At 40.1% G+C, this 1,153,433-nt stretch overlaps 2 protein-coding genes and 3 pseudogenes across 2 annotated transcripts in view; 2 read left to right on the forward strand and 3 right to left on the reverse strand.

Moving 5' to 3' along the window:
- Positions 1-99,420: 99,420 nt before the first annotated feature.
- Positions 99,421-962,736, reverse strand: Trpm3 (transient receptor potential cation channel subfamily M member 3). The gene is given in 27 exon segments (XM_052188302.1): positions 99,421-100,873; positions 105,693-105,825; positions 109,768-109,967; positions 110,080-110,147; positions 110,150-110,238; positions 164,944-165,118; positions 172,095-172,346; positions 176,205-176,333; positions 181,783-181,923; positions 186,904-187,071; positions 189,545-189,773; positions 190,419-190,708; positions 191,568-191,597; positions 194,012-194,152; positions 194,303-194,338; positions 202,143-202,193; positions 205,381-205,515; positions 206,828-206,928; positions 235,387-235,459; positions 293,942-294,065; positions 324,089-324,263; positions 360,699-360,870; positions 372,912-373,036; positions 376,323-376,536; positions 389,486-389,690; positions 390,935-391,014; positions 962,554-962,736. Coding segments are annotated over 27 exon segments (5,172 nt in total).
- LOC127684504 (ubiquitin-conjugating enzyme E2 D3-like) lies at positions 839,755-840,124 on the reverse strand (annotated as a pseudogene).
- Positions 862,615-862,714, forward strand: LOC127676591 (uncharacterized; annotated as a pseudogene).
- A 75,720-nt stretch (positions 962,737-1,038,456) lies between the features above and the next one.
- Positions 1,038,457-1,153,433, forward strand: part of Gda (guanine deaminase) — a 680,631-nt gene continuing 565,654 nt past the window's right edge. Inside the window, exon 1 of the mRNA XM_052188366.1 lies at positions 1,038,457-1,038,460. The gene's annotated coding sequence lies outside the window, so the exon portion shown is untranslated. The remainder of the gene's footprint in view (positions 1,038,461-1,153,433) is intronic.
- On the reverse strand, positions 1,100,245-1,100,862 carry LOC127689098 (high mobility group protein B1-like; annotated as a pseudogene).

Consider the following 1,153,433-nt stretch of genomic DNA (forward strand, 5'->3'; position numbering starts at 1 on the left):
ACCTGTAGTCCCAGCACTTGGGAGGCAGAGGCAGGTGGATTTCTAAGTTTGAGGCCAGTCTGGTCTACAGAGTGAGTTCCAGGACAGCCAGGGCTACATAGAGAAACCTGTCTCAAAAAAAAAAACAAAAAAGGAAAAAAAACAAAAAAAAACCAAAAAAAAAAACAAAAAAACAAAAAAAAGGAAAGAAAGAAAGAAAGAAGGAAGGAAAGAAAGAAAGAAAAAAGAAAAAGACAGCCCCCATTGCTAAGACGCCATCGTAAGTACAGACAGAAGCACCTGCCCCTTCCAAAGCTGAAGCCAACATAAAGCCCTTAAAAGCCAGGAAGGTAGTGCTGAAAAGCATCAACAGACACAAAAAGATCTGCAAGCGATGTGCCTCCAGTCAGCCAGAAGGCAGCCTCTTTGCCCTTGCAAGAATACCCCCAGGTGAAACAAATGTGTCCACTATGACAGCATCAAGTTCCCCCTGGCCACTGAGACCATCTTGAAGCAGACAGATGACTTTATTGAAGTGGTCTAATCAGGCATTATGGAGACAAAGTGTATGCTGAACTGGCTCCTGATTATGATGTTTTCAATGATATTAACAAAATTATGGATCATCTGAACTTCAGCTGAACTTCAGCTGGCTAATTCTAGCCATAAACTTTTATTTTGACTACTAAAACGCAATAGGGGATTGCTAGGCTGGTGGCTAAGTGGTTAAGAGCACTGGTTGCTCTTTCAGAAGATCCAGGAGTGGTAGCTCACAATTTGTAACTTGAGTTCCACATGATCTAACACCCCTTTCTGGCTTCTACAAGCATTCCACGAATGTGGCACATAGACATATATACAGGCAATGCCTGCCCCCCAAAGCTCTACAACACCCCCCCAAATCCTATACATATAAAATAATGACATAATTAAAAAGATAGAGAAAATTATATTTGAACAAACTACTTATAGGACAGCAAAAGACAGAAAGCAATTTATTTCATAATCAAGAAAAAAATCATTAATTGTAGTTAGAAGTGACATATTATTTTGCCACTTTATTATGGGATATGAGTCTTAGATCCAGTACCACAAATAGACAAACATTACAGATAAGTGCAACTGTCCAGAGGGAGAGATGATAGAGGCCACTTCAGAGGCACGCTGTCAACAATAAGGATAAAGGATAAAAAGCACATGATCAATCTAATTGACATTAGTTAGAACTTAAAATATGTTTATGATAGAAGCCGAATTAGGAGGAGAAGAAAAATATACTGATATACAGCTCCCAAGGATTTATAAGAAACATGACATTTAATGATAAAATTCTCAGAAGCTTTTCCATCAGACAGAAGGAAGCTAGATCAACTCCATAAGTGCATTTGGTTAAGTTTATAAAAGTTCGCCGGGAGGTGATGGTGCATGCCTTTAATCCCAGCACTTGGAAGGCAGAAGCAGGCAGATTTCTGAGTTCAAGGTCAGCCTGGTCTATAGAATTGAGTTCCAGGACAGCCAGGGCTACACAGACAAACCCTGTCTCAAAAAAAAAAAAAAAAAAAAAAAAAAAAAAAAAAAAAAAAAAAAAAGGTCTAGTGTCGTGGTTACTTTTCTGTTGCTGTGATAAAACACCATGACCAGAAGCAACTTATGGAAAAAAGAGTTTATGTTGGCTTATGGTTCCAGAGGAATAAGAGGGTATCTCAGTGGAGAGACACAGAAACTAGCAACAGTCACAATAGCAGGAACAGGATGCTGGGAGTTCACAGCTTTAAATACAAGCACAGAGAAGGAAGTGGGGTAAGGCTCTGAAATCTCAAAACATTCCCCAGAGACGTATTTCCTTCAGTAAAGCTTCACCACTGTCTTAGTCAGGGTTTTACTGCTATGAACAGACACCATGACCAAGGCAATTCTTATAAGGACAACATTTAATTGGGGATGGCTCACAGGTTCAGAAGTTTAGTCCATTATCATCAAGGCATGCATGGCAGCATCAAGGAAGGCATGGTGCAGGAGAAGCTGAAGGTTCTATATCTTCATCTGAAGGCTTCTTGGAGAAGACTGGCTCCCACATGGTTAGGAAGAGGTTCTCATTACCCAGCCCCACAGTGATACACTTCCTCCAAGGCCATACCTGTTCCAACAAGGCTATACCTCCTAATAGTGCCACTCATTTTGCCAAGCATATTCAAACTACCATAACCACCTAAAAGTCTCCAAAGACAATCAACAACTGGAACTGAGTGTTCAAATACATGAGTCAAGGGTAACATTCTCATTTAAGCCATTATACCTGGCCAATGCAATTAGACAAGAACAAGAAACAAAGAGATAGGACTGAGAGAAAAGAGGCAACTTTGATCATAATTACAAATGATAGTATGTAATAAATAGAAAAAAGTCAAGCATATAAACAATTTGAATTGGTAAGATGGCTCAGGGGTACTTCCAAGTCCTGCCAAACTTGACTAATTTCAATCTGTAGGACATGTTCAGTGGAAAGAAAGAACCAACTCTCTCAAGTTGTTCTCTGACCATTTCTGTGCACCATGTCAAACATCCTACCTACATATAAACACAATAAATAAATAAATAACTGCCTTAAAACAATTAGAACTAATGATAGCTCAAAATCTTAGTAGATATACTTTCAGCAGATTTATAGAAATAAAATCTTCGTTGCCAACCATTAGCAATTTATTAAAGCCAGGTGTGCTGGTACTGAGCAAAAGCACGGAATTGCTAAGAGTTCAAGACCAGTCTGGGCCACATCTTATATACCAGGCTATCCAGAGATTATATAGTAAGACCCCGTCTCAAAAAAATGTATTGTATTTAAGTTTAGAATAGGTACTGTAAGAATCTGGCAAGCCAAGCCAGGCAGAGGTTGTACATGCCTTTAATCCCAGCACTTGGGAGGCACAGGCAGGTAGATTTCTGAGTTTGAGGCCAGCCTGGTCTACAGAGTGAGTTCCGGGACAGCCAGGGCTACACAGAAAAACTCTATCTCAAACAAACAAACAAACAACAACAAAAAAGAATCTGTCAAGTCTTAGTTTACCGGGGACTCCCTGAGTGAATAACGTGAAGTCAGGAATCGATGCAAAAAGCAAGAGGAATTTATTGTTCCAATGTGTTGGGGTTGTCCTACACACAAAGGAGAGGTAGCAACCCCCCAAGTGGCTTGGTCCAGTGAGCTTTTATATAGTTCTCAAAGCATCAGCCATTAGACATAATGTGATTGGCAGAACAGTGTGACTTTTAAACTGATTGGTCTTTAGGGAATGAGGTGGGGAGGACTTCCTTTGTCTGCAGGTGTTGGAATGTGTCTATGAGCTCTGGGCCTCCCCTATCCACAGGTGCCCATGCTCTGTCCTTCCCCCATGTGGTCTGAGGAATGTAATTAGCTCCTCCCTTCTGGAGGGGAGGGGTGCCTATGTTCTTTATGACCTTTCTCTTCCAGGAGGGGAGGGGTCTGGTGGAATTTTCCAAAGTTTCCTGAGCTGACCTCTTCAGTACAAACTTTTCTGGAGTTTTTTTTTTTTTTTTTTTTTTTTTTTTTTTTTTTTTTTAATTCAAGAGAAATATAAAGGAAGAATGCAATAAAAAAGACATAAGCTAATGTCACAGATGGAATGAATTAATACTTTAAAGATATAAAGTAATTGATATTGTATTGTTAAATTTATTTAATCTCAGTTGGGGGTTTCTATGCGACCTTTGATCATTCAGTTTCCAGATAAAAGACACACAATTTTTGCATTTATAATAAATCTTTAATGCACTAGAGCTAGGCAGATATCTACCCTCTAAGCTATTAGAATTTACTTCTCCATCAATAACCCAAGTTTTAGAGCTTGCCATATTCCATCTGGACAGCTCTTAACTCCAATTGGCCAATCCTCATGGCCATGTTCTCATAATTCCTATCCCATGCCAGGTTGTCCTCTATCTTCTCTCCCTCCTTTCTCGTGGTGCTCATCCAATCCCAAGCCTGGGGATTCAAATTTTGCTCTTTTCAATTCTGCCCAGTTATAGGCTGTAGGCTTCATTATTCACCAACCACGAATAACTTGGGATGGAGGCAAGGTTACATAATTCTCTTATTCCTGGGGGCAACCAGGCACAGGGTGGGGGGGGGCAATATTTAGCATTAAAATACATTGTAGAAGAGCAAACCTCAATAATATTGATCTATAATTTAAGCTTTACCAACTAAAATCTGCGAGATAGCTTTGAGAAACAGCAGTTTAGCTAGTTAGAGACTCTGGTACCCAGATTTCCATTCATTGGGTGGCTGTGGTTTAGGGTAAGTTATAAGAAAATTAGGAGTAGTGGTTGGAACATGGAAGCAAAGCAGGGATTAGGGTTAGTGTTAGTGTTAGGGTTAAGGTTAACCCTATTTTTGGCCTGTGGAGTATAGTATAGTACTAGAATCTGCTGCAACAAATTCAGTAATAATTGTGCCAATTGCGTGGTTCCTCTGTGATGAAGGGTGTTGGCTTGCTCTCAGAATTATACATAATATCAACAAAGTTAGGGCAATGACAATCTGACATAAGTTTACCTTTCCTACTTCATTATTTCTATAATTTCTCATTTGTCTTCTTTCTTTGATAGTCTTGCTGATTTCATATCTGAGACTAGGGAAGCCCTTTAATTTCTATCAGTCAGAATAGTGATGTGTTTTGGGTCATTGCCCAGTGAACATCATCCAAAACAGGCATTACATAACAATTGACTTGGTCCCCAAGTTAATTTGGAAGCTGAAAAGGCTATGAATAAGCTAAGGGAGTTGGGGGTCAGGAGTGAAGTGAAAAAGGACAGGATGGGGAAGTCTTGTGTGACAGCTACCGAGACTTTATCAGCTGTTTAGTCAAAGATGGTGTAATGCTATTAGATTATAAAGCAGGACAATATTAATACTGTCTTCTATTAATAGAAGACAATAAAGTCCAAAGAAATGCAGAGTGTGGAGAGCTTTTGTGGTAGCCTTCTAGGAATTTGGCAGGAATTTGACATTGGTCTAGGATGGGAAAGCAGGCTCTAGATGAGTACAGCTGAGGAGTGTGTTCTTTGTATCTTGACGGATCTTGTTAAGATCCTGAATACAGTAATCAGGGACTTTTGTTTATGCTTTGTTTGTTCCTTAAGTTCTTTGTTTATGCCTTAGGACTGTCCATATTTGTATATACCTAGAATGATATAAAAGCAGAGTAGAAAAAAATAAATAAACTTGCTTCAGCTTCAGAACTGGCTGGAGTCATGTTACAATGCTGTCTAATTGCCTTTTCTTTCTTTAATCCTCTCTCCCTCCCTTGAGACCAAGTTGACTGACTAGCTGGCTTGATCAGCAGAGATATGATGTATAAAGAAAGGGGTATTATAATCAATAGGGAAATTGATGGAGTACTAAGTAAATGGGGCAGAGGTAACTGGATATTTATACTAGAAAAAATAATTGATATACCTATGTCTTATTGTATACATGAAAATGTGTTTTCGAAAACCCAAGTTCTAAGTAAGAAAAAACACTATCTAAAATGAATTATAGGAGACTATCACTGAGAATAGAGAAGGATTTATATACAAAACACCAAAATTGCAACTATAAATGAAAATCTGGCATATTTCACTAGATTATGAGAAAGAATAAAACTCTGGAATAAAGAAAAACACCAAACCAGGAGTTAAGACACGAATGACACTTTTTGATATATATAATCCACAAAGGCTTGCCATCTGGAAGATGGAAAGAACATCTGCAAAGAACTGATAAATAATCTACTCACAAATGAGAAGGGAAAGAAAATGAAAAAAAAATCAAAAAGGCAATTCACAGAGAGCAAAAATAGGTATAGATGCTATTCTAACAAATAATCATAGAAATGAAATCAAAAGCATTCATCTATACTTATTAGATTAATGAGAACTAAAATTTAGTGAGGATGTGGAGTGTATAAAAGAGGAAAATACACATTGTTTGTATGATGGCTAGTTTATGTCAACTTGACACAAGGTAAAGTCATCAGAGAGAAGGAGACCTGAATTGAGAACACATCTCCAAAAGATCTGGCTATAGGCAAGCCTGTAGGGCATTTTCTTAATTATTAATTGATGAAGGAGGGCTCCAATCACTGTGGGTGGTGCCACCCCTGGGCTGGTGGTCCTGGACTGCAGAAAGCAGGCTGGGCAAGCTATTAGGAGCAAGCCAGTAAGCAGTACCCCTCCATGGCTTCTTCATCAGCTCCTGACACCAGGTTCCTACCTTGCTTAAGTTCGTGCCCTGACTTCCTTCAATGATGAACAGTGATATGGAAGTGTAAGCCAAAAAAACCCTTTCCTGATCAAGATGCTTTTGGATATGGTGTTTTTATCACAGTAACAGTAACCTGAACAGACAGTTGGTAAGCATACACTGGGAGAGCCATTATATGGGCATCTTGGTACCATTTGCGAGAGCTGAAGGTACCTGTGTCTTTTTTACAGGTTGTTGTGCCCTAGAGTAACTCGTATACAGCTGTCATTAGAGCTTTGGAATGGCAAAAATGAGAACTAAATGTTTATCAAAAAGAGGCGGGATAAATAAGTTCAGGGCTATTCATTTAAAAGAAAAACATACAATTAAATGAATGAATTGTTATCTACGAGTAGAATGAAGATAAACTAGAATAATGGAATATTTAAAATTTAAAAGACAAGTTTCAGGATATGCATTATTATCTTTGAATCAAATTAGAAAATTAACTACAAATAATGATAGTTAATGTTTATGGACACACATACATATTAAAATATTAAAAATTAACCTAAAGATAAACACAGATTTCACAGTTATGTTTACTTCTTAGGAACCCAGAGAAGGGCCCACAAAAGGTTCAAGTATTGATTTAGCATTCAGAATAAAGATCCAAGCCTAGACTGGTGTATCCTTCAGATCTCATCAGGGAAGCTTTTCTGTGCAGTGACTAGTGGCTACTCCAGAAACTCACATCTGGTCAGTATGCAGAGAGTAAGTATCAGTGGAGTTCTCAGCCACAAAGGGGAATCTCTATCACCGGTCCCCCCCTCACCCCCCCCCCGTGTGTGTGTGTGTGTAATTATGGACCATTGCAGAAGAGGGGCTAGAAAGATTGTAAGAGCCAGGGGTTGGGGGAAAAATCAGTGATTTCCGGACATGGCAAGACCACTGCACTCATGAATTTTTGGCAGCTGTGGCTGCCTGTATAACATCAATCCAATTAACATTCTAACATGGGGTGGGGTTGGGGAGGTGAGGGATGGGGGAGGTTGGGGAGTTGGGGTTGGGTTCACTTGCCCTCACTCCTAGCTGAGGAGCTAGTGACTTCTGGGGAGCCAGTTCTCTTTAAAGCTATGGCTCCTGACGGGTTGGCCATTCCCCAGTGCATGGTCCCACCCCCAGGAATGTAGACAGTACAAACTGGACTTGAAGTGTTATTTAGAGGATAAAAAGTGATGAAGTTGCAGTGGTAAGGAGGTGGAGGAGGTGGGAGCAGATGGTGGAGGAGTTAGGGGAGGAGTGGGAGTGGACATTCTTAAAGAATAAATGTTTTATAAAACATACCATCGTATACGGCAAATCACTCACATTTGTAAGTTGCATTTTCTTTTCTTTTACTGTTTTGTTATGTAGTTTAGACTCGTTCAAAAGTCCCTGTAGGTAGGATTATAGGCACAAGCATCCACAACTGTAATTGACAGTTGTGATAAAAAAAGAGAACCTGGGAATGATGACATGTGCCTAAAAATCCCATTGCTGGAGAGGCTGGAGATTTTAAGTCTAGGCCAGCTGATCTACAAATGGAATCCTGTCTCATGGGGAAAAAAGGGGAGAAGGAGGGAGGAGTGAGTTGGAGGAGGGAGGTGTGCCAGCTTACACCCTCTCTTACTTGTTGCAACCCTCGTCCCCAGTGCGAGGGTATTTGGATGGGGAATTTGGGGGAGTGATTGGATCCCAAGGATGGAGCCCTCAAGAACTGTATTAATGCCATTAACTCAGAACAGTGTGGAACTAAGAATCTTTTTTTTTTTTCCTTTACCATCTATACTAAAAGGTAAGGTTTTCACCAGCCTTCTTCTCATCCTTTTTCCCCTTTTAAAAATTTAATTATTGCGGCTACAGCATGTTATCCATGGTACCCATCTGGAGTAAGAATAACCTTTGTCCTAGCATTATGCGGGTTCCAGGGATGGAAGCTCAGGTTTTCAGGTTTGCAGAGAAGGTGGTTTACCCTCTGGGTTCTCTGTCTGGTTCATCACTTCTTATATTTTGTTTGCTTCTCTGGTTTTCTTGTTCTGGGATTATTGTCCATCCTGTAGGTCTCTGTCTCTGTTGCAACACTCCCCTTCCTGCTATCTCTATCCTTCCTTTGTGTTTCTGCTCACTAGTCTGCTCTGTGGCTTGCCACATGCATGTGTATGAGGATCTGGGAGAGCTTCCCATCCTCTGAACTACATAGGATACTGAGTATTGTAAGGATGGAGGTAGAAGAACATAGGTTGCCAAGCAGCCTTAACATTACAGGATCTGAAATCCCAGATGATGGTAGCTATTTAAATCCCATGTATCTTTAGTGAAATATTATTTTAGGCGTGCTTTGTTTTGTTGTTTGAGACACGGTCTTTCCAGGTTGGGCTTAAATTTACTGTGCAGACTAGGGCAGCCTCCTACTTGCAATCATCCTGTTCCTACTTCCAGAGGACAAATGGGCAGCAGCATCACACCTGGCGGATTTCAGTCACTCTGAAGCTTCTGGCCTATCTATAGCTTTCCCACCAAGATCTCTAGCCTATTGGCTCAAAGATTCATGGGACTTGGGACATAACGGCCGAAGAGTTTTCAGGAGTCTGTGATAATCCTTAGAATAATCCTCAGTGTTTTTCAGTTAACTCAACAACTCCCAATACCTGGAGACCAGTATGTTTGCAATTCAGGAGGATTAGAACTTTCCTTATAGCAGCTCCCTGCTTATCACAAAGTCTGTGCTGCATTTTGGATTTAGTAGAAACTAAGAGAATCTAATGAGCTGTGTGCTCGTGTTAGGCTACTTTCAATTAATTATAAATTGGATTAGCTACACCGAAGGAGGCCACCCATTTAGCCCAAGTTAAGTGAACAGAGGTTTAAGATGCCAGTGTTCTTGTTCTTCATACAACTGTGCTGTGTGTAAATGGGGACTTTACACTTAAAAAGAAGTATCACGGGTAAGTTATTTTACCTCTCTCTTCCCATCCCCATTTCACCATTTCAGCGTTTTAGGTGTCTCCATTGCCTGAGATGGGGCAAGCTTTATCATGGGTGGAGAGATGGTACGTGGACATTTATTGACTTTCACCCTGTAGAGCTGAGTCGTTCAGGGTCACAGGTCTCCTTTTTACAACTTATTCTACGGACAGCAGCACCTTGTGGCCATGATGGCTCTGCTGATGAAGGCAGTCTGCTGGTGACCTTGAACAACTCCACACTCTTTCTGGATGCCTGATTTCTTGCTTTAACTCTGGATAGAAAACCCATACTTCTGGTTATATCCTGCTTTCATTTTCTTTTTAAAATTTGCAGTGATGAATCACCAGTGAGTCAGAAGCAAGGGATTCCACCTTTTGTAGAAGCATAGAATCTCCAGGTTAGAAAGCTGGGGGTGGTGGCACATGCCTGATTCCAGAACTCAGAAGGCTGAGACAGGAGGTTTGAGAATTTGAAGGTAGTCTGACCTACATCTGAGTTGGAGGTCAACCTCGGCTATATGATGAGAAGTTATCTCAAAAGATCAGAAGAGGAGAAACAAGCCAAATAAACAAAAAGATGTCTGAAAAAGTCAGCTGGCTTACTCTTTCTTCGAAGAAAATTCCTGAAGGAATTACAAGAGATTCTAGAGCCCCATCTTCACCTACAGGAATGAAAAACACCAAAATAAAAACAAGAATCTGTGTTTTAAAAGTCCCTTTGTGGGCTGGGCAGTGGTGGCACACGACTGTAATCCCAGCACTCTGGGAGGCAGAGGCAGGCGGATTTCTGAGTTCGAGGCCAGCCTGGTCTACAGAGTGAGTTCCAGGACAGCCAGGGCTATACAGAGAAACCCTGTCTCGAAAAAAACCAAAATCAAAAAAAAAAAAAAAAAAAAAAAAAAAAAAAAAAAAAACCCAAAACAAAAGTCCCTTTGTGGACTGGAGAGATGGCTCGGTGGTTAAGAACCCTGACTGTTCTTCCAAAGGTCTTGAGTTCAAATCCCAGCAACAACATGATGGTTCACAATCATCCGCAATGAGATCTGACTCCCTTTTCTGGGGTGTCTGAAAACAGCTACTGTGTAGTCACATATAATAAATAAATAAACAAACAAACAAACAAATAAATAAATAAATCTCGGGGGAAAAAAGTCTCTCTGTGTGTCCCAGTAGGTTTAAAAACTATGGTTTATATGAAAACATTGCAAGTTCAAGAGAAAATATTCATGGCATCTGATGAGGTGGTCAGAAATACAGTGTAAATTCATAGGTGATAGACTCAGAAATCTAGCTCCCTTCAAAGAAATGAGTGAATGGGAACTGGTGAGTGTTGCTATTACAAACCCCTGTACTTCTTGGCTTGCTCAATGAGTCTAGACGGGAAACCAGAAAGAACTCCATGGAAAGTGAAGCTCTACTACTGTCCTGAGCTAGGCATTTCCCCACGCCTGGGCCTCAGTTTACTCATCTGGTTACAAGATAAACTTTCTTTCTTTTTAATACAGGGTCTTGATATGTAACTCTCTAGCTGGCCTGGAACTCTCTGTGTAGCCTGGGCTGGCCTCAAATGCAAGGAGATCCTCCAGCCTCTACTGGAATTAAAGGTGTGTGCTACCAAGCCCAGCACGAAGTAAATTTTATCTCTTGAGTTACTTATATGTAATTTTGATGCAAACATGGTATACTCAGAAAGGCCGGGTTTTTTTTTTTGTTTGTTTGTTTGTTTGTTTGTTTGTTTTCATTTGGGCTTTTTGTTGGTTTTTGTTTTTTCTTCCTTCCTTTCTTTTTTAAATCATGTTTTGTAGAACCTAGCATTTTCCTGCTGAGTCTGTTTTCAGTCTTAGGCCACCCCCAGCAGCGAGGATGCTGGGCCTATTCTCCAAGTGAGTGTAGTTGCCCAGGAAACTCAAATTATTCCAAGATGATTCTGTTCTATCTCAGCCTGGAAAAGAGATACAGGGGTGAAAACTAGCCTCCAAAAAGACAAGGTCCAGGGGAGAGGTAGTAGAAGTCTCGAATGAAAAATGATTTGGAAGAAAAGGTAGTTCGGTTTGGTCTGGAGAGAGTTAAGTGTCCCACCAGACATGCCTCTTCTGGGCCAGGGTAATTCAATCTGCTGCTTGCCATTTCCAAAGGTGACCATAGAAGGCTCCAGCAACTGGCAGGGATGAAATGTTTTGCTGTTATTGTGCTCACCTTGCTCCTGGGTCATGGCAGGAAGAGTGTGTTTGGTTAACATTACCGGCACCAGCATTGGTTGTCAAGACCACGCCTCGCTGGCCAGTGGGAAGAAGAGAGAGAGCCTGCAACTGCAGCTCCGTGGCCTGAGAAGATGAAGTGCTCAGGTCCCTGACTGGGACCCAGCAGACAGCAGTCTAGGTAGGAGAGCCTATAGCCAAGAGACAAGCAATGGACTTTCTTTTATTTTACTTCTTAGTTTTGCTGGAGTCAAGGTCAAAGAAGGATGTATGGATCCAGCACCTCTCAATGAGAAGTTGCATGGACAGACTTTAGGAACTCAGAAAAACTGGTTTCAACAGGCAGCTCTCCCTAAGAACTGGGCGTGGTGGCACACACCTTTCATCTCAACTCTCTAGGCACAGAAGCAGGCGGATCTCTCCGTTTAAAGCCAGACTGGTCTACAAAGTGAGTTCTAGGACAGCCAAGGTTATTACACAGAGAAATCCTGTCTTAGAAAACAAACAAACAAAACCAGATTTGGGGTGCTGGAGAGATTGTTCATCAATTAAGGATCCTTACTGCTTTTGCAGAGGAATTGAGTTTGGTTCTCATCACCCACATCACATGGTTTAAACCACCAGGAACTCTAGCCCCAGGGTGATCTGACATCCTCTTTTGGACACACACACACACACACACACACACACACAAATAATAATCTTTTTTGTTTGTTTGTTTGTTTTTGTCCCCCCCCCTCCCCAGACAGGGTTTCTCTGTATATCCCTGGCTGTCCTGGAACTCACTCTGTAGACCATGCTGGCCTCAAACTCAGAAATCTGCCTGCCTCTGCCTCCCAAGTGCTGGGATTAAAGGCGTGTACCACACCCCCCCATCCCATCCCCACCCCTCCCCCAACTCCAGCTCATAAATAATAATCTTAAAAAACAAAACAAAACCAAGACCCATTATATTCATTCTACTGAGGACAGTATAGCAAGGAAAAGAGCCTGTAACCAAGAAGACAGAGAAATGAGCGATCCTCCAGGGATGGCCTTAGTCTGGAATTTGAGCAGGATTCGACAGAAGGAAAAAGGAGTGGAGAAGCATTCCAGGCAGAAGAGATGAAATTAGCCAAGACAAGAAATGTGCAGAAAATAAGGACAGTAAGTAGGCAGTGTGTCCGAGAGACAGAAAGCAGGGGGAGCTATCCCAAGACCGGAGGGATGTTCCTTTGGCCAGGGACAATTCTTGATCTTGCTGAAGAGTATGTAGGTGAAGCAGGTACACCCGGGTATGTAGGTCTGGGTAAGATCCATGCATCAACACCCCTCACCTTTCCCCATTTTCTCTTGCTCAGTTGGCTAAGGTAAGGACCCATCTAACAGCTTTTCTAAGTCACATGTTTGTTTGAAGGCGAAATGTCTTCACAAGGTCATGTGTTTTGAATACCTGGTTACTGCCAGGTAGCACTGTTTTGAGAGGTTCTGGAACAAAAGGAGTTTGAGGTTCTTGTGAGTACTTAAGAATAATATTTAGGTTGGGCGGTGTTGACATGTGCAAAAAATCTCAGCACATGGGAGGCAGAAGCTAGTGAATCTCTGAGCTCAAGACCAGCCTGGTCTATAGAGTGAGTTCTTGGATAGGATTGCCAGGGCTGCACAGAGAAACCCTGTCTCAACAAGCATACATACATACAAACAAACGAGGAGGAAGAGGAGGAGAAGAAGGAAAAGAAGGAAAAGGAGGAGGAAGAGGAAGAGGAGGAGGAGGAAGAGGAGGAGGAAGAGGAGGAGGAGCAGATTTCTAGCCAGGTAGTCCTGGCGTACTCCTTAATCCCAGCATATGGGAGGCAGAAGCAGTTGGGTGTCTGAGTGTGAGGTCAGTCTGGTCTGCAGTATGAGTTCCAGGACAGCCAGGACTGCACAAAGAAACCCTGTCTTGAACAAACAAACAAAAACAAAAGAGCAATATTTTAAAAGCTTTTTTAGGAATTGTATATTATTTAGAGACTGGCTGTCAAGCCTGTAGGACATGTGTATGTATATAAAATTGTTCGGCATTGCTCACAGGCTGGGAAATGCACAAAACAGAACACACAGCTCAGGAGTTGGCCATAAAGCAAACATCCCTATAGCCCTGGAAATCGTCATGTCCCCTCCTGGCATTTCTAACCTGTCTAACCCACCCATATAAGAACAGCTCTCCTCCAAACTAAAGCACTTACAAGTTTTTCAAGACCAAAGAGATAGTCCATTGGATAATCCTACTTCCTGCCATGCCTAACAGTAGTTCAGTTTCCTATTGTGTAAAGAGAGAACCGACTGTCCTTTGACCTCCACTCATGTGTAGTGAGTGTGGGGGTGTAGTTTACTCCCCGCCCCCAGTAAATAAATGTGAAAAAATAAGGGACTGAAAGAAAAACAAATCTTGTATTTTCCCTTATCCAATTTTAGACATACCCTTCCCCCTTCCTACACTAGTGTAGCACTAGATACCATATTGTGTGTGCTTCAACATATACAACAGTTATCTTTTTTTTTTAACCTATGTGCATGTGTAAGTAAATGTCAAACTCAGGTACCCCCAGAGGCCAGAAAAGGATCATAGATTCCCTGGAACTAGGATTGCCATTATGAGCCACCCAACATGGGGTTTGGGAACTGGACTCAGCTATAGGAGAGAGTGCACATTCTAAGCCATGTCTCCAGCCCCTCAATGTAGTACACAGTAGTAAAATTGTAAGTTAAGCTGTGGCCATTCATTAATTAATCACCTCCATGTCTTTCTGTAGCTTGTTTTCCACCTTAAGAGAAGCCTCTGTTTTGATATAAACAGGAACCAGTACTTTGGGACCATTAAAAAAGACAGGCAGAAAGGAGTAAATTGTTGATAAATTGTTGAATCTGGTAACTTAAAATTGACTTATGTGGGATCTAGGTATCTTTAACTGGCTTAAAATATTGTTTAGTGAGCCTTCTTTCGAAGCTACCACATTTAAACCTGTGGTTAGACCTGCTGGCTCTGTTACCCTCTGATACTGAGGAAGGAAGTTCTGTGGAGAAAAGATTTGTTTACATGAGTGAATATCAGACAGCAAGGAGCAAGCACAGGGCCACAGGGGAGGTTGACTGGCCAGTAGAACGAGGTGTGACGAAGTCTTTGGAAAGACCAGAGCATTGGCAAGTAGGGAGTAGCCACTGGTTTCTACCATTCCTGAAGGCAGGCAGGGCCCACCCTCCCCAAGTTCATGGTGAGGTTTTTGAGGGCCAGTGTTTGTGCTACACTTGACATTTCCACAAATTGCTCTGTAGTTGTTTTTATTAGTTTTATTCCAGCTGTTGCTCAGGGGATTTTCGGGTAGCCAGATCCTTAGGCCAGCTTGGAATCTCTCATTAATGGACTCAAATCAGGAAAAGGAGACATCAAGCCTGCTTTGGTCTCTTTCCTGTTTCGAGCCGGCTAAATCCCAGGCAGGCACCATAAGAAAAGCAGTAATGAGGTTCACACCTCCAGTTTCCAGTGAGGAACTAGCCTGGCCAAGTGTTAAGTGTAGAGGTAAGGTGTGAGCTCAGAGGAACCTGGGTCTGAGGAGGAAGCCAATCCTGAGACTGTCATTCCTCCTGGGGGTCCTATGTGGGAGGAGGCTCCTCAGCAGTTCCCCCAGAGCCCCGGGAGTTAATAGCCTCTCAATGACCCAAATGATTTCACAGGTATCCATGACCCCCTGTGTTTTCACTTCACGCCAACCCTTAACTTGAGGGGAGCTTGACCTGAAGTCTCAGTGAATTTTTTTTTCTATGAAGCTATTAGTTTTATCCCACTTTACAGAAAGAATGTGAAAGCAATCCAAGGAGGACAAGGACAAGGTAGCCATCAGTGGGGTATGACCGATGTGTACTGCTGTTGCTGTAAAGCAAGTTAAAAAACATTTTTGTTATTCTTAAAAGGACATAGTAAAGGCAGTGTTAGGAGAACCAAACATTCGTTGTTTGTCATTGAATATACCCCAGCAGCAGAGCTTTTAAATCAACCGTTGTGTGAAATTAGTTCCCATCTTTTTCATACAAGATATCGTCAGTCCTCCCCCCCCCACACTAGCTATTTAAAATCGGGGGTCTAGGTCTTATCCTGCACCCTCCAGACTATGGGTGTTTCATCAGTCTAAAAAGGAGTTAAGGTAAATAAAATCAGGGTTCTAGTGTCTTATTTGTTCAACAGAGGAGCTGAATTATAACTGAAAACCAGAAAACAGTCTGTTCACAAAGTTCGGAAAGACTGTCTTAAAACGTAGCCCCAGCGTATGGTGTGGCTGAGGGGGCATCGATGGCGTAGTAGACGGGAAGCCATTACATTAGAGTTATTTGTTTTTATTTTATGTTTGCTTAGGGAAGATAGTGGGAAAGGAGACAGAAAGATTGTAAGGTCCTAAGGCTGGGAAGATAGGGGTGAACTGTTTCTGTATATAACGGGATTGCTGCGTTCATGAATCCACAGTAACTCTGATTGCCTGCCCAAGGCCAAGTCAGTCAACATTCCAGCACGGGAGGGGCAGGGGATCAGGAGCCTCCACCTCTACCTGAAGAGCTGGGGGAGGGTGTTGGGTGTGATATAGATTTCATCTGTGGTTGAACACCTAGACGTTCTCTGCACTTGGTTAGTTCTGAGTTTCTGTGTCTAACCCCTGTCCACTGCACAGGAAGCTTCTCCAATGGAGTCTGAGAGCTGTACCAATCTACAGACCTAGCAATAATGTCACAAATATGAGGAGTGTAGCCGATCAGCTTCTAATTAGATTTAAAAACCATTCCATAGGTGGAAAAGCATGTTGAGTACTTTATTCATCACCTTAAGGATTTTTATTTATTTATTTTATGTGTATGAGTACACCATTGCTCTCTTCAGACATGTTGAGTACTTTAAATCTGACCAAGAACTGATATTTGGCAAGCTCACAAGCCCAGAGTTTAAACTGATGCTATTCCTTTGCTAATGAAAATGACATCATATTATCCTCTGAATTTTTATATTTGGTTTTAATTTTAAAAATGCTTTGGAATTTTTCTTAGTTAGCATGCATAGCAATAAATTTATTAAGACTTTATTTATTTATTTATTTATTTATTTATTTATTTATTTATTTATTTATTATCAGTACACTGTAGCTGTCTTCAGACACTCCAGAAGAGGGCATAAGATCTAACTACAGATGGTTGTGAGCCACCATGTGGTTGCTGAGATTTGAACTCAGGACCCCTGGAAGAGCTGCCAGTGCTCTTAACCACTGAGCCATCTCTCCAGTCCCTTATTAAGATTTTTTGAAAAGTCATTTTAAAATAGATTTGTCTTTATTTTTATTTAGGGTGTGTGTGTGTCCCTCTAAATGTATGCCATGTGTGTGGGTGCCTACAGAAGATGTTCGATTTTCCAGAATTGGAATTGAAATTATAGGTTACTGTGAGCAACCCAGTATAGAGGCTGGGAACTGAAATGGTGTTCTCTAAAAGAGCAGGATGCTGTCTTTAACATTAAGCCATCTCTCCAGCTCTTACTAAAATACAAATGTGTGTGTGTGTGTGCATGCACACACACATATGTAAGACACACATATACACATATATCATACATACACATTTCATACACACATGTCATATACAAATAAATGTCATACACACACACCACAAACACACACATACACACACACACACACACACACACACACACACACATATCTGAGTGGTGGTAGCACACACCTTTGATCCTAATACTTAGGAGCCAGAGGCAAACAAATCTCTGTGAGTCTGAGGCCAGCCTGCTCTACAGAGCAAGTTCTAGGACAGCGAGAGCTACACAGAGAAACCTTGTCTCTAAAAACCAAAAACCAATCAACTGAACAAACAACCCCCCAAACAAACAAACAAAACCCAAACACATACACACACATACACGCTTTATAAACACGCACACACATAACTTGTATTTTGCTTGTACTCACTGCATATACTACACACATGCTACACACACAAACACACACACATAACTTGTATTTTGCTCTCTACACACACACACACACACACACACTACACAGATATACACACATATCCCCACACACGCATACACACTCATACACACACACACATAACTTGTATTTTGCTCTCTCTACACACACACACACACACACACACTACACAGATACACACACATACTCCCCCACACTCATACACACACACACACACACACACACACACACACACACGCGCGCACGCGCATACACACAGACACATTGTACTTTGCCCATACTCACTACCCAGTCTTCCCACCTTCCCTTTTTGATCATCTAGGAGCTGGAGAGATGACTCAGTGGTTAAGAGCACTGGCTGTTCCCCCAGAGGACCCAGGTTTGATTCCCAGCACCTACATGGTGGTTCACACCATTTATAACCCCAGTCCCACAGGTTCAGATTCCCTCTTTTGGCTCATGGGTATCAGGCACATTCACAGAGCACAGACAGACATGTAGACAAAATACCCACTACATAAAATAAGAAATAAAAGTAAAATTTTAAAAAAGCCGCATCAATTTCATGTAAGCCAATTGCAAAGGAAAATAACACAACATGGAATGATTGAGGAAATGAGAGTGCTGGGCATTTGCTGGCATTGTGAAATAATAATTATTGCTATTTTTAATTTAAACATTATAACATAGACCATGTATTACCCCAGAACATCTCTGGACCCATCAGGACTCTGATATGAACTGGGAAAGCACAGGCTCAGAGCCAGGATGGAAACTCATGAATGACTAGACTCCCAAGAGCATTAAAGCCCTTCAACAAATGGTGACTCAGAAGCGGCGCCATTTCCCTCTTCTTGATATCACTGGATATGGTGATGATCTGCCTGAAGTCTCAGAGGTCCTCAGTAGCTAGAGACCTGCCAGATTCTGCCAGATTCTGGAATCTGTCCTATGCCAAAAGAAACACTGCCTAGATTGCAATGGTGTCCTGAAGTCTCCACATCTGTGCCCAGATATTGCCCTCTGTGTCATCTGTTTTAGTATCCTACCAGCCTCACTGACACCATTCATTAATTACCTTTGTGAACAGCATGAGGCACAAAGGCACCAGGACCCTGTGGAACAGTCTTCCATATACCCTGGTACAGATAGTGCCAGCTACTGCCAACTATTTGATCACCCATGGTAAACTCAAAGCCTTCCTATGTGGTCAAGCCCTGACCTCTGACCTCTGTATACCCACAGTGGTTGGTGTGTGAGCCTCCGTGGGCACTGTGTCAGTGATCAGTCCTCTGGAGCTGGCAGACTCCTGTGTCCAGATGGCTTGGCAGGCTGGTTGGAGCTCCTTTTTTTTTTTTTTTTTTTTTTTTTTTTTTTTTAAGATTTATTTATTATACGTAAGTACACTGTAGCTGTCTTCAGACACTCCAGAAGAAAGTGTCAGATCTCATTATGGATAGTTGTGAGCCACCATGTGGTTGCTGGGATTTGAACTCAGGACCTCCAGAAGAACAGTCGGTGCTCTTAACGGCTGAGCCATCTCCTTAACCCTTTAAGATGTGCATTTCTCAGCTCTGTATGGTTTAACCATTAGGTGGTCAAGAGCTGACTGAATGGGCTCAGACAAAAGTACCAGGCATTTGTGGGTGTAAACTCTGTGGTTGGTGACCTGTTAGGAAGGTGGCTTCTTCTACCTTGTCATACAGTCATGGTGCCCGGAAGTAATGGAGGTTGTGAGTGAAGCCCCCATGCACCAGCTCCACCTGGCTGCTGGGTGAATTCCGGTTGAATCCAGCACTGGGGACTCTGCATGATTCCTCCAGAAGACCATCAAAGTTGTGCAACCTCCCTTGTGCTTTCAGGCTCAGCAATCAGGAGTTCAGTAAAGCCTTCTTTCAGAGGCTTAAGTGGATCCAGCCTCTGGGCTATTGCAAGCAGCAATTAAGCCTTGACTCTTACCTAGGAGCCGAGGGCTGAACCAAGTGCCTTGGCCCGGGTGAATGGCCACATGCCCTTCCCTTCAAATCGGGCCACCCAGGCTGTTCTTATAGCTTGATTCCTGCTGTTCCCATTTCCAAAGTCTCCATTCTCATATTCCCAAGTTCAAGACCCGATCTGAGAACTAGCTTTGTTGGGCTCTTTGTGTTTGTTGTACCTTGGCCTCCCACAGCCGAGATCCCAGACCAAGTTTGTATCCCTATTTGTGCTTATACCCTGTCTAAAGATGATGACTGTGTATGGGGGGGGGGGAGAGTATTGTGGTTGCTTTTAAGAGGAACTATCTCTTAGAGCTATAGTTCATAGATGAGGCTTTTATAGAAGAAATGATAACCCAGAGATTCAGGAGGAATCTGATAATTGCTGGAGATGCTGACATGCAAACACAGTTGGTTCAGTGTATTGTCCCTGTGTCTCTGGGGTAGAGAGTTCTATTTGAAAAGCTGGAAATGAAAGATCACAATGGGATCTTACTCTGATAGGGTTTTTATTTCCAAGATTTTGGTAGGGAAGGGGAAAGGTGTGAAGGATTTCTTCTCAAATTGAACATGCATAGTTTTTAAACGAATATTAAGCCATGACCAGAGAAATCTCATTGAACTAGACCTCATTAATCTTGTGGTCTTTGCTTGTCATAATTTTGTGAAGTTGTGATCAACTATTATGTTGGCCATAATAACCATCAGTAATGGTTCCATAATAGGCTTGGAGAGAAAGTAAGGGACTGAACTTTTTACTTATCATAAAAGAAAGAATGGGAACTGAAATTTATACGCATGGGGGATGTGGAATGGCAGAATATTGTCTCTCTGGTCCTTTATAAATGTGCGTGGGAAGTAGCTATGGTCTTTGTAGTAAAGCTCATTTTAGAGAATCTATGTCATAGTCTCAAAAATAGTTCATGCCGTGGGGCACATTTCTTATTACTTTTATGTAACATAATTATAATGTAATATTAGGTATTCATGCTATATAGCAAAAAACCCTAAAGTTCAGAGGATAAAAATCCTATGAATGCCAGCCTTCCTTCTGCTTTCTGGTCTACCCAGATGTAAGCAAGCACTTTTACTCATCTCTCTCTATGCCCTCTTCATCATTTTGGAATACAACCTTTCAATCTGGAAGCAAAACTAAACTGTTCCTTTCTTAAGTTGCTTTCTGTCAAATATTTTGTCACAGCAACAGAAAAAAATAAAATTGGGTACACCAAACTGATCAACAAGAGTAGAGTCATCACTGTGCTAAGCCTGACCATGTGGCTCATGGGCCTTGCAGCTAGTTAGTTTGTGGATGGAATGTGAGTGAATTTGGAGTTGCAGGTGAATGAAGACCCAGAGTACTGTAAGGAAAACATAATGGAATATTTTGGTGGGCATCTGGAATACGAAAATGCCCGTGGAGATGCAGACAGGGGATTTCAGGACAGAGCAAGGACTACCAGAATCCAGACTACATTTTGGCCAAGAATCTGTCTGCAGGGCTTGAGAGGTGGCTCAGCAGTTAAGAGCACTGGCTCTTCTTCCAGAGGTCCTGAGTTCATTTCCCAGCAACCACATGGTGGCTCACAACCATCTGTAATAGGATCCAATGCCCTCCTCTGGTGTGTCTGAGGAGAACCACAATGTACTCACAATGAATACATAAATCTTAAAAGAAAAAAGAGAAAAAGAAAAGAAAAGATAGAAAGAAAGAAAGAAAGAAAGAAAGAAAGGAAGGAAGAAAGAAAGAAAGAAAAAAAATCTGTCTGCATCCTTCCATATCCTAGAACCTGAGTGAGGCTGATTTAAAAAAAAATGGACTAAGCCATTTGGTAATGCAATGTCATGACTGCTGCTCACATACAGATCCAGATTTACTGAGAGAGCAGTAAATGAAGAAAGACCAAATAAATATCTGCTAGGTAAAGGGTGAGTTTAACGCTAAGAACAAAGGAAGTGCAGAGAAAGTGTCTGTGATGGTTAAAGAGATAAGTGGCATTAAACAGAAGAACACTTTGGGACTCTAAGAAGCAGGCCTTGAGGGTAAGAGCGCACCCAAGGAGAGCTGCTAAGTGTGATGCCAATTCATTTGAAAGGAGTGTTCCTGAAAAGATAGAGCTTTGACAAAGCATGCTGGAATGCGGCTGCTTAGGTGAATGATTCCTCCAGTTAATTCTTAAAGGATACAGAGGCCCTACAGCTGTGACCCAAGGGGCCCAAGCTACAGCTCAAGCAGAGGGCAGAACTTTGATTCACCCATGTGCTGTTGATTCTGCAAAAACTCAGGATTCAAGAATGAGGGGCTTATGGAGGCTTGCACTAAAGTTCATTCCTCCCTGATTACTGATTCACACTAGTTTGAGTAACCAGTCTCATATACTCACCCACACTACAAGGAACAAAAATTACTTCCTCCAAAAATAATCAGTGGGCCAGGCAGTGGTGGCACACATCTTCAATCCCAGCACTTGGGAGGCAGAGGCAGGTGGATTTCTGAGTTCAAGGCCAGCCTGGTTTACAGAGTTGAGTTCCAAGATAGCCGGCTATACAGAGAAACCCTGTCTCGAACAAAACAAAACAAAACAAAACAAAACAAAACAATAACCCCCCAAAACCAAACAACAACAACAAAACCAAACAACAATGACAAAAAAAAAAAAAAAAAAACAAAAACAAAAAACAAAAAAAAAACCAACCCCCCCCCCCCCAAATCAGTGAGCATCAAGAACCTGGGTGTGGCTTAGTGGGGCCTCCTAGTCAAGTGTCTCACAAAGCTTTAATTGAGGTGTAGTCTGAAGAGTAGTAGTCTGGAGGCTCAAACTGGGAGACAGTATACTTCAGATTTCGCCCACATGACCAGTGTCAGGCCTCAGATGTGCTGCTGAATTCATTCATGTGAGCCTCTTCATGGTGAGCTCATGGCTCATGGCTTCTTCCAGAGCAGAAGGCCCGACTGAGAGCATCGCCCAGAAGTCTGAGTACTGTCACAACTTTGGAAGTGAGTATTCCTCTTTTCTGCCATACTCCATTGTTGAGAAAGAAGTCATTAAATCTGCCTTGGTGAACAACTCATCTCCCTTTCCTCAGGACTTTCCTGTGATTATTGGTTATCCTCAGACTAGTACATCCTCAAAGACGGGTCCATAAGGATGTCAGAGTGGGGTTGCTGGCGGTCACTTACCCTAATCACAGCTCAGTCTTCAGTTCTCTTCATTTGTTTGTTTCTTCATTTGAGAAAGGGTTTCTTCATGTAGCTCTGAATGTCCTGGAACTAGGTATGTAGACCAGTCTGGCCTAGAACTCACAAAGATCTGCCTGCTTCTGCCTTACTGGAATTATAGGCTGCAATACCATGTCCAGCTTTATTTATTTATTTCTTCATTCTTATAAAACAAAACCTGGGGGTAGACAGATGACTTGGCAGTTAGAGCACTGGCTGCTCTTCCAGAGGACCGGGGTTCAGTTCCCAGCATTCACATGGGGGTTAATAACTGTCTGTAACTCCAAGATCTGACACCCTTACACAGACTTACATGCAGACAAAACACCAGTGCACATAAAATACGAATAAATAAAATTATTTAAAAAAAAAACCAAGACCTTAGATGACTTGTGGCTTGTTTATTAGAAATGATACTTCAGTTTTATTTTTAATGCATATACACACATGTGTATTAAAGAAATATAGGGGAAGAGATACTAATGGAATTTACTATATACATATATTTTCCAAGTTTGTCTTGGCCGTAAAAAAACAAAAACAAAACCAACCAACCAAACAAACAAAAACAAAAAAACAAAAAACTCCTCACAAAGGAAAGCTTAGGACCACTGCTGAATTCCAACAAATGTTAAGGGAAGATCTCCTACCGACCCTTAATTTGTTCCACGAAATAGAAAGAGAAAGAAGATTGCCAAATTCTTTCTAAAAAGCTGGTACTGTCTTGGTACCAGAACCAAGTAAAGAACTACAGAAACTACAGACCAATTTCTCTGATGAACATAGATGCAGAAATTCTCAGCTAAATGCTTGCAACTCTAATTCCAGAAGACATTAAGGACATCGTACATCACAATCAAGTGAGCTTCATCCCAGAGATGGAAGATTGGTTCAACATATGTAGATCAACACAGTACACCATATAAGTAAGCTAAAGGACAATGAACTCTAAAAGAAAAACGTAGGAAAAGTATTTAATTCATGAAAGAATTCTTGGCCAGATTTATAAGTTGTTTCTCTTTTGAAAGAAAGAAGTTTACTGTTGTTGGCTCTAAATGCAGTATTACTACACTTTATTATACACTTCTTGGACTCCATAGAAAGGTAAAGAAAATATCAAAGGGTGATTGATGCCTGAAGACCTTTGCCTACTTCTGTTTTATCTTTAATGCTCAGCGTTTGACATTACACTGCTTGCGTCACAACACACCATTGAATCCTGCTTCTTCCTGTTGCTATTATGAGCATTTCCCATCTTGGTACAATTTGTCTATTGTTGTGTTTTATTTATTCACAAATTCAAGAAGCAATTATTCATGAAAGCACCAGTTTCCTTTTTTTGTTGTTGTTGTTTTTTTGTTTTTTCTTTCTTTTTTTTTTTTAGGATTCTTTTTTTTAAAGATTTATTTATTTATTATATGTAAGTACACTGTAGCTGTCCTTAGACACACCAGAAGAGAGCATCAGATTTCTCTACGAATGGTTGTAAACCACCATGTGACCATGTGGTTGCTGGGATTTGAACTCAGGACCTTCGATGAGCAGTCAGTGCTCTTAACCACTCTCTAGACCCTGAAAGCACCAGTTTCTATACGTGTTTCTTCTGTTAAAATTAGGCAAAACAGCTTCATAACCAGAGAAACCCATAATGTAATGACAGAAGCCATGTCCTGAATTCCAGTGGTTGAAATGTGAATCCTAAAGGCTAGGGTAGGACATAGAGGCTGTAGTTTAGGTGAGGAATTAATAGTTCTCTCTCTCTCTCTCTCTCTCTCTCTCTCTCTCTCTCTCTCTCTCTCTCTCTCTTTCTCTCTCTCCAATGAATAAATCAGAAGCAGACAAGTGTAAAAGAGAGACCAGCTCAGAGGCAGTTTTAGTGGTGCAGGTGAGAGGTCACTGATCTGGGCAAGGAGGTAACTGAGGGGGCTGAAGAGGAAGGAGGCCTAAGAGTCATGTTGGAATCTGATTTTTTAACTTGGTGATGGTTTGGATATGGGGTGCAGGAGAGAAGGGAAACTCAAAAGTGAGTTTTGAATAGTGTCTTGAGTGGGAATCGTGGTACCATTTATTAAAGTATGAAAAGTGGAAGGGGCTTGGGTTTGGGCCATGTATTATAAATGGCTGTAGTTGGCACACCTGTGTGATTTTTTTTTTTTCTGCACTGCTGAAGTGGGACTGAGGATGCTGGCTTTAGGTGTCACTCCCAGGTCACATCTGAAGGTTGTATGTGACTAGAGAGAACAGCCAATGGTGCTGTAGGCATTTCTAGGGCATGGCTACCCTCAGGTTGGTCTAGGGATGTAAGGTCAGAGACAGAGAGATAAAGAAGTGGGGTAGTTGGTCAGAGATAAGACGGTGAGTCCACAGTAATCTGGAAGAGAAAGTAATCTGGAGGAGCTGGAAGGTATGTTCTGATTCATTGGGTGCCCACAGCTCAAGCTACACAGCAAGAGCTTAGTGCGCATTTGTGATTCAGTTAGGTAGTTGTTGGGGCCTGGGCAAGTCTAAGAAGCTAAGGGCTGCCACCTCTCCCTAGCACTGTGTCTTCGTTTACATTTTATTACTATAAAGAGACACCATGACCACTGCAACTTTTATAAAGGCAAACATTTCATTGGGGCTGGATGACAGTTTTAGAAGTTCAGTCGACTATCACCGTAGTGGGAAGAATGGCCGCATACAGGCAGACTTGGTGTTGGAAGAGCGAAGAGTTCTATCCTAAGGCAACCAGGAGGAGACTGAAATTCCACACTGGGAGGAGCTTAAGCATAGGAGACCTCAAAGCCCAACCCAACAGTGGCACACTTCCATCAAGGCCACATCTCCTAACGGTCCCATTCTCTATAGGCTAGGCATTCAAACACACGAGTCTATGGGAGCCAACCCTATTTCAACCACCACATATTGTGTCTCCATTTGAGCAGTCTTTTTTCTCCCCTTTCTCCTGTGCCTATGTGCTCATGTTGTACTCTTCAAAACAATTTGTTTATTTATATGCCTCTCTCTCTCTCTCTCTCTCTCTCTCTGTGTGTGTGTGTGTGTATGTGTATGTGTGTGCGCGAGCGTGCATTTGAACATGGATGACAGGGATATTCAATCCCCTGAAGCTGAAATGGCTCACAGGTGGCTGTGAACTGCCTGATGTGGGTGCTGGGAACCAAGCACAGCCACACTTTTGACCCTGAGCCATCTGAGCTGTCTCTCCAGTTTGTGTTCTCTAACCCTTGATGCCCCTGTGTTAGCCCATCAAGGATTACAGGTCATCCTTGTGTCATCTTTTTCAGTGTCTCTACCCTATTTTCTCCACTTTCTTCTTCCTGGGACTCGGAACTTACAAGCCTCTCTGCTTCCAGTCGCTGATGGAAAATACACAGGGTCGTTATGGGGAGACAATGTTGGAGTCTCATTAGGCTGTCGGGAAGCAGGATGGATTGTGGGTTGATCTAGATTTTTTTTTTTTTTTTTTGGATTTGGTTTTTTCGAGACAGCGTTTCTCTGTATAGCCCTGGCTGTCCTGGAACTCACTCTGTAGACCAGGCTGGCCTCAAACTCAGAAATCCGCCTGCCTCTGCCTCCCAGAATGCTGGGATTACAGGTGTGCACCACCACCGCCCGCCGATCTAGATATTTCATTCATTAGGTTTATTCACTTATTCACCCATCTATTTAACAAAACCTTGCTGAGCACCTACTATGTGCCTCTGCTCGGGTTCTTGGGGTTATCAGATATCAAGATGAATGGATGAGAAGTTTTGCTCATTAAGCTGCTACAAATAGCGCCAGAATCTCTGCACATGAACTTTTTGGCTCTCTGCCCTTCATACACAGTTATATTGAGATAAAAGGAAGGGAAAACCTTTATTCTTGTGCCTGCTGTGTTGTTTTAAAATTTTATAAAAATGTACAATGCTCTGAAGAGGCTCAGGCAGAAATAAATCTTTCTATGGTGTCTAAAAATGGACAGCTTCATCTCTGTAGAAGCTGCTGGGCGTCAGCAGTCATGCCCCACAAAGGCGACAGCTACAGTCTCCCCATTATCATTTTTAAGGCCACTGCACATTATTTTGTTGGTTTGGTTATGCTTGCCACCAAACCTTCAGTCTGTATATTCATCTCATGACTTCCCATGAGAGATGGGGAATTTTGGTCAACTGTGTGAGCCATTTATTTTACTTCCCTACAGTGTCCTTGTCACTCCAGGCAATGTGTGAAGTCAAGTTGAGGCAATAGGCTTGCAGGTGGTAATGGTATTAGTCTTTTCCTCTTCAGCTTCCAGCAGGTTGGAAGGGCCAGTTTCATGGGTGTTAACGAACAGTGGTACATGGGCAGCATAGTGGATGCTCAACCAATTCTTCTTTGATTAATGGATTCTTAAAAACCCCATTAAAGCAGAGATTGTATTTCAGCACCTGCTGTAGGCCTCCTACCTAGTAGGTATCCAATGAAGATGTATATTGGATGAATGCATGAACAAATATTTCTGGAGAGGGCTGAGCTTTGCAAATCCTTCTAGGGTCGACTCCTTTGATTTCTCTACAGTTAAACAATAATCTCTCCCTTCCCCACTTACACTCAACACAGCACAGTGTATGTGTGTGGTTTTCTTACTTACCACACAGGTCTCTAGCATAGCTCATTTAGGTGTCCCATAATCCACTTCAGTGCCAACACTGAATCTACTTGGAGACAGTGATAGACCCTCACAAAACGGATTCCTGTGCTTCACATATCTCTTGCAATGGTACGTTGCTTTCCTATACCTTTAGGCCAACTTACTTTAAATTAGGGTTCTTACTGTCCTCCTTTGGGCTTGATTAATTGCTAGGGTGGCTTGCAGGACTAAGGAAAACACTCGCATGTACTAGCTTTAAATGTATATACATACATATAAAGCTACAACCCTTCCTCCCAAAAGATCTGTAGGAAGAGGCATGAAGCTTCCATGTCTTCTCAGGATGCTGTCACTCAGGATGTCCAGAAGTTCGGCCATCCACTTGAATCCTACAGTTGAGGAGCAAGTTTTTAGAACCTGATTCCATACTCTTGTCCTCTCCCTAGAGGTTGGTTGGTGGCTAGTGCTGAAAGCTGAGCACATACAACATGAGCAATGTGTTGTTGGACCCCGTGAGAAGCACAACAATTGACCGTCAGACACCCTTCCCCTTCCTGGGTATTTGACACCTTTGGCCAAACTCTCGGGTGCAGACTCCAGAGAAATGGCTCCAGATTAGGACTGGTCAAGTGATAGACTTCTGATAAATGTTCTGGTTTATAGAACACTCTCTTCACGTCATCAAACATTTGCCAAATTGCTTCAGGAAGAGGAGGGACATGCAAGCATTAGCTTGGTTCTTTTACCGTGCCTATGCCAGGGAAGACACGATAAGTATTTATTGAATGTATTAACATCCATTGCAGTGTTTGCAAAAAAACAAAAACAAAAACAAAAACAAAACAAAACAAAACAAAAAAACGGTGTACTGGAACTGTGGCTAGGGAGAGCTGTGTTTAGAAGCCAGTGGTATTGGCCACACCTGCAAGCCATGAAGATGGGACCTGAGGCTCTTCAGTTGTGCTTAATATGTATTTACCTTAGATGTGTGTCTTCTTTATATCCAGTTCTTACGCATAAAAGCTTTTCTTTACCTCTCAAGACACTTTGATGGCATGGTCCAATGGAGCAGTTTATGAAGTCTGCCTTGTATAATGTTTCCATTACTCTCTAAACTTGTCTTTACTTGGGAGTATGGGCATGAGGACAATCACAATGAAAGAACATTCTAAATGAACAGCTGTGCTTTGTCCCAGATGTCGTTGGGCATTCTTGAAGAAGAAAAGAAAATGAGTATAGGTCTCTGGAATATACATGAGGCTCTGAGTAACAGCTGTTACTGTTGTTACTATCAATAGTTAAAAGTACTCAGTAATACGGGGTCCGGTGGCTTTGATCCCAGCACTGGAGAGGCAGAAGCAAGTGATCTCTGTGAGTTCGAAGACAGCTTGATCTCCACAGTAGGCTCTTGGACAGTCAGGGCTACTGTTTTGGACAGATAGGCACTGCATTATAAACAGAAAGTATTCACTGATAAATTTTAATCCCAATATAGGAATTGTGACTATAACTAGAAAGAAAAGGGCATGCAATTTGACTAGTTCTGCCCCTCATAGAATGCAGAAGGATTCAAAGGTGATTCTACAGGTTTTGTTCTTTGGTTGAAAAAATATCTAAGGAATGAGTTTCTGGTAATATCACAATGGGATACACACTGAAGTATCTCTAGGAGGTGATTTGAGAGATAGTGTGTCAAAAACAGAGAGAGAGAGAGAGAGAGAGAGAGAGAGAGAACATGTTTGTATGTTGTCAGGATTCATTATTTAAATTCAAGATAGGTGATTTGTTTGATATTGATGACAGGAGTATTAAATTCACCAGATGGCTTCTTTCTTTTTTCAGATAGATTTTTCCAGTTTTTAAATTTTTTTTTTAAATTTTTTTGAGACAGGGTTTCTCTGTATAGCCCTGGATGTCCTGGAGCTCACTCTGTAGACCAGCCTGGCCTTGAACTCAGAAATCCGCCTGCCTCTGCCTCTCAGAGTGCTGGGATTACAGGCGTGCTTGTTTTTTGTTTTTAAACAGGGTTTCTCTGTGTAGCCCTGGCTATCCTCTGTAGATCAGGATGGCCTCTAACTCCCAGAGATCCACTTGCTTTCTGCCTCCTCAGTACTGAGATTAAAGATGTGCACCACCACTACCCAGCTATTATTATTGTTGTTATTGTTATTGTGATGGTGTTTTAAAAAAATCTAATCAAGGGTCTTACATATTCCAGGCAGGGTTTTATCACTGAGCTATATACACCCTAGACTCCAGATCATTTCTTAATTAAGTATTCTAGTGAAGGAAAAGAATCATCAGTCAACTGAGCAATGTCAAGTCTAGGTATATTAATAACTAGAACATCAGCAAGGAGGATCATGGGAAGCTGGAGATAGAGAGCCCTACATGCTCCCTTTACCAGTTTATTTCCCAATTTGAGGATTGCTAATGTGGCAACACAAAGTTGACTTAAACTCTCTTTGCTCTCTCTTCACTCACCACTGAGCAAATGGGCCAAAGGTGAATACCCAGCAGGCCATGGAAGAAAGGAGGACAGGGGTTATTCATGTCTCGGAAGCCACTGTTTGAACCATAAGAAGTGAGTGGTGGTTATTATTCAGAAGTGACTTATGCTTCTCTCTCTTATGCTTTAAGGTTCTAGATCAGCATTTCTCATCCTGTGGGTCATGACCCCTTTTGGGGTGTAGGGGTTGAATCACCCTTTCACAGGGTCTGCATATCAGATATTCTGTACATCAGACATTATGATTCAAAACAGTAGCACAATTACAGTTATCAAGTAGGAACGAAAATAATTTTATGGTTGGGATCACCACAACATGAGGAACTGTATTAAAGGGCCGAAGCATTAGGGCAGTTGAGGACCACTGTTCTAGATGTATTTTGTTACATTGTTCTTGATAATGCAGGCAACTAAGGTGTGTCACTGCCTTCAAGAATCTACATGGATAATCCCATGTTTAGAGAAAGCCAAAGCAGAAAGCTTGCAAGTTCAAGGTTGGCTAGGGCAACTTCGTAAGAGTTCTGCCTCAACATAAAGGAAAAAATGAGAAGAGTTGGGGACAGTTCTCTTGAGGAAAATTTACCTAGCACATGCAATTGAGGCCTCAGATTCAATCCCTCATGTAGAAAACAAAAAACAAAAAAACAAAACGAGAGAGAGAGAGAGAGAGAGAGAGAGAGAGAGAGAGAGAGAGAGAGAGAGAATGCTCATATGGAACTTTGCAAATATTTTCTGAGGAGGCAGTTGCAGGGATACTGATAGTCCAGGTGACCAGGACTAGCCCTCACTGCAAAGGAATTCCTCCGTGCTTTGTTCAACCCTGGTGTTAGAAATGAATCCAGTGGTGTGGCCCAGGGTGTTAGGAGGGCCAGGGTGGCTCCCTTTCTCGATGTATTCACAATACATCATTACCTGCCTTGGAGGAGAATTCTGTTGAACTGCTCTTCAACCTGTAGGTTTTCCAGACTGTCTCACAGCCTCTTGGAGAGCAGCTCTGGAGGATTTGACTGGAAACACATTCCCTGTGCCTTCTGTGCTAGATACTGACTTTTTGGTATTTCCTGCTGGAACGCTCCTTGGGTGGAGTTCCCTTTGGAAGCACCAGGGTTTTCCTGTTTGTGCAGTTGATTTTTGAAACCTTAAATAAACTTTGTTGTTATGTGTCCAGAACAGTAACAACTCAATAATTCTTTATTAAGCACCTACTAGTAGCCTGCCATTGTTCTAGGGGCTGGATAGTGTAGTGACCTCCATAGCCTCTGCTCTCAAAGGGCCCTCAGTCTGGTCCTGGACTGAGATTAGTAAACAGGCATTTGACTTCCACGTGGTTAGTGCCATGCAGGACAAAGTACAGAGTAGGCGATCGGAGGAAGGGTGAATGCAACCTCAGAACTATCAGGGCTTAAGGACTGGTGCAGTGTGGGAGACACTTGTGAGAACATGACACAACTCGACAGCATGCCAAATATAAGAATGTGATTTTTGTAGCAACTTTTCTCATTGACTGGCAAGTAGGATATTCTGGTTAATTTTCAAGACCCCCCCTTCCCCATAAGTCATTTGGCAAGGGTTTAAGCATCTATATGCCTTCCATTATCATTGTGAGTGCAAAGTAATACTCTGTAAAGTAAACCCAAAGGCAGCAGAGCCACACCCCGCAGCCCGTTTGAAGGAAGGCCTCTGTCTGGTGAGAGGCAAGCAGAAATGAAACCAGGTAGGAAAAGCAAGGTGCTTCCTGGATCCCAACAACTTAGGACCTTCATTATTTCATTTGAAATGCATTTGGACATGTCAAGTAAACAATAGGTTTTTACAGATGACAAAACCACACCCCAGTACCAACTTTATATGAATGGTTTGTGTTTTATTTCATCTTTTTCTGGACTCTCAAGACTAACTTCTTGCCAGAATAAAAACTAAAAAAATAGGACTTTTTTGAAAAGGCTTTATATGCTTATCTAGCTGGGGTTTCTTATTTTCCTTTCTTCCTTCCTTCCTTTCTTCCTTTCTTCCTTCTTTTTCTTTCTTTCTTTCTTTCTTTCTTTCTTTCTTTCTTTCTTTCTTTCTTTCTTTCTCTCTCTCTCTCTTTCTTTCTCTCTCTTTCTTTCTTTCCTTCTTTTTACACCATTTATTATTTATTTATTTATATGATTTATAAGATTTATTTATTTTATATATGTGAGTACACTGTTGCTGTCTTCAGTCACACCTGAAGAGATCATCGGATCCCATTACAGATGTTTGTGAGCCACCATGTGGTTGCTGGGATTTGAACTCAGGACCTTCAGAAGAGCAATCAGTGCTCTTAACCATTGAACCATCTCTCCAGCCCTAGCTGGGCTTTCTTATAATTATTCTTGGATATAATGTGTGTGTGTGTGTGTGGGTGTGGGTGTGTGGTGTCTGTCTGTATGCACACACACGTGTATGCAGGTACACATGTATGTGTTTGCTTGTGGGTGTGGAGACCAGAGGTTAATATCACCTTAGGCATACTTCAGTGGCCAGCTACCTTGTTTACTAAGACATGGAATTCATCAGTGAGGCCAGACTGGCCAGTCAGCCATTGAGCCCTAAGGATCTTACCTGCTTTGTCTCCCCAGTGCTGTGATCACTAGTGTGCCCCACCATATCTGACTTCTTATATGGGTGCTGGGGATTGAATTCATGTCTTCAGGTTTTCATGGCATGCATTTTATGGACTGGGCTATTCCCCTAGCCCCATGGGTTTATTTTCGATTTCTGATCAGGTAACAGAAATGCAATGTTGCTCATTTTCAAAGATCACTTTACTGCCAGGTATGGTGGTGTCCACCTGTGATTCTGAACTTCGGAGGCTAAGATAAAGAGAATTACTACAAGTTTGAGGCCAGCAAGGGTAACAGAATGTGAAACCCTGTCTCCCAAAAATCACTTTATTAAGTTGTAATTTATATAATACGCTATACATATCAGAAGCATATGAATTTCAACAATTGTGTAGTGCAACTGCCTCTGGAATAGAGGCTTAAATGCTATCCTCTCACCACGGTTCTCTTACGCCTCCTTCGCAGCTGCCTTAGCCCTGGCTGCAAACACCCACTGACCTGCTTTCTGCCTCTAGAGATTAATTTTCCCTGATCTAGAAGTTCTACAGTATGGACTTACCTCATGTGTAGCTTATTGTGTCTGGCTTTTTTTTTTCTTCTTTCTCCCTCAAAATAATAATGTATTTGAGATCATTCTCGTTCTAGTTTGCTTTTCTGTTACTATGACAAAATGCTCAACCAAAAGTAACTTAAGGGAAGAGAAGATTTCGTTCTGCTGTACTTCCAGCTCATAGTCCAGTGTTGAGGAGAGTCAGTCCAGGGAATTGAAGCGAAACCATAGAGGAGTGTTGCTTGCTGTTTCACTCACTGGCCAGGCTAAGCTAGATTTCTTTTACAGCCTGATCCTCCTGCCTAGGACTAGTGCTGTCCACAGTGGGCTTAACCCTCCCACATCAATCACCAGTTAAGACAAACTCTCACAGACAATTCCTCAGTTCAGATTTCATCTTCCCAGGTAACTCTAGATTGTATCAAGCTGACAACAAAATCTAACTAGGACTATCTTTTTATCTGTATTTTTTAAAATAATTTTTATTCTTTATTTAAACCAGTAATTTTTTTCTCAAGTAGCAAATAATTGCTCAGAAAGATAAGCGGTTGAAGGAGATCCCTCTGCCTCAAGAATTCTACCATGCTGCCCAGAAAAGGGAGGCCTGGTTAAATCAGGCTAGTACAGATGTAATTTAAAGAAAGAAGAGCACGTGTATTCACATCTGAGTCCTGGGAGCCTGGGGAGACAGGGAGACGAAGCTGTTCTGACTGATAGGATGCATTACAGAGGATGACAGCACTATTTGATCAGTTCTGTTATGAGCTCAGCAAAATGTGACAGTTCTGAGAAATAAAAATATATATCGCTCTATTTATATGTGTGTTTGTCTCGGGAGACTTGGCAGGGAGTGGTGGGAAGGGTTTCCTGAAGACAGAGTGGGCAGAGCGAACCGGGCAAAGTGAAGTCTGTCCTAGGCCCGTTGATGCCTAGTGATAAACACCCACGACAGGAACTAATATTGATTGAATGCTTAAGTACCATGTCAGGGCCCTGGCTCAGCTCCTTACACGCACAGTTTAATTCCACATGAATTCCCGTGCTGTGTAGCAATCGGCTCTTTTGCAGAACCTTGCATCCTTTTGCAATCTTCCTGCATGCCGCGGTTACCTGCTCTTGAGCTCCCTGCAGCCTGCATAGGTCTCTGATGGAACACAGCAATGGAAGCATTCTGCATCTTAGCTGGGGCAGAAAAAAAAATGTTCAGGACTTTACCTGCTACAAATGGCTACAGGGAAGCAAATACTCTCTTGGCTCTCTCCCGTGTGACTCAAGCTATCTTCTGCAACCCTCTCTAGGAGGCTTTGTTTGAGTCTCAACCTTGAATGACCCCTTTCCCTTTCTAGTCCCTCTCTCCAGCTCTTTACCCAGCTTCCCTCTGGGATATGTCCTGCCCTTATGACTTGTCTTCCCGTGTCCTCTCCTTCCAGTTTGCTTTTGGATAAGACCCTGTTAGCAGACTCCTTTTTACAGCTGAGGAGAACACACACACACACACACACACACACACACACACACCTATCTAACTCATCCATCATCTGAGCTTCCCTCTCTTAGACTGACTTTCCGTGACCTTTCCCCCACAGCCAAGGTCAAGTGGTCTGTCTTATTTTCTCAGTCACTCATGTGATACATATCACACAACATGTGATACATTGTATCATTCGTACTGTACTGAGTTGGAAATGATTCATGATGTCCCAGTTAACAGTAATCCTCCCCAAACCAGATGGCTGGCTCCAGGATATGAAGGGCCGCGTCTGCTCTGTCCTTAGCTGTACCTCCAGCACCCTGCCATGGCTTCATAAACATAGTAATTGCTCAGTCAATATTTACCGGAACAAGAAACTGAAGGTTCCTTCTGTTCGCTCACAGGTGCTCACTCACCTGCTGGGTAGTTTTGAGCCACTGTAAGAACTGTGCCAGGAGTGCATAAAAAAAGGCCCCATGAGTGACACAAGCCTGTCACCCACTGCCAGTCTTCAGGGTCTATAGAGAAGAATCATATTCAGGTCAAGATGACAGAATTGCTTCAGGGAACCAAAGTTTAATGCCAACCGTAGAATTGAATCTAGAAGCAGGAGAAAATTGGGAGAAATGTGAACCTCTGAATAACATTCTAAATTCACTCACACGCTGAGCAAGTCTTCAATCTCACTACTTTCCTACAGAAGTGCACTTTAGCCTTGTGTCCTCATTGGGAGTTGTTAAGTATCGATACTGCTTTCCTGCCATGGAAATTTGCCACCTCTGTAACATTTTCAAACTGTGTCAGAGGAGTCTGTGGAGAAGGGTACTGCCAATGTGTTTGAGATTATTGAAATGTACGCCGAGGACGGAGAGGCTTCCCAGGCACACGCTCCCCACAGCTGGATATTTTGGCTCTGATCAACGTGAATGAATCTTCCCACCTGACAGTTGCATACATAAGTCAAGAAGTGTGTGTTAATAGTCACTGGCTTTCTGCTGCTGTTCAGTGCTGTCTCTGGCAATCCTTCATCTGCCAGGATGCAGGGCCTGAAGCGTCTTGGCGCGTGGAAGCATTGGTGATTAGCAGCAAAGTAAATATTGGCCTGCTGTATGGGCAAGGTGGGTCTCTGTAAGTCGTGACATCCTCAAGGGAAGTTTGTGTCTGGTTCCAACACTTTTTATTTTACTTTTGTTTATCGATGGGCTGATAAGAAATCGATGGCTTCACATCTTCTGAGACAAAGCAAACGACCTTTGTAAATATGAAACTTGGAAGGATTAGAAGGTTAGTGTAGTGGCCTGGCTAGTTTTATGTCACATGACACAAGCTAGACACAAGCCTCATTTGGGACGAAGGACTCTCGAGTGACAAAATGCCTCTGTAAGGTTTGCCTGTAGGCAAGTCTGTAGGACATGTTTCTAATTGGTGATCGATGTGGTGCCATCCGTGGGCAGGTGGTCCTGGGATGTATCACAAAGCAGGCTGATTCGAGGCAGCGGAGGCATACATCTTTAATCCCCGTACTCGGGAGACAGAAGCAGGCTGATCTCTGAGTTTGAGGCCAGCCAGGTTAACAGAAGGAGCTCCAGGACAGCCAGGGCTACACAGAAAAACTCTTTCTTGGAGAGAGGGGGAAGGAGAGGAGGAGAGGGGAGGGGGAGGGGGAGCAAGTAAAGTAAGCAAGCATCCTGAGCAGGACATGGGGAGCAAGCAGTCCATGCAGCATTTCTCTATGGCCTCTCCTACCTCTAGGTTTTTGCATTGAGTTCCTTCCTTGTCTTGTTATCATTACAAACTACAAGCTATAAGATGACATAAACCTTTTCCTCCAAGTCTACTTTTGGTCATGGTATTTATCACAATAATAGAAACCTAACTAAGGCACTTAGTAAGTGGCGAGTGTATAATCTTGATGTTGAAAGGGGTTTATGTTTTCCCACAAATCCTTATTATTGGGTCAGGTGACTGAGCTTATCCTTTCTTTTTTTATTTTATTTTATTTTAAAAAAGATTTATTTATTTTATACATATGAGTACACCACCATTGCTCTCTTCAGACACATCAGAAGAGGGCACCAGGCCCCATTACAGATGGTTGTGAGCCACCATGTGGTTGCTGGGAACTGAACTCAGGACCTTTGGAAGAACAGTTGGTGTTCTTAACGGCTGAGCCATCTCTCCAACCCGAGTTTACCCTTTCTGATTTTGTTTTCTCCATATTCTTGTTCATCAACATTTGCTTGGAGATGTCAATCAAACCAGTGCCACTGCATGAGTAGCTCTTAGAGCCTAAATAAGAATGTGTTACAGTCATCCACTTGTGATGGGAATGTCTTCTGGCCTTTTATCCCTTTTATGAAAGGCATCTTCTCTAACTCCTATTCTCTTGGGTGAGTTTTTTTTTTCCTACATAAATTTGAGTGCTCACATCTATTTAACAAAACATGACTGGGTTCTCTAGGGAGTCCCTGCTCATTCCCTGTATCCACTTTGAAGCCAGAGTCAACAGTTCACATCAACCCATTTACCTACATGTTCTTCTTGTCACCTCCCAAAGCATCTCAGGCATGAAGGCTTTGTCAAAATTGTCACAAGGGAGAAAAGGTGAAGGCTCATGCTGAACACTATGAAGCCAAACTTAAGTCCCCACTAGAAGAGTCCATTCATTCCAAGAGCCTTGTCTTCTGTTGCCTGCCGTCACCATTTCCTCTGGGTATCCACTAGCTACGAGATGCAGCCTCCTCCTCTCTGGATTCCTCGCCACAGTTTACAATTTCAGTCCCCTCAACCCATCTTCATTAGCTTACATCATTGAAGTTTTAGTTCCTGTTCACTAAAGTATCTCTTGAAATCAATCCCTCTTAGAAGGTGAGGGCAGGCTGGGTGGTGGTGGTGGTGGTGGTGGTGGTGGTGGTGGTGGTGGTACACACCTTTAATCCTCTGAACTCAGGAGGCAGAAGCAGGCAGATCTCTGAGTTAAGGACAGCTTGATCTAGAGGGTGAGTTCCAGGACAGCCAGGGCATTGTAAAAAACATGTCTCAGCCGGGCAGTGGTGGCACACGCCTATAATCCCAGCACTCTGGGAGGCAGAGGCAGGCGGATTTCTGAGTTCAAGGCCAGCCTGGTCTACAGAGTGAGTTCCAGGATAGCCAGGACTGTACAGAGAAACCCTGTCTGGGGTGGGGGGGGGGGGTGGGGAAACAAATCCAAAAAACCAAACCAAACCAAACCAACCAACCAACCAACCAACCAACAACAACAACAACAGCAGCAAAAAACCAAAAAACTTGTCTCAACAACAAAACAACAACATAAAGAAGGCAAGAGAATGCCACATTTATCCTTACTAGAGACTAGAGCAAAACTTAAGGGCAGAGTTTGTCCTTTTTAAAAATCAACCTTTCTCCGTGTTTTATAGCTCTGGGTGGTCTGGTACTTGCTATACAGCCCAGGCTTGTCCCAAACTCAAAGCAACTGACTTCTTCTGAGTATCGGGATAGCATATGTACATCTCTAGCTTGCATTTTCTTGTTTAAAGTTCTTCCACATCATTTTGGCTTCTACCAAGCTCAGCAACTATTTTCTCCTGGCGTCAATGCTCTGCTCAGCTCTGGCGGTCCTCTTTCTCTCAAGCCCACGGCGTATGTATAGTCTTATGTCTACTCGGGCCATCTCTCAGAGCTGTGCTACTAGGTCATTTATGAGGGTGAGAGGTGGGATACCATCTTTAAAGGCCAAGGTCAATGCAGCTACTTTTGTAGGTTCATTCAAGTTCTCCCCTTTCTACCAGACTTAGCACTGATTTCATTTGTTCAGGTTACTTTACTGGGTTCTCCAGCTTAGAAATAGAAACAATCCATTCTCTTCCTCCTCCTTTTCTTCCTCCTCCTCCTCTTTCTCTTCCTCCTCCTCTTCCTTCTCCTTCTCCATAGGCCTTGCAAGTGTTGGGATTACAGGTGTGGGCCACCATGCCCAGAGAGGCTTGTGAGTCTTTATTGGTCTTCTGTTCTAGTGAGCAATGATCTACAGATGGACACACAGTCATGACTGCAGACCCAGAGGCCATCTTCCTCCTAGTTCTCCGTGTGGCAGTAGTGTGATATGGTAGTCTGTCCGGGCCCTAGAGGTGCTTTGTCACATAATTTCTCCAGTGTTGGCATGAGCTCTGGTTCTGAAAAGAGCAAAGGGTGTTTACACTCTGCAAGTACAATCTCAAGAATGCTTTGTCTCAGGGCTGCTCTAGCTAAGCCCCAGCTCCCTGGCATTCCAAGTACCTCCTTTGTTTCTGGAATAGGCTGCCTCTGCCTTAGAAATCAGTCTTGGAAGACCTATGAGAAACTAGGCTGAGCATAACAAGAAGGCGGACTTTGAGAAGGCATTTGATTCTTGCCCCAGGTACTGCTGCCTGGATCCGACACCCTTGCTCCAGGAGGAGGGGACACTTGTCCAGGACAAGGACAAGGCTCAGCTGCTCAGCACAAACGTGGAGGAGGCAGGTGAGGCTGCCCTAAGTCAATACACTGAAAATATGTGGGGGAGAAAACAGTTCAGAGGACACAGAAGTTACATTCTTAACTACACCTAAGAAAGAGCTCTCATGACCTGCACTTACAGCCATAATGAACATGGTTACTATTTACTTAATTAGGCACATTCTGTTTCCTTGAACCCCATCAGAGGCAAATTCAGCAAACAGGTGGCCCTTTCCCAGTTAAATAAGTGAGCATTCTCAGGCAACAGCACAAAGTCTGAGGAACTTGCCTGATGACCCAGGGACAGTAAATCAGGATGCAAAACCACCCTGCACAGAAAGTCCTTTGTTCTTCGCCCTGCCCTTCAACCCCGCTGCTCCCTTTTTCCTGCAACCGGGCTTGACTGGGTTTCCTTGAAAGGAGGCAGCGAGAGGCCCAGCCCACAACCCCTGCGGGGGCCCGGGGGGGATGCATTTTGTTTCACCCGTTCCTTTTGCAGAGGCATGAATTCAACTGGGAAGATTCCTGGTGGGCAACCCTGTCCGTCTGCCTGCTGAGTTTTACTTCAAACACCTACCTGAGTTCAGGACCTTACCACAGCTCAGTCTGCTGCCCTCTCTTTCTAGCACCCCCCCTCCCCTCCAGCTACGGTCACACAGCTAGCGCTCCTCTTTCTGTTCCCCTCGGTCCTCTGGTTTGGAGGACAGGTTTCCATTTTGCTAGGGAAAAAAAAATATCTTGTTTCAGGTATTATTTTATTAAAAGGCCCATGCACAAAATGAGCATCGGATAAATAGGCGTTGAATTGTTCGCTAAATTCTAGACAAAAGATGAAAAGGCTTTGGATCTAGTAGGTGGAAAAGTTGGGGGCGGGTGCAGAGTGGAGCCCCGGCAATGATCTTCACTGTTCCCTTTGCTCTTCTGTCCTCTTTCCCTGCCCCCGCCGCCTCTTAGCGCAGGCGCGGCCTTCGAAGCATATTTAGTATTGCCGCTGTCATCTGAGCACAGAAACATCCAAACAGATTGAAAAGCTCCAATCGATGCCAAGGCACAAGTGTGCACACAGGGGCTTGTTTCCTTGGAAGTGCTTCAGTTGTAATTAAACCCCAAAGACAAATATGCTAACAACTCCCTTGACCTTCAGGTGAAAAACAGCAGATCTGAGTTGCAAGGACCAGAAAGGCATCTCTGGAGTGGCCGGGGGCACACACGTGTGCCCACTTTCGCGGTCACTGTCCGCAGATAGCTTCTGGGGCCCACACATTCAAACGCTGGGCTGGGCTGGGCTGGGGGGTGGCGGCGGTGCCTGCTGCCGCCGGGCTGCTGCGGCTGAGCTCATTCTGTTGATCTCGTTTTACACAGTGCAGCCCGGCACAGGCTGGGAACAGAATGTTCTCTTCTGTGAACCAAACTTGAACCCTTCCAGCCCAGTTTGAGGAACCACACAGACACAGAGGGAAAAGACAGGGCAGATAACCCCCAAACCGTTGAAATCATGGTGTTCTTTGGGATTTGGGCTTAGGCCATTAGCTTTTCACTCACTGCCTAACGTGAAAAAAATTTTTTTCAAACCTTGCTTTCCCGGAAGAGTGAAACGCCTGTAATGTCCTTCCTCTTAGACAGGACTTGGCACCAACTTTGGAAATTATAAAGGCTGTCACTGTCTCTCTTTAATTTATTTTTCTCCTCTTAGGCATTCAAAGAACAACAGTGAAAGTTAGTTTCCTATAAAGGAAAGATGAGGTCCCTGATGCTTGGGACGTCTCCCTGGGTTATTATAAATTGTGTTCTCTGACTTGTTGCTATGGGTGGGAGATGTATGTAATGGAGAAGGCTTTAGGCCAGTGGCTTCTATACAAAGGAACGCTGAGAAGAGCCCTGAGTATGGAAGGTGGCTCTCTGCTCCTCTACCAAACTATAGTCACCTTGTTTCAGGGTTAAGTGTGCAGTTTGAGGTCACAAATGGCCTGCGGGCTGTAGGCTGATCTCGGGGTGAAACTTCAATAGATTAGATGGTGCATTTCAGTGTAGTAGTTTTCCAACTCACTAATAGTAACAATAATAATAATAATAATAATAATAATAATAATAATAATAATACATTTGAAGAGAGGAGATTCTCCTGTTACCTAAGTTGCTTAAACGTCCAGATTCCCCTTTCATCTGACCAAGAAGCCGGGATGATAGATGCACAGTGACACTCTAGGCTCCTGTTGCTGACAATAATGACGATAGCGACAGCAATTCTTAGCATTGCTGCTGTTTATTGAGACAGGGTCTTACTATGTAGCCCAGGCTAGCCTTTTGATCTGACGTCCCAGGCATGCATCACTATACCTGGCCGTGATAATGATGATTTTTAATAGAAGTGGGTCCCTTCCCTTGCACTTACATCTACAGAAAAGGGGCAAATCACATAGTTTTGTGTGAGGTTGGGGTTTGAACTTTCCTCTTCTGAGAGCTTGTGTTATACTGAGCGGATCATGTTCTAGGCTCATCGGTGAAAGGGTCATAGGTTTGTCGTATATACTGCCTGTCTATTGACTCTTGCTGCTGTACCAATGACACACATTCTTCTCTTGAATTCATAGTTGTGCCACCTCCTGGTTTGGGACTTCTATAGTCTGGCTTTTGTTCATGGTTAGCAAAGACACTCAATTTTAAGTTTTTTTGTTTTTGTTTTGTTTTTGGATTTGGCTTTTTCGAGACAGGGTTTCTCTGTATAGCCCTGGCTGTCCTGGAACTCACTCTGTAGACCAGGCTGGCCTCTATTGAACTCAGAAATCCACCTGCCTCTGCCTCCCAGAGTGCTAGGATTACAGGCGTGTGCCACCACTGCCCGGCCAATTTTAAGTTTTTTATCTATCTATCTATCTATCTATCTATCTATCTATCTATCTATCTACTTATCATCTGTCTATTTTGTGTTATCCTTGGCTGTCCTGGAACAAGATATATAGACCAGTCTAGTCTTGAACTCACAGAAACCAACTTCCTGTGCTTCCTGAGTACTAGGAATAAAGGTGTGTGCTATCACGACTGGCTCATTCATTCATTCATTCATTCATTCATTCATTTATTTATACAAGATTTCACCACATATGTAGCCCAAGCTTGCCTGTAATTTGAGATCCTCCTGCTTCAGGCTTGAAAAGCTGAGATAACAGGTGCTTGGTATCACATGTCACCACCAGGGAGATGTCTACCTTTGAATACCTTTGCTTCTGAGATGGTTTCAGTTCCAAGAAATTTTCTGATAATATAGATATATTTTTTTAAAAGTCATGTGTCACAGTGCTATCAGAATATAGGCTAAATAGTTTATTTATTTTACAATCTTCTATTGACCGCTGGCTATATCTAAATTAGTGATGAGGGTTTAAGAATGAGATGATCTTATTATACAGTGGGAGAAGTAGAAACACAAGATATGGGGTACACACACATAAGCATCTGTATACAGCCGAGGATGTTGACGTACCCTCAGAAGAAGTAATACACTGTGCTCATAGAAGATGTCAGGGACCAGGTGAAAATTCCCATTTGAGGAAGTTGAGGCAAGAGCTGGGGGTGAAGGGAAAAAATTATGAGAACAGGTGGTATTTGTGGTGAAAAGTCACAGGGAGCAGTGGGTCATCCAGGAAGTAGTAAGCAGGATCATCCAGGAAGTAGTACGTAGTTCCTGTCCTGAGTGGTAGAGGCTGGTGTGTGTAGGAAGAAGTTAAAAAAAAAGATTTCATGTAGATCAGGAGTTTCCTCTTCTCTGTCTTGTGCCTTCACTAACTTTTCCTGCTAAGTTTGTACAAAACCCCAGACTCCCTAATAGCATTCTGAGCGGTCAGGATGGATCGTTGAGACTGACTCATTGTCAGTCCTGGCTTGAGTCTGCTTTCTCATGTGTTGTTGTTTTTCGCCTTCTGCCAAGCTCCCATGAGCCCTAGGCTGGTGTTGAACTCCATATGCAGCTGAAGATGCTCCTGAACTCTCTTGAACTCTGACCGTTTTGCTTCCAACTCCCAGCTGCTGAGACTGCAGGCACGCACCACCTCCTCTGGTTTATTGGCCCTTCCCTTGAGTCCAGGGCTTCATGCGCAAATATTCAAGCACAAATAATTCCCCCCTCCCCTCTCTCCTTCCTTCCATCCTTCCCTCCCTCCCCTTCCCTCTCCCCCTTTCTCTCTCTCTTCCACCCTTCATCGCTTCCTTCCTCTTATCCTCCCTCCCATTCTCCTTCTGTCCTTCTCTCCCTCCCTCTCTCCATTCTCCTCTCCTCTCCTCCTCTCCTCTCCCCTCCTCTCCTCCTCTCCCTTCCCCTCTTTTCTTTTCTTTTCTTTTCTTTTCTTTTCTCTTTTCTTTCTTGAAACAGGATCTCAGCATGTAGCCATAGTTGGCCTGGAACTTGATGCATAGACCAGGCTGGCTTTGTGTGCACTTAGGGAGATCCACCCACTTCTGCTTCCCAATGCTTAGATTAAAGGCTCTTGCTGTCAAGCCTGATAGCATGTTGTCTGATGATTTTGAAGAAATTCTGAGTCAATGATACAAGTCAGCATGCATATTTGGGAGGTAGACCATGGTTTTAAGAAAGGTGAAAGAAAATCTGGAAACAGGATGTAAAAGAAGACAATGTTAATCATGCAGACCAGGAAGAGCAAAACACATTGGACCAATCAGGTGATATGGTAGTTGGCCAATGGCAGAGCCAAAATAGATAAATAGATAGATAGATAGATAGATAGATAGATAGATAGATAGATAGATAGATACATTGCCTGTGGGCCTGTAGTCTGACTGAAGCCACTGAATCACTTTCTCCTGGTCTGGCTGCCACTGGCTGACTTCTGGGTTTTGCTCACAGATGGCAACAGGGGGAGTTTTTATTTGTTCTTCTTTGGGCACATAATCACACTCTGTATGTAGCTCAGGCTGGCCTCCAGCTGATCTTCTTGCTTCAGACTCCAGAATGCTGAGATTACCAGAATTTGCCATCAACCTGGCCAAGAAGGAGATTTCTGACAAGAATATCTTTACTTCAAAGATGGTTTCAGTTCCAAGAGATTCTTTATGATATTATTTTTTTTAAAAGTCACTGTCAACACACTATCAGAATATTGGGACCAATACAAGGAACACAGGATGAGGACTTTGACCTTTCTTTTTATGAAGAACAGATGAGGTACTGAGATTCACACAGACTGAACTGGAGAAGTCCAAGGACCTTCACAGAGAGAACTTCACTCATGATTTCAAGAGACTTACCTAGACTTAGGCATTACAGCAACTTGGGATTTCAGCAGCATAGAGAAACCAAGAATATGCACACATATAAGAGGGAATAGAAATGTTTGACTTTGAGAGGTACTGGTATTTAATGAACACTTAAGGAAGAAAAGCTAAAAAACATAGTCCATTTCCCCCTTTAAAGTTTTATTGTATTTTATAGTAAGTGTACAGGTGTTTTGCCTGCACATATGTATGTGTACCACATGGGAACTGACCCCTGACCCTCTAGAAGAACAGATGACAGAGCTCTTAGCTGCTTCTCCTTCTTCATTAATGTAGCCCAGGCTATCCTTGAACTCTCAATATAGCCAAACATGATCTTGAGCTATTGACTACTGATCCTCTTACCTTTTCCTGAGATTACAGGCTTTTACATCCATACTTGGCAATAAACCAATTCCATCAGTGTGGACTTTCATATTGGTCCTTCACCATGTCTGATTTTTTTTTTTTTAAATAGACCAATGCCTCACTTGGATGGGACATGATGGTGTCTGTTTTCTTTTCTTTTTTTAAGATATATTTATTTATTATATGTAAGTACACTGTAGCTGTCTTCAGACACTCCAGAAAAGGGTGTCAGATCTCTTTATGGATGGTTGTAAGCCACCATGTGGTTGCTGGGATTTGAACTCAAGACCTTCAGAAGAGCAGTCAGTTTTCTTAACCACTGAGCCATCTCTCCAGCCCCAGTGTCAGTCTTCAATACATGCATGAAGGCTATACATGGCTGGCCTCTTGTGTTAGTTGACCATGAGCCCCAGTAGAAGACATTTTATATACATATCCAGGACACACAAACACCAGTCCTTGTGTAATGAACACAAAAGGCTTTGTGAAACAGGAACCACCGGATTCTTCTGCAACAACGGTATTTTCTGTTATATTTTATTTCACTAAAAAAAGAAAATGCTAATTGGGTCCAACTAAGTTGTTCTCACACCACTGATGTTTTTCAAAGCTGCAGCTCTAAAGAGACTGGGTTCAGGGGCTGGGTTTTCTGGCAGTCCACTCCCCCGAAGAGACCAGAAGCCTGCAGTGTGAACTTGACTTGAAGAGCATGTAGGAGAGTTTACCCCATTGCCTAGGTCTCTTTTACATAGATGCACTTTTAGCTTTCAAAAGAAGGCCATGTGACCCCTACCAGCAGGGTTGATATGATGTGACTAGATTCAAATGAGAATCTAGTTGCACCACTGTATATGATAAGACTCAAGCAATTCTAGATGTTGGAACAGATGGGATTTTTCAATTGGAGTTACTAAATCTAGAAAGCCTATGCAAACAGCTCCCAATCTGAAAAACTCCTAAATCTGCAACACATCTGGCCCTTAGCCTTCCAGGTAAGGCCAGTCAACCTGTAGTGGGTATTTATGGAGTCTGGCACATCATATACATTATCAACGCAATCTTTATAATCAAGCTCTAGGGGAGAGTTTAATCATTACCTTCTTTTTACAGATGAGAAATACCAAAGCGAGGAGCAACAACTCACCCATTATTGCTCGACCAGGGACTGCTGAAATTAAGCCCAGTCAGCCAGTCAGCTGGTTTACAGAATGAAGACACTTGATTGACATTCCAGGAAAGATGTTTCCAAGGTTGCACCGTGAGGTTTATTGACCTTGGTCCACTTGAGACCCCAGCCCATTTCCATCACTGTGTCTCTCAGTAAGCCTTGGTCTCGTCCCTTGGAACTCTTCCCAGCTCTTGTCACTGGATTTTCCTCTTTTGGTTTATATGTGTCATGGATGCAAACAATCATCTGACATGCTTTTAGGAAGTGGGATGGAGAGCTGGAGAGATGGCTCAGTGGTTAAGAGCACTGACTGTTCTTCCAGAGGTCGTGAGTTCAATTTCCAGCAACCACATGGTGGCTCACAACCATCTGTAATGGAATCAGCTGCAGTGTACTTATATACATAAATAAATCTTCAGAGAGACAGAGAGAGAGACAGAGAGTGAGACAGAGTGACAGTGATAGAGAGAGACAGAGACAGACAGACAGACAGACAGACAGACAGACACACGCAGGGTCTCCTGAAGTTTTATCTTTCTGTAGCAGCATTGGCAATACCATTCTCTACTGTGCACTTGCTGCTGATATAACAGTCTTGCTGTGGTTTAAATCCTTTCTTCTGATTCCCAGGCCTTCAGGATTCAGGTCTAGCTCAGCAGATCACAGTTGCCTCACCTCTCTCTTATCTCTCCCACTGTTCCTCTACAGGAAGCTCTGCCGGGCTAGTTTCTCTTTGTGTCTTGATAAGGTAGCGCCTATCTGACTTAATGTAGTACCTGTCTGTGTTAGCTCCCTGCCCAGAATACATTCCTTCTCCCTCTCCATCCCTGTCTAATTTTAAAGTCAACGGTCAGGCCTGATCTTCCTTTCAGTTTCCCATTTCTTTTTTTTTTCTTTTTTTTCTTTTTTTTGTAGCTACATTGTCCATAGAGAAATAGTACCAAATGATGTGGAATATCTAAATGCTTCGTGTTTTAGGCCCTCAAATACCTCCATCTAACCTTTCATTCATTGATTTGAAAAGATTTTTCAAATTATCTGTTAAATTTCAGGCAGAAAAGTCAATGACAAGAGACTAAGAATCATTTTTATAACTCCAGAATCCACAGAGGGCTGTGGCGGTTGGAACTTTGGACTTCTATAATCTTGGGTATCTGGGCAGGTATATCATCAGGGGTGAGCTTGGAGACTTAAAAGAGGCCCTGGGAGGCCTCTGAAAATAAAGCCTGGTTCACACTGGAGATTCCCAAGATTTTGGTGATACCAGATTAATCCCTTTGAAATTAAAACCCCAGACTTGGAACATGGATTTAGTGTTTGCTATCCTGGTTTTTGGTTTTGCTTTGATCTAGTGTTTCTTCACTATGCCCCCCATTCTTCCCATTTCGAATGGTTAAGTATATTCTGCACCATTATGTGTGGCATGTATATAACTTGCATTCTGATTTTGCAAGGGTTGCAATTAAGAGGCCTTGCATCTCAGAAGGGATTTGGGACGTTTTGAACAGTATCAAGACGATAAAAGGCTGTGGGTACTTTTGAAGTTAGACTAAATGCATTTTGCATTATGATATGGTCAGGGGAGTATGGGGGCCAGGGAATGCAATGTGGTGGTTTGAATGCTAAATATTCTCCATAGTCTCAGGGATTTGAATGCTTGGTGCCCAACTGATGGTACCAACTTAGGAGTTATGGTCCTTTTGGAGGAGGCATGTTACTGTGGGACAGGATTTGAGAGTTAAAAAAAACCCTTATGTCATGGGGCTGGAGACATGGTTCTGTGGTGAAGAGTACTCACTGCTCCTCTAGTGGGTCCATAGTTGATTCCCAGCACTTACCTGGTGACTCTCAATTATCTCTAATTCCAGTCCTGGGGTGGGGTTCCAATGCCATCTTCTTGCCTCCTTGGGCACTGAAAGCTTGTGGTGCACAGGCAGGCATGCAGGCATGCAGGCATCTCAAACAGCCTTACATCATTTCTGCTTCACACTTGCTATTGAGAGTGTGACCCCCCACCCCACTTCCTGCTTGCTGCAATGTCTCCCTGCCATGATGGATTCTTATGCCTCTGAAACCATAAATCAAAATTAGGTCTTTCCTTCTATAAGTTGCCTAGGTCATAGTGTTTTGCATAGTAATAGAAAAGTAACTAATATGAGAACCACACAGTTAATGAGCAGAGAGTGATTTTTGACACCTAATTTCCAGTGGCCATCTAGGAAAGTACCAACGATCAACTCCAAGGCCTTGGACAGCATTCGTGAGAGAAATGGCCCAGGTGCTGGCCAGTAAGAAAGCTGTTGTTCCCTGGCCACAGCTTCTAGTTGAAACCTGAGGGTGTATTTGCAGCCAGCTCAAGGAGAAACAACCCTGAGTTCTTGCTGGAACTACCTGGAGCTGCTAAGCTGGCAGCTGTAATGGAGCCTCAGGGGGCTGCCCCACCACCACCTTCGGAAGGCTTGTCTGAAGTGCGGGCTGCACCAAGGAAATTTGAGACGGCGATAGATTCCGTGTAACACCTTTGAGGATTCACATCCGGCTGATACTGTACCTTGTAGACCATCAATTGTCTTTGCTTTAGGTCGATTTTTCTAGACTTTAGCTCATGACTCAGAGCTCTAACTCTCAGCAGCCTCCTTCATGATCTATATTGTGCTCATGCTTAACTGCAAATGAATAATAGCTCGAAGCACACTCTTCTGGCATCGGTCCTGAAACAGGCCCCCTAATCTAATTGGCCTAGATGGATTCCTTGTCTAACCCTCGTTGTGTTGAAAGTCAAGATTAAACTGAGCTGATGCCTTCCTATGGTTCTGGGTATGGAGGAGTGGGTGATTTCTGTCTATTCCTGCTTGGAAACCTGTCCACAATCCTTCTCCTGTTGATGACTCCCTGAAGTGTTCTTAGCAGAACTCAGTGCTTCCCAGTTGGCTCGATCAGTTTATTGGTACATGAAGTTTGCTTAACATCTCTCCTGAAAGGAGATGTGACCCTTATGCTGAGGCATGGTTTATAGTAATGTGCTTAGGAGTCTATAGTGGACTTATAAACCGTAGAGCTGAGTAGTGGCTAGGTGACAACAGGAAAGGAAAAGTGTCACCTTCATTTTAATAATGCCTCTGTGTGAGTGGTGGCCTCAAGTGTGCGCTTTGTCCTCTGATAAATTCTTATGAATGCATCAGTCCATCAATCAATGACATATATTTAATAAGCATCAACTAGAGACCCAAACCTTTTATTAATATTGCATAGCTCTAAGCCTGTAGTAGCTTAAAAAATTACCTCCAGTGACTAATAAGGCATTGCAGCTTTGAAGTCACTTTGAGATAAAAGTCAAATCAATGGAAAAAACTCTTGGCTTCTAATATGGGACTCATCTTTACCTCTGATTCAAAAACTGACCAAATATTTCTCAGCTAAGGTAGGAATGTTTTCTTTCCCTCTGGCATCTAGTGTTAGATTATTGGAATATTGTTAGTCCTAAGAGTCAGAGGCTGGGGAATGTTTCAATTATTTATTTATTTATTTATTTATTTATTTATTTATTTATTTTTATCAAAACAAGGTACACCTTGAACGAAATCATCGCCTCATTTTAAAAGTCCCCAGGCTGTTCACGACTTCCTGTGCCTGTGTTTAGTTCCTGGCTCAGGTCACAGATGGACAATTCTTGGGCTAGCCCTAGCCCTTCTCCGGCATGGATTCTTTCAGCTAGTTTTCTCCTGGGGAATCTTTGGAGAGTTCCGTGTCTGCACTGACCCTCTTTAAGATAATTATGTAGTAAAACCTTAGGAAATTGACTTTAGCAAGCTGCTTAAGGTGGTTCTCAACCTGTGAGTCATGACCCCTTGGGGGAATTCGAATGACCCTTTCTCAGGAGTCACCTAAGGCCATCCTGCATATCAAATATTTACATTATGATTCATAGCAGTAGCAAAATTATAGTTATAAAGTTGCAACACAAGTAATTTTATAGTGAGGGTCACCACAACATGAGGAACTTGTACTAAAGGGCCGTGGCACTAGGAAGGTCGAGACACACTGTGCTAAGCAGAGCTATAAGCAGTTCTTAGAGCCCCTCATCTGCATGAGAGACTAGGTAATAGGCCTTTTTCCAGGAGAGGGGGTTGTAATTCCAGCCTGTTTGGAATAAGAACATCTATTCTTCTGCCTCTTATCAGTAAAGATCAGCTCCTTTCAGATGCAGGACATCACAATCTCTTCTGCATATATTCCAGGAATCATTAGATGTCAAAGATCTGGCTTTCTTTTCTTTTCTTTTCTTTTCTTTTCTTTTCTTTTCTCTTCTCTTCTCTTCTCTTCTCTTCTCTTCTCTTCTCTTCTCTTCTCTTCTCTTCTCTTCTCTTCTCTTCTCTTCTCTTCTTTTACTCTAGAGCTGGGAAATGTTGAGCATGCCTTCCTTCTCCCAGTAGCTTGAGTAGCTGCTGGGTTTAGCCCAAGCTCCCAGGCAGGGCACATCATCTGCCTTGATGCTGCATGGGAACTACCGGGGACTTTAAACACCCTTGGCACCTGGGTCTCACCCCTAGGGATTCTAAATTGTGTGGTGTTAAATGTTAAAACTGTTCCTGAAATGTATAATGTGCTGTTGTTGTATGTAAATCATGTTTAGTACAAAAAAGTAAGTAAATTTAAAAAATTCAGACTTTGAAGAACAGATCACTACTAAATAGATTTGACTTTCTATGTGCCACCAAATAAATTTCTTGTTCTTGTTCTTCATATATATATATGTGTGTATATATACATATATGTATACACACACACACACATATATGTATATACATATATATATCTCCTAAACCCCCAGAATATGACTTCCTAGTAAAGCAGGTTGGGAGAATCTTTTGCTTATTTTGTTTGGATTTGGGGAAAGTCAAAGTCTACATCTTGCTTGGACCATGGGATTGTTGTAATTGAAATAAGATTCCTTGGCCCTGACTGGTGATCTAAGGAAGAGTTTTTAAACAAGGATTTGCAGTCACACTTACCTGTCAGGAACAGCAGGATCATCGCATCCAGGAGGAAACGGGCAGGCGATGTGCCTGGCACGTGAGGGGAGAGACTCCAATAGAGCAGGAGTCCTGTCTCAGTGCATAAACTGACCCAGGTCTCACTGTTTGTTGCCAATTGAATAGTTCCTAATGTTGCTAAAATTCATCTTTCCTTTTTTGGGGGGGGGGAGTTGAGGGGTTGGGTTGGAGGAATAGATATACATTAGGATTTATATGTAGAATCTCTCAATTTAAAGAATATGGAGTTGGATTTGGGAGCCATCCAACTATAACTTTGGTACTTGGGAGGTTGAGTCAGAAGGATTAGGAGTTCAAGGCTAGCCTGGCCTACATGAGAACCTCTGACCCCCACCACCAAATATAGAAATGGAAGCAAATGTGAACCCTAGACCCATGAGCCATATTTGGTGAGTTCCAAAGCATATGGAGTGACATTCCTTCAGTACATTTCCCTGTTTCTCCCTGTTTGATGCATGGCTTGTCCTTTTTTAGCTGCTTTCTTCTTAAAAACTAGAAGTCATGTTAGCCTATTTTGATGGAGTAAATTCTGGTGGGAGGACAGTCTAGGAAAACATGTAAGCTAGGAGGAGTTTTGTGTACTATGTTTTGTGTTTTGAGTCTGGAAAAACCTTTATTCATCTGGTGGTTCTGTGTTGTGTCCTGGAGCCTGTCTGGAGGGAGGCAGTATCTGGGACATTCTGATTTTAACAAAAATTCTTGTATACAGCATCCCTGATAAGGTACAGCAAAGATACCAAGGCACACGGGAGGCAGGAGGGTCCCTGACAGGAGTCTGATGCTAATAGCCAGGCTGCTTAGAAGTTGCCAGGGTTTGCAGAGCCAGCGGAGATATTTGCTATATGAACTCCCCATTCTTGTGACTTTAGACTATCCCCAAAAGGAAGAACAAATATCAGAGGAAGTGGAGAAAAACCATTGTTTGGTCACCGGTCTCCTTAATGAAGTCCAGGAATGATAAGGGGAACTGTTAAAACACACAGGAGGCTAAATTGATTTATGCTGAACACTGCTGCACCAGACATTTGTTTTCCCACACTTTCTTGGAAAGAATTCTTAGGTCCTCCCCCTCATCATTGCACAAGACATCTCATAACGGCCTTTCAGATGTGGGGGACAGACTCCCGAGAACAAAACACCAAAGCAAGTCAAAAGGTTGCAAGAGCGATTTCTTCAGATTTATGAAACCACAGCATCTTGGTATCTGGTGGAAGTAAATAGAAACAGAGAAGGGAACTATGGTGAAGTCAACGCAGCATGAGTAGCCCACCTGGGGGGGGAACACATCTGGGTCCTATCAAGCTCATCCCCAGAGTGAAGCAAAAGGAATGAGCAACGAACACTCTGCCCTGCTTTCCCTTGGCTTTCCTGCTTTGGAGTTAATCTAAATGTTAGACTAGGACAGGGATGCTGGTGTCTTTAGTTCTGTCCTCAATGCCCAAGCAAGAAACTGAGTTGGAAGGCTGTGTTCAGATCCCCAGGGATGGAGCTCAAATCACAACGAGCACACCGTAAGGACATTCTCACTCATATCTAAACCCTACTTTTTTTTTTTTTTTTCTCTGCAGAATCCCAGTTTGGACTCTTGACTCTTTCAATAGTGACTGAGACGACCAAAGTGAGGCTTCCTGAGCTAGACCGAGTGGTGAATATATGAATTAGTCAGGTAGAAGTGGGGGGACTACAGTCCATGTTTGAAGAAAGTTTTTTTTTTCTTTTTTTCCCCCACTACCTCGGGACCCTTTCACCATGAAGTGTCGGGGGTACTGCCTGGTGCTAGCCCACACTCTACTCCTCTGAAGTGAGGTGTACCTCTCATTTTACCCACGATTCTCTCTCAGTGCGCATTAGGCAAGGGTGCTCTACGGGACATCCATGCACACGAGTGTGCACAGGGGACTTACCTGACTTCTCCAGGTTGCTGAATAGAACTGGTGATTAACCACATCATGGCAGTAGTTGGTTCTGTGAGCCTGTCTTTGAAGACAGCTATAGTGTACTTACATATAATAAATAAATACATCTTTAAAAGAGAGAAGAAAGTGGGAAGGACTTGTCATGGATGGATCGTCACTCTGACTGGGATTATTCTCTTGTGAAGTGCTCCCACTCCTATGAAAGGCTTGATTTTTTTTTTTCTTTCAAGTGCTGAGAACCCATTAACACCAAGAAGAATCTAGGCAGGGCTGCTGTTGGGCTCTCTTCTCACCTCTAGGCCGGGCAGTCCCCAGGAAACAATGTATATATCCCGGCAGCAAGCAGATAGCGTCTTTGTGCAAGGAAAAAGCCTCCTCACCCTCTAGGCAAGCTCTAGTATATTGCCGGGTAGAATTCCCCCTCCCAGCCACGCCCTTTTTAGGAAGGGCAATTGAGTGTGTGCTGTAAAGTTCACTACCTGCAGCGCTCGCTGTATTCTGTTATCATAATCTTAAGGAAGAACCATGGAACAAGTTGAAGCCTTAAAGGCTTACTCCCCGTTTTCCTGGCAAAATTCATCTAGCCTACTAGGGCTACTTACCACTGTCCCCCTTTCTGAGCCTTTTCACTTCAGGTGGCCAAATATAGCAGTGTAGGTTCTTTCCTCTAGTTAAGTACCCAGCAGGGAGTGATCTGGATTTTGCTGGCCTTTTCCTGTGCTCACCTGCGCTGCATTCCAACTAAAGGAGTTGAACCTTTCCTCTCCTCTCTAACTGGGTTGATGAGTGCTTTTTCCGGAAGGTGGCAATCCTTTAAAATACAGGCAGTGTTGGAATGTCAGCGTCTGAGTCCTTTAAAAGGTATGAATTTGTGCGTGTGTGTGTGTGTGTGTGTGTGTGTGTGTGTGTGTGAGAGAGAGAGAGAGAGAGAGAGAGAGAGAGAGAGAGAGGGTTAGAGTTGGGGCATGGGGAGACACATGAGCACAAAACATGACCATTGCAGCAGCCAGAAACAGGACCTCTGGAAAGGAAGGATTTGAACCAGATTCAACCAACTCTTCTCAAAGAGGATCTAGGGACTGTGTTAGCCTTTATATTACTAAGACAGACTGTTTTGCTGTTTTTGAGATAGTCTTGCTTTTGGGGGTCAGAGGGCAGTTAGGTAGAGAGAGGCAAAAGTCACGCTGCTGTATTGCTCTGTAAAAATTTGCCTCTTTTACCTCAGCCTTGGGGGGTCTTTGGGGTCCTTAGAGATGCCTGGCTCTAACAGAACATTTGCCAGGATTATCCTGCCACCATGGCATCAGGGGTGGCTTGGTCAAATCTGGTGACACTTTGCAGCCTGATCTGTTTGTCTCTCTGTCACTATGTTGCTATGTCTAGCTCTTCCCTTCTTTCTTTTCCTACAGGAGCCACAGTGACCCCAGACACCCCTGTATGTCATATATTTTTACCTCTGAGTTACACCCTCATCTGTTTCCCTTCTTTTTAATTAGTTATTTGTTTTATGTGTGGGGGTGACTTGCCTGCATGTGTGTGTCTTGTGTATCACATGCATGCAGTGCCCGTGGAGGCCAGAAGAGGGCATTATAAGCAGTCCTGAGAATTGAACCTGGGTCCTCGGGGAGAGCAGCCAGTGGTCAGAGCCACAGCGCCACCTTTTCGGTCCCTTCGCTCTCTGCGATGCACATGCGCAGATCAGTCTGCCGCACTGGCTTTCATCCTGTACCCCGTTCTTGCTTCACTTACACCACACTGGTTAGTTTTCTTGTTGAGTTCCCAATAAAGACAATCTCTTCTTCTCTCTCCTCATCATTCGGTGGAAGGTCACCTCACTTCCTGCCTGGTCATTCGCCTGCCTGGTCACCTCACTTTTTTGCTCTGTTCATTCTCTCTGTCTCGCAGATGCCGTTCCCAGTCCCCCTTCCTTCTACCTTTTCACTCATTACTTGATGGAACTATTATCCTGGTCGGCTTTTGTAACCAGCCTTATTTGAAACACCAGTCATAAAAGAAACCTTCCGAAAACACAGCACAAGTTCTCAGGCACTCTCAGCAGAGATAGGCACCGGGTCATCTCCATTTGGACCTCTGGGTAAACGATCCATTTCTTATTATAATCTGATACCTGGGAGTCGGAACTGCTGGATGCATCGATGGCTCATCTGATCTCTAGATTACTGTTGGATTCCATCAGTTCCAGAACTCTGGTTGGAAATCACAGGCAGGGAAGAAGTCAGGGTATTATCCAGCCAGGTGGCCTCAGAGTGATATACCAGGTCCTTTTGTATAGTTATAGTCTAAATTCCTGGAAAAAAAACAACTAAAAGATTTTGGCTCATAATTTAAGAGGGTTTGTATTGGTCACTTGGCACCATGGTTCCCATGCTGAACATCATGCAATGGAGAGGAGTAAGCTGTTCATCTCATGGAAGATAGGGAGGAGAGAGAGAGAGACAGATAGACAGACAGACAGACTGACAGATAGAGAATGGGGAAGGATAGAGACCAGGTATAAGCTTCACAGGTGCTGACAGTGACCTATTTAATATGTGAGCCTATGACGCCATTTCATAGTTCAGCTCTAACCATTGGATATCCTTCTGGAGAATATGAACTCTGTGCTTTTACTACAGCAACTGTCTTCTCTGTGTCTACCAATGCCAGTCTTCCCTCCTGCTGTTGCCTCTGTAGGTTTTCTTCTCTTGACTGTCATTATGGAAATAGTCTTGTCCTATTTATCTCTCCACCCTCGGTGAAGATGGCATCTTCTCCTTGCTGGTCTTGTCTGGGGTCCCAATTACTGCTTTTGATAAAGACTTGTGGGCTTTCCTTTCCTTGGTGTCTTAGTTAGGGTTTCCATTGCTGTAAAGAGACACCATGACCAAGGCAATTCTTATGAAGGACAACATTTAACTGGGGCTGGCTTACTGGTTCTGAGGTTCAGTCCATTATCATCATGTCAGGAAGCATGGCAGCATCCAGGCAGGCAGGGTGCTGGAGGGGCTGAGAGTTCTACATCTTGTTCCAAAGGCAAAAAAGTCTGGCTTTTAGGCAGCTAGGAGGATGCTCTGAAAGCCCAGTTCCACAGTTATACCCTTCTTCCAACAAGTCCACACTAATACTAATAAGGTCATACCTCTTCATGGTGCCACTCCATGGGCCAAGCATATTTAGGCCACTACACTTGGTACTTGGGATATCAACGCTCTCCTTGTTTTTTGTGCATTCCAATTTTCTAGAGCTTTGCCTGGTGGGGCTGCAGATGGAATCCTAGCTGATTTAATATACATCTCTTTTCTACTTAAGGGCAGGCGCCTGAGGAGGAGAGTGGGGCGTGCTCCTTCACTGCCTGCCTGCTCTGCCAGGCTGTCCCTTTCCATAGAGAGACGAACACATCTTTATTTTATAAGCAGGTACCAAAGTGATGCTGGCTTTCCTAACTATTAATGTCACTGGGTCACACTGAGGCTGCATCAAAGATGCCAGGGCGCCAAGTGCTGACCTCTCCAGGATGGAGAGGATGAGGATGCTGGAGGAGGACGCCACCTGGGATTTGAATAAACGCCACATCAGCAGCTCACTCTACTCAAACTCTGTGTCCCCTGCAGGTCAACAGAGGCTCTGCTCATGCTCACTTGGACTGAAGCTCAGGGGACAGAGTCTGCATCAGAGGCAACAAGAGTTCCCAGAAGACCTTGTATCTGGGTTTATGTGACCAGTTTTGCATTTGTTTGGCAAGAGCTGACTAGTCACATGGTCCCACCCACACAGAAGGAAGCACCACCTCACTGACCCAGAATGGGACACTCTGTGCTTTGGAAACATTTGGGGATGGTACCGATGGTTCAGTGATTACTACTGTGTGTGTGTGTGTGTGTGTATGCACTCATGTGTGCATATGTGTTGTCATGAATGCGGATTTGTGTATATTGTTATATATGTGTGTATGTGTGTATGTGTGTATTGTGATGTGTATGTATGAATGTGTGTATTGTGATGTGCTTGTGTATTGTGGCCTGTGTTTTGTATATGTGTGTAAGGTGTGATGTGTATATTGTGATGTGCATGCTTCTGTGTATGCATGTGTGTGTATGTATTGTGATGTGTATAGGTATTGTGATATGTGTGTGTGTGTGTGTGTGTGTGCGCGCGTGTGTGTGTTCGTATTTCAGAGGGTTCAGCCTGGCCTTGTTCTTGAGTGAGGCTCTGATACTAGTCTGATAACGTCTGTCCCAATCCTTCACATTATTGAAGTCCACTCCCATCTGCTATCTGGTGACTCTGCCCTCCTTGTAGATAGCCCTTGATGACAACTAATGGTGGCTCAAACCCAGTCATTTTTTAAACAAGGGCGTCTGGGTTAGGGATTTTGTTGCTGTGATAAACCGCCATTCTCACAAGTGGAAGGAGTTTACCTCAGCTTACAACCCCTGCAGCACACTTGATCACTGAGGGAAATCAAGGAGAGAACTCAAGGCAGGCGCTTGGAGACATGAACTGAAGTAGAAGCCATGGAGGAACGCTGCTCGGCCGGCTTTGTTATACACACAGGATGACCCGCTCACGGCTGGGGCCACCACGCATGGCATGGGACCTCTCACCTCATTCATTAAGCTGGACCCCAGACTTGCCAATAGGCCAATCGTAGGAAGGCATTTTCTCAATTAAGAGTCTCTCTTCCCTGTGTCAATTGACAAAACCCACAGGAGAATGGGAACGATTCTGTGGTAAAGTTTATTTAGCATGAACTTGACCCTTCCTTTGGTCCTAGAGTCTATCTGAAGGGCACGGTTCCATTGCATTCTGGGTAGTTACAGTTTTGCAGCTGTTATTATTTCTAGTTTCTCTGCCTCACCCACGGAGCAGTTACTCTCCCTGGCAACCATTATTCTGTGCTCTCTCTCTTTCTGAATCTATCCATTTTCAGTAGAATCATACAGTGTGTGGGGTTTTGTCTCCCGCGTGAGTTGTCTTTCTGCCCGCACAGGCAGCCTTTGGCGTCACACTTAAGGGGGCCAGTGCAGTGCTCCCCAGAGCCCCTTTCTCCACCTGCTGTTGCTTCTCACTTCCTTCTTCCAGCCCAGGAGCTCAGCACCCCACTGTCTGAGCAGCAGCCGACTTCCTGCTTTTCCCTTCAGCTTCCTCAGGGGTCCCTTTCCCGACTGGTGACATTTGCCTGTGAGAGCAGAGGAGGGAAATACTGCAGGGCCCTGGGCTAATGTCACCGGCCTTGAATCCAAGTTCTTCTGTAGCTTAGCCACCTAAGCCACCCCCTAAACAAAACCACAGTTAACAAGGAGGGTAGTGTGTGTCTGCTCCCTTCCTTGGCCTGTCTTCATTGTAATAGAAATTCTTTCTCTTTTCTTTTCCTTCTCTCTCTCTCTCTCTCTCTCTCTCTCTCTCTCTCTCTCTCTCTCTCTCTCATTAGATTTATTTGTTAGCTGGGTGTGGTGGCTCACATCTTTAATCCTAGCACTCAGCACTGGCGAGGCAGAGGCAGGTAGATCTCTATGAGTTTGAGGCCAGCTTAGCTTACAGTGTGAGTTCCAGGACAGCCAGGGCTACACAGAGAAACCTGTCTTGAAAAAAAAAATAACACACACACACACACACACATTAGCTTATGTATATGAGTGTTTTGCTTGTGGTGTGTGTACCACATGCATGCCTGGTCTGTCCTCTGGGTCAGGAGTTAGAAGTGTTTGTGAACTGTTGCGTGGGTCCAGGTCCTCTGTAAGAATGTCAGGTGCTCTTAACTGTGGAAACTCCTCTTAGAAGGCCCTTTCAAATCCTTTAGCACCGCTGTTTATAGCTGTGGCTCTGAGGGACAATCTCCACCTGGCAGGAAGGATCCTGTTTGACGTTTTTCTGACTTAAGCATTATCCCTTAGCAATCACTGAAGCCCTGCACAGTGGCTTTCAGGGATTCCTTTCTGTGAGTGGGGTAAATTACTGGCATTCAAGGCCCTCTACAAACGAATTCCAGTTGAGCTGTCTCGTGTTCTCTCTCTTTCCACCCCCAGCACAGAATCTTTCCCTTAGGCTGAACTGCTGTGTGGTGGCCTGCTTCTCCTCAGCCACTCCCGCCTGCAAGGCATGCTGGGTTCTGCCTGTGTTTTCCCCACACTTTCTCCCAGCCTTCGATATTCCTGCACTCTCCTCACAGCACTCTGGTCTAGTATTCGTTCTTGGGCACGCATGCTCTGGCCTCCTGTAGCTGGTGACCTGCTCCTGTCTTGTTCTGTGCCAGGAGCTTGGAGCTAGCCCTAATAAGCTCACTTGCTATTCCCCAGGCTTCAGGTACTTAACAACAAAAACCAGGAGGGCCAGGCACAGGGAGCTCAGCCAGGGCTGAGCAATGCACCCTTTTCCTGATTGGTGAGTAGGGTGTTAGGAATATGCAAAAGACATCAAAGGCTCAACCACCTCCTGGGATGCACTGTGGCCTCTTGCTGAGATTGGGTACCTGGATGAGATGGTTATGAATTGTCCACTAGGGGTTATTTCATGATGCCCTAAGTACATTTTGTTGATTCCATGCTTGTGTAGAGGAATGAGTAAAGAGAATGGGTCAGGAGGAAGGGCAAGGCATGCTGGGAAAGGAAAATGAGTTAGAAATATGGACAAAAGGATGAGTCAACGTGGGAGGGAAGAGGAAGGGGGATAGATTTAGGAACCCCAAACCTTGGCTGAAAAGAAGGGTCTCAGTTGTCCTTTTTTAAAGGAGTGAACCCTGTTGAAGAGCTCCACTGATTCGGTGTCTTCACCCGTCCTTGTGAGTGTGCCTGGACAGGTCAGAATCATCTTCCATGGTCATCTCACTGAGATGGGAAGTACTGTGTTGGCCTTGCTTTGGCTTTAACTTGCTGATTGGGCCTTGGAATTATTCCAAGCCCTGGAGGGATGCCCAGAAGGATAGAGCCACTGCCACATCTGCAGGGTAGGCTGACCTTTCTCACAGTGACCCAGAGCCACCCTTGTACCAGAAATTCTCCTGGGCCGTGTGGAAAGAGGGCATGTTCCCTGTTAAGGACTCTACTGGCAGGCTTCTGTTTGGGGATCTTCTGACTTTGATACTCTAGAAATGAAGACAGAGGCTACAGGCTCAGGCAGCGAGGTCCTCTGCTTCTCCGTGGCCTGTGATCTGGCTGCACTGACCTGGTGTTTTCATGCTGTCTCTATTCATTCCTGCTGAGGAACACCTCATCTGGACTTTGTCAGAAGGAGGCCGAGCTCCAACACTTCCCTCTAGTTTACCCACAGCTATTGTACCGATTTTGCTAAAGGCCCTGTCCTATCTATTTAAAAGCTATCAAAGGAGTAGGAACTGGGGAGTGCTGGGCTCAGTAGTAGACAGATTGCATAGCATTTGTGAGTCTCTGGGTTCTCTCCCCAGCATTGTAAAACCAAAGAAAACAAGCCACCTGCAGCTCCTATTGTCTATGGAATAGTTAGTGCAAGCCCAGCCTCTGTGGAAGGTACAAAACCAAAATTCTCCCTCACTTCTCTGAGGACAGGCTTAGGCGCTGGGAAGAAGGGAAGGGCAATGTGTGTGTGTGTGGGGGGCACCTTTTTTATTTTCTTTTCTGTTTACTGTACAATGTAGATTTTGGCTCTTGGGTGAACCTACCTCTGAATGTCTTATATAGATGGTCTTTCTCTTTCCATCAGGTTCAGTTGTATATGTCTATCCTCTGACCAAATTGCCACATCCTTATCAGCTGAGCTGTGCAGGCTGGCCAAACATCATCACAGCTGGGCTTGGTGACAGCTGACCTTCCCTCATCTGTATCCACCCACACCTTCCAAAAAAAAAAAAAGTTATAGGCAAATCTGCCCCAATAGCAACTGACCTCTGGGAGGACCAGGGGAGGGGGACTCCATCTACACAGGCAGCATTCATGCTAGGTGCAGACCTTCCAGTGTGGCCCTTCACACCCACCTGTGCTCCTCCCAGTAAGTCTAATAAATTCACTGGATTCCCCAGGGTGAACTTTTGGGGGAATCACACCTCTCTTCATTGCTGGGACCTTTGGAAGAAGGTTTGAGGCTGCTTATCTCTCCCCCAGGAAGCAATTTTAGTAACAGGTCCTCTAGTAATATCTACTGGAGTGATACAAAACAGTTTGGTCCGTGAAGTACAGTACAATGACACGTGAGCAGACTGAAGTGACATAGCCTAATTGGGGGACTCGACCAAAGTCCCCCTCCCCCCATTTCTCTTCTAGACATAGCTGTTATTTGCCTCCATGGTAGGGACATTCTTTTTTCTTCCTTTTTTTTTCTTTCTTCCTTCTTACATGCATGCCCCACCCCCTTTTCTCTCCCCCTTGCCTTTTTCTTTTTTGGGTGGTAGGGCTACTGTGTGTCCTAGGATAACCTTGAACATAACTCCCTTTCCTTCAGTCTTTCCAGTGCTGGATTTACAGGACTGTGCCACCCTGCCTGGCTGTTGCTTTTATTTTATGGTGAATAAATGACTCAGCAAGAGTGAGCAGACTTTTGAAGCTGCTGGCAGAGATGGTAATTTGAGGATGTGTGTGTGTGTGTGCGAGAGAGAGAGAGAGAGAGAGAGAGAGAGAGAGAGAGAGAGAGAGAGAGAGAGAGAGAGAGAGAGATTGAGAGAGATTTTTAAAAGCTGAACTTTGGAGTTTCAAAGGCATGTCTCCTAGGGGGAGATAGCACATACCACTAGAGAGAGAGAAAAAAACAGAAGAAGAAATAAACATGGACAAGCTGTTTTGGAGGGAACTTGCCATACATTCTTTTCCCCAGTGTGTCTCTAGGCCATGCATGGGTGAAGAATTATGGAGGGCCAGGTGGGTTTGTGAAACTGAGCTTGGGGGGACCAGACATGGGTGTGAATGAGAAGCAGTGAGACTCTCTCTGTGAGAAAATGTGAGAGGAATTGGGAAACCATGGCAGAAGACCATTCCAGACAGAGGAATCTGTGAGATGAGTCTTGATCCCTTCCCATGACACCAGGGCCCCTAAAGAGCTGAGTCTCCTAGGTTATATTTGTGCCAGTGAGCAGAAGAGCGGCTGTGTTAGATACTTTCTCACTGCTGTGATGAAACACCTGACAGAAAGCAACTTGAAGGGGGCAGGGCTTATTCTGGCTCACAGTTTGAGGGGATACAGTCTATCGTGGCAGGGAAGGCATGGCAGTGTGAGCAAGAGGTTGCTTACTCACATCTGAGTGGATCTAGGAACACAGAGAGATGGATCCTGCTATTCACCTTTCTCCTTTCCAGCCTTTAATTTGATTGGGCCCTGAGTACCTGGGGTGGTGCCTTCCACTCAGGGTGGGTCTTCCCTCCTCAGTTAATCCTTTCCAGAAATGCTCAAGGTTGTGCCTCTCTAATTATTTAGGTGTTTATTAATCCTATCAGGCTAGCAATTAAATTTAGCTATCACATGAACTCAAAGGAAATTGGGTATGACTATAGAAAAGCAATGAAAAGAATCCCATAGGATATGGCTATATAGCCTTAGCTGGCCTTGAACTTGTGATCCTCAGTCTCCCCATCGCTGGGAGATGCCACAGCTGACTAGTGAAAGGTTCATTTGGGGCATCATTCAGGTGGAATTTGTATGTATTTCATATAGATGTCATCTAAGCTATATTTATAAGCTAGAGCTCTTTGCAATGCTCTGGGAGGTATGCTGAGGGTTTTTCTTAGGAAGTACACAGTCCATTGCAAGAATGCTCTGTGTAGGACAGGATACAGGCTGAAGGCCTTGTTATTGCCCTTCATGAAGAAGACTCAGCACTGACAGTCCTGAGACTCAAGCCCGCTGGTGGGAGAGCACTGGAAGACCTTACAGCTGTGAGATTGGGATGCACAGTTGGTGGAACACTTAATCAGTGTTGGTGTGCTGGTTTAAAGCAACAGAAGAAAACAAGCAAACCTCAATTCCTAAACCAGAGTGACCAAACTAAGCGAACAACCTTTAAGACATCTCTCCAATTGGTGAGCAATAGTCCTGGCTCTTAAGCACTTTCTTTTCCAAAGTTTAAAGAGAGGCTTCTGCTCAAGCTCCTTTCTCAGGTGGAAAGCAATTATTAGGAAAGCTCATTAATGAGGAAAGATTAACTACCCCGGAAGAGACCAAAGGTCTCCACATGCAGGGCAGCCGCCTAGACAGCCTTACAGCTTTCTTCGTGTGTGTGTGTGTGTGTGTGTGTGTGTGTGTGTGTGTGTGTGTGTGTAAATAGAGTCTCTATATGTATTCCAGGCTGGCTTCAAACTCATTGCCCTCCTGCATCAGCCCACTGATTGCTGGGATTACAGGTGTGTGCCCCTACACACACACACACACACACACACACACACACACACACCTAGCTCCTTTGCTGTTTCAAAGGCAGTTCTTGAGGGATTACCTGATAGACTTTATCCACATAGTAAGATCACCTTACCATGGCTCTACCATGGTCCTGTCAGGAAGACTCATACTCTGTGGATGACCTTGTGCTGTGAGAGTTGCCTTGTGTACATCATGGTGTGCGTTTCTCTCTGTTTAATCTTGTCAATTCATCTTGAGAACTTTCAGGGGACAAGGGGGAGGCTTCTTTCACCCAAACATTGGGAAGGATATGGGGTGATGTGGTGGATTGTTTATTAGCTTCAATTATATGTATTAAAATAAGCCCTTTCTGAGCAGGTTCACAGAACACAATTCACTCCATACTATATTTTCTGGGGGCTAATCTTTCTTTTTTTCTTTCTTTCTTTCTTTCTTTCTTTCTTTCTTTCTTTCTTTCTTTCTTTCTTTCTTTCTTTCCTTCTTTCTTCTTCTTTTCTTCTTCTTCCTCCTCCTCCTCCTCCTTCCTCCTCCTCCTCCTCCTCCTTCTTCTTCTTCTTTTTTTTTAATTTTTTTTATTCGATATAATTTATTTACATTTCAAATGATTTCCCCTTTTCTAGCCCCCCCCACTCCCCGAAAGTCCCATAAGCCCCCTTCTCTTCCCCTGTCCTCCCTCCCACCCCTTCCCAGTTCCCCATTCTGGTTTTGCCAAATACTGTTTCACTGAGTCTTTCCAGAACCAGGGACCACTCCTCCTTTCTTCTTCTTCTTCTTCTTCTTTAAACAAAGGCTCAGTATGTAGCCCGGGATAGACCTCAGATTCCCAAGTTAGAGGGAAAAGCCACCATGCCTTAGTTTATGACAATTAATCTTCTACTAAATCTTAGGTTGGAAGTATAACTCCCCCTTATGATAAAAATCAAATTCAGAGCCTTGATTATGCTGGGTAATCATTTTTCCTACTTACCTTTGCCTCAATTCAAGGGATTTTAAAGAAGTTAAAGTTTCTTAGTCTTAATGTTATTGACCTTCAGGTTATTTCTGAGATGTTGGGTATGCATTGTAAGATGTTTAGCAGGAGCCTTGGCTTCAACACGTCCAATGGCTACAGCATCTTCTCGAGGCTGAGAACATTACAGCTGTTTAGATATTGATTTTTCTGATATTGTGGTGGGAGAGGGTACAGAACCAGTAGGGGAGAACTACCAGGATTACTTATTTGATGTTTGCAGGACAGGGTCATGCAAGTAGAAAATGGGGTCTATGGTCAAACAAGCCTGGGGGATGTTCTTAAAGCAGGCTAAAGACAGATTTAAATGCTGTGATGTGTTTATAAAAAGATATAGAGAGAAGGGGATATGCTTGGTGGAGGTGTAGTCAGGTATGGGGGAAGGAGGTGCCTCCGAGAGCCCGTGCTGAGGCATCCCTTCCCCCTGAGGCACCAGCCACACAATAGTATGGAATAGAGTTTATTCAGGGCATGGGGAGGGGAGTTAAGAGGGTAGTAGAGGCAGAGAAAGGAGAGAGAGAGAGAGAGAGAGAGAGAGAGAGAGAGAGAGAGAAGGGAGGGGAGGAGGCTGGCCATGAGCCTGTGGAGAGAGGGGGGGGAGGGAATGGGGAGAGAGGTGGGCAGGGGGGAAGAGGACAGAAGGACAGAGAGGGAGCAAGAAGGAAAGAGCAGGAGAGCGAGGGGGCTAGCATCCCCTTTTATAGTGAGTCAGGCATACTGGCTGTTGCAGGTAACTGTGGGCAGAGCTTAGACAAAATGCTGGCCTTTCTGAGTGCGTGTATTGAAATCCTAATCCTACGGTGCTGGCTTTCAGGAGATGATGGTGTCAGTAGGGACCAGTCCTTGCAGTTAGAATTAGGTCCCTTATGATGAGAAAGGGACCTAGAGCGAGGCCAGTCAGGTCAAAGCAGAGGCCTTGAAAGCAGTAGGTCTGAGTCTTATCCTTGGCCAGAAGCTAGAAGGAAATGTCCTTGGTTCTCTTGCAAGGAATGCCGGAGAGAGGCTCTGGTTCCTCTTCCAGTTTCTTCCTAATGAAATTATACGTGAGGATATGAATGAAGCGGAGAAGCTGCTTGGGCACCTGTGGATGGACCGACTAGACTGAACAGCTCATCTCCCCATGCCTCACCCCCAGTTTTTGCCGTAAGGCCCATGGAAAGCCCAGTGGGGAAAGCCCAGTGGGACACTGCTTTTGTTGTCTTGTTTTTGGTTTTGGACTCACCTGTGCTCTGTAGGAACTCTGCCTTCTTTCTTTCTTTCTCATAACTCCCACCTACAATCCTATAATACAGCTTCTTACTTCTGTGGTCTGTGAGTTTATTCTGTAAATTTGTGACCCAAAGGACCTGGGTCCACTGACTCAATGAGAGTGTTATGTGATCACAAACTTCTGGCACCTTAAATTCTGAGTTAAAACCCACATAAGGCAAGGAAGACCGTCACACTCAAAGACACTGCCCTCCCCATCCCCCATTTCCTATATCGCTCATATGAGACACCAAGGAGTTCATTTTTTCCTTCCTTCCTTCCTTCCTTCCTTCCTTCCTTCCTTCCTTCCTTCCTTCCTTCCTTCCTTCCTTCCTTCCTTCCTTCCTTCCTTCCTCTCTTTTTCTTTCCTTCCTTCCCTTCCCTTTTCTCCCTCTGTCTCTCTCTTTCTCTCTCTCTCTCTCTCTCTCTCTCTCTCTCTCTCTCTCTCTGTGAGAACACAGCAAAAGATGGCTATCTGTTAGCAGCACACTGGCCCTCCCATCCCCTGATTCTGCCAGCTCCCTAAACTTGGACTTCCCGGCTCTGAGTTGGGAGAAAGGCATTTTTGTTGCTTGTGAGCGTGGGAAGTCTATGGCACGAAAACTGCTGTCAAAGGATAAGATTACAACTTGAGGATCTGAAGTTTTGATTTGGAAATTGGGCAACACTTCATTCCCTAAAAGTGAACGAGTATTGCAACAGCCAGAGCAGAAGAGGTTGGTTTTTCAGAGAGAAAAGGACTGACAGTAACACAAACAGAACCTGAAGTGGATGGGTCGTTCCAAAGCTACTTTCCTTCTAAGGCAGGGACACCAGGCTATTTCAGGTCACTTCTTTCATGTGAGGTTGAAACCTGGGGAATTTTATCATCATGCAGACAGAGACTGTCCTGTTTGGGACATTTAAACTCCACCTCTCTCTTTTTTTTAATTTTTAATTTTTTTTTATTTGAGTGCATTGTTGCTGTATCGGATTCCATTACAGATGGTTGTGAGCCACCATGTAATTGCGGGGGGTGGGGTGGTGGGATGGGTGGGGGTGGGGGTGGGGTGGGGTGGGGGATTGAACTCAGGACCTCTGGCAGAGCAGTCAGTGCTCTTAACTGCTAAGCCATCTTTCCAGCCCTCTGGACTCCACCTCTTTAATCCTGATTTTCAGAAGTTCAGATAGGCATCTCAGTTTTAGCTTGGTTTCATGGGACTTTAACAAGAGTGACTCCTTTTTGATTTTTTTAGCTTGGTCTTTTGGGGCTTAGTCCAGATGTCCTCCTCCTCCTCAGTCTCTACAACTACCACCTTCTCTATATCTCTCATTTCTGTTTGATACAGTTAATGTGCACCTTAACTTTCAGTGTTTGGCCCTGAGTTTTAAGCCTAAGTGTTCTCTCACTAAGCTATACTCTTAACTCCTAAAGTTTGTTTGTTGGTCTCTTCTTTATCCTTCCTTCCATTGTGAGGTGTGTGTATAATGTGTGTGCATGTATGTGTAGCATGTGTGTATGATATGTGTGGGGTGTGTGTGTATAGTGTGAGTGTATGTAGTATGTGTGTGTAGTGTGATATGTATATGTGTATATACACTACAGATACCATATATGTGTGTAGTGTGTGTGTATGTGGAATGTGAATATATAGCATGTGTGTTATGTATGTGTATGATATATGTGTAGGGTGTGTGTAAGAAGTGTGTATGTGTGTGACATGTGTGTATGGTGTGTATGTAGTATGAGTCTATATAGTACGTGTGTGTGGTGTGGCATGTATATGTGTGATATCTGTATAGTGTGTGTGTAGTGGTATGTGGTATGTGTATGTGTGTTGTGTTATGTGTGGTGTGTGGTATGTGTATAGTGTGTGTGTGTGTGTTAGGCATTTGCTGAAACTGGAGAAGGACTTTGGAGTTCTTATTCCATTGTTCTCAGCCTTATTTTCCCAAGACAGAAACTCACTGAACTAAACTGATAGACTACAAATTCCAGAGATCCTCCTGTTTCTGCCCTGACCCCCCCACCAGTGCTGGGATTACAGGTGCATGCGGTCATTCAGCTTCTTGAGGGTGTTGGGGACTCAAACTCAAATCCATAGTCATTCCATAGGCTGATGCACACCTTAAATCTCCAAGACAAAATATGGGATTGGTACTTTGTAAATACATGCTGTCATTGCTGTTAGCTACGTCTGTGGACTGCAAGACATCAGCGCTGATAATAATGGATGTGCCACTAGCAGTCTACAGAGCTAGTGCCTGCAGATAGATTTGTCTTTCCTTATTACAGTTCTTCGGAGCAGATAAATGTTCCTTCTCATAGAGGAGAGAGATGAGGCTCAGTGTGCAGTTATTTTCTAATGGCCACTTAGGCAGCAAAATGGGCAGAGTGGGCTGTAGCTGATTTGGTCAGCCATTTGCAGGGAGGTTCTCTGCTACAGTGGGGTAGGGTGTGGCTCTGAGAACTGGAAATCAGCCAGAAGTCAAGTGGATCCTCACTCTGAGTTGCACTCACTCTTCTATATTTAGAATTTCTTGGAGAGGCACTCTCAGCTGGGCCCCCAGCTTCCTGGGCAAGTAGCAGGTGCCATGGATGGATATGGGAGAAATTATTACTGCTCCTACATAAACCTTGTTTGTCTTTTCTTAAAGTGAGAGTTACACACCAGTGTTGCTTATTTCTCCTTACCCCACCTCCACCCCATTGTCAGTATGTTCAACTCCAAATTCTCCATCCTGCTTGATCGGTCTATTTTCCCTCTGTTCTATCAAATGCACAAATATCACCATTTTTTAATTGCTCACTCTCCCTCGTTCTGCCTCGGTCTCATTAAACATTTCATGTCAGAAATTATAATGATCTTGCCTTAGCCTCGGAATACTACAGTTACAGGTAAGTATAGTTTTTGTTTGTTTTTGTTGTTGTTGTTTGTTGTTTTGAGGGTTTCTCTGTGTAGCCCTGGCTGTCCTGGAACTCACTCTGTAGACCAGGCTGGTTTTGATCTCATGATCTACCTGCCTCTGCCTACTGAGTGCTGGGATTAAAGGCATGGGCCACGACTTCTGGAGATAAGTGAGATTTTAACATGGGCTACCATGGAGGAACATTAGGCATACACAGTTGTTAGAGAAAAGAAGAAACTATCCTCATGTGCCTGATTTATTGTTTGTGCTTTATTTTTTCATTTGTACGTGATACGTACTAATGTGTATGTATGTTCGCATGTGTGTATATGCCATGTATACAAGAGCCCAGGGTCTATGCCAGATATCTTCCCTGGTTTGTCTTTTGAGGCAGTCCATCTTTCAACTTGAACCCAGAGCTGGCTGATTCGGTGAGTGTAGCTCGCCAGCTTGTTCTGGCTGTGCCTGGCTGTGTCTTCCACACACTGGGATCACAGGTGGGCTGACACAACCTTGAACATGATGGATGTGGATCAGAACTCTGTCCTCAGGCTTTAGTGACAAGCGCTTCAGTCCCGTCACTTCCCAGCTCCATGAATGTACTTTGACAGCTCTGTGTGCTACCTCAAACTCTTGGCGAAATGAGAGGATGTACAAATGCGTAATATTAAGAAACAGAACTTCTTCAGATAGTATGTTTTTCTTTGTTTTTGTTTTGTGTGTGTGTGTGTGTGTTTGAAACAGGGTTTCTCTATATAGTTCTGGTTCTTCTGGAAATTGCTTTATATACTAGACTGGCCTAGAACTGAGAAGTTTTCCTGCTTCTGCCTCCCCAGTGCTAGGATTGCACCACGGGGATCAGATAGTAATTCCCCCCCCCCCCCCCCCCTGGTTTCTCTGTATAGCCCTGGCTGTCCTAGAATTCACTCTGTAGACCAGCTTGGCCTTGAACTCAGAAATCTGCCTGCCTCTGCCTCCCTAGTGCTGGGATTAAAGGTGTGTGCCACCACTGCCCAGCCAGATAGTAATTCTTAAACCAAGCCAAGCCAAGTTAAGCCAAACCAAACCAAACCAGAAACAAAACAAAACAAAAATCCCAAACAAACAAACAAAAAAAACCACTGCCACAATTCCATCTGGCCGTATTTCCTTATCTTATTGGAAAATTCATGTATGGATGAGCTAGAAATAGATCTGTTTAGGTGGAACATAGGAGCCATTCATGTAGATAATTTATTACTTTTTAACTAAATAAAACCAATATTTACACAGTGTTTTGGGTTTCCAAAGTCCTTGTCTAAGCATTCTTTTCTTCAGTTCAGGCACTTGCCCTCTTGGCATTCTGACACAGACATTACTAATTGCTATTTGCATTGGACTGTAGGTGAGTAAACCCAGACTCCAATATTGTAGGTGGTTTATTTTATTTTATTTTGGATTTGGTTTTTTCAAGACAGGGTTTCTCCGTATAGCCCTGACTGTTCTGGAACTCACTCTGTTGACCAGGCTGGCCTTGAACTCAGAAATCCACCTGCCTCTGCCTCCCAGAGTGCTGGGATTACAGGCCTGTGCCACCACTGCTTGGTTTATTTTATTTCCTAGAGTGTAAATGGAAGAGTTTAGAAATAGATCTGAATGTCACCAGAGGGAGGTTCACATGGGTAAGGGGCTTCCTTACTGTGACTACTGCTCTTTCCTCACATCTACTGCCCAGCATACACATCAGGGTCCAGGAGTCGGCAGGATCGCCTATTCTTTTTCCTCTCCTCTCCTCTCCTCTCCTCTCCTCTCCTCTCCTCTCCTCTCCTCTCCTCTCTTCTCCTTTCCTCTCCTCTCCTGTCCTCTCCTCTCCTGTCCTCTCCTCTCCTCTCTTCTCCTCTCCTGTCCTCTTCTCTCCTGTCCTCTCCTCTCTTGTCCTCTCCTGTCCTGTCTTGTCCTCCCCTTCCCTCCCCTCCCCTCTCCTCTTCTGTCCTGTCTTGTCCTCCCCTCCCCTCCCCTCTCCTCTCCTCTCCTCCCCTCTCCTCTCCTCCCCTCCTCCCCTTCCCTCCTCTCTTCCCCCGTCCTCTATGCCCCCTCTCTATTTCTATTCTCCTTCTACATCATCTCTATCTCCATCAATTCTATCTCTATCATCCCCACTTCCACATCTACATCTTATCTGTGTTGATGGAGTGGGAACTGAACCCAGGACCTTGCACATGCCTGGCAAGTGCCATCATACCCCATGCCACCAGCCTCTCCTTTCCAATGGAATCCAACCAGAGTCAGAGCCCTACCATGTCTAGACACACACCCTTCCATGACAAGATACAAGACAGTTGAAGACTACTTGTTCTCTTTAGGATTTTGCCAAGTTAGAAAATTTTCCAGTTGTCTGACTGAATGCTGGATCAAAAACCAAAGATCCTTGAACTAGATGGATCTTGTCTGTAGCATCTGTCTGGCAGTTTTAAAAGCAGATAGGTCAAATAGGGATAATCTTCATTCTCAAGATTCATTTGACTTTGGATGATACTAATTTTAAACCATCTATTACAAATGGGTGCTAAAAATAGAGTATACGAAACACCTAGTGCAAGCATTACAGCTCGACACAAATCTGATTCCTTTATAGCACTCCTCGCTTGATGTTTGGAGTCCTGCCCCCACCTAATACTGTTGGTAGCTTCGAGTGTTGCTTTAGGTTCAAGGTTTTAAAATCATTTAAAATCCATAGAGATGGAGCAATAGGTCCATATGGCTTCTGGGGGAAGAGAATTACTGCTTTGTTTTTTAGCTCTAGAGAATGGATGGAGTAGCACCCAGCTCAATGTCTTTATGCTCACTATAATCTCAGAGTTTTGGGTTAAAAAATTATTCCTTTCTCTGAAGATTTGCCTTTTTTCTGCCTTGCAGTGCAAATTAAGAGCAATTAAAATCAACGTCCTGCTCTCTGAATGGTACTGTTTATCATAGTCTACTTTCTTTGATATCCAGTCATAGATAAAACACACTGGTCTACTGTCATTGTCAATACATGAGTTGGTGGGACCACCCAGTTCATGGCTTTTCCTCTAAGGGCTGTTATTTAAAGCTGGGGGTCCTATTTTTTTATCTTTTCTTTCATAAAGAATAACAAATTCTGTGTGAGTGTGCATGTGTGCGAGCGTGCGTGCATGCGTGTGTGCATGCGTGAGTGTGTGTGTGTGTGTGATGTGAGAGTGTGCATGTGTTGATGGTACGCTTGTGCAGAGCCCAGGAGAGGGTGTTGGCTCTCCCTCCATCTTATGCTCCTGAGACACTGTCTCATTGAAACAGAAGTCCACCTTTCTGCTAGGTTGGCTCACAGTGAACTTCTAGGATTTGCCTGTCAGACAACATTGGTGTCCCAAGTTCATGCAGCCATGGCCAGCTTAACTCATATGTTGGGGGTTTACACTCCAGTCCTTGAGTTGGTCCTGGCAGTGCTCTCCTCCACTGAGTCATCTCCCAGCTTCTTGAGTTTCTTATTTTCTTATGAATCAGCTACAGACTGGTCAAAGGAGAAAGGAGAAAGGACTATTTTGCTGTTGATTCGACAGTCATGTCTTGAATTGCTCTGGCTTTCAAGAGTAAGGGATCCTGAGTCTTGCATGCTGCAGTCACAAATGGGACTAAATTATGCTAAGCAAAAATAAATTCTCGTACTGAGAATTTCCCAGGAGTTTTGATATTTTTGACTCTTACTCACTAAATATGGAAAAGATGGAGACACTGAGAAGCAGGGGAGCTGTTCTGCCTTTTTTAGACCTTTGAATAAGCCGTTTCATCCTATTCAGTGCTGTGTTAGCAATATACTAAAAATCTCTCCCTGTCGAAAAGTCCCAGTTTTCTGAGTGGTGAGTTTCTGGAAATGTTCGTTTAACTTCCATTTTTATATAAGTAAACGAAGCTCTTGAATTATAATTAATATTTTCTAGTGATCCTAGTGTTATTCATATATTGGAGTAATACAAATTGATATTTCATTGATTTCTTTTAAAGTTCTCATTATGTAGCTAGATTGGCCTAGAACTTTTGATCCTCCTGCCTCAGCATCCTAAGCGTTGAGAATACAGGCATGTGTTACCCACACCTGGCAGAAATCCCATTGGTAAACCTCTCATCAGTCCTCATTTAATTAATGTAGGTTCCTGGTGTTCAAAGTCAGTCTGACTGTTGGTACCAAATACTTACATACAAAGGTTAGGGAGAGAATTTTGTCCTTATGTATGACCAGGAAGGCTGCATCTTAATAAGCATTGGTAGATGTGATCAGGAACTTCAGCTGGTGGCATGTACTCTAAAGATATGATGGAAGAAGGCAAGAAGAGATGATGTGAGTGCGTTGGCTCAGCAGCACTGGAGAGGAATGCCTTCTTCAGTGGCAGATACTGCTCACTTCTAGGCGTCTGGTAGCCATGTATTGAACCAAACCAGTTACACGGTAGCCTTTCAGCTGCTTGACAGCTTCTCTCGGCAGTACATAATGTGTTTCTCTGTCCCGTGTGGCACACACACAACTGATAGGACCAGATGTTTGATCAGCTCTGTCTGCTCCTTGAGTTCGTTCTCTGTCCCTTTTCTCTCTTCTGAGAACTCAGCCTTGGCTGTGAGCATAGAGACCCTTGTTCTCTATTTCTAATTATTTCACTATCTATAGGTAAGTTTTTGAAAAATTATGACCTATTATTCCATTTAAACACCTAAGTAAGTAGTCTCTTCTTCCATCTCTGCCCCATATTAGACAGTGGATAAATAGCTTCTTTGTCATATCTATAAAGTAATATAGTGTAATTTATTCTTTTCTTAAAACAGGATATTACTATATATCTCTGTCAGGACTGGAACTTCCTCTGCAGATCAAGTTAGTTTTAAGCGCACAGGCGTCTGTCCGCGTATACCTCCTGACTTCTGGGATAAAAGGTATATGCCATTACACCTGGCCCAATATTAAATTTTTAAAAAAGATTTATTTATTAAAGATTTATTTTTATTTATGAGTACACTGTAGCTGTTTCTAGACATACCCGAAGAGGGCATCGGATCCCAGTACAGATGGTTGTGAGCCACCATGTGGTTGCTGGGAATTGAACTGAGGTCCTCTGGAAGAACAGACAGTGCTCTTTACTGCTGAGCCACATCTGCAACCTCCTATATTACATTTTTAAATGTGCATTTTTTCAGTTGTATATATATGCTACTGAGACCTTAATAATCATTAGGACCATACAGGCAAAACCAAGGCACTATCAGGTGGTTCTATCTGTTTGGCAGAAGTGTCAATTGAGCAATAACTTTGAAATATAGTTTGTCAAAATGTAGAAAGGATAAGATATGCAATTGCACCATTCTGTCATTTTTTAAAAAAGATTTATTTATTATTATATCTAAGTATACTGTAGCTGACTTCATACGTTCCAGAAGAGGGCGTCAGATCTTATTATGGATGGTTGTGAGCCACCATGCAGTTGCTGGGATTTGAACTCAGGACCTCTGGAAGAGCAGTTAGTGCTCTTAACCACTGAGCCATCTCTCCAGCCCCTCTGTCATTTTTTTTTTCCTAGAGAAAAATCTCTTCTTTCCCTTCAGGACAGGGTCTCCCTATGTGGTCCAGGCTGCCCTTTCTCATACCATCTTCTTGCTTAAGCCTTCTGAATGATGAAATTACAGCTCTGTGCCACATCATATAGCTGGAAGGAATTTTGTTACTGAAGGTGTACAGTAGCATACTCATTGAAATTAGGGGAAAAAAACCTTAAATTTTCATCAAAGAAGAATAGATAAGTTAAATTTTGGTACATTTAAGTGACAGAATATGATACAATTTAAATGCTGGAGCATTTTCACATGGATTTTTAAAAGCTTGAATTAAAATAAGAAACAGGGCATAGACCAACTGTGACATATCACTTCTGGAACATTACATAATGTGGGTTGTGTTTGGATGCATACTTGGTAATGACAGTATGGAAACATGGACAGGATGGAGACTCAGCATGGGTCTAAGGACTCACACGGAGGGAACAGAATGGCATTTTGTAATTGAAGTGTTGTTTTTTACTTTACAAAAAAGCCAACAACCCTGAACTCACGTTGACAACCATGGCTCCTGGAATGCACATAACTAGGGAGGAGAAGGGATGAAGAAAGACAAACGCACTGACACAGAAGAGCTGGGAATGGGCCGTCTGGGATCTTGGATGGAGAAGCTGTAGCACCTTGGAAACTCAGCACGTTTATTGTATACACGGAGGAAAGGTCATTGCATATAGCTGAACAAGGAGGTGGGTTGTTGCATATAGATTAAAGTGGCAGGATTATTATATATTGGACAAAGAGGCAAGTTTAGCTAATCTTTTAGGGGTAGGGGAGCAATAAACATGGGGGTGGGGGGGAACTATGGTGGGCTTTGCTACCCACTGTAGCTGGGCCAAGGGTCACTGATATGGCTGTGCCCATGTTAAACTGCATACATTTACTCACTCCCTTCATGTACCATTTTCCTTTCTTAAAGAATGTCTATCCAAGGGGCTAGAGAGATGGCTCAGTGGTTAAGAGCACTGACTGCTCTTCCGGAGGTCCTGAGTTTGATTCCCGGCAACTCCATGGTACTCACAACCGTCTGTAATGGGTTCTGGTGCCCTCTTCTGGTGTGTCTGAGGCCAGTGACAGTGTACTCACATATATAAAATAAATAAATGTTAAAAAGAATTTCTACCCAAGTATTTACATAATTTCCACCCTTCCTACTCCCCATCCTAACTCCTCTGTGTCCCTCCAATTCCCCTTCAACTTCATGATCTCTTCTTTAATTATTATCATTACACAAACACACATATAAATACAATGCATTGAGTCCATTTAATATTGCTCGTAGGAATATGTGTTTTGTGTTAATCGTTTAGGACTGATAACCTATCAGGTAGCTTGTCCTAGAGAGGACTGATATCCCCCCATCCTCCCAGCACCGTTTTTCCATGTTCCAGGTCTCCATGTCCCAGGCTGGCCTTGAACTCATAGAAATCTGCCTGCCTCAACCTTCCAAGTGCTTGGATTAAAGTTGTGTGCCACCATATCTGGCTTGATATTCCCACTTTTAAAAGCCATTAATTGCCTGTAGCTTTTCATCTAGGTGTGTGGACTTGTCAGGTTTCCCATCCACATTGGGATATCAGTTGGTCTTGTCATTGTGTAGGTCTTGTTTGAGCAAACATACTGCTGAGATTTCATGGGTGCAATTCCCTATTATATATAAAAGATGCTGTCTTGAAGCACATGTCCTGGTCCTTTGGCTCTAACAATCTTTATGTTCCCTCTTCCAGAATGTTCCCCGAGCCTTAAGTGTAGGGATTGAAGTATAGATGTATCAAAATGGTATGGGCACCCCATAGCCAACTGCTCTCTGCATTTTGACCAATTGTGTGCAACAAGTTCTACTCTAGAGTCTATGACGTCATCAGTCACAGGTAGTAGGCTGGCTTTACACTACCAGGTATGAACTCCCTTTATTGAGTGTGTCTTAATGCCAATTAGATGACTGTTGGTCACTCCCATGATCTAAGTGCCATTAGTGTGTCCTTGAGGTCATGTCATTCTGGTTTTTGTTGGGGTTTGTAGGCTTTATAGCTGCATGGGCTTGATTATTTATTTATTATTGCTTGTTTGTTTGTGTATTTATTTACTTCTTTATTCATTCGTTTTGGTTCCTTGGCACCTTGCATAACACTTTTGTATATGATGAAGTAAGACCTCAGGGATTAAGCTTCCAGGTGAGTTCTGGCTCAATTCCTCCATGTCTGAAGGGTGTGGTGCTTTCAGAAATAGGGTATTACCTTCAGTTCCTGGGAGCCATTAAGGGTAATGTCATTAGCCTACATTTGGGAATCTTTTGGACTCCTCTTACTGACGACTTAGAAGCAGGTTTCCCATGGCTGGTGCTGTGACTTTTATTAGACAGTCTATGGATCTTGGAGGGAGCATTATCATCCTGTGTGGTGAAATTGTCCTGCATTATGAGAAATGAGATTTGGAGATTATAGGATATAAACTGACACCACAGACATGTTTTGTTAAAAGTTTTAGTAACTTTTAGACAGGTGTGTGTGTGTATAGTCTTTAAATGGGGAAGCATTTAAATATAGGGAGTTTTCACATTTAAAAATAAATCTAGATTTCTGGAAATCAGAACCTTCCTTCACCCAGCCTTTAACCAGTAGCTGTAGGTGCTGCCCTCTTCAGGTGAGCTGAGTGCTTCTCCTAATCCCTGTCTGATAACCTGACAGTCTCCCTTGCTTATTGGTGCCAGCAGCCTGAGCCCCACATGGTTGATACCCTGCTGAGGGAGGGAGGTAATAAATAGCCCTTGTGCTTCTTGCCCCGAACAGCTTTTTTTCTCCCCAAACATTTCAGTCATGTTTCTCCAACTAGGCTCAAATTGAATTTCAGAGTGCTTGAGAGTCAGGGCTGCTATGTCCCTGATGTCCTTTCTCAAGGTAGTTTTGAAATGGGGGCTGGGTTATATGAATTAGTTAAAATTACCTCGAAAAGTTCCTCAAGTCCTTGGTGTGTTGGTAGCAGAAATTGGTGTTGGAGCTTATTATTGGTCCTATGTAGTTATAAAAGATGGCTGAGAAGGAGAAGTAGAGTGTTCCAGATAGCCAAACTAATTTTCACAATGCTCAATGCAGACCACACTATTATTTATAACACCCATAGCAACAATTCCCCAAGAACTAACTCTAATTAAGAATCTCTGCTCATTATCTAGTTTGGAAATAGATCAGGATGAATCCCAGATCTCATCCATGCCTACAATATGAAGTATGCCTGGGAGGGTGAGAGCCCCAGGCAGTCTCCATCAAGAATTGGAGAAAGAGATGCCCAACAACCCATCAAAATGGGACATGCAACCAGGGGACTCTTGTCTACAGGACAACATTTTGGGGGACCTCCCATTTGATGTAGTGGGCCAGCAGTGAGTCAAATGAGTCAGTGAGGGCTGGAAGGCTCAAAGACAACAGATGCTGCTGGAGGATGAGGATATGGTACAAGCAAGTCACATGCTTCCGTAGCTGCAGTTCTCCACAAGGTAGCCTCATGCATGGTGCAAACCAAGGAATTCTGGGAAGGATAGCCTAAGGATATTCTTCACCACTTTTTTGTACAATTTTACAGTTTTCACTTCCTAATCTTCCTGATACTCCATTGGTGGACATGATTTCTTTGTATCCAAACACTGTCCCTAAAGATAGCTCCACAGCCCTTTCTTAAGTATATTTGGGAGCAGCACTGAAAAATCTTTCTGAGACTGGAGATATAACTCAGTTGGTAGAGTTCTTATCTAGCATGTAGACGTCCTGTGTTCGACTACTGAGTTCCATACATATCTGGATTTGGTGACACATGCCTGTAATCTGTCTCAGAGGTGGATATAGGAGGACTGATAGTTCAAGGCCATGGTTGTCTATATAATGATTTTAGGGCCAGCCAGAAATACATTAAGCTTTTTTTTTTTAAAGCCTGCCTGTATGTAACAGCCTCTTTCTTATGTCATACTAATGCCCAGGTCACATGACTAGTGAGTGCCCACCAGGATTTGAGATCTTGTTGCTGTATCAGTAGTTTTCAATGTATTATCATGGAATACTCTGTGTGTGGGGAAGGCTAGTTGAAATTTCTCCAGAGAGTCTGTGAAGTTAGAACCATTCTCAGAACAAAGCCTTTCACTCTCAGTCTCTTACGCTGGGTCTTCTCCAGGGGCCTTATAACTTGTGATGGAAACAGGCTGTAGAACTAGACACGAGGATCCAGTTGTCTTCGGTTACACCAAATACTGCAGTAGTTTGCAAATACTGAGCACAGGGCTATTCTTCTCACTAATTTTTGTTTGCTTTTGAGCACTTTGGGAGTTCTTCATAATTTTAAAGAGGAAAAAAAATACCATGAGACCAAATGCTGGAAAACTACTGCTTTGTGGTACAGCTAATGGCTCTTTAGCCATTCTCATCTGTGTGTGTCTTTGTCACTGACTGATGGGCTGGCTAGATTTTATGTCAGCTCAACACAACTATAATCATTTGAGAGGACACAACCTTAATTAAGAAAATGCCTCCATAAGATTGGGCCATGGGCCAGCTTGTAGAGCATTTTCTTAATTAGTAATTGATGAGAGAGGGCCCAGCCCATTGTGGGTGGGGCTATCCCTGGGCTGGTGTTTCTGGGTTCTATAAGAAAGCAGTCTGAGCTAGCCACAAGGAGCAAGGCAGTGAACAGCATCCCTCCATGGCCTCATTAGCTCCTGCCTCTAGGTTCATGCCCTGTTTGAGTGCTCTGTCTTGATTTTCTCCAATGATGGACTACATTGTGGAGTGTAAGCCAAATAAACCCTGTTCTCCTCCAACTTGCTCTTTGGTAGTGTAAGAGTCGCCCAGGCGGTACTGGTTTTGAAGGCATGAATCAGTCACGGAGAGCAGCTGAAGCTTGGCACTGGGAGAGGCCAGGAGAGGTCATTGGTAAAAGTGCAGCTTCAGAAGCAGTTGAAGATCCAGGATTGGAGGGATCATGCAGAGAAGCAGAGACTTGACAGCATGGTGAAAGTGCAGCCCAATTGCCACTGAGAAGACCCTAGTGTTTTGGAGAAGCCAGTACAATGGGATGACCTCCAGGAATAGCAGCAGCAATGGAGTGGACCCAGCCTGAGGATGGAAGACACCTGTGTGTGCTGCAGAGGGTGGAGCCCAGAAATAAGTCCCAGCTACTAGAAGCTGAGTTATTTACACTGTTGGAATTTTGTTTTGCTTTGTACTTACTTTATTTATTTATTTATTTTTTATTTTACAGGAACCCACAGCTGAGAGACTAACTTGAGAGAGAGGGAGAGAGGGGGAAAGAAAGAGAGAAAGAGAGAGAGAGAGAGAGACAGAGGGAGAGGGAGAGGGAGAGGGAGAGGGAGAGGGAGAGGGAGAGAGAGAGAGAGAGAGAGAGAGAGAGAGAGAGAGAGAGAGAGAGAGATTTCAGAGTTTTACATAGAATTTCAATTTTAAAAGAGACTGGGTATTTTTAAAGAGACAAATTTTAAAATGTTTGAATTTATAAGACTGCGGGACTTTTTAAGTTTGTAAAATATTTTATATTGTGATTTCTCTACTACTGTGCAATCTTGGGGATGAATAAGAAAGGGAAGGTTATGGCTTAGCTGTGATGTGTTCGTGTATCAAGTTGACAAGGGATAAGTTATCCTGGCTAGATGTATGTTAGCTTGACACAAAACTATAGTCATCTGAGGGACGGAAACCTCACTGAGAAAATTTCTCCATAAAATCGGGCTTTGGGCCACCTGATAAAGCATCTTCCTTCCTTCCTTCCTTCCTTCCTTCCTTCCTTCCTTCCTTCCTTCCTTCCTTCCTTCCTTCCTTCCTTTCCTCCCTCCCTCCCTCCCTCCCTCCCTCCCTCCTTCCTTCCTTCCTTCCTTCCTGTCTGTCCTTCCTTCCTTCCTTCCTTCCTTCCTTCCTTCCTTCCTGTATGTCTTTCCTTCCTTCTCTCTCTTCCTTTTTTTTTAAAAAAATTATTATTTTATGTATATATGAGTACACTGTTGCTATCTTCAGACACACCAGAAGGCATCAAATTCCATTGCAGATGGTTGTGAGCCACCATGTAGTTGGGGAGCATCTATCCCATTGTGGGTGGTGCCACCCCTGGACTGGTGGACCTGGGAACTATAAGAAAGCAGGCTGAGCAAAGCCATGTAGAACAAGCCAGGGAGCTGTATTCCTCCATAGCCTCTGCATTAACTCCTGCCTGTTTGAGTTCTTGTTCTGGCTTCTTTCAGTGACGGACTGCAATGTGGAAGTGTAAGCCAAATAAACCGTTTCCTCTCCAACTTGCTTTTTGGTCATGGTGTTTCATTACAGTAATAGAAACCCTAATTAAGACAGCTGATGAAAAGGTGCTCAGTGAAGTGGGGTGTGGGACAGTGGGGGTAGGAGTGGGGGAAGATCTTCCAGGGGAGAATATAGCACCAAGAGCCTCTGGTGGGAGGGAGGTCCATAGGAGGAAAACCTGGGAGACCCTAGGAGCGAGGCTTTAGATTTTCTTTGGCCTGGTACTTATTAAGACATAGAGGCAAAGGCAAAGACAAGATTTAAAAGAAGGCAGAAAAGCCACTTAGAGTCTTGGCCTGGGCAAATCACTCAGTCTTGCTGGACTTGACTTTCTTTGACTGGGAAGCAGGAAGACCAGAGTTTTCAAAGCAACACTGCAGTAAATAACAGCTATAATACTCATAGCAGCACTTAGAGATAAAATTCTAGGTAAGACAGCAGTCTGTAAGTACTTAGTTTAAGTTAGGCAAATTTAGCATTGTCTCCCATCCTAATGCGACTCTGCATGATCGAGAGCTTATTTGCTTGTTGAGAGAAGCTCTCACAATGCTCTCAGACTGATTTTAACTTACTGGACTCAAGTGATCCTTTTGCATTAGCCTCTTGTTGGTTGGCATTACACATATATGAAAGAGTGAGGGGCTCCATCATTGAGCCTTTATTCTCCCTGTAGTGGTGGGGGTGGGGCAGGGTGTGTGTGAACTTAGGGCATAGTACATTCTAAGTGGGTGCTCTATCATTAGATTATATCCCCAGCTATACCTAAGGTGGTGTGTGTGTGTGTGTGTGTGTGTGTGTATGAAAGACAGAGAGAGAGAGAGAGAGAGAGAGAGAGTTTACGTAGCCTTGGCTGTCCTGGAATTTGTTCTGTAGACTAGGTTGGCCTTGAACTCGTGGAGATCTGTTTGCCTCATCTTTCTGAGTGCTGGGATTAATAACATGCATTACAACACCTGGATCTTCCTGAGTTTTGATATGCTTCCTTGAGTCAGAGTATTGTAACCACAGAATTGCTTGACCTAGGGAGAAAAAGTCATGGCTGACAGGAGAGATGAGAAGTCCTTGAAAGTAGATGATCAGGATTTTATCTAGCTCGAAATCTTTAGAAGTCCAAATCATTTGGTTCCGAGCTGGTACACATCAGCTCTCACTGAATTGAGGAGATGCAGTTTCAGAAGGAAGGTCAAGAGTTGTCAGGCTTTCTGACATGAGGCTACATCTCAATGCTGCCGCCTGTCACTGTGTCCCAAGCAAGAGATAACCATTCCATTAAAAGGGAACACTAATGACTACCTCATAAGGTTGTTGCGCTACTTAATGAGATAACACATGTTGAATTGGATGGCTCAGACCCAGATGTTAGGAAACACTGGCTGTCTTTCCTCCAGTTGAGAAGTAGACAAATGAAGGACACCTCAGCAGACCCGATGAGAGGGAAAGGAGAGAGGTTCTAGTACTAACAAGCTGAATAGGAGAGAAAGTGGGTTGTGATTCTGTAGCCTGTAGCTTAAGAGGCCATTTTGGTGGCCTGTTTTCTTCCTGTCTGCCACATGGAATATATCTGCTCCCCTGGGTCTGACTTCCTGGGAGACATGATGGATGAGCTGCAGTCAGGAAAGCTTCGTCCCCCATTTATCATCCCTTGGCTTGCTTGGAAGAGCCCTCGCTTTCCAACAGGTGAGTTGGATTAGATGGATTGTGTGTTGTCAAAACAGTAAGTAATGGGATGTTGTGGTCATTCTTTTGTGATGTAGAAGCAGGAAACATTTACGCATTTCAAGTTAGATTAACAGCAAGCCCAGGAAATGGACATTTATGGTTCCTAATCCCCACCTCGCCCCTATCTGTCATACTTGTTTTTAAATTACCACCCTAAAGTACAATATTCACGTTTTAAATCTATGTTCTTCTTACAAAGGTATTTGAAGGAAAGAAACACTAAAATTAAGTATTTGCCTATATAAATATGGTGGGCAGAGACTAGTGATGCTGCTATTTGAGTCTGCCTTAGATGCTGTTCAAATGCTATGATAACACACTGTGGCCAAGGCAACTTAGACAAGAAAGAGCTTATTGTTGGTTTACAGTTTCAGAGGGATGGGAGACTTCACTTTCCCAGCAGGGAAGTGTAGAGGCAGGCAGGCAGACAGGCAGGCAGGCATGGCAGCGGGGGCATCTGCAAGCATCCATCTTGAAAGGCAATCAGGAAGAAGAGAGCAAACTGGAAAAGGCAAGAGCCTTTAAACCCCGGAGGCCAGCTCCGCTGAGAAGGCCACACTTTCCAACCCTGCCAAAAGAGCACCATCTACTAGGGACCAAGGATTTAAATGCCTGAGACTATAGGGGACATTTCATTCAAACCACCACAGGTTCCTTGCTTAGTTCTATGAAATAAGCTCCATTTGAAGAGCCCCTCTTTGGCAAAGAGTTCAAAAACTCACACCCAGGCTTTGTAAGTACTGGAGAGGCAAACCGACGGGAAGGCACGGGCTTTGGAGAATCTGGGGAGTTGGGTTTGAATTTGGGTTCCATTTTTGTTCTTTTTTTCTCTTTTCTTTTTGCTAGACTTGTGACACTGGACATTTGGTTGTTGTGTGTGCATGCATACATGTATGTGTGTGTGTGTGTGTGTATGTGTGTGTGTGTGTATGTGTGTGTGTGTGTATGTGTGTATGGTGTAGGTGCCCATATATGTATGTGTATTGTAAGTGTATGTGTATGTATGTGTGTGGTGTAGGTGCACATATGTGTATGTGTATGCCTGGTGTTGATCTCAGGTGCCTTCCTTAATAACTTTCCACCTTATATAATGAGGCCGGGTCTCTCACAGAACCTAAAATTCACTGTTTTGGTTAGTTTGGCCAGCCAGCTTGTGCTGGGGATTCCCTGTCTCTGCTTCAGGTGAACTGGGCTCCAGGCAGGCCACCACTACACCTAGCTTTTATGTCAGTTCTGGGGATTTGAACTCTGATCTTTAGATCTTTACACTTGTGGGGCAAATGCTTTACTTACTGCGTTATCACAATACTTTTGAGACTTCAACGTTCCATTAATCTGGAGTAGATAGAAGCTGCCTGGTTGGACTTCTTGGACTATTAGGCATGATGTATGTAAAGTGTCTTCCAATTACAGGTGCCTAATGAATGCTGGCTTCCTTGAGGGCAGTGGTGTCATGTAGTACATTATGCATGGCTCACTTAGATGTGCTTAATCCTCTTGAATTGCTTCTAAGTAATGCTATACATTATATATACCATAGTATATATGCTTTGGAGAAAGTTAACTTATTACACATATAGATATATGATTCACAAATAACTTTATGAAGAAAAGTCTCAGCTATAAAAAAAAACAAAACCCCTGAACAAATGTATATATCATGTAACACAAAATCTTTATAGGTACCAGAGGAGGGAAAATGTATAGGAGAGTCCAACAGAGATTAATTTGAACTTGTATTTTTCTCTATAGAGAGGACTGGCAGTAATTTTGAGTCCTGGAAGGTGAAACTACTTGGAAAGGAGACATGTTGGAAGGGCACATTGCCTTTAAGTTGTGAACCTGGCTTCTCTCAGAAGAGTATATGAGCTGCTGTATAAGGCAGGTCAACTCTACTTCACATTTCAGTAGTAATTTCCAGTTTTTACTTTGGATTTTGGCATTTGTATTGGGAGCAGTTTTTTTTTCTTCTCTTTTAAGAGTCGAATAAAAGCTCTGTTTAGGGAAAGTTAAGAATGCATATTCATAAAAGGACGCAGCATTTGAAAAGAGAAGTCATGGAGAAGAGAGATTCTGGCAATTCCTATAGCTGGCAGAGGGCGGCAGTTTGAGGATGTGGAAATACCCCCTACAAACCTAGCCATGGGAGAAACAAGCAGTTGAAATGCAGGAGGAATTCAAATGGCCCCAAACAATAGACAATATGGTAATTAGCAATCAGAAAAATAAACTGTAAAACACAATGAAACATCATTATGCATTTTCTCCAAAGGCGAACACTAAATAGACTGATAATAACTCACAACATAGAGCAGGGCAGTGTTCCAGACCCAGTGGGAGGGAGGACGATGGTTGGTAAACTATTTATGCAATCCACTAAAGTTGATGCTATAGTCACAGACTACTCAGAGACTCACACCAGAAGTGTAGATTCAACAGAATAGTCATTACTATTTTTAATTGCCCTGATTTGTAAACAGTCCAAACGCCCAAGTGAATTCCATATCGCTCTGGCCTTTATGAAATGAAGCGTCATTGATGTTATTCATATTGGAAGTATTAGCAGAAAAGCTGGAGATTATTCTAATTACCTAAAAAAAAAGTGTGTGTGTGTGTGTTAACTTCTGGTTTTAAAAGATGAGCATTTAAGCAGCAAAAGAAAGAAGGCCATGATCATAAACACTGCCATCTGCTGGAGTTGTGTTATGCAGTCAGATAGCTGATTATGGTGTCAAGACTTACCTTGGCTAATAGTCTAAAATCAGCAGTAGGTGGAATATTCACATGATAGAAACTAACAAAGTCAACAAATTTCAGGGCTTCCTACACCCAAGACAGAGGCATTATGTATACCTTAGCATATCACTGAAAGACATAGTGCTGTCTACTTCTCCTTAGTGGACAGAGGAAGATAATTATTAGGAACTTCTGTATTTTGGGTCTTTTTAGATGCTGGAAATCGTTGAGCATATTAGCAGAAACTTTAGGCATATAGACTTTCTGGTATGAGTTATATATATTGCAGTTTTCTGGTTCTTCACAGAACTAAAGCACATGCAGTAAGACAAGAAAAAAAAAAAACAGGAAAGGGAGACCCTTCAGACCCACTGTATGTGCCTGTTTGCTCCGCCATCACATGGGCATTTGTGGAGAAAGAATGGAATCAGTTCTGCAAGGGGATTTTTCAGGCAGAACATGCTGGCTTGCTTGTGAGGTGGCATTCCTGGAGTGAGATGTGTGTTGAGAAGAGTTTGTATAAATCGTGGAAGCTAGGGGAAGGGCGTGCATACACAGCTCTAGCCCTGAGGGAGGGACTTGGTCCTTGGTTGGATACAGGAATCTGGACAAAAGTGAGAGGATCCCAAGATAGAGCAGACTCTCCAGGCTGTGCAGGAGTTTTCAAGGGTGATAAGTGTGACAACAGGAAGCAATGACAATGACAAGCAGATCTGACCTACCTCTTGTCACATCGATGTGAGGGTAAGGCCGACCATCTGGATTGAGTAGCTCTGAAGTGAGGTGCTTTCTGTGTTTCTGTGTACTCAGCAATTTCATAGTCAGAAATAGAGGGGCTGGAGAGATGGCTCAGAGGTTGAGAGCACTGGGTGCTCTTCCAGACAACCTGGGTTTGATTCCTAATACCCACATGGCCATTCATAACATACTTTTTTTGCATCCCATAGGCACCATGTGTAAATGTGGTACGTGGCTGTGCTGCATGCAAGCAAAATACCCATACGCATATAAATAAAGAAAAGAAATCGAGGGAGCAGGAGGATTCAAAGAATTCCCTGGAAAAGCCGAGATATGGCAATTCTGCACGTGGACTGGCAGCTTGTTATCTGAAAAACAGCACGTGAATCCTGTTCACTGAGACCACCCATTGTGAGAGAGCAATGTGTCAACCCCATGGAGCTGTCACAGGCAGGGCTGCTTGCTTTTCTATGGGTGGCGTTCCTATGAGCAGACAGTCTTTTCAGATGGTGGAGCAGGAGACAGATTTCCAGACAACCGGGGGTGACTACCAGGCTCCCACTTGCAGGCACAGCTTACCCTTGCAGCCAGCCACTGTTGCCCAGGAGAGCTGGAAGGTGCAGACTGTTCCCACTGTCTGCATCACCAATAGCTTGACTTGCTTAATTCAGGATTGGACTGTGTCGACTTTGGTGTGTTTGTGAGCAGCTGCAGAGAGGCGTGAGCGTGTGCCTGCTGCTTGTGGCACCCGCCGCAGACAGCTGTCAGGTGGGGCTCCTCTGCAGACAAAGGTTCCAGGTGACTCTGCTTTCCATTTGACAGCCTGCATGGGGTCCTGTTGGGTCTTAATCTGGGCTTCCCAGATCCTTCTCCTGGTGACAGTGGGTGAGCTTTAGTTATTCTGTGATCCTCTTTAAATAGCCCAAATGGTACAAATCTTACCTCTCTCGTATCCCCATAATGTTCCTACCTTCCTGCATATCTCAATAAATGATTATAAATCAAGAAATTTAGGATTCATGAGCCTTGTCCAACCTGTAAGTGCTTGTGGCCAGCAGAGAAATTGAGAGAATGGGTTAGGAAAGAGATCAGATTGGTTTTTTTTTTTTTTTTTTTTTTTTTTTAATTTTTTGAAGTGTCTGTATCACATGCTAGAGCTGCGCTGCTTTTCGTCCACGGCAGACTGAGCTAATGGCCCAGTAAAATTGATTGAATAAAACTGAACCACCAGGAGCTTCCACCATTAGCATGGAATCCCAGAGAACAGAGACAACTCTGGTTGAAAGCCTACAACAGGTCACCGAGAGGCAGACCTTCTAGTCTCTAGAAGCCAGTTAGACAGGATATATAAGTTGTCTTCTTTTGCTTGGGCTAGATATGAACCCTGAGGAAAGAAGTTATTGAAAATATCCATGATGTTAGTCATAGTAGCTCAGGTCTGTAATCTCAGCACTTAGAGAAAGTGAAACAGAACAATCATAGTAAGTTTGGGGCCAGCCGGAGTTGCAGAGTAATACCCTCAGCTCAAAAACAATAAAAAAGAAAACAAGTAAAACAAAACAGTATTGTGTTTGCACACACACTCACACACATGCATATATGTGTTCACATGTGCTTGTGCCGGTGTGTATTAACATACTTCACCCCTCCATCCACTCATTCTCTGTGCCTAGCTCACATACTTCTTGAAGAACAAAATGGGTCCCTTGGCAGAACTGACACAAGGACCCCAGAGATTCGTTTTCTTTGTGAACTAGGGGAAACACTTTATATAATAGGGCATGGTTGTATGGACAGCCAGGGTTATAGAGACACCTGTCACCAGAAACCAAAATGAATGAACGAATGAATGAATGAATAAATAAGGTAAGACAGAGGTTTTAAAGTAAACTTGAGTTTGAGGGTGTGAGGTATGAGACTAGATAACAATTAGCAAGAACAGTGTAATTTAGATCATTATGGGAAGGCTCTAAGCCTCCAAAGGATATAAGGAAGAACCCTCTGGGTCCCTAGGCTGCTTCTCCTATAAGGTGGAATGGCTGTGGGTTGTGTGGCTTGCTGCTCTTGATAGCCATTCTCTCAGTCAGCATATCTTGCTGTCAGTTGCTCATGAGCACCCGGAGACATGGGGGGGCTGTGTTAATCAGGGTTTCTATTCCTGCACAAACATCATGACCAAGAAGCAAGTTGGGGAGGAAAGGGTTTATTGAGCTTCCACACACTTCCACACAGCTGTTCATCACCAAAGAAAGTCAGAACTGGAACTCAAGCAGATCAAGAAGCAGGAGCTGATGCAGAGGCCATGGAGGGATGTTTCTTTCTGGCTTGCTTCCCCTGGTTTGCTCAGCCTACTTTCTTATAGAACCCAAGACTACCAGCCCAGGTATCCCTGGGCACCACCCACAGTGGGCCCTCCCCCCTTGATCACCAACCAAGAAAATGCCCCACAGCTGGACCTCATGGAGGCACATCCCCGCCTGAAGCTCCTTTCTCTGTGATAACTCCAGCTTGTGTGATAACACACAAAACCAGTCAGTACAGGGGCCTTCTAAGGAGATCCTCCTATAGCTTCTTCCTATGACCAAGTGAGCTTTCGTGTCATGTCAAACACCCCATAGGAACAACTGTAGCATTTTTTTTTTTTTTTTACATTGTCTGGTGCTATTAGATTAGAGGCTCATAGAGGATTTAATCAGACATATCACACAGGGAGAACTACCTTGATAACTAAAGCCTGCTTGGCCATGGTCCCCAAATACCTTTCAGCTCAGATAAAATTTCAAGTTGAAGGTCTCGTGGATCTTTGTCTTCAGTCTCAAGTCATCTTGTCACTATTTGGGTCAAGGTCTTTCATCATTTGTTTGTTCAATTCATTCCCCCATCTGACTTAGTTTCACTCATAGCTTATTCGCTTAGTTATTCATCTGTGGGGAAAAGTGGATGGGCTCACACCGATGAAACACAACTGCACTCTGTTTCTAGGGTCGCATTGGAGACGTAAGACCTTGGTGTCATTCTCAGCTTTCCCCTTTTGACTGGTTAGCATCTCCTCTCACTCCGTGTTGTTCACCCAGAGGATCCATCCATATTCAGTACACACGGCAGCCCTTTGGGCTCAATAGGGAGTCTTTCCCACTCTGACTTTCTCTACTATTTGCCCTTTGAGTCATCTTGAGCTCTAGCCTGGATCAGATTTTCTGCATTTGTTTCTCTTTACTTACCGAGCATCTGGGTGTGCTCCAGCCCCGTGAGTCCTATGTTGCTTTCCAGAGTCTACTGCCTCTGTATGCTCTTACGACTTTAAAAAACAAAACCCAGGTTATTCCTTTTTTGTTGAATCTTCCCCCTACCTAGATAGCCCATCCGATTTTTCACAAATAAGGTATTTGATAATTGAATTTGAATCTCACCCTTCCTGAGAAATCCACCCAATTTCCTCCAGGTTGGCTCTGTATCCATTTGCAAATTTGATTGTACATTAAAAGCATACTTGACACTCAAAAGGACTTTGTTTATATAATTTATTTATGGTGTTTAGCAAAGTTTGGTTTATATGGTGACATGTGCTAATGCTGCTCAGTGGGGAATTTGCCAAGTGCCTGAGCTGAACCCATATCTTTTGGAAGAGCAGCTAGTGTTCTTACCCAATACTATACATTCTCAACAACACTCAGGAAGCTGAGGCAGGAGCGTCATGAGTTTGAGGCCAGCCTGGGCTAGAACATAGCACAAAGACAAAGAAAAAACCATACGTTAGTAAGCAAGATTCCCAACTGCATTCTACAGCTTCAGTTTTAATAATGCGGGGTGGCCATGTGTTCATGCCCAGCTGCTGCTTTGAGAAATCATCATGATGTTCTCTTATGGTTCTTCTGACCATACATTCACATGTGTCTTAGGAAGCCAAAACCAAGATGGCAGCGGGTCTGATTCTTGCTAGGGATTCTTGGGAAGGAATCTAGACCTTGTCTTTTCCAGCTGCCAGAGGCCTCCTTGCACTCCTTGGCTTCAGGCTCTCCCCCAATTTACTTCAGTTGTACCTGGCGTGCCGATTCTGACCCTTTTCCTTTAAATCAGATCCACCTGAGTAATCCAGGCTCGCTTCCCCACCGCACAATATTTACCCTGGCAAAACAAGCAACTAGCCAAAAGTTCTGGGAATCAGGACATGGGTATTCTTGGGGACATTCTCCAGGGTACCAACAGAAGCGTTTATTTTGAGGCTACTGGTATGTTTTTAGAGCCTAAGTGTGAGATTATAGCTTCATCTCAGGAAGAATCTAGAATCTTTTTGGTTCCTACATCTGTTCCTGGCTTCGTGATTATATTTCTCTCTCTTGTTCTTGGCAGACTGATTCCCTCTGCAACCCAGGCAACATGCAGGAACATGACTACTGACAGCCCAAGGGTATGAGCTGTACTTTTATTATCTAGCTTGCCTCTTTGTACCATCTCTAGTCCAAATTCCCAAGAGAAGAACTAATCAACACGTCTATTATGACTCCTGCTAGCATCATCATTATTGTTGTCTTTTGATCTCATAATGTAATCCAAAATAGCCCTGAACAATTTCCCTGCCTCTTCTTCGCAGGTGCTGGGATCACAGGTGTGTACCACCATGGCTAAGTGACTGGCACTCCTAGATCATCAATACCCTCAATCTGAGAATGCAGCCAAAAGTAGAGCTTCAGCCAGAGCATAGAGTTCCATGGCACAAATGCTACCGGGAAGCAGGCATTCTGGGTATAGTTTATTGGACATGCACTGAAGTATAGTCTCTATAGAGAAAGACTTAGTGAACCAGGAAGTTGAGAAGGCGCTGTTTCAGATAGAGGGTAGTGGCACTTGGTATTTGTCAGACAGTAGGCATGTACTGAATTGAGTTGTGAAGCTTCCTTTTACTTTTGCCTGGAAGGGAGTCACTCAACAAGTCCCACTACACCTTCTTCCATCTACGCTGTCCCATGCCACATGCGCTGTCTAGAATTCTTTAGCTACTTGTGTCCTGTCACAGGATAAAGTCCAGACTCTAGCCTGGCACTGGTATACAGAGTGATGAATCTCCTTTCTTTTACCTGGGTCAGAGAATAATAACTCCACCATCATCAAAGTATTGAAAGGATTGCATAAATTGAAGGGAACATTGTACTCACCAGCGCCTCTCAGTGGCAAGTCCTCAGCACAGAGCAGTGTGGCTGCTACTGCTCCCCAGGCTTTTGTGACACTGTTTCTCAGGCAGAGACATGTTTTACCTGGGACTCTAGTCTTGGGAATACCTGATTCTATCCTGTCATCTTTAGTCCTACTTATTCCTTTTGTCAGGCTGGGTTTTTTTTTTTCTTTTTTCTTCTAAAGACGTTTGAGTCCTGTTCTACGCAGAGTCTCAGAGTTGGTTATATAGTCCAATTTCCTACCCAAATGTGGGAAAGCATCCACGTGCTGTCTTCCTGGGGGCCATTAGCTTCTACTTGAGCACTGTGAATGCTGATGAGCCATACTTAGGATGCTTCTTCCCATTTTTTCAACAGCTCTAATTAAATAATGAAAACATGCAATTATCTTTTTAGTCATGACTGTCTTGCCTTTTTAATAAAAATTTCAGTTCTTTCACAGGAACAAAGTAACTGCTCGAAAGGCATTGATTATATTTATGCCTTAAATTATAATTTCATGACATTAGTAGTTAAACCACTTCTCCCATTGCCTTCTGACTATACCATTCGCTGGAGGAGATGGCTTGCATCAGAAGGCTTGTGATTATGGGATGGCGTCTAGAGCGGGCTTTAACACAAAGTCAATAAAGAAAACCGTGACAACTGAGGTTAGTGTCTCTTGGTATGTCACCCAACTTTGCTCAGGTTACTCTCTCTGTCTGTGTCTGTCTCTGTCTCTGTCTCTCTCTCTGAGGCAGTCTCTTGATGTAATCCTGGCTGTGCCAGAACTGGCTATATAGACCAGGCTGGTCTTGAACTCTCGGAGACTCACCTGCCTCTGCTTCCAGAGTACTGGGATTAAGGTGTGAGCCACCATACCCAGCTTTAGGTCACTTTTGTTTCCTCTTACACATTTGACTTTTCAAAAGGAAAAACTATATTGTAAAACTTTTACCATTTTTTGAGGTCTCTTCCCAGTCTTCTCATGACTTAAATGTAAATATATCCATATCTGTATGTCTGGTTTGAATTTACAGAAATTGGGATCAAATCATACAGTCTTGTCTTTAATTTTGTTTGTGGGTGGGAAACTTGAGAATGAACACAGTCTTGTACATACTAGTCAAGGAATCTGCCACTGAGACTACCATTCTATCACATATCCAACACGCACTGTTATTGTTCTTGCTACCATCACTATGGTGGTTTTATTTTTATTTATTTTAAGATTAGGCATCTCTATATTTCTGGCTGCCATATTCTCACACGTATTATACACACAAACAATAAAAAATAAGCTAAGGGAGCTTTAAAAAAGTAAAGGACCTACAGAATAAGGCCAACATAAGCAATTTAGTAAGACTCTGTCTTAAAGCTAGAAATAAATTCCAGTATAGTGGCTCACACCAGCGATTCCAGCACTTAGGGGGCTAAGGCAGAACAATTGCCACAAGTATGAGGCCAGTTTGGGCAAATGTCAGCCCTTGTCTTAACAAACGATCCCAGACATGGTGGCACATGTCTTTCTCCAGCACTCAGAAGGCAGAAGTAGGTAGACCTCTGTGAGTTCAAGGCTAGCTGGGTCTACATAGTAAAGTAAATCTAATAATTTTTTCATGATTTACTTTAAATGGGATAATGAAGTTATACTTGTTACATGTTTTTTTGCACAAAGAAGAAAATTTCTTACCTTTCCCGCCCCCCCCCCCCAAGCAAATTGATCCCCTGAGCCCTTCTATTTAGATAGGCTGGACTCGCCACTGTCTTTTTATATCCTTTAGTATCAAGGATAGGGACTTTCCAGGAAATTTCAACAAGTGAAGGAAATAAGAGGTAAGGGTCAGTGGGGGAGAGGTGAGAGTAAGGAGCATTGGAGAATATGGATTTCCACTGAAGTGATGTGATGGATGCAGCATGGTCCAGCTGTGTGGAAATACGGTAAGTCTCATATAGCTAGGTTCTCATATTTCTTGATGTTGCCAGAAATATAGGATAAGATGTGATATCTGTCCATTTGAAAATGTTTCATTTTTACCACGTTGGCCTATACTATCTATTCATTGCCTGTAAACACACCCCATGGTTAAAGAGTTTGTAATTTCGACTTTTCCAAAATGAGTAACTCATGGAGCCTCGGGCAACAATTCCCTAGGAGCCACTGGGGACTTTAACATGAGAATAATGGAGAACAGATAGACACAGAAAATGCACAAGGAAGTCTGAGTCATGTTTTGAACTATTTGTATTTTTTTTTTATTGCAAAACATTTGTTACAGAAATTCCAGAAAGTTCATTGCCTATAGTATCTGCCAGCTTCTGCTTTAAATTATATGTCTAAACAGACAAGGTCAAAGTGCATTGTGAATCCAGTAAGAGACCTTTATAAAAGAATGGTTCATATATATATATATATATATATATATATATATATATATATATATCCATAGCGTCAGTAGGTATGCAAACCTCTGTCTATCCATACATGAAAGAAGGAAAAGATGTATATATAGTTAGTAAACCCAATTTCAAAATCATTGTATTTATAGGAATTCATTTAAAAATGGTATCTGAATAGCTTCCCCCATTATAAACTATGGTTAGAGCATTTACAGTGCGAATCTAAGTCCTAGATTACGAAATGGCTATGGGATTGCTCACTGACTACATGGACTGTCTTACATAGCTGTATCAGCAAAAAGAATTCAGGTTAGATGCTCCAGTGACAGGAAGCGGGTAAGTCTTCACATGCTATGACATTCTTCCTCTGAGTCTCCCTCACACTGGTCCTGTGTCCAGGTCCAGAAAAGCATGTCAATCAACATACTTGGAAGTGATCCTAGAGTCCTAATAGAACAAACTGCTTCTCCCCACTTGAAATCCTCGAGTGTATTTGATGAGTTTGCTAATTGTGTGAAAATCATGAATCAGACCCTGCTTGGCTCCAAATCAGAGGCCTCTAAATATGGCCATTGGGAATACTGCAGACAGACACATGTTTGTGACTAGTGCAGGAGTTGGAAACCCAAATCTGAGTCTTTCTGTGAGATGTGTAATGCTCTCATGCCTAACAAATCCTGCTCTTGTTGTCTTTCTAGATCTGGGTCTTGGATTGAGTTTGCAATACCTTTATGGTGAGGCAGGCAACTGGTTCTGACCATGCGTGGGAAGCCGGTGAAACTGTAGAGAGCCTTTCAGGAGTCAGCGGGCAGTTCAGAATTGGATGTGACATGTGCCACACCAGCCACATTAAGAACTTGGGTGCAGGAGAAGTCAGAAGGGCAACCATACCTGGGTCAAATTCAGAACATCTGGCTTCTTCTATGTAGTTGATACTTGGGTTTACTGTGTTAGGGTCCATAAGGATATGAGACAATAGGTGAGTCTGTTAGTCTCACACTCACACAGGGGAGAAAGAGAAAGCTTTGAACTAGTAAAAACAGGAAGAAGGGAGACCCCCCCCCAAAAAAAAATCCCGTGCCCCCAGGCCTAAGGCTGATCTCATCCTATGCCTCACATTCTTTAGCAATCTGCTTCCCCTGGGGACACTGATGTCCCTCAGAGTTGGTCCAGTTTCCAACACCGTGATGTAAGGATCCTATGCTGGCAGGAGAAGATGGCCAGTTTCCCCAGGAAAGTTAGGAAAGGAATCATCACCTCTTAATGAATCTAGATGACCTGGTCACCTATATCCCCTCTCAGATGACACAGAGAAATCAGTAGGTCTTGATTTTACTAGGGATGACCTGTGCAAGGAGGTCCCAAAGGCAAAGGCACCATCAACACTTGGTGAAATCAATTTGAAAAAAAAGAAAAAGTTGTTCTTTTTTAGCCAGAACCAGCCCCCTCTTTTATGGACTCTAACCTGAGAGACAGGATGCTGGACTTGTAGATACAGGGCAAAGCTGGTGTTGATAAAAGTTTTCCCTGCTCAGTTTGGGAGCATTTTGACTGTGCAAATTGGATCCATTCCTTTCCAGATGTTGAAGGGCTTCTAACAACCGAACGGCGACTTCTTGAAAGAACAAGCTCTTCAGAGTCACCTGGTGTTTCATCAAACAATCACCCCACTCCCACCTCTGGGCTTGGCACACCGACAGGGTGTGAAAGCCACAGGACAAGAAGGGAGGTCTCATGCATTGCCACGGGGACACTCACAGTGATCAGGGCATTTCTGCTCTGTCATTGTGCACTTTGACTTTCATCTCTGGTTTAGCAATTTGCACCCAGGAAGCCCTAAAGAATCCAAGATGTGTCTTTCATATATCACAGATGCCCCCACACCTAGACCTTGGGACTCCAGAGTGGTGCTGCCTTGTCATCTCTGGGTCCCCTAGCTATTGCAACTTGTAGTTTACTTTATTTCAAATTATTTGCTCAGACTTTAAAAAAATTGAAAAGCGAAAAGAAACCCTTGATGACCTGTTTCCAGTTTTTGAGAACTGAAAGTAGTCCCCAGTTTAAGAAGCCCAATAATTTGAGTGACTTGTTAAATGTTTTAAGGATCGCAGCAGACAAGAGTAAACCGTTAAGTGCCTTAAAAAGGTAAAGCAACACACATATAGTGTGCATTGTGCTGACACAGAATTAAGACTGGGTTTGGAGAGGGATTACTTCAGTTGAGCCACATTGTTATGGTAAAGATTAGCATAGTTGAATGCAATCTCTAGGCCAAATATAAAGCCATCGAAACAATCACTTTATCTAGAACAGACAGTGCTCCTGAATGAATGGATTTATAAAACACTGTATGCCGCTTCCATATGGGGTCAGCAGGTGTAAACAGACAGCTAATTCAACTGGAGTTTAAACTATTTAAGTTCATTTGCTGTATAGTCTGTTGTAGAACATACCAGCTTGTCTGATGCAAAAACCACACCTTGCCCTTCCCAGCTCGTGAGACTTGGTGGTGGAGGCACATCAGCTTATATAAGTATTTTACGGGGGTCTAAGAAATGTGAAGAGCATAATAGAGGTCAGGGACAAAAATGCCCATTGCTAGAGGCTGCTAAAAACATGGAAATGGGAGCATAATTAATCCTTGCCACATGTGCTTCTTTATTGAATGTTACAGATTTATAAATGATTATAAAGCTGTCCTGTAACGTTCATTAATACAACCACATGCTACAACTATGCTGGGTTAGACACAGGTTACAGATAGGTTTACATGTGTTTTTTATAATACAGCATTGCCCAATATGTTACACGGCATAGCCTATAGATATAGCATGATGGATAACTGGATAATGTTTATTATCTTTAAAGAAATTAAACAGCCCAAACATCCAGGAAGATTAGACTGTACAGTTGCAGAAAAAAGAAAAGAAAAATACGTACTATCCAGTGATCTACCATAATGTTATCTATAGAAACCAGATTTTAAAATACAATTGTAACATTCAGAAGAAACACATTTTGTGTTTTCACGAGTACACCCCCCCTCATTTCATTATTCTGTTATATGTATAATATATATATATATTTTTTTTAAAGGGGGAACTTTCAAAGTGCTAAGTAGTAACTGGCTCTGGAAGCTTCAACCTTAAAGAAACATCCAGTTTTCTAAAGTGCCCCGCTCTTACTGTCCTTCTTTTGGCTTGCACACACACAAACTGCCCATGTCAATTATCCTCTTGCTTTCTAGTACTCCATTCAAATCTACCAGTTTCTAACGGTAAATATAAAATATGGCGGTTCATCAGGAAACCTTCATGGCCATTTTTATAAAACATTCTTCGTTTCTTTCCCAAAAGGAACAAGCAAGCAATTTAGAGCAAATCATTACACATCGTAGTATATAACAATCGGCGTCCATGAAGCAGCCGATTAAACAATCTATCTCTTCTTGAGCCCTCTATGACTTTATTTATGTATGGTCTTCAGTGACTGGCTACTCACTGTTTAATTCACAGAGGCAGGTAATTAAGGTCCCCTCCATCAGGGACATGGTGGAACAAATGAGCTAAACACAGGCTGTCTACACAAGGCCACAGAATCAGTGCCACACTGGTACACAGAGAACCCAGAAATGGAAGGAGGTGGGGTTGAAAACAACATACACACATGTGCACAGGCGAGACATGGCTTGTGAAACCTACACAGTTTGTGTCTGAAGTTGTTTACGTTTGGCTTATAGACTTCACACACTTCACCAAAGATGTTAGCACTTAATTTTCATGCAGAACAAAAGCTCAGGACTGTAAAGTGTTTCCTTTCCCAAGTTATCTTCTTTCTCTCAGGCGACCACGACAAACAGAAGCACATAGGCTCATTCTCTCTCACCCTTTCTTCCGAGGAGGCCCCAAAACCAGGCTCTAGAGTGCTTGGTATCCTGCTCTATTGTCACAGCTGGTTTCCTCTTGGACTCCTCTATAGATTCCCTGGGAGAGTCTTTGCCTTTGAGAATGCTTGCTACCCAAAATCATGAAGATGTTAGTGCATAAGGACATCCAGCTAGCCATATCTAAAGAGGGGAAGTGCTAAAACCTTGGTTCAAACTCTGGTGCTGAGACTCGGCCCTCCTGAGAATCACAGGGAAATGGTCTGGAAGTGTATAGTGCCTATTGCAGCATGATTGATGATGAATGAATGTAGTCTCTTTAATAATCACCAGTCACTGTGGAACGGTGTGTGTGTGTGTGTGTGTATGTGTGTGTGTGTGTGAGATGAACCCCTTAATGCTATAGTGCGGCTTCACATGGATGTGAGTTTGGGGTGCAGAAGGGTTTAGAGTTTCTATCCGCTTCTCACGGGGACTCATGGCTCAAGGAAGCTTAGAGACAAATGATTTATTTTCAGGTTCAGAGCACGTCTGCTGGTAGGGAGATCACCAATAAGGACGTGAGTGTCTCTAGCATAGTTATCAATGAAGAGCGCAGGTGTTGCCTAAATTCCAAGGATGAAAAGGGATTCTTTAGGGCTACATGCTTGCCACCCTTCTGCTGAAAAGATTGTTTTTTCTTTAAAGGCTACAGGTTTTATGGTGGACTAACTTGATTTCACTAAGCGGCATGCACCTTGGTGTTTAGAACTACAGTGAAAAAGCACCAAGGATAACTTGGGACCAGGAACACTAAATTCTCTCTCTCTCTCTCAAACAGGGTCTCATGTAGTCCAGGTTGGCCTTGAACTTGATATGTACCAGAGGCTAACTCTGAGTTCCTCATCTTTCTGCCTCTTCTTCCCAAGTGCCCGGATTCACACACAGTGTAAGTTACCACTAACTATTCCTGACTCGAAATCATTTTTCTTAAAGACTTTGTGTTCAGTGATCTAAATAGGAATCCAAAGTTTTGTGGTCAAGATTTCTTTAACCTACTCCAAGTCCAGGTTCTGTTCTAGCAATGTATGCCCCTCCATCGTAGTCGGTGTAGTACAAACTGGCTTAGAATCACTCATCTATTCAGCTTGATTTGGTGATAATAGCCTTGTGTCAGAGCAACCAGAGTGAAAGGGATCTCATGACAATGGCTGCTTTCAAATAGGAGGAGATGGGGTAGGTGGAGACCATTTTGACAGTTCTTGTTCAGTGTAAAGACAGGTGAAGACCAGAGATATTATTGTTTTTTTTAAAAAAAATTATAATTTCAACAGTGCACAATAACCTTTTTCCAGAGAAACTACTTGGACACTAAAAAATAGTCTTGGTTATACCATCAGATGACAGGAATTCAAAGCCTTTAAAGAAATCTCTATGTGTCTGTATCTATGCTGTATATAAACAGGAGTCTGGGTGTGGATGTATATGTAAGCAGCATAAACTATGGAACTCTGTATATGGTATATTTACTTTCTATTTTGGCCCTACTGTATCTTTTTTATAGCTTTGTAAGTAAGAAACATATTCATGGCCTGCCTGCAACTGATAGGTTTGGGTTGAGATCAAGCCCCTATTCAAATCTAAAGTTATTTATGGTTTTTAAACTTCCTTAAAAAGTACTTTGGAACATTTCCATAAAAAAGATACCAGCCCTTGAAAAACTCTGATTAAATTTATGCTGAGCCCAGATTAGATGGCTAAACTCTAGGTATGAAAATATCCACATATAACCATGTGTTCAAATACAAAATGGCCACGTGATGAGCGGTGTGGAAATTTGGCAGTTACATCTTGGAGGTGTCTGGAGGACAGAGTGGAGACATGCAGATGATGAAGGCCCACACAGCAGCGTCACACACTATGAACGGTGAGCTATAACAACATCCCACTTAATGGCAACTTAATGTTAGATCTTCCCACCTTTTTCTTAAAGTTCAATATTACATATTTGATGAGTGAATTCTTTGATGACAGGTGAGATACAAAATAACATAAAAATATAAAATTATCTGAGTACATTCATCCTGAGCTTACTTGACTATTCTTGATTGCCCATTATAAATCATATGACTTTTGCTTTCAACATTAATTCTTCTGTCATTTTGATTGCAAGACAAAAAAAAGGCATTTTTTTTTCTGTTCCCTTATTTTCTTCTAAAGAGATAAACAGTTGTGGCACCAGAAGTGAATAGATAAGAGACAGGTGAACTGTATATATGACTGTTACCTTGGTTTTCTTTATAATGACCAATTACAGAAGTGTTGGCATGAGAAGGATGTGGGACGTTAGGTAGAACTGCTTGCTGCCGGCTTATACTGAATAAAAAGGATGCTCTTCATCAGTCACCAGTGATGGAACCAATGTGAAAAGAAAACAGAATGGAAGTTTAGAATATCTCATCTTGAACGCTGCCTACTCTAATTTCACTTTGCAATTTAGCCCTCGACTCTTGATTACAGGGCTGAAATCCCATGATGCCTGTCGGCATGGAGAGTGTTGAAGCCCATTGGCTCCCCAGAGCTCATGGATTTCTGTGGTGCCTGGTGACACCCATTCATCTCTAGGCCCTGTCTGTTGTCTTTACCCCTCCCTACCCAACAGATAGGAACATGCCTTAACCCCTGTGTTTTGCACTGGGCCAGATGGAATGCTTGCTTGACCTGTGGCCCAGAGGTTACCATTGAGTTAATGTCTCCCATTGTTTTGCTCAGCTAAGAATAAAGCAGGTCTAACTCAAGGAAGGGGGGACGTGGTGGGCATTGGGGAGAATTTTAGTGCTGGATTCTTGAGCCTCCTGCAACACATGGTAAGATGGTTTAGTTGTGCTTGCTTTCAAAGCTATGAAAAGCCGATGTTCTAGACAGTCTCTTCATGGATAGGTTATCCCCTCGGCTCTGCGGCTTGGAGGACTGACTTCTCTGGAAGGGATTTCGGAGACTTGCCGTATTCCTCTGTCTATCAAGCTTGTCACTGATGGAGAAGCTCTTTCTGGTATGTGCATATGGTACGCTTGGCTCCTCTGCCGAGTAGCTGTTGGCGCGCTCTATCTTGGGAACTGTGATGTTGTTGGATAGGGTTCTGTCTGCATTCTCAGCCTCCTGAGAGGATATCGGATTGGCAGCTCTCCGGCCTCTGGCCTCATTTTCTTCACTGTCAGAGCTAGGATGGCTCAGCTCTGCCTCTCGCTCAGGGTGGCAACAAGATAAGTCTTCCACTTTGTCTCCGAGACCTCCGGGGAAGGTGGCTCTGTCAGCTATTGCTTGGGGGGCATTGACACATCTTGTGTCGATACAGTCTGTAATACTTGTGTATTCTGCTGTTTTCACAGGCACCCCAAAGTTGGCGTAGTAGCTCCTTGAAGGAGAAAACATAAAGCTATGGGATTTTACAATGGGGGCCTCTTCCATAAGAAAGGGCGTGGTGGCTAGGTAGCGGCTACTCTTGGAACGCTCGATGGTATGGTATGTTGGAGGGTCTGTGTCCCAGGGGTTTTGGCATTCTGGGAGGTGGGTATAGTCTGAAGAAAAAGATCTAGTGTCCATGGAGGTGAGGTCTTCAAAATCAATGCTTCTGCTTGGAGGTCGGTCTGTAGGTGCGAGGGTTGCATAGGCACTACTTGAAGGGGCTGTGGAAGGTGCTAGAGCTGAAAAACTTGGCTCGCCCAGACCAAGGATGTTCATGGAATTATCCAGAGGGTCTATATCACAGTGGAGCTCATCCATGGCAGAGACATAGATGTCTATGCATGATGATGGTCTTCTGGAGTCAGGAACAATGGCCAAGGTGTTTGCAGGGGCTGCAGGAGCTTTGGGTTCTTTTGCTACTGAGTGGGAGCTGGTAGCTCGGTGTAAGCTCAGGGACCTTTCTTTGAAAATGCTTTCCAACTTTTCTATACCACCTTTGTCTTTCACATTGACTGAATAGAAAGAATGGCTTCGCATACGGGGCATTAAGGTTGGAGAAGTTGGGGACATGGTCTCCTCACCTGCAGGGTCTATACTCTCTTGAAGTTTGAAGGTGTTCCCTTCCTGGCTGTTGAAGCTGCTCTGGCGGACGATGTAGGCTGCATCCGTGCAGTCTGAGGAGGTCCGTGAGCGGATTTTGTTAGACTCCGCCCGCTCCAGACCAGTCAGGCGCTCCAGGGCCGTGGCCATGCGCCCGATGAGGTCCTCCAGCTGTGCTAACCGGATGTCCACAGTCTGGAGTGAAGCCTTCATGGAATGTTCTCTCTCATTAACTTCCTCCAGCCTCATGGACATGTTCTCTACCCTGTGTGAGAAGCAAAGAGTGAGAGTCACTTGGGTCAGTCCCTCTGCTGGGGGAGTTGGAGGATCAGGCTAGAAGATGCCAAAACTGTGCTCTACTCCAAGAGAGAATCAGGAGGGTTATAGGTAAAGGGAGAGGCTGGAGGGGAGAGAGTGGTGTTCTGACTGCTACCGAGGATCACGGGATCTGGATACTTTTGTGTTGAAGACACTTTGGGAATGATCTAATCCACTGGTTTTCTGTAGTTTTAGTAATTCTTAAAAGTAGTCAATCGCAGAAACCGCCAGACTGATTTCCAGAGTGGTTGTACCAATTTGCAACCCCACCAGAAAACTGGGCACCTCACTTCCAGAAGATCTTGCTATACCACTCCTGGGCATATACCCAGAGGATTCCCCACCATGTAATAAGGATACATGCTCTACTATGTTCATAGCAGCCCTATTTATAATTGCCAGATGCTGGAAAGAACCCAGGTATCCCTCAACAGAAGAGTGGATGCAAAAAATGTGGTATATCTACACAATGGAGTACTATTCAGCCATTAGAAACAATGAATTCATGAAATTCTTAGGCAAATGGATGGAGCTAGAGAACATCATACTAAGTGAGGTAACCCAGACTCAAAAGGTGAATCATGGTATGCACTCACTAATAAGTGGATATTAACCTAGAAAACTGGAATACCCAAAACATAATCTACACATCAAATGAGGTACAAGAAGAAAGGAAGAGTGGCCCTTGTTCTGGAAAGACTCAGTGAAGCAATATTCAGCAAAACCAGAACGGGGAAGTGGGAAGGGGTGGGTGGGAGGACAGGGGGAGAGAAGGGGGCTTGCGGAACTTTCAGGGAGTGGGGGGGCTAGAAAAGGGGAAATCATTTGAAATGTAAATAAAAAATATATCGAATAAAAAAATTTTAAACAAACAAACAAACAAACAAAAAACACCCTTACTCCATAGTGATCTAATAGGAGATATGGGATTAGTTTGATCTTCTTATATCTGTTGAGATCTGTTTTGAGACCAATTATATGGTTAGTTTTGGAGAAGGTACGATAAGGTGCTAAGAAGAATGTATATTCTTTTGATTTAAAATGAAATGTTCTGTAGATATCTATTAAATCCATTTATTCAAAAAAAAAAAGTAGTCAATCGCCCAGTGGCACTCCTACCTCAGCCTCCTGAACTTCTGAGATGGCAGGCAAACTCTACTGTGCCTGCCATAATTCAGAGGCTTTTTGCTTTCAGTTTAGCATCCCCCAGGTCCTGCTTCCTAGAAGTATTTAAGCACTCGAAGAGTAAGAAGAAGCAGAATAGCTAATCTCCTGCTGTTGTTTGTGGAGCCCAGTGGATCTAGGGGCTGATACCTGAAGGGAATAATGGTGCTGTTTTGGCATGACTGAGGCCTAACAAGGGAGGTCAGCTGGACACAGACCAGAAATCTAATAAGAAAGAAAGGAAGCTGGGACGCAGGAGAAGAAGCTCTTTAGGCACACTAGGAAAGGTCTGATGGGAGCCCTAAGAACAGACTTAAAAAATAGAACCAGAGCTGGAAGCCAGCTGCAAAGGGGCTAAAAAAAATATGCAGGGTCTGTCTATGTAACTCTGTCTGTCCTGGAACTTGCTTTATAGACCAGGCTGACCTTGAACTCACAAAGATTTGCCTGCTTCTACCTCCTGAATTCTGGCATTAAAGGCATGCAACAGCATACCCAACTCAAGAACTATTTTTAAGCAATTTTCATGACTTCTCTGTACCCCTAGGTGGTTGCTGTGTTAAGTTTTATAGAGAACAGTACCGGCTAGTGTTAATCCATTTCCATCCATTACTCTGGGTGTGATTAACCATCTAACCACTCAACAGTTTAACTAATGAGGGCCTGGTAACATCCAAAGAGGACCTGGTGTCAAATTTACTTTACTTTTGTTCTGTAACTAGAGACCTGATGTTAAACTTAATTTTTTTTTCCTTGAAGAGTTTAGGACCAATGACATGGTTCGATAGGCAGGGGCACTTGCCACCAAATCTGATGATCTGAGTTTGATCCTTGGGATGTACACGGTAGAAGGGAGAACTCATTCCTTCGAGTTGTCTCCCGACCTCCACATATGAATGGGCACACAGAGCCCACCAAGAATTTTAAGTCATGATTGAGGTCACTACATGCTGATTATGGTTGAATAGCTTAAGCAACAGAATGCAGACACGGGTGATAAGAATTTATAAATGAATAGGAATCCCTAAGCAGATAGACTCATGCAGTGACTAAGTTAAAAAGAGAAAGAAGGCCATTGTGGAAATCACGATGTTGTATGGAAAGAAACTGTCTTCAGCTTTCTGTCTCTCGAATCTCCAGATGGAGAGAGGTTCATTTCAGATTAACTCAGAAGATGCTGACAACAGGGTACAGGGGAGATGAGAGGAGTCACATGCCCGTGAGAAGAGTAAGCTCTTAGTGCTTTGGGCTTTCAGTTTCTGCAATCTACATGAAGGTGGGCTTATGTAATATTCTCTGTTATATGGACTATGTTCAACTGACAGGGAAGCAGCCACACACATCTCTGCTAATGTCTCTCCACACAGACACACTCACACGGAGATCTCTGTTCCTAGCTGTCTCTGTTAAGAGGCTATAAATAAGACAGGTGATATCACCTGTCATTCCACTCAGAAAGGATATCCTGGAGGATACTGAGGCAGCTAGTATGGATGCTTTGGTCTCTTTCTGGGTTCCCAATGCATCCTGAGGCATTTCTGTTGTGCTGCATACTGTTGCAAGATATTAGTTTTTGGTTTTCTTACAAATGCAAAGAACCCCAAAATAACCACAGCAAAACGTCAAAATGAACAGAAGCCATAGAAGAAGAACAAGGCCTAGGTTTGCAGCCCTGGGCCTGCTCAGGAGGCCATGCTGGGTCTTTAGGCCCAGTCTTCCTATTGCCCATTCAGCAAGAGGTCAAGCTTCTGCTCTGTTCCGCATTCCTGGTACCTTCTGGCCTCACTCATACTCTGAGGAGCCATCCTGGCAGGTCAGGGGAGAGAGTCATCTTGCAGGGTTGGCTGACATGGAGTGAGAGACCCTGGTTCCTTCCTGGGTTTTCCAGAAGGAGTTGTTGACTTGGTCACAGTATATTCACATGTGCTGACATATGGCCCTCACCACCCCAGTTCCTCAGAAAGCCAAAACTTTCCTGGCATCTTAATATACCTCTCCCTTCTTGCCTTTCTTGCCTCCTAGGCCTGTGGTTTTTCTGAATTCAAAAAGTATTTCAAAGGCCCGAAGACATATGCCGAGGAAATATGTCTCAGCTATGGTAATATTCCCACATGGCACAATTTTCTGGAAGCACATGGCTGTGTGTCCATTCATAAACATCTTTCCAAGGCCTCAGGAGGAGAGAGAGCTTCAGAATTTCAACTTCTTCCCCGTTTGCCAGAGAACTACTTTACAGCATATCATAAATCTCTCTATTTTGTAGTGGCAGCTGTGTATAAAATCTGTGCTCAGCCTTAAACCTTATTAATATTGGCTTGGTACCTATGGATATAACCACGCATTGGCATATGTGATTATACCTATGTACATAAGCTGCATTCTCTAAAAAAGAGCAAGAGACAAAAAAAAACCTACTTTTGCTAATAAAGAATCTTTGATGTGGGCACACAAAGTGTCATTTCATGAAAATTAGAAGTGTTTCTCAAATCTTTGAAGCTCCATCACACTGACTGCAGTCATCAATTATGTCTTCTACACTAGTTCTTTCTGTCTTTATAGAGTAAACAGTTAAAACATAGTTACTCCAGTTCTTTGTGATACCCTTTGAGTGTTCTTTTGAATGCTAATGCTGGGTTATGAATGCACCAGCTTGGAATGATGGTTTTCTTAGTCTACAGTAATGTCAGAGACATAAACCATAGGAGCATTTGCTTAGATCTAGAGCTAATAGATATCTGTCTTGTGTGCTCCCAGGCACATGTGTGCATGTGTGTGTGTGTGTGTGTGTGTGTGTGTGTGTGTGTTACGTCTTATTTTTTTGAGGCAGGGTCTCTCAGTGAACCTGGAGCCTGCATTTTTTTTTTTTAGGTTAAGCAAGCTGCAGTGGTCTTACTGTCTCTACCCCTGACAGCACCATGGTTACTGGTGTACATGAGGCTATGCTTGTCTTATGATGTGGGTGTTACCGCCAGAGCCCAGCTACTAATGTTTGTGTCAGAGATTTTTCTTATAGGTCTCTTGGCTCTCAAACACATTTGATAAGTGACAAAATAATATGAATAGAACATTTTGTATTAACTTCTTTGTTCTTAATCATGTTCTATAGAAAAAAAAAACCAAAAATAATTCTTGGAAAAATACTAACTATTATTCTCACTGATTGACAGAACTTAGGTTTTTGTTTATCTGGAAGTCATGGGACACTCACATAAGCCAAATAGGGGGCTATTCTCCTCTGGATAAGAATGCTTAATGGTCATAGTATGAAACATGAACTTGTTGAAGAGCTAAGTTGGGTGTGGGTTCCCCTTGCTTTATGTCTAGCACAAATGTTTCCAGTTTCTGGTCCAAGCCAGATCTGTTCTAGACTTACTAATTCTCCCACCCAGCTCAAAGCTTTCTCTATTTCCTGGAAAGGCCCAGGATCTCTAAGTCTGGAACTTTGATCAACTGACTGAACAGGAAATGTCATGTTCTTTCAGAAGGTTCATGTTTTCTTGGGCAGTAAAGATAAGCATACGAGGTCTATGTTATGGAGATGCAAGAGCAAGTCAGCTGGTAACATGGCCCGTGGCATGAAGCATCTGTGTGAAGGAACACACCTTTCCGATGTAACCCGTATCCTCTCATCGTTGGATGAGTTGAAGCGATCATCCTTCTCTCTGAAATATTCCTCTATGCACTGCTCTTCAAAATCATGCACTTTCTTGAGTTCATCATCAGTTATGAAGAGTTCTGTGGGAGTGGAGGAGGGGGAGAAGAGAGCTGTGAGACAGAGCAGGGACCGCAACAGCATCTGGTCTGAGGCCTAATGACAGTTTTAAACAAATCCAGGCTGGAGAAAGTCTCCCAGATTCTATTGTGAGTTCCAGACGGAGTCCAAATCTAATTAGGCCACTCGAATCACCAGCTCCTTCCTGAGCCGCAGAGTAGTGCGGTCTCTGGAGCCCACCTGGGTATACCTGGCTACCACAGGAGCTGGGCTTAATTAAGGAAGCAGCAGGAGAACATAAGAGAACATAAAGGAAGGAAGGGAAAGGAAGCAACTGGAAGCAGGGGTGATTTTTTAAAGGCTCCAAATTTCCTGTGCTGTGTAGTATGACATGTGAAGTTATTGATTGATACTCTTTGTTTAATCTCATCCTCTCCCTGTTTTTTTCTTTCTATTTAGAGTTGAGAGAGCCACATAAACATATTTCTAGTAATTCTTGAAATTATTAGTAACCCCAAGACCCAGTTTTGACCAAGAAACAAAAGGAGGGTACTGCAGGGTGGGGTGGAATGTAGGAAAGAGATTTTTGCTTCACTGGTTGGAGAGAGAGAGAGAGACAGAGACAGAGACATACAGACACACACACACAGAGAGAAAGAGAGAGAGAGAGAGAGAGAGAGAGAGAGAGAGAGAGAGAGAGAGAGAGAGGGGGTATTCTTTTTATACATTTCATCTTCCTTTCTTTTTCCTAACTTCCACTTAAACATTTGATGGCCAGTGACTCAGTGACTCTCCTGTGACCTTGAAAACTAAATGACACAAAAGGAAAAGCTGAGCCAAAAAAAACCCCAAACAAACAAAAACAACAAACAAACAAACAAACAAACAACTGAGAAGGAGTCTGGGGCTGTGGCTAAAGGCTGTGGAGCTATGGCTGGAGTCCTGGACCATTGGCTCACTTTTTGTTTTGTAAGAAAAAGAAAGCTCCATTATCTATGCTATTGTTATTCTGTTTTTTTTCTTTTTTTGCTAATCAAAGGTAAACGTGCCCATCTGTGTGACGGGCACAGAAGTTTGGTGGAACTGTTAATCTTTGAATGGTTTATAGAGCAGGGTTCAAGAAAGAGTTGTTTTGGAAATTTCCCAAATCAGGAAGTCTTTCTCATCCTGGACCCTTGATATCCCACAGGACAGGCTCAAATGTTAGGAGAGCTCTTTGGGGCTTTGCTTTAGATGGCCCTTGCTTGTCTAGAAACATCAATTAGAACTTGCTAGAGGCTATAAAACATGACTGTAAAATCCACAGAGAAAATAGAAAACACCAGACCAAAACAGTCAGACTGCAGTTCTCAAACTCGACAGGCTCTGAGAGGGAGAGACAGCTATGCCAGGCAGGGATGCCTGAGATGTGGTCATGAAATTACAGAGTCTTGAACTTTAGGGTTGAGAAGGAGAGAGGCCAAGTCTAGACTTCCTCCCTGATGCCAGGGATTCATATTGCCCTCTGCTCGCAGTGTTTCTAAGATCTAAAGGAGTAGTCCCAATACTCACGAGTGCCTCATTCGACATCTTTGATATTTGTGTGTGAGTATGTGCATGCATGCATGCATGCGTGTATGCATGATATGCATGAGCACGAGGGAGAGAGAGAGAGAGAGAGAGAGAGAGAGAGAGAGAGAGAGTGGAGAGGGGGGAGGGAGAGAGAAAGAGGGAGGGAGGGAGAGGGAGGGAGGGAGAGAGAGAGAGAGAGAGAGAGAGAGAGAGAGAGAGAGAATATTTTATACACTGTTGCTATCTATGTGCTTGGCATTTATGTGGACGCTCTGCATCTAGAATCAGGGCCTCATGCTTGTATAAAAATCACTACAGGCTGAGCCAAACCCCAGCTCTATGCTGTTTTTTTTTTTTTAAAGAATAAAATATTCTTTAAAAACAAAATTCTTCCCATGTCAGATTTTACCATCTATCTCTAAGTTGACTCTTTCTGAGACTCAGCAAGAACCTGGAAATGCTCTGGGATCTTTTAATGACAGCTATGGGCTGAAGGGCAGAGCTTCATTCTTCCCTGATGGGTGGGTACCTGCACGGTTTTCCTCTCTGCTCTTCACTCTTCGCATCCTGTCAACTTTTCGAGATCTTCCCTGTGTGAAGGAAGTCTCTGGGGAGTGTGTTGCCTGCTCTACCCTGCCACATGTGCAGAGACCCGGTGATACATCTCATAACTACGCAGGCTGGAAATAAGCAAACAGTGTCTCTGATTGAGTGTGGGACCACATGCCTTTCATTCTAGCACCTGGGAGGTAGATGCAGTAAATGGCTAGGAGGATGCCAGCCTGGTCTGTATAGTTAGTTCCAGGCTAGCCAGGACTATGAAGTAGAAATAGGTCTCTGGATGATCCCTGTTGTGGTTTGAACACATAATTGCCCCTCCCCCCAGGCTTATGTGTTTGAGTAGCTGGTCCTCAGAGAGAGAGGGTAGCGCTGCATAACAATAAGTGAGGTCTGTCTGGGTCGCTGTGGATGAGTCTTTAAAGTTCATAGCCTGGCTAGGTTGCTGATTTAGGGTTTTGTTTTTTTTTTAATGCTTTTGGATTCCCCAAGGTAGGAGGAACTTCCTGCCCCTCATATTCCTGCTGCTATGGAGACCCTCATTTCCAAGGCCTTCCTTGCCATAACTGACTCTCTCTAAACTATGAAAAATATCTTTCCTTCTTTAAGTTTCTTTTGTTAGGTATTTGGTCACAATGAAAATAAAAAATTAATCCCACAGCCCTCCATCCTGCACTCTATTTCCAGTCATCTTGTGCTCTCTATCTAAGCTAAGTTTTCTACCACAGATGCTCATATGTTATTGAAATTGACTTGGAGCCCTGAGTCGACCCCCAGCGCAATATTCTTGTAAGGTAGCAATCGAGACAGTATTCTTTGGCCAGGACTCGACCAGGCTGACATGATTTCAGGACAAAATATCAGGACACCCAGCTTTCTGTTTGCGTAAACTTGTGTTTCAGAAGGGAATGATAAGAGAATTTCTAGGTCTTTGCAACTGTCTGATTTGAATGTCTAGGACATTGCTTAATCAAGGAGATCACTAGGAGCTTCAGCTTTGAAGGGACAGTTGACTAAGTAACTCTGCTTTTAAGTCATGGGTGTATTGGTGTCCCATGGACTGGAGGTAGATTCCTGGACCACCATCCTAGGGGCTCTTGTTTGTGGATTAAATGTAGGTGCAGACTTGACACATTTCAAAAAAGTACATTAGATGGTCTATAAGTTATTGCACTTCCAGCAGCTCCAGAGAGTTTATGCCCAGGGGCCATTTAGGAGCCTGCAGGAGCCATTGGTATTTAATGTGAAGAGACAGATATGTTAAATCGCCTGCAACGAGTCACGTGTTCTTACACAGTGAGGTACTGTTCCAGCTGAGTGCCAGCCAAACTTCCTTTCAGAAACACTGAGCTAGATGGTGGGTGGTGGGTGGTGGGTGGTGGAGAGGCCACTGTTCTGTGCTTTGAAAGCAAGGCTCATTCTCCTCAAAAAATCATATAGGCGCAGTATTGAAGGCTTAGAAAACATTTAAGATCTGGAACAGTGATAGTCCCAGAATTGAGCATGGAAGACTAAAACTCAGGACACACTGTTTAAAGAATTAGATATAATTTAGCACTTGGTGCATATTAACACGGCTGATTTATAATGGGATCCTTGGAAGAAGCATGTGTAAAGGTGGAGCGCCAGCACTGTGGGAGAGGAGAATGCTTTTTTTCTTAATAGATGTGGCTAAGAAATCTAGCTTCAGCTCATCTTATACTGTTTTCCTTCTATTCTCTATCTCATTAAGCAGGTCCCCGTCCTATCCCCTTAAATATGCAAGAGGCAGGAGATCCAAGGAGGGCGTGGGTCCTGCCTGACTGCCTATGGGAATTGCTGGGAACTTCCGGGTGCAGGCACGGCTAGCAGCTCACTCAGGCCGTAGTCCCTTTCATCCGGGTCACTCTCATGCTTCCTCCACCGGCAGCACACATGCTGGAATATCATGGTCATGTGACTGAAGATGATGAGCGGTGGGGGCAGAACCGGCCTCTCGTGGAAAGTCATGATGAGCTGGTACCTCTGAAATTTCCATACTTGGTTGGATATCGACTTGACCTCAAAAAATGTATTGCTGAAACAGACCGGAGAGTCACATGACAAACAAGTAGTACTTTCCGAAGTATCAGCTCCCTCCTCCTGCTGCCCATCCATCCACCCATATGTCTGAAGGAGTGGCCACTCACTTGAAGACAGCAATAAGGAGGTTGACCAGAAGGATGTTCGCCACCAAGAGGTAGCAGGCCATGATGGCATGATGGCCGGGACAATCCATGCTCCTGTCTTGCATGGGGGCAGCTGGATTGTCTTGCCATCCTCTCGGGTCTCGTTCTGTCCACAGGGAGCTAGAGGAAGTGACACAGGTAAGAAATGAGAAACCATGGCTAAGTGATTTAAATTCAAAAGGAAAAAAAAGAGAGAGCAAGAGACATTTAAATGAGGGGTTTAGATGGAATTAAAATACAGCCACCTCAAACAGCAAAATGTTTAAAAAAAAAAAGCCAAAATAGGAAAATGAGATCTTCATGAATATTCAAAGGGCCACCACTCCTGAGGAGAGGCAGTTCCACCTGTGTCCCCAGTCAGTCATTAGACTCAGAGGTGTCTAAAGCCACCTGCCTGGTCCCTCAGTCCCTCAACCCCTGGGAGTGGTGAGAGGGCATTTGGTGTTCCTAAAATGTTTGCTGAGGGCTTTTGGAGGAGCCAGTTATTTTCCTGGCAAGTTACTTTCAAAATGTGCTGGAGAGGCCTCAGCCGACAGCTTGGGGCCAAGCATGGCAGGCTATTGATTGGAAATTAACACCAGGGCAACTGTTAATTGCTGTGAGAAACAATTCACAGCCTTGGCCAACGATTTGCTGTCTCAGTACAGCAGGAACAGTGCAGGGCAGCACCTAGAGAAGCACCCGGAGAGCTTGTCACTCCGTGTCCCTGATGGATGAGGAGGATAATAGGGAATGGTGTAACAGGCATAGACCCCAGAGACCACAGCTACTAGTCTATAAAAAAACTAGCCAACCACATTTTCATTCCAAATATGTGCATTTCAGGAACACGACGTAAATCCTAACTCCAGTGACTAAATGGCAAAGGCAGGCGTGTTTGGGGAGATGTGGAGGTGGGAGTGAGAAGGAAGGCGCTGTGTGGGATTGGGTGAGCAGAAGTAATATGCTAATAAGGCCAGCTTGGAGTTTGCAGGTTAGTGGAAGGGGGTGGGTAGAGTCCTGGTTCCTGGTTAATGTTTTAGAGCCCTGCACAGAGCCTATCTTTGTTACCGTTCTATTGCTATGAAGAGACACAGTGATGAAGGCAACATAAAAAACAAAATCATTTAATCAGGGGCTTGCTTACAGTTTCATAGGGATAGTTCAGGACCATCGTGGGGGGGAGCATAGCAACAGGCAGTCAGGCAGGCTTGGTGCTAGAGCAGTAGCTGAGAGCTTATATCTGATTCACAGGTGGCAGGCAGGGAAGGGAGTGAGACTGGGCCTGGTGTGGACTTTTGAAACCTCAGAGCCCACCCTCCAATGACACACCTCCTCCAACAAGGCCACATCTACTACTCTAAGAAGGCCACACCTCCTAATCCTTTCCAAACAGTTCCACTAACTGGGAACCCAACATTCAAATATATGAGGCTATGAGGACCCGTCTCATTCTACTCATTACAGAGCTAGATGTTGCTTGTAGGTAGGTACTAGGGGTAGATGAGGTAGCCCTTCCTTTCCATGTGCTTTACACTGGCCTTTGGACGGGGTGACTTGATGTCTGTCTTTTAGCAGTGGTTAAGAGCACCTCAAGAGAGCTCAGCACTTCCGATGGGGTGCTGCTGAGGATCTAGCAGGAGGGTTTGCATGGGGGCCCAGGATCTGCAAGGTTTGCGCAGGACAGCAAGAGGACCTGCTTTTCTCCTTCTGCCTGGCAATGTACTCTGCAGAAGTTCTCACCCAGCAGCCTGGAATACTATTAACATCCAGCTGGCACCAGACACTTGAACCAGAAGCCCCAGGACACTTTAGGCATGGCATTTCATCGTAACCTTCCTTGTCAGTTGCCCCAGTGGTTGAATAACTGAGCTTTTAATTAGGTTGCAAAAACCACATGATTTTTTTTTTTTAAATGTAAAACATACCTTTGCAGCCAGCAAGGGTTTTATTAGCAGTGGGCCAGCAAGTCCCTGATTTTATGACCAGGATTAGATGACCAAGGCACTCTCTTTGTCTCTATATGGCAGATAATTGGAAGTGGGAATGGGGTTTATCTTGCTCCTGACATAACTGGGTATTACTGACCACCCAAGACAGCCTTGTAAGATAGTCTTGGAAGGAAATGCCCTGACAAGTGATGTCCAGACTCTACAGGTGGCTCTCCAGGGCTGCCCCTTCTTCTCCCTATGGGCACAATCTGGACCAAGTTTCTTGTAGTTCTTAGAAGCCCAGTCTCCCTTTTGCTTCCTGTTTCTGAGCCTCATTGTTTCTGCTGCTTCTATTAGACCGGTGGTCAATCTAGTCTCATTCTCAAGCTGGACCTAGGGTGTATGTCTTCTCTTCCATGCATGCCTAGCAGCCTACTTTCTAACCCTCGGCCCCAGCTGGGATTGGGCTGGTCATACCCTCGTGCTCTTGACACTCCTCCTGTTTGTCTTAGGACTCTCACATTCCTGCCACTGCCCAGTACTTGTCTGTACTATACACGAGATTCCCCAGTGGAGCATCGTCCTTCAAGATTACCCTCCTCTTGGCTCAGCATGCTTGCATGCATCTGAAAACAGTAGGCATTTGTTGACTGAGTAAGCAGAAGATGCTTTCTTGAGCATCTGTGCTATTGCTGTTAGCTTGGTCAGTCAGGTGGTATAGGTGCCAGGTCAGTCTGAGATCAGTGGTTCTCAATCATCTTAATGCTGTGACCCTTTAATACAGTTCCTCATGCTGTGGAGACCCCCCCCAACCACAAAATTATTTTATTTCTACTTCATAACTGTGATTTTGCTACTGTTATGAATTGTAATATAAATCTCTGGTAGGCAGGATGTCTGATGTACGACCCCTCCCCCCCACCAAGGGGTCGTGACCCAGAGATTGAGAATAGCTGCTCTAAATTCTACAGCAAGTGCAGCATAAATGAGTTAGATGTTCCTTGTGACAGTGATAATGATAATAAAAGTGAATCATTAAGAGGCAGCCTTTATTTGGCAACATCAGTGAAGAAGCTGTGAGCATTATGGGCAGCAGTTAGTGCAAAGGATTGCTCCAGGAGGGCTTCTAATGACACTCTTGTTCTGGGTATTTGTCGGAACTAGAAAGTGTGATAACTCAGACACACAGATGTCTACCACTAATGGAGATGAACAGGGTGTCTTCCAGATCTGACAAGCAACAGTTGTTAGGAAGGGGGGGGGGTTGTTATTGCAATGGTTCCATGATACCAGAAAGTTGCTAGGGATGTCACCAGTGATGTACACCATGACACCACTGTTGTGGGAAATATTAAAAAAGATCTTCCAACTCTCCTGCCTTGCCATGCCTCAGTACCATGTCCTGGCGGGGTCTAGCTCAGTGCTGTTCTCTCTGCCGCCGAGCTATTCTGTTCCAGCTAGCTCCCACAGCATCTCAGCTGTGTTCCCTCTCCACCATTGGTGGACCCACACTCCAGTAACCAAGTAAATCAAACTCTTAAAGCTTCATTAACCAACCAGATTTATATAAATAATATCACAATTTATAAGATGCCAATACAGTAATTTCAGAGCCAATTGATAATGATAAAAGCTTTATCCCAATATTTCTAACCTTATAAAAACTTAGCTATTTGTGACTAGTAAATGCCACACAGGCCCATTTCCAAAGCCATCTCAATTCCCTTCCCTTTTCCTTCTCCAACCTTGGTGTCTATCCCTGCCGCCCCGCCCCAGCTCCTAGCTCCACCTCCCTTTTCCTGTCCAATCACAGGCCTTCCACTGCCCCAATATGATTGGACATGGAAAATCCTGCAACATGCCACATGACATGGATGTGGGGGCTGGCAAGTAGTGTGCTGTCATCTCTGTCTTTGTCAATGACAGTCAATAGAGTTCCTGTAGAAGATGTTTGCAGAGTCTAGCTCCTTCATATCCATTGTCCTTTCCTCGAATAAGAGCATTCTGTTTACCCCTGTGAACTCACTCTGCTTCCCTCATCCCCTAGTTACAACAAAATGTATGACTGTCAAGTAGAAAGGGCCTGGATGAGAGACATCATGGAGAACCAAAATTTATGACCAACAGTAACATGCAGAAAACCAGCCCTCTCCAGTTACATGAACCATACAAGCCTGTTTTTCCAAAGTCAGCTATAGTTGTGCCATTATCACTTGCAATAAAGACTCTTGACTATAGGTAGGTATGGTAGTGCATACCTGTAATCCCAATACCAGATAGTCTGACATAGGAGGAGGCTTGTGTGTTAAACTTTGGTGGGGGGTAGAGGTTGAGGGGGAACCAGGTGATATAATTACCCTCAAATCCCACATCTACAGTCAGGAAAACAAGATGTTCATATTTAGAACCTTGGAATACATAGGAAGTTTGAAGTGGTACCCAAGTATATAGCATCTGATCCCAAGCTCAGGTCAAGTCTCCCCCCACCCCCCAAGGCAGGTTTCTCTGTGAAACAAGCCCTGTCTGTCCTAGAATCACTTTATAGACCAGGCTGCCCTCAAACTCACAGAGATCCATTTGCCCTCTGCCTCCCTCTTCTGCAGGGATTAAAGACACCCACCAGCACGCCTGGCCCTTTGAGTTGGTGTCTTACTTTTTAGGAGCTGAAGCAGAGATTTAGTTACTTTCCTTCTTCCCTAAAGTAGGCAACAGTTTAAAGGGTCTACTCTGATAATGCTGAATTTTTGTCCAGCTGTGGCCTCAGAAACGGGCAGTAAGGACTATTTACAAAAATCAGGGGTGGTGGTGGTATACAAGTCTGAAGAACTGGCCAGATATGTGTACATAGCCAGCAAACCCTTGGAGCAAAGAAATTGAGTTCTAGAAGTGGCAGCACAGGGCAGATGTGGGCACAGAAGGGAAATTTGGCTATAACTGTTGCATCTGCATAGTTACAGCCAAATTAACGGGATCCCTGTGCTTTGTGTATGTGGGTCACACTGACACATCACATGGAAGGAACTGCAAATGCCAGTTCTGCTAATGATGCATTCATAGGTAGAAATGGACAATTGGGCTTTGGAACACACTGATGGGCTAGTCACAATCTGGCTAGAATTTGTGGGCGGTGGAAAAAAGCTATGGCTACACATTGTGAAAGAATGTTTCAGCGGTTGGAACTGCCCCCCCCCAACCCTACAACCTTTCCAGTAAGTAAGAGTACTTGCCTAGCATGAATAGGATCTTGGGTTCAATTCCCAGAACTGAAATAGAAAGGACCTAATCAGAAATAAAGAGGCAACAGCATCCTTCCTAGAATGTAAGCCCTGAGAGCAGAATTTTTGTCTCTCGTGTTCACCAAACTGAAGAACACGGTCTCCTGAGCACCATCTGGCACATGCAGGTGCTAAACAGAGAGATGGCGTTACTTTCTGTATGGTGGTACCAGACACCAGGATGCAATGCCACACATCTCTCTTAAGTCCTACATTGATGCTTACTACCAGGTAACAGTCTGGGTGTTTTCCTATCTGCTTCTACTTCTCACCAAGTGCTACCATAACCTGCTAGTATAGAAAGCTGTCATGATAGCTAAATATCAACGGAGAAAACATAGGACTTTCCTCCCAAAGTCTTTGTTCAGAACAATAGAAGATCTTACTCTGTATGCTGTTGTATAACCCTCCATAGCAAACCAGCCCTCCCACCATCCAGTACTTACTCAGACAATGCAAATTAATCTTTATATTCTTTCCCCTTCAGCTAAGACATTTCTTTGGAATCCTTCTTTAGATGAAACTCTTGACAGTATGGCCAATGCACTGTAATTATTACAAGTCATGGGGCCATTCTTAGCTCTTTATCAAATGGGAATGACAAGGGTTGGGTCTCTCTTAAGGGTCTCCCTCAAGTCCACAAGGTTTAGTGGACAATTGACCTATATCTCAGCTGAAGGAATCCAGATTCAGACCTTTCATATTCTAGACATTTATGATTGCGACACTGACTTCATCCCATAAATCATAAGACTTGAGGACATGAATTTGTCCTGCCAATTAAAAAGGGCATATTTAGGGGTCTGGAGAGATGGATCAGTGGTTAAGAGCACTGACTGCTCTTCCAGAGGTCCTGAGTTCAATTCCTAGCAACCACATGGCTCATAACCATCTGTGCTGGGATTCGATGCCCCCTCCTGGTGTGTCTGAAGATAGCTACAGTGTACTCATATACATAAAATAAATAAAAAAATCCTTTTAAAAAAGGGTATCTTTAAAAGGAGATGATTCTTCAGAAAATATTAACCTCACTTCTTTCTCTATCTGAAAGCATCAGAAGTGCATACAGTAGACTTGAAATAAGCATCTATGGAAGGGATGCTGTGTGCCAGCCTCCACCGGGCACTTTACATGGGTCTTCCTTCCAGCTTTGTAAGAAACACACCTGTCATGTGAGCACTCAGGTGATGGAGCAGGAGGATTGAGAGTTCATGGACACTTTTGGCTATGTAATGGAACTCTAAATCTTAAAAACTAAAAGAAAACCAAACAAACATTCTTGCTTTATTGTTGATCGGTGGGATGCCTTTCTCAGGGTTGCATGGCAACCAAGAGGTAAAGCCCCTGCCATTCTCTTTTCTCAAAACACGCTGAGTTCCTGCTGCATGCCACAGCAATAGGTACCAGAGATGAAATTATGAATGTAGGAGAAATGAGTACCTTTGATCTCTGACCTGTGTACACTTCACTCTTTCTCATGTGGCCTTGCCAATGTGCCCATCCTAGTGACCGGTGGCTGCATGCTTAAATGCCAGGTCTTGAGCTTGAGGTGTGATCTTGATAAAATTTTGACATGATAGAGGGTTAGAACTCTTCAAACCTTTGTTAGTGTTTCAGAAGAATTTGGGAAGAACAGTGAAGCCACCCATACAAGCCAGGTAGATCAGGGTCCCTTTGTTTAGTGCCCCCAAAGAGGGAGCAATACAAAGAGGAGAGGAACATCTCAATTAGAGACAAATGAGGAAATTGTTAGACATATGAATTCTTTTTTTGTTTTTACTGATACAAGTAACTGGCCTGAACTGCTCAAAGTAACAGGCAAATGGGACTCTTTAAAAATCAGTACACAAAGAAAGTAAGGTCATATAATAGGCCAATAGGTCATAGGAACTGATATCCTTGAGTTAAGACACTTGTCTTTTATTTTTTGTTTCCTTCTGTAATACCCAGGGAAAGGAAATGCTTATTTATTTAATATGCATACCACATTGTTCCCTCAAAATCAGAAACATTTGCAATTAAAGACTGACTTGTGTTGGAAATGATTTTCATTATTCTTAAAGATGAGACAGAGAAGGACAAAAAATAAAAAAGTTATTTTTTGGGGCTCATCCCTTCCTCTCAATGTCTGAAAAACAAACCAAAAAGTCTACAAATTTTTTTGCAACCTGCAGGCAATGGCATTACAGAGTTTAGTTAAATATCTGACTTTTAAAATTCTATTCCATGTTTTGAAGAAATGGTTTTCAACTAAAAATGTGTCTGGAGGGCTAGCAATATGACTTAGTGGGTAAAGGAACCCTTGGCCAAGCCTGATGATCTGAGTTTCATCCCTGGAATCAATATGGTAGAAGAAGGGAAGTAACTTTTGTAAGTTGTCCTCTGATGGCTATTTTTACTATGCTAATTCTGCCAATCCATGAGCATGAGAGATATCTCCATTTTCTGACATCTTCTTCAATTTCTTTCTTGAGAGACTTGAAGTTATTGTCACATAGATTTTTCACTTGTTTGGTTAGAGTTACCCCAAGATATTTTATATTATTTGTGGCTATTGTGAAGGGAGTTGTTTCCCTGATTTCTTTCTCATCCTGTTTATCAGTTGTATAAAGGAAGACTATTGCTTTATTTGGGTTAATTTTATATCTGGCCACTTTGCTGAAGTTGTTTATCAGCTGAAGAAGTTCTCTGGTAGAATTTTTGGGATTACTTATGTATACTATCATATCATCTGCAAATAGTGCTACCTTTATTTCTTCTTTGCCAATTTTTATCCCCTCCATCTCCTTTTGTTGTCTCATTGTTCTAGCTAGCCCTTTGGGTATTATAGTGAATAGATATAGGGACAGCGGGCATCCTTGTCTTGTCCCTGATTTTAGTGGAATTGATTCAAGTATCTCTCCATTTAATTGGATATAGGCTGTTGTATTTTTGTCAGATGCTTTTTTTTGTATCTAAGGAGATGATCATGTGAGTTTTTCTTTTTTGGTTTTTTGAGATTGGGTTTCTTTGTGTAGCCTGGAACTCTGTACACCAGGCTGGCCTTGAACTCAGAAATCCACCTGCCTCTGTCTCCCAAGTGCTGGGAATAAAGGCATTCGCCACCACTGCCATGCTAGATTATGTGATTTTTTTCTTTGAGTTTCTTTATATAGTGTATTACATTAATGCATCTTCATATATTGAACCAACCTTGCATCCCTGGGATGAAGCCTACTTGATTGTGGTGAATGATGGTTTTGATGTGTTCTTAGATTCTGTTTGCAAGAATGTTATTGAGTGTTTTTTTTTCATTGAAATTTACAAGTGAGATTAGTCTGAAATTCTGAAGCACCTAAAGAAATGTTCAGTCTTTAGTGATCAGAGAAATGCAAATCAGTGACCTGAGATTCTACCTTACACCAATCAGAATGGTTAAGATCAAAACCTCAGGTGACAACACATGTTGGTGAGGATGTGGAGAAAGAGGAACACTCCTTCATTGCTGGTGGGATTACAAACTGGTACAAACTCTCTGGAACTCAGTCTGTGGGTTCCTCAGAAAATTGGAAATAGAACTACCTAAAGACCCAGCAATACCACTCTCGGGAAAATACCCAAAAGATGCACCACCATGCCACAGGGGCACATGTTCCACTGCCCTTATTTGTGATAGCCACAAGCTGGAAACAACCCAGATGTCCCATGACAGAAGAATGGGTACAGAAAATGTGGTTCATTTACACAATGGAATACTACTCAGCTATGAAAAACCAGGACATCCTGAGTTTTGCAGGCAAATTGATGGAACTAGAAAATATCATCATCCTGAGTGAGGTAACTCACATCTAAAAGGACACGCACAATATGTACTCACTAATAAGTGGATATTACCCCCCCCAAAAGTACAGAGTACCCAAGATACAGTCCAGAGAACTCAAAAAGGTCAACCAGCTGAAGGGCCCAAGTGAGGATGCCTCAGTCCCACTCGTGAGAGAGAAGAAAGCAACCATAAGGGGTAAGGGAGGGAGGAATTGGGAGGGAAAGGGGAAGGGAGTCGGGGGAGGGAGAGGGGAACATGATCTGGTATTGGGTGGAAGAAGAGGACCTAAGCCCTGAGGGGCAACAGAAAGAATGGAAACATGCAACCTAGGGAGGTAGAAGGTTGAGGGTGGGGGACCCTCCAGAATGTACCAGAGACCTGGGAGGTGAGACACTCTCAGGAATCTAAGGGAGGGGCCTTAGATAAAATGCCCTACAGTGGGGGAGAGGGAACTTGCAGAGTTCACCCCTGGCAGAAAGACAGAGCATCAAGTGAGAGACGGGGTTGCCATCCCACAGTCAAAACTCTGACCCATAATTGTTTTGTCTGAAAGAACTGCAGGGATGGAAATGGAGAAGAACCTGAGGAAAAGAAGGTCCAAAGTGGGATCCAGCTCAAGGGGAGGCCCCAAGGCCTGACACTATTACTGAGGCTATGGAGTACTCACAAAAAGGGGCCTATCTTGACTGCCCTCCAAAGGCCCCAACAAGCAGCTGAAAGAGTGAGATGCAGATATTTACACCCAACCAATGAACAGAAGCAGCTGACCCCTGTGGTTGACTTAGAGAAAAGATGGAAGAAGCTGAGGAGGAGGGCGATCCTGTAGGCAGACCAGCAGCCTCAGTTAACCTGGATCCCTGAGATCTCTCAGACACTGGATCACCAACCAGGCAGCATACACCAGCTGATATAAGGCCCCCTACACATATACAGCAGAGGACTGCCAGGTCTGGGTTCAGTCAGAGAATATGCACCTAACTCTCAAGAGACTGGAGGCCCCAGGGAGTTTAGCATTCTGGTGGGGTGAGGGGGGTGGGGGTGGGGACATCCTCACGGAGACAGGGGGCAAGGAGGACATATGGGATGTGGGACAGTCAGAGTGTGGACCTCGAGGGAAATAAAATCTGGAGTGTAAAATAATACTAATACTAATACTACTACTAATAGTAATAAATCCACTGTGAAAAGATGACAGGACAAAGAGGATTACTTTGCCAGTTTGCTCCAAAGACCTAGAATACCATGGACACCACCTGGCACTCAGTTTGAGGACTAACTCTCAGAGAAATGTCTTTCATTCTTTCTCATAATTTAATACCCTTCAGGCCAAAACAACTAGAGATGCCCCTCTTTGTATGCCTAACTCTTTTCTAGAATTTTCCTTATCTAAAGGTCTCCAATTGTGGTAGATCTAGATGGAAGCTGTCTCTGTGGAAGCATGCAGAATTTTCTATTGCTTGCCAGGGGTGACAATATCCCATGTAGTCAAGAACAGGAATTACAAAGGTAATTGTAAACCAGGTCAGACTGGATTCTCTACAAAGGCACCACCAACTAGTTCCTGTCCTATTCCTTCTTTTCCTAGTCCCTAACTCAGCTGCTAGAGATGTACTGATTTCTCATGACGTGGCTCAAAGGCATCTATTAGAAATTGGCAAGACAGCTGGGCAGTGGTGGCACACGCCTTTAATCCCAGCACTTAGGAGACAGAGGCAGGCAGATTTCTGAGTTTGAGGCCAGCCTGGTCTACAGAGTGAGTTTCAGGACAGCCAGGGCTACACAGAGAAACCCTGTCTCGGGGGGCGGGGGGGGGGGGGAGGAAATTGGCAAGATGCCTCAGGTCCTGCATCTAAGAGAAAAGAAAGTTAGACTGTTGATTTTCCTCAGGTGGGGAGGCAGTCTGTGATGATTTTAGGGCATGGGAACAGAGCATTGGATGGTATTGAGTCAGGTGGTAAGAAAATGACCTTTTCCAGGCTTGTGCAGTCATTTCTGACCTCAGCAGGAAGGCACTGTTGATTTGAGGATAATGTTTGCTTAATTCCTCCCTCACAAACCCTATTTTCCAGTAAAGTTGAGACAGGCTTAAGCACCTGCCAAGAATTTTTTTTTTTTAACAGTGTGGTGTTTGCCTTTTGTTTCTTTTGTGATTGTCTTCTATTTACACCAAATCATAGTCATTTTCAACTTATGCCAGGACATATTTTTTTTAAAGTAAATTGAGTTTTAAAACTTGATTCAGTTGAAAGATTACAAGGAACAGAATAGAGGTTGCAAAACAGAATATAGCTGATTAAATGTTGAGAAACACTAAATTAGATGATTCCCAAACCTCATCTGTTCCTAACATTGTATTGCTCCAGGATTCCAGGAAAAGCCATGAGGTTCAAAAGTCTGCCCAACCTGGGTACAAATGACACAATCTTTAGCTCTTTAGGGCCATCCTGGTGAATAGTTACCGACTATTAGCATAGCTTTAGCTTTGAGCTGTTGAGAAATCTATTATAATCTAATGACTTAGGAAGCAGGATGTTCCAAGGATGTCCCTAGGTATGTTATGGGTATGTTGAGAGATGTTCTGGGGGAAGAAGGAAGAGAATTCAATTCTTTTTATATCTCAGGGCTATGTTCTTGCTAGTGTGTGTGCATACATATACACATACATCTACATGTATACATATATATATATATGTTGTCATTTATTTGTGGGTTTATATATAAATTATCATTTATTTGTTGGTTTTGGAAAAAACCTCAACAATCCAACCTTAGTAGTTCATTGTTTTGTTTTAGGAATTCCTATCAGGACAGTTGCATCCAAGTCTCCCTAGAGAAGGCTGAGGATACCCAGGAAGCTGCTGTTCACACCTGTTAGTTAGGGTGGAGATATACCAGGTGGATTGCCTCAACAGCTCTAACTTTCCCCTTTCCCTGTATCCAAGCTCCTTTGCTGAGTGGCCCTGGAATTCCCATTGCATGTGTGGAATCTATTTCCTTAGTCTTTGATTTTGAGTTTGGCCATATTGGTTACTTTAATGAATGGGATGTTTGTAAATATTTGTCAACCAATGTAGAATTCCGAGAAAGCCCTCGTGCATCTCTTTTCACTCTACTACCTGAACCATAGCCACGACAGACACGCTTAGACTGGCCATTCAGAGGCGAAGACACAGGCACATGGAATCCTATATGCTTCTAAGCTGGTGCTCTCCTGGATCAGCGGATAGTTGATTGCCAGGCAGCCAAGGCAAGAAAAGCCATTTAGTCAGTCACAGGCTTGTGAACCTATTTAAGTGCTGTGGATTAAAGCACAGGGTTTGGGATCATTTGCCCTCCTGAGTAATTGAGTCTATTGATACTTTCCCCTACTCATTTTGGGAAGAGATGACCCTTTAAGAAGACGAAGTCCTTTCTCTACTTTTTCTGCTCTGATGAAAAGAAAGTGAATTCTCTCTTCTTTTTTCCCCTAGCCCCAGAACACCCCTAATATACCAAGAACCTTGGTATATACCTTGGATACCTAGGTTTGGGAATCCTGCTTTCTAAATCATTGGATTAGAATAGTGAATCCATTTCCAAAAAGCTCAAAGCTAAAATTCTGCAAATGGCAAGTGACTATAAGCCAGGATGGTCCTAAAGAGTTAAAGACTGTGTCACTGGTACCCAAGTGGGGCAGGCTTAAGAAACTTCCATCCCTAATTCAGGTCACAACTGATTGGAACATCCTATCGCTGCCCAGTGACCAGGAGCTAATCAGACTTGTCCTGCAGAAGCTAATCTTCAGTGCAGAGATTTTTAGCTAGACAATGGCGGATACTTAATTGAAAAGACAGGTAGAACCAGGCCATATTGGTCCCATAAGAGTGAAGCAAGATATCTGAAAGGAGGAGAGGAGGAGGGAAGGGATGAAAGAGAGCTGGGGGGGGGGTGAGACGAATGACAGGGACAGAGGCTACAGAATAGAGAGCCAAGCAGATGGCAGAGGCTGTGTGCTCTAGTGCTGACTCTCCCAAAGCACTTCCGATTTCATTATCAACCCATGCTCCTGTTTCCAAACGTCTCTGTGGTATCTACTATTGGGCTCATTGTCAACCTTTCTTTAATTTGGTTTGAGTGGTTTTGTTTTCTCAGAACCATTGTTTTTCTTTGCGTCATTAGTGTCTTAGAGAGAAACAGCTTCTGACTAGTAGTTCATCAGAGCAGGCTGAAAGATGTAAATAAATATTGCCTAACTAACAGTTCTACTGTGGGCTCACCTCAGCCTGTCTGTCTGTCTGTCTGTCTGTCTTTCTCTCTATCTCTCTCTGTCTCTCTCTGTCTGTCTGTCTGTCTCTGTTTCTCCTTGTCTCTCTCTGACTCTGTCTGTCTGTCTGTCTCTCTCTCACACATGCACACATACACACACTTCTCTTTTGATAAGTGCCTAAACATATCAAATCAGATGAGCATTTTCTTCTTCAAATCAAAAGAACAACAAAGCTGGGCGGTGGTGGCACACGCCTTTAATCCCAGCACTTGGGAGGCAGAGGCAGGCAGATTTCTGAGTTGGAGGCCAGCCTGGTTTACAGAGTGAGTTTCAGGACAGCTAGTGCTATACAGAGAAACCCTGTCTCGAAAGAAAAAAAAAGATAGAGAGCAAGTGTATCAGTCTTAATTGTAAACTTGATTGAGAAATGTCAATAAAATTATTAAAGGCCACATTTGGGGACATCTCTTAAAAGTGTACTTAGACCATGACAGTTCTGACTTCCTGAATTTGAGTCCCTGATGGTTCTTGATTTGATGACACTAGGGGCATGTGTGAAAGGTAGGAGGTAGGGACTCCATCCTGGGAAAGGTCACTTTGGGGCTATATCCTGCTCTAGGGCCCTTGCAGTAGCCCTCCTGTGGTTCCAAGCCTTCATGAGGTGAAGCAGCATCTTTATTATGTGTTTCTGCAGCCATGATGGTCTGGTCAAAAGAGTGGGGCCAATGACCATGGCAGTGACCCCTCTGAATCTGCATGCCAAAATAACCCCATCTTTCATTAAGATGTTTCTGTCAGGCATTTTGGTCACAATGACACAAAAGAGTTATGAGTACAAGTAAATACCCATGATTTGCTTCTCTGGATTTGTGTGTTGCTGGTTTTGTGTGTAACTTTCAAATTTCTGACCATCCTACCTTCATTTCTCAAATACCATGGTTACAAGTGTGTGTAGAAATGCACATTTATATTCCACTGTAATTGTTTTTTTTATTTGAGACAAGGACTTCCTATGTAGCCAAGGCTGGATTTGAACTCCTCAAGTTATTACTTGACTCCAGAGCTCTACATGCAGGAGATGGTAGTTCTCCTCTTCTAGATGCAAGAGTGCAAATCCCATTCTTATTGCTTTGGCCATGGAGAGCTTCCCTTGAGAGGCTACACGACCTTAGCTTGCATGCCACACATAGGGGAACCTGTGTGTTGATGTCTTTAAATTGGGATGGTATGCTTTCTCAGACAACCATACATCCAGTGAGTCTGTGCTCATCAAGATATCTGAAGGAGGATGAGCCAGAACCCTCTTCAGGAGGGCTGTCCTATAATAAAGAAACTAGTAATAGAACATCAGGGCTGCTTGTGCCTGGAGGGTTCTGTGCAGTGAGCCAGATGGCACATCTTTGCCTGGATGCACCTTAGGGGACAGAAGGCTGTAACAGCACCACAGAAATGATCCATGGCTCCCATTGACTCTCATCAGACTGTGCTCGAGGGCCATCACACTCATGGAAGCAATCAATATGGTCCCTAACATTCAGTTCATGTACATAAGCGAATGTGAGTTCCTGCTGACATTACTTACACATTCCATGGCAAGCGATAATGCAGGAAAGCCCCTCATCCTCGTGGCTCCTATGCCTCGTCCCCATCCCCTGACACACTCCCCTCTCTATATCCCTTGCTCCTTTTCTGTCCTCCAGATGCCAAGCTCAACCCCCTTGTCTCATTTCTAGTTCTTCTTACAACCAGAGTTTCCCACTCTCTGACTGATGATACTTGAGCAGCAGAGAATGCAGATTGTATTCAATCCACGTTCTGCTTTGAACTAAACAGCTGTTGGCAGGCTCAGATGCCAGTGCCCAGCACTTGCTGTGCTTGTTGGTAGTAGAAATCCAAATGTAGGCTGCACATCAATACCACTATTGTTATAATAAAATAGGTGACAGGAAACCTTTATACACAGGACTAACATTGATGCATGTGATTAAAATAAGCATTTTAATCTTCACTGGTTTATCTGTTAAAATAATAAACCCTGGAGGAGGACACAACATCTGCCCCAACACCAGGAGTAACTGGGACCAAAGGGACCCAGGCACGCAGGAACTCCGCCCAACCAGTGGCATGGGTCCCTTCCAATCTGAGCCCTTGCCCTGAGCAGACTTGGGTGCAAACTCTGCACCCAGTCCCACAACACCCAGAGGAAGCTCCACTCCAAGGTGCTCTACACATCCAGGATCCCAGGATCCCAGGATTCCTGGAGCTTGGTCACACCAGGATCTCAGGGTCCCAGAGGAAGCTTGACTTCTAGGAACTTGGACACACCCAGGATCTCAGGATCACAGGATCCTAGAATCACAGGATCACAGAGAAATCTTGACTCTGAGGAGTTCTGATACAACCAGGCTCACAGGAAGGACAGGCTCCAGTCAGATATAGAGAAGGCAGGTAGCAGTAGAGATAACCAGATGTCAGGAGGCAAGGGCAAGAACATAAGCAACAGAAACCAAGGTCACTTGGCATCATCAGAACCCAATTCTCCCTCCACAGCAAGCCCTGGATATACCATCACACTTGAAAAGCAAGATTTGAATCTAAAAATCACTTTTCATGATGATGATAGAGGACCTTAAGAAGGTCATAAATAACTGCCTTAAAGAAATAAGGAGAACACAGGTAAACAGGTAGAAGCCCTTAAGCAAAAAATTCCTTAAAGAATTACAGGAAAACACAATGAAGCAGGTGAAGGAAATGAACAAAACCATCCAGGAGCTAAATATGGAAATACAAACAATAAAGAAATCCCAAAGGGAGACAACCCTGGAGTTAGAAACCCTAGGAAAGAGATCAGGAGTCATAGAATCAAGCATCACCCACAGAATACGAGAGATAGAAAAGAGAATCTCCGGTGCTGAAGATATCATAGAAAACATTGACACAACAGTCAAAAAAACCCACAAAAAAAACAAAAAGCTCCTAACACAAAACAATCAGGAAATCCAGGTCACGATGAGAAGACCAAACTTAAGGATAATAGGTATAGAAGAGAGTGAAGATTCCCAACTTAAAGGGCCAATAAATATCTTCAACAAAATTATAGAAGAAAATTTCCCTAACCTAAAGAAAGAGATGCCCATGAACACACAAGAAGCCTACAGAACTACAGATAGACTGGGCCAGGAAAGAAATTTCTCCCTTCACATAATAATCAAAATACCCAATGCACCAAACAAAGAGAATATTAAAAAGCAGTAAGGGAAAAAGATCAAGTAACAAATAAAGGCAGACCTATCAGAATTACACCAGACTTCTCACCAGAGACTATGAAAGCTAGAAGATCCTGGGCAGATGTCATACAAACCCTAAGAGAACACAAATGCCTGCCCAGTCTACTATACCCAACAAAACTGTCAATTACCATAGATGGAGAAAACAACATATTCCATGACAAATTCAAATTTACATACTATCTTTCCATAAATCCATTCCTACAAAGGATAATAAATGGAAAATACCAACCCTAGGGAGGGAAACTACACCCTAGGAAATGCAGGAAAGTAATCTTTCAATAAACCCAAAAGAAGATAGCCACACAAACATAATTCCACCTCTAACAACAAAAATAACAAAACCACTTTTCCTTAATACCTTTTAATATGAAAATTTTGGCTATCACCCAGTGTTCTTTCTAATTTGGTAATTAGAGAAATATGTCCAATATTGTACTATATAAACTTTCTGCTTGTTTGTACATGACAGTGTCTTCCTGTGTACCACATAATGGTCTTGAAATCATGCTTCTCCTATCTCAGCCTCTCTATTAGTAGGATTGCGTATTTGATGTTTTTATATTATACTATGGTTTTCAGAACAGCTTACATATTTCAAAATTATTTGCACAGTCAAAAGAAATGTAGACAATTCAGGAGGTGGCTTGTAAGAGAACTACAAAAGAGTGAGACTGAATGTTTTGCTTGATATTTATAATTATTGTATCAACTTTGAAGAAGAACTTATATGTTATTCTTCTTCTGAAATGAATGCTTTTCAAAATCATCACAGCCAATGAACCAGAATCTTACCCTCACCTAATGTCTGTGCCACCCTCCAAGCAGAGTCATTGTTCATTGATACAGTTGGTGAATGAGTTCTTGGACAGACCATCTTAATATACGTGCCATTTCTTAAATGAATGTAACCTGTTCCCTCTGGGCTGAGAATGATGACAATCACTCAAGTCAAAAAGCTTTGATCATAGCAGGAAATCTGTATCCAAATAATTGTGCCTACAATTCATTCCTTGATGCAGCAGAACTGTCAACTCTTAGCTACTATGGAGGTAAAATCCTTTCGACATTGAAATACAACCTTATTAAAATGAACTCCAATGTCTAAAACTTGTTCTTATTTTGGGTTTGTTCCACAGTAAGAGCCAAGATTTTAAGCTTTACTAAAAACAAAACAAACAAGCAAAAATACTTTAACTTTTTATGTTCATTTAATAGCATGCCCACATTTTTATAGAAAAATATATGTTGTGTTGAATAAATAATAAAATAAATAAATAAATTAATTAAAGATTAAAAAAACACCAAGCCCCAACTATCCATTAAGTGGAGCTGTGAGAGAAAGGGGAATGGAGAAAGGGTGTTTTGCTGTCGTTCATCTTGGCTTATTTATTCCCAACAATCACCGCATCTTAATTCTCTGTCTTGATAGCTGTCTGCCACTGGTCTATCCCATTAAATCATTTCTTGAAGTTACTACACACAAGGTGCTATCTTGGGCAGGTTCAGGTAGAGTCCTCAGTCTGCCACTGACAGCTGTGAAACTTCAGGTTCACTCGTAGGTCAGAGCTTCAGTAATTCCATCTTTAAGCCCAAGGTAATGATACTAGCAATGGCATTATTGATAGTGATATTGATAGATGACTTGCTTCCTTGGCCATCAATCTAACCAGTATTTATAGACGTCCTGTATGAAGTAGGCTGGACATACACCAGTGAATAAAATGCTGTTGTTCTAACATCTGCACAGGGGAGGCAGTGGTTGTGCTGAGGGGTAGAGGTCACAGGGAGTGTATGAAAGAGAAGCAAGAGTATAAAATGAATGAGCAAACAGTGCCCAAGGGAGGCAACTGGTACAGGAGCAGGAAGACTCCAGAATGGGTACAGGTGGCCAAGAGACCACACTGGGAGAGCATGATGGGAACAGACTGATCTCGGATGGGGTTGTTGGCTGGGAAGCCCAGAGGAAAGGCTGCTCCACACAGCAGGCACTGCTTAGCAAAGGCTCTGAGGTGGAAGCCTGCCTGCTGTGTGCTGTGAGCTCAGGAAGGTCCCTGTGCCCAGAACCATGCTGGGAGAGCAGCTGGAGAAAAGGGAAGGGTGAGGGCAGAGAGCATCACGTGGGGCCTCTGGAGAGACCTCAGAGAAACAGGTTCTAAGGTGCCGGGCTCAGTGACAAAACATTCTGTATTGTAATCCTAGGTTTAATTCAAGTAACCAACTAATTTTCCTTATCCACTCGTGCTTCTGCCGGATAGCTTTGCAGCTGTAGGTAAGCCATCTTTTCAGGTTTTTTATTTTTCTGGTAGTTTACCCCCTCCCTTTCGTGAAATAAGGAGCACCTCTTCACTCAGCGGGGAGCACTGGTGGCATTCCTGTTTCGCAAGTATCCGCTCCTACAGAAGGGAGCTAATGACAGGAGGCAGCTGGGCATGGTTGCAAATGCCAGCGACTCTAGGGCTTTGTAGAAGGGTTTCACATTCAAGGGCAGTCTTGGCTAGACACTGTGTTTGAAGGCAACCTGGGTCACATACCCAGACACTGTCTCAAAACAAAACCTTAAATATCAAACAGAAGACAGAAGCAGGGCACACGTAGCTGTCTCTCAGCCCTACCCACATAGCTCTTCCCACCTTCAGGCCAAGCAGCAGTCCACTAAGGGAATCTTGATCTCTAATCTGATTTGAGCAGAAGTAACTTTTACAGAGAGATGAAAACCTCACGCACACAGCATGAGGAAGAATAAGGTGCTTGTTGATGGTAGTGGGGTATAAACCTAGCTTCTCTCTCTGAAGCTGGAATCCTCTGTGCTTCCGCTCAGCACACATTTTTCCATGCACCTGCTGTGCCTAAGAACAATAAGCCGAGGTATAGGCGAACCCTTTCCCTCCTTAAGTGCCTTAACCTTTGCAGGAGCAGGCAGACCAACATGGATGTGGGGCGAGCAGGAGGCCTGAAAGCTCTACATGGTTTGATTTACTGGATGACACACAAGAGACTTAAGATTCCTATTTGCCTTGCTCAAGATAGGAGTGCTTCGGTTTAACATATAATAAGTGAAAGGGATGGTTTACAGGAGTTATATATTAATATATTCAGCTCAGTTGATTATCGTCAGTGAGAACCCTGGAAAATGAGGTGGCTTCACGTTGCCATTGTAAAGACACCCCAGCTTATAAAGTGGTGGCCTGTGGGAGCCGATCGGCACTTGTTCTTTAAAACACAGTTTTCACAAGTTAATGCCTCTGCAGCTCTCCTCTGAACAACAGGGATGAACAGTGTTTCCTTTGGCCAAGTAGGTCTGAAAAGCACTCTGGGAAAGATCCTAAAACTGAGCCACACACAGTATAAAAGCTGGCTGGTTTTTAGGTTCTGCATAGAAAGGAAAACAAGCTGGCCTCTTTTTGTGCTGCTACCCCTTGCCTCTTCCCAGGACAAAGGCTGTTTGCTGCATTCTCAAAGAATCAGACTTGGGGAGTGCAGACTTGCACAACTGTTTAGTAGAAGGAGGGCGGCGGCGGCGGCGAATGCTCAGGTTCTGTGCTGTATTCCCAGTGATCATAAAAAAAAAGAAAAAGAAAATGCATGTAATGCAAACACAGGCAGCAGAGACTGGAGAGACACGCACAGAGAAAGAAGAGCTAAAACAAGTCAGGTTCACCGACAGGGTGTGGAGGAACCTTGTGCATGCATGACTGCAGGTAGAACTCTAAGTAAGTTGGGTCCCCACCCACTTCCCCACCTGCAGAAGAAAGCTGTCCACAGGCTCTTGAGCTTCGGAGAGCTAGCCCTGCCCCTCACCACCTGCAGCACTTTGGGGAATGGATCCTGTACCTCACTTGGACAGCACAGCAGAGATGATCCTGATGATGGGGGCTCAGGCCAGTCAGCCCTAAGGCTGAGAGCGTGGGGAGCTGGCATAGGATCAGGTATTATGCCTCCTCTCACCTATGGCAGTCGGGAGACCTGGCTCTGGGGTCATGAGAGCAGAGAGCTAGCCCTACACCCTCACTGTCTGCAGCACTCTGGAGAGCAGGCCCTGCATCTCACCTGGACAACATAGTGGAGTTGGGAGCCAGACCCAAGGATATGAGAGCAGGAGAGCTGATCCAGTCCCTTAAAGGCTGCAGCACTTGGGGGAGTAGGCCTCTTGCCTTGACCCGGCAGCACAGTGGAGCTGGCTCTGGAGGTGTGGGTGTGGATGAACCATCCCCAAGGGCATAAGAGCAGAAGACCTAGCACTGCTGCCAGTCCATGGAGACACTGGCGGCCTAGCTGGAGCAGTGCTGGAGAGCATACCCTAGTGGTCTGGATAGGAGCCAGGAGGCTGACCAGCTCAGCTGCCTCCCAGGCTTAGACTCAGGGCTCTGACTTGGCCCACTCCAAAATCTGTATCATCTGTGAACTGTCGGGATGTATAAAAGGGCCAGTCCCACAAATCCAAAGCTGCAGGATTTCCATGATACAGGGTGTATTAGTTTGGGTTCTCTAGAGTCACAGAATGTATGGGCAGTCTCTATATAGTTAGGGAATTTGTCGATGACTTACAGTCTATAGTCCAACTCCCCAAAAATGGGCAGCAGCAGCTGTGGATGGAAGTCCAAGGATCTAGCAGTTGCTCTGTCCCATGAGGCAAGCAGGCAAGGAAGAGTGAGTAAATCTTCCTTCTTCCAATGTCCTTATATAGGTCTCCAGCAGAGGGTGTAGCCCAGATTAAAGGCTGTAGGTCTCCAGCAGAGGGTGTGGCCCAGATTAAAGGCGTGTACTTCTGTGCCTTTAATCCCAGATGATCTTGAACTCGGAGATCTCCTTGTCTTAATATTCTGGAATTCATAGCCACTATGCTTCAAGATCTCCATGCCAAAATCCAGGTCAGAAACTTATATCTCTGAGCCTCCAGATTAGGATCATAGGTGAGCCTTTCAATTCTAGATTGCAGTTCATCCCAGATATAGTCAAGTTGACAACCAGGAATAGCCACTACACAGGGCAAGAACAGGAGAGCCTGGAGACCCAGTGAGGATCCAATATTGATGGTGTCACAGAAGCCAGAGACCTCAAACCAGACCAACGACTCATTGCAATACAATATAATTGTTCATTGCTCTGAACCTTAGCAAGTGACAGTGTGTGGTCAGAGGGATATACTGTGGGGCCCGCTACAGCTTCCACAGTGAGAGCTTTTCTATGCTTTGTTTATTGCTTGTGTGTGTGTGTGTGTGTGTGTGTGTGTTTTATTTTGAGGAGAGGTTGAAAGAGTGAAGGACTGATATGAAGGGACCTGGAGATGAGTGGGATTGGGGTGTATGATGTGCAATTCACAAAGAATCAATAAAAAGTTAAAAAAAATGATCGACGGGATCTGCTAACTTGCACATGTACAAGGCCAATGGACAAGCTGTTTTGTATCACTTTTCAAGAAATAGGGTTGATACGGGTCTGACAAAACATGTCTCAAACTCACTCACAGAAAGCCCCTGTGAAGGCCTAACAAGCATTTGTGTTTACAGTGGAAGGGCTCAGCGGGCTCTGGGTCAGGGGCTATCTCATCTGTCCCTCATTCAATCACCACAGCAACTGACACAGTTCTAGAAAGGTAGCAAGGTCAGATCATGACCTTGGGACTAAGTCTATCAAGGAACACTCAGAAGTTCTTCTGCTCATTCACTTAATTAAAAACAAAAGTTTGACTTTACCAATACTAATTAAGCACTTGTTCTGTTCCAGGAATTGTTTTATAAATTTCAACTAAAAAAAAAAAAAGCAGTATTATCATACCCATTTTAGAGATGAATAAACCGAGGCAAAATTTAGCTAAGTAACTTGTTTAACGATACACAGTTAAAAACCCTGAATTCAGACTTAAGTTTCTATCATCTCTAGAATATAACAAAGCAAAACAAAACCAAACCCCAAACCAACCAACAAGGTAAACACCACTACCACAAGGCCCCAGTCTGTTTCCCAGGCTGGCCATGAACTTGAAATCCTCTTATCTCAGCTACTTTATTGCTGGGATTCTAGCCAAGTGCCACCACACCACCAGGTTCTATCATTTTAATATTTTAACCACCACACCATGCTGCTTCTAATAGTGAGGATTTTTTTTTAAGATGGGAGTTTTGCTATGTAGCCATGGCTAACCTGAAGCCCACTATGTGGACCAGGCTGGCCTCAAATTTACAAAGACCTACCTGCCCCTGTCTCCCAAGTGTTGGCATTAAAGGTATATATGCTACAGTGCCTGGCCATCGCAGGACCTTGAGGGTCATTTTAAGGGAGGGTGGAGTGATGCGTTGCTGTCTGCATCCTGACTTTTCTAGTGCTCTGTCCTTGTGACACACCACGGAGATGCTCTACAAGTGCAGACTTAGGAATGCTTACTGTGTTGGATAAGGCTATTTAGTACTCAGACTTGAAGGCTCTGGGTCGGACCTCTTTAGGTGCTTGTCCCAGGATCTGCCTCTGCTCCAAGGGAACATTGAGCTGTTTATTTCACTGGGTGCTTCATGCAGATGCAAGAGCGGGCATTCTGCCCGGGCAGAGCAGTTTGTGGACACCTTGACAGACAGCTTCACCCAGCAAGATGTGCTTGCAGTAGGGACTCGGTTGAGAGGAGGTTAAGGACCAGCTACCGCAAGGCTTATGCAAGCAGTGAACAAATAACAGCTCTTGTTTTGCTGTCTGTCACGGAGAATGGCCTATGATTTCATGTTAGCAGGTGACTGAAGGGACTGGCTCCATCCATGGTTGTCATGGATATGTGTTGCTCCAACTGCCTCGGATTATAATAGAACCAGTGATACAGCGAGTAGGAATGTCCAACAGCGAAGTCTGTGCATCAGCATCTCAGAAAGTAAGATGCTCACAATCATGTCTATGACTTCAGAATCCAGGGCATGGACCCACTGTAGAGAATGCTCCTGTTGATGGCAGGTATGGAAGGTCAAACGCACAGAGCAGTCTCTGTAAGATCTTTGTTGCTGTGTTCTTTTATTTTATATGTATATATACATACATACATACATATACATTTTATATGTGGCATACACACACACACACACACACACACACACACACACACACACACACAACCTTGTTTAGGTCTGTCTTCTCGTGCCTCCATGAAATGACTCAGCATATTGACCTATGGGCGAGGGACATGGAAGTTAATCTGTTCTATTTTGAGATTTAAAGAGCCACACACTGAAGAATCTTTCCGTTCTTGTGTGCATTTGGTGGTCTGAACTACTTTTGCCTCAAAACTGGAGCTGCTTTAGATTCTAGGACTCTGTATTTGTATAGAACTTGCTACGAAGCCTGTAGGGAGGCTAATTTCAGATATTGTATGCATGTCAAAATAATGGTGCTGTACTTAAAAAAAAGTTTGTATAATCCAGACTTTTGGCTGGCTTAGATTTACCTGATGGAATTAGTAAATTGGTTTTAGGTCGCATTATTAAATGATGTAAGATGTGCATTCTCTGCAGAGCAACGTTCAGCTACCTTTTCCTTTTGTGGAGAGCATATCTTGGTATAAATCAAGTCAATTGGATACCAGGACATTATGACATGACGCCTACAGAAAGCAGAACCAACCATATAATATCCACTGGCTGACTAGAAAACCATTCAAGAATAGGGAAAAGACAGAAATTTTCAAATACTCATTTCCAAGTATCTCCAGATTAGGAGCATGGACATAGCTTTTATAGTCTATCACTCAACTGTTCTCAGTCCCTTCGTATTTCATTTTCTTTCGTCTCCCTCATGCACTTCCTTATTCCCTTTTGCTCACATCATGAGATAAACCCTCCCTTCCACCAAAATGTTATCAGTCTCTTTGAACTGCCGAGTAAATCTGCTTCCGTTCTGTGAGCCCCACCAGACTGAAGTGTGGTGGTGAGGAAAACCTCTCCTACCCAGACTGTCCATCCACTCTTAGTCTGAATGCTGCCACACCCCAAACACAAAGGGGATATGGAATGATGGAGGCCCTGGGAACAGGAGGCATGCCTCCAACCTGCAGCACTGCCGTTCACAAGCTGTCCTGTGGCAGGACACATGAGCTCCCTGGGACTGTTTCTTCAACTGTCTCTGGTTCATAATCAGAGCTATGTGTAAAGCTTTAAGTACAGTGTCTAGAATACAGCAAATAGTAAGTATCGGCCCTTTCTATGAGAGGCTCTAGAGCTAATAACTTTCCTAATGCTGCAGCCCTTTGATACAGTTCCTTAAGTTGTGGTGCATAGTGAGAATTTTCATTTCTTTAAAAACACAGAAATAATTGGATGTGTTTTCATTTTAATCCCAGGTGTAGGATATGGGGCTGCTTCAGATTGTCCACAGATGACCATGATTTGCCTCCTGCTCTAGCAGGGGTGTGGTTTTGCCAGCTGCAGATAGTTTCTGTGAATGTGTGATATTTGGAATGCTGGGGACTTTTCAGAGGATATATAAATGCTAGAGCCTGAAAGACGGGGCCTTTTGGGTAGCTGGCGATTGGAATGTGCTTTAGTGCCATTTGTCAAAAGTGTCATGTGCTAAGATCCTGACCGCAAAGATCAAACTTGCCCTCAAGGAACTCAGTGTCCCTAATCATCAGGAAGTAGTCTAATGGTATCATTACCCCCTTTCCCCTCTATCCTTTTTTCTCCTCTACCTAGCTTTAGGGGGTTGAAAGGGAAGAGGAAGAGCTGGAAAGGGTGGAAGAAAACAGAAACCCACAAAAGTAGCCAAAAGTCCTATTACAATGGTGAACGTCAACCATAAAATTATTCAGTTGCTGCTTCATAATTGTAATTTGGCTACCATTATGAATTGTAATGTAAATATCTAATACACAGGATATCGCTGATATGTGACTTCTGTGAGGGTCACATATCAGGCATTGAGAACTGCAGCTCTGGAGTTTAGCGACTCAGCCCAGACATTGAGCCAGCTCTGTCCTTCAAATAACTGTGTATCTTAGTTAAATTACTAATTAGGTAAGTATGAACCATTGAATTTTTCTGACACAGGTCACAATTGAATAACAAAACTGGACATTTCCTCAGTTCCTTGAGTTCAACAAATAAGTAATATTCTCTGTGCTTCTGCTTCTTAACTCATTAAAAATAGGTTCAATAAATCCTATCTCATAGTCTCCTCATGGGGAATGAATGAATTAGCATTCATAAATGTGGGGGCAGTGCTTGCTTGGTATGTAGAGTTCTATTATGGCTGGTGGGATAGCTCAATGGGTAGAGATGCTTGCTGCCACACCTTATGTTCTGAGCTCCAGTCTTGGCTTCCACAGAGAATCAACCCATAAAAGGTTTTCTTTGAATTCCACATATGCACCATGACATGGGGATGTACTCACACACATGCACACATACCCTTTTAATCATATGTAGTGTGTGTTTATAGTTGGGAGTTGGTCCTAAGGCCTCCTAGATGTTAGGCAGGTACTCTGTCACTGAGTTATTTATTTTCAGCTCTCGAAATTGGTATTTTATTGCCAGTATGCTGTTGTTATTTTTGTTACATTTAGATACAATTACTGCACAATTCACACTTTCATCACAAATCACCTCTTCAAGAGCAACAGATACTTTTAGCTGCCAAGCCATTTCTCCTGTATTTCTGCTTTTTTGAGCTAGGATGTCATGTAGCCTCAAACTCACTGTGTAGCTAATGGTAACTTTGAACTCCTGATGTCTTGTGTCTATCTCCTGAGTGCTGGGATTATAGGTTTGTGCCACCATGCCTAGCTTCATACTAGTGACATTAATTTTTTTAGGCACAGGCTAAGCAAGTACTCTACCCTTGAGATGCACACTTAGTCCTTCACCAATGATGTTATCTTTAGTAACATTACATCATTTAACAAAATATAACTTCCATATAAGAATTCTTACATGCTAAGGTAAACAAGAGCCCACCTAAAATAGCACCATTTTGGACACTGAGCAAATGTGTTTAGTTGTTCTTAACCTTGTTGGACCTAACATCTCTTTTTCATAATAACTAGTTTCTAGGACCTCCTTTATGCTTCTAAAATGAGGTTTGTACCTGGTATATTTTACCTGTATACATAACCATGGAAAAATCATACTGTCTTTTCACATAACTGAACACAAGGAGTGATGTATTTCAACATCTGAGCTTATAAATGCTCACACGTAGATATTTAGAATCTGCTATGAGGCAGCTGTGTTTCCATTATAGAGAAGGTTTCCAGGAACGGGGCTGAACACAAATGTAGATGGATGTAAGGCCCAAATACAGTGAATGCTTTGTCATGAGAAAGCAGATTTTCCAGGCTGGGAAACCACCCTCGAGAAAATTCCACAGCAAACAAAATGGCATCTCCTTAGATTTTCATGGTGGTTTCATGATTGGAAAAAAAATACACAACTTGTTAAGAACATGCAAAATTTTGCATGGGTATATTTAAATGTAAGAAGGGGTTAGGTGCAGATAATTATAACCAGGTTTTTCATTCACATGTACATTTTCTGGGATTCTAAAAATCTGTAGACGGAGAACAAGCCTTGACTGTTAGATCTTATCCTCTAAGGACTGGTAAGAAGAAACACACCATTATTTTTTGTTTTTGGTTTTCTGAGACAGGGCACACCATGATTTCTAAGACAAAATCTCCCACATGTAGACATGATGCTGCTTAAGTCAAGGTCACCAAGGGCAAAGTCCCAGTCCAGTCATTGCATTTTACAGGGTGGTACTAGGCTAGGTTCATAGGCTCGTTAGGACAAAGTTGAACTACAAATTAAATATGCTGTCTACTAATCTATAGGATTGTTGGTTCATCAAATATACTGGCAACCTTTGGATCAATGCTATAGTGGACATCAAAATCATGTAATTTATATCACATACATATGCACTTGCACAGATGCAAATATGCATGCATGAGTGTCTGAACACTCTCTCTCTCTCTTTCTCTCTCTCTCTCTCTCTCTCTCTCTCACACACACACACACACACACACACACACACACACAAGTACTCAAGTCACCATCACTATCACCCTTATCAATATCTATATCAACTTGGTTGATTACCCAGAACCATTTCTAGGTTTTTGTTCATTTGTTTGTTTTTGGTTTATTTTATTTATTGAATATAATTGCCAGTGGTAAAACCTTTCCCAATTCCTCCTCTCCCCAAGTACCTCCAACCCAACCCCTCCTCCCACCCCCTGCCTCCACGTATATGCCCCTTCACCCAACCCACTCCCACCTCCCCCCTTTTGTTTCTTTTTAATATTAATTTATATCTCAAATGCTGCACCCTCTTGGTCTACTCCCCTTCGACTTTGAGAGGGTGGCGTCCCCTGGGAATCCATCCATCTTGGAGCATCAAATCTCTGCAGGATTGGGAATATCTTTTCCCATTGTGGCCAGACAAGGCAGCCCTCTGCTACATATACTCCAGGGGCCTTGGACCAGCCCATGTATGCTCTTTGGTTGGTAGGTTGGTCTTGGAGAGCTCCCAGGGGTCCAGGTTATTTGCCACTGTTGGGTCTTTCTATCCCCAGCAGGATACCCAGTGGAGCAATAAGGACACCAACCCACCCACAAAGCTTTCGTCCCAAAATTTGTCCTGTCTAAAAGAAATGCAGGGACAAAGCTGGAGCAGAGACTAAAAGACTGGCCAACCAATAATGGGCCCAACTTGAGACCCATCCCATGGGCACGCACCCATCCATGACACTATTAATGATACTCTGTTATGCTTATAGACCAGAGTCTAGCATGGCTGTCCTCTGAGTGGCTCCACCCAGCTGATGACTGAGAAAGATGCAGATACCCACAGCCAAACATTGGATGGAGATCGGGGACCACTATGGAAGAGTTGGGGCAAGGATTGAAGCATTCCTAAGTTTTATATTGAACAAAGGAGTGAGTTCAGATGCTTATGTGGCTTGAAAGGCCCAAGGAATGTAGTCTTGTCTGCCTCTTTCGTTTTATTTGATGTCATTTCCTCCGCACCAGTGTTTTACCTCCCACTTTTTTTTAAAAAATTAAGTTCCCAGCAGGCCTGACTGTCTTTCCTGTCTCAGGACCTTTGCACAAATAATTTTACCTCCCCAGGTTCTTTTCCTGACAGACTTCTGTGCAGCCTGTATAGCTTGGTTTAGAAGCCACTGTTTCAGAGAGCTTTTCCCTGTGATCCTAACATATTTCTTTTTTAGAGATTTTAACATGTTCCATTTTTTCTTAATCACAGACTTACCAGAGCTTAAGCATATGTCTTCTTCTTTTCATCTTATATATAAGGATGTTGTTTTGCTGGAGTAAATATCTATGTACCATATGTGTGCCTAATGTCCACAGAGTGTATAGTGGGGTGTCAGATTCCCTGGAACAGGAGTTAAAGACAGTTGTGAACTACCATGTGGATGCTGGGAATTGAACCTAGGTCTTATGGAAGAGCAGCTGATGCTTCTAACCACTGAGCAATCTCTCCAGCCCAGGCTTATGTTCTTATCTTTGTGTTTCTAGGTTTAGTTTCTGATACCTCCACTAGGCTGTGAGTCAGAGGAGGAGAAGGAGGAAGATGAGGAAGAAGAGGAAGAGGAGGAGGAGGAGGAGGAGGCAGTAGTGGCAAAGGTTTCATCAGCTTCATGTATCACTAGCACTGAGCACAGAACTACTGGACCCATGAATAGATGAGTAATTGGGTCAGCTTCCTGGAACGATGCTCAGACTAGCTGGAAAGCAGACACATGGCAGAAACTATTAAGCCGTTTTTGGTGTGTGATGAGCATCATCTTAAGGTATTGGTTCTAACTTGTCTTCGAGAGAGAAACATGCTCTTTGAAGCTTGTTTTGGCTTACTTGTTTTCCACTAAGGACACATGGAGTAGAAGCACCCCACAGTTTGGATGAGTCAAGGCTCTCACATCTGTCTGGAGCTGGCTTCCCTGCTGGAAGAAACAGCAACTTTGCAAAGTTTGGCTTCATAGGACTAAACCCTACAAGTACCCCTTTCACCCTTTCAAGGTCATTGCCTGTGTATCATGCCCTGCATAGCATGCTCTTGTGTCTTTTGTTTTGTTCTTTTCTCAGACTTTTACCCTTGGGTAGTACTTTTATTAACTTGGCATATCTGTGCACTACCAACACGGTTACTTCCTATTGTTTTTCTTTAAATGCAACACACTTTGACATCAATATGGATTGGTTTAATCCATATTGCTTTATGAGCTCGTCAGATTCACTCAGCAAGAGATGCTCTCATCTTGTCAGCATTGCTGTGAGGGAGATGCAAAGCAGACCCAAACACAACTGAAACATGACAGATACACTGAAGGTCACATCTGGTTCTGGTCTGACTATCTCCTTCACACCAGAGCAAACTGTTTATAGCCTGGTTCTCCACCCATCCTGTGCCTGTCATATATACTAACAGCTATGCCTTCTAAAGGCAAACCTTTTTGTAAAGTCTGTTCCCTAAGTGTGTTGCATGTGGTGTAGTGCAGCCTGCATCCCAGGGCACACTCTTTAGTTGTCTCTCCCCAACATTACCTGTTTGCCCCACTCCCAGCTGTTTCCTTTGTCAATACTGCATTCTTGTTGGCATTGCCAGGGTATTCACTGTTTTGATGGTGGATGCAATTTTGCATCCTCATAAAGACAACTGAAATTAACTAGGGAGATACAATATGGTTCTTCCCCATCTCCCCATGTTAGAGTGTCTTAGTCATCCATGAAGAAGGTTCCTGAGTGTATTTAAAGTGTCACTAGTCTAGAGCCATAACCACCTTCCCATTGGCAAAAGGATGTCCCTTCATTGGACATGATTGGAACCAACCTTCATGACTGGGAGGTCACTGGCTTCTGGGAGATTGTCTACCCTCTTAATAGTGGCATTATGACACTATGTACTTTCAGAATGGCCAGAAAACTGTTGTGATTTTTACATCTCCAGTGTTGAGCAGGGTACTTAGTAAATGATGACTAAGTAGATGAATGCATGATAGGCCCCAGGACTGTAGAGAGGTTCAGGGCAAAGAGAAGCTATCTGGAATCAGAAGCAGTCGTTTGCTATCATGTAGAAAGTAAGAACACAGACTCGGGCATTAGGCCTGGGTTCTAGTCCAGCCTCTGCTGTGTGCCTTGGCCAGTTCTTTATTTCTCTTTATATCCAACAGTTCCTAGGACTGGGGAGTGTCATAGGCCTGTCCTAGTGCCAGCTACTGCATTAGGGATTCCACAAATGCTAATTGACTTTCCCTTTCCTCAGTCAGAAGAAGCCCCTGACCCTGTCTTTGTCACATTCTTAATGGACAGCAGGGGAGTTTAGATAGTCAGTACAATCTAATTAAATATAACTGCTGTCCACTTGTCAAAAAGGGAGCGAGATTTTCTTTTTTGATACTTGCTAGGGTTTATAATCTTAAATCTACTGAAAAGAATCCAGTCTTTTAGTGCTTGCCCTGATTGGTAGAGGAGTCCCCTGCCCTGTATATTCAATTACTTCCTGCATAATAGAACAGCATGCATCCTACAGTGTTCCTTCCGTAGGTGAACATTATGTTCCTCAGGTGGCACGAGTGACTTTGAAGTGCTCGTCAGCAACTGGCCTTCCTGTGCAGTACTGTAAGCATTCAGTTCATGGTGGCATTTTACTTCTGATGCCCTCTTTCAGAATATTAAAAAGGGCACGCGGCAGCCTTGTCTCTTTGCTTCAGGAACTGTGCTTTTGGGAAGCTGAGTCCCCATGGGCTGCTCAGGTAAGTCACTGGTCTGTGTTTAAGAACTGTTTCAAGTTCAGTCGGCTGGCATTGACTAGTAACTCTAGCTACTGAGCCCAGTCAAGGTGGTGTGGTCCTCTTTCATGTCTCATCCATCCCAAGCGAGGCACTGTGTTGACAGAGCTGGGATTCCTGGATTCCAGTAGGATTCCTGAGGCTGTTCTATCACTTTTTTTTTTTTAAAACCAGAGAATCAGAGTGCTTTCCCACCACGCATGCAAACTGACTGAGGTCTCTCACAAAGTCAGGAAGAGAAACATTAAAGGCGACTTCATCTAGCTTGAACAAATGCTGTGGCTTCTGACTGATAGGCTAGGGATCCCAGGATCTTCTCATTCTTATACAGCAATGATGTCTGGATTTATTTTTTATCAAAATGGCTGCCAGGAACCAGGAGATGAGATTCTGTAACTTGACAAGAGCAGGTCATCTTTTGGCTATCCAGACACCAGATGGCTGTGTGATCTCCTAACTTAGCCAAGCAGAGAGACATGGTCCAAAATGTTGCAAGAAGGGTAACAATGGAGACACAGAACTCTTCAGGTCAAGCTTTAGTTTCTTAGGCTTTGGGGTCCTTTTATAATTTCCTTTTAGAACTTTTCAGATCATGAGGCAAATGCACTGTGGTCTTTCCGTTTATGGAGTAATGACTGGGGGTTGAACTTTGGATACTAGTAGGCTAGATTTTTCCCAACCTCAGTCCTGGTTAGCATGGAGGATGGGGGGATTCTGTCTGAGATTCTAGAGGATGCTCGACATTCCTGGCCTCCACTTCTAGATCTAGTACCACTTTCCAACTTATGACAATCCAAATACCCCTAGAGTATAAACTGGCGCAGGCACTATGGAAATCATATAATGTGATATGAAATCATGAAACTGAGACATAAAATTCCCATTTGATCAGATATACAACTCCCGTGCATACACCTAAGAGTTGCCACATCCTACGTCTGTGAAACTCGCTTGTCCATGCCCATAAGCGCTCTATTCACAAAGGTGAGGAAATGGCATAAGCCTGGATTTTAATGAATGGATGGATGGATAATGAAAATGTGCTGCACACACAATGGAATTTTATTCTGCTGTGAAGAAGAATGAAATTATGAAATTGTTAGGTAAGTGGGTAGAACTAGAAAAAAGTTACACCAAGTGAAGTAACCCAGGCTCAGAAAGCTAGATGCCGCATGGTTTCTCTTGGATGTGGGTCCCAACTTTAGATCCTTATTTTGTGCTTAATTTGGAGTACCTGTAGAAGTAAGGGTACCAGAAAAAGGTCACTGGGGTAGGTGATACCTTAATGAGGGGAGATATATAGTATCGGTGATATGAAAATAGAGAGGGGACATTCGGGAGTGGTGGTGGAAAGTTTAAGCAGGGATGGGTGTCAGGGTATGGGAGAGATTGGGTATAAGGGAAGGGGAGCTAACTGCAACTAAGGATATGTGAAAAATCCATGTGGAAATTTACTACCTTTAATGCCAATTAAAAACATAAGAAAAAGAGAGAGAGTTAGAAGGGAGATATTCTGCGTGTCTAAAAAAATGCTATTCCTAGAAACCACAGGGTCACTAAACAAAATTCGTAGTGGCATATGTGAGATACTTCCTGTGAGTTGTTGGTCAAGGAGATGTCAAAGGCCCTTAAAACAACATAAGGTTTGGTCACTTAGTTGATAAGAAACCACACACTTCAGTTGCAAGATATAGAGAAACCAAGCTGGAACCGAGTTGGAGGATTCCTCCTTGCTGGATAGCATTAATAGTGCTAAAGGCTTCTGGTAAAGAAAAGGCACCAGTGGACTTATCCAGCTGTTATAAATAGCAACCAGTTAGGTGAAATTAGACAACATGCCACTGGTGCTGTAGTGGCACAACTGTTATGGGGCTAACCAACTCCTTTATTACTGAATTTTACGTCCATTCCACGGGAGAGAATTCATACCTGGTACTAAAATCCCCACCAAAAATCCATTGCTGAGGATGTATTAGGGCCCAGAGGTGAACTTAATAACAGTTTTTTTGTTTGTTTTTGTTTTTGTTCTTGCTAAATCATTGTGCCATACTATCTTTAAAATATTTATGTTTATACACATTGACAAATGCTACTCCAGAGATGCCTAGCTGCTAAAGATGCTGAAAATAAATGACATTTGAGTGCTCAGCCCTAAATCTTTAAGGCTCATGGAATAGCATGAGAGAGGGAAACCAAAAGAAAAATGGAAAATAAGGAGAGGCCCTATGTGTGAAATGCAGTCATGTAGCCAGTGCAGTCAGGACCTCCTGGCAGCTGTGGATATCTGTAATAGACCTATACAAGAGTGGGCCTAGTAAAAGTATGATCCTGGATGTGGGTGGAGCTTATAGGGCCATACTCCAAATGGTCTACCAGGCTCTACTAGATAGTTCCAAACTCATAGCCTCACAGACAATCCTGCTTAGACTTAGTGGGTCACAACAACAACAACAACAACAACAACAACAACAAAGTCATTAATTTGAAGGGGACTTTTCAGGGGGAATGGAGAGAAACTATTAGAGGTGGAAGAGAGATGGGATTATAATCAGAATGAACACTAAATGTATGAATCATCAAAGAATGAAATCGAAAGTTTTAAAAAAAATAAAATAGCCTTCCAGTTTGAACCTGCACCCAGAGCAGACCTGGGGTGTTCGCTCTGCACCTATTCCTACAACACCCAGAGGCAACCAGATTCCCAGGTGTCTGAAATGTCCAGGATCACAGGAGAGGCACAACACCTGCCCCTACACCTGGAGTAACTGGGGCCCCTAGGATCCAGGGATGCAGGAACCCCTGCTCAGCCAGTGGCATGGGTTCCTTCTAGTATGAACCTGTGCCCTGATCAGACTCTAGGAACTGGCTCTGCACTCGCTCCCACAACACTCAGAGCAAGCTCAACTTCCAGGTGCTCTAACTCACCCAGGATCACAGGTGAGGAGGCCATGACATCTGGCCCAACACCTAGAGTAACTGGGTTCGCCAGGATCCAGGGATGCAGGAACTCCTGCCTGGCCAGTGGCATGGGTTCCTTCCAGTTTGAAAGTGCCCCCGGAGCAGACTTGGGTTGATGGCTCTGCACCCACTCTTACAATACCCAGAGGGAGCCCAGCTCCCTGGTACTCTGAAACACCCAGGATCACAGGAGAGGCCAGAACATCTGCCCCAACACCAAGTAACTGGGTCTCCCAGGATCCAGGGATACAGGAATCTCTGCCCAGTCAGTGGCATGGGTTCCTTCCTGTCTGAACTTGTGCCCTGAACAGACCTTGGTTACTGGCTCTGCATCCCCTCTTAGAACACCCAGACGGATCCCAACTCCCAGGTGCTCTGAAATGCTCAGGATCATAGGATCACAGAGGAAGCTCAACATCCAGGAGACTGGACACACCCAGGATCACTGGAGCTCTGATACACTCAAGATCACAGTTGAGGCCACATTTTCCCCAACACCCAGCATAAATGGGACACCCACAGGAACCAGGGAAACACAAATCCCCAGAGGCATGGATCCCTTACAGTTTGCAGCTGTGCCCAGAGTAAACCCAGGGCTCTTGCTCCCTGTCCTGCAACACCCAGAGAAAGCTTGACTCCCAGGAGTGGGTGCAGAGCCATCAACCCAGGTCTGTTCCGGGTGCAGTTTCAAACTGGAAGGAACCCATGTCACTGGCCAGGCAGGAGCTCCTGCTTCTCTGGATCCTGGTGAACCCAGTTACTCCGGGTGTTGGGCCAGATGTCATGGCCTCCTCACCTGTGATCCTGGGCGAGTTAGAGCACCTCGAAGTTGAGCTTCCTCTAGGATCTCCTAGGATCTCAGGATTCCAGGATTGCAGAATTATAGGATTACAGAGACAGATGGACTCAGAGGAGTTCTGACACAACCAGTCAGAGACAGCAAGGGCAGGTAGCACTAGAGATAACCAGATGGTGAGAGGCAAGTGCAACAACATAAGCAACACAAACCAAGGCTACTTGGAATCATCAGAACCCACTATAGCAAGTCCTGGATACCCCAATACACCAGATAAACAAGATTCAGATGTAAAATTACATGTCATGATGATGGTAGAGGACTTTAAAGACATAAATAACTCCCTTAAAGAAATACAGGAGAATACAGGTAAACAGGTAGAAGCCTTTAAAGAGGAAACACAAAAATCCCTTAAAGAATTATAGGAAAACACAACCAAACAGGTGAGGGAATTGAACAAAACCATCCAGGATCTAAAAAGGGGAATAGAAATAATAAAGAAATCACAAAGGGAGACAACCCTGGAGCTAGAAAACCTAGGAAAAAGATCAGGAGTCATAGATGCAAGTATCACCAACAGAATACAAGAAATTCTGTATCAGGTGCAGAAGATACCATAGAAAACATTGACACAACAGTCAAAGAAAGGGCAAAAAGGAAAAAACTCCTAACCCCAAACATCCAGGAAATCCAGGACACAATGAGAAGGCCAAACCTAAGGATAATAGGTATAGAAAAGATCAAAGATTGCTAACTTAAAGGGCCAGTAAATTCAACAAAATTATAGAAGAAAACTTCCCTATCCTAAAGAAAGAGATGCCTGTGAACATACAAGAAGCCTACAGAACTCCAAACAGACTGGACCAGAATAGAAATTCCTCCCATCACATAATAATCAAAATACCAAATGCACTGAACAAAGAAAGAATATTAAAATCAGTAAGGGGGAAAGGTCAAGTAACATATAAAGGCAGACCTATCAGAATTCCACCAGATTTCTCACCAGAGACAATGAAAGCTAGAAGATCCTAGGCAGATCTCATACAGACCCTAAGAGAACACAAATGCCAGCCCAGTCTACTGTACCCAATAAAACTCTCAATCACTTTAGATGGAGAAACCAAGATATTCCATGATAAAACTGAATTTACATAATATCCTTTCACAAATACAGCCTTACAAAGGATAATAGATGGAAAACACCAACACAAGGAGGGAAACTATACCCTAGAAAAAGCAAGAGAGTAATCTTCTTTCAACAAACCCAAAAGAAGATAGTTATACAAATATAATTCCACCTCTAACAACAAAAACAACAGAAAGCAACAATAACCTTTCCTTAATATCTCTTAACATCAATGGATTCAACTCCCCTATAAAAAGACAGACTAACAGACTGGATACATAAACAGGACCCAGCATTTTGTTGCATACAGGAAACACACCTCAGTGACAAAGACACTACTTAGAGTAAAAGGCTGGAAAACAATTTTCTAACCAAATGGTACCAAGAAACAAGCTGGAGTAGCCATTCTAATATCGAAGAAAATCAACTTTCAACCAAAAGTTATCAAAAAAGATAAGGAAGGACACTTCATACTCATCAATGGAAAAATTTACCAAGATGAACTCTCAGTTCTGAACATCTATGTTCCTAATGCAAGAGTACCCACATTCATAAAAGAAACTTTACTAACGCTCAAAGCATACATTGCACCTCACTCAATAACAGTGGGAAATTTCAACACCCCACTCTCATCAATGGACAGATCATGGAAACACAAACTAAACAGAGGCACAGTGGAACTATCATGAATTATGAACCAAATGGATTTAACAGACAACTATAGAACATTTCATCTTAAAACAAAAGAATATATCTTCTTTTCAGCACCTCATAGTACCTTCTCCAAAACTGACCATATAACTGATCATAAAACAGGCTGCAAGGGATACAAGAAGATTGAAATAATCCCATGCATCCTATCAGATTGCCCTGGACTAAGGCTGGTCTTCAATAACAACATAAACAACAGAAATCCCACATCAACAACACTCTACTCAATGATATCTTGGTCAAGAAGAAATAAAGAAAGAACTTAAATACTTTTTTGAATTTAATGAAAATGAAGGCACAACTTAATTTTCCAAATGAAGTTACCGAAAGTAAACTTATGGGACACAATGAAAGGTAAGAGGCAAACTCATAGCTGTGAGTGTCTCTAAAAAGAAACTGGAGAGAGCATACACTAGTAGCTTAACATCTCACTGGAAAGCTCTAGTACAAAAAGAAGCAAATTCAACCAAGAGGAATAGACAATAGTAAATAATCAAACTCAGGGCTGAAATCAACCAAGTGGAAACAAAAAGAATTATACAAAGAATTAAAAAACCAAGAGCTGGTTCTTTGAGAAAAATCAACAAGATAAGATTAAACCCTTAGCCAGGCTAACCAGAGGGCACAGAGACAGTATCCAAATTAACAAAATCAGAAATGAAAAGGGAAACATAGCAACAGAAACTGAGGAAATTAAAAAAAAAATCAACAGATCCTACTACAAAAGCCTATATACTCAACAGAACTGGAAAATCTGGATGAAGTGCACAATCTTCTAGACAGATACCAACTACCAAAGTTAAATCAGGATCAGATAAACCATCTAAACATTCCCATAATCCCTAAAGAAATAGAAGCAGTCATTAAAAGTCTACCAACCAAAAGAAGCCCAGAACCAGATGGTTTTAGTGCAGAATTCTATCAGACCTTCAAAGAAAACCTAATACTCTTCAAACTAATCTATAAAATAGAAACAGAAGGAACACTACCCAATTCGTTCTATGAAACTACAATTATGCTTATACTGAAACCACACAAAGACCCAACAAAGAAAGATAACTTCAGAACAATTTACCTTATGAATATTGATGCAAAAATGAAATAAAATTTTTGTAAACTGAATCCAAGCAAATGAAAGATCTCTATGGCAAGAACTTCAAGTATCTGAAGAAAGTAATCGAAGAAGATCTCAGAAGATGGAAAGATCTCCCATGCTCATAGATTGGCAGGATTAATATAGTAAAAATGGCCATCTTGCTGAAAGCAATCTACAGATTCAATGCAATCCCCATCAAAATTCCAATTCATTTTTTTCACAGAGTTAGAAAGAGCAATTTGCAAATTCATTTGGAATAACCATAAATCCAGGATAGCTAAAACTATTCTCAACAATAAAAGAACTGCTGGGGGGGGGGAATCGTCATCCCTGATCTCAAGCTGTATTACAGAATAGTGATAAAAAACTGTATGGTATTGATACAGAGACAGGCAATGAAATAGAATTGAAGATCCAGAAATGAACCCACACATCTATGGCCACTTGATCTTTGACAAAGGAGCTAAAACCATCCAGTGGATAAAAAAGACGGTGTTTTCAATAAATGGTGCTGGTTCAATGGTGGTCAGCATGCAGAAGAATGCAAATCGATCCATTCTTATCTCCTTGTACAAAGCTCAAGTCCAAATAGATCAAGGACCTCTACATAAAGCCAGATACACTGAAACTAATAGAAGAGAAAGTGGGGAAGAGCCTCAAACACATGGTCACAGGGGACAATATCCTGAACAGAACACCAATGGCTTATGCTCCAAGATCAACAATAGACAAATGGGACCTCATAAAATTGCAAAGCTTCTGTAAGGCAAAGGACACTGTCAATAGGACAAAACAGTTGGGAAAAGATCTTTACCAATCCTACATCTGATAGAGGGCTAACATCCAACATATACAAAGAACTTAAGAAGTTGGACTCCAGAGAATCAAATAACCCTATTTATAAATGGGGTACAGAGCTAAACATCAAATTCTTAACTAAGGAATATCGAATGGCCAACAACTACCTAAAGAAATGTTCAACATCCTTAGTCATCAGGGAAATGCAAACCAAAACAACCCTGAGATTTCACCTCACACCAGTCAGAATGGCTAAGATCAAAACCCCAGGTGACAGCAGTTGCTGGAGAAAGAGGAATATTCCTCCACTGTTGGTGGGATTGCAAACTGGTACAACCACTCTGGAAATCAGTCTGACGGTTCCTCTGAAAATTGGACATAGTTCTACCCGAGGACCCAGTAATACCACTCCTTCATATATACCCAAAAGATGCTCTAACATATAATAAGGAAACATGCTCCACTATGTTAACAATAGCCTTATTTATAATAGCCAGAAGCTGGAAAGAACCCAGATATCCTTCAACAGAGGAATGGACACAGAAACTGTGGTCCATTTACACAATGGAGTACTACTCAGCTATTAAAAACAATGACTTCATGAAATTCTTAGGTAAGTGGATGGAACTAGAAAATATCATTCTGAGTGAGGTAACCCAGTCATAAAAGAACACACATGGTATGCATTCATTGGTAAGAGGATATTAGCCCAAAATCTCGGAATACCCAAGATACAATTCACAGACTACATGAAGCTCAAGAAGAAGGAAGACTAAAGTGTGGATGCTTCAGTCCTTCTTAGAAGGGGGAACAAAGTACTCACAGGGGGAAATATGGAAACAAAGTGTGTAGCAGAGACTGAAGGAAAGGCCATCCAGAGACTGCCCCACCTGGGAATCCATTCCATAAAGTCACCAAACCCAGACACTATTGCAGATGCCAAGAAGTGTTTGCTGACATGAGCCTGATATTGCTGTCTCCTGAGAGGCTCTGCCAGAGCCTAACTAATACAGAGGCCAACCATTGGACTGATCATGAGGTCCCCAATGGAGGAGTTAGAGAAAGGTCTGAAGGAGCTGAAGGGGCTTGCAACCCCATAGGAAGAACAACAATATCAGCTAACCAGACCCCCCCCCCCCCAGAGCTCCCAGGGACTAAACCACCAAAGAAAGAATACACAGGAAGGGACCATGGCTTTAGCTACACATGTAGCAGAGGATGGCCTTGTCAGCATCAATGGAAGGAGAGGCCCTTGGTCCTGTGAAGGCTCAATGTCCCAGTGTAAGGAAACGTCTGGGCAGGGAGGTGAGAGTGGGTGGGTGGGTGAGCACCCTCATAGAAGTAGGGGGAGGGGGCTGGTATAGGGGGTTTCTGAAGGGGAAACTGGGAAAGGGAATACTATTTGAAAAACAAATAAAAAATATCCAATAAAAGAAAAAAAATAAAACAAAAAATTGTCAAAGATCAAATATCCCCTTTCTGGTAAGGGTGAGTGGTAACATTGTCTTTGGTTGAGGATCAGTGTAATGGAGTTGAACTTTGGGGGGTCGTTTTTGTCATTGCCATCATCAACATCATCATCATCATCTTCATCATCTTCATCATTTATTTGGCAGTGTTGGAGACCAAACTCAATCTTGAACATACTGGAGAGTATCCTATCATCCCCGATCCTGGAAGATGTTCCTGTGGTCATAAGAAAGCCTCTTTGGGTGCATTTCAGCTTCTTGTGGTTGTCCTAAGACCTTTCTGACCTCCAAGCTCCTTGTGTGATACATGTCTGATGTATTTGTAGGTTGACAAAGGATACACTAAGAATGAGAAAGCACAAGACGAGGAGGGAGGCAGTGGGGAGGAGGAGAGGGATGGAGGGGAGCAGAGAAGGAGGAAGGCACATGCACACACTGGTTCTTCTTCCTCCCGTCTCTTTGTGTCCTTCTGTAGGGTCAGAGGAGAGGAAGTAGGACATGGGGAGAACACAGATTGAATTGGCAATGCTGGTCCGTGGGAGAACTGGGGGCTTTGGAGCTTGAAGTAATCCCGATACTTAAAACAGGCCTTAGCAAGATAGCACAGGCAGCATTAGGGTGGTGGTTGGAGAAAGCGGGATGTCTGCCAAGGTGCTTGGCAGAGCCACCATGTAGGCGCAGTCCTTTTACCACACCATGCCTGGGCCCTGCTCCCTGCCCTGCAGTCACACAGTTGCCTCATGCTGCCCTCTGGCTGCTCAAAGCCTACTTGACCCAGGCGGAGCCATCTGCTGCAGCATTTCCTGTCCCCGCTTCCAGCTCCCCCTTTCTGGATGCTGATTTTAGCTATTTGGAGAGTTAAGACCAAAGAGGCAAAAGCATTACACCAAGGGGAGATGAGCCTGCATGTTTAACCTGCTCGGGTGTGTGTGTGTGTGTGTGTGTGTGTGTGTGTGTGTGTGTGTGTGGATCCTGACTCTTCTTTGAAGGGAAGCTTGCTGTTCCTTGGTTAGGGGAGATTTGGAACACTTTCCTGCCTTCTCTGGTTTCTCTGAAGCGAGCATGGGAGTGGAGTCTTTTCTAGCTGTGGTCTCTCTGTGCCCCCACCTCCACACTTGGGTTTCGTAAGTTAGAGATCTCACTTAGAAAGGGGCTCTGCACAAGATGAACTGCGGAAAACCCCCAATTTTCTTTGCTTGGCATGTAACGTGTTTGCTAACAATCTGTCTTTCTAACCACTCCCCCATTCATTCTTCCAAGAACTAGAAGAAGAGATGGATACAGCTGCTGGTCCCAGATCCTTCCCTAAAACCTCAGATAGTGCAGCCAGAGGCCACATAGAAGGCCGTACGAAAACAACATGTCAAACCAGGGCAGGCTCAGGGGGCCTGTGAGGGCCTTGTATGTGGATCTAACCTGGAGATTAGTTTCTGGCTGGCAGAGGAAGGAGACCTCCTGTCTTTGTTCTTTCCAGGCCCATCTGCGAACACCCGACACACTTAGTCATCTGTCTCTGACTTCGGACATGACAGTCCTCTCCTTAGAATGGTTTATCTGTCTGAAAACCTCCTAATTTCCTTCACAATTCAGCTTAACTCTTATCACCAGGAAAATGCCTCCGACCGCCCATTGCTTTCTCTTGCTTCTCTAGTTTGCTGTGGCTTCCTGAGCTACTGCTAAATTAAACTGTACTCCTCTTTCTTGTGAGTGAATTCCTTATAAGTCACCTCTATAGAAATAAACCCATCAATTTGTAATGTTCTGTTGATGTGCCAATCCTCACATTAACTATTCTTCAAAGGCAATGAAGTAAACTCTTTTCTTTTTTCTTTTTAACCCTAGCTTCTGGCAAAGAGCCTGAGACACAGAAGTGTTCAGTAGCAGTGAATGGACCCATTCAAACCAGGGCAGCAGGATGTTCTCTGTGTTCTCTCCTGTAGTAGATGGTAAAATTTACTGTCCACATAGAAAGACCCACAGAACAACTATGTCCAGTTTCACTACAGCCCAGATCAAGAAATAGTTATCCACCAGAACTGAGGATACCACTAAGACAAAGACTCAAAATCCCATATTTGAACTGAAACTGCTGGGGTTTTCTAAACAGAACTCACCTTGAACGATGGCCCAGATAGTCTAGAGACCAGATATTTGGCTAAAAGCCAAGCGAGTTTCAGTTAAACATCACTTGACAGATGTGGCCTAAAATCTAGCTGCAGGAAGCTATTTTCTCAGAGGACAACTGTCTTCCAAAATCCCTGGCACTTGCCTTTTTCCTTCAGTCCACATGGCCTTCAGGACAAACAATTAATGTAGGTGCTTTGCTGAAATTTTCTGCTAATGGTTAACCTGTGTGCGGATGAGCCTGTTTGTTGGTTGCTGTTAGTACAGATTGGTTAAAATAATCAAAATGGGTGTCCTTGGTTCTGTTTTCGGTGGGGGTCAACCATCTGCCTTACTGTGTTTGGTCTGAACACTGTGCCTTTGGAAAGGGCCGTGGTTACAGGATGTACAGCAATTACCTCTGGTGTGGCACAGCTCAGAGCAGGGGACTCTGGGGCCCATTCTGGTCTCCTGCTTGGCTTACACAGCCCTGTCTTCCTTTCTCTGTGCTCTCACAAGGAAAGACCCCCTCCCTCCTTTTTTTTTCATTTCTTTATAGATGTGCGAACAACTAATCTCTGTGTATATATTAAAATGATGGCTTTGTCAGTGATATATTTCTTGAACCTGGCTGTAATTTTCTAAAAACAAAAACAAAAACAAAAACAAAAAAACAAACAAACAAAAAACTCAGCTAAGTTTTATAATATTATCAACTCTTGGATTCCTTTTCAGGGTACGTTTCTCCCCTTAACTCTTCACTTCATGCATGCATGTGTTAGGAATCCATGATCACCCCCCTGGTTTGCAGGTCTTTTATAACTACTCAGCTTTAAATTCCTGGCACTTTGACTTTGCTCACTCCATGTGTCTGTTCCCCCAAATCTCCTTGTTTATGTTAACAACATCGCTTTTCTCTTAGTCTTGCATCAGGGTGTTTAATCATGTGCTGGAGATTTTCTGAGTTGTTACTTCGTGCCTGACACTGCTTGTGCTGCTGAAGCTACAACAGTGAGCAAGTAGATGTGGTTTTCTTCCCATGGAGTTGCTATACTAAAGGAAACTCTTGTCCTGCAGCTTAGCTGTCTGATAGGCCATCCACTAGTGATGTACAGCTACTTGAGTTCAAATCCTAATTAATTAAAATAAGATAAAATAGAAGTTTTAGTTCTTCATTCACACTGGCTACATTTCAAGTACTCAGAAGCCACTCAGGACCAGCAGCTATGGTACCAGGTAGCACAGCTCCATCACAAATGATTCTACTACACAGGAGTGTTCTAGAAGAACTCCCTAGTCCCACCGTTATTCCAATAATCCTTAAAACCCTTGTAGCTATACAGAGAAATGATTTGAAAGAAAGAGCTACAGATCATAATTCTTCACTTGCAATTTCCATTAGAAGTATAGATTAGGCATGTTATTTAGGAACCTATATACTTATTTTTATTAGGAACACCCAGTTTTTAATTACGAGATGGCTAAATTAATGTGGTGCAATAAGACCTTGAGATGTAGTGGGCTCATGGTTTCTGAAGGCTCTGTGTTAACCATGGAAGGAAAATACTGGGAAAAAAATCCCAAAACATTGCACCAAACACATTATTCCCTAAACCAGATAGGATAACCCCTTCCTTAGCACTTACACAGTATTGGGTATTTGCAGTTTTGAGATGACTTAAAATATATAGGAGAATATTCATAAGGGATATACACATTTTATATAAGGAACCTGGCTGGGCAGTAGTGGCGCTCACTTTTAATCCCAGCAAAGGCAGGCAGATCTCTGTGAGTCTGAGGCTGGTCTGGTCTAAAAAGCTAGTTCCAGGACAGCCAAGGCTACACACACACACACACACACACACACACACACACCCTATCACAAATATTGGACCTGAGCATCTGTGGAGTTTGGAAGCCACAGGATGAGGTGGAATCCCGAATTCAATCCACTGCGGATAGAAGGGATGACAAGCCCATCACTTTCCCATCCTGTCTTTTGAGCAGATGTTGGCGTTGTTCTCACCATTTCTTGGAGAGGAAAACTATCATCCAGAACCCAGAGACAGCCCATGTACTTGTCTGGTGTTTTCTTACAAAGTCCCAGGGATCTGAGGATGTTTGGAGAAGGAGACACAGAAAGAAAGATCTAGGAAGTATATTGAAGTGTCCTGGCTGAGGCAGGGCTACAGAGGAGAGAGAAATGGAAGCCTGCCCACACACATGTGAGCGTGGGCCAGAGTGAATACCAGTCCATCTATGCCTTATGTGACCAGGCTGTGTGATCCTGGGAGTTCTGTTACAAGCAGCAAGGATTCTGGGAGACAGAGTTTCTAGGGACTGTGGAAAGGAAAAACATTCTTCCTTCCCAGAACTGGAAGAGCCACACTGATGTTCAGTAGGAAACATTGATGAATGAGCACTGTATTCCGCCCCACCCATCCTAATCCATACCCTACAGTTTCAGTGATGGATTCCCAGTTTTAAGGGGATATATTCAAATTAGAAATAAGTAGAATTATACAGTAAACATTGACTTCCTGGTAGTATCTGATTTTTGTTGCCTGGAAACGAGATCCACCCAATAAGTAGTGTGGTTTTCTCATACACACATGCACCCAGGTAACAACTAGCGTTTTCTTCTCTGTTGGCCCATTTCATTAGAATAAAATATTCCTAGCAAGTAAGCACATCTAATGCTTTTGGAAAAAAACTTGAATAGCAATGAAACTGATTCCATCCTGGACTTCCACTGACCATGGTAAGAAAGAAACCAATATATTTGCATGGCTGGTTGACTTACTCAGGACTGTAATCAGTCTGTGTGGTTGATCTGGCCTGCCTTCTGTTCTTGTAAATAAAGTTTTATTGACACATGGTCGTATCTAGCTGTTTACTAATTGTCTAGGACCACTCTGGGGACACAGTGGCAACACTGGAAACTATGAGAGAGATCGCATTGCCTTGAAACAATCAGATGTTGATCTAGTCATTTCTGAAAAAAATTTGCTCACATTCTAGAAAAAGTTTGCTCACATCTACCAAGACTGGTTTACAAATTCCTTAACACAGGACCACGTCTGAATAGTTTTCTGTTTCCTCTCAGTCCTTGTGAGTACCCAGCAAGAATTTAAGAAAGTGGAATGAAAGATCCCAAGGTGGGATAGACTGGCCCTTTAAGCTTCAATAATGGCATCTTGAAGAGACTCTTGGGAGCATCATGCCTTGCCTTACAGCTACTGAGCTCAGCTATTAAAGAAGGCACAATCGTGTTCTACCACCAATGATGCTATAGCTTTTCTTTTCTTTTTGGGCCAGGGTCTACTCTTTTCCTCAGCCTCCTCAACTGCCGGGCTTTCAAGTCTGTGCCACTATGCATAGCTCTGTATTGCTGGAACTTGTGTGTGATTTGGCCTTCCAAAATCATGTCCTGGAAGCTCCGTATGCTGTGTGGTGTTATGATAGAGAGACATTTAAGAGCTGGGGGTCCCAGTGAAGGTAATTAGGTTATGGAGACATCCTGAAAAGAGACTCATCGTAGTCATGCAGAGTAGGTAGGCTCTTTCAAGAGTGGAGTGTTATAAAACAGGGTGAGCCTTGCTCTTCGATAGACTGTCTCTTCTTTCTTGTGTTGCCATGCGATTTCTTCCTCACACGCTCCCACCATTATGACAACATTCATCATGAAGCCCTTACCAGAGCCCAGAAGATGCCAGTGTCAAGCTGCTATCTCATGAAACTGCAGAACTGAGCAAGCAAACCCTCCCTCCCTCTTTCTTCCCCTTATTGTTTCTTTTATCTCTCTTTTAGAAGGACATTACCACATTTGTGAGTCTCCTGGTTGAACCTTCAAGTGCTGGGATACAGGTGTGGATCGCCATACCTAGTTAAATCGTTTATTGTAAAGAGCCTGGTCTGGCATTTTGTTATACTGATACAAAGCTAAGAACTAGGTAATGGGAGAGATGATTGTCACATGGTAAACGTGGGTGGCTGGATCTGCCATCTGCTGTATGCATCACACAGGATGCTCACGGTTTCCTTCCCTGCTGGAAAGGAGTCTTTGGTGTGAATTATGTGGGGTTTTAGCTGAGGAGACTTAGAGCCTGAGGGTATAACTCAGGCTGGTTTCTTGCAGAAGCATCCCCGAGGAAAGCATTCAAATGGATGTAATTTATTTACTAAAGAGAATATGCACAGGGGCATCAGAGCAAAGAAGAATAAAGTTGCTTTTTTAAAGAGGCAACTTCAGGTGTAGTCTGAGCTCACACCCAATTCTATAGGCTGGACCTCTCCTGCAGGAAGGTATTCTGCAGCTTAAAGGCAGGAGAGTGGGGCTTCAAACAAGACTCAAAATAACTAAGCTTTTATATTCCCCGAATCCAACTGCTAGAAGCAAGGTGCAAGATTGGCTGAAACACCCTAACTCTGAGGTCACCTTAGGTTCTCTGGGTGCTGAGGAGACTTCATGGATCCCAGGGGAGTTATCTGAATGAGGTAGGCAAGCCCAGCATTGAAGACCCCAGAGCAGAGGGCAGGGTGAAAAAGCTGGACAAGGGAATGAGAGGGAGCCTGGGCAGTGAACTAAAGGTATCTACTGGTATTTCCAGCTGGAGGTTTATTGATGTGGTATGAAGTTCTATATCATGTGTGTGTGTGCGTGTGTGTGTGCTGCACTGAGACAAGTTCTCACTTGATAGTCTAGGCTAGCCCAGACTCTAAGTCCTCCTGCCTCTGTCTCCTGACTGCTGTGCTTATCACAGGCTGCACTACTCGACCTGGCTTATCCCTGCCATTTCTGTGATGTGGGCACTCTTCTTTTTACAGAAAAACATCTTCCTTTTCCTCACCTTATTGTCTTTCTTTCAAAAGTAAAATGCTTTATCTGGGAATATAAAAATGTGGCCTTTCTGTTGTCAGAGAATTCTGCTCCATTTCACAAAATGGAAACAAACTCTATGTCCTTCAGCTGAGGGATGGACAATGACAATGGGGCACATTTATACAGTGGAATTTCATTCAGCTGTGTAGAAAGGAAACCATGAGATTTGAAGGTAAATAGTTAGAATGGGAAATGCCGAGTGAGGGACGCTAGACCCAGAAAGACAAACGCTGCATGTTCTCTCTTACTCGTGGTTTCTAGCTCTGAATCTTTAGATATGAATATAAAACCTCAGTAACTGCACAATCCAGGAGAGTTAAAGGGACTGTGGAAGGTCCTGGGAGAGGAGGAGCTTTACAAGTGGGGAAGAAATGTGACGTGTTCTCTGTAGGTCACTCCTTTTTTTTTTTTGGTCCTAAGTCTAATACTTCATATTTCAAAATATTCTTGCCCAAATGTTCTCAGATCTGAGGTCCGAAACCATGGTATGAGTCTCCAGATCACAATATGCCTGGCGATTTACTTGAGAAATTCAGACTCTCTTGACATATTCTTTTTCATCTCTCCAGCATGAAGAGTTCAAATCCTGTGTCCTTGAAGCACAGTTTTTCTTCACTCCCAGCTAGGGGCTTAACCCACTTACGTTTTCTTTACGGATGGTAGCTAGAGCTGAACTTGATGTCTGAGTCAAAAAGTCACATGTTGGGTTTTTAGATACAGACAATTCTTGTATCCCATGTTCTTTATGTTTATAGATGACGGGACCCTTAACATCGTCTGGGGTTGCCCTATTCTCTATGTAGGTATCTCTAGTATTAAACATGCAATGCTTGTCTTTCCTAGCCTGCTGCCTATCTCAGCTAGGCAGAGTAAGGAGAATTAGTGTTCTTTTATAATGGCTAACTTCATCTCAAAGCATTCCCAGTAACCTTCCCTCACTTGTTTCTGTTCTATTGACACACACAGCCTCTTCTGCAGGCTGCTACTGCTGGTTTGGTTTTCATCATTTTTGCTGATCTTGGAGTCTTCTCTTACCCTACCAGGCTCCTCTTTTTAAAGATAATTTCTTGTACTTGTTAAAGAGGTCATGATAAAATATAACCTGTAAGGAAATGTACTGACTTGTCTCTTTTAAAAGGGAAAGATACTTCTTATATTGCTTTTCCTTACTGATAAATTAGGTGACAAAACAGTCCCTATAGCCAGATGGGAACTCAATGTTTCTTCAGTTACCAGTTTGGGGGATTTAGTACGGAGAATTATGAGAAAGTTATGAGTATTTAAGATGTATTAAGCCCACAGAAGTTCTTTTTCTGTAGGGATACCTAGAATTCATGCAAACAGTCCCATTAGAGTGGATAGATGATATATGGGCTTTGGAGTCAGGCCAACCAAGATGGACCGAACATGTTCTGTTAAAGGAACTAGAGTAATCAGCCTTTGAAGATGGGTCACTAAAAATGGCTGGAGAATTTTCCATCTCAGGGGAGGTTGGAACCATAGCACAGAAATGAACAAGTTTGACAGAAAGTAAGCAATGACTTTGCAAAGAACTCTTCTAAACATCAACCTGGTTGACCCTTTACTCTTGGCACTGTTACGATTCTTGTGTTCTTCATATCCTGCTTCTGCCTTTCCTCTCTCTACTTGGGCTTATCCACCATGACTTTGACATTAAGAGACATTCTTGATCCTAAAAATCGGCATTTCCATTTCAGCTCGTTTGAATTAGATCAATTAATCTCTATTTGTGTGTATGTGTGTGTGTGTGTGTGTGTGTGTGTGTGTGTTTGCCTGCTTGTCTGTATATATACCACTTGCATACAGGGACCTGTGGAGGCTAAAAGACAATATCAGATCCCAGGAAACTGGAGCTAGGGCTTTGTGCACTGTCTGATATGGGTGCTGTGGACTGAATTTGAGCTCTCTGCAAGAAGAGCCAATGCTGATTATGGAGTCACCTTCTCAGTCCTCCTTTTAAAATTTATTCCACTTTACAGTCCAGATTGTCCTATTGAGCTGCAAGTCTGGACACTGTAGGATCTACAAACTCAATCCAACCCCAGTGAGACACCAGCTCTGGGTATATTCCTGCCCCCCAAGTATTTCAGTAAGTGGTTTTTATACATTAGACTGAGTCAGGAATCTCAGGGTGAGTTTCAATGCCCCCATTTTTGGATCCCCACCCACTTCTTTTATCCCCTCTTCCCCATCTGGCTTTGGCCTAGGTTTTTCTGGTTTTACCTTCCTCTGATCTCATGCTGTCCTTCTTCCCCAATACCAGCTCCATTAAGAATGCTCTTTCATCTCTCCTGTCCTCTCTTCCTCCCTCTCCATGTTCTCCCTCTTCTTCTCCCTCCCCCTCTCCTTCCACACCCATCTGTCCTGCTTCCTGACTCCTACCTCTCACTTTACAGTGAGCCATCCTCGATCATTTTCTGTGCCTAGAGCCTGCCACTCTAGGTCTCAGTTTGGAATGCTATTCTTTCTTCACACCCCCTGCTCCCATCTGCCTAGCACACATCTGCTTGTGTTTCAGGGCTCTGCTCAGCCTGCTTCTTCTCTGCTGGGGCCTCATCTATTACACCATGCTCCAACTCCACACGGTACTGGTGGATTTCCTATCTGAGCTTCACCTCAATACATAGGTTGTCAATGGCGGTCCACCCCTGTTGAACTGTAAGCTTCTCCAGGGCAATGTGTCTTTTGTGTTTGTCTAAAGACTCTGGTTTGCAGCTCTTAAGCAGAAAAAAAATACCCATTGAATGAAGAGTGGATTCTAAATAGAGTTCTTCTACCTTTGAGCAAATGCAGTGGATATCATGACAGCAGAATGCATGTGATTTCACAGCAGAGGCCGAAGGCAGATCTCTCTGTTCTCTGTAAATCTCACGAGCCCAGGTTTGTATTAGTAAACAAGTCATGTGGCTCTTCTTTATAGTGTGGGCTGACTGTTTCAGGGACAGCCCAGTGTTGGCTAGCTTCCTTAGCAGTTTGTGAAAATAAAACCTAATGAAACCGTCTCCCTTTCCCCCAGTGTTGGCACTGGCCCCAGCTTTCTTTTCCCAGAGTACTTTTCCTGGTTGGGCAACATGCCGCATGCTATAGCTGGTAGGCATCAGTGTGCTCTGAAGTCATCAGAGGTCAGTCTGGAGTTCCAAACAGAAGCCCAGCCCTGAGTCCTGAGAACTGGAGTGAGATGATGGAGACACACCCTATCATCTTGGTGTTCTTTGCTTCCCCAAGGCAAGCATATTTCAGGCGCTTGAGCTGTCCTACTTCCATACCCAAATCAGGGAATAATTAATTGGAGACAGAAAAGTAATTCAGGACAGCACTTGAGCTTTCCCCACACATGCTTGTTTGAGTCAAAGCCATGGAGACATCCTGGATACCAAAGAGCAAGGGATTATATTAATAGCAAAATGTTGCATTCAATCAGTCAATTAAAAACAAAATAACACCCCCCCATCTCCTCCTTCAGATTACCTGTTAATTTCAGATGAAAAAGCCCCAGGCAGTAAGAAAAAAATTGACCCATGTACTAAGAAGATTGGATAGTTAATTCAGAGTAGAAATGGCGAGATAATATTAAGTTGTCATGGTAAAAAGTAAGTCCTGGACAGTTTCCTTCCACAGTACTATCTAAACTTGTAAAAATACCCAGAGAAGCAGAAAGGAGGACTAAATTTAGACCTGTATTTAATGCATTCAAGAGCATGATTCATTTCTCTTCTGCCTCAGTACAGCCTGGGAAATCTGAATATATAGCAGGATGGATGCCCTGTAAGTAAGACGAAGTCTCACCCAGCAAGAGGCTAGAGAATGTCCGAGATACCCTGTCTCTTCTGCTAATAACTTCCAAGCAACCTACCCTCCAAACCAGATTTCTGAGCTGATGAAAAGCCATTCATTTAAAATTTTGTTCCAGTCTTGATGCCAACATTGCTGAGAATTTATTGATTCTGTTGTTCTTTTCCTCTCTTAGTGGGTTTTCTACTCAAGCAGCTCTGGGGTTCTGGCTAGCCCTCAGAGACGTGCAGTATAGGTCACCCTAATGAGACTTCCCAGAAGAATGTTGTAATTGGTATTGGTGTATTTAATATAATGCAATGAAATAATTAATTTTATGGCACTAGGTATTGAACCCAGAGCTTCCTGTGGGTAAAGCAAGACTAGCATTGCGCTACAGCCACAGGCTAATATTGGTATAAACACCCCAGACTTCAAGTCACCGTGGTAGCCCTTAGCTGGGGCTCAGCAAAATAGTATGTATGTAGCATAAGTATTCAATGTCAGTGACAGGTTATCTGAAAAAAAAATCAAGCCAAGTATCATATGTAGCATGGCTATTCAAAGGCAATTTCAAAGGTTATATGAAAACAAAACAAAACAAAAACAAATCCCAAATGTCAACCAACCAAACTAGCCAGCCAACAGCAGAAAATTCAGTTCCTAGGAATCAGATTATCATGAGGCTCAGCCTCCAGGGTAAAAATGGTTCTGGTCCCGTCTCTGTTTTCATCCGTCTCTACTTCCAACCACACTCTTGTAGCCCTCTGCTTCCAAATCTGAAGCAAAACTCTACCCTCTCAGATAATTTAGACGAAGACTGTTCTATATGTCACGTTAGTCCAAAATGAAGTAGAAGAAAGATGTACTTGTTATTTTGTGATTTTTAAAAAATATGATTCCATCTTTTTCTTTTTAGTTTTTAAGCACATTTGGAAAGTAACCTTACAAGTCTCATCCTACCGTCTTTGGCTTTATAGGTAATTTCTGACTAAATAACAGGAAAATAGATGAAATATAGACCAAAATAGCTACAGTTAGGTAACGCTGCCTCCCAGAAGTGAGGGCACTATAGCTGTCCTCCATTCTGAGGTCTGCCATTGGTGTGAGTAACCCATTCTGAGGGTCCCATTGCATATTCACATTGACCACTCCCGGTGAAGAAAATGATAATTCCCCCCAACATGAAATGGGTCCAGCCACTTAGAAGTCAAAACAACCAGAGTTAGATAATGGAGCACGTGCATCAAGTTAGGAATGAGTCATCTGAGGTGTGTGTGAATGAGCAGAGCTGGAAAGGGCTACGCGGGGCACATCCATAGCATGGGCTTGGCAGACCCTGGGCAGCGAGGGCCTCAGGTCCGGGTGGATATGAGATCCAGTCAGCCTGAAGACATGCGCCACACACCAACCTGGACACGGCACAGAGAAAAGGCCACATACTGTAGGGCAGCGTCAATGATTTGTACCTTTCTCAAATAGTTTGGTACTGGTTCTTCTGGGAAATTCTCAAGAGTCATAGGGAACAGGCATCCAGTCCTCATGGGGGCCCATGAGTACAGAGAGTGGGTCATTAATAGGACAGTCATGTCCAGTGACCTTGGCTGAATATTATTTGAGATTTGGGGACAACCATCTAAATCCATTTGAGAAAGGACGAATACTCTTTAGCACTCTACACAGAAAACTGGCTGATTTAGCTTAGAACAGAGTCTGCCATTGAAGCCAACTTCAGAACATCACAGAGGAAGAGGGCAGGGCCTCAGCAGGGTCATATTCATCTAAGGCAAGAGCAGGTATATTTTGGGATTTGGGGTCGAGATTTATCCTCACACACATAGAGTACCACAGATCTAATTCGCAGGGTGGGGGAATTTGTCTATATTCACTCTTCAGTCACACAAAACACCTCTAGACTGTCTTGGGGGGTAGGATGGGGGAGAGTTCAAGTTCTAAACTATAATCAGCCCTTCTTTTAAAACAGCGAATACTAAATCCTTGTGTTCAGCAGATGGTGGTGTTTGTTGCACTAGGCTGGGCTCATAGTACAACATCAATAAATGGCCACTTGTAGAGGGACAGACAGAATCCCATTTGTAAAATACATCCATACCACCCCTTTCTTTCTCTCTTCCTTTCTCCCCCCATTTCTCCCTCACTATGCTGTCCAAATGTCCATGGGGTCTCTGTCTCATTCTATGGGAGAAAGGGACAACTTTGAAAAGGCAAAATAATGTAATAAAGTGGAAAAGCGATTTCCAGGAGTGGGATTGAATAGCATGCTTAATCTCTGAGGAAAATCATCATAGCGAGCTTTTGAACTGTTATTTTGCCTGTAGGGACTATTTGAAAGGATGCTCTCTATAGAAAATTCCCATACCAGGGGAACTACCTTCCGAAGGCTGCACATTGTCACTAAAGATATCAAAACCAGAGGATGGAGCTAAAATTCTTCCTCCATAACTTGGCTAAGTCTTGTGGAACAAATATTTGTTCGAATTAGGTGTTCCAAAAGTCTTGCTTGCCCCAGATAACATGTTTTCAGAGAGAAAGTGTATTTGTTCAAAATTAATCATGGAGGGGAAAATGACATGTTGCTGTGTTCTATTGCCAGGACATATAATGCTCTTCATAGGCCTGAGGACTCCAAAGCTCAGGTGTCCTTTGTCCTTGTGTTCCTAGGCCCCATCCTGTCTGGGAGGAGGAGGAAGATTGGGGTGCTGACTAGATTCTGCTCCCACTCTGAATAAGCTATGTAGTTATGTGACCCTAATCTGTGTTCACAGTCCAGGGCTCAGATGGCTGGCCTGTCAGCAAAAAATGTCTGAAAAATGTTAATTTAACAGTGTTGGAGGGTTGTTATTTCTAGATCTAAACTCCTCAGGGAAAAGGGGAAAGAGTTGCTCCTGGGATTCAATTCCACAGTTAAATGTGCTTCTTTTCAGATGCTTTCTTCCCGAGTCATTTCCCGATGCCTGGTGTGCCCTGACATTTGGTCCAAATAAAATCCTGGAACAGACTCCTAGACTACAACTATCCTCCAAGTTCACACAAAAGGAGTTGTTTGTTGCAGAGACTCTGCATCTAATAGGCTGAAGGTACTGGGGGCTGTTGGCTCTTGGTCCACATTAAGTCACTTTATAATATAGATACCCCCTCCAATCCCCGGAATTTGCAGCAAATAACTCAGTCTATGACCTACGGGCATTTTCCATATTTCTTAGTAATGAATTCAGGCTTCATCTGTGTCTCAATAGCACATAACGTAAGACAATGAGAAAGGCTGTTGGGGAATAGTTTCTAGTATGAGGAAAATACCATACAGATGCTTGCCCTTAATCTTGAATTCTAATGACGAAATTGAGAATTGTTTATTTGTTCTAAAGTCAAACCCAAGGGATTTATTTTTTAAAGCCTAGCAAGATGAGGGTTAGGGTAGGAGTGGGTAGCTGTGGTACAATATATTCCCAGTAATGAAATATGAAAAACATGGTCTTAAAATTTTGAGTTATATGCAAGATTATATAATTTTAAATGGTTCATTTTGTATCAAATTTGGTATATTAGATATCCATTCTTGTCATTGGACATACCTGAAGATACACTCAAGGGCTATTTTGCTAAAATAGTATATTCACCTGCAGTGATTGTCTCCGCCAAGATAGCAAACTAGGAATCGGTCCTCTATCTTGAGCCATTTATTGAGGACAAACAAATGGACTTGGAAAAGACGTGACTCAATTGAAGTTAAAATACCTGACTTTGGTGTATGAGAATCATAAACTTGCTTACGGTCTATCTGGTCAGCAAACACTTCCCCATAAATCATCCAATAAGGCATGTAGAAGATATTCTTGGCCAGTTTCCATGATGGCTCCTCATTGGGAAAGAGAATGGCTTGCCTGGCGACCCCAAAGCTCATCAGCACCACCAGCATAATGATGACAAAGTACATCATGTCTATCATCTGTAAGGGTGGAAAAGGAGAAACAGAAGAAAAGACGTGTGATTGAGCACAATGCCTAAGTCAGGAGTTGTATCTATTTAGGAGGAAAGATGGACTATTGAAGCTGATGTCTACAAACTGAATACTGATGCCAGTTGCTATTTTTTTAAACAAGTGCACACACAATGGAGCATCTTCATTTTTATGGATATTTATGGAACATATCTAGGCACAGGAGTGCTAGTCCTCAGGATCTGGGTTCTCCACATGGCGCCAGCACCCATATTTTAAAACTGTTCTGAGAGAAGGCAAATCTCTTGTCTTGGTTTCTTTCTTCTTAGGAAAAAAATTAGAATCAGGGTAGTTGGACTATTTTAAGAACTAGTGTAGGTATATTCCTACTCTTAGTTCTGAAAGGCTAAGGCAGCACTGGAAAACTCAAGAAAATTGGGCTTACAAATAGACTTAGGAGAGGGCAAATGGGAACCTATCCCATTGCCTGATTCCCTGCCATAGACCAGGCTCTCACAGAATCATCCATTTCCTCCTATATTTCTCTGGTAGGGTATCTTATTATAAAGGGTATTTTCACAGGTCTTAAAAACATGAGGCTTCATGAGCTAAACCAGTGCCTGTTGTTGATGAGATGGATTCCTTCTGTGATGTGCTTCTAAACTGCTCCTGACTGAATCCTTTCATAATGTTCTCCCCTCACCCTGCCCCCACTTTCCTTATCCTCAGCTGTGCTTGTTTCAATGCTGTGGTATTAGAGATCTGTTTTTCTCACATGCTAAATCCCTATCTTATCCTTACTGAAACATGATAAGTTTGCAGTAAGTGGTGATTCCAACCAGCAAACCCACTGTTTCCTTAAGAGACAGTTCTTACGCATCTGCCTACAAAGGTGGGTGGATTGTCTAAGCTCAGCTAGTGGTGGGACCTCATTCCATGGCGCCATGGTGAGGTAGGCATGTGACACAAGACAGAGCCACCAGAATTGTCAGACCAGTCTGTATTTGTTTTGTTTTGTTTTTTTTTTCCTTTGGAGACAGGATGTCTGCAGGAGTCTAAGGTATCTTAGAACTCACTAGGTAGGTGGGGCTTGCTGGAAACTTTGTGATCTTCCTGTTTCAGCCTCCAGTGTTTCTACCATTTCTTTAAAATGAAAGTAGACAGAGAAATTCCCTTTCATTCCTTGTAGTGTTCATTCTTTGTAATAATTCAGCATGTCAGAGGCTGAGTTCTCCCACCAGTGAATGAGGCAGATATATAAGAGGAGAGCTACCCCTGCCCAGCAGTGATTGAATTATTTTGGGTAATCTTTATGGCTAGCTACACCTTGTCCTATTACAAGTCAGTATAGAATGTTTAAACTACAGAGATTGGTTTTCACTCCTTGCATCAAAAGGTCTGATACTAAAGACTTCCTCCTCTTGGATGTTATAGGATAAGAGTGTCTACCCACAGATAATGATAAATGCTAATTATCAGTGTTTAGGAAGGTTCCAAATTGTCTTATTGGTTATTGTTACTCTTGTTCTGGGGACTGAACCAAGGACGTAGTGTATACTAACCATCCACTCTATTATGGACCTATTCTCATCTCTAGCTTAAAAGAGAATATTCCATGGAACATGTTCCAGTAACCTAAACATTATGGTATTCTTGGGTACCTTAGGACACAGGGGCCTCAATATATTTTAGATCAATTAATCAACTTTCAATACAACTTCCAAAATTGTATGACCTTGAAGTGAGACAGAAATTTCTCCAAGATTCTTACTTTTCATGTCTGTCCTCACTGGTGAATGCTAATTAGTTATTTTTTGCCTCCAGTGAGTGGTTGCAGGTCCCTAAGGGGGTGAGATGGCCAAGTTGAAACAGGTTTGTAGGAAACCCAAGTCTGTGTTTCGTCTTTTTTTCTTCTTATTATTTTTACAAAATGTGTTGATCACTTATTTACAGCAAGTTGTATCAGTGAAGAAGCACAGAGGAATCTTCATGTGATGCTTGCCTCTACTGATTAAAAAGCTGGGTAGCGTATGACTAGATATGCACACAAGACTGAGGACCTAATCTGACCCAAGAAAACTCAGCCAGGAAATAGAGAAATTGCACCAATTTAATTTTTCAACATTTTTTTTTTTTAAAAAAGATTGATCCTAATGCCTATCAACAGGGCCAACACAATAAAAGGAAAAACATTCTTTCAAAACACTGAGCTTTCTCTATTTCAAAATCTTCACCATCACAAAGGTATCAGGATCTGAACACCATTAGTTGAAGAGAAGCAGATTTCTCTTGTTTTCGAAGTTAAACTATCCTGTGAGTTCAATATTAAGATTTGGTCCCAGTCTTAGGGATAGCTTTCAGAATGCTCAACAGAGAGGAACATCCACCGTGGTGATGAAGCTCATGCTCTTAGGTGTCAGACAACCTGGATCTTGACTGCTAGCAAAAATAGCTATGTGAAAAAAAAAATCCACTAAAAAAAAAGTTTTTCCTGACCATTAAAAAAGAGAGAAAGTTAGCTTAGCGGCTTGGGGCAAGTTGCTTAATCATGTTTTTAAATGCTGTAAGTAGGATAATAATAACAATCATGAGATTACCTTTGACTAAGTGTGATAGCTATGCTGTATGTTCTTGTAAATGCTAGCATGTTATTGGAAGGTCAGGATGTAGTCAGGAGTTTGAACCTTGTCTCCGTCTCTTTCACAGTCTGTTTATTTAATTGATATATGAGGGTTTTAAGATATATTCCATGGGGTATAACAATGATGCCTGAGATGTGTCCCACATGGTCCCTGGCACAGTAACACATAGCTCCTGCTGTGGTTTCTATTATTATATAAGTGAGTTAGTACAAGGTTTTCAGAATTCCCTTGAGAAATGAAATATGAAGGAATAAAGACAGGATTTCAAGTGATCCTGGACCTGCAGATCAACAGGACTGCCAGAGGAGAAATGGGCCTTCTGTGCTGTCAGGCATTTGATACTCTGGTTCCTTCCACGGGGCAAACACAGAAAACCATTTCAGAATGAGCACCTGACCATTCTGTGCCTGGTTTCCAGACATCAAGGCACATTACGCTACCTGGGTGCGGATTACTAAAGAGGGCCCTGTTAAGTTGAGGCCTTTATCTATAGCACATCTAGTAAGACTTCAGCTTGCAGTCTGTCTGGCTCACTGATAAACTCTAAAGGTGTCTTTTATCTCCCTTTTGGGTCGATGACTCAATTTTTGAACTAATTATCTTAAAAGCATGCTGTAAGAACCCAAAGCCCCCAAATTTCCCAATTTCCTCCTTATTCCTGACTAATAAATGAAGTCATTCATAAGTTACAAAGTAGAGATGGACCCATCACAGCCCTCCCGCTCATTCCTCACTAAGGCTTCACTCTTCTCAAAACTGGGGTAATGACGCCATTATTAAAATGATAGACACGGAAATTAAGATAATCTCACTGCATTAATGTAACTTTAGGTACTCCAGAGAGTTAAATGCCACCAAGACTTTCAAAAATGATTGACTTGGCTGGGATCTTTGAATAGTTTATCTGTTAAAATAAGGTAACCATAAAATTTAATAATCTCCTAATATAGGGGTTCTTTATAGAGGGCAGTTTTGTGCTGCAGGGGACATTACATAGGGTAATGTTTTAATGTTTGGAGACATCTTTGTTGTTCTAACTCTCTCTCTCTCTCTCTCTGTGTATGTTAGAGAGAGAGAGAGAGAGAGAGAGAGAGAGAGAGAGAGAGAGAGAGCACGAGCACGCTACTAAGAATCCTGTAATATATAGGATGGGGATTCTGCTGCAAAGGCCCACATAGTCCCAACTGGGTGTAGTGTGCAAGCTTGTGGTCCTAGCACTGAGGAGGCAAAGGCAGGGGACTAGTGAGAGTGGGTTACATAGTGAGATCCTCTTTCAAAAAACGAGAAAGAATGTCAAGGTGGAGGAAAATTGGCCTGATTTCCCAGCTCTTACAGTTTCATAACTTTCTCTTATTTTTCTTGGAAAAATCTGTGAGAATCTCATAAAGGCCTGGCCTCTCCAGGAAATCCATAGAAACATTTTTAAATGTAAGTTGAGAACAGGGATTCATAGATCTCTTTCTTCCCTTCAGCCAGTTCCACAGAGTCTGCCTTTAGACATAAGAGTTTTCACCCAGATCTCAAATCCATTATTAAATGAAGACATAAGTTTAGAATAAACAAATTATCTTCATACCCCCTTCTCAAACAATAATAAATTGAGCTGGATTCAGTTTGGGTAACTTAGGCTCCAGAATCTTTTCTTCTCTAGGATATGTCTGGTGTCATTTACCCTAATCAGTGTTGGTGTGTTCATTCCAAGTTCGTGTCCACAGCGGCTGGTTATATAGGACAATAGTGTTTATAAACTTCCCTTTCTCCATTGTCCTTTAAAAAAACAATATAAACACAACAAAGACAGACATAATTTACCAACCAGCCAACTAAGAGCCAGCTATTGTTTAGTATGTGCCAGTCCTAATTACCACAGCTCTACAAAGTACATTTATTGTTCAGTGTTGCCTTAGAAGGCAGTGAACTGAATATCAAAGAGCATAGGGAATTTATTTTGAATTTAAAATTTTCCTCTCATTGTGTATATTTGTTGGTGCTTTTTTATATAAAAAAATAGGAAAATTTTTTAGTTACTTAAGATGCATTTCAGCAGCATTCACACACAGATGTTTAATAAATAATGAATTAACAATGATGTCTATAGTAAATCTTAAGTGACAGCAAACAGGAGTATCTATAATGCTATTCGTTAGTTTCAGCAGCATGCGGGATTGAAGTAGAGATGATACCAAAGAGACCCTGTTGACAGGGTGGGTGTGCTCTGCTTTCCATATGTCAGGGCTGTCCTTAGAGAAGCGGGCATCAGGCTCTGGTGATATCCCTGGAGTTTCTGGGGAAGGAGCTCATACACTCCGCAGCCTCCCCTGCCCTGCCGCCAGCTTCACTCTGTTCGCCAGCTCAGTCTTAAGGAAGCTGAGTATAGTCTAGAATGTTGAAGCCCTCAGCCATTTGTATGGAAGTACATTAGCCTGCCCCCTTGAGATTCTTTCTCCTTCCTTCCTTCCTTCCTTCCTTCCTTCCTTCCTTCCTTCCTTCCTTCCTTCCTTCCTTCCTTCCTTCCTTCCTCCCTCCCTCCCTCCCTTCCTTCCCCTCTTTCTCTCTTCTTTCCATCTGTTTGTTTGTTTATTATGTATGTAGTATTTTTTCTACATGTAAGTATGCACACCAGAAGAAGGCATTAGATCTTATAGTACTACAGTTAGAGATGATCGTGAGCCATCATGTGGGTGCTGGGAACTGAACCCAGGTTTTCTGGAAGAGCAGCAGTGCTCTTAACCCCTGAGCCATCACTCCAGCCCCTTTTCTTTTCTTTTTCTTTTCTTTTCTTTTTGCTTTGCTTTGCTTTCCTTTCCTTTCCTTGAATTAATGGAGCAAGTGCCTTGCTTCCAGGAACCAGGGTTACTGGATAGTTTCCTTTAGTATTTACAAATCCCCTGGATTCAGATCCCACCTCCCCACCTCAGCTCAACTCAATCTTCCCTTTGTTGGCCAAAACCCCCTTCTAAAAATAACCTTTATGATTTATTTATTTATTATATGTAAGTACACTGTAGCTGTCTTCAGACACCCCAAAAGAGGGCATCAGATCTCATTATGGATGGTTGTGAGCCACCATGTGGTTGCTGGGATTTGAACTCAGGTCCTTTGGAAGAACAGTCAGTGCTCTTAACCACTGAGCTATCTCTCTAGCCCCTAAAAAGATCTTTATTTGATCTTATTTTACCTTCAAGGCATTTGAGACAAGCTTTGCTAAGTAGTCCTGGGTGGCCTGGAATCTGGCATCCTTAGCTTCCCAAGTATTGGGAGTCTAAGTGACACAGCCACACCCATCTTTGAAAGTCACCTCAAGAACTCATCTTTTATCTTCAAAATATGTTAACACCTTTATTGGAGACTGTACTGATTGGTTTTATATATCAACTTGATACAAGCTGGAGTTATCACAGAGAAAGGAGCCTTCCTTGAGAAATGCCTCCGTGAGATCCAGCTGTAAGGCATTTTCTCAATTAGTGATCAAGGGTGGGAGGACCCATTTTGGGTGGTGCCATCTCTGGGCTGGTAGTCTTGGGTTCTATAAGAAAGCAAGCTGAGCAAGCCAGGGAAGAAAGCCAGTAAGGAACATCCATCCATGGCTTTCTGCATCAGCTCTTGTTTCCTGACCTGTTTCAGCTCCAGTCCCAATTTCCTTTGGTGATGAATAGCAATGTGGAAGTGTAAGCTGAATAAACCTTTTCCTCTCCAACTTGCTTCTTGGTCATGATGTTTGTGCAGGACTAGAAACCCTGACTAAGACAGAGACCAAGTCCTCCTCCAAGCTTGGCCTCTGTGAGCATTCGGAGTGAAGCCATTGTGACCTGTGGTTCTTCTGCACTTCGTAGGTGTCCCTGAGCACCTTTCACCCTGTATGTAAAGTGCTTTCCTTCCTCTCCTGTCCCAATCTCACAAAACGGCATTTTTGCCCAACTTTTCTTTCTTTTGGAGATAGGCTTTCTTGGTGCAGCCCTGGCTGTCCTAGAACTAGCTCTGGAGATAAGGGGCCTGGATCTCAGAGGTCCATGTGCCTTTGCCTCCTGAGTGCTGTGACCGAAGGCCTATGGCACCATGCTCAGCATTGCCGACTCTTAAGCCCGTGCCTGACATAAAGCAGGTGATCTTTCCATATGCCTCAGTTAGTAAATAGGTGGCTGATGAATAAATTCTTTAGTTTTTAATATAGCAATTATAGTCAAATTCGCAAAACACTCAAAAGGAATTTAAAAAACGAAAACAGCTCTGGGGCCATCTCATGCAGACCTCAGTAGCAAATCCAAATGCATCACATTTCTCTGTTTGTGATGATGGATCTGCCTCCGAGAATGGGTAACACGGAACCAATTGACCTTGCTTACCATTTTCCCAATCATCATTACATATGGGCCCAGATACTTGTTCACGCCGAAGATGTCTAGCAAGCGGATATACCAATAAATGATGTTCACACAGTAGATGACCCTCCCGTCACTCCTGAAGGGCTGGTCTTGAAGACGAAGGATCATTCCCACCGAGAAGAGAAGGATGGCGATGAGGTCTGTGACGTTCCAGTACTCCTGAAGCCACACTTTGACTTTCTGCAGCAGCTTGCCAGGCTCCGACATTAGGATCTACGAGGCAGCAGAGAGGCCTTAGCTCCGACTTATCCTATCATTTCAGCTCAGCTAGAAAGTGCTTTCTTTGTTAGCTGACACAAGAGGCTATCCAGCTTCTTGAATACCTGTATGCTATGAATTCACAGTTGAGCTAAGCTTTAGACCCTCCAGATGTGCACAGTCTAGAAGCAGATGCAAACAACAGGTTTGATCCTTGAGATTGTCTGGCAATTCTGAGGCACTGCAGGCTTTTGCTACAACAATATGTATTTCCAACACATTGCAAAGCTACAAAATCTTCATCTCAGTAAATAGCTCTTTAGAACTGAGTGATATGGGGCACTCCTACAGGACACCCCCCATTCCTCTCTTGCATCACCAAGTCTTGCCACCTGCAAGTACAACCCCATGAATGGCTTCTTTCCACCCCCATGGTTGCCACTGAATTCTGAGTCCTATTAGATCAGGCACATGGTGGCACCTGTTTCCTAATGGCCTCCCTGTCATCACTATGGCCACCAGCCTACCACCTACCTATTTTCTGAGCAACACGCAGTGTGCTCTTTAAAGACCTAAACCAGGATGTGGTTGGTGATTAGAGTTGTATGTGTAAGCAAGAATCATCAAGCAGCATCCCAACGTGGGTTCCTTTCATTACAGGTAAATTATACTCCATTTCTTAAGCTATCTAGCTAGATAGATAGAGAAAGAGAGAGTTGGTGTGAACCAGGAGTACATGGTTGAGTTCCTCTTTTGTTCCATCACTGCTAAGTCATCCCTTAACACTGGCCTTGGAATCCTGGGACCCTGTAGTTCAATGATTCTCACCCTTCCTAGTGCTCTGACCCTTTAATACAGTTCTTCATGTTGTGGTGACCCTCTCAACCATAAAATAATTTTTGTTGCTACTTCATATCTGCATTCTTGCTATTGTTATGAATCATCACACAAAGTTCTGCATTTTTTGATGGACTTAGGTGACCTCTGTGAAAAGGTTGTTCTAACCCCAAAGGGGACAAAACCCACAGGTTGGGAACCACTGCAGTGGAGCATCATGGGAGAGTGGAAAGGGAAGTGAGTTTCCGATGACCCAAGAGGTTCCAGACCTAGTTCACTTTACTAGTTGTGGCATAGCAAACAATTGCTCAATCTTGTTTCCCAGACCTGGAAACGGGGATGGATGTGATCATGGTTGCCACTGACCTCACAGACTTGTGGGAGAACTGGGTGAGATAATGTCTACTAAGGCTTGCTGTAAACAGTTCCATAGTATTAAGGGACTCCTGTGGCCGACTGTGGTGACTACATGCAGAAGTATGTGCTAAAGAGAATGGGAAGGCAGCACATGAAACCACAGCCTTCCTCGTGTTTGCTTGGGAGGCACGGAAGCATGCAAACTTTTCCATCCTTCCAGGATCTTGCGTCTGAGTTCTCAAGGGCTTGTGTACCAACCATGAGGAGGCAGGAAGGCCAGTGCTTGTGGGAGTTGTCATCCATTCCATAGTTGAGCCTTTCCTTACAAAGTTCAAGGTAAGGGCATTGGGGGGAGGGGGGGAAAGGCGACCTCACCAGTTGCAGAGAAAAAGGTCAGGCACAACAAATGGCCACAACCTCACTTCCCAGAGCTTCCTCAGAGACAGGCACTCTTCAGCTGACCCAGTCCTGACCCAGCATCGGAAGCCCCACCCTGCCTGCCTGCCGGCCTGTGACACACAGCTCCATAAGAAATGGTTAGCCAGGCCTGGAGGTTGCTGGCAGCCTGCCCACTTGGCAGCTACTATAGAACAGTCCAAGGAGTACAGGCTGCTCCCTGTCTTCTTCCAGCCTAGTCCTGGACAGCGTCCAGTCTCCACACTCCAGTCTTTCCCTCCTCTGCTTGTGATGGGGAAGGAATCTGTGGTTGGGTATTAAGTCTCCCGAACGCCAGCTGGCACCACACAGCGGCAGGGCCCCTAGCGGGGAGCAGGCTCAGTTCTCAGAGCTACACAAAGTCCCAGGCAAATTGATTACTGTTTTTCAGCTTACAAGTCCATGGTACTGCTCAGGAAACGGAAGGCCCTGTGAATGGCAGAATCTAGTGCACAGAATTGGCTGCAGCAACACAAGACATCTCCCTGCCTTAGGCCTCTAGTCATTGAATCCACTCTCTAATCAAATGAGACTTATATACTATTTTCAAACTTCCGGGATGGGGGAATGCTAATTAGAATGAAAATAGCACCCAAGCAGTTCCAGAGAAAGGTGCTGGATGCAAAGTGTGTGTGTGAAATTTAATAGATACCGTATCTTCCTTCTTTGGAAAACATTCCAGAGGTGAAATTCAATAGGGTGAGAATCTGTGAAGCTGTCTGGGTGATGAAGGTGGGCTTGTGGGTTTTAAAAACTGGCCCTGCCCCCTTGGGTACCCACCCACTGTAAAGAAGCAACCAGGATTATTCTGGAGCTCCCAGAAACACAGACTTGACAGGATGCTTTTCCACTGAAAAGGCCCCGCCCACTCACTGCAGTTTCAGGGAACACGCAGAGGAGTCACTTCACCTTGCAAGCCTGCCTTCCCTGCAGGTTTTCTCTGGTGAAGTTGGAGTTTGTGGAGAGCACTGAGCAGGATTGCTGCTCCCTCTTGTGGACTGTTTCTTGACCACAGTTTTTTTTTTTTTTTTTTTTTTTAGAAGCTCTTGGAATCTAAAGAGCTGCTAGGGTTAGCTTTTCTTTTTCTTTTTTCTTGTTTCTTTTCTTTTCTTCCCTTGTTTTAAACTTAAGTGTTTGGAGCAGTTTTAAGTTTGCAGAAAGCCCTTGGCATGGTAAATGTGGATCCCTACAAGGGTGCTTAATTGGTGGATTGATGTTGACGTATTATCACTCAGAGACTGCAGTTCACATCAGGGTTCACTGTTGGTAGGGAATATTCTATGAGTCTGAACCTATGTGGAATGATTTGAATCCATGACCAGAGAGGCATCCAAAGTATTTTTGTGCTCTTAGAAGCTCTGGGCTTCACCTACCATCATTCCAAAGCCCTACCACCAGCAACCACCTATCTTACTGGTTCCATAGTGCTACCCCAGAAGTTTCCCCAGAATTTCATGTCTGGAATCATACAGACTGTATGCTGTTCAGATTTTTTTCTCGTTGTAATACACACCTATGTTTTCCCATAGCCTCATAGCTCATTTTTTTTAATTTAATTTAATTTTTTTTTTTTTTAGCACTGAATAAGATGTACTATCCATGTGGTTTGTTTTGACTTCAAACACATGATATAGGGGTGTCCATTTCTTAGGCTATCTGGAGGCAGGTGGGGAGAGAGGCTGCTACATCCTCAACCTGAAATACCACAACTGTGTGTCCCAGCTCTGTGGCGTTCCCTAGGGGTGGGAGGCTGGCGTACGCCCAACACGGGCATGATAGACATCAAGAATAAACTGAATAAAAGGATGCAGGCAGAGAAGTTGTTTCTCTCTGCTCACCATGTGGGTTCTGGGCATTGAACTCAGGGAACTGCACTTGGCGGCAAGTTGCCGAGACACATTTGGAGAGGTGACACTGGATTGGTGGACAATGTCCAAGGAGACCCCAAGGGAATGGGAGTTAAGAATAGCAAAACTTCACAGGGATGACACAGGGATGACAAGACAGAGGTGTAAATGATACGGAAGCCCACTGGACGATGTCTTGGGAAAAAGGCATGTGAGCAGGAAATCGACTTAATGCCCCTAGGAAACCTTTCTAGGTTTGACAAAGAGGAAAGCAGCAGCCCTCGGCAGCAGCCCAGAACACAGACTGGGGCCTAATTTGGACCCCAAGCGTCCCTTTTGTCTCTCCCTCCTCAGATATGATGAGCCAATCTCCCGTTTCCATTTACGAAATCGTTACCTCTCTCATCTTCTCTATTCCCAGAGTGAAAATGTAGGAGATGACAATCCATTCCTGAGTGGAAGGCCAGCGCTCCATCTTCACTAACACGATGTAATTGAAGAGCATCAGGTATCCAATGTAGGCCAGCTGCAAGGAGACACAATACAGCAGTCTAAGTGCAGAGGCCTGGGATGGGGCCGGGCGAGACCACTGCGCTGTGGCAGCACAGAGCCAGGGCAATAGGCAGGGGACTGTGACAAATGAGATCTAGAGTTTAAGTATCAAAGAATGTTTATTGTCTGTGTACATTCCTGTGGGGGTGCGAGGACAGTTTGCAGAAGCTGCTTCTCTCCATCCACCATGTGAGTTCTGAGGATTGAACACAGGCCACTGGGCTGATGGCAAGAATCTTTCCCTGCTCAGCCATCTCTGCCCACATAAGTTTAAAAAAGGTTATCATAGTTAAAACAATTTAATTTGCGAAGTTAGTTTTGACCCTTATCTGTGGGCATATATGTTGCCTCTGGGGCCCAACCTTGTAGCTTTGTCACCGTGTATGAATTTGTGAGCCAACCAGCTGTTGGTTTGTGTGTGTGTGTGTGTGTGTGTATGTTCATGTGTATGTATTCATGTGTGTGTACCTGTATGTATGTGCATATGTGTGTATTTGTGTGTATGTGTGTTTATCTGTGTGTATGTTCATGTATGTGTATGTGCATGTGTGTGTGCATGTGTGTGTGTGTGTTTGTGTTCTGGTGTTCTGACTTAGAAAAGAACCCGGCCTATCAGGGATCTTCTTGCTTATGTATAGACTTGGCTTTCCATGCTAGGGTGACACTTATTTTAAAATGCTATTTATTTTTAAATTATTATTGAAAAATTATTATTATTATTATTATTTTGGTTTTTTGAGACAGGGTTTCTTTGTGTAGCCCTGGCAGTCCTGGAACTCACTCTGTAGACCAGGCTGGCCTCGAACACAGAAATCCACCTGCCTCTGCCTCCCACGTGCTGGGATTACAGGCATGCGCCACCACGCCCAGCTGAAAAATTATTTTTAAAACATTAAAAATATATACTTATTTTTCCCTGGTAGTTGCCAGGTAGATTAATGCCCACCAGAAAGGAAGACACATATAGTACTTATAAGTTGGCAAAACTATAGCGTCAGCAGCCTAGATTTACTCTCAAGGCTCCACTTCTGGTCTCTCCTGAGTTTATAATATCTTCCTGGTGTTTTTGACCTGCAGCTGTCAGCTTCTTAGGGAGGATTTTACCTGTTCTCCACTGTGCTGTCATCCTGCCCTACCCTGTCTGGTTGGAATATATCTGAGCTTGCTTTCTGCTTCTTTGAAATAAAACAAGAGAAAATAAAGCAGTTTATGGGAAGGCCTGGGGTGTGTGGCTTGTTGTGTACCAGAGTGGATCAAATCCTCCTGAGGCTCCAGCATCTGGAGTTTGAGTCCTTATGTGACCAGCTGAAATGCTAGATGTGGACAACACTCCTCAGGGCCAAGGCTTGGAGTCTGTGCCTGAAGGATTCAGTGATGTCAACGTGGGAAGGAAAGAATTGGTGGCGCTCTTGCATGAGACAATTTACCCCAAGGGGAATGGCAGATGACTGGAACCTTCTGTAGGCCATGCTCCCAGATGAGCCCGGCCCTGATGGCCTCAGGAGCTGTGAGTGGGAACCCAGAGCGAGCTGATTACAGTCTGTATTCCTTAGTGCGTCATGTGGCCAAGTACAGGACTGACTGTGGGCAGGAGGACTGAGGATTTGAGGAGCTGAAGACATTGGGTGACCTTGGGGCTGTAAAGGCAAGTTATGTGGCAGAAGCCACAGCCTGCCTGGCTAGAAGATGTGGGACCAGAGAGATGTTGTCTTATCTACCAATGGGCTCTTTCTTTTATTTTATAATTTGAATAGACTTTTAATGTGATTCAAAGGTACCCCTTATACCCCCCATTATATTGTTGACACATGTCCAGGTAAAACTGTGGCACAGAATTCCCTTCCAGAATTTATTTTCTTTCTTTCTTTCTTTCTTTCTTTCTTTCTTTCTTTCTTTCTTTCTTTCTTTCTTTCTTTCTTTCTTTCTTTCTTTCTTTCTTTCTTTCTTTCTTTCTTTCTCTCTTTTTCCTTTTTTTTTTCCTTTCAGTGTCATAAGTTGTGCACAGTAGGCAAGCACTCTACCTCAGCCCTTCCTTCATCTGAAGTAAACAATGTCACATCTGGAACAATCAGACCTTGACGGAGCATTGTAGCTGCTGAGGGTTAGCTGAGTGCCTTCTCCACCAGGGTGATTTAATTTTTATATCTCCACAACCACAGTTACATTAACGTCAGAATCACTAGTGAGTCATGAGGCTTTCTCATCAAAGAGGCGTTCTTTACACATTGGTTCCAAGTGTGACTGGGTCCACGTGGGTTCAAGCTACAATCGAGAACACACGGATGTCCACTCTGCACCTGAATGCATAGTTACAAGACATGAAGTAGGGAAGTCACTGGGTGAATCTGTCTAATAGCCTCTGCTCCCTTTGGCTTGGAATTGCTTCTATCCTTCTGGCCGCTTCTTTCTTTTTATTGAATAAAGAAAATTCTGTTGCTTCGAGGTAGAGTGAATCTAGTTATGTGCCCTGTTTTTTGTTGTTCTTGTTGTTGTTGTTTTAGCATTTTGTGAGGTTTAGTGCAAAATATTCCAAGGCATTGTCTCCTCTTGTCACTTGTCACATGTTCACCTAGTGACATATGAACTCATTTTTTCAGAACTTGTGCATTTTAGAATGTAAGTCTGTGGAAAGGGGGCGATTTTTGTACTCAGGACCAAGGTATTTGGAGGGAGGAAGGTGGGCAGAGTAACTTGGGTTTAAATTTCAGCTCATGCATGACATCTCGTGTGATGTCACCTAACCTGCTAGGGCTTCTGGGAGAGGCTGAGGCAAGAAGCAGGAGTTTGAGCAAAACCTGAGTGAGACCCTGGCTTAAAACCAAACCAAACCAAACCAAACCAAACCAAACCAAACCAAACCAAACCAAACCAAACCAAACCAAACCAAACCAAACCAAACCAAACCAAACCAAACCAAACCAAACAAACCGCCAAACCAAAAGTGTCATGTGTGATTCCAGTGATCTTGCCATGGAAGTGGCCAGGGTGTGTGTGTGTGTGAGGCAAAAGCAACAGGGCTGAAAATTGTCTGAGTCGAGTTGGTGGGGACCATGAGGATCAAGGAGCTAAAACAGTGGGACTGTTGAACACCAATGGAGAAGCCAAGGCAGATGGCTTGGAAGGCTAAGTGGGGGCAGTCTTCATTCAAGAGATGCTTAATTCTTTACACAATTCCTCCCGTCAGTTTCGCCTATGCTTTGGACCAGGAATCTGCTAGCATTTGCAAAAGGCCTCAGGGTGGTTGTGTAGGTCAAGAGGGTTTGCTTGTTTGTTTGTGTGTGTGTGTGCTCATAATTAGCTTTTTTTGTTGTTGTTGTAGCACACGTGTGGCCAGATATAATAAACACTGAAAATTGAAATTCATATTTCACAGACTATTCTATTATTTTTAGAGCTATTTCAGTTTTTTTAAAAGGTTAAAAACAAAACAAACAAGCAAAACTAGGCTGGGGTGGTAGCTCAGTGGTATAACACTTGTCTAGCATGCTTCAGGCACTGGATTTGAGGCATGGATTATAGAATAAATGAAATAAAAAAAGGAGGAAAAAAAATATGAGCTACAGTTTGTAGACTGTAAGAGCAGAGTTTCTTTCTGGCTATAGTTTTTGAATCCATTTTTGGTTGTGTCAACTGAATCAGAAGAATAGAAGGAAAAGGGTAGATGTGGGCAGGAAAAGGAGGTACAGATGTTAAACTGATGAAGTCATTTTCAGCCTCAGGGAGATCATTTGGGAAGCATCTGGAACCTTGCTTAAACTTAGTAGCTGCTCAATAAGTGATGCTTCTGGTGTTGAGTGGACAGATGTCTCTGGCATTGATTACCTCTCTGAAATGTGACTAGTTTAGGAATAACACTAGTTACTCCCACATTGTAATTACTGGTCCAGTGACTATTAAGTGTGTTATAATAAATTAATCTTCATAGAGTAGGTGGTATTATTATCCCTATCTTATAGAAGGGATAGAGAGAATGGGAAAGTAACTTGTTTGGTGTCACCTGGCACAGAGAGACGCAGGTGGACATATATGCCGTCACAGCTCTGCTGTGCTGTAAAAAATGTAAACTGGGTTTTTGAACGTATGTTATTCTGTGGTGGAGATTATTTCACAAAGTCCATGCATTTGAAGTTTTATTTTACTAAAAATGAATATGCATGTATCATGTGGGGCTTTTGTATTCTCTCATACTGTTAAGATCATCCTTTAAAGCAGTGGCTTTTAGCCAGTGATAGTTTTTAATCTCACAAATGCCTGGAAACATTTTGGCTGTCCTCCTTAAAGGACAGAGTGTGCTGGTGGGCGCAGACCAGGGATGCTGCTGCATGACAAAGATTTATCCTAGCTAAACCATCACCATTGCTGAGGACGTAAAGTCTTTCAAGGCGGTGTTAAATATTGGCATACTGGATTGCATAGGAAGCAGCTTACACGGTCATTTGAGATTTCTTGTGCTCAGACCTAGATTATCCTGTTGTTAATTCTAATGACTGCTCTGCAGCTGGCCGTGAGAGAGCCTAAAAATACAGACACATTGTCCTTTATCTATGTCACTCGAGTGGGCTGGACAGAATTACAGATGGTCAGGCCAGCGGTTCTTAACCTGTGGGTCACGACCCCATCGGGAATATCAGATTTTTACATCACAATTCACACCAGTAGCAAAACTGCAGTTAATGAAGTAGCAACAACATTAATTTATGGTGGGGGGTGCACCACAATGTGAGGAACCATATTAAAGGGTCATAGCATTAGGAAGGTTGAGAACTACTGGAAAATGTCATTGGAAAGGAGAAAGAAAATCCAACTCTGTCTCTTTCTACATCAGATGCCACTTCAGGGACAGCCCTAGGCTTTGCAGGCAGGAAGTGTGGGTAGGGCGTGGCTCCTGGAGGATGCTTGCCTGTACTGGAGGTTTTCTTGCTTTGAGCTGCATGCTGTTTAATTGCATCTGAGTGAGAAAGTGTGACGGATGGGAAGTTGTGACTTACAGACACTGTCTGTCCCTAGAAGTGCTGCATTTACACTGTGCTTCAGCCTGACCCATCAAATGTTCCCCTGAAGCCCAGGATGGGCACCTGTAATAGCCACACTGCTGTCCTAGATCTCGACAGAGGAGAGCGTTCTGAAAACAGACATCTGTTTTCATGTCGAACTAAACCCATACACGTTTCACATCTGTTTCTATGACGCCTCACCTCTGTCAGTCCCTTTACTATCTGTGGCAAGGAGAAAGGCAGCCCATGGAAGCTGCCCACCAAAGTCCACAAATTTTGGGAAGTGACTGGAAAACCATGGTCCCAGAACTTGCACTCCTGCACATGTGACACTTAAATGCTGCTCAGTGAAAACCACCCAGGTGCCCGAGCCAGGGACACCCGTTCCTGTGGTTAGCCATTTGGAAAGGGAGATGGAAAAGTGCTTACAGTGTAGAACCAGAACTTCACGATGGGTGCGTTGTAGAACTCATAGATTTTTCGGCCCACAGGGATTAGACGGTGCCTGCTTTGGACTTCTTCTTCATCTTTCTTTCTGGATGACTCCCCATTGTTTCGCCCCAACATTGCCTGTAGTGGGAGAGAACAGAGAACAGCTGGGCTCTTTAGGCCATTTTGTAGATGGGGAGCAGATCCTCATGGTACCTGAGAGCTCACAGAACCAAAGAATGTAAGCCCAACACTCCAGACATATAAAGGCATGTGTGAGTTTGCACTATAGTAGTATAAACTGTGTATTTCTTCTGCTGAAAATGGAAGGCTTTGGGGGGTATGTTTTGAGCTTTCTTTTCTTTTATAACCTAGACCTTCTGAGCAAGGTAGGCAGTAGAATACACATTAAGTTTTGAAAGGGATACTGAGTGGTGTTTGGGAAGGCCTTCTGTCTCAATTCTATTACTTTCTTCCATACAGATTCCAATTCTGTCTATATCTGTGCTAGTGACTCTCCAGTCAAAGATAAATTGGATAAAAGTCAATCATATATCTAAAAAGGAGGTGCATTCAAGTTGTAAGTCATCTGAAGTGCCTGGAGTCCAGTTAGGGTAGGAATATCTTTACCCATATCAAAGCATTGGCATTGGTTCCTCCATTTAAAACCCCGTAAGATCAGAATTACTACTGTTATCAATTTTATAGTAACACCTGGGCACAGTGCCTTTCTCTGCAATCCAGTGGGCTAAGAGAAGGATTTGAGGTAGACCTGGTCTGCAATGGCCCACATCTCTAAGCTGCTGGAGATCTTCATAAACATGGAAGTCTCTGTTGTTCATCACAACATTAGCTGTATGAGTGACGAGGATCAAATGCTGTAAAACCAGCAGAATCTGAGAACAGGAAGACACACCCTGTCTGGGTAGCAAGCCACAGGATGTCACAGAGATGGCTGGAGAGCCTAAGAGTGAAGGCTTCTCAGCCTTGGAAGACTCAGATACGAGAGTGAGTTCCAAGACGAGTTTGTGGACTCCTGGGGAGGTTGTTTTAACTCCTCTGAGAACTGCTTTCTTTAGTCATAAATTGAGCTATGGTCCTTTCTTATGCAGTCACATCTGACACCTAATACAGTGCTCAGGAGCTACTTGGCAGCCATTAAAGTTAACTAGGACCTTCCTGGATACTCTTGTCTGAGGAGTCCCTCTCATCAGAAAGGCGTGCATGTCATGAGAGTCTATAACAGGACAAAGCACAGGCTTTAATCCTTCAAAATTGTTGTAAGACAAGGTTAGTTGTACAATGTGGGGAAATTGGATTTTTCTTTGTTTTTTCCTTTTTGTGCACGTGTGGTGAACATGCGATGCATGTTCATGTATGTACACATGGGCATGCAGAGGCCAGAGGAGAGTATTAGGTATGTATTCTGCTGTATCACTTTCCCCTTTATTCTTCTGATACATGATCTCTCACTGAATCTGGAGTTGGTCTCGTGGCCAGTGAGTCTCCAGTCTCTGCCTACCCTTCCTGACACTGGATTACAGGCACATGTGGCCATAACTGGCTTTTTGTGTGGATCTGGGGTTTGAACTCTGGTCCTCAAGCTTTTCTAGCATGTTCTCTTACCCACTGAGCCACACTCCTGCTCCCCAACTTGAGACTCATATGTGAGAACAGGATAAAACATTATAACCGTTCAGAATTGACAAAGATTTGGGATCAGACACAGTATTTGGCACATGAGGTTCAAATTCAGAGATTTAATTATAGCAATGATTGCAATTTGCAGTGACATCAAGGACAGCCACTTCCATGGCTTAGTTTTCAGCCATCTGACACAACACATACGAATATTAGTTCCAAGTATTTCAATGGTTTCTTTACAGCCAGTCCATTCAACTGTATGGCACTCAATGATGATTTATGTCTATCCAGTAGCATTTCTGGGAAAGAACCTCTCATTCCATTTGTATGTCCTGGTGAGAAAGATTCCTTGAGCTAATGGATAGGGAGGTTCCACATGGCTATCACATTCATCAGTGAAATGAATCAATATTCTGACGGGTTAAGCACAGGAGAGTCCTATCAACATTGGCCACTGGCCTTGAGAGACCCTGACGGTATGAGATGTTTGTCCTAGAATTTATATAACAGTTATTCTTTTCCTGTCCTGCTTATTTCTATGCCCAGTATCACAGCACTACTTGGCGACATGATGGAATGAAAGTAAAGATGATTTAAGGGTTTTTTCTCTTTTTTCTTTTAGGCATCCTGGAGAGCAGCATCTTGGGAAAACTCTAGGGGCCGTGGATTTCCTAGCAAAGCCCTGGACCTCTGCATGCGCTGAGCCCGTCATAGGCTTATGTCGAGGCTGGTACACTTATTTGGCTGTGGAGGGGAAACAAAAACATTGCACCTTGGTTTTTCCTGCATCAGCCACACATGCTCAGAGGAGGGTACACTTGTAGAGCGTTGTCTTTCACGGCCTTGCCATTTCGTCAACTCCACCCTTAGCCTAGTTCACTGATTCTGTCAGACCTTTCCTTTGACATTGCTTAAAGTAGAATTTAACAGGGCCATATATGTATAAAAGAAACATTAAAAATCAGTCTAAAATAGGAAACAAAAAGACAGGTGTCAATGCGGAGAAAGATCCTTTGATGTAAATTAAGCTGCGAAAGGTTACAAACGTGGAACAAGTACTGACTGGATATTCTTAGGTGTCATTTTGGAAGCAACCAAGGATGTCCAAGACTCAGAAAGGATGTATTTGTTTTGCTAGAAACTCAAATATCAGTCCTAGGAAGGGAACAGGCTTGTCAACAAGCATCTTCCTCCAATCTTTTCTAGCGTGACATGTTCACCAGAGAAGCAAAACCAGACTTTGCCATCAGGGTGAAAAGAAGCTCTCTTGCAAGGACAGTGTTGTCCCCCACTGAAAGCCTGCAGCCCACAAGTCCCCCACCTTCTTCTTCTCTGTGACTTTCTACTTATCATCACCCCTCCCTCTCAGGTTCTCAGTGAGCAGTGCTGGGTACTGTGTTACTCATTGGCAAGCCCATTGTGCTCTGGGACCAGGGAGACATCTTTTACAGTGGCCTCCTGAAGGAGCAAAGCCCCTAAAGCTCTTAGGAGACAAGGGAAGCTCCCTTCTCTGTACCCAGCCTCAGAAAACGCCTTTCAGCTTCTGGACTCTCCTCCCAGGATTTGTGCCAGAGATGGAGCCACACCTCACTTGATCTGGGACACCTACCTGGCATCCCTTGGAGGCTCTCTACTCTGTGGCAAACCAAATCCACTAAGCAGGGCCATCTGATAATAGAAAATGATTCTCTCCTTGACAATTAGCAGAGGTTGCTAAATATATAACAATAGCTAATGGAGCATGTATGCCTTGATTCTAATGTCACCGTTACAACTAACCAGCTGGGTAAATGTGGGCACTTTAATATCTGAGTCCTTGCTTTCTAATCGTGAGGTGGAACAATGTTTACCTAACAGGCACGATGTGCTTCATTGAGGAATGGGGGCAGATAGAGTTTCAGTACCATAAACAAACATTTATTAATGTTTAGTTATCAGTCTAAGTTTACAAACTTGTGCTAAAGTGGTTAATCTCTCTCTCTCTCCATCTATCATCTATATTTATTATCCTCTATCATCTATCTCTCTATCTTTATGTATGTATGTATGTATGTATGTATGTATGTATGTATGTATCTATCTATCTATCTATCTATCTATCTATCGTCTATATATCTGTGTATCCATCCATCTATCCATCCATCCATCCATCCATCCATCCATCCATCCATCCATCCATCCACTTTACATCATGATTGTGGCCCAGGTGGTTTACTCTTTAAACCATATAACCACCCGTGAGGCAGACAAACCTATACTCCTACTCTTGAAGAGAGGAAATTGTGATCAATGTCACATAGCAAGTAGGTGGAGGGGCAGGATTCTGACTCTTTACCTATTTGCTGAAACAGCCAGCAAGAATTCAGTATCTACACTACCCATGATGAAAATGTCACATCTCATCTGAGGAATTCAGAGATCAGGGAAGGCAGTCTCTGCTTCTATTGCAGGGCAGGCCAGGGCAGGGTTTTTTTTTTTTTTTTCTTCACAGATGCCTACATAGATTTTTACAGAGATCTGGGAGCTGAAACAAAAAATTGGCTTTTCATCCAGTAAGTGAAGGATCATATCTCTTATCAAATCCCTAGGAAGGAGTTTCTGGAAAGAAATGATGTGCATATGGAAGAGGAACATGTCCTGTGGTTGTTCCAGGGAGGAGACTCATGCAAAGTCTTCTTGTCACCTGAACCAAACCAATTTTCATTTTCTCGTCTTACAGTTCGTTCTGGGTCATTACTCCCGAAGCCAGTGGCGGTGAGGGAGGTTGAGGTGCCTCAGAACCATCCTTACAGAGTTGCTGTTTGATACAGCTCTCCCAAGCTATGAAGCCCTGTGTGTCCCTTTAACAGAGGAGGCTATTTTTAGCCTTTGGGCACGAGCCAGTGGCAGTCATGTCACTGGGGTGGGGGCTGTGGGAAGTGGTTCCATGCATAGCTGTCTTGTTCTCTCTGCAGAACAAAGAATCCATGTTCTATAATTGTACTGGGGGAAGCTAATAAAAGCTTTCCATAGAAACGTCAAAATTCAATTAGTGCTGGTTTTGTGACTTCCACCCTGAAAACAGACACAGGCTTAGCTTCTGACCAGCAGAGTGCTCCCAGCTCAGCAACGCTGGCTGCTCACAGCTCCTGGCTTCCCATTCATTTTTGTGTGTTAAGACTGCTAGTCATATCATCATGTTTATAAATGGATGCTTGCCCGGAAAATTGAGGGTGAATGGCTTTGAATCTCATTGCTTTGTTTTTTGTCACCATTGGCAGAAAGAGTTTACATATAGTTGGATGCTAGAGAAGTGCTGTTTGTGCACAAAGAGGGGGCTTATGATATTGTAGTATCAACACTTACAAGGTTAGACCTGGCAGGGGGCTGGAGAATCCTTATCTGCTCTCAAGCATGATTGGACCCCAGCAATATCAATAGTTGACTGGATTTGGGGGATTCTTCTCAGGGAGAAAAACTGCCCAAGTGATTTCTTACTGTTAGTTCCATGTCCTCTTCATCTTTTTCCTTTGTGGGCTTCTCTGGCTCCTCCGGCTCCTTCTCTTGGAGATGAATTTCTTGGGCCTGAGTCATATAGGGCATGTCATCTTTATTCTTGAACTCCAAGCTGAGAATTGAAGGAGGAAGTAGAATTCCCAGAATTACCTAAAGTAATAATAATGATAATAATAATAATCACATTTAAAGGATTAAGATTAGGGTGCTTGCTTAGAATCAGAAGGCCTGGGATGTGGACTAGGTGTGTGTGTGTATGTGCACACACATGCACATGCACAGGGGAGTATCTACTGTATAGGGATGTGGATATTTGGGAATTTAAACACATTGCTTTGGCCCATCTATGCATTACTTATTTCACTCAAATAAATCCTAACTTATTAATTTACTTTCCTGGGGAAAACTGAGGAAAGGGAGCTTATCCAAGGTGGAAAACCATAAGATTTCCATTTAGTTATAAACAGCACTTGACTTTGTAAAAATCACTTCATACACATGTACTGGCATCTATTTATGAATGTATCAAGTAGAGTTGATATGTTAGCTGATAAATAGGTTAAATGCTTTCTAAATTGACCTTGAAGACACATGCAGAGACTCATTTTATCTACTGTACAACATTGTGCTGGCATTAGCTAATATGTGGCAGAATCCCCCATGCCCCAGAGATCTCTGTATTCATCGAGAATAGTTGGTCTACTTGCACATAAACCCCAGGAAGACCAGCGTTGCATTGCTTTCATGTGTAAACACTGTAAACACTGAATGTGAATCTCAGTCCGAGATGCCTCTATCCTCTATCCAAGGATGCTCATCGGATAGACTTTCTGTGGCGGAACACTCTCCTCCATTATCAAAGAACAGTGTCAGCTTCATCTTCTCTCAATTCTAAAATGGCCTCAGTGTACAAGGCTCCTTAGTATGAGTCTCCTTGAAGATACTGCATTAAGCAGGGAGGGACTTAGATCCCAAAGGGTCAGTGAGTATCATGTACCTACAGGGACAGCCAGGCCCTGAAGTCCATGGGGACAAAAAAGGGGCCAGAAATGACTGAATTATAGGTGTTTTGGGAAGCCCAAATTACTCTGAATTATAGGTGTTTTGGGAAGCTCAAATGGCATGTTGGCAATCATCATAGGGCAAAATGCCCTATCCTCAGAGCTGAGAATTCGCTTGTCTCTCCACCTGAGGCCAGACTTAGCCACTAGTAGCAGCATGACTCTGGGATGCAGTGCATGACCCACTTCATAGAAACCTTTTTATAACCTTGGGCCAAGAGCCTACAAGAAAGGTAGAATATGGCAGACAGTGTTGGTCCAGTAAAAGTGCAGTCAAAGAGGGTAGGATGCAGAGTTGTGGGATAAGTATGTCTAGAGAGCTTATGCATATCATGAACAGCATGGTCATGGTATCATACTACATACTAACAATTTGTTAAGGGAGTATATTTTAGCCAGTCTTACCACATGCACAAAAAAGAATAACTGCAAGATGACGAATATGCCGTACATAATACTCTGTGTATGTTCAAGCATCATGTTGTTATCTTAAATATACATATAATTAAAAGCTGTCATCATAAAAATGAAAGGAAACCAACACTCTTCCACTTTCTCTTGATCATTTATATCTATTTCCCCTTTAATCCTTTCACTTTAATATTTTCCTTGAAAATCATTTAAAAAAGAATTATAATGAGCAAAGATTGGGTTAAGTACGTAGTTCAAAAGTACAGAACTTGCCTGGTATGTGTGTGGGTCCCTGAGATCCTCTGAGAAACTACAAAGAAATGTGGCAAAATCTACAACCCAACTTTTTGTTCTTAAGAACAGGTCCCTTAACTTTCTCTTCAATACCCAAGGCAACTACTACAAACAACTGATTACATGCATTCCTCTTGTTTCTCTTTAATTCATTTATATAGCTAAAGATATGTATACAGCTTTTCATCCTGGGCTTAGGTGGTATAAACTGGTCTGTGATGTGCATTTCTTCATTTGAGAACAGAGACTAGGGATATAGCTCACTGACATGTGTGAGGTTCTGGGTTTGGTTTCCAAACATTTGTTTTAATGGGAATAATGTCTTGATAAACAAATCTATCTCAACTTTATTTAAAATATCTCAAGCAAATACTATAGAGCCTATGCCTCTATTATAGGACATAGCTCAAAGCTAGCCTGGGTTGGACCAGAAGGGCATTCACTCTTATAGGACACTGAAGGATGGCTTTGTGAGAACATGGCTATGTCAGAGCGAATGGTGGCCCCCATGGGATCTGTGTATTCTCTGCATTTTGGAATCTGAGAGAAGAGCTTGTTTAGATAGGCCTTGAGATCAGCCCTCAAGACTCCCAATCCAAGGCATGTGCAGAGATAGGCAGAATAATCAGTCAATGACTAGAGCGTATATAGCTTGCCTTCTTAACATATGACAGACCTCAAATTCAAATTCTTGACTCTAAGTGAAAATCACATCTCTAGGGAGATTCTAGTGAATAGCAGTGGTTTAGTACCAGCTTCCAACCTAAGATACCCCCTAGACCCACCACAAAGTTCCTTGGAGAACTACAACCAACCCTTGGATTCTATGGTAACAGATCCTTTTTGGGTATGCTGACCTTGAGGCCTGAGTTCTTTCTCATCCGGAGCCGTCCCATCCACATGTCCGTAAGTAACATCTGGCTGCACGTGTGTGCAATGAAGTCACGGTGCTTGGCAGCCACAGCCAGCTGCAGGCATGTGGCGTTGCTCCAGTTCTTCAACTCGTACGTCAGCAGTTTCATGGCCAGCTGCTCATCCTGTTTGTAGGACTGGTCCAGGAGCTCCACGGCCAGCTGGCCAAAGTCCCTGAAAGACAATGTGCAGGAGACACTTTTAGACCAACGTGGAGACTGCCATGAACAAAGATGGGGCCCACTGTTCAATTATAGAAGGTAGCTTGCTGTGTGGAGTAGCTGTTTCACAGAAGGTCTAGTCTGCTCATAAATCCATGCAGCCAACGTCCTTTAAGCATTCTCTCTGCAACAGAGAGCATGTCTAGAACTGAAGATGTCAGTTAAAGCTGGACTCCTGAACTCAAGGTCCCCAATTCAGTGCATATTAAGGAAGAAGCAAGACAATCAACCCAAGAATAGGTGGAGTGTGCCTTCTTAAATAAGACAAACCTCAAGTTCAAACCTGGTTCTTGCCAACCACGAATGATCTTGGCCAAGTTACCTACATTTTCTGAGATGATTTCCTAAGTTGGATGAAATGTGTGGTGATGTGACCTGTTGCAATGGGGCACAGGAGAGGATGAACCAAGTCTGTGTAATATCTCCAGGGCTCTATGCAGCATTGTGCACAATGAGGGTAAATTACTCATGCCTACCCTCTGTGTGTCCTAGTGAGGTGACTCTGTTATAGTATAAAGTTTTATGAAGGCTAGAATATCTCGAATTTGGAGTCGACTTTTCCCGCTCCCCCACCCTCCTCATGTGGTGGCTGTCCAACCTGGAGTTGTGGTTCAACTCCTGGGAAATGTCATCAACCATGTCATTCTCAGAAGCCTCGTGAGCCATGGCTTTGCAGAGCTTGCAGGCCACCAGGGCTTTGGCCATGGCCTCCTCTCCATGCTGCCAGAAGAACAGGGCCATCTTCTGTCTCTTCATGAGGACAGCCCACACCATCAGCTCATGGAAGGGGAATGGAAAGTGGTTGATCTCAGGGTCATCCAGGTCTATGTCCACTTCTTCCTCACGCTTCTTAGTTGTCTTTCTTCCTCTCCTCAAGGGAATATCATCCTGGAATTGTAGAGAGACAAAGCCAGGCTGAGTCTGAAGTGAATCAGACCAATTCATTACACACGCTATGCATACCTTCCATGGGCTCAGCTCTAGGACCACACTGAAATGAACCAGACCAGTTCTCATCCTAAAGAGACTCACAAACTCCTTTAGGAGCTAATTAAGACTTAGTAAATGAGTACTCAGCTTCTGACATGCCAGTTTACACTATACTTAGAGAACAAAACAAAACAAAAACAAGAGACATTTTCTAAGCAACAGGAGGATGGTGGGTTTGAGGCCAGGATGAGCTACATAATGGAGAGTCTTGTCTTTGAAATTCCAAAAATATTTTCAAAGGCCATTTTATTTCTTTCTCTCTTTTGTTTGTTTACTTTGGTCCATTTCGTCTTCCACAGGTGTGGCTGTCTCTACCCCATGATGGACAACATTGCCGTGTTTATTACTTAGTTTCAAGGATAATCTATACTTGTGTTTTCACAGAACAACAATAAACAATGAACCATAGATGGGAACACAGACACTCAAGCTCCTGAATCTGTGGCATCCTTTTGGTCTGTTGCCATTGTACATATCTATAATTGATTTTGCCTGTGGAGCTTATACACTTGGTTTTCAAGTCCGTCTCTACAAAAGGATCTACTTCTCTTTGGTTTTCTTACCCCCCACCAATGCTCACGTAAATTCAGTGTGGAATTTAAAAATCTACTGTGAGCTGCCACCATGGCACTTGGAAAAAAAATCTTTATTTCCTCATTTTAGATTCATGCACTAAGCCTTATTATTAAAATGAACTCATATCTTTTAAATATGTGAGAAAGAATAATCGACACTAATAATTTGAGCAAACACTAACCTCCATTCCCAGCAGTTTCAAGGCTTTGGGCTGTTTAAAAAAATGTTGTGAACAAAGTTAGATCTTGTTTTCATTGAGGTAAGAAACGAATGCTACTATAATGCAAATAAATAATATAAGAACTCTACTGTACCATACAGCATTGATTTTTATGTCACTGAGTAAATACAACAAGAGGAACATGTTTTTAGAAATTCTACGAGAGTCAAAGATAGTGTGATTTTGGTGAAGCACAGAGGATTAGAGAACTAAAAGAGATATACTTGAAGGCTGATAATGACTTTTGTGGACCAAACTGTCTCTCCCTTTTCTATTACCATCCTGCTTGATGGGCACCTCCAGGACATGCAGCACTTGATATTATGGTCTGAATGTTTTCCTCCCCATCCCCATCATGTGATAAAATTTGAACTGACAAAGGATTGGTATTGGGGCAGATATTTTGGGGATAGTGTTAGCTCCTTATGAAAGACACCTCCTCTAAGAAATTTGTGTCTTTATCAGGAAGGCTAGTGGGAGCTTGTTTGCCTTTTCCCGTGTGAAGACACAGCCAGAAAGGGCCGTCTGTAAAGGAAAACACAGGCCCTTTCCATATCCTCAGTCTGTTGGAACCTGTGGCTGGACTTAGAGCCATGAGAGACACACTGATGCTGTTTATATACCCTTAGCCCATGGTGTTTTGTTACAGCAGTGTGAGCAGAGCAGACAGATGAAAAATGAAACAATCAACAGATCAAACCAGATATTTCTCAAATCTCTGGAAAACCTCTATTATCTGGAGACTGGGGTGGGGTGGGGTGGGGAGTAATTAAAAAGGTTTGTTTAGATGCTTGCTCTAGCTGCCTTCTGGGGCAGTAGAGCAAGGGTGAGTGCACAGGTGGCGACTTCCCTGGCCATGCTGGGAATATGAAGAATGGCACAACTGAAGGCCACTGGGAATTATAGAGCTTGCTTTGTGTTGATGAAGGGGAGAACAAAATTGAAGGCCGTGGGCCAGGATCTGTGTTTCTAAGTGCAACAGAACAGTGGGTGTCATTTGTGTCATTTTGGATGCTACCGAGGACATAAGAATGGTTAGAATTATCAGAACGACAGATGGTTCCTGCCGATGTCAGTCGATCATATAAGGTGGACTAGCCTGGAGCTGGTCTCCCCCTTTTCTCTTCTGGTTTCTGAAATGAGGACGTCTACTTTTTTTTTTTTTTTTTTTTTGTCTTCATTACAACTTTTTTTAAACCTCTCTCTTGGTTTTCTAATAGACCACGAAATACTTTCATTAATGAGAACTTTTGTTAAAAATTTAAAAAAAAATCAGAAAACATAAACTACTCAAAATAAAGGGAAAATCATAGTACCCCAATATTAAGAAAATCATGTATATTATTTAAAAGAGAGAAAGATTGAGATATTTTACCCACTACCAGCAGAGACAGCAGCTCTAGGGATGTCATCTCAGGGTCCTCCCGCTTGGGTCAAAGAATAAAGCCCAAGCTATGTTTATAGAAACAACAACATGCCTTTGAGAGTCTTCCCTGTTTATGAAAGCACCTGTGGCCCAAAGCTGTGGGGGCCTCAACTCTATAGGAACAATGGCATGGAGATGCTTGGCTGCTGCCCTTGGATCCCACTGCTAGACACAAAAGGAACCAACCAAACAACATAATAACAAACCCCAGGGCTGGTGAAATGGCTAAGTGGTAAAAGCACTGACTGCTCTTCCAGAGGTCCTAAGTTCAAATCCCAGCAACTGTATGGTGGCTCACAACCCTGTCATGAGATCTGATGCCCTCTTTTGGTATGTCTGAAGACAGATACATTGTACTCACATATAATAAATAAATAAATCTTAAAAAACAAAACAAAACAAAAACAAACAAACCCCAAACAGCTTCACTTAAGATTGTCCTCAAGATGTAAACAGTGTAACCATTGGCTAAACTGACCCATGAGGTTGTGTTCTAAACATGCCCAATGCCATCTTATGAGATATAAGATGAAGCTGTCCCTGCCTCGACCACTTTTGCCATAGTCCGACCCAATGGTGCTCCAGGAAAAGCACAGATTTTTTTTTTTTTTTTTGCTGGAATTGAATCGCAGGCATAAAAAAGCAAAACAAACCCCATTCCCCTCAAACTCCAACCCCCCAAATGGAAGATCATTTTTATTTGAAGGAAAGACTAGCAGAGAGACGGCGGTTACTTAGACAGCAACACTAGATAGACATTTTTAGGATGATAAAAGTGTGACTGTCATCTCAAGGAAAACAGGATAGAATTTGGCCAGTATTTTAAATCGAATAACAAATTTTGATAGTTTGGATGGAAAAGGAGGAGAGGCGTACTTTCTGTTTTTCAACTCGTTTTCCCCTGGAATCAAGGGGTTATGCCTCAAATCTCTCCTTCCTAGTCTTCCCCAATCAGTCTAAGGACAAGCCAGAAGCTCACCCTTTTGGGGCCAAAGAGATTGTGGTAGAGGGTCCGAAAGCGCTTGCGCGTGTAGTTGCAGCGGTAAGCCCCGCCCATCAGGTACTCGATCACCAGGCCAATGTCTATCAGGCTGATTCTGTAGTCCGGGGGCAGGTTTCCCTGTTAGGGAGGAAGGGAACAACAGACAAACCCAAAAAGACAGTGTGGTTTACTAGGGGTTCATTGGCAAGTGTTCTGTAACTATTTTAGAGTAAAAATATATTGAAAAAAGAAACATGAATGTATTATTATGCTGGTTAATTAATTCACCTTAAAATAGATCCAACCGAAACCTGGATACTCTCGCTTGGAAAGAAGACATAAGTTAAATAAGAAGATGCGGTAATCGCCGGCAATAACAGAAAATCAAATTATTTATTCAAGTCTTCAGCTGGGGAGAAAAAAACACCAGTGTAGCAGAGAGAAACACAGGCTAGGCAAGGCAAGGGCTATATCGTTCCCAGCTGCTAGATGCAGGCTCCCCTGATGCTCCTGAGCCCTCTCTGTCCCTGACCCAGAAGGCAGCCCTTTTGTTTTCTCCCCACTCACAAAAGGAAGACTCCTCTCAGAAAATGAATCTCACTACCAGGGCGGGGAACACTTAGAGGTCAGGTCAACTGCAACACAAGACCTCCGTTGGCCCGTCTCATTGCTTCCCGATTGAGGAGTGCTTCCCGACTCCTCAAAAATAGGAAGCAGGGACGGGATTTCATAATGTGAGAATGGAGTTGTTTGCATGTTCCTTGTGCTTAAAGTGTATGTGTGTGTGTGTGTGTGAACAGAAATTTTAACATTGGAACAAAAATTTTTCACAAAATTTGTATGATTTTGTCATCTTTTGTTTCAAAGCAGCTTGGTATTGTTGGGAGAAGAGTACAGTGCTAGGATGGAGCCTTGGGCTTTGTGCATACTAGATAAGCACTGTAACTAATTAATCATTAATTAATAATGCTTTTTTCCCAGACAGGGTTTCTCTGTGAAGGTTTGGCTATCCTGGAACTAGTTCTGTAGACCAGGCTGGCCTTGAACACACAAGATCCACCTGCCTCTGCCTTGAGACTGCTGGGGTTAAAGGCATGGGCCACAACCACTCAGCTAGAGAAGCAGTTTAACACATCCCTAGTCAGAGAGTAGCATGTCTTAAAGACCCAAAAGTGTGGTGAATCTTTTAGTTTTTGTCTATCTATCTATCTATCTATCTATCTATCTATCTATCTATCTATCATCTGTCTGTCTGTCTGTCTGTCGATCTGAGTGCTGGCTCTAGGGGCGGAACATAGAGACTTGTTCACATGGATATTTCAAAAGAGGACTCTTTGAGCCCAAAGAAACTCCTTTCTCTCTTAAGTCAAGGAACAAAGAATGCACAGTGAATTCCAGAAGGCATGGCAGCTCTTATTGTGTGGCTGAATTCAGGATGCAGGACAGCATCCTCTGCCAGTGATGGCCTGTGTCACACACACTGTGGGGAATTTGGCGACTATGCAGAGGTACGGACTGTACCCTACCTACGTCAGTGTGTCGGGCCTCTATGTGCCTCATTACCTCCTCTGGGTGACTTTTGATGAAAGCCTGAATTTGTGGAACCTCTTCTCCTACTTAAGGCTCAGGTGACAATGGCAGTCTACCTAGGGACCTCTAGAGTGTGATATGGGGAATCTCTGATGGTGATTAAATTAAACAAATTAAATAAATTAAATCTAATTGGTTAAAGGAGATTTCAAAGGATCCTGTCATTAAACCTATAGTTTTAGATTTTTCCTGACTATTTTTAATCTTTATATTTTCTGTGCCGTGGGATGTGGTTGGTTCCTGGAATTTCTGTTGTTGACATATATATCCATAAAACAATGGAATTATTGATGTGGTTGGGATCCAGCCTGTGTTTGGGCTTTTTGTGTTATGTTCTTAGTAACAGAATTATGTAGGTACCCTCTTTATCACCTCTGGTTGGGATAGCCCCAGCTTATTGGAAAATGTGACCTGAACTGCATGGGCCATTGTATCTGGAATTCAGTGGCAGTTCTTGATGTGGAGGTGTGGAGGGACAACTATGTAAACACTGGTTTGAGCATAACATTTCGCTGCTGGTCCTTACATCTATCTCCCTGCTGTCCATCTGTCCACTGGGTTCTGCAGCTCCAGTTGCTAGGGCCTCAAGCTCACATTGGGATCTAAAGTGAGCCGGATCTTGTTGTTGGTTCACCGTATCTCATTCTGAAATTCATTTCATTAGCTTAATTGTCCTTCGAAAAAAAGGTCCTTGCCTTCCTTTGTCCTTTCTGTAATCTGCAGTGCTTATGCATGTTACTGTGAGAAACTCAGGTGTGAGCATCAATTTAAACTCTGTGAATGGCACACTGGTATTGTCTTAAAGCCAACGCTGAGTGGTATTACTTATGAATTTGATGAGTCTTTAAAATATAAGGACTGTGAGAAAAGTGGTAACAGTAAAATTTAAAGAAATAGAAATGTAAGAGCGGACAAGTCATTTTAAACAGAAACTTTACTTCATGAAGGGCAGTTGTTGATACATACTACCAAGGAAGGTGGTAGACTTTCCCATGTCAGATGCATTACCTGACATTAAGTTTGAAACAGAAGAACATTATTTTATTTTGTTATATTTTATTTTTCTCTGGGTTCTATGGGGCAAAGGAAATGGCTTGCGTTCTGTTTGACAGCAAGGCAATAATGCCCACCTAACAGAAGCCAGTGCGGATTCCTCGCCTCCTCAGCATTGACTCCCTGTCCTAGTGAGGTGCTACAGGGAGATCAGAGGGTACAGGGAGTTCTCTCCAGAAGGACTGGAGAGAAGCTGATCTCGTTTGTAACATCACGAAGAAGGAACATTTCCATAAACAGGTTTGAGGTCTGCCTGCAAGGCTTACAGTATCTGTTTCAGTGTGCCTCTGTGTTTCTTGTTAGAAGAATGGAACCCTTTTAGGAAAGGAGAAATAGAGTCTACAAATGAAACTGGATGGAAGTTAGGCCTCCTGAGGTTACTGTGTCCTGGGTAGACTAAACGGAATGGCAGCCTTGGTGCATGATGAGGCTTATGGCCTTGACTTGCTGCCCTCTGGACACATCAATGGTGAAGCACCTGGCTTGCTTAGCACAGGACACAATTATTGGACAGAAGGGAAGCTTGCAGGGATTCCTATCAAGAAAGGCCCAGAGACCTGGGTCTCCAGGGCAATCAGCAGTGGCCTAGGCTCTGTTAGCTTGACCCCATGTGACCCTGGCTCGTTTTCTGTACCTTACTTTATGCTCTAAAGCCAGCTGACTTGGACCATCTCCTCAGGTCCTGACAATCAAAGTCCAACTGCTTACAAGCCTCCATCTACTACTTTTATTTTCTAGTGCCATTGGGCAGAGTCCCCTGTGTGGAGTGTTCAGGGTTGTGGTCCTGGGGGATGGGGTGGTGGTGTGGGGTGCTGGGTGTGGTCAAGGATCTGGCAGGGCTTGGATATGTGTTTTTCCTACACCTGATGGGAAGGAGCCAGAGAGAGTGGGGGGAGGGGGAATGCATGTTCACTGCGTAGGGACAACCGCTTTCTGGAGGAGTCTTCCTTCACTTTAGACCTTTCCAAATTGGAATTCAAAAAATGACACCAGAGTCATTCTTATTCTGTTTGCTGTTCCTAGGCTTCTCCCCACCCTGCTGGTCATGACTTTGGTAAGGGGCAAAGCCCCAAGAATGATTTCCCATCTCATGCCTGAACAGTACAGGGTAGGTCCCGAGGCTCAAATGGTTTAATAGAGAGGGTTGGGAGGCAGGTTGACAATGTAAAACATTGTCTTCATGCTATGAACCAGTTCTCAAAGGTAAGGTTTAAGTCACGCCATGCTTGAAGATGAGTTAGAGAGCAGTCCAAGTGCACAGGTTGCATCTGCTCTTCAGTGTCTTTAGGTGTCAGCTAATGGTGTGGCTGTCAGACTTCAACTGCTTAGGGCTGCCAATTCTTTTCCTTTGAAACTTATGGCAAGCCTTGAAAACAAGGGTTGTTTGCTCTGGGTTGTGGAAAGTCTTAAATGATTGCTGTTTTTCAGGTTCACCAAAGGAGAGTGGAGGACAGGCTTGCTGGGAGGAAAAATCACTCACTAGGTAGGGGTCAATCTGGAGAGTACTCAGGGGAAGAAAGGGAGTTACCCATGGTTTGGTAGACTAGCAAAGTAAAAAAAAGCAGGCAATTGATTATTTTAAGAATAAGAATGTTCCTGTAAATTTATATGAATTTAGCATATGGGCTTATGAAAAGATTTTCTTTACCCAAACTTTCAAAAACCCTTCCTTTCTTCCTCTTTCCTTTCTCCCTCCTTCCTTTCTTCCTCCTTCCTTCCTTCCTTCCTTCCTTCCTTCCTTCCTTCCTTCCTTCCTTCTTTCTTCCTTTTCTTCCCCCTCTCTATCCCTTCCTCTTGTATTCAGCAAAACTAGATCTTAGTTCCTATATAAAGGAAGTTTAAATCATCTTTATTACACCACAGCTTCTGTATCACCCTCCTCTCGAGATGAAGATTAGCACAGATAATCAGAAGTATTAGTACGTTTAATTGATAAAAGAGAAACTACTATTTAAAACACCTGGAGCCACAGATTGAGCAGACAACTACTAAAAAAGCAGATTATATTTTACAGAAGTGCAGACAGACTTGAGCCACTAGTTTAATAGGAAAGCAAGAATATAGTCAATGGATTTATGCATGAAACTGCTTCATAGAATTGGTTTGGTTTACATCAGTTCAAACTTCTGGTGAGTGCAGAGTATCAATTCTTTAACACATTGCTTCTAGATTGTTCTCTAGATATAAAGTAATTTGGGAACTTGAGACTAGCTTAGAAGCATCTCTTATCATTCATTCTGTTGGTTCCAAAGAGCAGCTGGCCTTAGGGATGACTTTTTGGTTGCTTGATGGTGGTTTGATAATTATGAAATGTATCCTTGGGTTTGTAGGCATCATTTGCATTTAATTTAAAGACATATCTCTAAATACTATATTTAAGATCCAGAACTATGTTTCTAACTCATGATCATGTCTGTGTCCATATATTATTTATATTAGATTATGACTACAGGTTGAAACTTTCACAGAATTATACATACATATACATACACATATATATAAATATAAAGAGACACTTATTATTGATCATTATATTCTTTGATTTTGAAAATTAAATGTCCTAAAATATTTTAGCATTTTTAACCTAGATTTCGAATCCCCTGAGTGATTACTTGGCCTAAGTTAGAAACCCTCATAGTCACATGGGACTATAGGAAACTTTGTGTCCAGATGTTAATTTCTCTCCCTCTCACTTCTTTGAGAAACACAAAACAAAGAGCCTCATTTCCAGCTCATTTCCCTCTCAGCCGTAAGTGGTCCACACGGTTGGTTCCTTTGAGGATGGGGAGACTATCCCCACCTTCCCTTCAGCAGTCAGACGCTTGCTTTAGCAGAGTCTTCACTTCGTATTTCTACTTTTTTCCAGAAACAGACTTTGTCTTTGCCTTCATTTTACTAGCAGCCTCCTCTTGAGTAAAAGGTGAGGCTGTTTCTAGACCAGCTCAGGGCTGTTCTGGGTGAGTGTTAAAGTCCTTTCTTCCAGTTCCTAAATCAGTGAGTAGTGAATGCTCACCCAATGTGCTTCTTGCTCTATTGTTCCTGCTGCCCTTAAAGGTCTACTCTTTCCAACAGTCCTTCCTCCAATGTTCTCACCACCCTTTTCTTCCTTACTAATCTACATTGTTTTCAAGGTATATTCACAGCTAAGCAGCTTTCAAAGGGGAAGAAAGTACCCCAAGGATACACTGCATATCTTCAAATGCGAGAGGCAGCTCAAGGAGCTTCGTCTACTCAAGGACAGCAGCCTTGCGAAGTGGGATCCTATAGAGAAACTAATATGAGAGATCTTGGTCATTTATACCCAATGAACTATTACTCCAAAATCCCCTTGAAAATCAGGCAGGACCTTACTGCTGAGAGAGGGGACAGAGAAGGTGGATGAGGAACTTGTTTCAAGGCTTGGGCTGGCTGGTGGCTGGAACTCTGGGTCCAAAGCACAGACATATGATCAGAAAGCCCCTACATTCTAGCTGGACACAGACTAGTATGAGCTAAGGAAATGGGTATCATAGTTATCATTTTAGAAATGCTCAAAATAACTTATTGAACGGGAGTGTCGAAAGCTTATCAAAGAATATGTTGAGTATGTGGAACTCTAACCATCTGAGATTAGGTTCCGGAAAAACTTAAGGCAAGACCAATTAAGCAAAAGTGAGAATGTGTGAGGGAAATGGAATATTCTGAAGGCACAGATGCTGCTGTGGCTTGGAATGGGCCAGACTCGGGGGATCTGGGATCTCAGGAAAAAGCCGGGAGAGAGCTGGGTAAGCAAGCTGCAAGGGTCCTGCTTCCCTTGATTTCAAGAGCTACAGACTTAGCCCACAAATGGAGACACTCCTTCATTGGGGTTGTGTGGTGATGGAAGAAAGGTTTGTGGTAGCAAGGGAAAAAATGGGGAATGTTGATTTTGTTTTTGTTCTTGTATCCTTTATTCATTCTTAACAAAGGTCCAGCAGGTCAAAATAGTCCAGTTATAAGCAGCCCCCAGAGCCTCTGACATTTTGAAGAAAATATCAAAAGTTGCCAACAGTTCACCAAGGGTCATTTCTAGTCGAGACTTCCTATGGCCTTGTCGAGTACTTCTGATTCTTGGTTGAGAGCTAGTCCAGGACTTTCCCTGAGACCCTGATATATGGAGGAGGAACTTATTTCCTTGTCTAAAAACAGAAACATGCTTGTGAAGACCAGTAACAACCTGGATCCGGGACCCTGGGAGAACTGATGTTTCTAATTCTGGGGAAACCCTCTCCTTTCCCTCCTTGAAGAGCTGCATCGATCAGCCAAGGCTGCACTTGAAATACCCTGTGTGTTACTTTTGGGTAACATTGCGTGATCTGGTTCTAGCTGACTTTGTCCAATTGTGTGACAGTTTTCTACTGTCTCTGACTCATTCCCCCCCCTGCACACTGTATATAAGATGCTGTACTCAATACGCTTTCTTGGAGTGTGTTATAGCTTGTGCAAGTCCTCTGGATTCTACCTTTTCTGACCCTATAGTCCTCCCTCTCAGGAACCACTGCTGGTCCAGGGCATTTCTTTAAGTGTGTCCTTGGGTTCTGGTGTATTACTGCAGCAATCTATGAAGTGGTGAAGGTCTACAATTTCTGTTTTGTTCTTTGGAGTTGAAGGTTCTGAAGCGAAGCTACCCTTAAAAGAGACTGTGTGGCATGCAGGAGCAAGCGCGCGCTAAGGTCAAATGTAACCTTGCCATGCTTAATTTTAAATTGGAATATTATGTAAGAATAATAAAGAAATTATAATTCTACTTCAGGAAATTTTCGTGAAGAGGAAATGAATTCGAGTGCATAGAAAGCCTATGTCACGCTGTGTAGCTCATCACTAGTAAGCCTCAGTCAGTGCTGCTTTTCTTCACTAAAGGCTCGGTGGTGTTATGTTACCAATCACTGAACAGTCATTACTTCCTTACCCTTCATCCTCCTTCATAAACTGAACAACTCACTTATACATGCCGACTTTATAAAAATTCAAATGAACAGATTGGCATAAAATATACTTTGGAAAAATACAGTGTTAGGAGAATGGGTTGTATAGAGGAGTCACCTTTTCTCGAATATCCTAACTGTACTTTATATGAAGGCACATAGGATGTTGTCAGGAGCCAGCAGGAATGTACTTATTGTGGTAAGGTATTAATGGGAACTGATTCTCCAACAGTAAGGGGACATTTGGAAGGATACAGGGAATGGCATAAATCCACATTGGCATGGGGGGAAAGCCTAGGATCTGCCACAGAAAAGCATTTCCATCCAATGAGAGCGTCTAAAACCATGGCGACTGGAGGAAGGACCACAGCGGCACTGTCAGCAGAGGTGTCCGAGCTACGAAGCAGATGCACATACACCGCTCTGCGATGGAGGGGGCTGGCAGGGACGTGGAGACAGGGCAGCTCATGCAAAACAGATACAGTCTATCACAGGAAGCACTCAGGACAGGGCCTCCGACCTGCGGTCTAGAGGATTCTTACCTTTTTGACATCCCTGACCAAGTGGTACAATGTATTTGAGGGCCCATGTCTCTGAAAACGATAAAGAACAATCAAACAGTTTTGCTAGTCAGGGGTTCCAGGTGGTGAGGTGAGAGGAAACTGGAAGGAAGGGTTCTGAGCAGAGGCAGCTCTGTGTGCTGGGCCTTGTTCTATGTGCTCAGTTGCAGACGTCACTTTGAAACCAGGACTGGCTGGATTTTGGATCACAACTTCTCCAAGAAAATGTGTCCAAAGGTCTAGGTTCAAACTTTGTAAGGCTGATTGTCATTTAAATAGATGTCTGGGCCAACTAGTATGGAAAGGACTAATTTTACTGCAGGAGAAAGCAGAAGGGTTTTGACACACTGTCCTAGAAACTTCTCAATTTTCTTTAGTGTCGTTCCAAATTGCCATTGAAAACTTGTCTCAAAAACAAGCATTGGCCGGTTTTCTCTGCAAAAGGCCAAAAATGAAACAGAGCGGACGCTTGTGGCCAGCATAGTCCTTATCCAATCTGTTTGGTGGTTATTATTTGTATGAAAGCAACTATAGACTATATATAAACAAGTGATCTTGGCTACGTTTCAATAAAACTTTATTCATGGTCACAGAAAATTAAATTCCATATAATATTTTTAGGAGAGGGTTTTACTATCCCAACGGGCCTCAGAAATCATGACTCTCCCACCTCAGCCTCTGAATTCTGGGATTACATGCGGCTGCTACTATATCCGGCCAGATTTCATAAATTTTAATATGTCATAGAATATTGTATTCCTTTGGTTGTTTCAGACATTAAATATAGAAGAGAGTCCTCCATAGCTCCCAAGCTGGACAGAAATGGTAGATTGGCTTTGTATTTTGGTGACAGTTCCCTGACATCTAACTTGAGGAAAACTCATAAGCTAGTTGTGGAAAAAGAGGTCAGGGAAAGGTATGCATATAAAAAGTAAATGCCTATGAATACATGACATGATTTGTTCTTCCCTAGTCTTTCATGTGTAGTGATGATAAGAGTTCAGCATACCCAGTGACATTTGAATTTCAGATGAGCAGTGATGCCCCATGCAATATTGGAAATAAATAATCAGCCCTGCATAGTCACGATGTCTGTGTCTGTGGAGTCCACCAGCTGGATTAAAAATATTTGGTGTATGTGTGGGATTGTGCCTGTATTGAATATGTACAGGTATTTTTCTTATCATCATTTCTCAGAAGACACAGCTTACTAACTATTTATGTGGTGTTTATCTTATATATGGCATTGTATGTCAGCGCCAAGTCCCTGGTTTAGCTGCTGCATTATTTAGCTTTTGGGAAGAGGGTCCTTTAAAAATATAGGACAATATGTGCTGGTTCTGTGAACATCAGTGTCATTTAGATGATGCATTTGAACATCTGAAGTTTTCCCCCCTACGGTAAGGCATCCTACAAAGAGATGAAGGATAACCTATGCTAACAAACGTTGCTTATCTGAAAGCCAAGTGTGGCTGGTATGCTGCAGCTATGGGCTAAATCCGGCAACTTGATTGGAGGATCCAAAACAGCTCTGGGGTTGAGGTTCCTGGCCAGAAACTTGGGTGTGCATATAACCAACACAGAGCTTACGGTGACTTGATTATCAGCTCTCTAAAATGTGGATAATAGCATCACTTCATCTGCTAGGTCTATTTGAATGCAATAATTCCTCTTAAAGTTGTTAAAATAGGGCTTAGCATTCAATACATGTTAGATACCGTGATTATTATTGTTGGCATTTGCTGTCTCATAATTCTTCTCAACACTGCACTATGGGTGACCACCACCTGTTGATGGGAGCACGGCCGGTGACCACCACCTGTTGATGAGAGTGATGAGACCTTGGCTTGAGGTCCAGGGGTAGGCTTCTTTCTTTCTTTCTTTTCCAGGCTTTGGAATGACCTGTTCCAACCCCATAACTCTCTTACTGATTCTGAAGTCACGATGCCCTTTATTCCTCACTGTAAGTCTTGGTGTGTTGAGGCAAGACAAACCTTCAGTGACAGCAGAAATCTGGATCTGCCAGCCAACTTACTTTCTGCAGTGGCGTTGAGATGAAGCTAGCTGCTATTATGTACTGCTTTCCTGTTGTTGGGGCCAGCCCAAAGGTCTATCCCATTGCACTCAGGGTGCCGGGACAGACATTGTGACCAGTGAATCAAAAGGTAGCATCTGAAAAGAGGCTTACACCGGACACTAGGTTCTTTCTGTAATTGTTTTCATTGAGAGATTTGAGATCTTTAATCACCTCCTTCTTAGTCTTATCTGTGCTTTACACTTTTGTGACTCTACAAAATTCATGTTAAGCTTCTGATAACTATAGCAGTGGGGGAGATGAGGCTGTTAGGTGACTGGGTTACAAGGGTAACTTCTTTGTAAGTGGAACTGAGGGCTAGGCAGAAGAGGGTTCACACTTCTGTACTTCCAATCTTTCTGCCTTAAGAGGACAGTGTTTGTCCCTCTCAGTGGACACATTCTGGAAAGACAAAAAGGCTCCTACTACATAGTGAACCTACTGGCACCTTATGTTGGACTTACAGCCTCCAGAACTGTGAAAAAGGAATATATGTTATTTTTTAAATTACCCAGCTTCAGGTATTCTGTTGTAGCTGCACAAATAGGCTAAGACCGCCTCAGTTTTCTCATCTGTGAAATGGTAAAAAAACAACATCAGTTCTTTAAATGTGCTTGGCTTTTCTAGGGAATGCCACTGCTAAGAACAGCCACTATCACAAAATGTTTTTGGATGACTCCAGGGTATTTTCTACTCTCTATCACGGCGTGGGGGTGCAGGGGGTATGTGTGAACTTAGTAGCTGTGAGGATGACACAATGATACAGGCTACTTAATAAGCATCATTTGATGGTTGGCGCTAAATTGACCCTCCTTGCAATCTTTGTCACCAACACTCCCTTGGGCTTACAGAGTGCAGTGTGTTCTGATTGACAGAGACCTGCTAGTGGCTTTGAGTTGGATCTGAGAACAATGCCCTCTGGTGATCATGACACCCTTTGCCTGAGGTTCTGACAACTGAGCAGTTAGAACAAGTGAGTTCTTGGTGTCTGGAGTCTATCCAGGAGTAAGGAGCACACGTGAAGAACGATGCATGCATCACAGGAGAGACAGGAGAGAATCACAGGCACAGGGTGGGGCAGGCAGGAATAGGGAAACAAACAAACAAGAGAAAGAGAAATCGAAAGGCATCTTAGCTTGGCCCTACCGTATTGTACAGTTCCTCTAGTCTGGAGATGGTGAGGAAACGGTGCATGCTTACTCCGTTTTCTATGAGTAATTTCACAAAATCCACTCTGTCCAGGACCAGGGCATCCAGCATGGCTTGCTCCAGGGACCCTACCTGGAATTCAAGACATTCACTTAGCCTGCCCACATCAGAGAAGCTCAGTTCCTCCAGGCTCACCCAGAAGGCTTGAACCAGATTGGCGACATCTGCAAGTCTCTAGATACACCATAGAGACCCAACACTCAGATGCCAAGTGCCACTCCTGGACCTGGGGGCACAAGTTTTGGGAAACACAAGTCAAGGACTCCAGATCTAGAAGCTACTTTTTCTCCCAAATCTCTTTCTTGTTTGAAGCCTCTTCTTTCTGATGGATTCTCTGGCTAGTTTTCTGCAGTGCTGGTACAGGTGACGCTAGATACTTTCTTGCTTTCATTTCTTTCTTTCTTAGGCTCTGAATGAGAGCCTCTGCTGACTTGAGGATAGGAACCCAGGAAAACATAGCTGAGGGCCAAATAGGCCTGGGCAGGGGTGTAGTAATGGACACTCCCGAGGCAAACTGGTGTCACATAACTTAAGAACAACATATTTTCTGGGTGGAGCACTGGACTGGCTGTGATTTGTATTCTTCTCATGTTCTCTCATTTTTTTCAGTGTCTAGATTCCTTGACAAATATGCTCCCCAATTAGATATCCTTGAACTTATAAGGACATGTGCTCAGTGGTGGCTACAGCTCCTGGGGCTGGTAGGTTCAGAGAGTCTTACATCCAAGCTGCCGCTGGGCTGCCACCCGTGGATGCGTGCACACATCACCCAAATGGCCCATTTCCCAAGTTCTGATTTTTGGCAGCCAAGTGATGGGCAAAAAAAAATGCCCTGGGCAGTTATATATAGCCTTGGTTCACTTGTGCTGGGATAGGTCGGACCTCTCAACCACCTGGAACAGATGGTACCTGTACACGGAGGCCTGGCCCATTAGCAAACCAGCAGGAACTGCCACCATTTGGTGACAGCAGTTTCCTTTGTGCTCCCCTAAAAGACAACCAGAAACATGCGAATCCTCTCTGTCTGTGTCTCTCTCTGTCTCTGTCTGCCTCTCTGTCTGTCTCTGTCTCTGTCTGTCTGTCTCTCTCATTTTTTTTAAAAATTATATCGGTATCTTTAAAGATAGAATGAAAGGATAGGCTATGTGTCCAAAAATTTCTAAGAGCCAGGGAACCTTTGGTGGTGCGCTTAGTAATATATTCCACTAGGTGGCAGCATGTTCCCAAACACGAGACTGGTGCCCAGCAACATGCTGTTCTATGCAAAGGTAGATTTCCCCCATCCCGCCCCAACCCCGCCCAAATATTTGAGCCTCTTTCAAAGGTTCCTTAAACACCCTTGCCAAGCACGTGGGCTTTTCAAGGGTAGCGACGAATACTCTACCGGCCACTGCTGCCCGTAAATAAAGATCTGGCTGCGAGCGATGTCAACTCTGTTCCAGGCTAAAGCTAAGCTCAGTTGGTCTGGTGCGGATGCATTGGCGCCTGTACAAAGTGAGACCAAAAAAACAAACAAAAAAACAAAAACAAAAACAAAACCCAAAAAACAAACCAACCAAACAAAAAAAAACAAAAACAAAACAAAAAACAAAACCCAAAAAAACCAAAAAACAAAACAAGAAAAACACAGTAGTTAGTTATGCCACTACAAAGACCCTTTCAGCCTCTCCTTCATAGAGTCCTCTTCTCCATGACCAAACTAAGGAGCTGTGTGACTCCATTTCACTATTGACATTTATTGGGGGAGGGGGGAAGGATCCTTCTTTGCCAGTGTTTTCCTTTGGTCTGTACATTTATCTATCATCTATCTATCTATCTATCTATCTATCTATCTATCTATCTATCTGTCTATCTAACTAATCTATTATCTATCTATCCATCATCTATTATCTATCTATCTATCTATCTATCTATCTATCTATCTATCTATCTACTATCTTTCTATTTTAAAGACAGGATCTCAGTATGAAGCCCAAGCTGGCCTTAAACTCATAGAGGCTGAACTTCCTTGGTATTGGGATAGCAGGTGAGTGTCACTATGCCCGACATCGATTACATTTCAATATCCAATAACCACCTATGACTGGAAGCACATATGACATGTCTGTCGGTACAGAATGTTCTGCTGTGACAGGCATGCTGTCCACACATGTGGATCCTCAGCAGCTGCTTGTGTAGCTGAGAACAGGTGCAGCCTAGAAGGGAGTGAGGACATCTGCATCCTCTGTCGCCCGTCTTGTGGCTGGCTGAGGCAGGACCTCTGTCAGCCACTGTTCTGCTAGCTCAGAAATGAGAACAGTAAACGTTACCCTACTGTATTCAACAGGGATGCCCTGAGACCGAAATGGAATCACACATGTGAGCTCACATGCTAACATGTCCGCCCCTCCCCCATACCACATTGACACCCTTGTATGGAGGAAGAGACCTCGTGCTCACGGTCCATTTTTACCCTACTGAATATCCTAATAGCAGGGGAGAGAATAAAAGAGAAAACGCTCTCTTTTGGCTCAGAGAATTTGAAAAGTGAACATATGTTTGGCAAACTGTTAGGAATTTCCACATGTTGTACAAAGGAATGTCCCAAGTGTTCCTAGACATTGGCTCTTGCTATCTGCACTGGGCAGAGGAACATGCTCAAGCCCAGGTTGGCTAGAGTGACTAGGGAAAGGTCACACATCTCCTAACAGAATTCTCAGAAGCATTTGTTATGGTGCAGTGACCTTCTAGCCAGAGCCTGCCATTGTGAATTCTGACCATCCCTGTGGGCTCATCAGGGAAGGTTAGAATCAATATGAGGGTCCACTTCCTGCTGACCACACTATGAATTTGTGTGACCCCACATGGTGGCACTTGTCACCATTATCTGGAGATCTTTACACTATGGCTGTGACAGTCCCACACCAATTCCATCACATGGCTAGGAGGAGTTTCTGAAGTCCCCAGATGCTTCTAATGTGCATCAGGAACAGGACTCTACTGACCCAGATGCCTCTTTTCATGCATGGATACCCCAGGCCTTTTTCTTCTGGACTCTGCAATATCAGTACTAAGAATGAGGCACACAGGATTGGGGGGACACAAAGCACTTGCTAAGTAAGCACGGGGACCTTAGCTCAGTCCCCAAAAGGGACATAAAAGCTGGGCATGGGCATTTTGTGCCTTTAACCCAGTGTCACCCAGGGGTGACAGAGATAGGAGGACTGCCCTCGGGTTTGCTGGGCAGTCAGTCTACCTGAATTGATGTGCTCGAGTCTCAGGGAGACACTGTCTCAGAATAAGAGAGAGGGGAATAGAGGACAACACTTGGTGTTACACACGAACACATGCACACATATGTACACACACACACACACATACACACGGGCATATATACATATGTATGCACAGCTATATACACATACACGGGCATATACACATATGTATACATAGCTCTATACACACACAAGGGCATATACACACATGTATGCACAGCTATATACACATAGACATGTATATATATATATATATACACACACACACACACACACATATGCATATATATGCACACACAGGGAGACAGAGACACAGAGGACAGACAGACACATACAGAGAAAGAGAGAGAGAGAGAGAGAGAGAGAGAGAGAGAGAGAGAGAGAGAGAGAGAGAGAGAGAGAGAAAGAGAGAGAGAGAAAAAGAGAGACTATTTTAGGCAAACAGCTGGACGGGGTGGCTCAGTCCATAATCCCAGCACTTGAGAGGTCAAGACAGGAATAGTGCTCAAGTTCTGGACCAACCTGGGCTACAGGGTGAGATCCTGTCTCAAAAATCAATAAATGAAACAACCACTAACCATCCAACCAACCAACCAACCAACCAACCAACCAACCAACCAACCATGCACTCAACTAAAGTGATTTGTGCAAACAGTGTCCACCAGCCTATTGCGTCAGCACGTCTCAAGTTTAGGTTGCGGGTGTCTAACCTGGCATACCCCTGCAGACCCTGCGGCTCACCTCCACATTCTGACTCAGGAGTTCTGGTGGAGCCTGAGGTTTGGCATTTCTTTTTTTCTTTTTTATGATATAGGAGGTTGGACCCAGGGCTAGGCAAATGCTCCTCACTGAGGTACATCTCCAGCCCTGGGCCTCTCAGGAGATGCTGCTGCCCCCCACCAAGGGACATTCCTTGAGGGACAAGTTTCTTGAGAACTTGGGTTGTGCTCCCTCCACAGGTCCACAAGTCGATGGTTTCAGTCTAAGTCATATTCTTGGAGTGATCAATTACTGTTTGAAATAATGTCTATTAATCTGATTCATGCAGAGAATTTTCCATTAAGAAAATCATTTATCGGTGCTGGGGAGATGGCGCAGTGGTTAAGAGCACTGGCTGCTCTTCCAGAGGACCCAGGTTCAATTCCCAGCACCCAAATGACAACCTCACACACCCGTCTGTTTGTAACTCCTCTTCCAGGGGACCCAACACTCTCACACAGACATACACGCAGCCAAATCACCAATGTACATAAAATAAAAGTAAAGTAATAAAAAAGAAAGTCATCTATCATCTCAGATAACAACAGGGATTTCAAGCTCATGCCAAGACAACCGAGACAGGTGAAAGCGGATGACCTAACCTGGAGGAGGGAAAGTCAAGGTTCCCAGAAGGTGGCATTTTAAACCCTTCCCTATTTTCCCCCTTTTAAAATCTATTTTTGTATTTTAGTTGACAAGGTAAGTGTATGTTTTGGGGCTATTGTGTGACATTTAGGCACATGCACACTGTATATATGAATAAGATTAGAATCACTCAGACGTAGAACATCTGTGTGTGTGTATTGAGAACATGCAATTCCCTCTAGTATCTGTTTTAGAAAAATAGAGTTGGTTGTAAACACTAGTTTTCCTATAGTGCTACAGCACAGTAGACATCACTCCTCTTACCTGTTCCCCTGCATACACTAAACACCCCTGTCCACCCTCTATGCCTTCCTTCACCCACACCACCTATCTCTCTGCTTCCATGATAGCAATGTTTAGTTTCCATACCTAAGAGGAACTTGTAGTATTTGCCATTCAGAGCTAGATTTTATGTTTTAACTTAGTGTAGTGTCCTCCAGCTTCATCTCTGTGGCTGCACATGGCATGCTTCCCCAATTTTTGTTTTCTGCTGAATAGTATTGCACTTTGTATAAATATACCACATCTTCTTTAACTGTTCATCTGGTGATGGACATCTGAGTTGAGTCCATATTGTGAGTATTGTGGATGGTGCTGCAATAAACACACAGATCCAAATGTCTCTCTGCTCTGCCGATTTCATTTTCTTTTGACATGGGATAGATAGCCACACCACACAGTAGGGCCACATTACACAGTAGGTCTGTTTTCCCCAAAAACGTTTTTGTAAGGTTTATTTAGTGTTATGTGATGAGTGTTTGGCCTGAATGTTTGTGTATATACCACGTGCATGCCTGGAGCCTGTGGAGGTCAAAAGGGGGTGTCAGATCCCTTAGAACGGAAGCTATAGAGGGTTGTGAGCCACAAGGGCTCTGAACTGCTGAACAGTCTTTCAATATCATCCTCACTTTCCTTCCTTCCTTCCCTCTTTCCCTCTTTCTTTTTCTTTCTTTCTTTCTTTCTTTCTTTCTTTCTTTCTTTCTTTCTTTCTTTCTTTCTTTCTTTCTCTTTCCTTCTTTCTTTCTTTCTTTCTTTCTTTCTTTCTTTCTTTCTTTCTTTCTTTCTTTCTAATAATGATTATATTAATTTAATTTTTTGCAAGAGAGAGAGAGAGAGAGAGAGAGAGAGAGAGAGAGAGAGAGAGAGAGAGAGAGGCTGGTTGGCTGGTTGTTGCTTACATGCTGTGATGGTTTCGCCATTCCATCATCATGTATATGCCCCAGGTTTGTACACTACCCCGGTCAATAGCATCACAAGCCCGAGCAAGAGCCCACGGAGAAGGGACTGACTGAGGTTGAGGGGAGCTACGGGCCTAGATGTAATTAGGAAGGTGTCAAATAAAAGCATGAAGCCAATGAATTTTGGCTTTTCAAAAATTGAAAATACATCACTCACGGACCGTCCTGGATGACAGCTTGGATCGGTACAAGTGATGAGCCACCGAGCTCGCTCAGGACCGTGACAGTTCGGCACTGAAATTCCTTCATTCAGGAAGACACCTCAGTCCTTAGGTAAGACTGGATGGGGGCTCACACTGCCCTTAATTGGCTGTATGCAGGAATTTCCTGCAGAAGTTTAATACACTGCTGCCTCAGATACATTCCTGGAGATGCTGGTCCATCTGGTTCTGGGCACTGCATGTTCTAAAAGCTCTCCGTGTGATGTGCATGGAAAGCAATATAGTGTAGATAATACACATGCCTCACTTTTCCCTCATGTATTTTCACATTCAAACATACTGATTTCATGCCTTATCACATGATAGACACTATGCCAGGATGGATACCAAGTCAAGAAAGACCAAATCCTTTGTCTTCAGAGCTGACCATCTGCAAAGGAGAAATCTCTAGTGTATTAGACTAGCCATTCAGTTTACCTGCCCAACATGTATGTATTGGATACATATATGTATTCAGTTTACCTGCCCAACATGTATGTATTGGATACATTTGTTTCCAGGCACTGTTTGGGTATCATCCTGAATGACGACCCTCAAACCTGCCATCACCTTCTTAATGGAGGTTCCAGTGTCCTAATCATGGTGGGTCAGCACTCAGAAAACAAGCACACCAGTACACAATGAACTTCTGGAGTGAGTATTTGTGCTATTGAGGAGCAGTGCCCCTCCCAGTGTATGTGTGGCTTGTATCCGTACAAACAAATCATGGTATCAGCACTGCTCTGGCTTCCTAATACTGCTTGTTGCCATGACAATATTGTACCAACTAGCTGGTGCAATCCATTGGCAGACTATCTTCAATGAGGGCTGGAGACAGTGTCTGGGAGTGGCCTTGAAGGTACAAGTATTTGAGTTCTTTGGGCTCTCTGATTGACTGCACATGAAAACAGAGGGTTGGGAAAGGTCTTGAGGAATTGATCCAAGCCTGCATTCCATGGGGGGTCCTAACTTGAGCTCAGAGCACACACCCATGTGCTGATGGGTGTGGGGCCTTAGTACCTTTGAGCAAATCCTTTGCAAGCATGGATATGGGGTCATAGTGGTAGCAACAAGGAGAGTGGTCGAGGTATGAGAGTGAGTAGGGAGGAGGCATATAAAATTGTCCAGTAGGAGGAAGGGCCAACTACACCACCCTAACATTGGCACCAATACATGTATGTATTAATTATCATCATAGTGCTTTGATTATTATCTTTCTGCAGGAGGCTGGTCAAGTTGGAAGTACACAAATTATGATTACACGGAGCTTTAGGGGGTGAATTACCAGACATTTCAGTAGAGTCACACTACATTCAGGAATTGGGCTCCCTTCATCTACTGCTGTATTTAAGAGTTCAGAGCTGTGCGTGATATGTAAAAGGCACATCATGTCTTAGTCTCTTTGCATTAAAAGACAATGCCGTAAAAGTGGCAGCTTACAAAGAATATAAATTAGTTTTTGAAAGTTTGGAGGCCTGAAAAATCCAAGCTCCAAGTGCCACTGGGTTTGATGTTTGGTGAGGGCCTACGGCACTTGCTCTGTGTTCCAGTACTGGAACAGTCAAAGGGCAGACACAGTCACACAGCTCAAGATGCTGTGATTTCAACCTCACACGTGCTTCTTTTCCAGTGAAGTGAGAAACCACTTGGTCTTAAAGATTTATTTATTTCATGTATGTGAGTACACTTTTGCTGTCTTCAGACACACCGGAAGCCACCATGTGGTTGCTGGCAATTGAACCCAGGACCTCTGGCAGAGCAGTCAGTGCTCTTAACTGCTGAGCCATCTCTCCAGCCTATCACTTGGTTGTAAAAGAAGGGGGGAAAACTTATGTGGTAAAGCTGTAGAATGCACAGGAAGAACAAGCATTCTCTGTGACAATGTTAAGTAAAGTTTGTGTTACTGCAAGTGTTACAGCCAGAAAGTGTGCCGAGTCTTTGCTCCTTCAATTCTTCACCTTACATAGGCATAGTATCATCTCACACCACAACAGGGATGAATGCAGTGCAGGAAGATACATTTCCATACATCTACATACTTATAGTCTTTGTGCACATGTGACGATGTTGACAATGATGGTGGTGGTGGTGGTGGTGGTGGTGGTGGTGGTGGTGGTGTGTGTGTGTGTGTGTGCATGTCTTTTGGTATCTGTGAGTGCCTACAAGTATAGGACAGAGGTTAACCTTGAGTGTTAGTCTCCACCCTCCACCTTGTTTGAGACAGGGTCTCTTGTTCTCTGCCAAATACCCCAAGCCTGCTGGCATATGCTATTCCAGGCTTCTGGGATTGCAGCTGTGCATGCTATCACATCTGGCTTTACAACTGCTGAAAAGACTTGAGGTTAAATCTTCATGTCTGCACAAGCAGGTTCTTTCCCCACCTGGTTATCTTCCTAGCCCCAGTCCAATCATTTTGAGACCACATCCATATAAATTGTATTACAGAATATTGTATAATTATTCAGCTTTATTAATTGTTGTGCATGTTAAACTTTAAATTGGCCATATCTGACTGTCTGTATATATGTATGTATGTATGTATGTATGCATGTATGTATGTATCTAAAGAAACACACTATATATGGGTTTAGTTCCATCTACGGTTTCAGGCATCTGTTGGGGGTATTAGAATGTGTCCTCAAAGATGAAGGGTAGCTACTGTATTCAAAGTTCATCTTTTTTTTTTCTCCAAAACATTCTATAAAGAATATGACTCTTTTGTTAATGCATTTTGCTCTTTTGTTATTTTCCTTAGACTATCTCTGTGTGCAGTCTATGCTAATCCATTTTTATTATTTATCATTTAATGAGTTGGGATATAATGGGCCCAGGGTAGCATTCCAAGCTAGTTATTATTCACAACTGGAAGGCTTTCTCCTAAGCCAGGATAAAATCGAGCTATCTCTGGCAAGCTTGGCTTAGCCACAAAATCCTGCACGCAGCTCCCCTTCTCTATGTCTATGCTCACAGTTGGGGTCAGGAGGAACTCGCTGCTGCTGTACCACACTTGTTCTGCAGACAAAAGAGATAATTCTGCATCCTGGGGTGCTCCTCACATCTAGGAGTAAGATTTTGGGGGCGTATTCTAGAGGAGCACTGCTGTTGGATTTTCTTTCATATTCTTCCCTGTTCTGCAACATGGCTCCTGCATACACAGGTATTTCTGAGTATATTTCTTTGTTTCACCAACATGTAATTTTTCCTCCTGCCCATTGACCAGTTAATGTTGGTAGCTTTCTAGGAGAGGAAATGGGAGAATGATGAGTTTATATGGCCACTTGTGTGTTGGTAATCAGAAGGTTATACAGATAAGAGAGTTTCTTAACCAGGGGTCTTCACAGAGGAGCATAGCTCTAACTGCAGCATGAAGATAGATTGGCAGAAAAATGCTTAGCCAGAAGAAGAAAGCTCCTTTAAGAGATCACTGTGTCTAATGAAATTAAGAAATCTAAGATGGGGAAAAGTAATCAAAACCAAGGATAGATATAAAAAAGCCACATGGAAACCTACTATTTTATAAGCCTGTAATAATAATAATAATAATAATAATAATAATAATAATAATAAATGAACCAAGGTATTCTTTATGGATGAAAAATGTTCCTCCTAAAAGCCATGGGTTACTAAATGAAAGCCCCAGTGCTAGGGAGGCTCCATAGGTGCCTGAAACAACACAGACTGTTGTCACTGCTCCTGATTGTCCCCAGAGTCCCATGGTAGGGCCATTGTGCTGAAGACAGATAGTATACGCTTTGATCACATGTCACAGAGAAATAAAGCTGGGAGTGAGCTAGAAGTTTCTTCCTAACTGACTTACTGACCCTCACAGTTCCAGGAGGTGCTCTTTAGGTTTCTGGGAGAGTCACATACAGTCTAATTCAGCTGTGAGTCCTGTGAGCTGCAATAATGACAGGTCAGGCAAGGTATGTTTTCTACAGTAACAGTGGCATGACTGTTATAGAGATAACCAACTGCTTTATGATTGTATGTAAGACTTGATCCACAAGAGGGAATTCATGCAAGATCTGGAAAGTTCATCAAGACCCTGTGGCTGGGGAGGTACCATAGGTCCTAGGTAGAAACCTAATATTACTGCTTTGCTAAATGTCTGTGTTATCAAACCGCCTTCCAAACACATTTATTCCCATAGACCAGTGCTGTTCTCAGTCCTCCTCAAACAAGCATCTTACTACAATAGGTGGCAGTTAATGTAGAAATGAATAACTGGCTGAAGTACCAAGAATACAATATGGTGGAATGTTTGGCCCTAAATGGTCCATCTATAGCACCCTTTCTAAGGCTCAGGGAACACTGAAGAAGAGGGCGCTGGAGATGTAAGAGCCAGAGAATGTAAAAAGTGAAGCAAAAGGATATCTTTGGGTGATGAACTCACTACAGCTGTGGTCATGTGATAAGCAAAAGCTCGAGGCTGCCGGCCTATCAGGAAGGGCTCATGAAGTCCCCCTCCCCCAATGCTATTTATTGACAGTTAATGGCTTTTGGAAGAAGGTGTGTCATTTTCTTCAGTGGTATAGCCACTGATATCTTGCTATTACTCCAAAAAATAACCTCCCCAGCACATTTCGGTGAGATACTCTAATTAAACACAAGTGGGCTACATATAAAAAGGAGACATGGAAGTAGGAGGAGTCTTGTTGAGAGGCTGGGAGGGACATTGGAGAGAGGATTGGGGAAAGGAAAAGGACGAAACTCATGATATGAATGGATGAAACTGTCAATCAAACAAAAACTTCTCACACAGGATTGAGAGGTGAAAATAACCAAAAATTTAGTATATACATGTATGAACATTTCAAAAAAAGTGTCTGAAGGCCTAGTGATGCTAAGCGAATAAGAGGCCCTCTTCAAGAGTGTATTATCATATCTAAATTTTTTGTATGTATCATCGTACATAAAAACTTCAGCTGTCTCATTTGACATAGGTAGTCCTAATATAATCCTGCTTCATGGGCTGGGGTGGGGATGGGAAGGATGTCCTGATGGTGGACATCACCATCATAATCATATCACAACACTGAGTGGAGGATGAAGCACCCATTTTCAGATAATGTTGAGGAACAGAGTTTTCTTGTTGATGACTTTAGACCCTGCTTTGCCTTATGTAAAGAATTTTATCTGGATTAAATAGACATTCTAGACATGTGTGGTGGTACATGCCTTTAATATCAGTCTTTGTGAGACAGTCAGGTGGATCTCTGTGAGTTCAAGACCATCCTACTTTCTATATAGAGAGATCGAGGACACTCTGGGTCTCAACACTATGTATATCTATTTCCTGTTTATGTGTGTTGGTGCAATCAGATTGATGCAGTTCTCTTTGCATTAAAGAAGCATCTCTTTGCAGAAGATAGAGACCATTACAGAAATCCACAACTGGTTCAAATGCAGATAACCACTGACGATGTGGTACCCAACCCCAGTTGGTACACCGACAACACAACTCCTATACCTAAGGCTCAGGGGACATCATGAAAGAGGAGGTAGGAAGAATGTAAGAACTAGAGAAGCAGCAATCCTGCTGTGAACTGTATCTTCTAGACATGACAGGGAAGCCATATCTAAGAAATGTCAACAGCATAGATACCTGGAAAAATGACAATGCCAACTGACATCTCAATGTGGAACATGAGGAAATCACATAGGGTCCAAACCCTAGATAAAGAGCTACAAGCAGTTAATGACTGCTTTGAAACGGAGATTTAAAGTCTTCTCCAGGGGTGAGTCCTCTAACTGGTTATCCAGTAATCAAGTAATCAGTCATAAAACCATATGCATACAACCAACACTAAATAGACTGAACAAATTGTATTTATATATTAAATTTCCCTTCTCTTCTTTCCATCTCATATTCATATATATATATATATGTGTGTGTGTGTGTGTGTGTGTGTGTAGTGGAAGAGCAGTGGAAGAGCAAATGATGTAAACTGTATTTTAACTAAAACATAGTTCTTATAGTTTCATCTAGCATTCTTTTAATTTTGACTATAAATGCTGCAACTAAATGCAACAGGGTCTCAATTAACAAAACTCCATCTGTCTTTTATTAAAAGACAACAGATTCCCTAACTACATGTACATCAGTACTGTGGGAGGAAACTAGCTGCAAGACCCTATCACATGACTTATGTTGCTAGGATACACCTCCACTCTTCTCCCCAAATGGAGACTTCTGCTCAGGATCCTCCCTTATGAATGTGACTGCTATATGGAGAAATTGAATTCAAACTTCAAACTTGTAAACACACACACACACACACACACACACACACACACACACAGGTAGATGGAGTTTGTATATAATTTATCATCCTCTCTTTTATTTGCCCTGGCTTGTAACTATTTTCTCTTGGTTAAAATAGCTTTAAATGAATCTCAGGAGAAGGCTAAAAGGCATCAGGAAAGACCGATTTAGTTCTAGCTGAAGAAATCCCATTTTCATATGTGAGAGACAAAATAAAACTATCTAAAGGAAGATAGGGTAACTTCCTTGGGTTATAGTAAATAAGAAAGATAATCCCTAACATTTATTTTATCTTTAGCTTGAAGCCACAGCAGTTGCTGAAAATTCATGTATTGAAGTCTTACAAGTCTACAAGTAAGTCTGTTACTCTACAGATGAGCAAATCCAGGCATGGAATCTTGTGCTTGATGAAGTAGCCAGGATATGTCAAAGGTGACATTCAAACCCAGGAAGACTGTTTTTGCAGTCTCTCTTTCCCCCCTGCCCATCCCCCCAGGTCAGCTTTTTTTTTTTTTTTTTTTTTTTTTTTTTTTTTTTTTTGAGATAGGATTTCACTGTGTAGCAAAAACTGGCCTCGAACCTGTGAGCCTTCTACGTCTATCTCTTGAGTATAGAGTTACAGCCAGTGTCAGCACATTAGATTCCTACAGAAACTTTTACTTCATTTTCCTGCCTGTGCACTTGGGACATGGAACAGAGGAACCATCAGGGATGAGACCTGGATTTCTAGCCGGTGTCAATTACTCAAGGAATTTTACTGAGCTCCAATTCTCTACCAGCCTTTATCGTAGGCACTGGGGAACTAGCATGAGCCAGTCTCTACCCTCAGTAAAGAACCCACAACGTATTTACATATATATTTCTCCATTTTCCTTTGGGTTTTATTAGAGAGTTTCCTGTTAGAATAGAGTCCTTTGAAGGACCACTTAATATGCTCTGGCACTTTCTGAAATGACTTCAAATAAAGTTAGCATTCACTTTCTTTGGAATAGCAAATTCTGGTTCTAAATGGCTTCCACCCATCCATCCAAACTAACCCCGTTCATTTAACCATTTCACCTTAATTACCATCTCTCATGCCAACCATAATAAATACAGCTCTTGATTTAAATCATCATGCTGTAAATATAAGTACATACAAACTAGCAATTTTGGTAATATGATTCTTTGTAAACTATTTATCCTTTTCCCTAGATAGGAATTTGCATATAGATATAAATGAGATATAAGTCAAACTATGTAGTTTATAAGTACATCTTAAGAGACTATTGATTAGATAAAGTGAGTTATACCTGAGTGGGTAAAATTAACCTTCTTTGGATTTTGTTATACACAGTTTGTTATTTGGGCCAGCTACCTGTATTAATAAAGTTTTTAAACTATACATTTTCCTCAAATTGAAAATGCTCTGAAAAAGAAGTTACATTTCACTTTCTAACTCTTCAGGCTACCTATATAGAACAGACTTGGATTTGTATGCAGCCTTCTACATGCGTTCTGAACTGCAGTACTGCGTTGCAAACACCTCCACTGTACACTTTTTTTCTGAGCCCAGAATTCTTTTCCATTTGAACTTTTAAAATATGTCGTTTATGCTTTATAAACTATATTTATACAGTATTTTGAAACTGTTTTAAATATCTTTGAAGACTTTGCAGCATTGAAAACCCTGCCTTATATATAGCAGTATCCCAGGACTTAGACCATTATCTTTGATATGAGGGCTGGCACTCTGGGACAGCTAAGTGAGATCCTAGCCAGATGGGTACTTCTTGCTTTAGTTTTGGCCTCTGACATAGCAGACAAGTAGCAATTACGTCTATGGGCTGGAACTTCTTCGGCTCAAAGAGAATAAGTACTGAGCTGATTCATTATCCATGGTGCTGGGGTCTTAGCTCTGCAACACTTAATTCTTTATAAGACAAAACAAATAATATCTGTCTTAGGACATCGTTTTGTTGATTAAACAGATTAATAAAATATAAAATGACTATTTGTTAAAGCACTATGTCATACAGGATGTAAAGAGAAGGAGTCACCTTCTCTTTTCTATTTTTTCTATTTTCTGCCCCCAAGAAACACATGTCACCACCAAAGATAGGTGTGACTTTAGAATGAAAGGATGGCAAGATGGCCATTTTAACTATATTAATCCTGCCAATCCATGAGCATGGGAGATTTTTTCCATTTTCTCAGGTCTTCTTCTATTTCCTTCTTCAGAGATCTGAAGTTCTTGTCATATAGGTCTTTCACTTGTTTTGTTAGCGTCACCCCAAGATACTTTATGCTGTTTGTGGCTATTGTGAAGGGTGTCATTTCCCTAATTTCTTTCTCAGTGTGCTTATCCTTTGAGTGTAGAAGGGCTACTGATTTGCTTGAGTTGATTTTGTAACCATCCACTTTGCTGAAGTTGTTTATCAGCTGTAGGAGTTCTCTAGTAGAGTTTTTAGGGTCACTTAAGTATACTATCATATCATCTGCAAATAGTGATAGTTTGACTTCTTCCTTTCCAATTTGTATCCCTTTGACCTCCTAATGTTGTGTAATTGCTCTAGCTAGGACTTCAAGAACTATATTGAAAAGATATGGAGAGAGGGGGCAGCCTTGTCTAGTCCCTGATTTTAGTGGGATTGCTTCAAGTTTCTCTCCATTTAGTTTGATGTTGGCTACCGGTTTGCTGTATATTGCTTTTACTATGTTTAGATATGGGCCTTGAATTCCTGTCCTTTCCAAGACTTTTAGCATGAAAGGATGCTGAATTTTGTCAAATGCTTTTTCAGCATCTAATGAAATGATCGTGTGGTTTTTTTTTTTTTTTCGTTAAGTTTGTTTATATAGTGGATAGCATTCATGGATTTCCGTATATTGAACCATCCCTTCATCCCTGGGATGAAGCCTACTTGATCCTGGTGGATGATCGTTTTGATGTGTTCTTGGATTCGGTGGGCAAGAATTTTATTGAGTATTTTTGCATTGATATTCATAAGGGAAATTGACTTGAAGTTCTCTTTCTTAGTTGAATCTTTGTGTGGTTTTAGTATCAGCATAATTGTGGCTTCATAGAAGGAATTGGGTAGTGTTCCTTCTGTTTCTATTTTGTGGAATAGTTTGAAGAGTATTGGTGTTAAGTCTTCTTTGAAGGTCTGATAGAATTCTGCACTAAAACCATCTGGTCCTGTGCTTTTTTTTTGGTTGGAAGGCTTTCTATGACCCCTTCTATTTCTTTAGGGGTTATGGGTCTATTTAGATGATCTATTGGCGGTTCCTCAGAAATCTGGGCATGACACTTCTGGAGGACCCTGCTATAACACTCCTGGGCATATACCCAGAGGATTCCCCAGCATGCAATAAGGGCACATGCTCCACTATGTTCATAGCAGCCCTATTTGTAGTAGCCAGAAGCTGGAAAGAACCCAGGTGTCCTTCAGTGGAGGAATGGATGCAAAAAATGTGGTATATATACACAATGGAGTACTATTCAGCCATTAGAAACAATGAATTCATGAAATTCTTAGACAAATGGATGGAGCTGGAGAACATCATACTAAATGAGGTAACCCAGTCTCAGAAGAGCAATCATGGTATGCACTCACTGATAAGTGGATATTAGCCTAGAAACTTTGAATACCCAAGATATAATCCACATATTAAATGATGTCCAAGAAGAACGGAGGGGTGGTCCCTGGTTCTGGAAAAACTCAGTGCAGCAGTATAGGGGAACACCAGAAGAGGGAAGTGGGAAGGGGTAGGTGGGGGAACAGGGGGAGGGAAGAGGGCTTATGTGACTTTCGGGGAGTGGGGAGCCAGAAAAGGGGAAATCATTTGAAATGTAAATAAAAAATATATCGAATAAAAAAAAAAAAAGAAGAAAGGATGGGAAAGGTGTCCCAAGTAAATGAACTTAGGAGAAAAAAATAGTCATCACTATCCTAACAACTGATAAAACAGGCTTTAAACCATAACCAGAAAGAAAAGAACAATTAATGGGAAAATCCATTAAAAGAACATTACTAGTCAGACATATATACACTGAACATAGATTATGCTAAGATAGTTAAGATTAAAGCAGTAATTAAAAATCCCCCTACTTATAAAAAGGAAGGCTCAAATGGATTCACCACTGAGATTTGCTAGGCTGTGCTGAATGTTTTAGCTTTAGTCATAAGGTCAAAGAGAAGATAAAGCGGCAAAATCAGGAAGTGAAGAAATCAAAGTGTCTATTTGCAAATAATAAGATTCTGAACATAAGAGACCCTAAAGTCTGTGGGAGGATTCACTGATAAACAGTTTTAGCAAAGTGGCAGGATATAAAATTAATATACAAAATCCACTAGATTTCCTGTATGTCAATGACAAACATACAGAGACAGAAACCATTTCCAGTAGCTTTAAAATGAATACTTTGTAATAAACTAAAGATGTCAAAGACCAACAAACTAAGGCTGTGAAATACTTCCTCTACACCAGAACCTTTAAGAACAGGAGAAAGAAACTAAGGAAGACAATAGGAGATGGGAAGACTTACTTGCTCATGGATCAGGTTAAGTTGTGGGAAATGCCTATCCTATCAAAAGTGGTCTACAGTTTCAATGCCATCCCTGTCAAAATTCCAGTGACTTTCTTCATAGAAAGAGAAGTTGTAAAATTCACATGGAAGCACAAAAGACCCTGGGTAGATAAAATCAATTCTGACCAAGAAGAAGAGTTATTATCTCTTCTTGGGATTACCATCACACACAATTTCAATTTATACTACAAAGCGACAGTACAAAAACATCATGATACTGGCACCAAAACAGACATGTAGATCAGTGAAACACAACAGAGGAAACATACAGGTAGAGTCACCTGATTTTGAAAAAAAAATACCCTAGAGAAAAGACAGCATTTTCAATAATATTGCTGGAAACACTGGGTATCTAAATGTAGGCGAAACTATATTCTTATTTCTCACCTTGTACAGAAATCAACCTTAGTTGGATCCAAAGACCTGAATATGAGACCCAAAACTTTGAAATGCCTACAGAAAACTGTAGAAAATACACTTGAAAATACAGGCATAGGAAAGCACTTTATGAAGAATAATATTATAACTGAGCAGGAAATAAGACCAGTAATTGACAAATGAGATTTCATGAAATTAAAAGATTTCTATACAGAAAAAGTCACCATGCAGAATGGGGGAAAAATCTCTTCCAGCTATATTTCTGATAGAAGGGCGGTATGTGGTTCTCAACCTTTCTAATGCTGCCACCCTTTAAAATAGTCATGTGGTGGCTTAACTGGAGATTGATTCAAATGCTTTGGATCAATTGGGAATCTGTATGTCTAAACATTGAAGGTCCTTGTCCCCAACTAATTTTGGATCAATCAATAAAGATTCCAGTGGACAATGGCTGGGGAAAGGGAGGTGGGGCAGGAACCTCAGGGTTGTGCAGGCTGGGACTGCAGGAGGGAGAAGGAGACAGAGAATTGCCACGGAGTGGGGGTAGGGTTAGGGAGGGGAGGCTGATGGATGTGGGAGCTGCAGTAGATAAAGCCAACCAGCCATGTGAGATTTTGGGTAAGTGGCCACTGGTGTGTGTGTGTGTGTGTGTTTGTGTGTGTGTGTGTGTTTGTGTGTCTTCCAACTGAAATCCAGATAGCCACTGGGTGGATGTGTGTGCTACCTACTGGGAGCCAAAGTGGTATAGCCAAAACTTAACTACTAACTACAGTGATCCTGAGGTACAAGAAGAAAGGAGGAGTGGCCCCTGGTTCTGGAAAGACTCAGTGAAACAGTATTCGGCAAAACCAGAACGGGGAAGGGGGAAGGGGTGGGTGGGAGGACAGGGGAAGAGAAGGGGGCTTACGGGACTTTCGGGGAGTGGGGGGGCTAGAAAAGGGAAATCATTTGAAATGTAAATAAATTATATCGAATAAAAAATATTTTTGTTGCCACTTATAAGTGTAATTTTGCTATTATGAATAGTAATGTAAATATCTGTGTTTTCTGATGGTCTTAAGTGACCTCTGCAAAAGGGCCATTTGATCCCCCAAAGGGGTTATAACCCACAGGTTGAGAATATCTGATGTAAAATATATCAAGAACTGAAGAAACTGAATATCAAAGGAACAAACTATTTTTAAAAATGGACCACAGAACAGAGCAGAGAATTCTCAAAGGAAGAAATACAAATGACTAACAATATATAGAAAGTACTCAATATCATTATCCACAAGGGATGTCTAAATTTCAGCTGTTATGAGATTCTCTCACCCCCTACTCAGAAGTGATCAAAGGACAACAGATGCTGGCAAGGAAGTGGGGAAAGGAATCTCTAGGTACTATGGGTGGGACTGCACCCTGGTTCCCACCACGGAAAACAACGTGGTCTCGTTGCTCTCTTTGACTCAGAGCAGCAATAGTTTCCTCCACAGGAGTTGTGTTAAATGAGTCTAGTCCATTTCCATGTATGGTTGGGAGAGGAACTCAAGAGGTTCTCCTCCCAGCTGAAGAACAATTGACAAGTCTTTACTCTTGTGGTGTTGTTTTTCTTCAGGGTTGTGGCTGCTGCTAAGTTGTTCATGCTCTAGTGAGTACCCGTGGGTAAGCAGATAGAACTGATTGGATCCAATGGATTATTTAAGGAGATCAAGACATGAGGTGAGCATGGGGAAATGGTGGGGAGATGGGAGGTTAAGGGGCAGTTTGGATTGGATATGATAAAGCTATACCATATCAATATATAAAATTGTCAAATAATAGATGAAATATTCTAAAAAAGTATTATGCAAAGGTTTTAGTGTACTCTTGATAATAGCTATAACCAAATTAATAATCATAGTTTAGTAAATATGCCAGTTGATAATACTGAGCATAGAGATACTCCTCGATAGAGAATTTATCAGTTGGACCATTATTACAGCATCCTCTGTGGTCAATGTGAATGGCTGGCTGCCATGGACTCTCCACAAAATCATACTCCATGATAAAAGAGAAAGTCTGAGTATTAAGTTCAGATAGTCCTTAAATTCCTAGGACTTATGAATGTCAGAATTGCCAGTTTGTGTTAGGAGTGATTCTATGACAGAGCATGGGGTGTCAATCAAATCTACATTTTGGCTTTCTCTTCAGCTTCCTTCCTAAGTGAGCTGAAGTCTGTCGAAGTTATGATAAACAGAGGATGTAAGGCTGTTACAATGCAGGAATTTGAATGCAGATGGAGATGCTGTGTTTAGTTTGTAGAATGAGATTGTTTTCAGGAATGTAATTTTAAGAAGATTGGTTGTTCATTTGTCTGGTTCGTTCAGGTTGTGGAGACTGGGAATTCTCCATATGAGCCTATTTATAGAAACCTAATATGGTTTCTCTGGCAGCAACTTCAAGGTTGCCTGGTACAAGAGGACATGTTGGCACTTGGTTGCAAGCAGCTGATAGAACTGTTGCACCTGTCCTGATGACCTGTCTTCACTGATCAGAGCTGGCTGATAGCTCTTCAGGAACTGCAGGTTCCTTCTCATTATAGTGTATTTCTTGCAGAGAACTGGGCTTCTCCATCACCTGCCCCGCCACCTTCTCCTCATTACCAGGGCCAGGGACGACAAGCAATGGTGACTAAGCTTTGGTTTGATTTTCCTCTTAGTGATTGGGTTCTGTTGTTTCTCAGTGGAAAGTCTACTCACTTCGAAGAAGTGTTTCCACTTTTGATTTTGCTGCTGAGCATTAGTCTTTTGGGGGTCAAAACTATAGGACAACCACCCAAAGTCAGGTATTTAAATGTGTACTCAGTCTCTTTGGTGGCATATAAGTGGAGAGTTTCTACAATGAGAATTACTCTTATGTCCTTAGGTTCCAACAATATATGCAAGAAGAAAAGGTTGAATGGACTTATATGGCTTATGATTTATGATATTGAAAAGCTCTGTGTGTTTCTTTTTCTAAAATTCACTTAAACGAACGTGTTCTCTTTGTTGTGTTCTTTCTGCCATACAAGAAGCCAGTCCTTCACCAGCCTCCCCCTTGCTAACAGAGAGCCATGGGAACGTGTCCCTGTTGTATGCACAATAGGCAAAGTATGGAAACATATGATTGATGTGAGATTAAGAATAGAATACAAATTCTTACTCTTGAGTTGATTATTTATGATATGTCAAGAATGGCTTTGTTTTTACAGCTGTATGAATAAATTTGCACTATTACCAGCAAGGCATTATAGAAACTTATGCCCCAGTGTTCTGGGATATTTTCTGGAACTGTGGTGGCGATTCAAATCCCTTTTGTTGTCTTTTCTTTTACTCATTCTATTTCCTTCTTTGGGTGCAATGGCTTTTTTTTTGTTTGTTTGTTTTTTAAACTAAAGTTACACATTACAAAGTTGAGGCATTGATTCCTTTAAGGAAGTCTCATTGTCTCAGGAGACCAAGGTGTCAGCATCCAACATCCATTTGCTTATTTAGTTTTCTGTCCGTGGTCTCATTTCAGAACTGGATCTCAGTCTGATTTTAGCATCTGGTCCTCTATACTGGGAAATCTGCTTTGGCTTCTTCAGATAGTGAGTCTTTTCTTTTCAGTTGGAAGGGTTTTGGGGAATGGGGAAAGACATGGCATTATGGCTGCATCTTAAAAAAGACTTAACAAATTCGTTCATATTTTTGTTCCTCCCAAATCTTCCCTCCTGAACTTCTGGATGTCCCAAATTCTAAGACTCTGAACACAATAACGTGTAAATCACCTTGATTCTAGCTTTGAATTCAATCTTCTTTTCTGGTCTGCTATTTTTAATAATTTTTTCATCTGCTCTCACCTTCTAGGTATAGCAAGTTTACTTCAGTCCTAGACTTGTTCCATTGGTTGAAGCAACATAGTCACATGGTCCTAACAGCTCTATAAAAGAAACTTGGGTATTTAGCTTTTAGCATTAAGGAGGGCATTAAATATAGAAAACATAAACTTCACCTTCTCAGCCAATGTTTTTTACCAAGACTTCACACTCTTGTTTTAGATGCATTTATTAGAAAGTCATGGCAGATCCTTGCTTTTGGGGCCACATTTGTCAGTCTCTATGCTTGTCTGTGTTTTGTCATGTACCAAGAAAGCTATAGTTGTCATGGATTATCTAAAAGTATATAAAAGTGGAGGCACTGTTTAATATCTGGTCCTGGATGTAGAGATCCCAGGATGCAGAACAAGTGTGAGTAACCCAGGGAATCTGGATTTGTGTCCAGATTCTACCAATTCCAAGTGGTGTGGCTGTGGCCAAAAGCTCAGTTTCTCTAGGTCCCAGTGTTCCTAATGATCCTTGCTCTGTAGTTTTTTTTTTTATATATATATAAAGATTAAGTTATTTAATACTCAGAAATGTTGCCAACTACGTATTAGTTATAATTGTTATTTGCTAGTTTTATTATTGTTATTGACATGGGCATAGGGAAACAAGGACTAAGCTTGAGGGCTACGGCATTATCTGAGTATTCGTTGCATTTAACTGCATTGTGCCAGAGAATTAGCTGTGCACTTCCGGAGAGTTACCTGTTCACTCCAAGGAAGTCTGAGTCTAAGACTTCTGCTAGAGGTTTCATTTATATCCCATTATAGATGTGATGTGCAGGTGGTTTCATGAATACATTCCTCCAATTCAGCCTCTTGACTGAAAGATCCATGTTTTGTCAGATCCCCCTCCTTTCCTGGTTCCTAAAATGCCCTGCCAAATTCACAGAGCACTCCATTATGTGTGTAGATTTGGCATAAATGCTTCTCATCCCACAAAATCCCAATTCCTGAGTTTGATGCGCTCAGTAGTTGAGTTGTCTTCTCTCTCCATTTGAAGGAATGCTTTTGCTTCAGTAAGTCTGTTTCAGTTCAAGACCTCTTTGTCTCCCCTTGAGTACTTTTTCCTTTTCCCTTTCTGTCTTTCTGTCTCTTTCTTTCTTTCTTTCTTTCTTTCTTTCTTTCTTTCTTTCTTTCTTTCTTTCTTTCTTTCTTTCTTTCTTTCTTTCTTTCTTTCTTTCTTTCTTTCTTTCTTTCTTTCTTTTTCCTTCCTTCCTTCCTTCCTTCCTTCCTTCCTCTCCCTCTCTCTCTCCCTCTCTCTCTCTCTCTCTCTCTCTCTCTCTCTCTCTCTCTCTCTCTCTCTCTCTCTCTCTCTCTCTCTCTTTCACCAGAAACTTCTGGGACGAGCAAGTCAAGTGGCACTGTTATTTTTACTTGTATTACAAACCACATATTTTAAAATGGTGTCACACACGATTATGTAATTGAGCCTAGGCAGCGACTGATTGCACAACTGATGTTGATTCATTGTTCTCAAGTCAAGCTAGGAAGCCACAGCAATCAATGAGTTCTTCACTCTTGGAGAGCTGTTTAGAAGTAGTAGATGTGTAGATCTGAGCATTTGAGCATTGTTCCTGGGACAAATCAGAGGCTTGTATGTTGTGGTGATTTGAATGAGAATGGCCTCCATATTTGAATGCGTGATCTGCTGTTAATGGAACTGTTTGGGTAGGATTAGGAGGCATGTCCTTGTTGGAGGAACTGTATCATTAGGGGTGGCCTTTGAGGCTTAAAAAGTAGGGGTGGCCTTTGAGGCTTAAAAATCCCTTGCCATTCCCAATGATCTGTCTCTGCCCAGTGCTCTGGATTAAACATAGCTGTTGGCTCCATCTCCAGCACTATGCCTACTGACATGCTCCCTACCATGATGGTCCTCTGGGACCTCTGAGCCTCTGATTACTATTCTCTGGAACTATGAGCCCCTAATTAAATCCTTTCTTCTGTAAATTGCCTTGGTTATGGTGTCTTTTCAACAGCAATGGTAAAGTAGCTAAGATAGACATGTGATAAAGTGAATGGATGTTTATTTTCAGAGGAAAAAGTGACAGAGTATGCTATATCAGTATTTAGAAATGACCATATGGTACTAAAGAAAGAGTAAGAGACTCTAGTTTATTCTGACCCTGGTTCTATTTGTGTTTGGTCCTCCAAACACAAGCTGAAGCACAATGAGCAGATGATCCTGGAGTAAGGAGTAAAGTAGAAACTAGGAAGGACCAGTCTGTTTGAAGGGAGAGGTTTATTTCATTTTCAGAGAGATGTATGGATAGGAAGTGGGCAATTTGAGCAGGAGTGTTGGTAACTCGAGAGATGCAGTCATGTTGGGAAGTGAATATGCAGGGGCCGCGAAGGGCCCTGTGTATATGTATATATATTACCTGGGAATGTCAACCACAGAGTCATTGGGCATTTGCATTATGAACCACTAAACCTCTTCTATCTGTGGCTGTTTCTAGCAATCTTTACAGTTTATTAAACACCTTGTAACATCAGCCTCATTTTCAAATTGGAAGGGCCAAGTTCTATCTTTTGACTTCTTTGATTGAAAAAAAAGAAATAGCACGTGGAATTAAGAACTAGAAGGCAGGAGTGTGCAAGAGAGTGGAAGGAAGGTTTTCAGGCATTTGCAGCCATCTGGAGGAGTATGTCTGTGTATCATTCAGATACACATTGACCTGGGAGGAGAGAGCCCTCACCATGACCTTCACAGGTAAGGGTACCCTTGCTGTTAATATGACTTTAACTGATTATTGACTAATATAGGAAAATAGTTTCATTTCTATTAATAAGTAGTACTTATCAAATTCCTGCTATTTGTCCGCAATTTTGTTCAATGCTGAGATAAAAGGGAAGAGACAGAAATGGAGAGATACAGAGACAGAGAGACAGAGAGACAGAGAGAAGGTATACATTGCATGCAAGTACAAGACTTGCAGCCAGGGTACTGACATTTTTATTGGTCATTCTTGGTTTATTCCAGCTGTACTAGCATCATTGTTAATTTCTGACACTTTCAAGGCCAAGAAAATGCCAGTTTGGAGATAAATTATCCCAAAGAGCTGTGAAAATTAGATGACAAAATTTCTGTGGATTATAAAGTTTTATCCAAATGAAGGGGATTGACGGATTTGAGTTCTTTTCTTGCATTATCTGGTGGAGATGGACATTAGTGTCTGAAATTGTTGTCTACCTTAGACCAGGTTATTCCTCTTAGGTATGTTTTATTTTTCATGAAAGTAGGCTTTCCCTATATGAATTTTTATTTTAAGGCAGAGTAATGTGTGCTTCACCACTTTCTAGATTCCGTTCCTTTATATTTTATTCGGGACCCTTGTGTGCATACTCAATGCTTTCTATACTTAATGATAAATTGATACTTTGAAATTTATGGAGTCTTTCACATTTAACATGTTGTAATTCCAATGGGTTTTGGATGTGGAGAGTATCTCAATACCCTGGGGATTTTAGAAGACTTTTCCCCCCACAAATGGAAACAGTGAGGAAATGAAGGAGGCAGTGAGTTGGCCTCAGAGAGCATCCAGAGTAGCCTTTAAATCAAACCACACAAGAATGGTGCCACAAGGTCAACAAATACACATTGCCTTCCTCCTATGTGGTGGAAACTGTGTGCATGTGCAGACAGATGGGACAGACAGATGTGTACACAGATGTGCAGACATGGCACATGCAGACAGATGGGACCTCTCATTTTGTTTGTCATCATTATTACACCACCATCATCACCACCATCACTACCACTTTCACTACCTCCACCACCACCACCACCACCACCACCACCACCACCACCACCACTACCACCACCACCACCACCACCACTACTACCACCACCACTACCACCACCACCACCACCACCACCACCATCACCACCACCACCACCTCTACCACCACCATCATCACCATCACCATCACCATTACCACCACCACCACCACCACCTCTACCACCACCATCATCACCATCACCATCACCATCACCACCACCACCACCACCACCACTACCACCATCATCACCATTACTACCACCACCACTACCACCACCACCACCATCACCATCATCACCATCACCACCACCACCACCATCACCACCACCTCAACCACCACCATCATCACCACCACCACCACCACCACCACCACCACCAACATCACCATTACTACCACCACCACTACCACCACCACCACCATCACCATCATCACCATCACCACCACCACCACCACCACCACCACCACCATCATCACCATTACCACCACCACCACTATCATCACCATCACCACCACCACCACCACCACCACCACCACCACCACTACCACCACCATCATCTTCAGCCAGACCATCATGTAGTAAAGAGTTCTTTCCAGATACTGGATTAAGAACTTTCCTCTTATTATCAATTAAGATGCTCACCATGACAGAAAGAGGGTTGCCAGTATTATCTCAGCATCATAGAGGAGAAGACTGGAGCTCAGTGAGGTCAAACAAGTTTTTAGTCAAGGAAAAGTGCTTTGAAGATGTCCATTAGCCTTGCTGCTATAAGGTGTCATGCCCATTGGCTCTGTGACTTCACAGTTGTGTCATATGGAGAGGGTGGTAGTGGGTGAAACTAGAGGTGAGAGGAGTATGTGAAGAACATTTGGGTGCTTGGACCTTTATAATATATATAATCAATATAACTAATAGGCTTAGGTCTTAGGGTGAACAAATGGTAAATAAATACTTTTCTACACAATATTAGAAGGGATCAAGGACAGATTATTAAAACTGAAGAATGTAATACTCATGATAATAAATACATACAATAATCTGCTGTGAGCTTTGTGAATGTTTGCGTGAATGCTTGACCTCTTGACATTTGACTTGGTTCCTGGTTTTGTCTGCTGAATGAAACATGCTCTGTAGCACACCACACATTGGCACTGAATAAAAGCATAAAATCATAGTGCATTTATTTTTGGATATTTGCATTTGAGGAACTTTGACACTCTTTGGCCCTTAGTACTTCTTTCAAGACAACTGTGGATACATACAGTTTTACAAAGTCATTTTGGACTTTCTTTCCCCTTTCTGTCTGTAGAACTTCCATTTCATGGGTTACTTAGGTTCTAAGATGGCTCAGTAGGTAAAGGCACTTGTTGCTAAGCCTAGTGACCTGACCTCAAACTCTGGGACTGACATGGTAGATGGAGAGAAGTGACATCTGAAATTGTCTTGTGTCTCATGTGTTCCCCCCTCTCTCTAAATAAATGTAATGGCTCTGGCCAGGGACAGGCTGCACCACCTCCTATTTAACGGCTCCAGCATTTCCATGACTCCCTTGTCACAGTGAAAAAGTCAAATTATTAAAATTAAACAAGTCCCCATTTTTTTTTCTTGAAACCTCTCTGATGTAATTACCAGGAAAGATGGATCTTGGAAGATTCACTTGGAAACGCTTTAGAGGGAAGTCATCTGTCTAAGGTGTGGGGACATTGGCCTTTACTCTTTACTTCACTGCTTACCGATGCATGGGTTAACTTTGTATCAGAGGACTGAATCCACTCCTACCAATTCAAATAATAGAAAACTAAATAAAAGAGCTCACAAACAAGGGAAACAAAGATTTATTTCCCCCATGGCCACCTGGTTCCCCATCTGCCTCCCCCCCCCCCCCCCGGGGATTTCTGAAGCAGTGGTTTGTTTCCTGGCTCTGTTCCAATAATAACTACTGGTTTTCTCAACAATGTCTTAGAATAAAAATTGGACTTTACAAATAACCCCTGAGTATTACATAATTGAAAATTAAATATAATTGTAAGAATTAAGTGTTAAGTCTGTTACTTGCCTTGGCTAAACACATAGGAGGAATATAATAAACTTAAGAATTTAAAATGGATGTAATTATGCATATATGCTTGATCATCAAAGAAGTCAGCCAAAAATATGCCTAATTCTCTTTCCAAATCAAGTAGGTCAGTATCAGGGAGCACTTAGAAGTCTTTTCAAGATAGAGTTGACACACTATAATCTTTTAATGGCACAAATTCCCGTTAGCATAACTGCTGCATAAATAATGTTCATTATAGTGATTAGAAACATTACTTTCTTAGAGCAATCAAAATTTCCTTTCATCTCCTCTATTGCAGTACGTTTTAAGCTGCAAGTTTATGACCCATGAAATCAATTTAGGAGGGTACAATCAGCATCTGGGAAAACAGATTAAAAGAGAAAATATTCAATTTCATTGCATATTGTCCATGTAAATATTATCCCAGGTACCTTAACTTCAACTTTTCAAAGTGCAATATGTATCATTACTTGATTAAAACATAAACTGTATTTTACTTTGTAAAATACCATGCCATCCCCATTGGAAAATATGTATTCTACAGTATGATAAATGAATTCTAGGGCTGATAGGAGGATGACACATAATTTCTAGTCTCATAAACTTCTAAAAACAAGTGTTTTCACTGAATGGTCATAGTTATGTTTTTGACTGATATTCTGATCCTTTCTATATTTGCTATGAATTTTGTTCATGGGCATTTGTTATTATCAGTAGAATAAGGTTGATTATATCCTTGGTTATATCCATGAGCTCTGAGGTTTGGGCTGAACCTTTTGCTAGCTAGCTTCTCTTGGGCACATGCTGACTGGCTCCATGTCTCTACTTCCTTATTTATAAGTGAGGCTCATGATGAACTGGTAGTGTAACTATTGTACAAAATCAATGCACAATAAATAATTGTAGAATTATAGAATTATTGAGAATAAATGCACTAAAGCTCTTTACAGTGTTTGGCACATAGTGGGACTTCAACAAATGTTACTTATTGATATTACTTTCCTCATTACCTTTATATGAGAATAGAAAATATTAGACTTTCTTGTATCATTTTTTTTAGCTTTGCCTCTGGTAAAGGAAACATAAAGCCCAGAGTATGTTTTGTGTTTGAGGCCCCTAGTTCTCCTTCCCAGTGTTTATATTTGTAGTTGAAAGGAAATATTTTACAGAAATGTAATGTATAGAACCATAAAAACGACATCACACAACCAGACAAAAGTCTGTTTATATACCTAACTTCCATCAAGTTTTACAGTTTCTAAAATGAGGTAAGAAACTAAGAATTCAGCCATTGACTGTATAAAAGAAATATGGAATAGAAGGCAGGGGAAAAAGAATGAGAATCGTGAGCTTGTTTATGGATCATTTATGATAAGGAAAATGTTCCTTGTGTAATCATGTTAGTAATGGCCTCGATTGTGAGTGACCACCTATTGACCTTGATACACCACACATTATGAGGGATTGAGAAGCTCCTGGAGGAGTGATCAGGAGTCTAGTGAATGCATATGGACACTTGGGGAGTAGACAGGGAAGAATGTCAACCATCCTTGCCTAAGAGTCTCATGTGGTGAGAAGTCAGATAGGTTGGAGCTTAGTTGAGATTTATCAATTAATGTTGCATTGTTCAGCAGGTTACTTCACCTTTTGTAATTTTTCTTACTCACGGGCAAAGGAAGATTAAATTAATTCTGGCCTCATATAGTTCTGTCATGATTAATGTTTACCCTAGTCATAAAGAGCTTGGCACAGTTGCTGTTGTATAATAATTCTTCAAGAAAATAGCAAGAGTGAAAGAAGAGTAATAGACTGGAAACAAAGAGTGGCGTAACTGTTCCTTTAGCTATGCATTATGGAATACCAGATCTGTCACTGGATCACCGAGCCATCCGTTCATTTCTTTATCCAACAAAAATGGAATGCTGTGTGAAATGGGATTAAGTACAGTGCAAAGAAGGTGAATGAATAAGACAGCTTTGCTGCTCTCATTGAGTTTATACTCTATGGAGGTCATGGCTGGGCAGTGACAAGCCAGGTGAGATCAGTACTGCTGAATTATGTGGCTAAGCCAGAACCCAGATGTTTACAGCTGAGGACCATACTCAGAACCATTTGCAGTTTGTCTTATACTTCTAGTCTGAATTTCAGAGCTGAACAGGTCTAACTTTCATCTATTTTAATACTTTAAAAGTTTTGTCAGGTATGGATTGCATATCAAGGCATACTGATGAGGAGATTTTAGTCTATAGGACCTGGAAGAAACGGGTCTTTACTTGGCTCTGGCTCCCAGGATGAGGGCAGGTAGTGTGATGTCTTTGAAGGACCAGGGCTAGAGAGCAGGACTAATAACTACCTTAGAAATTAAACTTCAATAACCCAAGTATTACTGTGTTTACTATGGTAAAGAAGTAGCTTTGAGTTCAGTCTAATGCTCAGAACAAAAAGTATAAGCTAAGTTTTGTTTCTGATTTCCTCTCAATGATATCTGACTTTTAATTTTAATATATATGTATACACACACATACACACACACACACACACACACACAGAGAGAGAGAGAGAGAGAGAGAGAGAGAGAGAGAGAGAGCTACATTTACACCAATATACCCATGGGTAGCCTTGGAAAGTAATAATAGTTATTAAATAACTTCAGATAACAATGTTTTATATACTACATTAACATTTTACCTATATTTTTATGATTTAATGGGTATGAGTTATATTGTATTCAAAACTTACAAAATTGAGTTACATGCAACATGTCTGCATTAGAAGGCTTCAGGAGCAGTAACAGTGTCATACACAGGTCACTGGCTGTCAGTAATTAGACATGGCACAACAACATTTGGGGTTATATCCATTAATAAGAGATATGAGGTGTCTATATTAATCCATTAAAATCACTTTTTGTGTTGTGTGGCATGAGAGATTCTTACCTTTGAGTAATGCTGTCAGGATAGCTAAATCTATGTCCTGGTGGCCTTCAGATCCCATTCGAAACACTGTGATCTGCAATTTGAGAAAAGGAAACAATTAACAACACATTTTCCTCCAGAGAGAAATCAAAGGAATGAAACCACATACAAACAGTGACTATTTCACTCTCTGAAGTAGGTTCTTAACCACAGGACAAGCACATATGAGGATCAGAGGAATGGACCCTGCAATTGATTAAGAGAGAGATGTGTCAATAGTCTCCAAGTGGGAACCATCTTAGATAACTGCATGGATTATGGGTTATCAAGAGAGACATTCAGGATTCACAAGATTTGGAAATTCTAACACAGACCATGAGTGAGAAACTGTGCTTAAAGATAGATGACTGCTATGTTCTGTAGAAAATGGCCCAGTGCATGTGCACACTATAGTCTTTTCTACATTCACTCCTTGGCAATAAACATCTGTGCTGGTTGGTTTTTGTCAGCTTGACACAGCCTAGGCATATCTGGAAAGAAGGACTCTTCACTGAGAACAGCTCTCCATAAAAATGCCCTGTAGGTAAGTCTCTAGGGCATTTTCCTGATGATTGATGCAGAAGGACCCAACCCACTGTGGGCAGAACCACTCCTAGGCAGGAGGTACTAGAGTTTATAATAAAGTGGGCCTCTGAAACTGAAGAGATGGTTCTGTGGTTAAAAGCACTGGCTCCTTTCCAGAGGATCCAGTTTCAATTCCCAGCACCCAAATGGCAGCTTAGAACTCTCTGTAACTCCAGTTCTTGGGATCTGACAACCTCTTCTGGTCTTTGCAGGCTCCAAGCATGTATGTGGTGCACAGAAATTCATGTATGCAAAGCACCCATATACACAAACTAAAATAATAATAAACAAAAAGAGACAAGCCTGAACAAGCCTGGAGGAGCAAGCCAGCATTCCTCTGTGGTTTTTGCTTCAGTTCCTGTCTCCACCATTCTGCCTGAGTTCATGCCTTTATTATACTCAGTGAGGGAATGTGATCTGGGGCTTGAAGCCTGAAGAAACCCTTTCCTCACCAAGATGCTTTGACCATGGTATTTTATAATAGCAATAAAAACCTTAATTAAGACATCATTCAGAGCTTTGACATTGGCATGCATATCAGCGTTCATCCCTCTCAATGACTTTGAATATCCTTTAGAATAATCTAGCAGTATAACCAGATGATAAGAAATGGACTGTAGGGTATTAAAGTAACAGCTTTTCCATGGTAATATAGAAGAGAAACAGTCTCTGGGGAAGGATAACAGGAAGGAGAGAGAGGAAACATCAGTGAGGAACTAATTCTTCCTGGAGACTTAACCGCTGACAAGAGAAAGACAAAGAGACAGCTGAGAGACTCATTGTAGAGAAGATGTTTGTGCTAGCCATTGATACTGCTACTATGAACTGGCGATTGGGAATAATCTCTACTTTTATGGCACTAAAGAATTCCCTCATAACCTTAAAATTTGCTGACATTAAAAGAAAGCCCCAAGAAACGTTACTTATATGCACTCACTATGGTCACCAAAGACCCAGGTTTATGTTTCTGGGAGAAAACTTTTATGGGCGCACAGGAAGCAGTGGCATTCATATTGATGTGTTTCCATTGTGTGCTCTGAGAAGTGACTCTCCTCAGATGCCTCGCCTTTTCACTTTGTAGAATGCTAGCTTCAGAGAGAAGGTTTCCAGGTGTGAAAGCCACAGACAAGCAGCATCAGCATGTGATATGGGCAGCAGTTTAGAGGCAAATTGGAAAGGGAACAGAGGGCAAACAGACCCGGGCCCCAGGAAAGTGTAAGACTCATTAGTGAGTAAATCGGGAAAGAGGAACTCATCCATACTTCAACTGATTGTTGGGCACGACAGTGATTCATGGTTAAATATCATTGGTTTCTATCAGGGATGAGGTGAAAGATGGTCCTGGAGCAAACATTTGCTTGAAAAACTTAGTGAAGGGTTTTTATCACAGAGCAAGACAATCTATTTTAAGGAAACTTCCCACTATCTTCATAAAGAATCTCATAACTTTGCTGAAGTTATAAACATTGCTGAAGAACAGGAAAGGTTGCTAAATGATGCATATCCTTAGTTAACCGATCAGAAAATACAACACAAAAATGTGCCAGTGTTCACTATGTGAATTTGCACTTAGATGTAATTTCAGTAAAAGCTCCCAACGTGTTTTTGTGGCTTTGATAGATTGATTCTAGGATTCAAATCTTAATAACCACACAAAATGGTCATAGGATGATTTACCAAACCACAGAAATTAAAAATAGTCAATGTTGGCATTGGGAACAGTGAGTAAATTGTGGAATGGAATATGGCCTGGAGACATTCCTATACACATGTGAGCATTTGAAGACGGCTGGAAGAAGCACTGAAAGCCAATGGGAAGGAAGGCACCTATTTTCGTCTGTCCCTCTCCCCTTTCCCCTCTTTGGGTTTCTTATTCCCTTTCCTTTCCTTTCCTTCCCTTCCCTTCCCTTCCTTTCCCTTTCTTCCCTTCCCTTCCCTTCCCTTTCCTTCTTCCCTTCCCTTCCCTTCCCTTCTTCCCTTCCCTTCCCTTCCCTTCCCTTCTTCCCTTCCCTTCCCTTCCCTTCTTCCCTTCCCTTCCCTTCCTTCCCCTCCTCTTCCCTCCCCTCCTCCCTTCCCGCCACTCCCCTCCCCTCTCTCCTCTCTTTTCCTTAATAAAGGGGTCTTGCTATATAGCTGTCTTATAGTTACATCCTATGGCCCCAGCTTCCATGATAGCTAGGACTGAGGGCATGAAGCACTGCTCTGAGCAGTGGTGCTTGGACACTGCATTTCCAGGTTTAAAACATTTTAAATTTCTTTTCTATCTCACATGCCACACATATCAAATTCCAAATGGATTTAACATGTGAAAGTGTGTAAGAACTGATATAAAATACAGGAGAACATCATAATAGGTCAAGATTTCTTTTTTTCTGATAAAATGGACTTCTTAGATTTATTCCCAAATATGATGTAAAGCACAGATCTCTCTCTCTCTCTCTCTCTCTCTCTCTCTCTCTCTCTCTCTCTGTCTCTCATACATGTTTTGTGTTACACATACTTTAAAATAGTTTTTTAAAAAATACATGTCACACTTTTAAATTTTATTTTTGAGATTGTATTAATTATAATTTCTCTCTTCCCTTTCTTCCCTCCAACACTTCCTCTCCCAGATGCCATTACCTGTTCTCCTTCAAATTCCTGACCTCTTTTCTCACTGTTATTGCATATATGTAAATGTATATTAATATATATTCTTAAATACTGTCTTCTAGTAATATCAAATGCCACACTCATAAAGTCTCACCAACATGACTAAAAGTAGCACAAAAATTATCTAAAAGTAGTTATTTTAAGGTTTCTGACCTTAGTTGTTATATGCTTTGATTAGACAATCCTGCCTAGTTTTTGTGCTTGGAGTCTACAAAAATATGTCCCCTTTATGGAACATGACACTTTAGTTAGGATTATTTTTCTCTGAATGTGTTTTGTAATAATCTTCCTTCACGCAACTCATTTGTGGCTAGATCAATTGTCTTCCCTAAATTCTTATGTTGAAATCCATGTCCAGCGTGATGGGTTATAGAATATGGGGCAGTTTTGAGGGTGTTAGGTATTGATTAATGGTTGCTATAAATTAGTATCATTATAAGAAAGCTCACAGAGAATTGTCTCATTCCTTCTACCAGGTGAAGACACAGCCAGAAAGTACCACACAGGAGCCTGGAAGTGACCTCTATAACTCTGTCACTTTGAATTTGGGCTTCTTGGCATCTGAAACTGTGGGAAGTAAATTTCCACTATGTATAAAACCCCTAGGTTATAGCAGCCAAGGTGAACTATGACAGCCCTTTTCCCAATTAGAAAAAGTCCTGTTTGGGGGGAGAGCCTTTTCTATGTGTCAGAAATAGTGATATCTATTTGCAAATACATTATCTTCAACCCCTCATTCTATATAACCAATAAATGTGTGTATACATAGAGACAGATATAAAAAATACACAATCTACAAATCATTTCCATGAATATTTAGATTAGCTGGAGAAATAAATAAGGCTCAGTTAGTTATATGTGCCTAGAATGCTTAAATACTTACTCAAAATTTACCACTTAACAAATCAGAAGATAACCTTACACAAAACAAAGGATAAAAACACACTTCCGTGTTGGCGGGGTATAGCCGAGCATGGATTTGACATTAGGAATGTGTGACTCTCATCAAGCCCCATGGGGACAGGGGACACCTGCCATATGAATGTTGGTTTTGTCACTTTAGCATTCAGATCCTTTGTGTGACTGGGTGTATTGTGCATATTCTGGGATAGAGGAAAAGTCCCAAAGAGTGCTTAACAATAATGGAGATATTTCATTGCTACAAAGAGAAAGTTAGGTTACTCAACCCAACCGTTGTCTGGATTGTCACATACTGTTATGCTCTACCGTTTTACACACCTGTCTCCCCTGTCTACAAGGAGGGATAATAATAGTGCTTGCCTGTTTTTGCTAATATGTGGCACAAGCTACGAAGGATTTTTAGCAAATGATTCTAAAGTTTTGCCACTGGGATGGAGAGAGTAGACAGAATCATAGATTGTTAAATTACCAGTTGTCTCAGACATCTTCCGCTTGACTAATCAAAGACAAAGGTCAAGCAAAAACTGAATGGAGAACTCTGAGTGAAATCCAGGAGCACCCACTCACCTGTCCCATCTAAACTGTAAGAAGAAACGGAAGGAGGGAGCAGCACAGCATCACTCCCTGCCTCTTCCAGCATCCGTTTATATCTGTAGCTCAGAGCCTGGGCTGACTGGGGCAGAGGCTGTGAACTGGAGGGCCTTCTGGTTTGGTTTGAGTGTGAGATGTTCTTCGCCAGGATCATGAGTTGAAATCTTGGTTTTCTGGCATTATTTTGTGCAGTTCTGGGAACATTCATTGATGGGGCCTTGTTGGAGGCAGTAGATCAGTGGTGAATGGCTCTATGTACTGCCTTGTCCCATGGTACCTCTCTCTGCTTCCTGGATGTCCTGAGGTGATCAGTCTCTCCCACCACAGCAAGGCCACGGCATTCTCCCTTATCTCTAGTTCACAGCGGTGGAGTCGGCTGACTATGGACTAAAACAACTGGTTAAAGTAAATCTCTGCTTTAGTTTTATGTATGTATGTATGTATGTATGTATGTATGTATGTATGTATGTATGTATGTATATATATATATATATCAGGTATTTATCACAGTAACAAAAGACTAACATACCTCCATAGGCATTTGAAATAAAAAATAAGGTAGTCAAACAAAACCTATCTATGTGTTGTGTGAGTTATGGTCACAGGTGGATCTCTGACAGGGGCTTCCAGGAGGAAGTTTATGCCAAGTTAGATTTCCAAAGAGTGTTCCTTCTGGATCTTCTCCCTAGCAGTTACTGATGACCACTTAGACTCCAGGGGAAGATGAGAAGTGGTTGTAGCATGTTCTGAACTCAAGAAGGGATTCCAGAGTGGAAGAAAATGTGCATCTTGCTGGAGAAGGGACCTTAGGGCAGAAGTGATAATCTGGCCAATTGTTTAAGTGAACTCTTTCCTCCAGGGTTGGAACGGCCTAAAAGATATTATTGCACTTCAAGCATTTAATTGATAGCAAGCAGAGGGAACTTGGGTAGCATTTGCACTCATTGTTTAAAAAAAAATGAACAGACTTAGTATCAAGTGGGATGGTTTGTACATGTGCTCACCTTTCCAATGGCTAAACCTCACCACATAATTAGGGAATCACATTTCAGATGGAAATCCTCCTGATGCAGTACACTGACTGGTACATTGAGATGGTATTGGCATGAAAGGACTTTGTGGGGAATTTTTTGAAAGGTGAAGTGTGTCCATGTCCCATCCTGGCACACTGGTGTTAAAAACACAAGGATCTGGGGTGGACCCTAGAGCAACGGTGCCTCCAGCAGAGGCCAAAGGAACCAAGGAGTGCTAAGGACTCCAAAGATATGCTGTAGTTATAATTTTCATCGGCTGACCTGAGGTAGCATATTGTTATCAGTATTCTAAAACTTTTAAAACTTGAAGTGAAAATTAATTTCATACAGCACCCTCTACTGCTTTCAGTGTTAATAGTTTTACACTCTATTCTATTCTTTGCTTTCCCTCTTGGCTGTTTATTCTGAAGAACAACTGCAGAGGTGACCATCATGATTTGTCCTTGGCCTACTGTTTCATGATATGCATGCACTTTGGTGAAGTTAGCCAGCCTCCCAAGGCATATTTTGATCTCCATCATTTTACATATTGTTCCAGTGAGCATTCTCCGGTGCGCACTGCATGCATCTCGAGGCTAACGCTTGTAGAGTGGAAGCTCTCGGGCTAGCCTCTCGGAGCAAAAGCTCCCTCACTGTTGTTCTGAGTTTCTGTCCAGTGCCCTAGCTCTTTCCTTTGCCTGTCTTGATTCTGATCATATCTAAAAAAACCATTTAACTTTACAGCATGTACTCTGTTCCTGTAATGATTCTAAAACTCTCATTCTTGCTTTTAACATTTCATACATGATTGGAAACATGTTCTCTCTCATGTTATTCTCTTCTCTCTGCCTACATGATAAGCAGTAAAAGAAAAATTAAAAGATGCATATGTATTTTGGTTCATTTTCTTTCTTTTTGTTATTTAAAGGGTAGAAAAGGACTCAATATGCCTAACATTTTCTCTGATATCATAAATGTAGATGTAATAAACATTTTAATTAAATAGAATGTTAGCCTGATTATTTTGTAGATAATTTAACATAAAAGTATAGATAATTTAGCAAAGGCTGATTTTTTTTTTTTTTTTTTTTTTTTTTTTTTACTTACTGTAGCATTGACATTTTCAACATGAACACTAACATTAACTCCAGCACTTGTGTGACTTGGCTGGTTATATTTCAAAGCATTCTGGGATACAGGCAGACTAATCCAGTCTGCCAGATGCTCAGAAAAGCAGGCTGAGCAAGGACCTAGACTCCTTCCTGGGAATGAGTCTCTTGTTTATACAAAGAAAAGTATGTGTATAGGAGTAATGGTAGGTAGAAAGTAGAGTCCCACAAAGCCTCACAGAATACTAGGATCACAAAAAAAAAAAAAAAAAAAAAAAAAGGCGAGGTTTACTCCTGGGTATATGGAAACGCTTCTTGTGGCTTGTGTGGAGTGGAATAAAGGAATTCTTTCCACAAAAGGATAAATGTGGAAAACATTTTATTGGTTTTCCTCCAAATTCAGCCTTTTTCCTGGACAACGTGCCTGAGCTTAGATAAAATTATGATTTTATATGGAAGGGAAGTGGTATCTTAAAATTTACACCCTTCCCTTAATTCTCCCCTTCCAACCTAGCTACCAACCAGCATTACTGCCTGTCTTCATTTTCACATTGTGTCCCCTTACAAGTCAGAAATTTGGTTTCTGTCCTTGTCACACCCAAGCCCTGCATGACATTCATTTACCAGGCTGTTTTACTGAGCATCTCCACCTGGTGCTGAGTACTGAAGATACAGGAGCGAATCAGAAAAGACCCGTGCCTTCCCAGAGCTGCCATCCTCATTAGGGTCAATGAGAGAGTCCACGCAGTAGGTGATGTCATGTCGTGAACCGTTCCGTCCAACACCGCTTCTGCCTTCTTTATAACTCCCCTTTCTCTGTTCCAGTCTTTGTTCAGTCTGCAGCATCTTCAATTTGGTGGTATTTTCTTTTCTACTGGCCTTCCAGGTTCTAAGCCTTTCTCTCATCTCCCATTTCTTTCCCATAAGGCTAGTCTATAATGTTCTATATTAATTTTTAGTGGCTTCAATATCTATATAAAAACAGAAATTCAAGCAGCATGTTAAGGGACTGCAAGGTATTGTGTTCCCGGCTTGTTCTTTAGTCTCATCTCTTGTTGACTGCACACTCTTTGTCAGCCCTTGTTGCCATCTCTATCATCAACAGCCACAACCACAGCCCGCACACCAGATGTCCCACTTGGGTGGGGCAACCTGCTCCTTTTTCAAAACTCTATTGGTTTTGTTTCTCAGCTTTTGTCCATTCTGTTTCTTCTTAGTGGACTCCTATTGCCTTTTCTTGGTCAACTAACTATAGGTGGTCTTCCACTCCACACAAAACACTTTAGAAAGCTTTTCTACATACCCAGGAGTAACCCTCACCTTTGCTTTGTGCTCCTAGTATTCCGTGAGGCTTTGTGGGACTCTACTTTCTGCCTGCCATTTTTCCTACACACACACTTTGTATAAACAAGAGACTCGTTTCCAGGAAGAAGTCCCAGTTCTTGCTCAGTAAACAATTGTTGAGTGGATAAACTATCACCAAATGGTTGGATTTAAAAGACTGATTTAAAGAAAATGGAAAAGTTAAAGAGAAGCAGGCTATGCCTCCCAAGTGTTAAGAATCAATTTTAGCCCAAGAGTCTATGGGATGCTGTGCTGTTGTTGAGCGACTGAATGGGTATTGTGTGAAGGAGGATGGGTGTAAGACTTATAATCATTGTTTACTGAGATTTGGTATAAGAATATCTGAGAATTACAGAAGCACAGAATACCCCAAAATATGTTACAGCAAGAGTCCTGAATCTTTGGTTTTATGTATATTAAACTACACTCAATGCAGGAAAGTAAAAAATGTACCCATGGAAATATAACAGAAACATAAAATGACTTAGGGGGAACCTAATTAGTTTTTTTTTTTCTGAAAAATGAATGAATCTTTTTCACTGTGAAAATAACAAAAAAGAGGGTGCACTGCTGAATTAATCTTGGGCTTGCCATTTTTAAAATTCAGTAGGTCTCAGGTCAAATGGGAAGAAGGTATGGAAGAATATACTGGGGAAATTAAACCAACCCCCTTTCAAAGTACTGTTTATCAGCTTAATTAGTGACATATCTCTATCATAGCGGACATTGAGTCTGTGAAAACAGACAGAGGTATTGAGCAGAGCTTTAGAAATCAAAATAACCATGACATTACACTGAAAGGCAGGCATAAGCTGCAAAGACACTTCGGTTCAATCGATCCGAAATAGAAAGGAACACGCCACAGCCGTTCCCTGCTGCTAGCTATTGTGCAGATGACATCTGCAGTTGACAAATGGTTTGTACCATGTCTGAGAAGTGTAAAGAAATGCTATAACAGCAAGTAGATGATCAGCAAAGGAATTCTTGCAATTTCAGAAAAGTCCATCTATAATAAGGTTAGCCAATAGATTCAAAGACACCAACATGGCACATTAGAGTTTCTACAGAAGAAACATTTTTACCTGGAAGTGGTTTCTCATGCCAGAATCCCAATACTCAGGAGGCTGAGGTAGGAGAGTTGCCATGAGTCCCAGGCTAACCTGAACTACAGAATAAAACACTGTCTCAAAAGATAAACCACAAACACCTTAACCTGTTGCCCTGCCCCCACAGGACAAATACGCATTTCTGAAATGTTCCGTTTTCACATTCTTAATACAATCAGCAGAGGCTTCACGTGAAGGAAAGAGTTAGACATGGGAATTCAATCATCGAATGTAGCATCTTTCATTTTGTTTTTAATTTTTTTCTTTACAGTGCTGGGGATCAAACCAAGGACCTTGCACATAGCAGACAAGTGCCCCATGACTGAGCTATGGCCAGCTCCAGTGCCACTGAAAGCCCACCAGGATATCATAACATTTCCCCTGTGAGACACTAGTTCCTGAAAAATACTTGAGACAATTGATTAATATAAAATTTAAAAGTATATGCTCTTTAAGATACGGATGATAAAAGGCCTTTGAGAGGGAAAACAGAAATCCTGATTGGCACTCATAGGAGGCTTTCATGCCTACTGTGCCTTTATTCTGTGGCTTTAGTTTTCTTGCTGGTGTATGCACAGATGACTTGGTACAGAGCAAATAAAGATGCCCTTTCAGGAACAGAACCCCAGGAACCTGAAAATTCTTCCTGTTTCTTTCCTAGCCTTCAAAAAAGGTGAACTTTTTGATAAGGTTGTTAAAGTCGTCACTTGGTCCAAGTTACTAACTCTAGTAAGGGACATATATTAATATGCAAGAGGCAAGGAAAGCAGAGGAAATATAATTTCAGTTGAGAAAACAAAACAGCATTGGAGATAGAAATGCAAATGTAAACTTAGAATAGTAATATCAGATCCAATTATTTGTACCAAGTTTCATTTGTACCATAGGCATTCCCTAGTATCCACAAAGACTAATCCTAGTACCTCCTGTGGTCATCACACAGAGGATGCACAAGTCCCCTCAATTCAACAGAATTGTGATATCTAGACTATACAACCTTCCATATAGATTATGTCAACTCTAAATAAATATCTACTGCAATGTAAATGCTTGCGAGTAGCACTTTGGCGGTATTGGTCAGTACACTCTAATGAGAAATTGAGTCTGCCCATGTACAGATGCAGTTCTTTTCAAATAGTTTAGGTCCTTGGCTGGTTGAACCTGTGGAGGTGGGAGTCCCCTCAATTCAACAGAATTGTGATATCTAGACTATACAACCTTCCATATAGATTATGTCAACTCTAAATAAATATCTACTGCAATGTAAATGCTTGCGAGTAGCACTTTGGCGGTATTGGTCAGTACACTCTAATGAGAAATTGAGTCTGCCCATGTACAGATGCAGTTCTTTTCAAATAGTTTAGGTCCTTGGCTGGTTGAACCTGTGGAGGTGGGACCTGTGGATTCTGAAGGGATACTGTGATAATTACCCTTGGAATATTTTTGAAAAAGTCTCATATTTTGTGCTGAACTAGTAGAATGAAAAATGCTGCGGAGACAGGAATTGGGTAACATTAATATAATTCCAGCATGTCCTATAAAACTTTTATGAATACATTTGCATATTATATAAATGATTACTTGACTTTGAAAAAGGATATGTCGCTATACAGTGAGTGAGCTTGTTAGTTTACTTTTATCTCTTTGACCTTTGGTGCATAATTTGACTTAGTTTTTCTTTCTTTCCTTTTTTTTTTTTAAAGTGGAAGATTGTCTTGTAGGATGAGTCATGTCTACATTATTGTTCAGTTCTGTTACCTCAAGGGATCTTACAGATGAACAAGTTGGCAGTTAATGAAGTGAGCTAGAGAAAGATTTGTATACCAATGTTAGATTCTCTTTTTACCTTTCAAATTCCACCATAATTTCAAAAAACTACAGGTTTTCCTAGCCCAAAAATGTACTTCAGAGTCCAGAAGTTCCCTCCTATCTCAAACAGGTTGTGGTTTTCTTCTTATAAAGATACTATACTTGCAAGCCTGTGTGCTTCTTTTCTCGCTTTGACCCTCTTCCCTTCCCCTCTCTCTTCCTTCTTCCCCTCTCCTCCCTTTTTGTCCTTTCTTTCTGTCTCCTTTTCCTCCCTGCTTTCTTTCCCCACTTCACAGAACAGAGACAGAAGCATGTTTGAAATATTCTTTTTCATGCTACATTTTCAATTAACATTTTTACGGATTGTTGAGAACTCTTCAAGTATGTAATTTTAGTATTTGCAAGACATTTTATCCGATACAGTTTAGTTCATGTAATTGATGCCCCCATAGTTAAACAATTGCATTGTTTCTAAATGCTTGCTGTGACTAAAGATAAGATAAAAGTTTGGAGTATGGATTTTGTTCTTCATTTAACATATAGTCCTAAGGATAAATTCCCAAGATGTGGGAGCTTCTCTCACAACCTGTGTCATAGCTAGAGATGAGTCTTAGCGTCAAAGTGAGTTGAAGAATGTATCATCTTTGAACCTGATTTGCTGTGAAAAGATGCTGCTAAACCCATCAAACAAAGCTCAGGGGAGAGATGCGGGTTCCAAAATGATCTTGGAGAACAGATCCCTGCCTTTGTTAAGTGAGCTGGACCAGAGCTTGTCCCTAGGTCTTCACTATGACCAGCCACCAGGAGGAGCTTCAGTTCTTGTTTCTAACCCAATTGACGTGCCTGATTTTTCTTTCAGTTCTCCGAAGGCTGCATAGAGTTGCTAAGGACATCTGGCTTAAATAACAGGGCATGTGGAAGGGAAATCACTCAGGGGACATACTGCATGGGGACTGATTTTACAATACGTAAGTCATATCACAGTAAGAACAATTTAAAATGTGGGTCAGTAATTCAAGGCTTCCTAAACTCACGATTGACATTTCATTCATCACTGAGAGATAGCGCTGCCACCCTAAGATGATGTGTAGGACATCAGGATGAAAGTTCTCAGCTGTTTCTGTGCTGAGGGCAAAGTGTACGTGGGATGCAGCTCTATATGTAGCTGTCACTTTCTAGAGGGTGGTGACTAGAAGGTGGCCTGTCATCTACTGTCTCCCTCTTTCAGTTCTTTTCCTGATGACGGATGTTGATTTATATAAATGTGCGATGTACCTCCCTGGATGCTAATGGGACAGACAGATGTCATAGCACTTGCAGTCACATTTCCAGAAGCTTCTTTGTAACTCTTGTGGCAGAGAACAAAACATACAGAATAAAAATAATTGTTATTTATATCTTGTCAGCCATCCAGATGGATGAAAGTTTAATTTGACCCAAGGTAATATTTTCCATTTCAGGAAAGCATATTGCTGCGTTCACATGCAGTTTTTCCATATATGTTTAAAAATAAATATAAATATCTTCCAAAAACAATCTGGGTGTAGAACCCAGATTCAATTCTGGGCCTACACCACATATGTGCTTCTTATTGAATTGTAACACTTTTCTGCTTTTTAAAAATAGCCATTTTTCTACCCTTTTTATCACCACGGCATAAAACTACATATTTCCCCCTCATTTTTCTGTCATATTTACTATGACACCACACATTTCTGTAGCAAAAGCACTTCTTTGAGACACTGTCACTAGGTGAGACATATCACAACAGCACCATGACAGAGAAGGTTCTCACTTCCCTCTTCGAGTTAGTCCAGACCCCTGGTAATAGCACTATTGACAGTTTCCAAGTTGGGTATACCAGATGTCCTTAGTCTGTCTTTCTGGGAATCTGCCCACCTATTACAGGGCCAAGCCCGCTTTTCAGACTTAGGCAGTACAACCCTAAAATTGAGCAAATGAGGGAACTTTGAAACTAAGGATAATAAAGATGTAAATTAATATAAATTTCTTTATATATTTCATTTATTCTTCCACATCCAAGGTAACACCAGAGACAAATTGCCTTGAAGGTAGAACATAGCAGGATCTCTGAGGGCAGTAGCTCTCAGATTTCTGTTAGGCAGACTTTCACTACTATATTTTCTAGAGCACTGGGGAGGAGAACTGCTTAAAACACATCCTCCCTCAGAGCCTGAAAGATTGTAGTCAGGGGAGATGCTTTGGAAGAAAACCCTTATTTCAGCCTGGGCCTCTGTCTTCAGGTTCACAGGTTTTCTCTGTATGGCTTACAGGATGACATGAGTTTAGTCTGGCAAATGTCTAGTGCTATAGGGATCCTGGCCTAATGTTCCTACATCTCAGAATCAAATACGTTTGACTGATGGCCACTGGAGCTCTCTTTTGCCCTAGAATCTATATATCTTTGTGTGTTCTCAGAATGGCAAAAGTAAGCATCTGGACATCTTAGGCCAACCTCCTACCTGATCTCTAATTCCCCAGCAAAATTGGAAGAAGAGATATTGATTTTTATGGGTGGTACCAACTGAAAATCAGACTTGCTATCTTATTTAGTTAGTTCAATGGTTTAGGGGAAAATTTCAGTATACGCATCTTCTTCTCTTATGGTGCTAGGTGATGGTTCCACAGTCTTTTTCTTTATTACAAAAATCACATTGTTGAAGGTAGTCCATGGGCATATGGCAATGTTTCTTTCACTCAGAAAAACCTGCCAATCTTCTCATTTGTGCTCAGGATCAAGGACTCCCCACAGTGAACACTGGCACATACGTAGTCTGGCCTGGGGCCTAGTCTCTGCTCCTTCTCATTACGTGGGCACTTTCTTTTTTTTTATTTATTTCATTCAATATATTTTTATTTACATTTCAAATGACTTCCCCTTTTCTGGTCCCCCACTCCCCGAAAGTCACATAAGCCCCCTTCCCTCCCCCTATTCTTCCACCCTCCCCTTCCCACCTCCCTGTTCTGGTTTTGCCTTATATTGCTGCACTGAGTATTTCCAGAACCAGGGGCCACTCCTCCATTCTTCTTGTACCTCATTTGATGCATGGATTATGTTTTGGGTATTCCAGTTTTCCAGGCTAATATCCACTTATTAGTGAGTGCATACCATGATTGATCTTTTGAGACTGGGTTACCTCACTTAGTATGATGTTCTTCAGCTCCATCCATTTGCCTAAGAATTTCATGAATTCATTGTTTCTAATGGCTGAATAGTACTCCATTGTGTATATATACCACATTTTTTGCATCCATTCTTCTGTTGAGGGATACCTGGGTTCTTTCCAGCTTCTGGCTATTATAAATAGGGCTGCTATGAACATAGTGGAACATATATCCTTATTACATGCTGGAGAATCCTCTGGGTATATGCCGAGGAGTGGTATAGCAGGATCTTTCAGAAGTGACGTGACTTGGGCACTTTCTACGCTCTGTCTTAGAGATGACAGAGCATGAGCATAGTATGGACTTTGAACTAGGTGGACTGAGGAGGGGATGATGCTAGTTAATAGAAGCATATCCTTAGCGTGGTCCAGAGGAACCTATGGTTTGATGTGGGGTCAGTTTCTATCATCATGCACGGGTGTAGGTCATGGCAATACCCTTCCCTCTGTTTTCTTTGTAGGTTCCCAATGTCTCTCTCTTCTTTTTGCTGGTCTGCCCCGCCCAAACACTCTGCCTGGATTTCAGCTCTTTGCTTCCTGAGCAGCATCACTTCTTGCATGCCTATCTTGGTGACTGGCTCTGTGCCTCCTCAGAACAATGTGAAAATTTCCCTATCTCAGCACAGAGACTCTGATAGGGTTACATCAGCACACCAATGCTTGTTCATTGCACATAGACAGGCTCACAAACATTCCTTTATGTGACCATCATGACTTCAGCCAGTCTCACAGGTACCTACCACTAGTTACTGCCACTGACTCTATTTTACATTTCACAGCCGATGACCTTGAAGCCACATGGAAGGTCATACAACTGGTGGAAAGGAGGAGGTACACAGAAAACTGTTCTTTTATTCCCTGTCTATTCAAAATGGCAATGTCTGTATTGCTTATGATTAACCTCCAAGGCTACAAGCTAAGTGATTTCAGACTTAGTGGGGCTTGAGATCTTCTAAAGGGATCATGGTATATCTTTACCATTGTGACTCGGGACTCTGGGAGGAACTCTACTTGGGCTCTGGATGAGAAAGATTGCAAACACACAGCCACACTGTGACCAGATTTGAAACATAAGAACCTGGTCAGCCGTGCCTGAACAAGTCAGGCTTTCTCACCTGTGGGATGGACATACTATCTGAAAAGCACAGGTCATAAGAAGTCGTATTCCTATTATGAGACATAGCAAGAAGCAAGCCTTCCCGGCCTTGTGGATAAGTAGAAGCCCCACTGGTGACGGCTTTGTGAGGCCAGTGCCTGGACTTTGTGGAGTGTGTATTTGCCCTAAGATAATCCTGAGTTTTGTTTGCTTGAGTTAATATGTTTGAGAGCATTTGTAAATGGAACTCTAAGATTATATCATAGCATGATATTATTGTCTTAAACAAAGGCAAACAACAGAGAGCAAATAAACGAGAAAAATCACAAAGGCCAGTTACTGGAATCTAATCCAGCCAGACCCTCCCCTGCCTTGAACTGGTCCTGTGTGCCTGGCTTCCGTCCCATGGGCAGAGGCCTTCCCTTGTTTGTTTATACAATGCTAAGTCTGAAGACACTGCCATTTTTTCTCTTCCTTTTTGCAATTTTTTTTTATTTCAACTTGGCCTCCTCCACAGCCTTTTTCTTGGGCTACTGGAGAAGAATGAAATGCAGGCAGGGGCTGGGGGGTTCTTTTTTCACATGACTGAATGGAAATACAAAAGGAAACAAAATGTAGCCCCAGTTGGCTTCCCCCTTAAAGCAGCTTGGCAAATTAAAAAGGAAGCTGGTGGGAGAATGAAGCCTTCACACGAAACTGCATTTTCTGACCCGACAAAGGAAGAGCGTGGCATTCGTTCAGTGGTGAAAGGGACTATTAGTCTAGAGCCACATTATGCTGACCTACAGTGAACCTTGTTTTGAAAAGTTTCCTATTCTTTCCATCTCAGATGGAATTGATTCAAAGAAAGAGCAATTCAGTCTATGAGCTTCATTGTTTCTCTGGAAGCCAGAGTGATTAGTCCCCTCCCTTCCCAGTGCCTATGTGAACACACAGCCCTGAGTTCTCCTGCTCCCAGGATTGCTTTTGTTTTCTGTATCACAAGTAAAAAAATTACGTGGACTTCCCTGCGTGAGGAAGTCTCAAGAATACTTAGTAGCGTACTGCCTATCATCAGTGGCCAGTGTAAGTATTATTGGTAGTGAATATGGACGATGGTTTTGATACCTCCTTTACATTGAGTCCGGATGGGAACAGTGCCCATTGTCACCAGCTCCAAGCTACAGCCCTCTCCCCAGGTAATTACAGTAGCCCTGGTAAGCGGTAAGCAGTATCCTTCTTCCTACCATTCTGTGCAGAGGCCTGAAGCCAGCAGTCAACTCTGTTCTTCTCATTGGCTGTCCTTGCCTTCAGGCAAATTCACCACTATTTGGAAACTTGCATTTCCTCCCTCATCTGGAAAGTGGGAGTCTTTCGTATTATAATATTTTTTTCTATTAAAAGTCAACAGAGATAACTGAACGTTAAGTTCTTGGCTCAGGGGCACAACGTGTAAGCATCATTAATGAATTATAGGATAAGGGGAGGTAAGTTTTGATCCAATGAAAGGTCTATAGTGAGATCTATAAGAAAACTATATAGACCCCTGTGTACGGGCAGCATCTTACTGTGGTGTAAATTAGTAGTAGAACATTTGCTTAGCATGAGTGATGGTTTGGTTTTGATCCTTAGTACAGAAAGAATTGAACCAAACTGAACAGAAGTGACCCAAACCAAACCGAACCAAATCAAGCACAAACCCACAACTTCAATTTCCACTGGCTCAAAAACTTTCAGATATTACAGAAAAACAAAGGCAAAAAAAAAAAAAAACCAAAAACCAAAAAACAAAAAACAAAAAACCTTAAAGGGCAGCAGGAAAATGACATGGTTCATTCTGTTCCGTCCCTAGTTGAAGCCCCACTGAATGATGAATAGCTGTATAAATAGCCATGCACACTGAAGGGTTTTTAAATACACAGGTATACAAAAACAACAACAAAAATACACAGGTATACATTGGGCAAAATGATGGATTTCACAATGATAGTTTCCTTCACGTTTATCATGCTCTTTAAGCATATTCAACACCACACATTCCTTCTCCTTCTCCTCTCCCCTATCCTCCTCCTAGTAGCCCAGGTACCTTGTCGGCTTAACATGGCCTCTTCTTCCATTGAGAAACTTAAAAATATATGGAGAGGAATAAAGCTTCAAATACTGTAAAACATTACTTAACAGTAGGTTTACAGTAGAAAACTAGAACATTAGGCATCTTCATCACTGCTGTGTGTGGACAAACCTGGATTATATGACATTATATTTTTAGTGGGGATTGAACCTAGGGTCTCACACATGCTGAGACACAGTCTACCATGCAGCTGTATCCTTAGACATTTTCTGATTCCTTTTTTTTTCTTTCATGACAGGGCCCCTCTGTGTAGCCCCATCTGTCCTGGAACTCACTCTATAGATCAGGCTAGTCTCAAACTCTCAGAGATCCACTAGCCTCTGCCTCCCAACTGCTGTGATTAGAGGCATGTGCTACCCTGCCTGGCCATTTTCTGATTTTCAATCATTGAAGTAGGATTACCCAGGCCTTGAACTCACTCTGTATTCCAGGCAGGCACTGGGCAAATTTATGATCCTCCTGCCTTAGCCTTGAGAGTAGCTGGGACTACATGCCTGCAGCACTAGGCCTGTTTTGACTTGGCCTTTTGATGCAATCAAAGGATTTAGTAAACTCAAGAGAGGTAGGAGGCTTTGGACAGTGCAACACAGCACATTATTTTACAGCTAACTTTTAATGGAACTGAGTATTCTCAAATAATGATAACCCAGGAGCACAGCAGTTCATCATCAATCCACGTGTGATATGTCACATGCTATACTTTTATCCCAGTGGTGTATACACATGATAGTCCTTTACATCAATGTCAGTGAAAATGCTGGCAACATGTACTTGGATACCATGGTGGCAGTCATGTTTCTAAGGGGTGAGGAATTTCTCCTGCTGTAATCTTGTGGCCCCAGTGTCACATGCAGCTAGGCACCACTGATGACATTGTTATGTGGGATATAACTGCATAATCAAAATCAGGAATCATTGACAAAAACCATGGGGGAATTCTTGCTGGAGAAAGATTTGCCTCAGAGGTCTTTCTGGAGAAGGTTGAGATTTGCTTGAACATCTTACGCTGAATTAGAAGTTCACTGGGAGAATTTTCTTTGTGGGGGAGGAGCTGGAAGGAGAAAATGTGAGTGAAAATAAGAGAAAAATGAATTCTGAAGTCTTATGTCACCTGGCTGGGGTTATGGGTGGAGGAAAGGCCATTTGTGACATAAGGCTGGAGAGGAAGGTTTCGGACAAGCAGTAGATAATTTTTGATGTCACAGCATTTGGGCACAATATACACTATGCCTAGTGACACACACACACACACACACACACACACACACATACACACACAGGCACACAGGCACACAGACACACCTCTATTAATCCACACATCAATTTTTAGGCTTGTAATCCACACATCAATTTTTAGGCTTGGAAAGTAAATAAGTTGCCCAAGATAATTTATGTGATGAAAGACAGAGTCAAGATCTCGTTTCAAATGCATCTAGTTCACACTAAGGTCATTTGCTAAAGCCAAACAGAGTCAGAGGAAATGGAAGCTTAGAGTGGGGACTGCAGGCAGGACCTGGCTTTAGGATACCATAACAAATGGCTGTCATAGAGCAATGTGTACTTCTGTAAGAAGAAGAACCTCTGGTCAGTTCTCTGAAGATAAAACCACAGAGTGGCTTGGTGTGCATCCACTGGTCCATCCTGGCCTATGTGTACATGTAGACACGGCATTTCTGAGAGTCCCTGGGCCATGTTAACCATGCTGCAGATGCTAAATATTGCTCCAGAGGATGCTATGCTGTGAATTTACTGTGGTTCTCTTGCCCACAGAGAACCTGCAAAGACTTTCACACCATGTTCGCCACTGCTGTCAAACGCCAGAACTTTCTTTACATTGCTGCACTACATTGACTGGCTTACATGATGTTACTCATTTTATTTCTACATATTAAAGAATAAAGTAATCATTCACAAGTTAACTCTTACATATGGAAATGCAACAGGTATTTGGGCTATCTATCTATCTATCTATCTATCTATCTATCTATCTATCTATCTGTCTATCCAAACTCCAATGTTGTGTTTTGAAGAGTAAATTAGTTGCCCAAGAACACTTATCTCAAACAATTTTTAGTCCTACAGAGACTCCATTATCTTTTTTTTTTAGAATGGGGGTGATGGGTACAGGAGCAGTCTAAATGACCACAGAGTGCTCACATGTAGAGTTCATCACACACACCACACACACACACACACACACACACACACACACACACACACATGGCTGAGGATGATCAAACACAGGGGTTTCTGTATAACAAAAATAATGTTCTAACCCTGAGCTAAATCATAGCTCTAAATGTTTCTGACTTTATTTTTAATATTTTGTGGTACCAGAATTGAACCTAGGGCCTCACATATTACAGACATTTATCCTGCTGCCAAGGCATGCCCTTGCACTATATGTCTATTGTTAATAGTGTCTCATCTTTGTTGTTTAACGATTTTCCAGGTCTCAATCATGTGGCTCTTTATTCCAGGCTGAAACTATCAGAGGTGGTGGGTTAAACTGAGCAGGAGGGTCATGGTTCTTGTGTAGTGTGATACCCAGGATTGTATGTGGTCTGGTGTGTGGGATGTCTGATAAAGCCAAAATTTAAATTAGTTTTTTCTTTTATTTTGTTAGCTCATGGATCTCACATATATTCTAAGTAGCTAATGATATCATATCTTTTATATAAATTGGATATTGCCATACTTTTTAAAAAATATTTGTTATATTTTTATGTAGGTGTATTTGTGTGACTGTGTATGTATACATATTTGTGTGCAGTTCTCACACAAGCCAGAAGAGGGCAGTAAATTACCTGGAGTTGGAGTTACAGGCAGTTTGTGACCCATCTGACTTTGGTTATTAGAAACCAGATTGAGTGTGCTCCAAGAGCAGCAAGTGCTTTTAACTGTCGAGCCCTCTCTCCAGTCCCTTTGACTTTATTTGAGGTCTTTCCTGCTAATATTTGTGAATAAGTGAAGGCTGGAACATATCTAGACTCTAAAGGCACACAACTGCTAAGTGAAGTCTTATCTGTCTGTTTAAAGCGCAACAGCGAAGTTCTCAGTGACAGCACAACGCATGGTCATGCTCCAGCTCTCCCGGAAGCAGTGTGCCCCTGTAACTCTCACTCCCTTCAACTGCACTGAGTGTTACTGCTCCCATGTCTCCAGCAGAACTAACAGTGACTTATTGAAAGCCATTCAAGTGGGATTTGCTGTAGTGCAAGCACACGGTTGGAGATCTCCCAACCATGCCCAATGACTCACTATGGTTTTACAGATTCTAGGCAGATACAGAAGATCTGCTTGATGCCTCATTGAGGCCAAGACTGTTCCATATTTGTTATAGGTAGCCAGTGCTTCATAGCAAAGAACCTTTTAAGAGAAGGAGTTAGACAGGAGCAGAGCCTGGCTGCTGACTGGGGAGGACTGTGGCTCTCCCACCATGTTGAACAGTTAGACGTTCTGCTACTGAGGCTCTCTTCCCCTTTCATAGTCTTTACCTTTCTACTCAAAAGGTCTTTGAAAGAAAAACTCACTATCTGCAGGGAGAAAGTAGCATGCCTGCCGGCTCTTCCTTCTTTCATATAGAATTTTCCTTTCTTATTCCTGGAAAGCCATCAGACAACCAGGCAGGGTAAAGGGAACCTTAGTTGGAGAGAAAGACTCAGGGCAACTATGCATCTCTGAACCGCCTCTCCATGGTTTTGACAATAGTGGCTCCTGATTGGCCAAATTATCCAAAGTACTTCATCACTAACCTTGGGCTCCTTAACGTTGAGTTTCTTTAGTAGAGGGTTCCTTGTATGCCCACATAAAGCTCTAGGGTGGACTAAAGCAATTTACTGAAGAAAGAAAGTTGACTTACAAAAGGCAGGCATGGAAAATGGCATGCAAAGATGTGTATTTGTAGTTGTTAAGCACAAGTCTAAGAGCTGTACAAAGTAGAGCTCTAATTATTTTCTGTCCATCACTTGGTATTTGTTTCTGGATTCCAGTGAGAGATGTGTTTTCCTATCGGATCTTTCCCTTGTCTGGCTATTTGCAATAGAATGCCTGTCAACTTCAAAGTTGTAAACAGATAATCGCACAGAGACATTTTTTGGCGGGGGGGGGGGGGGGGGGGGATGAGATCCCTGTCCCATACAAACTTACATTTCTTCTGATTAGGTTTGAGCCTACTCTTTCCCTTCTCCTCCTCATTTCTTTTTGTAAAGCTATTAACTAGGAGTCTTAGAGTTCCATCAATCCAGTACAGGCTTGGTCCCACATTCTTCCCACCATGTGATGCTAAAGGCGGTGTATACACATTTTGAACTGTTCAGATCAGAGCTAGTACATATACACTAACATGTTAGGTGCATATTATGAAGGATCTGTAGATACCATACATATGTGTGTATAGACACAGCTCCTTTTGACTGTCTCACCAATTATCTTATGTTTTGGATTCTGAATATACATGGTCAGAGGAGTTAGAAAATTCTTTGATAACTATGTTTTAAGGATACTGTCATGATTTGTTTCTACACAGAGGAACTGGAGTTTAGTAGACTTAATCAAAGCTTATAATTTCAAAAACCCCATCAGAAGAACAGCTTCAGCCTCTGAAAGAACAACAGTAGTTTTTAGATAATGAGAAAAATGTGCCCTTTTTGGACCATGATTTTGAAAATAAAATATTCTATATTAACAGATCAATGGACCTAAATGCATCAGTGGGGAATCTCTCAAGATTATGCACTCCACAATAGGCTTCTGAAATCCTGAATAGAAAGAAAATGAGTGCGTTTATATCCGGAGCAGCGAACTTGTCAGTTCCCTGGGGAGGAACCAGGTGATAGTTTTTATTCACTCTATAAAAATGAAAGGCCCAATTTTTGTCAGGTAGTAGAGTCTAAGGACAGCATTATTGCCTCCTTACAATTATGAGTTCCTCTGAAAATGAGCTAAGGCCAGATTCCAGCAGCCGTAGCCTCAGGGGCTTGCTGGAATCAAGGCAATCTCCAAGGAAAATGGGCTACAAGAATTTTTTCCTTTCTAAAAGATGTGAATGATAATTTCTTTAATTAATGATTACAATATTATTTACTTTACTAGAGTCCATGTCACTTGGTATGGTGATGACATCTGGTGTCACAGCACTTGGAAGGTTGAGAGGCAGGGGCATCCTAACTTCAGTCAAGGCTAACCTGGGCTACATACCGAGAACTGTCTCAAAAAAATAAAGGACAAACAAACAAACAAAAACAGACAAACACTAAGGGCTATGTAGTGAGAACTGTCTCAAAACAAAGGAATAAACAAACAAACAAAAGCAGCCACCCAGGCCTATGTAGTGGGTCAAGAAAAAAAAATCCGGCTACACCAAAGTATCACATTCCGAAAGTCCACTTAGAGTACGCCTTTCATGCTACCAGGGACCACAAGGGAAGACAACTTTCCATTCCCTGGAGCCTCCAGGGATGGAAAATTCAGGGCCTTTTTCAGGTTGCTTGAGTTTCAGAGCCTGTCTTTCTGTCAGACTGGCTCAATCTCACGAGAATTCCCAGATGTGACAGGCAGTCAACAGCTTTGCTGGGCATGACAAGTTTCATTTCAGGCAGTTCAGCTTGTAATTTCAAGGGGACCAGCTGCTGTTCCGGGCCCAATCAACTGCAGGTTTCAATTGCTTTTCAAGTACTGCTTCATTGAACATACTCAGCAGTCACAGTGTGGCCTGGGCCAGTGCGGCAATGACAGAAAGACTTCACACACCCTTAAATAAAAAGCATGCTTTACTAGTCTTACAAAACAGTCATCACAATATATGTAAAAAACAATTCCACCCCTCCCCCCAATAAAAGTCTAAAAGTAATTTGGTGGTGGCATCATAACTATACCTATGTATAGGAGTGACATGGCATTGTGGTACATACACTTTGTGTAAAGATCAGATCAGGGTAAACTTGTCTCAACCCCCCCAAATATTATATATCAAAACACAAGCTATGTGTCTACTATTACTATTACTGATTACACATTGTGCTATGGTATATTATGCTATAAACACTGCAGATAAGATTATTTAGTATATCAGTCTTGTTACTGGCAAGTCCATCATCGTAGTGTTTGCTTTACAGATAGAATAATTTCCATCAGAAGATCTAAGGGAAGAGAATTAAAAGCTATGAAATCATGGAAAGGACCCAACTGCACCCTTAGGGATACTGGGCTAATTGACATCTGTGGTAAAAAGCTCTAGCAAAGGCTGCTGCTAGTGAAATACTGGATCTACTCGCTCACTCCACAGTTTCTTTTCTGTGGTGGAGGCCAAGCAGGATGTATTTTAGCTTTAAAAATATATTACACCACACACACACACACACACACACACACACACACACACACACATGCACACCAGAAGAGAACATTGGATCCCATTACAGATGTTTGTGAGCCACCATATGGTTGCTGGGAATTGAACTCAGGACCTTTGGAAGAGCAGTCAGTGCTCTTAACCACTGAGCTATCTCTCCAGCCCCTGCACTTTAACATTTGATGGTGTCACATGCATTATACATGGGGATAATGTTTAGTACAAATGAGAGCCTATTCTACTAGGTTGAGAGACCCTAGTGAGCAAACAGGAGTGTGTTTTGTCCTGCTGCATGCAAGAAGGGTTTATGAGTTTGTTCTTCTTTATATTGCTGAGATGATGAAACGATAATTAGGTAATTTCCCCTAGGGGTGGGGAAACTTGGTCTGCTTCCACACATTTTGGGATGTAGAGGGAGAGACCGAGGTCAGTCTTAGCAGGGAGAACAGCTTGCTGATTAGTTGTCTGAGCTTCCTGGAGGTTCATCCCAATAAGTTAATTTTATGTTGTAAATCTGGGAGATTGTTTGGGCAGGCGGAGGGTCAGTTGTTTTGGTAACGGCCACTGTAAATCCTTCATCCCCATATTCTCTGTCTCTCTGTCTCTCTCTGTCTCTCTCTGTCTCTCTCTGTCTCTCTCTGTCTCTTTCTGTCTCTCTCTGTCTCTGTCCCTCTCCCTCTCCCTCTTCCTGCCTCCATTTCCTGGCACGAATCAGATACCTTACTATGCAGAGTAAATACCAGTAATGTGGGCAACAGACCACATAAAATTAGACCTGGGGCTGGGGAATATATCTGCTCCTCTCCCTAAAATTTGTCTATATATTTCTTTGTACTTTGGTTTTACCTAAGTCCAGGAGTTAGATTCTGCATTCTCAAATTCATTAAAATTTGTTTAAAATTGAAGCATGGGCGAGTCACAAATTAGTCAGGAAGATACAGGTTTTCTGTGTGTCCATAGTCCAGTTACAAATCCAACTAGTTCTGTTCAGACAGAGTGCATGTGAACACTTCCAAAGGAGAAGACAGACAAAGGTGTAGGGCATTTTCTAAAGGAGAGTGAGAGGAGATTCACTTTGATGTGTCTACTCTACTTATAATGGTCTGTGCAGCATAACTCCTTATACAGTGATCCCAGACCCCTTCAGAAATAATCATTGCTTTGTCAATCAGCAGTGGTAAGGACACAATCTTGTTGGTCATATCACACTAGGAAGGGGGCCTTACAAGGAGACATCGCCATAGCTGCTTTGAAAGCACATTGATGGGAAACACAAATTCCAAGGGAGGTAGGGCTGCCAGTTCATTAGGGAAAAACTGCATTCATCACTGCCAGGACAGGCTGTGTCTTCATATTTCTTTTTGTCATGCAACAACTTCTTATCCTGTGCCCCTTCACTGGGGCTGTGTTCTGGGAACAAAGCTTCTTTGGTAGGCTTTCAGTAAGGTCAAAACCCACGATGCCTGAGAGTCATTGCCACTTACCAGCTCAGGAAATTGCCCAACTAAGTGTGTGGACATTAAATAAATTAAAATTCACTGTATTATATGAAATTCATGAGTGGGAAGGGCAAGTAGGAAGGGTCATCTCTTTATTAGAAGGTTTAACAATGACCTCTATTCAAATGCTGCAGATACAGGCAATCTTCAGTAGGCTCCTAACCAGGACTCCCACACAGTAGTGGGGAAGGGCTCTGGTAGGCAGATGTGTGCTAGGCATACTAATCGATCCTAAGTGTTTGGATAGTCTCAATAGGTTCATGGCATTGACGCCAGGATGACTCCAACATTTGTTCATACCTGCCAAGCAGATGCCCTAAAGATAAGGGTTTTGAGAGTGTGGTGAAGGTGAAGGTAGGTGTTTGACCTGGAGACTCCTTACAAGCCTGCATACATTTGTTGAAATCTACAGCCACTAGGGCTAAGTGCTACTGGTACTTTATCCTAGTTTTAAAATCAGTTTAATGTTTCCAGTGTGGGATGCTACTCTGAACTGGATGATCCAGCTTTATTTCTGTGGATTGTGTGTGCGTCTGTGTGTCTGTGTCTGTGTACACGTGTGCGTGCACATGCATATGGAGCCAGAGTTTGAAGTTGGACCCCTTACTCAATGGCTTTCCAGCTTAGGATTTTGAGACACTCTCACTGAACCTGAAGCTGACTGATTCATCTAGGCTGGCTAGTCAGTGATCCCATGGGAATCTCCTACCTCTGCCTTCCCAGTGCTGATATGACTATGACAAACACATACCATGGCACATGGCAGGGCACCTGAATTTTTATGCAGATGTTGGGGATCAAAACTCAGTTCTGCGTACTTGTGTAGCAAAGACTTTATCTACTGAGCCATCTTCCAAGCTCCCAGAAGAACCGACTTTAAGAAAGTTTATCAATAGTGTGGAAAGATACAGATATTTAGTTGCTAAATGAAAGCTCTCATTGTATAAATATTTACTACGTGAGTACAACTAAATTTATAAACAAAGAGAATAAGCTAAGAAATCACATGTGTACAAAGAAAACAACCATTGTGGAAGGAAACTCCAGTCTGTGGTACTATGGATGATACAATCTCTCCTTTTTTTTACAATGGTAGTTTATAATTTTTTAAAATCAACATATTCTCTTGAGTATCTATTATACAATGAAAGAAATAAAACAAAACCAAAGTTTTATTCCAGTGCAAGTTTCACATTCACTAAGAAATGTGAAATTATTTCAAATATGAAGGGAAACTCTCACTATGGATGTGAGAATGTGGCATTGCTAACAGCACTAGGTGTTTTCTGGTGGGGTTAGCTCCTTCCTGTTTCTCCTTCCTCTCTGCTTTGACTTTCTTAGATTTTCCAGAGTCCCTGCCTTCTTCCAGTACTGGATAATCCAGGTAGTTAAGATCACGGCATATTCTTCTAATGCATGCCATCTCTTGATCTCTTTCACCTCCAAATAGCTTCATTTTTCTGCCTTTACTGAAATTCTTCAGAAACATTTTATTTTCTTGCTGTCTTTATTTCTTACCCCCAACCTCAAGATGTGTGAGGGTGGGTGAACAGGATTTTCTTCCCAAACCAAGGAAATATTATTTATTCAGGTCACCAATGAGCTCCATTTTGCTAAATCTGCTGGCAAATTTTACCATTTGCATGTGGAATAATGCACCAGAGAAGAGCGCCCCTCCTCCAGCCCTTCTCCTCTGGGCTCTGGCACAAGCCATTCTTTGTGTTCGGTCTCACTGGCCTTTTCTCAGGTCTCATTGGAGCCTCCCTTCTCTGCAGGATAGCAAAACGTCATGGTGCCCCAGGTCTCAGCCTTGGCTTCTATCTCTATCTGCATTCCTTCCTTAGTAGCTCATTTTATTCCATGGTGTAAATACAACATGCCAATCACAGGTCTCACGCTCTAAATCCAACTGACTTCTGGTAACACCATTCAGATGTCCAATAGGATGCTTAAAATAACCCTTTCCAAAACAAAGCCCCTTTCTTTCTTTCTTTCTTTCTTTCTTTCTTTCTTTCTTTCTTTCTTTCTTTCTTTCTTTCTTTCTTTCTTTCTTTCTTTCTTTCTTTCTTTTTCTCTCTCTCTCTCTTTCTCTCTCTCTCTCTCTCTCTCTCTCTCTCTCTCTCTCTCTCTTTCTTTCTTCCTTCCTACCTTTCCTTCTTTCTTATCCCCTTTTTAAAAAAAAAATACTTCTTTCACCTTAATAGACAGCAATGCAATTCTTCTCATTATCAGGCCAGAAATCTGAAAGTAACCACTGACTCTTCTTTGCCTCCTGTTTCTCATCTGTTAGTTCCAGGTTCAAGCATGACCTCCTACCCCTACTCAACCCATCTCTTACTCTAGGTCACATCACCATCCATCTTGGTGAGATTACATGGGACATCCTCTAATGATCTCTGGGCTTCTGGATTCGCCAGATGCCAAGATGCTCTTTTGAAGACCTAAGCAAGATGATGTTACTGCAGGACTCAAAAATCCACTGATCGGATTCCCGTCTGATTCAAAGCCCAGACTGTGCCATTCTTGATTATGGACCTCCCCCAAGCTGCTTCTCTGACAGCATCTATCCCTGCAGCCCTCACTAATCTTCCTCCAGCTACTGTGGCCTTCTTGCTCTATCTCTAACGCTGTAGAGAGCACCGGTGCCTTTGCTCCCATGCTCCCATCTTCAGGGAATATTTTGTCTGTAGGTATTTAACAATGAGCAGTGACAGTGACATTGCTTTCCAACAGCCCATTTCAATGGTAGCTCCTGAAGGTGGGCTTCTATATCTCCCTCTGTATATACGCAATTCCATGCTGGGTGGGGGCAATTAGGGATAACAGAAAACAACATCCACGTCAAGAATTTTGTCCACCTTGTCCTGTATCATTTCTATCTACTAATCCTGGCTTTAAGGCCTTTTTAACCATATGTATCACTGCATATTTATGTTTCTTATATCCCTACTGTTTCTTTCTCATTAGAATGTTGGCAGAATGAAAATAGATACATACCCTGGTGATAGAGTAACACTTGGCAGTGGGAGATATGCTATGTACATGTCTGGAGAAACAATTACAAAAAAGGTTTGGTGAAGAAACCATCACAGGTGACACTCAGGGGCTTTACCTTGCTTTGTGTGACTTGGAAGGAGCTCAGCTCAAAGCAGAACGTGAATGGCTGTTCAAAGCTGAAGCCTGCTGCATTATTGCCTTCAGTAATTCCTGAGTACATTCTAGACTCCTGCTTAGCGTTTTTAAAAAATTTGCCATGAATCATGACCTGTCTTTCAAAAGAGATGTCTTTCCTACTTGGATGTTTTTAACAGTGAGCTTTGGTTGCATATGTCTATGTTTATTTATATACGGTGTGTGCTGTGCTTGGCATCTGTTTTGTTTCCTGCCCCTCTGCATGCCTAGCCCAAGGGGTATCTGGGACTTTGAAGGCATGTTATAAAGTACTTGGAAAATCCTTCTTTCTGAGCCCTCTGGCTTATCCTATTAGGTCTCAGAAAGCCATCAAGTATCCTTAAACTGGCAGAGTAACAGAAACAACCAAGGAGACAAGGTAACTGAGGAGAATGGAGAGCTTCTGGGAGCTGGTGATAGGGAAAGACAAGATCATAGCTCTTGGGTGGCAGATGGTAGAGGTCTGGCTAGAAATGTGCCATGGAGAAACCTTTCCTATTAGCCAGGATTGAGGATTTGGCAGTTGAAGCTGAAAGGTCCTGTTGATCTTGAGAGTTATGCTGCAGGCCTGGGGCTTTCTCCTCATCACACTGTCCTCATTTTTATCTCTAGTGAAGCTTGCACATTAGTCCTTGTGAGGCAAGAGGCTGGGATGCTGGTTGGTGGTTATTTGGGCATGCTAATTTTTTTCCTGGACCTCAAGTAGCTCAAAGCATCTTCTATGATTCAGGGTCCTGGCACGGCCTACTGAAAATTCAGGTATTGCAAGATTTCCATATTCATGCTGTACTTCTTGGTAGAATTTTTGTCCCTATGTTGACCAGATAAAACTAACATAGGTCTTATTTGGGACCAGGAAGACTCAAACTTTACTTTTTGGCTCTCAAGTCAGCCTGGCCCTGTGGTGAGGACAAAACAGTAAACCTTTGCTTGCTCTGCATGGATGCCCAAATTTCTTTTATCTGTGTCCAGGCTGGTGGAAGCAGCAGAGATTATTGACTATATATCTGGAGAGTCTATTTGCTCTCTTTGGTCTTCATTCAACATTAGGGCTACGTATTTGAATAGAGAGTAACAAAACTAGAGGGACAGGTGGGAGCTACAACATGCTTCTCACTAGCTGAGCAAGCTTGAGCACAGTTCACGCCTTAAGCATGCCTATGAAGTTAGGAAGAGCATCGTCTATCAGGAATTGGCTCTTCCTTTCTCTTCTCTCATGTTCCATGTCCTAGTCAGTGTATCCCTGTCTTGGTTTCTACTTGTTACTTGCTTGTCCATGGAGGTATGCCGAGTCCATGGTGTGATGATGAAATTCAGTCATTCTTACTTCTTATTGCTAATGCTATGGCCTAGTGTGTGGAGAAAGATGCAATCACGACATTGAAAATCAAGTCAGTTGGAAGCAATTCTACTTAATTATTCTATTTCTCTTCTCTGGCCCCATCCAGGCCTGCTTCTGATGCATGGTAATGCTTTATTTTGGGTATCATTGAAAAAGAAAGGGTTTCATATGGGTGAAAATTTGATTACTTTTCTCCTTACAGCAAGGACAAAAGGAAATAGGTAGAGGGTCATTTCTAAGCTCCTCGGGTGATTTTATGTGTAGCCAAAGTTGGGAACCACCACTGTATGCTTTCATAGGTTTCTATGAATCATGTTTAATGTATCCGGTTTTATGTCGGGGTGTTTGACCATTTTGGACTTGAGTTTTATATGGGGTGGTAAGTATGGATCTATTTGCAATTTTAACATGCAGAAATATAATTGACCAGCAGCATTTGTTAAAGTTGCTGTCTTTTTTCCAGTGTGTATTTCTGCTTTTCCTTTTTTTAGATTAAAAAAAAAAAATCAGGTTTCCATAGGTGTGTGGATTTATGTCTGGGTATTCAATTCCATTAATCAATGTGTGTTTGTTTATGCCAGTACAATGCTCTTTTTATTACAATAGTTCTGTAGGACAACTTGAAATTGGGAATTGTGAGACCTCCAGTAGTTCTTTTATTGTTCAGGAATTGTTTTAACTATCTTGAGTTCTTTGCTTTTCTATATACAGTTGAAAACTTTTTCCCTTCAAAGTCTGTGAATAATTGTGGTGGGATTTTGATGGGGGTTGCATTGAATCTGTAGATTGCTTTTGTAAGAGAAAGTGGGACTAGCCTTGAGTTCCTTGGCACAGGAGAAGACATCCTGAACAAAGCACCTATAGTGCAGGCACTACGATAAACAATGAGTGGGACCTCATGAAACTGAAAGGCTTCCAGTTCCACTTATTTTCCTGCAAATTTTGTATTGAAATTTTTTAAATAGTTGAGTAATACCCCATTGTGTAAATGCTCCACAGTTTCTTTATCTTTTCTTCTGTTGAAGGACAGACATATGGGTTATTTATAAGGCAAAGGACACTGCCATTTGGACAAAGTGGCAACCTACATAATGGGAAAAGATTTTTAGCAACTCGACATCTGATAGAGGATTAATACAAAAATGCATAAAGAACTCAAGAAACTAGAGTTTAAAAAGATCAAACAATCCAATTTGGGGTACAGATCTAAACAGAATCCTCAATAGAGGAAACTCAAAAGGATAAGAAACATTTAATGTTCAATATCCTCAGCCATCAGGAAATACAAATCAAAACTACCTCTATCTTACACCTGTCAGAATGGCTAAGATTAATAGCACAAGTGACAGCTTATGCTGGGAGGATATGGGATAAAAGAAACACATGGGATAAAGTTAGGAATTGATTCACCTCAAGATCCAGCTATACTACTCTTGAATATTTACTCAAAGGACACTTTACCCTACCACAAGCATACTTGTTTAATCATGTTCATTACTGCTCTATTTACAATAGCTAGAAACTAGAAATAACCTAGATGTCCTTCAACAGGAGAATGAATAAAGAAAATGTGACACATTTACACAATGGACTATAACCCAACTGTTAAGAAATGACATTGTGAAATTTGCTGGCAAGTGGATGGAACTAGAAAAATCATCCCAAGCGAGGTAACCTAGACTCAGAAAGGTAAATATAGTATGTAATCAGCTGTATGTGGATACTAGCTATTAAGAAATGATAACCAACCTACAATCCATAGACCAAGAGAGGTTAGGTATATGGAAAGGTTCGAGGAGAGGACACATGGAACTCCTGGGGAGGGAAAAATAGAATATATTTTATGAGTGGATGGTTGAAGGGAAGAAACAGGAGGATCAGGTGGGAGGAAAGAGAGGGGATGGGATTGAGGAAGGGAATTTGGGGAGAAACAGGTAGAATTGAGGGGCATTTGAAGGATGGTATTGTGTATACAGAGAGTGTGGTGGAAACTTCCTAAAATATATAACGGTGATGAGGTAGGTCTCCCAGTAATGGGAGAGACAGAGTCTCATCTGGTTATCTCTTGTTATCAAATGAGGATTTCAGGACAGGGACTGGGTTGCATTCAGTTAAGTTGTTAGTCAGGGGGGGTCCCATGGAAATCCCTAACCAACCCAAGCTGTTGCTAAGGTAACAGTTTACTCTGCACAAACTGACAGTGGGAGCCACATTGTTGAGGACCACAACCACACATCTCATTAAACATGGAGAAATCAAGCTGGTGCATACATGGAACCTTCACCCCTGTGTTTTAGTTTCTTCAGTGTAGGAAGGTGCTCTGCAGGCTACCAGAAGAGAAACACAAACACCAACCCAGCCGCAAAACCTTTGGCCTACAATTTGTCCTGCCTGCAAGACATGGTAGGGCAATGGTGGCACAGAACCTGCGAGAGTAGCCAACCAATGACTGATTTGACTAAAGGCATACTCCACGAGACAGAAGGTATGGCTGACACTACTTCGGTGATAAAGAACCAGAGACTTGATATCCCAAAGACCGAGGCTAAGACCAAACATTAAAAAAGGAGATATTAATAAAATGACTCCTAATGATATTGTGCTATACTCATAGATCAGTGCCTTACTCAGTCATCATTAGCGAAGCTTTCTCTTGCACTAGAAAGATGCAGAGAGCCACAGTGGAGGTGGAGGTGGGGGAAGAGATGGGGGAGGGGAAGGGGAAAAGGGAGGGGGAGGGGGGAAGGGGGAGAGGTGGAGGGATGGAGAGAGAGAGAGAGAGAGAGAGAGAGAGAGAGAGAGAGAGATCTTGAAAACACAACTCTAAATGGGAGTTTTCCCTTAAATCCCTCCCCTCAAAGCACAGGGAACCCACAGACTAGGAGGTGGAAAGAGTATCTGAGTCAGGGGATGGACAACACCAGGAGAGCAAGGCCCTCTGAATCAATGAGCAAGCTCCTATGAATCACAGAGACTGAAGCAGCAAGCACAGGCCCTACACAGGTCTGCACCGGGTCCTCTGTGTATATGTTCTATCTTTCAGCTTTGTATTGTTCATGGGATTCCTGAGTATGGGAATGTTTTTGCCTTATCTTGGGGCTCTTTTTCTTCTGTTGGGTTATCTTGTCCAGCCTCGATGTGATGGTTTTGTTTTATCTTATTATTTCTTATTTTGTCAGGTTTGGTTGTTATCTCTTAAAAGCCTATTCTTTTCTAATGAGAGATAAAAAGTGAGTGGAATTTTGAAGGGAGGGAAGGAGGAGAACAGGGGAGAACTAGACAGAGCAGAGGGAGGAGAAACTATAATCAGGATATATTGTATAAGAAAATAATTTCTTTTCAATAAAAGGAAGGAAAATGCAGCTAATTATGGCAATGTGGCTGCTACAGGCTAGGGCTGTGGTCCGCAGGGGGTGGGTGATGAAAGTGCCTGGCAGGGCAAGCCTATCATGACGGAAACCCACGTGAGCCATCAGCCCCAGAGCGAGGCATAGACATCAGTCCTTACAACTGACAGCCAAGTGGTGGGACTTGGCTAGTAAACTAAGAAAATTCTGAGCAAGGTTAAAAGAGTGAAAGAACTCCTTCCCAGAAGGGAAGCATAGCACTTAAGTTCCCTTTAAAGAAGATGGCAAAGTGAAGCAGATAATCCAAGGATACATGAGGAGAGACAACAGGAATAGCATCAGCCTCCGGGCGGTGTATGCTTGCATTCCCCACTGGGGTGCTTTAGTCGGGATTCACGCTTGATAAAGGCGGAAAATGAATTAGGAGAGTGTTACATGAGCTCAGCATCAAGACAACTGGATCTGGCTGTGACCCAGAAATCTGAAGAATGCCTCCCTGTATTGAGCTTCACCATGTACAAGAAGCAGCAGCAGTGGAGATAAGAGGTCATGCGGCTGTGTTCAGGTCACAGCAGCATTTTATGTGCATTAATTAACATGATAGAGAAAATGATAGGTATCTTGTTTTCAGACTCTAGGTTGAGCAATAACCTGTAGATGTAACCGGTCCCTTCAGTTGCTTCTCTATCTCCCCAACCCCTCTACTCCCTCAGATCCTGCTGGATCAAAATCATCTTCACAACTGTACAAGTACAAAGTGCAATCACAGTTGGAGAAAACAGCAGTAGGGGAAGACAAACAAAACAAAGCAAAACAAAACAAAACACCCTGACAAATACCTATTTTGGAGCAGGTGTTTCCTAACTTGAATCATATTACCTTAGTTAATGGCAGTATTACTGGGAAAGTGATAAAGAACTGAAATTAATTGGATTATTTTTGAGAAGCTGGGATTGAATTTAGGACTTTGTATGTGCTAGACAAAGAGCCAGCTATTGGGCTATGTGAAATAGCTTTTATTTGCCTAATGGAATTGTCATCTTGAAGGCTTACTGCTGAATAAGCTCAACCTTTCTAGTTCTGAATTCTAGTTGGCTGGTTCAATTCAGCTGTTCTGGCTCAAACTCCTTTCCAAGCTGACTAATTCAAACTGCCCTCTCTCATGTTCTGACTGAAGTGTTCTGGTTGGCTTCAAACTAACTCTAGCAATCTGTGCTAATCTTCTGGCTCCTTCTCATTCCCTGACTCATTCTATCTGTGTCTAGCTTGTTCTCACTGCAAATTGTCTGTAAAACTGTCCCAGTAAATCTGCCTCTGAACTTCCATGAAGTAACTCCATTTCCTGCTTCTGAACTCACTGACTCAAATGAATTACCTGACTAGAATTTAGAATCTGCATGCCTCTGCCTCCTCATGCTGGGTTTAGGACCACCATGCCTGGACCTAAGCTTTGCTTTTCTTTTCTTTTCTTTTCTTTTCTTTTTTCTTTTTGGTTTGCAGGAACCACAGCATTTAATGAGTAAGAAAAACTTAGGAAGAAAGAGAGAGACAGAGAGAGAGAGAGAGAGAGAGAGAGAGAGAGAGAGAGAGAGAGAGAGAGAGAGAGAGAGGCTAATTCCAGAGAAAATACTAAACACAAAATAATGTGCAAATGACCTCTTTCCCTACTCTCTACTGCAGCCCTTATTACATATTAATTTGAGGATTTAAGGGTCTCAGTAGGTAACCCAGGATAGCCTAAAAATTTCAGTCCTTCTTGGGTCCATCTCCAAAATGCTGGGATTACAGATATTACAGATATACACATCCTTTCCTGATATAACATTTACTTATTAGTGTGCATGCAATCCTAGTGGGTAAACCGTCTTTAACAGAAGCCAAGCTGTCCATTTACAGTCCCTGTATCTTGGGATAAGTCTGAGGACCAAGTTCATTGTCACAGACTTTTCTGTTTTGCTTCCTAGATTTTTAGTTTAGTTTTATGCAGCAGGGTAATTTTAGAGAAAGTATTTTGAAATTATACAGTGATCTCTATTAAAGGGATAGCAGCTGCTACAAACTGGACTGAGTGAGTTTTTTCTTTTATATTTTTCTTTTTTTGGAGAGGAAAGTGTTTATTTCATCTTATATCTTGCAGTACATTATGAATGGTAGTCAGGACAGGAAACATGAATTTGGAGTTCAAACATGAACTTGGAGGCAGGCACTGAAGAAGAGATCATGAAGGAATAGAATTATTCTCTTGTGCAGACTGATTTCTTGTTCCAGCTGTTCAGGGATGGCACTTGTGATAGTTAATCATCAGTCACAAAAATACTCAATGATCTTTTGCCTACTAGACAAACTGATGGAGACATTTTCTCAACTGAAGTTTGCTTTTTCAGTTTGACTCCTGTTTGATTATATTTGATAAAAAACAAAGAAAAAAACAAAAGAACGAAAGAAAGAAGGGTGAAACAAAAGAAGGAAAGAATGAAAGAAGGAAAAAAGAAATAAATAAGGAAGGAAGGAAGGAAGGAAGGAAGGAAGGAAGGAAGGAAGGAAGGAAGAAAGAAAGAAAGAAAGAAAGAAAGATTTTCTTAAAGAACCAGCTCCTGGTTTTGTTGATTGTTTGTATAGTTCTTTTTGTTTCAATTTGCTTGGTTTCAGTCCTGTGTTTGATTATTCCCTGGCCTCTACTCCTCTTGGGTGTATTAGATTCTTTTTGTTCTAGAGCTTTCAGGTGTGCTGTTAAGCTGCTAGTGTATGCTCTCTCCTGTTTCCTTTTGGAGGCGCTCAGAACTGAGTTTTCCTCTTAGCAGTGTTCTTATTGTGTCTCATAAGTTTGGGTATGTTGTGCCTTAATTTTTATTTAATTAAAAAGCCTTTAATTTCTGTCTTTATTTCTTCCTTGACCAAGTTATCATTGAGCAGGGCATTTTTCAGCTTCCATGTGTATGTGGGTTTTCTGTTGTTTTTGTTGTTATTGAAGACCAGCCTTAGTCCATGATGAACTGATAGGATGCATGGGATTATTTCAAACTTCTTGTAACGGTTGAGGCCTGTTTTGTGACCAATTATATGGTCAATTTTGGAAAAGGTATCATGAGGTGCTGAGACAAAGGTATATTCTTTTGTTTTAGGATGAAATGTTCTACAGATATCTGTTAAATCCATTTGGTTCATCACTTCTGGTAGTTCCACTGTGTCTCTGTTTAGTTTCTGTTTCCATGATCTGTCCATTGATGTGAGTGGGATGTTGAAGTCTCCCACCATTATTGACTATTATTGTGTGTGGTGACATAAGCTTTTCTTTACCTGAAACTTGCTCTATACCAGGCTGGCCTTGAACTCAGAGAGCTGCTTGCCTCTGTCTTCTGGAATTAAAGGTGTGTTTGTATTCCAGCTGTATCACACAGACCTACAATGTCTTTGGATGTGATCCCTTGCCAGAGCAGCTGTGTTGCTGGATTAAAATTCCTGTACAGATCTACATCCCAGTTCTCCAAAATTAAGCCAGAGAAAAAGTGACCAGAGTATCATTCTTTTTTTTCCTCCCTTTTATTAATCTGCTTAGAAATTAGCGTTTGGAAATAATTTGAATAAAAGAATTGCCATCAGAAGGAGATGTTTGGGAAGGATTAATTGATGTGGCATCTTGTCACATTGTAGCTTTCTCCACCTGACTTTCATTTCTTTGTCACTCTACCTGGAAAAATAATCAGTAAGTTCGTTTGGATCAGAATGTGTCCTTTGTTGAAAGCTTACAAATGTTGCAGAGGTTAAGAAGCCACTACTCCTTCATATGTAATCTTATTATTCTATAAAAAGCTCAGTAAACATTGGCTCGAGGTTCACAGGAGCAGTAGTGAGGAAGTAGAGGCTATAGAGGTGGGAGATGGGGATCTGTGGAGAAAGATGAGATGTTCTTTTCTGGTATTAAAAGGAACTCAAGAGGGGTTCGTGGGAGTAATCCTACAGAAGATGTAGTGGATACTACAACTTTGCTTATTTCTTTTTTTAAAGGAAAAACTTTCTGAGGTCAGTTATTACCTAAGGAATGCTCTCTGCCTTCCTAATCCATTTCTTGATTTTTGTTATCAATCTCCACAAGTAAGAACTTTGCTAAAATATTTAGCTTGTTTTATGAGAAAAATAGATTGTGATCTGTAAGTAGATCTTTTCATAGCCAGTGGACAAGCTGATGACTTCGTGCATGAAAATACATGGTTGTCTGTTTCACACACAAGCAAGATTATTTCTGCAAACATTGTCAGTGAGAGATGTGAAGTTCACACACTTGACAATTGCCCAGAGAACATTAAATATTTATCCAGCTGCAGTACTTTTAAAGACAATGCGGTGCTTAATGAACATTTTGAAAAGGATTTTAATTAATTAATTAGTTAGTTATATAATACTTTGAATGGGGAAAGTTCCATCTTCCATAGTCTTGGGGATCTGGACACTTGGTCCCAATTGTTTCTACTGTTTGGGAGGTTTAGGAAGTGCAGTCCTGCTTTAGGAAGTACGCCATCAGGAGTGTGCTTTGGGATTAAAAGCCTTACACTCTTTCTAGTTCATTTTATCTGTTCTGTGCTTGTCATTGCAGACACGAGCTTTCTGATTCCTCTTCCTGCCATCATCCCTGCCATATGTTGTCATGTCCTTATTTATTGTGACAGACTTTTGTCTGTTTGGAACTGTAAGTCAGAAGACACTCTTCCTTCTATCACTTACATAGGTCATGGGGTTTATCATAGCAATAGAAAAGTTACTAATACAAGTACTAATACTGAAATTGTCCCTGGAAGGCTGACTGGGTCTAGATCCATTGAAAGTCTTGGGTTTCAGGGTAAGGAGGAGAAACCTACAACTCATACTTATTCACCTACAACTTACATTTCTCTACCATATACCAGTTCTACAGCTGAACTTTAATATTCATCTTGATTCCCCTTTGCAACATGTTAAACTCAAGTCTAATTCCACAACTCTTCATTTTATTATAGTTATTTTGTAAATGTATGCAATTAAAAACTTAACAAAAGTATTATCTTACATTTCACCTAAAGTGTTCTGTGCAATCACTGGTACAAATTTGTCACTCTGGGAAGTGCTGTTGGAGACAAATGGGTGTTTCTAGATGGTTTATGAGTTTAGGTTATGAATTTTTCTTTGGAATCACTTAGCAGTTATCCTTTGGCTGGTACTGACATCAACCTGAGATGGTCCACTTGGAACAAGTCTGAGATAGCCCACTGGAGTGTGTGCCACAAGCTCCCCTCTAAGGGGCAATGGAGGAACGCAGAGTGGAGATGAGGCACTAAGTCTTATGTCGCAGTAGGTCAGTCAGCTTTTAGTGGGAAAAGTAATGCCACATGCTTCTTTATGTGTAAAGGCATTTATATTTATTACATTATTTTAATTCCCACAGTAAATAGAGTACTTGTGCTTACCCATATTTTCTACTGACTTCTTTTTTATGATTGTGGATATAGGAGGCCCTAGGCATTAAGATTCGGCATTTTTATCAGCTGTGAGCTAGAACCTTGTGACCCTGATATAAGGAGATGGAATCAAAGTGACACTTGCCATTCATTCTGTTGTTTTTCCAATCTATTTCCTTGTTCTGGTTAGACGAGAAACAGATACAACCCTGGCTATATGGTTATACACTTCAAATGAAACAGTCATGCACCATAATTTTGCACATATAAAGCATTATTATGAAATACATTTCACATGAGAAAAAGTGTTCCTATTGTTAGCTGTTTTGACAAGGAATGCTATAAGTTACATCACCTTCAAGTTCTGTTTTTCTTTCAATGAGTATAGTGAGAGCATAAGATAATTAGGCACTGTTGCTTACATAATTCTCATAGGAATTTTAGCTTGGAATATAGGACAGGAGGCATTCAGGAATGCCAAATAGTCCAGGAGTCTTTCCTTTCCAGGAATCTCAAACTTGAAAACATTTAAAGTCCCTTTTTAAAAATGATTTTACCTTGTTCATGCTTGCTAGTTAGAATCTATAACTTGCAGAAAGATGGTTTTGGTTCAAGGTTGTCACTAACAAAGAAATGACACTGGATATAAAATATGGTGTCATTGAGTATTTATTTTCTTTTGTAATATGGTGCTATTGATAGTGACCCCAGCAAAGTCTATTAAATAAGATAATATGAAATGTTCTTTGCAAAATATAAAGCGATATATAATAATACTCCATCAGTTACAATAAAATATTTTTGAGAATATTGTATTCTCTGTATATGTCAGTTCATTTAATCCCAGTCTCTTGATTTTGATATTATCACCTCACTTCTCTGAAGGATGAAGTAAGGCCCTGAGGACCCATTCCCAAATCACTTGGCCAGAATTGAAAGCATTTCATGGAAGACCAGAGATTTAAGGCAGGTGAACAACTCACAGGCCTGCATCATTTTTATTCCTAGAATAGTGATATATCAATTGCCCAAGAGCTTCAGACCTTCAAAAAATGTTTCAGTAATCCCCATGGATTGGAAGATGGTTTTCTATATTTTTAAGATTAAAAAATTCAATTATGTATATGCATGTGAGTCTGTGTGTGGATTTGTGGGTGTGAGATGGAGCTATAGGTAGTTTTGAGACATCCTGTGTAGGTACTGGGAATCAAACTCTGGTCTTCTGCAAAAGCATTATGCATTCTCCACCACCAACCATCTCTCCAGCTCTGGAAGATGTTTTCTAAGCAGCTGTGTACTTCTGGCCCACAGGCAGCGAGGGCTTATAACTTTGCACTTGTATCTTGCCATCTATCTGGAATACAAGTTTAACTGAAGCAAGACTGTCACTCTTGCCAATCTCTAGGTTTTCAAATGAAACAAGCCAGTGGCTAGAGATAGGCTCTTGCTTAACAGCCTGTGTGCTCAGCCTTCCCAGTTTCCTTTAAAGGGACCATGCAGGTATTTGCAGGTGCAACTAAACTAACCCATGCCCTGTTCTCTTAAACACAGTGCTAGTTTCTGCACATTCTCTCTCTCTCTCTCTCTCTCTCTCTCTCTCTCTCTCTCTCTCTCTCTCTCTCTCTCTCTCTTGCTTTTCTTATACACCACAGGATGGCGGACTATTTCCAGACTCTCACACCCTCCTTGTCCAGGTTTTGTAAGTAAAAAAATATCTGAACTAGTTTTCTCTTGCAGTGCTGTGCTGAGTTTGTGCCTTCTGTGGGAAGAAAGAAAGATGGGCTGTTCCTGGGCGTGCTTTCCCTGGGACACCAGGTGAAGTAGGATAGGAAAGTCACAAGGTCTGGTTCCTAATACCAAACCCAAATCAGGTAACATCCATAGAGTTTATCTTCCAATATGAATATTTTTCTCATATGAGGGACCCAGGAAGAGCAACCACCAGCGTTTGACTACATAAACTGCTTGTCATGTGTGGAGGACCCAGCACACAGGGCAAACAGCTAGCTAGGCCTCTGGCCCTCAGCCAGGTGAAGAAGGATCCTATGGAGACCTGCAGTAACTTGCTGTGCATCTCTCTTCGTTTCTTTTCTGGGCAGGCTGGGTAGCTGCTCTGATATTGGAAGCCCAATTTAGCCAGAGGCTTTCAAAACATCCCCTATCTCATTGAAAGTATTATAAAGATGAAGTTCAGATCAAGTTTTATGTAGTTCAGGGATAGTTCATGTACTGGCTGGTTTTGTGTGTCAACTTGACACAGGTTGGAGTTATCACAGAGAAAGGAGCTTCAGTTGGGGAAGTGCCTCCATGAGATCCAGCTGTGGGGCATTTTCTCAATTAGTGATCAAGGGGGGAGGGCCCCTTGTGGGTGGTACCATATCTGGGCTGGTACTCTTGGTTCTATAAGAGAGCAGGCTGAGCAAGCCAGGGGAAGCAAGCCAGCAAGGAACATCCCTCCATGACTTCTGCATCAGCTCCTGCTTCTTGACATGCTTCAGTTCCAGTCCTGACTTCCTTTTGTGATGAACAGCAATGCAGAACTGTAAGCTGAATAAATCCTTTCCCAACTTGCTTCTTGGTCATGATGTTTGTGCAGGAATAGAAACGCTAAGACAGTTCATTATCTAAGAAAATTCCCATTTCTTCTCCACCACTGTTCTATGTCCTACTGGTCTGAAGCTTGACCCATGACCCATCATTGCCTCAATGATAGATAAAAGGCTTCTTCTCATGGCCATAAGAGGCATATGGAGCATGTGTTGCCATGGGAGGCAAGCACAACTTGTGGAAGGCCATCGACTTGGGCTGAGTGTTTTTGAACAGAGTTTCAAAGATCAGATCAATATGAACTTAATCACAGCAAGTGAATTTTATCTGGTTTCTTATCACCGATGGACTCTGTAAGATGTCATCTGCTGATTGTCAAGCTGGAATCAGTTGCATGACTAATTGGCTAAGGTATAATAGATTAAGTTTTCTGTTAGCCTGCCCACTCTGTTAGCAGTGTTCTAACACTGTGTTCTGTGATTTTCCCTATTTGTGAAGCCTCATTTGTTTTTCCTAAGCTGATCATTGCTAAGCTTAGTCTAAGGAACATTCTCTTCTATCATTATTTGATAGAAGAACTGGTGTAGAATTTGAATGACAGCTTGCCTCAGCATCCAGTAAGCAGGCACAGGCACCACCGTGTCCTCTGTGCTTCTATGTTTTTGCTACACCCAAGGACAGTGTGGGTCAGTACTCTCAAATCTTATGGATTTGTGTGCTGAGTTTTCTGAGTATGTTTGAGCAAAACTTTGCTCTAGATGTCTTTGGAAGACACAAAAAACTGTTTTGCACCCTGTGAGCTAGACACCAGGTGTCTGGATCAAATACAAAGCTAATGAGTGAGTATCCAGGACTTGTGCAATTCTCTTGCCCGTTTCCCAGATGTTGGGATTGAAGACATGCACCAGCAGTGCTTGGAAGTTTTGGATTTATACTGTGGTGAATCAAAGAACAGAGAGTTAAGAGATGTTTGCTTCATTTTTAAGTTGAAATGTGGAAACTCAGTTATTCTGATTTTGTTCTTTGTTGGAGGAGGGACAGGTGACAGAGCCAGGATCAATATGATTCTAACTAGTAGAGATTTTTGGGTGTCATGGGATGGTTGGGTAAGCTACTAGAAAAATTTCTGAAAGTAAGATGGTTGTCAAATGGCTTCATTAAGAAAATGTGTAGTGTGTAGACTAATTTGACAACATGAGCAAATAAATGTATTCACTTAGTAGATATTTGGCTGTCTTTTTTTTTCTTTTTTTTTTTAATGGGCAATGGTTTCTCCATGGGCCAGGATATGACAGTCTGGGAAGACACAGTTGTCATTCTCATGAAGGGCACATGGGGAAGAAGGCACGTATACCACTGTACAAGAAAATATAGACCACTAGCGCTAAGCACTATGCTGTATGGACGTGCAGAGGTTGCACTGAGTGCCTTGAATCGGTCACTGGTATGCTGACTTACCAGACTCACACTTCGGTGTTTGCTTATGAATAAATTAAATGGTATACATCTACAAAATACTCTATACATTAGGCCCAAATTGCTTGCTTCTCAGAGTTTCACAGAAATTAAAGTTACTAGAAGTTAAAAAATAATAAACAAACAAACAAAAATAAATACTAGTCATAACTCCTTGTGGGGGAGAGTAAGGCATTTTGTGATAAAAATTAAGAACGTCTAAGTTGTGTTTTACTTTTTGTTGAGGAAAAGAAAAATATTTTATTTGGAAGCGCTTCAAAGTGATGTAAAAAGTGAATAAAACCAAATAATGATAAGAGGAATTTTGTATGTGACCAGGTTGGTTCAAATTAGAAGGAAATTATACATACATTTTTTTTCTAAGAATTGAATGTTCATATCAAAAGTATATGAAAAATTACAATCTGGCTCTGTGTTGAAAAAGGTTTATTTATTTATTTATTTATTTATGTATTTTTATGTTTCCGAGAATACTGTCACTGTCTTCCAACAGAAGAGGGCATCAGATTCCATTACAGATAGCCACCATGTTGTTACTGGGAATTGAACTCAGGATTTCTCGAAGAGCAATCAGTGTTCTTAACCACTGAGCCATCCCTGAAAAGCAAGTTCTATTCATTTATTTATTTTAAAGAATCTGTTGTCTGCCAACAGGAGCAAAAGCAGCGCTGGGTTGCTTGAGCACTGTCCGCTCTGTTGCAGAGTAGAGGCTTATGTGGCTGTGGGAATCTCAATACTTGACTTTACAGATTACAAAATCTATAAAGTTCAGAAGTGTGTAGAGGTGCTATTGGATGTGTTGTTGAAATTATATGAAGTAGGTAAAAATCTGATCTCTGTGCTGCAATGCCATTGGCTATTTTAAAACATAGGTAGTAATGATGATAGTGTACTTTGTCAGTGAGACATTGCTAACCATGGCTATTCTAAGGCTCTGTCTTTCAGCTTTTGGTTCTTCTCTAAAGAAAATTTAACTTGCTTCTTTTCTCATCATCCAGAGGTTACATACATTCCTTACAACTAGTCCATTAAGATGAGGAAGGAGGGAGGATGGAACAGGGTGACATGATGACAGGTCATTGGTATCAAAGTATAACTCTGACATTTTATCTGGGTCTAGGGAAAATCCAAGGAGAAAAGGAGACATCTGGGCATATGCTTTGATGAGTCATGTACTGACTCATAGAATAGCTGTAATGACAATTAATAACTGAATGCTTCTTTGGAGCCATTCACTTTGCTAACATTGTTTAAACGGCTGACTCTTAACTTTCCCAACGATCTTGAGTAGAAGTACTACTGATGGTCCCCAGGAATGTTCACCTGATGCAGAGGCTCCAATCCACCCTGTTAATGATAGTAATAGCCTTGCATGTGTCTAGTTTAGAAAGCAATAGACATTTGTGGATTTGGGCTTGTTTCCCATATATATCATACCTATCTTTAGCAGGAGCTGGGACTGCTTTAGAGTTCATGTTTGCTTGACTTTAATGAATCTGTGAAAGGAAGGGTAGAGGGTTGTCCTTATTTTCCTGAACACAGAGATTTGGGCTTGAATGCCAGCATCATCTTCTGCCATCAGAGAGATAGTTACTTTCCCTGCACTGGATGATGATGAAATTTAGGTGTTTAGAGATTCATTTGTAAGGAATGAATCTCTCTCAGACAACAGACTTCTCTAGCATCTAGAGGAGATTCATCATCTCTGGAGGCCAGGACTCTCTTAGAAAGCACAGCTAGACAATAACATCTGGATATCTTTTAGCTTTGCATTTGGCTGGGGACATTGGTATTGAAGATTCCTCAGAGATCTTTAATTTTCTAATAGACTGATATTTGTCTTATTAAGTTAAAAAAATCAAAACATTGTCTGAATCAAAATGAAAAAATAATAAATTGTAGAACATGGTGAAATTATAGTGACTCTGTTTTAAAGCTGAGATCCTGTGAATAAGTGCTAGATATGCCACTATAGTGATGAAATTGTGTTGGAGTCCAGGTTTGTCTGCTTCTAGAGTTTGCTTCTTGCAGTCACCAGATTAGATGGTTTCCCACAGGTCAAAAGACTGGAACAGATGGCCTTGAACAAATCTAGGTCAGAAACCAAATCTGCAGTTCCCTAAGGAGATATGCTCTTGTTAGCACAGATTTTAATGAAATATGTGGATTCTAACATTATGCCAACATTGTATGTCCACCTGACTTTTTTCATTAGGTAATTCAGTAAACTAATATCTACTGTGTGATATTTATTAAGCACAATTATGCCTCAGTGAATGTAAGGAAAGCAGAATAATGAATAAAATGTAGGTTTGGTTCTTAAAAGCTGACATAAAGGAGTTAAGAGTTAAGTGTATTTTGTGTGTGTGTGTGTGTGTGTGTGTGTGAGAGAGAGAGAGAGAGAGAGAGAGAGAGGGAGAGGGAGGGAGGAGGCAGGCAGGCAGGCAGACAGACAGACACAGAGAGAAACAGAAAGACAAGAGAGAGACATAGAGATACAGAAAAACAGGGAGAGAGAGAGAAACAGAAAGGAGAGCAAGAGAGATAAGGGCGAGGGAGAAGAGGAGGAGGAGAGGGAGGATCTGGTGTTGAATATGAGAAATGAGAATGCTCCATCTATGAAAACATATGGGGAATTAGGAAATAAGAACTAGTTAAGAAGGTCAGTTTTGCTGCCAGGAAGCATAAATAATGAATGAATGGATTTTTAGATTGAACTGTAGAAGGAAAGCATCACCATAGTTTATATTCCAACAAGTCATATGCTGTTCTCTGTGTATCAATAGGAGGATCTGGCATGATTATTGTTAGAAGTCAGTACAATTCCATCTGTCAGTGAAGTCCTATTAGTGTCTTGTTCTGTGGCTAAGATGTTCGGCATGGTTTTAGATTTCACAGGGCTGTTGAAGAGCCAAGCCATATAGAACATGCCTATTGTGCAAACCCTTAAGTACTCTCTATTGTCTATGGAAATTTGCCAACCCATGCAGTGAATGGTAGAAATAGAGAGTGACAGACTAGGCTTCCATAGAGCAGTAGTAGTCAAAGCTAGAAAGATGAGGGTCTGAGGGAGGGTCCAGAATGACAGAGATGAAAAGACTAGGGATTTGTACATTCAGACCTGTCTTAATGTAGCAGAAGTCATAATAACAAAAGGAAAAGAATCACAAACTGACCTTTGCTAAACATTAGCTTATGGGGTAGGGAAGAATGAGGAAAATAGAAAGCAAAGGTGAATTTAAGTAGTACAAAGAAAAAACAAGTACAAAGAAATAAGAAGACTAACATTCTCAACTAACCCGGACCCCTGGGAGCACCCAGAGACTAAGCCACCAACCAAAGAGCATACACGGGCTGGTCCCAGGCCCCTGGCATATATGTAGCAGAGGACTGCCTTCTATGGCCTCTCTGGGAGAGGATGCATCTAATCCTGTAGAGACTGGACGTCCCAAGGAGGGAAGATATCATGAGGGTAGGGTGCAGAAAGGGGAAACACCCTCTCAGAGTCAGAGGGAAGAGGAGATGGTGAAGAATTCTGAGATGGGGAACTGGGGGGGGGCATTTGGTATGTAAATAAATAAAATAATTAATTAATTAAAAAAGAAGTACAAGGAAAATGGAAAGTTGTAAGTCTAAATTAGACTGATAGGAAAGTTTTAGAAGGAGGAGAAAATTGAATGCCAAGAAGCTCCAAAGAAGTGTCTGAAAAGGAGACAGACTAGTGCTAATGTCCTTACTTCCATTTTCTCCACTAGCAAATTGCTTTTCATTTAAGTTTTTTGAGAATTTCATACATGAACCCCAAGTCTACATCACTCTTGATCCTGCTTCCTTTGTCTTGTTAGCACATTCTGTATATCCTTGCCTTATGGTGGCCTATCCAAGTGAGCCTATGATGCAAATGAAATGTCACAGTTTCAGCTGCTATTAGTAGACTAGCAACCCATCAGTTGAGTTTGACTGTGTATCCATTATGTTCGGAGTTAAAAGTAACAGAATGTACCATTGCCCATTCTGATGCTGCTCTTTCTCATGTTTACCAGTGGATGTCTCTATGATCGCCAAGCTCTGGATATTTGTGAGCGGCACTTTCATATCCTGAACCTTAATCACCAATGTGGTCTCAACAAGTATGGTGCTTGGAAACTTATAGAAGGCTACACCCTTATGAATGGGACTAGGATCCTCAGAAACATGACCCGAAGAAGCTTGCTTGCTCCTTCCAGCCTCTGGAGGCTCATCAAAAAGCCATCATTTATGAGAAATTCCATACCAGATGCCCAGTCTCATGGTACCTTGTTCCAAACCTTACCACCATCCATAACATTGGGCAATAAACTTCGTTTATAAGCTACTTACTCAGTTGCAGTCCAAATTGACTAAGATTGGACAGTGGTTCAATCTTTTTAACTGATCCAGTTAAAAAGGTCCAGTGCTTTTTAATTGATAAAGTTTAGGAAAACATGGGTTCATTTTTATTTCCGGCCATCCTAATTTGCTAAACTGGATAAATGCCCCTAATTGCCATTACTGTGTTTATTGATTTTAGAATCATTGTTACAAATGAGAACCTGCTATAAGGAAGTAGCAAAACCATGCTCCCAACTCACAGCAACTAGGAGGTCATCACAGATTCTCTCAAATACTCAGAAAATTACAATGTTAAATTAACTTTTATCACAAACTATAATTAAAAGAGATTTCCATTCCCTGTTTAAGGTTTAAGTCATCAGGTCTTCAGTAAAGTCTCAACATACAACTGAAAGTCAAAATAAACCCAGAGAGTAACTGCATTATTCTCAGAACTTTAGAAGAGGAGTAAGAAATGATAGTGATGTAATTACTACAATTCTTGGAGCTTTTGCACAAAATCATGTGATGAGATAGGAGAACTGCATATTGCTCTAGATTTTGAGATAGGAATACAATTCAGATCTCCTCCTCCACCCCACAATAACTCCTAATCAAGTAGTACTAGGAAGCCAACTTGGACAAAGCAATAAATGAGTTTGATGTCAGTCTTTTATTTCATTTTTATCTTCCGACAAAGCTGTGGAAACATTTTGCCTTTATGGGGAATGTCTAGTATATGAATCCTTTGAGAGAAATGTAATGAACAAAATAGATTTATATAAAATGACTCAATTGGTCATTATTAATATTAACTTCATACACAGAAGGGGATAATCTCAGTCAACCATTGGACTGAGCACAGGGTCCCCAATGGAGGAGCTAGAGAAAGGACCCAAGGACCTGAAGGGGTTTGTAGCCCTATAGGAGGAACAACAATATGAACCAACCAGTACCCGCAGAGTTCCCAGGGACTGAACCACCAACCAAAGTGTACACATGGAGGGACCCGTGGCTCCGGCCACATGGGTAGCAGAGGATGGCCTTGTCAGACATCAATGAGAGGAGAGACCCTTGGTCCTATGAAGGCTTGATGCCCCAGTATAGAGGAATGCCAGGTCAGGGAAGTGAGAGTGGGTGGGTTAGTGAGCAGGGGGAGGGGGGATGGGATAGGGGATTTTCGGAGGGAAACCAAGGAAAGGAGATAGCATTTGAAATGTAAATAAAGAAAATATCTAATAAAAATGATAAAAAAATTAAAAAAAATAAAATTAAAATCAACTTCATGTGCTAAACCTCCTATCCCTGAGGTTTGGTAGCTCATTTAAAAGACTTGCTATTTAATCTAGGTTATCAAAGAGACTAGTAGAGAGAATTGTGGGAGGGACCCAACATGAGCTATGATGTAGAACAGCTTCTACCATGAGCAGATTAAGCACAAGCTACAAGGCAATTATAATCTGTTTTCTGTACTTTCATGCTGAAGTTGTACTAAACACTTAAGAAATGTCACAACTGGATGCTCTTGCATACGATTTGAACATGTGGAAATGGTGGCAGGAAGAATGGTTTGTTTTGATCAAGTAGCTGGGAACTTGGGAAGCCCGAATTACTCGGTGGAAGAGAAGGGTGCTAAAGGAAAGTGATCCTGTGGGAACTATGTAGCACTATGCAGTATGGCCAGCTGCATCCAGAATAAAAAGCTAGATTAGTTTGGAGACAGTGGAGCTACCCAAGCAAGGGGGTGATAAAATCTGAACTGGGCTCCTAATTGTGAAGCTAGTAGCTTGGGTCTCCCTCCCAAGATTGTGTGGGGTGCGGGGTGGGAGGAGAACAATCCTCATAGTTCTGATAATGGAAAGTGAGAATGGGAGATGCTGGGATCATAGCTAAGGAGCCAAACACTAGAGACAATATCAAAAGAATACCAAGGCAGCTTGGCAGTGAATGCAGGTGGCAATGTAGGGAGAGGAAAAGGGAGGAGCTGAGGCCCACAGGACTGAGGAAATGATGTGAGGACTGGAGGGCAGAGTGTTGCGGAGGTGTGCGAGGCAGGAAATTGTGGAGGTATAGGAGTGGGAAGCATTGGAGGGAGTTGAGGAGACTGTTGTTTCTAGACATTTAAATTTAGAGTAACAATGGGAAACCAAGCAAGGCATCCAAAGCAAGTTTCAATTATGCTTGTTGAGATGAGGAGAGAGAGGTTAAGGCCAGAATTAGTTTTGTGACCAACATCCAAACGGGACATTGTTGAATCCAGCAAGAGGTGTGTATTGTTACCAAGAAAAGGGGGGTAGTGTGTTGAAATGCTCAAATGTGAGAGTGTCTTGTTGAAGGAATTAAAATGTAAAAGGTTTATTTAGGGCAGAGAGCTCAGAGGACAAGCAAAGAGTCCAAGCTTACCATATTAGCTCTATCTAAGTGCTATTAAAAACGACAGCCATATATCCTGAGAATGCGCCTAGCAGTAAGGTATAGAAAGACTGGAAATGAAGGAAAGGGTGTGGAAGCTTTTGCTTCCAGGAAAGTATGAATTGAGAGAAGCTGATGTAATTGTATTAATACCAGATGAGCTAAAATGTGAGGCAGAGACATTGTCAGGAACAAATAAGGCTGATGAATCATGGCAGACAACGATTCACTAGGAAATAGAGCCAACTATAAAATCTTATGAGCTTAGGAACACAATCTCAAAACACATAAAGGAGAAATTTGATGGAGTTTCAAGGAGAACTTGATGCAATCTCCCATGGTAGAAGATCTTTAAATTCTCTTAAAAATGACATAAAGGAAAAACACCAAAACTGCATTCGGTCTGACTCCAAGAAGGGAAGGAAGAGAGGAAATAGAAGTTTGAGAATGAGAAGAAAATAATCCCTTTGAAGGGTGTATGTGGGTGCCTTACTTCTAAGAAGTAAGAAGAGAAGAAAATGTGCTGGACAGATGGCTCAGTGATTAAGAGCACTGACTTCTCTTCAAGAGATACTGAGTTCAATTCCCAGCAACCACATGGTGGATTACATCCATCTGTAATGGGATCTGATGCCCTCTTCTGGTGTATCTGAAAACAGCTACAGTGTACTCAAACACATAAAAAATAAGAAAATCATTTTTAAAAAGTGAAAAGATGGGACCCACAGATAGAGTAACAAAGAGGTTATTGAAAACAAAACAAAACAAAACAAAACAAAACAAAACAAAACAAAACAAAACAAAACAAACACTCTTCCCTAGGGCAATATCACAGAGGATGCATGAGAGGGTATATGTAGCCATTGCTGGGAGAAGCATTTGCTAGAGAGAACTCCTCCCTCTGAGACCAGATATAAAGGAAGAAATATAGATCAGAATATTTTACTATCCTACTGGGATGGAGGGGAAACAAGTGGATAAGTATATCAGCCTTGATTTCTCTCAAAGGCGGGTCTGTGTTGAATATGAGGAAATAGAGCTATCAATGCACTTGCTGTTCTCATTTAGTATTGTACATGCACGTAGATTTGGCAATATGATTTTAAAATTTATGTGTGAGCAGAGGGCAGAATAGCCAGCAATCCAGGAGAAGGCTGGTTTCTAGAGATAATATTATGTTCTTAGAAGAGGACAGGTTTTGGATAAGCAGAGGAGAAATAAATTTCAAGGACTATCTTAAGCTAATGGAATAAACAGTAGTACCTCTGTGTCAAGCAGAGGTGTGTCACCTACCAGAAACATCACTGGATCCATCTAAACCTGTTTTTCACCAGGACATCCTACCCTAAGGCCCACATTTCACCAAGTAAATATGTATTTTTAATGATGCTCTTCATTATGTAAGCTAATTGGCTGTGGTCAAGAGAAAGATGCTGCATTATCCATAAAACCAGGTCCTTTAGTTGAATTGGTTAGATTTGTATTAGAACACTATATCTCATGGAGACTTTAAAGGTAATCAATCAAAGGATGACTGAAGTATAAAACAGAGAGGAATGTCACTGCAGTGTGTGTATACCCACTTGGTGAGTGGGGACTGCTTTACTTCAAAACCCTTCTAACTGGTTCTTCATGGCTGTATACAGGTGCTTTACTTCTGAGGCAATGGCCCAATTTATTCTTCCAACTTTGCAAATAGAGAAATTACTACCTTCTCTTCCTGTCATTTATAAAGCACACTGTCCCTCAGAAGTGGAAATCATTCAAATTACACATGACTTTATGAATCCTAAACATTTCTGCCCATTTGTAGAGAGATAAGGACTTACTGCTTAGCTTGGAGCTATGAGCATGTCACATTTCTTAACTTGCCTAAAAATGCACTCAACCTTTTCCTTGGAGTTCATGATTAAATGACAGTTATATAGCAGAATCCTGAAGGATGGTCTCACTAAACACCTAGATAAATTCATCCAGTGACAATTATACAGCAGAATCCTGGAAGATGGTCTCACTAAGCACCTAGATAAATTCATCCAGTCCTATTTAGTTTTGTAACTCTCAATGGCTCCTAGATTTTTTTTTCTAAAACTACCTTCTTAGGAAATTTCAATGCTACTGGAAAGTCCTGTCATTGTAAGATTCATAATTAGCTTTGGTCTCAGCATCTCAACACCGTCAGTACTCATGAGAAAATCCCCCCATTGCTTGTAGAAATGTGGCAGTACCATGGCCGAGGACCCTAACTGCTTGTTTGACCTCTTTATACCAGATGGCAGGGTATGTACTTGCACATATTGATGTTCAGGAATTAGAGGTGTCTCCAGTTTCTCTGTTGTCATTCTGGAAACTTCTGGAAACCCTGATGAACAAGGGTGTGTAAGTGTATTCTGAAGAGTGTCTTGCTTACTGAACTAGTTATTCCATAAATATTTGGTTATCTTCATCACCAGATCAGTTGGCTTTTGAGAAAAGTTTGTTTTCTGAGCAGCTGATGGGAACCTTTCCAGAGTGGGCAATTCCCTCTGCCTGTTTAGGAAAGACAAAATTGCTGAATAAAAATATTTCCCATGGTGACTGACCATCACCAGTTTATGTCTCATTTCCTTGCTACTCAAGTGAGTGTGAGCTTTCTTAAGGGCAAGTTAAAGTTCCCATTTGTTCTCACTGGGAGAGTTGCAAAGATCACCTGAGTTAATAGATAGGAAGACTTAGCTTTTTGTTTGGCACATATTAAAGGGTCCTCAGTGTTGAAACATATTATTTTCTCTTTTACCTACCAGACAATCTCAGAGTATTCCACATCTATAAGATACTTTATTCTGGTATAAGAAACATTTAAATCAGCAGCAAGCTTCCAGTCTGCTTCCCCATCAAAGCCAGATCAGTGGGCCAATACCCTCCCACACCCTACAGTCAATGTGCTTCTCAGGAGGTCTGTAGTAATCAGGGACACAGATGAGAATCTCACCCAAATACCCATCCCAACTGATGTGAGACCTACCCACCCTCCCCAGGATCACCTTTCTTCCAGTCTGCTTCCCCATCCAGGACAGATCAGTGGTATGGTACCCTCCTACACTCTACAGTCTGTCTGCCACCCAGGAGGACCACAGTAACCAGGGACATAGGCTGTCTGCCTCCCAGGAGGTGTTCAGTAACCAGGAACACAGGAGGCCTGTTTTAACCAGAGACAGTACTGCCTGCCTCCCAGGAGACTGGCTTTAACCCATGTCACAGAATTCTACCTGCCTTCAAGGATGCCAGCTCCAGTCAGAGAAACCCAGCTAACATCAGAGATAACCAGATGGTAAAAGGCAAGTGCAAGATCAGAAGCAACAGAACCCAATGCAATTTGGCATCCCCAGAACCCAGTTCTCCTACCACAGCAGCTCTAGATACCCTAACGTTCCTAAAAGGCAGGATAATAACTAAAAATCCCATCTCATGAAGATGATAGATACCTTTAAGGAGGATATAAAACCTGCATCAAAGAAATACAGGAAAACACATGTAAACTGGTAGAAGTCCTTAAGGAGAAAAAAAAATCCTTTAAAGAAGTACAGGAAAATACAATCAAGAAGGTGAAGGAACTGAACAGAATGGTACAAAAACTAAAAACAAAAATAGAAACAATAAAGAAAACACAAATGGAGGCAACCTTAGAGATGGACAACTTAAGAACGAAATCAGGAGCTACAAGCATCACCAACAGAATACAAGAGATAGAAGAGAGAATCTCAGGCATAGAAGATACCATAGAAGATATTGAAACATGGGACAAGGAAAAGACAAAATATAAAAAGTGCCTAACTCAAAATATCTAGGAAATTCAAGACAAAATCAAAAGATCAATTGTAAGAATAATAGTAGAAGAAGACAAAAAATACAATCTCAAGGGGCCAGAAAACATCTACAAAATCTTAGAAGAAAACTTCTTTAAAGTGATGGTGATAAATGGACAAGAAATCTATAGAACACCAAATAGATTGGACCAGAAAAGAAAATCCTCTTGTCACATAATAATCAAAACACTAAATGGACAGAACATAGAAGGAATATTAAAAGCTGCAAGGGAAAAAGAGCAAGTAACATATAAAGGTAGATCTATTAGAATTACACCAGACATCTCAACAGAGACTCTAAAAGCCAGAAGATTCTGGACAGGTGTCATCCAGACCCTATAAACACAAATTCCGCCCAGGATACTATACCCAGCAAAACTATCAATCACCATAGATGGAGAAACCAAGATATTCCATGATAAAACCAAATTTTAAACAATATCATTCTACTAATCCAGCCCTACAGAGGAAATCTCCAAAACAAGGACACAGAAGAAAACACAAGTAATTAAACATTTCACAACAAACCCAAAAGAAGAGAATCACACATTCATAAGACCACCTCCAGAAAAAAAAATCAGGAACTAACAATCAATTGTCTTTAATATTTCTCAACATCAATGGATTCAAATCCCCAAAAAAAAGACACAGGCTAACAGACTGGATACTTAAACAGGATCCAGCATTTTGCTGCATACAAGAAACACACTTCAATGACAAAAACAGAAACTACCTCAGATTAAAAGGATGGGAAAAAAAGTTTCCCAGGCAAATGTTCCCAAGTAAGAAGCTGGAGTTGCCATTGTGATATCTGACAAAATAGACTTTTAACCAAAAGTTACCAAACAAGATATTTCATAAAGAAAAAAAATCCACCAAGGGGAAGTCTCAATTCTGAACATTTATGCCCCAAATGTGAGGGCACCCACATTCATAAAAGAAATTTTACTAAAGCTCAAAACACACATTGAACCTCATACATTGTTAGTGAGAGACTTCAGCACCCCACTTTCACGAATGGACAGGTCATTGAAACAGAAGCTAAACAGAGACACCGTGACACTAACAGAAGTTATGAACCAAATGGATTTAATAGATAGCTACAGAACATTCTACCCCAAAACAAGAGAATATAGCTTCTTCTCAGCACCTCATGGAACCTTCTCCAAAACTGATCATATGATCAGACACAAAACATGATTCAACAGAGACAAGAAGATTGAAATAATCCCATGTATTCTATCAGATTACCGCAAACTAAGGCTGGACTTCAATAACAATAGAAACAACAGAAAGGCCAAATACTTACGGAAACTTAACAACTGTCTGCTCAATGATAACTTGTCAGAGGAGAAATAAAGAAATCACATAGAATTCATTGCAAATAAATGCACAGTGTAGTCAAACTTATGGGACACAATGAAAGCAGTGTTAAAAGGAAATTTCATAGCACTAAGTGCCTTCTTAAAGAAATTGGAGAGATCCCATACAAGTAGCTTAACAGTACTCCTGAAAGCTCTAGAACAGAATGAAGCAAACACATCCAAGAGGAGTAGATGGCAGGAAATAGTCACTCAGGGCTGAAATTAGGAGCCTGATTTAGCTGTCTCATGAGAGGGTCTGCCACTGCCTGACAAATACTGAAGTGGATGCTCACAGCCTAACAATGGACAGAGCACAGGGTCCCCAATGGAGGATCTAGAGAAAGGAATCAAGGAACTGAAGGGGTTTGCCGCCCCATAGGAGGGACAACATTATGAACCAACCAGTACCCCCAGAGCTCTCAGGGATTAAACCAGCAGCCAAAGAGTATACATGGAGAGACCCATGGCTCCAGCTGCATATGTAACTAGATGGCCTTGTCAGACATCAATGAGAAGAGAGGCCCTTGGTCCTCTAAAGGCTTGATGCCCCAGTGTAGGGGAATGCCAGGACAGGGAAACAGGAGTGAGAGGGCTGGTGATCAGGGGTAGAGGGGATGGGATAGGGGACTTTTGGAGGAGAAACCAGGAAAGAGGATAACATTTGAAATGTAAATAAAGAAAATATTTTATTAAAAAAAAGAAACAGAAAGATAAAAAGAAGCAACAAAACCAAGCAATGATTCTTTGAGAAAGTCAATATGATTAATACACCCTTAGCTAAACTAACTAAAGGGCACAGAGGTAGTATCCAAATTAACAACATGAGAAATGATAAGGAAGACATAACAGCAGAAACTGAGGAAATTAAAACATTCATTAGAACCTACTACAAAGTCTGTACTCAACAAAATTAGAAAATGTAGATAAAATGGATTATTTTCTAGACACACATACCACGTACCAAAGTTAAATCAAGATCAGGTAAACTACCTAAACAGTCTCATAACCCCTTAGGAAATAGAAATAGTCATTGAAAACCTCCCAACAACAACAACAAAAAAAACTCAGGGCCAGATGGTTTTAGGGCAGAATTCTACCAGACCTTTGAAGAGGAGCTAATACCAATACTACTCAAACTATTCCACAAAATAAAAACACTACCTAATTCATTCTATGAAGCCACAGTTACTCTGATACCTAAACCACACAAAGACCCAACAAAGAAAGGAACTTTAGGCCAATTTTACTTTTGAATATCAATGCAAAAATACTCAATAAAATTCTTGAAAACTGAATCCAAGAACACATCAAAACCATCATTTACCACAATTAAGTAGACTTCATCCTAGGAATTCAGGGATGGTTCCATATATGAAAATCCATCAACATAATGTACTATATAAACAAACTCAAGTAAAAAAGTTATATGATAATCTCATTAGATGCTGAAAAAACCTTCCACAAAATACAACATCTCTTCATGGTAAAAGCCTTGGAGAGATCAGGAATTCATGGCACATACCTAAACATAATAAAAGCAATATATTGTAAACCAACAACCAACCTCAAATTAAATGAAGAGAAACTAGAAGAAATCCCACTAAATCAGTAACAAGACAAGGTTTCCCACATTCTCCCTATCTATTCAATAGTACTCGAAGTTCTAGCTAGAGCAATTAGACAATGAAAGGAGATCAAGCAGATGCAAATTGGAAAGAAAAAAGTCAAAGTATCACTATTTGCAGATGGTATGATAGTATACAAAAGTGACCCCAAAATTCCACCAGAGAACTCCTACATCTGATAAACAACTTTAGCAAAGTGGCAGGATACAAAATTAACTCAAACAAATCAGTAACCTTTCTTTTATACAAATGATAAACAGGCTGAGAAAGAAAATAGGGAAGCAATACTCTTCACAACAGTCACAAATTAGATAAAATATCTTGGTGTAACTCTTACCAAGCAAGTGAAAGATCTGTATGACAAGAACTTCAAATCCCAGAAGAAAGAAATTGAAGAAGACCTCAGAAGGTGGAAAGATAACCCATGCTTATAGATTGGTATGATTAACATAACCATCTTACCAAAATCAATCTACATATTCAATCCAATCCCCATCAAAATTCCAAACACAATTCTTCATAGACATGAAAAGAGCAATTCTCAACTTCATATGGAAAAACAAAACAAAAATCCCAGGATGGTGAAAACAATTTTCAACAATAACAGATCTTCTGGGAGAATCATCATCCCTGACTTCAAGTGTACTACAAAGCAACAGTGATAAAAACCGAATGGTATTAGTACAGAGGCAGACATGTTAGTCAATGGAATAGAATAGAAGATCCAGAAATAAAACCACACACCTACTGACACTTGATCTTTGACAAAGAGAAAAGCATATAGTGGTAAAAAGTCAGCATTTTCAATAAATGGTGCTGGAATAATTAGTGGTCTGTATGTAAAAGAATGAAAATGGATCCATATTTATCACCTTGCACAAAGCTCAAGTCCAAGTGGATCAAGGACCTCAACACAAAACCATATACACTTAATCTAACCAAAGAGAACATGGGAAAACCATATACACTTAATCTAACCAAAGAGAACACGGGAAAGAACCTGGAACTCACTGGCACAGGGGGGGAAATTCCCTGAATGGAACACCAATGGCCCAGATTTTAAGATCAACAATTGATAAATGTGACCTCACAAAATTGAAAAGCTTTTGTAAGGCAAAGGACATAGTCAATAGGACAAATCAGCAGCCTACAGATTGGAAGAAAATCTCTACTAACCACACATCTGATAGAGGGCACATCTAATATATATATCCAAGATACATAAAGAACTCAAGAAGCTAACCTCAAAAAAACCCTAAATAACCCAATTTAAAAATGGGGTACAAAGCTAAACAGAGAATTAACAGCAGAGGAATCACAGATGGCTGAGAAGCACCTAAAGAAATGTTGAAAGCCTTAGTTATCAGAGACATGTAGATCAAAATGGCCCTGAGATTCCACATCACACCAATCAGAGTGGCTAAGATAAAAAACTCAGGTTACAGCACATGCTGTCAAGGGTGTAGAGAAAGAGGAACATTCTTTCATTGCTGGTAGGATTGCAAGCTGATACAACTATTCTGGAATTCAGTCTGGCAGTTCCTCAGAAAATTGGAAATAATTCTACCTAAAGACCCAGCTATACCACTTTTGAGCACATAAATCCAGAAGATGTACCACACCACAGTGACACGTGCTCCACTATGTTCATAGAAGTCTTATTTGTGATATCTACAAGCTGGAAACAACCCAGATGTCCCATAACAGAAGAATAGATTTGGTTCATTTACACAATGGAATATTACTCAGCTATTAAGAACAAGGACATCATGAGTTTTGCAGGCAAATGGACAGAACTAGAAAATATCATCCCGAGAGAGGTAACCAAGAGCCAAAAGGACATACATGGCGTGTACTCACTGATAAGTGGATATTAGCCAAAAAGTACAGAAAACTTAGGGTACAACCCACAGACTGTAATAAGTGTAACAAACAGACAGGCCCAAGTGAGGGTGCTTCAATCCCACCTAGAAGAGGGGAGGAAAAAAATCATGGGAGGCAGAGGGAGAGAGGGATCTGGCTAGGAAAGGGGAGGTGAGGGGAATAGGGGAACAGGACCAGGTATGATATACTACACATACTTTGTTAAAGCCAAAATTTAAAAAAAAATACACAGGTACTGGAGCCAGCAGCACTTCAGAAAGACCAAGGCGGGGGGGGGGGGGGGACGCTAGGAGGAGAGAAAAGGGCAGAGGATTGAAGCAAACATTTGGGAGCGTGAAGAGGGCCCCATTCTCATGGGGGGGGGTTGACATACCAGTTCTTTCTTCTTCATACATTCCATGAGGATGATGAACAGGTGCTGAGCTTGGGTGCGAGTGTATGTGAAGGTCTTCTGTATTGTCACCAACAGCTGGTCCCTCAAAGATTCATTGATAAGTCTGCAATGAAAACCAAGATCAATGAGGCCAACCCAACTTCTGTTCAGTATGTGTGTGTGTTTGTAGTTTAGCTTAATTTATACATAATTGTTCATAGTTCATAGAGTACAGTGTGATGTTTCAATATATGGAGAGCTATGCAATAATAAAACCAAGGTATTGACCACATCTATCTACACAGTTTGTGCATTTATCACTTCTTTGTAGTGATGACACGCAAGCCCCTCCCTTCTAGCTATTTCAAAATGCCCAGCACAGTGTTCTTTTACCATAGCCACCCTGTGCTGCAGTTGGAATATTATAAGCCATAATAGAGCACTGAGAATTTGTTATTAATCAGAGTTACTTCTTCCAATGTTTTTCACACAGTGACTGTATTGAGTGTGACCATTTACAAAGCAGTACATTTAAATATAAATCCATGTCTCAGAACCTCTCAGGGCAAAAAAAGAAGCAGACTTAGTTATTGCTTTATACTTTTCCTTTTCATGGTTAGTGCCTGCTACCTCTGATTCTGTTATGGAAGTGCCTTTAATTTCTTATCTGTGTCTCAGTAGGGATTTGTAGTGTCATTTCCATATAAGCTGTGACAATATACCTAATCATGGAAAGAAAGGTTACATCTCAGCAATGCATTCTTCAGTATCAATATCGTATGTGGATTATGCTGTGTATTCAAATGCTAAATACTGGCTCCCAAGATCTGGTTGCCACCAATGACCAGATTCTCATGTGTGCCAAGTGATCCTAGGTAAACCTTACTCTCCAATTTAAAGTTAATTGGGCAATAAAAGGCCAGAACCCATGACTGGGTAGTAGAGAGAGAAAGGCAGGACTTTAGGATCAAGTGCCTGGTCTCAGGAGAGACCAGAGGAGAAGGGAGAAAGGAGACAGGGAGAGGTGGAGGCCACCACAAGAAGAGATGGACCAGGAACACGTGGCAGAAGTGCATCCCGAGGACAAGGTGATTGAGCAGGAATAACCTGGGTGAAGCTCAAACAGCAAGTAACAAGGGATATGTGGCTGGGACCTAAGTTAGAATAACTCACAACCTGCCCCATCTAATCATATAGCGTGTACATAAAACACCCAGGATTTTGTGTCTTTTATACGGGCTAGCTAGAATATATAATTCATTGTACGTTTGGACATGGGAATGAGGGCATGGCTCAGGTGGTAAAATGTTTACTGTATAAACATGAAAATTGAAGCTTTATCCTCAGCACCTCTGTAAAAGCCAGATGTGGCACACACCCTGTAATCCTAGCATTGGAAGGTAGACATGGGAGAGACTCTGGGCACCCTAGCTATCCAGTCCCTTTCTTAGGCCAGTAAGTCCCACGTCCCAGTATGAGACTGTGTCTAAAACCTGAAGGTGGGCGGCTAGTGAGAAGTGAGGCTCCAGGCTGACCTCTGACTTCCATACACAGGTGCATGTATATACAGACATGAATGCGTGCATATATCCCTGACAGAAACAGGCACCCCCTCCTCCCAAGTAGAAATAGTTAGGTTAATATCTTTAGAGTTTCAGAGGAATCTTCTAAGGTGGTAACCTATCTGGCTGAAGACTTGGGTTATCACGGTTTTGAAGGTTTTACTTTTCTCTAGTAAGCCATAGTCTGATTCATAGAAAGCAACATTTCCAATGCATGATACTTTCTATGTTATTAAATCATAGTTTTTATAATTCAGGAAGAATAAAGACAGGGAGCACCAGCATATCCAATCAGTGCACAATTAGGTCTCAGCTTCTAATTTTCAACTCCTTTCACTAGCCTGTTGAGAAAAGTTTCATCTGTCATGCATCAAATGGCAAGGGGTGAAAACAATTTGCTATGAAATGATAACTGTTCAAAATAAGGACAAGGCCTGCTCTCTAGGAGAGTAATGAAATAATATCTTTTGGCTATCATTTGTACATTTTATAGTTTGAACATTGCCTTCATTACCGAAACATCAGCAACTCCAAAGTAAAATAGAAAGAATATTATTTCATCTGATGCTGGCAGGAACCCAGTAGGCAAGAGAGTTATTTAATTTTACAGGTATGGATTTTAGCCAGGTTGAATAAAAACTTAGATCAGTTGTGAGAATTTTGGTTTCTTTAAAATACATAAATAATATACAAATAGGTTTTCATTTTAATCCCAAGATATGGGACTGATCTGGATTGTTCTGTATAGGGTTGGTCAGGCTAGGCTGACTTCATGACAGGCTTCAAATTGGCAGTTCAGAAGACTAGGCTTAAACCTTTGTTTCTATGAACTGGGCATTCCCAGGGAAGTCTAGGCAAGCCAATTACTGGAAAAAAAAACCCAGGCCTCAGAAACTGCCCTGCCATTAGAAGCTGCCCAGCCACCTGGATTAAGGCAAGGGGAGTGGGTCAGCAATAGTTTCCAGACTTCTCAGCAACAATTTCCAGCCACCCACACCCTAGCAATGGTTTTGGAATGTCCCTAGAGATAGAGCCAGCAGATTAAGAAAAGGTCACCTACCCCTCCCCAGATATACCCTAATGTGCTTTGAATTGGACCTTTAAGCTCACTGGGATGCCTCCATCTTGGTAGATGGTAGACCCAAGCATGCTGGACCTGTGCAGAATAAAATGCTCTATGCTTTTGCATACTATTTGAGTCCAGGTATCATTCTTTGACAAATAATGGACACTTACACTGTGTCCATTATTTGTCGAATGCTAAACACTGGTCCAAGATATGGTTGCCTACAATGAACAGAACCTCACATACACCAAATGATGTTATGAAAATCTTGTTCCCCCATGTAATCCATAATTGGTTAATATGGATGCCTACAACCTGGGCTGGGCAGAAGAAAGTGGAAGGAAGACAAGTTCTCCAGAGCTTTGGGGGTCTCAGGCAGGGACCATGAGTAGAGGAGAGAAGGAAGGGGTTGCCATGGGGTAGAGTGCATGGTCATGAGGGTTGGCCTGATGGGACCTGAGCATCCCAAACAAAACATGGCAAGTGATATTTTGGGAATTTTGACAGATAAATACACAAAATAGTATAGAGGATCGATATCTTCCCTGCTCTTGTGATTAAAGCTTGTTATAAATCTAAAGGTCACAACTGGAGAATCTGGAGGAAATGGACAATTTCCTAGACAGATACCAAATACCAAAATTAAATCAGGACCAAATAGATCATCTAGACAGTCCGATAACCCCTAAAGAAATAGAAGGGGTCATAGAAAGCCTTCCAACCAAAAAAAGCACAGGACCAGATGGCTTCAGTGCAGAATTCTATCAGACCTTCAAAGAAGACCTAACACCAATACTCTTCAAACTATTCCACAAAATAGAAACAGAAGGAACACTACCCAATTCCTTCTATGAAGCCACAATTAATGCTGATACCAAAACCACACAAAGATCCAACAAAGAAAGAGAACTTCAGACCAATTTCCTTATGAACATCGATGCAAAAATACTCAATAAAATTCTTGCCAACCTAATCCAAGAACACATAAAATGATCATCCACCATGATCAAGTAGGCTTTATTTCAGGGATGCAGGGTTGGTTCAATATACGGAAATCCATCAATGCAATCCACTACATAAACAAACTCAAAGAAAAAAACCACATGGTCATTTCATTGGATGCTGAAAAAGTATTTGACAAAATTCAGCATCCTTTCATGCTTAAAGTCTTGAAAAAGAACAGGAATTCGAGGCCCATACCTAAACATAGTAAAAGCAGTATACAGCAAACCTGTTGCCAGCATCAAACTAAATGGAGAGAAACTTGAAGCAATCCCACTAAAATCAGGGACTAGACAAGGCTGCCCCCTTTCTCCTTATCTTTTCAATATTGTACTGGAGGTACTAGCTCGGGCAATTAGACAACATAAGGAGGTCAAAGGGATACAAATTGGAAAGGAAGAAGTCCAACTATCATTATTTGCAGATGATATGATAGTCTACCTAAGTGACCCAAAAAAACTCCACTAGAGAACTCCTACAGCTGATAAACAACTTCAGCAAAGTTTCTGGTTATAAAATGAACTCAAGCAAATCAGTAGCCTTTCTATACTCAAAGGATAAGCAGGCTGAGAAAGAAATTAGGGAAATAACACCCTTCACAATAGCCACAAACAGTATAAAGTACCTTGGGGTGACTCTTACCAAACATGTGAAAGATCTGTATGACAAGAAAAGACTCTGAAGAAGGAAATTGAAGAATACCTCAAAAAATGGAAAAACTTCCCATGCTCATGGATCGACAGAATTAATATAGTTAAAATGGCCATTTTGCCAAAAGCAATATATAGATTCAATGCAATACCAATCAAAATCCCAACTCAATTCTTCATAGAGTTAGAAAGATCAATTCTCAAATTCATCTGGAATAACAAAAAACCCAAGATAGCTAAAACTATTCTCAACAACAAAAGAAATTCTGGGGGAATCAGTATCCCTGACCTCAAGCAATATTACCGAGCAATAGTTTTAAAAACTGCATGGTATTGGTACAGTGACAGGCAGGCAGATCAATAGAACAGGATTGAAGATCCAGAAATGAACCCACACACCTATGGCCACTTGATCCTCGACAAAAGGGCTGAAAACAACTAATGGAAAAAAGATAGCCTTTTCAACAAATGGTGCTGGTTCAACTGGAGGTCAGCAGAAGAATGTGAATTGATCCATCCTTATCTCCTTGTACTAAGCTCAACTCCAAATGGATCAAGGACCTCCACATAAAGCCAGACACTCTGAAGCTAATAGAAAAGAATCTGGGGAAGACCCTTGAGGACATCGGTACAGGGGGAAAGTTCCTGAACAGAACACCAATAGCTTATGCTCTACGATCAAGAATTGACAAATGGGACCTCATAAAATTACAAAGTTTCTGTAAAGCAAAGGACACCATCAAAAGGAGAAATCGGCAACCAACAAATTGGGAAAAGATCTTCACCAACCCTATATCAGATAGAGGGCTAATATCCAATATATACAAAGAACTCAAGAAGTTAGACTCCAGAAAACCAAATAACCCTATTAAAAATGGGGTACAGAGTTAAAGAATTCTCACCTGAAGAACTTTGGATGGTGGAGAAACATCTTAAAAAATGCTCAACTTCACTAGTCATCAGGGAAATGCAAATCAAAACAACCCTGAGATTTCACCTGACACCAGTCAGAATGGCTAAGATTAAAAACTCGGGAGACAGGAGGTGTTGGCAAGGATGTGGAGAAAGAGGAACACTCCTCCACTGCTGGTGGGGTTGCAAATTGGTACAACCACTCTGGAAATCAGTCTGGAGGTTCCTCAGAAAACTGGGCATGTCACTTCTGAAAGACTGTTATACCACTCCTGGCATATACCTAGAGGATTCCCCAGCATGTAATAAGGATATATGCTCCACTATGTTCATAGCAGCCCTATTTATAATAGCCAGAAGCTGAAAAGAACCCAGGTATCCCTCAACAGAAAAATGAATGCAAAAAATGTGGTATATATACACAATGGAGCACTATTCAGCCATTAGAAACAATGAATTCATAAAATTCTTAAGCAAATGGATGGAGCTGGAGAACATCATACTAAGTGAGGTAACCCAGTCTCAAAAGATCAATCATGGTATGCACTCACTAATAAGTGGATATTAGCCTGGAAAACTGGAATACCCAAAACACAATTCACACATCAAATGAGTTACAAGAAGAATGGAGGAGTGGCCCCTTGTTCTGGAAAGACTCAGTGTCGCAGTATAAGGCAAAACCAGAACAGGGAAGTGGGAAGGGGAGGGTGGGAGAACAGGGGGAGGAAATGGGGCTTATGTGACTTTCGGGGAGTGGGGGACCAGAAAAGGGGGAATCATTTGAAATGTAAATAAAAAATATATCTAATAAAATAAAAAAAATCTAAAGGTCTCTGTGTCTTTTATTTGGGAACTAAATGATTTGAAGTGGGTTAGAAATCCCTAATAGATATTTAAAGGCAATAAAGGGGTATAGAAACCCCCAAAATAATATCAACCACAGCATTGTCCCCTAGCAGGTGAGTGTGATTTGCTTCATGCTCTAATAAAGGCAAACAAACAAAAAATGGTTGAAATGTGAAAACAAAATGCTTCGTTCTGCTCTCTCATTTCTGAAAGAGATGCAGGGTTGGCTGTGCAACTGGAAAAAATTGTGCATGGAAATCCAAGTGTTGGGGAGATAAGAAGTGCTGGAAAAGGAAGAAATGAAAGACTCAGACTTTAATGGCTGAGGAAGTGAGTGGGAGTTTCCCTCAGGAGGAAAGCAGGAAAGAAACTGCTGAAAAGCAGAGCACTGCCCTGCCCGGTGCCTTGGACTTTCAGTTTCCAGTTCTAGTGTGGGGTGAAGAGCTGGGAGGAGAAGGTAGCAGAGTCAAGGTAAAAGATGGAACAGTCCATTTAAAAGAAAGCATTAATCTTGAACCAGCTGTTGCCAGAGGTAGAGGAGGGGCAGCCTGGGAGTATGAAATTACCACCAATTTTTCCAGTAAATGTACAGCACATACCTGCTGATGGTGCAGAGCAAGGTTATGATAAGATAAGGGTGGCATCCTGTAGAAAGATAGATCTCAGGGATTTTAAAAATCAGTTAATCTATGATTTCATCTGGGACACCTTCACCTTTTGTAAAAAAAAAAAAAAAAATTCTAAATAACTGGGATACTCAATATAGGATTATTCCCCCAAGACTAGAAGGAATTAATGACAGCTGTATTAGAGGCCAGTTCACAATTGCAGTGATTAGCATGGTAGAAAGAAGGATTCACGGATATTGAATAGTGAAATAGAGTGAGGGAATGAATATTGCTAACAATCAGTTATTGGGTAAAGGGGAACAACTATACAAGAGCAGATTCAATTTGATGAAGCTACTGTAGAACAGTGTTTAGCAGTTTTAAGAGCTTGCGGCAGAGTTGTGGAGCCTGGAAAAGGGTCCAGCTAGTTTACAAAGACTATGTAAGACTCTGGAGAAGCCTTCGCTGAAAATTTTTTTAACAATGATTTTAGCCTTAGGTGTGATCAAAGTCACATAAGACCCTGATGAATGACAGATGTGGATAAAAACCCTGGTATATGAAAATGTGAATACTTAATATAAAAAAAGTTATTAGTCCATTAAAGGCATGAGGGGTGCCCATGAATGACTAAGGAATAAAACCTATATTCGTTCTAACATGTACCATACTAATATCATAGGCCAAGCTTTAGCTAAAGATCTCCAATATCAAAATGTCTGGTGTTTCAATAGCAGGAAATATGGTCATTTGTAAAGAAACTGCACCCAAACCAAAAGCCTCAGATCTCAGAATGCCTAGTGTGTTACCTTTGAGAAATATAGTAATTTCCACTGGAAAAGTGACCATGCCTCTTCTGGGAACAATGGTTTTCTAAATCTCAAACAGAAAGAATGCCTAGGCTTCCCTGGGGGGGTGCAGGCAATGTGGCAAGGACTGTCACTGGACTAATGATATATGTCCAAGAGGATGGCAGCCTCGGGGGCTGGACTGGAGGCCCTGCAGCAAAAAATAAAAGCCCTTTGCCTCTCGTCAGCCAGGAAATAATAACCAGGCAGAAATACCTCAACCAAGTATTACAGATCTCATGTACACTACTGTAGGCAGTTCTGCTATAGACTTGGCCACAGACAAAGACTCTAGTCACCTCCCAACACCCCAAATACAAGGTTTCAAAACATCTACTGCAATTGATGTTCCTTTGCCCTCTGGACATTATGGTTGATCTTTGGAAGGGGTAGATTGACTTCCTAAGGATTCATTGTGCATCCTTGAATTATAGATGATGATTTCAAAGGAGAACTTAAAATTATGGCCTATGTAAAAGGAGAGATGCAAATTAACACAGGTGAAGTGATTGCTCAGCTGCTACTATTAAGGGCAAAGCCTCTCCAGTAGAAAGAACAGGAGGTTCTGGAAGCACTGGAAAATGTGTGTTCTAGAAACCAGTGGTTAATGATCAGAGACAAAAATTAAAATTATAAGTAAATGGTATTGAAATAGAAGGCTTGGTGGATACAGGAGCTGATGTATCATTTTCCAAAGACCTTGGAATTCAGAATGGACACTTCAAAAGGTTTCAACACAGTTTTTAGGAATTGGAATATTATAAAATAAAGTATGAGACAGATTAAGTATGTGGTACTGGAAGGTCAAATAGGAAAGTAAAGGCTTTAGGTATCTGACACACACATAAATTTATAACAGTGAGGTACTCAGATTAATATTCCTTCAATCCTAGAGATAATCCATGTTGAAATTAAGGGTGAAATGGTAGATGCTTTTAGGAAAGGTACTGATAAATGTTATAAGGAATAACCATGAGTTGTGCCAATTGTCCAAATACAGCACATCACAGAGATTAACTTTCCAAATTTGTAAGAGGGGCTATTGCTAAAATACCAATGTCCCTATCCTTTAAATGGTTGACCGACAAGCCTGTGTGTACATATCAGTGGTCACAACTAAGGAAAAATTACAAGCACTTGAGCATCTGGTGTAATAGTAGCTAGAGGCTTGACACATAGCAGAGTCTACTAGTCCATGGGATTTCCCTGTGTTTGTTATAAAAAAGAAATCAGGAAAACAGAGAATGTTAACATTCAGCCTATTGGGCTACAGCCTGAAGTTTCTTTACCTTTATTTTTTTAAACCATCCTTTTTTTTTTTTTTTTTTTTACCATCCCCTTGCATGAGCAGGATAGGGAAAGGTTTGTTTTCACAGTACTTACTTACAATAATGGTTGATCTATAAAAAAATATCAGTGGAAAGTTATTCCAGAGTGACTGATAAATAGTCCAACTTTATATCAATATTTTGTGCAAAAACTGCTAGAAAGAATTTGTAGGCAATTTTCTCAGTCCATTATTTATCATTACATGGATGGTATTTTGTTGGCTGATTCTGATGCGGATACATAAGAAAAAATGTTTAAGGAAACACAAAGAATTCTGTCATGCTAAGGGGATACATATTACTCCTGAAAACCTACAGAGATTCAGGAAAATCTAATAATACCTGAAGAAGTATTATGGCACAGCTCATAATCATTATCAGAGGAGCTCCGTTACAAACTCTTAATGATTTTCAAAGACTAATGGAAGATATTAATTGGCTATGGCCTACCATTGGGTTAACTCAAGCATTAAGTGATTAAAGCAGTCTAAGATGGTTAACAGCTAAAGCAGAGACAGTTAAATCTGGTGGAATTGAGACGCAAGATGCATATGTGTATTGAATAGTTCCTAAACTTGATTGATTATATTTTGGTTATTTAGCTTTCAATTCAGTCTCCAAGTGGGATCACTATGTAAAAAGAAAATAGTATTGTGGAATGAATATTATTTAGCACACAAATAAAAAATTAAAGACTTACTTAGAAATAGTATAATATAATTATACTATTTAATTATAAAAGATAGAGTACAACTGTGTCAGTTGTCAGGAACAGACCTGGCAGAAATCATAGCATCTTATACTAATATTGAGATTATGTCATTATGGGTAGTCAGTGAATTCAGACTTAAAACAAAGAGCTTGTAGCAACTATTTGGGAGAAATTAACAGCAAATATCCTAAAAGCAATTGCTTTTCATTTATAAAAAGAATTTATTGGATTCTCCTAAATATTGTAAAGGGAATATCAATTACTGAAGCATCTACATTCTATATTGATGCAAATGTGTTTGGAATGGCAGGTAATAAGTCAGATAAAATAAGCAAAGTAATTCAAAGTCCATTTACTTTATTTCAAAAATCAGAATTGTATATAATTCTTCAGGTATTGTTAGATTTTCCTGAATTTCTTAATATAATTACTGACTTTCAATATGCAGGAAGTTGTTACGCATATAGAAACTGCTGAATTTATTTCTGATAGCTTAGAATTAACATTGTTACTTATGCAATTGCAAAGGGCAATCAGAAATAGAAACTATCCATTATATATCACATTCAGTCTCAGATAGGCTTGCCAGGTCCATTAGCATAAGGAAATGAAGAAAGTGACCAATTAGTGATAGGAAATGTGTTAGAAACTTCAATATTTCATGGTAAATACCATGTTAACAATAAATGTTTAAAGAAAAAAATTCTATCATTTGGAAATAAGCCAAAGAAATTATAAGAAAATGTTCTTCTTGTTCTTCTATAACCAAACTCTATTATCCACTGGAAGTAATCTTAGGGGCACCAATATAAATGAAATTTGGCAGATAGATGTGTTTCATTTTGCATTTTGAAAACTATTTACCATATCATTTCCATAGCCAACTTCTTTCGGTTCTGAAAATGCTGATTCTGTAATTACACATTTACTGGGAATAATGGCTATTATTGGGATACCTGTGCAAATTAAGACTGACTATGCCCCCATTTATATGTCCAGTATGATGAAGCAATTCTTTGCATATCATAGTATTAAAGCATCTTATAGATATACCATACAATCCTATTGGACAAGCCATAATAGACAGATAGAATTGTACTTTGACATAAGTGCTTATAAAACAAAAAGGAAGAATAAAGACCCCTAGGGATTGACTAAACAGTGCTTTGTTAACTTTAAATTTTCTGAATGTTAATAAGAAAGGAACAGCAGCCTAGAGACACCGGATTGCAGAAAAAACAGTAGAATTAAATCAGCCTATATACTATAAAGATGTGTTAACATCAGAATGGAAGCCCATGAAAATGTTGCATTGGGGTCATGGACTTGCTTATATTTATTTGTATAGAAAAGGAAATGCTGTGACCACCATCAAAACTTATAAAGATTAGAATTGAGCAGGAACATTCTCCAGAAAACCTTGATCACTGATGGGGGGGGGGGACAAACAAAAAACCAAAAAACAAACAACAAAACCCCTAAAAACTGCTTATTTCATTGAAAAAATGTCTCTGTTTTTAATTTCCTGCTACACTCAGCACAATTAATGGCTTAAAAATGTCAGAAAAAATGTGAGAATTTTGGTTTCTTTAAAAAACACAGAAATAATATAAGAATAAGTTTTCATTTTGATTCCCAGTGTGGGATACGGAGCTGCTTCAGATTGTCCTCAGCAGCTGACTAGGATTTGACTAATGCTTTAGCAGAGGCGTGGTTATGCCAGCGCTGATAGTTTCTGCTATTATGCAATGTTTGGAATTCTGGGAACTTTTTAGAGGGTATCTAAAGGTTAGGTCCCTGACAAGTGGGTTGGTCATTGTTGGTCATTTAGTGGGGTTGTTTGCTATTTGATAGTAGTGGTGGCCAAAGAAGAAACAACAGGAGATGTTAGATTCAGGGATCTCTCTCTCTTCTACCTACTGCTAAGGGATTGAAAGGACAGTTAAAGGCAGAGAAGGGTGAAAGAAAGAAGAATCTATGAAGTAGCAAAGGAATATTGACGTAGATCCATCAGGCAAATCAGTGATACCAGGAGCAGAACACTGCCTACTGCTCTTCCATGCCACCCTGCTGCCTCTCAGTCACTCTTCCCTCAGGAAGATATGTGTCAAAGGATATGCACATTTAGAGGTTCATCTGGGGAAGTGAAGAGATGTCCCAACTGTTTCCTCAGTATTAACAGATTTTAGATGACGCCATGATCTTAGTTTCAAATCCGCTTGAAATTATCCACCCACCCATCCATGCATCCATGCATCCATCCACGCATGCATGCATGTATCTCTCTATTCACCTACCCACCTACTCATCCATCTACCCACCCACCCATCCATCATTTATTCATTCATTTAGAAAATTCATGTGGATATCTGGATGCTGATTGGCACTGTGGTTTATGTCAGGAATATATGGATAGATGCAATAATTCACTCCCAGCCTCCAGTGGAGTAGAAAGACATCAACTAGGCATTCAGCCATAATTGTCAGTGGTAGAAAAGTAAAGGAGATGGTGACTGGTGACTTGGGGACAACTTCTGAGGATGTGGTGCTTTGCCTGACACTTGCAGAGGAATGAGCACTAGAGATGGTTGAAGGTTATATGGGCGGGAAGGGATAGACAAAATGGCATGGATAAATCTGCTTTGGAGAAGGGGAAAACAGTATGCAACTGAAGCATGTCAACCCTGTAGTTCAAATACAAAATGACTACTAACAATATCTCCTATAAAGGTGTGGCCTCTGTTTGGTTCTATTGGGAGGTGGTGGGATCCCAAAGAAGGAGTTTGAATGACAGTGTTCCTTAAAGGCATAGATGTTTAGACACTTGGTGCCCAGTTGCTGGTGCCTGTTTGGGTAGGTTTAGGAGTTGGACTTGCTAGAGGAAGTATGTCCCTGTGGCTGGATTTTGATGTATCAAAGCCACATGCCATATGTGCTCTCTGCTTCCTACTTGTGGTTTAAGATGTGAGCTTTCGGTTTCTGCTCCAGCTGTCATGACTACTGTCTGCTGCTTCTTCCCTCCACGATAGACTCAATTCTCTGGAATTGTGAGCCTCAAATAACCCTTTCCTTTTATAATAAGTTGCCTCAGACCTGGTGTTTTATCACAGCAACAGAAAAGTAACTAACACCGATGTGCTTAACAGAAGGTTTTGAGATGTTGGTAGTGTACCCTCAAAGGGATCCAGACTGCTTTTCATGTCCTCGTCAGGAGGTAAATGGCTTTGTTCTATTCCATGTTTTCTGCTAAGATCTGTCACCACATTATGGGGCAATTATTTATGCAATCAAAAAAGTATAAATACTTCCCAAACCCTTTCTGCTTTTATAAGGAAAATATTTTGGTTGTTACAGTGGCAAAAGCTAATGTGGGGAGTAAATTAAAAGTTAGGAAAAGATGGAGCCACAGAAAGGGTTAGCCAGGACGAAACCACGGGGCACTTTGGAGGCTATGTTAGAGTTGATTTAATTTTTTAATACATGATCTTACTGGACCCAGGCTAGCTTCAAATTCACAATCCTTCTGCTTTTTCCTTCAAAGTGCTAGAATCACAGCCAAGTGCCACCATGTCTTGTGAGATCTGTGGCTTTGTCTTCATGGCAGGGAGAAGTGTTTCAGCAGGAGGGAGGCCATTTATATGTGTGGTGCTAATTAATTCTCCTAAGACTCAAGGCATGAACAGTCATAGTGGGTCATATGTCTACTTGACAGGCAACCCAAGTAGGTAAGTCTAGAGGGTTCTGCAAAATCACGAGTGTATAATACAGCACATGATTAACTACAGAAGGATTCATTTGATTAGCTCCTTGATAGGTTCAATCACTCATCTGCAGGTGTTTAATTTTGATAACAACTCAAAATTTGTTCTCTACTGTCAGCCATCTGTAGTGAAACCTAAATTCCCTGAGGTCATTAACTGTTTGAGAGAGCTGTCTGTCACTTCCATCCAGTCTGCCAGTTTGTGAAAATTAAAGAATACTGTATAATTGATTTGAGTCATGACTTGCACTAGTTAGGTGAGCTTAAAGACTCAAAGAGTTCTACAGCTTTGAGTTCTATTTCGTATCTGACGGAGTTCTATTTCATATCTTACTAATTTGGCTAAATTAGTAAGAAGACCCATACAATGGGAGTAATAGGTTGGAGCTACAAGGTGAGGATGTTGATCACTGATGGGACAAAATGATGGAGGATATGGCTATCACACACGGAATGGATATTACTCGGGGAATGAAGGTGACTCGGTCCACCTGAAACATTGTGTTACAGTCTCTAAACTGCAACTCTGCTTCAACTCTCTTTTAAAATCATCTTTCTAATTATACCAAAAGGAAAATATTATTTTTCATGTATTTCTGCTGTTAAAAGCTCCCCATTGTCGCCAATCTCTCCTCTTAGTAGACAAATAAGCAGATATGAAGCTTGGTTTAATGACACTGTTTTAGAACGATGCCCTGTAACAGTTCCTGGTCTAAGGTGCTGGAGTGATCGGTAGTAGTCACAGAGCCAATGACCAGTGCACGAGCTGAGTCTGTTTATTTCACTTTGGTCCCATGGTGTCACTTTTCCTGTGTATTACTTTGTCACCTAGTTTGTTAATCATGTACATCACAGGGAGAAATGTAAGCTCAATTAGTTATTAGCAAATGCTTTTACTTGTATGTGTATGTGTGTGTGTGTGTGTGTGTGTGTGTATGTATGTGTTTGTGTGTGTGTGTGTTTGTGTGTGTGTGTGTGTGTGTGAGAGAGAGAGAGAGAGAGAGAGAGAGAGAGAGAGAGAGAGAGAGAGAGAGAGAGAGAGAGAGAGAGAGAGAGAGAGAGAGAGAGACTGTTGAGTGTTTGGCCTGGCTTAAGGAAGATGACTCTAAGTGTGATTGGGTTGTAAGTGAAGGCACTGACCAAGCGTTTCGCAGTTTGCAGCTTTGATGCCCTTAGACCCTCCCCTGTGTATTTCTCTGCCAAGCTTTTGCCTCCCGTTTGCTGCTGAGTTTCATTTTGTTTCCCTGTCTTATTTTGTGGAAATACATCTTAGTGATTTTGAGATGCCTGCTCTCTTGAAGTTCTTATTATTTCTTTTTAGCTCTTCCCATTTTCTTCCTACTATCAGCACAAGAGCAGAGAGATTGAAAGCTTTATTACCACGATTTTTGAACATCAACGGATGTAGAGACAACCGCCTTGTTAGATTTCTTTTTTTTTCATGGCACTAGAGTAGTGATTGAAAACTTCTTGACATCAAAACATGGTTGTAATATTGTGTGAAGCTTTAGAACCAGGTCTACAATGGAGTGATCTTATTTATGGAAACCACTAATTTGTGTCTCCATATGCATCAGTGTTATTTTGGGTACACCTCAAATTAGAGGGTTTTTGTGACTGAGGAAAATCTCTGCACTCTGGCATTTGTGGTTCCATTTAAATGCTGCATGTATGGTCTATAGCTGTTTAGATGAGTCACCGAGTAATTTAAAACAGGTCAGTGTTTACCCAGGGCTCAACATGCCCCACACTTTACAATTAGTGTTCTCTTCCAATGCTGTGAATGCAGCCCACATGTAGAAATACTTCTCCCAGAATAAATGTAATTATCTGCAATATCAGATTTTTGTTCCTAGATTTGAAAAGTTAAAAAAAAAAGCATTTAGAATTCAGTGAGACTCCAAGAGCTAATCTGAGGTTAATTAACAGCTTTCGAGGAGAGCAGTCCTCCCGAGACCCCTGTGGATGCTGTTAGATGCTGCAGATAGTGTGAGAAATTTTACTTATATAAATAAAACTGTGAATGCCCACACTTGGTGCTTAAAAGACACCGTTTCCAGTGGAATTTGTACCTTACTAAAGAAAACAGAATTTTTTATCATTTATTTGAAGCCAAAGAAGATGCCTAAATGTTATATAAAGGGCACAGAAAGCTGTCCTTAAATGAGGTTATATAGAATTACAGTCTCTACGATTGTCCCTCTTCTCTTTATTTTTTTTTTATTTATTTTTTTTTTTTTGTCCTCCTGCTTTTGGTATAAGTGATCAGTTCCTTTCAGATGCCATAACTCTGTTGCCTCAAGTATCAGCATAGTCTGTCCGCAGAGGCTGGACAGCCTTGAATAGGTTCTCACCGGCCAGCTCTGGGACTTTAAACATCACTTAGCCCTTTATTTATCCCTTTCATATATGAAACATGGAAGTGATAACGTATTTCTCATAGACATCTGAATTAGATGAGTTCATCCTCATAAAGGGCCTGGTGTGTAGCAATGTCGTTACAATGTTTTTGTTTTATTTTTAGGAAAGGGTCATTGGAGGTTTCTTTTCCATTAAATAGAATGGCCTGTGATGGCAGATGGTCTTCAATTATAATTTCTGTAGAGAAATAATTTTTCCCATTTGAGAGAGATTAAAGAGCTGCAGTGTTTTCTTACTTTTGGGAAGTTGAGATATTTAGATTTATCTAAGTTTTATTAAAATGGAGGTTTGCAAGCACCCCATGTAGACATTTGTACATCCATTCATCCATTCACTCACTCACTCATTCTTTTCCTCACTTATTCGTTCACTCATTCATTAACTCATTCATTTACTCACTCATTCATTCACTCATTCATCCACTCACTCATTTATTCACTTATTCATTCATTCGCTCATTCATTCACTCACTCATTCATTTACTCACCCATTCATTCATTCACTCATTCATTCACTCATTCATTCACTCACTCATTCATTCACTCATTCATTCACTCACTCATTCATTCAACAAAGCATACTGATGAGGCCTGTTCCTGCCATACACAGTTGTTTCCCTCTATGTCTTTATTTCACATTGGAGTTTGCTTCGAGTTGTAAGGCAACAATAGCACCTGCAGGCTTTAGTAACCTTTGTTAAAAACACCAGCACAGACAGGTCTGACTTTCTGAAATACTGTCCCAGCTCACCTCACCCTCCATGGACTTTGCCTTGGGTCTGTCCCATCTTACTCAGCTGGAATAAAACAATTGCTAGTTGAGTTCTTTACTATTCTCCTCTAGACCATCTTCCGTGGGATTGGTGGGACGGCTCTTCTGAGGATCATGTTCTAGAACACTCTTAAAGTTCTACAATCGCTCCCCAGCACCCCAGATGGCATCTTAATTTGCACATGTCATTTAAGATTATCTGTAATCTCTCTCCTAGTCTAGGCTGTCTTCTGCTACCGACATATATTTCCCATAAATACAGAATCTCTCAAGCCAAATCTCTCAATCTTGTATGCCTCTGTGCCCTCGAAGTTGCTCTGTCTACTGCAAGGAATGGTCTCTGATTCTGAATGTATTGCTCAAAGCCCATATAAACCTGAATTGAAACCACCACTTGCATGAAAATCTCTGATTACTACTTATTAGATGCTCTGGAAGCTCTTGACGTTAAATACTGTACTTGATGCAGTAACTTTGTGGAAATGTTGGTTTCCTTTATTAGATTATCAGTTCTTGAAAGCAATGGTTGCTTCTTCACATACTTCTGCTTCGCGCTAAGCACATGGTTTGAGGAGCTTTAGAGGAGTGTTTGTGGACTTGGAAAATGATCAAATAGCTACTTGCTTTGTGTGCAGGTTTTTGTCCTTCGTGCTGGCCTAAACTTTAGGCCTCTTTGGGAAAAGGAAAGAAATGGTGTGAAGTTTAACCCCTTCTCCAAATCTGAATTGCTTCATTTTTAAGTCCAATCAGATTCATTTCTAAGACTTAGCCTCAGTTTCTGTCTTTCTTTTTAAGTCATGGGGTACTTAGAAATGAATCCATCACTCAAATCAGAAAGCCTACATTTGGATCTATTTCTCTTTTCTTTTCTTTTCTTTTCTCTTCTCTTCTCTTCTCTTCTTTTCTTTTTTTAATTCTACATTTGACTTTTTTTTCCACAGTTTTTTTAAAATTGGGAACAGATTTTTATTCTCATATTGCTTAGGGCAGTTATCATAAAAATGCCCACAAGATTCATTCAGCATCTCAGGGATATCAAGGTGATTTCCTTCTCACAGAGCTTGATGCCTTTGGCAAATAGAAGTATTTTTATCACATAAATGTCAAAACTCACAAATATGTATACATATACTATTTAGATAATAGATATTAATCTGTAGAAGATGCAATTGAAACACTTTGTTATGTTGTCTCTCATTGGAATCCCTTTCTTTCCTTTCGTATTGAGGACTCTGAGACAGATTGTTCAGCTCAAGTCTTTATCACATCATTTGTTTACAGATCTAGTATGTCTTTAAGGCTGATATTTGTAGCTCAAAAGATCATGTGCAAAAATACCTAGAAGTACCTCTGACACATAGATGTTGAGTAAGTGGGGTTTTTTAAGTACCTCAGAATCTTTCACACATTCAGGGTGGCTCAGTGAAATGTAGGTCAAAGGTGAAATAAGGCAACTAGGACACAAACCACCTATATAGTCTAATATTTCTATAAATGTCAGATGAAACAAGTCTTTGAATGAGAAAGCAAAGCACCAGTGAAACCTACTTAGCCAGGCTATCAATGGGGAAATCCCAGGATCATATTCATTGGGATGCCATGAGAAGAATCCCAGGACTAATCTTATGTCATTTCAAAATCATACAGGTGGGTATCAAAACTCATGCGATTGCACCTCTCCTGGTTTTCTTTTTTGATACTTTGGAAGTCTCCATTTTCCAGGACGAGCCTTACATGGAAGATTCTGCTGGAGAGATTTGAAAGTGGGATAAAGAACCATAATGACTTTGTTCATTTTATGCATGATAACAACGGACTTCCTTAAAAGAGTACATAGCTTGTGAGAGTCATTCAGGCGAGGAAGATAAGCAAGTGAGCCGAGAAGAGTCTGCTAATGAACTATGCTAACCTCTATGTACAAGTTCACTTCAGTGTATTGATGAAAAGCTTGTGACTTGTTTAAATGGCTGGATGCAAGTGTTATCTTCTGCTATATACATGAGTATGCTCTTTAGTTTACATACAAGAAGATTCAGTACTGTGTGTGACTCTAGGAACACACTGTGTATTTCCAGTGAAATTTCTCATTTTTTTATCAGATGATCAATGTTCCTTTTAATTAATTGAAAGACAAATAAATATTCAAGAATTAGAATCCCTAAGAGCAACCCTGTTGCTGTTTTCCAGAAAACAGTGCTTAGATAGAAAGTTGATACAGATTGAATAACATACATATAGGTTGGCTAGATTGTTTTCTTACTGAAAAGCAAATATAGCTACAAAGTGGCATCAATCAATTAGAGAAATAACAATTCTGATCTTGGTTTAATGTCTAGCCTAGAAGAAACTGTTCATCTGGGCTATTCCAAGGGTTCTATCTACTTAGTAAGGTAGATCTTAGAGAAAGTGCCTGTTATGGGACATGACATATATACACTCGTGGAACAGTGTACTCTCTAAGGAGTTTCATGACTACTCCCCAGGAAAGGACCATTTACCATTTACTCTCCCTCCGAATTTTAAAAGCTGGAGCCATGGATGGTAGATGGCACAGACGTATGTATCAAAGGAAACACAAATGAGCGGCATGGTGGACTGAGAGTGACAAGCGATGACTTATTGTAAGTTAGTCTCTGTACTGTGTTCTACAGGTGGCCATTCCTAAGGCAGGGTAAGACGGAGCTAGACTCAAGCTCCATGGCTGTGTGGATGGTATGTGCCATCGTGTTCTCTTCCCCCCTGCCAACTTAGCGGTGAGAGAAGGCTTTCCCACTTTGTCTTTGTGCTGATCCCATAGCTTTGCACTTTCCCTCACATGTCACCCTCTAAAATGCTAACTTTTTATTATTTATCTAGCATCTATCTCTCTATCTCTATTTCTATCTGTCTATCTGTCTGTCTGTCTATCTATCTATCTATCTATCTATCTATCTATCTATCCATCCATCCATCTACCTATTTATCATCTATCTAATGTCTAACTTTGCTAGACTTCAAACCTCACAGGGTACAGAATTTTGTCCTTTTGGCTCCTTTGTTTTTTTGCTAGTGCCTGGGATAGGGCTTAGACTACACTAGTGATTCAAAACATATTTTTCAAACAATATTGAATGAAATATCAAGTAACACTGGAAATCTATCAGAATTCAAGTACTTCCAGTTTGGTAAAAACCCACTGCAGGAATGAAGGACTGTGATAGCCAGTGTGGTTGTTATTAGCTATGAGGGACCTTTTAAGTTTAATTACAATCTAATTCAATTTCTTAGCTATAACCAAAGTGCTCAGGGCCCGTCTGATGGATGGCATAGAAGGAGACTCTGTCATCTCAGGAAGTTCAGCTGGACAGCATTGCTCTTGAGGTTAATAGCATTGGCAAATGCTCCACCTCGGGCTGCGACTAGTAGGACATCTAAGTGCGAGACTCTGAACAGTTCTCTGCATATGTCATTTTCCCTCCTCCCTTTCCTGTGGCAATGAGTGTGCCCATGAGTGAAAAGGATTCCAAGGAATACAGCAACTGCCACATGGGCAGGCAGATTTTCTGCCAAAACTGTAAGTCAAGCAATATCCTGAGTTCATTCCAAGTAAAACCAATCAGCGAACAGTACCCATAACCAGTCTAGGGGGACAGTCAGAATTTTATTATTTTTGACTCTGCATCAAAGTAAGAATCAGAGCTGGCTTAAGAAGTATATAGAATCCCTGGGGTGGCAAGGCTGTGGATTCCCCCTTGGTGGATATACTTCAAATGGTCACTCAAGACTTATTTAAAGGAGAAGTTAACTAGTATGATGTGAGAGAATAAGAAAGCTGGATGCATTTTACTTTCTTGTCTGAAATAACTCAGCTCTGGGATGAGAAAAATAAGCCTCCAGCAGTTACTGGGCCATCTTCCTAGGAAACAATATGGTACAGGCACTAAGAACATAATTTCAGTCCCAGTTTCCTGGGAAGACCATGGTACTACTAGGAGAAATTAGCAAATGACATGACCTTTTCATCCTACATTTCCTCACTTCTACAATGGAATCAATATCATAACCATGTCATATTCCAAAATAAAAAAAATAGTTAAAGTTCTTAGAAATAGATGCTTTGCAATGATATATAAGAAATGTACTCATATTTATATATAAAACTAACTCTAGCATGTCAAGCATGTTGTTGGCGATGGAACAAGTGCTGGGAAGAGTAATGCTATATTATGTTTCTACATAACTTTTTCAGAGTATTTCTTCTCACCCTATATTCTTTCAGATAGTGAAAAAATGTGACTTCTCTATTTTTGTTACATATTATATGATGGACTAATTCCTTGCTTAAAAACTTTCAAACAACTTATTTTATGTGTCTGAGTGTTTTGCCTGCACATATGTGTGTGTACCACATGTTCCTGTGGCCAAAGAGATCAGAAGAGGGCATTGAGTCTCTTGGAACTGGAGTTGAGGATGCTTGTGTATCACCATGTAGATGCTGAGAACTGAAATTGGTCATCTGCAAGATCAGCAAGTGCTCTTAAGTGCTGAGCTATCTCTCCAGGCCCTAATTGCTACTTTTAAAAAAATGCTATTTCTTATGTATTATCAATAGTAAGTTGTGTAGTCAACCTGTATCTCATTGCATTCCCAACTGGTTTCCAGTAGTAAGTTGTTTCTGGTCCTTTGTCTCCCATGTCTTACATATGCATCAAAATTCTTATGCAGCCAGGTAATTGAAACACTGATATGTGGCATATTGACCAAAAAGCAACTGTTTTCTGTATAATAAAGTATCTCTGAGGTGATGTGGATTCATATTTTTCTCTTTGTTTAGATAATTCATTGTACTTCTTGTTGCCTGTCTGACAGTCTTACAAATGTAAGAGCATTTACAAGACTTTCACTTTATTCAAGTTTTAGAATAGATGTTCACAGCACATTGCCCGTGAGATCCTTTGCCTAGTTTCATTGTCAATCTATCACACTCTATCCTTTTATCTGTGCTCAGATATAGCCTCAAAGTCATTCGCGGTGCATTTTAGGGAGCTATCACTGGCTGATGTGAGTTGATGTTCAAGAGGAAAATGGCTTGCAATACTTGCCCAGAAATAATAAAACTGAAATGCATCATCAAAGGATGAAAACTAAAGTGATTACAGGCTTACAGAAATCCAAATCTTAGGCCCATTCCCAAGACACTGAATCATGCCTACTATGGGCTTATAGCAATAGATTCCTTAATGCTTATTCAAGACCTATAGGAGCTTCCTCTTGTGATAAAGAGGTGTTTTATATAAACCATCCCAAGAACATATAATAAGCAAGAATACTCACTCAATGATGCAGGAAAGGCTTTACTGAAACCAAATGGAGGGAGTTTTTGTTTGTTGTTTCTTTTAGCAAGATTAGTACAGGTATCATTGGATCCTACTTCAATGTATTATCCTTCATTCTGTCAAAGAGAGCTTTATAGAAGATTGTCAATGTTGCATACAGTGTATAAAAATGCTGTGGCTCATGATCAATCTGAGATGTGGATTCTGGGAAAAATCTGTATATGAGAACATTCCAGACATTTATTCTTGATGTTGCCATCGGTAGCAAGTTAGTCCCGCAGAGTAACAGCTGCAGGGTTTGCTTGTTAAGCTGCTTCAGAATTGATTTCAGGAATTAAATTGAGGTCATTTTGTTTATGTATTTATTTGTTCAGTTCTTTATTTTATGTGTATGGAGACTGAGGAAACTACTTTGGAAAACATCAGATGCAGCAGAGAAATCTAAATTTTATATAATCTAAATCAGCTTCTTAAAGTGGGTAGCATAGGTTATTCTCATTTGGATTAAGTGGGGTTCTGGTTTTAAACAGCTTGTTGAGTTCTATGCTCTATCCATCTAAGTCATTGTGTAGACGTGTGTAGTTAATAGACGACTTTGAAGTCTTCCCCAGCATCGATGGGCTTTCTGGCAACTGCAAACAGCAGTTCTCTAAAAAGAGTCCTTCCCAATAATTGTTTGGCCAGATACTTCCTGATGATGTTGGGTTTTCATGTTCAATGACGCATTTCTCCAGTGAGCTAACAGTTAAGCAATTTTAAAGCATATTTAATGTGAGGATTGGACTGGTTAACTTAAATCAATAAAACCTTTTCCCTTTATGGTATTTTCTTCTCCATGCTTGAGATCAGTCTTTTAAAATCAAAGCTTCATCCTTCCAATGTTGACACAGTACGGGGAGATTTAACAACAACCTGTCAGACGAAAGTTTTAATATATTTTGTGCTTTCTTAAATAAACAGAGTGTTTCTATCCACATAGAATGTGGGCACTATGACAAGGTTAACTATGTATGTGCACCTTTATATTTCTCAGGGAAAATTGACAGTGTCTCTCTCTATGGTACCTTCTGCCACTTCTAAACTCACTAACATTACATTGATAACTATTTGCTGTATTTGTTTACATGAGATTGCATACACATCTGTGGAGGAAAATGATGCTTTGTAATATCCACAGTAACTAAAACAAGTATTAGAAAATACCCAGTGATTAAAGTGGTATCAGTTCTCTAAGTTTTTAATTAAATCATTTGGATATATATTGTAGAGATATAGATATTTATATAGAATTATATGTGAATAAATATGTTAATTATTTTACTAGATTTTATTGCATTTAATACAGTTTAAACAGATTTTGAGGGAAAGGGGAAAAGGGGAGTAGATCAATTATATTATAATTTATGGGTAACTGACATACTGCCAAGCTACTGCTGGATAAACCCCACTCAGGGTTTTAGCCTGGGCTGTTTAAGCACTGTGTCCTTATCAGAGCCCACGTGATCCTGTACTCATATATTTAAATATTCATTACAGAGTCTTTGGGTGCCAGGGCTATGCCTTGTTCATCTTCCAGCAGTTCTGTGCACATAGTAGGCACTCCATAAATGTTGATGTTTACAGAAGTCACAGTAAAATCACCTTCTGTTCTTTGTCTTTCTTGATTCTATGATTTTCTTTCAGGAAAAGTGAAAAAGTACCAGCTTGACTTTTTTTTTTTTTTTAAGAAAATATATCCTAGAAAAGAGATGAGGCAGATGAAATTAACAAAAACTAAAACGGACACTTGAAATCAATGTGGTTGGCATCGTTTCTTTCTTTCTTACTTGACATTCCAATTATGTCTAGATCATGCTGGGGTACAGGCCATGGAGATCAATTACTTTCTGTAGAAAGTGATTCAGAAAAATGATAGGGTTTTTGACCCCCTTCAGTGTGAGCCTGAATCTCTGCAGCAGGAGGAGTAAACGTTTGTGACCATTGCACACAATGGCTTCCCCAGGGAGTAGCTACGGTTCCAGGGTTCCTAATATGCCTGACTTTCAGATTATTTTCTCTTGTCTTTGGATATGTGATGTGTATTTGGAGAGAAACAGACTTTCTTCAATTCTCTGTGAGAAATTTTGTCATAAAATTAGGAACCATGCAATGAAGGTTTCCCTTTTCATAGCTAGTGGGTGTTCTCATGCCTTTATCCTAGCTGATCAAAAACAAACAAACAAACAAACAAACAAAATCTATTTTCAGGGCTGGAGAGAAGGCTCAGCGATTAAGAGCATTGATTGCTCTTCCAGAGGTCCTGAGTTCAATTCCCAGTGACCATAAGGTGGTTTACAACTATCTGTAATGGGATCTAATGCCCTTTTCTGGTGTGTCTGAAGATAGCTACAGTGTATATAAATAAATAAATAAATAAATAAATAAATAAATAAATAAATAAATAAATAAATAAATCTATTTTCAATTGAAATAAAAAAGAATGACTAACAGTAAGAAACACAAGATCAATATCAATCAATCAATCAACTGGTCAATTAATCAACAAACAGTCAAACCCACAGAAATTCTTAATTTCTCTTTAAGCAGAAAAGTCTCAGAAGATCACACACACATACACAGCTCATACTCTTTCACATCTTTCCCATACCACTCACCCCATTCCTTTCCTCCTACCCTCTACCATACAGAACCCTCACTTTCATCACATACATCCTCGCCCCTACTAGAGCCCCATACACTCCTCCACACACCCCACACACCCCACATACTATCTATACCCCTTCATACCTGTCACACTTCTACCACCACACCTAACTCTCTCACACATACACATGCCCCTTGACCACATAGCATGCACCACAATTTTTCTTCTACTCCCAAGAGTAAGACAATGCACTCATGTTGTTTATAGTCTGTTCCTAATTAAAATGCCACTAGAACATTAAATATGGATGATATATGCCTTAATGACTGTTTCCCAAGAGTCATGAATCCTCACATGTGCCCTCACAAATTATTTAAAAATCTTTTAAGATATGTTTTTCTTTTTGGCTACTAGGATGGTTCTGCTTCTTTCCCAGAGTCTCTAAAATGTGGTAAATAGAGGTGATAATCTTTGGACAAAACCACTAATATATATATATATATATATATATATATATATATATATATATAATATACACACACACACACACATGTATATGTAGGCATCAGTAATAAAACTGTGCTGGATCAGGGACACTGACTCCAAACACACATTTACTTAGAAGGCATTCTGTGCTCATGCTGATCATTGGCAGGTACTTATTCATGACGTGACACAAGATGACATGACATGACATGACATGACTTGTTCATGAAACGAAAGATGAATGGATGAGATCCTATTTCTCTGCAGTCTGAGATTTGAGGTTGATAGTTATCAGACAAAGGCATATCTGATTTCAGCATCAGGATGCTGCACCCTGAAAGGTGTTCCAAACACCAGGCAATGCTGTTCATCTGCTTAATCAAACACGAGAAGGCAAGATCCTCATATATAAAATCGTAGGTAATTAAATCCAACAGTTTTTGGTGCTTTTAATATTTATATTTATGTGTCTTTTTCATTTGTGATTAAGAAGCCAACTTTGAAAATATTTCTAGAGTAATGGAACTAGTTATGGAAGGGACTTAATGATTCATTTTGAACTATGACAGGTAAACAGAACATACATTATGATGATAAGGGGGAATATTGACTTGGACTGTTTCTGTCAGGTACCACATGTCACAGAACAGATAGGGAGGGGAAAAAAGACAAAATATAGTACTTAATTTGATTCTCAGCACCACATGCATAAAAAGCATTTAACTGCAATTGTCTCCTAGTTTATTCAAATCCATTTTCGCTGTGATAGACACAGCCTGTCTGTTTCTATCTCCAGCAATCTCATTCATGGAAGATAATCAGTTTTGCCAATTATAATTCACTTCCAAAGTGATTCTCTTTTCCAATTCATATTCTCCTTCCAAATCATATTCTTGGAAAGGAGCTCAATGACAAACTAGAAAGGTCACAAAGATGACAATGTAAGGAGAGAAAGGTCATTTCTCAAAGTTTATGAACTGCAGCTATGTAGTTGAATGGTCATGCTCTCACAATACTTGTGACTGTTTTATTTAGCAACCCAGAAATGAAATTAACTTTGAACATGGATTTAAATCCCCAAAGTGAAACAGATCAGGAAAATATTAATTTAATCATAAATTAAACATTGTAATTAGGATGTGTATGCCCCCTATAACTAATTTTTTATTGCTTTTTTTCCATTTTATTATTTTATTTTATTTATTTTTTTATTTACATTGCAAATGATTTCCCCTTTTCTGGGTCCCCACTCCCCGCAAGTCCCATAAGCCCTCTTCCGTCCCCCTATTCTTCCATCCACCCCTTCCCACTTATAACTAATTTTATCTGGACAATGATACACTTACTTATACAGGTTAGTTTATATAAATATGTATGTACGTACACATGTATGTAGTAGAATGGCTAACTCTGTTGGATTCTGAAAAGCAAAGAAGAAAAAAGAAGAAACCCTTCCTGGTGAATGAAGATCAATGCTTTTTTGTTGTTGTTTTGCTTTTTTGTTTTTGTTTTTTTTTTGTTTGTTTTCAAGACAGAGTTTCTCTGTGTAGCCCTGGCTGTCCTGGAACTCACTCTGTAGAGCAGGCTGGCCTCGAACTCAGAAATCTGCCTGCCTCTGACTCCCAGAATGCTGGGATTACAGGCATGTGCCACCACCGCCCGGCAGATGAATGTTTTTTATTTTTATTCTTTGCATGCAAAGAAAGATTAATGCCTTTTATTTATGTTCTTTGCATGTAAAGAAAGTACATTGCTACAAAATAATGTTTCTTAGAAATGACTTTCAATTCTATCTATGCACATGTGTTGTTAGATAATTTGTTATTAAGTTAAATAAGCACAATTAATCCTGGAAGTTTTTTAGATGACACACAGAAACATTATGACCATTTTCTCACAAATTTATCAGTGCTCTCCTAAGAGAATAGGTTGTCATCATAACACTGTGCATAGCATCTCTCTCTCTCTCTCTCTCTCTCTCTCTCTCTCTGTCTTTCTTTCTCTTCTCTCTCTCTCTCTCTCTCTCTCTCTCTCTCTCTCTCTCTCTCTCTCTCTGTGTGTGTGTGTGTGTGTGTGTGTGTGTGTGTGAGAGAGAGAGAGAGAGAGAGAGAGAGAGAGACATATACAGTAGTCTTCCTTGCAGGTTTCTATTTATTATAAGCATTGAAGTATCACAGGATACTTCTAAAGTTTTCACTGCCCCCTAAAATAAATAATGTTTAATTCTTAATGTTTACCACTGTACTAATTATGTGAGTGATTTCATACCCTTTGATAAGTGACCATAGTTCATGTTGATGTAGATCCTGTTTAGATTGTGATTTTTAAAATATAAAATAGACTATAAAATAGAAGTAAAAATTACAAATGAAGTTGGAAGTACACAGCCATTTTGATTCTTAATTTAGGGATGGGTGTAGAACAGTCTAGGTGAGAATGGGAAAGCATCCACAGAAGAAAGGAATCATGAGTTGGGCACAAGTTATATTTAATGAATTGGCTTCTGTATGCTAGCAATATGCATGATAATTAAAAATTAAATATAATTATTGAGAAAAGCAGAGGAACTTTCTGCACTTAAGCTAAAGGCCTCATTGAGGCACTCCATGGGGACAAAACCTTCCTCAACGGATTTTCTAGCAACCCAGGTGGAATGCTGGTCGAGCACGTGGCCTGTGTGGATTGAAGCAAAGTGTTTAACTTCTACTTTATTAGATTAAATCATGCAGGGCCCCTCTCAACTCTAAAATGCATAACCATTCTCACATATTCAAGCAGAAATAATCAGACACATTCTTATGAGAAGATTTAATATATTTAAGGCTCACAGCCTCAAATAACAATACAAAAAGGCACTAGACTTAAGTTATCACAGGGCATAGTCCAAGATAGCTAGAAACACTGCAGAAAGTCTTCCCTTTTCTTTAGTCTTGAGGGAAAGAAAGGGAAAAGTGCATTTCAAATGCAAACCTGCATGTGTTTTGAGGATATCTAACAAAAAGAACAATCTGCAAGCACCGTGGAGAAACAAATGATCAAAAGCTACAAACTATCTAATTCTGTTTATTTCTAGACAAGAGGAGCATGTCGTTGTATTTAAAGAATTGAGGACTATGGCAGATTTTTTAATAACAAAAACAGTTAAGGTTATCCAACGCTGCTTTATTCGTCAACATAAAGATCACTAGGCAAATGTCCTTTGTTTACAGCCTCAGCAATCAAATGGATCAGTACTTGCTCTCGAAGAAGACAATGATAGCAATTCAATTAAGTTTGCCGATGAGTAGATGAGTAAGCTCTAACTTCAATTAGGATGTTTTTAGAACTATCAGATCTCTAGGCACAAAATCACTGTCATGGCATCCAGTGCTAGGGTAGAAGACCCCAGTCTTCCATTGCTTTCCGCCTTACACACACTGATTCCAGTATAGACTTGGTAAACATACTGTTTTATTGGGTAAATGGAGAGCCAAGGATTAAGATGGGGTAAGCACAGATGTAGCTCTAACATGTGGAATCTCTTTACTGTCGTCTGGGGAGGAGAGCGGCAGAGGAGGGAATGCCCTCCACTGAGTTAGCTCTTCTGTAACTGCATTACTGTCCATTGTATGCTTGACTTACTCCTTAGATTTGCTACAGCTCTTGAGGGTGGCAACTCCGTGTTGTTCTCTCTTCTATCTCAATGTTCTGCACACTTCCTCACACCCGTTGGATCACTCTGTATTTATAAAAGGCCCCGTCTCCCGTGGAACTTCTTTGTCACCCTAGCCACATGTTAGGAAAACTGGGTAAAGAAAGTTTTTTGGTGGCATTGTTTAGAACTTAAATGACTCTCTCTCTCTCTCTCTCTCTCTCTCTCTCTCTCTCTCTCTCTCTCTCTGTGTGTGTGTGTGTGTGTGTGTGTAAGGATGACCACTAGGGATTTGCTAACTGATGAGAGGGCTTGTCCCTGGAGAAGAATGAATCTGCCTCTCTCAGCAGTTATTGATTGATTGATTGTCTTTAGCTCTTCACGTGAAATGCTCAAAACTAAATGACAGCAAAGCCCAAAGCTACATCAACCAAAAGCAAAAGCTAAGTGACTCCCACTGGTTGTACTCCTTCATAACTTGTTTTAAATTACTTGCATAATCTGACATACTGCTCAAACATCACTATTGCACTGGTGCCCAGACCTCCTCCCAGGGAGGTGGGAGCATTGGACATTAGAGAGAAGAGCTGGTGGTCCAAGGAAAATACATAGGGGTTGAGTGGATGGGGGTGTTTTACAAAGAACGAGAGCTGTTACCAGTTATAGAGGGTTTGCCTTCTACGCGGTTGAGTAAATAGCAGTGCCTGATAACATAGTCTGCCCTGTGTTTACAACAGCTTGGTCATGATGGTGCTTACACTCATGGAGGTGCCCAGCTCATCTCACAGGCCGATGATCTGCACTGTTATGCAGATGCTGTCTGCTTCATTAATCATAAGCCAGTTCCTGCCTCTCCTTCCTTGAGAGAGAAAGTGAGAAGGAGGCGTGAAGATAAAGGAATAAATCCCTTGACTTCTCTTCTTTCCCTCATCTTCGTTATCAGCGTGGTCTAGTGTAGCATTCCTGGATTTCCTGTGCTCTAGTGGGGTTAAAATTTGTGTTTCTTAAAAATCCCAGTTATGTTATGTGAATATGTTTTTGTTTAAATCCCAGGTGTGGAACATGGGGCTGCTTCAGATTGTCCATAGCAGCTAACTATGATTTATCTCATGCTCTGGCAGGGGCATGATTCTGTCAGCTGAAGATAATTTATGTTTGGAATCCTGGGGACTTGTCAGAGGGCATAAAAATGGCGGAACTCTGAGTGACTGTGGTAGCAGCAGCTGCTGCTTTTGCTGTTTGCTGGATTGTTGATTGGAAATACCATGAAGATTGGATTTGCCCTTAATCAGCAGGAAGTAGTCTAAAGAGCCTAATACCCCATTTCCCCTTTAGCCGTCTTTCTCTTGTTGAGGGTTTGGAAGGGATAAGAGTAGAGAAGGGTGGTAGATATATGAACCCAATAAAATACCCAAAAGTGCAGTTACTGTATAGGGTGTTTAGATGTTGCTCTCTGTTCTTCCTTTCCACCACCCCACACTGTCTTGGCTAATTGCAGAGAACATCCTCTGATGTCCTCTTTTCCAAGCTTTAAACACAAGCTTTGTACCCAGGTGTCTCCCGTGGGACCTGACGATTTGCTTACCCGCCTTCTTCTGAATATTTGTGCCCAAATGCCAGGATGTCGGATGCCCGTCCACTCCCATCGCAGACCACGACTGGTACAGGAGGGGTATCTCGAAGGTATTCCAATACAATTGAGATCACATTGGGTCCTCCTTCCACGATGAGAGCCACCACTGGAACCCCTTGACCGATTCCTGCATTAAAAAAAGGAAAAGAAAAGGAAAAAAAGAGAAAGGAACACAAAGCCAGCAAACCAAATAAACAAAAAGAGAAAAAAAAAAAGCACAAACTAAAATTACTGAGCACGGGGGAGGTGGTGAGATATGAAGGGATAAAATACTGAGTGACATTTGTAGAGAACACATTAGTAGAATCCCCATCCCCAGAAAGTCCACGGGACCTTGCCAGATCCCCACAACTCACAACAGGAAGAGTTTACCCCACTTTCCACCTGAGAACCTAGGATATGTGAAGAAGGGACCTGGATAACAGAGAAAGACTGGGCCAGCAGCCAAAATGTTGGAAGCCATAGTCTGAATGTTAGAAGTGCCTTACCTATCTAGTAAGTCAGTTTTCTGTGTTTAAAAAAATATGGAAGTTAAGATTTTTTTAACTACCTGGTTACCACAGAAGGGTCTAAATAGCTGTCTTTATTAAAAAACAAAACAAAACAAAACAAAACAAACAAAACAAACCACTAAAACCAGTAGGGGCTTATAGGATACACTGCTGCCTGCATTATGTATGGGTCTATGTGTTCTGACTATAGGTGATCCACTGAGCATCAGATCTCAGGGACACCACTTGGGTCACATGATTTTCTGCATAAGTGCATCCTGCTCTGTGGAGTGAGGTGGTGCTGGGTGCACGCTTATGCTTATATTCATTAGCACATTTCTTGCATTCAGCTGAATCAAGGAGATTCAGAAATATTTCCTAAGACATTTAAGCTACTTCTTTCAAGCCACAAAGCCTTCATGTAACAATTTCTGTAATGTCAGCATCATATGTGTGATTTATCCTAACACATTAAAGAGAAACATTGAAAACCAATGTCCATGAGAGCAGCAACGAGCCCCAGATATTTCACACAGATACCTTAAGCATCAGTGTCACTGGTTAACTGAACAACTTTTGTTCAAGTTGGTATTGTGCCGAGTTAAACTAAACTACGTAAAAATGAGTTGGTTGTCTGGGGTGTGTACAAGGGTTCTTTCAAAAGACACAATTGAAATTCTGTGCCCTCTCCATAAATATGAATTCATACAAAACAAAAACAAGAACAAAACTTTGGTCATCTCAGTTCTCTGTCCTTCGGTGTCATTTTGTCTGGTATCAGAAAGCTGCTTCCCAGTGACAAATAACAGTCTGGGATTTGGTTGTTGCTTGGCTGGTAAGAGATTTTATTTGACTTATGTGACTTGTTTTCCTTCTAAAATATGAGTGTACCAGTCTCACAGGGTCTTATCAACTCTCAGTCACAGAAGATAGATTTTTTTCCTCATAGTTTGATTTTACGGTTAAAGAAAGGGTTCGAAAATCCTGGCTGCACATGAATAGATATCGTTTTAAATCCCCACTTATAATATGTAGAGGGAAGAATAACTGTTGGTCAAGGTAGGGGCGGAGAGTCCTTAGTGTTCTCTAATGAGAACTGGGACAGAGATCAAGTCTGGAGCCCTACTAGTTTTCTGCAGATGGGGAGGACTTGAGAATTATTCTTTTAAATCTAAGGAGAGGACAGTGAAGCATCCTGCATCTCTGCTTTCCAGGAGTGCCTTCCAAGCCAGGATTCTTAGGAAGTCTGGGTGTCTGTGAAGGAATGACTGTCCCATTGCTGCCTGCTGTGGCTATTTAGCAAGCTCTTGAAAGGCATTTAGGGGATAAAAGACTAACCTAAGTGAGCCCTTTGCACTGCATGCTTCTTTTAGAGGAAAATTTGCTGCCATAAAAACACTTATTATATGGGGATTTGTACATTAATGTGTATTGAGAAACATGGCTTCTTATTCAGAGGACAGATCAAGATTCCAGCTTATCTGGGGATGCAACTTAGTAGTACGGTACCAGCCTAGCATTCACATGGCCCTGGGTTCAACTCCAAACATGGGAGGGAAAATATTTTGTGGAAATTTCTAAATTCTCCTTCTTGAGCAAAGCATTGGTCAGTTTAACTTTAAATTTACAGACTAAGTGAACTTTCCTTTTAGATCCATTCAGAATTGTCATAGAGGGAGCAGTACTAGACTGGGCCTCTAGAATGATCCCATGTTTTAGGTCTAGTGGAAAGAGGAGAATCATCTTTCCAAAGGGATATCCAGGTACAAAGGATCAATTTTTATAGACTAATTTGAGTTGAATGAATTTCAAATATTTCCTGAAAATACATTTGTCAATATATTAATGTTATAATCTCTAGAAATTCTAAAATATGTTCAGCATGGTAAGATTTCCCATATTTCCCATAAAATTGGTAATTGATATGGTTACAAATTAAAAATCCAGTTAAATTCAGTGCTAAAAAAATTGGAAAGAGCAAACACTGACTGTATTAATACTGCCAAATTCTCTTTCCTTTGGTGTTAAAACATGAAATTTGTCTTGTGGTTTAAAAAAATTACTTAATACTCAAAAACATCTTAAGTTTCTTATGAGTGGCAGAGACCCTGTTATGCTTAGAAATACTATACTTAACACAAATAAAATTTGTCAAATCTGGCAACATTAAGCTTTTTTCTTTTTGGACACACACATGCACATTGGTTTTGAATTCAGGAGGAGAAGAGTGTATTAAATACTTAGTAATAAGCAAAGCTACAAGTGTTAATCTTAGTTTATCTGTAGAGAAAGTCTCATAAAACACTTTTGGATTACATTGAAAGTGAGGAATACTTTTTCTAAAAAAGGAAGAGCATGTCTAGTCAGAGAAAAGATGTTTCTATGCAACATTTTTCATGGTCCATGGTTCTGTGAAGTTTATCAGTGAATGTGAATATAATGAGCATTATTTAAACATATTGAAACATTCCTGCATTCATTTATTATTTTATGCTCCTCGCTGATACATGCTCTTGCATGGGTTTTCAAGCTAGATTCTACATCTGAGGAAGCTATATTCCATCTTATTGGTCATTTTATTTATACTGACTGGATAAATCTTCCTAGGTAAAGCACTGTAGGACACATCCTTTCTCTCAACCCATCTTTTTTTTCTTTTTAATCATTTAATCTTTCTCCCTATACTTTGTTTTCTAAGCCATACTTTGGGTACAATCTGTTTAGGAAAATCTGTAGAAAAATGAACAAATTACAATCTGTAGGATGTTGCCCACACAGGATGAAATAGCCACTTACAAGTCAAGCGTGATGCATTTTTTATTAGTGACACAAAACATTTTGAGAATTTCTTGAATCTGTAGCTGGTCTAGATTTGCTCAACTCACTGCTGTCTTCTTTATGCCTATCAAAAATTAATTTAAATTCCTTTAATGGTCTTTACAGGGCTGTGTCTTGCTCAGTTGAAACTGTTGGCTGCTTGCATCCCAATCACTCTCCCAAGAGCTACTCAGATTTACACTGGAGAAAAGCCTGTTATTTAGGGAAAAGTTTATGTAGATTCCTGAGGGATCTCTGCATTATTCTTTTGGTTTGGGAGGAAAGTACGTTACTTAGTTAGTTAATGGTAATAATTTAAAATGTTCTTCTGTATCTGAAGACTTGTAGTTCTTAGGAGAATGCTATTAGAATACAAGTGGCTTAAGCAAGAAGAAGTGACACATTTGCCACATCATACTTCAACCTGAGCATTTCTGGAATAGGATTATGATAGCTAACAAAAATATGAACTTAGGAAATAGATTTAGCACATGAGTACAGTGGGGTCCAGTTGACCTTGGCTATCTAATTATATTCAGAATCCTACTTCTTTCCCTATAACATTTTTGACTTTAGCTGCATCCTTTTCTGGCTGGTATGCAATTCAGAAAGGTTCATTACCCCCATGTAGGAAGCATCTAAATTGGGGTAAATCAAGACTGAGTTGGGCATTGTGTAGGCGAGGGTTGGCAAAAACAGAAGACTTTAAATTCCAACTCATTAAAAGATTATTTTATAATTTTGTGTATATGGATAAGTTTTGCCTGCTTGGATGTCTGTGTACCACATGTGTGCCTGATGCTAGCAGGTGCCTGAAAGGGGCATTGTATTTCCCTGGAATTGGAGTTAAAGATATATGCGTTCTGGGTACAGAACCTGGGTCTCCAGGAAGAGGTGATCTTAGCTTGTTTGCCATCCTTCCAGTTTTCGTGCTTTTTGCTTTTTTTCTTTCTTTTGTTTTTAACACTTCTCTTCTGCCTTTCCCCCCTCTATCCTTTTCCCCACCCCTATAACATGAATCCATAACGTATAAACAGTTTGGGTACTTGTGAAAGCATTTGGTGTGTTATACAAAAATGATTTGTTCACATTAACACTCTAGTTCAGTGCTAAGACTGTAGGATGGGATATAAAGAACTTATGAGTCTTTGGAGACATCTATTTGCTCTTGAAAGGTAGTTTATATTTACATGTGGGTGGAGCACAAAAGATTGATTTTGACCTAAGTCCCAGCTTCTGCTATTATAATCTGTGTCATTTACAAAGGAGGTCCCTGCTTTTTGTAAGAGATGACCTCCTAAATATAGTGCCTAGTTCAAGACCAAGTCTGTCACTGATCATGAACCACTCAAAGCCTGTGACAATTACATGAACACAGATAATTTTTTCCTGTGTCAGTTCTGTATGTGGTTCTTATTGTTTGCATGGAGCAAGAATGTATGTGCTATGAAATATTGCATATTGCCAGTATTTATCATTGTGTTTATGTCACACACACACATAACATATATATGTTATGTTATATATATATATGTTATATATATATGTTGTGTATGTGTGTGTGTGTATGTGTGTAACTATAACTCCAATTAAAAAGCTCCACCCACCCAGTAACTCAAATAGCCTGGGGCTTTATTAGCAGTTCTATTCTGCTAATAAAAACATAGTCACTATCTCCTGTCTTTAGATTATATGAGTGGCCAGGAAAACCAAGTAACCCCCTAAATGACTGTACTTTTCAATCAGAATCTCCTACACATCTGAGAGTCATTAGCAGTCACTCTAGTGCTGGAACTTATATACCATCAAAGCTTTTTTCAGAATAGATTCTCAGTGCCTGTACCAAGGTATGATATTTCTTCTATGATCTCTAAAGTCTGAAATGGATGCAACAAAATTTAGCAAAACTGTAGTCATAGCCAGTGAGATGGCTCAGTGGGTACCTTTGATTTCAGGAACTCACATGGTGGAATAAGAGAACAGAATCCTAAAAGTTGTCCACACACACACACACACACACACACACACACACACACACACACACACACTTAAAAAGCTATTGATCAGTGTGTGTCTAACTGAAAAAAAAACTATTCTCTTTATCTCTAGACTTAAAGTATTTCTTAAAAGTTTTTCTGCCATAGAAAAAGAAATATTCAGGTACAATGAAGAAAATGTTATGTACAAATATGGTACTACAGTAAAAAATTTTATTCAAAATAAAACACTAGGAATCTCTGGGGTACTTTAAACTGAGGCCAGAAAATATTGAGGAATATTATAAGAAAAAAATGCATCTTATTTTAAGGAGTGTCTCTTGGGTCTTCTATGTTACTAGAGGTATTAGATATTGTCTTCATTTTTGGAAGTACATGGAGTACATTTAAGATACTGTGTCTATACTACAATGCATCTGACCTTACTTGGGAATGTGTAATGAGGCCATGAATGTTTACTGAATTGTAATGAAACTCCCAGGTAATGAATGAAAATCACAAACAGATCAATCCTATGTTCTATTATTACAACACAATTTTCTTCAAATAACTCTACACTAAAATTGATGCTTAGGAAAACATTTGGAAATATAATGCCACATAAACTAGTAAGCAGTTAAAATAAAACCACATGTAACAAGATGTTTCACTACTAAATATGTATGGGTTTTTAGGTGGAAGAAATTCCTTGTGATATGGCTAGGGTCGGTCTTTGAGGGTGGACTTATCCAGAGTCCATGTCTCCAACTCACTTTATGACTGAGTAGGAGCCAAAATGGCATAGACTTAGTTAATGTCTGTTTCTGCCATTACCGGACTATAGGAATCCCTGGGTTGGATTTTGACTTAAAGAAGTCCTATCACAGACTTCCCTATCACAGTCCTCCCCTCAGCTGATAGCCTTAGTGGTTCCATAGAAAGCAGGGCCTATGTCTACACCCATCATAATATGCTGCTGCCTGCACCCTCCTTGTTTAAAGTCACCATCAATCCACCAGAATACATATCTCATATATTTTGTCTTAATATATGACATCTCAGATCTAGCCAGAGATAAGGGCTTATAAAGATACAAAGATAGAGGGCTTACATTGCTGGGCTGTCTTCCCCAGAGAGTGGTAAAAACTGAAAACCAACAAAGCCTAGCATTTCTTATCCTTCAGATAAAGTATATTCTACAGATTTGGCAAATTCAGTTTTCTATTTGTTTTCCTACTGTTACGCTAACCTATTTGGGATGTGATTTATACTCCAAATATTTGCATAGGAATCCTAACCTAGCCCTTACTGGGCACCTTTCATTTAAAAGTCTTAACCCTATTTTTTATATCTGGTAACCAGAGGCTAAAGGATAGAATGGTGGAGAGACTTGAGAAGGTTGAATGGGGAATCTGGTCAGCCAGATTAAGTTCTGTGGAAGGCCCTCTTGCAAAGGTTCACCACCTTATAAGGGAAGCACTCTATATAAAGTACTGCAGCGGAGGCCTTGCCTGCCTTCCTTTGAGATCAGTTGGACACTAGACTTGCATGAGGTCAGATCTACTATTCTGGAATTGGTGTGCTGAGGCAAATGACTGGCAGGTGGGGTGTGAGAACATGCTGATGGGGAGGGGCGGGGATGAAGCCTTGATTAACAGTGGCTGTGAAGGAGACAGAGGCATCATGGAGGAAAGGGATCACGCGGCCGGAAGGGATGAAACAGAGGAGGTGAAAGTAGGTATAGCATTAAGTAGGATGCAGGGAGATCAGGGAATAGTTTGTCAGTCCTTCCTATAAGCTTATTTCTTTCTCATAATTCTTTCTTTTTCTTCTGTTCATTTCTACAAAATACTCTACAGCAGTCTTCATTCATTTTTAACTACCCTTTACTTTGAAGAGACTCAGGGGCATTTCTAAGTATAGAAACCTAACAGGGAGTTTATAATTGCACTTGAAAGTTACGTTTATATGGAAAATTTGGGGGTAGAATTTTGGGACTTTTATTTTGGACTTGTAAGAAAAATATTGAGGTCAATGTTGAGTGTTTAGCTCTTGTCTCCGCTAGTATCAAGTGGGGCTTTATGTTGGAGCCTAAGTGATAACCAGGTAGGAACAGTTGTTATGGTCATGGTTTGCTGGTGGACCTCTCTTACTGCAAAGGAGTCTCCTATGTGCACATCAAGAAGAGTTACCCTATCAGCATTGGTGAGAGGGGGATTTGACCCAGTCTCTCTGTAGTAGTCTAAGAGCACCAGGTATGGTAGTCTAACCCTAAGGGTAGGATGCCCCTCCCCTCAGCTGATAGCCTTAGTGGTTCCATAGAAAGCAGGGCCTATGTCTACACCCATCATAATATGCTGCTGCCTGCATAAAGCATCTCTAGGCTTGGGTCTTGCTTTGGGTTCAATGGCTTTCCTGGAAGGACATTATTTTACATGTGTTCCATTTTTACTTCATACTATGGAAGTCTCAATTGACTCATTCTGGGAGGACATTTTCTCCTACCCAGTCTAAAGCTGGGTAGAATGTCTCATCTCCTTGTTCGAAGTTCCATGGTAAGACAATCTTACCCTCTACTCATCCTGGGTTTCCCATATGGTCACATTTTCTTTCATTGACTCCCAGTGTGTTTCTAGTCTATCCTTTCCCTAACCACCGTTACTAGACACCTTGGGAGCCTGTCTAGAGTTCATATAACACATTAGTTCTATCTAGGAGTAGTTCTGTCCTAGCAGGTGAAAAAAGTAACTTCATAGACATAGATGTAATAAAAATGTATTTTGCTATTTTGCACAGTATGCAGCACACAGAGTAGGTCCCGGTTCCTGAGATCATTAGGCTGAGAAAGAAATTATTGTTTATAAAGCACACAGAACAGAGCTTGGAACTCAATAAGAGCTTTCTGGATAAAGAAACACAAATGTAAAGATACTTGTTTATATTTATTAAACTTATAAAAGGTTTTTTCTTTAAATATATAAATGCTTCATAGATAGAAGAAAATGAATGCAATTCTATATTTAAGCCAAACAGATGTTTTGACAGTTGAACACTCTGAAAGCTTTTCTCAAGTTTGCCTAGTCTCCTGTGCAGACCAATGATAAACTGAGAAAGCCATATATATCTATATCCAGAACCCTAAAACCTTCTGGTTTGAGGCAGATAACTTTTAAATTAAGTTAAAAATTTAAACTAGTTCTCAAATACTTCTTAGTGTGTTACTTAGCTTATTAAGTCTTTTGAGTGCTGTGGGTTAAAAAAAATGGATGTAAATACTGAATAACAAAACCAATAAACCAAATCCAAGTATTTGATATGCTTTCAAACTCAGCTTTTGACTTAATGGGAAAAGTTATTCCCTTATGGCCTGACAGCTTTGATTGAAATATTCTGCTGTTAATGTCACTATACTCCCAGGCCATACAAGTGGCATTGCTGTGAATAATTTCAATAGAAAGGGACATCTAGTCTCATGGGATGGATGTAAAGTGGGTATTAGTTTCACAAAAAGAAAAAGCCAGCATTATTTTCTTTGGGGTCATTGTTTGAAGACTGAATGTTTTAATGTAATTGATCTAAGTCGACAAGAAAACTCATCCAAACAAAGCTATAATCTTCGTCTCAGTACTGCTCAAAACCCACATCAAAAGGATGACCTTGCCTTCTCAAATGTAGGGTAATCAGAGAAGTTTGAACTCATTTTACTTTAAAATATTTCACCAACACTCTTTTACAAATGTGCCCAGATCCAAATATACAGCCCATGTCAGCATCTGAGCTTTGTGGTAGATTGAATAAAAAGCAGAGTAGTTAAAGAATTTATGATTGTCAAGGTAGCTATGGAAGTCCTTCCCAGGGAAGGCCCTGTCCTTTGATGCAGGGAAAATCTGAGAGAGAGAGAGAGAGAGAGAGAGAGAGAGAGAGAGAGAGAGAGAGAGAGAGAGAGAGAGAGAGAGAGAGAGAAAACATGGTAGATGTGAGGGAGCTATTACTGCCAATTTGAATAACTGGCCTTGTTCAAATTATCTTTTTATTTTCTTATTATTTTCTTTTGCTTTGCATCTGTTAATGGAGAATACAATTATTTTCATTATTTTCAAGAGTTATTCCTTCAAGGAATGCTTCTTAACATCCTATCCCTTTCTATGAAAAATTTATCTTTCTGTTTCCAGGATTAAAGATAAGTCTTTAGTCTCTTCCTCTTCACCATTAGGCAAAATCAAACATTTTGCTGTGCTATTTTATAACTTTTTTAAAAAATCTCCCTTCATGACTATGCCCTATAGATTTGTCAATCAGCCACAGCAGTCTAAAAAGGAGGGCTCTCCTGGTCCCTTCTGCGTCTCTTTTGGAATTTTGTTTTCTTGGCTATGTGTTGTGGCATCTTTTTTTCCTACCTGGCAGGTTTAACTTAGTAATTTGAACATGCCACACAACGCTCTCCATGTAGTGGTTGACCCTGAAAATTTGGCATACAGAAGAGCAGGAAGGCAGAGTGCTCAATTACCGCCCTAGTTCTCCCCTGATGATTACAATGACACAGTACTTCCTCTTCTAGAAAAGTTTACAAATTGCATAGCAGGAGTAATTTGTCTTCAGTTATCTGAGATATGATTTTCATTGCCCCCAAGTCAGAGATGCAAATACCCATGTCTGGGCTCCCTAGCTTTCCTATGGATTGTTGAAGGCCCTTTTGGTAACTTCCAGTTCTTTGCATGTGAGTCTTTGTGTACCAGCTAGCCATTATTCATAACTATGGTGTTTCCTTGAAAATCGAGTGTGTTTTCACCGCGTATAGAAACAGGACTGAAATCCTGCTGTGTATAGGCACGGCACCTCTTCTCCAAGGCTCAGCTCACGTCTGTACCTTCATCTTTCTCAGCGTTCTCTTTGACCCTATGTTTGTGTACAGCATCCTCAGGGTCCTCCATGTAGGATTATTTGTAAACTTCTCTTTTAGTCACCCTAGTTAGATGACTTCCTAGGGAGAAAAGGACTATCTCTCCCCACAACTGTCTTCAGGAGGAGGCATCTAAACTAAGCTGTTCCATAGACTTTTCTCTATCCATGATGAATTTGAAAGGAATACCTGAGTTTGGTTAGCCACACCTGATAGCCTTTCTTCCCCCTTGGATGCATGGAATAGGGGTGGGGTGGGTGGGGCAGGAGTCTCCTCGGTCCTCCAGAGGCTCTGCCCAGGAGATGGGTATGAGGTGATGGGATGCAGTATGGTGTGGGGTTCTGTTTAACTCTGGGGTTCACTCCAGCCTATTTAGCCAATCGCCCTAAAGTCACATTCTTCTAATTTCCCCTCTAAGCAATAAAAGTGGTATTTTTGGTACTATACTCTAACTACTTTTATTTCTTGCATTGTCTGGAACTTGGATAAAGAAGAAGGCACTGTTTATTTTGTAGCCCCTGCCCCCATGACTCCAATTCAATTGTCAAAATCTGGTTTTTAAGTCCTACCCAATCCCCTCAGGCAGGATTAATTTTCTGTGCTTTTGTGGTCCCAGTGTTCATTTAAAAAATGTCTTTGGGCAGTTACTGCCTTGGTTTAATTAACCCCCCCCCCCAAATTGTAAGCTCCTTTGACAGTGATTTCCCACACATCTTAACAGTCTGACTCCAAACTCCTTCACACTCAGACAGTAGTTCAAATAAATGCTTGAAACATAAAACAAAATATAAAATCCACAACACCTTGGGACAGATGAAGTCACTGGAAGACACTGAGAGTCGCAAAGAGACTGTCACACCTCAATGCTACTCAGCTATCCTGCTAAAATTACAGATGGCCACCTTTTAGGTGTCTCTATGGCATCTTTACTGCTGGGCTGAAGCAGCGGTCAGAGACCTGCTGAGAAAGCTGGGTGGGTGCTCCTACTCTACCTGTCATCTGGATTACACCGGGAAAGCTCAGCTGTTTAGAGACTAATTAGTCAGTTTCATTTTAACTGTCTGTTCTTTTTAAGTTGAGGCTGTGCTGTTTCTCAGGATTGGGCCAAGCTACAGGGGCTGAGCATGGACCACTGGGGAGAAAGAAGTAAACACAGGTTTGTTTATGTTCTTCCCCTTGCTAGAAGGATGCCCAGGAAGCCATTATTTGATTGAAATAGAAGCTATGTGACTAAAATTGAGCCCAAAATTTCTTCCTACTAAGCTTACTGATACACTTTAGCAAGGCATCAGAAGAACTAAAATGGTGGACCGCCATGGTTAGACACAAGAGATTGGTTATCTTGGATCAAGCACATTAGATCATCCCTAATTGTGACTCTAATTTCAGATCCAAAGCACAAAATTAGAAAATTGGTTTTGCCTAATTATCTGTTCCTCTATGTTATACCCGGTCTGCTCAGTCTTTGGGGAAAGCCATAAGACTGTTGTATGAAACTGCCTTTGCTTTGGTTCCGTGCTTCCACATTCAGGGATTCCATCCCCATATTGGCCCAGAGCATCCTGTTTGTTTGTTGGCTTGGAGTAAGTTCTTACTGGATAGTTGAGAATGACCTGATTCCTGATTCCCTTCCCTCAGGCCCATGAGTGCTGGAATTGCAGAAGTGTACCATCACACAGCTCTATGTCTGCTTCTTAGCTTGGTGAAGGCTAGCTTCTGGAAGCCCTTGGATGAGAGATGTTACCTTTTTCCTCCAGGTATGAATGCCAGGCAGCTCCCTAGGTAAAGGTGAGTGTTGGAGATCCTGTTGTCTGCTGGGAGTGTGGGAACTGATCCCATGCCACCTTATTATCTCCAACAGTATTATCATCAGCACTAATGACATTTTACTCCCCATCAGTGGTGCTGTGGTACCTGACTCTAAATATGGTTCTCGCTAAGAGTAGACATACAGTATATTGTGTTGGACTTCTAGCTCCAACACTATAAACTACGATGTTGCCATTTCAGATCCAGAGGCTGCTTTTTGACAGGGCCAAGACAACCTGAGTCCCTAGTTCCACTTTGGGAATGAAGATCTATTTTTAAGTGAAAAATACTGTTTTTCTTTGTATGGTATGCTTTTCTTGATACTGTGATGGCTCTTTACAAGCAAGTGAAGATGGGAATGTGCTTTTACAGAAGGTAAATGCAAATGAGTCCACACAAGGCTGCGCTTGAGCTTTGGGGTTGGAATGAAGTGCTGTCCTACACTAAGGGGATCATTTGATTTACCATTCAACCAGGGCACACTTTCATGTGTGTGCATATGTCCTCACTGATAATCCCTGCAATATGCTAGTTATAAACTGGAACAGCAGAATCCTGGACAAGACTTAATGCACAGTACCTTTACTGCACTTATGGGTCTCAAGGTCATTTCTGATATTTCTTAAAGTAGACACCAATTTGGGGTGTTTAAAAGAGGCCCTCGGTTTGCTCACTGTTGATCACACTGTTTCATGGGTTCAGTTTTCCATTCCTTCTAAACCCCAGCTGTTCATTAACAGAGCTATTCCTCTGTCTGCATGAGGAGAGATGAAGCCCCAGAGAAGGATTCAATGATTAAGCAAAGGAACAGAGCAATAATACAGAGGCACCTGTGCTAATCTGTCAGGGGGAAGATATCAGTTGAAAACTTTTCTCATGGTCTAGCATATCCTTGATGGTGCTAGAGATGGATCCCGCTACTTCTCTTCTGGAGATGAATGCCACATCACCCTCTAATTTAAACTCATCTGATATGATGATAATAAGTTGGGAGACAATTATAGCCCTGAGGTATGCAGTAGGTTCTCTGAGACCTCAATCATGAGAGTATTTAATCTTATTATCCTATTCTGTAATCTATGTGAAAACGGCCTTTTGCAGCTTCTGGAGCCAAAAATCTATGTGGCTGCAATAATAACTCCTGACCTTATTATCTAAAAGAAGGCCATTTTGAGATTATTAAATAAAAATATGACCCTTTCAGGGATGCCCTAAAATTGCAATCCTAATAGAGAGAAGTAGTTTGCTCGTTAAAAATGATCAGAAGCAACGGTGTGTATGGACATTTCTTGCCAGTGTCTGCAAGGACAAAGGCTGTTCTTTTAGATCCGTCAGAATCGCTTGTGGGGGATCACTGCTTGAAAACACACACCGGCCCCTCTTTGGGAGCCTCAGATCAGTGAGAATGTGTGTTTCCGCAGTTTCCAGGCGCAGTTGCAGCTGCTGGTCCAGGGAGCATGCTCTGAGAGCTAGTGGCTTAGCTTAGACTGCAGGGGGAGGTAAAGGAACAAAACAGCTGACATCTAAACTGTGCTCCAATCAAGCAAATAAAGGAGAAGTTCACTGGGTGGGACCCAAATGCCCATGCAACATTACCAGGAGTCTACTTAAAGTGTGAGCCATCAGCAAACCTTTTCCTTAAAGGGCCAGAGAAGCATTTATTTTCAGCTCTGCAGTCTGGATGGACTCTGCTGAAAGATTGTGATTGTGGCACGGAAGCATCGAGAGATATTTTATTCAGAACAACATGTATGTTGCAGTAAATCTTTATTTATGAAAATAGATATGATGGTTTTGGCTCCTGGGCTGCAGTGTGTGCATCTTTGGGCCTAGATAGTGTTTTAAAGAAATTTGTAGAAGAAAAATTCTGTTAGTTCATTTGTCCCTAGTATGCAATGGTAAGTGACTAAGTGGGAAGCATGCATGTGTATAAGCCTAGTCCTGACGCACACTCAGCTGTAGCAGTGAACACGGCTTTCGCTGGCAGATGAACTCCCTCGCAGTTCAACCCCTGGACCTGGCTACTTGGGACTGTATAGGAAACTCCCATTGCTAGTGAAAGTTTCTCATTTATCCCCACGTTTTCTACTTGGTGGTTTGCTTGGGAGACGAGAATGTACTTGCTAATGTATTTTTCCTATGTAGGAGAATGTATGGAGTTCTGAATTAGATTTCATTTTCCATTTGTCTTTCCTTCTCCTCATGAAACAAAGAGGTGTGTTTCTTCCGCTTTACAGTGGGTTTGTGCTGTTGGCTAGAGCTGATAAAAGCAAAATCACTTGAAGATAAGCTTTCTAGGTGGCCTTTGTGAAAAACCAAACTCACAAATGCCCTGAAGTGCTTAAGAGAGAGGGATGTGCCTTTGATGGAGACATTTGTGATCAGGCGATATGTTGAGAAAGTGTGTAACGCTGGGACCAGGAGAAGAGATTCCCGAACCCATAGCTGATTCCCAGGACTTCTACTTGGCTTGTGAGCCCTGTGAGCCTACTGGGCATCCTGCTGATGGAAGGGCAGTCTTTACTTGGCTTCAGACAGTCTACTACTTCTCACTTCACCATCTCTTGTGTCGATTCCTTTTATTTATTTGATATGTGTTATTAGGGCTGTCCTAAGATCAGTTTTTTATTCTCTTCTTGGTTTTCTTTTTCAACTACCACAGTCTCCTTGTTCCCCACCCATCTATTTAACATTTTAGGGTCCCACATGCCTTACCTGGCGTGGTAGAACCTGGGTTTCCTATTTTGGAAGGAAGGAACAGATGTAGACAACTGCTGTATCATGGGTGACCTTGAGTAAGGGGAGTTGAAAGCCCTTTGTCAATTTTCTAAGTTGTTTGTAATCAGGAGAGAAAGTCAGGGTGCGCCTGTGGGTGCTATAGCTGTGATCTACATGTGAATGTATTAAAGGCTCAGTCTCCAGGATGGCACTAACTGGGACATTGCAAAATAATAAGAAGTCGGGGCTGCTAGGAGCTCTTTAGTTCTTTGCAAGCTTGCTCTCAAAAGGGATTGTGGGAGCCTCATCTTCTCCTCCCCCCTCTTCCATGAGATGATGAGTTTTGCTTTGCCATTGATATACTGCCTCTCTCTGGGGCCCAGCACAATGCAGCTACTCACTCAGAGACTGCGTACTCAAAATTAAATGGAAGGAAAATATCCTAAGATGATTTTCTTAGGTTCATTGTGTTTCTGAATGGGTTCTTGCCCTATATCTTGGGCTTTCTTCAGACCTGTGATCCTCCTCTCAGCCTCCAAAGACCTGAAGTACAGGTGGGCACCACCGGGCCCAGCTCAAACGCTTCTTACAGTGACAGAAAACTAGCTAGCACAGGATCAGGGGAAGGTGTGGGACTAATATTTACAGCAAGTTTGAACTTAAAAAAATGATATGAAGGGGAGGCTGGAATCTATTTGAATTAAGGATAGTGTTATTAGGTGACATTTCCTATGTATCTAAGTTTATGAACAATTTCTACTGAAACATTTCTTAGTGTTTGATTAATAGGAACATATAAATCAACAGGGCAAAGCAAATGCTGTTGTGTCTCAACAGGCCAGGGACTGAGGCTAAAAAACAAGGTGCAAGGAAAGGCTGCCTGGTCTTTTCAGGCAGGCAGGCTGTGCTCAGTTGTGGCTTGCCTCACAGCCTCCCCCAGGAATTCCTAACAAATCCTAATGTGCAGCACAGACGGTGCACACTTCCTGCGTTCTCCCTCTGGGTAGAAGAAATGCTGCTAATGAGGCAGGGCTCAGCTCAGATTTGTTTGATGACCAGGAAAGCTGACTCTTCAATCTTCACCCTCCCTCATTTGGCAAAGGCACACACCTATTCTTTTTTTTTTTCCACTCCGCTTCTTTCCAGCAGGAATTGCCCACACATCCCCATGTGGACCCAGAGATGCCAAGGCTTGTTAGGGATGAACATTCCCCTGCCTGCGCTTTAGGACTTGAGTGTTTGCCTTCTGGGCTGAGGCGTGTAGACCTTTGCTGAGTTAGGAAATCTGGCCTCCAGTGTGGAACAGGGACAGCCTGTTTGTTGAGGGAAAGTATGTTGTTTCATTTCAGCCATGGGTGCCAGAAGAGAGGAAAATCTGCTGCTTGTCTATTTGGTCATTATTAAGGCATGAAATCTCTTGCTTTTCTCATTTTGTTTCAGGGGCTAATGAGTTGAGAGTTTAAGAGGTTAGAACATTTTTTTATTGTTAAAACAATCATAGTAGCATTAGTGTCATTTCTAGTCATTCTTCAGAACTATATGAATTACATTTTGCATTTACATCCATTTGTTTCAAGAGCTTGAAATGTTCCAAACAACATTTTGCAGGGATTAAACAAATTATGTGCAATTCTTGAAGGCACTTTGGAGGGCCCTGTGATGAATTCTTCAGAATTCATCTTAAGCCATCTTAAGCAAATGAGAATCTTAATAGACAATTCTTTGAGACCCCTAGTGAATGAAATACCATCTCTTCTAACTGCGAGTTGATGATTATGGCAGAAAAGCACCCACTCAGCACAAACTTTTTCCATCTATTTTCTGTTTGCCTGAATTTCTAAGGTTTGCTATGCATTGCTACCAAATGGACTGATCCTAATCTATACTGAAAAGAAGACACGGGTGACTATTATTTTCAGTAAGTGGGGAGAAGTCAATAGATAATTCCTTTTCTGAATAAGTCAGGATAGACTTGGCTAATGCAAAAATAGTTCTTTTAGTTCTTCTAAATGCATTGTTTTAGTTGGAAATTGTTTGAAATAATCACAACAACAACAATAACAAAAAACAATGGAATAGGAGCACACTCAGATTTCCTAGACTGAATGTTCTTCTGCACCACTCATGGTACTCACAGTTATCTTTGCCTTACTTTTTTTCCCATTCAGTTTTCTTTTAGTCTCTCTGTTATGTTGTTACCACATTTGCTTTTCCTTTCTAGAGTATATCATCAAAGCCCTCCTATTAAACTTCGATGTCAAGCTAGAAGCCAAAGCTGAAAATAAGTCTAGGAAAATGAAGCATTGCCATTGGCAACAGTGATCTATAGGATACCCATTTGCATGGGCCAGGGATTGCATTAAGTTCTTAGGCTGGTAGAAATGGTTAAGACACAGATAGGCTCTGCTTTCTATAGGCTCATAGTTTATAGGTGATCAACAACTGAGCAGAGAAAAGAACACAATCACTAATGAATAGGAAGTGCTACCACAGAGTTTTAGACAGTAAAGTGGGGATGTGGAAGATGGCCTCCGAGGTTCATCACGGGAGGGAAATACGTGGATGGAGGTGGATTATTAGACTGAGAGATTAAAAGACTGTTGCCATTAGTAATAAGAGAGACAGAATTTAAGCAGGTATCAAAAAGAGACAAAACATACACAATGGGTTATATTAAATCAAGGAAATTTTAAGTATCTTGGAATAAGTAGACCAGAATGTCCCTGTGGCATTACGGGAAAAAGAAGTTTGAGAAGAAATGGGAATACTCTAGAGGGTCTTTCATTTAGCAATGAAACAAGAAGGGAAGCAAGTCCCACCAGGAAGATCCTGTTACCCTGAAAATAATCTACTTTAACTGACCATGAGTAGGAGGTTTTACTGATCGTGAGAACAAAAGTCTAAATTATTTGCAACCTAAATCTTTCTAATCTGCAAAGAATTTCCACAGTTCTTAACTTCATGGAGCAGAGTAGTTAGGAGCTCCCATTTGAATGCTGGGCAGATGACCTGGTCAGACTTGCTAAAAAGAACTGTCCCATGCCTGAACAAGTAATTCCAAAGTGAAAAAGTTCTTTTTCTCAAAAAGTGAGGGATCCTAGTTTGATTGGGGGAAGGGTTGGATGAACAAGACAGGCAAAGACCAAGAAACCATTTCCCTTAAAATTTCTTCTATTCCCCAATGTTGTTTTGACTTCATAGTCTTGATTTTCAGTGACCTTTAATTAACAAGGATGGCTAATGTTTCACACATACAAATAACTTGTGCCAAGTCATTTCACCAAATAGAGAGCAAAGAGCTTTTTTTTTAAAAAAATGATTTTTTACAAATCATTCTTTAGATCAGTGGTTCTCAATCTTCCTAATACTGTGACCCTTTAATTCAGTTCCTCATGTTGTGGTGACCCCCCCCCCCCCCAACTATAAAATTATTTTCATTGCTACTTCATAACTATTATTTTACTTCTGCTATTAATCATAATGTTAATTTTGGAGACAAAATTAGCCAAAGTAGTCATGACACACAGGTTGAGAACTGCTGCTTTAGATGGAAGGCCATCTAAAAAGCAGAGGAAAATTTGAGTAATTTGAAGAGTTATTCAATCCAGTTGAGAGCATTTGAAAAACGACATAGTCATCACATACCCCAGGAACTGCCCATGGCTTTGGTGTTTATGATTGCACTCAGTGTTGGTCTTTGGTTGAGACAGAAGAAAGTGTGTATGATTGGGCTAAACAGTCCAGAGCATCCACAGAAGGTTGTAGGATGTTCTTGATATATGTGCAACCTGCTCGAGGGAAGCTCAGTTTCCTTTACCAGTTAGAATCTGAACATGGGGTTGATAATGTGGGGAAGTCTGATTCACGCTTTCTCACTTCTTGAATTCCCTTGGTAAGGTTCTTTGGTTTCAAATTGTCACCCTTGTCTTAGGAAAGTTATGGGCTCAATGATGGTAATTTTCATGTTATGGTTATCCAAATGCTTTTGATGATGGTATAATGATCAAAAAAGATGCCAGTGATGACAATTGAACGTCCCTTTGCCTTCCCAGCCTCCTTCATATATTCTCAGGCATAGGATGACAAAGGGAAGTCCACGAGTCACATGAAGAAGGACTGTAGCCATGGTACACGGTCAGGAGCTCCTCCACCTGCCTCCACCTGCCCTCTTAGCCACCCTCTTCATTTCCTGCTCATCTTGATTCTCCAGCATTCTCTCCCCCTTATGTCCTTGTTTGATGACTCTTTCAAAGGAATGCTTAACCAAGTCCTGAACAGAGTCCTCAACTAGGTGCTGAATGAAACAGTGCCCCCAAGCTTTCAAAGGGAGTCAAATTTTAGGAAGTCTTTCCTTAATCGAGCTAATGCTTTGCTTGTAGGTGGAAGGAGTACTAAAAGTTTGGGAATTCCATCTGACTAGGTATGTACTCAGGTGCCTAAGCAGGTGGATATAAGATTAAAGGTATAACCTATCTATCATTTTATACCTGTAAAAAGCCATGTAATTTCTACCTTGAATGGATTTGTCAAGAACTAAAAGAGACGATTTTTATGATGATGTCTGACATAAATAGTATCTTGAACTTGAATAAATGCTTCCTTCCTTCTAGGCATATCTTAGGATGCTGCTATGCTGTCATGAGTGGCATCTTTAGGGTGACAGGTAAAAAGGAATCACTAAGGTCTGATAGAGATGGGTGTCTTAGAAGAGATAAGCAGCAGTCAGAAGAGTGACATGGTTAGGAATTTTAAAAGGAAATTATAGCATCTATGGTTAATTTTCTTGATGGGGTTTAAGAGGAAATTCAAGACTTATGTCAATTATACTTACCAATTGGGTCTAATTGGCAACTACCCCAAAATGAATAAAACAAGCGGGAGTCAAGAGAGAAAAACGGCAGGCATCCTGTCAAAAAACAAAAGCTTTGAAATTTCTACAACCCAATGGTTGGATACACATTTTATTAAAGCAGATGGACCACCCAATTTGTATAAGTCTCTGTGTGTGACTGAACCCATACCACACAGACCGACCGAGCTGTGCAAAGTATCACACAGACATCTCGAAACCAAACACAACATCCCTTCTACTGGAGGGAGTGTATTTTATTCTGTTTTAATCTAGGACAGATGTGGGAGATGAAGGAATTAAGATACATTATATTAAGTGCTTGTTCCAGTGTTTAGCATTGGTAAGACCCAGAAGCGTTGCTTGCTGGTCTGTTAGATAGATAATTATGATTCCTTCAGTTCAGTGTCTTCAAAGGCAGACCAAGAATCAACTTCATGCCTATCTTTTTATAACCATTTCTGTGATTTTTTTGTTTATTTGTTTGAGACACATACCTTTCATTGTCAAATGATTAGCATATGAATTAAAATATTAGCTGGTCACATGATAATCTATTTGATTTGTTACTAAAGAGGAACAATGATATTTTCTGAGGATTTTCCTTTTTCTCTTTTCTTACTCCCTCACTGGGTAGCCAGAGGGGTATCTGTCTCTTCAAACACCCTTTCTGTGTCTTTAATAGTCATTAAAGTTATTTCAGTGTGTTAGGTATCCCCTCTAGCTGGTATTGCTGCCCCCCACATTAATAGGTAAGAACCTGTCTGGGGATCTGCTCTCTGGCTAACTAAGCCAGCTTTTGTCTAGATGAAGCAAACAGCATCTGCCATTAAATCTGGGCCAAAGGGAGCAAGTCTGCATTTTCTTTCCTGATAATCTTATATCATCAGAACACCATTTAGTGGAACTGCAGACCCTCATGGTAAAACTTCTGACCCTAGCGTTTTAGAACTGAGCTAGACTTCTGGAGAAGCCCCAGTGGCAGTGTTAGTGGCAGTTGTGGGGACCACAGGCTGGGCAAGGGCATCTGGCTGGTGACAAGCATTAGGCCTGTTTTCATGGGTCACCACTGAGCTCTTCCTCAGGTCTATGAGCTGATAAAGCTGCATTGTTAGAACATTGAGCGCACTGAGAAAACCATGGAGGTATATCCCTCAAAGCACGGGACATGCAGTATCCCTCAAAGTACAGGACATGGGGTCACTTCGTTTGGATTCTCTATTGTTCATAAAATAACAATCCAAGTAATGACAGTGTATTTCCCAGAGTGTCCATAATTAGTTCACTTCTGAGGACAAGCTTACAAGAACATACTCTGTGGGCTATTCCACAGTTGTGTGTGGCAATCAGACCACTTGCTAAATACTATAATCAATGCTTCTAATAGATAGTAACCATTCAAGACCCCAATATTTCTTGTATTTGGGGAAGGAATTGAGCAGTAAACAAATAAATATCAAAGTTAAATAACTCTGGCTTTGTTACTTCTCTCCTGCAGAGTGAACCACGTGCTTGTATTTCAGTTTATTCTTCCCTAGGTATATAAAATCTTCATGAAGAAAAATCTCAAAGGATGCCAAATAAAGGAGGGGGAAAAATCACAGTGGTACAGTTAAAAAGTAGGCAAAGGGGTACATTGGTTGTGCCCCTGATTGTCTTGCTATTTCCTTAAGTGTCCCCAGGACACAGTTGGACACAGACGAGGAGGGAGGAGGTACAGGATAAAGGACTAAAGATTTTGTTCCAAACCAAGATTGATTCCACTGTGCTGGTGCACATTGTTGAGGTATCTAGGGAGGCATTTTATTCTTGTTTTCTATTTGTTTGGTTGTTTGTTTTGTCTCTGAATTCTTAGGGCATTGTACCAAACATCCTCACACTAAGATACTGGCATTCAGAAAAAGACAGGCTGTGTGTAGTTTGGGTTCAGGTAGGAGCATTGCCAATTCAATTCCTTGTGAATTTAGGTAGAACATTTGGCCTTTTCTGAGTGGCATCTCTATATAGAGAATGAGAGCAGTTAGCTGGATGAGATCTACAGATCATCTGGATGTCTGGGCACACATATAATCCACACTGTATTATTTATGTTCTGTTTCTATATTCTAGTTTAGTTCCTCCTTAAGACTCCCTGTTAATAAAAGAAGCAATGAAACATACATGCCTCTCCTAATGAGTTTGATGATTATGTTTTAAAAACTTGAGTCCACACCTTCCCATTCCTGTTCACAGTGGAAAATTTCCCTGTGCTATTTGAAGATAAAAATGACTAGAATTGAAGCACTTGTCGACTCTATGCACTGTGCTAACTTTCTGCCTATTGAAAGCTTTCACCTGTGTGGCATGTAACTGGATTGCCCCCATTATGCTTGTCAAATTTTACTTGACAGGCATCCCCATGAATATTCTACCCCCAAATGTTTTGTCTGAATTGCCACTGTACTTCATATTACAAAAGGCACAGAACACTTGCTCTTCTATAGTGTAGTCTCTTTACACACAGGCAGTTTGCTGCTGGTACAGTAGTGGGCTCAGACAGACTTCCTGGGTTTGCCACTTCATTGCAGTCTGATCTTGACCATTCCTTGGCCTCTTTGTGTTTCAGTTTGCTTACTAAGGAGTAGATGAAGAATAGCTGTTGTGGGAATTAAGTCAGCCATTCCTTGTAAATGATTTAGAATAGCACTCGATAAACACGAGCTTTGTTGACTTCTTCAAAGACTAAGTTCTTTGAGCAAAAAGCTATGCCTTATGTACTATGCAACCTCTACAGTGCTTTCTATAGTATAGGCACTCAGGCAAATGCTTGTAAAAAAGGAACTCCAAAGAAGCAATGCTATGGGAAAAGGAACGATGCAATCACTGTTTATTTTAAATGACAGGTTTTGCTACATTTTAAAAAGCTGAAGAGATTATATATATATATATATATATATATATATATATATATATATGCATACCCACATAGGAAACATATTAAAATTATAGTAAAATAAAGAGTATACTGAAACTACAGTGAGCACATGGATAATATTCAACACAAAACCACTGTTAAGGTACAACTTAATAGAGAAAAGGGTACCTAGACTGTGATGAAAGAGAAATGGCTAGTTGTCGATCAAATATTCTAATCTTGGAAGAGACATAGATGTGGGGGTGTTCCTAGTCTTCCCACTTCAACAGGGCATCTATTTACAGTTTAGTACTGGGACCATGTTTAGGCTGTATTGTAATCTGCCATCTCTGAAGAGGGACCATGACTTGTGTTCTGATTTTAGCCATTATTAATCAAAGCATGAAATCTGTTATATTAGCCTCATCATTTTTATATAACCTCCACACGTGACTTGAAAACACTGCTCATGTTTCTCTAACCAGCATCTTTTCCCCTAAGTTTCCTGATGGGACTCTCATGATTCTTCATTCTGAATACTGAGCCAAGAATGCACGGACCAAGGAAGAGCTGTTTTGAATGCAGTGAGACAGGCTTGTAGTCACTGCTGAGGAAGGACGGGAGTTAGCTCAGAGCTGGAGTAGGGAAGCAAGGAAATGAGGGCTAAATGATCCAATGGTTGGAAGAACAATTTAAAATTCAATTTATAGCACACAACATGAGAAAGTAGACAGTGGTGTGCTGTAGTTAGGATTTTTGCCAAATGAGTAGGTTGTAGCTGCTTATTCCAGGGAGGAGATGGGGAACTATGTGAGATGGTTTTACTGGGTGTGTCTTACAATTCTAACTTGTATATATTAATTATACATAGTAAGTATTTTCAAGCATGGTATGTATGTGTGCAGGGAGAAAGGTTTCAAACTTGTGTTACAGGGATGGGGGAATACTTCCAAAGGCTTATTCACATCCTCTAAGAGAAAAAATATCTTTGCTTACTGTAAAAATCCACTCTGGGTTGCTTAGTTTTATGTCTACTTGACATAAGCTAGAGGCATCTGAAAGGAGAAAAACTCAATTGAGAAATGTCTCTAGAAGATCCAGCTTAAGACATTTATTTTCTTAATTAGTGATTGATGGAAGAGGGCCCAACCCATGGTGAGTGGTGCCATCCTTGGGCTGGTAGTCCTGGGTTCTATAAGAAAGCAGGCAGAGCAAGCCATGAGGAGCAAGTCAGTAAGCAGCGCCCCTCCATGGCTACTGCATCAGCTTCTGCCTCTGGGTCCCTGCCTTGTTTGGTCCCTGTCCTGACTTCCTTCAAATGATATGTAAATATAAGACAAACCCTTTCCTCTCCAAGTTGCTTTGCTCACGGTTTTCCATCATAGTACCAAAAACTCTAAATTAGACAAAACACTGAGAAATCTTAAAAGCATAAAGTGTAGGTGTCACTTCCAGCCTTTCTCTCCCACCTGGCTCATGGTCAGTAATATTTATGCACTAGAATACTTAGGGGTATTGTACAAGCATATGAGTATAAAATGTCAAGCAATTCATTACATTATAAAACAGACTTTTGACTTAAAAGATACCTTTAGCTAGCTTTCTATATGACCCCAAATGGAACCATTTCATTATCTACAATGATTTTAGTACTTCGCTCCATGTCTCTCTATAATTTCCAAATTATCAAATAATTGTTAGGTTATTTCTGTTTTGTTACTATGAGCATTTGTAGTAAATATATACAGAGAGTAAATTCCAGATAGTGAAAATATAGATTCAGAGGGTTGATACAGGAATTCTGAAGTATTTGCTAAATAAGGTTTCCACATTATTTAACATTACACATATAACAAAGATGTTACCAGTTCATATTTATGTGACATTTATTGACATTAGATTATTCTGATCTTTGAGTTTTTCCAATTTGATTGAAATTCATTCATTGTTGAATGATGTTGAATCTTTATTTTCTTCTCCATAATCGTTCCATGGATATGTTTTGCTCGGTTTTCAATAGGGTTTTGCATATTTTTCTTCTGATTTATAAATACTTTACACATTATGGAAATTAGCTATCATAGTTGTGAATATATTATTCATTTGACTGTCTTTTGAAATTATTTATTATTTTTCTAATGGGATTTATGAACATTTGTTTTCTGCAAGAACCTGTGTTGTGTGAATGAGAAAGTCACAATAGTCATGATTTTGGTATTGGAAAAACATTCCTAATCTGAAAATCAGGTAGTCCTAAATTGCCAAACGCTATAACGCAAGCTCTCAAGCATTTTTGATACTAAATACTCAAGTTATTTTATAAAATGATAACGAGAAAGGATACATAGCCAGGAGTGGAACAAAAACTTGTTGTGACCAATGAAGTACAAGAGAAAAAGGGAAGGTTCATTTTCAAAGTGCTTGTTGTAGCTTCATTAAATGTGTAAGGTGATAACACACCTTGAATTTGTTCACCCACTAAGCTAGAGCAGAAACTGCATCTACACATAGATCTAACACTTAGCTTGGGTTGAATAATGAAGTTAAAAATCAAAGGAGAATCTAGGGTTGAATTGATGATGACAAGTATATTGATCTCTCAAGAAGGAATGCAGCAACCTAGCTCTGAAGATTAATTATAGTCATAGATTTTTTATAACTGCCATTATCAGACATAGTCATTCATAAGTTTATTTGTCTCATACCCCAATGGCTTCATCCTATATAATCACTAGTTACCTCTTCAGGTTTATTCAAGTGAAGGAAAGCCAGCTTGGATAACGGGCATGAGGTTTTAGGCCACGTTCTTCAGTATCCTCAAAGATTCCCTCCACTGAGTCAGAGAATGGGCTTCTCTTCTTCTCTAAGATAATATACTTCTAACAAGAGAGCCAAAGCCTTTCTGTTTCTCTACTGGCCGCTGCCAGGACCATAGCCATGTGCAGGTCACATGAGGATTGCTTTCTGGGATTCATCCTTGGGTTGTTTCCATCCGGAGTATGATGCTATGGGAGGAAGCATGGCTTCTGCCATCCTATTTTTATTATCTTGTGATTTAAAATGTTACCTAATAATGTGTAACAACACACTTAATGCATTGCACAGTGTAGATGATTATTCTGAAACTAAGAGGATATTCCTTTGGATTAGTTAGCTTAAAGCAGTCAATGAAATCAGGGTTGAGGTACAGTATAATTGTCCTAGGACAGCTTAGTCTCAATATGATTTGTTTCACATGATACTTAAAAGGTCAACGGTGAAACAGGAAAGAGCAAGCCTGATTTCTGTTACAGGTGTTATTTAGGGTAACTTCGCCCAGTAAGCATCTTGGGCAAGCCAGACATATGTTATTTCTGGAAGCCTGACAGGCTTTATCCACGGGCCAATCAGCTAATCTTCAGTAGTTACTTGGAATGTTAGATTTAAAAGATGTAGTAAAACTTCCATCCGTCTTCTAATAGTTTCCCTGCACTTAGCTTGCTGCCTATTTCCTGGATTAAGACTGAATTCTATAATTAGTGGCTGACACAAGACAAATATAAAATCCAAACCAAATGTTATAACTTTCTTGTTGAGCCTGTAAGGTTTGGGGTTGATCAGGCTACGGGGAGGCTTGTTTACAATCTTGAGTTATTCTTTGTTTCTGATTTACTCTGGACAATAATACAATGGGGACTGCATAAGCAGAACAAACCAAAGAAGGGTTTTGAGTCCTGACACCATGATGCTCTCATTACATCTGGCCTTGTATTGGGAATACATGAAAGCAGGAAGTCATCTCTGATGCCATGTATGCATCTTTGCTTTGGGTCACTTAGGTAGCTTAAGCAGTCAATGAAATCAGGGTCACAGCAGAAGGACCTGGGTCCTAAGCCAATAGTTGTAAGATATAACAAGACACATCAGAAGAAAATGACCTGTGAGGCATGGGGCGCAGGCCATCTTTATTTCAATTATCATGAAAATTGGTCAAACACAGAAAAACATCCCCCCCTTTTTTTTGCCAGGAAAATAGCTAAAAATTAGCAACATTCTGGCTACTTTTAGGTTGGCACAAATTAGGGTCACGTGGGAAGAGGGAGCCTCAGCTGGGAATTGTCTCAACAGTATAGGCTTGCAGGGCTATCTATGGGCATTTTCTTAATTGCTAGTTGATTCCAGAGGGCACCACTCATGCCATCCCTAGCCAGGGACACCTGGGCCGAATAAGAAAAGTCGAAGAGCAAACCAGAAGGAGCAAGACAATAAGCAGCATTCTTCTGTGGTTTCTGCCTTGAGTTCCTACTTTGGTTTTTCTTAATGGTGGACTTTAAACTGTGAGATTAAATAAACCTTTACCCCATGAGCTGGCTTTGGTCAGTATTTATCACAGTAACAGAAATCAAAGAACATGTAAGGAATTGGGAAGCATTCCTCCTCCATGTCCCACATGTCTTTTTGCTCTGTCCCCTTCCTGAGCACCTTCTTACTTTCTTTTGGCTTCCTTTTAATTTAGGCTTTACTAACATTTATAGATCACATGTATATATTATAAGCAAGGATCCAAATAGGAGAGAGAACACACAGTATCTTTTGGAGCATTCAATACAATACTTTTCAGAGTCAGCTATTCTCTGCAAATGTCACTTTTATTTGCAGATTAAGGTTTCACTGTGTATATGAACCAAATACAAATTGTCCATTCATGTATTGATGGACATCTAGGCTGCTTCTGATCTTGCTTTCAGGAATAAGGCAGCAATCAACCTGAGTGTACAAGTATCTCTGTGGTTGGGTATGGATGGATTCCCTGAGGCATATGCCCAGGAATAGAATCAACCAAATGAATTCACTATTGAATTTTATAAAACTTTTAAGGACAATATAGTACCAACACTTCTCAATAGTTCCACAGAAGGGATGGGAAAGAACACTACCAAATTTCTTTTATGAAGCTACTCTTATTTTGATATCAAAGCTAGATGAAGACAATGAAAGAAAACTACAGATAAATCTTCCTATTGAACACAGATGCAGAAATTCCCAACAAAGATCAAAAGCACTTTTAAGGAGATCATATATTGTGATCAAGGGTACTTTCTCCCATAGATACAAGAATGGTGCAACATATTCAAATCAATAAATATAATGGACCATACAAATAAACTTAGGGACAGAATCCACACAATCATCTTGTCAGATACAGAAAGGCACTTGGCAGGGTTTACCAAGCCTTCTTTATAAAAGTTCTAAAGATACTATGTATTGATTTAACATAACTTAAAAAGTAAAGGCTATAGCCAACAAACATATAGCCAACATTATACCGAATAGGAAAAAGGTGGTGAGAAACTTTCTTCCCATTGGTAATGAAATAAGGATATCTACTCTAATCTTTCTTATTCAATATAGTACTTCAAGTCTTAGCTTGAGAAATAAGACAAGAGAAAGACAAAGTAACAATGCTAGGGAAGGAAGAAGTCAAATGATTCCTATTTGTAGACAGCAAAGCTTGTACTCTACCAAACAAAGTAAAGTTGCGAGATACAAAATCAATGAAAAAATATTCAGTAGCTTTCATATACAACAACAACGAACCCAGAGTCTATCTCACTCAGAATAATATTATAATATAAAAAGTACTAACAAGGCAGTGAAAGACCTCTACATTGAAGACTTCAAGACATTGAAAAAGGAAACCAAAGAGATATAGATGATGGGAAGACCTTCCACATTTCTGAAATGGCTAGATTAGCCCAATGAAAATAATGCTATATTACAAAACGTGATTTACAGATTCCATGCAGTTCCCATCAAAATTCTAATGTCATTCTTCACAGAATTAAAAAAAAAATTCCAGACCTTGGTAGTTTTCACATTTCTTACAGTAATGTAACTGGACAGGTTACTAAATGTCCTTCATATTCACTTGGTGACTATTGCTCATCCCTGACAGACATCACTATCAGTGAGATTGATAAGAGTACTGATGAAGCCAAAGGTTCTTTGATGTCAACCTTTCAGGGAGAATTGGCTCCATGGTTTAATAATAGAAAATATGAATATATATTTAGTCTACTAGAGTCAAGGGATATGAAATATATATGCTACTAGGCTAGATATGCAATGTAAATTTTTAGAAAAATTGCCTCACAGTGCTTGCTTCATGAATTACTCATTTGCTCAAGATTTATATTTCTTCCCTGCCTCTAACTTCTAGAATAATTCTCAGTAATTTATAGGCACAAAAAATTAGCATTATGCTGGTATTCACATCTGACATCTATTCCCGTAGAACCCTGATGTATTAGAATGTTTCCTGGGCAATGTCATCCAAAGAGTAAACTTGGCAGAGTCTCAGAGGTAAAGTAATTGCCTTTCTGGGCTTTGTTTGATTCCTGTGTTAGTTGACAACTGTATACTGTGGGATTTCTCTGGACACCAAAAACTGTGACAAGAAAGCTCCCAGCCTGCAGCACTGGAATCACTGAGCCTGAAACATCCAAAGCAGTGGACCAGGAACGAGAGCTGCTGAATTGGTAATTCTGATTTGATTTACTTCATGGGCTGGTTTTGCCTGTTAGGCAGGCCAGTGTGTCTCTTCAAATAAAAAGCAACTTTTCTACAGCTATGATGGCCCAAGGGTCAACTCAGGTTCATTCCTTGACTCCAAATGCATGAAGGTTTCTAATATAGAGATGCCATTGGGTATCTTCGAGGTTAGAACAAGCTTCATGCACAGCACTGATGAAGTTACTTATTACAGAAAATTTCCCATGAAGAGTATTGTCAGGATGTTTCAGAGATGGCATCTTTCTTGTGCTATGGATTTAAGGGTACCAAAGTCTTTAAAGAGTGTTAAATATTTTTAATCTCACCACTATTCCTTAGTGATGTTTCTTCTATATATATTAAAGTAGCAAGCACATCCTAAGGGATGCCATTGGTTAGAAGCCACGAGTTGTCACAGCATCACAGGATGCTAGTATTCTTGCCTTCTCCCATGTCATTAATTAAGAGATTGGGATAACTCCAGATTCCTTCTCTCATTTTAAGTGTCTATTAAGGGAGGCTGTACTACTATAGCTGATAATGATACAAAATGCATCTTTCAGAGTGATCACCAAGTATGATAGTAATGGAATCAGAATGTAAATGATACACTCATGAGTGGTTACTTCTAATGATAGGAACCTGACTGTCATAAATTCCTTTAAATTGGTGTGTGCCTCCTAGACACATGCCAACTTCAAATCCAACTTAATTTTAGCTAACTGGCTTTTACAAAGCTTTGACTTCCTTGTGGACCAGTGTGTTCATAAAAGACTCCTCTCAGTGGGAAGGGAAAATGCTTTCCACAAGCAGCTGGAATGTATCACAGATGCCAGGCTGACCTACTGAGACATACCTCTCTTACCACTGTCTTCTTCATGGTTTGTGCAAGTAAGTACAAAGTCATTAATGAATGGGGGTGTCTAACAAATGACTCCCATGAAGAAGTATGGAGAGGGTCTTGATCCTGGAAAGGATTGATCTAGCATTAGAGGGGAATATAAGGACAGAGAAAAAGGAGGGAGGTGATTGGAGAATGGATGGAGAGAAGAAGGTTTATGGGACATAAGGGGAGGGGGGAACTGGGAAAGGGGAAATCATTTGGAATGTAAACAAAGAATATAGAAAATAAAAATATTAAAAAAATGAATGGGGGTGTCACAACAAGAACTTTATATAAAAAAAATCTCCCCCAGAGGCTTCTAAATGCCAATATCATTTTTAGGAGTTCTACAATCATTTCTGCTCCCTGTTTACTTAAAAATAAATGTCAAACTCATTTGAATCTGCTCCTTTAGAGAAAAGTGCTCTGGGTAGCCACATAAGGCAAGGGCACGGTTAAATGTCAGATGTTATTCTGGGGCCAGCAACATCAAATTATCTTTGTAGCAAACTTCAAAAGTGGCGAGAGTGTTGACTGCAGAAACCTCAGTGCACTCCGTGACACCACCATTAGCTAAACCTCAAAGCACATGAATCTGCAGCGGGCTGCTGTGGAAGGATTTCCTAGATTGGATTTAGCCTGATGGAGCGGTCTCATTGAAGCAGAGAGGAAAAGCCAGGGAATTCTAGTTTCGTAAAGATGTCCTAGACAGATGTGCATAATATAATAATGCGTCCAAGCCAAATAAAATTTCCATTTGTTGAAATGTAACATCTAAAGTGGGGAGCCACCACCACTGCAGTCAAATGGATCCCAAGGACAATTGCTCTCTTATTAATCTAAGGATGTAGGGTATTCTGGGTCATTTTGCATCAGCCCAAGTTCTTGCCCTGACATAGGAAGAATACATATTAAATCTAACTGGCATTCATGATCACTCTTACACAGGAACGTAGCTTCAGCCTCCAGTGGCTGCTTTCTGGTCTTTTCTGTACTGTTGACTCAGGCCCTAGTGACAACTAGGTTTTAAGTTATTCAGGGAAAATTAAAAGTTTCTGGTCAATACTGCAGAGACCAAGAAATTCTATCAATTGCCACTTAATAATTAGTGTTAATAGATACTCGATGATACATGCCAGGATATGATTTTTAGCCTCTTTTCTCCCTCTGGACCTTCTCTATAACTTAAGGGAGTTGCAGATACTTAATTAGCAGAGCCAGGCTGAAAAGTGGTAAAGATATTTTAATGACTGCCCTGGCTCTGACAGTCTGCAGGGCACAGGATCAGTTTTAGAATTAGAACTAAGGCAGCGAGGCTACACAAGCGTGGTCCATGGTTTCTACTGAGGGGGCCAGAAGTGAGCCAAAGGTCTGCTCTCCCTCACATCACAATTCTACTGTGTGAATGGTGTGTACTATCATCCTGGGTTCACAGATCTACAAACAGTACAAAAACAAACAAACAAAAACAACAGCAAAACAAAAAACCTCAGCAAATTTCCTAAAGTTCTAGGACTATGATAATCTGCCAGCCCACATTTAGCTGGCACTATACTTTCTTAGCACTTGCAAGAGGCAAAGACTTCCTCTCTTCCCTAAAGTAACGTTCCTTCCTTCAAACACCTTAAAAGAAAGTTATAGCTTCTGGGAATGTTCTAACTCTTGTTACTGAGAAGTGCAATGCCTATATTGTTTTAAATAGTTTTTTGTACAGTAAGGGTAGAATTTGGCATTGGGAAAGATGATTGTCCAACTCTTATAATTTTAACAACAAAACAATATATTTAAAATGCTATTTATGGATTCTTTGAATATTTTTGTGCATATATCCATGTATCTTGACTAAAACCATGGCTGTAGTTGTAGTCAAATAGATTCAGGTAATAGACAAGGAAATAGTGTGTCTTTGTAGAGTGCATTGCTGTCAGCTAACACAGGTGTTCCTTGTAGTAATCGAAGGAGAGTAGTAAAGATTTTCATGTCTTCCAACATTAGTTATTTTTCTATGGTAGGATTCTCAAATACCTCTTCCACTCTTTAAAGACATAAGGTAAGAAGTGTTATCTAAGAGTTGTCCCATGGCACAACAGCCAACCAGAATGAATTCTCCTCCAACCTGTATTGGTGGCCTCAAATCTACTGTTATTTTATCTTTTTTTTCATGAAAAAAGTGTGAATTTTTAAGAATTTGTAGGTCACTATTTACTACTATTTACTACTATTGTGTTACCACTTAGTTCTAGCCCATGAGTGGCCGATATAAGATGTAAATACTTTGGTGCTAAGGTATTTCTGAGTGGAATTGTGTGCTGTCTGGTTGTCATGCAGAGGGGTCCAAGAGGTAGGATGAGTGCAGAGGAAACGGATGGCCTTGAGCTGGTAAATGCAGATAATATGTAGTATGTATTATTGACGAAGCAATGTCATGCCATCAAACCACACTCTGATTTGTACATGTTGGGTACTTTTTCCTGAAGTATATCATGAAGACACGTAGATACTCCTATGTAGACACAGCCCTTCCGTATTTTATCTCCTGCATCTGACCAGGCTTTACCATCTTTCCATCTTTCTATTCAAACAGCACTGTGCCTGCCCTGCCTTATTGGAAGATCGTCCTAAATGTCTCTCTGGCTTTTAATCTTGTCCATTCCCCCGAATCTAATCTTTACATATAACTGGAGTAATGTTTTAAAAGCACAGTAGTGATCATCTTTGACTTCTTAGATGCAAATTCCTTGTAATTGAATCTGAGTCTTTGCTAAGGTTTTTATGTCTTCATCAAAGACTTCAAGATCTGTCTCTGCATGCTACCCAGAATGCTCCACCCACAGCCATCCTATCTTCAGTCAGTCCCCTGCTTCAACTTAATTCTGTCTACAGGCCACCTAGCTACTTAATCTAAACTATCCGCTAGAAATATACATGTGTGTGCCCACAGATACCTTTTTTAGCTTTATTTTTCATAATAGGACTCACTCATTACAATCAGATATTACAACTTCACTTATTTTTCCATTATTATCTTTGTCCTTGACTGAAGCTCAATGAATGATTTCTGCTTTGCCAGATCTTAATAATAGTAGGTACATCCTAAGACTTCACTAGATATTTATTTACTAAAGAAATAATTGGCATTGTCCCTGGTAGGTTAAATTCGCAGTTTGAAAAATTGCAGAGAGTTGAGTATTCTCAGGCAGGCAATTTCTCATGTCTAAAAGAGTTCTCTTTTATAAACAGAGCCCTTGATAATCCCTGAGAGTGCCTTCCTACTGACTGGTAGAGAGGGATGTGAATGGGATAATGGATGTCAGAGTGCACGTTAATGTAAACACACTCAGTGCTTATGTTACTAATAACTGGCATGCTGATGAGAAAGGGCACGTAGGTCTTCTGAGCAGGATACACTTTATGCTTAACAGATGTATTCTCCACAAAGCAGTGCCATTTGTGTAAGTAAACAGCCTCGTGAATAGGTTACTGCTTTGAAACTTGTCTCCCCTGATTGATGAGACCTGGTATTTCAGTGAGGAGAGTCCTGTGTGTGTCCTAATATCCCTAGAACCATTATGGGTATAAGAGGTGGTGGGCAGGATTGCTATGGTAGAACACCTAATTTTCAGGCAATTGAGTTCTTTGTAATTTCCATTTTGAAGCAGGAAATGAAAGTGTACATAGAATTTTTAGAACAGACTCAGAATAAAACTTAAGTGTTAAAAGGATGAATCAGTAATTATGCTAATTAAGGTATAAAGCAAAAGGTATGCTCAGGTAAGAAAGTAGAAATGCTGTTTCCAGCAGGGAGCAGGGTTGCCTTAAATGTTGATATTCTTAGGCTAATCCATGCTCCGATCAGGTCTACTTTGGGCCCCTTCCCAATTCCTTCTCTGGAGGTTTCTGTGGTTGCTATGAGCAATTTTCCATGCCACAAGGTGAATGGAAACGGAGCATTGGTCAGCCTTCCCACCTGACAAACCTGCTGTTTTCTTGCCCCTTGTCTGAACACAGTAAGAAGTGCGGTCTACCTTAGAAGGTAGGAATCAGTCACCCAGTGACTTTTCATCTCAGGTTTTTCTAGATAAAGCAGATCCAGAGACAGTTTCTGGAAAACTCCAATGAGTTTAAGGCCAGAATGGTAGACTCTAACTTACAGATGCCTCTCTTCTTAGCTTCCTTGACTTTTGGGGGTTTACTGGGCTCTGTCTTCAGTTCTTGCTTCTGCTCGTACGGGAGCCTGTAGGCTTCTGTAATGGCTCAAATTCCATTAACACAATCAGTAGTTGGGTCCATGCTCCATCTCTATACCCACATCCCTGGCATGGGTCCCCACTTGTGAATATGAACCCAAACTGCTACCTTCTTTGATAGTAAAGCAATGGTTCGGTGTCTCCACAAATAAGATATGTTGGCTTCCTGAGGAGTTATCACTCCAAAGACTGCCTCGTGTTGGGTCTCCTCTGGTGTTCCGAACCATCTGCTGTGGTTGCCCTTCACTCTCCAGGTGTCTGGCCTCTGCTGTTCACTGGCATAAGGTGGTTGTTCAGGAGCCTTCCTGCCTGCCTGTCACTCCTTCCCTCCTTTCCTGGAAGGCCAGTTGTAATTCTCAGCACTTAAAAAGCCTTTGGAGAAAGGCATCCTTCTAGGCACATGAATTACATAACAAACGTGTCCCCTCTGGAATGAACCAAAGGCACCTATGTCTGGGCAGCTCTCAAACACAAGGCCCAGGTCTTGGCTGGTCTATATCCTCACCTAACACATCCAACCACACATCTTGCTCTGCTTTACTGAATAGCCATCCAACAGCACATCTAGCTCAGGAGCCACCAGGGCCTGCACAGAGGTGGGCTTTGCTGGTCTCAAGAGTGTTTCTCATTGTCCTGTACTAATTTTGACCTTGAATTATGTCTTGTATCCTTGCTCTCCTGTTTTCCAGTTTCTAGTTAATTTCTCATATTTAATCCAATAGTAGGGGGGAAAGTAAAAGTAACACTATATCCTAAAATAATTTAAAATAGTACTAATTATATAACATCTCCCCATTCATTCTCTTAAATACTGAAGGAGGCAAATACCGAGATGAAGGAAAGTGCTAGAATTTTCAGCAAAGCTTACCACCTAGCTGATGACAATGTTTTTGTCTCTGCCAGCCTCTGATCAGTTCTCTCTCTCTCTCTCTCCCCCATCTCCCCCCATCCCACCCCCGTGTGTGTGTGTGTGTGTGTGTGTGTGTGTGTGTGTGTGTGTGTGTGTTTACTGCATCCCTTCTCCCAGTGCTCTTCTTGGGCCACAGTTGCAAAGATTCAAAAATGGAGATTCCTAACATGGTTTTTATTTCAGACTTGAGCCAAATTTGTTATTCCAGATTTTAGTCAGAGTAGGATGAATGAATAAAGCTGGTCTAAGTAAGCAGCCAGAGAGACAACTAGAGAGGAAGGTATAGGGACAGGAACAGGAAGCTAAGACCAGAAGGGCCTGGCAGCCTAGCTTTGCCAAAAAGGTGGCTGGAGCCAGGAAGATCCAACAGGGACAAAGACAGAGAGGAGAGGTAGGATTTGAAAAAGTTGAACCACATGGTTCTTTTGAACCCTGAGCTTCTGAAGAGTAGCCAAAGGGAATGTAGTTATTCCTGAAATTATAGGCCATGGAATTTTAATGTAATATTGACACTTCAATTATATATATGTGTATATATATATTATATATAAGGCACATATATGTGTGAATACATATATATGTATGTTCCACTATATATATGTATATATATTATATAAGATATACATATGTGTGTATACATATAAATAACATATAAATAATAAATTTTTTCTTGTCCCTCAAGAGTGAGAGACATACCTTTACTCATAAATATCTATATGTATACACACACACACACACACACACACACACACACACACACGTGCGCGCGCGCGCGTGTGTGTGAAAACATGTTTACATCTAAACTGGCTAGTCACTGAAGCCTCACATCACTTTGTGGAAATAAAAAATTGTTTTTTGAGAGGATTCTTAGAAGATGATCAGGAGAACATTCTTTTGTTTTACAGCCAAATGTTTATATGACAACTTCAGTACAGAGCTTCAGAGAAATTTTATAGCCATCAGATATGTAGCACACAGCACACATGTGTACTCATAACAAAGTGCACACCTATCTGGAGATGACAAATATTATACTTAAATATACTTAAATGTGAAACAGTGGCAGGGTTTGAACAAGATGCCAGCCCAGTATGTTTTAGTTTAAAAAACATTCAACTCCTTTGAGACCCCTCTATGCTAAGATCAAAGCCTGATCTGTTTTGCTATTTTAGTCACACACACAAAAAAAGGCTTACTAAATAGCAGCCATTTCTCTGGGGTACCTTTTTTTCTCTAGGGTACTGTGGAAGGAAGTAGGAAAAGTTTTAGAGAAAGCTTATATGCATTCCTAAACTCCAACTGGGGATGAATTCGCTAAGTGTGAAGAAATGAGCTCGAACCCATTAATTGTGTTAGTATCCTCAGGCTTCTTCATGTGTTTCCCTGGATAACTTCCCCTCAGTCCACCCTCTGGCCCAGGAGGAAGGATGGCTGGTGCCTACATCTTCCTTGAGTTTTCCTCTCCTTGCTGTACAGGATACACAAACACTTAGTATTAATTTCTAGGCGGTGCAGCAGTCACAGAGTGGCTTACTTACTTGTGTTTATCTTCTGGAGTGAAATGTGCTTTTCCAGTTGTCTGCGGAGTTTGACCTCGGCTCCGTATTTTCCCGTGGTCCCGTTGTCAGCCAGGATGAAGTGGGAGTGCATGCTATTGAGAACGGTGAGCTTGCTCATAGGGTTGGACATGGTCTGGTATGGACGGACTACCTACAGGCAGCAAAAGGAAGGCAGAGTCAGAAAGGAGGGAGCAGGATGTGAGACAGAGGATGAGAGAGATGGAAAGAAGGCATGGTGGTACCAAATCTGAGGCTATACCTTCATTATATTAAAGACTTATGTGCTGATGACTGTTTAAGTCGAGTTGATATTTTGTAACTGAGACAAACGTAATTTTTTAAGTTTAACTAAGATGTTCCTTTTTTTCCTCTTCATCTGTCATATCTATGGTTTGATCACTGTAGATGTGATTCTGGAGATCAGTTTCAGGAATTGGGAGATGGGGTAGCTTTCTTTCTTTGTTTCTTTGTTTCTTTGTTTCTCTCTTTTTGTTTCTCTCTTTATTTCTTTGTTTATTTCTTTGTTTCTCTCTCTTTGTTTGTTTGCTTCTTTCTTTCTTTCTTTCTTTCTTTCTTTCTTTCTTTCTTTCTTTCTTTCTTTCTCTTTCCTTCTTTACATCCTAATATCAAGCCCCCTGGGTATCACCACACCCTTGCACATCAAATCAGTGCAGGACTCGTTACATTCTCTTCCACCAAGGCCAGACAAGGTGGCCCAGTTAGGGGAATTTGTCATACCTCACTTAGGAAACAGAAGTTCTGTTACTTAAAACCAATACCATCCTTGATAGACTCCTTAAGTACAAAACAGCTTGACTATAACATAACAGTTTTGTGAGATGAAAATAAATCAGGCCTAAAAGTTTATCTCAATTGTGTTCCCTCACTCTGTAAAATAGAGCAATTCCAATACAGTCTTTGACATTGTTTTGCCATTAAAACCCATATCCATCACGGGCTAGCTGCTTTTTATATAGCATGTGTGTTCCATGTTATAATCCTACCTTACACATTATGTTTATTTTTTAGATTGGAAAGTGAAAAAAGAGATAGGCAAGTTATCTAAAAATTTAGCCAAATAATCAGAACTTGTATCCAAGCCCTATCCAAAACTCTGAGATTATTAATTTTCCCCCTGCTTAGACACGAAATGTATTGGCAAACTATTGCCAAAATATCTAGGTCGGAGCTTCAGTCAGAGAGGATGAAGAGAGGCTGCTCAGAAAGTTCAGTGTTGCACAGTCTAAGCCTGGTTACTCCTGCACAAAATTGCTGAAATTGGCAGGATGGAAATAGATGACAGTGGGCGCTTATTTTTGTGCTTTTGTATAGTGCATCCATTAATTATACAGATGAGATACGCTTGCCTCTTCCAGCATATAATAACTCACCATACAATAGAAGAGTAAGATTGAGCTGTGCATTAAACACATTACTGCGTGATTTAGTAAGGGCAGTTTTCAATTGTGAAGAGCTCATGTAAGTCATTTTTTAGACCTTGATCCTGATTCAAAACCCACAGTCCTGGAAGATGAAGTGTACTCAGCACACGGAATGAATAGGCAAACCTGAGATAGGCGTGCTTTTGTTCCAACCTGGGAAGGCAATGGATCCTTTCTTTACAGAATTGTTAGGGAACTGATCTGATTTAAATTTAAAATATGTATATGATTCTGAGCTTTTGAAATGGTTTTCAGTCCTGTTATATGTGTTCCGGCTCTTAAATATAGCATTGATATGATGCCAATGCAGAGCTTCATTTTAATTGCTACTTGTTGATTTTGGAATCTGATAAGCTTGATTATTGTCTCTAATGTCCCTGTGGGCAGTGGCCAGTTGCTGCCTTGTCCAGAAGAGTGAGTGGGATTCTTCCAAAATGGAGAGAGGTCTGTATTGCAAAGCCTGTTCTGTACTCCCTGGCCCTAAAAGAATGGGTGACTTGTGGTTGAAATTCCCATTCATTGCTACTCATAGTTGATCATAAAACATTCATCCTACAGGGGAGTGCACACTAATAAATATTAATGCTTTGCTGAAAGGCTGAGCAGAAAGACTTTCTTCTCTTCTGAAAGTGCCTCTGCAAAGGAAAATACTTCAGTTGCTGTGCTGATTTTCAGCAGCAGGTCCCGAGGACTTGGTGCGGAGGGATTAGGGAAGGCAGCTCTATGAGGGGAGAGGGAGACTAGAGTTTTGGAGACTAAATGACGTGTGACAGTGGACACTCGTCATTTATGTTGGTTTCCTATCCATTTGCTTCCTTACTTCCCTTCCTCCCCCTTCCCTGCATTATGTTGTGGGAAATATTATTTAAAAAAAATGGCACCATCCCGCACTATACCCAGCTACTCTCGGCCCATGCACGGTCTTGCTGACCCTAGGCTAGCCCCAGTCTATGGTCTTCCCTTCTCTGGTTGGTCACTGACCATAGGGAGTGGATGGTTGCAAGATAACCAAGAGATGGGCAGGCACTGCTTGGGGCTAGCCATGGAGGCAGAGGGGTCATCGGGCCTGAGAGTGGCCGGTGATAGCAGGAGATAGTGCCATTTTTAAATATTTCCTGCAACTACATTAATTTCTGAATTTCTTAATCTACTTAAAGACTATTAGTAAAAGTATAATTTTCAAGTGGGAGAAAAACAGGAATGAAAATCATTGGGAACGCAACTGAGTAGTTCATCATAAAATGTATGGCAATTCCATTGTCCACCTAGGACAGTCACATGTCTTTCTTCCATTACTGAATCCTGATTCCACTGGTGCTTCAGTCTCCAGACATGTGACAACCCTCTCTGGTGAAACACAGCTCCGCAGTGCCTATAGGATGCTGAACATTTACATCGGTCAAGGCAAACCTGTCAAATTTGGATTTCTTCATTAGCCGGATCCCTTTTCTTTTGATCTTATGTGCAGCAAGTTATAGGTCACCGTATTTTGGCAGAGAGGTTGTCTGCCGAACAATAAAGGATAGAAATCTGAAAAACGAGTAAAATTCTCCAGTATTCCTGTCCTCTTTAGAGGAAGCTTTACAGAGTCCTGGAACATCCCCAACAACAGAAATCAAGGACGGAATTGCAGTTCTGTCTATGGCTGTTGGAACCTGAGTCTCTTAATTTGTAAAAAGGACATGATAAAACTACTGACCTCAGGGGAGCCGGTTTAGATTACATGTGCAAAGTACCAGGCACAATGCCCAGCTCCTGGCGAGCATTGTAGAATATTAATTCCTTATCCAGCTTTACCCCATCTTACCAACTATATGCTTCCAGTTGTAAAACAGCAATCAGAACATAATGTGGGACAGACCACTCGCCTTTGTCTTACCCAAGAGATTTAGATCGATGTACAGGAAGGAGCGGGGGAATCAACCATCTGCTGGCAAAATGTGCAAAGTATAGTTTGTCTCATCCCTCCAGGCATCAAAGATGATGGCTTGGAACTATTTGCTGATTAACTGAAACTTTGGAAAGAACTTCCATCCTTCCAAGAAACATATTTTGGTCTAGCTTGCCTACCAAATCCACTTAATTTTCCTCATTACAAACACACCTGCAGTCTTTTCTATTGAGTTAACAGTCTCTCGATATACAGAGATTTCCCTATCCTTCTTGTGTATTTTCCAAATCGAGCAAACACTTCTTGTTAAATAACAGCAATACAGATCAAGTTCTCCTCTGACAGGTTTGGAGGCAGCACAGCCATTTTTGCTGTTAAGAGCTTATGGGGGAGGGGCGACGGCTGTCTTTGGAGGTGTGTGTTGTTGAGTGTGTTGGTGATGCTTTCATGGTACACTGGGTGACTGTGCATGCTTCTTAGTGGGGACTTTGGGAGATAGGTAAGCCACAAAGTCCCACAGCCTCCCCTGTATAAGGTCTTTTACCTTTTCTTCCTAAACAGACAGGAAAATGGAGGTCACATACACCTTGGAAACACCTTCCACTCCTTGGAAGGATTCTCTATCTTGTGGCAGATTCTGTTCACATTCACAGCCATCCACTCCCTATTGTCAGTGACCAACCAGAGAAGGGAAGACCATGGACTGGGGCTAGCCTAGGGTCAGCGAGACAGTGCGTGGGCAGAGAGTAGCTGGGTATAGTGCAGGATGGTGCCATTTTTTTAAATATTTTCCACAAGATATGATAAAGCAGACACCCATATCATATCTTGTGTTTCATCTTTGAGATTATAACCTGAACTGAAGAATGTTGAATAGTGTCCCAAAGGCCTTTTAATCGGTTTTCATGATGAGCAAGTAAATCAACTTAGAAGTGGACTTCAGAACCTTTCTGTTCTCTGGCTGTCACTGATTACAGTGTGTTTAAGTAATGCATTTTTCTTTTCTATTGTCCCTCAAGAGTGAGAACATACCTTTACTCATTAACTCATTGCATATCATTTAGTATTGCACTGAGTGTTTGATAGAATTCTGGTCCATGCCTTTCTATACCTTAGTTACAAAAGCGAGCACCTCTGTGGAGTCGGGGATCTTGCAAGGATTTATATAAGGCATTAGCAGGAAGTCTCTTTTATGTGTTGGTCATAGACTGATACATTTGTAATCTGTGCATGGACTTAAAGTAGCCATTTACAGTTTGGTTTAGAATAGCTGCTGGAGTTTTTCTATGTATTTCCAGGTATGTCTTGGTCTCATTTAGGAGTATTTCAGGAAACCAGTATATAGGGACTATAGTTTAAGAATAGCTACTACCTTGTAACCTTGGGCAGATATCTGAGTTCCCTGCCCATTAATTCATAAACTTCTTGAGGAAATGCAGCCTGTGATGGCAATATGTTGATCTGAGGACATGCATGATCATGTTTCAAGATAATGTCTCCTAATCAATGTTCAAGATAGTTTTCTTTCTTTGTTTCATTTTTTAATTTGTTTCTTTGTTTCTTTCAAGATTTATTTATTGTTATATGTTAGTACACTGTAGCTGTCTTCAGACACACCAGAAGAGGGAGTCAGGTCTCATTACAGATGGTTGTGAGCCACCACTGGTTGCTGCGATTTGAACTCAAGACTTTCAGAAGAGCAGTCAGTGCTCTTAACTACTAAGCCATCTTTCCAACCCCCACGCTAAGTTTTCTTGACTGTAAAGTACTGGACTTATAATTTCTGAAAGCTTCCTGCCTCTAATACCTGAGTCCAAGCTGTGTTAAAAGTATAATTCTTAATTTAAGTCAGTGCCAAACAATGACCTAAGATGGGTGATGGCTACAAAAGTAACATCTCACCCTTTCTTTTCCTTCTTCTGGTGCTTTGTGCAGTGCAAGGGCAATTTGGTCACCTGAGATTTCTTTTTCTAATAGAATTGAGTTGAGCAAAATTAGGTTTCTATGCCATCAATCAGAGGCCCTCTGTAGTTCCAAGTCCATTGCTTAATGACTTGAGTATCGACATGTTCCAGGCAAGGAGCAGAGTAGGGCACACATGGCTTGAATAGTTATCTCCTTCTAAGACCAACTTAGCCTTATGTAGACTAGAAGATCATGAGCATTCATTCATTGACCATGTCTAGCATGCCATGCATGGTGAGGACAAGATCTCAGGGAGTGATGTGTTATGTTGATTTTATCCAGGGAACTATAAGGCTTTGAGATGTAAGGAGTCTTGGCCAAATGTACTCCATCAGCTATGTGTCAATCTGAAGTTTCTATGTACGTGAGTGCATGTTAGGGAAGAAAACCAAGAGCCATCTCATTTAAAATTCATAGAGGGTGGTGTGGTTGGCTTTGCTGCTGGGCTTTTTGTTAATGCCTCATCCGACTTTGGAACCCATCAGACAGCTGAGCACACAGTTTCCAGTAGAGCTATCTAGAATGGTTATGGTCATTTATTTACATGGATTTTTTAAAAAAGGCACTAGCAGGGAGCCAGATGGGGTTGCGCTTTGGTGAGAGAGAACGAAAAGGTGTAGCTTCTCTAAGGATCTGGCATCCTCTCTGCTGGGAGTGAAGGGGAACTGCTGAGAAGCAGGAAGACACCATAGTGTCAGAAACAAAGGAGCACAGGGATTGAGAGAATTAGAGGAGAAAAAGAAAGGCTTAGCATGTCTTCACAATCAGAGAAGCAGCAAGCCAGCAAGAGCAGCTCTTAAGTTTAGGAATAAAGGAAATGACCCTGAAACCTAGGTGCTACCTAGCGGCTCACAGGTCCACACAAGGAGCCAATGAAAACCCAAGGACCCATTTCAAAGAGCGCTCAGGACCCATCCCTGAGCTGCGGGATCCACACTAAAGGCCATGTGTATCAATTTCATCTTTCTGCAACACTTTGAAAAATGTGTTCCTCCGCGTGTGTCATAGAGAGTGTTTGTGGCCCTCACTTCATACTTTACACTTGAACAGACTCACCTCCCCTTGGGCCATCCTGAAGGGAGCCAACTAATAGCAGTGAGGTAAGGCTCTGAAAAGAGGTTCCTGTCTCCAGCAGTCACCATGGTCCAGATGGGTGCGGATTTAAACCGTGCTTAGAAGTTCTTTGAAACTCTTCTCTCATGACTCACTTCTAAGGGATCGCGTAAAAACTGTGTGTGCGTAACATAAAAGGAGTTTCTCTTAGCTTTCTCTCTGTCAGCTCATTTACTCCAGAGGAAGCTGGTGCCATGTTGGGAAGATAGCTTCACAGCTCTGTGAGGAGATCCGTGTGACCAGGAACAACAAATAGCAACAGGCTAGGAAGCGAGCTACGAAGAGGGCATAGTAGCCACAGACTATGGCGCTGCTGAACTGTCACATGGCCGACACCTCAAGGACCTAAGGTTCATGGGTAAGCCATTAAAATTCCTCCCCCAATCACCAAGAAGTCAGTCTGTTACTTAAGCCATTGAGTTTGAAGGTCGTTTTTTTTATGCATCCATAGATGAAACTCTCTTGCCTTTCTTTTTCCTCTTTTTCTGGACTGGTTGCTGTAAATAGTCTCATGACTGCTGGTACCCCCTGCCTCTAGGCATGAGCCCTCCATGCTGCCTGTAATCCAAGCCCAGTGCTTTTGATCACTTTGGATGTGTGTTCCAATAGGTGACTAGCATCCTGCAGCCTCTTAACACAGCCCACTGGAATCCTTCCCCTTTCTACTTGGCAGATAATCTGTTCTTGCTAGTTAGTTATGGTAACCATACGCATTAGGTATTTTCTGTGTCTATATAAATTGAGACCTGTTTTAAAATCAATGTATTAAGATAAAATCTCCCACATACAAAAGGTTCAACTTGTCATTTTTTTCCAACTTTACAGTGGTACAAAAACCAATACATAGTCGGTAGGAACTACTAAGTTTGCTATTTTTCTAGGTTAGTGGTTTTTCTGTTATGGTGTTTTGTAGTGGCAGAGAACCGCAGAATCCAGGTATTTGTATGATTAGAAAGGTTTAATACTCTATAGTACTATAGTAATATGTACAAACTACTCAACACTTTACTTCAAAATAGACTCAACTGTAGGTTAACGTCAGTATCCTGAGCAGTTTAAGGTTGACTGACCATTAGATGATGTCCATTGAGTTAGGCATATTAAATGCATTTCAGGTTATACTATTCATGACTCTCAATGAGATTATGGTCCATAACCCCACCATAACTGCCACAGTCTGTACTCTATAGAGTAGCTGAGACACATATCTTAAAGAACCATGCACTCAAATCAATGATAGCTGTTATGCTGGAAATACAATTTTGATTGGTGGGTAATCTATTTTTCCTTATCCCCTGAAGCATCAATACCAAGTGTTGTTTAATCCCTTACATCCTACATCCTACTACCACAGACTACTCATCTTATCTCCATGTTCCCTGAAACATCAGTACCATCTATGTTGCCGTAACCCCTCACACTGACTCCTGTGGATAGCCCATCTCTCCTTGGGACCATCTATGCTGCTGCTTTTCTTCCTGTGAACGTGCTTGCCTTCCTGTTACTCCACTACAGCAGTTTTGACCAATATTCCAGGGATATCTAACAGCCCCAAGTCCCCACCATCCTCTGTCTGTCAGTAGCATGGGGCTCCCTTTACAAAGTACCACAGCCTTCCCTTGGCCTCCATAGCTCACTGATCAACTCCTACATCTCAGCCATTTATACATCTCCTTTGCTGGCTCTTCCCTCCGCTTGGCCATTAACTTATGGAGATCGTCAGGGCCTCAGCCTTCTTTCCTTTACTATTGCCTTCCCATGGTGATGCCAACTGCTGGGATGGCCTGAATGTCATCTATCCGAGATGACTTCCAAACCTAAGCTCATAGGTGAACCTTTCTGCTTCTTCCTCATTTGCTGAGTAGCGTTCCAGAAATTCTCTTGGAAATCTTTCAAAGGAACTTCAAAGTGAACACCCCCAAGTCCAAAATCATCATTACTGTCACCAAAACTGCCTTTCTGAAGTAAGTGACCCTAACTGCTGCCTTGGAAGTATGCCCAGAATCCGTGTGGTCCAGGCTCAGCAAGCATCGGCTCCATCCTGTACAACTAACAGATGTAGGTAGGCTTCCTTGCCTCTGACCTTTTCCTCTAGCATCTTCTGGGTACATCTTATCTAACAGTCCAACAAATCTCATGCTGAGGCCACTGTTTGTTGGGAGGTTTTTGTTTGTTTGTTTGTTGTTTTGTTGTTTTGTTTTGTTAGTTTACAGTATGAAGTCATATTTGGCTTGCCCCAAGATAACTGACAAATGTGTTGAGTTGCTAACTGCATCTAATCATCCAGTGTAGCAATCAATTATGTTATTGACCTTGGCTTAAAATGCAAAGATAACATTAAAAAAGAGACGTTTCTAAGAATTCTTCAAAGCTCTAAATGCCCCAGGAAATGAACTTGTAATTTATTGATGTATAATATTGAATAGAAAAATAGATTAATAGTTATATTGTCAGAAAATTGCCAAATATATTGTGCATCCTTAAGTTAAAATGAAAACATGCCTTTGCTTCTGATTATGGATAGTTAATTTGGTATATATCTGGTTAATCTGGCTTGGCTGGAGACAAAGATTTTAGAAAAATTTCAGTCACCTGTTATAATTCTGGCTAAGTTGTTTTCTAAAAGTAAGGAATATAAATTTAAAATGTGTTAAGTGAGAATGAGAATTTGCTAGAAGTTCTTTCCTGACTTCACACTCCTGCTACTTTTATAATTATCTGTCTAAGCCAAGATTTTTTCAGGACAATGAAAAGTTTTAGTTATCTACTGAGCATATTTTCAAGTTTTATTTGTAGGTGTTAAGGTATTTACCAGTGTCCCAAATAACGGCCAAAAAATTTTCACTATTGAGTATTTTTTCAGGCCCCTTGATATAATAAATATTATAACAGTGGTCTCTGGAAAGAAACGGTTGGACTTTTGGTTTTAGATTATGGCTCATTTACTTAGCCTTGGGAAGCCATTCCTTTTCAGGGCCCAGTCAGTAAATTACACTTAATATCATCATAATTCTACCTAGAGAAGCTGTAGCAACAGAGAAACTATTTTTATAATTTACATAGGGATAAAGAAATGATAATATGAAGGATTCATATGTTCTATCAATGCCTCGTATTCTCAAGCAAAGTATTTTATGTTAAGGTTTAATAACAAGCTAAACCAAATAGTCTTTTCTAGGCACTTTCACACTGATGAAATGAACTAAAAGTTTATGTCCCCTCCCACCCAAATTCTATCATTGAAATACCTAATCTACAAGGTGATGGTGTTCAGAGGTGAGGTCTCTAGGAGCTAATTATTTCATGAGGATTGAACCATCAAGTATGGGGTCTACTTGAATTAAAATCCTAATAAAGAGGGACCCCACCAGAAAGATCCTCAGTGTCTTTCATTAGGTAAGGAGTCCTGCAGCCGCAGAACTTCAGATGTGCTTAGACATAAAATTGTCATAATGTGGGAAGCAGAGAAAGAGTTATCATCACATTTTTCTCTATTTCCCCATATCGTCTAGATTTCATAATTCCCAATTCATCATCATTATGGAGTGTTTAGTAAGATTGAGGATTTGGATGAAGGTCTAGGAATCCTGCCCCTGATATATGCTGCCCAGGCCTTTTTCAAATTTGAGATTCTCCAGCACCATATCTGGTCTTGTCTTTTAGTAAGAATAGTACTTTTATTCTAATGAAAAACTTGAAAAAACAAACACTATTCTAACAAAAGAGCCAAGTAAATTCTATGCATATTGCTGCTCATCAGATAAAAATGCAATAAGTCTTGATGACAGATTTGTTGACTAACTAGACTATAATTATGTTTTCAGTGTACTATGTAACCTGCCATTTTAATTTCCATTGAAAAAAGAAATTTTGACTATATATCTTTGTAAAAATGTAATTGACTCAGATGAGTTGCTTATACATGCTAGTGGGGTTCAGCATGAATTTCTGTATGTGCATATAGCACAGATCAAATCCAACTCCTCCTTTTCAAACATCCTTTCTTCCTGATCTTAGTGGTCATTCTTACATCAATATTTTAAAAGTTTGTGCATATAAGAGAGACCATAGTGTGCTTGTTTACCTGTGCCTTGCTTATTTTACCTGATGTTACCAATTCCATTTTACTGTTAATGACAAGATCTCCTTTATGGCCAGGTAGTATTTAATTAATTATATGCATGTGTGAGTGTGTGTATGTATCTGTGTGTATGTATATATAATGTATTTACAAAATTTTTATTATACATATATACACACACGCATATATAATCTCCATTCAATTATTTGTTGCTGGGTATCCAGGCTAGTTCCTTATGTATTGTGACTAGCACGGTGGGCTTTGGTGTGCTGCTTTGCCTTTCTTTGGATATACACATAGAACTGGTATATCTATTTTTGGTTTTTGAGGAATCTGTATATTGTTCTACATAATGGCTGGAATAATATTATACTGTCACCAGTATATGAGTTTCATTTCTGTGTATCTTTGCCAGAATTTGTTATTTATTTTATAATACCTGTTTTCATTATAGTTGGGATTTATATTTCCCTGATGGCCAAGGCTATTCAGTGTTTCAATATATTAAATAACTAGGTTGTTTTGCCACTTTAGAGTTAGGTTTGTTTAAATTGTTTTTTAGCTTCTGTATACTCCAATCCTTAATTCTCTGTCAGACACATGATGGTAAATATTCTGTCTCATTCTCTATGTTGCCTCTTTATCCTGCTGCTTCTTGTGCTGTGCAGTCAGGTCCTCTGCAGAAAACCACTGCCCTTCCCGGGGGCTTGAAGTGCTCCTTCTTTTTCAAGTTCTAGTGGCTTCAGATATCACATATTAAGGCTTTGCTTACCCCCCCCTCTCTTCTATTTCAATGTTTTTTCCCTCTTACTGAAAATTGGTTCTTTTCTCACATACTATATTCTGATTACCGTTTCTCCTCCCTCTACTCCCAGTTTTTCCTCCATCTCCCCTTCCATCTGGTTCGATCTCAAGTACAGAGTGAGAGATGTGGGTCCAATTTGAATCCTATGGGGACATACACCATTTGTACAGTGAGCATCTTCAATGATTCTGTCAAGCATTGGTTACATGTGGAGACATGGCATCTCTGTTCAGTTTTGTTGGCCACTTGTCTCTTTCTTTGCCAATGCCATACTGTCTAGGAAACTGCTGCTCCACAGTAGTTCTTGAAATCAGATTTTGTGACATTTCCAGATTTTATTGCCCTGGGATTCTTTTGGTTATCTGGGGTCCTATGGTTCTTAGGGACATTATTCCTGAGGAGTGTTGTTGAGAGTTTAATAAGGATTACATCGAGTAGAAGAGATATTAAAAGAATCTTAATTATTCCAATCCATAAACATGAGAAGCCTGTATATTTTAATGTCTTCTTACATATATTTCATCAGTGTCTTGTAACTATTATTGAGTTTTTATCCATGCCTCCGATTAGCCCTGGCAGCTGTTCATTGCTTCTTCCAGAGTCTACCCATCTCTTGGGCTCACATATGAAGTACCTGATCAGGCTCTTTCTGTGTTACAATACTAATCCTTTAAAGAATGTCTGGTACATTTAGGTCACAGTCAGTTTGGGATACTGTCCCTGGTTGGGAGAATTGACAGGTAGTTTAAATAAATAGAGTTTGGAAACCAAGTAATCATTTAGTAAATTTTTCATAATACAAGTTTGACTTTGAAAGATGGACCTAAAAGTATCATGCTGTACATATTGCACATGCTAGGAGAAGTCACACAAGAGAGCACTCCCCAGAACTCACATCTCTTCCAATCAGGTCTTCCTGGTTTTCCACAATTCCCCAGGGGGCGATACCTATGGTACAAATCTTCCCTCGAGACTTAGATGCATGGTCTTTCAAGGCATCTCCAACATGACGAATGACACCTAAGAGCAGAGAGAGACGGGGCAGGGGGCATTAACTTTGTCTGTTAAGGGTAGTTACCTTTCTATTATTCTGCAGGAAATTAATGAATGCCTTTAACTTTGGGGGAAAATGTTAGATATAAAATTTCCACATACTTCTATAAAAACTACACATTTAGAAGACACTCCATAAGATTAGTTATAATGCAGATGTATTTCTCAATACAAACTTAAACAATACATTCCTTCAATTCCCATATATATATATATATATATATATATATATACTACCTATAAAGATTATCTAGTATCTATATAGAATAAATATAATTGGAGAATGCTTTGCTTGCAAGCATAGTAATTTATTGGTATCCTGAATCCTTGAAATAAAAAATACAAACTTTAATTGATTCTGCAGTCTGTGAAGGGATTAGAATCATTTCAATAGTTATTTATCTAAGATTTTTAACCTCAATTTCCTCTTCCTATTTATATCACACAATGCAGAAAGCCTAATAATAATGCTGTCTTACTCAATGGCAAACTTATGCTAAAATGTATAAGTATACCTTTAATATTCATCATTTTATTTGTTTCCTTCTTCTGTTACTGATTGCCTCACAGTTAAAAGCAAGGAAATTCAGATTACAGCAGTAGGGGGCCAGATCTTGACTTTAAGAAACCATTTAAGGAATAGACAATTTCTTGTCTTTTAGCTTCCTTCTTGGACAGTCATTTCTATACATGACTTGTAAGCTACATTTTCTAAGCATTTATACTCATTCGCATCTTCCTCATTCCCCCAAGACACAACCATCTTGGTGCTCTTCCTTCTATGAATCTGGATGTAATTCCTTGAACATACAGTAGCTTGTATGTCCCCAACAGGTCCATATTTTGCTGCCACATCCTCTGGTGATGCGTTAACAGAATGTGACACATGTCCTCAGACAGGAGTATGGGATGGTGAGTGTATTACTCAGCTTGTGGGCCCCAAGGGACAGTCTAACTCCAAATAAGGGCCCAGAAGCCATACATTGAGCATAAGCACTCACTAAGCAGTCTCACCACAGAGACATCATACATGTCTCAATAACTCAATTGTAAAATAGACATGAGACCAAATGAGTACTAATTCACAGTCTACCATACTAGGAGCCTGGAGAGATGTCCTTTTCACCTGTTACTTTGTCAATGTGTCATCTAAGTGAAAATATTGCTGAGTGAAACTTTCTGACAAAAATGAGTAAATCCATAAATATTAATGTTAATATGCAAAACATATTAGGACTTGGTTGGACAAGACATTTAACTGTATGTGATGCTTTTCTGCCACAATTTTCTCTACACGCTACCAGCTTTAATAGCCATTATTAAAGTCTCATACTCAGAAGCAGAGATGCGCTGGTTTATGGTATTTAGGATGTAAATTATTTCTTTTCTGCTTTTGAATGCATTTTATTAAAAAATAAAAACAACTAGCAATTCAACTTTCTAAATATAGAAAATTGTCTAGAAGTTCTTTTGAGCCTTGTGTTGGATGGGTTTCTCTACATCAGAAAGCAAAACAACTAAAATCAATTACAAGCAAATGCTTTCTACTTAGTGAAGAAGAAAATGTGTCAACTAAAATCCGACTTGTCACTAACATTTCTCTTTATAGCATCAGCAGTAAGAGCTAACTGTGCAGGTCAGCTGAAGATGTTGCCAGCTGATGGACTGAGTTGATGTTTTATAACACGGCACTAGGCATGGACCATCTACACAGACCACTGCTGAAACGTGTCTGTGTAGCTGTGTATTCACTGCTCATAAATTTTAGCTATGTAGGAGATTTCACAGTTTTCATACCATCCAAGCTAAAACTCAACTATTCTTTAATAAAGAGAGGATGTTTGTTAGACTGGAGTTATACTCAGGGTATTCCACTAGCTTCAGCTGTGCCCATGTGTACAGACTCTGAGCCTTCTGACAAATTTTCATTAGCTTATAGACCAAGCTCTTCTCAAACTCACAAAGATCCACCTACCTGTGCCTGCTGAGTTCTGGCATTAAGGCCGTATGCCACCACACCTGGCATTTGTATACTTTTTATAAAAATTTCTGACTCAGGGTAACAAAGTTTACTCCATTATCTGTTGAATACTAATCATGTTCTAAAGATGAGAGCCTAACTAAGTGTTTATTAGAATTGATTTTATAATTATGCTTGTATCATAATATGGAAATTTTTATGGCAGGCAGAAAAAGATGTTTGGAATCCATGAAGGATTGGAATTAATCATCTACTGGTATGGAATGTTTTAAGGAACATTTAACATTATAAACACACATGGATCTGAAGGGATGTTTAGTGATTTAGGAACATGTATTACTCTTGCAGAGGATCTGAGTTTGGTTCCTTGTACCTATGTTGGACAGTTCACAACTGCCTGTAACTCAGATCCAAGAAGGATCCAATAGTTCTGGCTTCTTAAAATACCACACTCATGTGCACAAACTCACTTTCAGATACACATGCATAAATATAATTAAAATTAAAATATTTTGAATAATTATATTATTTTGAATAATCTAGACTTAACCTTACACCCCTGATAGAAATGGTATTTTAAAAAAAACTAGGGCTAGGAACATGCCCAATGGATAAAGCAACTATCATACAAGCATAAAGACCTGAGCTTGAACCACCAGAACCATGTAAAAGCCAGGTACAGTCATCATAGTCTAAGCATCTGTAGCATGCCTATAGAGCTTAGCAGCAGAGAATGGAGAGTCCTGGAGACTCAAAGGCTTGCTAGCCTGGTGTACACAGGAGCAAACAACCGAGAAATCCTACCTCAACAAGGTGAAAGACAGGGGCTGGCGCCCGAGGTTGTCTGTCTACAGGTAGTAGTCATGCCCTATATTAGTTATGGCATGTATATTATCCTTCCCTTTCTCCCTCCTTATAAAATGTTACTTGTTACCAAGCTTAAAAATGCCTAATCTTCTAAAAACTTAGTGGATACTTACGATAATTTGACCTATTAAAAACATCCTGCGAATTTCTATTAGGCATGCATACAGATTCTGCAAGTCATTAACCAGTAAAGCCATTCCTCATATGAAGTTCTTCTTAGTTGAAACACATCTATATAGCTCTCACTAAGGCAAGGGAAGGAGAAGAAGAGGAGGTTGGTGAGCAGGAGGGCGGGCACATATGGGTAGAGGTGAGGTGGGGAAGTGTGGATATGTTCAATTTGAAGCAAAATTATTCTGGCCGTAATGTGGTTGCAGCTGTCTTTTTCCATCCTACACTGATTACCTGTGTTGACCCCTCCAGTGAAGATCCACGCTCCTGTTGTCATGGCTGCTTTGATGAGCCCCTTCCCGAAGACTTGCTTGAGTTTGGGCTGGAGTTCAAAGTTCTGCAGCCCTCCGTGCACAGAGATGAGCAGTTTGGGAAGCTCCAGTTGCCATTCCTTGGTCATCAGGTGTAGCAAGAGATCAGGTTTCGTATCAAAAGATACTCGGACATACTAGAAAAAAAGATCAACAATTAGGGAGATGGGCAGGGCTGCTGAGGCTGCTTGTCACTGTGACCGTTATATGTGTCCCTACTTGAAGAAAACGTCTGATGTGAAATCAGAACTGTAAGGAGAAGGGCTCATTTCCGTCACCAAAAGAGGCCTGAGGAGATAAAGGGGTTCCAGTTTTAAAGGTTTTGTTGAAATTCTGAGTTATTGGCAATTTGGAAATTACTTGATTTTTATTAAATATAGTTTAAGCAAACTTTCCTGGTGAGCTTTTTGCCCAAATAAAATTATGGTGGTATTTTGCCTTTGTTTATATTTGTACAACAATTTAGACAGTCCTAATATTTTCAACATGATCAATCCCTTTAAATAAACCAGATGTAGATAAAACTGTGTCTCTGTGTTTTTGTGATCCTGCTGTGTTTTCAGGTTCCAGAAGACTCTAAAGTTCTGCATAAGGCAAAGAAAAATTTAAAATCAGGTAATAGAAGATTATATCTAGCTGTAAATGTATCTTAAATAGTCTATCTGTTATCTACTTCCCTACCTAATATCTAATCTAATCTATCTATCTATCTATCTATCTATCTATCTATCATCTATCATATTTCTCTATTATCTATGAATCTGTCAATCACCTATGTATCTATCATATCTATTTATTTACCTATCATCTACCTATCTATCATCTATCTATCTATCTATCTATCTATCTATCTATCTATCTATCTCTCTCATCAGCCAATCATCTATCTTTATTTATTCTAATTGTTATGAGACACTGTAGCTATGGCTGGTCTGGAATATGTTAATCAGATCAAGGTGACTGCAGACTCACAGTGATCCTCCTAGCTTTCTCTTCCTTCTCAGTACTGAGACTACAGGCGTGTGGCACCCTACCCAGCTCAAATGCTTTACCTTTAAAAGACATGTCACGTGACAGAGGACATGCCAGATATTCTACAGTTAAAAATGAAAATTTATAGCAGGAATAAAAGTTTACCTAGATTCAACAGAAAGTTCAATATATAAAAAAGTGTATATAACAAAGGCTATAAATACAATGATGACCATATACACAGACACATGGTTTTTAGTTCAACTACATACTTGATATACTGGCAATGGTAGACAATCTTCTGAAGTATACCATTGACTTGGCATGAAACGCAGGGATATTTAATTTCTAAAGAAAATCTGATTGGGGCCACAAAGAAGGGCAGGATCTGAGAAGTTCTCCCAAACCCTGCAGCCCTTGAACATCTGAACTGATGACTTTCTGCAGTGTGGGGGAGTCCTTGGGGAGCCCAACAGAATCTGGCATACATCAAAGTGCTCATCTATGAAATGTTAGGAGAAAGAACTATGAAACTATATTAAAGAAAGCTTCAGGGAAACTTGCTTACCTCAACCATGGAGGGTTAAGGTAAGCTCTGGGAAGACTTAAAAAAGAATTCCATTTGATTATTTCTAGACACAAGCCGGTCCCTACACAGGTTTGCCATTGGTCCTCTTAGTGTGGTTTAAGACCTAGAAAGTGGTATGTTAATGTCAATTATTTTGGTTGCATGATGACTCCAGATAAGAGGCAGAAGAGAACACAGATATTCTGTGAATGATTGTGTAATAAATTTAGATTAGAAATAATTTCCATGGGAACAGATATCTGAGCAGACCGCCCAAGACAGTGAGATGGTCATAGACCCACAAAACTGACACATTTAGCATCTTATGGTGGATATCAACACAAAGAAGAAAAAGAAACTGTGAGGAATGACCATGGGCATTTGAAAACATGGGACAGAACTTGCAGTGATTAAAATGTAATATTGTACATGAAAATCAGCATGTGAAAAGGATATGTTGACAATGGTCTTTAAAAGTCAGCCCAGAAAGATAAAGATTTGGAAAGCACACACAGAAACAACAGCAAAAACTAAAGATGATTGGGAGAGAGAGCTAAAATTCTCCATAAATATGAAAGAGGTACTGCTTGAGAGGCACTGGCAGACTGTTTCCCAGAGGTCCTGAAGGACAACAACGTTCAGGCCCAGGAGCTCAATGGATCCTAGGAAGGATAAATAACAGGAAACCTCAGTCGTGATACATCACAGAAAGCATTCCTAAAAACAGCTTGGAGAAAGCACTACCTATTAAGACTCCAGACTAGAAGCCCACTCCTCAACAGCTAAAGCCTGTTGAACTAAAGCCCAAAGAAATGGCCTGTCACTCTAGTGCTACACATTTTCAGGAAAAAGAGTGACATATTTTCTTTTCAGTAGTGGGAGGAAGAATAGCCAGTTTTTACGAAGGCCAACACTGACTTTCCCTCTTGTCAGTGTTCACTGAAGTAACCTTGAAGCTCATACTATCCAGAATGATGATCCCAAACACAAGGGGGGTACAACTAATTAGTAACTACATGGTAAACATAAAACCATGTTGACTGTACATATACAAATCAATAATCATACCTAATTTATAGTATAAAGGGATAGAAAGAAAACATTATACAATAAATTAGCAATCAAAATTATAGCATTCTTAGGTGTACATTACATGGGGCTATAGTTCAGTTGGTAGAGTGTTTGCCCTATGTTCTCAGTTTGATTCTAATGCACGACACAGACAGGCTGTGATGATGTATGCCTGTAAGCCCAGTATTTGAGGGGTGGAGGCTGGTAGATCAGAAGTTTGGGGCATCATGAATTACATGAGATGCTGTCTGAAAAAAATGAAAATAACAAGAACAAAACTATATAGTGGGTCCTTGAGATGACTCAATGAGTAAAGGGACTTTCCTGATACCAAGCCTGAAAATCTGAGTTCAATCATGGTAGAAGAAACTCCCACGAGTTTTCTCTGACCTCCACATGTCCATTATGGCCCACACATACGCACATGTGTACATATATATACACGCAGAGAACATTAATGTAAGGATAATTAAAATTATTTTTAAAAGTATTGCATGGGAGAGAAAAGAATTGATTAATGAGGATTGTGGCCCATTACTGTTATCAGGACTTGCAAGGTAAAGGCAGCATCAGGAATTTAAAGGCTAACCTTGGATATATAGAGAATTTGAGGCTAGCCTGGACTTAATGAAATATGGTCTCAAAAAAAAAAAACAAAATTATTCACTGCTTTTGGACATGAGTGTGTCCATTTCGTGTGTGTGTGTGGTATATGTGAATACATATTTATTTGTGTCTGTACAAGTGCATGGTGCATGCAAGTGTGCACCATAAGTCAATTTTCAGTGTCTTCCTCAAACCACTATCTTTTTTATTTATTTTATACTTTCAACAAATTATTGTGTATGTATATGTGTATATGTGCATATATGTATTTATATATATGTATGTATCTATGTATATGTGCCTGCATGATTGTATACATCTGTGTGTGCCTGCATGCATGTGTGCTTGTGTGTGTATGTGTGTATGCTCACGTGCACTATGCACACATGTGTCATGGTACATGTAGGGAAATTAGAGGACAGATTGGCACATAGATTCTCTCCTCCCCCCATGTAGATCCCAGGTATTCAATTCAGGTCATCAGATTTGTTGGCAAGTCCTTTTACCTACGGAGTCATCTTGCCAGCCCTTTGGTGAATATCTCTCTCAGGACCTCCCTTGAAGCTCACTGGGATGGCTATACTGGCTGGCCAGTAAGCCTATGCGATCCCTTTGTCTCTGCCTTTCCAGTGCTAGGCTTACTGGAGTGTGCTATTCCAGGCTTGTTACATGGGTACTATCAAACTTGGATTTTCATATTTGTGCAGCTTAACGCTTCACCAATGGAAACAACTTCCCAAGTCCTTTAGTTCAATTTTTTTTGATGTAAGTACCAAGGTCCACATATATATTGACTGACTCACATACTATTTTCAGTCAACTCTTTTATAATATTCTAAAATAATGATAAATGCACAGCACAGAAGATATACACAGCAGTAAAATAGCCAGTTATTAAGTATTATCTGTGACATATAATTGCAGATTGTTTGCTGTTGTAAAACAGGCTGGGTAGTATAACACATTACCCACATAAACAAGGTGCTGCTTTCTGACATTTATACTTCACTCAGGCCACTGAGTGGTAGGAGTTTTTGAGCTCCATTGTGTATATACATGGTTCGCTGATGCCTAAAAGGACCCTTGTGGGGCCTGACTCCCGCACTCCAGGTACAGGAGTGCTAAGTGCTTTATGCATTCCATCTCATATTGTCAATATTTGCATCGGAGACAGAAAGGACCCATAATGTCCCCAAGTTCATGCTGCTAGTTGGAGGACCACGAGAGGCTCTGTTCTCTCGCTTTGACTTTACAGCCTTCTCTTGACCTCAAAGATGTAACTTCCTCTTCCTCCTTCTCCTTTTCCTTTATATAAACTGACTTGTCTCCGAGTTCTAAGGATCTCTCAAAATGGTGTTCTGCCCGAGACCTGGTCTTGTTCCTTCTGCTGTAGTGTTAGCATTATATTTGCTTCAGGAATGTCAGTCTGGGTTCTGGTCCAGCCTCCAGCTTCTCTGGTCCTCAGATCCCTCTGAGACAACCACAGGCCAATGGGCTGACTTCTTCCTGCAGTGCACTTTGATCACACTCTTTCTTAATTTAAACCATTACATCTTAACTCCTTATTCCTGCAAGTTTCCCCTTAATTTGGCCGCGTCCCCTCTATTGACAGTTTTTCCCACTTTTCTGTGCATTTGGGTAATGCTGATCCCCAAGTCTTACATAACACATTCCATCACTCATGGAAACTGCACTCATCTTTCAAAAGCTTGCTTCAGTCCCAATGACGACCTGAGACTGCAAGTCCATGCTGATACAATGTGAGTCTTGATGAAGCCCAGTGTGATATTTCTTTCTGGATGCTTCTTTTATATGGCATCTTATCTCCTGTGCTACAGGCCTTTGAGTTCAGGACCTAGTTGAGGAGCCCATGCTTTCTGATAAGGCCTCTTCAGTACTGGCTATAAATGAAGTAGGCACAGTATTGGGAGAGATAGTTACACAGTCACTGCACACTGAAGATCATCTGCTTCACCTCCTCTATTTCCACCCCAAGGGAAGGAGTCACAGAGATATCACATCTAGTTATCCATCAGACATTTACTCCATTATTACAGCCATATTGTTAAAGCTACGATGAATCCTGAAGGCTATAGATGGGCTGTGCTTCTTAACCTTTAAATGTCAAATAATCATATGATGTATTAGCTAGTCAAGAGTGCAGGTTCTGATTCAGTAGGTCTGGAAGGGAGCTTGGCTGCCTTCATTTCTAACAGCTGCCTGGGGTCCATATGTGTGCAACTCTTCCCAGATTTTAAAAAAGACCTAAATAGTATGTATATAGGTTGAATAGGTTGTTAAATTTTTTTATGTTGAAAGTGTCACCTTCAGTGCAGCAGTTTGGAGACATAGGGTCTTTAAGAGATAGTTAGGTCAGGAGGAGACTGTCCTCCTGAACAGATTCATGCTCTTAGCAGGAGTGAGATCCTGAGAAAAGGATTGGTATGCTCATGGACACATTTTCTTGCCCTTATACATACATCAGCAGGACGATCCTGAAATAAGGGCTTTCCTGGTAGCAAGGCTCTAGACTGGCAGTAGCCATTGTCTAGAACTGTAAAACAGATGAGTCTGTGCTTTATAAGTGTCTCCTTCTCAGATATTGTTACAGCAGCACAAGGAAGGGCTAAAGCAATGTGTGTGTTATTTAGCTTGGAGCCAAAAGGAAGTAAAATATACTTAACTTTGATATGGAAAACAAAGAAACGGTGGGGAAGACTTAGGCCATGATAAATGAGAGAGCACTGGTGAGCTGATCAGGGCATCTCCACCAATAGTACCCTCTTGGCCAGGACCAGTGCTTATTTGGAGAAATGTAGATTTCTGTATAGACCACAGCCAACTATCATGCATATCAGGTGAAAACCACAGGCATTCACTGCCTGGGCTTTTAAATATTTCGCATCACCTCTAACTTATTGTGATCTTCTCTTGGAGAACAAAAGGTAAGTATTCAAGTAAATTTAGAAAATTGAATACATGGTTTGTGAAGTAAAATTGTTATTAAATTCATGGGCTAAACAGCATTTTAATGTTATCTAGAAATTTCAATTAAATAGAATTTAAATTAAATTAAATTAATGTAATGTTATATGCCTATATAAAATAGAAACTAGACCTGCTGAGTCAGCAGCTCCACACTCAGAGATAATTGTGCCTAGAGCAATTAATCAATTCCTATTAAATTGTTAATGTGATTTGAAATTAGGAGCTATTTGGGTTGTTATGATGAATCATTAATTTTTTTTTTTTTATTATTTAGGGGACAGGGACAGACACATGCAGTGAGGTGTGTGTAGAGGCTAGCAGGTAGCTTGAGACTGAGAACTCTTTTTACCATTTAAGTCCCAGGAATTGAAGCCTGGTCAGCAGGCTTGGCTGCAAGTGCCTTTACTCCCTGAGTCATCCCATCAAGTGCAGTGATGACAAGCAGTTTTGATGTCTATTATGTATCTGCCAATTGCTAAAGGATCCTATTGCTGATTATAGGAGATTTTTCTAATGTATATTTCAAATGTGGTCACCTAGGCATAGCTCTGGCTTGGTACTCTGTTTAGAAGTTTCCAACTCATTTTACTATCAGATGCTAAGAGTACTGGTCACTTAAACAATATGAATATCTGCCCCATTGAATGAAATCAATCTAGATCACTGAATAGGATACTATGGGGACCAAACTGTGGAAAGAGGAATTGCTAAGAAGTTCCAGTAAGTGCAGAGTGGGCAGATACTGCTCCCATTCAATATAGGTGTAGCATGCCTGTGTATAACTGATGCAAGTCACATGCTTTTCAAATTTTTCCTATTTTTTACTCTAGTTTGGTGGGGCATAGGAGACCTTGACCACCCATTACTACGGGCCTTTAGGTCCCCAGTTGATCAAGAGAGAAGCTGAGACCAAAGAAGGTATGCATCTCTGTAATGACCTGTCCCGTTCTGTGCTGTTAGCTCTCCTCTCTGAAACTGGGATCCATGTGCCTGGCAAGTGGATGACTTCCAAAATGCTCTGTAAAAGTCAGAAGCTAGATTTAGTCGAAATCATATGATTTTTATATGTATTTGAGTACTGTGGAGGTATGAAACCAGCATTATTTTCGCATGAAGATGTACTTTAATTTCCAGACAACACACTAGAAATTACATTTTGTAAACAGGAAATGAGGGCTGTTCATTCAGTTGAGTGGAGAGGATGCTGGTAACCAAATCTTTAGGGGGTTCAGCTGTGCCTGGTCTTGGGGTTTCTTTGCTGGATTTGTAGGAAACCCCTGATTTTCTTACCAAATTGGCAAATACCTTGCCGTTGTTCCATATGCTTCTGTTCACCTATCAGTGCTATGGGGCTCACAGGGTGTCACCAGGTACAGGCTATTGCCAGGCTGTGCTCTCTCCCTTCCATTAGATCTACAGGGGGCAAAGGCTGGGGGCTGCGAATGCAGCAGTCAATGCTTAGAGCAGATGGAGATAGTTTCTTCAAACAAAGAAACAGACAAACAAACTCCTTAACCTTCCATTGGCTTTCTGGACTTGAGCTTGGCAGACAAGAGTGTTTGGTTCTGCTACTTCATCGCTCAACTCTTTAGCCCTGGAATTTTACCCATGTAACTTTGCCCAGCTATTTTAATGAAAATGAAAATGGGTCGCAGTGCAATAAATCTGGCTGCCCTCTTGGAAATGGGTGATGACAGATCCTCTCCTTTCACTTCAGGGCCATCATTACTTCTTACAAAGAACCACTTGGTACTTTGTAAGCAGTGTTTGTTCTCATGCATGGACCTACCATTGTGAAATCTGTTGTAACAGTCTTGGCAGTGCCTTTCTTTCAAGCTCATAGTGGGAAATTGGATTCCATTCTTTTCTCTGTTGAGAAATGTGACAAGCACCATTTCATTTCCTAATTTTTGTAGCCACATGTAAAGGGGGTACTTGTAATTAAAGCCGCAGCCAAGTACAATACGTCACATCCGAGATAATTCTGCTGATAGCAGCTTTCCAAGCCCACGGAGCTTTCGCTCTTCATCCCGAGCTAAATGCTTACGGTGGCTCAGTAGACATAAAAAGAAAGAAAATGTTTGCAATTGCATTTAATGCATTCAAACAAATTCATTCAAATTTCTAGTTTGATGGTCCTCAAAACTTTGGAAGTAAAAAGTGTCATTAACTTTGCACTTTCTCAGGGTTAACTATAGGATATTTATTGGATAAATGTTGATAATGGGAAGCTTGATAGTGAATATTAATTGTCACTAAGCACATGCAAGGGTCATGGAGGGCAGTCTAGAATTACTGTCAGAATTACTTAGCATAGCGTTTTCTAGAAGCAAGGAAGTGGAGTAATTTTCTGGAAGAGGCATGGTTTCTCCTGCTTTATAGACCCATTATTAGAATGGAAAGTATCAACCATATAGTCTACTTTAGTTCTTAATTTCAGACAGACTGTGTGTTCCTGTTGCCAGCTCAACAGCCTTCAGACCACAAGGTGTACACCAGAAACCAATGGAGCATGCTGTAGGAAACTTCACGTTAGCCACAGTGCAGTGACTGGGCTGTTCAGGCATGTGAAGAGGAATCTAGTCATTCCCTACTTGGTGTGTGTCTGTCAAGGATTCCCAGATCAAATTGTAATGCAAAGAGAGATCATTTTTAAACCTCAAATTCAAACCTGAAAGGTCTCTAAGAGTAAGTGCGTGCAAATGCCACGCTAACGGGGCAGCGTCCCTACTGCGTGCTACCCGCACCACAAAGCAACCACCCCACTGTGTGTTCCCCTCCTCCAAAGTCCAGAGAGCAAGGTGCCTTCCTTTGTGGGCTCAATAGTTAAAGCTTTCTGTGTCAAGCAAGGGCTAAGGATAATTTTCTAAATTATATGAAAACCTTCCTAAGTGACTCCACATTATCTAATAGGCAGAGTAAATGGCAGAGGAGAGGCGGAAGAGATTTATGTGCCTGGCTTGAAAGGTTTAACTGCATGCCTTTAATTAGGTTTAGTCTTTCTTACCTGGCCCACAAGCCAGCTCTGCATTAATTACAAGAGATGATTTGTAAACAAGGAAGTCTATATTCTGCTGACTTTGTAAATCATGTGGGATCCCTCAATAGATAGAGTCTTCAAAAGACCTCATCAAATCTGCTGACGGAGAATCTTGCTGTGGCCCTAAGGTAGTTTGCAAGTTAGGAAATGTCCCTATGAGCGATCTGGTCTTCTGAGAGTCTAGTGTCCTTTAGGGCTTCTCATCTGGTCGGAGGCAATCTGGGAATAGGAAGAAAGTTGGGCTCCTTCCTCACTGTCAGCTTGGACTGGTTCCTTCCTGTATCATAGTTTCTCCCTGCAAAGTGTTGGTTTTCCTGGGGCTGGTTAGGCTTGGACACTGAGTTCTGAACACCAGGAAGCTCTTGAAAGAGCTTGCCAAATGGTTCTAATAATTGAGGATGTAATTTTCCAGAGACTTCTCCCTGCTCAAAGCTTTCAAGCTTAATTAACCTCATTAAATATTAGTGATTTAAAAATTCAGCTACCAAAATTATTAAACCCTTATAAAGAGGTAGAAACACAATCACAATTAGTTTTCTTTCAATCACCTCAAATAATTTCCAAATAAAACCGTGACTCATCTGTTTTAGGCACACATGACAAAGAAGGTAGAGAGTGGAAGGGAGGTGTTGGGGGCTGGGCTAGAACTTCCACTGGTAAAATACCTTACTTTCTTGGAGCTTCAGTTCACTCATCTATAATCTAGGTAAAGGGGATGGAGATTAATTTTTCCAAGGCTGGTTACACAGTGGAATAACTGTGCTATTTATATATCAGTTCTTTGGATACCCATGTTCTCTCCAAGGCTAATGAATGAGACTCCAGAAGTAAATCAGATAGCGACAATTTGTGATGGCCTTCTGGTTACTATCCTTCAAGTGTCTTTGCTGCTTAAAAGTCTGTGATTTACTGCTGTCCCCTTATATGTGGTAGAACAGATTCCTAGATATGGCTCTCAAGTAACTGGAGGCATTTTAGTAATGAGTCTGCTCCCCACACTGCTTGCCTCACTGTGTGTAGTCCTCCTTGGCATTTGTAAAATGCTAGAGCTATATCCTAGGCTGCCTTCAAGGAAAAAAGTTAATGTTATATCCTACCTTAATTTTTTTTTCAAATAAAAGACAATCTTGCCCCTAGAGTGTTTTGATGATATTGCTAAAAACCACTTCAAGGACTCCTTTCAGAAGCAAGGGCCCAAAGGCACATTACGTTTACTGGCTGGTCTAACTGTAGTTTTGTAGTAATTAACAATACAGCGCTCTCATGAAGATTGGCTTCTTTAGAAGGCAGTGGGTGCCAAGTCCCTCTGTCCAAACTGTGTGCCCAAGAGGCTGAGAAGCAAGGGAGGCTCAGGTTGGCAAGCATCCATTCTGCTGCCTCATAAAAAACGAGGCCTCTGGCCTGACAGGACCACTTCTTTGTTTAGACAAGAGAAGCAGAGTAACTCCAGGGCAAGTTTTCAAAGTACACAAGATGCTCATTTGTGTCGGATTGAATGCTGGGGATTTTCACTTGATAAATACCCAGTAGTAATGAAAAGAAAAACTGGTCTTCATTAGGCTAATTAGCTTTGGACAGAAAGAAAGTTTTACCCTTAGAGTGACTGCCCTGAGACCACCTGGGGACACTCTAACCTCAGGGTCAGCATCATAGTGTGTGGACAACTCTCACCAGTGCTGAGAGGGTGGTGCTTGGGACCCACTTCCCAGTGTTCTTAATATTTGAGGACTGAAATATACCCTGGGGGTGTATTTGCTGACCAACCATGCATGAGGTTCTGTTTGATTACAGCTCTAAAAAATGTCTTGAATATATATGGGGGGACTTGAAACCTGAAGGGATTGCAAAATACGTGGTTGCTCATTTATGATCATAACTGTTATTCATTAAGGAAATTGTTGAAGTATTTTGCTGAACATTTTGAAGGGTACATACATATAAACTCATATTGAGTTTTGCTCTCTGGGTTTTCAGGGGGTCTTTCAAACTCACCAGAAATTTTCAGGGAATAAAAAGATGTTCCTATAGAAGAAAGTTACACAAAAGAAGAGCTCCTGGCTGTGCTTAATCTAAAATCACTCAACAGCAGCTGTTTAGCAACTGAGATGGAGAAGGACTAATGTTGGAAGGGCCCAGGTAATATGGCCTACTCTGATTTGCTGGGATGAGTGACTGTAAGGGCCAGACAGAGTATGAACACCAGCTCCCAAACTTCCAGGTAGCTTTCTGGATGTGACTGTCACTCACACAGTTTTCACAGAGCAGACTGTGAACATGTGAAGGCTGATGCCCCTATGGAAATACTCTAATGCATCTTTAGGCTTCCAAGAAGTACAGGAACCTATTTCCCTGACCTAACTCTTCATTTGCGTATGTATATTGAACACTAGGTATGTATCAAGTATTTTTCATCCTCACAAACATCACAGGAAAAAACTTTACCGGCTTCCTAGGTAGAGCATTTGAGGTTCCTGTAAATTAAATGGTTTAACAAAGACAGTGAGAATTTACCTAGTCCTGCGACTTCAAGAGCATACATCTATTTTGATTGATTACAGTTTCCCTCAGAGCAAAACTTCAGTTAATTTTAGTATCAGACACCATTCAAAGATCTTAGCACACACAGGTAGTGCTAATTCCCAAGACACTCTTCTGAAATAGAAGTTGCTGCTCCATTTTATGCTCAAGGAAACTAAGGCACTAGGCTTAAATTGGACAGTCATCCAGCCGTCAAGTGACAGCACCAGACTCTGAATAAAATTCCAATGGATTTCAATTCCAAGGTCAGCAAGAAAGCTACAGAGTTTGACCTTTGAGAATTATTTAAAGTATTGACTGAAAATGTAAATTAAAGTATATGAACTAATAGAGTCATATATTAAAGGAGCATCCTTAAAGGATGAGTCAAAGGCCTTTTCAATTTCTTTTAGAGCCTAGGGGAAATGCAAATATTAATAATGCCAGCTAAATTAGTTCACACCCACTGACATGTCCAGCATCGTGCAAATGCCTCACACCTATTATCTAACTTGTTCAACAGCCAGAAGCAAGCTTGCTGAACTATAAAACATGCATAATTCTCAGAACACATGCTATACTTTTTATTCTTTGAAAAGTCCAGGAGTCACCACAAAAGTATTTCATGGGAACTATAGTTTTGACATGACAAAATTCTATATGTTTACAGATTGCTCAATAAAGATATTTTTCTTTCCCACTGAGACTATCACTAGCCCAGCTGCTTGGAGAAAATGTACCTGATATGGATTCTGAAATCTCTCTCAAGACCAGGGAGGAAACATCCTGGGAAATGTGGCTAATAAAACAAAACAGAAACCTAAAGGAAATATTCTTTCCTCTCCAAAGCTGGGATAAAGGATTTAGAAAAAGGCCAAGTAGACAAGACACAGAAAATAACACTGAAAACTATAAAAAAAATATAGAAAAATGCCAGATTAAAAATGACAAGTACAGCCTTTTCTCTCATTTGTGAAGGCCAGAGACCAGTGAAACTGAAAGATAGAGTGAAAGATGATAAAGGTGCTGGAGGCAGGTGACTAAAGAAGTGATGGACTTGGTCAATGCCTGTGTACACACATACGGAAACAACATTAAATCACATGGTCATATGCAATGATATATATTTACCAGAATTAAAAAAATAAGTTAATCATCTGATCTCATGCTAATCGTTTAAAAAGTCCTAGGGAAGGTTTTCTTTTTCCTATTTTATAGACACTCTCCCAGGAAGTGACAGAGATCAGGCTAGCCTGAGACCTACAACCCAGGCTTACAGGATATGATTCTATGTCTAGGAATAAGTGACTGGCTTTCTTATTACCATGGCTTTGTTGGAATGGCCGCCTCCTTGGAACTCAATGGTCCCAAAAGCATCTGTTGGGCTGAGCTGAGTGTGTTTGCTGATAGACCACTTCTCAGACTGGATGTCATTTCGGGAGAGGCGACTCTCATTTTTCTCATTCTGAAGCACAGAGATACTGGGAGTGAGTCCAACATGCTGGCCTATGAGGCGCCCACAGCAACACCTGTAACATGAGAGGTTAAAGTGACCCTTTTCCATCAGCCATTGCTGGAACACAGACACACACAGAAACACACACACACACACACACACACACACACACACAGTCCATTACAGAAACCCACAGAACCCGCAGACCATGCTGATGGTGGATGGAAGTTTCTGGTGGCACCTATCTACCATTCTTCCCGACCACCCAGGTTGTCTATATCAACAACTTCCTGTCTTTCTCCACCTATACCTTTCAGCATTTGGTGTGTTGTTTGGGACAGGGCAATTATGAACAAACATTCTCTAGATTTTTCCACTTTTAACTGCTCCAATCTGTCAAATATTTCATGGAAGACGCTAAAGAGCTTTGAAGGAAGAATTTTAACATGTACATTTAAGTGAGGACTCTCACATATATGTGAGGCACAATCCAACCTGTCTCCCTGACTGATATTTGCTGTCCAAATATTCAATTCTGAGAACGAAAATCTATAGGTTTTTCTTTGAAGAAGAAATGAAAAGAAAAATGGAAACTTAAAATTTGTTCTGTCATCAAAATGTCCTTCATGTCCTTCTAACAGCTATCATCACAATTATTAGCAATGATAGTTTCATGCACAGCCCCCATTCTCTTCAACACCAGCAATTGAGGATACTCTGATGGCAAAACAATCAGAGCTCTGAAGGTTACAATGTATCCAAGGTTATGTGTCTAGCCTATAGTTGTGAGATCTGCATTTTAAGCCATCTTTTAAGATTGCCCATTCAAAAAGGCATTTCCAGAGGATGATGTACTATTTTAGCTTCCTGCTTTATATACCACTGATTTTCAGAAGGATAACTACAGTGTCACCCCTACCTCCCCTAAAAATGTGCAGAGGAATTTGAAGGTCTGAACCCTAATTAATACAGTCTTTCATTCAGTACTGTCCTTTTACATTAGCAGGGCATGTTGGTACAAACGAAACAGTCTGACAAAATAGTTAGATGAAAAAATAAGTATTTGTAACAAAAACATAGAATGCTGTCATATATAGCAATCAGTTATTTCTATAATGGTAATTGTATACAGACACTTTGCTGATGAATATTAAGGGTAACCAACGCATACTACAGTGTAATATATATTTACTTCAAAAATATATTTAATCTGACAGTGGTAGTGGTTCCATTGCAGTGTGTTGTATAATATTAATTGTACTCTATCACCATAATTATTGCTTTACATTTTTAATATATTCGAGTCAGCAGGATTACCTATGGGGGTCTTTGGTGCTGGGTATGATGTGAACACATTCTCTTTTATAAAATGCTCTTTCAATCCAGGATTTCTGAGCCTGAAACAAAAAGAGAGAGAAAAAAGAAAGATGAACATAAATTTTAAATCTTTTTGGCTAGGCAGCAACATCGTGTAATCACACAATACACTAGTATATTATAAATGAATTCTGCATTGAAGATCATCTAGCCAGCCAACTAGCTGATTGGGTTAATATTATACCATTTAGATAGAAGAAATAGGAAGGCTGGAAAAGTGTTAATAATAGGACTGTAGACATGTTTATTGTGATTTGTAAAGGACAGAAACACAAAGCTATTCATAGAGAAAATGAAATTGAAGGAACAGAATATGACATTTATAATCTTACATGAAAAGAAGATTCAAAAGCCAGAGGAAATACACGTAGCTCAGTATCAGGTTTTCATGGTCAATCATGAAAATCAGGTTTCCATTAGATTTTTTTCATTACAGAAAAAAAAGCAAGATGGTAGAGGGATTGCGATTGCATGACTCAAAACTCCTACATCACTAAGGTTCCTGAAATCCAAGTCTGTGATACAGAGGTACAGTGAACTGTTAAAGGAAATAGAGAGGCAAGGAGGAGAGATGTAAACAGGATGTTCCCCTCACATCCTACATACATGCAAAAAAAAAAAATGCCTTCCTAGAAGAGGCATTGTTGAGAACATCCACTCAGAAACCCTGCCATCAAGACACGGTCCAAGATGGACAAACGGTGTCCCATCAAACCAAAGGATCTCCCCACGCCCCCAAGTAGTGCTTATCCTGATAATGCAAGCTATGGGCTGTATAGCATATTACTCCATCATAACTATGATTGAAGTCCCATACATTTATGGATGAAAAACATCATGTCATACTACCAAAAGACTGTAGACCCTGAAACCCTTCCTTCAAAAGCATTTGAAATAGTAGAGAAATCTCCACTAAACCTACTAAGCTTCTTTCTCAGATGGTTCTTTTCCTAACTCTTTAGGATGGAAGTTACTGGGGTAAACCTTAGCTATTTCATGGTACTATCTCACTGTCACCCCTAAATTTATATTCTTAAAATATCCTGGCCCAAGACATAACTGAGCTGTTCACTTGACCTGGGTCAATCACTGGTGGGAACTGTTACCAGCTCCTGCTTACAGGAGGTAATTAGTCCTGATTCCCTGAACATAAAATGCTGTCTGAGCCCTTTGCATTCTGGTGTACACTCATTCCTTTGATCTCAAACAATGGAGGTCTATTTGTGCATGTGATATCCATAGAAATAGCTCTTTAATACTAACACAATAAATATTCTAAATATGGGTACACACAGGATGGTTGAGGGCCATCAAGAGACAATTCTGTTACAGGAATGATCACAATTGGGTCACTTACATTTTGTTTTCCCTCTATTGTCTTTATTTAAAGGAGCAACCCACACTGCCTTGAAGGTCCCCAAGTTTAGGTGAACCCCTGCACACTCATGCACACAGAAGGCATTTATAACTTTGTTTGCAGCTAGACATGAAAAACAAACCAAAAAAAGAAAAAAAGGCAACTATTCTCAAAGAGCTTCCCTCTCCAACCAGTATGAAAAACTACTGGCTCCATCTCTGCAGCAGAAATGAGCTCAGCAGCAAAGATAACCAGTCTTTATCTTTGTGGGAAGCCTGTAAATTAAACTATTCATACATAGCCCATGGTGCTGAAACACTGAATACTTTTGTTGATGTTATCTTTTGGCAGAGAGAGGTAAGACGTTCCTCACGGGACATTTGAAACCCACTTTCCCTACACCTTGGGGAACAGCAAAGAAAGAATGTACTTTTGTATCCTGTCCTGGCTAGCCTTCAAAAGGATCTTTTGGGGGAGGCATCTGCCTGCTTCAGTGAGTGCTGATTCATCTTCCAGGACAGGGAGCAGGGAAAGCAGCCTGTGTGGGATGCAAAGTCTAGAGCTGAGAAAGGAGCTTGAGTGCAACCCTGTTAGATGAGAACAGTTAGGCATTCTTTTATCCTCAGTTTTTCCTATCTGTATACTGGGTACAATGATAATGTTTGACACATTGAGTTCTTATTTGGGGAGTATTGCCAATGACTTCAGGAAGAGGCTGATCTTGGCTTGTTTGTTTGTTTGTTGAGACAGATTCTTAGTCTGTACCCCTGGTTAGCCTAGTAATCATTCTGAAATCTAGCTGGAACTTGCAGAAATCACTATCCTGAGCCTCCCAAGTACCAAGAGTAAGACTTGTACTATCAGGACAGACTTCTGGGCTAATTCTGATACTATAAATTCATATGAACGTTCATATGAGGGTTCTATAAAATATTTGTAGCAGTAGCCACCTCTATATTTGGACCATAGAGCATTGGACTGGCTACTAGTGAGATATGAAGAAAAGTTCCTTACCTTCTCTGAATCTCATGTATAGCATATAGATCCTAAGCTACTCTGGAGGGTTTTGTGAAAATCAGAACAAGTAGTTCATCTTACATATCTAGCACAAAGTAGGAGCTCGCCAGGATTCACAGTGGCTAACATTTGTTAAGGGTCTACCATGTGCTTGGATCCACTAATGAATATGGATGGGGAAGGCCCACTACTACATGTGTTTTATCAATGAAGAAATGGAAACATAGAGAAACAGTGTGTGAATTCCAAAGCCACAATTTGAGTTTGAATAGCCTTGCTTCAGGACCTTTCCTCTTACTCTGTGGGTACACTGCTTAGCCAGAGGAGACAGTAATGTTTCTGAATATCCTTTATGTGTACAGAACCTTCTGAGATGTCTGAGACTATTTCTGTGTTTGGACCATACTGTACTTCTAGTAGCACGTGGGAAACCTGTTTAGACTCGTTCCTTTTTCTTTCTCCCCAGCCCAGTCCTCACATATGATGAGGGGTGAACTTTCTTCCAACTATTCTTCCTCTTCCTTTAGAGTAATGGATGGGATACTGCTTTAGAAAGACCCCAGTGTATAAGCGTTAGAGAAGGGGTAAAGGATATTAATTCTGCTGCAACAAAGAAATGGGATTACAACAGAACCTTAAACTTAAGAATATTGAGGGGAGGGCATGCTAGAATGAATCCAATTCTTCCAGGACATTATTATTAGTTTCAATTTGGGGGTTCCTTCAGGCCTCAGTGAGATGGTGTGTAGAAAATTATTCCATATGGATTGGATTGTCTGTTTGTTAGTCTTTCAGGGGAAGGTGATTTGGAAGGAGCAACTTAATTGCATTCTCGAAGAAGAGACGCAGCCTCCTTGCAAGTGAATGGGTTGAGAACATACTTGTGCTCCTTAGTTTTAGCAGATTAAGCAGTTCCCTTGCCAAGGCACAATTGGGAGGAAAAGTGAGGTGAGGTAAAAAAAGATCTTCCCATCATTCATAATAAACTTCAACACATTGTATTCATGAGATGAGTATAATTCATCATAAGAAAAATTCATGCATAACAGACCACTTAGGAATTCTCCAAAATATGCATAATTGACTCTGCTCCTTTGTAGGATTGGCTTTATTGTGCTTTTATTTAGGTTATTAGTGTGGACAGATACTCAATTATACAAATTATTTTTTTGGAAAGGACATATTTTGACATCCAATCATGATTTAACTTGTTGCCTAAATGAATTCCGTTTTTCTTTTGTTTAAGGGTTTTGAACTGCTCTGCATGAAGCTTTAGACTTTGTCCAACACCCAACTAAGTTAGCACAGAACGATTATTCTCATTGTTAGAAAGCATGAAATAAATCTGACATGCATTTCCTGCTGACCTTTTAATTCTCTTCTAATGCAATATGTCAGTGGAGAGTTTGCCCTAGTAGCTTTGTTTTTTAATTATGCCACAGAAGTCTCCTGTCCTCCTAGGGAAGGTGGGTCCTATTGGCCCTCAACAAAATCACTTCTGGACAGTCTTTTCTGGAATTAGAATGGTCAGGTAGCCATACCAACTTTGTCAGGGGCTAATTCTTGTCTTTCTGTACTATTATCCATATGCAATATGTCATAGGGAAGTTTTCAAAGACTAATAATTAAAGGACTTTTTTTTCCCTGCAAAATTGAAACAAGGGTGTCGTCTGCATTTTGAACAAGGTAAAATGGCTACCCCACCATAAAGAATAAAAGCAAGAGCTAACTTTGAAAAATAAACATGTAATCAATAAAACATTAAGATAAAAGAAAGTGAAACAAACCTGTAAATATTGCTTTATACCAAAGAAACATTAAGTCATTTCACTTAAATTCTATTTTACCCAGGCTCTGCTACTGACATTAAAACCATAAACAACTTCGCTCTGTCTTCCCTTAACCTCCCTACTAGCTGCAGACTCCAGCCTTTCTCCAGGAGGAAAGAGTTGCAATACAAACTTAGCAGCTCAGTAACCCAGACAGGTATTAAGATTAAAAAGAAAGTATGTGAACTCTCTCCAAAAGAATTGCGAGGAAAAGCTCCTCTCTGTACTGCTTGCCATTCATCGGAGTTTCCAGTTTCAAGAGGCCAACCAGTCTTCATTAGAACAAAATGCCAAAATTTATGTTCATTTCCCCCTCTGTTTTCTCTCTGCCTGCCTTCATGCGTCCCTTTAGTCTTCCTCCAAATCCCCACATCTAACACAGACAAGTCAAACAAGAGAAAAGTTAGCTGGAATCATTACCTGCGCTCTGACTCTGGCTGGTAGCAAGGCGGTCAGTCACCCTGCACAGCTTCTGTTGCTTTCATTTTGCTGTGACTGGGGCTGGCCATCCTGTTAATAATGCTCGGATGACCGCCCACTGGAAAAAAAAGTCACTTGCCAGGCTCTTCCCCCAGAGACATTTCAAGTAAGCAATGAACTTGGGCAGATTGGCCCCTTGGAATGTCCTGGTGCTCCAGGATTAGCCTCACTAAGAGCCCCATGAACATTCCCTCAGAGTCTTCACACACTGCTTGATTTGAACACCTAATCTCAAGCCAGGAGAAAAACAAATCCCCAGAGAGATCAGGTTTAACTAGCACAAGTCCTAACTGCTCCCCACCCCACCCCCACCTTTTCTTTTTCCACTTTCAGAAAAAAAGAAAGAAAAAGCAAAAAGCTTGCAAGAGTGTGATAAGGTGCTCCGAGTCCTGAAAGTTCAGCTTTGGAAAGCAAATCTCTCTAAAGAAACAGTGTATTAATGCTCCCAGTAGTTCCAACACACAAGAGGCATTGTTCCCCCACTGCACAGAATGGAACGATAGTATTTCTTTAAAGAGAAACTGCTAAAAACCTCAGTGTTTCAAAGCAACCCTTTGGTCCCTGAACATGAGTCTAAGCAGAATGCAGCTGGGCTTGGTCAAGGAGCTTCTACAACTAGTTGTCAACAAAACTTGCCTGGTCACACTTCTTGTCCACAGCCTTTCTTTCCCTTGCCCAGGACAAATGCTTAAGAGACCTGCATTCCCTGGTTCTGCATTGAAAAGGAAGGAGCTGGGAGCGCCAAGGACATGTGCAGGTGAAACTTGGAGCATGGAGAACTGGTGCTGAATCAGCTGTGTGTTCACTCAGAGACTCTTGCCAGCATGTGGCTATGTAGAGAGAGCGCACTTCCAAAGATCACCCAAGAGAGGGTGAGGGAGAGGGAGAGGGAGAGGGAGAGGGAGAGGGAGAGGGAGAGGGAAAGGGAGCTCCCAAATATGCTGGGAAAGAAATTAGTTCAAATTTCAATAAGGCAAACAGACTCCTAAGCAGTGAATGACTGAGAGTTGTATGTCTTTCCAAGGGTGACAGTCAACTGGGCGGTGGCACCCTTCAGCAGTAAATGATCAGTAAGGATGCCTGGGCTTTGATTTTCATTCTCCTGTTGTTCTGTGTCATAATGAATGGTATGTGTTGTGTGTATATTAAAGAGGACAATGACAACCAAGTGACTTATTCACACTTGAATGGATTAACTCCTGAATCAGCCAGCCATCTTTACTGTCTGTTTGCTTTTCAGGACTGATCCCCGAATTTGCTGGTTCTTCACTCAACCATAGTTTCCCAAGAAAGACAAGAGACTATCATCTACCTAGTAACTTTCAACAGTTGAAACATGGTAAAACAGATTTAAGTGAAAAATCGCACCAAAATTTTAGCACAAAACACAAGAAAGAAGGCTGGGGAGATGGAGCCGTGGGCAAAGCGTTTGGGTCCCCAAAACTAAAAGCTGGACACTTTTGTGTTCATCTGGCAACCCAGCGTTCCTATGGCAAAGCTTGAAACAGGTAAGGACAACCCTCAGACACTCTGGCCAGTTAGTCTGGGATATACAGCACACAACAAAGAGAGTTTGTCTCAAACAAGGTGGAAAAGAGGGACTGATACACAGGCTGTTCTCTGACCACCACAGAGACACAGTGGTGTGTGCACGAGTTCTGTGGTCTTTCTCTCGCCATCCCCTCACAGCCTGTTTTTTTGTTTGTTTGTTTGTTTGTCACAGGAATTGGCCACAACCTTAATACACCTGTGATAGTCTTAACTATTCTAAATGAACCATCAGAGATTGATAGTCTCTACAGCATTGTTTAGGCCACAGAACTGAAAACCAAATCCACTGAAACAAGACTAAGTAAATTATGGTTTATGCCATTTGATGATCACAGAAAGGTTGCAGGGAGAAGCATATATTTTCCTGTTGCTATGTTTTAAAAAAAAAGTAGGCTACAGAAAAATAGGAAGAAAAAAAGGCAAATTTTAAATAAAAAGATGATAGGCAAGTATGCTAGTTATCATTTTATTCTTTTTGTATTTCAGCTTCCCCTTGTGGCCATGGTACACATCTGGAGTCAGAAAAGCACATGTGTGTTTGCTTTCCGGCTATCAAGTTCTGTCTTGTGTTCACAGGAGGGCACGAGCGAGGAAGGTGCTCAGAGAAGCATTATTTAGAAAGAAGCTCATGAAGACTGAAAAGATCCTCTGAGGGAGACTCTAGAATAGAAGGGTTTTGTTTTGCTTTTTGTTGTTGCTGTAATGTATGGGGTGAGATTTCTGGAGAGACACAAAGAGAGAAAAAAACAGTGAGGTGAAGCAAGGAGGAAGTGGAAGGGAAAGGAATGGAAGAGATCCGTGGGCAGACAAAGGCTTTGAAAGACAGATGGCAGCGGAGCAGCAGCCAGCTCTGAGACTAAATGGACTGGTTTTCAGTAATTTTCCCAATGTAGAAAGACTTCAAAATTCACCTCTTTCAACACCCTTTGTCAGAAGGAAGAGTCCCTTGTCTTTTTACCATAAAGTTCAATTAAACACATAGTCTTTTATTACTTTTCCATGCATGCATTTTTTATTTTTTCTAGTCCTGTTTCATTTGTTTGGTTTTGCTTGCTTTTCTTTTCTAAAGAGAAACATTCAATAGACCATAAGGTGTGAGTTGCCATCCATGAAATTTACACCAGAGATGGAAATACCGCACAGAACCCTGGAAATACCATCCAGAACCCTGGAAATACCACACAGAACCCTGGAAATACCGCACAGAATCCTGGAAATACCACACAGAACCCTGGAAATACCGCACCGAACCCTGGAAATACCACACAGAGCCCTGGGCCTTTCCTGGGAGTTGAAACGGGAAGCTCCAGGGAAGCCAGGAGAGATGGATCTTTCACAGGAGGCAGGGAGAACCCTTTGATTGAGGAAGGTCATTAGCTCCAAAGATACTTGCATCTCAGAACTACTGCACATAAGGATGATGCTCTCCACACCCAGAGCATCATCACCAGAGATGCAGCTCCCAGAAGGGTCTATTACCACGCCGCTTCAGATGCAGTTTTGAAGACAACTTGAACTCTAACAATGGAAGACCACATGCACAGCCATAACGATGGTTATCCTCCACTTCTGCTTTCAGACCATAGCAGAATCCCTTATTCTTCAAACTTGTCATCAGTGAAATATTACATTTGAGAAGATGACACAACAAACAAAATGGTTTACTGACCCACAATTTTTAAAAAGTAAAATTGGGGATGGTGGTGGGACATGGTGTTTTTGGAGGGGAAACAAGGAAAGGGGATAACATTTTAAATGTAAATAAAGAAAATATCTAATAGAAAAAGTAAAATTGGGCTTTCTGTCAGTAGAAACTAGATTTTAATATGTAAAGTTAGTATTGCATTGCCATAAGTACCTGCAAAGAATCTGTTTGATGCCTATATTTGGTAGCAATGACAAAGAGCATGACGTAGATTAGGGGTCAACAAACATTTTCAGCAAAGGGCCAGCCAGGATGTATTTAAGGATATTAGAGAACAGTAAGTCCCTGCCTTAATACGCAACCTCTTGGCTATCATGAGGTAACAAATACGATCATAACTGAGAGTACATTATTTTAATGAAGAGGGTAGCAGGCTGCTCCTGATGTGTACTGGTCAATCTTTGGGACAGAGGAAAAAAACAGGACTATGCAATGGGTTGTCAGGAGAGAAGGTGGTGGATCGCCAGGCTTTGAGGCACCAACCCTCTCTTGTCTCTTCTCTTCTTCCAGTACGTCATGCGGCTTCTATTCAGGCACCGTTGCCTGTTTTACTTTTCTCTGTGATAGGTTCAACCTCAGATATCTCAGTCCCCAGAGACTCTGAACATCCTAGCCAAAGGAACAGCGCATCATTCTATCAAGTTATTGCCCCCTGTCTTCTTGTATGACTTGTACTAGGAAGCAGGACCCCAAGGGCAGTAATGGCAGTCTGTTACTACTGGCAGCAGAGCACTTGGAACTGTGGTACTGGGGAGGCACAGAGAAACCGTTCCATTTCCTGAAGAATAAAATCCCCCCTTAGAAATGAACACTATTAGGTAGGCTTATAGCTATAGAAAAGGAGACTTGAGAGCTAACTAGATAGGCATATATGCTGGGTTCATAGTAATGTAAAAGGAAGGGATATATATATATATATATCATCATCTGGGGATTCAATTTATTCTTAATTAGAAGTGAAAAAAAGAACACATCAGTAATATTTATCCAAACCCAGTAGCACAGGCCTGAAATCCCAGCTGCTCAGGCTGAGGCAAGGACATCTTAAGGTTTATCTGAGCAACAGTGTAAGTTCAAGGATAGCCTTGACAACTAAGGGGCGGCCATCTCCATAAAAAGTGAAAGAGAGATGTAGACAGAACTCACTGGTCAAGTCCTGGTCTAGAATGCATGCAACACTAGACTCAATCTGCAGGACTACAAAAAACAAAAGTGATGTGGAGACGAAAGTCATGATGATATCATGAAATTGAGTGTCATTTAGGAAACACTAACAGCTCCTCTTAAATGCCCAGGGAACCTTTAACTCCTTGTTTCTATTCCAATGCATGAAATTAAATGTGAGTTGCCACTGACTATAAACAAGACCAGAGGACATGGTGAGGCCAGTTCTTTCTGGGTCACACCACCACCTACATGTCCATTCACAGCGACTGGTCACACCCTCCCCTATTCCTTTATATATCGTCTGTGCCCAGGCAAGATCAGCTCAATATTGGAAGGCTTCGGGATCTGAGTCTAGAAGTATTTTAATCAAATCTCTTAAGTTCTTTGCAAGCCTTAACATTCTTTCTACTCAGGTCAAACAAAATATTTCTAGTGCCCCTGATCTACCAAGAGGTCCCACACTTACCACTCACTGGACGTTTCATCATTTCCCTCAGAAGGTTCGATTATTCCTTTGCTACGAAGTAAATGCCTTTGTATTCTTAAGTCTGCATAAAACACTTTGTTCTTTGGGAGGCTTGGCTAGCCACCGCAAGTGAGAACAACTGTGACCTTGTTCTAGACCCATACTTTGCTCCCACTTCCAGCAGGCTCATGTACTATTCTAATGACTTGTTTCCAGTTCAGTAGGTGCTCTCATCTACTTGTCTCTTCTCTCTATGTCCTTCTGGGTCTACTATGGCTCCGCTAGAGCTTGGACCTCTCCAAGAAGAATTCTTTTATCCCCATCCCAGTTTCTCTTTGTTTCTGGAGGATTGCTACACCCTCATTTCTAGAATTAACTTTGGAGAATAATGTGTCTATGAAGTCAAATTATTTGAAGTGGAACTTACTTTGTAGCATCCAAATTTACATGATGTATTTCTTAACATACAACAAAAAGATGCATTTTATCTATTTATCTGAAAATATTTAGTAAGTCACATTTTCTAGCTATAAATGAAGCTCATCTTTTATCAACAGGTCTTGCAGTGAAAATTACATTTAAATATGCTCATAACTTATTTGCATGTAGAATGCAATAATAAATTCTATTCTATATAGTCTTCCTGGAAATAATTTCTCAATATATTTATATGTAACATTGGAAATTTCTTCATTGTGAAGCAATTAATAATTGCTTAGCCATAACACATTATATTTTCACAGCACTCAATAACACACAGAATGTTTTTGAATTTCATGTAACCTTTAAGTTTATAAAAGAGACACTACAATAGTTTCTTCTATAAAGGGATACTGGGGTTTATACAGGTTAAGCATCATGCCAACATCATATACCAGTGATGGCCTAATGCTTCTGTTTGTATTGAGGTCTCTGCATTCTTTATTATGTCATTGATTTTAGTGATGCTAAATGATGCTTTCCATTTTGGTGTGGTGGATTAATGGCATTGGAATCAACCTGAATTTGTTAAAACATGTATTTATTATATCATGCCTAGAAGACTCTGATGAAAAAGTTGAGATGGAGGTGTTGGTCTCTACTTCCAAATTATCTCATAGCCATCAAGGATTAGCCACAGGCTTCCAAACAGTACCCATGTCCATACTTAAACACTTAACATTCAAATGCTCACATGGGGACATTTTTAGGAATGCACTGCCTCTGTGAAACTGGTTCACATACTAAAAAGTAACTGAATATAAACTTGATATTATTATAAACCCTAAGAAATCCTATGAGACTGGAGCTTGGCATCTGCCTCAGGGACCAGGAACTTTAAAATGATGGATAACTGTTAAGAAACAGTATTACTGTGATAATGTCAGCACACACCTGTGATGGAGAGATGCTCTGTACTCAGAGAAACTGTGCCAGTAGCTTTGTCTTCAAAGGCAGAGACAGAGAAGTGCAAAGCCATCTTTTAACTGTTCAGTTCTTTATCTTAGCTCACCTTTGACATTCTGATTCTGTTAGGAGTTGCCCCCTCCCTGTCCCTCTGATTCCCTTCATTGTGCTGAGTCATAAAATTAGAGCATTTTACATTAGGTAGAAATGTGGATAGAATTTATGTGACAAGCCATATCCGGTTCAGAGGACAATTTTAATTTTTTTAACTCTTTTGTCTTGGAGGGAGGAAGATGCTGAGAAAAGCAGAAAATGAGAATGGATGAATCACTGCAGTGATTGGAGACTTGTCTTAGCAGGACCAACTCCCAGGGAAATCTCAGTTTCTGTCTGTCTGTCTGTCTGTCTGTCTGTCTGTCTGTCTTGTACACATTTTATCTTACCATAGTAAAACAAATTCCCTTCAAGTATTCTGGACCCAATTTTAAAGTAAAAGTTTTTAGTTACAAAGTAGAGTGTAATTTGGTCATAGGATTTTATTTCTGAAATCCTGATTTCTGTGTCCACTTAAAGTACTAAGGCAGTGTCTGGCGCAAGCATGACAGATCAGGAGTCTTGAGATATGAATCCTGGCCATGACTTGCTTATAGGTGCTTGACCTTGGAGAAGAGTGGACCGCTCTTGGAGACCTTCAAGGTCAGTTGCCAGTCTTAACGCTGAGGATTCTGGGACACAGTGGCCTGGCCCACAGCTTTGTGTTTAGTGCCTCATTAATGCGTACAAAGAGGACGGTAGAGAGGCTTTTTGGAAAAACAGAGATTGTGAAATCTTTACACATTCATAGAATTGTTATTCTTTTCATAATCAAGCAATGAAAACATTGCAGAGTGCAAGGTTTTGGGTCTATTCAGCCCAAAGTACATAAGAAGATTTGAATTAATAAATAATCCCCAAAAGAATTCTCACCAGGCTCCAGCCATTCTGAAAAATGTCCCCGGCTGAGCTATTCAACACATATGAAGAACTGTAATTCTGTTTCAGTGAGAATCCAAATGTTAGTAAGACATTGTTATGATTAAATGATAACTTGGCGTTTTTTATTCTGCCTTCGAGAGAGTTTCTAAGACTGGAACATAGTGTTTCCTTGCCCTCTTTCCTTACCAGACAACAAAGCAAAACCCAACATTGCTGTTCCAGCCATAATAGGCAGAACCTTTCCAAGATTTATAGTTTTTCTCCCCGCAAATCTATCAATTATGAATAATTGAACTGGAGGGTAACAGCAGCCCCATTTGTATCATTGGAATCAATATACAAGCATACAGGCCCAGCAAGTTCTATATAGTGTTCCTATCATCCTATAAGAAATGAAAAACATTTAGATTTTAAGTTAACACAATGTAAGCATATCTCTGTCTGCTACCCATCACTCTCTGTCAAGTTGCTTGCTTGTTGGGTAGAAAAAAAAGCCTCTGGTGAAATGTTAATGCAACAGCTCTCTCACGTTGTGAAGGTTGCCAAGCCTACCTCCAAAACACTATTACCACCCTCCCTAAACACTGATTGCAGGGGTCTGAACGGATTGTGTGTGGGTTCTTTGTTTGCTCATATAGCACCTCTTTGGAAGACTTTAGATCCTAAATAGATTCATGTATATATATATATATATATATATATATATATATATATATATATATATATCCTTCTCTAAATGTATTTTACATTACATGTACAAGGAAATGAATATGAATATGAATTCAAATGTATGCATAAAGAGTCTTAGAAGGTAGCACAACAAATACAGACCAAGACTCATATGCAGACCCTAGTTTACAATGTTTAAATGTAGATATATAAGTAGGGGTGAGTCTGGATATAGGCTATGACATTAGAGAGGAGCTCATGAGAGGGAAAAAGAGCAGCTGAAGATGGGATGGGAGAATAAAACACATGAAAGCAGAAAGGAGGCTGTGGGGAGAGTGGAGAGTAAGCGGTGGTAGGAGAGGTTGGGAGGGAGGGGGAAAGGGAACTTCCTAAAAGCAAATTTTGTTTGAAAATGTTCAATGAAACTTATTCATGTATATACAAATTAAAAAAATTTAAAGAGGAAAATATGAACAGAGGCTCAACGGAGAAGGTCTAATTGCATATTCAATATGTTTTAAAGCCAGTGCTACCTGGATCATGGCTTTGAATTGGTGCCTAGAGAATTTCAAAATGGTGCATGGTTGCTGGACTCACTTTATCTTTTAAAATTGTATTGTTCGGTTCATTAGTTTTATCTCATGTATATGGATGTTTCGCCTGCATGTAAGTAAGGCATGTGCATGTCTGGCACTCCTGGAGGTCAGGAGAGGGCATGCGATTTCCTGGAATTGGAGTTACAAATACTTTTGAGGCAGCATGTGGATTGCTAGGAACCAAACCCAGGTCCTCTGTCAGACTAGCAAGCGAGGCTCTTAACTGGGGAGTTCTCTCTTCAGCTCCAGCTCACTTGACTTTTCAAGTACTTCATTTTCTCGCCATCCCACCCCAACCCCCGTTGACCATCCATTGTGTAAAGCTTTCTTTCTTTCTTTCTTTCTTTCTTTCTTTCTTTCTTTCTTTCTTTCTTTCTTTCTTTCTTTCTTTCTTTCTTTCTTTCTTTCTCTCTCTCTCTCTCTCTCTCTCTCTCTCTCTCTCTCTCTCTCTCTCTCTCCCTTCCTTCCTTCCTTCCTTCCTTCTTTTCTTCCTTCCTTCCTTCCTTCCGTCCTTCCTTCCTTCCTTTCTTTTTCTTTTTGGAAAAGCTTTCTATATTTAAGTTTCTGAGGTATAAAACTTTAAAAGGTATTTGTATCCATTTTTAAAATTCATTGTTTTCTGATCAGTGTTTCGATTATCCTGTGATGAAAGATCATTTAAACCTTTTTCAATATCGTCATTTATACCCTCTGGGAGAGGGAAAATCGGTTTTCTCCAATGTGGTGACATAGCGGATATCAACCACTCTAGGACAGGCCTCATCCTCAGAAGTAATTGACCAGTGTACAATGGACTCCATGGGTTTTGTGTGATTTTATTTGGTTACAGTTCTGTGTTTTGTTGTTGCTGCTTTTTGGAGGTATGAGATTCTATTTTGTCTTCTTGTTGAATTAAGGTTTTGTTGGGTTTTTGAGAAAGAATTTAGAATTTGGTGTGTAGGGAGGAGGAAATGATCTGGAAGGCCTTGAGGGAGGGAAAGAATATCATCCAAACATACCTAAATATAACATGAAAAAACTCATGAATATGAATAATGTCTGAACTGGAATAAATTAAAAAAAATCATTGTAAACCAATAGCTTTATAGAACACTGCAACATGATCCTGCATTTGGCTTTGGACCATGTTAAATTGCTACGGATGTTTCAAAATGTTTATTCCCAACCTGTGTGCTCTGGTCATTCACAGGTGGCTTAAGGGATGACATGTGACCAGGGACCAGTAGACATGAATCTGTGTGCAGTGGATGGTCTGACTACAGCCACATCAGCAGCATTGGAGAATTTGCTAGAGATGTAATGCTTATGTCCCTCAGGCCTTCTAAATAGTACTGAACGAATGGAATTCTCAGATGACCACTTCTCATTGAAGTTGGAAAAAATGTCTTCTGGGGAAAAGCCAGGTACCGAAAAGGCACATTTAATAACAGCAGCACTAATGAACGGTTTCATTGTTCTTGAGGTAGGCCATTCAGTGGTCTAATTACTGTCACATGTTTACCACCTTGAGCCTTCTCACAATCCTGTGAAACAAGGGTTTATGTTACATTCACTTTGCAGGTATAGACACTGATGCAGCAGACATAAGAGGTTCAATGCCATTCAGCCAGAAAGTGGACTACGTGAGACACTGGTGGCTATGAGGAGCCATCCAATCAGGGGAGTCTGATGGCTGGAAGGTGCCTTTGAACTAGCCTGACCCATGGATGGTGCTGTGAGAACAGGGTGGATCCACATTCTAATTTTTTTCTGAGTCTCATTGAAAAAAATGTGTTCTTTCTTTGATACATAATTATGGGAACATAACTTTAACAATTATCTGTCCTAACCCCCCATTTTTTAGGTACATATTTAAATTTTTCTTCCTCCTCCTCTTTTCTCTTAAGTCTAAAATGGGAGGCATTGGCTTCCAAGTGCTACCTCCTTTCCCCTGCACATTAGCATTGTTCTGAGCAGTGTTGTTTACAAATACTTACCATCATGTTAGTCTTCAACCCTAGGCTCAGGACCATATCTACCTACCTTTTGACTGTGTGTGTGTGTGTGTGTGTGTGTACGCCTAGCCTCAAATCTGTAATAACCATCCTGCTTTAACACAATGTGAGCAGCATGCCATGCTGTCTATTTACCTCATAATTCTCTTTCCTGATTTTAGGTGCTTGGCACCTGGTGAAAAACCAATAGCTATTTTTTTAAATAATGAATAACATTACAGATATCTAGAAAATAAATCATTCAACCATAGAAGGAGTATTCTGTAAGATGCTCATTAATGGATCCATTCGTTTTTGTATTTTTCTAACACATTCTGTACAAATAGACCTGTCAGGTCTTAAAATACCAGGCTAAATGTAACTGTCAGCCTTAAAGCATTGCCATTGTGTAGTAAAGCAGTTACTATGAATCACGGGTGTGTGCATGCTGTGTGCACACACTAATGATTTACTTTCTGTTGGTATTTGACAGACATTTAACAAGTTTTGTGTCGGAAACCACCAAAAAGGATTACACACACACACACACACACACACACACACGCACACACACACACACACACCACTGTTCCTTTTATTGGCATTATAAGTTGGTTAATTCACTTGAAGAATAATGGGTCCTTACACTCACATTCACATAGCCCCCACATACTTACATAATTAAAATAAAATTTAAAAAAACTTTAAAAATTAAAAGAATAATGGATCCATGCAATAATTATTGAATGTTATCAAGTAAATATTTCATGCCCTAAGAAGAAAATAATTTTCAGAAGGCTCCATATTACCAAATGCTATTTGGGGAGGGTTAGAATTCTTTTCTTAATGATCATCAGTGTTCTTATTCCAACCCAACCACTTAATAAGCAGCAGAATTGTTTATTGGTTAGGTTTCCTCCCAGTTTGAATCATACTGTATTTTTCATCTGTTCCTAATGTATGTCATGTGTGTGTGTGTGTGTGTGTGTGTGTGTCTAGGTGTATGTGAGGGGGCAAACTCATGTGTAGAGTGTGGTGGTACATGTATATTTATGTGCATATGAGGCCAGAGGTTGGTAGATATTTGTCATTCTCCACCTTATGTTTGAACCTGGCAATATACCAGTGACTCCCTAACATTCTCCTGTTTGCACATGCCCAAAACCTGGATTTCAGGCGTATGCAGGCTCTACCTGGCTATTTAACTTGGGTGTTGGGGATTGGAATCGGGTCTCCATGCTTGTATGGCAAAGCACTTTACCGTCTGTGTCATAACCTGATCTCCACTTTCAATTTTTAAGATACGCTTAATACAGATTGGTACAGACGATCTTAAGATTAAAGTTTAATATAATTTAATATAATATAATAATAGAGGTGAACAAATCTTTTTTTTAAACTCTTAGGTGTGTTTTAAAAGATGGTCTATAAATCAGGCTGGCATCCCTTTCTTCAGAATGGTATATTAAAAATTGCTTTGTTTCACAAAGAAAACAAACAAGCAAAGAAACATTTTATCATCTCTGTTAGCTTTACTTCACCTAGATAGAAATCTGTGTATATTCTATGTTAAAGACTATGCCAGCAGAATCTCAAGTAGATATTAGTTGATATTCACACATCTCATACGTATATCTCGTGGTGTGGGTAGGTTTACATGATTAATTTACTCTACAAGTTTGAGGGCGCAATCTTGAAATACTCTTCATTCAGCTGAGTGTCAGGACTCATCCTTCATGGTCTTAGATGCAGGCATCCTACCTGTCTCTGTACAGCTTTGTTAGCACATCACACCTGCCTGACGAAGCCCTTCCAGCACTGTCGCTGTGAGTTTTGCTTTGGTATCAAATGTAAATAGAGATCACCAGGAGAAAATGCACTGAATCCCAGTGCTGTTCAATGATTGACACGGCCAACCATTCTGTCTCACTTGGAGTACAGGGAAAGGACCCTTGGCTAGGGCAGTGGCCTACCTGAGCTCTCAGCTTCCACTGGGGAAAACTCTAATTATCCAGCTGCCCCTTTGCAAATAGAGAGTATGGTCTCTGTTTTGTTACCTCACCAGGACTGTGAGCCTGATCAAGCCTATGACTGCCTGAAAACCTTGAGTGTCACATAAGGGCTTGTTACTGCTGGCTGGTGGGCTGACCAATGCATTCTTTCAAGCTTTGTTTTTGTAATTATGGGTGGCTGAATTTTAGCAGTTTTAATTACATTCTTCCTTGATTTATACCAAAATGTTAATTTCTTTTGGATTAAGTAAGCTCTATATGAATTAATTTGACCCTCCTCCTTCTTTAAAAAAAAAAAAACTATTAGGAATTTCATTAGATTTAAGTAACATGGAATTTGATTACACACAGTATTCTGGGGCTCAGCCTCAGCAGGCTGGGGTTCTAGGCAGCTGATTACAACTTAAGCATTGTTTCAATGTGATCTTGCAAAGGATTTCATTAACTGCAGATTAGTGCATTTATTAAACTGTTGATAATTGAAGCTTCTTTGGTTTGGTAAGTACCATCCGGTGAGGTAGATTAGTGAGGTTTAATTCGTTGCTCTCAAATAGTAAATGAAGACTTAGCACAATAATTACATCTCCTCTGTGGGCTCATAAAGATGACACTGCAATGGCACTTCTGTCTTCTTATGCATTTGTGTGATTTGCATTAGAACACTGCGTTTGGGGTGTTCCTCTTATGCCTCAAGAGAAACCCAAACCTTATCACTTGTAAATGATATAGTCAGTTGGAGCACAAGTGTGAGATTAACTTCAAGTTTGGATATTGTAAGAATATAAGGGACCTGTGTAGCCCAATGGGCAGAGCATAAGCCATCTTCCTTTTCTGCATACCTGCACTTTTGATGACAGTCTGACTTATAAGCATGGTCTAGGAAAAAACTGAAGATGTATTCCTCTAAGGTCTGAGCAACAATGATCAGAAGTCAGAATCAAGAGTACTACAGTGCAACTGATAATAAATAAACAAATGGATGGAAAATAAATGATGCTCTTGTTCCCTCTGCATTTATTTGACCCTTTCCTCTTTAGTATATGCCATTCTTCATCAATGTTTCATGCATTGCGTTGATATGGGGATGAATCTGCATGCCAAGTATCTAGGCCTGACATAATTCTTGTTTTACAGGATAACATTAGAAAGCATTTATATGAAGGTGCTCATTAAGTGGCTAAATCCAACATACATAATACTCATAGTAACCCCTGTAATTTCCCCTCCAAAGGTACTGATTCTTGCTTATAAAAACATTCTCTCCATCTACTTAATGCCTTTCCCAAGAACATATCATGTCTTGAATGCACTGTTTGCATAGGCTGGAATAGAACATCGACAGTTCATTTCAGTCTATGCTTAGAAGTCATATTGTCATCAAAAGTACAGGTATGCAGGCCAATGCACCAGAAAAGGGAGATGGGTTATGCTCTTTCTTTGGGCTACATAGGTGCCTTATATTCTTACACTATCCAAACTTCAAGTTAATCTTGTTCACCCCTGCACCATACTGCTGATCATAAGAGCCAAGCTTGACAAGTGCTGAGAGTTTTCCATGAAATAGTCTACCAAGTAGCTTTACAAGGATGCTTAACTAGAGTTCATGACAACTATTCAAAATAATTTCACAATCTGAAGAACAAAGGGCAGTGAAGGCTTACTTCTTCGCTGTCATAAGTGGGTGCTATTTCATTCTTGAGCTAATTTCCTGAGAAAGTATCTCATCACATTTGTTCACTGCAACATAATAATGATAGCAAATAAGCAGACCTCAACACATGATGTGCATGTAAGGACATTCAAGCCAGGAGCTGTAGATAACTGTTAAAACCTGTGTGCTTTTCTGCTCATCATAGCCTATGCCTCTCTGTACTTGTGACTCTTTTCAGTGTGGTAATATATTCACATTTACCACAATGTTGTGATTGAATAGACACTTATTCAGTTTAATAGTAAAAAAATAAAATCCCCAGTCTGGCCTTTACTTTGGACTTACACACTACTCCTAGAGACAAGTTGACTGACTCTATTCAATTTTTTCAAGTCTAACCTTAGATACATTAAAAAAATTAAAAAAAAAAAACTGTGCCAGGAAGCATGGGACAGAGAAGTCATAAGGTAGAGAAAATTCCAAACAGAAAGCATTAGCAGAGATGACGTGATTAGTGCAGGCGTTAATGGTGCATCCCACAGACCTGTGCAGTTAGAGGTATGAGAAGCACTCTGGTGACCTTTGAGAGACAGACATAGAGGAAAGAGAGCCTTGCCCCCAGACTCTACTCAATTTCTGGGTGCCAGTGATAAATTATCTTCTTCAGTGACCTGAGTGGCCCTCATCTAGGAAAAGTGATAATGACGTTTTTAAGAGACAAAAGATACCTAAGAATATTTATTCATAGTTCATTAGTCCAGTTCCTTTGAGAGCATCTCATTTGACCTATTTGACTTTGACAGAAGAAAGTGCCATCAGAGAAGGGATTCGACTTACTCAAGGTCATAGCACTAGCACCTAGTAAAGCCAGTGCTTAGAGGCCTGGAAGCCAGCACTTCCAACACACATAAAGCCCACATGCTCTGGTCATATCATACACACTCCTTGATGTGCAAGACAGGCTCTGTTGGCGTCTAAGACTTAGCATTCTTATTTCTAGAAAGAGACTGAAGGTACAGGAAATGTACAGAGAGCCCATATGCTCTAACGCGGGCTGAGGGTAGGATTCTAGAAAGCATTTGGCTGTTAGGAATGGCTGCTGTTTTTGCTGTGAGTATCCTTGGGTCTTGGATATTCTAATGCTTCACTTAATATGATTCATCTAAGGAAATTTGACCTTTAGCATTTGTGTAGTTGTTTTCTAGGCTGGCTTTAAAAACATAGCATAGAAATCTCAGGTCACATGAGACCACTTATTTTCAGAGATTCATCCCCTACCTTTACCCCTTGTCACTTAGAATGAAGGACTTTCTGGGAATTTGTCTGTGTTAGAATGTTGTTGTTTTTACCACTTGTTATTTAGTATCCAAATACAGACTCCTCTGTCACTTTTTTAAATGTTTACAGCTAATTTTGTATATTCTTTCTGTATGGAGGGTCAATGCTCCCTTTAATTTGATTTTCACTGAGAAGGAGCTCTGTAACCCACTGGCATTTTTTTTGTGGTCAAAAAGTGTAGAATACTCCAGCAGCTTACAAAGCAAATGCCGGATTACTCCCTGGGATGGAGTGACCTGGCAAAAGAATGCAGAACTGAATTGACCATTCATCTGTGAGTGTGCTGACCTTGCATGGGCAGGGTGTGTGTGTGTGTGTGTGTGTGTGTGTGTGTGTGTGTGTGTGTGTGTTAATGGGCATGGCCCCTGTAACATGGAATCCTAAGTCACATCCCCAGTTTCCAGGACAGAAGGAGGTAAAATGTTTTTGGTGTTACAATTCTTCACATGCTTATATTCCTGCATCACAGAGCAGGACATGTATGCTTATAATTTAAGAGATTAAAACTTCATAATAGCCATGCCTGAGACAATTAGTAACATCCTAGTATACTAGAAAGCAGATGTAGAATCAACTTGTAGTGATACCAAAATCAACTCCGAAGTCTGTGACAAACACATGTGATAGATTGCTGCTCATAGGTTCTAAGGTTGTGAATGAGTGTGTCTTCTGGGTTTTAACTTCTTTTTACCATTTTATTATAAATATATTTCTTACAATAATATATCCAGATTAAATTTTTCCCTCCCTCTACTCCTCCCAGTTCCTCCCCTTTTCTTCTCCCATCAGATCCAGTGCCTTTCTGCCTCTCACAGCCTTCTAAGGAACAATAATAAAACAAAATATAATAACACCAAACAAACACTAACACATTCGAATTAGACAAGACAAACAAACAGAATAAAAAGAGCCCAAGAGGAGGCATAAGAATCAGAGACTTGCTTATTTTCACACTTAGAAATTCCATAAACACACTTAACTGGAAACCTTAATATGTATGCAGTGGACCTGGTGCAGAGACCCGTGTAGGCTTTGCACATGCTTCCTTAGTCTCTGTGAGTTCATATGAGCACTGATCGTGTTGATTTAGAGGGCCTTGGTTTTGAGGTGTCCTTCATTCCCTCTGATCCTTATATTCTTTCTGTTTTCTCTTCCAGGGGGGTTCCCTGAGCCCTGAGGCAAGGAATTTAATGGAAACATCCCATTTAGGGCTGAGTGTTCCACTGTTTCTCACTCTTTGCAGAGGAATGGTGCTTACTTGCTTGTTTGTCATAGATTATTTGGTTTGTTTTCTTATGTGCCCCAGGACCACCCACGTCAATCATTAATCAAGAAAACTGCAGACTTGCCTCCTGGCCATTTTGATGGAGGCATTTTTTCAACTGAGCTTCCCCCTTCCCAGGCGACTCTAGCTTGTGTCAAGTTGACACAAAATTAACCACCACAGGGTGTTAGCTGGGATTTTGGAGTACAAATATAAATTAATTTGTAGTGAAATGGGTTCATTCTCTGTCTTAATGGTTTCCATTGGAGAGGAAATTTCCCTAGGACAGAAATTCTTATGTTCATTAAAACACACAACTGTACTTAGCTTCTGAATGGCAATGTGTCCTTACTTTCTTTGCTTCCAATCAAATTTCAGGGTTCCACAACTGCTCTGAACCTTGGTGTCTCTGAGACTAGTGCAGTCATTGGGTCCCCTGAAATACAGTCTTATGTGTGGAATTAAAAACACTTCAGTACTTCTAAAATGCTAAAATATCTGTATTTGATATTTATACTTATTATGGGTAGTATTGTTTCTCTAAATTCTTGCCTGAGTCTTCTAGCCTGGGACCCAAATGAGACTATATGTACAGAAGGTCATTTAGCTATATCTAGTTACAAAGAAGTGGTGAGAAAGATCCAGTAGAATATGATTACTGCCTTTATCCAGAGACAGGTAGACAGAGAGATGTGAGAGAAAGACAAAAAGCAACCACTGGTAGGGAGTAAGCAAACCTTCCTTTAGAGTTCTCAGGAATGATGCCTATTATCTCCTGGATATCACTTTCTACTGATAGCATATTCATTTTAAGCTACGTACACAAAATATGTCTAAATATTAAGGTGCTTTCTTCTTCACTTTCAGAGCTTATTGGAAAGCACAGGTAAATAAACATCAAATAGGTAAGGTTTTGTGCTCTGCCACTGGTGGTATAGTGGTGGATGGCTACAGAAACAGGCTTCTTTACTGGAATGAGAGTAGATTGTTGGCATACATCTACGTGTTTATTGTTAGAATAGTTAGGATTCTTTTCATCTGTGCTTAGTTGTGGAGAATGTTCACATAAATCTTATATTTTCTGGGGTTTAGGGTATCTGAGGCTCTTTACACACCTAACATCAGCATCAACTCTCTTCTATCACTCAAGAGAATGGTTTACTCTCTTTCAATTATTAATGGACACAGGTACTATTCTATTTCTGAAGACTTTAATTTAGGCACAGGCAAAGGTATTGTAGAGTCCACCGAGTGCTTCATCTCTCTCCCAGAAGTGTTATCCATATTCTGAAAAATAATGTCAACAGTTGTGTAACTGTGGTATGACAAGTGTCGATGCTCTAATTGGTCAACTGGACCAGAATGATGAGGTGCTCTGTTTTTTTTCAAACCAGTGTCACTGCTAATCTATTACAGCAGTAATGAAGAGCCAAGCAGCCCAGTTCCCACGGATATCTTCAAAGCTCTACAGGCTGCCTCTTGAACCATTCTTTAATTTCATCTGGCACGGATTGTAGCATGCTCCATAGAACTAAGGAGGCATATTAACTGGATTTGGCTACTCCTGGGTCACTGTAAGCATGCACCTGCAGCTGACTGCAGAGCATTGCCTTCGGAATTTGCTGTGTCCCACCATAACTACTCAGCACACAGTAGGCAACTGACACTGAATTTTTATGAACTCTGTTCACTATTGACTATTGTTTTCTTGTTTGATGACTAGGTGCTAGGAACACCTTTGGCTCTGATTTTTCAGGGTAGATGTTTTATTCACAAAAATGTCTAGATAATAAGGTAAAATTGGAAATTATCTGATACTACATGTGTTCTAAGAAATTTTCAGAAATGTTTGTATTTTATTTATTATATATTTTACTTATAAATAATTTCAATGACAGATATTTGTTTTGCTTTCAACATTTACTTATCACCTTACATCTACTGTTAATATATACTGAATTCCACCCACCTACAAACACAATTTAGTGCTGGTAGTATAGAGAGGCCAGTTTCATACCCTCTTCTTGAGATGGTAAAAACTCATTGTTTTACCACCTATCTAGCTCAGTATAGCCATGGATGACTCCTGGACTTGTGCTGAGAAGAGAAGTGGAGTGGAGTGTACTTCTTGCTAACCTTTGCCTAGTTTAGATTTTTAATCATGTCCATTTAATCATGACCAAAAAGAAGGGCTCTGGGATCTATTAGCACTTCCAGTCAAACATGGGCAATTAATTGTTTATGTATTTCCTGGTCCTTTTCCAACATTTTCCTAATTTGACTATAAAAAAACAAAATCCAACAAAAAGATGTGAGCCTCAGAGACAAGGTCACAGGAGAGAAGGCCTGAACACACGAGGGATGCCAGCAAGCTTCCGGGATGCTTTACAGTTAATGCATAGGAGAAGGGGCGTGGTTGACTGGAGACTGTGAAGCTGAGGTGCCTGATGGGAAAGCACTGGCCAGGACAAAACGAGCTGACCAGCTCACCCCTACACTGTACTTCCAAAGGCCTAGGAACAGAAGCTGACAAGCTGATCCCAACACTGAACTCCCAGAGGTTTAGGACCAGAGGCATCAGATGGTTTTGAAGGTCAGGAAATTGATGGAGCTGTAGGGCTAAATTCATATGGGATTCTCTTTAAGAGAAGCAACTAAATTTGCTTCTCAGTCTCAGAAAACCAGGAAACCACCCCCTTAAACTTCTGGAAAAGACTATCCTCCCCATGACTCCTTTGTGTCCTGCTACCCAACCCCAAAGACCTCTTCGCACAGACATTGAATGGTTGACTCTGGAAATATTAAAGAGCAAAACAGTGACCCAATTATCTTGCACTTGGGGGCCTCCTAATATATTCATGGAAAAGATCACCTGACATTAAATATTATGTGAGGACAAAGAATGCACAATTTGCATTTTAGGGTCTGATTGGGAATGAAGGATGCTTCTTTTTATGAATGATTGATGTCATCAACACCAGCACAAAGCAGAGCAGAGAAAAGGGTGATAATAAACACTCTGAAGGCTAAAGACCCAGGCAAGGAGGATGAGAGGCTGTGCGAACAAAGGCCATCTCCAAGTTGGGAAGGAGTGCTAGGAATTTAAGTGGTAGGGCAAGAAAAAAAAGGAGGGAAGGAGGGACGGAGAAAAGGAGGGAGGGAGACAAGTATGGAGGGAAGGAAGGAAGCTAACAGAAGTACCAGATGACAAGATCACTACAAAAATTGAACAAGGAGAAAATAGAAAGCAAAAAATAAAAATATTAAAAAATCAGTAACTGAAGGCTTGGGGGTAGAAAGGGTTGGAAAGAGTGAAACTCTGGTGTTTGGGCTCAGGATGTGTGTTGGTGATAGTAATGGGTTTGCCTTTGATCTCTAACACAGAAAAAATAAAGTAAAACTGATTTAAGGAAAAAACATTTTGAGTGTTGTAGAACACAAAGTTTCAAGTTGGAGACTCCCTCAATGCTTCCTGCCATTGTGAAGTAGATCTATGGGGAAGTATAAAATGGAAGGACTGTCAAAGAATGAGCCAGGAAGTTTTCCAGGCTCCAGTGGGGGAAGAGTTTCATAGACAGAACGAAGATCTCTAGGAGGCGAGGTGGGGTACCCTGAAATCCTGAATAGAAGTCATTTGTTTGTTCATTTGTTTGTTTGTCTTCTGAGACAGGGTTTTTCTGTATAAGAGTCCTGGCTGTTATGGAACTCTCTTTGTAGACAAGGCTGGCCTCAAACTTATAGAATCACCTACCTCTACTTCCTGAGTGCTGGGATTAAAAGCATATACTCCCACTGCCTGGCTAAGTAATTTTAAAATAAGTATGAAAATAAGTATGAAAATAAATTCCAAAATGTAACTGCATATTCACCCTTTCCTAGAGTGCTACTGGAAAACATATCCCATAAATGTGAAGTAGGAAGATGTCTAAGGAACAGATGTGGAGGAGAGTTATGAAAACACAGAAAAGCAGGCAGAGGTGGCAGCTGTCACCAGTCCCCCACAGGGGTCTATACTAGAGCAGAGAACCAACAGGTGCAGGGACAGACACTTTTCGAAGAGCTGTGGAAGGTGTGGGAATATGCTGAAACAACCCTACAACACACAAAGACAGCAACAAAAACTCAAGCACATATAGCCTGAAATATTCTTTGGGAGAAGAGATTTCATAATATCATAGCTGGACTTAGTAGTGAACAAAAATTACAAATAAATGTAATTTAAAAGACAGTTTTTGAAATCTATATTGGGAGTAAAGGGGGAGAGGAACTTGCTAGAGAAGAAAAAATTCTAAACTCCCCCTTTTACCTTAAAAATACTGGTCGCAAAACTCCCCTTTTAAAAGTAGGATTCCCAAGCTGCTGTTTAGAAACAGTGTTAAACCCCATAAAGAATGTGGTAAGAGTCAAAATGACAAACAGAAATGTGGGGCGGAGGGGTGGAGAGCAGGGACTTTGTTTGAACCAAAGGCCTGTATATACTAGTTGGCTTTCAATGCTCTATAATAAAACTATTCAGCATAACCATAGACCACTAGGTATCGTCCCATCTCCCTCTGAGTGGCAATATAAGATGAACACATATTATTTACTGTGAACCACTGGGTTAGGTATCTTCTCATTCAATCTTAATGAGAACCGTAGGAGGCATGGCAATTTTGCCTTCACATCCTAGACAGAGAATTTGGATTCAGAGAGGTAGAAGATTGCCCAAGACCACAAAGAGAGACTAATGAGAAGCAAGATCTGAAACTTTTAGTCTCAGAATGAATTGCCCACCCTGTTTCTATGTCTCTGTCTTGAAACTCTGAAAGGCTACATGTAGAAATTAATTATTCATGGGTTATAAAATGTAGTTTTAAAGCCACAAGTGTGCTATAGTACACAGAAATAAGGTAATTCTCCTAGATTGATATTTATTATCCTTTTTCATTGTCCTTTTACATAAAGGGGGTCAGAGTCTGAGTTTTGAGGTCATATAGGAATATTTTCTAGGGGACAGTTTAAACTATGGGGGAAGGGATAAGCAGAAGAACTTCATATTCTTTAACCAAATCTTTTAAAAATGACCGGAGTTCAACTCAGTTGGTTTTGGTTATTGAACTCTTTTAGGTTTGGGGATTAAAACAAATCCTTACTTAATACTGTTGATTCATCAGCTTTTCAGATATTTGCTTACTTACTGGCCCCCAAACATTAAAGAAGGAGGAGGAGAAAGAAGAATATAAGGAGGAAGAGGAGGAGGAGGAGGAGGAGGAGAAGGAGGAGGAGGAGGAGGAGGAGGAGGAATTAAATGAATGCAGCCTGCAAGTATTTGTAAAAATCATGTTTTGGAAGTTGAAACCACTTTTAAGAAACCATTTCTGCATATGACTAAAGGTTTCTAACTGAAGTAGCTATTCTGATTCCCAATAAACTCTGGGTCCGAGAGGTAAAAGTGGTGATTGTGATGCTGCCCATTGTTCATAGTAGAACAGAAATCACTTGAAGAAAAAAAATGAATACTATAGGCTTCATGTTCTGGTATGTTCATCTTCATACAAGGTGTCTAGGAAGGGTGCACAATCTCTGTATGACCAAAGATGCACAGGAATAAAACTGAGCAAACTCTTATGGTCTTTGTAAAGTTGTTAATACACTACAATATGAGAAGGTATCTTGAGAGGTCTGCCTCCCTCCCTCCCTCCCTCCCTCCCTCCCTTCCTTCATTCTTTCCTTCTTTTCTTTTCTCTTTTACCAGTGCTGGTGAAAGTGTTGAGGGCTTTATACATGGCAGGCAAGTACTCGACACATCCCCAGCCCAAGATGGTGTTTTAAATAGGCACAAAATACTATCATTTACAACATAGTCTGAAAAAAGCTCATAGTCATCTATTTTCTAAATGGGGAGTCTCTTGAAGTGAACTACTACCATAATAACTGGGGGAAAGCATTGCTTATGTTAGTAATAATGCGTTTGCTCAGGAAATTATTCCCGTAGGTTCCCTAATTCAAAGGACAACATAACCATGTTGGGGAGTTAACTTGGTGAACTGTGGACACTGCCAGAACCTTTGGTTAGAGAACTGTCACAAGGAATCTCGTCAATTCATTCAAATGCCATTAGGCAAAGTTTTCTCAACCGTAGAAATACAGTCCTCTCTGCTTCAAAGGGTTTTTGTTACTTTTAAGCAAATAAAGACTATTAATGAGGAAAGAGTAAATATCTTTATTAATGAGAAATACCATAGAAATATAAATCATGATGCTATTGCAATTGAGATAAAAAGCAGTATAATCTGAATATAAAAAAGTTCCAGTAGTATTCCACAAATGTATGGTATATCACATATATTTTTAGTAGCATCTTGATTATTTTGTGGTTGAAAGCACACCTTGTAAACCAGGAAAGGTCATGCCCTGTCCTACTAGAAACAGAACACAGTAACTCCTGGAAAATCACATTTCTTTGGAGGAAAAATACCTTCTCCCAAATCCCACATGTGGGCAGATTAAAGGACTAATAGTAATTAAAGATTGACACTGAGTGAATAAGATTAATATTAGAGAAGGATTACATCAAAAAAGATTTACATCAAAGGGTCCTTTCTCTTTCCTCCTGTAGAAAGCCTAGCACACTGAAAGAGGTCTTATGCAAAACACCTAAGCCTCTCAGTGCTTTCAAAGAAGCTGAAAATATGAAGAGGTAAGCACAAATGGGTTTTACTGGAAAATGTCAGGACTTATAATATGCTTAAGGTTTTACCCACAGAATGGAATCAATCCTGCACTGGAGGGTGAACTGGGTTAGGGATATCCAGGAATTTGGGAATTCTGTTTAGAAGCTGGGAATATTATTTGGGATATTTTTAGTTGAGTGTAGATAGCAAAGACAGGATGAAAAGGTGCCATTTCATCACATAGATAAAAGTCAGAGAGGTACCTAACTACACAAAGGTTTTCTCATGTGACCAAATGCCAGCATGCGCTATGTCTATAAAATGAAACAAACTGTAGACTGTTTCATGAACGAACAAAAAGGATTATTTTCAGCATGGTTGTTTGACTGCAAGCTAGAAGCAGACTGAAACTGAGAATTCCATGGAAGCTGGCTCTGGGTATGGGGTGAATGGATTCCTGGATTTGGGAGATTGGGGAACATCATATGGGCTGTTCTCATTCCCTGCATTTAGCATTGATATCCAGAAAACAGCTTTTTATAAGTGAAGCTTTATGCCTTCTGTACAAAGTCCCAAAATACTACTATCATTTTTTCTTTCATTCATTTACTCAGTATAGGACCCTTGAAAGCCAATAGTGTCAACCAAGTACTAGCCTCATTTTAGCACTTGGGTGTTCAGTACTAACAAAGTATTATACAAATATATGGAGTACAGGGGTGTATATACTTCAGAATGTATGAAAACAAACAGCGTAATATCCAACCTTTTCAGGGTTCAGATCTGTCTGGCTGTCATATAAAATCATTATAATATTACCAACACTGATATAACCTTTGTGCATTTGCTACATAACTCAATAGTATTTTGGAAATGCTACTTCTTCTAATAGGCTACGTGAGAGCTGTTTTCAAGGGCCTTTCATTCAATGCTATTATGCTGATTACAACTGGAACTAATGTGTGATGGGACCTTGAGATAAATTCCTGAAAATGAATCAAGGAAGAGAGAACATTTTAAATAGCCATACAACATTTATTAGTGTGGTGACTATCCTGGGTACCCCAAAGAATGGCATTAGTTCTTCTTCTAGCTGCAGTGAGCATCAAATGAGAATACAAATACAAGACAGCATTCTTCCACGTATCAAGTGCAAACTCAAATATGCGGAGCTGATCTTTGAAGGTGCCTACTGTATTCTTCAGAGTTCTTAGGTATACAGAAACTTATATTTTATATTTCAGCATAATGAAGCATTTAAAATGCTTAAAATTTTCTATATTGGAGAGGACTAGCTAGATCAATCCTAATAAATACAACTCTGTGAGAAACAGCTTCCACTGCACTGTGCACTGAATGTAGAGGCACACAATATGGCTCAGGTGTTTTTCCTCACCAAACGATGATGCTATTGGGGGAGATTCTGGAAAGGTTCAGGCTAGCTGGGGAAAGTAGATTACAGGAGGCATGCCTTTAAAGTTTATACCTGGATCCTCACTCTCTGTTTACTGTCTGCCTGAGGTAGAAGCTTCCTTTTTCATACACTCTCACTACTGTGATGTTCTGGTTAGGCAATCACTAAAAAACCCCTCTAAACCTGTGAGCTGAAATAAATCTCTATGTTGTTTCACAGGGATTTGGACACAGAGATGATAAAACTAACATAGACACTATAGACTTTTACAAATAGAACAAGATTATTAATATAGTCTTGGAATCCATAATTTTCTTTCATATCTGATTTCACAATTAGAATTATCTAATACTAGGAACCAATCACAGACAACTTGTGACAATGTCCATATCCTAAAAAGTATAGATTCAAGAAAGGCCCCTGTATTTATGAACAAATGGAATTGTTGCCTAGTTACTTGCTGTATCTTTCAGAAAATATTCTTTTCATTGACTCTAGCAGACTACAAAATATTTGAGGTAAACTTGTGCTAAATATGTATTTTTCGTAGAGAATGACATCAGAAGATAAAATGATCTTAATAAGTCATAACAATAGGCCATATTCAAATACTCGATGGAAGCCAAAAATACCAAGCATGTCTCGTTGGGAATACATCTGGAAGACAACACATTTAACTAGAGACTCAGGTATTAGATAATTCTAAATTAGGAATCAGTGGACAGTGGGTATTAACTGGAGGTGATTCGAGTGAAATTTGATCAGAGAGAGAAAATATCCTCTTTCATAAACTCCTGTTCTAGTGAAATGTCCCAAACAAACAATAGATGACCTCAAGGAAGAAATGTGATCAACAATACAGATAATTGATAACTTATCACACAGACACTTAGAGAATAAGAATATAAGGTCTGAAATGCAGCTACATGAAAGAAGTCAGTTCTAATGTTCTACATAAAAAGTGACTATCATACATAGTGCTTTATCATATAGTTTGTAATCAACTAGAAACAATCAAAAGTTCCTACACAATGAAATGAGAATTCCTTAAACACAATGAAATGTTAATCACACCTCAGAGATGCACAATATCAAATGAAACAACAAAAATAGTATTTAATGACAATAGATGTCCACAAGGGAATAAGGTATTTTAGCATTCATCAATAATGCTCTATTCTCTTTGTTATATTGCCTCATTCGGTTGTATTAGGCAGAAATCTTTCCTTACTGAAAACGTCAAACGTGCATATAATATATTTTAAATTCATCCTCTTTTCTCTCCTTTTCAGTTCTCCCCATTCCCTTACTGCTTTAGTTCCCAACTTTATAAGTTCTTTTCTATAAATAAATAAATAGATAAATAAATAAACAAACCCATGGAGTTCACTTAATGCTGCCTGCATGTACATGGATGTGAACTTAATTCCAGAAGAAAATTTACTCTGCCTCCCACCAGTTGCCAATAGTTTCTCAGTTAAGGGTGGGCTTCATTGGCCCCTTTCCTTTTCATGTTGACCTTTATCTGGCTTGATCTTGTTACATTTGTGTGCATGTAGTATCCTTTGTAAGTTTATATGCAACCACTCTACCATGCCCGGCAAATAATGTTCCTCTTCTTTCAGAATCCTGTTCTCCAACAATGATCCCTGTCCCTTGAGGGGAGAAAGGAGATGCGATACAAATCCCACAGTTAAAGTTAAGCACTCCACAATCTTTTATCACTTAGCAAAATTACAGTATTAGGTTTTCTAGGGCTTACAGGAGCTAGTCAGTCATGGGCTTTTGGCCCAGTTAATGTACCACGCATGATTTCTGTCTTGTGGAATAGTATTTACATCAAGGCTGAAAGTGTTTGGTTACTCTCATAACTGTTGCACCACTACTACATGGACATAATTTGCCAAGCCAGCCATTATTATAGCTCATAATATTCACATCTGGGTAGGGTACTAATAGCAATAGTGAGTTTTCACAGGAGAAAATATGGAGACAAAGTGTGGAGTAGAGACAGAAGGAAAGGCCTTCCTGAGACTGCCCCACCTGGGGATCCATCCCATATACAGCCAACAAACCCAGACATTATTGAGGATGCCTGGAAGTGCTTGCTGATAGAAGTCTGATATGGCTATCTCCTGAGAGGTTCTGTCAGAGCCTGACAAATACAGAGGAGGAATCGTGAAGCCCGCCATTGGACTGAGCTTGGGGGTCCCCAATGGAGGAGATGGAGAAGGGACTGAAGGAGCTGAGGAGGTTTGCAGCCCCATGGAGGTAGAAACAGTGTCAACAGGCCAGACTTCCCCCCTGGAGCTCCCGGGGGACTAGACCACAAACCAAAGAATACACATGGAGGGACCCATGGCGCTGGCCACAGATGTGGCAGAGGATGGCCATGTTGGACATCAGTGGGAGGACAGGCCCTGTGGCCTGAGAGTGTTCAATGCCCCAGTGTAGGGGAATGCCAGGGTGGGAGGTTGGAAGTGGGTGGGTGGGGGAGCACCCTCACAGAGGCAGGTGGGGGTGAGGATAGAATAGGAGGTTTCTGAAGGGCAGTCATGGGAAGGGGAAAACATTTGAAATGTAAGTAAAGAAAATATCCAAGAAAAAAATAAAAAAAGAAATAAAGAAAAACAAACAAACAAGAACAATAGTGAGTTTGCTATGAGGTAATATCAAAAACCAGAAGATGTGTGCCTTATGAGAAGGAATTTCTGTAATTTATAAGTTTTCTATTTGTCATTGTGGCATAAAGTGCTGCCCACTATCAGAATAGCTGGGCACCAAGAAATCCTTTTGATAGTTGTAAAAGCTAAAGATCACCAAAGATAGTGTATATGGGGTTGGAGTTGAACCCTGGTTTACTAGCAATCACACTGAAAAAAAATATTTTTATTGCTAAAATCTTCACAAAATCTAGGCTGAGTTTTCCCAGAGGATAGTTCTTATAAAAATGATAAGAAGTTTGTAGTTAAATGTCCCCAACTGGGGAAGGGAAATTATTTCATTTAATAGAGAACAGAAACACAGTATGTTAATGGCCTAAAAATTAAAGCAACAATAGTTTCTAAATTATGCCAGTTAAGAGAAAATTCTCTTTACTGCTGTGCACCACTCACTGGCCATTAAGGACATTTGTAGTTGAAGTTCAAGAAGGGCCGGGTGGGCAAATCACACCAGGGCTAAAGTTGTCTATGAGGTCACAGCTACACAGCAGTTTATGGCAAAACAAAGTATCTTTACATCCTTTCCTAGATTTTGCTTTGTTCTGAGGATTCCCTGATTAAATAAGATCCCTGCCTGACAAATGCTATGCCCCTAGTCACTCTGGGATTAGTTTTTCAGTATTTATATAACCTAAATTATCAGCCGGTATCCCCCATATATAAAATTACAAGTGTTTAAAAAAAAAAGACTCTGACTTTCTGCTACTTTTAGTTTGAAATACATCTCAGGACACCACTAACGCTGATAAACCAGGAACTGAGAGAGCCTCTCTAATTTGAACCTTTTTGGAAAGAAGGGAGTACCAATGGCGACCTTTGGGAGGGAACCATTTCCCTAGCTGGCAAGCATATTGCCTATGTTAAATTTGAACTGTGGTGATGATGGGAGTATGCCACAGTAAGAGGAATGGAAGCCAGGACCAGAGTTTATGTAATGAGTTCCGAGAATCTGAGACTTACGGGGTGGGGGAGGAGCAGAACAGCAGGCTGCTGGAGCCAGAACCTAAAGCAACAGGGCAAACCAAAATTCACAGAGGAAAAGAGATACTTCTTTTGGCAGAGGGACAAGCCCAGCACCACGCTGACTCTGGCTTTAAAGATGACTTGCCATTCCTGGAGGAAGCCTTATCGTTTATTTTACTAAGATCCGTTTGTTTTATTGTAAACAAAACGGATCATATCCTCTAGATATCCCCTATTTCCTAAGACTCTTTACCGAATTTTTCTATAGCGCCCATCTTTTAAAATTATATTCTTACTCTCGTCCCACTGTGTCTCTTCCCCATTCTCATGAGTGCAGAACTGGTCACTCCCAAAGCTGCCCACCTTGGCTCTGCTCTGTCTGTGGCCTCAGCTGCTCCTTTGGTCTCTTTTAGCTTCTTATGGTCTGCTGTCCTGTAAGACTCAATTAAATCATGGTGTCATCTAAAAGCATTCTCCACCTTGCTCCTCAGGGTCTCTGCTCATTGCCTTTGCCTTAAGGATCCTTAGACAACAGGGATGAGCTCACTGTAGGCTCCTCTCTATTTGCATTCTGTCTTCTAGACTAAGAACTCATTTGGATTAGGAATGCTCATTGATATGTTAATGTACATAGTATTTAGCATCAAGTTTGTAAAAGCAATATTCTAAGATTTGATGAATGAATCAATGAGTAAATTAATCAGTCAGCCAATGGTGAGACAAACACACTTGAGATAGCTGCATTATTATACCCTGAAGCTCCTCACCAAGCGTAAGAATAACTCCTGCACATCACTCGCTTGCTTGGGCCGAAATATTTAAGATAACCTCAGGTTTGGAAGAACACTTAAAGTAAGTTTATAGAAAAAGAAATTAAGTACTAAGTTTAGGGATCATAGCTTTGGTCAAGGAAATGTCCTTATACATTAAAAATCAAGGAATAAATCTCTAGAAAAGCAAGTGAAAGAGGCACAATCAGAGGCCCTACTTTTTTTTTTAAAGACTTTCTTTCTTTTTTTTTTAACAGAGACTACGCATTTAAAGAAAAAGAACGAATAATCATTGGGAATTCAGTGTCCAACTAGGAATAAAACTGAAAATAGACCAGTGTGGTGATGACCAAATGCTCACTCCAGGAAGTACACACTGTGTACCTTATAGCACCAAACCAGGAGTACCAGTGCTTCCTGTAGAACAAATTGCATCACCTGTAGTATGAGCAGTCCATTCGCTGGGGTCAACCTTTATCTTCCTTCCTGATTTTCTCCTGGAGACACTTCACACCCTGACTGGAAGGGCAGGACTTCTGATGGTACCTTAAATCACAGTGATGGTCTGACCTAGTCCGTGGTTTCTGGTTCATGGGATTGACAGAGGGCCAGAAAAGCCAGTGCACATGGAGGTGAGCTTGGCCTCACCTGGGCAGGTTCTCACGATTCTTTCAAAAGAGCAGTATTTTCCTGCTGGTTTGAGACACTGTAAAGCACATGCCTTTGAGGTTCAGAAAAGGCTTCTAAAACCGGTTTCTAGTATTTGCCCAGTAGGATACAGAGGGTGACTTTTCGCATTTGTCTTCAACATAAATCACCAGTTGGTTTGCTTTAATATCTCCCTTTCATTGTATGCTATTTATATACTATCATGTTCTAGGAGGAACCACATCGCTCCAAATGAAAGCAACATACAAAGGAAAGAAGAATTTGGGTGTAGGTCTCATATGTCATCAGGAATCAGGGAAAACCACTCATTGAACTGGCTTATCAGGTGTGTCTGTAATAATACAAATTAGAGCACAACACTATGTTGTTGATCATTTAGCTCCCTATAGCTCACTGTAGATTAATGGCTCTTTTTAAGCATTTTCAGAAAAAAAAGTTTATGCTAATTCATTCTACTGACTTTACATTGCATTTGATAGTATGGGGATCTAGTTTATGAAGATATGCTATCTTTACAGGTAACTGCTAGACCATTTAATCAACACAGAGGACATAGTATCCAGTCACTCCCTGGAATGTATCCCCATGAAGATGGAGGGACAGGTATTAATAGGAAGTAGTAAGTTCTGGATTTTCATATCTAGACCAAAGATTCTTCTTCAGCGAGTAAACATAGTAAGATACAACATTCAACTCTCGTTTGTTTGTTTGTTTCTTCTTTTGGGACAGGGGTCTCACTATGTAGCCTAGCTAGTCTGAAACTCAGTACGTAGACCAGACTGGTCTCAAATTCACAGTCTCCTTTTTCTTCTAAGTGCTTGGATTAAAGGTGTGTGCCACCAAGCCCAGTCACTAGCTTTGTATTTAAGTGGGGTAATTTAAATTTTATTTTAGTTAGAAACTTTGTGTTAATAAGTGGTGAGAGAAGTAACTGGTAGGAGGGGCAGAGAAAGGACTGGGGAAAGGATTGCTAACACCAAGGGTGTGTGAAAAGGCCATTGGGAAAATCCCCGTTTTATAAGATGCATATACATGTGTGATTATGGTCATCTCAGCAGTCACGGGTGTCAAAGCCATAGTCCCCGCACAGAAGCACAGGCCATTGCTATTGTTCTTGATTGTTCATCAGAACTTTTTACTGTATTGCTAAAGGCACAAAACCCTTTGGTCCCAGAACATGTTAAAATCAACTTGGTGCTGACCTGGATGCATCCTCCTGCTCCCCAGCTTCCTAGTACTAGAAGGTGCTGTGTCTGCTGCTGGAGAGGAAAGTTGGGAACAGCGGTAAACATGTGAGTTACAACAATGATTCATGTTGCCCTACCATAGTGGCACCAATAGTATGGGGTAGCCAACAGCTTTGTGATTGGATTTAAGACCCACTCCACAGGAAAAAAAAACACCAGGTACCAAAAATATGACCAAAAACCCATGTCTGGGAGTTCATAGGATCTGGGGGGGGGGGGGAAATCTACTACTATTATTTCACCAAATGAGCATAGTGTCAAAGTGCCATTTAAATTTGTGCCTCTAAATCCATAGATGAGTATAGCTCTCTGACCTCATTAGAGAGTTTTTTGTGCAGTACACAGGCCACAAATGGGACATCTATACCATATCGCCTCCTGAAAGGCTCAGGAACCATTGTAGAAGATGAGGCTAAAATATTGTGAGAGCTTCCATATCTGTGGAAAGGAAGTGTTTCATAAGGCAGACAGCTGGTGTTGTCACTGTCCCGCTCCTAGGAAATGACAAATGTGTGTTTGCTGCTCACCTGAGTCCCATAGCACAAGCTCTTTGCACAGACATTCTTTTCCTTTTTGGTGGCTGAGGGCAGGGGTCACATAGAATGAAGTCAACACAGAATATCTCCTCTGTAACACACAGCACACAGCCACATACATCTAATTTTCTTTCACTAAGGCTGCTGTTTCCAACCTCTCTAGCTGATCAAGAGGCAAACTCATCACACAGGAATCAAGTAACAGTGAAGCTGGACAAGATCTGAGGTGGCTAAGGTAGTGATGAGAAGAAACTGGCAGGTCCCAGGGCTGTTCCAGCATGGCTGGGGTTTGAACTTTCACCTAGTCACACTCCACACTCAGCAGAACAGTGGTTCAGGTTGCCATCACTGTACTCAAAGTCTCAGAAGCCCCATTTGCTCCGTGTCAGACTCTGTTCAGCAAATGCTGCCACCGAGCAGGAGCTGCTTGTGACGTGTCACTCTGAAAGAACACATCTTCTTCTGGGGGAGGCTGAATGAGGGGTTGGATTTTGACCTGGGAAGAAACCCGTTGTAGTTGTAAGAGTCATTTGTTTTTTGTTGCCATCTGTCACTTTGAGTAGTCATCATGTCAACTGCTTTTTAGTTTTTCTTCTTGAAATATTATGATAAGCAAAAATAGAAGATTTTTGTTTTGAGGGTTTCTTTTTGTTCTGAGTGTAGCAACGGATGCCTGGGATCCTTCATGCAGAAGTCACAGCTCCGGGCACCTAGTTCAGCCTGTGTGGGTATGGCAGGTGAATGACCTATAATTTGATCTTTAACAATGTTGGGGTTGGGAGGGGGGAAGGTTGTTGGCTGGCATCTCTATAAACCTTAGATGCTTCGGAGTAGGCAGATCATTCATAGACACCCCTGTCACATGTCTCCATCTTCCTGCCCGGAAAAGTGTCTGTCACTAGTATTCAGAATCCAATACAAGGCACTGTGTTTCTTTCTGGAAATGTAGAAGAGAAGGCACAGTGGACAGGGGATGTAAAGATGTTATCTCTTTAGCTGGCAAGAGAAAAATCACAGCGGAACTCTTTCCCAGGAAGGAAGTCAGAAACCAGACCCAGGACAAAGGAAAGATGAGCCTGTTGGTTGAGAGCTCACCATCATTTCCTGTGTTGAAACATTAACATTTTCAGATATAATGGGCCTCTCTTTTTTTTCCAGGCCAGTAGGCACAGACAATGTGCCCGGGAATTACACAAAGCTGGCCCAGCAGCAGGGCTTTGCACTTGAAACAAAGATCTAGATTTTTCTGCCTGTTCAGAGAGAACTGGGCATGAAGACACAGATGACTGGCATGTTTGGTTGTGAGGATTAGCCAGCTTCTGTGGAATGCCACGCTGGCACCCTGACCTTGCATTCTGCACCTCTTCATGCCACTGCCTTAAAAGGAATGTCCCCCTTTCTGTCAAAAGCACTTTGCGGGGTACTTATCAAAAGACGTTGCAGTAAAACGGAAGGGATTGTTGCAGTTAGGACTCAGCACATTTCTTAACAAGCAACTGAAATGGAAGCAGCTTGTCTTTTTCCTGAGGTTAGTTACCCTAGAGACAATGTAAAAATGAAATTCTGAAGAGGAAATACTAAAGAGTGATTGCAGAAAACCATAGACTTAGCATCAAGAGCCGGGCTTGTGTTTGTCATAGTTTGGGGAATATTACTGGCACCTAGAAGGTTTCTCCTATGTAAGTCCACACAGGTGTAAGCAGACATGACAGATGAGCACACATTGCACACAATCAAGGAAACAAAGTATGAGAAGCAATTTCCCCTGAAGTGTAGATTTGGGCAAAGATTTAAATTATCAGAGGGTTTAATTGTTATATTTTATTAGATTATTAAACTAAGTTATTAACATAATAAAAATATAAGGATGCCTCTTTCTCTTTGAAGTCCAACTCTCATAAAACATCCTCAAAAGTTATATTTACTGACAGAACATTTGCTGTGAAAGGAAAATCAGAATCTTGAGGTTAACTTATTATCTTGAGAAATAAGATTAACTTATTTCTAATCACAGCTCCACCAGCCAGGAGCTCACTGTGATTTGACCATAGAAGCAGCTCCAGGAAGGAAGAGGTCTGAGGAAGAAGAGGGATAAAAACAAAGGATCTTAGAGGAAGACAGAAAGTAGGCTTTCCTTCAGAAAGCAGAGCTTGCTGGAGCCCTCTGAGTCTTGCCCTGATGGGCCTGGAGCAGACTGGCTGTGGTCTGTACAGTTCTCAATGGTTCCAAGCTAGGAGGGCCCCAAGGAGGGGCTAAACTGGATTTAGCATATTCTGAGAAGGCCAGGTGGTCATACAGAACACTTTCATTTCAAAAGGAGCCACATAAACCTTTAGTAACATAAAAGCATTGTTTAGAGTGACATTAATGGCCTGAACTGAAGAGTTTTTAATTTTCTTTTAGATTTATTTATGTTATATGTATGACTATTTGTCTGCAAGGATGTCTATGCACCATGTTGGTGCAGTTCCACAGAAGTCAGAATCCTCTGTCACTGGGATTACAGATGGTTATGAGCCACTATGTGGGTGCTGGAAACTGAACCTGGGCCCTCTTCAAGAGCAGTAAATGCTACTAACCACTGAGACATCTAACCAGTCTTCAGTGTTCTATTTTTAATATTATCTAATCCGAAAGAAGCCTTTCTACTATCCTGTTTATATTTAAGAATGCAAAGTGGTCTTACACTGGGAATGCCCTCACAGTAATCTTAATCTCTGCCACACCCACTTCACTCATGGTAAGCAGAGGAGCAAACGTCCAATGGCCTTGGCAGGTTTCACGGTTCCTGGCAAAAGGCCTGTTAACCTGAAGTACTGCTTCCAGACCATCAGTAGCAATCTGACAGTTAGCTATAGGTCCCATCAGTCAATGATTAATTATTCACTTTATCACTTGCATCTCTATGCTTACAAGTGGATCATGCTCTACAAAAGTATATCCTGAATCCACGTCTTCCAGTGCACTGTTTCTGCAAGGTAGGGCTTCCAGGGGTTGAAGAATTAAACAATTCACTCACTGCTGCTTTCTACTGATACCAAGGGGCATCACCATATTGAACGACATGTTCATGCCACTAGAGAAAGCCCTTTCATTTTGTTTATGCCAGCACTCCTCAAACTATTTAATTAAAACTTCCTTAATCCTTCATTTGGAAATCAGAAACAACAGGAAATATCTTATGGGAGACACCGAAGTACCTATAGTAGAATTTTCACAAAGCACCAGAAACAGAGGGGATGGCATCCTTTATCTGGAACTTTATTCTATTTTCTCTCAATAGTATCTACTAAATTTCTCTGAAGAGCAGCAGTATAGTATAGACAGGTTTTCTAGCCATATATAGAAGCAATATCTGGAAAGCAGGAATGTAAAAAGTGTACTTTTGTCATCTAATGGACTCACACCTCTAAGGCGATGAAAAGGAAGGCTGACTCATGCTTTACTGTAGGACCTGGGTTTGGATGGGGAGGCCCTCTCCTATTTCACAGTCCTGACTTCTGTGGTATCAGGTCAACAGCAAGGTCAAGAGTATGGGTGACACTAGAGCCAAATGAAAGAAGGAATGTGTTCCTCCACAACTTAACCCTTTCCTTCTGCTCAACTATCCTTTCTATGACAATATTTAGGGGAAGACCGTGAGGCATCAATTATCTTACACCAAGTCTCTTAATGCAATCCTGACTTCTGTGGTATCAGGTCAACAGCAAGGTCAAGAGTATGGGTGACACTAGAGCCAAATGAAAGAAGGAATGTGTTCCTCCACAACTTAACCCTTTCCTTCTGCTCAACTATCCTTCCTATGACAATATTTAGGGGAAGACCGTGAGCCATCAATTATCTTACACCAAGTCTCTTAATGCAATAGGCAGGACGTTTTATGTTTCCACCAACCTCAGAAAAGATACAAGGAGGAATAACAGAAGAAAATGTACCATAGGTTGGTATAACGTAAGGTTCATTTTCTGTCGATAAGCTTATGAGAGGAGGAAACGGAAGGTTCCAGAATGGTCCTTCCCTCAACCTGGACTAGAGGAGGAGCAGGAGGAAGAGGAAGAGGAGAATGGAGAGGAATAGGACGAGGAGGAGGAGAAGGAGGAGGAGGGATAAGGTCAGAAATGGAGAGGGTCAGGGACTCCAGAGGGGTTAAACTACTGTCACACATCTGCTAGATTCTAGGGAGGTAAGCACGGGAGATGGGTGGAGAGGTGGGGGTTTCCCTGGAAGCTTGCAAAAGGCTCTTTCATGCCCAAGCAATATTTCTTCTGAGATGGGACTATAGATTTCACCAAAGTAAAAATGGACAGTATCTTAAAGGAGAAGTTGAGGAACAGCCAGATCGCTCTCTGGGTGAAGGCATTTGCTGCAGAGCCACAGTTTGATTGGCAGAACTCAGACAGTGGTAAGAACCAACTCCCTCAGTTGCCCTCTGACCTTTACACATGTGCCTAAGTACACACATGCACACAAATACAAAAAAGAGAACATGAGCTGCAAAGTAGGAAAGGCAGGGAATTTCAAGAGTAAACACGAAGCTAAATCAGCGGGACAAAGCCAAATGTATGAAATGTAATTTGCTCACTTCTACATGTGTGCATGTTCATGTGTGCATATGCTCATATGTGAATGCATGGGTATGTGCTCCTGGAGATGGAAGCTATACCCTGGAAGGCCAGCCACCTCTCTTGAATCATGGTCTCTCATTAGGTTTGAACTCACCAATTAGGCTAGACTGGCTGGCCAATGACCCTACCTCTGCCTTCCCAGTACTAAGATTACACCTCTACACCAGCTCACTGGGTATCTCCTGTGTGTTCAAGGGACGGAACACAAGTTCATGTTTGCATGACAAGCACTTTACCAACTGAGCCATCCCCAAACCCTGTCACGGACATTTGAGCTTCTATTTCTTATGTTACAACTCAGTGAGAACAGTGTGGTTTTATTTAACCACCACAGTCGATCTTTGACTTTGATAGATTTTTGTCTGTTTGAATTTGCCTGCTCGGTATGATATACTCAAGACCTCACATCTGCACTGGTGTTGCTTTCATGGGCTTTGCTGGCATGTGCAGCCTGAAAAAAGTTCCCATCATCCCTCAAGTGCTCCTGGTGGAGTAGGAGGGAAGCAGTGCTTTGACCGCCTCCTCTATTTGCATACTATAAACTCTCACGCTCTGTTTAGCATCACGTTTTTCACATTACTGTGCTTTTCACTGGTTATTTGCTGTGAAATCCTTCCCCAAGCATAGTGCTGAAGTGTTTCCCTTGGTGCAAGAATTCTGTGCCATGCATTAAAAAGTAAGAAGATTTCAGATAAGCTTAGTTCAGGCACCAATTCTATGTAGCCAGCCCTGAGTGCTGTGTTAATGACCCAGTGATGTATATTAAATAAGATATTAAATAAGGTGTCTTTGCCAGTCATGGCAGGGCACACCTGCAATCCCAGTACTCAAAAGGCTGCTGCGGAAAATCATGCACTTGAGGCCAGTAAAGATGAGCTGGTGAGATCCTGTCTTAAAATCCCCCCAAGAGTGAGTAAGTGAATGAACCAATACATAAAGGTAAGTTCTCCTTAAAGAGGCATGGCTGTGGCTCAGTGCAGTGCATCAACTGTGTGTGTGAGACAAGCCTTTGTGAAAGGTGGTTGGCCAGAGATTTTCTCGGACTCAATAATGCATTAGACTACAGAATATAAATAGAGCAGAGGATGCCTCACGACACAGGGGTGTAGAATAGTTGGTTTCAGACCAATCTGGCACCAAGAACTAGAAAATTGCATGTAAATGTTTGATGAGGTTGAGCTGTAAAATCAGCATGAACTCGTGGGTCTAAAATAGCACAGAAGAGAAAACCATTGAGTTTGCAAAGCGATGTTGAGAAAAACTAAAGAGAACAAAAGCTAAGTTAGCTTGACCTAGACACATGCATCAGAAGAGTGAATCCTGTGACAATTTCATTTCCCCAGCTGGGTCTACTGAAAATATCTGGGATGCAAAGAGCTGAAGCTTGTAAGCTTGAAGAATAGCAAATGAAGTGTTTACACTGGACCAGTGCACACATGGAAAAGCTGTGGGTCTATTAACACAGTCTGCATAATAACAGTACACAGGCAGAAGCAATGGATTACAGAAACAAGGATCAAAACCACAATTAGTACATGACGCAGGTGGCACTTCCCAGCAGCAGGGACAGGTTAAGTGATGCCATGTGGCTTGACTATAATATGTGGCCCAACAAATAAAATGATATCTCTCATCACCCAGCAATATCCCCAGGTGGGTATGGATATGAATGGGGAACAGGAAACAAACACCCAAGAAGACAACATATCTTCTTAGGTACAAAGACTTCTTAGGTACAAGATTGTACAACAAAGCTATGTATGACAAACTGCAGTACATTTAAGACATGCACATTTCTTCACAGGAAAACTTAGTTATGGAACTTAAACTGAAATCACTAGCCAGGTTCCAGACAAAAAACATAAGAGCCACCAAATTCAGAAAACAGAGAGTGACAAGGAGAGGGAAGAGTTTGTACACTTTCTCTGGGTCCATCTCTCATTGTTAAAGTCACCTTCTTAGCACTCTTCCATTTCTAGATTGAGACATCTGGGTTTTGCAGGCTGCCCTTAGAAAACTTCAAGGTAGGTGATGGGATACCAAACCTGAGCCTTCCGAATGAGGAAGGTTTGACATGTGAACTAGGATTACTATAGCGCCAGTCACAGCAGGCCTGAGGGAACCATGCTGAAACCAGAGCCATAGCAGGTATGATAGCTATCTTTGGCTGTCAACTTGACTACATCTGGAATTAACTAAAACCCAAAGAAGTTGGGCACATTTGTAGAAATTGTTCTTGGTTGGATTATTTCAAGTGGAAGACCTACTCCAAATCTGGACCACACTTTCTTGCGGTAGTCTATATATAAAAGGACATGGAAGCAGGAAGCTTTTGCTCATTGCCTGCTCCCTCTCTCTGTCTCTGTCTCTGTCTCTGTCTCTGTCTCTGTCTCTGTCTCTGTCTCTCTCTCTCTCTCTCTCTCTCTCTCTCTCTCTCTGTGTGTGTGTGTGTGTGTGTGTGTGTGTGTCTGCTTGTCTGGCAAGTTCAACTGGAGTTGGAACCTACTTCTTTGGGATGCTAATGTGCTAAAATTGAAAACTGTTGGTGCTCTAGAACCTCCAAAGAACTCCAGCAGCATATTAGGACTATACAGACATCTATTCTCTGATAGTCTCGAACAACTATCACATGCTTGGCCTTGCTGTTAGGAGACAGTCATTATTGGACTACTTGGACCACAACCTGTTAGCCACTCTAAAAAATTCCTTAAAATATATTACACACACACACACACACACACACACACACACACACTTTAATTCATTCCATTCTGTTTTTTTAAAGACTGCTTTTACAAATACAAATACAAGGGGGAAAAAAGAAACTGTTCTTTAAAATAACTCTAAAACTCTTTAGCATTCTGTTCCTTTAAAGATGTTTGATTAATAAATACAATAAGCAGGAAGGGAGACATACTGATGCTCAATATTACTCTACAGCAGAGAAACATCATAGAAATTAGGGCAGCTAGTCCATTAAACAGGTAGCCAAAGTCTCAAAGAGTTCAGTGATAACCACATTCTTAATCATTTATGTTCTTTCTTATTTTTCATGCTTTCAAGTTTACTGAAAATAAAAAGTGAGGAAAATGCTAGACAAACAATTACATCTATCGAAGATGAATCATTGTCTACTATGTTACAGCTTTCTGTTTAGGTTCAGACTGTAAAGGTTCTGGGCCCACAGGTGAGTACAGTTGCCACTCACCACAGGCTCCCTGTATGCTCTGGCATATAGTTACTGTGGCCCTGGGTGACAAGGAATCCATTGTCTGAGCTTGCGGCTATCACTACCTTGGCAGTGTGTACCTTTCCTACCTCGTACATCTTTAACTCTGTTGCAGTGTCATTGAGTTTATCCTGCCTGATGTTCAAGGACCTGGCTAACCATGTTCTAGAATTTTTTTCTACAAGTGTGGCTAGAGAATGCTGTTCTCATGAGATGCTGCAAGGCTGCAAGGTGTTCAGTGCTTGACAAGAGTTCTGAGGGCCAACATGGTTGGGACCCCTAGATCACACAACCTAAATAAATTCACTATTGGAGGTCTTTTCAGACAAGGGCTATGAAAGAGAGATGTGAAAAGGCCATTCCTAAACTTGCTGAGGGCTCAGGTTGTAGGACTCATGCTGTGCAGAGCACACAGTAGGACAGATTTTTATTTCATTGACTGTTGGTTTTTCCTCCCTTCCCTTCATGTCTGTTCTGGATCTCTTTAGCCAGGTCCTGTTTTAGGACCATTTTAAAACTACTAGCCTTTCCCCTGCGGCTTCATTTGGGTGGGCATATCTTTATATTACTGTTTCTTTTCCTGGCTAAGAGCACATAAAGCCATGCATCAATTTACCAAGGCAGTCACAACAGTGGCCCATGGGCTACACATATCCTGAGATAGCTGTGCATGACACTGAACACATTTGTAGGTGACAATGTCATGTTCAGATGTCAAAAGCACCTCTGGAACTTTGATGATACTAATGTGAACCTTTCTCTGTTCTGTTTTCAAACATACCAACATCGGTCAGCTGCTTCTAACTGGAACCCCCAAAGGTACCTTTAATTTGAAGTCTCTGAGTGAATTCATGTGATCATATCAGAGCCTGCCTCTCTTTTGACTTTTAGTGAACATTGCTATCACTAACCCATCAGATTGCATCAGACATAGACATCCATTCCTCCATTCCCACCCTCCTTCTGTAGGCCACCTACAGAAGGCCACCTACAGACGTCCTGGGGGTCTGGTTTATAGAGATGCCTTGAACCTGTTTTCCCTTTGTCCTCATTGTTAGATCATCCGTTTCAGTGGCCCCTTCACCTTTCTCAACTGTGCTAGCCCATCACCCGCGTTAAGAAGTCAAAGTATGTTCTTACCGTCTCAATTGGTGCTGGTGGTGAAACATAGCTGTAGCCAAGATGAATAAGGACGAGGAGGAAGAGAATAAAAGAGGAGGCAGGAGGAAGACTCAGAAGGATGATTAAATATTTTAAAGGATTAGTATTGCCCTCTCTGAGAATCTTCAGAGTGAAATTTTTTTTGCTCCAGGCAGTCTATAATTCTCAGCAATATTTTATCTAAAGGCATGAAAGAAGCATGTCAACTACAAGTTAAACCCTTAAGTGTTCAAACTATAAAATAAAATAATATTTTCACGAACCATATATTAAGCTGGGGAAAATCATTTTCCCATTTGATGAAAAAGTCAACAGCTCATGGCCACCTAAAGCAGGTTAGAACCTCTTAGTCTGGCTTCTGCCCTTCTGGGAGAGTAAGGAGACAAAATAAACAAGGCTGGGGTGTTGTACAGGGGTGAACATGGAAACACTACTTGGGTAGTTAATCTTACAGTCTATACTTGTGTTTACAAAAACACTGCCCAGTAAACAGAGCAGCCTGTGGGGTGACAAAGCAAGGGTGCACACTGCTCCTGAAAGAGTCTGTGAGGAGAGACCTAGGGAGGACGTCTGCAAAGGCAAGAAATAAAAGGAAGGACAAGAGAGTTAAAGATACACTGGTCATCAACTCTACTGCAGGCGTGGTGGTTTACACTCTGCTCTATGTCACCCTCCTGTCTCTCAGTTTTTATGGTGTTAAATTAAGGCACAGTTGACATCTGATCAACTGCACTCTCTTGAAATTATAACAGGATGAGGGTGAACCCGCAAAATCCCCAACCATCACTACACATGCATGTACTTCCCTATCATCACCAAGCATTCTCATGTGTAGTCTCCACTTTCTACACCAACTACAGGCTCAGCCAGGTACCCAACCTACTGAATCTCTATAAAATACTATCAAATTCCGTGACTTATAAATGCAGAGTGTGGCTTCCGTGTCCACTTTTCTTACAGTAGCATTGTTAAACCCAATTCTACCCCAAATGACAGAAAGCGATTTCCTTTATTATTTCCAAATTTGATTAAGCCGTCTTTCATAATATCTGATTTTGTTTTCCAGGATGCCGCTCCACTAGCATCATTCAGAGGCATGAACTCTGAATTCCACCTATGAACACAGAGAGGCCAACGGTTTTATTTGATTTGCCCAGAAATAAATTGCTATTATATTCTTACAGCCACTGCGGGACAAAAACCCTGGCTGCAATACAAAGTCAACTGACCTCTTCACATTTCACTGAGCAAGGTCATTGGCCCCCAGGCCTTCTGCTTTTCACACCACCACCTCAAGTGAGCGTGCTCTAGAGAGGGGCTTGAAGCAGAGAACAAAGGTCAACATGTTCACATAGACTTTTGAGCACACAAGCCCAAAAGCAGAAGAGAAAATAACTGCTGCTAAAATTTTCAAGACTTCTGCAGCAAGACAGGAATAGTTTAAAAAAACAAAACAAAACAGTGATTTAAATGAATGTCTAGTTAGCCTTTTCAAGGACTAGCTAGTAATAATGATTTTTTTTTTAATGTTTGGCACTACCAAACACGAGATACACATCAAGTTACAGTGTAAATGTGAGTGAATTGGGTTCTTTAAACCTAAACTATAATATACCGAGTGTCTGGGTTATGGACAGCAGGTCATTGTAAGTGCAAACACTTTGTAAATGTTTCAGGTGTAAAATATTAATTTATATATCAAAGTCTTGACAACATAAAAATTGTCGAGTTACAGGTCTTTGATTTCTTCTATATGGTGGCCACAGATCATACCCATGCACTGGGTCATCTGTATGTTCTACTGATTATGGGAAGGCTGGGACAAAGAAGAGAGTAATGAAGGTCCGTGCACTGAATGTTGTTCCCTGACATACTAACATGGAGCACATCCGTTAATGATGCTGAAAACCCGAATCATCTTAGTCACTGTAGACACAACAGGAAGTAAGTTGACATTTAAAAAAAACAAAACAACAGAATAAAAGGAGCATGTCTCAACATTGAGGTGTCAAACATGATAAGCCAGTAACCAATATTCCATCAGATGGGGAAATCCAGGAATGAGAAGGGACCTCCATGTTTATCCAGTATAGTCCTGGGAGACTTGGCTAGACCAAGAAGACAACTAGGAAAAGAAAAAGGATTCATGCCCAAGGAAGCAGTTGAATTGTCAAACCATCTCTCTTTGCAGATGACTTCATCCTATCCTTAAATTCACTAAAAATGCCACCCAAAACACTTAGACTGGATCCCCACTCTCAGTGAAGTGGTAGAAAACAAAATCAGCATGTAGAAAATTTCCATATACCTGTAAAACATGTTGAGAGAGAAACCTGGCGAACACTCACATTCAGAATACCTTAAAAATTCTCATGAATAAACCCAACTAAGGAAGGCAAAGATTTTTACAAGCAAAATCTCAAAACATTAAGAAAGGTTTGCTGGACCTAGTGGTCCAATCCCATTATCCCAGTACCAGGGATTAGATGAAGATCACAGGGCTCAGGACTAGCCCAGCTATCTGGGCCACAGGAGATATGCTTCATAAAGAAACAATGTCACCCAAGCCAAAACCAAACCAAGAAGGCACAGATCTCTACCTAGAAAAGAAAGTTGAAGAAATTAAAGAAACCATTAGAAGACAGAAAGATCCCTCATGACCATGGGTTGGCAGAATTAATATGATGAAAATGGCTCAAAACAGTCTCTATCAAGTTCCAATGGCATACTTCACAAAGCAGCAAAAACAGCCCTAACATTCATATAGAATCAAAAGAAACCTTTAGACAAAGCAAGTCTGACCAAGAAGAACCATGCTAATTGATCATAAGACCTGACTACAAGTTACACAATAGAGTCACAGCAACAAACATTGAATGATACCGGTACAAGCCAGATGCACAGATAAATGCAATATATAATAGAGGACCCACAGAGTGCCAGCTACCTTATTATTAACTAAGATGTTAAACATACACATTGAAGAAAAGACAGCATCTTCAACAAATCATTCTGGCAAAACTGGATAGTCACATGTAACCGAAGGAACTAAATGCCTATGTCTTCCCTGTTCAAAATCAATTTTAAAAAGATCAAATATCTTAATGTAAGATAAGAACCTCTAGAACTGTTACAGGAAGGTATAGAGAAACACTTCAAGATATTGACCTGTAAAGGACTTTCTGAAAGACAGCAACTCAGAAAAATATCAACCATTAATAAATATGATGGCATGAAATGTGATAGCTTCTGAAAAGCAAAAGAGATAATTGAGTGAAGAGACAGATAATATAATGGGAGAAAAAATTGTTAGAGAGAAGATCAATATCTACAATATCTAAACAACATCCCCCAAACCCCAAAACCAAACTAAAATGAACAAAACACTCCCAGAAACACAAGCAACACAATCAACAAACAATCTAATGAAATGAATAAAAACCACTCATAAAATGAAATTAACATGTCTAATAAATATATGATGGCAAGCTCATCGTCCTCAGTTATCAGGGAAATGCAAATAAAAACCCAGAGGTCCCATCTCATCCAAGTCAGAATGACAGTCATTAAGAAACCCAAATTCTGGCCAAGATGAGATGACAGTGCCATATCTGCTCTGCTGGCGGGACTGTAAACTGGCCAAGCCACTGTGGAAATCAGTATCTAGGTCCCTCAAATGAATAAAATTAGAACTAGCATATGGCCCATCTTTACCACTCCTGAAGGGCTCTGAGTCAGTATGCTAGAGAGATGTGTATACACTTGTTTACCAGAGCACTGTTTACAGCCATCAAATTATGGACTCAACCTAGATGTCCACTAGCAGGTTCATGGTTAAAGAAAAGTGTGTGTGTGTGTGTGTTTAGCTGTAAAGAAGAATAAAATTCAGAGTTTTGCTAGAAAATGGATGTGATACAGCATCATCATATTAAAGTAAATGAATCCAAACTCAAGACAATTCATGTTTTCTTTCATATGTGGATCCTAAATTGTATATAGACATATAAACATACACATATAGATATGAAATAAAATCAGGAGGGATAATAGGGGAGGAAAGATACTAGGAAGAGTGGGAGGGGAAGGCAGGGATATAGTAAATGATTTGGTTCAGCTCATGACACACTTAAGGAAAATTGTTTTCATAAAACCTATCATATTGTATAATTAATATGTACCAATAGAATTTTTAAAAATATTAGAAGTGAAATGAGCAGTGCAGTAGGAGATCTAGACCTCTAGTCTGTGGAGGAGTGTCCTGACTTGGGCCATTGGCAGACTTACAGTGAAGCCAGTCAGAACTCTGTGTAGAGAGGAACACCTACTGGCTAAGAGCGCATGAAGCTGGTGCACTCTCGACTATGGAATTTAAATAATACATGTCCTAGGTTCCCAAATAAAAATAATGATTAGGAATCTGTAATACCTGATGGTGGCTATAGCGAAAGACACTACACATTTCTCATATTTTCTCATGTATTTATTGGTATGCCCCAGGTAATGCAAGATTCCCTCAAAAGATCTATAATCCTGCACCAGAGTTTCAAGAACACCCAATCAGGGACTCCACTCCTTTGCCTACCCATTGTAGTTGATCCCATCGAAGTCTTTAGTAGCTCTTCCTTGTCTGTGGACCCCCAGTGGGAAGTGTCTAGCTGTCTTTCTGTAGCTGGTCTCTTTTCTTTCCAACATTCGGCATCCTACCTTGTTCGGTAATTTTCCCTACAGCACAAGATTATCAGACGAAGTGAAAAGAAGTCCTCTCAGGGCTCCTCATTTGCTAAGAAAGAAATTTCAAACAGCTAAGCATGGAGATCAATTCCTTGTTCCCCATGTGACCTTTCTTTTTCCAGCCTGGACATTCATTTCTCTTCATTGGTCATGAGGCTATAGTCAGACAGCCCTGATTAAGAAACAGGTTCCCTCTCAGCAAGTAATTTTCCCACAGGGAATGTTCTCTGTTCCTACAGAAGAGTCTCTCTGCACCTAATACTCAGCCTCCTAATACCTGTTTGGTAGTCTTCATGTGTGTGCACATGCACACACGTGTGTGCTTATGGAGGTCATAAGTCAACCTAGGAGCCATCTACTTTGTTTTGGGGGGACAGAGCTGGTTTGTGGATGCTGGATCTAACTCAGGTCCTCATGCTGGTGCACCAAGTAGGTCACTGACCATGCTATCACTCCAGTCCCACTTGGTGGTTTCTTGAATGCTAAACATAATTTCTTTTTCTCTCTTTCCTCAGCCAGACCTTCTCCTGTATTCCCATGATATTTTGTTCATTCCCTTATTTTTATATTCTAAAATATTGCCTTTATTATGTCTGTCTATGACTGATATCTATTTGTTGAAGGTATAGCTTGGTGTTTATTTTGCCCATCAAGCAATGCAGGTATATGTAAATGACATCAAGAATGCGAAGCAGTAACAATATGGCTTCTTAAACAGTCCCCACATTACCATAACACCGATTACCATGCCAGAGTGAACAGGAGACATTTCACAAGGCCCCACTCCCTAGATGAAAAAGCTAAAGGCTATTAAAAATGCTGAGAGAGGGGAAGAGCTATTTTCCCACAGAGATGAGCACCCTGTGGTTATCCAATACCAAGTAGTTGGCCTTCAAAAATATAAACAAGCAATACTAAACAGATTCAGTAGGCTGTATTTATAAATTTATTTGCATATTAAAGAATAAGATGCCATGGAGTGAATGGGGAGGGCTTGGAAGGAGAAAGGGGGTGATGTAATTATATTTTATAATTAATATAAAGGAAACAAAGAACATGATGCCATCCACAAGGTTTAGCAATGGTTTCAGAGAGGAGGGGGTTGAGGGGAGAGAGAGAGAGAGAGAGAGAGAGAGAGAGAGAGAGAGAGAGAGAGAGAGAATGAGAGAACATCTGTTTTCTCTATAACAAAATCATCCTTAGACATAGGTATATATGCAAAACACTAATTGAACTCAGCACACATGTGTACACATATATAAAACAATAGAAATTAAAGTAAAAGAGGTCACGAATTTGAGAGGGGGTCAGAGGCACAGGAGGAGTAGAATGGAGAGAAGGAAAGGCAGAAGAGATGTAAATACAACACTCACGTGAAATCCTCAAAAAATAAATCAGTTAAATTTAAAACACAAACTTTGTATTTGTGCCTCTTATAATGCCTGTGTTCCTCCCACACAGTTGATGCTCAAAATTTTAATTTGACTACCTGATGGGCTCAGCGCTTTCAACAAGTCTCTGAGTTTTTTTCATGTGGGGTGATGAAATAATAGAGAGAAGGTGCTATGCTACTGAGAATAAAGACAACCGGCAGAACTGGCAAAGCGTGTTGAAAGGTCAGTTACTGCTGTGCTGTCAGTTTCCCCAACCAAACCTACAGCAGGAACTCTTCAACATGATGCTGAGACAACGGGTCCCAGCTGTTCCGTGTTCTCCTAGAACATATTATTCCCAAAGTACAATTAAACAGAGCACTAGAAAAACACCACGAGGAGAAAATTGCCACAGAACTCCCAATGTGAAAAGCATTCTATTCTTCTATTCTCTGTATTGCTTCATAAGTAAAAGAAAATATTAAGACTCAGAAGTTAGACAAGATTAATTTCAGGAAGAGGAAATACCTTAAATAGAATCACTAGAAAAAGGTATTTTAGTGCCTTTATTTCATCCTAAACTGATGAATTTTTTTTCTGACTCACATTGGCAGTCATTTTTTTTTTTTTAAGCAGAATCTTAGTAAAACAGGCCATTCTTAATTAGACCCTCCTCACCGTGTCCAGCTAAGTGTTGACAAGGAATCACGGGCCATATTCCACTGTGTGTGCCCCTCCCTTTCGCTCTACAACCTTCTAGCTGTGAATTGCGTTTTCATAGCTGAGAAGTCTGACATTCTCCCACACTAGAGCCCTCCCTGTTAAGTAAATTCTTTCATCTCCTGCTCATTTTCTCTTCATTCCTCGTCTACTTTTTTCTTTATCAAGCAAACCATTGTACTTCAGGCTCCAGGTTTTCTGGTCTCATCCTTTTCTTCTGTCTTTTCCACTTAACCAGGGTCTTCATTTTAATTCTGTTTTCCACGGTGTAGTAAAGCCAACTCTTACTATCTTCTCTGCTGTGTACAGTCTTTCAGATTAAAGGCCTGCCAGATATTAGAACACAGAACTTTTTGCCTCCATTTTGCTGAGCTGCAAAGGTTGACCTATAAATAGCTCCTGACTCCCTTCACATCACACAGTGGAATGCTAACTCGTGCATGTGGGGCTCACAAAGAAGAAAGCTCTAGACCGCTCTGATGTTGTCAACATTAATGGGGTCTCCCACAGCTTTGAACTGCCCTAGAGATGGAATATTTGGGAAATGCTGAGGTGCTGTGACATTTCTCCCCTGGAAAGAGAAGCCTGACTCTTGTTTCTCAAGTGACATGGCCTTGTGAATCTCACCAGTTGACCCACGGAAGGCACTGATTGCTACATGTCTGTCAGAGGGAAGGCTGCAGAAACTATCTGCACTCACACTAGCAGGACAAAGGTTCATTTCAATCTGTCTATCTGTCCCGTCTCCCCTCCCTCCGCCTGGTTCTTTTGCTTAGTCTAATGAATCCAGCTGCTGTGCGCTGGGATTTACTCTATGGAGAGAAACACATGACAAAGAATGAATGGGGCCTGTTCACACCTGATACCCAAAACCAGAATCCTGTCTGACCACTAGAAGAGCCCAGAATAGGTTCATTTTCTAATAGGTTTTCAAAATGAGTCAGTAGCCCCAGCCAACACCTGTATTACAGTCTTCTGAAAGATGTAGAGGAACTGGATTCAGCTCAACCACCTAACCTACTAAATTGCAAAACAAACAAACAAACAAACAAACATGCCCTTAGACCATAAATGTTTGGGGGCATTTCTTATAGTCATAGGTGACAAGTGTGCCTGGGAACTAACTAGGTTGTGTGAATGGCCTCTGGCTTGAGGGTGTCTTAAAAGGGGTTTTATCAAAGAGGAATGATGGTGGCCGAGGGACATCATTAAGAAGGACACCACTGGACAGACAAGGTCTTATGGAAGTCTTCCTTGGCCAGCCAGGGAGGAGAGATACTGTCTGAATCAAAGGATACAGTTCAGGAGATAGAGGTGGATTAGAATCTCTGAAAAACAATAAATGTGCCCCAGATACAGAAGTCTGTAAAGTCTACATAGTGACCCCAGGAGTCTATGAGTTCAAATTATAACTTCACCAGTCCTTTTAGTCTTTGGTCATCTGTTGAAACTTGGACAGAGTTGCCAAGGCATCAGAGAGAACAGGGAAGAGGAAAGATATCACCATATTCTTTTCTACTGTGTCTCTATCAGGTTCGGATCTCATGATGGGAAATGTCCCTTCTGAATAGGTTTATAGCTCTCATGCTTGAGCAGATGTCCCTAGGATTGTTGGAAGATTTTCTTCCTGAGAGTAGATGTAGGCTGCTTTATGATCTTGAAGTGACTAGAGAAAGTATGAGCTTTGTTAAGACACTTTGCCCTTGGGAGGTGCTGATAAATGTTGAAATGAGTTTGAAGTAGGGGTCTTAACCTGGGCTGCTGATATTTGGGTCCATCATTCTTGGTGCATAAATGGGGCACAGTGTGCCTAAGCGATGGTTAGTAACATTCTGGGGGGTTCTGTCACTAGCTACTACTATTAACCCCAACTGAGACAAAATGAAATATCTCTAGATATTGCCATCCATTATCGAGGGGGAACAGAGTATTGTCCTTAATGGAAAAATCACTACTTCAAAGAAACATAATAAAACAAATGTGCCATTTCTCTCTGTGCTAAGTCTTTACTAAGTCTTACTAGTTTAATAAACTGAACATACCAATCAAATGGAGACACTGGAAACACAGCTGTGTGGCTCTTTGTCTGAAGTAAACTTTGGGGAAGTAGAATTCCACAATTGAAAAACAAAAAAGTAAAACACCCCACTCCTTTAAGAGTGTACAAAATAGAAAAAAATATTTCTACAAACAATAAACTACAGTGCCTATCTATAGAAAATAGGGTGGACACATCATAGGTTGTTTGACTTTGCTGCAATTTGAACCAACTTAGATGATGAAAAAGGAGCCTAGAAACCTGAAGGAAATGTTTCTTAAGATAGCAGTCTGTTTTCACAGCACTGTCTGCCTTTCTTTCATGGCCACGCCCACTCCTACAATGGCACAGGCTTTGTCTTAAGAAGACTTCAGAAGAGGTAGAGAGTGTGAAGGGCGTGGCACCCACATGAGAATCACAGCAGGCAGGGCTGGGTTCCTGCTTCCTAGCCTGCTCCTATGGCTTATTAATGCACACTTAGCATTTTTCTAATAACAAATCAGTTTGTGTTATTACTTGTAAGAAATTCTGGAAAGTATAGAAAAATGCCAAAAGTCAATAATGTCACACATCCTCTCCTGTGAGTAATGAGAACCAAATCTTTCTCAGTGTGAAATGGACATGAAGTTCTTAGCCCAAAAGGAAGGAATTGTAGATCCCTAAGGACACCTGTCATAAAAGCAAAGAAACAAACAAAAAAACCAAACTTTGTTCTACCTGTACACGTGTGTGTATCTCCTTTGAGTTTTTTCTTGTCACATATCGGATCCACATCCTATACAAGATTTCCACTGTACAAGACACTGGGAATTAGTTAGTTGCTCCCTCCAATGGTCTTCATTGACTCCTGTAATCCACATATTAATTGTATTGCTTAGAAATGCACAGACAAGATGTAGCTAATGTCTCTGATGTTATTTGTCTCCTTTCAACCAGTGACGTGATTTGCCCCTAGTTATTTGGCAGGGTCTGGAGACATTTTGGGTTGTCACATCTGGGTGAAGAGATGACCATGGCATTTAGTGGGTAGGTATCAGGGGTGTGTCAAGTCATGCTCAGGTGCACAGCCCAGCCCCATAGCTACAGCAGAGGATTACAGAGCCCCAGGTCAACACTGCCAACAGCTCATTCTATGGCCATCGCTATCTTGTTTCCTTGTTTGATACCCCCAAGTCATAATTACACTGATTATCAGCATTTTTATAAGTCTTACTAACATGGTACTGTTTTCCCACATCATTATTTTTCTTTTCTTTCTTTCTTTCTTTCTTTCTTTCTTTCTTTCTTTCTTTCTTTCTTTCTTTCTTTCTTTCTTTCTTTCTTTCTTCCTTCCTTCCTTCCTTCCTTCCTTCCTTCCTTCCTTCCTTCCTTCCTTCCTTCCTTCCTTTCTTTCTTTCTTTCTTTCTTTCTTTCTTTCTTTCTTTCTTTCTTTCTTTCTTTCTTCCCTTTTTTTTATTTGGTTTTTTCAAGACAGGGTTTCTCTGTATAGCCCTGCCTGTCCCGGAACTCACTCTGTAGACCAGGCTGGCCTCGAACTCAGAAATCTGCCTGCCTCTGCCTCCGAGAGTGCTGGGATTACAGGCATGAGCCACCACCGCACGGCTCCCACATCATTATTTTTCAAAATGTGACATTTAAGGCAGCAGGAGCATCTAGTGCATGACTTAACTGCTCCTCCCTTCTGATTGCCAGCTCCATTTCCTCAGCAGCATAAGGAACATTGAAATGAACAGTCCTGTTTCTATTTCTCTAATACTTGCCTTTAGGTGGCTTTCTAGAGTTACAATTATTGATTCAAATAAAATGAGCACTTTCCCCTGAAGTCGGGCAGCATGCTCGAGGACCCTGAGGACTGCTCTTCTGTGGACCTTGCTGAGTCGAAGGCTGAGATGCTGACCTCACCATTGCATCTTGTAGCCTGTATGGAATCTAGAGTCTTTGACCTTCAGTCTCCTAGCTGAAGATGTGAGGCAGCCAACTCAGGCACTATGTCCATCTTGTCCTAAGATGGATATCTTTATTTATTTATTTATTTATTTATTTATTTATTTATTTATTTATTTATTATATGTAAGTACACTGTAGCTATCTTTAGACATCCCCGAAGAGGGCATCAGATCTCATCACAGATGGTTGTGAGCCATCATGTGATTGCTGGGATTTGAACTCAGGACCTTCGGAAGAGCAGTCAGTGCTCTTAACCACTGAGCCATCTCTCCAGACACATCTTGACCACTTAGTCTATAAAGGGGCTTTCTCGAGGCATATGTCTAAGAAGATAGAGCAAGTGTAAGACTTGCCAAATTTCCCTGTCCTATGAGCAGAACCACATTACCTCATTGTCACTAAAATGACCACATTGCCATCACATGACACAAACACAAATGTAGTGTATACACACTTTAAGTAGTGAAGGGCTTGGCCCCCAGATTTACTACAGGGATGTATTTCCCTGCCTGCCCCTTTCCAGCAGATGGTGCTGTTTTTCCAATGTTTAAACTTACTACACTGCAAATTATAACTTTTGATTGATTGTGCAGGGCTGCTCAAGGGTCTTTAATGAAGTCTACTTTGCACTTTGCTAGTATTGAAATTGCTCACAGGCCCCCAAATCGAATCTGAAAATGAGACGGCATACCTCAAACATAAAACCAGTCTGCTCAGAATTGATGAAAACATTGTGTTTTAAAAGTACTGAGGGCAAACAAATGATGAATCACCTCCCCACAGCAATGATGGATTAAATTCAACTTATTTCCTAGTGATTTAACTTATTTCCTAGCAGCATAGAAGAAAATGGTTTGGGGACACTGTGAAACTCTGAGGTGAGAGTTGAAGGGAGCAGTTACAGAAGATTGTGAGTCATGCTATGGGTTTCCTATGGCTCTTACGGGAAGATGCCAATCCTGAGAGACCCTCGGTCATGAATTAAATGACTGGGTGTTAAAGTTACTCATTTTGCCAAATAATTTGCTGTTTGGATAGAGGAAGAGGTGTAAGATCCCATTTTGGCCTGCAGGAGCAGAGATAAATTCTTATTGTCCACATGGGTTACAAGTCCTCTTTAACACAGTTGGGTCCCAGAAAAACCCTTTTCTTCATTGAGGAAGTGGTTACAATGGGGAAAGTAGGCCAGTCTAACCTTCCTGAGAACAGTGTCAGTCTGGGTGAGGATTCAATTTCAATAAGGTACCTCGTCTTCTATTCATGACTGGGGAAGAAAAGAGTTCTCTTAGAAAAGGAAGAGAACAAATCCAGACAAACAGAAAACAGACCACCCTTAAAATTCAGCCCACAGTCTGCACATCTCAAAAACCAGTCAGCAATCCACAGAGAAAATCCATCCAAGTTTCAGAAGAAAAAACATAGTACCCAGCTACTGGCAGTTGGTTGCTAAGGAAATGAACTATAGTAATTTCTATTCCAACTTTGTAATTTAACCTATGAGTCGTTACATATTAGTCAAAGAAATGAACATACAGCACAAATTATGTCAGTAAGGCATGCCCAAGTCCAACGTAGGACAAAACAGTATTTCTAAATTATTTTTAAACATTTCTGGATTAAACCAATTATGGACTATTTTTATATAAACTAGTAATACTAAATATATGTGCCCCTTTTATTTCACACACATACACATGACTGTGCACTGACTTTAAAAAAATCACAAAAGGTAGTCTTCCCATGTCAAAGTGCTGGGCATTTGAATAGAGGCAGGGCAAAAAGAGTTAACATTCTCTTTGAGATCCCTTGACATCTAATGGCATCTCAAAAACAAGTCACAACTTATGTAAGCTAACTGCTGCTTTAAGGAAATACAGAGGCCACTTATCTTTCTTAATCTATACTCCAGTTTTGGCCTTTAATGCTAGAACCAACAAATTGAACCATTTGTAACTCAGCAGGCTTTGCCTATAGATACCTAACTTGCTCATCTCCACATAAGCTCCAACTGAAGTATTTTGTTTTGTTTTGTTCCTTGAAGTACATCACATCTGGTGACCAGTTTTACTTCCGAGGAAGCTTAGGATAGACATTTTGAAGTTAAATTTTTTAAAGCTAGCATTGATTTTTATAGATTTGAGATCATAAATGTTCATGTGGCAAAACGTATCAGCTAAGTATTACAGTCAGAGAAAACCTATGCTGGCAGTGGCTCCCTTGTCAGGCAATAGATTCAATCACAAAGTTTCCAGCTTAAAGGTAAAAATGAACCATCTCTAAGGGGATGCCATTGCCAGCTGTGTGCAAAATGGTGTGAGAAATCTCCATGACCGTCACAAAGAGCTCAGTCATATTTGTCAGGGTCTCATAACATAGTTTATTATCAGCATACAGAAATGCTTTCCTGTTTATCATCACATTGTATCGGATAATTCATTGCACTCGGTTCTCTTGTCAAGGGAAGCCAAGGGAACCAGAGAAAAGTTATTTAATGTGTAAGATTGAGAGAGTACATCTCCCTATATTTTTGTAGATAATCAAATTTACTTTCAAATGATCATACTCTGTATGTAGGAGATAAAAATACATAAAACTGTGGATAAGACACAGTCAGATGTTAGTTGAGTGATGCGAGTAGAGGCTAGGCACAGAACCGCCTAAGAAACAGTAAAGGAATTTAAATACCACAGGCAGACTTAAAGACATTCTTGCCTTCCAAGTCAACTTTATTAGTTAGAAAAGTAACTCAATTAGTTAGAAAACTAAGTTTTCTTATGGATCAAAAGTCGAAAGTAAGCAACACTCTACACATGTTCTTTTTTTTTTTAGAGGTCTCTGCTATTTACAAAATCTTTTTGAACATTGTTCTGTATTCTTGAAGTATGTCTGCTAGGTCTTGGCACTGTGTGGGGTGTCCCATTTTCTACAAAGGGAAGAGTTGGCAAAGTCTCAGCTGTCCTGCCAGCAGTGTGATTTATGATAAAACTATGGAGCAGGAATAATCCACTTGGGTCTCCCTTTCCTGTGTGACATTGCCATTCCTCAGTGCCTCAGGCTGTTTCCTGCCCATGTTCTACTTTGATGCAACTTTCTTGTGTTTTCCCAGTGAAGAGTTTCTAACCTCACTTACAGGTGATATCTATATCTATGTCTATGTCTGCGTCTACGTCTACGTCTACGTCCACGTCCATGTCCACATATCTATCTATCTATCTAGCTATCTATGTGCATCTCTATGTATCTATGAATCTATCCATCTATATATCATCTATCTATCTATCTATCTATCTATCTTCTATCTCTTTGTGTATGTATGTATCTATATCTATGTGTCTGTGTATGTACATATATCTATCATCTATCTATATCTTTGTATATGTATATCTATCTATCTATCTATCTATCTATCTATCTAAAATTAGGAGTGCTCTTGAGACATTTTTTATTTCTAAATCAATGCATGTCCTGCTCAGGAGCAGATTCTTTCTAAATTCCTGTAAATTCTGAGTAATTGCCTAATCTTCGTGGCTATCTGGATATTTAGGTAGTAGGAGAAAGGGAATAAACATGAGCCTGAACCTAGGATGAAGTGCTGTGCATGGGTGTGTATGTAGGTATGGAACATTGGTAGGACTTTCTCTCCTTTCCCAAGTCACATGGAAAGTATCATTAGAGCATGTGGAAACTGGAGCTCTGTGACATTAACAATGCTGCTTGGCTTGCATGGCCTCTCTGTTTATGTGACTGGAAGCTGAGCATTTTGATTAAGTTCTAAGAAAACCCCATGACAAGCATGAGCTATGGATGATAGGTTATTTCTCTGCTGGTGAAATGAACCAATTCAAGCCAGATTAGAATATATTAAAGGCAGGTTTATTGAGAAGCTGTTCTTTAGTGGGCAAGTTCATTGATTCTAAGGACCTAGGCCGGGGAAGTCGCCATGGGGGAAAGGAGAGGAAGAGGGAAGAGAGAGAAAAAGAGAGAAAGGGAACAAGTTGAGACAGAGAGAGAGAGAGAGAGAGAGAGAGAGAGAGGAGAGAGAGAGAGAGAGAAGAGAAGAGAAGAGAAGAGAAGAGAAGAGAAGAGAAGAGAAGAGAAGAGAAGAGAAGAGAAGAGAAGAAGAAAAAAGAGAGGGAGAGAACAAAATGTCTGGAATATATAGGGAGGAGCCTCTCGAGGAAAGGCAGCTCAGCTACTGGGTTGGAAAACTCAGGGTTTGGGGGCCAGGGTATGCCAGAACTGAGGAATGCTGGAGAGAACCTGTAGGCCAGGTCTGCATATGTAAGGTATGCGCCTCAGTCCCTTGTTCCAGGGTCTAAAACCAAACAATTAGTAGCATGGAGGAGCATAAATCAGGAGGAGTGTGGGAAAGGAAGCAGGTGTGTACACAGGACGGTTGGCGGACAATCAGGCAACCTCATAAGAGGTTGTTCACTGCTCTGTGCTCTTCGTGTCTGAGAACTTGCCCTGATACTCAGACACCTCCTGTGGAAACAACTTTGAATGTGTTTCTGTTGCTTGCATCCAGCCTGTCTCTAAGAAAAGCCTGGACTTCTGTTCTGACACAGAACGACATTTGATATGCGATGAGAACTGTTATGATTTCCAGCAAGCTAGCCAAACATGGCTTTTTCCATAGTACAGGAAAGGGCTCAGTAGACAGTTAGGATAAAGTAGAGTCTACATGCTCATGTTCTTTCAAGCCACCCTAATGAATGCTGGAAAGGAGCTCTTGGTTTTTGAAAAATTATGGGACTTTCACTCTTACCATTGTGAGGTATTTAAGAGTCACACTAATCAGTGACACCTTGGACAGTTTTCAGACTTGAGAGAGTCTCATGATCCATAGGTTTCTGGCACTATGGGATGATCCCTGTTGTAGGTGCATTTACATGTAACAGTCTGAAATTTTAGGTATAAATTGAAATATATGTTCTGCATTCAGAGAAAATGCCAAAGTCAACGTGAACGCCTTCCTGTTTTCTGAATGTGTTTTAGAGACAATAATCAAAATATGCAAAGGGAAAGTACATTTAACAGCAATGAACTCGGAATGCTTTTAAAAGAAAATATCTCCACAATTAAGATATCTTAATCGCTTCAAAAATGTGAGCTCTTGGTGGCTGAAACTGGTTAGACAAAGATCCAGCAACCTCAAAAGGGGGGGGGGAGTGGAGGGAGGAACAATAGAGTTAAGTTTGAAGAAAACATTTCACATTTAAAATAAAGGGATTGATCACTGTCTCCGACCTTTGTTTTCTGCACCATTATTCTCTTGAAGCATAGAAGAATGATGAGTTAAAATTGGAAAAATGAGCTTCCTAGAGAAATGGTCTTCTCTCTAAATGACAGCTTTTATAATATTTCACCCATACCATTTGTATTGGTAGAAAACTTTAAGGTCAAAGTTTCATAATCAGTCTTAAAGTTTCCCTACCACAGATACATATTACAGAAATGATAAGCATATGGCTAAAATTCTCTTTTTAAGCTCAGTCCTGGGGAATTATGCAACCATACAATTGAATTCTTTGATTTCTCTTACTTCTTTTAAGCACTAACCAAGCCTGAGCCTCCTTAGTGACTATGATCAGTTGAGATGGACGCATCAGTATGGTATGACTATAGATTTCTCTTGCTTTATTAACATGCAGATGCCAGAGCTATTTCCCTAGGTTGTCCTAAACTACATGTTTAGGGTACTTGGTGAGTGTTCTATCCTTCTTTGAATGTATGAGAGAGTATCAATACGTGCAGAGTCTCAGACAGACTGAAGAATGACAAGAAAAGGCACAGATGCTAAGTCTCCCTGAATGCTCATGATGGCATGAGAAGGAGAATGTGAGAATTTGGCAGAAAAAATTTACCATCTGGTGATTTTTAGATTAGGTTTGGATAAAACAGATGAACCCAAGGTTGCAAGCACTTGTTGCTTTAACTCCCTACCCATCTTATCATTTCATGAGGGCTAATCCTCTTTCAGAAACTGCTGTCTTTTTGGGACCAATAGTGAAGGATGTAAAGTGAAAGGGAATGAGAAAGAGGTTGTATCTGCATGTCATAATTCCTTCTAGCCAGCCTGCTTCTTTGTTTGGCCTTCTGAAGATTTTATTGAGTGTCTCTGTCTCTGTGCTTTAGGCCCTGTAGCTGACATTGGAAATACCTCATATTTCCTGACTGGGTAGAGCTTACAGAATCACAATGTAGACAGATAGATAACACATTCATACCCTTGGATATGTAATAAAAAGTCTAGACAAAATGTTCTAAGCAAAGGAAAGAAGGTTGTAGAAAGTTTACACAAGGTATGTGACCCATATACACTCAAGATTTTAAAGGGCAGGTGTAAAGTAAAAAAAAAAAAATCAAAAGATCAATAGATCAGTCATAAAGATCAGTTCAAAGTTCTATAGAAGGAAGTAACATGAACCTTAAAGAAGCCAAGTTGATTTAATTGAGGCAGAAGCCAGGAGTACAAGGTCTTATGGTCACTCATCTTCTTTAAACTAAACTGCATGATGCCTCTGCAGGTGTTCTGGTACCAGAAGATGGTTGTGTCACACTGAGGCCATAGAGAGTAGAAATAGTAGCATTATACATAATACCATGGGAAAGATAAGAAGACCATTTTACAGGCTATACTCTAAGAAGTCCTAGGTAGCTAAGACATACTTAGTTCTGATAGGTAACAGAGGAGATACTGAAAAGTGGATGCATTTTAGATATATTTTAGAGATCAGATAAAGATGTGCTTCTCTTGACATGTGAAGTACAAAGGCTAAAGAACTGATTCATCTATAACCACCAGGATAAGTATGTCTGCAGGCAGTGAGACAAACAAAGCTAGAAGAACAGATTTGTTTGCACCATTGTATACTAACTACATTTGCCAATCTTTTGAGGTGTTTGGGCAGATATATTTACTAGAAAGTTGGATGTAGGTCATGGAAAAATACAAGAGATGAATTTAATGGTCATTGGTTTACAGCTAGGACCTGAGTTGTTGGTGTCAGTAAGTGTAGCTACAGCTAGAGTGAAGGGTAAGCATAGAAGAGGGGCTGTGACTGGGTGGAGAACTTATGATTCTAGCATTTTGGAAAGGGGTTTGGTGTCTTTGAAAAGGTAGGAAGAAGTCCAAGAAGCTTTGCTAAACAGAACCCTAGAGAAAGACACACTTGTAGGGGAGAGGCAAAGGTTAGTGACACAGGGCTCAGGCTATGAAGACTTGAGGGGAGAGAAAGATGAGGTAGAGAAAGAGAGAGAGAGACTAGGAATTGTCAAGAATTTCTGAAGTTCTCTTACAAAACAAAAGACAGAAAGAGGATGCTATGGTTTGAATTTGGTTTGCCCTCAGTGAAACAAGGCTCAATCTTCCATAGGGCAGTAATGAGATGTGGGGTGGAATGGGAGATGTTCAGATTGAAGGGATGGTGGAGGCCTATTAAATGTACTCAAGGGAATGGGTTAGCTTCCCTAGAAGCAGAGCCCCCTTCCTTCTCTTCTGAGAGCACATACCCTCTTCCCCTTCAGCTTTCTACCGTGTGCTGAAGAAGCAACTGGACTTTATTTGAGGCCAAGCAGATACAAAGGCCTGATCTTGAACTTTGTGGCCTTCAGAACTATGAGTGACAAGGAACCTGTGTTTTCTATATATTATCCAGTTTTGTAAACTTTCTGTTATAGCCATAGAAAATAGACTTGGCCAGCTTAAGAACAGAAGAGGCATGTCCTGCAGAATGGACTTTTCTTAGTTTTATTTGATGCTGAGTGAAGTTGGAGACTAAGCACTGAAGAAAAGAACTTAGAGTTAAGAAAGAAGTAGATATGGAGGAGGAAAAAAAGAAAGGCATTTATTACTCAGGGACAGGACTGGACTTGAATAGGAGGGAGGGTATTCCTGTGATAAAAAGAAAAAGATTGTAGATTCAAACTAAGTCAGAGTTTAAGGTGGTAGTGGAAGGCTAAGAAAGTTACCCACATGGATACTTTACTCTTTGAACTAAAAGCATAGTGCTCACCACTGTGACCTGATCTAGATTTATTCTGCATATGTGTACAAAGTCCAAGACACTGTCTGAATTCAATCTGCCAACAAAATGTAGGGCAGTGATTCCCAACCTTGGGTCATGCTCTCTTCGGAGTCAATGGACCCTTTCACAGGGGTCACCTAATACCGTAGGAAAATGCAGATATTTACAATTCATAGCAGTAGCAAAATTACAGTTATGAAGTACCAATGAAAATAATTTTGTGGTCAGGGGTTCCCACAGCATGAGGAACTGTATTGAAGGACTGCAACATTAGAAAGGTTGAGAATCACTGGTGTAGATTAAAAGCCTGAACTCACTTTCGGTTTTGAAAAATCTACCAATCCCTGAGCTTGAAAACTCACCAATCCCTAGGCTCAGGACTTGAAATCCCATTAATCTTCACTCTGGAAAACTCTGCTCCCAACTCTGTATACAGTCTGCTTCTTGCTCAGTTCTTTGCTGCTTCTTAGCTGAGGAGAGACACCCATTCTCTTGTGTCTTTCCCAATAAATATAGTTTTATATGGTTATTTGTTTGTTTGTTTGTTTGTTTTTGTGCAGTATTTTGCACAAAATACTTTGTGGTATTCCTCGGCCACAGACTGCCAGGATACTTTTCTCTTGAGCGCTGCAACTCTTCCATTGTGGAAACCCTTCCCTTCAGAGATATAACACTTACAGCTAATTGGTCCCTGTCTTCTCTTGGGGATATTATTTTCTTTTCACTTTGATAGGAAAATTTAGTAATTAGTACCTGGGAGCAATTTAAGTGGCCACATTCCTCACGTTACATTTTAATATAGTTAGTGTCACAACTCAGAGAAATAGTTTTCATAGAAAATGTTGTATTGGGAAGAAGGAAAAAATGGGTCACAGCTCAAAAAAAAAAAATCCTGTTTGGTGATAAATGTAGCCCAGTCTCATGATGCCCCAGAAGAGTTTTTCATCTGGCCCCCCAAGCTATAAAACCTGACAGTGAGAGCTCCATGGCCCCTGAATAGAGAAGAAAACCAACAGAGCTGCATATTCATACAATCCTGGAGAGCATGCACAGGTGGGAGCAGAGAAAACACACAGGCTTGGGAAGCAGGGAGACTTCCAATCCCAGGTGTTCCTGGAGCAAGCTACTTAATGTTTTTCAGCCTTATTTTCTCATCATGAAATGTGAATAGAATCTGAGTTCTAAGAGTTGGGCAGATTACAAACATACACTCCTTAAGATACATTTTACAGGCACAGCACCTACCAGAAATACATTCATTATCACACCAATTATAGTAGCGGGTTAGGCTATTATTTTTACAGATCAGTTTTCTCAGTTTCTTGCCCTGCAATGGGGTCTTCATAATCCCTACTCCATAAACTTGGAAAACTTGAACATGAATGGGTGGCTGCAGATAACAATTGTTTTTTCCTTGCCATCAGAATGAAAGCTGTCTTCCTTTCTTTTGTCCACATATCTCTAACGGGGTGGTGTACAGTTGAAGCACAGTTATGGGAAACTGAACTTCAGAGTACATTGGACTTTGTCTTTGGGGCTTTGATTAGATGATGTGGGGCAAGTGTATTGGTGCTACCAGACAGAAGAACTAGTAAAATCAAATAGATTTTAAAACCTGGTAAATCTCATAATTGAGAAGAGTAGGTTAGAATCAACTCCTGAATAGACTCAACAGACTTCCTCTTCTGGAACATGTGACCATGACAGCTCTCTAAGAGGACCATGACAACTGGTCACATAGCATGAAAACCTAGAGTTCTTTATGCTAATGAGGTTTAGCCAATGAGCTTCCCTTCCTGGACATCCCATCCTGCAAAAGGTATTTACTCTGGTTCACCCTGAATAAGATGTAAACATTTTCATCCACCATGAATAAAACAATTAGGACAAGCAAGGACTAAGGATGGTCACTGGGGGAGGCCTTTGCTGTAAAGAACCACTCCTTGATCTCCTGTAAAAGGCCCCCTTTCCAGCCCCTCCAGACTTTTGGCAATCACTCAAAGCTAAGCCTGATTCTGCTCCATTCTGGGCTCAGTGTAGGCCTGTAAATCCCCATTCTCAACTCCTCTCAGTTCGTAGCAGTGTCTAGGCACACAAGACTTTGAGAACCTCAGCATCCATCCCAGATCTCACTGTTTTCCCCCCAGAACACAGACTGGGACCCCTATCTTAGACTATATTCTGCTTCCCTGAATGGCATGTCCACAGCCCAGCATTCCAGTGGCAAAGAAGAAATGCAGCCTAATGTTTTGCACTTCCTGAGCTGTATGTTGGTGGCCTAGCATCCCAGGAGTTAGGTGGAAATGCAGAATGACAGGATGATATGTGCAGGGCATGAGGGAAAAAAAGTATATATATGATGCTGCTATAGATAAAGCAAGCACAGCCTGAGAACCCTCTCTGTAGTGACACATCCTTGAAGAGTGGCTTATTTGATCGATTTTTGCAGTGCTGTAGCAGCATATCTTCTACAGGTAGGTTATAGAGAACAAAGAATGTTTTCCTATAACTCTGGCAGCTAGTAAGTCCTAAGTAAGAGATTGTCTGGTAAGAACCTTTATACTGCACCATCTGTGCTCAGAGACATATGTAGGAAGAGAGGGAAGGACTGGAGAGATGGCTCAGTAGTGAAGCTGCTCTTCCAGGGGACTCAGTTTCTGCCACCCACATGGCAGCTCGCACCTGTCTGTAACTCTAGTTTCAGAGGATACAACACCTTCACACAGATACACATGCAGATAAAACACCAATGCACATGAAATAAAAATGAATAAAAATTTCAATAAAAGAGTAGAGGAAAAGGGGTAGTTCACATCAGGATTCACTCCCACAATTACTAACCCACTACTGCAATAGTGGGGTTAACCTATTTACAAGGACAGACTTAGCCTTTCCTGAAGGCTCTTTCTCTCCATATTACTGACTGGGATTCACAGTGAGAATTGAAGTGGAAATTTCAGATTTCTTTGGAAACTCAACTATATCATATAATATTTTGCTGGGGCAGACACGTGAATGGATGTTTTTACTGAAGCAGGTATATGAGAGGATGCATGATATTTAGAAAGAATGTATATATGACCTCACAGACAGTGGAAGGAAGCTCTGGCATTGGTTCGTTTTGCTCTTCCTCGTTTGTCTTCATTTGATGCTTTTGTATTGGTTGGCTTACATCACATTGCTGATCTTCACTTGTTGTGACTTTGTAAGGAGTAACTTGTCAAAGAACTTCTCATGAAATTCTAGCAGCTTCTTGCCACATTTGCAGACTCAGGGTGATTGGCAGAGCCTTGGGGTTTCTTCTGGATTGACCTGCTGTTGCTGATTCATGAATGGTGATTGCTGAGTTGACTGGACTGCCTCTACTGATTTGTGTTGGTGTATTGCTAGAGCCTGGACTGCTGATCACAAAGACTGGAATAGCCCCCAAAATTATTTCTAAATAGTTCCAGAACCCTATTCCCTATTAACCTTTCTTTTCTACCACCTCTGGCAGGTGGTAGGTGGCCTAGAAGGGAGGCTGAAGCATTTAAGAACCATTATTAAATGCAGTTGTGAAAAATCTAAGTGTACAGACAATAGGGACAGTTCTTTCAGAGCCTTTTATCTTCAGACCCAAGCAGCTCCTCAGCCTCATCATTTATCTTGTGGTGGCTTCCTTTGAAACCATGGAGTAATCGCTCTTCTTCCAGCCATGATTACAATGACTGCTACTTCTTTCTCTGTTGTATAACAGTTTCCTCCAAGAGTGAAGCATTGCAACCTGCAAAGAAACTCTGAGCAAGAAGGTAAACAACCCAAGATAGCTTCCAGGAGTCCCTGAAGCTGACCAGATTCACTAGGCCCATCCTAGGCAGAGTAAGCAATAAAAGCAGAAGAGTCCCTCTCAGACTGAAGAAAGCTGAACTGCAAAGACAGACCTCAAATAGGAGCCCAAGCTGCCAAGAAGACCCAGTCAAGCTGACCTGTAATGCACAGAGAAACCAGCTGAAAAATCAGGAAGATTTTTAGACCAACTGAAGCACACGGGAAAGGACACTCTCCATCTTGTTGAGCTGAGAGAAGGCTATGTGTGCCCAAATCCCAGCTTTGTGAGCTGTCACCTGGGCTGGGATGAGCCCAGGTGATACATTACACCTGTGTTTGAGTCATTTCCTCTCCTTTAAGTAACCCCTCACTCGTATTCTTGTAAATAACCTTAATAAAACTCCTTGGTTCACCACTTTGATGGTATCTATACTTTGGCCTGTCATGGTTTCTCTGTCTGGGATGGGTGGATGAGGGTGTTGCATCTCTTCAGGAAAAGTTTGGTCATACAACACTCTCCCACACAACAGACTCACCCACAGTGGAAATGGCCTTTCCTGTGAGGACTTCCCGACGCTCCAGGCAGTTTGTCTCGTTTGTAGGCTCACAATACTTTCAGCCCTTTGAATGTATTTCTGTTGTAATACTTTCTGGATTGGATTTAATTAGATTGTTAATTACTTTTCCTCCCTCATCAGATTTTAAGCTTCTAAGCAGCAAAGGACCCAATACACATTTGGCACCACAGCAGTAATACTCTGATGCTAGAGTCTCATGTTGTTTAATAAATGTGGAAGTAAAGAATGGATGCTGGGAATATTCTAAAGGACAAGGCTGAATGTATAATTACCTAGTGTGTCTGTCTCTTAGAGCTGGAAGGTGGTTATACATCATAGATTGCCTACAAATATACCCCACCCCAGTCCCGGCCTATACATACTGAACCTGAGTGACATTATCTATTACCTTGTTCTTTTACTCATCCAGGTGTGTCCTTATGTATGTGGGTCACCAGGCAACAAGAACTCTGACAAAAATAGCTATCTCTAATAATACATCTGATTCCAAGAATAGTCATATATTTAAATATGTGTTCTAGTTAGAGTGTAAGCAGGAGCTTATTTGTGTATGTAACACTCATAACAAGAAGGAAAGCTCTCACAGAACCCTTGATGAGGTATGAGAAAATATTCAAAATGAAAGCAGAGATGGGGAGAATACTGAAGATTAATGATTTATGCAAGAATAGGGCTGGGGATGGGAAGAGGAGATGGGAGATGGGTAGTTAACCTAAAACCAATCTCTCATATATATATACATATACGCATATATACATATGCCTTATGGCGACCTACTGCCTTGGAAGCTAAAAGAATTCCTTTAAAAAAAATCTAACTTTTTTTTAAAAAAAAGGAGTTTATACAAAGATATCCTGAACAGTGGACAATGCTTTTAGCTGAAGTCATGGCTTATTAAATAAAAATCTCATTGCCAAGCATAGGATAATTCTCTAGGTCAGGGAGGCCCCAAAGGAAACCCAAACAGCACAGGCAATTGCTATTGTTCTTGATTGTTCACCATAATTAGGTAGTCAGACCCTATTGTTGAAGACAATTTGGTTTGTAGGACATAGAGAAATTAAGCTGGAACTAACCTAGAAACTTCTTTCCTGATGGCTAGCTTTCATGGTACCAAAAATACATGGGCTGCTGTTGAAGAAAACTCACCACAGACTTATCCACAGACGTATCCTGTACAGTACAGTATCAATCTGTCAGTTAAGATGTGCCTCTTGGCATAACAATGGTATTACAGTTATGGGGATAACCAACTGTTTTCTGATTTGATTTTGGATCTGCGTCACAGATGGAAATTCATGCCTAATATGATCAACTTTGCCTAAGCTCATGGGTAGGCAAAGGCATAGGGCCTAGGGAAGAACCTGTTCAGTTATATTGCTAAAGGGCCATACTGTCTCAGTTCCTTCTAATACTTATCCTCAAAGATTAATACTGTTCCCAAGTTGTTCAGAGAGCCAACTCAAGAGTTTTTGCAGTGAACAGCAGTGTAGACACTCATGACTGTTGCATGCTCAGTCCTGAATAGAATGTTTGCAACCACCATCACCTCAAAGGCTCAGAGAAAACAGCTGAAGAGGGGGCAGGAAGAGCCAGGGAATGAAGATGAGTGCTGTGAGATGCTGTCTTCTGCCCACCACATGGTCAATGCACTTCTGAATTTTATCACGAGATGAAGAAGTATTGGCAACTGATGGCTTCTGTGTGTTGGGGGGAAGCCATTTTTCTTTGGGTATGTGGCTATTGGTAGGCTTCCCATGCTCCAGGGGATGGCCCCACATTCCTGGGCAAAAGGCAGCACTAACTGGGCCCAGCTGGTTATAAAAAGAAAAATGGGAGGAAGAGGAAGAGGAGCAGATGAAGGTGGCAAAGGGAATCTGGGGCAAGTGAGGAGGGATATGGGTTGGGTATGACAAAGATATGTTGTATATATGTCTGAAATCATCAAAGAATAATTTTTATAAGAAGTTCTGATTGCTATGCCGTCCATTCAGACAATGACCACAGGACTATGATATAGCCATATTCTACCACTCCATAAAGCTTCAAAGCTTAGGAAAAGGAGTATGTGTGACCTAGTTACCAAAAGAACAAAAGCTCTGTGTCTGTGAATTTGCACCCTTTCCTTCTTCCTACTGCTTTCTGATAAAGCCAAAGACCTCTGACTTTTATCTCAGCAACATGATTCACCCAAGCAACAAAATGCAGCAGGGATCACTTTCCCTGGGTGGTGACGATGAGGAAGGGGAGGGTGGGTAACTGCTTTGTGAAATTACCTTTCTAATTTACAGGTTTATCCTCCAAGGTTTTTAAACCAACTGCATGCCATCAATGTGCTGTAAGTTCAGTAAAAGAGGGACGTTAAATAGTGAACAAACAAGGAAGGATGTCAGTCCTGTAACATAAACAACAGCTACTACTTTGTCTTAAACGCATTTTTAGAAATATTAAAATAAAAACACCAAACCTTCATCCACTTTCATTTCTTAAGCTCCATGTAAAGACCCAGAAGTCATAGAATTTTCACAAAAGCAGGAGAACCATTTTGCATTGTCCTTAGAAGATGAGGGTCTGTCCTCTAACACTCTTAAGGGGTATTCAAAATGAACTGGCGGGAATAGCAAATGTCAGTTGGCAAGACAGTGATGTATTCAGTGATGACACACAAGTTTGCAGGGGACACCTGTGAGAGCTAAGAGTGATCTGACACATAGCAGCCTGCTCGTGGTTTTGATGAGACTTGGAGTAAACAGGCAGCTATGTTTTCGCCCTGTTTATGGGGTACTCTGGTGACTTTTATTTTAAACCAGTTTCTTCCATGTCCTGTGTTGTCTTAACCACAGATTTCATATTATAACTCACTAGAATCATCTCTTTTCTCAGGAAAACTGTCCCCATGGTTGTATTTGGATCAGGATATTGCATTGGAGCTAAGCTCAGCTGACTTCAAGCTTTGGCACAGGAGAGGGAATTCAATAACGTTTCTCTGTTATAATTTATCTCTGCTCAGACCTTCCAGATCTCAGCTATCTGGCTCATGTAAAGAACACATGACTGATCACCACTTTTTAATCCTCACTATCAGAAAAGCATGGCAGAGCAAGCTCAGTCTGCTCCTTAAATCTTGCTTTTCCCATTTACACTCACACAATGGGAAATGTGTCTAGAAGTAGTTCCTCAGTGTTGATGGGCATTGTGTGTTCGACACATTAACACAACTCAAACACACGATGAGGAGTGGGAAGAAAGCACCTTCTCACAGCTGTGCATTGCAAACTGAGTTTTGTAAGTATGTGGCTAGAATAGTATGTGTTCACATTTGTATATAGTTGAAGTGAAATTATGTCATTTGAGGTGATGATGTTCTTCCCTAAAGCCATAGAACTAGCTAGTATTAGGCATGAGAAACCCCTTTTCAAATTGTTGTTCAGGGGACTTAGAGACTCCCCAAAACAATTTAAGTTATTGCTATTGCCCTTAGCTGCCTCCCAGAAGCCGAGGGTAAGTCACCATTGTTGAAGACACAACACACTTTGAACACAACAGGGCTCAGAGGAATCAAGCTAGATGTAACCCAACAGCCTCCCCACTATCCTCTGGACTAGAAGAGCTATGCAAGCTTCCAAGTTAAATTAATTATTCAATAGTCCTACCCAGAGGTGATGCCTATGGACCACCACAATGATCAGTATGGCAAGGTATTTCCAACAATGAAATAGGGTTATTTATATCTTGGAAGTAACCAACAGCTGTTTAAATGAGGGTCAGACCTGATGAACTGGATGGAAATCATAACTGGTACCGAAAATCTACCCAATCACTTTTGGCTAGCAACAACTAGTCAAAACACAGGTAACAACTGAATCTGGAGTGCCTGGCACCAACTGATACATCTGGAACACTGCCCTTTTCTAAAGCTCTGGAAAGAGTATGAGAATGAGAAGGCCAGATAGTCTGCTGTGAGATTGTTTCTTCTCGATGTGAAAGGGAAGCTCTGTCCATAGAATTTCAATAACATAGGTGCCTATGCAAGACCCAAGCAATAACAATACCAGCTAGCATGCCATTGCAGATGGGAGAAATCTCACAGGATCCCACCCCGACATGTAGAGCCAAAGGCAATCAAAAACTATTGAGAAAGGCTGAAATATTCTTCCACAGAGATGAGAACTCTAAATCTAAATGGTTTCCAATTCCAAGTAGTTGGATCTAAAAATATACCAACATCACTAGACAGATTCAGCAGGCTATATTTATATATTTATTTGCATATTAAAGAATAAGAGGCCACGAATTCCATAGGAAGTATGGAGTGAATAGGAGAGGTTGGAAAGAAAGGGAGGGGAAATTATGTAATTATGCTTTATAATTAATACAAACGAAACAAAGGACATGATACTATCAGTAAGGTTTAATAATAAATAGAAACTATCAAGTAGATAAAGAAATAAACTCTATTAAAGTAGGTCAAGGTTTTTGTGTAATTCAAATTAGCTGAGACTACCAAATGCTTCTATCCAACATGTGTAAGCGTATCAGCACTCCAGTTATTCTTTGCTATTTTTATTTAGTGTGCCCATTTAATTTCCTCCCATAATATTTTTGTTAAATACTCTATTTCTAGCTTATAAATTCTCATCCTCATTTTGGATGTTTCTTTCCCTGTCCTTTTAAATAATTTCTAGGCTTTTCACTTTTTTTCTTTCCTTTGCTAAGTAGAATTTACTTCATTAAAAGTACTAAGTTGACTCCCCCACACTCCAAAATAGTGGTTAGAAATAGGCCTGGAGAGATGTGTCAGCAAACATTCTTATATACACACAAAAATACTTTTTAAAGCTGTTTGAGCGGTAGGTCTTATAGAAGCAGGTAGTGAATGTGGAAGTAGGTTTAGGTTCTAGTCTGTAGGTTAGCTTCCCTTCACAGCAGGGCATAAACTAACATCTCCGGGCGAAATTTTCATCTACCATTAACCAATGAGACTTATTTGTGACTTCTTAACTCAACATTTTGAGGGTCTAGATGATATGAGATTTCACTGAAAATTTCAAATATGATGATGTTTTCAAATAATGAACTTCATGTTTGCTAAAAAGTCCTTAGCCTGATTATTTAAAACAATGATGTCTATAGCATCATAGGGAATGCAGTTTCTTCATGAGCAGCATAGAAATATATTTTAGAGTTGTTAATCTTTTAAAAAGAAATTCAACATATTAGCAAATAGTCCATATGCTATTGATCCTTTGTAAGAGAGTCTCAGAAAAATAGCATTGAAACATGGCCATCTGAAAACGAGGATTGGACAGATCAGTAGATGTCTAGTAGAAATCCTCTCTCTAAGCTTCTGGAGCATGAGGTTATAGCCTTGAAACCCATGATGCACTGATATTCCACAGCATGTCCTGAAGAAACCAACACACACACTGCTTAGATTCTCAGGCCAAAAAAAAAAAATAAGCTAGTATTTGGAGTGTATATGTGTGCATGCATATCAACACACCCACAGGGTAGGCATAGAATTTAAAGAAGGGTCTCACTATATAGACCAGGCTGGACTAGAACTCACAATCCTCCTGGCCTAACAGTTTAAGTACCAGGATTTCTGGCATATGCCACCATGCCTAGCTCTACCTCACACTTCCCAGTGGTGACGTTCGAGCCCAGTGCGTGCATGCCAACACTGTGAGGCATCTTCCTGCTCTGGTTTTCCATGCTCTCAGCTTCTTTATCTTCACTCAGTCCTAGTGTTTCTTTCCTTCAGTCTCTGCTGAACCTCTCTTGGCTTCTTGGTGGATTTTACATGCTCTAAATGTTTTATAAATGATGTGACTTGCATTCAGCTCTCTTCTTATCAGGAAATGTTACTAATTATAATTTTTTTACTTCTTTCTCTCTGAACTTGACTAGGCAGCTATAATTCCACGTTTAGAAGTTTAGATTTTTATCTATAATTTACATTGCATTAAGTCACAACCTATCCGAAGAATATTTGTCAAAACTAGTTGAAATATAAGTGATTCTCAGCACCACTCTCGTCTTGTGGAAGGCAGGGTTTAGCAGAGAGTGGCCTTTAGGTTCAAGCAACCATGGACAGAGAAGAGAATACTGGAAGAAAATGGGGACCACCAATAATTAGATTTGTTTTCTTTACAACTTTGTTTCACGTTGTTACTCAGAATGCTTACCAATGGCATTGTCTTTATGTGCTATGGAACCTTCCAACGAAATCAAGAGTACACACCTACTACTGCAGCTCATTACCTGACAGTCCCTAAAATGTCCCTTGCACACGCCAGCAATTCTTCCTTCCCTCTGCTCATATGTGTTAACTATTTAGAAGGATTGATGACATCACTCTTCCTTCAGCAGAAGGGTAACTACCAGTCTACCAGTCATTCTAACCGCCTTTCTACCATGTAGGGCGCATATGGTGGCAGTGAGGTTTTCCTTAATTATTTGAGGAACAGTTTCTTGAGATAAATTAACAAATCCCTAATTGACTTAGAGCGATCCAATATATCCACAGGGTTGGTTTTGCAAGTAAAACACTGAAAAGAGACACCTCCTAAGAAAAATGCAATTAAAATTTATATTGGAAGCTAGACTAGGAAATCTGCAGGTGAGACAGCTCAATCTTTAAATGCAATGCTGAATTATGAAATAATTGCTAGGGCCTTTTCCCAGGCCTCTTTGTTGAGACATCCTCTGGCCCTAGGGGAATCTCTTCTCTTCAGCTTTCTCATCTATTGATAAAATTAATTAATCCTGCTAATGGCATAAGCTGTTGCTCTCTGAAATGGGAAGCTGACAAGGAAATAGAGACGCCTCTAGGGTTCCACCAGATGAGTCAGCTCTCCATAATTACAGGAAATACATTCTAGGAGAAGTTAAGGGGTAATAGTGGGGATGCTTGTCTCCATGGCTGAAGCACACCATTCTGACTGAGGAGTGGCTTCAGCCCTGAGATAGTGAGCTTGAGGCTCCCACAGGTCATGTTCCCTACAGCACCTCGTGAAAAAATACGCAGCATTTATTCACCAGACTCTAATTCAAAGATCAAAACTTGTATTGAATTATTTAAGGCTAGATATAACATTTAAATGTAGACACTGTTATAACATGGGAAAACTCAGAACCGCAAATGTGCAAGTGGCAAAACGTGATCAGAGCTTATGTTTACCAAGGTTAGATTACTTCTAGGTTTCTTTCTGAACTTGTTAGGATTCCATTCAATTGCAGAGACTGAATGATTGGGGTCTAATAGGTTGAGGACAGGAGAACAGGTTAGCCTTGAGCCCTTGCTATTAGTGGTCCATCCATACAAGTATTTCTTGAGGATCTACTAGGGGATAGTGCTTTGCCTTCCACTTATAAGGTCTGGAGTGTGGTGGGAAACAGGGAAAACAGGTAATCAAAGAAATAATGGTCTGAGGAGGCCTTGGTGTTAAAGCTGAAGGACAGGGAAGCATCCATGAGGAATTTTTGAACATAGATAAAAGTAGAAGAAAGAGGAATACATTGTCTGGATCTAAGGGCTCTTGGAGAGGAAGAGTTGGGGCATATTGAATAATTGAAGTAGTGAATGCTTTTATTAATCAAGCGCTGCCCCCTTTCAGCTGAAATGATTACTTAACATTTCTCTTTAAATAACAGCCATATTATCCTTCTAGAGTTTGTTCATGAAACATGCAAGATTGAAATTGGAAAAATCACGTCATGCTTTAAGAATTTTATGGGCGTTAGTATTGCGTCTGCCCTGGGCCAGGATAGGGAGCTAGTAGATTCTGTTGGTATATTAAGTTACGTTGAAAGGAAAGAGATATTAAAGGCCCCAAATTGCTAGCTTTTAATGTACGTAGTAAAGGGCCCAGGGGTTGCACTGTACCCAATGAGCATCTGGCTCCTTTTCTTCAGCCGAATTTCATGTACCCTCTGAAAACTAACAGCACTGTTTGGCTCTCCAATTCAGGAAGTAGCTCCCATGCCCAAGTCTGCTACTCCATAAAACAAAATATGATTAAAAGAGAATCAGCCAGAACCCCATCAGTGCTTTCTATTTTGCTTCTAACTTGTAGACTTTTCCCTCTAAAACACTGTTGCATGCTCTTTCATTTTCCTTTTGGATGTCATTTGATTTTCATCTGACATGATTGATCATGCTGTGCAGGTTAGCAGAAACTACCAGAGCAACTGGTCACCCATCCGCTGAGGCATTATCCAGAAACAGGTTTTTTTGGTTTGTGGTAGTTTAGGTAGAAGTCATCTTTTTCTCCAGAAGTGTACACATAAACGCCCTTGTTATCTGACTTTGGGATCCTCAGACCCTCTGCTGTATGGATATACACAAATGGATACATAGTGATGACTTAAACAGGGAACAGTAGGGCACCTGAGGCAAAGAAGAGACAGGTATGTGCGTTTAGGTCCACATGCAGGGAGTCCAAGAGTTCAGGGGAGAAGACACGATGATAGAATGAAGAAGTGAGAGGGCAGCTTCTAAGCCACCATTAATGGTACTGCAGCTTGTACCAGCTCTCTACAAATCAACTCTTGCTCACAGAGAACCAAGGCATGATGGGAAATATCACTGTCTTGACTGTTCCTTCTGCCTTTCTCATAACAAAAATCAGGCCTTTCTGGATGTGTGTGTATGTCTTACTTGGCTATTGTCTATGCTAGCATGGCACACCCAGTTCAGAAAGAACTACTTTCAGGAGCTTACAGGGTTGAGTCCTGGTTTCAGGGTTGATTAGCACTGCCCTTATGATCAAATCACAAACCTTGGGTGGTCATCTGTAAAACAAGTGGTTTTGACAAATGGCTTTGTCAAAGTGATTTGTGTGTGTGTGTGTGTGTGTGTGTGTGTGTGTGTGTGTGGAAAGAACATAGAGGAGAGTCTCATTAAGGGGAAATGAGGCCTAGGCCTTAATTTTTTTTTTAATCTTCAACTATTTTGAGATTCGCTGATTTGGGGGAAATTACAGGCAGATGGAGGTAACAAGTGCCTAAGGTTGTCCATCACGTTTGCCTGAGATCCTGTGTGGAAACAGATGGACATCTAACATCAAAACTCCTATATGAGTACCATCCCTAACTTGACATGAGGCTCAGTGAGTCAGCTTCTGTGGCCCATGGTGTTCTCACTGACTGTCAGCTTCTGTGGCCCATGGTGTTCTCACTGACTGACTGGAAACAAGACAGCCATCTCCAGATGCCATGGACTTCATGGATCAACAGAGGCCACGGATGGGTATTGGCTGGATTCGATTCTTTTTCTTATCTAATCTTCTAGAGACAAAACTGAGGTGAACTGGACTCCACAAACACTGTCTCTTAAGTTTCCTAATAGATTGCTTAACTCTTGAACTCAGGTATTGAATGAATGGATGCCATTTTCATGAAAGTATACTTTTGGCAAAAGAAAAATCTAATACTTCATTTATATTAGATACAATTGTATACAATTCAATTAAAATATAACTTTTGGCTTCTTTGCCCTCACTTTTAAGTCCTCTATCCTATTTCTTATACCCATGAAATAATTTAATTAACTTTTCCTAAAAGGCCATGAAAATATTTTGCTCAGAGTCTGAAGGTAGTTACTATGAAGATCCTCTTAATTTATGACAAATGCCCTCCCTAACCACAAACACAGATCCCAGTTGCTATACCAGGTTTTCAAGATTAGCCACTTATGTTATTAACCACTCCCACTTATAAAACAATAATGTAACTGGAAGATTTTATATAGCTCTCCAATCCTTCACTACAGCTGATCCCAAGCATAATTTTATTATGTGTTAGTTATTATGAAAATGATTTTAAAATGGTCCCTTTGAATGAGGTGTTGTACAGGTAACAGAGTCTCATTCAGCCTGGCCTCTGCTCTAGCTGACTGTTTCCGGGGAGGAAGTCACTGGAGGGCTGGAGGTAGATGAACAGAAGCCAGAGGAAAACAAATGAGCAGCATTTTCTTTAATGGCCACCCTGCTGGAGGTATGCTGTTGCCAGGAAGCAAGCAGGGAAACATCCAGCTTAGGAACCAGCCTTGGAGCAAAGGCTTAGTTTCCTGTATATGCCCTTGTTTTGTTCTCTGATTTCTGCAGTCTCGCTGTTTTGGATGGCAGAGCCCACTTGTTTCTCCCTTTCTACACCTCCCACTTTATTTTGTTTTTTCCCTTCCTTTTACTGCTACCTCCTCCTTTTCTTCTGATCTTTACTTTTCTTTCCCAATGAAGAAATGAATGAAGAATTGGTCACAGTCAAGACCTCCTCCTTGTGACATATGGTCCTTCTTGCCTTTGGAGAAACGGTGGACCATAGCATCATTTGCCACCATCTCAGATGCATCCATACTGGCGAGTGGCAGTTTATTTAGTAACAGTATAAAAACATATAACGGAACTTTGCAGTTTTCTTCTGTCATCCACTATTCCTTAATTAGATAGTGACAAAGACAACATTAATAATATAAATCCAAAAGTTTCATGTGCCCTTCACATTTCACAAGGAAATATTGTTGCCCACTTATGGGGCAAGTTCATCTTCTCCCATTATACAGAGGGGCCTTCCTTTGTTCACAAAGAAAACCCTACATCACAGCTTCCGTAAAACTATGTGGGTGATCAGAATCAATATGTTTATTCATGACTTACATTAACTATTAGACACCAGCAGAAGCAAGTGCTAGTTCATTCATAGGCCATGTGTCTAATTTAAAAGTCTTAGTGAGGTAACCCAATCACAAAAGAACACACATGGAATGCAGTCACTGATAAGCGGATATTAGCCCAGAAGCTCTGAATACCCAAGACACAATTCACATATCAAATGATTACCAAGAAGAAGGAAGGAGAGGGCCCTGGTCCTAGAAAGGCTTGATGCAGTTTTGTAGGGGATTACCAGGACTGAGAAATGGGAGGGGGTTGATTGGGGAATGGATGGAGGGAAGAGGGCTTATGGGACTTATGGGGAGGGGGAAACTGGGAAAGGGGAAATCATTTTGAATGTAAACAAAGACTGTAGAAAAAAAAAAGACATTACATACATAACTGAAAAAATAAATAAAAGTCTTTAGATGGGGAAATCCCAGGCACAGGAAAATTTCTTAAGTTTTGCAGGTGATCTAATGTGAAGCCAGTGTACTGAAGCACTGTTATTAAGAAGGAAAGGCCTAGAACAGAGGTTCTCAACCTGTGGATCTTGACCCCTTTGGGAGTCAAACAACTGTTTCACAGGAGTTGTAGATCAGATATTTACATTATGTAACAATAGGGATAAAGTAGCAACAAGAATAATTTTATGGTTGGGGGTCACCACAACATGAGGAACTGTATTAAAGGTTCCTAGAGTTAGGAAGGTTGAGAACCACTGGCCTAGAAAATCCTACCCTAAGTTCCTCAGGTCAGAACAGAGCTCTTGCCCATTACCTGCCAGTCAAGGCTCTCTCCTGTTATTCTGATGACCTGTTTCAGAATGTTAGCCACAGGATGAACTTCTCTTCATCTGCTTTGTGACATTGCTGCACATGGCACATCCTTTCTAAGAACATGACTCCCGCAGAGCCCAGAACAGTATTCTGTTCAGCGAAGTTGCTCTATTACAAATGAATTTAATAAATGAATTCACACCAATTAAGCATCAATTTTCCCATCTGCCTAATGAGCTACATCATCCAACAACATACCTCACTGGAATGCTGAGCTGACTGAAGAAAATTACATTCACATAAGACAATGTGGGTAATAATATGACACCCTAAGATGTTACTCCAGATACTGCAAGACATTATGCTATTCCAAATGTTTCCTGGATTGAAGTTTCCAACTTTACCTCCCTCGTCTAATTTTAGCTAACTGTTGTTAAGTTGTAAATTGCTTGCCTTGTTGGAACAACATTAAGTAGACAGGTTCTTGTCACTTAGCAACCATTAGCAACTTTTAAATGTTGAGCAAGTTAATTTGGAAGTAATTTTGAAATGGAGGGTAGTTCGGGAGCGGTGTAGATTGGGCGAGCTAGTTGCTAGCTAGGAGAGAGGTCAGGGAGGGAAGGAGAAGAGAGAAGAAATGAAGCAGGGTATGGGAGATACTGATCTCAAGGGTACACGTGAAAAAAGACAGATGGATCCCTGGGACTCATCTGCACATCTGTAAGCTCCAGGCTAGTGGAAGACTTGTCTTAAACCACAAGGTGGATAGCAACAGCGACTGAGGAAGGACACTCAAGGTTGAGGTCTGGCCTCCATATTTGTGCATCCTCCCACACTTAAACATGCATACACACAAACACACATATCCAGAGACAGAGAGACAAAGACAGAGAACAGAGAGAGACAGAGAGACAGACAGAGAGAAGCAGACAGAGACAGAGACAAGCAGACAAAGGAAGACAAAGACAGAATCAGACATAGAGGAAGACAGAAAGACAGTAGAGTGCTAAAAGGACTGAGTCAGAAACTAAGATCCAGCATGTATCCACTTGGGGAAATGAATGATGTCTCTGCTTTTCAGTTCCTCCTCTGGAAAATTATATAATAAGTAAGAGCATTAATATTTAGAAATCACTCAGGATGCAGATAGAGTATGTGATATATACTTGTAGATAAGGATATATACAGTTAAAAGTTGATGACATTGGGTCTTTCAGAGCTTTAAACATTATATCTTGGTCATTTTTCCCACAATGAACATATTCATGTACCATCCATGACCATGAAACAGAATATTACTAGGCCCCCAAGTCTCATCTTAGTTTTCTCAGTTTTGTGACAGGAATAAGGAAGGAGGGACTAATTGTGGCTTGTAGTTAGAGTGAAGTCCATCATAGTGAAGAAGCCACAGTGGAGTTTATACAGCAGTGACAGTTTGGAGCTGGGACATTTCAGATGTTGTTGAATGGACCAGGAAATGGAGAAGTCCGTGTGAAGCCACGCAGCATTTTACCCTGAATGCCCACCACCACCCTGATCTACTCCCTCCAGTTAGTCCTCATCTTTTAAACATTCAAGAATCAAGCAGAAAAGCACCCACTACTGGGCCCCCAAATGCTTGAATGCATGAGTCTTCCTTCAGGGGACATTTCACATTCAAACAGTAACACCTCTTTCTCCATTCTTCACTCCATGGTGACTTCTAACACCAAATGGTCTTGCTGATTTTCACATCACGAGAAAAGCAATCAAGCAATATAGAGCCCTATCTGCCTGCATTTAGCACATATTCCATAAGAATAACTTAAGTGGCCTGCACTCATTCTCATTGGGATGGCATTCCATTTGCAAAAGTATGAGAGTATGTACATCCATTCTACAGTGGTTAGTCATGTCAATAGTCCCTGGATTTAAAACAGCAATAGTAGAAACACTCTGTTAATATCAAGCAGTGAATCTGTGTATGTGTTTTATTAGGTGTGGTTTTCTAAGTAGCAGATCATAATGCATGAATCTAATCAGCTTTAGAATACGCTGTAAATCAGTATATCCTTGTGAGAATTCGACTTTGATTTTCCCATTGTAGATGGACTGGGTGGGGGAGGGGGAGGGAACAAGAGAGTGACTCATTGTGTTCTTCTTTGCAGTTCCTCAATGACTTTGGAAAAGTAAGTACCAATATTGTAAACTGACACCAAAATGTGACCTTAAGGTTTTTGAATGGTGAGAGCTTGTTTTCTCTGAATACATCATTTTTTCTCTTTAATAACTGCCTTCATTTAAAATAAAAGATTACTGAAAAATGCAATTCCTGATTTTGAAACTAAGGGCTTTCACCATTTTTATTTGTATTCACTTTGTATTTCTTTGGAAACGTGGAGAGCTATCCTCTGGTAATAGAAGAGAGATAGGGGGTCTGCAACAAAACAGGTCTCCCTTCCCTTATTGCTCTTCAAAGTGGAATTAAAACATTATCTCAGCTCAGCAGGCAGCTCAGAGCTCAGAGAAGGAGGGGGAGCCAGTGACGGGAGGTGACCTACTTCTGGAAGCTCCTAGGCACCAGTTTTGGTGATTGCAAGATGCTTTCAAGAAGTAGGTACGCGTGTTGGGAGGGAGAAGGCTGAGCTTATGCATAAGCATGAAAACATGGAAAGCCCTTGGGTACTTTGTAGAGGAATTTGGCATTGTCGCTTTCTTTCAATTTGAAGTTTCACTTTCTACTCTTAGAACATATGCACATAATTCTTCTGAATCTTTCCGAGGGAAACCAAGAGGAAAAAATGAGTTTCAGGTATAAAATGTGAAGATGCCAAAGTGTTCCTGCTTGTATGTTCAGTTACAAGAGTGCCCAAGCATCAGTGCACATTGTCCTTAACATCACACCAGGCTTAACATCGGTCAGGATGCAGCTCCTGCATTTAATTTTCCCACACAAAAACCACTCTGCTTTTGCCTTTCAGACGCAACACTGAACTCCTTATTTTCATAAAATGGCTCTAGTTAACAAATAAAACATATATTATATAAGATGTGCATGTGTGTGTGTGTGTGTGTGTGTGTGTCCGCGCGCGTGCACTTGCGTGTCTTGGCTTTTTTCAAATCCACAGATTTTATTTTCTTATATTTGTAAGAAATGTCTTAAAGAATTTTTAATTTATATTGTTTGCATTTTTTTGAATGTGAAGATACGTGTTGACTCATCTGTGCACTGCTCAAAACAAAGGGAACTTTAGTCCTGTTGCCTGTGGGTTCTGACCTCGTCTGTCCTTCCCCATCTTTCATGCTCATGACACACTGACCTTGACCGAGAGCCCTTTGATGACATCACATTTTCACTTTTCTATAAAACACTCCCACCATAACTGAGAGTGGGCTGTAGGTTAAAGATTAATGCATCTCCTGAGAGTTGAGGAGACTTTCTTCAAAGTCATGGCTTAGGTCATAGAGAGTCTATTAAACAAATATCACCCTCAGGAATTTAGAGGCAGCGAATATAATTGCTGCTGTCCCACCATAGCTACTACGCGTGTTGAGTAGAACCAGTATCACTCGTGACCCCAGAAGTGAGTCCCACAAAGAACTCATATTGAAAGTCCAAATGCAGAATCAGTTCTGATAATACATTTTCCTGAACTACTGATATCATTTGCCTGACTACAAGAATATTAATTAATGCAAGAAGTTGTTACTTTTTTATTATATGTGTGTTCTGTGTGAAGTCAGAGGCCGAAGTTAGATTTTTATTTCTATCATTCTTCCTCTTACTGTTTGAAATAACATTTCTCACTGAACCTGCAGCTCACTAATTGTCTTGACTGTGGGGCCAGCAAGCTCCAGGAACCTCCCTGTCTCTGATCCCAGGCCTGGGAATACAGACATACATCCACTAGCCTAACTTCTTACACGAGTGCTGGAAGTCTGGGCTCAGGTCCTCATGCTTGTGTGATGACAAGTTATTTCCCTCACCGGGTCTTCCCTCTGGTCCAGTCGCTCATGTTTTTGCCCTGAAGCTTTCATTTTACAGCCTGTCTACAGGCAGGCCTGCTGCTTTGAGGATCTGGCAGTCTTCTTAGCTTGTGATTTTAGGGAGAGAAATTCAATGCCTTCAGCTTAAATCCTTATGACATCTTCATGACTCAGCAATTATGCCTAACACTACTTGTTCCTTCAATCAGTATTTAAACACTTATGATTATAGACTGGGCATGGCAACCTGTGTTGTGCTAACGGTCATGATATGTATATTCATGGAACTCACAGGATACCAGGAATCAATCGGGAGGTTGTGATATAGACCATCAGATGGATGGTTGAGATTGTAGACAGTGTTATACACTGATTTTGGAACAAAACAAAGGTTTAAATAGGGGTTCTGCCACTCTGTGACTGTTAGGCTTTTGACAAGCTGTACAACTTCTTTGTGATTTAATTTTCTCATCCATAAAATGAAGATAATAACAACCTAATGCAGACCTGTTTTGATGCTTGCGAGCTAATGCATGAAAAGATTCGTGCAAGTGTCATTTACATTGTAAATGTCGCTATGTCATAATTTGCACCGACAGAGAGTGGCTGCATGTTGTGCAAAAAGTAGCTTATTGTGCAGCTCTCTTAGGAAATGTCCTTTAAATAATTTTGCATACATATTAGAGAATAGAGTAGGGATATTAATGGTGGCTAGCTCAGCATGATTTTAATTTTCCTTATTTCTATATATATGACTTGTACTGAATGTTTGTAATTAGACTCCATTACTTTTAATCAGATAAAGTAATAAAACAAATGTCTTTTTATAAAAATTCACCTTACAGTGTGCATCCCTCATTGCCAAAGCCCTTGCAATACAGTGGGCTAAGTAGATAAGTATGGGAACAGAAAGTCCTGTGAGGGTCAGGGATAATCTATTATGTTACAAAGCTTCCATGGAGAAGGCGACTCCAATGATCTTAAACACGGGTTGAGAGAGAAGGAACGGCATCCGGTGGAGCTGGGCCTGGTCCACAGAGTCAGAAGGCATTCTGGTAAGGGATGAACACATGACTTCCTGGTGGCTATAGCTACAGATGAAGTGGGGAGGAAATGAGACTGGCAAAGTTGGCAGGGGTAAGATACTGGGAGAACCCTCTTCCATGCCAGGTAGTTTGAACACAGTCTTAATGGTGTTGAGTAGACGACTAATGCAGACTTTAAAGACATAAAGATGATGGAGACCAGATGTGTAGTCACATGAGGTTTATACAGGCATGGTGCAGGACTCTGGAATAAAGTCATATTTTTTTCTTTTTCAAGGGTGGAATCCATCCCTTCCTTCAGGAGCTGGGAACTGCTGTCACCTACATGTGCTTTTCTTAGGCGTAAGCCGTGAGGCAAACTGACTCCTCTTGGAATTCATAGACTTGAAAGCTCTTTAAATGCTAACTTGGCAATGGGCTAATGTGAATGCAGTTTGTCTTGGCATGACCAATGAGATGCTCATACCTAGTTTACTGCGATCCGAGGGAAAATGATTCAAAGGCTCCCAGGATTGTCGTGCTCTTTCAACTTGAGATGGTAAAGTTTCTGTAGCATTTCAAGTTCTAGCAAAATCATCCAAAGCTGCATTAAATGAGGTAGAAAGTAAGTAGCAAATGGCCCTTATTCTAAGCAACACACAGAAAAGAAGCATCTAAACTTACAGCAGGTTGTGACTTGTGGCCCCAAGGAACCTGTTAGAGAAACCACCATGGACTCTTAGAGAACACGTAAGCTAGTGAGGTCATTTCTCAAGAATCAATGATGAAATTGCTTTCTACTTGATCCATTGGAAGTGGATGGACTCACCTCCATAATATTTTCATGGAATCAGGTGACATGAGTTATGTGTTCTTAAGAGTGTCACAGAAGGAAACGGGAGACAGACAAACATAAACACAGTTAAGGCTATCAAGCAATCCAGGGAGTGTTTGAGAAAAATCTGGGGAATGGATCTCTATTGTTTGAGAAATCAGGGTCTTTGAACCAAAATGCTGGAATGAATTTCACTCCATTTTTAATGGGAAGGCAAGTGTTGGGGCTGTGAGGAAAAAGCCACATTAACTCTAAGACCATGAAAGGGTCCCTTAGACCTCATCCAGTTTCTCCAGTCTACTTCAGTGTCTTCTTATAGCACATATATTTGGTAATTTTTAAAATCTATTTTTCAATTTTCAGCCTTCAATGTTTTCAGGTTTTCTATAAGAAAACATTTGGATGTAATCAACTCAGCTGAAGATTGTGAGAAACAATTGCAATGGCCAGATTTATCACTTCAGAATGCATTCTAAGTAGATGCCTTAATAAGTAATTACATTTGAATGGGTGGATGGATGTCAGGAAATAATGAGGAACCTCATAAATATCTTTTCAGTTCAGCATGTATCTGATATAACACAATCTGCAAACCACGTATAAATGTAATTTTTAAGAGTGGATAGTGATGACATTCTATTAATATTACAAATAATCAAATTGTGAGTTAGAAGAGTTAAACAACTATCATCAGCACAAACAAGCTATGGCTCGCCCATCTGCATTTGAGTTCTCTAGAAGTATTGAGTTAAAGTTGGATAGAGATATGCCTTGAACCCCAAAGCTAACTCTGTATCCTATTGGGTACTGTGGGGCTGACTGCAACATAGACAAATTGGCTTAGGGATGGCTAAGGCACTGATGTTCCCTGGTGCCTAACCTGGGCAAACTTGATAAAATCTCCAGAAAACAAAGGCAATATCCTGGAATAGAAAGTACAATTCTAGTCTTGAGTGAGCCCACAATTTTTATCTTAATGACTTAATGCTAATTGTCCTTCATTGTTTGATGAGTCTGTGGCACTAATGGAAGCACATTTTCCTTTGGTGCAAATTTTGATTACTCATTTTACAGTCTGGATCTATAGGCTGGGGTGGGTTTGATACTATGGTGGCAATTATGTTGACTTCTTAAATGGTGCCTGAGAATGTGACTTTTGATGTGGAATTCACCTTACAGCTCTTAATGGCTATTTTGATCAGGACCCAGAAGACCTTTGCAAGCAAGATGCCACTGAAATTAAATAAATGTATTCTATGTAAGCAGAAGTTTCTAGATATTGGGATAAAGAAAAAACAGGAAATGTACCATTCTATAGTTTCTTCTAGGAATGGTCATTTATTTTGAACCCCTCTGATGGGTACCAGGGATTAGGGGCTTCATAAGATGTAGTTGATGTTTAAAGGAGCTTAAAGTCTTGTTTTCAGAGAGTGGGGTGAAATCCATCCGAGGTGTCATTAGGAGGAGGACGATGGGAAGCCAGGCAGGGACTGACAGCTAGCTCATGTATTCATGAGCTAAGAACCAGGAAGCCAGGCTGGAAGGAGAAAGGCTTCAGAGGTGTTTGGGAAGGTGTTTGTCATAGGTGAGTGAGGACCAGGGCCTGATAAGTATACTCAGCAAGGCAAGACATGGTGGACTGAATCCAGAATGCCAGCAAGAGCCCTGGAGGGACATTTAAGCACAAATGTGACAAAATTCATTTTGCAACACTAACAAATCAAAAGAATATTCCAAGTATTTTTCTGCCACCATGCCAGGTGCAGAGGGACAGAGATTCCTCTACTGTCCAATACAACATAGTCATGGTCTGTCTATAAACTCCCTTATTGGCTTATGTTAGACAGATGTCTCCAGCAGGACACCTGGACATAATTGACAGAAAGACAGAATCTGTGACATGTTCTGAGGGATTCCTTGACTCATAGAGCAGAACATTTCCTGAGAATGATCTGGGTAATGGCCATTGAGTTTTAAAGTGCCTTTGGTTTTCAGGGTCACCTAGCCACTTGAGTCTCTGAGGATAAGGCTGTTAAGTATCAGGATTTATGACTGAAACACTGTGTCCACAGGCATCCTTTTGAATTGAAACCTAACTCAGAATGAGAACCGGTCCTGGGGAAGAATACTACAGGTAACATTTTTCTCTGATTCACCAACAAAAAGAAAACAAGTCAGTTAAAGAAAGAATGCAACATCATTTCTACAAAATAAGTGGCTTGTCAATATATTTCAGGTAATTCATTATAAACACACATTCTCTTTGCAGAATCCAGAAAAAAAATACTCTTTGAGACTCTTGCTTATATGTTACAATGCTTAGAGACCAATTAAGTGGCCAGAAGATCTCAATACTAGGTCAGATTGTTACAGAATTTGGTTAGGAACCCATGGATCTGGGCTTTAAGGTGCCCATAAGGTTTCAAAGGAAACTCATGTAATCATAATCCCAGAACTCCAGTGAGAATGTGCCACTGAGCTAGGAAACACCTCATGTAGACCTTTACAGCCTGAACAAAGAAAATTGTAAAGACCAATACAAACGCAAGCTGAGGGAGCTACCTGTCCTGGAGCCTCTCCACCAATCTTAGAGGGTCTCTTAAGGCTGGGTGTCAGAAATAATTCGTACATATATATGTGCATATACATAATTTATATTTTATAATATAGAATATACAATACTTTGTATTTTATATCATAATATTTAGAATAGACAATAATTTATATAACACAAATATATAACTATATTATATTATTTCATATAATACATATTAATTTATATAATAAACATATTAAAATTGTATCTATTTAAAATGTGATTTTATGCGTGTGAGTGTTCTGCCTGCATGTGTGTCTGAGTACTCTGCATATACAATGCCTGCAGAAACCAGAAGAGGGTATTAGACAGATCTTTTGGAACTGGAATTACAAACTGTTGTTGGGTACCATGGGGTTGCTGAGATTCAAGCCCTCCTCCTCTGGAAAAGCAGTGAGTGCTCGTAACCACTGAGCCATGTGCCCAACTCTAGGGCTAGCTCTAAGAACCTGCATCATGATGCAGACCAGCTTCTGAGAATGAACAGGGTAGCTCCACTCTGGTCCCACAGAGTCAAGGACCAGACAATAGCAAACACCATGGGTCAGAATTGAGCCTGTTGCCAATTATAAAGAGCTGTGTTTTTACTATGCAAACTTTTCTCCTCCTACGGAAACATAATAATTACAGAAAATAAAGGCTTTTTGATGTTTTTCTGCAATCAATCCTCAGGACATAATGCATCAAGTGAGTACATTTTTTTGGACGAAATAGTATTGAACAAATATGCACACTCTCTCATTAACACGCACATCTGCATTCATCTTCCATAAACAAAATTATATATCTATCAAAAATTAATTTAAAAATTATTTTAAAATGAATTTCCTGGTGATTGATTACCTGTGAGCATTTGCTTTGTGGGTCTGTTTAACAAATCTACATCCTCAGGGTCACATAACGTTTTTCAGGTGGAAAGAGATCTGAGGTTGAAAAACTTACCAAGCCATGGAATACAGTCACTGATAAGTGGATATTAGTTCAGAAACTCTGAATACCCAAGACACAACTCACATATCAAATGACTCCCAAGAAGGAAGAAAGAGAGGTCCCTGGTCCTGAAAATGCTTCTTCCAGCATTGTAGGGGAATACCAGGACAGAGAAGTAGGAGGGGGCTGATAGGAGAATGGGCAGAGGGAAGAGAGCTTAGGAAACTTATGGGGAGGGGAGAACTGGGAAAGGGAAAATCATTTTGAATGTAAACAAAGAATATTAAAAATAAAAAATTATATAAAAATGAAAGTTACTAATCTATAAAAAAAAAGAAAAGAAAAGAAAACTACTATGGGGGTAAAAGTTAACAATGACTGTCATTTATACATGCTGGGAAAGGCAAAATTAATTATCTCCAATAGAGTGGCACTGGGTATACCAAGCCTATACTAATCCGGCACTGGGTAAAACACTTGCCCCAAGTCCACCGGGTGCAGTGGTCTGGGCCTGGCTTGGATGGGATGTGCAAAGGTGTGTGAAAGGACCCCAACCTCCTGCTTCAGCCCTCCAAGCTTCAGTACCTTACTGTTCTCTTGTTTCAACACTGATCTTTATTTTACATTATTAACAGTATCTATTGGGGAGGGGGCATGTCTCATGTGGTATTTTAATATCTGCTTTGAAAAGCTCTTATTAAATTAGTGATTCAACGCCTACTCAGTGGAATCTTAGAATAGTAACTGGGTGATACACAACAACACAGGAGTGCACTCTAGTTACATGTTTGAATACTTGTTTAAATTTTTTTTTTTTTTTTTTTTTTTTTGCTTATAGCTTTAGTCTCTCCATGCCTATGCAAGCGAGGGCATGGGGCAGGAAGCAACCCTGTGCCAACTTTTCTTCTGTTGAGTCTGCATTACTTTTCATCTTTGGGGAGAAGCCTGGGTTTCTCCTGGGCTTCTTCCTTGGGTCCCTGGCCAGCTGTGCTCCAATATGAATTCTGCCCAAGTTGCCACTTACAGAGGATCTGGAAAGCAGGTCCTGCAGCCACAGCAGCAGCAGCCTGGGACTGTTGGCAGTTTCCTCATGAAACTTTCCCAGGCTTTCCCTGGGGAGCACCATGAGTCATTTTGAAGGTTGCTGCAGGCAATTAGAATCCGCAGCTACAGAGTTCCTGAAAACCAGAAGTCCTGTTCTCTCACACAGGAGCTTCTGTAGCCCACTCAGCAGCTGTGTCAATCTGTCACAGTTGTGTCTGCAGACTACCTGACAAGCCTTCCTGTCTTGGCTACTCCTCTCTCTCTCTCTCTCTCTCTCTCTCTCTCTCTCTCTCTCTCTCTCTCTCTCTCTCTCTCTCTCTCTCTCTCTCTCTCTCCAAATGCCAACTTGTACCAGAAGTCTCCTTACTGATCTCTTAGGTGCTTCTCAATTCAATCATGGTCTTTGCTCTTCAATGTTTTTAGCTAAACTGAAAACAAGAAGCAATCATACTATGTTTTTACTTCTAGAGAACACTTCACAGCTATGGACAACAGTAACATCTCCAGGCAGACAGTTGAGAGCTGTTTTTGCCTTGCATCTAGAAAGGCTGAAGGACTATTCTTTGATCTTATTTAGTTCCTTTGTCTCAACTAATTTTCTTCTTTTGTTTTTGTATTTCATGTTCCTGCATGTACATATTCCTCTCTATCCCACATGTCTGTACATTAATATTAATACTATTGCTAAAACAGTATGTCTCTAGCTCTCAACACCTGATTACTTAACATACTTAAGTATCTAGCATGTATGTGTATGCTCGACTAGTCCATTAATCAGTATTGGCTGCTGAAAGGTGATCAGAATTAATGACATAATCCTCATGACCATTAGACTCACCCAGTATATCAAGTATATTAGGTGCTAGCAAACAGCTAAGCTGCCCAAGTCACCCTACAGCGACCACTGAGCTTGCTGTGTTCAGCTAGAGTGAAAATCGAAGCATCGATGGGATTCTGCTTGCCAAAAAGAATGATGGCAACCTAGATACATTTTCCCATCTCAGGGAAACCATGTCCTGAAACTTGCCATTTCAGTTCATATATATGTATATGCACTTGCATATGAATATATACGTGTGCGTGCGTGTGTGTGTGTGTGTGTGTGTGTGTGTGCTTGTTGTCCATATCAGCTTTACTTGATTTTTATAACACTTTAGAGCTGCCAAAGAAATGGAATTGTTTCTAGTTCACACTCAAGAAACTTGAGACCCAGGTAGGTTACATGACATTTTTGAGACCACTCAGGAAGTTACGGCAAATGTTAGGATTACAAGTGAAAAACCTATATCACTAATAATATTTGCTCAAATAGTGAACTGAGTCAGCAAACTGCAGGGCACGGTTTCCCTGAGATGGGAAACTATCCGGGAGCATAAGCTCTGGGTTGTCATCCTTCTTCCTGGCAAGCAGAATTCCTCCTGTCAATGCTTCTTCGATTTCCACTCTTTAGCTGAACACAGCAAGCTGAGTGGTGGCTGCGGTGTGACTAGGGCAGCTGAGTTGTTTCCTGGCTCCTAATATGCTTGGTACACTGGGGGAGTAGAACAGTAATGAGGATGGCAAGATGTCATTAATGCTGACAACCCTTCAGCAGCCAATACTAATTAGTGGGTTAGTCTCTAGCAAGTGCCTAATCTAATAAGAGGACCTCCCACCATGCTAATTGATCTGTTTGGCAATGTCACTTGAAGGGCACCCAGCTGGGAAGCCCAAGGACTTAAGTGGTTACTTGTTCAAGGATCAGCTTTTCTAAGAAAAGATAAAGGCACTGCTTTAGGGCTGCGGTGACAGACTACAGACTCCACTTATCATATGCATGAACGTGGAACCCAGCTCTAAGTATTTCTCTCCTGAAAAAAAATGATACAAAAAAAGTAGAGCCAGATTTCTACCAGAATAAATAAAAAAAAATCCAATGGATTTTAGAAAGCAATGGATTCAACATTTTCACTGAAAGGTTGTACTTTTAAATATAAGATGATAAGGGAAAATATGTACCTTGCAGAAAGTCAGCAAAGTACATGGAATAGGTAATGACCATAAAGATGTCAAAGTGTCTAAAAAAGAGGTGCGTGTGTATATGTGTGTGTGTCAGTGTGAGCATGTGTCTGTCATTCTGTCTGATTGTCAGTATGTGTTATCTGTTTAAATGTGAGTGTGTGTGCATCTGACTGAGTGTGAATGTGTGTGCGTGTGTCTGTCTGTCTGTCTGAGTGTGAATGTGTATGTGTGTGTTCATCTACAGAACATTCAAAATGAATAATTCTTTAATGGCCCTAATGTGAATTAAACAAATACAATTTAATTTTTTTAATGTTTTTTCACTATACTATGTATAGTTGCCATGACAAATTCCAGTTGAAAGCAGAACCTGTGGCTTGTGAGGTCATAACTTTTCACTGGGCAGGAAGTAGACCCCAACCTACTAGGTGAGTTTGTGAGCACTTGTTAGAGGTTAGCCATGGGTCCAGATCTCTTTTACTAAGAAGGGACATTTTCTATGTCAAAAGGACTGAATTTGAATGTCAGACTCCAGATTTGCCACTCAATAGTTATAAAATAATATATCTGATATTATTTAACATATCATGTTTTCTACTTACAAATTTTATACCTTTTAGAAAATATCAAATTGAAAGGTGTTTAAGTTTTTAGTATTATACATGGCTCACAGTTGATTAGTGAAAAAACATTCCCTTCGTGTTTTTAAGAATCATAGTAATCAGAACTTTGTTCAAATCCCACAAACCCAGTAGTCGCCCTTCTGTCCCTGCCTCTGTTTTCCCTAAATGTCACCTGAGACCCACTTCTCTGGAGAGAATGTTCAAGTTGTGGGGGGAAGAGGTTTATTATCCTGAACATCTGAAGTAGTGTAGTACATGTGGTAAGTGAAATCAGAGGTCTGCCCTTGCAACTTTCAGAGTGTACCGAAAGGAACTCAGGGTAGCTTAAAGCCACTGCCATAGTTTTGATCTGTAACATCCTCCAGGAAGGCATGTGCTGAAGGCTTGGACCTCAGCACAGCAGTATCCGGAGTTTGCAGAACCTTTAAGAGGTGGGCCTAATTGAGGAGTGTAGGTCACCCAAAAGTGTCCTCAAGGAGGATTGGCGGGCTCTGGTTGTTTCCTCTTTCATTTTTTCTTTCTACCATGAGGTTAACAGGTTACTCTGCTATGTATGGCATCTAGGATATGCAACCAATCTGAAATTTCAGTTATCAAGTCTTTTAAAAAGGAGGGTAGTGACCGACCTCGAACAGATACTTTTGACATTTGGAGCCAAATCTTTTCTTTAAGTTGATTATCTTAGGTGTTTTTTTATAACACCAAAAACCCAAGAGTTACTTCTGTGTCAGTGTTTCTCCCTAATTAGCATGGTGTCCACTCTGTGATGTCAGTGACTTGAAGGCAGTGGTCCCGATTCTGTCCCATACCCCAAGCATGGAGAAAAAGTTTTAAAAAGTAGGATTTTATTGCTTGTATAATTTGTTAGTTTTGTTCTACATGAGTAAGAAACTCTTTAAAGGCAATGAACATGTACATAAATTTGTTAACTGAAGGTCATCCTGGGAATAACAATCAATTCTCCCTAAGTACAAAGAAGCACAGTACCCTTGTTCATTGCATAGTTCAATGTTGGGGTATGTGCGGTTTGAAACCTAACATCTCCCTAATCCCCAAGACCTCAAGTCTCTGTATTTATGATTTTATAATCATAAATATGTAGCAAGAAGCAAAGGCTCGCTTGCGCACTCTGGGCCTCCGACATCTAGATGTGTGAATTCTTCATGAAAGCAACATGATCTTAGATGAAGGAGATGAAACGAAGTATCACGTTCTTTCTTTCTTTCTTTCTTTCTTTCTTTCTTTCTTTCTTTCTTTCTTTCTTTCTTTCTTTCTTTCTTTCTTTCTTCTTCTTGTTCGTTTATTTGTTTATTTATTTATATGTATGTGAGTACACTGTAGCTGTCTTTAGACACCAGAGGAGGGCATCGGATCCCATTACAGGTAGTTGTATCACGTTCTTTCTTTCTTTCTTTCTTTCTTTCTTTCTTTCTTTCTTTCTTTCTTTCTTTCTTCTTGTTCGTTTATTTGTTTATTTATTTATATGTATGTGAGTACACTGTAGCTGTCTTTAGACACCAGAGGAGGGCATCGGATCCCATTACAGGTAGTTGTGAGTCACCATGTGGTTGCTGGGAATTGAACTCAGGACCTCTAAATGAACAGTCAGGGCTCTCAACCACTGAGCCGTCCGTCTCTCCAGTCTCGTGCTGGATAGTTTTAGAAGCATCACTCTCTTTTAGGGAGAGAACTGAGTAAGAAGAGTGGCCCTGGCTGCAAAAGAATACATTCTCTTTAAAAAGCAATCCTCTGCCAAGATTTTGGCTTCTGTTTGTTGTTGTTTTAAAGGTAAACACAATTAAGAGAGTAAATAGCGGGTCTTTAAAAGCACAGCTGAGTATTTATGTTTTCCTTCAGAGGCTTCTGGGTTTGTTTCCGTGGATTTCATTTACCCATTGAACATGGCAACTGTTCAACGCCACCAAAATAACTTACGGCAGCTTCATCCTTGGATGGGGAAAGAGTTTTTACTTCAGACTGTCCATCTTTTCCAATTCCATTGTAATTCTTTCAAGTTTGAATGCCAATGTTATGATTTTCTCTCCTGTTTCTTAAAAGACAGTTTTGGACCCTGAAAATTACCCTGTTATCAAGTTTTGCAGGGACTGAGGTTGTGCTATCTGATGGCATCTTAGTGGCTTTATCCTAGCCTTATCCATATGAGACCTGAAAACTTGTTAATAACCATTTCATCACATTCCCGTCTAGACTCTATGAATTCATTTTGCCAGAGATACAAGTTTAGCTCCTGTCTGTGTGTTAGTGATAGCTCCCCTCGCCACCTCTTAGTCCACGGAAAATCTGCTAATTCGCTAGATTCTTGTATTTCATACCTGTGTGGAGCCAAAGCTAAAACTAATTCCAACAAATTAAATTTCTGAATCAAAGCTCATGGTGTATGACAACTCATTTCAACTTCTTGGCAATGTGACAGAATAAGGAAAGTACTGGAGAGGGATTAACACAGTGTCCCAGCTCTGCCGTAAATACCACTAATCAAGTCACTTCTTCCAGCCCCATTTCATGATCTCTGTGATCCAAGACCATTCTTGTTGAGACATATTGCAATTTGCACGAGTTCTCATTTCAGACAACTTTTTTATAGTTAAAACATTGCCTTTTGATTAGAAAACCCTTTGGGACATCCAAAAGATTCTTCAGAGACATATTTCTCTTTGTATAAAGAGACAAAGTTCTCTTAATATTTCATATTTTGAAGCATCCAAGAAATGCGGAAAACACTCCAAAATAAGAAAGTTTCAAATGTACCCATGCACCCAGAAGACTACTCAGGACCTGTAACTGTCTGGTGTTCCATACTAGGTAAACGTCCACCGAGGACAAACTGGCTGTTCTCACAGTCACAGCTGTGGGGAATATGGCTGCTTTTATAGGTATATATGCAAAATATATCAGTTCGCAAACATGATTGGTACATTGTGTCCAACAGCAGAGCCAGTATTTTATATTGGTTCCCTCATGGTCATCTTGTCTGCTGCTCTACTTTACAATGTATCCTTTGCTCTTGTTTCTCCCCAGACTAAAATGCCCAGTAGATTTGTTCTGTGCAGGTCAAATTTCAAAATATACCACTTAAAGGCTTTCTTAACCCTGTGGACATAATGGCTTCCAACAAGGTCCACCTCCTCTTAATTCCAGAGCCTAAGAGTCCTCTGATTTCCTCCTTGGAACTTTTGGATGAAACTAATCTTGAGATAAGATAATCACAGGGTTCATTGTGATCTTCAAAGTTCTTACAGAGGCAGGAAGAGGATAGCTCTCAGGCCAGAGATAGGTTGAGGTAAGCAGAGTGTAGAATGATAGGATGGAAGATGACACCCTTAGCCAACAAATGCAAGTCTTCAGAATCAGGGGACACCAAAGAATCGGTTCCCACCTAGACCCCCAGAAGAAATACCCTTCTGCAAACACCTTCATTTAAACTAATAAACCTTGTTTAACCTTGTTTTAGACATCTTTGCTATAGAAAGTAGTGTAATAAGTGTGTGTGTGTGTGTGTGTGTAGCAACCATGGTTGTATTGATTTCCTATAGCAGTAGTGGGAAGCCAGCCCACCTTCCTCCCTGTCTCTCCTCATTTCCTTAAACACTGGGATAAACTGTGCTTGGTCAGCAAGCCTGCTTTACAGATCCTTGGCCATGGGAGGTAAAACCAGACTCCCCTCCTCATCTGTGAGAACCAAAAGCCCTTCATTTTGAGGCAGTGTCAATTAGCAGCATCCCTGAGATTAATTTTCTCTGACTATACTGTTTTAACCTCTCCCTCAAACTTTCACATTAATTTCTAATTTTACTTATAATTCATAATATGATACCACTCACAAAAGGCACTAAATGTACATTTATCTGTCTGTTATTTGTAAACTGAGACCCAATGAATTAACGATGTAAAAGCATTTATTATATGGTATCTTTTTCCTGTAACTTCTTAGGATCAACCCTGGCAGACTCCCTCCTTTTGGAAGCAGCTTCCTAGAAAGACTGTATATGGCTGTGATGAATATTGGAAAACAAACTATAGGGAAAATATTATAAAGATAATTGGAAATGAATGGCTGAGTTAGAGAAGACATTCCCCAGAGGCACATTCCCTAGGGGGAATAAAAGCACATTATATTTTAGTACAACTGTAACACTATAAAAATGGATTTGGCCCTTAAATTATAGTACTTTTAATGAGACATGTGGCCTGTGGCCTCTAAGCTCTGTTCACACACCCAGGACGTTTCCCAATAAAGGGACAAGGCACTGTAGAAGTTCCCATTACTTTTAAAACCAAGAACCTTTCCAACACTGAACTGAAATTAAAGATAACAGCCTCTCTTACAAGACTCTAAGAATACATTTTAGGATCTGCCTGAATAGGTTGCATGCCACCAAGGACAACAGAGAGGTGCACAGGTACACAGCCATAGAGGCACAGAGATATGCACATGCTCACACACACACACACACACACACACACACACACACAAACACACACACACACCTATATAAACGGATGTAATTTTTTTAAAAGAACCAGGCTCTTAATAAACTGCCAAGCTTGATGCCCAATGTCAGTCTCTTCATGGCAAGATGGTTCAAGTCTCTCTGGTCCCTATCCGAGGGCAATACAAATACCTACCCCACACTTCAGTTGGAAGATGGAGAAGACCTGATGCATACAAAGTTATCAGTGGAGTGCCTGGCACACTGACTCCTCCTAAAAGATAAGCTGTAATTAATTACTGTCATCTCTGGAGCCCCTTTTAGGTTAGTTATGTAACCTGCTGGAGCACAAACCAACTGAGCCTGCTTAGAGATAAATGGAGAAGGAGCAGCTCCTCCATGAGAGGAAAGGACATGGAGAAGAGATTTACTCCAGGTTTAAAGCTGATGTTCAGACCGTAGGCCTTGAGGCAAGTTAACACTGTCAAATGTGGTGACATATTTCCTACCCTCACCACTAGCATTGCGTGTGTGCGCGTGTCCATGCTGTGTACCTGTAGGAGTGGCAGAGGGGAGGATTAAACCCTCATCTTTCCTGGTAAGTGGGTGGAAGCTAAGCATCTCCAGTATTATTATCATAAATAACCACGGGATTAGGAAGGAAATATTATTCTAGGATTATGAATGGACACTGTTTGCACAAAGAGGGTGGTCAATGTTAGAAATCAAGAGTGGTGACTCTGAAGAGGAGAGAGGGTAAGCAATTGAGGGGGTCCAGGTGGACCTTGCCGGAGGCTGGCGCTGCTACATGTCTAGCCTTGAGAGATGCTTGCACAGATCTGTGTGGGTGATAATTCCCTGGCATATACATTGTATTTGTGCACTTTTATAGGCTTACAATATTCATAGTAATGTGTTTCAATGAAAGAGGTTTAGAAGGGTCAAAAATGTGTCCACATTCTCATTGGAAACCTTCAGTAAAGTATAGATTTATATCTGTATTATTGACATTTTCATTGCTGTAATAAGACATTATAAAATCAAGGCAATATATATACTACAGTGTATTTGAACTTGTGGTTTCAGAATGATAAGAATCTATCATGGTCAGTGAGCATGGGAACAAGTGGAAAGCATGGTAGCAGGAAAAGATGGGAAAGCTCACATCCTTAACCCCAAGAAAGAAGTAGAAGAAGTAAACTAGAAGTAGGCTTTTAATATCAACACCATACTTCCTGTAGCAAGGCTGTATCACCAAGATTCCCCAAATAGAGCCATCTATTGGTGATGAAGTGCTCAAATACATGAGGCTATGGGGGAAATATTTCTCACTCAGAACACGGAGTATCCACAATTTTTTAACTAGGCACTGAACCCTAGAGCTTTTCCAAATATATTCTGCTTCTACAGAGGGTGACCAAAGATTGAGTCTCCTGATCCACAAACAGCTTTGTATATTAGAATCCTGTACATAGTAAAATGAAGTGTTTTACAGCAAGCCTTTACATTTTCCCCTATTCCACAACTTTCCCTTTTATTGAAAACAGATCCTTTTCTTATACAATATATCCTGATTATAGTTTTCCCTTCCCTCTACTCCTCCTAGTTCCTCCCCACCTCAACCTCCCTCCAGATCTACTGCCTTTCTGTCTCTCATTAGAATAGAGCAGACTTCTAAGGGATAACAAACACAACAAAATAAAACATGCTAAGATAAAGCACATCCATCATATTGAAGTTGGACCGGGCAAACTTAACATAAAGAAAAGCAGGCACAAGAATCAGAGATTCATTTGTTCTCACACTTAGGAGTCCTATAAAAATACTCAGCTAAAGGTTATAAGACATATGAAGAGGACCTGGTACAAACCCCAGTCAGCCATATATGTCCTGCTTAGTTGATACAGAGCGCCTTGTTCTGGAATCCTCCATTCCATCTGGCTCTTATACTCTTTGCCTCTTCTTTCATGGTAGTTCCCTGAGTTCTGAGGGGCGGGGTTTGATGGAGACCTCCCATTGACATTCTCTCTCATAATGAATGGCTGTGGATCTTTGTTTTTATCTTCTGCCAGAGAATGCTTCTCTCATAATTATTGAATAAAGCACTGATCTTATGTCCTTGGGCTATCTAGTGTCTGGTTCTTGGTCACCCAAGAAATGTTGGGTATGGATTCCATCTGTGGAGTGGGCCTTAAGTCAAATCAGACACTAGTTAGTTGCTTCCACAAGTTCTGTGCCACCATTACCCTGAATATTATGCAGGCAGGACAGATTGTAGGTCAAAGGTTTTGTGGCTATGTTGGTGTTTACATATTTCTTCAGGTAGCCCATGGAGTACCTTCCAGCATCAACAGTACTAACACTTTCATAATAAAAGTCCTGGATAGACTAGGCTTATAAAGAAGATACCTGAACGTAATAAAAGCAGTTTACAGCAAGCATATAGCCAACATCGGCTTAAATGGAGAGAAATGCCATGTAGTTCCACTAAAATCAGGAGCAAGATAAGACTATCCACTCTCTCCATATTTATTCAATATAGTATTTGAACCTTAGCTAGAGGAACAAGACAGCTAAAAGAGATCAAGGGAGTTCAAATTGGAAAAGTTTTTGGATTGAAGATTAACTCACAAAAATCAGGAGCCCCTCTCTCTTACATGCAAATGACAAAGGAAGAAATCAGAAAAACAACACCTTTCACAATAGCCTCAAACAATATAAAATATCTTGGGGTAACTAACCAAGCAAATGAAAGACTTGTATGATTAAAATTTGAGTCATTGAAAAAAGAAATTAACAGACTATAAGATGGAAAGGTCTCCTACACTCATGGATTTGTAGGATTAACATAGCAAAAATAATCATCCTACCAAAAACAATCTACAGATTCAACTCAATCCCCCCAAAAATTCTAACACAATTCTTCACAGTCCATGAAAATACAATCTCAACTTAATATGGAAAAACAAAAAACAAACAAACAATAAAACAGAATAGCTAAAACAATTCCGAACAATAAAAAAAACACTGCAGGTCTCACTATTCCTGATTCAAGTTGTACCAAAGAGCAATAGCAATATATACTACAGAGTTATAGTAATAAAAACTGCATGACGTTTACATTAAAACAGACACAATGATCAATGGAATTTAATTGAAGGCCAAGACATAAACCTACACACCTATAGACACCTTATTTTTTATAAAGAAGACAGAAATAGACTCTGGAAAAAAAGACAGCATCTTCAACAAATGTTACTGGTCAAACTGGGTATATGCATGTAGAAAAATGCAAATAGATCCGTAATTATTATCCTGCACAAAATTCAGGTCCAAGTGGATCAAAGACCTCTATATAAAACTATATACAGTGAACAGGTTAGAAGTGAAAGTGGGGAATGGCCTTGACTACATGGGCACAGGAGAAGACGTTCTGAATAGAGGATCGTTAGCACTATGATTGACAATTGATAAGTGGGACCTCATGAAACTGGAAAGCTTCTGTAAGGCAAAGGACAATGTCATTTAGACAAAATGGCAACCTATAGAATAGGAAAAGATTTTTACCCAGTGCGCATACAATAGAGGTCTAAGACTTTAAATTTTTAAGTCACAAATTCAGTTATGATATCAAAGATCTCAATACTTTGATTTTCATGAAAATAGTAGTTTTTTCTGGTAGTGTATTCAAACGAGAAAAAAATTCTACCCTCACATTTACTGCTTGCACCTTTGTACCTTTCCCCCAAAATAGTGGATAGAAATAAACTTAAACAGTGATTTCTTAGAAGATAAAACATCTCTCCATCTCTTTGTAGTGGGCGTTGGGATTTGCTGTCATTATTTTTATTTGTATAAGTGACCCCAGTTATGACAAGGCATGTTTTTCTTTCTCTATGCTTTTCCTTGGACCATAAGCATCAGAAAGGCAGAGATGTGCTCCTGGTTTCTCAGTGTACAACAGGTGACAGGCACATAGTTTCATCAGGGGATGAGTAGAGGAAAGGAAAGGATGCTTACATTTGAGTGACAGAGATTGAAAACAAGAGCTGTTAATAAACACGACAGAGGGATGGTTCTCAAGCGAAGGTGACAATCTCTCTGTCTCTACTGATGCTCCCTTGAGGTTTCTTGCTTTGTTGTTTCCGCAGATGACTAGTCTACATAGCAAACATTCCCAGTATAATGAATTCTGGGCCCCTTGCATGGGGCTAGGAATAATCTAGAGCCCTTCTGGCTGAGGAACTCCCATGCAAATTTCTAGATGTGGTCCAAGCAGATAGGAGCTATCATAAATAACACGTTTGAATTACAGCCTTAGGTAGAACTTCTGTCTTTGACTAATTTTCATAAATCATAATTTGTATTTGAGTAATGGCTAGTACAGCTGCCCACAGGGTTTCAGATAAATCATCCTTTGCTTAAATGTCTAGTTTGCTTTCAGACAATCATGAGAATTTTATAAATCAAAATCTTTCTGACTCTTCTGTGTTACGAACCAATAAAAGTTTACAGCAATCTGTGCTTCTCTGCCTCATTGTAATTCTCTCTGAGTAACACATAATGAGCTTCACATCTCACATGTGTTCTTTACTATTAGTACAATAAACAAGCCTGGGACAGAATGCCTCTGCATCTGTGCTTGCTGATGTCACTGCGCCCTGTTTCTCTAACTCCCTCATGTTCTTCTCATTCACTCTCATATCTTCTAGGACTTAGGTATGCTGTACCACCTCACACTTTCTATATTTCTCAAATTCATAGTTAGAAGTGTGTTAGGTCTTTTTTAAAAAGTTTTAGATTAATATGTGTGTGTTTGTACATTAGTTTATATACAAATTCACATTGCTCATGCATGCATGTGGAGGATAGAAGAGTACACCGAAGTGTCCTGTTTTTTCCTCTTATTTGCTGCTTTCCCCTTTCCCACAGGGGTCTCACCCTGAATCTCCGACTGAGTTTCTTTGCTAGGCTAGAAGCCAGTGGACTCGAGTGATCTTCCTATCATTCTGATGCTGCCTTCCTTAGAGCTATTGCAAAAATGCCTGGCCTATTGCTGGGCTGCTGGGATCTAAATGCCAGTCCTCATACTTGTAGAGCAAGAGGTCTTAACACAGAACTTCTCTTCGTTTTCTTCTTACAGACACTGCACAGACATCGATGCAGGTATTGCCCATGTATGAACCAAAGAAAACATGGCTTCCATACTATCAACTGCATAATGCTGAGCCCTATTTTAAAACTCACTGATACCCAATACTAAAAAGCATGCTGACTTTCAGTATAATCACTTTTTGAAAAAGTGATTGTGAATACAAATTTGTAAATGTCAACAGAGCTGGGAACTGGTGTACGTTTAGAACAAGCAAGCAGTCCCATGAAGAAGGGAAAAGATTCATTAGGTTGTGAAGTTTCTGCACGATAATAAGACAAATGGAAATCAGTGGAAGTCACTGTCTGAGCTTGAAAGATATAAGCTTAGTGTGTTTTTATTAAATGAGAGTTTTGTAATTCTGAACTTGTGACTCACAGACACAAAAGTGCAGAGCAGAGGACCACACTTCCCCTAAGAACAGTCTGGAACTTGGGGTTCTACTGTTGTGTCTTTCTCACCAACCTCCTCTAATCCTATTCAGCTCTGGCAAGTGTGTGGCATGATTCCAGTTCCATAAAAATACTTCCAGGGCCCCAGTTCCTGGGGGACAGTCAGTACTGAGGAGCTCTGAAAACAGAGAAATCTCTATGGGCTAGATGAGGGTGGTCAAAGATCTAGTGAAAGAGGAAACTCTTGACCCACATTTGAGATGGTTGCAATTGAATGGCAAGATACAGATTTCAAATGTGGTTTTGTTTTCAGTCTTTTTTTTTTTTAAATGCCCCAGTAGAAAATGCATTTTTAAAAGGAGAGCTAAGGTTAGATCTGATCCAAAGAAATTCTAACTTTATTTGTGAACTTTCAAACTGCCCAAGATGGAGTGAGTCATCACTCCATTGTATGTAGCAACAAGTTTTATGTGCACCCATGTTTTCCTATCGTGTTTATGGGGCCAGTGATATGTTTAGCTCTCAAGAAAGAAGTTCTGTGAGCTGAATACTCAGGAGCCTCCTTCCTGAGTTAAACAAGGTTGACCAGTTTTTTTTGGTTTTTTGTTTGTTTGTTTGTTTTTTAAACCTTCTCAGAACCACTGTGAGTTTGTATTGAAAGCCAGGGGTATATGTAGAGGTTTTGCAAATTTATTTTGCCACAGCAGCTTTCTGTTGGATGTGTCCAGAGTCTAATGGTCCTCATGAAACACTGTGGCTAAGATGGACACATCTGGCTTGGTGTGAATTCCATGGAAAGCAAGCTGGTGGTATCACCGCACTTTATAGATGAGAACAACTGTGTGTGTCTGACGAGTCTCTATGGCCACACTCAACTCTCCCGCTCCTATGGAATCCATGGAATTTATTTTTCGTGTATGTATGTCTTGTGTATTTAAATATCCAGATAACCTAGGTAGGCCTTGGATTTTAACCCCACTGCCTCAGCTTCAATAGTATATGAGATTCCAAATATATGCCCCAGATCCAGTTCATATGGAATTTTCTAAGCTACCCAAACTCTGGGTACATGCTTCTATTTTGATACTGATAAGATTTATTCTGTTATGCTATACTTTGCCCTAAGTAGCCTGTCTCCTCTTTGTACTAGAGGAGTTCTTAAGAGCCAGTCATAAGCTTTCCCTAACTGCTATACACACACAGAACCATTAATTTTGAACCCAAAATAGGAATTCAATGTGCCAATGTTGATTGATCAAGAGCTTATTTGTTTTACAGAATGCAGAGGTACTTAAAGATTACTGTTAGTTTAGATCTGTCTCCACAAGAGGCAAGGTATGCTGGATTTTTACTATATTTTCACAATGAATCAACACTAAAGATTACCCTTGTTACTTGGTCAGAGAAATTCCTCCATTCCTTTAAAGTTTCTCCTTCCCTCCTTCTTTTCCTCCCTCATTCAAATAAAATTAATCCACATTTAAATTTGTCTCTGGGGTATTGACTTCTGTTAGTTTCCACCATCCTTGATCTGGTTGCCCCATGTCACTCCAACACATAAAAATAGTCTTGACCATTAGTGTAGCAAATATCCCATACTGTTGTCAACTTTTGTGTTGGCTTCAGAGCAAAAGGGAAGAAAACTAACACTGTTGAGTACTTGCTTTTGTTAGAGACAACAACTCTTTCCTGTGGATTTACTGATGCATATTTATAAGAAAAATATAAAGTCTGTTTTATACATAGGGAAATGATGTTTCAAAAGTTTAAGGTTCTGGGCTCTACAGTGATCAGGGTGAAACCATGAATGTGCACATAGATCACTGTGTTGAAATCTCCTCTTAAATTATTAAATTGGCCTTTGTGTGTCTTAGTTTTCTCATTTATAAACAACATTATAATCCTACCTATCTGTAGGATTGCTATAAATGCTAAATAGCTCTATGGTAGTAGAAGAAACTGCATGAATAAATTTCTTAGACTGATACTGGATGTAAAGTGAACAGTAATTATTGCAAGTACTGTTGTTACTACTCCAGATCATCCAGTTAGCATTGGAAAACAGTTTGCATGTAAAACCTGCTCTGTAGGCTTTGCATTGTATACGAAGATCACTATCCATCAAGACAATGACACAACCAGGGTACAGATTAACAAGGCGCATGAGCAGAAGCTTAAGCAAGGGCATCAACAGACAGAGCTGTACCCGAATCTCAGTGGAGCAGTGTATTCCTACACAACCTGGGGGAATTAGCAGACCTCTCTGAGTCTCATCTTCTTTGGTGATAATGGGGATGTTAAATCTGTATTTGCAAGGTGGTGATGGACATTAGAGCTAATGCATGAAAAAATATTCCCATAGAAACCTTCACAGTCTTAAGGGATGCTGAGCAGGGTTATGCAAAGATAGACTCAAAAGAGTCAATATCCTAGATCCAAATCCTGAGCATTTTCCTGTACCTTAACTGGTCCAGAATCTCTGTTAGAGTACTATGAAAACAAAGGCAAATTAAAACTAATTCATCGATGAAGTCTGCTAGCGACTATTCCAAGGAGCTGATGCTAATGCACTTCTGGGGGGCAGGGCAACTGTTTTCTGAGCACTGGATCTGTCTGTCTGTCTGTCTGTCTGTCTGTCTGTCTGTCTTACCCACTCTTCTCTTTCAATCATTTTTTTCCATCTCAGTTTATGATACTTCCACAAACAGCATTTACAAGGCATCGTTGTCTTAAGTACCTCCATCGCGAATTGAAGGCTGAAGCTGGGGGAAGACCGGAGGGAACAAGAGCAGCCTGCCTGTTTCTAGGCAGCAAGGCTTATCTCTGTGACACATCCCTGACCGGATGTAATGCTCCGGCTGGAAAGATTTCCACTTGGGAGTCATGTCTACGTTCACTCTGGTCCCACGTGCCAGCAGGTCTCAGCAAGAACATCTGGAGAATGCCTTTTATTACAGATCTTGTTCGTTAAAGATGTAATTTTACAATATGCCACTCTGGATTTTACAACAGAAAAAGCAAACCTGAAAATTAATTTTTTTCCTATCTCATTTAGCAGATAAACTAGACATAAACTCATAGAAACCTATTCCAATTTAAAAAATGAAAATGTTACTCTGTGTCATGTGCATTTGAGGATGTACTCAGTGATGGTTGGCTGTCTCAAACTCTCCTAGGGTTCTATATAATTTATGACCATTATCACTTTTGTAAAAATTGAAAAATACTTATCCAAGATAATTACCAATCATTGTGCACCTGTGTAGTCATGAATCCCAGGCTTGTATAATTTAAAAGTGGGTTCTTCCCCATACACTGCATTATCTCTTCATACCTGTGCCCCTAAGACACATTCTATGACCCATGTTGAAAGAATAAAAGGCCAACCCTACAAATGGTTCTGGTTCCCCTTCTGTCTTCAATTAATTCCTTCAGTGACTCTTATCATTTTGCAGCTCAAGCTGAGGACCACTCTCCACCCACCATCTTATCAGCACTCATTCACAATAGTGATATTAAAAAATGGCACCAGAATTCCTATGTGGGTTGGGAATGTATTCCTGGGAAGAAAGGAGTAAGAAATACTGAGTATGAGAAAAATGATTCGTAACCCAAGAAAGAAAGCAAGACATTTAAGGTGTGTTGTTTGACCAAATAATTCAACCTTGTATTTGGGGTTTTTAGAGGGCATGGTGAGAAAGATGCCGTGGGGACAGGAAGGACTGACTGAGCAGAGGAAAGGGCATAGGAAGGGGGTTGTCCATAAATGTCCCTAAAAGGAATGAATGTCAGAGCTGTCCAGGATTTGATATTAATCTGTTCATTCTAAAATGTTAAACATTTCTATTATCTCATGGCTACTCTATGGGAGAAGTGTGTGTGTGTGTGTGCATGTATGTATGTGTGAGTTTGCATGTGTGTGTAGCAATCATGAATATACTTGCTTTTGTTGTGCATCAGTGTGAGAACTTCAAGTGCTTATAAGAGCTCGAGGTATAAGTGAGTACAATTGTCAGTGTCAGGCCAGCAACAGGGCACAGTAGGTAAAAGTGCATTAAAGTGGAAATATTTGGTTTCTTTCGAGACTCAGTTGTGTGATGTAATATTTTTTTGGAAGCAGTCTTATGAGAATGTTTTGCTGAAGCAGGCATGTAAAAGGACGTTTTGCTGAGGCAGACACGTGAGAGGACATGTGATGATTGGAAAGCGTATAATCAGAACCCCACAGACAGTCAATGACTCTTTTGCATTGATTCGCTTGGCAACATTTCACTGGTCTTCACTGATCTTTGCTTGCCATGACTTCCTGGAGAGAAATGCGCCAAAGACCGTCTCGTGGTTTTCCAGCTGCTGCTTGCTGGATCTCTGGACTACAGATTTGGTGGTGCCTTGCAGTTTCTTTTGGTTTTAGTCACTGCTACCAATTTGTATCTGGTGTTTGCCCATTGGACTGGACTGCCACCACTGATTCACGTCTGATGTTTAGGACTGGACTACTGATATCCTGACAAGAAAGATTGGAATTGCCCCCAGAGAACTACTTCTAAACAGGTCTTTATCTCCCTTGTCCTATCAAACATCATTCTTCCCTACCTTTGCTAGAAGGGAGGTTGAAGCATTTAAGAACCCTTATTAAAGCAGGCTTTGAAAAGTAAGCCTACAGTTTCACAGGACTGGTGGTCTGAGTTCAAGTCCCCCATCCATGTAAAGGTGGAAGGAGAGAACAGACTCCACAATGTTTTCGTCTAACCTACATAAGAAGAACATGGAATATTTATCTTGCCCCCAAACAGACCCTCTCAACAATAAAATAAAGTGTTTTGAAGATAGATCAGAGCAATAGCAAAAACGAAGCTTGAGTCGAGGACCTTAATAACTTTCTAAATAAAACTAAAGCACATTTTTCTAAACTGACAAAGCAGGCTTCATTAAAAACGAAGAGCTCTCATGCAAAGAATGGCACCAAATCAATGGAAAAGAGCCTGAGAAGATTATGGGGGATGAGCCTGGTCACAGGGATGCAGGGAAAGAGGAGCAAGAGAGCCACACCTCGTAGAGCATTTCTAAAAAGCTAGCGAAGGGAATGTTAAACAGTCCTTTCCCTTCAAGATGCCTGTGATCATAGATATGAAATGACCTTGAGCTAAGCATTACACACTGTATACATAAATTGTGGCACCACAGTGCACTCCATAAATCTGTGTTACATATCACTTACAGATGAATATATGCTTTAAAAAGATAGTGGAACCCTACTTACAGGCTGAAGATGTTTACTTTCTAGTCAAGCATTTTTTTTAAAAAAAAAAACTTGTATACACATTAACCAAAGAATTCTCATAACTTGCTCATTGAAAGACAGCTGATTTGAAAAAAGTGGGAAAATAATTAGAGCAGGCATTTCTTCAAAGAAGATATGCAAATCACTTGTAAGCATGCAAGACTATGTTCAATAACACTAGGGACGTAGGAATAGAAGCCACAATGAATTTCCATTTCATATGCACTAGGATGGTTACAAAGCAAATGAAAGTCAGTGACAATTGATGGGAAAGGTGTGGAGAAGTCAGAACTCTGAGTTGTGGTTGGTGAAAACAGCAAATAGTGCAGCTACTTCTGAGAGGAGTCTGACAGTTTCTAAATGGTAAGCAGTTATCACAGGACCTGGCCTTTCCCTTCCTGGGTAGACAACCCAGCAGAATCAACATCCAAAAAGATACAGCTCGCCCCAATATTCAGAGCGAAAAATAGAAATAACCCTCCTGCTTCTCAGCTGTTGTCACATTCATCACAATGGAATATTTTTCAACTGCTAAAAGCAATGAAGCTGTGATGACACACTATATCACAGGTGCAACTTTGACACATGTTGTTAAAAGCATGTGCCAAAGAACATACAAAGACCCACTGAGTATGATGCATAGATACAAAATGTTCTGAACAGGCACATTTATAAAGATAGGATTCAGTGTTTGCAAGGGGCTGAGAGAAGAGAAAGTAGTTAGTGACTGCTTGTTAGTGAAGGATTGTCTGGGGAAGAGATAAAATATTCTGAAGTTACATGATGGTGATGGGCATAACTCTAGGAGCATAAAATCCACTATCATGTCATGAACTTTAAAAAGACAACATCATGTCTTGTGAGTAAGATCCCAAGTAAGTGGAGATTTTTTTAACACTGGTACTACCTCTCTCTCTCTCTCTCTCTCTCTCTCTCTCTCTCTCTCTCTCTCTCTCTCTCTCTCTCTCTCTCTCTCCCCCTCTCTCTCAATTATCTGTCTCTAAGATTCTGAAGGCAAATTAGGATTTAAGTCAGTATAGATTTATTCCCCCTCTTATCACAAGGAGCAAAGAGACTATAGATTCTGACCATCTGGTTCATAATATTTCTAAGTTTTCACAGAGCAAATATCTCCAGCTAAGGTGTCCTGCTTCCATCTACGTGGAGAAGCTGGGCTGCCTAAAGCACTAGAAGCATAGATTGAGATTAAGTGTGATTTGCCTTCTCCTGTCCTCAGTTCAGAACCTAAACCCTACACGGGACAAAATTACCACTGAACAATTGTTGTTACTATTTAATACTTTGGTTTTACAGCATTGTGATATTTATTCTTTTTTAGCTTTGATTATCTCTAATATAAAGGTTTTGGTATTATGATACTTATGTTTTTAATTTTTATTAACTCATAAAGATGAAGCAACTGGGGTCAACTTCATTTTTAGATGACACAAATAGGAAGCAACTAAACTTCTGGTCTGTTGAATATAATCAAGGCCCCTTTGTCCCTTACTATGTATTACTAGTTAATGGAAAGGACTGACTTTCTTAACATATTCTGACTGGCTGTGGCAAGTTGATATCATCAGCAGGGTCTCTCTCTCTCTCTCTCTTTCTCTCTTTCTCTCTCTCTCTTTGTTTTTTTGGATTTGGTTTTTTTCGAGACAGGGTTTCTCTGTATAGCCCTGGCTGTCCTGGAACTCACTCTGTAGACCAGGGTGGCCTCGAACTCAGAAATCCGCCTGCCTCTGCCTCCCAAGTGCTGGGATTACAGGCGTGTGCCACCATTGCCCGGCTGGGTCTCTTTTTCTCAGTCTTATTTACATGGTGCCTGCTTTGGATGAATTAGCACCGATTTGAGAAGGACTGGTGTATTAGTCACAGTTTTACTGCTGTGAAAAGACATCATGGTCAAGGCAACTCTTATAAGGACAACATTTAATTGGGGCTGGTTCAGAGGTTCAGCCCATTATCATTAAGTGGGAATGTGGTAGCATCCAAGCAGTCATGCCACTGGAGGAGGAAAGAGTTCTATATCTTCATCCAAAGGAAACCAGGAACAGACTGGCTCTGAGTCGCTCAGAAAAGGTCTTAAAGCCCACCCCCACAGTGACTCACTTACTCCCGCAAAGGACACACCTACTCCATCAAGGCAACACCTCCAAATAGTGCCACTCCCTGGGTTAAGCGTATTTAAACCACCGCAACTGGATACACCAGGTGCAAGCATATTTCATTTCTAGCTAGAGAAACTCATGCACATACATTCATGTTCTGGTCATTCTTCTCTTGCTTGGTATAAATAAGCAATAAGCAAACAAACCAATAAGCAAAGAAAACCCAGAAACTGATTATCTACAGAGTAGAGCAATGACTTCAAAGAATAATCCTAATTTACACTGATGAGATTCTTTTATTCCCCTGGCTTTAAGTAGACCTCTAGGTCAGCTCTTTAAGATAGGAAATGAAAGAATGACACTCACGATCTTAGCAACTATTCCGCCCTCCATGCTGGAACATTGTCTAGAACATCACTTATTTAAGCCATCAAAATGGACAAACACTACAAGTCTTGGCCTCTTGTACCCTCATTTTACTTAGTTATAAAACATGCAACTAGTTGGTAATTAAACATTTACCAGTGTTCTCCTAAAGGAGAACTAATTACAGAAAAGAAAAAAAAAATCAAACAAAAGTCATTGGGAAAGGAATACTGGGTGGGACAAAACTGCTGTGATCTAGTTCTTTGCAAAGCCCTGTCAGTCATATGAAATTCATTTCAAAGAACATGGCCATTCTCAAAGAAATGAAGATCCTCCCCAATGGACAGATAATTTCACAAAGCAATTAATGCCTAAAAGAACAATCTTTACAACAATTCAAATGTGTTATTTGTGAAATGCATCATATGTAGTAATTGCAATGTATGTGTCCACTACACAGGTAAAGGAAGAGATATTATGATCTGAAGGAAATCCTTTGTTCTTTGCCTAGCATGACAGAAGCAGTTTTTACATGCAGTATTTTTTTTAACTGACAAAATAATTTTGAGATAAAAGTGAGGAAAAAAATTGCCATTTTTTTAAACAAAGAAGAGATAAGAAATTTAGGAAAGTTTCAGTGAACACATCAAGGACAAAATTCAAAAACTGATTTCATTGCAGGAGAACTACAAAAAGAACATCATATTCTTTAGAATTTTAATGACAACCTCAGAAGGAGTGGTTGAAGTCAATGCTCTGTCATCAATATAAGCTGAGCATAGGAAAATAAAAAATACTCCAAAACTGTTGTGGTTCTACAAGGAAAGAACCTGCCCTGGACATCAGAAGACAGGTCTCACTCACAATATGGACATACCAGAAATATTGTATGGAATCTTCTCATACTGAGAAGGTATTTGAGACATAACTGAATTTCATGCAAGTTCTCTGGAGTTACCTCCAAGGTATCTCAAAATCTTTGCAAATATTCCAAAATCTGAAATTAAAAAAAAAATTTAAGAATCTAAAACACTTATAGTCTCAAATATTTTAGATTAAGAGATATCCAAATGATGCCATGTTAGTCTGATAATCTCAAAGATTTCTTTAAAAAATGAGCAGTAAGAGATCTTTAAGAGTTCTTATGTCCTTTGCACTAGCTCAAACACAGACCTATGGCATAACTATATAACCAACACAGTGTGACATTAGAAAAGAGACAAAGAAACCTCAGGATTCTTGAAAGGTCAGGAAACTTTGAAAGCTACAACTATCCCTAGCAAATAAAACCTCTTCAACACCTGCACCATTGTGAAGGCCTCCATGGTCTTGCGTCAGACTGTATTGTGCACATTACCTAATGTATGTGAAGTCAGAGAATGTGAATACATGTGAAAACACATGGCTGCTATGAGACTTTCACTTAGATAATTTGTCTAACATGCCAAGAATCTTAAGTAGGACTCATACTTTAATTTCCCATTCTCCCATTCCCTCTCTTCCTATCCCAGTCTCAATCCCCAGCTTGAAACAGAATCCATGGACAATTTCACTTAACTACCTCTGGTGGATAGCCAGGTAGACCTCAACATTCTCATAGAATTTTGATTCCTCATTTGTTAATAATCAGAACTGATCTCCTTCTAACTGTCAACATTTATTTTTTTAGAAGGCACCTTTATAAAAGGAATGAACATCTAAGCAATATTTGTGACTACACAGTCAGAATCCTTTTCTTCTATGTTGGGTAATGTACACGTCTACCAACCTGAGCTGTTTTCCTCACTTCTGACATAAAATGTGTGGACTTATTCCCAAACCAACCAATTCTCCATTTCTCCACACACCAAGTAGGTGGTCTGTGATTCAATTCTGACCCTGACTGCCTGGAGTTAGTGGGGACCCCATGGTTTAAGCATTCTATCCTACAAGATTGCACCCATTTCAGATTCCAGTCACAAGGCTAGGTCAGCTATATTTCTGAATGACCTACTGGATAAGGAGTTAAGGGTTCTTATAACTCTTTTCTAAAGTTCAAAAATATGTACAACATCCCATGGGATTCAGAAAACCATCTTACTTCTATTCCTGGCTCCTTATAAAGGGACATAGGTCAGAAGCAGCCAAATGGAAGAGATTTAGAGGGCCAGATATAAGGGCAGGAGATTCCATACTCTTTCTGGAATATATGTAACACTTGTGTCTCCAACAAGAGGAGGGATAGGAGAATGGGAAATTAAATTATGAGTGCTACTTAGATTCTTGGCATGCTGGGTAACTTATCTAAGTAAAGGTCTCATAGCAGCTGTGTGTTTGCACACATATTTAAATTCTCTGATTTCACAAGTCTTGTATGAAAACTCCATTATGTAGACATAACTGATTGAGTCATTGACCACTGGTGGTTAACTGCACTCCAGACGACACTCCTCCCACCCCCCTATGGAAGTCTGGTTTGTACTTGAAACTTTTAAACTTCTAGTTAAGCCTTGGTCTTCTTAGTGACTGGATCACAACCTGAAGTCACCTGGAATCAGGGTGTCTTAGTCAGGGTTTTTATTCCTACACAAACATCATGACCAAGAAGTAAGTAAGTTGGGGAGGAAAGGGTTTATGCAGTTTATACTTCCACATCACTGTTCATCACCAAAGGAAGTCAGGACTGGAACTCAAGCAGGTCAAGAAGCAGGAGCTGATGCAGAGGCCATGGGGGGGGGGATGTTATTTACTGGCTTGCTTCCTCTGGCTTGCTCAGCTTGCTCTCTTACAGATCCCAAGACTGAAATGTTTCAATTATATAGATGGCACATTAACACCAAGTGAAATGTCTCGCCTTATAACAGGAAATCTAGTACATTGCTCCTGGACACAGTTTTTCAGAGACTATGAAGAAATCTTCCTTGGCTGGAAAATGGAGGCACATTAGCTTTGGTGGGAGACAGCTTGGAGTTTCAGGGATAGCACCACCCACAAGGGGCCCTCCATGCTTGATCTCTAATTGAGAAAATGCTCCACAGTTGGATCTCATGGAGGCACTACCCCAACTGAAACTCCTTTCTCTGTGATAACTCCAGCCTGTGTCAAGTTGACACACAAAACCAGCCGGTACACAGGGCTACCAATCAAGTCCATGTTAAAACAAAAGCCACCCCAGTCAGCCAGGAAATTTCTTAGATTGAGAAGCTCAGTTAGGAAAGACTTGGACAAGTACCAAGTTTTTTTATCATCATAATCAATGGTAGTTTTGATCGACAGCTCTGTACATATGAACTGAAAGTTGTTTTGATGAATTGAAGGTCTTGTGACCAAAGCAAATGAAAACTGGCTAGCTAAGTGTCAAAAGATTGCCCCATCATCACTTTCCTTCAACAATGAACTTTGCTCTTGTCCAGTCAGTTAATATCACTCAGAAATTCCCATAAGCATTCCCTTCTCAAAACTTACATTCTTCCTCTTCCAGCAACAGTAATTATTAAGCTCTTCTACAATAGAGATGCTCTAAGGACCCGAGAGACTCCAGCCAAGGAAGATTTCTTCATAGTCTCTGAAAAACTGTGTCCAGGAGCAATGTACTAGATTTCCTGTTATAAGGCGAGACATTTCACTTGGTGTTAATGTGCCATCTATATAACTGAAACATTTCATAAAGCACAAATGGAGCAAAATGGAGGCACATTAGCTTTGGTGGGAGACAGCTTGGAGTTTTGTAAAGAGGTTCCTAAGTCTCACTGGTGTCCTGACAGTCTCAAAACAAAACATCAAGTTGGATGCCACCCATAGAGCAGGGAGATGAACACATCTGAAGTGTGCTATTGTTACCTTCTCTACCAATACCAGACAGAAACATGAAAAATTAATATTATTTCCACCAAGGAAGTAAAGGAAATAAAAAACTTGAGTGTTCTTGCCAAAGCTGGATATCTTGACATTAGTTATTCTCAAAGAATAGTTTTTCTATAATGGAAAAAAATTCACCTAGTACAATTACTTCTAGGTTAGACTATGTGTTACTTCAACACCAGTGTTAGGTCAATCTACAGAGTCACCTTTGTGCCAAAATTATGCAGGTTTTCAATTCTGTGCCTTTTAATTGGTTCTTCTCTTCTGTTACACCTCCGCCTCTGCCACATCTGTATTCATTCACATCTACCCCCTTGAAGAGGTACAGCAGCCAGTCCCCTGTATTTCTTCATTTATCAAATAAGAACTAACGGTTTGGTTATTTGTGCTACATTTTGAATACAAGATGAAGATATATAATGAGACTCCCAATTTGCAATAATCTCCCTGAATTCTGAGGTATGTCAACAATACATTTACTTCCTAGTAAAATTACAGCCCTTCATCTGAAGAACTATCCTAGACAGTCTCTGTGGATACCTGAGTGGGTTGGTAGAGACAGCAGAATGTGCTGACATGCGACTCTCAGCTCCCCTACAGTTAGCTTCAATAAGGTTTGCACTTCAGTTTAGCTGCCCATCGTAACAGTCTTTTTCTTCCACCCCACACTGTACTGAATTTTTCATTTTCTCTACAGAAACTATTTGCCTTACAGCCTGCTTTATCTACATCCTTTCTACCCTTTTCTTGGCCCAAAATGTTTCTGTGGTCCCAAACTCTTTCCTTTGTCTTCCAGCTCATATTCAGACCATTAATGTATTTGATTTGATTGCCACTTCCAATCTCTCTTATAACCTCTGGCTCAAATGGGCTTCACATGGACAAATGGTAGAATCCAGTAAGGTCTAGAGATTATTCTTTTCAAAACTCTAAGAAAATCAGTTTAAAATGTAAATTAGCTTATGCCACCCTACTCCTGTGCCCTAGGCATGGGGTCCTCATGAGCAGTTGACTTGTGCAGTTTCACCTCTGGCCTGTCACCTATTATTCACTCCCACTCTTAAGTGACCCCCAAAGAGGTCATATATATTCTAATCTAAAGATCTTGCATCAACAGTTCTAGTGTTGTTGTCCTAGCTTAGGATGTTCTCTGGAGGTCTTCAGCTATTGGCTATGTCTGATGGACTTTATGTAAAGCACACAGGTATAGATTTTTATTTCAGACCAATAAGTTTCCAGCATATTATCAGATATCTATTGTGTGTAGTAGCTAAGTCTGAAATCCCCCTGCTGTGGGATGCCAGGATTTGTGTCCCCACACATCAGAGTAGTCATTGTATTTCTTCTTTAAAGGTTTACTCAAGTCACCTGTACACAAGACCCATCCTGGTCACCCATCTCAAAGACCAGCTTTCATCTTTTCAATCAGCCCCATCCCTCTAACTCTATCTTTTCCAGCAACATGTATTGCTTTCTTGTATTCTGAACAGTTTATTTCTTACATCTTTTGTTTACTATGTAATGATTTGATGGGCTTTGCTGTATCACCAACCAGTTCTTGTTAATGAGTTGTGCTCTGAAGTGAAAGGTGGCATTTCCAGTTATAGAATGTAATTCCTGAGGTCCAACCCCCTACCACAATGCTCCCGCTGTCCATACAACTGTGATAGACAAAGCAAGAAGAAGCAGCAAGACCCATGAGCCTCAGATTAGAGAGCTATTTGGTGGCCCCTGGTCACCTGACCACTCTGATGCATGGAGGCTGGAGACACAAAGCCCGACATCCCACAACAGGGAAGAGTTCAGACTTTTCTCAGCTACTAAACACAACAAATAGCTGACAAATGTGCTGGAAACCTAGTCATCAGAAATAAAAATATATACTTGCATGCTTTACATAAAGCCCATCAGACACAGCCAACGACTGAAGACTGATAGACTGGGGATGTGGTGAGAAGCATCCAGCTCTGCCTATTGGCCTCAAGTCTTCTTTGCTTTCCATGGGGATCAATAGCATAAGTGATGGGAGGGAAGAGGTTGAGGCTAGACCCTAGCTGGCCTGAAGCCTGCATGAGTTCAGAACCACCCTAGAATACAAAGCAGTTCAAGAAAGGTTCTCGGGGTTTAAAATGTCAAAAACACTGTAAGAGAATGTGAAGCCTTATTTCCGGCATTCCCACCACTCTACAGTGGGAAGAGAAGCAGAGTGAATCTTCCTCATAAGTGGGCCACCCCTAACTTGTTTTCCCAGCTGGTCAGAGCCTTACAAAGGGCCAAAGCATGTTGCATTTTCATCCACCTCACTAATATTTTCTGAGGTCCGTGGTGTTTCTAGTTGGGATAGCTAATGGTTATAGAGAGTAAGTCTGTAGGATACTCCAGTTCCTGCCTGAGGAAGCTCAACAGAGGAACCCTTTCTTTCTAAAACAGGGAGACAGGTTCCCCGATGTCTACTATGGAGTATATAATTCATGCAGCTCACCGTCTGTCTCTCCCCATGTGACGACTGTTGGTTATTTGTAGGCTTTTATGATTTTCAACACGCAGTCTTGACAGTTCTTCAGCCAGGCTGTCATCATTGCCTGCTTCTTACTAACCACAAAGAACTTCATCTACACCATTTACCTCTTCTTAGTAGCAAATACAGCCTGCTAATCTTCAGTGCAAGAAACTAGTAGCCAAATGGTCATCCTCTTTCAACTCTAAGTTACTAGATAGCTTGACTTCAGTCTTTCTCCAAGATCCTAGTTTCAGGATCATGGAAGTTGGGGAGTGGCAAAAACAAGCATTGTGGAGGGAGTGCTCGTTTGTATAACGTGTCAAAGGCAGATAGTTGCCCCCAGTGCAAACGAGGGAGCACAATTTACTCATAGTTCATATTTTCTTTATGGAAATACTGCTCTTTGGGGTAAATAAAATACCTTAAGCTGACAGTGCTCTCCTCCTGGGTGATCTAAATTCAACTTGAACTCTTTGAAACTGCTGTCAGCGGTACCCACGCAAACTGTCACAGGATGTTCAGGCTGCCATAGGAAATGTAGGTGCAAAGTCGCAACAATACCAATGTATATTCTTGCCGTTCTGAGGCCTAACTCCAAGATCAAATCCTAGCACTCTGGTTTCTGGTGAGGGCTTTTGCCATGGATTGCAGATGGCCACCTTCAGTGTATAGTGGCGATGGGTTATGACAGGGGTTGGTCAGGGACTGGGGCTGGTGGAAGCGGCTGAGGAATAGGTTAGAAGAACCTGTTTCCCTCTTTTGACAAGCTATAAGCCTATCAGGTTAGTGCTCTGCTTTTACGACCTCATTAGTTTTAATTACTTTCTGAAAACTTGTCAGAGTTATGCTGGAGGCAGGAATTCTGCCAAATGAATTTTGAAACCACAATTCCCATTGTCAATGCATGTACACTCAGGGCATACACATCAAGCCAGGAGGTGGCGTGGCACTGCGGGACCTGGCTATGCATCAGTCGCATGAGAAGCTCTTCTGTTCAGCTCATGCCTCTGGGTGTGCATGGAGAGTGGACAAGGCAGCCTGCTAAGAGGAGCCCTGCCTCCCTTAATTTACCAGGAGGAGCTCTAGGCTCTGCTGAGCTCTTTGCAGGGCAGAAGGAAAGATTGGGGTGAGAATAGAGAGAGCAAGGCAGATGTTTGGGAATCAGAATCATGAAAAATCAATGAAAGGGACAGTTCTCAGACTTCCCCGTGCTTCTCTGAAGTGCTTTTAAATGTGTTTTCTTTGTGTTGCTGACGTGGGAAGCTAATGGAAGCTGGCTGTTCGATCAGTTCCCTGACTTTCCCTCTCCTGCTCACTGTCACCTGCCACAACCCCACCATGGTGGGTTCAAAGGCATCCGCTTCATTCTCTGTCTTGTTCCAGCCTTACCCATGTCTTCATGTCCACTCTCACGCCCAGCTCCTTTCCACACTGCTTCCTTGACCAGCAGGCACTCTTCCACCTGACTGAATAAGCTCCCCTCAGATGCTGTACCTCGTATATCAATCAGTCTGGGAAGGAGAGAGTAGTAATCTATCTATCTATCTATCTATCTATCTATCCATCATCTATCTATCTATCTATCTATCTATCTATCTATTATCTACCTATCATCTATCTACCTATCATCTATCTATCTATCTATCTATCTATCTATCTATCTATCTATCTACCTATCTCTCTATCTCTCTATCTCTCTATCTCTCTATCTATCTATCTATCTATCTATCTATCTATCTATCTATCTATCTATCTATTTATCTATCTATCATCTATCTACCTATCATCTATTATCTGTCTGTCTGTCTATCTATCTATCTATCTATCTATCTATCTATCTATCTATCTATCATCTGTTTGATTTTGCCTACATTTCTTCGTTGGATGTCATTTTCCACAGAGATATAGACATTAACCGGCTCTCCCTTCCTCCCTTTTTATCCTTTCAGGTTCCAGTATATAGCAGACATTGTATCAGTTTTAAAGAATCTAAAATAATTTCAGTACACACATGCACCTGGGCACATGAATATGTATACACACCTTTATATGCACAAACAGGAATCTGTTTTGTTTTTGTTTGTTTGTTTGTTTGTTTTGGTGACTAGGGGCTCAAGAGTATCAAAGCACTTTAGCCATAACTGGCACAATCTCTAATGGGCCTAAAGCCTGTGCATGCTGTCCACATAGATCTGCTCATGCTGCTGAGGAAGACAGGAAGATGATTTGATGGAGAACTTCTTGGGTTTATTCTTGTAGTCTGCACATAATAACCTACAAACTGGAGAGTAAAGCCATCATCAGAGTGCTCCTGGATTTAGGCCACTGTCTCCAGAAAATCTCTTAATAAATTATGAATATGCTGTCTGAGAGTACATGATTAAACCATTAGCAAAATTGTTTTATTGCCTTCGTTGACAAGGAAATAGATGTGTCATCTTGGGGAAGGTGGTGTCAGGAAATGTCTAAGCAAGCAGGAGCTTAAAGGAAGACAGTTGCAAAACAAACGGAGACATTCCTGAAGCTCACTTCTGCTGATATAGCAATGATGTCCAAGAAGATGTGGGGTTGTAGTCCTCGCTCCATTACCTAGCCAGGGCATCTCCATCCACTTTGTTTTCAGACTATAATGCAGGGATGATAAAGGCACCGAATGGCATGTGTGTTGGGAAGAAGAAGTGAATAAAAAGGTGGCATGGTTTGAACAAGGCTTGGGTGTGAATTCTGGGTTCATCTGTGAGCACCTTAGTCTCCTGGGTGGTGCTTTAAGAGGTGATGGAAGCATTTGGACATGAAAGCAGTGGGAGGTGACTGAATCATAAGGATGTCATCAGAAGTGAGAATTAAGATAGTTCTCAGGGAACCCTCAGTTTTCTTGAAAAGACTGTAGCCGAAAAAGCAAAATGGCCCCTTCCTCTCACTCTGGCTTCCTGTTTTACTGTGTCATTTCTCTCTTCCATAAGTACTCTTACTATGATGCCATCTACCATGATGCGGCTTAGCCAAGAGGTCCTTCCCAGAGCCTATATTGTTTGGGCTTTCACCTTTTAAAACTGTAAACTAAACCAGGCAGTGGTGGCGCATGCCTTGAATCCTAGCAATCAGGAGGCAAAGGCAGGCAAATCTCTGCCTTCAAGGCTAGCCTGATCTACAAAGGACAGCCAGGGCTACACAGAGAAACCCTGTTTTGGAAAAACAAATAAACAAACAAAAGAACCAGGTAAGCTAAACAGACCTCTTTTCTTTAGAAGTAATTCCAGCCTCAAGTATTCATTATAGCAATAGAAAAGAAATGAAAAACGTTGCCAAACATTAGGCATACAGTCTGGATCATTGTAAATATTCAGTTATACTAGTAATTATTGTCATGTATGGAAGTAGCATCAATTATCCTATTTTAATTTGAAGATCACATTTCTAAGACATCCAAAAAGACAAGAAAAATAACATAGAAACACCCGTACTATTCCACTTATTATCATGGTTACCCCTCAAGGAACATCCTTGGCCAATGAGTGAGTATTTAATCAACAAAACTTGATTACAGAGATGCTGCATATCTAGGCTCTATCTGTCCAATATCGTAGTCTCTCTCTACATATGTGTAGGGTTGACTATGACTCATGACCTGGAGTTTTATTTTACTTAATTTACATTAAATACAGGGATTAGAACACACAAAGCTAACGTCTTTCAAAACATCCTTAGTTGAACAGCATCATGTATCTACTATATTGAAATGTGTGAATACAGTTAAATTGGTACAACAATAATGATGGTACAACCATAGCAACAACAACATAAATAAAATGACTAGTATTAAAAGATATAATAGCACACAAACTCAAGTCAGATACTGGATCCAGTAATTAACTGAAGAAAATAAAATGTAATCTATCCTTTTATTTGGTTGTCCAAGTTAATTGTCCATTTGTGTAAATATTTTACTTTCTGCTGAATTCTGGACATGGGCTGACAGCAAGTGCAGCTTCTGCCATGTTCTGACTTCATGTCATGTCTTCATGTTTGTTGCAGAATGAAACATGAAGAACAGAGACATTCTGCCTCATTTTTCTACCTTTTAAGCCCATATACCTCAAGGATCTTTAGAATTTCTAATATTCTTCAAGATTTCATAAATCAAAATATATATATTGATGTGAGGACCTTCCGTATCTCAGGCAAGCACTCTATCACTGAACTTGTTTCTAGTTACAGCTTTTAAAATTTTGGGAGTTAGTTGGGCCATGGTGGCTCAGGCCCTTAATACTAGTACTCCAGAGGCAGAGGCAGAGGCAGATGGATCTCTGAGTTTGCCGCCAGCCTAATCTACAGAGTGAGTTTCCGGACAGGTGGGGCTATGCAGAGAAACTCTGTCTCAAAAACAAAAACATAATCACAAAACAAAACGAAAATTGACAGTTGTATGGTCTGGCCTTTAACTCACTTTGTACCTAGTCTGACCTAAAACTCAAATTCTCTTGGCTCAACCTCCTGAGTCGTTGGAGTTAGGCCTGGAAAGCAGGTCAAACCATCAATATACTTGTTAGTGAGAAAGGATTGCTCTGCTGCTATAGAAATTATGCTTAAATGACTACTTTAGATAATGTTTTTAAATTGAATGCCAGAAAACAGGGTATATCCTATAATAATTGTCACTAAGGAGCCAGAATACACACATTTAGCATGTGTATGGTTCCTTTGGTTAAGCACTTGCCTATCAATAATTATTGTGAACTGTGGCAACTCTGCCAAAAATATCAGAAGGCTTTATTTTTTTCTGATTATCCTACTAAGAAGTTGGTTACAGGGTGTAGTATGTGATGTTATTCATCTCCTAATTTAAAATCTGGGTCTTTCTATTAAGAAGTAATTTTTATAAACTAATAAAACAAACATTAAACACATGCTGGGACAGCACATTTTTGTAGTTTTCACTTTTCTCATGCTATGTTATTCATATATTTAAAATTATATTAAAATTTTATTTCATGGTCGATGAGTACATCACACATATTATCTAAATGATTTTTAAAACATTCCAGCTATGCCATAAAACAGTGGGTCCCAAATGTAGAACCTAGAGCTAATGTTCTTCTTGTAAATCTGTTGTCATTCCATGAACAAATGAGAGAAATAACATAAAATATTATCTTGTCTTCTGCAATTTTGTCCTTTTAAATGTTTTGGTCCTAAAAACATCTGTTCTTAATTTAGTCAAACATGTTTTAGCTATAGAGTTTCTTTAGTATATGTAGGGTGTGTTGAGACAAAGCAAGACTTCTTATAATGATGACTGTCGGGTTATAAGCAGAAGAACCAGAGTGTCAATGAGGAAGACTCTCTGGAGATCAACAAACATCAAGAGTCTGAGAAGCCCAGATGTGGAGGCAATGGGCCTTAGAGCCAGATACCATCACAAGAAATCTTGCCTTTTGTTTTCAAGTGGTGTTATCTAAGATCCATCCTTCACTTAAAAGTCCTCCATGTAAACTGGAAGTGCTGCTGAATCACTTCCAGAGAGGGAGAGTGCCTGCCTATTATGTGAAGGGACCTTAGTTCCTGCCTATGCTACCTCTCCATGTAAAAGCATGAAAGGCAACCAAACAGGGCCAGGGACATGACTCAGTGGGTAAAAGCACCAGTTTATTGTTGCCTTTAACAAAATGCTGTGATAAGGCACCAAAGAAAAACTTTTTAAAGACAATTTTAAAAGGAAAGTGTTTATCACTTTTATAGTCTCAGAGGATTATAATCCATGACCACAATAGTAGAGAGCCTGGTATCAGGAAGGTGGTCATGGCACTGGCGCAATAGTTGAGAGCTTTCATCTTGAGATATAACCCTGAGGCAGAGAGTGAGTGACTGGAACATTTTGAAACCCCAACTGGTATTCATATTTTCATCCTGCCATAATTTGTTCAACAAGGTCACATCTAATCTTTCTCAAGTAGTTCCACCAACTAGGAAGCCAATTATCCAAATACACGAGCCTATAGGAATGATTTTCATTGAAACCACCATAGCTCTCAAGTCTGAGGACAAAGTTCTATCCCTAAAACACGTACAGAAATCTTATATTTCTGTACTCCAAAGGTGAGAACAGAAACAGAGACAGGAGAATAAACTAGAGGCTTTTAAGCCAGCTATCCTGGGGTACATGGCACAGCAACAACCTTCACTGGAGAAAGTAGAAGGCAAAAATCAATTTCCAAAAGTTGTCCTCTGACCTACACACACGTACACAAGGTTTCTAGCTCAGCAGTAGTGGCATGCCATTAATCCTAGTACTGGAGAGGCAGAGATTGCCAAATCTCTGTGTTAGAGGCCATTCTTGTCTACAGAGTGAGTTCTAGGACAGCCAAAGCTACTCAGAGAAACCCTCTCTCAAAAACAAACAAGCAAACCACCACCCACAAACCAAAACCCAAACAACAACAACAACAACAACAACAAAAATCTAAGAAAACTAATTAATATGAGATTTCTGACACCAACTACTCTTGCCGAGAAACCCAAAGCTCTAGCATTCCTCTTGTCCTGAATATGTTAGTGAAGTTTCCATTATATTCTCTGCACATAAATATTTTGGAAGGCAGATTTCAAAATCATTTGATAATCCATTAAACACAAATCTAGGCAGTTCTGTCTGTGACAAGCTTTATTTATTAAGCCCCATCAGTTGCTCATCAGAAAGGAAGCCGGATTTGCAGACTGGTTTGTTTTCATAAGATTGTTAAGAACAACTTCTTCTCTTTCTGGTTGCATAATAGAAAGTAAGATGTACTCAGGCAAGCATGGAAGGAAGTCATTATTTCTTTGTAAATTGCCTTGTCATGTCATGTAAAAAGGGTTCAAAGAGACCCCTAGGTCTGAGCTCAGCCTCTAGTGAACAGCATGTAAGACAAAGGTACCTGTGGTGGTTTGAATGAGAATGGTCCCCATAGGGTTATCTGTTTGAATACTCAGTCATGAGTTGCTAGACTTTTTAGGGAAGGATTAAGAGGTGTGGCCTTGTTGAGGGAGGTATGTCACTGGAGAGTGGGCTTTAAGGTTTCAAAAGCTCATGCTAGGCCCTATCTCTGTCTCTCTTTGTATCTTTCTCTTTTTCTCTTTCTGCCTGCTGCCTGTGGATCAGAATGTAAAACTCTCAGCTATTGTTTCTGAACTGTGCTTGTCTGCTTCCCACCAGAATGACCATGGACTAACCATCTAAAACTGTAAGCAAGCCTTCAATTAAGTGCTTCCCTCTATAAGAGTTGCCTTGGTTAGCCAGACATGTGTGGTGGCACTTGCCTTTAATTCCAACACTTAGGAGGCAGTGGCAGATGATCTCCATACAGAGTTCTAGGGCAGAGAGAGCTACAACATAGAAAGACTCACCCCACCTCAAATAGATAGATAGATGGAAGGAGGGATAGATAGATAGATAGATAGATAGATAGATAGATAGATAGATAGATAAATAGATACACAGATACATAGATACATAGATACATAGATTAAAAAGAGTTGCATTAGTCATGGTAGCTCTTCACAGGAATAGAACAGTAACTAAGGCAATACTTTAAGCCTCTAAACAAAAAGAAATGAAACTGGTAATAACCTAAAATAATTCAGTAAAATCTTTTACTAATTGAACCTCTAACTCAATCCTCTTCTTGGTCCCCCTAGAAGAGGAAGGAGGAAGTAGTTACACTATTCCTTGATTTTTTTTTCCATATTATAGAGCGAACCTGGGGCTTTATGCCTCCGAAGTAGTTGTTTTACCACTGATAACTTGGGAACAGGATAGCTAGAAGTTGCTTATGTAAGACTTCTAGCCTATCAAACTTCAAAACACTTAGTTGACCTTGTTTTAAATGTCCAAATTCATAAATTAATGATACTTTGATCCATATTGATAGGACATATCTGCTATGTACATAATAAAACTGCATGTTTATATCTTTAAAGGTAATATTATTTGGAAGAGAAGTTCCTTGACTTTTCACAGAATACCTAGGCTTCTATCTATTACATGAATAAGAAGTGACATTTTTTAATCTTCCAAGGGGCAAATGGAAGGAGGAACAGCATTTCTACTCTCTTGACATATCACCAAGGACTACAGAAATGCACAGCTCTCTCACTCCATCTCTTTCTGTTTGTTAAAAATGCTCTACAGTGCAACATCCTCTTTCCTCCTTGCCACTGGCTTAGCTAAGATTCAAGAAGTAACAGAGAATGACCCCTCGATATGGTTAAGAACAATCCCCAAAGGTTTACAACTGTTAAGAGCTTTCTCCCTGGTTGTAGCTGCCAACTTTCTTTTTCCTTAGCTTTTCTTTGTGGTTCTGGGAACAGTGATAGCTACTCTTTTTCCTTTCTAATATTGACTTGGAGCACTTATCTTTGTATATTGCTCAAGCTAAGTAGCATGTGACTGGGATTTTTTTCTTCTTCTGTTTTTGGACTAGTTAGTCGGACATTCAGCCAGGTTCTACCTTCTAATGTCTTTCAAGTACAAACAATTCCTATCTGTAGACTTCATGGAAGTCACCTCTAACAAAGACACAATGTATATATATATATATATATATATATATATATATATATATATATATATATATATATATATATATATATATATATAAAACCTAAAGTAACTCTTGATAGATATCTTTGTGTGAGAAGCCATGTATGTATCCACGTTGATGGAAATAATAAACCCTAACTTTTATTAAGCACTTACTTATGTGTAACACTCTGGCTGGGCATTTGATCAGTCCTAATTTTTTAGTTGTAAGAGCCTTTCTCTCAGAAAAGTACTATAATGTCCACTCCTACTCCCTTTGTGCAGTGAATGAGTGATGGAAAATTCAAATAACTGGCTCCAAAGACCTATCTCATAAGTGGAGGGCTTCACAAGCCAGAAATTGTGACCTCCAGGTTGTGAATATATTGCTTTTACTTCTCTGAGATGAGACATGCAGCTCCTTTCAGCCAATGTAGGCAAAGTACAGTGTTTAGCAGAAGATGGAGGGCCCTTCTGTCACAACATATTATCTCTGCTCAGAGAGGCAAATGCCCAGGGTGGAAATGCAAAACACAAATCTATTCAAAATACTATACTCTCCAAATATCCCCCCTGTTGTCACCATAGCGATTGGTAATAAAAGTGAGAAAGGTGTGAGCCTGCTTTAAATCTTCTGCCTGAAGCCTAGAAAATTCAAGAAGCCCCCATTGTTATGTAACATAACTTGGCGAGGGGATATCCTTGGGCCTGATTAAGGTGTGCCTGAGAAGATATGCAGTTAAACAGATTTGATGTAAAAGAGGTTTATTGGGAGAGGGGAGAGAGGTGAGGACCTGAGGAAGGGGGAGAGATGGAGACACAGAGAGAGAGACATGAGGGCAGAGAGAGGGGGCAAAAGAGAAAGTGGGGGGGAGACTGGGAGGCTGTGCAGGTCCTTTTATTCTCTACACACACCAGGAGCACCTGCAGGTCATGACCTAAGTAGCTGCCAGGTCCCTGAGGGTAGGCCTGTGTAATTGCCTGCACACTAACACCCATAAAATAGATAGTACCGTTTAGGAGTTTGTAACAAGACAAAGCCTTTCAGTTAAGCTTGTGAGATAAATGTGTCTTGGAAGGTGATTTCCTGGAAACTTTTTTTTTTTTAAATAATAAACTATCAGATGTTAAGCCCCAACTACTAGGATTTTAACGGGCCAGGGAAACCTCTTGGTCCTGGGCAGTTGAGTTACTCTCAGTGGTGGTATGAATTTAAAAACTGTGTGTGCACATGGTTAAAATACACAAGAGGGTTTGGTTTTTCTCCCTAGTGAAACAGACTGTAGAATTACTCAGTTTTCTTATCACTGTGCTCTAAGTGGGTTTTGAAAACAAACAGTACTGTGTTTCAGGGGCTTGCACAGCCTGAAGTTTTGCCAATCAAACTGTGCCTTGAAGAAAGTCGAGTGTGTACCCATTATAGAGGATTATCCGTGGATCCGAGCTGCTTTTCAAGGTCTTTCTTGAGGATCAACACATACTTTGATGGATGCTGGATCTAAATTAAGAGCTCACTACAAGGCTCTTCACCTCTTACCTAAGTAGGCAATAGCTAACAGCTTTCTCTGTCTTCCAGCCTAGTCCCAGGCACCTCCATTCTCTCCCACCCCTCAAGTTCAAAGTTCATTTTGCGTATGTCCCATGGAGGCTCGTAATCTAGATGCATAATGGATTTCTCTGGCCCTTAAACTTAAATGAAAACGTTATATTTATTTTTACTAATTCTTATCCGGAACTTACTATTTTCTTCTATCACAAGTGGAGACTAACTTTAGGACTTATTATATGCAATGAATACTTTGACCTTTGCTGCCAAACCAAATCACAGATATTTCTGTCTCATTATAAGGCTAGAAAACATCCTCAATTCATTTGTATCTATTACCAGTGACAGTTACTGGACTCGTTGCTAGCTCCAATGTTTAATGAGTTAGTAAATAAGGTTTATTTTCTGATTTTGATAACTATTTCTAAGTAATTGGTTTTCTTTGAAATCTTGTCTATTTTTATTTCATCCCAGGAAAGAAGTCCCTAGGTTTTCTAGACTGCTAAAAATTCCTACAGTACCCACCCTCAAATTAGAACCATTGCTCCAGGAGGCGTTTTCTAAGATAGGTGTACAACAGCACCTTCCAATATAAATTTTTCTGCTGGAGGGTCTTAATCATTTCTGTTTGGTACCACACAGTCACTGCTAGTCGTGCATGGGTAGGAATACGTGGCACCTGACTGGCATGACAGAGGACGTGAACTTTTAACTGACTTTAATTCATTTAGCTGTGATAGTGGCACTGTGGCAATGAAAGCCATATTGATAGTGTAGTTCTAGAAGGTATGTGCTAGACATGACTGAGATAGTTAATGGCTAACACAATAAATAATAACCACAAGAAAGACCATTTGAATAAGGAAAACCTATTACTCAATGTGTCAACCCTGTGCCTCATGGAGACAGAGCCATGGTGGGTCAGGAAAATGTTCCTTGAAGAGATGTCATTTGAGCTGAGACCTGCCAGTTAAGAAATATCCTGCTGTGGAAAGGAATAAAGGAAGATGATTTTAGGCAGGAGGATGGGAAACACAAACAAACACCCAAGAGAGCATCATGTGCAGGATGTTCAAGGCTGGGAAGGGACAGGTACCTGGAGAGCAGGAGAAAGAGGCTGCAGTAGGAAAGGAAGCCAGGGGAGACCTGGGGCCAGACTGGCACTGCTCAGTCAACTAATGCAAAGAACCTGAACTGCTTTTTTCTATTGATGTAGTAGGATGCCACTAGAGGACTTTTAAATAGAACAGCTTGATATTATCAAAATCCCTAAAACTTAAAACAAGTAGTGATTTGAACTGTAGAAGGCACAGCTTACAGATTGCATTAGAGTTGTTATACACTCATAATTTTTTTTTCCCCAAGGGAATAAAATGATGGATGCCCGTGTGTTCACCTGGTAGGCTAGAGTGGATGTTGTCTAACAACTTGGTGTTCTTTTGCTATTCTATGGAGATAGCCTTTAACTGGGTCCCCCTGAATCCTGAGCATTGTTTACCCCCTAATCCCAAGGTTCATCTCTCAGTGAACAGAATCCATTGTTATGAAGGAGGTCCCACATACTCTGTGGCCTCCATCAACTGAATCTACCCTTAGGTTTATTACAAATCCTTCGTCCCTAGGCCTTTACCCTCCGTTCTGCTTAGCAGTCAGTAGAAGTCTTTCTTTTTTGTGATGGACAGAGGTGCTTTGCTACTTTGCAAAGGAGTTTTAATGTAGCCGTCCCTGAAGCTCTGCTGTGGTAATTGGCATGCAGAGACTTCCCCCCCCCCAAAGTTTTACTGTGCTTAAATGTGTGAGAAATATAAAACTCACAAGGACTGACTCTGGAAGTTTTGGACCCAGCATCTGTTAATGTGTGTTGACTTGAGTCTCATTCTTCATTTTATGTGGACCATTTCCCTGCCAGCTGAGATGCTTGCAAGGACCCCAACATTGAATAATGAATTCTAGGATAGAGGCTGGGGTCCAGTTGGAATAATTATAGGAGTCCAGGTGTGCACTGGATGGCAGTTTTGTATTATGCATATGGTGATAATAATGGCTAGGATCTATAGATATTCTTGAGGCAAAACAAGTAATATCTAAGGGACCATTGGTGTGGGCAAGAAAGACAGGAATAAACATTGAATGATTACTTATCTAATGCCACTGACCAAGATGATATTGGGATGGCAGAGATTATCATGAAACATTGACAGTTCAGTTTTGAATATCCAAATGAAGGTGCAGGCCTAGAGCTGTGAATAAAGATAAGGATGGAGAATGAGAATCTGAGAGCTGTAGCAGAGGTGGCCTGACAAGGTAATGGGTGGGACAGACAGGCAGAGCCAGGTCTCCAGAAGAGTGATGGGGATGATTGGGTCTAAGTGGGCTGGATGGAATGCATTCTCTACTTTATAAAACACGAGCAAATTCCAAGAACTCACCACTGGGCACCCAGACACGCATGCTGATAGAGAGTACGCAGATTGTGAAACAACACAAATTGGTAGTGTCAGGAAGAGAGGGAACAAGAGCTATTCACTGATGCCAGGTCCACCCCAAACCCCGGAAAATAGATCAGAGCATCGTTCAATAGGCACTGGAATGCAAACAGTCAAACTGACCCAAGTTAAAATCCTCACACCAGTATTGGCTCCCTAACTCTTGGACAAAGGAAAACTCAAGTCTATAATGCATAAAGCCTGGCACCTAATGCGGAAGACATACTCAAAACACATCAGCTAACATGAAATACACTGCTCAGTGCTAATCATCAGTTGCAGTGCCACAGGCCTAGGAGATGTTCCTAACTGTGGACCAGAAGAAACCCTGTGCCATGCACAGCATTGACTCCTAGCTTGAGATCCACCTCACTTGGGCTCCATTCCTTAATTCTCGCCTTTGGATCTTTCTCCAAAGACATTCACAGATAATTTACTTTTCATTCACTTTCTTAAAACTGGATACAAGTTTCTCCTGCTTCCTGAGTCTGTCTGCTGCTTTCGAGCAGGTAAACGCAGGTGTCTGTAGGCTCCAGGGACATTTTTCCTCTTCATTATTTTTCCCTTTCCTTTTTCAGCCCACCTTAGTCTCTCCAGGAAACTTCACAAGCTTACTCAGCATCCGTACTGCTGTTTCCAGCAACCTGCCATTAAACATCTACATTAGCTCAAGTCCTGCTGAGTTGGCTTTCTCTGCTCAGTCTATGTAACAAACCTCCAGCCACTTTGCATGGAAGAAACAAAGAAATGATAGGCAATTTATCTATTCTAGCTGATTGATAGGAAACCTGGAGCCCTTCCAGGAAAAGTGTCTCTAAACCTCCCCTTGTTTCCTGAAGTGTGTGTTCTCCGTCTCTGTTTAATATGTGCACAGGTGATTCATGGGCCCATGGGGGACACTTGAGATGAGCAATTGCCAAGGCACAAGGGCACTTTACAGAAATCAGAGTACACAGGCTTAAATGACACATACTCTCCTTCATTTTCTCTCCCTCTCTTCTTCCTTTTCCTCTCACCCCTTTCCCTCTCTCCTTCCCTTCCTCCTTTCCTGCCTCTCTCCCTCCCTTCCTCCCTTTCTTCTTCTTTCCCTTGCTCCCTCTTTCTGCCTCTATCATTTTCCTGCCTTCTACTTGGTTGATTATTAGCATTGCTGTCTTTATACTACGGCTCACAACACATAGGTGCTATTTTGTTTAAAGTCAGCATTTCCTAAGGTTAGAGGTCCCAGTTTCTGAACTGTACTCACCAGGTGAGTTGATTCAGGAGCACATTAAAAGTAGCAGTTAAAGCTTTCTCTGGGTCAAATGAGAGTTGGAAGAGAGAAGGCTCATTTTCTGCTTTTAACTCCTGCCTTTCCTAGAAGTATGCATATTATCTGATTACTCACTCCATTTATAAAACTCTAATCATTTTGGACTCCAAAATGAAAGACACTAATCTATTTATTTCTCTTCATTGGCATATACTCATAATGCCTTAGTGATAGCTGTCAAGAGACATTTTATACAAATCTATCAGTTACCCGACATATTCACCCATCATTCTCTCTTCCTCCCATCATTCTAATTAATCTGCATAAACACCATCCTTCTACCCTCATACCCTATACACACATCTGATTTTATGTATCTACATAAAGTCTAGGATTCACAAATGTGAGAAAACACACAATAATTATCTGATTTATATCTGACTTATTTCATTTATGGTGATCTCTGGTTGCATCTACTTTGCCTGAAAATGGCATATTTCAATTCTTTATGGTGGAATAAAATTCCATTGTGACCAAACACAGCTGTTTTCTAAATCCATTTGTCTGTTGACAGACACCTAGGCTAATTTAATGCTGCTGCTGCTGTAAATAGCACTGGAATTAGCATAGATCTATTAGCATAGATCAAGGATCTCTGTGGTGTGCTGAAATGGAGTCTTTGGTGTATGTCCCGGAGTGATATACATAGCAGGATCGATTCTTTTATAATTCGTTTTTCCATTTTTCACCCTTGCACATCTTGGACCATTGTAACAATTACCAAAACTATCTGGTAGGACATTTTGACCTTTTTTTCTCATTAGGCTGTGGCAGAATCTAACAAAGAGTGAGATGTTGCTTGCCTAGTTCTTCACAATGTCACCATCACAGCCATTTATTTTAATTAGCTATTTCAGACAAGCCTAGCATCTTTCCATATGTGTGGGAAAGATGATAAATGGATACAGCATGCCAGGATCTTAAAAAGGAAGTGCTCAAAAAGTACAGCCCTGTAACACCTAGCAGTGGTCTTTCCTATACACCCAGAAGCACACACATGCAGAGTCACTTAACTCTTGGCTCGAGTTCATTTGGCTATCATATTTTGACATCCTAACTTTGGTCCCTAATTGCCACCATTTCTGGTCACTTTTCTTTCTGCAACTCCCAGGATCCATTAGCTCTATGTGTTATTTTACTGTAATGCAGATGCATTTTTCCAATTGGCGTAGGCTTGTTTTCCCCAGTGGATGGACAACTGCTTAAAAGGCAATTACTGCTTCTTATTTACTTCTATAATCACAGAATCTAGAGTTTTACCCATTCAAGGCTCAGTGCTGTTGAATTAATAAAAGGCCCTTCTGAACCTTTTTAGGCCTATGTAATTGTGAGTGGCTGGCAATTTCCTCTTTCCAGAAAAACTAAGAACATATTTAGATTTCTGATAAACTAAAATTCTGCACATTATTTTATGGGATAAAGTACTATGATCTATAAACATTAATTCACCTTCTTCAGTCTACTTGAGAGCTAAGACATAGGTAACAGACTACACGGACCCATCTTCCCGGTGGGAGGTCCCTAATTAGCTGATAAAGTGTTCTACATGTGTCTTTTAATTACTTTAAAAGACTTGTTCTATCCGTGACCAAGGTTCGAAAAGACCCAAAGTCGAACAAGATACTCAGGTGCATCAGAGACCAACAGAGAATCCCTGGCTGAAATACAAGGCTAAGTCTCTATGAATGCTCCATTTTGAGTCAATCACAGACTATTTTCTGTTTTAATTGTTTACTTGGTTTTTGTTGTACCTTCAAAACTTTATTTTATTTTATTTTATTTTTTTGGTTTTGGTTTTTTGAGAACAAGTCTCTCTGTGTAGCCCTGGCTGACTTGGAACTTACTCTGCAGACCAGGCTGGCCTTGAACTCAGAAATCCACGTGCCTCTGCCTCCCAAGTGCTGAGATTAAAGGCGTGTGCCACCACTGTCTGGCCCCTTCAAAACTTTTTAACCTTTATTTTTATACTACTATATTTATGTGCATAGGTGTGCATGTATGTATGTATATATGTATGTATGTATGTATGTATGTATATATGTATGTATGTATGTATATCATATATGCGCCTAATACCAGTAGAAGGCAGAATAGGCATTAAATTGCTAAGGACTACAGTTATGGATGGTTGTGAGTCACCATGAGGATACTGGTAACTGAATCTGGGTCCTTCTTAAGAGCAGCCAGTGCTTTTATCAATTGAGCCACTTCTCCTGCCCTGTTATCTTATTTCAACTCACACTATAGTCTGTAGAGTTATTAACTATATATGGCTTAATCATTCTCCGAGCTTTAAAATTTACCATCTGGAATTTCGAAGTTACTAGCCACATGGGTCACTTTCTTCTGAAGCTATTTGGTCCTCAAAGGTAGATATAAAAGGTCAGTAGATTTTTAAAAGCTTTTTAATTCTTTCTCAGAAGTAACAAACACAAGTATACCTTTAATAGGGAAGTTTGAGCCCAGCTTCTCCCGTGGGTAGTATTAGGGGCTTCTGTGCCTGGCCAAAGTCAGTTTCTTACCTGTAATGTGCTGTGGGCCATAGTGTGGGATGCTTGGAATGGTTTGGCGCTGTTTTCTTTGGATGACTGATAGACAGCATGCCTTGCCAGCAAAAGAAGTCAAAATTAACTCTTGACTTCAACAATGATTTCCTTTGTTTCTGCTGATAGACCATGTTATATTTTTATATACCATGAACCAGTCTTAAGGCTTTCTTTTCATTTCCTCCTACATTTTCTGACCTTTTTCATATTCCTTTTTAATGGTTATTTTATTTATTTACATTTCAAATGTTATCCCCCTTCCTGGTTTCCTCTCCACAGACCCCTTATTACCCCTTCCCCCTGCTTCTATGAGGGAGTTCTCTCACCTACACACCCACCCACTCTCACCCACCCACCCACCCACTCTCACTTACCCACCCACCCACCCACCCACTCTCACCCACCCACCCACTCTCACCCACCCACCCACTCTCACCCACCCACCCACTCCTGCTCACCACCCTAACGTTCCCCTATGGTGGGGTATCAGGTTTCCACAGAAACAAAGGCCTCCCCTTCCATTGATGCCAGATAAGGCCATCCTCTGCTGCAAAAGCAGCTGGAGACATGGGTCCCTCCCTGTGCACACTTTGGTTGGTGGTTTAGTCCCTGGGAGCTCCACAACCTTTTCAAATAGTGAGGGAATGTGGTAAATTGTAGAAGAACCCACAAGCCTTTTGTCCTTTCCCATAAGAACAGAGATTGGTTTACTTAACAGAGCACCTAACTGATGTTTAAAACCAGAGATCGGCATGGCTCACGCTGTAGTTACTTTGACAGATTTCCAATAAGTTTCTAGAATACATTTCACCATATTATTATTTCCTGAGAAACCTAATAAGACCACCACGCTTCACAGTAGCATGTCTCTATCCTCCAGCCCAGTCAGTAACACAAAATATCTTGCCCATATATCTCCATAAGCCTGTCCCTATTGTTCTTGGGTTATAAAAGTGTTCCATTTCAACCCTGTTCTCTGTCTGCATACTCTATGCCCTTTGCTCTGCAGGTATATCTTAGCTTTTGTATATCTGAAACACTGTCTTTTGTGAGATGGCATTTATATCACTTTCACTATTGTTGAATGATTCTGTTTTCAGAAGGATTCTAGATTAATGCAAAGCTGAGAAGATGCAGAGATTTCCCCATCTGTAAACCCTGTCCCTAGACACACAGCCCGGTCCACTATCTATGTCTCCCATTACAGTGAACACTTGTGATATTTTATGAATCTAAAATCATTCAGTGTCATCACACAAATCCACAGTTTTCCCTAGTGATTGCTGTTGGTATTTGTGTTTTACACAGGCTATGTAGAAAGACATTATCAGTTACTGTTAGGATTCTGTCTAAGCTCCACCCACAACTGCCTGGCAACAGCCAGGTAGGTCTGGCCCACTATAAAGGGGCTTCTTGCCCTTCCTCCTTCTCTTGCTTCTCTTGTCTCTTACGCTCTTAGCCAATCTCTTGCCCCCTCTTGGGCTCTCCTCCCTTCCCCCCTCTCACCACATGGTCATGGCCGGCCTCTGCTTCTCTACTCTCTCCTTCTCTCTGCTTTTCTCTGCCTCTACTACCCTCTTAACTCCCCTCCCCATGGCCTGAATAAACTCTATTCTATACTAAATCACCTTCTGCCTGGTCCCTCAGGGGGAAGGGATGACTCAGCATGGGCCCACTGAGGCACCTCCTTCCCCCACACCACCGTAGAGCATATTCTCACAGCTATTTCTCTTTTTATGATCACAACAGCCACCTCAGCATATCATGCTAGACCACTTCATTGACCACTGCTCTCTGCCTTTTCCTTCCTCACTGCTATCTCCCAGTTTGTTCCTTCTGCAGCTTCTGACTGTTTACATTCCTATATAGATCCATGACATACCATGGAGCCTAAGATTCTAGCCCTTGGAAACACACATTTCACTATTACAGTTTCAAGGTTCTAGACCTGACTGCTTTACCATTTAAAGCAATACTTTCCTTTTCTTCCTAATCAACCCGTGCAAGTCTACTCAGTAGGCCTACCATTTCCATTCTTGCTGTGCTTTGTATCATACCCTTGTGTATGTAAGAAATGGTACTGGTGGGCAAATAGATTTACCAAGCACAGTCTAGGAAAGTACACCTCCACCCCTCTTTTGAGACAGCCACCACTTCCTTTAGGCTTTTGGTCCTGTTCAAACTCTCTTCAAGATGTTCTTTCCATTTTCCTTTAATTATAGCTTCCTTTCTGGGATGGGTCACACAGGGAAGACACTCAGGCAAAAGGAGAAAGAGAATCTACCCACCCCAGCAGAACCTCTCTAGGGGTCAAGGATTACAGAAGAGGAGACCTGGTAATTGGCTGTCCATCACACCTGAACTAATATACAGGTGTGCTGTCCCTTGAATTAATTGTTCCAAACTGTTGAATATCGTCTTTGGACACCAACTTTCTCTTTCTAAATCCTCCAGGCAAGAGCTTATTTCAGATTTCAGCATCCTACGACTTCAGCAGGACAGGACACTTATTCTTTTTTCCTGAAAATGATCAGAAATGACAGGCAATGGTAGTATTGCCCTGGGTAAATCTATGCTTCTCAAATGTAAAAGAGTAAAGAGTTCAGTAGGTAACCTGAGGGGAAGGAAGTTAAAGACTGGAAACCCCGTGCAATTATCTCTCCAAGAAGGAGGCTTCTGGAGAACACTTGGCTGCCACAAGTCGTATCATGGGTTCGGTGTATTTAATTGCCCGTTATTTTCAGCATGGTGGCATTTTAACTTTTTTTTTGTTCCCTAACAGAAGATTGGTTAAATACAGCCATTGACTCGTGTGTTGATCCAGGGCTATTTTTACCCTTCAGTACCTTGCATTGTCGTTTCAGAAGGTGCAACAATTTCTGGGCAGTCCTCCCACAGACATCTAATATATCCACGTGGGGATCATTGCCTTGGCTCTGGGGAGCACGTGGACCTCCTAGCAGGATGCCTCAGCAGGAGTGCCTGTGGGTTGGGGAAAAACTGCAGCGTGCAGGCCATTTTCCAAGTCAGAGCCCTCTGCAGAGAGGCAGGGGCTGGTGCCAAGACCTTTTCAGACACTGAAAGCCTGATGTTTCAGATCTCATTTATCCCAAGAAAGCTGTCAGGAATGGCCCCTGCAGAGAGAGCTGACCCAAATTGTGACTTCTTTCAGGCCAGGGAAGCCCCTCCAGGACAAACAGGAAGCCATCACTCAGCATAATGTATTCCCACTGGGAACAAGTAAGCCATCTTCTGTTCAGTTCAAAGCAAGGAATCCAAGCCCCGGAAGTTGGTTTTGGCTCAATGTGACCCTAAAATCAAGTCAAACGGAATGAGTTTATTAATTCAGAGCCTGAAGATTTGGCTGGGCTGAATATTCAGGCTCAAAAGTTGAATTCCGCCTCAGTTTAGTCATTGTTTTCTTTCCTTAGCCAGTTTGAAGGACTGCTAAGAGTTGGAAAGAAAATACCAATGTTGGTTTCAAATCCATCCCCAGGTATAAAAGTAATCCCCCAACATATGGTTTCAAGTGAATGATAGGTTTTAAAGTATGTGCACACAACAGAATGAAATTTTTCTTATTTTCATTGCGAGCTAGAGACATTCAGATTTTTCTTTTCAATTTATTTGCCTCTCTTTTGGCTGTTAACACCCAAAATGTGTCTAGTCTGATTACCTTTGGAGCCAATTAAGCAGAGTTTGCTATTTAAATAACAATCACCGACAGACACAAAGGAAGCAGTTCTAGACTTTGAATTCATTAAGATGCTTAGATGCTTGTAGTTACCAGAAGCCAGCAACAAAATGTGTATCTGCTTTCTAGTTAGTAGGGTCAGTTCAGTATGAGAGGTGACATGTGGTAGTTCTGCTATTTTTTTTCATTAGTGTTCACAGAATAAACATATTCTCAGAATCAAATAAGTGGCTCTATCCTCCAGCCCATGATTCTTGGCATGTCTATAGAAGGAACGGATAACATGATGCATTTGCTTCTATCAGCACAGTGGCAGCTATGACACTTCCTTATAGAAAAGACTTCAAGAAACTCAGAATACAAATGGGATAATTTTCAAATATAAAGGGTCAGATTTCCGCAATTCTAGCTAATCGCTTTACATCACATTAAGCGTCATGTTGGTGTAGAAGAGGTTTAAATGGTGTTTCATAGGCGGGTGCCTGAGTGGACTCTGTTTAGCAGTCCGTTCAGAATTCAAAGCCCATTTCAGAGCTCTCTAGTCATAGGGACAAGAGTCCAGGCTAGGCTAAGGGATGTGGATTGGAAACCCTAGGACCTACTCAGAAGTACGCCCCAATGTTCCGGCTGTGTAGATAACCAATTCAGTAATGATGTGCCTTCTGATTGAGTTTAGGAATACTGGGTAGTTAATAGATATAGAAGTAAAGAAAGAGACATACCCTGGAATTCTTACACGAATGTTCTTCCTACCCAGGTTGTCAAAGTAAGTATTAGCGAGGTTTGATGGCGTGGTGATTGTTCTCCAAGTACTGGGGAAGCTGAGGCAGGAGGTTCACAGACTTGAATTCAGTCTGGGCTACATTGTGAGATTCTGTCTCCAAAACCAAACCAAACCAAATCAGACAAGACCAGACCAGACCAAACCAGACCAGACCAGACCAGACCAGACCAATCCAGTCCAGACTAGACCAGACCAGACCAGACCAGACCAAACCAAACCAAACGAAACCAAACGCAAAACCAGAAAACCAACCCTAAAAATAAATAACTGCTGTACTGCTCCCACATGCTGAGATGGATTTTGCTTGTTTGCTGTTTGTTTGTTTATAACCAGGGTCTGCTCTCAAACATACAACCCTCCTGCCTCTCTGCCTTTCAATCCTCTACTATCACATTTGGTTCCTGAGTTTACTTCTAAATGTCTTGGAGCCACATATAACCCTTAAGGATACTGGTCAGAATCAGTGCAGTCATGGTCAAAACCAAAACACTTTATTCCCCCAGCATTGCCTTGGAAATAGTTTAGCCTTGGGAAATAAACCGTTTGGGAGTCGAAGGCAAAGAACAAACTTTCTAACTAAAGAAGGAGGGCAGGATAAATTGCTTTCTAGGAAAAGAGGGAGTTTTAAATTCGTGTTGCATTGAGGGTGTGGTTACAGTACCTTGGAATTCAGTCACTTTAGTTTTGGTTTTGTTGCTTTGCTAGCAGAGGAGGATGTAGGTGAATGAGTAGGGCCTATTGGTGTGGTTTTCTATAAATCTAAGCAACAGAGACAGTCTAGAAGCACCAAGCAGGTACCGGGTCTTGGGCGCCCCCTTGTGGTTAATATGCTAATACAGAGGGAGGATCTGCACTGAGCACTCTGAGATCTGAAGTCTCTTAAGACTTAAGTTTCTGGACTTGCTTCTTCCTGTACATCATTCTGAGCTTTCTGTCCCTCAGCAACACTGTTCTTCTTTCAGTCATCAAAAGCAGCACCCTGCCTCATCTTTTTATATGTTCTTTCTTGTAAACGTTTGTAATATTCCTTCATCCACTCCCAGCATCTAGTTATCAATTCCTTTGACTTCATTTCTGCATGGAAGAATTCAATACAAAAACATCATCAAGAGATATATTTCTCTTGGCTGAACTTGGAGATCTTGGTCTTAGGGTTTGAGCCTTGAAATGACAGTCTCTAGAAACGCATCTAGCAAGATCGACATGTCTTTGTAATGAGAGGTCTCCAAAGATTTTTGAATATACAAAAAAATTATTCCATACAGACATCACCAGACTTCATCTAGAACACTAATCATGCTTTCCATGATTTTTTCCTCCACTATATGTCTATGTTTTAGAAATTGAACTAGATTTGTCTGTCTTCTTGTACAAATAGACTTACAGATGAGTAATTCATGCTTATTTAGTTATGATGACTAATGCACTTCTTAGAAATCATTATTAAAATGGGAAACCCAGTCCTGAAGGATAATAAGCATGCACTTCTTAGATATTCCCTTTGTCTCCCAACTTTTTGTTTGAATAATTTAAATAATTGAACCAAAAGCCACGGTGAGTATCCGAGTGCCCGCTGCTCCGCCCTCCAATTACAGCTATGCCTTCTTCTCCTGAGTTATTTGAGTCTTAGCTGTAGCTACCATAGTACTTTGTTTGGATGTAAAACATAGCAGTTTCCTGTTCAACCACATCATTAACCTCACATGAGGAGAAACATGGTATCAGTCCACAGTCAAGGTTTCTAAAAATGTCTAACCATTTTTGTTCTTTGATCTAGCACACAATCAAATATAGCAATGCCCTTGGTTTGGAAGTGGCTCTGTCCCTGGAGGTGAGCCTACTGTGTGTGCTGTTTCTGCCTCCCACATCTTCCATGTCTGGCCACTTCTTATCTGTCCTGCCACCGGCTTCAATTCTTAAGCTTTTCAGTCTAACTTATTTGGTTTTGGTGGATTTAGTTTTAACATTTCGCACCTCTTGAGCTATCTTTGCCCCACTTAACAGGATGTCATGGGGACCACTCCACAGCAAGTTAAGGGTGCTTGCTCTTTCTTTTCATGTCTTTGGGTTCCTTGTCCCTTACTATGTGAAATTTATAGTCACTCTTCTATGGATAGACATTGGACTTTTCCCACCATTTTACTATGAATAATAGTATAAAGTGTGTGTGTCTGTAGCCCTTGCTGAAGCTCTGAAACTTGCTATATGGAGCAGGCTGGCTTTGGACCCATGGAGATCTACCTGCCTCTGTGTCCAAGGTGTTGGGATTAAAGGAACATGCTATCACTCCCAGCCCACAGAAAATAATTTTGTGTCTATAATATTTTGTACTTGTTAAGATATATTTTCAGGGTAAGCTTCCAGAGTTTAGAAAAATGGATTGACATGTAAATGATTATGAATTTTAATTAGACAAAGAGAGTTGCCCTCCATGGGAAGGATTTCCCATCAGCAATCTAGGAGAGTGACAAAAGACTTTGGTCTTTCTGTCTCCCCAATCCTTTTTTGTTCTACTTATTCCCTCGCGTCCCTTCTCCTGAGTTAGAGAAAGGGACATCTAAGGGAGAAGGAGTGATGTCGAGAAAGGATTTATTAATTCCTATTTGTGTTAAACAAAGTCTGAGTGTCTAATTTTATTAAATGCTTTTATTCCTATGGAGATAATATAAGTTTTCCTCCCTAGATAAATTAACATGACAAATTTACTGGTGATTTGATGTTATTATAACATCTTTGAAATTTTCAAATTGATTTTTTTCATCATAAATGTTTCTTAAGATATACTGCATTTTATCTATGTCTTGCCCATGTATTTCCCATGTGAGACCTGGCTGCCCCTTCCTTCCTGTGGGGACTTTATAACATTTACATTCATTTCATACTTGTTTCAGGAGGATACTTGGAGAGTTATTATTTTTTATTTGGGTAAATATGAAACAATTTAAGTAGTGTATATGACATGATGAAGCCATGGAAGTCAGGGTATGTAGGGAGCTGCTTGCCCGTTAACTGTCGTTAACTGTCGTTAACTGTTAACAAGTCCTTATTTGGGTGGAGCCTGTTGAGTCTTGCGCCTTCCGTGTGGATACAACCTATCAGCAATGCCCACGTGGCTAAGCCTGATTGGCTGGCTATTAGTATTTAAGGGCTGGGCTGATTCTCTCAGGGTCAGAAGAAGTACAGGGGAGAAGAAGAAGTACAAGGGTCCTGAGTAAACTGCTTGAAGAAGATCTTCATGTGTTGCGTCATTCCTTGCCGGCGAGGGTGGTCGCGACAAGGGTAGACCTTACTTTGTGCTTTCATAACTTAAATGTGCTTTAGACAAAGTGGTCAATTGACACTTTCTATCTCTTAAGGCCAAGGAATTGTCTTTACTTAGGGAATTGCTTATTTAAGTTAGATTTTTTCAATTTATTAGCACAGAGTAGGGCAAAAGAACACAAAATGACATTTTAATTTCCTTTGTTTTATAAAGTTTCCCTGCCGGCATTTTTTTCATTCTATGGATTTATAGCTTTCCTGTGTATTCACACACAATCTCCTCTTTAATTATTGTTTGTAATACTTTTCATATAGGAGAAGGTTTATTTAAAGAACAAACATTCTCTCTCTCTCTCTCTCTCTCTCTCTCTCTCTCTCTGAATTTTAGTTCATAACTAAAGTAAACTACTAAGACACCTGCTTCTGTGATTATTCCTTTCTATCTTCTTATTTGACTTAAGTTCTTCCCTTAGGTCCTGGATTCTACAGATTAATAACACTATGTGATTCCAACATCCTAAAACTTATGATTGACCAACAGAGGAGAGGGAAGCAAACACAGGTTTGTTTGTTTGTTTTTTTAATAATATACCACTGGCTTTAAAACTGCCATCCTATCCCTGCCTCCTGAGTTCTGACTGGTTATAGACATGGCTCCTTGTGCCTGCTTTCATTTCTTCATTTTTAGCTTTCACAATGCACTTTTACATGTATTGCACACATGCAGCACTGATTTGGGTTTTGCATCATGAGCTTCATCTTAAAATTGGTCTTGTAAGTTAGGCTTAAACAACTTATGTTTATTTATGTGAATGACGTTTGCCTCAATCCAGTCCTATTATTTTATATATTCTGCTTTATTTGTTATAATTACTACATATTCCACTTTCTCTTCATAACAAAAACCTGTTGAAAACAAGTAATGGTTTAAATTAAACCACTCTGTCCCCCTGAGGGTTTTCTTTCTTTCTTTTTTTTTTTTTAACTTAGCCTATTTTTATTAGGAAAGCGTGAGTTTGCCAACTGAAATCACAGAACTAGTATAAAAATGCTCTAAATGAATATTTCTCGGTTTTTTTCATCAGGTTTTTTTTCTTACATTGGGGTTTAAGAGAAAATAACCACCTTTTCCCCTTTGCAGCCGATCTGTGGGTGGGATGCTGTCTGCCATGCAGGTGCTCCCATGGCACTGGGCCCTATTTAAGTTAGTGCTCTTAGTTTGCTTGTTGTGACAACTGCTCACGAAATTCCAGGAACTGAGACTCTCCCTTCTGCTTTGGCAGGCACTCCGGAGAGTCACTGGTACCTCTTCCAGCTGTGGGTAGTGCCGCTCAGGAGTCCTGGATAATAAAATGCGAATGCATTCATGATTTTAGCCAGGGGCTGAGATAAATGCAGTCATAGAACCTAGGGCAAGAGAAGTCTCATACCCAGTGGAAATCGGCCATTGCCTTGGGTTGTGCTCTACTCAACAGGTAGCGTGATCATTGAAATAATAGTTGTAAACTGCTATGGAAGTTTATGAAGGGAGTATCTGGTTTTGACGGCATGTGAAGAGTGCCTTCTTTATCATGAGACTTTGAACTTTACCATTAAAGCCTTGGCACTTGTTCTGAATTTCCACTTGATAATCCAAAGCTTTTCTTGTAAAAGTGAACACAAAGAAGAATCAGTGATGCCAACATGGTTAATTTCATTCTTGAAAGGCTGTGAACAGATGCGTGTTTCAAGTGGATATCCACATTTCACTGAGAGCGAATATCGGTTGTGCTGGGCAGTGTGTTAGACGAAGTTTCCTTTAGCCTGAGAACAGTTAATTCTCACAATGAGCATATTACAAGTCTCAGTAAGAGTCTGTGCATGCATGCATGCATGTGTGCCTGTGTGTGTGTGTGTGTGTATATGTGTGTGTATGTATGTGTGTGTGTATGTGTGTGTGTTTGTGTGCCTGTGTGTGTGTGTATGTATGTATGTGTGTGTATGTGTGTATGTGTGTGTGTATGTATGTGTGTGCATATGTATGTGTGTGCGTATCTATGTGTATGTATGTGTGTGTGTATGTGTGTGTGTGTGTGTATGTGTGTGTGTGTATATGTACAGACATGCATCTTCAAATGTGTAGGTGAGAGGCTTAAGCCACGGTTGTGATCCCAGCATCAACGTCCATCACTCAAATAATCTTTATCTTTTTTCTTTTGAAAACAAAGCCCCAGCAACACAACACTAAGTCCTATTGTTGCTGCTGCAACCATCAACACTGTCTATGCCCCAGGCCAACCATGCCGCTTTTAGTGTCTGTGAATTTAATTACACTAAATGCCTCCCATCGGTGAGCACCTCACCATCTGTCTGTCTGTCTGTCTGTGTGCTCATTTTGCTCAGTGTAGCTCTAAGGTCTGGACATGTTGAAACACGTGTCAGCAGTTCTGTCCTTCTTAAGACTGTATAGTGTAATATCCCATTGTATGTGCAGACATTTTTCTTGTTTGTTGTACTCGACAGGGACATTTGGGTTGCTGCCATTCGGAGCTATTGTGAATAAGGTAGCTATGGACAAAAGTGTACAAATAGCTCTTCTTGTTTTCATTTCTTTTGCATGAGTAAGGAGAAGTAGGATTGGTGGGTTGTATAGTCTGTGTAAAATCTACAGCGATTTTCATTTTTAAGGAACGTGTACTATTGCCTCACAGTGGCTGTTCCTATTAGTGTTTATACCAACAATGGGCAAGAGCTCCAATTTCTCTACAAACTCATTACACACTATCTGACCAAATTATGCCCTTTGTGTTGCATTGTATCATATACTTACACCAATAATTTCACATTCACAATGTGTAAAAGGTTATGTGAGGTTCCTCTTTCTATTTTGACTTTTCCTAGGTTATTTTATCCATTTAGTTAAGTTGCCTCTAAAGAACACATGGAAGGAGAGGAAAAACAAATGCTCAGAAACAGTATTAACCAGACATGATGACAGATACTTGGTACTCAATATCTCAGCACTTAGAAGGCTGAGATAGCAGAATTATCGTGAGTTTAAGGCGAGCCTGGGCTACATATTGAGTTCCAGCTCAGTTTGAGACAAAGTATAAGGCAGTATCTCAAAATGACAACAAAAACAGCAACAAGAATAGAGAAAAGGTCAGTGGATGAACAGGAAATAAATAATGCAATAAATTATTTAACCAAACCGATAAGTACTACCACAAAATATATGTGGGTTAGTGCTGGAGAGTTGGCTCAGTGGTTAAAAGGATTCATTGCCCTGAAGAGAACTCAAGTTTCATTTCCAGCATCCACAAGGTGGCTCACAGCCTGGTTAACTCCAGTTTCATGAAATCTGCCCACTCTTCTGGCTTCTTCAGGCATCAGGTATGCATATGGTGCACAGACAAACACACAGGCAAAACACTCACACACATTAAATAAATACATCTTTAAAAAAACCCTGAAATAGAAATGGACAAAAATAGAAGCCCAAGATTGCCATGGTGAGTTACTAAGAAAAACACTATCAAATATTTGAGCCAAAGCTAAAATTGTAAGAAGCACATGGCCAAGACAAAGATACAACAATTTTAAAATAAGAGATGGAGAATATATCCCATGAAAACATAAAAGAATGGTATGATGATATCAAATAGAAAGCTTTAGAAATTACAGATAAAAATTAATTTTTTTTAGTGATAGAAGACCAGACTGAATAAGACAGCTTACGTGCATGCATTATACTTAGTAAGAATTTAACATTTACAATGTGAATATTGATGAATCCAGTAAAAGTCACATGCAATAATAGATGTGATAGCAGAAATTCTAATGCTTCTTTTCTCAAAACTGATAAAATAATTGGGAAAATATCACCAAGGATATATAGAATAAGTAATGGAATAGATTCAACTGCTAAGTCTGGAAATCCACTTCCAACAAATACTGAACATAAATTCTTTCCAATTGCAAGAGAATAAAAAATTGCCACCATGTTTTAAATTTGGACCATGGAGAAAGTCTAAAGAAATTTCACAGAAAGATTTAGTGGAGAATATTATCTTACTGGTTAAATGCCTGTATTTATAAATAATATGGTTTAACCATAAAGGAGAGACAGAAAAGAAGGCAGGGTTAAGACAGAATGACTTAAGTAGCCCAAGGCCCTATATTTCATAGCGGAAGGTAAATACGTATCATAAGAATAGTGAACAAAGATGTGGGCATCTGCAGGAATCATTTATAGCACAAACAGTGAGGTATGAGAGCTTGGAATGTGATGCTTAGTGGTAGCGGATGCTGCTTTTTTTTCCTTTTGTCATGTGTGCTGTGTGTGCATTACACATTTGTGTGAGGTGCATGTGTTCATGTGCACACACAGGCAGAGGTTAGAGGAAGACACCTGATGTGTCTTCTGGAATTCTCTGTCACTTTCCACCTTAGTGTTTGTGACAGGGTTTCTCAGTGGACCTGGCACCTCCCCCATTACCAAGACTGGCTACTTAGCAGGCATCCAGGATCTTCCTGTGTCTGGCTCTCAGCGCTGGGAACAAAGACACACACTGTCATACCATGCTTACTATATGGGTATTAGGACTATGAACCCAGGTCCTTATACTTTCACAAGAAGCAGCTTACCTACCAAGCCATCTCCATGGACTGGTTATTTTGCTTCTTCTTTTAACGTAAAAAACCAAGAGGTCAGAAAACACCACCACTACCAACAACAACTACTACAACAACGGTTCTAAAGCAGCTAAGGTAAATCTGAAAAAGAGAGACAGTGAGAATAGTCACTCTAGCAACCTTCAGGTCTCACTGTGCAGCCACATTAATCAAGGGCCCAGGGAAGGGAGGGCAACAGTCATAACACAGAATAGAAAGGGCAGAAGCTGAACTCCATATTATGACAGCTCATTATTTCTTGAGACAGAGTCGCACCCCATAGCCCAGGTTAGCCTCACACTTGCAGGCTTCCTGCCCCAATCCTTCAAGTATGGAGACTGAAGCCATGCGTCACTACACCTGGGTGCCAATGATTTTTTCCTAAAGGTACAAATGAAACCCACTGGAGGAATGAGCATAGTTTTAAACCTGCAATGCCACTATGATGACAGGATATCCATCCATAAGCAAAACGGATAAATAAGTGAATGTTGCCCTGTGCCACATCCTTTATGCAAAATATTAATGCAGCAAGTCATAGACTTTAATATGAAATAGGAAACTGTGATAGCTTTATGACAAAAATCTTTGTCATTTGGAGCTGAGTAGAGAATTTCTGGTCTCACACACACACATACACACACAAACACACAGTGAATTAGGGTATGTAAAATGAAAAAAAAACTGTTTACTTGACACTTATTAAAATGACACATCTTTTTTCCCCTGAAAAATACTTCTAATAATATAAAAAAGCAAGCTATAGAGAGTGAAAGTATGTCTGAGCCACTTGTTGTCATAGAGCTATTATTTGGACTACAGAAAAAACACCTAGCCTCAATGGGAAAAACATAAACCATCTAGTTAGAAATAGCATGAGACACAGAAACTTCCTAAGAGAAAACACAAATGGCAAATAAGCCATAAAATGATACACAGTAGTGTTAGCCACCAAAGTGGGGGGGAAAATCCAAGTTGAATCATAGAAAGCTGGCTCGGACTACGGTCAAAAGTAGTCATAAAACACGATAACACAACGCCAGCAAAGATGGGGAGAAACCTGGGTCTGTGGATGACATCAGATGAGAGCCACTCTGGAAAAAAAAAATCACTTAGCAGTTTATCACAGAGCTAAACATCAACTAATATGTACTTTAGACAACGTGTGTCTGGCCTACTTTCTTAGATAAATGAAATCTTACAGTCTCACACAAGCTGCGTGTGACTACTATACATAGGAACGTGATTTCTAGTTAGGCCAAAGTGGTAATCACACAGAGCTCTTCAGTGTGTGAACTGTCAAGGCAACTACCGTGCACTACTCAACAATAAAACCTGGTTTGTATTTGTCACACATGCAACAACTTTGAAGTCTCCTCTGGAATTATTTCCAGTGAATAGTGCCAAGTACAAAAGCTAAAGTGAAAAGTTATGCTCTGTATTACTTCATTCATACTTAAGATTTGGAAAGGAAAACATTTTAGAAATGGTGAATAGCTTTGTAAGTTGTCCAAGGTTAGGGACCGAGGAAGGGATGCGAGGGAAAGAGACGTTATGGCTGTGAAGGGGAAGATAAGGGATTCTTAGGAGAATGAACCTCCCAGCAAATGGCTGTGACATAGAAACCGGAGCATACACACAACACTATAGGACCACACCACCCAATAACACAGCTTAAATGAGGGACATCTCAGTACCGTACACTGTCAGTAACCTGGTCTTGGATATACTATGGATATACTGTGGTTTTTCAAAATGTTAAAAACTAGGGTAAATCAGTTCAAGGACACCACATACAGCTTTATTATTTCTTGTTATTGAATGTTAACTTACCTTTGGCTCAAAGTAAAGTTTTAATTGGTTAATTAATTAAGTACATTATCCTCATATATTCAAAGAAAGATTGTGTATGCAAACATATTAGGACAGAGTTTTTAAATACCAAGGACAGAGATATCAGGTTCCATAAAGAAAAAGTAGACTCAGTTGTATCTGGAAAGTAGTGGGAATGTTTGGTAAGATGAACTGGGGCCTTTATCAGAGGAGACACAAGCTTCTGCAGACAGAATTTATCATAACCTCTAAATATACAGAAAATATAACTGCTACAAGTATGACTTCTGAAACCAACGTCCTGTGACTCCAAATCTGTCATCGGCAGGTAGAAACTTCTCTGTCCGTAGGCTTTTTCATTAGGGATGAATCACAGTTAGAAGGGAGCCTGGCACTCAGTCAGTGTTAGCTAACTGTATTATCTCATGGCAGAACATTTGTCATGTGGGACAATATAAGCATTGTAATTTTTCTCTTATCATTTGTGCCCTTTTGGTGCGTAATTCTCGGATTTCATTCCACTGTGCCTGGAACACCTGTGTATCCGTGATGTATCAAGCCCACTGCAGATAAACTGGACCTCAAAACTAAGCGCTATGTGGTAGCTGCCTGCCCACCTGGCATGTGAGCAAAGATAGGTTGAGCACTGTTGACAGACTCTGTCTCCCTTTTCTGGCTATGACTCTCAACATCGTGTTTTCTGAATTTAGCAAAAGGATGGCAGTTACTATAGGACCACACCACCCAATAATGCAGCTTAAATGAGGTAACTCTTGCTCCTCTTAACTCTCAGAGCACCAAGAACATTACCCCCTCTGAGAAGACAAGTGTTCCTAAGTCAATACGACACCCTCTCTCCAAAGACTAGCTGAGCGCATCATTTTCTAAGCCCAACACATTAACTTTTGTCTTGTTTTGCATTCTTGGCTTAGGAAGATGGACAGACAATCTGTCTAGACTGATGTTGTAAGTTCTAGATTCCCTACGGACTGGCTAGTTCTGCTTTGTCAGAGCTGTGTGGAAGTAGCCTCACAGCCTGCAGATGACAGCTGAGAAAATATACCTATGAGAAGGCCTGAGCTTTCTTGGTGAAAAAGTACACAATTCATAAAAGAAGAAATAAACATTCTTAAATGTATGAGGATGAGATATACAAGATTTATTTTCTAATGAGCCATGGATAGCATGGTCTCTCCTAGGCAAGGGATACCATTTTGGCTGGGCTAGCAAACTGTCTTTAATAAGGACAAGTATTGATTAACATTGAACAACTGGCAGCCACTGCTATAAGTACAGCATACATAATATGGGAAGCCAGAGGACAAAGCTATGTGGTAGGAACATCAGAACCAGCTTCATCCTGTGGCTTCTGTGAATTCCACTAAGGTACATGATATCACAAGCATTGATAGCTCTCTCTGTTGGTATCTTTAGGGGATTAGATCCTAGCTTACCATTTTCATTTTCCCCAGTAAATCCCCCTTACCAGGGGCTGCCACCCATACATTAAGCTGATTTATTCCACTTTTCTGTTAATATAGACAAATGTCACCTATGGAGATAAATTATGGAGATTATCTATGTTACATATGGTCATGACTAACACATCTTGAACCAGTTCTTAAGAGAAGTTAAACATTTCACCATGTAGTGAGTTCAATGTGAGTGACCGGATTAGCTCCTGTATTTGAACAGTTGGTCCCCAGTTAGTGGAGCTGTTTGAGGAAGTTTTGGAGGTGTGGCCTTGATGGAAGAAGTATGTCACTGAAGGTGGGCTTTGAGAGCTTTAGGCCCCACCCTACTTCTGGTCCTTTCTCACACACTGAGCTTATGGTTGAGACGTGAGTTCTTAGCTTCCAGCTAAAGCTAGCATGCCTGCTGCCTGCTGCCCGTTGCCCGCTGCCATGTGGGGTCCTTGACATTATGGATTTGAGCCTTCTTCAAAACTAAACAAAAACAAACTTTTTCTTCTATAATTTGCCTTGCTCATCATACCTAAGCTCTTTATAATCATAAAGGACTCTGGTTCATATCTTTCCTTAGATCACTGAACTCCCTGGGATTTGTGTGTGTATAAATACATAGCACACACGCACACACACACACACACACACACACACACAGAGAGAGAGAGAGAGAGAGAGAGAGAGAGAGAGAAAGAGAGAGAGAGAGAGAGAGAGAGAGAGAGGACAGAACCATAAACACATCTTTGCATAGTTCTACAATGAATGAGCACACAACCAGAATAAGATTTTCATTTTTTTCTCTCTGGGGCTTTTCTTGAGAATTGTCAAGTTTGCAGAGATGGAAGTTGGTGCAAAGGGGGAACTTTTCTTGCTTTAAATCCCTGTATTTGGGAAAATAGCTACCAGTGACCTCTAGAACCCAAAAGGGCTTCTTTCTAGAATTCTTTCTGAAAACTCATTACTTTACCTTATAAAGTGCACCTGCCATGTCTTGCTAGACATATTAAAATTAACTCGGACAAACTTGGCGACACATAAACTGGACGAGAGTAGCATCATCTATATATAGAGAGATTAGATGCTCCTCGTGTACATTATCATCTAGGGTCGTTTTTGTTCAACCACCTCCATCTATTTCTAATCCTTTTGTTTGTTTAGGAGAAAATATCTATTCATGGTTAGCATTTTAAAATGGAGTATAGAAACTATTGAACAGATTATTTCTAAAGTATCAAGGAAGACTGTTCTGCATGACACATTTATCAAAGGAATATTAGATAATGAGTAATGTAATGCATATAATATATTTAATGATAAGATAAAATCGATTTGGCATGTCAAACTTTTGGTTTCAAAATCTATGCTGTTATGCATACTACCATCCTATTTTTATATGCCTAGGAAATATTGGAAGAATACATCAAATAATATGTAGTTATTTCGGAATGATAAATTGATTTATTATGTATAAATAAAAGAAAAACTCAGGTTGAACTCAGTATGGCTTAAATTATGCAGTTTTAAATAATAAAATTATCTAACCATTGAATTGACTCTTATGTTCATTTAGCTCTGTTATTAGAAAAATATTAATACTTATAGCTATGATTATTATATACTAGAACATTATTTTATTCTTCAGGACACTAAAATACATTGATGGATGAATCTCAAAACAGATAATATGCATAAAAATAAACTATACCCATTTTCAAAGAAATCAATTATAGTGAAATGCAGAAATGGGTAATAGAATAAAATATCTAAGACTTTCATCAACACATTATGTATGTAGCAAATGTCTAGTAATTGTCAGAATAATCTTTATTTCAAAATAAAGATTAAAGTAAATGGTAGTTTATGATAGCTCTAACAACTATAAAGTGATATGAACATTTCTGTGAATTATATTAGTGATAAAGCCACAGATATTGCTAGCAATTTTGATATATTGTCTATATATGTAATCAAAGTGTATTAGTATTATTTCCTGTTGCTATGATAAAACACTCTGATGGGAGAAATGTAAGTGGAGTTTTTATTTGGCTCACCAATCCAGGTTACAGTCCATCATTTTGGGAAAGTTAAGACAATAGGAACTTGACTACAAATTGTAGAACATCCACGGCAAGTGCAGAGAGCAATGGCTTATTCATGTGTGCATGCTGGTGCTTTGACGGCTCTCTCTTTCTTAATCTGTCCGGGGCCTCACTCATGAAATACTGCTTCCCATGTTCAGATTGGGCTTTCCCACTTCAATTAACAAGCCATGAAAATCCCTGATAGACTTGCCAGCCCAAATTAGATAAATTATCACTGAGATGTTCTTCAGGGTGGTTCTACATTGTGTCAAGTTGACAATAACTATCAACATTTCAAGAAACTACTATATTTTAGATGTACATTTAAAAAAAATAGACATTTTCTTTATATACTCATGTTTGTAAACTCAAAATTCTTACATTGAAGGAGAATAAAATATATATCAAACCATACCAAACTAAACAAACTTAAGAATCATCTATGGCATTCTTTAATATACAGATTTATAATGATATACACATACACATTTACATATATTCACATTCATGTATGTACATGTCCACGTGTGTGTACCCATATGCATGTGCACGTGCATGTGCGCATGCATGTGTGTGCACGCACACACACATACATACACATACACACACACACACACTCAGCACAGAGTAAAAGCTGTGCTTCAAAAGATGGTCAAAATATAAAATGACAACAAATTAGATATTAGGGTATATTTCCTCAGTGAATGGTTCACTATTTATTCCTTATAAGTTCTCTGTTGCAATTGAATAAAGAGAAATATTAGAATTAAGTTTAAATGGTCTCAGCTTAAGAAAAAAGCAAAAGTTAATAGATATTTCCATACACGTAATATTGAGAACAGTCCTTTAGGCACTGTAGAGTCTTTGTGAGTCATAGTTTATGGTTCTGTGTCATAAAAGACCATCAATAAGAGACCTTATTAAATATTTCAAATCTTTATACATAAATGGGTTCAAATGGCTGGCTCCTAGATGTTGATGATAAGTAGTTCTCAGATGTACAGCTAGGATTAAGACAATAGTGTTAGTGTAAAAATGAATTAGAGAACTTATATTACTTTGTGGGGTATTTGAATAATCTACCAAATTATATACTGACCTTTTAGCTATAGTAGCTATGCCAGAGTTATGAGCAATTGAAACATACTAGAGATTTCTATGTTGGCAAGAAGGAAAATTCACATTTTCTTTCTATGACTTACATATCTATAAATGAAGCATAGGACATTCCATGTAACCAAACCCATATTAAACATAGTCATTATAGTTACCTCAGGGTCAGGGGATATATTTTATTTCTTATCTTTATTTTTCTAAGGTTTATTCAGTAAAGATATCCTATTTTTATAGCTAAGGAACTAATTTAAATTAGTCTTAAGATATCTTGCAATTGTTTTGTCATTAACTGTATCAGTATGTTCCTTGGTAGGGAGGAGTTATCAACTGTGTCAGAATACATAGTCTTTCATTGAACTGAGTTACAACTTTCTGTTGTGACTGAATCCTAAATTTTAACAAAGGTCAAAGGTCACTAAAATGACACCCAATTTTCCTCAAATAATCAGGCTGAAAGACATTGTAAGAACATAAGACAGGATTTGATATAGACAAAATGATTTATTTCAAAAGTTAGTGTAGTAACTCTCAGTGGACATGATGAGTAATTACATTGATTTGTAATAACATGCTCATGATTCAACACCGAGCATGCAGTCAATGCAAATTGGCATTTTTACCTGGGATGCAAAAGTTGGGCTTAAAACTATTTCTCCTAGAGCTTCTCAGTTCAATTCATTGCACTTATTATGCTCAAATTTGAAAAATAAATCACATAGGTACAGGGCATGTTGTGGACACCCAATTATCTGATCCAAATGTTAGATTACCAAACTCTTGGGATTTGGGGACTTACTTCATCATCTGTGCATATCTTAGCCTCTTCCACATTGCATCGTTGATTCCTAGTGTTCTTCAGGGCTTTGCACTATAGAACTAATATGCTACACATATTAAATGTCGGAAAATTTACCTCCAAATAAGTAGCATCATATTATCATTTTACATATGAAAAGATTATTCTTTCAACTCACATTGAGTATCAAACAATTCATGCGGTGTGAGGCACACAGAGAGGAGTATCACGCCCATATGATCTCAGCTACCAGAGTTTAAATCTACATCGCAGTAGCAGCAGAGAACAGACCTTTGTTTGACTTGGTTTGAGTTTAAAGACTCCTCCTTCTGCTTATTCCTTTTAAACGTTTCTAGATGCACATGTCTAACTTTCCAGAATATTAGCAATGTGTTCATCATGTTGCTCTACGGGATGGCTCTAACACGGATGAAATACCTAGCATAGTAATTGCCACATAGCATTGAAGAAAGCAAGGTAAAGCGTGGAAAGCAGATACTAGAGAAAGCATACAATCTGTTGTTGACTGTGGGTAGTATTCACATTGTTTTAGCGACATTAAAGATTCCAGGCTAATTTTTATGCTACCAATACTATGGAATTTGTATTTTTGAGGTCATTCATTTACTATTTATTCCTTCTAAGTTTATATTCTCTGAGATAATTGAATAAAGACAAATATAAGAATTAAGCTGAAATGGACTCAGCTTATGAAAAAGCAAAAGTTAATAGATATTTCAATTCATGTTATGAAGAGATTGTTATGGTCTTTGCTTATATAAATTTCTCAATTTCAGAGTCCAGGCTAGAGATGGTGGACTCATTCCATCATAAATATATTACTTGAGTGACCCTTTTATGAAAAATATTTCCTAAACTATAATTTGACTATCATTGAAATTTTACCCTTCTCTTCTTATTGATATAGAGGGAACACACAGGGTTCCATCTATATCAATCATCTATGTATTTACAAATATCAGGATATGTTTAGGAATATCAGGTTGCAAATCCATCATTAAGTTCAATATACTATTGGAAAAAGTCTAAATACTGCAGAAGCAAACAAAAAATGATAAGAGAAAGAACATGGAAGGATGGCAGAAGTTCAGGGAAAAATGATACCACAGCCTCTTCAATCCACAGAAATGTGATAACATTCTTATAGACAGGGAGGATATAACACGTGCATGACCAAGACAACTGGGCCCAATGGGGTGAAAAGGTGACTTCTCACATCTGGTTCATGTCAAATACTGAAAATGTATGTGCTTACTTACTATGAGAGCATACATCCCTCAACATTAAGTTCATTTACAAATGTGCCTTAACTCAGTTGTTGGGAGAGCTTGTATCTCTTCCAGAGGGCCTGGGTTCAGTTCCCAGCACCAATGTTGAGCAGTTCCCAACCACCCATAACTCCAATTCCAGAAAACCCAACCTTTTCTCATTCCTGTGGACACCTGCAACAGTCTCTCTGACTGTTGGCGTGTGTACTCTCTCTCTCTCTCTCTCTCTCTCTCTCTCTCTCTCTCTCTCACACACACACACACACACACACACACAAAGTATAAATCTTATGTCTATTTTAGAGTTCTCATTGATGATTCTTAGTATTAATTTTAAGAATTTTGCCACCAGATTTTGAGATAAAAAAGTATTTCTCTCTCTCTCTCTCTCTCTCTCTCTCTCTCTCTCTCTCTCCTTTCTCTCTCTCTCTCTCTCTCTCTCTCTCTCTCTCTCTCTCTCTCTCACACACACACACACACACATAAACACACAAAGTGTAAATCTTAAGTCTATTTTAGAGTTCTCATTGATGATCCTTAGTATTAATTTTAAGAGTTTTGCCACCAGATTTTGAGATAAAAAGTATTTCACTTATCAGAAAAGAATTCTAAGTTATGTCATCATTAATTTTGCATTACAAAATTTCATCAAGATCAAATATACAATTCAGTTTTTAATTGTAAGTAGTAAGGACTTAATTGGATGGATTTAGATATGGTTAGAAGAAGACAATTTCAGAAGAGTCAGTTTATGTGTTCTTTGTGTAGTATATGATGATACATACTGCCAATGAAGTATTCATGAACTCAAAATTTAGAATATTCAAAAAAGTAACTTTCTTTGTTTTCAGATGAAAAGCATATACTTGGATAAAATGTTGTCTCCCTTCTTGAATTATTCCATTTAACCAGTCATCATATTTCCATTTATATTGATGAATACTCTAACCTTGAGCCAATTATTGATTATAAGAAGAAACAATGAGATCCTATTTCCCTCTGACTGTTGGCATCCATCTAGTATTGATAAATAATCTTTCTAACTGAAGCAAATTGTGGCTTCCAATTTCTCAGGCAAGAAGGAACATAATAAATAAATAGAGAGTTACAAGTCCATTGCGAGGAATAAGTAATGGTAGAACTAAGTAAGTAGTGGGTAAGAGTACTTGCTGTACCGGCATGGAGACTTGAGATCAAATCCCCAACACCTATACAAGAAATCAGGCCTGGCTGCACATACATCCTGGCATTGGAGCTGAGGGTAGGGATAAACATATGTAGATCTCAAGAGCTTGCTAGCCAGTTAGACTAGTCAAAACAGTAAGTTTCTAATTCAACAAGAGACCTTGTCTTAAAGGAATGAGGCAGGAAATGATCAAAGAGTATCTGTTGGCTGTGTGTGCATGAATATATGCCCTCCATATCTACATGTATTCACCAGACACTCCACACTTATACACACTGCTCATATACATATGCATAGCAGATAAATAAATAAATAAATAAATAAATAAATAAATAAATAAATAAATAGCTATTGGAAAATCAAACAACCAGATCCTTGGGTTAAGATGCAGATTTGCTGAGAGCAAGGCCCTGGGGCAAAAGTACATTTACTAAAATATAAATGAGGACCCTGGAAGTGCCCTTTCTGCTCATTACAGGAGGCTGTGCTTCCTTCTGCTTTGCTCAGAAGAATAGAGATAAAAGCAGCTGAGAATGCCTGTGTGACAACGGTTGAGTGCTCACATTTTCAATCAAATACGTTTCTACAGATTGAGGTATGTCCAAGACGTGGTGCATGTAACACATCTAGTGACTTGACTGGATGAAACAGAGCACAAAGAAAGGTGAATATTTCATTCTTCAGATATGGCACCCCCTCTGTGTATCATCATAGACTCCAACTAGTAAAATGTTCCAAGTTAAAGGTTTAAGAGGATAGGATGGGCAGGGGCTCCTTGAGCTGCCTTGTCCTGGCCCGCAGGACAGTCAATGGGGTTCCCTGGAGCACCTAAGAAAGAATGAGGGACAAGAGATACTAGAGACAGACAGCAAGACAGGATTCTGATCAAGCGCCAGTTTTTATTTTCACACACTACAATATAAAGGAAAGCAAGTGAGCAAATTAGGGAGGGGGTGAAAGGGGGCAAGACATTGTATCAAGGGAACAGTCTCTCAGGGGGCAAGCATTGTCTCTAAACATTGTCTCTAGGGAGTAGTTTCTCAGAAGTGTCTCTCAGAATCTCATGGAGAAGCTGGCTGCTACTGCAGGAAGTTGGCTAACTAAAATGATCAAGAAAAGGTGAAGTGGAAAGAGATTGCTATGGTAATCTAACTGCAGGTGAGCCCTGTTTGTTCTGACCAACGGCTCTGTTTGTTCTGACCAACTTGCTGCCTGGCTAACCTGGGAGCTAGCATTTTTCCTTGTCAAGAGGAGACTTGAGAATGTAAGATGGGTGAAAGGAGGAGGTTTTGACATCTATGTGAGAATGGCTCCTGGCACTGCCTCACCTGACTGTGTTCATTTTACCCAGCCATACACTCAGGAACCGTAACTTGGTATCTTGCCATAAGTCATGGCTGAGTATGTATATTGCAGAATTTATACAAATCAGGGCTTTTACTGACTCTGTTTTCCAGGGAATTTTTGGGTGATACAGCACATACCTGCACATCATACAATATATGCATGTGTGTACAAAAGCAAGTACTCTAGAAGGTCAATTTCTGGAAAATTTATCAGAAACAACTTGAAGCTGTGCATTAGCTTACTCTCAATGAAAACCATGGCTGAGGTATAGATCTTCCTATGAAAAATTCTCTCAGTGCTGTTTCTGGAAGTTTATTTATTTATTTATTTATTTGCACAATGTCACGTCCTAATCCTAAGCTGTTGGTAACTCCAGCCTTCAGCAGGCCTGTCTCTTTGTTGAAGTCAATCATGTTTATTACAGAAGTTTCCTTCCTTAAGCTATTTGTCTTTTTGCAGTTGATTTTTATTATTAAAATATTGTTGGCAACCATTCAGCTATCTGCATCCATTAAGGAGCCAATAATTATGGACCATAGATTTTTCAGAAAACAAACAAACTAAAACAACTCATCAAATATTGCTATGATACAAACACATCAGTGCCCTTGGAAACCCCTGTTGAAATCTGATTGCCGTGTGGCAATATCTTAGGATTGGCTAAAGGAGTTATAGACTGTATTCATTACCCTGGATGGAGAGCTGTATGGCCAGGCCATGCCCACTGCTTTGCTTTTTCTGCACACACTCACTCACCCCTCGCAATGGACCATGCCATCTCACCCTCGTAGGTGCCGCTACTTTGCCAACGCGCCTTCAGCTTCATGAACCGTGAACAGAATGAGTTTCTTTTCTCATAAGTTACCCAATCTCAGGCATTCTGTTATGACAACAGAAACAGACAAAGAAATGACAAATTCCCATGCATAAACCAACATCCACACATCACATGGGAATTTCCCCCAATCTTTGTCAAATACAAGACAATTATTTTTAATCAACTCCAACTTAATCAATTAGAAATGGGCAATTTCAGGCTACAATTCTGAAACTTTCCCATCTTCTTAGCTGTAAATAATTCCCCCTTTGTTCCAATGCATTTTCACAAATACAGACATTAATTTCTTAGCCTCCATTTGATTAGAAGAGTCAGCTAAATAAAATACCCTCTTCTCTAGCAGAACTGGTATCCTGAAATATGACTGTAATTGCTTCTTACCCAGATGACAGAAGGCAATTTCAGGGCATGTTTTACTTAATTAGGATGCATGAGCATGGATGGCCAGGTCACACAGCCTGTAAATTACACTTCCTCCATTTTTTTTTGAGAAAGTTCTGCTGTCTCTGCAACCTTGAGATGTGTTTAGAGTGGCCATACTATCTCAATGGCCCCAAATCTTACTAATAATTGGAAATATTATTGACACAATCTTCAGATTTTCCTACAAGTTTCAGAGTTTCTTTACTAAGTTGCTGGGGATTACCTGAAACACTAAAAGGGAAGAGAAGCTTTAATCTATTGGTTGACACACTATTTACCAAGAAGAAGAGGAAGGTCTTAATACAGTTTATTTTGTGTAAGAACCTAAAAGCAGAAGCTTCTGGCATTAGGCCCCAGTTGAGAAGTTTTGAAAGAAAGCTACATGTTAATCAGTATGAGGAAAAGCATCTTCCTACCATCAGGAAACTTGCAAGTTAAAGCTGTACAAAACAGCAGCATCAGGTTTGGATAATGCCTCCAGATTCTGTGTCTCATGGGGTAGCTTAAGGGGAGTTGTAGAATCAAGAGACTTTGTATGTAAGTATAAGACAAACTCATACCTGTAAGACAACTCAAACTTTTAGCTTTGAAATTATTTAGCATTTGAGACAACTTCTGCAACGTGACTAGAGTATTTATTAAGCACTTACAACCACAGGAAGCTATGGATGAGGTAAAAGGAGAAAGGAAACAGAGTTGTCCAACTCAAATTGTACACTTCCAATAAAAACAGCAATAAAACTGTCCTGGATAACAGCACATGAATATATAAAAGTGTTCTAATGGAGAATATGCTATAATGTAATAAAGTTTGCAATTGTTCCCTTAGGGTACTTACTAATCATTTAGTGTTTTTCAAATTTTCCTATGACTATTTCCAACTTGTGACATGGAAGATTTTTAAAATAAGTTATGCAAATCTACTTTAATATAACCAAATAGATGTTATCCCTGAAACCTGAAAGTGAGTCTGGTAGCTAGAGACGTTGTGTATTGGTAGTTTTGGATATATAACATAAGTCCAATACCTTGGATTTTTTTAATTGGGTAGAATCTAAGGTGTACCTCAAATTCAGTAGGTTTACACAAGCGTATATAAATATATGATGTGTATGTATGTAATTTCTGAATTAGGCAAGCTTATACAAGTGTGTATGTGTGTGTGTGTGTGTGTGTGTGTGTGTGTGTGTGAGAGAGAGAGAGAGAGAGAGAGAGAGAGAGAGAGAGAGAGAGAGAGAGGAGCAGCTTATACATATGACATGTACAGAAGAGTCCACGATTGATCTATCATCCACCCACTCAGCATAGCTCTTCTAAAGTGAATGCATTTTGTTGATTTCAGCCCTCATGAAACAAAGCTGGCAGTGTGATTAGCTTCCTCTCCTGGCTAAGTTCCTGCAGAGCATGGATGTGATGCTACTGATAACCACAGAAGCCTCTCATCGGAAGGCATCACACCCGACCCAACTCTGTAATGTACAAGAGCCCAAGGCCTGGAAGATGAAAGACACTTTGCCTCGGTCCCATCTACTCTCAGCCCTGTAAAGCATGGATGCCCCAAGAGAATGAAAATCAAGAAAAAAACAAAAAAACAAAAAAAAGAAAACCAGTATCAATCCTATGGAAAACGGCACCAAGTTTTTGCAGCAAGTAAGTGGTTCAGCCTATTCATTCTTGCTGCTAAAGCTTTTATCCTCTTCAGTCAAAACATCATGCTTACCGATTAAAAAGGAACAGAGGCCTAAGAATTGATTTTAATGATCCTACTGAATTTTCAAGTCTTAGACAGCTTAGTGAGATAAAAGCTCAAGTGGCAGAGTGTAAAGTGTTTTCAAACAGATTTGCATTGTTCGAGTCCATGGATTGTTTTGTACTTTAGGGAGTTGGAAGACCTGTAGAGAAGAGCATATTAGGCATCTGAGAACACTTACTGCTAACAATTACAGATCTGGAGAATGAGCCAATGTGAAGAGATCCGGTATGCTTCTTGTTGCAAGTTCAAATGTTTATTTTATTGGTTGGGAAATAGGGGTCCAGGAAGGGGAAACCATCTACTGGTGACAAGGAATAGGATAGAATTAGAAGCTAATGGTTGAACTTCATTCTCCTGGCCTTGGGTCTGCTGGTTCCCCAGCACTTGTTTATTGAGTAATCTAGCTGAAAATATCTTTTCATCTTTCCTTTTCCCCACTGCCTTTCTCCCTTAACAATAAATATCCTTGCTTTCTTCTGTAGCTGCTATCTGCACTTTAACAATCATTTTCTAAGCACAGTGTTAGGGATGAGGAATTCAGACAGGTTCCTGGACCCATGGACACACACAGTCCTTCCAGGGAAATGGGCACAGCAGGGCCACAAACATGTCCTAAGGAGTCATATTTATACCAAGACCTGAAAGGTGAATAGGAGATGGACTACTACACATAATTCCAGGAAAGGAAGAAACATCTCCTAATGCATCTCCTAGTTTGAACGATGATGGCCCCATAAGCTAATATATGTGAAGTCGGAGTTTCTAGTTGAAAGACTTTTTAGGAAGTGAGCAGAGGCATGATGACACTGCACTGGCTGCTCTTCCAGAGGTCCTGAGTTTAATTCCCAGCAGCCATATGGTGGCTCACAACCGTCTGTAATGTGATCTGATGCCCTTTTCTGGTATACAGGTGTAGATAGAGTTCCTACATACACAAAATAAATAAATCTTTAAAAAAAAAGATGGTGACCTTGTTAAAGGAGATATGCACTAGGAATAGGCTCTTGGGTTTCAAAAGCCTCCACCATGTCAGGTTCTCCCTGTCTCCCCTCCCCCACCCCCTTTCTGCTATGATCAGGTGTAAACTCTTAGCTCCTGCTCCAGTGCCCTGGCAGCCCACCTGCTGGCAAGCTTCCCACCATGATGACTGTGGATTTTCCCTCACAAACGGCAAGAAAGCCACTGATTAAATGCTTTATTTTCTAAATTTCCTTGGTCATGGTGTTTCCTCACAGCAATAGGAAAGAAACTAAGATAGTGCCAGAGTAGGTGGTTGTTCCGTCTAAGACACCAAAAGCTTTCAAGGAGGCATTAGCGGAAATGGCGTACCAGAAAGCAGCAATATTATGATTTGACTTTGTCTTCAAGGCCAAAACTCCAGACCTCAGCTCTGAATTCTAAATCACTAAAGCACTTATTTTGTTTAATCTTTAAACATTAAAAACAATGAGCCAGAGAAAAGAAACCAACCTATTTTGACATTTTATAAAAACTGAGAAATATTTATCATGTGTTCATTCTGGGATCCCATCTCTTTGATAACGTGTGACATCTCCTAACCCACTCCTCCTTGAACCCTCATTAGAGCCGGGGCTCAATGGGGATATGGGTTGGAAACTATGAAACTAGATATAGCATGGACTTTAAGCCTGACCTGGAAGCTTCTGGTGATTCATTGTGGAACAAATGTTTCTGTCTAAGATTTGGTTTCCTCTTGTACAGGATTAGGAGTCAAACCTGCCCTAGACTGTAATACAGAACACAGGGCATAAGCCGCACCAAGTGGCTGGAACATGTGCTGCTGATAGGTAATGAGTCAATGGGTAAGATTTTCAGGGCATTTTAGCAGTTGACATTTCAAGCACACCATTGAATACGTTTAAACTGCAGCCATGGATTTATAGAAAAATAAAAGAAATTCATAGTATATACTCTCTACCTAGATGCTGCCAATGAGGGGGAAATGTACATTGTTTTCAAGAGAACATATTGACTTGTAGTCACATGTAACCACAGAAATTAAATGAATGAATGAATGAATAAATAAATAAATAAATAAATGAGGCTAATTAGCCCCTCAGGTCATAGATGTGGTCCATACATCCCGAAATCATGCCAGTCAATGAAGGTAAACACAGAGAGATTCCAATTCTCAGCAGGCATGGGCAGAGTTCTCAAAGTCATTGGAAACAAGATGAAAAGCGTTTCATTCCTCAGGGTCTCATTTCACCTTCTGCAACTCGGAGTAATACCTCCTTGGGAGGCTCTGGACCAGATAGAGACACAGAGAGCCGGAAACAGGAAGGTATTTATTTATTAACATAAGCTACAGCAGTGACAATGGTACTAGTTTTCTCTGTCTGTGGTGTGTTACAGTGAGTATTCAGTAGTGTTATGATTTTTTAAATTCACAGGGTACTTCACAGTTTATAATATATGTCTGAAGTTATAATACTTTAATAATTTGAGTATAACGGCAATAATAAAATGTGACGTAGGGGTGCTGGTCATATGGCTCAGCAGCTGAAGTGCATGCACTGCACAGCCTCTTTACCCATTTCTGGGCTCCAGAATATATGGTTCAACACAGAACTCTATAGACCCCAGAATCAGTCCCCTGACCCTGCCTACCTGCCTAGAAACCATCTCAACCACTGCATTGATGTGGGGCCACATGAAGTCTGAGCCCAATTTGAACTAAAACTCCAGATAGGAACTCCCAGGAGTGATCTACTGCCCTGCTCAACTGTCAGCCACCCTACCTACTGAGAGACTTTAGAACCACTTGGAACCCAGCCTAGAGCCCTAGTTATAAAACACCTAGAGCCAGTTCCTTGTCCCAAACTAGCAGCCACTCCACCTACCACACTGACCCGGGACTACAAAGTCCAAACCAAAAGTATGAACTGAAACTCTACGTAGCAACTTCCAGAGCCAGTCCACTCACTTACCTGAATATCAGTTAATCCAACCACGGCCACCCATTAGACCTAAACCCTCTAAAGAGATCTCGAGATCTGCCCACCTGCATATCAACCAACCTACCCATTATGCTGCTCTGCAACTTCCAGAAACTAGATCTCTGCAACTTCCAGAAACTAGATCTTCCAGAAACAGAAACTTGAGGCCACCCAGAGTGGCCTCAAGATTAAAAACAGCACATCATTCAATTGGTCCAAAACTGACTAGTTGAAGTAATAGCAATCAAAGATTGAAACTCCCACTGAGGCTAGACAAGGCAGTCCATCTAGAAGAACATATCTCAGACAGGCAACAGCTTCCAGGATAGCTCCCACTCCGGTTGTTCTGGGTCCACATAAAGACCAAGCTGTATATCTGTTACATATGTGTTGGGAGACCTAGGTCCAGTTGGTATGTGTTCTTTGGTTGATAGTTCAGTCTTTGAGAGTTCCAAGGATGTGTCTAAAGTTAGTTGATTCTGTTAATCTTCCTGTGGAATTCCTATCCCCTTTAGGGACTGCAATCATTCCTCCTATTCTTCAATAAATGTCTCCAAGATCCATCTACTGTTTGGTCATGAGTGTCTGTATCTATCTGAGTCAGCTGGTGGGTGGGGCCTTTCAGAGGACAGCCATGCTAGATTCCTGTCTACAAGCATCAGTGGGAGAGGAACTGCTTAATGAGTAGAGACTTGAGGTGCCAGGGTGGGGGATAACCAGGAGAGCCTCTGCTCACTTTGAGGAGAAGGGAAGGGAGGATGGGGGAAGGATTGTGTGTGTGAGGTAACCGAGAGGGGTGAGGGGGGGCGACAGTGAGCAGGATGTAAAATGAATAAGTTAAAAAAAGATCTAAATTCGTATCCAATGGAGCCAAGATCAAATATTCAAGCTAAGTACCACCACAAATGACTGAACAACAGCTAGAGATATGATGTCTAGAGACCATCTCCAAAACACAAACAACATGAATAAACAAGGCAATATGTCTCCTCCAGAAACCAGCACCTTCATGATAATATTCCCTGAGAGAAGCAACATAACTGTTGCACAAAGACTTCAAAATAGCAATTATAAATACATTTGATAAACTCTAAGAGCATGAGAATATAAATGCCTGACTTAAGACTGCAAAAACACTATGAGATAGAGTTATTTAATATTTCCCAAGTAGAGGCTGAAGGGATGGTTCAGCATTTAAGAACTCTTTTTGTTCTCACAAAGGACCCAGAAACCACATGGTGGCCCACAACTTCCTATAACTCCAATTTCAGATGATCCAGCACCTTAAACATACATGATACACATACATATATTTAGGCACAAATACGTGTAAAATAAAATAAGTATCTTAAAAAATACAACCTAACTGAAAAAAGCTGAGGGTCAGATTGATTTGATGAAGAACTCTGCAATGCCTTCAAAGAAGAAGTAACAGAAATACTATTCAAAATAATAAGAAAATGAAGGGAAAGTTGCAAATTCTTTTTATAAAGACAGTATAGTATTACCATAATATTCAAACCAAAGACTCAACAAATGTATACAGCAACATTTTTGATGAACATAGATAAAACATTCTTAATGAAATGCTTCCATAGCATACTCAAGAGCACATCAAAAATGATTATCCACCATGGTCACATTGGTTTCAATGGAGATGCAGGGATAGCTCAACATATATAAATAGATAAATATAGTCTACTGTATAAACAGACAAAAGGATATGATCATCTCATTAGATGCAGAAAATATATTTGAGAAATTTCAACATTGCTTAATGATAAATGTCCAGGAGAGGTTGGGAGATGTGGGGGCACATCTCAACATAACAAAGGTAACTTACAACAAGCCTACAGCCAACATCATTCTAAATGGAGAGAAACTTAAAGCCCGTCTAGTAAGATAAGGAACAAGACAAGGATATTCACTCTCCTCACTCCTAGTCAATATAATATGTGAAGCCTTAGCTACGGCAATAGGAAAACTTTAGAACAGTAATAGTTAATAATAAAGTCAGGATATTCTTATTATAAGATGATGTGAATATATATAATATATACATATATAATATATATAACCTAAAAGATATAGCCAGAAAACTCCTATGTCTGATAATTGCACTAAACAAAGTACATCAGGATATAAATTAAACCACAAAATTCAGTAATTTTTCCATACAAACATACTGAGAATGAAATCAGGAAATAACCCTATTCATGATAGCCTCAAAGAATCTTGGAGTAAATATAACCAAGGAAATGAAAGACTTGTATAATAAAAATATTTAAGACACTAAAATATTAATTGAAAAAGATAACAGGAGATGTAAAAGACCTTCTATGCTCATGAATTCGTAGAACTAATATTGTTAAAATAGCCATCGTACTGAAAGCCGTGTGCAGATTCTAAGTAATTCCCATCACAATTACTACACAATTCTTTACAGAATTGGAAAAAACATTTTATGGAAATGTTTTTCCATAATACACACAAAACAAAGATAGCTAAAACAATCCCAAACAATAAAAGGACTGGTAGATGCATCACCACACATGCTTTCAAGCTGTAGTACAGAACTACATTCATAAAAACAACATGATACTGGCATAAAGCAGCTATATATTGAACAGTGAAATAGAATTGAGCAACACTCACCTATGTCCCACACACCTATGGACGCCTGATTTTTGGCAAAGAGCTCCAAAACTAAACACTGGAGAAAAGACAGCATCTTCTACAATGGTGCTAGTCACACTGGATGGCTGTGTGTGGAACAATGAAAGTAGATCCATGTCTTACAATTACAAAATTCAAATCAAAATGGATCAAGGGCATTAGCATGAGACCTGACACCATGGATCTGGTAGCAGAGAAACTATGGAACACATTTGAACTTGCAGGCACAGAAGGACTTTATGAACGGGACTCTAATAGCACAGTTGCTAAGACCAACATTTGCAGATGGGACCACATGGAACTAAAAAGCTTCCACAGAGCAAAGGACATCATCTCTCAAGTGAAGAGGAAGCCTACAGAATGGGAACAATATTTTCCAGATGTACATTCAACAGAGGGTTAATATATAGCATATACAAAGTTCTAAAAATAAATAAATAAATAAGTAAGTAATTAACAAAACAACCCAATTAAAAAAATGGGCCAGGGAACTGTACAGAAAGAAAAGATGAAACCCAAATGACTGAGAAATAATTTTCTTTTAACATTCAACATTCTTAGCCATTAGGGAAATGCAAATTAAAACTACTTTGAGATTTCATCTGATCCAAATCAGAATAGCCAAGATCAAAAACCAAATGACAGCAGATGCTGGCAAAGATGAAGGAAATGGGGAATACTTATCACTACTGTTGAAGTGAAAATTGGTACAGCCACTATGAAAATCAGTGTGGAGGTTCCTGAAAAAGGCTTGAACCAGATCTACCATATGATCAAGCCATTCAGCTCCTGGGAATGTACCCACAGGACTCCAGAGATACTTATCCTTGTTCATTACCACTTTATTCAAAATACCCAGGAACTGATCACAGCTTAGATATGCATCAGCTGAAGAATGCATAATGAAAGTGTTATATATTTACACAGTAGAATATTTTTCAGCCATTAAAAATAATGAATTTTGCAGGTAAATGGATGGAATCAGAAGAAATCATCCTGAATGATTTTAGGATGTCCTGGTGTCCCAGAAACAGAAAGACAAACATTACGATTTCTCCCATATATGATTGATAGATCTCATGCTTTATATTTGAGTCTTTCATTTGGAATAGCTAGAGAGAAGAGTATCTTACAAGGAAGGAGAAATTTAATATAGTACTATAAAGACAAATGGCACAGGAAGGATGAAATGGAATGGGAGATGGGAGGTCAGGGTGGAAATTGGAATGTGAGAGGGAAATATAACACTAAACGTTTTTGAAAAAGCCATATTGAGACCTCTTACAGTAAAAGCTTCATGTATGAGTGTGTATTATGTATATCTCATGTATGCACACACACACATGCCATATAAATATACTATCAGAAGACAAAAGTGATCATGTGTTTCATCTATGATCCCTGCAAACTATGATAGAGGTCACTGGCAGGACTTGCCCACTGGTAAAAAGTGGCAATAAATGCTATTGGCGTTACCAACCATTTTTAAAAACTGGATTTAACATTCACTCCATAAGGGATAACCCATACTTAATACCATCAGTGAAGCCAAGAAACTATGGTTAGATAGGTCGTGAACTTTAGTAGAGTACATTCTATTATTATTCTGCTAAACAGCATTAAAATGATTCCTAATGACTTGTTGCTATACCCACAATTCAGTGTATCATACAACTTCATCAGAAAAGCTTATATTTTATAAGATGGCAGCTAACACAAAGACCCACAACTGGCAACATGTAGAGAATAAGAAACTTTTGGGTACTCTGTTAAATGGAGCATATATATCCCAACTGGCCCCATAGGGCTCAGAAACCCATGAGTAAAAGTGCGCAGAAAGATTATAAGAGACTGAATTGGGCAGTGTTTTCTGGACACAGCAGGATATTTGCACAGAAGAATTCACAGCATTTGTGACAACATGTATAAGATCTGCACAATTTTAAGCAAGACAAAAACCTCAACATGGAGGGAAATATTGATGTGAGAAGATGAAATTCTATTTCTAATGGAGGACTATTGATGTTTGATTGCTGGCAAGAAGAGGAAAGCTTTGTTTTATTTGGTTTTGCTTTGGTTTTTTTGTTTGTTTGGGTTTTTTTTTTTTTTGGTTTTTTGTTGTTATTGATGTGAGAACCAGAACACTGATCATAATCCAGACAGACCTTATGGACACAAGTAGGCGAACAATAAAAACTGGACTTTGTATGTTTAAAAAAGAGAGGAGGGAGGGGGAAAGAAGGGGAAGAAGAGGAAAAAGAGAAGGAGAGAGGGAGAACTTGAAGTTGTCAGAATAAGGAGATGGGTTCTGGGAGGAGTGAAGGGAGACAGATGAATATAATCAAATGTCTTGTATGTCTTGTATGAAATGCTCAAAAAATTAATGAAACCATTATTATGTTTTTTAGAAAGAATGTATTGCTTTTGCAGAGGAACCAAGTTCAGTTCACAACTCCTAGTTTAGGTGACTCACACATGCCCATAACTCTGGATCCAAAAGAATTCAAAGCCATAAACTCTGATTACTAACAAGAATGCCCCTGCGCTCTATGGGTACCGATGCTCTTGTGCATGTATCCACTACGTCCCATATAAGTAATTTTATTTATTTTTAATTTCTATATTCTTTGTTTACATTCCCCATATAAATAATTTAATATAAAAATACATCTTTAAAAAGTGACTTAACCTTCTGTCCAATGCACCTCATCAGTGTATTTTTAAAGTCCACGTCTTGACATAATTTTCAAATAAAGGGAAAAATGAGACTCCCAAACTGAAAAGAAACAGCCTGTGGCTATTTTCAACCTGAGTTTCCTGGGCTCACATGTGCTTTCAATGTAACATGAATGAAGCTGTAGCTTTAGTAAAGGTGAGAAGCAAGATGCTCTACAATGAACTCTTGGTGGCCAGAGTTGGAATCTTTATAAAAAGTTGACTGGTAAGAACAAACAAACAATCAAACAATGTTGACTGCAAGGCACATAACATCCCTCTGTATGCTTCCACATCAGTGACAAAGTGTCCTCTGCAGAGCAGCTTGAAATGCATAGCTGCTCCTCACCCTGATGCTGCCATCTCTGCCTGCCCAGCAGCCCTATCCCCATGACACTGACTGTCACAGCTGGTGTTAGATATTTTCACATGCTGTATGAATCATTTTGTTTTCAGAGTGGCACTGTATAAAACAGAGTGATTCAACAGGGTAGTGGCTCTCTAACTGCATTCATTTTAACAATGCTTTGGATGTAGAGTCAGAAAAGCCTCAGTTTGGCAGCCACCATGGTTATAAACAGTTTAGAAAGCAACACCACTGAATGCCAAAACAAGAGCCATAAACTTTGATTACTAACAGGAATGCACACCAAGGGCAAATGCAGAAAAGGGGAGTAGAGGGGAAACCTAAGTTAGGCAGTTATCATTTCAACCCAGTGATGATGCAGACAGGAGCATCAATGTGGATCTGCCCTCAGTGTCCCCAGGAATGATGCTCTAAGAAGTACACAAGCCACAACATTGATGTAATCGTGAGATGTTGGAAAAACTGCATCCTGACAGAGCTGCCAAAAAAATAATTGTACCCTGCACTTGCATGCATTAGGAAATGATGAGGGAAGACTGGGGTCTTTCCCAAAATGCAAGAAGTTGAAGAAGCTGGGCCTGGTGGTCCTAATTTGTAGTCCCATGACTACAAAGCAGAAGGATAGAGATTTTTATGCCAGTCTGGGTTTCAGAGACAGGCCCTGTCCCAATATAAAACAAATAAAAAAAAGAAGGATAATAAAGACAGGTAGGTAGGTGGAGGGATAGACAGGCAGGCAGGCAGGCAGGCAGGCAGACAGACAGACAGGCAGACAGACAGACAGACAGGTATTGAAGAGATTTGATGGCTCAGTCCTTCATGGTCATAGAAAGGATAGTGTGACATGGTTCCTGATTCTGGAACAGAGCCAGCAGGGCATAGGCCTCTATGAATGTTGACAGATGATGGGCAAGATAAATATATATATATATATATATATATATATATATATATATATATATATATATATATATAGTGTATAATATATATATACACTAGAAGGGAGTGGGGTAGAGATGTAGCTCAGAGAGTAAAATGCACAAAGAAGCCCAAAGCCGTGAGTTCCATTTTCACTATTGTGTAAAGCTGGGTGAGGTGTCTCATGCTTGTACTCCTAGCCGTCAGGATATTGCAGATGTGATCAGAAGCCCAAGGTCACCCTTGGCTATATAATGAATTCGAGGACATCTTGGACTTTATGAGACTCCATTTCAAAAAAAGAAAAAAAATTACCCAAGTCTCAACTTTCATATGATGCATTATTTTAGATCATAACATGCATATAAACATAAACACATGCAAAATCTGATCTTTTCATTTTCTGTGTGAGAAACTTATGAATCTCATTTTTAAGATATCACCAAGCTGAGAATAAAAAGGTTAACTGTCTAACCATGTCCTTTTCTTACCTAATTTCTAAAATATGTACCTTAAAAATATTAGCGTTGTTACTTGAAAAATATGTGAGAGGCCAACGGTCAAATGAACTTGAGATATGCTGTATTTAATAAAGCTCATCAATTATCTTCACCTCTGACATGCAACCCAGGGCCCATTCTTCAGTGTTTATGGGTGGCAGGGACATTCTCCACTTAACATACTGCTCAGCATCCTGTTTGAAACAGTGCAATGTCTTGCTATCCAAATACCATCTAAATAGTGTTCAAATAGATGATATTTATGTGCAGAATGGGCTAGGCCTTGTTAAGCACATAGTAGGTTGTTTAACATCTGCATCATGATAGCTGTCAAAGGCTGCCTACACCATCACGTTTTAGTAGTTCTGTTTTTTCCCCTTCTGGTTTTCTAACCTTTTACAGTGTAAACTAAATGACCTTTGGATGTCCTAAAGCAGCCTTCTAATTGTTGGGAGCTTCAGGCTTCTGACAGCCTTTGATTACACTTGTGTAACTTCTCATTCTCTTTTTCACCCAGGTAAGAGCAGAATCCCCAAAGGTTTTGAACAAGAAAGGAAACACTTAATTTAAATAAGCATTACATACCTGGCAATTGGGGGAAAAAATGAAAGTGCTATAAAACAGTTCATCAGGAAGTGCCACGCTGTGTTAAATTATAGGTAATAAAGTCACAGTGTCATGAAGAAAGCCACTACACAGACTAGGAAATGAGTTTTCTAAGCTGTGAGAGTCACATTCATTTCTATTTCCTGGGATTACCCAAGGGGCATGACTGCATTTGGATGACAGTAAGCGCACACTGCCTGCCAGGTCCTTGCAGGTCTATGAGAAGCACCGACATTTCAATATCTTTACAAAACAGATACAACACATAAACTGAAGGAGGCACACATGGCTGGATTTAAATGAAGTCTGGCTTACTTTCTCTCTCTAGACTCCTTACAGGCAGCATCAAGCGATGCTTCAGTCTCACGCTGGTGTTGGGGGAAGACTGTCACACAGCTGGCATATGTTAGAAGTAAGATAAAATTAGGGAACTCTGGGGAGACCAGGACAGAAAAAATGAACTCTGAAAATGAAAAGTTGATTTCATTTAAGGATTTACACTCAAGAAGTCTTGGCTACCAGAGTAAGTTGAAGGAAGAGGCATATAGGTACCTCCGGATTACGAGCATACGCTACAGTGGGTTCATGGGAAGGAAAGTTAAGTCTTTACAACCATGACCTTCTCACATCCTCTCTGCATAGTCAACTATTTTGAACTCACCTCTTCATGCTGCATGAGTGTGCTGGTCAGGCACTCTTCTATTTTCTAGAATCTATTACAATGTTCTAATCATCCCATTGAAAAGTATGCATTATTTTAGTTTAGATATGTTGTGCTTACAGATGTGTTCTGTGGTCTCTCAATTCCAAAGTGAGTACGCAATCTGCTAGAAGTGCATATTTTCTTGCTTCCATATATATGTAAATATATATACATAAATACATGTATTTATATATATGTATGTATATGTAAATTCAGATATGTGGGGCAATAGGAAAGAACTGGTAGGTGACCTATATTTTTAGATAGTTCTCCAGTGGTCTGAGGGGCACCATGGCTTGAGCACTGCTACCCTTTCTGAGCTATTTCATCAAAGATTCATACCTGGTACACTGTGATCTTCCCAAGATATGATCCTGGCTCTACCTGAACTTTCTTGTCTTTTCCAGCCATTTTTTTAATATTCCAATTCTCAGGTGCCATCTTATAATGTTTCTTTAGCTCATTTATTGATGCCTTTCTTCTCATTATCTAGAAATTTCCACCATTAACTCTTTTTCCTTTTGTACTTTCTACCATTAACATCAAATAATTTTCTACAACCCCAATTATCACTTAAAATACTATATTGATTTATTTTATGTGTACAAGTGGTTTTCCTGCATGGATGTTGTGTGTGTGTGTGTGTGTGTGTGTGTGTGTGTGTGTGTGTGTTACCCAAAAGTCCATAAGAGGAAATTATATCCCCTTAGAAGTTTAATAACCAAAGGTTGTAAGCCACTGTATGGTCACTGAGAATAAAACCCAGGTCCTCTGGAAGAACAAGTGTTCATAACTGCTGAGCCAACTTTTCCTTCCCCAATCCTAAGATTTTGAGTCACAGGCTGATCAAAACCAAGCCTCATTCTTGTCCCCCAGGTTTCCATTGCTTGCAGGGAGATGCTACCTCTATATTTCTCATAAGGAATGCAAAGACTCAAACACTCAGTCCTCACCACACTCAAAGAAGCTTCTCCTGTATATCTATCTTAGTACTTGCTAATGATCACTTCTTGGTTAATCTTCTAAATGCATTGTTCTAGTGTTTTGTTGTATTATTAAGATGATTCTCTAAGTTCTTAGTGCTTATTACTTTTTTTTTACAGAAAACCATCTCATAGCTTCTCATTTGATAGCATCTCTTAGGTGAGTCCAGACTGCCTCTTCAGAGTTAGGTGACATGATTCTTGGTCTGTTCTAGGCAAGACAGGGACCACTGAGATAAAAGGTCTCCAGACTTTCTTATAGCTGCTACTACAACTTTTATGCTTTTGCTCATTGTGAAATGCCAGTTCTATGTTCTTTTCTTAGGCTTCGTTCCTGCAGATATTATCTTTGCTTTACTCCACTTACAGATGAGCAGGTGGCCCATCTGTGAGTTATCCTCACAATGAGCACAATGGCTTCCCTTCCTGGCTAAACTGTAAAGCAGTTGAAGACAGATACCAAGTCTGTCACTCAAGTTTTCTTTCTTTTCTTATTTCTTCCTTCCCTTTCCTTTTATGTTTTGGTTGTAACTGGTTGGCCTGGTACTACGTAAGTAGACTAAGCAGTCATTGAACTCAGAGATCTGCTTACACTTGGTTCCAAAGTGGTAGGTATGCACAGACCAAAGTTTCCAAAGTTTCATTTTTACCTAAACATCTAGAATAAAATCTTCTTTAGCATGAGTGTTTAATAAGTGTTTGTGTGTTGAATAAATATATCTGCCTGTAGGATGTTTAAGTCTTGAAATTTCACATTGTATGTCCTTGTCACTTTTGCTTAGCAGAATGCATTTTATGAGGTGACTGGTGGATCTCAGAAGAGAAGCGCCCAGTGAAAATAGTGGGGGAGAGACAAGCAGTGTATAATGGATATAGACGGGGGATTTCTGACCTCAAGAAACATATACCAGAGTGTTCTGTGACAAAACCTTGAAGTAATATTTCTCAGAAACATGAGGTGATATGGGTTGATTTGAATTGTGGAATATTAAGTACAGGCTAAGAGACACCTTGAGCAGAATTTGCATTTGGGTTTATCCTACATCTGTGTCATTTTATTGCTGAAAACCCTCAAGTACTGCTATCCCATACACTCAGGGGTTCTGCGGCTGAATAAGGTGGGAAACATCTATGGAGTGAAAAAAAAAAAGAGTATTATTTACTGCCCCATGTCCCAAGAAATAAAGAGCTAGTCAGAGAAGGCATGTCATCTATGATCGTTTTTCATTCCAACTTTGAAAAGAAATCAACAAGTGTGAGCAGAGATCTCTGGGTTCTGATTATGGACAGGTATAAGTGCTCTATTTAATTAGTTTTGGATTTTTTCACTTGGAATACTATTCTAGTATTTGTGCTTTTCTTTATAGTACTCAAAACCTCTAGCCTGAATTCATCAACAAGGACAACACATATTTTTTCTTAGAAAGTTCTTATAGGTTATTTTTATTTGAATGTTTCAGAGTCAGGATCCATCATTAATAAGTTGAGCATGTCATCAATAAGATAGGAAAGTATTGACTCAGTAGGTTGCTTTTGTGTAGGTATTAAAATTTTCCAGATTAAATTAGCCTTCAAGCCTAATTTATGCTAATTATGCCTAATTTATGTATGCTGTTCTCCAGACAAATGAAACATAGGGCCATTTTTATTATTTTTCTTTAAAAGTGCTGGAATTAGAAACTCTCTGTCCTACTGGTTACACAGATGCAAGGAGTCAACCCTTAGGATCAGTGCTAAAATCCAACTTTTGGTACAAACTAAAAAAAACTGCGTATTCATGATACATATTGAATATGTATACCTCTCAACATACACGTATAAACATGTTGTGATTATGTTGAAACACTAACATATGTTCATAAAAAGCTCTAAGCTGCCTCATTTGTTCCATAAAGTAATTGTTTTCAAGATCCAAGCATATACAGATTGTCCTCCCAGGAAAACCAAACATACATTGAGTACCATCTTTGCTGTTCCTATCACTAAGTCACAGAGACACCCATGTTTCACCGGTCACCTGGCACATGGCGTGTATTTTTATCACTGTTTATTGAGTGAATAGGTCCATCTTTTCTACTCTGTTCATATTGTGATTGAAATTAAGTCTTGAAATTTCACATTGTATGTCCTTGTCACTTTTGCTTAGCAGAATGCATTTTATTGTATCTTAGATCCAAGCTAGATTGGTGTCCTGCTCAGAGTCAGTGCTCAAAGCATTTGTTAACTGAAAGGATGACTGCAGCTCCTTTTTCAGCTTTCTACTGACTTAGATGTTCAATGGCCTGCCTCACTTTACATCAATGAACTCAATAGCCGCTCTTACCTAACTCAGGTAGTTGCTAAGCCCTCATGCGGTTACAGGTTGCCTCAGATCCTAGCCTCTGACAGCTCAGAGTCAATAACAATATATAAAGTGTCAGATCCAGCTTCCCCCCATGCATGCCTGTGTCCTGTGTGCTTTCTGCAGTCACTCTGCAGTTTCTGTTTACTGTCTAAGTCAGGAGAATTTTTCCTGGTTCTGCGTCCTCTCTAGGTACTTTATCACACTAGTCAGGGGTAGAGTTTTGTCCTGCTCACTCCATTTTTTCCTGTGATTTGAGTTATTTTGCTTACTGTGTACATTACAATTTGAGACATACCCTTGGGAGGAAAGTCAAAATTGCAGGCAATCATATTCCTGCCTTAAAACTGTAGGGAACAGAAAATAGGGCCCAATTTTTACGAGTGCTTCAGAAAAGCAAAACCTCACCTTGATGCCACTGTGCAAGGAATGTCAAGATGAGTTTCTGTGAGGTATTAAATTACTCAAGAGAGTAGAAATCACTCATCCCTAATGTAGAGGAGACACAGAGTTCTCATCAGGGCCTTGAGCTACAGCTGCATTCTTGTCTGACTTAGCCATTAGGAGATGAAAGCGGATGGAAATTACTCATTCCCTTCGAAGTCACATCCTTAAATGCTGTCTTATACAGTAGCATTGGCAGAGGCCTTCCAGTTTTAGAGGAGTTTGGAAAATGAGTCCTTCAAGTGAGCACCCTGAGGCTACTAGCCTTCTTTAGCTCATCTTCATGGTGTTATCATTTTCCACAGCATCCTTGCTTGAGAGTGTCAGGAATTACGAGTAACTTCTGCTTTATTATCATTAGGTTCACTCAGGCTCTGTCACACAAGGCTATTGTGACATGTCTTGATTCTCTCCCAATTGCCATCTCTCACCCAGCAATGGCTGCATCTATCAAAACTCTTATGGTCATAGTCAGAGAATTGAATAGTCATCTCTCAGGACATAGGAAAAGGTCTCCAATATGTCTGCTGTGGATGCAATACATCCTCAAATGTATACTACAAACTAACATAATTTATAGTATATGTGCTCTTTGGAATGTACTGTTCTAATGTGGCTCTCTGATAGTATTCACGTCTACAAAGAGACTCTCCAGGCACAAAATATCACCTTGTTGTGTATACACTAGGCCCAAGTAACCACATTCATTACAGTAAGTGTCTATGTCTTGAGGAGGGGTGCTGAGCTCATGGAGCATTCTATTGAGAAGGCATAGGCCTGGAAGAGAATGTGAAAGAATGGACAAATGCAAGGTCTATGGAAGTAATTCACATTGTTAATTTCTACACATTTGGTTATTGTAAGTAGGGTGTGCTGATCTACATATGAAAACTCTCTGACATGTTATGACAGAGAAGACTATAGCTTGCTCAGAGATTCAGAGGCCTAGATTAAAATCCCATTCACTTCACTTTCCAGTTGTGTGAGGCTAGGAAAGCTATCTGTTCTGTTTCCTCTCAGATAATCACTCTCCAGGTCTGCGAAATGACACTTTGACTATAAGTGGATTGTATATTTCAATTGTAGTTCAAAGAGTAATGATTATTCTAAGTGTTTCTCTCTCTTCTCTTCTCTTTTCTCTGTCTCTGTCTCTGTCTCTGTCTTGGTCTCTGTCTCTCTCTCTCTCAAATATACATGCTTATAGGCACATATGCATGCATGCACGTTAGTAAGTAATAACTTCCCCTAAATTAAATACTATCTAGACCTGAAACACAGACAGTGCCCCCAAAGCCTTACGAGTTGTGTTTGATAAGGTGCCACCTTTTGTATCCGGCACAGAGGAGAAAATAATATACATCTGGAATGCTAAAGAACAACCATTAATTTTCCATATTATTTCACTAGTATAGAGCAAGGCAAAGTGCTTGAGGTACAGGAAATACTCAACTAATATTCCTGTACATTAATATTTGTTTTTTGAGACTCATATAGACCTTAGCTATACCTCAATAATAGAAAAATTAAAATTATATATGAAGAAGTACAACTGCCCCACTAAAAAGGACAAAGACAGGATATGGTACCGTTTCTAGGGATGGAAATACCCCATCTAATCCTAAAGGTTTTGCCATGTCAGTCAAGAAACAGCGCAAAGGGGGAGTTGTGAGAGGGGAAAGAGGTATAGAGCCAAGAACGTGTCCAAGGTTACTGATGCATAATCACCATTGCATAACCATCTAATAGGAAACTTGTATTTTATTTGATGAATATAATTTACAACAATAAAAAAATGTGTCTCAATCTACCACCTATTGGCAAGAAGTATCACTTTCTAAATGTGTATCCAAGTATATCCACAGAATATCTGAGCTGAATTTGGCCTAACAATTCCTTTTTTTTTTTTTAATGCTGTAGCTTCTATGGTGCCAGAAAACACTAAGCAAGCTGCCAAGGGAAGGAGAGAAATTAAATAGTCCTACCCAGCTATGACACCTATGAACCATGACAATTACCAGCATGGCAAGATACGCATAAAGGAGCAGCAAGTGACACTCACATATTGGTCTTGATCAACAGATGTCTAATTGGACTTGAAGACCACTCAACAGGAAAGACATCATGCCTGGTCCTGGAATCCTAGTCAGCTTACGAGGCCAGCAAGATCATGAAGAATAGAAAATAATTTACTACAGTCAATTTGCTAGACCAGCATGATTTCTTACTATATTCCAAATCATATCCTTATACTCACAGATATTTATGTATACATTTATATATATGTGTATACACACACACACACACACACACATATATATATATATATATATATATATATATAGAGAGAGAGAGAGAGAGAGAGATGTAAAAATAGGAAGAAGGTATCAACCTGAGAGTGAAGGGCATGGAAGAATTCAACTTAGGGTAAATGGAGGAATAGGAACTGGAGAGAGGAAAGGAGGGAGAAAGTGCTGTAATCGTATTTCAATTAAAAACATAATAAAAAATTAAAAAAAACATTTTGACTATTCTCTTTACACAAAATTTTCTCTGGACAAAAATTACACTATGAAAATTTAGTATACTGGTAATCATGAACTCTGAGTCTTCACTGGTTTAAATGCTTTCAACCTGTTTTTGAGCATTCATTTCAGGACTCAAGATTGTGTTTAAATGCTTAGTAGTTTACCAGATCCATTAACAAAATCCATTAAAACAAACTTATCTAATTTAAACATTGTGATGAGGCCAAACAATTTTCCTCCATTTTAAAGAAGGAAGGTGAAGTTATTGAGGGAACCAGTATCTAAAGACCCCAGGAGGCTAGGGATGGAGGTGACACATAGACATATGGATTCTATATCATGGTCAGTGGGCTCCCCTGCAGCAAGCACACTGCTTCACCTGTATAAATGTCTCTCCTGCTCCAGGATATGCTGAACCAAAAATGAAGATAATAAGGACTGTGTTGTCTTATTTCATATTCTTGAAGAAACTGAGTATGATTCCACACAATTATAGCACTGGAGAGGCTGAAACAGGAGGTAAGTTTTAGGTCAGCAAGGGCTATCTAGAAGTATCCTGTTTAAAACAAAATCTGAAACAAGAATAAACTGTGCCCTGGATATTCAGAATAATATATCCTATCAATGGTTTTCTTCTCTGACACTATGGATTGCATAGAATACAGTTGAGTTGTTCATTTTAGACTCATCTAGAAGATATGGAAAGAACTTATCAATTAATTTTATATCAAATAGTTTGCAAGTGTAGAATAAACTGGAATCTACTTCTCTACTGCATCTATATTTCTTCATTAACTATATTACTCGTATTTGGATAACCAAGTCAGATGGGGAAAGGAGGCTTAATGGGGGCAGTAAAATAGTAAATACACCATGATGTTTCTTGGTGTTTGATTCTGTATCTCTGCAGAGGGGTAAGGCTTAGGGAACAATGGCATTTCCTGTTAAGGATACCACTGGGCATAAATCTGAGTATAGGAACCAGACATCTGGGTGTGACAAAGAATCTTGCCAAAAGTTATACAGCTAGTAAAATGTCAGATGAAGGAGTCCCTTCCTGGTGTCTTTTCAGAGACAGGTTGAACAAAGCTGCAGAACAGGGATAGAACTCAGTAAGTTAAATGAGGTAAAAGTAAGATTGTTTTGTGTCTTATCTGTCCCATAGTTAATGGGCACGGAAACCGGATTGACTTTTAGAACTTACTGGATCAAAACCCAAGAAATGTGTTTTGTCTTAATTCATATAAAGGGTAGATGGTAGGCTTTGGTTTGGGAACAAATTCGCTTTAGCTAGTAGGATCATTCTAAGTTATTGTGAAAAGTATTCCAAGAGTGTGACCAAGTTGGTCACAAAGAGTAACATGCTTGATTAGCTATGTCTGTACAGGTTGTGGGGAACAGAAAGAATGGCATGGGTGTCGTAGGTTTTATCGTCTTCACGTTAGCAACTAAAATGAGAAAATATTTAACAACAGCTTTCACAACAAAAGTCCCATGAGCTCACTTCTACTTTTATTCATTAGCTGAATTCCAAACCACACAGTGTATCTCAGGGTGTGCAGCAGTGTCCAAGGTACCATTGCTAACTGTCTTCAATATGGAAGCAAAGTACCCCTCACTTTCACTATAGAGAAGGATCCTTGACAAATAACTATTCTTCATACTAGCTAAAATAGCCATCACAAGCTAAGTGTTCTCAGTGAAGGATTTGATTACCACCAAAAATACAGCAACAAAAGTACTTTTACAGCTGTCCCAAGAGGATCTCAGGAACTCTCGCTACCAATGTTCTATATGTAGCTTCAACTACAGCAAACTATTATATGTCATTTTAAAAGCTATTCTGTGGTGAGGAAAAAAAAAGAAAAAAAAAAGAAAAGTACTAATGTCTCTTAAGGCTCAAGTAGATGTTCAGAATCATACTATCAGAAATGCATCTACGTGCTGAGAAAATGCAAGTTTGAAACCAGGGCATGCTGGACTTCAGATGCCAGTGGAAGGTTGTGCTGCTCACACTAACTTACCTGACTCATTTGTCCTCATCTGTCTGCTGTTCTCAACCTTATTTTCCAGCATCTTTTAAAAAGCACATCTATGGCATTCCAACATCAAGGGAATTTTATATGGGTAGTGCCCAAGATTGAAAGGATTCATTATTTAATGTATAAAAAAGTGGTCCTAAGCTATTAAAATCTCTTCAATGTACTGCCTGACCTAGAAAATCCCCCCACAACTCTTTGTGTGTATGTGTGTATGTGTATGCTTTGTGTGTGTGTGTGTGTGTGTGTATGTGTGTCTGAGTGTAGCAACAAAGTCTTGGGGGAAGGAAAGAATATGACCAAAATATATTTAAAATTGAGGGTTGTTTTACATAATAAAAATATATTAAAATTAAATAAAGAAAGTTTATGAACTTAAAAGACAGGGAGGGAGCAGTACACATTTGCATGTGAAGGATTGAGGGGAAGAAAGAGAAAGGAGGAAATGATTGAATTATTATATTTTAACTTAAAAATTTAAAAATATATAAAAAGGAGCATTAAACTAACACGATTGAAGAAAGAATTCAGACTAGCAAAATGGAAGGGTAATTAATATGTTCTACAAAGCATTTGTGAGCATGGGATTACATAAAAGCTACAGTGTTCTGCCTCTAGTTTAACCATTTTATAGTATAGAAAGGAACTGGATTCCTACTAATTTTAGGATCTCTGACAGCATTGACTATGTGACTCTCATCCTGAAGACACAGCACACAAATATGGACAAGTAGGTGAAGACAATGATTGTTCACACTACCTTGTGAATTGTTCCTGGCTGCTTTGCCGCCTTAGGTGCTAAGTAACAGAAAGCAAAAGTCATCTGTAGAAGCTCTAGTGACAATGCCACAGAATGTAACCATTACCAGCCAGATTTTTTCCTTCACACAGAGAGCCACTGCTTGAGATAATCAGTCTCTGAGAAAAATGCATACTTCCTTTCCACCCTTGGAATTCCCAATCTAAGCTCAAGTGGACTCATTCCTTGTACCTCTGATGGATGCATCAGATGGCATTGACAGACAGACAGCATGGTGAAATAGTATGCTCAGCTTATGGACAGGAAACAAGAAAAGAAGAAGGGGCTAGTGTTCTACAGGTAAAGGCACATCCTTAGTGACTTGAGGTTCTCCCACAAGTGTCTATGCCCTGAAGATCCAGGGTATTTTCAAATAGCAAACCATGGGGCACAATTAAAGACTCATCGATTCTTGTGGAATGTTCAACAATCAGATTATTGAACCTTCTATTTGGAGATAAGGTTTTAGAGGAGCAAACACTAAAAGTAAGCCACGAGGGTGGCCCTATTCTAATACAACTGTTAACCTTAAAAAAGGAAACTGAGGCATACAGTGGTAGAGAGGGAAGACATTGTAAAGACACAGAGAGAAAACAACTATATACAAGCTACAAAAAGAAAGAAGTTAGAAAAAACAAAGGCTACCAACATCTTGATCTCAGAGTTCTGGCTTCCGGACTAGTAAGAAAATAAAGCTATATTTTAGGTTAACTGCCTATGGTACTTTCTTATGGAATCTCTAGCAAGCTAATCAACATAGCATGAATGACTCATGGCTTGACTATTGAGGTATAACTCTGTGTAGTAAGTTAAGAGAAACCAAAAGTCAAAGCCTTGGGGCACCAGGTTAGTGATAGGGCACAGATGCTCTCCCCATATCGAGATGTAGTCTACAGAATGTTTTTCATTTTATAACATCTTCAGACACCTCAAAATCTGCCCCAAACACTGTGAACACAGTTTCCCATTACCTTCTTGGTGTTTTTCTTCCTGTACTTCTATGATGGACTACTCCTTCTCTGCATCTTTCATTGAGTCACTCAAAGCACTTTCTGAATCATTGAGTCTACTTTTGTAAAGGGTCTCTCCTGGATGACATCAATCACTGCCTTTTTTTAACCCTGATTCTGTAAGTAAAGATGATTTCAGGTATTTAAGAGCTAGCTCTAAGCAGGGATAATACTCTTGTGGATTTAAGTAGAGTTTTCTGTCCTTACATCTTATAGATTTTCCTTGAACACTAAAAGCAACAATTTCTACATGGGAAGTGGCCTAGATCTGCCTGGCACTTTATACTATCAGCTGAATGCTCAAATCTACATGTCCTAAAGGTTACAAAACATAGATAATACTTGTTACTGTTTTCACAGGTAAGAAATGTATTATCTCAAAAAACTTGAGTGGGGCTGAAATTTTAACCACTCTGATCTAGAATCCAAAATGCATGTGCTGTTCCTACTTTTACTATCTGTGGTACCATTTACTTAGTATTTCTTTTTACTCAACTCAGATCTCCACATTTGTACTGCTTTCAATGATATGCAGTTGTACATTTGATGTAACAATTTGACTTTAAATGCATAAGCATCCTGATGGGTGCAAAGGTGTTCTGAGGAGAGATACTGACTCTCCCTCAGCTGTCGTACTATTTAAGCAAATGTTCTGAAGACATTAGAATTTACATAGAAATCTCATGCTGGGAAGAGGAAGAGGCTGAAGCCTGGTGTCAGCCAGAAAAGATACCTAATATTCCAGGAGGAAAGATAGACAGTTCTGGCAACCTCTCCAACCACCTTGAAGGACAGACTGGGGCCGAGACGATGATTGGTTCCTGCTACTCAGGACCTCACTTTGATCAGGACTGCTTCGTTATGCATACCTCTTACACTTTCTAAGTCTAACCCTCATGCCACGACCCTGAAGATGGACTTGGTGCCACATCACTAGACTTCTTTGTTCTTCCTAATGTGACCACATTGAATAAATCCCCCTTTTCTGCCTTCCACTATTAACTTATGTCTTGTAACTGGCCAGTCGAACACGTGTGGCTGAGCCTATCTGTTGGGGCAGTCAGGATCCAGGTTTTAACCATAAGAACTTGAGTGCTGAATGTATATTAAAATAACATTTTGTACCTCATATTGCAATAATATGCACTAAAATGAATAACTATTCGTATCTAACATATAAATAGTCATTCAAGAAACAGCTGGCATTATCTTGTGTCCCTTGTGACCTGGACACCATACTCTGAGACACCCTAGTCAGAGATGGTGTCACTTCAACAGAAATATGAACCAGGGTATCACCTAACACAGCAAACTTCAATGTCCCAGATGATGCATGATTAAGCCAGTTGTACAGCCTCCTGGCATTCACATATAATCTACACTTATGACTGATGAGTGTTGCAAGCTTTGACTATTTTTGAAATGGCACAGTCCATTCTCTTTTTCCTGCTGAGTCTTCAGCTGTTCAGAATCTCTTGATATTAATGGAATTGGGAAACCATACTAATGGCAGAGGTGGCACAGCTGCACAGATGAGCTGAGCTGACCACACAGGATAATTAAGTGGCTGCAGAGCTTGGAGGGGTCAGCCTGTTGACAGGCACAGTGAACAGATCTTAGAAAGAGAGAGCAGGACACAGCTGGTCTACCTGGGGATCCTGCGCCAGCTTAAAAACAAACTAATTTTCTGTTTGCCTTTTGGCTTGGGGCAATAATTACATTTCTGTGATACTGTTTTCAAAATTTAACAGTTGCCCATAAAGCTGTAAATAATCTGTAGTAAACACGACATCACAGTTTTGTTAATTTCAATTTGGCCAGAAGTTCCCATAATACTTAAAATCCCTATGCAGCTAGGTGCAGTACAACTTAACGTGTAAACAAATAGAAACCTAACATAGGAGTAAAACAGAAACGTCACTTTCAACCAATCACAGATGTCACTCTCCTGCCAGTCAGAGGCAGGCAACCTAGCATACCAGGCCCAAATAAGGCACATGCTGAGCTCTGACGAAGTAGGTGGTATATGTGCTTTGCTTTTGAGTTCAGCCTATAAATGAGCTGCTCGACCACTGGCCTATCTCTTTACTAGTTCTTATAATCAAATCTGTTCTATATGTTGTGGGTTGCAACTGGAGACTAGGAAAAAGAAAGGCTGGAGGAGTCTGGAGGAAGGTCTTAAGGGAGAACACAGATAAAGAGGCGCCAAACACAAGGATTTCCTTGTTGGATTCTGTTTCTCAGCTTCCTAATAGTCTCTTTCTTCAGCTTAGTTTTCTTTCTTTCCAGTTATCTTTCCCTAAAGTTTCTCTATCAGGTCCCTTGTTTGCTTGTATGAACAAGTTAGTCTGATCTGGATATTTCCACAGAGCCAATAAAACCCCCAGGTTACTTCCATAATAAATTAGCTTCCAGATCAAAGGAGCTTTATCTCCTAGTGCTGGATTGTCCTCATAGCAGACAGTTAATTTAAGGCTCTTGCATGTAACTGGTAATGCTAAGTTGGTGCACTAAACTTACCACTGTTATGAAGATATTTTGTAGGTTTTATTCATTTCAATATCAGTAAACTTTAAATTGTATCCTCTATAGTGTAAGTATGCCTCAGCCAGCAAAGTGAAGACCACAAAGCAAAAACTGAAGTTACCTAGGAGGAAGAAATGTTTGCCTAAATTGCATTTCCTCTCTGATTTCCTAACCTGTTCTATAAATTATAGACCTTCCAGTTCTCATTAGAGCCAGTTCCTTATATTTCCTTATACATCCACACACTACACAAATATACAGGATTGGTTTTAATTCTCAGAACACCTGAACACACTTTGAAAATGCAGTATACATACAGGAAGGCAGCCAAGATTGCCAGGATCCTGAAAACCAGGGGCAGGGGAATCCCTAATCTGTAGCAGATGTGACAATTAGTTGGAAGTGATATTTAGCTGGAAGGAATAGGAAGACAGGGGTCTAAGTGTGACTTTATAGCTGTCCTGATTCATTTGTTGTTGCCCAAGGAAACAGAACAGCATTCTAATGGTAGATGTTAGAGTGGGCAGATTTGGGATCATTGAAGGCTGAGAGATGGCTTATCACTAGCACTGAGTTGACTTCCACTTGGCCAGCTTTCAATTAGAATTCTACTATGAAGTTAGAATAAGGAGTCCTTGACTGAGTAAGAAAAAAGGAAAACAAACAAACAAAACAATAGGGTGGCCTTGAAGCTCTTCCTGAGTCTGGCTGAGTCAAAACAGCAGCTTTTATTTATTGGGTATAAGTATGTAGTGGGCATCTGCTCAGCATTTTGCATGTCTGATTTCAGCTTTATCTTTCCAGTCCCTGAGAAGGGCTTCTGCATGGTTGCTTATAAAGAAGGACATCATGAAAGTTTGATAGCTGGTCCAATATAATTCATAAAGTCATAGTACTAGACTTCAACACAAGACCTGCCTGACCTGTGGTTTGTATGATAGAAAGAAAGTCCATGCCACAAAGATCTACTTTCCTATAATAGTAAAATTCAAAATTCTAGTATGATCCACCAGTCTGTGCATTTGATCCTTAACATAGTTATGCAAATTATATCTTTCGTTTCAATCTAAAACAGAAAATGCATCTGAACAAGCAAGGCCTTATTTGTCAAAAGATTCAACGTGTAAATTATTTATTCTTCCCTTAAACAAATACTGGTGGACTATGCACACTCCTTATCTTGAAATGTAGCTACAGACAGGATGGGCATGGTCCCTGCCTTACCCAGAAACATATTCCCCAGTTATCAAAACAAATACTAAATTGAAATGTCTCTATAAGTATTCAAAGACAAATTGTCACCAATGTAGAGGAAAAGAATAGAGCACTCCTAAAATATTATGTGAGACCTTATCTCCTTTAGGTTGGAAAAAGCATCTCTGAGGAGGATGCTGCAGGGTGAAGGATGAATGATGTTTAGTAGGGACAGGGAACAACATGGCTCTGAAGCTGTAAGACACTGGAATTCTAGAACTGATCAAAAGCCAGTGGCTGCCTTATGAAGAAAAGCAACAAAGGCTCAGGGGCATGAAATGCAGCTAAAGCAGAAGATCAAGGCTACTTATTGCAAGGCCACAAAGAACATGTAATCTTTGAAAATGAATGAATAAGAAGTGGAGATAAATTGGAAACTCAAGAGAGCTCAACCATAAGTTTGAGATAGAATCATACCTGGACATTGGGTTCTATATGAAAAGGTTATTCACAGCAGGCCTAAGATGGTTAGTTTCAGAAAGTTTCTGTTTGCAAGGCTGGCACATGACTAGTATCAGAACATCCAGACACTTGTAGGTTCCCTCCATTTCCAGAATAAGTAAGACAGTGTGAGATTTCCTGAGCTGTGAAACACTATGGTTTAAGCTGAACACACGCCTGTTTTCCACGAGTCTGGAATTTTAAGGCACCAGAGAGAGGCTGGTGATATGAGCATTCCCTAATAAAAATCACAAGGCGCTGAGCCTTTTGAGATATTCCCTGGAAACTCTTAAAAAAAAACTGTCTTCTGTTGCTGGAGGGATGAAGACACACTAGGGGACTTCGCTGCATGGGACTCTTGGAAGCTTCTGGTTTCCTTGAGTGTCTATCTAACATGATTTTTCCTCTTTGCTCATTTTATTTTGTATCCTTTCTCTGTTACTAATCTTAGCCATGAACATGGCTATGTGAGCCTAGCTAGTCCCTACAAACTACTCAGTCTAGTGGAAAACAGTCTTGGAGACACTTGGCACAGGAAATAAATAGAGCCCACAGAAAGACCATAAAATTCAAGCCTCCTAGTTGATCCTGGAAGGGCTTGGAGGTGAGGCTGGACTAGTTTGCTGCACCCGGGAAACTGAGCCTTTGCATTTGCTTTACTACTGTAGCTTCTGCAAATAGCTACAGTGATCCACAGCTGGGTAATCAAAATTTAAAGACATTCACCAACTTCCATTGAAGACTCATAATAAATATTAAACAGCCACCTGCAATCCCCAGTGCCACTGGCCTAGATTTTCCAGGAACATGCAATGTTACCTGCAGGAGATCAGAAAGTTCATGTCAAAGCTCTCTAAAATTCTAACCTATTTGCCCTTATTAGAATTCAGGGTGCACCAATAGTACAATAAAGGTGAACTTCTGGGTTTTAAATTTTATGTCTTTATATTAAGTTAGCCAATCTTATGGTTTAGTGCTCTCTTTTTATGAATATAATATATTATAACAGACCAAGAAAAACAAGTCATACCTTTGCATTTTATTGGGTTAATTGAAAAAAACTATCTACTACCCCAAAACATGTTTCATAAAATATTGCAGATTTCACTGTAGCCAGTAGACGAATGTTTAGAGTCACTGAGTTTGTTTACTAAATAACATTTATTTCTTTGGGTAGATGCAGATTCAATTGTTTTATTCATTTCTTCCAAGAAAATAATTAAAGGCCATAAAACATTGATGAGATGAGGCACTGGCATAGAAAATGATCTTGCTTTCTGAAGTAAGAGCCGAGCAACACAACTCTGTTTCCTTTCTGTGGAGTCCAGCTGCTTTGGTTCCAACATCAAAGATCTGAATTTATCTCAAAACTCACCCCCTACCATACGGTGCTTGTCCATCTGAAACAGCCTTTGGTAGTTAGGAACAGTTCTACCTAGCTACACTGCAATACCGACAAGATAAGACCAGGTGTTAACCAGTAGATGCAACTACAATGATAAGGTCCTGAAAGACAGAAGCCTTTGCAAACTATAAAGCCTATGGTGAGGGGTCAGTCTATATTGAAGTCCAGGAACTGCGGGATGAGTAGGTATTGATGGTCATAGGTAGGATAGCGTTTCTGAGGGGGTTGACAATGAACATCCAGGTACCTTCAGGAAAGCATGTCTTGACTAGGATGGTTGAGGGGAGAACATAATCACAGAGGTAACACAAGGAAAACTGGACAGGAAAGCTCAGACAGAGCAGCCCAGGATACAGTCTGATGCTTATGAAGAAATGGGTGGGAATGAATGATGTCTTTGAAGTAGGAATCATTTGTTTTCAGGTGACATTTTTTTTTCTGGAGACAACTAGGAAAATGGAAGTGTGGAAGAAGCTGAGAGACACTGAAAGAGAGTTCTGGAAAGAACATGGACATAAAGTGCAATACTGTACGCCTATTGAAATGATATTACATTGTACCAAAAACATAGAACAGGAGAAAGAAACATATCTGATTCATAACACAGGAGAATAGCCAGTCGTTACAGGAGACATTGGGTTTTCTAGATAGTCTTAGACTCTACATTTTCATACTGTATCAAGCCTCCAATGTGTAATCATCATAACTGAAATGAAGCACTTAGTAGAGTCATTGCTTTGTTGTTATTTTCTTAGCATTTCAATACTGAAGGCTTTAGGTTGAAAGTCAATTTTATCTGATATTAGAATGGCTACTCCTGCTCGTTTCCCGAGACCATTGGCTTGTAAAATTGTCTTCCAAAAGAGACACAGAAGGACACTTCTTGCTGGTCAAAGGAAAAATCCACCAAGAAGAACTTTCAATTCTGAACATCTATGCGCCAAATGCAAGGGCACCCTCATTTGTAAAAGAAACTTTACTAAAGCTCAAAGCACACATTGTACCTAACACAATAATTGTGGGGGACTTCAACACTCCACTCTCCTCAATGGACCGATCAGGAAAACAGAAACTAAACAGGGACACAGTAAAACTAATTGAAGCTTTGGACCAATTGGATTTGACTGATATTTATAGAACATTTCACCCTAAAGCAAAAGAATATAGCTTTTTCTCAGCACCTCATGGTACCTTCTCCAAAATCGACCATATAATTGGTCACAAGACAGACCTCAACAAATATAAGAAGATCAAAATAATCCCATGCCTCCAATCAGATCACTATGGTGTAAGAGTGGTTTTCAATAGCAACAAAAACAACAGAAAGCCCACATACATATGGAGACTGAACAATACTCTACTCAGTGACACCTTGGCCAAAGAAGAAATAAAGAAAGAAATCAGAGACTTTTTAGAATTTAATGAAAATGAAGGCACAACATACCCAAATCTTTGGGACACAATGAAAGCAGTGCTAAGAGGAAAACTCATAGTCCTGAGTGCCTCCAAAAAGAAAATGGAGAGAGCATAAACTAGCAGCTTAAAACACACCTGAAAGCCCTGGAACAAAAAGAAGCCAATTCACCCAGGAGGAGTAGAAGACAGGAAATCATCAAACTCAGGGCTGAAATCAATCAAGTGGAAACAAAGAGAACCATACAAAGAATCAACTCAACGAATCCAGGAGTTGGTTCTTTGAGAAAATCAACAAGATAGATAAACCCTTAGCCAGACTGACCAAAGGGCACAGAGAAAGTATCCAAATTAACAAACTTAGAAATGAAAAGGGGGATATAACAACAGAAACTGAGGAAATCCAAAAAATCATCAGATCCTACTACAAAAGCCTATGCTCAACACAACTGGAGAATCTGGAGGAAATGGACAATTTCCTTAGCAGATACCAAATACCAAAATTAAATCAGGACCAAATAGATCATCTAAACAGTCCCATAGCCCCTAAAGAAATAGAAGGGGTCATAGAAAGTCTTCCAACCAAAAAAAGCACAGGACCAGAGGGTTTCAGTGCAGAATTCTATCAGACCTTCAAAGAAGACCTAACACCAATACTCTTCAAACTATTCCACAAAATAGAAACAGAAGGAACACTACCCAATTCCTTCTACGAAGCCACAATTACGCTGATACCAAAGCCACAAAAAGATCCAACAAAGAAAGAGAACTTCAGACCAATTTCCCTTGTGAACATCGATGCAAAAATACTCAATAAAATTCTTGCCAACCGAATCCAAGAACACATCAAACCTATCATCCACCATGATCAAGTAGGCCTTATCCCAGGCATGCAGGGTTGGTTCAATATACGGAAATCCATCAATGCAATCCACTACATAAACAAACTCAAAGAAAAAAACCACATGGTCATTTCATTGGATGCTGAAAAAGCATTTGACAAAAGTCAGCATACTTTCATGCTAAAAGTCTTGGAAAGAACAGGAATTCAAGGCCCATACCTAAACATAGTAAAAGCAATATACAGCAAACCGGTAGCCAGCATCAAACTAAATGGAAAGAAACTTGAAGCAACCCCACTAAAATCAGGGACTAGACAGGGCTGCCCCCTTTCTCCTTATCTTTTCAATATTGTACTTGAGGTACTAGCTCGGGCAATTCGACAACATAAGGAGGTCAAAAGGACACAAATTGGAAAGGAAGAAGTCAGACTATCATTATTTGCAGATGATATGATAGTCTACCTAAGTGACCCAAAAACTCCACTAGAGAACTCCTACAGCTGATAAACAACTTCAGCAAAGTGGCAGGTTATAAAATCAACTCAAGCAAATCAGTAGCCTTCCTATACTCAAAGGATAAGCAGGCTGAGAAAGAAATTAGGGAAATGACACCCTTCACAATAGCCACAAACAGTATAAAATACCTTGGGGTGACTCTTACCAAACATGTGAAAGATCTGTATGACAAGAACTTCAAGACTATGAAGAAGGAAATGGAAGAAGACCTCAAAAAAATGGAAAAACCTCCTGTGCTCATGGATCGGCAGGATTAATATAGTTAAAATGGCCATTTTGCCAAAAACAATATACAGATTCAATGCAATACCCATCAAAATCCCAACTCAATTCTTCACAGAGTTAGAAAGAGCAATTCTCAAATTCATCTGGAATAACAAAAAACCCAGGATAGCTAAAACTATTCTCAACAACAAAAGAAATTCTAGGGGAATCAGTATCCCTGACCTCAAGCAATACTACAGAGCAATAGTGTTAAAAACTGTATGGTATTGCTACAGTGACAGGCAGGTGGATCAATGGAACAGAATTGAAGATCCAGAAATGAACCCACACACCTATGGCCACTTGATCCTCAACAAAGGGGCTGAAAACATCCAATGGAAAAAAGATAGCCTTTTCAACAAATGGTGCTGGTTCAACTGGAGGTCAGCATGCAGAAGAATGGGAATTGATCCGTCCTTGTCTCCTTGTACTAAGCTCAACTCCAAATGGATCAAGGACCTCCACATAAAGCCAGACACTCTGAAGCTAATAGAAAAGAAACTGGGGAAGACCCTTGGGGACATCGGTACAGGGGGAAAGTTTCTGAACAGATCACCAATAGCGTATGCTCTAAGATCAAGAATTGACAAATGGGACCTCATAAAATTACAAAGTTTCTATAAGGCAAAGGACACCATCAAAAGGACAAATCGGCAACCAACAAATTGGGAAAAGATCTTCAATACTGAAGGCTGGGATTGTGTTTCAAATGCTTGTGTAGGTCACAGCACATTGTATTTATTCAGAAGGTATAATGAGTATGTAGGCATGCTAGAACAAACTTAAGCTAAACACACTAAAGTGGAATGTCTAGCCGTGACTGACTATGCACAGCTTCTTAAGTGCGGATCATGACCTCACATAGGTTTTTGTGATTAATTTGGGGGCCGGGGTAGGTGTCACAAAAATTTGGCAACAGTAAGAAGCTTCTGAATATGCACTGAAGAAAAATTAATTACAAAACAAGTGTACAATGAATGTGAGGTTTTTCTGGCAGCACTCACCAGTGTTACACGACTCAAGGTGGCCTTATTTTTGAGAACACAACGTGCCTACTTCAAACTGAGCCTATCATCCCACCAAGTAGGACCAAACAACTCTGAAAAACCCTAGGTTCAGAATAGAAACATTTGTATACTATGAATTTTAGTGGTTTTTTTTTTCACATGCAATGTTGTCTATTTTTACAGAAACATGATGTCTTAATTAAAGAAAGCAAGGAAGGCTTTTAATTTTTTTTGTCATTTTATAACATAAATTAGTAAATATTTGTATTAAGCTGTGTTAAAATATTTGATTTTTAAAATTGTTATTTGAGGTTAATGGTTAATGGGTGTGTATATATATATATATATATACACACATATATATGTATCTTTTATATGATAATGTCATGAGACCCATTTTATGTATATTTATGTTAATGAAAACATAAAAAAGCTATTTGACTTGGTGAATTAATTATTGTAGAATTTATTGAATAAGTTTAATTGAGGTTAAAACATAATTTCCAACAATTTTTGAAATGTACCTCTCACATGTATCCTTTATGGAAAACAGATTTTCAGCAACAGTGATTATAAAATATCAATCACCTCTGAAAAATGTTGAAGATGCAAATATTCAGTCATATATAATGGTTTAATTATTTCCATAAAAATAAATCAGCACACCTATTGCATTACTATACACAGTTTCTTTGTGTAGTTGTTGTATATAAAAAGTTGTATACTTATTTTTATGTATCCCAGTCACATAAAATTTTCTCAGATAGATAAAGGTCATAAGAAGAAAAGTTAAATGTTGGTGCATCCCAAACAATCATTTCTATATATAAATAATACATGGCTACCCAGAATACTTTTTTTCAAAAGAGACAGAAAGTCATTATATAGTCTGGACTCTTTGTATATCCATGTTTAAAGTTAGAGAAAATAACCTTCAACACCTTACAGTTACAGAATTCAGTCTGAAAATGCCATGATTTTTATCACATCATGCCAGACTGAAATGCAGGGCCTGTAAGTGTAATTGCAAAGGCTTCTTGATAAACTTACAAGTGACTGCTGTTCAAACCTCTACGCTACACAATGGACTATGTTATTGCATTGAGTATAATTGAAGAGGTAACAGTGGATAATCTCAAGGATAATGGATGTAGAAAACATTTTCAAGTAGGATTGTGGGGTAAAAATGACTTTTCATGCTAAGAGGGAAAGGCCTCTAATCCCTACAAAGTTCTCGCAGCATTATGAAAGGCTGTAAAGCCAGTTTCTTTCCACGCTGAGATAAATATACAAACAAACACAAAATTGCATCCCTTTATAGCATTAATGAATCAATGAGTGAACAGAGGATGGAATTAAGCTGGCATATTCTCTGTGATGCTATGGATAGGTACTACCAATTAGCTAAGTAATAGACCCAATTCCAACTCTAGACTATGGTGACTCAGTAACTCATCCCACAGTCTAAGAATTAGGATGCTAATGTGTTTTAAGCCATTTAAGGGCTTAAAGTTCAAGTAAGTGAATTCATTAAGACTGAGAATATGTATCAAGCCCACAGCAACATGGTACTTATGTAAATCCATTTATACAATCACCTCTCTTATCCAGAGCCATCCTAGATTGCAAATGAGCAAGGATAGTTATCAAAGTGTGTGTCACATCTGTGTCCTGGAACCTGTGTTTTTTTCATGTACTTAACATATTCCTATCTTCACAGAGTTCAAGTAGTTCAAATTGCTTGTCAGCTCCCAAAAGTCCACAGTAAGAGCAATGAAAGTGTGTGTGTGTGTGTGTACACACATGTGTATTTGTTTATCAGAAGATGGACATTTTCAAGAGTGACCAATATCATTTAGAAGTATGAGTGTAAGAAAATAGATTAAAACAATCTAACAAATGTAAACATGTAAGGTGAACCAGCATGGAATGCTGGCACTCACATGGAGTGTATAACTACTGCCTACATTTTGGTGCTTCCCAGATAATCACATTTATATATAACTGATGCATGGCCACCCAGAAGCCTCCTTTTTATCAAAAGAGAAAATCGCCATATACTCAGAATTGTTCATATATCCATGCTTAAAGTTAGAGAAAATATCTTCAACTTCTTACAGTTACAGAATTTAGTCTGAAAACTTGACTGAAGTAAATACATTAAAATCTGGATATTTACACAATGGAGTACTATTCAGCCATTAGAAACAATGAATTCATGAAATTCTTAGACAAATGGATGGAGCTGGAGAACATCATACTAAGTGAGATAACCCAGTCTCAAAAGATCAATCATGGTATGCGCTCACTGGTAAGTGGATATTAGCCTAGAAACTTTGAATACCCAGGACATAATCCACAAATTAAATGATGTCCAAAAAGAATGGAAGAGTGGCCCCTGGTTCTGGAAAGACTCAGTGCAAGAGTATAGGGGAATTCCAGAACAGGGAAGTGGGAAGGGGTGGATGGAAGAACAGGGGGACGGAAGAGGGCTTATGGGACTTGCGGGGAGTGGGACCCAGAAAAGGGGAAATCATTTGAAATGTAAATAAAAATATATCAATAAAAAAATCTGGAAATGGTGATATCTAAACAAGACTTCAAGATCTTTATTATTGAAATATTGAAAAATTACCATGACAGAGTTTGACACTTGAGAAATGCCAAATTTCTTAAGAAACTGAAGTATTATCTCATATTTCCAAAGATAAATTTCTCAGAAAAGGATCCCGTGCTGTCTTTCTAAGAAACTGCTTATTACTTTCAGACATGAAGTTGTAACAAACTCTGTAACACAGCTTTTCCCCAGCATAAACAACACACCCTAAAACATTTTGTAAATGGGATATTGTCAGATGGAGCTGAGCATCTTTAAGTCATGAGAATATCATCTTGTGACAGCTTGAAACAGCAGGGCCTTCAGTGTTACAATTATGCTTCCTACCAATAACCAGTTAGGAGTTTTGACATACCAAGATAGACATGGAAAGAAAAAAACATTGTAGCACCAAAGATGGCTGAACACTAAATTATACTTAAAACAAAACAAAACAAAACCAAAGCAAATCTAAAATGCTGAAGCAAGGCCTGACAAAATCTTTCCTCTAGACCGCCTTTCATATATGGTCTCTCTCCAAAGCTTCACCTGGGCAAGTCTTTCATGCACCTATCTTTTTAGTTATTCTCATTAAAATATCCTTTTTTAAAAATTTACCTTTCTATAACCCAGTCAACGCTTTGACCATTCACTCATAATCCACATCATTGTTTATGAGGGATGTTTGAGGGAACCTGTTTCCTTCTTTTAATGTAGGGAGCTGACTTATATTGCAGTACCATATTTCAACCGGTGAGAAAGCGCAAAGTTGGTTCTATGAACCCCTCACATCCCACTTGGATGAATGCACTCCAAAGATAGGCAAGAGGATTGCAGAGGACTGAGCCCTGGCAGAAACACCCTGGTAGAGGTCAAGGATACTTCAATAGTTTGAGGCTGTGAACTTAGAGGATTTTTACAGCATGTATTTTAAGAATAAGACAAAAAAGACTTTCAATAAAGTATATAAAAAAGAAAAAAACTATCACAATAAAAAAGTACTTTCTTTTTTGCTTACAAAACATAGTATACATGCTTTGCAGGAAACTCAAAGACTGAAAAGCACCAAGAAAAATTAGATTCCTTTATACATGTTTTAGATCTGCCTACAGTTGGCATTTTGACACACACCCATCCGTTCTTTTATCACTGAAAACCTACCAGTTCTGTTTCCTCCCCTGGGGTCTCATGCTTGAGTACAGACATTAGCAGAGTCAATGTTGCTCTCTACACTATTCCATGAGTGTGTGACAAACACAAGTTTGACTGCCATTTTCCGAGTGGACCTTATCACCAGTTTAGAGAAAATAAATGGCAGTGCATTGTGAAGAAGACGAATTGCAGAGCTAGAGAGTTGGAGTTTGAATTTTCATAAAACAAATGAGTCAGCCCCCTGGCAGTTTATTTGTCTCATACCTAAGATATGGATGGTGTCTTAGTTTGGGTTTCATTGCTATAAGGAGACACCATGACCAAGGCAAGCCTTATAAAGCACAACATCTAATTGGAGTTGGCTTACAGGTTCAGAGGCTCAGTCCATTACCATCAAGGTGGGAAACATGGCGGCATCCAGGCAGGCATGGAGCTGGAGCTGGAACTGAGAGTTCTGCATCTTGTTCTAAAGGCAACAGGAGAAGACTGGCTTCCAGACAGCTAGGAGAATGTCTCAAAGCTCACCCCCAAAGTGACACACTTATCCAACCTACTCTAATCAGGCCACACTTTCTAATAGTGCCCACTACCTGAGCCAAGCATAGTCAAACCATCAAAGATGGTGATAAAAGTATAACAATAATAATACTTTGTGGTAAGATTGTGAGAAGCAGATGGGATGATGTTTGTCACTACGAATTAAGCACACACTCAACACCCACAGTAATGAAGGCTTCGGGGCATGTGATAGATGACTTAATTGCTGCTGAGGGCTCTTCCTAGGTGACTTCAATATATATAATATAGTTTTTTTTTCCAAAGTCCTATCAAGGTTGAGACCTGATATTTGGATCCTCTTGTTTGGACTCAATCTCTGCCTCTAATCATATGGGATCTGAGTACATCACTGGGTCATTGCTTAACTAACATCATCAGTAAAATGAAGGTATGGTGCCTAGTTGATGGTTCCTAATCATTTGAGAAGAAGCATTCTTATAATAGTAATTTGCTCATGATCTTGGGACTTCTGACCCTTGGAAGCATTCGAAGGGCTTCAGATTAATAATCCCTTATATCACATGTCCCTGGTGGTTTGTCATTCTTTCTGTGCTGTTCAATTCCATGGAAATGGTCCCATGTTAATGGTTTCTGATTTGACTATGGTATTAGCAATAGAAGGGTAAAGGGGTTGTTTAGGAAGCAACTCTTCCTCATGGAAGGTTTGCCTGTTTTCCATCTTACCGAACTTCCTAATTAAATTTCTTTCACATACTTTCAGTTCTTGATGTACTCAGAATAGGGAATCTAGCAGCACTTATTTATATGCTAATTTGCGACAGATAATTGTACTCTTTCTCAATTCCAAAGGAACAAGAGATATTCAGTCTTATGCTTTGTTGCATCCACTGGAGTTTGAGGCAGTCTGTGCAAAGCCAAGGTGCAAAGAACTCTGAAAAATAAGCCTGATCTGGGGTGCTACACTGAACTAGCTAGAAATAGGATTGCTGATATGCATGATATTGCTATGTTACTGACTAGGCACCATGATGCCTATACATGTAATATGTCTTTCTATACTTGTGTGTCTTAGAGTATGGCTCAAACCTCATGTCCCTAGATCATATGGGTGTAAGCTCAAAATGAAGATTGCTAGGAGGGATTTTCCAATTCCATCAATTGAAGAAGGCCAAGTTTGAGTTGGGTTACCTACTAATAGTAACTTTTCTTGCAACTTGTTCCAAACATACTAATGAGAATTTCTTTTTTGTCTGGAGCTAGAAATATGCATTTTCAAAGGAATCAATTTTTCTTGTATCTGAAGATTGGACTTTGCATCATAGAGAATTATATTCATGTGGGGGAAAGATACTTTATTAAAATTCTCCAGTACTTAGATCCTTACCATCATTTCTATTATGATGCTGGAGCGTGAGATAACTTCCTAGGCCATGGATGATAGATACTACCAGGAAAATGCTGGACCTATCTCAGAGCTTTGATTTTTTTTTTTTTTTTTTTGGAAATTTGCAATAGCAATGCCTCTGAGGTGGTAGTTCACCATTAAAGTATACCCATTGTGTTGGCAAAATAAACTCCACTATACCCACATATCAGGAAAATATCTAATTCTATAAAATTATGAGAAGGCTGATTATATAACCATATAAAATATCACTGAGACCTGAGAAAAACAAAGTACTCATCAGCATATATCTACTTTATACATGACCTTTTATTTGAGAAAAGTAGGGGAATAAGAATATATGTTTGCATCTTATTTATACATAGATTGTGAAATTAAAAGTCCTTATTATAGGAGACCTCTTTTCAGGGATAGAAATAAGTAGGACTTGCCTGATAAAATTAAATCAAACCTCCAAGACAGCTTTAAGCCTTTTTCCTAGTACGAATCTACTTGGAGCAAGGAAAAGTATATTTAAAGGCTGTCACCTAATAGCTTCACTTGCTAAGCTCTCATCCTCCTGCTTAGTTTGGAATTTAATGAGTGCTGACCATGAAATTATTATATTTCACTCCAACAGTTGCCAACGTTCTTATCAGTCAAATCAGCTTGCAAATCCAGAGGGAGCTATCTGGATGAAGTGTTATTATCAAAATGTATCAGTAATTTGTTTCTGAAATGGGAGGAGAAAATGTCTTACATCAGCAGAAAATGAAATTGGAGAAGGTTGCAGCCCGCTGGGGACCATATCTTTGCAGCAGGGGTTTCTGCATCAATTGTTGGGGGTTTTGCAGCTCTATCTGGTCAGGAATGATACCTGGTACTACAACACAGCTAGGTGGTTCTCTATGCTAACCCTCTCTATGCTGATTGACAGAGTGGACTTTTGGGGAGCAGAGAAATATGCTTTTACTTCACCTCACTTTTAGCTTTGCCCTGGCTTGTGGAACAAATCCACTGCAATTTCTGTAAGCTTTTTTTCTGAAATTCTCTAGGGGTAGATTTCCTATCAGATGCATTTAGAAAATCAGAACACCAAAATCATAGCAAGGTATTTTGGAAGGACACCGTGTGAGACTGAGTTACATAATATTTAGAGTCAGTGCATATCCATGCAAATAATAATGTATCTACTTTTACCTTGTAATTTATGAGACTTGGAGAGAGGATAGAAAAAGATAACCACCTGTTGATACCTTCTTTTCAGTCTCATGATTGCCTTTTTTTTTCCATTTTCTTTTTTGAGATAAGTGTTCATGTAATCCAGGCTGACTTTGAACTTGCTATGTAGCCAAAGGAAGACCTTCCCACCCTGATTCTCCTGTCTCCCCTCCCCCAATGCTGGCATGCATTGTGTCCAGTTTATACGGTCCATGGAACCCAGGGTTCCATGTTTGCTAGTAAGTACTCTAACAGTTATGTCCCCAGATCCTGATTGTTTTTTATAATAGTCAATGTGACTGTCACTATCCCCATTATCGGTCTAAAACACAAGTCTCCTTTTTCTCAGCATAGATATGACAATCTTAGTCTTGGGGAAATCTCTGGAGACTTCTGTCCCTCAACTCCAGGGCCTATAATATGCAGGTTGCTATATATGACAAGACCCTAACTGTTGCTCCAAATGCTTATTTTTTTCTTTGTTCCAAAAGTGATGTTAGCCTATGTGAATAACTTTCAAAGGCAAAAATATATTCAGTGAGTGAGGTTTGCCCTCACTTTATAGGCTAATGGAATTTGATCATCTTTGATATGAGAAAGTAATAGGAAACTTAGGATATCATTAGTTTTTAAAGCATGAGTCGGAAACTGCTCGTTGACTCTGATCCGTGAGGAAGCTGGGCTGATCACATGGGAGTGGCTATAAGGTACCATTTCTGAATCATCTGCTTGCCTTAGACTTCCAAAGAGAAATTTTTTAAAGATAACAAAATGGCTGCAAGTTCCGGAATGTTACTGGTGAAAGAAATAAACCTCTCTTGTTTGAGTGACTGTAGTTTGAGATATCTTCATTATAAATGAACACTTTCTGCCTTAACTAATAAATATAGCTTGATAGAAGAGAGGTTTCTGGGAGTGTAGCTGTAGTCAGCAAGAATAGACAGGGTCACAAAAATAGAGGACAGAGGACTGTTAGAAATGGAAAACCATGTGTACAGAATGATAAAATGAATATTAGGCTAGCCATAATAACCTAAACAGTAGAGAATCTGAAATTTACCAGGAGATTTCAACCCATTCTCCACAGCCATTTATACAGATTCCTAGTTGGGTGAGAACTAGCATTATAGTTCCCTCTTTGTCCACAGACTCTGTATTCATCATTAGGGATTCAGAACATGAAAACACTAGGCTCCTTCCTCATAGAGGTCAACTCAGCACACATGTATAGTATGTTAGGGGAATCACAATGTGGATCTTGGGGTAGTAAGGCTGTAAGGTTCACAACCTGCTTATGATATGAAGATGTTGACGTTAAGAACTAGTAGAACAGAACCTGGTTCATACAAAGGGAAAGGAATCACTCATTATCAGGTGTGTCTCCCACCCACCATTCCCTTTGTGGCAAGAGTGCAAACAGCTTGGTGACAATTAAGTGGAAAACAGCTAAGAGGAAGGGATTGGCAACAGAAGTGTTTGGTACTGGATATGTGATTGTAGATTTGGGTTGCAAGATTAGTAGGTCTAGGGCCCATAAAAAAATCTATAAAGAATATCTTCTTTGGGATAAAATGAATGCCCATTTTGTTTTATATTGCAATACATGAGTATTTTTAGATCTGCTTTGAAACATTTTCATTAAAGACAACTTTTACACTGTGCTGTTTGCTGTTGGTGGCTAGTAGCAGGACTATCCTTTACTAACTTAGTAAAGGGACCCTACCATTATTCTACAATGTATTTTGTGATATATTCACTTATTTACATTTTCTTCTGAGTAAATTCCTCCATCTATCCATCTCTTCACTTCTTAGTACATATTGAGTCTGAACTACACACCTTCTAATGTACTTCATCTGCACGGACAATTTCAATCCCCACCATCACTGTAAGAGGCAGGAATCACTGTACATGACACAAAAGGAGCAGTTGATGCATCCAGCTATCTTTGGCCAGGAGCACACATGATCTGAGTGGTATAATCAGGATGTGGAACCTGGCTGCTAAGAGCCTGTAAAATAACACTGTGCAAGACCTCAAAGTGATTTTTAAACATGGAACCCCTATACAGAAGCTTGCACAGAAACTGGAAGAAAAGTATCTATTACTATACATAGCAAGTTAAGATGGGAAGCCGTAAGTTAAGCCATAAGGATATGAATGAAGGTGGGGCTTAGTAAAAAATTTACAGGCTTAATGTAATGCATGACCTGGACTTTGATCCAAAACCTGACAGTTGAACTAGGCAGTTAAGGAAATAGGGAAAACAGAATATGCCACATGGTTCTTCCTACACAGTAAATGATCTATGACTGATATTCAAAGAGAAACATACTGCACCCTTCTCTGGCCTTCAATAATTTCTAAGTTCCGAGTTTGAGAAGAGACAGAAGTCCCCTCGGTGATTAGCTCTTGACACTATCTAATTGCTTTAATTTTCCTGGCCAGAAATGTGGCTTCTACTACAGCTCATCTTCCAAAATGCCCACTGATATTTTCTCCAATAAGATTCAAAGGAAGCTGTAATATCTTTCCTCTCTTCACTCCACACATTATCAGGGAACAATAAAACCGATTTGGTTAGAAAATTTCATTTCTTCTGTTGCATAATAATGTAGCAAAGAGCCTCACTTTTCAAACCACTGGCTGAAATATGGCATGCATTCTATAATAGAAGAATTAAATATTACTTAATAAAAAAATCCAGGAAAATATTGTGAAAGATAAGGCTGAAAAGGAAATGCTAAATTTCATAGCACAGCAGCGTTTAGTATTATTTTGATTTAATTTCCCTGGATAGAAATTTAAGAAGTTGGAAAAACACTAATATAAAAAAAGAATATGCTTCAATCATGTAAATTATTCTAATTTAAACGTTTGCCACTGGACCATCTTTCTTCCCTGTAAGAAATACATTTGATCCTATCACATTGAGGCATTTAGATGATAGTAAATAACCTTCTGAGGTTGCAGACCGCTGTGAGTCTGATAGCACTGAAGACTCTTAACCACACAATTCAATAGTTTACATTTCTATTATAGCCCTATCTGAACAGGTAAGTTCTATGTGGGTCCTTTATTCAGTTATTGTACAAATAATGACATATATAATGTGTGTGTGTGTGTGTGTGTGTGTGTCAAATAAAGACGGCTGTTAATCTAGCAGCATTAGCAACTCTGACTGGAATGTGAACAAACCAGTCACTATGGAGAACATTTCCTAAGATCCTCTTTTGCTTCTCTTCACATAACACTCATGTCTCAAAGAAGATAAGGTTGTGGCTTTTGATACCTTCATTAGACTTTGTTGAGTTGTGAGTCTGGGGATGTCTTAGCCTCTTTGTCTTAGCAACGAATACCAGCAGTGGGCTCAACAGCAGAAGTCTTGAATCACTCTAGGAAACTTTTCAATGTCTAACACCATGCTTGCCTTATTTCTGAGAGCACACGGGAATTCTTCCTCCCAGGGTAGTCAATGCCAGAGGAGGATACCTGTAAATCCTTCAGAGAATGTAGTCACTGAAGAATTCCACCAAGTAAATCTAGAGTTATTCGCGCATTATTGAGGATGCCAACAAATGCTTGCTGATGGGAGCCTAGCTTTTTCCTGAGAGGTTCCGCCAGTGCCTCACAAATACAGAGGCTCTCAGCCCTACATTGGACTGAGCAAGGGTCCCCAATGGAGGAGTTAAAGAAAGTATCCAAGGAGCTGAAGGGGTTTGCAGCCCTATAGGAAGAACAACAATATGAGCCAATCAGGGACTAAACCACCAACTCAAGAGAACACATGGAGGGAGCTATGGCTCCAGCTGTATATGTAGCAGAGTATGGCCTTGTTGGTCATCAATGGGAGGAGAGGCCCTTAGTCCTGTGAAAGCTTGTTGCCCCAGTATAGGGGAATGCCAGGACATGGAAGGAGAGTGGGTGGGTTGGTGAGCAGGGCAAGGAGGGGATGGGATAGGGGGTTTTTGGAGGGAAAATCAGGAAAGGGGATAACATTTGAAATGTAATAAAAAAATATCTAATAAATAAATAAAGAGGGAATATCTACATACTACCTCTAAGATCTCAAGTTAAATCTCTTGTGTTAGAGCCTTATAATCTGAATTTCTAGTTTCTATACCACAAAGCACAGGCTGTTCTAAAGACCCAAATAGACTGGGCAAACTCAGGTTCCCCAGGTCACTCTGATCATAAGTACCATCACTTGACTACACTGCTCACATATCCCCTTCAGGTCACCTAAGGTCACCTTCACCTCACAGAGAAATTCACACTCTATTTGAACACAAAATCCCTTTCTTTTCCTCAACTTTTCCCTTTCCACCTTAGGAAAATCTTTCTCTCGTCCATTTTCTTATAAATCTCTCTCTCTCTCTCTCTCTCTCTCTCTCTCTCTCTCTCTCTCTCTCACACACACACACACACACACACGTTGTTGAAAGAACAAACGTAAAAAATACTAGAGAGACATCGACTTTTGAGACCTCTTGGGAGAAAAAGCCAACAACACCCATATAAGTATAAGCTCTCCATCATCCTCCATCTTGGCATCTCTAGCTACAGGTGTTTATTGTAATCTACTCAATTAAATGCACTGTTTCTATTTTATTGCCCGCTTTTGCCATGCTGCAGCTATCTTCTCTAACAGATGCAGTTTTCATGAGGGTAATAGACTTTTATGTAAAAGGAACAATTGATGGAGATACCTGTGTGGGGAGAGGTACACTCAGCTCTGAATGGCTTAGCCAATATTTAGGATTTACCTTGCTGCTAAACCAGTAAGAGCTTGCATACCACTTCTTCCTGAACTTCACATGAGTCAAGTAAGATATCTGCTGGATAAAAAGGAAGTGTAAACATCACCTCCACCCCAATGGCACTGCAGCTAACCATGCAGTGTCCTTCCCACCCATACTTTAGTGTGTTTAGCCACAACACCCCCTGCAATGGAATCTACATTGTCAACCTCTAGTAAGAAAGGGAGTTTACAGCTATATCAGGCTCCCGTCAGCAAGCACTTGTTGGCTGGGAGGCTCTGCCAGTGCATGACAAGCACAGAAGGGAACACTCTTAGCCAACCATTAAAATGAGGACAGGGTCCTCAATGGAGGAGCTAGAGAAAGGACTCAAGGAGCTGAAGGGGTTTGCAGCACCATAGGAGAAACAACAATATGAACCTCCCAGTATCCCCATAGCTCCCAGGGACTCTCCACCAACCAGAGTACAAATGGAGGGACCCATGTCTCCACCTGCATAGGCAGCAGAGGATGGCCTTGTTGGACATCAAAGGGAGGAGAGGCCCTTAGTCCTGAGAAGGCTAAATGCCTAAGTATAGGGGAATGCCAGCTAGGGCAGGAAAGGGGATGTGGGTGGATTGGTGAGGAGGGGGAAGAGGGAGAGGTTAGGGAATTTTCAGGAGGGAAACCAGGAAAGGGGACAACATTTGAAATGTAAATAAAGAATATATCTAATAAAAAATGAGTTATGAAAAATTCGGAAGAAACAAAAACAAAAACGAAAGGGAGTTTACATTTTTTGTGACCTTTAAAGCTAATTTTTTCTTAGTACATACATTTTTGTATTTTAAGATTCAAAAAGCTATTATAAATAAGGCAGCTATGAACATAGTGGAGCATGTGTCCTTATTACATGTAGGAGCACCTTCTGGTTATATGCCTAGGAGTGGTATAGGTGGGTCCACAGGTAGTACTATGTCTAATTTTCTGAGGAATCGCCAAACTGATTTCCAGAGTGGTTTTAACAGCTTGCAATCCCACCAACAATGGAGAAGTGTTTCTATTTCCCCACATCCTATCCAGCATCTACTGTCCCCTGAGTTTTTCATCTTAGCCATTCTGACTGGTGTAAGGTGGAATCTCAGTGTTGTTTTGATTTGCATTTCCCTGATAACTATGGATGCTGAACATTTCTTTAGGTGCTTTAGAGTCATTTGAGTTTCCTTAGTTGAGAATTCCCTGTTTTGCTCTGTACCCCATTTTTTAATAGGGTTATTTGATTGTCTATAATAGCCAGAGGCTGGAAAGAACCCAGATGTCCATCAAACAGAGGAATGGATACAGAAACTGTGGTATATATACAAAATGGAGTACTATTCAGCTATTAAAAACAATGCATTCATGAAATTCTTAGGCAAATGTATGGAACTAGAAAGTGTCATCCTGAGCGAGGTAACCCAGTCACAAAGGAACGAACATGGTATACACTCACTAATAAGTGGATCCTAGTCCAAAAGCTCAAAATAAACAATTTACAATTAACCCAGCACAGGAAGCTCAAGAAGGAGGACTTAAGTGAGGGTGCTATGGTTCCTCTGAGAAAGGGAACATAATACTCACAGGAGCAATAAGGGAGGCAATGTGTGGAGCAGAGACTGAAGTAAAGGCCACCCAGAGACTGCCCTACCTGGGGATTCATTCTATAAACAGTCACCAAACCCCAACACTATGACAAGAAGTGTCTACCAAAAGGAGCATGCCATGGTTGTCTCCAGAGGGGCCCTGACAGAGCCCTACAAATAGAGGCAGAAACTAGCAACCAACTATTGGACTGGGCTTGGGGTCCCCAACAAAGGATCTGGAGGGTGGTCTGGAGGTGCTGAAGGGTTTTACAGCCCCATGGGAAAAACAATGACTTCAGACACCCAGACACTCCAAGACTCCCAGGGACGGAACCATCAACCAAAGGGTACACATGGTTCCAGCCAAAAATTTGTCACAGGAGTGCCTTGTTGGGCATCAGGGGGAGGAGTGGTCTTTGGTCAGGTAAAGGCTCAATAGAGGTCCCAACAAAAGGTAACGGATGGGGGAGGGGGCTTGGGGGGGGAGGAGGGAGTGTGTCAGGTAGAGGGGCATATACATGGAGGCAGGGGGTTGGAGGAGGTGTTGGGAATCTTTGGGGAGGGGGGCTTTTAGGAGGGGGGGAATTGGGAAAGGTTTTACCATTGGCAATGTAAATGAAGAAGATACTCAATAAAAAAAAATGATTCAAAAAGCTAAATTATAAGTTGTATTTACTGGTAGTCCTACTCCACATATCTATCTCTATCTATCTTTATCTCTATCTCTCTTCCTCTCCCAATCCATCTCTATCTCTATATCCATCTCTCCATCTCCATCTCCATCTATATCTATATGTTCCTTGTGTTCCTACCTGACCCACTTTTGCACCATTACTTAAACATAGTTGTTATTGTGGTCCATCTTACCACTGAATTTAAATTCAAGTGAAGACAGCCCACCAGGGATAGTCACAGATACAAAGAACAGATTAAAGGGAAAGGAAAACTTACAAGCCAGAGGACACATATACTCTGAATTGGTTACATTTTTTGTTGTTGTTAGCTTGATACAAGCTAGGGTCATCTGAAGGTTAGAACTGAATCAGCCAGAGAGGTCAAAGACACCACAAGAAGATCTACAGAATCAACTAACCTGGGCCCATAGGGGCTCACAGAGACTGAACCAACAACAAAAGACCTAGGCCCTCTACACTTCGGAGCAGATGTGCAGCTTGGTCTTCATGTGGGTCCCCTAACAATTGGATCCACTTTATATAACTGGTCTACCTGGTTGGGACTCAGTGAGATTGGATTCTCTTATTCCTGAGGTGACTGCATCTGCCAAGGTGTGATCTCCAAGGGGGCTTCTTCTTCTCTGAGGAGAAAGGCGAGGTAGTGGGGGGGGGATTTATAAGGGTGGAGCTGGGAGGAGAAGAGGGGGTTGTAGAGCGAATAAATCAATTAATGAAAAAGAAAAGGACTTTACAATAGAGATTCATTATCTCTTAAGAAGTAGAATTTAAAACTAATAGTTGTTGATAAAATGTTGTTATATTCTTGCTCATGGAATGCTTTGTTTGCTTTTAACATTTTTCCATGTTCTGTGTTATATCTTCAGTTGGTGTTAAATAACTTTGGAAATCACTTGATCACAAGTTTTAAAGTGCTCAGCACTATACCCATTAAAATAGATACATTCTGAAATGTTATTAAATAAGTTTTTGCAACATCAAGAGGATCATCAAATGTACTCTGTGCTAATTACCTTGCTTCTTTGACAGTGTTCCTATAGGGAGTGCCTTATGAGAAAATCTATTACCTAGAAGTTCATTGCCTAGAGCTCATTGCCAGTGTCATTTCAATTTAAAGCCTATTAGATATAGAAGAAATGCAGAGGACATACATAAGCTCTCACAAAGTAAATAGGTGCCACCACTGCCATCCTTTTTCATTTTGTCCTGGCGCTCTAGGGAACTCAAGGCCTGCTTTCCCACTGAACCTTTGTGTCAGTCAGAATCTCTCTCAAGGAATGCACTGCTGGCTGAGAAGACAGAGAATCACTTTCCCTAGTGGACCTAAACTGTGCACCTTAGACCTGCCTTGAATTCCCAAGGAAGCAGAGGTGGAAAGCTACCATGATTGGAGCAGTATCTGCTTTCTCAAGTCAAGAGAAAAGAGAAAGAAATGTGGCAGTGAATCTATCAAAGGCAGTGAATGGACTTTGGCAAACCACAGAGCAACATACAGGATGAAGACAGCAGAACATCCTCACTGGGGAGGGAGCAGACAGCTGTTCGATCAGAGAGCACAGGCAAACTGTGGTATGGGGTCAAGGGTAAGGGTTCCATTCCTCACTGTTCCCTTTGATGGGGTTCTGTTCCCAGGAACTTGAGCCAGACTCCAAAGGAGAGGGTGCTGGGTAATTAAAACCAGGCCATGTGAGAATGGTATCTCTGGAGGGTATGACCTCAAGTAAGTAGATATCGCCTTGGAAGCTCCTTTTTCTGTTTGGTAAAGTGCTTGGGTGAGAAAGGGTGATTTCTAAAGCCCCATTCAGCCTGCCCATCCAGAACTGTACCCTTTGGAGATAAGCTGAAAGTAAATAGTTCTCTATTAAAAATGCATGCAAGTCTTCCCAATGGAACACAGAGCCTGGTTATGCAAGTGATTTCCATCTGCTCCCACTACAGCCTTGCTGAGGAGTCACCAATGCTTGTCAGCGAATCTACTGTAAAGTGGTGTGAGTCCTTCTGGCTTTGGAAGTCACCATCCTAGAATGACTTTTTATACTCCACAGATTGCCCCTGATGGTCTCTGCTCGTGCACTGGTCAGCTGCTAAGGACAGGAAGGAGACATTGTGCCCTTTAGGATTCCTAATCTTGTCATTAGAATGACTCAAAGCTAATGTCAAGGGAAACTATCATTCTAGTGATGGCAACTTGGAGAAGTTGCAGCTATGCTTCCCAGAAACTCTTCTAACCCTCAGCTGAACTAAAGTAATATATGCAAGCTCCCACCTTCCTGGGTGTGGTCATGAGTACAGTCATGAATACAGACAGGGGAGGGTCTTCTCTTGAGGTCTGATCATCTTAATTTGCTGGCTTGACACATTCTTAGTGATTTCATTTTGGATGTGATTTCTGTAGATAGTGTTCAATGGGACAGTGATGTAAATGTCAAGGATGTGGACCCAGGTTCAGTGGCAGCACCGCCTCCCATTACCTTCTTGAAGTAGGTACTTTGTCATCCCAATTCAACACCTACCCTAGCACCTGCCCTCACTCAGACTCCCTCTTCAGCTAGTGAGAGCATCTCCACCTTGTGTGAGCACAATATTAGTTAAAAAGTTTTAAGGAACATGAGTGGCCAAGAGAAAGTCTATGCAAAGGAAAGTGAAACACTTTTTCCTGCTTTCTGAGTAAGGACTAGTGAATTTATTTTGTACTAGACTTGTCAAATTATATAGCTGGTTATGTATGTATACAGTAAGCATGGGAGACGCCAAGCCCATCTCTCCATTGGGATTGCTGATGGTATCCCCCTCAGCATCCACGTTCCAGAACCAACCATGACCCTGACCAGAAGAAACAGAGGCAGGGAATGGAAACACTAGGCGTACTAAGGGGAGGTTAGGATTGTCTCTCTCAGCACCGACCTAGTCAAGTCCACAGACATTCTCACCGAGTTCAGCTTTCAGCACCTAAAGCTAAGTAAATCATTATCAAATCCATTTATTCTACTTTCAAGGGGATAGAGAGGAATTTTAGCCATAATGCATTAATAAGATTTCTGGAAGGCTCTGAAGGACAGTCAATAGTCAACTCATGAAGTATTCTGTGGCAGTAACTAGAGAGAGGCACTTTCATTGTAGTTTGTCTGGATTCCACCCCTGGCTTTTCACTCACTGGGTGACTATGGTTAAGTGGTCATCTGTCTTAGTGTTCTTGACTTTGAAGCTGAGATAGTATGAATAACTGAGACTGCATACTTAGTACTCAGAGAAATACTTAATATCAGAGGCAAGGATTAAAGAAAGGGAGGTTTTGAGATTTAGGGTACTGAAGAAAACAGTTTTAAGATGCCAAAGCAAGAGGCCTTCACTGAAAAATCTTACTCCATTAGAATTTCCAATCAAAAAGCAACTAGGAACTTAACTCTGATAGACTATCTAGATGAAAGTTCTTAGGTCATTGCCTGAATATTGCCACATATGCATGCGCATATAGGAACATTTAAAATATGAGACTTGGTTTAGCTGCATGCCTGTGGTGCTGCTTCTGAAATGATAACCATTGGTTTCTTTCCAATCTAAGTCTTGCTTAAGCAAAGGGTGGTTCTAAGGAGAATGTGCAAACATCTGTCCTACACCTGCCTTCCTAGCTACACAGACTCCTTGGACTTATGATGGGGCAATTCTAAATAAGATGAAAGCCACCTCGGCCAACTTACTCACACTTTAATTTTTTCCACCAAAGCCTTCTGTCCCTGCACAGATATAACCATTTCAACTGATGCTTGAAACCCATGTGGGAAAGAATGTTGAAAAGGTGCATTTCGGTCTGTGTTTCTACGATGCAGGGCAAGTTCTTTTAAAAATGCCAACTTAGTTAAGTCACATACTGTCAACTGTTTTCTCACCAAAGTCTTAAATATTATGGAAATATATTGAGTGGATTATAAGCACTGATGACAATTTGTTTGCTTTATATTTCAGTTTGTATTCTAGAGTGAATGCTTAATTTCCTAAGTTTGGATGCAGAGATAAGTAAATGGTTGAAAGTAAAATCCAGAAAGCCAATGTAATGATCCCTACTTCTCTGGCCCCCATGGAATGCTGCCCTCTTAACAGGGATGTATAATTTTTATCACATATGGATGTGAAGGGTAAAGAGAGGATGCCCAACAGTTGTGTTAGAGATGTGTTCTAATCTTGCTTTAGGTGAATAAAAGGAATCTGTGTTTGATGTTAGGACCATAAGTCACAGATGCTATTGAATGATAGTTCACTGGAACTCGGATCTATTTAGCTTAGAAGGTGGGAACTTAGACAAGCCATAGCTCTACTGTCTACCTGCTCTTGTGTGTAAGAGAAGGAAGTAGGAACTGGATAGTTTATGAAAGGCTCCAACGTTCTGTGATCCTATTGTTAGGGGATTAAATAATGTCATGTGTCCTGATTTCCTGTCAAATCAATAAAGAAGGAACATAATGTTACTGTGGATAAATTGATCTTTGTCAAAGAAAATAAGTCCAATGACTCCAATGACTTTTTTTTTTTTTTTAGGAAGAGTAGCTCTTGTTAGTTGAAACAAAAGATAAAATAATCTGGCATCTGGCATCAATGGGAGGGGAGACCCTTAGTCCTGTGAAGGCTTAATGCCCCAGTGTAGAGGAATGCTAGGGTGGTGAGGCAGGAATAGGTAGGTAGGTGGGGGAGCACCCTCATAGAAGAAGGGTAAGTGGGGATGGGGGAGGGAGTTTGCAAAGGGAAAACTGGGATAACATTTGAAATGTAAATAAATAAAATATCCAATGAAAAATTTAAAAAAGGAAAAAATAAGCCATAAAATTGCACTTCTATTGGAAGAGAATTTCTATTGGGAATAGAAAGCTAAAATCAAACAAACAAAATGGAGCAGATAAACTTGTCAGAAGACATGGTGATTTACTATGGAGATTTCTACCTTGTCCCAGTAGTGAAGTCTTAAACCCCTCTGTGTGAGCCAAGGAACAGTTCTTACTTATACAAGACTGTATGACAGGTAATTCATTTCACCGAATCTATCTAGTGCTCAGGAAGATATGTGTCTGAATCCTGAGTCAATCAAATGGAAACGACAAGACTGAAGCAGCAAGTGAGCCTGTGAGATGGAAATCATTCCTAAAATGTGACCAGTGTTGGCTTGATGGTTGCCATTTATGAAGTGCATCGTGTGCATTAGGACCGCATCAGGTAGCCATGGCCCCATATTATAGAATGTTTACCACAGCACAGTGGAGAAATTTCATAATTGGGACAATAATATCAGAACAGGGAAGTGGGAAGGGGTAGATGGGGGAACAGGGGGAGGGAAGAAGGCTTATGGGACTTTTGGGGAGTGGGGAGCCAGAAAAGGGGAAATCATTTGAAATATAAATAAAGAATATATGGAATAAAAAAATAAACATTAAAAAAAAAGAAGAGCAGATAAGCTGGTCAAGATTGTAGGCGTAAATGGGGAGTTTGAACCCAAGTCTGTCTGACTGGCTTAAAATGTCTACCCTCTTCTTCCTCATGCTCTTTCTGTGTTTTGTCTGGTGGGTCAATCTTCGAGGATGCTTATTCTGAAACTGGAAACTCTAGGAGCCTGACAGCACACTGAGATTTTCTAGGTTAATAAGAAGATATGGTGGGCAGGGATGAATGCAGTTCTTATTTTAATAACCATTTCTTTTTTAAGAGATACTTTCGTTTTCATTATTTAACTTGTGTGTCTGAGCCGGGTGGAGGTGGCACACACCTTTAATCCCAGCACTTGGGAGGCAGAGGCAGGCAGATTTCTGAGTTCCAAACCAGGCTAGTCTACAGAGTGAGTTCCAGGACAGCCAGAGAAACCCTGTCTTGAAAAACCAAAAAACAATCAAATAAACAAAAAACCCCAACAAACAAAAAACCCAACCAAACAAAAAAATCTTGTGTGTCTGGTCTGTGTGTACTTGAGTGCAGGTACCTATGGAGGTCAGAAATGGGCATCAGATTTATTGGAGCTGGATATACAGGTACCAATAGAAGTGCTAGGAACTGAACTAGTATCCTCTGCAAGAGTGCTAAAGATTTTTATCTTCCACACCATCTCTTCAGCACCTTAATGATTATTTCTTTAGGTATTGCTTACTTTTGTAACTTGCAGTCCTATACACTGCAGGTCATATAATTTTAACCAGCATAGCATATCCAAATATTATTACTATTGCTTCTGGCTTGGTAAATACATCTATCTATCTATCTATCTATCTATCTATCTATCTATCTATCTATCTATCTATCTCTCTATCTCTATCTCTATCTCTATCTCTATCTCTATCTCTATCTCTATATCTATATCTATATCTATATCTATATCTATATCTATATCTATATCTATATCTATATCTATCTATCTATCTACATATAGTATGAAATAACATATGTAAGGAGTAGTAAAACTTAAACTCTATACAGTGACTAAGACAAAACATTGAAGTAATAATTACAATTATTAAGTGTTTAAACCTCACATGAGACGAATTGGTAGGGAGCCAATCTATGGGAGAAACAAAGATTCTATGGATTCCTCCTTGGGAGAAGAGAAGAAAAAGATGCCAGTCTTTGGTGCTGGGGTCAATAGTGTAAGAGTGCTGTGCTAGGCACTCTCTGAATCCATCCTTTGATTCTCCTGGCCACCAGAGAAATAGGATGTCTGATGACACCGAAGTTGGTCTGGTGGTCATATCTAATGTATGCTACTTTTGTTTGTTTTGATGGAGACAGGATTTCTCTATATAGCCCTGGTTGTCTTGAAACTCACTATGTAGACCATGCTGGCTTTGAATGTATAGAGCTCTGCATGCCTGTACCTGAGTGCTGGCATTAAAAGCATGTGTTACCATGCCTTAATGAACACTAATTTTATCATGTTATATACCTAGAAAATACAACCCATGCCAAGAATCTATGACTGACTTCAAGAAGACTAATAACAGGACTGGGCTAGGAATAGCAAAAGGCACCAACTTCTTTGTTTTACAAAAACAAAACAAACAAAACGAAACCCCCAAAAAAACCCAATCTAAATTGTTTTCCTCCACCTCTTAACAACCTTTGAAACAAGGGACAGGATACAATACCTTAAAGGACACTGACACAAACCTTTCGTTCAGAGATAGATGTTCTTTCACCACTCAGCTAAGCATGTCCTACCCTCTAATCAGATGTAGACTTATCCAAAAGAGGATAGGGACCTTATGCATATCCTACATAGGTAAGTACCTATTACAGACTGAAGGACAGTCTCCTTCCTTCTCTTCTTCCTCCTCCTCCTAAGCTGGGGATTAGGAGATCAAACCCAATGCTTTGTGCATGCTTAACAAACATTCTACCATTGAACCATACTCTAGCCATTAAGTCTTTTTTCTAATTGTCTAGATTCTATTGCACTGGAGGGCAACCCATCAATATAAATGTTTGTCCCCTCTATCTGAAAACAAAAACAAAAACAAAAAAACAAACAGAAAGTGGTGACCCTACTCAGGAACACTTTGCGCCCAGCATGAAGAGATTGGGGATATAATGAGTATCTTTAAAGAGGGTGCTTACAATATTCTCCAGGGCTTGAGATAATATGTGCAAGGGAGGTACCATTTGTTTCACTTTCAGGGCCCTGACAATGAACAGTCCCTGGTATATATGTAATCCACTCCATCCTTATAGTTGAGAAGCTGGGGACTATATGTGAGCATCTTTACATTATTACCCAACTTCCTGTTTCTTGTTATCTCTGTCTCTGTTGACTGACCTCCCTAAATCTTGAGAACAGTCGAATGCGAGGCCTATCTTTTCCTTGCCTAATCCCAAAAGTTTTCATATTTCCAGTGTCTGAGGAATTAAAACAGCTCATTACCCTTCACCAAGAACTTTGAATGTAAATCTTCCTGCCACTGCTATGGCTTGGAACTGGAAAGCCTTTTAAAAAACAAAAAACAACAAAAAACCTCATGTGTTGTTCCTGAACACATAATCTTCAGCTTGGCACAACTGAGAAGCAGGTAGAAGGAACCTCTAAAAAGGGTATCCTGGTAGGGTAGAGTGAGGTTACTGGAGGTGTTTGTTCTTTTAGGGAGGACTGTGGGCCATGGGTCTCTTTCTTTCTTTGTTTCTAACTTTCATGGTTAGAGCGACTTGTTCTGCAGTGCACTCCTGCCAGGATACACCACCTCACCACAGGCCCAAGAGCAACAAACCAACCAAACATTATCTGAAACGCCCATTAACTGTGAGAACACACAGTTCCCACTTTTAAAATTCTCACGAGTCCTTTCTTATTGTCACAGAAAACGGACACTGTAGACTTTTACATCCCGTGACTATCCACTTACCCTACCAGGTCAATTAAGCTTGTTGCTTCTAACCTTGATCCCAGGTCGTGATTTGTTCTCGGGAGTTTTCTTCTCATTACTCCTCACACTGTTTATTTCTAATGCTCTATATGTCGCAGCTTATGCTTACTAGGAAAAGGCTTTCATATCTCAACAGAAATGAATGCTTTCTTTCCTCTTCCCCACTGTTCTTTATTCCCAATATTGAGAGTGTGCTTTTTGTTAAAAAAAAAAAAAGAAAAAAGAAAAAGAAAAGAAAAATGAAATTATTTCCATTTATAACAGTTCCAAGAGCTGCATTTTGGAGGTTTCTTTGTAGAACACAGCAGTAAGATTGCCTGGTGGTCCCTCAGTGTGTTCATACCTCACTGCTTGGCTAGGTGTGTTATTTAGTGATGTCAAATGCACTTGGCTTAATAGGCTATCAGGGAGGGAGGGAAGGACGGATGTGGGGAAGAGCACTCGCCAGTGACCAGTGCATGCTAGTGTGAGCTCATTTCCTTCTCTCAATGGGCAAAGTACATTTTAAACATAGGCTATTGCACATTTAGGCCAGTTTCGCTAAGCATAAAGACTAAGAAAACACTTATAAATGACTTTAGCATGGGTACACAGCATAATTGTAGTTTGAAAATTACAATCTGTACAAATCCAAAGCTAACAAGTATTAGAGATACAAATATTTAAAAAGTTTTGAAGAATATGGTCATGCTGTTCTTTGCATTCTAGTGTTAACAGAAAGAGACTGTGCCTGTAACAGTCCATCTACCTTGCCCCTTGTGCGGTTACTGGTGCTTCACGTAGGTTCTACTGTATCCATTTTGCATGATACTCATCTGGGTACCAGAAATACAATGAAGACAAACCCTCTGCACTTTAATGAACTCTTTCGTATGATGAGCAGCAATCACACATGTCAGGTTACAGCAACTCCAGAGCCCATTGTGGAAGGGAAGGCACTTGAGGCAAGCTCTGGGAAAGAGGAGTGAGGGGCACTTAAGTACCCAAACTGCATAAAGGACAGAACACTTAATTATACTTGAAGAGAGAATATGGATTTCATGACAGGAAGAAATTCAAACTCATTATGACTGGACCTTCTCCAAATGGCAGAGGAGAGACTTCATTCTATGAAGTGGGAACAGCAGAGAGATGAATAACAGCCTGAACCAGTTCCGTGTATCCTCCCACCTTGAATACCATGCACCTAAGCATTGATATAAAATGTCTTTGAGAGGCACCATAATCTACTCAACTGTAGCTGGTTAGTTAACAAAATATTTTCAAATAATAAGCACTCTTTGCCCTACTCTAGAGTCAAGTGGCCTCACTTAATTTTATGAAGTTCAAAATTGCCTGTGTGAACTAAACAGTAGGCTGGAAGTTCTAAGCAGAAGCAGCATCGTTTAAGAGGCATAATGAAATTTCCTCACTCTTACCCACCTTAAGGTAGCTTAATTACTCTGTGGGTGTAAGTAAAGTCATTCCGGGAGCTCAAACACCCATCTAGGAGTGCTCCTGGAGACTCTTCATGCATCTCTGACTTTTCAAGTTACTCCTAAGGCTGTGGGCTGTTTTGAGAGTTAAGAGCTCTGCAGTAATAAAGGTAACCCCAGTGCAGGAGCCACAAGGACTTTTGGAGCCAGTGCCTTGGGAGTTACAAGAAGGACATGCTTAGCTCAGCCTCAGTGGTGAAGAGAATCAAGGAAGAATCATGAAGTAAGCTGCATTTTGTGTTTGAGGGCAGGTTGAAGAGGAAGGAGAAAAGTGTTCAGTGGAGGAAAAAATGCAGATAGAGACATTGCTAGGAAGACTTTGCTTGGCTGTAGGCTATCCCCAAAATACCTAACAACCATTCTTCACAAAATAAACTTAATCCCCTTTCTATAAGGTAATTTCTTCCAAGTAGGTGAAGACTTTAATGTCCCTTGACTTTGATAAGGTTCTTCTCATCCAAGTTCTAGATCCAGAACCATCCTGGCTGTTCCTCATCCTGCACCTTCATTTTCTCAAGGGCTCGCCAAGATGGTTACCCTATTTTTCCTATTGCCTTGAATTATATATAAGCAGTGGGGTAGCTGCTTTTCTTGTTTTGAATTATGTCTGTTTATGGAGGAGCCTAACAGTAAAGCGTAAGTCACTGACTCTCAAACTCGTCCCTTGGATTTAAGTTTGTGTTTAAGTCTGACTATGATATTCTTTCAATTAGACAATTTGTGGAGCTTTTTCATGCCTCCCTACTAAGTAAGGCTAATGGTTCATTCTGGTGGCTAATCTTATTTGCTTACTTGACATGCCTGGGAAAGGGGAACTTCAATTGGGAAATTACCTCTGTCAGATCAGCCTGTGGGCATGTCTGTAAGGGCACTGTCTCGATTGCTAATTGATGTGGGAAGGCTCATCACTCTGTAGGTGGTGCTGATCCTATCTTTTGACTCTGATTCAATAAGGAACAACTTGAAATGTCAAAACTTGAAACTAGAATGCTTACCATTCTCTTACAGATAGAAAAATTAATTCGTGGAAGTGTTGGCAACTTTCTCTATAAAAGTTGTAGTGATGGTTTCTGGGTAGTTAAGGAAAGTTTCCTGTTTTAGCCTCTGCAGTTAGATTTCAGTTGTTTTTATGCTCAGTATTCTTCTCACACTTCTGGTAACTGAATTCTGAGCTTCTGAGGAACCATCCAACTTTCAGCTTCTTTCTCTACTCCTTTGCAGGAAAATCCACCCGAGTTAGGGCTGGAACAAACACAGCAAACTTCAGCCCATTGGAGAATGGCATTTCCCTATAAGGCCTATTGATGAGGATTCATCATTGACTTGTAACCAAAGGCTTTAAAATGCAATACTATAGATCATGTGTTGTTGCAGGCGTCCTAAAGAACACACACACACACACACACACACACACACACACACACACACACACACATCCTGACTGAGAATCAGTAAGACCAGAGGAAGAACAAGGATCAAACAAACGACTATCTACCTGAAACAGGCAGCTGCTGGGGTTCCGGCTATAGGAGCCAATAGTCTTCTTGAGTGATTTAACTTGGTTGAGACTGACTTTCTCTCTTTTTCAATGATATCCAGTTACATGAATTGCTAAAAACAGGATAGATAGATGCTCAGAAAAGGCTGTTCTCTAAGAGTATCATCGTACTTAAAGTCCATAGAAAAAGAAAGTCCAATCTACTGTGAAAGACAACAGTGTATAAGAATGATAAAGAATTTTGTTTAGATGCCTCAAATTTAAAATAGAAGAATAACTTTGGATTTCAGCTGTGAGAACATGATCATTTATGTACACTTATATCTCCATAGCATCTATGTGTCTGTATCATCTGACTGTCAATCACATCTGTCTGTGGATAATGATAGCTAGTTTATCGTTCCTTATTCTGATGGATAGTGCATCTATTTTTAGAATCATGCTTTACTCATTTACATAATGTCTTGCCCAAAATCTGACACACTTACTCAATAAATGCTAAAGCAAAACAAATTGTCACTTCATTATGAAAAAAACCCTCTTAATACATAAATTTCTATTCTCAAACTGGAATCTGTTCCTTTAGTCTCACTAGTCTACATAACAGAAGAACAGGGTCAATGGCATAGTGTTGTGGGGGAAACCAACACGTAGACTTCATTTACATAGATTAACTGCAATGTATAAATGGTGTCCTCTAGAGCTAGCCGCACAGTGAGCAATCAAGACACCTTTTCTAAACTATAGAAAGTAATACAACACTAATTACTTGGAATTTAAATGTGATTTCTCATGAGTTTGTGTTTCTAAAAGGAACAAGACTGAGTTCTTCAATTTACCAAGAACAATGTTTTCTACTTTCCTTCTTTATAAGTTATCAATTACAAATTTGAAATTTCAGCACATGATTACAGACAGGTATCTTAGAATTTTACTACTGATCCAAGAATAACAAAGACAAATTGGGTATTTAATACCATACTTGTGATTCTAAATTTCTGAATATTTATGATCAGTACAGCATTCATTTGAATTGAGGAAATTAATATTCTTTACTCCTTGATTATTTTTATAGTGTAGATTTTTTTCATTAGTCATTATAAGATGTTTCTATCTACAGGAAATTTAGACATTTGTTTAGATATTTTGGGCCAGCTCTATTTGTAGATCACAATGCTGGGTGCTAAGAATGAGAGACGGAGTGGAACAGGAATAGTTCTCTTACTTAGAGATTATTTCTGATAGATATTCAGAAGCAAAAAAATTGATTCTTCGTCTTCTGGAAATTATTTTTCTATTAGCTTGACTGTTTCTCCGTGTCCTTTCCATTCCCATCTGCTGTGCTCTGTTTCATGTAATTTGTGTTATTCTACAAGATGTAAGAGCTCAGCAAGAGGAATATAGTAGAGAAAATCAGGGGTTAGGACAGGAAGATTACCAACCACGGGGTCTGCAATGCAGCAGCAGTGACATACACAGCTAATTAAGCTTAGCTTTCTCGTAGGCTTTAGAAAGGCCAATCTTAATAGGGCTGATGGAAGAACTGAATCTATTAAACACCTGAAAAGCATTCAGTGCAATCCTTGGCACAGAGTGACCATTCTATGGCACATTAGTTAGCTTTATAGGCGTGGAGCAAAAATCAAATTGCTTGGTCTTAAGAGGAAACTCCACTCTCGTAATAAAATACTGAGAGTGAAGATAGGACGGCAGCATTGATCTCATTGCTGGACAATCTAAGCTGAGGGCTCATCGTGGGTAAAGACAAGGACTCCAGGCTCCAGGCAGGTCTGAAGTCCATTCATTGTGCTCCATCCAAAATAACTGCTCTCTATTCAGGATAAGGACCATATCATCCACACGGATGACTATCTACCAAATGGACTGTAATCCAAGCCCTGGGAAAGTCCTGAGCTTTTGCCTTCAGTAAGGCTCAAAGGGCACATTAGATCCCTCTTTGTATCTTAGACTCCTGAGTTTCTGATTACATTTGGCAATTAGAGTGTATGAGAACAAAAGCCCTCTTGTTTTTACCAACAAAAGATTCGCTTCAGTGAATACAGGAGAGTTTTACTAACTCTGTTGTCATGTATAAGAGGTGAAACTATTGTAAAGATTAATTTTTTTCTCAATAAAAATCATTGGGTTTGAGACCATGTTGAGGGCACAGAGAGATTCTTCTAAGGTTTTGAACGTTTTCACATGATCCTCAATGTTAACTAATGTAGCAGAAAAACACAATTTCCTCTTCCAAGGTAGGAGAATTTGAGAATTTTTCAAGTCAGTGTGATATCTTGTTACAGCTACTAGGGAGGGCCTTTTTTGCTGTTCACCCAGCTAGCTACCAGAGACACAGAGTCAATACTGGAGATTTTCCTTAGGCTAACTTCTCATGGCATTACAATTCTCTTCTTTGTGATCAGAGAGATCAATGTTAAAAAAAATTTTGAAGTATATTTTTTTTCTGGAAAAATATGTTTTTCTCTAGTTAGGGGTAAAAAATAAGTATTTATTCATGTAGCATAATGTTTGAGGATTAGCTTTCTTGCTTCTAGAGGACTGAATTTAAATTTGAGTGAAGTTGATGTTTCAAAAAATAAGTTCAGCTACTTCCATTTAATTATATGCTGGTGATCAGAAAGAAATGTAAGTTCAAAAGGATGCTGAAAACGCTCCTTCTATGCGGAATCAGAAGAGCGCACACTTGTATCCACTTCTGACTGATTTGTCTCACTACTCATCTCTCTAACTACTGAACCTATTTTCTCAAATCTCAAGATGGTAATCATGTCAGGGCCCACGTTTTTCATTGAAAGTAGGTAAAGGGGGACATAAAGCTATTTTTTCTACTTTTAGCTCTATCATAGATGTTCTCTTTGTGTATCCGTGTGTGTGTGTGTGTGTGTGTGTGTGTGTGATATAATTGGTACTGAAAATATACCAAGTTCAGAATGGCTATCCTGTGTGGAAGTTCACTGAGATACATAGAATTTGGAACCTAAGAAGTGTTTGTGTGAGTGATTATGAAAATAAATAAGGAAAGCATGCCCTGGAGCCCTGGGAGAAAGTAAAAAGCCCACCCTGAACTGTTTGTTAGTGCTATGCTCTGAGAGAGAGAGAGAGAGAGAGAGAGAGAGGGGGGGGGAGAGAGAGAGAGAGAGAGGTTCCTTTATAGATTATTGGAGAACCCATATCATGTATATGGACATATATGTGGACACACGAATGAGCACATATACTCAAATAAAATGGTGAAGGGGATACAAAAACTTCACATGGCACTGGGGGTTTTCTTCATGGAGAGATGTTACAATCATCTCTACAGAAAGCTCTCCTCTATAACTGAACATCAACTTCCACATTGGCTGGAGTCCACTGAGTTTATATTTCTGCAATTTCTGTGAGAAGACAGAGGCTATTCACCATTTCAAAAGAAATTAAAATTGAGAATTCAATGATCAGATTTTGCCTCTAGCCCAGCACACAGCCCATCAGTCATTTCATGGTCCCTTAGACTAGCCTGTCCTAGAATAGCTGTCTCTTCGGAGAAGAAGGTAAGGGAAGAACCAGATCAGATCCTGTGACCTATTTGGCCACAGCCCAGGGAACACTTGCAGTTTCCTGCCTCCTGCCTGATTCTGGCAGGTTTGTTGTGATCTCATGGTTCGTTGTGAAAGAGACTAGAGGGTAGACATGCTTTAAAATATCACTTTTTATAAAACATACTGCATGCTTGTTGAAATTAAAAGAATGGAAGAAACTCAGAAAATGAATGAAAAGACATTGTTTATAACTCTAAAATGTACTGTTAACATTTTAGTTTCTTTATTATATCACATACAAAGCTTGCCAATATTGAATGTAAATAGACACACATATGTATATATAGTACAAATTAGCCATATGTTTATGTAGTGTTTATTTATAATTAATGTTATAAAGTTTAAAGCATACACACACACACACACACACACACACACATTTGTTTAAACATTCTTCTAAACTTCTCTGACTTTGGAATGAGCCACTTAGAACCTTTTGATACTACTAACATTTGCCTAGAACCAAACATATTCCCCATAGGAAAGATATAAACCACATTCCAGTTGTTCTGCTTATGAATCCCTGAATATTAGGACTTAAACATATATGAAATGGAAGTTTTAAGAAGCCAGCAGGTACACTCCAGGAGGGAAGCACAAAAGACAAAGTAACAAATTATTGGCTTTGAAAGGCATTTTCAATAGCTTCATTTCATCAAAAAGACATGATGCCTTGGATTTAACAATCTGGTAAATATCACAGATGACCTAGAAATGAAGACTTGTGGCAATGGCAGGATAGTTCTGATAAGAAAAACTCTTTAAACCATCAAGGATTCCCAAGAACATCTTGTTATAGAGGAAGAAGAAGGATGTAAATACTTGCTTAATACCTGCATTTTTTCCACATATTCTTGTCAGGGGAATGTCTTAGAGCAGAGATGACTCTATAGTCAACAGCAGGACCTGTGTAATATGTTTACTTATCTACTATTAGCCCTTGATTACATCTGGTGCCCTGTCTACAAACTCAACCCTAAATCAAACTATAATGAATTCAAATGAAAGACAACTGAAAATAAAGCATAGAAAAATCAACAGTTCACAGTAGGAACCCAGTGGCATCCTAACTTTAATTCGTGAAGAGATTTATTTTTGCATTATCAGCTTGACATAGACTTTTAATGAGAGATAAAGGCATAGTTATGTTCAGGCAAGCCAGGCTTCCCAGTGTTGATAGGAGTTTCCTGGTTCAAGGGCAACTACTTCCATACACTCTTCAGTCACTCTTTAAGGTGCTGATCAATGATGAACATATACAGTGGTGAGTGCTTGCCAATAAACCATGCCAACACTGAATGTAAATATGCACACTGAAGTATATGTACTAGCATCAGGCACATGTTTGTACCCAAGCTTTGTTAACATGTGGCCTTGCAAAATTAGTCACTCTATCCTCAGAATAAGGAACAAAAATGGGACCAGTGTCTAATTATATTCCTTCTCAGACCACAATAGCCAAGAAATTGTTTTAAAAATGACTAATTATGATACAATTCTCTAAATGTATAGATCTATCAATACATGTAGATGGATACACATATACATAATCTATATAGCAATAGTATATATGCGTATAAATGCATATATACTCAGTCCAAACAATAGCCATATTTGGCTGTACACGCATGCATGAATACGTACAAACATCCTTGTAGACACATGTGGATACGTGTAGATGGGTATATGTGTACATAATCCACATAGCAATAGATGTATGACCAAGAGAAAAACAGTGCTAGACAATAAAAAGTAAAGGATTCTCAAAGCCCAGCCTCATTCCTTCACTGTCAAGGAGTTTTGGTTTTTGGAGGCAGAGTTCAAGTTCAAAATTCAGCTCAGTCATCTAGTTTCCTGGGTCTAATTAACTAAACATTCCCTACTATAAGCAGTTTCATTATCTTAACTATCGGCAATATGAATATTGTTTCCTACTCTTTTTTGTAAACTTAGAGTACATATTAAATAAAATAATATACATGTATAATATACAATTGGCACATAACAATCATTTCTCAATGTCAACCACAATTATCTTATCTTAAGTGATTAAAAAGGTTGTGATTTTTTTCCCCTTCTCACCAAAATTGTTGTAGCTTTACCTGGTCTTTATCTCTTAGAAGATAAAGTTATCTTTCCTTTCCATTCAGTTATGAATGTTAACATATTCAACAATTTACTATATGTCTACCACATGAAAGTCTCTTGACTTCAGCACAATAAATATTCACTGAATGTTTTTATTGTTATTTGGCACTGAGAACATGAAAGTGGGTGTCATCCACAATTGTAGCAGAGATCTTAGGGTGAGACTAAGTTACATATTTTTATCCTAGCATGTTGCATAACTGGTCCTTTCTTCTTACCAGGTGTCCATGAATTTTTAAGTTTCTCTTTGTCTACTTGCTTTTTGCTATACGTACAAAACCTAAATATACCTGACATCTGGGCATGCAGCTACCTGAAACTTTCTTGCTAAGTTTTTCTCTTTTGCTCATCCTCTTGAAACAGTTAGTTCGCTGCCTCTTCTTCCTGTTGTTTCAATTAAGGAGGCATCTAGTACTCTAGTAGAGGTGAAATGGAATGAATCATGGTGAAGACATTTTGAGAGGCTCTTGCTAGGTGGTTTTCATTTTATCCTTGTGTGCCCACCATTTCCTTCCTCAATAAGTCACTCTTGACCAGGAGAACTGTTTGTCTTCTCTTGGTCATCGTTCATTTCCTCTCTCCAAAGATACTGACATGAAACATGCAAAAAATAATCAAAGTAAATGTAAGAATTATATTGACCTGAGAGAGAGCTGAATTTCATTTGTATGTATAACTGACAACAGAGATATAATATCAAAGCTTAGAATGTAGTTGGGTGGGGTGAGTAATTCCCAAGGAGTCAAATTCATACTCAGTCAAGGAACCCTAAATATTGTCACATGGTTACACCGTGGAGGTTGCATCTCCCAAAACAGCTCTTTTATAATGTGTCCAAGAATTATAACTAATTTCCTCAAGGTAACAAACACCCCCAGCACCACTTTCCTCAAGGAAGAGAACATAGTCAAAGGGCTCTTTGTAGGCCTTTTGACCCAGTTTCAGGACTAGTTTAATATTCAGAGGGCAAATGTGTCCTCATCACTTTAGAAAGCTTGATGTTTAAAGACAATTTAGGTCATTGGCTCCTGTGACAGCATTTCCCCAGTGAGGAAGCTGCATTTAAGCATCATCTCTTGTATTATTGATAACAAAACTGGTAAAGGCCCGGGACAGCCAACAACTTTCTCTCAGGGCAGTTCAGAAGAAGCAATTAAATTCAAACTCTTTCCAGTTTCCTTTCATGGGGACTGTGTCTGTACTATGAGTACCAAATCTGTAGAAGTGGAGTGCCAGCATGGATTTTTTCTTTTCAAATACATTTCAAGATTTTGCTCTACAGCAATGACATTATAGATACATTAAATTTTCGTTAGCAACACAATTATTTTTGCTGTGGCAGAAAATGGATTTTTTTTCTGACAAAGAAAACAAAGCCATCTTTTATGCTCCTAGCTCCCCTGAGGTAAGCAATGGAGCCACATGCCCTTGACTTACCATTGTTTCTCTGCATGTGTAACACCCCTTAAGATTCTGAGAGCTGGGTGGGTTCCTTTATCACGATATTCCCATGTCTAGTCCAGACTGTGCCACATAAATGACCTCAATGAATATTTGTTGAACCCATTTTCCCCAAAGAACACTTCAGAATGCTTGAAAAATTCAAAAGCTAAACCACTGAGCAATGCACACAAAGCCCTTCCCTTCTTCCCTCCCAGCTTCTGCCATGATGTTTATTTCCCCATCCAGTTGACTTCTTCAACTACAGGAACATCTGAAAGTCACCCAATGGACCATTCATTCACACCACAGTACCTTTGCTCAAAACTTTGCTCTCTACCGAGAATGAGAATGGCTTTTCCCATCTCTTAATATTTGTACAGATCATGCCTGGGATACATCTCGGTATAGTGCTAACTTAGACTGTATGTGGCATTGCCTTAAATGTCTACAAACGTAGAAAGAACAACAGATTCGACACGATGGCACAGGCCTATAATCCTACAACTTGGGAATCTAAAGCAAGAAGAAAAGGAACATGATGGCAGACTGGTTTGCATAGTAAAACTCTTCTAAAAAAAAAACCAAAAGTAAGCACAAAAAAAGATTTGTAATTCCTTAGTGGTTTTTTTCTTTCTCAAGGAAAATTGGTTGTTTCATACTCTGCTGTCTTACAGCATCTGGTATCTTGGTGTGCTTTCTATTATTTTTATAAGAAACTGTATGATTAATTATTTCTGTTATTTCTATCATTAGTATTCAAGTTCTAGATATTAGAGATCATTCTGCTACTCATCTTCATTTTACTAATGGGTAGCATGGGTCTTAGAACACAGGAGATGCTCGGAAGTATTGATTGAATGACTAAGATTCTAGTTTTGAAGCTGGCATGTGTGTGTCTCTTGCCTGGTAACCCAGTGCAATTGGCTCCTCATGTACCTAACTCCTCATCTGTGGATTCCACTAAACTGTGGTTTGAAATATTCAGGAAAATTAACTGTGTCTTTCCTGCTTAAATATGGATTTCTTTTCTTGTAGTGAATCTATAGACAATGAGGAATGGCAACTTTTCACACAGCCCTTCCCACGCATCAGACATTCTTAGTAACCCAGAGATGATGTAGCATGTATGGGAAGACTGGGTAGCTGATGTGAACATGCTTTTGTAAAAGTAGCTTGAGAGTCACATAGTTTTCCATTTCAAATATGAGGGATGCCGTCACAAACTTCCTTCCTTTTAGCATTTACATGCAACAGAATCTTAAAGAACTGTTTTAAAGGTTTAATCAGAGAGTTGATTTTTAGTTTTAAGTAAAACCATTACCTCAAATACTTTTTGGCATAAGATGAAGCTGATTAAAATGGATAACAACTGTGGTCACTTTTAAATACTCACCTCTAAATTCTGGCTGAGTCCTCTTAAATACTATTCTTTTTCTCCACAGACTCCTGATTATAACCAAAGTAGATGCCCCTAATATATTCCTTTTATAAAAATGAACACTATTAAAAATGAAAAAAATTAAAGTAGAAACTGTAGAGCAAAGTGATGGAGACTTCTCTCCCATTAGCTCAACATCCTGGGAAAATCAGACTTTCAACTTAGCCAAGGCCAGAACACAGCTATCTGCTTAAGAAGCCTGTCAAATAAGCTCTAAGACTTCAGAAGCCAGTGCTGAGAAGACAATGATCAAATGCTGACAGAGAGATTGGTGATATTTGCAATTTGTTTAGAGTAGGCTTTAAAACAAAGCCCTGGCCCAAACACAAAATCCTTCAAAGTACAGTGATCTGAAACAAACACAGAGGAAGAAACAGACACTATAAGTCTTCAGAGTTACTCTGGTGACCTAAGCATGACAGAGTAAGGCAGTACACACAATGAGGATGAGGGCAGACAGTGTGTTCTCAAACGTGAAGCCAACAATTATTTTACTGCTATTTATTTCCAGTATACAGCATAGCATGTCATGCACAGGATAGTCCTGATAAGGTCAGTGCTAGGTGTGACTCTGACAATTAATTAATGACTGACTATGCTTTCTGTATTATTTTTCTTGTTGTTGTGACAAGAAACCCGGGGAAAGAAAAGTGAGCAACTGAAGAATGGGTTCATTTCCTACCACCTCACAGACTGTGGTAGGAAAGCCACGGTGGTTGGAGCATGATGTGCCTTTCATGCCCACCATGTCAGTGCCACAGGGATAACAATGTCAAATTCTGCTGCCAGCTTGAGTTGTTGCCTGGATTCCTTGGCTAACAGTTGTAACGGTCTCCTTGTGCCTTCTAGGTTGAACCTGAAGAAACACTTCTCTAGATTATTTATTTTTTAAGCAGGGAATTCCTGTGGTGTGATTCTAAATTTGGAGTCTCTGGTTTCAAATGAATTTGCATTTGTGAAAGTTGAAGCCTTTAAGTGGGGTATGCTAAACTAGCTTCTAATCCCAGGGCTAGAGGAACAGAGGGAGGTGAATTTCTGTAAATTGGAGGCTAGCCTGGTCTACAGAGTGAGTTCCAGGTCAGCCGAGGCTACCTAATGAAGCCCTTCTTCAAAGAAGCAAGCAAACCCAACAGAAAAGTTGGAGCCTTTGATTAGGGGAGTATTGGCCACAATGCATTGCTCTGCTGTCCCAGAGAAAAGCAGGAGGCTTCTCTTTAACAATGGCAGGCAGTTTGTCTGCACCCAGCTTGTCCTCAAATGTTCATCTGACTGGCACTGTTCTCAGGGTTCCCAGTTTTCAAACCTCTTGATGTTATTTGCTAGTGAGGAGCAGCCATGCTATCATCTGCATGCTATACCTTACATAAGGCCATAACTTAAATTAAGCCTTCCTCGGGTTCTCAGGACACACAGAGAACACAACAACATTCTCTTCCAGAGTGTAATAAGAATAGCAACTACTCCAGTTCTCAGTTGAGTTCTCACATTCTCCTCTGAAGACCTGAGACAGGCCTCCCATGGTCACATTCCTCTTGATAGTCTCTTATCAAGAGGTCCATTTAGTTCCCCTTAGAGATTTCTAAGGTGTCTCCGGCCCTTGTCCCAAACTCTATACAATCTTCCTACAAACCAGTCCCAAAGGCCTAAGAACCGCATGTTAAGACTTATCACAGAAACAGCACGCTTCCTCTTCGGCACTAATTTTCTGTGCTGCTTTTCTCACTGCTGCAACAAAATACCCATGATTGTAACTGCAAGTAAGGTTTATTTTGGCTCACGATTTGACAGTATAGTCTATAGTGGGGTGGTCTGCAGGTCATACCGTCCCCTCATTCAGGCAGTGTAGATGGATGTTGGTATTCTACTATCCCTACCCATTTCTATTCATCCAAGATCCTGGTCCAGGGAATGGTTTTGCCTACATTTAGGATGGGTCTTCTTATCCCATTTAAATCATCCTAAAAACATCCCTAGCTGTTGCCAGATGTATCCTTCCCAGGTGGTTCTAGATCTGTCAAGCAGACAGATAGGAATAACCATCGCACTCTGAAATGTGAACCCTTTCCACCAAAACCTAACTCCAGGAAACTGTTTTTTATTTTATTTTATTTTTTGTTGTTTGTTCTTTTTTTTTTTTTCCTACTAAGAACATTCAGACTCATTTAGTTTCTCTTTATGGGTAAGCCCATCCTACTCACTCAGAGGCAGACAACATTTTGTATCATTTCTTGGTGTGACATTCAGGCCTTCCTTAAGAGAAGCAGCTGATAGCCTTTTCATGTATAATTTGTAGCATCCCTTCAGAACAGCAAAAACACATGAATACCTTCCCACGTGACAGCTCTTCTTCTCAAAACTTCCCATGTCCTCCTGTATTTCTCCTGACCACGGCACCAAGTAATTTACGTTCTCCCCATCCCTACATCATTTTAACCTCTTCCAGCCTCACATTCCCCATCTGAAAACAGATACAGTAAAACTTTATTACTGGAGATTAAATAAAATGCACATTTATGAGTCTTGGTGTTTAGTCACTGTGATTCAATAACTGCTCCCTTACTTCTCCTTTCTTCAGCCAAACCCATAAAGTTTTCTAGCTGTTGCTACTTTTCAAAATTAATATGTGAATGAAGATCACTAGATTATCCATTAGTGCACTACAAATTGTAAGCACTAAGAGATGTGACTGCACAGGGTAGACAGATAATTACATCCATATGAATATGAGTATACAGCAATTGCATTATAAGAGTATGGAACATTATTAATGTTGTGGAAGAATTCTTTGGTTGTCTTTGCTGCTGTCAAACATTTATACCCTGTAGTCACAATTACATCCCTAGAGAGATACCAAGTCAAATGTGTACATGTGTTCACAAGTATGTCCACAGCAACTTCTATTATGGGACCTATAAAGAGAAATAACCCAAATGCCCATTTATAAAAAAGAATGAGAGATCAGATATGATATATTCATATATGTATATATATAATATATATGATATATATATCATATATATCATTGAGAATGATAAACAAACCAAAATGAATAAATGTCAAAAATAGCATACTGAGTGGAAGAAGCCAGATACAAAATACATTTGGTATGATTCGACTTAATACAAAACCAAAGGCGAAGTAAATCTGACATAGAAGTGCTGTGGATAGCAGACCCATGTGACAACAAAGCCTGGAGCAGCCACAAAAGGGGTTCAGGAAAACAGTTGGTTAGACTCCAATTCTAGAGGAGGTGCTGGTGAGACACATGGCCACTTGAAAACAAAAATCAATACAAAGCTCATTGGTCAGGAGAAAGAAGACAGAGCAAAGGAGTGGGTTTAGATCTGCTCTGTTCAGTTTCCTGGAAAAGCGAGGCAGAGCCTGGTAGTCGTTTGTGCTTGGCTCCTTGGCATTCTACTATTGAGCTCTGTGTACCAGGGGCAAGCCCTACGTGCCTGATCCTGGGCCCTGGTATGCTGAAAAGAGGAGTGACGCCCTCTGGTGGTCAGGTGGAGGTAGGCTATCTTTTGTATAGCAAAGGCTACTCCTGGTTGAGCCACTGTTATTTAGAAGATTTAGCTGGCCCTGAAAGATGGCAGATTCTACAAGCCAGCAATAATTTAAGGTGTCAGAACAAAATAACACACAGTACTTAAAAAATATATGCATCTATACGCATTCCCTCATCACACGTAACACTGTTAGAAGTCTAACAGTCATTACCCTGAACTTTCAGCATTGATGGTGAAGGCAGTCTTAACTGGAGAGGACAGACACCATTGCAAATTAACGTGCTTTGGCAAGGGGTGGCCACATGGCAACTGTGGCTATTTTTAAGGTTATGGTAAAAATTCATTAATAATGCTCAATGTAAGTTATACAGTTTCTCTGGAAAGTTTTCCTTCGATGTTCCAGTGTCATCTTGACTAGGCTATTCGTTGGAAGCATTAATGGGCTGTTGGGGGTTGTTCACCCCAGAGCATCAGTTCAGAACTCAGGAACCCCAAGGTAGGGAATGGACCCACTTGCTGAGGAGAGGCTCATATGAAGGATGAAGGCACACCTCCCTGGCTTAGCGACCAAGTGACCAAAACTAAGCATTCTCCCTTTTGCCTTATATTTTAGAGATTTCTGGAGTAAAAAAAAAAAAAGTATAGTAAACAACACTTGTCTACTATAATTCTCTGAAGGCCATTATCATCCTGGACGAAGCACTTTAAAATGCATAAAATACAATGAGATGCTTCTCCATGAAGCAGTGTGGAAAAGTTGTTTGGATGTGGAAAATGATTCTGCCAGGGGCACAAAAATAAATTTTTTTTTTTTTTAAAAAAAAAGGGGAAAGAGAAGAAAGAAAGAACAGCTAAGCCTCCCTCCCACAGTGAAATCCCTCTCAAGAGCAGCCTGCTGGGGCTGCACAGTTCCCACATTAAATGACTAATGAATTTGGGTTCGCCCCTGCCTCAGCGCAGCTGGGGGAAGTGGCGCTATCTACAAAGCTTTGAGGCAGAGGGTGAGGAGGTGGCGGTGTTGCACTTGAACTGAGCAGCCTCAACTCTGCAGTCTGCTGGCTGAGTACAAGCTGTACAGCCCCGCTAATGAACACCCCGTACCCTCCTCAGTAACAACCCCCAGCTTCTTGGGGCTCCCGCCCCGCTCCACAGGCCGCCTCACCCTTTACATGGCTGCTCCCTTTCTGCAAGTCCCTCCATCTGAAAGTCCCTGTCCTGCCCCAGACAATACTTCCTGTCTTTCTTCATTTTATGGTACTCCATTGCCCAACAGTGCCCTTTCCACCCAGTCTTCTGATCGCCACCATTTTCTACCAGATGTTGCCTTCCCTAAAAAAAGCCTGACTACCTTTCTTCCCTGTGCTTGGTGTCTGCATCTGAACTCCTCAATACAAAAATATCCCCAATGTCCTTCTCTCCTCCACTGCCACCATTAGCTCTCTTTGATCAAAGGATTAGCGGTTTTCATCTTACAACTTCTAATACAAGCACAATTTGCGACACGACACAGGAGATTATTGTAGAATAAACATTGTGGAAAGTACACAAAAATGAACGGGGGAAAAACGAATAGGGAGCAAAGCCAGTTTCATATATTTTCGTGTTGATGCGTGAATTACTTAGTGTACAAAAACAAAAACAACATGCACGTCGAATATTAAATGTGTATGAACTTTGGGCCTTCAGAATAATGTCAGTGAAAAATAGGTCAATGCTGATTAAAATATTAACAATCTATTGTATGCAGAACAACTTCTTGCATGGTGGTTCTGTATTAATTAAAATGTCACAAAATCTTATTTGCATTCAGTTATTATCACATGACTTACAAAGAATGCACTGCTGTGCATTTTATTTTTCAAAACTACAAATTCGGAAAGGTAAACTTCAGTCAGCTAGAAATACTGATGGCAGTGAGATTAGTCCAGAGGAGTCGCAGAGAAGCTAGAAGAAAGAAATGAAATTCCAAGATCACTTAGGGTGTAGTGCCCTGGCAAATGTTAGTGGAAAGTAGGGGAAGAGAAAAAGTTAGGCTCCAGAAAAAAGTATAAAGATGAAGAACAGAAATGGAAGCCTATGGGCCCCAGAACAGAGAAGGCTGCAACTTCTGTGGGTAGGCTGCACTTTCATTCTAGTTCTGAATGTGGTAAAGCTTAAGTTTAGAAGAAAACTGTCATTTACATTTAGCATGAGTAATTAATAAAGACCTATATGATGACTGATATCTATCAGGCTGTCTGGGCCATGGTGCCCAGGTATTTGGATTTGATCAAATATTCCAGTTATTTCTATGAGAGTGCTTTTGGATGTGGCTTACAGTTAAACCAGAAGATTTTGTTGAAGACATACTATGCTCCCTAATGTGGAGGAAGGGGCCAGATGTCAGAAGGGGTCTAACTTCCGGTAAGTGAGGAAGAATCTCTCAGCCAACTTCGGCACTTCTTGGTTCCCCAGCAAACCTAGCTTGACCTCTCCTGCATCTCTAGCGGGCTGGCTTCCTGAGACTTGAAACCCTGCAGGTTTCAGAGTTGCCAAGCCTCTGAGAGAAAAGGAGGCAGCATTTCACAATGAGGTGTTCTCCTTGTTCTTGCATATGTGCTCTTGCAGAATGCATACATGTACCTGTAGACATGCATATACATATATGTGTTCACCGTATGATAATGTTTCTCTGGGAACATGAACGCAATGTGCCAGAGACTAAAAGTGAAAAACAGTTGCACGCATAGATTCCACAACTACAAATTACCCAAAAGACATTATTACGCATAGATTCCACAACTACAAATTACCCAAAAGACATTATTAATTTTGTTCATTTGCATCGCATCATTTCTATTTTATTAGGTTGAAAGGAAAACAATTTTTATTTACTGAATATTAATTATAGTCTACACTAACACTAAAGGTATTAATTTCATACTATTCAATCTGCCAATTTAATTTATAAGAAAGGAAGATTCAGAATTTTGTATCTTGCCCATGATCCTTTTGAGAACATGCTTTTAAAATATCCCCCCTCCCCACCAACCCCGCCATGGGCAAGAACCAATCCCTAATGCTATTAATGATATTCTGTTATGCTTGCAGAGATAAGTCTAGCACAGCTGTCCTCTGAGAGGCTACACCTGGCAGCTGGCTAAAAAAGATTCAGAGACCCACAGTCAAACATTAGATAGAGCTCAGGGGAGTCTTGTGGAAGGCTTTAGGGGAAGGATTGACATCTCTATCCCAAAGGGGATAGAGATTGCACAGGAAGACGAACAGTGTCAACTAATCCAGATGCCTGGGGGCTCCCAGAGACTGAACCACCAACTAAAGAGCAGACATGGGCTAGATCTTGCCTCTCCCCACATGTATGTATGTGTGTATGTATGTATGTGTGTGTATGTATGTATGTATGTATGTATGTATGTATGTATGCATTTGTAGCAGAAGTGCAGCTTTCTCTTCATTCAGGTCCCATAATAGCTGGAGCAGGGGCTGTCCCTGACTCTGTTGCCTGACTTTGGATCCTGTTCCCCTAACTGGGCTGCCTGGTCTCACTTCAGTGGGAGAGGATGTGCCTAGTCTTGTAAAAACCTGATATGCCTGTGTTGATTGGTATTGATATTCTGCGGGGGCCTCCCACTTCTCAGAGGAGACCAGGAGGGGGATGGGCAAAGGGACAATGTGAGGGGGAACTGAGAGGTAAGGGTGACTTCAATTGGGAGATAAGGTGAATACATACATACATACATACATACATACACACATACATACATAAATTTATACATAAATGGGGGGAAAGTCCCCAAATAATTTGTGTTCCATGATAGGTTTATGAGAGTACTCTTGTGGGCTAGCTAGATCTTAGATGAAGAAAGAGAATCAGAAGAGACAGAGGTAAGATGAAGAAGAGGACAGGGAATCAGAAAGAATCACTAGCATGAGGCTTAACTTACCTAACACAACATTTTCATCTATAAAGGGAGTGAATGGACCTCCTATAGTTGTTCACAAGACCATGCCCAACATGCTGCAAAGTACATTTCATCTTCTATAGAGCAAAATACCCTACAAGCTGAAAAGGACTTTTCAAATGTTAAAAATGTTAATATTTCATTTTCAGTCCTTGGACATTTCAATATAATCTCTGAATAATGGCATCTATGGAAGAACCGAGAGTACATACTTTACAGAGAAAGGACAAGTATTTGTCCATCATAAGACAGTTATTCCACAACCTACTGATTGATCCCAGTAAACAGTGGGCAGGTGGCTTTGTCTCAGCTTCCTTAAGAAGGTGGCATGCTATTATATTCCTTCACCCTTCTGCAATCAAAACACATTAGAGCAGGGGCTTTGTCTGGCTTGAATCTGTGCAGGTCTTGTGCATGCTGTCACAGGCTCTGTGAGTTCACATGTTCACCGGTCCTGCTGTGTGTGGAAGACACTGTTTCTTTGGAGTGATCTATCACTCCTGTCTTCTGCCATCTTTCTGACTCTGCTTCTGTATAGATCCCTGTACCCTGCAGTCACTTTTTGCACATTGTCCATCATGGGTCCCTGTGTAACGGGAAGTAGATACAAGGTCCCACTCCTAGCCAAGGAGCTATTTGCAACTGATACCTCCTGGGAAAGGGAAAAATCAGGTTTCTCCACTGGAGTGTCACTGGGTACTAACCCACACTCCAGGGCAGACGCTATGCCCAGTAGTTGGCTAACACAAAAGAAGCTTTGAGGCTGTGTGTGGAGGGGGTGGAATGTGGGATGTGGGAGGTAGGGGAGGTTTTAGTTTCATTTTGGCATTTTTTTGTCTTATTAATTTTTTGTTTTAATTTCTTTTGAGAAAGAGAATGTGAGGTTAGATAGGAAACTAGGAGGGTCTGGGAAGTGTGTGGTGGGGGGTCCTGATCAAAATATGTTGCGTAAAAATTAAATGAAAAGAAATATCCAGTAAAAAAATTTTAGGCAGGAAGTGACCTTATGTCATGAATGACCTTCTATCTACCAGTGGTAAGCTAAAAATACTTTATTTTTGCATTTAAAATTGTTATAAATAATGAGAATAAGAGTAGTATTGGGTGCCATTTGAAATTATATGAAATTTAAATTTCAGTGCTCATGAATGTTTAACTGGGACACAACTGCCCTTGTCTGTTGTGTTCCATCTTATTACTGAGACTTAGTTCCAGGAAAATAGTGCTGCTTGTCACAGTACATAGTGGGTTGCCTACAAATCAGTTAAAACAGAGACTATCTGACCCACAAAGCCTGAAATATTTATGATCTGGCTTTTTATAGAAACAATTTTGACTGGTCCTTATCCAACCCAAACCTCTCTCATTACACACAAGACAACAGAGACACCAAAAATAAAACTGTTCTTGACAATTCAACTCGAGTTTTAATTGACTTCCCCAAGGCAGTTTAGTGTAGTTTACTGTCCATTTGATCATGCTGAAGTTAATGACCGAAACTTAGCTCTAGCTATGGCAATCTTTAAATTAAATTAGATAGCCTGTTGTATAACTCTCTAATTAATCTCCTACCTTTGTTCACATGAGCTAACACCATGAAAAACAACCATGTTGAAGTAGAATGTGTTTATGTATTCATTGAAATGAACTTTGTGTTGCATTTTCTTTAATAGTTCTAAGTTGATGTTATTAGAGAACAAAATGATGATACAATTAAGTCTTTTACTTGATGCATCAATCAAAGTGACAGATTACTGTTTTTAATTTGCAAAGCAAGGCTATGGACTGTTTGCTTTCTCAGAAATTGATCACACTTACTTTTCTTGTAAGAGGTGATTGACAATAACCTAGAAATTAATTTTAGTCTTTCTATCTTTAGTGAAAAGCACCAGCTAATTCTCCCAACATACGGTGAACTTCAGACTCTTGTAAAGCAGGAAAGTACATGCAATATTAGAGTATCGTTGATGTTTCACTTCCGACTGGTCAATGTATAGAGACAGTTTTTATTGGAACAATGAAGACTGCTTTGCATACATTATGTGGAAACCAAAGATAGTGCTCCAGGTCTTACAGAGGTCTGAATGCTCAGGACATCAGTTGTACTGAGGTCGAAAGGAAGCACTCAAAGCATTTCACATCTGTACAAGTGTAACTTCCAGATCCAACATGGTCCAGCTGTCCTTCAAGCCACTGTAGGGCCAACAATTGTTATCTGATGGCTCACTTTTTGCTAACACTTTCATCCAGCAAGAAGACAGAGATAATACCACAGATAGTTACATACCTTTTATCTAGTCACATGTGCTATTGAATACAACCAATAACAGTGGAATTACTTTTTTAAGAATTTTAATCTCTTCCACCAGGTAATTATTTTCATCAATGTTTTTTTCTTTATGGGAACTTGATAAACTAAGATTTCCACTTGACATTAATATATAGTAACTAATGTAGTAAAATAGCCCAATGTATCAGGAAAGCAAATATCAAATCGCATGTACGCTGAAGCACTCACATATTTCAGTAGGACATTACCTATGTCATTATCTCTAGATATTTGCCAGGCACTCAGTTAAAGGTGAATCAGGAGAGGTCACAACAGGATTAACAGTGTTTTCCTTCTAATATTACTTTCTTTAGTTTACAGCATAACCCAGGCAAGAACATTATTAAAGGAAATAAATTCTATTAGCTCACTAAATGAAGGACCGCTTCTACTCTAACACATTCAATAAATGATGTAATTTCATTTCTCACTTTTATTTCAGTAAATATTCTTAAAACAGGCATCTGGTCTGAACTACTTAGTGTCTTTTTGAGTTCACAGACACCTTGCAGTGCTTTTACTAGGAACTGGACTGCTTTAAGTTCTGGACTGATTATTCATTCAATTATTTCATCTTCCAATACAGGCAACACATAAAGTAAATAACCTCAATATTCTTTGTTGAAAAATGCCAGGGGACTGTACATTTCATTTTCTAAGTAGCAACATCTTATGCCTGAACCCAGCACATATCTTCACTTCCATCGATTGTTACCTACTTGAGCACAGTTCATTTCAAACCTACTGTGTCTCAGGTTCTCTACCAAGGTCCCCTTATACCAAACTGAATGAAATAAGATTCCTGACTTTGAGAAGATCTTCAGTATTGAGGTTGGATGGGGAGAAGGAACAGCGATTGATTTTATAAGCATGCAAGAGGAAAGCCCCATCTCGCTTCTCAGGAGATCGTTTTCTGGACACATTCTGCTCACCCGAGTTGAGCATTTAATAATGGGCAGAAGTTGGCGAGGAGAAATTGGTTAGACTTGCCAGGTATGGATATCACTTGTGTAAAAAGACCAACTATAAAGAATTCCACAGGGGCTGGAGAGACGGCTCAGTGGTTGAGAGCACTGTGTTCTTCCGAAGGTCATGAGTTCAATTCCCAGCAACCACATGGTGGCTCACAATCATCTGTAATGGGATCAGATGCTCTCTTCTGGTGTGTCTGAAGACAGCTACAGTGTACTGTATTCTTAAAGATATATTAATAAATAAATCTTTAAGAATTCCACAATTGGAGCAATATATGAAATCAGAGAAGTATCAGAGTCCAGATCATGGGAGACCTTACTTACTGGGTCAAGTTCAGATTGTCTTCAATAGAACACCGAGAACCACCGAAGAACATCAGATACAGGAGCACCCCAGTCTCAGCTACCTTGTATCTTAAATGGACCATTTTTGGGGATGTGGGAAGGAATGATTTCAGGTGGACAAGACTGGAGACAGTTATAGTATTTTGGGCCCAAGAAATAAGAGAGGCCAAATTTGGGAACTAGGAATAGACAGAAGGGGGCGGATCAGAGACAGGAGAAAATCTGGCAGGACTAATTGTCAGATTATATAAGGATAAAACAAAGTAAGGCAAAAGGCAACAACCTAGGTTTTCTAGTCGGATGATCTGATGAATAAGTGACTCTTGCAAATAGAAGGAAACCCAAGGAATAGAAGACTTTGGAGGAGCTTATCTAGTTCAGCAAGGGCCACAGGGACAAGCAGAGTCAGACTAGGGTTCTTTCTTTAAGGTGTCTCTGTCATTCCCCATGAAAATGCATAGTGTCTTTTTTTTTTTTTTTTTTTTTTTGGTTTTTGGTTTTTGGAAAATGTGTAGTCTAGGCTGGCCTCGAACTCCAGATCCTCCTGCCTCTGCCTCCTTCAGCAAATCCTACCGGCCTGCGCCACCAGAGCCAGCCATAGTATCTTAAGTAAAGAAGAATGTGATACTGTCATCTCATCTAGGCCAGGAAATTACTCCTAACATACTCTCCAGAATATAAATTAGTTTTCCTGCATGATCCCATAAGAAACAAGTGTAATAGTCCTTCAGTACTCTGGTGAGCACAAGAAATTACAAGATGTGGATGAAAGATAAAATAGAAATATAGATGTATACATAGATGTACAGAAAGATAGTGCACACTCAGGTTTAAATGATAAAGTCAGATACTGAGATGCACTCCTGCCAGAGGTCTAATTAATGTCTCCCCACTGACATGTCACACTTTAAAAGGGGAGAGTTTCTAATTTTATTATGAATAAAATTACAGGTGAAATACAGATTCTCAAGAGCCTCTGAATATTCTACTTGAGCTCATTGTATTGGATGAATAGCCACCTCCTCCCTCACTCCCTCTTTCCTTCCCATTCTCCTCCTCCTTCCCTGCTTTCTCTTGACTGACCTGACTTTATCCCTTTCCCCTTCTGTCCTTTCTTACTGCCTTAACACATCCAGAATCTATTGATCTATAATATTTACCTTTATACATTTCCACTAACTCTTGAAAAATATTTATAGGTAAAGAAATACAATAGCTCGATAGAGTTCCCAAACTACAATTCCTAGGTATATGTGTCTGAAAATGAAGCATTGCAGGGCCAACAAAGAAATCCCAAATGCTCTTCATTACAAACTTTCTGTGTCATAAAACATAAAGGTCTCGTTCAAAATGACCAAAGTCCAATCATATGCTCATTTAAAAAATACAGTTTTGCTTTACTGTCCCAAATATAATATTTAATACACGGCTCCACTGAAAAATCACATGTATGGATTTAATTTTAAATCTGCATATTTTTTTTCAAGCAGAAGCACTGAGGGTTGCCTTCTTCCCCACACCAGTCTAGAATCATTAGATGCTTTGGTGATTGTGGCATGGATCTGGTAGGATGCTGGTACCTTTTGCACTGTGGGTGTCAGTTATGGATGCCCTTCAGGGTGTTATCCAATACCACTTCAAACTAAAGGGCATGCAGAATGTTTGTTGCATCCTCAAATTGTATGGTAATGTAACAGAATCTTAATTATTCAGACCGTCTTTGGGGGCTCTCTCATAACCACATCTCAAATAAATTCAAGAAGACATAAAATGTGAACTTTATCACATGGCCTAGCCATACAAAAGAAAAACTGAGAAAATGATCATATAAATAAGGAGAAAATTAAAGGAATGAGGACAAACATCTCTCCAGATTACAGTGCTACATTATCTACAACCCAAAGCAGGGCAGCTGAACTCAATTTATTTCTCTCTGTACATGATCTTTTGTGATTAAATTTTGAAACCTGTGAACTGTTTACTTCAAACCCTTCACTTCCACTGTTGACTAACACAAAATCTGCTCAGTCCAGATGCCAGCAAAAGCTAGGACACTGAATTAAGCTCCCCTCCAGCGCTGCTTCCCTCAACGTGGGGTCCTGTTCTTATAAGAGCTGTGGGCGACAGGCTCACTGTGAGAGCTGGATAAAATGCAGATTACTGGGCCCAGAGCTGGGTAAACTGCAAGTTCTGGAACTTTGCCTACTTACTGAATCAATTACTTTGAGACTGGAAAACATGCTCTCTTCAGAGGCTCTCCAGATTATGGTTAGTCTTAAGATTTCATGTATCTCTTACAATTGATTCATTTTTTTCTGATTATTCAATACACATTTATTGAATACTTTGGATTAATAGACTTACTTGTGTCAGCTAGTAGAAAGGAAATATGTAATTCTAATTCTCTAGAATTCTGGGGCCAGCTGAGGTTATATTAGCAGCCAGGGGAGGGTAGGCCTGGAAGCCACACTGCAGGAAGCCACCACAAAAGGCAGAGACAGAGCTTGGCTTGGCAGGAGCACTGCTGTGACCCCAAGCTTCCCTGAATGAGGTGACACTGGACTTGGACATCCCAATCATTTCCTTCCTCACCCCCACTACCACACAGTTTTATTCTGTCCACAATAGAGGAGTCAGAACTTTCCAGAGCAACAAGAATGCTTCTTCTGGCTGCAGAAATTCCACTCAGACTGTCTGGGAACAGTTCACAAAAAGTTAAGTCACATAGTGTAGGATGTACCATGAGTGGAAGACACCATCAGAAGTGCATCTGACACTCCTTGGAGATTTCAGCCTGGCCGCATTCTCCTGCTTTTATCATTTCCTTCTCACCTTTTCTTAAAGGATTTGGAGGCTAATATTCTATGAAATGGAAAGACAAAGATTTCTTCATGTGCAGAATTAAAATTCTGTGTAACAACACACCTTAATTTCCTAAAATACAATTATTCTTTATCCAAAGCAAACGCCTTGAGTCTACATCATCATAATTTCATCATGTATAGATAGAATGGATACGGAGGAGGGGGGTGTTTAATTGATGGCTTGAAGTCAACTGTTGCTCACTACTAAGGTTCATTTGTGGCCTGTCCTCATTAAGCAAAAATCTGCAGTTTGCTCTTTTACTACCTCTCAGAGAAAATCCTTAATCTTATATGGGATCGGAAGACCTTTGGGGGTCAGCCACTTAAAATAAAAATTGAAAGTTGGGTGTGGTGGCTCATGGATGTAGTCTTTGCGTGAGGTTATGAGACTTTGTTAAAAAAAAAAACCAAACAAATAAAAATAAAGGCTGAAATGAGTCCCTGTAGAATTGGTTGCTGGGAACTTGAAAGCACTAAGGAGCAGTGTTTTTCTGGAAGGACTGCCACTAAACAACGATGGACTGCAAATCTATCTCTGTTCAGTAGGACCTTGCTTTGCATTGGGAACCGCATGGCACAGCTTTATAAGGAAGCACAGAACATAAAACATCAGCCCTGATATTGGAGCTCAGACACTGCTCTACCAGATAATGCTCTTTAGTTACCCAGTAAGAAAAATAAAACAAGTATTAGTAGAGTCTAAATTTGTGCTTCAAGGAGGGCCATTAAGTGCTGAAATGGTACATAGTTTAACCTGATTGGTTAGCATCATATTATAGTTGAGTGACATAGACATGACACTACTAGAGGTGTGTGTCATTTACTTCAAAGTTCTGCTACTATGGCTTCAATGGGACCTTTAGTCAATAAAATGAGTGAGACCAAGAAGCACATTGCTGACTTCTGTCTCTAATTAGCGTCAGTAGGTGACATCTTTCTAGCTCACCAAGAGAACCACAAAGAAGCTCTGCCCCTCTTTCTCAGGACCTTTGTTCTTAGTTTCTGGGATTTCCAATCAATTAAACACCAAAGATGGAAACTCAAAGATTGTTCAAGGTTGTTCTTTCAGACACCAATAATCAACACTAGTTCCTATATAATTTTCTTTTGTTACTTTGGTCTTATCCCAGGTTCTTAGAGGTTCTCCAGGTTCTAATCTTACAGTTCATTTTCTACTTAACCAGTCTCAGCAGGTCTAGACCCTACAGTCAAAGTACAATAGTGAATCTGGCAGTCAATTCACTGCAAACATTAACTGCATTTGGGATAATGGATAATGGTCAAATGCAGTTTTTTACTAGACAAGATCCTATATGCTTTGAACCTCACTATTTATTATTTCATTTCTTTTCTTTTACACTAGAATATCCAATCCTTTCAGCCCAGATATAGCCTGTTCTTCCATCTCCAGGGAGCATGCAGGCCTCACCATAGGGAGTCATCATGGGAACTTTTCAAGACTGAAAACCTTCATTTTTGAAAGGAACTCCATGTTACAGAGAGACTATGTAGCCTTGAGGTCACAGAGCTGGCAATGGAAAGTAAACACAGTGAAACCTACCTTTCCCAAGTATAATTTATTATATACGTTTAAAAGATTAAAGCCAGGGGCTGGAGAGATGGCTCAGTGGTTCAGAGCACTGACCGCTCTTCCAGTGGACCTGAGTTCTATTCCCAGCAAACCACATGGTGGCTCACAACCATCTGTAATAGAATCCAATGCCCTCTTCTGGTCTGTCTGAAGACAGCAATGGTGTACTCATATACATAAAATAAATAAATCTTAAAAAAATAAAAGAATAAAGAAATGGAAAAAAGCAATAATTAAAGATTAAAGCCAGGTGTAATGGTGCATGCCTTTTATCACAACACAGAGGAGAAAGAATAATGTAGGTGGATCTCTATGAATTTAAGGTCAGCCTTATTGACACAGTGAGTTCTAGGACAGGTAGTGATACATAGAGAGACCCTGTTTCAAAAGCCAAATATATAAGCCCCTCACAGACACATTATCTCCCATCTCTTTGTATGTGTGCCTGTGTTTGTGTGCATGTGTTTGTGTGTGTGTGTGTGTGAGAGAGAGAGAGAGAGAGACAGAGACAGAGACAGAGACAGAGACACAGAGACACAGAGAGACAGAGAGAGAGATGTACTCACAGAGGCCAAAAGAGGGCATTGATCCCTTAGGTCTGAAGTTAGAGGCAGTTGTAACCTCTCAACCACAGTGTTAGGAATCAAACTCTGGCCCTCTAAAATATCAGCAAGTGCTCTTAATCACTGACCCTTTCTTTTCTTCTATTTTGGACATTGCTCACTCAAATCACACCCTCCTTCAATGTAAAGTGCCCAAAATCTTTAGAGTTAAACTCACCAAATTCTCTTCATTAATGAACTGACATAAATGTTTTTATTCAAAGAGTGCTACATAGCTCTTCCTTTTGCTCCAATGCAACCCATTTTTCAGAAGCCTTCCCTTCTAAAAGCTTACCAAGACTTCACTTCTAAGAAAACCCTTTGCTCTAAAAATAATCTTTAAACTCAACACAAGTTACCAAAATAAAATCTCCCAAATAAAACAATCGCAGAGACAGACCTGATAATGAATATGAAATATGCTAAGAACATTCTGTCACTGGAACTAAATTCACTTGTGTGTGTGTGTGTGTGTGTGTGTGTGAGTGTGCGTGAGCGCATGCACACGCACACACGTGCATATGATTAATGGTATGATGAAGTCTTGAACTACATAAGAAGGAAGCAAGCTCCAGCAGAGCAGAAGTCGCCTGGAAAGGTCCCATCTGTGAGGCGTCCATTTCAAAGCAGGCTCTGCCTTTTGGCTATCCTTACCCTGTGCCAGTCCAGACATTCATTTCCAAGTGTTATTTCCGAATGAAGCTCCAAATTCAGAGTGAAAGTCAGTGGGCAGGTTCAAAATTTGTTTTGGGGTGGACAAAACAACACAATGAAATGTTTTAAGAAGGAATAATAAGTCTATTCCAACACTTGCTGGGTTTAATTCATGTGTTAGGGCTGCTGTCTCCCTCTTATTCATTAGAAAACCATTTGTATCAGGACCTGGGAAATTAGTGTGTGTGTGTGTGTGTGTGTGTGTGAAGCCATTTCTGACTACCCACACAGTACCAAAATAAGTTAGCAAAAATAAACAAATAAAAATACCCAATACATTTTTCAAGGAAAGGAATATGAAGGGAAATCAACTTGAACCTGGACTGTTGGAACTGGCAAGTGATCTGCATTTAGCTAAATCTAATCAGGCCATAGTGCCCCACACTGCATTTTCTAATAATCCCTGGTGCATCAGAGAGGGCAAAGAACATCAAGACAGTTGGAAGAGGAACAAAATTTACCTGTTGAATGGGAGCATTGGCTTTGCTAGCTAAGGGTTTCATTAAATCTGCGTATCCAGATAACCCATACATCAAATTAACATGGTGGTGATAGTGTGGGAGGAGGGGCAGGGGAGTCTAAGGCAAAAGAATGACAAAGTAGAAAGTAAGCAATGAACTGCAAGGAAAAACATTGGTAAATATTTAATGTTTAGCCTGAGACAAGAAGAACATTTACCAAAGATGCAAATTATTACTCATGAGCTTACAGTTTTGACTTGGAAGAGAAAAGCAGCAGGAGAATGCATAGGTACTAAACAGAGCAAAAAATGGGGCAGCAGTAAGCCAGATTGGGAAACACACAATGTGTTCCTGTGGACGATATGTTTGCTCATATTCAAAAGCAGCTGGATGGTTTAGCAGTGAGCACAGCTGCCTTCCAAAAGAAGTTGGTGCTTCTGCCTAAATCCTGCTGAAAGGATGTGGCATCCGTTTGTTTTCCTTGTAAGGTTTTGAAATGTGCTTACTATCTAAAGTCTCATGGGGTAGCTACACTCTCAAATGCACAGATGTCATTTAGAGAGAAAGTTCTCTAATAAAACGCATCCCCTCTTTCAGATACTGCAATCAGCAAAAAGAGGCTTACTAATAATGTCCTTTATTAGATGGAGTGTTATCAAGCACCGCATTAGTAAATGGAATAATGGAAGGGTGCAGTTAGATGAAAATGCAAGCTCTGGTCTCCTGATCATAGTGTGTGTGTGTGTGTGTGTGTGAATGTGTGCGTGTCTGTGTGTGTATGTGTGTCTGTGTGTGTCTGTATGTCTGTGTGTGTCTGTGTGTGTGTCTGTGTGTGTATGTGTGTCTGTGTCTGTGTCTGTGTGTCTGTGTGTGTATGTGTTTTTGTGTTCAATTTTAAAGGATGACAGAGTTCTTCTAAAAATAAGTGATCTATCTCAAATATAAACTTCTCTCCTGACTTTGTGAAGAGTATATTAATAACAGTTTCTATTTTAAAAATGAGCACTAATTAATAATACATCTAGAATGCATTAATAATATATACATATAACTGTTAAGATGAGTTAAAAAGCATCACTTTGGGTTCAAGCCAGCGAATGGCATTAACAGAAAAGGTAGTTCTTATTACCTTACGGGATCACAGAACTTCACTTTCTTAATCATAGTGAATTTGCCAAAACATTCTTTTCCCTAGTCTTGATTGACTACTAAATCTGGAGGGAAATTCACATTCATTTGTTAATTCTCTGGCCTCATTCTTTTTCATGCTCAATTACACATGGCGCTCCAATACAGCAAAAACACACAAAAGTGTAGAAATTTCTACCACTCCCTATGCCCTCAAATGCTCTCCTTTCCAAATATCCCTTAGGAAGCAAGTCATTGCCATGACAACCATAAGATGAGGGTTGAAGGGCACTTGGGGGCACACTTTGTGAAAGTTAATACCAGTTTGTGTTTAACAGGGTTAAGGAAACTCAGACAATGGGTCATATTTGGCAACAAGGCACCACTTAGCTATTTAGAATTATCTGTCCACATCAAACCTAACCAGAATACCACCTCAAAAAAAAAAAAAAATCAGAGTGATTTATTCAGGGCTAATCCATCATTCCTCTGTTGTAGCCAATTCCCTCTATGGTCACTAGTAATTAAATCAGAAGATCATATATAATAGGAAAAGGAGAATTAAGGGCTTGCCTTGCCTGGCAAACTTTAATGTAGAACATTCCGCTATGCACTCCCACCCCCGCCCCCAAGGGTTAGCACGCTTTCTTTTCTAAGCAATATTTCTCCTCCACACCTTCACACTTTGTGTCCTTCCCTGTCAGGCAGAGAGGATGAAGGTAGATTCCCAAGGAGTTGTGAAGACTTTTTCAGCATCTTTAATACATTCGCTTCCAGAAACAGGAGCACCGTGGACACCACTAGCAACTGCAGCTCAGGTGTCGCAGGAATCTTTTGTGTAACTCAGAGCTAGATGCGGCTTCCTTCAACTGATGCGAAACAATACTTTCTCACACTGACTCCAGTCCAGTGACCAGGAGACAGAAATGACCATGCCTTGAAAAAGTCACTATGGGATCAGATTCATTCTTCCTTTGTCTCTACCTGACTGACCACCTAGCCAGGGAGCTTTTAAAATAAGGAGGAGAATCCTTTGTTCTCTCAGGTTCCATTTAAGGGAAAGTGGGTCGAAGGGCTTCCCCAGGGAAAGAAAATGAGCTCTGGAGCCAAATGTAGGAGAGGAAGCGATTTCATGCCCATGGTTACTCTCATCCTCCCAAATAAGAGAATTCATTGTTTGGCGAGCTAATGGTTAAGAAAGGTGGGGATGCGCACAGGTAGCCCCATCCCTGAGACCTTATCTGATTCCCTAGTGTGGCTCAAGCCATCCTCCAGGCTGGGTGGGGGTGGGGGGTGGGGTAGGGGTGTTGGGAACTCTCTCTAGCCATGGGTAATACAGCCAGAACTGCATGCAGTCTCACGCCCCAGAACTGGCGTCCCAGCCCAAGTGCGAAGTTGGGCGTTTCGACCTGAAAAGCAGAGTAAGAGCCATTCAAAGCAGCAAGTTACAGTACCTTGAGAAGTCTGACAGATGGGAGAAAGGCTGCGTGGCATAGCTTCCGGATGGTCCAATTTAGGGGTCGAGAAGCATCAGTCTGATTCATGACCCCTTCCAAATTCCACCAGGAAGACAAGAAACTGCAAATCTGGGCAGTGCCTAGAAAATAAACGGTCCCCCACGGCCCTGGCATCCCATGGTCAGCTCCACACCTGCAAATTCCATTAGGGCAGAGGCTTCCTGGAACTTGGGAGTCTAGTCAAGTGGCGTTTCCTGAGCCCCTGAACCTTCTTAAGAAAGCCACCTCCCCTCTCCCTGCAGCCGTGCTCATGCATACCAAATGTGGCCGAATGGAGGCACACTGCCTGCTGCTTCGGGGAGGGGATGCTTGATTTCGAAGGAGAGGGACAGCCTGCACAAAACAGCCTGTGGTCGGAGTCAGAGGAGTCTCCTCCAGAATGCGCGCTCCCTCTCCTGCTCTCCTCCTGCAAACACAGGTCAGGCGTTGGGGGGGAAGCCGGGCCATTTGCTTTGCTCTCTTGTTTTGGGGGTTAGCCAGGAGGAGAGCAAAAAGGAACAAAAAGGAACCCAGAAGGAGAACTTGTACTTTCTTACACAAAGCATCTTTGAGGGGCTGGAAACTGGCGCAGGGGGAGGGGCTAGGACACCGGGAGGGAGAAGGGATGCCTCTGAATGATAAGATAAATGCTTCCTTTTTGATTTGTGTGACATAATAAATTGAGAGCTATCATAAAATGGATCTATAGTAAAAGGAGATCCCCGCTGTGTTCTGAAGTCTTTTATTAACTGTGATTGACAGTCTTCACCCTGCTACTAGCCCCGTGTAGATGATAGATGGTCAGAGGCTGAGTCAAACTCACACATACACACACAGGGAACAAGGAGTTATTCCTGCCATAGATCGCTGTGCAAAAGAAAGCATTTATGGCTTACCTTTTTAGCAATAGTAGTTTCTAAATTGGGGGATAGACCCACAAGACAGACCTTCTCTGCAACAAAGTTTAACCCTTAAAGTGCCCTACAGGATGATACTGCCCACAAAAAAAAAAAAAAAAAAAAAAAATGGTTTCCTTGAGTGTCTCCCTCTTCCCAATAATTTTCAAAGGAGGCTTCACAAAAGTGTAGCTTCATTAGAGCCTACAGTTTTTAAAGCTTTCATGGTGAATGGGAATAAAAGGGAACTTTTCCTTTTAAAGGCAGAATTTGGCCATTTTCACTTAAAGCAGAGAAGCTCAGGAGGGCTGGGTTGGGGCTGGGGGTGACTCTGCCACACCCCTTACTTGGACTACTCACTCTCCCCAGACATTAAAGTTAAGTAGTAGCACTGACAAAAAGACTCTGCCCAGGAGACTCCCCACACCCTAACCCTTCAAGCGTTTCTAGGGTACTTAAAATTTCCACCTTATTTCCTTCCCAGTGACTGTAGAGATTTTTCATTTTTAATTAACCAGAAGAAATGGGTAACACCTCCTCCCCTTCCCACTCCCGAGACTACCGTGTATTCTGGGATAAAATCCTGAGGGGTTAGAACAGATGTGATGTACGACTGCATTTTAGGACCAAGAACAAAGGATGTAACAATACCTGACACCTGCATCACTGCACTGTTTTCTAAAGTGCTCCAGACTCAGAGATGCTGAGTGGTGCAGAACCACTGACTTGAACATAAAAGAAAAAATCATGACCAGATTAATCTCCATTAAGCAGTGTCACGTAACAGAATTCACACATGGTTCATTTTCGGTCACCATCCTATGTCCACAATGGGGAGAAGGACATTTTGAAGAGTTAACAGTTGGGATGTCAGGCATGGTGTTGGGCACTTTTCATAATGTAAGTTCGGACTAATAACAATACTCAAAGCAGATGCTACTCTTCTTATTTTACAGCTTAAGTACGTGAAGTCCAGAGGAATCAGTCGTGTATAGCACAGATAACAAAACTGGAGCCTGGATTAGAGTCATTTTACTGAGCATGAAGATACACTTTCTGTTCTTTTTTTTTTAAATATAATTTTAATCAACAACAATAAAAACTTTACCTCTGTTTTTTTATTTGTCCTTTAAGAATTGCAATAAAAGATGGAATAAGCCCCTTACATGTAGGTGTGGTATGTCACTGAGATTTGCTTAACCTCTTAAATCCTAAAATATGGTTTTAGAGTCCAAAATGAAATCCTGACTGTAGTCTTGGGCCATTTTCTCATCTCTTCTGTGCATTGGAATCTTTTATCTCTGACATGTAGACAATTACACAACTGCATATCCAGGAGTTTTCCTGAAACCCAATGAGCTAGTGGCTGTGAGTCACTGAATTCAGGGCTTGGCATAGCCCAAGCCACCTCTTCCATGGTTCACCTTCCAGGTAGCATGTCTCTATTCCACACTGGCAACCCACGGACATTTCTCATTAAGGATACCTTGTGTGTATGTATGTAGTTCCAGGTAATAAGATCAAGCAAAACAAATTAAACCTCGATGCTTTCTACGAGTTACGAAGTTACTTCATTAATAAATGAAGTTAAAAAAAAATGCTGCAAAGGCAGTGGGGCTTTCCCCTGCTTTTCTTAGAGAATGGCTGTCAGCGGAGAGCAAACCATTTCCTTAAGTGAGCAGCCTGCAAGGAGCCAGCATTTCTTGGCTACTAACTGCCCTTAAGTGGTTCCTTTACATTTGTGAGAAGTTAGCCCCTGGGAAAGGCAAGGACACAGCTGGCTACCCTTGTCCCTCACTGTTTCAAAGTGTTATGAACAATACAAAGAAAATAAAATATAAAATAAACGAAAGAAAGAAAAGAAAAAGCATCTTTTCTGAAACCACAGCCTTTGATCCTCTTAACTCCTTTAATTCTTTAAGACTAACTTTGGTCAGAAACATAGTTAGAAGTTGTGTGAAATGAGGAGGTGGGAGGTGTCACATTCTAACGGTAATTAGAAGGATGGGCACAAAACCTTCAGGGAGCAGATTTAGAGGCTACAGTAGCAGAGTCAATGAAGATCAAAGAATGAGTGACTTATGGAGGTGGCCTCCCATCTTTGGAGTAATTTGTGCTGAGATTATTTGCTGTCAAATATCTAAAGAGGGTATCTCAGGACCCCCTTCTCATTTAGAAGACACGCCCCCTCCCCAGAATGAATCCTCCTATGCTTTAAGAGAAGACGGTAAGCAGGCTGAGAAAGAAATTAGGGAAATGACCCCCTTCACAATAGCCACAAACAGTATAAAGTATCTTGGGGTGACTCTTACCAAACATGCGAAAGATCTGTATGACAAGAACTTCAAGACTCTGAAGAAGGAAATGGAAGAAGATCTCAAAAAATGGGAAAACATCCCATGCTCATGGATCGGTAGAATCAATATAGTTAAAATGGCCATTTTGCCTAAAGCACTATACAGATTCAATGCAATACCCATCAAAATCCCAACTCAATTCTTCACAGAGTTAGAAAGAGCAATTATCAAATTCATCTGGAACAACAAAAAACCCAGGATAGCTAAAACTATTCTCAGCAACAAAAGAAAATCTGGGGGAATCAGTATCCCTGACCTCAAGCAATACTACAGAGCAATAGTGTTAAAAACTGCATGGTATTGGTACAGTGACAGGCAGGAGGATCAATGGAACAGGATTGAAGATCCAGAAATGAACCCACACACCTATGGCCACTTGATCCTAGACAAAGAGGCTGAAAACATCCAATGGAAAAAAGATAGCCTTTTCAACAAATGGTGCTGGTTCAACTGGAGGTCAGCATGCAGAAGAATGCGAATTGATCCATCCTTGTCTCCTTGTACTAAGCTCAAATCCAAATGGATCAAGGACCTCCACATAAAGCCAGACACTCTGAAGCTAATAGAAAAGAAACTGGGGAAGACCCTTGAGGACATCGGTACAGGGAGAAAGTTTCTGAACAGAACACCAATAGCGTATGCTCTAAGAGCAAGAATTGACAAATGGGACCTCATAAGGTTACAGAGTTTCTGTAAGGCAAAGGACACCATCAAGAGGACAGATCGGCAACCAACAAATTGGGAAAAGATCTTCACCAATCCTACATCAGATAGAGGGCTAATATCCAATATATATAAAGAACTCAAGAAGTTAGACTCCAGAAAACCGAACAACCCTATTAAAAAATGGGGTACAGAGTTAAACAAAGAATTCTCACCTGAAGAACTTCGGATGGCGGAGAAGCATCTTAAAAAATGCTCAACTTCATTAGTCATTAGGGAAATGCAAATCAAAACAACCCTAAGATTTCATCTTACACCAGTCAGAATGGCTAAGATTAAAAATTCAGGAGACAGCAGGTGTTGGAGAGGGTGCGGAGAAAGAGGAACACTCCTCCACTGCTGGTGGGGTTGCAAATTGGTACAACCACTCTGGAAAGCAGTCTGGCGGTTCCTCCGAAAACTGGGCACCTCACTTCCAGAAGATCCTGCTATACCACTCCTGGGCATATACCCAGAGGATTCCCCACCATGTAATAAGGATACATGCTCTACTATGTTCATAGCAGCCCTATTTATAATTGCCAGATGCTGGAAAGAACCCAGGTATCCCTCAACAGAAGAGTGGATACAAAAAATGTGGTATATCTACACAATGGAGTACTATTCAGCCATTAGAAACAATGAATTCATGAAATTCTTAGGCAAATGGATGGAGCTAGAGAACATCATACTAAGTGAGGTAACCCAGACTCAAAAGGTGAATCATGGTATGCACTCATTAATAAGTGGTTATTAACCTAGAAAACTGGAATACCCAAAACATAATCCACACATCAAATGAGATACAAGAAGAAAGCAGGAGTGGTCCCTGGTTCTGGAAAGACTCAGTGAAACAGTATTTGGCAAAACCAGAACGGGGAACTGGGAAGGGGTGGGAGGGAGGACAGGGGAAGAGAAGGGGGCTTACGGGACTTTCGGGGAGTGGGGGGGGGCTAGAAAAGGGGAAATCATTTGAAATGTAAATAAATTATATCGAATAAAAAAAAATGAAAAAAAAAAAAAAAAAAAAAAAGAGAAGACGGTAAGAGGGAAATGCCTGGCCAAGGCGGAGAGGGTCTCACACATCTAAAACACCTATTTTAAATGTTAAACCATGAGTGTTCACAAATCTAAATGGTCAGGTAACATTTTGGTATTCCTAAAAGTAGCAATTCAGTTGTGTTCATTTTATTTTTGCATTCTAAAGTGTGTCTTTCAACATATTTTCATTCTTTTTATATTATGCAATCCCTCTTCCCATTGGCCACTTTTTAGCTCCGTCTCTGTGCAGTTACTAAGTCTATCTATAACTACTGATAGTCTATATTTCAACCCTGAAGGTCATATTTCCTCCTCAGGAAAGTCAAGTGTGATAGAACATTAAATTATACTCAGTCTTCTTGATATCCCTCTAATATAGAAGGACTAATTTGAAAACTTGAGGAACAAGGAACTATGCATAAAGGGCAGGCAGATCAGAATGTTCAAAACCCCCCTCCTCAAGTGCTTTATACAAACCACACTGTCCTAGTGTGTTTCCTATTACTGTGAAAAATTGCATGACCAAACACAACTTAGGAAGGAAAGAGTTTATTTGGTTTATAGGTAATAGTTCTTCATTAAGGGAAGCTAAGGCAGGAAGTCATGATAATAACCTGGAGGCAGGACCTGAAGCAGAGACAACAGAGGAACTCTGATTATTGGTTTGCTCTCCATGACTTGCTCAGCCTGCTTTCTTATATAATTCAGAAGCATCTGTTCATGGTAGCACCACATAGAGTGAGTCGGGGATCATTAATCAAGAAAATGCCATGCAGACACAGGCCAATGTAATGGAGGTAATTCCTCAACTGAAGTTCCCTCTTTTCAAGTACCCCAGGCTGTATTAAGGTGACAAAAAACAACCAGCACACACACTGTAGTGATTTGAATGAGTATGAGTTCTGTAGGCTCATATATTTGAATATTGGCCTCCAATTGGTTGAACTATTTGGGAAAGATTAGGAGGTGTGTCCTTAATGAAAGAAGTATGTCACTGGCAATAAACTTTGAGCTTTCAAAACCAATGTCATGAACATAGTGGAGCATATGTCCTTATTACATGCTGGGGAATCCTCTGGGTATATGCCCAGGAGTGGTATAACAGGATTCTCCGGTAGTATCATGCCCAGTTTCTGGGGAACCGACAGACTGATTTCCAGAGTAGTTGTACCAGCTTGCAATCCCACCAGAAGTGGAGGAGGGTTCCTCCTTCTCCACATCCTCGCCAGCACCTGCTGTCTTCTGAGTTTTATAGCCAGATGCTGGAAAGAACCGAGATTTTCCTCAATTGAGGAATGGATACAGAAAATGTGGTATATTTATTCAACAGAATACCACTCAGCTATTAAAAACAACGAATTCATGAAATTCTTAGGCAAATGGGTGGAATTGGAAAATACTATCCTAAGTGAGGTAAGCCAATCACAAAAGAGCACACATGGTATGTACTTACTGATATGTGGATATTAGCCCAGAATCTTGGAATACCCAAGCACAATTCACAGATCAAATGATGCCCAAGAAGAAGGAAGAACAAAGTATGGATACTCTGGTCCTTCTTCGAAGGGGGAACACAATACCCACAGAAGGAGATACAGAGACAAAGTGTGGAGCAGAGAATGAGGGGAATACCATCCAGAGACTACCCCACTTAGTGATCCATACCATATACAGTTATCAAACCCAGACACTATTATCAATGCCGTAAGTACTTACTGACTGGAGTCTGATATAGCTGTCACCTGGGAGGCTCTGATAGTGCATGAGAAATACAGAGGGGGACACTCTCAGCCAGCCATTGAACTGAGCAAGGGGTCCTCAGTGGGGGAGCTAGAGAAAGGACCCAAGGAACTGAAGGGGTTTGCAGAAGGGGTTTGCAGTGCTATAGGAGGAACAATGATATGAGCCACCCAGTACTCCTAGAGTTCCCAGGGACAAAACCATCAACCAAAGAGTACACATGGAGATACCCATGGCTCCAGATGCACAGGCAGCAGAGGATGGCCTTGTTGGACATCAAAAGGAGGTGAAGCTCCTGGTCCTGGAAAGGCTGTATGCAGCAGTGTAGGGGAATACCAGGACAGGGAAGTGGGATGGCTTATGGGACTTTTGGGCAGCGGGGAACCAGGATAGGGAAAATCATTTGAACTGTAAATAAAGAATATATCTAATAAAAAAAGAAATTACCTACGGGGAGAGAGAGAGAGAGAGAGAGAGAGAGAGAGAGAGAGAGAGAGAGAGAGAGAGAGAGCCTATTTTCTGGATATTTTATTTGGACCTGCTGAGATATGTCCCTACTTTGACTATTGCACATGAATTCAATAATATAATGCTAAAATAAGCATGAAAATTTGGTTATTTGAGTTTTTCACTTTGTTTTGTATATCAAAGGGAGAAATAATTAATTGAATCTTAATTATATTAAAAATTTAAGAAAAATTCCCTCTCCATTATAGTCCTTTGGCTTTAGTGTAAACTGTGGAGTTAAATTGTTATTGTCATTAAAAATGTATTATTTTTCAAATTGACATTGTATTGATTATATAGATTAATTTGAAAAAAGTAATTTTTTAGCAAATTTACACATGTGGTTAGCTTTCTTTTCAAATCAATTTAAATGAAGAATTAATGTATCTATTTATCTATTTTTTCTCTGAATTTGTGTGTACATGTGTGCCTATGTGTGTAACATATATATGTATATATATACATATGTATATATACACACATACACACATGTGTAGATTTTCTGTCTTATGGGTTATGCAGATTGAATCATAATGTAAATATCTGAGAAGTAGGATATCTCATATGTAACCCTCAAACTGGTTGCAACCTACAGGTTGAGAAAAGTATCTTAAAATGTGTATGATGCTTCTGTTATAACTAGAGCAATTTAATTTTATATCTATCTTTGTTTATATAACAAAATGCTGGGTATTTTCTACATATTGTTTTAATATTTTCTGATCTTACCGTTCTATTATTCTACTACTTTTTATATAGGATTTTCTGTGGGATCTTAGAGACTTATTTACAAATGTGCACATTGATGGGTTCTTCAACACATCCCCTCCCATTTGCTTTGCTTAGCTTTGCTAAATGGCTAGGACTGCCAATTTCATATTAAATGTATCTATTTTTAAGCATTCATTATATTTTCAATGTCAATTTTTTTGCCTTAAGTTTATGTGTGTTTCTATTAAGACAGATTATCTCTCTATCTCATTATCCATACCTCATGGAGCATTATAATGAATGTAATATATATAAAAAGTCAATGCCATTCTTAGATCTCTCTCTCTCTCTCTCTCTCTCTCTCTCCCTCTCTCTCTCTCTCTCTCTCTCTCTCTCTGTGTTTCTCTCTCTCCTTCCCTCTATCCCTCCCTCCTTCTCTCTCTTTTTTTTTTATACTTGGGGACAAGAGTTAAGCTCTCAGAACTGTTTCAGTGTCACACTGAACTCTAGTCATTGACTCTAATCGTCTGAAACCATACACCCTAATGAATCTTCTACCTGTAGCCTTGGTCATGGTGTGACTTTTCTGTAATAGAAAAGTAACTAAGACAGAAGTTGTTTGCACCAAGGAGTAACTGGCCTCATCATGCTGTTTTTGGAGGAATGTGGAAGACTTTGGACTTTGGATTAGGAAAACATTTGAGTGTTGTAGATAGGGCTTAATGGGAAGTCCTAGTAGGTGCTTGGAAGACAATAAGCTCTTCTGTAAGTTGCCTTTGTCATGGTGTATCTTCACAGCAATAGAAAAGTTCTTCATAGAGTTAGAAAGAGCAATTCTCAAATTCATCTGGAATAACAAAAAACACAGGATAGCTAAAACTATTTTCAACAACAACAAAAATTCTGGGGGAATCAGTATCCCTGACCTCAAGCAATACTACAGAGCAATAGTGGTTAAAACTGCATGGTATTGGTACAGTGACAGGCAGGCGGACCAATGGAACAGGATTGAAGATCCAGAAATGAACCCACACACCTATGGCCACTTGATCCTCGACAAAGGGGCTGAAAACATCCAGTGAAAAAAAGATAGCCTTTTCAACAAATGGTGCTGGTTCAACTGGAGGTCAGCATGCAGAAAAATGTGAATTGATCCATCCTTATCTCCTTGTACTAAGTTCATCTCCAAATGGATCAAGGACCTCCACATAAAGTCAGACACTCTGAAGCTAATAGAAAAGAATCTGGGGAAGACCCTTGAGGATATCGGTACAGGGGCAAAGTTCCTGAACAGAACACCAATACCTTATGCTCTAAGATCAAGAATTGACAAATGGGACCTCATAAAATTACAAAGTTTCTGTAAGGCAAAGAACACCATCAAAAGGACAAATCAGCAATCAACAAATTGGGAAAAGATCTTCACCAACCCTAAATCCAACAGAGGGCTAATATCCAATATATACAAAACACTCAAGAAGTTAGACCCCAGAAAACCAAATAACCCTATTAAAAATGGGATACAGAGCTAAACAACAAATTTTCACCCAAAAAACTTCGGATGGCTGAGAAGCATCTTAAAAAAAATGTTCAACTTCATTAGTCATTAGGGAAATGCAAATCAAAACAACCCTGAGATTTCATCTTATACCAGTCAGAATGGCTAAGATTAAAAACTCAGGAGACAGCAGGTGTTGGCGAGGATGTGGAGAAAGAGGAACACTCTTCCACTGCTGGTGGGGTTGCAAATTGGTACAACCACTCTTGAAATCAGTCTGGTGGTTCCTCAGAAAACTGGACACATCACTTCTGGAGGATCCTGCTATACCACTCCTGGGCATATACCCAGAGGATTCCCCAGCAGGTAATAAGGATATGTGTTCCACTATGTTCATAGCAGCCCTATTTATAATAGCCAGAGCTGGAAAGAACCCAGGCATCCCTCAACGGAGGAATGGATACAGAAAATGTGGTATATATACACAATGGAGTACTATTCAGCCATTAGAAACAATGAATTCATGAAATTCTTAGACAAATGGATGGAGCTGGAGAACATCATACTAAGTGAGGTAACCCAGTCTTAAAAGATCAGTCATGGTATGCACTCACTAATAAGTGGATATTAGCCTAGAAAATTGGAATACCCAAAACATAATCCACACATCAAATGATGTCCAAGAAGAACGGAGGAGTGGCCCCTGGTTCTGGAAAGACTCAGTGTAGCAGTATAGGGCAATACCAGAACAGGGAAGTGGGAATGGGTGGATGGGGGAACAGGGGGAGGGAAGAGGGCTTATGGGACTTTTGGGGAGTGGGAAGCCAGAAAAGGGTAATTCACTTGAAATGGAAATAAAAAATATATTGAATAAAAAAAAAAGTAAGAACAGAAAATGTTGTAAAGTAATTTTGTACATTCTGATATACCATTGAAATCATTGGACATTTTAACATTAATTGAATATGTATTTCAAAAACTTATTTTTGAGTATGGTCTGTAAAGGGTGGATGATATTCCAACATTCAGGAGAAGTATTGAAACCAGACAATAGTGCCTGGTGTCTCTATCAGTATCTTTCTCCACTTCAAAATTCTGTACTAGTCTTAACATTTTCTTTACTTATGACCTGATTCAACTCAGCTGTCTCTTTTCTTCTTTAAAGGTGCATTTTTGTTTACGTGAGTATGCTTGTGTGAGTGAGTGTGTGTGTGTGTGTGTGTGTGTGTGTCTTTGTGCATGCTTATAAAGGCCATAAGACAACCTTGCAGCCCCTGGAGCTAGTGATTAAGAGATGTTAATGTGGGCGCAGAAACTTCCCTCTGGACCTCTGGAAGAACAGGGAGCACTGCTAGCTCCTGAGCCATTTCTCTAGAACTGAGTTCATAGCTTTCTTATGTTCTGTCAGTTCAGAAGTTTATCAAAAAGATCATTTGTGATGAGAACATCATGGTAATTTAATTTTTCTCTGAAAACCATGTGGGTTTTTTTTAATGTTTTTTTATTATTAACTGTACTCAGGACTTCTCTGATGTTTCTACAATATCCTTTAAAATATGAATTCTCATTATAGGTTCCACTGATCTATAACACTGTTATTAATTATTTCCAAATATGCTGTTATTCAAATAGACTAAATGATCTCTCCCCTTTGGGATTCTTTTATGGCTAATAGATTTTGAAATAGATTAAACTATATTAAAATAAATTACTCATTTTTAAAACTACCCTAAGCAGCATTGGCTTCATGTAAAAGCAAAAAAAAAATGTTAATGAGATATTTTTATACTGCTCTACTTTTTCCCCAGTCCTGGGTTGTTTTCCCTGCCTGCTCCCCACCATTGCATAGTTGGGCATCTACAATTGACAGAGGTTCTTCCTAAGGCTGGGGTGAAACATATCTCTTTGTGACTTCCATCTAAGTCAAGTTGTCTTTCCAAGACCAGTTTCCCAAATGCCATTCTAGACGGCACTCACACAGACCAATGTAGCTCTCTGTTTCTCCACAGTGGACAGTCCCTCCTCACACCATGGTGTGCATTTCTTCTCACCATGGCATGCTCAGAACATCCTCTTCAGGGCCCTAAGGTGTGCAGTAGAACATCCTCTTTAGTGTTGCATCTAGTATTGTGTCACAGGGCACATAAAATATAGTAATGTTTCAATCCCCATAAGTCCTTTGAAATACTACTCATAAAGGTTTTTTAGGGAGCTTTGAAAGAAATTCCCTAAGAATTTGACTTCTACTAAAATTTATGCAATATTGTCTTTAACTAATAGCAGCCCACATCCACAGAAAACTGACAGTCTATCTCTTGTGTATGTGTGCATGCATACACAAGATTGGGGAGAAGACCCGAGTTGTTAAATATAAATTCCTCTTTTTACAAGTTTAGACCTGCCTTATAAGGATTGTAGGCTATAGTGGGCCTAATAGAAATTCCACACTGGAAAGCAGCCTTCTGTGTACCCTCATCTGATAGCTCTGATATTAGACTCAGTTCTTCTGCCTTTTATTCACTACATGGTCCTGAACCTGCTGCATCTGCTATCAAAGCTCGACATACCTTCCACCTTCATATTTTGGAAAAAATAAAAATTATCACAACACTAATAGAATGAAAACTGCTTATGGCTGTAATTATTATAAACATTGTTAATATGAGTTCCCATGTCCATTGACTCTGCTGGTAGTTCACCCAGTGGCTCAGAGCAAGGACCAGATGCCCAGTGGCCTGGACTTATAACCCAACTTTACTGTTTATAAGATGATTTGGGAGTGCCACTTAATCTTATGGCTATCGGCATTAACAGAATATAATTTAACTAGTTATTAATAGATATAGAGGTCACAGAAGAGGACCCTACCTGCTACCAAGGCTCACAGAGATTAGCAATGTGTAGTTAACCTAACTGAAGACGAAGGTGCTGTCCAGCACATTGTTGCTGCTTTAAGGAAGCAAAGTAACATTAAAGGAGGAAGGTACACTTAAATCCTAAATGTGCTGGATGCATGAGTATTCACAATGCATGCGAAAGAAGCACCCAAGGAAAGATATTTTAAAACAAATAAAATGTCAAACATCTTTGCCTTTCCCTTTTTCTTATTCAGGTAGAAGCCACTTCAGAGAAGCAGAGGGTAAATACACACACTGGACAGTCCTAAGATCTTGCCCCCTCCCCTGCAACTGAAAGGCAGCCACACATCTAGAAAAAAGATATGAAGCTAATATATAACAAATGTGTCACATTAAAAAATTGAAAGCTATGCAAACAGCTCATATCTCACTAAAAATAAAACTCACATGTGCTAAATGGATCATATATGCCCCATCTCCGAAGCTCAGGGATCATTGTCGAAGAGAAGATGGAAAAAATATAAGAGCCTGAGGCAGTGGATAGTTACAAGGAAGCAGTGTCCTTAGGACACAGCAACTGTGACAGCACACACAAGTCCTACCCCTGGCAGAGAAGGTGGTACCCTGGGAGGTGAGGCAGTAGGGCCCTGGTATGTTGACATGCTCCAATAGAAGAGAACATGACCAAGACTATTTGTGCAGCACGCATTGATCTTGATGGCTTAAAAAAAGAAGATACAAAATTGAGTGGGTAGGGAAGGGGAATTGATCTGTGAGGAGCTAATAGAGGGAGGGAAATGAGATCAAACACCTTATATGACATTCTCAAATAACTAGTAGAATATTGTTTAAAATCACTCTCATGTGCATAAAGTACACAACAAATTTAAAAAGCCAGGAGCTAAAAAAAAAATAAAAAATAAAAACCCACACCGAGCTTTGAAATCTTATTACTTCCCATTGACAATGGGAATGATTTTTTTCCAATGATTCTAAAATTTTAATGAGTCCATGGAGCCTTGTTAAAAGTGTAAGAATTTGAGATGTTCACTTTTAACTACTTCATAGTCACAATTTCCTCATGTCTATGATGCTTTTTGTTACTGAACCTCTTCTCTCCCTTCTAAGCTTTGGTGTGTGTGACACAAGTGTGTACAAACAGTGTGTGTATACCTATGTGTATACAACATATTAGATGAAATTCATCTGCCTTACCAAGTTGGTATTGAGCTAATGCATTAATATCTGTGGGGTAGGGAGATTTAAGCTGTCAATCTTCAATTTCTGCTTGAAGAAATTCTATCAGTTGAACAGAATTTCAGAAATGCATTGCTAACAGTGCAGCATATGAAAAGTATTGGCCAGGAAATAGTCAGACATGCACACATTCAAGTCAAATAGAATATATACCCCTGCAAATGTCTTCTGGCTCTCCTCAACAAGAGATGAGTACACCAGCCACACATTGAGCTCTGTGCATGTTGAGCCTCTCATTATGATGGCCAGCACCACATTAGAACATAAGGTCTGCTCACCTGGAAACCAGGGACATATTGTGATCTGGAAAATCTTCAAATGGGTGGCACTGCCTCAGAGTGGAATTTTATGATGAAAGCTAATGAAAATTGTACTTATTGTATTTGCCATTTATTCTGATCGTTCTTTGAGAAAATGTGTCCCTGTATTCATTCTGTTATCTTATTTTCAACAACGATGAGCTTTATTCATAGAAGCTCGGCAATTAGATGATTTTAGTTGGTTGGCCAATTTCATATTTTGGATTTGTTTATTTTTTTGTGAAGGGGGATTAAAATCAATGCAGCTTGAAGCCAGGGTAACCAGAATTTGAAACCCTATTAACTTATTTGGCAGTTAATATAATTTTTATAAGTCTTAATTGTTAAAACAGATACAGCAGATTGCAATAATGCCAAAGTGATCAACTAATTGTTGAGTACTAACTACAAAGAATATTATATACCAAGAGCACAGCTTATGCTTCTTAAAATACTCAGGAAGTTTGTATCATTATCTCACTATTACTAACAAAAGAGCAGTCTCTCAAGTTGATAGTCCTTCAGGAGGTCACATGATGCAAAGTATACTTAAATCTAGGTCATTCTGATTCTACAACTTATATTTTTTTTACCTATGACAAGATACTGATGGCCATTTTAAAAGGCAAAGATGAAATAAAGTTCTTCTGACTTTTCATGAAGAAACTATCATTTGAGATGTTGAACCTGAGCAGAGACAAAGCAATGGTGGAGAATGCACCTTATCACCGGACACTGGACAGCACAGGCCTTCAATGGCTCTGGCTTTTGCTTTCTCTATTGACTCGCACTCACTCCCCTTCCCACTTTGGAGTTCCAGTAGGCAGACCTCCACAGTGAGACAAAGATTGTCCATCCTCATTTGGCATGCCCAATGGTTATTTAACAGCTCTCTTCCAACGTGGTACACACTAAATAAAAATAGTGTTTCTACAAAGCTTATACTACTGGTTCAGTTTTTCCTACACATAAAAAGTTGTTTACCTCTCATTGTTATCCACTTTTTATTCCCACCTACCTACATTTTCTAGATCAGGAAAGCAATGGTTAAATTAAAAGTTGAATATATACACAAGTTTATTCTGCAAGTTTCAAAGCCATGATTTTTATGTGTTGTGTGAGATTTATTGATGTATTTAAGCAAACCTACATTTAAGGCAATTGAAACAGTTTCAGATATCTGATAAGGCATGCCATTCTAGATATTCATAATAACATTAGATAGTTTCAGATGCACATTGATGCACTTAGGTCAAAACTATATGGCTATCATGGCCAATAAAACACAAAGATGTCTATGTAATCATTTAATTATGATTATTATTTAAGCTTATTTGACTTTTACATGAGGCATTATAACAGAAAAAAGGAAGGATAATGTTCCCAAGGGGGTAGAACTTAAGTGATAGTATTTTTGGTAAATAATAGATAGAAATGAAACCCTTACATTAAGTTTCTGGGAAAATAATGAAAGAGGAAACAGAAAGATTGTAAAAGCCACAGAACCAGGGTACCTGCGGCCAGACACTATGTTCTGTTACTAGTAAGTTGTACCTGTAACATCTCAACAACATGGTTGCTTAAACGAGACCTGAATAATGACAACGAATACCAGATGACATGCCACTGTAAACAGGGAACATTCTACAAGGTCCTATGTCGAGAAGAGCTACAGTAAATCATTAGCTACTGAGAGAAGGAAAATGAGTTGTATTCAGGGAAAAGCATTTATCCAACTGAAAGTGGTTAGTCCTAAACAATATACATATAAGTTATACTAAATGGACTCAGTAGGAATATATATATATATATATATATATATATATATATATATATATATAAAATGGATATCACTTCTAGCCATGTCTCTTTCTCTTTCAACTTTTCCAGTGTCCCACTGAAATTTGAGATTATAAATATATATATATAATTTAAACAATATATATTATTATATAAATATATATGATTTGATTGAATATATTTTGATTTATTTGAATATTTCTGATTCTTCTTCTATTATTTTCTCTGAGCCTTAATGCAAGGGTTTAACTTCTATCTAACGTTTACCAAAAACTATTGCTCAAAGTTTCTCACCCCTTGGGAAAATTATCCTTCTATTTTCTACTATAATGGTTCATATAGAAATCAAGGCCGGGCGTGGTGGTGCACGCCTGTAATTCCAGCACTCTGGGAGGCAGAGGCAGGCGGATTTCTGAGTTTGAAGCCAGCCTGGTCTAAAAAAAAAAAAAAAAAGAAATCAAGAAAGCTTGAATAATTATCATACTTAAATGATTATAGACATATTGGTTTAAATGATTATATATTGTATTAACATATATTTAATTCTACATTAATTAATATATTAATATAAAAATTAATATATAATATATTATCTTGAATTTGAGTGGGAGTCAGGGAAGGATACTGGAAGAGTTGGAAGAGGGAGAGACATGAACAGAAGTGGTAACCATGCAATATATCATATATATCTCATATATGAAATTCTGGAAGAATAAACACAAAATAATGGGTAGGTAAGGTGATAATGTTTATGCCCTTTATGTTTCTGTACAATATATCCTTTAATGAAATCATATGCAAGTAAACAGCCACAGATCAAATGAAAGAATGATTAATTTCATTTCATAAACGATATAAGATTTGAAAAGATCAAGGCAAATCACTTTTATGAATGAAACCATCTGTCCTCTCTATGGGGATGGGAGACAATCTACTCCCCACCTTGGGTTTCCATATTGTGACTCACCGATTCTGCCTGTCTTTTCGGCCTTACCTCTAGACCATTACCTTTACTCATCCCACTTCAATAGCCCTCATTTCTTTTAGGACCATTGTGTATGTTCTCTCTTCTGCCAGTGCCCCTTCTTCCAGCTCCTCACAAGAGTGACTCCTTCATGTGGCTGAGAACCCAGGTGAGTGTGACCTCTGAGAGTCCTTCCTGCACCTCCCGAGCAGTTCTCTGGCACTGACTGCATCGCTCCCTCTTTGTATTCTTTTCTACCTTTCAGAATTTATAACTTTATGTGGTTGATTTACTTCTTTCCAGTCCCTACCTTATATTAGAATGCAATGTCTTAAGGACAGTCATCAGCATATAGTAGATTACACTAGAAATCAGCAGCTTTTCTGGATCATGGTGTGAAGTCAGTCAAAGTCTGTTGGCTGTAGAACGAACTAATAAGAATAACTGGACTGAGTATATTTATTTCAACCATTCTGTCAAGCCATTTAGGAGAGCCTCATGCTGCATAATGTATAGTAACAAACTGAATTTTTCTTCAGGCTCTTTTGGCTTCTCTCAAGCTTAACTCCACACCTCTTAAAAGTCTAAGAACTGCTACTAAAAATTAATGTAAGGAAAAGCTTATAGGCTCTTACTTTAACTACAGGACAAGCTCTAAACACAGAGGTACTTGGTAAAGAGAAGCAAAATGAGCAACAGGGCACTATAGGTACAAGAAATGATATGTAATAACTCCTATTAAAGAATCCAGTTACCACTCAGTAAAGCATAAACAGTGTCAGACATCCCTGTGAAAACAATTCAGTAAGAGTCTTCATATATTTAGAATATATCTTTATTGAAGAGAGACTGTCTTTCATATAAATGCAAAACTCTATTTAAAAGTGTAGGCACAGTCACCTATACATCAAGTAGGCTTTATTCCAGGGATGCAGGGTTGGTTCGATATATGGAAATCCATCAATGCAATCCACTACATAAACAAACTCAAAGAAAAAAACCACATGGTCATTTCATTGGATGCTGAAAACGCATTTGACAAAATTCAGCATCCTTTCATGCATAAAGTCTTGGAAAGAACAGGAATTCAAGGCCCATACCTAAACATAGTAAAAGCAATATACAGCAAACCGGTAGCCAGCATCAAACTAAATGGAGAGAAACTTGAAGCAATCCCACTAAAATCAGGGACTAGACAGGGCTGCCCACTTTCTCCTTATCTTTTCAATATTGTACTTGAGGTACTAGCTCAGGCAATTCGACAACATAAGGAGGTCAAAGGGATACAAATTGGAAAGGAAGAAGTCAAACTATCATTATTTACAGATGACATGATAGTCTACCTAAGTGACCCAAAAAACTCCACTAGAGAACTCCTACAGCTGATAAACAACTTCAGCAAAGTGGTTATAAAATCAACTCAAGCAAATCAGTGGCCTTCCTATACTCAAAGGATAAGCAGGCTGAGAAAGAAATTAGGGAAATGACCCCCTTCACAATAGCCACAAACAGTATAAAGTACCTTGGGGTGACTCTTACCAAACATGTGAAAGATCTGTATGACAAGAACTTCAAGACTCTGAAGAAGGAAATAGAAGAAGACCTCAAAAAATAGAAAAACCTCCCATGTCATGGATCGGCAGGATTAATATAGTCAAAATGGCCATTTTTCCAAAAGCAATATACAGATTCAATGCAATACCCATCAAAATCCCAACTCAATTCTTCACAGAGTTAGAAAGAGCAATTCTCAAATTCATCTGGAATAACAAAAATCCCAGAATAACTAAAACTATTCTCAACAACAAAAGAAATTCTGGGGGAATCAGTATTCCTGACCTCAAGCAATACTACAGAGCAATAGTGTTAAAAACTGTGTGGTATTGGTACAGTGACAGGCAGGAGGATCAATGGAACAGGATTGAAGACCCAGAAATGAACCCACACACCTATGGCCACTTGATCCTCAACAAAGGGGCTGAAAACATCCAATGGAAAAAAGATAGTCTTTTCAACAAATGGTGCTGGTTCAACTGGAGGTCAGCATGCAGTGGAAACATTCTATCTTCAATTAAGTGGGAGATTCCCAGCTTCTGACATTGCTAGAATTCGGGAAACTACACGGTCAAAACTGATGGCTTTTAGTATATAACTCAGAGAAAACATATTTATATTTCCTCTTAATATAATAAGCATTTTTATTGTTGAAAACATATGCTATGATTTACATTTGTAATGGCCCCAGAAGTCTATGCTTTAATGGTTATTCATAGAAGTAATGACACTGTTTGAAGTTGCTTAGTCACTGAGGGCATATCTTGAAGAGAAAGCCAAGATCCCCGCTCTTTCCTCTCTACTGACACAGATTTGTGGTGAATGGCCTTGCTCTGCCATGAACTCCTAGCACAATATTCACCAATATGCAATATAATGAAAATAATGTCTACCAATCAAGAACTAAAGCCCTCAAACCCCTTAGCTTCAATAAATCATTGTGGTAGTAACAGAAAGCTGACTAACAAAACTTACAATTCCTGATGTGGCTTTAGAATATTTTATCAGGTATTTTAGGTCACTTAATTTGTATACATTTTATTATGATTATATCACTGATTAATATATAAACTTTTGAACTTTCTGAAAATACTAAATGTTTACACTGAATCAGTCATGTTCCAGAGTGGACAATTCTCAGCTTGCTTCCATTTTAAAGTTATAAATATCTTAGTGATGGATGATCATACATTTATATATACATTTTTTTATTTCATTTTAAGGACACAATTTAAGCTGAGGAATGGATTATTTATACATTGTAAACATTTCTGTAGACTTTTGATAGATATTGCCACCCTACCATCCAGCAAAGTAACATTTCACCACTTCACATGACCTTCAGCAACAAGTAAGAATTAATTATTAGTGATTTATAGATAAAACTTGGAATCTAATTAAATTTTGGGGGGACAACTTGATAACAGAAAATATAAATATATGTATTTCTATTTTATAACTTACAAGACTCCATTTTTGCTTTGCTCATTTGAAATACTACCAAGTGAGTTTTTTTCTTTTAGAGTTTAATTTTTCTCATTAATTCTTGACTATCATTTTATATTAAGAATATTATCCCTTGTCACATTAGGTGCTAATAGTTTTCTATTCATCTTTCAGTTTTTATATTGAAAGCAAGTCTTAACATTTATATACTTGGGCTATATTCTGTGAATAACTGTCATTTTATCTTGTTTAGATAAAAGCTTGGATATATGTGTATGTTCTTTTTAATCTCTCTCACTGGATTTTAAATATTAGTAAAAATTTTTTACTTACACTTGAGTAGGTCACAGCCCATATTTTTCTTCTTTATTACAGGCTCATCAAAAGACAGTTGTAATTTTTTTCTAATTTACAATTCTGTTCAATGATATAATCTGTGATCCACCCCAAACAACATCCATTGCTTCATACTGCCAGATGTTAAGAGCCTTGTCCTCATTCACAAACACCATTTCTATAAATGAAAGACTCCATAGACCTAAAGTACTTTCATGTCAGTCTAGATAAATCCAATCCGGTATTATCCCACGTGGCAGTAATTGCTACCACAAAATTGACTGGCAAAAGTGGGTGACATGTTGTTGCTGAAAAAAAAGTAACCTAAATTTCTGAGTTTGCCAGAAGCTCAGCCATCAGAGACTTTAAAGATCAGTGCCAACACTGAGTCCCATGGATGGGAAGCCAGAAAACAGAGAACTGGGTTTTCTAGAGTTGTCAATGTGGCACAAAACCAGATGGGGACAGATCCCATTTGAGAACTCATTTATCCCTCCCAACAGGAAAAGAAAAATAAATATTCAAGAGTAACTCTAACAAATACAACCTTATGAGAAAAAAAAAAAAACCCTACCCAAGTCCAAAATCTCTGGATCATCAACTCTGATAATTTCCAGCAAACTTGAATTAGATTAATGTTTTCTCAAACATTCACTTAGAAGCAAAATTTATTTGGTTCCTAAAACCTAGAAATTCTCGTAAATGCTGTTGACACCTTGTCAGTAAAATAGTCACACATTCTTGCTCACCCTTGAACTTTATAGTGCCCTTTATTTTATACAAATTCTTCCACATGTTGCTTTTTATCTTGTGGGAATGAGAAGCATAAGCCACAAAGGCATAACTGTACAGTATAGACCACTCTGAAACCCAAAGTGACAGAACTGTGACTATACCAATGACCAGCAGGGTAAACACTGGGATGGTTCAGTCTGCTCCTCTGGGACTTGGGATAGTGCCATAGAAGTAAGTGTGCTGTTGATGTTTCATTGAATTCTTAACAAAGCTCACATCTTTTTTAAAATTTATGACCCATTCTATGGATGTTTCTATCCATCGCAAACTTGCCACAAATAACGCATTTTCGATATTCCTTTTTTTAATATACAGTGACCATTATCAGATACTCTGTACAGAATCTATGGGAAAAGATGGTGCTAATCCACTCAGAGAGAGCACCACCAAATCACAGGTATAAAAGGAGAGTTCTGAATTGCTATGGGAGTTCATGCTATGAAACATCTGCACAAAATATACCTGAGCATACATATTTCTAGGCAAAAGGAAAACACTAGCAAAAGAGTCACATTGCCAATGCCATTCATTATTATACAAATAAAATTGGTTCAGGAACAACAGAAATATACATTAAAATATAAGATTTTATCTGTCATTCTCACAGCATGATCATATACTTAATATTTTACTAAATTTATGAGAATATTATTTAAATAGGATTATATTCGCACTGACCATTTCTGATAGACAAATGTGTTAGTTCTGCCAACTTCTCAGTGTTTGCTACGTGTCCAGCATCCAAGCCAAAAGCTGGTAATACAAAGAGTTTAATACACAATACACATAAGGATGAAATGTCAAAATAATCTAATTGAGGGGACAGGAAAGTCACACCTCATAGAAAATCAAAGCCTGTGGAAGAGAGTCAGCTCTCAAGAAGGGAGAGCACAAAATTGTCAGCTAGTAACTCAAGAAGGTTTAATTAATGCATAAAATGTTACATTGGAGAGGGGCTGAGCCATGGATAGGAAACAAGATGGCTTGGTTCAACCTGTGCTTTGTTGCTCCTTTGTTGTGCTTAGTGACTATGGAAGTCACTAAGCCTTGATAGCAGACAACTCTCCATCTATTGAAATAAGATGTGGTAAGTGACCTACTCCTCTGCCTGAGAACGTAGGGACGACTAATGCTGTGGGATTAGAACTCAGATCCTGGGTATTGAGTCTCTTCATTTCCTAGTTCCTATTTCCATCCCAGTGAATTCTTCCTGTGTCCATACCTTAATCTCTTGGTAAGGAATTCTAACAAGTTTAATGTTCTGGTACTATTGTAGTGTATCCAAGGAAATACAGCTACTTAGTTGTTTTCTATTTTTATCTCCCTGTTCTGATAAAATGTTCTGAACAGAAGTGATTTAGGGAAGAAAAGGGTTTATTGGCTTATACTTCCGGTGATGGAATATTGCAGTCCATCACCAAAGGAAGTAATGGGGGGAGGGGGGACTCGAGGCAGGAATTCAGAACAGAAAGCACAGTTTAACATTGCTTGCTTGATCACTCGTAGGCTCTTGCTCTGATAGCTTTTTCATACAACCCAGGCCCACTTTCCCAGGGATGGTACCAAACATTTTGGGCTGGCTAGTCCCTCCTAAACCAACTACTAATCAAAGCAATCCCCCTGCAGACATGCCCATGGATCATTATGTCCTAGGCAGTTCCTCAGCTGACACTTTCCTCTCAGGTGGACTCTACGCCAATGGTTCTCAAACTGTGGCCCATGACCCCTTTGGCCAACCTCTATCTCCAAACAATATCTATATTTTGTTTCATAATAATAGCAAAATTACAGTTATGAAGTAGTAAAACTTTATGGCTGGGGATCACCACCACATTAGGAACTATATTAAATGGTTGTAGTGTTAGGAAGTTTGAGAACCACTGTTCTGGGTTACATTATGGTGACAAGTGGAGTTAGCAGACACCATTAGGACCAGGGAGCACATTGCTTCTCTCAGAAGTTCTCTTTGATCCATTGTAGAGATGCATTGAGACCTGGGAGCATAGAATGAGCAGCTAGGGGATGTGAGGTTTCTAAGCCATTTCATGAAGCTCAAGAATACAGCACATTTAGACATAGAACTGGGAGATGATAGAATAGGCCCAGGGAAGCCAATGGAATAAAAGGATCCAGGAACACGTTGAACAAAAAAGGCCATTTTATACGACAAGGTATAGACAGAATTGGGAGATCATGATGCTTGAATGGAATGGACCAAATAGAGAAGAGTGGACCAGAGTCAGCTGAGATGCCACTGAGGATTTTAACGACTAGAATCAAATGTACTCAGGAATGTGACGGAAAATGACCTCAGCAATCTGGCTTTAGCTAATGAACAGAGCTCTTGCCTAGCAACCCAAGACCCCGAATTCCATCCAAAGAGAACAAGAAAAATGAAGTGCATTTAGATACAAATCAGAGCTGGCAAGGCTACAAGGAAGAAAACAAATGGTATCAACTGAAAAATATAAACATGAGCTCTTCACTCACTGAAAAGCTTTTCTGAGACCTACCTACAGACGGAGGAACCCCAGAAAGGATGAGATCTGCAAAAGAGTTAATTAGGTGATAATGGCCTTTCCTCAAAGCTAATTTTTATCAAACAATTGAAATTTACACAAAAGAGAAAAAGAGGAAAAGGATACTATTTAGAGAAATCAGGGTTAAGTATAACCACTTTTCCTGATCTTTTCTAGGCCAAAGCTATTCTTTTTGATTGATAGAGCTTCTCTTGTTGAACGAAGATCAAACAAAAGTCCGGTGGTCTAATAAGAATTAGGTGAACAGATTAACATAAGCACTTAAATAAATATTCGAGACAAGCTCACCCAAGTACAGCAGCATCATGGAGAAATGAGTTCTGATAAGGGAGTTTTGAGGACCCATTAAAGGGCTTATTGACAATATATCAAGTCATTATGTCAGTCTTGCCTCTGCTAAACCAGCCGAGCAATTACAATTATCTTATTCTGTTTCCTTGGATAAAAGGTAACCATTCTTTTATTTCTCTTAAATTTTCCAAAATCAACACGTGGTTTTGAAATTGAATCCTCGGCGGTTTCTCATTTTGATATGTCACTGAAGGACTTACAGGAAAATGACTCAAAATTTCAGCAAAATGTCCGGAAGGACACTTCAGGCTTGGCTGACACATTTTAAGTATTCTTGGAAACTAATATTTCACCCTGTTTAAAAAGTTTTAAATATATGTTGAAGGAACTTTTTACAACTAAAAATAGAAAATGATATTTTGCAGAGAGAGAAAGTCCTAGGAACCAGGAGACAAACAAAACCCAGCCGCAAGCCCTCTTGCATACAGCTAGCCCACATGGAAGGCCTCTCGGCCTCCCTTCCATTACTCCCTCCACCACACCCCATCTTGTCTGGGTTCATACTGGCTCTTGGGCGTTAAAGGAGTAAACTCTGCACTTTCTAGCTCCCAAGTAAAGTTGATTATTGGGCACATTCCACAGTTGCTTTTGCCTGAATTCAAGATACATAGAAATGTACAGATTATAAAGATACTAAGATGCCTTGGCTTATTAGATAAAAATCCTGCCCTTCTCTGAACTATTTGATTATGTATGCAAGCATCTAATGTGGATAGTATCTAAGTATTCATCTCTTCCTTAATGTAACAAAATTCTGACTGGGGACTTAGTATGTCCAATAATTGAGTTTTACTATTTGTATTCATTTGTATGCGTATGGGCAGTTTGTCTGCATAGATGCCCATGCCCTACATGAATGCCTAGTGCTTGCAGAAGCCAGGATAGCACATTGTTTTGATCCTGTCACTTTAGCTAAACAGTTGTGTGGGTACTGGGAACTGAACACAAGTCCTCTGAAAGAGATGTCAACGCTATTAAACACTGAGACACCTCTTCTAGCCTCCAATAATTGAGTTGTGTACTTCAAACAGGTAGACTTAATTGTACATGGATTACATTTTAAGGCAAGTGCTTAAAGCAAAGCAAAACAATACTCAATGAATGTTAGGTTTGGATTTAGTCCACTTTCCCACATTGTTCCCTGTTAAAGCAGAAATTATATCGACTCCTTGTGGAGATTTTTGTTTTTTATTTTTTGCTTTTGTCATTGTCTCTAATGGGCCTTTTGCATCCCCAGAACATCAATACCCTACATATCAAATGACTACAAATAGTTCTGATAGCTCCCATAATAAACAGACTTTTAAAGTAATATTTGGTTTCCTACTTGTAAACATGAAAATTATTTTTGGTTTTTTGTGTGTTTTTGTTTGCTTTTATTTTTACTATCAAGAATATGAACACTACAAGTTTTGTGATTAGCACATTTACAAAGAGTCCTCGTGGACAAAGTTGTAAAAGGCAGAGGCTTGGGAAATCTGTGGTGAGATTGTGCCTTCTAGCTGTGTGTGTGTGTGTGTGTGTGTGTGTGTATACACACACACATAATGTAATTGTTCCCATACTGCTGAGACATCTTTTATTTACAGAACTGCCTTTGCATCCATCCTTGGAAAATGAAACCATGATCACTATGGATGTAGATTCCTGTATCTGTTCTTCCATTTAGCTTGGCTTTATGCTCTTGTCCTATGGTCTCAATAAGTATTGCTTGATAATGTGGTTTGATTGGAAGCAAATCAACAATGAAGAGGCCCTATAATTTTATAGTACAATGTATTTGGTTGTAGATGTTTTACTTTAGTCTTTTCTGACCTCTAGAAGTGTTGTATTTTGTTTGTTTGCTTTCTTGTTTTTTCTTCTTTGATAGTCTTACTTGATTTTCTGCACATATACTATCTTATCTTCTCCATCTCTATCTTGTTCTTCTTTCTCACTGTAATTCATGCTCTAATGGAAATAATCAGTGTCCTTGAAGATTAGGTTGATGGGAAGGATGTATTAGATGATTAGCTAGCAGTGCATTGAAATGGGTGAGTGGCAAGTTATTTTCTCCTGGGGTTCTCCACAGTGGATATCTCATAACTTATGAAGCTCTAAGGAAAACTTCCAACCTCTACTCTTGAGGCTATATTAAAAATAATTGAAATAAACCTTTACTTATTTTAATTGATATTTTAGAAAAACCACTGTAATATTTTTTAATCACTTGAACAAGAACAAACTACTTGTCATATTTGGAAATTCATGCAAAACACAGTAGGAATGGAGATAACACAAACACTGAAAGGATTGGCAATAAAAGTAATGTATGAAATTATAAATCACTTTTAAATATATGTTAGTTAGAAGAAACTGGTCTGCTATCCCATAGGAAACATTAACTTATATTAGAATGATTTTTTTACTGTAGCCTAGAGCAATGAATCATAAAAGAAGCAATTAAATACTTTTGCTGTGCCAAGCACGATACTAGCAGTAATATGCCCCGCCCAGCAGTGGCATTCACTTAGGCTGGCTATTCAACTGCCAGCTCATCTTTTCTTATTTCTGCTGTCAGAGAGGCTAGAAAAATAAGATGTTGGTTTCCAGAGTTTCTTTACTCCTAGTTCTTATCAGTAATTAGAAAAAATGATGGTAGCTTGGGAGAGTCTAGTAAGAAAGAAAGAAAGAAAGAAGGAAAGAAAGAAAGAAAGAAAGAAAGAAAGAAAGAAAGAAAGAAAGAAAGAAAGAAAGAAAGAAAGAAAGAAGGAAAGTTATGCTATGCCCCATACTGCCCCTCAGTTCCTGCCCTACCTGTGTGACTATGTCACCTCAGCACATGGCATCTGATGCTGTACCAAGTGTCTTAATACTAAGAAGGGGGAGCCAAGAGTTAGATAGAAACCTCTCACCCCAGTGGCACCACACGTGCATTGTGAAGCAAAGGACAATCATTTGGCCACAAGGTTCCTTAGACATCAAATGTTTAATTTAAGCCATGGTCTGTTTTCTGTTACCAATAGTGAAATGCACCAATAAAACATCTGTATGAAGTGAATTGTGGGTGTGATTAGTGCAGTACCCTAATCAAGGTTGCACCACTGGAAAGTGGTAGAGAAACATTTGGGCCCAGATAGCATGTATGTGGTGTTTCAGTCCCTACAGGCACCACTTCTTTCCCCTTAAAGGAAATGTCTTGAGGTTTGAAAAGCTATCTCCTTTTCCTTCCTTCTGAACAGAGTAGTCACAGAGACTCCAGAAGATGCATATATTAATATACTACTAGTAAATGAAGCTATATAAATAAAATGAATAAAGTACAAACATAAGAAAGCTATGATTTTAGAAGAAATGGGAAAGCAGTCACCTGTACTTGCAGGGACACTGGGAATTCCCAAAGGGGTTATTCACACCAGAAGCTATTATAATAAAATCAAACAAGCCTCTATGTTCAAAAGTAGCCTCTAGATGACCTTGACATCTAGTTTATTTTTCATGTTTGTATTCGTGTAAAAAATATGAAAAAAAGCATGTAAATCGTGCTGGGTTTTTTTGTATTTTTATTCCTATGAGCATTCAAATCCAGATCACTGAACCAGAGAGGGGGAGGGGTCATGGGGGAAAGGAATTCCTAAGGAGGAGAGGAGGGGGAGGGTGCTGCAATCAGGATGTAAAGTGAATAAAAAATAAATAACTGAAAAGCATTGCTCAACAGAGTGAGCTAAGTTGCTGCTGCATTCTTCAGTTTTTGATTCTTTATCTGATAACTTCAGTAAGTTAGTTAGCTATATTAAGGCATTAAAACTGAATTCAGGGACTGTAAAAATGGCTAAGCAGCTAAGAATGCTTGCTGTATGATCATGACCAAAGATGGGATCTCAGCACCCATGTGACAATCTAGGAATATTTTGCATATTCCAGAAACTCCAACTCCTTGGGATCTCATGTCCTCTTCTGACCTCCGTGTTTACACACGCATGTGCAGATATACTCATACACAGATAGCTGCATGCACATAATAAAATACATCTTTGAAACTTAATTCAGAATGGTCACCAATGTGCTCAGATTTAGAGAGATAAATTTATATGTAGCTGGCTGAGGGACTAGTGTCCTCACAGAGCTAAAAAATTATAAGTATATGAAGCAGAGACAAAAATACTGAATGTACATGAAAGCTGAATTTTGGTAGTTATGAGCAAAACCTAACTCAAGATGACTGGAAGAATCCAGAATTTTAGTATTTAACTTCAGGATGAACATGATCCTTTTGTTCACTGACTCTGAGTCTGTTTCAAAGAAGAATATTCTTAGAAAACCCTTAGTCCCACTTCTCACATATCTATGTATTATTTATTAGGCTAAAAGGCTTTTCAAACAGGAATATTCTGAGCTAGTGTGATTATATGTACAAGACTGGAATGTCTAAGTCTGAAATAAAATAAGATACCATTGAAGGCAGATCTCAGAGTTCCTGAATAAAGCAGAATTATTAGTACTTACAATATATTTATATTATATTTCATAGATGGACTAAACAACCTATCCCAGATTCGCACATATGCATAGTTCTGCCAGTTGCTCTCTTACAGGACCTCAATCACTTTGACATTAACTTTTGATTGTCTATGAAATGAACTTACGTCTTCTGCATGACCATGCTCAATATTTTGTTTCTGTACTTGATATGTTTTGACTATCTGAATTTCCTTTCTTTTGGAAAGGAATATATTCAGAGGACTATCAGAATGTCTTTACAATTAAACGGAGTTTAGTCAAAATGGTAGTGTTTCAATTTTAACCTCTGGGTTGTAAAATTTTGAGAAATGTTGAGTATAATGAAACACATAGGCTTGTAAGAAAATCAGAGCTCTTTTTCTACCTCTTCTGTTCAGCACTGTGGAGTAGACTTCAATCTTACTGCTCAAGCAAATGTCTTATCCACACCCCCACCCCTCCCATGTAGGATGGGTAGTTTCTCTACAATTGCCTCTCTTCAGTTTTATTTTCCTCAGACAGACCTTAAAGCAATGGTTTGCATACCAGTAGCACTTGGTAGTTACTTCAGGAAAAATTGCTTTGGGACATGATGTACAATTGCTTCCCAGAGTTACCCAGTGCCAGTCAGGTGGGGAATTCAGTGTCAGTACTAATCAAGGATTGTTTGGAAGCTGTGTGACAGGATCAGGGCACGGTGGTACCTCCAATTCACCTGCATTTTCTGCCTTCCTCATTTGTGTTCTCAGGCTAGAGGGTGCTCTGAAGTACATGTGAAGACAGGAGGAGTCATACTCTGGCACAGGTGAAACAGCCTGAAGCTATAAATGGTTCCCTGAGGTTTCAGCTCATATTCTACCATCCCCCAATCTATGTGGCAGTTATATGGCGTTGTCCAGATTATCTAAAGTGGCACATCCTCCAGGGAGCTTACCCTGATATCTGAGCTCTGTGTCAGAATTCCCATACAGTGCTAACACCAGTGTGTGCTTATCTTCTACCAAACTCTAAGTTCTTTCTCTCTCTAGCCTACAGTCCACCTACATCTGTTTGATTAATATTGTTGGGTAAGCTTGTGGTTCTTTTAGAGAAACTCAAATAAAAGTTGCCTTTTATTTCTCTACAGAAACAGCCTGCATAAATTACTGAAGTGTTTGTGCCAAATAGCTATCCTTGTCTGTGATTCCTAAACTATTTAGACATCTAAAATTGTAGAGTAGCTGATGCTGACATTTTAATGTTACTATCAAATACATAACAGCAAAAACTTGGTGAACCATGATGTTTAAAAAATCATTTATCTATAGCAGCTCTTACAGGCATATTATTAGATGCTCATGTTCTATAAAGTTTCATATGGCATGGCATTCTTCTCCATGACTCTTTATGTTTTTGTTCATATGTATACATGTATATGCATTTACATGTGTTTACATATTTTAAATACATTTGTTTAATTTTTGAGATATATTTTAACAAACTGTTTTCCCATATCACATAGTCCTTGCTTTAGGGCCAAACTAATTAAATGGAAAAAAAAAGGGAGTTAGAGAGTTACAAAGGACTCAAGATTTAAGATGCTAAGCCTCTGTTATTTGGGTTTGGTTCTGTGAACACTGTAGCACCATGCTCTGTCCAAAAAGTTATTTTAAGGAGACCTGTTTCATTACTATAATTTTGTCTTGTTCAGTCTTGAATTACTCAAAACAAAACAAAACAAAACAAAACAAAACAAAACAAAACAAACAACAAACACCTTTCCAATTCCTTACATCCAAAGCTTTGCTCATGAACATCCGGTCTCAGGTCTGTCTGCACACATTCACTACTTCACTCTTTGCTCTTCACTTCTGAGGGATCGGTAACTCTTTGTTTCTAGTCCATTGTTAATAATGGGAGCACTGATCTTAAATAGGTGGAATACCCTCAATCTTGGGGGTTTTTCTTCAGGGGAAGCTAAGATTTCATTTCATTCTTATATTGGGCCAACTAGCTTCCCATGAGTTCCCTAGTGGATTGTTCTTAACTGTAACACAATATAATGAGCATTATTCTCAGGTTATATATAAACTTCATTTGACATATTTGCAAGTAGGGGGATAGCAGAAGTCAACCCAGACTGCTGATCAGTCATTCTGACATAAAGTTTAAACTGTACCCTTTGGCAAAAAAGAAAAAAAAAAGTAGTGAAGAAAAAAATCAAAAGGAAAAAATATCCACAATACACTTAATCGTCCTAGTAGGAATGAAAATGAACATTATAAGTGTTTTTGTCCAAGCCTTACTCTATCCTTAAAATAAATAGTAATTTAAAAAAAATAGTTGATGAAGTGAAATTGTGTAAATTCTGTATGCATGTATCCATGGTAACCCAGGTTTATATTTTTGAGCTACAAACACTTGTGCCATCAGAAATATGTAAATCATACGAACAGATATAATAAGATAAAATTATGTTTCCATAAATATCTGTTGGGTAATAGTTTAAAGAAAACCTGACAGCAGAAATATAAATTATGAAGTGTTTTGAGTATTATTTTTTAGCAAAACTAGAAAAATTGTTAATTGATATAGTTATAATGAGGAAAGAGCAGTATCAAAAGCCACATGCCCTTTTCACCAGAGTAAGGTCACAAAGCATGTGAAAGTAAAATACACAGTGCCTCAAACACCAAATGGAACTCTGTCAGGAAGCCTGAAAAGAGAACTTCCCCTTAGACCTCAGACATTAGCAAGTGTCTGGGGCCAGGGAAGACTAGAAAAGCGTTAATATGGGTGATTCCCTGAGGGTGGCTGCTTGCCTTGCCTTTGTCCAGTAAGAAGCATGACTTTCTTTAAATGGGAACCTTTGAGACAGGATTCTAGAAAGCAGCAGATACCACGACACTGCATCGCTTTTACTAAAAGACTCTGAGGCCCTAATTAACTCTTCTGCAGTCTTGATTTGCTTTGCTGGGATAACTGGACTCTAGAGAGAAGGAAATCTGTGTTCGTGTTCCAAGAAGGGGCAATGCAGACATTTGCAATGTGTTTTCTTTTGTGTAGAATTCTACTTCTATTCCTGACAGTATTTAAAATGCTTTTGTTTTTTGTTTTTTTAAAAAAAAGCACTGAGTGATTCTTTCTATGACTATAACTTGGGTATGTAATACTTTCTATGACTATAACTTGGGTATGTAATACTTTCTATGACTATAACTTGGGTATGTAATACTTTCTATGACTATAACTTGGGTATGTAATACTTTCTATGACTATAACTTGGGTATGTAATACTTTCTATGACTATAACTTGGGTATGTGATACTTTTTCAGGCATATGTTTGTTATTCCATCAGTTCTCACAGACAGAATAAAATAACGATCAACTTGGTATCTTTGTATATTTGAGGAATGGAGGCAAAGTTAGTAAACTGTATTTGATTTTCTAGGCTCCTTCATGGATACCCCTCATTTTAAAGTCATCTACACACTGTCATTGTGGAAGAAACTCAACTTTCACAGGCACAGGCATATAGGTGAGGAGAACAATGGAGCCTCCTCTGTCATCCCTTGCCATCTTGTCAGAGGCCCCAGATGGCCCTGGTTCTTCATAGTAAATAACACACTACAGGAGAAAGACAAGAATTTGACTCTTTAAGAAGCAAATTGTTCCCATCTGTTTGCCACTAGCCTGTGAGTATGCTGTTCTAACATTAATATTTCTCGGCCATAATGGTCCAAAAGAATAAATTTCCTTTCTTTCTATTACCTCAGCTATGGCCATATAGTGGGCTTCTTTGAGAGTTCAAATGTGTTCCAGCATGTACCTTGAGTTACAAAGTAGCCACATCTTGGTTCACACTTCTGGAACACAGAAATGTTCTGTCCTAAGCACAGGTGTATGTGCCATGTATCTACCAAGCCAACCTTATCCCCCTGCCTTATACATGTCCTGTGGGGGTTTGCTAGGTATAATGTGAGAATGAAGCAAACCAATGTAGGGACAGATCTAGAGGCAAACCAATGTGGTCAGTTGTGTCCTCTTCTTCCAGTCTACCGATGCCTCATCTTCATATTCTTAAATTATGGGATGAATGACTATGCTCAAGTTGATCCTTTAATGTTATCTAATTCTGTCAGTCAGGATAAGGAAAGAATCCATTGACTTCCTTGCCCGTGGAGATAAATCCATGGAAAAGAGCTAAAGACTCTGTAACCCTCTTGCTTGATCCTGTTGCTTGCTTGAAGAAGATCCACTTTCTATTTTTTCTTCTAAAGCTAACATTTTAATCAACTGTAGATGGGGGCTTTTTCAATTATTTTGCTAAGTCAGCAGGAATTTGGAATTTTGACCAATTGCATCGACTCTGTGATAACACTCATTTGCTCAGCATTTTGAGAATAAAGTAGGAATATGCTCTTTTCCAAATATATTAACAAATTGTAGCCTTTCATATTTTATTAATTTGTCCTCATTGAACAAATATTTGTTCAAATACTCTCTCATGCAAATCACTGCCTCTAATCGCCACACAGGAAAATTGAACAAACTTATTTCCTGCCTTTCAGGAATTCACAATTTATTATAAATAATAATTATGAAAATCATGAGCATATGTGCATAATTATTATGGTATTCCATGTCAGGGACTTTTCTAAGTTTGTTACTCACATGACCTCACTTAGACCAGCCAAGAGTCATTTGCATAATTTTTGTTTTCACAGATTCTATTTATATCTAGTCTAAAGTCATACAATAAGGCCCAGGGCTATTTGATGTCTACAAATCCTAGGTTTATAAACACTTCACAAATGCTAGCAAAATAAAGGAGATAATTTGATTCATCCGCATACTGAGTAAGAATCCATTGGAAGGAAAAGGGCTAGGGAGAAGGGTGTATAACAGAGGTGTGGCATGCTGGTCATCCACACAAGCAGGCTACTGCCTTATGCAAAATGAAGTTGGAGGAAGCTCAAAACTTAGTAACTGCCAAACATATCAAAAATTCCCCATAGGGTTCAGATACTTCTCAAGCTCTGAAAGGTCTGGGTTCAATAGTTGGGGTGTACAGGTGGTTTTTTGTTCACCGTTTCCTCTAGTAAACAATACTTAGCAAGTGTTGAATTTTAAAAAAGGAATGAAAATGTATAACATATCCTGAGCTATATTTTTGCAGATGCTCAGGATAAACTCAAAAGCTACTGTGAGGTTTTAAAGAGTCTTGGAAAGCATGGGTTAATTTGATCTTGCTTTAATGTAGCTGCACATTAAAAATAGACCTTGGCACCTTCTAAGCAGAAATTCCATATGTGTACTATGCAAAATACATCTGAACTATAGTCTAGGTAACTATTTCTTTTCTAATATTTATGGAAAATATATATTCTAACCACTAAATACTTTCCCCTTCCCCTCCTCCATCACAGTAATAAAAAAGAAACTTACTAAAAAATATTAATGGAAATCAAACTCGGATGCTCCTGTAGTCTCCTGAAGTCCCAGGAAGATGAAACTAAGCTCTCAAGGGATCCAGCCCGGGTACTGAGGGGTCCTTTTAAACCAGTCTCCAGTCAGAATGGAAATCAGGTTACAATAGCATTTAGGAATCCAGCCTATTCAAGTCGGTCTAATGACAAAAAAGACTGAAGAAATAATTTCATCTGCTGTCCATTGAAAACTGCACACCAGAAATGCTGCCTGCAGACAAAGGCGGGTACAGAGCTCCCACCTCACACTCCAGGGAGAACTAGCAGGGTGCAAAGGCCATACGAGGGGCAGAAACAGGGGGCTGTTAATCCTGTTGCACCTTTTGACCACCATGTCATTTTCTAGGCTTCTAGAAATAGCCACCTTTTTTTTTTCTTTCCTGTCTCAACCAACAAATTTACAAATCAAGAGGCACCTCACTGAGGAATATAAAACCTGTGATGAGAAATCTAGCCAGCACCCTCAACAGTAGCACAGGCTCCTCTCAAAGAGTAGCACACACTCCCTCCTGGTAGTAACTCTCCCTCTCAGAGTAGCATATGGCTCCTTCTTGGCAGTACATTCTCCCTCTCACAGTAGCACACACCCCATCACAGAAGTACACACTCCCTCTCATGTGTGTCAATACACAATCCCATTTTAAGAGTATAAAACTCAGAGTCAGATGTCTGGGATTCACTCAAGACTCTTTGGGCTCTAAGGGGCTTGGCCATTTGTACTTCTCTGGCTCTCCCATTCACAACACATATAGATCATCTCTGAACTCAGGTTGGCTTTGGTGTCTCCAAACTGCTGAGGTCTTCTCCTGCAACTGGGGTGTACTTTCACTAACAGCCTCTCCTGGGCTCTCTTTAGAGACTCAGACCTTGTCACATGGTGCTAAATGTCTTCCCATGACCCCTTCAATCTTTGGTTTTCCACTGCATCTAAGGATGAACTGTCTCCAGTGGCCTCTTATGTTGTGATATCAAGCCATAGGGTCATTCCATGACCCCTTCAAATTCTGCAGCTCTTATGCTGTCAAAACCCATCAGCAACCAAGTGAAAGATTCTTACACTTTACCAAGTTGGACTACTAGCTCAAACGCAGTCTTGTTCCGCTTCTGGACAACAGTTCTATGTGTCAACCCTGAGGAAAGGCTTCCAAGAAGACTTCACCTTAATAATACTGGTCACTTCTTAATCACCACTGCTGAACTATAAGTCCCAGTCAAATAGCCCGATTGTCCCAGTACAGCAAAGTTTTCATATAAGTGGTCCTGGTCTCTTGTCACCCACAGTCAATTCTTCAGCCTCAGCTGACCAGAAACCACATACTTATGACTCAAAATACCTTGTGGTAGTCCTGATAGAGTGCTTGAGAGACTCTTAAACATCTCTTCAAAACTACATCCAGGCTTCTATCATCTGCATTGCCTTCAACAGCCATATCTTCTAGATTCCCACAGAAATGCCCATTAAACAATCAGTACTCAATGCCTTGTCTAGTCCAAAGTTCCAAAGTCCTTCCACAGTTCTCCAAAGAACATGGCCAGATCTGTTAGCATCACCTCACAACGTGGTGCCAATTTCTATCTTAGTTTGTTTTCTCTCGCTTGATAGAATATTCTGACCAAAAACAAACTAGAAAGGAAAGAGCTTACTTCATCTTGTAGCTTATATTCCATCATGAAAGGAAGTCAAAGCAGGAGCTCAAGGCAAGAACCACAGAAGAGGCCATGGAAGAACATTGCTTATGGCCTGGTCCCCCAAGTCCTCATTTGACTTCCTTTCTGATGCCTCTCAGGATCCCCTGCCCACAGTTAGTACTACCCATATGGGCCAGGGTCTTCCATAGCAATGTCAAGCAAGCAAATGTCCCCACAGGTTTGCCTTCAGGTCAATGTGATATCAAGTTGCCATGAAAGCCAACCAACACATGGGTAAAGATCTAAAAGTTTATGCGCGCACACACTTATGAAGAATTTCATGTCTTCCTATACTTCTGGTGGAAGAATAAATTGATACAAGTGCTAAGAATGGCAATTTGGATATCATCACTAACAACAATGGATTGACCTAAGAACTTAGCAATTTGACTACTAGAAATTTATTCTGCTGGGTGCTTACCATAAGTCAAACAGCACATTCGTGGTAATATTCTTTGAATTATTATTTATGACATAGAAATACAGGAAACATTTTTGCATATCTGTAGTATATTAAGTACTTTCTATAAATCCTAATGAAGGGATAGTATGAAGTCAGAGAGAAGCGTGAGGGGAATCTGCGGGTATGAATACAGACTGGACTCCACATGAAGAAAGAATGGGCATTTAGTATTTCTATTTTCACAAAGGAATTGGCTGAGCTCTTGTTAGAAGTATGTGTGATTCTTCGTGATCTCCATCACCAAAAACCATATGATGCACCCGTCTTTCCTTCTCAGACTACACAGAGGAGCATAGCTTGTTTTTCCATAAATCTGTGTTGTTGCTGATTTCATAATAAAGAGGGCTTTAGAAATCCAGAAACGTGTCATAAATAAGCAGTTACATGTTCTTTGTTACATATAAAATTGTGAACTTCTTGTTGGTTAGAATTTTATCACCTCCAACTTGATCAGAAATAAACTGTAAGGGGAACAGCTCAGAGATTTACTGCTTAGTAACTAGACTTATTTTTCAAGGCAAAGTCCACTGCTAAAAACCAATTCTCCAAGGAAGTTATATGCCATGGGTCCTCAGTAAGGGCACAGAATGTCACCTCTTAAGATGCAATGACCTGAAAAACTTCTGCAGAATTATTACCTGTGAGTAAATCAGTCACTAAAATGCATCCAACCCAAAGAAATCTTTAGGGGTGCAAATACGGTGTGGATTTAAAAGCTCTATACTTCATTTAACTGGATCATTAGCATTCTGTGAAAATATAACATAAGCATGTGAGAACTTTATTTTTTTATTTATGAACTTCATCCTGTTAATATTTCAAAACACTGACATAGACATCCAGTGGGAGTCAAGTAAACACAGTTTGGCCTCATAATTGATCTATTCAGCACAGAGGGGCTAGCTTCATCACTGCCCAAGGAGTCTGAGCCATCAGGGCAGTTGCAGAGGTGCTTAGCTGGCTGTGGTAGTTTTTCCCTTCTCAGCAGTGGTTAGGGTCAATTATGACTGACTATGGGCATTCGTATTTCCTTGTGATCAGGACCCTCTACTCAATATCCAGCATTGAGCTTGACGGAAGCATAAAGCAACTGTGGGCTTACTTGCCTGAAAGTCTTAACTGGCAAGATGGCTGCTGAGTTGATAAATAAGGTAGACATAAATGCTCGGCTCACAGAACTAAAAATGAAACCCCAGTAGCCAACGGCCCCAAATGATACAGCCAGAATATCCTCCACACGCATGTTCAGTTACTCCATGATGGTCCTTGAGCTGACATTGCCAGTGGACTGTGGTAAGCAGCACAGCTTACTGGGTCTGTGGAAATGAATGCCACAAAAGCATCTTGGTAATGACCATACCTAGGTATTAGGAACAGTGTTTGACACATGGACTGTTCTATCTTACTTCTTCTTTGCTGCTAATTGGATGCTAAGCTGAATAAATTTGGCCAGTAAGTGCCACACTTGTTTTAAGGGCAGCATTAAAATGTTATCTTAGAAATATGTCACTTCCACAATGTTGATGGCTTGGTGCCACACCCCTGCTCACTCCACCTTAACTTCTATCTCTGAAAAAATTCTATGGCTGAGTTACAGCAGAGTCAGGAAAACCTTGTCTCTTGATCTAAGTATCTAACTCTTAGTCACAGAGTGAGATGTGCACCTTTAAAAGCCTTTCTTGTGAATTTGTACTTTAAAAGCAGATTTCTAGTGGGGAATTCAATATCAATATATGGGCCAACCTTCATGGTTAAGCCTTTATTTTCACCTATACACAGTATATCCCTGACCTCATTACATTTTCCATGTACAACACCTATACTCAACTTATATTTAAAGTAATGGATTTGAAAAGGCGATATTAAGACACCTCTAGACCGAGTCATCCACTGACAGGGAGGCAATGCATAGAACTGTACTGAAAATCCCAGTTTGAGTCTAAGGTCTAGACTCAGTTTTCCTTCTGGCTCAACCCCCTCCTATTTAAAATGAAATGGCCACATTAATTGATCTGCAACACTTTTCCACTTAAAGACAACTTGGCTCTTGCTGTTTTGCAGGTTAGCAAACTTCATCTGGCAGCAGATCAAAATATATATCAATGGAATAAAATCCATGTGACCTCCCCCATCAGCAGAATTAAACTGAAGCAGCCTTCCATCTTTCTTTCATTAAATACAGAGACTGCACTATTCAGACGCAAGATCTCCTTCTCATTATTCTAGGGCTCTGTTCCAGGCTTCAATACTGTTTTTAAATCTGTCATTCTGAATAGGTAGATGAAAGCCAAGGACTTCTCTTATGAAATATTTTAATCACCTATGACTGTCCAACTTTCCATCTCTACAAAAGGAGTTTTTATGGGCCAAATTAATTTTATCCACATAACAGAAGGCCAAGAACTGCTGTTTGCAGAGCTATTAGAATAAAATCCTGACATGAAGGAAGAAAACATTGGTCAAAACTTAAAAGCATTTTAAGCGAGTTGAGAAGACACTGAGGCCAAGTAGAACTTGGGTTCGACTTTTACTTGACAGTTCAATATAAGTAAATGATTTGACTTATAATTACTTCCTAGTCTAAGTATATTAAAAATTCAAGTAAGAGAAATGCCTGGCGTCTTTCCTGTGAGCATCCACACCCTACAAGACAAAAGCTTGTTCTAAAATTGCACCTGTACCAATTTTAGAGCATTTAAAAAATAACTGCACTGGAATCCTGTTACTTTTGTAGAACTTCCCCGGGGAGGGCTGATGCCCAATATATGTTGGCGGCTACCACTCTGAATGAGTCTGTTCTACTGGTTCTGCTGGACAGAGTGTCTATTGGCTGAACTCACAGTGGTTCTGCTGTAATAAGAGTTTGAGAAAAGCACACAACATGGTGGTCCTGAGTGAGTTCTGGAGTTAGGCCTCTGCTCTGTTGATTGCTAACTCATTAGCCATAAGCACATTCAGTTAGCTCTACAGACTTTTATCTTTTTATATAAAAAGTAGGAAATGACTTAGTGGCAACTACTTATGTATAACAATTGGTTAATGGACACATAGGCTTCTCACTGAATCAGGCACCTGACACCTTCTCAGGAATTACCAGCCTGTTATGAATAGCTAAGTGAAACGCCAACCTTTCATCTATAGAAAAAATTAATTTAATATTTTATTTTCTCTCTGTGTATCTGTCTCTCTGTCTCAGTCTATCTCCATATCTCTGTCTCTGTCTCTCTCTGTATCTCTCTGTCTCTCTCTCTCTCTCTGTATGTGTGTGTGTGTATGTGTGTATGTTGGACATTGGGTGCACTCTGGTGATTGACCATTTCTCTAGTGCCTCAGACTTAAATTATAACTTTTAAAGAAAGAAAGCGTTGCTACTAAACTGCAGCAAATATGATGGTGATTTTATCAAACACTCATGAGTAAGAGAAAGTGTGTTTGTATTGTCAGCTATTCACAACTGTACTTTGGAAACCTTGCTGTAAGTATTCTTCAGGACTTTTAAGAGTTGCAGACTTATTTCTACAATGAATCAGGAAGACATTCATTCTCTCAAAATCTTTCAAACTCTAGTAGAAGAATGTTCAGCCTCATTGTTTTGAAAGTATTTTAGAAAAGTGAAGCTAGAGAACTCAATGCAAGAATGGGTAGCCTTGTGAGAAATACTCGTAAATGCCTTCAGCCTTCAGCGTGGTCATGGCAGCTTTTGTGAGCGCTGGTTATATGAATATCAAAACCCAGTGTCAATTCACAACACACATGCTATTTAAACTCTTTACCTCAGCCCTCACCCCACAGGTATGGGTGAGTGAGCCCTTGCTTCACTGTGATTGTCTACACTGTCATGCCCTGACTTTCAAAAATTCCACATTTATTTCCCAAACATTACTAGGAAATGAATAACAGCAGATTATCAACCAAAATGCAGAACACCTACACGATGCTACAAGAACATTTTGGTTTGCTGAGCTAACAAATGTTACAGTTTGAAGGCAAGGAATATTTTTACTAAATAAATACCAAAGTCTCACAACTTAGAAAGAATGAAAAGCAAATTACCACAAGCGTGTCTGTCCTGCTGTCTAAACATCTCTAAAAGTATGATTTTTATTTGGAAAACTTCTAAAGGCTATAACTCTCACTTCGAAAGGATGATAGCTCCTAATACTTTCAATCCTGTAGCCACATGAATACACACTTAGCACTGTTTCCTCAACTCTTGTCTCTTTCCCAAAAGTAGGTAGAGAATAAAGGAATAGTACTCTAACTAATCTGATTAATTGTAGAGATACTATCATCTGTGTTCTCCATCTAGAACTTTGTATTCTATATACACATGTGTAGACAATAAAATCCTGATTAGGGTTCAGTTATCCAGCTCACTAGCCACAAGCGCTATCCTAACTTAATGCTGCTTTTGCATACTCCAAGGAAATAAAGATTATAGTTCTGATGACTGTTTGAGTGCAAGCAATGCTAAGAAACAGCAATGCCAAGTAACCGCTGAGTAAATGATACACTACTTTTATTCTTTGGTAGGTCTGAGGAACCAAATAATTTAGGAAGAGAAAACTCAAGAGGAAGAGCACACAGATTGTTGAGATGGAAATAATTTAAGTTATGCAAAAGTTAAGAGGACTGATTGTCAAAAATATCTGCATTTGACACTACAGAACACTTGCCTGGGTGAAATGAGGTTCAGTACAACTTACCACGCAAGACCTGTAATGTGCATTTCTTGTTGAAAACCTAATTATAACATCAAACAGTAAGATATTCCAAGTAATCTTAAAGTCATGACACATCTGACTATTAATTTAAGAGATAGAAATGTTTTCTTTAATGTAAAATATTCTGCTGACAAAATCTGAAGTCTGATGCAGTCTAAGACACACCCTTATTTAACTTTCTCTGCAATGCAGATACAACTATGTTCATTTTATACACCAGGACTAATGGCTTCAAACTGATAATGATTTCACCAAAGTTATACCATTTGTAAGGGGCAAGGCTAGGATATAAATCTGGACTTTGAATTCCATACCACCTGAATTAGTCTAGGACATCCCATCCAGCAAATCAAGGACCTCGTACTTATCAAGCTGCTAACCTTCTACTAGACTGTAGTTACATAATTTCAAAGTATGTTTAAAAAGTCAGGTGATTCAATTGAGGCAAAATTATGTTAACTGATGTTATAGTTACACATTGAATAAACAACATCACTTGAGGAGAATTATCTGTTGGCTGAGAGTAGAAGTCTGAGATTCTCCTACAAAATAAGAATTCTCTTTTACAGAGTCTGTGATGGTAAATATTATATATATATGTGTGTGTGTGTGTGTGTGTGTGCTTGATAAGCAAAGCTCATGCAAAGAGTTAAAATAATTTGTGAGTGTGGCTGTTCAGAAGCTTGCCACAGGCTCTGCCCAGCAGCTGATTAAGACAGCTGCAGACACCCACAGCCAAAGAATGGATTGAGCCTGGGGACTTATGGAAAAATAGAAGGAAGGTTTGCAGGCCTAGAAGGGGATATGAACTCCACAGGAAGACCACCAGAGTCAACTAACCTGGACCCTTGGGGCTCTCTGAGTCTGAACTACCAACCAAAGAACATACACGGGCTGGACCCAGGCCTCATCGCACATATGTAAGAGATGTGCCACTTCACCTTCATGTGGGTCCTGAACAAGTGGAGCGGGAGCTCTCCCACAAGTTGTTGACTGTAGGTGGGGTATGTTCTACTAACTGGGCTGCCCTGTGTGGCTTCAGTGGGAGAGTGCCTAGCATCACAGAGACTTGAAGTGCCAGGGATCCTCCACACACTCAGAGAAGAAGGGTAGGGACAAGGGGAGGGGCAAGGATTATGGGAGGTGGTGACAGGGAGGGGGCAGTGAGGAGGATGTAAAGTGAATAAGTTAAAAAAAAAAGAAGATGCTTGCAGCATCTGACTTTGTGGACTTATTGATGCAGATGACTCTCCCTGATGTGGGTAGGCATCAACAAGATCATTTAGGGGCTGAATAGAAGTGGAAGGAAGAGGAACTTTGTGTGCGGACTGACTGCATAAACTATCTGCACTGGTTGTGACCAAAGCAGACTGGATCTATACTGTAGGTTTCCAGTCTCTTTTGATAGCATATCAAAAGTCCTCTTTATCTCTACAAATGTGTGTCAATACTTTGTATGCCTATACATATATGAATATATACATAAAGTGTGTGTGTGTGTGTGTGTGTGTGTGTGTGTGTCTGTTCTCAGTAAACAATACAGAGCTATTTTAAGGGTGGAGAAAGTATAGTGAATATAATAGAGGACATAGAAAGCTACTAATATACTCAGAATATACAAACTTTTTTCCTATAGATTTGTGGTGTACACGAAAGTATGTGGAAAGTCACAGTTATTCTACATGTGTTAATTAGAACAGGAAATGCAAAGGTGGGCATGTTGTTTTGTATAGATTTAACACACATATGAGTTTTAAGTTATATACAAAACTTAAAAACATATTCTTTGATCTACTTATTAGGAAAGTCATTCTACATATGCCTCTGTTCCCTCTAACAAATTTCTTTTGAATATTTTTGGGGGTAAAAATTATTTTCCATAAAGAACATCTCACACCTGCTTTGTCTAATGCAACATAGGTATCATTCAACAGGGAACATTTAACAACTTGAAAGATTGCTTCCCTATTTTTTGAAGCTTATTAAAGTCATCTCCATTCCAGAGATTTATGAGGCTGAATAAAATTTTGAAGTATTATAGAGACCATCTGCTAGCATACATGTAGATGAATCTCCCTGTCCTTTGCAAGGAAAGCTGCACAGAACACTGACTGCACATTTTCTATTGCACAGCCAAGCATGGAGCTCTTGAGAGTTTGGAGGATGTGCCCGCAGAGGGATGTGCCTGCAGAGGAAGCAAGAAAGTCCATGAGCCTCCATCAAAGTCCTCACTCCCATCCCCAGGCCTGCCACGCTCTGCTCCTCCCTGTATCTTCTGCTGCTCTCCCGAGCTTGGCCAATGCTTTTAATGTGTGTGCCATTCCCAGACACGGCCAAGATATTCTGGCTCTTAACTCACTTTTTGGAGCATTATACCTCAAGATATCTGGATGTCTTTTTACCCTCATCAGTTCAAGTCTCTGCTCAAGCATCACTTTTCCAGTGAATGATGTTTAGTCTACTTGCATACGTCCCACAGGGCATTCAGAAATTTTCTCACCAGCTTTTTGAACACACACTTTATCATATTCTAAAATCATTTGTAATTTTTCTATTATGGTGCTGTGCATTACTTTTCTCTTTTTCCTTGTACATATGAAAGTGCTGAGTCCCCATGAAGGTTGAATTCAAAGCAAGCTATGTCATATAAGACATTTTGTTGGCTTCACATCAGACCATCTGTACGTTAACCCAGTTGTGTTTTCTATCATGGTGTGGTGTATATTATCTAAAATGGTGTCTGTACTTACTCTGCTGGCTAGTTCTATGTCAACTTGACACAAACTAGAGTCACTGGAGACAACAGAGCTTCAGTTGAGAAGGATTAGGCTATAGGGCAGCCTATAGGGTATTTTCTTAATTAGTGATTGATGTGGGAGGGTTCATCCCATTGTGGGTGGTGTCACCCCTGAGCTGGTGGTTCTGGATTCTATAAGAGAGCAAGCAGTGGAATCCATGAGGAGCAAGCCAGTAAGCACCACTCCTCCAGGCCTCTGCATTCGCTCCTGACTTTAGGTTTCTGCCATGTTTGAGTTTCTGTCCTTGCTTCTTTTGATCATGGACAGTGATGTGAAAGAGTAAGCCAAATAAACTGTCTGCTCCCCAAGTTGCTTTTCTTTCATCACAGCCATAGTAATCCTAAGACACCAGCCTTATTTAAATCCAGCCTGCCTTCAACTCCTGATCTGATTCAGTCTTCTTTTCAGGCTTTCCCAGATGTAATGATCAAGTTCTCTCTTTTTCTCCCTCACAATTGGATCTCAGTATATCAAGAATGAATATGTCTTTCTCAAGCTATCTATGAAGCGATAGCAAAGGCCTATTAAACAACTTTCTTTGTGGAACCCAGTTTAATGCGCAAGAAGTTTCAGGCCTCCTACTGTAACCTACATAATTTTACTTACTTTAAAAAACAAATTTAGGCATAATTAAATGATATATAGTGTACAGAAGGTATCTCACTCCTCAATGGTTGATATAAGTAAAGCACCTGATCAAAAGTGGTTTCCTAGTGCCCTGTCACTGATCTGAGATGTAACCTGAATCTCACTAATCTCTCTGAAGTATTTACAAAAACTACATCCCACTTCTCTATTAAACAAATGAAACAAAGTATTCTTATGTGTATTTATTTTTTTCTTGTAAATATTATTTATCCTGTAAATACTCTCCTGCTAGTTTTCATGGCTCATGTTTCTTGAGAAGATATCTTGGTAGTGTTCATGAACCCTTACCCTTCTCCAACTACCACTTGCCTTTGGTTTGTCCCAACACTATTCCCTAGGTGACACCAAACCTAACTCAAGAGTCCCATAGCCCTGAGGAGCAAAGAAATATTTTTTATGTACCTAGGACACACTAAGTGTTTAGTCAGCATGTGCAAGTGTATATGTGCATTTTGTTAGAGCCTGATCAGACTCAAAAGGTCCAAAACCTCAAAGAAATGAAGAAGCACTAACCTGACATTCTGCTCAGGTCCCTGAGGATGCCCTCAGCTTTATGGAGAATCTTAGTGTCTTGATGGGTTGAAATGCCTGGAAATGCAGTGTAACTCAAAAAAACAGTCTCGATAGAGTGCAAAGACATAGAACCTGTGGAGCATCTGGCACTGTATGAAAGAGGAGGTGCTTTAGAGGAATTTGTAGTAATGTAAATGCTACAGACAGGTTATTTCAGGAAAAGATGTAGACTCAAGAAAGATGCTAGAGACAGAGTATTCTGAGATAAGAGTCTCAGTCATTTAAACCCTTGGGTAAGTGTCAGTCAAAATGCCTATTACTTAATTCTCACTATTGAGTTTCTGCAGAAGACAGAGGGCATTTCAAAGTGATTTAATTAAAATAGAAAGACCCTGAATGGATGATGAGAAAAAGATTAGTTCTAATAAAATACTACACTTGTGATTTTGTGTCTCATGTCTACTATACAATAGTAATTGACATTCACAAAACCACTGGGACATGAACTTAGACTATAGTGAGGGAAACACAACCACATTGAACAGTTTCTGTCCTCTATAATGCATTGTTTGCTTATGTAATGGCGGGTGTACATCATTCCCATAGTATTAGCTAAAATATGTGATTAGCAAGAATGCAGAAAACTGAAAAGTGGAAATAAATAAGTGGATCATCTCAAGAGTTTATTTGAATTTTTAATTGAGAAATTTTTCTTGGATTTTAATCTTCTTCAAATGTTTCCTTAGTTTACTTGCACAGTAATAATTATTCACCAATTATCCATGGATAAGTTATAATGTAATGGGGTTTGGTTTTCAGGAGATAGTGAACAGGGTTTAGACTTGAATGTCTGCACTAAGAAAAGAAACCGAATGTTCTAGAAGGGTATTTTAGGCACCAAGGTGCCGATGAACATGTACAAGATGTTACAGGAACAAAAAGAGGAAGCAATGTGATGGAGGAGTGTGGGAAGGGGCCTTCCCAGGGGAGGGGATGCTCACTCACACGCAGTGGAGGCATTCATCGGAATAGTTCATGTGCAAAATGTGATTGCTGGAGTCACTGATTTGGGTCAGAAGGTAGGAAGGAGCATAAGATGGAGAAGCAGGGGAAAATTTATAAGCATGTCATATTTATGCTAAAGAGAAAATAGGAAGGAGAAGACATGTCAAAACAACTGCATTTCCCTAAGATGGCATTAGAAGCATGCCCTGGATGCTCGCTGAGGACCACAGTGTACAGGACAGACAGTCTGATGGGTGTTGAGGTCAGAAGAAAGGAATAGTCAGAGAAGCTATAGACTTATTGTGAATAGATGCAGGGCTGTGATGGAGCAGAAGAAATTCATTGTGAGGTGGACATAGAGAAGAAGACTGAGGAAAGAGAAGAGGAAGAAGGAATAGAAAGACAAAAGAGGAAGAGGGACACAGAGAGATTGCACTTAGAACCATTTACCATTTTTAACAGCAAAGGATAGCAGAACAGGTCCTGACATTGAAGAACCTGGAGGCAAGCGTGCAGGCAGCTTCAGGACCAGCATCCTAAATGATTTCCATCAGTACAGCAGTTGGCTGGACAGCCACTGCACTTAAAAGTCACTTTTCCAGAAGTCAGTTCACCAGCCAGTTCTCTGAGTTTATCTTTTTCTTTTAACCCTTCAAATGGTTATACAGAAATATATTGGACAGGCCTTTTCTAATAGCCTGTGAACTTTTGTGAGTTCCTCTGTCAACCAGTTTTATTATTATTTTTCATTCTATAATTGCAGTGTCAACCTTCGGCTTTTTCCAGAAACCCATTTTTACTGTACACAGAGAAAGAATCAATGAGTTGGTATCCAAAATTAAACTCATGATGGGCAAGTTGTTAAATTTTGAAGCAAGCAAACTATGTCACATATTGTAACTTAAATGAGTATTTGAACTAGTTATTTATTTATTATGTCCTCCTTATGTGACCTGTGGGTATGAAGATACCTTTATTTAAAATATTTTCTCTGGCTTTTGAATTGGATGCTCAGCCATTTGAAATTCTTCTATTGAGAATTCTGTGTTTAGATCTGTGGCCCATGTTTTAATTGGATTATTTGGTTTGTTGAGTGAATGGATAAGTATACTTGTATATGGTTTGAATATAAAGGCCCCATAGGTTCCTATATTTCAACACTTGGTCCCAACCTGGTAGCTCTACTTGGGAAATGAGAGATCTAAGACAAGTGCTCTACTTGGGAAATCAGAGATTCAAGACAAGTGGCATAGCTTGTAGAAGTAGTTAACTGTGAGGCAAGCCTTGGAGAGTTCCAGCCTGGCCTGGCTTCTTGTCCTCTCTGCTTCCTAATCTTCCAAGACACATGAACTGCAGAACAAGATCACACTGGTGCTGCAGATGGATGGGACCTTTTCAGCTGCTATGCCTTCCATACTGCGATTGACTGGTAGCCTCTAAACCATGAGCTTAAACAAATCTTTCCTCTATTAAGTTGATTCTTCTTCAGTTGTCTGTTTTTTTTTTATTATTATTATTTTTACTTCTTAGCATCAGAGAATAAACCAGAGACCTCTTTGATTTCTCTGAATCCAGCCACCACACTACACTTGGGTAAGCAGGACAAGACAGTAAGGCAATAATGCAAACTAAATGGAGATGAGAGTGCAGAAATTGTCTACATCAGCACAAATGATACCTTTTGCGTTCTTTAATTCTCCTCTCCTTCCCTCCCTTCCCCTCTCTTCTCTTCTTTCATCTCCTTTATCCTCCTCTTCCCTCTCCTCCTCTCCTCTCCCCTCACTTCCTTATTTCCACCTCTGTCGCTGATCTATAGCTTTCTTATGTAGCCCAGGCTGATTGTTTAATGCTGCTCCTGCATTAGTCTCAGAAGTGCTGAGATAACTGGTGTACTATACACCTAGCTTGCTGATACTTTTAAAAAGTGTCATTCTAACATTCCTTCTATGAGGATTATTCCATGCTGGTGGCAGTAGTTCTTTATTTCTGAGGAATCTGAATCATTTTAATAACCCTATTCTTAGTCCTCATGGGTGACAAATGCCTATAAGAATGAGAAAGTAACAAATGAACAAAGATGCAAAAATAGATGGGTAAAGCCCAGACTCCCTTCGATGTGTGTGTGTGTGTGTGTGTGTGTATGTGTGTGTGTGTGTGTGTGTGAGAGAGAGAGAGAGAGAGAGAGAGAGAGAGAGAGAGAGAGAGAGAGAGATGTAGGAAATGTATATTTCATATGTGAACATATTCTGCATTGTTTTCTAGATTTTGGTTGAAATAAGATTTTTTTTCTCCTACTATCTTTCCTAATCTCATAATCAACAAAGTCATTTATATATGAGCACTTTTCTGCAGTAACAGAATACATTAAGTGAGAAGGGATTAGTGGCAGCTTGCATGAGGCAAGTCTAGGGAAATGACAAGGACTTCTGGTGAGCACATATTTGTGTGTGCGCACGTGTGTCTGTGCATATATGTGTGAATATGTCCTAATTTTTGCACATTGTGAAGAAAATGCTGTTTTGCATAAGAAATCATCTAAAAACAAACTCTTCTTGGCATAATCTTTCCAAATGAAACTTATTTGTATGTCAAAAGTGATTCTCAGAATTTCAGTTTTACCAAGGGTTAGAAAGACCTCCCCTCCCCCAGTCTATTCTATATATGAAGGAGAGACTTTGGATGTTAATGATACTGATACTGACATCCAACAGACATGATATACAGGGCAGAGCTAGCCACACATAAGGATGGTCATTAGAAGAACCCATTGAAAAACTATCTGCATAGGATAAAACATTCATTTTAAAGTAATAGATTCATATTTGATTCTTTGTTGATGTTATAAATCTATGAATTTTATTTTGGGAATGAGGCCAAAGAAGAAAAGTACAGAGATACAGATATCCAAATGCAGCCTTCACTGTTCCCATCCTGAGTTCTAGGGACAAGAGGGGAAGAGAATACCTAGAGACTGGAAACAGTTGTCAGAGATAGGCTTTTGTAAACAGTCTCTGCCATTGTTGCTATGTCACTGGTGAGTCAGAGGGATAAGGTGATGCTGCTTAATGAGTAGGGTGCAGTTTAGAGGACAGAGGAATTTAGGAGACAAGACTCTTGTGAACTAGAACCCGAGGTATTCTTGCACAGGTAGTTCAGAACTGAGATGGAAGTCTGGGCTATTGTTGAACATACGATTAGCATAAGAGGCAACACTTCATTAGCTTTAGTCTCTAGACATCTCATCATTTAGATGAGTTTTACGAGGTTCCATTCAGCTACATTTCTTTTTCATCAATAAAAAGAATAGTCATTTGTGAACATATCACGGACCAGGAATTAAGTCATAACCCTTTTCTGTAAAAAATACTTGAGATATGTTAGGGAGAAGTGTAGAAAAGCTGAGATAGACTAGGAGATAGCAATGTGGCTTTGGGTTAATACTGGAGGCTGCTGGGTAGTAATGCCCAGGCTGAATTGAATAAACCCCAGAGATGCCTAGAAATAAAAAGAAGCCCATGGAGATATGGAATTTAGCAGCTTCAAGAGCCTGATTAAGATAGCAGAACAGAAGATCTTGCTGGAGGAAGCAACTACTGGGCAGAACCTTAACAGTGTCAATAGACTTCAGCCAGAGTTGCTTTGGAGAGGGAAGGGAGGGAATAAGACAGTTCTTCATTCTGACAGAAGAACATGCAGACAAGCTGGGACAATATCTTTAGTGTGTCATCACTGTCACGGTTAAAGAACATTCCTAGCCAAACATTGGGTCACGGTCTTGAAATGTGAAGCCTCAGAGGAACAATGAAGGCCCTCTCGTTGCTACACAGATTTACTGAGGATGATGCACACGGAGAACATCCCACAGAACACCTCAACAGATTCTTCCCAATTCGTTCTAGAGTGGAATATAGGAATCTGCACAGAAGCATTACAGGGTAGTATTCAGGGTAAAAGCATTGCCTGAGTTAGCATTTCTATTGCTATGATAAAATACCATGACTGAAGAGGAAAGGGTGTGTTTTTCAAACATTTTCACCTCATAGAATAAGGAAGTCAAGGTAGGGCTCAAGGCAGGTACCTGGAGAGAAGAACTGAAGCAGAAACCATGAAGAAACACTGTTTTCATGTTCTCCATGGCTTACTCGGCCTGCTTTCTTACTCAATGCAGGTTCACCTGCCCAGGGATGATACCAACCACAGGGAGCAGAAAAGCCATCCTCTATCAACAGGAGGCAGGAGGCAGGAGGCAGGAGGCAGGAGGCAGGAGGCAGGAGGCAGGAGGCAGGAGGCAGGAGGCAGGAGGCAGGAGGCAGGAGGCAGGAGGCAGGAGGCAGGAGGCAGGAGGCAGGAGGCAGGAGGCAGGAGGCAGGAGGCAGGAGGCAGGAGGCAGGAGGCAGGAGGCAGGAGGGTTTCTCTGGCATAGAATGTTCTTCCTTCCCTGTCCACTCAGGTCAGTTATTTGTCAAGGGGGCTTATCTTGGTTTCTGTTCTTTCCTCATCATAGTACTTGCACTGCCTTGCATATGGCACTACAGCTTTAGAATTGCCTTGACCTTCTTGGTCATGCATGTGACCATGAAGACACATTTAGGACATGTGAAAGAGAAAACCAGGTAGGCTGCCCAAGGTCCCTTTCCATGCTCTCTCTGTTCCCCCAGACCCAATCCCTCAGAGGCTCCTCCTTAGAGGTGCAACAGGTCCACTCCCTCCCCCTGCCCTCATCTTCTGTGAATCCCATGCACCTCTATCCCTTCTGAACTCCCTTCCCTCACTCATCACTGCACCCCAGCCTCCAACACCAGAAAGCATTCCTTGTGAACACACCAGCTGAGTGTGCCAGCAAAACAGGCAACACACAACCATTGAAACACACAACACTCTGAAAATCCAGAGAGGAGACAGAAACCAAGGAATAAACCCTCCACCCAACAAAGACAAAAGCCAGATGCCGAGACACCAGCATAAGAACACAATCAATAACAACAAGGACACTCTATCTCCTATAGGTCCACAGCTAGCCTACCATGGCAGGCCCTGAATATCCCAGCATAGCTGAAGCACTAGAAAGACCTTAAGATCAACTATACAAAAAAATGATAGCAGTTCCTAAAGAGAAAATAAATAAATCCCTTAAAGAAATGCAGGAACATACAAAGAAAAATTAGGAGGAAATGAAAGATTCATTTTGAAGTGTTTGGTTGTTGTCCTCTTGGAGGCCTGGTCTTTTCTGATGGAGATGGAGGGGTAGTGGATCTGTGGGAGAGAGGATATGAGAGGGAGTTGAGAGGAGGTGAGAACGGCAAAGTGAAGTTGGGATATATTGTATGAGAGAAGAGTTGATTTTCAATGAAAGAAAAAAATGTGAGAAACAATTGTATTGTTAACTGCTTTATGCTCTTTGAGATATGATACCAACACCCAATAAACAGAATTTTTATTTATTTATTTTAGGAGTACCATTACTAAGGAGGAGTCTTTGCATATCCCACAATCTACACACTCTGAGCTACACTGGGGAGCAAAGGAGATTTTCAGGAATATTTGTACTTTAATTGGAAGAAAGGCTTTATGTCTCAGTCCATGTACTGTAAATATCCATTTAACTCATTGCTTTCCCTCTGTTTCCCCCAGCCAGCCTCCTACGGGGCTTCAAACTCTGTTCTGGTTCATTTGTTCCTCTGTCCATGTCTTCAAACTTCTGCCTTGAGGCTCTCTAAATCTCAGGTATTTAGTGAGGTACTATATACAAAGAACTCTCCAAACCTGAATACCCATTTTTCTGAAGAGTATCTTAGGTTTTTTGTTTGTTTGTTTGTATTTTGTTTTTGTTTTGTTTTCTTGAGTGAAGTGTTAACATTTCTTCTAGGCTCCACCCCACAGTTGCCTGGCAACAGCTAGGTGTGCCTGATTCAGTATAAAAGGGGCCACTTGCCTCCTCCTCACTCTCTTGCTCTCTTCCCCCTCTGTTCCTTCTCTCCCTGTTCCTCTCTGCCCTCCCCCATGTACTACTCATGGCTGGCCTCTCCTCCTCCTCCTCCTCCTCCTCCTCCTCCTCCTCCTCCTGGCTCCTCCTCCTCCTCCTTTTCTTCTTCTTCTTCTTCTTCTTCTTCTTCTTCTTCTTCTTCTTCTTCTTCTTCTTCTTCTTCTTCTTCTTCTTCTTCTTCTTCTTCTTCTTCTTCTTCTCCTCTTCCTCCTCCTTCTCCTCCTCCTCCTCCTCCTCCTTCTTCTTCTTCTCTCTCTCTCTCTCTCTCTCTCTGCCTTTCTCTGTCATTACCCCTTTAACTACACCTTCAACTCCCTCCCCCAATGCCCTAAATAAATTCTAGACTATACCATCCATCCTGTGACTGGTACCTCAGGGGGAAGGGATGCCTCAGTGTTGGCCTGCAGAGGCATTCCTTTCCCACAGATCATACCTCGCCTCCACCAAACATATCCCTGGCTTCTTTTTCTTTTTTATAAAGCACAACAATAAGGACAGCAGGAACAAAGAATACGAGGGACATACAGTGTATACACAGATAGAAAGATGGTAAAACTACTTTATAAGGTTTATGAGTGATACACTGTCCCTTGAAATGTAGTTCCAGTGCTGGTTTTGTATTTGGCAGTAGAAAGATCTGTAGGAGTGTATTCATGGGGATGCCCATGTTTGTTTTGGGGCATCTCCTAGAAGCCACAAAAAACACATCCTTACATTCCAGCAAATGAGTTTTGGAGGACTTTTTTAGGGGTGGGGTACATCCATTAAGGCCTGAGTGATGTTGAAATGGCCATTGGATTGCTTTCGTCAACTCTTAAATTGATTTCAGATTTATTACCTAGGAAAACCAATTTCTTTTCTGAATTAACTTCTTATTTGGAGCTTTTACTTTAGAAGGACAAAGAATTTTGATTAGGGAATAATTGACATGGTCCAGACATTGCTTTGCCTTATAAATTGCTAAAAATAAAATCATTCCGCATTCACTGAACTCAGAAACAAACCAAATCACAAAGATAATCATCTGCAATACAATGAATTTCCTGAGAAGAAAGATCTCTCAAAATCTTGACCGAAAACTGCCATTGCACTGTGTTATATTTGTGTCAAGCCAAAAGGGTTTGTCTTTATTAGTGTTTATGTTTTTCCTCTCCCAAATTAAAATAAATCTGGAAATTAAAAAAAAATACACTGAGAAGATATGCTAGAGGGAAAAAAATCAGAAGAGATGTAACTGATTCAATTTTAGACAAACTAGAATGCAAGAAATCACAGGGAAATTACATTGAAATGTCCAGGAAGCTTCTGAAAATGGAGATTCAATTTTGCAATGAAAGTTGTGGGAAGGCTTGTGTGTGGGGAGATCATAAAAATACCCTTAAGGGGTGACCATGAGGAATGCTAAGCAAAGAAACAAGAGTGAAAATCATCAGAACAAGCTCAGAACACTCTAGTTATGTAAGAGTAAGAAATGCACACCATGTAAGGGGAGGGAAAGCAAGAGAGCTGCCGAGTCAAGTACCAGGAGAAGCTGATGTGCAGATCCAGCCATCAGCTGGGATCACAAATGCCTGTGGTAGAGCAAAAGTAACAGAGCTGTGAGTGAGGGAGAGACATAGTTTCTGATTTCAGAGAGTGGGAGTTAATTCTGCTTAACAGTAAATGGGATGAGCTGGGAGGAAGGGAGAAGTCTCCTGAGAAAGACTGTGAGGCTAAGACACTACAAAGGAATAAGGAGGGGGAGTAGACAGAATTCCTTGGAATGGAGAGGACTGGGAGGAAGGACTTGATAACCGAGATGCACAACCAAAGATAGAGAAACCAAACTTCCCTCCAGTGGCCATCTTGCAATACCTTTGGGAATAAGGGAAGACAGGACTGAGAAAGAAGAAAAAGCAAGTCCCAGTGGCCTCCGTGGATGTGAGCTTAAGGTTGCACAAAGGGAACATAAGTGATGTTTCTTCAATGGACAAGCTAATTGTAGTAGCCTTGTCTAATTCTGTATTTTTGACTATCACATTGAGCAGCTGAAGAGCTAAGGACAAAAGAACCTGAGTCAATGCAGTCCCAAGGATTCCAGTGCATGGAAGAGAGTCCAAGGCTGGCGGGCAGATGGCAGAACTGAGAGTGTAAAACTGAAGAAGCTTCAGGACTACAGAGACGGGAGGCAAACGCAGAGTGGCACGTGATGGGCCAGGCTGTAAAGCAGCAATCCTGGAGTGGAAAGTATGGTGGGCAGCAAAGGCCTGAAGGGTGATTCTCCTCAGAAAGTAATGCCTGTTGACAGGGTCTGGTGTGTCTGCTCCTGGTGAACAGATATGCCTTCAGCAAAGACAGAAGCCAGAAATGAAAAGAAGTGTGTTGGTTTTCAACATGGATCTTGAAATCACCCAGTGCTATAGTATATAGATGTGACATTGAAAAACACAAGCACTGGAGTAGAAATGCTGGGAATCTTGCTGAATTTATGCCATGACATGGAAAATAGTTCTTGAAGGTAAATGAATATCCATGCTTTCCCATGACGAGGTCTTACATCACTCATGCATTGGGTCAAACCATTTTCTTCTACATTTTAATAACCAACTCAGGATGACCTAGCTAATTCTAAATATCGTAAAAGATTCCCAATCAGGTTTCAATTTTTCTTGTATTGTTGTTATTGTTGTTGTTGTTCTGACTGTCATTTCCTGTTTCCTTATCAAAGTATTCAGAACAAAACCATAGCTGCTGGGCAATGCTGCACAGTTAGCTTACACACACTTCTACCACATTTTTGTTTTTGCTTATCTTGCCTCCGTTAGGCTATGAGGAGACTGATTTTATATTATAACAGGACATATTGTTAAGACAGAAGGAAGCAAAAGAAGAGGAGAGAGAAGGTAAAAGGGGGAGATAGGAAGGGAGAGAGGAGAGGAAGAAAAAGGACAAACATAACTTCCCATGAACCAACCCTTGCTGAGAGAAGATGTCTCATATGTTAAGCTGAGATACAATCTCAAACTCAGGACAATTACATTTTTCATCTTGATAGGTCTTGGGATTTAGTTTCTTCTCGATAAGTTTTATATCACACAGTTGTCTAGCATAAAGTTTATAATAAATCTAAAGTCTTTGCCACAGTGAGCAAAACAATAGCAAATTTGAATTTACAGTATATACTTGTATTTAAATTGACAAGTTACACTTTAAGGAAACATTCCTATGCAAATCTATGTTTCTCAATTTAAAATGTAATAGAAGGAAGAATGCTCTATATCCTATGGGTACATAAATATACTATGTTTTGTTTCAGGAAGTATAAATGTAGTAAAATACATTTCATAGTAGCTTAATACAAAACCTTCCAAATATAAAAGATCATCTACCCAAGAATTTTTAAGTGAAACAAGAAGCAAAAGCAAAATATAGTCACTCTTCTCCTGTGAAATATGAAATGATTTAATTTTCATGTTAAAATTCATCATCATTTATGGTTATCCAGTGAAACTTCCATCTAAACAGACTTTAAAGTTGTCTGTGTCAAATATTTAGTCAACAAATCTATTATGGGAGTGACATTTGCAAAGCATTACTGTGAAGGTAAGACACAACTTTTGCTGTGGAGATATGTAAGGGTGGATTTTCTTTAGTGTATACTCTTTATAGCATTGACAATTTGAAGATTCTAATTTCTAAAATGATTACCAAGGGTGAGTCCTATGAGGATGTGAGTCTCTTGAAGAGAAAAGTAGCAATTGTGCACGATTCATTCTATTTCTAGGAATATTTTCCAAGTAAATAAAAGATACAGATATTCCACAGTGGCATCCATTTCACAGTCATGAACTCCATGTCATCCCAATCTGTTGCTGGGAGCAGCGGCTCCATGCTGACAGGCACAAATGTCCCTTCTACATCACAGGAGTTCATTCAATGAGGTTCAGGTAATAATTACTCTATGTTATCCCTTCTGTGTGATAAATAGAACCAAAATTTATTTTAACCAAAGGTTATTATTATTTTTTTTTTGCCTGCATGTCTATCTGTGTAGTGTATGGATTCAGACCTGGTACTCTCAGAGAGCAAAAGAGTGTGTCTGATCCCGTGGGACTGGAGTTACAGAAGCTTGTGAGTCACCCCATGAGTGCTGGGCATCAAACGCCCCACATCTTTTGGAAGAACAGCCATCTTAACCACTGAGCTACGTCTCCAGGCTTTCTAAATTAACTTTTATTTGATTTTTTTTTTAATATTTTAGGGAAGAGTTTTAAATTTTCTTATTTAAAATTTCAGTGATCAGAGAAATTCAATTAAAAAAAATTTTCAGAGGACACTGAACCCTGATCCTTCTTGGTCTTTATATTCCAGACATTTCTGGTGCCTTTGAGGGTTTGAACTGACAGAAGGGAGGCCAAAGTCACAAGTCCTGGACCCGGTAAACAGGCGTGCATGGGAGCGGCCCTGTAAAAGACTCAGATGAAAGTCAGCCCTGGTCTGACAGAACAAGGATTCACTGACTGCTAATAGCACCAGGGAAAACCCGAAGCCTTGCCATCCTTGCTCCAGCAGGAGCTCAGCAGCAGCTGTCCTCCTCTGATGCCCCAGATCTGTGTCTTCCTCCTTGCCTCCTCTGAGAGCGAGCATCTCCCACACCTGCCCTTCTCAGTGCTTTGCTTTCCTGGGCAACAAATGCAATTGCATGTCGTGCGCAAATAGAAGATTGTTTGTTGTTGAACTGGGATAGCTTACATGACTCTGAACAACTGACTGCTGAAAATTAAAACCTGCAGAGTAGAATGAAACTACAAAATAAGATGGTCATTGGCCAGACAACCAGAAACGTGGCCCGCATTGTTGTTGTTGTTGTTGTTTTGGGTTTTTGCTGTTGTTGTTGTGACTGTTGCTGTTGTTTTCTGAAAAGGTACGGTGCTGACTTTGCCAGGGCATTCAGGGTTGTCAGGGACTTAGAAGCAGTTTAGTTCCATATGAGTCAAACAGAGTATTAAGAGTTCCTTTGGGAGAATTTTCCATTTAAGAAATATTTTTTTCTATAAATAGTCTGTGAAACCAAATTTTAAAATCGTAATGAGACTTCTCTAATCAAATCTGTCTCCTAAAATCAGAAGCAATTTTGGCAGCTCTCTAGACAACAGCCGTACAATCTGCCACATGGCCTTGATGCTCCTGGGACTCTGTGCTCATCACTGTAGGAAACAGCTTAGCTGAACTGCCATTTTGGAAACAGTCCCCCATTTCAGTAGAATATAATAGATTTTACATCACACAATGAAGAGGGAGAATTTATCCATCTTTCTTAGAGCATGATGTCCTCTCCAATGTATTCCAAATTCAGTTCATCTAAAAAGAAATTTGACCTGCCCATAATTTTATAGGGCATGGGTCATGGCCTGACCCCATTTGAAGAAAGATGGCTATACTTTGTGAAGCTATATACTTGAAAGGAATGTTAGTGTAATGTCTTTATCCTTTTTGAGAATCCATTACAGGGTACTCCAAGGCCAAATTAATTTCTGGAAATGTTCTATTGGATATCAGGGCAAGCAGGCAGAGTGGGCATGGCTGTTACTGATTCTGTAGGAAGTAGCTATGAGGAGATCTGAGTCAGCCTAGACCAGCTATGTTCCCAGAGAAATTTTTGGTATTCCAGAAAAGACTCCAGTGAGGTGCTTCAATCCTATAGAAACTGAGATTTGAGATGCTCTGAAACTAGTCGAGATATTTCAATCAGGCCATTACACTTAGTAGAAGCCTAATGGTTTTCAAAGCAAGGTGTCCCCGCCTTTGCTTCAACTTGTCCCACATTAGATGTTACAGTCACAGAACACAAATACCATGTAACATTTGGCTCAGTGCTCTGAGAATGAAGTTGCTGGAATAAACAGATCATGAAAACTCTAGAATATTTATTTTCTTCATGATGACTTAGTTAAAGGTTGACAGAACTACCCTGATTTGGGGAGCCAAATACTTAAGAATTAATTTCCAGCAGAGTTAATTCAGGTTTGTTTGTTTGTTTATTTGTTTGTTTTTAATACTTCCACTTTATAAAGTGAGGGAAATCTGTGTTCTTCCTGAGAACAAAGATGTCATCTCCATCACTCACCATCAAAAACCAAACGTGTGCATGTACACACACACACACACACACACACACACACACACACACACACAGAGAGAGAGAGAGAGAGAGAGAGAGAGAGAGAGAGAGAGAGAGAGAGAGAGAGAGAAACCAGCTTCTCTTTTACGCTGTGCGGAAACTGCTATCCAATTATCATAGCTCCCTGCAACAAGTCCCATACAGAAAAGTTTTTGTGTGTTTTAAATTTCTTTTATGTTTGAGATTAGAATATAATTATATCATTTTCTCTTTCAGTTTTCTCCCTCCAAATCGTTCTCCTCTCTCTCAAATTCATGGTTCCTTTTCTCATTAATTGTTCTTATATGCATATAAGTATGCATATGTACATATGCATTTCTAGACATAACCTAGTCAGTACAATGCTACTTCTCTGCATGCTTTCAGGGCTATGTGGGAGTGGATAACAAGTAGGTGTGCTCTTCCCTGGGAGACTCTTTCTCCCACTCTCAGCATCCCTTAGTTGCCTGTAGTTCTTTGTGTAGAGTTGAGGGCCTCTTGATCTTCCTCTCATCCACTTTGGCATATCCATTGTTCTCCATGCTCAGCTAATGTTTAGACAGTCATGTTGGTTAGATTTCATGGGCACAGTTGATACAGCCCTACAGAAAACTCTCTGATGCTTTCTCTGGCTCTTAACACTATTTCCTCTTTCACAATGTTCCCTGAGACTTAGGCAAAGGAGTGCTTTGTAGATGTAACCTTTGGGACTGGGCTCCACAATTCTGCATTTTGACTGGTTATGGTTTTCATTTCCAAAATATTTATCTTTCAAAAGATTATTAATAGAGTAGGAAGTTGTTTCTTTCTTTGGATTAGAAAGGGGCTTAGTTCTTTAAGCCTTTAGGTCATCTCAGTCTGTTAAGATAAAACAACAAATAGGAGACTTGTGGCTGAAATCACAGCTATTTTAAGACAGGGTCTCATTATGAAGTCATGGTTGGCTTTGAAAACACTGTGTAGACCAGGAAAGCCTTGAACTTACAGACATCTGCCTCCCGTCTAAGAACTGAGATTAAAGACGTGTGCCACGAAGACTGGTGTTTAATTTTATTTTTAGTTACACAGATGCATATCTGTGTACGGATATGGAAAGGAGCGTGCTTGCACTCTCAGAAAGGCACAGAAAGATCCCTGGGACTGAACTTATGGGTGACTATGATCCTCTGCCATGGAATCTGAGAACCAATCAGGGTCCCCTGCAAGAGCAACTCATGCTCCTAACTGAAGAGTCAGCATTCCAGCACACTAGTTAACACCAAGAACGTGTGAAGCACATTGCAATCGCTAACTTACAATGTTCCCTTAGAGGTACATTTTTTGCACCTCCATAACTGGGGTTCCCTCAGAACTTAAAAGAATACTATCAGTTTATCAATGTGCTTCAGCAACAGGGAAACCATTTTTCACATTTCTCATAGTTGCTATCTATTCTCACTAGCTTACAGGGTGCTGTTAGAACGAAGCTTGCTGAAACAGACTAACATTTACTTGGAAATGTGAGCCAGATGACAGTCATTTCAGTCAGAATAAGGGTTTCCCCTCAGTGTTCCCTGGACGACTAGCACAAAACCACCTGGTGTGGTGGTTAAAATACCTACTTCATAACCACTGCATCAGTGAGAGATTGGATCACCCGAGACTCCCCATGATAATGGACTATTAATGTATTACTAGGCACACCAGAGGATAGATACCAATGTCTTCACATGAATCCTGTCCTAACCTCTTTCATCTAACTTGTGATAAGTTGAGATCCTTGTCTACATGACAAACTGAAGTAATCTCATCTTTCTCCATTTAATGTGGCAGACTGTTCTGTTGATATGTTTTTCTGAAAACATCTCTTTCATTCAAAGTGAATGAGCCTTTTACAGTTTAGCCAAGTTAATAATATGCTTTGAGATCATCTGAGATAGTGATGTACTTAACCTGCTGTTTTGTATAAAGTCACAGCCTTAGGAAGGTTCAGAACAACTGCTTTAAGAGAACAAGTTGCCTTTCTCCTATTCTTCCATAAGAGTCCCCAAGCTCCATCCACTGTTTGGCTATGACTATCTGTAGCTGTGTGAGTCTGCTGCTGGGTGGAGCACCCAGCCTGAAGGGGATAAGAACTCCACAGGGAACCCAAGAGTCAACTAACCTGGACCCTTGGGGCTCTCTGAATCAGAACCACCAGCCAAAGAACATACACAGGCTGGACCTAGGCCTCCTTGCACATATCTAACAGATGTACAGACTGACCTTCATATGGGTCCTGACCGCTGGAGTGGGAGCTCTCCCAAAAGCTGTTGCCAGCATGTAGGATTGCCATAGCTGGACTGCCTCAGTGGGAGAGGAAGCGCATTGCAGAGAGTTGAAGTGCCAGGGTGGGGGATGTGTGTGTGTGTGGGGGGGTCACCTTCTCAATGGAGAAGGGGGAAGGACTGTGGGGGAGGGTAGCTAGGAGGGGGTAGTAAACAGGATGTAAATTGAGTCAGAAAGAAAAAAATAAAGTTAAAAAAATGAGAGAGAATAAGGAACCAACTTTCCAGGCCCTGGGTTTACCCATATAACCAGCTTTTATAGCCCAAGCTAAATGTATATCTTTAGCTTAAATTGTGTATTCTTCCATGCCCCAACACAGAATACTGTATGTATGTGTTTGTATTGTGGTAATGATTTGATTAAAGCAGCCAATGGATTGAACGCAACCTTAAATAAAGCAGATGCCTCATAAATACTGTAAAGAGCATGTGGCTACCGACTGATAATGCCTGTTGGCTGTTTGGAGTGTTACTCTTGGTCAGCTGGGGGTCTGAAAAATAAGTTGCGAAACTCTGTTAAAGATTTCCGCAAGGAATCTATTAGTCTGTTACCATACACACAGCGTGAATCTGCTGCTCAATAAAAACAGAGCAAAGCCCCTTTATTAAAGACACCACACACACACACACACACACACACACACAAACCCCTCATGCAACAGGCTCAAGGTCATAATAGACATAGGTGCAACACACAGGAAACAAGAACAGACAGATCACACACATACGACAGACAAAAACCAGGCAGGCCAGTAGCCACAAACTACAGACAGATGGAATGAGGCACAGAATTCAAATGTGGGCTCACTCTTGGTTAAACAGTGCAACAGGGGCATTCTGCCTTCATTCCTTAATGCTATACTGACCCGTTTTAATGTCCCCTCTGCACTAATTAACAATGGGTAGGCACCACAGACGAAAATGGTTTTAACTTCATCTATATCTATTAAAAATCCATAAAGGAGCCAATTTGACCTAAAATACTGCTTATTTGGCAGTTCTTAATTTTACTTCATTAACTCCAGCATAAACCATACAATAGCATAATGACTTAATGATGTTAGCGAAAACATTTATTGAAAAAAATTTAAAGAACATCAGCTAATAAACCAATTTAATTCATCTCATCTCCCACATAGTATTAAAAGGTCAGTAAGTAATTTGGCAGTCATCAGAATATGTCAGACAAGGTAGGGCCGTGTGAGGGGGCTGGAACAAACACAAATGGGTTTAAGTGAACTTTCCCATAACCAGCACATAGGTGAGACTTAACATCTGTGCTGCTGAGCCCTGATCCATTACCATAGACAATACGGTCCATGGTGAAGGCCATAGCTACTGCTCCTCACTGTAGCTATGTATAATGGGTGTGGATTTTAGTGACTATAAAGCCAAAAACAAACATGACTAAGATATGATAGAGTAGAGAAATATGTAATAACTATAACAGTCAAGGAGAACATCCGAGTTATTTCCCAAACCATACCTTTATTAGGGGAGCCTAAATATAGCAGAATACATTAGAAGGCAAACTTCTGAGCATGCTCAGTTTAAGACCATAATTAAAGCCTGAAAGAAGGCAGATGTACTTGGGGACATTGTTTGCTCAAGGTCATGGAACCTGTGTTTGAAAGGGTAACTCAGCAGACAGGATGCCTCTAGGCATGTTCACCTAGAGTCTTAAAGTTTGGCTGAAAACAAAGGAAAGGACATTTGAAGTTGCTATAACCTAGGAGTTTGCCTCTCAGGGTATCTGCCTGACTTAGTGACTGACATCTCTGCTTCCACTGGGTTGCTCCATGCTGTGTTTTCTAAGGATTCTGAAAGTTGAAAAACAAGAAGGAAATCTCTCACTTAAACCAGATATTTTTTCTTGGAAGTTCTTTCCAGTTGAGATGCCAGAGGCATATCTCCCTCTAGCTATCCAGTCCTTTTGAAAACACTTTTCTCTCTTCTGGGCTTTAATTTCCTGCCTTATTATAATTATTGGCTCCTTCTTCTGAAAACCACCATGACAACAGTTCTAGGCAAGCATGCTTGCCTCGAATACTTGGTGTTAATGTTAAATACCAGCTTATTCTCTCTAGGCTTTGTTTATTAATGTCAAGCGAATTCTGAAGTTTGCATTAAAGATAATTAAGTTGACCATTTTTACTTTCAAATACACAGTTTGGAGTATCTTATTGCAGCTAGTAACATTGAATACACTAATGACATGAACAGTAAAGGTGACATGATTTTCTTACTCTCCAACATCCTTATGCATGCATGTCTATCCCAGTTTAAACTACTGGTGCACTGTAGAAATAAAAAATAATACCTTTCCTTTAGGAGAGTACAGACTACAGAGGAGAAGAAGAAACAATTAGCCCCTGTCAGCCCCTCTCAGCTACCTACTCTACACTAGAACACTGTAACTATTCACTTAGGATACTGCTGGACAATAGTGACCAACACTTGGCTTTACCACCCCATCTTTCCTACACTCATCATGATATGTCCAGTCCTACCATCTGTCTGGCGGCAGTATAGACAGAAACCAGCTCTTGGCATACATTTGCAGACGCAGCTGTTGTGAATACACATCCAGATGTCATCAGTATGCAGATGGCCAAGAAGCCAAGACATCTCAGAAAGAGGTAGAGAGCTATTATGGCACGCTGCCACCTGGACATAGATCAAAGTGTAAGCAGTGGTATTCATCAAGCAGAGAAGTAGGGCATATGCTTCGTAAAAGCCTCAGGTCTAGACTGCTGGCCAAAGGAGTTAAAGTGTTTCTCTAAAATATGTTAGCATCAGTGTGACCACTCTATTCACAAGCCACACTATCCAGATAGTGGCCTGGTTTTTGTCGCAAGATTTTCCCTGTCCAATTACATTAGTGCAGAAAAGGTCTGTGACTGGACAGGGAAAAGGAGGCGAAGCTAGGAGTTGGGGAGACAGAGGGTGAGTCAGAAAAGGAGAAGCCAACATGGAAGCAGGTGGGCAGGAAGAAGATCCTGATCCTGCACAGTTTTAAACAGCCATAAGTAGTTAATATTTTCACAAGGTTGGGATACTTGGGATAAAGCTTTATCATTATCAAATGGCTCTGAAATTAATTATTTGCACCCTGTAAATTGTGATTTTATTGATACATAAAGCTAATTGGCTAACTGTTAAGCTTTAAGAGTCTTGTTTCTACCAAGAAATTAGGTGGTGAGATGGCTGATTGTAGGGGGTGTGTGGCATTGCATGGAAGCAAGAGGTATTCGGAATCCCTGTCAGAGAGATAGCTAGCAGAGGGATGGAGGTGGGGTGGAGTGGGGGTGGGAGTGGGAATGGCCCAGTGGCTAGAGATTTGGTGGTGGGGGCAGGAGCTCTGGAGCATGGTCAGAACCTGCAGAGAGCTGGTCTTTTAATATTTCCTGCAACAGGCTTTGTCTTCTCTTGGTTCACCTTCCCAATCATTGCCAATATTATCAACGCCCTGAAAAAGATAATGGTCCTTCTTTTCATGCACAGCTATTTTCTACAATGACATTCTCGGGGCAGATTCTAAGTCTGCACAAAGCATGAGGCAATTTTCTTGCTATGAAGCTTCCACTCAGAACCAGCCTCGGGCCACCCTATAGACCAGGCAAGGTTCTCAAAGCAGTGTCAGCTCTCACCTTTCTGTCCTACTGTCTCATTCCCTCTCTGACATTCACTTCAGTCTCTGATTCACTAAAACCTGCTCTCAGGGACAGCCTGAAAATAGCTTTTGCTTGGCCACCCACAGGGATCCAGGTGCTCCACAGGAGTTCACATCGAGACTCTTTGGACTCTTTGGAATTGAAGAAGAGTGTTTAATTGTTTAAAAGGAAAGAAAAGTACACACACACACACACACACACACACCAAGATTTGTGAGTGTGAAAGCAAACTGAAGGGTAAGCCAACTGAACGTGCAGATAATCTTCATACCTGTCAAAGATTAGACTCTTGCGTGAACTGGAGGGAACATTTGAGGATAGTTCAGTTGTCTGGGGGAAGTCGGGAACTCTAATGGAAATTCTGTTGGTAACTGACGCATGAAATGAAAAGAGACAATAGGGGGAAAAAGCGTCAACTCAGAGCAACTGTGTATCAAACTACAGCCTGTGAAATGGCCATCTACTCCCACCATTGAAAAGAATAATGGGCCTCTAATCTAAAGTCAGTGTATTAACTTGCAGAAATCTACAAACTTCTAAATGGTGTTTTCATTTAGAATGGACAAAAGTCCAAAACGAAGCAAACTAGAAACATAAACCAAGGGAGCTTTCTTTGAAAGTTGTCAAATCCTATGTTTCCCTCTGGACTGTTTGGCTCAGGGCAGGAATAAGCTTAGTGTGTAAAACAGGTTTCATTCTCCCACTTGGAGACTAATCACGGCAGACTACGCAAGGCATTTCCTGTAGCATCTCCTACCCTGTTCTATTCAGAGGTGACATGAAAGATTTCATGTTATTATACATCCACTCTTCTATACCAGGCTGTAGGCTGTGTGTTTTATGCATGACTTTGCTATACAAACACAGCTACGGGATACTAGCCTACATACTTAAAAAAAAAAAATAAAAAAATAAAAAAAAAAAAAACAACCCTCAGGAAATGGGGTCACAGCAGCATGGTAATGATCCTTTAGCTTGCTGATGCCTTCAAATATCAAAGGCATCGCTCAGAGAATGGGGCAATGCATATAAAGCAACATATTCTCATATTCACGAGGTAGCTTCCTAAGGCTGCCTTACGTGACCACGGGCTGGGTAGGACAAATATATGGTTTTCCAGTCTGGAGACGAAGAGTCCAAAATGAAGCTAAGAATAGAGCCAGCCTCCCCGTGGGACACGTGGGGACCCTTCCTGCCTCCTTACAGCTCCGGCGGTCTGCTGATCATTTTGTTACTCCTTGGTTTGCAACTGCAAAACTGTCTTCAGTGCCTCCAGAAGCATTGTACATGCTATGAGTGCAGGAACCCACTCTCCCCCAGTGAGGCCTCATCTTAGCTAAACACAGTCACAACAACTACCTCCAAATAAGATCGTATTTTTAAGATATTAGGGTTTATGCCTTAGGCATGTCTCACTTCAGGGAGGAAGCTGTGTTTATGACCCAAACACATCTGATACTTCATCCCATACCATGTGGGAAGACAAGTTTTTAATTAATTTACTCATTAATTAATTTACTAATTAATTAATTTTTAATCTTTCATGTGAATGTGGTATATATGCGTGTGCACCTGTATGGAGGGGTGCCAACACCAATGGGGAGGCCAGAGGAGGTTATCAGGTATCCTGCTCTATCACCTCCCATCCTGTCCCCCTGATGTAAGATCTCTCTCACTGAATACACAGCTCACCATTGGTGGTAGGCTGTAGGCTAGGACACTCCCAGGATTCACCTGTCTCTACTGCACTTGAGTTACAAGTATATGGGTGGTAGCAATTCAAACCCACGGCCCCATGCTTGCTAACTGAGAATGCTTAACTGTTGAGTCATTTCTCTACCCCTTGGTAAAAGTCTTAAATGTTTTAGTTTCATGGTTATTTAGTATAATAAGAAACATTTGTTTGAGATTAACAAACCAATAAACTATTGGCACACTGTAATATAAAAGTGAATGTAAACATATTATAAAAGCCACCAAATCTTCTTTTTAATCTCAAGCCCATTCTGCTTGTAACACATGGTAAATCCTATATTTATTGTAATGTTCTGACCCCAAAGTATTTAGCTTATAAATTAGAAGGAAACTTGATTAATGTCTACAGCAAAGCCTCCTCTGTTGAGGTTAGAGATAAGATGTTAGGAATTTAGGAAGTATGGTTCTCTTCATTAAAAACACTGGAAACAGGTTGTGTAGATATTATTACAGAAGAATTAGGAGTTATTGGTGGTTATATTTTAAGAAAGCATAGATGTGAATACTTTTTTCTTACCTATATTGGTGTCTGGTTGAGACTAGACACATGAAAATGAACTATGAAAGATCTCTGTTATGTTTGTCTGCTCAACTGTGAGCAGATCTGAGAAAGCCACATCAGTTAAAAATTCTTTTTATGAGTAGTTTCATTGAAAGCATAATACTGTATCCCATGAGCATGTATAACTCTAGGCCAGGTCTAATTAACAGTCTAATTTATAATTACTCACATCTTTGAATGCTAACAATTAGGTCACTATATCTTTAATAGGAGCTTTAGATTAAACAAGCCTTTGGATATCTGTACCAGTGCTAGTATGCTTGTCTCAACATTCTTATGTAGATAAAATGAAGTTAGATTTTACTTCAACTTATATCCAATTAAATTTTCAGTGCTTAATCCATATTAGAAATGAGGTTGACCATAAGAATTTTGCTCCTACATAGTTTACATGTACATTAATTATTTCTTTTCGCTCTAGGAAATTTTTACTCATAATACCAACAAAAGTGAGCCCATGCCTTATCCCATGGAATCCTGAATACCCAGCATCCGAAGCAAAAGCCCTCAGTGGAAGAAGATCTGGAGGAAGGAAGTACTGTTACAACTCCCTTTACAGCTATAGAAAGTCTGTACCTCTCATTCAAAGGAGGCTTTGTAGAAGCTGGAAAAGGAAACCTGGATGAACCAATCTCAAAATCATGGTACTGTCTAGGGATAAAAGTGTAACAAATCCAAATGATGTGTTTTTAAACCCAAAGTTGATTTTTATAAATAAAAATGATATTTTTCATTTCATTTGGACAAAAGAGAAAAACATTAGTCAAAATTTAAAATCTCTCTTCTGATTACTCAGAGCTCAAGACTCCTAATGTTATTTCTCCAGACAGTCCAAAAATAAACAATCATATACTTTTCACAATACGTAAGGACATATGCTCCCCTCATCCTTCTATGACTCCCTTCCTGCCATATCCATCTCCTGCCACTTCGACCTAGAACTGTGGAAGGATGGGTGCATCCTACAGTTATAAAGAAGCTATGCAGTATCCAACTATGTACTAAATCACAGTGGATAATGGCAGTTTGATTTCATGGTTTATATGACACAAACGCAACAAAGTCCTTTAACTTCCCTGTGGACACAGCACGAGTCTGGCTGAAAACATATTTCTAGAGGAGGCAGATTAAAATTGTGCACATTTTATCTTAGAAATATCCAAATGCTCCCTGAATGTCTGTACAGCTGTGTGGGTGGGCATACTCTTCCTACTTGCTAACTCCAGGCATCATCAAACACACCAATCTCTTCCAATTTGACCTGAAAAAGTTGAAGCTTTTGGATGAAACTAATATAGGTGCAACAGCAGCACTTCCGAGATTTATTGACCATGGATTCAGAATGTGCTGTCCGTATAGGTGCATAGCATGTAAGTACAGTACGCAAGCAACTTTCTATTTTTTCTTATGTTCAATCTATTGGATGATATTTAATATTATCATGTTGAGTGTTTGAGTATTATATATAATTTAGTAAACTGTAGTGTCTGGGAATCTCTAATGCTCCTGGAAGACGATGAGTAGCCTGTGAACCAAGGAGCGAGTTTGTATATCTCTTCTGCCTTTATAATGCTTCATGGCAGCTTTTGCGTCACTGCCTCCCACACCCAGCTGCACTCCTGGCCTGGATGCCAGCAAACCCAGATTCCTTGTCACTCACCTTATGATAGCCAGCACGTTATTCCTCGTACCTTAACTTTGGCCTTTCTCATTCTGTACAATGGAGATAAATAATAGCAATTTCCTACAATTGCAATCAGGATCAAACAAAATGGCATAATGGCATAATAAATACTGTTTCTGACCTCCAGTGAGTGTATTGCATTGATTTATTTTTATCACTGTGTTTGTGACTATGTCCTTGTGAAGAAAGTTCCTATTTTATTAATTGGAGAAAGAAAGACTGTGCATTCCTAAGCCTTAAACAGACAGTTTCCAGGGCTGGTTTTAAATCAATCTGTGGATAAAGATAGGTTTGAAAGTCAGTCAATAGCACCAGGCTGTCCTTTCCAGAAACTGAGGATAAAGGTCAGCCAGTCCCTGAACACCCCCGATTCTAAATGTCTTTTTAACTTTAGCTACCTCAGAGGTCTCAGGATTCTGCTCAAATCACCCACCCACTTTGCACTCTGTTTGTTAGAATTGTAACTTTCTTTGCTTAGCCAGAAGCAGGTACAGCAGCCAGTGTCAGACACAGAGCCACAGGTTCTTCTGCACGTGTGTTATTTTATATAGAATTTGTATCCAATTTTATATAGAATAAGGTGAATTTTACTCCACTTATTTGAAGCACAAGGAAGCCCACTTTTTTCCCCATATCCCAATTAAATTTTCAGTCTTCAGGGTATGCCAGGTTAATCAAAGTAATCTGTGATTTGAAATGGGAAACATAACCCTGCTTTCTCAAATTTTATCTCAGCCCCAGAATTATAGAATAACTACATTTTATAGTGGAGAATCAAAATATATCAGTTTATATGAAAATCTATTATTGTTGCCATATTTATCAACCATGATAAGCAGTATAGTTTACCTCTTATCTGCCTACATGTGTGCTGTTTTAAACAAAATTGTTTATGAGTTAAATTCTGTGTAAATGCATATGTATCCTTAAGCACTTGTTTGTATAATTGGGCTATGGGATATAGAAATTCCTAGAGAGGAAAATAAGGTTATTTGCATTCTGGAACTCTCGCTTCGGTGGTTTAATCGCGTGACTCCCTGGCCCTCCATGGCCTCCTGACAGCTGCCCTCACTCAGAGTCTATATTTAGCAGGCTCTTCCTGTGCCTGGACATTCCTTGTTCTTCCCAACACAAAGTCTCACGACTCACCCTTCAAGGACCACATCATGTTCTGCCCGTATTCCCTCCTTTCTTCTCCAACAAGTCTGTGCATGTCAGTTACTGGAACATACATCTTAAATAACTGCTTGTCTTCCCATTCCTGGAGACTCTGATTTGCACATTCACTCTTTTATCTCCAAAAAGACTCACACAGGCAGCAAGTGCTATTTCCTTCACATGTAATACTCATCTATGAGCTCATGTGCACCCCACTTCAACAAAAGAAGATACAAAAAATCAGCAGAGGATTGATTTATTTCTTTGATTAATTTTTGCGCCTTTTAAAAATATGCATTTTGATTTCTGGACCAATTTCCCTGGTGGCAGTCAAAGATATAAGAACTAGAGAGCAAAGCTTTGCCTTTTTGTCCCAACCTGCTTACTAAAAGTTTAGGGAGTGAAGTTGTGTGGGCAGAGCTATCACAGGTCCATGCCATTTCACAGTCACCTAAAGAAAAAGAGGCCAGAGTAGCCCCAAGGTCATCATTCACGTTGCCATTGTGAGCATTTATCTAACATAGCAAACAAAGTAGGTCAGTGCATCCTGTCCCCAAGAGACTTGCACAAACAAATCAATAATAAACCTTGAAGTAATATTTCCTAAGAAAACACCAGAAAGTTTGATGTCATTTCTTTCATTCATATCAAATGTCACAAGGAAGCTTTGACTCAGAGATTTAGTATCATTTAGCTCAGATGATTATTTTCAATATTGAATAGTCAACTTACAACATACCACAAAATATGTAAGTATCCCAGTGGCAAGCTCTGTCTATGGCAGAGGCTTGGCAGTAGAATGAAGAGTGGGGTAAAAGAAAGATAAGTAGCCTAAGTTATCTGCATGCAGTTACTCAGCATAGAAACTGTGCTTGAGTTTCTACTCAGAAATCCAAAGATCTCAAGTTTTAGTCCCTACACAGTGTCTGTTGTGTCTTCTCACCTATAATCACCTTCATTGCAGGATACCACAAGAAGTCTCTGTGACTGCTAGGATATCTCCAAACTTTAACCTGGTATTAAGATCATTTACAGATGATGCCATAAACATGCTGGAGAGATCTTCTATTTCACCAAAGTTTAGCTCCAATCCACTAAAGCAGAAAAACCTGCTCTCTGAGTATGAGTTGTACATGGAGGACATGTTCACTTAGCTGTATTTCCTATGGGCAACTTATAAAACCCTGCCAAGGAGCCATTTCCTTATAGATTTAAAGATGAGAAATCTGCAGTGAGAATATAATACAATGGTTCCAATGTCACACCCTTCAGAATGTGAGAACTGAGCACAAGTACTTTCCTAAAGTTTCAGTGAGGGAAGATGGACTGTGATCTTCAGCTTTAATTCAGCCAGTTTTTTGATGACCAGTAAGAGTGGCTGTAGAATAGATCTTTTATGGTCTGGGAACTCAGATAGTAGCCTGTACTTTGGAGCTTAAGAAGGGCAGTGCCTTGAGTCTTTGTGTTAAATAAGCAAAAACATTTATTATTGAACAAGAAGTGTAGACAGCTGTTACTCAGCACATTAGCTGTCCTCTTCATCTAAATCTAATTTTTAGTACAGGGTTAGATGCGTAAAGGAGGGAACTGGTTGAATTTAAGATGCTGGTAGATGGATAGAAACTTCTCACACATATTTGCAATAAATAATTGCATGTATTGTAATTTCTTTTAGATTTTAGTAGGCAATCAAATTTATGTACATATGATACTTTGATATGTTTACAATCTAGGATGATTAAATTGGTTCATCACTTAATTTAATCATTTTGTGGTAAACACAATGAAATTTATTTTTAAAGAAATTTTGATAGCTAGAAGCTGGAAAGAACCTAGATGTCCTGCAACAGAGTAATGGATACAGAAAATTTTCATTTACACAATGGAGTACTAGTCAGCTATTAAAAACAATGACTTCATGAAATTCTTAGGCAAATGTATGGAACTAGAAAATATCATCCTGAGTGAGGTAATCCATTCACAAAAGAACACACATGGTATGCACTCACTGATAAGTGGATATTAGCCACAAAACACAAAATACCCAAGATACAATTCACAGGGCACGTGAAACTCAAGAAGAAGGAAGACCTAAGAGTAGGTGCTTCAGTCCTTCTTAGTACGAGGAACAAAATACGCATGGGGGCAAATACAGAGACAAAGTGCTGAGTAGAGACTGAAGGAAAGACCATCCAGAGAGGGTCCCATCTAGGGATCCATCCCATATACAATCACCAAATGCAGACGCTATTGTGGTGCCAAGAAGTGCTTGCTGGCAGGAGCCTGATATAGCTGTCTCCTGACAGGCTTTGCTAGAGCCTGACATATACAGAGGCAGATGCTCACAGCCAAGCATGGAACCATGGAATGTGGGGTCCCCAGTGGAGGAGTTAGAGAAAGGACTAAAGAATCTGAAGGGTTTTACAACACCATAGGAAGAACAACAATATCAACCAACCAGAGTTCCCAGGGTCTAAACCACCAACCAAGTAGTACACATGGAGGGACCCATGGCTCCAGCTGCATATGTAGCAGAGGATGACCTTGTTGGGCATCATTGGGTCCAGTGAAGGCTTGATGACCTAGTATATGAGAATTTGAGGGTGGGGAGGTGGGGCTGGGGGCTGGGAGCATACCCTCATGGAAGCAGGAGGAGGGGGATAGGATAGGAACTTTCTGGGGGTGAAATCAGGAAAGGCTATAATATTTGAAACGTAAATAAAATATCCAATAAAAAAAGGGAATTTTGAGGTATGAATTGCACTTTTATTTATACTAGCCATCCTTCTCTACAACCAACTACTAAAGCTTTCTCCTCCTAAATAAAATCAGCACAATTTGATGAGCTGATTGGAGTCCCCTTTCTCTGTGAAGCTCCACTTCCTTTCCCATTCATTTCTCCTGATAACACGCATAGGATCTCACTGTCTTTCCTTTGTGTGCCTGTCTTACTCCACCTAACATACTGCTATGCTCACCTCTCAACCCATTTCAAAGTCGTTTGCCTCCTCTCCTCCCTGTGACATCACCAGTGGCCTCATTGGATTCTAGGTGGGCATGCTATCACCTTTCAGCTCCCTAACCCCTCCTCCCATGTGCTCATCTGGACACTTCCCACGCTTAGTTCCTTTAGCTGATTCAACTCTATTTCATACCTCCTCCTCCTCTATACTAGTGCTTCCTTCAATTTCTATTACCTTCCAAGTTAAATAAGAGGGTGGCTATAATGCTAGTTACTGACCTTCTAAGTCAACCTTTGAAGCCTTATTCATCTCCAAAGCTGACATTTTAATTATTTATTAAATCAGTCCACAAAGTATTTTTCCATCACTGCAGAATATAAATTTAGGATACAAACAAAATGAGCCCTTTTGGCCCTAAGACATTTTGGTTGTTTTGTTTTTTATTCTTGAAATTTTGGCCATTGTAGGTGCTGCAGTCATCTTCGTAAGAAATGTCAATGTAGAAGTGTGGTGTGGGTTATGAAAATTATTCCAATGAGTGGTTTGGGGTGGAGGAGTCATTCACTACAACTTAAACTCAGGCCCTGATGGTTGTGCTCCTCACACTTTCAGGAGTCTCTGGAACCCTAGCACATGAGTGCTTGGTGGATGTGCAATAGATCACAAATAGGTGAAGTTAATATGACACCAACTCACCCACAAAACATTTGACCCAAAATTGCCCTGTCTAAAAGCAATGCAGGGACAAACTGGAGCAGAGACTGAAAGAATAGCCAACCAATAACTGGTCTAACTTGAGGCCCAGCCCCATGGACAAGCACCAATCCCTGACACTGTTAATGATACTCAATTAATGCATGTAGACAGGAACTATAGAATAACTGTTGTCTGAGAGGCTCCACCTGACAGCTGACTGAAACAGATGCTAATATCTACTGCCAAATACTGAACTGAGGTTGGGAAGTCTTATGGAAGAGTTGGGGGAAGGAAAGAAGGCCCTGAAGAGATAGGAAATCTACAGGAAAACCAAAATAGTCAACTAACTTGGACCCTTGGGAGCTCTCAGAGACTGAGCCACCAACCAAAGAGTATACACAGGCTGGACTGAGGCTCTTAGCACATAGGGCTACCTTGTCTGGCCACAGTGGGAGAAGGTATGCTTAAACATGCAGAGACTTGATGCACCAGGGTGGAGGGATCCTTATGGGGCACTCTTTCAGAAGAGAAGGGGATGGACAGAAGGATTCTTGGAGGTGGGGACAGTGTATGAGATGTTAATTAATTAATTAACTAAAAATATGAACAAATCAATACACATTCATCCTGTTAGTACAACAGAAATTGATTCACAAGCACCAGTGATACTAAGATGATCTTACCTTGAGAGGGAACACACTGTCTATAATTTCATTTGTTACCATTGTGAGGTGTTTATATCAGGATTTCCTTAAATTCTTATTCCCCACCCCCTTATAGGTAAGAGTGCTCATAAACAGGAGACAAACAATTCATCTTTGGTTACCAACAGGGCCCACTGTGATAGACTAAGCATACACTAAACACTTTATTGTTCTTTCTAGATAGTAACTTAACCTCTTAAGTAGGGCCCAGATGATGAAACCTTATCAGTAGAATTTGGTGAAAGAATATTTCCACTGTCCTTACCACTCCACTGGAAGTCTTGCCTAGCTACTTCAGGATCCATATCCCCTATTTTTAGGAGTTTTAGGTAGAGTCACCCCATAGCCACCCCAGGGGCTCCCATTTTTGGCATGTCCTAGAGATATACCCTTGCTTCTGATTTCTCTTCTCTCTCCCCTGCTTTCCCTACACCCTATCCCTCTGCCCCCTCCACTCCCCAGCCCTTCTCCCACTCAGTTCCTTCATCCATCTACCTCTGACAAATGTAGATTTTATTTCCCCTCCTGAAAAAGATTCAACTAGCCTCCCTTGGTAACCTCCTTGTAATTTGGGTTCTTTGGGTCTGTGGATTGTACTGTCCTGTACTTTATGGCTAATATCCACTTACAAGTGAGTGCATGTCCTTTAGGGCTGGGCTACCTCACTCAGGATGATATTTTCTAGATCCATCTGTTTGCTATAAATTCATGATGTCCTTGTTTTTCTTTTTTTGTTTGTTTGTTTTTATTTGAACTTCTCTTGAGTTTAGTCCATATTCTTTTTTTTATTAAATATATTCTTCATTTACATTTCGAATGTTATACCCCTTCCTGGTTTTCCCCCTCCCTGAAAACCCCCAACCCATCCTCCACCCCCTGCCTCCAAGAATATGGTCCTCCACCCAACACACTCCCATGATCCCCACTCGATTTCCTCAGATGACCTTGTTTTTAATAGCTGAGTAGTATTCCAAATGAACCACTTATTCTTTATCCATTCTTCAGTAGAGGTACATCTAGGTTGTTTCCTGTTTCTAGCTATTACAAATAAAGCTCTTTTCACAGTCTAGGAAGTGTCCTTGTGGAACATTTTTTGAGTATATGCCCAGAAGTGGTATAGCTTGGTCTTGAGGTAGAACTATTCTCACTTTTCTGAGAAACTGCCTCATTGATTTCCAGAGTGGTTGTACAAGTTTGCATTCCCACCAGCAGTGGAGGAGTGTTCCATTTCTCCACATTCTCACCAGCATGTGCTGACCCTTGAGTTTTTTATATTAACCATTTTGATTGGTGTGATATAGAATCTCAGAGTTGTTTTGATTTGAGTTTCCCTGATCACTAAGGACATTGAATGTTTCTGTAACTGTTTCTTTGCAATTAGAGATTCCACTGTTGAGAATTCTGTTTAGCTCTGTACCCCATTTTTTAATTGGAATTTTGGTGTCTAACTTCTCTCTTCTTTATATATTTTGGATATTAGCCCTCTGTCAGATATGGCATTAGTGAAGTTCTTTTCCCAATCTGTAGGCTGTTTTGTCCTATTGATGGTATCAGTGTCCTTTGACTTTTCATTTTCTGAGGTCCCATTTTTTTAATTGTTCATTTTAGTGCCTGAGACATTGGTACTCTATTTAGGAAGTTGTCTCCTGTACCAGTGAGTTCAAGGTTATTTCCCACTTTTGGTTTTATTAGATTTAGTGAATGTGGTTTTATGTTAAGGTAGTTGATCCACTTGGAGTTGAGTTTTGTGAAGGGTGATAAATATGGATGTATTTACATTCCTCTCTGTGCAGACATCTAGTCAGACCAATACTATCTGTTGAAGATACTCTCCCTTTTCCATTATATGATTTTGCCTTCTTTGCCGAAAATCAATTGTTCATAAGTGTGTTAGTCTTTTTCTGGGTCTTTGATTAGATTCCATAGATTAACCTATTTCTATATCAACATTAAGCAGTTTTCATTACTATTGTTATATAAAAAAAACTTGAAGCAACCAACCTATATAACTTTAGACCTAAAATGTGTCCTGACTACAAGATGTGCAGGGACAAACATAGAGCAGAGATGGAGAGAACATCCAACCAATAACTGACCCAAATTAAGACCTATCCCATGGGCAAGAACCAATGCCTGACACTATTAATGATACTTTGTATTGCTTGCAGACAGGATCATGGCATAACGGTCACCTGAGAGGCTCCACCAAACAGCTGACCTAAACAGATGCACTGACCCACAGTCAAACATTGGGTAGAACTCTGGGAGTCTTGTGGAAGAGCTCGGGGAAAGGAATGAGGGATCCGAGGAAGATAGGAACTCCACAGGAAGACCAAGAGAGTCAATTAATCTGGACACTTGAAGTCTTTCAGAGACTCAACCACCAACAAAAGAGCAAGCATTGACTGAACCTAACCCCAACCTACATATGTAACAGATGTGTATCTTGGTCTTTACATAGGTCCCCTAAGAACAGGAGCAGGCACTATCCCTGAATTTTTTGCCTGCCTGTGGATCCTCGGTCACCTTGTTTGGCCTCAGTGAAAAAGGATGTGCTAGTTCTGCAGAGACTGATGTGCAGAGGATAGAGGGTGGGGCAGGGGTAATACCCATGGGAAGGCTCCCACTTCTCAGAGGAAATGACAGGGGGAGAGGCAGGGAGCTTCAAGAATGGTGGACTGGGAGATTGGAAGGAGGGTCTGTTGTTGGGATGCAAAGCAAATTAATTAATTAAAAAGTATTTCCACACACAATGGAGTACTATTCAGCCATTAGAAACAATGAATTCATGAAATTCTTAGGCAAATGGATGGAGCTAGAGAATATCATACTCAGTGAGGTAACCCAGACTCAAAAGGTGAATCATGGTATGCACTCACTAATAAGTGGATATTAACCTAGAAAACTGGAATACCCAAAACATAATCCACACATCAAATGAGGTACAAGAAGAAAGGAGGAGTGGCCCCTTGTTCTGGAAAGACTCAGTGAAACAGTATTCAGCAAAACCAGAACGGGGAAGTGGGAAGGAGTGGGTGGGAGGACAGGGGAAGAGAAGGGGGCTTACGGGACTTTCGGGGAGTGGGGGGGCTAGAAAAGGGGAAATCATTTGAAATGTAAATAAATTATATCGAATAAAAAATAAATAAAAAAAAAGTATTTCCACTTGATAATCCAGTTGGCCTACAAAATTCCCTACAAGTGATGTTACTGGATATTAAGCTTACAATGTGGAAAACACATGTGAAGAGCACAGGTACTAGGATTACTACCTGGAGCAGGGTCAGATAAACACATTCACTATTTTCATTGAACTCTGACACCAGTGAGAAGCTCATTATTGTTAAATCACTGGGTTTGTCTGCACAATAGCAAGGTTTATCTTCACCAATACATGGACATTAGAAATTATTTATTTGTATATACAATTGATTTTACTACATGTTAAAATGATACCCTATGCTTGACTATGTAAAATAATTTGGAAAAGTAAACACTTTAATTTTTATTAGAAGTTGAGTGTGCCTTATGTAAAATGCTTGAGACCAGAAATATTTCAGACATCAGATTTTGGAATGTTTTCAGACACATAATAAGATATAATGACACCAAAGTCAAAACACATAAAATTATTTCCTTTGCAACATAGTTGAAACACATAGCCTCCTGGGAGCTTCACACAGTATTCTAGTTCATCTGAAGTTTGATTGGGACCTGTCAGACAGTGTCAAGCGTTGGATTTATGATATTGTGTGTGGTAGTCATACTTTTTAGAGTGTGGAACTTTTTATATTTCATATTTTCACACTCAACCTGCAAACTTAGGAGCTCAGCTGGACTTCCAAGGGGCATCATGTCACCAAAATATAACAATAGCACAGAAAGGTAAGAAAAATTGCCCTTAACCATTTTCTAAGCAAGTAACTCACTAAGTGGTGTGATATTCAACTATAGGAAGAAACCTTGATATCATGTGTATGATTTCACTTAATTATGAAATCACTGTTTAAAGAAATATTGCCTTGCATCACATACCACAAACCATTGCTGTGTACTTCTCTGCCCCATTTGTGATACCTCTATGAGTTCCTGACTATTTGGTGTTCTCTCCTTCTTTAAATACTCTCTCCTGCAGTTCTCAAGTAACAGAAAGCAATCAGAAAATTTGCAGTCTGTCTCCGTGGCAGTTCATTCAATTGTTCATGTTTGATTGTCTTGAATCAACTAAGAGACCAGCCTTTGTGCATGCCTGGGAGTGATTATCTGGATGAAGTTAATAGAGGTGGGAAGACCTCCACATTCTAAACGGCACCATTCCACAGGCTAAATCTGGACTGAATACAAAGGAGAAATCTGGATGAACACAGGTATTGATTGATCTCTGCTTGCTGACTACAGATGTGATGTGGCCAATGCCTCGAATACCTGAATCCCTGACTTCCCTCTGTGCATATATCATACCCTGAAAGAGTTAGTCAAAATAAACCCTTCCTTCCTTCCTTCCTTCCTTCCTTCCTTCCTTCCTTAAGTTGCCCTTTTTTCAGGTGCTTTGTCACAGCAGTGACTCAAGAAACTAATACAATTCCCAAATGAATCGTATTTGTTTGTTTCACTCTCTATCCCTCCTGTGCATGCATAATCCATTTTTGCATTTCTGCTATATGACATCTGCAGAATGTTCACTATGCTAATGGCACAGAAACACAGTACTCATTATTAGAACCAGGGTGCAAATCAGTGGCCTGTAGGCTAGCATCCAGAGCATCTGTTTGGGCCAGCATCTGGGAGCAACTGAATCTGTTGCCCTGATTCTTGCTGATGACACACAGTCTCTGAGGAAGATCTGCATTCAAAACCATAAACAGCTTTGGAGTAGTACAGGTCTATTGTAAATATAACCTTTACCACTTAGAATGTCATTTACAATGTTCTAACTTGTGGTGGTTTGAATGTGCTTGACTCATGGGAAGTGGCACTATTATAAGGTGTGGCATTATTGGATGAGGTGTGATCTTGTTAGAGGAAGTGTGTCAGTTGTTAGAGGAAGGTTTGAGGTTTCTTTACTCAATCTCAACCGGTGTGGAAGCCCTGTTGGCTGCCTGTGGACAAGAACTACTCCCAACCTCCTGCTCCTGCCTGCCTTCAGATCAAGATATAGAACCGTTGGCTCTCTTAGCACCAAGTCTACCTGCATGATGACTTCTGAAATTCTGAGATAGCTTCCAGTTAGATGTTTGCCATTATAAGAGTTGCCGTGGTCATGGTGTCTCTTCACAGCAATAAAACCCCAACTAAGGCATAATGACCCTTCTGTGTTTCTCCTTTATGCAAAGATCTGCAAAATACCCCATCACAGGGCCATTCTGCCTTGTTCATAACACAGATGAGTGTGACTGTTCCCACCTAACACATCTTAGTAACTTGTAGGTGAATCCACTGTATGTGACCATACCAAAGCCCAGTAGACATATACCATACATACCCCTGTTTTAAACTAGTTTTGGATATTATCTCACCAATACATATTAAGTCCCCAACAGAGGATCCAAAACTGAGTATTGATGTTTAAAAGGCAACATTATCTTCTCAGCACCTCATGGTACCTTCTCCAAAATCGACCATGTAATTGGTCACCAGACAGACCTCAACAAATATAAGAAGATCGAACTAATCCCATGCCTCCTATCAGATCACTATGGAGTAAAAGTAGTCTTCAATAGCAACAAAAACAACAGAAAACCCACATACACATGGAAACTGAACAATATTCTACTCAATGATACCTTGGTCAAGGAAGAAATAAAGAAAGAAATTAAAGACTTTTTAGAACACAATGAAAATGAAGACACAACATACCCAAATCTATGGGACACAATGAAAGCAGTGCTAAGAGGAAAACTCATAGCCCTGAGTGCCTCCAAAAAGAAAATGGAGAGAGCATACATTACCAGCTTAATGACACACCTGAAACCCTGGAACAAAAAGAAGCTATTTCACCCAGGAGGAGTAGAAGGCAGGAAATCATCAAACTCAGGGCCGAAATCAATCAAGTAGAAACAAAGAGAACCATACAAAGAATCAACAAAACCAGGAGCTAGTTCTTTGAGAAAATCAACAAGATAGATAAACCCTTAGCCAGACTGACCAAAGGGCACAGAGAAAGTATCCAAATCAACAAACTTAGAAATGAAAAGGGAGATATAACAACGGAAACTGAGGAAATCCAAAAAAATCATCAGATCCTACTACAAGAGCCTGTACTCAACACAACTGGAGAATCTGGAGGAAATGGACAATTTCCAGACATAGTGTCAATAGTGAAACCATAGCTCAGCAGTTGAATGGCTTGTGACACTTGAAATATTACTGTATCTATCTGTGTCTTGGCCTTCTTTTGTGTAGAATGAGGGCTATAGTTATATTTGCTTCCTGAGATGTTAAGGGGATTTGTGTCTTACCACATGCACCCTATTTTAGATGATGCTAGCACAGCATGAGAACCTCATAAAGTGCTGGTCACTATTACTGTTCTCCTCCCTCTTGTATACCATCTCCAATGCAGTACCATATATCGCACTATAATTGCTAATAGTCTTTACAGGATTGAGTATAAAAGGGGTTCTTTTAAACCTAAGAAGAATTGACTCCATGAAAGCTCCTACTATTTTCTACTTTTACCCCTGAAGCTTCAAAAATGTCTCTCTCTCTCTCTTCAGGTCTGGCAGTATTTAAGATGTTCTCTGATCTTGCTCAAGTTTTACGAGTTTATACGTTTTTAAGACATTCTCTTCTGATCTTGCTCAAGTTTTATGTTTATGTGTTTCCTATGTGCCCTTGCCAAGGTGTGGTGTTGCACAATTTGTGGGGAAGAAAGTCAGTACAGAAGAATGGAGCATGTAAAGCATGTGTAACAGCATCCCTACCTTGTCTGTTGGCCAAACATCCTTTAAATAAAATCACGTGCAATACTTTGAAAAGTAGTAACATACTGGAGTTTCCTGGGCACATGGGTAAAACAAGTGTTGAACTAATCATTTACTTTCCTAGAAGCCTATCCTGATATATTTTGAAATGTACAGTATCAGCTCAACTCTCCCTAATCCATGTCTTGTATAGTGGTAAAGGTTACCCATTCACACCAATTAGTAAATGTCTCTCACCTCAGATTGTCATCAGAATGAAAAATTGAACTGTCTACTGATAGTCTTCCTGAGAAATGACATAAATTACTGTGCTTGTATGCTATCAGTAAAAATCAAACTATGGACAAGTCACCTCAAAGGACGAAAACCAATATGTGGTTTTTATGGCAAGAATGATCGGGAATTTGGGTGAAGAATGAAAATTTCATCTGAAGAGTATTAGGAGTATTAGGGGTAAAGAGAAGAGTTATTACAGAAAGGAAACATACAAGTTTGCAAAGTGCTTTGCAGAAGGAAAATGATTCCTAATGCATCAGAATATTTTCTGCATCACAGCAGGGACTCGGTTATAAAGCAGAGTCCAGGTAGGGCAGCATTCTGAAGTGTCCTCTTTTCCTGCAGGTGAGTTGAACATAGATATGAAGCAAGAAGAATGGAGAGGAAGTTCCCAGCTTCAAAAAAAAAAAAAAAAAAAAAAGAGTAACGGTTGTAAATCCAGAAATTTCTGAGGGTTATCTGCCAGAAAACTGGTTATAAAAGAGAACTTTAAAATTTTATCTAACAAATAACCACTGTCTACAAACTTCCTTTCTATATGCTAAGATGATTAAAACAGTGCAAAAATATGTACCAGGCCATTGACAACTATATATCTAATTACCAGGATAGATAACATAGCGTGTGTACTTTGCCTTTATATTAAAACTTTTTACCCTTCTTATTTAATATTCTTAATGGATTGTATCTTTGATTTGAGCCTTTCAAGAACTTTAATTTGTGGGGAATTGCTCACATGGTATTTTGTTCAGATTCATCTCCTTCCCACTGCTCCTAGATCCACCCAACTCTCTACTCAATCAGCTCCATGTCGCCCTCCTCTTTTTAAAGCCATTAGGCTCAGTTTGTGTTGCTCAAGTAGTCTTGGGCATGAGATCAACCTACCAGGGCTAGAAAATAAAAACATTAGTACCAGGAACTGATTACCTTTTTTTGAGTTCTGGGCTAGTAAGTTCTCATATACTCTTAAACAATACAGGCTTCTGTCCTTGTTCTTGGTTACCCTTTAGAACTTGATGATAAGAAAATATTGTGAAGACCTTATAAATTTAAGTTTTAAAACATGGTGAAAAGCTGGCATTACATTGAAACTTTTCTCCTGCCTGCTAGCTCTCATAATTCTGGAAGGTTCTGTGCATGTTACCAGGGGAGAATAGTAAATATAGTGATAGTTAAGACCACATGCCAAAAAATAAAGAATATATTGAGTCTTTGGTGGGAGCCTCCATTAAACTAAATAGGCTATTATCTTTCATCTTTTATATAAGTGATATTTGTGAGATGCACTAAATATGTCTTTTAATGCACATTGCATACCAGTTGGCTAATTCAGCACCAGAAGAAAAGTTGGCACTTTGCAATACAGGGCTAGAAATATTCTAAATATTAACAGATAGTATAATCACAGAAATTTTGTTATAATGCTATTATTCAAAATAATGTTAAATGTACAGTGTTTTTAATATCATATAAAACAAATTGGTCATTTTAATACTTTCAACAGATCTTCATTGTTCTTTAAAAATCAGTATAAAAGAAAAAGATATATTATCATTAGTTCCCCAATACAACTCAACTTGACTTGTCTTTTTTCTTTAAGTGCTCCAAAATATTCCTAAGCCCGTGTCTCTTAGTTCTACCCATAGCTGATGAAAAAGTCATCTCACAGGACATTGATGAGTTAAGAGTCAACACAATTCATTCTATGTTCTTCTATTGGTAAACTTGGAATGGAAAGGGGAAGAGATTTGGAATTCTGACACAAAACAAGACAGGCAGAAACTGATGCCATTTAAACCAATTATTTCACCTGCCATGTCTGCCAATCAATAGCTACAACAATTTGTCTCAGTCAGAACCAATTGTGAATGACCTCAGATAAGTGTGAAATGAAGCTGCTGGAACAGGTGAGGTCACAAGAACATAACCTGTGAGAGTCTGCAAACGTTAATTGGAGTAAAACATTCCCCCCAAAAATCAGTAACCTATGTATAAAAAAGTTTTCAAAAATGTGATTGAAATGTTATACCTTGACTTTAATCCTTTGTGGGAAAGCCAGGGGCTGAAATCACAGGAGACTATTTTTTTTAAAGGAAAGAAAAAATAGAATGAGGGGAAGCTACATGGGATAAAAATGGGAGTTATAGTATATAATTATAATCCTAGCACTTAGTAGAGGCAAGATGATCAAGAAGTCGATATTAGCTTGGAAAACTGGAATATGCGAAACATAATCCACACTTCAAATGAGGTACAAGAAGAATGGAGGAGTGGCCCTAGTTCTGGAAAGACCCAGTGTAGCAGTATAAGACAAAACCAGAACAGGGAAGTGGGAAAGGATTGGTGGGAGAACAGAGGGAGGGAAGGGGGCTTATGTGACTTTCGGGGAGTGGGGAACCAGAAAAGGGGAAATCATTTGAAATGTAAATAAAAAATATATCGAATAAAATTAAAAAAAAAGAATTCAGCTTGAACTACAAATTCAGGTGCTTGAGAGAAAGAGGGAAAAGAGAGAAAGAGAGAGGAAGAATAGGAAGATAACAGAAAACTATATGACAGACCTTTTTATCTTTAGTTTTTACAGCCACAAATTCAGTAAGTTTTAAATTTGCACTTTAAAAGGCAACAGAACTGTGACTGTATTGGATATGTGAATTTTACATATGTACTAACCATAGTGAAAACTAGTTAAATCATATTTAATCCCATTTATGTTTTATTAACAATGTAGAGACAATTTAACAGGAATATGGACATTGATTATATTCAAATACTACATTATTTTATAAAAAAGATAATTCTCTTGATACTGATGGAAAACTACTGGTTTAATACATTCTACATAGGCTTAATCTGTTTTGAATTAATTCTGCCTATGATTTCAGTAACTACCTGCGACAACACTTCCTGAAAGAGCAAATAACTTACTTCGCTGTTGGAAGTCAATAGAAATAAAATCCTTGTTTGTGTTAATTATATCAACACTTAGAAAATGAAAGTAATATCAAAATGTCCTAAAGTATTTCATTTCAAGTACATAATATCACAAGAGTTATCAACTTGGCCAAAATAGTATCTCTACATATTTTTTTATGATACCTCTTTCCCTTCTCATATTTCATTTTCAAAGATAACAAGTGAGGTGTTTGGGGATACAGAAATATGAATGTAACTGTCTATAATTTTGAAATTTTTATTACATATCTTGGAAAAGACAGTCAACCTAAAATGGCCACAGTTGTTCTAATCATAAGGCTTTAATAGTGACCAATCAAACTACTTAATTGTGAAGAATGTGAGTAAAGAGGACAGTCCTGGACTATCCGGGGATAATGAAAATCACAGCCTCGATCCTTTCAGTAATTCATGTGTGGTAGCTAGAAACTAAGGTTGGAGTGGGGAAGAGCCATGTTTGTATTCTGCATCATAATTGTTAAACTGTGCGCTGTTTCAGGAAAAGCTTGTAATTTCCCTGTAATCAAGAAGTGAATCTGCATTGCATTTCCAAAGCAAAATAGTGAGTCTCCTGTCTTAACTCCGAGATGATGGAAACAAATGCACATTTTGTGAGCTAAAACACATAAGGTAAAAAGCTTTCTTAGACAGAGAGAAAGGTAGCCATTTGTTCCTCTAACATGAATATCAAATCAACTGGCCCAAAGGTTATTATTTTTCTTTATATAGTTAGCAGTAGAACCTTGTCTCATTCTTCTCTGGCTGCTCAAAAAAAATCACAGATTCAATATATTGAACAGCAACGAAAACAGTCCATTGTATTCTATTTTGGGGAATGGAAAGTCGAAGGTCAACTTGCTAGCCATTCTGCTGTTTCTGCTCAGAGCTGTGCTTATACAAGCCTTCTTTTTGCTATGTCCTCCCATGGTGGAGAGAACCTGCTGTCTCTGCCATTCATCTGAGCTTCAGCCCAAGAAGATTTGAGCTTTCCCCCAAGATCTCACTTATGCTTTCTTACGTGCTCATAGGCCTTGTCACCCACGCACAGTATCACTGGCGATTAGGATTTGAAAATGTGAATGTTAAGGAGAAATACCAAACCTCTCTGCTCATGATGAAAAAAACAAAACAAAACAAAACAAAACAAAACAGACAGGTATTAAAAACATGGTAATGTGCTGGGTGTGGTGGCACACAACTTTAAGTTTAACTTTTGGGAGGCAGAGGCAGGCATATTGCTGTGGTTTGAAAGCCAGGCTAGTCTACATAGTGAGTTCCAGGGATCGGAATCCACAGTGGGATACATGATAAGTCTCGTTTTTTTAGTCTTTTCTCAAATGGTACATTATGACCACAGTTTCCCCTTCCTCCACTACTCCCTGTCCCCTTCCCCCTTCTCCCCTTCCCAGATCCACTCCTCTGTTTCCCTTCAATAAAGGCCTCACAGGGATATCAACCAAATATGGCATAACAAGATACAGTAAGACTAGGTATAAACATTCATATTAGGACTGGGCAGGGCAACCCAGTAAGAGGAAAGGGATCCCAAAAGCATATGAAAGAGTCAGAGAAACTACCACTTCTACTGTTAGGAGCCCCTCAAAACCACCAAGCTAGCAAATCATACCACACAGGCAGAGGAAATAGCACAGACCTAGACAGACTCCATGATGGCTACTTCAATCTCTATGAGCCTGTAAGAGCCCGGCTTAATTGATTCTGTAGGCTGTGTTCTCCTGATGTCCTTGTTCCTCTAGCTCCTAAAATTTCCATCTTCCCCACCAAAAATGAAAGGAAGATAAGGAGGGAGGGGGGCAGGATGGGGCATTAGTAAAGCTAATGATGGATTTATAGACTGTAAGACTCTCACTATCACCAGCTCCCATTCCTAAGCATTGACTCTAAATGTTACTACAAAGTTCACTAACCTCCTACTTTCCTCTTCTGTCCCAGAAGGTAGATACTACCTTTTCTTCATTTCTGGGTTTCTACATGTGTCTTCTTAGTGATCCCTCAACTGTGACAGGACCGTGTTAGTTGAAAGGATTTGGATGCCCCATACATTAATTTCCTCTAGCTGCAATAATAAAATATCACCAGCCAGGTAGATGAAAAATAACAGAAACTTGGGGTAGGGCCTTACCTAGCATGCCTGAATTTAATCCCCAGTATAATAAAAAAGAACAACAAATTTATCTTCTCAAAGTTTAGGAGGTAAAGAAGTCTGAGATCAAGCTGTCTGTAGAACCGGTACCTCCTGAGTTTTTACGAAAGAAGACCACTCCTAGCTTCTATCATCTAGCTGACAATCATAGGTTGTCCTGCCTCCATGAGTTTATGTGTCCAAGCTTACTTTTATGACTAAGAGATAAGGGCCAGTCACATTCTAGTATGGAATCATTGACTAAACAATGTCATATGTAATATGTAATATGTGACATTTAGAAATAGGTGACATTTCTAAGGTTAGGTAGCTTAATAAGGCATGAACAGATTTGAAGACTATTGAGAAAAACTCTTTCCCTCATAATTATCTTTGGACACCCTATACAGCCTATTTTCCTGATAATCCAAGAAAGTAGATCACAATCAGTATTCCTTAAGATTTAGAATACCTAAGAAATTGAAGACTAGAGGATTTTGCTGTACCATTAAGGAAAATCTACTGCCTCCCCCACTTTTTAAGAGACTGAGATCTGAATTCTACCTTTGGGTATAGGCAAGACAAAACATTCTAAACTGCCCCAAACATTGTCCCTTCCTTCAATAGTTAATCTAGCTGGACCTGTCATCCACTTAACACCATCAATTGGGGGATGTGGGAAGGGGGATGACACATTTGGAGATTTGCAAAGGAAAAGGGAAGAATAAATAACTGTTCCACTAATGTGGTAATGTAGTTAAGACACAGCAGAAGCCCCTCTCTCAATGTAATCACTCACAGATCACCTCTAATCCTGCATGCTTTGGAAATTCTAAGTCAAAAGCTTAACTTTGTGTCTTTGGATACCAGCCAAAACCTCAGACATTCTTGCCTGGATTCTCCAGGCTTTCTTATTGTTTTTCTGAACACCCTTCTCCTAGATCCCACACAATTGCTTGCCTATCTCCTTTGCTGAGTCTGCCCACTTTCTTAGAGGCATAAATGACTGTTGTGTATGAAACAAACATGACTGCTACAGATGCCTAAACTCATTCAGAGGTGCAGACTTCTGAGGACAGCATGAGAGAAAAGCTCCTTTAAGAAAAAAAATACATTTTCAAAATGAAGGCTTGATAAATTCCACGGTAGTTCTCAGCCTGTGGGTCATGACCCCTTCATCAGACACTCTGCATATCAGGTCATAGTTAGCTTTAGCACAATACATGTATCCTAACATTTAACTTTTAGTTTTCCATGTTTGCATTCTGAGAGGTGGAGAACATGGGCAAAAGGCAAAAACCAAGACACCCAATCCCCAAACAGACAATATACTTATTTCTAATAAATAAAAATAGTGCCGAATGTCATAGTTGAACACACAGATTGGGTACCTGCCATACCTTTTTGTGGCAGAGACCACCAAGGGAATGCTGTAAGCCTTGCAGGTTGGACCATTTGTTGTGACTCTTTCCTGAGGCTCTGGGCAGGAATATGGCCAGGGCCAGGATGTACATGGGTAAACAGACATGTCTGAATGACGTTCTGGAATGTTACTGACTTTTGAAGTTCACATCATTTCACACATCACAAACTGTCTTTTGAAATATTTCACTCTTAGAAAGGGTAATGCGCTGCTGAGTGACAGTGAGGTGTGTGTAAACAATCCACAGATTGCAGTTTGCTCTGGGCCTTAGTTTATCAATCTCTAATGTGGAAACATCATTTTAATCCCATTCTCCATTTACTACACTTAGTCTCATGACATAAAACTCTATCAACATATATCTTTGAGTTGAGGACATCAAATGATTAGGTTTTTTTTTTTTTTCATTCTAAGGAGAAAAATGTCAGAAACAGAAAGCATCCATTATCTGGGATACTAGAAGTTTCTGGGGTGCTTTTTGACGGACTTAAAACTTAAAAATTTTAAAAACAAATTTTAAGTCTTGACCAAAACGTTACAACATGGCAGATATATTCCATTTGGCCTGTAAGTGCTTCTAATATTAAATTTTCTCATCTGTTCATTTTGAATTCTAAACAGTCTATTATTTTTCATAGTGCAAAAACAGAACAAAACACCAGAGTCTGGTGCAGACATCTTTATTTTGAAAGCTGTGGGCCCAAAGCATCTTATGCTGCAATCTATTCTATTTTTTCTTAAAATGCTTCCTTTTCTGCCTCTAAATTTCAAAGCAAAAATCATTTTACTTGAGAAAGGAGATGTTTTTTAAAAAACCGTTTCAAAATGTCTAAGTTTAAGGTTGCAGAAATGAATAATCATGCCATAGTCTTTGTGGCAGAAAACACCTCTCTGTCTCATTTGACTTTCAAAAACAAAGTCTATAGCTGACTGCCAGCATTCGCAGAAGGAGATGCTAAGGAGAGGAAAGGGGTGTGTTTAAAAAGAGCAGCAGCTGAAGGGATGGACTCAAGGATGGATGCAGGTAAGCCAACAGTGAAAGCAAGTTTCATGTTTCAACATAGACATAACATTCAGGCATCCTAAGTATATTAGCCAGAGCTTTGAAAGTTTAAAATGGAACTAACATATAGCCTAGCATCACCAATCCTGGGCAGCCATACCCTGGAGCAATAGAAATGTATGGAAATGTACTCAAAAACATGCATGGCAAAGTTGATGGCCACCTAATTCTTAAGCGCTGCAGAGAAACAACCTGCATGTGCTCAGCTCCTCGCAACAGACACTGAAAGCATCAAGTTGTCCAGGCTTCCTCCCATGATGGCTTCGTTCACCCTATTCCAATTTCATTATATGGCACTTCCCTTTGAAATGTTTGGTGGCTTCTTCGTGTTGCCAGGATACAGTCCCAACTGTTGAATAAAGCACACTATAGAATCTCACTTACAGATATTATCTCACAGTGTCATGCACCCATCTTGTCAGCTGCAGGGGCCCATGAGCCTTTTCATTCCATACGCCTTTAGATTCCACACCTCTGTTCAATTTAGTCCCATGCCTGAAACTTTTGTGTCTCCATCTTGGTCAGCTGGAAACTCAACGTTTTCAAGGTCAAATGAAACTGCCCTTCTTCTATGACACCTTCCCAGGTAAAGTCTATCATTCTGTACCCAGAAACCTGCATTGCTACTGTGATTGTAGGTTTTGTTGTTTATCCTATTTAGACATCACAGCTTGGAGCAGTCTGCTTTCCACCACCACCACCAACAAAACCACTACACTTTTGAACTCAAAAGTCTAGTGTCTATGAGAATGGAAAAATGACCTATGGCCATTTAACACAAATCCTTAATTAAAAATAAGGATTTACAAATACATAGAGGATTAATATCCTTGAATAACACTTCTATTCTTTCTCAAGACCAACTTAATTTTTCCAGCTTATTTTCAACATATTTCAATACAACATTGCCTTTGGCTTCTTGCGTATGGACCAGATAAGGAAGGGCACTCACTCAAACACACGCAGGTAAGCCAACAGTGAAAGCAAGTCACATGTGAGGGGCAAGTGACAATGTGCTACAGGTATCATCTCTTGCAGCTGTGTGGGGGAACTAGTACAAGATCAGTCAGACCTGGGCACTGTGTTTTGCAGGTTTCTCTTACTCAATAACAGAAAGTTTAAGTTCATTCTTTTTAGAACTACAAACTCTCAGTTTAAGAAGTTTACCTTGGAGTGAAAGGAACTTAATTCAACTGGCTTTGAACTTCTTAACCAAATTCATGTTTGGGTCTCTACCGATGAACACAAGACTGTAGCATCCTTGGGAATCCAGAGTAAGTCTGCCACTAAATAAAGTGAGGATTCTAGGAGTCAGACTTATGTGCGGAATGAAATAAAATAAAAGCACTGGAGAACTCAGTCCTACTTTGGAGAGGGGCAGGAATTTTTTTCTTTGCCTGGAATTTTAATTGTCTGAGTCTCTTGCTTACATTGTTTTCAGGGGTGTTCTAGGGCCTTTCTTTCATTTTTAATGTCAGAATAAATGGGCATTTCAGAGTAGAACAGAGGAAGGGAGTGGAAATTGCTGAGTCTCAGGGATATCCATGGATCCTAGGAAGTATGCAAATGTCTTCCTGGTGTGCTCACAGCTGGAGACAGAACCATGCCACAGCCAAGGATGGAGCAGTCATCTATAACCCGGAACCGATACTGCTTTATGAAAAAAAATTATTCTGCTATGAAAGCTAAGTGCTTGATGTTACACCTTCACTGTAACCATGTTTGAAATTGCTGACTAAAACATCCTAGGCTGACAGAATTTCTTCTCCCAATGAAGGAAGCCTAGGAAATTTTGTTGTTGTTTATAAACAGATGTGAGTTTATTGAAAGCAAGAGAATTAGTTCAAATAATTAAATTATAAATTAGGTTTCTAACTAATAGGAATACTAATCATTCTCTCCTAATTGGTGCACAGATTAGAATTAATTACTCTCATAGATACCTGACAAGCAAATAAAATGGATTTGACTATCAGTAAGCCTATATTTTAGTTGTATTCTCCTACTTGTTTGGGAGGGGGAAAGACTCCAAAGTAGCATGTTGCATGGACAGAAAGGACCAACCTGATTTTTGGACTTGAGTTTGCACAAAATAATAAAATATAGCTATTTTGGACCTCAGTGTTCAGGGAAGATGTCTACATAAATTTTAAACCAATATTCTAGAGTAGACAGGTAGCTAGTCTATCTCTAAGGTTCACTAGACAGTGCCTTTCACTAGACAAAGGACTCAGTTGCTTTGAACTACAAGACAGTTTGCAACTAGTCCCTCTTCCATTAATGCCTTTTATAAAACTGGAGGAATTCTATCTTCTCTCTCTCTCTCTCTCTCTCTCTCTCTCTCTCTCTCTCTCTCTCTCTCTCTCTCTCTCCCTCTCTCTCTCTCTCCCTCTCTTTCTCTTTCTCTTTCTCTTTCTCTCATTCTCTGTCTTTTTCTCATTCTCTCTCTCAATCTCTCTCTCTCTCTCTCTCTTTCTCTCTCTCTCTCACTCACTCTCTCTCTCTTGGCAGCACTGAGCACACTAGATGCTCAATTCATGTTTGTATTATCATATTAAATTGAAACCTGCTCAGTGGCATTATGCTATGAGAAAGAACAAATACTTTTAATTGCCTTCCTTCCAAAAATCTCCATAAAAGTTCAAATGGAAACACATCAGAAACCCAAGAAATTAACTTTGTCCAAGTATAACTAGTGGCCCTGTATTGAATAGTCTATCCCATGGATTCTGGAACAAGTCTCTAGGACCATGGTCATGTTCGGTGAAGATAGACCACACAGCAGTGATCTTGTCACACTTCTGCAGATATGAAAGTGCGTAGCTTCATAATTTGGCTCACTTGTGCCATCTTAGCACTTCAGAGGTTGAGGCAGGAATATTGATATAAATTTGAGGCCATCCTGGGTTACAATGTGAATTTGGGATAACCTAGGATGCAGAATTAGATCTCTGTTTGTATCAGGTGTGGGAAGCAATGAAGTAAGGGCAATTTGGTGCCTGATCTCTATGACAAGTGAAAGTACGAAGAATGAAAGTCATCGAAGTTGCTTCCCTCAACTCCTTATGAAAGCAGAATTTGTGTTCTTGGGTTAGCACAGAGCCATGCTTATAAAATGCACATAATAAAACAATACTGGTTGATTCACATCGTTTGGTAAAATACTTAGCTAAAGATTAGTAGGAATTCTTTTGACATCTAAATTTAGAGCAGTGTACTTCAGTGTGGACTGAAATCTAATTTTTTCAATTAAATTCTCTTCTTTCCGAGTAGAAAAAGGCTGCATAACAATAACAACCCACTATCATATAACACATTGTGCTTTGACTACTATCTAATAGATATATGTTAATTCACTTAATCATAATAATACAAACAACATAATACATAGATTGATCCATTCTGGAACAATTTCCCTTATGAACATCGATGCAAAAATTCTCAATAAAATTCTTGCCAACCAAATCCAAGAACACATAAAAACGATCATCCACCGTGATCAAGTAGGCTTTATCCCAGGGATGCAGGGATGGTTCAATATAAGGAAATCCATTAATGTAATCCACTACATAAAGAAAATCAAAGAAAAAAACCACATGGTTTTTGACAAAATTCAGCATCCTTTCATGCTTAAAGTCTTGGAAAGAACAGGAATTCAAGGCCCATACCTAAACATAGTAAAAGCAATATACAGCAAACCGGTAGCCAGCATCAAACTAAATGGAGAGAAACTTGAAGCAATCCCTCTAAAATCAGGGACTAGACAGGGCTGCCCCCTTTCTCCTTATCTTTTCAATATTGTACTTGAGGTATTAGCTTGGGCAATTAGACAACATAAGGAGGTCAAAGGGATACAAAGTGGAAAGGAAGAAGTCAAACTATCATTATTTGCAGATGATATGACAGTCTACCTAAGTGACCCAAAAAACTCCACTAGAGAACTCCTACAGCTGATAAACAGCTTCAGCAATGTGACAGGTTATAAAATCAACTCAAGCAAATCAGTAGCCTTCCTATACTCAAAGGATAATTAGGCTGAGAAAGAAATTTGGGGAATGACACCCTTCACAATAGCCACAAACAGTATAAAGTACCTTGGGGAGACTCTTACCAAACATGTAAAAGATCTGTGTGAGAAGCACTTCAAGACTCTGAAGAAGGAAATGGAAGAAGACCTCAAAAAATGGAAAAACCTCCCATGCTCATGGATCAGCAGGATTAATATAGTTAAAATGGCCATTTTGCCAAAAGTAATACACAGATTCAATGCAATACCCATCAAAATCCCAAATCAGTTCTTCATAGAGTTAGAAAGAGCAATTCTCAAATTCATCTGGAATAACCAAAAACCCAGGATAGCTAAAACTATTCTCAACAACAAAAGAAATTCTAGGGGAATCAGTATCCCTGACCTCAAGCAGTACTACAGAGCAATAGTGTTAAAAACTGTATGGTATTGGTACAGTGACAGACAGGAGGATCAATGGAACAGGATTGAAGATCCAGAAATGAACCCACACACCTATGGCCACTTGATCCTCGACAAAGGGGCTGAAAACATCCAATGAAAAAAGGTAGCCTTTTCAACAAATGGACAACATTTCAACTGGAGGACAGCATGCAGAAGAATGCAAATTGATCCATCCTTATCTCCTTGTACTAAGCTCAACTCCAAATGGATCAAGGACCCCCACATAAAGCCAGACACTCTGAAGCTAATAGAAAAGAAATTGGGGAAGACCCCAGAGGACATCGGTACAGGGGGAAAGTTCCTGAACAGAACACCAATAGTTTATGCTCTAAGATCAAGAATTGACAAATGGGACCTCATAAAATTACAAAGTTTCTGTAAGGCAAAGGACACCATCAAAAGGACAAATCGGCAACCAACAAACTGGGAAAAGATCTTCAGCAACCCTATATCAGATAGAGGGCTAATATCCAATATATACAAAGAACTCACGAAGTTAGACCCCAGAAAACCAAATAACCCTATTTAAAAAATGGGGTACATTTCCCTAATTTCTTTCTCAGCCTGCTTATCCTTTGAGTATAGGAAGGCCACTGATTTGCTTGAGTTGATTTTATAACCTGCCACTTTGCTGAAGTTGTTTATCAGCTGTAGGAGCTCTCTAGTGGAGTTCTTTGGGTCACTTAGGTAGACGATCATGTCGTCTGCAAATAATGATAGTTTGACTTCTTCCTTTCCAATTTGTATCCCTTTGACCTCCTTATGTTGTCGAATTGCCCGAGCTAGTACCTCAAGTACAATATTGAAAAGATAAGGAGAAAGGGGGCAGCCTTGTCTGGTCCCTGATTTCAGTGGGATTGCTTCAAGTTTCTCTCCATTTAGTTTGATGCTGGCTACCGGTTTGCTGTATATTGCTTTTACTATGTTTAGGTATGGGCCTTGAATTCCTGTTCTCTCCAAGACTTTAAGCATGAAGGGATGCTGAATTTTGTCAAATGCTTTTTCAGCATCCAATGAAATGACCATGTGGTTTTGTTCTTTGAGTCTGTTTATGTAGTGGATTGTATTGATGGATTTCCGTATATTGAACCAACCCTGCATTCCCGGGATAAAGCCTACTTGATCATGGTGGATGATCGTTTTGATGTGTTCTTGGATTCGGTTGGCAAGAATTTTATTGAGTATTTTTGCATCGATGTTCATAAGGGAAATTGGTCTGAAGTTCTCTTTCTTTGTTGGATCTTTGTGTGGCTTTGGTATCAGCGTAATTGTGGCTTTGTAGAAGGAATTGGGTAGTGTTCCTTCTGTTTCTATTTTGTGGAATAGTTTGAAGAGTATTGGTGTTAACTCTTCTTTGAAGGTCTGGTAGAATTCTGCACTGAAGCCATCTGGTCCTGTGCTTTTTTTGGTTGGAAGACTTTCTATGACTCCTTCTATTTCTTTAGGCATTATTGGACTGTTTAGATGGTCTAGTTGGTCCTGAGTTAATTTTGGTATTTGGTATCTGTCAAGGAAATTGTCCATTTCCTCCAGATTCTCCAGTTGTGTTGAGTATAGGCTCTTGTAGTAGGATCTGATGATTTTTTGGATTTCCTCAGTTTCCGTTGTTATATCTCCCTTTTCATTTCTAAGTTTGTTAATTTGGATACTTTCTCTGTGCCCTTTGGTCAGTCTGGCTAAGGGTTTATCTATCTTGTTGATTTTCTCAAAGAACCAGCTCCTGGTATTGTTGATTTTTTGTATGGTTCTCTTTGTTTCTACTTGATTGATTTCGGCCCTGAGTTTGATGATTTCCTGCCTTCTACTCCTCCTGGGCGAAATAGCTTCTTTTTGTTCTAGGGCTTTCAGGTGTGTCATTAAGCTGGTAATGTATGCTCTCTCCATTTTCTTTTTGGAGGCACTCAGGGCTATGAGTTTTCCTCTTAGCACTGCTTTCATTGTGTCCCATAGATTTGGGTATGTTGTGTTTTCATTTTCATTGTGTTCTAAAAAGTCTTTAATTTCTTTCTTTATTTCTTCCTTGACCAAGGTATCATTGAGTAGAGTATTGTTCAGTTTCCACGTGTATGTGGGCTTTCTGTTGTTTCTGTTGCTATTGAAGACCACTTTTACTCCATAGTGATCAGATAGGAGGCATGGGATTAGTTCGATCTTCTTATATTTGTTGAGGTCTGTCTTGTGACCAATTATATGGTCGATTTTGGAGAAGGTACCATGAGGTGCTGAGAAAAAGGTATATTCTTTTGTTTTAGGATAGAATGTTCTATATATATCTGTTAATTCTAATTGGTCCAAAGCTTCAATTAGTTTCATTGTGTCCCTGTTTAGTTTCTGTTTTCCTGATCGGTCCATTGAGGAAAGTGCAGTGTTGAAGTCACCCACAATTATTGTGTTAGGTGCAATGTGTGCTTCACAATAGCCACAAACAGTATAAAGTATCTTGGGGTGACTCTTACCAAACATGTGAAAGATCTGTATGACAAGAACTTCAAGACTCTGAAGAAGGAAATGGAAGAAGACCTCAAAAAATGGGAAAACCTCCCATGCTCATGGATCGGTAGAATCAATATAGTTAAAATGGCCATTCTGCCTAAAGCACTATACAGATTCAATGCAATACCCATCAAAATCCCAACTCAATTCTTCACAGAGTTAGAAAGAGCAATTATCAAATTCATCTGGAACAACAAAAAACCCAGGATAGCTAAAACTATTCTCAGCAACAAAAGGAAATCTGGGGGAATCAGTATCCCTGACCCCAAGCAATACTACAGAGCAATAGTGTTAAAAACTGCATGGTATTGGTACAGTGACAGGCAGGAGGATCAATGGAACAGGATTGAAGATCCAGAAATGAACCCACACACCTATGGCCACTTGATCCTCGACAAAGAGGCTGAAAACATCCAATGGAAAAAAGATAGCCTTTTCAACAAATGGTGCTGGTTCAACTGGAGGTCAGCATGCAGAAGAATGCGAATTGATCCATCCTTGTCTCCTTGTACTAAGCTCAAATCCAAATGGATCAAGGACCTCCACATAAAGCCAGACACTCTGAAGCTAATAGAAAAGAAACTGGGGGGAAACCCTTGAGGACATCGGCACAGGGAGAAAGTTTCTGAACAGAACACCAATAGCGAATGCTCTAAGAGCAAGAATTGACAAATGGGACCTCATAAAATTACAAAGTTTCTGTAAGGCAAAGGACACCATCAAGAGGACAAATCGGCAACCAACAAATTGGGAAAAGATCTTCACCAATCCTACATCAGATAGGGGACTAATATCCAATATATATAAAGAACTCAAGAAGTTAGACTCCAGAAAACCAAACAACCCTATTAAAAAATGGGGTACAGAGTTAAACAAAGAATTCTCGCCTGAAGAACTTCAGATGGCGGAGAAGCATCTTAAAAAATGCTCAACTTCATTAGTCATTAGGGAAATGCAAATCAAAACAACCCTAAGATTTCATCTTACACCAGTCAGAATGGCTAAGATTAAAAATTCAGGAGACAGCAGGTGTTGGAGAGGGTGTGGAGAAAGAGGAACACTCCTCCACTGCTGGTGGGGTTGCAAATTGGTAAAACCACTCTGGAAATCAGTCTGGTGTTCCTCCGAAAACTGGGCACCTTACTTCCAGAAGATCCTGCTATACCACTCCTGGGCATATACCCAGAAGACTCCCCACCATGTAATAAGGATACATGTTCTACTATGTTCATAGCAGCCCTATTTGTAATTGCCAGATGCTGGAAAGAACCCAGGTATCCCTCAACATAAGAGTGGATGCAAAAAATGTGGTATATCTACACAATGGAGTACTATTCAGCCATTAGAAACAATGAATTCATGAAATTCTTAGGCAAATGGATGGAGCTAGAGAATATCATACTAAGTGAGGTAACTCAGACTCAAAAGGTGAATCATGGTATGCACTCACTAATAAGTGGATATTAACCTAGAAAACTGGAATACCCAAAACATAATCCACACATCAAATGAGATACAAGAAGAAAGGAGGAGTGGCCCCTGGTTCTGGAAAGACTCAGTGAAACAGTATTCAGCAAAACCAGAACCGGGAAGTGGGAAGGGGTGGGTGGGAGGACAGGGGAAGAGAAGGGGGTTTGCGGGACTTTCGGGGAGTGGGGGGGCTAGAAAAGGGGAAATCATTTGAAATGTAAATAAATTATATCGAATAAAAAAAAAGAACAATATCAAAAAAAAAAAAAGAATAAACCTGATATATTCTGTCTGGAGTAAAAAAAAAAAAAAATGGGGTACAGAGCTAAACAAAGAATTTTCACCGGAAGAACTTCAAATGGCTGAAAAGTATCTTAAAAAATGCTCAACTTCATTAGTCATTAGGGAAATACAAATCAAAACAACCTTGAGATTTCACCTTACACCAGTCAGAATGGCTAAGATTAAAAATCCAGGAGACAGCTGGTGTTGGTGGGGATGTGGAGAAAGAGGAACACTCCTCCACTGCTGGTGGGGTTACAAATTGGTACAACCACTCTGGAAATCAGTCTGGCGGTTCCTCAGAAAACTGGGCACGTCACTTCTGGAGGACCTTGCTATACCACTCCTGGGCTTATACCCAGAGGATTCCCCAGCATGTAATAAGGATATGTGCTCCACTATGTTCATAGCACCCCTATATATAATAGCCAGAAGCTGGAAAGAACCCAGGCATCCCTCAACAGAATAATGGATACAAAAAATGTGGTATATATACACAATGGAGTACTATTCAGCCATTAGATACATTGAATTCATGAAATTCTTAGACAAATGGATGGAGCTGGAGAACATCATACTAAGTGAGGTAACCCAGTCTCAAAAGATCAATCATGGTATGCACTCACTAATAAGTGGATATTAGCCTAGAAAATTGGAATACCCAAAACATAATCCACACATCAAATGATGTCCAAGAAGAACGGAGGAGTGGCCCCTGGTTCTGGAAAAACTCAGTGTAGCAGTATAGGGCAAAACCAGACCAGGGAAGTGGGAAGGGGTGGATGGGATGGCAGGGGGAGGGAAGGGGGCTTATGTGACTTTCGGGGAGTAGGGGGCCAGAAAAGGGGAAATCATTTGAAATGTAAATAAAAAATATATCGAATAAAAAAAAACTAGCTATATTTTTTTAAAAAAACAACAACCCACTATCATATAACACATTGTGCTTTGACTACTATCTAATAGATATATGTTAATTCACTTAATCATAATAATACAAACAACATAATACATAGATTGATCCATTCTGGAACAATTTTCAACTTCTGTAATAATTCAAGGTACAGTATGCTTAAATAAGTCACAGAGCTAGTAAACTCTAATGCCAGAATTTGACTTCAGACCTCAGCTCCTAAACTTCTGTTAGCATTCACTAAGCTATATCCTAGCGCTATTTATCATATGCAAAATCTACTGAAGAACATTACCAGAATGGAATATAATTTCCTATTGCCCCCTTGACACATTTATTGTATCTATATTTGTTTGACATACACAAGGACCATGCCTAACGTTAGGGATAGGAAAATGAAATGCATCTAAGATTCTATCATACTAGCAAAAGTAAGCTCAAATTCCAATAAATGCTTCATAATTGATTTAAAATTCAATAGGAGCACAAAAACATGGCCAACCACTTTCTTTTAAACAACACTGCATTTCACACAGTGAATGGTAATTTTTCTAAGTCTGAAAGGAAATGTCTAGTCTAGTGACTAGTGACTTCATGATTATATTGTCATTGTGCAAAAGAATTTGCACAGAGAAACAAATTGCCTTTCTGTTCCCCTGAAGTGCATCTATTTTAAAAAGCCCAACACTTTTAGGAATGCTAGAAACTAGATAGAAACTTTGATTTCTCTTGATTTTTTTGCCATATTTAAAAAGCTTCCAGAATTTTTATGGGATGTGTGTAATCACAGATATGCCACCTGAGAGTAGATGCCAGTTGTACTGACTAATCTTTATGATAGTATGATATTGCTGATGTTCCTTTTGGATAATTACAGGAAATTTCAGTGACCTCTGTGATATTTTAGCGTGAATCTTAAATCCCTTAACTGATATGTTTATGTTTTTTCATTGCTATTAAAAATACTTGACAAAGGCAAGACTTATGTAGTTCATAGTTTCAGAGAGGTCAGTCTATGTGAGCACAGGACGGACAGAGGAACATAGCCACTCATTGCCTGAGAGCCAAGAAGTAAAGAGAGGGACACTTGTCGCCTTTTCTGGCTCTGCTTGTTTGTTCTGTTTAGGATTCCCAGCCTGTGAAATGGTTCTATCACAGGTTTGAGTCTATTCACTCATTTAATTCTTCAGAGATGGAGCTAACGATGTACCTTACCCACCTACTAGATGGTCCTAAATTTGGACAAGCTGACAATGGAAGCTAGGCATGGTATTTGGTGCTAAACTGTAATTCCCAAACACAGGAGGTCGAAATAAAAGAATTTCAATGAATTTGAGGTCAACTTTGGCTACATAATGAATTTATCACCAGTCTGGGCTAGGTGGTGAGACCCTGTCTCAAAATAAAAACCAACAAAGTTGAAAGGGAAGATTTAACATCATAGGGTAGAATTATGCATCCCCATCACTTGTGAAATAAATCACTGACAGGAAAATGCAGATGCTGTGCCAAAACCAAAAATACTGATGGCTTCTAATTTTGGGAAGAATATACTGTACAATCTTACACACATAATTTTCTGAAAGACTTTTCGATAAAAGTCCGCAACCATCTTTACAAAGTTACAGAAACAATCTCACATACTGACTTAGCAATAAGTCTTCGAGCTGGGTACCAGTAGGATCTGGAGCCCTTGGCAAGATCACATTGCCCCACAGAGGTTACAGAAAAGCCACAAAACTATGGATCACACATAGGGCTCAAAGTGCAAATCAAAGGCTATAATCTTTGATTAACTCCCAAACTAGAAACCAGTTGCAACCTGCCACCAGCTACAAAGCTCCGTGTGTGCTCAAAGCTACATTTCTCTAGGAATGAGATTACTCTAATGCTTATCTACTTCTCTATTGCCCATCCCATACCAGGCTTCCATTTTCAACTGGACCATACATTTCTAACACATCATCTCATTGTAAAATAGATTTAGTAGCACCTTGCTCATTTTGAAGGATACATAAAATGTATGCATGCCCAAGGCGGGGTTAACACATAAAAGTCGATGCCCACCCTCCCTTTCAAAAGTGCTCTGGAGAAAATGGGAGCAAATTAGCCTCCTTGCCTCGCCCCAATCGGTACCCTTCTGTACTTGGCCAATTTTGCTTTACTTTGTTTTCAATTAATATTTTCTGATTTAGTACACAAAGCCCTAGAATTCCTGTGGCTTCTTCATATAGAACTTCTTTGTTTTAACATCATATCAGGTAGAAGAATTCCTCATTTTCATGACTTTCTTAGGGAGTAGCCTTTTGTGTAAGCCTGTAATCCCATATAGTTATAAGGTATAGGACAAGTCAGAGAAGAATGTTCATGATGGGGGCTGGGGAAGAGCACACATTAAAAGTAGGGTGATGAAGGGCAGGAGTCATGGGATGAGGGGTGCAAGGGTTGGGCTGGGAGGAGAGGAGGGAGTGGTGATGAGATCAAGCTATAAAGCAAATAAATAAACAGTGGAGAGAAATAGAGTTATGGGGTTATGAAGATAAAATGTGTGATTTCTTCTACATGCAGGTTTAGAGATAAATTATATATATCATATATGTACATGTATATATATATATCTGCATATACATATGCAAATATATATGAATGACCTGAAAGCAGAAAGTGGCTGGGAGAATGAAGTGGACTTCTAAAAGGGAGAAGAGACAGAGGTAATGAAAGGTACAAAAATGAGCAAAATATAATTTTTGTATTTGAACATATATGTGAAAGTTTAATGAAACCAAGTATTTTCATATCAACTAAAATTAATATAATTTTTAAGAAAATAGTTAAAATAACATTCTTGGGATCCACAATAGATGCATGCGGGTGCTTGTGAGTTATAGTGATTCCAGCAGAGACAGACAGAGGTCAGAAAATAAGCTAAAGTTGTATCTCTGAGGTGACTTCTATGACTGCTGTCAGGTTCAGATCTAGTGTCTATAAATGATGACCTTGGTCCAAATTTCACATCCTGTCTTGGTCTACTCTCAGAGCCACATCCTTCCACCATAGCTCATCTATGACCCAAGCCAAAAGATTTTATTATCTAGCCATTTACTGGAAAAGTTGACTCCCTACTGCCAAGTAATGATTTAATGTGGTTTTACATTTTAATGTTATGTAAAAATATACATTATATAAATTTACCCAATCATAAGTGTCCAAACAGCAATGTTTTAAAAATGCTACTTCTGTTTTCTTATTTATCAGGATTATGTGTTGGAGAAACTAAGTTTAATTGTGACTTTACACACTTGCACATTCTATCCTTTAGTCACATTGACCCTTCCTGTCCCTTCCTCTGCCACATGTTCATCCTGGTCCCCTATTCTTCACAAAGAAATTATATGGATATTATGCTGATTTAGTTTGTCAAATTCATAAATGTAAGGGCTCTCTAGGAAGAGAAAGCCTCAATTGAGAAAATACCTCAATCCTATATATTGGCCTATAGGCAGTCTCTGGTGTAGTTTCTTGATAAATGATTGATGTGGAGGACCCGCCCACTGATGGTGATGTTACCATGGGGAAGGTGGTCCTGAACAAGCATGGAAAGCAAGCTAGTAAGAGGCACTCCTCCATGGCTTCTGCACCAGCTCCTGCCTCCAGGTTTCTGCTTGAGTTCCTGCTTCCATTTCCTTCAATGATGGACTATGATCTAGATGTGTAAGTCAAGAAAACCCACTCCTCTTCATGTTGCTTTTAGTCATAGTGCTTTTTTTCACAACAGAAAAAAAACTAGTATGTATACAATTTTCACTCGAGAATTGTTTTAGTATTTTATCACATCAAATATATGCAAACATATGAAAATTGTTGTTCTTAGATCTTTATTTTCATTTCAGGTCATGGGCACTGGGTGTGTGTTTTGCCTTTGTGAGTCTCACACACCACAGCTATAGTGCTCAATTTCCACATGTATTCTGCTGCTGATGGTAGCAGGTGGCTTGTCCTTGTCATGACAAGGGGAAAAGTAGCCATGATACCAGGTCTTGGTCAGTTCAATTCTCTGAAAACAGGCAGATGACATCTGGGTAACTCATGAGGGCATAAAGAAGCTTACAGGCTACATGAGACAAACCAGGAAATAAAATCCTGGTATCCAAAGCAAGAGGACTAGAGCTTGCTAAGGAAGATGGATGAAGAGAAATGGTACCCAGAAGACAAAGCTGCCCAGAGCTGTAACAGAATATGTATACTGACTTGCTTAAAGTTTGCTGAAATTAAATGTTGGTCTCCCTATCGCTTATCTTTAGGGTAATCATTCTATTTATAATATACACTTTAAAGGACCATTAGTTCTTGAAAGGCTAGAATTATGTTTAATTCATCTTATCTGATCAAGGTTCTCACCAGGGAGTAAAATATGCTGAAGATATGTTACTAGAAGCTGAAATTTAGCAGCACACTATCAATAAAAGGATAATGAATAACTGAATGAATAATTCATTAAAGAGATAATAATAAACTGTTTTTTGGTGGCTAAAAAAATTTCAATATCTCTAGGCTGCTTGATAGTTATTAAAGACCAGGGTCTAGAAGTTAAAGGAATGAAGTCCCAGTGACAAACATCAGGCGACATCTGTCAACAGAACATGTGACCCTTCATGCTCTTGGTAGTTTGTTTTGGGTGAAGGGAAGCAGAGATATGAGCTCTCAGTGCTTCTGAGCACAAGTTATTCACACATACTCATTCTGATAACAGAGACAGACAGCTTTAATAAGCAAATATACACGTTCCTTTGAGCCAGCTCTACATCAAAACCATTTCTAAACTCACAATATGGACTTAGTCAATACTATCATGAATTTATATCATTAGGACCCTGCTCTGCATACATTATAAGGCAGTGTGCTTTTAATTTGGATATAAATAGAGCACCACCTAAGGTTTCAGTGAAGCTTCTAAGACCTCTGTTCAGCCCTTTATAAGCCCCAGGTCTCAAAGCACAGATTCCTACTGTAGCTTCTGGGTTGTCTCTTCCCCACATATTAAAGGCAATCTTCAAATCCCTCATATCACAGGGAAGAAAAATTTGGGAAATGAAAAGAGAAAAAGAGTATTCTTAAATTTTACTAGGTTTCAGAGCTGCAGCTTTACCAGTATGAGACAGCTAAAATTCCTAGCAGCAATAGAAAGAATAGGGTTATCGTATAATAGATATCCATGCACACATTGTAAGCTGTGTCCAATTGGACACATATCCAAAGGTGTCCACACTCTGTGCCCAAGCCTGTACGGTACCCCACACTGCAAAAGATACTTTGTAGATGTGATTCAGTTAAGGCTCTTGAGATGAGGAGATTATCCAGGCTTATCTGGTTGAACTAGTGTAATCCTGAGAGTACTTATAAGAGGGCAGCAGGAGGGTTGGGGGGTCACAAAAGGAAATTTAATAGCAGAAGCAGAAGCAGAAGGTAAAAGACTCAGAAAGAAACAGTAAGATACTCTATTCCTGGTGAGGAACCAAGAAGTACAGGTGGCCTCTTTATTCTGGAACATGACAGTCCAGATTGTCCCCTAGAGCAGTAATATGAATGTAGCTCTCCTGATCCATTTTAGGATATTTGACCCAGGACTGAAGAAAATCACTGTGCTCTATTGTACCTCTAAGTTGGCAATCATTTATTACAGTAATAATAGTAAATTAATGTGTATGCATTATAATGACAAATATATAACTTCTCACAGAATTACAGAACAGACTTAAAAGTCAGGTCATTCACATTTTGTATTCACATTACTTATTTTCAAGTATTGAACATAAAGGACTCGAAAGGCACATGGTTCTCTTGGATACGTCAAAGATACCTGCTCACTCAGAGAGCAGAATTCAAGTGGATACTGAACCCATGGGAGAGGATATGGAATCTGAAGGGATCCAAGTTCCAGTGTAGCAATAAACAAGCACCAGTACCATTTGTAGTTATAGCACCTTGGGCCATCGTAACAACCTGCTAAGGTCATATTACTGAGTAGTACATGGATGGAACAGAAGTCAAACAAAGTAACAGTATTATTTTCCCCTAATATGTTCACTGCAGGAAGGTGTCTATTTCCCTACCCTACCTGACCTATCCTTGATGCATAAAGAATGTAGCAGTTAGATCCAGTGCAAAGGCACCCATCCTTTTCACAATGCCCCTTCTTTTTTCCTAATCTATATTTAAATTCAAATATCTACCTCCAGTGCCTGTGCTGTGATGAGCTAACTCTGTAACCCCCTTACCACGCCTATCAGCTGGATCGCTGCAAACATGGTTTTCTTTCTATGAGCTCGTATTTGATGTCTATACCTCCCGCATCCTTATACAAAGGTGACCAAGCACCAGACTCTACAAATATGTACAAAATAACACATGTAGCTAGGAAAGGGCTGGCCAGACTCCTCATTTCACACTCCTGCTTCACTAGTCAGTGATGTGAATTGTCCTGATCTAAATAGCATAGCATAAGATAAGAGGAAATAAAATAAATCTTATAGCCTTTAAAATTTTTACTTTTACCTGACATATAAACATGAAGGTGTATATATGGGTGGGGTATTGTGTATTATTTTGATGTGTGCATATATGTTACAATAGCTAAATCAGGTTGAACCCGTTGCTTTAAATATTTGTGATTTTATGGCAAAAGTTATCAAACCTCTTCAAAGTTTTGAAATGTCTAATCTATCCATTCCCACCTATAGCCAACCTCTGTGCAGCAGAAGACCAGGGTCTCTGTTGCCCTAACTGTAACTTGCTGACAGTTGCCCAGATTTTCTCATCCCTCCTGAACTTCCACTAAGCGTCAGGAGAATGATCGCATTTGGCCTAAGACTGATCTTCACTGTCCATTTCTTAAACTCACTTATAGCCAAAGCCCACCCTTTCTCTCTAGGTACAATTTGATAATTAAAGTTTCAGTATCAAATATTCATCTCCTAGGAAACAGTGGAGATACTGTTTAAATGCATGGAGATACTGTCAGCTATTCAGTTCTTGATATAGGTAGTTTATGCAAAATTAAAAGGCATATTAGGGTGGGAAGGACTCAGGTTTTAATTTTCAAAGGCGTCATCTACATCAAAAACAAAAACCAAACTTGCATCCATCCTTCCACAGGCAAGAGCTTTGATCATTTTAGAAAGTTATACAAATTCTAGGGAACTCTAAAGAACTGCTGTCTTCCAAATTAAATTGAACACACAAGTCGATGTGAAAAATATGCTTTAAATCTTTGTTAAATGAATCGTAGGTGTTGTTGTTACCATCAGAAATTCTTACAGAGTTTGGGAAAAAAGCCAAATTTTCAAAAACTCTCTAGACAAAAATTCAGCTGGGCCTTTAAAACTGTCACCCCAGGCTCGAGATTTCTCTGCCACGGAGTTAAAGTCTTTTCCTTTAATTCAGGCTGAATGAAATCCTGCTGACCCACTTTTAGATTCACCAGAAGGAAGGTAGCTAAATTGCCGCTGTCCTTTTCTCTTTAATTCTTATATTACTAATCGTTTGTTAAGGCACCAACTGCCCCCAGCCCAGACCCAGTGGTTTGTGGCAACAATATATACTTATTATTGAACAATCCCTACAGGTCAGGAAGACTGTGCAGCATGACTGGGCGGGGTCTCACTCAAGATGTGTACTGAGGAAGCATCCAGGGTCCTGCAGAGCTGGGTCACTTAGCGGTTGCTCACGAGCATGCCCAGCTAGTACTCTCTGCATTCTTTATAACATTCAAATCTCTATATGAGGCTACAACGTCCTTACAGTGGGGCAGCTGGCTTTCTTCAGAGGCAGTGAGCCATGACAAAACAAGGCAACGCCAGTGTCTTACGCGACTCAGCGTTGGCAGTCACCTCATTTCCAATCCATTACAGAAAGGAGTACAATTCAGTGTGTGAGGGAGTCGCATAAGGGTGGGGGCAACAAGATGCACCAATCACTGCTAAAGCTGTCACGCTTGTGCTGCATACCATACTGGAAGATTCTCAATACCCTGCCCTGGCTGCTGGAACAAAGCACTAAAAATGGGGTCGGGGAGGCTCAGCGCTTAAACAACAGAACCCAGACTCTTAACCGCACCCCACATATTCCATGATTCTGAACGCTACAAGTTCAAGATGAAGTGCTGAAGCCTCTCCTTGGCTTGCTGTGTTTCTTTTCTTCCTGCCTTCTCCAGGTCTTTCTTGTGCTCCTGTCTGGGTCTTAACCTCTTCCCTGTGAGAAAACTTGATGCACTAGATTGGGGCTTCCCTTAATGCCATTTTAGCTTTGTTCTTGGAAGACTTCATCTCCTATATAGACACATTCCAAGATGTTAAAAGCGATGTCTTCAATGTGTGACTTTTAAGGATGCACACTTCAATGCATATCAGTCTGTTTTCCCTCACAGTACATGTCTTCCTGAGATTTGTAAAACCAAATATTCAGGCTCCTAATTAGATTCCATACATTTTCCATAAGCACTAATCTAATTGGGCATAACAGTGCACAGTTGTAATCCCAGCACTTGGGAAGTGGAGGCAGAAAGACTGGTCCAAGGCTAGCCTCGGCTACTTAAGGAGTTTGAAGCCAGCCTGAGCTACATGAGACCTTACCTTCAAAATAAAATCAAACTAATATAAAACAAATAAACCCTAATAGTAAATAAGCAACTACTTCAAATCTAGCTATATAGGTATCATAAGGTTTCAGAGAATGTTCTGGCAAGTTCGTCTACTTCTTTAGTACAAACTATGTTTTTCTGTCTGTGATCTTGTCCCTTGTGTGAAGCCCAATGTAATTCCATGCTGCCTGACCACTCCACTCCAGCCTACATCTTGCTCCTTAACATTAAAAATCTGGTCATCATGCAAGAACCTGGCCCTGGCCCTTTTCTTTGTAGATAGATTGAGGCACTACTGTAAGACGGCCTCATTCTCTGACTCTGAACTCTCTTAAAAAATCACCTTTCATCAAAGACCCTGCTCATCTTTCTATCAGGACTTCCCTTCTCTGACTGTGGTTTGTCATGGTACACTATAAGCTAATGTTTGAGTTCTAAACTCTATTATGAGATCTATTATGTGTTCTTTGGAGTACATACTATAATGCCACAGTGTATAGTATACAATCTATCTGTGTACGTTAAATAAGTGAATACATGATTACCGATTAGGTTAGCTTATGCAGCCTGACAGAGGGAGCAGAGAACTAGGAACAGCAGTGGAGTCTACACTTCATGATTGACATTTTCCAGAGTTTCTGATCACTAATAGGATCAGTTTGTTGCTCTGATGATCTAATTTCAGTAAATTACTTTAATTACATTGGAAATTACCGGTAAGTGTTTGTTTCCCTTAGATACGGGATGAATCAGATATTCCATCTGCAATGTTAATGGCAAAAGGCACAAAAGGAAGAGAACCAGAAGTTCCTGAGTCTGAAGAATTCAGGTTCCTAGAGTTGCAAAGGCTGCTGGTGAGGGCACACTGCTTCTGGACGCCCTGGGGGAAGCAGAATGCAATCCTTATTGTGGTAAGACAGTGCACATGCAGGATTGAGTTTACTGCATGCTTCATGACTTCCTTACGGATTGAAAGAACATGCTTATTTTCTTACCAGAAAATCATATTGTCTGTCTGTAATATAAACTGGCCTCAAGTAGTGATTATAAAGAATAAATATCCCAGCAACTTTCTATGGTGTACAGTATAGTAAGGTAAAAGACACAACGTCCTAAAATTGTTCCAGTGATACCCAGATGATTTGTCCCTAAACTCAGTGGGTTGATCGCTTTGTCCTTGGAAAGCCTCTGGGATGAGCGTTGGAGCAGCTGACTTTTAGAGTAGGATGCATAGCCATCACTATGTGTGAAATGGTAAACCATTTAAATGCATCAGGTATCAGCTTCCTTTCCCATAATCGGAGGTGAGATGGCTCAGTTTGTTCTGTTCAGTTTACCTCTCTTTTTCACTCCTTTCTACCCTAGATTTGTGGAATGAAATGTGGTATGTAAATAATATTGTGTAATAAACACATTCATTTAACAAGACGCGGAAGCATGTACATGGCTGATTCCCACATCCTAGGTTGCTCCCTAGATCTTCAGAGGTTCTTCTGGGGATGAATTTCATTCTCATACTTCAAGTCAGATCTAGGTGATATATGCATATAAGTAGACAGGATACACAAGGGTAGATTTAGATACAGATAGATGTTTTCAAATCTGGAAGAAATTATGTCTGCTAAAAAAGACACCTGATAACATTAAGCTATGTGCATGCTGAGGCAGCTTTGGGAGCTGCGCAAGGAATGGTTTGTTTTGCTTGTGGCTCTGAGAGCAGTCCATCTATATTACTGATCTACACAAACCCTTCTGGGGTGGGTTTGCAAAAGCTCTTGGATGAAAGGCTGTTCCTTCCTTCCTTCTTTCCTTCCTTCCTTCCTTCCTTCCTTCCTTCCTTCCTTCCTTCCTTCCTTCCTTCCTTCCTTCCCTTTCTTCCTTCCTTCCTCCTTCCTTCCTTTCTTTATTTCTTTTTTTTAAATTTCTTCCCCCTCCTTCCTCTCTCCCCCTAGCCTGGGAATTCTAAAAGTCCTGCCTCTGTCTGCCCTGCCCTGCCCAGCCAATGGCTATAGCATCTTTATTTACCAATCAGAACCTGTGAGCAGTTGGGGGAGGGGGCAGTTCTTTAGTCTGAATAGAGGCATGGTGGTATAAAAGTAGATTTTGGGTAGGTTCAATATGACCCAGGCAAGTTTCTGGATCATATCTCTTAGAAATACATCTCTCTGGGAATTTAATAGTCTTCTATTACAAGGATATTTTATTTTAGAAACCTGGTCCTCCCCCCTCTCTCTGTCTGTCTGTCTCTGTCTCTCTCTTTCTCTCTACAAAATGGCTAGCATGAAAATATGTAGATAACAATAGGAAGTACACATTTTGAAATTTCATTTACTAGATGGTCTGTAAGATAAGTTCCATATTATAAGTATAGGTGTTTCTGATGATTCTTAAGATTTCTTTTTACTTTGGCAGCCCTGTGATACAGAAATGAACACATCCCCAAGCAAAAGACAGAAAACACCCAAAAGATGACTGATAGATTTCCTCCCCTTTAGATCCCACCCAGGAGGAGCAGGCTATCCCTATCAACCTGCCAAATGCTCATTGCGATAACTGATTGGCTGAAATCCACCACACTGAGAAGAAGCAACCCCTTTGCTGCTTCCGCCATGCCTCTTGGTGTATTTCTATGGAACGATGAGCAACTGGGCCACTCCTTCTGCTCCCGTGGCAAGCTTGCTTTTAGTCTATCTCATACATCACAAGCCTGGCAAAGAGGAAGCCCACGTTTCCAGGGACTGAGTCTGCCTTCCTCCTCTGCATACCTCCTCTTTCCCCTTCTGAGTCAAATCACAGCTTCCTCTCTCTCCCTCTTGCAGGGCCTGTCTTGTCTTCCTACTTTATTTTGTGGCTCACTTCTCAGGTCCCCACAGTGAAGAAAAATCAGTCAACCAAACAAACAAACAACTCCCGTTTTTTTTTTTTCAATCTATTACTAAGGACATGCTCTTTTTTTATCCTACCTGATTAAATATTATCAATATAAGGTGGACATGATGTGCATTTACTTGCAAGAATTATCTGTTAAAGAGACCTTACAAACAAAATACCAAAATATTCCTAAAACCATGAGACCATGTGAAAGTGGCCAAGAAAATGCAAGGGTGTTTTCACGGGTAAGGATGCTTCACCAATGTGGAATCCATAAATTGACCCACACAATCATTTTCCTTTCCCCAGAGGATTTGGGGTTGCTGCTCATTCATGGGCACTTCAGGAGTATTGATGTTATTTTTGAATAGTACCTTCCAGTCCTTGTCCTAAGAAGAATTAATATTTTCATTGATAAAGCCTTCCACCCATTGAACCTGTGGCCAGAAAACCATAATTCAACAGGATCCCAGAGATCCTGGGCTGAAAAATTGAGTGTGACTGCATTTGAGAACACAGAGCTCTTTAGAGGTGGTGTTTTTGTTCCCTTCCCTTGAAAATAAAAGAATAACAGCAGCACAAAGAAAAAACACCCACCAAAATATGGAGTATTTAACATTTCACACAGTGCTTTAATCCATTTTTTATTGACCGTACTTCCCACAGTAGAAGAACGGAACAGCTTTGCTAACATAATTATTGATGGGCTTTGCAAAGTTTTCTGCAGATAAACACTTGAAAACACATAGCTCTTCCAATTTTAAAATTTAGGACAGTCTTGAATGCTTGCAAATATTGCAGATTTCACTGTAGTTCAGCATTCTACAGGAAAGTAGACAGCCATATTGTCCCATAAATTTGCAATTTAAATATTACAAAGGAAGGGTTCAGTCTGTAAGGTGTCTACGATACCAGCATGAGGACCTGAGTTAAAAATCTACTATCTCCACACATGAAGACCACCAGGAACGGAACAAATGGGTCCTCTGAGCTTGCCGCCAGTCAGTCTAGCCTAATTGGTGAGCTCTAGATTCTGTGAGTGATCTTATTTTTAGAGAATGATATTGAGAGTACAGAGGAAGCACAGGACATCAAGCTCTGGTCCCCACATACACGTCCAGATACATAGTTATAAAATGAGTATTTTTAAAATGCTAGCAAACCTTTTAAAACAAAACAAGATTCCCTTATCAAAAGATCCTAGTCAACAGATGATTTGAGCTGGGTCTGACCTCGAAACACCTTTCCTATGTTCCAACTTCCATGGTAGCAGAAAACACTATGCAAAGCTGGCAAGAAAGGGAAGAAATTAAACAGCCCTACCCAGATGCACTACGCTTCATAGAAGCATGACAGTTGCCAACCTGGCAAGATATGCAGGAAGGTACTCGGTACTAGGCACTCACATGTTGATGGTAACAACAGCTGTCTAGTTGGTCCTAAGACTCATTGAACAGGAGGGAGATCATGTGCGATTCTGGAAACCATGCCAGCATGAACTCTACCTACCATTTTCACTTTTCTAGAGCATCATAACTGATTACTGTATTCTGAATCTCATCATTACACCCACAGATAAGTGTAGCTACCACCCCCCACCCCCCCACCTCACCCCCACCCCAGCCCCGATCAAAGAAGCTTCTCAACAGTGAATGAAGGCCATCACAGAAAACCACAGCAGGACACAACAGAACCTGCGGAGCTCAGCTCCAACTTACTTCATAACTCTTGCCTATATGGCCCAGGGGACATTAAAGAAAAGGGGCCAGAAAGACTGTAAGAGCCAGAATACCAGGAAGTCCTCTGTGATCGTCTTTCCTAGAAATGACCGCATAAACCAAGACAGGAACGGTAACAACATCGACAGCCATGCTAGCATAGAAGGGGATAAATTCCTAAAGTCTCACCCCGAGCAAATATCTATAGGCAATTAATACGTGGTGAGAGAAGGAGATGTAACCTCTCCCAGGGATGAGCTCCCTAATTAATTATCCAGTGCTGTGATCAGCTCTGAGACCATGTTCACACAAGTACCAAAGATGGACTGTGCAGGTTATACTTACATACTTGTATACACACACACACACACACACACACACACACACATACATACACACACACACACAAATAATCAAAGAAAAATCAATATCAGAAAACATAAAATGCATGCTTTTAAACTAATCTATGTAAGCATGATGTGATCTGATGAATCAGTATTTTTAAAGATGGCTTTACCAACCAGTTGTGGTAATGCACTTCTTGAATCCCAGGTGATCTCTGTGAGTTCAGGCCAGTCTGGTCTTTATAGTGAATTCCAGACCACTCAAAGCTATATAATAATATTGTGTCTCAAAAACAGAGTAACTTTGCCTATTTAGGTTTTTGTCAAATTTTAAATTTTGTCAAATTTATAAAATAAAATTAATTGCAACAGACTGTGGGATTTATTTTTAATGTTTTCTACATAATAATTTATTTACTTGAAAAGTTTCATTCTTTTGTCAAGGATTAAATAAAGAAACCTTTAAGGCATCTAAATATAACTCAGAGGGATAATTTCACATATCTTAGAATACATTACAGAAATGTGAAGATTCATTTTCCCATATGAAGCAGATGTTATATTTTATAAATTATTTTATAAATTTATATTATAAATATAAATCTTGTATATATACATATGTTATAAATTTAAAAATAATTTCTACCTTATCATCAAATTAGTATCTAAACTTTGGGGTAATTTCATTTTTGTTTTAATCTTCAAAATGACTTTCAAAGGAAGAGAAGCTGGCCAACCTGAAGCTTCTTAAATATTTCCTTTTATGACTCTTTTTTATCTAAGAACATTCTATGGGTCCTGGGTAAATAAGAGTATGATAGGAATACAAATAAAACAGTGTTTTAATTTATAAGTCATTTAATTATACATCACATATTTTAACTAGACAAAAAATACATATAAAAGGGGCAGTATCAAATTTCTTCTAAGTTAATTTTCATTGTATTTGAAAGAAGCAGTTATCTCTATAGATGTTCAGAATTCAACATACAGTGAGAATGTCCAGGCTAATTTTCCACTAAGACGAAAGACTTGAGGCACATTTTCAATAGTTAGATCTTCTCCCAAATAGAAGGAAAAATGGTAGTGGCATGTAATATTTTCTGGTTCTGATAATTTTAATTATTATTGACACTTCAGAAAACAAGCTCATGTTTTAATTAAATATAAAGCTATCTATTGCTTTAGAGGTAAAGGATCCTAGAAATATCCTCAGTAAGATCATGAAGCACTTTTACTGGTTATATGAATAGTTTGATTCAATATATACAAAATTTCTTATTGAACAATACAAGATATTCGCAAGAACTTGCAGAAAAGCTTGTGTAATTAATGAACGCTCAGCTTTATAATTTAAAAACTATTGTTTTCTGTGTATAATATACAAACATTTAAAGATGAATGCTACATTTTCCCAGGCAAAGGCTGCTGCATAAATATTTGTTAATGCCAAATGAATTGAATCTTGGTGAAATATGTGTTAATATTTTAACCCAACAAGTTGTAGCTTGGTATTTCTCTCAAAGTTCTCTCTAGTACTGTCAGCAGGAATGCTCTGATTCTTTTGTGTCTTAGTACAGGAGATGAAACCTAATGAATTTTATTTTTAGATAATTCTTTAGTGTATGTATTATTTCATCATCTAATAAAGATGAAAGCAAATTTACCTACTTATGAGATAGTATGTTTGTTCATTCTTATGTGAAGAATTAAATCTTTGCTGAGTATTTTGTATGACCGGAGTGAAGACCATCTGTAGTAATTTTTGGTGTTACCAATGTTTGTTTTTTATCATTAGCAATAGTAAGATAACTATTTTGTATAAACATAAAATAAAAAATGGAAGAGTAATGTTTTGCATACCATTTAAGAAACTTTAAAATACACTTTGCTATTTATTGGCAAACTAGTGTCAGCTATTCATGCAGCAGCTTCAAAAACTGAAGGCTACAACACAACAACATGATCTACAGATCTGATGCATGCTAAGGAATAATAACAGAAAAGAAAATCGAATGTTTTTTCTTAACTTAGCCATCATGTTCCTGTAAGATCAAGGAACTTTGTCTGTATAGGAACACACTGAAGTTCATAACATGGACATTCTGGAACTGAGCTGAGGCGTTTCAAGTGGCATTCTGCATGTTGTGTGATTATTTTTTTAATTTTTATTATTTTATTCGATATATTTTTAGTTACATTTCAAAGGATTTCCCCTTTTCTGGACCCCCACTCCCTGAAAGTGCCATAAGCCCCCTTCCCTCCCCCTGTTTTCCCATCCACCCTTTCCCAGTTCCCTGTTCTGGTTTTGCCCTATACCACTACACTGAGTCTTTCCAGAACCAGAAGCCACTCCTCCATCATTTGATGTGTGGATTATGTTTTGGGTATTCCAATTTTCTAGGCTAATATCCACTTATTAGTGAGTGCCTAGAGTGTTGTGTGTTTATAACCAAGGCTTCGGTGAAGTCATGTGATAACTCAGCTGGATGCTGCTTGAGGCATCTCAGATTCATGAGACATTTGATTATGAATTAGGATTTGGTTACTATACCTTTAGATAGCATTTTTTATGACTCTCCACATCAGTCATGACTCATGACCCACATTTTAGGAATGTTGGTGGGGGCATTAGCTCTCAGTTCCTGTAGGGTAGGACTTACAAGCTATTCACTTCTCTATAGTTGACATACTTTTTACTAGAATGAGCATTAGATAAATGACTTGTATCAGTGAAAGAGTTAAAATCCTTGACTGTTAGTCAACATCAGTACCTTGTGTCTTTACTTAACTAATCTTTTATCCAAGTCATTAGTGTCTCTGATACAGATAGTTTATGACAATGTCAACACCTTAATATTTGCATTAAATACCCCAAAATTTAACAACAATGAACAAGTCTTCCCTCGTTTGAAGCAATGATGGGGGTTTAAGATGGTAGGTTCTTCTTTTGAAGACTTTTGCAAAATAAGTAAATAAATAAAAGTTAGCAGAATGAGATCCTGTCAGTGGGATAAGTATTGACATTTCTGGGTCAAACTAAAGGGATGCATAACCTAACCATCTGAAGATCAGTCTTCTGAGAAAAAATTCATACAGTGGAATACTGGTCCTTCTGGGAACAGAATTAAAATTGAGCTCTTTTGTCTTTTAGCAGGACACCAAAATTTCTATGCAGAAACTTATTATGATGTAGACCATCCTTTTATCACCTGTCAAATCATTGGCCCTTTGATGAACCTTGGGTTCTTCATAAATTATTTCTTTTCTTTGCAAAGCTTTTAAGATGATCCCAGTTAACTTTCAATTTTCTCAACAAAAGCAAAACCAGGAAATTACCTCCAAAGTATCACTTCTTCCCAGGGATATAAGTCGACAATACATTGTCTATCTCAGCCAAATTCAATGGCTTGCAAGTAGACCCTGCAGCACCCCACTCCACAGCTCTCTTGTTACACAGCTTTAAATGTAAAATCTCTATTGTTTAGACCATCAAATATACAATGTTTCTCCCTGTTGAGCCATGGAGCTACTTTCAGTAGCTGTCCTTAACAATATCTAGCCTAAACTTCAGTCATGTCAGCAAATAAAAATAACCCCAGATGGAAATTTTATTCAGCTGATCATTTTTATGTAGGAATTCTGGGATGTGACATATTGAAGCTTCATTATCTCACTGGTTGGAAATGTCAGGAACTCTAAACTGCTTTGGTGAAAAAAAAATAGAAAGAGGCAGAGATAGAAGCATCCTGAGAGACACATGCAGATTTATCACACATTTAAACACTTAAGAAAGAAGATTAGCTTGGACTTTGTGTGAACAAATATTATTTTTAAAGCAAAAAAATAACCCCCGTGATGTTACCCAGGGTACTGGCTTTATCATAAATCCCACATGTCTATTCAGTGCTGTTTACTATGACAGTGAGCACAGAGAGTCAGGGTGACTCATATGCTATTGCTTTTGGAAGAATATTTCAAGACAAAAACATAACCCACATTGCCCATATGATAACTAGGAAATCATTGCCTCTTAACAGTTCTGAATATGGTGAATGGAGCAGGGAAATATGGAAAACAGCATTTTAGGTGTGAGTTATGGCTTATCTTCAAAAGTATACAGTACTGGGTATGCACAAAGCCCAGCTATGACCACTGATGAAATATCCTGGGGGAATGTTGACACATAGTTTAGATCACTAATGCCACAGAGAAGAACTGGCAAACATCTCTAGGGGACTTTCAGGTCTGGAGGCTGGATCTACTAAATGGCCAGCTGATTTAGGAAATACCTAGGCTCCCAGAGCCAAACAACCTGAATAAACTCAGTACTGCTCTGAAAACTTGTTCATTGCTAGCTTAATTAAAGAGAGATATCTATTAATTTAGGCCTGGCTTTATCAACAGAATTAAGTACCAACAAAAGATCATGAATTTTGAAACAGGAATGCTATGTAAGTTGTTTGTCTGAAAACTGATTCATACAGTATTCAATTCAGAATCTGTCAAGGAAAAGAAGCCCACTGCTACCATTCCTGGAATCGCTAGTATCCCTGATATGAACAGCATGTAGCTTTTATAATTGTTAATTCTGCTCCTGCCACTGTGATCTCTGTGATCTGAACTGTACTTTACTTCCCATTATAAATGTCAAAGACATTGTAAAGATCACTTTAAAACATAAGCCATTTGAATAGCAGGTAATTCCATCTCTGCAAATGCCTTGGAGTTCCTATTATGGACACAGTGTTCTACTAAGTGCTTAGGGTGGGGAAGAGGGAAGAGAGTTTAGCTAATAGAGAAAATGAAAGTGACCCTCAAGTGATTAAAGTAGTGTGGTCACTGCAAGAGTATAATTTAGTCATGTAGAGAATGCTTGGTTGCCTCTGAGTTGTGTGTTCAGAGAGGGTCTATGGCACTACAGAGGACTGTGGAAGATGAACAGGACTCAATAGCTCAGGATGGTAGAGAGAACAGCCCAGGTTATTGGAACAGAATGAGGAGAGGTGTGACCACCACCGCAGTATCAGGGTATCCATGCACCAGGGAGATCAAACACGGTTCTGGGAGAAGAACTTGTGAAGGGTTCTTTTGGCTAGACTGGGAAGTACAGATGATATATAAATATATGCAAAGATTATTCTCCACCAGCAGTCAGGAACCTCACGGATGTCCCTGAGGGAACAGGTACATAATCCCAGCAAATGTTAAGATGACATAAGAACCAGGAAGAACTTGTATCTGTGTTGGCTTCATCCAAGTCAGTAATAGAGGACATGGGGAGAGTGGTAAAGAGGGACTATAAAGAGATGAAAGGTACAGAGGGAGCCTTTGTTGATGAGGAACCTCCTTGGGGAATGGCCAAGAAGGACTTAAACAAACAGAGCCTGGGTAACTAGAAGAGCTTTGACTGAAAAGGCTCAGGAGAGCATAAGAACACAACAACAATGCATCAAAGCACACAGGGATTGGAGCAGGTGAGGCAATATTGCAAGAGACAATATGCTGTCCAGTGTAGGGCCTTTTCCAGCATTGAAGAAGACTTAAGACAAATTAGCCACACTAGTGAAGACTGGGTTTTATTTTTTCCATGAGCCAGGACCTCAAATTACCTGTAGGCAAAGAAGATATAAGCATGACTGAGGTTTTGAACACTGTTTTAAGACATTATATTACTTAGTGGGACTTAGATGGAGGAGGCTAAGGGAAGCAATCACTGGAAAATGTGAATTATTTAGTTTTCTGATATTCCTTAGGATAATCTGATCAACAGTGGGTAGAAAAGTAATTTCTGAAAAACAAGTTCTGTTACTATCAAGAATGCTTCCTGTGCTCTCTGGAGGGGAACAGCTAGGCGCACACAGAGCATATGATCAGTGAATCTGCTGGGATGGAAGTCTTCCCGCAGCCATTTGCACCAGGGAGCTGGGCGACTCCACATCCTTCTGTGCACAGCCTGATAGGAGAGAGTAATCTCCCAGCAGCACTTTCACTTCTGAGCATGGAGGTGAGATCTCCACCTTCTCTCTGGAGGGGACCAGTTAAGAGCACACAGGGCCTAAGATCAGTGGTGCAGCTGGGACAGAGGTCTTTGGGCTGCTATTTGCACCAGGGAGCCAGGCAGCTCCACAGCCTTCTGTGCACAGACCCTGACAGAAGAGATTTGGTCTCCTAGGAGTATGGACACAAGCTTACAGGCCCACAGGAGGGACCAGCTCCAGCCAGAGACAGCAAGACCAACTAGCACCAGAGATAACCAGATGGTGAAAGGCAAGCACAAGAACCCTACCAACTGAAACCAATGCTACTTGGCAACATCAGAACCCAGTTCTCCCACCGCAGCAAGTCCCGGACACCGCAACACACCAGAAAAGCAAGAGTTGCATTTAAAATCATATCTCAGGATGCTGATAGAGGGCTTCAAGAACGACTTAAATTACTCCCTTAAAGAAATAAAGGAGAACATCGGTTAACAGGAAAAGGCCCTTAAAGAAGAAACACAAAAACCCCTTAAGGAAATACAGAAGATCATCGGTCAACAGGCAGAAGCCTTTATAAAGGAAATACAAAAATCCTTTAAAGAATTTCAGGAAAACACAAAATGATCAAGTGAAGGAACTGAACAAAACTATCCAGGATCTAAAAGTAGAAGTAGAAACAATAAAGAAATCACAAAGTGAGACATCTCTGGAGATAGAAAACCTTAGAAAGAATTCAGGAATCATAGATGCAAGTGTCAACAAAAGAATACAAGAGATAGAAGAAAGAATCTCAGATGCTGAAGACTCCATAGAAAACATTGACTCAACAGTCAAAGAAAATGCAAAACGCATAAAGCTTGTAACCCAAAACATCCAGGAAATCCAGGACACAATGAAAAGAACAATACCTAAGGATTACAGGTATAGAAGAGAGTAAAGATTTCCAACTTACAGGGCCAGTAAATATCTTCAACAAAATTACAAAAAACTTCCCTAACTTGAAGAAAGAGATGCCCATGAACATATAAGAAGACTTCAGAACTCCAAACAGACTGGACCAGAACAGAAAGTCCTCCCGGCACATAATAATCAAAACACCAAATGCACTAAACAAAGAAAAAATATTAAAAGCAGCAAGGGGAAAAGGGCAAGAAACTTATAAAGGCAGAACTATCAGAATTACACCAGACTTCTTACCAGAGATGATGAAAGCTAGAAGATCCTGGGCAAATCTCATACGGACCCTAAGAGAACACAAATGACAGCCCAGACTACTATAACCAGCAAAACTCTAAATTACCATAGATGGAGAAACCAAGATAAAACCAAATTTATACAATATCTGTCCACAAATCCAGCCCTACATAGGATAATAAATGGAAAATGCCACAACAAGGAGGAAAACTACACCCTAGAAAAAGCAAGAAAACAATCGTCTTCCAACAAACCCAAAAGAAGATAACCACACAACATAAAAATAACATCAAAAATAATAGGAGGAACAATCACTATTCCTTAATATCTCTTAATATCAATGGACTCAATTTCCCAATAAAAAGACATAGACTAACAGAAATATTTTTCATGTAAATCTTCAATTTTATCAGAAAATTTTTGTAATTCCTCTTTCAATTAATTTAGTAATGTTTTTTATGTCTACCATTTTATATGCATTATTTTTCATGATAATCTTCAATTTTAACATGTTTTTCTACAGTTTTCTACAATTTATCAGAAATATTTTCCACATAAATCTTCAATTCTATCATAAAATGTTTCTATTTCATTTTTCAATTAATTTAGCAATGCTTTTATGTCTATCACTTTACTCTTTAATTTTCTATGAAAATTGTCAATTTTAAAGTGTTTTTCTATATATCTCTTCTATTTTACCAGAAATATTTTCCATGTAAATCTTCAATTTTATCATAAAATGTTTTTCTTCCTTTTTCAATAAAATAACATGCTTTAAAAAAAATAGCATTTTCACACAAAAAAGAAAGAAAGAAAGAAAGAAAGAAAGAAAGAAAGAAAGAAAGAAAGAAAGAAAGAAAGAAAGAAAGAAAGAATGCTTCCTGTATCCCTGGGAGGCAGAGACAGATTTCTGTGAGTTCAACCAGTCAGGTCTATAGAGCTAGTTTCAAAACAGCTAAGACTACACAAAGAAACACTGTCTGGAAAAACAAAAAGCAACACAAAACAAAAAAACCCAAACAAAATAATGTTGCCTGATCTCCCCTTGGTGGTTAGATTTTTATTTTTTAAGCTCCAATATATGTATATTTAAGAAAAAACATTTCAAAAGAAAAGCACACTTGCCAAATCCATGAACAACATTGGTCACGTTTTGGGTTACAAATTTATTACATTTTTATGTAATTATTTTTTATACATACAAAAATAATTAAATAAAATGTAATGGAATATTATGTAAGATATTTTTAATGCCTCTGCACACGTGTGGGTCCTGATGTGTGCCACAGCATGTTTCCTGGAAGCCGGATGATGACTCTTGGGAATTTGTCATCTCCTTCTATCAAGCGGGTACCAGGATTTGAACTCAGGCTGTCAGGCTTGGTAGTTTTGACCTAGTAAAAAATCTTGCTGGCCCAAGTTTTATATTTTTGAATGGAGAAAATTCAGTGAAGTAAAAGATCAGTCAAGGGATCATTGCATACAGAATCAGCAGAAGTATTTAAGGTGAGGCCCCTTCACACACTTGGTACATGGATTTAAGATTGGAATTAAATAGAAATAAAAAGAAAAGCAAACAATGACTTTAAGGAATAACAACAAGGACTGAATTGCACCCCATGTAATAGGCATTTATATAAATAACTGGTTTCACAGAATTTACTGACATTTGACTACAATTACGTCAACCTACTTTCAGGGTATGATTAAAAATAGGATTTATTTTCCCGTCTCAAAATTGGCCTCTGTAAATTTCAACAGTTCTAATTTATCTCCTTAATAGAGAAGATTTAGCTGTGAGACACTTTAATTAATGCTTTCTCTGTACTCGGTAGCTAGTTACTACCATTTTAGCCTCCTTAGGTTTCATGTGCACCACGTAATTCTAGTGTACTAAAAAGCAAATATAGGTTACTAAAAGGTTACCTCTCAGAATATTTAATAAAAGTAAAAAATAGCCAAACAGAAACTCTGTTTCAAATGCCACACTGTTGATAAGCCAAACGCAGGCAAGAGAGTCGACTGGTATCGGAGAACCTAAAATGACTTCAATGAGAAATAACAGCAGCTTGGAGACAAATAAGACAATTCCTGCGACAATCCACAGCATCTGGCAGCTCAGGCACAAGGTGGTAAGGGTCAAAGACACTCTCAAGGGTTCAGTCTTGTGTTCCTGAGAACTGAGAAGACAAAACTTGAGGAATCAGCAGAAAAAGTCAGAGACACAAGGTAACAGTTAACAGCCCAAAGGGTGTGTGTGTATGTGTGTGTGTGTGTGTGTGTGTGGGTAACTGTATTCAGCCTCAAACAATAGGAAGGGAGGAGACTCCTGGTCATTTGATGGAATTCAAAACAAGCAGACCTTGTTTTGTGAGCTATTCCAGGCGATCATCTCAGAGAAAAGAGGGAGCCCCTGCAGGATTACACTCCGCCCTGAAATGTCCATGCAGGACTGTCTCCAAGGGTTGTTCTTCATCATGGCACTCCTGGGAGAGGTGGATCATAGATAGCCCACCCTGCCCTCCACCCCAATCTCTGCTTCTTTGCTACCAAGAGGTACCTGCCCTGCTCTGGCTCTGTCCCGTGATCCTCATCTTGACATGATGCTTCACCAGAGATACAATTCAAAATAACCAGGTGGTCATTGCCTGAAACCTCTAAAGCGTGGAACCAAAGCAAAGTTTTCCTCCATGTAGCCCATTATCTCGGGTACTTTACTGCAGTGATGGACGGCGGGCTCATACGGAAGACAGAATCCAATCACTTTCTGTTGCCTAGACATTGCTGGCATCTCGGGGTTACTGCTCAACTCTTATGAACTATGCTTCAGAGCAGGAAATCTCAGGAGTTTAAATATTTATCTGCTAACGGAACGATTCATTTTATTAGCTAAACGGAAGTCTTGGAGGAGATACATGGGAAGATGTATGCTGCGATACAAAACGAAGCAGCTTTCCCTGGCTGACAGTATAATCTCAGTGGTGGGTGGACCACTGGACTCTGAGAATACCGAAACACCTTAGATGCAAAGGACCTTCTCGTCCCTCTGGTAACTGAATTTGTTCACGTTCTCCCATATCACCAATAACTGTGAGCGAAGCGTCAGCAGTGCCTGCTTGCTGCTCGAGCCCATTTACACCCCTTCCATGTTTTCCACTGGGAAATTCTCCCCTTCACTAAGTGACTTAGTGATAAGCTTAGGAGTTCAGGCTCTGATGGAAACCAAATTACCCCGCCACTGAGTGACCCAGAAATGAGTATCCAAGCAACACCGGCCAAAGGGACCTGAGGGTGTTATCTTCCCGGGCCTTTGGGTGGAGTTAGATGTCTTTTATTCTTTTGGACATTCTAGTATCTAAACACAACTGCTAGATACACAGAATGAGCTGACCTAGTGAGCATGATGAGACAGAGCTAAAAGACGGAAAGCAAACTCGGAACGGTTATTCCTTAAGCTATGTGCTAACCAACCTGTGACCATCTGATGCCACCTCATTCCTTTGCATTTTAACTAGCTGAGCATTTGTGTCTTTACACTGTTTTTTGCCTAATCTGAGATCTTAATTGATTTAGTGGTCAAATGCGGTAATATCAAGCCTGCCTTCCCAGCCAATCACAACTTTGTTATATTCTGTCGTCTTGACCTTCCCATTCAGACTTAACACTCACAGACAGCCTGGGCGTGTTAGTCATGTGTTACATCCAGCCTGCTTATACAGGTACACAGCCTGCTGTGGCAGTGAGCCTCCCAAGTATTGACATTTTGGAAGGACTCTCAAGACTTTGAAAGCTGAAGCTTTGAAAGAAGGCCTTTAGCCAAAAATTAAGAAAGAAAGAAAGAAAGAAAGAAAGAAAGAAAGAAAGAGAGAGAGAGAGAGAGAGAGAGAGAGAGAGAGAGAGAGAGAGAGAGAGAGAGAGAGGGAGGGAGGGAGGGAGGGAGGGAGGAAGGAAGGAAGGAAGGAAGGAAGGAAGGAAGGAAGGAAGGAAGGAAGGAAGGAAGGAAGGAAGACTTGAAGATTTACAGATAAAGGGTTTATGCAGGGATGGATGGTACACCCCCCTCCCCTCCCCCAGCTGAGTAGCTATTTGTAGTCAATAGTTTCTGGGAGGGAAGGAGTCATTTTCCTTTGGGAATGTGTCCATGGGTAGGGTTCCCATGCTACAGTGGATGACCCCACACCTACGCACTCACATACAGGCAGCATTGATCTGATTCCAGGTTATAAAAATGAAAAAATGAAGAGGGCATGAGCCTGGAGGAAGATAGATTGGGGTAGACCAGGAGGAGTTTGAGGGGCACACTGGATATAATTGGTATACTATGTATACATGTATGAAATTCTCAAAGAATAAGTTTCAAGTATTGTATTAAAAGTTTTTCTCATAGGAAAGTAGACGTTTCTCAGAACACACCATCTCTAATGGGCTTTAAGTTGTCTATGATTTGCTGTACTATAGAAGGTGCTAAAAGCAGTACTTCCCATGGAATGAATTCTCTGACTTGAAAAGCTCTCAAGTTGGTTGCTTCCCAGGCTGAGTGCTCCCAGGCTAGCTCACTGGGAACACTTTCTGCACACTCTGAAAGAACAATACCTAAAGGTGCAATCACTTACACCTTTCGCTTATAAGTGCCCACCCAAAATTCTAATAGGATCAAAGCAAGCTCATGAGGATACCAATAAACTCAGAAGAAAAGTTATGACTCTCTTAAGAAGTACAAAACCAATTGTAAAACACTAACCTGCCTGCATTGTTTCAATACCAGTCTAAATTATCAATTGCTTTGGAGCATTAATGGGGTTGTAGATGTATTCCCTGAGAATCTTTAAAAGTGATAAACAGTGAAAGTATCAACAGTCATGTGTTTTACTACAGCATATACAGTTTGAAGGTTCCTATGTGAAATTATAATATTATCCAACAACATGATGCTACTAAAAAAAGAAGAAAAAACTAACTATAAAGCCTTAAAGATACCACACATACCCACACTAATATTTTCTCTATTACATATTCATATAGTCCTCTCATTGACTTTAAAGACCTCTACTTAGACTTTTCTTTTATTTTTTTTTAAGATTTATTTATTTATTATATGTGAGTACACTGTAGCTATCTTCAGACACACCAGAAGAGGGCACCAGATCTCATTACAGATGGTTGCTGGGATTTGAACTCAAGACCTCTGGAAGAGCAGTCAATGCTCCTAACTGCTGAGCCATCTCTTCAGCCCAGACTTTTATTTTCTTTAGACATAGACTTTTGGTTTAAAAATATAGCTTAATTAGAATGAAAAAAATTGTGATTAATATGCTTCCATGAGTTGGTCCAAATATCATCTCATTAAAAACATTACACATAACTGGAATTGGATTTTTTGAAGGGGGGGGGGCGCCATGAGACAGTGACAACTGAAGAACAGAACAACATGAAGACAGAGACCTAGAAGGAAACAGGGAGTCGGCTTGCTCTTGAAAACAATGGAACAATGCCATCAAGTGGCTGAAGAAAGAATTCCTCAACTGAGGAGGGGATTTCTTGGACACTGCCATCTGGTGGCTGCAGGGGGTAATTATTTTAGACAAATGTTACAAAGTATTTGTTTCATTACTTTAAGGCTCATAAGGTCCTCATTGCCATTAACAGAGTAAAAAAGCATTAACTTTTATAATAAAGCTTTAAGTGGTGACAGAATCATAGGTAATTCAATGCAGTATCAGTAACATTTTAAAGAAATATTTTGAAATTCATTTTATCTAGTTTAAGAAATAATTTTGTAAATCTCTTATGTAAAAAGATCAAACTAAAAAATATTTAACCTTATACTATTTATTTTACATGAAATCACAAAGTATTTACTTTACCTTTTCACATCTGTCAGCAATCTAATGGTTTTTTTTGTTGTTATTTTTAAACCAAATCAAAGTTCATCAACCATCTATTAGATTAGATCATTTATTTCTACCTTTAAAAATGTTGCTGAAGCTATTTGTTGAGTCGGGTACTTGTCTGGGCACTTAGCAGACCATAATGAGCAGAATTGGATGTCCAAATGTAGAAGACCAGTAAGTCCCGGGTAGATGCGTATTGATAGACAGGTCACGGTCTTGTCAATGACCCCCTGCTACTCTCTCTCTCTCTCTCTCTCTCTCTCTCTCTCTCTCTCCCCCCCCCCCCACGGGACGGAGGTATTAAATGTACACCTTAGCTTTCTCTCCTAGATGTTTATGGCCTGAAGCCTGCTCCCACACTGAGACCACTCTTAGAGGTCAGCTAACCCTGTCTCTGTGTTCAGTGGAATAACTGCCTCCCGCCCAATACTGAACTGTCTACAGCAAATCCAGTGACCTTCCAAAGTGCTGAGGCTTCCCCATCAGAGGGCACAGAGCCCAGCTTTTGTTTGTATGTGTCTCCTTATTCCTTCATCACCCCAGTTAGGTGATGGAGCCATGTTGGCCACAGCATACTCATTTCTACCACCCTACACAAAAACCATCTCTAAACCAATGGATAGCCTGAATGTGAAACCTGAACCGTGATAACAGCTGGAAGGAAAACATGGGCAGAACCCCACATGGTATAGGCAGTGCCCTACATGGTATAGACAGGGCCCCACATGGTATAGATAGTGCCCCACATGGTATAGGCAGTGCCACACATGATATAGACAGTGCCCCACATGGTATAGACAGTGCCCCACATGGTATAGACAGTGTCCCACATGGTATAGACAGTGCCCCACATGGTATAGGCAGTGCCCTACATGGTATAGACAGGGCCCCATATGGTATAGACAGTTCCCCACATGGTATAGACAGGGCCCCACATGGTATAGACAGTGCCCTACATGGTATAGGCAGTGCCCCACATGGTATAGGCAGTGCCCCACATGGTATAGACAGTGCCCCACATGGTATAGGCAGTGCCCCACATGGTATAGACAGTGCCCCACATGGTATAGGCAGTGCCCTACATGGTATAGGCAGTGCCCCACATGGTATAGGCAGTGCCCCACATGATATAGACAGTGCCCCACATGGTATAGGCAGTGCCCTACATGGTATAGACAGGGCCTCACATGGTATAGACAGTTCCCCACATGGTATAGACAGTGCCCCACATGGTATAGGCAGTGCCCCACATGGTATAGGCAGTGCCCCACATGGTATAGACAGGGCCCCATATGGTATAGGCAGTGCCCCACATGGTATAGGTAGTACCCCACATGGTATAGGCAGTGCCCCACATGGTATAGACAGGGCCCCACATGGTATAGGCAGTGCCCCACATGGTATAGGCAGTGCCCCACATGGTATAGGCAGTGCCCCACATGGTATAGGCAGTGCCCCACATGGTATAGGCAGTGCCCCACATGGTATAGGCAGTGCCCCACATGGTATAGACAGGGCCCCACATGGTATAGGCAGTGCCCCACATGGTATAGGCAGTGCCCCACATGGTATAGGCAGTGCCCCACATGGTATAGGCAGTGCCCCACATGGTATAGGCAGTGCCCCACATGGTATAGACAGGGCCCCACATGGTATAGGCAGTGCCCCACATGGTATAGGCAGTGCCCCACATGGTATAGGCAGTGCCCCACATGGTATAGACAGGGCCCCACATGGTATAGGCAGTGCCCCACATGGTATAGGCAGTGCCCCACATGGTATAGGCAGTGCCCCACATGGTATAGGCAGTGCCCCACATGGTATAGGCAGTGCCCCACATGGTATAGACAGGGCCCCACATGGTATAGGCAGTGCCCCACATGGTATAGGCAGTGCCCCACATGGTATAGGCAGTGCCCCACATGGTATAGGCAGTGCCCCACATGGTATAGGCAGTGCCCCACATCCACATGGTATAGGCAGTGCCCCACATCCACATGGTATAGGCAGTGCCCCACATCCACATGGTATAGGCAGTGCCCCACATGGTATGAGTAGCAAAGGACTTTCTGAGTGGCACTCCACTTGCACTTGAATTGAGGCCAACAACTGACAAGTCGGACCTCATAAAACTGCAAAGCTTCTGCACAGCTAAAGAAACAGTTGGTAGAGAGGAAGCCCACAGTATGAGAGAAAATCTTTGCCAGCTATACATTTAACAGAAAGTTAATACATAAAGGATTCAAAAACAAAGAGTCCAACAACTAACAACAACAACAACAACAATAAGAGAATGTCCCATTCATAAAATGGGCTTAGGGCCTGAGCAGAGAGTTATCAAAATAAGATAACAAAACAGCAAACAAAACAAAACAGCAAAGAAAGAAAGAAAGAAAGAAAGAAAGAAAGAAAGAAAGAAAGAAAGAAAGAAAGAAAGAAAGAAAGAAAGAAAGAAAACCTCAAAACACATTCATTGTCCCTAGTAAATAGGGAAATGCAAATCACAACACCTTTGAGTTTCTACTGTATCCTAGCAGAATGGCCAAGATCAACAGAACCTCTGACTGCAAATGCCTTTGGGGGGTGGGGGTTTGGGGGTGGGGAAAGAGGCTTTATTCACTATTGGTGGGATCACAAAGTGGTGCAGCCACTATGGAAGCCAGTGTGGAGAATCCTTGAAAAGCTAAAAATAAAACCAGGGATCTAGGTGTACTGCTCTTTGGGATATGCCCCAAGGACTTGACACTCTGCAAATAGTTGCTCAGCCATGTTCTCTGCTGCTCTCTAGAGCCAGGGAAAAATAAAGAACTTCACTGTCCATCAACCAGCAAATGACTGATGAAAATGCAGCAAACATACACTACAGAATACTAGTCAGCTGTAAAGAGAAATGAAATGATGAAATCTTCAGGTAAATTGACAGAATTAGGAACGATCCTATGGAGTGAGACAATTCAGACCCAGGACAAAGGTCACAAGTTCTAGCTCACCTGCAGGTTCTAGTTCCAAATCTTCAGGATTTATCTAGTACATAATGCGGAGTACCTGCAGAAACCAGGAAAGGAAAAAGGCCTAAGGAGGGTGAGGTGAAGGAAGAGGAGATATAAAGAAGGGAATGGCAGGGAACAAGGAATTTGAAGATGGAAATAAGCAAAAACAGGAAGTCTTAGATTGGGAAGGGAAAAGGGAGAGAAAGATAGAAAAAGGAGAGAGAATGATAAAGTAACAAAAACTCACTAAAAACTCAAAAAGATCACATTATTATGTATCTACCTAAATTTACATATATAGTACAAAACAAAATTCTTATCTGAATTGATAATGCTCCCTGAAAGAACCATCAAGTACCTAGTAAAATCCCAACACCAGGCTCGAGGAACCCCCTTTTGAGTTGTTGAGCACAGTTATCCAAGAGGTTGCCTAAATATAGGCTATTGCTGCTCTCCTCAGTGGCTGAAGGTAAGGCTAACGCTGAGGACACTTTGGAAACAGCACACAGAGGATTTGAGCTGGTTCTAACCTGAAAACCTCTATCTTGAAGACTAGGTTTCATAGAACCAGTAAGAGCCATGCAAGCTTCCAAGGGAGGGAAGCAACCACTCGTCTGACCCAGATGTTCTGCCTAAAACAACATGGGACAATATCCCTGAGAGTGCAGAGGTGGCACCCATCCTCTTGTAGTAAACAGCATCTCTCTCATAGAACTAAAGTTCTACTCAATGAGAGGGAAATCCCACCTGGTCCTGGAAACCTAGCCAGCTACCCAGAGCTAGTGACGTCATGAACCTTGGATGAGACACTACAGCCAACACTTTTCTAAAATGGTGTAATTCTTAACTGCATTCTGTATGTGTATCCTTACACCCACAGATAAGCATAGATCTTTCTCTCCACAAAAAAAATGTCTCCTTGCAACAGAAGTTACAGAAAACCACAACAGACCAATATGCAGAGGACAAAGGACCATGCAGTGCTCATCCCCCGCTGATATATCTACGACACAACTCTTGCACTTAAGCCTAGGGATCATAGCAAAGAAGGGGCAGAAAGATTTTAAGGTCCAGAGGAATGGCAAGTTTAGTCCCACATTTTATCTCCTAGAAATGCCAGAGAAGCTACACTCATGAACTATGATCAACATGGCTGCCTAAGCAAGACCTGGATAAGGATGAGACCCACACTCATGCTAATACGAAAGGGGAAATCTCACAGGGCCTCAGTGCTAGGCAACAAAGGTATTCTGAGAACAGCAGAAATGGTTCACCCTGGGGAAGAGCCCTTAAATTGGTTATCCAATACCAATCCTGAAAACATATGCATACAAGTAATTTTATACAGACTTAGCAGGTTGTATTTATAAATTTAAGGATACACAAACAGACAAAGACCGCACACACCTCACACACATACATATTCAAATTCATGTTTACATATGGAGGGAGGAAAGATAATACAATTATATTTTAACCTCAAAAATAATTTTTTTTTAAAAGAAGTTTATAGTTGAGCTGGGGAAATGGCTCAGTGATTAAGAGTACTTGCTGTTCTTGCAGAGGACCCAGGTTCAGTTCCCAGCACACATGTGATAGCTAAGACTCGTGTGTAGCTCCTATATGATGCCCTCTTCTAATGCCCATGATCATTGAATACACATGATACACTTCATGCACTTATACATACAAAATAAAAAATAATGGATATGAAAGTTTATATTCTAGTATAGGTGGCTTTTTATAACTTTCATCTGACATGTTGTCTTCCATCCCTTTCCTTCATTTCTACTATACTGTTAACCTAATGTTAAATTTGGTTTCTTCATATTTTGAAAATGATGATGATTGGCTACAGTATGCTCCCAATCATCAACATAAGTTCCCACCTCAATTCTGTTAATTAATAAAGCTGTGCAATTCATTCACTAAGGACAACTTTCCATAAAATGTTGTACAATAAGGAGGAATTTCAGTAACTTGGAATCCCAATCCCTCTGCATCTATAGACCAGGAGGAGCCAAAAGAGCCAGAGAGTAGACAGATATGACACGGGTAAAAGATTTTGGAGACTAATGCAGAATCCATTATTCAGCTTCTCTGAGAGCTTCATTCTGAATTTGATTGTACATCCTTCAGGCTGCCAAAACACCACAGAGCTGACCTTTATAGAATTGAAATCACATCCCATAGCGTGATGACTTAATTCATGTAGCTGTTTTCTTTATTAAAATTGAGCTTCAGGGAACAGTTTCTTACACATTCCTGCCTCTCTTATATCCAATTCACTATAAGGTTTTCAATGGAAGTTTAATGAAGAAAAGTATTTATCAGCTGTAGTTTTCCAGGGTGGTGGTGTATGCATATAGTATTGGAAGTAGGAAGGCAGAGGAGAGGGCTTCCAGTGCTGGGCAGCCTAGACTACAATATCTTATTAAAAAACAACCAAACCAAACAAACAAACAACAGGCTTTCTGACATTGATGTCAATTTTTGCTTTATATTAAGAAACGGCATTGGCTGGCAAGATGGCTCAGCTTTTGCCACCAAGCCTAATGGCCTGAGTTCATTCCATGAGATTCATATGGTAGAAGGAAAGAACTGGATCCCTCAAGCCGTCCTACCTCCAACTTCCACATGTCTGCCACGATGAGACCCACCCCATATATAAATAGACAGCTTAGATAAGAAGGCAGACCCACAGATGAATGTAAAAAAAAGTAAAGGAAACTATAAACTATACATCAGTAGTTCTCAACCAGGAGGAATTTTTGCTGTCCTGCATGGTGGCTGCAGGACAATAAATGGAGATTGTGTGTGTGCAAGTGTGTGTGTGTGTGTGTGTGTGTGTGTGTGTGTGTGTGTGTCTATGTATCAGTATAACACTGCCACCTAGTTGTTAGGGGCTAAAAAGACCTTTTGCTACCTTGTAGCACATAAGAACCACTCAAACATCACTTGATAACCAAAACAGTGTTCACTGCACCAGGGTCAGACATATGGTCCTACATTCAAGCTTTATTTGCTCTTTTCAAATATTTTAATATTTGAAAATATTTAAGATGAAACTGTTGTGCTCAAATTTGCCTTGTAGAAATACTTTAGTATAGCTACTATGGAAAAAAATATGGAAGAGACTTTTGAAACAAAATGGGGACCCCCCCCCATCTAACACTGCATATATATTGAAAGAAAGTAAAGTAGTTCTTCAAAGAGACAACTGCAGGCCCAAGGCTACAGCATGCTTCATAATGGCCAAAATATGCAAGCAACCTGTATCCATTATCATCTGAGGAAAGAAACTGGGGAAATACACACCATGGGATGCGATTTAACCTTTAAACAGAGACATCTCATTTGAGACATCTCAGATGACACTGGAGGACCCCACATTAAGTGAAACAAGCCAGCCACAGAATGCCACAACCTTTCCTGTACACATGGAATTAAAAACACCAACCTCATAGTAGCCCTGAGTACAAGGGGTGGTTACTAGGAGTCAGGGTCCAGGGGTCAGAGGTCATGCAGGAGGGGTCAGGGATCAGAGGCCGGAGACCAGGGGTGGGTGTGGTAGTGAAACTCTGAGCAAAGCATACATTTCAGTTAAAATAATAAGTGCAGAAGTTACATTGGATAAGAGACTGAGTACATCATTAACGATGTTCAGAATACTTGAAATGTTTAGTCTCCAATTAAGGGAGTGACTTCGCTTGAAATAAGAAATAAAAATTATAAGAGATTTTAAGCATTCCCACTAAAAAAGCTGAGGTGGTGAGCAGCGGCGGCAGTGGCAGCAGTGGCAGCAGTGCAGCAGTGGCTGGTCCAGCTGAAGGGCCATCAGCAGTGGAACCAAGGCGACACAGGGTCCAGTTATACCCTGTGCCCACAACCACTGACCTTCGCTGACCAGCCGGGCTGTAAGCAGCTGCGGATTTGCGGCACCTTTCGCTGCACGGAAGCCACTTCAGAACTCGGCCTCCCACCAGTCAGGAGAGGCTCACCTCCATCTTGGTTTTGGACTCCAGAGAGATCGGACAGACTGAGATCAGCCTGGGCGGCAACACCACATCTCCAGATCCAGATCAGCCTGGACGGCAACACCACATCCCCAGGTCCTGAAAAAGGCAAGAGGGGCTTCCGGGAGGCCAACGGGGAGAAGTCGGTGTGCTCTGGTGAATCCAGCAGGCCCCAGCAGGAGCCTTCAGGTGTCTGCTTCGGGGTCTGAACAGCCTGGGCAGCAGCACCCTGTCTCCAGGCACTGCAGGAGGTAAGCTGTGCACCAGAGGCCACCTGGGAAGGGGCAGCTTGCACTGGTGAGTCCAGCATTGACAAGACCAACTAACACCAGTGAGAACTAGATGGCAAAAGGCAAACGTAGGAACGTCACTAACAGAAATCAAGGCAATATGGCAATATCTGAACCCAATTCTCCTTTACTAGCATGTCCTAGATACCCCATCACACCAGTAAAACAAGATTTGGATTTAAAATCACTGGTCATGATGCTGGTACAGGAACACATGAAGGACATACTTAAAGAAATTCAGGAGAAAATGGATCAAAAGTTAGAAGCCCTTGCAAGGGAAACACAAAAATCACTGAAAGAAATCCAGGAGAATACAAAGCCAATAATGAGGAAACACAAAAAACACTTAAAGAAATAGAGGAGAACTTTGGTCAACAGGCTGAGGTCATGAAAGAGGAAACACAAAAATCTCTTAAAGAATTACAGGAAAGCACAAACAAGCAAGTGAAGGAGCTAAGCAAAACCATCCAGGATCTGAAATCAGAAGTAGAAACAACTAAGAAAACTCAAAGGGAGACAACATTGGAGATAGAAAGCCTTGGGAAGAAATCAGTGGAAATAGATGCAAATATCAACAACAGAATACAAGAGATAGAAGAAAGAATCTCAGATGCTGAAGATACCATAGAAACCATGGACTCAACAGTTAAAGAAAATGCAAAAAGCAAAAAGCTTGTAACCCAAAATATCCAGGAAATCCAGGACACAACGAGAAGACCAAACCTAAGGATTATAGGCATAGATGAGAGTGAAGATTTACACCTTAAAGGGCCAGCAAATATCTTCAATAAAATTATGGAAGAAAACTTCCCTAACCTAAAGAGAGAGATGCCCATGAATATACAAGAAGCCTACAGAACTCCAAACAGACTGGACCAGAACAGAAATACTTCCCGTCACATAATACTCAAAACACCAAATGTACTAAACAAAGAAAGAATATTAAAGGCAGTAAGAGAAAAAGGCCAAGTAACATATAAAGGAAGACCTATGAGAATCACAGCAGACTTTTCACCTGAGACTATGAAGGCTAGAAGAGCCTGGGCTGATCTCATGCAGACTCTAAGAGAACAAAAATGCCAGCCAAAACTACTATATCCAGCAAAACTCTCAATCACCGTAGATGGAGAAACTAAGATATTCCATGACAAAACCAAGTTTACCCAATACCTATCCACAAACCCAGCCCTAAAAAGGATAATAGGAGGACAACACCAATACAAGGAGGGAAACTTCACCCTGGAAAAAGCAAGATAGTAACCTTTCATCAAACCCAAAAGAAGAGTAACCTTTCATCAAACCCAAAAGAAGTTAACCAATCAAATTTAGAAAATAACGTCAAAAATGACAGGAAGTAACAATCACTATTCCTTAATATCTCTTAACATCAATGGACTCAATACCCCAATAAAAAGACATAGACTAACTGACTGGATACATAAACAGGACCCTACATTTTGCTGCTTACAGGAAACACACCTAAGGGTCAAAGACAAACACTACCTCAGAGTAAAAGGCTGGAAGACAATTTTACAAGCAAATAGTCTCAGGAAACAAGCTAGAGTAGCCATTTTAATATCAGATAAAATTGACTTTCAACCCAAAGTCATCAAAAGAGACTCTGAGGGACACTTCTTGCTGGTCAAAGGAAAAATACAACAAGAAGAACTCTCAATCCTGAACATCTATGCTCCAAATGCAAGGGCACCCACTTTCGTAAAAGAAACTTTATTAAAGCTCAAAGCACACATTACACCTAACACAATAATTGTGGGTGACTTCAACACTGCACTTTCCTCAATGGACCGATCAGGAAAACAGAAACTGAACAGGGACACAATGAAACTAATTGACGCTTTGGACCAATTAGATTTAACAGATATATATAGAACATTCTATCCTAAAGCAAAAGAATATACCTTTTCTCAGCACCTCATGGTACCTTCTCCAAAATCAACCATATAATTGGTCACAAGACAGACCTCAACAAATATAAGAAGATCAAACTAATCCCATGCCTCCTATCAGATCACTATGGAGTAAAAGTGGTCTTCAATAGCAACAAAAACAACAGAAAACTCACATACACGTGGAAATTGAACAATATTCTACTCAATGATACCTTGGTCAAGGAAGAAATAAAGAAATTAAAGACTTTTTAGAACACAATGAAAATGAAGATACAACATACCCAAATCTATGAGACACAATGAAAGCAGTGCTAAGAGGAAAACTCATAGCCCTGAGTGCCTCCAAAAAGAAAATGGAGAGAGCATACATTACCAGCTTAATGACACACCTGAAAGCCCTGGAACAAAAAGAAGCTATTTCACCCAGGAGGAGTAGAAGGCAGGAAATCGTCAAACTCAGGGCTGAAATCAATCAAGTAGAAATAAAGAGAACCATACAAAGAATCAACAAAACCAGGAGCTGGTTCTTTGAGAAAATCAACAAGATAGATAAACCCTTAGCCAGACTGACCAAAGGGCACAGAGAAAGTATCCAAATTAACAAACTTAGAAATGAAAAGGGAGATATAACAACGGAAACTGAGGAAATCCAAAATATCATCAGATCCTACTACAAGAGCCTGTACTCAACACAACTGGAGAATCTGGAGGAAATGGACAATTTCCTTGACAGATACCAAATACCAAAATTAAATCAGGACCAAATAGATCATCTAAACAGTCCCATAATGCCTAAAGAAATAGAAGGAGTCATAGAAAGTCTTCCAACCAAAAAAAGCACAGGACCAGATGGTTTCAGTGCAGAATTCTATCAGACCTTCAAAGAAGAGTTAACACCAATACTCTTCAAATTATTCCACAAAATAGAAACAGAAGAAACACTACCCAATTCCTTCTATGAAGCCACAATTACGCTGATACCAAAACCACACAAAGATCCAACAAAGAAAGAGAACTTCAGACCAATTTCCCTTAGGAACATCGATGCAAAAATACTCAATAAAATTCTTGCCAACCGAATCCAAGAACACATCAAAACGATCATCCACCATGATCAAGCAGGCTTTATCCCGGGAATGCAGGGTTGGTTCAATATACGGAAATCTATCAATGCAATCCACTACATAAACAAACTCAAAGAAAAAAACCACATGGTCATTTCATTGGATGCTGAAAAAGCATTTGACAAAATTCAGCATCCTCTCATGCTTAAAGTCTTGGAAAGAACAGGAATTCAAGGCCCATACCTAAACATAGTAAAAGCAATATACAGCAAACCGGTTGCCAGCATCAAACTAAATGGAGAGAAACTTGAAGTAATCTCACTAAAATCAGGGACTAGACAGGGCTGCCCCCTTTCTCCTTATCTTTGCAATATTGTACTTGAGGTACTAGCGCGGGCAATTCGACAACATAAGGAGGTCAAAGGGATACAAATTGGAAAGGAAGAAGTCAAACTATCATTATTTGCAGATGACATGATAGTCTACCTAAGTGACCCAAAAAACTCCGCTAGAGAACTGCTACAGCTGATAAACAACTTCAGCAAAGTGGCAGGTTATAAAATCAACTCAAGCAAATCAGTGGCCTTCCTCTACTCAAAGGATAAGCAGGCTGAGAAAGAAATTAGGGAAATGACCCCCTTCATAATAGCCACAAACAGTATAAAGTATCTTGGGGTGACTCTTACCAAACATGCGAAAGATCTGTATGACAAGAACTTCAAGACTCTGAAGAAGGAAGTGGAAGAAGACCTCAAAAAATGGGAAAACCTCCCATGCTCATGGATCGGTAGAATCAATATAGTTAAAATGGCCATTTTGCCAAAAGCAATCTACAGATTCAATGCAATACCCATCAAAATCCCAACTCAATTCTTCACAGAGTTAGAAAGAGCAATTATCAAATTCATCTGGAATAACAAAAAACCCAGGATAGCTAAAACTATTCTCAGCAACAAAAGAAAGTCTGGGGGAATCAGTATCCCTGACCTCAAGCAATACTACAGAGCAATAGTGTTAAAAACTGCATGGTACTGGTACAGTGACAGGCAGGAGGATCAATGGAACAGAATTGAAGATCCAGAAATGAACCCACACACCTATGGCCACTTGATCCTCGACAAAGAGGCTGAAAACATCCAATGGAAAAAAGATAGCCTTTTCAGCAAATGGTGCTGGTTGAACTGGAGGTCAGCATGCAGAAGAATGCGAATTGATCCATCCTTGTCTCCTTGTACTAAGCTCAAATCCAAATGTATCAAGGACCTCCACATAAAGCCAGACATTCTTAAGCTAATAGAAAAGAAACTGGGGAAGACCCTTGAGGACATCGGTACAGGGAGAAAGTTTCTGAACAGAACACCAATAGCGTATGCTCTAAGAGCAAGAATTGACAAATGGGACCTCATAAAATTACAGAGTTTATGTAAGGCAAAGGACACCATCAAGAGGACAAATCAGCCACCAACAAATTGGGAAAAGATCTTCACCAGTCCTACATCAGATAGAGGGCTAATATCCAATATATATAAAGAACTCAAGAAGTTAGACTCCAGAAAACCAAACAACCCTATTGAAAAATGGGGAACAGAGTTAAACAAAGAATTCTCACCTGAAGAACTTCGGATGGTGGAGAAGCATCTAAAAAAATGCTCAACTTCATTAGTCATTAGGGAAATGCAAATCAAAACAACCCTGAGATTTCACCTTACATCAGTCAGAATGGCTAAGATTAAAAATTCAGGAGACAGCAGGTGTTGGAGAGGGTGTGGAGAAAGAGGAACACTCCTCCACTGCTGGTGGGGTTGCAAATTGGTACAACCACTCTGGAAAGCAGTCTGGCGGTTCCTCCAAAAACTGGGCACCTCACTTCCAGAAGATCCTGCTATACCACTCCTGGGCATATACCCAGAGGATTCCCCACCATGTAATAAGGATACATGCTCTACTATGTTCATAGCAGCCCTATTTATAATTGCCAGATGCTGGAAAGAACCCAGGTATCCCTCAACAGAAGAGTGGATGCAAAAAAATGTGGTATATCTACACAATGGAGTACTATTCAGCCATTAGAAACAATGAATTCATGAAATTCTTAGGCAAATGGATGGAGCTAGAGAACATCATACTAAGTGAGGTAACCCAGACTCAAAAGGTGAATCATGGTATGCACTCACTAATAAGTGGATATTAACCTAGAAAACTGGAATACCCAAAACATAATCTACACATCAAATGAGGTACAAGAAGAAAGGAAGAGTGGCCCCTTGTTCTGGAAAGACTCAGTGAAGCAGTATTCAGCAAAACCAGAAAGGGGAAGTGGGAAGGGGTGGGTGGAAGGACAGGGGGAGAGAAGGGGGCTTACGGGACTTTCGGGGTGTGGGGGGGCTAGAAAGGGGGAAATCATTTGAAATGTAAATAAAAAATATATCGAATAAAAAAAATTTAAACAAAAAAAGGCTGAGGTGATTCATATGTTAATGTTTGAGGTATGGTTAACCTTACACCTTTCATTTAATAATTTAAAAATGTAATTATTCAAAAGGAAGCTAATTTGGCCTTGTCTAAAGCACAACCTAGCAAAACTACCTTTAAAGAGTGCATGCGATTTGCAAAGAATGTTAGCATCCTGTCTAGCACATCTTTAGTTCATGAAAGCTTTACATGTGCATGATGAGGCCCCTCAACAAAAATGAAGCAATACACCAAGAGGGTGCTCCCTTCCTACCTTCCCTGAATAAGAATGGTTGAAGACTCCTACATAACAAGAGGAAGACACCCCCTACACACACACACACACACACACACACACACACACACCAATATCAGAGTTAACTTTCATTTCAGAAAATCTGTGCTGGAGTTTTAGACCCTATTGTGTTTGTGCCTATGCAGCCTTACCAGACTCAGTAAGCCAAAAGGTGTGGGGCTAAGTTACTGTGGTTGTCTCCAGTTTGCTGCTGCGCAAGATGCAAGCAATCAGGCAGACTCCTGCACAGAGGCCCCAAGCACACTCTTCCATCTGATCCCATGTGTCTAATTGTCTAGTCTACTTGAACTTCCAAAAAAGGGCAAAAAGTGTTTTAGTCCCTTCGTGATTTCTAAGTCTCCCCTCATGTATTTCTTAAACTTCTTTTTTTATTGTTTTTCTAAATAAGGCTAAAAACTTTGCAACCTACAAAATGTCAAGCTCTGGTCACAGTGAACCTGGACAAGTATATCACCTTGTAATTTGTTCATTATTTTAGGTATAAAACTGTCTTTATTTGACCATTTTAACCAAGCACACTATAAGATCATAAGTCTGAAAAAAAAAAATCCTGTGAACTTCCTGTCCCCTGGGTGAAGCCAGCCTTGCCTCTCACTTCTTATAGACAGCTGCTGCCACATTTGTTTTCAAAAGTGAATGATCTACAGCCAACCAAGAGTGAGTGGTTAAATCAAAAGGAAAAAAAAATCCGCATTTACTGTATTCCCTCTGATCTCCTTCCAAGACTCCAGTCACAACATACACCACAGACATTTCAGCCCCTCTGAAAGCTGCTGTCTTTCTCCTCTCAGAGGTATGGTGACTATTAAAGTAAGTTAGGTAGATAGATAGACAGACAGACAGAGAGATAGATGGATAGATAGAGATAAACAGCCCAGCATTTAAAACTGTCCAGGATCTGGCTTGATCATGTGGCATCATCAGTGGGCAGTGGGCTCAGGATTCAGATGCAAACGACATTTTTATTTCCACAGTTGAAGTCCCACAGTGTTTGTGAACTTGCTGCAGTTCTGACTTCCTACCTGGAGGCTCCTTTCATCTGTTTCCTACCATTCCTTTCTAGACTCAACATAAACTCTATGACAAGTGCTGGGCACTCAGCAGTGAATAGCACTGACAAGTCAGGATTCCTCTAATTAGAGCACTGTGATAAATGCTTGAAACCACTTGTAAGGGTAAGAGTATGCATCTTATTGTGACTTCTAAGGTTTCAGTCCATTATTAGCTGGTTTCACTACTTTGGCTCAAAACTACCAGAACATATCACAAATAGCAAGAGCATGTGGCATTTATGGTAGGCATAGAACAGAGAGACCCAGAGGAAGGCATTTAAGGATAAGACATAATTCATTCAGTCATGCACCCTGTCCCCCTTCTACCTACTTGCCTCCATAGCCTCCTATTTCTGTCCTTTTATTATGAAGCTATCAATGGATTGAACCATTTGTGAGGTCAAGGCTCTCACGAGGCAGTTACTGTCAACCAACTGGGTCTATCAACCACAGATCAAGCTTTCAACACAAGAATCACTTAAGAAAGACAGAGCATGACCAAACTATAAGACCTAGTCTAATAGACAAGGTGAGATGCATACAAATGGTTTTAATACAAGGTAAATACTGGGGATGTTCAAAAGGAAGGTGTATATAGGAAAGTCTTACTAAGGAAGTGTTATTTGAAGGCCCCGTTGGGGAATGAGGAGTTCACCACATAGATAGGGGAGAAAGAACTGCAAGTGTTGAGAAAAACACTGTGTCTGACTTGGGGGTTTCCATTTAACTTCCCAGGGATCAAACAGAAGACGGGAACTGCATCTGTGCAGTGTACAGTCTGGTGGACACTTTCAAGTGCTGTGGACAATATGCAGGTATGTGAATCAGAATACCTATGCCTCAGGAAGGCATCCTGCACTGACAACAGTGCTAAGATCTCCCACGAGTACCCCAAAAACTACTGTTCACAGAATTGGAAGATCAAAGACATTGATGTAGATTCTCTTGTGAATTTTCTTCTCTTGGTCTTAGAAATAAATTTCAAGCAAAATGAAGCCTTCGCCTATACTTTTTGTCTTCTCTCTCCTGAAATAGTCTCATGGATTAACCCCAGAAAATATAGCTGTAAAACTGTGTCCATATAATAGATGTCTCATGTAGGACTTGGCAGTCTTTGCTCTCATCTTTTTGCACCTTGGCCATTTCGAGTCTCTATGTTAGTCTTCACCCACTGCAAAAGAAGCTTCTCAGATTAGGCATGGAGATATCATTAGGAGTCAGTTCAACTGTGACACCCATTTAGAAGGGTGACATTAAATCTGATCTTCTAATATTCTACTCGGTTTATGTTTCTAGGCATTTCCCAGGGTGTTGCATACTGATAATTAATTGTACACAATACTGATGACTTGACATTTGGATATGCTGCATTGTCATGATGCTTAACTACAAATGTTCCACAAATTTTAAGACAAAATCAATCCAAGAATCAGCCACTGGAGATCTCAAACATGCAAATTTGCTTTCATCCTAAATAATTCTTACCTGGTGCTCCAGCCCACATTTTGTTTTGACTTAGCTTTGACTTATTTGATAAAATTCTCAATTATCAAAAGAACAGAAATGAAACATGGAAAAAGGAAAAGGGGAGAAGAACTGAAGAAGAAAATGTTATGGAAATGATGTTGCCTTCTCTCTACCATCTGGTAGAATTGAGAACATTTCCCAATGCATGATTTCTGCTTTTTGATTGGGGGATGGTTAATGGGGGGAATATTTCAGTGCATTTGAATGATCCAAAGGAAGGTTCCAAAACAGAATAAAAATGTCATAGTCACTCTTCCAAGAGGTCTTCACTGACCTCTGTATAAGGTGGGAGCGCCCATTTTCCTCCTGGTGAGTAAAAAAACTGGGAAAGGGGGCCAAGGTCATCTTTGAGCATCATTAAAGAATGAAAATAGATGCAGGGCGGTGGTGGTGCACGCCTGTAATCCCAGCACTCTGGGAGGCAGAGGCAGGCGGATTTCTGAGTTCGAGGCCAGCCTGGTCTACAGAGTGAGTTCCAGGACAGCCAGTGCTATACAGAGAAACCCTGTCTCGAAAAAACCAAATCCAAAAAACCAAAATAAATAAATAAATAAATAAATAAATAAATAAATAAATAAATAAATAAATAAATAAAAAGAATGAAAATAGACAAGCATAGCTGAAAACTGCACATTGAGCCATCCTACCATTTTGTCTTTTGTACTCACTTCATATATCATAAAACATCTCATTTTCTTACCTTTGCATCTCAAAGATCAGCATATCTATCAAAAGATATAGTTTGAAAAGTTGCTCAATGCTAACATTTTAAAAACATCCTCATATATGTGCTTGCTGCATGTAGGTATAATCATTTCTGATTAATACTACATAAACAATGTTTAAGTTCCACCACAAGGTGTTTTAATAAAGAAATGTAATTAATGAAGGCACTCTTCCTATACTGTTTATAAAATGTTTAAAATGTTTAAATGTCAAAAAAGATAATTATTTTTAAATAGGTACGTGTGTGTGTGTGTGTGTGTGTGTGAGAGAGAGAGAGAGAGAGAGAGAGAGAGAGAGAGAGAGAGAGAGAGGGAGGCAGAGAGAGAGAGAGAGAGAGAGAGAGAGAGAGAGAGAGAGAGAGAGAGAGAGAGGTATAACGGTATCTTCAGAGGCCAGAAGAAGGAGTTGGAACTCTCAAACGAAGATACAAGCCACCTGACCTGGATTCTGGGATCTGTACTTGGGTCCTCTGGAAGAACAGAAATGGCCCTTAAAAGCTGTGTTATCTCTCCAGTTACAATTCTTTAAGAATTCTTTAAGCACAATACTACATGCCCTATAGACTCCAGATAGACGATCAGAGGAAGAGTCATGTTTCTGACAGCAACTTAAATTCCCTAAGGAGCTCCCTGAGATTGCTCACTTTCATGTCCCTTGGAAAAAGAAACCATTTGATAAGAGGGAGTGGATTAAACAATGAGAACAATTTGTAATATTTTCGGAGGTGATTCCTTATGATCTGAGTGGATGTGTGCTAATAGCTGTTGCCTTGTGGTCCCACCACAGTAACCAAGGTTCAAGGCATCTGATTGCCGGTGTACTAACTGCTTCCAGGGCGTCCTTACCCCATCATTGTTTTGAATTTTCTCCCCAAATGATTTGCCTTCTCTACCATATGTAGCTGAAAGCTATCCATGGGAAAATCCTTTTCATAGGAAAAGGCATCGACATCTGTGCTAATATTTCTCTAACATCCAACATTTGGCTGCATACTTTGCCACTCATTTTCCCCTCATCTTCCGAGCCAGTGACTGCGTTTTCTGTTTTTCCCTCTTGCATTTTAAATCCAAGAGACCTGTTTAACTGAAACCTGACACTGGCTCTTTTATTTTTCAATCAACAGACACTACATTCCAAGTTTTCTTCGAGCACTTGTAACTTATTCTGAGGGTCAACTAGTTAGCTGCACTGTTTCCTGTCTAAAGGAAGAGAATTGACACCTGTCACCAGATCCCATACTATAAGCAAGTGAGGCTACACAGAATCATAAACAAGTAGTTTTACTTTGATACTTTCTTTTCTGTGGTAAAAATGTGATCCAGCCTCTTAAGTTTTGGAGATTTTTGTAATACAGTTTTATGGACTAAAAGCCCCATGTTATGCAGCAGAGGCATGGTCTTGTTTGTTTTGCTTAATTGGAGCTTCGTGCCAATTGTTGAGAACTTTGCACTTCCCATGACTTCCATTCTGTGGCAGTCACTATCCCATTCTTTAATGCTGAGTACTTATACACAAGGTATCTCATATATAAATCATAAATCACAGGTATTACATACACACAACACCATGCAGTGCTATGACTGGATTGCTTTGCTTAACATAGTATTCAGTATTTCTATTAATAAGTACAACTTTAATCCTTTAAAATACTATATATTTCTATGGGAAAAAAATCCCCTTGGCATCATCTTTTCCCTCTGACTCTTACAAGCTTTCCACTTCTTGTCATGAATAGTTCCCTGGCCCCTGGGTAGGTAGGGGGTAGGGAATTGAAGACATCCAATTTAAGACTGAGTAGTCAAAGATTTCTCACTCTGCATATGGTCCAGTTTTGAGATGACATACATGCAATCTCACACAGACCATAGCAGCATGCACAGGGCCTGCACAGGTCCAACCAGATAGGCTCCCATTGCTGATAGAAGAACTAGACCGATCCCCAACCAAAAAAAAGACATCTCCAATGGATAACCACTTGCAGAGAAAACCCTGATTTTCTCTAATGGATTCTCACTGGGTGTAGAAACCACACCTAAGGGCAGTCTCCATGTCCAGCATTAAATGGGAAACATAAAACCAACTTAGGAGTATTTTTAAGGATTTTTTTTGTCTCATATTGTTTTATTTGAGCATTAAAAAAAATCTTACTTGTAATCTTTTGCCTGTATATTGTGTTTTCCTTTTTGTGTATATGTGTGTGTGTGTGTGTTTGTGTGATTCTTCTGTTTTTTTCTATGATTATTGTTGTTGTTGTTTATTTTCCTGTTGATTTCTAAAGATCAAAAGAAAGACGATGAGAGGTTGGTTTGGTGCAGAGGAGCCAGGAGGAGGTGAGACAAGACCAGAATATATTGTACGGAAAAAATTATTTTAAAGGAAAAAAGCTATGGAAAATGTTAAAGTATTTTAATTCCATATGACTCACCGTGTAAGTAATGATCAAAGTTGAACTGTTATTTCGTATGATAAACTCAAGGGGCGTGTCAGAGAAGCTAGTCTTCCTGCCTGGAATAGTGTGTTTACTTTCTCCTTGCTTTTACTTGTGTCCTGACCTCCATTCCTTGTCCCATCCTCCAATTCTCCACAGATATTAAGTCACTTCCTTAAAATGACTTAGCTAACAGCCATCTCCTCTGTCATTTCCTCTTCTAACACATTACTTAGATGCATCAAAGCTGATGCTATTTGCCACCTATACAGATAGTTGCACCAGTGAGGGCAAGACACATTTTGGTTTTGTCTATCACTGTGGTTCTATATCCAACAAATAGCTTTCCTTAGCACCACACAGCAGATAGTTGTTGAATGAATAAATTAGTGAATAAAAATGCATGGGTATGCTATTGGATATTAATTTGCTGTGTACACTGGATTGCACCTGCCTGTCTTTCTACCAGGTCTTGTGGAGATTTGGAAGGCACAGGGAAACTTCTTATTCAGGCCAGATCCATCACCTCTGCTGCTCCCTCCCCCCAGGACTTGAAAGTCCCTAAGACATATCTCATTTTAAGTGAAGACACTTTAAAAAAAATCCAGAAATATAGCCTTACATATTCTGAACTGGAAGGGATGAAGTATCTGAGTATTGTTTTGTTAATATTCTCATGGGTGATAAAGAACGATAGCCATCCATCATCACATGAATGCAGCAAACCTCAGACCTCTGAGACTGCTGGTGTAGCTTCTAAGGTGCTCAAGAAAGACAGAGAATACCTGGCATCTCTGTCTCAGACTCTTGGGAGCAGCCACCCTGAGGTCATTCCTGGTCTTTGAAGCTGTTACCAGGTCTGATGAGCAGATGACCAGGACTAACATGCTTAGACATGGAAATACTTCATGTGGATAATGTAACAATGGCTTGGGGTTACTGGTTTGTGTGATAACTTGTACTGAGCCTATGATATGTGTGAGGCAGAGAAGTGACTGCTCAATCAAGCAATTCTGGTATACAAAATGAATACTGAATCTCTGTCTGTCCCGTGTATATGAGATCACACAGCATGAATGTGGAGGGTAAAAGTCAAGGGTCTGAATCACACTCCTTCTACTAGTATTAGAATTCCATGGGTCCAGTCTAGTTTTTGTTCAGAACTATACTTCTGTCAAATTTGGTTGTATAATCTATGTCTCTTTCTTTAGTTAAAACCTTTTAGCAGTGTGACTCCCCCAGAATACATCTCAGTCCTTTATAAAATGTTATAGCTTGGCCCTAGAACCCTAGAGTCATCCCACCTAACTCTCACACTTATTACAGCAAATGATGGGTGCATTCCTCCATGGCACCTAGCTTCCTTGTTCTTGGAGTCCTAGAAAGCACTGTTTCTCTTAACTGGAATATCCTCTCCCATTAGGTGTTCACTTAACACTTAAGTTTCCTTATAAGTCTACTAAACTCAATTCAACTATGTTAAGAACAAGAAAGGTGGTTTCTAAGGATACTCTCTTCCTGGTATACACAGCCTGTGACAATTCCCTTTATCTACCATCTGCACCAGTAGAACCTGGTAATAATGTGACCTTCGAGGGTAGAACATGAGAGGACTGCAGCTCTGTTGATGCTTTTATGGATCTCTTATTTGGGGAGGAATCTATCAACTTCCCATGAAGACTGTGTCTCTAACAGAATGATCCATGAGGGAAGGATTGGTGCCTCTTTGCTAACTGTCAATAGAAGTAAGCCTTCTTGGAAGGAGATCCTCTAGCCCTATAAAGTATTTATACACTTGTGACTTCCTCGGACCCTGAGACAGCTACACAGCCAACTCATTTCCAAGTTATTGTATGGCAAATAAAGAAAGCAAACAAAAAACTTATAGAATATTGTTTTTTAATCTGCTGGCTTGAAGAATAATTCTTATATAGCAAGAGTAGCTACTGTATCTTTTCATGCTGGTCTCTCCTGGTACCTAATTGATAGAGACCCTACCAACCCATAGTTTATGAAACCATCCATTTCACTTTTCTTTCTCACACAGATGCGTAGCCTGTCACTTGCTTTTATTAGGTTGGTTATTTCCTGACAACAATTTTGCCTGCCTCTTTCATCAAGGCATATGCTCAGATCTGGATCATTTAGACCCGATAATCAATGAAGGTCCTTTTAAAAGAATAATGCAGCACTCTGGAATTTATATTTCACTTGCTTTTCTGTGATGCATAGGAAGTCTATGAATTAAGTTCTTATCTCTAGCTCTTTGATGTTTTGCTTAGATCAGATTCAACACAAGACACAGGAGACATCTGTGCCTAGCTAGGCAGGGGAGCCAAACCTCTTAATTATATTCTAAGCAAAGTTTTATGCTATGGACTGAATACCAGGATAAAGGCGTCTTTGAGCATTGTTTATAAAGTTTTCAGGGAGAGAATGAAGTCTAGTAGAAATGCACAGGGTGTAGTGAAGATGACGTTTAAAAACCAAGAAGACCTGGGATAAAATGGTAGCGGATCAGAGCCAAGGAGATGGGATAGCCACCATGAAAGGAAGACATGGAGAGGTACAGACTGACTTCCACAAGATGAAAATGTAATTCAACCATGAAAGATACGGTTTTCTGATTTTGACATCATCCCCAGAAATTTGTACTTGAGCTGTGCAGAAGTGTTTTAAATAGCTATTCAGAGAAAATCGCTCTATATCTAGCAAAGATCTTTTAGTAAAACATATGTCTTACCATTCAGCCTAGAAACATGCCTTCTGACTCCACACACATGTAGTAGGCATTGGATGCATGTACAATTTGATGACCCACACTGAAGGTGGGTCCATGGGCACACAGTATGCATGTGTTCTAGGTTCACACCTTGTACTTCTGGGTGCTTTCTTTTGAGTTACTGGGGGTGAGGGGAACTGAGTTCATCTCTCCAGAAGGCCTTCTTAGCTTCTCTGGTTTGGGTCTTGCCATTTTGTATAAAGGCACAGATGCAAAGTATCTTTTAATCACCATTCCCCAAAATGAAAAATTAAACATACGCCTACCCACCCTCACCCACCTGATAGGCTCCTGCATGGTGTGAGTGTCCAGTAGTGTTACCTGGAAAAAGACTTGTATAAAAACAAAACGTCCTGGATGCTGAAATTGGATGAGTGCATTTGTTTAGGTTGAGTTTCACTTTGTAGCCTGGGCTAGCCCAGGTTGACTTCTAAGTCAGAATTGTCATGCTGCCAGTGATAGGTCACAGCCATAGGCCACTACCTTTGACTTCCTATTACATTTTTAAAGGAAAGAAAATTCAAATCTCTTAACTTTATAGTGGGGTTATTTTCTGTGAAAGTAAATAACTCAGGGAGCTACAGGCTTGTGTGAACATGTCAACCACACAGTTTTCAACAGCTGAATAATAACATAAGCCTTAATAGGCAAATAGTTTTCCCTTCCATTGCTCTAATATTGAAAATGCACACTGACAACACTTGTCTACATTTAAAACTGTTAAGTCTGTTTCCATTCTAAGGTGTTACTATTGCATTCATAGCATCACACATGCAAAGTGTCTCATATTTTTAAATTTCCTGTTTGGGGATTTTTTTTTCACTATGCACACAATTTGGTAGCAGTTCATTGATAAAGAAGGTATAGGGCCTCTGGTGACAGAAGAGATACGTGTTCTTCTGGTGGGTTTTGCTAAGCAGGGAATACAAACCCTCTTCTGGAGTAAAGGAGCATCCAACTAGAGATAAAAACAAACATAAAGAAACTGAATAAAGCCCAATATCATTGAGCTCTAGAGAGTTCCCAGTAGAAGAAGCAAACACACCTCTGTGGAATTCTTCATGAGAGGAGACACTTTCAGGCTGAGCATCCCAGACATAGAAAGTTGGGTCAATTTCCACCCAGTCAACACCTACAGAGGCTGTCCCTTCACTCAAGAGACAGGAGGAGAAAGGGTGCCAGGGTTGTGGTGAGAAACGATAAAGGCGCATTTACTGTGAATCTCTAGGGCTCCAAGCCAGCTCTTCTGAAGAACTGTTCAGTACCACTCTTTGCCCACTTGCAAAGCCAGCTGGACTCTGAGGAATAATTGGAGTAACAGAGGGAATACTGTTTCACACACAGTGTGGGAGTTTTGACTGAAAGGCCTCTTGGCAAAATGAGCCCTGTCAGGGATTTTGAACCAGACTGAGAGGGCATCCTCCTCAAGCAGTGTCTGGCATAGAAAGCCTGGATGTATTTTTTTCTTTATTTTTATTATATCTTCAGCAACAAAGACATCAAGAAAATAGATATAGCATTATAGAGAAACTGACACTATTTTACCGGTGAATATAGGTTCATATAACCAAGTCTAAACATTAAAAATTATTATTATTAGTAGTAGTAGTAGCAGCAGTATTTTAGAAAAAAAGTAGACTTTAAGCTGGAGAGATGGCTTAGTTCATAAGGTAACAACCTTGAACTTAATTCTCAGGACCCAGGTAAAAATGTGTGTTTCTAATCCTATAATGGCAAGATGGGGAGATGAGACAGGGAGACCCACAGAGCCCATACCAGGAAGTCACGTCTACTTGGTGAGTTTACAGAACAGTGAGAGACCTACCTCAGATAAAAGGTCGATGGTGATTAAGGAATGATACTGGAAGTGTCTTTGACCTCCACATGCATGTGCACGCATATACTCATAAACACACAGGCTCTCACACACAAAGGTACAGCATTTAAAATGTAAGTACTAACATAAGGGAAGCAAAATGTCTGTTTCTCATCATCGTATTGCACAAAACTCAAATAAGCCAGTGTGTACTATCATTGCGCTATAGAAATACCAGGGATGGATATACACACTTATATGCATCAGCTAATTTATAAATATAGTCATTTATTTTTAGTTCATTTCATAAGTAATGGAGGGACACAGGAGCCACATTGATGAAAGAGTCTTGATGATGAAAAGACTGACATCAGCAGTGCATACTAGACCAGGATCACACAAATATGCACTAGACCAGGCTCACACCTGTATGCATGGTTCATACTGTAGAACTATATGATTAGAGATCATATCAGTTATTTCTATTCTTAGTCCAATTATTTTATGAGCATGTATTTACAACTCATAATCACTCTGTGTGTAAAATAGAATTCAAATGTGTTATTACAGATAGAACCAGCAACCAGCATCTCACAGTGTTTAGGGAGTGATCCATTGTGAATGTCACTTCTCCAATGTAGCTCCCAGGACCTGATTCCTCATGCTTAGCGAAACAAAACCAACGTTGGACTTGTTCTGTTTCCCTTCTTCATTGGACTCATACCCAGCTCCACTGATGCAGTTCTTCAACAGTGATTATAACTGCATTAGAGAAAAGCTCCAATGATGGCATCGTGGTGCTGATGAAAAACAATAGTGATGTTAGAAGAGAGAGGAGCTGGTTGCATTCTCTGCTCTTTTACCAAGGGTTCTGTCTACTATTGTCCTTCATTCATTGAGAGATGAATCTCGCAATAGCAGGCCCATTATGAATCAAGGAGTCATAGATATTGGCAAATATACAGCTATACTTTCCCAATAGAGTTGTCATCAAAAGGAGCTTTGTGAGATTTGAGAACCACATTAAACTTACTGTTAACCTGATTCCCAGAGTGCTAATGAAGGACACTTTGGTCCATGATGATATGAGGCTCTTGAGGGAGAATCTGCATCTCAAAAAATAATGCTAAACTTCTAACCTTCTTGATTCTTGTACCTGGAACAAAGCTAAGGTGATGCAGCCCTGCATCCACCAGGTATCACAAACTGTTCTCTAAATAACTGCTGCAAATATTAAAAGCAGCAAGGGAAAAAGACCAAGTAACATACAAAGGCAGACCTATAAGAATGACACCATTCTTCTCAACAGAGACTCTAAAGGCCAGAAGATCCTAGACAGATGTTATGCAGACCCTAAGAGAACACAAATGGCAGCCCAGGTACTATACCTAGCAAAATTCCCAATCATCATAGATGGAGAAACCAAGATATTCCACATTGGTCTTCCTAGTGGCAACGTCACAATACCTCAGTGAAGTCCTACATGTTCTTCTCCATGGCAATCCTGAGTAATTCTGTGTCTCCCAAATCCAGTTGTCAGCTCCTCAAAGGTTATGATGCTTCTTGCTTCCATAATGTTATTTGTGAATGACAATATGTACCCATAATTCCAATGGACAGAACCCATTGTTCATGTATCTTCACCTGTTACCAATGACTTTGATACATATTTACTTGTCTGTAAGTTACAAGTTCACTCTTGTTCCTTAGTTCATCTCTCTAGGCTTCTGCTGGCATATAACCAACTTCTTGCGATCACTGGTGTGCTGGACAGAAGCATTCCTTGAGTTGTTTGTTATATCTTAGGTTTAACTTTTCATAGATAGATTTGAGCATGTCTGTGATACAAAGAGCTCTTTGTGCTTGTCCTCAAAGCTTCGCTTCTGCTATGGAACTGAGAAGCTTTGCTGACATTATTCTGACTTCATGAAGAGTGGCACAGCCATGTATCACCACAGAGCTCTTCCCTTTCTACAGTGTATGCACAGTGACAGTGAACAAGCACATCAGGGCCCAGGTGCGCTCAAAAACGTCATCTCTTCCTCAAAGAAAATCTACAACAACTATTTCGTACATCAGTCATTTTGGCTGCTTTTGGACACAGGGAACCTCCACCAAGATCCCTTGTAAACTTTGCCCTCTGAGAGTGCAAAGTTCTGACATCAACACTGTTTCAGAAAGAGAAGCACAGGAACTTTGGCCTTAGGCAGGTTGTCTTTTTTCTCCACAATAGAAACCATCATTTTAAGCAGTTTTCTTGCTCTCTGGAGAAACACCATCCTTAGTATGGCATCCTTTGTCTTACTTTCAGTGATTTACCTCAGTTCATATGGGCTTTGACCATGTTAAGGCTAAATACTGAGAAGGGTAGCACTTCCTGATTTTCACTGTTAAAATAGTGGAAATACTTCCTTTGAGTTTACATAGACAGGCACAGATGGCCATTCCTATCACTTCCATTTCAAAAGAATGAAAAAGAGAAAAAAAATCTTTGCTGTTATGCAATTCCACTTTGTCTTAGTTTCTTTGTTGTTTGGACTTGGTGATTCAAAAAGGTAAGAGAGGTAAAAAAAAATATTACACGGCAGAGGATTGTAGAGTTTATACATCTAAAACTGTGTTAATGGCTACAAATGGCCACACACAGTCCAAAGGCAGAACATCATCCCAAATTGCAGCATGCAATTTGACTGTAAGCTCAGGACATGCCAGTAGCATTGATAGCAACAAAAATCTACCCTAGACTCAGAGACGATAAACTGATCCCCTGGGAGAAGTACTTCACCACCATGTAATACATACACACCGTGAAATTCAGGGTCATCCTTCATTGGGATTCTAGAGTAGGGCTAATTCAAAGACAGGATTATTTTCAAAAAAAAGGAAGAGAAACAACAAAGAACAAAAACAAAGGAAAAGAGACTGAATTACAAATGATGGGTTAGCAATACAGTGCAGTCTGGTCCATTTTCCTCTGATATTGTGACCGTTTCCACCCAAAATGGTACAGGAAGTTACCCTGTGTGTATCTCATGGCACTGAGAACAAAAACCAAGTTCTACACCTTGGACCATGGGAAGCTCTTGTTATATTAATTCAGTTCACATAAAAAGAAAACACACTGAAGGCCTATTATAAAAGGACCATCTTCCCACATGTTGGAATCAAAGAAGTCCTAGAGTAGAAGTGGAGAGGGCAGCTATCCCTATAGAAATGGGACAGTCTATGAAAGACCCACACATTGGGACACCATAGAAAGATAGGCATCTAGCCACCATAGGGTTCACAAGGTTTTCTACAGGGGACAGAAAGAAGAACAAAAGTGTTAGACAGGGAAGGCTGTGAGTTCCATAATGCTAGTCAGAACCAAACAGGAGATTGATAGTCAGAGGAAGCCAGGGCATAGTAGAAGAATGCATCTTTAACACCATAAACAAGAATGAAAAGCTTGTTTTCAAACAGCCAAATTATAAATACTACCACCTATTAGGCATATAAAAAACACACAAAGCTGGAATCTGAAATGATAAACATTTTAGGCTTTTCATTCAAAGCATACACTGTTTTAGTTGAGTCATAATGCAACTGCTATTTTTCATCATGTTTGATGCAAAGAAATAACATCAGTGTTCAGTCGGGAGAAAATGAGGGACACATTTGACCAGAATTTATTTGGGGTTGCATTATCACATATAAACACATCTGGGTGTAATGTGTATCAATATTTTACCTTAGATCGACAAAAGACAAACTATGTATTGGGTAAAAGACATGAACCAAATGAACCAATAGTCATCAATTGTAAGTGGAAATGGTCTGTTGCAATTGTGACCAAAGAAATGCAATCTAGCTTATTTCTTAAATTTCTTCTTCATCGCACTCATTCATGTGTGCATGCAGGAACACACAACAGTTTACTACTTTTCCTCACCTAAAAATATTGAATAATACCTTAGTATGAATCATTTGGTTTATTTAAAAATTGGTCAACACTCTAAATGTTCCTTGGATCCAGCTATTAAGTCTGAAATGCATATCCACACACAGGAGGCCAACCTCTTTCAGGGAAATTATCAACCCCAGGAAGGGACAAGTGCATGCTGTGAAACAAAGACTCCAGAAAGGGAGACTTACAAACAGATCAAAGGTGGCTAATGATAGAGTTTCTTCCAGGCAAGAGGGGGTATCGTTAGATATGTGTCCATCTGACTCTTTTGGGGAAAAACAAAGCATTTCTTTAAAAAGAAAAACCTAAATTTTCACTAAAATAATAAAATTGCATTTTCCCCAAGCACATGTGCCAGTGTTGACCTAGACTACATCTTAAAAGGAAGGTGGTGTAACACAGGGAACCAGCTTGGACTTAATATTAGAGAAAGAACAGGATGCAGGCAGGATGGAGGCTAGAAGTGGCCTCTGCATCACCTGGTGATGTGGTGACCTGGAAAGGTGTCAGGGTTAAAAAGAAATCGATTTTACTGCAAGGCCATGAAGAGGAGAAGGGTTTTGGAGATCCACCAAAAAGAGTCAATACAGACAGCTCAGAAGTGCAGAGCAGCAGAAGGTTGACTATCTGAAAGGAAGAATCACTCAATGACCTCCTGGATTGCCCTTTATCGTGCCCAGCCCTCCAGCTTAGCACCTATAAAGATCAATTGGAACCTAATCCAGAATGCCCACCGCCACAGGCTTTCTCCTGCCTTCCCCACTGCATTTGCTCCTCTACTTGACTGGCTCCTACCTCGAGCTTTCTTCTCACTGTGTGTCTTGGGTCCAGGTTCTCACCCATTACCCAACTCACCCTTCTGAGAGCCCCCATCCTCACCCACTCCCACTAACTACCATTTTACTCTGTATCTTCAAGTCACACTACTTTAGGTACATCACATATAAGTGGAATCAAAAGATATTGCCTACTCTGCCTTTCTTGATGTTGGTTGCTTTCAACGATAGTTCACTTTGCTCTTCCAAATGTTTGAAGTACTCTTGCTGTAGATAGATGTCTCTGGGTATATGTGCTGCAGCAACAGTTATTGGTGTATTTATTTACCTGGGTTTGCTATATATTCTTCTGAAGACAAATGTTAGATTGGCAATCAGAGCCTTTCACTGACACTTACCCTCTTTACTGGAGCATTGTGGCTTCTGGCCAGTGCTGCAAGTATGTGTACATGTTGAATCCTACAATCGCCTCTGTATCTTCCTATTCTGGGTCTTTTCTCTTCACATCCCACTTGGTGCCAATAGCAGGCATTTTCTGAGCCCTAACTTTAACACCACACTGTCATACTGACTTGGCTCATGCTCAGTCTTAAAGAAGGACTCTCCCTCCCCTCCCTTTGGAATATGCCATGCTGGTGCCTACTGGCTTTTTCTAATACTGATGTTCATCCCCTTCCTCCTTCCCCAGTCCATTAAAGCCCATGCTCAGAATTGAAGTCATTACTACTAAATCCCTGTATCTTTGGGACTGAAGAGATGACACAGTGGGCAAGGCACTTTCTGTGTAAGTGTGATGACACCTTGAGTTCAATCCCTGGGACCCATATAAAGATGAAAAAAGAGAACCAGCTTCACAGAGCTGTCCCTTGATGTCCACTTTCATGCTGTGGCATGAACAACCATTTATAAAACATACACACACACACACACACACACACACACACACACACCTCATACATATGTGCACAGTTATAAAAATAAATTTAAAAATTAAAAAGTACAAGAATAAGCCAACATCTTTCAATAATAGCTTTATATGTCAATGGCTTCATCTCACTTATACAGAAAGGACTAGTTGTTGCCTGGATTAAAATACAAGGTCCTACTTCCTATTGTCTACAAGAAACAAATTTAACTGGCAAAGAATAATACTGAGAGTCACGGGATGGAAGTGCATGCAAATGAATGGCCAAATGGGGAACATGCAGCTATTCTGATGTCTAATAAAGTAAATTTAAAAACAAAATTATTTAGGAAAAATGCTTATCTCTCCAAACTGTTCTATCAAATACAAAGCACAGGAACAGAGCCAAACACATTCTATGAAGCCAGCACCACCTGATACCCAAAGTAGATAGGGACACAACAAATCTATAAACCAGTATTTCTGATGAATATAGACATAAAAATGTTAGTAAAATACTTTCAAAATAAGTCTAAGAAAGCATTAATGAGATTGCACACCATGGTCAAGTTGGTTTCATTCCAGGAATGCAAGAATTGAACATATGCAAGCCAATAACTGAAATGCAACACATAAATAAACAAACGTAAGGATAAAAGTCATACAGTCACAAAAAGTCTGACAACGTCCAACATCCCATCATGATAAAAGCTCTGAGGAAGTTGAGAATAGAAGGATTTAATCTCACAGAGCAAAAGATATACAGGACAAAGCTAAAGACAAGATCGTTCTATGTAAAGATAATTTCTTGTGCACTGTGTGGAAGCTTCATCTGTCAATAAAAAGCTGATTGGCCAATAAGCTGAGTCAGGATTAGAAGGTGGGATATCTGGTAGAGAGATTGGAATTCTGGGATAGAGTCAGGTACAGGAAGAGAGCTTCACCTGGAACTTCGGGGAATATGGTAGTATGAAACTGAGGCGAGGTAGCCAACCATGTGACTTGACTTAGAATAGAATATTCAGGATAATTGCATTATAAGCTATCAGCAATGAGTCAACGCTTTGGCCTAGGCATTTATTCAGAAATAATTCAAGTCTCATAGTTATTTTGGGGAACAAAAAGTCCAGTAGAAATGTGTGCAATTACAATTCTTAATATGAAAAAAATCTGTGAGACCCATCTCTAAAATTGACATACAACAGGGAACTACTTTCTATTTATCAATATAACACTCAGGGTTGCAACTAGAATGGTAGGACAAGAGAAACAAAAAAGTAATTTAGGGGCATCAAATTATTGTATTTGCAAATGGCAAAACCATATAATTAAAAGAACCAAAGCCACTACCAGAAAATATTTAGAGTTGCTAAACACTTTCACCAAACTAAGAGGACATACACGTGCATGCGCACGCACGCACACACACACACACACACACATACACACACACACACACACATTCATACACACACACATACATTTACACAATCACAAATAGCCAAAGTAGCACTAAGAAAAAAGAAAAAAGGTAAATGTTGGAGATGTCACAAAACCCGATCACAAATTATTCCATAGAGCTATGGCAGCAACATCAGCGTGGCACTGTGTGGAGCTGACATAGAGGACCAAAACAGAATAGAGGATCCCAAATCAAACCCACACAGCTACAGCCAACTTTCTGAACTAAACTATTAAATCAATAAATGAGTAATCAGCTGAATAATTCTCAACAGAATAACTATAGATGGCTAAAAAATAAAAGCATTCAACATACTAAGCCATTAAGGAAATGCAGAGTAAAACTGCTTTGAGATTCTATTCCTTCTTAGTCAGTTTGACAGTTACTAAGATAACAATGACAGCAAGGTTGTGGGGATACAGAATCTATGACAGGCAGCTGATAGGAATTTGAAGTGGTACAGTCACTGTGGAGATATTAATGGGACTTCCTAAAAATACATCTACCATAAGATTCAGCTTTTCCTCACCTGGGTATACAGTTGAGGTTTCCAAGTCCTCTAAGGGATACTGGTCACCCATGTTTATTGTTGCATTAGACAAAACTGCCACGAAACAGAATCAGCCTGGATATCTACCAATGGAGGGCACAATGCAATCTTACCATACCATGAAGAAGAAGGAAATCATGCAGGAAAATGGGTGGAACTAGGGGACAAGCTGTCAAATAAAATAAGTCAGATTTGGATATTACATACACATATAGTATATATGTAGAACACGAAAACAGAAAGGGGGCCATGAGAGGGAGGAAGGGTGTAAATCAGGAAAATAAGAGGGCAGTGGGATATGTGTGACTTTAAAACTGAAGGGAAAAACTATTTGGGAAGAGGATCTGCAGTGGGGAAGTAAAGTAGAAAAATATCAGTGGGGATGGTAAATATATAATAAAGTATATGCATAAAAATATCACAACGGAAAAAGTAGCAATTACAGCTCATGCTGGGGAGGATGTGGAGCAAGTGGAGTATAAACCTGTATAGTCACAGAGTAAATCCATATGGCAGGTCCTTAGAAAATTGGCACTCAGTCTACTTCAAGACTCAGATATGCTACCCTTGGCCATATACTCAGACACTGCAACCTACCAGAAGGACACTTGCTCAACCATGTTCATTGCATTTTTATTCATAATTGTCAGAAGCTGGAAAAAACCTAGTTGTGCCTCAACTGAAGAATGGATAAAGAAAATGCACTTACAAAATGCAATATTACCCAACTTTTAAAAAAACTGACATCATGAAGGTTTCGGGCAAATAGATGCAACGAGAAAAAAAAAATCATCCTGAGTAGGTAACCCAGACCCAGAAAGGTAAATGTGTTCACGTATAAGGGGGATATTTAACTACTAAGTAAATAACAACCAAGCTACATGTAGATCCAGAGAGGTTAGGTAAAGAGGAGGCTTGGGGGGAGCCCTGTGGATCTTATTGGGAAGAGAAGATTGAATAAATTTTGAAAGGATGGTCTGGTTAGGGGGTCTGTGAAGATGGGAGCTGAGAGATCAGGTGGGGGGGAGAAAGTATAGGGAGAGACAGCTGAAACGGGGGAGGGGGGGCGGGCGCGAGCGCTTGAGGCCGAGTGTAGAAACCTAATGCAGTGGAAACCTGGACTCTATGAGGGTGACCCTAGTGAGAAATCTTAGTAATGGAGAATAGAGTCTCAACTGAGCATCTCTCGTAGCCAGTGGTGGGAATGGGTTACAATAGGTTAAGTTGCTGACTGAGGAGGGCCCATGGAGATCCCTAAACAAACCAGGCAGATGCCAGGATAGAACATCACTCTCTGAAAACTGAGAGCAGCTCCCCATTGCCAAGGACAATGTCCACCCAGCTTACTCAACATGGAGAGGGCTTGGAGCCTTCACCATACTCTGCAGGCTACCTGGACACCAACCCAGTCATAAAACCCTCCGCTCACAATCTGTCTTGTCTGAAATGTGTGCTGGTAATAGTAGTGTAAAACTTATGGGGATGGCCAACCAATGTTTGGTTTTGCTTGAGACCCCCACACAAGAGGGAACCCATGTCCTACACTAGATGGCCAGGAACAGGGAGATTTGTTTAGGGTGAAGCCAAACATGATTGGCACATACACTCACACAAGTAATTCCTAATGATTTTCTGCTATACTCCAGTTGCCACCAGAGCTGCTTCCTCTGCAGCAGATTGGAGTGAGTGCAGAGACCCACAGCTGGGCATTTTGCAGAGAGAACATCTAAACTGGAGTTTTCCATCGGGTCCGTCCCCTCAGAGATCAGGGAACCCTGTGGTAGAGGGGAAGGACAGACTATAGGAGTCAGAGGAGATGGAGGACATCAGGAGAACATGACACACCAAATCAACCAAGCAGGGCTCATACGAGCTCACAGAGGCTGAAATGGCCAGCATGGGGCTTACATGTGTCTATACAAGGTCCTCTGGATGGTATGGCTGTTAGTTTGATGTTTTGTGGGAGCAGCTGTATCTCTGACTCTTGCCTACTCTTGAGACCCTCTTCCTCCTGTTGGGTTTGCTTGCCCAGGTTTTCACTTTGTCTTATTGAATTTTCTTTGTCGGCTTTGGCTGCCATCTCTTGGAGCCCTGCTCTTTTCTGAAGAGGAATTGGAAGGCAGGGCAGATTTGGAGGAGAAAGGATATGGTGGAGTTGAGAGGAATGCAAGGGGGATGGAATTGCGTTTGGGATGTATTATAAGACAAGAATCCATTTTTTTTTTTTTTTGGTTTTTTGGATTTGTTTTTTTCGAGACAGGGTTTCTCTGTATAGCCCTGGCTGTCTTGGAACTCACTCTGTAGACCAGGCTGGCCTCAAACTCAGAAATCCACCTGCCTCTGTCTCCCAGAGTGCTGGGACAACAGGTGTGTGCCACCACTGCTGGGCAAGAATCCATTTTCAATTAAAACATTACTAACAGAAATGTCACAATGAAAGTCACATGGATTCTGAGGATGGAACTGAAGTCCTCAGTTTTGACAGCAAGTGCCTTTAGCACAGAGCCATCTCGCCTGCCTTTCTTTTTCTGATACCCCATCACAACAATTTCAGTAGCTAAGTACACTTACTCTGCTGTTCAGTCTCCTGAGGATCTACACCTTCACAAGATTGGAAACCTTTAATGTAACTCTCCCTTTCTTCTCCCCAGCCCTTGAAGAACATAGACTACCATAAGGGTAAAAAAAAAAAAAAAATGCATAGAAGCGTGTTGTGATGATCTGTAAGCCAGACCTCGAAGAATCTCAATAGCAGACTAAGGAGTGGCTATAGCCTCAGACTTTAAGTCAAAACGAACAATACCAATCAAACTAAAATTAATGTATTTCTTTATAAAGACATCAATTCGTGTCAGTAGCCCAATAGTTCTTATTCTTTATGCAATTCAACTAAAGTTTGTCTATAAAGTCTGTCATGTTGGTCTGAAGATAGTGTGTTCAGTTCAAGCCCTAGATTTACGCAGTGATGAGGAGCCTGGCCCAGGAATCTCATGCATCCTTTCATAAGTCATCGCAGCTCGGGGTTCTACTGAAGGGTAAGACTGCAGAGTTCTGCTGACATGGAAGACAGACGAGGCATGCCAAGGATCCTGTCTAACATGATCTTCTGAGACCAAGTGTGTCTTTACACCATCATTTGGAAGTTTATCTACTAGAGAAACACTGTGGTTTATGCAACACAGTTTTTATTTACACACACATGCACATCTGTGTCTGTAATGGACACAGAGATACAGAGGGAGCGGAGAGAGAGAGAGACAGAGAGAGAGAGAGAGAGAGAGAGAGAGAGAGAGAGAGAGAGAGAGAGAGAGAGAGAGAGAGAGTTTCCACTAAGCAACATCACTGAATTATACCTTTAATTCTGGAGAAAGTAGTAAATTGGTGATTTACTTTATTTCAAAAACTTAATTTGCAATGCCTTCCTATCTATTAACAATTTGTATTTCAAGATTGAATCAACCTCTTTGTCCAATAGATGGTGCAGTCTACCTTTCTGGTCTTCAGGCTTTCAATCGAACACAAATGTCTCTATGAGTCTCCTCTGTTTTTACAGTTAATGACCGCATTTCTAAATGGAACTGAAGATGCTCTTCTTAAAAAGCTGTCCTTATACAAATGCTGTTTAATTTTGCTATTAAGAATTTGTACATTAAAGGACTGTACAAGATGGCTCAGAGGTTAAAGGCAACTGCAGCCAAGCCTGAGGATCTGAGTTCGATCCTCAAGACCCACAGAATGGAAGGAACAGACCAAAGTGCACACAGAATTCACACCCACATAGATACAGATATGTGTAGACATAATAAATGATAGAATTCAATAAGAATTCTAAAATATTCTATATGTTAAACAGTGCACACAGCTAAGAAATACAAGAGGATATTCCTTCTGGGAAATGATGCAAAAACCAGATTAACTTCTAATTAGGAAAAAAGAATTGAGAAATTGAGAATCACATGAACTTTGCATTTACTTACAGTGCATATTAAAATTTTGTTCAAAATATCTTTCATTGTCAAAAAATTGAAACTTTCAAATTTTATTACCTTTTCCTTAATGCCAATTTATTTTAAATCTGTTATAGGCAGAAGTAGATTTTCCAAGATTCGTGAGGTGCAGGAGGTATGGAGGAACCCAGTAACGGTTCTGCACATTGTGTGCTGTTAAATAGGCACTTTGCACACTTTCTTTAAAATACCAGTTTCCCTTCCCTTACCAGTTCTGGGTAGACAAAACAGGCATTTTCTGTAAGAAATATCCCAGACATGTATTCTTAGAACTAGCCACGAGAGGGCGACAGATGCATTACAGAAAGAGATGTTGCGCCTTTTTTATTTTATTTTTTTATTTTTTTATTTTTTCCTTTCTGTATATTCAGGAGTAAAGACAGTATTGCTCTCTGCTGAAAAGCTGCAGAAGAAATGTCTTGCACCGCTCTGCGGTCGCCAATCCATTTACTTGGCAAACTCAAAAGTGAAGCAAGACCCAGCTTGTCCCTGTTTAACAATGTCGAATGAAAGGCCATTTCATCTCAGGGCTGTTAAGTCCAAATCGAATAACACCTAAGCTGCTTGGTCCAAGCCATCTCAAGTGTTCCAGCACCGGGCAGGGCTTTCTTCGCTAATAATAAGCACCAATTCCCCTGTTCTCTCCCCAGCATAGAACCTGACCCTGCTGAGTCCCCTAGCCCACCATCCCAGCTGGAGTTTCAAATCAAGATTCACTGAGAACTGTCACCTGGCGGGCTTGACAATCACTCTGCAGGTGCAAATTAACCCATTTGCTTCATGAATTTCAAACAGTGCCTTACACGGTCTGTTTGCCAAAGGAAAATAATGCCACAGCAAAAAAATTATACTCTGGCTACCTTTATTATACTCTAAATCCTATTTCCGGTGATGTAACAGTCACACCAGAGATCCACCCCGGGTATCTATGAACAACAAGATCAAGGGCCAAACACCTATCCCTGAGCAAGTCTGATGATATGGCAGATGCTAATGCTCTTCCGTTGGCCTGTGGTGGAGGGAGGCCAGGTCTCAGAGAACTGTGCAAGTTGTCACCAGATCTTCCGAGGGTACCGTAATTTTTGTTTTGTTTTGTTTTGTTTTGTTTTATAGCTTCCTAATCAACTTGTTGCTAGTAAGCAATAGTAATTCACATTAAGCAAAACCGAGGGAGGGCGTGTAATTTATTCAAAGCTCCTCCAGCAATCTGTTTGCTGCATGCAGCCAGGATCGTGCTGTGATCTGCCCTTCATGTGCAAAGCACAGCTTCCACAGTCCGTCTCCCATCCTGAGGGGAAATCTCTGCCCAGAGCCTCCAGACTATTAGCACACTTTTCCTTCCCTACACTCCTAAAGGACAGAGCTTACTTGACTAAGGAAGCTGTATTTTCAAGGATCAGTGGCGGAGGCCCAAGCAGGAGCCTCAATCTGCAGAGCAGAGAGAGGAGATGCATCAGAAGCCTGCGAGATGAGTCGCACCCAGTGCCACGGGGAGTGGGCTTACTGAGAGCGCGCAGCAGATCATCCGTTCCCTCCTCAGACTTGATCTAGTCCCCTTCTCCGACCCCCTCTGGGGATCACAACAAGGCCTGCTTCCTGCTTTCCAGATTGCCAGCCTCTCTCTGCTCGACGCCCCCAGAGGGTTGCTCTTCCCACACCCACAGGTTTTCCTATGTTTAATTCAAAACTTAAATGTCACATCTTTCAGCGTTGCCAGACACCATTCCCAACCCTTGTGCCTGTACTCAATCTCACTTCCCATCCGTCTCTAGGGCGAGGCGAATTCCTTAACCTTGGGCTCTTAGGTCCTGCTCTAAGATGCTCCCAGAGCCCAGAAACTTTTCTTTCTTTTTTTTTTTTATTTTTACCTTTCAAATATATTTTATTCCCTAATCGATTTTTCCAAATTTGCAACATCAAGAGAAACTTTTCTTTTTCAAGTAGTCTTTTATTAGGCGCTTGGTACATAACTGGTTTATGACTTACTGCATGAGATTACCCTAAAAAAACTTATTTACATTAAATAATTAGTATAAGGAAACTACAATGCAGTTCTCATTCTTTCTCTAAACGAGGACTGTGAGAGTAATAAATGGGTACAGTGTATTGTACAAGCGCCAAAAACAGGCAGCAAGACGGTGGCCTGGAAGGTTCAGTACCCAGGCTTCCCTGCTTTCTGGGGACACACCAGTGAGCCTTCACGGCTGCCTGTCTAGACTCTGTTTCTGCATTATTATGCTATTGGTATGCAAAATCCGTATTATTTTGGAACAGGAAAAGGAGGGAAGCATCAATCCAAGGGATAGAGAATGTCTGTGGAATTGGAATATACAAGATGCTCGGTGAGCATTTAGCACCATCAGAAAAGAATCGGCTTGTGGCTGGGGGAGAGAGAAGGAAGGGCCTTTGAAAGGCAACGCTGGACTTCAGGGCTCCCCAAAGGTCACAACAGAACCTTACACAGAAAATATAACCTCCCTGCCTATGACTATTTTGCATGGGCCAGAGACGACCTGTCGGCTGAACAACCAACCTCCTTGTCCCTCACAGCAACAGCAGGAGCCCTGACATTTATGATTCCCATTAGTCCCTTGCTTGGCTGCTCCACATTGCCTCATTTATAAAGCAACAGGGTACACACAACGCCTCACTCACACACACACACACACACCGGGAATGAACTGTTATGCAAAAGAGCAATTCAGAGGGACTATGACGAGTTTCCTAGACATTTATGAATATTTGTGGATACAGGGGCTCCACACAGTAGGAAGAATACAGAAGATGAGAAGGATGTATGCAGAAGGCTCCCAACTCACCTTCCTAGAAGACAGCAGCTTTACGTGGTCTCGTTTCTGACGAATTTCATTCTAATAGCTTTGCACACACACACACACACACACACACACACACAGAAGATAGGCCTTGTAAGAGAAGAGTTTTCACACACATACATGGAAATACAGGAGAGCTAAACATGATGATTTGTTTTTCTTGTAATATGTTTCATTATGGGCTGGGTTGGTGGGGAAATGAAGAGATTTCCTCGGACACAGTAGAATGAATACAGATGAGAAGGATGCATGCAGAAGACCAGGGGCTCCACACAGTAGGAAGAATACAGAAGATGAGAAGGATGTATGCAGAAAAGCAGAATTTATTCTCTAGGCAGAAGCCCACTCAAACACACCCAGATTCTGGTGTTTTTTAAAGACTGTGTGAGCAAAAATGTAGGAGTAACCAAAAGCTCACAGTGCAACATTCAGCCCTCCATAGACAAAGCTGGGATCCTCAGAGTTTAACTAGAAAAACCTCCTGCAGGGGGAGGCAGTGGGGTGTCTGTGTTTTCCTGGTCTTGATTCTAGGCAGGAATAGGAGAAAATGTGTGGTATTTGTTTGTTTGTTTGTTTGGGGAGTTGGTTGTTTTTGTTTTTTTTTTTTTTGAGACTTTCTGAACCTAAGCTTGGTTTGTGCTTTGAGAAAGCACAAATAATATAACCTGTTTTTAGAACTAGTGCTTGTGAAATCAGCAAAACCATGAGGATTAGGAGAAAATATGTACTGGAGAACCAGTTCTGTAAAACTGCCAGATATCTAGCGTCCACAGTTGCATTTAAAGAGGACAAGATGATACCAAGAGTGTGACAAGACAATACAAGGTTAACTGCAGAGTTCTGAGGGTGGGGTGGAGAACAGACAATAATACTGTTGGAGATAAAACACAAGGAAGACCAGAACCTCCATGCAGGAATTTACCAGGTTTGATACACAGGAAGAGGTGTGAGCCCTCCGTGGGAGAGGAAAGAAAATTTTCCTGAAGGCAGCACTGAGATGAAGGGGAAGGAAAATGGAAGAGAAGCTAAGAGGCTAGGCACAGGTGGAGAGGTGGACATAGATAGATTCCAAGCCCACAGAGCACACAGAGGGGAAATGGGACTGAGACAGTTTTGGAAACCATAATGACTTTGCATCTCTTAGGAGCATAAGGCACAGTGTCAAACACCATAGACGTTAATTCACCAACCCTACATCAGATAGAGGGCTAATATCCAATATATACAAAGAACTCAAGAAGTTAGACCCCAGAACACCACATAACCCTATTAAAAAATGGGGTACAGAGCTAAACAAAGAATTTTCACCGGAAGAACTTCGAATGCTGGAGAAGCATCTTAAAATATGCTCAACTTCATTAGTCATTAGGGAAATACAAATCAAAACAACCCTGAGATTTCACCTTACACCAGTCAGAATGGCTAAGATTAAAAACTCAGGAGACAGCAGATGTTGGCGAGGATGTGGAGAAAGAGGAACACTCCTCTACTGTTGGTGGGGTTGCAAATTGGTACAACCACTCTGGAAATCAGTCTGGCGGTTCCTCAGAAAACTGGACACCTCACTTCCAGAAGATCCTGCTATATCACTCCTGGGCATATACCCAGAGGATTCCCCAGCATGTAATAAGGATACATGCTCCACTATGTTCATAGCAGCCCTACTTATAATAGCCAGAAGCTGGAAAGAACCCAAGTATCCCTCAACAGAAGAATGGATGCAAAAAATGTGGTATGTATACACAATGGAGTACTATTCAGCCATTAGAAACAATGAATTCATGAAATTCTTAGGCAAATGGATGGAGCTGGAGAACATCATACTAAGTGAGGTAACCCAGTCTCAAAAGATCAATCATGGATGCATTCACTAATAAGTGGATATTAGCCTAGAAAACTAGAATATGCAAAACATAATCCACACATCAAATGAGGTACAAGAAGAACAGAGGAGTGGCCCCTTGTTCTGGAAAGACTCAGTGTAGCAGTACAGGGCAAAACCAGAACAAGGAAGTGGGAAGGGGTGGGTGTCAGAACAGGGGGAGAGAAGGGGGCTTATGGAACTTTTGGGGAGTGGGGGGCCAGAAAAGGGGAAATCATTTGAAATGTAAATAAAAATATATCGAATAAAAAAATGATGAGCTGTGAGAAACGAGTAAATTGCACATAAATGCATCTCAGTGAAATTTCACAGCTTCAAAAGCAAAGATGCTTTAGACAGCCATTTAAACAGTCCGTAAAGGAGGGAGAGCTGTGTTGAGTGCTGCTTTACCTGTGAGAGCTTAGACTCACGTTTGGAACAACCACAAACCGCACTGCATACCCAGGAGAGTGAAGACGGAGAAAAGTCACCTCAGACTACCACATCAAGAAAGTTTCCAACTGAAAGACTCTCTTAAGACTTTTCCAAAGCTATCTTTGTCATTAAAAAACAAACAAACAGACAAACAAAAAACATAAAATGTCATAAGATGACCAGCCTGGGAGTTCAGTAGGGAAAGGTGCTTGCTGAATAAACTGGATCGATGTCAGACCCCAGACTGATCCCTGGAACCCACAGTAGAAGGAAAACAAAACGAACTCCCAAATACACACATCACACACTGTGGTGGTTTGCATAGGTTTTGCCTCCATAGACTCGTGTTTGAATGCTTGGGATATATGATCTTGTTAGAATAGGTGTGGCCTTATTGGAGGAAGTGTGTCACTGTGGGGGCAGGTTTTGATATCTTCTAGTCTCAAGCTCCACCTAGTGTGGAATCCAGTCTTCTCCTACTGGATCAAAATGTAAAAATTCTGGCTGTTCTAGCACCAAGTGCATGCGTGAGGCAAGGCTTCCTGCCATGATGATAATGAACTAAACCTCTGAAATTGTAACCCAGTCCCAATTAAATATTTTCCTTTGCAAAAGTTGCCTTGATTATGATATCTCTTCACAGCAATAAAACCCTAAGACATATATATCACACACATGCACACAAATACACACACACACATACAATATATATATATATCCAAGAAATGGTCAATAAGTTTGGAAATATGTGAGTGACTCCCTAGCAAAGCAATGTAACATATAAATTAAGAATTAAAGTAACCAAAATTGAGCTAAATTTTGGGAAATCAGTGGAAATCAGGAATAAAAATCACTGAAGCTGAATTATTCCAAAACCCTCATACTGTTTGGGAAATAAAATATAGATTAGACTTTGCCAAGTTAAGTATGCATATCAAGATGCATATGATTTAAAGGAATAACTCTAGTATGAAACAGAAAAACAGAAAACACACATAACATGATAGAAATCAAAACATATATCAGTAATAATAAATGTAAATGAACTAAAGTTCGTAAAAACATAGAACAACAGATTTGCCTCTAAAACCATGAAATAGAAACAGGTACTATTTACAAAGACAATGATTTAAAAGGAAAAAAAATACCATTATACAAAACGTTTGGGAGGCTAATGCTTTGGGTAATAAGACCCAATAGCCAACATGATAAGCCAGTTATACAGAAGAACCAGGCGAACAGAGTGAAACTTTAGAGTACGAGAAACCACTAACACCACAGCTTTTCCCAAATCAGGAAATCTACAGCAACTAATGGCCTCACTGAGCCGTCTGAGCAGCCATTAAGAAGTCCTTTCTCCATTAACCATTAAAACAAATGGAGTTTAATTAAGATAATGCTAGCTAGCCCACTCTCAGACTTATCCTGTTTCTTTGGTCGAACCACCCACAAAAGCCACTCTATTCTTTGCCCTGAAGAGTTCCTTCTATTGAGTCAATAGGATACTGTTTAGTTTATCACTTGCTAGAAAAAGCCAGTGAGATCTTTAAGTGTACTGAGATTGTGTTAGTTAACAGTAGTAAAAGATAGATTAGCTAAACCCATCAAGATAAGTTTATGTAAGGTAGCCCACCAAAGTATATTCTAAAGTAAACATCAGATATAAAAGAATATTACTATTGATAAATTAACTGGAAATGTAATAATTTCAAACTTCTATGCTCTAATAACTATTAAAATATTCAAAGAAAAATTAATAAAATAGAATAGAATTATTGACAAATCAGACATTGGAGTATATAATACTTCATATCAAGTATTCAAAAATAAGTTACTGGGAAATAAAAAACACTTGAACCACACAATTAGAAGCTTGATCTAGTGGACAAAGTTTCTAAGGCTAGTCACTGAGAAACAGGCATGACCTTTAGTTCACTTGGGACATCTAGAAATCTCACTACTACAATTAGGGAAGTCAGGCGAAGTCTACCATATTCTAAAAAATCTATATCACATAGTACTCTACCACAAGTGAAAAATAAATAATAAATGTGATAAGAAAAGGGAGGAAGACCTAGTAAGATAAGTAGCAGATTACTAAGCACCATATGCAACATCAAAATGTGATAGAAATAAGAAAGAAATCGTAAGCCTGGCTTGTGGCATGTGCTCATAACCTGAGCACTAGGAAGCTGAGGTAGAAGGCTTAGAGGCTAAAGGGCAGCCTGGCTCACAACCAACCAACCAGTAGGTCCAAACTCAAGCCCTTTTCTGTAAAAGTTGGCGGCAAAAGTCAATATAATTAAAAGCAAAAATAGATAATAAAATATAGAAAACAATGATATAAATGCAAATGACTAACAAAGTAAAAAAATTATGTCTAATAAAGTAATTGAGCAATCTCTAAGTGATTGCTTTAAAAGTAAAGGGAGAAATAGAATGAAAGTAGAAAATGCCAGTACAAGGGGAATCTCATAAACAACAGTCAAATGGAAGTCAAGGATAAAAGCCTCCCAAATTAATAAACTGTTAATACTTACACTTAAGAAAAGACAATGCTGTGCCATTTAACATGTGCCACTAACAGCATGTTAAAGTAAGCAAGTTGACATGGGTTCTACCCCTGAACAAGGAACTCCAGACAAGTGATGACTGCAGACATAGGGAGAGGGATGAGTTCTGTAAGTGGTTATGGAATACAAACTGGTAGTACTGAAACCATACACACACAAGCAACAAGATAGACTCAGCAGGTTGTATTTATGTATTTGTGCACACAGATACATTTACATATATACATCTATGTATATGATCTATATACATACCTGTGTGTGTGTGTGTGTGTGTGTGTGTGTGTGTAAGGATAATAATCAGGGAAGAAGTGGATAGCAATTTGAAAATGAGGGTTGACATGGAAGTATTGGAACGAGGGAACATGAGAGGAGCTGGATGGAGGGAACTTGGGAGAGGCTGTTGCGAGGAAAGTTAATTATATTTTAATTAAAATGTAAAATAAAAAATAGATAAAAATTAAGTAAGTTCTTCCAAATCTTTCAAGAAATCTCCCATGTCTAGAAAAGCATTCTATAAACAAGTTCTGAGAAACCTGTTAGGAATAAACAGCCTTAAAACATATCAGGGGACTGGAGAGATGGTTCAGCAGTTAAGAGCACTGACTGCTCTTGCAAAGGTCCTGAGTTCAAATCCCAGAAACCTCATGGTGACTCACAACCATCCGGATTGAGATCTGATGCCCTCTTCTGGGGTGTCTGAAGACAGCTACAATGTACTGATATGTAATAAATAAGTAAATCTTTAAAAATATATCAGGTCCAGGGAATAGAGAGGAAAGAAACTTCCTAAACCATGTGATATGTCTAACTTCTGTAGTAACACCAAACAGATCTAGGAAAGAACAAAGACTGTAGAGTCCTATCCAAAAAATTACTAATTATTTATGAATATGTATGATATATAACTAATTTTAATTAACTATGTACTTTCAGCCAGAATACCAAATAACAGCAATGCCTCCAAAGTAAATACATTTGACAACACTGTTTTTTTCTCAAGAAATGTAGTTAGTTGGTTGAATGTTAGAAATCAAAAGTGTTGATTCATTACATTTTATAATTCAAAGGGAAAAACTATACATATTTCAATTTGCTAATTAAAAATATTCTATAAAACTTATCATTTTATAATAAAAATGGTTCAAAAACTAGGAATCAAAGACAAGTTTTTAATCTTATAAATGTAATCTCAAAAAATACAATAGGGAAACATCAACTATCAAAAGTCATACTCAATAAAATATATTTAAATTATTCCCTTTGAAATCGCACACACACACACACACACACACACACAATTATAAAATACCTTTGATTTTGAGTCAGTTTACTATGCAAAAATGATAAAATATATTGTAAATGTCTTAGAAATAAATACAATTTATATTTCATGGAGCGCTTTCTTATGTGCATAAAATTTAAACATTTCAAATTTACTGAAAAATTTAAAAGTGCAAAGCCTTCTGAGAGAAGAAATTTGAGATGAGAACATCTAGGAAAAACTTTATTACATGAAAATCTATGCAGCAAGAAAAAACTCATTTAGAAGGCCCTACTAGAAAACTAGGGGAGTAAGTGCATTGAAATATCCCAACACTACAGGTAGCAGCCCTCTCCCCATATCCACCACTGCTTTCAGTGCAATTACTGCAAAACTTCATAGGATGATTCCAAACACCCTCACATAGAAGTGAGGGATTAATACGATCAAAGTAATTGTCCTACAAGTTATTAACATTACAGCAATTTTAAAACTGGTATTGCCCTGTGATTTTGGCATACTCAAATCAAATGAGAGAATGTACAAACAGGCATATGTCTGTACAAACACTGTATATGTCAGAAGTAATATACATCCTAAGGGAATGGGTGGGTTTAAATCTAGTCAATAGATTCCCTGGAATAACTGAAATTCATATAGAAAAGAATACACATGACTGTAGCCATCTTTGCTACTTTGTGGGTTCTTCTTTCTTACAACTTTCTCTACCTCTTTTCTACCCTTTCAACCCCCTAACCCTAGATAGGAGAGAAAAAAAGTATAGAAAGGAAAGGAGGTGACATTGTTGTTAGACTACTTCCTGATGATTGGGGACATTGAGTTCCTTGGGGTGAGTTGGATCTTTGCCATCAAGATATCTAATTCCTTCTTCTTTCTTCTTTGTGTAGGACTATTTAACAAACTATGACAAAAACCAACCAACAATAGCCAACCACCAAACAACAAACCCACCTTGCCTCTCAAGGGTCCTAGCATTTATATACCTTCTAAAAAGTCCTCAGAATTCCAAATGTTACACAATCACAGAAACTATGTGCAGCTGGCAAAATCACTCCCCTGTTAGAGTATGAGGCAAATCATAGTCAGCTGCTGTGGATAATCTAAGCATAGCCCCATATCCCACACCTGGATTAGAACAAAAACATATTCCCAAAATATTTCTGTGATTTTCAAAAGGAACCAAAATGCCAAAATTGTCACTACACATGGCCATTTATTCTAAGGCTTCAATGAGAAGAGTAAGGCTGACTGAAAAAGAAAATGTATGAAATCTCTTAATGATGGTAAAAGCCTTAAAGGCCCAGATTAGATACAACAGGGTAACAAATAAGAAGCCCAGTGCCAGGAATTGGTTTCCTCTTTTAAAGTTGTTAGCCAGTAAGGTCCTATTGGCCTCTAAATATTAGAAACTGTTGACATTGCTCCTGGTCATTTTCCAGAACTTGATGTTAAGACCCTCTGGCTGAAGGTACTACCCATTTGTGTCATTAAGCATGGAGAAATCAAGGTGGTACTCATCTGGTACTTCATCCCTACTGGCTAGATTTCATAGTGCTGCAGGCTACCAGAGGAGCCTAGCAATCATCAGTCACATCCAGATGTAAATGCTGACAATGCAACTTTTCCAATTGCAGCCCAGTGACTGGACAGACAAGATCTGCCCACTGGTACAAGGATGGCATAAATCACTAAGCAATCACTTTCTGGTGGGAGTTAAGGCCTGCTCTACAATATGAAACCCATACCCACCACCATTATTGGAGCCCAGAACCTATGGCTAGACAGGCCCTAGTCTCAAGGAGAGAACCTACTACTATTATTCTGCCAGATAGACATGGTATTCATTTGATTTCTGACAAGTTATCATTATACCTATAGATTCATTAGTACATCTCTCAACCCTCATGAGGGAAGCTTCTATTTGCAGTAGATGATGATCAACATGGAGATCCACAATTGGATAAAGCCCCAGCATGGAGAGTGGGGTAGGTGGGAAGTCCCACCCCTAGCTAAGGAGCTACTTAGGGATCCCCTTTCAATTGGTAGTTGCTGGGAGAGAGTTCACTTTACTGAAATGATCCACCATGCTCAAGTGAAGGACCACACATCCAAGAGTAGATGGGCCACACAAATTGAACTTTATAGGTGTAAGGGAAAAGAAAAGATAAACAAAACAAAAGAGAATGGAAAGGAAGAAAGGATGGAAGACAGAAAGGAGAGGTAGAGAAAGGGAAGGAAAGGAGAGGAAGAACACAAAGCTGAGTAGAGTGTGTAATGAAGTTGTGAGTCTGTGGGTCTGGGAAAGTTCGAGATGAGGATGAACGTGATCAAAACAATGCATATGGTATTCTCAAGGAACTAATTTTAAAAATCACAAAAGTGCCAACTTGCAATCCCACCAGCAGTGGAGGAGTGTTCCTTTTTCTCCACAACCTCTCAAGCACCTGCTGTCTCCTGAGTTTTTTATCTTAGCCATTCTGACCTGTGTGAGGTAAAATCTCAGGGTTGTTTTGATTTGCATTCCCATGATGACTAAGGATGTTGAACATTTCTTTAAGTGCTTCTCAGCCATTCCATATTCCTCAGGTGAAAATTCTTTGACTCTGTACCCCATTTTTAATAGGGTTATTTGGTTCTCTTGAGTCTACCTTCTTGAGTTCTTTGTATATATTGGATATTAGCCCTCTGTCGGATGTAGGGTTGGTAAAGATAGTTTCTCAATTTGTTGGTTGCTATTTTGTCCTATTGACAGTGTCCTTTGCCTTACAAAAACTTTATAATTTAATGAGGTCCCATTTATCATAGGGTATAAGGTATTGGTGTTCTGTTCAGGAAATTTTCCCCTGTGCCCATGTGTTCAAGGGTCTTCCCCAGTTTCTTTTCTATTAGTTTCAGTGTGTCTGGTTTTATGTGGAGGTCCTTGATCCACTTGAACTTGAGCTTAGTACAAGGAGCTAAGAATGGATCAATTTGCATTCTTATGCATGCTAGCTGCCAGTGGAGCTACCACCATTTGTTGGAAAGGTTATCTTTTTTCCACTGGATGGTTTTAGCTTCTTTGTCAAAGATCAAGTGACCATAGGTGCGTGGGTTCATTTCTGGGTCTTCAATTCTATTCCATTGGTCTACCTGCCTGTCACTGTACCAATATCATGCAGTTTTTAACACTATTGCTCTGAGGTACTGCTTGAGGTCTGGGATATTGGAAATCAGTTTGGTGGTTCCTCAGAAAACTGGGCATAAGGACCCTACCAGAGGACCCTGCTATACTACTCCTGGGCACATACCCAGAAGATTCTCCAGCATGTAATAAGGACACATGATCATAGCAGCCTTTTATAATAGCCAGAAGTTTTTAATAGCTAGAAGCTGGATAGAACCAGATGTCCCTCAACAGAGGAATAGATACAGAAAATGTGTTATATATATATACAATGGAGTACTATTCAGTCATTAAAAACAATGAATTCATGAAATTGTTAGACAAATGGATGGAACTGGAAAATATCATCCTGAGTGAGGTAACCCAATCACTAAAGAACACTCCTGGTATGCACTCACTGATAAGTGGATATTAGCCCAGAAGCTTGGAATACCTAAGGCACATTTCACATATAAAATGATGCCCAAGAAGAAGGAAGAACAAAGTATGTATCCTTGGGTCCTTGGTAGAAAGGGGGAAAAATACCCACAGAAGGAGATACAGAGACAAAAGGTAGAGCAGAGTCTGAGGAAAAGATCATCCAGAGACTACCCCGCCCAGGGATGCATCCTATATACAGTTACAAAACCCAGGCACTATTGTAGATGCCCACAAGTGCTGGCTGACCAGAGCCAAATACAGCTATCACCTGGGAGGCTCTCCTAGTGCATGACAAATGCAGAGGGGGACACTCTCAGCTAACCATTGAACTGAGCACAAGGTCCCCAATGGGGGAGCTAGAGAAAGGACCCAAGGAGCTGAAGGGGTTTGCAGTGCCACAGGAGGAACAACAATATGAGTCACCCAGTATTCCCAGAGCTCCTAGGAACAAAACCATCAACCAAAGAGAACACATGGAGTTACCCATGGCTCCAGACACATAGGCAGCAGAGGCCGGTCTTGTTAGACACCAAAGGGAGGAGAGGCCCTTGGTCCTGGAAATACTTGATTGCATAGTGTAGAGGAAAACCAGGACAGGGAAGTGGGAGAGGGTTGATTGCGGAAGGGGAGATGGCTTACGGGGGAGTGGGATGGGGGAACCAAGAAAGGGGACAATATTTGAAACGTAAATGAAGAATATATCTAATAAAAAATCACAAAAGCCTTTGTTATATGTATCAATTTTAAAACAGTTTACCAATAAATACAACTATATTCAAATTGGAAACTTCTAGTTTTCCAGTGGACCATTCTCCCTAAGTCCAGAAATGAGAAGAAAATATTTGCCAGATTTGTGGTACTCAAAATACATGTAGACTGAGTAGAAAAAAAAAATCTGGTACATCAAGAAGTCGAAACCTAACCACCCATAGAAAAAAAATTGAATGAACATTTCCCAGCAGAGGAAACTAGAAATGGAATCAATAAATAAAGGACCTCGTTCTTCTTAGTAAGGAAGGTAATGCAGATGGAAATCTCAAAGAGGTGCCATTTTACAGCTGCCAGAACAGCACAACTTTAAAAGGCTGACAGTCTTCCTGACATGTGCAAGGAGATTTAAAGCCCCGTGCATTTTCATGTACCACTGGAGAGGAATATAATTTGATATCACTTTTAGAAAACAAGTCGGTGTCACAGAATAGAACTGAATAGGGAAATGTTTTACCGCCAACCAAAGTCAACTGCTAAGGGTAAACCTTAGAGAAACTCCTGCACACATTCCAGGAAAAACAGGGAGGTGTCTGCAGCAGAATCATTCACAAAGAGCAAAATCCACCGAACGACTCACATACTCTTCAGCTAGATGGAGAATTAAATTGTGATTTGATCACATAATTTTATTGGATTACATTCCATTGAGAGTCTGCCAGACTTGGTTATATTCATTGGCATGAATGCAGCTCATTCAGTCAATCAACCTCCCAAATGTGGGAAGTAGACCTTCATGGTCTATTTTTTTAGTTGATGATGAAAAAGAGATGCTCACTTCATTGTGATTCTCTAGACACACACTGATTATGTGTGCCTTTGTGCACATAATACATCTTAGAACATAGGTTGTAGTTACACCCAGTTGATTCAAACAATATGGGACCTGGAATTTAAATCTTGCTAATTCACTATGCAGATAACATAAAGATGACCTTGACAGGAGAAACAGCTAATTACTCAGTCCAATGGAAGGTAGTAAATACTTCCAGCGTTTGTAAAGAAAAATAGTAAATTAAATTGGGGAGGTGAAGAAGACAGTAAAACAGTATAGAATGAGAGTACACTGCTGAGGCTGAGTGGACAGGAAAGAAGAGGTGAGTTGCCAGAAAGGAATCACATCAAAGGAGAGAGTGAGTGAGTTCTTCAAGAGGAGAGGAGATCCATTCCATCACAGGTTTGAAGACTGTGTGTGGTTGCACTCTTTCAAATGGGTTATAGAGGCTGAAGAGATGGCGCGAGGTCAGTAAAGTGCTTGCTGCCCAAGACGGGATCTGAGATCAGATCCCTAGCACCCATGGAAAACCCTGGAGCTGCAGCACACATCATGGAAGTGTTTGTACTACTCCAGGGAAGATATGAGAGGGGCTAAACTGGTGAGCCTTGGGTTCAGTGAAGACTTCCACATACAGACACAGATAGTAATTTTAATTTATTTTAATCATCTAGGAAGATGTATTTGGTTACCGAAAAGGTAAACACTTGCTCTTTTCTTCCACAGAGGTTTCATGATGGACATGGAGGATCCCTTTAGGCCAAAGGACCTGAGATTCTGGCTTTATTTCTTTGCCTCCTCCAGAATTTAAGAGATTTCCCCCTAAGTCTGCTTTCCTGACCCCTTGAGACATTAGAACGGGAAAATGATTGTGGAAGTGGTATAAATGTTTAAGGACTGTCAAACACAGGTATTCAGCAGCTCTTGTGCTGGGTGCTAAGCCTGGCTGTTTTGTATGTTGTTTCACTATTAGTTTATTTGCAGTTTGTGAGATGGGTACTATCTAGCCCTTCCACAGCCTCGAATCTAGCCACTAAACAAACTCTCTCTTGTATGAAATGGAATCAACAGCTGTTCCTCTAGAAGCCTGTGAACAGGAGTTGCAAACCGTCACCTCTTACAGATCCATTAGTAGGAATGACAAGTTGATATCTAAATTAATAAATAATTTGGGTAGAATCTGTGGGAAGGCCACACTTATCTAGGATGTCAGAGGGCATGTGAGAGGGCAGCATTTGTAAAAGTCCATTACAGAACAAAGGAAGGGGAAAGCAGCTTTTTGGAGGGGAGAGCTGTAGGCTGGGCGGCATTGAAGGCCAGAGACGAACAAGATCTGCAAGATTGACCCAGTTGCCTGACACCCTGCTACTATAGGGGACAGGATGAGGAAAGGCATGAGAGACTATTTGTTCATTTTCTATTCTTCCTTGGCTTCATTGGTGCACATGAATTTTAGTTGTTTTCACTGCCCCTTCCCTCTCTTAGCCCCTGCCTTTCTCATTCAAACCTGCTTCCAAACAAGTCACTCTCCAACAGGGTACCTTGTATGAACATGAGGGGGGAATATTGATTGAGGTGTGGGCAACTTATCAATGGCTATGATGAACCTATGACATGCTGGCAGAGCCCCTCTTGTGTAGGTCTTACCACAGTGGCCATGAGTTCATGGGTACATCAGTGCTGCCATGTTCAGAAGTGTTTCTGCTGCACACCTCCCCATCTACTGCCCTTCTTCTGCAATACTTCCTGACCCTTGAAGGTAACAGATCTCTCTTGTAGGGCCAGGCACTAGTGGAGACATACTCTAATGTCCTCAAGACCTTGCTACAACATCTGGTATGTTTTACATTTTCACTCTAATTAATAATGATAAAAGAGCCATGGGAAGTCAGACACTATTCAAAGATTACTGCAGGAAACAAGGGAAGAGATGATGAGGACACCCCCTGGAGCAGCCACGGCGATAACTATCTTAAAGAGATTTGTTTGGTCCACATTTCAGATGTAGACAATAGCGAATTTAGCAATTGGGTTGCCAAGCTTTCATTACAACACTTACAATAGAGACAAACAGCATTGTCAAGAAGAGACTTAATGATATAAAATTTGAATAACATGTGAAAAGGACATGGGATAAGCCAATTTCAGTTCCTTTCTCAATATCTTCTGGAAGAGTCAGCAGCTGCCTTGAACAATCATAGTAGTTGGATACCACTGTAAAGACACAAGTAAAAGGTGCTGGGCCCTTCTCCCTAGTGCGGTCTTGTCACTGTAAGACTCACTTGTTGAATGATAGAAAAGAAAACACCAAGTTCCTTACAGTATACTAAGCTTCGTTATTAAGGGGAAAAAAGCAGAGTTTGTTACCAGGGAACTTGACCCCCATTGCTCACTGTTGGTCACACTCCTGCCCATTGCCCTGTTCTCTTAGCTCACCTGGAATATCACTGTCTCTCATGTGTGATCAAAGATGAATGGAAAGACACCTGAGCTAATCTTCAGATTGTCTAGACTCTTATATATGTTCCTTTGTGGAGATAAACAAAGCATCAAACTGTGCACAGTCAGAACCCAGGGGTACTTCAGAGTCTAAGGAACAGACAAACTGACTTAAGTTTCCTTAACTGTCTTCAGAAACAAAGTAAAGTTCTTTTGGTGAACTGAATCAAATAGTCCAAATGTTAATATTTCAATTGATGTTGGTGATCATGATGTTTTGAGTGTGGATATCACTGTGAATCTCAGTCCTTGAACACGCTCTTCCTGCCCCCACTTATTGAATGCTGAGATTACAGCTACATGCCAAGAGTAGATGTCTCAGTCTAAGTATGATTCTTACTATAGAAAAGCTAGACTCTACTGAAGTAATGCACATTAGGAATGTCTAAAGGGAGTGTAGGATACTTTATATCCATTTTGACATAGAAGTCTATAGGGTTTATTTGTTTCTTCTTTATTCTCACACCATCATGACCGTATCCCATTGAGCCATCCGAATCAATCTCATACATCCTCGGTATGCACACAAGGATACTAACACAGTAAGGTAAGTAAGTGACTTGTTTAAGCTCCAAGGATAGAATTAAGTCTGTGGTCCTACTCATTGTAAGAGCCGATCTTCCATACTATGAAATGAGAAAGGGCTTTAGCTATAATCTGGTAAGGGCTAGAGAGGTGGCCCATCAGTTGAGAGTGCTATTTGCTCTTCGAGAGGATCCAGGTTCAATCACCAGCACTCACATGGTAGCTTATAACATCTATAACTCCAATTCCAGAGGATATGACACCCTTTTCTGACCGTTGCAGGCCCAACATGCATGTGGTTCCCAGACAAAAACACCCATACAAATAATACAATAAAAAAATAACAATCTTGTCATCAATATCCTTATAGTATTGAGGATATAAAATATGGTGGTTTGAAATTAATTCAGTAATATACATTTTAGAATTCTATTATATATTCTATATTCTATTAGCTAATATATATATATATATATATATATATATATATATATATATATATATATATTTAGAATTCTACATCATCAATAGGGAACTTTATTATATGACCAATAGGAACCTTTAATAATCTCATGTACTACAACAGACATTTGACTCCTATTTGTCAGGTCTGCTTCTCTCAATAATAAGAATTTAGATGCAGACAGGTGCTCCACTGTACCTTGGACATGGCCCAGGAGCAAACTGCAGGTAGCAACACATGAAAGACCTTCCTGAGTGACCTCTATAATCTCTCTGCTGCCTTTTCCTGCTCAGCACAGGCCTCCTTCAGAGAACCTGCGTCAGCAGGCAAATGTGTTCTCACCTGCAGAATAAATATGAGAATCTTTGCAGAGCCCTTTGTCTTCAGGGAAGAAAAAGAAAGAATCAAAAAGAATGTGGAATAAGAATGCATCCAGCCAATCAGAGCCCTCCTTTCCTAGCTTAGATAAGTAATTCAATGGTGGCTTCTTCCTATTTCTACAAAAGTAATATCAGGAAGATCTTTTCCTAGAAAAAATAAAAAACCTGCATAGCAGGATTTGACTTGCTAATAACCTTTTGGATCTCTGAATACCTTTTCAACTGAAGCTGAGAGATTTCTAGCACTCTACTGACTGATGGAAACCAGTGGTTTTTCCCTAAAAAACAGAGAAGCAGCTGATGAGATGAGGAGCAGGAGGTAGAATTTGAATACTGTCTTTGTCCTAACAAGGCAAACTACATGAGACTAGCCAAATGATCCAGCTGTGTCATCCTGTGGATACCTTCAGAGGAGTCTAAGTCGAAAGGCTGCAGTCCGTATTTACCACAGCCCTATTCATTATATACCAAGACATATGAGCAAAGATGCCCGTCAGCAGGTGAATAAGTACAGAAAGTGTGGTAGGGGTACATAATGGAACTTTATTAAGCCATAAAACGAATGAAATTATGTCATTTGTGAGAAAATGGGTAGAATTGACGATACTATCCAGTGACATAACCCAAACCAAGAAAGACATGTATCACGTATTTCATGATATGTGAGATTTGGGTATATAAAAATATATGTCATGCAAGTCAAAGGGGGATGATTGTGACAAGGAGAAGCAGCACAAGAAAGAAAATGAGTGTGGCGATGAGCCAAGTGTATGGTGGACATATACCAAGAATCCTGGTGAAACCCATGATCTTATAAATGCTTACACACCACAACAAACAAAACAGGCAGACAAACCAACAAACAAAAGCTTCCAGGACTCTGCACTATTGAAGTTTCCAAATCCTAAGTCCACTGAGTTTTGATTGAGATCATGTTTATTCTTAAGATGAAAGAAACTTACGTGCTTTACCTAATTGCCTATAGTTGAGTTCCTGTGTGTCTGGCATGGTGTGGACACATCTCTTCCCTGCAACAACCTGGTGTTCTCCAAGGTGAGTGATCAGGACAACGCACTACTTCTTGTCTGAACAGTATAACTCCATCATCTAAGAGAATCTGACTCAGGAAAAGCCCTAAATAAGCTTCTGCCAAGTGCTTGAGCTTTCTTCTATAGTCTATAAAATAACAGATTTCTCTGGTAGCCTCCTGAGCGCCATTGCTGTATACTGGATGAAATGCAGTGCTGTTTTAAATATGTCATTAGAGGCATAGAATGTACTCAAACTTAGTACTCATTCCAAATCATTAATCCATATGAATTGAAAGAAAACATTCACATTTTAAAAAGTCACATTACTGCTCCCTAGCTGGATAAGGCCAGGCACTGTCCATGTCCTCTTAGCCAGACTGGATACCACCAGCCTCCTGTTTATTTCCCTTCATTTTAAAGCTTCTAGTAAACAAGAACTCATGCAAAGGCTAACAAAACTAGACGCATCATTTGAAAAGAAAAGTCTGGGCAGCCATCTGGAATAATGGGGGTGTCACTGTTTGGCCTCTCCTGGAGGAAATTTGGGCAATACATATCTGTGAAGTTCTTGAAAGTAGTGTGCTTGATTAGATTATTATTTAGTAGAAGAACTTTACTTTGGAAGTCATTCAAATACACCATTGAAGCACAAGCAGAGGTGAGGGTTGTGAGTGGGAGTGTGGGTGTTGCAAGATATTTCCTATCTATTCACATTGAGGCAGTGAGAGACCAGTGAGGAGGGGAGAGAGGAGGAGGAGGAGCTAAGAGAAATAAGGGGAGGAGAGAGAGGGAGACTCAGTGGACCAGACCAGACCAGCGGAGCAGGAAAGGAGACAGACACAGATATCCAAGTGGCTTCAGATGTATTTCTGGTGTTTTGAAGAGGTTAGAAATATTGGGGTAAGATCTTACCATTGAAAATTGGCTTTATGAAATTGGAAGTTTCTTATACATAAATATATTTGGTTAACTCTTCAAGTTTAAGAGTCATGCTTTACCAGATACTTGGAAGGAGTGGTGCAGAGGCCTGGCAGGACGGTACTATTATTAATTATTACTCCTACATGTGGGCATTTTTTGTTGTTGTTCTTTCATAGTATCGCCTGCACAAAGAGCTCTTGAGCAGCATAAAAGGAAGCACAGAGGGTCAGAACAAACGAAAGGCACAAAGGAATGGGATGTGATAAATGTACCTTACGATGTAAGATGTTGACTGTGGAAGAAATTAGATTAATGGAAATAGATCTAACCATCTTAACTCTATTTAAAACTGGCAAGGGAAATGGTTCAGCAAGTATAAAGCCTTTGCTATGGAAGCCACACAACTGGAGGCTGGCCCAAACCCACACGAATGCTATTGTGAATGGGTATCTACAGCCATTGCTGGCAGGAGGCCGAGACAGGGGCTAGACACATTGATAGCACTTAGCTCTGCCTTAAAAGAAGGACTGTGGGAGCCAGATGAGTCAGGACACAAGAAGACCTTCAGAACCAACTAACCAGAGCCCACTGGGGCTCACAGAGACTCAACTGCTCCTGGGAGCAGGCATGGGACGGACCTAGGTCCTCTGCACTCTTATAGCAGTTGCGTACATTGGTCTTCATGTGGAACCCCAAACAGTGGGAGCAGGGGCTGCCTCTGACTCTGTTGCTTGCCTTTGAGATCTCCTTTTCCCCTACTGGGCAGCCTCATCTAACCTCATCAGGAGGAGATGCACCAAGTGTTACTGTAACTTGATATGCCAAGGCTGGTTGGTATCCATGGAAGCCCTCCCCTTTCCTGAAGAGAAAGGGAGGAGGTGTGGATGGGTGCAACGAGTTGCGGGTGGGGAAGAGAGGAACTAGGAAGACAGGAGCGGGGGTGGGGGTGGGGGGGGTGGGGGGTGGGAGGAGACTGCAGTCAGGTGTTTGTAAAGTAAACAAATTAACTAATTAAAATTTTTTTAAAAAAGAAACCCCATCTCAATATGTAAGGTATGGAGCAGTCCTCAAAGACATTGAATGTCAATGTCAAACCTCCACACATGTGAATGTGCATATATGTAAAGGCATACTACACACACACTTACGCACACACACATGAATGTACATGCACATGCCTACACTGAAAACAAAGGGTTTAACAGGTAAAAGGAACAGAAGGGAAGAGGAAGAAAAGACAACTTAGAAAGCTACCGGAAGAATGAAAGAAAAAGTAAGAGGTCACAGGGAAGGCAAGAGAATACAAGGCAGGGGCAGTGATCAAGTCAGAGACTGCTCTGCACTGTCACCTGTATGAGTGTTCACCCATCAGAGGTTTACCCCTCAGTTCTAAAACCATCGGACCCCATCTCCCATCTATAGAGTTTCTGGGATCAGCAGACATCTTTATCATATGTTGTTTTCCATCTCACGACTAATGTAGAACTTTCCTTAAAATCATCCCACATGCATTTATCCATGCAAGCACGGAAAACTTGTAAGAGAATATGGCCGTTAAAGAACAAACTCAAAATAAGAATAAGATGGTTCTGTGAACTAAAGCAAACACACCTGAGTGCAGGGAATGGGCGGAGTGAATGGGAGAGAGTCCAGGAGGGGAGCACGCCCAGGGGCAGGCTCTTCAGCCTCTGCAGCGGAACCTGGGCATGCACAGGAAGCAGTTTCTATCTCAAAATTACCACTTGGTGCTTAAAAGACTCCAAAGCCCCAGCACTGTGCTCCATATCATGGTCTTTTTGTTTTGTTTTGTTTTGTTTTGTTTTGTTTTGTTTTTCTGACTGTTTGAAACTGGGTTTCTCTGTGTAACCCAGCTGTTCTGGAACTTGCTCCATAAACCAGGCTAGACCTGCACAGAGATCCGCCTGCCTCTGCCTCTTGAGTGTGGGATTAAAGGCAAATGCCATCACCGCCCAGCTCATTTCATGGTTCCTAAATATTCAAAGAACCTTATAATATGGAAATATTAATCATAAAATAGGCAAAGAAGCAGTGACTTTAACATTAAGTTTTATACATGCTTAAGTTTATTATTTCTGATGGCCAGAATATCTTTGAAGTTCATGTCGCTGTGAGCTGGATTAGGTAGCTTTGTCATGGAAATGCATGACTGAGGTGTTTGTCTATTAATAAGCTAGTAAATTATTTAATTGGGTCATTCTCTCCACTCGGCTTTGCATTTCTTAGCTTACAGTAGCTATTTCAGCAAGTGCTTCCCCAAAACAGTCTTTTGTTAAAACGTAGTCAAACTGTTAACCATGGCTTTTCACATCCAAATCCTTTCAGCTCATCATAGTTATTCCTGAGAGGCAAACACAGGCTTTCACAGATGTGTTTTAAGGTTATTATTGGTTTAAAGTTTAAATACACTTTAAACCTTTAACTTCTTCACATCCCCCAATTGAGGATCCTTAAGTCTTTACAATACAGCTCATTCATTGAAAAATAAATTGGCCACCATTTTCAGAGTATATAGTCAAGTCCTAGGTGGTCCACTTATCAGGTCCTTTTGATTAGCAAGAGGAAATGAAGAAGCCAAAGCCAATGATGGAACTTGACAAGATCTTCAACATACAGGACAATAACTGCTACATTGATCCTCTTCTCAGGTCCACATTGGACCTTTAACTAAGTCTTCAGTAGAACTTTGAAGATCAATTGAATGTAAGGAATAGTCACATGATGTTAATATAACCAACACAAGTGTGTGTCAAAGGCATAGTCACCAGCTACCACATGTTAGATTTTGTGACACCAAACTGAATCTGTTTTACTGCGTGTGTATTCTATCAGCATCCCGGGAAGATGCTTCCACAACTTCCTGTGGCTGGATTCTTTCAAAATATAAAAGGCAATGCAGCAAAACGGAATGCAAGCCTAGGGGAGGCCGGTCTCCTGGTAGCAGAGGTCCATCCCTTCAAGTTTATTGTTGATCTCTGGTTAGATGCAATGGGTCACACTTCCTTCTCCTTTGACATCTGCACAATAATGCAGAACTCAACACAAAGGTACCTGTGAGATGTTTGAGGACCTCAAGGACACTATAAGAGAAGTTTCACTTTACAGAAAGAGTGAGCACAGCCATTTAATCTTTTCCTTATAGAGCACTTATCAGGAGTGGACCCTAGTGTACTGAATGATGGTTCTGAATATTCTGAATTCCTGAGAGTTACTGTCTCTGACTGAGCCCAAGTGTGTATTCAGTGGTGTTCGCAATCACATGCTTTTCTCTAAATTCAAATACACATACTGAGTCAGAACACAACAGAATCAACTAAGTTTTCAATTTTCATGATTTATGTTAAATACTATGTTATAAAACATACGTCCTTACCTAATCAGTAAGTTTCTTAAACCACCTCAAATCATCTTAGTCAATTGTCATTGCTGCATCTCTGATAAGATCGTACAAAGCTGAGCTTTGTATTTGTTGGTAAGTTGCGAGGGGAAAAAAAAATTAATTCTCACTTGATTATATACCTGCTTCATCACTTTAAAGTGCTCTCCTGTAAGAATTGCCCACTCTAATGAACTAAATAATGCCTCACAAACATGTGAGTAGATACTTAGAATCTGGCTTCTGTAGATGCTTCATAAATATTGATTCCACTTATTTCTCTGTAAAAAAAAAAAAAAAAAACATGGATTTTTTTCCTCAAGAGATTTTCTTGATATTTAAAAATCTGATCAGTTTTTCCCCTACCAATTGCGCAGTAAGTGAAACAGCATTTCTGCATATGCCCTCTCTTTATTCTGAGCACTGAGAGATAATTGGCATAGCTTTGGGGATGATGGAACAAACTCTAAATGTCTACATAAAACAAAACCATGTACAATTTAATGTCATAAATTAACTCCTACACTGTACATTTCAAATTACTTTCTGGATAACTGTAGTTTTAAAATTCTGTGCAGTTGGAAAATCACCTGTGGTTATTTTTGTCACAAAGTATCTTTAAAGATGCTCTCTGATATGTACTGGGTCATAAAACGTATCTATACATATTAGTAAATATTGTATGTAGCCTCATTACCTCCTGTTTTATGATGAGATTGAAAATCCCATAGACTATTTGATTATGGAGTGCTACTTATTTAATTGGTACAAAAGTCAAACACCACCAAAATACTCAAGGGAATAATACTAGAACAAATCAGTAAGTAAGCAAATGAGCATATTTGTATTCTGAAACAATGTGTGATATAGCTTCATTTCCACAATTTTTCATTAGCCTTGGTTTATCTTCTGATGTTGATATATTCATTGGTTTAGGAGAGAAAGCATAATCATATTTTATTTTAATTCCAAAATGGCCTCAATCCTGCCTTCAGAGACAACTCCTGCAGGAACAACAGCCTTTACTGGGAGGAGGTGGGCTTTGTCGACTGGGTGGATATTGAAGATCCAATAGATCAAGGTAGGAAAAGCCAGTGTGTATCAGACTGATACCAAGAGTATACTATGAGTAAGTTATTTTAAGTTGGAAAACACAGCGAGGGAGGCGAGGAAGAGAAGGAACTGGAAATAAAGACGGGAGGGAGCAGCAACAGATGCTTGAGCCTTTTGTAGGCTCCAATATAAACAAAGATATTAGAATGCAAAAGTCAAGAATTCATAAAGAACCATGGTTCTTGTGTCACCAAGAGACCAGGGATGAGGCAAAGGACTAAGCAGAAATTATACAGACTGCAGCTTAATGGAAAAGAGGCCAAAAGGAGAGGCTCTTCCCTAGCTCACACGTGGAACTCTGGGAGGAAAGTGAGGTAGCTGCTGGGAAGCGGGAACTCCATGCCAGTCATTTTCGACGACCATGCACAGGCCTAAGTCATCTAGATTCCTGTCTACAGCATCACAAGGAGGAGCCTTGAGGACATCCACACTCCACCCTACCTCCTTAGTGTATATACGCTTTCTTTACATTCCCCCAGAAAATTACTCTAGAGCCACTGGCTAAGATAAAGCCTTAGATTTTTCAGAGGCTAACAGACTGTGATGTGCTTATTTTCTCTTACCAACAGCTGAAACGGGAGTGCATGACCAAGTTGAATTTAATAATAAAAAAGTAGTTACCTTTCTGAATATATGCCACCTAGGGCATAAATATTAAGTGGTCCTAGTGTTTTTCTAAATGTAGGCATATGACCCATGCCATGGTAGAATAGGGGAGTGAAAATGCTCTATAAGAATGTCAAGATTGAGATCTAGAGTTAGGGAAGGAGAGAGAGAGAGAGAGAGAGAGAGAGAGAGAGAGAGAGAGAGAGAGAGAGAGAGGAGGCACACTCAATCCTGAGTGTTTTCAGATGACTCACTGCTTTTAAGAAGAGATGAAATCCCAAGAGGGAGAGGAAAGGAAAGAGGGGGCTCCTTGGCATAGACTGGCAAATTGAAGCCCAAGCCTAATTATGTAACTTGTTGCACTAGCTTATTAAAATACAAAGATACAGAAAAAACAATTCTATTATCAGAACCTTGAGAGAAAAGGAAGAATATGCTATATTTGCTCTAAGAAGTTTTTAACCGAAATACTAAAGGAAAGCAAACTATATTTTCTGTTTATTATATTGTGATGGTTTTTTTCAAACAAAACAAAACATGGGGTTGGGTGAGGCTAGGAAGACTCTTGAGTGCATGCCAGGCAAGCAGGGGAACCTGAGTTCCAGTCCCTAGCACCCAGGAATGGCAGGGCATGGCTATAACCCAGTGCTGAAGAAGTAAAGACAGGTGGGTCTCTGGAGTTTCTAAGGAAGCCTGCCTGGCTAAACAGGTGAGCTTTGGGGTCACTAAGGTACTCTGGCTCAAAAGAAAAATACGATGAAAGGTGACAGGGAAAGGCATCCGACATTGACCTCTGCCTTCCATGGACATGCACACATGTGCGCATGCACATGTACACACAAATGTAGACACATACCACCATCTGGTTAAAATAAGGGCTAGGGAGATGGCTTACTATGTAAATCCCTGGGCACACAGTATAGGAATTTGAGTCCAAATCCCAGAACATATATTCAGCTGGATGCATGTCTATAACCCAATGTTTTCTATGGTAAGTGGGAAAGCAGAAACAAGAAAATGCCCAGAATCTCACAGGCTACAGAGCCAGACATGCAACAATGAACAACAGCAAAGAGACTGTGTCTCAGAGAGGAGGGAGAGAATAACACTTGAGATTGTCCTCTACTCTGTATATCTCCGGTGTGTTGTGTATACCTGTATTCACAAACATGATCACACACACACACACACACACACACACAAACACACACACACACTATAGACAATACTGCTGATACAGCTATACACTTTACTTCTGTGTTACATTAACATGTTAAGGTAAGAGCTTGTCAGAACCAGTTTTGACTTTGGTTTATTTTCCACATAAAACTTTTCTCTTCAAAACTACATTCAGCTTTGAAAGGCTACAGGAACCCAATATGGCTACCTAGCTCACCCCATGGCAGACAAAGCTCAAACAATGATCTTGTGCAATGGGATGAGAAGGTTGTGTTGGAAGGAACAGGGTATGTTCTGAATAGGCTTTGTCTAAAAGAGAATTGACCATGGGGTTACAGGATGAAGGTTCACAAACTTCAAAGTATTTCAATTCTGCATTTATTGTGAAGATTAACCTCAAGTTAAGCTCCAGTTTAAATTAAACCCAAATGAACTCTTCCAAAGAGTCCAAGTCTCACACAGTTCTGTATAGATAAACATGTTCCTGTGTAACTATAAAATATAGTACTACATACACAGTTGGTAATTATATCTACAGAGAATATATATATTCTATAGCAAGGATCTGGTAGGTAATGCTCTCCCTGGAGATACATTTAAATATTTCAGAACATAAGTCACATGTTTCGTGTCATGTATTGGAGGAGCCAAGTTCATGCTACTGACATGCAGTTTTATGTAGTTTGGGTGTATAGCTTCAGTGAATCCTCCCACTCTCTTTGTTTTACCAGAGTCTTTTTCTACCCTAGGAGCTCAGGGCTTCTTAGATCAACACTGAAAACAGTTCTGACTTATTGCACAAGAAGCTCCCAAAAGGAAGACATGGCCTTCCTCATGGCAATTGTTCCTTTTATTCTCTTCAGAGACAGAGATTATTCTCTTATTTTGCAAACTGGAAAAATGGCATTGTGAAGAATCAATCCAGTGACTTTTCTACAGTTCTGGCTAGTCCGAGGACTAAGCTGTGAGTGCAACTGTAAACCATGCTCTGTGTGTTACACAGCTGAGTGTATTTATCATAACCACTTGGACATTTGTTTCTATATAAAATTATTGTCTACATCTGTTTTTAAATTTAGGGTATAACCAATAAGCCTCGGAAAGCAGAGGGAGACCAATATCCAGGACTTGAACTTGATCCTTAAAAATTGTAGCAAAAATCACCTCTCCAGCAATAACGTGCCTTGGACACTGACTGATTTTATGGTACCAGGAGGATAACATGGAAAACCACTTCTGCATATCTGACTTAGTTCTGTTGCCACTGCTGGTGTTTTTTTTTTTTTTCCCCTCTAATCTACAGGGCTGGCAAATGAAACTTATCATGTCATGAAATGGGAATTTCATTTTATTTCATGAAAATAGTTAGATGGAGCTCTCTGAAGGTAATTGATGTCATTAAAAATAACCAAGCACATCAATTTTGATTCTAATTTTGTTTAGGTTGTCAGGTAGTAAAATGGGCCTCAAGGTAACTTGAAGCATGCTTTCAAAAATAACCGCAGTCTGTTAGAAAGTTTGCAGTAAATTTAAGGGTGAGATCTTAAGCTGGTAACTAAGTTGTGGTTAATAAGTCACTGAAAGCAGAGCTTAGGAAATGGGTTGCCTCTACTTAGGGAGGCAGTGGTACCTGTAGCTCACATCAGCATTACTGAATGCCATGGCTCTGAAGGTGATGGCTGCAATAACAGCAGCACCACCACAGAATGTGTTAAAGATGCAGTGGTCCCTACCCAGGATCTGCTTAATTATAAAACCTAGAGCTTAGGGACAGTACTCCATATCCCACTAAGCCCTCTAAGTGGGCATCGTGCAAATTGGAGAGCAGGTGGGAGCTCTCAAATAAGTGTTGGGGCTAAAACATAGCAAAGCCAGGCTCTGTCCTGGGAACATCAAGGTACAATGAATCAGGTGACATCAGGCATCCACCCTACATGCACAAGAAGTTGCCTAGGAGACTCTACTGTCTCAGTCAGGGTTGAGATGAACTGGCCTGTTCTAACAATGTTCTAAGGAGTACTAATACACATACAGTATCCTCCAGGGTTTTTGGGGGTAACACACACACACATAAAACAATTTGGCTGAGCTGAGCACACTAATGCTTTCCCTCTCCAAGTAACTCTGACCTCCAGAGAGTTCAATTACTGCATCTATTCCATCCTGACAAATGGAGCTGCGCGGACTAACATCATAATAACAAGGAAATCATAAACAGCTTCCAGGATGAGCTTTGCCGATCCAGCTGTCTTAGAAAACATCACCAGACATACAAAGACCTAAGGGGAAAAAAAAAGACAGATGCCCAATTTTTAACTAGACAATCCAAATACATGCAAGGGCCTCATAGCTAACCTCCACCACCCCTGCCAGCATGCCAGACAATTAGCAAGTGTAAATATCACCACCCTGTCATTGATTGTTACCAAACAACACTCTCACATTTAATGATACACATGTAAGAAAATCATGTTGCTCCTAAAACTGTCAGCTTATAAAACTCAAAGGGCAGCACCAGCCTATGGGAGAGTTCCCTTACCCACAGGGAGTGAGATAGATAGCCCTAGGGCTCCAGGGAACTTCTGAAAGAGCAGAGCACTACTTCCTGTCTTTAATGTCTTTTCTAACCTAACAAAACACTTATGCAAAAGCAGTCAACATTTTTGCAGTTTAAAGTGACAGCAAAATTAGCATATGTGTGTGCTTCTTTTCCCATAATGTTATACCTAGACTTATCCTTCCCATTGATCTCACCAACCTTAGCATTTGATCTTCTTTTCATCAATTATTAAGTAAAGAACATTCACTTTTTTTTGTAAAGGATGCATATGTTAGATTTTCTTCTCTTCTCTTCTCCTCTTCTCTTCTCTTCTCTTCTCTTCTCTTCTCTTCTCTTCTCTTCTCTTTCTCCTCTCCTCTCCTCTCCTCTCCTCTCCTCTCCTCTCCTCTCCTCTCCTCTCCTCTCCTCTCCTCTCCTCTCCTCTCCTCTCCTCTGCTCTCCTCTCCTCTTTTCTCTAGCCAAATTGCCAGAATTACATCCTGACATTTGGGGGCCATTGCTGAGTAAAACAAGGGTTACTTGAGTGTAAGCATTAAATCGCTGCTATGGTTGATCTGATAATCAGGTGTCGATTAAGTAATTGATGGCAGCTAGCATTGACAAGTGTGTGTACAATAGATGGAGAGGATGAACTGCATCCCAGGAAGGATGGAATACGATGGGAAAAGATACAGTAACTCCTTAGAATAGCAGGCAGAAGTTTACAGAACTCTGGGATATGAAATCGAAAAATTCCAGAGTTCTGGAATATTAGGAGAGGCTGATATTATTTTCTTTCAATATTTGCTTCTTATTTTACTGCGAGAAGGGTAGTAACAAAGATATGTGAAAACCATCATTCCCTGCTACCTCTGAGACTGGATACAGAACTGGGCCAGTGGAAAGCTGAGAATGAAGCCCCCAAGGCCTGGAGATCTGGGCAAGTGGATTCCAGAAGCAGCACCAAAGAGCACATCAAAAAGAAACTTCTCAGGCCTACCGACCATACATCTTCTGCTCTGCAGTCCTTTGGAGTGGACTTTGTAAATCTTCCAGTCCCCTCCACCCATGCCTGTCAGGGTTGAGAAGTATAAGAACAGTATATAGCCTGGCCACATCCACGAATTTTTTCCACCCAATTCTCCCGAAGAGCCAACCAGAAGGAATGGACTCATAATACATCAAGAGAGCACTTTGGACTATGGACTTAACAAGACCAAGTCAAGATTTCCCCATGAGGAGAGCCGATTGTGTTCACCAAGATGAAAGAAAGTTTATCCAAGGTCACAACTCAACTAATGCTCTGGTTGTCTTGAAGATTTCAATGGTCTTCTAATGGACACCTGCTCATCTTTGGACCTTGACTTGTTCCTAGTAAGAGCCAATTTGATATCACTTTTCATAATTAATTACTTTGGCCAGAACTTTATCCTAACTGGACATCTATGTTGTTTCTTTCACATACAAATAAGCAAATATTTTCAAAGTATGTCAACAAGGGAACTAATCATGGGTCTTCAACAGATGCATCTTATAGAAAAGAGTCCATGCTGCACCAACCACTTTTAGTTTGGAAGTAGACAATGCCCACAGGTATGCTGTTAAATTTTTAAAAAACAGAGTTAATTCTCAAAGTTTAATAAATATATACTTTTACATTACAAATGTGAAGGTTGACTTTCATCTGAAATACTAGAACACTCACTGGGCAAGAACACTGTCTCCCAGGAGAGGACCACACAGCAGGGTGAAGATCATGGCCTCCCACAGAACCTACAGCTCTTGTTTTCTTCAATGTTATCCTAGGGTTCATGTTGTCACACAGTAAACTGGAAAGCAAGACTTTTTTTTTTTTTTAATGCCCAAGATTCTATCAAAATTAGGCAAAGACTCGCATTGGCTTGAGCTTCAAGGAACATAACAGAACAGTTTTTAATGGAAATGAAAACTATTCCTGAGACAGGATGAAAAGGTATTAAGATTAAGGAGACATGAGATGAAATAGAAACCACTCACTGAAATCTGACAGGGAGTCAGAAATCTCAATTGAGCAGATAATGTGTTTTCCCAAAGATACCCCAAGTAGGATGCTAAAACCACCAGGGGCAGGATGCTTGTCACCCTAAGTTTGAGCCTATGAGCTCTGTTCACAATCCCCACAACAGTACCTCACAGAAACACCTTACAATGGAATGTATGGAAAGAAATTCTTTAAGATAAGAGACAAGAACATCAGCTTATTTTAATTTTTTAAACTCTACCTAAATTCTGTGCTTTGATTCATATTTAAACCCTGCTGTAAATGACACCTTGAAGCAATGTTAATTGAAAAGCTCCAAAATCATACTAATAGGCATTGTTGACATCCATGGGCAATTCTCTTGAGAAATCAGTGCTCATGTCTTAAATGTCTACTCTGAGTTTCTTAAAAAAAAACCTCTCTTTCCTCCCCCCTTGCTCTTTCTCTTTCTCTCCCCCTATATCCCCTCTTTGGATTATGTGTAGGTATGTGTCAACCTCAGGCAACATACCCTTGTTTATCATAATATACTTAATTTTGATTTACTTTTACTTATCCTACAATTCTTCTGTGACAGTCAAGTATCCAGCTTTGTTTGAGTGGAGTTCCCTTAGAAAGAGGGAACCCCTCAGGCTGTGGAAAGCTGTGTTAGGCTGTATTCTCCAGCCTACATGTTTGGCATATAAGCCAAACATCTGTTCTGAAAGAAAATGACTGAAGGTTACAAAAACATCCTGGCTAGCTTTATCCACAACCCTCTCTGTCAGGCCCCCATGGACACTGGTACACACCACAACAGTTTTTGAAATAAACTATGACCTCAGATTCTATTAAGACACACGTGTTTACAAAATTAACTGTACATCAGTACTGCTAGGAGAAACGCTTGGGCTCTCTATCCCAGAGGATTTATTTTAATCTGGCTGTGTCATGGCCCAGATTTTTTTCCCAGCATCCACAGTTGGTGCTGATATATAGATAGGGCTGAGGATAATTTACCTGAAAGAAATAGAAGATCGAAGTTCTCCTGGCAGTTTTCGACATTTTAGGGATCCTACACAATCTATTCCTCTCCCAATATGTTGCTTTATAGGATCAGCTGATGAGGATTTAACTTTTAATTCAAGCTGCAAGAAGGAAAATGAAAGTGGAATCCTACACACACACACACACACACACACACACACACACACACACACACACTTCTACATTCTACAATTCAAATTGACAGTGAAACCCTTCTCCAGAGTCTGCCTGTGAGGCTCATGCACACACAGCTTTATTTGTGTGGTATGTCAAGCAGAAATAAGGAGGCCACATGGCTTTGCCACCTAGCAACTATCGCCACGGCTTAAGTGGTTGATTACAGGCTAGCAAATGAGGACCCAGCATCTAAGCTACCAAGATCCTACATAATACTATGGCTAAATTCTGAACTGAACAGAAAATCCCTATGAACCAGTCCTTCTTCATCACACAGAACTTTGACGGACTGGGACTGAGTGACTAGAATGTTCTACCAGACATCCATTTATGACCAGGGTCTCCAGAGAAATGCTCCCTAGAGTGAGGGAAGACACCCTTGCAATCTTCTGTTCTTTCTTATCTTACTGTCTCCTATTTTTGGTAAGTTCTAGATTCAGAGAGTACAGAAAGTTTCCCTCTACTGGTGAGCTTACTTTGGAGACTTTTTAAAATTTTAAAAATCAAATAAATTTGGCGGAGAAAACAGATTATAAATTATCCTATACTAATATCCACAATTTAATGTCTCTTTTCAGATAAAAATTTCATAAATCCCTGGAATACCTGTTCAAGGCTGTTTCCATATCTGTTCTTAGGCACCATGCTTAATCTGCAACTTCTCTTTTGACATGCCAATGGAATGTAATTCCATGGATTGTGGGACAGTGGATTGTGCTAGGAAGCTTAGTAAGGTTGAGTCCCAGCACGCAGGCACCCACCTGAGATGGTAGGGGGTTCACTGCTCCCCAGAAGATTCCTGGCCTGCAACACCTGCCACAGTGGATTACTTTGCAGATTAGATTGTTTCCAATTTCTTTGCTACAGTAAAATGCTGTGCTAAACATTTCATCACTGCGAAGAATTACATTTACTTCTACTGATGTTCCTTCCTAATACACTATGGACTGGAGCTCTGGGGTCCAGTTCAGAGCTCCTTCACCAGGGTGAGCTTCGCATGGATCAACATGCCTGGAGGCCTCAGACCTGGCTTTTCAGTCTCCTCCTTTCTGTGATCCCTGTCTCCTTCTTTCTCTTCCTTTTCCTGTGTTTCCTAACATGATAGCTGTCTCCATCTTTTCTTATTTGAATGTTTACTTATAAACCCTCCAGTCAAATTCCCTTGTCTCTCTTTAATTCCTTGGAGAATCTTCTATTTCAAAATTTTTAAATCTAAAGTCTGACAAGCATTTGACTGCGTTTCATTTTTATTTTTACCTATGTACAGTACGTTTTGAAAGTTATTGCAGCAACTTATATAAAATATACACCTAACTTAATTTCTCCCCAAGTTATTAACAGCTAATTATTTCATTGTGCCCCTTCCCTGTCTTTTCTCTTTTTTCAAATGGGAAAGACTGTGTAGTGTAACTACATTTATTCTGTGGCTACCTCTTGTTATTTCTTGTTATCATGCATTGCTTACATAAAAGCTTCATTCTCAAGATCTACTTCAAATGCATGGACTTATTTATAAGCTTAAATTTTCAAGGTAGAAGCATGTTTGTGTATTCTTACTTTCTTTTTATTATCTCAGTGAAGTCCTAAAAAAATAGGCACTGTCTTTGCTGATTTCATTCTGTCCATATTTGCTACTATGATAAATTAATATTTCTACTATAATTTCCATCTCATTTCCCAAATAAGGCATTTAGTTTACATGTTTTTTTAAAAAGAAACATCTTGTACTTATTGATTCTGCTGCAGCTCTCTCTCTCTCTCTCTCTCTCTCTCTCTCTCTCTCTGTGTGTGTGTGTGTGTGTGTGTGTGTGTGTGTGTGTGTGTGTCTGTATCTGTGTGTGCAGGGATACAGGTGTGCTCTGAGCCCATGTGTAAGCTCCAATGGCCAAAAGAGCATATGAAGCACCTGGCTACATGACTCCCTCAGACAGGGTCTCCCCCTGAATCTGAACTTCTATCTGAACTAGGCTGGTTGACCAATGATGTGCCTGTCTATATTCCCCCAGTGCTGGGATTACGAACATGCACACCCACACCTGGCTTATTTCATGTGGGATCTGGGGATTTGAACTCAGGTCTTCATACTTGCACAGCAAGATCTTTTTTTCTACTAAGATATCTGCTAGTTCTTCTCTTAAAATTGTGTGTGCCTGCCTGTGTGAGAATTGACATTTGAGGTTGACATCTGGCCTCCACATTGCATGCACGCAGACACATGCATCTGTGCACATGCAACCACACACCCACATCCACACTCTTCTCCCACAGAGATAGTTAAAAGCAACAGCAGTTAAAACCTGCCTTGTTTGTATACATTGTCATTGCCTAAGAATTAGGTTTATTTGTGCATGGATTCAGAAAAACCAAGTGGAAGGTTAGTAGGGGTATTTATGCACCCAATTTAATCATCAGTTTGTGTGTACAATATTTATCTAGTCTTATTAGCAATTTCAGCAGAATCTAGTTGTCATAACTATTTAATGATCTGTTATCACTTCATTATAGAGTCCATCCTATGGGAAGTATTTAACACCCGTAAATTAAAGGAACTAATCACTTTCTTTCTGCAGCATCAGCGGAGGTTGGGTTGGATTTGTTCTGACTCCAAATGAGAGTTATTTTACACCTCAGCAAACAAAGTAATGGAGGGTTTTCGTATAAGTAGAATTGCTGTGTTTTGTCATTGAAGCTCAGATTTCGATGTGAAATCAAGGCAGTAAAGAAAGTAAACGCTCAAGGAAAAGAAATAAAGGCTGTGGTGCTCGTGTTAAAGGTTGATACCCAGTTTTCAGAACATGGGATCACAAAGATAGCTCTGATACACGGAGATCTGCACTGGCAGTAAGTCATGTGCCTGTCAAGGTCACTTCCCAAGGATACCTGAGAACATATCCTTCCAACATTATAGTGATTGAGTTTTTAATATTAATAGTGAGTTTTATGTCACTATTATAGTGACATAATAGTGATTGAGTTTTTAATAGGCTATCACAAGTTTTCCATTTGTCAGAACCTGTGTATGTTTCCCTAATATTTGAATGTATCATTATATGTTCCAAATGCTCTTCAGAGCCACCCCAAGAATCAGGTCGTGTGTGATAAAGACACCCAATACCAAGTAAAAATTACCCTTAGTCTTTTAATTCATGTTGAATAAGTGCAGAGTCTCCCAATGTTTTACTTTTTACCAAAAAAAAAAAAAAAAAGACAATTAGTCAGTTGTCCTATTTCCTTAGAGCTATAAAATGTGATATATTTGTGGTAAATGTTCCATTTGCTTTATTGGCATTAATACAAATAAATCCAATGTCTCTCACAAGCATGTCTTTTAGAAGAGATTTATTACTGCAGGCAAAATTAACATGTGAAAAAAATGTCACAGTAGAAGCAAATCTAGGGGTTAAAAATCAATGCTAGGGTACCCAGTCCTTGTGAAAGAAATGGCAACAGGCAGAGGAGACCTTAGGCAGCAGGAGCAACACAGCTGCTGTTTGTTGCCTCTGTCTCCTGCTGGTCAGATGCCCCGCCCCAGCATAGGGAGATTTCCTCTAAATTACTGTTGTTTCTACTGCAGCAAAAGTGAAATCCCCAGGGCATTTGCCCACACATGTGTGCTGACCAGAGTTCTCTATCATCAAAGACTGGAGATCATTGTAAATATCACTTGCAATGTGGTTTTGACAGGTTTTCCTTTTATGGGGACCCTAAAAGGGAGATCTCATTCACCATAATTTGAGATGGAAAAAGAGTCATCTTATACCATAATAATATCACATGCCTCATAAATATTCATAAAGTCTGTTTAAAAGTTTGGCAAACCAGATCCTGCTAGGATGCTTCCCACCTTAGGCAGATCAAGCCCATCTCTCTTCAGAATGCTTTGCTTTGCTTGGTCTTGCTGAGTAAACTTTTGCTCAAATCATCTATGTCTATTGTTAATTATTTCTTTTTAGAAGACAAGAGCCAAGAGAGTCCCCTACACATACCACTATTGCCACCACTACCACCACCATCACACCACCACCATCATCACACCACCACCATCACACCACCACCATCAGCAGCCGATTAACACTGAATTACCATCACTATCATCTGGCACCACCACCACCATTACCACTACCACCACCACTGATAGAATAAAGGGGAAAATGCTGAGTTAATATGTAAAGGACTCAAGCCACACATCAAAAGAAAGTAGGATGTTGGCAAGATCTACCACAATTTGAATTCCTAATGCTGGCTCCTTAGCTATTTTCTTGTACTTACAATTTTGGTGTAATTCTGAAATAATGGGCTTATGAACAATGCACTGCACTTTCTAAACATTTTGGAGGAACACATAACTTGAATACCAAGTTCATTGTTTCCATTTTCTCAGAATTACAGCCTGCCTGCAGCCAATATGCTGACATGTTAATTTGTAGCTGAAAGGCACACACATTCATTTTCATCAGAATACCATGGAAAATCATGGGAGAGTTGACAAGGATGAGAGAGAGCAGGAAGAAAGGAGGGTCTCAGCATGATAGCTGCTTTTTTACTTTCTGAGGGTGATTTGTGGACTAAATGTGGAATAAAAGATTTACATCATCATTCAGACCACAGACAATAACTTCATAACAGAAAACAAACCTTTAAGAATGTGTCATCCATAAAAGAAACAGGAACAGCATATTAAGAGGGATGAAAAAGTGCTAAACTATTAAGATCTGTAAGCCATCCAAATAAAATGATATATAATTACAAGGTTGGTCTTAAGTACATACAACCTGGATGTGTAGCAAACTCTGAACTTGAATGAGGTAAGAATGAATACAAAAGGTTGGAATTCAGTGTAACCTGTCATGCTATTATATTTAGATTTTTTTCCCAACAGAAACAAAACAAAATAACAGGAATCTAGTCTTAAATTTATCGTAATATTGGAAACTGAAACCATATTTCATGACACTTTTAACTAACAATGCATTACATTTACCAACGTAGAAAAATGCATGAGACTTTGAAGAAGAGATTTAAGCTACACATCTGATTACTACAATAAGACATATAGTCTAAATCTCCCTCCCCTGGGGGGACAAAGTAAAATATCATTGAAAGAAGTACCTATTAAAATTCAATTCCCATTGCTCTATTTCTCAGCCTCTAAGATTGTTTCCTGTTTATGTAATCTGGTCACTAGAGTACAACTATTTGCTCAAAGAAAGTATCTTACACAGTCAGCTAATATAGTTCCTATATGATGTGAAATTTATACTGTGACTTAAGGACTGGGCAAATCATGTCTGGTGACTTGGCTACTGTGAATTAATCTTTGGGCATATGTTGCCTCCAAATGACCAGAGAATTTTTCTTATTGTAGGATACAATATTATCAAAACTCTTATCAAAATTAAGTTGCTAAATTAGTCTTAAATTAGTACTTTTCATTTTTTAGCAACCGTACAGAAGACATTAAGACAACAATAAATGAAAGGAGTACATGTATAACTGGTATTTACCTGCTAATTTTAAAATCTGTTCCTGAACTGAGATTTTTCTCTAACAGAACTACAAAAGGGATTGGGGAGATTATTCTACTATAATAATATATTCCAAGAATATTTCTTCATCTCTCTACATCACAAAATTGTGAGAGAATGCCCTTAAAGACAACATACAATATTATAATCTAATATTGTCCTAAGAATTCATTGAACACACTTCATCAAAATATGTGGTTTTAAAACTAGACATGTGGCCAGTCAGATGGATGGTTCAATAGGTAAGGGCACTTGTTACCAAGCCTGAAATGCCCAGTTTGGCCCTCCATAAGATCTGTATGGTACAAGGGGAGATTCAAATCCTAGAAGTTGTCCACTGACCTCCCTAAGCCAAGCACTTCACACACAATAAATAAATAAATAAATAAATAAATAAATAAATAAATAAATACAAGTAATTAAGACAAACACAAATGCTTAGACACAAAGGGGTATACAGTAAAACAAAATTGTTACCGAGAAAATACTTTCTGTAAATTAATCTTTACTTTAAATTCTGAAAAACTTTAGTGCTGATTGTAACACTAGGAAAATATGTTCTACAAAATCTTCAATTATATTTTCAGAAAATTTCTGTGAAACACAAGTAGAAGGAATTTTAGTTCCCAGGAGGTTGACAGTGTGAATCCCTTCACATAATTGTAATATTTTCAAAAGAATAGATTATTTGATCAGCGTAATAATAGATATCCCAGAAATAGACACTTATAAATATAGTCATCTGATCTTTGACAAAGAAGCACAGACAGCACAGTGGAGAAAACAGACATTTCACTAGGCAATATTGGAACAACGAGACAGCTGCCTTCCAAGCAAAGGGAAAGACTAGTGTAGAGTATGGAAGAGAGGGGAAAGGATCTTGTGACAGACATACACTATTCCCAAAGGTATACTCAATATCCATAGTCCTAAATGTAAAAGACAAAACTGTAAGACTTCCAGAAAGAACCCTGTAGAGTAACTCCATACCTGCCCAGACATGGAGATCAATTTTCAGACAGAATACCAAAAGTGCTAAACATGAAAGAAATAACTGGTCAGCTGGCATTGATTAAAAGTAAAATATTCTCTGTGAAGTATGCAGTCAAGAAAAAAATCAGAAAATAGGTGACAGACTTGGATAAAAATATATGCAAAGCAAATACTAATATGGGGTGGTTATACAAAATAGAAAAAGAGCTCTCAAAACTCAACTGTTAGAAGATAATATCATTAAGATCTGTCAAAAATAAAGGAATAGTCAACTTCCCCAGGACGATGCACTAACTGGAAATGAACATACAACAGGATATTGCCCATCATATGCCAGGAGGAACACAAGTTACAAAAATGAACTGCCCTTCATTTCCATGGCAACAGTGCAAGCTCTAAACATGACCCCACCCAGTTCTGACAATGTGAAACAAGCGTACCCCTCATTCACTGGATGTGGGGGACACGGAACATAGCCACTTGAGAAGCTAGCCTGGCAGCCTCCCCTCCACTTCCTTCCTTTCTTCTACAATGCAGGCAAGTGTTCTATCTCTGAGCTACATGCATATCTGGCAGTTGCTTCCAGGACTAAGGAAGCCTTACCACACCATCTATGGACTGTGCTTCTTGGCTGTGGTGGTTCATCCTGAGTGCCTTCTCTACTGTGTTGGGAAACACCTGGGAGACGTACAAAGTAAGCTTCAGGCACATCAGTGAAGTGTTTTCCCTGATGCTATTAGGTCGAGGGTAGTCTGATATACTGGTGTCTTTCATGATGGATTCATAGTTGGAGATAATTACTGGAATGTTGTGGAAAACTACTCAACTGGTGGGATGTCTTGGATATGCGATTCTCATTCTTGCCCTTTCCTATGTCTGCTCAGCTTCCCGATTCTCAGAGTTGTGCATGGAATCTGTAGGCTAAAACAAATCTTTCCTGCCTAACGTTGTTCATGGTTTGTCACAGTAAGCAAAAGTTCGCTAGCATATTGTCATATACCCAAATCACCTGAAAAGCTGTGTCCACACAACACTCCGTACATGGATATTTACAGTGACTTTATTCACGTTGTTGGCCTTTGTGCTCTCACCCTCTTCAGATCAGGCAAATCTTTCATGTCTTCAACTTGCCAACTTAGAAGTCCCCACTTTGCCATGTTCTTTGGAGGGGAGGTTGGGTAACACTGGTGCTGTGTCCAGACAGTGGCTATCACTCTGTGCCAATAAGTGACTTAACAAGACTCAAAATGACACAAAGGAAAGTAAGCCTATAGTGAGTAAGAGTAACCAGTACAAAGAGTCTGCGTGGTTTCAACTCTGTCCAATGCTGGCCAACCCCAGGCAGACCTATGCGGATAACCGGTTTTAGTCCAGCCACAAGGCCAGGAGGTGAAGCAAACAAAAAATGTTGTGGAGATTCTGAGAAGGACAGCAGCTGCTGAAAGAGCATGGTGGTTTTGCATGCTAGTGAAATCTTCTCCCTCTTCCTCACGCCATGGGTGATACATGCCATTATTCTTTCAAAATTCATAACATGATCAATCCCCAAAACAGATTCTCGTGTAAACTACAGATTTGTGTAATGAGGATGTGTCAATCAACGTGGGCTTGACAGTTGTTACCAGTATATAATCCTCTGAAAGAGAATACTGGCATTTAGAGGGTCTGAACATTTGAGATGTGCTTGGAGAATGGGAAGTCTCTGTATTTGCTGTTTAATAATACTATAAATCTAAACCTTCTTTGGAAAAAATTCTGCTGAAAACTCAATATGCTACAAACCTAAAAAGTTAGATTTTTTTTTCAGGAGCTTATACAACCTGAATCAGTACTCATTGATGTGGATACCCAAACTTCACACTTTAATAGTTTTAACGAAGCTGGTATTTCATAGATGATTTCTAAGTTTTGGATGACCTATTTTCAGTCAAAGCTAGCCTTACTTTAAAAGGAAATTATAAAGGGGCAGCAAATAAATTAATAGTCATTAATGTTTCCTATAAGATGCTTTTTCATCATGTATTTGAAGCCACAAGTAAACCATGGTGCATTTTAACTAGTAAACAACGTGCCTTTTGTAACCCTTGGTGCCCCTTCATTCGTCTTGATTCATCTCAAAGAATTTTTTTCTTAACTTTTCAAATATTTCTCCTTTGCCAATTTGATGCTTCAGGCTGTGGTCAATACTGAAGTTTGTGAAGCTTCAATCTCAGAAGAAGGGAACAGAATTCATTTAATCAGCAGCAGTGACTGCCTCCGGCTAAGGAGAGTGGGTTTTCTCCTTGTTCCCTTGAAAACACCAGTAAATTCTTTTACTTCCTCACATCTACTCATTTGGGTTTGATTGTTGTTGTTCTAAATTGGGATAAAATGCAGAGAATTAATCAGTAATAAGAAAGAATTCACCTGCTAAACACTTAATATTTTAGCTGTGTTGGATTTTTCCTGTATTTTCATGATTACAGAAATGTCATGTTCTGAAATTTCAGTCGTGTTTTTAAGCATTGTTGTGATATTTACTCATAATATAAAATATAGATGTTTGTAATCACTGTAAATCTTTATAAGCACCCCATTGAAAGCTGATTGTGTTATATCAGAAGTCAGGTGCTTGAACTATTCCCCACAGCTGGAAGCTACCATGTAAAATAATGGGTTTCTATGGTGAAATTTTAGAGTGAATGTCATTTTCAAAGTAACATTAGCCTGTATTTGAAGTCCTCCTGACAGAAAGTGTGCTGCCTGGTTTTGTGTGTCAACTTGACATTGGATGGAGTTATCACAGAGAAGGTAGCTTCAGTTGAGGAAATGCCTCCATGAGATCCAGCTGTAAGGCATTTTCTCAATTAGTGATGATGGGGGAGGGCGGGGGGGGGGGGGGAGGCCCCTTGTGGGTGGCACCTTCTCTGTTCTGGTAGTCTTGGATTCTATAAGAAAGAAAGCTGAACAAGCCAGGGGGAGCAAGCCAGTAAGAAACATCCCTCTATGGCCTCTGCATCAGCTCCTGCTTCCTGGCCTGCTTGAGTTCCAGCCCTGACTTCCTTTAGTGATGAACAGCAATGTGGAAAATGTAAGCTGAATAAACCCTTTCCTCCTCAACTTGCTTCTTGGTCATGATGTTTGTGCATGATGTTCCTGACTAAGACGGGAAATTTTCAAAATCATTCCATATTGGCCATAAAGATAACACATGTTTAACTCTAACAAACACACCATGAATACAGTTGTCATATAGTTGTGTATCATATAAAAACCTCGCAGCTTTGCACTTACAATTTATCAAATACATCTTCTACTGATTCCTAACTTCTTCATTCATCACCGAATAGGAGCTTTTTTCTGCTTTGCTCTCCTGTGTAAATAATCCCATTTGTTCTCCCGTCTCTTCCGTGGTCCATATTACATAAAAGATTGTTTTAAAATAAAGACAAATCTGTTTCAGCTCATATCTACCTCACAAATGCTTGATGAGTCTCAGGAAGTGAAGGGAAGCTGCAGGCAGGCTGAAGTGGCAGACACTTTGTGAAGCCAAGTGCAACTGTCAAGTATGACTGCACTGCTCCCACCACAGGCCACCTGCCTGTGCTCCCAGGGGACATTCTAACTCAGGAGTGAAGTCAAGAAGCTAGAAACCCTAATGACCATGCCTCTAGGAGAGTAAAAAAATAGTAGCTGAAGGCATTTCTGATTTGTGGATCTGAGCTGCTCAAAAGATATGTCCTCAAAACATGTCAAGGTCCAGGTTTAAGAAGACACTGCTTCTTTGATCTTCTCACCTGAGAGTTCAATTTGAGGATAAGCAAGAAATCAAACCAAACAAAAAGGTGAAAGCCTCAAGATCCAGGTCGTCAGCACAAGCTGAGGAGGAAAGGCCAGCTGTAGAGACAAGCCTGAAAGAGCCCAATCTGTACCGCCTCACTGTGCCCCCGACATGGGTGGACTGCCCTGAGCAGTCATTCCCTTCTCTGATCTCACATTCCTCCTCACCTCCACCCTTCCGTTTCAGCTGGGATTCGAAGAACACATTCAAGTGTGCTAAAGGAACTGTTCAAGTCAACACAGTGTTAATTCACACTCCTTTAAGGAGACTGATCACATCAGTGTACAGACATCCCAGACACTCACCGTATGTAAAACCAAGTGTTGCTGCACAGAGATCAGTGGTGGCAAAATGTTCACCTCCTCCGCACTCTGTGGTTTGAAGGGTTTCCTTTGGCATCCCTGGCTGCCTCCTTGGGTCTAGACCTCAGCTCCATCAGCTATGACTGATTTTGCAGCTTAAGTTGTACATTTCAAACTGGAATTAACTTTAAGACCGTGGACTCCAGCTATACTTGTAGCTGGTTGTTAAATTGAGTATTAATCTTATCTAGCTCATTTGTTAAAATCAATTTCACTAAGGAAAATACAGTTTAAAGAGTGTAGGGTATTAAAGGCATTTAATTAGAACACAGAAGATATGACATATTATTTTTCATTTGAGATTTCTAAAGCAAAATCTGCCATGTCTGTATCACATTTTCTTTTTGCAAACTGAACTTTTCTGTTCATGTTTACAAACTAAATCTAATATTGCCCTTCACTTGATATATATCATAGTTTTTTTTTCCAAGTCAAAAACATTTCCCCCTAAAGGCAATCTATATAGGATATATGTTGTTTACTGTTATTTTCTTGATAGACTTTACTCATGAAATTCTGGGTTTACAAGACATCAACTTATTTTTTGTTGTCATAATTATCATCTATTTCACTATAATGCTATAAAATGTCAAGTACCTAATGATGGGGTTCTATCTGCTACCCCAACTGAGAAAATGATGTCAGACAGGGCCATGAGAAAACTGGTTGATTTAACAATTCAGTGACTAGAAAGGATTTCTCTGTGTGCTTAAATTGGAGATATGGGTAACTTGAGAGTATTGCCCTCATACCTGCTGTTCTGTCTGTGGATGATGCCACTTTCCAGTTGATTCTTCCTGACAATTACAGTAATAGACATTTCTCTAAAACATTCTTTCAGCTGTTCTCTGTCTCTATCTCATCCTCTGAAAGCTCTAATATCTTCCTCATGTGGTACTTAGAACAATGACTTCCCAAGATGCCCATACCTTGATCCATGGGACTTGTGAATATTTGTCTTCACCATGCAAGTGGATGGCTCAGTATGACTAAAATGGCTTTGCAGTTGTGCCCAACTTTATTGCATGGACATATAAGAGAAACCTAAGTATAGGGGAGACAGAGAGAGGATAAAGAAAGAATATTGTTGTCTGTGAACATGGCAGAAGGAGGGCAGGGATATGTGCTCCCCCTAGTCTGTTGGGAAGAACATGGTCTGCTGCCACTTTAGTCCAGTGAGACCCACACTAGACCTCTGACCTATAGAACTCTATTTCTATTGTTTACATCACCAAGATGGTGGGGATTGGTTAAAACAACAGGAGAAAGCTGATACAAATTCGTAAGAATGGAACAAAATTGTGTGGACCAACTGACCGTCACTTGTTAGATGCCCTTCACAACTCTACAGTACCACTTTTAATTCTCTTCCATTAAAAGAGTTGTAGGCACTTATCTTTCTGACTTTAACACGGAGGACAGTATTCTAACCATGGTCACTGTGCTACCTTCTGGCTTTTGTTATTCCATGTTGCCCTCTCTCTAGAAAGCAGGAAGAGTATACTTCTTAACAGAATGTTATATGATATATTGATGGTATATGAGTGGTGAGATCAAAGGCTCAAAAAATCTATATATACAAAAGAAAGTGATTGATTATTTTTTAACAGTAATTTAAAGTTTATTTCAGACCTTAGGACTTTAAGGTAGTATCACATGGCATACTTGAGTCCATTTCCGAGATATTCTGTTGTACTTATCTCTGTCTGTTTTATAGATTTGTGCAATCTCTGGCACTAGAAGATCATCTGGATTTTGATCAGATAATAGTGGATAAATGGATAAAAGAACTTTAAAACTGATAAAGCAGGCAACATTGTGATCTTAGAATACCAAGACAAATGCTGCCATTACTGTTAATATTTAGATGATAAGTTTTTGTTGTAAATGGTGGTTTGAAGGGGTAGTCTGCAGGAAAACAAATTAACAGAAAGAACATACCACCTTGATATGGAATGCGATCAGGACCCATAATTGTGGCTTGCCAGTGAAACATATCACCTCCAAGTGGACCTGCAGATCACTGGGCTGGAGGTCCCATGCCCAATCACTAAGTTCCTTCTTAATCTGTTTCAGGACCACAGTCTGTATTTTTTGATCCTAATGTGTACTAAAACGTCTACCCAAAATCTTGATTAGCCTCATGGTGAGGAAAGATTGTCTCTTCTTCTCACAGCAACTCTGCCAAACATCGGCACTTTCTTCCCAAACTGAGCAGAGGTTAGATCTCTAGAGTTGGCTGTAGAGGTAAGTCTTGGGCTGAGGGAGATTATTGTTAATGGAAAGAAATTGTGTGTGTAGAAGAGCAACGATTATTTGTTAAGTAAAAACAATCAAACAAAGAAACAAACAAACTGATATATAAAAGCAATGTTTGTATTTTCAATAAAGTCATAATAAATTGCTCCAAACAGGGAGCAATAAAAATCCTGTCCCTTTTTTTTCTATTTATATTTTAAGCCATATGTTCATTCTTTGTCCTACTAAAATGGCATTTTCCATTTGTATTATGGTACTCAGAATTTGTCAAAAGCAGTATTAATTGGGTTCTCTTTTATATTTTGGCCCATTGTTGGCTAAATGCTTCAAATACAGACCACAAATTACGATTTAAATATATTCTAGAAAAAGTGCAGGTATAAAATTGGGCTTCAACTTTAAAGAGAAGTGGGAGACGAGAGGCGGTCAGACAGCCTAGCAAGTAAAAGCACTAGCTCTGTGATCTGAGTTCTCTCTCCCAGAACCCGTGTGAAGGTAATACACAAAGCTGCCCTGTAACAACATTCACGGAGACCTCCATATCATGGCACAGTTGTGCTCACATACATATGAATGCACCCACACACACAAATAATAATAAAAAATAAAAGTAAATGAAGCATTGTAGGGAGTGTCTGTTAACTCATAGTTTGTAGTATTTCAGATGAGGAACTACTAAAACCCAAGTCAATAAAAAGGCAACCATTGCCGTGCAGGCTGGGAAGAATACAGCTATATCCCAGGCCTCTGAAAGAGGGTCATGGCTGGGTCTGTGTTTGGTTGGTATGAGAAGAGACAATCTTTCCTCACCACTGGGATAATTAAGACTTTGGCTGGACCTTTGAGTTTAAGGCTGGTATGGGCTACATAATGAGTCCAGGCTAGCCTGTACTATATAACAAAACCCTGTCTTGAAAAAAGAAAGAACAAAAGAACAAAAGAAAGAAAGAAAAAGGGAAAGAAAAGAAAAAGAAGAAAGGCAGCCAAAAATCAAAAACTGTTTAATATGAGACACTGTAATAGAGATTTTGCTTCATATATAATTATGTTCTGGGAATATACCACTATTTTTAACAATTAAAATTGTATTTTCTCTAAAACTAAAATTTTGCTGCTCCATGTTAGGACAGAATTTCCACAATTATACACTACCCAAAGTTCCTTTATGTCCTTCCTCATAGAGGACAATCAAGGGACAAATACTTCGCATGTTCAGTTGCTCTCTCAACAACCAGTTCACAGTTCGTCTTCAGTAAGTGAGTGTGTCAGCATTACCGGGAACCCTGGTCAGGTTCTGGGTGAGTGTGAGCGGGGGCCTCTTTGACAAAGCCGGGATGCTGGTCATAGGTTCCTGCTAACCTGGTGGCTCTGATGGCTTGCTTCATAAAGAGCCTCTAGGGATTCTTTGCCTTTGGTCCCTCACCTCTAAAATAGACACTCAAAGTTGGAAGGGATTTGAAGGTTTTTCTTCTTTTTAAGTCATGATTCTTTTAAAAATTCTGTTGAACTACAATTAAAATAAGATTTTATATTAAATTTTCAACTTAATTAGTTTTGATACTCAAACCAGTACTACAATCTAGATAATGAGCATATCCTTTGCCCCGTAAAGTTTCTTGTTGCCCTCTCTTAGTAAAGCCCCTTCTAAGCCTGCTCCCAACTCCCAGCTCAAAGCAACAATAAGAAGGCTGTCCTACAGATAAATGTACATTTTCTAAAATCTTATATAACGACAGTCACAGACTATGCTCTTTTTTTATTCTTCTTTCACTTAAAACCATCATTTGGAAATTCATCTATTTTGCTATATTTAATTGTTGTGTTATTTCTTAAGTGTTTGAAAGGCTAAATTTAAAAAAAAAATCTATCCAAGGATCCATGTAGGAAAATGAACATCCTTAATTCCTAAGAACTCTATGCCCAGATAGTCTCTGGTTTTATCCTTCCAGGATCCCCTGAGATGCAGAATCAACAGGACACAAGTAGACACGTAGAAAATGACTTTGCATGCAGGTGTGGCTAAAATGGGGACAGAAAATTCCCCTGATATGCCATTTAGGAAGCCAGTTCTATTCTTTCAGTGTAAACCCTAAGTCTCCATGGTCAGCCGAGTCAAGGTCTAAATCAAAGTGAAAGACACAATGACTAGAGGTATCTACACCCAATGTCAGGAGAAAATGGATCCCAACTCAAGAAGAATGGCTTCATGCTGATTTGGCTGTTTTGTCCTGATCAGACCCTGAATAGACTGGATGATACCTGCTCACCACTTTTAGGCATTTTTCTTCCCCTCATTCTAACGCTAACGTTTTGTAGATGTCTTCATGGATACACCCATAAGTCACAGTTTTCCATCTTCTCTAACTCTAGTCCTGCCTCACAAGAGCACATTAAATCAATATTATTATTTTTAAAACCACTCACCTCAGTCCCAGCAATCCCACTGCTTTGGCCACAGGCAGGCAGATCTCAGACACAAGGAGAGCAGGACTATTACCATATCATAGGGAAGGATAGTTTGAGAGTGAAAGACAGAAACTCCCTAACCATCAAGTTTAAAATGCCTGACAAGTAGCAATTACAAAATTCTAATATGAGATGAAGTTAGATCTTTGCACCTTGTTATTGTAAGGACCGGGCCAGTGTAATTGACTCATGCTAAGAACTAGCTGAAAACAGTTTCTGATCAAGGTTCAGATAGGAGGAGTGGAATAGATTTTGAATCAGTGACTATTTGGGTCACAGTTCTGGTTAGTACATGTATTCTTCTTAAGTATCAAAGATAGAGGAAAGCAAGTTCTAAACTTCTGGTGCTGCAACATAGTAACAATTTCTAATTAAAAGGAAACACACATGAGTTTTCTTTTGAGGAACAATCACTTCCTACACATCTGTTCATATTTTATTGGTTCTGTCTTTCTAATTCTGTTTCTCTGTTGTTACTGAGGAGTAATAGCAAGACAGTCTGGCTATGGAGATGCTTGTGAATTAATTCTTATGAAACACTGTGTATAGAAAAGGTCTCCTAGAAGGGGCCTGACCAGCAACATTTAGTGTGGAAGTAAGCGAGTATAATTCCTGCTTTGAGAGAAGACAAGAAAAAGAAAAGCCCAGCGGCTATTCTTGTCCTTTCGCTGTTCCTCCTGCTTTGTGGACTCTATGCCCACCCTCTCTCTCAGTAGCATTAGCTACTTCATCCAGGGTGCAAATGCTAAAGCCAGTCCATCTTTCTGTCTCTTTCTTTCATTCACCCATCCCTTTACCCCCCCCCCCCATCTCTCACAAAAGAGAATCCAACCTCATTCACATACATGAGCATAGTTACAATATACATCTTAATATCTCTGAATATGCAGTTACTCACTTACTTGAAAACTCTTTTGGAAGATTCTAGTGCCTCTTAAAAAGGACATGCCAAAGGATACATTCAATCTAACACCCACATAAAGTCCTTTCCCAAATTTCCCTCTCCTCAACAATTCATCTCCTGACCCAAACCGAGTTAAGAAGCTGTCTGTGATGTGGCATAACAGTAGCCCTTGATTTATGTTTTTGATTTTGTGAGCCTCCGTGACTTTTGTCACATGAGTCTCTCTAGGGATGGTTAATATAACAAATATCTCATATTTTCGTAATGAGGAGGATAGAGGCATTTGACTCTATTTAAGAAGATTTGATATTCCATCCCATGTTTATTAGGCTCTCAAATCTCTGCAGATCTTAATTATTAAAAATCAACTATTCATTTGAGCAAAAACTTCTTGCAAATCCAGAAAGAATTCATGGCTATGCCACTTGGATGTTAGCTTGAAGAGTTAGAAGATAATTCAGTGATAGATCTCTCAAATGACCCATCCAACAGCTGATGATAACATAAAGTAGAGGTATTCAAAGTGTTCTTAGAAGACATCAGAAAATAATCTTAAGTTAAAACTCATTAAGAATTTCCATAGACAGCTTACAACCTGATGTTTTATACCAAAAATGGCATCAACCGTCATATTGCCTCAGGTAACAGCTAAGTTAGACTGTGCCAGGATGTGCTGTGTAAGTGGGGAGGTAGAGACGTAAATGTCAAATCCTGTCTCATGAACAACATTACAGGAGCAAGAATGAGTCACTGGGACTTTTCCAATTTATATCTTCCGGTGTCAATAGAGACCATTGAAAATAAGCCATACTGGATAAAACTTTAGTCCAGAACTTCACAAAAAAGAACATTGTGTGACAAGGACTGTTTTTGATGTGATATACTGTACGTTTAAGCAATGCTCCCCCAGACCACATTTGCAAGGTGAACACTGACTTCTATTTTTTTTAATGCGGATAACACATTTTATTGCTCTGGTTGGATCAGACAGTTGCTCAGGTGACAATGAGTCAAAGGTAAGAGATCAGCTCTAGAGTGTTTGCTCACGAAAGATCAGCCACTTTCACCTCTGTGCAATATTTCTAAGTCATTTTGCCCTTTGTAATAAAAATGGTGATACATTGTAAATGTCAAGATCTGCTGATATATTAAATGGTTCAACACTGGGGAAGATAAAACAGCTCCATCTTTTCTCCAGTGCGGCTCACATTCCTCTGGCCTGGTTTTGTTTTCTAAAAATTTAAATCTGGTGGTTTCAGCTCATCAAACCTTCTGGCCCACAACATAATTTCAGTTAGAGTCTTTCACCTTTTTGTGATTGGATTTTTATAAGCAGCTCTACGCTCAAAAGTCCCAGTTGCTAAATGTATCTAATCTCTCACAATCAGAAGTCCCCTTCCTGTTTCACTTTCTTGCCACACTTTATCCTATGATCTCATGTATGTTATTTTATGTGTTCCCTCCATTGCCCAGTGAAGGAATTGTCATCTGCTTTCTTTTTTGCAGATGAGGAATTTTATCTGAATACTAGGCACTTTTGCCATTGAGTAGGAGTTATACTATAGAGGTACTGTTATTACAAGCCTCTTTCCCAACAACACTACCAGTGGGTCAGGAATGGACAGCTGATGCCACCCCACCCACCAATAGAATACATGTGACTGGCTTGAGAATGCAAACCAAAAACCACAAGATTATAGTCAGGTGGTTATAGGTGTTAGAAATAAAAAGACTGCTTCAGAGTCTGAGAGACTGAGAAAAGTTGTTGCTAAATCATAGCCAATATGACCAATCAATAGACATTGGGTAAGGATATGAAACAAAGCTGACATATCAAAGTCAGAGAGAAGATAATGTGAAGGAAACCAAGAGGATTAAATGACACGGATAAAGAATGGAAGGAAGGAAGGCAGGAAATGAGAGGGAGGAGAGAGAAAGAAGAAAGTGTCAGAGAGAAGGGGAGAGGAGTTACAGGAGAAAGGGAGGCAGCAAAAGTTTAAGGGAGAGAAGAATCTGCCTTGTTCCAGTAGAGCCCTAGGTCTTACTGAACTTTGCTTCTTGATCTCAAAAGCTGCCTTATCTACAACACCGCAGTACAGAGGTTCTTTGGAGTTCACTGCCCACAACCAGGTGGAAATTGTGGGTTTTCTCTTTCTTACGGAGTGTACTCATTTTGATACTTTGGAGACAGAATGTGTCCACCTGCATTAGGCCTTAATCTACAGATACATTAGTTGTTATGCCTGAATATGCATTATTGTTATCATTATTTTGGAAAAAAATCTTTTGAAAAATATGTAAATGAAAATAGCTTTAAAATATGAGAGGCTCTTGAAAAAGTAGCTGCAAATCTTCAATACTGTTTGAAACCAAACCCAATTTGTAGATCTTCTCTAGCAGAAAATATTAAAACAGATGGCCACGTAACTGTGAAACAGGGACAATTGAACAGAAGCTAAATTCTATGTATTGAACAAATGCTTTAAGCAAGAAAGATGCTAACATGTCTGTTGGCACCTGCAGCTTGCTATTGTATGCCATCTCTGACAAAGGATATAGTGTGTAATGGTTTCTCGCACATTGTTTAATGAAATCCTCACATGTATCTTGTGAAGATAGCATCAGCCTCTTTCACAGGTGGGGACATTTGAAGCCCAAGTGTCAATTCTCTAGGGACACAGATTTTGAATTATAAATCCACTTTTACTCAGAGACAAGGGAGGCTAGGATGTATAGAAAAACTGCCTTTCATATATAAATTTGTAGATAATGAGACTCTCTAAGGCAATGAAAAATAATCAGAGCAATAAATGAGTCTATAAATCGTTTCTGTTTTCTTCTCAAATACAGTGACCATATATTTCTCTTTCCACATGTGCATTCACACACACACACACACACTCTCTCTCTCTCTCTCTCTCTCTCTCACACACACACACACACACACACACACGGGGAGGGGCAGAGAGTGACAGAAACAGAGACAGACAGAGAGAGACAGAAAGAGAGACAGAGAGAGACAGAGAGAGAGAAAGACAGAGGCAAAGAGAGGGGGACAGAGACAGATGATATATTTTCTACACAATCTGTTAAATTCTATTTACAATGATAATGGTTTTTCTATTATATGCCTCCTATAAAAACTATATCACTAAGCATTAATAGACCTCACATGGAAATTTTATATGGCTGTGTGTATGTGTCCATAATCTAGAACAGTCACTCAGAAGATGTTTCACTATAGCTGAAATTCCATCTCAAGAGTGGATTCCAGGGACACCAAAGTCATGCAATGAACCTGACATGCTTATTCTCTCCAGTATTATTTGCCCCAATGAGGAACAAAGCAACTTGACTTCCTACACTGGAAGACTTTAAACATAGGAACTGAGTCTAATATCATCCTCTTGTTGGTCAAGTGGTTGGTGACTGTAGTGAAAATCTTATGTAGTGATAAACTAACAAATTATTACAATATTATGACTCAAATCCTATGTTAGTCCTAAGAACCATAACAATGCATTGAGAATTGTTCAGAAGAAATCAAGACATGAGACCCTGAGCAAAATATTACAGACCGTTGCATATAATGCTTCCATTTTACATATGAGGGGTCTGATTGCCTTCAAGTGGCCAGCACTGCATAGCAGGTGTTCTTTGTACTACATAGTTTATTGCTGTTTTGATAATTCAGTATTTTCTTTCACTGATAAACAGTTACTGTCCCTGAAACTCTTAAAAGAAGCCTAGAAACTCCTTAAATGGTAGAGAAGATCAAGGTGTGGTGGTTTGAGTAGGAATGGCCCTATAGGGAGATGTGGCCTTGTTGGAGTTTTGCTGGAGGAATTGTGTCTCTGGGGGTCAGGGGTGGGGAGCGGAGAGATTGAAGTCTCAGAAGCTCAAGCTAGTTCTCTGCCTGCTATCTTTGTATACAGATGTAGCACTATCAACTCCTTTTTCCAGTACCATGTCTGGAGGATTCCCGCCATGACAATACTAGACTAAACCTCTGGAACAGTAAGCTGGTCCCAATTAAATGGTGTCCTTTATGAGAGTTGCTATGGCCATGGTGTCTCTTCACAGCAATGGAAACCCTGACTAAGACATAAGGGGAGTAGGAGCCAGCTGAAGTTTCCTTGGGTCCAAAAGAATTCTTGCCATCATAATTTCAATGCCTTGGTAATGTAAAGGATCCATCTCAAACCTTCCTCTGACCCAGATGAGACTCAAGGTTAGTAACACTTTACTCCTTCCTGTTAAATACGCATAGATGAAATTAAGACAGTGTTTCTAGATGAAGATACGTGCAGTGACCTATCATGTGTGCTGTTTGCATGGCCTAACTTCTTCTAGAAAATGCTTCCAAGTTTCAGATCCAGACTAATAAACAGGCTATACCTTATAAAAATTGGAAGGCTTGTATTTGGAGGTATGTTATGTCTCCATTCTCTTTGAGCCAGAGAATCTACCTTCTTAGGATCCAAGGCTTACTGTCTTTGTTTCTATTAAAAAGATAGTAAAGATTTTTTATCAAAGTAAGGCCTTGTTCAGATACTAAGACAACTAAGAAAGCATCACAGAAGTAAAGAACACTGAACATTTAGCCAATGCCTTTGTGCTGGTATTCGTGGAAATGTCTACGATACATTATCCCTGATCATCTGTGCCCTATAATTCCCAGGTAACTCTATTCAGAAAGGAGGTAGTGTTTTTCCAGGAATCTGCAATGGGTTTATTATATGTTCAATATGCCACATGAGTGCCTTTAAGGTCAAAGACACTGAATAAATACAAACCACAGAATTATCACTGTGAACAGTGGAGCAATACAGTACAAATCATCTTCATTCTTAACCCCAAAAGAACAGAGAAAATGCTGGCCCTTTGGAAAGTTTAAGTAAACATTACAGTTTTAAACTCTGAACATCAAGAATAAAACTCATGCTATTCTTGGGTGCCCTCAGACCTTTGTATCCCTCAGTCTCCTGTGACTTTCAGAAGGCAGCTTTGCTTCAGAAGCAATCTCTGCCTCCTAACATCTTCCTGAGAGCCTCTATCAATGTTTTAAAATCTGCTGTGATGTATTAATTATTACACCTTGCCTATTTCCAAAAGGGAGGAAGCGGGGACGGCATCGTGAGTGTTAGCCATGAACGGCACTTTAAATAAAGTCACCCAGTGGAACTGGCGTATGCTAAAGCTGAGATGGCCACTGCACAGCTATGATGGGCTGGATTCATCTGGCAGCTAGAGTGACCCTGGTTGTTAGAAAGATACAGAAGGATGACACATAGCATTGGTTAAAGAGAGAGTAGAGAGGCTTTCAGAGGGAACAAGGAGAGGATCTCCAAGCCTCTGGAGAGTCTCTGGTTCCTCTTTAACATTTGCTGAAACCCAGGAAACTTGGCTCACCCAGGTTGATTATCCCCTGTCTTCCTTTAATCATCATGCATCCCCCTACGGTCCTCTGGGCATCTTCTTCACCCTCTCCTCACCTTCCTCCTTCTCTCCAGGACAGCTGATGAAGATTAAATTAGTTAGAGGCTAGCATGTGAACGAAGCATGCTTTCTGAAACTCCGGCCCAAGGAGACAAATGTTTGAACTAATTAACTGAGATCTAAGATCTGCAGGCCGCCTGTCATGTTACTAAGTGAGTACCATAACGTGCCACGCAAACACACTTGAGTTCTTCCACAGCTATTATTGGAGCAGACTATAATGGACTAATTAAAGACATTTAAAGTAGCATGAAAATTAAAAAATAAATATAAGCCAAGGATTCATGTACAAGCAATTCACAATAAATTATTGTTCAATACTCCCTTGAAAAGCATTGTCACAGATTTAAAAAGTATTAAATTAAAATTATTATTAAGAAATATATTCAGACAGCACACAAAAGTATCCCTCTCCCTCTCCTTTAAAAGTATCTCTTAATTCCGAAGAAATAAAACAAACAAACAAACAAAAAAACTTGATGAACAGGGGACAGGGGTGGTCCTGGAATTCTGAGTTCTATTCTAAGTTCTGTCCCTCATGCTGGGCTTCTCACAAATCATTTGGTAGTTTTTTTGGCACAATTATATACCCTATCTTATTAAAACAATGAATTAAAAGCATTATAATTCATAAGAAAAATATATTTATAATGACATGTACCATGTTGGTTTTGAAACACAAATGATCATTCAACTGATTTGTTCTTTTTATTGCCTCTTGTGTTGCATTTGGGTCTAACTTTTTTAACTGATATCTTCAATCTCATTGCAGAAAGAAATGAATTATATACCCGTGACCAAGAGCCAAGGCCTTCTATACACATACTGATAACCACAATATCAGTGAAATAAATAAGCAAGAGTGACTGAAGACTCAATTGTGTTATTTATATAACACAATTATATAGTCAGGGAACTTCATTTTTGACCTTGTTCTCTTTTTGTGGAAGAGAGGTGTGGTGATTTGAATATGCTTGGCCCAGGGAGTAGCACTATTAGGAGGTTTGTTGGAGTAGGTGTGGTCTTGGAGGAAGTGTGTCACTGTGGGGCATGGGCTTTGAGACCCTCCTCCTAGCTGCCTAAATACAGTCTTCTCCTGTTTTGCTTTCAGAACAAGATGTAGAACTCTCAGCTCCTCCAGTGCCATGCCTGCCTAGATGCTGCCATGTTCCCACCTTGATAATAGGCTGAACCTCTGAACCTATAAGCCAGCCCCAATTAAATGTTTTCCTTTATAAGAATTGCCCTGGTAATGGTGTCTCATCACAGCAATGGAAACCCTGACTAAGACAAAAAGTGATACCAGAACTGTCACAATGAAGAAATGAATGTGGCCGAGCAACAAAAAACCTGATCCTATAATAGTCACCATCATCTGCAGTTTCAGTTACCTATGGTTAATTCAGTACTTTAAAAAAAGACCTCATTTTTCTTACTTTTATTATGACTTACTAAGTCATGTTATTTTGTCAATGTTTGCTAATATTTTATACTGCCTAATAAACTTATCTATAAGCTTTATGTGCATTGTATGTATGTTTGAGAAAAACAGAGTATTAAGATTCTCATTCTGCATGTGCATTGATTTTTTTTCATCATTCAGAACAAATACTCGATAAGAACCAGCTTAGGAGAAGGACAGTTTATTTTGGTTTACAGTTTGCAAAGGTACAATCCATCATAGCAGAAAAGGGAGGGATGCAGGAGTGGTTTGTCACTATGGCAACAGGAAGATCAAGTTAACTCATTATCATCAAGATAAGAAGCAAATAGATCAAGGGGGAGCTGGAACCAGACATTAAACATAAATGCCTGCACCTCAGAGACCCACTTCTTCCAGATAGGCCTAAACTTGCAAAAATTCCCCTAACATCTCTAGTAGCAAGGTACTGAATATTCAAATATGAGCCTTGGGAGAAGCTTCATGTCAATTACCTGGAGGCTGTGGAATATATCCAGTTGTACAGTGGCACCCATGAAGGGAGAGTGAACAGAATTGGTCAGCTTTAAAGTACACAAATATACAGAATGCCAACAACCCTGTGTCACCAATGTGGTTCTATTTAATTACCAACCTTCTCAATGGATCAGTCTCATTTTGTGTTTATTTTGCATCTGAAATTAGTACCTAGAGAGAAGTGATTAAACAATGTAATTGTCTGTAATTTGTAGCCTATCTAATGTAATAGCAAGTGTTCCGCATATACCAGACTAAGATGGTTTTAATTATCCAATGAATCCTTGATACTTTAGTCCATCAAGAAGAATTGAGTATGGAGTATCTCAGTGTCATAGAGCTGAGGCAAGCCTTTGGGATACAGAAACAGTATCGAAGGGGTCACTTAAGGACCACTAACTTATACACCTTACAAGTTAGATAAATTGGGTAAAGAGAAGATGGTTGAAAAGATGGGGTGAAGCTATTGTCAAGGGTAAATAAGACAATTGCAGTAATGAAGATGAGCCAATGCATACCTTAATTCCCTGAATCAACTCTCAAATCCTTGATTTTTATAGTGTCTTCTAAAAGGAGTTATGTACATATTTCCAAAATTTGGGGGTACTGTTCCTTATTACAGGATGAAAATGTGTTTTGTGGTTCTATTAAGGGATCATTCTCATTGACCTGGTGGGTAAAGTGCACCCAACAACTCAAACACTAGTCTGTATAAACCTCCATAGAAATAAAATACAGAAAATCCATTGGAAGTAACATCTTCTGCTTCGAAGAAACTGTGGGATTTAATTTGACAAATTAGAAAAATATGAGAGAGGAGAAGAGTGCCAAATTTAGCAAGACAATGGAAAAAGACAACACACTAGAAACCTCAGTCTGGTACCAGCTGGATCATGTTCCCAACACAGCACCCAAAACCATCCTCCGCAAGCCTGGGCCTGCTGCCTTTGTGTAGGTAGCTCATGTCTGTCAGACCATACACTCATTGCCTTGGAGTCTGAACTCACTGAAAACTAACTGGAGCTGTTACACGGTTGCACAGTTCAATCACTTTTAAGAAACAAAGAAATGCAATTAGGTTAACAAAAGGAGTCTTGTTTTTTGGAGACCTGCTGTAGTGAGAGGAAAACATTTGTGTGATCATTGTATAGATGCGCTCAGAAGTGGCAATCTTAAAATTCAAATTCTTGAGCTGCTTATTTACATGAAATAAAAGATAATGAGTATTTTATTGGATGCAGCCTCTCTACTGGTTATTATGCTGCTGATGACTGTGGTATCTCTGAATGTGAGAATTTATGCCTTCCAATACTTTCCTAATAGCAAGGAATTAGATTCTTGGTCTTTTATAGTAGAAAGAACACAGAATAAATTTCTGATTTCTTCTTCTCAGAGAATCAGGAACAAAAAGATAGGCATCTTGAAGACTATAGGATGTCCTCCCCACCCCTACCAGGCCTCCCCATTCCCTGGGGCCTCAAGTTTCTCTAGAGTTAGGCATATCTCCCACTGAGGCCAGACCAGGCAGTTTTTTACTATATATTTGTCAGGAGCCTTGGACCAGCTCACGTATGCTGCCTGGTTGGTGGCTCAGTGTCTGAGAGATCTCAGGGGTCCAGCTTAGTTGAGACTGCTGATCTTCCTATGGGGTCTTCTTCCTTCACAGCTTCTTCCACAGGGTAAGGAAGGCAAGAATTTGGAACCACCCCAGTAACTGCCTCACTTCTATCCAATGCATGGAAATATGGTTTGCAAGTAGCATGAAATTGCTATAGGCAGACTTTAGCTTACATCTGAGAAATGGAACTTTCCAGCAAGCTACTCATGGGTGGTATGACCCCTTACCTATGAGAGCCTGGGGGTTAATTTCCAGACTCACACTGCTAAACTAACAAGGGAAACACCAGGAGTAATGGTCAAAGTTCCGTTATATGGAATGTGGAAACTACTCTTCTTAAAAATCTTAGAGCAATTATTCATCTGGTTTACAATTCATCAATCCAAAAAAATTGGAATATTGAGAGATAAGAAGTTTGTGTTCTAAATATAACAATTGATTAAAAAACACTGTAGCTATTTGGGCAAATCACTGAAGACTGTGAATCAATTAAGCTCTCACAGTAAACCTGCTTCACTTCTTTTATGTGTGTGTGTGTTTCTACAGAATGAAAATAAGCACACGGTACAGAAAAACCCAAGGAATTCTTTTGCTTTTTGAAATTTCAAAGGCTACACTATGGTTAATATACATGAGGTGCAAACTGCTTAGGGAAAAAGGCCCACTTCTAAGACAGAAAGGCACTCTGGAATATGTCACATTGAAACATTTTGAGACAAAATGTTTCTATAAATTTGTGCCACAGAATTACCTCAGCATGGTCTGCTCTATTGCAGATGATGGCGAGCCCGGCCTTATAAACTGAACAGTCCATTTATCACCTCCATGAGAGTGAATCCCAAATAGTCATTTCTATGCTCCACTACATCCCTAAACCCTAATCCTTTATCTCAAATTGTATTTTCTCTTTGCTATGCTATTTCTTATTCGACAACCATTCTTTTTCTCCCCCAAATTGCCTCATCCTTTGGTATTCCCTCTTGGTTACCAAATCTGATTAGAGATTTTTTAAACTTTATTTCTTCAATTCTCTTAAATATTATTTCTTCTATATTTCTACAAGAATCAGCTTCAAGCCTGACACCCGGCTACCACATCAGTTTCATCATCTTTTTCCTTCCAACTGTTTATCTCAATTCCTGATTTAGTTTTTATATGCTAATCACGAGTTTCTTAAAAACATCACTCAATAAAGTATCAGTTACTGGTGATAACCTCTGATTGAATTTAGGCCCACATTTAAGAATGCATTTGCTGCTGAAATTTTAACTGGCATGCAGAATGAAACCAACTTGGGGTTTACTAAGATGATCATGAATTACCGAAAGCCCATGCATAACTATAACCAAGCCTAATAAGAATGCATCCATACATTTGCAGGCTTGAAGCACGGCTCTTACTCAGTGAGGCCATCAAGTCATCTCTTCTCTGGGACAAGATTGTCTATTTAGAAAAGACTAATTATTACACATATCACAAATACAGATCCTCCCTTGATCCCCTGGATAGAAAATTTGGAAAATCAAATTATTTTAGGTTCCATTTTATTTCGATATATCTGAAGACCAATTATACAGAGCCAGCATTAAGGGCACAATGCCTCTCAAGTTGTGTAGTCATCTTTGAAGTTAACAACTAGTAGTTAAATTCTCATATACTGAGTACTCTCAAAATAGATTGCGCCTTTGTGATCTTCCTATTATGTGACTCACACTGAACATTTTATAACTCGATGAAGCTACAGATGACGGTATCTCTGCACTCTGATAGGGAACACTGCTGAAGACAACTGCCAAAACTAATGTTGCCATTTCTATCTGAAATAATATAAGAAATAAATCCTCAAAAAGTCTGCCTTGTCTCTGTGACCAATGAACCGTATCATCTGGAGCTCAAGCAAATCACCCTTTATAAAACAAGTACTCTCTTACAGATTTACCATATATATTTCAAATGTTCAAATTAAATTTATGGATGTAAGAACTATCTTACATTCCTGTTAAACGTAAGGTTTCCTATCAAGTAGAATGCAGCATTTAGAAGCTAGTTTGGGGTTTCAATATCAAGTGTCCTCCATCCCTTTAGCAATGAAAAGAGATGGTGTACATTTGCCTCTAGCTGTGTATATAGCATATGTTCCGCTTACATGCTCACCCAAGTCAGAGTAGTCACCACAGGAGTATGAGAGACTGTAGTCAGGTCAGCAACTCCCAACCGTTTCACCCAAAACAATCAAATTATTCAATCACCAACACTCTCCAACATTGCTAGCTTTGGAATTAATTCCACCTGGGTTCTTGCCCTCTGGATTCAAGTAATGGCAGAGTCATTTGAGCAACACTAAAATTCCTGCAATAACTATAAATGTTCTAAGGACAGTTCTCAGCCCCTGTTTGGAGGCTTTGTCAACAACAATGAACCAGGAGGTGGAATGATCATCTACTGAAGGCCCCACAGGTCTATGGCTATTTCTTTAAAGATGCCATCCATTCCTTCTGACGAAGAGCTTGAACTCATGAAACTGTTAAAACTTAGGTTCAAATCTATGGTCACTGAAACATTGTCAGTCTAGGAGAAAAGTCTTCAAAGAAGGGTCATGCAAAGTCCAAAAATATGCATAAAATTGCTGTCAAATGCATGATTCATAACTGCATATTGTCATATTAAGATTATAAGTGAGTGAAAAAGAGAGAGGCATAAATATACAGAGACAGTAAAAAGGATGATGGAAATTTTCGGCAACATCATTAGAAGTCAGAGGGACTGGGCAAATCTCTCATTTAATTTGTGAAACATCTATGTTCTTGATAAATGAAAGCCTGAATGATATTCAAACAAAATTGATATATGAATAATGGTGTCTTCAGGAGAGGAGAAAACTATTGCTAAGTAACAAGAATCTAGAACTGATATAATGTAGTCTGTGAAATGAAACAATTAGGTGTGAAAAGGCTTTCACAAGATACAACACCCTCTTCTAATAACCCTTTATAGGAGTAGATAGATACAGGCCAATAGACAGACAGATACACACACACACACACACACACACACACACACGCATGCACACATGCACACATACACACCTTCATTCATTCTTAGAAAAAAAATCATTCCTAAACCAAGAAGGCAGTTAAGCTAATATACTTTAAATTCTTATACTAATATTGAACTGCAGATGTGAACCAATGTAATTAGATATAAAAATAAATAAAAGTATGTTTGCAAATTACATTAATATATACCAAAAAATGCCTGAAGAATTAATGCTATGAAAATAAAATTGTATTAGTCAATTAGCAAAACCTATACAGGACGATAAATATTCTTTAGATAATAAATAATTTATAAGGATAGTATTTAAGAGAAAACTTGATTCAAATGACAATAAACATACTCAGAAATTAATATATAAAATTAGTTTACAAAATGCTCATGAAATGAAATGATTTTTAATTTAGAAAACTTTAAAAGATATATATGAGGAGTATTATGAGTTAAATATTTTTGTAATTGTTTTTAAAGTATTAAATATTGAAATCTCAGATTTCTCAAAATTAAAGGTTAGCTTATTGTGATAACCATAAAAACCTTTTTTTCCAAAGATAGATGAACAGATAACTACATTCAAGTGATAAACTAATTATATATAAATCACTTTATAAGCAGCCAAAAGAACTCTAGGGAAAAGATAGCTCTCTGTAGTATTACAATATGATACAATGTCTCCTTTAACCTAAAGCAGTGTGGGTGCTGGTGTGTGACTACACAGAGGAGGCAGAATGAGGAGGCCCAAAATAGAGCCAACAACTTTTGGGAATGTGGCACATGATCAAGGTGACATCTCAAACTGCTAGGGCCAAGATATACTCTTAAGTACTGTTTGAGTAATTGTTCAGCCATCTGGAAAATGATAATAATAGATCTATTCTTCATGCAATATACTAGAATAAACTCAAAGTGCATGAAAAGTGAATTTAAAAATGAATCTGTCCAAATAATAGAGGGGAAAAATGGGTGAATCATCCTATAATCCATGTATCAGGTACTGCTTTCCAAATGTGATACAAAATCCATATTCCTGAAAATTATCCTTTATCACTTGGCTAAGGTCCTGTAAGATGCTTTATAGGGCAAAATTAAGAAATTGAAAAAAATTAAAAGAGAACCTATAGATTAAGAGCAAATAGTTGCAAATCTTGTCTTCTATAAAGAAAATGTACTCAGTATATTAAAAATTACACCATGTAAAAACAGTCAAAAATATTCAGCTTCTGTCTCTATTAGTGTGGGAGAAAAGAACAATTATGCCATTAAAAATGGCTTGGCAAGGAGGTGGGGCAAAGTGCAACTCTGCTCTGTGAAGACAAGATGGTAAGGCCAGTTTGGAAGTACTTTGGCAGTTTCCCATAAATCTATCATATAATGCAACAACCTCCAAGTTTCCCCTAAGAAAAATGCATGTTTACAAAAGTAGGCATATTAATATTTTAATGCCAGACAAACTGTGGTAGATTCATATAGTTAAATATCACTAAAAAAAATACAACAAACTGTTGGTTCTTATCGTAACAAAGGTGAGGTGGCTGGCTGCTAGAATAAAGCGAAATCAAAATACTAAAATATATATTTAAAACAATGGACAGGACAATTACCTAAACATGGTAAAACTGCAGAGGTAAAGAATTCCACACAACAATCTCTCAGCTGATAAATTTGTTCCTCTTAAGAATTTAGTTTAGTATTTCTGAAACTATATGTATGATAGGTAATGTGTAAATACATTGTAGTTAAAGGAAGCGTGCTTATCACTGACTGAGAAAAATTCTCAATAGAGACATGATAGAAACTAGAATAAACCTAGAGGGTCTCCCTTGGACCAGACATACCAGCATGGACTATTATATATACTATAGTGAGAATTTTGGTTTCTTTGAAAACATAGAAATACTATGGCAATATGTTTTCTTTTTAATCTCAGATATGGGATATGTGGCTACTTCAGATTGTCCACTGCAGCTGAGCATGATTTGCCTCATGCTCTATGTGGGCGTGACTCTGCAGCGTCAGACATTTGGAATTCTGGGGACTGTTCAGAGGATATATAAATGCTGGAGCTCTGAGAGGCGGGGTTGTTATTGTTATTGTTGTTGGGTTGTGGTTGTTTGTTGGTTGCTGCTGGTTGCAGTTTGTTAAGTAGTAATGAGCAAAGAAAAAAATAACAAGAAGAAATTAGATATCTTGGCAGTGAAAATCAAACTTGCCCTCAAGACTGGACGCCCCTAATCAGCAGGAAGTAGTTTAACAATAATGTCATCCCCTTACTCTTCTATCCTTTTTTCTCTCCTAATCAGTGTTAGAGAGTTGAGAGGGTAGAAAAGCACACAAAGAACAGTAGAAGAAAAAAAGAACCCACAAGCTACAACACACATTTATAAAGAATAAAGAATGGGGGTGAGGCATGTATGAATATACATTAATGTCTTTTTCCTATCGACAATGACCAAAATCAGTAACAGCACAGGGAATGAACACCCTTAGCAAGCAGACCTTTCAGTGAAGGAAAGGAACAGCTCTGTTTTAGAGAAGGATGTCTATGGTGATATGTGGAAATAATAAATGAGTATAGCAACACTACAAGTGTAATTGCTGTAGGCAAGAGCCACAGAATGGATGGTACACTACAGGCAGATAAAGTAGAAACAGAACAGTCACATAGGTCTTACTGCATCTTCCACCACACAGTCCCTATTTTTAGTCAAGCAACAGTAACTTCAAAGAATCCTGTCAGACATGACTTTAACTAAAAGATGAAAATTATAATTTCAAATAATATAACATCATTATCGTGTCCCCTTATATGATACTGAGGGGAACACATTATTTCTATGTTAGGTTTTTATGACTCTAAACATTAATTTAGTCACTGGAAAATATCAAACAAGTAGTATATTTCAAATTATGCAGATAAAGAAAGACAAGGAAAGATGGGAATCTACAAAGATTGGAGAAGAGGGGACACTGTGATCAAATGTAATGTATGATTGCAGAAAAGAAAACAGATGCTAACGAATATCTGGGTAAAATAGTGTTTAGCTCCAAGATGTACTAATGCTAATTTCTTAGGCTCACATCTTAACTATACATAAAATTATCAAAACTAAGTGGAAGGTAAGATAAAAGATCTATGAGAGAATTTTACTTTAATCTATGAGAATACTCTACTTTTTATCACTTCCTTAGTAAATAAACAAAATAAACAAGATAAACCAAGTCAACATTTGAGAAAAATATTTTAAAGGTACTCATATGTGAATATCTAATATAAATATTAAAGGGAGAAAGGCACAGAAGAATCTTATGAGATTGGCATAAAATGAATATTCTCTTTCAAATAATTTCATAAGAAAATTCATAAAGATAAAAGGTTAGTATAAATTCATATTCAGCCTCAACCCACTAAAGAAAAACATTCAATTAAGACAATTCCCTGTAGCAATGAGCACACTCAATATTCTGAAGACTTTTCAAAACATTTATCTTTAGAATGAGCTAAGGAACCAGCATATACAAAACAATCCCAAAGTCAAATAAAAGAACACAATTTACTGTACAGCACTTAATAAACTGGAACCTATTGTTCCTTGCTAACCAGATAGACAATAGATGGTAGATAGAATGATAGATGATAGCTTGGTAGACAGAGTGAGGAGGTAGCTAAAACTATTCTCAACAACAAAAGAACTTCTGGGGAAATCAGTATCCCTGACCTCAAGCAATACTACAGAGCAATAGTGTTAAAAACTGCATGGTATTGGTACAGTGACAGGCAGGTAGATCAATGGAACAGGATTGAAGATCCAGAAATGAACCCACACACCTATGGCCACTTGATCCTCGATAAAGGGGCTGAAAACATCCAATGGAAGAAAGATAGCCTTTTCAACAAAAGGTGCTGGTTCAACTGGAGGTCAGCATGCAGAAGAATGCGAATTGATCCATCCTTGTCTCCTTGTACTAAGCTCAACTCCAAATGGATCAAGGACCTCCACATAATGCCAGACACTCTGAAGCTAATAGAAAAGAAATTGGGGAAGACCCTGGAGGACATCGGTACAGGGGGAAAGTTCCTGAACAGAACACCAATAGCATTTGCTCTAAGATCAAGAATTGACAAATGGGACCTCATAAAATTACAAAGTTTCTGTAAGGCAAAGGATACCATCAAAAGGACAAATCGGCAACCAACAAATTGGGAAAAGATCTTCACCAACCTTACATCAGATAGAGGGCTAATATCCAAGATATACAAAGAACTCAAGAAGTTAGACCCCAGAAAACCAAATAACCCTATTAAAAAATGGGGTACAGAGCTAAACAAAGACTTTTCACCGGAAGAACTTTGGATGGCTGAGAAGCATCTTAAAAAAATGCTCAACTTCATTAGTCATTAGGGAAGTGCAAATCAAAACATCCCTGAGATTTCACCTTACACCAGTCAGAACGGCTAAGATTAAAAATTCAGGAGACAGCAGGTGTTGGAGAGGATGTGGAGAAAGAGGAACACTCCTCCACTGCTGCTGGGGTTGCAAATTGTTACAACCACTCTGGAAATCAGTCTGGCAGTTCCTCAGAAAACTGGGCACCTCACTTCTGGAAGATCCTGCTATACTACTCCTGGGCATATACCGAGAGTATTCCCCAGCATGTAATAAGGATACATGCTCCACTATGTTCATAGCAGCCCTATTTATAATAGCCAGAAGCTGGAAAAAACCCAGGTATCCCTCAACAGAAGAATGGATGCAAAAAATGTGGTATATCTACACAATGGAGTACTATTCAGCCATTAGAAACAATGAATTCATGAAATTCTTAGGCAAATGGATGGAGCTGGAGAACATCGTACTAAATGAGGTAACCCAGTCTCAAAAGATCAATCATGGTATACACTCACTAATAAGTGGATATTAGCCTAGAAAACTGGAATACCCAAAACATAATCCACACATCAAATGAGGTACAAGAAGAACGGAGGAGTGGCCCCTTGTTCTGGAAAGATTCAATGTAACAGTATAGGGCAAAACCAGAACAGGGAAGTGGGAAGGGGTGGATGGGAGAACAGGGGGAGGGAAGGGGGCTTATGTGACTTTCGGGGAGTGGGGGGGCAGAAAAGGGGAAATCATTTTGAAATGTAAATAAAAATATATCGAATAATAAAAAAAATTTAAAAAAATAAAAATAAAACTTATCAAAACCAATGAATATGGTAATGTAGAAAATCAGGCACTTTAATATAGGTATAATATTACTGTGCACTGTGTAAAGGGTATCCTTGTATTCAAATAATTATTTTTGTGCCCCCATATCAGTTTAAAAACACATTGCTCCACAATTAGTCCCTGAAAAGGGAGGGAGAGGGAAGGATACTGAAGGAAAAGAAGGGAAGGAAGGAGAGAGGAGGGAGGGAGGAGAGAGAGGGGGAGAAAGAGAGGAGGAAGAGAGAGGGAAGGAGGAAGAGAGAAAGAGAGAGAGAGAGGAATGGAGAGAGCGAACACTATGAGAAAGCAGCTCTCGCAGAGAAAGCCATAAAAAGCAAATATGTCCAGGATTTTGGCTGGAAGATGGACAGACTATTTGAGAGGATTAAAATAGAGTAATACTGCTCAATTGTTGTGCCCTTAAAAGCTTGTTAAAAAAATACTCCATTATCAACTATTTGGGAGCTAGCTGGGTTTAGAGAAAAAGAGAAGCAATTATAAACAAATTAACACTTCTCAATCATCCTTGGTATAAGAAATGTCAATAAATATTGAACCTAGCAGGGAAAAGATGGTGATAATGGGATATTTGATTAACCTTATATCTTTTTAACAAGATGCCAAAACATTATAAGATTACAATCAGTGTTTGTAACATCAGATAAATATAAAAGCTGTGGTCTAAAACCTTTAGAAGAAAATAGTAGTATAGCATCACTGAACTGCCAGACTTCTTCAATTGAATTCAAAACAGACTAACTTGTAATTAAAAACTATACTTTATTAAATTTGTATATTTATCAGGAGATTAAATGCATAATGTGAGCCAAATATTCACAATAAATATGTTTAACAATGGATTTAACCAGAACACACACACACACACACACACACACACGCACACACACACACACCACATGATTTTAAAGCACATGGTTCAAAATGAGGAAAACATCCAATTTAAGTTTTAAAATGGCATAAGATTTGAGTAGAGAAATCACAAAAGAAGAGTGAATTTTTAATACCCACACAAAATATGCTTAAATTTATTAATCATCAGGGAATAGAAAATTAAAACTCCAGTCATATCATATACTTCCAGGGATGACTTACACTGAAAATCTAAACAGAGCTGGCAGGAATGTGAAGAAACTAGAGTGTTATGTACTTAGCACAATTTTCTTAAAATGTTTATTGAAAGACTTAGGAGCCAGCAATTGCTCAATGAGAAAAGGTATTTGCCGCCAAGGATAGTGGCCTGAGTTTGATCCCCCAAGCCCATATGGTAGGAAAGAATCCACACTACAATTTGTCTTAATACACACACGCGCGCGCCTGCGCGCGCGCGCACACACACACACACATGAGAAAAAATGAATGAAATTTAATAAGATATTTAAAGACAGTAATTGCATCTTTAAATAAAATATATACATTAAGTATATTTTTAAAAAAAAAAAACCCAAATGGCATAATTGAAATCTGTTCATTTTAGTGCATGTAATTAAATGTGCATTTAAAAATAAAACAAAACCATTCTGTGCCACATATGAGTAAGTAGGTGGCAGAAAGGAGAGGGCCTATGTCCCCTCAATGTTCTGACCTGTAAACATCTGAATGATTAGTAGCCTAATAGTTCCTAAAAAACCCCACTAGCCTGCCTTCAGGGGCCTCAGACAGGGAGGTAGTTTTCCCTTAACTGCTTTGTTAAGTAGTTTCCCTTTCCTCTCTCTTCTTGTGAGAGTTGGGCATAACCTATTCTGTCAAATCTCTATCTTATTCATCACTTTCTCTGACACTCAATTAGACATCACTTTCAAACACTTTCCTCTCTCAGGAAAAAGAGAAGAGAGATGAAAGGGAAGCTACTTAACAAATCACCACCAGTCCGGTGACATGCAGACCCAAGGGTAGGGGCAGATCATGCCTGAGATGTCCCCTTCCTAGGGATATAATGTACAAGCATGACATAGAATGTGTGCACTATGAAAAGAGTCAGAACTGGAGATTTGTGGGTTGTGAGGAACAGCTTGATGTGAGTAGCCAGTGATGCCACCTGGGACAATCTTGGCTTGTGCTGCTACCCGGGTCCTGGTCTGGATCCATAGCCCTGATGCCTGGAGATGTGTTGCTGTTCTAAGGCTGTGTAGAACTTGCCCCACTCCTCACTTGGGCACTGTGGGACAGCTGGCCCTGGAGGCAGGAGAGTAGAGGAACTGAGCCCATCTCTAGCCAGCTGTAGTACTTCGAGAGCAGGCTCTCATATATTGCAGGAGTTGCCAGTGAGCTGGCCCCTGAGGATAGAAGCATGGGAAATCCGGCCCTCTTTCCCCCTCACCCATCACCAGTGAGCCGTTCCTGAGGGTGTGAGTATGTGTTAGCCAGTCCTGCCTTTTGTCTGCTGGGTAGCGACTTGAACAAGGGAGAGATGCCTTCTTTCCCCTGCCCCTTGTCCCTTGCCATCGGTGGCAGTCAGGAGAGCTGGCTCCAGGGTCATGAGAGTGGAACTGCAGTAGGAAGAGCAGGTGCTGCATCGCACCTGGACAGCAGGATAAAGTTGGCCCTGGTTGCAGGGATTGCTGGGGAGCTCGCCCTGAGGGCTGGAGAGCACGAGAAGCAGCATTCTGACCAGCTCAGATACCTCTCAGGCCCAGATCCAGGGCTTTGAGTTGACCCCCCTCCCCAACATCTACCCCATCAATGAACTGCTGGAGTACATGTAAGGTCCAGTCCTACAGATCCAAAACTACAGAATCTCCATGACACAGGGGAACAACAGGATGTCTGAGAGGAGTCTTAGTGAGGTTCCAGTATCTAGAGAGTAGCAGAAGCCAGAGGCCTCGTACCCGACCAAGGAGTCATTACAACGAATATTTTCAAGCAAAGAAGTGTGAACAAAAGGTATTCTGTGGGACACCCTGTGACACAGTATAGCTTCCACAAAGAAATGTTTGTTTGTTTGTTTGTTTCTGTTGATGGGGAGGTTGATTCTAGGCCTAGATTAGATTGTATAGAAGCTAGAAGCTTCCAGGACTAGGCCCATGTTAGCAGATAGAGACTGTAAGCCCCAGGAACAATTAACAGGTGAGTAAAAGTTACTTTTACAAGAAGAGAAAGGAAGGAAAGGCATGCAGAACGAAAAAAGAAAGGTAGAAAGAAACAAAAACAAAGAAACAAAGAAAGAAACAAAGAAGCAAAGAAAGAAACAAAGAAAGGAAGGAAGGAAGGAAGGAAGGAAGGAAGGAAGGAAGGAAGGAAGGAAGGAAGGAAGGAAGGAACATACAAAGAAACAAACCAACAAAGCTCGCTTTCTGAAAAGGAAAAAAGAGATAGCACTGAGCCAATGAAACTGGAGGAGACTGAGAAATAAAGGAGTGACTTCAAGACAAATAATAGTAGAAGATCTAGAAGTTGCAATGGAGGACCCAGGCATCTCTGCCCTGGTGTCTAGATTTTTAAAAGCTACATAAAAAGGTGGCCTCCAGCAGTGAACAGATGGGACTAGAGAGGGATACCACATAGGCACAGACACAGACACAGACACACACACACACACACACACACACACACACACACACACACATACACACACACACACATACACACACACACACACATACACACACATACACACACACACACACAGATACACACACACAGATACACACACACACACACACACACACAGTGATGAACAGAAAGGATGAGAGAGGCATGGGGATGTCTTTCTGCTTTAGAGGACAGACGGTTCTGATGGACTGCTGTCAAGATACAGACTCTTTTTTTAAGACTCTGGGTATGAATGGTGAGAGTATATTTTTTCCATCACTTGTAATGAATATATGGCCAATCCACAAGTGAACTCTATCAAAGCACGACATATTAAATATATATTTTTTGAGGCTAGGAAGTTGAATAGGATATTGCATCAACCTGATATTGCACTACTTCCAGAAATGGTGCAGTCCATGGAGAAATAAAAGAACTCTGAAGTAAAAAAACAACATTTCTGAGTATTTAATTAATAAATCTATAAAAGTGTGGCTAGGGCTTGGGGGATTATAGTCTTCCAATGAACACACAGTGGTTCTCACCAGACAGTACCGATGTGCTCCTTGTGCTCTGGCATTACACACTCTTTAGTATGTTGGCCACTGAGAGACATTCATCTTTGGACAATAAATTGCCTGGCCACTTATGTGTATATTCTAAGAGGATTAAATGTGACAAAGGCAGACATGCCTACTTGAGGGCCAGTGTTCGGCTCACATCACATGTTCCTTGTTCCTGTAGCATACCTTGATCATTAATGTCCTATAAGCATCTGTTTTATTGCCTTGGGAGAATTAAGCTTTCTTGCTTTGATTTCTACCTAAATACCAAGAAGATCTTTGGACTTATTCTCTCTCTCTCTCTCTCTCTCTCTCTCTCTCTCTCTCTCTCTCTCTCTCTCTCTCTCTCTCTCTCGTACCCTTTGCTGAAATGCACTATTTCATGTATGGGAGAGAACTGTTTTATAGGTATAATTTCTTAAGAAGTCTTAAATCTTAAAATATATTTTGAATCAACAACTGAAAATTTTACTGGAGAAAAAAACAATGTCTAATCTGTAACTACAACTTGACATTGAGAAGAAATTTATCTGATGAAAATAAAATAAAATGTTATATTTTTAGTAGGTATTGCTTAAAGATCATGCTATAATTGCTCATTTCTCCAGAAATTGAAAAGGCAAATGAGATTTCCTGAATAGAGCAAATGCACACACATTTCCCCAGGACTGCTCTGTTCCCCTTTAGAAAGGGTCAAATGGAAGCCTCAGAAGCTTCTGGGCACAGTTTCTTTTTATAGAAAAGGGCCAAGTGACATAGAGAAATAAACTACAAAGAAAACAGTTGCTGGCTATGATTACTGAAGGAAATGGATACTTTAAATCGCATAAAAGCTAAATTACCTTTAAAATTGTTGGTTTAATAGTAAGGGTTTAAAATTTACATATGCCCATTTTAATGCACACTGATATCAGTGATGCCAGCAAATATTACTGATTATTCAGACATGTCATAGACAAAATTATGTAGGTTAGCTATGTCATTGTCATATCCTCTGTCTGCTAGAAAAAGAAATACCTTTCGTGTTCATAGTTTTTTCTGATCCAGTATTTTAATGTTTTCCTACATTATAGCTAGTTGTCGTTGCTGACCTAAGCAATTTCTCCCTTGTGCAATTCATTTCATTCTTTAAATCCTCAAGGAAAGCATTGTCTTTCTCAAGCATACAGGGACACTATGTTGAAAATTCTACAGTTCAGATAGTGACTCGGATCCTCTGTTTAATAGCTCGCATTTCTGAAAACTATAATGATTTTTGATAGGATGATCAGGCTATGTTATTGCTGGAATGACCACTAGATATGGTTTTAAAATGTTCTGTAGGTAAAGTAATTGGAGAAGAGTTAAGACAGCCAAAGTGTGAAATTAAAAGCAGCTAACATATTCTACACTGAAATCTTGCCTTCTAGGAACTCATGAGTATACACACTTCTGAGAAATACATCATTTATTAGCATCCTATTCCAACAGTCCTTCACATTAGAAAGACAGGTCCATTCAAATACAGAAAGACATCACCCTCCAGTGTTGGTGCGGCTCTAAAATTACCTTCCTAAAATTCAAGGACCCAAATTAACACCAGGATTTCAACAGAGGAAAATTATAAACCTGTTTTCAATTGCTAAAGGCTTGAATTCTTCCAGAGGCTCAACAGATGTAGAGGTTCTGAAGTAAACAGAGATGGAATGTCTTCCCCAAACACAACACAGATACACGTTTTTAGAGGCTTCACCAATATTGAGCAACCAAGATTCAACAATTTATGATGCAGAAAAATAAGAAACAAAATTACCCTATGGTGGTGTCAGCCTCACATTTAATAAACAAAACTTTCCTTTAGCAGAGACTAACTTTACTTAGCACATTTTGACTTTGTAAATTTGCCCCCAAACAAAAGAATATCAAGGTACAATAAAAATTAGTTTTTACATAGGTTCATTTAAATGTATGATTACAATCAGGCAATTAAGTGTCTTTTCTTTGGACCAGTGTAAGTGTGTTTGTCTAGAGCCTGTACAATGAAGTCTCTCCCTCTGACAGTTCCTCTGCTGCTAGGTAACCAGGGTCCACTAGATTCCCCAAGAGGAAACACTGTATACTTCTGCTCCGGTGTTAGTCTCTGACAGGACAGAGGAATGTAACAGCACGGATACCTGCTTTCTCACCACAACCCAAGTATTTACATTGTAGCACATGTGTGGACTTCAAAATCAACTTGCATAAACTCAAAGAATTTGTGTTTATCAACTCTGGGATGATCTACTCTCATCAAGAGATGGCATATTTTAAATTGTCTACATATGATTTGTCCCATAAAAAAGTTTTCATGAAACATATTCACAAATAAGTCAGAAAACTGCTCATACAATATATTGAAAGTCACAATTTACAGAATTTCAATTCTATTCAACATATTCCAGGCTAAACGCTGGTCATTTATGGTACCAGGATTGTGGATACAGATAAAGAAATTACTCTTCCAAAAGTTCTTCAGTGACACCAATTCCAAACCTTTCAGCACTAAGGTCAGGTTCCTGGTCCTCAAGCCATCCATGGTCCAGTGGCACTATTCATGCTAGAGATCTAAAAGAAAAACTTCATCAATTGACTTGCTACCCAGTTCACTACTTCTGAAGTACTAGTGAAGTTCACCTCATGTCCAAGGCTTTCAATGTGGCCTTGAGTTCACTGCCTTACTGCACAGCATGAACGGCATCTACAATCTTCACAATTCCTGGCATGAAAGCTTGCCAAGATGACCTTATCCAGTGTTGTTTGCACTGATATTTAAATTCTGTTCTCTCTAATTTAATTCATCTTGTGCATTTTGGATATTGTCATCTTCCTTCCATGAACCCAGCAACTCTGTCATCCAACTTCAAGTAATTTGGAGGCTTTCCATCATTCCAAATTTAATAAGCATTATCTGTAGTCAGAAGAAAAGATACATCTTCTACTAAAGGACATTCAAGACATCAGGGGTAACTGGAAGCTATGTGGGGAATGGATATTTACTCTGGTGATGGAGCTATAGTGGTGATGATCTCCATGCTCACAAAGTAGGTACTCTCTAAGCATCCTGGAAGTCAGAAACTACAGAAAACAAAGGACTTCCTTTCATTCAGAATTCATGACTGAGAAGACCAAGACACGATGTGATTGCATATCCTCTCCTTATAAAAACCTATCCTTTTAAAGGAGAAGCTGCCGAGCAGACCTGAAAATGCTAATGTGAAGACATTTGTTCTTGCAGATAGCAACCAATATATTTGGTTAAATACATTGCGTATTTAATAAAACTCAGTAGAGTTAGGGCACACAGGAGTATGACAGGAACTTTAGAGTTATTCCAAGAAACGACATGTTCTCCATTTAAAAGAGAGCTCCAGTTATCAGTGTTCATGTTGAAACAGAATTCAGGTGAGTAAATTTAGGAGGTTGTGATGGTTTGTATATTACAATTCATAAAGGTAGCAAAATTACAGTTTATGAAGTAGTAACAAAAATAATTTTATGGCTGGTGGTCAATACAACATGAGGAGCTGTATTAAAGGGGCACAGCATCAAGAAGGTGGAGAGTCCCTGGTTTAGAGCTATCACGGAGAAAAGTGCAAATGATGGCTCTCTCCTTCTATTCCTTGTAGGGTTATTCTCTGACTTTAAAAAGCTGTGATATGCTACCCTGGCCTTGGACCTATGTAGTTGATGGGGAGTACTTTAGCAATGGCATCCCAATGCTGGGCTCCCAGGACATCCTGGCTCATATGTGAAAGAAGATAGGTAAGTTCGCATTGCTGCCCCTGGCTAATGCTCATTATGCTCAATGACTATCAGAGCCCATTGAGCATCAAGTGTCACCTCAAAATATATTCTCCAAAATACACTCTCTTTTAAGCAAGACACCAAACCCTCATCGGAGCACTTTAGCATCTCCAACACATAAACGCTGCCTAACCTGTGTCCTCTAGACTGCTTCCAGCATAGCTAGCCTCACACAGCATCAGAAGCTTACTTGACTCTCATCCTTTTTGAGATGCAACCACATTTTTTCCCTAGTTCCCTCCTAACAGTACCAAGAACTTCCAGTTTATTAGTTCTTAGAATCAATTGCCTCCTGGTGTGTCTCCAAGAGTGAAAACCAGTCAAAACTCAGGGTTCACAAGCCTGTCATCTTCTCCAATTTGCTGAAAATAGTATTTAGGCCTCCATACCACAAGTAAAAATTCAGAATTTCAACCAGTGCTTAATCAGTCAGAAGAACACTGGCCCAGAGTAAAAGGTCTGGTCCTGTGTTCTCACCACTTTCTCCACTCAACAGCCTCTTTCTTCTCACCTTGTCCCTCCACTTTCTGCATTACATCTTAATGCTCTCTACTTTTGTCTGCTGGCAATCTATCTTTGACCACCGTAGAACTTCTTTTTTTTTTCTTTTCTTTTATTGGATATGTTCTTTATTTACATTTCAAATGTTGTCTTCTTTCCTGGTTTCCCCTCTGGGAATCCCCTATCTCATTCCCATCCCTCTGCTTCTATGGGGTGCTCCCCCATCCACCTACTCCCACCTTCCCACTCTGGCATTCCCCTACATGGGGCATCGAGCCTTCCCAGGACCAAGGGCCTCTCCTCCCATTTATGTATTATAAGGCCATTGTCTGTTACCTATGTGGCTGGAGCCATGAGTCCCTCCATGTGTACTCTTTGGTTGGTAGTTTAGTTTCTGAGAGCTCTGGGGTATCTGGTTGGTTGATATTGTTGTTCTTCCTAGGGTCACAAACCCCTTCGGCTTCTTCAGTCCTTTCTCTAGCTCTTCCATTGGGGACCCCATGCTCACTCCAATGGTTGGCTGTGAGTATCTGCCTCTATATTTATCTGGCTCTGGAAGAACCTCTCAGGAGATAGCCATATCAGGCTCCTGTCAACAAGCAATTTTTGGCATCTGCAATAGTGTCTAGGTTTGGTGTCTGTATATGGGATGGATCCCCAGGTAAGGCGGTCTCTGAATGGCCTTTCCTTCAGTCTGTGCTCCACACTTTGTCTCTGTATTTCCTCCTGTGAGTAATTTGTTTCCCCTTCTAAGAAGGACTGAAGCATCCACATTTCAGTATTTCTTCTTCTTGAGATTCATGTGGTCTGTGAATTGTATGTTGGATATTCAGAGCTTTGGGGATAATAGCCACTTATAAGTGAGTATATGCCATGTGTGTTCTTTTGATTGGGTTACGTCACTCAGGATGATATTTTCTAGTTCCATCCATTTCTTACACGATTAGCAGTGCCTCTTGACTCCCTAGTCTCTCGACTGCAGAGAACACACAGAGATGGCGGGACTCAGGCTCCTCTTGCCCAGCGAAATCTTTAGTGTCTGTGATTGTGTGACACTGGCTAAGTGCACAGTAACTGTTAGGTAAATGAATGAACACATACATTTGATTATTATTCCACAAAGGTATGTGTTACTTTTGTAATGATGCCCTGTATCCAATTCTAAGACATTTGTTTCTAAACACTTGATGAATCCTGAAACGAAGATGAAAGGATGTTTAGTTTTAGTTTTAAAGATGAATAGATAATGTTAGTGATGAAGCTTGACTTTCTGTCCAATCCCTGTCTTATCCCTGTCCCAGTTTCTCTGAATCATATTGTCTCTTATATCAGGAATTTTCTGAGTTTTCTGAGATCTTCACTGTTGATGTTATGCCTTGTCTATAACTATCCTTTTATTTCCATATTCTTCAGCCTCTTCACATGTGGAATACCTTTTCACTTTTAGCTGATATTTGAGATGGTGGCACATGTAAGGTCCCATCAACAATGTCCCTAGCTCTCCCAAGCACTCAGTCACATAATATGTAATATTCAACCATTTTAATGTAAGGATTCTGTAAGAGCAGTAAGCCCTCTTAAAGGCTGAGGCATCTCTACAGCACCCACCAAAACAGAAGAATTTTAGACAGCAATTTTACTTAAAATAATATAGAAGAATTAGCTAAAAATAGAGCTTGCTAATTTTTTATTATTTATTTACTTATTTTTTTAATTTATTGATATATTTATTTACATTTCAAATGATTTCCCCTTTTCTGGATCCCCACTCCCCGAAAGTCCCATCAGTCCCCTTCCCTCCCCCTGATTTCCCACCCAACCCTTCCCACTTCCCTGTTCTGATTTTGCTCTATACTGCTTCACTGAGTCTTTCCAGAACAAGGGGCCACTCCTCCGTTCTTCTTGTACCTCATTTTATGTGTGGATTATGTTTTGGGTATTCCAATTTTCTAGGTTAATATCCACTTATTAATGAGTGCATACCATGATTAATCTTTTGAGTCTGGGTTACCTCACTTAGTAAGATGTTCTCCAGCTCCATCCATTTGCCTAAGAATTTCATGAATTCATTGTTTCTAATGGCTGAATAGTACTCCATTGTGTACATATACCACATTTTTTGCATCCACTCTTCTGTTGAGGGATACCTGGGTTCTTTCCAACTTCTGGCAATTATAAATAGGGCTGCTATGAACATAGTGGAACATGTATCCTTATTACATGCTGGGGAATCTTTTGGGTATATGCCCAGGAGTGTTATAGCAGGAAGTGAGGTTCCCAGTTTTCAGAGGAACCGCCAGACTGATTTCCAGAGTGGTTGTACCAATTTGCAACCCCACCAGCAGTGGAGGCCCCCTTTCTCCTTATCTTTTCAATATTGTACTTGAGGTACTAGCTCAGGCAATTAGACAACATAAGGAGGTCAAAGGGATACAAATTGGAAAGGAAGAAGTCAAACTATCATTATTTGCAGATGACATGATAGTCTACCTAAGTGACCCAAAAAACTCCACTAGAGAACTCCTACAGCTGATAAACAACTTCAGCAAAGTAGCAGGTTATAAAATCAACTCAAGCAAATCAGTGGCCTTCCTATACTCAAAGGATAAGCAGGCTGAGAAAGAAATTAGGGAAATGACCCCCTTCACAATAGCCACAAACAGTATAAAGTACCTTGGGGTGACTCTTACCAAACATGTGAAAGATCTGTATGACAAGAACTTCAAGACTCTGAAGAAGGAAATGGAAGAAGACCTCAAAAAATGGGAAAACCTTCCATGCTCATGGATCGGCAGGATCAATATAGTTAAAATGGCCATTTTGCCAAAAGCAATATACAGATTCAATGCAATACCCATCAAAATCCCAACTCAATTCTTCACAGAGTTAGAAAGAGCAATTCTCAAATTTATCTGGAATAACAAAAAACCCAGGATAGCTAAAACTATTCTCAGCAACAAAAGAAATTCTGGGGGAATCAGTATCCCTGACCTCAAGCAATACTACAGAGCAATAGTGTTAAAAACTGCATGGTATTGGTACAGTGACAGGCAGGCAGATCAATGGAACAGGATTGAAGATCCAGAAATGAACCCACACACCTATGGCCACTTGATCCTCGACAAAGGGGCTGAAAACATCCAATGGAAAAAAGATAGTCTTTTCAACAAATGGTGCTGGTTCAACTGGAGGTCAGCATGCAGAAGAATGCGAATTGATCCATCTTTGTCTCCTTGTACTAAGCTCAAATCCAAATGGATCAAGGACCTCCACATAAAGCCAGACACTCTGAAGCTAATAGAAAAGAAACTGGGGAAGACCCTTGAGGACATCGGTACAGGGAGAAAGTTTCTGAACAGAACACCAATAGCATATGCTCTAAGATCAAGAATTGACAAATGGGACCTCATAAAATTACAAAGTTTCTGTAAGGCAAAGGATACCATCAAAAGGACAAATCGGCAACCAACAAATTGGGAAAAGATCTTCACCAATCCTACATCAGATAGAGGGCTAATATCCAATATATATAAAGAACTCAAGAAGTTAGACTCCAGAAAACCAAACAACCCTATTAAAAATGGGGTACAGAGTTAAACAAAGAATTCTCACCTGAAGAACTTCAGATGGCAGAGAAACATCTTAAAAAATGCTCAACTTCATTAGTCATTAGGGAAATGCAAATCAAAACAACTCTGAGATTTCACCTTATACCAGTCAGAATGGCTAAGATTAAAAATTCAGGAGACAGCAGGTGTTGGCGATGATGTGGAGAATGAGCTTGCTAATTTTTAATTTACCTTTTCTTTTTGTCATCCCAGTAATGATATTCCCATTGAGCTATCACATATAAACATCAAGCCAACCCTGGTCTCAAGGTATCTCAGCCTATTCATGTGTAAGACACCCCCGACACAATCAGCACTAGGAGGACATTTGCAAACCATGCAAACGTTCTAGTTAGGTAAGCTTGGTTCCTATGTTAGCTCCTGTGGGTCCAATTGCCCACCCTAATATTGCCACAGGTGGGAGAAATAAGTAGGTTCCCCAAAGCATCGAGATCATCAAAATCCTTATAGCTTTTTGCAAATAGTACCTATCTTATTTAAATATTATTAGCATGCCAAACTAAGTAATTTACAGCCATTATCTTTCCAATGTCTTTGTTTACTGAGATCTGCCCTTTCTTAACCTCTAAGAAAAGTTCAAAAAAAAAAGGAACATGGTACTTTTTAAAATTCAAAAAGAACGGACTGGCATCCTTTAGCATCTCCTTCTGTGTCTCTCCCTTTTCATCCTCAGGTCTAGCTTCACTTCAGTGGCTCTGCTGTTGGTTGAATTTTGTTTCCCAAAGCAATATGACCAACTTCCAATAAAGGATCATTGCACTTAAAAGAATGATAGTCAGCTATGGAGGCTAACTCCTGTAGTCACAGCACTTGGGAAGCTTACAAAGGAAGACAATCATAAATGCAAGCCTGGTCTGGGTTACATAGTGAGTTTCAAGGCAGCCAGACCTAACAAAGAGAGATTGTGTCACAGGGGAAAAATGGCAAAACTAACATGAAATAAACCTAAACAGTGCCAATTAAGCCATACATTAATTTCCTGAAAAACTGTGGCAAATACATGGACACTGGCCCCCACAAACAACAGCATTATAGACAGAGGCAGAATTTGAAATGACATTTCCCTAAGAAAAGAAAGGCCATAGGTTATTAGAAAGCAACAGAAATGGTGATCATGTTAAGGAACAAATGCTTACTCAGACATCAGAAGACATTAAGCTACCAACACCTAGATGTCATATGCACAGCCAACATCTGGGCAATGACTAGTTCTGTTTCCTATTTTGTGGCCATTTGCCATGGTAGCCCCAGGGAACTGATGTGACCTCCTTCTAATGTAGTCTATTGGGGCCAAGTGAATATTGTTCCAGCCCCACCCAAAAGTATGCATATGTGCAAGCAAAAGCAATTAGTTGCACATAGGAGATCCTCTAAAATATCCCTCCCTCTGGCTGGGGTCTCTAACATTCTACAGTGAACACAATTATGTAGTGTGATCTGGAAGAAAGCCTTATCATTAGAAGCCACTGACAAACCACATTTATATTGGTAAAACATAGACTGCTTTTTCTATGGGGCTATATAGCTATTTTATTCCAAAAATAATCCAAAAAACCCCCAGAAAAACAAAAAAACATGCCTTAAAAGCATAAAATATTTTAATGGAGAACTAAATCTTACATCATCATCCATATTAAATGGCCTGTCACACTTCGGAAACCCTGAACCCCCCCCAGGAAATCTAATTGGCAGCTGATTGGCAGCTGATGACTGATTAGCCCTCGCTGTGTTCTCACTCAAAGAATGTCCCTGTATGTGGCATTTCAGGCAACAGCAAGTGATAAAATCAAGGTAAGCAGAGACTGAGCTATCCTTCAAGCCACTGGAAGCAGCTGCACAGACTTCATAGCTGTAGTCTGAACCATTATCTCAGATGGTGAACCAGAGATATGGGCAAGAGGATGAGTTACAGTTCGGATCGCAGCTCCTTCTCACCTCTATGGACATGATATTTCACTTGACTAGATCTCTACATTTACAACCATAAAATATGGGCACTACTTGTTGCTGTAAAAATTAAACTGGATGGTCTTTGTGAACTTTTGGGTTAGCCTTTGGCATAAGGCACATTCTCAGTCAACACTGACAGTTATTCTTCTGAATGATGTAGCCATGACTTAGTAGCACGCACGCACGCGCGCACACACACACACACACACACACACCACTCATACTCTTTTCTTATCGTGTATGTGTGTGTGTGTGTGTGTGTGTGTGAGAGAGAGAGAGAGAGAGAGAGAGAGAGAGCACGTGCGCATGTGCACGTGTGTTTCTAAAACTTTCTTACTACTTTTTGGATCACAGTCCCAAGCCCCAGAGAGATGAGAAAGAGGTGGGACATACACAATTAAAGTATGTGAACACAGGAAATTATCTCAGAGCATATCTTAGAAAGGTGGTAATGACTTGAGGGATCCATGAGGGGCAGAATAGTAAGACTAGAAGGATGTGGCCACATCACTCCATGGCGATTGTCCCAGTGGAATAAAATTATTTCTGAAAAAAAAAAAGAAGCATCAATCTCTGACTTATTTCTGAACATTGTGTGCTTTAGTTTTCACTGCAGCATTGCCATTTCCTGTGAAGTCTGTTACTTCTAAAGAAGCAAGAGGCATTATATGTAAAAATACAACTTCATGTTATTTCTCATGAAATAATTGTGGCAAAGGTCTCTAGAAATCATGTTTATACTCTACACGCCCCATATTTCAAACATAGAGATGTGTAAACTTCACACGGAATCAGAGTTCATGAATAAGCAGACATGTGGTATTGAAAAAAAAAAAAGGAACCTCCACAGCAATCCTCTCACTTGCATACAAAGAGGACTCCTCAGCCTCCTCTCATTTGTCTGGATTTTGTATCCATCAACATCTATCTGGTCCAGCATCTAATTAACAGCACTGTGCATCTGGCAGATGATTTTTTTTTCAGGAACAGAGGACACTGTCTGCAGTCAGGTCACATGCTCAAATTAGCTGGCCCTTCCTGCACAAATCACAGTCCCACTCACGGGGACTATTCTGTAGGAAGCTCCACTGTATCACATTTAAATGAGTTTCATAATCTTTATACACCACTTTCCTCTTTCTTAAGAATTATACAGAAAATCCTAGATCCAAATAACTGCTCAGCTCACCGCTTTTCCATAAGTCTGCCATAAAGGTCGATGACTGCAGAAGCAGCTGCAGAGCAATGTGGAAGATAATGTTCTACTTTGCAAACAAATTTCTGTCTGTTGAAATGGGCTGGATTACTCACCCGACTTTTCTGTCCCTGGCCTTAATGGAACTGTGGCCTTGGGGAATAGCAAAAGTGAAGAAGAGAGTGGGTAATATAGAAGTAATATTCTTAGCTGTAATTTAAAAGAATGCAGTGTTTCCCCAACAGAACCTCTGGGCCGAGCAAGAGACAGCAGTCATCTTTATCTGCAACAAATTTGATCAGCATAAATTCAAATCTCACTTTGAGCAAAATAGCCTAGAAGTTTATTAGCCACCATAATATCAGCCTTCTTTGTTTTAAAAACATTATCATTCTTAAACATGTTTTTGCTATTGTCAATTTCTTTTTTTTCCTTTTGTTTCTTTTTTGTTTCTTTTGGCCTTTTCTGTCAATAATGCTCTCACTGGTAGATTTTTAATAAGGCCAATGTTAAAGACGCAATCGACACAAGGATGTATTCATACAACATCAATTTCAAAGTCACAGACTTAGAGTCTGTCTTGGTTAGGTTTCTATTGCTGCAACATACACCATGACCAAAAAGCAACTCCCTTTTCCCCCCAAAATCTCCCAAGAAAGTTTACTTGGCTTATAGTTCCATATTGCTGTTCGCCAAAGGAAGCCAGGACAGGAACTGAAACAGGGCCAGAACCTGAAAGCAAGATCTGATGCAGAGGCCATGGTGAGGTACTGCTTATTGGCTTGTTCAATCTGTCCCTTATAGAATACAGAACCACCAGCTCAGGGATGGCACCATCCACAATGGGCAGGTCCTTCCCCATTGATCACTACTTAAGAAAATGAAGAAGGCCAACAGAGTCAACTAACCTGGACCCCTGGGAGCTCTCAGAGCTCTTCTCCAACCAAAGAAAATACATGGGCTGTTATGAGACCCCACACACGTGTAGCAGACACAAAGCTCAGTCAGCATGGTTACCTTTTCTGGCCTCAGTGGGAGAGGATGAAAATACTTGATGTGCCAGGGTGGGGGATATTCAGAGGGGTAGCACTCTCTCAGGGTTTAATTAAATGAATTAAAAAGTAAATAAAGGGAAAAAGAAAATGCCTTACAGGGGATCATCTTATGGAGGGATTTTTTTCAACTGAGGTTTTCTCCTGTCCAATTACTTGAGCTTATGTCAAACTGACTTAAAACTAGTCAGGATAGTCTCTAGATAAGCTGCTGAAAAGAAGGATTGTCAGAGCCAAATCAGACACATTGTGGTGCAGCCTGGTCTAGAGCACAAATGGATGGAAGTCCCCCTCACAGACTGGTTAGGATGCAAACTTCAAAATCAAGAGCTGCACAGGAATGTGTTTGTTCAAGCCTGCATTTCTTGTCTTTGGATCTCATATTCCTCCAGTGGTGGGATTGAGGGTCTATATAGAGCTGCTCTATAACTCATGGGCAAGCCTTTGAAAAGATGCCACGGATGCAGATGCTAAACATAAAGATTCTAGAAGATAATATAAAACAGGCTATAGCCAGAGAACCAAGTGAAGCTTTTAAACATGAAACAGGAGGAGTGAGAAGTTCAAAGCTGAGATGGCCATCTCTTACCACCAAGTATATGATCATGGCAAATATTCAAAATGGAGTCTCTCAAATATGCAACTTTATATCATTTGCATATTTTTATGTGAGGAAACACAATGGCATCAAATAAAACCCTCAGTGCTATACATGGGTTATTTCATTGAGTTGTTGGCAAAAAAGGGGGTCTATAACCATCACCACCTACCACCACACACCCAACCATCACAGGCTTTTGGTTATGCTCTACCACCTGATGATAAGGCCCTATTGCTGAACGTGTAATATATGTCATTGAACAATGAGAAGCAGATCTGGTGCCTAAGTGTAAGCTTCACCCCAACTGACTAGCATTTGTGGTGCTTGAGGCTCTCTGCACACTACCAGAGGGAACATATCATCATCAATATCAAGCAGCTACAAACCCTGAGACCTACAACAGTTACCTGCCGGCCAAGGTGACTGATGCACTAGTGGCACAAAGAAGCAATGACTGGATTTAAGGTTCACTGCAAGAGCTGACATAGTTAAAGTGGATAAGAGCCTGAGATCATTTAGATCACTTAGATGATGGGCTTAAGCAGGAATCCTATAACTATTCTTCTGCTATGGGAACATAGCAATAAAATGACTCCTACTGACATAATTGCTGCGTCGATCAGAGCATTACTCAAACTTCATTAAAGAAGTTTCTTCTTGCAGTAGATTGAGATTAACACAGAGAACCGCAATTGGACAGTGTGTGGAGAGAGTAAGAAACTTCAGAGCACTCAGCACCAAATGGGTTTCCTTTATCAAACTGCTTCCCTCAAGACTCAGGGGTCTATAAAAAAAAGAGTAGGCAGAAAGACTGTAGAAGCCAGAGTTGACAGATGACTCCAAGAAAAGAGCATCTTCCAGATGCATAGGTTCAAACAAAACACAATCTCAGCACTGAGATGATGCTACAGTGAGAATTTTATAATTTTGCTTCCTTTCAAAATCACAGAAATATTATGGGAATGTGTTTTCCCTTTGATCTCAGGTGTGGGATATGGGGCTGCTTCGGACTGTCCACAGTAGTTATCTATGATTTGCCTTGTGCTCCAATAGCTGCAGATAGTTTCTGTGATTCTGTGACATTTGGAATTCTGGGAACTTTTCAGAGGGTATATGACAGGTAGGTTGGATTGTTGGTGAATTGTTCATTGTTGTTGGTCACTGTTTGTTAAGTAGTAGTCATGTGCAATGAAGAAAGGACAAGAACAAACTGAATATCCTGATGACAAAGATCAGACTTGCCCCAAGGAAGTTGATGCCCCCAATCAGCAGAAAATCGAATGATAATGTCACCCCCTTTATTCAGGGATCTCTTTCCTTTCCTCTATCCTTTTTTCCTCTTAGAGATTGTTTGGGGGTTTAAGGGGAAAAGAAACAGCTACAGAATGTGGACACAATGTCCAACCCCTAACCAAGAAGCTTTTTGCAATAGAAACCTTATTCAGTCATTAGTAGAGAAGCTTCCTCCAGCCGCAGATGGGAACAGATGCAAAGATTGAAAGCCAGACATTACATGGAGACATAGTTTAAATGGGATGTCGGCATCAAATTGCTCCTGTCAGACTTCAGGGAACCCCAAACAGCAGGAGGCAGAAAGATTGTAAGAGCCAGAGAAAATGGAGGACACTAGGAATAAAAAGACCTCCAAATCAACCAAACGAGTAGCTTATGAATGCACTGAGACGGAAGCACCAAGCACAAGGCCTTCAGATCTGGACCAGGTACTTTTCATAATAATCACTTCTAGCTTAGTAATTTTATAGTTCTCATGAGTGTGAGAGTGAATGGGTCTCTCTGATTCTTGTGTCTGCTCTTGGAATTCTTTCCCCTGTTGAGTTTCTATCTCCAACTTCAGTATGATAGTTTTGGTTTATTATATTTTATTTTGTCATATTTGGTTGTTTAAAAAATGAAATTCCAAATGTTCTTGTCTTCAAGAAATGACAGAAGTCTGATGTGGTCACTATGCTAATTACTCTGACTTAATAATTATACCCTGATACAATATATATATATTTCCAATATTTATACCTATCACATAAATATAAATAATTATGTGTTCATTAAAAAAGGAATTTTTAACTTTGGAAAGAGTTGCTTATGGGAAACTTTTTTTTTACTAGAAGTCACTGAGATATTGACAAACAATTTTCAAAGTGTCTCAAATTTAATATATCCCAAATTATATCTAATTTAAACTAATATAACATAATTTTAATCTAGTCAATCATGAAGACTCATAAAAAGTCAGTGTTCTCGTTACTCTGAATACAAACAAACTTATATCCACACCATCTCCATGGTTTCTTTTTTCAACCTAATGGCTAGTAATAACGACTATGTTTAATCTCTCATAGCTCTTATCGTATTCACTCTTTAAAATTTTATCTTTGTGCTCTTGTTTCCAGCCAAAATCTTAAGATGTTCTTGGAGCTGTACAATAAGCAGAAGACTCTGTGATGCTCAGAATATAGGATGCCGAGAGGGCCTCACAGGTGGTGTTTCTTGAGTCTCAAGCAATGGTGCAAAAATGGCTTCTGAATTAAAGCTCCTGCATCTAAGCAAGCATCACCTCCACTTTCTTCACTAGCAAATGCCTGCAGTGCGCTCCTGGCTTCCTTTCAGAGTTCTTCATGGTAGTCCATTCTTCCTTAGAAGACTTTGCAATTTAGAGCCTCTGAGATCTGATCTGACAGCACTTTTAACACTCATGTTTAACACTCACTAAGGAGTGGATATATGCTTAAGAATGGAGCCTCTGATAGGAGAAGCAGGCTGCCTCCAGGTGCTACCTGTTTTACATTTGGAAGTCGAACACCTGAATATTTGGCATTGTCTCTATGGAATCAGAGAAACCAGCTCTGTTTCTTAAAGTAGCACTGTGATTTCCACATAGTTGTTTTATCACTGCTTCAGCCCTGTTGGGTGAATGGTACCCAGAAAACTTGTGTTCCAATGCACACAATTAAAAATATGATTCTGCAAATTTTATTCTGATCTCTAATTTTCCCTACCTGGTAAAAGTTTTTCATTTTTAATTACAAAGAGTGCTTACATGTATGGGATTTAAAAACCCATCATTCTCAATTTAGAATCCAGTTTGGTATTATCTTGTCTAAGGGCATGTCATCTACACAGTTCAGGTGACAAGTTCCAGGAACAAAATGACCCCCATGTTTGGCACTAGCCATGTTTGTCACACAAACTCCAGAGATCATTATCACATCAAGGATCTTAGCTAATTTTCCAGTGACTGCCTGTAGAACAAAAATGATCCTCTAGTCTCCATCTGAGGATCTCTGGAAACAGCTACAGCAAATGGTACATATCTGCTTTGTCCAGTAATAACACAGGCTTCATGAACCACACTGAAGTTGATGCTGTTTCCACATCAAACACCAGAGCCTGTGTTATTATTGTAGTATTTTGCTCCACCTCAGTTTCTTGACTTCCTACTGAAGTTCTTGTTACTGAGGTGATACTGTGACCAGAATGTCACATCCTAACCATATGTCCTTTGGCTTGAAAGAGATTTTGCCTTCATGTAACTCACCTAAAATAAAATAATAAAAATGTATAAATGTGAAAAACGAGATTACTTTTATCAACCGTTTGTAAAAGATGCCCAAGAGAGGGAATTGGGGGGTTGCTCATTGCTCCATCCTAGCCTCAAGAAAAGTGCCGGGTGTGTATATAGTAGGATTCCTTCACCACACAAAGAAGGAAGAGTCAATTTCCCAAGTGGGGAAATAGTTGAAACACAACCACAACCATGAGTGCTGATTATTATTTTGTTATTATCAGTTATACATTTATTTTTTCTAATCTTTCTTTCTCAGATGTGGGACTTCAAAACAACTAGCACCTAGTTTTCTCATCGAAACATCAAAAAAATACTGTGTGAGAGAAGGAAAAGCCCTGGCCTAAATCAGTAGTTCTATTCTAACACAATAATCCAATTTTGAGCATTTTAAAACCATTTTAATGATCAATTCATGAGCAGAGAAGATAGTACTATAAATATCCTAAGTGTCTTATTAACAGTTGAGAGTGTTAACTACCAGATAAAAGTGTTAATACACTAAAAGGGCATATTAATGTTACCAGGAACAGGGAAAAAATGAGTCAGATTTTTAACTAATAGGCATTACATTGGATACTACAGTTGGGAATAAAAGAACAGAAAGGACCAACTCAAATTCTAAATAATTCTAATTCCAAAATTTAAAGTAGAAAAATCACAAAAGGGTTCAATCCTGTGAACTTACCATGGAATAGTCAATATTTTGAGTAAGATAATGTCACACTTAATACTTTCTTAGCTGTCTCAGGTTCTGGGTAGTTAATCTATATTTGCAATCAGGTTAGACACTGCAATAATACCTCTTTTAAAGGGAACTAAATTTTTCTAAAAGAGGATTTAATATTGCTGCTGATGATCCTCTTATTAAAACAACAGTTTTGTTGAATAAAATAATAAGTTCAAGTTAAAATGTTTCAGTGAAAATAGTGAAAAGAAAAGACATTCAAAACACTAACTTATTTGCATTATATACATAATAAAGCTATATATACTGGTTTCTTATTGTGTGTGTGTGTATATGTATATACATATACACACGTGGTTAATTAGATAGATAGATAGATTTTTTCAGAATAAAATGTAAAAATAGATATCCACAAATCTTAACTCTTTTTCATTCTCTGTTGTAATTACAGAAATGTAATGATATTTTGAGAGACCATGGAATGATATAAAAATTTTAACTCTCAAAATACATTTAAAGCTTCAAAGATCACAGGTAGGTAAAATAGTCTGAAGAAAAAGAGACTAAAATCATTTATTCTAATGTTGCAATTATTTGATAGCACTGACTGGTTCATATTTTGTCCTTGTGGCTAGTAAGAAAAAGTTGTTGGGTAGAAGGTAGCATCTATAGCAAAAGAGCTCTGTCTCATCAGAGAGCTTCAGACTGGGTGCAATAGGAAGTAGTGGGCTTGAACAAATGAAGCTCACCTGTGGTTAGGTTACCATAGCAACTCCTTTCCATTTCACCTCCTCATGATCAAAATATGATGCCAAGTTCCTACTGCACCTGCCAAATCTTCGCTGAGATCCTGAGAGACAATTCTGAGAAACTGTTCCTGAGATATGATGCTAGCCCCCTGAGATTGCTCCCCGAATACAATGACTTTCCCCCTTCACCCCTCCCCACACCTGCTTGCTTGCCTTTATAACGCCTTGTGTGAAAATTAAAGTTTGACAGCTTGATCGGAATACTGACTTTCTGTCCGCCTCTTTGTGTGTCTTGCCCCCCCCCTTGCCCCCTTCCTTGGTAGCTCCAAGAACCCTGTTGACTGTCCTGTGGGTCGGGACACACCTTCATTCTGCAGCAACAGAACTATGTGTGGCTCAGCTAGGAGATGAGCTTTAAGATCACATACTACTCAATGCTGCAATGCAAAGAGTATCAGACTGTGATCTCCTATCTAGTTCTTGCTCTGCCACATTTGTCAAGTCTGCAAAGGGGACCCCAGGAAGCTATGCTATATATATATATATATATATATATATATATATATATATATATATATATATATATATATATATATAAAGTAAACTCATGTCAGACAATGTTCCTTTGTCTCTCACCAAGGCCTCTTTACAGAATATCTCCCATTACAGAATTTTTTCAAGATTTCCTTTTAGGAAAAATTACCAAACCAGTTCTTCATGGAAAAGATGTATCCACAGCTATCAGTAGCCCAGAACTAAAGGTACTTCCCACAGGGGAAGAAAGGCCTATTAAAAGATAGTGTTGCATATGTCAAGGTGCCCTTAAGACTAGCCAAGACGATTGTGATACCAGATAATAGTAAACATAAACTCTACTTCCTTCACTATTTTCCACATAGCCCTGAAAGGTAGCACTGCTACCTGGCCAAGACAAACTCCAACAGGGCAACCCATATACTCAGCTCTCTAAAAATATAGTTCTAAAATTAAAGTTTCAATCTACTACTCATTAGAATGATTCTTTCTATTTAACAAGACTGTCAGTCTTTATGATTACAGGAACACTTCTGAACATCATAGGTAAAAAGTCATAATTGAAATTAAATACATTTTTCTGATATACTGACTTAGAGCTAATGTTTCTAATTAAATAACATTTGTAACTATAAAATCTGAGGCAGCACATAATATGCCTGTTGATAATGACTACATATAAATTAGTTCCAGATTTTTTAAATAGATAAATATGACCACTCCAGAGTGAAGCTTAAAGAATATTAATCTGGGAGTTCCTAGCATTATTTCACTGGGATTTTTAAAGAAGATATGGAGTGGCTAATTCATTTAGGCAAGTAAACAACATGAAAAATCACAAAGGTATCTTCATTGCCATTTTTAGAAGACAAAAATCTTCGCTGATGCAAAAGATAAGAAATCAGAAATGTTAATGGTATTCATTTCATCGCCCACAGAACTACTAAAGGACCAGATATTGAACCCAAGAATTTACTACTGAGGCATCAAGATATAGTAAGAAAAATGCCCAGGGAGGTAAGAGGAAACCTGCTATTGTTTCCAGAATTTTCCAGCTGGTCCACCATCACTTCTTGGTATGGCAGCAGAATCATCAGTCTCTTTTCCTCCCTGTGCTAACCAAGGAAGCAATTCACCTGCCAATAATAGAGTTTTCTGCTTTTTCCAAGTCCAACTGAGACATTATAGGTTCAATTAATTAGTCATCGTTCTATTCTTAGCACAAATGTTCTTTATATTCCATTATCCTAATTAACCCTGAAGGCACAATGATATTGAAATAGAGCCTTGGAGATAATAAATTACTCAAGTTACTATGTGGCAAAACAGCAACACACACTGGATCTTAGTTTCCAACTTGTACAGTTGACTGCTTCCCATGCTATCCTGTGTAAGGTTTGACATAGAATAGCTTCCCCAGGATAAAGACAAACATTGTTAAAGAAATATTATTCATCTTTTGAATAAATAAAAGATAGAATTGAAATATGTATTCTAGAAAACCATAAAGTGATGAAGCAATCTAAAATAAGTAAAAAACAAGTCACCTTACAAAAACTATAAGCAAACTAAAAACTGCTGAGAACATGAGAAATAGCATTCTCCAGGGAAGAGTCCCTAATTGGTATCCAATACCAAGTAGTCAGTCTTGAAATTATGTATATACAACTAGCACTAAATAGACTTAGGAGGTTGTCTTTTATATGTTTAGATGTAGGTGTGTGTGTGTGTGTGTGTGTGTGTGTGTGTGTGTGTACACGCACAGGTGCATGCATACATGTATATGTATAAAGTAAAGAAAAAGAGGCCATGATATCTACAGGGAACAACATGGGCAGTGGGAAAGGCTAAAGGAGAGAACTGACAGGGTACATAATACAACTGTATTTTGATTTAAAATAGTCTTGATTTTTCAAGAATCAGCATAGGTTCTTAAATCCAGAGAGTTTAAGCAATATTCACATCATCTATTACACTCAGATTATTTGGAGCTACTATAAACAGCAATGAAGTTGTAATAATCATCACCTCCTTTGTTCCATGGGCTAATTTGATCTTGATAAAGGTACCAATGCCATGCTATGTATATGAGATCAAGGTTTATCACTCAATTTAAAAGTCTTTCGGTAGAATGTATTACTTACTGAGTTGCAAATGCAAAATGTGATGGTTATCTTTCAGATACTTCTTGGGAACCCTGAATAAGTAATGCAGTAAGATCATCCAGGCTTTATCATATCACTAAAGAACACTTTGGAAAGGAAGAAAACATTACTCAGTGTGTCCAAGGACCCACAGCTATTAAACAGCAGGGATGAGATTCAAACTCCATCTCCTAACATTTCATCATTGGCACACCACAGTATTAACCATTATGATTTGAATTACACATTAAGTCTCACATTAATCTTAAAGACTTGTTTTATTTTTGTTTGAAATGAATTTGCCCTGAGATGTCTATATAAAATACATTTCCTAGAAGTAGACCTCAATAGCCTACAGGAATAAAAAAATAAGCTTTTCCCCCCCTTTTCTTTTATTGGATATTTTCTCTATTCACATTTCAAATGTAAATATCCCCTTTCCCAGTTTTCCCCCGAAAACCTCCAACCTATCCCCCCTCCCCATGCTTCTATGAGGGTGCTCCTCACCCACCCACTCCTGCCTCCCCACCCTGGCATTCCACTACACCGGGACATTGAGCCTTCACAGGACCAAGGACTTCACCTACTGATGCTCAACAAGGCCATCCTCTGTGGCATATGCTGCTGGAGCCATGGATCGCTCCATGTGTACTCTTTAGTTGGTGGTTTAGTTCCTGGGAGCTCTGGGGGTGGGAGATCTGGTTGGTTGATATTCTTGTTCTTCCTGTGGGGTTGCAAACCCCTTCAGCTCCTAATAAGCTTTTAAAATTCATTTTCAATCATTCTTTCTCATCAAGTCTCAGCTTATATATGGATGATGCAGTAAGATCATCCAGATCATTCTTACTGGATGAACTTTCTCTGGTAATTTTTCCTGCCCTCTCCCCATGCTGGCCCGGTGATCCCTAGTACATGTTCCCATAGGCACCATAGAACAATCTTCTAGACTTTAAGTGCTTGATGAAGCCTGTTCCTCCCAGTGCATAAGTTATGTAAGAAGAGATTCCCATGCTGACTTAAAGTCTACTGCATTCCTAAGCCTAGAATATAGTAACTACACCACACACACACACACACACACACACACACACACACATTTACGCAATACATAAAAGCAGAATTGCCAAATTTGACATATTGTTTCATTTGCTTTTCAAATCTGTTAATTAATGCCAATGAAGAAAAACTGTAAGATTGAAGAGAGAGAAAGAAAAAGAGCTGTCAAGTAAGAGGATGATGTAACATCTATGTTCTAAAAGAAAGAGAGGGGGTGGGGGCATAATAAAGCCTATGTAATATGATAATATCAGAAAGTATGAGCTGAGTTCTCACAAAACAATGCCAAAACACATTAGAATTCCTGGGTACCCTTGATATGTCTATCCAGTCTATCCATCATTATTAGGATACATGATTACCAAATCAATATAGAAGGGGAACATTTGCAGATAATATGAGATGCGTGCAGTCATCCTTTGTCTATGCCCAATTAAATGAGGTATTCTCCTGGACATTTCTACCACTAATTGGTCAGGGTAAGATACACATGAGCTGGGGTGATTACCTTAACACATCTGCCTCCGGTGGTGTCAGAGAGAAACCAAAGTCATTAGAAAAAGGGTGGCTAATTTGTTTGCTTATCTCAGAGCCCAACCAGTTAAGGATTATAAATTCTCTCGGAGTTTAAAGTGAGGTTCAGAGCTAAACTGGGGCAAGGAAATGATTTTAAAACCTTCAGCCCTAGGAGGCAAAGGTGGTAAGGCTCTCCGAGACAAGACAGTAAAAGGATATTTATACCTAACAGTGTGAAAGTAGCATGTCTCATTAAATAAAACATCTTTTATCATCCTGAGAAATTACTGACCCGTAATGACAGAAAAGTCCACAATTAAGCAAAGTAGTTACTGTGAATCACAGAAGACACAGAATCATCTCTCTCTTTTTAATAAGTGAATAATCCCATGGATGTTCATACCTATTCATCTGGGAGAAAAGACTGTTCTATTTCTGAAAGAAAACCAAATAATAAGAGACAATCTTGTTTCTCACTGGAATCTGTTCATTTTAACATTGTAGAGCCACAGATAAAAAGACCGACCTAGTGTCGGCAACACTGGGTCAGGCAGGGGTGGGGAACAGATGCACAAAAAGGAAATAAGCTAACAAGGAACAACAGCAGAACTCATTCGTCATTTAGTTCAAGGTATATAACAGGCAAACATGCAACTTCAGAGTCTCCAACATTCAGTGACCCTGGGTCTCTGAAATAAATAGGCAATCTACCAGTTAACATCCTGCTGGTCGTAAAGTTTTCCTTTATCAAATCATATCATAGTATGATATAATTTTTGACTGAGTTCTGTCTTCCTACTAAGAGATCCCAGGTTCCAACAAAGATTATAACTAGTATTATTTTTGATTACACTGTTACTATTTTCTCGTATCTGTGTTACATTTTGGCATTGATGTCCATATCATTTCTCCTCATATAGCAACGTTCCCTTTAACTTGATTGCATGCAAATCTCTTTACCTTAGATTCTGAAAGTTTTACACATAGGATAGAACTGGTTTAACTGAACAAGTAGAAAAGAAAACAAACTATACTTATGACTTTAGAGATTCTGAAGTGTGCAACTTACCAAAATATATCCCGTGGAGAGTTGTATCATAAGACATTTATTTAATAAGATTCATCTTTGTCATATTGGGAGCAGGGAAAGTTGTATCACAGTTTAGAAGGGACACAAACAAACAAATCTGCATCCTCACTTGCTTCTGTCACCTTCTATATAGGTAGCTTGAAGTTCATCGTGTAATGGTTTATTTATTTATGCATTTTATGTATAGGGGTACTTTGCCTCCATGTCCATCTGCACAACAGAGGAGAGCATCAGATCCCCTGGACTAAAGTTATAGAGAGTTGTAAGGCACCATGTAGGTGCCAGGAATTGAATTCAGAACCCCTGGAAGAATAGCCAGTGCTCCTAACTGCTGAGCCATCACTATAGCCCGAAAGCTCATCATTGGACTGGAGATGTGTCTCTGACTGTGGAAGTGGGAATAATACTCAATTTCATTCATCAGATTAGTATGTGGTACCTGCTGCGTTAATGAGAGGAATTTATGTTCCCGTAAAGCTATCACTGAGGTTAATGTAGAAGAGAATAAGCAAATATACAAATCCTGGATGCAACACTCTTATAATAAGTGCTATGAAAGAAATAAAGGAGAAAAAGCTGGCAGCCATAGAACGGGATGCGTCTCATGTTTAACAGGAAGGCATAACTGAGGTTCCACCTGAACAATTGAAACTGAATGAAATGTGACAAAGCCCATTAGAAGAGCTCCTCAAAAGTTGATCCCCAGAAGATAATTACAAATATAGATCCTAGGATTACCTAGTGAAATGTAAGGATCTTTAAAAAGTGCTACCACTCCAAAGCTTGTGTTCATTTCCTATCATTAAAAAAGGGTATTATTTGGAGCATCCCCGGGTACCCACTGCTGCTTCCTGAGAAGACAAGAGAAATGAAATTAGAGGGATGAAGAACGCTGACTTAGAGTGTGGAAGGCCATGGCTGAGAAAGAGTGGGACCACACTTGAGCCCCAGCAGTACTAAAGATAGCTGGGGCCTTGGGGTACAAATGTGGAGAAAGATAATCTATGGTGTGGGGAGGAGAAAGAGAGAGGAAACAAGCCAACATCCACACCTAAACACCATCATAACCAGTTTGCCTGTGCATGACCCAGCAGAGTTATTATACATGCATCAGTATATTAAAGATTCCTTCAGTTGTTGTCTTAAAATATCTCCCCAAGATAGCATCTTCCTGTTTTTGTTTGTTTGTTTTGTTGTTTTCATGGAACTATGGGTCAAGGGCAGATAAGTTTCTATTTAGACATTCACAATATTTCCCTTGTTTTCAGGGGGAGGGGTAGGAGGTATGTGTATTATATGAAATGTCTACCTCCAGGGGGTGTCACATGACTTCAATGAAGACTGTCATCTAATAGACAAACTGTGGCCATAACAAACCCATACTTTCATAAATTGAAAATGCCATAGCAAATTCAAATGATTTTTTAAAGTAGATATGAATTGAAAGAAACAGAATCTCCATAAAGCATAAGAGCCTATTTAATTGACTGCCGCAGAGTGTCAGTCAGATGGTGATGCCAACTTCTACGTGATGAATAGGACTAATAAGGAACCATACAGTTTTGTAACTGTGTTATTCCAACAAGAAAAGAAACAAAACAATACCATTCTGAGAAATGCAGTCAACACCATCCCTGAAATACAACTGTCCTTAAAACAATAGTTTTAAAAATACAAAGACACTAGTAATGCTTTACCCCAAGCTAAGAGCAGAGTCTGCAAAGAACTGGTAAGTATGATCTTTAGCCCATCACACACAAGTATCTGGGGACGGCTCATGCAATGACAGCTGGCCAACATGGAATATATACTTTTATTCCAGATGCTTGGGATCAGAACAGAAATCCTTAGAACCCATGAGAAGATTTTAGCATTGTCTGTGCTGTATGGACAGGCAAGTGGACACTAGCTGGATTTCTCCGGGTTGTAATTCAGTAGCAAAGTGTGCCTTTGTTGCTGCAGCACGTCATGTGGTAGTCCCTTTGCTTTATCCTTTTTTTTTAATTAGGATAAAATTGTATGGCATAGAAAGAAGAGTTACAGAAAAAGAGCACAGGCTTATAGTTGGAGTTTCCCTACTTCCTGTCAATCTCTCCAGACCTGTTTTCTCATCTGAATAGATCTAGGCAGGCTCCAAGCTTCGCAGCCTGGCCATCCACTGAGAGGAAAAAGACAAAATGCTTTGTAAACCGAAGAGAAGGAGGGATGTGGATGAGCAATTTTCCTATGTTGCTAAGTTACCAGTACCATTTCCCTGGAGAAGTAACTACCTCCTTTAGGAATACATGTATCTCCTTCCGGTATTATCACAGCTCCTGTAACTCCTGTAAATGTTCAGTTACTCTTCATGTTTCTTTTGGCATTCTCCTTACAAAGTTCCTTCCCCATTTCAAATACTCGAAGTCATTGCTCTTGCCATCTTTCTTTCTTCCTGGAAGAAATCCATCGTGTATTCAAGTTCGTTAATGAATTAGGATCCGTGACCAAGGCTGTACCCTGATCAATGATGACTTGAAGAGAAGACTCTGATATTAAATATACTACAGCAACCTTAGGATAAATTCTTTCATTGGTAAAGTGTGCTGAGATACTCAAAGGTGCAATCTCCTCTGATTGCGAGCACTCTTGTAGGAGCTGATTTGAGCAGCCTGATTACTTGTTTAGCTGCCAAGTGAACCCATTAGTGCCGGGGAGCTACTGTTACCCTGAATCTCTGGATGACAAACAAAATGATCAGAAAATTTTCTGGTAGCCAGCCAAGTTTTAGGCCTAAACTTCCACTTGAGTCTTAGCAATACCAAGGAAGCTTTTATCCCAAAGACTAAAAGGAAGAAAATTTCTACCCAGTGGATTTTATTTTTGTCCTGCAGAGGGAGGAACAAAATGTCCTATCCAGTAGAGGAAAGGGAGCCTAACTTCAGAGGCCACACTGATAACCTCCTATCCTATTTTCCAGCAGGGAGTAGAAGGGCTAGAACAGAGCAGTGTGCTGTTAAAGACATCAAATTAAGAGCAACAAATTCAAAACTCTATTCTGTACAGAGGCCCTGTGAGTTTATAAACTGAGTCTGAGATGCAAAGCAGAAAAAAAAAACAGCAAAAGATAAAGAAAATATGATTATGGCTAATATCCCATATTCACTGTAGGGGATTCAGAAGTAACTTGCAAACGTGTTTACAGGTTTTTGTTTTGTTTTGTTTTGTTTTGTTTTGTTTTTTGCCATGATTTGATTCAGTGAATTTGGCCACACAGATCACAGGATTTCCATCTCAAGTTTCACATACTGTGCATCCTGGCATCCACTTTGGATAGCTTTCATCAAATCACATATTGTCTGTAACTTAATCAGAGGAGTTGTTCAGTCACATCAGATAGAGCAGGAAGGCTCTCACTTTTCAGCAGCCCACAATATAAAGGAGGTGTGCCTCAAACCACAGTCTGTCATTTTATTGATTATTTCATAAACACGCATAATGTGTTTGAGCAAACTACAGTTTGTTTGTTTGTTTGTTTGCTTGCTTTTAAGAAGGTCTCATGGTTGAGCTCTGGCTGTCCTGAAACTGTATAGACTATATAGACTAGGCAAGCCTTGAACTCAGAGATGCCCCAGCCTCCTACTCTGAGACTGCTAGGATTAAAAATGAGCATGTGCCACTACAACCAGCTCATTATTTCTCCCCTTTCCTCTTCACTTCACTTTCTTTCTGTTTGAATAGAAAAGAAAAGGAAAGTCCTTAACACTAAGTGCTGTGTGATATGTTCTACCTTTCTAATTAATTGGTTGACCAGTCAATGCTGGCCCATGCAGCCATTCACTACTCATTCCTGGAACACTCACTGCACCATTCATCATTTTTGGTTTTTTTAATTATTAAAAAGTTTTACACATAGAGCAAGATTTAAGCACTTTTAAGACTGTGTCTAGTAATTTTATTTAAGCAGAAAACATTGAAAGAAATCCCTTTCCTCTACTCTATTAACCGTATTTGATTACCACCCTCAGCAGACCTCCAAATGTAAGTCAGATGCAATGTCAAGAAAAAAAAATGATCCTAACCTTCAGTTCATTAGATGTGCATCAGATAATATATCAAGGCTGGGCAATGCTTAAGGGACGTAAGGATATTTATGACACTTTTCTTATGTATAATTTTTCTGACTTTAAGACAATTGTGTGTAATGGTTTCAGTGATTTACTCTTCTGCTGCACTTTTTTTTTTCCTATACCCAATCTTTGATATTGAACAAATCTTCTGACTTTGGGACATATAAAAATAAATCTTTATGATATATAATAGACAATTAGCCAAACAATAGTAAGTAAAGTAAACAACTAATAATTTTAAAAGTATGAATCTGCTCTGCCATAAGAAAATATCGGCAGTACTCAGAAGACAGGTATGGGAAAAGACTTTCTAAGAACTTCCTTTGTTCAGGATTTAAAGCCCACAGTTGACAAGTGACGTCTCATAAAACTAAAAATCCTCTGGACAGCTAAGGAAACAATCAAACAAAGGACTAGAAAGCCCACAGAGTAGGAGAGAATATCTGCTAGCTGTGCATCTGATAGGGGATTAGTAATCAGAATATATAAAGAACTCAAAAAAGTAAAAGAACAAATGACCCAATTTAAAGTGGTCTGTAGATCTAAGCATGCCGTTCTCAAAAGGAGAACTAAATAATGGCTAAGAAATATTCAGAATAGTATTCCGTTGCAATTAGGGAAATGCAAATGAAACCTACTTTGAGACTTTACCCTGTCAGAATGGCTAAGAGCTAGAAATCAGCCAACAACAAATACTATCCAGGATGTGGGGAAGGGGAATTCTCTGTTGGTAGAATTGCAGACTGTAGGGGGAGTTTTCCTAATTATTGATTGGTTAATAAAGACAGTAGAAAGATATGGGTGAAGATATGGAGGTGGGATTTCCCGGAGAACAGGAAGAGATGGTCAGAGAGGATGGGGGAGGGACCAGGTGGTGGGTGGATGAGAAGCGTCAGACATGTAGGTCTCTGGGGCAACGATAGGATAGTTTGTAGGCTCTGCTGGCAACTGAAGAGGCCAAGGAAGATGGGGCAGAATATTCTTCGCCCAGCCTTTGAGTTATCTAGTCAGTTTTAAAATGTAAAGATCTCTAGTGTCCCCGCACCCACAGGGGGAAAGGGAGCTGGATGAGGTGGCCATTGCTGGCACCAGGCAGGGAGCAATCAAAGAGCAGAGCAGCTTTGAGAAGCTAGCTATGGGAGCTAGAGGAGACAACTGTTGACGGCACTGGGGGTATTGGGCAAGGAACAAACAGACCTGAGTGGTTTGACCAAACTAGCCGAGGGGGCTGACTAGCCAGTAGGTGTCTGCTGATTCTAGAGCTAAGCCTGAGTGAGTGTGTCATTTTTTTTTTTAATTACATGCAACAGGAGACAGGTGCAGCCATTATGGACTTTTCAAAAAGCTAAAAGTAAGCCTATCATATACCCACCTAAACCCCCATCCTCAGAATCTACCCAAAGGATTCAGTGTCCTACCACACAGATGTTTGCTCAGCCATGTTCGCCGCTGCTCCACTCACAAATGCTAGGGAATGGAAACCAACTAAGCAGTCCTCAGCTGGTGAATGGCTAATGAAAACAAGGTATATATGCACAATAGAATACTATTCAGCTGTAAAGAAAAAAGGGAAATCATGAGATCTGCAGGTAAAGGAATGGAACTGGAAAGTATTATAGTGAGTGATTTCACCCAGGCCTAGAAAGACAGATGCCACATGTTTTCTCCCATGTGTGGCCCCTAGCTCCGAATGATCAGATACACGTGCATGACCTGAAGTAACTGCAGAAATCAGAAAAGTAAAGGGGACAATGGGGGACACCCTGGGAGACAGGGCTGGATCTCTAGAGATGGAGACTGTAGGACACAGGTACTTGGAAGGGGAAAAATGGGTGGAATTTAATTGGCGGGGGAGGAAGAAGAGCATAGGTAAATAAGAGGAGTAAAAAACACTAAAGTATTAGAAAAACCCTAGGAAATATTATTCTCTGTTTACTTAAAAATACATATATTATGTGTGTGTGTGTGTGTGTGTGTGTGTGTGTGTGTGTGTGTGTGTGTGTGTGTGGTTCGAATGACGTTACAACACTTGGAGCAATAAGGCTATCTCCAAGACTGCCCAACAAAAACCCCAGAGTCAGGCATGGGAGGCTTCCTCTCTTGATAAGGAGAGGCCAGGAGGCACACAAAAGAATATAGGCTACTGTTACGGCACTTGGATGCCTCCCAGAACTTGAAAGCAAGGAAATATTGCTAATTAAACCACACTCTTCTGACACAGGTCAAACAGATAGAACTGAGCTCAAAGCCTCCTCCCTGAAGACTATCTCTCACAGAACTCAAAGGTGCTATACAAGCTGCCAGGGGAGGAAAGTAACCAGCGGTCCTCCACAGCTATAAAGCCTATAAACCGCAACAAGGATCTGTGTGACATGTCCCCAAGCGTACCATAGTGATACATCTTGAGGCTATTCAACCACCATGTAATTGGATTAAAGGCCTGTACAATAGGAGAAAATTCATGACTAGCACTGTAAACCCAGCCAATATTGTTCCATGGCTGGTGAGGCAGGTAGGTCATGAACCCTAAAGAAGTACAGCCACTTTCCAAAACTAGTACTTGTAAATATTTATTCTTATGCTCACAGATAAACGCAGGCCTCACACTTTATCAAGGACACTTCTTGTAACAGACGTTTGTAACATTATCGACAACCACACTACACCTAATGTAGAGAACAACTAACTGTGGAATGCCCAAACACAGTTGATACATCTACAATTTACCCCTACTGCCTGTGATTCAGGAAACAACATGGAAGAGGGGCTGGAAACATAGTAAGCGCCAGAGGTAGTAGTTGTCTAGAAGAAAACTGTTCCCTGGACATAACAAGGCCGTTGCACAAATGCAATCATAGTGTTGTGGTAACATACACAAAAGTTGCTCAGGTTGAATACAAACCTTAGCATAGAGTGGGAAGGTGGACGTTACCCTTAGCTATGGAACTATTGATAATTGATAACTGATTCGAGGTAAAGAGTTTTCTTTTAGGGGGTGACTCCATAGGTTGAACACATTCCAGTGGAATGCCACATACCAAAAATATATGATCAACAGTAATGACCGTGTTGGCTTTAAAAATATGAAGATAGAAAGTTGGGCAGGCACAGAATGGAAAGGTGGATATGGGAGGAGTTGAGGGAGAAGCATGAATATGATCAAAATATAATATATTAAATTCTCAAAAGAATTAATAAAATATACATTGTTAAACTCTGGCTTCTAAATACTTCTAGAAAGACTATAATTATATTATTGGGTGGTAAGAGATGAGGAACATTCCAAATCCTACTGAATTAATCTTAAATAGTGGTTCTCAACCGTCCTAGTGTTGTGACCTTTTAATACAGTTGCTCATGTTGAGGTGACCCCTCCAACCATAAATTTATTTCTGTTGATACTTCATAATTGTAATTTTTGCTGCTGTTATAAATTGTAATATAAAGATCTACGCTTTCCAATGGTCTTAGGCAGCCCCTGTGAAAGGGTTGTTTGAACTCCCAAAGAGGTTGCAACCCACAGGTTGAGAACCACTGATCTAGAAGAAACGAAGAAAAAAAAGGACCTTTCTTTCAGTATCACATAGGATGGTATTAAATATTTTAAAAACCACCAGTGAAAGTTTGAAAAATAATTTTTCTTGCAGCTGATGAATGTGAAATCTCTTAATAAGACTTTAAATCTACATTATTGTGTTGATAATCACAAGCAAATTGATATATAACTCGAGTAATTTCATCCAATCTATTATTTATAACAAGTTTAAAAGGATGCATTAACTTTTCCCTTTCCTCACTGCTATAATACTAAGTGCTGAGAAGGCTAGGCTGAGTCCATGGCAGGCTTCAAATTGGCAGTTAAAGAGATAGGCCTAAATCTCTGTTTCCAAGAACTGGGCAAGTCCAGACAAGTCTAATCCTCAGAAGCTACCCTGCCACCTGGCTTGAAGGAAGGACAATGGGTCAGCAGCAGTTTGAGACTTCCTTGGCTACTTCCTCAGTAATGGTCTCCACACCTCCCCAGCAAATTTCCAGCCCCAACACTCCAGTAATAGAATATCCATAGAGATGGACCCAACAGATTAACACAGAGCTCACCTACCCCAGAATCCCCTAATGGGCTTTAAATCAGGCCTGCACACTCACTTGGGTGTCTATCTTGGTAATAGGAGACACCAGCATGCTGGACTTCTGCAGAATAAAACACTCTTTTTGTTTATATACTATTGGAGTTCAGGATGTCATTCCATCTTATTGAGACTGAACAGAAATTTATTTATACTAACAATACTGTCTACCATAGGAAGCTTTGACCTTCACTGAAAATGGATGGATTCACCATCTTCCTTAGGCATCATGAGGATAATTATCTTTCTTCAAGTTAAATGTATACATCTGGGTACAAAATTGATCATGCAATTTACATTAAATTCTAATTGTATATAAGAAATGAGAAAAGAAAATGTGGAAAATCTCTTTCTACTCACAAAGCAGTGACACTGAGATTAAAAATAAAATATATCCGAATTTCAGCATAATATTTTCTGCAACTTGAAAGTATTCTCCATTTTCTTGTGTTAAACATACAATTTAGTTTTTATCTTTGTCTCTGTAGTTTAGATTTATAGAATAGAATTTAAAATTCAAGAGGCAACAAAATTTACAGTAAAATAATCATACTCAGTACTAATTATTATGTAGTGACTCTGGGCCATGCTTTTCTATGTTGGTTTACAAATGAGAAATGTCTCTCAAAAATAACAAATTTAAACAAATGCTACCCTGGTAAGTAGTATTGCTGAAGAGATGGCTTTATGGTGCTACCAGATTTCCTCTACTATGTTACACTGAAACACCCCAATAAAAAATTAAACACAACACCTGTGCTGGCTAATTTTTATCAACTTAACATGAGCCAAAGTCATCTGAGAGGAATGAACTTCAACTGAAAAAAAAATGGCTTCATAAAATTGGGGATGTTTTCTTGATTGATAACACTCAATATATATATCATACAAACAAACAGAGTAAGCCAGGAGAGGGAAACAAGTCAGTAAAGAGCACATCTCCACAGTCTCTGCATCATTTCCTGCCTTTAGGTTCCTGCTCCCAGTTCTTGCTCTCCCTTCCCTGAATAATGGAGTGACTCCAAGCTGTAAAATGAAATATCATACCCCATGTGGAGGTTTGAATATATTGCCCCATGGGAAGTAGCATTATTAGGAGGCGTAACCTTACTGGAGGAGGTATAGCCTTGTTATCAGAAGTGTGTCCTTGTGTGGGTGGGTTTTGAGGCTCCTAAGCTCAAGCTCTGCCCAGTATGGAAGATAGAGTCTTCTTCCTGGCTGTCTTCAGATCAAGATAAAGAACCCTTGGCTCCTTTTCCATCATCATGTCTGCCTGCATGCTACCATGCTTCCTGATATGATGATAATGGACTGAAGCTCTGAAACTATAAGCCAGCAGCCCCAATGAAATGTTTGCCTTTATGAGAGTTGCCTTGATCATGGTGTCTTTTTACAGCAATGAAACCAAACTAACACATCCCCAAGTTGATATTGGTCATGATGTTTTATCACAGCAATAGATACTTTAGGCAATGGTCATGCAAGAACAATTTCTATTAACCAAACATATTAGTAACATATTATAACAAAGCTGAAATATATGAACATTTTAAAACTGTGAAGAAATTACCTTTTAGCTTCAGATGAGTCTTCATTATCATTTAGAAAAATGACAGTCATTTTATAAGAAGGGACCAGCCACAAAGAACTTCACAACTAATTTTTTTAAACAACACCTAAAGAAAAGCTTCAGATGAAATACCATTGCAATCACTAAACTGATTTTATTCAATAACAAGTGTTTGATATGTACTTTGCTCAAAACCAGCTCACCATGGAGTGCTATGAGACTTTATAACTTTGAAATATTATTCTATTTTTGTTTGGACTAGTCTCTGTATATTCTACACGCAAAGTTTACAGTACATATAGAAAACTTTTATACAGTACAGAAAATTATTGAAAAGTATGTATATAACTTCACAAGCTTTGCCACATAATCACGGTGTAGTAAGCAGCTTCCACATAAGACCATAGGAAGCCAGGTCACAAATCAGACATTCTGCAGTCCTGATTTCACAGGCTACTTTATTTTTGCCCATTTGCAAACATTCAAGATTCACAGAGAATGTTCTCTTACTTACTTGAGTAGTTTTATTCAACAATACGCTTCATCTGTGTTGTTCATGTAGGTATATCTCTTAGTTAGGGTTTTACTGCTGTGAACAGACACTATGACTAAGGCAACTCTTAATAAAGGACAACATTTAATTAGGGCTGGCTTACAGGTTCAGAGGTTCTGGCCATTATCATCAAGGCAGGAGTATGGCAGTGTCCAGGCAGCCATGGTGGTGAGAGTTCTGTATCTTGAATGGAAAGCATCCAGAAGAGGACTCAGCATCCTCAAGCAGCAAGGAGGAAGGTCTCAATTCCCACCCCTACAGTAATACAATTCTTCCAAAAAGGCCATACCTCCTAATAGTGCCACTCCTTGGACCAAGCATATTCAAACCACCACAGTGTAGTTTTTTTTTAATGCTATATGGTATTATACTACACAAATATACCACAATGCATTTTTAAGTTATATTTTTAATTATAAGATTATTTTAGTTTGGATAGGACCGAAGTAAATCCTTTACCTTAGAAAAAATTTCAACTTTCTAATTTAATAACTATATGTATTATTTACATTCATTCTCTGTTAGCGAATAACAATATAGAATATATACAGCGATCAACAAAAGATACTGTTGCAATTTAACATGTGTCTTCCTTTTTAGAAATTTTATCAGTGGTGAAATTATAATTTCTGTATGCTTAAGTTTAAATATTAAATATTTAACTAGTAAATATTAACTAGTAAATATTAAAATAAGAAAAATCTTTTTTATGGAACAAGTGTTTATTTTATTTTTTCAGTTTTTTTTAAGATATATTCTTTATTTACATTTCAAATGATTTCCCCTTTCCCCAAAAGTCCCATAAGCTGTCTTCCCTCTCCATTCTCCAATCAACCTCCTCCTGCTTCCCTGTCCTGGTATTCCCCTACACTGCTACATCAAGCCTTTCCAGGACCAGGGACCACTCCTCCCTTTGATGTCCAAAGGCCATCCTCTGCTATGTGTCTGGAGCCATGGGTAACACCATGTATACTATCTGGTTGATGATTTTGTCCCTGGGAGCTCTGAGTGTACTGGGTGGCTCATATTGTTGTTCCTCCTATGGCACTGCAAACCCCTTCAGCTCCTTGGGCCCTTTCTCTAGCTCCCCTATTGGGGTCCCTGTGCTCAGTTCAATGGCTGACTGAGAATGTCCCCTCTGTATTTGTCAAAGCAGAACCTCCCAGGTGACAGCTATATCTGACTCCAGTCAGCAAGTACTTGTGGGCATCCATAATAGTGTCTGGGTTTTGTAACTGTATATGGGATGGATCACTAGGTGGGGTAGTCTCTGGATGATCTTTCCCTCAGACTCTGCTCCACACTTTGTCTCTGTATCTCCTTCTGTGGGTATTTTGTTCCCCCTGCTAAGAAGGACCAGAGTATCCATACTTTGTTCTTCCTTCTTCTTGAGCATCATTTGATATGTGAATTGTGTCTTGGGTATTCCAAGCTTCTGGGATAATATCCACTTATCAGTGAGTACATACCATGTGTGTTCTTTTGTGATTGGGTTACCTCACTTAGTATGATATTTTCCAGTTCTACCCATTTGCCTAATAATTTCATGAATTCATTGTTTTTAATGGCTGAGTAGTATTCCATTGTGTTGATATACCACATTTTCTGTATCTATTCCTCCTTTGAGGGATTCTGGGTTCTTTCCAGCTTCTAGACATTATAAATGGGGCTACTATGAACATAGTGGAGCATGTGTCCTTTTTACATGCTGGAGAATCCTCTGGGTATATGCCCAGGAGTGGTATAACAGGGTCCTCTGGTAGTATCAAGCCGAGTTTTCTGAGGAACTAACAGACTGATTTCCAGAGTGGTTGTACCAGCTTGCAATCCCACCAGCAGTAAAGGAGTGTTCCTCTTTCTCCACATCTTCATCAGCACCTGCTCTCTCCTAAATTTTTTATCTTATCCATTCAAGTAGATCAATGGAATAGAATTAAAGATCCAGAAATGAACCCACACACCTATGGTCGCTTGATGTTTGACAAAGAAGCTAAAACCATCCAGTGGAAAAAAAGATAGCCTTTTCAATAAATGGTGCTGGTTCAACTGGTAGCTAGCACGCAGAAGAATGCAAATTGATCAATTCTTATCTCTTTGTATTGAGCTCAAGTACAAGTGGTTCAAAAACCTCCACATAAAACCAGACACACTGTAACTAATAGAAAAGAAACTGGGAATGACCCTTGAGCACATGGGCACAGGGGGAAAGTTCCTGAACAGAACACCAATAGCTTAAGTTCTAAGATAGAGAATTGACAAATGGGACCCTATAAGATTACAAAGTTTTTGTAAGGCAAAGGACACTCTCAATGAGACACATGGCACAACAAATTGGAAAAAGATCTTCACCAACCCTACATCTGACAGAGGGCTAATATCCAATATATACAAAGAATTCAAAAAGTTAGACTCCAGAGGGCCTAATAACCCTTTTAAAAAATGGGGTACTGAGTTAAACAAAGAATTTTCACCTGAGGAATATCAAATGGCTGAGAAACAGCTAAAGAAATGTTCATCATCCTTATTCATCAGGGAAATGCAAATCAAAACAATCCTGAGATTTCACCTTACACCAGTCAGAATGGCTAAGATCAAGAACTCAGGAGACAGCAGGAAAAATCTTAAGTAGCAAAAACATCACTGCCTCTATTTTAGATACTATATTCACAAAAATTTGTAATTAGAGGTTTATTGACTTTCCAGTCGATGAATAATTAAATAATCTGAATAAAAGTATAGGTAAGCTAAAAACTGAGGGCAACAAATATAAATATTAGAAAAACATAAATGTTTATTATCTCTTTAGGATTTGTGAAAGGATGGAATATAGTGTACAGGTCAGTCACAAGCAGCTGTAAAATACGATTAATATTTCTTGTACCAATATTATAAACCATGTCAATTTTTCTGTTTGTTCAGGTTGGTGAAAGCTTGCATTCTTTTTCACTGTCTTCATAATCCTTCAACAGTCAAGCAATGAATTTGCATCTGTCGCATCTATTTCTCTTATCTAAAACACTTGTAATGGGAATTTAGTTTAAATTATGCGATTAGATATTTCCAACCTGCTAAATGTCCAACAGGAAGATGAGACATGTGCACAACAGTCAACTATTAAAGACATTATAATCAAATTACATTAGCCCGAAGACCAAAGCTCTTTGGTTTTGTGACTGTCTGGTTTCAGAGTTCTGTTCCTGTCCTTTCCTCAGAGAACACGCTCTTCCTTCGGGAAATTGTTTTTCCACATTATTTTCTTGTAAAATGTAATTATTCAGAACAAGATATACATGATTCTCATCAGTAAGTTCTGTTCAATATAGCTATTGTGGGTAAGCATGCAGAATAATAGAACTTGGAAGCACACTGAAGAGTCACGATGCCCAGAGCATAATGTCTCTATTAACAAGGATTTCTAAGCAATGAGAAACTTTATAAAGCCAAACCCAAGTTTCGTCTATTTAAGCGGTTAGATCTCAAGAGTCAGTCTCCTCTGTCCATCCTATGATGGAGTGCACAGAGCTCAGACTGTGAGATCACACAGGTGGTAAAATATGGGAAGAGAAGTTATTGGGCAGACATTCTAGTTATTGAAAAATTCTAATCATAAGAGATAACCAAATAAATTAATTTGTTTACTCATGCTAAATTATTCTGAATATTTCTGTGCGCTTCAGAATCCCCAAGCCATTGGTTCATTAATGCAAATTATGTAAATTTTAAATAAATACTCATGATTCAAAAGGGTTTTCTAAATTTTTATCTTTCCATTTTCTTCCAATCAATATAATGTCACAGTTGTTTTCTGTAAATTTAATATATTCAGAATCCAATGTGACCTGGCCTGCTGCCTGCACAGCACCCTTTTCAGGCCATTTTTGATCTGTATGTGGACCCTGCACTGTTTTCCAAGGATCCCCTGCTGCCTTCCTAGGAGAGTGGACTCTACACTGTTTTCCAAGGATTCCCCTGCTGCCTCTTAGTAGTTCTAGTCAGCAGTTATTGGAATGCTAGATGTTGTTTGCATATTTGCAATCTGGTTTTCATTTATGGATTTCCACTTTCATTCTCTATGCTAATTCCACTCGTGCACAGACTCTAAGGAGTCAACAATTTGAAATCATTTATGCAGAAATGCTAGTTTCAAAAAGACAGATATTCTGTATTTTCTCTGAGCAGTAGTATATACATTTGTTCTCTCTCTCTCTCTCTCTCTCTTTCTCTCTCTCTCATGTATATATTATATTGTATGATTATTGTATGTGTGCATGTGTATAGGACATTAAAGTAAATTGGAACTAAGAGAAGATAGGAAAATACCGAGCTGGAGGAGAAACCTGGAAATAGGAAGGAACTACATTATATGTGATGACCAGAAGGTCTGTCTGGGAAGAGGAATGGAACCAATGCAGGAGAAGTAGGAAGGGTGAAGGGCAGTGCTTGGGGAGAACAAGAACAATGTGTGATGAAATATATGTGTAAAAATGTTATAATCAAACACATTATTTTGTATGCTAAAATTATTAATAATAAATGGGAAATGTCTACTAAGAAAAATCAATAGACATACTAAGACAAAAGAGGGAGGTTCCATGGGATCAAACCATAGATAGAGAAATAGAAGCAAGTAATGACTTCTGGGAGAAGGAGAACTAGCCTCTCCCAAGGATGAGCCCTGTTATAGATTGTCTAATGCAGAGTAGTCTACCCTGAACCCAAATACACAAACAATAAAAAAGATTCATTGGATTGTGTGTGTGTGTATGTATGTGTACATTTATGTGAATGTGTACCCATATAGATACACATATATGTATACGTATGTGTATGTGTGTGTATAATCAAAACAACGAAGGTGTTCTACTTGAGAGTGGGAGTACATGAGAAGGGTTGGAAGGAGAACAGCTTCCCCACTGGGTTATAAAACATCTTTGAAGTCAGGCACACTTGACATGAGTAAATATAAGCCTATTTTATTCAATAAATAGCATTTGATAAAATATTTCTTTGGATTTAACAATTCAAATCTAACTAGGAAAGAAAAAAATACTCTAGTTCAGTGATTCCTAGCTATGAGCTTCAGTTAATAAATAGGTTTGATTATTTTAGATATTTTTAAAAAAAATCTTCACAATTCTCATCTGCTTCCAGATTTAAGGACCATTCCTGTGACTAAGCACTTATATACTATAACAAAACTATTATAAGAATATATGTTCATCCCAAAATGACAATCAGAAAGACAGTCTGATTTTTTAAAGACTTTTAAAAACTTCTTTTCAGTAAAGATCGACATAAATATGCCAAATGCCAACTATGAAATATATTTATGATTCATGTGACTGACAGCCCTGAAATGTAGAACCCATCTGAAGCAAAGACAATTTTTAAAACAACCCCGACAGTCCAAATTGATAGCTGAGCCTTTTGTAGCAGGACAAGTTGAAAGGCATAAGGTTCAGGCACAGAAGGATGCCCGGTTAGTGATATCACACAGAGGAGTTACACATGAAAGTCCCATTTCAAGTCAAACATATCGTCATAGATTTCTTTAAAAAATCTAACATATGTAGACAAACATGAAACAATTGAACAGCTTAGGTATCGCTTACTCAACACTATGGTGGTGAAAAATAACTTGTCTTCAGCCTGCAAAAGCTAAATATACTCATAACCTATGACCGAGCTGAGCACGTCTATAATTATAATCCTCCAACAACAGCAACGACAAAAATTGGAAACCAAAAATTTACACGGACTCAGTAGGAAGCACACACAGGATGTTCCCATCAGTGCTAATGAGTGCTCATCGGATAGTCTGATTTTTTAAAAATTTATTCTTTATTCTTTTTTTATAGTCTACACTTTATCCCCCTCCCAGTCTACACTCTAACTGTTCCACATCCTATACCTTGTCCCTGTGTTCAAGAGGATGTCCCCATGCCCCATACCCACTGCACCAGACCTTCCCACTCCCTGGAACTTCCAGTCTCTTGAGGGTGAGATGCATCTTCTCTAACTGAGCCTAGACCCAACAGTCCTCTGCTGTATATGTGTTGGAGGCCTCATATTAGTTGGTATATGCTACCTGGTTGGTGGCTCAGTGTCTGAGAAATCTTGGGGGTTCATGTTAGTTGAGACTGCCGGTCTTCTTGTAGGGTCACCCTCCTCCTCAGCTTCTTCCAGCTTTCCTCTAATTACCACAGGGGCCACCAGCTTCTGTTCATTGGTTGGGTATAAATATCTGCATCTGACTCTTTTAGCTGTTTGCTGGGCCTTTATAGGGGCAGCACATAAGGGGGTAGTCATAATAGGCCCCTGTTTGTCAACACACCATAGCATCAAAAATAGTGTCAGGCCTTGGGGCCTACAGTGCCAACAGAAGGAACAAAAACAGGCAACATTGGAGGTAGGAGGTAGGGGGCCTTCTAGAATGTACCAGAGACCTGGAAGGTGAGAGACTCCCAGGACTCAAAGTGAGGGACCTTAGATGAAACACCCTATAATGGAGAGATTGAACTTGTAGAGTTCACCTCCAGTAGAAAGACAGAGCATTAAGTGGAGGGAGGCATGGGGTTGCCATCCCACAGTCAAAACTCTGACCCATAATTGTTCCTGTCTGAGAGAATTGCAGGAACCTGAGGAAAAGGAGGTCCACTGACTGGCCTAAATTGGGATCCAGCTCAAGGGGAGGCTCCAAGGCCGACACTATTACTAATTTATCTTAAGAGTCATTTAATACTGAAACTCCGAGGGAGGGTCTTATTTCCCAATTTAGATATAGTATTTATTTTACCTTCCTTATTTAGCTTTTGGTACATCCACAACTAGTAGAACACACATCCATACAAAGGTATAGTGGAAAGAAGTTTGTAAATGGTTGCTCTTAAGTTTTATTTATTAGTTAAGATTATTTAAGTTGGTTAAAAAAAGATTTTGTGATTGATGTAGTCTATCAGAAATTAACCAATTTAAATTCCTAAAGATGAAATTTAGAGAGATGAAAAGGAAGACAAAATATCTGTTTCTTGAAAAATATAATAGCACATGCATAGAAAGGGAATAATATTGTCAGGAGATGGGGGAGAGAGATTTTCTTAAGTATTTTATTTTCAATATTTAGTTTTACTCTTTGAACCTTGGTTCTATTTAGTAATACTTTAGTATCTTAGCATCTGTCTCGGAGAGTAGGCTCTGACCTTTATCCAAGAAGATGCTTGGTGAATGCATTCTTTGCTTAGAACTTTCTAGAGAAGTTATGTACCCTGGCCATAGGCAATGAGGGGAGAATGAAAAATAAAGAGCTGGAACTGCTATCATACTCAGTGGCAGGATGCTACACACATGTAGAAAGAGGAATAGAGAACATCAGTTACCTAGATTAAAAGAACCAACCAAGCATATATAGAAGTGACATATGATCACTGCTTTCCCCACATAGCATCTTGTAGCATAAACCAGAGCTTTACATCATGCCATAGAGCTAATAGCACTCAGTCTCAAAGTGGGGCTCTGACCTATGCACATGTGCCCACACATAAATGTTAATAGACAGCAGAGAAAAAGAAGCACAATGGAAATTAAATCATTCAAACCCAGTGACTCTCATCTAACTAGAAAGTGTGATCAGTAGCAGGATACTGGATTACCACAGGCAGGAAATTGGTGTTCATCCCAAGCACTGTGTGTCTGCATGCACAAGCAGAAAAAAGAAAGAATTAGTGATGTTATATATAACCAAAATGAAAGACGTAGAAGAACGTAAGTGTATGGTCCATAGATTCGAGAAGACAGGACCAGAAGGCTTCTGGAGTATGGTGAAGTTAAAATGTGCCTATTACAAAGACCAGATAGAATCCCGTATGCCATTAAGTACTATTGGTAACAGGAGAGCGACAGAATATTGTCAAGTCCAAAACTCAAAAATAATCTGGAGCTGAATTTATAACACACTGAAGTATTCCTATTCCTAGCTATCATGTGTTGGATGCTGATATTTGACAGTATACAATTGTTCACAATAGCATAACAGATATGCTATTGACCATAACCACAAACCAGAAAACAGTGTCAGGGAAGTTAGTCACTCAATAAGCATGCACACAAGTAAGTTGATCTCAGAGCCCATAAATTTATTGAACTGTGGTGCTTTCTCTAGTGGTAGGGGTGGTTTGTGTTTACAACTAGGGTAATTTTATCTCTCCAGGTTCCCCATGCTTCTGAGAGGAATCTGGACTCATGGACAATTGAGGGATTTGGGGGTTGACAGTTTCTCCTCTGTTTTGACCTGATCTAGTGGTATGCTAAGCTTGGGAAAGAGAGGGAAGGGAATAGACGATTACAATAAACAGCCTCTCTCTCTCTCTCTCTCTCTCTCTCTCTCTCTCTCTCTCTCTCTCTCTCTCTCTCACACACACACACACACACACACACATGCACACGCACACGCACACGCGCACACACACACACACTAAGGTTTAGTACAAAATAGATGGGAGAATAAATATTTAAAATGTGGTATTGGCCCAAAGCCACACAAAGATCCAACAAAGAAAGAGAACTTCAGACCAATTTCCCTTATGAACATCGATGCAAAAATACTCAACAAAATTCTTGCCAACCGAATCCAAGAACACATCAAAACGATCATCCACCATGATCAAGTAGGCTTTATCCCGGGAATGCAGGGTTGGTTCAATATACGGAAATCCATCAATACAATCCACTACATAAACAAACTCAAAGAACAAAACCACATGGTCATTTCATTGGATGCTGAAAAAGCATTTGACAAAATTCAGCATCCTTTCATGCTTAAAGTCTTGGAGAGAACAGGAATTCAAGGCCCATACCTAAACATAGTAAAAGCAATATACAGCAAACCGGTAGCCAGCATCAAACTAAACGGAGAGAAACTTGAAGCAATCCCACTGAAATCAGGGACCAGACAAGGCTGCCCCCTTTCTCCTTATCTTTTCAATATTGTACTTGAGGTACTAGCTCGGGCAATTCGACAACATAAGGAGGTCAAAGGGATACAAATTGGAAAGGAGGAAGTCAAACTATCATTATTTGCAGACGACATGATCGTCTACCTAAGTGACCCAAAGAACTCCACTAGAGAGCTCCTACAGCTGATAAACAACTTCAGCAAAGTGGCAGGTTACAAAATCAACTCAAGCAAATCAGTGGCCTTCCTATACTCAAAGGATAAGCAGGCTGAGAAAGAAATTAGGGAAATGACCCCCTTCACAATAGCCACAAACAGTATAAAGTATCTTGGGGTGACTCTTACCAAACATGTGAAAGATCTGTATGGCAAGAACTTCAAGACTCTGAAGAAGGAAATGGAAGAAGACCTCAAAAAATGGGAAAACCTCCCATGCTCATGGATCGGTAGAATCAATATAGTTAAAATGGCCATTTTGCCTAAAGCACTATACAGATTCAATGCAATACCCATCAAAATCCCAACTCAATTCTTCACAGAGTTAGAAAGAGCAATTATCAAATTCATCTGGAACAACAAAAAACCCAGGATAGCTAAAACTATTCTCAGCAACAAAAGAAAATCTGGGGGAATCAGTATCCCTGACCTCAAGCAATACTACAGAGCAATAGTGTTAAAAACTGCATGGTATTGGTACAGTGACAGGCAGGAGGATCAATGGAACAGGATTGAAGATCCAGAAATGAACCCACACACCTATGGCCACTTGATCCTCGACAAAGAGGCTGAAAACATCCAATGGAAAAAAGATAGCCTTTTCAACAAATGGTGCTGGTTCAACTGGAGGTCAGCATGCAGAAGAATGCGAATTGATCCATCCTTGTCTCCTTGTACTAAGCTCAAATCCAAATGGATCAAGGACCTCCACATAAAGCCAGACACTCTGAAGCTAATAGAAAAGAAACTGGGGAAGACCCTTGAGGACATCGGTACAGGGAGAAAGTTTCTGAACAGAACACCAATAGCGTATGCTCTAAGAGCAAGAATTGACAAATGGGACCTCATAAGGTTACAGAGTTTCTGTAAGGCAAAGGACACCATCAAGAGGACAGATCGGCAACCAACAAATTGGGAAAAGATCTTCACCAATCCTACATCAGATAGAGGGCTAATATCCAATATATATAAAGAACTCAAGAAGTTAGACTCCAGAAAACCGAACAACCCTATTAAAAAATGGGGTACAGAGTTAAACAAAGAATTCTCACCTGAAGAACTTCGGATGGCGGAGAAGCATCTTAAAAAATGCTCCACTTCATTAGTCATTAGGGAAATGCAAATCAAAACAACCCTAAGATTTCATCTTACACCAGTCAGAATGGCTAAGATTAAAAATTCAGGAGACAGCAGGTGTTGGAGAGGGTGCGGAGAAAGAGGAACACTCCTCCACTGCTGGTGGGGTTGCAAATTGGTACAACCACTCTGGAAAGCAGTCTGGCGGTTCCTCCGAAAACTGGGCACCTCACTTCCAGAAGATCCTGCTATACCACTCCTGGGCATATACCCAGAGGATTCCCCACCATGTAATAAGGATACATGCTCTACTATGTTCATAGCAGCCCTATTTATAATTGCCAGATGCTGGAAAGAACCCAGGTATCCCTCAACAGAAGAGTGGATACAAAAAATGTGGTATATCTACACAATGGAGTACTATTCAGCCATTAGAAACAATGAATTCATGAAATTCTTAGGCAAATGGATGGAGCTAGAGAACATCATACTAAGTGAGGTAACCCAGACTCAAAAGGTGAATCATGGTATGCACTCACTAATAAGTGGTTATTAACCTAGAAAACTGGAATACCCAAAACATAATCCACACATCAAATGAGATACAAGAAGAAAGCAGGAGTGGTCCCTGGTTCTGGAAAGACTCAGTGAAACAGTATTTGGCAAAACCAGAACGGGGATCTGGGAAGGGGTGGGAGGGAGGACAGGGGAAGAGAAGGGGGCTTACGGGACTTTCGGGGAGTGGGGGGGGGCTAGAAAAGGGGAAATCATTTGAAATGTAAATAAATTATATCAAATAAAAAAAAAAGACAAAAAAAAAAGAATTAACAGGCAATTGAATAAACACTAAATGTTTATTTTCTACAATAATAAATAATCCTGAAACATCCCTAATTGCATGTTGTTTTTGTACAAATGAATTTTTTAGTGGAAATCAGTCTGGCGGTTCCTCCGAAAACTGGGCACCTCACTTCCAGAAGATCCTGCTATACCACTCCTGGGCATATACCCAAAAGATTCCCCAGCATGTAATAAGGATACATGTTCTACTATGTTCATAGCAGCCCTATTTATAATTGCCAGAAGTTGGAAAGAACCCAGGTATCCCTCAACAGAAGAGTGGATGCAAAAAATGTGGTATATATACACAATGGAGTACTATTCAGCCATTAGAAACAATGAATTCATGAAATTCTTAGACAAATGGATAGAGCTGGAGAACATCATACTAAGTGAGGTAACCCAGACTCAAAAGATGAATCATGGTATGCACTCACTAATAAGTGGATATTATTCTAGAAAACTGGAATACCCAAAACATAATCCACACATCAAATGAGGTACAAGAAGAACGGAGGAGTGGCCCCTTGTTCTGGAAAGACTCAGTGAAGCGGTATAGAACAAAATCAGAACAGGGAAGTGGGAAGGGTTGGGTGGGAAAAGAGGGGGAGGGAAGGGGACTGATGGGACTTTCGGGGAATGGGGGTCCAGAAAAGGGGAAATCATTTGAAATGTAAATAAATATATCAATAAATTAAAAAAAGAAATACTCTCTGTATGCACACTAATAATAAATACCACTACCTTTTATTTTTTAAAGTAAAAAAAAAATGTGGTATTGGCTAAGAATATGTCTTTACTGTGGGATTTTATTGTGCATTTCACTTTTGGTATTATCCACTGTATATGTGACTTGGCTTCTCAAAATGTGTCAGTTTTTTTCATGCATGAAGTAAAAATTTTAATTAGGCTATCCAAACATTTACTTCTCTTTTTATTGGATACTTTATTTATTTCCATTTCAAATGTTATCCCCTTTCCCAGTTTCCCCTGTGCAAAAGCCCCTATCCCATCAGCCCTTACACTGCTTCTGTGAATGTGCTCCCCCTAAACCCCTTTTGTGAAACTTATTCTCAATGGTAACAGATAGGAACAAATGCATCTACCATATTCACTGTCTGCTACAGTGTGAGAAAAAAAAATCTCAATTTATCCAAACCCAAACTGGATTTACAATCAAGTCAAGAAAACAAAACAAAACAAAACAAAACAACAACAACAACAACAACAACAACAATGTAGGATCAACACATAAAGCTGTAAGATAATGGTTCCCATCCTGTGGGATCTTAACTCTTTTGGGGACTGGGTATCAGCTATCCAACATATGAAATATTTACATTACAATTCATAACAGCAACAAAATTACATCTATGAACTAGCAACAAAATAACTTTATGGTTGGGGGTTCCTCACAACATGAGGAATTGTGTTAAAGGTTTACATCAGTAGAAAGCTTGAGATCTACTATTATAGGAGGATAAAATAACAGAAAATTCTTGCCTGACCCCTGAATAGGAGAACTTCCAAATGAGTGGCATTCTGATGTTTTAAGAATTAAAATCTATTGCATTTAGAATCGCCAAAGTCTTTTTTCTCACACTTCATCACATACCTCTTTTAATATTTTTAGTCACTTACAGAGTTTCTTTTTCTACTAAATCACTCAAAAACCACAACAGGTTTGTAGTTCTTCCTTCATCCCTAACATCAGGCATCAACTTGAGTATTGTTTTCACTTGGTTTTTGCCTGAAGATAGAGGGGAAACATTAAAAGAATGTTCACTACTATTTTGATGAGCATTTCCAGACTATAGTTCTGCTCTCTAGAAAAGAGGACTATGAGGACTGCACAGATAGCCTCACTATTACATAGTTAATAATGTGCTTATTAAACAAGTATGGAGAACTGAGTTCACTCCTCAATACTCACAGGGTGCTGCATCATGCACCTGTAAGCCCAGCTTTGGGATGCAGAGACAGGAGAATCCCTGCAGCTTGCTGAATAGCCAGTATCAGTGAATACATGAGCTCTAGGTTCCCTGAAATAACTTGTCTCAAATTATGTTGATGATGATGATGATGATGATGATGGTGGTGGTGGTGGTGGTGGTGATAATGATGATAATAATAATGTGAAGCCTGACTGAGATATAAATAAAAGTATGGCTCTGACCTATGCACAAGTGCCCACATGTACATGTACAAAGAAATATACAATACACAAAAATAAAAATATTTAGCTTACTTACTAAAATCTCCCCCCAAACTGCATACTGTAAATAGAAATTAGATATGTGGTTATCAACTACAGGGAAATAAAATTCAGTTTTTAAAAAGACCTTAACAAATAGTCTATATAAATAATGTTCAAATTTTGATATATTAAAAAAATAATGATTGTTCTAAATTTACAGTTTTGTTTATACCACTCTTTGGAGTGGGTAGGTCTGATGCTAAGGTCCTGTACCCCAATTGGTTTTTGATCTATCAGTCAAGTTGCCAGGGGCAATTTCTGGGCAGAAGGAATAGGTAGAAGTTTTGGGTCCCCAGGTAGGCAAGGAGACACAAGGAAGGGAGAGGAGTTTTCACCATGCCTTGGAGGGAGAAAAGTCAACCAGCCATGTCAGATCTTGGTTGGAACAGCCAGGCCACTTCTCCAGGCAGGAGGTTGGGTGTTGAGCTGGGACTGGAGGTGGATGAGGGGCAGATTTAGGGTGCTGAGCTGGAGTACTAGGAAGGGGATGCTAGCCATGGCAGTTTAGAGGAATCCAGCAATTAAGCTATAAGGCAGGTTGAAGTTGAGCAATATGTGTGTCTGTGTTTTTCATGGGTGGATCCAATATTGTCTGGGCATGGGTTGGTAGCACGGTCTGCCCAGGGCTTAAGGTAGAGCAGCAAAAGCTACACGCAACAACTCTTAATTCATACTGGCTTACATAGACGTACATACATGCATATATTATAAAGTTATTCTTGACACTGTGGGATCCATGTCATTTCTGACATACTACATGTTTTCCTTACTCCTTAATATATTTTCCTCCATATTTTCACCTTCCTCTTCATCTGAGACCAATCCGTGTGGACTATGTCTACTACAATCTGTTTACTGCAGCTGCTGCTGGATTCGCTGATGAGACGAACTATTGGGCACTGAGAAGGCAGCTGCTAGACTGGTACTCTTCTAGCAACTGTTCTGAGACTCATGCTGGGTTCTGTGTTTCCCAATGAAAGGTTGCCGCTCTGGTCTTGTGGCCATATCTGGTAACTTTTCTTTCCACATTATGGAGTGGCATCTTTCCTCTTGGCCCCTCTACTCAGGGTGTTCTAATTCCACCCAGCTGCTAGTCTTCACCTAGACCTATGGACCCTTTCATTTTCCTAAATCTTATGGTTTTATAAACTTTACATTTCCTCACTAGGACAAATAAATCTATTTACCAAGCATGTTTCCCCACTCTCCACAAATGCTGCCCAAGAAACCAAGACAAATATAGCCACAAGGTATCACCAACCTTAGGTATATGCCAAGTGATTTTTTTCCTATGGTTGAGTTGATCCTGTGCTAACACATAGTATATGTGTTATTAGTTATACACACAGCATATTAAAGTCAGATTGATTTCCTTCCTGCAATTTAGAGATTTCAAAACACAGCAGCAAAAGTAATTCACACAAAGCTTCTACAAACTGATGCAGGAGACCAGCTCAGGTGATAAATACACTAAGTAGTCTTCTATCCTGGGACTGTTATAGAAACTCTTATCTCTTGAGGCATAGGCATATAGGTTTGATATGTTGTATTTTCTGGTAGTGGATTTGTGTCTGTAGACACTAGAAAGTTTAAATAACTTTGTAATTCATTTTATCCCTGGAAGTACTGTTCTCTGAGATAAATGTTGAAGTTCCAAAGTAAATGCATCTTTAAAAATATATTCTTTGGGTTCTCTATTTTAGAAATGTTGCCAAAGAAATTATTTCTAAATCAATAATGTCTTTTATGATACAAATATTGAAAATATCACTTTCTCCGAAGTACTGAAACAAACAGAATTTCTTATTTTGACTGTGTTTTTAGGTAAAAGAAAATAGAAAAGATATTGATTTGGCAAGGATTTTCTTCTATAATAACCCATCAGGCTTTTAAAACAAAATCTCACAAGCATACATTTCCCCATTCACACTGCTGTTGTCATGGAGACCAAACTCCAGCACATTTGATGGTGTAACCTACACATCTTTCTAGCCTGAAAAATTCCCTTGTTGTCATGGAAACTGCCAGTCACTAGCCTTTCTATTCTTTGATGCTCCCGTAGATACCACTGAAATTTCAGCTGTGATTTCCCACTCTCTAACAATCTTGGGGCTATCAGACAATGCTAAAAAGAAAACAAAATAAAATTTTAGTACCTTTCACCTAAATGTACAATGATCACCACCCTCAACCCCCTAAAACACACAGTATTAGGATTAATTTGCTTGACTGAACTCCTAGGTGATCCTTAAAGATGTTTAGCCACTCTGGAGAGTTTAACATTAATAATTATTTCTCATGTCACTTAAAAATAATCGAGTCATGAGATGTATTAATTCTCTAGTTAGTAAAGTATCAAACAAAGGGAAAACCCATTGAAGCCAATGGACTTTAAAGTCTACTCCTTCTGGAAAAATAGTACCAGGAAATTTCAAAATGTTAAGTCCCCTGAGATAGCTCAATGTAACATCACATCCCCACTTTGTGCATTAAAAATGAACCCACCATTTAGAAAGAGCAAGATAGAAAATAGATGATAAAAAAAGCTGATCACTGACTGCCCATGGAATACTAGAAGACCTGGGAACAATGACCCTGCCTTTCCATGTGGCTATTGTCTAGTCTGCCTCAGTCCTGGCGATTACCAAGCATGACAATACTCATTCAAATGAAATACTAGTCCTCTTGCAAAATAAAATATATTAGTCACTACACGACAATCACAGATGCCTATTATTTGTAAATTATTCTCAGAAGATCTAGGCATAGAATAATGGACTAGGAATTGATTGGCTTTGGATATCAACATGGGAAGAATAAAATTAATAATGATCCTTGGATTTCTGGAAGAAAGTGGTTGGGCTATTTTGTAAAAAAAATGAATGTAAAGAAGACAAACAGTCAGGGGAGGGTGAGGCAGGAGAATGCATGGGAGTAAGTCTAGAAAAGGGTGTATAGTATCCATACAATACTGAATTACTAATACATCTGGTAGGAAGCTGAATATTAAAAGTGTAGATAATTAATTTGATTTTCAGATTACTGAAAATAATGGCAATCCCCTATGAAATTAATGCTATAGGATACTGTTCACCATATAATATAGAATCAGTTATTATGTACGTATGTATTTGTCCATGGATAAGGCTCCAAAATGCTAATTTGTAGCAATAACTTCAACATTTTCAAACGAGAGAATACATGATAAAATACATTGAGAAAATGCCAACATTCCATAAAAATCAGTTAAGTTCTTACTTTATTACATGGCAAACAGACATATACAAATACTACTACTTATTCTTGCTTTGACAGTGTCTGTAGTCTTTCTTTGTTGTTAGCAAAGAACACATGTTGAGTGAACATGTGAGTCTTGGACAGTGTGACTGCGTACAATCTTCTTCATCACAGCATCTACTCAGCTGATGTCTCAGCTACTCTGTAGGGCTATTGAAAATTCCTATAATGAGGTAAGCTGTAGCTTCTTGGAAAAGACATAAAATATGAACAAATCAATGACTGTAAATCAATGCAGAGAAAAACTGAACTAAAGTTTGACCAGTTTGCATGGCTTAGGAGAGCAATGATTTCTGTGGGCAGGTAAAAAGTCTTCAATAGCCTCTGGAAACTCTAGAGAAAACAGAACACTAACATAGCTGGCTAGCAAACATTTTGACTTCTGGATTCTAAATCGCAATGATCAGGAAAAATCCTAGATTTCAGAGCTGGATATTTAAATGAATAGTAGATAGTGTCTGTTTTCTAACTTTCAGGGAAAGAGCTATGATGATCCACAGATAGCTAAAGTGACTGGACATTAAATAGTTGAAACATCTCTGTTCCTTTTTGTTTTTATTAATCATCACACACAGAAATGCACACATATAGAATACACACACCTATATATATATTCATATATATTAATATATATTCATATATACATTCATATATATTCATATATATTCACATATATATTCATATATATTAATATATATTCATATATATTCATATATATTCACATATATATTCATATATATTCATATATATATTGGAAAAAAGGGAATCTCCGTAGGGAAAAGGACCTCATCAGATTTGTCAGAAGACAAGTCTATAGGACATTTTTAAATTAATGGTGATATGAGAGGGCTCAGGCCACTATGGGTGTCACCAGTCAGTGAGTATGTGCTCCTGAGGTGTACAAGAAAGCAGGCTGAGCAAACCTGGGGGAGTCAGGCCAGTAAGCAGCATTCACCATTATGCTTCAGTTACTGCCTACAAGTTCTTGCCTCCAGGTTCTTGTTCTGTACTGGTTTTTCTATACGGTAGACTATGACATGGATATGTAGTCAAATAACACTTTGTTTCCTGCCAAAAAAAAACAAAACAAAAAAACCCAAAATACTCAATGATATATACTCACTATAGATAGACAATAATTAGATAGATAGATAGATAGATAGACAGATGATAAAGAGATACATAGATACATAAATACATAAATAGATAGATACATTTATGTATGTAGTATGTATGTATATATGTATCTATATATGTATTTATTCATGTATATATAATCCTTACCTCTGGATAAAGAAGACATTTTAGACACTGTATATTATATCCATTTACTTTTCTAATCTATTCAAGCATACACTATAAATATATTTCCACATCAAAATATATACTTATCCCATTCTCTAATAACTTTTCCATTGCCAAATAATATTCTTTGGGTAGCTCTGGTTCTAAAAATTGAAGGGTTCTTTGCCTGTCTTCAAAGAGACCATAATAAAAGACTTGGTCATTTGGGATTTCTGCACTGCAAGCAGGAAAATCTTGTCAACAACTATTCTATGTAGTTGGACGAGGCAGAGAAGAGGGAGTGTTATTTGCTCAGGTGGGGCTGGGAGGGAATTATAGTACATTGCCTTCTTGCCTTTCATGCTTTTTATTTTTACAATCTCATATTGAAATATATGTTAGCACAACAAACATAAGACGGAAAGAAGCAAAGAGAATTATTTCATTTTTCAAAGGCAAAGTGTATAAAATCTGGCTTCTTAATCACTTCTGCTTGAGGATCAAATAAAGCTTGTGACAAGAGGAAAACAGAAGATAAACATCTTTTTAAAACAAAAAAGAAAGTTTTCCAATGCATATTTCTCCATTAAGTTTTTGAAATAAAACCTTCATGGAATTTTGTGTATTATCTCAGCTTCATAATTTGAGATGCACAAAGGAAATTCAGGATGGTATAAAAAATTTCTTACACAATACAAATAGTCAATCCTGAGGCAGAAGTTAATCCATGCTTCTGTCATATATACCTATTCTAGCCTTAAGAGTAGGTGATAATGTATATTGGAATCTAAAAACATATTTTATTGGCTTCTAAATTCTTAGCAGTTCTATTGATATCAGCCAAGGGAAACTTTAGTCCCAGAGTGAAGTAATTTAAAACTCAACAACATAAAAAGAATCTTTGTCTTTGAATTCCCTAATGTGGCTTCAGTGTCCCAGGAGAGATTACCTGAACAGTTTGGAGAAATGTACATTTTGCAGTCAGAGCCCAGTGATCAACAGTGTACTTTTTTTCTGAGGTATCAAAATGAATATCCTGAGGATTTATCTAATGTGAACAGGTTGGACCACATGAAAAATATCATTACCACTTTAAGAATTACAGCAAAGTAAACAATTTTCACAGCAAAAAGGTGAAATGAGCAAAGTGGTTTGTATATAATTTAAAATGAGAGGGGAACCATTCAAGAGATGAGGCTTTTTTAAGAGCCATCATGTGATGTCTAACATAGGCACTGTCATCCCATTAGAAGCTAACTCTACCTGAACTCTTTATATTTTTACACACATGTACTTTCCAAAGATTCTACAGTAGCAGTTTTTCACAACATTCTTTCCAAAGGGTCTTTAGTGTTGGTAATGGCATTGGCAAAGATTTCAAGACAGTCTAGTATTGACTCCCACGTGGCTATTTTTATATATTCCTATGTTGATCTATAATGAAAAGATCAAGCTGGGCAAAGAAAAATATAAAATGTATAGTGCAAGTAGAAAAGGAGAACCAAACTATTTGAAATAGGATTAGACGGATTAGGAGGTGAATGAAGTCTTATTCAAGGAGTTGTGTTATTGAAGGGTGGGGTTTGATGTTTCAAAACCCACACTAGACACCCCCCTCTTTTTTCTACCTGTGGATCTATAGGTAGTTCCTAGATACTTCTCCAGTACCATGCATGCTTGCTGCCATACACCCTGCTATGATGATAATAAAATAAGTAAAGCCTAGAGACTCTAAGCAAGCCCCAAATTAAACATTTTTCTTTTATAAAATCTGTGTTGGTAATGCTGTATCTTCACAGTGTCGGAACAGTGATTAAGACATTTAGTCATCTCTCTTCTCTAGTTTTTGACCATAGGGGATCTATAGACTCTCAAACATTATAGATTATTAACATTGCTCTTGATTATCATTCAGTAAGACTCCCCATTGCTGAAGACATCACACCCTTGAGTGACAGAACATGGAAAAATGAAGCTGGCATTGACTAAAAGATCTCATTCGACTGGTTAGTTCTAACAGTGATGCAAGCTGCTGGGCAAGTTATTATGGGCAGGGGGCCAGGGAGGTCATCAATCTTATCCAGCCTTAAAGCCTGAGAGCTATAATAATTACAGGCATAGGAAACTATGCCCACTGTTGCAGTGGTAGCATGAATGTCATGGGCATAATCAAACACTTTTGATTTGATCAAAGGCCTGCTGCACAAGGTGACAATACTAACAGAGCCAAGAATCTGCAGATGGACAGGCCCTAGGAGAGTCTACTACTATTATTCTGATAAATGGACATTCTCAAACCAACTTCTAATGATATCACTAATATTCATAGATTATTATTAGCTCTCAAACATCTTTAGGGAAGCTTCCTTTTGGAGCAGACCATGATTAACACAGGGATCCACAACTGGCCAAAGTGTAGAGAATAAAAGATTGGGGGATATTCCGCTCTAAATGGAATATCTGTATCATATCTCCTCCTCACAAGGCTCAGGGTATATTGAGAAGAAGGTTGGAAAAAGACTATATGATCCAAAAGTTGTGGGACTTTATCAGAAACAGTGTTTTCTGAACACAATGGAGCAGTTGCACATATAAATTTGCAGAAGTTGTAATACTGCACACAAGACTTCCACAAGTTCAAACCATGCATAATCTAAGAATGGAGAAAGAAAATGGTCACAAGGCTCTACCCCTAATTGAGGAGCACTTGACAATATATTGCTGCTAGGTGAGAAGTCAATTTTCCCTAAGGATGTAGCTCCTGGCAAGTGGACCATATTTGAAGGAGATAGACACATAACCAAGAGTATTTGGGAAGCACAAATTGAACTCAGTGTTTTTGTTTTGTTTTGTTTTGTTTTTTAAAGAGAGCATGTAATTGGGTGAGCATGTAGGTAGGAGTCAATCTTAGAAGAGTTAAAGAAAGCCCATATATATAATCGAAATACATTGTATAAAATTATCAAAGAATTAATAAAATATGATTTTAAAAAAGATTTAAAAATAATAGATGGACTGATCACCACCTACAATTCAATTCATATAAAGTAAAATGTCCTTGATAAAACATTAGCAAACTACCGACATATATCTGTGCAAATATATATGTATATACATACATATATATCGTATATATACAACTGCACATAGTACATATGAATATAGGTGTATATATGAGATATATGCAAAAGTATAGATAAGAGTATAAATAGAAAAAAGTGCATTTATTGTCAGACCAATAGATAATCTCACTGAAACATAAGAAAATCAGAAGCAAAATCCTAAGGCATCCATTTAAAGAAATAAAAGGAAAATAAAGAGAAAAGGGAGGAGAAAGCTGCTTTTGTGACATTTATCCTCCCATAAATGAGGAATTCTTGATGAAAAATCAGTGTAGCAACTGATGCTTTGGTTTTCCTTATCTGAAGCCATCTACCGGGTTTGGCTCCTAGAATCAGAAGTGGCTTTTTGGTTCAAACTCTTTGAAGCAGAGTTTGTCTGTGTATCTGGGGCTATCTTGGAACTCTCTCTGTAGACCAGGCTAGCCTCAAACTCTGAGGTCCTCTTTCCTCTGCCTCCCAAGTGTTGGCATTAAAGGCCAGCTTGAAGTTACCTTTCTACAGGGTTTCTAAACAAAAATTTCACCTTTCATTTTTGCAGCTCTTTATATTCTGATCATTCTAAGCATAGAGCTCATATTCAAAGTTTTGGTAAAGAAAAGATGTTTCGTTCTTCCAGCTCCATAAATAAAAATTAGCATCCCTCTTCTGGACAACAGAATTCTTATGTAGAAATAATTTAGAAGATTCCTATTGCCTCTTAGCTGTGTGCTTACCACTCTAGTTCTCCACCTAGAACATGTCTAGGTCTACCAGTTAGCCAGCCACCTATCCTCATATCCATAATAAGCATTGCACTACTGTAGACCAGATACTATGCTTATCTCATTAGTGGGAAGCAATGAGTAAATCTAGAATGACCATTGTGTTGGAGATTGTTCAAATCCAGTGAAGGAGATACTAAATGCTAAGCTACACAATGATTGCTTCTTTTTTATTACATTGCATTAAATGCTACAAAAGAGGAAAGCAAAGGCAGATCCTATTGAGTGAAGAGAAAATTATAGTTTGGGCAAAGATTAGAAGAAGATATGAAATTTGCTGGAACAGAGGAAGCAACAGAATACTGAAGAGGCAAGGGTGCTGAGATACAAGGCTGGAGATATTTATTAGGTAGAATCGAGTGAACAGATCATGAATTTTAAAAGCAAACATTCTCTATAACCTTGATAATTAAAAATTACCATTATAAACATATCATTCTCCTTAAGACATGCCTTCCCTGGACAAGGAAAGGGCAGAAAGTAAGATGAGCATCTTTTATGTAGAGGGATCACTGCTGGTCTCTGTATATGCATTATTTAATTTGATCCTCCAAACAAATATAGAAAAGGAGTTTTGCTATTCCCATTTCACAAAGGAAACTATCTAAACAAATGGAGTTTATTCCAGAAACTGGTTCTTCAAGACCCAGAATTCAAGCTCAGACACTCATTTCTATAGTGCCAGTTAAGCATCTGCACTTTCTACCCCTTATGTCTTGGAAAGAAAGATCCACTGCTGGTGGGGTTGCAAATTGGTACAATCACTCTGGAAATCAGTCTGGCGGTTCCTCAGAAAACTGGGTACGTCACTTCCAGAGGATCCTGCTATACCACTCCTGGGCATATACCCAGAGGATTCCCCAGCAGGTAATAAGGATATGTGCTCCACTATGTTCATAGCAGTCCTATTTATAATAGCCAGAAACTGGAAAGAACCCAGGTATCCCTCAATGGAGGGATATGTGGTATATATACACAATGGAGTACTATTCAGCCATTAGAAACAATGAATTCATGAAATTCTTAGACAAATGGATGGAGCTGGAGAACATCATACTAAGTGAGGTAACCCAATCTCAAAAGATCAATCATGGTATGCACTCACTAATAAGTGGATATTAGCCTAGAAAATTGGAATACCCGAAACATATCTATACACCAAATGATGTCCAATAAGAACCGAGAAATGTCTCCTGATTATGGAAAGACTCAGTGTAGCAGTATAGGGCAATACCAGAACAGGGAAGTGGGAAGGGGTGGATGGGGGAATAGGGGGAGGGTAGAGGGCTTATGGGAGTGGGAAACCAGAAAAGGGGAAATCACTTGAAATGTAAATAAAAATATATTGAATAAAAAAAAGAAAGATCATAAAATATGTAAAGTGAGTCTCCTAAAATATTACCTTTTCTCAAAAGTATTTCCGTATTTTAATTAAATGGTAATAGTGTTTACTGTTCACATACTCAGACTAAAATAGCTTTTTAAGTTTTATTCTATAGATGGAAGGATCAAGATTTAGTAAGTAGTACTGGAACTTTTCTCTGACAAATACTAAGAAGGTTAAATAAATCCATTCTCAAGAAGTTTAATTGGTTTTCCAATTAAGAAATCAAATGTTATTGTTATGCTGAACCATTTTAAATAGCTGATATTATTTCTATCTTATAATTCAGCCAAATATTGGAAAATGAAGGAACATTAATCTATATTGTAGCTTTCTCCTTGGTAAAGAGAAAAGGTAGAATCAATTAAACATTTAAGGAATACGTTAAAATTCCACACAGAAATATTTTCAAGTGGTGCAAATTTTCCAACAAAAAGGCATCATCTAATGCAATCTGAGAGTGAAGAGACCAGGAAGGCAGAAGTCACTGCTACAGGCCAGAGGAATGTGCGCCCTCACATTAAAGAGCAACGTAGCAGGATGCGGTGACCACTGAGAACCACAGATACAAGGTCAATAAGACTTGAGTGGCAGCTAAAAGGGTAAAAAAAGCTAATGAACAAAGCTTAATTCCTGAAGTCACAGATGCTGTGCCAGAGGGAGGGTGCAACACAAAAGCAAATATTGTGCCAAGATAAAGAAATAATCTTAACAACTGTTAACACGCACACAACTGGTAACACAAGTAGTGGAAATCCATATCTACTTTAAAGAAAAGCAAAGGAAATGCAAGGAGAAAGATAGAACACGGTCCCGTTAGACAAGAAAGCCTGAGCAGTGTGGACAAGGAGCTCATGTGGAAAGGTTCATAATAGAAGACAAGCGAGTATATCCTAGACAATAAAAGCTCCTCCAACGTGCATGGTTCAGGATTGGTCTCATTCACCTCAGGCTCTTGGCTTATGAAGGCTGGTGCTCATTTTGCCCACTGTCTAAATCCTATCTCTTTGAGATATGTCTTTAAATTAAAATATCTAAGCATCATTCTCCATATATCTTAGCCCAAAAAGAATTACCATCATTTATCTCCAGTTCAGTAGCACTTTCTTTACCTTTCCCAAAGTGCAGCACCTGTATTCACACTGTAATTAACCATGAGTGTCTGGGTTTTCTTGTTGTGCTCTGAGTCTCTTAACAGACCATGTCTAAATAGCATTTGCATACTACACAGAATGAAGAAGAGAATTTAAATTATGTTAGATGAAACTATTAGCAAGATGACTCAGCAGAAGAGGCATTTGCTGGTGAACGCGATAACCATACTTCAGGAAAGAACTAATTCCTGAGGTCCTCTAATATACATACAATATATCCCTAGAATGTATGTGCGGGCGCACAAACACACTCACACACTCACACATACTCACACACACACACACACACACACACACACATTCACACACTCACACACAAGTAAAATAGAATGTTAGCTTAAAGTTACTCAACTAACAATACTTCATCTCTAGGAAATGGGGAAATAATTACATATCTTAGAGTACATGTTGATTGGGAACTAAGCACTATTGGAGATAGTGCAACTTTAAAGACGGAAATAAATAATCAAATGTGTATTTGCCAAGAAAAATTACATGTCTGGTGCAACTTTAAAGACAGAAATAAATAATCAAATGTGTATTTTCCAAGAAAAATTACATATCTGGTTCTTATCCGTCCATGAGATGAATGTTTCAGTGACAGTTGGGCAGTACTGAATCCAGGAGACTGTACTGAAGGAGTCAGTGTAGTGAGGGTGTGAGAAAGGTGAGTGGGCTTTGGGATCTGTTGCGATTTCTGCAGCACTTAGACAGCCAAGGGGATGATGTGCAGACATGAAATAGGAATGGGATCATATACCCTTCGCATACCCACAGATTTGGAACAGCAACCAGAGGTGAAATTCATTGCATGCTGAGAAAACAATAACAATCTTTATTCTCAAGTATGTCACAGAGCAGTATCTGATCTGAGTGAAAAATAAAATAAGATAAGAGGACTCCAGAAAACTGCAGTCCCATCTCAGAGTCTGCAGCAGGGTTTGGCAAAACTTCAACTGTGCGTTGAGTATCAAACAGAAGGGTAAAGAGACTTGGAGGAAGTGTGGTGAACCTCTAATGTAAATCTGAATCCTCCCCAATTGTCCACCAAACTGACCATGTCCACAAGAGGATAGACTTATCTGCAGATGCTGAAAGTATGGGCTGCACATTTCTGTTCATGCTCATGTTCTGGAAGCTTTTTATATCATTTCATTTCCAACTCCACACAGCAACTCTGTCACTAACATGGTTCTGGTACAATGGCTTGGAGTAAACAAATTCCAAATGGCCTTGGATGTTAAACAGTTGGCAACAGCACACCACAGCACACTCAGATCATTAAGTTCCATGGAGACCAACATGTGACAGACTTAGCAACACTACAATTAATTCTCTCTTCTAACACATGAAAGAATATTTGTGCTAAAATCCAGAAATTTACAATCCAGGATCCATATTCTTCTAAAATATTCAAGGTAGTCTGCAGGTTTCTAAACCCTGCTTTGTAATTCTGAACAAGTTTTCTATGCCTGTGTATTTATGTCTTTTGCTGAAAATAGACCCACAGATTTCCTTAAGCCTTTAAATACATGTAGAAATTTAAGATATTAGAAATAAGTACTGAACAACAAAAAAAATCAAGACACCAGAGTTCACTGAACATAAGAGGTTTCTTACAGCTGATAAGTGAACAAATAATTTCACTGGATTTATCCTTTCATGTAAAATATTTTGAAATTTTTGTTATTAACACACAGTAAATATACTTACAATGTATATGTAAAATAACTTCATAATTTTAAATGCAAATAATCAAAAACTAAACTGTATATAATAACTACATATAGTATATATCTGTAGCCATAAAAACATTTTAAAAGACAGATTCATTATTTACTATCAAGGTAATTTTTAATTTCAAAATACTTGTCATTTTTCAAATATTCAGAAAGTAATTCACATTGGGTAAATATTATTCATACTTTATAAAGACACATAAAGATGACAAGTTTCTACATTATTTCAAAACTATTTCTCTGTATGGATATATCAGTCAGCCAAAAGTGGCTCTCAGATTTCTTTCAAAGACTCATCAATCTGAGTTTTTTCTTCAGATAGCTCAGCCTTCATAATGACCCAGGCTCTGATTATGCCACTGACTCTTTTCCTCCAATTTATTATAAAGGTTTCTTCTAAAATTTAGAAATAATTTTAAGAGAAAAACCCAACTTGTCCTATGAAAGCACTCAAGTCACCATACTCTGCTCAAAAGGACACAACAAATCTGTCGCCTCCTCCCACTTGGCATCATGAGCTCTTCTTTGAAAAGCCAAAAATCAATGCAGCCTGGGATACATTACAGCACATGCCAGCAGCAGCTCACAACTCTGACAGGACAAGAATTGGCCAAGCTGCATGGGGTTGGCAGAACACTACTTGGAGGACACTGATGTCATCTAGTAATCAAGGGCTGAGCCTGCTATGCCTCCTGCAACAACCACTCACGTGCCTCTGGTTGGAGGTTGTGCTACCTTAGAGCCAGGAGCATTTCTGCCAGGAGCAATCAGATCTTTCTCAGTCTTCCCACCCTGTCCCACTCTCCTGCCTGGTTCCTGCCCAGATCCATTGTCTCAGTGACTCTTCCCACAAACATGCCAGCACATTCCTCATCTGTATTTCCATACCTTGAATATACAAGTTGGCATTTAATTATAGGGTTTGCTATAAAATAGAACTAGCAACTTCAGATATAAGTGCTTTATCGTTATCAAAGAACTGTGGGATCCTAATGCATCTGGAAATGGGAAAGTCTAAGGCCTCTGTGTATTATAGAAAGTAAATAATATAGAAAAAGCCAGATATTGCAAAAACTTTTGATTTTCTCAAGAGAATTCTTAAAAACAACACCCCCATGCTGAGTCATGCTACGATGTCGTTCAGTCTAGTTTACTAACCCTAACAACTATGGGATTTCACTCAGGAAACACTGGTGCCAAAGTAAAGAATCAAATGTCATTAGCTATTTTCCTTTATAACTTTTCTAACCATAAACAGATTAGCAGAAGCTTACTGTAAGATTCTGAATAGACACCACAATGCTGATTGAACACTCTAGATTGTTCTTCAACACTATGGTCAAAAGCTCTTCGGAGCTACATGGAACTGTGTTGGACAAACTCTGGATCAATTAGAAATTGATCTGAAGTTTATTTTCCATTAGTTTTCTCATCCAATTGATACATGAAAAGAAAAGTAAAATTGTATCATGTGTGTGAATAAAGGGGGACATGGTGGGGTTGGTAGGAAGGGGTGAGAAAGAGAGACAGGCTTGAAGCAAAGGACAGGACAAAGAAAAGCCCACATTCTTTAATGTAAAGCTGGAGGGGAAAGATTTATTGCAGAGACCAAGTGACAGTACTAATCTGGATTTGAGCAGCCAGAAACTGGAAATTCCACTTAGACATAAATTTGGGACTATATGAGGAAGGGTGGGGACAAATCAAGTAAGAACATTGTTCAAGAAAACTACCTAAAACAACTAAAGTAGTAAAGTATGAGGTGACAAATGAGTTAGAAGTGAGTGCTGCTTTGAAGACACATTAGGAAATTATACTTAATTTCAAATAGATTTTTTTTTTAAAGAGGCCATAAGAGAGATGTAAGCAGATAGGTGACAAGTAATAGCCAAGTTCAACTCTGTTGACTGAAAATTATTCCCCTCCCCAGCAGACTCATATCTTGAATATTTGGTCCCCAGTTAGTGGAACTATTCAGAAAAAATTAAGAAGTATGGTCTTGTTGTAGGAAGTATGTCACTGGGGATGGACTTTGGGGTTTCAAAAGCCCATTCAAGGTCCATTGTGGATCTATTGGCCTGATTCCTACAGATCAGGATATAAAGTTCTAAGCTATGTCTCCAGCACCATCCTTGTGTGCTACTGTAGTGTCCACCATGATCTGAACTAATCCTCTGACACATTAACCAATGTACCAATTAAATGCTTTTTTCTATATGTTGCTTTCCTCATGGTATCTTTGCACAGTAATAAAACAGTAACTAAGACAAGCGTTCTCTATAACTGGGGAAAACTGCATCAATTCGCTGAGTACTGGAGATAGCATTTATATTTATAAGCATAATAACATGTGAAGCAAAAGTCTATGCCATTAAGAAAACTATAACATAGAGAGTTTATATAGTAACAGTAATATAGTGGGAAAATAATTAAGTAAAAATAGTACATTTGAAGATGAGAAAACAGGTCAGCCCATAAAAGCACAAACAGTCTGATTCCTTACAGTCAATATTTGAAGAGGGTAGGCATGGTAGTACATGCTTATGATGCCACTCCTGGGAAGGCAGATCCTTGGTTCTCCTTGGCCCATCACCTTATCCTACTTGGAAAGTCAATCAAATGAGAGGTCTTGAGAAATAATACCTAAAGTTCTCTGTCCTCCATGGACATACATGGGCACATATACGCCCTTACCCCCACTAACATGCACACATAAACTCTCACACAAACAAACATGTACATAAATATGTATACACAAATATAGTACTTTCCACTTATCAGGATAAAAATATGGCTTTCTAACAGTGACATATATCTCCATGTAGACAACAATAATTCTCATAGCTTCTTTTATATTCCTTTATACTCAGTACAATAGAGTCTTTGTCTGGAGGGTATTGGATAAGGGCAACAGATTTTGTTTACAAAGTGCATGTTTTCTATTATTATTCCAATATCTCCTTTTCTAAAGCTCTAAATACCATCATATTTCTTTATCTGTACTTTTTATTTTCACCCTAAAGAAAAGAACATCTCCCTGAAATCAAATAACACTATGACACTTGACACCCTGTGCTCAGTAAACATTACCACTGTGACACCAATAATTCATTGGATTAGACACCTTTACTGGCTTGGATTCTCCCCAACACACACCAGGCTTTCCTTGAATACACTCTTCCCAAAACACACAAAATCATGAGCAATGCTCCACTAGGGTGGAGTGCTAAGAGTACTTAACATTAGTCAAGGTGAACTTCTCCCAGCCTATGTTGAGCACGGATTCCGTGCTAGTCAGGATCCTGCTCCACCTAGGGTAGAGAAGCTCAGCAATGCTCATCATTAGAGGAAATTTCAGATGGAACTACATAAGTTTCACTGGAGTGGTATAAATTCTCATGGCTCAAGAAGAGAAAGAGACTTGAACTCTATATTATTTCCATATTGAAACCTCACCTGGGGCCATGTTAAAGGTTTTGGTTGGCACAAATTGTTTTCAAATGTCTCTGAACCTTGCTTGGTGCACACAATAGAATTTTTCCCAAGGCCTACCCAAATATGTTTAGTGTACAGAGCCATATTGGGGTTTCATGCCACATGGTAGGAACTTGACATTAGCCAAGGACAAGGGCTTAGGGCAAGAATCTGACATTAGGGCATAATAGAAAAGAGGGTTACAGCAGGAGTTTTTATCCTAGGGTGGAGTGCTAAGAGTACTTGACATTAGTCAAGGTGAACTTCTCCCAGCCTATGTTGAGCATGGATTCTGTGCTAGTCAGGATCCTGCTCCACCTAGGGTAGAGAAGCTCAGAGTGAAGGTTAAGTTCATTGTTCCTCCAGGTCTACGAATTCCTGAATTAAGCAGGTGACCCACCCAGCTGCTTGAGCAGTAGAACCAAGGACCACCAGAAGACTTTCCCGAAACTCACCAGGAGTCTAGGGGTAGGGGCTTGCCCAAACTGTTAAAAGATCTGACCTCAATTAAAGTTGGGACCTCAATCGATAAACTATCATCTTGGCCTTGTTCTTTTCACTCCTTCCCATCCATCCCTCAGCTTCTGTTCCAGGAAACCAGTTCCTAGAACTGCAGGCAGCTACAGAATACAACAGTTTAGAATTTCAACCATAGCATGCCCCTTCATACCCACCTCACCCAGTGTGGACTGTCCACTCTTGACTCCGCAACCATAGATGCTGAGTTCTGAGTCTGTGTTAGTATTAACACTGCCATGGTACCCAATGTGGCCACAATGATTTTTACAGGAGAATGTTGACCCTCAGGATGGATGGCAAGGTGGTAGAATCATAAAACCAAAAGAAACTGGACAGAAAGGACTTTCCTAAAGTCACCATGGACATATTCCTGAAAAGGAAAAATGAAGTTCTTGTGAGGCTCTTATTCATTCTGTCAATAGTGAGAGAATAGAAAATACAGTCTAACTCCAGCCTTCTAAAGAGCCCCAAACACTTCACATTCCAGAGCCCACTCTTTGTGCTCTTTGTTAGAAACTAGGTAAAAGGTCACAGTCCAGAGTCCACCCTTTAAGAGCTAGGCAGAAAGGCCTTGAATAGGTGATCTTGGCCCCGTAAGGTAACTGGTTGCTTCGGTAAACTGCTTACACCATTACCCTTATCCAGGAGTTCACGCAGCTATAGACATCCAAGAAAATGGAAACTAATTGGTCCACTGAGAGCAGGCTCCAATAATTTAAACTGATTGGCCTAAAAACTATGGTGTGGTACAAATCCATTGGCTCGCACTTCAGGGGCTCTCCATGCTAAGAAATGATTAGTTTGTGATTCACGGGCTTTGTTGTAAACTTATAAAAGCTGTCACAATTCAGTACTCAGGGTCCACAGTCCTCTAACTCTGTGTGGTATACGACTGTGGAACCCAGAATTCTGGAATAAAGAAATCCTCATGCTATTGCATCGAGACCATTTCTCGAGAGTGATTTGGTTGTCGCCTTCCAAGGTATAGGGTGCTGGTGCACCCTCAGTTTTGGGGGGGTCTTACAATAGCAATGTGTTACAACTAAAGTGGGGTGTAGCCCTTTAACCCTTCATACTTCTGTCCCACTGTGTCAAGACTTCCATATATATGTCCACCACAGTGACATCATGGGGCCCTTATCTGAGGCTGAACACAGAGGCCTGGCTACTCCTACCCCTGCCATGGTATTTCAAGTCTTTCAAACTGTATGATAAACAAACTTTATCTTTACCTTATACCAGGTATTATGTTGTAGCACCAGACTAATTAAAACCATTGATAAACTGACTCATTTGCTTTGTAATAAGGTCCACATAGCTTCAATTTAATTTACCTGTTCTGTATCTTTCAAAGACTTCTTTAGACATTTGGATGTAAGAAATTAAGTTATTTACTATAGCTGGAGGATTATCTAGGAAAAGCCTTTAGGTTGACACTAAAATGCCCAGTTTTCTCCCATCTCTATCCTTGTCAGCCCATTTTCAGAAGCAAAAAACAGCTTCTAATGTTTATCTTCATAGGCAAAGAGTACATGCACTAATTCTCCTGCAATGAGTAGGCCAGGAGCTATGTGTATTTTGAATCTATAAATCACTTTAGAGAATATAATCTTGTATCCACTAATACTCAGGCGTGGTTGGTAGAGGCACTCAAGGGACCCTAGCCCTCACTACTGAACTATTTCTTACTGATAGATTCAGTAGAAGAGAGATAATAGCTCTCAGTTGTATACCCATTAATAACCCTACCAGGCTCTAATAGGTCATTCCGATTCAATGGCCATATGGAGAGCCCTGGTGAAACTATATAAGTCAGGAAACAACCCAAAGTTATTTTGGAAAGGCACTGGTAGGATCAGGAGAGGATCTTACTAGGGATGGAAAGAAAGAATTAGGGGAGAGTGGGGAAAGATAATCAGAATAAATCATATAATTGCATGAAATAGTCAAATAACAAAATAAATCCCCAAAAAATCTTTAAATTTTTAAAAAAGTAAATAATGTTGGCTATATAATTTGCCATAATTGCTCTAAATAAACCATATGCATCTCTCTAAAACCTGAGTCTAACAGTTGCTGGAAGATATGTGTTCAAGAATGTTTAGGGTCAGGGATCTGAAAAGATAGCCCAGGGTGAAGAGCACTGGCTGCTCTTCTAAAGGACCTGGGTTTGATTCCCAGGACCCACATGGCTGCTGACTTACAGAAATCTGAATTAGAGTTTGAGTGTACATTTGCTACACTGACATAACATTCAGGCAAAATAGCCTTACTCACAAAGGAAAATAAATAAATCCTTTAATGTGTGTGTATGTATACATATTGAATAAACAAAATAATATTCACAGGAACATTTTATAGGGAAAGGCAAGGAAGCAAACTAAGGGTACAAATTTGAAGAAAATTCAAATTAAGGCGATGTGGCTGTAAGTTGGGATGCGAGGAAGCCACATAAAGCCATTACCTGAAGAACCAATGAGGAAGAAGCGTAAGTGATGATGCATACTGCTGCCCTGCACAAGGTTGTGAACATATTCAAGGTGTTGGGACAAAAAATGAGAGTGTGCAGATAAACCCTGTGCTTCTCAGAGCTAGCACCTACTGATAACAACTACCTAGAAAACCAGAGTCAATGCAGTCAACTTGCACCCAACCTGCATCCTGTGCTAAACATATAGCCAAATAAAAAGCCAAGAACGGGTCTTAAAATTTGCTCCATGGAAATGAAGAATAACTATCTTTGAATAATTACATGATAACAACGTTATGTTTGCCCTTTTTGTTTTTATTACCCATCTCTTTATAAAGAACAAAACATAGTCTTTTTCTTGGATACAAAGGGAAAAATTCCTAGCCTCAAAGTCAGAAGGATGGATTGTTGTTGTCAGCACTGTGGAACTTTGACCAAGTTGCTCAACTCTTCTGGTCTCAGTTTCCTAGGGTGGAAACATCAAGTTGGATAATGGCTGGTTCTTCTATAGCTATAGGAGCAGCATTGCTGCACAGGGCTTTGGGCTTTGGAGTATATTAGAATATATACCAAGTATTTATTATTTTATGCTATTTATAAGTATAAAATCATTATTGGAGTATAAAAAACAATTCTGGTTTTGGGTTTCTCTGGTGCTTGCATTATGGTAACTGGAGGTTTTTTTTTTTTTTTTTTTTTTTTTTTTTTTAACACATCCTGTAGTTAATTGGATCTCTCATGAGAGAGGGCTGGAGAGGTGGTTCATCAGTTAGGAACACCAACTTCTCTTCCAGAGAGCCCAGGATAAATTCCCACTACCCATGTGGTGGGTCATAACCATCTGTAATTATAGTCCCAAGGTATCTAATACCTTCTTAAGGCCTCAGCAGAAACCAGGTGTACATGTGGATCACAGAAGTACATGCAAGCATAATACCCACACACTAAAATAGAATAATAAAATTTAAATTAAAAAACCCAGAGTAGAATACTTTACATTCTTCACAGTTTACATGGCTGGTTACTGGGATGGTTGGGAGAAATATCCATATTTAACTCTCTTAGTTTTGAAACCTGTTCTCAATGGAGTGGTGAAAGAGTAACATGAGGATATCAGAGGAGTCTGTCACTGTTTATTGAATTAAAGAGTAGATGCAGTCCCTATTAGTCAAGGCTTTTATATATTAAGTTTTAATGCTAACCTCTTTAAATATCAAAATGATTTTTAAGATCACTGCAAATCCTTAAAAGTAAAGATATGTCATAGATTATATTTAAAGGTAATGAATTACAATTTATTGTCAAAATATTAATCTTTCTTCCTAAGGAAAACAGAATATGATCATAGTTTTAAGTACAAAGACATTATACTAGTTGTGATTTTTATTATTTCAGAACAGAAAAGTTAAGCTATAAAAACTTTATAAAAGTATATTCAAAAGAATGCATTCTAATGCTACTCAATGGATCATACATCCATCAAAAGTTGGTAATGCAGATCTCCACCAAATGAGCCTTCAAATGGCATGAGGATACAGCTTAACACATTTCCCAACTGTCATTAGAGAAGCTTCTATTTGCAGTAGCTGGTGATTAACACAGAGCTGCCCAATTGGCCAAAGGGCAGAGACTAAGAGACTGAGGAATGTTCAGTGTTAAATGGGATATCTACATCATTCTTCCTCCCTTAAGTTCCCTGATCAGTTCAGAAGACGGAGTAAAAAGTCTGCTAGTAGGAGTGTACAAATGGGAATATACAAACACAAGAAAACAATTTCCTCTATACATATCAGGATAGCTTCACATATAACACACAATGGCTCTCTCTCTCTCTCTCTCTCTCTCTCTCTCTCTCTCTCTCTCTCTTACACACACACACACACACACACACACACACACAGGAGAGGCAAGATCAAGGGAAAACAAATCCTATCCTAGGATGGAGATAGAAGTTAGACACAAAGTCCTACCCAAGGAGCTACTGGCAGTTGATAGCTACTGGCATAGGGAGAGTCAGTTCTCTTTAAAGGAGTGTAGCTCCCGGTGAGTTGTAGGCCACACAGTTGAGAATATATGGGTAACACAAATTGAATTCCATGAGTGAAAACAAAAACAAACAAAAAACTTAAAACAGAAAGGGGCAAAATTATAGAGAAAGGAGGGCTTGAAAAGAGTTCGGGAAGGGATATGACCAAAACAGATGGTATAAAATTCTGAAAAGACTAATAAAAATAGATGTTTTTAATAGAAAAAAGAAGAATCAGTGATATAGCCTATAGCCACTACTCTCAAGGAACCCTGAGCTCCTTTTATCTGATGTGAGGCAGACATGGTATAGATGGAAAATGAGAAGAGGCTTAGAACTAAGATGACTGGTGCAATGGGAGGGGCCAGGAATCAGGAGGGTCTATGATGAGGTGTAGGCTTAACAGCCTCATTTGGAAGAACATGCATTCATCTTTTGGAAGTTGTATCTTCAGTTAAGTAAAAATAAACAAGACTATGTTGTGGGGATGGGATTAGATTTCATCCAAGTTATAAAAGAGCTGAACATGACAAACAAAGAAAAAGAGGCAATATGTCTGCCTGATTCCTGAAGAACATCAACACATGTGGTTTCTAAGGCTATGGCAGAAGAGGTATATGCTCAGATGTGATGATGCCCTACTGAATAATGGAGAGATTTGGTCAATATGAGTGATTAATCCAGTTGAATGGAAATTCAGAAAAACAGAAGCAAAAATTAAAATTCCAGAAGTTAATGTTGTTAATATTCTTCCCTCAAATCATTGTGAATTAATGGAAGATATAGTTCTAAATAACCATTTCACCTGACAAGTGGAGAAGCAGTGGAGGACTGACTTGTCTTCATGTCCCAACTATTCCAACCAACTTGAAAGAAGGAATGGCACCCAACAGGTGGCAATGATGCTTCCACTCTGGGATAGGCACGTCAGTCCCTGGTACCTTGCTGCTCACTTAGGTCAAAATAAATTGAAATCCAAAGCCATTTTATATACCTAAGTCAATAAATCTAATAAATAGGAAAATTGGCATAAAACCTTTCTATATTAATAGTTTGTATTTAAAAGTTCAAAAACTACAACTCTGAAATTGTAGAAAAACTTTTCAAATGTGATTGCTGCTATTGTTTCTCCCTTCCATTCTACCATTCAGCAGATCAGTGCTGAGTTGTTTGTCTGTTTTTTATTCGATATAACATTTTTGTTAGTTCTACGGGAATTTTGTATTATACACTCTGATCACACTTCTAAGTCCTTCCATGTGCATCCCCCTCCCTTGTGACCTCCACCTCAATAACAACAACCACAAAACAAGCAAGCAAACAAACAAACAAAAACCAGCTCAATTTGTGCTATCTATATACTCACTGGTGTGTGGTCAAACTCTCAGTCGTCTGCCCCCTAAATATAACTGAGCCCTTCCCCTCCCATTTCCCCTCCAGAAGCCATACATTGTGGAAAGCTAACTTTAGCATCTGTAACATACTTTTTAAGAGTTCGCTTAAATGGCATCCTGTTTAGGTTGCTACTTTGCTCTTTCTTTTGTGATGGGTTGGGTCAGAGTAGGGGTTGTCATGAAAGCCTTCCATGTCCCTTTTTCTCAACTGGGAACATATAGATATCAATGCCACAATAGATTCCCTTGCTCTTCACAGGCAACAGAATCATGGATCACAGGATTCCGCATGGTTTCTGGCAACAACACAGGCTATGAATACAGCCATCTCTACCCCCACCACTACAGTAGGATCACAGACCCAGACAAGATCTTCAGAGGCAGCCTGGCCCATAGATGCCAACATGGCCACAGGGTGCTGCATAGATTATGGATAGCTGCATGAACTTTGGTGGCCAAATGGGCAACAGACATCAATGTTGACCCCAGCTGCAGCAGGACCTCGAACCAAGACCTAGCCCTCAGTTGTGTATGTACCAAGACACCACCATAACCTCAAGAGGCAATGTGGGCCTCTCACCTCAATTTAGCCCTGGTAGCAGCATGACCCATGAACATTAACATGGATTCAGGGGGCAGCATAGACTGTAGACATCTGCATGGCCTTCTGTAGTAACATGGGCATCCACATAGACCCCAGCTACAGTAGGACCACTGACCAAGACAAGTTCCTTGGTGGCAGCATAGGTCCAGACATCATGGTGAATTTCTTTGTGTGATTGTTTTTTGCTGTCTTTATGAACCCTTATATTGAATCTCTTCCTTAATCAGCCATGTCAAGGTTTTGTTATATATACATCAAATATCTATTCATTTCTTGTAGGTATTTTAATAATCTATTGATAAATATTCCAAAGCCTACAAAAATATTAGTTCCCATCTAATTTCTTTCCCCATCACATTAAATTGTACATTTAACAAAGTCCCCACTTTGAAGAAACTAAAGACTAGCTTATATTGAAGTGCTTCACTTTCATGGCAAATTTTAAAGCTGTATTCCATGTTAAAGAAAATAATTACTTCACACTAAACTTAAAAGAGTTGTATATGCCTATTTCCTGTTATCTATGAGACAAGAAGGCCTAGCCTTCGTGTGAACTTCCACTAATCTTATCAGTTTAAAACAGATTTTGCAAAGAACAATTGAATCACAGAACCAGGAAATGGTTTTGGGCTAATGAAATCCATTCATCCACTCAAGAAACTTTAATGGGCCTTCTCTATTCTTGAAAAAGTAAGATCTTAAGATGGGAAAAAGACAATGCCTATTCTCAGAGTTCTCAGACTTTGGTAAAAGATACCAGTGTTGTTTCCTGGATGGAGAGTGCTCATCCCAGGTAAACAAGAGGACAAAGGGCTCTTGAAGACATGGACATCTAGGAACACATTCCAGAAAGAGTACTGACAAACTGAACCTACATATCCCATCCCGTATAGCATAGCATTTATCTCTGTGATTAAAGTTTTACTGTAACACGGGACAACAGTTTCTGGATGTAACATCTATAGCTGAATTTCAGACTGAGAAATATTATAAGTGACACTTGAACCTTAAGGCTGACAACAGTGACTCTATGGCTCTTCATAGGAAATGTTTACCAGGTGCTGATCAAGGCGGAGAGGCAGCTGAGGCTTAAGAGGTAGTTTGTATCCTCCAGCTTGGGAATCACGTGCTGAAGCTCCAAGTAAGAATGAAAGGGTCATTTCTGGGAGCTGTATGTGACCTGGTATGGGAAGGAATGGTGTAGCTAGAGGAACAAGCACAAACTGCTTTGTCCTTAGATGACTGAAGACAATTGGTTATAACCGTGACCTATGGGATCCAGACCATATTTTAGGCAAATATGAAACTATTGTGTCAACAAAGTCTTCAGATCCATCTAAAGAACCATATAACCCTATGGACCTGTGTAGGGCAGGGATCATATGCTTCATCTGTCTTTAGAGAATTAAGAACACACAAGAACTAAATGGAAATTAAAACAATTCAGGGGCTTGTTGGTAAGTGGTGACTGTTTTCTGGTGACCAGTAGGGAATCCTTCTGTCAAAATCCTGAAAAAAATAGTCTAAAAACTTCTGACATACAGAGGAGGACTATGCTACTGGGGAGAAAACACTGAAGTTTTAGAATAAAAGCTCCAGTGTTAGTATAAATTTTTCTACTAATAAAACCCAACTAAAATTCAGCAGGTTACATGCAAAACAAATAGGTAAGAGGCTGGGCATCCTTCTCTAAAAAAATGAGGAATCTAAAGTACATATAATAAGATAATCACTAGCATGATAAAAATGTGTTTAGCTTTAGGCTCCATGCCTGACACAAAGTAGTAGCTCAACAATCCTAGCTACAGTAGCTGGCTTTCTAAGTGCCTACCACATATTAAAAAATAAGCAGTTAGTTGATTACTTATTATATTACTGTATTTTTATTATTAAATAAACTTAGCTAATACCAATGTTAATCAGAATTATTTCCACTTAAGCAGCATACATACCATTCAAAAAGCTTTCATTTCTCCTTCTACAATCCTATTATTTAACTTTTACAAATATACAAAATGAATCCTAAATCCCCTAAGCTTATTTCCCTAAGTTTGACCTTCTGTCCATATCAGACAGACATAGCAATCTCCTGGTAGATGATGCTGTTAACTGTGACAAGGTCCTTCTCAAAGAAGACTTATGGTACCTTTAGATGATGTCACTGGCCTTCTATCTACATCCAGTGGTCACCATTACATTGGAAATTATATATGAATCCAATTTCTTCTTTTCCACAAACCAACACTTTTTTCTGTCTCTAGCTTTGCAGAACTATCCTCTGTCTTGTCTTTTCAGAACCTATAAAAATCTTTCAGGATATAAACCAAACACCCTCATGCTTTATATTGTTCTCTTTAATTTATTCAGAAAACGCTGGACCCCTACTCCTCTAGATCCTATTGTGTTTTCTTAGCTATAGACATTTTCTCATTCTTGTACTGTTCTACAACTAACACACATATCTGTCATATCCTTACTGTGGGTGCCTCCAAATCATGAATCTTGCCTCACTTGACTTCACACCCTCAACACCTTCTGTATTTCTTGTTTCATAGTCATTATCAGTAAATATTTGCCAACCAATAAATGAAGTGATAATTACTCCCTTCATAATTACTGTCTTCATAAGCTCTACTCTCAATTAAAGATAACTGTATTCTAAATTGATCAGAATCTTGTAATTGTATACCCTGAGTTTGGCATCATATGCAAAGCCAGAAAACAAGATCATTCCTCCAGGAGCTCAGGGTAGGGTGGGGTGGGACACACAACCATTAGACAATGGTGTCAATCAGATGGAGACACAAACCAGCTGTACACAAGCTTTCAGAGCCCCCTCAAAGGTGCTGTTGCAACACTCACAGGTATCGGGTATTTGCTAGCTTCTTGCTGCATGCAAATAAGATCTTACCTTGAAACTTCAACCACATGCATAGATGTGTTTTTTCCTTTCCTTTCACATTGCACCACCTATTGTATGCATCCGCCTTTAAGAGTCTGAGAAGACAACTTCTTAACTAGTCTTAAAATCCTTTCTTCTTTTTACTATGAGTTACAGAGTCCTGATGGAACACTTTTTTGTTTTTCACATACTGAATTCTAATTATAGTTATAACAAAATGCATTTATGAATTTTTGTTTCCTGGTGCTTCTCTTTTTTTCACATTGCTATGTAGAATTTTCAATTCCATTTGTCTTTATTCTCTGCACCAGGGATGCTTCAAAGAACAGTAATTAATATTTGGCAGATGACAACTAATACATATTCAAGATACAAACTGTATTTTAAAGCATGTCAGAGTCTAAGAAAGTGGCTGTGTACCTGTTCCTCGCTGCTGCAGAGTGTAGTGCAAAAATGGCCAAAGGTAACAGAACAAAGGCAAAAAAAAAGATAAAGGCCTTCCATGATCCTTTTCACTATAAAAAGTTGGCAGATGAAAAGACGCAATTCTGTATTCTTTGTTGCTTTTTTCCACACTGTCTAGCATATCATTTAACTATAGGGAATACTTAATAAACATGTGTTGAGTGGAAGAAGAAAGAGAAGAACAAAGAATAACACACACACAAAAAGAATACAACTTGGTGTCCTAGGAAATGTCCTCTGCAGAATGGCAAACATGTACCAAAAGTATCTCGAAAGAAGAAGGGGACTGTGATATAAATCAGAAAAATGAAAATACTCCCAGTGACCCAGAATGCTGAGCACTGACAGCCAAGTTCAGTAGGCAACTCTTCCCAACTTTGGTCACTTGCTAGTGCCCACCTTATAAAATAAACTGTTTGGATTTCTTTACTAAGAAAAAATTACAGCCTTAATATAGATATATTCAAAATAAGAAACAGTGAACAGTTTTGTTGATAAAGGAAATCACAGACACAAGCACGGCAAGGATGTGAAGAGTCCTGAAACAATGCAATGGTGTGACAGCTTTATTCAGCCCCACTTTCATGTGTGCCCTGTGTCACAACCCTTGTGGACCATATCATGCCACCCACCTCACTGGGGTTAAGATACTCTCTTTGAGGGTGTTGAGTATGCCTAGAGAAGGGAAATTATGATATTGGTTAGGAATCAAGGATTAAACTGTAGATTCTGGACTTGAAGGTCAGGAACCAGGTTCAGAGTAGTAATGAAGATTAAAGAGGGAGTGAAAACACGCCATCCACACTGATGGAGAAAACTGTTGCTAGTTCGCTCACTAAATGTGACCTGTCTGCAAGTGTGAATGGCTGTGTCTCTTTAAATATGTCCAACTAGCTGCTGGCTTTGCTGTTTTATATATACTTCTAAAATCCAAACATCAGTCATTGACACACACTGAGCATTGAGGAAGGGTGTCCACAGTACTCCACCTTCTCTGCTTTAACCCCAACATGTGTAACAGTTTCCATCACTTCATCTTTTTTAACTAAGAAGTAAACAGAGTTTTCTAGTGGAGACTAACTTTCTCAAGATTGTAAAGGTTGTGGATAGTGTCAATGGGATTCATGTTTATCAGCTATCATGCACTGTACAGTCCCTACTCAGAACAAAGAGTGAGCAGGGCTTTCTGAATTCTATGGTTACCTGTATCCTTCAAAGTCTGACTGATGGAACTTTAAGTCCACTACAAAAGACATAAATGGTGTGGTCACTGGAAAGTCTCCAGGGAGTCACCCCACCTCATATCTTTATAAAGGGATTTGTAGGAGGGTGCTTGCTGTCTCCCACTGCACCGCCAAGTAAGGAACATGTGTTTCTCCCCCTAGAACTCTAATGTCATCTTAGATGCAGGCAGACAGGGCACAAGCCTGCTAGTGTCTCTACCCTGGAAATGGCAACTTCTAGGACTGTGACAAATATGCTTCTGTGCTTTATAGATTATTCATCTGGAATAACCTCTTCTAGCAACATGCAACAGACTGAAATATAGAGGTTGTTTGCCTCCTGACTGGATCACACTACATCTGCTGACATTAATCTAAAAATCGGCTCCCAAGCATGACCTTTTCCTTTGTAATATTCACAAAACTAAACCAAATCATAACCTTTTAACTGTACCATGTAAAAACGAAATTAAACCTGTTTCATTATGCGGCACTTATAGTAGTGCCATTCCTCGCATGCTTCTGAGGCTGTCTTTACTTGCAAGCTGTATCGGCTATGGTCTGCAAAGCTGAAAGTGACTACTAATAAAAGCAAAGAACAAGAAAGAAAGAAAGAAAGAAAGAAAGAAAGAAAGAAAGAAAGAAAGAAAGAAAGAAAGAAAGAAAGAAAGAAAGAAAGAAAGAAAGAGAGAGAAACAAAGAGAGAGAAACAAACAAAGAAAGAAAGAAAGAAAGAAAGAAAGAAAGAAAGAAAGAAAGAAAGAAAGAAAGAAAGAAAGAAAGAAAGAAAGAAAGAAAGAAAGCACTATACCTTATACCATTTGAGGGCAGAAGCCAGCATGTAAATGAAGCCATGGAGAAGAAACTTTAATATGGTAGATCTTATTTCTGCTACATTGATGTCTTAGTACAAGAATCGGGCCACTGTAGCAATAAAACGTTGTTATAAATTGATGTTACAAAACAGATTTGATACCACCACTCTCTTAGCAGCTTGCCCATCGATTGCCTCTCTATTTCCTTTTATAAAGGGAAAAAGAAAAGTGAGATGAGAGATAATGAACTAGCTAGCGGAAAAAAATGAAATGCCATTATAATCTAAAGCAGATACAGCTAAAAGGCTCCCTCTTTCTCACGCTCTCTATGTGGTAATCACATTTTCTGAGTCAAAAATATAACACATAATGGAAGTATTGGCTAACCAAAGGCTGAAATGCTACTATCGGGATAATTCTAGGTTGCATAAGATATAGTATAGCACATGGACCTTGTGTTCAAAGCTTAATGAAGAGATGAGATACTGGCTCACAGGTTAGAGATACCTCAAGATTATTATGGTTATTATGCATAATATCAGCATCTGGCTTATGCAACATACCCAATCCTTTTCCAAATAGGCAATAAGTTAAAACCCCAATTGTATAAGAAATATTGCATTGGGGTAACAGAGAAAATGGAGGGTTGTGAGAACAGTGAGGTTCACATTTAGGTCATTGTAATTATCCAAATAAGAGCCTGGAAAGTGAGGTCCTCATCCTTGGAACCTGCACATCATGTGTTATTTGAGGAGAGGGGTATCAGCAGGGGTGCTCTTTTAAGGATCTTTAGAGCAGAGACTGTCTTAGATTATTTGGACAAGGCACAGATGCAGCCACGGTGCCCTCATTGGAGAAAGGCAGAGGAAATGAGTCCACACAGAAGGAAAAGCGATGACCATTGAGGCAGAGTGCAGAGGCATGGCTGTAAGACAAGGGATGCTGACAGTCCATCAGGAACCAGGAGACAGAGCAGTTGTGTGCACCAGAGCTGCAGGTCAGTTGCTTTCCTGATATCTTGATTTCCGCCTGTGATACTAACTTCGGACTTGTAGAATCTACATCTGTGAATGAATATAATTTCTGTAGTCTTAATCTACCCAGTTTGAGGTTCTTTCTTCCATTAACCATAGAAAAATGATATAGCTGTCAGTGAGTTTAACTACAGTATAGCTACTGTCTAAGTGTTATTCAAACACGTCTTCCTATTTATTTATACCCAATAAAAATAGCCTTCAAAGGCTCTCTTTTTCATATGCCATAAACAGAAACAGTACAAAACTTGAGTTCCTGTGTATGGTCATCAAACTCTTGATATGGTTAATGAGTTAAGCTCAGTGTACAAGCCCTTGGCTCCCTCGGTTAGGACATCAGCCAATGTTCTTCCCCCTCCCCAGCCTCCCAGGATTGGTGTTAAAGTCTTGTCTTTGACTCTTGAATGCAAACAGTCTCAGCAGGTTCATGGTATGATGAATTTTTTAAAACTAAACTTAATTTTTTTCCAAACCATATGGGAAAAAAATCTGAAAGAGATTTGTGAAAGATTTTGGAGATTTTGTCCAACAAAACTTACTTTGAGGAGGAAGGAAAAAACAGTAGAAAATATTGAGTTTCTATTATTGCCTTATATGGTAGGAAACACATTTTAAAAATAATTGTAGGGTATTAAGACAAAGCTTTTTTTTTTTTCTCTTTAATTGTGATCTATTAGCAGACAGTAAGGCTGGGAATTTACTCTAACTTTTTCAACGCTGGTGATTGACAGCAGGTCCTTATGCATTCTTGGAAAAGAATCCACACTGAGATAGACCCTCAGTTCCTAATATTTTTATTTTACAAGTGAAAAAAAGAAATGATCTGGCTGCTTTACCTGCAGTATCAAAAGTCATTTGGGGATTTTTGGCGCCTATTAAAAACTTTAATTTAATGGAGAAATTTTAATAGTAAGATTCATAATGGGCATTTACATAATCAGAAGAAAAGTTAATTTATTAGTGTTCTGAAAAGGAACTTACATAAGGATTTTATAAAAAAATTGTAAAACTTTTAAAATGAATAATCGAGTTAAATGAATATTGAGAATTATGATTATTTTATTGTTGGTCAACCTTTGTGAATTAGTTTACAAGTTTCTTTCATGTACGATAACATTTTCAAACTTGAGAATGAAGTGAAAGCCTCCATAAAATGTACAATATTGGCGCCTTCATGCGGTTTACTCACTGTCGAATAGCAGTGAGAGAATTTTTGCTTCTAACACAAGCCAAAGCCACTGTACCTAAACCAAGAAAGGGCCAGTATGGTTAGAAGCTGATGCAGCATGACAATAACCATGGCAATGGACAGACTGTACTGAAGAGCCTCCTTTTGACATAACCAACCATGGGTAGGGTTGTTTTTTTTTTTTTTTTTTTTTTGTCACAGAAAGACAAGGAAAACAAAAGGTTGTTTATATGTTTTATGAAGGAGAGATTTCATGAAATATTTAGAAAGCACCATGATCTTCTAATAATGTTTTGCCTATCTATTTATTTGCAAATTTATAGGTATCCCTTTGCCAAAAGTGAGAGTTTTGGGCAAGCTGAAGTAGTCAAGCAATTAGTTAATTAATTTCTTGATATGATTTTTTCATAGCTAATAGTAGAAAAGAATTAAAGTGTATGAAATAAAACTTGGTAAAAAGAAAAATATAAATTTTTTTTTAAGAATTTCTACTCTAATATCAATGAGAATGTATTTAATACTGTTGAATACAATTGCTGAATTGTACTGAAAATGGATAAAATGATAAACTATATGCTATGCATGTTGTGTCATGATAAAAAGGGAAAAGGTACATTTAAAAGATTTGATAAAATTGCTTTAGTAAAACTTATTTTCTTCCCATAACATTTGAGATCAATGATTTATTCCATATTCTTCTTGCCTGGATTAAGATACAAACCTATGTTCTAAGTCATTAAATCTCCTATTGTTTATTCAATGAAATCCAAGGAAACTATTCTTTCAAGTCAAACTTTCAATTAATAGTCAAACAACCATTGTTGAAATGCTCATAATTTAATTATATTTAATTTTTCTACTACTCAACAAATAATTTTCATTACTTCTTTATTCAAAACATTAACATTAGTTGACATCAATGTGTTGGCATGTCCTTGACAGAAAGAGAAGAATGTGGACCTAAGACAATATGACAAATGTGATATGGAAAGTCTCATATCGATGGAATAGGAAAGGAAGAAAATGGGAGAGACTAGAATCTAGGAATTTCATTCTTTTCTGCAGACAACCTCCTCCCTCAAAGATCTGCCTATTCACATCAATGGATTTGTATTTTAGAAACCTCTTCTTTCAGGAAGAAGTTCACGCAAAATATGTAAACCTCCAAAGAAAGTTCTAGGGTGAAGAATAAACTATGTCACTCTAAATATGCCATACTGGCACAATCAGAAAGTCCTCTCTCCCCTACTTTCCAAAAAGCACAGCATATATTTATAGAGAGGTATTTAACCCTGTCTCTTGGGAAAGCAAAAAGATGCTCTCTAAGGGAGACACCATGGGTCCTCACCAGTCTAAAGATGGCCCAATACTCTACACAGCCAACAGTACTGAACAGCCTTTAGCTCCCCACAGTTAGCCACACTAGAGTCAATGTGCTTCCCCCCACCCCTGCTTGTGTTACTTCCATAAAAAAAAAAAAAAGTTCTTTACTAAAAGTACCATACAAGACAGTTCTGCCTGGTTCTTTAAGATTTTGCTTTTTCCAAGTTTCCTCCAATAGATATATGGACTAAGCATCTCAATAAACATGATCCTTTTTTCTTATTAATTTCGCTGCATCCATCTCAGATAGCTTAGAAGAGTAGAGAAGAAAATATTTTTCCTCTAATGTCATAACAAATGTCACACAAGTGATCATGTGACTCATGCAAAAAGTATGAATATACTAATACAATCCAGGTAAAATTCAAAACATGTGACCATGATTAAGAAAATGCGACAGATATCTATGCAAATAATAAATGCAGCAAGAAATGCAATCTGCATGGATTGGGGACAATAGTTCTCTCTGCTGATTTGAGGGGTCCTTGGTTAGAGACTGCTCAGTCTTCAGCCACTGCTGGGTTAGGGCCAAATAAAAATAAGTGATGGCCCTTTGTGCATTTTCCAAGAAAAATATGTATTGAAAAGTGGAGGATAACTAAGTTTAATTTGGAAATGCCTGTCTCTTTATACGTTCAAGATAACATAACTCAATGTATTTTTCTGATAGAATAAATCTACCAATTCTTCCAAATAAACAAAACAACCATTTCCAAGATCACTGAAATTGTAAAAAGGACTCCAAATGAGATGCCCCCTATCTCCTCCCCCACCCAACCACCCACTCCCACCTCACCACCCTAGCATTCCCCTATGCTGGGGAAGATCTCTGAATCTTCAAGCAACTCTGTTGTAGCAACTGAAGATGCTTTTTTTGCTCAGTATATCTTAAAAATAATTTCTAAGCCTTCACCTTCCTTGACTCAGCACACTTTTTTGAAAGACAAGTGACCTTTAAGAACCCTACACACTCATATCATAACCCAATCAGGATACAATATCTATATCTACTTTCTCTAAATTTTACCCCATAATCTGACAAATGCATTTGATGTCAATCTTCTTCCTAGTTGACGATGAAGAGTTCTGTCCAGTGTCCAGCAATTTCACACTGCCCATTTCTCCAGGCAGAAATCCTACAATGACTCCACTCCTGTTCTAAGTAAGGTGTTTTTCCTGCCTTATCATAAAATTCACTTCTTAAGCCTAGAGCAGATCTTCACCTTTTGAGAGAAAACTTTAAAATGAAACCTTCTAAGAATTGAATGAAGAAGAAAAATCCACTGAGAGTCAGAAAATTCAAAAGTAGGATTTTATGTTCATGAACCATTCTTTAAAAAAAATCAAATTTTTTCATTTTTGTTTTCAAGGTTTAGCATTTTTTGAGATTTTTTTTGCTCTATGACCCACATAGAGAAGCATTGCCTCATCTAAACAAAGAAGAAAAGTATCATCTACTGAAGAGCCACTCCCTTACTCTCAGAATAGTTTCCTGTTGAATTGTCTTCCTCGCAGTGCTCTAGAATGACAGCCTGGCACCATGAAAGCAGTTCCTTTGTCCCCCGTCAATGCTCACTGGTGAAACTTGTGGGTGGGAACACTATGGATATCATTCTAGAAATTAGAACAAGACAATGTAGCTTATAGCTTGGGGAAGCTTAGAAAACTTAAGAAGTATGCATAGCCCAAAGAAATCTGAAAGAACAACTCGCTATCCTGGGGAGTGGGCAGCTTTCTCTCTCCATGTTAAGAAAGTCTCTCTCTAGCAGTTTGCTTCTCCCTAGCTCCATTGCACGATGTCTGTCCAACATTATAACATAGAGAAGAGGTTCTTAACAAAACTGAAATTATTAAACCATCAGCCAAGCCTTGATGCCTACTTTTAAATCCAGTTTGACTCAGTCTTCTCAGAAAGGTTGATAAAGAGGCCAACTGGGACAGGCCAGCTCTGGCTCCAGACCGTCACTGCTTTTGACTTTGACAGCACCATGCGCTGTTTAAGAGCCTCCCCACATTTCAGGCTCTGCCTTTTGGTTTCTCCCCGAAAAGTTCATGTTGTTGAGGTTTTTAAAATTGCCTTAGAGATTTACCCCACAACACCTCAAATTTCTAAGTTTCTTTACACTATGTTCAGCAATAGGTTTTGATTTGTATTTATTCATGAATTCATTAGAAACTAGGCTTTGGTGCCAGTGATATGTAATCAAAGTATTTTTCTAATCTACTTTTTTTTTTTTTAGAGATTTGAGACCTGTGTGACAATACCTCAATTAAGCGTATTGAATACACATATTACCCAAAACACATATTGAATATTATCTGTGACTTAAGAGGTGTATACAGATAAAACTTACATATTCTCTTCTGTTAAGTCAAGTTGGGGGTGGGGGGGATAGGGATAAGTTTTATTATCTAGCATGGACGTGGTTTGACCTCACCATCTATATCAACAACAAATCATCTTATCCAGAACAGAGATAAACTGTGTCTTTCATTCATCTCACTCCTGATTCACAAGTCAGCCAAGTATTGAAAGTGGGCAAACAATGGCTGTGGCTACCTGTGAGTAACATCTCCCTCCTCTCCCAGCTGACCGTGGTTACAAATGACTTCACTTCTCTGAAATTTAGTTTATTCATCTGTAACTTGGAACAAGCAAATAAAACCTACTCAGAATGATGTTGGGCTTATGTAAGTCTTGCAGGAGGTCATTCAAAGTGCTGAGTATTTAGACATTCTGAAACTGGGCTTGTGTTGCTCCCTTCTTTCCTCTTTTCTGTCTCTGAAACATCTGAGTCTGGGAGTCTGCACTGTGCTCTGTCGCTTACCTTCCTCTATGATCACATGTTCCCAGAGCATGCCAGGTAGTTGCAAAATTAGGGGGATGTCTTGAAGTAGATCCTAAGACGGACGACAAGATGATATTTGAGGCACATATAAAGATTATTTTTGCTTGTCAGACTCCCCAGGAAGAAGCAATGCCCAGCCTTCTATAAAGAGATGTACAAGCTGTGCAGTAATACAATATGCTGGGAATTATCTCACTATTCACATCAGCACAGGGCTGTGATATTATCTTACCAGCCCAGTAGTCTGTCTCCAATAGTAGATCCGAAGGCACAAGGTTTAAGGATTTAGCATTCTTACAAGATGTTTTTCCTCTCCCTTCTGTATATAATGGGTCAGGGACAAGCACCTGTCTTAACCGATACTTATCTCTGGTTCTATCTGCATTTGTTTAATTAAGAGCATTTGGTCTTGATAGCATGAATTAAGCTCTTGTTTTAGTTACTGTTGCCATTGAATTCTATAGTGGAATTTAATAACTTTGCTGAACTTTGAAATAATAAACTATTTTTGTATCTGTAACCCAAATCATTCTCACTATGATTGTAATCTTCACTGTTTAATTCCTAGGGAAAGTTAATTTCACCCAATGTTAGCATACTTCTAAGTGATTCTTCTTATACTTGTAAGTGATTAAAAAAACACTTATTACAACGATTTGCCAGGAGTCTCCAACAAAGGAATGTAATTTTCAAGTTCATTATTTTAGTTTTGAAATCTGTCTGTATGTGGAGAGATGACTTGTGATATGGAGCCAAAGAAAATGGGAATTAATCTTTTCCTGAAATTGGTTCTCATTCTCTGTGTGTACTACAAATGGTAAGAACAAATATCAGGTCCAGGTCTACTACATCCTCTGAGTAATGCTGGAAGCTCTGTTCATGGTGCTGAGAACCAAGCCCAAGACCTTCTGCATGACAAGCAAGAAATTAGCTGCAGAACTATTTCCTTATAAAGTTCATGGAGGGATGATGCTATGAAATCATATAAAGACAAGGAAGAAATGTAATGGATAGCACTGACTACCTTATTACCCACCTGTATCTGTAAGCTGTGATACAGCTCACCACAGTTCTTCATCATGAGTTCCATCTTTGGTGTTTGTCTTGGTTCTCATAGCTCTTTACAAATCTAGTGTTTGGCTTTCTGTCCTGTGGTATGACTCATAGGCCCTTTATTGAATTCTGTGTGAACTGGCTGTAGAATTCCTGTGCCTCCCAAGTCAACCACCTGCTTGGTAATTACCATCTGTGTATTAGTGAACAGGTCTACTTTTTTTTTTTAATAATTCTAACCAAGTTCTAGGACTTTAGGGGACAAACATAGCCCAGATGTGCCCAGGTTTGATGTTGATGTACAAACCCAAGATGCCCTTCTTTAACTACTGCACAAGTGGAATTTTGACCTAATCATAACTACTCTCTATGCCACCATGTCTTTCAGTCCCTAGCTGTCTGCTGTTCTAATTTGGAGACCTTGTGGAAATATTAAAAGTAAGTTCCGATCCATAATAATCTTTCTGTCTTGTGGCATTTTGTTATAGTAGCCTAAGAAAAGAAAAGCACAGCCCCATTCTCATTGACAGACTCTATAAGGAAAACAATCTATTTGCTAACTTCCTGAAGGTTAATGTTTTAAGTACTGTTCATTGACAGCAAAATTTGGCTTAGGCAATATCACATAGTCTGCTACTGTAAGAAATTATCTATAATTGTTTTTAAGTGTAATTTATTTTGGGAAGTAGACATTTCTTTAGTTGTATTTCTAGTCAGTTTATTTTTGTTTGTTTTTGTTTTTTGTTTTTTGGAGAAGGTCAGAATTTTCAGGTATACTTCATAACAAAACCATACTTTCCGACAATCTGTTGGTTTTTCCTCAATTACTGCTAATTTTCCCCCACTTATTCTTTCTTACAAGCAATGACTTAGTAATTATCTGGTATTACAATCACTCATTATTTATGGTCACGGGAAACAAGTGCTCCTATAAAACATCAGATGTCCTCAGATAACTAGAAACATGATAAGAGCTCTCTTTAGACAGCAGCTGAGATGGAAAGTTTCAGGTTAAGAGTTTGTCTTAGTTAGGTTTCTATTGTGATAAAAAAATTAAAAAAAAAAAAACAAGACCAAAAAGCAACTTCAGGAGGAAAAGGCTTATTTCAGCTTATAGTTCCAGGTAACAGTCCATCACTGAGGGATGTTAGGGCAGGAACTCAAGCAAAACCATGGAAGAATACTGTTTAATTACAGCCTTGCTCCCCATGAGGTTCTCATCTGACTTATAATACCCCAGGACTACCTGCCCAGTAGTGTTACCGCCCATAGTTAGCTGGGCCCTCCTGTGTCAATCAGTGATCAAGAAACTGCACAACAGATATGCCTATAGGCAAATCTTATTTGGGGAATTTTCTCAGTTGAGGTTCCCTCTTTCCAAATGACTCTAGTTTGTGTCAAGTTGACATAAAACTAGACAAGATGGGATTATTTTTTTCATTAATAAAAAATGATGGAACTTCATCAAACTGACAATATTGCATTTTGTATCAACTATTTAGAGGATATCGAATAAGAGTATGGAGCATATAGCCTACAGAGTCAGCTCAGTAGGTAAAGTTCTCACTATGCAAGCATGAAGGTTTGAGTTCAGATTCTCAGAATGCATGTGAGAGCCAGATGAGAGTAAGCATCGTAGCTGGGCGGTGGTAGCGCACACCTTTAATCCCAGCACTCGGGAGGCAGAGGCAGGCTGATTTCCGAGTTCGAGGCCAGCCTGGTCTACAGAGTGAGTTCCAGGATAGCCATGGCTACACAGAGAAACCCTGTCTTGAAAAAACCAAAAAAAAAAAAAAAAAGAAAAGAAAGAAAGAAAGAAGAGAGAGAGAGAGAGAGAGAGAGAGAGAGAGAGAGTAAGCATACTAATACTCCTGCACCCACATAAGTTCTAGAGACAGGAATCCCAGAAATCACACAGGGCAGCTAGTTTGGCAGTACTCACAGCAGTGAACAAGATAACCAATCTCAAACAAGATGGAAAGCAAAGACAAATGCTTGGGATTGTCCTCTAACCTCTCCACACAAAGTGGCATTTGTAGACAATTACACATGCATGCATACATGCACGCATGCATATGTGCACATGGTCATATATACCAATCACATACAAACACATAAAAAAGAATATAAAAATGATAATTAACTATATGATGTTAATTATCAATTCAGTGAGCCCAAAACTAAAAATTACATCATTGGTTCGTGAGTCCAGTTGATAATTTTTCTCACTGACTTGAGTGCTCTTACCAAACAATTTAGCAAAATAGTACAGTAAAATATGCTTGGTACACTTGAAATATATTTTACATGATATTATGCAAGCTGTGTATATTTTGCATACATGTGAGCACATGTGGCCAGAGGTCTTCCTCTATTGATTTCTACCTTGTATTTTGAGACACAGTTGGGTCTCTTTGTCTCCACCGAATATATTTTATTCTACACAGAATCCACATACTCTCATCCATGTAAGCAGTGTGTTTTGAACATACGTACTCCTAACTCCTACTCCCTCCAAGAATCCCCCGACTCCTGTTCCCACTCTCTCCAAAGACTCCTAATATGCCCACCTGCATCCTTAATGTATTTTCCTTTTTGTTAAAAGCACACTGTGTCCACTGACTATTGCCTGTTGGGATGTTGATTGAGCTTAGTGACTTGATTTCATACAGGTAGCCATGGCAGCAGTGAGCTCACAGGTGAGATAGCTATGTCATGCCCAGGTGACAGCATTTTATTGCATTCTTCTCAATCCCCCTGGCCCTTACCTTTTTTCTACCCTTCTTTCACAGTATTTGATATGAGGCCTCTTTCTTTATTGACCTAGACTTTTCCATTTTAGCTAGGTTAGCTGGCCAGTGAGCCCCGAGGATTCTTTATCTCTGCCCACTTCTCTACCCAACCCAGTACTGGAGTTACAGGTGCATACTGCTATGCTCAACCTTTTTCATGGACACTGGGGATTGTGAGGGATCATGACATCATGGTTGCACAGCAAGCACTTTATCTACTGTGCTATATCTCAAGTTCCCTACTATTCTATTATTAATGTTATAATCAGGTTAGTCATTCAGAAGGCTTTTCTAGTCTGGTATACTGTGAGGCTTTACGTGCACAGGCTGGTACTATAAAAAACAATACATTCCTATTTACAAATCTACTGAGTAGTAGGGGAGGTCATTTCTACCTTTAGAGTTTTCAGTATAAATTTCATACTTCAAAAAGAAAAGGGCACTTCAAAAAGAATGATGTCCATAGAGAAAGAATAATGCCCCCCCACACATACACATAGACACACACACACACACATAACAAACACACACACAAAATCTAATATACACCACCTGGCACATGTTAGCTTGCATTACAGACAGAAATTAATGTTACAGATGAACCAATATTGCTAATAATCTGACTTTACAATAAGTTATCTGGATTATATAAGTGAATCCAACATAATCTTACATGTGAGTGAGAGGCTGGAAGTCATGTGATGTAAGCAGGGATTGAGTCAACTTTCTTACCTTCAAACACAGAGGAAGCAGCCATAAGCCAAAAGATGTATGTTGCTTCTGCAAGCTGGAGAAATCAAGTCAATGCTTTTTCCCTAGACACACAGAGGGAAAGTTGCCCTACTTCTCTGTACAGTGAGCCTATGTCATACTTTTGAACTACAGAATTGTAACATGTCTGTGTAGCACTAAGCCACTAAGTTTGTGCTAATTTGACTGCAACAATAGAAATACAAGACAATGTATTTTTTTAATCCTAAAAGCAAAAACTTGAATTCAAATACAGTTTGACAATTTGTTTTTGCATAGCCCATATCTTAACAACAGTTTAATTGGCCTCCACAATTAAAAGGCCAACTATTCTATGCCAGTTAACTAAACATAGTGACCCAATTAAAACCTAAGATCTGACAGTACAGTAACACAGGGATTACTCCCTCTACTTAAAAAAGAAGAAGAAGAAGAAAAAACTCTCTCAAGAATCCATTGTGACTTATGGACTACGTTAAGGTATAAGCATAACACAGCTTATCAGTCAGTGAAGGGAGCTTTGCTTTAAATGTATTTCAGCTAATAACTGAGATAGGAAAGACAGAATTACATCATTATGTTGCAGAACTTCCCTGGTAATAACAAAAAGGAGAAAGGGGGATAGCTCCTGGCCAGGAATCAGCAAACTTCAGCTAAAGGAAACTTCAGATTGTGTCTGGTTTTCTTTACCTGAGAGCTAATCACTACTTATATATGCTTTAAGGACCTAAAAATATCAATCAGAAACTAATGTTTTATAGCACATAAAAGCGATGCAAAATTCAGATTTTGGCATTTGCAAATAAATTATATTCTGTACAGTGATGCCCATATATTGCTAATGTTTGTGTTGCATTTGTCATCTAACAACAGGACAGAGCTTCTTCATGGAAGGCGGAACCCAAAACATTTGCTGTCTTCTCAGGAAAGGTTTGCTGGCTCCTTCTCTAAGCAGTAGTCATCAATTCCCACTAAAGCGCAAAACAAGAAGCATATGGAACATGCAGGAAATATTGCCACCAAAAATTAAAATTAAAATTGAATCAAGCTTCTTGTCACCAGCCATTTTGTGGGGAGTGACAATGTATGGAACAACCTGGGCAGAGGCACTGTTAGGATATACTCTGCAGAACAAGATTGTGGAAGTCCATGGGAGGACTTTGTTTTCTCTGACATAAGCATTTTCTAGAGGTTAATAAAAAGATCATGGTGGGAAATCTATAAACTAAAGGGATAATTTCAATATGCTGATTCTAGTTGAATTCTGATAGAAACACTCTAAGAATCAAATACTGAGTAACAAGGTAGTCTAGGAAATATCATGGTAAGTTCATAGCTGTGGGTATTAATAAATTGTTGGTGTAATTAAGTAGTATTTTAAATTTGTTCTTCTAAGTTCCTAGAGCAATGGTTCTGAAACTTCCTAATGCTGTGGCCCTTTAATACAGTTTTCATATTGCAGTGACCCCCCAACCATAAAATTATTTTCTTTATAACTTCATAACTGCAATTTTGCTAGTTATGAATCATAATGTTAATTCTAAAAAATAGGATATCTGATATGTGCCCCTAAAGGAATCATAAGTCACATGTTGAGAACCACTGTTCTAGAGTATTCAAGGATGTGACTCAGTAGAATAGAACAGACTTCACATGCACAAGACTCTGTGTTGAATGCCCCACACCTATACAAGCAAATGAATATGTTCTCTCTTTTGCATAACATTTAGATGAAGTGACATAATATCTGAGATTTGCCTGTAAATTTTCTAGCAGGGAGAGAAGAAATGAGATATTGGCTGAAATTAAGTTATAGGATTATTATAATAGTCTTTCTATTTGTATATGTTTGAAATTTCACATATTTTTCAAAGTCATTATTTCCCAAAGGCCTTGAGCTTCATGAAGAAAATAATTTTATAACCACAATTTTTCTCAAAGTATAAAGAAACCAATAAAAAGATATCAAAAGCAAAGGGTGTCTTATATTTCAATGTTGCTTAAGTTTCATCTCTTAGTTTTTAAAATGTCAATAAAATAAACTTCAGCAAAGATACTGAAGTACATTGCAGTGGTTGAGACCTGCTGCGTAGGATCATGATGTTGGACCTGCTTTCAACTGCATGGCCCTTTGCAAACTACAAGTCCAGCACAATCATTTCTCATATTACATTCTAGCTATACTCAATGACAGTCCAACTTCCGAAGCATTAAAGACTGCAAGCATCACTTCCGACCAATGAGGGCCTGCCACTTCTCATTCTCCAGTTAACACCACCAAAGAGTTAAGGGACTGTTCCCATGTAGTGAGGGCTGGTCTCCCAAAGACTCCACATAAACATATGTGCCATTCTTGCTCATCTGGTATGGCCATCTCCCTATCATGCTAAGAACTGAGAAACAGGAACATGAAATTGCAAATGCAGTGATGGGCCTGAGCCAGGCTGGTTGCCATTCAGGTGAATTTCAATGGTAATGGCCTTATACCAAAGCCAACACCTAGATACCTTCAACTGCTGGAAAAATGTGACTCAATTGAGTCAATAAAGGTTGAGATCTGGATAAGTTCAGCCATTCTACTGCTGGCCTCTGCATCTTACAAAGAGCAGCTCATTTCCAGTTAAGAGCCAAGGAGACAATGGAAAAGAGTTTCACTGAATATTGTTTAAAAGAATGAAAAAAAAAGAGTTACCAAATTTGTAAGCATAATGTTCCCAATAAGAAATGAGAGAAAGGAAAATGTAAGTCTTCAACATGCACTAGAAAAATAAAAACATAAACTTATACACTATAAAATGCCTGCACAGAACACCATAATATAGCTAAGAAATGTTGTGTGAAGAAGGCAAATGGCGGATGGAAATCCACTGCACAGCACAGTTCCAAAGAAATGCCAAGCAGATAAAGTCATCCATTTCTTTATAACTATACAAATGTATTACTAGAGATGTGTCTTTAATTTGGATAAGAGAATGGACATTGATTTTAGGAAGTCTCATTATAAAGGGAAAGAATTCTAGGAAATGGGTATTTTAACTATGTCTATAATATTTTGTTCTTATATCAAGGAAAATAGCAAATTTTTATTCTTGGTTGAGTGTGTGTTGGGACAGTAAGGATACTTGAGCACTTTCAACTGTTAGCATTTAAAAAAAATATAATGAATGGATAGTAACTTAAGAGTCAAAATGACCTGTAAAAGAGTTTTCACTGAAAAGCATTACCTTAAGAAAACAGAGCCCCTGAGTAACTCATAAACTCAATAAGAAAGAGGAAGTTGTATTAATAACTGTTGAGAAGAGCATTCAGAAGATACTTTCCTCAGGCTGCACAGCTAACAATGAACAGACAGGATTCCAGTCTCCAGTATCTGTCAGCTCCATTTCAAAGCTGCCAATGTTTACTAAAGTAAATGCTGCCTTACTGCCCAAGGTGAGATGAACTGTTTCAGATCAGATTTTTTGGGGCAGCATTCTTATTCAATTTAGCTCTCAATCTCATTTATTCAATGTCACTATTATAAAGTTCATTTTCAAAAAAAAAAAGATCTTTCCAGAAGAGGGAACATCTAGGTGGTTATTAGCATGAACACTTTCCTCGTATGTGGTTGAAACACTGGTATGTTAGAGAGGTTTTAATGTGTAAGCACACCAGTCTCAGACTACTTGTCATATTCATCTTGTCCTGTCAACTCTCAATTTTAGACACTCATCTTCAGAATACCCAGGATCATTCTTGTTTTATTACAGTTTGGGCACCTCTGACACCCTTTAGCTGACACTTTGATGATCTTTGAGTTGCCCATAAAAATTTCCACAAGTGCACATCTTTATTAAATAACAGTGTGTGAACTCATCAGTGTTCCATACTAAATATGTTCTAAATAAGATACAAGAATCAACTCTGCAATCTCATTCTACCAGGAAAGTCCATGAGGATGAAGGAATCAGAGCAAGACCTGTTGTAAGAAAAGGTAAATTTGCAATGCTTTTTTAATAATCCTCTCAATCCCACTACTGTGGACTAGTACCATAGTTATCTGTCTCCTTATTTAAGCTATTCTTCCCTACCCAAAAAATTATAATAATACAAATAAATAGAATGTTTTCTTTCTATTTTATTTTCAGACCCAAAGCCAAGGAACTAAAATCTCCCTCACATTAACTTAAAACTATTACTTTTATTTTGATGTTGTTAATTGATTAAGTTATCATGGAGTAAATATCCCACTGAATACTTTGTACCAGGCACTGTTTGGGGACTCTTTGCTGTATCACTGAATAATACAACAATCTGTACTCAGGGGAACTTACACTCTAGCTGTAAAAAGCAAAGAAAGTCATCATGTGAGAAATAAGAATACAGACAATAGTGCACGCAGTCTGCTTTTGAGAACCTCCACACAGATGAGGCCACCATCTTGGCCTTCCTTTACATCATTAACATTCAATTTCCATGATGCAATTCAATTACTATTAGAAAGATGTCATTACTTTCCTCCTAACTGACAAGTTCAAGCAAGTTTTTCTTCCTATTAAAATCTAGTTACCATGTGGAGAAAACTGTTCATCTTGACTCCCTAACCCCACATGTAAGGAGACATGGACTGTTTTAACTTTGCTCTAACTGGCTCTGCCTATAATGCTAGACTGCACCAACTATCAGTTACTTGGCATATCTCCTTTGTGTGGCTTAAACTCTCAATGTTATTAGAGGAGCTGTCTAGGACCCTACCATAGTGCCTGTCCTACTTAGGTTTCTGTTGCTATGACAAACAGAAAGCAACTTGGAGAGAAAGAGGTTTGTTTCACTTTATAGGTTACAGTCTTCCCTGAAGGAGCTAAAGACAGGAATCAGAAGGGAGAAACTGAAGCAGAGGCCATGGAGGAATATTGCTTACTAGCTTGCTTTCCATGGTCCACTCAGCTTTATTTTTATACATTCTGAGACCACCTACCCTGCTCAAGTGTGACACCACCCACAGTAGGCTGGGCCCTTTCAACATGCCCATCAATCATGATCAAGAACACATTTCCACAGTTTTTTACTCTCTCTCTCTCTCTCTCTCTCTCTCTCTCTCTCTCTCTCTCTCTCTGTGTGTGTGTGTGTGTGTGTGTGTGTGTGTGTGTGTGTAGCCCAAGAGTCCATAAGAAAATGTCAGATTCCTCAGAGTTGGAGGTATAGGCTTGAGCAAGCTGTCCTGGGTGCTAGGAACTAAACTCAAAAATTCTGGAAGAGCAGCAAATGCTCTTTACTGCTGAGTCATCTCTTCAACCCCAAGACTAAGTTTGTTTTCTTTTGTTTGTTGGTTTTCATTTCATTAAGATGTATTTACTTTATGTATATGAGTATACTGTCACTGTCTTCAAGGCAAACCACAAGAAGGTATCAGATTCCATTACAGATGGTTGCTAGGAATTGAACTCAGGACCTCTGGAAGAGCAGTCAGTGCTCTTAACTGCTGAGCCATCTCTCTAATCCCCTAGAATAAGATTTTTTAAACCTGTATTCTCTAGAATATTTTTTTGTTTTGCCATGCCTTGTCTTTGCAAATGAAAGAGTCAGCACTTCAATACTTTCAACTGGTCTAACCAAATGAATATAATGGCTCTTTCTCTATTTGTAAGTAATTTTGAATGATTCAATTGTTTTTTTTTAAATCTCAGTAAACAATGGCATGAGAAACTGTTCTGGTATATTTCAGAATTGAAAACAAATTTAAAATTATCATCATGCAGGAATATTTCCCCAAAGCTTGTTTGAATTACTTTCTTCCTAATATAAATATATTAGGAATTTTATTCACTATAATGATGACAATTGTTTTGTCAACTATTCAAAAGTAGCATTTACAAAATGCTTAAACAAGGTGGACCATTGTTATAAAATGGACTTCTTTCTCTTCATTCAAAAATCATCAATAACAAGAAAACATTATTGTATTCCCAAGCAATACTCCTCTGTTCTCTTTTCTAGCTTTAACACAATGAGTAAAGGGCACTGTACAAAATCAACCTGTCAAGAAATGGTTTACTCTGTAATGGACCAGCACTGCAGGAGACTCATTCCACTTCCACCAAGAGAGCTCTTTGTGTAACAAGAACAAACCATTAAGGGCTTAATGACACTGTAATGACATATTAGATGCTGAAAGAGAAACAAGGATATTCTGTTCATCCAGTTGCCACTATGTCTACCACAACCACAGTGGATGGACTCACCATCCACACGGTCTTTGAGTGGTTGAGAGACTTAAGGCCTGTCTTTCATTCAGCCTTTCTTTATTTATTCAAGACATTGACAAATCTAGCTGTTGGGAAACTGTCCTTTAGGCATGACATGGTGATATTATCTTGCCATTTGGACATCAGAGCAGCTGAGATTACTCACAGAGATTCTACCAAAGTCACAAAATCAGGTCTGTTAACCTGTCTCTGGAAGAGAAGGAGATGTGGAATACTTCATGAAGCATAAGAAGACCCTCAATTCTCCATGGATATATAAGTAAGTTAATGCTTGCTGAAGAGAAAGAGCCTTCTTTGGTCATATGGCTGCCTATAAGTTGTTTATGCATCTTTAAATAGCCACAATTAAATTCCTTGCCTTACCAAGCTAGACTTGGGTGGAATTGCTCCTTTCATCTCCTGTGGGTACCATATTGGGGATTGATAGACATTTGTTTATATCACAAGACAGAGGAAAAATCAATTAACACTTGCTTTGGGCAAGAAGAGCTAGAAGTCATCTACTAGGCCCAAAAGGAGGATGGGATGCCAGAAGTGGAGCCAGGTGTGTATATAGATACATCCTGTACACACAGCATCTCAAGCCTGAGCCATAGCAGGAGAATGGCATTTGGTACCCAGCTGAAAGGCATGTGGCTGCTCTGGAGCACGGAGGTTTCCTGTGCTCACTGCTTTTTTTTCTGCACGCTCTCAGTTGCCCACTTATCAGCAAAAGGTGTGATACTCTGTGCTTGGCAGCTGCTGTAAGGGTAATTATAGCATTAGTGGAAGCTAGTATGGCATCCAAGGTTGAAAAACAACTCTAATTACAACTACTCCATCATTTTACTCCCGGAAAATATTCTTGTCCCTTTAACACAGAGCTTACTCAGAGATTACATTAAATCTACATCTATGTGAAAACAAGCCTTTAAATAGTTATAGGGCTAGGGGAAATCACCTCTCTAAATTAATAATGTATGCATGCTGAGGTGAGTATTTGATATTTACAACCCCAGGCAGCACCTGCTGGATTATATTTTGAATGGTTTCTGTGTGTTTCTGTGTAAATACAATCAAAATAAACAACAGTAGGAGTAAACACACCTATTCAAAGAAAAAAAATGCAGTCTAGATCTTATAGAATGACCATGATGAAGTCCTTAAATTATCTTTATACCAATAGACCACGTTGACAGAAATACTGTTTAAAAAAAAAACTAATCTCAAAAATGTAATTTGATACCACAAATTTGAACACATAATTTCACCCTAATAGGTAGTACAATAAAACTGGAATGAAATTTACCTACCTTTATTTTAAACAGTTTCCATATTTAAAAAAAAAAATCTAAGACCTCATCCCAGAGAAAAGTAATTTCTAAAGAATGCATATTATTAAACATTACTTCACTCTATCAGAATTATATCTTTTAGATATCTGAGTATCAGAGCAACATGAGTTCATAAATCTTCTGCTAGAAACTATGATGCTGAAAACAGGAGACAGAGGAGTAATTCTTAAGTAATTTAAGAACCAGCAAAGATTGGCTTGTTAGGCATGCTTACTGCCTTGGCTCAGAATCTTAGAGGAGCCCACATAGTGTTGAGACCTCATGTTGCGCATAACCACGAAATGCCACCAGACATAGCACTTCTGCCTGGTACTAGACTCAAAGGTTCTAGGTAGCTGTGGTCAGGTGTGGCTGGCCCATACTCTCCTACCTCAGGCTTCCCATATTCCACAGCAACTTCTCATCACCAAAGCAATGGACAGAAATGGAACTTTTGACTTCTATGGCTGACATTCATGACTGTGGAGGCACTCAACTTCCGAGAAAAACCCTTCCAAATTTAGTGGTGAATCAATAGGAAACCTAACTAAATTCGAACCAAGCAAATCTTCCTTGACTTCACACACAAAACAAAAATACTGTGACTAAAGTCATAGAGAAAGGAATGATGATTCTCAACCTGTGGGTCACAACTCTCTGGGGTGTGGGGGTGCATATCACATATCCTACATATCAAATATTTACAGTATGATTTGTAACCACAGCAAAGGGACAGTTATGAAGTAGCGATGAAAATAATTGTATGTTAGGGGTCATCACAATATGAGGAACTGTATTAAAGAGTCACAGCATTAGCAAGGATGAGAACAATTGTTCTAGAATGTTCTAGAAGTTTCTTTGTGGGAGTAAATAATTTCCATGTCCACGAGGTATGGCTTTGTCTCCAAAGTAAAAATAATAACACAGCCTTTCTTGTTTGAGTGGACTTCGAGGTCCTTCCATCCCCCATGTGACTTTAACCAGAAGTTACTTCAAGGATTGGACACAAGGAATCAGGGTTTACTTAAACAAAAACCACTACATGATCATTTCACGGTCTCAGAGAATCATAACAAAACCTCATGTTTAATAATTAAGCAAATTCCTCCTCATCTAATCTGTTTTCAAAAGAACAAATAAAATCTTCACATGATTTCTTTTAATCAGGATGAATGCCATATTATTCTTGAACATAACCCACAGTAGATAAGACCCATAGCTATGTCAAAGAATATCTTTTTACTCATAAAAATACAATAAAACAACATTAATTTTAGTTAATTGCCATTTACAAGTTATTTTTCTGAGATACAGTACAAGTTGAAAACAGTACCAGATCTTGTCAAATTATAGAAAAACCATCTTACCTTAAAGTTAAAAACTTTTCCAGAGATGTACCTTGAAACCATTATTATTCCCTTGCTCCTGTGTTAGCATGAATGTGTCAAGTATCTCAATTACTAATGAAGTCAAAGTCTTTATCAACAACTCCATGAGACCAAAGCAGGAATAAAAACTAAGATAGATTACAGACCTAAGAATGACAAAAGCTCATTATCTTTGGGGATTTTTTTAATCTGATAATTAAAATCTTGGCTTAGAGACCTATTTTTGGAGTTTTAGAACAAAATCAATATTGAACTTGTCATGCAATGTGAGAAAAAAACCCACAGGCTTTCAATTGCTTTTTAACTGAATTGCTAATATTTCAATTAACAAGCATCACAAAGAAATTCTGCACCTTTGCCTGCCCTTAGCACACAGGAGGACTTGGTTACTTTTCCAGATGTTTCTGGTTGCCATGGTATCCTAGTATGCCCTCCCTCACACACATTTTGACTCAGGGCAATAACCTCCAAGTCATTATTGTCACAAAAGAGTTAAATGAAGATTTTGCATGGTCCTGATAAGGGCTGATCACACACCTGTTGAACAAAATCAGACATGATATAAAAAGCCTCATAGAATAATGTTTAGATGTTTTGTAAGGAGATGAACTCAATTCTTAGTTTACATAAGTGGTAAGAGGTCATTAATCTTTTTCACAGAATTTATTCCAGAAGTCTGTCTTCAAATGAAAATTCTGTTTTTAAGATGTTTTCAAGTCTGCATATCTAACAGAATATTTCTGTGGCTAACATAAAATTAATTGCATGTATGTGGACCATGCCCATGTTCAGATGAAAACCTTGCCCACAAAATGCATCAAAGGTTTGAAATTTCCAAATGTATTAATGTTTTCTGCCATTCATTTTGTGAAAAAGCAAACAAAATAAATAGACTAAAATCTCATTCTGTGGAATTGCTGTTACATGCGGCATTTATGGATAAATTTTATCCTTCATTGCAACCCCTGAAAACCAGACTGAGCTAACACTATTCAAACTGGAGTCCATGGTTTGAGCTATTCTTTTTTTTTAATCAATTCCAATTCTTTTCATTATGTTAAATCGGCATGATACCTCTGAAAACACAAAAAAACATACACACTGATATTTCTAAGGATGCTTTGGAAGTTAAAAACAGTGTGTCCTCCTTACCCATGAGCAACAGGAGGCCAATGAAACTGTCTTCTAGAACAGAGCTCTTTCCCTCTGACATGATAGGAAATCTAATATTTCAGTATCAGAAATGTAAACGCAGCAAAAGTTTTCATCAACTGTATTTCTCCACACACACACTGTGATGTTTTAATTTCACATGAGTGCTTTTATCGCACTAATCAGACATTGAAGAGGTGCTGACACATGAGGAAACTGCTTTCTGAATGTCGTGCACGTTAAGCCAGAGGCGTATAAGCACCTGGGATATTCTTGCTATTCTCCACATGCAAATGACATTCTGCAAACAATTAAATATACCCATTAAAACAGTGGGGGTGTGCGATGGAAAGAGCAAGTGTTAAGAGAGTAAAAATACAACGTGCTGTTTTTAATATGCCCCCATTCAGTCGATGTTAAGTGAGTTTGAACGCAGGGCACACACAGACCAGGATACCTTCCTGTCATATGATGCAGGACAACTCACACACTTTGTTAATTACAAAACTATAATGATCTGACCGCCAGCCCCTCGGCCTCTCCAACACTTTCCCCATTCCTGCATAGAAAGAAGACACATCCAAAGACCCTCTTCTGGCTAAAGAGAGGGGAGGTGTCCCTCGGGGACCCCTGCTTACAACCGCCTAACACTTTCTTTCCCTGTAAGTGGCTCCACAAGTTCCCAGGCTCCAGCGCCAGGAGAGCAAGTTCAGCACCATGGACAAGGTTTCTGGCACCAAGGTAAGAAGGATGCGGAGGCCCTGACTCTCTCCAACTCACCGGTGTCTGCTGGGCCGGCAGTCCTGAGCGCTTGGTGGACCCCTGCTTGGAACTTAACCTTTTCCACGACTCGGCAAACCTGCCCCGGCTGGCGCTGCGGCTGCGCCTGCGGCTCTCTGCGCTGTCCTCGCGGTCAGAGCAGCCTCTCTCCATCTCACCCGCGTCCCTCCACTTCTTGCCCATGCTTAGCAGCGTGGCCGGGCGAGTCCGCGCCCTTGGTAGTGCTCACAGCAGCCAGCGCTCAGCTCTCTCTTGAGCCGCCTTCGCCTAGTAGGCTCCCCGCCTGAGTCCGGAGCTCCGTAAAGCTGCCAGCAGGCTGCGCTTGCGCTCGCGATTGGCTCAACAGGGGCTGGGGCTGCGAGCGCCACCTGCGCCCCAGCCCGCTTCCTTATGCACCCCAAATTGCTTTCCACCCGCAGCCACCGCCTTCAAGGCGGGGGAGTAGAGGGGAGTACGGCCCACGCCTGAGGCTGTGGATCCACTGCTCTGGGAGTTTCTTGCAGTCAATGTGCCCCACCCAGTCTTCAGTCCCTGGGGACCTGGGAGCAGACGCTTGGGTCACCCACTGGTGACTGGGTAAAGACGTCAGTTGACTTAGACAAAGAGAGTAAACCTGGAACTTTAACTGTCTTCCTTTCTCTTTCTTCCTTCTCACCTCTTCGCAACAACTGTCTTCAAATGTCCTTAGGGAGAGTCCAGCTTCATCTGCCTGTCAGGTGCTGGGTCCCTCTGCTTGTCAGGCCAGCCCACTGGGCCTCAGACTTGGCTGCACATTGAAGTTTCCTGAATAGCTTTTCATTTACACACACACACACACACACACACACACACACACACGGGCATGCTATAAACTGCAGCATGTTAAATGCTTATATCCCCTATTATATCCTGGGGTGGAGACTCATAGCTGGGCTATGCCTGGGAATCAGGATACTGCAAATTGTACTAGAGAGTGGGGCATAACTCAGTATGGTAGAACACTTTCTGCTATGTGCAAGGACACAGGTTTTATCCCCAGCTTCCTAGAAGAGGGAATAAAGGAGAATCCCCTAGTTGATTGACTCTCTTCTCCCTCTACAATTAAGCCCAGGGGTCTGTATTAAAGAGCAACGCTGAGGAGGATTCTGGGAAGAAAAGGGATTGGTACTCTTTCAAGGGACTTGTTTTTCTCTCTCTCTAGGAGGAAGAGGTATGGAGTTTTACCCTTTCAGTCCTGAGGAGAAGGCAGTGGTTAGGTTGAGGACGGTGCGAGATGGGTTCCCCATCATGTAGCCTCCTTAGGGGTGTGCTTCCCTTTACTTTGTGGCGAGTCTCATGCCAGTTGTCTTAAACTGCGCTGGCCTCCTGTTCAGTAATGCCTTAGCCTTAAGAAAGCGCCACTGGGCACCACAGATTAACAGATCCCAGACAATGCCTTCGATTATCAAGGTAAAGAGGGAGAAATAATCCCAGGTGAAAGGAATCACCCACCCACCGAGCTGTTCACCCTTTGCAACCTCAGGAGGATACATTTTAGTTTCTTAATCAAACAAGAGAAAAATATATTTAAAAAAATACATAAAGAAGGAAAGAGGTTGCAGAATGCTGCAGAGAACACAGTGCTTCTTTGGTCCTGGCTTGGGGCTTAACGGGGCAGGGTGTGGCGGGTTAGGGTCGTGGGGGCTGGGAGGGGGGCTCACCACTGAGTTGGCAGGGGCCAGTGTGCTCTTGCAGGGGCCTTGGAATATGCTACCTAGCGGTGATGGCAGGCAGAGCACTACCAGGCTGTCCCACGGATGTGGATGTGCCTGTCTGTGTGTATAGCCCATCTGTGTAGGGGGGGGTGGGGGGAGGGGGCCTTTTAAAGAAGCACTCTGTGTCTGGAAATCGCCAGTCCAGAATAAACAAAAAGTAACTCTAAACAATGTTTGTGACATCCTGCAGCACTTAATGAGCAAACCACAGGCTCTGGGTGGTATTCATTTGTTTGCTATCTAGATTCATGGATTTGAAATTATTAGGAACATTTCATGAATTTCCAAATATTCAGTTAATAATCCTCCAACTTATGAGAATAAAACAACCATGCATAGTTTGCAAAGTTCACAGATATGGGCATAAAGTACCAGTTGAGAGGTATGAAAATTAAGAAATTAAGGCAAAGTAAATACTTATCTTTTCCTTGAGCATAACTCCCTAATAAATAAAAGCCACCGCGTGCCAATCTGGACACTTCGCAAGTTCTTCCTGTTAATACAAAGGAATGCATCCCTGAAAAGAAGCTGAGAGACCTTCACTAATGTGTCTAGGCACATCACCCAAGAACACTCACCTCTCAGAGCCCCAAGACCCGGGTTCACCCACATGAGCCCATTAAGGAAATAAATAGCTCTGCCATGCAGGGTAGCTGTCATAAATGACCATGTCAGCATGTCAGTGAGCACTCCAAATGTCTGGGAGGGTTTTATTTTAAATGTACTTAGAAAATTTAATGATGGCTAGTGATTGCAGATGGCATTATTTTAGCCGTTTGCTCTGAAAATGAGCTTGCAACTGCCCTTATCACTGTTGCTAAAGGCTTGCCTGGAGATGGCCTCTGTGGCTCTTTTTGTATTTGATGAGTACCAAAAAAATGTCAGCGGGGTGTTTGCGAGCTGGGTTACATGTTATGGTAGGCAAGCAGAAATGGACCCTTTTGTCTTCTGAGGATCTCTGCCTTTCCAAAATTTCCAAGAGCCAGGAAATCTATTTCATCCCCTATAAAGTTAGCAGAGAATGTCACATTAAAACTAAGAAAATGCCGAAAGCTACTAGCACTGGGGCACTACTGTCAGGGTAAAAAGCCACTGCCAGGGTAGCTTACCTTTCTTGGAAAAATAACTGTAACATTATACCAGGAGGATGCCAGCATATTGTAAAAGACGGCAGCCTATAGAGACCAGCACTTAGACAATTCCCCAGAAGTTCCAGCCTCCAGCACCCATAAACACAAGGCATACATTACATATAAAATGTCTCTTGAAAATAAATCTTTAGAAAAGGATATTATTATTTTTAATTATGAGTATGCACTTTTGTGTGAGTTTCTGTATATGCCAGAGGCACTGGATCACCTTGGAGACAGAGTCACAGGCAATTGTGAGATACTTGATATGGGCACTGGAAGCCAAACTTCAATCTTCTGGAAGAGTAATAGATACTCTTAACTTGTGAGATGATGATGAGGAGGATGATGATGATGATGATGACAAATCTTTTTAAAGACAAATGAAAAGTATAGCATAAGCTTTTCCCCTATAGTTTCAAACACTTAAAGCATATGATAGTCATAGGCTGGCAGTAAGATTAAAATTACATACAATGTTTAATGATATAGTCTTTAAAATCTTAAATGTGATGCCAGGCGGTGGTGGCGCACGCCTTTAATCCCAGCACTTGGGAGGCAGAGGCAGGCGGATTTCTGAGTTCGAGGCCAGCCTGGTCTACAGAGTGAGATCCAGGACAGCCAGGGCTACACAGAGAAACCCTGTCTCGAAAAACCAAAAACCAAAAACCAAAAAAAAAAAAAAAAAAAAAAAAAAAAATCTTAAATGTGAATGTTTAAATGGTCTATTCCAAAAATATTATGTAACATTATGCAATGAACTGGAAAATGAAATTTAGATAGATTCAAAAATAATATTCAAGGGCAGGAAAAGTGGCCAAGTGGTTAAGAACATAAACTGCTCTTCCACAAGACCTGGGTCTAGTTCTCAAAACCTATGTCAGGCATCATAACCACCTGAAACTCAAGTCCCAGGTAGTCCAACATCTTCTTCTGGGGTCTGCATGCACCTGTACATACATGGTGCCCATACATGCACTCAGGCACACACATCCATGTAAAATAAGTCGCTCAACAGTCCTTCAAAATTCTAAGGACTCCTCCAGTCGGAGCTCACGAGGCTGTCGATAAATCTGTACAAGAAGAAACTCTTTTCAAAACCCATTTGCTATAGGTCGTGTGGTCACGCACCTGGTTGCAGGAAAGTTAATAGAAAATATTTTCCCTTGGTTGTTTCCAGGCCTTATAAACCCACAGGCACATTCCGGACTAATGAGGGCATGCAAAATGTGAGAGGGAAGAGCAAACAGGAAGTGATGGAAATTACCCAGCTATGTCTGGTCCTCAGATCACCACTACAATGTGAGCCCCAGTTCCGAAGGTTTAATACCCTCAATTTTCCACATTTTAACCTCTCTGAAATCAGGAGGCTTTTTCTACTAGATGACTTCTCAGATTCGGTATAATACAGAATATCGATTCGTAGCATCTTGGAGTGAGACGGACACTAAAGAATCAGACTCTAGACATCTGACCAGCTACCATTCACCCTCTGCCTCAACACTCAGCCATCAAAATCAAACATTTCTCTTTCTCAGACGCACAGCATTTCTTTATCTAAAAAATGTATGTATCAGGAAGTCTAGTTTTATAAACTAAGCTAAAATTTCACTCTTCTTGTATTTAAGTGCAGGTGTCACATCCTGTGAGAAGGGTGATGGGTTTTGTTGAAGATGGCCTATAGGTGTCCCCTGTAATGTCTCTTCTCCTTTGCCAACAATGTGGCTTTCTTCTGTCACCTCCTTCCACACACTATAGAACAAAGGTCTCCCCGGCACATTTGCCTAACCAGAGCAGTGTTACATGAACTTGGAGAGACTGCTCTGTGAGCCCACTGAAAGCTTAGTCTCCACCTAGCACTAGGCTCTCCATGAAGTGGAATTAGTCAGTGCCTGAGAAGCAGGAGACAGGATGTAGATTTTGTGTTTAGTCATGATTAGATTTCCTTTACAGACCTGAGGGCTGAGACTCACACAAGCAAGACAGGCATGAGAGGCGAAGCAATTATCCCTGTAACTCAAGCAAGAAATCCCCAAAGCCCATGACTATTAATCAAGCAAAGCAACAGTAGGGCTATCCTGGTTTATGTAAATTTGCCATCTATATGGCTGAGATTCTCAGAGACAGATCCTGAAGAATTAACCGCCTTCAAAGGGAACACGGTCTCCTCCCTTCCCTGTGATATCTACAAGAGAAGCCATTCAGTGTAGACAGCCATCCTCGAGTCTCCACACATCTTCCCAGTTGCCTTGGGACACCTTGCTTCCCTCCCTTTCTCTCAACATGGATAGAATCAACTCCTTCCATTACAGGCTTTACACTATTAAAATGATATTATCTTTGTTGTAGCATTCTACAACAAACTCCATTTTCTAATCGATGCACGTCCGTACATTTTCATGTACTTAAATCAGTGGTTTTTATCCTCACAAATCTATTGATAAATAGTTCTCTAAAATTTTACTTCAAGACTAAAAGATAATTGCTCAAGCTATGAGTGTTAAGAACCATGAATGTAAATAATAATAGAATTAAAAATAATACAGACTTTATAACTAGAGTGACAAAGGAGAGGAAATTAGCAAGGGAAGCCAGGAGGGTATGAGCAAAATGTCACTGTATTCTGAAATAATATATAAAATGGATAAGTAATTTAACACTCCTATTGGAATGATAAAGGTTATATGGACAGGAAATTTAAGCAAACAAAAATTGTAAATGATGTTGAGGATGTGGAGCAGAATCTTCACACTCTGCTAGAGGATGTATAATGGAGCTGATTTTGTGATACCCTGTGACCCAGACATTCTGCTCAAAGGCAAGAGGCATATTGTATTCAAAGTCCTGGGTAGAACCGCAATAGGGAAAATAGAAGACAGGCACAAAGAACACATAGTGTGGAATTCCATTAACACAGATTGACATTAGACAAAATAATCTATATTGTTAGAAGTCAGGAGGGTGTGTATTATGGCAAGAAAGAAGGCCATTGGAGCCTGGAAAACTTGGCAAGCCAAAGACGTACTGCTTGGCAATCAAGATGACAATAGAAATGGCAGCAACAGGAACAGATTCATCTTGGAAACTATATAGAGGCACATAGAAATAAATACTGTGCTTCTTTTGCAAGTGTGTTCATCTCAATGATAGTTCACCAGAAAAGTAGAGAAAAGAAGAAATATCTGGTAGTGTCATTGTATGTAAACTGCTGTTTATATTTTATACAGCCATTAGAGGATTGCCATGTATGTATCCCTATATGACAAGGACATTTGAAGTGCTAAAAATCATTTTGTATATTGTCTTTTCGAGGAAAGATGACAATCTGCCTTCTTCCTCATAAGAGAAAACTGAGTGAGTTACTTGGTCTTTTGGCATTCTCTCAAGCAAGTTTATAAATCTGAACCTTGATCTAATAATGACTTTTAACCTCCAATTCCACGTTGTTTTTCTCCTCTCCTGTATTTTCAGCTTTGTATATTTTGTGTGTGTGTGTGTGTGTGTGTGTGTATAATCTACATATAATGGCTTAATATTCTATATAATGCATATTTGTATACAAATAATACAACACATTAACACTACAAAATATCAACTCCATAGTAAAGAAAAACAAGTCATTCAAACCTAAAAGGGTATACTTTAAGTAGAATGTGCTCATTTTTCTTCCTACAATTTAATGGCATCTAGGGAAAACTTGGAAATATTGGAGAAACATCTTCTGAGGTTTTAGGCAAAGAGCCCGTTTGTTTGGAAAGCTGCCATGGAGGACTCCATCATTAGAATCCTGGGGAGCTGAGCCAAGGCTCTGGCAGTAAGAGGAAACCCTCCTGACCAACATCCACCAAGCTGCTGCAGGGTCTTTCAATAATAATAGTTCACCATCAAAGTAGAGGAAATAAGAAATGCCTTGGTAACTGTGACCTAGCTTCCATCTCTGAATACCAGTCACTCGCCAGCTGTTGGCTACAGGTGTTGGGTCCCCCCTGCTGAGTTATGTGTTTTCCAAGTGTCTTTCCTATTTTGACCCAAGTGCATTCATTTATATTATTCATATTTGTCACAAATACTCGATTTAGTTAAATATAAAGGAGACAACTCAAAACGAGGTGGGAGAAAACTGGTACAGTTTATAAGAAAACTAAATGCTTTGCAAAAAAAAATTCTTCACATTTACTTGTATTTTGATTATTAACTTTAAAATACCACATTTGTTTGTTTTTGTTTGAGGTGTATATGTAATTATAACGCTGGTGTGTGAAAGTCAGAGGACAAGTGTTAGGGGAGATGTGTTCTCTCTGTTTCACTATGGATATCCTGGAGATGGAACTCAAGTTGTCAGACTTGGTGCAAGTTCCCTTACCAGTCCACAGTCTCGTCTTTTAAAGAACACCTTGACATGAGGTGATGTGGACAAGGTGATCACAAACAGAAGTACGAAAATGAAGGGAAAAAAGCAGTCACATTACAAAGCGAGCCCTCCGAACCCTCTGTGGATAGTATTCAGATAACTCTTCATAAAAAGAAAAAACACCCTGAAAATTATAGGTTGTGGAGGTTTGAATAAGAGTGCTCCCCCCATGGGCTCATTTATTTGAATGCTTATCCACCAGGGAGTGGAACTATTTGAAAGGATTAGGATTCTCAGAGATCCTAATCCTTTAGGATCAGGATCAGGATCAGAGAGCCTTGTTGGAGAAAGTGTGGGGGGTGGGTTTTCAGGTTTCAAAAGCCAAACTGAGACTCTCTCTGTCTCTCTCTGTCTCCCCCTGTCTCTCCCTGTCTCTCTCTCTCTCTCTCTCTCTCTCTCTCTCTCTCTCTCTCTGGATCACAATGCAATTCTCAGCTACCTGTCCAGGACCATTATCTGCCAAACCTGCTGCCATGCTTCTAACAATGATCAAAATGGACCAAACCTCTGAAACTATAATAAAATCCCCAACTAAATACTTTCTTTAATAAGAGGTGCCTGGATCGTGGTGTCTCATCAAGCAGTTGAACAATTGAAGTCCAGCATAACAGGAATCATTTATACAAAAAGATAAGTCAGAGGCTTAATTATAATAACATCATCAAAGAAAAGTTTGCCCTTAGATTGCAAAATAACAAATAAATACAATCTGCTTTCAGTCAAATAAGGTCTTTCAACATAACCAGATTTTCAACACATACATAACTCTGCTATCCCCAGGAGGAGCTGGTATGATATTACTACCAGCCTAGGCAGTGGCTTCTTCACCTTTAGGAAAACAAAAAATTTCCATCAAATTGCTGTTCAGATATCATAGATATGTGAACATTCTATTTTGCAATCTCAATACTTTCACTTCTTAAACAATTAATGTAACTGCTTCTCCAATGAATGATATTTAAGTGATATCCTTCAACCATATGTCTATGGTACACATTTGCCAGTGTGTAACAAAAACTTTAGGCTCTTGACAGAATAGAACATCCAACATGGGTGTTGTGTGAAGCAGGTTGCAGAATCAGAGCCTGGGGTTTCTAATAAACCCCTGCCTTGCCCCTGCCCTCATATTTTAGCACCAGACAAGAGACAATCATCTGTGCTAAAGCCCAATTACTTTACTACCACAGAACAGCATCAGGAAACATCAAGGGTCATCTTAAAACAAACACATTGCCTTACAAGCATTAGGGAAGTCATTATTTCTCTTCTTTTTATTTTTAAAGAAAGCGTGGCTTCACCAAAGTTCCACCCAGGTCATGGTGATTATGTGAGGCCAGGTGTGACGCTCAAGCACATTGAGCTTCTAAACCTAATTGCCTTCCACGGTTTGGAAAATCGGATTTTTAAAACTATTGACAGGCTTACTTTTTATAGAGGGGTGACATAGTCATGCCATTTGGAGGTTTGTAAACAATGTGCAAAGGGAATAGAGGAGTTACCATGCAAAATTCAAACCTGGGTAAAGTCACAATTAATATACACTAAGAAAGAAAAAAGTGCTTTGAACCCGAGCATAAAAATTAGAATCATTAAAAATTAGCATGTTTTTCCCTTTCAAAATATAAAGGTGAATGGAGTGGCATCTAGTTAAACAAGAAGTCACATCTGACTTACCTTACCTTTGTGTTTTTGGTGTATGTTTGGTGTACATCATTTGTCACTGTTGGAGCCTAAAGGAAACTGAAAACAGATTCGTGGACAAACTAAAATATCCAAGTGCTTTACAGGTGTGCTGTAATTTCTACCCCATAAAAGCCAGCAACATGTTAAAAAAAAGATTAGGTTAGATAGTGGTTTATGTTCAGTGGGACCCTGACTTCCTGTGCTGCTCCAGATTTTGTCCAATTCTATTAAAAATTTAGATCAAAAGAAGACTCTTTCCATTTCTTAAAATGTCTGATCTACCTTATGATAATTAAGAAGATTGCCAACAGTTTGTATCTGGATTGGTCACTGGAAACACAACTTATTATAGTGTTGAAACCATGATATGAAAAGTGACACCAAGCTAGTTAAAACAGAAACTTAAGGAAAGTAACAAGTGCCGAGGCTTTGGCCCTCCTGAACATCTTTCTGTGCACTGTTTGTAAATCAAGTGCCTGTCTTTGAAGCACAGCGGGGGTGAAGATTAGGTCCTAAGTTTTTGTGCTAGAAGAAATGCATAGTTTTTCACACTTAACAGATTTTTAAATATTCGCTTTGAAAATCCACAATATAAGGGGGCAAGAACTAGCCTTAATTGATTTATGGAAGATCGTTTGGCCACTGAGCCACCTCCAGAAATGATAAATAATCCTCCTCACACTGTTAAATTTCCTCCCTTGTGATGCCATTTAGAACAGGGGCAGAAACTCTACTTGTGTCCAGTTGGAACAAGGAATCTACACAGTGTGGTAGAATGAAAAGACTGTAGAAGTCTCCAACACTGCTGTAGCAGACATATAAAGAGGACCTGGAAGTCTACACTGTATTTCTAAATTAAGCTAAATATACCAACAGCAGGCACTGTATTCTTCTTTATTCAAACTTGGTTTTCATATCAGCATCTTCAGCAAGCATGAGAAAGTTCATTTTGTTATTTGTACATATGTATAGTATGCATACATGTATGTGCATGGAGAATGTATACAGGTATGTGCATATGTGTGTGTAAGCCAGTGGTTGAAAGCATGTATCTTCTTCTATTGCTATCTACTTTACTTTTTGAGAAAGGATCTCTCAATAAGCCTAGGATTCAGCTATTTATTAAATCTTGCTGGCCAGCAAATTCCAAAGATCTCTGAGGATCCCCATTTCTCCATTTCCCCAGCTCTATTACAGGCACCTGTTACTACTGATTGTAGGTTTCCAAGGCAAGCACTTAGCCACCCAAGCTATTTCTATACCCAGCCCACTTATTATTTTTCTTGTAAGGCCCAGGGACCTAGATAAGAGTGTAAACACTGAAACATTCTAACTTCTCTCTAAACATCAAGCAAAATTTACACATGGCCTGACTATACATCCAGATGTGGTTTTGGTGAATATTTATTTCTGTAGAAATGGTAGAATTCCATCTTAATTTTAAGGTCCTATCTTTACTCACCTTTTTCATGCCTGTATCACTGGGTATAATTCATTACTTTTATACTAAAATAATTTAAAACCATAAATATTCTGAATCTTTATTTTATACACCTACTTCAAAAGATAGGTACAAAGGGTATTATTAAATTTTATTTGTCAAAATAGATAACAAATATTTACTTATTCTGTCTCAGTAACATCTGTCTTCCATCAATTTCTCATTAATTTAACAGAGTAAATGATTATCTCTAAGTGTGGAGGCACCTCTGAGACTTCTCCTGTTTAGAAAGGACTTTGTAGTAAGTGTGGTGATGCATTTTTCAGGGATTTAATGAGAAGAAATTTCAGATCTGATGTTTATTACCATGGAGAAAAAGAAAATTATTTACACCCCTAAGCTATTTCTTTCTATTTTAGGGTATTAAACTCTCCTCTCTGTCCGCCTGTCTCTGTTTCTCTATCTCTGTCTCTGTCTGTCTCTATCTGTCTCTGTCTGCCTCTGTCTGTCTGTCTGTCTCTCTCTCTCTCTCTCTCTCTCTCTCTCTCTCTCTCTCTCTCTCTCTCTCTCTCTGTGTGTGTGTGTGTGTGTGTGTGTATTTTCTAACCTTATGCATGGTCAATACATGACAAAACCTTTAGATGTTTCATTGAATACAGTCTTAATGCCTTATTAAGTTTCAAGACAAAATGTAAAATATTTGAGACCAGATCATAGCAATGCATATGGAAGCCAAAACCAACAAGGTCTAGAAAATAATCTTTGGATGTGTTCTTTGGAAACTATCCATCACCTTGACCACTGCTTCGAACCAGCCCAGAAGTTAGAGACCTTTGGGTGCTACTGTCTGATTACTGCACATAACACATACTTTAGCCACTCCCAGGTACAACTGGATGGCCACATATGGTCATGGTTTTGGAAGCTGACCAGCTCTTCCTTTGGTACACTCCATGATCCACTCCATCAATCTCCATGATCCATTACATCAGAACTAGTCTCTGGATAACAAAGTGTCCCTCACCTTCTCCTATAACAGATGTACATATGGTACTTAGAATTCTTCCCTGGGTCATAGAGAGGTGTTTTCAGTGAATAAGAGCACATACTTCTCTTTTAGGGGACCCAAGTTCAGTTCCCAGCACAAGGTAGACAGAGATGGCCTACATAAAGGGTTTTCTATCATAATTGCCAACATTGGGCAGGTCACAACTGCTTATAACTCCAGTTCCAAGGAATCCAATGCTTTCTTCTAGCCTCTATAGTCACCTGAACACACACACACACACACACACACCTCCAAATAAATAACTATAAGTGATAGTAAATATTTTTTTAAAAAATCTCAATTGAATAAACACATCTGGCACAACAAAACTTTTTTCTCACTGTAAAAGACCATACTGCTCTTTATGGTATATTCGCATTTTTCTCTTAATCTGAGATGTTTCCTGGGAAGATGTCCCCACGGTGAGACAAGAGCTTGGAGGGTTGCAGGACTCTTCCCTGCAGGCATTCCTTTTAGAAATGTCAAATGGTTCTTGCAGAACTGTTCTTTGGTCTATCACATTTTTTCTCAAGGAAATATATGCTTTGATTGTAGGAAAACATTGCACTCAACAGAGACCAAAGAACTTCATAACTGTTTTGTATTTGAAAAGAAAGACAAATTTAACAGGTGGCTGGAAATAAAAGATGAGTGCAGAGTCTGGGAGTAAATCAAACCTGGATTCAAATTCCAGATCTTGGTAGTTAGGTGATTGGGGTATTCAATTATGAATCTAAACAAGCCTGTTTTGGAAGATGGCACAAGATAGGCAGAGTCAACCAGTCATAAGGGATATTTTTTATGATTGTGGGGCACAGAGTGCCATGTCCAGAGGGTAAGGGGTCATTAAGTGACAATGTTTTTTTTTTTTTTCATTTATAGTAGGTATAACATCTCCAAAGATGCACGTGCCGCTCCTTGTTTTGTTTGACCCTGACTCTTGACAGTTCCATTGTTGTTGCTCTCCTACATTCCAAAACAAACAACCCTCTTTAAAGCAACTCCTCTATTTCAGCAAGTAATGCATTCAATCATTATGTGTGGTCAGTAAAGTTTATAGGCTCAGAACACACGCACTCTAAGTTATCACTTTTTCTAAGTTAATAAGCCACAGTACAACAGATTCCACAATAGCTGGGCAGCTGTAAAATTGCTAGCTTCCTTGTACTTCTACTTTATTGCACAAACCTGCTCAGAGGACAATACCATAATTTAATGAGGTCGAAAAAATAACGCAGATGGGAGCCACGCAAATATACACAAATAAATGTGCATGTGTGCACACGTGTGCATTCTTGTGCACAGACACACACACATACACATTACTAATAGCTAATAAAAAATAAGGTTCAAGCACTTTAGAAAAATACCCACAGAAATCTAAAGCACCAAAGACCTAGAACATAAACTCTAGAAATATTTTTTTAAAAGGTATTTGTTATATAATTTCAAACACATTGCAAGAAAAACAGTGATGTTTAAAGGTATAACTTGATGGATTTGGATGAATGGGCTTTTTGTTGTTTTTTTCACAACTAGTTATTGATTTTATTATAATTACAACATTTGTCAGGGAATTTAATTGAAATTTGAATCCCCTTTCTTTTCCTCCCTTGAAGCCTTCCCAAATACCCCTGTTCTGTTTCAAATTCATGGTTTTCCCCCTAATTTTTATTACACGATTAAATATATATGTTTGTATATATGTATGATAGTTTTAAACAATCTGTACTTTGAGAAGCTATCAAAGGAAAAGATTTGCTGCTCGTGTATTATTTTTGAAGGTAATAAAGCATTGACAGAACATGCCTGCCTGGAGCCCAAGAGGGCTGTCCAGTGCTGCACGTCAGACAGCTCCAAGCCATAATCTACAGAATCATTCCCTCTGTCATCCTTGGCAGGCATATCCTACCTCACAGATCAGAACATCCAGGCCCTGAGTGTGCTCTGAACATTCACAAATAATGATGGGAAAACAGTGTCCCATGTTCCTCCCTAGAAAACCTGAAGCTCCACAAGCAAGGCTGTAGCTTCCTATTCCAGGGTTGAGAATGCAAAGGAATCACATTGACAAAGTTGAACAAACTCTGCTGATGTCTCTCAGAGCTGGCAATATGCCTGTTTCTTAGTTTCAATAACAAAATGTCACTTTTTAGGGATAGGCTCAACTTCCTTCAAGAAAGAACCCCAGTTTATTTCTACGATACTTTGTTTTCTTTGCCATAGATTTCTGAGGTAAATTGACTTTGTTTAACAGTGATGCCATGTTAGTAACTACATAAGCCCTATGAAAGAATTTCTTATCTGCACCAAACACAAAGAAAGTCTGATGCCAACAAAAGGATAGAAACTTTCCAAGGCCTTCCTCTAACAACACATCTTGAAACCTTTATTTTTATACATGCTTTTAGTCAGAGGTGACATGGTTGGTCAGAAAACTGTGTCAACAAATGGAAGTTATTGTGGATTGCAAGCGAGCCTCAGATTTTTTTTTTAATTTTTTAATTTATTTTCTAAATTCTTTGTTTACATTCTAGAAGCCTTCCCCTTTCCAAGTCCCCCCACCCCCAAATGTTCCATAAGTCCTCTTCTCTCCATCCATTCTCCTATCTTTCCCCCTCTTTTTTCTCTGTCCTGGTACTCCCCTACAATGCTGGATCAAGCCTTTCCAGGATTAGGGCCCTCTTCTTCCTTCTTCATGGGAATCATTTGATATGCTAATTGTATCTTCAGTATTCAGAGCTTCAGGGCTAATTAATATCCACTTATCAATGACTGCATTCCATGTGCATTCTTTTGTGATTGCGTTACCTCACTAAGGATGATATTTTCCAGTTCCAACCATTTCCCTAAAAAATTCATGAATTCATTGTTTTTAATCGAGTATTAATGGAGTAATAGTACTCCATTGTGTATATATACCACATTTTCTGTATCCATTCCTCCATTGAGGGATATCTGTGTTCTTTCCAGCTTCTGGCTATTATAAATAAGAGCCTCAGATTTTTAATGACTATCTCATACAATTAATATTGAATGCAGGTAATTGAATAACTAACAGTTAAAGACTGTGCCAGGCACTGCTGCAGTGTTGCCTCTCTTTGCTCCTTTAAGCCTCGTAGCTCTATGAGAGAGATACAATTCTCATACTGCAGCATGAGAAACTAAAGCACAGGAAGCCAAATGACCCAACTTCAGTCATACCTCAAATAACTGTCATGTTACAAGATCTAAACCCATTCAGTTTTATTCCAGAGACCTCACTTTAAACCACCATCCACATTACCTATGTAATGATCACAATCTTGACTATTTCAAAGAGGTATTTCATGTTCCCTATAGGTAGAGTATGGCGCACAGACAAGAATTAAGAAGTAGATAGCCCCAAAACCCAGAGTGTAACCTCTATGAGAAGGACTTTATCATAGCCATCATTACAGCTCCAAAAGCTGATGAAATACTAGCCCCACTTAGAAACAGAACATAGTTGGAAAAGTGTGTTAGTAGGGTTGGGCTTATACAGTCCTTTATAAATAGGGTGCCAATTCTTTACTTACAAAACTAGAGTCTCAGCTGACCCAAAGCTTTACTTTAATAGAATGACAAGTACTATCAGGGACTTTTTTAGGATGAAGAATTCTCTTTTTAAAGCAATATTTCATAAAAAGTTGGGCCCAACCATTACAAAGTAGACATTATACACAAGTGGTGGTTCCAAACAATTCTTTCCTTTATGTGGTCTTCCTGGCCTAGGTTCCACAGTCATTCAGCAAACATGCATTCATCTAGTTACTGAAGAGAGACAATCATACCCATGCTGTGCCTCACTGACACTCAAGTAGAAAGCAAAAGCAGCTACTCCCTGAGATGAGACTGGGTGTCAATATAAACACTCCATGAACAAATAAGAGCATTTTTGTTTTTCTTAAGTTAACTTCATCAGATGCCAAACAACTATCTTCTGGAAACTGTTGGGATGCCTTGTGCTTCTCTTGGTTACACAAAAAGCCATGCCTTGAGGAGGTTTCTGCTTGGTTGAATTCCCACAAGCCCAGTTCTTCACCAGGTTTGGGGGGTTGGATATTTGACTTGGTGATTTTACTTTCTTGTAAGGCAGCTCCTCCCTGAGGCTCCAACACGATTTCGTGTTCCGGTCCCCACTGCTTGAGAACCTTTTGCCCCTGAGCCTTGTCTGTCCTTCTCTCATGGCACTTTCCCATCTCTGGGACACGAGGGACCTTCTCCTCTGCGGGCTTCAACTTACCCAACTCAGTGGGAAAGTTGTTGACTAACACTAGTGTAGTTCCTGCACTACATCAGCAAAATTTACCCAGGAAAAGACATTTCAAAATTTCAGGCTCTGCTTTGAAATGGAGAGTATATGAGAAATTACATCCTGCAAATAGAAAGTATTCTATTTCTTCAAAAAAGAGCTGTGCAGTAAGTTCTATGAGATAGTGGGAGAATGAGGAATATGGGTAGAAACCACCAAAAAAAGTTCAAGGGTTTATTCAAACCTAGTGATAATCTCTTATGGATCTTTAATATCTTAGGGGAGTTATAGCTAGAAAAGGGGGGGGGGATGTGCAGAGCTGCAGAACTTAATCACACAATCTCGTTATTCTCTATACTAGGGTTTTGTGCATGATCACTTTTGAATCTTCTTACATGTGGGGCTATAGCTCAATGACTTTTGAATATGGCCTTCAACACTTCCTTATTACCTACAGCAATAGATAACAAAGCATACATACTACTACCATTTCAGCATGACAATTCAGCATATAGATATTTTCAATAGAAAAACTTGAGGGAAATTTCAAAGACATTATGTGTTTATTTCTAAGTTTCATGGGAAAATAACCATCATTGGCAGTGGTACCTATTTGTAGAATAAGTTTTAACATTCTTTTTACACATTTAAAATAATAAGATGCTTGGAACTTGTATGTTATTTCCTTCCTATGTAAGTGCATGTATGCATGTACAAATATGTATACAGGCACACATGCATGAGAATACACATGTCCATGTATATATATGGAGGCCCGACCTCCAATGCTGTCGCTCAGGAGCTGTGCATCTTGGTTTTGACACATCGTCTTTCACTGGAAGCTAGAGTTCACTGACTGGAGCAAGCGAAAGATCAAGCCCTAGCATCTACTAACCTTTTCCTCCACAGAGCTGAGATTACAGGCATATGCCACCTTCCTTGACTTTTTTTACATGGGTAGTTGTACTGTCTGGTTTTGTGTGTCAACTTGACACAAGCTGGAGTTATTACAGAGAAAGGAGCCTCCCTTGAGGAAATGCCTCCATGAGATCCTGCTGAAAAGCATTTTCTCAATTAGTGATCAAGGCAGGAGGGCCCAGTCTATCATGAGTGGTGCCATCCCTACCCTGGTGGTCCTCTGTTCTATAAGAAAAGAAGCTAAGCAAGCCAGGGGAAAGCTAGCCAGTAAGTAGCACTCCTCCATGGCCTCTATATCAGCTCCTGCCTCCAAGTTCCTACAGTCTGTGAGGTCCTGTCCTGACTTCCTTTGGTGATGGAATGTGGAAGTGTAAGATGAATAAGCCCTCTCCGCCACAACTTGCTTTTTGGTCATGGTATTTTGTACAGCAATAGAAATGCTAACTAAGACAGTGGTGGAGACTGAATCCAGGACACCATGTTTGTATGCCAAGCACTCCACTGACTCTGCCATCTCTCTCCTCAGCCCCCGTTTCCCGTTTTATTATACAACTTTGGGTGTTCCCTGCACCTTTATCGAGAGAGGCAAGATGATATTAATAGATACAGTATAGCAAGATCAGTAGCACTTTGGAGGTCTTTAGTGGAGAAAAGCCACACAGTCCTTTATTTCTAATCTCTAGCATGACAAGGTGACAGTGACAGTGATTATGATATACCAATTTACATAAATCCCCACCACTTACAAAGTGCTTTACCATCACTGCACACTGTTGCTTTCAGTTCAATCCAGAATAATGCCCTCTCATATTTTAATGCTACAGGAAATACTTCCCACCAGACAGATTTTTAGCCAAACTTTTCGGCTAACAATTGAATACAACATAAGTTCTTCCACCAGCCACCCTCATACCTGCTCTCCAGGGCTGACAGAGAATGGGCAGTGAGTTACTGAGGCAGTTGGTAGGGAGGTGGCAACTCTACTCAATAATCACACACACACACACACACACACACACACACACACACACACACGCACGCACACGCACACACATACACAGAGCTCTCTCAGTATCTGTCTGTCTGTCTCTCTCTCTCCCTCTCGTGTGTGTGTGTGTGTGTGTGTGTGTGTGTGTGTGTGTGTGTGTGTGTGTGTGTGTGTGAGATTACTGAGTAGAGTTGCCACTTGTGGAAGCTACTCAGCCATGTCACGTAGCACCTTTGATCCAGATTTTTAAAACAGGATATCATAGAGCGCACAGTTTGGGAAGACTATCTAGCTCATAAGTTCCAGGATCCACCTCTCTCTGCCACATCCCTGTACACAGCACCGAAGTTGTAGGACCTGCCACCACAGCTGGGTTTTACATGTGTTCTGGGGATCCAAACTCCGGTCACTCATTATGCTTGTGTGGAAGGTACTTTAGCAACGGAGCCATCTCCCCCGGCAGAATTTTGTCTTTTGAATAACCAGGAGCTCTTATTATGCTTTTAAGCCCTTAGAAGATGGGATATATGAAAAACAACAACCTGTAAAGCTCATTACCCTCAGCGAATACCCATCTGTTATGAATAGCAGGCTTCCCAAAGCTGTGCACCTTTGAATACATGAACAGACTGATATATATGGGGTGGGGATAGGGGTAGGGGTGGGGCTGCTGTGTGTTTCCTCCAAAAGCAAATCAGTGTAGCAGGGGTCTATCACCCATTTTATTTTACTTCTTTTCAACCCATAATTTATTTTAGTTGGAATCTTCTGCTAAATTCGGCTATTATTGTGGAAGGGAAGGGGAAATGCAGGAGATAATTGGTCCTAGTTCCTCATCTCCCTAAGAGAATGCCAGCATCCCAGAACACACTCTCTCTTCTCATAATCCTAAGGTGGCTAATTATATTCTGCTCAATGGTAGGCTCCTCCAGCAAACATTGTTTATATGCTACATAGATTACATTCCAAGATTTAGCAGTAAGCATTCAGCTCAACCTTAGCCAATGGAAAGATGAATATCAGGGGATCTTTTCCTAGTTGCCTTCATGAGGTTCAGAATTTATTCATGAAGTTCTTGATAGACAAATCATTTAATCTGGTATGATGTTCTGCTCTGCCTCTACATATGAGTTTTACCTACTTATTAAAAGAAATGCAATGCAAATCCACGGCACTTGCTATTTTTTAATCTTCACTCCCACTTGCTCCCTCAGATGTATCAATCTGCCACTTTGTTCAGAGGTGCGGAACTCCAGGAAGCCTCTGTCATCTGTCCTACCAGTTGGATATTTACCAGATGAAATGGCTTGGCTGGTATTATTTCCCCCAGATCCTGTCTTCTAAGATAATAAAAATGAAACTTTTATCGGCATTTTGAGAGGGCGGGGTCATGACCCTTCTGTCTACCCTGATCATTTTTACTTTTCTTTATGTCAGAAAAAGATGCCACCTTCTGCTGGTTTGACTATGATAAGTTTCTCCGGTTGGTAGGGTTATTATATTATACATTCCTATTTTAATCTCTTCTAGTTATCTAAAACCGCTACAACCAAAGCATTAAAATTATGAGAGAACATACTTGGCTTTTTTTTTTCTTTCAAATATCGCATTTAGACTTTTCCCTTCTAAACTTACTGTACTTCACAAAAGAAATTAAGTGCTAATATTTTTGTTTTTGTTTTGGTGCTGGTGTTGGTTTTTTGTCTCTTTGGGTTTTGTTTTGTTTGTCCTGTTTTTGTCTGTCTGTCTGTCTTTTGGTAAATAAAGTTATAAAGCGTTCATGAAAGCACTAAAACCACAAGTAGACAACAAAGTCACAAGGCATGCAGGGAAAATGGATGAATGCACAGCCCTTGACATGAACAGCTCTGAGAAAATGTGATTTACATTTACCAGTGATGGCTTTACAGTACAGGAATTTTAGGAAAATGGTAACAAAATAACAGAAATTAATTAAGGTAAGATAACATCCCGATTGGGAAATGTGAGAAGTGCCGTAAGTCAGGCTGAGAAGCAGGGTAAGCAGACCCTCTCTGCATTATTTTCTATTCCACACACACATGCTTTGTGACTTGCATGGACTACTGTGCTGTACATTACTTTAGGAGGGAAATAGCCAACGCTTCAGCATGAAGCATGGTGTTCCCTATGGAGTCTTCACAGTGGTTCTTTATCACACTCAGGAAATTACAATCTGTTCCTAGTCTCTTGATCTAATCACAAAAGGTCTTAGACTTTTGTCAAATGCCTTTTCTACATCGACAGACGCAGTCCTGTGAGTTTAAACGTTATCTTGATGATTTTGTCTGTTTATTAGTAAGTGTTGAACTAATCTTCCATTCCAGGAGTAAATTTCCATTGGACACAGTAGCTAATCCTTTGTAATAGGGTTTCTCAGTGCAGTTTGATAATATTTTGTTGAAAACTTTTCTGTCTATATTCATGTAAGATGTTGATTTGAAGATCTGGTCTTATTGAAGTAATGTTGGCATTGTAAAATGATCTGAAAAGTGTCCAGTCATCTTCTACTTTTTGGAACAGTTTCTTTTAAAATTAGTATTAGTTTTCTTTTAAATGTTTGGCAGAGCTCACCAGTGAAGCTATTTGGACCTAGCCTTTCCCTTGTGGTAAATTTTAAAACCACTGGTGTAATCTCTTTCCTCCTACATAGATTCAGACTCTATTTCTTAGATGTGCTTCCATAATCCTTATCTTTGTGGAAACTTAATTATAAGCATGTAACACATTTACATATATGTCAATAGTTATCTGCTTTTGTTCATTCCTTCTTTTAGTATTTTGAGACTTTTATGTTTTTGTCAGTATAACTAATATTTTACCGGTTTTTCTTGTGATCTTTTTTTACTGTTTTTAGTTACATTAATTTCTTCTCCAATATTCATTATTTTCTCCCTTCTGTTTCTCTTCAGTGAATATTTATGTTTTTGTTTCCTTGTCTTTAAAAGGAAATAGAGTTACTCATCTGTGGCTACTCATCATTTCTTGAAGTATTGCTTTACTTGGATTCCATTATTTTTTAATTTTGGCACTGTGTTTATTTTCATGCATGTCAAAGTCATTTTTATTCTTGTGTGATTTTCCCTCGGATTTGTAGTTGTTTATGAATATGCTATTATACTCCAAATATTTGTACATTTTCAAAATGTTTGCTATTGATGTCTAATTTTCATTCATAGAAAAGACATGATCTGACTCTTATTTGAAGTTCATTAACTTTTGTTTTGTGGTCTTGTATATGGCCTGTCTTGGCAGATGTCATGTATATGAAGGAATACAGCTCAAGTTGTAGTTGTAGGTCACAACTCATTATAGGGTCATATTGACTGAATGTGAAGGTTTCCAAACAAACCTGGCAAAACTAAGTAGTATGTTTCTGGTCATGCAATGACCAAAAATCAATTCAAAGTCAAAGTCAGAAAGAACCTAAGGTGTTTGGAGATGCTGTTCTATGGGTTTCATCATAGCCTTGGTTATGAATACACCATGTGTGAACTTTGAAATGTGTGGCCATCACAGCACATATTGCCAATGAATATTTCCTAAAATACCTCAGCTCAGAATGAGCAACTAGAGGTTATTAGCTGCAATGCTTTTTCTGTACATTCAAAACTTTCTACTCTTATAGAAATATATGGTTTAACTAAAGAAAATAAAGATTCCTATTGTTACCTACCATCATTCCTTAGAGCATAGGAACTATAATCCAGGTACATATTTGGATTGCATTAGAAGATTATAGTTTCAGCATTGCTCATTGGCTTAATGACTTGCTTTCCATAAAACAATAATCATTAAATGAATTTGGCTTGGGATGAGGGCAGATATCCAGCAGTTTCTGAAATATCCCTAAACATAGTTCTGCCATTTCGAACTATCTGTTTATGTAAAACAATGTTCTAAGCATAGATGATCAAGTAAAAACTGGATCGACTCTGAAAACTGTTAAATATGCTCTGCCTCCTTCAGTATCGAGTTAGCCAAGATATGTTTGCATACTATAAAGCACACCCATCTAATTAGTATACAAATGTGCTTTTATTCATAATAAATAGTAAACGTGTATGTGTGTCAAGAAATTATTTTAAAACAAATTTCTCTATAATTTACCATCAATAAATGCTTGATTTGTCTACCTCTTTTATATGCTTTTATACTGGGGTCCACATAAAATTTTAAGTGAAAAGAAATTACAGGTAGAAAAAATTTAAATGTTTATGCACTATAAAGTAGTTATTCTACTGATGTACTAGAAGGTTCTACAGATATCATTAGGAAACAACGGGTACTATCCAAGTGTTCTTTGTTCCTAAAGAATTCTGCCTATTTATTCTATCCATCATTTAAAATATTGGAACTCTTAACTTGCTGTTGAATTTTTATTAGTACTTTCTGTCTTGCTTTATGGATTGAACTGCTGTCTAGAGCAATTGCTCTCAGCGTGGAGATCTTTCTTTCTTGTATCTTATAAGACATGCTAAAGTGGTAATAAATTCTCTCATTGTTGATGTGGGAATGCCGTCTTTATATTCATTTGAGGAAGACAGTTTTCTAAATCTAGATTTCTCAGCTGAACTTTTGGGTGTTTTTCTTCTATGCTTTTGCTGTTACCCCACTGCCCTTGCTCTGGAACGCCCCACCTTTGCTCTGGAACCTCACTGCTGTGCCTTTTAAAGTTTGTTTTTCAACAAAGTTTTCAACATTTTTCGGGTATGAGATCCTTACTTTTTATCTCCCTTTCCTTGTCCACTGGAATTGCCGCTATGCCTCACTGTTCTGGTTAATGTGTTCCACATTTCTCCTTGTAGTTTTTTTCTTCTTTTCCCTGTTTGTCCATCAGAGAGGATAACCAGTTTAATGCATGCATCTTTAAGTTCTCTGATTCAGATGCATTATAGAGCCCTGCAGATGAGTTTTCCATTTACATTAGTATGTCTTCAACTTCAGTATCATCATCTAGTTATTTACTTTTAGGGGAGATAGTAAGAGCCCATTGCCAACTGTTTGACAATGGAGGTTCCTGTAGCCTATGTTTTAGTGTATGGGCACAGATATTCACCTGTTTTTTTTTCTTTTCTTCTTTCTTTTTTTTTTTTCTTTCTTCAAAGGTAACCTTTTTGGTAACACATTGTAGCAAATTGAATAATACCTTCTGCAGATATTACTTCATTTCTTTGTTTAGTGACTGGACCCAGCTATCAGTAAAATCCATTTCCTTGACACTCAACAGTTCTTGGTGTTACCGGCAGAGAGTACAGTCTTGGGCATGTGCATGGTAAGCTTTTAGGCAAGTTGTTTGTTTGTTTGCTTGCTTGCTTTGGGCTGAGGTTATTATACCCACCCCCTGTCTTAGTCCTCACTAAACCTACCTGACTACTTATTGTTTTCTGGAGGATATATTACTGTACTGTCTGATCCAATTAAACCTGTGCCTGTGTCGCTATAATCTTTTTTTTAGTGCTGGCTCAAGAGGTTTTGTTGACTTCAGGGGAATTTTGAGGAAGATGCCCCTCTTCTGATTCTGTCAGGTTTACTAAATGCTGTTCGTGTTATTACTCGCCACTATCCTCAATCTCTCTTCTCCCCCTCCAAATACACTCATAAGCTTAAATTCCCGTCTTCTCTATTCCAAAATCTGTTTGTTTGCAGTTCTTTCTTTAAGCTCCTCAGGTTTATGACTAAGCTTTCCACCCAGGTAAAATCCCCAAATCACTGCCCCTGACCCAGGGGAGCAGTCCACAGTCCTTGTCTGTGAAAGCAACGCTCCTGTTTCTGGGACAGGGTGAAGAGCTGGAACGTAGTCTCTGGACTCTTGAGTTGCCTCTCTTCGGAGGAAACCCCTGCCATTTGATTTAAAGTTGATTTGCTAATTCTCAATGATTGTGTGTCTGAATTCCTTTCTGCCTCACCCTCTTTCTTCCTTCTCCCTGAAACTCAGATGTTTCAGTGAAGCAAGACTCTTGATGTTCTCTCTCTCTGTGCATCCCTTTCTCCGATGTCTCATTCTGTGGCTGGGCGTTCCAATGTCCTTTTGAGTGCTACAATTTCTGCTTGGTCCTTATTTATCATCTCCACTTATTTGCTAAGATCTTCTTTGCTTTCGTTTGGTTTGAGCATATTCCTAATGGCTACTTTAAAACTCCTTCTCTGACCATTGCAACATCTATTTCATATTAAAGTCACTAGCTTATTAATCAACTTTTTTTCCCCATCAGACTTGAGATGTTTTAGTGGCATCATACAAATGTGTTTTAGTTCTCTATTACATACATCCTTACTGCTGCCAAGTGGTCAAGAAAGGCTTCACTCATGGCTTCTGGGAAGAGATAAATATGTGGACTCCTAGCTAGTCTTCTGTGGAAAAAGAGAAGAAGGAAGCTTCATTATAACGGGCCAGGCTCGATTCTGGATGCCACAACTTCCCTTTACTGATATTAGTGGAATCAGGATTATTACAGGTTTTTCCCCCTATGTTTTTTGGAAGAAGTAAACAGATGGATGTCTGAGAGTTTCTGGCCTTGTTGTGTTGTCCCTTTCCTGGTCCTTTAGTTAGAGACAATGGAGTTTTTCTTGAGGCTTTTGTCAGCCTGTTCACACTAGGGTTGCTGTGTCACCTGCAGCTCCATCACCTTATCTTGGGTACAGGAGACAAAGAGAACACACACGTTGCCATGTTGCGTTTCAGATCTTAAGCTCTTGTACTTTTTTGATGCTCAGCGTCCCCCTATTCTGATTTCTATGTAACTGGAGAGATAGGTCAAAGTAAGTTGATTCCATCTTGGTCCAGAGCAGGAAGTCCGTTGTTCCTTCATGAGTTCACATTCAGTTGACATTGAAAATTACCGTCATGTGATCCACTTAATTCTTGGGTTCTATTAGCCAGACATGAATTTTTTTTTTTTTTTGCAGTGTTTCCCATTTGGAAATAGACTCTCAACAACTAAAAACAAGACACTAACTACCAACATGAATTGTTCCTGAATCGTTGCAGCTTGTTACGAATGACATCTTAGCATTTACAAATCAAAATGCAGTCTTGTGAATGGATGTATCTGTGGTTTAAATATTGCTACATAGATTAAAAAAAAATCCTCTGACCACAGAGATGACAAACACAACTGTCAATGATGGATTGTTTTACCAAATGTCTCACTGCTGATGCTCCTACAATCAGAGGAAAAGAGAACACTTTGCATTTTCCAGAGCCGTTTTGACCCCACAGACCTCTTTCATCTTTGCCAATGATGACAACTTCTGCTAGAAAATGGTAGAAACTGTGACAATGTGATGTCTACCATGTCTGCAGGACACCACAGTTGACTCCTGACTTAGTGCTTATGAGAAGGCTTTTTCCCCCCCTCCAGGGACAAGGACATAGCAGCAGGCTGTGAAGGAGGACAGTGTGGTCACCAGCCTAATTAAAATGAAGACAAGTGGCTTACTGGGTGAGCTTATTCCAAAGGAAACAAATAAAGGAAATTTCATTTTCATGCAGACTCCAAGAACATAACCAACTTTATGAGGTGAAATGTAATGTATTCCCAGCCTCATAAGCATATACCCACTGCCTTAGCTGCCTGCAGTACAAGACTACCCTTCTTTAGTGTAGAAGATGAGAGATGTAATGAAAGAAAATTAAATGACATAAATACATCCACTGGAAAAGATTAATTACGAATCAAGTCTGTTCTTGACAAGAAACAGTCAGGTTTAAATATTCTCTTATTCTTCCTCGTCTTTGTGCATGTTAGTTTTCCTTAAAAAAAAAAAGGAGATGGGTATCTTTTAATTCCAAAAGTGTATCATGTGAAGTCCACAGATAATTGTTACCATGGTGCTGTAAGTATCCCATACCAGACTAATATGTTCTTGAGGCTGCCACTGCTTTTAATATGCTGCTTCTTTAATATAGAAACGAAGAAGAAGAAAACCTGCATCTATTCTCAACTATTTCCTCTTAAATACACCAGCAATCGGGCTTCTTCTAAAAGCCTGTGTCTTTAAGGTTTCTAAATGAGGAAAATTAAAAAATAGTTCCTTTGAGGAGCTCTTATTTAGATATAAGTTGGTCGGATCTGAGTGTGCAAAACTAAGAGACCGGCAACTAAGGAGCCAAGCAGGAGGTGAAAAGCACTTTCCTTTGTGCAGTTGGGTTGCTGAACATCTCAAGAAAAGAATAAGCAGTGCAGGAGAACATGCTGTTATTAAACTGCCTCTCACACCTTCCCTCTGAAGCACGAAAGCACGTTACAAGTGTTATCTATCCCACAAATAATCATGGGTAGGAGGAGGCAAAGAAAAAAATAGATGCGCATCCTGGACATCTGCCCTTTCTTGATATTATTTCTTAGATAAAATAGCAATAATTTGATCATCCCCAGGAGAAAACAAATACTGTGAAAGACTCAGAGATATGTGTGGCTACTATATAATGAGAACTTAAGAGCTGAAATGTGGTTCTTAGATTTATTTATTTTATTTATATGAGCACGTTGTAGCTCTCTTCAGACATACCAGATAAGGGCATCTGAACCCATTATAGATGGTTATGAGCCACCATGTGGTTGCTGGGAATTGAACTCAGGACCTCTGGAAGAGCAGTCGGTGCTCTTAACTGCTAAGCCATCTCTCCAGCAAAATGTGGTTTTTAAACAAATTATTCCAAAGTGGGAGTCTGTAAAATCTTTTTGTACTTTTATCTTTCTTATTGTTATAGATGCTTCCACAATCAAATGAATATTCAGAATATTTTACTTAGTCCCAAGAAGAATTTTATATGGCATATAGGCAAATATTATCTTCTTAGAAATACAGAGTAATTGGCATTAAAAGGGATTACATTCTTGGATGTTGAGGCTCACATTTATAATCCTAGAACTCAGGAGGCAGAGGCAGGGTTGCTAAATTTGTACCCAGCCTAAACTACGAAGTGAATTTCAGAACATTTGTCTTTGAGTTACAAAATGAGACCCCAACTCAAAACAAACACATAACAATAACAAAAACCACACACACACACACACACACACAAACAGAAGTTGTTGTACTAGCTAAAATATCTAAGTGATAGGAAGGATGGATAATAAATTGTGAAATTAGATGCACAGGTTTGGAAGCTGGCTATCCAACTTCAAGGTGGACTAGTTACAGAGCGTCTGTGCACCTCATTTTCCTTGTCGGTAAATCTAGGATAATGATGCTTTCTAAGTCACTGGCTGTTATACAAGGTAGATAAATGAAGGTGTATAGGGCTGTGTACACACCAGGGATCTTACCTCTTGTGTTTCATAATCATCTGAGTGATCAAGATTCACCTTCAGCCCTTTGACAGGAAGGAACCATATCTTTTGCTCCAGTCTGGGTGGCTCTGGGAACTTGCCTGATGACTGGACTGAGATCTGGGCTCCTTTCATTAATTTAGTCAAACCACAGAGGACAAATGGAACACACTTCCTCTCAACAAATTTGTACTCAAGAAGTAGGAAGCTAAAAATGGAATGTGCAGATAGGCCAAAATGAAGACTATGTCAGGAGAGGAGAGAGAACACAAGATATTCAAAGTTCAAACAAGAACATGTCACTTGGGGAAAGGACAACAATGACAAGCGAGACCACTGTGGGATCACAATTATATCCCACTATACTACAGGCCACCCTTCATTCCCAATCAAATCCATGAGATTTCATATGTAATTTGAATGGCAAAATATTTAATCTAAGTGTTAGCCTGATGGTATTTAAATAATCACATGTATTGCAACAGTTAAATATAATGTGTTTTCTAGGAAAAATCCCTCCCTTAAGTATTCCGTTGTGCCTCCAAAGTGGAACTCTCATCTACAGGAACTCTCTAGAGGGAACCAGAGAAGTCCAGCCAGGCAGCCTGGAGACAGAGCCCAGAGCCTCAGAGCAGCTCAGAGCACTTTCTACAACTGAGCTATGTCCCCATCCCTGAATTATTTATATATTATTTATCTTTTCAGAATTTGTTGAATGACTATTTACTATAAGCACATTAACATGCTAGTAGTCCAATTACTAGCAGTGCAATAAATAAAACATCTTTTGTGGCCAGGGTCTATGGCTTGTAGTCCCAGCCCCTAGCTCAATGTCTTGGAGTTGGGTTGTTTTTTATATATATATATATTTTTTTGACAGACCACCTCTGTGGAAAGGGGACAGAAAGAATCCAATTCACCTATTTCTCAGAATGGTAGGAGAAGGATCTTACCAAGGGTACTTGTTGAGAAAATAATTTCTGTGAGTGGAGAGTCTGCATCAGATTGGGCACAGGTAGCTTTGGCTACCCATCGTTCTTAGCTCAGTGTGGCTCAACCCTGGTTCAATTATTGCCTGATGGGGTGTTCTGAAGATGTGTTTTCTATACTAGTACTTTCAAAAGTTGTATGTTAAGTTTAATTTTTTTAAACAATAACATAACTTGCAAGTCCGGAACAGGGCTTTGTCTATAGATGCAGTGAGCAATGTAGGCTAGTCTTGTGGGATATATTTTTTTAAAAAAAAAACCAATCCATGTTACACCGGCAGGGCAGTCCTGCCTGTTCTCATCTTTGCAGACTCTCTGACACAGAGCTCTGAAATCTCTCCACCCAACTCGCTAAATTCTCTTGGTGGGTCATTGTTACACCAGTCCCACATTTCCAAATCCCACAGCCGTTTTGGGTTGCATTTCTCACAAAATTACTGCTGTACCTTTTTCTCTGGAAACCAGTTGAGTCACTGCATGAAGGAAAACACCACACAAGCTTAGTGCAGAATTAACAGGTAGCACAATCGCTGGGAGCAACAACTACCAACCTAGTTTGTAAGCCACTAAGTTAAATCCTCCGGTAGCCTATTCCAACGGACCCGCCACCTGAATCAATTCCACGACCTACATTTTGGCCTCCACCTGTCTCCTGTCTAAAAGCCCATCTCTTTTTCCTGCCTCCCCTCTTCCTCTTTTCAACTGGAAGTCCCACCTACTCCTCGCCCAGTGATTGGTCCCCTGAAATCTTTATTCACTAGGGGAAGGTTCTGAAATCACTTGAGTATGTGATTCACTCCTCATCCTAGGGAGCAGAATTAGCACCAAAATACAAATAGCACCAGGGCTGTCCACAACAGACTAGCACTAGCAAGTAATGGATAAACTAGTCTAAGAGTTTGAGAAAAGCTATTCCTTGAATAATCAGGCTGAAAAGAAGATTCCTTCATACTTCCTGACATAAGACAACTTCCTTGTTTCTACTTACTTTTTAAGGCTGTAAAAGGAACACTTCCAAGATTGTCCTTTCTTAAAAATGAATTCTCTCTCGGGTTGAGCATGGTAGTGGCACACACCTTTAATCCCAGCACTAGAGCGACAGAAGCAGTCTGATTTCTGAGTTCAAGACTAGCCTCATCTACAGAATGAATTCTAGGGCAGCTAAGGCTACACATAGAAACACTGTCTCAGATAGATGATAGATAGATAGATAGATAGATAGATAGATAGATAGATAGATAGATAGATAGATAGAATAGAAATAAAATTAAATCCTTAGGAGTAAGGTGTAGCTCATAATGGACTGTGACTGATAAATAAACAATAAGTTTCAAGGGAGTATTCACTGTTTACATAAAAATGATCCAGAAAAGTCACAATGACTGCCATCTCAAGGGATTTTTAGATAACACATTTTCTAAGATACAACTTATAGGATAATTGAAACTTCTCTCCAAGCCCAGCCTATATGTTATGAAAGGATTAAATGGATCCCATTATATAAGCCTTGACTAAACAAATGAAGTATCAACCCAACAGCTCAGTATATTATCAATTAATGATCTAGAAAAGTAGAGAATGATTACAAAGTATGTGCCACTACTACTATCCGTGTGGCTTCTGGCCAGTAACATTAAAATGATCATAAATTTGATAAAGGAATAATTGTCTGCCTTCCATTGTTACTATTTTTTATATGTTTTATCTCATCTATTGTAACAGCTGCCTTATTCACACTCACACCTACACACATGGATTTCAGCAACTTATGCCATTTCTATCCAGTCACAAGTCATAATTGGCTCTCTTAGGAGCCATTTGTACAAGCTAGAAACCTGAAATCCATTTTGATCCCTTTCTGCTCCCCATCCAAATGCATCCTCACATTCCCCAAGTCTTGGAAAATCTTGCCAATCCACCAGTCCCTTCACTCTGGTCTGGATTACCATGGAGACTTCTGAACAGATCTGCCTTCTTCCTGTCTGTCCTATCCAGTGCACTAAGATGAAGTTTCTAACATGCAAACATGAACATATAAGGGTAGCTCTTTTCCCTTCTGATGAAACTGAAACTCAAGACACAACACATTTGCTAAATACTTCAATAAACAACCAACCACTGTTTCAGAGCTGTCTCTGTCTACACTGCCCTTTGTAATTCTAGTTTCAGCTGCACTGCACTTGTGGGTTCTGGAGAACTTTGGGTTGAGGGTTCTGCCATTCTCTTGTTCACAACACTCTTCTTCCTCCTATTTGCCTTGGTTTGTTAAAGAGCTGTTTTGTTCTTTGAGGTTCAGCCACTTTCCTGCAACTCTTTATGGATACCTAAAATCAGCTTATGTTTCTCCCTTTTGCTGTGGGCCCTACATCTTTTCAATTCATTGTGAATTGTCCACTGCCCTATATTATACCTGTTTCTTGACTGGCGAACATCCTTGCTAGTTATCAAAAGAAAAAAAAATGGAGGTTTCTTCCAACACTCTTTCCATTTTAGCCTTCTCCTCACACATAGCAAGCACACAATACATAGTTTTAATATGAAGTATATAGCGTTTTAATGTGAAAAATCTGAATACTTGTCCATCAGTATGGTTCTTATGATGCCCAGCTTTCCTACTAACAGAAGTTTTCAGTGGGTTCAAAACAAGTAGCCAATAAATTAGCCCAGGCTGTTGTCCTTATACTTTATGCCTCTCGAAAAATGCCAGGTTTCTCTCCCCAACCTAATCTCCACTTTTCTGGTCCTCACAAAATCTACCTATTATAGGCTACCTATTACAGCCCTAGCCAGGACTTCCTCTCATTTCCAGCAATTGGTGAAATCACCATTAGCATAAAGTAATCTACTTCCCTGACATTTACTGAATTCCTGACAATACATGTGCCGTATTCTGCTTTGGAATAGATTCATCTAAGCATTTGCTATGATAGTAGATGGCATGAACCTTGAAGAACAGCTAAAGTTTTCTAATTATATTTTGCTGTACATCTGTCTTCCCTAACAAGTAGAAACAGAATAGAAACCAAGCCTCTGTCCTTTGTACACTGTAAATAGGCTCCTGCTCGAGACATCATTTGTAAGCAGTGAAAGCATATTAGAATCAGGTAAGTTTGGACTATGACCCACCCTATTTCTGTTAAATGTTTAATGTTGCCTATGTTACCTGCAACTGTCAGCTGGGTTAATGCTTTGTTTGGTTTGGCTAGTTTTAATTTTTCATTTGTAAAACTAGGGTGAAAGAGCTGCTATGACTTAATGTTTGTTTCAAAATGCTATCTCACTGGAAAGTATTGAGAAGTACTGCACATCAAGCCTTAATCTACAAACACTAGGGAGACAGCCATGTACTAGACATGGTTGTAGTGCTTATGGCATTGGGGGGGGGGGGGAACAGTCAGTCATGGTGCACATCTTTAATCCCATTACTCAGGAAGCAGAGGTGGGCAGATCTCTGTGAGTTCAAGGTCAGCCTGGTCTATAGAGTGAGTTTTAGGAAAGCCAAAGCTTTACAGAGTAACTCTCTCTATGGGTTGAGGTGGGGGCACAGGGTGGCAGAGAGCAGTTAGGGGACTCTACACTAGAGTAATTTGCAATACTTGCATTCTAGTGACAGAAAGGAGACAGTACACAAAAGATTCTAAGATTATAATATTATTATAATCTATTATAATTATAGATTATAATATAATTATAGATATAATTATATGTTATATTATTATATATAGATTATAATATAATTATAAATTATAATATAATATATTATATTATATTTGGCAGCAACAAAATAAAAAGATATAGGAAATAATATACAATCTGGAAAGGGAAGAGTTCAGAAATAGTTGGAGTTGAAAGGTGGTGTCATACATTACAATGTCAAATAGAGCATCCAAAACAGACTTTACTGAGGGGGAAATATTTGCACAAAACCCCAGGCAGGTTAAAAAGATACAGTAAGCATGAGATTGTATTGGAGAAGACTATTCCAGGCAAAACAGCAGAGGAGCAAAAGAAAACCAGGAGGAGGGTTTTGCAGGAGGAACCACAAGACCCACAGGATCTGTAAGCAAAGTAAGCAAAGAGGACACAGCAAGGACAAGATGATGAGATGCTGTAGGGTCATTGCTTATAAGCTTATGTCTTTACAATCCAGTGTACATATTCTGGCCTTTGCTCTGGACAAAATGGGAAAATATAGAATGTCACAAATCAAGGCCTCCCATCACCTGAAGTTTACTTTTATCAGGATTTCTCTGGCTGCTCTTCTGCAAATAGGCTGTAGTGGGAGTGCAGAGTATTCCTGGAGGCCAATTAGTAAGCTACTGGGTAAACACCAAGACAGATGATAAAGGCTTTGATTTGCTTTGAACTAATTCTGGATAAAGTTAAAAGCTAAGGCTAACAGGATTTCCTAACAGATTGGTTGAGTGGTATGAGAGAGAGAAAAAAAAAAAAAACTCAGAGATGTTCCCAAGATTTACTTGGACAACTAGAGAAATGGATTAACATGGAAAACTGCATGTAGACTAAGTTTGAGTGACTGCGAAAGCCTAGCTCTAGCACGCTACGGTCAACCCATAGACAGCAGCCTGGAGGTGCTGAGGGTTGGTGGAGGGGGTCTATGCTCCCGATACACATCCAGAGTTTGAAGCATATGGATAGCATTATAGTACCAAGTCTAAATTATCTGGGGTAAGTGAAGTAGTTTAGAGTTCCTTCCAGCAGGAAGGTGATAGTAAGCAGGCAGGCTACAGTTACAGATCATAGACTGCATGCCTTTTTCTGGAAGCACTATATCTCATTGTGTGTTCTGTGGTGCTAGCATTTGAGTTACTTGGGGACAATTATTAAAATATAGATTTCTGGGTTTTTCCTAACATGTGGTATTAGAAATCATGTCTGAAATCTTCATTTTTAATAAGTCTTTCAGGAGGTTCTTCCATTTGACATTTTAGATTTCCTTTAGTAGGGATTTAATAAGTATTTGTTGGGCTCATTCACATGTTTAGGTTTTAATTTTTATTCAATACCAATGTGACACTCAGAGGTTCAACTTGGTTGCAGTTCTGATGGTAAATTGTAAGGCTGAATCGAAATCCGCATCCTGCTGATTAGGGTTAATACTTGCAAGCTGTTGAGTAGCGTACTGTGTTGGCTGAAATGACAGAGAGCAGAGGAGAAACCCACAGGCTCTTACCCTCATTTCCACGGTCACATGGGACAGAAGCCTTGAAATTACACAGTGTGATATCAAGACAGAAGAGATTCAGGGCTGAGGGATTGTTTCTTGTTTTCTCTGCCCTAGGTTCTCCATAGGGGGTTAGTTCAAATGATTTTTCCGAGGAATTCTTAGCTATATTATTCTACATTTCTGCCCAGACATTTCTACAAGGAACATATTGGAAACTATCAACTCTGACTACAACGTGGCCTGCACCTGGGCACATGCATGTTCGGTATATTGTTCTCAGACATGGTCTGTGGATGACAAGGTCATCTCCCAGAGGCTTTATTCAACTGTCACCAGACACAAATGCACAGCCACAGCCTGTTGCTAGCCTTTAAAAGACAAAGCCAGAGTAAAATAAGTCATGTTTTTTCCACCATACTTGTCAATCTGTCAGACAGAGCACCCAGCAGCAATGCTGAGCAAACAATCAGAGATGTTTAAGACTGAGTTGTTTGTCACTTCTAAAGACCGTGTTGGGCTGGGCACAATGGTTCATGTCTTCAATCCTAACACTTGGGAGACAAAGGCAGGAAAATCTTGGAGAATTTGGAGTCAGCCTGATCTACAAAGAGTTCCAGGATAGCCAGAGTTATACAGAGGGACCCCAGCCTCTCTGTCTCTGTCTCTGTCTCTCTCTGTCTGTCTCTCTCTCTCTGTTTCTCTCTCTCTCACACACACACACAAAGTTGTGTTAGTGTAAGCATCTCTTGGTATCTCTCTTCTGAGCTCTGTTAACCTGGAACATTGGAGACTTTTCGTCTGTAGCATCGTTTCAGTTCTCACAGCCTTGCACACTGGTCAAAGAACTGAACCCTGGCTGCACCCACAGAATTGCAGATTTCCCTCTCTGTAAATGTACAAAAAGGTTTATGTTGATTAGTTTCCTTCTCCCACGAGGAGCTTTGTGCTTGCTCTCCAGTGACACTTGGCTTTGCCAAGATAGAGAAAAGAAAAATGAATTAGAACCTGCAACTTATCTAGTATTGATACTAGCTTTCTTTCCTTAAAGCTGGACCACATACCTGCCACTCTGCTGAAGTTACAATGTATTTTCTGAACCCTGGATCCACAGTGCAATCACTCATTGGCTTTGAGCACAAGTGCCTTGCAGGCTAAGACTCTACTTTGATTACTAGAACAAGAGTTCCTATTCCTAAGTGTACATAAGAGTCACCTAAGGGACTTGTGTAATCAAAAAGTCTTGGGTCTTGTTGCTGAGTTTCTAGTTCAGTGGGGCTGACTAGAGCTTGAGGATGGCCCTGTTTCTCACAAGGTGGAAATAGTGTCGCTCCGGAGGTCATGCTTTGAAAACCTTCACTGTAGAAGACTGTAACATTTAAATAAAGAAAGGGGTCTGCTTGTAGCTTATATTTGAGGAGGGGCATCAAAGAGAAGAAGAAAGGGGAAGGAACAGATGGAAGGTGAACAAGGAGAGAGACAGAGAGAGACAGAGACAGAGAGAGACAGAGACAGAGAGATAGAGAGGTTGAGATCAATTATTGGCGATACTGTGATAACTAAGATTTCTCATTTAAACTTCACAACCCTCTAATACTTATATTGATTTCTGTGATGGTTTGACTGAGAACGGTCTCATAAGATTATGTGTTCCAATATTTGGTCCCCAGTTGGTGAAGCTACTTGGGAAGGATTAGAAAGTGTGACTTTGTTAGAGGAGGTGTGTCACTGGGAGCCAGCCTCGAAGATTCAAAAGATTTATATCACTTCCAGTGTTTCTCTCTCTCTCTCTCTCTCTCTCTCTCTCTCTCTCTCTCTCTCTCTCTCTCTCTCTCTCTCTCTCTCTCTCTCTCTCTCTCTTGCATGTGTGCATATGCAATCTCTGTCTGACTGTCTTTCTCCTTCTTATAGATGGAGATGTGAAGTCCCAGCTGTTTCTGCTCCCAGGCCTTTGCTGTGCCCCAATGGACTCTAACCTTCTGGAACCATGAGCCCAGTTAAACACTCTTCTGTGGCCTGCATTGCTCATGGTGCTTTGTCACAGCAAACAGAAAGCTAATACTGTATCCTTACATTACCATGTGAATTTTAACCCATTATTTCCACAGAAGCAATAGGGGATGGAACTGATTCTAATTCTATATATGTTGATTTTGTAGCAACAACAGCTCTGCTATGTCTCTTTTTTCATTGTACTTTATCACAGTCTTGAGACAAGGCAGGTCCCCATGTCCTGTCATTTTATCTCTTCCTTCCTTCTACAATTCATATAATCAAAGTCTCAGTATGCCTCAAAGACACAAAGGACTAGGATAGCATCCACCCATCAAGATTTATGTCTACAATGAAAATGACTTAATGTTATGATCATACATTTAACCACTAATTAATCCAGTATAATTTAGGATTAGCCATAAGTGTGGGTTCATGGATACTTATATTAATTTTGTTACATATTACACGTAGATAGCTAGAATTTAAAAGACTCTGTCATACACATTTTGTCATTAGCATTGTAATTGTTAAATACCTAGTCCTATCTAGTATAAACAACACATGTGTAAACTTACAAGCAGTCGATCAAATCAAAGACAGAGGCTACTGGAGATGATGATTTAATCTGAAATGAAAGATTATCCAGAAGAAGTGAAAATGCAGAGAGTAGGAGGCAGGGCAAGATTAGCCTTCAGTACCCTCTATTCGACCATGAACGGTTGACATCAGAATACTTTATCCACTGACAATACCAAAACTCCATAATGCTCAAATGCTGTATGGAGAATGGTGTCTACATACAACATCCTCCCCAACAGTATAAACTATCTCTATCTCCACCATTGTGCTAATGCAATGTCAATATGAACCTTATGGAAGCAGCTACTATGCAGTGTTATTCAGAGAACAATGAAAAGTGTAGAGTTGGGACAGATGCATTTTTTAAAGATACATTTTGATTCTAGGTTATTTGAACCTGGAAGTGCGGGACCTGCCCAATGTGGAAGGCTGATTGTATCATGAGCACAGTTGAATTTAAACACAGCAACACTGTCAAACGTGTGCTTTCCTGAAGTCAAGGTCTGTGCCTGACCTGGCTCATCCTTCCTGGTTGCATCTGGAATGTTATTTATACATATTATGGCCAAATAAACATATTGTAAATAGTGGGAAGGAAAACAAGGAGAGGAATAAAATGGAAAGATGAGGAAACATGCCAGGCCCTTGGCAAGGTGCTCATTAGATCCTCGGGCACGAGACATCCTATAGATGGCCCTGCCCCTTTTTGGTCTAGCCTGGTAGTCGTGGTCCTCTTTGGCAAGATTCTTTTTTATTATAAAACTCTTTTTCTTTTCTCTTGTTATACTTCTAGGCAGCTCCGGCTTCAGTCAATTAGACTAACATGTGCATGCAGTACCTTCCTTATTTTAATGGAAAAATAGCTAATGTCTCTAGGTGTATTGTAAACCACCTCTTTAACCTCGCCATGTCTCTGCAGCCCGCCCTTGCTCCCATCGATCGGGGACGTCACTTGCCTGAAACTATGGCTGAAAGTCAGGATAGTTCTCTGGGAAGAGAAAGAAAAAGAAACTGTGCTTCTTCTTAAGTGCTTGTTAGTATGAAAACACAATAGATACTTTTTTTTTGTATGAAACTAGCCTTTAGGTTTGGTCAGCCCACGTTGGAAATGACTTTCTTTTCTGGCAAGTAATGAGTCATTTTAAATTAATTTATTTGCACCTTGAAAAGTGAGAGGGTGGGTATAGCAGGTATATTACCCAGGAGCAATGATTGGAAGAACAAGAACTGCATGACAAAGTTAATAGAGGCAGCCCTGTCATGCAACTTTGCCAAAGATTAAAGACTCCGGAACTATGAGTCAGACATAAAAGAGGAGACAGTGTGTTATCTTATAGCTCTCTTCTTGATTTATTTATATCTACCACCTCAGCAGGTATCTTCTATGGTCAACAGCATCACCTAAGCAGTTGTTTGGCTCATAGCTTGTCAGAGCCCATCTTAGACCTCCTGGATCAGGAACTCTGAAGGGGCTCATGATGCAGGCTGATGGCCAAGAGCCAGTGCTCCAGGCCCATAATGTACCTCTTTAAGAGCATGTGAGGAGTGTACTTCATGTGTCTGGTGAGCTAGAGATAAGTGTGCTGAGCACCAGAGTGTGATCCAGTCAGAAGCTCTGATAGAATCCCAGCCATTAGGTTCAGCACTCACAGGCACCCAATGACTGTGTGGAAAGCCTTTGCACACTTATTTGAAAGCTAGCAAGGCCTACAACATGGAAGCTAAGGATGTTCACGTGCAGGCTTCCTGCCAGACACCTGGTTTAGATCTTGTTGTGAAATAAAGATGAAGCAATTAGCTTCCTGTTGCTAAATGGACTTCTCCTGGTGCTGCATGTACATGCTTTGTCCCCTGCTGAGCCTTGCTGGGATGAATTAGGGGCTTTATTGTCCCACCCCACATTCCACACTCTGAATAAATACATAAATACGAAGACAGCTCAGTTGGAGGGATCTGAAGCTACAAACACCACACACACTCCCAGTTCTGGCCAACACAGGACTGCCTGCCAGGTCTCACATAACAGCCAGCACAGGCCTGAGGAATAGCTCTTCTGCTATTCTCAAGTTTCTAATTGTTTATGCAGCTACTTCTCCCAAGTATAAATTCCTTGTAATCTGTCTTATTATTTATGTTATGATAAACAAAACTGCTTTGCTGGAGAAATGATCTCGATTTTCTTTATTTTTCCTACAATCAGAAGGATAAGTGGGAGTAGAAAGTCAGGAGCCCGTGGACAGGAGAGATAAAGTAAAAACAGTTTTCATATTTTCATGCAGATATACAAATGTTATCTATGTATCATTCTGGAAACAGCTGATGAAAATATTAAGGCCACAAAATATCCCCTTTGGTCCTCAAGTATATATTAATCTAACCTATATCTGATATATATATACATATATATGGAATATGTGACTATATATGGAAGAGAGAATATCTATGAATATATATTCATATATATTCATATATATTTCTCTTTTACTGACATTTTACTCTTTCTTAGGTACTTGCTCTTACTGCTTATACTGTGTATTTCTGTACAAAATCATAACTCTAAGGTGATGAGAGTGAGTTTTGTGTTTACCTGAAAGAGTAGCCTCATATGAAAGTCCTATATACATGTTTGGACTTCCATGTGGTAACATATGAGGATTTCTACTGGTTCAGTTCTATGAACTGCTGCATCCTCCTGCTCCTTCTCCTTCTCCTCCTCCTCATCCTTCTCCTCCTCCCTCACCTCTTTCTCCTCTTCCCCCTTCCCTCCCATTCCTTCCCCTCCTCCTTGTCCTCTTCTTTCTTCATCCCTCATTATTCCCTTCTTTCTCTGTATCTTTCTCTGTATCTATCAGGTGACCTTGGATATGCCATTCGGATTACTTTTCTACTACTGAAAGTATTGCAAGGTAGTCAAATCCCTCTACTCTCAGAGAAGTTAGGTCATGGGCACACTGTTGTATAAGGGAAATTTTTTTCATAAGAATGCTATGCAACAAATTACCTATAAATCCAGTGCTCAGTATTGTCAGCAAACAATTATGAATGTTTCTTTGCATCAGCAAAACACTAAATGAATGAACTCAAGGTTCTATGAATGAAAACTTGGAAACCTGCAATTCTGGCAGCTGAACATGTTGCCATGACTAGAAGTTTCTCTCAACATTACCTTGAAGCATCATTATTATTTTTTAACTTCTAATAGTCCTTTCTTGCTTGGTGATACCCACTAAGGGTAATCCCAGGGATGGTGGCCTAGGTTTTCTTTATATCCCCAAGTGCTCTGATGGGCCCTTTCCATGCCAGCCTTCCTAGCAGAGAGCAGGAGGAGATGCAGGCAGTACAGGGATCATTGCATGGAAGCCAAGTCAGGAGGAAACTTGACCTCAGTCTGTGAGCTGTGAAAGGCAAAGGGCAGCCAGGAACAAAGGAATGTTTTCTAGGGCATTCATAAAACTGGTACTTTCAAAGAAATACTTTTCTTCTACTTGGGTAAGAGAAATAAGATGCAAATGTGTTAGGAAGAAATTAAACCAGGAAACAAAGTTGCCTTCATTCTGCTATGGGGCAAAGACTACTTAAAAAAAAAAAAAACACTCAAATAAATTACTTACCTTGGAGCCCTAAGAAGTGGACTATAGGAAAAACACCCTGAATCAGGCTACAGAAAACCAAAAAAACGACATTAAAACAAATTGAATAAAGTATCTTCTGGTTTCCTTTTGTTCTTGGTTTATAAACAAGTTATAAACCTTACATGTTACATTCATGCCTTGTATTTAAAGGTTCAAAATTAAGAGTTCTAAATAACTCAGTGTCTTGAAATGGAAGAAATGATTACCTTGGGGGTTTAAAACAATACGGTAAAATCCTAGAATCCATCAGAGAACTCCCATGGATACCGGACATCATGTTACTGAAACACTCTGTTAGGCATGTTGCTTTATGGGAAATGGTTCCAAGATTACAAACACAAAAGCTAATAGGAAAGTTGAAAGGAAACAATCTACTTCCACAGCGGTGTAGCCCCTACTCTTGATGATGGAGGTGAAATCCATTATATTTATTCCCATATGTTGCTCCCCTGAAGGCAGTGAGCAGAGAAACCATGTCAAGGGACCTCAGGAACCAGCTAAAGGCAGAGCTAGAGGTCTCTGAACTCTTCTGGAGCCTTCCAGGGATTTTGGCCACTTACTGCTCACTTCACTTAATCTTAACACTGCCCAAGTGATCCCAAGAAAAGAGGCTTTAGACAAGCTGTGACTTTTAAAATTAATCCTCTTGGAGGTAGAGTTGCCCTTGGAAAATGGTGCTATTTTTTATCTCCCATTCTTTACAGGAGGTAATGCAAGTTAAGGGATATCTTGTCTGCATAGTTGAGAAATGCATTAGACACAGGAACTTGTACATGTTCTAAGTGTTTCCATATATGGTATAGGCATTGCATAAAGATAAAGAGAACATTGTTGGAGGCAGAGATGCTGAGTTTGCTGTATGCTGATTCAGATGCTGTATAACAGAAATGAATCTGAGCTCTCTGAGCTTTGGTTTCATACATAAGAATGTTTCTTTTTCCAATTCACTTGATAGCTGCAATACTTTTTATAGTTAAAAAAAGATTATGAAATGACATACATGCCCTGTAGAGAGCTGAAATCTTTGGAAGCCTGGATTCCAGCCCAACATCTAACTGTAAGGTTGTCAACATCCCCAATATCTCTGGGCTTGTCCCCATCTCTGAATTAATGGAACAGGTAAGTTTTAAGGGACCTTCAAGCTCTAAAGTTAAGTTTGTTTGTTTGGTAGTCTGTTTCACAAATTAGATTTGTCTTTGAAGAATTCTTGCCCTTTGTCTTGCAAGAAGAGTTTCAGAGAACTTGAGGAAGGCTCCTTGTTCGATTGGAATGATATTTCCACATGTGGGCTCCATAATAAGCTCCTATAGCTTGCTCATATAATCTTATAACCCACTGCATTTATAAGAAAACATAACTGGTATAGGTGGGCTTGGAAGCTATCACCTAGGAAACAGTGTATTTTTTGCCTTGTTACTAATCACACTCTTCTTTTATCTACAAGATTCACTGGCTGTTGGCTGCGAGTCAAACTTCTGAAGGAAAGATTATATCCTCCAATCACTCTGAAGTAATACTTTTCCTCAGTTTGACACACTATTAGAAGAAAATATTTTTTAAAAGGATCACCTCTTAGATGTTTTTAGGGGCAATGTGAAAGATCTAACAACTTTTCTCTGTGCAAGCATCTCAGTGAAAGATGCTCAAAATTAAGGAAGGCCAACAAATATCACCTCCTAATGATCTGACAGCTGTGTGCTGCTCACATCAGCCCTGTTCTGATTACCACAGAATCCTCCCTGAGTCTGACTTCAGAATCTGTTCCTGGTATCTCAGGCCTTCCTCATCTCCTCCTGTCCAAACACACCCCTCACTGAGCATCCCTGTTCGCTGCTGCAGCAATATGATTCAGCTCAGAGAAGTCAGGGCGAGCAGAGTGGGGACTTCAGGAGTCTAGGGAATGTGAAGATCTGCTGGGAATGACAAGGAGGAGCTGGAGAACCATGTGCTGGGGGTAATCAAGCCTAAATAGTAATGAAAAATTGCTAGAGGTTTGGCAGAGACAGCTTGAGAGTTAAAAAAAACAAAAATCTGTAGAGGCACAGTGACAGGTGAACGGAACAGTTCCTATTGTGAGTTTTAAGTCCAGGAGCTTATCTGGGTTGCCATGGTAAATATGTGAAGGGGAAAGGAAAAAAAGCGTGCTTCCACAAAGGGAAAGGGGAAAGGGCCCACACTGAAGCAGACAAAAAGCTTTGAAACATTTTAGTTAGCATTAACGGTGATCTTAAGTTTATATGATTTGTAACAATGTTTTCTCAAAAAAAAAAAAAATAGAATCAGAAGAAAAACCATGAAAAGCTAAGACAAGATAAATATAAAAGCAGGAACCTGCAATCTCAGCTCTCTGGAGGCTGAGGCAGGACAATAGTCATAAATTCAAAGCATGCCTACAAATGAGACCCTAATCTCAAAAAAAAAAAAAACAAAAAACCAAAAAAAAACCCACAAAGGAAAAACCAGCAAATAAAATTTGCATATCTAGCCTTTAATGCTGTACTATAAGACTAATATTATTATGATATATCATATTGTCAAACTACTGAAAAAGTTTGAAAGGCATGATCACCATAGCATATTTTAGCATGCTTTCCAATACAATAAAACAGAAAGGACTTCAAAGTTTTAATGTCCAAACTGAAATATTAATGTGAGGCTGGAGAGATTGCTCATCTAGATAAAAGCAGATGCTGCTTTTGCAGAGGATCCAGGTTCAATTCCCAGACCCCACGATGGGCTAATAACCATTTGTAATTCCTGGCCCACCAAATAATGGGTACACATAGAATACCCACACGCACAAAAATAAATCTTTTTCAAAAAGGAACATTAATGTATAATTTAATGCAAATCCAAATGCCCAATTAAGGCAATTTACAACAAATTAAAAATCAAACATATCATTCAGTGTAGAGTACTTGCATAGCATATATGGAAGTCTTGTGTAAATAAAGCAAAAGTAATGCCAAGAGTTGATTTATTTTTGCTAAAATGGTGCTCCAGATCTAACCTAGCAAGTAGCACCTATGACCAAATGACCTCTGTGGTTTTATCCCTAATACAAAGGGGAGCTTAGCTACTCCTCATTGGGTGAGGGTCAATCACAGTCAATAACCACCTGGCTAATTTGGAAAGTGATCTAACAGAAATGGAGAAAGAGATCTAATCCCCAGGTCCACTACCTTCTTCAAGCACAGCAATACTTTTATAGAGAAAAAAATGTTTTACCAAGCCAGGGAGATAGAAAGGTTTTAATTCCTTCTCATAACTGTTTCACAAGATGGGAGAGATTTATAGAATTTATAGTCCTTGGTAAGCTTGCTACCTTCGATAGAAAAAAAAAAAAAAAAGACAGGTTTCTCATAGTGAAGTAAACACAAAGAAAATATTGTTGTATAAATTAGCCCATATGTTTTGTGCTAATATACTGATTTGATCTGCTAGAATTTATACAAATAATTGGCTTTCTGAACAGACCTGTATCAAGATTAAAAAAAATACAAGAAACCAGATGGCCCCACTTCTTAATTCATTTTATTTTGAAACCAACATTATCAAAGTATCAAAATCAGACAAAGAGGACACAAGGAAACTATAGAACACTATTGAGTATAAGCATATCTATCAAAAAATTATCCTTGAAAAGAACTCATAAATAAAATCCAGCCATGTATAAAGAGAAAGACAGGGGGTCAAGACATGGCTCAGGAGGTGAGAGCATTAGCTGCTCTTCCAGAGGACCCAGATTCAGTTTCTAGCACCCACATTGTGGCTAACAACTATCTGTAACTCCAATTCCAAGGGATCTGATATATGCCCTCCTCTGGCCTTCATGGGCCCCAGATATATGCATGATGTACTCAGATGAATACAATCAAAACACTCATGCATATAAAATGCTAATAAATAAATATTCAAGAAAGAAAAAAATGAAATATATACCACAATGAAGAGATAGTATCCCTTGGTGTAGAAGTCTAGTTAAATTGAACATCAGTTGAGCATTTTTTAAGATGCTTCTCCGCCATCCGAAGTTGTTCAGGTGAGAATTCTTTGTTTAACTCTGTACCCCATTTTTTAATAGGGTTGTTTGGTTTTCTGGAGTCTAACTTCTTGAGTTCTTTATATATATTGGATATTAGCCCTCTATCTGATGTAGGATTGGTAAAGATCTTTTCCCAATTTGTTGGTTGCCGATTTGTCCTCTTGATGGTGTCCTTTGCCATACAGAAACTTTGTAATTTTATGAGGTCCCATTTGTCAATTCTTTATCTTAGAGCATATGCTATTGGTGTTCTGTTCAGAAACTTTCTCCCTGTACCGATGTCCTCAAGGGTCTTCGCAGTTTCTTTTCTATTAGCTTCAGAGTGTCTGGCTTTATGTGGAGGTCCTTGATCCATTTGGATTTGAGCTTAGTACAAGGAGACAAGGATGGATCAATTCGCATTCTTCTGCATGCTGACCTCCAGTTGAACCAGCACCATTTGTTGAAAAGGCTATCTTTTTTCCATTGGATGTTTTCAGCCTCTTTATCGAGGATCAAGTGGCCATAGGTGTGTGGGTTCATTTCTGGATCTTCAATCCTGTTCCATTGATCCTCCTGCCTGTCACTGTACCAATACCATGCAGTTTTTAACACTATTGCTCTGTAATATTGCTTGAGGTCAGGGATACTGATTCCCCCAGACTTTCTTTTGTTGCTGAGAATAGTTTTAGCTATCCTGGGTTTTTTGTTATTCCAGATGATTTTGATAATTGCTCTTTCTAACTCTGTGAAGAATTGAGTTGGGATTTTGATGGGTATTGCATTGAATCTGTAGATTGCTTTTGGCAAAATGGCCATTTTAACTATATTGATTCTACCGATCCATGAGCATGGGAGGTTTTCCCATTTTTTGAGGTCTTCTTCCATTTCCTTCTTCAGAGTCTTGAAGTTCTTGTCATACAGATCTATCACATGTTTGGTAAGAGTCACCCCAAGATACTTTATACTGTTTGTGGCTATTGCGAAGGGGGTCATTCCCCTAATTTCTTTCTCAGCCTGCTTATCCTTTGAGTATAGGAAGGCCACTGATTTGCTTGAGTTGATTTTATAACCTGCCACTTTGCTGAAGTTGTTTATCAGCTGTAGGAGTTCTCTAGTGGAGTTTTTTGGGTCACGTAGGTAGACTATCATGTCATCTGCAAATAATGATAGTTTGACTTCTTCCTTTCCAATTTGTATCCCTTTTTGACCTCCTTATGTTGTCAAATTGCCTGAGCTAGTACCTCAAGTACAATAGGGAAATGCAAATCAAAACAACCCTGAGATTTCACCTTACACCAGTCAGAATGGCTAAGATTAAAAATTCAGGAGACAGCAGGTGTTGGAGAGGGTGTGGAGAAAGAGGAACACTCCTCCACTGCTGGTGGGGTTGCAAATTGGTACAACCACTCTGGAAATCAGTCTGGCGGTTCCTCCGAAAACTGGGCACCTCACTTCCAGAAGATCCTGCTATACCACTCCTGGGCATATACCCAGAGGATTCCCCACCATGTAATAAGGATACATGCTCTACTATGTTCATAGCAGCCCTATTTATAATTGCCAGATGCTGGAAAGAACCCAGGTATCCCTCAACAGAAGAGTGGATGCAAAAAAAATGTGGTATATCTACACAATGGAGTACTATTCAGCCATTAGAAACAATGAATTCATGAAATTCTTAGGCAAATGGATGGAGCTAGAGAACATCATACTAAGTGAGGTAACCCAGGCTCAAAAGGTGAATCATGGTATGCACTCACTAATAAGTGGATATTAACCTAGAAAACTGGAATACCCAAAACATAATCCACACATCAAATGAGGTACAAGAAGAAAGGAGGAGTGGCCCCTTGTTCTGAAAAGACTCAGTGAAGCAGTATTCAGCAAAACCAGAACAGGGAAGTGGGAAGGGGTGGGTGGGAGGACAGGGAGAGAGAAGGGGGCTTACGGGACTTTCAGGGATTGGGGGGCCAAAAAAGGGGAAATCATTTGAAAGGTAAATAAAAAATATATCGAATAAAAAAATTGAACATCAATTCATACAATACACTGCATCAAAAAGCTGAAGGAGAAAAATCACATGATTCTTTTAAAATTGTTTTAATGTATTCTTGCATATCATCCCAACCACAGTTTTCCCTACCTACTCTCCTTCAGAAAATGGACCTCCCATGGATATCAACCAAACATGGCATATCAATTTGCAATAAGATTAGACACCTCCCCTCATAGTAAGATTGGATGAGGCAACCCAGTAGGAGGAAAAGGGTCCCCAGAACAGGCAAAAGTGTCAGAGAGAAAGCCCTCTCTCCCACTGTTAGAAATCCCACACGAGCACCAAGCTATACAACTCGGAAGATTGTATGATTCTATCAACAATTCCAAAACCAAAACATACTAGCACTGTTCTAGAGGAGAAAAATTCAAAGCCACCTACAACTAAAATCAGGAACAAAGGCAAGATGATGATGGTGATGATGATGATGATGATGATGATGATGTTTCTACTCACAGTCCTAACTTAGCAATTATACTGCAAAAGAGGATGAGTGTCTTCCATTTTTCCCAATTCATTATTTTCTGGTTTGTAGCCGAAATGCATAAATATTTTAATGGATAGTTCCTTTATAGATAGGACCAGTTAAGCTAAGTAAAAAGCCTTCTAACAAATTCCCTTTCCTACTGCTTTGAATAATTTTTTTTATTTGCAACCTCTCCCAAAAGAATCAGGTCTTGCTGTAGACAAATAATAGCCCCAAGTACATACAATGAATCTATTGTACCCATCAGCTGGTCCTTGATTTCGCACACCCCTTTCTCTTCTTCACACTTCAATTATTCAGATCATTGTGATGGTAAGTCCTCCTTGTAAACAGGACTTGGTTGGGAATTGTCTAGAAGACAGATTTTCAAGTTTCACTGAAGAAGGGAAATGCCATCCCATCCTAAATGGAGATGGCACCATAACATGGGCCAATATCTATTACCATGATAAAAGACCATGATCTAAAGAAACGTGGAGCTTGGGAGGGAAAGGGCTCTTACATCAGTGTACAACACTCAGATCATAGATATATGAGCATCAGGAACTCAAGGCAAGAACCTGGAGACAGGAACTGAAGCAGAAACCATGGAGGAACTCTGCTTACTGACTTGATCCTTCTGACTTGCTCAGTTTTCTTTCTTTTATACCCTAAGACCTGCCCAGGGATTTTGCCATCCACAATGGGTTGGGCTGGACTATCCCACACCAGTCAATAATCAAGACAAAAACCCACAGACTTGCCTGACAGCCAATCTTCTAGAAGAACTTTCTCAATTAAGATGTTCTTTTCCCAAATGTCTTTAGCTTGTGGCAAAATAAAAAACAAAATTCAAGACAGCTGGAGTCTCAGGATGACTAGAAAGGGCAGTGGGAGTGGGCATGAACTGAAAACTACCTTTCTTCTCTGTATTCTCTGAATGCTGATACAATGTGAGCATTTATCCCAAATTCCTGCCACCATGCCTTCCCTGCCTTGATGGACTGACAATATGAAACAAAACTAACCTTCATTTCTTATATTACTTCCTTAAGAAATTTTGTAACAGCAACAAGAAAAGTAACTAATGCACACATGCTTGGTCCTTTTTAAAATACATCCTCACTATGTTTTTGTTTTTATTTTTAAATAAATTTTACTAAAAGGATACTGATAATTCAATTTTTTTCTTTGGATCTAGATTGTTGTGGAAAAGAATAGCCCTAGAAGGAATCGTGAGATACATGCTTTTAAATGCTGCTGTTCATCAATACCAACAGTCCTTTTACAAGTGACATCTTCTGCCCCTATAATCTCTGGTTCCCAGCTAATCCTAAAGGCTCTCCTAAATATAACAGTGAGTCAGTGAGTATGCTCAAGTTGAATAACTTTATTTGTTTTAGAATTGATCCCCATACAGTCAAAAGTTTTAAGCACAAAGGTATCAAAACTACCACTGGTAGAATTTCAAACCTGAACTACATATAACTTGAAAACAATGTTTCGCTCTTGTTTCTAATCACACCATTGAGGAATATTTCAATATAAAATTGGCAATGGGTCTGTGATATGGCAGGCTTTTTAGGTAAGATCTAAAGTATTTTCTCATGCTACTAAATTTAGTAGAAAAAGTATCAAAAGCTAAAGCTAATCTTTGAGCTGTCTGGGATCATTCTGAGCTTGGAGAGCGAGGTTGGGCATGATTGTGACCCTGTGGTGGTTTGAGTGAGACATGTTCACCTTAGGCTCAGGCATTTAAGCCCTTGGTACCAGCTGGAAGCTCTGCCAGAGAAGTTATGGACAGTTGAAGCCTTGCAGAAGAAGTGTAGCACTAGGAGTAAGCTAATAGTCTCACCACCTTCCAGTCTGCTGTCTGCTTCATGCCTGTAGAACCGTTCTCTCGCTTCCTGCTCCTTCTGCCATGACTCCACACTGCCACAACAGACTTATCCCTCTGGAATTATAAACCTAAATCCCTCTCTTTTTTTTTATGTTGCCTCTGGTCATAGTGTCGTATCACAGAAACAGAAAAGTAATATCCACAGGCTTATATCATGTTCACAGCTCTAAGACTCCATAGTTCCCCATAGCACATCCATGCTTGTATGGATTTGAAGATGTGAAAGAAACAAACATAATCAGTATGAAAGCCTCTGGAGAAAAGAGCCAGGTCTCTCATAGTTGAGAAAGGATGGTTCCGTGGCAAGAAAATGTACTTTAAATAACTACTCTCCATGTTGTACGGAATAAAGTGTGGAGGTCAAAGGGAAGTACTTTAGAGGTTATTGATCTTCACCTACCAGGAAAAGGTGGGCACTTAGGACAGACTGAGGCTTCCTGGCTTCAGGTTTTCACTCACATATACCTTAGCTCCCATAAAGAGGGTATAGGTAGGTTGTCCATTTCTGACAATGAAGAAAGTCCTTGAAGGCATGGTTGCTCCACTACTCTGTGCCCTTGTAAGCCAAGGCATGCTTGCTTTCTGTAAAAGTGTGCATTTCCATTTACTTGGCAATAAATAAATAAATAAATAATGAAAGTATAAATTATATCTTCCTACTATTTGGAAAGTCTGGAAATTTTGTTCAGAGTCTGATTATTACAAATATTCCGTGTTTTATAGCTTACAAATGCTATTGTCCCTTTTTTAAACTTAAATTACATGGCTTAAAATCTTTTCTTATCTTTTTGCTATTATTTGACTATATATGGTACTTAAAAGACTCGTGTATCAGGATTTTAGTGTGATGAAGCAGAAAAGATAATGAAGCAACCATCCAGATATTCTGAGGCGAAGACGTATCCTCATTTACCTCCGTGACAGTTCTGATAATACAAAGGTCCAGAGAAGTGTAGAGCAAAGTGTAGGCTCAGGACCACCTTCAGCGTGTCTCTTAGAGTAGAAAGAAGCTAGAAGAAGGAATCTGTGATCAGTGTGCAATATAGATATGCCAAAAATCACAATGAACCTCATTAATCTCTATGGCTCATATGTTTTTAAAGTCTCTTTCAAAAGAATCTCTTGGATTAATTATTAAAATACATAGGTTTCAGGATTATTCAAGATGTACTGAAACAGAAATGTATTTAAATATCCAATTTTAATCAGTAACTGAATGTAGTTATCATTTAAATTAGAGGTCCAGTAGTCTAGGGAGGATGTTTGACTAGCACATCATATATAAAAGGTAAAACAGGGGGTTGTTTGGGACTTGATCTGTCTTAAATTACAATGTTCCACTGTCCTACTATCACAAATTCCTCAAGTTGAATTTAGTTAGAACTCTAGCTGATATTCCTACAAGTTTTATGTTATTAATAAGATAAAAAGGTTATCTACAAGTCAACTCATAAAATTGAAATGACCCATTGATTAACCTGTCAGAGAAGAGCACCTGTGTGCTTACCAAAAAAAAAAAAAAAAATTGAAGAAATGTTTCTGGCTGGAGTATCACCCTGTCTGTCATTGGTGGTCATGGATCATATGCCTGTGCACTGCTCATCTCCAAAAACCTTGGCTCTAGGGAACTGGGCACATGTCTCATTTACTTGATGCCACACTGAATTAGTTACAAGGATGTTCATGGTTTTATACAATCATATACAGTTCAATGGGCTTTGCCTCGCTTCTTTTAGGAAGAACGTGAATTTATGAGATTAAAAGTAATGACTGGGATACCCTACAAAGATCTGGATATTGATATTAATTATGTGTTCATGTTGCTTTGGTATTTGGGCTACATAAATGAGAAAATGTTTATTGTTTCTAAGTGCAGACAAACATTAAGAGGCAAAGTGAAATGTTATTCAGGTCAAAGGTTAATTGGGTCAAATATTACATTTAGAGCATTTGTGAATAATAAAAATGGCTAGAGTGAGAAGGGTCCTATGGTACTTTTATCTACAAATCACTAATTTGTATGCACTCTCTACCAGCTTGGCAAATCCACTGGACAATCATTGGATCTGGACCTTGCACCTTTTGGTAGGAAAAAAGCATTATAAACTATTACACTAGATTTATTCTCATACTTACAGACCATCAATCTGTTGAAAGACAAATCTTAAGTCAACCGGAAGATGATGGTTCTCAATCTGTGATGGTTCTCTACAACTGCCAGCTGTCCTTAAGCAACAGCCTGCAACGCAGTTATTCTAAGTGCAAGTTTATAAGCTAAGTCCAGCCATACCAACTCTAATTTATCTAAGATTAAGTTAACTTTATCCTCCCCCACACATAGATCAGTTAGCCTCTCCTAACTTTCTTGTCTCCTAAATGTATTTTACCTAAGAGAAATTGGCTAAGTTCCTCTATACTACTCATTATACATTTTCTATTTCACTATGTTAATAATTTTACTATGTATTTAGTAAGTTTACCCTCAAATATTTAGCATGCAAGCCGGTCTAATATAAAATCACAACAATAAATAATATTTGTGACACATAGTAAAGAGAATTGACATAGGCCCAGCATAGGTTAGAGCTGAGCTCAAACAGACCTGTATTCTGATACAGCTATCCAACCAAGCACAGCCTAGACCACTGGGCCTCACCACTCACAACCTCATGCCTGTACAAGGAGAATGAGTGAGTCATCACATAGCCACAGTGGATACCCACATCAAAACAGCTGATCGATACATAGATCTTCTGTGAAGTAAGATGATTTGCCACTAGCAGACTTCACAACAGCATTTATGGAAGCATTAAGTGACTAAGATAGTATTTTTGATGTGCAGAGCTAAAAATGACAGTCTACTTAGAAGTCTACCCAACAACTATTTCTCAATGTTTAATTGAGCATATTATTATATAAATTATATATATATTTAGTTATATATATCATACAATATATATATATATTAGACTCTGAAGTCTACCAAACAACTATTTACAAATGTTTAGTTAAATAGACACATGCTATATACATGCATATAGTATACATATTTATGCACAGTATTTCTGCATAAATATGTATACTATTTGCATGTATATAGTATATTATGCACAAATACAATATATACTATGTATACATATATACACTTGTATATATGTATACAAATATACTATATACTATGTATACATATATACCTTGTATATATATATACTATATATATATGTATACTATTGTATATATGTATATACAATGTATATATACTATGAATATATACATATATATACAAGTGTATATATGTATACATAGTATATAGTATATTTGTGCATTTGTAATCAACAAATGTCAAAAAATAAAATAAAACATCAACAGAGAAAAGCCTGCAGGAAGAAATCATGACATTTCCAGAAGGAAATTCTGAAATGAAAGAGAGAACTGAAAGCACGTGCCTTCCCTATACTGCTCCGGACCACTGCCGGAGAGGAAAAGACTTCAGGAGCCAGAGATTCCAAAACCACAGCAAAACAGACACGTCTGAATGTGTCAGAGACTTTGCACTCCTGTACTCACAGAGTAGCTGGGAGGTGGGGTATCTAATGAAATCCTGCCCCTACCTGAGGTGCTTTGACTGTTGAAGGCTGACTGGATAGGGAAAGTTGGCTTTCTTGAGGAAGTATTATCTATTATAATGACCACATTCGAGCTCTAGTGGGAGGACCTACCCCTATGCACCCAGGACAGAAGGAACTGGACTCAGCAGGCTATAGAAAGAGGACATTACCGGGAAGTAGCATGAGGCCAGGGAAATGGTCTGGCAGGGGTGAGGAGGCAGGGTTTAAACGAAAATGGGTGGGACCTTATATGATCGAGATACCTTACATACATGTATGATGAGGTCCTTAACAAATTTTTAAAAAGGGTTCACAGCAGTCTCAAAAAATAAAAATTTTAAAATGGTGAGCAACTGGAAAATGTACAGTCACATCTAAATCAGTATGCTTATATAGTAATTATGTCCAATGAAGATTTTGTTGTTATTAAAAGAAGGCGATTAAAGAACTAAACAATGTCATAGTAAGAATGAGGTTTGTCATCTGAAAGATCTGTATGACAAGAACTTCAAGACTCTGAAGAAGGAAATGGAAGAAGACCTCAAAAAATGGAAAAACCTCCCATGCTCAAGGATTGGCAGGATTAATATAGTTAAAATGGCCATTTTGCCAAAAGCAATATACAGATTCAATGCAATACCCATCCAAATCCCAACTCAATTCTTCATAGAGTTAGAAAGAGCAATTCTCAAATTCATCTGGAATAGCAAAAAACCCAGGATAGCTAAAACCATTCTCAACAACAAAAGAAATTCTGGGGGAATCAGTATCCCTGACCTCAAGCAATATTACAGAGCAATAGTGTTAAAAACTTCATGGTATTGGTACAGTGACAGGCAGGCGGATCAATGGAACAGGACTGAAGATCCAGAAATGAACCCACACACCTATGGCCACTTGATCCTTGACAAAGGGGCTGAAAACATCCAATGGGAAAAAGATAGCCTGTTCAACAAATGGTGCTGGTTCAACTGGATGTCAGCATACAGAAGAATGCGAATTGATCCATCCTTGTCTCCTTGTACTAAGCTCAACTCAAATAGATCAAGGACCTCCACATAAAGCCAGACACTCTGAAGCTAATAGAAAAGAAACTGGGGAAGACCCTGGAGGACATCAGTACAGGGGGAAAGTTTCTGAACAGATCACCAATAGCATAGGCTCGAAGATCAAGAATTGACAAATGGGACCTCATAAAATTACAAAGTTTCTGTAAGGCAAAGGACACCATCAAAAGGACAAATCGGCAATCAACAAATTAGGAAAAGATCCTCACAAACCCTACATCAGATAGAGGGCTAATATCCAATATATACAAAGAACTCAAGAAGTTAGACCCCAGAAAACCAAATAACCCTATTAAAAAATGGGGTACAGAGTTAAAAAATTTTCACCTGAAGAACTTCGGATGGCAGAGAAGCATCTTAAAAAATGCTCAACTTCATTAGTCATTAGGGAAATGCAAATCAAAACAACCCTGAGATTTCACCTTACACCAGTCAGAATGGCTAAGATTAAAAATTCAGGAGACAGCAGGTGTTGGCGAGGATGTGGAGAAAGAGGAACACTCCTCCACTGCTGCTGGGATTGCAAATTGGTACAACCACTCTGGAAATCAATCTGGCGGTTCCTCCGAAAACTGGGCACATCACTTCCAGAAGATCCTGCTATACCACTCCTGGGCATATACTCAGAGGATTCCCCAGCATGCAATAAAGATACATGCTCCGCTATGTTCATAGCAGCCCTATTTATAATAGCCAGAAGCTGGAAAGAACCCAGGTATCCCTCAACAGAAGAGTGGATGCAAAAAATGTGGTATATATTCACAATGGAGTACTATTCAGCCATTAGAAACAATGAATTCATGAAATTCTTAGGCAAATGGATGGAGCTGGAGAACATCATACTAAGTGAGGTAACTCAGTCTCAAAAGATCAATCATGGTATGCACTCACTAATAAGTGGATATTAACTTAGAAAACTGGAATACCCAAAACATAATCCACACATCAAATGAGGTACAAGAAGAAAGGAAGAGTGGCCCCTTGTTGTGGAAAGACTCAGTGAAGAAGTATAGGGCAAAACCAGAACAGGGAAGTGGGAAGGGGTGGGTGGGTGAACAGGGGGTGGGAAGGGGGCTTATGGGACTTTCGTGGAGTGGGGGGCCAGAAAAGGGGAAATCATTTGAAATGTAAATAAAAAATATATCGAATAAAAAAAAGAATAAGGTTTGTGACATTATTTTACTTTCAGAACACAAACCATACATTTTGTAAAGTCAAAAGCACATACATAGTGATATTTCAAAAGCAGCCTGGAAAAAAAAAGCCTAAAGTATGTATAACTTTCAAACCAAGAGAAGGAGAAAAAAATAAGTAAAGAGTGATGGATAGAATAAGAGATGTCCCTTTGTCTCAAGCATTTGGACACATGACACCCATCACTGGCACTGCTGGGAGACCTTAGGAGAGCAGAGGTGGAGCCTTGGAGAATGTGTGTCACCATTACCAGGGAACAGACTCTGGCCAGTGCCACTTTCAGTCTGTTCTCTGGAGTGTGGTAGAGGCGATCGATTTCTCAGCATTCTGCTGCTGCCACTTAGCCCGCTGCTGGCTGCCGCACCTCTGCCATTATGGATTCTTTTTCTTCTGGAACCATAAGCCAGAATAAATTCTTTTTTCCATAAATCATTTTGTTTGTTTGTTTCGATTTTTTTTTTTTTTTGAGATGGGATCTCACTGTGTAGCCCTGACTGTCCTGAGATTCACCATGGTACTCTACAAGTCACTTTTTTGTTATGATTTTTGTATCACAGCAACAGAAAAGTAACTAATAAAAAATTAGCCAACAAATGCATACCATAAGTAATTTATTAAAGGCAAGACATAAACAGGAAAAAAGAGTAAGAAATTCCACAAAAGGATCCATAACGGGCTATGACAGTCAGACAACTACCCATCACCAAAAAGAAATACATGAAAATGAAACCCTAACACATTGCTGTCTTATCTCAGATGACTCACAAAAATTCATTCTCAAAATATTTAGGAGGTATCTTAGATACAAAGTATGCAGATATTCTCACAATGCTTTAAATTTAAATTTGTTTCTATTTAATTTTATGTTTTTACTTATTCACTTTACATCACACTCATTGTCCCCCTTCAGTGACCCTCCTCCCACATTTCTTCCTCCCTCCTCCCTTCCCTTCTCTTCTGAGTGGGTGGGGGTCCCCTGTCAATCCACCCTTCCTGGAACATCAAGTCTCAATGAGGTTAGGCACATCCTTTCCCACAGAAGCCAGACAAGGCAGCCCAGCTAGAAGAACATATCCCGTGGACAGTCCATGGCAAAGCTGCTTCTTAACCAAGAAGAAATAACTTCCATAGAAACTGAAAAGTTCAATGACACTGACAAAAATTTCTTAAAACAGTGAGCAATACTTCAAGAAATTTATAAGAAGGAAAAAGTATTTTCAGTAAATATATGCATACATAAAATAATGATGCTACAATAAATAACTGACATATATCTTCAATAAAAATTTAAATGATAAATAAAATATGATTTTCAAAAAATCCAACCTGTAACTTATGAAGGGAGTAAATGTGGTAGTTAAAAATATAAAATATTGCCCATATTTATCTGTAACCAGAGTAGTACAAAATAAGGTCAATGAGATTTAATTTTGTAGTCACTATGCTAGCAAAACATCTTAGTAAATGTTTTTTATTTATTTACTAATGAGTGGGGGTGGTTGCATGCCACCGCACCTGAATGGAGATCAGGAGACAAGTTGAGAGATTCAGTTCTCTCCTTCCACCATGTAGGTTCTTGGGATCAAACTCAGTCTGTCACATTTGGTCACAAGCACCTTACCCACTGGACAGTCTCACCAGCCACTAATAAAGTTTGGGGGGTTGCTGTTATGTTTTCTTTTAAGACAATTCTTTGACACTGCTGGTGGCAATGTTACTCAGTTGCTGCCCTTCAGGACTCTGTAGGACAGTCACAGGTCCATCTACCCATTGGTCAGTTTCCAAAGACCATCACCCAGAAACTCTCTCTAACAGTGCAGCTGGAAACCTGCATGAGAATATTTATAGCTTATCAATTGTGGTAAAGGAACATCATAAAGCAATGAAAGATAAATGAAATGAAGTTATACACAACGTAGGTGTAACTCAGAAATAATCTTAAGTGACAAAAGCAATTTGAAAATTATTATTAAATCATGTGACTTTTAAAAGCTTAGTTGCAATTAAGATGTGCAATTCAATAGATAAAGATATATAAATATACACATATAGTAAATCTATTACTTTAATGGCAAATGAATAAAAATTATAAAAGTTTAAGCACTTTTATAATTATAAAAGTTTAAATCCCTGGTTTGGGGTAGTTAAGAAAGGGAATTCAGGAATGGACATTATGAGGAAAGTTCTAGCTGTTGTGTAGTGTGTTCACTCATCATATATGTTTTATATATACATATATACATACAATATGTATGTATATTATAGCCACCACATATGTGTATATGTAATAGCCATTACACACACACACATATCCAAAATAAGAATATGGGAAAAGGATTTTACCTGATTTAGCCATTACTTATACATATATGTGTACAAATACAGACATACATACATTCTCCATAATAAATGTACACTTCATAGAATCAATGACACAATAAAGCAGAATTCTTTGTATGAACTCTGGTTCAGATGTACAGCAAATAACCAGAGAGGTAGACACATGGCACTAAAAACCACCTAGCAGGCAATTAGTAATTATATAGTTCAAATAAAGTTTGTTCTGAGATATAGAATGCATGCTAGACAAAGGCAAGAGTTGGAAAATACCTATGTTCTTTGAACTTGTACACAAACAATGTAGAATTTCAATATTGTAAAGGAGGAACCTAGGCTGGCGGATAGCCTAATGTATAAAGTCCATAAAATGCTTGCACTGCATGCATAAGAAGCCAAGTTCAATTCCCCAGAACCATGCAAGAAAAGTTGGCTGTGATGGCTTGCACTGGGTAAGCTAGCACGGGTGTACCCCTGGGACTTTATGACTAGCCAGCCAAGCCTTAGTCGGGGAGTTCCAGGCCAGGGAAAGACACTGAATCAAAAATCAAAGATGGACAGTGTTTGAGGAAGGCAACAAGGGTTGAACTCTGCCTCCACACACATGTGAATCCACACCATTGGCAATTACACTACACACACACACACACACACACACACACACACACACAAAGAATATGGGAAAAGGCTTTTACCTGATTTACCATGATAATGCGGTTGGTTTCACTCGGTTTCTTCTGCTAATTACAACTTAAAATGGTAGGAGGGAATTTGCTAAATGAATATATAAAATCTATATTTCTTAAGAACTTTCCCAGAAACTCGTCGAACAGTTCATCCATGCATCTACCTGCTATTGCTTAGGAAAGATAATAGTCTCCTGGTCTTCTGACTTTTACAACAGTCAAATGATGTTCATCATCTGACGGTGGCTATTATCACTGTGGTGGTATTGGGAGGAGGGATGTCTAGAAAATATGGCTCCCTGTGGCCAGAAGGAAGTACTAGAAGTGTTGAGTTAGCATACGATGTAGGACACATAGAGAAGTCCCAATGAGTATCATCAGTTACAATCACTGCACTGTTCACTGATTCTATTAAATGGCATTCTATTCCAATCTTACCCTCTGCTGTTGGAGGCTTATTACCTTGACTGATTGAATGGATTTGGTCAATTGTAAATAACGCTAAGAACTAGAAAGACAATGAGGTCAGGGAATTTCTACCCTGCATCCTTCCCTGCTTGATTAGTACAGGTTAAACATGTCCTTCTACTGGGTTTCACCGTTTCTGCCGTGTCTAAATAGCTGCTTTGTCTGAGTAGCAAATAAATACTCTCACCATGATCATCACCTTAATTTCAGGGAGAACACATCCCATTTAACGATGTCAGTCAATTGACCAATGTAACATTAATAATAGATAAGTTCTACAGTGGTGTAGATCCAGTGGTATGCAAGATGCAGGAGCAAGCTGCACTCAGAGTTCCTAGGAAATTCCTTGAGAAATGTAGATCTCACATATTCATTTAGCAAATATCCCCTGGCCATGGAGTTTCATTAAATGCTATTTAGTGTTTCAGTTTTGCCCGTCCATATGTTTCCTGCTAAATCTCTGACTCACATCCTAAAGGCTTGAAAAATAACAAGGAAAAATTACAAGGAATGAAACGGTCATTTCCAATAGGAACAATTTTAGAGGAGGAACATCAAAACAAAAGTTTCATCAGAGATAAAGGCATAAAATTTGGACATGCCAAATGTTATACACAACAATAGATGTGTTTCTTAGTTTTGCATCTTGTTTAAAAAGAAAAATCCCATGGTGGTTAAAAGGGAAACAATGTGCGAGTTGAATTCTCAAGCATTAGCAGCAGTGCTTATATTCAATGCTTGTCATTAAAGGCCCCTGTGTTCCTCAGCTTCATTGGCCTAGACATTGTAAAATGAGGATGTTAGAATCCAGATAGTGCAGAATCTTGATCAAAGTGTTATCTATTATTGATCTTATATTGGTCAATTGACTGACATTGTTAAATGGTATTCTATTCCAATATCTAACCATACTATGCACATTGCAAGCACTCTGCAAATTGCCCATAGAAAATGTGTATGTAAGAGAATATTTAAAGAGAAGAATGCTCTTCACCAAGGCAATGTCATCAAACACCTGGATTCTAAGTGATCTTCCAAATCATCAAAAGAGGGATGAACACACCGATGTTCCAGGAACCATGACATTTGATTCACAGACATTGCTCTTAACAGAGAAATGGTTATATAAAGAATTTCACATTAGTCAATAACATTTATTTGGTAAGACATAAAATGAAAAAAAGTAATAGTGTTGGCAAATAGCAAAAACAGTCTGATTTTTACAAAGTCCTTTTGTTTGTTATTGTTCTGGATCATTGCCTTGGTTACAGGAAGTAGAACAAGCTGATTTAGACATGAGCCAGCGCTGGAAATCCCTCTACCCCGGCAAATTCAGTGGAACAATCTCCACCTCCTACTCAAGTATATAGGAGTCATCTGCTTTGGCAACCCAGCTCATTAGATGCCAGCGGCAGCATCTCCAGAGTTGAATCTTTTCATTCATTATTCAATTCGATATGTTCTGGTATAAAGGATTGCCTGCATTCAAAACCTCTCTTTGAAATGAAAAATTGTTGGCTTCCACAAGTGCTCAGCCATCTCTTATTCAAATGTGTGCTCCACTTAAGTGATGTGAAAAGCCAGTGAGTGTTAATGGAAAATATGTTTACTGTTTTCCCTTTTTGGATTATATTTTATTAGCAAGATCTCTGAATACCAGATCTATGGCTGGTGTTTAACATGCTTCATTCCAACACTTAGATGACTCAAAAACTTCCCTCAAAACAAAAAACTGGTAAGCTTGATCATAGAAGTGACAGAATCTAGAAAAAATTGTTAATATATTTTAATACATTCAAAATAAGGCAAATTGTGTCTGTTCATCATTTAACATCAAGTGCTCGTATATAAATACTGTAGTGTGAGTCAAAATGAAAAGGCAGTGACTTAATGTTGCCATTGACACATATTTATTTCCATAAAAAATTATATTTACTTTTAAAGGATTATATACACTGACATTCTCTTTGCGAGATACTCTACTCATTTGCTACTCATCGATTGGCTGATTCTCCACTGGTAAGATGCATACTTAGAAAATCCAAAATTGGATGATTTTATATATTAAACTATTATTTTGAATGTAAGTAAAAGGAAAATAACTTAGAAAATCTGAATATTCAAAGCTAGATTATTTATTTTTTTCAATATTAGAATTTATAAGCCAGAATGAAAGCTTATATAACAACCCTTCCTCAGGCCAGAACAATTATCACAACAGCCAGGGTGGTACACCTTCAAGGATTAGCAGATTCACAGTTTATCAGACCACCCTGCAAACTAGAGCTAAGTCAGTGCTGGGCCAATAATGAGGTAACCTGGCTAGAAGAACGCAATTATGAATTCAGAGATATCCTTTATTTGAACCCAAACCTCATATCCTGAAGACAGACTTAGGATTACTGGGCCTTTGTGTTTGCCCCCTTCCCATCATGGCTTTGTTGAATAAATGTCCTGCCTTTACTTCTTCTGAAATTCAACCAAACAAAACCTATAAGCCAGGCATCATAGCATACACACATACTGCCAGAACGTCAAAGACTATACAGAATAATCCATGGTTTCAGAAAGAAATAACAATAAAGAAATGTCATCAAGGAATAAAGTAGTTGCTCTGAATTCTACACGTAAAGTCTACCCAAATCCCTGGGTACCCTGTAAAACATTCTCAAACTAGGAAGATTCACAGCTCAGCTAAGGTTAATCAGATTGACCTGAGAATTTAGTTTCTGCTACGTGGGACAGGTTCAAATGAAGTTTGAGTCCAATCCACCTAACTGTATGCTAGATTAAAATGGAGTCAGGAAGTCTACAAAAGAGTAGCATCAGTGATGCACAGCCATAGCATGCCAGCTGAGGTTTATAATTATTATACCACATTCAAGCAGAAAAAGAAACCACTGATCCCAAATGACTCGAGGTATTAATTTTTTTAAATGAATTTTGATCATACTAAGTGAGGTAACCCAGTCTCAAAAGATCAATCATGGCATGCACTCACTAATAAGTAGATATTAGCCTAGAAAATTGGAATACCCAAAACCTAATCCACACATCAAATGAGGTACAAGAAGAATGGAGGAGTGGCCCCTGGTTCTGGAAAGACTCAGTGTAGCAGTATAGGGCAAAACCAGAACAGGGAAGTGGAAAGGGGTGGATGGGAGAACAGGGGGAGGGAAGGGGGCTTATGTGACTTTTAGGGAGTGGGGGGCCAGAAAAGGGGAAATCATTTGAAATGTAAATAAAAATATATTGAATAAAAAATCAAAAAACGAAAAGATAATGATTAACTTAAAAAAAGATGAATTTTGAAGCAGCTCCTGAAACTATCTTTGAGAATCAGAAGTTTAGAAGCTATGGCAAGTCAGAAAAGTGTTCCAAGATACTGTTGAAGCTTCTGAGAATGTTTCTCTGCTTTATTTTTCTGAGAAACTTTGTATTTATTTCTGCACAAAACTCAACTACAAATAGGTCAAGGACCTTAACATAAGACCTCACCCAATCCCCCAAATCTGACAAAAGAAGAGTTAATATATAGAAATATGCTTGAGCTCAGTGACACAGGAAAGGATTTTCTAAACAAGACCCCAATAGCACAGGCGTTAATGCCTGTAATTAATACAAGTAATAAATGGGATCTCATGAAGCTAAAGGGTTTTGTACAGCAAAGGACACAGTATTTGAGTAAAGAGGCAGACTACAGAATGGGGAAAATTTTATCCAGCCATGAATCTGCCAAAAAGCTAGTGTCTAAAATATATAAAAACTCAAAGAAAAAATAAACAGTAAGAAAACAAACATCCCAATTTAAAAAAATAATGCATGAAACTAAACATAGTTCTCTAAGGATGAAATACAAATAGCTGGCAATTATTTTTTATATGTTTTTTATTTTAATAATTATTTTACAAATGTTATCCCCCTTCCCCATTTCCCCTCCATAAGCCCCCTATTCCTCTCCCTCCTCCCTCCTCTATGAGGGTGCTCCCCACCTCAGGGGCCTAGCATTCTTCTTTCCTGGGTCATCAAGCCTCCACAGGACTAAGGGGCTCCCCTCCCAGTGACGCCAGATAAGGCAGTCTTCTGCTACATATCCAGCTGGAGTCATGGGTATCACCTGTGTATTATTTGTTTGGTGGTTTAGTCCCTAGGAGATTTGGGAGGGGGTCTGGTTGGTTGATATTGTTCTTCCTATGAGGTTGCAAACCCCTTCAGCTTCTACAGTCCTTGCCGTAATTTGTCCATTGGAATCCCCACACACAGTCCAATGTTTGGCTGTGTACATTTGAATCTGTATTGATCAGGGTCTGGCAGAGCTTGGTATAGTGGACCAAGGCTCCTGTCAACAATCACTTCTTGGCATCAGCAATAGTGTCTTGGTTTGGTGTCTGCATGTGGGATGGATGCCCAGGTGGGGAAGTCTCTGGATGACCTTTCCTTTAGTCTCTGCACAACTCTTTTTGTCCCTGTACTCCTTTTGACAGGAGGAATTCTGGGTTAATATTTTTGAGGTGTATGGGTGGCCCCATCCCACAACTGTAGGCCATGACTATCCACTGGATATGATCTCTACAGATTCTATCTCCCCCCCCTCTCCCTTTTTTTTGGTATTTCAGCTAATGTCCTCCCTGTTGCATCCTGGGAACTTCTTGGGTCCCTGCCTTCTGGGACAATGGCTATCCCCAGTGCCACCTTCCCCACTGCTACACACATACTTTCAAATTCTTGGCCCTCTGTACTTCTCTCCCATCTCCTCCAATGCTCAACATCCTTATCTATCACAGAAATAAGAATTAAAATACCTTGAGATTTTACTCTTATCCTAAATGGAATGGTCAAGATTTTAAAAAGGCAAATATTGGTGTGAATATGCACAAAAACAACTACTTAAATTGCTGCTGGCAGGAGTCTAACTGATGCAGTTTCTATGGAAATCAATGTAAAGGTTCCTCAAAAACTAAAAATAGGTCTACCACATGATCAACTCTTGGAGATACCCAAAGGATTTATATCCTACTATAGAGATACCTGCTCATTTTTGTTCACTGTTGCTGTATTCACAAGAGCCAGAAAATGGAATTGGCCTAGATGTCCATCAACTAATATATAGCTAATGAAAATATGGTATATTTATGAAGTGGAATATTAATAGCTATTAAGAAATGAAATTGAAAAATAAAGGGATAGAGCTAGAAATAATCATTCTGAGTGAGGTAGCCCAGATCAGAAAGATAAAAACTGCATTTTTTCTCATTTGTAGGTAATAACTTGAAAGCTTCAAATAAATATGCTTAATTTGGAATACCCATAAAAGTCATGAAATTTGGAAGGGACCATGAGGAGTAGATGTAGAAAACAGTGATGTAAACACTGAAATGTAATCAATGAAGCAAGAAGGGTTAAGCTATGGAAGGGGATAGAAGAGGAAACATGGTGAAGGATAAATATCTCTAAGCACCTTTGGGAAAAGGCATAGGAAGCATTCATACTACTGTAGATGATTCCTGATATAAGGAGAGAATGTACGTGTCCTATAATGAGATCACTAAGCTACAATCTAACAATAAAAAGTCTGGTGCTAGGAATAAGTTTCTTCTGGAGTTGTTGGCCAGTGAAGCTCCGTAGACCCCCCAAACATTACAGGTTATTGCAATGCTATTGTTTTCCCTCTAAAAGTTGACAGTAAATCCATATTGAAAAAGATACTACATACCTACTTGAGATATAGAACATTAAAAATGCAGATCTGGTATTGATCTAGAAACATCATTCCTGTTGCCTTGCTTTTGTAATGCTAGGTTCTATACATACTACTGGAGAAAAAATTGCCATTGATATTACACAGGTGAACCTTTCAAGTTACAAGAACTAGCAAGATATGCTCATGGATGCAAGAGTGGCTTAAACATCAAGGGAGTAACCAACTAACCATGCTCTGATTAGATTAAGTCCTCCAAAAGACAACATTCATTCCTAGCACCATTTTTGAGCAAGGAGGGGGAGAAAAAGAAGGAAGGAGGGAAGGAAAAAAGGAAGGGAGGGAGGGAGAGAGGGAGGGAGGGAAGGAGGGAGGGAGGGAGGGAGGGAGGGAGGGAGGGAGGGAGGGAGGGAGGGAGGGAGGGAGGGAGGGAGGGAAGCTATGATAGAAAATTCAGGGTATACAAAGTCCCATGCCAGCCACTTGGGATCCAGGAGGAGCATTATGCTCTGAGCAAGCTTGCCCACTTGGCTCTTTACCATGGCCTTGTGGGAGAAAGTAGTGAGAAGAAAGTTAGAATAAACCCTTGAAGTATGAAAGGCAGTTGTGGGGTTCCTTTTTGGGGCAAGCATAGAATGGAATGTCTCACAAAACGTATGCTTTGGGCTCTGCTGGAAGCAAATTCAGCCCCACATCTCCTTCTTATGATTTATGTGACTTTGGATGATTCCGTTGACTTCTTTGTCTGTCAGGAGCCACATCCATGAAATGCAACTGATGCTAGATGATGGTAATTATAAACTCGAAATATGATCTTTCTCTGTACACAAAATGAGCTCCGTTGAGTTTAGCTATTGCTTTTAGTTTTCCTACAATTATTGTCATTATTGTTCTGTTGGTATATTTCCACTGGCCAAGAGGTTTACACCCCTGGATGGTTTTAAACTGTAGTCTGTTAACTTTCAAAACCCATATAGTCTTAAGAGAGAGAAAAAAATCCTGTGGTCTTGTGTGAGCTGAAAGTGAACCTTTTAAATTCCTCTTCACTTTCTGATACTGAATAATGCACAAGTCCTTGCAATGATACATAATGAATGAGAGAGCTTACATTTATTGAATGTCTATTAAATGCCAGACTCTGGTCATAAAATTCATATACAGTATTTCATGTTGTCCCTTTAAAAGAGCTGCAAAGTAGAAAACCTCTCCCTCTAATGGATAAACAGAGTTTCAGAGAGACTGACATGCAGAAGGTTGTACCATGGATCAGATCAAGTGTTTTCTCCCATGATTCCAATGCTGTGACATTTGTTATGATAGTTAGAATGGAAAGGGAAGCCATTCGGGCTGAGGTCCTTTCTGCACATAGTCCCAATCTCATAAAATATAGGAAATTATTATGTATGTTGCTGGTGTTACATTCAAATGCACTGCAGGAATGTCCTTCTTCCTAAATTTCATGAGGGAGGTCCAAAAGTTTGGAACTGGGAAGTTAGGACAGAACTATTGAGCTAGAAGAATGAGAGAGGGGGAGTGATAAGGAAGAGGGGGATGGGAAGAGAGGGGAGAGAGAGCCAACACTGAGTACCTTGTAGGTACATCACAAGTTACAGTGATGGTGTCCTGAGTACAGAAAGGCTGTGAAAGTAAACATATGGCCAGTTCCAGGCACTAGTCTCCTTCTAGCTGTCCAAACATTACTCAGCCATTCCCTCCTCATCAGTCATCACCCTATTGAAGCAATGTTGAATCTGTAGAAATTAGTGAGAGAAAACAGTGACACTGTAATGAAGAGAATTCAGGAGGAGAGCACAGTGAGTGCATCTTTGACCTACACTGACCCACCTTTACTCAACAGCATTTCTTGTCTCCAGAAAACATAAACATCATGAACCCATCCAGTCTTCCTCATGGCTTGTCTAGTGCATACAGTCTGCATCTGATTTCATATAGCTTGTCTGACTGGTTTGACTTCAAGTTGGAATTTGCAAAGCTCACTAGCCTGCTAGAAGGCAGGAGGTGTGTTTCCTACCATTCTTGTTTTGTGCATGGGCCCACAGAATGCTTGAGTTGATTCTCAAAGAGTATAAACACTTTGGCTGAACAAACCACACTTGATCATCTCTTGCTGGTTCCTTCAGCATTTGCATTTACTTCTGTTCTTATTTCGCATCTCTGTGCTGCTCTCCCCTGGACTCTGAACCCTAGAACAAAAAGGGGCACCAGGCTTGCACTGCTTGCCATCTCCTCCTAATATAACACAGAGTCTTGGTTTACATTGAACCCTAAGCTCATATGTTTGAACATGGAGTACTCTTTGGAGACTTGCACATTGAATGCTTGATTCCCAGCTTTGAGGGATGGTGCTTTTAGGGGAGGTTGTGGAATCTTTAGTCATTAGGGCTTCACTCTAAAGTCATGGGGTCAATGGGGACATGTCTTGGAAAACTGTGCCTGGTGCTGAGTCCTTTCCTCTTTCTCTGTTTCCTCTCTGCCATGAGATGAACATTTTCTCATACATGTTCCTGCCTCTACAGTGTTCTGTACCATCCTAGGCTCAGAATCAACAGAGCCAGACTGAGTGCCCTGAAACTGTGAGCCAAGGTAAACTTTTCCTTTTTCTTCCTTCCTTCTTTCCTTCCTTCCTTCTTTACTTCCTTTCCTCCTTTCTTCCTCCTTTATTTCCTTCCTTGTTTATTTCCTTACTTCCTTCTTCCTGTTGTTTAAGGCAGGCATATTTTTATACTGTAGAAAATTCTAAAACAATCTATTTATTGAACCATGACTGGATAGGTAACTGGATGGATAGAAAGAAGAGAGAGGTGACATCTGTCTATGCAGATTCCTGAGACCCCTTAAGTCCTACAAAATGTGGGTGCGAGAACATGCTGAGTTTATTCTGCCAGCTTTTATCATGGGTGAGCAGATGGGAGCTTACCAGATATAAAGGTGTTGATTACTTTTAGGACTACAGGGGTGAGAAAAAGTAGGCTGGAAAGTGAGCTGGCTGTTGAGCCCATCACAATCTCATAGCTACGAAGTGCTCCATACTGTGTGTTCACTGAACCCTGGCTACACTTCCATTGGCATTGTGTGGTCTTCAGTAATTTTTTTCTTTTCTCTAGATTTTTGTAAAGGGATTCAATTATTTTGCTTTAAGAACTGTAAAAAAAAAAACCCTCACAATGGTTCATACTATTTATTTTGTATTTCCTACATGTTCAATTTTGTGACAGACGGAAATGAAACATGAAGAAACCAAGCAGCAGCATGCCTACCTGAAAGGCACTTAGCATTTAATGCCAGTGCTTGAGGAGTCAAAAGCTGTGAATTTCTGTGTGCATAGCTATGCTCCGTGCACCGTCTCCTCTCCTCCTATCAGACATGACCTGAAATCGGTACAAATGCCGCTTTCCCAAGTATGAGTTTCTGAGCCCGGCAAAAAGCCAAGCAAGCTCTCATGTTTGCAAAACTTTGACAGTCTTAGAGACAACTGAGATTTGTAAAGAAAATCTGGGCACATTCTTCGAAGAGTTTAGGGGTAAAGAGGGTTCTTGGAAAGGGATCATAATAGTTAATGGATTTTTAAAAGAAGTAACTATGTTTTGGTTTAAAGACGTTCTTTGTTAATGTCAATTTGATATTGAGCTGGCAGATTTAAAATCAGTGACTTCCTTGTAGGAGATTCTTTCTGTGGTTTTTCCATATTAGATGAACAGAACTGTAAGTTGTTTTTGTTGTTGTTGCTCCTAGAGAGTGACAGGTTATTATATGCAACATCAGGGAATAGAAATTCGAGTACGGAGCAGTGCAATCTTAACAAGCTTTCTGCTTGCCCATGAGTAATGTGTCACATGTCAGCAGACCGTCACTGCAGGGGAGTACCCGCTGCAGCTTTGGGGAACTTGAGTTTCAGACAGCTCTGTTGACTTGATCCTGTAATATCTGCTAAAGGAAAGACATGCCCTAGCATAGACTAGCACAGAAGCAATTAGAGAGAAACCTACGGAGCTGAGAAACGGTGCTGACAACGAAATGTTCACAGCATCTGAACTGCTAACTGAGTAGAAAGTTGTGCAAAAGAAGGATCTATAAAGACACCTGCAGGAAACCTGAGCCTTTATAGCCTTTATTCCCTTAGCAAGGAGAACTAAGTCTCTCTCTCTCTCCCTCCCTCTCTCTTTTCTCAGGAAGAGGGAGAGAGAGATAGGAGGATGATAAAGATGATGTGATCAGGCTTAAACACATGCCATACTCTCACATGAAGGAGCCAAAATGTTGATTTCAGAAGTAGAGAGAAGACTAAAATTAAAACAACAACAACAAACAAACAAACCATAACAATAACAAAAACCTATTTCCTCTTCCCCAAGTTGCTTTTGGTCATAGTGTTTCCTCACAGCACTACTAATCCCGAGACATGTACAGACACAAATATAGACTTAAATATACCTATTTAGTTATAATAATCCTTGCATGTATGCTTTCAGGGCAGGTTATTAGACAGCAAACAACCTATAGGCCATGAATTTGAAGGAAAGTAGTTACAGGTCTGTGAAAGGATTCGGGAGGGAAAGGAGAAATGTATTTAAGTTATAATCTCAAAAATAATTTAAAACTTGGAGTATAATAAAATGATTTTTAAAAAGAGTAGAGAGGAGAACGAGGGGTTACCAGAAGCTGATCGGGGTAGAGGAGGGGGCACAGGCAGACGGGTAGGAGAGCCTTGGTGCTCAGGAGCACAGTGGACTAAATGTGGTGGGCAGGACTTGCACATACATTTCAAAACAGCTCATGGTGAGGAATTTGAAAATGCCCCATGTGCAGAAGTGACCTGTGCCTCTTTAGGGGACATGCCAGTTATCCTAGTAAGATCTGTGCATGCCGTGTGACTAGATTTACATAATGCATAGTAACAAAAATAAACTTCACATATTATATGGCAAGTAAAACATAAAATAGTAAAATTGTTAAAAAAAAAAAAAGAATAAAGGACAGAGAGGAATGAGGTGACCCCAACACTGTGCACTGAGTAAGACCTGGTAGCCAGTGTCTCTGTCATTGAGACTAAATATGATATATTTCTCTGAAAATATTTTAAATCCCCCTGCCAAATATGAACACATCAGTGAGTATCAATGGAATGCTCAGTAGGTAAAAGTCCTTGGCACCAGACCTGATGGCCCAAGTGCCATTCCCAGGGTCTACCTACATGGTGGAAGGAGAGAACCAACTCCTGCAAGCTGGCCAGTGACCTTCACACATGTACTGTGATATGCCAGCATACAAACACACAGACATACACACATACACACACACACACACTAGAGAGAGAGGCGGACAGACAGAGATAGAGACAAAGACAGAGACAGAGACAGACAGACAGTAAATACATGTTTAAAAAGAAAGATCCAGGTACCCCATTAACCACAGTACTCAAGGGGCAGACGACCCTCTGTGTGATTGAGACCACCCTGGTCTACATAGTGAGTCCCAGACCAGCCAGGGCTGCGCAGTGAAACCACATGATTTGGAATGTTTTCATATGAAAGAAAGTATTAGTCCAATATATCTAAAGGATAATTTCCATTTAGGATAGTAAATTATAGCAACAAAACTAATTGTTCTTTTACCACAGAAAAAGAAGCAGTTTTGCTTACTGTAGCCATATGGACCATCTGTGGGTCAAAAGGAGAGCAGGCCCCTTGAGGTCAGTGAGCATTTTATATTTAAGATGCCAAGAATCCAGGCTATTGGGATTTTCCTAGTGTTTTTCAAATACACATTTCCCTAAACATTACTAGCTAGGGATCCAGATCACAGAATTTAAAAAGAGATCATGCATGCAAAAAAAACTACATCTGTAAACAGAATGAGATTTTTCTCCCTTTCATTTTACGAAAGAATAATAGTCATGGCTGGAGAAATGGCTCAGCAAGAGTGCTTGCTGTGCAGCTTGAAGACCCGAGTTTGAATCCTGGCACCCACATTAAAATGCCAGGCATAACTGCACACATCTCCATACTCCTGAAGTATGGGGGACAGAGGCAGAGAGATTAATAGAACTTTCTCGCAATCAATTCATCTCCATATTCAGTGAGAGACCCTGTCTCAAAACAAAAACACAAAGAAAAAGGCAGAGTGCTAGCCTGGGGCACCTAACATTTTCCCTCTGCTATCCCCTGCATTCATTCAGGCACATACACCCAATATATATATACACACTCTCCCTTACAAATAGATGAGTAATGTAATAGTCAATGAAAGCATATTCTACCTAAACTTTGTGTCCAGCTTTAAAATAGTACATCTAGTTTTGGACATGAAAGAATTGAACTTGCTTTGTCTTATTGGTTACTAAACTTGGTTGTTTGATTTGGTTTAACTTACCAATAGGCTAGAAAAAAAATATGAACAAGTTGTAAATCTCTCAACATACTGAATAAATTTGTGAATCTCTCAACACGCTAAATGCTGCTTTGTTTGACACACACACACACACACACAAGACAAACCTCTGACCCCACCACCCACTCCCAGGAAATAAATTACCACTTGTCAAAACAAAAATGTGGGCCTTGCTGCCACCAGAGGATCTGACCACAGGGCCTCCTTCTACAGTTCTTTCTAGAAATTATCTATCCCTCTTTGTCCCTCCAACTCTCCACTGAGAATCTCAGCCCTAATAACTCAGACATTCAGATGTCAGCTCTGAAGAGACGTGCAAAGGAGCAGTTTTCATTTTCAACTTCCATTGCCTCATTTTTCCTTGGCTCAACGTTTCTTTGAGCTCAGCGGGCTGTCTATGGGGCATAATCAAGGATGCAAACAGATCCAAAATGTGCATGAATGCATGAATGATGAGAGAAACGGCAATGGGAATATCGACTGGATCCCCCAGCATTTAGTATTTATAATCATTTCAGGATGAACGTGTGTATAAGTGGAAGAGCCAGTTTCTCCCCTGCCCACTTAGCCTCTAGGCACACGGTTTTAAAACATCACCAGAACTCCCCTTGACTGTCATGAGAAGGGCTTCAAGAACACAGGCCAAAACAGATAAAAAAAATTGCCTCCAAAGTCCGACCTAACGTGTTGGCCAACATTTGCGTTAGCTCAGCCTGCCTCGAATGCTTTGGTTCCGGGAGGGGAGGGAGCTTAGCAATCTGGTTAGCATCTGGTTGTCTGGCATTAACTCCAAACCTCACTGAGTTCTCAGTTTTGAGATGCTGAGGGACTCTTGTAGATAAAGCCTGATCTTGGAAAGCATGAAGAAGCAGATGGCTCTCTCAAATAGAAAATCTGACTGCAGGAGGCAAGCACCCAACAAGTTCCCTCAAAGGAGCAATTGTTCTCTTCCCAACACCCACTCTGCTGATGCCATGGGACCCCATTTCTGAACTCATTACCAATGTTTATGAAATTAAATAATATTTGAAAACTATCGTGATTAATTAAACATCTTTTTTTCTCATTTTCAGATTCCTGTTTGATAAACATCAACAGCTCATTCTTAAAGAAATCCCCATGTCTGTCTTTGCCAGTAGAATTTAATAATTTTATCTAGGTCTTTTTTCATTAAAACACATGAACTTTCTTTGAAGGTTTAGTTTCCTATTCAAGTATTTTCTTAAATGCATCAAGTGAATTTCTCATGGCTTAGGGTATACGGGACAGGAAGTACTGTGTTTTTAAAGACTGTGTGGCAATGTCTGTGTGTAAAAATTTCTGTGCAAAACTCCTGAAGCCTCAAAGGATCAGCTCAGTAGCTGGAAGTAAAGCCTTAAATCATTTGCAAACCCATGAGCATCATTACTATCTTAAATGCGGGTCAACCAAAAGACACACTCTTCCCACTTAGTAGATGGATGAAACTGAATTATCTGTTGCCATTGGTAAACTAGAGGCGGTCCCTTAGAGCATCAACTCCAGGTCGATTCAGTATTGCTGAGAACTTGTTGTATGGTTGATCATTGTGCACGAGGTTGAGAATACTGAAAACATAAGTCTTATGCACAATGTGTATAATCCAGTTTTTGTATGCTTTCAATCATGTTCTGCCATGAGATGAATGAAACATGAAATTTATGTGGGCCACACTCCCAGAAATTAGTCAGTTATAGGTAGTCCTCAAATAGTATCCCAAATCCACATGCCAGGCCCTACTAAAAAAACTATTGGGCTTAAATGAGTGAAAAAAAAAAACATTATTACAAACAAAAGTTTGAATGTATTGTCAAGTTTTCAAGTGTTTGATAAATGCAAAATCTTCATAATTGGCAATAAATCAGCAGTAATAATTTTTATGATTTATTATTTAACTCTCAGCAGTTATACGGACTTTTTTATTTATGTGCATATAGATCTAATTATTTTTCTGGAAATTATTATACATTTTTACCTTCATATATTTTTAAGGTGTGTGTGTGTGTGTGTGTGTATGTGTGTGTGTGTGTGTGTGTGTGTGTGTGTGTGTGTGCATGTGTGCTTCAAGGAATGGAACTTGACTTGGAAGATAATAGAAACTATTCTGCCATAAAACAATATCTCGGTGCTAATATTGCTTATATATTGGTCATGCATCCTATTTTGTAGTCTAGATTAATTTCCTCTCATCAAGCATTTGTACTGAACATAAATCCCTTTCTCATCCAACTCATTAGCATCTTGTTGTCTTAGTTTTCTTTCTCACTGTCCCCACTGCCCATTTCAGTGATGTGAGAAGCTCACTCTGTCTCTATCACTGCAATCTTTCTCATTCCATCATACCAGTCTTCAGAACTTTGGGCTGTAATATCATCTTTTGGAAAACTCAATGTAAAACTTATCCAAAGCAGGTGTAACTGTGATGTTGTTAGAATATTTAGTATAAAATCTAGGCTTTCTATACAAAAACTAGGTCCACTTCCAGGAACTACCTGTTCATCTTGGCTACTTTTTGGTGGTTTTGTTTTCTCAAATCAGAGAAGGGGTTTCCACACATGTGAAGATACATAGCTACTGATGAGCTTTGCACCTCTTCCTATAGAAAGAACCAAATTATTCCAGATCCACTTTGGGACTAGCACTGGAGGAGACTTAGATCACATGTCATGCCCTCGTGTTGATTTTCAGGTAACACCTGTGGCATAAGGAGGCTTAGTGGCCGGAATGACATGGTAAAGGATGAGATGTTTGCCAAGGAGCTGACTTTTGAATATCTTCTAAAAAGAACTGAAAGCAGGACTTTGAAGAGATAGCTGAATACTGGTATCTAGAGCATCAATTCTAAGCACTATATCAATTGTTCAAAGCAAGTCAGGGTTCCTTGACTGGTAAGTAGAAAGGTAACAGGTAGCATAAGCATATACACAAGATACTAGTAGTTATCTATAAAAAGGGAAGTCATTCTGACACCTGCTACTATGTGATAAACCTAGAAAGCATTAAGTTTATTGAATCAAGTCAGTCACAAAAAGACTAAAATGACTAAGATGGCATATAGTATAATATTGTATTTTATTCATAATAAACAGATTTAGGTTTTGGCTTCTATTTGTTTGTTTGTTTTTTATTTTGTTTTTTAAGGAGAAGAGGCAATGCTATTTTCAGGAAAAAGACATAGTCATAGATAAAGCAATCAACAGCCACTACAGTACAGATGAAAGATAATTCATCTTCTTACAGATGAGAGAGGGCTTAGGGAAGGGTAAGCACAGAAGCCCTCAGTCATATTGAGGAACGGTAGGGACCCTGTACAGCTGACCCATACTTGAGCAGAGCAAGCAGAAAAGGTGAAAATATCAAAGCTGCCAGTAGCTTTGCACATATCTGTGATTTAGAACTTAAGAGTCTAGACTTTTGGGTCAGCTTGTAGGCAACAAGACAAATATCAAGGACAGACGAACATTTAGTTTGAAGTCTGATATTCCAAGTATGCCCTTTTAAAGTTACATATAAACCAAACACTGCATCACAATAGTAAAGAGATTGGAAAAGTTCTGAGGCTTTATGATTCAGTAGACATCTAGATATATAGAGCAGAGAAACTTCAACATGCACCAGGAAATCTGGGTCAGAACCCTCTCTGGCAATGATAGTTCGAATGTAAAACTATCAAGACCAACTCAAAATGTCCTTTGGCAAGAGAATGATTGCTCAGTGGGGACGTGGAGTTGTTCTCATATAATGGAATACTGTGCAGTGGTAAAGCTAATTAAATTGTAGTTAGTGACACTAACACACAGTGTTCTTGCAAGTGTAATATTGAGTAAAGTAAACTATAATTTATGTACAAAGTTCCCATCCTGCACGTTGAGAAATTACTTTTGAAAGCACTAATAAGTAAATCTCCAAATAAATGCAATGAATAATAACAGTTGCAGGGTAAACATTATCCCCAAGGAACCAGAGAGGAGTGTATTAAAAGCAGGTCAAGAGATGAGGTTGGAGTATATTGAAAATCTTTAGCTTCTTAATCTGGTTGGTGAACATACGAGTACTCAATTCATTTTAAATCTAAGTTGAACACAAATGTTATAGAACACAGTTAATAGAAAAACATGTTTTTAGGATAAATAAAGAGAAGTCTTTTTCATATGCCCTAGGGTACAATATACCTTGCATAAAAGATACTGCATACAGCCATGAAAGGCTGCTAAAACCAAAATGTGCAGTGCACGAGACTGAATTCCATTTTGAGATTCCATCTCTTTCTTGAATGCATTTTTGTTTTTATCTTATCTCCTGTCACTTGGAAACCAGAAGAGGACATAATAGAAAAGATGAACTGAGAATTCGACTGATATTTGAATGCTCTGTCCAATAGGCAAGGGACAGAAAGGCGGTTGCAGTTTGTGTTGAAGTCTTACATAGCAACTACGAGAGAAAAAGAGGGAAATGTGGAGCCTGGCTATGTTCTCCTTGCAATACTTTATTGCTTACAATGGGCGGCTCAAATCACAGCTCCCAGCATGTTATGTAAAGCCTTACCCCATGAGTGAAAATATTTCTGATTAACACACTCCCCAGGTCACCCGCTGTGCTCTGTTTAGTCAGCTTATTTCAAACACTGGTGGGGGTGGGGGAATTGTACACAGAGAAAAATGGAAGAAAACTGTAATGTCGCTTTCTGCTTCAGATAGGCACATCTGAGGGTATGGTTGGAAATAATATCCAAATACTAAAATTTGTATGCACTGAGATTATCTTTGTCTTCCTACCATATGGTGAGCCAATTCTTTGCTGCAATTTCAACACATGGTCTTGGATTAGATGACTCTTGCTGGAACTTAATATGTGTTTGAAAGGCTCCTACAGTCAGTGGATTTAAAGTGAGCAGCAGTGCTGACATGCTAGAGTGAGTGATGGATAGCATTAGAAAATGTCCCTCAACTTGTCCAAGGAGCTGAAGTAGCAGCCTGGTGATTCCATTCTAAAAAGAGCATGCGCCCACAATAGATGTGGGATAGATCCAGGAAAGAATGCCTAAAAACTTAGTGTCCCACAGTTGGATTTTTATCCTTTGTTGCTGCTGTTGTTGTTGTTGTTGTTGTTGTTGTTGTTGTTGTTGTTGTTCAAAAGCCAAATGGGAATAAAAGCATTCAGAGAACAGGAAGCATGCTGCCTGTTCCACCCATGTCTCTCTGAGACCACAGAACATTGACCAACAAATGTCGGATTCCAAGAGAAAACCAGAACTGACAACTCCACAGCAATCAAAACCACAAGCAGAACACATGAGAGGCGGTGTGCACAGGAAAAGTGAAGTCACAGACTAAATAATTTGTGACAGAGCCCCACACATGGACAACAGTTCAGGAAAGGATTGCTCAGAACTATACACACGAAATAAGTACACAGAGCTGGGGAAATCTTCCAATAGTTACAAAATTAAAAAAAAGTAAGCCAAAAGTGAAGTGTAGTCTCCATACATAAAAATCAGTCCAGAGAGATGGGGTCAGTTGGAAATACTGCAGGGCTGGATTCCAGGGCTTTCTTGTGCTAGTCTTCACAAGATTTATTTTGTATTCAAGCAAGACATATTAATTCCCGTAAATATATCTCCCAAAGTTAAACTCCTAAACCATCTGAAAATATATCTGTACGCCAATGACAGATACTCCATTTAAACTAAAAATGTATCATTTGGATACAGGTGAGTCACATCTTGCCTAAGAAAGAAAACTGAAAACAAATTTGACTTCATAGAACCTTAAACCAGGCATGGTAGCACATGACTGTAATCTTAGTACCTGGGGGGGGGTGGTGGAGGTATGAAGATCAGGAATTCAAGACAAACCTCTGCTACATAGCTGTTTGAGTGCACCTGGGATACATGAAAGTCTGACCCAAGAACAAAACAAAGAATTAAACCTTCTTTTGGAAATTCACTAACTAGGAAACTCTCATCAAAAACACAGGCGGCGGCGGCGGTATTCAGTGGTAGAGCCCTTGTATAACATGTACAAGGCCCTGGGTTCTATCCCTACTACCACAAAAACAAACCAACAAATGAATGAATAAAGGTGGGAGGAGTAGTAAAGACAGGAAGTTATATCCTTCAAAATAATTTAGGAATGGCCGGGCAATGGTGGCATACACCTTTAATCCCAGCACTCAGGAGGCAGAGGCAGACAGATTTCTTCAAGGCCAGCCTGGTTTACAGAGTGAGTTCCCGGACAGCCAGGGCTATACAGAGATAACCTGTCTGGGGGGTGGGGGGGGGGGAAGACAGGTGGTCAAAGAAACTCAGAAAACATTTTTTCCAATCACCATATCACTTCAAAAGGCATGATCCTTAAAAGGGTTTTGATGTGCCTTCCTTCATGTCAGCAGTCTACACAGAAGAAAAGTCCTTTACAGCCTTTTTGGGTAAGAACATGGAGAGACAGGACAGGTCTTTTTCATGTCTGTCACTATTCAGCCCCTCCTTCCTGTTGGAATCAGTATAGAGAGGACAAAGCAGGGCACACTAATCGCCTTTATTGGCTGCTCACTTCATGTCCCAGGAGCAAGCTGACTTCATCCCAAGGACTACTCCTAACTGACTGGAAATGCCTCCAGGCCTGTATTGGCAAAGTTTCTCAGGCCCTATTGAGTTCCGAGACTCAGCGGCAAAGTGTGCCACACTTGATTTGCAATGCCTGTGACTCACAAAAGAGGAAAGCAAGTAACACCCATGGCTCTTACACATCATCCTTACACATCAGTCCTCTCAGAGCTGCCTGCTCTGTGGATAACTTTTACCATAGACTCCTTCAGAACAGTATTTTATCCAAAAACACAACCCTTGAGAGTAGTAAGTGGAAACTCGTAGCCACTCACTCGATGGAGGCAGATACATGGATGAGGTTGACTTTCCTGAGCCCATCAGTTTCTCCCAGGTAGGAAGCAATTCTGTGAGGTAACAACCCAAAGGTTGCATGCAAACATGCTTCTCATAGATGTATCTCAGATACTATAAATAATACCTCTCCTCCACTAACGGTGTCCACAGAGAGAACCAACAGAAGCCCGGGAAGCAGCAATGGAATGTGCCAGAAGAAGCCCTGTGGAGCTCCCAGGTATAGGGCTTGCTAAACACAGAAACTTAAGATAATGGCTGACCCATGAAATACAAGTATGCTGTTATACATCTTTTTAATAAGAGCATATGCTTAAGTCAATAAAATAAAGATAAAATCAAAATTAAGGATTGCCATGTGTTTAAGCCAGAACACGGGTACAGCCAGATTGCTTTACCAGGTACTTTCAAAATGAAGATTGCCAGTTTATTCCCTCTACAGCCTCCTACATACTTCTAGCAACACACTGAAAATTAAAAAGCAAAGGGAAAATGTACATTTATCTCTGGTATAAATTTTAAATGTTTGTCTTTTGGTCTATGTATACTCTTATACATGCTAGGGGGGTCAGCCTGTAATGGTTGGCATTATTGACTTGACAAAACATGGAATTACCTATCACCAAGGAAGAAAGTCTTAATGAGGGAGTGCCTACATTGAATATATCTGTAGAAGATTGTCTTATGTAAGTTCATTGATTTGAGAAGTCCCGGCCCACTGTAGGCAGCACTATTCCCTAGACACCTGGTCCTGTACTGTGTAAAAGTGAAAAAAGCGCAAGTGACCTCTCGGGCCCTTCCCGTGGGTGTGATGTGACTTATCTGTTTCAAGTTCCTGCCATCATGACTTCCCTGCTATAATGGATGGCAACCTGGAACTGAGCTGAAATAAATCTTTTCTCCCCTAAGCTTCATCTTGTCAGGATATTTTATCACAGTGATGTAATTAAAACTAGGATAGAGCCCAACCCTCTTAGCTGGGGGTTTCCTTTTGTCTGAGGGCTATGTTCAGCCTCTGAATATCTGCACAGCACTCTGTCCTAAGGGGCTATTATCCTCTCCCAGCTGCCCCATAACCATAATTTCTTTCCTGCCAAGTTATGCTTTCATGAATAAAATTTGTAAATTGTACTGAAAATCATTCTACTGGTTGGATTTCTTACAGACTAGAGGCTTCCCACTAGAGGTAGTAGGAAGAGGAGCCAATAGGTGTGAGGAATACTCTATGTTCTTTCTGGATCTCTTCCTTTTATAATTTATCAAAGCTTACATGGGATCTACACATAAAGACCATCTAGTCTATCTCAAGCTAGGCTTTTGTCTCATAGGTGTTGAAATTAGGGCTTATTGCTTCCAAAATACATAACTAGGCTCATTCTAGAAGATCCTTCAGAAGTAATTCTGATCGTGTTCTCATACTCAAAGATGGGAAATAATATTCTGGTTACTGTGTTCTCTTCAAAGTTCAATTACTCTAAGGTCAGCCCCTGCTAAATCTCTCAGGACCTCACATTCATCCACACTGTGGCTTGGGTGGAAGATAGATAATTTTAGAGACACTGGAAAAGTCAGAAAGCTTAAGGAGAACTCATTCAGGGAGAGGATTCCCTAAATGTCATTGAGAGGTATGTATATCACAGGACATGATTCGTTCTTCCTACACATTTGTGGTATTGGTATGTTGGGGGTGTGTTTCATTTTGTTTTGAGACAGGATCTACAGTGTACAATAGGCTCGCCTTGGGATCCTGAACTTCCTGCCTCAGACTCCCATGTGTTATGATTACAAGTTAGTTCCCCACATCCGGTGCTGAGATGTGGGTTTTAAGATAGCAAATCAGAGCTAGAATCTGTGTTCTAATGACTTCAAATCTATACATTTCCAATGAGAGGAGAAGACAGAGAAAGTTCAACTGGAGTTCACCAAAGTCCCTCAGTGGGAGAAATAGAAAAATGGAGAGCCAGAGTAGGGGAAGCGACAGAGAACCAATTATCCTTGGGGTGAAGATCAAACCCCTTCATATGATGTGGAGGTCCCATGTCATTTTGATAGACTCTATCCATTTTCTCATCTTCTAATCAGTCCCTTGAATATATCACAAATGTTGTACTCCAATGGCCCCATTCTACAGGGGCTTTGAGTCTCTGAAGCTTTGGTTCCCCTCACCTGGACAGCTTCTATTTTCTTCATAGTTAAACTCTATCCAAACATTAGTGATAGTGCTCTCACAGAAACCTTCTTGACCTTCCTTCCCTTTCAGGACTGCCCTTGGCACTCCTAACTACTGATAGTTTGAAAACTAACAGTCTCTTTCCCCAGCTGTAACTTGAACGGACACCCTAAGACCCTATACATATGCATATGTGTTTGCCTGTGAAAGAACGGACCACATACTAAGGATATTTTGCAAATTTTATAATAGGAATGTTAAGTTTTCTTTACAGAAATCTATATATGGGAGTACTTTTATGTCATGAAAATGTAATCTTAAATCAATTTCTCAATAAAATGGATATAACAATAAAAAGAATTATTTTATTTAATGAAAGAGAAATTTGAAAAGATACTAAACCATTGAACCTAAAAGAAAAGAATGTGGATGATCTTCCGAAGCATGATGGGAAACTGCTGAGCACAAGCTTGAGATAGCAGAACTGCGAGCCATTCTGTGGCGTGGGGCCTTTCAGGGAGCAACCCCCATGTCAACAGAGATACAACAATAAAAAAGCAATGCTGCCAAACACAGGTGTGGTGGCAAGCAGTGATTGTAGCAGAGAAGAGCAAGTGGTCACATGTCTCAAGTAGTCAGTCAGCCTGGTGCCATGCTAGGGAGTCAGACAAGACGCCTTCCTAGATGAGTCTAACACTCAGTGTTCATGGCAGGAGCGTAGAGTCTGGGGATGACTGATGGTACTGAGCTGGTATAATACACAGTCCTCACTTTTCTGAGACTCAGACTGAGACTTTTCTATTTTGCTAAGCCTAAATTGGGACATTACTTAGCCCAACCTCCCAGGGATCATGGACTAAAGGACATTAAAGCTTCATTGTGGTTTATGTCATCAGTTTTAACCATCTCTGTTGTCTTAGCCCTGAGTATAAGGAATGCTTTCATTCTGGTTCTTATAAGAGTTATCCATCATTTGGAAACTTTTCTTCCTCTATGTCACAAAATCTATGCCCACAGAAGATTGCAAGCATGTGACCCAGAGAGGCCAAGAAGATTATCCTATGCCTAATTCTACACAAACAAGTTGATAAAAAACAATAATGAATGCCAACTAAGGTGCACCGGAGTTGTCCACTAGCTAAAATGTCTATGAATGCATTACTAGACTAGCTGAGACATGGCCAACTGCACTGGTATCAGCTTCATCTCTGAGTCTACTAAGCTATCCTAAGTCTATCTTGGATTTCTTATGTGCACACTCATTTTTGCTTGTGTTAATGTGTTTGGTTCTTATTATCTGGTCCCAGAAACAAATTATATTGACTTTGCTAACCAAAAGAAAAAGAAAGAAAGAAAGAAAGAAAGAAAGAAAGAAAGAAAGAAAGAAAGAAAGAAAGAAAGAAAGAAAGAAAGAAGGAAGGAAGGAAGGAAGGAAGGAAGGAAGGAAGGAAGAAAGGAAGGAAGAAAGAAAGAAAGAAAGAAAGAAAGAAAGAAAGAAAGAAAGAAAGAAAGAAAGAAAGAAAGAAAGAAAGAAAGAAAGAAAGAAAGAAGAAAGGAAGGAAGAAAGAAAATCATTTAAAACACCTAATCTTGGACCTGTGGTTTCAAAGCCTTAGGGCAGTTTCTTCTAGCAGCCACACAGTTGTGATGCCTACTTGCCTTCTTCAGCATAAGTGTGTCCTTTCTTTAAGAGTATAACTGTGTTTAGAAATCTCATATTCATACTGGGGAAGATATCATTAGAGGTGAGTCTGAGCTCTTCCTAAGAATTTGTATTTTAAAATGCCAAAAATCACTATGATCTGAATGTATGCAGAAAACAGAGACTTCAATAGAATTAAATGCGCTAAATTGCACACAAAGGTATCCATTCCCTCCTCAACTCTATCAAAGCTAGGTATGGTGGCATGCACCTTCCAATGCTAAGGTAGGACTAGGTATTTAAGGCCAGATATGTAAACCTCATGGTTTACATAAAGAATGAAACTCTTCCAGTTACTCTATTACTGGGGTGATATCAATAGTCCTATTTTGCAGGTTAGGAAATTGAAGTGCAGGAAAGTTAGTAAGTTTCCTAAGTTCACAGAGCTAACTGGCAGCAGAGGCTGCATTTGAGAACAGTGAATGAGTATGCCATTAACATAGAAGTCAGTAAAAAAGAAATATCCATTGGTTGGAATAGTTTGGGAAGACACCCGAGTTACAGGGTATGAGGCAGGTCTCGTGAAAAGAAAGATCTGAGAAGCCACTAAAAATATCATGGGAGAGGAAAGTGTACCTAGGTACCTAGGGCATAAAACTCAGATCAGTAGCTGACCTTTGACCTTAAGTAGTAGCTAAGTAGGGACCTACCATCCCTTACAAGTCAATGCATCCAGCCATGCAGTGGATACTTACCAAAGAACTTAGAATTAATGAGTGCTTTTGCATGTGGAGAGGAATTGGCATCAAGGTCGAGGGTTAATTGAAGTTTAGAATCTGTTTATAGAAAGCCTAGTCTAGAACTGCAACTGGAGCAGGTATATCAGTTCCACACATGCATTCTACCAATATGACCTGTTGATCCTGGATTATTGCTCAAACTCTCAGATGTTTTTTTCCTTATCTATAAAGGGTGGACAAGGATAACTTTATCACAGGCTTACTTTAAGTATTAAACTGTATAATGTACTTCTCTCACCATAACTGGAGACAAACCAGATTTGATTGGCAGGCTAAACAGCTTATAAATCATTCATTGTGGAAGGAGTCATGACTCCATTGAAGATATTCATAGAAAACTAATTCTCCATGCAGGCAGAATGAAGTGAAGAGACACGTGCAGGCAGCTCCTGCACTGAAGCCATTTAGCTATGAAATATGTGTGTGAATCTAGCTAGTCGCATCAGAAACAGGAAGAAAAACTGGAGGAAGAATGAAGAAGCAATCATTTATCCTTCCCCCAGGCTGTGCACTGAACTAAGACTCCAATTTATTAGTGACTTGTGTAAGAGATAAATGTGGACACCTTATCTTAACCATTAATACTAACTGCTAAGCTGTTTGCAAAATAAGTAGATAAAAGCCCACAAATAAGGCAAGATTCTGCCTAAATGTTAACCTGAGATGTACTGGGTCAGCTTTCCTGCTTCCTGTTCTTCCACTTCAATGGAATCAGCATTTACACCATTTTACATTATACCATTATGCTTGACTGCAAGCAAATTCACGGTAATTTGTATCTTGACAAATAGATTTGTTGTACCTGTTTCTGTCTAGTGAAATAATATTTTAGAAAATTTTGCAGACTTTTATGAAAAATTGCTGGTTGGGAGGCAAAAAAAAAAAAGAAAAAATTTGAAGCCAGAAGCAGTGGAAGTCCATGGAGTTCATAGACTGCAGCTTGCAGTCCCCTGATAGAGCAGTGCCAACCATATTTATAGCTGGCGGACATGAACAATAACTTCTGGAAATGACTCATTTGCCTTCCTTTTAGAGACCCTTAGATCTCAGACACAAGTCAATCACTGAATGGACCAACTTGCTAGCATGAGATTTCATACAGGAGGCACAGTAAAACCCTAGCAGTAACCTTTCATAGATTCTTCAGCATGAGCCTATGCTTCACACAGGAAGTTACACATGCAGCAAACAAGCCAGGGTACCACTGTTTAGCCAAAAATCTAAACAAAAATCACTCTCGGTGGGTCCTCCTAGTAAATACTACTGAGCTTTGCTCAAAGAGAACTAATTTTTCAATAAAAAAAAATCCATGGATGCAGACCAAGGATTACAGTAAAGGTAAGAAGTCGTATCTCCCCACAGGCAACCCTGCCTCAAGATTTGCATAAATCACTGTTGCCCATTAGTGTCCTTGGCAGAGATGTGCAAACTCCCACAGAAAGCATCTTCTCCATACATTTGAACTGGAGAAGATTACAGTGTGATTGCAGTCAACTCAAGCTAAACTGTCGAAGGAGAGGTGAAGGGACTGCTCCTTCCCACTCTTTCCAACATAAACATGATGTCCTCATCTTCCCCATCAATGACTACCCACTCTCCATGGGTAAGTAAAACTGATGCCCAGTACCTTCAAGTGCTTTTTTTTGTCCGTCTCTAGCACTGCTTTAAAATGTATTGAAGAACAAAGAGGAAAGAAGAGTAGCCTGTTGTCTATAACAGGGCAAGCACCAGTCTAATACAACCTTCTTTGACTGAAAACCATGACCAAGTCAGATGATCCTGGAGTGGGGGAAAAAGAAACTTATTGAACATTGTCTAACACTACTCCTCCAAAAGCATGTATGTTTCACTATTAATTGCCTTTGAACAAGTTTTCCAATAGTAAATTCATTAATATCTTAATAGCTTTGGTTACAAATGGAGTGTCCAGGTCAGGACACTGAGCTTCTTAAATAGGCAACATGGCTAGACCTCATTCAGATATGTCTCTAGTATCGAATCCATCTAGATACTGAATCCACAGTGGGTCCCTGTGTGTCTGGAGTAATGAATTGCAATGGAAATATGCAGAATCTCTTGGAGTTCCCATCAGATCCTTTGTGACTGGAGGCCAGGAGGGCACCATGGTTAATCCAGGGAAGAAAGATTTTGTTAAAACAAATCGTGGAAAAGCATTCGCTTCTAATATCCTATATTTGCAGTAGTTGCTAGCATTTTCATTCAAATTTGTTGTAAGCTTAACAAGTTCTTTTTAATGTTGAGCTGAAGATTTTACCACCATAGCTTAAGAGCAGATATCTGTCATACAACCTGATCTTCAACGGCAGCCCTTGTCAAGTTCATAAAGCAAATCAGATTTGTGTCCCATTCCCAAAATCTCATTTCATTTTTCAGTTTAAATGAATGTGCTGCTACAAATCTCTGTGACAACTGTCTCACTTCTAAAGTCTAATTATAAAACAGAAAGGACAGAACACCCGCAGGACATTATTGTAGGTATACACAGTAGACAGGAAGTATAGTCACTTTGTTTTAGTTTGGTTTATAAAGATTTCTATTTTAATTTTCTCGCTATAACATATCATCAACTTTACAGATCTTCCATGTGGCTGCCTTGAAAAGCTGTGACAAGATGCTACTATCATACAAGCCCTTAAGATCATTAGGATTACAAGATGTCTATTCAAAAGGTCTCCTTAATCTGGATCAGAGCAAGACAGACAAAACTTTAAAAGGATAAACATTCAACAAGTGGTTTGAAAGCTAAAGTTGGTCCAAACAATTTGGAATCCACCATTTTCAACTTCTAGCTTTCTATCTTAGCACTTGTTTGGCCATAACTAAACTGGCTTTCTCTATAGGACCATGAAATGAGACAACTTCTTTTAAACTCATTTTCAAGTTTAAAAGTCACTATTTTATTTGACTTGCTATTACCAATTATTTGTAGAGCTATATATTTTTCTCAGTTGTCCCTCTATATGACATTGAGAAGATTATCTAACTTGGGCTATTCATCAGGGTGAAATTTAAAATGTGAGAGATGTTTGCCCTTCTGCAAAAGAAGTATGACTGAATGATACAGTTTTATCCAAAACAATCGTGGTTTACAACTGTGAGTCTGCCATTAAATGACAGTTCCCTCACTCACTTCAAAAAGTGGTTCATATGATAAAAAGGACTACAGTCACTCAAGAGAGAGGAATGCTGTGGGGTTAAGAAGCTAAGCAGCATACATCAGATATGCTAGATTAAGGGAAGGACACATGAATGCTGAGAGTGTAGGGCACATTCTTGAACCTCCAGTACTGAGTGACCCCAAAATGAAGACAGGACATGAAACATTGTCCTCCATGGGCCAAACTTTTGCTCTGAACCTTTTCTATTCGGGGCCTAAAAGTATAGGTGAGACACAATTATTGCCTAAGCAAAAAGTGCAGCCACCAAAAATGACATTAACTTTGCTGTTGTCCTTCTGGAGATGAAATAATACCGAGACACTTTCGAGAACCCATGGATCACAGAGCTTTTCTAGAACCTACTGTTGGGACTATCTCCCCATGCTTACAATGATGATGCGCATCTTTTGGCATCTGCCAGGCAAAGTCCATGAGAACCCACCATGACCCACATATCTAGAAGTCAGGGAGTACCAACAGAGTGTGGAAAACAAGAGGCTCCAAGTGCAGAGAGAATGCCAGCCTTACCAAATACCAATGCCTAAAGAGGCCATTGGAGAAGTGCTGAGAAACCAAGACTACTTGGCATCTCTCAGCTTGGAGTCCTACTATATTATACCACAATGCAAAATGGCCACCAGATGAGATGGTGACAACCACTGGCAACCTCAGACCTGGAAGAGTCTTTCTTTACCTACAATTCATCACAGCTGTGAACACGTTTGCCATAGGCCTGATACCATAGACCATCTCTGCTGCCTGTGACTGAACAGGTGAAGATGCATACATCTCTCCCTGCCCTTTTTATTTGGAATAAGCATACACTTTAGAGAAAGGAGCAGTAGTGAAGACAGAAGGGAGAGAGGGGAAAGAAGAGGAGGGGGGATCAGGACAATAAGAAAGGGAGCCAGAAAAGTTATAACTCAGCTCTAATCCTAAAGAACTGGAATTCTGCTCCGGCCAAACTCTTTCTGGTGTGGCTCTGGAACTCTCAGTGAGTTTCACTGACCATCAGGTCTCTTCATCAGTGACCAACACACTTAAGCTTCATGGGTGCTGTGTGGCTTTGATGAAGCTGTGTTCAGACAAGTATTCTGCATTATAAGCAGGGTGGAAAAATCCTACAGAGCTTCCTTACCCCAGATAGAAACCCCTCTGATTTCATTGAAAAAGAGCACATTTCCTGCTCTTTAAGAGTGATGGACTGACACCAGTTAGCTGATGAGTTCATTTATAACTTGAATCTGGCCCTATGTTTTGGAATAAATATAATTCAAATAAGGAAGATTGAAGATCATGATACAACTCAATGATTTTCGAAAACTTCATGAGGACCTCCATGTGGGCTGAGGATCCTGCAATAAACTACTGTGTCTTAATTTTTTACTTTTCTTTCAAACCTATTGTGTACAGTTGGACCCTATGAGCCAAAAGAAGGAAAGAAAAGAAAAAAAATGTATCAAACAAGAAACTGAATCAATTAACTGTAAGAAAACAATCTAGTTTACTTACCTGGACACTTGCAGCCATTAGCTAACATGTCCAGCTGTCTAGGCAAAAGAGTTTTAGACATAAGCACATGGGGTTGTGTCTGTCCCACCCCGAATTCCCCACTTATTCATGCAAATAATTTTAGCCTAATAAACTGACTGCTGATGTCCACTTTGTATTTCTACCTCTCCTCTTCATACATATTACCTTCTTGCCTTTAGCCTAAAGGACTCCAAGAACACCTACCTTCCTGACTAACCCTAACCCCACACTACCCTACCCCCCAACTTTATGAACAGCTTTCTGTCTCTATCAGTCATATATTCAGGACACAATGAGGGCATGAGGAAAGATTTGAGGCCTCCCCAAAAATAAAGACAGCCTGCAAAGGAAAAAAAATTAATTAAATTACAGCAACCACACAGGTGTAGCCACCAGAAACAGCAGGCTGTTAAGTTTTAGGAGAGTGATTCTTCACACCTATTTGTGAGACTACATTGTAATATAATAACACCTTCTCCCATCTGTTCTCCTCATCTCACTGTGAAAGCTTACAGCCCCATAAGGTGACTCCCCAGATATAATCAAAGCTATATTTGGTCTCAAAGGGGAAAAAAAACCCAGTAACTTATTTTCCATTAGAAAGAACTAATAAATGAAAATTGTCTGCTGATCATTCTTGGCATACTCTCTGACTCTGTGCATGAATTTATATAATTATATAGCCTCTGGTTATTAACAAAAAATGTATTTTACATGAAATCCTGTTATGGCTTCCTGTTATAGCGTGATTCTTCTTGAGATCCAACAAAAATCAAAATACTGTATTTTAAATATTTTTAATTTCACTCCACATAACTTCTTAATTGCACTGCAGAAGCCTTAATTCCATTTGATTTTACTTCAATATTTATATTAGGTAGTCTGTGGTACCCGGGAAAAGACAGTCTGCTGTTAAAACTTAGATACAACTTCTGTACTGTGACATACTAAAAGAGTATAAGGAAAGAATTTAAAAATTTAATGCAAAAACAAAGAAAAGAAAAATTGGGAATGACCACCAATTGGAGTCTCCCCAATCCCTGATTATATAAAGCAACATATTAATGTAAGATAGGTAAGTAAGGTGTGTGTGTGTGTGTGTGTGTGTGTGTGTGTGTGTGTATGTCTGTGTGTGTCTGTGTGTGTTGTGTGTGTGCATATACATACATACATACATACATACATACATACATACATACGTACATATATACTGGCATTAGGCCAGATCACAAAGTCATGAAGCAAGCACATTTGCTATATGACTGTATCTGCTAGTACTCATTAATATCACATAGAAGGTGGTTATGGATCAAAGGTATGCACAATGCCATGAAGCAAGCCCTGTCTGTACACCTGACTGGCTTGACTCCCAATAAAAATCAGGTACTAAAATGTTAACAAGGGAGTTAGAAGTTTTACTGTGTCGACATAGCTTCAGGGTTCATAGCCAGCTCCAAACTACCTACCGAGAGCCAAGTAAAATTTAACCAGGATTTATAACAGTAAGGCTCATGATAGCTCAAGGAGCATAGCTTGGAGGGATGGCGGATGGGATGCAGAAGCTGAATGTACAATCTTTAGAAGAATGAAGGGAGCTCATTGACTGGCGTTGTTGGGCCAACCAGCCACAGCACATCCCATAAGCAGCATAACAGCTGCCCTGTCTGTCCCAGACAAGGACTAGTCAGATAGCCTCTGTGTTAATGCATGGCTTGCTCATAATGCTTTTTTAAAAAGGAATTCTTCAGGTCTCCATCTACGTGGACCTTAGATCTACAAATTGCCCTTGTGATGGTAAGGTGTGTCCAAAGTTGAGACATATATATTTTTCAAACTATGATCAAAAATACTGGTGAACATAAAAAAGGGTAGGTAGTTTTCAAACAAAGTAATCTTGTTTCAATTTTCAGAGAAGCAATGTGTTAATAACTGAACTATTTGCCTACTTAAACCACAATAGATTTTCTTCAACTTCTCTTTAATGTCACAATTTGATCATAAGCAAAACTTGTTAAGAGCTGAAGGGGTTTGCAACCCCATAAGAAGAACAATAATATCAACCAACAATATCCCCCAGAGATTCCAGGGACTAAACCACCAACCAAGGAGTACACATGGAGGGACCCAGGGGTTCAGGCATACATGTAGCAGAGGATGGCCTTGTCGAGCATCAACGGAAGAGAGGCCCTTGGTCCTGTGAAGGCTAGATGCCCCAGACACATACAAACTCTTCCAGGAATGTAACACTGTAGTATTTTCTGTCACTTCTCCACATGTCATTTTTAAATGTTTATGTATTTTTTTTTTGTTTAGTTTTTTGGTCCTTACTTCAATTTTAACTGAAATTGCATTTGCAACTTTAATATAATAACTGGCTGGGAGAGTATTTCTACAGTAAAATATTTACCTAGTATGGATGAGGCCCTAGGCTCAATCCCCAGAAACTGCCCCTCCCACAGATAGGTAACAGAATGAAAGAAAGAAAGAAAGAAAGAAAGAAAGAAAGAAAGAAAGAAAGAAAGAAAGAAAGAAAGAAAGAAAGAAAGAAAGAAAGAAAGGAAGGAAGGAAGGAAGGAAGGAAGGAAGGAAGGAAGGAAGGAAGGAAGGAAGGAAGGAAGGAAGGAAGGAAGGAAGGAAGGAAAGAAGAAAGAAAGAAAGAAAGAAAGAAAGAAAGAAAGAAAGAAAGAAAGAAAGAAAGAAAGAAAGAAAGAAAGAAAGAAAGAAAGAAAGAAAGAAAATAAATAGGTAAAGGGATTGATGATTGATAGATGATTAATAGTTGATAAACATAGGAGAGATGTTTCAGAGAGAGAGAGAGACAGAGAGAGAGAGAGACAGAGAGAGAGAGAGAGAGAGAGAGAGAGTTAATCCTAACCCTAACCCCTAAACCCTAACCCTAACCCCTAAACCCTAACCCCAAAGGTAGAAGACCAAGACATTTCAGTAACATAGTTCAAATTATATGCTAAGTACTCTCTCGCAAAAGTAGACGATTCTGTATGGATTAACTTCTTAAATGCCCATGTTTCTATTGTGGAAGTGTAAAACTTAATAACCATGAAATTATTCACTAATCATTTTAAAGTTTGTGCTAGAAAGCAAGTTTTACGGAAATTGTTTCTCATTAATACATGGGTTCCCTGTGACCATTTTCTCCAAACTTTTCTTTGTTACAAGAAAAAAATCCTTGCAAGGTTTTCTTCTGAACTTCCCTGAAGTCCGATGGCACCAGGCTGTGCCAAGGGCATCCATTCTCAGTTCCCAACAGTAACCAGACACTCACTCCTCACCTGGACCATTCTCTTAAAGAAATGCTCTTCTTACCTTTCTTCTGATGCTAAGTTTCATACTACAGCAAAGAACTGCCTCTGAGGGAAATGATGAGGGGAACCCAAGGACCACAGTTTTCCAGGCCAGAAAGATACACAGGCCCCCAGCAGACAGAGCCTGTCTCTGCTGCACTTTCAACAAGTCCCACTGCCCTTTATCTGCACTTGAGACATTTCTTCCCCATTCTCAAAAGCTGAATATTAATAAATGCATCTGATCAAAAGCCTAAGTCAATTTCACTACCATTTCTGCAGAAACCAAAGGTGAAAAGACAGAATTTTTAATTGATGTGGCAGAAGAAGAAAATCAATTCCTGAGGGCTGTTCTCTCACCTGTGACCTCTCCAGTGCGCACACACACACAGACACACACACACACTAATAACAATAAAAATTCTCATACAATATTTTAAGTGTAGGGCTACATTAAGCTCTTGAGACCCATGGCTAAAAAAAAAAAAATTATTATTTGCTCGCCTCCTGAATCCCTCTTAGACACTGTTCCCCTCATACACCCTTCCTTAATCCACATGCATCCAGTTTAAGTCATGTGGTTGATTTTACTTAGCAGGTTTTAATAGTTCATCCCTCTCCTAGACACTGAGTAGCTTTCACAGGCGGTATCTGAAAGCTATGATTCCTTGTAGGTTGCTTGGGCATGTAACTATCCAGCTAACTAGTAAAAAAAAAAAAACAACAACAACAAAAAACAAAACAAAAAAAACCAACTGTTCAGCTTAACATGGTGGTGGCACAGGCTTGTAATCCTAGTTTTCCAGTGATAAGCTCAGAGGTACTACACATGGAGTAGCATGTGTAGCATGCTGAGCTACATAGCAGCCTGAGCTACCTAGGAAGAGCCCTTAGTAGTCCTATGTGGTGGTGAATATCTTTAATCTCAGTACTGAGGGAGCAGAGACAGAAGATCTCTGTGATTTCGAGACCAGCCTAATCTACTTAATGAGTTCCAGGACCACCAGGGCTATGTGGTAAGATTTTTGTCTCAACAACTACAAAATGAACTAACAGTAAAGAGTGTCTTAAGCCAACGCGCAGTTGAAAAATTAAAACACTGGCACGAGTAACTAATTTATATAATTAGATTTGGCCATTCGTGTGTGTGTGTGTGTGTGTGTGTGTGTGTGTGTGTGTGTGTGTGTGTGTGTGTGTGTGTACATGTCTCTTTGATATAAAGTATGAGCCCTGAGTCGTGGTCCCCATATTGTAGTAATGTATCAGATACCTTTGCTTATCTTTAGCCACAGTTTTTAAATTGACATGTGCAAGCGGGACTGCCAGGAACTTGTCCGGCACACAGGCAGCTCTGAGTTCAATCTCTAGTACTGAAAAAAATGGAATGAAATAAATTAAACTGTCATTTCTAAGGTGACAGTGATGGCAATGGGACTGAAGAGCTAACCTCTTATTTTTAAACTCAGAAAATGCCTCGACATTTTTCATCCACAGCTACAATGCCCATGTTTAAGAGTGCTAGACGCTATTAGGTTCAGTTTTACTCCTATCAGCCACAATGTTGGGGAAACTACATTCTTAGGTAATGCAACTTTAACTATCCACATCCCAAGCTAATTGTTTTTATGGGAAATTTCTGATGAAAATACAAAGTAAAAAAAAAAAAAATTAGAGAGAGAGAGACAGCAAGCAAACACAAATGGGACAGAGAGGTGTGTCTCACCTGCTTTCATACCATCTGAAACAGGAAGTAATGGCTTCTTGTACCCCTCAAACAATGACAAAGTTTTCTAAAAAATGCTGAAGATCTCAGGCCTGCCCCAGCAGTCCTACCTCCAGCAGTTCTGACTCTGTCTTCTAAATAAACACCTCAAGGCAGGTTGCAAAATGAACAGAGCAGAAGGAAACCTGCAGAAATCCCAAGTTAACATCAGCCCAAATGCCCACCTTATAAAAAGAGGGGCCTCTTAATACTCTGCTCCAGTCTTCACACTTGCATAAATTCCATAAAAGCGTGAGTTGTGACTGACAGGTGGGGGAAGCACAAGGCAGGGGGGTGTGGAAAAAAAACAGTAGCCATGGTTTAGCAGATTGCCCCTCGTCTTGTACCACACTTTCTACTGGAAATTAGTAAGCCCTAAAAGATGAGTCCTCAAAATCAACAGCTCAAATGGCACCCAGAAAACAGCTTGCCTGTGAAAGCCCAGCCCTGCTTCAATGACATGGCTGCATGCTGCCAGATTGTCAGTCAGAACTGGCATGGTCCCCACTTGCCAATTTGTTAGTTTCCTACTGGCAAGTCTCCTGCTGTCCACGCAGGGCTTAGGTGGTGAATCTTAACATACACCCACTATGGGCCAAAGGGCCTAACGTTGATCCAGGAGTGGATGCATAGCCACTTCCATTACATCTCCAACCTGAATCTGTACATAATATAAGGTTTTCAACACAATTTAAGTCCTTTGAAGAATCTAAAGGGAGGAGTTTTCTCCTGTCCTTTGAAGACCCGTAAAAGAAAAAAAGATATCCTTGGCTTGTGTTTTGTTTCCCTGTACTAAAACCAAAGTAAACTGTTATTTTAGCAATGATACCCCAATCAAGTTGATTTAGAATAGTTGTTCTTATGAACCATTGTTTTCAAATAGCTGCACTTTGTGTCACTGCTTGCCCGCAAGCTGCTCTTTGGGAGATGCTTGGAGACTTCCAGGTTAGGACACAGCACCCTCCTGTCCTTGGTTCTGTGAGGAGGAACAGAGCCACCAGAACAGCTGGAGTGAGCTGCAGGCTGCAGACCTCTGGCTCTGTGCACTTACTCCAGGCCACTGTCAACAAACTGTCCTCCCTCTGTGAACAGTTTGATGAAGCAAGCCAACTACTTCCCCCATGCTCGGGTCGCCATGGTATCCAGCCAAAGGTGCTGGCCTTGCAGCGAGGCTTATGTAAGTTCAATTCTATATGAAAATTCTAGGTGATAACAAGGGCTCAAAAATAATGGCCAGAGCTTGAACGTTCAAAATGGATTTACATTCTTTTGTTTCAGAGACTATGGAATCTCTAGAGGGAAGAATTTCTTGTCAACTGCTTCAATAATTACTAAACTCTGCTGGGAATTACCTGAGGTTTGTTAATTTGCACCCGCTAACATATAACTTAAGTTTTCACCTTACATACACACACACACACACACACACACACACACACACATGCAAACACTGTATCTTAGTCCATCTTCAAGACTGTTAGTCTTCAACCTTCTGGGTGAGTGGTTAAACTTTCCCTTCCTGAACATAGTTTGCTTTTTTTTCCCATCAACTACCTAATATACCTCTTATTTTGATGGATGGCTTTATTTCTCCTAAATTAAAAAAAAATGCTTAAGAATTTTATTTTTTTCCAAAGGGACTATATAAGAGAAAAATCAAAATAACCAGGGGTCAGAAAATATACAAAGCCCTGGAGTTTTACAATTAAAATGTCCTGGAGCTGAATTTTTAGATGTCTTGCCATCAACACAACCCAAATGGCACTCAGAATGGAGAGCTATGTGTGTATGCAAAAGCACTGATGGGGTGCTGGCTTGTAGAATTACTGATAAGACCTAAAGTTCTAAGATGAAACAGTCAAATGGCTAGCTCAGCGTGAGAGGCTCTTTACTGACCAAAACACTACTTATTTATTTGATACCCTTCCCCCAAATCAATGTTCTTGCTTACAGATTTAAAGGCCATCTAAAGTACTATTTAATTGCATTTTATAAGCTATGTATCAGTAGCTCAGTACATAAAATGCTTGTCATACAAGCAGTGGGGACAGATTTCAGGGTTCAGAAACCAGGTGAAAAGCTAGGTGGCATGACTTGCAATCACAGCGATGGGCAGACAGAGACAGGAGGATCAGCCCAGCCTAATTTGGAGATACCAGGCCAATAAGAAACACCAGTCAAACAAAGTGTACAGTGTCTGAGGATGAAGGACACCCAAACTGTCCTCTGGCTCCTATGGACACATGCACACACACATACACATATATAATATGCACACATGTATTCACATATGCCCATATGTGCACACACACACACACACACACACACACACACGTGAATCTATATATCAAACAAGAAATCTAACTACTTTCAGTGATCACCCATGTTTGCAATCCCTGATTTAATACTATTACACATCCCAATTTGTGTAGACACAGAATCAGGCAGATTTGTTTGCTTAATTGCTATGTAATTGTTTTCTCCATTACACACACATTTCACACAGCGCTTTCTAAACAAAGCCTTTCCTAATGCTGCTTTTGACCTTTTAAAGCAGAGGCATAAACACAGAAATTGTGATGTGCCCAGAGAAAGCACTGGGTGTGCTATAAAATACTTAAAAGTCACTGCTACAACTGTCATGACTTGTCATGTACACTGTCATGATACTATATTTTAATATAATGGGGATAAGGTTGCCAATGACAGACAAAGAATACAGTTACACAGAAAAGACCCTAGTATAAACTTTTCTTTCAAAGGACCAGGAAAGGCACATCTTCCAGTGACTTCAAACCTGCTGATGCCTCAGAGAAATATTTAGAGCAATATTGTGCTTGGAGGGTGTTTTATTTTATTTTTCATTTCTCACTGCATCCATCTGGAACAAATCTCCCTGGGTGTGTTACATCTTGAAAACACTATGAAAAACATTCATTAGATCTGGCCCCCCAGATCACAGAACCTTGGCTGCCCGGCACATCCTGACACTCTGACCGGAGCAAGGGGGGCTATTGCTGAGGTGAAGGGAGTTGTTTCAGGTGTGGCTTCTGGCATTGCAGTTCCTGGGAGGGAGAATATCTGAATGAGCGAGCCAGCCCTCTGGCCTTCCCAGTGTGCCTATGTAGTGTGCCTATGTAGTGTGCCTATTGGTGTAGTGGAGGTGACTATTGCTGGCTGTTTAACACAAAAGAAAACATGTGTCATTGATGTCTGTTAGAAGATACCCTCAAAGTGGCCAAAAGAGTCAAAAGAAGCAACGGAAATTCTAGTCACATTATTTGTATGCAAACAATACAGAACTTATTTTAGCTTTTTTTCCCCTTGTTAAAGTTAACCTTCATTGAGTCCCTAAAATTTTATCATCAAACCATTTTTAGATTTAAAAAAAAAAGTGTAACTTAAATTACTTAAAATCCCTCCGCCTTATTATCCAGAAGATATCTAGGTTGTTTCCCTTTCTGTATTGTTTAAATGTATCAGTTCTTGAATGGAATTGAATTTTATTTCAATTTTCAAAGCTGAGCCAAGACTTTTATCTTACGGATAAAAGGGCAGCGAGGTCCCTTGGTCTAAGCTTTGCGTAAATGAGTATTAATGGACTGCTTTCTTGGGTCTGCTGTGGGAACTGGGGGACTAATTTGCTCTGGTGCCACCTCTTAGGGCCTCATAGTACTTTACACCACCACACCTGTTCTGGTTTCCTCAAGTATCCTCCTATATAAACTTGGGGTTTCTTTTGCTGTAAAAACAAAGCCATCAGTAACGTATACAAGGGCTCTGTATGGGGAATACACACACGCACATATACACACACACCACACACACACACACACACACACACACACACACCACTTCAGCCCTATTCTTTTGAAGCAAACGTAAGTAGGCCTGTCTAAATCCCTTAACTCACAGTCATGGCTACTGGGTTCTTTCTCTCCCTAGCTACCTACAGAACTTCACACAGGCCTGTAGAAGCCTTTATCCTTGTCTGTCTTCTGTCTTCTTCCACAGCCAGCCGTTTATATAACCTGTTACCTCTGGCTGACTTAGAGAAGGGAGTGCTGACATCTAGGAGAAGCTAACAGTGCTTAGCTGATGCAAAGAGATCCAATCCCCCTTTCATTGTAAACTGCAAACATGTGGCTTAGGAGAGGAAAGCCTGAGAAAGGGTACAATTTGGATTTCCATTTTTTATTTTGATCACATCAAACCTTAAGCCACTAATAAGTGCTGGAGCAATAAAGTTCTTCAAAGACTTGTGGTAGTACTAGTTTTTAGAGATATCTCAAGTTGCTACTTTTAAACACACCTTCCATCCTGAGATGGGAACCCTTGGGTTTGAAGCTGATGGCAAGACTCTATTTTAAATTCAAAATTGGTAGGCCTTTAATTCCATTATCCCCTGCTGATTGTATAACTTATTTGAAACTACAGTTCAAAACCAAAAGTACCTTGAGATTTCAATCAAGGCAAATATTACGCCTGTTGTTTGCAAATGCACAAATGTGGAGACTCCCTTCAGGGATAAAAGTTCTATTGAATTTCAAAGGAAAATATTTATAATATGTTTTCTTGGTATATTGATGGTATATCGAGTCCTTTAAGTGAATCTCTGCAGAATTTGGTCAACAGCAACTATAATAAATTTTAAATGTTCATCATTAAAATTAAGACAAAGCTGTATATGTCACCTAAGGAGCCCCTTTCTTCATTTCCAGAAAAAAGTACTCCATTCTGGAGAAGTAAGTCCAACCCATTAGAGGAGACAGGGAACTAACATTTTAAGTACTCAAAACACATCAGACCAAAGGAATCTTGGAGTATCTATACAATGTAAAATGAACTTTTAAGTACCAACAAGAGGACAGTTAAAGGAATTATAGTTTATCACTTAATACAATGTTATGAAGTCACTAACAACAGCTAACAGTGCTTGAAAAGACTTAATATTTTACAAAATGCAATACACAATACAATTTGTACATGCTAGTACAATTTTTTTAAAGGACATAGAATCTATCCTAATAAATATTGCGGTACATTATTATGCCTCTGCCTGCTGGGGACGAATGGCCTGAGAGCCATTCCCTGAACTCGACTGTATCGTTGAACGTGTCTGCTAGCCACAGGTTTCCTGTAGGGCTTTTTTGGTTGTTGTTTTCAAAAGTAACATGTATTGTGCTTCAAACTTTAAAGTAATTACCCCCAAGAAGTTTTTCAGTCTAATGTTCAGTAAAATTATTTTACAAATATTTAGAGGATTTATTTTAGAAATTGAATGATTTTTGTGTTATAAAGAGAGAAATAAAACTTAAATTGACACTAAAATGATAAAATCAGAGGCATTTTATATAGAAGGCAAACAACAGATAATATATATATTTCCAACAATTAAACCACATGTCCACCACCAAGTAAAAATGTTTGTAAATTACTCTTCAAATTTTGTGGTAAATAGCCATAGAACATCTTAAAAATTTGATTTCCAGAAATCCTAAATATGACATTTTATTAGCATTTGTGTGTGTGTGTGTGTGTGTGTGTGTGTGTGTGTGTGTGTGTGTGTGTGATTTAACACTATTTGCAGAATTGAGCAACACTTTGTGTGGGGTCACTGTGAGCTGTTGTGTAATACAAGAAAAAAAAGTGTTATTTTTCTTGCAACCGTGTGTGTTACCTTCCATCAGAGGACCAGTGCATGCAATACCTTAGTAATTTGCATGACACCTTGACTCTGGGCCTCATATTTGAAGCAGCAACTTGTATAGAATTTGGTAAGCAATCTGGTTTGAACATGAAATGAAAACCTACCTTTTAAGGGTTCTGTCCTCAAACCTACCTTTTTACAGATGCAACATTTCAAAAAATAAAATCATGTCAGTGAAAAATATGCATCAAGGAGGAGTTAGAGGAAGGAAAGATTAATATCCACGACGAGCTGTAATTTAGAACCATCCACACACCATCACAAGTGTTTGATGTTTAACCTTTATACATTTTTAATTCAAGAGCCTTAGCCACACTGACTTTATCTTTCCTTTTAAGCCCCTTAAATATTTTCAATATAAAATTCAACTTGACCAATAATTATTAAACAGTTCTCAAAAAGAGTTGTAAATTAAAGCAAGAGTATGTAAAAAAAATTGCCATTATGCAATATAGTAGCCAAAAGCAATCAAATTTAGATAACAGAAACAAATTCTCAAAATAACCAAATAGTTTTTATCCTATGTACAAATATCATGAATAATAACAAAATGAATGCTAGATCATATTTACTTGGTAAGTTTAAGACATGAAGAGTTTTGAAAAGTGCTCCATCTAAACTAAGGAGAGAAAATCAATCAAGCATACCAAATAAAAATTAAAGTGTGAACAAATTGCAATTATTCTAGTGATCAGTTTGGATAAAAATAAAAATGAAATTTTAACTTTAAAAACTATGTCTAAGTTAAGAAGTTTTAATCTCCAAATATAATAGTCGACTTTCTCTATTGTACTCCACAACAAGTGATTTCACATTCTTTTATAAGTAAAAATTTTGAGAAAATTAATAACTCACTGCTGGTACCCTGAGAGAAATAAAAAACATACCCTTCTGTTTGCTCCAATCAGTTAGATTCTAAGATTTCTACAACAAAGTACTTTAAATATATGTCAGTCACTTTACATTTATAATGTCACGTTATTTTAGAGACAATTTCAAACATTGGAGCTAAAGTTAAACTTAATTTTTCCCATGTACTAAGATTATTAAATATTTCAGGATATATCTTTCTTCACTACCATTACCGCTATTACTCTATATAATAAATGCTTTTTTAAGTGTGCACGGTTCTTACACCACTACCATACAACCTCGGGCTCACTATACTGACACCTCCCAAGTTGATCAACAATCAGGCCACTTAATGGCTTTACAGGGAACTTTCACAATTCAGTCTAGTTAAATAGGCATAATCCTCTCCTGCAACTTCTTTCTAAAGTTTCCTAACAGATCTCCATCAAGGATGGAGCCAGGAAGAACACACTGGTGTCCTGAATCCGGAAATGTGCCTTTGATCTCCTATACAACTTAACAGCTGCATTTCTGTGCACTTAAGAGAAACATGACACTCACCAGATTTGATTGTTTGTTTTTCATTTGGGCAGTCTTCGACCAGATGAGCCTCAGTGAGCCGCCTCTTCACTTCATTCTGCTGAAGCCCAGAAGGTGCGACAGGTGCAGAGAGAGCAGCCGCCAGCCCTGCCGTCCAGGAGGTCTGAGCAGGATGACCGGCTCAGGCCAGTGCAGAGCAGGGAGGGGAGCCAGCCACAGGTTGCAGTGATTGGCTTTAGCGGCTGCTTTCTAGCTTTGCCTCCAGTAGGTGGTAAGTTTACAGATGACGCTCCTCTGGCTGACTCGGAGGGAGCCCTAGTGCCTTTATATGAACTGAAAAGAGGGTAAATGAGGTTGGTAATGAACCTCTGGTCACAACTACTGCGTAAAGTAAAGGAAGTCTTGTCTTTGTGCCCTTCGTTTTTCCTTGGCTTCCTAACTGGATAATAATTACCAAGTTCACCCTACACTGTCTGTGAAGCGCATTGATTATTAATACTTGCATGAAACATTTCCTGACCCAGGTCCTATTTATAGCCTAAGTCTCCTTTGTTTACAGCGCCCTTGTGGGATCAGGAGGGAAGCTACCATTTACCCTGCGCAGCATGGGGTTTGCCTCTCTGAGGCTCATTACTTGCACTAAATATGAAATAACAGGTCCCCAACGGTAACCAAGCGATCGGTGACTCCGCCGCCGTCACCCTCTTCCTGTTCACTCATGATTGGGCAGGGCAGCTAAGGTGAGGCAGGTGCAGAGCTTCTCCTGGTGGTGATGAGCAGGTGCTGCCTCTGAGGAGACATCCTCACCTAGGGAATGCGCTGGCTCTCCCTGGAGAAGCCCAGGTTTGCTGTTTTCCCCAAACCGGGTAGTAGTTTTAGGAATAGAATCCGGAACCCAAGCAACGCATCTTTCACTTTCGTAAAAGTGTTCAAGAACGTAAAATATCCGTGTCTTCTTTTCTTGACCTTAGTTATGTCTTACTTTTCTGTTTTACCATGAACTTGAAATGGTAATGAAAACCAGGAGAAAGAATTTCTCAAGTACCAACCTCCTCAACTGGCTCTTACATTCCGGGTTCTTCCATTCTGAAACTAAACATGCTAATTTTCACCAACTTTTAAACTGTTTAGAAGATTATGTGATGGTGCCCAAAGTAAATAATTAAATGCCTTAAAAGAACATGGTAACAACACACAATATATTTGATATGACTCAGATTTCCATAGTTCTTGGTCCATACATTCACCAGGAAGTGTCATCATTAATACCCTAAAGAGGTTGTCATTTCCCATATCAGGTCACTGAAGCCCCAAAAGTTTTGTGACTTATTTGATTCCCGTGTAAGTCCACTCATTCACAGGGAGCCCCCCTGTTTCTTACTGTCTAGAGCTGTGTTCTTAGGCAAACACCTTACTACTTGTGTTACTTTCATTTTTCCATTGTTGTGTGAACCATCCTCTCAAGTCCAGAGTCTTCAAACGACAAGCATTTGTTCCTCTCTCCCACTTCAGGGAACCGCTCAGACTCTTCAGATTACCTACCATTCCTTTGTAGTGCTCAGAATCTTTTCCCAAACTCATGTGGCTATTGGCAGAATTACACTCTTGGAAATGTGAAACCAGTGTCATTGGTTTTCTTGTAGTCAGTCAGTTACCACTCTCAGCAACAAGGGCCACCCATACATAGTTCTTCACCATGTGGTCCTGCCATACATATCACAGAGGCTTGCTCTTTCTCACAGGCAACAGGACAATCTACCCACATTGCTCAACGAGTCTTATCTAACATACTTTGTTCCATGTCTATGACCACATCATCTGGGCCACAGTCTTAAAATTAAAAAAAAAAACAAACAAACAAAAAACAAGACAAAAAATGTGGTTTGCCAGCATTCGAAGGAATGAGATTGTCCAGTGGATATGGGTTGGAACACCCTGCCCCTTCTCACCAGCAAATACGGAGAGATGAAATACCTCACACCTTTCTATTCAGCAGTTGTTTATTCTGAGATACTTTTATGAGTTTGGCTCCACTTATTTCTTCATCATTCAGACCCCAAAAACTCTGGCTGTGGTCTAGTCTAGGTCCAAGGTTACCTTTCCTAAAACACAAGGCAACCCCTGAAAGCCAACTCCACAAGAGAAGTACACAGGTGCCTTCCAAAGTGGGCAGCCCTGGGTTTTGACTTTGGCTGAACTAGTCACAAGCTATGTGGTAATGGATGGACTGATTAAAGTTTCTTCACCTTTAAAAGAAGATAAAGGCCCTATCAATAGACACTCACAGGGCCACAAACAGCATTCGGTAAGGCCTTTTCCTCACCAAAGCATTTAGCTTTAGAATGTGAGATTGATTGACATGATTTTTAACTTCAGTGAATGGAAGGCTATAAATAATATCCACGCTTTTTTTCGTTTGTGTGGGTTTGTAGTTGTGTGTTTGTTTCTTTGTTTGCCAGTGTTGATGTCTTTGAACTTTGACTCTGTCAGATTTGTATTCTGGTAAAATTGGAGGTCTTTAATTGATAAAACATTTGGCAGTTCATGTGTGCCTCTCTTTCTCTCTCTATGATCATTCCACATAACCTCTGGTTGCTTGTAGACCAGGTGTAAGCTTTGTGCTTATAATCATTATTTCATATTTCAAAATAACACATTCTCAAGCATTTGCACATTAAAAAATTTTCCTTTAGATATAACACAAATACAACATAACTTACTATAGAGGTAGGAGATATGTATTTGAAAGAAACTGTTCTTCATTCCCTGCCCTGTTCCACCTGCCTTCTCTTTTTAATCTTATTTTTACTCTAATTATTTTTTCAGACAGCATATTCTGATTACAGTTTTCACTCTCCCTACCACTTCCAATTCCCCCTCCACTGCTCCTCTCATCTGGACCCAAATTTTATTTCATCCCTCATTAGAAAACAGATGTCTAAGGAACAATAATAAAACAAGATCAATAAAAAGCAAACAAGTTGTAATATAACAAAACAATAAAGCAAGAACCAAAGAGAAATCATAAGAAATGCATATAGATATAAAGACACACATGGTCTCACAGACACACACAGACACATATGTTTACACACAGACCCAGAGAGAAAAATGTTCACATGCATGCATAGACACAGAGACACATGTTCACACAAGCGTAGACACAGAGACACACATGTTCAACACACATGCATAGACAGACACATACATACTCACACACACAAGAATGCCAGAAAACCCTAAACAAGAAGCCATAATATATATGCAAAGGACTTGTAAGGAGGGAAAAAATGCCCTGATTAACATTATGAGACAAAGAACCTCCAAAAATGCCATTGACTTGTTTTCTGTTGGCCATGTACTCCTGGGCATGGGGCCTTCCCTTAAGAGAGGATTGTTTTGCATTGGGACTCCCTTGAAAAAAACTAAATTTTCACTTGCAAGTGGCTGTCAGTTAGAGCTATCTTCTGGGCTAGGGATGGCAGCATGTGTCTGCTTCTCTCGGTTCTCAGAAAGACCCCCCCTCCCTTCTGAAACTTGCTCTCTTTCCACATCCAGAGCTGAGCCTCAGCATCAAGGCTCGGTCCCTGAGAAATCCCCCCCAATCAAAAAAATAAGAAAGGAAGAAAAGAAGGAAGGAAGGAGGGAAGGAAGGAAGGAAGAAGGAAGAAGGAAGGAAGGAAGGAGAGAAGGAAGGAAGGAGGGAAGGAGGGAGGAAGGAGGGAAGAAGGAAGGAGGAAGGAGAGAAGGAAGGAAGAATGAAGGAAGGAGGGAGGGAAGGAAGGAAGGAAGGAAGGAAAGAGGGAGGAAGGAGGGAAGGAAGGAGGGAGGAAGGAGAGAAGGAAGGAAGAAGGAAGGAGGGAGGAAGGAGGGAAGGAAGGAGGGAGGAAGGAGAGAAGGAAGGAAGAAGGAAGGAAGGAAGAAGGAAGGAGGGAGGGAAGGAAGGAGGGAAGGAAGGAAGCAGTGCTTAGCTTTGAGATGCAAATAAATGTTTTTATATTTAAAGGAAAATTCCTCCAAAATTACCGTGGTTATCTAGAGGAAAAGCCCCAAAAGAAAAAAATCAGCAAGAGCCTATAAATGATGTCTTAGAGCAGAGAAGCGAGCACCAGAGGACAGTGCAATGGGGTTAACATACCACATGTGCCACCAAGTTGGGCTCCAGACCCCATGTCTCAGGGCTTTGCCTGTGAGGACCCAAGGACACTTCATGGAATAACAGAGTTAGCTGGAGCTAGCTTTCTCAGAAGTGTCCTGCAAAGAGTGTAAGATGCTCAAGGAAATCAAGCTGGCAGTACAGGAGCGGGAAGCTGAGGTGATAAGGACAGCACTGGTGTGTGGAACACTAGGGCCTCGGAGGCCCTCCATGGGATGGTACAGAGATGGCTGTAAGGCTCAGCACTGGTGTGTGGAACACTAGGGCCTCGGAGGCCCTCCATGGGATGGTACAGAGATGGCAGTAAGGCTTCTCCCCAAACGCCTAGAGAGTGTGTGAACCACAGAGACCAGGTTTGAGAGAACAGGCGTGTACAGTGTAAGACTCTCCAAATCAAAGACATTGCAGGTTTAATTGTATCAGGGACACCAACAGATGCCATGTAACCAGGCAAGTGCCAACAGAAGAACCACAGTGGCTGAGCAAGAAAAGTGGGATCCACCTGTCTGAAAACTTCAACCACCCCAACATTAGCTATCTTCTCCATTAAAAAATAAATATTCTTCTTTCCTCCAAAGATACTGATAACATAAAAGATGAAGTTGGAAATGGGAAAATTCTCACTGTCCTACTTGAAATGACAAATAATGTGTAATCATACGCTATAACCTTCTAGTTAAGCATCTATGAGACATATGAATATGCATTAAACTGTTTTCTATCAAGGTATCATTCCTTGGTGTGGTACCTTTAAGGAATACATCAAAACCGACTGTATCCCCAGTAGAAGCTTCAGCCTTTTGCTCCTGAAGTGAAAGCTGTATGTCTCCTTTTTAGTATGATTCTTTAAAAAAATGACTACCCTTTAAATAGCCATTGAATGCCTATATGCTAAGCTCTTGAGTAGGTCTTGGGTCTCCAGGGGTTGTGTGAAAAGGATGCTTTCATCCCTCCTGGTTTTTACAAGGGAGAAAGAAAGATATTGAGGTACTTTGTGGTTCGGTGCAGAGTGTTTAATAATGGGAGGTCATCAGTAGTTTATAGAGGTCCATAAACAAGTCTTAGGGACGTAGATATCACAGAGGAAATGATATCTCAGACAAGCTCTGTAGGGGAAAAATCAGCCCCTTGATAGAGGAAGGAGTTGACTCTGAAAATGATGGCATCGGGTGCACAGCCTAGAGCTGTCCATAGACATGAGGTATAAAAGGTTCTGGGAGCTACTCAGTTTGTCTGTGGTGTAGATATCTACTCCTCCCGATTTTTTTCTTCCTTTTGAATAGCCCTGGATGACTCATTAAAAGCTGAATGTGCCATTCTCCACGATTCTTTGTGCATTACCCTAATGCACAATGCACAATGCTCATGTCTTAACTTGCTTTGTACTTTGCAGTGCTTGATTTTTAAAATGGGATGATAGCAGGTAGGAAATCAGCCATGACATTCAAGAATTAACCTCCCCAGGCACAATCTATAAATATGGCTGTGAGTGATGATATAAATGGTGCCTAACTTCATACTTTATTAGTTCACTTAATGTCTTAGTAATTATTTCTAACTTCTGTAGATATAGATATATGCTCCCCACCCCCACTCCATTTACTAAAGTAGTTAGGTCACAGTAAGTATATCAAAAGGGACCATAGCACAGCCTAATGTTGAAACTGTGGGATATGTCAATCTTGGTTTCAAATGGTTTCAAACAGATACCAAATATCACTGCACTAACATCCAAGTTTTTAAATCCCCAGTAATATCTCAGCAAATTTGGTCACCCTTGTTTGTTCTATGACAGATCTAAGCCAAGGTATGTAATCCACTCCTGGGTGAAGTGGAAACTTAAGGGTTCTTTGGAAAGTCAATTGTGTTGGATCGTGTTCTCTTGGGGCAAACACGTAAAGGGGTGTCTTCCTGAAGTGGACACAGGAGAAAGACTAAGACAGACTCGTGAAGGAATGTTTTCACTGAATCAGATACAGGTAAAAAGATATTATACTAAAGCAAGCACATGAAAAGACATGTGATGAAGGACTCTTCACTAACGACACACTTGTATTGGTCTGCATTACACTGTATAGTTTAGCTCCATTTGCTGGGACTCCATAGAGAGAAACATACCAATGTATCTGTGCTATGTTGTGGTTTCTTGCCACTTCCGTGGACTTGGGCTGATTGGCAGAGTAAATGTCAGACTCATGTGCTGAGACAAGACATATGCTGAGGTAAGTGGTGTTTGGAGGGGAGAATACAGCCTGGGAGCTTGGCTTGGCTTGCATAGCTAAATGCTTGTTGGTCTCACATCTTCATTGATCTTCACTTTGCTGAAAGAGAGGGCACAGCAAAGAACTTCTGGCGTATCTCATAGTGACTAGTGCCAAGGCTGAGGCCTGGCTGCCTTTGCTAGGAGTACCACCTACTGATTTATGTTTGTTATCCTAACTCTACCAAACTAGATTACTGATATATCCCTGAAGTGTTTGCAAGTGGACCGAGCTGCTGCTGCTGACCTGTAAACCAAACTACAGATTTTTCAGACAACACAGATAGGAGTTGCTCCAAAAACCCATCTCTAAACAGGTCCACTTCACTTTTAAATAATTAAAAATATACTTGGGGCCTTACATACCTTGCTTGATTTTCCTTCTATATTTATCAGTTCACCTCATCAAGTGACTTACAGCTAAGGAAATGGGAATATGGGGAAAGTAAGGCAGGAGGACACTGGGCTATTCTCTCAATAGTTCTCTGTTGCTGTAGCATTTCTGAAATACCTTGGTCTTCTCTATAACTAGAGCTACTGTCCACCGACCAGTGACACTAGCTCTTACCAGATATTCTTCCACCAAGCCTCTCAATGTTCTCTCCTCCCATTATCTCCTAAACTAATTATACTTGACAGTCACCTTCTCACATGGCTTCTGGTATTCAAAGTTGTGGATTGAATTGTCACACACACACACACACACACACACAAATAGTTATGTTGAAATCCTAATACCCAGCAAAGACATGGTAAAGACCTACTTCCTTACAGAGTTTTTTAGGGTAACTGCTCAAAAGTTAACTCTTCAGATGTAACCAAAATAGGGTCTTTAGGGTAGGTCTTAATCCAATATGATCACCATCTTCATTAAAAAGGAGGTAAGTTGAACACAGAGACATTCATGCACACAGAACGAACTCCAGGTGACAGAAAAGTCAAACTGGCATGTTACTTCTACAAATGGAAGAACACCAAGGGTTGCCAACAAATCACCAGAAGCTGAAGGGGTATAAAAGAGGATCCCCATCGCAGCCCCCCAGAAGGAACAATTGCTTCTAAAACATTGCTCTTGAGGTTCTGGGCTCCAGAATTAAAACAATGACTTTCTGTAAAAGTCTTCACTTTGTGGCACTTCCTTTGGAAAATTTGCTTCCCTGAGGATGACTTGCTTATAAGTAATAGACAGTGGCAGACATGCCTGGCTTTATTGCTGCAGAAGGAGAAGACTCACTGGTCTGAGTGTCTCTTTAGCTTTTGCGCTATGGGAATCCAGCTGACATGACTCATCAGTGTTACCTGATGGAGAAGCCCACATGGCAACACATCAAAATCATCAACACTACCAAAGGGATTGATAGCCTGCACTGTATACAAGCACTCTCGGGGAAGGCTGCAGTCCCAGTTGGTGGATCTTAAGAGGCTCTGAGCCAAAGGAATCCATGCTTCCCATTCCCAAGAATTTGACCCACAGAACAATCATTGTGTTCTTGTAAGCCATGGAGTTCGGGGCTGTTTCCTACACCACAGTAGTTAACTAATATAGGGTATTATCTTCATAATGTTTAATCATTAAAAAGACTGCTTTTGTTTTCTAGTTTCCATCATTTATACAACTAGTTTTGCATGAAATCTCCTGTTTTTTAAGATCAGAGTCTTTGTGTTTGAGTCTGCCTGATACTTAAGGTCCAGTGTCATATAATATAAAGTGCAGGGGTAATAGAGCTAACAGCCGCGTTCATATGCATTTCATGTTTACATGTAGCCGTACCCAATTAATTTCCCCAATTGTTCCTGGCATCCTGTTCCTTCTTAACTATCCCAATGTTCGGGGTTCCCAAATGAAACACACACATACACACACACACACACACACACACACGCACACACACACACACGGTCTTTATATTTTGATATACCTAAAATAGCTCAATGGATGGCAACTTCCTAACCTCCACATGGCTAATCCACCTCCTTCTGATATTCCAGAGTTATTACTCTAAAAACCTATATATTCCATCCTGGTTGGCCCGAACCCAGATGGGCAGCCCTCTTAGGCTGCATTCCCAGGGATCCTAGATGGCAGCTATGTTCTCTGTCCCGTGCCTCTCTGGTGTGGTGTCTCTCCTCTCCTTCTCCTGTCATGGCAGATCTCTTCCTCTCTGTCCCTTGTGAAGGAATCCCAGAAGTCCTGCCTCTGTCTAACTATTGGCAACCAGAAACTTACTAATCAAAACCAACTGGGGGCAGGGTTTCCTCAGGATCTTATGTGTGGCTATGCAGATTCTCATGCAATTTGGGGGCCCAAATTAGTATAATATAAGCAGCATCAGGCCAAATCCACTACATATACAAGCTTCAAGTGGCCATTTTAGTAAACCTCCCAAATAAGTATAAAGCAAATCAGACTTTTCTTCCTTGTTGATAGTGGCATGAACTCACAGGAAATCAGAATGCTGATTTCCATCTCAGCCGGTCAGAAAAATCTTCAAATAACTGCTAAGAAGAAAGAGTCACTGTTTCTAATATCATATCAACATTTCATACTCTTAGGTGCAAAAAATGAAGCCGGTGTGCATTATTTATGTGCTGTCACATTATGTCTGGTCATTAATAATAACTGACATTCCACCAGGTAAATTCTGAATTCCAGAGAAGCATGGGGAAGTTACATCCTGATGCTCACGGTAGCTCCCTTATTTCTACTCCGCAGGCTTCTCACCAGCTTAAAATAAAGACAGGTCTAAAGGCGGCTCATCTGTCCGTTGCCACCCTTGCTCATTCCCAGCCTCTCACACTCATAAGCTTCAATTCCTACACTATCTAATTACAAACCCAAATGTTGCATTTCACATTCAGGGGCCACATTTAGAACGTTTCCCCAAATGTCTCTTCTTATCACAGAGAATTTAAAATTCTCCTTTTATAGCAATTTCCTTAAGTGACTTGCTTTCGGATAACCTTTCCCCGGAAAGAAAAAAAAATGAAAATATTTGTATTTTACCCAAAAGGATACACACTGTTCAGTGTACTGACATATAATTGTAACCATCTATTCTAGTTGGCTCTCCTAGTGCTGTGACTAAAACCTGGCCAAAACCAATTTAGGAACTGTAGAGTTAGCAGGTGATCATGGGAGGACTCCAAGGCAGGAATGCAAAGCGGGAACTTGGAGGTGGGAGCTGAAACAAAGACCATGATGGGGATGAGGCATACTGGCCTGCATAGGTATCTTTCTGGTCCAGTCCAGGCCCACCTGCCCCACGCAGCACCACCCACAGTGGGCCAGGACCTCCCGAATCAGTTAGCAATCAAGAAAATGCCCCACAGACACGCTCCAACCTGCTGGAAGTAATTTCTCAACCAGGGTTTCCTCTTTCCAAGTGTGTTACCAAGCAAGATTATCCATCACATTGATTTAATGCATCTACTTTTAAATGTTAACTGTATATATTCATATATATGATACTGTGTTCACAAAAAAATGTTCATACAATTGTATACTCTACCTTGATAATAGTCACTATTTCTCTACACTGCCTCTCTCCCTCTTCCATTAGCCTCCTTTATTGCTGTGAACAATTTCATTTCTCCTTTCATGTCCTTTTGATGATTCGAAGCAAAAAGAAAAATCCTCCTAGGAACCATAAACAAGACATAATATATTTTTCTTCTTTCTGTTTTCTGACTTAATTCACAACATGATTATTGCCATTGCATTTATTTTCCTGCAAACTGAATGATTTCATTCTTCATTTTAGTTGAAAACAGCTATATGTGTATATGTACCCAATTTTCCTTATCCATTTCTCTGTTGGTTCTGTAGTTTAGCCATGTGAATATGGCTTTGCTAAACATTAATGTGTAAATATCACTGCAATATAGGGTCTTTGGGGTAACTACAAAGGCATGGTACAGCTAGATCATGTGATAGATCTACTTCCTGGATTTTAATGTTCTTATAATCTTTCTCTCCCCTCCCCAGCCTTTCACCAATGTTCCCTAAGTCATAGATTCAAGAGCTGTGGTTTATAGTTATATTAAAGGCCAATCAGAAGGAGGGAAATTATGTCAAGTACTAGAAACGTAGAGAGCTTCCTGAGTCTAATAAGTTCATGGACCTTAGAAAATAAGCTACTACTGCCACTTTGCTAGACCTAGTCTAGCAGTTCCTTACTACATTCAGAATTTTATCCTTATATCCAGGGATAAGGAAAGATACCACCCCTCATCAAAGAAGCCTCTCTTTACATCAAATGGGAACCATAACAGAAAATCACAACAGCACACACACATAATCCAAAGATAAACAAATCCTGTGGAGAATAGCCACATATACATTTATTTTCAGGTTTTTTTTGAGAGACATCCACAGTGATTTACATAGTCGGTAAACTAGCTACATTCCCTCCAGCCATGTACAAGCACTCTTCTCCATATGTTAACCAAAATGTGATCATTTATTTTCTTTTTTATTTATTTAATTTTATTTCATATGGATTCACTTTTTATCATGTTCACTGACTCCCTCCTGTTCACTCATCCCACAATCCTTCTAACCCCCCCAATCCTCCCCTTCTCCTCTGAGCAGGTAGGGGACCCTTGAGTATCCCTGCTACCACCACAGTAGCACTTACAATCTCTGTGAGGCTAGGCACTTCCTCTCCCACTAATACCAGACAAGGCAGTCCAGCTAGAACATATCCCATGTACAGGCAACAGCTTTTGAGAGAGCCAAAACTTTCAGGTGTTCAGGATCCACATGAAGACGTATGTGCAGAGAGGCCTAGGTCCAGTCTGTGTATGTTATTTGGTTGCTGGTTCAGACTTTGAAAGCTCCAAGAATCCAGGTTAGTTTACTCTATTGATCTCCCTGTGGAGTTCCCATCCCCTTCAGGGCTAGCAATCCTTCTTCCTACCCTTCCACAGGAGTACCCAAGCTCGGTCCACTGGTTGGCTGTGGGAGTCTGTATCTGTCTGAATCAGCTGCTGGGTGGAGCCTCTCATAGAACAACATGCTCCTGTCTGCAAGCATAACAGAGTATCATTAACTATTAGGGGCAGGTACTTGCCCATGGGATGGGCCTCAAAGTGGACCTGTTATTAGCTGGCCATTCCCTCTTAATGACTGGCATTCTGAATGAGGTAAGATACAAGCTAACTGGTGGTTCAACTGGCATTTCTTTGACAGTTGGCGGGGTAGAATATTTTTCTGGTCATTTATATTTCACCTTTTGAGAACTGTTCAATTCATAAGCCCATGTATTGACTCGGTTCTTAGACTTCTTGATCCTTAGGGTTATTTTAGTTCTGTATATATTCTAGATGTTAATCATATATATTATGGAAAATATTCTCTCCCATCCTGTGAGCTATGAAACAGTTCATTAAATCAACTGTTTCTTTTACTATATACAAGCCTTTTTATTTTTTTACATTTTGTTTATTTGGGTATGTGTATTGTGAACATACACATACCCCAGCATGCAAGGAGCATGTATGCATAATATCCCCTGAAGAGAGAGAGGACAACTTATGGAAGTCTTTTCTATCATGTGGGCCTTAGAGGTCAAACTCAGGCTGTCATGTTTACCTTTACCTACCAAGCAGCAGGTATCTCCATCTACTAAGGCATCTCACCAGCCCCAAATACCTTTTAATTTATGAGTTTCCGTATGACATTTGTTGGCTTTATTTCATGAATGGCTGGGATCCTATTCATCAAATTTACCTATGTCTATATGCTTTCTCTAGCAGTGTCCAGATTTTCTCATCTTATACTAGGGTCTTTGATGCATCTGGTAGAAGTTCCCCAGGGTGAGGGCTATGGATCTACTTCTATTCTTCTACATGTGAAAATACAGTTTTCCTAGAATCATTAGTTGAAAAACTGTATTTTCTCTAATATATATTCCTGGTATTTTTGTCAAAAGCATCCCATATGGTCCATTGACCTACATGAAGTGCCAAACTGGTTTTGTCACTTGAAATCAGAGATGGTGATACCATTAGCATTTTGCTTTTTGCTCAGGGTGCTTTAAGGATTAATTTTTATGAATAGTGGCATGGGAATTGTGAGGATTGCATTGAGTCTGTAATTCACTTTTGGTAGTGTAGCCATGTTCACAATATTAACTCTTTCAAACCATGACTATTGAGGCTCCAGTCTCCTTGTGACATATTGTCTTATGTTGCTTTCATTGGTGTTTTAGAGATTTCATTGCAGAAGATTTTTTTTTTACTTCCTGGACTGTTTATTCCAGAGTATGTTTGGAGACAGTTGTGAATGCAATTATTTCCTTCATTTCCTTCTCACATCTTTAGTATTGACATATAGGAAAGCTACTGATTTTTGCACATCAATTTTGAGCATCACCAGTTTGCTGAGAGCAGGCGTCAGAACTAACTAACTAACTAACTTCATGGCCTCTCCTGTCATATGCAAATAGGAAGAATATCTTCACAGCTTCCTTTCCTACTTGTATCCTAACATTTTTCCTTCTTTTTATTTAAGGCTATAAGTATTACACTGAATATCAGTAGAGAAATGGATATATCACAAAATTACAGCAATTGCCAAGCAAAGAAACCAATCATTCTTTAAATTACAAGCTTCACAGGAAGTAAGGAACACTGGCAGTGCCATGTGCAATAACACCTTAGTTACTGTGGGTGTAACTGGGAGGGGGAAAAGCAGAATAATACTGGCGATTACTATTGGACAGCAGGGAAAAGATGAAGGAGAAAAAGGAAATACAAAGAACAAGTGAAGGAGTTTGGGCTAAAATTGAATAAAGATGAGACACAAGGAAGTTGCCTACAATAATCACCCACCACACCCAGCTCTTGGGTGACTAAGACATGGAGACACTGCAAATCTATGCCATCCCATGCTCTTTGGGAAAGATTAGCAAAGTATAATAAAAAAAAAAACAAAAGAAAGAAAGAAGGAAGGAAGGAAGGAAGGGAAGAAGGAAGGAAGGAAGGAAGGAAGGAAGGAAGGAAGGAAGGAAGGAAGGAAGGAAGGAAGGAAAAGAGAAAGAAAGAGAAAGAAAGAAAGAAAGAAAGAAAGAAAGAAAGAAAGAAAGAAAGAAAGAAAGAAAGAAAGAAAGAAAGACTGATAAGTAAGTTCATTTGTCTCACCAAGATATCACTTCTAATATAGCATTTTTCAATGTGGGAAATACTGCCAGGGGTTGGAGATCTTTCCTAGGTATAAGCTTCATTTTGTAAATAAAACTCCTGCTTTACTCATCTGTAACTATGTGTATTTGAGCTGGAGAAATGGTTCAATTGCTAAAGTCCTTCGTGCACAAGCCTGATAATCTGAGTTTGAATCCCTATAATCCACAAAGAAACCTGATGCCAAGAGATAGAATTACAGGAGACCCTTGGGCCAACTACTCTGGCATACATAAAAAAGAACAGAGAGAACCTATCTCAAACAAGAAGGCAAGAACAGACCCTCAAGATTGCCCTCTGATATCCACATGCATACTGTTTGCCCACACTCATACTGTTAGCCCACACCCATAAATATATACATGCATAAACACACATGTACACATACACACACATACACATGAATGCATGCACAAATGCACACACGTACTCATGTGGAGGAAGGAGCAGGGAGGGAGGGAGGGAGGCAGGGATGGAGACAGGAAGGGAGGGAGGAAAACATGGAGAAAGGGAGAAAGGGAGAATTATCTCTTGTAGCCCAGGCTGACCTCCAACTTAAAACTATATAGCATAAATTAGCTTTGGACTCTGGATCCTCCTCTTTCTACCCTCCAGATGATAGAATTACAAACATGAATCAGCACATGTCATTTTTCTTTATTTAAATATATCTGAAAGTGTTCTTTAATATCATACTTTCTGTGATTATATACTCTATGATATAGACATTTAGAATCCTACCCTAGTCTACTTAGGACTATCTATGGATAAATGAATACATACAAACTCATCATTGGCTAAATTGAATTAAAAATGATTTTTTGTCATGACAGTGCAAACACATGAGTGCTTTTTGTTTATTTAGTTTGAATACAAGCTCTCACTTGTCTCTGCTTTTGCCTGTACAGGATGTGTGAGATTTGTGAGAAAACAAGTAACAGAAAATTAACAGAGCAGACAGAGCGGGAGGAAATGAGTTGGGCATTTTATGCAAAGCCTGTATTTTGGCTGATGTTCAACTTCATTTGCTTTTTTTGCCCTCTTATTCGTGTAGGACTAAAATGTGTGTTCTCTCATTTCAAGAGTAAGAAACCCAAAGCAAATAGAGGGATTGCTTGAATCACAGCAAACGTCTTTTCCAAAGAAGATTATATATGTCACATACAAATTAGATTTGAAATGAGAAGGGAAGAGAGAGGAAGGGATTAGGAACTGTGTTTTGAAACTGAGAAAAAGAAACAGTGAATTAAATAGCTATAGTAGCTACATGCCAACCTATAAACTCTGGTCAGGCTTATCCATAGTGTATGCTCTTGATACTATAAATTGAATATATCCTTGAATGGATAAGGACTGTGGAATATTAGAATAGCACATTTTACTTTTTGTTTGGTTCTGTGGTGCTGGGATGGAACCCAGGGCCTTATATATGCCCAGAACGTACTCTTCCCTTGAGCTACATCCCTAGGTCCAGATGATAATATTTTAAAGCAAGCTTGTCATGTGCCTTATGAAAATGTATTTAACTCTACCCAGAAACCTTGAGAGGAAGAAAAGGAGTCAAAAAGATTAAAAGCAGGATTGGTAAACCCCCACCCAAGTGCCAAAGCTGGCCCACTACCCATTTTTCTATAGTCATGCATCTAAGAGTAGTGTTCGAATAATTTTTTGCTAATTAGATAGATAGATAGATAGATAGATAGATAGAAAGAAAAAATTATGTTTGTAGCATGTGATATTATATGTTTAAGTCCATAAATAAAACATTATAGCCACCCACTGTCTCAGTCATTCATTTCCTTGACTACCTTGAGACCTAACGGATGCATTGAGCAGTTGTGATAGTAGCCACAAAAATCTTAAAGCATTAACAATCTCTATCTGCCACACAGTCTTTGCTTATCTGACACTCAGCAGAGTACTAAGAGCAGTAGATGCAGATATTTACCATATTGAGGGCTTTTTATCCATGAATAGCTTCTCATCAAGGAAGAGTGGTCATAGGAGGGACATACACATTTGAACATATGCGTTTGTCATTACAAGGAAAACTCTATGCTAAAGAGTATGTCAAAGGGACTAAACCACCAATCAAAGAGTACACATGGAGGGACCCATGGGTCCAGCTGCCTATGTAGCAGAGGATGGCCTTATCTGTCATCAATGGGAGGGGAGGCCCTTGGTCCTGTGACGTCTCGATACAGCAGCATAGGGGAATGCCAGGGCAGTGAAGCAGGAGTGGGTGGGTGAATGGGGGCACACCCTCACAGAAACAGGGAGGAGGGGGATAGGATGGGGGGTGTGGAGGAGAAACCCTGGAAGGAGGATAACACTGAAATGTAAATAAATAAAATAACCAATAAAATATTACAGTAAGAAAAAAAAAGAGTATGTCAGAGTGGTTTGTCTTAATCTACTTAGCCCAAAAATGACTGAATGTTTTGCATGTTATGTTTCCTCCTTACCAAAATGGCATCATCCCTTCTGAATACTCTCACCTCCAACCATGTTGTCAGACACATATGGCCCAGTATCTGCTCCATAGCATAATTACATCCCTGCTTTTCAAAGCAACGTTTTCCCCCTTCTGTTTTTGAAAAGCTGGAGATCCGAGCCCAAGGCCTCACACCCCGAATAGGTAGGCAATCACCCTACTACTGAGCTGCACCCTCAGCCTTCGCACACCTTTCTGAGACAGAGAGCATCAATTCCAGGTGGGCTCCGATGATAAGAATCCATAAAAGCAGGTGACAGCATATGATTCAAACTCTTTACCTGATCATCCATGTCTAAACTTCATCACTGCTCTTCCAGTGTCTAAATGCCTTCACATCTGAGATAGCTACCTCACACTCTTCAAATCCTAATACAGGTAATTAACAAGATCTTTTTGCCCCTACCCTACCCCACCCCCACCCCACAGTTATAACAAGGTTTCCCATAAAACCCAGTCTGACTTGAGACATGTTCCTTATCCTCAGCTTTCATTTCCTATCCACGGTGGCATTTCCCATGAGTTCTGTTTCTCCTTCTCTAAAGCATGAATAACAGTACACATTAAAGATAATTGTTGCTCCTGGCACTGCTTATCTAACTCAGAACAAATACCCAGTTATACTTGTTAAAATTCAGACCCCAAATAGGAACTCTAGAAACAGCCTCAGAATTCTTTATTAAATTAAATGTTTGTAAAAACTCTCTTGGGACGGAAGCTATAATTTGGGGCAAGGAATACAGTCTGGTGATGCTTGAATCTCAAGTATTCAAATGATCAGATTTTGGAAGGATGGAGTTATAGATGCTGTTTACTGTGTATGGGGCATTTATTTGTTATTTGGATCCCTCTGAGAGTGGATTTAATCTGTCAGGACCTGTGCTCTGTAACATAAGAAAGGCAAATTTCAGTGTCATATGGCACAGTGCCTAGCAGATAATAGATTTTGAAAGACCAAACATTTTTGTAATTCTTTTATTTAAAGATTCGTGTGGTTTGAATATGAAGTGATACCAGGAACCTCCTACATTGAAGACTTGGCCCCAATACTGTAGATCAAATAGAGATGTGACTGAACCCTGAGGGTTCTGGCCAACCTACAGGTTAATTACCTGATGGATTCATAATTTGTTGTTATGATTGGGACTTTACGAAAACTTTAAAAGTTGGAGCCCATTTAGAGAAAGAGAATCACATGGAGTCTGCCCTGAAAGGACATAACTTGCCCTGTCTGTTTCTTGTCTGTGTGCTTCTCAAAAACCACACTCTCAGGAAGAAACAACAGATCTGGACCACTATGGAAAGAAACCTCGAACAGTAAGAGGCACAGTGAGCCATCCTCCTTTCGTTTGTCTCAGGAATTTGTTACAGCAGCAGTAATAAACGCTAATAGAGTGGTGTCCCAATGTCCTAAAGCTTGTGTTCCATTTCCACACTTGACCTGTCTGATACACCTAGGCAGTTGCTCTCAAATGTTGTACATGCCAGACCTTTGTCAAAGTCCTGACCAGTTGATTCATTAGCTATGATTTCAGATAACCAGCTAAGGAGTAGGCTTGAATGCTATTATCTGAACAAGAAAGGCTATTTGACCTTCTGAGAAATGTCTGAGACAAGGTTACCAAACATCTTCAGGCAACCACTACTGGCCCAGGAAGGCACGGGAAAATATAAATATAGCGTCACTGATGCAAATTGGGAGGTAATCAGCAATGGAAGGCACAGGATACAAGCTGCCAAAGGATCTGCAAGGCACTTGTGTCATCTCATGACATCAGCGGTAAACTGACATGAGTAAGCAGATGACTTATCCATGAATCTACACACAGCACCTCTTAGAGAAGAATCCACCCACCTGCAGCCCTAGAAGGCCAATTCCTGTAACCACAGGATGCCTAATAATTGGCCCAGGCATAGGGGGCCTGACTCAGGACTGACTGTATTCATTCAAGCAAAAGAAAATAAGACACTTAACCAGGTGGTCACTTGTTTTGAACTTTTTGTTTGGGTTTTGGTTTGGGGATGTGTGCTTATTTTGTTTTGTTGTTGTTTGTCTGGTTGGTTTTAGCTTCTCTGACTCTAAATTTCCTTATTTTGATGAAATGTTCTGTCCTGTGAGACCTCATGAAAAGGTATACCTCTGTCTCAGTAAGGATCTTGTTGTTGTAATAAGGCACCATGTTCAAAAGCAACTTGGGGAGGAGAGAGTTTAAATAAACTCTTACAACTCTCAGATCATGCTTTATATGGAAGTCGGTCTCAGGCTCACTTTCCTGACCTGCCTTTTATACCATCCAGGTGCACTTGTTCACTGAGTCCTTGCAGATCCAATGGTGATCTAGGTCCTCCTCTACCAATCAGCACTCAAGAAAATGCTCTACAGAGTGGTCTACAGACAATTGGATGTAGACATTTCTAAACTGAGGTTCCTCTTCCTACATAATTCTAGCTTGCATCACACTAAACACACAAACAAACGAGCCAGGACACCCCTTTCTACATAGGTAAAGCCAATGAGATGACTCAGGCTGTAAGAATGTTTGCTACCATGCCTGACAAGCTGAGATCAGGCTTCATGATAGAAGAAAAAGACTAACTCCCACAAGTTGTCTTCTGATCTATACATACACACACACACACACACACACACACACACACCATAATGGTACCTGTGTGCTCCACACATATATGCCTGGTAAAAATACACTAAAATGTAAAAATTAGCTATGGTAGTTTCTGTCTTTCATAGCTATAATATAAGACTGGCACAGGACCCAACTCATTTGGCTGCCAACACCAGACAGTTTCACATAGGAAATTTGAGAGTAAAGCTGTCATTTAAAAATGACCTCAGTGAGTCGCATCAGCACTGAAGGATTGTCTACAGATGCTCTAGGAAGAGCATTCACCAAATACAATGAATTTCTGGAAATGAAAATTAAGAGTATTCCCATTCCCTGAGATGGATGCTCCCTAATTCCTGGTACCCATCAAATTAGCCACACATACATTAAAACTTAATTCATTTTAGAAATTGTCATAATTAAATTAATTTTAGAAATAGTTTCATTCTTTGCAAATAAATGTTTTCTGATCAAGCCAGCCAAATAACTAGAAAGCCATGATTACCTGGGAATTTTCAAAGCTGCATGATTGTAAAACAGAAGTATTTTAGTTGGCAAAAAAAAATATGGCAAATATATCTACTCATTTAAAAGTGGTAATTGGAAGCCACAGATATGAGGAGTATATGTTATCAAATTGAAAGTTATTAATTAGTAAGCTATACTACTTGGTACGTATGAAAATCACTAAGTCATTCCTACACACTGTCAAATATGAGCATTTTTCTCTCCCATTGTGGCTTTTAACACCAAATGTGTGCGTAGGGGGAGTGAGCTCCCCATTCTAGCCAGTTGTTCAACTCCCTTCGTATAAATTGGGTGCCTATCACTCAATTCAGGACCAACACTAGCTACTTGGAAATAGCAGAGAGCCCACATGCGGTTAATGACTTTGTCTCACAAGACTACCCTTACTTTAGATGGTGAAATCAAATATAAACCACTTACAATTTTGACCGTTTGGTTAAAATTCAGAAGTTTCCTTGGCTTCCTCCTCAGGTTTGAAGGTTTATTACAAAAGCTCATGAAATCCATAGAAAGCTTTATTACAGTTACTAGGGTTTTGTTGTTGTTGTTGTTGTTGTTGTTATTGCTGTTGTTTTATTTTCTTTCTTTTTTTATTAATAAAACGGATACCACTTAAGAACAACCAAATGGAAGATGTACATTAGGAAAGAGGTAGGAGAAGGAAGCACTTCTAGAGCCTCCATGCACAATCAGTCCATCAAAGCTCAATATATTTTCAACAACCCAGAAAGCTTGCTGAAGCCCATTGAAAAGCCAGCCGTGTTCATCACCGCAGATCATGCCTCACCTTAATCCCATTGTTCAGGTACTTCAGAAGGCCCCATGGCCTCCGTGGTTAATTAACTCTCTGGTATTTAACTCAGCCAGCCTCCAGCTTTCATCCCATCCTGAGATTGCCATTAGGTCTGAGCATCATCTCAATAGCATGGACTGAGGACTGGTTATGACTGACAAAGGATGCTTCTAGAATCAAGAAATTAAACGGTTTTAAGGACATTGTATCAGGAACCAGGACAAATACTTTATCTATCTTATAATAGAAAGCTTATATGTCTCATATTATATATCAGACATATATATATATATATATATATATCAGGTAATATACAATATATACAATTGTATTATATTGTATATCTATTCATAGTAAGATATATATAACATAACAATATAAATCGTAATATGTCACAAAGCCATGATATAGAGAAAGTTTAATCTACAATGCCAGCTATAAGTTGAAGATCTAGAAAGCTTCCTTTAAAAAAGCAACTGTAATCTATGAGAGACACTTATCAAGATGGTTTATAGATTACAGAGAAGAGGCTGGTATGGCCTGCTGAAAGTCAGATCCATTGGGGGACAGGGAGTATGGAAAGGTGGCTCCCCTGTCTCAGCCTTCTGACCCTCATTTCACATATTATAACAACATGGCTACTCAAAACTCTAAACGAGAATTCTGAACAAGCCACCTGCCAAATGGGCCAGAATCTAACTGAGGACTTTGATTTACCCATTGTCTATGAATCTAGAGACTGAGTGTTTGATTCTATCTTCTCCAGGCAGAGTCTCAGAACGGGTGCTAGCCACTCCATTGTCCCTTCAGTCTGGGGCCCTTTTGTCTGTCTGCCTCTGTTTTCATTTTCCACATAAACAACTGAAGATGGGAGAGAAAGGAAACCCTTCCAGGTAACCACTTCATCTTGTATTTGTTCTTAGATGACTCCTAAGTAACCTTTACATAATTCTGCCTCAGCAGACAAATCAAAGACAATTTTACAGACCAAAGAGACCACAAAACTAAAACTGGCTGTTGTTTCAGCAAATTAAAAAGGAAAAAAAAAAACAGGGAAAACAAAAATCTATAAAATATTTCCCATAAGGAAATCCTAGAAATTAAAGATGAGCTGTAGAAACTGGAAAAGAAAAACCTCATAATATCTCTGTATAATTAGCATTAAAGAACTCTATCTCTATGCTTTGTCATGAGTCACATGAGTAAGCACAAGATTTAGAAACCTCACAGTGCTGAGTAGTGGCAAAGTGCAATCACCACGGGGACAAGATCAGTGCTCTGCAACATTTCTATAGCTATGGCAAGCTAGCAAAATATCCCAATCTTGCACTTGGGCTTTGTAGGTCAAAGTGGACAGAATCTGATCATGTAACACACTAAATGTTATTCTCCCCAGAAGTTCCCTGAGCACTGGCTTTTTTTTTTTTATTTTGGTTGTTATCAGTAACAGACTTGATGATATGTTGTTGCCTTTAGTCTACTAATTATTTTCTGCAATGAGAAGGATCTTTGGCCTTACTGAAATGTGTAACTTGTGTTTAACATTTTTAATTTGCTATTCTTTTTTGAGATAAGGTCTCCTATAGGCCAGTTTGCCCTTGAACTTGCAATTATGTGCCTCCATGCTAAGTCTTATAATTGGAACTAAAGTGCTAAGGAATTATTGATTTCCTAATGCTAGGGTTATAGTTACTAGCATGTTATGCCCCAGGAATACCTCTCATACCACTCTCTGCCAGCCCAGCAGCCCACATTCAACATAGCTCCGTAACGTTCCCTTAGAACCCCTTCTCAAAGTTTACCTTTGCATCAGTGCTTCTTAAGACCCCAAGGCCACTTTTTTCTTTTTACTTATAATAAAAGAACATTTTCTTTGAATGGCAGCACAAAGCACAACAACAACAACAACAACAACAACAACAAAATCCCAACAGAGGAATTGCTGCCTGGTAATTAAGTTGTGTTGAAGATGGTCAAAAGAATTCTCATATCACTTTAGAGGGTCTGAAGGCACAGTCAGTGTCTAGCAGTTGACAAATTGCTCGCTTCCTTGTAGCCACAAAACTAACCTAGATCACCACCTGCTGTAATAAAGGTCACTTCCTGGCTGTCTTGGGAACCAGCCATTGAGCTGAGCTCTGGTCAGTTCCACTTTTCAGCAATACCAACACCAACCGACACCCCTCCTCACATTAGCATGCTGTGATTATTCCCAGCAGTGGAGCTGGGCCTCCATGGTAACGCTCTTCAGGGAACTGGGGAAGCTCTTTAATTATTAAAATGAATAATTCTTACAAACACGTTTAATTGGAAAATATTACATGTTAAAGGGGCACTAATGGAACAGCTCTGAGAACTGAACGGAGTGATAGAGTATGCTTTTTGATGTGAATTTTAGCAGTATATCCTTATCCCATCAGATGATGCATTATTTAGTTGCTTTAAAAAAAATACCTATCGTTTTATTTCTAAGTGGAGTGGAATTATTGAACTCACAGAAACAACACTTTGAATTATTCCCATTTGAACCATTATAAAACCACAAAAAACAATATAAAGCAGAAACAGAAGACCCACATTGTCCCTGGTTGCTATGAAGTCAACCCAAAAGGCACCAAGTATTACATCAGCTAGTTAACACAGAAGTATATTTAGTTTTACAGGGGGTTAACTACATTATTTCCTTTATTTAAAGACAAAAGCGGTGTATACTAAAAGCATTTGAGTCACTAACTACACATATATAAACCCTAAGCATACTTACCCTGTGACACATTACCATGAAGATGTACGATTATCCATGTACACTAAGCATTACCATAAGTGAGCCCTCCATAGGCAAGCAGAACTCAATCTTGGTATTAATACATTGTACATAAACACAGGCAATTTATTATTTCTGGCCTTATTCTTGCAAATTCTCCATGAACGGAGTTTCTAGAGCTGAAGTAGGAAAAAAAAAAAAGATGAGGCAGATGATCTCCTTCAGTTCCTTCATTTTGAGACTGAAAGGCCATTTCTGTGTCAGGGGATATCACTGAAGTATGGGGGATAATTACAGTAGAAAGGTAAAGAATGGAAGGCAAATGTGTCCATCCTTCCCCAAGGGACCATCCAATTGTCAGAAGTTTCATCTCCACCTTGTAAGCAAACATCTTGGAAGTTGAACATTGCTGGCACTAACTCCAAGGAGTCACAAAACTAATTTTTTTAAAGGACTGAAGGAAGACAGTACACAGGCTAGGTTTAAAGCCTTTTGCACACTAATTGAGATTGCACAGGTGTCTGTGGATGATTGATGAATATGCTGCCCACAGAAAAGGCGATCCCATACACCCTCCCACAGTTTTTCAAAGGACACTGAACTCCTCATCAGCACTAGAAAAACCTCAGAGAGAGCCAGAGACCCATTGGTTTAATATTGAGCTTACCAGGTCCCCCCACACCCCAATGTATCCTTAGGATACTTTAGTCTGCTTCCTGGGATTCTAGCTCCCAGCCTACACCTCTTCCTGCGCCACAACAGTTTGCCCTCATCGAATTCACGATTCATGATGTGAAAGCACATCCCAGCATATGCTCCAAATGATGCAAATATCAAATTAAGCTGCTGCTGTCTCCCAATTCCCTAGCCAGCCTTCCAGAGTCTTCAGCTTTCTAAATCACCCTCTTGTTTCGCTGGCTCTGTCAGGCTGCCCAGTCCTCTAATGCTGAAGGAAAATCAAAGAGCTGCTTGACTGGAAAGGAATAATTACTATCAGTGACATTTCCATTAGGAAGTCGCCTACTGAGCTCTCATCTTAATACCAAATCCTCACATTAATGTCCCTGTCCAACTCCACTCCTGACACCAATATTTTTTAATTCTAATTCTAATGATTTCTAATGAAGAACTGTTCACGGTCAGACTGTAAAACTGGTGGTTCAGGAGTACTCACCTGATTCATACTTCTCCTCATCTGCAATTCCACGTGTCTGATGGCTTTATGTCATAATTCTCTGTTCTGTTTGCATCGTGCGACCATGGTGTGAGAAGTAAGTACTATTTAATAGCATGAGCCACAGACTATCCAGGAAACAGACAACTGCTTTCCAAGCTTGTCTTAGCAGCCAAACCACTCAAAAGAGAGTTTAAAATCAATGAGCATAAAGAATGTTATTTATTAGTATAAACTTATCAGAGTAACTTTTAATTTATAAGTCCACTTATGCAAGAATTGTATTAATACATTTTTCACAAGAAGGAAAATTATAGAAATCATGGATTTAAATAGAATTATATAGTAACTTCAGTGTTTGATTTGTTTTTCATAAATTTTATTTGCACAAAAAAAAAAAAACCTGACTCTCATGGCTTATCCAGGATTCTTCAGTTAGACAGAAAGGGCAAGCAACATGGATATGGGTAGCCTGCCCTGTCACCTGGTTCCAGGTGATGTCCAGGCTTTTGCTGCCACTGAAGACTGTGTCTGGGTCCACGGTCCTACTGTGATGATGTGTGTGTCCTGTGCAACAACCGAAGACCACACAGATGTCCATAGTCTGTCCCCCAACCTGAAGCCATGTTGTTATTCATCAGCTATGCTGCTGCAGAGGCCGTACTGATCTGAGGGGTGTGTCCTGGCACCCAGGGCCATGCTGATATTTAGGTCCATGTTGCCACAGAGGGCCATGTATGGGTCCATAATATTACTGTGGCCTGTTCTGTGTTGAAGTCTATGGCCTGGGTTACTCCAAATGTCAGGAAAATGTCTGTTGTTTATGCTAGAGTCATTAACCACACTTTTACTGACCATTCCAAGTGCATCAGATGGCTTCCATATCCAGGACTACAATTGGGAGCCCTGTTCACATAGTCACCACCTGCCCTCTGTGCACACCCCGCCAGGAGAGAGCTGGTCATCCCAACAACATTTTCACTTCTGGGTTCAGAGGTGAGATACTTTCTCTCCAATAACTGTCCAGAGGGGAATGGGTAGGAGTGCACAGGGCATAGGATCAGTGGAGCAGCTAGGACAGGGTCCTTCTGGTCGCCATCTGCACCCAGGAGCTAAGGCTGTTTCATAGCCCTCTGTGTACGGGTCCTGTCAGAGGAGAGCTGGTCTCCCAGGAGTGCTGACACAGGCTTACAGGCTCACAGGAGGGACAAACTCCAGCCAGAGACAGCAAGACCAACTAACACCAGAGATAACCAGATGCCAAAAGGCAAGCCCAAGAACAACAGAAAGCAAGGCTACTTGGCAACATCAAAACCCAGTTTTCCCACCACAGAAAGTCCCGGATATCCCAACACAACAGAAAAGCAAGAGTTTGATTTAAAAATCACATCTCATGATGCAGATAGAGGACTTTAAGAAGGACATAAATAACTCCATTAAAGAAATACAGAACACAGGTAAATGGGTAGAAGCCCTTAAAGAGGAAACAAAAATCCCTTAAAGAATTACAGGAAAACACAACCACACAGGTGAAGGAACTGAATAAAACCATCCAGGATCTGAAAATGGAAGCTGAAACAATAAAGAAATCATGAACAGAGACAGCTCTGGAGATAGAAATTCTAGGAGAGCAATCAGGCATCAGAGATGCAAGCATCACCAACAGAATACAAGAGATAGAAGAGAGAATCTCAGGTGCAGAAGATACCATAGAAAAATTGACACAATAGTCAAAGAAAATGCAAAATGCAAAAAGCTCCTGACCCAAAACAGCCAGTAAATCTAGGACACAATGAGAAGACCAAACCTAAGGATAATAAGTATAGAAGAGAATGAAGACTCCTCACTTAAAGGGCCAGTAAATATCTTCAACAAAATTATAGAAGAAAACTTCCCTAACTTAAAGAAAGAGATACCCACGGACATACAAGAAGCCTATAGAACTCCAAATAGATTGGCCCAGAAAAGAAATCCTTCCTGTCACAAAATAATCAAAACATCAAATGCACAAAACAAAAAAATGAATACTAAAAGCAGTAAGGGAAAAGGTCAAGTAACATATAAAGGCAGACCTATCAGAATTACACCAGACTTCTCACCAGAGAACCCTTATGCATGGTCTTGGCTGATAACCAGAGACCATGTAGAAGAAGCCCATAGTCCATGCTCCCATAGTCCATAAAGATCAAATAAGCTACTTTAGCAATGATACCAATGATACAGTTGCACAGTTGAGAAAGAGAGACATGGAAGACTTCAGTGACAACCCCAACCCCCACTCCTCAGAAACAAACAAACAAACAACAAACAGTAACCTCCTAGACAGAAAGCCATCAGAGAGACCTCTTAAATACTGTGATAGGATGCTGGGGTGTTACCCTCCACAGTAGTTGACTTCCAGCAGGGATGCAGAAGGACTTAGCCCTATCTAGCAGACAGGCCACTGAGTTTAACTATGCCCTGGTGAATATATAGATAACACAAATTAGACTTTCATTGACATGCCACTGTGGATAGAGGATTTCATAAAGTCCTAACCCTAGTGAAGAGCTAAGGGCAATTTGTCACTGCTGAGAGAGGGAGACTCAGTCTCAGGAGTTGAGTTGAACTCCCTCATTTGTTATTCATTACAAAGTGGTCAGCCCTAAAAACAAATACATAGCCAGAAACACTAAATGGGCTCAGTGGGGTGTGGGTGTGTGTGTGTGTGTGTGTGTGTGTGTGTGTGTGTGTGTGTAAGAGAGAGACAGAAAATGATGAAATGATATAAATAAATCACACACATGTACAATTTTTAAAACAAAACTTAAAAATAGAAATTAAAAAATATTGTCCCAAGGCCTACTGAAAATCATGACTACCTTATAGTCTAAGTATTTGTTAAAGTTACCCCAAAAGTGTCAAAATCTGCCACATAATATGTTTTAATTACTTTTCTATTGGTGTGATAAAACACCAAGGCTAAGTCAACTTATAAAAGGAAATATTTCATTTGGGCTATGGTTTCAGAGAGTCAGAGTCCATGATGGTAGTGCAAAGGCATAGTGGCAGGGACAGCTGAGGGGTACCTTGATCCAAAAAGAGGTAGAGAGAGATATACTAAGAGTGATGTGGGTCTTTTGAAACCTCAAAGACACCTTCGGTGAGGCACCTTCAATAAGGCCATACATCCTAATCTTTCCCAAATAGTTCTACCAACTGGGGACCAATTATTCAAATATAGGAGCTTATGGGGGCCATTCTTGTTTGAACTAACACATAATGCAAGTGAGTTGATTGATATAGCTTCTTAACTATAGTTTTACTGACTGAAATATATTTTTGCATGCAATTTGAACTACATTCTTAAAAACCCATTAAGACACAGTCACGAAAGGGCTAGAGAGATGATTCAGCCATTCATAGCACTTGCTGCTCTTTCAGTGGACCCAGATTCATTTCCCAGGACCCACATAATATCTCAAAGCCATCTCCAATTCTGGTTCCAGGACATTCATGACCTTGTCTGGCTTTCAAAAGCACCAGACACATATGCAGTACATATACATAGATGAAGGCAAAACGCTCGTAAATAAAAATAAATTTTTCAAACAGCATGGCCATGTTTGAAAATTTGACTGCTTCCTATCCAGCTGAAGGAACGAAATAGATAATTAGACAGGGAAAGACTTAGAAAAAGCTGTGGCTGCTGCTGTCATAAGTTCTCAGCTCCCTGAACATCTCTCTGCCTCCCTACTCTGGTGAGGATGGCTGTATCTCCTGAAAAAGAAGCTCAAGTGTGAGCCTCTCTGAGCATCTGAAAGCAGAGATCAGCATTTTAGGCTGAACAATGTCTCCTTGTAATGGTTTGAATATGCTTGGCCCAGGGAGTGGCACTATTAGGAGATGTAACCTTGTCAGAGTGGGTGTGGCCTTGTTGGAGAAAGTGTGTCACCATGGGGTTGCTGAGCTTTGAGGCTTCTATGCAGGCTCCTCCCAATGTGGAATGAGAGCCTCCTCCTGGCTGCCTATAGATTAAGATATAAGCTATAAGGAGCCTCTTGGCTCCTCCAGCACCACGTCTGCCTAGAAGCTGCCATGTCTCCTGCCATGATGTTAATGGACTGAATCTCTGAAACTGTAAGCCAGCCTCAAGTAAATGTTAAATGTCAAGTAAATGTTTTATCCTTGATACAAATTGCCTTGGTCACGGCGTCTCTTAAGAGTAATAAAATCCTAACTAAGACATTCCCCAAATCCTTAAGTGGAAGCCTTAAATCCCGAAGTGGCTGCATTTGGAGATAGAACCTTCAAGGAGGAGATCAAGTTTAAATCAGATCAGAAGGGTGGGTGCCTACACCCATAGAGCTGGTGTCCTTATAAAAGAGGAGAGACACCAGAAGGCCCTCTCTCTCCACATGTGTACACAACGAAAAGAGAGTGAAAAGAAAGGTACTGTCCACAACCTGAGAAGCAGGGGGAGGGTAATAAAAGGATTTAGAAATGGGGGAAACTGGAAAAGGGAATAACATTTGAAATGTATAGAAAATATCTAATAAAAAAAGAAGTGAAAAGAAGAAAACAACTTTAAAAACAAAAAGAAGAAAGAAAGAGAGAGAGAGAAGGAAAGAAAGAAAGAAAGAAGGAAGGAAGGAAGGAAGGAAGGAAGGAAGGAAGGAAGGAAGGAAGGAAGGAAGGAAAGAAGGAAGGAAAGAAGGAAGGAAAGAAGGAAGGAAAGAAAGAAGGAAGGAAAGAAAGAAGGAAGTTCACCTTAGTGTCCCAGCTAAAAGTCAGGTCAAAGTGTTTGCCCTGACCTTTCTCTCCTCTAAGAGTGTCTCTGTCTTCCAAGTTAATTTCTAATCTATTCTATTAACTATGCCAATAGCACAAATCCCTCCCAGATTTGGACTAGTGCTATTGGTAGAGTTCAATTTTGGAAATAGATTATGTTTTCAATTTTTGCTTCTTTCAATAATATTTTGTGGAAAAAAATTGGAGCACTGATGTTGGCACCGTTATACCAAACGAGCTGCCTAATCTAAATTAGAATAGCATTTAACAATAGTACAGATCCTTTGTTTATTTGGCAATCATTAAAGGCATTTAGAATTAGTTGTTTTTATGACTGAGTCATGAACATAATTGTAAGCCAAGATCTTCATATTAAAATTTCTTTGAAAGATAGTTGAAAGTGGTGGAAACAACGAAAATATGAATGAAGGACAAACCTTCACATTGTCTATGTCACTTGCACACTACACAGTTGTAGAGTATGGGTATTGTTTCCAGAGTAGATGAGTAAATCAGAGTAGATATCTCAGGAAAAAATGCAACTATATAGTTGGTAAATGCCATAGCGATTATTTAAGTCTGTTTAAGATTTAGCCTCCAAAGTCAAATTTGATAAAAAGTCATGAAAGAAGGGCTAATAAATAGTTTTCCTTTCCTGTGACTTATTTTGGTAGTGGCTGCTTGACCAAATGCATGAGAGAAGAAATTAGAAGGTAGGTATGGGCAGGCCCGCAGCTATCAGAAGCAATGGCAGGAAGGTGCTGGTGCTGGTGCTGGTGCCATGATATTCCTATCCCTGATATAAAACACCAGGAAAACGAGGATAAAGAAAGAGACACCACAGAAACTGAAAACATTGATCTAAAAAAATTCAAGATGCCTTTCCAATGGACACACTAGCAATTTAAGGGGATGAGAAAAAGTCTGCAGTGTGGGCAATGAACAAAGAACGCTGATGAGTAGAGCTGAGATCACTCCGAACCCACGGGTGCTCATGATGGAGGCCCGAATGCCAAAAGGCATTTACTTCTGTTCAAGCAGAAAAATTAACAGTGATCCCAATTCTTTTATATCTAAACAACTTCATAATGATAAAATAAAAGCTTTCATTGTTGGGCTCATTTAAATGTATTTTCTGCCACATGGACTTCACAATTGTATTGGAATATTTGAATGGTCACAGCAAGTTACTACAGGCTGGGTAGCTTAAACAAAAAATTATTTTCTTATAGTTCTGTATGTTGAAAGTCTGGAAGATCAATTTCAGGGTTCCTGCAGGGTTGGCATTCCCATATACTAGGGCATCAAGCCTTTATAGGATTAAGGGCCTCTCCTTCCATTGATTCTCGACAAGGCCATCCTCTGCTACATATATGACTAGAGCCCTGAGACCCTCCATGTATACTCTGGTTGGTGGTTTAGTCCCTGGGAGCTCTGGGGTGTCTGGTTGGTTGATATTGTTGTTCTTCCTCACATGTTCAGGATGACACTTCTTGATGTCTTATATGACATTCCTTATTTCTGATGGTTGATCTTCACTGTCAGCTTGCCTGGATTTAGAATCAGCATGTAAACATAAGAAGTATTTCCTTCATGTGAGAAGGTTTCCAGAAAGGTTTTCCTGAGAATAGTAGACCCGCTGCAAATGTGGACAGCACCATCTCTGGGGCTGAGGTTACAGCCTGGATGAGCGTGAGGACATCAGCCCAGCATGAACAGTCATCTCTGCTTGCTCACAGGGTCACCCCGGCTGCTGCCACCATGGCTCCCCTGCCTTACTGCCCTGTATACAAACAGGAGTCAGAGCCAACCTTCTTTCCTCATATTGCTTTTATCACATGTTTTGTCACAGGCATGAATAAAAAGTACCCATTACGTTGTCTTTATACAATTTGAAGACCATTTGCCTAGGCACAGTGCTTCTCAGCAGTTGGTAACTGTCTCAGTTAGGATTACTAATGCTACAATGAAACACTATGAGAAAAGAACATGTGAGAAAAGGGAGTATTTGACTAATGCTTCTATGTCATGAAAGGACATCCAGACAGGAACTCAAGAAAGGCAGGAACCTGGAGGCAGGAACTGATGCAGAAGCCATGGAGGGATGTTTCTTCTTAGCTTGCATCTCATATCTTGTTCATCCAGCTTTCTTATAAAACCAAGGACCACCAGCCAATGGGTGGCTCCACCCACAATGGGCTGGGCCCTCCCCCAAGTAATTACTAATTACAAAAAAATGTTCTACTAGCTTGTGTACAGCCTGGTCTTATGGAGGCACTTTCTTAACTGAAGCTCCCTCCTCCCTGATGACTTTAGCTTGTGTCAAGTTGACAATAAACTAGTCAGCATGGTGACATTCATTTCTGTCCACTCATAACCTGCCAAGGACATATTATTAATTCATCATAGCTTTGAATATATTATATAATATATATTATACTTAAAGGAATATAATATATATATATATTCCTATAAATATACATACACATGTTGTGGTATTTATATTTATAGGAAAACAGTTAAGAAAATTTATCTATAGCTATTTACTATTGATTACCATTTCCTGTCTTTCATGTATGTGTATGCATGTGTTTGTATGTGTGCACATGCATGTATGTGTATGTGTGAGAGATAGGGGAAGGGAGAGACAGAGCATGCATATGCATGTTTTCTAGGAGCTCCTAACGTCTCCTTTGGTGTGCTCTACAGCATTATTAACAAGTCATCATACTACGCATTTCCTCTCTCCACATACAGGCTGCAAGTAGGCACTCTGGCTCAGTGTCATGGGGAAGCAAGACTACACGAGATACACAGAGCAGAGTTGTTTCTTAGATTCTCCCTTGCAGAGTCTTGGAAGCTGAGCTAGAACTATGTCAGGAGAGGATTTTCTGAGACTCAAAGAGTGAGTTTTAAGTACAAAACAAGTAAGATTCAGGCTATGAAAAACAGACGGCTTAGTTGCCAATCCTGTGACTCAATTAGAAGGGTAAAGTGAGAGAAAATCAGATGCCACTAAACGCCCTCAGTTGGAATGAGCCAGGGAGAGAAATCCCCGCTACGGTCGGCTTTAATAGAGGAGGCAGCTGTGCTGGTGCACATGTACAAGTTCTGCACTCAGGAAGCAGAAGCAGGAGAATCTCTGTGAGTTCCGGGACACCTTAGTCTACATAGTGAGTTCTATGACAGCAAGGATTACACAGAAAGAAGCCTGTTAACAGTAACAACAACAACAACAACACCAAAAGTCTGTGGCTACACCACAATACATGTGCACAGGCACACAGTGCTGTGTGGAAGAAATAATTGTTCTTTCCTTTGATACAGAAGCCCTAGGGAGGGTTCTGGGTCGGCTGACTCCTCATACACAGTAACAAGCACCAGCACTCCCAAGCACCAGAGACTGAAACAGACTGACTTACTCAACAGGCACAGATGATATTGTAGCTAAGGTTTCTATAACTGTAAGGAGACGCCATAGCCAGCCATAACACCCTTAAAGAAGAGCATTTAATTATGGCTGGCTTACAGTTCAGAGGTTTATTCCATTGTCATCATGGTGGGAAGCATGGTAGCACACAGGCAGACATAGTGCTGGAGAGGTAGCTGAGGGTTCTACAGCTAATCTGGCAGGCAGCAGGAAGAGAATGCCACACTGGACCCGAATTGTGGATCTGAGGCCACAACGCCTGCTCCCAGTGACACACTTCCTCCAACAAAGCCAGATCTCCTCATAGTGCCACTCTATGATCCCAGGGAAAACATTTTTTTTTTCAAACTACCATAGATGAAAAGCAGTACGGGCTGGAGAGATGGCTCAGCGGTCAGGAGCACTGACTGCTCTTCCAGAGGTCCTGAGTTCAATTCCAAGCACCCACATGGTGCCTCACAACCATCTGTAATGAGACCTGATACCCTCTTCTGATGTGTCTGAAGACAGCTACAGTGTACTCATATATAATAAATAAATAAAATCCTTAAAAAAATGATACTATTTAAAAAAGAAAAAGAAAAGTAGTAAGTCCATGTAGGGAGAGGTAGATCTCCTTCCTATCAAAAGTGTAGATACCCACGTCAGGGAATAGACACATCCCTCTGACACCATCTTACTGTTTTAGGTCCCTGCTCTAGGAAAAGAAAAAAGGAAAGGGACTCTCCCTTGGGATTGAAGAGGTAGGCTGTCTGCTTAAAGCTCAAGTAACTGGGATCAATTTAAATGTGCTATGATAAAGTTTCCTGCCATCACACACTTACAATGAGGACTAATAAAGGTTATGTTTCTTGCTTCCCCACCCAGCAGATGATAAAGTCCTTCTTATCAGTTTATAAGTAGGCTGTCTTCTTATAGTCACTTGACTTATTCTCAGCTATACTAACCACAGAATATAATAAAACAATGACTTCTGGCATACATCATTAGCACATGGCTTTACATAACTTCCACCTTCACTTCACCTGGTGGTGGATGCCTGAAATCCAAGCACTTTGTAGGAAGAAGGGATCCCAAGTTCAAGGTATTCTGGGCCACATAGCCAGACCCTGTTCCCTTCCTACCCACCAAAAGAACATTTCTGAATGAACTGGCATCGTCGAAGATGCACATATGTAGTTTCTAACACCTAAATAGAAATTTAAAAGAAAAAAAAAACAAAAGGAAGCACTGTGCCCAGGTGAAATCAAGCTACTCCCACCAGAGTGAGCATGTTTGTAAACTAGAGAAGGTGCTAACCAGGCCAGACACTGTTGCAATAAATAGCCTGCTCAGTTGTACAGTGACCCTGGGTTAGGGAATGAAAAGCAGACTCGGAAGTGGAAAGCTGGTCATTTTTCTGGTTAACCCAGCATTATCAGCAAAGAAGAATAGACACAAAGGCAGGATTTCTGTAAGTTCACAGCCAGCCTGGGCTACAGAATGAGACACTGTTAAGAAAGAGGGGAGAAAGAGAGGAAGGAGAGAGAAGGGGACTGAGGAAAGGTGTTTAGTTCTTGTACCTGTACTCTGTGCTCTCTACCTTATAAAGTAACGTGGAAGCAAGAAGGTTGTCAATGTTTGTTTTAACTCAGTTCAGCTAATATAATTAATTACCGGCATCTTTAATGTCCTCTTCTGGCTAGATTCTAGGATAAATCATCCTCCAGGGATGTAGATGCTTGAGCACAGAACCTCTCGACAGACAGCTTCATTCCCAGTCTATCCTTCAACTTCTCCCCATAGAGCTTCTAGCTCACAAATTAAGTCAGCAGAGGCAGATGTGCTAAGGCTATATATACCAAGCCGTAAAACTGCTTTATGTTTAACTTTTAGTGTTTCCTAGAGATTTGTCTCACATGGAGAATAGGCCCAGGTGGTCATCCCTAAAACAAAGATAGAACTTTTCCTCATATCAAAATGGGGCTTATAATATCCACTTTGTAAGAACTTTGTAAGGGATTGGGAGTGGAAGAACACCTACCACTATTCTAGCCTCAGGAAATGTGTGGGTGGGCCTTAGTTTCATGAGCCTGTGGTTACAATGAGGTCATGCTGTCAATAAGAATGTAAATGTCCCCAGTACATATCACACCCATATGGAAGTATCGAAAGAAGGGAATATGGGATAGAGGAAAGGAGAAAGGGGGATAGAAGGAAGGAAGGAAGGAAGGAAGGAAGGAAGGAAGGAAGGAAGGAAGGAAGGAAGGAAGGAGGGAGGGAGGGAGGGACGGAGGGAGGGACGGAGGGAGGGAGGGAAGGAAGGAAGGAAGGAAGGAAGCAAGGAAGGAAGGAAGGAAGGAAGGAAGCAAGGGAGGGAGGGAGGGAGGAAGGGAGGGAGGAAGGGAGGAAGGGAGGAAGTGAGGGAGGAGGAAAGGAAGGAAGGAAGGGAGGGAGGGAGGGAGGGAGAAAGGGAGGAAGGGAGGGAGGGAGGAAAGAAGGAAGAGAGGAAGGAAGGAAGGAAGGGAGAGAGGGAAGGAGGAAAGATGGAAGGAAGGAAGGAAGAGAGGGAAGGACGGAAGGAAGGACAGGAGGGAGGGAGGGAGGGAGGAAGGAAGAAAAGAAGAGAGGAAAGGAAGGAAGGAAGGGAGGGAGGGAGGGAGGGAGGAAGAGAGGGAGGGAGGGAGGGAGGAAAGGAAGAGAAGAAAGGAGGGAAAGAGCGAAGGAGGGAGAGAGGGAAGGAGGGAGGGTGAAGGGAAGCAGAGACAAGAGGATCTTGTGAAAGCGGGAGGGATTGAGAGTACCTACTGTACTTTCACAACTCCATGGTCACCAAGAGCTAAACAGCTTCCCCCACCATAATGTCCCACCAAGACATTCTGCCTCACCACAGATCCAAAGGCAGCAGGACCTGTGAACGATGGGCAGGAAGATACAAAACTGACCCAAATTAAACATTTTATCCTTAAAAATTGACTATCTCGGATGTTTTCAATCACAGTGATAGAAAACTGGTCAATCTCAGCACAAAGAGCAGGAAGGCGTCCTTCAAATAGCCATCCTGGTTATTTTAGGCCTATCAATGTTCACATGTAACTCAGGGGAAACTTGTCTTTAAAAACATGGATCAAAAAATGTATGTTAAGTCGGTGGCCCAGAGCTATTTCAGCACTCGCCCATGTTAGTGTCCTTGTTGGCAGCCCAGATGGTACACCTCTGATATCCTCACCTCCATACACATCAGTCAGGCGCATCACCATACAGCTGAAACTCTGGAGAAATCAGACTCCAAACACTGAGGAGTAGACCATATGGCTTTCCAGAAGCTTGGCAGGCAAGGGACATGTGCCTTTACAGATGTCGCTAGCTGCAATGTGCTCCAGTTGCTTAGGGACAGTGTGTATGTCTGTGCTGGCTTTTGCCCTCCTCTGTTCAGAACTGAAGAGCATTCAGATGCTGGGCTGGAAAAGTCATAGAATTTAGTCATTTTGTTGATGACTGAAACAGTTGTGACTATGTTCAATCACAGAAATATCTATCCTGAAGCACTAAGCTTTGTATATACAACTGTTGGTGTAAAGATGACTCTCTTGCTCCAGAAGAACCCCAGTTACACAGAGTATTATATGCACACCTCCACACCATAGTCCCAGTCACTAACATACTCCATTATCTTTCACACGACCTATTTCAGACATGAACATGCATGGCTGTACCAATGGCCCAATATGATAAATAATGCAGTGTAGCAAGTCCCTTCTCACCTGCCTTCATCCTCCAGATCACTGTGGACCACAGTAACCTAGTACCCCCTCATGGACCTTCACACATAACAGGCATTCAGTGTGTGTGTGTGTGTGTCTGTGTGTGTGTAACAGGGGAGTAGGTTCCTTCCGTACTTGGTCACACTGTTTTCTTCTCTTCATTTGCACTCAGCTCTCCAGCCCCTGCATGAGCTTCCAACTTTACACTGTACTGTGCCCAGACAGCTTCTTGAGTGACTGAAAACACAATAGTTTGGGGATCCTTACAACACAATTTGTTTTTCAAAATCTGTTTGCTTCACTCATGTGTGTGATGGTTAATATGGCTGTCAGTTCTACTGGACTGAGATTATTAACTGCATCTCTGTGCCTGTTAGGACATCACCAGAGAGGATTTCCTTAACTAATGGTAGGGAGTCTACAATGAAGCTGAGCAGCAGCATCCCATGGCTATGGGTACCAGGTGAAATAGAGAAAAGAGGAAAGGATAGAGAACAGGCTCTCTCTCTCTCTCTCTCTCTCTCTCTCTCTCTCTCTCTCTCTCTCTCTCTCTCTCTCTCTCTCTCTCTCTCTCCCCTTTCCTCTCCTCTCCCTTTGCCATGTTGTGACCCTCTCAGCTCCACCATTCTCCCCTGCCATGATGGAGTGAAGCCTTTGAGAGCTTAACATGAATTAAAACTTTTCTCCATCCGGTGGATATTTGGTCATGGCATGGCAATGGAAAGTATAGAATGCTGTCTAGGTCACCAGAGCATGACAGGGTGATGCACACGGGGCTGGAGAATTGGTCGGTTTGGTGTAACTCAAAGAGCAATAAAGATTCATATTTGTTAAATTACAAAAGGGTGGAGGGAAGACAATCCTCTCCAAAGCTCAGGGAATAGCCCTCAAGAGGGATGTCAAAACAATGTAAAAGTCGAGGATGAGGAGATATTCAACAAGAACTACATCATGTGGCCGTGGCATAGCTAGTCTCCTGATATACTCTACACACATATACTGCTCCATAGTCATCCCTGTCAGCATTTCATCATGGAGGGGGAAAGAGTCGATGAGACCAACTCCTCCCTCAGGGTCTTTTGGCAGCTAATGACTGCTGAGGGAGGGCTGTCATTTTCTTTACTTGCTTGTGTAAGTAAATAACCTCTCCCCAATAATACTCATGCAAACAACCCTAATTAAGCTCAGCAGGACACACACACACACTCACTCACTCACTCATGCAGGCAAGCACAGACACACACACACACACACACACACACATACACACTATGAAAGTAGAAATATGAGGGGTTTCTGTGGGAGAGGGAGAAATAACAGGGATTCATTATATAAATATATGAAACTGTCAAAGTATAACAACCGGCTTCAAGGCATTTTTTAAAGTGCAAACAAAAGAATTCATCTGGTCCCTCAACAACCACATCCACATCCACACAGTTAGTCTAGCTCTTCTCTCACGGTACATTTTCATAATGTCATACCTGCTCTTGAATGCTGTTTTCTCTCTGGCATCATTTTTTCATTTTACAGGCTTGCTTTAGAAGACAGATTTATTTCCAAGTCTTCAGTTACCCAAAACTTGACATAAGAGCCTTTGGAGATTTAAACTGCCACTCTTCCTCCCTTTCAAGTCCATGGCCAATGAAGTGTGCATGTAAGGATCACTAGCCAAACAAAGCACATTGTTAATTGATAGCACTTCTAGAACAGAGCAATGGTAAAAGCTTAATTGAGACACAGCAGTGTATGCTTGAGGTGAGGCTGGGACCTCCAGCTTCCTATCTATGGGCCTCACGTAAAGCCGGCACTGAAATAAGCAACTCTAGATCCACTGACTCACATGTACCAGGACCAGAGGGCTGTCTTCTCAGGCCAGAAACAGAGGAACAGAGGCACTCAGCAGGAAGAACAGAAGACGCTTCAAAGCTGTGTTCTGAGCTGGCACAATCCAGCTAGGTCAGTCTCGTCTGGAAGGAAAGAGAGAAAGAAAAACGCATGACATTGCAACCTGCCAGCAGCATGGCTCTAGAAGATGGAACTAAAAAGAAGCCAAGACATCCATGTGACTCCATTGACACGGTGGCCATGTATTGCAGAATGTCACGTGGCAATTTCAAGTTCTAAGCTACTGGTCAATCTCTGTCTTATGAAGACATGATGGAGAAGGATGAAAACAAGTTAAAAACCATCCCCAGCATCATCACCACCCATCCCCAGCATCATCACAACCCATCCCCAGCATCAGCACCAATCATCTCCAGCATCATCATCTCCCATCCCCAGCATCAGCACCAACCATCCCCAGCAGCAGCATCTCCCATCCCCAGCATCAGCGCCAACCATCTCCAGCATCATCATCTCCCATCCCCAGCAACATCACCATTTATCCCCAGCATCATCATCTCCCATCCCCAGCATCAGCACCAACCATCCCCAGCATCATCATCTCCCATCCCCAGCATCAGCACCAATAATCCCCAGCATCATCATCTCCCATCTCCAGCATCATCATCTCCCATCCCCAGCAACATCACCATTTATCCCCAAAATCATCACTACCCATCCCCAGCATCATCATCTCCCATCCCCAGCATCAGCACCAACCATCCCCAGCATCATCATCTCCCATCCCCAGCATCAGCACCAACAATCCCCAGCATCATCATCTCCCATCTCCAGCATCATCATCTCCCATCCCCAGCAACATCACCATTTATCCCCAACATCATCACCATTCATCCCCAGCATCATCATGACCCATCCCCAGTATCATCATCTCCCATCCCCAGCATCAGCACCACCCATCCCTAGCATCAGCACTACTCCCGTTAGTTCAGCTGCTCATGGGCTAAAGCCAGAATGAATGCAGTGTTCCCCAAGTACGTCTAGTCAACACTGTAGATGCTGCAACAAGTGCTTGTTGAGTGGATGAATCCTGACTCCTGACCCAGGATCTTGGTCCTGAGCTGTATACCACAACGACAGCACATCTCCGCTTCTTCTTCAGCTTTCCCTGTGTCTTATCTAAGAACATGGAAAATCATTCCCTGTATGATTACTGAGGTCACAATATTCTTCCAGTTCCGTAAAACAATTCCTCAGGTAAATATGGTCTACCCCCCAAAGACAGATTTATCACCCATAAGGCAGAACTAATCCCTCTTATCCCCTTTCCCCCATTTCTAAACATAAACTGGTCCCTTTTCACCAAATGGGGTGGGGGTGTTTATTGAGAAGAATTCTTTCAGCCCTTTGACCCCTTTATAGGACCTTCTATGTGTGAGGTAATTGACCTGTAGAGTATCTTTTTTTCACAAATATTGAAATATTGTTTTTATATCATCAAACTGTTTTAAATTCTCTTTTTAAACTCTAGATTTCCCCAAAACAAACAAACAAACAAACAAAAAACCTCTCTTTGGTTTTCAGAAGAAAGTTAAGTGTCATAAGAAAATTAGATTAAAGCATTTCTTCAATATTTCATAATATTATACTTGTTTGAACAATCTCCTTTTGCCTTATTATCTGGTATATATCATTGGCCTAACAGTATTAGAAATCCTCCTTAACTAGCTAAATAAATTGTTTAAAGTATGATTTGTTCTATGAGATGAAGTTTTCTAAAGGATACTATTTTCTTTTTTTAATAAAAAAAATTGTATTTACTTAGAAGCATTCAGAATGTCAACAAAACAGTTGCAATTTTTTTTGCAATTACAGAGTGGTATTCAATTAACAGAACAACAATTATCTTCGTATAAGCTGCATCAGAGACAACTGAAGATGAAGAAAATAAAACCCAAAAATAACCCCCCCAAAAAAAACAAAATCCAAACTACTGTCCCCATATATAACTAATTTGTGCTGTGCACCAACAAGAACCTGCTTTAAATTTCCATGCCAATTTACAACCCCAGACTGTACCAGGCAAGGTTAGTGGCTATTGAAAATACCACCAGGACAGGGCTATCTAAGGACACATTATTCTTATATTCGGTAGTGTGTTAACTATACAAAAAAGACACTGTACAGTTTAAAAACAAATCTTACACAGTCTTACATTTCAGTTTTTTTCTTTAAAAGGAATGAGTTGTATACAGGGGGGTTAAATGCTTTATAGACAAGAAAAAAATTGCACTAGAACCAACTTATTCATCATCATCTTCCTCTTCTTCCTCCTTTTCCTCCTCATCATCTTCCTTTTCCTTTTCTTGCTCTTCTCAGCCTTGACCACCTCCTTTTTCACTGCATCAGGCTTTCCTTTAGCTCTGTAGGCAGCAATCTCCTTCTCATACTTCTCCTTCAGCTTGGCAGCCTTCTTCTTGTAGGGCTGCTTGTCATCTGCTGCAGTGCTGTTCCACATCTCTCCGAGTTTCTTTGCAACATCACCAATGGACAAGCCAGGATGCTCATCTTTGAATTTGGGGCAGTGCTCAGAACAGAACAAGAAGAAGATGAAGGAGGTCTCTTGGGTGCATTGGGGTCCTTGAACTTCTTTTTGGTCTCCCCTTTGCGGGGATATAAGTTTTCATTTCTCTTTCATAACGAGCCTTGTCAGCCTTTGCCATATCTTCAAATTTCCCCTTTTCTTTAGCAGACATGGTCTTCCATCTCTCTGAACACTTCTTGGAGAACTCTGAGAAATTGGCAGAAGCATCTGGGTACTTCTTCTTGTGCTCCTCCCACCAGGTTTGCACAAAGAATGCATATGAGGACATTTTGCCTCTTGGCTCCTTAGGATCTCCTTTGCCCATATTTAGTTGATTTTCCTCTGCAAGGCAGAGTCACCCAGTGCCCGTCTGGCTCTCACTTGCCCTGGCGCTGTCTCTATGGAGCTCAATGTACTCAGGATACTATTTTCTTTCTCATGATTTTAAAATATCTCATTTCTTCAGATATGAGACCTAACCTGACCATAAAATTATACCAACAGAAGGAATATACAAAGATGATAGAAATAAAATATTGCCCCTAGTAAATGGCTATCATCACAGGAATCATAAGATGAATTCATTTTTTTAGATTATTAGAAAAGGACCAAGAAGTACTTAATAATCTCCATTCCTTGGCTCAGGATGATGTCATTCTAGATTTTTTTTCTAGGAAATTCGCATAACCAAAATATCCCATCCACATGAATTATGTAATTAATAAATTTTGTTCCAAGAATGATTATTGATATTCTTGGCCATATTCTCCACATTTTTATTATTAGCTTACATAAAGCAATTGAAGCAGTTCTCTAGGATTGGATACTTTTATTGGAAAAGTATTTGTAATCAATTCTAATTTATGAATTTATACTAAATAAATATTGCAATGGGATCCGCTCTAAACTATGAACTGTGTGAAGACTTTATTCTACGGAGTTAGAAACCTGACTGTAAGTCAGAGGTCTTGCAATACTGTTCAATCAGCTTACTGAACCATTAACAAATTGTGTTGTCTGTCCTATAATTGTCTCTTATAAAACAGAAATAATGTCAAAATCCACCACATCAGATTGCTGTAAAATTTAAATGAAATCATATACATGTGAAAATAAATACAGTTCCTGACATAGGCAGTTATTTAATAACATTTTTTCTTTTTTTTTCTTTTTTTGGTCTTTTGGGTTTGGTTTTTTTCAAGACAGGGTTTCTCTGTGTAGCCCTAGCTGTCCTGGAACTCACTCTGTAGACCAGGCTGGCCTCGAACTCAGAAATCCACCTGCCTCTGCCTCCCAGAGTGCTGGGATTACAGGCGTGCGCCACTACTGCCCGATTTTATAACATTTTTAAAAGAGGGGTTTTTTTCCCATGCATCATGCAAAAGCAAAAATAATGGATTGATGAACTTAAATACATAAACTATAAAGTCTTTAAAGATGTGCTATATTTGTAATTCTTTGTACAAGTGCAGGTGCCCTCAGATGCCAGGTACTGGATCCCTTGGCCCAGTATAAATGATTCTGAGCTGACCCAGGTGATGCTGAGCATTGAACTCAGGTCCTCTGCAGGATCAGCATGCATCCTTAACCTCTGAGCCATTTCTCCCACTCCAAATGTCAAGCTTTCCTTTTTTTTTAATAACAAAAATATTGCAATCAGCGTAAGGGACAAACAGGACCTGAAAGAAAAGATTTGTAAGCTGGGCAGTAGTGGGTGGTGCACACCTTTAATCCCAGCACTTGGGAGGCAGAGGCAGGTGGATTTCTGAGTTCCAGGCCAGCCTGGTATACAAAGTGAGTTCCAGGACAGCCAGGACTGCACAGAGAAAGCCTGTCTTGAAAAAACAAAACAAAAAAACAAAAAACAAAAAAAGAAAGGAAGAAAAGATTTGTAACATAGTCACTAACGACAAGGAAAATAGCTGCAATGCAGAGAGGAAGAAATATGACTAAAGGAGAATATGACTAAAGAATCAACAATTAAAAGCCTGAGAGCCAGTAAATATATGAACAGATGTTCAGTCTCACTAGTAATCAAAGAAGTGCAAATAAACAACGAACTGGCAATGATTAAAGAGATGGACCAGACTTGGCATCTGTGAGTGCACACCCAGCAGGCTGGCCTTGTGCACTTCCGGGAAGTGAGCTTTTGAGAAAGCTTCTTTGATGGCTATTGAAGGTTACACATTAAAATCAAAAGATGTGCTTCCTTTACCTTGTGGATTACCTTTTATAGCCTGCTTGCAACTTTTCAATAATCAGACAAATACAAAATAACTTCTGTGTATTCAAAACTGAAATGGTTTACTTCCCGTTTTCTTGAAAAATAAAAGCAGCCTTTTAGGGAGTAATGGTATTAAATAGTAATGATAATAATAATAACAACAACAAACAATAGTAATACCCCTGATGCCACACAACAACTCATGGACCACAGAGTAGGCTTCTTGGCCCATTCTCACACTTGCTGACAAGGAACAGAAGAGGAAGAACTACCCATGAGTCTCCAGGTTCTATTAATCACTATGCACCTACCGTTGTCCCTCAGATGGTCGTGGGGTAGAAACGAGGCTGCATTCAGGACCCTGGAGCATCTGCTCCTTTTCCCCTAGCAAAGGCTTCTCTGACAGTGAATTGGGTAGCATCTCCGCTCTCCTTGTCTTGTGCTGACTGGTAAAGAGATCTCTCACATTCCAAGTGTACAATGCTAGTCTACCCCTCAAGCTCCTGACCACATCTCACCAATAAAGTGGGGGAATTGGCTCTCCTCCTCTCCTCTGTTCTCCCTTTGGAAATTGCCAGGTAAAATTGTGATTAAGCAAATCTCCCGGTGGTGATTCGAGACCTTCAAGTTGTCGGAACCCAAGTCGTGGCCACTCCGGCTCTCTCCCCGTCACATCGTCATCCTCCCAACACTGGATACCTCCATGCCCATTCTCTTCCCTTCTCATATTCTTGTTCAAAAATAGAGTCAAGAAAGGCTTCTGAAATTCATCCATACTTTAAGATAAATTATCTCAGCAGAACAAATTACATAACCATGGGATCAAAATATAAACTTAAAATAATGAGGTTATCGTAAAAAATTCAAAGCATTCAAATATGGACAAATAACAGAGGCAAGAGGTTAGTCCTAACATCACCTCAATGATGAGGTTCCGACACACACTGCCAGAGGACCCGGGGTCAGCTCTAGTCAGATACGGATATCAGATATCAGTGGGGCTAAGGATTAGTTGTCTTTTACCTAAATTTTATTCTAAACCTCACCAATATTCACTGAGCTGTGAAAACTAAGATGTACTTCAAGATTACATAAAAGAAGAAGAGAGAGAGGAGGAAGAAGAAAACTGAAGAGACAGGAAAAGAAAAAAGTTTAAAAAAAAAAAAAAAGGCTGAGAGGAGAAACCGTCCAAAGTATAGAAGTATCAATAGCAACTTTTTCCAGAAAGAAATCTACAAATGAAGACTACAATAAAGGACCTCTATTAATGGACTCCTATATTTTCAAATTTAGCAAATGAAAGCAAGTAAAAAAGGATGGGAAACATGAGATGGTTCTAAAACAAGGCTGTAGATCCTGATCACAGATAGCCATCGTAGACACTAGAAGCAGAAAGTCTCAAGTAACCTAACACAGCTGAGAGGGGCAAAAGACGCTCAAGGCTCATAATCAGGGTCAATGACAATTTCCACCCAAGGTTCATAGTCACATTGTCATCAATGACAATTCCCACTGGACATTAGTTCACATTTTGGAAATGTATATGATAGCTTTTGTTCCCAAGGAGGAAGAATTAAGTGGATGTATTTTCACTCTCAATTGTTTAAATTCTGCATCAGCCTTTGACTCGCCTGCACAGCTGGGCAGGAGACCCGGAGCAGCTGAGTCAGCATGGAGGAAGGAACCCCAGCTGGAGGCTTCCTGCAGATCAGTGGCAAAGGGAGACATAGTAGACATAGTAGGTCCTCCCTTCTCAGGCTGATGACTCTGGATGACCCTAGATGACTTTGCTACATTGGCAAAGAATGCTGAAAATAAACTGTTTTCCCATAATTTTTTATTCACATTACATCCCAATCACAGCTCCCCTCCCTCTTCTCCTCCTGCCTTACCCTCACAAATCCCTCCTCTCTTACTTCCTCCCCTTCTCTTCAGAGAAGGGAAACCTCGCTTGGGTACCACCCCACCCTGAGACATCTAGTCCAAGGAGGACTAAGCCCATCTGCTCCCACTGAGGCTCAGCTGGGCAGTCCAGGGAGGGGAAGGGGATTCAATGTCAGGCAACAGAATCAGAGACAGCCCCAGCTCGATTGTTAGGGGACCCACATGAAAACCAAGCAGCATATCTGCTGCAAATGTGTGTGTGTGTGTGTGGTGGGGTAGGCCTCTACATGCTCTTTGGTTAGTTTTTCAGCCTCTGTGAACCCCAATAAAGGAACGTTTCTCACTGCCCCTCTAAAAAGTTTTAAAGCCCAAATACCTTCTTTGGAAAGGTATTTAAGAGACCTTACGAAAACAAGTAAATGCAATACTGTTTAAATAAATTTTAAGATTCTACATAATACATAAAAAAAATACATAGACACAATTGGGTATGGGGGAGGGGGTTAATAGCACATGGAGAGCAAACAAAGACGCAGGAGAGAAAAGATGCAATGAAATGGAGTTTTATGCAGACAATCTTCCAACTTGATCTAGTGCAACCCTACAACCACCCAAGCTCCAACACTCTTCAGTGGCTTGGCTGGGTTTTGGTGGTGGTGATGGTGGGTTTTGGTTTTGGTTTGGGTTTTTTTGTTTTTTGTTTGTTTAGGTTTTTAGTTTTTGGGTGGCTTGTTGTTTTGTTTGTTTGGTTGGTTTGGTTTGGTTGGGGTTTTTGTCAAAAGAAATGGAATTAGTACTCAGAACTAGACTAGAGATCATCTGCTAGTTTCAATGACTAAAAGTGACCTGATAAATAAGGGGAAAGTGTGTCACAATTTGAGCCCAAAGAAGATTCTCCCTTGAAGAAATTCTGTGTCAGATTTGCTTAGTAACAGAGCCAAAGAGAAGATCAGGAAAAAGGCAGGCTATAATTAGTAAGTAAAGCAAAGCAAAGTCTCATCATTTGGACTTGAAAACCCACTATGTGTCATTTAGCACACTGATACGTCGCCAAAAGCAGTCAGGCAATGGAAAACATTAAACCATTTTTTAAATGACGTGTATCTTCTTTTATTCCAACATATTTAAATTTAGGACAAATGACATGATCAGCCTCGTCTGAGCCAACTTTGAGAGATGGGGTTTTTTCCTAGAGTATGATTTTCTAAGAACTAAAATCTTCATAAATGTAACAAGCTTTTCTAACCAAATAAAGTTGCCAGTTGGTTCTGAGCCGATGGCCCTGTCCAGGGACTTCTGCAAACTTTGTGTTGAGCCAAATACATAATTCTAAACTTTCACAATATGTGCTGACAGAGGAAAGAAAGAATTTTATTCTGGCTGAGTCAGTTACACAACAGAGCCCAAGGCTTGTGGAAGAATGTTGCTCGGATTGAGCCACTTAGGTTCTAACTTTGTGAGCCGGGGATCAAAGTCTAGCTGTCCAGGGCACAGGAGTTGCCATACCGTTGTGCCACTGAGCAAACAGAAGAAAGCTAGTCAGCCATGAAACTGGGAATGCAACGGAGACTCTTGACTTTAATTCTGAAATCGTATTTGACTCGGTCCTATTCCAGTTTGCTAAATATCACCACCCAGTAATATCATCTAAAATGCCTGGAAGCCCTCCAGTCAGAGATACACTGCTTCACTGATTCCCTTTTGGAAATGCTAACAGGGCTTAGTCACCTAGGCTGCAGGGGAGCAGCAAAAGTGGAAAATGCCTGAAGTTTTGTTATGTAACTGTAAGCCAGGCTTAACTTCCTATGTCTCCACCAACTTAATATTAAAAGCAGTTTTTCTTTCTTCTGAGCATATGGCTTAAGGGAGAGTGGCGACTTCAAATAAAGCAGCATTAAGAGAGAACCAGGTGGCAAAGTGGTGCCATGCCTCCGTGGCAAAATAAAAACAGACAGATGAGTCCTTGAAAATGTGCAGTCCATGCGTTTGCATTAATTAGAATCCATCGTGCGACAGCAGCAGCCCAATCCTTGCTTTCAGAGAGCGCAAAGGATGATGGGAGTGGTCAGCAGTGGCAGGGCTCTGTGTGTAGAATGCTAAAGGAAGCCCGGGCTGGTTCATGAGCACAAATGAGCAGCTAGCCTGAACTTCAACAGCCAGAGAAAGCTTTCCAGATAAGGTGGGAGCCCAAATAATGAACAGAACTGACATCATGTTCCCAGCTGTACAGAAGACAATGATGGCGGGCATTGGTTGTAGCCGATTATTCCTCTCATTCACCAACTGCACGAGTAACTATTGAATGCACGCTAAGCTTCAGACACATAGTAAAAGGAAATCCCTTCTTTAATTTATTACACTCACAACAGCAGTTGTACCAAAGATAACATTTAAAACAGCATATATCTTATGTTTATTAATTCTGTCATTTATCCAACAAACACTAGACAGGATGCCTTAAGAATTAACCAAGAAGCACTAGACAGAATGTCTAAGGAAATAGCTAAAATTTAAAAATCAAATGTTTACTTGACTTGCTAACATGAATGGAAATCAAAATTAGGCAATGTTTAGTCCCATAATTGGTTCATGTACCCCACTCCTTTGTGGTATAAAAATTTGCTTGTGGTATAAAAATTTGCCTGCATGTGCACTCATGTGTGTGTGTGTGTGTGTGTGATATAGTGTAATGTGTGAGCTTTCGTGTGTACATACAATGTGTGCACATATATATGTCCATGAATGTATAGACCAGGAATCAAGTGTCTCCCACCCTTGTTCCTTAACAACGAATCTCTCACTGAACCTGGAATCCCCTGATTGAATAAGCAGGCTGGCTGACTGGTTAGGTCTATGGATCTACCTTTTCTCTACGACCCCAGTTTATAGATGCATGTAGCCACACCTAGATGTTTTTATGGAAGTGCTGGGGATCTGAACTTATGTCCTCCTACTTGTACAACAGTCAATCTATAAGCTGAGCCATCTTCTTAGTTCCAATGCATGACAGTTGAAAAATGTACTTATATGGTTATAGAGATGGCTCAGACCTTAAGAGCATATACAGCTCTTGCTGACAACCCAAATGTAATTCCCAGAACCCACATCAGACTGGCCACAATGACCTGTAACTGCAGTCCAGGATCTCCACCACCCTCTTCTGACTTCAGTGGGTATATGTACTCACAGACACATACCCACACAGAGATGAACACATACACAATTAAAAATAAAATATTGAAATATGGTTACAAAGTTTTGTCAGAAATCTTGTATTTTATTCATATATATATATATATGATTTTACTTATATTTATATGTATTATATTTATAATATATTTTATTTATATATATATATATATATATATATATACTATCTATACAAGGTAGTATTTTAAAAATCTTGTGAAGACTATGTATGTGGCTATATATATATATACATATATATGTATGTGTATGTATATATATATATATATATATATATATATATATATATATATATATTAGTCAGTGTTTCTATTTCTGCACAAACATCATGACCAAAAAGCAAGTCAGGGAGGAAAGGGTTTATTGAGCTTACACTTCCACATAGCTGTTCATCACGAAAGGAAGTCAAGACTGGAACTCAAGCAGGTCAGGAAGCAGGAGCTGATACAGAGGCCATGGGGGGATGTTACTTACTGGCTTTCTTCCCCTGGCTTGCTCAGCCTGCTCTCTTATAGAACCCAAGAATAGCTTGCCCAGAGATGCTAACACCCACAAGGGATCCCCTTGATCAGTAATTGAGAAAATGCCCCACAGTTGGATCTCATGGAGGCACTTCCTCAACTAAAGTTCCTTTCTCTGTGATAACTCCAGCCTGTGTCAAGTTTACACACAAAACCAGCCAGTAATATATATATATATATATATATACATATATATATATATATATATATATATATGGAAGCACAGTCCTGGGAAGAAACTTCTATAAGTGAAGGCACTAGCTGTACAAGCCTGAAAACATGGGATCAATTTCATGTAAGACACTCAGGCATGATTGCACATGCCTACTAGCACTAAGGAGCAGAGACAAAGAGATCCCTGTATCTCATTGGCTGGCAAGCCTAGCCAAAATGAAGAGCTTCCAGCCCCATCAGAAACTATTTCAAAGCAATAGGGCTGAGAGCAATAAGGGAAGACCTTTAGCATCTTCTCCTTAACCTCTCTACATACAAGCATGAAGGAGAGTACCTGCACACACACACACACACACACACATACACACATACATATCACACACACACATATACACACATACATATCACATACACATATACCACATACTAATGTGCATACACCACACACATGCATATACCACACTGAGAGAGATAAAGAAATATGTAATATGTATGGGAACAGGAACATAAATGGAGACATTGGCAATAATATACTAGTAAATACTAAGTTTGCCAAAAAAAAAAAAAATACTTCAAAAAATCCTGATTTGATTATTTTCCATCTCTGTAGAAGAACTATGTCCACCAAGGCCAATTTCAAACTGCCCACATTTGTAAGGTTTCTGAAAAACTAAAATCTGTCTTCAGGATCTGGAACAGACCAACTCAATAAAATAGTCAGGGGGTGACAGCTCTTCAAAGTTTCTCACACTCTCTTGAGTATACTGAAATAATAATTTATATTATGCTCTAAAAGATTGCAACACATTCTGATATGTCTAAATAACTAATAAAAGAAGAGTGGAGAAATGTGCTATTAAAAAATACAGAGATGAATGGAATAATCAGCAGTTCATCAATCCAAATGAAAAAAGTTAAAAAAAAGAAAAATACAATGACAAGCTTGCAATCTAATAAAATTGTAAAATAAAACCAAGTATCCTAATTTGTCTTTTGTTTCTGTGATTAAACAATGACCAAAACCAACCTAGGAAGGAACTGGTTAATTTGGTTTACAAGTTACCATTCATCATCACAGGAATCCAAGGCATGAACCTGGAGATGGGAACTGAAGCCAAGTCCCTGGAGGAATGCTTCTTGCTGGCCTGCTCAGCTTCTTTCCTTATATAACCCAGGATCATCTGCCTAGGAATGGCACTGCCCACAGTAGACTGGGCTCTCTTTCATCAATTATTAATTTAAAAAATGCTTCTACAAGCATGCCCATGGGTCAGTCTGATGGGACCAATTCCCCACTTGAGTTTCTTTTTCCCCGGGTGTGTCAAGTTGACAACTGAAGCTAACTATTGCACCATGATACATCAGTAATTATAGAAAATATAAAGGGACTACATATCCCCTCATTAAATATCAAATTAAAATATAGTAAATAAAAGTAAATTATGTGAAAAAATATACCATACAAGTATTAACCAATAAACTCACATGGCTACCCTAATATTATACAAAGTAAATTTTAAGACACAAATGGAGGAGAAACCCAATCACTGAGTCAATCTAAAAAACTTCTAACACTCAAAAGAACAAGAAAATTGATAAAATTGATAGGAACAAAAGACCTAGTGAAAATCACAATTGGAGTGCCCTCTTAACGAAGAGGAATAAGAATTTAATTGTCAGTGAGAGTACAGGAAAGTTTAAGAACATTATTAACCAACTTGGCTTCATTGTAATGGACCAATTCATTGACAGACAGAACCTTCCAAATCTTACACAGGAAGAAATAGACTATTTGAATAAACTTATGTCTGTTAAAGATGCCGAATTAATAGTTAACAACTTTCCCAAACAGAAAGCAATAGACTTAAATGAGTGCACTGAGGGTGTAGGGTTCTCCTATATATTTAAGGAAAGCAGTAGCCAGTTTATTATACTGGAGAGCATGGCAGCAAGTAGACATGAAGCTGGAGTAGTAGCTGAGAACTTAAATATTGATCCACGAGCAGAAGGCTGAGAGAGCCAACTTCAAATGACATGGGATTTTGAACCTTCAAAGCCCACCTCCAGGGACATACAACCTCCAACAAGAGCATACCTTCTAATCCTTCCCAAACAGGTCCACTAAGTCTCTATGCTGCCATCCAATTCACTTTTATTCCTCTCTGATTTTATCCTCAATGTCAACTTACTTGGCAAGCTCTAACCTCCTCTATGTTCCATCTAGTCACCTGTCCATCTGTCTGTATATCTATCTATCTATCTATCTATCTATCCATCCATCCATCTATCTATCTATCTATCTATCTACCTATCTACTGATTATCTATCATCTAATTGTATATGGTTCACTTTTATTTGCTCTTTTCTTTCCCTATTCATTTTCATTTTAATAGGTTGTAACTGTCTTAAGTAAGAAAATTACAATTTTTAATCTCTCTTCATTCAATATTTCGCCCAAACTGCTTTTTTGCTCTGCCTTGTGACTACACTTCCATCTTACTACTTTTCATTCTTTTCCTTTTTCTATATCATCCCCTGTTCAAGTATCATTCTACTTTTTCCTATCCTGCTTATTCCCATAGTCACTAATAATTGAATGTACACAATACTGTCAGTGGCCCCTTACTTTCTAAAGTGATTACCATTTGAGAGCTAATTGTTTTCTATTTGATTATTACTGTATGTTCATTGATAGCCAATGATTTTATCATAAGTAGGATAGTGATTGTTTTTGCAAACAGTATTCTACTCCCAAAGAAGCACTAGAAACTGAACCTGGTGCTCCAAAGATTATGCTAAGAAAAATAAATGACACCTAAATGTAACTATGACTTAGTCACCCTTGAATACTGCAAACACTTCTGAGAGAAAAGTAAATTTTTAGAAAACAGAATACAAACACGGATCTAACCCAGGTGCACAAGTTCAAACACAAAAAAAGGAGGAAAAGGCCTGAACATGTAATTCATCAAAAAATAAACACAAGTGACAAGTGAGCATGAAAAAAAAAAGATGTTTAATGTCAGAGGTCATAAAACTGTCACCCAAACAGGATATCAGCACATGGTCAACACTGTTGAAGGTGTGAAGCAGAAAGGGAATGTGTGGCTGATGGGAACAGTCACTTTTAGAAGAAGTTTGACAGTTCCTTAAAAAAAAAAAAAAACCACAACACATACTTATAATGTGGTAAAGCTAATACACACTTTGGTACTTACCCAAATGAACTGAAAATTATATTCACAGAAAGCTCTGTATACATGTTTATAACAATTTTATTAATAATTTCCAAAACTTGGAGGCAACCATGATATATTTCTGTTGGTGAATGGAGAAATAAATTATTCCATATGCAGATAATGAAATAGTATTGAATTCTAAAAATAAGCTGTCAAGACATGAAGCTATATAGAATAAAAGTTTACTAAGTATAAGAATGCAACCCAGAGGCAGTATAGTAATTGTAGCTATACATATCCAGAAAAGGGGCAAAAACATATCAAGAGAATATAAGAAGGACAATGGGCTTGTGGAAGATGAAGCGATACAAAGGTAGAACAGAGAACTATTAAGGCAGTGAAAACATTCTGTATATTGTAATGATAATCATTGTCAAAACTCATGGAAAATACAATATTAAAAGTGAACTCTAATGTAAGCAGTGGCATTGGGGTGTCCCAACCCACAGGACAGTCAACAGGGTCCCTGGACTACCTAGGAGAAGGCAAGAGACAAGAGACACGAGAGACAGACAGCAAGACAGTATTCTGATCAAGCTGTCAAATTTTATTTTTACACAAGGCAATTTAAAGGAAGGCAAGCAAGGTGTAGGGAGGGATAAAGGGAGAACAATCTCAGGGGGGTGGCATCATTTCTCAGGAACAGTTTCTCAGAATTGTCTCTCAGAATCTCAGGGAAAAGCTGGCGATTGCTGCAGGAACTTGGCATAATAAGGAGGAGGAGGTAAAGTGGAAAAGAGTTGCTATGGTAACCTAACCACGTGTGAGCTTTGTTTGTTCTAGTCCACTCAGGTGAGCACTGCATGTACTGACCATCTAGCTTACTTGGCTAATCTTTAATCTAGTACATTTCCTTCTAAAAGCAGCCTAGAGAAAGCAGGCTAGAAATGGCTGAGAGGAGGGGGTTTTGAGATCTAAGTGAGAATGGCTCCTGGTATTGGGGGACCAATGAAATGTAAACATAGGCTTTTGTTTTTATCAAAGATTTTCCTCTAAGAAAAGATGTTGGTAACAGAGAATATATTATGTATTCCTGCTTAGTTTTTCTATGAACCAGTAACTACTGTAAATAATTTGTTTACCAATTATTTAAAAATAACATGTCCAGACACTAGTGCAGGTGGGTGGGGTGGGGGGGATTTTGAGTTTGAAGCCAAGCTTGGGACTCAGAGAGTGGCACAAATGTACTAAGATCCAGGGTAACAATTGTACAGTGTCATCTGCTCACCAGAGTTATTTCTTTCACTCTGATCTAGGTTTTGTGTGTGGCTTCTATTGCCCTGGTCTCCTTGTGGTTTCAAAATAGTCATGCTAACCTCTTCTCAACTTTCCACTCAAAAAAGAATAACAAAATGGCAAGGTGAAATGACATACACTGCCAGGGGAAAAGCTTCCAAGTGCCATTGAGAGATACCCACTTCTCTTCATTGGTCAAAATATCTAACTGCAAAATGCAACTCTATTAGCCAGCCACATTAGGTTTTTCTCTCTTGGAGAACAAAGCTGGTGCTGTGTGGATGGTCATCAGAGTCTGCCATGCAAAGTCTGGATGAACATGAATTGTTTCTACTTATAAGCAAACATAACCAAGAGAAAAGACAGATGGGCCTGAAAGGAGAGGTATATCCATTTCATCCTAAAACTCTCCAGTTCACTATTTCTATGCACATTGTTCAAGATTCTTATAAATAATATAACTTGTAGTAATAGCTACTAGTTATGTCCAAGTGCTAAAATATTTCTATACATTTAAAAGTTTAAGTCTTACAATATTTCTGTAGACATCATTGTTATTTATTCTTATTATACTTGCTTAAAAATCAATTTTCAAAAAGATAACTTGTCCTACTTCACACAGGTATTTAGTAACACACCTAGAATCTGGGGTCTATCTGATCACTTCAAAAATCATTGTTCAAAAATTCTTTTCTCTAAGATGATTCTTTAATGCTCAAAAAGAATATACATGCTGTTTCTTACAAAGCTTGACTATTCCTAATCACTTAGCAATATTTTTTACAAATATTTCTCTTTGGTAGACTGTTTCTCATTAAAGAATAATCCACCCAATTTTTCTTCACTTTCTGTACATTGTTCCTAAGTAAGTAAGGGTGTCTTTTTCCTTCCCTCTAAAAGTCTCTTAGACACAAGCATAGCTTCTCCCTTGGCCAAGGGCAACATCTCTCCTACTGGCACTACAGATTTCAGAGATATATTGTATAGTGTTTTATAAATGTATGACAGATTTTTTTAAAACAATCAAACCTTAGAAGAATGTGAGCAAACAGTGTATAGATGGAGTGGATTCCTATACTCTATTACTAGAAGACAAATTTCCTTTTTATAGAATATGAACGATGCCTAGAGAACAGCATTTCTTACTAAGAACATTCTCCTTGCTGTAAGAGCAACAGCAAAGCCTTAACTCCTCAGACAGATAATCTCTTGGAGCTGAGAAATGTACATACTAGATTCTAACCCTGAGTAACATTTGAAAAGAAGAACTGGAGTTTTGATCTTCTTTCCTCCATAGGCAGCTTCCCTAAAGCATCCTTACAAAGAAAGGCTGGCTATAGTTAGGAAATTAGACAACCAGGTACAATAATAGGGTTCTAATGGTTTGTTCATTAGACAGAAAATGGGACTTCCTTGTGCCATGCTTCTCACAGGATGGATATTGGATAATGGGTGGTTTCACAATGTAGACGCAGTAACCACATATTGCATTCTCAAAATAGAGTGTCAGTTTAAATATAAAGAGATACCCAAAACAAGCTAGATGAGAAAGAAAACAGACTGGGAATCTCATTGATGTCTTCACAGACTCCACAGAAGCTGTGGGAGACACTGCAGACTCTCTCTCTTCTTTAAACTATAACACTGGATATTGAGTCGAAAATCTCATGCATGTCAAGCATACAACGAATCAACTATGAGTAAGCAGCCTGCAGCTCTAAATCATACAAAAAGATCTTCTGGCCAGGTAGTTTGCTAATCAGGGAAGCAGCAGGACAGTTTACATTTATAGTTCGACACCTATTTGGAGTCTCTGGACACTATGTTGTTCCTGATTGGACAACATTATTTAAATCTGGCTCTCTGATACTCCTAAAGTATGCTCTATGCTTCAATGCTCTGGAGCTAGTCAGTTCCTAGAACAGAGTCTGTGGTCTACAGCTAATGATCCTGGGTTATACAGAAATTTCTATCAGAAATTCTAGCCAAAACATGAACTCTTTTAGAAAATGGAAATGTAATAATGATTAACTGAGTCCTTGTTTATACAACAATTCAATGTATTTGTCACCTATATGTATTTTCTAGTGGCATTTTGGAATATATCCCCATACATATATTTTTTTTCATTTTTCATCTGAAAACAAGGATACTTCTCTTTTTCTCTTTGTATTCCCTTGCTCAGCTTCACCTTTTTAAAATTTATAATGAACAGGAGTGGAGAGAGTGAGCATCTTGATCTTGTTGCTAATTTTAATGGAAGTTCTGCATGTTGTCTGTGAACTTATTGTGTTTTTCTTTTTTCTTTTTTAATATTTTTATATTCTATATTTTGTTTACATTCCAAATGATTTCCCCTTTCCCGGATCCCCCCTCCCCATATGTCCCATAAACCTTCTTCTCTCCATCCATTCTCCTATTGCCTCCCTCCTTTTCTTCTCTGTTCTTATATTCTCCTCCAATGATATATCAAACCTTTCCAGGATCAGGACCTTCTCCATACTTCTTCATGGGTGTCATTTGTTATGCGATTTGTGCCTTGGGTATTCAGGGCTTCTGGGCTAATTGATATCCACTTATCAGAGATTGCATTCCATGTGTATTCTTTTGTGACTGGGTTACCAGTCAAACCATTTGCCTAAAAATTTTGTGAATTCATTGATTCTAATTGCTGAGTAGTCTTCCATTGTGTAAATATACCACATTTTCTGTATCCATTCCTTCTTTGAGGGGCATCTGGGTTCTTTCCAGCTTCTGGCTATTATAAATAAGGCTTCTATGAACATAATGGAGCATGTGTCTTTATTGCATGCCGGGGAATCCTTTGGGTATATGCCCAGGAGAGGTATAGCAGGGTCCTCCGGAAGTGTCATGTCCAGTTTTCTGAGGAACCGCCAGACTGATTTCTAAAGTGGTTGTACCATCTTACAGCCCCACCAGCAGTGGAGGAGTATTCCTCTTTCTCCACATCCTCGCCAACACCTGCTGTCTCCTGAGTTTTTGACCTTAGCCATTCTGACTGATGTAAGGTGAAATCTCAGGGTTGTTTTGATTTGCATTTTCCTAATGACTAATGATGTTGAGCACTTCTTAAGGTGCCTCTCAGCCATCCGAATTTCTTTAGGTGAAAATTCTTTGTTTAGATCTGTACCCCATCTTTTAATAGGGTTATTTGGTTCCCTGGGGTCCAACTTCTTGAGTTCTTTGTATATATCAGATATTAGCCCTCTATCAGATGTAGGGTTGGTGAATATCCTTTCCCAATTTGATGGTTGCCGTTTTGTCCTTTTAACAGTGTCCTTTGCCTTACAGAAACTTTGGAATTTTATGATGTCCCATTTGTCAATTCTTGATCTTAGAGCATAAGCTATTGGTGATCTGTTCAGGAACTTTTCCCCCGTGCCCATGTCCTTTAGGGTCTTCCCCAGTTTCTTTTCTATTAGTTTCAGTGTGTCTGGTTTTACTTGGAGGTCCTTGATCCACTTGGAATGATTGATGCAAAAATACTTAATAAAATTCTTGCCAACCGAATCCAAGAACACATCAAAACGATCATCCACCATGATCAAGTAGGCTTCATCCCAGTGATGCAGGGATGGTTCAATATAAGGAAATCCATAAATGCTATCCACTACATAAACAAACTCAAAGAAAAAACCCATATGATCATCTCATTAGATGCAGAAAAAGCATTTGACAAAATTCAGCATCCTTTCATGCTAAAAGTCTTGGAAAGAACAGGAATTCAAGGCCCATACCTAAACATCATTAAAGCAATGATGGTAGCCAACATCAAACTAAATGGAGAGAAACTTGAAGCAATCTCACTAAAATCAGGGACTAGACAAGGCTGTCCTCTCTCTCCATATCTTTTCAATATAGTACTTGAAGTTCTAGCTAGAGCAATTAGACAACATAAGGAGGTCAAGGGGATACAAATTGGAAAGGAAGAAGTCAAATTATCACTATTTGCAGATGACATGATAGTCTACTTAAGTGACCCGAAAACCTCTACCAGAGAACTTCTACAGCAAAGTGGCTGGTTATAAAATCAACTCAAGCAAATCAGTTGCCTTCCTATACTCAAAGGATAAGCAGGCTGAGAAAGAAGTTAGGGAAATGACACCCTTCACAATAGCCACAAACAATATAAAGTATCTTGGTGTGACTCTAACCAAATAAGTGAAAGATCTATATGACAAGAACTTCAGGTCTCTGAAGAAGGAAATTGAAGAAGACCTCAGAAAATGGAAAAATCTGCCATGCTCATGGATCAGCAGGATTAATACAGTTAGAATGGCCATCTTGCCAAAAGCAATCTACAGATTCAATGCAATCCCCATCAAAATCCCAACTCAGTTCTTCTCAGAGTTAGAAAAAACAATTCTCAAATTCATCTGGAATAACAAAAAACCAAGGAAAACTAAAACTATTCTCAACAACAAAAGATATTCTGGGGGAATCAGTATCCCTGACTTCAAGCAATACTACAGAGCAATAGTATTAAAAATTGCATGGTATTGGCACAGTGACTGACAAGTGGACCAATGGAATAGAACTGAAGATCCAGAAATGAACCCACACACCTATGGTCACTTGCTCTTCAACAAAGGAGCCAAAAACATCCAGTGGAAAAAAGATAGCCTTTTCAACAAATGGTGCTGATTCAATTGGAGGTCAGCACGCAGAAGAATGCAAATTGATCCATTCTTATCTCCATGTGTTTTTCTTTTTTATGTTGAGATATATCTTCCATATTTCTAGATTCCTGAGAACAGATATCTTTAAGGAATATTGGATTTTGTCAAAGACCTTTTCTTCATCTAATGAGATGATTGTGTGGTTTTCATTCTGGGGTCTGTTTATATGGTTGGTTACATCTATTGACTTACATATATTAAAACATCCTTGTACCTCTGGGATGAAGCAAACTTGATCATAGTGGATAATCTTCTTAAATTTTTTTACATGTATTTGATTGAGAACTTTCATATCTTTGTTCAATGGAGATACTGGCCTATAACCTATTATAGGTTAGGTGGGTTAGGTCTTTTATATTTTTAAAACTAGGATAATGCTGGATTTCGAAAAATAATTTGTGCATGTTCCTTGGTATCTTTACTTTCTTCTATACCTGTGATTTACATATTGTGTAAGTTCCCCATAGTGCCTGATTGTTCTGTTCATCAGTTTAGTTTGTTATTTAGAGTTAGTATATTTTGGAACTGAGTGATCCAATTCATCTCACTTGTCTGTACACCCATGAGTTCTTTCTCCAACTTGAGGTTTTCCATTGACAATTTTCTTTGACTTACTGACATTTTCATTTTCATTTCTAATTGAGCATGGCTTTTCTTTAAAAGTCCTATCTCTTTATTACATTCTATTTTCAAACAAAAATAGTTTTCCTTATTTTAGTCAACTGTTGTGTTTCACAGTCATCATATAAGTCTCTGTTCTTATCCTCTCTGAGTTGATTTATCATATATGCATTATGCTATATATATGCATCTATATGCATAATATATTAAACACATAGATAGATAGATAGATAGATAGATAGATAGATAGATAGATAGATAGATATTTGCTATTAAAATGTGTGGTCTTATGGGCCATCTAAGTTTATTTTCTTAGGGAACTTTACTGTGTGACTCCTAATTTTTAGAAGCGGGATATTGTCTTAATTATTTATGTTGTTTGTGTTTTTCCTATGGGACCTAGCATACTAAGTTAGGTAATTGAAAGTGTTTCTTGGTATGGATATCTGTTCTTGTCTTCGCTGTATGGGTGTTTGGATGTCTGCTCGTTATTATTTCTTTTCTTTTCTTTTTTAGGTTTTTCGAGACAGGGTTTCTCTGTATAGCCATGGCTGTCCTGGAACTCACTCTGTAGTTTAGGCAGGCCTCAAACTCGGAAATTCGCCTGCCTCTGCCTTCCAAGTGCTGGGATTAAAGGCGTATGCTACCACTGCCTGGCCTGCTGGTTATTATTTCAATTGTCAAATTATAAACCATTTGAATGTTATTTGGGATGCATTATTTATTTTTGATGTGCAAAGGGATACCCAAAGTTATCCAAGTTCAGATAGAACATGTACAGGTCCTGACCAAGGAGCAAACTTTCTTTGGAGTTGATAGTTTTTATTCATGATTTTTCAGAAGTCTGTGGAAGGATCACTTGGTTTCACAGGTAACTCCTAAGTGGTATGAGTGGAGTATAGCTTAAGTGAGCAGTATTACATTGGTATAGTGAGCAGAACTTGTAGTCCCTATGCAGTGGCAGATGTGTAGAGCTACTATGGCTAGGATAGGTGCCTGCATCTGGAGGCAGGAGCACAGGACACCATGTAATCTCCTGTTGGGCAGCAGGCTTGTGTGGAGTGGCTGATGACTTCTTGGGGATTCTATAGGTATGGAATGCAGGGCATGTAGCCACCTCCTGAAGCCAAGCAGGACTACCAGTGGATGGGTTAGAACACCAACTCCCCCACAAAACCTTCCACCCAAAATTCAGCCTGCCTGCAAGAAGTGCAGGGACAATGATGAGCAGACTCTGAGAGAAAGGTCAACCAATGACTGGCCCACTGTGTATTTTTTGCTTCTTTGTCAAAGATCATGTGTCCATAAGTGTGTGGATTAATTTCTGGGTCTTCAATTCTATTCCATTGATCTTCCTGCCTGTCTCTGTACCAATATCATGCGGTTTTTATCACTATTGATCTATAATACAGCTAGAGTTCAGGGATGATGATTCGCCTACAAGTTCTTCTATTGCTGAGAATAGTTTTCACTATTCTGGGTTTTTTTTCCATATAAAGTTCAGAATTACTCTTTCCATGTCTTCAAAGAATTGTGTTGGAATTTTGATGGGGTTTGCATTGAATCTGTGGATTGCTTTTGGTAGGATGGCCATTTTTTTCTATGTTAATCCTATGTTAATTCCATGAGTATGGGAGAACTCTCCATTTTCTGAGTTCTTCTTCAATTTCTTTCTTGAGAGACTTAAAATTCTTGCCATACAGATCTTTCACTTGTTTGCTTACAACAGTTAATCAAGATATTCTATATTGTTTGTGAGTATATATATATATATATATATATATATATATATATATATATATATATATATATATATAGTGAAGGGTTTTGTTTCCCTATTTTCTTTCTCAGCCCATTTATCATTTGTATAAAGGAAGACTACTGATGTTCTTTTGAGTTAATTTTATATCCAGCCACATTGCTGAAACTGATTATCAGCTATAGAAGTTCTCACTCAGCACACATGCCACTATCAAATTTTTTGGGATCACCTATATATACTCTCATATATGGTGCAAATAGCAATACCTTGACTTCTTCTTTGCCACTTTTAATCCCCTTAGTCTCCTTTTGTTGTCTTATTGCTCTAGCTAGAACTTCAAGTACTATATTGAATAAATATGGGGAAAGTATGCAACCTTGTCTTGTTCCTGATTTTGGTGGGATTGCTCCAAGTATCTCTCCATTTAATTTGATATTGACTGTTGGTTTGCTGTACATTGCTTTTATTATGTATAGGTATCTATACATAATTTAAATTTCTGATCTCTCCAATACTTTTAAATGAAGGGGTGTTGTATTTTGTCAAATGCTTTTTCAGCATCTAATTAAATGATCATATGTTTTTGTCTTTGAATTTGTTTATATAGTGGATTATATTAATGGATTTTCATATATTGAACAAACCTTACATCCCTGGGATTAAGCCTAGTTGATGAGTTTTATGTGTTCTTGGATTTACTTTGCTAGAATTTTATTGAGTAGTTTTGCATGATATTCATAAAAGAAATTGGTCTGAACAAAGAAGCCAAAAATATACAATGGACAAAAATAAAGCATATTTAATAAATGGTGCTGCTCTAACTGGCAGTCGGTATATAGAAAAATGAAAATACATCCATATTTGTCATCTTGCACAAAGCTCAAGTACAAGTGGATGAAGGACCTCCACATAAAACCAGATACACTGAATCTAATAGAATAAACGGTAGGAAAGAGCCTCGAACTCACTGGTAGAGGGGGAAATTTCCTAAACAGAACTCCAATGGCTCAGACTCTAAGGTCAAGAATTGATGAATGGCACCTCATGAAACTGAAAAGCTCTGTAAGACAAAGGACATAGTCAATAGGACAAAACAGCAACCTACATGTGGGGAAAAAAACTTCATTAATCCCACATCCAATAGAGGGTTAATATCTAAAATATATAAAGAAATCAAGAAGCTAACCTCCAAAAAAACTCAATCAAAAAATGGGGTATAGAACTAAGCAGAGAACTTACAATAGAGGAATCTTGAATGGCTGAGAAGCACATAAACAAATGTCTAAAGTTTTTAGTGATCAGAGAAATGCAAATCAAAACTACCCTGTGATTTCACCTTACACCAACCAGAATGGCTAAGATCAAAAACTCTGGTGACAGAGTTATGGGAAAGAGGAACATTCTTCCATTGCTGGTGAGACTGCAAACTGGTACAACCACATTGGAAATCAATCTGGAGGTCCTTCAGAAAATTGTAACTAGATCTACCTGAAGACTCAGCTATACCACTCTTGGACATATACCCAAAAGAGACCCCACCATATCAAAATGACACTCACTCTGCTATTTTCTTAGCAGCCTTATTTGTGATAGCCAGAAGCTGGAAACAACCCAAATGTCCCACAATGGAAGAATGGATACAGAAAATGTGGTTCATTTACACAATGGAATACTATTCAGCTATTAAAAATGAGGATATGATGAGTTTTGCAGACAAATGGATGGAAGTAGAAATCATCCTGAGTAAGGTAACTCAGGTCCAAAAGGACATGCATGGTATGCACTCACTAATAAGTGGATATCAGCCAAAAAAATTATAGAATAACAAAGATACTATCCACAGAACTCAAGAAGGTTAGTAAGGGCCCGAGTAAGGATGCTTCAATCCCACTTGGGAAAGAGAAGGGAACAATCAAGGTGGACAGAGGGAGGGAGGGAGGGACCTGGGCAGAAGAAGAGAAAGAGATTGGAAAAAGGAAATATGATCAGGTATTGGGGAGGGGAACAGAACTGAAGCCCTGGTGACCAGCAGAATGAATGGAAACAGGCAACCTCTGGAGATGGGAAGTGGGGGGACCCTCTGAAATGTACTAGAGACCTGGGAGGTAAGAGACTCTCAGGACTGAAATGTAGGGACCTTAGACAAAATGCCCAACAATGAAGAGGAGGAACTTGTAGTGTCCACCTCCAGTAGAAAAACAAGACATCAAGTGAAGGGATGGAGTTGCCATCCCACAGTCAAAAACTCTGACCCAGAATTGTTTCTCTCTAAAGAAACTGCAGGGACAAAAATAGAGAAGAGACTGAAGGAAAGGATGTCCAGTGACTGGCATGAATTGGGATCCAGCTCAAGGGGAAGCTCCAAGGCCTGATGCTATGGTGTGCTTACAGACAGGAGCCTAGAATGGCTGCCCTCCTAGAGGCCCAGCAAGCAGCTGACTGACACAAACACTAATAGTAGATACTATATCCCCAACCAGGGGACTGAAGTCAGAGACCCCTGTGGTTGAATAAAGTCTGGAAGAAGTTGAGGGGGAGGGTGATCCCATAGGAAGAGCATCAGCCTCAACTAAGCTGGACCCCTGAGATCTCTCTGACACTGAGCTACCGACCAGGCAGCATACACTAGCAGGTACAAGGCCCCTGACACACATACAGCAGAGGATTGTGTGGTCTGGTCTCAAGAGAGTTGAGGCCCCAGGGAGGCCTGGTAGAGTAGGGTGGGGTATGATGGGTGGGGTGGTGGAATGGTTGGGGGTGGGGTGGAGGTGTGAGGATATTCTCTTGGAGATGGGGATAAGGAATAGAATAAGGAACTGTCCAGAAGGCAGACTAGGAGGGGGATAACGAATGGACTGTAAAAAAAGATTAAAGATAAAATAAGAATAGAAGAAGAAGAAGAAGAAGAAGAAGAAGAAGAAGAAGAAGAAGAAGAAGAAGAAGAAGAAGAAGAAGAAGAAGAAGAAGAAGAAAGACAGAAAGAAAGAAAGAAAGAAAGAAAGAAAGAAAGAAAGAAAGAAAGAAAGAAAAAGAAAGAAAGAAAGAAAGAAAGAAAGAAAGAAAGAAAGAAAGAAAGACAGAAAGAAAACAACTGCTGGAGACATCACCATTCCAGATTTGAAGTTATACTACAGAGCTTTAATTATAACAACACTCATTTTTAAAATCCAGTATGATACAACCTTTCAAATGGACACAGAAATGAATAGAATAGAATTGAGGACCCACGTGTAAACCCACACTTCTATACCCAACTGATTTTGACAAAGATATATATATATATATATATATATATATATATATATATATATATATATATATATATATATGCAGAAAAGACAGTACATTTGACAAATGGTGCCAGTCAAACTCCATAGTTGCATATAGAAGAATAGAATTAGATCTTTATCTCTGGCCCAGTACAATGGATCAAGGACCTTAATGTAAGACTTAATACCTTCAGTCTGATGATGGAGAAAATAGGGAAGATGCTTGACCTTAGAGGTACAGGAAAGGACTTTCTGAACAGGACCTTAGTTGGCCAGGCATAAGATCAACAACTAATAATTGAGACCTCATAAAACTAAAAGCTTCTGAATAGCAAACATCATCATTTAAGTAAAGGAAGATCCTATGGAATGGAGAATAAAAACCTATGTACCGGCTATACACATGACAGAGAGTTAGATATTATCTAAAATGTACAAAAAGAACTAAAAGCAAACCATCAAGAAAACAAAAGCCTCAATTAGCAATTGGGACATGGGATCCTGTGCCACAGTGCTCCATGTCCAAATAGTGATGAGAGACTAGCCTCCCAGGAGTGCAGACAAGCCTGTGAGCACAGGTAAAACCACCACTGCTGCTCAGAGGGCCCCTCCCACAACCCTCAGGACACCAGGAACTGAGAGGAGCAGCCTGGAATAGGAGGCTTCCAGTTTCAGTCTGCATCCAGAGCTGCCACAGCTCTACATACACAAATACCACCAGGAGAGAGATGCCCTCCCAGGAGTGCCAACACACCTGCAAGCATGAGTAAGACCACCACTTCTCTTCAAATTCCTGGTCCAAGAGGGACCGCCCTAGAACCATAAGGACACAGGAACCAAGGAACAGCTGGAGACAGGATCCTTCTGGTTTCTGTCTGCACACTAGAGCTGACCCTGTACCACAGCTTTCCTTATCTAAATTCCTTTTGAAGAGAACTTGTCTCCCAGGAGTACTGATAAAGAAGGAAAATAGGATGGACAAGTCACAGTCAGAAACAGCAAGACCAGTTAACACCAGAGATAACCAGACAACAAAAGGCAAGGGCAAGAACATAAGCAACAGAAACCAAGGCTACTTGGCATCATCAGAACCCAGTTCTCCTACAACAGCAAGCCTCGATTAGAATAACACACCAAAAAAGCAAGACTCTGATTTAAAATCACATCTCATGACAATTATAGAGGACTTTAAGAAGAACATAAATAGCTCCCTTAAAGTGCAAGAGAATACAGGTAAACAGGTAGAAGCCCTTATACAGGAAACACAAAAATTCCTTAAAGAATTACAGGAAAATATAACCAAACAGGTGAACTGAACAAAACCACTCAGAATCTAAAAATGGACATCATAAAGGGAGATACCCTAGAAATAGTAACCCTTAGAAAGAGATCAAGAAGCATAGAAGTAAGCATCCCCAGATACTTATACAGAATACAGGAGATAGAAGGTACAATCTCAGGTGCAGAAGATAACATAAAAAACATTGACACAACAGTCAAAGAAAATACAAAATGCAAAAATCTTCTATCTCAAAACATCCAGGAAATCCAGGACACAATGAGAAGGTCACACCTAAGGTTAATAGAAATAGAGAGTGAACAGTCCCAACTTAAAGGACCAGTAAATATCATCAACAAAATTATAGAAGAAAACTTCCCTAACCTAAAGAAAGAGATGCACATGAGCATACAAGAAGCCCACAGAACTCCAAACGGACTGGACTAGAACAGAAAGTCCTCTCAGCACATAACAATCAAAACACCAAATGCACAAAACAAAGAAAGAATATTAGAAGCAGTATGGGGAAAAGGGCAAGTAACATATAAAGGCAGACCTATCAGAATTATACCTGACTTCTCACCAGAGACCATGAAAGCAATAAGATCCTGGGCAGATCTCTTACAGACCCTAACAGAACACAAATGCCAGCCGAGGCTACTATACCCAGCAAAACTCTCAATTAACATAGATGGAAAAACTCAGATATTCCAAGAAAAAAAAAACAAATTTACAAAATATCTTTTCACAAATCCTGTCCTGTAGAGGATAATAGATGGAAAACACCAAAACAAAGAGGGAAAATACACCCTAGAAAAAGCAAGAAAGTAATCTTCTTTCAACAAACCCAATAAAAAATAGCCATACAAACATAAAAATAACATCAAAAATAACAGGAAGCAACAATGACTATTCCTTAGCATCTCTTAACATCAATGGATTCAATTCCCCAATAAAAAGACATAGATTAACAGACTGGTTAGGTAATCAGGACCTAGAATTTTTTCTGCATACAGGAAATGTACCTCAGTATCAAAGATAAACACTACCTCAGAGTAAAGGGCTGGAAAACAATTTTCCAAGCAAATGGTCCTGAGAAACAAGCTGGAGTAGCCATTCTAATCTTGGATAAAATCAATTTTCAACCAAAAGTCATAGAAAAAGATAACGAAGGACACTTCATATTCATCAAAGGAAAAATCTACCAAGAAGAAGTCTCAATTCAGAATATCTATGATCCAAATGAAAGGGCATCCACATTCATAAAAGAAATTTTACTAAAGCACAAAGTACACATTGCACCTCACACAATAATAGTGGGAGACTTCAACACCCCACTATTATCAATGGACAGATCATGGAAACAGAAACTAAACAGAGACACAATGAAACTAACAGAAGTTATGGACCAAATGGATTTATCAGATATCTATAGAACATTTCATCCTAAAACAAAAGAATATACCTTCTTCTCTGCACCTCATGGTCCCTTCTACAAAACTGGCCATGTAATTAGTCACTAAACAGACCTCAACAGATACAAGAAGATTGAAATAACCCCATGGCTCCTATCAGATCACTACAGATTAAGTAAGGCTGGTCTTTGACAGCAACAAAAACAACAGAGAGCCCACATCCACATGGAAGCTGAACAACATTCTACTCAGTGATAACTTGGTTAAGAAAGAAATAAAGAAATTAAAGACATTTTATAATTTAATGAAAATGAAGGTAGAACATACCCAAACTGATGGGACACAATGAAAGCAACACTAAGAGGAAAACTCATAGCTCTGAGTACCTCCAAAAAGAAGCTGGAGAGAGCATACACTAGCAGATTAACAGCATACCTGAAAGCTCTAGAACTAAAAGAACATAGTTCAAAAAGTTGAATATAGTACTACCTGAGGACCCAGCTATACCATTCCTGGGCATATACCCAGAAGATGCTCCAATATAACAAAGATACATGCTCCACTATGTTCACAACAGCCATATTTATAATAGCCAGAAGCTAAAAACAGCCCAGTTGTCCCTCAACAGAGAAATGGATACAGAAAATGTGGTATATCTTCACTATGGAATACTACTCAGCTATTAAAAACAACAACTTCATAAAATTCACTGGCAAATTGATGGAACTGGAGAATATCTTCCTGAGTGAGATGACTCAGTCACAAAGGAACAAACATGGCACGTACTCACTGATAAGTGAATATTAGCCCAAAAGTTTGGAATACCCAAGATTCAATTCATGGAACATATGAAGCCTAAGAAGAAGGAAGACCAAAATGTGGATGCTTCAGCACTTTTTAGAAGGGTAACTCTATCATATGGTCCAGCTATACCACTCTTGGACATATACCCAAAGGATTCTATATCAGATTACATAGATGCTTCCTCATCCATGTTCATTGCAGCTCTATTCACATTATCCAGAAAATGGAAACAGCCTAGATGTCCATTCGCAGATAGATGAATAGTGAAAAGGTGGTGCATTTCCATGACAGACTATGGTTCAGCTGTTTAAAAGGTGAGATCTGGCCATATTTGTTACCAGCTGGGGCAGAAGAGCTTCACTAGGTACTGTATCACCCCGAGCTTTAGATCTCTGGGAGTGCAAACCACCAGGGGTCTGCCTGCACTCAGGAACTGAGCACACAGGTGGTTCATTTCCCAGCTAGTAGGTGGTGGGGCCTGCACTCAGGAACTGAGCTCATAGGCGGTTCCTCTGCCAGACCTCTGGGCGTGGGGCCTGTGTCCTGCCTGGAGACCAGCAAAGGGAGAGAATCCCTGCGGCCATATTTGCTGTCAGCCAGGGCAGAAGAGCTTCACTAGGTACTGTATCACCCCGAGCTTTAGATCTCTGGGGGTGCAAACCACCAGTGGTTTGCCTGGGCTCAGGAACTGAGCACATAGGAGGTTCATCTGCCAGACCTCCAGGAGTGGGGCCTGTGTCCTGCCTGGTGACCAGCACAGGGAGAAAATCCCCGCGGCCATATTCACTGCCTGCAGGAGCAGAAGAGCTCCATTAGGTACTGTATCACCCTGAGCTTTAGATCTCTGGGGGTGCAAGCCACCAGGGGTCTGCCTGCACTCAGGAACTGAGCACACAGGTGGTTCATTTCCCAGCTAGTAGGTGGTGGGGCCTGTATCCTTTGCAGAGAACAGCAGAGGGAGCTACTGCCCTGGCCATCTTTGTGGCCTGCCAGGGCAGAAAAACATCACTAGGTACTGTATTATCCTGAGCTTAAGATCTCTGGGGGTGCAAATCTCCAGGGGTCTGCCTGCCCTCAGGACCTGAGAACATAGGCTGTTTATCGGTCGGTCGTAGGGCCTGTATCCTACGTGAGAATCAACAGAGGGAGTGACCCCGCACTCACCATCTTTGCTCCATAACAGAGCAGTCTGAGAACACCTGGTTCACCCTGACAACCCAAGTATAACATTTCCTGAGGCAAGACTGAGCAGGGCTCCAAAGGCACAAAAGAGGAAGGCAGAATATCAGTAATCTGTGCCAGAGGAAACCCAGTCATCCAGTGTCTCAGAAATAGCCCTAAAGGTCCACAATAGGTTGAAGCACCAGCCTGTGATAATAAGACCATCTAACACCAGTGAGAACAAGATGGCTAAAGGCAAGCGTAGAACGTTGCTAACAGAAACCAAGGCATTATGGCAGCATCTGATCCCAATTCTCCAACAATAGCAAGTCCTGGATACCCCAACACACCAGAAAAACAAGAGTTGGATTTAAAAGCACTGGTAAGGGTGCTGTTAGAGGAACATATGAAGGACATAAATAAATCTCTTAAAGAAATTCAGGAGAAAAATGATCAAAAGCTAGAAGCCCTTACAAGGGAACCACAAAAATCACTTAAAGAAATTCAGGACAATATGGGTCAGAAGTTTGTAGCCAATAAGGAGGAAATGCAAAATTCACTTAAAAAAATACAGAAGTTTGATCAACAGGCAGAAGTCATGAAAGAGGAAACAGAAAAATCTCTCAAAGTATTAGAGGAAAACACAAACAAGCAAATGACGGAACTGAGCAAAAACTTCCAGGATCTGAAAATAGAAGTAGAAACAACTAAGAAAGCACAAAGGGAGACATCTTTGGAGATAGAAAACCTTGGGAAGAAATCAGGGACCATGGATGCAAATATCAACAACAGAATACAAGAGATAGAAGAAAGAATCTCAGATGCCGAAGATACCATAGAAACCATGGACTCAACAGTCAAAGAAAATGCAAAATGCAAAAAGCTTGTAACTCAAAACATCCAGGAAATCCAGTACACAATGAGAAAGCCAAATCTAAGGATTATAGGCATTGATGAGAGTGAAGATTTACAACTTAAAGGGCCAGCAAATATCTTCAACAAAATTATGGAAGAAAACTTCCCTAACCTAAAGAGAGAGATGCCCATGAATATACAAGAAGCCTACAGAACTCCAAACAGACTGGACCAGAACAGAACTACCTCCCGTCACATAATAATCAAAACCCCAACTGTACTAAACAAAGAGAGAATACTTAGGGCAGTAAGAGAAAAAGGGCAAGTAACATATAAAGGAAGACCTATCAGAATTACACCAGACTTCTCACCAGAAACTATGAAAGCTAGAAGATCCTGGGCAGAGCTCATGCAGACTCTAAGAGAACACAAATACCAGCCAAGACTACAATACCCAGAGAAACTCTCAATCACTATAGATGGAGAAACCAAGATATTCCATGACAAAACCAAATTTACACAATATCTTTCCACAAACCCAGCCCTACAAAGGATAATAGGGGGGAAACACCATTACAACGAGGGAAACTATACCCTGGAAAAAGCAGGATATTAAGCTTCTTTCATCAAACCCAAAAGAAGATAACCACACTAGTAGAAATTAACATCAAAAATGATGGGATGCAATAACCACTAGTCCTTAATATCTCTTAACATCAATGGACTCAATTCCCCAATAAAAAGACATAGACTAACAGACTGGTTACATAAACAGGACCCTGCATTTTGCTGCATACAGTAAACACACCTCAGTGTCAAAGACAAAAACTACCTTAGAGTAAAAGGCTGGAAGACAATTCTACAAGCAAATGGTCTCAGGAAACAAGCCGGAGTTGCCATTCTAATATCAGATAAAATTGACTTTCAACCTAATGTCATCAAAAGAGACATGGAAGGTCACTTCTTGCTGGTCAAAGGAAAAATCCAACAAGAAGAACTCTCAATCCTGAACATCTATGCTCCAAATACAAGGGTGCCCTCATTCATAAAAGAAACTTTACTAAAGCTGAAAGCACACATTGCACCTAACACAATAATTGTGGGTGACTTCAACACTCCACTCTCATCAGTGGACGGATCAGGAAAACAGAAACTAAACAGGGAGACAGTGAACCTAATTGAAGCTTTGGACCAATTGGATTTAACAGATATATATATAGAACTTTTCATCCCAAAGCAAAAGATTATACCTTTTCTCAGCACCTCATGGTACGTTCTCCAAAATCGATCATATAGTTGGTCACAAGACAGACCTCAACAAATATAAGAAGATTGAAATAATCCCATGCCTCCTATCAGATCACTATGGAGTAAAAGTGGTATTTAATAACAATAAAAACAATAGAAAGCCCACATATACATAGAAACTGAACAATACTCTACTCAATGATACCTTGGTAAAGGAAGAAATAAAGAAAGAAATCAAAGATTTTTTAGAATTTAATGAAATTGAAGATACAACATGCACAAATCTATGGGACACAATGAAAGCAGTGCTAAGAGGAAAATTCATAGCTTTGAGTGCCTCCAAAAAGAAATTCAAGAGAGCATACACTAGAAGATTAACGGAACAACTGAAAGCCCTGGAACAAAAAGAAGCTAAGGAGGAGAAGACAGGAAATCATCAAACTCAGAGCTGAAATCAATCAAGTAGAAACCAAGAGAACCATACAAAGAATCAACAAAACCAGGAGCTGGTTCTTTGAAAAAATCAACAAGATAGATAAACCCTTAGCCAGACTAACCAAAGGGCACAGAGAAAGTATCCAAATTAACAAAATTAGAAATGAAAAGGGAGATATTACAACAGAAACTGAGGAAATTCAAAAAATCGTCAGATCCTACTACAAAAACCTGTACTCAACACAACTGGAGAATCTGGAGGAAATGGACAGTATCTTAGACAGATACCAAATACCAAAATTAAACCAGGATCAAATAGATGATCTAAACAGTCCCATAACCCCCAAAGAAATAGAAGGGGTCATAGATAGCCTTCCAACCAAAAAAAGCACAGGACCAGATGGTTTCAGTGCAGAATTCTATCAGACCTTCATAGAAGACTTAACATCGATACTCTTCAAACTATTCCACCAAATAGAAACAGAAGGGACACTACCCAACTCCTTCTACGAAGCCACAATTACGCTGATACCAAAACCACACAAAGATCCAACTAAGAAAGAGAATTTCAGGCCAATTTCCCTTATGAATATCGATGCAAAATTACTCAAAAATTCTTGCCCACCGAATACAAGAACACATAAAAACAATCATCCACCATGATCAAGTAGGCTTTATTCCAGGGATGCAGGGATGGTTCAATATAAGGAAATCTATCAATGCAATCCAATACATAAACAAACTCAAAGAAAAAAACCACATGGTCATTTCATTGGATGCTGAAAAGGCATTTGACAAAATTCAGCATCCTTTCAGGCTAAAAGTCTTGGAAAGGACAAGAATTCAAGGCCCATAACTAAACATAGTAAAAGCAATATACAGTAAACTGGTAGCCAACATCAAATTAAATGGAGAGAAACTTGAAGCAATCCCACTAAAATCAGAGACTAGACAAGGCTGCCCCCTCTCTCCATATCTTCTCAATATAGTTCTTGAAGTCCTAGCTAGACCAAGTAGACAACATTAGGTGGTCAAAGGGATACAAATTGGAAAGGAAGAAGTCAAACTATCACTATTTGCAGATGATATGATAGTATACTTAAGTGACCCAAAAAACTCTACTAGAGAACTCCTACAGCTGATAAACAACTTCAGCAAAGTGGCTGGCTACAAAATCAACTCAAGCAAATCAGTAGCCTTTATATACTCAAAGGATAAGCAGACTGAGAAAGAAATTAGGGAAACGACACCCTTCACAATAGCTACAAATAGCATAAAGTATCTTGGGGTGACTCTAACCAAACAAGTAAAAGACCTATATGACAAGAACTTCAGATCTCTGAAGAAGGAAATCGAAGAAGATCTCAGAAAATGGAAAAATCTTCCATGCTCATGGATTGGCAGGATTAATATAGTTAAAATGGCCATATTGCCAAAGGCAATCTACAGATTCAATGCAATCCCCATCAAAATCCCAACCCAGTTCTTCATAGAGCTAGAAAGAGCAATGCTCAAATTCATCTGAAATAACAAAAAAACCCAGGATAGCTAAAACTATTCTCAACAGTAAAAGAACTTCAGGGGGATTCAGTATCCCAGACCTCAAACTTTACTACAGAGCAATAGTGATAAAAACTGCATGGCATTGGTACAATGTCAGGCAAGTCAATCAATGGAATAGGATTGAAGACACAGAAATGAACCCACACACCTATGGCCACTTGATCTTCAACAAAGGGGCTGAAAGCTGAAAAAAGATAGTCTTTTCAACAAACAAATGGTGCTGGTTCAATTGGAGGTCAGCATGCAGAAGAGTGCGAATTGATCCATTCTTATCTCCTTGAACTAAGCTCTCCAAATGGATCAAGGACCTCCACATAAAACCTGACACACTAAAACTAATAGAAAAGAAACTGGGGAAGACCCTTGAGGACATGGGCACAGGGGAAAAGTTCCTGAATAGAACACCAATAGCTTATGCTCTAAGATCAAGAATTGACAAATGGGACCTCATAAAACTACAAAGTTTCTGTAAGGCAAAGGACACTGTCAAAAGGACAAAATGTCAACCAACAGATTGGGAAAGGATCTTTACCAACCCTAAATCTGACAGAGGGCTAATATCTAATTTATACAGAGAACTCAAGAAGGTAAAACCTAGAGAACCAAATAACCCCATTAAAAAGTGGGGTACTGAACTAAACAAAGATTTTTCACATGAAGAACTTTGGAGGGCTGAGAAACACCTTAAGAAATATTCGACATCATTAATCATTAGGGAAATGCAAATTAAAACAACCCTGAGATTTCACCTCACACCAGTCAGAATGGCTAAGGTCAAAAACTCAGGAGACAGCAGGTGCTGGCGAGGATGTGGAGAAAGAGGAACACTCCTCCACTGCTGGTGGGATTGTAAGATGGTGCAACCACTTTGGAAATCAGTCTGGCTGCTCCTCAGAAAACTGGGCATGGCACTTCCGGAGGACCCTGCTATACCACTCCTGGGTATATACCCAGAGGATTCCCCAGCATCTAATAAGGACACATGCTCCACTATGTTCATAGCAGCCCTATTTGTAGTAGCCAGAAGCTGGAAACAACCCAGGTCTCCCTCAACAGAGGAATGGATACAAAAAAATGTGGTATATTTACACAATGGAGTACTATTAGCCATTAGAAACAATGAATTCATGAAATTCGTAGACAAATGGATGGAGCTGGAGAACATCATACTAAGTGAGGTAACCTAGTCTCAAAAGATCAGTCATGGTATGCACTCACTGATAAGTAGATAATAACCTAGAAACTTGGAATACCCAAGAAATAATCCACATATTAAATGATGTCCAAAAAGAACAGAGGAGTGGGCCCTGGTTCTGGAAACACTCAGTGCAACAGTATAGGAGAATACCAGAACAGGGAAGTGGGAAGGAGTTCATGGAGAAACAGGGGGAGGGAAGAGGGCTTATGGGACTTTCAGGGAGTGGGGACCCAGAAAATGGGAAATCATTTGAAATGTAAATAAAGAATACATCGAATAACAAAAAAGAAAAAGAAAAAAGTGAAATCTGCAAGGAAATTGATGGGGGTCAACTATATCATTCTAAATAAGGTAACCCAGATCTGATAAACAAACATTGTATATTCCTTCTTATATGTGAATATGAGCATTGTATTTTTAAACGTATGTGTTTAAATTGGAATGCTCATAAAGCCCAGGTAAGAGGCCATTGTATGGGAGGATTTTAAGGGGGTGTGGGGAATAAAATGAAGGTGGTATAAAGGTAGAATGGAGAACAATGAATCAAGTATTTAGTGGTGTGGGATGGAAAAGCAGGAGGGGAAGACATAGGAGAGGAAGAATTAATATTAAAAACCTTTGAAAATTTCTCATGGACACTACTAGAGAAGCTTCCTAAAATATACATGAATACATATATAAAATGAGTTCAAAGGGCATCACCTATAACAGATTGACAATGACCGTAAATATCACAGACCACCAACTAAAGAAGCCCCAGCTCCAAGAATGGTATATTTCTTTTGGATTTGTTAACCAGTAAGATACCAAAAACCCTTACCCAAAACATTACAGCAAACTGCCATTGTTCTTGATTATCCTCCAGAACTTGATAGTGAGAACCTTTTCATGAAGACGCTATACACTTAAGCTTCAAATATGGAGAAATCAAGCTGGCACTCACCAAGAAGTTTCACACCTATTGGTTAGTTTTCATGAGAGGTGTTATGCATGGTCCCATTTATTAATTGTTGATCTTACAGCCTGAGCCATTGGTGTTGTTCAAGAAGTTGTCAACAATTTCAAGGTTATTACCATGCTCTTTTCCGTCAGTTCAGTATATCCAGTTTACATCCAGGTCTTTGAGTTACTTGGATTTGAGTTTTGTGCAGAATGATAGATATGAATCTATTTGTATTATTCTATATACAGACACAATCCACAGACCCAAAGATGCTATGTGACAAGGAGGGCTCAATGGGAAGGATGCATGAATCTCACTGAGAAGGAGAAATAGAATAGACAGTGTGGGTGGATGGGAAGAGGGAACTGGAAATGGTGGGGGTGGAGGTGGGAACAGGAGGGATCAGAGAAGGGGGAGGATAGAGATAAAGAATACTGGTAAAGAAAACTGGAATGATTCAGACATCTCTGGGATAAGCTAGAAGCCTAGGGCAAAGGGTACTCTGAGGAATCTACAAGGATGACCCTAGCTATTACTTCTAGCAATGGGAGATATAAAGTCTGAACCAACCATCTCCTATCACTAGGCAAGACTTCCAATGAAGAGATTGGGACACCAACCCAGCCACAAAACCTTAGACCTAAGATCTTTACTGCTTACAGGATGTTTAAGAATAAAGATGGAACAGAAACTGAGGAAATGGCCAATCAACAACTGGTCCAGCTTGAGACCCACGCCGTGAGAGGCAGCCCACCCTGGCACTGTTAATGATATTCTCCTATACTTGCAGACAAAAGCCTAGCATAACTTGCATCAGAGAGGCTTCAGCCAGAAAATGAAGGAAACCAATACAGAGACCCACAGCCAAACATTAGGCATAGCTTCGGGAGTCCTGCAGAAGATGGGGAGAAAGCATTGTAGGACCCAGAGGGGTCAAGGATACCACAAGAAAACCTACAAAATTAACTAACTTGGGTCCATACATAGGGGCCTACAGAAATTGAACCTCCCCCCAACCAGGGAGCATGCATGGACTTGGCCTAGGCCTTCTGCACATATGTAACAGTTGTCCAGATTGATTGTCATGTGGGACTTCTAATAGCAGGAGAAGGGGCTATCTCTGACTCTATTCCTGCCTCTGAACCCTTTCTCCCTACTGGGCTGCCTGGTCTAACCTCAATAGAAGAAGATGCACTTAATCTTACTGCAACTTGATATGCCAAGGCTGGTTGGTATCCATGGAAGGCCTCCTCCCCTTTTCTGAAGAGATAGGGAGGAGTAGATGGTGTGAAATGGAGGTTGGGGCAAGGACTTGGAGCAGGGGACTCTGGGTGGGATGTAAAGTAAATAAATTAATTTAAAAAAAAAAGAAAAAGAAATAGAATGAAACAAGCAAGTTTCATTCAAGCTAAAAGTTGATCCTGCAAATGGTCATGTGTACTTTGCACTGAGGATTCATTCTGTGGCATGCATCATTGGTTGATTGTATCATTGTTCAAACATGCAGTCTACTCACACAAACTAAAACAGCTACAAAGTTAAGTAGCAGAACATTTCCTCTGTACTAAATCCTGCTTCCTAGAGATGGTTTTGAGATTATGGGGGTGGGAGGATATAAAGACTGTAAGAGCCAGAGGCAAAGAGTATATCCAGAGAGGGCTCTCCAAACACAGTGGGGCAGTTGAACATACAGTACAAGAATTACAACGATGTGCACCAAAGTCATGCAGGGTTCTATAAAGCTGGGAACATGAAGCCTGAAGCTTGGTCTAGTCTAAGATGAAACCACCTGCCTCTGCTGTGAGCCTGACCTACTTAGAGGAAAATGTCATTAGCTAGGGATGATTATGTTTTAAGGCCAGAGACTTTTGTTGTAAGCTTGTTTTACACACACACACACACACACATCTACTCACTGTTTCGACATACCACAGTGCATACAGCAGCATGCTAACCATGTATGTGAGAGCCATTGCCACAGCTTGTTTCCCAAATCCAACCTAGCATAGACTCTCTGTTAGAAGTCACAGAACAGGGAACAGAACATATTCTATGGTAGTAATGGAGACTCCAGGGAAGATGTTTTAAGGCCGGTGTGAGTGATTTTTTTACCAACCCTGTGAAATGCCCCACTCATGGTACTAATTTAGTTGCAGACCTCATTTGTCAGGAGGATGCAGTCTAGACTCAGTCCACAAAATGATAGTATAGTAATTAAGGTCTCAGTGGGAGGTTGCTTCTGAGTTTAACAACAGCTAAATAATTGACAAGAGGTGATGACAACTGTAGAGAAGTCCAAAAGTTATTCTCCTTTACCCTCTGTGCTGGTGATAGTCTGATTGTTATAAATAAAGCTTTATTAGAAGATATACAAAAAACCATAGTATTTATGTTATAAATAAGGCTTTCTTAAAACACACCATGGGGGCTAGAGAAGTAGCACCAAAAAAAAAAAAAAAAAAAAAAACAATAAACTACTAATTTAACTATTTTAGAATAAATGTATCTAACAGACATATATATTCCACTTAAAAGGTACAGGATATGCATTCTAGTCAGCAGCCCAGGGAAGCTTCTCAAGATGAATCATAAGTCAAGTCTTAGAAAATACAAATGAATTAAAATAATTTAAATATCTTACCCTAACATAATAAATAAGACTGAAACTTCTAACACAGAAAATAACAAACATGTGGAGATTGAACAATATACTCTTGAATTATCAGTAGATTATTGAAGAATCAGAGAAGAAAAAATATATATGTAATACTTTAAATATATATTAAAATGAAAATGCAACTTATTAGACCATTTGGGATATAAGTAAGGTCACTCTAAAAGAGAAGTTTGCAGCTATAAGTGTCAGTATAAAAAACACAAGCAAAACCTCAAATAAATGACAAAGTACCTTAGGGTCTTAGAATCACACAAAGTAGCCAAACGTAATTACTAGATGGAAATAAATAACAAAGAGCAGGGCAGAAGTTCATGAAACAGAATTTAAAGGACAATATAAATAATGAATAGAATAACTATAAAATATATGAAATAAATAAATATAAATATTAAAATGTATGTTATTTAAATCATAAAAATAAAAAATTATATTTCATCACATAAATGGACTCAAGGACAAAAGTGATATTAACTCTCTAGATGAAGAAAAGAGGGTTGTGATAAATTAACATCCCCTCTTTATAGAGCCCTGAAGAAACAAGAAGAGAAGAAACATAATATCTTCTAAAATCAAGAGTGAGACAAGGGCATACACTCTCACACTAGTGTTCGAGGGCTAGAGAATAGAGGAATATGGATGGTCAAATAATATAAAGTTTCAATAATGCACAATGAATAAAATTCAGAGGGACAAAATACAGCATAGTGACTTTAGTTAACTGCATGGTGGTTGTCAACTTGCCTGGATCTGAAATCAACTAAAATAAGATCCATGAGGAATTATCTGGATCTCAATATTTGAAGTGGTAAGACATACACTAAATGCGATTTAAAAAAAAAAAATCATAGAAGGAAACTACATTTTGCCTGCTTGCCTTCACTCTGTTGACAAGTTCATCTACTCTGTTGCTGACACTGTTACATTCCTTCACTGATATTAGAACCAGATTTGTCTGGAACAGAACTAGTAAAATTACACACACATACACACACACAAAAAAATTGGTCTACAATTTTTGTGTTTGTGTGTGTTTGTGTGTGTGTGTGTGTATGTGTGTGTGTGTGTGCCTAATTTTACTAGTTCTGTTCCTTCAGGGAACCCTGATGAATACAGTAAATGTACCTTAAATGTTCTCACCTCAAAAACACAAAGGTGGCTGGTCTATGAAACAATGAAAATATTATCTTATCTATTGTAACTATTAACTCACTACATGTGAGTGTGTGTGTGTTTGTGTGTGTGTGTGTGTGTGTGTGTGTGTGTGTGCATGCGCGCATAGCATCAGGATGTGTGCTTTTATACCATTTTATACCTCAATGGAGCAAGGAAAAATTGAAAATATTGGAGGATAAAAGAAAGATGGAGGAAGGAGAGAAGGATAGAGGCCACCTGGGGGAGTCTTGGATCCTTGGCCAAACACATGAACAACGAACTGTGACCTGTATTAGGAATACATAAGCGCTATTCCTTGTAGCTGCTAGGCAGGCGTCCCTATAGACTTTGCAGGGTCTACTCATAGGACTTTCTAAATATAGTGGAAGTTAAATACCAGTTTCAAATAAGAGTTTTGTGAGAGAGTAGGGTTACTGATTTGGAAAGAGTTGCACCTCATGAACAAGACAATATAGGCAAACTTGTAAAATTCAGAAAACGTAAAGCAACTGATTCTCTCAAACTTCATTGAGCCTCCTTTATCAGCAAAAATAATCTTTGCTACCCTCTTTGAGAAAACTTCAACTGTTTAACTTGAAAACCTTGTACTGTTACTTTAAGAGCTGTCAGTTCTTTAATCTTTACCCATCATCTCCCTATTGCTTACAAACCTATAACAAAAATCAGATCCCTGCCTGTTTCAGAAGGTCTGTGCCAGACCCAGGAGGAAAGAGCTGACATGCCAACGGAACTGCAAGATTGTATAAATTTATACCACATATCCTCAGGGGGCGGGGGTTGGAAGTAGATTCAGATGATATAAACAGCTTTGAGGGGAGAAGTGATTTATAGGGCTGGTATTTTTATATGAGTGCACTTAACAGATTCTGGACTCACTGTGCTGTATGAGTCATTAGCAATGGCTCTGACTGTTCAACTAATTAACAAAACTCACTCTTAATTGGGCTGAACTGAAGCTGGTGGTAAAAGTTCCGTGATAAAATGGACACAAGGGAGCCTAATGATTAAGTATGCAGGAATGCTTAAATGGACTTACTAGGGTCCTCTTACTGATGAAGAAAGTATCAGGGTTGTCTTTCAGGACTCTAGTGTCTGTCTCTTGTAGGCCAGAAATGCAAATGGAAGGAACAGTTGTTAACATGTTTTCTCACTTCAATAGCAACCATGAGATCTTGAGTAGCATCAACCAAGCAATGCCTTACCTCTGTAAGATACATGGTGGTAACAGTCGTGAAGATAGACAGTAGTCTTAAGTGACTTTCAGAATGAAGTTATCTATGTAGGTCTTTTTTTACATATTATTTTATTTATTTTTAAATGTATTTTTTTTCAAGACAGGGTTTGTCTGTGTAGCCATGGCTGTCCTGGAATTCACTATTCACTATGTAGACTTATTGGCCTCTGCTTCTGATTCCTGAATGCTGGGATTAAAGGCATGTGTCACAGCCTGAGTTGAATTTTAAATTTTTAACTAGAAAAGGTTTTCTCGTGAAATTTTCCAGAGAAGTCTGTTTTTGCTGATTCTCCCACCTCTCCTTCATCTTCCTGAGCACCCACTTCCTCGTAACTCCCTTTCCATGTCCAAGTCCCACGTGACCTATTTTGCTCCATGCTTCCTCAGTGCACACTCCCTCTCATGTTCTCTTTTCTAGTTTCAAGCCTATGCCTACAACCACACTAACATACAGACATAGAAACATTATGAACTAGGACCCATATATGCTAGATACTGAAAGGAACACCTGTACTCCTGGATTGTCAGAAGTAATACTGTATTTGATACGAATCTCACCAAGGTTCCAATGACACTGTTTGCACAATTATAAAAATCCATCTGAAAAAAAAAAAACTCAGAAGGAAACAGAAAAGGTCACAGATACCAAATAATCCTTAACAGAAAGAACATTGCTGGGGGTATCACAATACAAGACTTCAAACGATACAATAGAGCTATAATGACAGGGACAGCATGGTACTGGGATGAAAAGACATATAGACCAATGGAACAGAACAGAGAACCCATAAGTAAACCCACACAGCTACAGCTGCCTTATTCATCTGAACTGGCAATTCAACAAAACCATACATTAGGGAAAAGACCGTCTATTTAACAAATAGTAGTGGCAAGGCTAGATATCCACCCACAGAAGAGAAACCTAGATCTGTCCCTTGCATCTTAGACAGAAGTCAATTCAAAGTGAAGCTAAGATCTTAATCTAAAAGCTTAAACACTCTGGTCCCTTACCCTGCTTTAACTAACTGAGGAATCACATTTATGGTTTTTCTGGATGCTCAGTTTCTTAGCAGATAGCACTCTTCCCCTGACTCAAGCCCAGGAACTCTGTACTTGGGAGATCTCTTAGTGAATCCCCTAAAGCCTCTCACCCCACGCCATGAACACAGAGGAATGGGATGGAAGAGGCCCAACAAGTAACTGCACATATGAACATTTTAGATAAGATCCTAAGACCCTCCACTCAGACCCCGCATTGCTTTTCCCTAAGCCCTACCACGGCAGCCAATAGTACATCTTGGTGGTAAGTCCCATTGCCCTGCCCTCTTCCCACACCTAGCCCCATTATGTTGCCCACACACTGTACCACATATCCTTCAGTCCACACCACCTCTGTCCCAGTACCTCACAGGACAATCCACGCAGTAACTCTAAGACCCCAGGAATACCCAAGTAGCCATAAAATTGGAATCATCTCAGCCTCTAAATCAAAAATCATCACTTTGGCATCTGTGCTGGATAGTTTTACATCAATTTAACACAAGCTAAAGTCATAAGAGATGAGGGAACTTCAATTAAGAAAATGATCCATGAGATCAGGCTATAGCACGCCTATGGGACATTTTCTTAATTAATTAGTAGTTGATGGGGGATGGCCTAGCCCATTGTGGGTAGTTCCATCCCTGTGCTGATGGTCCTGGATTTTATAAGAAAGCAGGCTGAGCAAGCCACGATGAACAAGTCAGTAAGCAGCACCCCCGCATAGCCTCTGTACCAGCTTCTGCCTCCAGGTCCCTGCCATGTTTGATTTCATGTCCTAACTTCCTTTGATGATGAACAGTGATAAGAAAATGTAAGCCAAATAAATCCTTTCATCCCCAAATTGCTTTTGGTTATGGTGTTTCATCTCAGCAACAGAAAACCTAGCTAAAGTCGTTCTGAAGGAATAAACTGCAAGATCCTTTCATGGGATCTGAAATCATCCAAGTTTGGTTAACAGCAAAACAGAACTCAACTCCAGTCAGCATAGATGGAAAGATAAAATGAACAAACTCCGCATGCCCTGGTCCCATTGCAAGAGCACAAACAATATGAAAGATAGAGATAGTACAGCTTGCAAAAATAAAAATAAAAAATAAAAAACCACCCAACAATCCTGTAGAAACATTCACCCATGGAAATTATCTAGATGAACTAACTTCACAACACAAGTTTTAAAATAACATTTGCAAACAGGATCAAAGAATTAAAGTTTGAAGAAGATACAAACAACTGAATGATCTTTAGGCAGGCAAGAATAAAACTCATGACTCAAGTGCAAGAAAACACAGACAGCTGAATGAAATAAGGAAGAGAATTTGAGACAAGAAAGATAAAAGTGTTAATGATAAGTCAAACTTAAATAAAGTTTGAAATGAGAAAATCAATAACCTAACTAGAAAACTCAGTAGAACGCTTTAGCAGCAGAAAAGTTATTTTAAGTGTAAGATAGAATATCTGACTTAAGGACAAAGTAGTAGAATTGGACCACTCAAGCAAAAAATATGATTAAAATTTTAAAGTATATGAAAGAGTACACAGAAACTTTGGGACACCATATGAAGATAAAACACGTATTAATTATACGATAGAAGGAAGAGAAAAATCTCAGATCAGTGGTATAGACCAGCTCTTCAACAGGATCATAGAAGAAAACTCCAGCTAAGAGAAGCATGCCCATTTAGACACAAGAGCACACAGAACACCAAACAGATAGGACTGGAAGAGAAGCAACCCTTGGAGCATCACAGTTAAAACACTAAATGTACAGAAGAAAGACTATTGAAAGCTGCAAGAGAGATACATGTAAACCATATATAAAGGAAAGCCCATCCGCATAACAGCAGATTTCCCAGCAGAAACCTTGAAACCAAAAAAGCTTAAAGTGATATAGTACAAGTCCTAAAAGACCATAGATGCCAAGCCAGACCACTGGACCCAGCAAAACTGTTAGCTTTAGTTGAAAGAGAAAGAAAATCTTTCTGTAAATACTAAAACTTGCTGTAAACACTAAAAGAGCTCATCTACCAGACTAGCTCTAGGGGGAATGCTAGAATCAATACTTCAGATAGAAGAAGAGAACAGAGTCAGAACTGATGTGAGACTGTATTCCCAGAAACGACAGGGAAGCTGCACCCATGGTAACTGAACAGAATGGCTGACGAAACAAGACCTGAACAAGGACCACACTGATACCCATGCTAAGGTAGGAGACAGTTCACAGGGCACCTCCCTTAGACAAAGAATACAGGCTACGGCGATTCAAGATGGCAACAGCTGCCAGTATGCATAGGGCCACAGGGCCACAGGGCCACTCCAGAAGCCTAAGAAACCCACAGAAGCTTCACAGGTAGACATAGCAACAAGGGTGATCCTGTACAGTATGCATTATCTCTGGAACAACTAAAGAAGGAGGCATGGTCTTATGGAAGGATGCCTTTAAAAAATACTTTCATGGAATTGAAAAGATGGTGGAAGGAATGATACATGCTGCAGAGAGAAGCTGAAGTAGGAATGTGGAGGCAGCGACAGGTGTGGGGCTGCGGTGACAGGCAAAAGAGCATCTCCTTGCCAAGTAGAGCTGGTGCTCAGGCTACCAGGGTCCTCAAAGACTAATGGGCCCATCTCACACACTCGGCCAGTATAGCCACTAGATCTGCAGGCCGAGCCCACAGCAGCGAGCTGCAACTGCTGCAACAGCGAGCTGCAACTGCTGCTCCTTGCCCTGCGACGGGGAGAGGAGTGGGGGCACAGCGCTGCCCAAGAGCTGCAAACACGATTGTTGTACCTGTGGTGCCAGCAGGGTGGCCTGCACCTAGGGCACATTCACACTAGCCAGGAGATGGGATCAGCCAAGACGTCCATCAATAGGTGAACAGACAATGAAAATGGGGTGTGTATACACAATAGAATTGTATTCAGCTGCAAAGTAAAATGAAAGTTTCAGGAATGTGAAAAGATCTGTCAAGTATTATATTAAGACCATCTAACTCAGACTCAGAAATACAAAATTTACTTGTTTTTTTCTCATATATGGGTCCTAGCTTATCAAGTTCAGGAGGACCTTTGACAGCAACTTATATATACTGTAGTTCCTTAGATACAATATGATTGGCACCGAACTGATCTTCAAGAAATACACATGACAGGGAAAAGTGAAGGCCTGGCACTAGCCTGTTACAGCCTTTCCACTAATTTCAGACTTAAGTCACTTCAGAGCTGCAGGACCCACCTCCTCAAAAGAGTCCCAGTAACTTTGAGAAGATCACTGAAATGTGTAAGAACTGTGGCCCTTTGTCAGAGGCATGGCTGAAAGCAGAGAAGGACACTTTGATGTCTGGGAGTATAAATAATATCAATGTTAATCTGGGAGGGTCCTGTACACTACTGTCATCAGCACAATAAAAGGCATCTCTGTGGGCCAAATAGTACTAGCTCTATATTTATTGGGTTGAAGGATCATGGTACCAACTTTGTGATCATTTCCCAGATCCATGCATTTTCAAGTGGAATAAACACCAGAAAATTGGCATGAACCAGCTCACATTGGCTTCCTGACCCACAGGGTAAAGACTTACAAAATAATAAGCTCTTTAAAAAAAATGATGCCCATAAGAAAAAAGGTAAGAAAGTAGTAATAACATATCTATTTAACATGGCTGCTTAGCATTTGTAGTAGGTGGGGTTTTTTTTCTAGTGAATAGCAGTCTTATTAAAATTTTTAATCAGGTGTTAATTCCAGTTACTGCTGCTGTTTCAATTTTAGATTATTTACTGGAAAAATTGCATGGCACTTCACATGTGATACACAGCTACCTGGCTGGGTAATGCTCCTTTTTAAATTCCATTCATTTGAGTCTAGATGTCTGTCATAAATTGGGATTTTATGCAGTGACTCTTAGAAATAATAAAAACAGTCCCTTAGAATTTAAAAAATAGACCTCCTAAGTAAATCACTGTTTTTCTTTTTTTTAATATTTTTATTTTCTATATTCTTTGTTTACATTCCAAATGATTTCCCCTTTCCTGGATCCCCCCTCCCCATATGTCCCATAAACCTTCTTCTCTCCATCCCTTCTCCAATTACCTCCCTCCTTTTCTCTGTCCTTATATTCCCTTCCCATGCTAGATCAATCCTTTCCAGGATCAGGACCCTCTCCATACTTCTTCATGGGAGTCATTTGTTATGCAATTTGTGCCTTGGGTATTCAGAGCTTCTGGGCTAACTAATATCCACTTATCAGAGATTGCATTCCATGTGTATTCTTTTGTGATTGGGTTACCTCACTTAGGATAATATTTTCCAGATCAAACCACTTGCCTAAAAATTTTGTAAATTCATTGTTTCTAATTGCTGAGTAGTATTCCATTGTGTAAATATACCACATTTTCTGTATCCATTCCTCCTTTGAGGGGCATCTGGGTTCTTTCCAGCTTCTGGCCATTATAAATAAGGCTGCTATGAAAATAATGGAGCATGTGTCCTTATTGCATGCCGGGGAATCGTTTGGGTGTATGCCCAGGAGAGGTATAGCAGGGTCCTCTGGAAGTCTCATGTCCAGTTTTCTGAGGAACCTCCAGACTGATTTCCACAGAAATCACTGTTTTTCTAAAAATGGTTTCTCTTGTTCCCAAGCCCTAAGAAGATGGACAACATCACTTTAAATAATCATGAGACATGAGGTTCCCGTGGTAAACTAGAATCATCTATAGAAACTGTAGACAAGCATGTGCCCAGCCTGTACCTCATAGCTGAAGAAGTTGTGTTTATTATTAAACTCATGTAATCCCTGATGGAAACAGCTTAAGGAAGATAATCTGTAAGTTGCCTCATGGTTTTAAAATAATTCCATTCACTACACCAAGGAAGACATAACATAGCAGCTCAGCTCGCCCTGGTGGGCAAACATAGCCAAAACTGCTCACGTGGTGGGAGATCAGAACAAAAAGCAAAGACAGAACCAGCAGCCAGGTATACTCTTCAAAGCCCCACTCCCAGGGACCCACATTGGCAAGCCAGGCCCCACCTCCCCACATTTTAGAAACTTTCGAAATAACACCAGTGGCTAGGGACCACGATCATTTTGATGTTCAGATCTTAAATGCCCAGAATGTATTGATATAAGAATGCTGAAGGAACACTATATAGTTGAGATGACCCAAAATAAAGCAAGAGAAAGAATGTCTTAACTTTTAAAAAAAAAGTAGAAAGGTACATCACTAGAAATCAACGGTTTCTTCAATTAAGTCCTTTCATAATACTGCCATATCTAGTGGTCATAGTCTACACAAAGGCAGGTCTATGAACTCAGTCCCAGAGGAGTGAAAATATGATATATCTGTCAACTTTTCTATCACTATAATCAAGTACCTGAGACAATTTATTTATAAAAAAAAAAGGTTCACTTTGGCTTACATTTCTGATGATTCTATCTCATGGTCAAGTGACTACATTGCTTTGAGTCCCTGGCAAAGCAGCACATCATGACAGAACATGACAGGATACTACTTATGTCATGAGTCAAGAAGTAAAGTATAGAAACAGAAAGAGGGGGAAATCAGGTCCTGACAATTCCCCTCTAGTTCAGCCTTTTGATAGCTTAAAGACTTCCCACTAGGCCCTGCACCTAAAGCATATACTGCCTCCCAAGAGCATCACCCTGTGGAGCAAGCATTTGGGAGACAGATACCACTCTAATTGTGAGCACTGGCTGGTTTTGTGTATCAACTTGACAAAAGCTGGAGTTATCACAAAGAAAGAAGCCTCCCTTGAGGAAATCGCTCCATGAGATCCAGCTATAAGGCATTTTCTCAATTAGTGATCAGGGGCCCATTGTGGCTGGTGCCATTCCTAGGCTGGTAGTCTTGGGTTCTATAAGAAAGCAAGCTGAGCAAGCCAGGGGAAGTAAGCCAGTAAATTACATTCCCCTAGCTACCCACCCATGGCTTCTGCATCAGCTCCTGCTTCCTGACCTGCTTGAGTCCTAATCCTGACTTCCTTTGGTGATGAATAGCAATGTGCAAGTGTAAGCTAAAGAAACCCTTTCCTCCCCAACTTGCTTCTTGGTCATGATGTGTTGTGCAGAAATAGAAACTCTGACTAAGACACTGTGGTAGTATGAGCTACTTTACCAGGGCATTATACCCTCACTGAGGGATGGGCTCTGACAGAAATGTAGAATGGATATTCAATGCTTTTCCCTTGTTCAACCATATTAACCTTTTCTTTAAAAAAAAAAAATTCTGTGTCCTAAAGTGAAAACCATGCGGTCTCACCATGGTGCCTAAACATGACCTGAGCAAGGATAACACCAGCAGACAAGCTAACATGAGAAAACCTCACAAGACCTCAACCATAGACAAACAATTAGAGGCAACTGCTGAATACTGAGAATGCAAAAAAAGTCTTTTGCAGGGAAGAGAACACCAACTTCTTATCCAATAGTAATTTTAGCCATGAAAACATATAAATACATTACATAGTCCAAGGTATGTGTGTGTGTGTGTGTGTGATTGTATGTAAACACAACAACAACAGTTTAATAAAAGAGGATCTGAATTTAAGAAAGAACAAGGAAAGTACCAGAGGGAGTTGGTGGGAAGAAAGAGAAGAAAATTATGCAGTTATAATCTGAAAAAAATATTTAAAAAATTCTCTTCTCTGCCCCTTACTATTTATAGCATACTATTTATACTATTATAGTATACTGTAGTATACTATTTATAGTATAGAGTGTGCACTAGTGATGGATGACATAATTTATTTATGGAAGATCAAGACAGGATTCTGGTGAACTAGAATAGGGATTGGTAGATATTTTTCTTTTTTTATTAGATAATTTCTTTATTTACATTTCAAATGTTATCTCCTTTCCTGGTTTCCCCTCTGAAAACACTCTATCCCATCCTCCCCTCTCCCTGTTCACCAACCTACTCACTCCCACTTTCCTTCCCTGGCATTCCCCTACACTGGAGCATCAAGGCTTCTCAGAACCAAGGTCTTCCCCTCTCTTTGATGTCCAACAAGGCCATCCTCTGCTGCATATGCAGCTGGAGCCATGGGTCCCTCCATGTGTACTCTTTGGTTGGTAGTTTAGTCCCTGGGAGCTCTGGGGTACTGGTTGGTTCATATTGTTGTTCCTCCTATGGGGCTCCAAGCTCCTTCAGCTCCTTGAGTCCTTTCTCTAGCTCCTTCATTGGAGACCTGTGCTCAGTCCAACGGGTAGATATTTTTCTGAAGAAGGTCCTAAAGTGAAAAGACTAGGCTTTGCGTGGTCATGTGACATCTGTTCTGCCACTGGCCACAAAAGCAGCTGTAGACAACATGTCAACAACTGAACATGGAAAGGAACCCATTTTCCAAAGTGGATGGTGGGCTGGATCTGACACGGAAACTATGGTTTGTCATCCCATAATAGTAGATATTATACAGTAGATAAAAAATCTGCATCAGAGAGTTTGTGGTAACTAAGACCTTGATTCCTCCTTTGTGACGGTGGTGAGGAGCCATTGCATCTTATTTTGCAGAATAACAGTTCTGTCACCATGTTGTTTTGGAATTGAATTACAGATTTGTGCAGACTTAGCCAAGAGAATGGGGGAGGGGTGTGAAAACTAGCTCCTTCAGCTCCTAAGCCAGGCCCTTTCCTGTGCTTTCTAGAGCAAATTAGGACAGTGGTTTTCAACCTGTGGGTCATGACCTTGTAGGATCACATATCAAATATCCTTCAAATCATATATTTATATTACAATTCATAACAGTAGCAAGATTACAGTTATGAAGTAGCAACAAAATAATTTTATGGCTGGGGGGCATGTCACCACAACATGAGGAACTGTATTAAAAGGTATTAGGAAGGCGGAGAACTTCTGAACTAGAAAGTGAAAATGTGTTTCTAAGAAATCTTAGTAGTTGGGGTTTTCCTTGTGACCCACCAAGAAGATACATTTGTATAGAGCCAAAAGTCAAAGTGAGTAGTGAAAGAAAGACCAGGACCCAAGGGCAGAAGATGTCATGCATGAACAGGGACAGGATGTCCAGTCCCTAAGGCAGGAAGGCCGGAACCTGGAGCTAAATGCTACAGCTCAGACTGTGAGGGTTGAGCAGGGAACACTACTGGAAGGAACTGGCACCAAGGCTGCTCTTTAGCCAGGGAGAGCAGCTGCCCCAGGCAGCCCTTTACCAGTCTACCTTTACCATCCAAGTTCCATTAACTGCCCGCCCTCCAGGAGAGGCAAACACTAATAAGCACTAATTTCATGCTATAAAAGTCTTTCTCTGATCCTGTTTTAATAATTTTTCATCACCCACCTACTACTAGTTTAATGCTCAGTATGGATGAGTCACCACATATTAATTTTTAGTGAGTTAAGATTGCTGCCTTTTATTGTCCTACATAGACTTGGAAACTGTCTTAAAGATGCATACCTGAAGAATGTTAGAGCCATTGAACCAATTTTGTTTTCCCTACACAAGCCAACTTCTATGACTTCAGCAAGGGGAACACAAGCTTTTGAAGTGAAACTGGAGAAGATTAAGGTTCCATTGACCACCATCTCTATCATTCACAAGGAAAGCCACATCCCCAGAGGCAAAGCTGGAGGCTATACAATGGCCAGAGTGGAGCAGTAATGACATATATATGCCAAACAACTATCCAGGCATAACGACACGCACCTGCAATCCCTTGTTTTACACAAATCATTAATAATTAAAAAAATCATTTTAAATTTCTTGCCCACAAAGCCAAGATGTTAGGATGGATTTAATCTATAGCTATTGTACAAAGAACAATATACATCAAACACTTTCATATTTAAATCTCACCACACCAGCAAGCAGATATAACTTAGCCTTTGCAGACCACAACATTTATGTGGTCTGAAACTGAGGAATGGGACCGGCTGGGGTACTAGCAGCACACATTTTAGGAATGTCCCTCTCCTGTGTGGGCTCAGCTTGGCCCAGCTTTTCCAACTGGTCTGCAATTGAGTCTTTGCTTCACCAGTAATTTATCCTGCAGATTCAGCCTCAACCCGGAGAGTCTGTCCCTGACTCCAGGGGACCAGGCATTCTCATTGCCTCAGACAGATCTGTTTATCTCTGCACATAGCTCAGTTTTTGATTATTCACTGTGCAGCCGTTAGAATTTTCTGTCTATTAGTTGGCAAGCTAGCTGAAACTGCACAGATCACTCTCCTCACAGCCCCAGTACATAGCACAAAAGTTAACAACTACTCTCAAAAAACCAGTGGCTACATGCCACCTGTCCCATATTATTCCCATGGAGCAAGTGGGGATGCTGAAAAGTAGCCTATGCAAATCGGGATCCCCCCCCTTAGGTCACGTGGCCCTCTGTGGTGGTTGGAAGTGCCCCAAGCAAGTCTCCTCCCACTGTGTCATGTGACCCTCTTCCGTTTTTAGATCTAGTGTAAGTAGTATGTGTTTCTTCCTACTGTGTCATCTGACCCACAGTGGTTTTTAGGCAGGTCTAAGCTTGTTTATTTATTTATTTATTTATTTATTTATTTATTTATTTATTTATTTATATTCGATATATTCTTTATTTACATTTCAAATGATTTCCCCTTTTCTGGCTCCCCACTTCCCGAAAGTCCCATAAGCCCTCTTTCCTCCCCCTGTTCCCCCATCTACCCCTTCCCACTTCCCTGTTCTGGTATTCCCCTGTACTGTTGCACTGAGTCTTTCCAGAACCAGGGGCCACTCCTCTGTTCTTCTTGGACATCATTTAATATGTGGATTATGTCTTGGATATTCAAAGTTTCTAGGCTAATATCCACTTATCAGTGAGTGCATACCATGATTGATCTTTTGAGGCTGGGTTACCTCACTTAGTATGATGTTCTCCAGCTCCATCCATTTGTTTAAGAATTTCATGAATTCGTTGTTTCTAATGGCTGAATAGTACTCCATTGTGTAAATATACCACATTTTTTGTATCCATTCCTCTGTTGAGGGATACCTGGGTTCTTTCCAGCTTCTGGCTACTACAAATAGGGCTGCTATGAACATAGTGGAGCATGTGCCCTTATTGCATGCCGGGGAATCCTCTGGGTATATGCCCAGGAGTAGTATAGCAGGGTCCTCTGGAAGTGTCATGCCCAGATTTCTGAGGAACCGCCAGACTGATTCCCAAAGTGGTTGCACCATCTTGCAATCCCACCAGCAGTGGAGGAGTGTTCCTCTTTCTCCACATGCTCGCCAACACCTGCTGTCTCCTGATTTTTTGACCTTAGCCATTCTGACTTGTGTGAGGTGAAGAGTCTTGGAAATGACAGGAATTCAAGGCCCATATCTAAACATAGTAAAAGCAATATACAGCAAACCGGTAGCCAACATCAAACTAAATGGAGAGAAACTTGAAGCAATCCCACTAAAATCAGAGACTAGACAAGGCTGCCCCCCTCTCCATATCTTTTCAATATAGTTCTTGAAGTCCTAGCTAGAGCAACTAGACAACATAAGGAGGTCAAAGAGATACAAATTGGAAAGGAAGAAGTCAAACTATCACTATTTGCAGATGATATGATAGTATACTTAAGTGACCCAAAAAACTCTACCAGAGAACTCCTACAGTTGATAAACAACTTCAGCAAAGTGGCTGGTTACAAAATCAACTTAAGCTTGTTTCTTAAGCTTTCTGGTACAGAATTTTGATTCCTGGTGTGGAGATAATGAAATAACAGGACTTTAAGACAGAAATGGGTTCTGGGAGGATCATACCCAAAGGATTTAATGCTGCTCTCATGGAGTGAGTAAATTCTCTTGAAAACCACTCACTCTCTCTTGCTTCCTATTTTATCAGGTTTCTGCTCTCTCTTCCCAAAGGCTCCCATCAGGTTCTTCATCATTTTATCAAACAACAGAAGAACCTCACCAAAGGCCAACCTAGTGAAACTAGGTTAGACTGTCAACCTCTAATACTGTAAGGATTTTCTACTTATTATTCTCTCATACATTATATCCTAACCACAGCCTCCTCTCCCTCTACTCCTCACAGTTATCCTACCCATCTCGCCTCTTTCCCAGATCTACTCTTCCTCTATTTCTCTTCAGAAATGAACAGGCCTCTAGAGTTATCAACCCAACTCCATATAACAAGCTGTAAGACTAGGCACAGAACATCTCATATCAAGACTGGATAAGGCAGCCCAGTAGGAGGAAAAAGGTCCCAAGGGTAGACAAAAGAGTCAGAGACAATCCATACTCCCATTGTTAGGAGTCCCACAAGAACACCATGCTACACAGCCACAATATATATACAGAGGATGTAACTCAGAGCCATATAGGTTCTGTGATTGTTGCTTCCGTTTCTGTGAATCCCTCTGAGCCCTGCTTAGGTGGGCCATATTCTTGTGGTGTTTTGACCCCTCTGGCTCCTACAATCCTTCTTCTGCCTCTTCCTTGAGGTTTCCCCAAGCTCCATCTAATGTTTGGCTGTAGATCTTTGCATCTGCTCCCATCAGTTACTAGATGAGGCCTGTAGATACTCTTTCATACATTATTAATATGTCTGCATAATTCCACTTAATCCTGTACTCTACCTGTGCATTTTTCAATATGGAAAGTCTTTTTAGGTGGCGTCATAATCACTTGGGGCCTTTGTATCCTGCTTCTCTTTTGGTCCCTCATAGAAATTCTTCCAGAGCCTCTGGGGTGACTACCATTCATTTTTGAAATGATTGTGCAGTATTCTGTGGGCTGCAGATATTGTGGAATCTAGTCCTGCTCTAGCAATGGGAAATGTTCTCTTCCTATGGGCCACCAGGGAGCACTGTCAGAGCAGGGTCAGGGTGAGCAGCAGCCAGCCTGGGCAAGACTCAGACAAATCTGTGACTAAACTAACCTCTTCATCCTCAAACGAAGATGCAGAGTTTGTCCCAACTTTCTCCCAAGCCTTTGCTCAAGAAAAGGATCCAGAACTCACTGGCTTTCTCCAATTGGGGCTTTATATACCATTTCAGCAATGGGGATGGGAGTCATGACAGACTCAGGATTTTTGTTTGGGTCCCCTACAGTTGTTGACAGACACAGAGAAAATGTCTAGCAAGAAATGTTCTGAATTGTACAGCCAGTGAGAACAGCCCCTGTCACTACTGCCACTGCAGTGCCACAGCTCAGGACAGAAAATTCCAGAAAACAGACTAAGAGCTTGACATACATTATCTCAATTGATATTCACAGAAATCTAATGATATAAGCACACTTTTTATTGTGCTATACAAATGACATGGGTGATGTAGATATGATGGGTCCACACACCAACATAGATCTTCTTAAGACAGAACATGAATTTTTCTCTCTGCACCTTAAGCAGGTCACTGCATGACCACTCCTGAATCTCCATGCTTAGCTTCTAGAACCATTTAAACCAATTCAAGTTCAATCCAAGTTCCCTGTGCTCTTGTAAAGTCACAGCAATGTAAGCACACAGGGGTGCTTGCATTTGCTCGAACTTCCTGTCCCAGATGCCCTCCTCTCCTTTAGGCTCATCCTGACATTAGCCAATGCTCTGTAAGACAAACTCCTCCTTCATGGGTAAGCTCATTGCCCTGTCTGTGAGATGCTCCCCAGGATCTTTCCACCTTAAGATAAGTGAAAAAAAAAACCCACAATGTGACTTACCTACCTAACTCTTCTCTGGAAAAGCTCAAACCTCAATCCAGGTCCTAGGCTCGCTCACAGTATGTACCTTGGCACACAGCAGACCTTCAGTGTAAGTTCATAAACAATCAAATGACTGGCAAAACTGTAAGAGGTCTCTGAAAGGAGCAGAGTCAAACTGTAGTCCTAATAACAGAAAAATATATAACAAAAAGCCAGCAGATTTGAGTCGCTCCTTTCAGAGAGGCTTTCTGTGACAAATTCATTTACCAAACCAATTTAGCAAATAAAGAGGCCCTGGCTTTGCTCTACAGCAGAGCCTTGAGGGCTGTTTGCCCCGTGGATCTCAGCACTGAAAATGGAAGAGCATGTCCTGGGCTATTCACACACAGCACTGTGCTAGCTGCTGCCAATAGAGAAGGC

Source organism: Apodemus sylvaticus, chromosome 1 (assembly GCF_947179515.1).
Source record: "Apodemus sylvaticus chromosome 1, mApoSyl1.1, whole genome shotgun sequence".
NCBI lineage: Eukaryota > Metazoa > Chordata > Mammalia > Rodentia > Muridae > Apodemus > Apodemus sylvaticus.